The following is an 861,007-nucleotide window of genomic DNA, read 5'->3' on the forward strand; positions in this document are numbered from 1 at the left end:
TAAAAAAATCCTGGGTGTGTCAGGAAATCAATTTGATCTTACTTACAATTATAAGACTAAATTGTTAGACACTAAGTCTAAGCGCGTGCGCATTAGCTTGCGTCCTGCTGCACTTTGTATCATGTGCCGTGGACGTGGTGGTTGGGGTTGTCACCTATCTGTTTAAAGTGTAATGTAATAGTATATTTATTTCTTCTACTAAAATCTAAGTGAAGTTCGTCAGACGTTCCCCGTAACAATAGGAGAGCTAGAAGCTTCCAAACAACACACGATGATACTGTTGATTATGATTTGGATATAGTGCAATAACTGACGATGAATTTTATTCAATCTCCTGCTCCTCATCAAAGTAACGCTGATTAAATAGAGTTACCTGCAGTATCATATTTGAAAAAATTTTAAATTAAACATCAAGTAAATGAATTGGATACAAGTTTCGCGTGTGTAAGAAACATGACGTGAACTGTATGATGGTAACTGTGAGACAAGATTTGATGATAAATCTATTGACATTGGTTAATAAAAAAAAGGAACGTACTCCTTGGCTCTCAGAATTGCTTTTGATGGATATCGCTCTGATAAAAAGTATCACAACAGAAAGTGACCGAGAAAACTTATGGACAAATGTACAGCACTTACGCCTATCATCATAAACATTATCATCCCCGGAAGAAGTCTCACAGAAAATATATATTCAAAAAAGTATTTTTTCCAAACTATTATCAGTAAATATTTACCAAATTTGTGGTAAAGGTTTGCCGAACCATATATGATAATCATAATAGACCATCGGACTATGTTTGTTAAGATTGATTCTCAACGCACTTGTTGATCGATTACGTCTACTTGTTTCATTACGTGCTGTGGTAATTTTAGCCATTATCCAATTGAAATCATGTCAATTACGAGTGCAACTGCGTGAAGCTGTGAAATTATGTATTAATCAGGATGCTCAATATCCAATGCTCCATTGATCAATTCTCCCTTGAAAGATAGGATGAGTTGTAGGACATTTTTGGTACGTCCGTTGGGACAATGATTCACGAAAAAGTGCTGTCCGTGCGTCCACCTGGTATGGGGTTAAATTAACAATCGATGTTTTAAAAACAATATGATATCGAATTAATGAAAGACTGTGCAATCTTGCTGATCCCAGTATGATCCAAGTGATGATGTATCATTGAAATTGTCAAATCCAAGTATCAATAATCCGATGCTATCTTTGACAAAAGATTCAAAATCGCCCAAAGCAAAAATTGAAAATATCAGTGAGGCATATGGTTTAAGCCAGCTATCGGAATTATCACAAGTTAGCACAATTGAAATTCGAAGACTGAATTGCATAAAATATGAGGACTTGGCAAGCTGATCTTGTTTGATGTGGCTACTGCTAAATCCTACAATAAAAATATCAATATTTCTTAAACAGTTATTGATATTTTTATCCTAAATTTGCTCGCGCTTTTATACCAATTATTTGGGCGGAGAGGTTTCTTCCACAAACTTGTTTAGACCATAACGGCCAATTCTTTATGCCTGTTGATGCAAATGTTTGGGAAAATAATCTGCATCTACCTCAAAAATATAACCGATTGGTGAATCTTTGGGGGGACTATTTAAAATCAGATGATTGATATCGTTCCACATCAAAGTATTCAGTTTACCCCACGCAAACGAATCAGTGTGGTAAAATTCACTTTATTGCAGCACCATAAAGATTACGTAGAAATACATCAAGGTAAAAATTCATATTCGTTTGGATCCAATCATTCTTCCATAAATTGATTATTGGATTTGGCATACGATTGATCATTGCCAATACCCCTCCTCGGATTTTGTATATTTCAACATGGCACAAAAGCTAGGGCCAGAGGTGCAGTAGGTAACGTAAAGGATCTCAAATTGTCCGCATCTAAACTTATTTCTACGAAAACTTCTTGATCTAGTGCTTTTTATTAACGTTCCTTTTTGTAGTTTCTTCAAATAACAATATGCGCAAAAGGCTGGTTCACATTATTTATATGTAATAAACTACCCTCCTCGATGTCACCAAATTCCATCATTGTTTCGTTATGTAACGTTACTTTCTTCGAAACTATCTAATAGCTTTGCTGTGGTACCGGACAGAACATATATGAATAATTAAACTATCCTGCAGCACAAATCTAAATAATTGTTCCAACGTAACGTCCATTTGTAAGGAAACACATAGTATGAGTCGATAAAGATCGATAAAGGACACTTGGAACAATCAATAAGCTTTGGAAGTGTTATCGGATATATGATATATAAAAAACTACCCCTTCAACACCATTTAAGAACTTGTTCAAAGTGTCGTTCCTCAGTTATTCTTCAAAAAATTGTCAGTCGATAAAAAAAAATTGATACTGATTAAACAAAAAAAACCCCATTCTAAATAACGGAGTTTTGAATCATTTGCAAATTTAAAAGAAAAAATTGATTGCTCTGTGTTAAATATGTTATAGTAAAAGAGTGGGACTCTGAAAAAAAAAATAGGAAAATAAAATTCTAACATACGCTATGGAGGGATTTAATGGTCCCAAAAAAACAGTTCATGTGTAACGAGTTGGAATTACATAAATTTCATATCTGGAGAAGTGAACTAACATTCTATTAAAAATTGAAAAATTTTGAAGGATTATCAGACAAAACTGCCGAGTTTGTTGCATTACGTTCATGGAATGTTATTTCGTAATGAATTTAATGATAAAAAAATATCCCAAATCAATTCTTGATAAAATTTTATTGGAAAATCGCTGCGAAGCTGAGAGCAGAAATGATAATAGGATATAAAGGTTGGGTTTAGTTCGACAGTGGCAAAAAATGACAAAATTAAATATTAAATAATTACATCAACCTCGAATCAATGGGTGATGTCCGAGTTTGAAGTAATCAGAACATCACATGCATCAACAAGATCAGAAGGCTTATACACATGGTGCAAAAACTTCCCTATCTCTTGTGGAAGCCATCTGAAGGTTACGAAATCCTGTGATGAAAAACATTTTGCACCTTGTCCAAAAGAAGAAGTTCTTCTGTTTTAAAATTTTTGCACAAAAATAATGGTTCTAGTCTGCATACCCGATTTGGAAAAAGAAATTTTATTTATTAATGTTGATAATTTTCAACATTTAAAAAAAATTGATGTAAGTTGTATTGATACATTTGAACAAGTCGTAATTACTTTGTAACGTTCATTGAATTGAACTAATGAAAGAGCTTTCAAAATAGCCATATTATTTTTCCATTATTTAAATATGATTATTGATCCGATCCTTTTTCTTACAATAACTAACAACATAAGATTTATATTTTTAATCGTAATTCACCTATTTTCATTGTTCTCATTCATTCTAATGGAGAAGTTATTCTAAAGAGTATAATCGAATGTGTTAGCGGTAGTTTGCTGTTGAACCAATATCGAATTCGACAGATCTTGAGAAAATTACAACATAAATAAATGATTTTAAATATAAAAACACTTCGTTAATGCACAATCTTTCTCTTATTATGAAACAAAACATCTCAACAAAAATAAGGAAAGAAATGAGATACACGCTTTTAGTAATTAGATAAATTTTATATAAAGAAAAAAATGAATACAAATCTAGATCAGAATTCAACAGGTCTTGAAAAAATTACACAACAACACGGAATGTAATAATGCTATTAAAAAACTTTTCAATAAATGTTCATCATATTATATCTCACCACTCTAAATCTATTTGCATTCTTGATTTCACTTTTTCCAATTAAATGAACATCTTATTTATGTCTCATTCTAATTACATCGTTTTTACTAAAAGCAAATGAATTGAATGATGAAAATATCAATCCACATTTTTATTACACTTTGAACTCTATCATCATTTAATATATTGTAGAAGATAACCATATAAATTCCAGACTAAAAAATATCAGTGCTCTGCAGTGGTCTGGGTGCGACCCGAAAGGTCCACAACGACCAACTTCCCAGTTGGCAAAAAATGAAAAAACACACCTCGAATGAATGCCCTTTTCATTCTTTTATGACAAATGGAATTGTTATAACGCGAAAATAAGTCTGTTTTATTATTGATATCGGTAAGTTACTTTATTTCAGTAAAAAGAAAAATTGTGCTTAGAAGAATTCGAATATACCTCATAGATCCTTTTTTCATTATTTCAACAAAATTTTATTGTTATAAACGAAAAAACCAATTGTTTTCATCTATGTTATACGGTTTAGTAACATTTTTTTAGTTAGAAGAAAAAATTATGCGTTAAAAGGACTCATATCTAAGAAAGGGTCCCTATTTTATTTAATAACAATTTAAACTTATTATTTAAATCTTACTCTGAATCGATAATTCATGTTAGTAATACTGTTCAATGTTATAAAGACAATTCCATCTTATTGAACAATTATAGCGTCGTTACTGCTTGTTTTCTCTAATCCTGACAAAGTTTTAAATTCTTTCATTGCTGATTTTGTTTTTTAAAATTTTTTTCGATGATTTACCAATATGTCACCATATTTTCATACTAAGGATTCCAATCATTTAATATCATCTTTTTTAAAAATTTTCGAAAATTTTTGTTCTAAAAAAAATGGTATAATTTATAAATTGAGAACTTCATGTCCTTTTCCTCTTTTGCATATGTTTTTTGGTTCTGAAAAAGAATGGATGGACGATTGTTTCTGAAAAACCAAAACAAACACAAAAAACTTTTTCAGTTTTAAGTTCGTAATTACGCGTCGAATGCAATTGTCCTACATCGATATCATTTTTTGTTCTCGAGATAATCGCGGCGCAAAATAAATTCGACGCACATTACGCCACACACTCTACATACACACATCAGACGTTTCACTTGGAAACGTCGTATTTCGACTCTGGGGACCTTAAAACGTTGGATATATGTCAAAATTGGGATTCGCAAAATCGGACCCATTACTCTCACTTCCCACTGGGAAGTTCATAAATATTAAATTTCATGAGCCTAGTAGACTCTTTAGCCTTCAAACCCACGATTACTAGACGTAGTATCAACCATCATCATATCGTTTAATTAAAAAAAATAAAACCAATTATTTTAAAAGTCATCTCCGTACATCTTCTAAACATTATAGGCTAAAATTTATATATCATGTAATTTCCTATCTGACAATTTACATGTTTGTTTATTGAGATATAGTAAATGTTGTATTCCGACGCGGTCGTCATTGCCCATACATCTCAATGGAATGTAAAAGAAAATACATCTCAATGGCTGATTTTAAGAACAAAAAAAATTCCCATAGGTGTATGTAGTATTGAAAAAAACAAACAACAACAATATTCACAACTATTATTACATTCAAATATTTTCCATGTTACTAGAGTGTCATTAAATTGATTCATAAAATTAATTGCTGAGACCAGTTCACTAATGTATCCGTTTCCATTGACCATAATAATATTATTACTACACAGTACCCTCAGTGAAGCGGTTCCCCTTATTACGAAATATATTTCGTTTTAATCACATAAATATTGCACTTGACGTTGATGAACCACAAGAATATTGAAATTAATAGATTCCTCCACTTTATAAACTCTTTTCCACTTCACTTCACTCAATACCACAAATATATATTATTTGCTAAAATATTACGAGTATTTGTTGATTGTCGAGAACACTCTTTAACTTTGCTGAATTAACTTTGAGGGAAAAAAACTATGAAGCATATCAATTGACTGTCCCTGAACCGGGTTGTAGTGCAACTGATTGAGGATACCGAACTTTTTTTGCAGCCCTCAAAAAAAATTTCTAACGTATGCATGAGTACATTTTCATAGATTGATTCTACCCAATACTACATCTAAAAGAATTAAAAGATAGCATGAGTATCTGATTTAATTTCTACTCCTGTGCGACAATAACCTGTATTTTATCCTCAATATTATATTTCCTTGTCCGCAACAGAGCCAAAAGAGTTTCAAGAAATGCGCGGTATCTTGTTTTTGATTTGTTGGTTAAAGCATCACATCAACGCACGTGGTGACCGACGTTTCGTTGCAAGTTAATTAATCTAGGTTTACAAGTTTTGTCATTTTCAAAACATTGTTGCAATAAATTTCTAGGAACCACATGTCATGACCTTTATCTATCCCTTAGGCTAACAGCCCATTGATCGCTATTGTGGTTTATATGCGCACAATGTCGCGCACTAAAAATTAATTCAATTCTAAAGCTTGTTCAGTTATGAAAATAAAATTTTGTTCAATCTTAATGAAAATCTAATTTTTGCGACTCAACCTTCTCTTTTATAGGCAAGACTTATGAATTATTTAATTGTGCAAAATAAAGTATCAAGAATATATTAATATCTAGAATAAAAGTACCTTTAAGTTACGTTAAATCATACTACAATATTTAAATTAAACATTAGCACCCATAAACTTCTTAAAAATCCACATTTCGCCGTTATTACAAGCCACCGCACTCACCTGGTAGAGAAGATCGATAACACTGACCGATACTAGATGGTAACATTCCTGGACAAAATTTAGAGAATAAATTTTGTACCTGCCACACAGCAGCGCTATTAAAGAAAGACTGTAACAATCACCGCTCACGATCGATAAGATTATCGGCAAATAATTTTCAATAAAATTCAAATTTACTTGCCACAACAGCAGCGCTGCTAGATCGGTAATAATTACGACTGTCAGATCGATCGCGCCATCTAGCAAGAATCGGCAACCTATCCTACGGTCGGTAAGTTGTTGGCTCTGGTGGTAGTACCGATCGGTAAAACAGCATGTCTCGAAACCCCCCTTCATTCAACTACTTGCCATATTTATAGTTGCATTTGGGAAATGGAATACAGTAGCTGTAGGCCATCTATCACCAGAGACGTCTGAATTTAGTTAATAGGATTTTTTTTTACTTTTATTGTAAATCACCACCGATGACGTTCGATGACAAAGTTATTGAATTGTAAAGATAGATCTAATGTTTTCCTATTCAAATAGAAAAAGTAGATAACATATTTATAGTGAAAATGCAGCCAATCAGTAAGAGTACCAATTTTAAATCTTTTTCGTGCTATTTGACATGAGTAATGATGTTTATTGTTCGAAAAACATCGCTAAACTGAAGTGCGTCGTTTAATTGTTGCACAAATGTAAACAGTGCAAACGCAAGAAATTATTTTTTAAATACATCTTCAACAATTTTATTTTTTTTTCCATAGCCATAAATACATTTTTTTTTACCAAAAAATAATTATTGTATGCCATCGTGGGGCGTAAACGCTGTAAAGGTGTTATTAAAAAAAGTCCGCGAAGCAATTAACAATTATCTTAATTCTTAATTAGTTCGGATTCGCATAATTGCAGATATTTTTTAATGAATAATAAACATATCTGTTTTTTCACAAGACACAACAAAATTTTTAAATCCGAAATAATATTTTTTGCCGATCATATCAATGAGCACATTCTACTGCAAAAAAAGCAATCCTAAAGAAATCAAAATAATATTTACAATTATCTCTACTTGTTACTGTGGTCCGTACTCATTGCAAATTATCCTTAATATATTATCAAAATAATTTTATTAAACACTTCTTCATATAAGAAAAACTTTACAACTCTGAAAAAAAAAAAATCATAGCCATGGTTATATCGGTTTTGCCAAACGCTTTAACAAGAACGTTGGCCTGGACGGGACTAAGATCTGAATTATATTGTTTTAAATTCGTTGGTGAGCACTGCCAAGCTTTAAAGGACTTGGTGTATAAAGTTATACTTATTACGTTCAACTAAAATTCGTCTCGTTATTGTTCCAGTGGAACAACCACGTTCTTTATCCACGTGTCATTCTTTCTTGATAATACTATTCATTGGTTTCCCATTGGTTTAGTCGCCCGTCGAATCGGCAATCTATTGCTAGAACTCTTGTCAACAAGACCATACATTTCCATGAATCCAAAAAAATTTCTAACATCAGAAAAACTGCATTTTCATAAACTGCTTCATATCAATCCACATATTCTGCAAACGTTGCTTTTCAAGAAGTTTAAATGCTAATTGAAAAGCTATCTGATGCTTTTTTCTAGCGTCCTAACCAATCGCCAATCTATACTTCGTGAATCTTATCACAAGATTTTACATTTTCATGAATGGAAGAATTTCTTAACAGAAAATTAAGCATTTTTTCCACCTATTTCTAGAAATTTTGTCACAAGATAAAGCATTTTCATAAATGAAAAAGTTTCCAATAAATGGAAAATCAGATTCTCCAATATGCTTAAGGCAGGTTTAAAAAAATTATTACTACTTACTGTAGTCATAATTTTTGTTTACAATTACACCATATTGATGAATAAAAAGCGATTTACGCAAATAAAAAATATCAAATTCTTGCTTCGCATTCAGCTAATAAAGAAAGATTTTCTTCACGAATTTCGAAGGATCACATGATGACAGTCATACGCCGAAAGCATTGAAACTTTGGATAGTTATCTCGATAGTAAATGATCTAGATCATCTCAATCAGGTTTGATAAATGAGTGTATCTAGATCGTTAACACATGCAAAAATTCTAGATTACTTGATCTACAAGGAAACATTGCCTAGATAAACAAAATCTGCGATTAAAACTATAATTACGCGATGTGACGAGTATTGACTTTAGTACTAAATTATCAAATCGCCCTACAAAACAAACAAGCATTGGCCTTCACTCAAAAAGCGCCTACAACCATGCTTAAATGTCTAACATGAATTGTTTCTGGTAATAACTGTTGACATTATCAACACCGTGATCGCGGTCAGATCATCCAGCTGATTGCCTCACTCATCGATTCCTTAGCGTAGTTTTGCCATACTAGCACAGACACGATGGTGACAAGCGGAAATATCGCTTTGGCTTGTTCTCAGCTGCAAGAGACGCAATGTTTCTCTTCGTTTCGAGGGGCCTCGGAATCTTATGTCGAGTCGTCATAGCTGCGCTCGCCACACCTCGTGGAAGTGCTCATCTTCTGTTATTCACAATGTTTTACATACTACTCGCTTAAATAGAGAAAGTTAAAATAGTTACTGCGCAGTTAGTAACTATGCCCATAATGATCGTCAGTACAAAGTGCATTACTGGACTCTCGGTACAAAGATTTCATACATGGTGGTCGACTCTAGTAGCTACTTTGACTTGCGTTCAGTGAAACTATTCTTTCTCAATAGATATAATAAAAATGACAATTTCATTATACATTCTTATTTATTAAGCATAAAACAAAGGTATATAATAGTTACATACTTTAAAAGTAGTTTGATACTAGATGATAATAATACTGATGTATAGTCAAAATGTAATAATAGTAATAATAAGTAACGTGATTATAAATCTATTAATAAATGAGACTCACACTGTATGAACGCGTGAGTACCAATTTCCTCTCTCATCTGAATCGCTACATTTTTATCTTTCATTTCCATATTAAAATGTTTATATGCACTGAAGCTAACGATGCGTCGTGGTTCAACTGCATGTTATAAATGAGCATTCTATAAATTATCAAAATTTTCTATTTCTCAGGGTATTTTAACATTAATACCTAATATAATTATATAATAAATCGAAGGCCATTACAGCATCTGATCGATTTGGGCACACTTATGAACCAGCTGTCACTTTGCACAAATAATGCATTTTTGTTTGTTATTACCATTATTAAAAATGGTAAACCACTCTCTGTTGCAGCTTTCTGAATATTCATTCGAAATTTGGCAAGTTCGTACCATCCTGTAATCAAAAGGCATTTATATAGACTAGAAGATCTAATCAGTACTCATATAGTATATTTATTAATTAATAAAAATACTGACCGACCACCATTCGAACAATAATGGATTGGAAGTTTAATCTCATGTGACTCCAAATTTTTTGCTGCACATCAATGTGACTATAATGACAGTAAATAAAATATATAGTTTTTGTTACTGAATTGTTAATGATCATTATAACTGTATCTTATTTCGTTATTTGAGGATTTTACTTACGCGCTATATCCTTTCTTTTGCTTACTGTCGTCTTTGGTGTCTTTTTTGGTAGCATTTGATATTGGAAGTATCTTGAGCAGAAGCAGCAATGCTCGTAAATAGCATTTTATTTAATTATGTAGGTTTCTACGTGTAATGCTGAAATCTGAAAAAATACTTTTTATGGAATGTTTGTTCTTTATTTAATTATTTTACATTAATTTGATTTACAAGATGTCTCGATTATTTAATAATGATAGCTTTACAATAATGATAGAAGATTATTACTTTTATGGGATATGAATCTTTATGGCTTTTATAACTTTTAATAAAATACACGTCGACAACGACGATTGGCTTTTGATCATAATAATATGACCGACTACATTAGAAACGTTATTACTTTGTAGGCGATTCAAGCCTCGCGTGTGAATCTAATTCACAATTAATACAATGACACAGCCTGAGTTAATTTACAATTTTGTCAATAATAAGCAGCAATAGTCTAAATCATCAACCTCATTTACTAGCAACTGGCTGGACTTACATGACTGGCTTCGTGACTTATCTGGATGACTACTCGTTCCGGTACAACACTGCAAAACCTTCTGGACTCTGCGGAATCCTACCTCTTGGATTTGAACTGACTGGGATTTACTGCGAATCCTGCCCTCCGGAAGTCTGAATTGACCGATTAGGATACGAAAGTCTCCTGTCGTGGAAGACACAATTCTTCTTTGCCAAACACAGGTGCTGACATAGTCTTGTAATGTTGACTTAATCCGACTATGACAATCTGTCTGAGCCTGACTTATCTTGACTTAATTGACTTTTATTTATTCAAACCACTATGAGTACAACGTCTTTGGCAGAGCGACTAATTTAATTGCCTAGTTGTCTCTATGAAGCCTCTGGGCTGAGTGGCGGTCGTCGAGCTGGTCGGCGTGCTCGTAGCGTCGGTTATCCCCTCCTCTAGCACGTACGATTCTCCCGCTCTTCTTCGTTGTGCTTCGCCTGCGCGCTGAAAACTCCAATCAGGCATAAGTTTTCCATCGATACAAGCTTTGAGAAGCCCAAAGACATATCTTATGCTGGTAAATTGTCGTTGGTCGAGCCCAACACTCCACAAATGTTTCTAAGAAAAAGTTTTAATCATATACTTAATTAGATTTCTTTTGATTACTTCATATTTACATATCCTTCGATATTGCTTTAGCTAGAGCAACTTTCGCTTCCTCTGGTGAATACTAGAAAAATATTGTTTATTCATTCAAGATAAGGATAAAATGTACAATACAAAATGAATAACATATATAGAATTTAATATTTATTGAGACTCATGGACTTTTACAAGTCAGCCACTACTATTCGAATGAGAGCTCTTCTATCATCTTCTAAAAATGATGTTCTTGCAGCCTGTATAATTTTCATACCTTGTAGATGATTTTTCAAAGTCTTCTCAACTGTTCATATTTCTAAAATTTTTTTTATTATAACATAATCATAACACGTCAAAAATAAAACAATATGTAAAAAATTTACCGAAAAACGTGAAATGATTCAGATGAAGAATCAGATGTACTGGGTTCATTTGGGTTTTCAGTAGGTCTAACAGAGATTGTGTCTCCAAAATGAATTTTAGAACTTTTTTCTAATGTCTGTTTACTACAATGAGCGATAGGACCATCATCTACAATTTGTTGAACGTAATCATTTGATTCAAGTTGTTACGTCCGACTTTTATGAATGTTTAACTAAATAAAAAGGCGCGAAAATTAGGATTGAGATTTATCCTACTGCAGTATTTAAAATTTTATGAGATACGTTGGAAGCGCTCGGTATGAACTTGGCCCAGAGGCGCGGACGTAAGTTAATCTTAGATAGAGGACAGAATTCCTCTATCTTTTAAATTTTATTTTTAATTTAGGGATCGTTTAGAAGGACTCTATCCTTCTGACCCTTCTTGCTGAGTGACTTTTCCTCGAATAGCGGGAAAATTGTACACCTTACCTTTTTGTAATGCAATGAACTGTACCACGGGTTTTGTTTCTTTTTGAAATTTATTTAAGTTCGGATTACACCCAAATTATTTCACTTTAATGACAGTTGTTTTTCGTAATATATCTATATATTTCTAAGTATAGGCTTGCTAGGGTATGGCCTAGATTATTGATTTGTTAGCCACAAACTAATTTCCGATTTAAAATCAACTGCTCGTTCGACGTCGTTGAGCTAACTGACGTCATAAAATTCTCGCGACGCTAAGTACGCGGGCTTTCTTGACTAATCTCTGGTCAGTGACAAAAAGCCCCGATAAAAATTGTTTAGTCTACAGGTAGACTCGGTACTTGGTCTAAGTCGCCGGGGGTTTCCAAGAAGACCGGAAACGATAGAGCATCGTAAGCGCTCCGATTTCAGCGTTTATTTGAAAAGTACTTACAATGAAATTCCTTTATTTAAATATAGCCTCTATTTTGTAGGTAGCAAAAGAAGACCTGTTTCTCAGCTTAGTCAGCTTGAGAACCTAAATTTAAACAAAACGAATTTTTCCATTAAGCAAGGGCTTCGGGTTGTCTGCATGGGAAATGAATTCTCTCATGAGGAAGCGTGAAACTCAATTTCCGTCAAATACAAAAATTATTTGTCAGCGTATCGGTAAATTAAGTATGCGTTTATTTTTGGTTTACCAAAAATAAAGCCCAATATATATATATATGAGGGAGGGAAAAAAAAAGAAAAGAAAAATTGTAACCATAAAGTCGGACATAACAAAGTGAAGTTACTGAACCATCATTTGAACGCAATATTCTTCAATAATTTGTAATTTTTCTTTAGCAGTCTTGATCAATTTGGACAATAATTACGTGGCCCCATTTTTATTTCTAGACTTTTTAAATCATCTTCGTTCAGCTCAAGAAATGCATCACCATTGATGCATTGATCTATAATCATGATATTCAATTATTATGTTGATAGAATATCTACTACAAATAATAATAATAAACTTTGCAAATAAAATACATTACATACGAACAGAATTGTTTATCTAAATGAGCAAAATAGTCGAAATTATAACAAAATATGTCGAAAACTGATCTAGAGACTGCTGGAGTTTGGTCTAACAGCAATATGGTTGTGATGTGCGAGATCAGGAAGTTAAGTGAAAGCGTAAGAACTAATAGAATTACTTCATTCAATACAGTATGCATTAAAAGGAGCTGACAGGACGTTTTATCAAGTCTAAAAATACAAACAAAAAACAAGGTGATCTTTTATTCAAGACAGTGTTCATTATCAAATTTCTCAATATTCACCGGAACGGCGGGGAAATTCAATGTCATCCATGTTTCGCATAAAATTTTGCCTTTGGAATAAACGTCGAATTCGCCTCCTCCGTCGAGCGAGAATAATCGCCAATTCATTATTATCATCGCCGTCCAATAATAAATGTACTGACGAATTAATGAAATTATAATAGGATCCATGCGTTCCAACTATATGATGTGGAATTTACAAATATGCACATTATTTCAAATCAACTTAATACATAACGTTAATAATTTAAAATCAATTTCAAATTAATTAAAACAATTCTATGATACAGTTAATTCAGATTTAAAATTTATTAAAAATAAATTAAGTCACGTGTAGTATTTATCAAATCAGAATAATGTGTATATGAATTAAAAAATACTTAGAATGTACACTGTAGTTATTAATGCCGAAAAATAAAAATCATCGTAACTAAATACGAAAAAAGTTAACCTCAAATATGAAGACACATGTGATGGTGACAGGCATTTCGTAGTAGTCCTGTAGCACTCAATTTTTGCCATGTCTCTCTATGCATTAATCTTAGTATAAAGATAAAAATTTTTTGAAAAGAGATTTTTGTAGAGATTAACGAGGAGAACATTTATGCAAAATTTTAACTTTTCGAAATGGTTTTTACTACTTTTTAAACGAGGTAAAAATTAATACGCATTTTTCGACCTTTCACAACTTATGTAGCAACAACAGTGACAGAGATGGAAAAAAGGATGAATAACTTACTTAATCAAATACTCTAAAGAAAGTACACAAGAGTATCTGTATATCTCGTACAGGTAAAAAGTACAGTGTTCCGAGTGCAAACTTAAAAATCGCCCTTTTTGAGCATTCTGCAGAATGTACTTTAAGCACGTAATATTTAAATTAATAATGAACGATATCTTTATAAAGATTCCGGTTTACCAGGGAAAAAAAATTTTCAATGTTTTGTTTTTGCGTGGATCATCAGCTCTATAATTGTCACCCGAATTACTATCTATTTTGATTAACAATTAATTAATATCTACTAATAACTCACTATTTTCAGTTAATATTTTCATAAATAGTAGATTTTCTTCAATTTCTTATTTTCCTCTTCAATACTAAATTGACTTGAAAAATACATAACATTTTCTTAATAGTATTGCAATTTAAAACGGAAATTTATTTAAGAATAATTGATATTAATATTTCAACTATAATAACACATCAAAAACGATAATGAAGATATTGTTTATTATGATGAAGGCCTGATAATTTAATCTGATCTGGAGTGGATCTATCACGGATCATATGTATCATGACGATTATCATCATACCCAGATTAGAGAACCTGATTCATCTCCGATCAGTCTTCAGGCAATTCTGATCCAGATCGGATCTTATCTACTGACTAATTTCTAGTCAGGTCTCTATTATCATAATATGATTAATATATATTATTGTTTACATCTATTATCAGATAAATAGATGTTACTACAGAAATTATTATCTTCCTCGAATGCAATACGATTATCGCAATTTGGTCATTTCAATATTCATATTAAATTGAATAACGAGTTAATTTTGACTTATTGTTAGACGCTCGCAATGATATTTAATAAAGCGCGTTTTCGTTTTTGAAAAGATTAAACATAGGGTGATGTATTTCAACTAAGGAAACAAGCAATTGTTTCCTTTTTGAAAAATTTTCTAGACCATGATCCTATTCGTATAATATGCAGGTAAGCCTACGCATCTGGGCTTTTGTATGTATACGCTGTAATTACTGCTGTAATAATAGTAAATATAGGCTTTTGCATTGACAGTGTAAAATTGACACCCTCTTTAGTCTGCGTAGAGAGCAATGTCACAGGTTTATGACCGAGTGACCTTGAAAACAAGATGTGCCTTAAATATAAGTAGCGCGAGACAATACTGGTAGGATAGCCGAAGAAAACTATTGGCAAGCATGAATTCTTGCCATCACTTTATAAAGTTTAGCATAGCAATCATTTTTGATTTGAAATGAAAAATTTGTTTGTACGATGAAGAGATAGGAAATGGTTTGGAATATTTTAGAATAGCTATCAATGAGTGCAAACCCAAACCTCAAATGTTGTTAATTCTGATAGAAGCACCGTTGAATAGCGCACTTGCTGCGTCTACACAACTGAAAATGCATGACAATAGATTTCGTTTGTAGTTACAAATTTGTTTAGATCATGAAAAAACAATATATTGTTAATAATGTATTTAAAAATGATTCGCAATTACTAAAGATTGGAAATGAGGAAAGTGAAACTGTTGATTCCATTTCAAACGCCTTTAAATATCATGTTTGCAGTACATACTCATCGATATGAGCATGCTAAGAAATGGTCAGATCATGGGAATGTGACATTTTGTTCATAAGATATCTGAAAAAAGTTTGTGATTGGTAAGGACCTGGAACAAGCATTCAATAATTGACAATTTCATTGCAAACTCTTTTGGTAAGTATATGCACATTTATATGAATCGGTTGAAAAAAATGTTTTTCTATGGTTAAAAATTTTTTCATATCATGAAAGTGTTATATCTTGTTGAAAAACAATCGAACAATAGTTTGCAATTAGTACGAACCTGGAACAAGTATTAAATTATTGTCAATTACAGTGTAAACAACTTTGAACTCCGCAATTGCAGCATATATCGATTTATGTGAGCAGGTTGAAAATTGCTGTTTTTTATTCAAAAATCGCTATTTGCTGAAAATTTTTCCGGTTTATGAAAATGGTATATCTCGTCAATAAGATATCGAATACTAAACTGCAATTGGTATGGGCCTGAAACAAGCATTGAATAATTGTTGACTTGATTCTAAACTTCTTAAGAAAACGCGTTTCTCTTGTCTCTACATCGATGCGAACGTGAAAATGATTTTTTATGTAGCGTTTATCTCTTCAATTCTTGACAGAAGCAGATTATTGTGTATACTTTAACTTAAATTGCCTGTAGTGCGAGTCTTGAGCTTGAATTGAATAATCATTCATTTTACTTTTTGTTTTAATTGATCTTAGTATCACAATGATATTTTCTTTGCTGTTTCAAATTTCTCTTGTACTTTGAGAAAGGAGAAAGTTTTCTATTATATCTTCAATTTATTGCAACTACTGCGAACCCTAAACAAATGTTTGATTTTAATTCAAAAATATTTATAGTTTACGGAACAAAGAGACATATCTACAATTGAAGAGTGTAACTCTAGCAGCTATCTTTCCATACGCTGTTTTTTCATCTTTTAAAATTTATTACTATTTCTTTTGGAATGAGTAGTAATTCAGGATTAAAAAAAATTGTTTTTTTTTGTTAATTACAACATGTAAACTAGTATTTGTTATTGACAATCAATCCAAATTTTCTGTAGATTGAGAAAAAAATACATATATATTCACATACATTTTCAAGAAAGAAATACATGTAACTCTATACAGTGGTCAGCCAGCTTGTTCCAGAAAACAACCACGTACTTTATACGAGTGTAAATCTTCTTGCATAATAATATTTATTGGTTTCCCATTGGTTAGCGCGTGTAATGCTTCAACAATTTCTGCTGCAGTTAGCATGTCTATGATTTTTGGCGTCATTTTATCGATAATACAAATTGAATCGGAAAATACAACAAGTAAATAGAAGTGTTGACACTTTAAGATTTGTCAAAAGACTAAAGTATCGGTCACTGGTCATAATATTTATATCTAAATTCCCTCTAACGTTCGGGTTAGAAGCGTTTGCATACCGATATAACCGTGGCTATGATTTTTTTCTTCATAGTTGTAAATTTTTTCTTATATGAAGAAGTGATATATTATTCATAATATATTAAGGAGTAATTTGCAATGTGTACGGACCCGGAACAAGTATGAGATAATTGTAAATATTATTTTGATGTTCTTTAGATTGCTTTTTTACAGTAGATGCTCATTGTTAGTACGAGATAATACAAATTTTTCGACAAGATGAAATGAATCTACATCATATATAGGTATAATGATCATCCAGGGCTCTCTAGGAAATAGTTTTAAATTAACCAAGACTAATGATTATGATATTACTAGTGAAAAATTGTATGATATCGGTAACGGAATAGATTCAAGTGATGCTGTGTCTTTGAAAATTTTCAATAATACTTCTGATGAATCGAAAAACCAAATTGAATTTGCAAATGACAGAGTGAGAAGGCTTACTAGAAAAACAACTGGTATAACATTTAAGATAAAAAATGATGTTACAACATCAGTAATGAATACACTTGAAACTCATACATCTTATACAGACAATTCAATGAATACAATAAATTCGTGTGTTAGCTTTTGTGGTATTCACATCATTTCCTGAAAAATGAGCACTCATCGTCTTGGAGAACGTTAGGAATCTCCTTCTTGTCTAGTGAGGGGACCTTTGGGAAACGGTTTTCAATAAACTAGTGACGATCAGTTCGATATTGGGTGATAAACGTCCGTATAATATAGTTGATCCCATAGCTTTGAATGACGCAGCATTATTGAAAAGTGTCAATAATAATGTAAAATATTTATATATTTTGTCTAATGACTATTAGACTAACGACAGTTTATTAGTTAACGACGATTGCTTGACGATTAGATTGTTTATAGCAACGAGGGGAGAGTTTGTTTATCTCCAGTTTTTGACTGAGACTTAAGTTGACTGCACGGATTCTTTCGTATTAATTAATTGCTGTCAATCTTTAATAAACTTTTTCTTTATTAATTTATTTCCTGAAGTTGTTATTTGGCCTTATTTTACAATATTGAAAAAAAAAGAAATAAAAGGTAAAATAATGATAGTAAAGTATGTATATTTATCTATTTGTTTATCAATAATATTAAGTTACATTCAACATGTACATTAATTTGGATATAAATAAATTATATTTTTTATATTAATCCCACTGTTATGTTATCTATCAAATCACAACCATTCAACATAAGCTTTATTTTTCTGCTTTCTTAAAACATTTTCGAAAAGATATACATCAGGATACCTAACTTTGGACGATTTTTCGGTTTTTCTTGATAATCCATCAATTCATAAGTAACAGATCTTGTGTTTCTTATGTTTTTTATAGTGAAAATTTCTGTAGTCCAATTATATGTATATTCCCTTCAAAAGCATGTTTATATTTACTTATGCGAATTTTATCTCTAATTTCGAATTTCAATTCTGAATGTTCATTCACTACACATAAATGTGTCTCATCTATATCTCGAAGTAGCTGTTTTTCATTCTCAACCGTTACAACTTTTGATTTTATCATAATAGTACGATGTTTGATATTATTATACGATTTTCTTTAATCTAGTAAAATATTTATCTACTTATAATTACTACGTACAGTAAATTGTTTCCACATGTACGATTCAATCGTTCACATACAGAGGCTTGCAGATTTGAAAATGTTAAATACATTTCAATGCTATATTTTTTCATGAGTAATCAAAATTCTTTACAATAAAATTCTTTACCTCTACCTACATATAACAAGACCGATTCAACTAAATTATTAGAACTATTTTCTAAATTATGAATTTCTAAATTATTATTATCATTGTTATTATTATTAATAGTAGTAATTAAGTTTCTTATCTCTAATGCTAGAAATTCTTTATTGGTACCCTCTTCGATACAAACGGCTTGAGTTTGCCTACGACTTGGGCTCTTTGGCATGATTATTTTAAAATTCCTCCAAAAATACTCACTAACAAAAATATTCACGGCACGCGAAACGAACCACTTTCTGACACCAATCTAAAATAAGACCGATTTCGCAACTCATGGAGTAAAAATTAATTATAAAAATAAAGTAATGAAAGTAGATAATGTTAAATACCCATTTAAAAAAGCTAATAAAGTCGAGGATGGAGTGATGTATATTCCCCCTCGTAGTGAGTCAACCTTTTTTCGTAAAAGTTGAAAATAAAAATATTGTCGAAGGTTATGTCCCAAGATTAAAAGCGTGTAAAGGCGTATTTTTGGGAGACTGTTTAGTACGTGTTAATGATGGTCATGCTTATATGCAAGTTTTTAATACGACTGAAAATGAAGTGGGATTGAAAATTCCTACTTTATTTATACAGTCAGTAGAGAATTTACATGATCCTAAAATTGATCAAGAAGAATGTTTGAACAGAGATTGTGAAATTGAAACTCAATCAGATTTTAATTTTAAAGATTTTAATACGGGAAAAATTTTGTCAATTGTTGAAAATTTTGAAAATGATAAAAGATTTAAAAAAATTATCAAGTTATTAAGATTAAGCCATTCAGGCGAAGAAGAAAGAAAACATGTTGAAAAAATTTAAAAAAAAATATGCAGATCGGTTTCATATTCCATATGAACCACTAGGGTCAACAGATGTATATAATCATAAAATACCTACTACTTCAGATATTCCTATGACAGTGAAACAATATCGTACATCTCAGTTTTTGAAAACAGAAATTGAAAAACAAATTAAGGAGGAACTCGACACAGGCATTATTGGGCCTTCTGAGTCTCCTTATAATAGTCCAGTTTGGATCGTGCCTAAGATACCAGATTCGCAAGCTAATAAAAGATGGCGAGTCGTTATAGATTACAGAAAATTAAATGAAAGAACTATTACTGACGCTTATCCATTACCAAATATTACTGATATTCTTGATCAATTAGGAGGTTCAATGTATTTCTCTGTGTTTGATTTAGCTTCCGGATATCATCAGATTAAGATGGATCCAAAGGATAGCCATAAGACGGCATTTTTAACTCCACAAAGACATAGGGAGTTTAAACGTATGCCGTTCAGGTTAAAAAACGCACCAGCAACGTTCCAAAGGTTAATGGATACGGTTTTGACTGGGTTGCAGGGTATATCGATGTTTGTTTTTTTAAATGATATTGTAGTTTTCGCGAAAAATTTGGATGAGCATGGAAAAAGAATTGATGATTTAATGCAACGTTTACGTAAAGCTAATTTGCAATTGCAACCCGATAAATGTGAATTTTTACGCAGTGAAGTAAATTATCTGGGTCATATTATTAGTAATGAAGGGTTAAAACCTGATCTATCGAAATTAAATGCGGTTAAAAAATTTCCAGTACCGCAAACGCAAAAAAATATTAGAGCTTTTCTGGGTTTAACTGGATATTACAAAAGATTAATTAGGAATTTTCAAAAATTGCAAAACCATTAACGCGTTTATTAGAAAAGAATAGAGATTTTAAATGGTCTCGAGAAGCACAGAGTGCTTTCGAGATATTAAAGGAAGCTTTATGTAAAGCTCCAGTATTACAATATCCAGATTTTTCAAAACCATTTATAATTACAACAGATGCTTCAGACATTGCTGTTGGTGCAGTTTTATCTCAAGGGGAAATAGGTAAAGATAAACCTATTGCTTATTATTCAAAAGTGTTAAGAGGCGCTGAGTTGAAGTATGATACATATGAAAAAGAAGCTTTGGCTATTGTTCAGGCTGTTAAAAATTTTAGGCCTTACATCTATGGGCATAAATTTACGTTAGTTACTGATCATAAACCATTGATCTGGTTTCAAGCTGCAAAAGAAGCAAACGCAAGAGTTCTTAAATGGCGTTTAAAATTTGCAGAATATGATTATGATGTTGTATATAAACCGGGAAAAATTAATTTGAACGCGGATGCATTGTCGCAAAATCCGGTAGAAGTTGTAAATCTTACTACTCGTGCTCAAGCAAAAGTAGGAAATGAAAAGATAGATTGCTCCGATCTCGAATTGGGAATGAACAATAAAGTCAGTGATTTAAATGATTTATTAGAAAAATCGTCAAAGGAAAAAGAAAACGGCAATGTTACTCCCAAAAAGAAAAGGGGTAGGCCGTGAAAAGGAGTCGTAAACACGGATGGAGCTATGCTCAAGAAAAGAGGTAGACCACCGAAAAAGATGTTAGACTCTGAAGAACCTGATAATGTAAATACTCAAGGTATCTCTAGTGATGATGATACGAAATTTGCTGGTTCTGGAAATCCTCATGATTCTGACTCCGAGTCTGAAGTCGAGTCGGACAATGAATCGGATGATTCATTGGAGGATGTAGCTGTTGATGAACAAAAATTTAAGAAAATTAAGTCGAATATTATTTTATCGAAAGAATTATTTCAGTATAGGAAGGATAATTTAGTTTATTTTGTTGATGAGAGTGGACATCCTTGTGATGAGGGCTCTAAGAAATTAAAAGACCTTAATAAAATGTCTATAATTAGAGCTCCTAGAGTAGGGAGTATTTATTCGTTCAAGGTTAATCGAAAAGTTCATTTTACATGTATAATTCGTGAATCGAAAGGAGAATCTATAATTCGAGTAAAAAGTCATTTAGGACGATGTTTGGTCAATTTAAAAGTCATGTTAAAAGAAAAGAATATTGAAACAGTTTCAGTTGCTTATTCAAAGTATATAAAAAATATTCCTTGGGATGATGTTTTGTCAATGATTAAAGAAATTTTTGAGAATGAAAATATAAAGGTAATTATTTGTCTTGGAACTATTAGGCACGTTCCTCCAGATGAACGTGATAAAATTTTTGCTGAAGCACACTCTTCACCCATTGGTGGTCATAAAGGTGTGTCTAAAACATATAATAGGTTAAAGCATAATTATTATTGGTAAGATATAAAGGGCGACGTGCAACGTCGAATACAACAATGTTTAGATTGTCAATTAAAAAAATTAACTCGTGTTGAAAATAGGCAACCAATGATTATTACGGATACTCTAGGTACAGTGTTTGAAAAAATTGCAATGGACATAGTAGGTCTATTACCAGTTACATCACGAGGAAAAGAATATATCTTAACAATTCAGGATCAATTATCGAAGTATAGTGTCGCGATTCCACTTGAAAATATGACTGCGATTTCGGTTGCGGATGCATTTATTAAAAGATTTATTTGTGTATTTGGAGCACCGAAGATTTTATTGACTGATCAAGGTCGTAATTTTATTAGTGCTTTTATGCAAAGAATAATGAAAAGATTTAAAATAAAAAAGTTGCAGACAACCGCATTTAGGCCACAATCAAATGGTTCTCTAGAGAGATCCCACCATGTGTTGGGAGAATATTTAAAACAATTCGCACGTAAAGATGACGAATGGGACGAGTGGTTAGAATTAGCCATGTTCTCATATAATACGAGTGTTCATGAAGGTACGAAATTTACACCTTATGAACTTGTTTTTGGAAAAATAGCGCGCGTTCCGACGAATGAACCTCTGCATAACTTAGATCGTCTGCCAACATATGAAAATTATATAACAGATTTAGTGGAAAGATTAATGAACATACGTAAATTAGCTATGAATATCTAGTAGATTCGAAAGAAACGTCAAAGAAATACTATGACAGAAAAATGAAACCTATGGAGTTACATATAGGAGATAATGTTTTCTTAGAAAAAGGACCAAAGCCAAGTAAATTAGGTGATCATTATGATGGGCCATTTGAAATTGTAGATATATATTCAAATGGAAATGTCAAAATACTAATTAAGAATAAACCAAAAATAGTTCATTCTAATAAACTAAAAAAGTCGAAAATAACGATGTTTGAAGCTAAAGAACAATTGAAAAAGTCAAAAAAGCGAATAATCAAGGAGAAGGATCCAGATTATCGAAATTAATTTTTGTTGTTTTTTTTCTTTTTCAGTAACAATGCAGGGATTCCAAATTTTGTTATTGTTGATTGTAGTTGGAGCAGTTCAAGCCATTATTGGGTATGATTGCGGTTCTAAGTCGTTGAATATGACAACGATATCTCTATTAGACATTGAGGAATGCAATGTTGAAGATGAACATGTACAAATAGCAAATGTAAACCTTTTCTTACTGCAAATCAATGAATATGATCATGTTGAAATAAAACAATGTAAAGTTGAAATAAGTAGAACGGTGCATTATTGTGGAATGCATTCTCATGTTTCGTTTGTCGATAACGCGTACATGGATTATGTCCATTCCATGTCAAGGAAAGCATGCCAGATAGCGCACGATCATGGCATGATTCGAATCGCTAACGCAGTAATAGATGGTTTACTATTAAATACAACTACAATTAGAAGCATCACCTTAGCAGGCTCATCAACTCAGAATGGAGCTTGTTCAGGTGCACAGTACTTAGATTCATACGGTACATGGAATTCTGTAGTAGTAATGGGGACTGTTCGTATTAGTTTACGATCGACCATAGCCCGAGTAAAAACGGATTCCAATCAAATTTATTTGCCGTTCGGTTTTAAATGTAATTTAAATTCGGGAACATGTGTAGATCCCGAAGTAGGACATACCTTCTGGGATCAATTACCGCGTAGATATTGTTCTATGACAACATATTCAACGTTATACAGAGGATTAGCTCAAAGATTAGAAACTAAAAAGGAAACGATTTACACAGTTCAGTCAAAAGACACTACATTTTCATTATCTGTAATTGGAGCTGAAGACTCATATGGTCTCAAATTATTAAAGACTGAGCATCCAAAACTTTTCATAGTTATTGGAACTTCACTCGGTCAAGTAGAAGCAACTAAAGCAGTCAACATAACAACTGATAACATGGACATTTTTCTTTATATTAATACTAAATTTATTTATGTTGAAAGAAACATTAGACGTCAGCTCCAAACATTATATCATGATGTAATGATGCATAGGTGTAAGCTGGAGAAGGAGATTCTACAGAACAGCCTGGGTATTGCATCAACTCAGCCCGATGAATTCGCCTACAGATTCATGAAAGGACCTGGATTCATGGCAATTTTGGCTGGAGAAGTTATTCATATTGTACAATGTGTTCCAGTTGAAGTAAAGATTCAGCATACAGAAATTTGTTATAATAGAATACCAATATTAAGAAACAATCAAAGTTTTTTCTTATCACCAAAAACTCATATAATCACAAATCATGCAGCACAAATTCCCTGTAATTCGCCATTATTACAATTTTATAGAATTGGACAGACATGGTATAAGTTCATGCCAAAACCTGTCGAAACAGCACCGCCGATGAGTCTAAAACCAGACTCGAAAATTACTTGGGAATATAAAAACCCCGTTCATTTGGCGAGTAGCGGAATTCATACGTCCGAGGATTTGGAAACCATGAGGAATCGAATAATGTTCACCATGGAACAAGCAGCAGTATTAGAGACAGTTGCGGGAAAGGCAACCAGAGGATCTATATCAAATAAGCCATCAATTTATAATATGTTGGATGAAGAATCGTTGGAAAAATTAGCTAAGAATGCCTGGGAGAAGACCTGGGGAAGATTTGTCAGATTTGGGACTATCAGCGCAGGGTTCATTGGCGTGTTTATGGTTCTGAAAATATGTAAACTGATAATAGATACCATTGTACATGGTTACACACTTCATAGCGTGTACGGATGGTCATTGAAATTAATAGGAGCCCTCTGGGACTCAATAACATACTTATTGGTTCATTTAGCAAAAGATAATTCAGATAAATATTCTTCACCAAATGTAAGGATATCGGATATAAATGTTGAACGTGGAGAAAATGTTACAACAGCTGAAACTAGTTCTCCATTATATCCAGATATAGAAAATCAAAGAACAGAAATGACAACTCGAGTATTTGTCAAGTGAAATAACTTTCCGCAAAATTGGCCTACTCAACTTCAATTAATTTGCAAAAGGATGACAAAGGAGCCACCAGTGAGCTGCCAAAAGGTATTCGAAAGGGTTTTAAAACAGTTATAAAATAGTTTATCATTGTCAACCAACAGTTAGAAAGTAATTTCAAATAACTAACCATGTATGAATTGAGTGTTACTAATCTTACTGTAAAAGTTTAATTTTAAAAAGGACAAACGTTTGTCCTTTTTAAAATTAAATTTTGTCACTCGCACTTCCGTCTAACACGGGGGGTGTAATGTCTAAATGTATTTTAATTATTTCACATAATTATTTAAAATATATTTTAAGAAGAGCTAAAAATGAATAGCAATTAACTTAAGGATTGAGGTTAACGATTATTACTCAAGTTATTTTTTGAGTTTTCCTAAGATTTCGTAAAAATAGAAAGGATTTCGAAGAATAGTTGAGGAAGTCATTTTTTTAGATATTTTATTTCTTTTGGAAAACCCACGTGGCGAAAAGCAATAAAACTTTAAAAAAAAAGAGTACGTGACGTAAGAAGAGCGTTAGCTTTCCAAAAAAGCAAAGAACCATGCAAAGAGACTTGCGCGAAGAAATCATCTGTTGGTAACGTTTAAATTGTTGTTATAATTTTCCAATAATTTTCATTCAATGAAATTTTGTTATTGTTTTTATATAAATCACACATTTTTACTTTCTCTATCGAAGATCCCCTCATCCCTGTCTATTGGTCGAAAGGCTAGGACTAAAAAGAGGAACTTAAAGTCTCTAAGGTTAAGCATATGGTTTACATATTGACACCTTTAAAGAGCAAAATTACATAACAAAATAATCACTATCTCTATCTCTAATTTATTTATCCGGTGGTTTAACAGATGCGACAGCTTCAGAACAATGTTCAGTCCACGAATCAATTAAAGGTAAACATTTTTTTCCAACATTCGGGAAAAATACATCCTTTAATCAGATTTTGAAGTGTTCTAAAAAAATTAGTATATAAACATCCAGAATATATGATTAAATTTTCGATTTTCCATCGTTAACGAACACTTCTGATGTGGACCCATTACTATAACTTCCCCCCAGTGGGAAGTTATAGTGATAGGTCCGATTTTGCGAATCGCTAATTTTGACATATCTCCACGTTTTAAGGTCCCCAGAGTTGGATACGATAGTTTTTACGTGGACGTCTGTGTGTGTGTATGTACGTATGTGCGTATGTTCGTATGTTCGTACGTGCGTTCGGAATTATTTTTCGCCTCGATTATCTCGAGAACAAAAAATGATATCGGCGTGGGACCAACTGCATTCGACGTATAATTACGTAACTTAGAACTGATTAGATTTTCAGCAAAATCGGTCTAGCCATTTTTTATGCAGAATCAAAAAACTGAAAAAATAGTGCACTACCTAAATTCTGCAATTCATAAATTATACCATTTTTTAGACGGAATTTCGAGATCTTTTGAAAAATATGAATATCAAATGTTTAGAATAATTGTACAGAAATACAGGGTGTTAATAAAAGGGTAACCGCAGAGTACACCACCGTAATCTACGTAAAAAACTGAATAAAAAATTCCTGTGCGAAAATTGCGTGCGAAAATTATTTTTAGAGTTATACGCGTTTCAAAGTCGTAAAATTTGACCAATCAGAGAGCCGGTCACATAATGATAAGCGTCAATTACAGTACAACGGAAATAAAAATTTATTACATACATTGTTGATAAGTTCGCGAAACGAAATGACGATCATGAATATTTAACGGTTAGAAACTTCGGGTGAAACGTGAACATAGGAAGCCTTCTGTTAAAAAAAAGATGATTGTAGATGAATGCGTTAATTGATAAAAAAATTAAGACAGAGAATGAAAAATGGAGAATTTTTTGTTTTTTTTCGCAATTTTTTTCAAAAATTGATAATCAATTCTTTGAATTTACTTAACATATGCTCAGAGCTATCATTAAAATAAGATTCTGACCTACCCACTAACTCAGAATCTGATCAGTCTTCTCACACTTTTTACCATACATTGTGTAGATAAAAAACAGTACTCGAAGATCAATGACAGATGATGCTGGGACACAAGTTTAGAAACCAATATGACAATAAAAAAGAGCACCTGAAGATGAACATAATGATAACTTAGTCATTAGGATTAGTCCAGTAAATTAATCAATGCAGGATTAATCTTGAAAGAATTATCCAAGCTATATTCTGATGACATGTCTTACATGTGCTCTTAGCTATTGTCATACTAAGATTCTTATCTGCCTCCTGACTCAGAATATGATCAGTCTTCTTACACTCTTTACTATACATTGTGTACATAGAAAACAGAGTTCAGAGACGAAAGACATACATGGTTGGAGGACAGGTCAAAAACAAATGTGACAATAAAGAATCGCACATGATAATTAATGAAATAATAACCTAGTCATTAGTCTTTAGATTCAGCCATTAGATTAGTCTAGCAAATAAATTAATGCAGAATCAATTTCAAAAAAATCATTTAATCCACATTCTGATGACTTGTTTCACATGCTTTGTTTGCTATTGTCTAGTTGTTTAAAAATTGCATTTTATTCTGTATTTTTTGCGACAAATAAAGTCCATGACTTAATATAATAATTGTTCATAGAGTTATTATAATGAACTCATCCAAACTTAATCTCAATTTCTCTCTTAGAGTCATGTATCTATTGCATTCGTTCAATCACACTAGTATCTTTGTTTATAATCATGGCGTGATCTTATTGGTAAAACATTAACGGGTCTTATAGGCAATGAGGGACTCATGAGTCAGTCTTAAAAAATCATTGAGAGAGTAAGTGCATCTCACTCAGTGACGGTGTTTCTCCTGGGCAATTTTCGCCTTATTATTGAGTTCAATCTTGGATATCATACTTATTGAAAGGGATTTTGGATTTATTCAACAGTCGTGAGTTCATTTTGCTATTGATCAGAGTCAGTAAGTGGCTTGACTTCTTTTGGTGAATTCAGTTGCGTATAAGTCACAATATCTTAGAGGGAAACTCAAACGTTTCCATGGGATTGACCACAAGTCCTGCTGACTTATACCCTGAATTAGTATTGTCAAAGTGATGATCACTTTGCTACAGATCAAATACGTAAACGGTCATACTATCAAATCTTTGTGAAATTCAGTCACGAATTTCTACTGACTAAACGATTTGATCTGTTTCATTTTCAACTCAGATATATCAAGTTTGGAATCAAGTGCGTACACAGCTACAATTTTCAGTAGATTCATCACGAATCTCAACGAACATAGATTATCAGCTGGTTAAACCACTTGATTTACATACATTTTCAAGTTTTACTCAATTCTTCTAATGTATCATGGGTCTAAACACTGCATAATCTTTCAGTTAACGACCAAAATTCACATTTATTCATATTTCAGCGATATTCATCTTCGAGAAGCTGTGAAACTTCGTACGCTGCGGCCAGTCGTGTCGACGTGCTAAAAGCAAATTATTATTAGTTTTATTGTCATATTTTAAATAGATTCATTAGTTGTCTTACAAGATAAAATCTTATTAAATTATTAAAGATTATATTATTAATATTCGAATTGATTAATTATTTAAGTATTTTTAACACTAGTGGATTGGAGACTAAATAAATTAGTTTTTTTCTTTCATAATGGAATTAATTGAAGTACTTCATTATTAGCTTTGGCTATTAACGCTCAAAGCTTTAGTTTCATTCTATAAAAATAATTTCTGTTATCGGGAAGTAGCTCCTTTTACTTCAGAATTCATTAATATTTTGGTTAAAATATATTTATTGAGTTATTCTTGTATTAAACAAGAATACTTATATTTTATCTAGCGTTGAATGATCGCATGTATAGTTCGATTTCCTCCCAAAAATTGGCCTCATTTGTTATTGCAGTTCATCGTGAATGTCGTTAGGTGACAATTTGTTTACGGCGTTACTATAGCTTTTGTTGCTTAAATAAATATCTATACGCTTCCTAGTTGTACATTCATTATATCGTTAAGACTTTTATTGAATTTTGCAAAATGGCTATATACGAACAATATGAATACGTAGATATGATACGCGTGCTTCATGAGTGTCATGAAAACGTAGTAGACGCAGCAAGATTGTATGCCGAACGCTTCCCTGATCGTGATCGTCATCCATGCATTCAAGTCCTTAATCGCCTCCAAGATCGTATCCGCAATCATCGGCCCATCGTTCCAGTTCCTTCGAGAGATGTTGGTCATCCTCGAAATCACAGGCGAGATGCACAAATTCTCAATTACTTTGATCGTCATCCTGAATCAAGCACTAGAAGGGCTGCACGGCACCTCAACATCAATCACGTCACAATCCATAAAACTTTGAAACATGACGGTTTTTATCCCTATCATTATACTCCTGTACAATATCTAGAGGATGGTGATCTACCTGTTAGACTTCGGTTCTGTCGATGGTTCAGACGACAAGTGCGGGATGAAGACTTTCTAAAAAACATTCTTTGGACTGATGAGGCTATCTTCCGGCAAGATGGCCCATACAATTTACACAATGAGCACATATATGCCCATGAAAATCCGAGATGTGTCCGTGAAAAAATAACTCAGCGTCGGTTTCAAGTTCACGTCTGGTGCGGCTTGATTCATAATCAATTGGTAATTAACATCTTTTAAGTTTATTTTAACAGTATTTCCAAGCGAATTTCATTATCAGTATATTTTTAGAGCATTAACGTTAAAAAATAACAAGAAAATATAGTTTTTTTTTCATTCTTTGATTTTTTTAGTCTACTGTGGTTCTTTTTCTGACACGCAAAAATGTTGTAAATGATTCTAAGATACCAATCCTATATAACAGATCGGTCCAGTCATTCTACCGAATGCCGTCAATGGGGACGTTTACCTGGAGATTTTACGTGATCTCCCACAGCTGCTAGAAGACGTACCTCTGCAAAGAAGAGCAAACATTATCTGGCAGCAGGATGGTGCGACTGCTCATCGACGTAGGGATGTACTGAATTGCTTGGATAATCTATTTCCTGATGGATGGATAGGTTTGGAATCATGGTATCGAGAGTGGCCCCCCAGATCACCAGATATGACGCCGTTAGATTTCTTCTTGTGGGGATACCTCAAGGATAAAGTGTATGCTACTCCGGTACTAGATGAAGAAGATCTTCAAAATAGAATAATAGAAGAAGCCTTAGCCATTCCTCCAGAAATGATTAAACGAGCAACGAACAGAGTGTTAACCGTCGTCAATCAGTGTATTGAAGAAGATGGTGGTCACGCAGAGCAGCTACGATAGGCTGGAATGAAAAAGTTAGACGATTGGCGTGTCCCATATACGGGCACACACGAGCACATAAGTATGATAAACATTGTACCCTTGCACTCGTGTGTGCCCGTGTATGGAATACGCCAATCGTCCCCATGATGATAGAATAGTTGCCAGTTTGATTATCATTGGTCATTTAGTATCTTTTGTTGAATTTGAGTTTAGTTTCTTTTGTTGAATTTTGACAACTTTTTGGAAAACTTAATGTGACAATAGCTTTAAGATCATGTAAGATGAGTCATCAGAATGAAGCTTGATTGCTTTGTTGTAATTGATCCTTTATTTACTGATTCACTAGTCTAATTTGATTAACTAAGTCATCATTCGGTTCATCTTCATGTGCTATTCTCTATTGTCATATTAGTTTTCTTACCTGTTCTCCAACATCATAAGTTATTAGTCTTAAAACACTATTTTTTACCCACACAGTATACATAATAAAAGGTGTAAGAAGACAGATCAGATACCGGGTCGGAGGGCAAGGAAAAAACTCAATATAACAATAGCAAACAGTCTATGTAAGATAAGTTATTAAAATAAAGCTTAAATGATTTTTTATAAATAAATCGTTCATTCAATAATGCACTAGTTGATGACGATCGACTAAGTCATCATTATATGTATTTCTATGTGTTATTTCTATGATTATATGAGTTTCTTGACATGCCTTCTGGCCTCGTATGTTTTTGATCTTTGAAGTCTGTTTTCTATCCACACAATGTATGGTAAAAAGTGTAAGCAGAGAGATCAAAAGCTGGGTTAAAGGGCATGTAATGAATTTCATCAAAAAGTAGCATAAAGTACTTGTCAAATGTCATCAGAATATAGCTTAGTTAATTTGTCGAAATTAAACGTTCATTCACTCTTCCAACCTAATTAACTGAGTCATTATTTAGTTTATCTTCATGTGCTATTTTTCATTGTCACATTTGTTCCAAGACCTGTCTCTTAGCATCATCGGTCTTCGAGCACTGTTTTTTTCCACACACTGTATGGTAAAAAGTGTAAGAAGACTAATCAGATTCGGAGTCAGAAGACAGATAAGAATCTCAGTATGACAATGGCTAAGAGCACATGTAAGACAAGTCATCAGAATATAGCTTGGATGATTTTCCTTAGAATAAATCCTGCATTGATTAATTTGCTGGACTAATCCTAATAACTAAGTTATCATTATGTTAATCTTCATGTGCTCTTTTTTATTGTCATATTCATTGCTGACCTGCTATTCTATAACATATTATAGAACGTAATCCACTGAATTTTAGTGAATTTCCAATGTTTCTCATGCTCCTATGGTTCGGTTTATTAGTATAAATATGTCGAAACCTTCATCATTCTACAAGCTTACTCATATAAAAAGTTTGATAGGAAAATAAGTCACAAATATTGTGTAATTGTGATGTTTTTTACAGGATGTCAAAAAAATCTCGTATTTGGACAGTTTATCATTGTATTCTGCCGGTCAATCTTAACAAATATGTCTATGCGAAAACTACACTTGATGCATATTTGCGAAGAAGTAAAATTACTTGTTTACTAATCAGAGACGAGTTGCCGGCGACGAGTTGTACAGCCTCAAGCATAGTGCATAATTTTTTGTCATCAAATCTCTTCCTCTTCTCTTTCATTTATCTACTCACATTATCTATCTTTTCTTCCATCCATCTACTTATTAAATCTCAGTTTTTTTTTCATGTATTTACTCACTTGATTTCTCTATTCTTTCTCATTCATTCACTCACAGAAACTCTCTCCGTTCTTACATACATCCACTCACTCATACACTACCTTTTCTGTCATCCATCTACTCATTAGATTCTCTCATTCATTCACTCACTTGATTTCTCTATTCTTTCTCATTCATTCACTCACAGAAACTCTCTCTTTTTTCTCATCCATCTACTCACTCATACACTCTCTTCTTTTATCTATCTACTTACTCATACACTCCCTCTCCTCTCATCCATCTTCTCATTAAATTCTCTCATTCATTTACTCACTTGATTCCTCTTTTTTTTTCTCATTCATTCACTTACAGAAACTCTCTCCTTTTTCTCATTCATCCACTCACTCATACACTCTCTTTTCTCTTATCTATCTACTTACTCATACACTTCCTTTTCTCTCATTCATTTACTCATTAGATTCTTTCATTCATTTCCTCACTTGATTTATTCATTCTCTCTCCTTTATTCACTCACTTGATTTCTCTATTATTTCTCATCCATTGACTCCCACAACTCTCCTCTTTCTCATCCATCTACTTAGTAAATCTTTTTCTATCCTCTCATTTATCTACCTCCTTAATTTTTTTTCTATTTTTTATCTATTCATTCATCTAAGTCTCTCTCATGTATCTTCTAATTGTTTACTCTTCTTTCTTCTGTTCATCTTCTTATTTAATTTTCTGCCATTTTTTACATACGTAATTTGTTTTTTTTCAAAATTTTATTCACTCCCTCAATCTCTCTATTTTCTTTTATTCATTTACTTACTTAATCTCTTTTTTTTTAACTCTGTCTTTACTCTTATCTATTTACTCATAATACATTTCCTTTTTCCTAATCTACACACTCTTCTAATTCTCTAGCATCCATCTCTAATAGAGATTGAGTGAGTAAATTAATTTATTCTATGGTTATTAAAAATAACTATAAAATTATTTATAATTCTAAGTATTATTCTACATACGCGGTCTATTCGCGCTCAATAAACAATGATAACAGCTTGTACATGTGAAGTTGTCTCACTTCAATGTTTACTTATTTTTTGTCGTTTATATTATTTAATAACTCCTCTATTTTTGCGAATTTACAAAATTCGCAAAAGCCAATCTGTTCCAAATTCTCTCTAGTTTTTATGTGTTACCCTTGTGAAAATAATTTTATATCACCCTGTATAGCTTGGATAATTCTTTCAAGATTAATCCTGCATTAATTAATTTGCTGGACTAATCCTAATGACTAAGTTATCATTATGTTCATCTTCATGTCCTCTTTTTTATTGTCATATTGGTTTCTAAACTTGTGTCCCAGCATCATCTGTCATTGATCTTCGAGTACTATTTTTTATCTACACAATGTATGGTAAAAAGTGTGAGAAGACTGATCAGATTCTGAGTTAGTGGGTAGGTCAGAATCTTATTTTAATGATAGCTCTGAGCATATGTCAAGTAAATTCAAAGAATTGATTATCAATTTTTGAAAAAAATTGCGAAAAAAAACAAAAAATTCTCCATTTTTCATTCTCTGTCTTAATTTTTTTATCAATTAACGCATTCATCTACAATCATCTTTTTTTTAACAGAAGGCTTCCTATGTTCACGTTTCACCCGAAGTTTCTAACCGTTAAATATTCATGATCGTCATTTCGTTTCGCGAACTTATCAACAATGTATGTAATAAATTTTTATTTCCGTTGTACTGTAATTGACGCTTATCATTATGTGACCGGCTCTCTGATTGGTCAAATTTTACGACTTTGAAACGCGTATAACTCTAAAAATAATTTTCGCACGCAATTTTCGCACAGGAATTTTTTATTCAGTTTTTTACGTAGATTACGGTGGTGTACTCTGCGGTTACCCTTTCATTAACACCCTGTATGATGACAGTGTTTCATAGAAAAAAAATTTTTAAAAAACGAAATCAGCAATAAAGAAATTTTAAACTTGTGTTCGGATGGAGAAAATAGCGTTGAGGATAATAAAATAGTCAATGATTATTGTTAATAATAAGAAATTGTGTTCATAACGATTGAACATTGTCGATAACAAATGATTGTCGATCATAATAATATTTAAATAAAAAATTTTTTGATTGTTATAAACAATAAAAATAGAGATCTATGCAATATATTTGAATTCTTTTAACGCGTAATTTTTTTTTTTTGCTAAAAATAAGTTACCAACCGTACGACATGAATGAAAACTCATTTTTTTTGTTTATAACAATTAAATCTGTTATAAACAATAAAAATAGAGATCTATGCAATATATTTGGATTCTTACTACGCGTAATTTTTTCTTTTGCTAAAAAAAAGTTAATAATAAATGAATTCGAAAGCCTATTCTAGAATGAATCGACAGTTTTTACGTGGATGTCTGTGTGTGTGTATTTACGTATGTGCGTTTGTGCGTATGTGCGTATGTGCATATGTGCGTGCGTACGTTCGGAATTATTTCTCGCCTCGATTATCTCGAGAACAAAAAATGATATCGATGTGGGACCAATTGCATTCGACGCGTAATTACGTAACTTAGATCTGAAAAAGTTTTCATGAAAATTGGTAAAGCCATTTTTTTAGCAGAATCAAAAAACTGGAAAAAAAGGAAATTACTTGAATTTTGCAATTCATAAATTATACCATTTTTTAGACAAAATTTCAAGATCATTGCAGAAATATGAATATTAAATGATTGGAATACTTGTATGGATATATGATGACAATGTATCATCGAAAAAAAAAAAAATTTAAAAAACAATATCAGCAATGAAAGAATTTTAAACTCGTGTCAGGATTGAGAAAACAGCATTAAAGACGCTATAATAGTCAATAATAATTGTCAATAATATGGAATTGTGATCATAGCAATTGAACATTGTTACTAACAAGTGATTATTGATCATAGTAATATTTGAATAATAAGTTTTAAATTGTTATTAACAATAAAAATAGGGACCCTTTCTATATATATGAGTACTTTTAACGCATAATTTTTTCGTTTACTAAAAAAATGTTACCAACCGTATGCCATAAATTAAAACATACTTTTTTTGTGTATAACAATGAAATTCGTTGTAAATAATGAAAAAAAGGATCTATGAGGTACATTCGAATTCTTCTAACGCACAATTTTTTTTTTTTCTTCTAACGCACAATTTTTTTTTTTTTACTGAAATAAAGTAACTAGCCATATTAAACGAGTAAAAACAGACTCATTTCGTTTATAACAATTCCATTTGTTATAAAAAATGGAAACAAATTCTATTCAAATTGTTTTTTTATTTTTTCCACTGGGAAGTTGGTCATGTGGACCTTTCGGGTCGCACCTAGACCACTGCAGAGCACTGATATTTCTTTACATGTTCTACCTTGGTTCGATTGATGTGCCTAGCATTTTCATTGTCGAGTAGACTGTACTTTTCTAAATTTTTGCTTAACACTATCGATACTTAAATTCTTTTTCTTACCACTTCGCTAATACTCAACTGCTCGCAATTTATAATCATGACTTCAGCTCTATTCATCAGTAATACATGCTCCATTAAACACTTTTGGTTCATGGATTGCAGATGCATATTCTTCGTCTTTTATAATTTCTGGTTCCCAATCCTTATATGGTTCTTTAAAATGCAGTGAATTTTCCTCTATCATTTCGATATCAGTATACCCATTTATTGCATTCAATAATATTTATTCAAAGTGATTCTTCAATTGTATTTCAACATCATTTACGCGTGTCTCTATAATTTCTATTGTTTAAAACATTGTTAAAAGTAATCGAATAACATTGAGAGGGTTTATTTTCATTTTTAACTATTGAATGTTACACAATTTTTAGAATAAAAGATAATAATATTTCCATTCCGAGCACACGATTTTATACACATATGAAATAATGACTATTAACCAAAATTAAAATGAATACAAGATGCAAGATTATCCATTGACTACAGTATTAAAGATGAATGCGGGAAAATAATGCTAAAATATTTTAAGTGATCAAAATATGTCACATTCGTTAAAAATGCTAACATTAAATAATCCGTATATTACAATTACAAAAATAATTTTCCTCAAAAATAGTTTATCAGTGATTGTGATAAGAATTGTATCTATGTTTGCGCACGTGACGATGAAAAAAAATCATATTTTGACTAATCATAAACTACTCAGTCTCAAATTACGACGTATTTTATTCAGTGATTGTTGTGACGATAAATAATTAATCAATAACAATTGAAGATCTTTAAATTGCGATTTTGTTTACTATCGTTAATGTTATTTTGAAAATTGCAAAGACATGTACCTCGTGAATTTTCTATACTCTTTAGATTGAAATTAGTCTCATTAAAGAAGAAATAATAGTTTTGGAGTTATAGATTTTTTGTTATTTTTAATTAAAAAAAGAGTGTATATCTGGAAGTTTTATAAATATGTAAATAAAGGTATGTTTTATCATTTTTTACGTTGTTTTTAACGTATAAGGTCGTTTGGGAAAATTTCGATTGGAAATATGTGAAAATTAAAAATCACCCTTATAGGGTGTCAACTTTGGGGGTGATTTTCACCCCTTCAAAACGTTTTTCCACAGAACAAAAAATACGTGGTTCATCATTTTCGACGTAGGTTGTTATATAGAAGTCTCAGCTAAATCGACGATGACCACCTCACGAGGTTTTCTTGTAAGAATAGTAGATAATGTTAATGGATCAACGTTGAGATGTTTTATCATACAATCCAAAACAGAATCAGCTTTTATTGCTTTTTTAATTTTTTTGATTATTTTTAAAGCAGCATATGTAACAGCTTCATGAGTAGCTTGAACAAAATGAATTAAACTACTCATATTAGAGTCAGGTTCTGGAGAAAATTCACTTATTTCTCGCGCACGAAGAGTTATATTATTTTTATCTATAAAAAAGTCTGAACAACAGATATCTTTAGTCTTTTTCATACGAAAATCAAACATAAGTCTTTTTTTCTTTTAGCATAATGCACGTAATTTAGCTATGTAACATTCCTTCAAATTACATGCTTCACACCATTGAAACATCCACGGAGTCATTTTTCCGTTATCATAGCAAGAGTGTATACCTTCTTCCAAGATTATATTAGGATATTTATCAATGAATGATTGTAGTGTGCCAGAACCTCGTGAAAAACATTCTATTTCATGAGCAAGAAATACCTTATGTTGCTTGTCATCATGAAATTCATCATTCCACTTGATAAGTAATTTTCAGCGGCATAAGCCACAACAGCATGGATATCTTCTTCTCTGTTGAACTCACTTGTCCATTTGCTTATGCCTAATACAGCAAATTTGTCACAAGACCCATCTATGCTCATGTACACAATATACACATTTGCTGATTCTTTATAATACCATTCAATACACATATCTCTAATTTCTTTTCCATTTTATGTGATTAATTTTTCCAAATGAGTGTAGTAGCAATTTTCAGACCTGCAGACTGCACATGTATCTTCCATGAGACTCTTACAGTCCGCCAAAACCTATGAGAGTTCTATGGCAACCTTAATCAATGAATTATCCGCTGAACTCTCCAATTCTGTCTACTCGTAACGCAACATATCTTAAAGGATAGAAACATCTATGTAAACACGGGGGCCTCTACAATGGTGTCAACCACCATGTTTCCCTGTCCTGAGAAGGACATTTTGTTTGAGTACCTCGCCTTATAGGGCATAACTCTACTTTTAGTAACGGCGTTACTTGGGACGTGATATTCTTGCGCCTTTATAAAGGCACGAGGATACACGCATCTAGCCCAAGGCCTTACGACATACCACTACGAGTCCAACCTCAATTGACCGAAAACACCCGGCTCTCTGCATATCGTTTTTCGACTTTGCAGCTCCGGATGCGGGCTTAGATTTCAGTCTCCCGTAGTACCAGTTTTATCCGCTTTGGTCGGTGGCCTACAATGGTGTCAACTTTGGAAAATCTGAAATCATGTTGCTTTCATAACTATTAATTAAGTGTTGTCGCATTCTCGCAATGTCATATTGGACATTTTCTCGCCATTCATTACATGCTAATGAAGCAGCAAACGCAATAGCAAAGACAGCACAATCAGAACCATTTGTTTGTTTTTGAACACTCGGAAAAATAACATTCTTTCCAGGTTCAAAGGCAACAGAAGGATATAATTTTTTGATAAAGAGAATATGTTCATTTTTCAATTGTTTATTATTCGTTGAGTCAAAGATATATATCATATTTGTATCATAGTACAAACAAACCCAATGATCAGAAGCATGTTGGTTATGATCATAATACTCTCCGTCTCTACGATGCAAGATTTAAATATGTTTTTATTTTGAAATCTAAAGATGGAATATAGTCATAAATTAATGTTTTCCAACTTTCTATAAAATTATAACCAAAATGATAATGTAAAAGTTGTGCAAAATGATCTATCGTTTCATCACTCAAACGATCTCCGTTTAATATCTCATTTGAATTATATCTTCCTTTGATATTCATTATTGTTTTATCTTCAATGAAAAAAATGCAGAAGAAATACTAGTTTAATTGTAAAAAATATATATATATATATAATTTGAAATTGACTGCTCGGAAGCAGATTATTCCTATTTGAATAATTATGGATAAAAGTGTTGAGTAACAGATAACTCTTTATGAGCAACTTTAGCTAAAGTTCCTGAAACTCATAGATCTGTACTAGTTGATTAACCAACTCGAACTATACTCTTTGATGATTTAGGTGTTGAAACTTCCAGAATTGATTTATTTTTTCGTAATTCTTCAACATTATCTTCAGAATATTTATTTGTTTTTTTTTATATTTTTTTATTAATTTATTAAACAAAATTTATATATCAATTTATCTGTACCTCAAAATTATGAAAAATTCAAAAAAACATGAAAACATAATTTTAAATCTATGTAGTTTTTTTTTTCATATTTGTAATAATTCTTCGATCCCTTCTCTTTTCTTTTCCAACTTTTCTTCTTCTACTTTTTTCCTTTCAAATGTATAATATCTCCAACAAGACATTGAATTGTAAAATGACAATGTACATTCGGTTTTACTTTTGTTGACAATTAATTAATTCTCAGCTTGAATTTACCAGCTGACAGGAACTTCGGCGGCCATCGTGGGACTGGGGCGATAACCAATCGACCGAATAATCAATAATTCTCAATCTAGTCACTCATTTGAGAAGCGTGCTGAGCTCGTATGGGAGGTCAATAATACCGAACACACCAAGTTGAACATTGTGTTGGACATTCAATTCAAACATTTAGTAACCACAAGTGAAAAGCAATAAAACTTTAAAAAAAAAAGTACGTAATGTAAGAAGAGCGTTAGCTTTCCAAAAAAGCAAAGAACCATGCAAAGAGACTTGCGCGCGCCTGAAGCAAGGGACTCCTAATTATGTCACATTCGACTAAATAAATACGTAAAATTCGATGCATCAGTCAGTTGTCGAAAAAAAAATCAGATCGTCGTGGAACATATTTTGAAATCGTAAGTCTTGTTTTGTCTTGAACATTGTATTGATAATATTTCAAAGTTTGTAAACTTTTGTATGAAGTTTATCTGATAGTTAAATTATCTTTCAGTTGATATTTGAGTTGATTCGCGAGTAAAAGTGAATTTTGCGTTGACTGAAGCATCGATTAAGGACCAATCAATTGGAATTCATCTCGACCAGAGTAAAAGAAATCATTTGTTGGTAACGTTTGAATTGTTGTTATAATTTTTAATAAGTTTCATTCAATAGATTTTGTTATTGTTTTTCTATAAATCACACATTTTCATTTTCTCTAACGAAGATCCCCTCATCCCTGTCTATTGGTCGGAAGGCTAGGACTAAATAGAGAAACTTAAAGTCTTTAAGATTAAGCATGTGGTTTACATATTGACACCTTTGAATAGTAAAAATACATACCACAGTCATGTTTAATAAAGAACTGACTATCAATTCTGAGCGGAATAGAGACACTGTAGTACCTCCGTCACCACTATTCATACTTGGCAATCGAGACACTACCAAAATAAACGTGTCATCCGATAATACAATTATAATAATTGCATCGAAAATTAAAAGAAAAAAAAAAAATAATTTATACAATTCTACTTAACTTGTGCTCAAAATCACTTTATACTATCTGTGGTACACACTATTTACTGATGCTAGTTCTCATTTATTATTCTAGAAAATTATAACATAATAATAAGTCAGAGTTATCGAAATCTGTACAAGTGTACCACACTTCGCCGTCCCTCATACGGCACAAATGATCCATGATCCACTTCAATCTTCAACCGTTACCAGAAAGGTAAAAGATGGTTCCGCAACCGTTATCAAGTGCCCTTTGCTTGTTCGAGATTATGATCTAATCATGGGCAATGTTGATCATGCAGACCAAATAAAATCGGCATATGACAGAAATAGAAGATCAAAAAAATGGTGGCATCGACTTTCTTGGCACTTCGTGGATACAGCCATTGTAAATGCTTTTGTTTTAAAAACATTTTGATGGGCTTTAGTAGATGAATTCGTTGGAGACTCTATTGAATGTAAAAAAGGTAGACCACTTGCAACGCTACCGCGGTCAGGGCAGGTTGTCTCAATCCCTGACCGTGTAGGTGCCAATTTACCCAACAAAAATTTATCAATTATTAATCCTGGCTAGCTCTAATACACCTGAAAACTGCGAAAAAATGTCTCGCGCGAACACAAATAAACTCTCCACAAACATTTTATTTAATAATTAATCTTAATCACAAGCAGTTTGTTAAACAGAACAAAAACTTTATTTTTATCAAGTGTGAAGCCAGTGAGATTCTATTAATCAAGTAAAGAAACGCATTAATTCATAAAAACTCGAAAAAGAACGATTCAATTAACTCGAAAATACTTACTTAATAATAATAATCAACTGAATCAAGTGGGCCAGATTATTTACATTAATCGCAAAAGAAACTTTGATAATCGAAATAAATTTCAACGTCAACGATAATAATAATAATAATCACTCGGCAATTAATGATGATAAGACTATTATTCGCGAGAACGTTCTCGACGCCTTTGATTTTTCAAAACCAAGTGAATTCCTCCAAGAGGAAAAAGGATAGATGGTCCGCAACGCATGTACTGGTACCAGGCTAGACTCACTCTCTCTCTTGCACTCACACGCATTCGGGAATATAGCAAAAGGAAAGAGACAGAAGAAAGTACGAAGATATTCAGGCTTACTGAAGCTCCTCTTCTTCTAGATGACCCAGCCCCCTGGTCCACCGGGGCTTGTGCACTCGTTGAGAAATTAAAAAATGTTTTTCAACAATGCTATTTCAACAATGGCATTCTTCCGGAAATAATTCAGCCGCCTAGCCACGTGGTGATTATAGTGCCATCGAAAATGAACTATTTTGACCTATTTGGTAAATTAGGTCAATCGATAATCGACAGGTCGATAACATATCGACCTGCTGAAGAGCTGAGTGATACTCGATTCACTTATCTCGTTATAGACTAAAGACCAAAAGCTACAACAAATACAAACCGAAGGTATCAGTGCAAAAAAGTCGTTTAGAATCTCAATATATGCCACAGTACAACCCCAATCGGTGACGTCGTGATCATTTTAGCACTAAGAATAGACAACAAAGATCGAATTGGACATGTTCTGTATGTGAAGTGCTTGACTCATTCAGAAAACTGTTTCGCTGATTAGCATCAATGATTGCTTAGAAAAAATATAAAAAAAATAAAACGACCAAAAAAAAAAACAAAAAAAATATAAAAAAAAAAAACCAAAAAATACAAAAAAAAGCACAAATAGAAGGAACAAGAAATTCTCCACGTCCACGTCGTTAGTTCTGGGTAATGCCGAGTGAAAGTCCATTTTTTGCCATTTGCATTTTTTTAAATCTCACCTTAGATTCGTAATCTCGAAAACCTATATTGTATTTGTGTGAAATTTTACAAAGCTTATAGTAGTTTTGTAATCAACAGCACCAAAAAACCATCGAATACAAATATTTAGACAAAAATATGCAGTAGAATAAAGTTTAATTGGTTCGTTGGAATGATTAGTTCAATTTCACACATTTTTCTACCATCTTGGATCAGCCATTTTTAATTTTTCAAATATAACTTTGGTTCTGTGATTTACGAACATAAAAACTCTCGTGAACACATATTTAGACCAAAATATGCAGGGAAATAATGTTTGTGTGGTTGTCTAAAATATTAGTGCAGTTTCACATATTATGCCCACAATCTTGGATCCGCCATTATGAATTCCGTCAATGAAACCTCAGATTCATGTTTAGCGACCCTAAAAACTTTCAAGTAAAAAAATTCAGACCGAAATATGCAGTAAAACATTTTTGACAGCGGTTTAAATAGGTGGGGCTATGGCAGTACCACTGTAACACAAAGTGTTTGTTTTTTTGTCTTTTAACTTTTCGCGCACAATGGTGTTTCTGAGAGACGATGTTCTCTAAACGGCTGTCAAGGAACAACTATTCATTTGACAATGAATCGTGTGGTATATAGCCTGAACCTTGTATTAAGCTATTAATTTTTTTCTTTTACTTTTCGTTTCAAATTTCTTCTCGACTTACGTAAACGCGCGCGAGCTGATTCTTCGAATGATACTTCATTATCAAGGACATTGTGTACTATATTTATGCCTGATTTTGAGGCTTCTTTATTAATAATTGTTGCTCCATTTTTCAAAAAGGGAAAAACACTTCTGAATAAACCTCCCAAAAAACTACCAATATCATGATTTTTCTGATGGGGAGTTTCAATATAGATTTGACTGATTCCGCTGTAACTGCCTCACCTAAAGCCAACCTGGGGCATGTCATATTCAATTTCTTGAAACATGTTCATCTTAATCTCTTGAAATGTAACGTCACAGTCAAAGTAACATGTTCAAATAGTATAGGCTTACTAAACTCGTTTCTCATATCTATTTCGATTGTACGAATATTTGGTTTTAAAAGAGGTATGTAGCGTTTCGACAAAAATGATTTTATTTTTGTAGTCCCATATAAATAATTATGTATATCCAGTGGTACAATGCGTAATAGAGGCATCTGTACATCTCAAGTGGCATAATTTTCACAAATATCTGTGTAAACAAATATACTACATGGCAACGATGCAAATATATCAGCTAACCGCGTACTACATAGAACAGCCAGTAACTCTAGCTTATCTTTGACAGGAAATTCAAGAATCTGCTGAAAATGCTGCGATAGTTAAACTAGGTGAGCGCTATCACTTTTTCATCGTATACGAGGGTAGTTTCAACATAACCACTATGATTCACAGACCATTTTGTGTGGTTCCTCACGATATTTAAGGCGTCCAGTTCATCAAGTAAATACTGAAGCGTTTGATGCACGCCTGCAGGCACTGAGACGTCATAATTTTCAACATTTTCTAAATTTTGTAAAACAATATTTTCTCTGTCAAAATCTAGGATATCGGCGTCATGTATAACTAGAAACAAAACCCTGAGTATTTTTCAGATACATTAAAAAAATTCATAAGGATACTTATTTCTTTTTAAGTCACACCCCACTCACCAAGTCATCTAAAAGGTTGTGACAACTGTGTTGTCGTGTTGTCAGGAAAATGTAGCATACTACTATTACTAGGCGGTATTATATGTAACTCGTCTTTTTGTAAAGCCATTTCTATTTTCTTGGTGTTGATTTCCGACTAACTTTTGACAGCTCTTCTGCATAAAAACACTATCAATATTTTGATGATTGAGATCTTGAGGGATGTAAACAGGAGGCTGGCAAAATGTTGACATCCGAACGATTTATAAAATTTTTTCACTCCAGCTACCTGCATAACCTGTCGTGAATGCTGCCTTTGCCTTACTGATACGAACATGATCACCAATGTCACCTTTACATACTTTTGACAATTTTTATGCCATCTATCGTTTTCATAACGACTCTACATGTTCCGAAACGCTATTGTCTCATTTTTATCGTTAATTTCAGTGGGTTTCAATTTTGTAGCACTATGTTTTGTATTATTGTAAGCATATACAATTTTTTGTAAAACATCAACGCAACGTCTTATATGTGTATACGTGAAATAACGCCACATGCACTCTTTTAACGTGCGGATAATTCGTTCAACAACTGCAGCCTTAAAATCAGGGTTTCTCACAGTTCCAAAAAAAATTCCTTTTGTGTTTAGAGTTTTTTGAAATTCAGAACCTAGAAATTTTTCGCCCTGGTCTGGCTGCGATATACGTGGTAATCTGTTATTACTACGGTTAAAAATTCGTGTTACTGCACGGGCAACAGCGAAACTTGTTTTGTCCTTTATTGGCTTGACCAATGCAAATTCACTTATAACATCGATAATAACGAACATAATATAATATAATATTGTGCGTAGAAATATTACGAAAATCATAAATCAACTAAATCAGTCTACCATACATCGTCAGGATGTGAAACATTATAAGTACATCTTGAAGAATGCCGGCGTGTCATACGATGTAGCGTATAGGTGTCTTGATTTTTTAATCAGTTCTTTACATTGTCATGGGAGATGACGTACCTTCAGCTATCATGTCAGGTATTACGAGACGCCATGTTCGCCGTGCACCCGTTGGTGTAGATGTTTCTAGCGTTTCAGTGCCAAATAACGCTTTACTTCCTACGAACTCGTATGACACGTATCCCCTATGAATAAACTCGGGCAAACCGACCTCTACCTAATGCGTATTCATTTTTTCTAGACCTCATAATATCGTTTAAAAGATACATAATATTGGAACCTGGTAAAACACTGCCATCAATACTGACAACACCGGTGTTGTCCCAAGAGATAATATCAGGCATATTTTTCAAACGTTTTTAAAAAAAGTTTGCCTTCGTTTGGAATTTTTTTGGTACACTATCAATGACGGACTGATCAATATTATGGTTATTTAAAATAGATGAGCTGTTCATTGACACATCTATTTTATCATGTAGATCTTTTCATTTGTAGTGGATTGAGCTTCATTGTTGATAAGACGAAGATACCACTCTAACACGAGTTCGTAAGCGTGCCACTTCTCACGCTTATTTCGATAAGTCGTAGAGCATAGTATTTCATTTATCTCCTCATCAAGTCGAGCTAAGACTGTATCAAAACAATTTATTCTGTTCATTAGAAATTTCGTGTCAGAAGTTGTTTGAAAATTCTGTATGATTTCTTCGGGTATTGATATCATTTTTTTTGGCATGTTTTATTATTGCTAACCATTAATAAGTTTTGATACAAGACTGCCTATGATAGGTGTTAACAATACAGGTAAAAAGCCACTACCTTTTTGGAAAATGATTTTCTTTTTCCCCTAGGCACTACCACGTGAAGCTAAACGCTGTAGAATAAAAGCGCTCAGAATTGCTGTTTGTTTTTTCCGTGATGCGCTCACAGTCATCACTGATTGAGAACTGATAAATTATTCCTTATAAAACGTCTAATTATAGGTTTTCGTTGAATATAGACGTAATGTCTCAAATCATCAGAGAATATACACGTGCGAAATCGACAATCTTCAGGTGTTGACTGTTTCAAGTCTAACAACGAATAACCATGTGGTTGCGATGTTGCGTCATGATATATTTCTTGAAAAAAATGTGTATTTTCTGGACAAACCTGACGCACTAAATGTTGCGCCTGTGAGCGATCCCGCGGGTTTTTGAGTACTACAATGTTATTCCTGGATGGCTCGTTGAAGGGCGTACTGTGCTGATCCCCAAGAGTGGTGATCTGTCCAACCCCAAGAACTACAGGCCTATTGCATGTCTAAATACTCTCTACAAATTGTTTACGAAGATTTCGAACGAGAGGATTTTGACTGCAATAGAACCTGTATGGAGACGGATAAACGAACAACGTGGCAGCAAGCGTGGCTTGACAGGTTGCAAGGAGAACTTGCTAGTAGACCGATGCATCACAATGGACGCATACTACTACAAGCGCAACTTGTCAATGGCCTGGGTGGATTACAGAGAGGCATTCGATACAACATCGCACGAGCTTCTCCTCTACTTACTCGGATGCCTTTCAGTACCCCCACAAATGGTGAGATGCATCGAACATCTAATGCCGCTCTGAAGGACACGTTTCGCCGTAATATTTGGTAAAACGAGAGTGTCTACCAGAGCAGTGCCATTCAGGAGAGGCGTATACCAGGGAGATACCCTGAGTCCTCTTCTATTTTGCATCTCACTGCTGCCATTATCTGTCACTCTACGCCGAACGCCTGAGGTTGTTTCCAAGTATACCAGTGCAATCGGCATGGAGTTTGAGTTGGACAAGTGCGCAGTTGCCCACTTAGTAAAAGGAAGATCGCCGAACTGGAGTGATAATGTCGAGCTTACAGATGGGAGCATCATAAAACATCTGGATGCTGGAGAGTCATACCGATATCTTGGACAGGCACAATCTCCTTTACAGGACGTGTATGTTATTAAAGATACTCTCCGCAGTGAGTACAAGTGGCGACTTAAGAGAATATGGGGCTCTGAATTATCAAGCCCTAACAAAGTCAAAGCTACGAATATGCTCGCTGTCCCAGTCTTGGAGTCAGCGTTTGGAGCAGTGGTGCAATTTGTCACGTCCATGTTTTTTACGTTTATTCAGATGGATAATATTAACGTGTCATGTCGTTTATTAGGTCGTTTACATGCTCGCGAAATATTAACGGCTAATTTTAGTAAAATAAAAGATTATATTAGAAATATGGCAATATAAGATGAATCAGTATAATTGTGAAACGGGTATTCACGGTCTTTTCACTGACGATAGAAATACTTTTTCAAAAATTAAACAAAATACTAGTGGCTGGCTAAAACATTGCGAAAGTAATGACATTGAAAAAAAACGACGGGTTGCACTCCGGGAGTGCCGGCAGAAGTGAAAACTTAAGTATTAACGTTGTGCGTTTTGGATATTTTGGAATGGTTAGGGAATAAGTTTGCACGAATTGCTTTAATTATCAGAATAAAAGTACTATCTTTTATATGGTAGAATACAATATTTATTTATTGCGCTATCGTACACAAACATGACAATTTATATTACATTAAAAAGTTTATCTCTCAAAAAGATTAACTTTCATCCATAATTTCAACGACTTTTTCACTATCATTCTTATCAGAACCATCATCGCCAATCTCTAAAACTGATACGATCGGTTTATGATAGCTGAAGTAAGAAACGAACAGTTTCGATTCGAACCTATTCAAATGTCTAATAAAGACCGCATCAATAGCAGTTTTGTATTTCGTTGTGCTAAGATTAAATAATAATAATCAAATTGACGAATGTCAATTAATTTATTAAAAAATTAATTTAATTAATTTAATTATTAATTAATTAATTGACTTAATGTCGCCCTGCGCCGCCTAAACGAAACAGCCGGCGCAGGCATACATTCTCGCCGCGCCGTAGAAAGAGAGGGGGATACTCCCTCTCCTACGCCACGCCAGCTGTCTACTCTCCATCCGTCTTACGAATTTTCGATCAGGTCACGTGTCCTGACGCGAGTTTAACATTTTTTACCCATTACAAAAAAAGTCTACAACGCCGCTAAAGAAGTTTTCACTTCAAAAATTATACATAGAAAATTATGAGAAGGCTGAAAAAATTAAATCAGAGGCTGATAAAATAGCATATAACCCTGGATTACGATCTGTAGCGAAATTATTTTTAAACTCTTATGAGGCAAGTTTAGTCAGCGTAAAAATTTTACAAAAACTGAAATTGCTACTAAGTGTGTTAAACTTACGGAGTTACTTACAAATCCTGAAATTGATATTACAGGTTTACATTGTGTTAAGAATTCTGTTTTGTATGTAAAATATGTACAAAAAGAAGAAGCCCTCGAATCACATCCTACAACAAATGTTGTCATAGCTGCTTACACTACTGCCCAGGCTCGTTTAAATTATATTCTCATCTAGAAAAACTAGATAACAGAGCGCTGTATTGCAACACTAATTCTGTGATTTTTTTATCAAATGAAAACACATTTCATCTTGAAACTAGTAATTACCTTGGTGATTTAACGGATGAACTAGAAGATTATGGTACTGATACTTACATAAAATCTTTTATTTCGGGTAGCCGAAATTTTGATCTTATCTTATACAGAAACCTGACGGTTCAGTTGGTGGAGGTATGTAAAGTAAAAGGCGTTACGTTAAATTATACTAGTAGTAATTACATCAATTACAACAAAATATGTTCGTTGATTACCGATAAACGCCTTGACTCGATAGTTATTTCATTCGATGCTATCGGGCGTGCGCCATTCAACCAAGTCGTTACACGTCGTGAAACTAAAACAACGACAATACAAAATAAAAAACGACGCCTTGTCAATAATTTTTCAACTCTTCCTTTTGGCTATCGACCAAATAATTAATTGCGATTAAGATCACTATTGAACTGTATCTTATAATTTTTGTCGCTAAGCGCTATTTGATAATTTAATATTTTAAGAATATTTCTTGTAATAATTAAAAGAGTTCATCTCTTTCACTATAGCATCTAAACGGGTACCTGGTGATACACGAGTGCGCGTAGCATGCATAAATAGGCAAACGCGTTCGTGCGCAGCTCGGAAGTACCCGAGCAGCTATACATATCCGGATAAATGGACCATCAATTAACACCCCAAGCGTCAGTAGGCTTGTTTCGAGGCATCTGTGCGCAAAAAACTGCAGCCGCACAGCTCTGAGACCCGTCGGCCCCGCCACGTGGTGCCCCATGATTCGCTGTCGAGCATCATAGCATACGGACCTCATAGCTTACTCTCAACGAGATTCGTTATCAGGCGTAAAGCGCTTGCACGAAAATTAAATATAAGATATAAAAATTAATAATTAAAACCATAGTAATAATACAATCATAGTAGTTTTATGAACACGATTAAAATAATAATTAAAAAGCAATAAATAGACCCTCACCATGCAAATTTTATTTCCAAGCCGTGCTACAAGGTCACCCGCACCCCATATCGTGCGTAGGCTTTAGTGGACGCAAATTCATCTCCACTTTGTAGTGGGGATAGGAGTGGAGTCCGCCAAAATTGCTTCATTCTACTATCAGTGCAGTTTATTCAAAAATTCTTCATTATTTATAATTACTCAAGTACTTGATAAATTTAATTGGTGCTCTACATTTTGTTCGAAAGATATTACTTTTATCGAAAAGTTTTTGTTTAACAAGTAAATGATGAACTTCCATCTATTTCATATTGAATATGATTAAGTATTGTGTATTGTTCCTCATGTGACAAATAAGTTGTAATATTGTTAATTTTTATTACATGTTCATATCTTTCTATCTCTCTATCTAACTTTGTAAATCAATGACAAGGAGAAAAAGAAAGATAAATTTCTTTTTTTTTTTGGATCACTGACTCAAATAGAAGCCATTCTCAACTCAAAACCTTCAAAGCCAATTAGTGATGACCCAGAAGACATTCATGCAGATATTCAAGACATCTTGTTTCTACACTAACAATCTCAGAAACTGCACATTCAATCAATGGTGGATGATTTAACGACAATCACAGCAGTTCTGGTACAGCTTGTCACAATCTTATTTACGAAACTTTCTAAGTAGTTTTTCAGGAACAGGACAATTCAAGTTGGTGCATTAGCCTTGCTGACTGATGAAATATTTCTTACTACAAAGCGACCACTCGTAAGGATCGTACAATTGCCGCCCGGGCAAGATGGGCTTCCATGAGTCGCTACGGTTGAAACATCTATAACGACCCTGGTCAAACCCATCGTCAAACTAGCCATTCTTCCAATCGAACCAATTCCCAAAGCTCAGCAGCAGAATCAACCAGAATACCATCATCAACAAGTTGCTGATGACGGATGGTATGGTAAGAATTAATTAATCCTTGAGTTTGAATTGTTAGCTGACAGAAGCTTCGGTAGCTATCCTAATGTACGATTGATCACAAATCAGTACAGTAATCAATAATTCTCAATTTAGTCGGCACTGGAACTTGTGGGAATAAAAGCACAATAACACTGAAATCAAACCAATGAAAGCATATATTTATTTCTTCATTACATTGACATTTAATTACTTGTTCGATATTCAAAAGGAACGAGAAATTCACCGGCTTTGCATACGCAAGAGTAAAGTGAACATACATATTCGATTTTTTTTTTAGCACCATGAGCATCACGAAGTTTTCTGTACAAACGCTAAAGAATTCATGACGCGGTTAGAGAGGTGTATTTTGTAATAAGGGATGAGAATTAGTAGATATTTTCAAACTGTAATTATTTATTAAAAACTGTCGGAAGTTACATTCCTACTCCTCAATAAGAGTATACTCTATTCAACGTATTCTATTTGAAGTAGCTATTGTTCATTCTAAACTTTGATTAAATGTTTCGACGGTACAAAGTTGTTGATCTCACTTGGATAACACATTGTAAAGCTATGCCAATAACAACCATGACATCAAAATGCAATTTTTTTATAAGTTTCTAGATTATGATTATAACTGTCAACTGAAGTACTACAGGGTAACCAGGTCTCTTTACGTCGTGATGCATGATCTATAATGTGGCCACGCTCTTTTTTTTGGGATATGAACTCTGAAAGCACTATAGATAATTGATTAGATCAGTGTTTTTAGGTTTCTGTGACACAACGAAGAATAAACTGAGCATCAAAACGACGAGCATTATAGGCACTATATATTATTTTAGTAAGATATTTATAAAATTGGCACGCCAGATCTACACGATTACCGATCGGATTGTCATAAGATACATATTCACGTTTACCACGATAAGCACAGTTTTGTAATAAATTATTATTACCAGCATAAAACATGCACACTCTCTGAACAACACAAACATTAGGGCCATGTAATTTTCTCATGCCTTTTCTCGTACTCGCTCTGATTTGTTCTGTATAAGAGTAACAAAGAATGAATAAAAAAATTGATAAGAAAGAGTATGAAGGAAGGGTAGAGTTCAGTACTGGGGATACCTTTAAAAATAAATTCTTTGTGCTGGAATACACTTATATAGTGAATAAATCTATTTCAGCCGTACGAAAGACGGCGCAGATCAAGGGGGGAGCCACATATGACGAATACAGGCACAATTTAATGCAAATTATATTAACTGGCAAGATAGCTTAACTGGTAGAGCAGCCAGCACGTGACTGGAAGGTCCAGGTTCGAGTCCTGGTCTTGATAGAATATATTTTGTTCTGAAAATCGTCATGAGCTGGTCGTGGAGTAGTCCATATGTGTTTAATTGGCTGAAAGTGGAGGTGTTCCCGAAAATGAACACTGGATATTGAAAAAATCTTAGGTCTTATGGAAGATAAAAATGATATTTATAGAGATATTGACAGAATTCATCAGTTTAAATAAAGAAATGTTTACATTTAAAGTAAAGAATGGAAGAAACAAATATAAAGCCAAAAGTGTCAAAACTGCAACTATAAAATCCATAACATTCAATGATTATTAAGAATGTTTACTTAATGATGAAAAATTATGTCAAACCAAATATCATATAATTAGAAAAAAACATCCAGTACATACAATCAAAAGAATGAAATTACTATATAATTAGAAAGATAATAAAAGAGTTCTTTTAGCACATACAACTGACACACTTGCTTGGGGCTATAAATAATATTAACTAATATTAAATAATACAAATAAACTATGCTTAATATAAGGTTTATGTATGTAAGGTTATGTAATTAAAAAAGGAATTAGTCAAACAAAATTGTAAATTATTCAAATTAGTCTGTTTTTGAAGTTCATTTTTCAAAAATAATATGACGACATTGTCACTAATCTCAAAAGTCTTGTATTTTTAGTTTCGTTTAGTATTCGCTTATTAATTTTATCAAGACGTTTTATTATTTGTTTTGTTGATCAATTTGTTGTTGTTCTTTATGAGTTAACGGAGTCCATTTAATATTAGCAGCTTTATCTTTTATGTAACATCGTCATTTTCGAGCATTAGTATACATTTTGTCTGCTATTGTTTTTAGATCTTCAGCACGCGATATTTTGGCAGTTGTTTCTAACTGATCAGTTAGAGACATCATAAATCTTTCATGTTAACTTTACTGTTGTGTGTTTTACAAAATCCTAACCACTTAAAAATTTTGTTCCAATTGTTTGATAATTTTAGCTTGGTTCCGATTTGCTTTTTTCCTTAACGTATTTGAACAGACTCATGTAGTTAAATCATTTTATTTAATTCTTCTTTCAGACGTTTAAAATGTTTTTTTGATGATTCGATATGTTGCTCTATTTGAACATCAATGATTCTGATTCTTTCTCTATTATCTTCAACGATTTTGGTTAAACTTGACCGAGTTTTGCGTAAAAGACTTAATTCTAATTTAATAAATTTTTTCATAACTGTAATCTTCATTTCAATTACTCCTCATGATGTTATGTCATTTAAATCTACTGGTTTTACAAGCTTACCTAATCTCGTGTGATCCATATAAAACTATTAATTTCCAGTTATTTTGAATCCTCCACGAAGCACGAATGGCACTTCTCACGATATCTTTCACTAACTGTCGTCCGAAAACGTCTACACTCATTTTTGAACTTTTTACTTCAGGTGTTCTTCAATGAATGAGTAGTTTTGTAGTGCATCAGATTAGTAAATGTTTTTAGCTTCACGTAATTCCTCTATAATGGATACAGTTTCATTGGCGTGACTGAAATTCTTAAAATTTTGAGATGCATCGAGTGAACGGAGTCGATTTCCAAGTCAATTAAGATCATCCCAATAAATATAATCAATAGGATGATTTCGTTTATGTTCAATCATGTATCGTGGTAAACTTTACCCATTTTTTGATATGAATACACTCATTATATGAGTAAATTTTCTCAAATTCCTGTCTACTCTAGAACTATTATCAGGAAGATATTGTTTTCGATAGGCATCTGTCATGTTGATAATTTCACTGTACGTGTCCTTATCTCCTCTTGTTATTTTTGATCGATCCGGTGGATTCATAAATAATTTCAATAGACCCGAAGTAGTATTGTATTTTTCATTACCATAATGAATAAAATAATTGTCAAATCTGATTTTAGAATTACCAATCACCAGTCGATTACCTTTTAACTTTATTATGCTGTACTTTGTATCTAATTCTTTGGGCAAGAGCTTAGAAACATCTTTAAATATTTTACTGCAGGTATATCTTTCATCGGGGTACTTTGATAGGAAATTGTAACCGTTGTGAAAGATTCATGATCAGTTACTTCATAATCAGGTGTGAGACTTTCGTGCTTGTTTCTAACTTCGTCTTTAGGTTCTTCTGTAGGTTTTTTATCCTTCTTTTCATATCTTAAGGTTTTTTTTCAATAAGTGTTGTATGGCCCGCATTCTCAGTCGGTTCTTATGTCTAAGTTCGCCTTAAGGACATGCTTAAGGTGACGTTTCGATTCACAATCGTAACTTAAGTATTATCTTAAGTACAGCCTCAAGTATGAACTTAATCAAGCAAGGCTCATTCAAATAGTATTCATAATTAATTCTTAAGCAAATCTTTATCAGTTATGTATTCATAGTCGTATAAGACTTCCTTATTAATCCCAATAAGACCTTACTGGTGTCAAAGTGAGGTTATATTTTCAAGTCGTCTCTAAAGGTGACTTAAGAACTTTCAGGCATATTATTATAGTGAAGATTTTTTGAAATTGAAAAAAAGATGAATTTGTCTACTTCGGATTCTAGTGGTATTGAAAGTATTAGTGATGTTGATACTGATGAAGACCATAATGAGAGACATATTCGTAGGTCGTTGCGTGACCGACAAAATCCTTTTGATTTTTACGATGATTATGAATTTAAAAGACGATTTAGATTTAGCAAAGATTCTGTGCGTTATGGTATTTTACCAGAAATTCACGAGGGATTAACTCGAATAAATAATCGGGGTTTGCCTATTGCCCCAGAATTATGTACCTGAAGTTTCGAACGTTCAATGAACGAAAATTAAAAAAGCCTAAATAGGCCCAACAAAGTAGTCAATAGAAAAGATACATAACGTACAAAACAAAGAAACAAAAAAAAACAATCCCCACCCATCGGAAACAACCCCTTCCCTTTTTTCATCCGGGTTAAAGAGCCACAAACGTAATAATTATTCATTCGAACTTGAATCAATTTGTTTACTTACTTTGCCATAATAAAAATATTTTTTATAAATTTTGCTGACTTCTTTGGAGTCAGAACTAATATAAAAAACAATCCCCACCCATCGGAAACAACCCCTTTTTATTTTTTATCCGGGTTAAAGAGCCACAAACGTGATAATTATTCATTCGAACTTGAATCAATTTGTTTACTTACTTTGCCATAATAAAAATATTTTTTATAAATTTTGATAACTTCTTTGGAGTCAAAACTAATATAAAAAACAATCCTCACCCATCGGAAACAACCCCTTCCCTTTTTTTATCCGGGTTAAAGAGCCACAAACGTGATAATTATTCATTCGAACTTGAATCAATTTGTTTACTTACTTTGCCATAATAAAAATATTTTTTATAAATTTTGCTGACTTCTTCGGAGTCAAAACTAATATAAAAAACAATCCCCACCCATCGGAAACAACCCCTTCCCTTTTTTTATCCGGGTTAAAGAGCCACAAACGTAATGATTATTCATTCGAACTTGAATCAATTTGTTTACTTACTTTGCCATAATAAAGATATTTTTTATAAATTTTGATGACTTCTTTGGAGTCAAAACTAATATAAAGAACAATCCTCACCCATCGGAAACAACCCCTTCCCTTTTTTTATCCGGGTTAAAGAGCCACAAACGTGATAATTATTCTTTCGAACTTGAATCAATTTGTTTACTTACTTTGCCATAATAAAAATATTTTTTATAAATTTTGCTGACTTCTTTGGAGTCAAAACTAATATAAAAAACAATCCCCACCCATCGGAAACAACCCCTTCCCTTTTTTTATCCGGGTTAACGAGCCACAAACGTAATAATTATTCATTCGAACTTGAATCAATTTGTTCACTTACTTTGCCATAATAAAAATATTTTTTATAAATTTTGATGACTTCTTTGGAGTCAAAACTAATATAAAAAACAATCCCCACCCATCGGAAACAACCCCTTTTTATTTTTTATCCGGGTTAAAGAGCCACAAACGTGATAATTATTCATTCGAACTTGAATCAATTTGTTTACTTACTTTGCCATAATAAAAATATTTTTTATAAATTTTGCTGACTTCTTTGGAGTCAAAACTAATATAAAAAACAATCCCCACCCATCGGAAACAACCCCTTCCCTTTTTTTATCCGGGTTAAAGAGCCACAAACGTGATAATTATTCATTCGAACTTGAATCAATTTGTTTACTTACTTTGCCATAATAAAAATATTTTTTATAAATTTTGCTGACTTCTTTGGAGTCAAAACTAATATAAAAAACAATCCCCACCCATCGGAAACAACCGCTTTTTATTTTTTATCCGGGTTAAAGAGCCACAAACGTAATAATTATTCATTCGAACTTGAAACAAATTGTTTACTTACTTTGCCATAATAAAAATATTTTTTATAAATTTTGCTGACTTCTTTGGAGTCAAAACTAATATAAAAAACAATCCCCACCCATCGGAAACAACCCCTTCCCTTTTTTTATCCGGGTTAAAGAGCCACAAACGTGATAATTATTCATTCGAACTTGAATCAATTTGTTTACTTACTTTGCCATAATAAAAATATTTTTTATAAATTTTGCTGACTTCTTTGGAGTCAATACTAATATAAAAAACAATCCCCACCCATCGGAAACAACCCCTTCCCTTTTTTTATCCGGGTTAAAGAGCCACAAACGTGATAATTATTCATTCGAACTTGAATCAATTTGTTTACTTACTTTGCCATAATAAAAATATTTTTTATAAATTTTGCTGACTTCTTTGGAGTCAAAACTAATTTAAAAAACAATCCCCACCCATCGAAAACAACCCCTTCCCTTTTTTTATCCGGGTTAAAGAGCCACAAACGTGATAATTATTCATTCGAACTTGAATCAATTTGTTTACTTACTTTGCCATAATAAAAATATTTTTTATAAATTTTGCTGACTTCTTTGGAGTCAATACTAATATAAAAAACAATCCTCACCCATCGGAAACAACCCCTTTTTATTTTTCATCCGGGTTAAAGAGCCACAAACGTAATAATTATTCATTCGAACTTGAAACAAATTGTTTACTTACTTTGCCATAATAAAAATATTTTTTATAAATTTTGCTGACTTCTTCGGAGTCAAAACTAATATAAAAAACAATCCCCACCCATCGGAAACAACCCCTTCCCTTTTTTTATCCGGGTTAAAGAGCCACAAACGTGATAATTATTCATTCGAACTTGAATCAATTTGTTTACTTACTTTGCCATAATAAAAATATTTTTTATAAATTTTGCTGACTTCTTTGGAGTCAAAACTAATATAAAAAACAATCCTCACCCATCGGAAACAACCCCTTTTTGTTTTTTATCCGGGTTAAAGAGCCACAAACGTAATAATTATTCATTCGAACTTGAATCAATACGGCCACAATACGGCTATTTACTCGAATGAAAAATAAAAAAGGGTTGTTTCCGATGGGTGGGGATTGTTTTTTATATTAGTTTAGACTCCAAAGAAGTCAGCAAAATTTATAAAAAATATTTTTATTATGGCAAAGTAAGTAAACAAATTGATTCAAGTTCGAATGAATAATTATCACGTTTGTGGCTCTTTAACCCGGATAAAAAAAGGGAAGGGGTTGTTTCCGATGGGTGGGGATTGTTTTTTATATTAGTTCTGACTCCAAAGAAGTCAGCAAAATTTATAAAAAATATTTTTATTATGGCAAAGTAAGTAAACAAATTGATTCAAGTTCGAATGAATAATTATCACGTTTGTGGCTCTTTAACCCGGATAAAAAAAGGGAAGGGGTTGTTTCCGATGGGTGGGGATTGTTCTTTATATTAGTTCTGACTCCAAAGAAGTCATCAAAATTTATAAAAAATATTTTTATTATGGCAAAGTAAGTAAACAAATTGATTCAAGTTCGAATGAATAATTATTACGTTTGTGGCTCTTTAACCCGGATAAAAAACAAAAAGGGGTTGTTTCCGATGGGTGAGGATTGTTTTTTATATTAGTTTTGACTCCAAAGAAGTCAGCAAAATTTATAAAAAATATTTTTATTATGGCAAAGTAAGTAAACAAATTGATTCAAGTTCGAATGAATAATTATCACGTTTGTGGCTCTTTAACCCGGATAAAAAAAGGGAAGGGGTTGTTTCCGATGGGTGGGGATTGTTTTTTATATTAGTTCTGACTCCAAAGAAGTCAGCAAAATTTATAAAAAATATTTTTATTATGGCAAAGTAAGTAAACAAATTGATTCAAGTTCGAATGAATAATTATTACGTTTGTGGCTCTTTAACCCGGATAAAAAAAGGGAAGGGGTTGTTTCCGATGGGTGGGGATTGTTTTTTTTTGTTTCTTTGTTTTGTACGTTATGTATCTTTTCTATTGACTACTTTGTTGGGCCTATTTAGGCTTTTTTAATTTTCGTTCATTGAACGTTCGAAACTTCAGGTACATCCAGAATTACAACTGCTTGTGTGTTTGAGGTATTATGCAACAGCAAGTTTCCAGGTAATAAAAATTTCTATTACATTTTTATACTTCTGAAATTCAACATCTCTCATTACAGACATTGTATAAAATATATTTTTAGTTACCTATTGGCGATATAATGAAAATTTCTCAGCCAACTGTTTCAAGAATTGTTTTTCGCATTAGTTGCTTGCTTGCAAGTTTAATTAATGAGTATATAGAATTCCCGAGGGATCCTAATGCTCTAAATGAAAATCGACGGATGTTTAATGAGCTTGGAAGAGGAAATGGCGCAATAGGACTACCTGCAGTTGACGGAGCTCTCGATTGTACACATATCAGATTAGTATCTACTAGATTCCACAATCTCGATGAAATGTATAGAAATAGAAAAGGGTATTTTTCATTAAACGTTCAAGTAAGTTAGCAGCCATGATCTGCTTTGTATTTTCAACAGTATAACAAATTACGAACGTATCCAAATATAAATTATTAATACGTAACTACGTCTATTTATTTTTGACAGGCTGTTGTTGGTCCTAGAATGGAGTTTTTGGATATTGTCCCAGAATGGCCAGGTAGAGCACATGACAGTAGGATATTTCAAAATTCTGCAATATATATGCGCTACATGGAACGACAATTGGATGGTATCCTTGTTGGAGAAAGAGGATATCCTTGTTTGCCTTTCTTAATGACTCCTTTTCCTAATCCGGAAACGGATGATCAATTGGCGTGAGTATGTTCTTTATAATCTTTTATCAATAATTATTATTCCATTGATGTTCATAGATTGGACATTTATTTTATTGTAGATTTAACGCGATACAAATCAGAACAAGATTAATTGTTGAACGTACATTTGGAGTGTGGAAACGAAGATTTTCATGTTTGGCTAGAGGTATGACAACGAAACTGCTCTGTTGTACAACAACCGTTGTAGCATGTGCTGTGTTACACAACATGTCTCTAATATTTAATGATATTTTGGAAGAAAATGAGGATGATGATACTGATGATGATGATGATGATGATGATCTTAATCCTAATTTACCTAATGTTAACAACGCAGATGGACTTGCGGTACGCGAAGCACTGGTTGCTCGTATGTTTTTGTATAATCAATTTTATCTTATATCACAAATAATTTAAAATAAAAATTAATCAGCTGTAATAAATGGTTTTATTATTTATTAACAACCATGTGCTACACTGAACATGCCAAGTACTTTTTGTACTGTCTTTATAAAAAATGAACTTTAACTAAAAAACAAAATTAGCACATATCTATTTTTTTTACATATATATGTAATAAGTTTACTACACAAATGTAACAAAATACATTACATTCATTTAATTATGATTTACAATCTAATTGATAGGCAGTAATAGCACAAAACACATTTTAAATATATGTTTAGAATAATTTAAAACTAATTAGAAAAATTATACTTATGGTAAATTTTCGATTTAAATTGTTGCCATAGTACGAAATGTAGAGTAGAGACTATTTCGACCAATGGAAGATTGTTGTGTTATTGAGATCTGAAAAAGCATTTCCATGCCATGACGACAAACTAATGGATCTTTATCTGAACAAAATATTTTTTTACGTAAAAAATTTATTTTAAAAATTATTTTAACATTCTAACTTATAAAAAAAACTTTTGTTTGAAAGAAATATATTTATGTTTTTATTCAGTTTTTTCCCATTGATGGATAGTATCAGGTGTTCTGAAAAAAATGTACGTAACTTTTATAAAGAATAATGATAATGGATTACAGAGGAATGACATTCAATGATTACAACTTTTTAGCTTCATAGGAGTAATTAATTTTTAAGAAAACGGAATACTTTTTAAGTGAATAAATGACCAGAGAAAAATATTTAACAGTCCACTAATGTTATAGAAGTCACTTTAAATATTAGTTATGTGTGTATTATTTAAAACTGAATAAAATAATTCATAAACATAAAAAAAAACACACGTAAATATACTTGCAATTACACTCACGTCTATTAATCTAATATTGTAAAGTTCTAAAATTAACATCATCTTTAATAAAATGTAAAACTTATGTTCAATGATTTCATGCCATGAATTATTGGAATAAAATATATATTAAAGCAAAATAGAAATTTATTTTATATTTTTTCAAACATCAAATTCTTCCTCATTCAATAAAAAATAATTATTAAAAATATTTTAGCAAAATACACCGCACTCAATTTTTTCAAATTCTTATTTATTCTGTAATCATATACAAGATATGTTTCTCAGTCTTGAAACCTATTTACCTTATCTATAATACTATTATCTTTTGTCATAGTTTATACAGATAGAAAACTACTTTTTTTCTACAAAATAAAAAAAGAAAACATATAAAGAAACTTAAAGTATTCAATCACATGAAAAATGAACAAAAAAAGAAATAACAAATTAATGGATATTTTTATTAATATCATCCTCTGAGATTCCATATCCAGTAGCCGTTAAATTATTGTCTTTACTATGATTAAGTAAACTACGACTCTGACTTTCAGTATTTTTCAGAAGATAAACTTCTGATGATTTTTCCATTTTAACTGACTCAGAATGAGAATTTTTTTGTGCTCTACTTTGAGGATTATTTATTGGTACTGCATTTAACATACTTAAAGCATGAGAACGTTCAGCATCTTCAGTTCCAACTGCGGAGCTGCTTGAAGGACTCTCAAGAAAGTCACGAATAATCGATTGTAAATTTTCAAGAGGCTTATTATCTTTCTCTATATGGTCTAACTGTAGCTTTATTTTTTTCCTCGGTGTTCTAGTTGAGAATTGTTGTTAAAAGTATTACTGAAGGTTTCATTATCATTTTCATTTTTTTGCTCTAGATCAACACTGTTATGTGTTGTCGAAAACTCAAAGTTCGAATCTGTAATATTTTCTGGACACACTAAACTGTTATCGTTTTGAGATCTTTCTATGAACATGCTACACATACTTCTCATTTCCTCAGGATTTGGAGGTATTACAGTATCTCCAGTTCTTTCATGTTCATCATCTCTATTCCAGCTGTTTGAACTTTCGTACCCCTTCTACTTGTTCTTCTATAGTAATAGCTGAAAAATTAGTTACATCATGCACAAAAACTTCATCATCCAGATCCATTATTTCTATTTCCGAAGTACTATTGAAGTCATTATAATCAAAAGGATCGTCATCATAATCATACGATTATTAAACATCTCAATCAAGAATCATGATTCTTTGTAATCTTTAATGAGTATATGAAATAACATTATTGATGATAAATAATTAAAAATCACATAAATATCTAAATGGTATTTGTAGATGACTTCATATGTGGAGTGTAAACGATTTTTGATGAAATGAGAAGAATAACATAGAAATAATAGCAATGTTTTATTCATATCTATTACTTGCTTCTTGCAATAGTAATTCAGCATGAGCTGCCGATGCAGTTGCTGCCCGAATTTCCAAAGAATTTTTTTGATGAAGATGTTCAATTTCAATCTTTTGTTTTTGTAACTCATGTTGAAATTTTATATCAGCTAATTTTTCCTCATTTTTAATAATTCGACGAATTCTTTCTAATTTTAACTCCTTTTCTTCACTACTTTCTTGCTTATTGCCCTTTTTTACTTTTTTTCTTGGCACATCATCTGAGAATAAATTAATCATATGTTATATAATAATTCTCATTACAATTATTATAATACAGATAGATTACAAAAATACTATTTCGTATTTATGTTAAAAGAACTACTATTTTTACCAATATCAGTCACATCAACTTTTGCTACAGATCGAATTACTCTTGAATCTAATACTTCATTATTATTAGTTTCATCATCACTTTGTTCTATTAAAAATTCTTCAAGACATACATCATCTAAAACAGCATTTCGTCGCCCTACAAAAATACAATAAATTATGTTACATTATCTACAATATTGTAGATATATATTAATCTATAAACTTTAACAAACTTACTTTCAATTTCATCTCTTGGTATATTTGATGAAAATAATATTGGAGCACTTATCATTAGATTGGGCACAATATTTTCAATTTCCGGGTCAACATCAACCGTTGGAATTGGGGAACCACCACCTGTAGCCATACGAGCTTGTCTTTCCTTGGTCAAAGCATCTCTTTGATCTGACTTCAAATTGCTCCACCATTTTTTCAGTTGTTTGACAGTTCTCTAAAATGGTTAGATAGATAGAATGTTATTTTATTTGATAATTTAAATCACGAATAGTAATAGTAATTACGAATATTCATTATCAAATTCTCACCTGAGTTGAAATAACTGATGAAGAATTATATTCTTCATGAATTTCTCTCCAAGCTTCATCCTTATCTTTCAAAGTGGCACTGTCACTTTTTTTATTTTCAATGACATGTTTAAACTTTTTCAATATGTTTAAAAAAAGATGTTTTTCAACATCGGTATAATGTTTTTTTGCACTAGACATTATAATAAAAAATCTTCTTATGTATTTTTTTATTAGAAACTGATGAAACTTGACGATGTATTTTTTCTCCAACGGGTATTGACATGAACGTAAATTGTACCTTATTTTTAAAATCATTTCTGATTGGCTCATTGAACGTAAAAAATACGGAACTAACCGAAGATAATATAAGAAATGCTCAAGCATTTTCTTCATTAAGAAATTCGCGAGCACCAATTACTTAAAAAAGTCCATCTCAAGTCATAATTGTGAATAAATAGTATCTTAAGTAGAACTCATTCCAATAAGGCACACTTATTCAAGAAATTCTTAAGTCCATTCTCAAGCCACGACTAAGAATTCCGGCCTATAAGCTTTTTGTTTGAGAAGAGTCGCCATCGTTTTAAATATATCACTCATGGTTTGTTGAGTCATATCTCTACTAAATTTGATCAACATATGCTTTTGGCGTATTGCATCATTAATTTTTTCTACTTCATTCAAATTTCTTTTCCTCGTTGTAGCTTTATGTTGACACTTCGACGGTCACTCTAATAATGTACAGCTTAGTATATTCTTGTGAATTTATACTTATAAAACAATCAAATCCTCTTCTGTATCAGCCATCGTTGAGATTACTATCTTTATCAATCACCGAGAAGCCATATTGATCATTATTCCAGATCATTGAACGTACATCTCGAAAATGAAAATAAATCATGTTAATGTTTACATCGTGAATGTGTTTTAGATTCATGTCATCTTGCTAGAGAAATAAAAGAAATTTTATGTTATACCGTACCAAATGTTTAGGAATTCTTGCATAAGTTTGACGAAGATAGATAAAGTAAACATCTCGATACCACCCTATACAGAAATAGGCACGCAATTTTTCTTGCTTTTCACATGCTACATCATCAAAAATCATGATTAAATTTAATGTTGGTGTATTAGATCTTACTACTTTTTCATGCGTATTAAAAGTGTAGAATTCAATATTTTCAATTGGTTTAATTGTTTTAACACTTATTCAGATAAATGATAAATGCTGGAAAAGCATTCATCCTTCCACAATTTGATAGAACACAAATAACAGCACACACGCTATCAGGTAAAAGTTGTCGATGTGGTTTGGGAGTTGCTATTTGTGATTTGTCAAAGTTTATAACAAATAGCGTAATAATAGCTCTCAGCAGGTATACTGTAAGCTACGGCTATATTACCATGCTCGAGAGTAAAAGTGAAGGGGCTGGCGCGTGGTGGGACTGAGTCCGATACACGCTGGCTGAACGCTGCTTGCTCAGCCAGAGCTAGCGTGGCGCTTAAGCTGTAAATTGTGCAAGTGAGAGCACAACAACACAGCAAAACATGAAGGCATAAGAAAAAAATAGAGATATATTTGATGCTACGAGCCACGTGTATAACACAACAATGTTTGACGCCGTTGCATAGCAGCGGGGCGTGATGTCCGCCGCATATACACGTGCTCATAGCAAATAATTTTTACAAGCATCTTGGTTGTGTGCTCTGCACACTCGTTGCTATCACTTATGTGAACATTCTAAAATTACAATTCGAACAATTATCTATTCTTTCATATACCACGAAATATTCCTATAGTATCTATATAACAGCGTTTCAATATTGTTCTTTTTTTATCAAACGAATCAGCTTATAGAAAAAGATGACCAGTATGACATCTCCCATCTAACTCATCAACTTTAAGATATAAGCTTAGCAAACGTAATTAAATATTAGAAGGCATAGGATTTTTGTTACATTTCAATTTCATTTAATTTCATATTTCAAGAATTAACAACGAAAGTAGCTGATTAAGGTTCATTAAATTATCTCTATTATTAATATAGCATAAAATATATATCATATACATATAATAATTAAATATAAAAATATAAAAATATAATTCAAAGTGTAGGCAAACCACGGCGCTGCAGAGGCCCTCATTTCCGTTGGTCCTGAAAAATAATTTGGCTGTTGAAAATTGTTCAACAATTATTTAAACACTGAATGCTTACAATTAGTCGTCAGAGTCTATGAAGAGGGCATAACACCTGACCACAACATCTTTGGGGCTCCTATAGCCGTATATGTAGTAGTTAAAGAAGAACGTGTTGATTGCTTCTTTGTTTAACCTAATTTTTGAATGTTCTACCTGCAGCTCCTAGCTAGAAGCATTATTGAAAGCGTCGAGCTTCTTCACAGGATCCAAATGAGGACTCTGCATGACAGGCTCGCGACCATCTTGGTTGTAGTATACACGATTCCACATCAACGTCTGGTCACGCCTTACGAGGTCTAGTTTATTAAGCTCATGTTTTAGCAGTTATTAATCAGTGATGTCGTCAAATGCATCACGCAAAAAACAAGCAGCAATACTCAGTACTTTATTCTATCTAAGCGAAGAACAACGAGCTGCTATATAAAAGGAAGCTGATCCTCAGCTGGTGGGATACATATGCGAATGTGCTTTTAACATTTTACACGGCAACGTGTCAGTGACAGCGGATCAATAACGTAAATTAAAACGTTACTCTCTTACGGCTGTTAGCTTTGCGTGAAAGTGCTAAGGGGAAAAAGAAGATCATTTTACAAAAAGGGTATGGTTGTTTACCGATTCTTTTGGCACCTATTCTGGGCAGCTTAAAATCAAAGTTGATCATTAGCGGAAAATGGAACATGCTAAAAAAATGGTTTTAATACCTAAAGAGACTGTGAAAAATTGTCAATCGCCCGATACGAAATTATTAACGAGCAGGTTAGATAACAGTTACGATTCCGTATCAACGAGCCTTAATTAAGAAATAAACGAAATATTATGTTCTACAGTTTATCAAAATGAACCCGAGGAGTGAAATGCCTATTCATGGGTGCTGGAACGGTATTTGCAGTTGATCAACAATGTAAGCCGGCCTGCAGTAGGACAGCATTATAGAGCAATATTATCCCGTGAGATAACACAGGGCTTGTTAGTATTGAGGGGCGAGTTATATCGGGATCTAATACTGCCTTGCTTCCCTGAAATTTCCTTGAAACAGGTACAGGGATACACGTTACAAGCCCGAGACCTTACGACATACCACTACGAGTCCGACCTCAATTGACTAGTTGTACCTAGTCTTACATGTCATATTTTGACTTTGCAGCCCTCGACACAGGGCTTGGGATACGGGCTCCCGTAGCAACAACTTTATCGGATGTGTATCAAATACTCGATCATCTGATTGTTGAATTGAATAAGCTCATTGTTATCAGTGAACACATAAAATAGGAGATGAACCTTGGCGGCTATATAGAAGCTACAGTAGTTTGTGAAGACAGCTGTAACGGCGCTCAACTAGTTCAGTTATTACCATATCTCCAACAGACTCTTGGATTTTTAGCTGAAGATAAACCTGTGTTTACACAGATACTCGAGAGAATTATATAACAGGTGATGAACAGACGCCATTATTATGCATTGTGCCCCTTGACATGCATAATCATACACATGGTTCAATGGAAATAAAATCGTTTTCAACAATGCGCTACATCCCTCTTTTGAAAGCAGATATTCGTACAATAGAAATAGATATGAGGGATGAATTTGGCCAAGTTATACCATTTGAATACGACACGTTGACTGTAACATTACATTTCGAAAATTTAAGATAAACATGTATCCAGACGGGTTTGGGCGTGATGGATACAGTGGTATTAGTGAAATTTACATTAGTACCCCCAATCAGCGCAGTCATGACATTGGCAGTATTTTAGAAAGCTTATTTAGAACTGTACTGTCTTTTCTGAAAAGTGGTGCAAAAATTGTAGGCAAAGAAGCTTTGAAGTCAGGTTTGAATATTGCCAATGATGTCCTTAATAGCGGCCTATCATTCGAAGAATCTGCTAAAGCTCAAAAAATTGATAGCTTGATGAGTAGCTCGGACTATATACCACCTGGTTCATCGGTAAATCACCAGTTGTCCCTTGACAGCCGCTTAGAGAATATCAGTTCTCAAAAGAGGAGAAAACGATCTGTAAAAAAAGTTAAAAAAGCAAAAAAACAGGTCTGTAAAGAAAAAAAGAAAACGAGTAAAGTGTTCAAGGTTAAAAGAAATAAGACAAAAAAGACCACAAAACATTTGTGTAAGAAAACACGATCTATCGCAGATATATTTAAATAATCATAATGGCTTTTCTTCATGTTCATTCTTGTGAGTGTGCAAAAACAGAACTAGAAACATTTTCTGTTCCACAAACAATAATTGAGATTTCTTCATGGGTATTTTATAAACCGTTTCCATTATTAACAGATCATTTACCTATTGAATTTGTTAAGGCGATGAATATATTGATCTTGCACGTACTATGTTAAATTTTAAATTCAAAATTACATCTCGTACGGTCTCACAAGCTGATCCAAAAACGACGCCAGATATTAATGTTGGCAAAAAGCTAGTAAAATGGATAGTCTTACAGTTGAAAATGGAGACTTGAAAGAACGGTGTCAATATTAGCCATATAGGAAAAACCTTTGATTTACTTGGCCATCTACATTTTGATGTATTCAATCAAGGGCGTTTTTTCATAAGCGGTGTTAAAACACGGTTACGTTCAACGAAATCTAGAGATTCATTTTGTTTAATGAATGATTCAGCTGTTGAATGCAAAGTTGAAATAATTGAAGCCTCTTCGATAATAAGACGTGTGAAAATATCCCCAAGTACTTTGCTTTCATATGCTCGAGTTCTTACAAAAACTACTGCTGAATATACTTAGTTAAGGCTGTTTCTATACATGATGGTGTTCATGGTGAAACTATTGCCAATGTTATTCTGGGGCAATTACCACGACGAATGATCATAGGTTTCGTTAATAATGACGCTTTTAATGGCGATCCAAAATTGAATCCTTTTAATTTTCATCATTATAAAATAAATTATCTGATCTTATATGTCGACGGCCGACAAATTCCTTCAAAACCACTCCAACCAGATTTTACTAAGAATTCTCTGTATGTTGATTGTTATCACACGTTGTTCTCAGGAACAGGCACACATTTTCTTAATGAAGGAAACGACATTAATCGCACGGACTATTCAAATGGCTACTGCTTCTTTGCTTTTGATTTGACACCTGATCTTTCTGCAAATAGCAATTCACACTGTCATTCCATCAGACATGGCAGTGTACGTCTAGGAGTACGCTTCGATGACGCCTTAGCTTCTACTATAAATTGTATTATTTATGCTGAATATGAAAATATACTTAAAATTGATTCATCGCGGCAAATTATTGTGGATTTTGCTGGCTAAGTACATTTTCCATAAAGTAGAGACATATTTCTCAACAAAGAGCTCAGTATCGAGCTAACTGTCAGTCGTGTAATAAGTTTCAAGTATTAAGCATTATTTCCACTCAAGATGAAGTTCGTAATTGATATACAAGGCTCTTACAAAAATGTCGTTGATTTTCTACCAAAAGAAATTGCCCTAATTGCTTTAGAAGCTCATGTTATTGGCCATTGGATAATTGCTCCTGAATTTTCTTATTCATCATTATCAGAATCAAAACAACAAGCAAATATTTTATTGAAATCACAACATGGTATTCCATAGTACGAATGCTCTTTATCAATCAAAGCTGTACACAATAATTTACGGTCTATTACACAACATGCTGAGCAGATTTATACATGAGGCTTCATGGAAAATGCCTATTAGAAACGGTTGTGTGTAAAAAAATTACAAATATCTACGACATGTTGGATAAACCGTCATTAACTGTCCCGTCAACCGTAGAGATTGTCTGTTCATATCACTCTGCTCTGACGTACGTGTTACAGGCAACTGTTCAATGTCAGCTGTTTATTATTACCGTAGTTGGCTACAGAATAATTCATCAATGTGCCTTAAATCTTCAGCCACTCTGACAGTAAAGCAAAATCTAAATCGCGCTGATAATAACTGCAAAGCATGTAATAAATACGCAGCAAATTATAGAAGCTCTTCAGTACATCCCGGCTCATACAATAGGCGTATAGCCGGCAGACAAGATTCCGAGGGTATGGGCGAAACCGACAGCATTTGTAGTTAATACCAATGGCCACAAACAACCACGGCATCGTTGGGTTGCCATGAACGTCAATCGAGATGACATCGGCTGCTACTTCGACAGCTATGGACTGCCGCCAATTATTCCAGAACACCTCAGGAGACTTCAAAAGAAGTGTCGATCCTTCCGCCACTCCGTTAAACATCTGCAACAGGAAGATTCTCATGTGAGTGACAGCTATAGGTCCCCCGTGCGTAGGCCCCAGTGGGGCAAGACTGAACGCTCGAAACGGCGTTGAGCCGGCGTAAGTCTGCCTCGGTCCCACCACGCACCAGCCCCACTACTTCTACGCTTGACCGTGGTAACACCGCGTCTGCTTACCGTATACCAGCCGAGAACCATACCATCGCGGTTAATCGCTAGATGGCTCGTCAAGGTCCTTTAGCCAAAACCAAACCAAGCCCGACGCTATACGCATGCCCCAATAATAAATATGGAAAAGTTTTTGTAATTCGAGGAGAATTACATTGTACTCATCAGAACAAAATTAAATATCTAAGTAAACAACTTGTTGCTTTAGGAATAGACAAAGTCGAATCAAAACTTGGAATGGGCCTGATGAGAAAAAAACCGAGAAGTTGGATGTTTGCGAAAAGTTCTGAATTCAGCAAAGCTTATATTGAATTCTACTTCGAATCCTACAAAATCCGCGTTAATTGTTGCGAAAAAACAGTTTGTGATGCAAGTGGGAAGGAAAAAAAAGCAAAAGTTCTGCGGACTAAACCATTGCCACTGAAAGTAGGAGGTATTCTACCTTTTATACCTCTATATGCTGGTTTAAGTACATTTGATGCTGTAGCAGATGGCGCTGCTGGTATCTCTAAAGCAATTGATGATGCTAGAGCCGCTAAAATTCTATTAGACGGAGCAAAATGACATAACCGAAAAATGGAAGTGAGGGCTTTAGGTAGAGGTGTACGTTTGAAATCACACAAAATAGGATCAGAATTATACTTCAAACAACATATAGAAGGATTAGAACTGTATTTAAAACCACATAAAATAGAGTTAAGGTCGACGACTTAAATAAAAAACTATTCATAACTATACATAATCGAGCTTTGACTGATATAGAACTTTGGATATGCTGAAATTCTGAAAACAGCCTATTTTTGCAATGTTTATATGCCACATAATCTTTAAAAATCTCAACCATAGAAAAATGAATTAGCAACTATTAACTTTGGCGATTAAAATAGTCCTGCAACACATTGGGTGGGATATAAAAAACGTAACAATAAAGTATTATGGTATAAAAATTTCGATAATTCACAATCACCATTAAATCTGATAGAATATCGTTTTGTTAATGAAATATTATATAACCTTGACAAAGTATCAAGCCTATGGTACAGACAATTGTTAACACTTGTGTCCAAAATTTTCACATTTAATTACGTTAACATCAAAGCTAAAATATTGAAGGTACGGGAAGTTATTTAAAGAAAGCCGATGATCAATTATCAATAACATTAAAGCCGAATAACAATAAATTACGCTCTGAATTTTGCAGTAAAAATGGTACCGTAAATTTTGTACCAGATCATTTTATTTGTCAGGTTTTAGTCCACGATTTTTTTTTCCAAAGCCTGATAACGCGTCTGATTTATCGGTATCTTTATTAAAAGTCAATGTAGCGGGAATCAAATGTAATATCACGATTGAAGCATATGTAAATGATTAGTTGGTGCATACAATGAATGAATTTTTTCCATCAGTTCTACCGGGATATAAGATTATTAAAGTACCATTAAACGTTATTTATCGGCCAATTACCGTATAGACAATACATCATTCACGATTGCAAGTTGTTGATCAAGACGGTCGATTAGTTGATATATGTCGTAAAACAATAACAATACGTTTACATATAAAATCAGTATCATTATGGCAATCGTTTATGAACTAATAGTGGGAGGAAGTAATAAAGTACCATATCATGCTTCAATCCTATTAGTCAACGAAGGCAACTCAAACGATCAATTCAAGAAAATCATTTATTTCTGGAGAGCTTGAGTCTAAAACTACGAATAAATGTACCAAAATTGGAGTAAAAGTTTGCTGCATGTCTTTTACCATGGAAGAAGAAAAATTAGCGATAAACAAGGCAGTCATATTTGATTAAACAATTGCACACTATGAAGTGTTTCCTCATCAACCACATACATCTACAACATATTGTAAAATAAGACCCAATAACAACTTTGACAAATTAATAAATAAATAAAAATGTTTATTAAAGATTGACAGCAATTAATTAGAAAGAAAGTATCCGTACAGTCAACTCAAGTCTCAGTCAAAAACTGGAGATAAACAAACTCTCCCCTCGTTGCTATAAACAATCTAATCGTCAAGCAATCGTCGTTAACTAACAAACTGTCGTCAGTCTAATAGTCATTAGATAGCGACATACAAATATTTTACAATACAATAACGGTGATAAAATACATACCCGAGTTTAACATCAAAATTTGTGTTTGTTATCACGTAAAAGTTCCCCACATATTACTGGAAGACTTTCAAAATATGACGGTACTGCCGTTGCATCAACATAGATATTTGTCAATATAAGTGTATGTCATTTATGTAAAGTAATAGGATATGAATTGAGTGGTGTTAAGATTGACCGTAATAAAAATGTAGGTTTCACAAGTCCTTGAAAAAAATATTTATATCTTTATCCAAGTCAACAAAAAACCGTTTAAGAATAAGGATGATTGTTCCGAAGCAGAGCAATCGGAAGTCAGATGTTATAAAAAATATAATAATTCTTATTATTGTAACACTAACAATTTTAGTATACGCTGTACGAGATTTTTTCGCATTAATAGTTCATGAATGCTTCGATAATTGTAGAGCATGTTATGAATACGCTGTAGATTTTAGAGGCCCTACATCATATCACTGCCTATACTGTAGGTGTATATCCTGCCGACAAGATCCCGAAGGTGTGGACGAAACCGACGGCTTTTGTTGTTGATACAGTCGCGAATATTGAAGTTAATTGTTTCAACGTCATTGTTTGTATTTTCATTGGTTACTTAAATTGAGAAATAATTTTCGTTATTATCACCTTCATCATTATCCTCATTATTAATATCTCCACTCTTATCACTGATATTTTCACTCATATGGCATATATTCCTTTTCATCATCTCAATTATACCTTGGTCATTCACTCCTAGTGGACAAATCTCACTTGCTTCGTCAACTGTGTTCAAATCAGCAAAATCAGAACTGTTGTAATGCAGTGCAAAATTGATTGTATGTATTATGAGTTCTTTCTTGTGGAGCAGAAAAATTATTAAAACATTCAGTCCTCTGCTCCCACAGCTATACCTATTTGTTGTAAAAAAAACACTCTTAACTTAACAAATTTATCAATAAAATATAGTAAAAATATCTTACCGGTTTCCAAGATTTCTGGATAGTTACCATGGTGACTTAGTCCCATGAAGTAGCCTCCCATTTAATAGCGCCTTTGATTGTAATTTAGGAAGAAGTTCCTTTTTTGGTAAATTTCTTCTTTTAGTCAATCAAACACATATAGACTACTCCACGACTAGCTCAGGACGATTTCCAGAGAAAAATATAGGGTAGAGTTCCGTACTGGGGCACCTTAAAGAATAAATTTGAGCTGGGATACGCTTAAACAGTGAATCAATGTCTTCGGGCGTATAATGGACGGCGCAGATCGAGGAGGGAGACACATATGACGAATATACATATATCTTTCTCTGAAAATCGTTTCTGAGCTAGTCGTGGAGTAGTCCATTGCGTTTAATTAGCTCAAAGTGGAGGTGTCCTCGAAAAGGAATTTCTTCTAAAATATATTCTGTCAAGACCAGGACTCGAACCCGGACTTTCCAGTTACGTGCTGGCTGCTCTACCGATCAAGCTATTTTGCCAGTCAACATAATTCGCCTGAAATCGTGCCTGTGTTAGTAATATGTGGCTCCCTTCTTGATCTGCGTCGTCTATCATCCGGCCTAAATCCATTTTTTCACCATTTAAGTGTATTCTAGCATAGAGAATTCATTTTTTAAGGCATTTCCAGTTCAAAACTCTACCAGTTATTTCTTTCATAGCTTCAATCAGAGAGATCTTCTGATCAAGTAATTCAAGAATAATCATCAGATAGAGCATACGATAACTAAATAATCATAGAGCATACGATAACTGTATAACCTTTATTTGAACATTTCCAACCCATCACTAATACTTTAGATGTAGCAGTTAAGGTGGTTATGAAAAGTACCTTATAGTTGAGATAAGTATCATCAAAATTCAAAACGTAGTGAGTGGTCAAACCTTATGCTCTTATATGTTCTAGAAAAAAATGAAAACCGCCTAAGATTACTATAGAGGGTAACTAAATTAAGTACCCAGAGGTAGTGAGATACCTGGGGGTCTGGTTCGGCAGAGACCTTAACATTTCCACACATATTCATAAACGGCGGGCGCAAGCGGAAAAGCTATTCCATAAAATGAGACGCCTTTCGCGAATGCGCTGAGGACTTACTTATCACACCTGTCTAACCATATATGAGCGATTTATATAATGCTAAAGATGAGAGTCAGGCTGCCTGATGAGTTCACAATCTTCCCTATAGATGATTGACTGATGAGTTATTCCATTTCTGAGGAATACTGTGGAGAGTTCTCTAGGTTTTCACTAGAGAGTTCGACTGCGTGAGTTCTCCGCTAGTACACACGTACCGAGTTGACTGTTACAACGAGTTGTCTGTGGGTGGCAGCGTCCGATGACGCCTAAGAGTAGTCTGAGTACAAGCTACGTACAACTAGTGACAGTAACCCAAAAATACTAATGACAACCAAACTAAACAGAACTGTTTCACACGATAATCTGCATTCTAGAATTTTCTAGGCATTTAAGGAGGGATATCTACGCCTAGGAATTAATTGAAGTAGTCTAATTGGCGTAGATGAGTTGGCAAGAAAGACATTGAGTCCACTGATTATACGGTGGAGAGAAAAATGTCAGGACGTCGGCAGAACACCTTCAACCAAGTCAGAAAATAATAATGACTTTCAAACAATTCACACTTTTGTAAATTTTCAAAATTTTATAGATAATGATTAGTGTTTTCCTCCAATCAATTAATTAAAAAGGCACTCAACGGCACATTTCACCGAAACGCCCAAGTAGTCCAGTTAATTATACCTGAAATGGCAATTTTTCGATCTCGTTTTAAATTTACATAGACATGCCAAATTTTACTAAGAATAGTTTTAATGGAGTTGCAAACCCAGCGTCAGGGTGAAAAGGAGTAGGATTGCTCCAAAGTCGGTTTCCTAAATTTTTCGTGTAAATTATTCTAGATATCGAAAAATGTTTCGAACAAAAGTTGTAAAGAATGCTGAAATTTACAACTTTTGTATAAAACATTTTTTGCATCTATTGCAGTCTTCGCAAAAAATGCATTTAAAGTTTGGAACTTTTGAAAATCAAATTGTTTTTCGTGAAATTAATAAGTATGAAATTTAGAAACAAAAAGTCATTAAGGCTCCGCCACTGAGCACAAAAGAGCCAGCGCATCGGACGGACTATTGGTATTTATTGCGAGATTTTAAGCATCTTTTGTATGAAACAGTTTTTTATATTTCTAATAATTTACGCAAAAAATATGAAAAACCGGCTTTGGAGCAATCCTATTCTTTTTTCAAAAAAAGCATTCTCAATGACAAAACTTTCTCTTTTTTGATTGAATATTTTATTATTAGGTTGTTTATACATGAAAAATGTCTCATAGCTCATTTATTTCTTCCATTGAGTAGTTTTCTGTTATTAAGTGCTAGCTTTCTTCGACTCATTACTACAGCGCTCTGGTGGATGTTTATACTAAACTGCCATGGTTCTTGTATTTTTAATAATTTTTTTTCAGGGTATTATTTATTTAAATATTTTTACAAAAAAATTTAGCTTAATCCAATATTGCTTCAGTGGGTATAATGTTCTCTTCAATATATTACCTTGACCGGTTTATGGTAGCTTACCACATCTTTGCAGAGTATCGTTATCTCTGACGTAATAAAATAATTAATCCTTAGTGAAAAGTTCTTTAAATAATTAACTGAAATTTGCTGCTAAAAATTTACTGACTTCATTACCGCCTTAATTAGTATAATGACAAGCTCTTCTTTGTGAATTTGTAAAATAGTCATTTATTGTCAATGACATTAAATAAAAATGTACAAAATAAACCAGATTCCATTGATGTACAAGCAGTCGGCTTACAATTACATGTTATGAGTCTTATGAAATCTTTTGCAATAGGCGCATTTGTTGTTGTAAAAAGGATTAAAATGATGTCATTAATTATATTCCAACATATTCTGTAGGAGGTGACGAATGTCCCAACCAAGTTTGAATCTGCTATACACTCGATGTGAATGGTTTTGAGCAGCTGTTGAGGTTGGTGGCAACGTTGAAAAATCAAATCCTTTTTTTTTTCGTTGCGTCAAAGAATTAAGTTAAGTCCAACATCTTAGATCATTTAGGGATTTACCTAACCCTTTATACATTTTTATAATAATTTTCTCGCTACAAGATAAAAGTGCAGAGTGATCAATTTTTTTTTAAGTGGTATTAAGAACATTTGTAACAATGGCAATATTGTTTGCTTTTCTTATGCAAACCATTCCAAACATTTTTTTTGTAATTTTAAAAAAACTGGAAGTCGACGAACTACCTGTCATCGCGTGAATGACATGTAATACTGACGCTTATTCCTCAACTTAATGAGTAAAATCTAAGGAACATGATAACATTCGACCTGTAACGTTAAAATATATTTTTTCATGATCAGTATTTTCCGAGACCAATAAACATAATATATTGATATTATCACTCCATATAATTACATTACGATCTGTATCATATACTTGTTTTCCTTCATCAACTATACAATTTACATAATCTGTGTTCTTAGTCGTTACTCTAGTATTTATATTATTATTTTGTAAATATTAGGCTAATAAATTTATATTTTATATTTATATTTTATTCTTAATAAAATTGCAGTATTCGCCACCGATACGTACGTCTTCGTTTATGTCCATGCAATTGACAACAACAGCTTGTCACCATTAGCGACATAATAATCTTCGAGACCAGTTGATTTCTCACTATTTTCAAATGAATTGAATATATCGTCTTCATTGTGACGCTTCTTACATGCACTCGTGGATATTGAAATTGGAAATGGACATATTTCACATTTGTAGTATCGAGAAAACTGGTTTTTACCTGGTTGAGATAATTAAAATCTGTCGAAGAGGAGTTGTTTGTTTATTAGATATTTTATATTTTCCATTGTAATATGCCGATGTTTTGAGCTTCTTTTTTTGTAGAACCATTTTCAAGAATAGCATAAAGAACTTTCGATTAGATCTAAAACAGAATTTTCATTTTGTTCTTTAGGCTCCAGACATATTGATTCATTCATTTGCTCTTTTTCTGTATCACTGATATTGCATTTATTCAGTGCATGCATCAGTAATGCAATTTCTGATGAAAAATTCGCCCTTATACATCGAAAATAATTTTTTCTCGTCACCAGTGGACTTGTCAGCATAAATTTCGCACTACGTTTCCTTTAAACCACTGCCATCCATGATTTTTCTAATGCAACCCAAAAACGACATCAAAAAGTGGAATATAATAAAAAATTATTGATAGCTTTGAGATAAATAAATGGAAGATATTCAATTCTAGAAAAAGAGCTGTTGAGATGATGTGTATGGATTTTCATGAAGCCATTCAAACCAGGATGTTGAGAAAGTGACAGCCAACGTCCATACTAGGTAACAAAAAAACATCCGACGATTAAAGGAGGCGAATTTTTCGAATGTCTTCAATTTCTAGCAACGACAATCCTTTTGTACTTGATGAATCATACTCAAATATTGGTATCTGATATTTTGTTATAATGTTTGATGAAGGTATTATAAAATATATGTATGTCGCCATCTAATGAGTATTAGACTAACAACAGTTTGTTAGTTAACGACAATTGCTTGACAATTAGATTGATTATAGCAACGAGAGGAGAGTTTGTTCATCTCCAGTTTTTGTCTGAGACTTGAGTTGACCGCACGGATTCTTTCGTTTTATTCAATTGCTGTCAATCTTTAATAAACATTTTCTTTATTTATAAATTTTCCGAAGTCATTTGGTCTTATTTTACATTGGTGTAGAAAGTGGTTCGTTTCCCGTGCCGTAAATATTTTTGTTGGTGATTCTCGGAAGAATGTTTGAAAAAAACCTGTCAAAAAGTCTAAGTCGTAGGCAAACTCAAGCTGAAAGAAGAACTCAGTATGTTAAATTCATTTGGAAGAACGTTTCGAGGAAGGTCGAAGATAACCTCAAGATTTATTAGGAGAGATAAGAAATCTTACTACTAACAATAATAATAATATGTCTGGCCGAGGAGTGCTCCTCTCGCTACGGTAATGGAATAAGTCCGTACAGCCAGTTTTTCCTCCTCACAGGTGATGGCCTTCTGGGCGTGAGAAACGGAACTATCCATCTTGGTTTCGTTTAACATCACCACCTTTGCAGTGGGCTAACCACCCCTGTATAGGATGTTAACGGGTTCCCAACAATAGACCTCACAGCGCCTCAGGTAGACGGAGGAGTTAAGACGGGACTTGATGCTGGGTTATGAAAGATACGAGCCACAGACCTTCGGATATGCCAGGCACCTGCATACTCTGTAAGGTAAATTACACGCAGTTACAGCAGCTAACGCAGGCGGCGCTCGCATCGCAGATGTAGTATACTCAGTCTTGACAGCGGATAGAAGAGGAGTCAGACTCCGACTCTTCAACATCAGATACTTCAGAGACTGAGGACGAAAACTTACTGACACCCAAGAGAGCCGCACTAAGGTGGAGCATACTTCCGTTCCGCCCTTCTCTCACTGCAGAACTCCCATCTCCTTCCCTGAGGACGTCAATCAACAAGAGTTCACCCGCAAAGAGGGTAATTTTATCCGGAAAATTACGCTTCCTGCAGAACACCTAGCTAGCGCTAACCAAGATCTTGACCATCGGGTACCAGATAGTGTAGACCTTTTTGCACTCAATAATGCAGTCTATGATGTGGCTCAAGAGTTTACTCAGGGCAGACGAACACCTGTCAATCCTGAGTTAAGCCTGAAAAGACGCATTGAACAGGTTGCAAATAAGATCAAAAAGGCTTGACAGGGTGCATCCCGTATTCAAAGTGTGATAGATGACTTAAATACTTACAGACCTTATACGCCAAGAATTAGGCGTATCATGGCGAGTATAAGACGTGAACATCACACTTTGAATATGGCCGCGTTACTAATTTTAAAAAAGAGGTATACAGGCAAAATAGGATCGCTAATGGCCATTGAAAAATCATTATGTCACTTATGAGCCTCCAAGTGCAGAAAGAGTCGAAATCTACTGGACCGAAATATATTGTCACGCTAGTGTCCTAGATGCAGACACTCCAGCCCTTCAACTTTTCAGAGAATTCTGTGACGAACATCTATCACGAATTCCTAAAGAGTTCCAACGAGTCAGTATTAATGAGATCAGGAATACTCTAAGGGGCACAAAGAACTGGGCTGCCCCTGGGCCAGATGTAATCCTCACCTTCTGGTGAAAGAAATTTACATCATCTTACCAGCATCTGGCTCGTATCTTCTCAGAATATCCAGGAGGAAATACGCCCATTCTTGGATGGCTCGTTGAAGGGCGTACCGTGCTGATCCCCAAAAGCGGTGATCTGTGTAACCCCAAAAAATACAGGCCTATTGCACATCTGAATACTCTCTACAAATTGTTTACGAAGTTCTTGAACGAGAAGATTTTGACTGCAATAGAACCTGTATAGAGACAGATAAACGAACAGCGTGGCAGCAAACGTGGCTTGATAGGATGCAAAGAGAACTTGTAAGTAGACCGATACGTCACAATGGACGCATACTACTACAAGCGCAACTTGTCAATGGCCTGGGTGGATTACAGAGAGGCATTCGATACAACATCGCACGAGCTTCTCCTCTACTTGCTCGGATGCCTTTCAGTACCCCCACAAATGGTGAGATGCATCGAACATCTAATGCCGCTCTGAAGGACACGTTTCGCCGTAACATTTGGTGAAACGAGAGTGTCTACCAGAGCAGTGCCATTTAGGAGAGGCGTATACCAGGGAGATACCCTGAGTCCTCTTCTATTTTGCATCTCACTACTGCCATTATCTGTCACTCTACGCCGAACGCCTGGATATAAAGCCGGACGAGTCTCCAACCGCGTACACAAAGTCTCACATCTATTTTATATGGATGACTTGAAAGTGTACGCGGCAAGTCCTCAGAGACTCCGAACAGCCCTAGAGGTTGTTTCCGAGTATACCAGTGCAATCGGCATGGAGTTTGGGTTGGACAAGTGCGCAGTTGCCCACGTAGTAAAAGGAAGATCGCCGAACTGGAGTGATAACGTCGAACTTACAGACGGGAGCATCATAAAACATCTGGATGCTGGAGAGTCATACCGATATCTTGGACAGGCACAATCTCCTTTACAGAACGTGTCTGTCATCAAAGATACTCTCCGCAGTGAGTACAAGTGGCGACTTAAGAGAATATGGGGCTCTGAGTTATCAGGCCCTAACAAAGTCAAAGCTACGAACATGCTCGCTGTCCCAGTCTTGCTATACTCATTCGGAGTTCTCAAATGGCTCCGAAAAGAGCGTAATGAGCTGGACATAATTACGAGGAAATTGATGACATTTTATCAAAGTCATCACCCGCAATCTTCTGTCCAACGCCTATACTTTCTCCGTGATCTGAGAGGGTGTGGACTACTAAGTTTGGAGTGTCTACATGACAGGTTAGTGATATGTCTGGCTTATGACATCTATGAGAGCTCTAATTCTCTTCTCAAGTTCGTGAACAGCTTTGAACTATTGGGAAGAGATACGTTCCTATTTAGCAGCCCAGACGGTCTAAGTTGAAACTGCTCGACGAACATGTGGCAAAGTCCTTACATGGTGTGTTTTACCGTCATCTCGGAACACAGAACTTGTCACACCGGCTGACTTTCTAATACCTTAAGTCAGCTGGTTTGTTCTCTGAGCCCGAAGGATTCATTATGGCCTGCCAAGATGGTGTATTTTCCACCCTCGCCTATCGGCGGGATGTTATGCACGAGCAACGCGAGGACACAAGATGCCGAGTTTGCCACGGTGATGTAGATAAGACGCTATTTCATGTGTTATCAGCTTGTCTGATATTAGCGCGCTCAGCTTACATTCACCGGCATAACGCCGCTCTAAGAGTGCTGTATTACCACCTTCGGCACTGCTATGAAATAGACGAGACACCAGTGCTGTCCTATGTGCCTCGTGAAATTGAGTCAGTCGTTGAGAACGGGAGAGCGAAAAATCTTCGGAATTACCCGCCCTCTACGCCCCAACGTATTGAACACAATAAGCCGGATATTACTCCTTTCGACCATATCACCAAGCACGTATATTACATTAAATCCTTAGCCTCGTGAAATGTCTATTACGAATACACAGCGCACGTGATAGTCCTGATGATTGGCGCCCTCGGAGGGATGAGGGACCGTTTTCTGACAGAGTTTCGAACAATACCAGTCTGGCGTAGCCAGGCTAAGATTCTCGCAGCTCGTATGCAGAAAGTGGTCATCCTTGGTTTTCTCTGTATCCTGAGACGTTTGTAAAATTTTGACTGAACGTCTGCAGCTTCGGCTCACCGTCAAACCTGAGGGAGTCAGGTGTCTGCAGGAAAATTCCGTCTGATCAGGCCCCAGGTGGTTTTAAGCACTGGGATTCCTGGCCAGACCCCTTTGACGAATCGCAAGATAACAATAATTTGGTAATTCGTAATTTAGAAAATTATTCAAGCAATCATGGTATTCTGGACCTACTACTGATGAATCATTTACTGATTCAATCCTCGCTTTCATTGATAAAACAAAATCATCATCATCATTCTCCTTAGATGCTTTCAAAAATTTTCCTTTCCATCAAGACATTGGAGTTATAACGCTAATCGTACCTCGGTGTCTATGATTCGACGATATAATTACACACGTCACCACAAATAACACATAAACGAAGTCAAAAATTGAATCACTGTTAGAAGAAATCGAAGAGTTCGTAAGATTTCCGTCTGTACCCAAAAACTCCACTGAACTTTCAGAAGTAGTCGAAGGTATCTCTTGTTCATCATCGAAGGCTTCATTAAGCTTTTGCCTTGAAGCAGCAGCTATTTTGGGTTTTGAGACGAAATTAAAATAACATGCAAGATGGCATTTCATTTTCCCTTATCTAACCACTGTATCTATTTATTGTCCACGCGTTTTTTACTACATTTAATGCGATGTTTCATACCACGTTTCTACACGGTTCTTATTTCAGCGTTTACAATAATTTCTGAGCAAATGTCACATGAAGAAAAGTTTGCCATTTCCAAGGAAAAACGTGAATGTTACACGAAGAGAAAACTAGTTTTTATATAATATAAGATGTAGTGAAAATTCAATAGCACACGTAAAAAAACAACAATTTATAAAAAGACAGCCCTAACAACACGTCTTAATTGCACAAAAGTTAAGAAAGAACTCATTGAAATAGAAACATCATACCTCGCTCTAACTGTTAAATTAGAAACCTAGACAAGTAATTTTAGAAATAAGTAAAGAGATAAGTCGAACTGTCATATACTTCGTAAGGTGAATATGCACTAAAGCACTTAAACAGACTCATTAATCGTTACACAGAATTATGCACGCACGAATAACAGGAGGGAATCCCAAATGCTATATATCCTAAAATTTATCTGAGTGTAAAATTGAAAAAATACAGAATAAACTATTAATATAAGAAAGAGGTATAACGCCAAACCATACACTTGAGCATGTATATTCAATTAATCATTTTCAACATAATCACTGTACTAATTGAGGCTGTGATGAAGTCAGTAAAATTTGAGCTGCAAATTTTAGTTGAATATTCAAAGAACTTTTTACTAAGGATTAATAATTTTATTACGTCAGAGATAACGATACTCTGCAAAGATGTGGTAAGCTACAATAAACCGGTCAAGGTAATATATTGAAGAGAACATTATACCTACTGAAGCAATATTGGATTAAGCTAAATTTTTTCGTAAAAATATTTAAATAAATAATACTCCGGAAAAAAATTATTAAAAATACAAGAACCATGGCAGTATAGTATAAACATCCACCAGAGCACTATAGTAATGAGTCGAAGAAAGCTAGCACTTAATAACAAAAAACTACTCAATGGAAGAAATAAATGAGCTATGAGACATTTTTCATGTGTAAAATACCTAATAATAAAATATTCAATCAAAAAAGAGAAAGTTTTGTCATTGAAAATGTATTTTTTGCATTCTCATAGTTGTGTTCTTTTCTAGCGTCACTTTTGCTTACAGGCACATCTTTTCTACGCACTATGACAAACATTTTTCCGTCTTAAAATTCAAAATTGCCCTTATGACTTAAAATCGTTTGACAAAGGAAGTTAAATGACGCGCGTTGACTGAACTGAGTCGTAAACTGGTTTTAACCCCCCGTTAATCGTTTTTCCAAGCCTTTGTTATACCCGGTGAAACTATCTATTTTTTTAAATGTGTTTTGAGACTAGCCAACAGTACTTCGATGTGAATTTCTCGCATCACGCCTATCATTTATAAGTGTTTTAACATAATTCTGTAAGCATATAAATTATTAGGTGGTGATACACATTTGTGGTTACAATAAACGTTACCTTGGTTTAACGAAAAATGCATGAAATTATTTATAGGTATAACATCAATATCTGCAACATTTTGGGGGTCACTATTATCCGTAGATGTGTCACATAATGTAATTTTGACTTTTAAATTCAACTTTGTGAGCGCAAGGTCTATGTATTCATCGTCTTGAACAAACAAATCCAATTGGAGAATCAGCTGTTAATAACGATTTAGACTTATAGATGACCAGTTGAAGACATTCCATTGTTGTTTGTGTTGGTGGTACAAATAATAATTCGAGTTTTGCCTCTGCACACTGACAAGAATGAACGAAATCAATAGAAGAAGGTTATTATTGTTTGAATATATCTGCAACGTGTCGCACTGTTCTTGTTTTCTTTGTGTTTGTTTTTTTCTTAATTTTAAAACCGTTACGTATTTTCTTTCCGTTTGATGTTTGTTTATTTTGTTTGTCACAGACGAAGAACCGTATTAAAATGGTATAGACTTGTTAAACTTGTCTTTGATGTTCCTTTCGAGCATATGAATATCTGATCTTAAAAGAGGTAGGTTGCGTTTCAACAAAAATGATTTTATTTTTGTAATCTGTAACGATAGACAGAGAGCGGTTCTCAATTTGCGTCGACTGTTGTGCCACGAAACAGTGTGTATCGTTAATAAAAAATTAATATTCATTTAGATTGCTATATTTTATATCACGGTAACAAAACCGAATTAATGTTGAGAAAATTCAGAATAAATCCGGGCACCAAGTAGGAGGACAATCAGGTTCTACCTACCAAAATAATAAAGCTATAATTAAAAAAAATAACCTTAAACAATTTATTAAATACTTAACTGGCTAGCTTTTACAATCCAATGAAAAATAAAGCGTGAGACTTCGTGGGGTGTGTCATCGCTAGTGATCACTCAAACTCCGCTCAAATAATTAGTTTCATACTATCATAGCTTGACGGCTTAAGCAAATGAATCAATTCATAAAATAACATGTAAATTATCAATGTTACACAGCACTTAATTGGTTTCTCCGTGAATCACAATAACACTGCCAAAGTGGTTCCATTATATTACAACAATTCATCAAGTATCAACGAGATTCATAATAGTCTCTTGAATAAGATATATTAAAATATAAAAAAATAATGAGATCAATCGAACATCGATCAAGCGACTACTCATGAGTCTAGTGAGATAATAATTTCCATTCTCAAGAGAGATCGAGAGCAGAATAAAGATACAGTTCACGAGTGACGTCCCACGTTGCACCCAGGGTCAGCAAATGGCTCCCTTTGTAGCTGTCGTTGATCTGCTTCGCCACCAGCGGCTGGATATCCAGGTTTACTAAGTACTTTTCCCAACGATTTCTTTCTGGCCACCAAGGGCTTCTCCAACAGTGAGAATAAATCCGATGATACAATAGATCTTCTCTCAAACTTCACGTACGTTCGCTCTTACATAATTAATTGTAAGACTCACACGACTGTGATGTCTTTTCGGCACAACAAGAAATGCCAAGTGACGTCCTTTCAACTAGACAGGCAACCGCCAAGTAAAGCTCCTAGTAATCCATCGTTTATCCATTGCTTCTTAATTAGGAGTAGGGAAAAGTACTTAATTACGCCCTCATCTATAATTTTAAATTTTGGATCAACTATTGATCCTTTCATTGATTGAGAATGGGTCGATCGGTAATTATTGACCCGACCTCCCATGATAACCTTACGCTAGTGCTATGTGTCGTCTCTTAGCTGACTATTTCCTTAGTCGACTAATAGAATAGTGAGGGGACATGAGACGGATGATCCTCACAGAATACCTCATGTTACAAAGCCTATATAAGTGATTATGTATATCCAGTGGTACTAAGCGTAATAGAGGCGTCTGTACATTTCCAGTCGAGTAATTCTCACAAATATCAGAGTTTTATCATAAAGGAGACATGAGCTGCCATATTGATTCAACAGACGCTGTATAAGCTAAGATATTGGAGACCATTTGGACTTCCAGCAAGACGGACGGGGCTTATTGTGTTTCACGTAATAGTATATTTCACACCTAGGGAGGAAAAGTAGACTAGCTCAAACCACGTGTAAAATTACAACCCGAGCCGAAGGCGAGGGGGGTAAACACGTGGTTTAAGCTTGTCTAATTGTCCTCCTTAGGGCTGAATATAATTTTTCGTCATACCTGAGTGGAAAGTTCAACCCCTCTCCAATGGAAAAGTGAACTTTCCGCGCAGGCATGACGAAAAATTGTTCTTATAATCTGAAATTTAATTGAACATCGTGATGGAGATTTACACAACGACCAAGAAAACAGATGCCATAGCAAAAAACGATAAAACAATGTTAGTATTTTTACACCTGAGTATTCAACAATATTCAAGACATGATTATTCTTAATCGTTCTTAGTTTTTTTTGTGTTGCAGAGAATTAGTAGGTTACGGGGACCGAATCGATGGTATGGAACGAGTCTCTGCTGACAATAAAAATTTATCGAAAATATTAGTTAATAATAGAAACGGCTGTAGAATTTAGATCTTATTTTGGAAGAAAGTAGCCACAACGTGAGGGCCAAAAATAGCAGCTAAAAAAGTAAGTAATATATTTGTAATAAATAAAAAATTGGTGTTAAAATTAAAGCGTAACCTACCCATAAACATGTGTATTCACAGAGAAATAAAACACGTTCCACAGCGCATCTTTTCTCCTGCATAAATCTATATATTTAGGTTATGTTTTGATTGTAATCAACAATTATGAATTAAAATTTTTCTTCCATACGTGCAAATTATAAGCATGTGAAGAACGCACTCCTTTCGCATCAACTCAAACTATTAGCATCAATAAAACGACATAGCGCTAATCGAATTATTGATAAGGACATACATGAAGGACCTCACTGAGGCACATAGTAAACCAGGGATCGTCAAAAAGAATATTTTCAATTACACATTACTCAATTACTAGAAAATTGTTGATCAGAAAAAAGAAATTATCAATTACTCGATAATCATTAATATCGAAAATAAAATTATCAATTACAATATTAATTGATAATTTTATTTTTAAAATCATCAATTGATAATGTATTTTGTTATTTAATGGATCCAATTACAAATTGATAAAGTAATTTGTAATTTCTTAGATCAAATTACAAATTACTTTTGTAATTGATAATATTTTTGGTGAAATTACTAAATACAAAAGTAATTTGTAATTTAATAATTTGAATTTCTAAATAAATAATTAGTAATTTTACTAAGAATTAATTGAAATTTTTATTTATTTTGTGATGAAAGCATCACGTTCTCATAATAAGACAAAAAAAAATGTTTTAATATGTATATAAACGATTCAATTTATGGTTTAATAATAAATTATGTGTTTTATAGTTCACACATATATTTTGACCATAACACGTGTGTTTATAACAACTTATTTATGTTTTAATGTTCGTCAAGATGTTTTAACGTTGAATCATGCAATTGAATGTTCTAATTTATGTTTTAATGATGAAATATATGTTCTAACGAACTTATTTATGTTTGAATGGTCGAATATGTATTCTAATGTTCTGGTTTATGTTCTAATAATGGAGAATGCATTCTCAGAATTTTTTTAACTTCCCAGTGGGAGGTTATAGTAATGGGTCCGATTTTGCGAATCACTAACTTTGACATATATCCACGTTTTAAGGCCCCGCGAATCCGATACGACCGTTTTCCAGTGGACGTCTGTGTGTGTGTATGTACGTATGTGCATATGTGCGTACGTACGTTCGAAATCATTGTTCGCCTCGATTATCTCGAGAACAAAAAATGATATCGATGTAGGACCAATTGCATTCGACGCGTAATTACGTAACTTAAAACTGAAAAAGTTTTCAGAAAAATCGGTCCAGCCATTCTTTTTGCAGAACCAAAAAACTAGCAAAAATGGAAAATAACCTGAATTTCTCAATTTATAAATTGTAACATTTTTTAGACAAAATTATGAAATCATAAAAAAAATATGAATATCAAATAATTAGACTACTTATTGTATGGAAATATGGTGATAATATTTCATCAAAAAAAAAAATTTTAAAAAACAAAATCAGCAATGAAAGAATTTTAAACTCGTGTCAAGATTGAGAAAACAGCATTAAAGACGCTATAATAGTCAATAATGTGGAATTGTGTTTATAACAATTAAACATTATTACTAAGAAGTGATTATTGAAAATAGTAATATTTAAATAATCAGTTTTAAATTGTAATAAACAATGAAAATAGGAATCCATTCTATATATATGTGTGCTTTTAACGCATGATTTTTTCTTTTACTAAAATAAAGTAACTAACTGTGTCAAATGAATGAAAACAGGTTGTTCAACATTTTGTTATAAAAAATGGAAACAGGTTTTATTCGAATTGTTTTTTCATTTTTTCCACTAGGAAATTGGACCTTTCGGATCGCACCCAGACCACTGCAGAGCACTGATATTTTGATATTCTAATCGTCCAGTACTCGTTCAAATGTTCTAAATTATGTTCTAATGAACAAGAATATGTTTCAACGTTACATTATGTCTTCTCACGTTTCCACATATGTTCTGATGATGAAATATGTGTTCTGATGAACTTATTTATGTTCAAATGGACGAATATGGGTTCTTATATTCCAGATCATATTCCAATAAACTAGAATATATTCCAACGTTATATTATGTATTCTAACGTTTTCACTCATGTTCTTATGATGGAATATGTGTTCTAACGATCTTTTTCAAGTTCCAATGAACAAAAATATGTTCTAACGTTATATTATCTGTTCTAACGTTTCGACTTACGTTCTCATGATTAAATATGTGTTCTAACGAACAAATTATGCACGTTGGTGTTCAATATACATTGCTGAGATCTTACAATTAAAAAACACACATCCAGAACTATTTGAAGCCTTTTCACAAGGGCTTTTTACAATTAAGCGTCAAAACGCTCCAATTACTTAAATACCTGTAGATCAAGCATTAGAATGCTCCATTAATCGTTCAGGTAAAGACTCTGCTGATGTCATTGGATCTACTGCTAAAAAACAGTATGTTACGATGTGAAATCTTGTATACCATGAAGAGCTTAGCGTTAAAAATCTTTTCAGACAAATTACGTCTGTGGAGGAAGATAATTATGAATTAACGTTGCACCATGAATTAACTCGATCATATACGGAGCAATCTGACTCAATAGTATTAAAAATTTCAAACTTTATACAGAAGTATACTAATCCATTTTCTCCTGGTACTCAAATTTTAAGAAATATTGTTACAGAAGAAGTAGCTACGAGTTTTACTCAAGACAGTTTATTAAATATGTGGAAAACAGGTTGTGAAAATTTTAATACTTTTTTTTAATCTCGCATTTCGTTAAAATTAATACCTCTTCCGCAAACTATCACGAAAGTTTCATCACCGATAATGATGGTTAATAAAGGTATGAAAGAGAAACAATTACAAGCTAGCCTTGATGATAGCAAGGATGCTCATAAATTGTTTTCCATAAACCAGAACATTAGAATACATATTCGACTATTCAAACATAAATAAGTTCGTCAGAATATATATTTCATCATTAAGGTTGTTTAGAAGTAAATCACATTTAATGAGAAATCATTGAAATTAATACTATAGGTAGTCGACTATTTCAGTCATGTCTCAGTAAAATTTCAAGTCGATTGGGAGCTTAGTAACGGAGTAAAAAAATCGTAAAATTGCGTCGTTTTAACCGCTTAACTACAAAGTAAATGGAAAGATTTTGTCGACATCGCAATCAATTCGCGATAGCTCTTTTCGTAAAAATGAACTTTTCATAAAAAACTAGCCACGCATTCTTCGAAATATTCTGCGTCGATCAATACCAAAATCATCAGCATTCGGAGATTTTTAAGCAAAATATATTATAATAAAGTTTGAAAATCACGTCAAAATTTACTCCGAGTGGATAAACGTCTGACAGACACGGCAACGCCGGACTTCTAGCCTGTAGGGAATGGCGGGTAACATGGAGGGGAGCGCTACTCACGCATACCCGCTGCAAACTTAAATTAGAATTTCTAGTAAATACAAGTTTTTTTATCATACATTCGTTTAAATCAAATAATTTTATTTTAATAAAATAATATTATATAATAATATATGTAATAATAACATAATATTATCAAATGAAATCGCATAAATATTTAATTACATAAAACTATATGTATTATCAAATATCTATATTTTCTGTATTTTCTAGATTTATTACATTTACAATACTTGTCAAAAAATAAATTATGTTATTTATAGTTCTCGAATCTTTGGTCACATTAGGACTGCCATTGACCAATTTTGCCAAAAGCGTCGTAACACCTGGTTCGCCTTTATCAATGAATATTTCAATAATGCTATCATACGTGATAGAAGCCTCTATCAATTTATTACAAATCTTTTTTGAAATTACTTTGTGTAATGGACCTAGTGTTGTTGTCAGCATCGAATTACGTTCTTTTTTCTCTTGGTCGAGCAAAAATTCTTGAATGCTCTGTTTTTTCTCAATAAAAATATCATCACTTATCTTGAAATATTTGACTAACTTCTCCAATATTTGTACATTCTCAATAGCATTCTGTGCTTCATCTGTAGACACATCAGTCAGAAATTCTTTGGCTAATTCAACTTGACTTGTTTGGGTACGTCTGTTCAATAAACTGCGAAAAATTGGAAGCGTGTCGCTAAAACCAATTACAAATTTTTGAAAGGTAGGTACCATGCCTGTCTCAGCCATTGCTCTGATGAGACAAGGCTTATCAAAATTACAGTTATGTGCGACAAGTAGGCAAGGTTTACCGAAAGAACCAAGAAAATGATGAAATTCGGACATCACACAATTTAGTGGTAACGTTTCCAATCTTTTGCCATGATAAAATAATTCACCACAACTACCTGTAAAACCGTGAACCTCACTGGCTTTAGGATTGATATCAGTTGTAGGAGTCACATATTTATTGAAATATGAAGTATTGCAGCCTGCCGCGATTTGCAGAATTCCAGCCGTACTCCCGAACCCTGTTGTTTCTAGATAAAAAAAAATAATTTTTGGAGGTTCGTTAGTTATTGAAATTAGATTGTTGTTATCCTGGTGTTCTTGTAATGGCTTAATCGTATCGCTAGTAGCAGATTGATTCAATAGACCCATACCGGATTCATAAGTTGGACCTTCTACTCTTTCTTTCTTTTTCCTTAAAATCGTTCTATATTTTTTTTAAATATTTCGTCGAGCTTTGAAAGCAACTGTTGCTTTTTTTTGTTTACGATTTCGCGCGAGTGTTTCTCGTCCATTAATATATGCATTCATATGAAAACCAGGTGTCAAATTTAATTTTAGTAATATTTCATTTATGCATTGATTACCAACATTTTTATTAGCAATTGCAAGGGCAACACGATGATAAAGTGAATCTGTCAAACTATAAAATCGCGATTTGGGAGCTCTGCTCACAATCATGGCATTTAAGTTTTCGTTCGGCTGACTCGAGCTTGCAGTGACGAATTTTTCAACGTTTTCTGCTAATTTGTTGAAAAATTGAGACAAATCTTTACATAACGCCAAACTCTTCAGACCTCCAAGTATCGTCGAATGTTCATAATTTTCTTTATCTCTCTCAAAATTGCACCAGCTTCCGCAGTAGTCATGTTTGTTGAAAGAGTGATCAACTATTTGTTTTATTGTCTCCTTTATTGCATTTTTATTATTTTTATTTTGCGCAACGGCGTATGTAAAACATCTGTGCAGGTGAATGATGGCATTTTTCTTCAGTTCCGGATGATTTTTACTCATAGACCATAACACTTTTTTAATATTCTTGAAAGAGTGATTAGCATCAGAAAATTTAATAACTTGATGATGGGATTCCTGGCGTACTGCAGAGATGGTTGAGCTATCATCATCCCCAACGAGAATTCCGATTTCAATTTTGGCTTCCTTAAGAATGGCGCTATGAGCAACTAAGTCTGCTGCAAGAGCTGGCTCCATGCTCTTTGCACTTCCTGTACAGTTTTTTCTACATTTATGGTCGCTGCAGGGATGCCCCGCATCACATTTCTTGCACTTCCGATTTTTAGTGTCAAAATCGAGAATTTTGCCGCTTTGAACGCCAATGAGAGCTCCGTAGCCGCTGAGACTATCATAATCTGTTCCTGTTCCTCGAGTAGGCCACCCCATATCGTATGATGCCGAAACACGAACAGTCCAACTGCTAGGAATAGCGGTTAAATCACTAGACAATATTTTCTTTACTTGATCATCAGTTACATCAGGTATAACGAAATCTTCAGGAAAGTCATCGGTGCCAGACTCAATAGCAGACAATATTATCTTTACCTGATTCTCTGTCAAATTAGGCAACAGAAAACTATCCGGTGTTCCTTCTGGCCTGTTAATGAAAAATAATCAAATAATAATCATGAAAAAAAGAAACGGATGGAAATATTTTTGGAAATCAAGGATATGTTGGGTCATGAAATTCGGGGCTTTCAAATAATTCTCATTTCAATCAAATTTATTGCTGTTTATTTTATTATGTTATACATAGCCTCATATCGAGACAGTAATAAATAAAATTAAAATTATGTTAAATTAATTGTAAAATTTGTTTTTTTTTAATTTGTAAAAAAATTGCTTTATCGAATCAGACTTTTGTCGAAGTAATAAAACCATTTGTTAAATAATTTAAAAGAATTATGAACGAATTGTGAATGATTGGGTAGACAAACTTTTTCTTTATTTCATTTTGCATCGTAGCCAAGCTGAGAACTACTATTCAACTGAGCAATATACTTTATTAAATAAATAAAATGTTGAAATCGTATTTTCATATATGAATCAATGAAATTATGATTACTACAATAAAAAGCACTACAATAAAAAGCACTAAAATAAAAATCAAAAAGTCATAATTGATGATACGAAGCACCTATAAAGCAATAAAAAACGGAAAAAACCTACAAGGATTTTTTTATGGATAGGAAGTTTTCGAGGGTCAAACGTCTTTCTAAAGCGGCAGCTGCTTTACAACTTGTTTCCGCAACCTGGATCACAGCTTCTCCAACCAGCTCTTCATGCGTTTTAAGCAAGTGATTATTAAACGATGGCATATCCAAAACTCCTAATAATTTATTGAGATGTGTCCAACCCATACCAGCATCGATAAGTCCTAAAATAATATGAAACTTTTAGTTTTAAAAAATTTATTTTATTCATTTTAAAAAGACTTACCTAGTGTGATTCGTGCATTAATTTCATACATTGTTTTGCCATTTTGGGACGTAAATATTTTATCCGTGGTGATTGAATTTTCAAGCAAACATTCTTGACAGCGGATTATCATGAGTGAAGCTAGCCCATGCCGATTTTCCTCAATGATATTCGCTAAAGACAAGATCTGTCCACATCCTTTGCATCGGTCATTCTCAACCCATAAATCTAAATCAATTATTCTGCGTCCAAATATCATTTTCTGTTTTTTAGAAAGAACTTCAGATTTAGATTGAAAATGCTCGCTGGTTGATTTTTTTCGTTTCCGAACGTTTTGTTGTTTTAGTCGCAGATTGTACACAGCTTCTGTTACACATTTATTTTTCCACATAAAACGCTTTTTTTTTATATTATTTTTACCATTATTATCACTTTTTTCGCTTCCAATTTCGTTTTTTTACTATTTGTTTCTTCATTTCTATCAGGATTCATAGTTTATTATTTTTTAAAAATATAATACCCAACAAGATATTTGTTTACAAAATAACTGTGTGAGGTTATGTTATTTTTCTCACGAATGTCGAGTATACGCTACTGAACACGGGTACTTAGAGAGCCCAAACAAGCACGCAACGTTACCGCAAATTTTCTTTATTTTTATTTTTTTTATTATTCAAACTTTTAATCATTTAAAAATAATCGACAGTATGAAATGATTATAACATCGATAAAGACTCCGTCTTATATTATTTTCAATTATATTCATAGCGTGAAAAAAACTTTAATATGGTTTGACAGTTCACAGGGCGAAAAAAAAAAATATCTACAACGCCCAATGTATAAGCATAGGAAATCTCTCCCACTTTCGTCCATCCCCTCCTTACTTCTAAACAACCTTAAAACATAAGTTAGAACATTCAATTGCATGATTCAACGTTAAAACATCTTGACGAACATTAAAACATAAATAAGTTGTTATAAACACACGTGTTATGGTCAAAATATATGTGTGAACTTTAAAACACATAATTTATTATTAAACCATAAGTTGAATCGTTTATATACATATTAAAACATTTTTTTTGTCTTATTATGAGAACGTGATGCTTTCATCACAAAATAAATAAAAATTTCAATTAATTCTTAGTAAAATTACTAATTATTAATTTAGAAATTCAAATTATTAAATTACAAATTACTTTTGTATTTAGTAATTTCACCAAAAATATTATCAATTACAAAAGTAATTTGTAATTTGATCTATAAAATTACAAATTACTCCGTTAATTTGTAATTGGATCTAAGAAATTACAAATTACTTTATTAATTTGTAATTGGATCCATTAAATAACAAAATACATTATCAATTGATGATTTTAAAAATAAAATTATCAATTAATACTGTAATTGATAATTTTATTTTCAATATTAATGATTATTCAGTAATTGATATTTTTTTTTCTGAATTATCAATTACAGAAGTAATTGACAATTTTGCCCTATAATACTACAAAAAAAAATATTAATGCCGAACCCTGTAGTGAACGATGATGCTGCAGAGAATCTGATATAATACAAAGAGACTACCTTAAAAAATATTTACAGTAGCGAAAATGATTATGTCGGTGAGTAATAATTTATACGCATTTTATAGTATAAATAATAAATTCCCGATAATCGATTTTCGAATAAAAAAAATATAAAACATAACATAAATGAACTTTATAATGATGTAATACTAAATATAATAAACTATGACATAAGTATCCTAACTTTCAGCAATTACTGGATATATCAAATTGTGTTTTGCATTTATCAACACTAGACTTAGGACATTCGGCTCACGGTCATTTGTTGAAGATAATTTTAAATTACTAATTGAAATCTCGAATCATACAGATGATAAACGACTCCAAATAGAAACACCTGTATCCTGTATTGCATAATTTATACATAAAAACAATAGATTTTCTCCAGCTGGCTACGTCATCTTATGAGTGAAAACAACAGCTCATATTTACATAATCCACGACTCTGAATTAGATGCAGTGTCTTTAAGAAGAGGCATTAGAACTCGAAGACGTCGTTGACCAACTGGAGAAAATGGTGTAAACACAACTTTGATTTTTCATGTTTGTTTACTATCCAACTTTTTTTGTTTTTATGAGATAGCGTTCTTGATATTTTTTTCTTTTCAAAGTTAAACTAACTCTGATCGTTATGCACGTGAAGGGTGATTTCATTTTTTTTCTTTCAAAAGATTCTATTTTATTTATTCATTTCTACGAACTTATCGTATAAGACAGATAAAAATGATCAAAAGACTTATTACAGCTAAGTTCAAAAAAAATAAGTCATGAAGCGAAAGTATTATCATAAGACTAAACTAATATGGGAATTTTTTTATTGTGTCTTATAGTGCAACGTATAAAACATTCTTTTCTTTTCGTCTTAACATGAAGTGTGATTTGAATATTTTTTGTTTTAGGTTTGAGTCCTATTTATTGTGTTGCAAAGGAAAAATTAATTATTAATAAGATTGTTATGTCCGACATGTTTGTGTCTCAATCTATCGAATTATTTATCCCAACAATATTTAACTATTAGCAAATTATGAACCCTCCTGCGTTGAAATATCTGTTTTACATAAGAACAATTTCCTAACTCCATAGTTTCCTCATTTTCAATATCCTAAACTCTCGTTGCAACACAGATTGCAACTTGGTAGTTTCTAATTGTTATCCTCAATTCACCCCTTAAATCGTCAGGGCCAAAACTCAACGTTGAACAGCATAAAGGCTACCTCAAAACGTTACTCGGAGCTTAATCAACTTAAGCAAACGGTAAAACGAAAGTTGATAGCCTGTACAGGTTAACCCGACACTTTGTAAGAGATAATCGTCTAGCGTTTTTTTAGTTATTCTGAAGAAAAGGTCGTCAACTCAAACCTTTCGGGATCTTTTGAAATGTCTTCGAAATCAAATCGCGATAAAATTTGAGTGGAGACTCAGAGTGTATCAAAATTATATTTTATTTTTTTATTTATAATCAATTCGGACATGACGAGATAAAATGCAATTAGAACGAAATTGCGATAAAAGTGCATCTCAAGTTCAATAAAAGTAGTATGTGTATTATGAAAAATGTTCGTAATGTTTCAGAACACAAAATTTTACTGCAATCCTTAAGTCTCATTTATCGCAAGCCAACATTTTATTATGACACTTGAGTAGTCAAAACAACTTGATCCGCAACCTGTCAGCCGTTGACCGAAACCATTCAGACAGAGATCACGATTCGGAATGCATAGCAACGACATCTTTGTCGCTGAACGCGATCGAGAAAGTTCTGCAGTTGCTATGTCCGACTTATGATTAATTACTTTTTTTGTGTATCATTATCCATCCTCCACTTCAGTTTTTTGATTATTATTAATAAATAAGCTGATGATTTCTTTTTTGCGTCTAGCGCAAATCGTGGTTTCTCATGAAGAATTTTATTTCCCATGCTAAAACCCGAAACTCTCGCTGTATACAAAATCCGGAAAGACAAATATCTTCGGGTATCTGTAAAATTGGCGTTAAGCTTACATTCTAATGTAACGACTCTCGGAGACTTAATTAGATTTCGTCGAATAAAAAAAAATTACTAGAATTATCCACTTGCACCAAGCTTCTCTTTATTGTTATTGTGAAATTTATGAACTCTTTGTGGTATTATTAAATCATTTTTGAAGAATTTTGGAAATTTCTATATTTTTTTCATGTTGTCTACAAAAAAATGTTGATATTATTATTGACCATGTCAAGTAACATGAAATTATTGTTATTCTATAACTGCACATAAAATGCAACAAAGAGTTGTAAGATTTTTTTCATTCTCTGATTCGTCGATAACTAATAGTAATTTAATTGTTTGTTGAAAGTTATTTTTTGAAAATTGAAACTATTGACTCATTTTTGGATCAATTTTGCACAGCTTGGCCCAATTGTTCGCCGCATGGATAGAGGGAATTGATCATGGTTGCTTTTAAAATTTAGCTTAAAAATTGAGGATACAGTAAACTTGAACGTCTATTCAAACAATTTTGCGTTGTGAACAATATGTGTCGCAAAAAATCGAAGCTGCTTATGAAACATACGAGCATTTAATTATGATTAGCTAATGACAAGGTTGTCAAATTTTTAAGTACTATACAGAAAATGTATAAGTAGGAAAATGCAAAATAATCGAACAAAGACTTACAGGACACATTTTGCAATATTTGGAGCAATTTTTCTTTTAACAATTATTTGACAACCAACTATTCTTTTATTAAACTATTCGGAGGTTGTTTCTCCTTTCGATGCTGGAAAAAATCCACTAGAATCTATATGCAACACGTAGATTTTTTTTTATCTTTATAACAGTTTCAGTATGTTATAATTATTCAACAATCAATTATTCCCTAATTAAATAATTTTTTTATAAAAAATATAAGCTCGTATCATTCTACAAAAATAAAATAATCTCCCAGGAAAGAACAAAATAGATCTACACAGATCCACATTTTCGCCAATTTGTAGATCTACTCTGATTTACTCATATCTGAAAAACTTAAGAAATTTTGATCTAAATAAATCCATGTATATCTAGTGAGATCACTGTGTATCTACACAAATTACTGTATATCTATGGAGATCTCTATTGATCTCGATGATAAAGAAAGCTTAATATATCTACAGAGATCACAGTAGATCTAAAATGATAAAAACAGATGTACACAGATCAACGTAGATTTAATTGTGCCGAAAAATTGATCTACGTTGATCAATGTAGATTTATTTTATTTTTTCCCGGGTTATACGTTTTCCGAAATAGATGACCACTAAAAACGGTTAACTGATTTATATCCAAAATAGTTTTTTTCATCGACTATGAGTAATTAATCAATAACTGCTAAAACTCACCTGTTGGTTTCGTAACAGGTACCATAGCAAATTTCTTATTAAATAAGTGAAAAAAGTATGATACTTCAATAAGACATTATTTCAAACGAAATACATAATTCAGAAGGATTTAGCGTATTTTTATGATACATAGTTGTATTTTGTGCCATTTTATTAGTATACTAAGCCAGTTTTCGATCTGTCAGAGATAAAAAAAATTTTACCATAAAAATGTCTTATTACATTAGCTAATATCATTAACTTCCTACGAGGAAGTTATTAAAATAAGGCCGATTGGTAGAATTTGAATTTTCGTCATATTTTTACGTCCCATGATATTCGCAAGCATAATGACCAATTTTCAGAGTGATGTGTGTATGTACGTACGTATGTATGTATGTACGCACGTCAGCATTTTTTTCGTTTTCGATATCTCAAGAACGGATTAAGATATGGACTCTAACCAAAATTAATTTGAAAGATATAATTATTGAATTCAGTCAAGCCGTTTTTTTTTTTATAACAAAAGAACCAATAGAAAAGATGAACAGATTAGCTATTCAAAACACTTTTAAGTTGAACAATAACAGTTTCATTCGAAAATTGAATCAATATTGATTAGACATTATTTATCACACCAAATATGACTTTCTACAATCACACATTGTTTAAAACAATACGAATTTGTTATAAACAATTGGAAATTGTGTCGATCGATTGAGTAATGTGTATATTACATAGATTTGGAAGCCTCCAACATCTTAAATCTCGCTCAACATTGGTTCTTCAAACTGGATGTGGTCAGCAGTCGAGTGAAAAAGTGGTTAAAAAAGTCGTTTTCGTTGTTCGTCCGTTCTCGCGCTTGAAGTATAGCTCTCTCGCTTGCGCTCATTGACTCATCGAGCTCTCTCACTCGCACTTGTCATTAGTGTTCATAGATCGTTGTGTCTCTTAAAAGTGGCTAACTCTTCGACTTCGAATAACCACAGTGAACTTGTTTACATTTTTTGAGTGGATCTTTTGATGCTAGTGTATAAATAGTAAGTTTTTGTTCTGGTGCTCGAAGATTCCAAGCTCGTCATTCACAATGACAAATGTATCGATGCTCGAGGCTGATGCCGAGCTTTACTTCACAGCTCAACTAGCTCTTCAAATTGAAAGAAAGGAATTTCTTTTCAGAGCTCGTGATGTATGTCACCTACGTCCATAAAATGACGTTATTGAAAGGTGCAGTTCAGGGCGACGCAGCTCGGCTCCTCCAGAATTTAAGGACCACAAATGATGACTTCGCCATCGCGTGGAACTTGCTCACTCACCGTTATGAGAACAAACAGCTCCCGATTTTCTCACAACTCGACAAGCTCTTTGGTGACAGCTTAGTGGCAGAACCGACATTCAAGGGTCTTGACGACTTGCTCAATGGTGTTAGAGAAGCTCTGGATTCACTAGAAGTTCTTGATACCGAAGTCTATAAGTGGGATATGCCACTTGTCTGCCACTTAGTTCGTCGATTAGATTCTCCTATCAGGAGAGAATGCTCGGCTCTAACACCTCGTATTCATCATTCGTGGCTTAAGTGCAAAGCCAACAGCTCAGCGAAGCTTTGCCACCAAGATCAGACCCTAGATGGCGGGGTACAGAGGTCCAACCGATTCTGGTCAAGTTTGTGATTATTGTCGCAGCACAGATCGCTTCATCGCCAGCTGTCCAGATTATAAAAAGCTGTGCAGACATGATGTCAAGGCCTGCTTAAATAAGTTAGCTCGTCTACTCCATCTCCCAAAACAACAATCATCAATCCTGCTTACTAGTATTGGCAACGCTACTGCTGGTCGTACACAGGGTTTACGCATCATCACGCTCAATTGTCTCTACTCAGACGATCAAATTCAAGTTCCTGTTCACGTGCTCAGCAAGATAACAACAGTCTTGCCCGCCTACAATATCGACAGCTCATCGTGGTCTCATCTGAAAGGCCTACAGCTCTCAGATCCTCAGTATAGAAAGCCAGGCAACATTGATATTTCTCTGGGCACTATACCATTAACTCAAGACATTTGCTCAGAGCTAAGACGAGTTCAAGCCTCAGATCCTATATCTTTCAAGACTATTTTTGGTGGAGTCGTCTTCGGTGCAACTAAGTCAAGTTCATCATCTCTAACAAGTCCTTCGATTTTTGTAGAATTCTTAATAAGCGAGTCTTCACTGCCTTGACGGCTGCTTTCCACTTTCCACCAAAGTGAGGAGCGCTGGGAGGTAAATAAATCCACCTTGCTCCCACCTGAGCTAAAGAGCAGACGAGCTGAGTGTTTTCCTGTAAGCTTTGCTTGAAGAGAGCTTCAAAGAAGGAATCAGCTCCCTTGAAGTTTGTTTCACAGTTGCTATAGAGCACTGAGCTTGCCCCTCAACGATTGACAAAGCGTCGGTAGGCTTTAATGAATGCTTCTGTGAAGAAGTCTGACACGAATTCCAAGTAAACAGCTGAGGTCACGAAGCAGACAAAAACAGCTATCCAGCCTTTATAGGTTTTTGCGCCTCTTCCCTGAAACGTCTCCCGATACCACACGATCAGCTGGGAGCTGGACCATGAGCTGCTGAGCACGTCGAGCGCAATGATTTGAAGATGAATGAGCGAATGGGAGCTCTTTCTCCTAGGATCCAAAACTTTTCTCGTACATGGATGAGAGTACCTTAAGTTTCTTCATGGTGCGTTCATCGATGAGCTTGTTCAAAAACGAAATGTAAAAAGTAGAATTTTACTGCAAGTATTATCGGGTGAATTTCATCTACTTCGAGCTCAGAGTTCGTAAGGCGACTACCAACACGAAGTACACCTTCTTGATTAGCGAAAGCTGCAAGCTAGGAGACAAAGTGTGATGATGGTGATTGAAGACCATCTCGCAGAGCTTTTAATTCAAATGAGAAGTAAAATCTTTGTATGATCTTCACCGAAATAAGCTGAGCATCGAGGTGTTCTTGACGAGTTATGAAGTTGTGAGCTAACAAGCTGGTGGTTTTTTCTCTGAGTAAGGCTATGAAGCGTAGTAAAAAAACAGTGATGCGTGAGAGCTTGTAGACCGATGAATATCTTGATGGAATATCTCACAGTGGATAATCTTCTTCAGATGGAGCTTTAATGGCGTGTAATAATACGCCTGATCTTTTTTCTTTGTGAGCATAAGCTGAAGGTTTGAACTGTTGAGCTGGCCAAGAAGAAAATGAGCCTTCAAGCCACTCAGGTCCTTTTTACCAGAGTTTGAAATCAGTTAGTTGGGTTGGAGTAAGGCTACGAGAGGCACAATCTGCTGGATGTTGTTTACCAGGGACGTATAGCTATTTCGCGGTCGGATTGAGGTCTTAGATGGAAGAAACTCTGTTGTGCACAAATTCTTTTTACTTGGATGGATGACTAAGAATCCATGTTAGTGCTACAGATAAATCAGTCCATAGATAGATAGGAGCTTGAGCTAATTCGAGCACTTCTTAAGCATGCTTGACGAGCAGTTAGTTCGAGCCGAGGAATTGTAACTGGTTTTAATGGTGCTACTTTAGTCCGAGCGCACAAGAGCTTGATCTGAGCGGATTCATTTGAGTTTGAAACTTTGAAATAAATACATGCAGCCATGGCTAACTGCGATGCATCTGAAAAGCCATGTATTTCTATGTATGAGCTAGAGATCGTGGTGAGCCATCTGGGGATATGAACATGAGTGAGACATGGTGACTCGTCTCGTAGATACGTCCACCGTTGAGCAAAGTATATGAGCCACCACAAATGTCGTTGACATAACGACCTTTCGTCATAAGAGCTATTGCACGAGAATATTCCATGTTTTCATCTTGTATTAGTTGAGGTAGAACTCGTACTGCAAGAAATAAAGTTAGCCTGGTACCATAGGTAACCGTAGTGAGCTGATATGGGGCCGTATTATTGTTGCGTCCTGACGTACTTCACTTAAATTGTAGGTTAAAGAAAAATAAATATACCACGACATTTATAACTTCTAGCATACCATTTTACAATCACTATCGAGTCCAACGCACATGTACGTGCAGCAGGCGAAAGCCTTAGTATCTAGCAATTTATTCGTATAATTCTAAGTAATAACCAAATTGATTTCCTGGAAACCCAGGGATCTTTTTAATAAAACTTATTCATACCATTAAATCAAAATTTACTGTTTTTATGAAACTTTTACATAACTAGAAATTTTTCAATAAAATAGAATTAAGGATGCCAAGCGGCAAGGTTACTCATCACCGCTAGCGTGGCTATGAGTAATAATTATAACAAAATAATACTCTCATTATTGACTTTTTTATGTTAAACTTTTTTCTGTCTTAAAGAACTAAAAAACGGGTTCCGCAAAATAATGAAATAGCAAAAAAATATGTCTATAGCAGAGGAAATAGCCAAAATAGTTCTAGATTATGTTTTTAGCTTTAAATAATGTCTGATTGAAATATCATATTTTTCGCTATTTTTATAAGACATTTTTAAGTTGAACTTTTTTCTGTCTTGAAGGAATAAAAGAAGCCTTCGCAGACTAATAGAAAAGCAAAAAATACACCTATGTAGCATAGAAAATAGCTGAAATAGATATAAATTATGTTTTCAGCTCTAAATAATATCTGTTTTTACAAATAATGAAAAAAGAATTTTATGCGATATATTTATATTCTTCTAACGCGTAATTTTTTCTTTACTAAAAAAAAATGACTCACTGTATGAGATGGTGAGAATTCCACTCTTTTTGTTTGTAGCAATTTCATCCGTTATAAATATTAGTAAACGGATTGTATGCAAGGTATTGGAGTTTATTTTACAGGAATTCTCTAGTATTACTGAAGCGAAGGTACTAACTATGGATTATGAATAACGATTTTCTTTCTGTAACTAATGAATAAAAATTTAATCTCTTGAAAAATTGTAAATTTCCAGTAAGAAGTTGGTCATGTGGATCTTCCGGGTCGCACCCAGACCACTGCAGAGCACTGATATATGGCTCAGTTTTAAGGCATATTTATAGAATTCATGGAAGAATTTCGGGTGCCATATGTTCTTGTTAATTATATTCATAAGTGACAATATACTGATATTGCATGTATGCGTCTTTGACTGAGTCCAACGGTCGACAACTTTTGGCGCAGAAAGACAAGTTAGAAGTGCCAATTGAGAGTTAAATCACGACAAGAACAAAAACGCACGAAGAAATCTGCATATAGAAAGGACTAACTCTCTGGTGGCGTTGTCTACCTCTCAGAAGACATCATCAGTAAGCTCATGTTGGTCCGCATCAGCACCTCCTTACAAAAGGCGCGAATGATGTCGGTTTCAACGCCTCACGGCCTCATGGACAGACACAGAAACAAGATTCACACACGAACAACTCGCTTCGGTCCGTGTGGCTGACGCCAACATAATGAAACTCAGACTACTCAAGAAAATCAGACTACTCCTGGTGCAGAGACCAGTACAGGAAAACTTACAACTTTCCTGTGATCTTCTACTCATCAGTCACCTTATCAGTGAACTCTCTAAGTGAAATTTCAGTGAACTCGATATTGTACAGACAATTCAAAGACTTTCTTATCGTTATTTTTCTATTACTGTGATTTTAGTGTTTAATAAATCGTTAACTATTACTGTTAAAAAGTGTCAGCCAACTCATTTACACCGTTTAAAAGTCCTGACTGTTCTCGCATGCAAACATCCGAAAAAATACAGTCCATAAAGTCCCGACGTCTCACTCAGCCGACTCAAAGTCAGAACGCACGGGATAATTAGCAATTGACATTCCCTTCAGGAGCAAAGTTCGACTGCCATTTTTATAAGGAAGGGTCAAGTTGTAATCTGTCGTGTTACAATATCCCGGGTGACCTTTCTGAATGCAAATGGCATTGAGGTCAAACCAGGTCAGCAGTTGGTCGTACATCTTGTTGACAGGGTCGACAACCGTCTTCCTCCTGATGGGTGTACTCACAACCATTTTGACATAATTCAAATAATACAGATGTAATCTGATGTGATTCTATATAAACATAAGGTCAAAGGTCAAGGACCTCACTAGAGATTAATCTCTATTAAGTGATTATAAATTGATTCTCCTTGCTTGAGGCAATGCAATTAATGTACTCAAATGCTTTCAATCTTTTGATTAGGTTGTTTACCAATTTTGGTTATCGACAAGCGAGATTCGAATATTTGATCGTCTAAACGCTAACAGTGATCTAATTTTTGCATGTTTAAATGAATGCGTCAAGTTTTGTAAGTTCGTTCCATTGACCTTGGTCAATGTCCCTCTGTCGCATTTTATGAACAATGAATAAAATATGTATGAATTCGATAAATAAAAATGCTTTTAATTTGCAATGCAGTTGCAGCGTGACCCTTCTGGTTGACAGGTATGTCACTGCATAAAAAAAATGAAAATATGTTCTTTTTCAGAGCAATGTTCTTTACAAGGACATCGAAGGGGATTAAGAGAGCTTATCATAGGAATCGGGCATCAATACGACCAATTTCCAGGAGACAGAATTTAAGTTCATTGAGCGTGACTTTAGTAAATGCAAACACAGAGGTGGTATAGTGTCATATATAATACTGTATTCAATACACTCAGATTAATACATTCAAGTGCGATCAACGTGGTCACTCATGAATGAAAGGGATTACATCATCCTACTCACCAGTACAATGTTAACTCGTAAAAGGTATGATTGTATAATACGGACAAAGACCTGAGGAGTCAAAGTTCGCATTTTATATCATTCTTTGGAATAAAAAGATTATGAAAATATAGAATATTAAATACTAATTTTATGCTTAAGTATCAATTAGTTGAGTGTTATTTCAATAGAAAAATGTAATTAAATATGTTAATCAAGAGATGTGGCTCATACGCTATTGTCTTTCAAGCACATTAGTTACTTCTTAGCACGTCTAGCATGATTCACTAACGCGTCTCCAAGAGTCCTTAATCAGTTTAAGATGTAATTTAAGCTATATCACTCTCGTTAAAGTTCATAATAATGATTGTTTTCGAGTCAAATCCGGAGGGGTTTGCAGTCGAATTCAAGTCGTATCATCCCACGTTCGATCAAACGTATTGGCACCATTGATATCAGATTTTTAATTTTTAAACAGGGACACTAGTATGATGGCTAGGGTCCACCACAGATAATGAACGCTAAGATGACCTTTAAGAATGATGTGACCTGATTTCGCTAGAAATTCTCCACGACTTTTCGTACTTTCTCATTACGTCATTAGAGAGGGGTAACGTAATCATCATGGTGACATAGCTCATAGCACTCCTCATTGGTAATGTCGGGTTGACCACACCCATAGCATATGTCCAGTCATAATGGTTTGAGACATTCAGCAAAATTATGACGGTACCCCTGGCAATTTTCACCACAGTACGATGAATAATGAGGGAAACTCACATACTGTGTCTTAGTTCCTCGTGCAGCCTCCTCGATGATGTAACGAGGTATTCGTCGTTTATAATACCGTTGTACCACTGTTTGTATACGTGACACCATGGGAGCCACTTGTGCTATGGGCGGCTCATAACCCAGTATAAGTTGTAATGGGTTGATTAGACCATATGCTCTTAAAGCAATGATAACATCTCTAGTGAGTCGTCCTTGAGCATAAATACATTGCAAATAAAATGATGGGGTGTATGTGGGAATGTACTCCGGTGGCCGATGCTCTCTTGTACTCTCAAGGTAATTTCACCATTGGTAAGCGTAGGGTGGCACGAGTCAGTAAAGTTTAACAGGACCCAATATGATCTTTTTGTGAGATAATGTGTGAAGATCATCGCCTCATGGACTATGCCGTCAAATTTCGCTTTCAGGTCTTCACATATCTCGATAGATTTCGAGTTTATCATGTCTCTGAACGTTGATCGTCGACAGGATAAGAAGGCGCTAGCAGGTATCACAACAGTAGATAGTGACCCATGGGGTCGAGGCTATTGAAACTTCGTTAACGCTGCCTTCGGGTACATATTCCTTTTTTTCGCTTTCCAGTCTAGGCTTCTTTGCAACTATATGGAATTTATAAGCACGGTTAGATGGTCCTCTTCAATAATTCTTATAGCTGTAATGTTGTCTTTTATGGCCGTGATCTTTGGTACTGACTTTTTGGATTTCTGAGAAGGCCCAGATCGTTTACTAGTCTGACGCTTGTCTTTGGTCTTTTGGACATAGTTTACCCTCAGGATAACCAAGATATCAAGTTGATGGACTACCGACTGGTGGAGGTGATAGCAGTGTCATTGGTAACACACGAAATTCTCCTCCTGGATAGTTAGGATATATTTTATACGGGCTGTTTGCTTTTGGTGGCGAGGAGATGCATCTCATCGGGCTATTCTTCTCAGCCTCCCGCATTAGCTGGCGAGGTGGAGTATTTTTAGCATTTTCCAACTGTTTTTTTAATCGTGGCTCTTTCTTCAACATTACTTAGAGTCGTCATTTCGGTGTTGAAAGAAGAGACGCTGAATGTGACAAAGGTGAGCTCACTCTTCGAGGCATTGTAGCCGTGGTCGATGGAGTACTGTATTCTCGTATTGGAGTCAATAGACTGTTTGTTCCGACGCTTGAGGAACTAGCTCTTCTATTGAAAGTCGTATTTCACAGAAATCGGATCCAGGTGTCAAATTTTGAGCCTCCATTTCTTGGACAGTGTTCGAAATATCAATGGTTGGACCAGGGGGTGGTGGTCTTGTAGCTATTATCACCGTATTCATAGCCTGTTGAAGGGTCTACAATAATTGAGTAAATTAGTGATTTACGTCCATCTTGAGGTTCTAGAACAAGAACGACTAGTTCTTGATCCATTTAATTGATTAACTCTATGCTTAAGATAATCTCAATCTGTTAATTGTTCAGATTGATCTTTTATTTCTTCCTTGAGATTCCTAAGACATCGCCTATACATCAAGGAATATGGCATTACCTTTGTTACTAAGTGACAAGCCATGTTATAAGCATATCCCAATTCTCTAACGTTTTCATTCCAGTATTTCTGCTCGTTGTGCGCCACATATGACGAGATCATTGGTTTAACAGTTCGGTATACCCGTTCCACCGGGTTAGCTTGAGAATGAGCTACCGAAGTATGAGGTAATATGCTTTCACAAGCATATACGCATATGACTCCAAGTGGGGTTATGTATATTTCCTTTACTATAGCACCTGTCATAACATGTTACTATAGGACCTGTTGTAGTACCTGCTATAATCGAGCTACCGAAAGAGTAGTTACGTTTTTATGCTCGGATCTAACCTTATCGCACCACTTTTCCAGGGCTTTGACTATATCACACTTTTAATTATAGCGTAAATGTTATAGCAGAGGTATGATATACGAATATTATAAATATCTTCATACTTAATATTATAAATAAAAAAAAAACCCAATTTCAATTGTTTTGAAATGTATTCCTTTATACTTAAATACTTAAGAAGTTATCGTATTTCCGTTGTGTTTAACAGCGTCCCACTTTTTTGCCCACCTCCTTTTATACGTCGCCATTATATCCATTATAAACAAAAAAACTACTTTGCAGTTGTACATGTTTCATACACTTATCTTCTATCGATTAAAAAGTATTTTCAGAATGTGAAAAATATATACGTATCCCATAACAAATAATATTATAATGCTAAATTGTAATTTTTGAAAAAGGTACGATTTTGTATAATAAAAGAAGAACTGCATTATAGACATGAAACTTAAATATTTTTTTGAAAATCCATTATTACTCTCATATGATTTTAATTTCTTTTAATCAATTACGAATTCATCAATATATAATGTTTTTCGATCATAGACCAACTTCGTGTCCAAAATGCAATTTTATGACGAAATTTTTTTTTTTTTCAGTATGCACCCGGGGCGCGCAAGCTCCTAGTATCTTTTAATGTACTTATTCTGAGGGAAAATTCCTGTAACGTAACTTAGCTGTCCCATTATATAGTCGTTTATCAACTGTATCTATAACTATTCTACTGTATCACGTAACTTTTCGTTTAATTGTCTAAATAATAAATTCTACTATAGATATATTTATCTCTGTGAGAACGTTTGCACGCTTTTTCTTTTTACTCTATTTCTTTTGTGCTTCTTTTGCCATCGAGCTTGGGACCTGTCAATTTAGTCATCATTGAGATTATATAATGTCCCTTACATCTTTTTATATATCGCACTCATCTGTCACGCCGTCATCTGTAGTTGATACTTGCTGAAATTCTTACCTTTACGTCAGGCTCCGAAGACCAAGCCGTGCTCGGTTTTACCGTCAACCTTAACTGCACGGTAGATTACTCTCTCTTTGACTGTATCTTCACTTCATTCTTACTGCACCTTGACTTTGATTACGATTGAGGAATACAAAGTCCTAAACTCTGGTGCAACCAATGAATCTACTACTTCGACAATAATTGATGGTACTGTAGAAGTTAATAACTCAAATCCCCCTCGTCTGCAAGATCCGATAGTTCGATGAGATCAGCAAAGAGAATACGGAGCCAGGTAAGGTCTAATGAGTTATTTGTATCAGAGCTACCGCCTCCTAAAAGACCCACTAAACTTACTCTAGTGAACATCACGAAAGCAATAAACTGAGTGAACGCGTCCATCTCTAGATCGGGCGTAATGCAGGCCGAGCATGTTGCCAACACTAAATTGTATGGTTTTTGTAGATTTCATTGACCAATAACACTTAACTTAGACAATAGAAAACAATAATCACTAAGTTCATGTGAGTTGACTGTAATTTAATTGTTTATACACTTATGAATTGTTTGATGGTTGTTTTTTCACCAAAAAAGTCTCAAACAGTGAATAGCAACAGGCACACTATACACCTGAGTTTTTCGAATGTGTGATGTATGTGTGAATGTCCGTGAGGCACTATGGCGTCGACGCCAATTCAGCTTCGCGCCCAAAGACACTACAACTGACTTTACTGGACCACTGGCACTGATAGGAGTAATTTTGATGGTTCAATAATGTTCACGAGAGTTGTCTGAGTCTATTTGACCGTATTTTTTACTACAACGGGTGAACTGACTGCGAAAAATTGCGAATTGACTGCGTAAATTTATACAGAGATGACCGCGTGATTTGCCTGGAGCTAACTGACAGCACAAGTGCTCGACCGCGTGCTTGTTGGCGTCACTAGGGCCGTAGAGTCGCCTCCTGGGCCATGAGGGAAATACTTCCCGATGATTGGTCTAGTGAGTTGACTGACGCGCCGGTGGACAAGTACGGCATTAACAATTTTTGAATATTTCCCGACTAACTGACTTGGGCCCCTCCAAGTCAGAACACTCATTATTTAAATATTTCTTGTGATGAATTATTTTGTAATATTCTTTTACTCGAAAAAAAAAATTTCTTTTAACCTACTTATTATTTACTCAGCATTAAATTCGTTATATTATCAACAATTTATGATCATGTAAATTTTAATTTAATGCAGTATTCTATAAAAATTATGAGAAAAGCAATAAAACAATTAATTTTACTTTGAAAAGTTTTACCAGTAAGTAATAAATCATCTGTATCTTATATACATGCAATAGAACTTAAAATTTTGTAGCAATGAAAATAAATTGATAATCGATACCTATTGTAACACCTATTAAATTACTCGAAGGGAATTGTACCGTTTCAACAAATATTAGCAGAATGCTGCCACTTCGGCGGACTCCAATCCCATCCCCACCACAAAGTGAGGATGGTTTCGTGTCAGCCGGAGCAGTTTTACAGGGAGTGGAGGTAGCCGCGTAGCGCTGCGTGGGGGAGCAAGATGACGGGAATGGAATAACGAATTTAAAACAGGTGTTAATTGTAATTATTATTTAAATAAAAAATTTTAATTGTTATTTGACGATTGTAATGTATTTGATAATTAATTATAAGTATTCAATTCTCGATTAATGATTATAATGTAATTCTCCTCGAAGTACAAAAACTTTTCAATATTTATTATTGGGGCACGCGTATAACGGCGCACCCGGTGTAGTTCGTTGACCTTGACGAGCCATCTAGCGGTTAACCGCGGTGGTATAGTTCTCGGTGTTACCACGCGTGCCGTATTTATGGCTGGTACGTGCAGATATGTATGCTCCAACTTCCTTTTAGTTGCAGGATCCCAACGTTGCCCTGATTGTTTGTGGCCATCGGTATTAACTACAAATGCTGTCGATTTCGTCCACACCCTCGGAATCTTGTCTGCTGGATATACGCGTATTGTATGAGCTTTGATGTACTGAAGAGCTTCTATAATTTGCTGCGTATTCATGACATGCTTTGCAGTTATTATCGGCGCGATTTAAATTTTGCTTTACTGTTAGAGTGGCTGAAGATTGAGGGCACATTGATGAATTATTCTGTAGCTAACTACGGTAATAATAAACAGCTGACATTGAACAGTTGCCTGTAACACGTACGTCAGAGCAGAGTGATATGAACAGACAATCTCTACGGTTGACGGGACAGTTAATGACGGTTTATCCAACATGTCGTAGATATTTGTAATTTTTTTACACACAACCGTTTCTAATAGACATTTTCCATGAAGCCTCATGTATAAATCTGCTCAGCATTTTGTGTAATAGACCGTAAATTATTGTATGCAGCTTTGATTGATAAAGAGCCTTCGTACGATGTCAATAAAATATTTGCTCTTTGTTTTGATTCTGAAAATGATGAATAAGAAAATTCAGGAGCAATTATCCAATGGCCAATAACATTAGCTTCCAAAGCAATTAGGGCAATTTCTTTTGGTAGAAAATCAACGACATTTTTATAAGAGCCTTGTATATCAATTACGAACTTCATCTTGAGTGGAAATAATGCTTAATACTTGAAACGTATCACACGACAGACGGTTGGCTTGATACTGAGCTCTTTGTTGAAAAATATGTCTCTACTTTATGGAAAATGTACTTAGCCAGCAAAATCCACAATAATTTGCCGCGATGAATCAATTTTATGTATATTTCCATATTCAACATAAGTAATGTAATTTATAGTAGAAGCTAAGGCGTCATCGAAGTGTACTTCTAGACGTACACTGTCATGTCTGATCGAATTCCAGTGTGTATTGCTATTTGCAGAAAGATCAAGTGTCCCTAAATAGAACTCGTTTCCATTCTTTATAACAAATGGAATTGTTATAAACGAAATGAGTGTGTTTTTATCCATTTTATATGGTTAGTTACTTCATTTCAGTAAAAGAAAAAATTAAGCGTTAGAAGAATTCAAATATACTACATAGATTCTTTTTATCATTATTTACAACGAATTTCATTGTTATACACGAAAGAAGTATGTTTTCATTTATGTGATACGGTTGGTAATATTTTTTCAGTAAAAGAAAAAATTATGTGTTCAAAGTACTCATATATAGAGAATGGATCCCTATATTTATTGTTTATAACCATTTAAAACTTATTACTTAATTATTACCATAGTGAATTATCATTTGTTAGTAGTCGTAGTAGTAACAATGTTCAATTGTTATGGACACAGTTCCATATTATTAACAGTTATTATTGACTATTATAGCGCCTTTAATGCTGTTTATTCATTCCTGACACGAGTTTGGAATTCTTTTATTGCTGATTTTGATTTTTTAAATTTTTTTACCAAGACCTCAAAGCGTGGAGATATGTCAAAATTCGGGATTCGCAAAATCGTACCTATTACTATAACTTCTCACTGGGAAGTTGAGAAAACCAATCTCGAGATTTTGTTCAACGTAACCGTGTTTCAACACTGTTTATTAAAAAACGCTCTTGATTGAATACATCGCAATGTAGATGGCCAAGTAAATCGAAGGTTTTTCCATATCGTAAATATTGACACCGTTTTTTCAAGCCTTCATATTCACCTGTAAGACAATCCATTTTACCAGGTGTGTCTTGAGCCTAGGCAACAGTACTGAGATAAGAACTTTTTGCATCGCGACCATAATTTAAAAGTGTTTCGATGTATGCTCTATAAGCATATAAACTATTAGGCGGTGACACACATTTTTGATTGAAATAGACATCAACTTGATTGAAGATAGAATGCATAAAATTATTTATAAGGCCAAGATTAATATCAGGCGACGTTTTTAGACCAGCCTGTAAAGCCCTACGAGACGTAATTTTGACTTTTAAATGTGCAAGATCAATACATTCATCGCCTTGCCCTTGTACAATAAATTCAACAGGTGAATTATTTGTTAATGATAAAATTGGTTTATAAAATCATTTAAATATATCTGCTATAGATTGTGATTTCTCACACGAGTGTTTCGTGGTCTTTTATGTCTTATTTCTTCTAACCTTTAGGACTTTATTCTTTTTTTGTCCTTTACGGCCCTGTTTTTCCGCTTTTTTGACTTTTCTTACAGAGCGTTTTCTTCTCTTTTGAGAACTGATGTTCTCTAAGCGACTGTCGAAGGACAACTGTTGATTTGGCGATGAACCTAGTGGTTTATGTTCCGAGCCGCTCATCAAGCTATCAATTTTTTCAGAGGCTTTTCGTTTTAAATTTCGTCCAGACTCTCGTAAACGAGCTCGAATAGATTCGTTGAATGATACGCCATGATCAAGGACATCATCGGCGATATTTAAACCTGACTTCAAAGCTTCTTTATCTATAATTTTTGCACTACTTTTCAAAAAGGCAGTACAGATCTAAATAAGCCTCCTAAAAAACTGCCGATGCCATGACCGCGCTGATTGGGGGTTTCAATATAAATTTGACTAATTTCACTGTATCCACCACGCCCAAACCTGTCTTGTGGAATATTATAGTCAATTTCTTGATACATGTTTATCATAACTTTTTGGAATGTAACGTTACAGGTAAATTCAGAAAATTCATTGGAATACTTACCTCTTCTAGAGACACACCCTACTCGCCAGTTAATTTAAGAGGCTGGGATAACTGCGTAATAAAGTGCGTTGTGGTGTTATCAGGAAAATAAAGCATGCTCTTATTACTGGGTAATAGGATGTGGAACTCGTCTTTTTGTAGAGCCATTTTTATTTTTGCTGTTGCAATTGTTGACCAACTTTTGATAGTTCTTCTGCATAGAAAATACCATCGATATCTTGATAATTAAGATCTTGAAGTATGTAAACGGATGGTTTACGGAACGTTGATATGCGAATAATTTTGAATGTTTCTTCACTCCAACCAAAATGTAGATGAGCCGTTTTAATTTACGTTAACGTAATAACTTAATTAACGTAATATTTCGGGTCCTCTGGAAAAATGCACGTGGGGAATCGACAATTTCCAGGTAATGATTGTTTTAAGCCTAGCAATAAGTAACCATGGGGGATAAGCGGTTGCATCATAATATATTTCTTGGAAAAAGCGTACATTTTCTGGGAAGACTTGCCGGGCTAAATGCCGGATCTGTGACCGATAACGGGGGTTTTTGAAAATGACAATGTAGTTGGCATTCAAAGAAATGTCACGTTGTCCTTTTCCCTGATGAAATAAGTTTTGTGTTATAAATATAACACTTAAATTACGATGATGACTACTTTTTTTGAAAAGATCAATAATTGTACTGCTTGATGATTCGCGCATACGATCATCAGTAATAATTAATTTCGGTGTGCAATCAGCCATATAATCGTTGCTAGTTGATAATCATTCTTTCAATTCAAGAGGAAGAAACTTTGGATAATTATTATAATCTTTTTGCCATTCAGAATAATAAATATTATTTTTAAGAAACGTGTATCACGTATATGATGTAAAGTACGGAGGAATATTTTTACGAAAACAGTTTTACCACAACCTGTAGGACTAAAAATAATTGAAGTCCAAGGATGTTACCAGCGTGGATCCATAACTATAAATGTCCTCTAATAAAGAGTGACTACCATTTTTATGTCATACAAGTTTCAAGAGATATACAACAGTACATTGCCGTCAGTATCTTTTTGTTGACGATCATTATAGGCCTTATCACCATGGTTATTTGATCTCTTGGGACGGGTTCTAAACAGCCTGAATTTTTCTTGATGACAAATTAATATGAAGAAAAAGCATTAGTAAAGAATACGCTTTCAGAAAGTTCAAAGCAATAAAATCGCTATTTAAAAATGTTGCAATTTGTGATAAACAGCTTTTTCAAATTTATGAAGTACATCGTTCTGTGTATGTGGTTAATACTCGATATTTGCTGTGATGAACAAACTGTGCTAGAATATCAGCGAAAATTGATTCATTTCTTGGCTGATTTAACGATGAATAATTTACGGCTGTGTAAGGCGTTTATTTATCGGGACTTGGAGTGTGATAATTTCACGAGGAAAGGCCATTTTTGTGATTATCATGAGAGAATACGTCGATAAATACATGAGCACTGTCATTTCGTGCGGAACTTCCCGTTTTTTACCTAGGATATTCGGGGTGATGAAGACGTAGCCGATGTTAAAAGAGCTGCCATTGAGTGCGAGCTGGCCATGAGAACAGTGTATGAACAAAAATTTCGGTTCAAACAAGATTATGGCCATGAAAAGTAGAAGCTCATGTTAAAACATGAGCTCCATAAATAAGACCTCGTGAGGCGTGACAAGAAGTTGATATGGAATAGTGTATACTACGATCAAGATGGTCGTGAGTCTGTCATGCAGAGTCTTTATCCGGACCCTGTGAAGAAGCCCGACGCTTTCAATACTGCTTCCAGCTGGGACTACTATCTATACGGCTGAAGGAGCCCCAGAGATGTTGTGGTCAGGCGGTATGACTTTCCCATAGACCCTCACGACTAATTGTACGCATGTAGTGTTTGAAAAATTTTTAAACAATTTTTGAGAGCCAAATTATATTTCAGGACCAACGATAACGAGGACCTCTAAGGCGCCGTAGTTCGCTAACATTTTTAATCATATTTTTATATTAAATTATTTTATTATATGTTATTATATATTACTGGTCATCTTTTCCGATAAGTTGATTTGTTTGATAAAACAAGAACAATATTGAAACGTTGTAATATACGTGCTATAGGAATATTTTGTGGTAAATGAGAGAATAGATATGCTAAGTAACGGTGTCAAACATTGTTGTGTAATACACGTGGCTCGTAGCGTCAAATGTATGCCTATCTTTTTTCTACGTCTCCAAGTTTTGCTGTGCTATTGTGCTCTTACTTGCGCCACGCCTGCAACTCAAAGGTAACCCGTTCATGCGCATCTTCTTCAATCTCATTTTCCCACGCGGCAAGCGGCAGCAACAGGCCCCCCGTGCGTAGGCCCTGGCTGGGCAAGACTGAACGCTCAGAACGGCGTAAGTTGCCCTCAGTCCCACTACGCGCTGTCCCCTCTACTTTTACTCTCAAGCATGGTAATAAAGCGGCCCGTACCATCTCAGTTAATTGCTAGATGGCTCACCAAGGCCCTTTAGCCGAAGCATACCAAGTACGCCCCTGTACGCATGCTTTAATAAGTGACGCGCTCGAAAAAATTATTATTACACGGTTACTTCACGAAAATTAAAAAAAAGTGTTATCGAATTTATTTCATATAATATATCATAAAAAAGCAACCCGAAATTAATGCAGTAATTAAAATCTAAAAATTTGTGGATTAAATGAAAAGTATTCTTATCGACATTTAATTACTATAGTGATTTTACACATAAATGTTTACATAAAATTATTTGTACTAGTTTTACAACGTCTTAGAATAAAAATATTTTTAACAAATCTTGCTTCACGCACAACGTGTTTATTGGAAAGGTAGCACAATTCTCGAGCAATGATTTCGACGTCAATAACTGATACAACCAGGGATGTTTTGTAGACAGTGGCCAGTTGTTCAAGAATTTTTGTCATTATTTCCTTACGTTGACAATGAGTAGCTCCAAATGTATATATTAAGGTGACAGGCAATTGTGCAGTATTGATAGTATGTTGAATTTCCGGTATTACATTTTTTAGAGCGGTGACCATCGACCCCATGCATTCAGTGATTACAGGTGTGCCTACTTGGAGTTGTTCTAGACGTTTTTAAATCAAATTTTTTTTCATGTACTACTTATTCAAAAGCACTTCTTTGTATGAAGAATTGGCGAGACGCGTTCTGCGAGCAGCTGTTAGTAGTGTCTTGTATTTTCAGCATTCTGCCCCTGTATTTCGTTCCACCTAGCACTGAGAGAGATTCACCATGAACTCTTGCCAATTTTCAGCATCAAAAAGGGCTCCTGAACATTTAGCGTCGATGATTGAAACACACGCTTTAAAATTATTGCTGACGTGATTCAAACGCACACCTGTGATTATTAATTTTGATCGTAGGACGTTTAACCTGTGAAGTGTTGAAGACAGGAACTTAAAGATTTTTCCACGGGGTGTATGTTTTTGGGCTGCTGCCTTGGAAGTATCCATCCCACCCTGTTGATCGTTGGATGAAGAAGATTCAAATTGTTCTCTCGATGATGCCATGTAATAACAGTTAGTCGTTTCACTCAGAACGACACGAGACTAAATGAATTGCTTAAGAGCCTTCGTGATTTGAAACATTGGGCCCTCCATCAAAAGAAAGGCCACATGTGTTTTGCCTTTTCTCAGTTATTATGGTAAGATATTCTTAATTTATTATGTACTAGATAAATAATGTACATTTCTAGAAGGTTTTGTATTACAGAGCGGCGACACAAATATATCCTCTTAGCTCTTCATTCTGAAACTGAAGAAGAAGCAGCCCTGAAGCTGAAAAGATTAAAATTGCAGAAAACAAACATGTGGCTAAAGATGAAAATCTTCAGCCATCTACCTCTACTAACATCGTCAACATTAATCAGCCTCAACCATCAACTTCAACTGCTGCTGGTGTCTATTATGAAGAGGTGTTAGACAATTGGATTCAAGTACGTGGCTCACCACCTTCAGCCGTAAAACCTGAAGATATACCTTTGAATCTTAGAAAAGGGTGATAGTTTAACGTTGATCACGGCGATATAATCATTGCAGAGTTCCATGGTCCTTGGAACGTCAATGGTGACAGTACGCTCTTTACAGCATCCTGTTCACATTCACAGTGCAGCTGTGATATTAGTATTCCTTAAAGACCTGATACTAAGGCAGAAACCGATGGCGATATGCCTTCAGACGGCTTACACCTAACTCCCGAGTCATCATCATCGTCAAGCGTGTCATGAGTCAATGCTTTTGAGGAAAGCGATGATGAAGTACCGGTTTGATAAAGGGACACCAATTCAAATCACCCTCGTCAACCAAGGTCATCATAATCCCCAGAAAGTAAATGTTTTTGAACTCCTTTATGTTTAATTTACGACCATTACAATTATTAACTTTATCTAGGTTTTTAATATTACGATTGGGGCCCTCGTGAAGAATAATCCTGTTTACAACTTTTAAATTAATTGCAGATATTCAGCGAGGCGGTGCTGCAACCAGATCAATAGCGAAAAAAATTCTTAATTCCAACGCCAAGGTCAACGTTTCACCAAGAACTTCATCGGACACCTTTGCGGTTATCTATTTACCGGGCCATCGTTCTTAATTCGCAACAGCAATGTGTAATGAATGTAATAGATATTTCGTAAGTGATAGCTGCTATGACAAACATCTATTAAGAAGGGTCTGCAACACTTAATGGCAAAGATAAAGATTCAACTATTAGTATTCTAATACAAATTTGGAAAAAATGTTTTCATCTAAAAATATACAGTACATCTGGAACAAAAGAGCGTGTGTGTAACGAAGCTTTTTGCCGTATTTGTAATTGTAGCTGCCCAATGAATCATCGCTGTTACATGATTTCACTTGAATCAACGAGGCCGCGAAAAGTAGTATTTTCATTCTACGATTTCAAAACACAACAGCACAAGCATTTTAAAGGTGATGAAATGACAAACTCACATGTCCCTAATCTTTGTGTTGTTTAGAAAGTATGCGTGTATTGTGCTGGTAATAATAATTTATCACGAAACTGTGTTTTTTGTGATAAACGTGAATATGTATTTCATGACAATCCGATAGTAATCTTGTAGATCTTGCATTTCGAATACATAAATCTTTTTCTAAAATAATATGTATTGCTCATAATGCACATAGTTTTCATGTACAGTTTATTCTTCGTTATTTGATAGAAAACGAAAAAACACGTATTGCGAAGCTTATTTTTAATGGTAGTAAGATTATTGTCATGACAATGAATAATGTAACATTTTTAGATGGTTTGAATTATTTACAGAGATTTCAATGTAATATACGTGCTTGGTGGTATGGTCGAAAAGAGTAAAATCCGGCTTGTTGTGTTCGATGTGTTGAGGCGTAAAGGGTGGGTAATTCCGAAGGACCGCGTCATGCCGGTGAATGTAAGCTGAGCGCTCTAATATCGCACAAGCCGATAACACATGGAATAGCTTCTTATCTACTTCACCGTGGCGAACTCGGCATCTTGTGTATTCGAGTTGCTCGTGCATAACATTACGCTGATAGGCGAGGGTGGAAAATACACCATCTTGGCAGGCCATAATGAATCCTTGGGTGTCAGAGAACAAGCCAGCTGATTTAAAGTTTTAGAAAGTCAGCCGGTGTGACAAGTTCTGTGTTTCGAGATGACGGTAAAACACACCATGTAAGGACTTTGCCACATGTTCGTCGAGCAGTTTCAACTTAGACCGTCTGGGCTGCTCGGGCCAAAAACTGAGCCGAAGTTCTGCGCTGCCTGATATGCTGTTCTAAATAGGAACGCATCTCTTCCCAATAGTTCAAAGCTGTTCACGAACTTGAGAAGAGAATTAGAGCTCTCATAGATGTCATAAGCCAGACATATCACTAACCTGTCATGTAGACACTCCAAACTTAGTAGTCCATGCTTTCTCAGATCACGGGGAAAGTATAGGCGTTGGACAGAAGATCGCGGGTGATCACTTCGATGTAATGTCATCACTTTTCTCGTGATAATGTCCAGATCTTTAAGTTCTGTCGAAGCCATTGAAGAACTCCGAATGCGTATAGCAAGACTGGGACAGCGAGCATATTCGTGGCTGCGACTTTGTTAGGGCCTAATAATTCAGAGCCCAAAATTCTCTTATGTCGCTCAGAAGAGGACTCAGGGTATCTCCCTGGTATACGTCTTTTTTAAATGGCACTGCTCTGGTAGACACTCTTGTTTTACCAGATGTTACGGTGAAACGTGTCCTCCAGAGCGGCATTAGATGTTCAATGCATCTTACTATTTGTGGGGGTACTGAAAGGCATTCAAGCAAGTAGAGGAAAAGCTCGTGCGATGTTGTATCAAATGCCTTTCTGTAATCCTCCCAAGCCGCTGACAAGTTGCGCTTGTAGTCGTATGCGTCCATTGTGACGCATCGGTCTACTAACAAGTTCTCCTTGCATCCTGTCAAGCCACGTATGCTGCCATGTTGTTCGTTTATCTGTCTCTATACAGGTTCTATTGCAGGCAAAATCTTCTCGTTCAAGTACTTCGTAAACAATTTGTAGAGAGTATTCAGATATGCAACAGGCCTGTATTTTTTAGGGTTAGACGGATCACCACATTTGGGGATCAGCACAGTCCGCCCTTTAGCGAGCCATCTAGGAATGGGCGTATCTCCTCCTAAATATTCTGAGGAATGACGAGCCAGATGCTGGTGAGATGATGTCAGTTTCTTCCACCAGAAAGTGGGGATTGCATCTGGCTCAGGGGCAGCCTTGTTCTTTGTGCCCCTCAGAGCATACCTGATCTCATCAATGCTAACTCGTTGAAACTCTTCAGAAATTCGTCATAGATGTTCGTCACAAAATTCTCTGAAAAGTTGAAGGGCTGGAGTGTCTACATCTAGCACACTAGCGTGACTATGTATTTCGGTCCAGTAGATTTTGACTTTTTTTGCACTAAGAGGCTCATAAGTGACAGGGGCTTGTGGCTTAAGAAAGCACGAAGGGTTAGATTGAAACAATCTGTTGTCCCTTTGCCGCCTGTACCGCTTTGCTAATTACTTTTCAATAGCCATTAGCGATCTTATTTTGCCTGTATACCTCTTTTTTAAGATTAGTAACGCGGCCGTATTCAAAGTATTCAAGTGATCCATCACCCTTTGAATACAAGATATACCCTGTCGAGCCTTTTTGATCTTATTTGCAATCTGTTCGATGCGTCTTTTCAGGCTTAACTCAGGATTGACAGGTGTTTGTCTGCCCTGAGTAAACTCTCGAGCCACATCATAGACTGCATTATTCAGTGCAAAGAGGTTTACACTATCTGGTATCTGATGGTCGAGATCTTGGTTGGCGCTAGCTAGGTGTTCTGCAGAGAGCGTAATTTTCCGGAGAAAATTACCCTCTCTGCTGGTGAAGTCCTGTTGATTGACGTCTTCAGGGGGAGAAGATGGGAGTTCTGCAGTGAGAGAAGGGCGGAACGGAAGTATGCTCCACCTTAGTGCGGCTCTCTTGGGTGTCAGTGAGTCTTCGTCTTCAGTCTCTAAAGCGTCTGATATTGAAGAGTCAGAGTCTAATCCCTCTTCTATCCGCTGTCAAGACTGAGTGTACCGCACCTGTGATGCGAGCGCCGCATGCGTTGTAATTCTGGGTGCGTTTCACACCATAGAGTATGCAAGCGCCTGGCATAGTCGGAGGTTTGTGGCTCGCATCTGTTCTAACACTGCATCAAATTCCGCTTCATCTCCTCTGTCCACCTGAGATGCTGCAGAGGTGGTCCACGGTCGTGATTCATCCGAAGAGGGCCGGTTGTAGGGGGCCGTTGCAGGTACATTTTTGGGAACCTGTTAATGTCCTTTGCAGGGGTGGTTAGCCCAGATGATGTTTAACGAAACCGAGATGAATAGTTTTGTTCATCACGGCCAGAAGGCCATCACCTGTGAGGAGAAAAAACTGGCTGTGCGGGCTTTTTCCATTACCGTAGCGAGAGGAGCACCCTTCGGTCAGACATTACCATTCATATTATCATTATTAGAAGTATTAGCAGTATTTTTGATACTACTGACTGATTGATTTGAATTTTTATTGAGATTCGTACGTTTTGCCGATAGCGACGTGCGGCTTCAGAATTTTCTTCACGGCGTCCTCTTTCACGTTCAATTTCTTCTTCAGGATTAAGATCTATTTTTCTTCGGCCTATTGTGAGAAATAAAAGAGTTGATTAAAAGCAATGAACAATGTAAACGATTTTTCTTACTTTTAAAAGTATAAATACATGCAATATAAACTCAAATTTATATACTGTTTATTTGTAAATTAAATTTTATATTGTACAAAGAATTTTATCGAATAAATAATATTACTTATCTAATATTACACTTACCACATGTAATTTAATACTTCTGAAATAATTCAATAAATTCGTTCTGTAATTTCTATTTGTACTTTTGAATATTCTTCGTAGAATATCCGATTTTCTTAATTTTTTCTATTATATCAGATTAATTGTAGGATATTCGATTTTATCAGTTTTATATCATTCAAGTTCAAGCTATCAGTTTTTTGTTAAGTAATAGTAATATGTTCAAATATAGTTATGTATATGTAGAAGTCTCAATGAATGTTGAATCTGATTACATCATGAATTTGAGGATGTAAGCCAGCTGATACGTGTTCTTTACAATCACTTGATTTATTGAGTCTGCCAAATATTGTATATAAACACAATTTCGATAATACAGCTCGAAGTTTAACATTAAAGTTGAGTGAATAAAGAACTAAAAATGAAACATTGATTCATTATTTATAAATTCCTGTTTATTCATAAAAAACATTCAAATGCACAATCATACACGTCAAATTCTACGTACCTTAATCGTGTAATATTCAATAATATATGTCAATTTAGTTCATTATATAATTACAAAATGAAATATTTGAATGACTTCAAGATTTTATATTCGCGCTCTTTGAATAGACATCTATCAAAACGTTTATCATTCAGATTTATGCCAATCAAACGTACTATTCTTCATCGATTTATAATAATCTATTAGTTGTTGATCACTTCCAGTTCCGCAATAAGGAAAATGCCACGTTTAGTAAAATCAAATTCATCGTGTTAAATCTTAAAATAAATATGGCATCTAACGGATATTCGTTTACTTTCAATAGAAAAATATCAGAATGGGTTCAGAATGACATGTGAACGTAGGTATTTTTGAATTACTTTGTTATTAATTTATTAATTGAAAACTTATCAATAATCAAGACAAAAATTATTTTGTCTATCTATCCATTTAGTGATTTATTTAATGTTCTAATCCACACAATTTTTTAATTATATTTATCTTTTTTTTTATTGTGATCAATAAACCAAAATATGTATGTAATATAAAGTAAAAATTTCTTGTTAGATCGTTAAAAGGGTATGTCGATCTAATTGAAGGAACCAAGACGGTGTCTGATGGAAACAAAATATTGTTTGAAATCATCGTAAATAATTCCATGGGAAAACGGGTACGAGTACTTTTCTGGAATGAAAGAGCAACTGAATTCGTCGCTTTAATCCATGACCATTCGGTAAGATATATTATTTAATTTATTTCATTCTAATATAATCAAAATCATTTAAAATATTGATATATAACTGTTTCTATAAAAAATTAATAATTCATTTATTACAATTATAAATGTTTCCAATGTATTAATTACTTCAAATCGTTCGATATCTACAGATTATTGAAATAGAAAACGCTTACAGTGAACAAAGTCATCCTCATTTTACAAATAGTTACGAAACAGGTTTAGAAGATATAGAACTGTCTGTTGAAAAAATGGCATCGTTAAATTAGATGAAACTTGCAAATTTGATCACGTAACAAACGTCACTGCAAAAGTCGAGTTCCAAGATTCAAATCAATTATCTACAAATTTTTTTAGTTAGTATATTAAACTTTTAATGAGAACAAAAACTCTCGTAATGTTGAATGATAAACTAATAGTGTCTGCAAATATTCATTTTACTTAATAAAAATTTTTTGTAGGTAGTGAAGCTTATATTGAACGAATATTTCGCACTGTTAATTTTAATAGAGCCTCGTTCCGTTCAGGAATTTTAACTGACGGTCATTACAGAATACGTGTACGAGTTGCATCATTCGATAGAAGGAAAGCCGTCGAATGTAATGAAGGAGATCATGTTACGATCACTGGAGAAATAAGGGCTGATAAGGGTAAGGCAATAACTTACTCATATTTTTAATTAATTTTCCGGAATCCGGAAAATAAATAAAAAAGAAATGGAGAATAATTTTTTTTAATTATCCCATCAACAGAAGGAGTTCTGGTTATATATGTAACAAATATGGACAACATAAACTCACAAACGAACCTTCAATGCCTACTGATCGGTTAAAATTGGGGTTTCGTGTTCTAAAAAGAGTGATACCATTTGATGATCACCTCAACGAATCAATTCCCATGGAAAAAACAAAAATTAATTAATGTAATAGTCCAGTCATATTAAATTTTAAATCGGGAAATCTAGAAATGGATAAAATTTTAATAGAATATTTGTAGGGGATGTAGAATTAGTTTCCCCGAAAAAAAAGTGAGCTCCGACACCGGGCAAGGGTTGAAATCACCCTTTAAACGCTTTTTTTTGCATTTTTTCACGTTTGTTCTCATTTTTTTCGAGAACTATAATAAATATGGAAAAATGTTTTAAATAAATGTTGTAGCGGCTACGTTTTTACATGAAAAAGTCCGCATCTTCGCAACCTTACCTGTAACAAGTGAAAAGTTATCAACCTCTCAAGGTTGGTAAAATTAAAATCGGTGAAAATATTAAACACCCTTGGCGTACGATACTGCTGTGAGAGAGACAGAGCGATACGTTCGCGCTTGTCACTCTTATTGCATGTTTTCGGGCCTAAACGCACGCATGTTAAACTCCGCCCTTTGAGGAAACAAGAAGAGAAGATACATAGAGTCAATGAGTTAGAAAAAGAGAGCCTTATTGACTGATTTTGGGCTTCTCCGGAAATATCTGACGCACAAGGTCAGTGTTTTCCTTTTCAATACATTCTCAAGTTTTAAATGTATTGAGTTTTATTTCAATTGACTTGAAATTAAAATATTCCAAGCCAAATAATAAATAAATAAATAAATTAATTAATTAATTAATATAATAAAATTAATAGAATATTATATATTTATTGTTATTATAATTACAAACGGCTATTTGAATGGTGAATAAAAATACTATTTGAGAGTAGAATTCATTTAATTTAAAAATTAAGTATAAAATCATTTTTAACAATAAATTAAACTATATTTGAAATAAATTTTTTTTTTTTTTTCATCTTCTTACTTTACATTAATTTTTTTTTTTTTAAATTATTTATTTTATTTTTATTATAATTACGTAGTGCTATTTAAATGGTAAATAACACAAAAAAAAAAAAACAATATTAACATAGAAAATTCTGTTTCAATGAATAATTAAAAAATAAAATAATTTTTGATATCTAATTGAATTTTATTTTTAAAAAAAAATTTTTTTTACATTGTTTCAAATTAATGTAAAATATATATATATATATATATATATTTAATAAGTAATTTAATTTTAAATTGAATTAAATTCACATTAATTTAAAACAATGTAAAAAAAATTTTACTTCTTTTTTGATCTTTAAAGGTACGTAAACAATCGAAAGAATACATTGAAGAATTAACTAATGACTTATCATAAATGATTTAATTTAAACGAAAAGACTTGTTAGTATGTAATACAACTTATCAAACTTTTTTGTTAATAACGTCTAAGGAAAATCAGATTTCTTTTGTATTTAGATATAGAATATGGGATAAATCGTAAAGATAGCAAATAATGCCAATAGATAGAAAAAAAAATATTGAATAATGAGTAACTTAATTTGAGCCAAAAGACATAATTAATGTAATAAGTACATATGTAACACAATTTGTTAACATTTGTAATTAACAAAAGTGACCAATAAAAACTTGTTTTGTTGTATTTTAACAAAAAGTATAAAAAACAAAAAAAAAAGAAATAGTTTTCTTAGGTAAAGAAAGGTTACTTTGCAAGAAGCCAATAATGTAAAGATTAAAGACACATATGTTAGATAAAGAGTAACTTAATTTGGAAAAAAGAGAGTTCTATTGATAAAACACAATTCACTAAACTTAAATGATAAGAAAATCTTAATACATGTTTTTCTTGTATTCAAACAAAAGGTGACATCATGTCAGTACGGGGTGGATGATTTGAAGAGCTGGTGAAAGATAATATGAGCTTTTTTGCTAACATTGCATGATGTTAAGTGTCTAAAGTATAAAATATGGAATTAAGATACAATAATTTAGGTAGTAAGAAAAATAAATTGTAATATTGTGAAAAATAAGACATTGTTATAGAATCCATAATTTCATATTATTTATGATAAACATTATTTTGTATATTTGAATACATTCCAATACATGCTAAAATTCTAATTTCACGCTTCTTTGACAGACATTTGACTATAGTACAAATAATTAATTCTTAACTAAAAACTATATTATATATTGTTACGCCGTGACTACCTCACACCATACGTGTATTTAATTTTTGCTGATCGTAATATTATTACGCCTGTGTCTCGAGACTCATGGCAACTCTCTTACTTATTTTTCTCAAGCACAGTAGCACATTAGTAGCACTACTTTCGTATTTTGATATTTTTTCATTTTTGTTATTCAGACAGTCGACAGGAAACTATCATTGAAGTAGAAACAGAAATAAATCAAGTTTTCTCGATTCATGTGAAGAATTAGAATCAGAATATTGTCAATAAGTTTAGAATATTCAGTAATAAATAGAAGTGATTAATTAACTGTACTGTTGTTAACTATCATTTTAGTGCTGAACATTTAAGTGTAATTAATATTAAAAGTGACAATAAATTTGTGATCACTTAAAATTAATTTTTGTGTATTTAAATTGACTGAAATCCTGAAATTTATCCACGGCATAACAATATAATATTACTTTCGGATAGTTAACGGATAGAATCAGAAATTTTTGTAACCTCTAAAAATTATTTAGAACATCATTTGTGAAAAATGGCATTCCATGAATATTTGTTTACTCCTAATGAAGAAATAACTGAAAAGGATCCGAATGACATGTCAACGTGAGTATTTTTAACTTCCCAGTGGGAAGTTATAGTAATGGGTCCGATTTTGCGAATCGCTAATTTTGACATATCTCCACGTTTTAAGGTCCCCAGAGTTGAATACGATAGTTTTTACGTGGACGTCTGTGTGTGTGTATGTACGTATGTGCGTATGTTCGTACGTGCGTTCGGAATTATTTTTCGCCTCGATTATCTCGAGAACAAAAAATGATATCGACGTGGGACCAACTGCATTCGACGCGTAATTACGTAATTTAGATCTGATTAGATTTTCAGCAAAATCGGTCCAACCATTTTTATACAGAATCAAAAAACTGAAAAAATAGTGAACTACCTAAATTCTGCAATTTATAAATTATACCATTTTTTAGACGGAATTTCAAGATCTTTTGAAAAATATGAATATTAAATGTTTAGAATAATTGTATGGAAATATGATGACAGTATTTCATAGAAATAAAAATTTTTAAAAAACGAAATCAGCAATAAAAAAATTTTAAACTTGTGTTGAGATGGAGAAAATAGCATTAAAGACGCTATAATAGTCAATAATAATTGTCAATAAAATGGAATTGTGTTCATAACAATTGAACATTGTTACTAACAAGTGATTATTGATCATAGTAATATTTAAATAATAAGTTTTAAATTGTTATAAACAATAAAAATAGGAACCTTTTCTATATATATGAGTCCTTTTAACGCATAATTTTTTCTTTTACTAAAAAAATGTTACTACCTGTATGACATAAAAAAAAAAACATTTTTTTCGTGTATAACAATAGAATTTGTTGTAAATGATGAAAAAAAGGATCTATGAGGTATATTCGAATTCTTCTAACGCACATTTTTTTCTTTTACTGAAATAAAGTAACTGACCATATCGAATAAATAAAAACACACTCATTTTATTCATAACAATTTCATTTGTTATAAAGAATGGAAACGAATTCTATTCGAGGTGTTTTTTCATTTTTTCCACTGGGAAGTTGGTCGTGTGGACCTTTCGGGTCGCACCCAGACCACTGCAGAGCACTGATATTTGAATCATTTTTCTGTTAATTTAATAAACATTCATCAATATTTGAAATATAAATTATCTTGTGCTTTTATTAAGTTAGTGATTTATTACATTCAAATTATATTTCTCTTTTCTTTTTTCATGATCAATAAAACTATATACTTATATGATGAATGAAAAATTGTATTATAGAAATTTAAGAGGTTATGCCGATATTATTAAAAGAGTTGAAACTGTAGCCAATGGTAAAAAAATATTCAAAATTGTCGTCAACAATTCTATGGGGTAACGGGTCCAAGTAATTTCCTGGAATCATCAGGCTCTTCAATATTCACAACAGATTTATGACCGTACAGTAAGATATTGTGTCACTGTATGATTCATGATTGATGTTTTAAACAACACTGTTATGCAAAGAATATAATTCCTGAATAATTTGCAGATAATTGAAATTAATCATGGACAGACTGAACGAACTCGTCATCACGTTTTAAATGGCATTCAAGATTTAGAAGACATGGTATTAATAGTCAAACCTTATAGCACTATCAAGCTGAAGGAAGAAAAATTCAATAAAAATTAAGATAAATATAGTTAAAAATCATAAAATAAAACCTATTTTGTTGTATTCTATTCGTCTGTGAAGAAACGAAGTTTTGACTTTTATATATAATGTAATGTAATAAAAAATGTTTACTGATTAAAAAAACAAATACTTGAGTATTTCTTTTATTTATGCATTTCAAAAACCAAAACGAGTGAAATAGTAGACAATGTAAAAATCGGTTAAAGGAAGCCGTCCATTATGAAAAACAAACATTAGTAAAAAATTGAAAAAACGTATGCTTCATAAAACGTGACTTTATTATAACAAACAAACTTGAAATTTATATAGTAAGCACATATGTTACATAATTTATTGATATTTGCGAGTAACCGTAGAGTGTTAAACACAGTGGTGGAAAGTCGATTTTTATTGTTATAAAAAATTTTCATTTGTTCATAAAATTCTTTGATTATAAACGTGATTGTTTATTCTGAATTGGCAACGTTCGATTATCACAGAAAATGTGTAAACGTCAATCATGACATATACCGGGTAATAGACACAACGTTAGAAAAATCTTTCAAATAAGCATAAAAAACGGTAATATCATAAATTGAATAGGAAATTATGTAAGAATAATGAGTCATGTACTGCTACGGTAATTTCTACTTCAAGAACACGGTGGGTGGGCAAACTAGGCGTGCCCGAATATATTTTCTGCGAGACAAAAGTCTAGTGTTTTTCATCCATCTTTGCTGCTATTGTATATCATCCGCCTCATGCACTTTTCAACATACCTACTGACTTTGCTGTAGTGCTGTCTAATGCCATGCATGGCTACAGTCATAAAATTATCCTTAGTAATTTCAATGCTGACCAATTATCTAACTCTTTTGATGCTGAGTACATCAAGGACCTCATTGCTCTTCTATCACTTAAGCTAGTATAACATGGTGTAACGCATGTTACCACGACTTTTGGTATCCATGGCTGGATTTGTGTCTAATGGACTTTAATGACCCTATCTCTTCTTGGAGTAAATCTCTTTCACCTATGGTAGGTGGTCATCACCCTATCTCTGCTGTACTTGCAGTTAACTGTACTAAATCTACGCCTAAAATCGTTTTCTCTCGTCAATTAGTGCACCTCAGTGGCCTTGAATCACTTGCTGTGTTAACTACCACAGCTGGTCGACTGAGGAAGTCGAAGTCAGCAATGCAGTCAAGAGATACGGTAGTGTCTTCTGTACCAAGAATTAACCGCTATCATTTTGCTCTTACGTCATGATGAGATACTACTGTGTCTTCATATAAGTTATAAGATGATGAGGAGGTTATAATTTTTAAATTAACAATTTTTTGTTTATTATAACAGAATCATGAGCTGAAATTAAAAATTTGCACGGGAAGCAATTGTTGGCTTCGGATTAAGCATACTATGAAGTATCATCATAGCTTCATTCATAATATACCAAATTGAAAAAATGTCGTTGCGCAAGAATTGAGTAAAATGAGAGTATGTTCATGGAGCAATCATACGTTTTTTTTTTTTATTAAGTTGGCGATCAGAGTTTTTGATTGCTATGAAGTTCTCTCACTAACAGTTTATAAAGTTGGTAACAGGTTAACGTATCTATCTCTGTCATCATGCACTTGACGGCAGACATTTTTATACGCAGGTTTTTTTCCTTAAACTCGCCCGCAAGTCTATGTTTTTGAATTCTCTAATAATTATATAATCTATAGGTAAATTATGCATAAATTTGCCATAGAATTCGTATACAATCTTACATTTGCAGCATCATTAACGATTTTTTATCCGTCCACAAAGAAGATATTCAATTTCAAAAATTAATTCTGTAATTTCTTTCATGTGTTATGTCCGGCATATCATTATATTTTTCTCTAATTTTCTTGGACTTCAATAAATTAATTGCTTAATTTAATTTAATGAATAGTGACCTAATAATTTAATTTTTATAAATCATGAATGTTTTCCTGACGATCCAATGTCGAAACGGAGTATCAAGTTTCGCCTGAACGAGTCTTCTTGACGAAACGTTGATCCTCTTGCAAAACATCAAAGTTCTCCACTCTTGATTTTTGTTGCTCTCCCTCTAGTTTGTTGACCCAGCTGACAACGCTGCAGTTTTGATTCTTCGAGACCTAGATACCAGTCTCGAATCGTAAAATATTGACGAATATTTCACAATTCAACTTTTGCATCTCGAGGTGCAAACGATGCACCATCGTTCTGGTTTTCTAGGACACCCTGGCAACGTGGATGACGTTCGGGTCTTATTAAAAGAAGTAGGAGCTTCTATCGAGGCTTTTCGTCAATGACCGTAGACTTGTCAAGACGGCTCGCGTACCGAGCGTCGCGTAATAATTTTCTTGTTAATGGAGAATACTTCTGATTCTCTACGTTTCTCTGGAAGGCAAGATCAACTTCCACCGTACCGACAGTCGTAGCTCGGAGAGCAAGAAACGTAGAAAATCCTGGTGTCAAAATTAACTAATAACTAAATATAAATAATAAATTCCTTATCGAGTCCGAGTGCAAAGTATCACCGGGGGAACTCAAAATAATTAAACTAAGTGAAGTGATTTGCTTCAAAATTTCAGTTAAAAATTTAGAAATATGATGAATATTTCATCAGTTGAAATATTAAAGCGAATATAATCACACAATATCAATTTTTGGAGCTCGCTGGTGATCATGATAAATTAATCGATTTTTTAATTGATCAAAAAGTGCTAAGAGGTGAAATAATATGTACAGGGTGTGGTTCATTGCTTTCTATAAATAAAAGAAATTGAAGATATGAAAATTAAAGAATAAAAACATGAAAAACAAATTGAATCATTCATAATCTAATTTTTACGTACATAAAATTACTTCATACAGAATTATTTTACGATTTATATTTAAAATACTCGATACATGCATTTTTACTACAAATATTATTATGTATTGTGTCTGATTTTTTAATAAATGTATTTAATTGAATTAACTCTTTGTATTCTGACTTAAAGTCGGCTGAGTGAGAAGTTGGGACTTTGTGAACTGTATTTTTTCGGATGTTTGCATGCAAGAACAGTCGGGACTTTTAAACGGTGTAAATGAGTCGGCTGACACTTTTCAACAGTAATAGTTAACGATTTATTAAACACTAAAATCACAGTAATAGAAAAATAACGATAAGAAAGTTTTTGAATTGTCTGTACAATATCGAGTTCACTGAAATTTCACTTAGAGAGTTCACTGATAAGGTGACTGATGAGTAGAAGATCACAGGGAAGTTGTAAGTTTTCCTGTACTGGTCTCTGCACCAGGAGTAGTCTGATTTTCTTGAGTAGTCTGAGTTTCATTATGTTGGCGTCAGCCACACAGACCCAAGCGAGTTGTTCGTGTGTGTGTCTGTCCATGAGGCCGTGAGGCGTCTATGCCGCCATCGCTTGCGCCTTGTGTAAGAAGGTGCTGATGTGGACCAACGTGAGCTTACTGATGATGTCTTCTGAGAGGTAGACTGCCTGATGAGTTCATAATCGCTATAGATGATTAACTGGTGAGTTATTCCATTTCTGAGGAATATTCTGAGAAGTTGTCTGGGTTTTCACTGGAGAGTTCGACTGCTTGAACTCTCTGCTAGTACACACGTACCGAGTTGACTAATACAACGCATTGTATGTGGGTTGGCATCGTCCGATGATGCATACGAGTCGTCCGAGTACGAACTTCGTACGAATACTCGCAGTAACCGGCGAATACTGACTAATACAGGCCGTTTTTCCCGAAAACTTTGTGTTCTCGAAGCTTCTACGCCCTGAGAGAAGGGATGTATACGCCTAGGAATTAATAAGAGTTGTCTAATTGGCGAAAATGAGTTGGCAGGAGAGACCTTGAGTCATCTAATTATTCGATGGGGAAAAAAATATTAGGCCGTCGGTAGAGTACCTTAGACCAAGTCAGAACACTATGTATGCAATTTTTTCTGTGGTTTTCCAATAATTAACCAATAATATTTACATAGAAAACTTATCTTAGATTCAAATTTATTTCAAACTGCTAAAAAGCCTAGGCGAATTCAGAAAAATCATCTGGTGGGGGAAACATTTGCATGATTTTTGGTTAATACATCTGCCTTCGTGACTAAAAACGAAAATATTAATCTATTGATATACATAACTACCCTCTGGCCACTGAAGAACAGAAATATCGATCTATTGGTGTACATACCTGCCTTCTAGCGGCTTAAAACAAAAAATATCGATTTCCTATGGTAATCATCAGCATAGTCTAATGACCAAATTGTGATTGGCCAAAGTTAAAAACAGAGCACCTTGCAACAGGCACAGGGATACACGTAACAAGCCCGAGGCCTTACGACATACCACGACGAGTCCGACCTCAATTGACCAGTTGTACCTAGTTCTACATGTTATATTTTGACTTTGCAGCCCCAGGCACAGGGCTTGGAATTTGGGTTCCCGTAGCACCAACTTTATCCACTTCGGTCGGCGGTCGCTAACGCGTCTCGCGCTCGGCGTGTTCGGAGTGCCCATATTCAGACTACCATATAGGGCAGTACGAAATGGGGGACGACGAATTATAATCTGCCCCCGTGTTACGCAACATATCTTAAAGGACAGAAACATCTATGTAAATCCGGGGCTATATTTAGAGATTCAATTTTGGAACTTACTAAACCATCCATTATTGTTCATGTTAAAATTCTATAATATTGTAGGAACCACGATATAACGAAAGATACACCAGCTTGTAAAGTTCGCAGAACCATACAAAAAATGATTTTAAAATCGCAACCGGAAACAATGAACTTCCGTCCGAAAACCAACTCGCTAGTAAAATTAATGGAATCACTTACCTCAACCGAGAACCTTATTGCACTGAAATATGTTGAACGAATGCAATGCAATATACGATGCTTTTTGGAAAAAATACAAATGAAAAATGAATTAACAGAATCAAATTTATATCTGTACGATTAAGAATTCTTTGAAAATATTTGTTTACTACAAGAACAAAATCTTTCCATAGATGGCACTTTTCGGTGCATACCACAATTAAAAGACAAAATAGCACAACTGTTAACCATTATGGTAAAAAACGAAAATGAATCTATAAAAGTATGCAAGGTATGTTATGCAATTTTAATTCTGAAAAATTATTTAAATACATACAAGAACAATTTCCTACTTTCTCCCCCACTTGATACATAAGTGATTATAAAATAGCTATAAGGAATGCAATACAATCTATTTATCTTAATATAACAGCGACCCATTGTTACTTCCACTACTCACAGGTAGGTCATTGACTTTAAAAGCTTTCTTTTTCTTTTCAGTAATTCTCTCTTCATATTAAAAAAATATATATGTGCTTCTACATTCTATTTATCTGCAGATTATCATGTAAAAAGCTAGAAAATTCAAACTAATTTCATCCAATTACAACAAATCAACAGATCCAGATATCTTCATTGTTCTAAGATGAATAATTCCATTAGCATTATTAGAACCATTTCTACTTGAAATCACCTTTAACCAAATTAAAGAAAATTGTTTAAAAGATTTTGGAGATTTTTTTGATAAATTCTTCTCATATTTTGAAAAATTCTGGATAAAAAGAATTCCTCATTTAGGATTTTTAGTACATAATGTGAGTAATAGAACCCATAATGATATTAAGTTGTATCATAAACGATTAAATTCAGAATTACCTGAGAGTCCTCTTCCAGCTCAATTTATAAATAAGTAAATGACTTATTGTACAACATTATTATTATTATTACAATTGGTTACCGCATCTTCATTTAATTTTTCGTTTATTAACAACTCTAAAACAATTATTATTAACTGCGCGTATAAATGAAATTAGCGTTAAAACAGGTACTTATCAAAAAAGAGAGTGTAAAAAACATACGCATGATGGCAATAAGGACATAGATTATTTTCTTAAAGCTGTGAAAAATATTCATTCAGGAAATTCAGATGCAGGAAATATAAATCTATCACATATGGATAATTTAAGTTCCATAAAGAAATTGATGAAAGTAGGAAATAGAATTATTATTATATTATTATTTTATCAATTGGTCCCACATCGATATCATTTTTTGTTCTCGAGATAATCGAGGCGAAAAATAATTCCGAACGTACATACGCACACACACACACACACACACATAGACGTCCACTGGAAAACGGTCGTATTCGACTCTGGGGACCTTAAAACGTGGATATATGTCAAAATTCGGGATTCGCAAGATCGGACCCATTACTATAACTTCCCACCGGGAAGTTAAAAAAGTTCCTTGTTCCAAAGACGGATAATATTTAGTGTTGGTGTCGTTGATCACTGTTATTTTCCTTAACTTGAACATCAGGAGACTAATCTGGGTAACTCTAGAATGAGCATTACATCCTGGAGAATTATTCAAAATCGTCTAATCTTTTCTGCATTTCTTGAATATTTTCGTGTAGCTGTTTTTCACATTTAATGCTGCCTTTTCTTTTAGCTCCAAGTGCTTCAACTGCAATATTTTTCTCTTGTGTTAAATTGTGGATTATTTTCGATACATTAATAGATTTAGCTTTGATCAATTCTAATTTACTTTTAACTTCATCAAGCTTCTCAAGCTTTACTTCAACTGCTGCAAGTTCTTCTTCCAACTCTGTATCGCGTTATATCTAAGTCGCGTTTTTATTTTTCAAACTGTGTAATTAACAAATTTTTCAGGCTTTGTTTGTACTTGTCATGCTGTATCTAACTCTATGCGAAGACGTTCTTAAACAATATTTAATTAACGTTCGAGATGAGAAGATAATTTTCGAAATTCATTTTGTTCTTCTTGAAGACGATGACGACGCAGAGTGGCACATTCTCGAATTCAATTATTAAGTCCCATTTCAGCTCTTAGATGAATTTCTGCCTGAACTCATTCTAAACTTGCTATTATAGATTCTACATTAGCTTTAAACAAGCCATTAGTCTATCTTTCATGATGAAACATTTCTCGTTTTTTTAATAAACATGATTCAAAACTTCTGCTTGAAAAAGACAAGTTTAAGATGCTGAAGCTTCGACTTTTAACAATATGATACTTTGTTCATGTTTTCTTATGTTTTTCTAATGATTCAACTTGAAATTTATATGTCGCAATGTTAGAGTAAATTAATTTGTAACGATCCTAAGAAGAATCGAAATGTAACTGCAATTCATCAGATAATATCTAGCATTTGCTAGATAACTGGACTTAATTTCAAATCTGCCACTTGCTACTTGTTTGATAGCAGATAGCTTGTTAAACTCTGGATCTTAGTCAAGATATTAGTCAGCATTCTCTACGACCTCTCCAGTATTTAATTCACCTCCAATACGATGCATTGCGATTACTAGAGTCATGTAAACTTTAATCAAAATATCTTCAAAACTCATTGCACCAGTGAAAATGTTTGAAAATTTTCGAAACAGGTTTCACTTTTTCAATAGAAACCAACGGATCACCCATCGGTAAAAGTGAGGAGTGTAGGACCATCTCATGGTTCCATTGCACATGCAGCCCAGTAATAAAAGTTACGTTTTTTTCTGTCACAATTAGATTATTTTGTCACGCTTCAAGTACCGTTGTCATTACAACCTATAATAAAAAAATTTGATAAATAATTTACTTCATGACTTCTTTGTGTCAATCATTCAATAAAACATAATGAGTCAAATATAGCTTTTTATTTTTTTACTTTTCAAATGTTTCAAACTAAAAGAAACTTTTTTCAAATGAAATTTTCACAAAGGTATATTGTATTATTTATCCAATTATTCAGTTAAACTGAAACTAAGAACCACTCAAGTAATATGTCTGCTTATCGAATTCTAAAATTTGAAATTGAAGTTATACCTCAGGTAAAGTTTGTTGCCTAGCCATCACCAAAAACTCAAGTACACGGTCAGCAGCACCAGAAACTGACAGAAATTAACAACTGAATAAAGATCTTTCGGTTGATCTCCATAAACGTCACTTTTCATGACACCTTCTCGAACTATCATGAAGTTAACATTTCCTCGGAGAGTATTGAGTTCATATTTTCATAAACTTTTTAGTAAAGTAATGTTTAACCAAAATTATTACCTCAATTTATCAATATTAAACGGTGTTTCAAATTATCCATTGTACAAACAATTCTGTTACTATACTAAACGATATTGCACTTTATATTATTAATTATTTCTTAATTATTCTATTAAATCAAAGGTCAGCACAATTTTCTAATTAATTTATAATACAATCTTTACTCTAACCAATTGCTATCTCAAAACTAACAACAACACATGGTTATATCAATAACACTGACAATCACTACAAAATGATTTAGTAGAAAGGAACCGCTATTAAAAGATGAAAGAATACTATTGCACCATCGTTGTGAAATATTAAACTAAACCAAGTGTTCATATCCGGTATATTATCTTAGGACGAGATGTCTTTTCTCACAACATACAGTACATTCATAGCTTACAAAACATCATAGCCAACCTAAAAACCAAAAATAACTTTTCTAGTTCTTGCACAAGTTTACGGTCCCCTATTGTTGTGTATGAATTTTATACCCTAGGAAAAGGAAAACCGCCATTATTCGATGGGTGCCTTGTCGTTAGAGAAAATTATGATAATATTATAAAAACATTATTTATTTTACATTACCAACAAGCGCATCATTATGACCCAATATTGAATCTCAGTGCTGCTGTTGGTTCACGTTCTTTTGTTCGGCTCGTAATAAAAATTATTCTACGGTGTCGGCCCTGCACCGCTGTCTCTGTAATCCCCGATGTTGTAGTTTACCTGTCTGTGAGTCCGAGGCATCAAAAATGTGTAATAAGTGTAACAGATTTTTTTTAAGTGATAGCTGCTATGACAAAAATTTGATTAAAGGCTTGGCATCACTGTCTGGTGATGATGAAGATCTAGCTATTTCCGACCTGCTATGAAATATTATTCCCTTTATACAATGCATATTAAAGAACGACCTGAATTTATAACGTGGCACGAAGAAAAGAAACAAGCAAATTACATTTTCAATTTTTAGAGCGAGTTTGTCCATTACTGTCGAGCTGACGTTACAGTTTTGAGACGGGCCTGCATCACTTTTAGAGATGTGATAGCCGCGGCCAGTCGTAAAGAAGTCCGGTTACCCTGTGATACATTAGTAGACAGCTATTTCATAACCCAGAAACTCAAGAAAAAATCGTATTTTAATTCCATGGCTGTTATTGGCATGGTTGTCCGATATGTTTTCGTGTAAACAGGGATAAAAATCTGCGCTCTGGCGAAATTCTTGGTCAACGTTTAGAGCTAACACGTGCTACTTCGAATAGAATTCGTTCAATGGGTTATACGCTCATAAAAGAGTATGAATGTCATTATCGACAGTTTTTGAGAAATAACCCTAGTTTAGAATATCAATTAATAATTAATATTTATCTTAGACTAAAAAACCAGCCACTTAAACCGCGCGATGCTTTTTTTGTCACACAGAAAATTTTGTGTCATTACGTGATGTAGCGGGGTCAGAAAAAAAAAATATGTCGATGTGTGTTCACTCTATCCTCACGTGTGCAAAACAGAAAAATTTCGTGTAGGCCATCCAACGATTTATGCCGGTATTGAGTGTGATGAAATTCTTAGAAATGAAAATAATTTTGATAACATTTAAGGTCTCATGAAATGCTCCGTCTAGCCACGTCATAACCTTCTGTATCTTGCTTTACCATCGAGATTCCACGGTAAACTTATGTTTGTATTATGTAGAACGTGTGCTAAAACAATTGATCACGGTGATTGTTGTCATAACGATATAGCCGAACGTGTATTACACGGTACGTGGGTTGTTCATGAAGTGCCTAAAGCTATAGAGAAAGGGTATCGCGTTTCAAAAGGATTAGAAATATCGCAATATAAGATGATTCAACATAATCGTGCAACCAGTATTCGAGGTCTTTTCACTAACGATATCAATACTTTCCCGAAAATTAAACAGGAGACTATTGGATAGCCAAAACATTGCGAAAATAATGACATTGAACAAAAATTGTACATAGAAAATTATGAGAAGGCTGAAGAAATTAAATCAGAGGCTGATAAAATAGCATATAATCCTGGATAACGATCTGTAGCGAAATTATTTTTAAACTCTTATGAGGCAAGTTTAGTCAGCGTAAAAATTTTACAAAAACTGAAATTGTTACTAAGTGTGTTAAACTCATGGAGTTACTTACAAATCCTGAGATTAATATTACAGGTTCACATTATGTTAATAATTCTGTTTTGTATGTATCATATGTAAAAAAAGAAAAAGCCCTCAAATCACATTGTTCTGACTTGGTCAGGGGTATTCTGTGTGCAGCCTGATATTTTTCTCTCCACTGACTAAGTAGACAACTTAAGATCTCTCCTGCTAACTCATCTACGCCAATTAGACTACTCTAATTAATTCCTAGGCGTTGATATCCCTTCTCAAGGACCCAGAAGCTTCTAGAACGCAGACTTTTCAAGAAAAACGGTCTATATTAGTCAAAACTCGCCGGTTACTGTGAGTATTCGTACGGACTCCGTACCCGGATGACTCTTGAACATTATCGAATGATCCCAACCGACAGACAACTCGTTGTAACAGTCAACTCGGTATGTGTGTACACGCAGAGAACTTACGCAGTCAAACTCGCTAGTGAAAAACCAGAAAACTCTCCAGAATATTCCTCAGAAATGGAATAAATCACCAGTTAATCATCTATAGTAATGATTATGAACTCATCAGGCAGTCTTACTTTCAGCAGATTTATCCAGTAAGCTTAAGTCGATCCGAATGAGCATCTTCGTTGATTTATCAGAAAAACTCGCTTGTGTCTGTGTGACTGACGCCGACATATTGAAAATCAGACAACTCCTGGTGCAAAGACCAGTACAGGAAAACTGACAACTTTTCTGTGATCTTCGACTCATCAGTAAACTCTCTAAGTGAAATTTCAGGGAACTCAATATTGTACAAACAAATTCAAAGACTCTTTTGTCATTATTTTTCTGTTACTGTTACTTTAGTGTTCAATAAATCATTAACTGTTACTGTTAAATAATGTCAGCCAACTCATTTACACCGTTCAAGAGTCCCGACTGTTCTAGCATCCAAATATCCTAAAAGATACAGTCTACACATTCCCGACTTCTTAGTCAGCCGACTCAAAGTCAAAACATAAATCCTACAACAAATGTTGTCATAGCGGCTTACACTGCTGCCCAGGCTCGTTTAAAATTGTATTCTTATCTAGAAAAATTAGGTAGCAAAGCGCTGTATTGACACTAATCCTGTTATTTATTTATCGAATGAAAAAACCGTAGATCTTGAAACTAGTAATTACCTTAGTGATTTAGCCGATGAACTAGAAGACCATGGTACTAAAAATTAAATACAAAAGATAGAAATTCATAATTAACACAATAGTAATACAAGTATAGTAATTGTGTAAACACGATTAAAATAATAATTAAAAAGCAATAAATAAACCCCCACAATGCAATTTTTTTCCCAAGCTGTGCGACAAGGTTACCCCCACCCTCCTCGTGCGTAGGCTTCGGCGGCCGCTAATTTATCCTCACTTTGTGGTGGGGATAGGAGTGGGGTCCACCAAAGTTGCTCCATTCTACTGTAGTAATTAAGTCTCTTATCTCTGATGCTAGAAATCCTCCATCGGTACCCTCTACGATACAAACGCCAAATTTTGTCCTCCTTCCAGCTCGAGTTTGCCAACAACATGGGCTCTTTGGCATGATTATTTCAAAATTCTCCAAAATTCACCATCAAAAATATTCACGGCACGCAAAACAAACCACTTCTGACATCAATGTAAAATAAATCCTAAAAATAACTTCAGGAAATTAATCAAGGAAAGAAAATGTTTATTTAAGAATGACAGCTATTAATTAATTAAAGAGAAAACGTCTAATCAACTTAAATCTCAGTCAAAAACTAGAGATAAAGAATCTCTCCTTTTGTTGCTATAAACATTCTCATCGTCAAGCAACCTCAACAACTTACAAAACTGTCGGTAGTCTATTAGTCATTAGATGGCGACATACAAATATTTTAATATATTATATGAGATACGATAACTAAGAAGAGAGTGTAATGCCCATAGAAGGCAGGGAAGGGATAATACCCCGTGGATTAAGATGAGAGACAGAAAAAGAAAAAGAGTCTGACGGAAAAAGGCTCCTTACGTGGATTGAAAAGTACGTACGAGAAGGGAATGAACATGCGTGAGGAAGCGAATGACCTGCGTGAAGTGAACCTAAGTTGGGGGTTGTTAGAGAGAAGGTAAATTTATTGAGAGATGCCAAAAAAAGTGTGAGTTTATTGCGGACAGACAAGAGAAGGAAAAGGGAATGAAAGCAATATCTGCCGAGTGGGGCTGAACTAGCCAGGAGTAATAGCGGAAAAATGTTAATGTATAAGCGAAAAATCAGTATAACAGCGTATGCGAAAATTAAGCAAAAATGTTGATCTGATTTGAACACTAGATCCTTGTTAGTCGAAGCTTGCTCAGTCTTTGCACATCCTCTGCAATCAATGCCTCAACAATTGTATTCAAACTTTGTACCAATTTACTCTTCGCATCTGATTGATCAATGAACATCTGCTGTTGTGTCTGCATTCAAAAAAGAGCCAACGTGAGTAATTTATTTATTCACAACCTATCTATCTGTGCCTTTGACCTTGATATTGTCCGTTGTGTGAGTATGCAACTGCTGTAGTAGACAATTAATGTCCTGATGTAGGTCGTTTTTGTACCCTAACTAATCCATCTCGTAATCACCACCAAATATAAGCGAGGTCTCCGCTCTCAAGAAAGTTGGGAAAGGGCTCTCTCGCAACTTAAACTATGAAACAGCTATCCAGTTACGAAACGTAACATAAATTTTGGTGTCAGAAGTAAGATATTCTCATGATTCTGCTAGTAGATCTTCACATGTCACTCAAGTATGCCATGTAATCAATACCAATCTTTGATGGTCATAGTGTCCCCATAAGAGAATTTATTATTGGATGCAAAGCTGCGAAAAAAATGATTCTGCTAAATTCAGAAGAAGATTTTTTGCAGGTGGTATGATGGCAAGTACGAGGTAAAGCAAGACGAACGTTAAAAGGGTTAGACATTTAAACTATCGATTTATTATGTAGGTATCTTGGTGACATTTATATGCCTGCTCAAAATCTCTATATATTGCATAGAGAATTAGTAAGAATTCATCAGAAAGAGAATGAAGGCATAGTTTCGTACATAAATCGGGTGAAAGAATTAAGTGAAAGAATTCTTAAAGTAACAAATATTAGCCAAATGACAGCTGGAGCTCGCGTAATAACTATGAAATAAATAGAATTGCAAGCGGTGAAACGTTTAATCGATGGTTTGAGACCAGAATACGAGTTGAAGGAACCTAAAGGTGAAGATTTAGCGAGCACAATTCAAGATTTAATTTAGCTTGAAAATGAAATGAAATTGACCAAAGAGCAGTACAGTGAACTAGGCACTACGACAAAAGCAGGGTATAAAGGCGTAGTTCAGTGCAGATGGTGAAAACCGAGCCAGTGAAGTGTGAGTACTACGAGAAGATTGGTCCAAGCGGATAAGTGCTATAAAAAAATAAACCGAGAAAAGATGAGGTCAGTAAAGTGCTTTTATTGATGAAAATTTGGTCACATTGCACGAGATTGTTTTAAGGAAAAGAATGAGAAAGTTGAGAAAAGCCAGGGAAACGAGCAAGTCCTCTCGCAGACAGATGCGGAACAAAAGTGCCAGAGTTTATTGGCTCTGTAAATTTAATGATGGACACGGGATGTGAGTTAAACCTCATTCAAGTAGATAAAATTAAGGGTCAGACGCTGGTAAATCGTAAAGAGATCGTTAAATTGAAGGGGATAAGTTCATAATGTGTCACGACTTCAGGGAAAATGGAATCCATGTTTAGAGGATTCTCTATTGAATTTTATATTGTACCAGACGATTGTTCTATTGCTGAAGATAAAATTTCGGAAACTAATTTTCTTAAAGAAAATCGTGTTGGTGTTTCGTATTCAGCTGCGTGTCTCAGATGGGAAGGAGGTGGTATGTCATTTTTACAACCAGAAACTATACATGTGTCCGCAAGAACGCTGCAAGGATTTTATATTAGCGTAATTAATCCGGAAATAAAATACGGATTTGTACCACGAGTAGAGTTAAGCCCTGGGTTATTTTTAGGAGATGCTATGGTAGCCGTATGCATTAGCAAAGCATTTTCATACATATACAATGTCTTGGGGGTAGACAATGATGTGGTGGTTCCCATTGTGAAGGTTATAGGTAAAGTCTATGACGATTTAAAGGAAAAAAGCAGTGCACACGTCGCAGTAATAAAAATTAATGACTCGGAGAGAGCGGAAAAAATTTTAGAAGTTATGAAACTAGACAAATTGAATGCAGAATAATTAGAAAGCGTCAAGTGTCATGTAAACGAGAACGCGGATCGATATCATCTGCCGGAAGACAGGTTACATTAATGTCCTAGAGCATATAATACACACAACTAATGATGCACGTATAAATATAAAGCAATATAAATACCCACCAGACCTAAATGATGAAATCAATAGACAAGTTCAAGAATTGATATAATTTATTCTTTACATTCACCCTACAATACACCCTGATGGATAGTTCCAAAGAAACCAGATGCCAATGGAAATAAGCGTTGGCGTATGGTATTAGATTTTAGAGCTTTGAATGAAAAAACAATTGGTGATGCATTTACCACAGATAAGTGAAACTTTTGATTCGGTAGGACATGCACAATATTTTTCAACTTTTGACTTGGCTTTAGGATTTGACCAGATCAAATTATACGTAGAAGATAGACACGAAACCGCATTTTCAATAGCTTCATGTCATTATAAATTTCTAAGAATGCCGTTAGGCTTATGTACAGCAACGGCAACATTTCAACGATTAATGAATATAGTATTAACTGGGTTGCTTGGAAGGATAGCTATTGTATATGTAGATGACGTAATTGTTTTTGCTAAAGATTTACATGAGCATTAAGTTGAATTAAATAGAGTAATGGCAGAACTTAAAGAAGCAAATTTAAGATAACAGCCGGAAAAATGTGAATTATTAAAAAGAGAAGCATGTTATCTGGGACACATATCAAGAAAAGTTGGGGTGAGATCAAATCTACAGAAAATAGAGGCAGTACAATGTTTTTCTACTCCTATGGATTTGCAGGATATACGACATTTTCTTGGTTTAGCAGGATATTACAGAAGATTTGTATTCAGATTTTCACAAATATCAAAATTATTAAATAATTTCATGACAAATGGAGTTAAATTTGAGTGGAGTGACGAGCAGGAGATGGCTTTCACAGCTTTAAAGGAAGCATTGTGAACAGCACCAGTGTTCCAGTATCCTGACATGTCACAACCATTTATAGTTACTACAAACACTTCAGGTATAGCTATAACAGGAATATTGAATCAAGACACTCTAAGGAAAGATAGTCCAATAGCATACATTTCAAGAGTATTCGAAGATGCTGAGAAAAAATATAGTACCTATGAGAGAGAAGCATCAGCAATTCTGTAATCAGTACAGTAGTTTCGACCATATTTGTATGAAAAACGTTTTACTATTGTTGTAGATCACAAGCTTTTAGTCTAGTCTTTTTCAAAACGACCATTAAGTCAGGGAAAGAGTAAGAAAAGGGTGAGATTCTCAAAGGAAACTAAAATGGGGAACTCTCCATTGGAAGACTCGAATAGTTCGAGTAAAAATAGTAATTCTGATGATGAAAATGATAAAAATTTCCGCCCAAGAGAAAGGCGCAAAATGATTTTTTCCAAAAGAAAGGGAATTGTTGCTCAAGAGCAATGTAAATTTAGTGGAGATTCAAGTAAAAATGATTTTCCTAAAGAGGAAATGGTTGCTGAAGGGCAATTTGAACCAAGTGATAATTCTGATATTATTGAGGGTGTATCAAGAAGATATAGATGCTGACGAAGTTTTTAAAGATAAAAGAGATAGGGAAAAAGAGCTTGATTTCAAAACTGCACGCTCTGAAGGACGAGTGATGATTGAAACTCGAGAGTAAATTTATATGTGTGAAGCTAAGTATTTGTATTTTATGAATGAAGACGGTGAGCCATAGAATGATGGGTCCAAAAGGTTAAAAAAAATAACAATTTCTCCCAAATTATGGAAAATGTCAACTGGAAGAAATTTTAATCAAGAAAATAAGTAAGAGAGTCCATGTGGCGATAGTGCTAGCATGAAAAAGGCGCATGCTTCATTGATTGGAGGTCGCAAAAGGGTGACGAAAACTTACAAGCGCATTAGGCTGAGGTATTACTGGGAAAAAACAAAAGTTGATATACGAAATTTTATAAGTAATTGTTTGTCTTGTCAAATAAGCAAATTGAAGAAAAAAAAATGTAAACCACCTGTTCTGACTTCGAGTCAGCCGAGATGATAAAAATAACAAAACTAGTGTACTGTAATGCTAATTAATGAGGTTGGATGCTAGAAGGTTTAATTAATGAATTTTCAAACACTCAAAGTATGGTTTTTTTTGAATATTATTTAACAAAAATACTAAGCTTTAACAATAGAGAAAATCAACACTAATTATCTTTGTGTTTGCCGTAATCAACTACTATCATACATATATCAATTTTCTGCAAAATAATTTACATCAGGAATCTCACACAGCGTGTAGCAACAGGCACACAATACAGTGAAGTTGCTCGGGTGTGTTCTATACGTGTGGTCGTTCATGAGGCACGATGGCGTTGACGCCTGCTCAGCTTCGCGTCTAAAAACATACAACTAAATCTCCTGGACCACAGGCACTGTTGAGACTGGTTCTGATGGTTCACGTTTGTTCGTGAGATCTTTACTGAGACGACTGCACTTAGTCATAACAAAACTGTGAGATGACTGTAAAAATCGCGAATTGACTGCGAAAATATCTACAGAGGCGACCGCGTAATTTGCCTGGAGTTAACTGACGCCACAAGTGCTCGACAGCGTGCTCGTTGGCGTCATTAGGGCTGTAGAGTTGTCTGCTGAACTTCAAGAGAAACAATCAGCTGTGATTGGTCCAATGAGTGGACTGAAGCGCCGGCGGAAAAGTCCAACATTACACAAATTTTACATATTTTTAGACTCGCTGACTTGGGGCCCTCCAAGTCAAAACACAACCAACGAAAATTACAGATACACCACGAGCGGTATTTGACAAAGTCGCAATGGATATAGTTGGGCCACTGCCATGGTCAATCAAAGGGTCATACGCATATGCACTAACTGTGCATATTGACTGATCAAGGTACAAATTTAACAGGTCGAGTAATAAATTAAATGTTTGAAATTACCGGGTATAGAACGACAGCATTTCATCTACAATCAAACGGATCAATATAGAGGTCACATCCCTTGAAATCGTAATTTTTTTTTGTGGTGAACATTGTACTGATAATATTTCAAAGTTTGAAAATTTTTTGAATGAAGTTTATTTAATCGTCAAATTATATTTCAATTGATATTTAAATTAATTCGCGAGTAAAAGCGAATATTACACTGACTAGAGCATCAACTAAGGACCAATTAATTGTAATTCATCTCGACTGGAATAAGAGAAATCATCTGCTGGTAACGTTTAAATTGTTAGCACTAAAAAGAGGAACTTGAAGTCTCTAAGGTCAAGCATATGGTTTACATACTTACACCTTTAAAGAGCAAAAATACATACGACATTGAATAATTACAAGCAATGTTACTGACTCTGTGACACAAATGAACATGAACTTTTTTTTATCACAATTAAATCATTGTAAACGTGTAGAAATGAAAGCATACGATAGAATTGAGTTTTTTATCTGTTCACTAAAAAGTACTTATTAATTGATTACTTTTTTTGGAATTATATTGCGAAATATTTGTTTATCGCCATCTAATGACTAATAGAGTCACGACAGTTTTGTAAGTTGTTGACGTTGCTTGATGATTAGAATGTTTATAGCAACGAGAGGAGAGTTCGTTTACCTCTAGTTTTTGACTGAAACTTGAGTTGACCGGACGTCTTCTCTTTTTATTAATTTAGAGCTGTCAATTTTTAATAAACATTTAAATAACTTCATAAGTTCTTAAGATATTATCGAACCCTGAAACAAATTATCTGGTCCTTGCTCATTTTAAATGTTTTTTTTTCATAATGCAAACAACATTCAAGTTTGTGTGATCATGATATGCTTGATGTTTTATACTCAAATATTAAAATTTCAATAATTACTTGATTAGATAATAGAAATTTCAAGAGAAAATCTTTTTAAAAGCCATCACAAACATTAATATATGTTACATTACGCAAGACACTTAATATAACTTCACTATTTGATTATATGGACAAACTACAATGGATACGAAAAATATTTCTTATTAAGAATGTATATATTCTAAGATAGATTATTTAATGCATTAACAACTACAAAAACTACTGACAAAAATGTATGTTATAATTATGGAAAAGCTGGGCATGCAATAAACGATTGTCCTAATAAGAAACCAAAAAACGGGTGAACCTCACTGTTACGACGGTACAATCACAGTTAGACGGGAGAAGTACCAACAACGATAGTATACCGTAATCAAAGAACATGAATGATGAAATAAAAGATCTAACAAATAATAGCAATGATGTTTTATCAGAAGAAGAGTTCATTGATGATGATTTGTTGGCAGCAAATGATGCCAGACCTGATTTGAATTTGACATTCCAACATCCAAGTCAAAATATAAATTCATCAAATAAAAATAATTAATCAGTAGATAAGATAACTGAAAATATAGTAAAAGTAATTGATTAAGATAATATATTGAATCAAACGATCACCAACAAACCATCACTAACGAACCACAACCTACTACAACAGCCACGTGTCAAGTTGTAGATAGTCAATTAGCTTTTGACCTTGACTGGGCTGATGACAAAGAAGAAGAGCAACAGGTTAATACCCTTTCTGTCGTACTTCCACTTTCATTAAAATCAATAGGAGGTTGCGTGCGCGACTCTACTTCATCTAGAGCTCGACGACGCAGCACCATTAGGTCCAGTTTCGTTCCTTCACGTCGCAAATTAAGCGGGGGAGGGAAACGCCGTAACAATACGCGTTGGAAACAAGTATTGGATCAATGTCATTTTCATATTGGAATTAGACAAGCTAATTCTCATATGGATATATGCTGTCAAACACCTGAGTGATGACGTAGTGCAAGGTATGGATTTCTGTTGTGAAGCTAAGAAAGTTATGAATTTTTCTAACGACACATGGTCACCAGGGAATAATATGGTAGCTCCATTTGCTGAAAAACATTGTCATCTTAGTGAAATAATCCAAATATATTCATCTCATGATAAAGAAGCCATCTCCCAACTGCGAATTTTGTTAGTCGAGTGCAGTACTCCTTCTTCAGAACCTGTATCGTTAAACTACATTGCTAAAATTAAATCTGATAAAGTAAAAATTGTCAAACTTGATGTCAGTGGTAATAATAGAAGTCTTTCTAAACTTGATCCTCACCAAGTTGCATCTGAAATCTATAAACAAATTGGAGATACTAAGACTCGTGTAGTTAAAGGGTTATGTAAACTAGTTGAACATAAAATACATATAAAACCAGATGTCGAACCTTATCGCCAGAAACCTTTTAAGCGTAGTGAAGTCATGATCAAAGTTCGCTGTGATAGTACATGGAGCAGTGAACCACTGTTAGACAAAAAGAAAGATGGTAGTTGGAGATTATGTATAGATTATAGAGGGCTAAATGCTAGAACCTACAAGTCTGGTTATCCATTGCCAAATATGCTTCGCGTTCTTCAGAAGTTAGGCAGACCAGCTTAGATTTCTTCTTTAGCCATTAGTAGAGCGTTTCATCACATCGAAATCGAACAAGCTAGTCAAAACTACACAGCTTTCCATGTTGAAGGCCGTGGGCAATATAAGTGGATACGCATGCCTTTTGGGTTAACTGGAGCACCCTCCACATACTCCAGACTAGCAGATGTCACCCGAGAATTAGTCCAACAAAAACGAACAAAAATGAATATTGGCTTATCTGTCGAAGATCACATATTTGTGTATTTAGATGACTGGGTCGTAGTAAGTCAAACTTTAGAAAATCAAGCTATTTTACTTAAGACATTAATATCAGTTCTTAAAGAGTAAGGTTTTGAGTTAAATGTCGATAAATGTAAGTTATGTCAAAATCAAATAGAATATCTAGGATATAACACTGATAAAGATGGAGTGCATATTAACCGTAAAATGATCCAACCTATCCTCGATTATCCTGTTCCTACCAATAAGAAACAATTTCGTCGATGTCTTGGTATGGTCAACTGGTACCATAGATACCTAAAAATGGCCGCGGACATCTAAGGTCCTTTAAACAAATTATGTAGTCCGAAAATTTTGTGGATATGGTCAGCTGAGGCTCAAGAATCCTTTGAAAAATTGAAACAGGCATTAACAGATGCACCCACACTCTTTCCTGCAGATCCTAAGTTACTGTTTAGATTATACACAGATGCTAGTGATACTGGTATCGGAGCTGTTTTAGTTCACTATGATAAAGAAAAAGACATTGAGTATTTAATTACTTGTATCTTCAGACTTTTCCTACCAGCAGAAAGAAATTATCATACATCCGAAAAAGAGTGTTTAGCAGTCATTTGGTCGGTCAGTAAACTTGGACACTTCCTTGAAGGAGTTCCATTTTCTGTATTTACTGATCATTCCGCCTTAACATCGTTGATGACAGCTACTAGTCTTAAAGATAAATTAGCTAGATGGGCGTTATTAATGTCTATGTTTGATATTACCCTCGCTCATTATAGAGGCACAGTAAATGAAGCACCAGATGCTTTATTTAGAGCTCTTGAAGATCTCGATGAGTCAGCTAATCATAAAACACCTCCTCGTATAGCCTACCAGGATATTCCTGATTTCTTTTATGCATTATCTATGAAATCAGACGACAAAAAGTCAAATAGCGATAGTCAGAATGAGATTCAAGAAAAATCTAGGATCCCATATAATTTTTGGTACGAAAATCGATACAAACAAGTCAATAAATTTCCTAAGAAATACCCATCGGCGAAAATAGTCGATAAAGAATTGTTCTTTTACGTTAGTGATCTTATATCACCGATTGAGGAAAATTACTGGAAAAAAGTACCTCCAGATATGCCACAAAAACAGATATGCCATAGTCATCTTGGATATCTACACAAAGTTCATCCGTATAGGTGGAGTCAGAAATAATACTGCGAAAGAAGTTGATAAGTTTATTCGTTCTGTAATTTTTCAATTTAGTATTCCTGACCGAATAATTACTGACATTTCTAGAAGACTTAGATCATAGAGAATGGGATAAGAATCCATTAGAATTAGTATACGCATACAATACATCCGTACATTCAGAAACAGGATTTACACCATACTTCCTGATGTTTAGGAGAAGCCTTAAAAACCCCCTCGAGTCAGTAAAGGTAGATAATACACAAATTATTCCAAGTACAAGCTTAATTATTCGAAGAAACGAGAGACTAAACGAGTTATGTCAGTTGGTTGAGAGAAGTACAATTGAACCATATATTCAACCTGTACTTATGCGTAAATTATCGATAGGTGACGGAGTCTATTATCCTAACAAAAGACTAAGCAAAGCAGTCAAAAGTTATTCTGCGAAATTAGCTAAGAAATACGTAGAGCCGGCTAACATAAAATCTTTTCCTCGGCCACAATTAGCTCTTCTCCATAATGCAAAGGGGAAAAGAGTGGGTTTATATCACGTCAATTCCCTCAAGTATCGTACTTGATTGGACTAGGTTCATTTTTTATTTTTCAGGCCCGATATACCATCTACGTCGAGACAGAAAGGTAAGATTGCTCGTATGCTCCGAGAACTACAACGTCAACATGATTTTAAAACATTAAACACTACACCTCATGAGTCACAACAGTCAGACGGAGAAGAAGATCTAACACCATTAGCAATAAATTATCCAATATCTAGATCTAGAAAGTCCAGACGTATCCAACTGAAGGAGCTTTCTATATGTTTAGTCAGGTGCAATGAAAGGCGAACTACAACACGCTTGAGACTCCCAGCGTCTGAAACAGAGTCTCCAATGCCAACGTTACGGGCGGCACCATTACCTAGAATACCTAGAGTACCCGTACGGGTACCTACCCCGTCACCACCACCTGCATATCTATCCTGACAAATATCTGAAGGCGATTATTCTCTCAGTAGTCGACGAAACTCAGACGCAGACATAAGTCGCGAGTTTTACTCTATACCACTCGACGCACGTTTACGTCCTTACGTTGATTCTCAAGTTGCATTGTTACTTAAATTTATTAGAAAAAGACTTTAATGTTTATTATGGAAAAACACGGTTTGTTTTTTACACGTCCACAGGCACGAGGTACCGGGCAGCATTACCTATACCAGATATACCGTCTGAGTATAATCTCGTGTACTATAATGCTGCTGAGCACGATAAACATCCTATCCATTACCACGATATACCTCGACCGAATCAGTCACCATACTTCCAGGGTAAGTACGTCTGTGGCGAACTTACAGCAGCAGATGCAGCCGTTCTTGATCAACTCGGCTATATCAGCCTACCAAATACCACCGAGAACTGAAAAACTAGCCAGCAGACCCGGCACCAGGAGAGATTCGCGGAGTGGCAATATTACTTATTAGTAACGCAAATCGACGTTCGGAAGAATTTAGATAAAGTCAAATTTAAAGAAGCTATCAGGCCAACACTTATGACACTCCAAGGGTTAGACTCCCAGAGATACACAATTTGTGTTAATTATGATTCGTCTAATCACCCGTTACATCTGTGTCCCAAAGTCTTGAGGAGAGACATTTGTTGGGGTTGCGGTCAGATAGATATAGAGACTCAAGAGTGTTATAAGAAACATAGACATCCCCGTCCAGGTTGGCCAGACTACCAGAATAAGAATCATCTCGAACCGAGAAATAGACCTAAAGAAATTAATGTATATTCTAAGATAACTATCAAACAAGAACCATGACGTCCAACTGATGTACAATCGTTAATATTAGTCGTAAGGTGACAGACATTGTAAGTCAGAATGAATGGATGTTAACATATAAGTATGTGTGCTAATATTTTTATTGTAAGTGTTCTTGAATGCAGAATTTTTACTAAATGTCAACGATAGTAGATAGACTCTCTATACAAATTGTTCAAGCTGTAAGGCAGCATATAAGTTTATGTGTTCATTAAAAAGAAGCCACGAGGAGCACAGAAAGTCCCTGTTCGAGCGCTTTTGATATATGTGGGGAGAGGAAATCCTTATTATTAATGAGGGCGATCTCCCTCCCTACATATATCGAAGAAATTTTTCAATCAAAGTTACTACCATGAATATTATAGACTTAATATTGAACATGGGTTAATATTTGCATTACTTTGAAAAAAATGTGTCAAGCTTGAAACTTATTGACATTTAAAATTTTCGTATTGGAATTAATTATTTAACTATACTTCAAGTCTGCTAGTCAATGTCCATGGTGAGTTCCAAGACCCAAGAGGAATACCTCTAAATTTGAATATATCAAGTTCCATGAATAGGCGATCATAAACTTATTGAATTATGCTACACTTCTTTATTCTTTAATAGCAGCTCTTTACATATTATTTTATGATGAGTCAGTATCAATTGTTTGAAACTCGATATTTTGTGATTTTGAATAAAACTACTTCTGAAAACTTCAATATTATCACAATTTCTTCGAGCGGCAATTCATGGACTGCATGACCACCAATTTCCGTCAGTGCATCTCCTATTTGAAGTTTTCCAGATTCTATAGTCTCATTACTAGTCACCTAGAAAAAGAAAAAATTTTTTGCATTTAATCATACATATTTTTACGGTTGATGTAAAACTTGGAACAACTAATATAATCGGCTACATTTATTGAAGAATAAGATAATTTAGTTGTATGAGATAAGCTTTCTGTCGTACCAAATCCGATATAAATGCTCCTTTGTTATTAGAAAATTCTTTCAGAATTATGCCCAATGGCTTCATGTTTCGTCGAGGTATTTCAATATCTGTTGTCTCAACAACTGAAGAATCTCTCAGAATATTAATTTTGAGCTGAAATAAAGAAAAAAGGCAATTGAATGAATTTAATATCAATAATTAAGGCAAATAATGTTCATTTACGAATATAGAGTTACAGGTGTGATGATGGCAATTGCAATAGCAATTTTAATTACAAAAGCATTTTGATAATCTGATCATCTTATAATAAAATAAACTCATATTGGACAGTTGGTTCTAAAAGACAGTATCTCACATAGTCTACGAAGTCCTTCTGATTAACCATAATTGAATTTGATTCTATAGCCGTGCCAATATTTTTTTGTATACTTTTAACAAGAGAAGAAATTCTGAACAAGATTTGTGCAAACCAATGTTTATTGCAATTTTAATCAAGTATTCGATCTATAATTTTACACGCACACCTATTAGATTTTTTATTGAACTCTTTGTTCGGACTTGGAGGGCCCCAAGTCAGCAAGTCTTAGAATATTCGAAAATTTTTAATGCCGGACTTGTCCACCAGCGCGTCAGTCAACTCACTGGACCAATCATCGGGCAGTATTTCCCTCATGGCCCAGAAGGCAACTCTACGGCCCTAGTGACGCCAACAAGCACGCGGTCGAGCACTTGTAGCGTCAGTTAGCTCCAGGCAAATCGCGCGGTCATCTCTGTACAACTTTTCGCAGTCAAATCGCAGATTTTTTCAGTCAGCTCACCCGTTGTAGTTAAATTTACGGTCAAACAGACTCAGACAGACAACTCTAGTGAACATAATTGAAGCTTCATCATCAATCTCATCAGTGCCAGTGGTCCAGTACAGTCAGTTGTAGTGTCTTTGGGCGCGAAGCTGAATATGGCGTCGACGCCAGAGTGCCTCACGGACATTCACATATACATCGCACACCCGAACAACTCTGGTGTATACCGTGAACGTTGCTCTTCACTGTTTTGAGACGTTTTTTGGTGAAACATTGACCAGCAGACAATTCACAAGTGAAGAAATAGTTGAATTATGGACAACTCAATGAACCTTAGTGATTAGTGCTTTCCATTGTACTAGTAATTGTTAATTGTTAATAAAAGTGAAAAAACCATACAATTTTAGTGTTAATGAACTCTTTTTAAGAAACCTTCTAGCATCCAACCTTTTTCTTTATTCTGCTCTCATTCATTACAGTCCACTAGTTTTTAGTTTGCTCGTCCGGCCGACTCGAAGTCAGAATATTTGGTCCTTCGAACCGGATGAGAACGGCTTGGATGCACATTGAACAATTCTAGAAGGTTCTAGTGCTTAATAATGTTGTGAATATTCTTTGAAATGCTCTGTATGAAGTGCTTGGAATTCAGTTAGACTCAAGTAACTTTTAGTGTTAGTGGGTAAACAACCTTACAGACAAAACGTGTTTACGCATTCCAGTGCCCAGTGATACTCATCTTTATTGTTGTGACATAGTGGTGCTCAGTCTGGCCAACTTGGACTCCTCTTCAGACGCTTGGCGCGCATTGTGGTCAGAGTCAAGATAGCCTTGACGCAGTCAACTCACGTGTATATAAACATAGTTCGTTAATTAGTGTAGTGTCCTTAGTGTAAGTTTAGTCACCTAAAATTATTATTCAGAGCTCGTAGACTCAGTTAATTAATTTGTGTGATTCTTTTGGTGTTGAGACTGTATTGAAAGCGCACCATTAGTATCAAGGTGACAGTAGACAACTCTAGCAACAGTTTTGTGCAGCTTCTTAGTGATAAGTGTAGTTTTAGTGACATTAGACAACTCACTCAACTGAACTATGGCAGACAAACGTTTAATTTCTCCTGCAAAATCGGACTACGTAGATGTAGCCGAAGACAATGAGTCAGTTGAAGGGACTAGTGAGATGTTAGAGCAAGTGAGTGTAAGCCAAGCGCCATCACCAGTTCCAGTCGACTCTCAGGCAGAAGGTATCAGGGAAACAACACTCAAAGTGCCCGAAAAGGCCACCACATCGCGTGACAGGTCAAAGTCACCGACAGCAATCGCCAACACAACACAATTCAAGTTGACGTCTCGGATGGCAAGGTACCAACAGCTTCAGTTCATGTATCAGGATGTGCTTGAGCTAGTAAGACAGCCTGCGCTCATGACAATGAGAGTAATTGAAGGTAAGCTCGCACAACTCAATGAGCTGTGGACCTACTTTGTGGTAGAGCACGAGGCATTAGGTTTGGGTGCCGGCTAACACTCTTCAAGCACCCATACATGACTGATCGAGTCTATGAAAGTGCGTTGCGACTTCACTATCACACCGAGTCAACGCTTCACCGTGTCAAATCTGAATTGCACGAAAAGGACATTCAGAAGTCACTAGACGAGTACAGATGGTCAATTCAGCAGGCAACTCAAGTCATTTTGCAGCAGGCAACTCTCCCGGAAATAACCCTTCCGACGTTCTCAGGTGACTCCTCAGAATGGACCCAGTTTCGTGATATGTTCACGTCTCTGGTACATGATCGTCAAGATCTACGACCAGTTTCCAAGCTCCATTACCTGAAGGCCAACCTGTCAGGCCCACCATCGCAACTTATTAGGCATGCCATCATGAATGATGATGGTTATGAGCCAGCTTTGAAGCAACTGAAAGAAAGGTATGATAACCCTGAACTGCTCATATTCTCTCACATAAAACATCTGTTTAGCATTCCAACACCAGCATCTAAGTCAGCTGAACAGTTAGACAACTTAGTAGGCATTGTAAAGCAGAACTTGGATGCACTCAGGGCACTCAATGTTCCAGTCAACTCAGCCGACTACTTTTTGATCTATTTGGTGACTAGTAAACTCGAGCAACATCTCCGAGAGTCCTAGGAGTTAGAACGGAGCAGATCACGGTCTCCAACTACACTCAACAGTCTACTCAACTTCATCTAAACCAGGGCACGTGCGATGGAGTCACCTCAAGATGCAGCTCGTCAGGCAAAACGATGGCCTACTCCAGTGATTACGAAGAAGTCCAGATCACAACACCAGTCCAATCGCCAGCAGACAACTCAATCGCAGACGACTCGAGCCTCCAGGCATGGGGCTCAAAAAAGATAGGCTGATTACCCATGTGACCAGTGCAACAGTCGAGATCATTACCTAGTAGACTGCCAATCATTTGCAGCTCTCTCTCAACTGGAGCGATACAACCTGGTCCTCTCAGCACGGTTGTGCTTCAATTGTTTAGGCTACCACTCGATCCAGGTGTGCCAGTCTGACAAGCGGTGCAGTGTGTGCAATCAAAAGCACCACACAATGACTCACACTCCCCGAACAGCATCCTTACGGAAGAGAGGATATGGCCCAGGCCAAGAACCGCAGCCAACTCAACCAGTTCAAGAGCCATCAACCTCCCAGCAGTGAGGTGATGACGTGCCATTTCCACAGCCGACTCCAGATCACACTCATTTATCTACGCAGACTTCTCACCAGGTAACTCATCATCACAGTCAACTCTCTGCGAGAACTCATCACGCAGCAAAGGTCAGCTCATACCAGCAAGTATCCGATCTCTTGACAAAATTCTGGGTTCAAGAAGAAGTTCCAGATACTTCAGCCAGCCAGATCATCCCAGATAATCAATCTTGTGAAGATCATCATGTTACGACTCATTCAAGAGATCAAGATGGGAGATATATTGTAAGAATACTGCTAAAAGCATCACCATCTCTTCTAGGCAACTCATCAGCGAGAGCTCATCAGTGTTTACGACACATGATCAGACGACTCACAAAAAATGACTCATATGCACATCTCTATCACAACTTGATGCAAGAATATGAGTCACTGAACCACATGAAACGAGTCGAGACAAGTCCAGTCAACTCTCAAGTGTATTATTTGCCTCATCATGGTGTCTTAAGAGAAGACAGTGTTACTACAAAACTCCGTGTAGCATTTAATGGCTCTAGTCCATCTTCTAGTGGTCTATCAGTGAACGATATTCAACATACTGGTGCCAAAGTCCAGAAAGACATTGCAGACGTACTCATTTGGATCAGACAGCATAAATTTGTGTTTACATCAGACATCACAAAGATGTACGGGCAAATCAAAGTCCATCAAGATGATTGGGATTTCCAGAGAATCCTGTGGGTGGACGAGCACTCCAAGATAATCCCATATCAACTCACAACAGTCACATATGGTACCAGATCAGCTCCCTTTCTGGCTGTTCGCACAATGATCCAGCTAGTAAAGGATGAGGGTCAAAAATTCCCTCTAGCTGTTGATCCATTATTAAAAGGAAAATATGTGGACGATATTTTTGGAGGTGCTGACACAGTGAGTCAACTGATAGACATTTCAACTCAAGTCAGACAACTCTGCATCGCAGGTGGCTTCCCGTTGGCGAAATGGCACAGCAACTCAATCCAATTCCTTCAGTCAATCACAGACAACTCATCAGAAGAGCAGATCCACTCATTTGAGAGCTGTAAAACAAAATTACTTGGGCTCTCGTGGATTCCAGCGAACGACTCATTTAAGTTCAACTCAAAACCTCCCCGTGAGAAGTCCAAGCTCACGAAGAGAATAATTTTATCAGAAACAGCACAACTCTACGATCCACTTGGATTTCTAGCACCTTTCATTGTCAGAGCAAAGATGTTGCTACAAGAAATCTGGCTAGATAAACTGTCATGGGATGACCAAGCCCCAGATCACATTATCACCAAGTGGACCAGCTTCAGATCAGAACTCTCACACGTTTTAGACCTCTCAATTCCACGATGGTTAAAGATTACTCAGAAATCTACCGTGGAGCTTCATGGCTTTTCAGACGCCTCACAACTAGCTATGGCAGCAGTTGTTTATATACGGGTTACTCATCCAGATCATGGAACTTGTTCAACTATAGTCTGCTCAAAGTCTAAGGTTGCTTCATTGAAGAAGATGTCTATTCCTAGATAGTCCAGTCATATTAGATTTTAAATCGTGAAATCTTGAAATGGACAAAATTTTAATAGACTATTTGTAGGGGATGTAGAATTAGTTTCCCCTAAAAAAAAGTGAGCTCCGACACCGGGCAAGGGTTGAAATCACCCTTTAAACGCTTTTTCATGCATTTTTTCATGTTTGTTCTCATTTTTTTCGAGAACTATAACAGATATGAAAAAATATTTTAAACAAAAGTTGTAGCGGCTACAATTTTACATAAAAAAGTCCGCATCTTCGCAACCTTACCTGTAACAGGTAAAAAGTTATTGACCTCTAAAGGTTGGAAAAATTCAAAACAATGAAAATATTGAACACCCTTTGGGCACGATACTGCTGTGAGAGAAACAAAGCGATATGTCAGCGCTTGTCACACTCATTGCGAGTATTTTATCATAATAAACGTGCCTAAACGAAACACAACGTAAACAAAACCCATGGGATAGACAAGGAGGGTTATGTTTATGTATTCAAAATATAGGAAAGGATAGCTGACATCACAAGGTCAGCATTTATATGACTTTAAAGAAAACTAAGTGATTACCAGCATTGTATAGAGTAATCACCCCAAGTGACATAAAAAAAAAATCGCAAAATTAAATAGCATCAATCGATAAAGTTTTTAATGCTGAGTCGATGAATGATATTCATTTTTTTGATTTTTTTTTAACGATACATGGGGTAACTAGGGGTAGAAGAAAAAAAATAATAATAACAAACTATTTGCAAGTTAATTTTAATCGATTCTGTTTTTTAAGTAAAGTTAATTGAAATTAACTTGAGCTCACTTGCAAATAGTTTGTTATTATTATTTTTATTCTTCTACCCCCAGTTACCCCATGTATCGTTAAAAAAAAATCAAAAAAATGAATATCATTCATCGACTCAGCATTAAAAACTTTATCGATTGATGCTATTTAATTTTGCGATTTTTTTTTTATGTCACTTGGGGTGATTACTCTATACAATGCTGGTAATCACTTAGTTTTCTTTAAAGTCATACAAATGCTGACCTTGTGATGTCAGCTATCCTTTCCTATATTTTGAATACATAAACATAACCCTCCTTGTCTATCCCATGGGTTTTGTTTACGTTGTGTTTCGTTTAGGCACGTTTATTATGATAAAATACTCGCAATGAGTGTGACAAGCGCTGACATATCGCTTTGTTTCTCTCACAGCAGTATCGTGCCCAAAGGGTGTTCAATATTTTCATTGTTTTGAATTTTTCCAACCTTTAGAGGTCAATAACTTTTTACCTGTTACAGGTAAGGTTGCGAAGATGCGGACTTTTTTATGTAAAATTGTAGCCGCTACAACTTTTGTTTAAAATATTTTTTCATATCTGTTATAGTTCTCGAAAAAAATGAGAACAAACATGAAAAAATGCATGAAAAAGCGTTTAAAGGGTGATTTCAACCCTTGCCCGGTGTCGGAGCTCACTTTTTTTTAGGGGAAACTAATTCTACATCCCCTACAAATAGTCTATTAAAATTTTGTCCATTTCAAGATTTCACGATTTAAAATCTAATATGACTGGACTATAGACTAGAACTCACCGCAGCATTGCTGCTTGCCAGACTAATCACTTATGTAAGGAACAACTTAGACATTCAGCCAACTCAAATAGTATGTTGGACAGACTCCTCAGTCACCTTGACCTGGATTCAGTCTCACTCATCCCGTTGAAAGGAGTTTGTAAGAAACAGAGTGTCAGCAATTCGAGATTTCACTCTAATCAACGTTTGGAGGTTTGTACCTGGCAAACAAAATCCAGGTCCACAGTGGTTAACAGCAGACGAATCATCATGGCCAAGTCAATCATCAGTGTACGATTCAAAAGCTCAGCAAGAAGAGCGACTAGTGATCACGCTAAATACTCAGACAATTCACCATCATTATCATTGGGATATGATATACAGACATTCTCGTCTAATCAAATTGCTCAGAGCGACTGCAATTTGCTTCAGGTTCAGCCAACTCCTTAGACGAGTACCTCAGTCATCGACACAGTCAAAGACACACATCAATAGCAGATGTGTGTCTTTGGGCGCGAATCTGTGCTGGCGTCAGTAAGTAACGAGCGTAAGTATTCGACTAAAAGGTGATGAAACCGCTCTAAGTACTCATTTGATTGCAGATAACATGCGGATGTGAGAATCCTCTCAATCCTCAGAATCTTAGCTAACTTAGATAGGAGTTTGCTAATAAACGAGGTTCCTCGACCCTACAAGATCACCTTTGGACATTCGTACAAACAAATAAAGTGGGTCACAAGAGCCTCGGCGATAGTAGAGGTGCGAATGTCTGGTAACGGGACCGCTTAGCAGTATTTCGAGAAGTTATCTTGGATCGTCAGGATGTGCAGATTGTCATCTGGCGTCCAGGGGGCCGACAGTGTCGATGGAAATCTTCTCGAAAAGCTCGAGTGGCGTATCCGTGATCTCTGCACGTTTTTTTGTCTGGATGCGGTCAAGCTTTTCGGTCTGGCAGGTTTGACAGCTCTGGATATACTCGTAGATATACTGCTTCATTGCGAGCCAGTAGAAACGTTGTCGAATTCTCTGATAAGTTTTGATAACACTTTTATGGCCGCTCATTGGCGTGTCACGATTTTCCTGGATAATTTCCAGTTGCTTGTCTTCCAGGGGATTTTCTATCTTACCCCGGATTAGGGTCATCGCTATCGGGCACGTAGTAAACACGTGAGCCGGGTAAGAGCAGACGTTTCTATGAATTTTGTCACTGCTTTCGGCCAGTCAGAATGATTGTACGTCATAATATCCTTATGCAGGCCTGAGATTATTCAGCGTAAGGAAAATTTGTTGGTGCGTAGGTTCGTTCAAGTGATGTTTCTTGATAAACACCGTCAACTCTCTACATTTGCTAAGTGAGGTGGCGAAAACCTGACCCACCAGGGAATTTTATTAGGTTAGGACTTCTTGGTTAGGTCTGTAAGACGCTTGACTGACTCGGAATAATCAGGAATAAATCTTCGCAAGTAATTTGCCAAACCTAAAATTTCTCCGAACCTGGCCACGTACACGCGGTCGGTCCATCCCTACCGCGCGTCGCAATATAAGCTTGCCCAGTCCAAGGAATGTTTTGTGTTCCTAAATCGACTCAATGCTCAAGTAAACCTGATAGGCAAGGTACTTTCAATTCGTAAATGCTCAGTGAGCCTAACTTGAATAAAAATGCGCGGTCCACCGGTATTTATTGAATAAGTAATTGTATATAACATGTATTTGGATATTTTCAACAAACATTGATAATAACTATTAATTATTACAAGTATTTGTAGGATTATAATATTACAACTTTAAGTCTATAAGTATATACAGTATACTTATATATTATGTATATTAAGTATATATATATATTGTTATGTAACGTGGAAGTATTCCCTGGAGTGCTTGGATACAGGACTTCTAGAGCCTGGATATTCTAAGGTCCTCACGTTTCAGGGATGGGTGAAGCCCACTGCCTTCGGAAATACTAGTGGTTTAAGTGATAAATAAAATTAAAATAAAGTAAAAACTCAAAGTGTTGCGTAAGTTCTTGGTGGGGTCAGAAAACTCTCAACCCCTTAGACCTCATCCTGAAGGGCACTCATCTACTCGCCATCCAACCTCACCAATCACCGAGCCTGAGTCAGTCTTCTTTCTGATTTTCTGTTCGTTCGATAAGGAAAAGGTAAGTTTATTATGCTCAGTCAACTCTCTATTCCAAATTCATATACACATATATATTGTCACGCTGCAAGAGTAGAGAAGAGTTCGACTCCTTATGATAATTACTTCAAAGAAAAATGAGGAAAGAAAGAGAGAGAAGACGATGGAGTAGCGAATTCCATCTGTTTAGGTAAAACTGAAACTTAGTAAAGATTCACTAAGTCAACTTAGAAAAAGTTTGAGTAATTATGCAGTTTATAGACAAAGTTATGATATAACTTCATACCCTTTGGCCACTAATTCCTATGAACTCAATTGTTTTTTTCAAACTAAAATGACTGATGGAAATTTCATAAGCATATATTTTAAGGAAAATCCTTGGAATACAATAACATAAATTGCATTTTGAAAAGAAAATTTTAAGTTAATTATGTTTATTGGAGTGGTTTTCAATTCCGAAAATTTTTCTGATTACTCCAATAGAAAATTTTCGTGGAAGAAATAATAGATGAAAATAGCAATAGTCGATCGTCCTCATATCTATGAATGATTTAGAAGAAAATTATTTAGTAATCGGTAAAAAATATTTTATGAAAATAACGCCAAATAGTCTGTTTTTATTCTGAACACCTATCGCAGGCAATTTATTTCCAATTTTACGTTAACGAATTTTCATTATAAATCTTCAACAGAATCACGGAATGCTGGAACGTTTTACAGAGGAAAAATCCAAAGATGAGCAACATAGTAAATCAATGCAATTAATTTTTTTTATATAAATTTTTTAGGAGTATTAAAACGTCTATTTTTATGACGTTCAGTAAATTTATCAATGTTAGTTAATTTTTGGACAGATCTATTGAAACCGATCAGTTGCAATAAAAATATATAATTTAATTTGTTAACAAACAAATTTCTCATGCATGAATTCATCACTGTATACATAGTACTATCCTTGACATGCCCAAAAATGATGGTATTTTTGGAAAAATAATTCTCTTTTATGTGAGAATATCCTTTTTATTTACTTAAAAATTCGTTTCATACTCATTAATTGAACTCAGATTTTGTTAAGGAAGGTATTTGATTTTAATACTATATTATCACAGAGAAAATAATACAATGGAACTATTTAGTATAATACACTATCACCCGGGGTTCCACGATCTCTATAAACGAGTGAGTGAAACATATAGTCCAGTCATATTAAATTTTAAATCAGGAAATCTAGAAATGGATAAAATTTTAATAGAATATTTGTAGGGGATGTAGAATCAGTTTCACCTAAAAAAAAGTGAGCTCCGACACCGGGCAAGGGTTGAAATCACCCTTTAAACGCTTTTTTATGCATTTTTTCACGTTTGTTCTCATTTTTTTCGAGAACTATAATAAATATGAAAAAATATTTCAAACAAATGTTGTAGCGGCTACGTTTTTACAAAAAAAAGTCCGCATCTTCGCAACCTTACCTGTAACAGGTAAAAAGTTATCGACCTCTAAAGGTTGGAAAAATTCAAACCGGTGAAAATATTGAACACCCTTGGCGTACGATACTGCTGTGAGAGAGACAGAGCGATACGTTCGCGCTTGTCACTCTCATTGCATATTTTCGGGCCTAAACGCATGCATGTTAAACTCCGCCCTTTGAGGAAACAAAAAGAGAAAATACATGAAGTCAATGAGTTAGAAAAAGAGAGCCTTATTGACTGATTTTAGGCTTCTCCGGAAATATCTGACGCACAAGGTCAGTGTTTTCCTTTTCAATACATTCTCAAGTTTTAAATGTATTGACTTTTATTTCAATTAAGTTGGAATTAAAATATTCCAAGCCAAAAAATAATAAATAAATAAATTAATTAATTAATATTATAAAATTAATAGAATATGATATATTTATTGTGATTATAATTACAAACGGTTATTTCAATGGTTAATAAAAGAACTTAATTGAATAAGAAAAAAAAAGAATTCTCGATTTTTAGAAATTGTAGATGTTTCATTGATGACTCATTAATAACGATGTCACTTAGGAATGACAAATTATTTTTTCTTATTTATTAAAACAAAATGAATGTACTGATATAAATTTGTAGAGTATATTGAATAATATTTAAAAGTGATTCATATGTATATATATATATATATATATATATTTTTTACATTAATTCAAATCAATGTAAAAAAATTTTTTTTTAAAAAATAAAATTCAATTAAATATTATTTTATTTTTTAATTATTCAATAACACAAGAATTTTTATGTTAATATTGTTTTTTTTTATTTGTGTTATTTACCATTTAAATAGCACTACGTAATTATAATAAAAATAAAATAAATAATATAAAAAAAAAAAAAAATTAATGTAAAGTAAGAAGATGAAAGAAAAAAAATTTTTATTCCAAATAAAATTTCATTTATTATTAAAAAGGATTTTATACTTAATTTTTAAATTAAATAAATTTTACGCTCAAATAGTTCTTTTATTAACCATTGAAATAACCGTTTGTAATTATAATCACAATAAATATATCATATTCTATTAATTTTATAATATTAATTAATTAATTTATTTATTTATTATTTTTTAGCTTGGAATATTTTAATTCCAACTTAATTGAAATAAAAGTCAATACATTTAAAACTTGAGAATGTATTGAAAAGGAAAACACTGACCTTGTGCGTCAGATATTTCCGGAGAAGCCTAAAATCAGTCAATAAGGCTCTCTTTTTCTAACTCATTGACTTCATGTATTTTCTCTTTTTGTTTCCTCAAAGGGCGGAGTTTAACATGCATGCATTTAGGCCCGAAAATATGCAATGAGAGTGACAAGCGCGAACGTATCGCTCTGTCTCTCTCACAGCAGTATCGTACGCCAAGGGTGTTCAATATTTTCACCGGTTTGAATTTTTCCAACCTTTAGAGGTCGATAACTTTTTACCTGTTACAGGTAAGGTTGCGAAGATGCGGACTTTTTTATGTAAAATTGTAGCCGCTACAACTTTTGTTTGAAATATTTTTTCATATTTATTATAGTTCTCGAAAAAAATGAGAACAAACGTGAAAAAATGCATAAAAAAGCGTTTAAAGGGTGATTTCAACCCTTGCCCGGTGTCGGAGCTCACTTTTTTTTAGGTGAAACTGATTCTACATCCCCTACAAATATTCTATTAAAATTTTATCCATTTCTAGATTTCCTGATTTAAAATTTAATATGACTGGACTAATAGGTTGAGCACCTACCGGGCGCGTCTCCAGGTGGCGGATAGGAGCATTGTCCGGGTAGTACCGAGTGGAGGCCTCGGGGGCTGTGAGGCGTACCGAGTGCAAACACGAGGGAAGCCGCTGGCAAGTGCAGCTTGGGCGTGTACACACTTTAAGAGGCACCGTGGACCAACTCCCCAAGTCAAGGTGTAAGGCATCGTGCTGAAGACTGAATGGCACTAGGACACTGTGTCACAAACGATGCCCTTGGGGTACCAGGCGACCCCCCATTGTAGCTAGCCTTACCTGTGTGAGAGGCTCTGCACAGGTAGACCTTTATTTCCTCATCACTCGTGGGACTCGAATGGATGACTTAGACAATATTCGGAGTAGTGGGGGTCCTATCTCTTCTGACGAAGAAATAGGACGTGGAAAAGCCGAGGCCGGACGAACCAGCGAGGACGGCGAGGTGCAAACCGAGCTGCCTTGTAAGGAACGACCTGCTACCGGCAAGGAGGATCAGGGGAAGAAATTCAAGAAACCTGATCCACCGTCACGCCCCAATAAGGAAAAACTTTGCGGGGCAGCGAGGAAGAGGTTGAGAAAGGCTAAGCTGCTTGAACTGGGGAAATCCGGGGCTAGCACAGCCGGAGCGAAGGCTGAGCCAAGTCAGAGGAAACCGGGGGCCCCTGTGGTAACCGGCGGAATCTCTGGAAGCAAGGCAACTTCCTGTGGTACCAGGACTGACCTTAAGGTCGAGACCGGGGCCACTAGCTCCACCAAGTCGGGGTCTTCCACCGAAGCCGTGGGTAACACCAAAAGGCAGAGGTCGGAGGATTGCACGACGGAAAATGTCGAGCGAAGAAGGCTCGCGTAGCACCTGGGCCTGGCAGCTTTGCTGAAGCGGCTGCGGGAGGCAAGAGGGTGGCCATCGCGCCGGACCTCTATCCTTCTGCGACCCTCAGCAAGCAGCAAGGGGAACTAGTGCTGGCAGGACTTCTTCGGGCCCTAGACGATGCCATCAAAAGTGGCACTGTTCTGGGATTTGAGGGCCACAAACTCGACAAAGGGCTTCTGTGGATCAACTGTCCTGATGAACGGGCAGCCACATGGCTCAAGGAGACAGTCCCCTCCATAAAGGTCTTGGAAGGAGTAAACCTCGAGGTTCTCGAGAGGGAGAAAGTTCCAAGACTCTCCAGGGTCACCGCGACGTTTCCCGGGCCACCGGTAGATCCGGCGGTGATCTTGAAAAGACTCGAAGGCCAAAACGCCGGACTGCACACCAACCTCTGGCGGGTTTGGAGCACGAAGGCAACGCCAACACTGACTAGCTTAGTCATTGGTGTGGACGACGAGTCATTAAAGCTCTTGAAAGGGTTAGGAATGAGTCCTTACTGCGGCCTAGGCAAAGCTCGATTTTTCGAGGCGCCAAAGGCTGTGGAGGGGAGGCAGGCCGAACCCGGAAAGAGGAAATTACCGGTGGCAGGGACCTCCAAGGCGGTACCCCCTCCGAGAAGAAAGAGGAGGCGTGCGGAAACGCACGCAGCCTCTACCTCGAAGGAGAAGGGAGCACCAGGAGGGCCCACCAACCCCCCACCTCCGAGGGAGCCATCACAGGGGCTTGAGAAAGCGAAGTGTGAAGAAGGCAAACCTCGGACCAGTGAACGGGCTACGCCAACTCCTGGGGCACGGGGAAGACCCACGAAGAACCAGGAGTTGGCAAGGGTGGGGAGGGTCCTGTCTCAGATCAGGCTGACCGACATGGCAAAGCCTGGAGCAGAACCTACGGGTAACCCTCCTACGGGAGAGGGCGCAAGAAGGGACGGCGACATGGCTGACCCTTCTACGCAGGATTAATCTTCCCCCTACGCTCCCGCATCCCAATCCTATTCCCAACACGCGAAATCAAACGGCGCCGAAATCCCTGTGATATCGGGGCTGTTAAAGATTTCGCAGATTAACTTGCATCACTGCTACACGGCCGCGGCACTACATTGTCGAGACCTAGCGGTGAAGCACACCGATGTTCCCCTGATCCAAGAACCTTATTGTAGGGAGGGAGAGATCTTGAAGGGAGACGCCAAAGGCGGATCCTTTATAAGCGGTAAAGGTGATAGGGACCCTAGGGCATGCGTTTTCGTGAGACGAGAACTAAACCCTGTGGGGCTCAGCCAATACTGCACAAGGGATCTGGCGGCAGTACAGGTGAAAATAGAGCTGGGAGGGGAGCCGATCAAAGTCGTTATCGGCTCGGCATACCTTCCTTATGACTCTGATGAACCACCACCCACTGAGGAGGTCAAACGACTCGTGGAGTACTGCCGAAGGACGAACTGCGAGCTCATATTAGGATGTGATGCTAACGCTCATCACACCTTTTGGGGCAGCAGTGACACTAACGAGAGAGGGGCTAGCTTGCTGGAATACCTCACTCGGCACGGCCTAGAAGTCCTGAACAGAGGGCACAAACCTACGTTTGTTACCTCGGTCAGGCAGGAGGTCATCGACATAACTGTCGCCACGGCGAAAATCTATGATTTCATCAGGAAGTGGGAGGTGGACGAAGAGGAAACTCTGTCGGACCACCGGCGCATTAATCTCACTCTGACAGGGGAAGTGGGCAATGTGGAACCGCAACTCCGTAGGGACCCGAGAAGCGCTGACTGGGGCCTGTTCAAGCAGGAACTAGAAAGACTCATGGGGGAACCCGGAACGGAAGGGCGTATAGGGTCTCCGGCCGGCCTCGATGAGGCAGTGCTGGACCTACAAGACGCTATTGCAGGGGCCTATAGTTGCTCATGCCCAGCCAGGGTGATGCAGGAGTGCAGGAGAGTCTCATGGTGGAACAGGGAGCTTAAAAAGGCTCGCAGGGAAACCAGGAGACTCTTCAACAGGGCAAAAAAGCTCAAGACGGATCAGATGTGGACTGAATTTAAAACCTCACGGAGAAGATTCAGGTCTATGATCAAGTCAGTAAGGAGGCAAGCCTGGAGAAGCTTTTGCGAGAGACTGGAGGCCCTACCTGAGGTAGCCAGAATCCGCAAGCTGATCACCCCCGGCAGGAACGTGGCGCTCCGAGGCCTAGAATCTCCGGAGGGAGAGATGGTCGACGACCATCAAGGCATACTGGAGCTCCTCATTAAAACGCATTTTCCGGGATCGACCCCGGTGCAAGAAACCACAAGCGAGGCTGATAGACCAGGCGGGCTCGTACGGGCCGACTGGGAAACCGCCAGGCGGGTGGTGACCTACGATCGGGTAAAATGGGCAGTCGGTACCTTTGATCGCTACAAGAGTCCAGGCACGGACGGAGCCTATCCGGTTCTGCTGCAAATGGGCGGGGAGCGACTATGGCGCAGACTGGTACATATTTACCGATCTTGCCTTGCTATGGGTTACATACCTAAGGCTTGGCGGACGGTCAGGGTGGTATTCATACTAAAAATGGGGAAGGACCGCTATGACCAAGCAAAGGCCTACAGGCCCATAAGTCTAACCTCCTTCGTCCTAAAAACGCTGGAGCGACTTGTGGACTGTTACCTTAAAGAGAGCGCATTGTGCACCAGGCCCTTGTGCTCAGCACAACACGCCTACCAAAGTGGCAAGTCTGTAGAGACTGCCCTCCATGACCTCGTAGGAGGCCTGGAGAGAGCCCTGGAGACAGGCAGGTCGGCAATTGGGGTCTTTTTAGACATCGAAGGGGCGTTTGATAACACACCCTTCAAAACTATGGGTGAGGCAGTTCAGAACTTCGGAGCAGACGTCACGCTTGCACGTTGGATCATGAATTTGCTCGCCAGTAGAACGGCCAACGCCTATTTAGGAGGTACAGAGGTTCGAGCTGCACTGGCCAGGGGCTGCCCGCAGGGAGGTGTCCTATCTCCCCTGCTGTGGACCCTGGTGGTGGACGAACTTCTTACGAACCTGAAAAAGGCGGGCTTCAGCGTTCAAGGCTACGCTGACGACGTGGCCATCACGGTCACAGGCGACGATTTGGGAAGTCTGTCCCTCAGAATGCAGACAGCCCTCTACGTCGTTGAGAGATGGTGCCAGGTTCGGGGAGTCAGGGTTAACCCGAGCAAAACTGAACTGGTTCTGTTCACAAGAGGAAGGAGGACTGAGTTCAGGCCTCCCTCCATCTTTGGCAAACAGCTGAAATGTTCGGAAACAGTGTGCTACCTTGGAGTAACCTTAGATAGGAAGCTCTTCTGGAAGGCACTTGTGGACAAACAGGTCAAGAAGGCCACGGCTACCTTCTGGACCTGTAGAAGAATGTTCAGCGTCACATGGGGTCTGAAGCCGAAAACAATAAAATGGCTGTACACAGCTGTTGTCATTCCCCAACTAACCTACGCCTCCATAGTATGGTGGACCTCCGTCAGGAGGAACGCCTGCAGGAGGTAACTAAATAAAGTCTATAGAGCGGCACTGCTGGGTATAACGGGAGCCCTGAGGACGACCCCAACCCTAGCTATGGGCTGCCTACTGAGCATCCCTCCGCCGAAACTGATGGTGGAGGTGCTAGCGAAGAGGGCGGCCATCCGCTTGAGGAGCCATAGACAGTGGACGAGCTTTCGAGCAGGGCATGCGGCGATCCTGGGCCCGGAGGACCCTACGGAACTCAGTGGCAAGAAGGTCGATCGCTGCCGGATACCCGGATACGAAGTCATCTTCATGGACAGACTGACCTGGCTGGAGGAAGGCGAGGAATCGCTTACTCCCAAGGGGCCTGTCTGGTACATGGATGGGGCGAAGTTTAAGGGGGGAGAGGCCGGAGCCGGAATCTGGTGCAGGGGACCACGGGTGGAGGAATCCTACACCCTGAGCCAGGACGCTTCCGTGTTTCAGGCAGAGGTGTACGCAATCCTGTTATGCGCTATGCATATCACCAGAAGAGATTGCACTGAGCAGCATATCTATATCTGCAGTGACAGCTATGCTGCCTTAACGGTTCTTTCGCAAGTGGCTGTTCAAAACTCGTGGACCACTGCAGAAGGGTACTAAAACAAGCGGCATGCCGCAACAAACTGAAGCTGCTAAAGGTACCAAGTCACTGCGGTATACGCGGCAACACCGAAGCTGACAGGCTGGCCCGTATTAGCGCCAGCGGCGGAGGTGACAGGGGCCCAGTGGAGATAAACGCTCCCGGGGAACTTGTGAAGGCGCTGGGGGACAAGTGGCTGCACAAAAGATTCACCAGCTACTGGGCGGAGACCTCGGGGATGAGGCACACCAGAGCGTTCATCAGGAAACCCACAATTCAAGTGAGTAGGGACCTGATCGAACTGGATAAAAGAAGGCTAAGAGTGGCCGTGGGCACCGTCACAGGGCACTGCCTAACTCGACGCCATATGAAGATGCTGGGACGCGGAGAGGAATCCGCGTGCCGGTGGTGTGGTGAGGAAGAAGAGACGCCTCTCCACATGATAAGGGGATGCTCGGGGCTAAGGGAACCCAGGCAGCGCCTGTTAGGGAACCTTGGGACCGACGCACCCATTCTCGAGACGGTCGGGACGGACAGGCTTCTGCAGTTTTGCTACGAGGCCGGGCTGTACCAACCCACCTAAGACCGCCTTTACCATAAGTTTGGACCCAGTACAATGGCCCCGTGGCTAAGTGCAGGGGAGGCGGGGCAGACTAAAGGAGAAAAAAAAAAAAAATAATACACTATTATAAATACTAGTAATAATATATTGTCACGTCATGTGGCACTACGCGCCCATACGTTTTAAATTAAAAAATATCTATTCAAGAAATAGATTTAAAAGATATTATAAATAATTATTAAAAATTTAAAGAAATATTTCTTATTAATTTTAATTGCGTTTAACAATGCTTCAGATGTAATTTAGTATGCAAGAAATATAAATCGTTGTCAGAAGCATTGTTCGCAAAAATATTTAATTACAAACTAAAAGAAAATAAAAAGAAATTATTATTGATTCAATTGTAACTAATCAAAATTAATTATTCAATTGAAAGTGTAAAAGAAGGGATGTTGCTACCTGCTAGCAACAACCGAAAATGTCCTTTAAGTGACACTTTAGTTTCATCAATTAAAATATTAAGACGTGTTAATTGTTTATGATAAAAGTTATTTGAATAATTAATTGTGATCATTATTTAATTAAAAAAATACAAATTGGATTTAGAATTATAATTTGGATTTAAATAACAAAAGTAAGTCTTAATATTTATTTTCATTCAAAATTTAAAAGAAAGTGCAATCTCGTTTAAGAAATTATTATTTATATGAATTCAAAATTATAATTTGATTATTGATTTAATATATTATTTAATTGGCTTTTTAATTAATTTGTTACTTAAATAAATATCCCTATTAATTCTATCCCATTTATTTACTTATTAAAACTAAAAGAATATTTAATTATTATTATTAAATCCTAATGCAACAACCTCTTACTCTATCCCAGGTATTGCACTAGGTGTAGGCTAAAAAGGAGTGATCTTCAAGATGTCCTTTTAATAAATTACGACATCACAATATTTTAATTATACGTAGAAAAAAAAATGATCCATGAACTCGTGACTTAAACTTATTTTTCAAAATTAGAAATTTATACTAGAAGAACAGAATAAGTCGTCTCTGTTTTTTAAAAATTATGCAACTATGATGGATAAGGAAGAATTAAATCTTCTGTGCATTTGACAGTTATGCTATTACGGCCTGAACAGCATTCGTTAACATATTCGTTATCTGGAAGAACAATGTTTATCATCGGTAAAATTATTCAGGTTCAAGATTCAAACTTGATTCAAAGAGTTATTGTTGATAATTTTCCTTATTTCATTTTAAAATGTATCTTACAGATTCTCGGTGTACTTACAAGTTGTTCGTCCTCCAGTGCAATCGGTTTTGATACAAATGCATCCAGCATTTCAGGTGTTGAAATGTCTCTCAAAAGGCACATTGCCAGTTTTGGTACTAAAATAGATAAAGTTTTTGAACTTTCTTTATAGAGTTTTGACCTACTATTCACCTCCTGTGTCGTTAATTCATTGGAATTTTCCGAATCCACATTTATGACGTTGCCAAGTGTGGAAAGTTTCAATTAAATCGAATTCATGTAATTATTACAAAAGTTAATAAAAAAAAATTCAATGACTTACTTTGAATAATCTACTTATATTTGATGAGCTGGATCGGTTTGAGCCTCAAAATCATAATCTCTTGTTTCGTTTTGATGTGATGAAACAGGAGTTCTTTTATTATCCTTGAGAAAATCATAATTTCATTATAATACGAGTCTGTTATATTTACTTCATGCACATGTAATAAAGTCTATAGTAATCTTTACTTGATCTCAATGTACATGGTATTATGATTATTATGTTTAATGTACGAATTACTTACCTTATTATCATTATCTCTACACGGAGAGAAGAATCGTATAATTTTTGTAAAGAAAATTCGAGAAAAATTACCATGCTTTCTTATAATGCGTGCGCAATCAACGACCAAATGAAAAAGATTTTTACCATCATATAAATATCATTAAATTGAAACGTAAAAAGTATATTAGCTATGGCTTTAGAAAAATTATTGTGCTGGCATGGTAAAATTCAGTGTGCCGTATTAGAAAACTTCTTCATCGATTTAGTAAAATTTCTAAGTATTTTTAACAATATTTCCACAGCCATGTATAAATTTTTCTACAGCTTATTTTTATTCATTTTTAAATTAGAAAAAGGTTATGTTAGAAATTAATGTTGTTTTTTTGATTGAGGGAAATTAAGGAATCAGTTGGATTTTAATATGAATAAAACATTTTTATAAATTATTAAATACATATTTATTTAAATTAAAACTGATTTTTAAGGACAAATTTCGCACCATTAGATGCTTTTACAAGATTCGTAATCTTAAAGCTAAATAACTCATCCAAATTTAGTACATTCCATGTATACTGATCGTTGTACAATCGATAACATTCAGTTTTCTCGTAGAGGAATGTACTTATCAATTTTTTAACAATGAGATATATTTTAATTTTTCTACAAACAATAATATTATCTACTTGGTATAAAATAAAAGCATCTTCATGTGGCTCCAAAATAATGTTCCGAATTTCTGTAACATTACTATAAAAATTAACTTTTTTTATGCAATCAATATAAATTAAATTACTAACAAAGGCTGGCAAAATTTGTGCATACTCAGAATACCCGTTTAAATGTATTAATTTTATATTTAATATTGTTTTAGATTCATAAGATAGACCCTCCGGTATTTTATTTATCAACAACCAGCAATTTTTGCAAAGTTGATGTTTATGAAAATAGTTTTACAAACGTTAACACAACTTAGATATTATCAAAGGCAAATGCAATGAAAATGTCATCATTTCAACACACATCGTTCAAGAATGTCAGTTTCCTTTCTGTAAACTCTAGTAAATAATGTATCTCTAAAATATCTCCAATTACTGATAATAAACGAAAATACAATTTGGAAGATCGATAGTAATACCAATGTGTTCTAACAATTCCAATCCTTGTTTAACTTTAAAAAAGATCGTATCATTTTTTGTATATTTTTGATCCAATGTGTTAAATAATATAAATTGGAAAATATTTTCAAGTTTAAATTGAAATCTTGGTGGCAAGCACGGTATTGATACATAAACCGCACCACATTTTGATATTCCTCGATAATCGGCCAACGGATTATTATTTTCATAGTCGTCATAATATAAAAAAAGTGGAAAAAACAATTATATCACTATCATTGACAGTGAGTGTTCTCCACAATTCTCCTTGAAGAAGATACGATATAATAGCAGTATTGTGTTTTAGTAAATCAATATAATTTAACGGCTCATCAAAAATAGTTAGCAATACAACAAATTTTTTAAAAACTAATTGAAGTGGTACGAATCCTGCAGATAACGGGATCATCTTCAAAGTCGATCGTTTTATATCGTCGCCGAAAGTCTCAGTATTAATATGAGAATTTCAGTCTACAACGAATTGTAAAGTAGATAGTTCACTATTCAGTATTTGCGGATCAAACGATAAATTATTATTGTTAATTGTTTCCATTTTCGTCTAAATCTTAGTAAGACATCAATCACTTGTCATTTTTTTCAACGTCAATGAATCTTCTATCTGATCAAGATTTTTTAGGAAAATTTAATCAGTTTCTAAAATAATTACGATTAGATAATTAATTGCTTAATAATTGATCACATTGCATTCTCTCATTTTCCGGAAAAATACCAAAAATACAGATATAGTAGAATTTTATAAAATTATTGCAAGACCAAAAATAGGAGATACTGTTGTAATGTCTGGATGTATTTCAATTATTTCAAATAATTATTTAAAATATATTTTAAGAAAAGCTAAAAATGAATAGCAATAAACTTAAGGATTGAGGTTAACGATTATTACTCAAGTTATTTTTTGAGTTTTCCTAAGATTTCGTTAAAATAGAAAGGTTTTCGAAGAATAGTTGAGAAAGTCATTTTTTAGATATTTTATTGCTTTTGGAAAACCCACGTGGCGAAAAGCAATAAAACTTTAAAAAAAGAGTACGTGACGTAAGAAGAGCGTTAAGCTTTTCCAAAAAGGGAAAAGACTATGCGAAGGGACTTGTGCGCACCTGAAGCAAGGGACTTCTAATTATGTCACATTCGACTAAATAAATACGTAAGGTTTGATGCATCAGTCAGTTGTCGAAAAAGTAAGATCGAAATCAGATCGTCGTGGAACATCTCTTGAAATCGTAAGTCTTGAGTATTGTATTGATAATACTTCAAAGTTTGTAAATTTTTGTATGAAGTTTATTTGATCGTCAAATTATTTTTAAATTGATATTTAAATTAATTCGCGAGAAAAAGTGAATAATTGCGCTGACTGAAACATCGAATAAGGACCAATTAATTGTAATTCATCTCGACCAGAGTAATAGGAATCATCTGTTGGTAACGTATAAATTGTTGTTATAATTTTGCAATAATTTTCATTCAATAAAATTTTGTTATTGTTTTTATATAAATCACACATTTTTACTTTCTCTATCGAAGATCCCCTCATCCCTGTCTATTGGTCGAAAGGCTAGAACTAAAAAGAGGAACTTAAAGTCTCTAAGGTTAAGCATATGGTTTACATATTGACACCTTTAAAGAGCAAAATTACATAACAATTTTTGGGGGCTCGTCCAGGATTGCAATGATCTTCTATGGAGAAATAGTTTGAATGTCTGATAATTCTGGATCATCTAATAATAATAAAAAAGGTTAATCGTTGAGAAGTACCGGTGACCCACTATATCCTGAAGGTTTAGCTCCGCCTACCAGACCTAAAAGTTTCAAGTTTGTTGATTCGGGTATCGGTGATTTGACAAAAATATCAGAATCGAGTGAACTCGTTACATCTGACGAGAGTGATAGTAGTGACGAAACGATAAATCAAACTCAAGCTCACGTAGAGACGGAAAATTTAGATATAAATATGACGGAACAAAGGTAAATGTCTGATAATCAAAATATATCCCTCAAAGACGCGTTGATATGCATTCCGATATTTACGGGCAAACCAGAAGAATTAATTGATTTTTCAAATTGTTGTGACGAAGCAAAATGTATGTTACCACAGCAAGTAGAATCAAATCTCACTAAATTAATTGTTGGTAGTAAATTATCTCCTTCAGTTAAAGATGCATTAAATAAAATAACATATAGCATTGTAAATGAACTCTTAGGAGATCTTAAAAAAGTTTATGTTCTTTCTAAAACACTTTTTCAGTTGCAAGGTGAACTAGGAAGAATGTTTCAAAAAGATAATGAATTAGTAGTAGACTTTGTTAATAGATTACGGAAAAAAGCAAAAGGAATAGTAGAATGTTTTAAATCAAATTATCCGACTGCCACTCCGAATGAAATTCGAATCTATGAAGATAATACTGATAAAGCCGTAGCTCAATGTTTTGTTTAAAATTTAAGAAATGAAATAAATCAACGAATGTCTCGATGTGACAACGTCACTGAGGCCTTAGAGAAGGCAATAGAAATAGAAAGACGATGAATTGCGCGGAAAGAAATTCGTAAGGACCCAAATAGTATAAAAATTTAAGAAAATAAAAATGAAGATAAAAATAAACCCGTTAAATTTGTAACTAATAGACCGAATAACGATAAAGACAAAAGTTTAAATAATAATAGTCAAGAAAAACCAAAGATTATTTGTTATTCATGTGATAAACCTGGTCATGTAAAGAAAAATTGTCGAGAGAAAGATAATAATAATTTAAGAGGAAATTGTCAGCTTTGTAATAAAACTGGACATACTGCTAAAAATTGTTTTAGAAATCCCAATAGAATTTCATCAAATGAAAGTGTGAAATTTGTGAAAAAAATGGTAATATTGCTGAAACATGTCGATTAATTAATCATTCGAATGAAAGTAATCAAAGTAAATCTTGTAAATTTTGTAAAAAAATCTGGTCACGACATTTCCACGTGTTTCCGTCTTAAAGCTAAAAAATACGACGAACAGGAAAACTCGAATGTGTCTCGCCAGATGGGCGCGGGGTCAGAGGTACTTCAAAAGCGTCCAGTGACATTGACTTTCGAGGAGGAAACCGAAAACGAGTACTAATCATGAGCGTGAAATTAGAAAATTTAGACGATCTACCGTATATTATTGTAGGCAAAACAAATAAAAATAAAGATGTAATTATGATGATAGATTCAGGAGCTTCGCCGAATTTACTTAAATTTAGCTATGTAAATGATCCGACGACAATCGATAAAAGTAAAATTGTTGAATTGCACGGTATTGCAAATATACCAATGAAGACACTCGGAAGAGTAAAAGTTAAATTATTTAATAAAGAGACTGTATGTCATGTAATTCCTGATACGTTAGGTATTCCGCATGCAGGTCTCGTAGGATCTCGATTTCGCAACTCATGGGGTAAAAATTAATTATAAAAATAAAGTAATGAAAGTAGATAATGTTAAATACCCATTTAAAAAAGCTAATAAAGTCGAGGATGGAGTGATGTATATTCCCTCTCGTAGTGAGTCAACCTTTTTCGTAAAAGTTAAAAATAAAAATATTGTCAAAGGTTATGTCCCAAGATTAAAAGCGTGTAGAGGCGTATTTTTGGGAGACTGTTTAGTACGTGTTAATGATAGTCGTGCTTATATGCAAGTTTTTAATACGACTGAAAATGAAGTGGGATTGAAAATTCCTACTTTATTTATACAGTCAGTAGAGAATTTGCATGATCCTAAAATTGATCAAGAAGAATGTTTGAACAGAGATTGTGAAATTGAAACTCAATTAGATTTTAATTTTAAAGATTTTAATACGGAAAATATTTTGTCAATTGTTGAAAATTTTGAAAATGACAAAAGATTTAAAAAAATTATCAAGTTATTGAGATTAAGCCATTTAGGCGAAGAAGAAAGAAAACATGTTGAAAAAATTTAAAAAAAATATGCAGATCGATTTCATATTCCAGATGAACCACTAGGGTCAACAGATGTATATAATCATAAAATACCTACTACTTCAGATATTCCTATAACAGTGAAACAATATCGTACACCTCAGTTTTTGAAGACAGAAATTAAAAAAACAAATTAAGGAGGAACTCGACACAGGCATTATTGGGCCTTCTGAGTCTCCTTATAATAGTCCAGTTTGGATCGTGCCTAAGAAACCAGATTCGCAAGGTAGTAAAAGATGGCAAGTCGTTATAGATTACAGAAAATCAAATGAAAGAACTATTACTGACGCTTATCCATTACCAAATATTACTGATATTCTTGATCAATTAGGAGGTTCAATGTATTTCTCTGTGTTTGATTAAGTTTGATTAAATATCATCAGATTAAGATGGATCCAAAGGATAGCCATAAGACGGCATTTTTAACTCCACAAAGACATAGGGAGTTTAAACGTATGCCGTTCAGGTTAAAAAACGCACCAGCAACGTTCCAAAGGTTAATGGATACGATTGCGACTGGGTTGCAGGGTATATCGATGTTTGTTTTTTTAGATGATATTGTAGTTTTCGCGAAAAATTTGGATGAGCATGGAAAAAGAATTGATGATTTAATGCAACGTTTACGTAAAGCTAATTTGCAATTGCAACCCGATAAATGTAAATTTTTACGCAGTGAAGTAAATTATCTGGGTCATATTATTAGTAATAGAGGGTTAAAACCTGATCCATCGAAATTAGATGCGGTTAAAAAATTTCCAGTACCGCAAACGCAAAAAAATATTAGAGCTTTTCTGGGTTTAACTGGATATTACAGAAGATTAATTAATCCAGTATTACAATATCCAGATTTTTCAAAACCATTTATAATTACAACAGATGCTTCAGACATTGCTGTTGGTGCAGTTTTATCTCAAGGGGAAATAGGTAAAGATAAACCTATTGCTTATTATTCAAAAGTGTTAAGAGGCGCTGAGTTGAAGTATGATACATATGAAAAAGAAGCTTTGGCTATTGTTCAGGCTGTTAAAAATTTTAGGCCTTACATCTATGGGCATAAATTTACGTTAGTTACTGATCATAAACCATTGATCTGGTTTCAAGCTGCAAAAGAAGCAAACGCAAGAGTTCTTAAATGGCGTTTAAAATTTGCAGAATATGATTATGATGTTGTATATAAACCGGGAAAAATTAATTTGAACGCGGACGCATTGTCGCGAAATCCGGTAGAAGTTGTAAATGTTACTACTCGTGCTCAAGTAAAAGTAGGAAATGAAAAGAAAGATTGCTCCGATCTCGAATTGCAAATGAACAATAAAGTCAGTGATTTAAACGATTCATTAGAAAAATCGTCAAAGGAAAAAGAAAACGGCAATGTTATTCCCAAAAAGAAAAGGATGGAGCTATGCTCAAGAAAAGAGGTAGGCCACCGAAAAAGGTGTTAGACTCTAAAGAACCTGATAATGTAAATACTCAAGGTATCTCTAGTGATGATGATACGAGATTTGCTGGTTCTGGAAATCCTCATGATTCTGACTCCGAGTCTGAAGTCAAGTCGGACAATGAATCGGATGATTTATTGGAGGATGTAGCTATTGATGAACAAAAATTAAAGAAAATTAGGTCGAATATTATTTTATCGAAAGAATTATTTCAGTATAGAAAGGATAATTTAGTTTATTTTGTTGATGAGAGTGGACATCCTTGTGATGAGGGCTCTAAGAAATTAAAAGGCCTTAATAAAATGTCTATAATTAGAGCTCCTAGAGTAGGGAGTATTTATTCGTTCAAGGTTGATCTAAAAGTTCATTTTGCATGTATAATTCGTGAATCGAAAGGAGAATCTATAATTCGAGTAAAAAGTCATTTAGGACGATGTTTGGTCAATTTAAAAGTCATGTTAAAAGAAAAGAATATTGAAACAGTTTTAGTTGCTTATTCAAAGTATATAGAAAATATTCCTTGGGATGATGTTTTATCAATGATTAAAGAAATTTTTGAGAATGAAAATATAAAGGTAATTATTTGCCTAGGAACTATTAGGCACGTTCCTCCGGATGAACGTGATAAAATTGTTGCTGATGCACACTCTTTACCCATTGGTGGTCATAAAGGTGTGTCTGAAACATATAATAGATTAAAGCATGATTATTATTGGGAAGATTTAAAGGGCGACGTGCAACGTCGAATACAACAATGTTTAGATTGTCAATTAAAAAAATTGACTCGTGTCAAAAATAGGAAACCGATGATTATTACGGACACTCCAGGTACAGTGTTTGAGAAAATTGCAATGGACATAGTAGGTCTATTACCAGTTACATCACGAGGAAAAGAATATACTTTAACAATTCAGGATCAATTATCAAAGTATAGTGTCGCGATTCCACTTGAAAATATGACCGCGATTTCGGTTGCGGATGTATTTATTAAAAGATAAATAAGCACCGAAGGTTTTATTGACTGATCAAGGTCGTAATTTTATTAGTGCTTTTATGCAAAGAATAATGAAAAGATTTAAAATAAAAAAGTTGCAGACAATCGCGATTAGGCCACAATCAAATGGTTCTCTGGAGAGATCCCACCATGTGTTGGGAGAATATTTAAAACAATTCGCACGTAAAGATGACGAATTGGACGAGTGGTTAGAATTAGCCATATTCTTATATAATACGAGTGTCTATGAAGGTACGAAATTTACACCTTATGAACTTGTTTTTGAAAAAATAGCGCGCGTTCCGACGAATGAACCTTTGCATAACTTAGATCGTCTGCCAACGTATGAAAATTATATAACAGATTTAGTGGAAAGATTAATGAACATACGTAAATTAGCTTATGAAAATCTAGTAGATTCGAAAGAAACGGCAAAGAAATATTATGACAGAAAAATGAAACCTATGGAGTTACATATAGGGGATAATGTTATCTTAGAAAAAGGTCCAAAGCCAAATAAATTAGGTGATCATTATGATGGACCGTTTGAAGTTTTAGAGATATATGCAAATGGAAATGTCAAAATACTAATTAAGAATAAACCGAGAATAGTTCATTCTGATAGACTAAAAAAGTCGAAAATAAAGATGTTCGACGCTAAATAACAATTAAAGAAGTCAAAAAAGCGAAAAACCAAGGAGAAGGATCCAGATTATGGAATTAATTTTTGTTGTTTTTTTTTCAGTAACAATGCAGGGATTCCAAATTTTGTTATTGTCGATTGTAGTTGGAGCAGTTCAAGCCATTATTGGGTATGATTGTGGTTTTAAGTCGTTGAATATGACAACGATATCTCTATCAGACATTGAGGGATGCAATGTTGAAGACGAACGTGTACAAATAGCAAATATGAACCTTTTCTTACTGCAAATTAATGAATATGATCATGTTGGAATAAAACAATGTAAAGTTGAAATAAGTAGAACTGTGCATTATTGTGGAATGCATTCTTATGTTTCGGTTGTCGATAACGCGTACATGGATTATGTCCATTCCATGTCAAGGGAAGCATGCCAGATAGCGCACGATCATGGCACGCTTCGAATCGCTAACGCAGTAATAGATGGTTTACTATTAAATACAACTACAATTAGAAGCATCACCTTAGCAGGCTCATTAACTCAGAATGGAGCTTGTTCAGATGCACAGTACTCAGATCTATACGGTACATGGAATTCTGTAGTAGTAATGGGCACTGTTCGTATTAGTTTACGATCGACCATAGCCCGAGTAAAAACGGATTCTAATCAAATTTATTTGCCGTCCGGTTTTAAATGTAATTTAAATGCGGGAAAATGTGTAGATACCGAAGAAGGACATACCTTCTGGGATCAATTACCGCGTAGATATTGTTCTATGACAACATATTCAACATTATATACAGGATTAGCTCAAAAATTAGAAACTAAAAAAGAAACGATTTATACAGTTCAGTCAAAAGATACTACATTTTCATTACCTGTAATTGGAGCTAAAGACTCATGTGGTCTCAAATTATTAAAGACTGAGCATCCAAAACTTTTCATAGTTATTGGAACCTCACTCGGTCAAGTAGAAGCAACTCAAGCAGTCAACACAACAACTGATAACATAAACATTTTTCTTTATATTAATACTAAATTTTTTTATGTTGAAAGACACATTAGACGTCAGCTCCAAACATTATATTATGATGTAATGATGCATAGGTGTAAGCTGGAGAAGGAGATTCTACAGAACAGCCTGGCTATTGCATCAACTAAGCCCGATGAATTCGCCTACAGATTCATGAAAGGACCTGGATTCATGGTAATTTTGGCTGAAGAAGTTATTCATATTGTACAATGTGTTCCAGTTGAAGTAAAGATTCAGCATACAGAAATTTGTTATCACAGAATACCAATATTAAGAAACAATCAAAGTTTTTTCTTATCACTAAAAACTCATATAATCACAAATCATGCAGCACAAATTCCCTGTAATCCGCCATCATTACAATTTTACAGAATTGGACAGACATGGTATAAGTTCATGCCAAAACCTGTCGAAACAGCACCGCCGATGAGTCTAAAACCAGACTCGAAAATTACTTGGGAATACAAAAATCCCGTTCATTTGGCGAGTAGCGGAATTTATACGTCCGAGGATTTGGAAACCATGAGAAATCGAATAATGTTCACTATGAAACAAGCAGCAGTATTAGAGACAGTTGCAGGAAGGGCAACCAGAGGATCTACATCAAATAAGCCATCAATTTATAATATGTTGGATGAAGAATCGTTGGAAAAATTGGCTAAGAATGCCTGGGAGAAGACCTGGGGAAGATTTGTCAGATTTGGGACTATCAGCGCAGGGTTCATTGGCGTGTTTATGGTTCTGAAAATATGTGAACTAATAACTATAAGCTGCGATAAAGGCATCAGTTGAGTAGTCAATGACTTGCTCTGAGTGAATTGCTGATGTGGATAGGCAGATGAATAGTGACACCCATGCTTTGTAGGTTTTTGTAGATCGACCCTTCCAGGTCTTTATCATTAAGGGTCCTATATAATCTACTCCTGAGTGCAGGAAGACGCGTCCTGCTGTGACCCAAGTTGACGGAAGTTGTCCTATTCTCTGTGAAGATGCTTGGGCTCGGTAGCGAATACACCTAGGACATTTGTTTATGAATAATCTGTTCGGGTTTCTTCCTCCAATGATCCAGATATTTTGACGAATGAACGATAACGTGTCTTGAGTTGATCTGTGCATTGTTTTGTCATGTGCATCTCGGATAATGATTCTTGTTAGCTAAGATTCCTTAGGTAGAATATATAGATGATTAGCATTGTAAGATAGCATAGAATTCCTGAGTTTTTTACCAACTTGAAAAAGTCCCTGCTGATCTATGAATGGAAATCATTTGATGGAGAGATGAGACTTCCGCAATTCTTTAAAATGATGTCGTAGTAGCGATAATTCCGTCATGAACTTGTACTGCTAAGTTATTCTGATCTAGTGTCTCGTGGCTTTATCAAATTCTTCTGGAGTGCGTGGAGAGGATAGTGGAATAGTTAATTTTTTTCGAAGTCGATTAATCACTCTCTAACAAATGGCAGTGATTCGGATGAGTTTTTGATACGAAAAATATCAATATAGTAACTCTTACTGTTTCAGTGATGTTGAGAAATGAAGAACTTGTATTGTTGATGGATTCTTCATTTCTCATTTTTTCTGACCATGCTTAGTTGTTGGTGGTGTGACTGAGGCACAGTCTGCCGGATTTTGCTCTCCTGGAACGTGTCACCATTGAGCATGAGGAAGGGTCTCTTGAATAAGGCAAACTCTTTCATGGATAAACTCCTTTCATTTTGAAGGGTGATTTTTTATCCAGTTGAAGGTGATAGTAGAATCAGTCTTCATGTAGCAGGAGGCGTTTTAGAGCTGTAATGTGTCGATGCATTGTGGAATAAGCTTGGTAAGGGGCTGCTGCTGATAATTCAAGCCGAGGAATGGTGAGCTGTTTGAGTAGTGACACTTCCGTTTTTGAGCACAAGAGTGTAGTATAGACTTGGTTATTGTGTCTCGTTAACATGTAGACTACTGAGAGAAGCGTCGCTGACCCGTGTAATTCAATGGTTGATGTTGTGATCGTTTCGAGCCATCTCGTAATTGTTATCTCCTCTAAGCTGTTCAATGATTGTAGAATGTTACTCCACGTCCTATGTTGATTTGCAGGGAGTTCATCATCCGAATGTAATTTGATGGCTCATAATTCTTACATAAAATTTTTGCTGTTATGAATATTGGTGATAATACGCCGAGTAAGTCAAACAGTTGAGCAATTTTGAAGAGGACTGCTCGTTAACTTCGGCCGCTGTGTCGGCAATTTGAAGTGGTGGTAATCCTCTGATAGAATCCATAGTAGTCCAAGAGCATTGACTGATTGATTTTTGATGTATATCTCTTCTTTGAATGGATATTACTTATCCATTTTCGTAGCGGAAAGCCGCCCGCCATGCAGAGATTGTTAACTTGTTTCGCCTTTTGTTCTGCTTCTGTGATTAAGTCACCTCAATCAGTGGTGAGTTGAAATGTTATTACTTTGTTATCCTCTTTCCAAATGATCTGCTGCACTTTCTAGTCGTCTAGGTGGATCTGAATTTGTTTATACATCATCTTGATATCAGCTGAGAACATCTATCGGTGTTGCCGAATCTATATAAGAATGTTGATGAGATCAAGCCGAAGCTTAGATCTTAAATGCAACAGCTCGTTGATAGGTTGACTGTTTATTATTTTGAAGAGCCATTGAAGACAATCCCCAGTTTGGTGGTTGTACTTAACTCCTATGATGTAACAAGAAAAACGATGGCTGCTGAGATGGCGTGTTGCTGGAAAGTTTGATCATGTGCCCCAGTTGCTCGTATTCCTTAAGAAATGATGATGTTGACAAAATTTCAACTTTGAATTAACCTAACTGTTTAAGGATAGGGATAAGTGTGCCAGAACAAAGCTAATTAGGTAGTCAGATTTATAAAAAATATAATATTCCTTAGTTTAACACTAATAATGAACAATAGACTGTACAACTTGTTGCGTCACTAAAGAAATGGATGAATGTCTCTAAAATGCACTGAATGTCGAATGTACTTACTGAGTTTTTACTAGAATGTCTTAAAAATATTCAACTTGGTGTGTTCGGTATTATTGACCTTCCACACGAGCTCAGCACGCTTTTCAAGTTGAGAAATAATATGAGTGTGCACGTGGCATTAGCAACAATGCAATGCAAAATGATTTCTACTAAATTACCTGAATTTATTGTGAAGTGTCTAAAAATATGTAGTGATTTTACTGTAGACTGAATTGGTGAATGCTCCTGTTGAGTCAGAATTCCACTAACGCTTCTGATTGACTCAAAAAAGATAGATTTTTAAGGAAAAAAATAAGAATGGCGTGTACACGTAATTAGGAACAGAAAAATTATGGCGACAGGAACATTATTAGTCAAAAGGGACACTGATAATTAATCAAATGAGTGATTGGATTGGGAATTATTGATTATTATGTCGATTGGTTATCGACCTAGTCCCAAGATGGCCACCGAAGTTCCTGTCAGCTAGCAATTCCAACTTAATTTATTCTGAACAAATGAGTACAATTGAAGATATTCTGCTTCGAATCTCCAAGGAGACGAAGATCGGAATTGGAGGGAAACCTAACTATATATTGTCCCGTCTGAGGATTTCTCGAGTGAATCGATTTGAAAATTTCCTCACAGTCTTGAACATCAGGTCATAAGGTCATCTTTGATTCTCCAATTTTTTCTTGGTACCAGAATTTCTCTAACAGGTTATAAAGATCATTGTCCATTAAGCAATGATTAGAGATTGCGTTATGTTTGGTTGATGACTTGCAGGTTGGGCCAAAAATGATCCATCCTAGTTTTGTTGGGGTACAAGACAGACCATGAATTACATGTTCTTCCAACAATGTTCCATAAATATCAGCTTCAATGATCATCTTAATACTTTCTAGTTCTGTGAAGTCAGGATCAGCCAAGAGTAGTTTCTTGATGTGATATTATGAAGCTGGATGTGTTCTTTTAGCTGGAATCATTGATATTAATCGAGGAAGGATGTAAGCGTCAAAGGCGAGTTCAAAGGTTGATCTCAAATGAGGTTGGATTCTGATTAATGTGATTCCTCCGGTATTTCCTGATTGATAGGCACCGATACTAATTATTGGAAGTAAAGACTGTTTTCGTATTAGGCAAAGCTTTTGTGCAATCTTTTTTGAAATAAGAGAAATCTGTAGGCCTTGATCTAACAAAGCTCGGATATGCATGAATTCTCTAATAGAGTTATAAACTCTTATTATTGCAGTTGGCAAGATAATGGTAGCTGGAGCAGATCGCAAATGGTTGACTTGTTTAGGTAATGATGTTGAAGGCGTTGCATTATTCGTTAAAAATAATCGTTTTATACGTAGAGAGGTATGGTGTTTCCTGCCACAGACACCTAGTTGTTGAGTGGCATTTGAACATCTGATGTGATCCTGAACAGTTGAAGCACAGTTTCAGTCCTTCACGATTTGGTTTCGTTGCTGCACTGTTTATCTACGATATACTGGGTAGTGAGTGAGTTTGTGCTTCTCTGAACAGAGCTGAAATGACTATTTCTTCCATTTCTTTTTGTTGTGATGACTTGTAAACTGACTTTTGAGTGGTGGACGTACTGTCTTAGATATACTTTTTCCTTAAGAATTTTCTATAGATCGTAATGTTCTTGCTCTGGTGATGATGAAAGTTTAAAGTTTGTCCCACGTCGGAAGTACATCAAGTGGGCCGATGTGTTGTTCCTAAGATAAGACTAATATATTGTCCTAGTATTTAACTAGCCGTTTTAATGTCTTTAATATTCTGTAAACTTGAGTTATGGATGTGTATAATCTTTCTAATTCCGTTCCGCTTTCCTGTTGGACTTCTTTGATTGCAAAGAGTACATCTAACGTGAAATTGACAGCAATCCGCCGGCTATCGTAAAATGATTTAAAAGATTCCCAGGCTTGAAGGAAGTTCTTAGCTGAGATGGTCGTGGAATCGAGTAGCTGAGCTGCTAGACTTCGAAGACAGCTTTTCAAGTACTGAAGCTTTTATGTATCCAAGATGGAGTTGATCGATACAACAATCGATGAGAACGAGTCTTTGAATGACAGCCACTTTTGATGAGTTCCATCACAATGTGGATGATTCATTCATGGTAATCGAGGATCATGATGAGTTGCTGACGAAACCTGGTTGTTTATCATGCTCGTAGCTAGATCTGAGTTATTGCTAGTTAAATACCTGCTCTATTGCTAGTTGAATACAAGACTCGTATGCTGAGGCTATTGATTCAACTAGCCTCATCTGCTCCTCAATCCGGCCCTCTATGTGTTCAACCCTCATCGCATTAGATTCCGTTTGCGGTTTACAAGATTGTTTAAAAAAAATTGAAAAACCTACGATATCGCGAAATTGCCGTGGTAACTGAACGAAAGATCAATAGATAACAATAAATGTTTTTTTAAAATCCATTTTTTTTCGTCGGTTACTTTAGTTTAATTGAAGCTCGTTTTTATGGTAAAACAGCTTGAATTTTTCGTGATGATCTCGATTATTTATAACAAAGTCTATTCGTTTTCAACGTGGACGTTTGCTCAAATTTATTTATTATTTTTCGATCACATTTATTCAACATGAGTAATAACGTTTCATCACTTGAAAAAGAAAAAATCCAGTTGAAAAAATTCGAATTGATAGCATAGATTCTGTTCTTGATTATTTGTAACATAGTTAGTAACTTTTTTTTAGTAAAAGAAAAATAATCACGTTGACAGAATTCGAATTAATTGCATAGAATCCGTTTGATTATTTATTACATATTTAGTGGTTATAAACAAATAGAGTCAATTTCCATCAATGTAACATAGTTAATAACTTTTTTTAGTACAAAAAAAAATCACGTTGAAAGAATTCGGAATGTTTGCATCGATGCCGTTTTTAATCATTTATAACAATTTCAGTTGTCATATTCTTCATCTTTCTTAGTTGGATATAAATAAACATTACTATGCATATCCAAAAATTAAATAAACTTTTTTTCTACATCATTGATATTTTAAGATAATATACAAATAAGTAATATTATTTGTATTTTTTATTAATATTAACGTAAAAAATATAGAAACCATTCATTGGCTATATTCGTCAATTGGTAGTATACCTATATACATCGTAGAAAAATTGTGGCCACGAGAGAGAGGTCCGCGTTAGATGGTATTTAGGTAAGATTGACAAAGGAAAGGCTAGAAATCGAGTTGAAATGTGCGAAAAACGGAATGAGGGGCGTGGCTAAATCTGTATCTCGATAAATACGCAATTAATAACTCTCATTTTGGATTTAAATGAAAGAAAAAAGTTAATTTAACGATAGAAATAGTTAATATTCACTTTGTCATATGGACATAGTTATTTCTTTATTCTGAATATTCGTACTATGTATTATTAACAAGTATATGATTTTGACGTCGGGAAACTTCCCTACTGGGGAACATTCGGAGAACGTTTGGGGAATGAAATTTTTTTATACGGGAGGGATGTCAATTTTGATGATTCTATTACTGTGGTAAAGTATTTCGAATATACCTATGTTTTAAAAATTCATGATAGAATTCTTAATTCTAAAAAAAATTTCATCTCCGTCAGTAGCTACTTGTATGATATAGTTAATTGACCTGAAAGTACGAATAAATGATATTTCTATATTTTCACTCAAAGATGTACTTTGATTTTAATTTGATCATGTCTGGGACTGAGCTCTCTTGTCGAAAGTCTTTTCTGTTCTATATAGACCTTACTCTTACAGTAAGTTTTCGGAACATTTTCTAACAATATTGACCTTTGTTATTTGTTTTGTGATTTTATGTGTTCAGACACAGATAAAAATTTAGATATTACTCCCAATTCCTAGAACATATAATTTCCTAGTCACGGTATGATATAAAACTCAGAGCATACATATGTCTTCGCATAGCAGCTGTAAATACGGTAACGCATTGGTACGCAGCTTTCTGGAGGCTATCTGCTCTTCTTGGAGAGCTGAAGTGAAAGGCTACTTGTGCGTAAGACTCGGTTAGACAAGACTAAACGTTAGAAATCGCTTTCAGACAGCTTATATCAGACTTACAAGGAAACCTCGCGAGGAGGTCACCGCCCATTTAGCTGAGGCTTCTATATAATAATCTACGTCGAAAATGATGAATTATATATATATATCGAATCGAAATTTTCCAAAACGACCTTATACGTTGAAAACAACATAAAAAATGATGAAAAATACCTTTATTTACATATTTCTAAAACTTGCGGATATACTTTTTTTTTTTTATTAAAAATAACAAAAAATCTATAAATCAAAAACTAAAAATTATTTTTTGATAGGACCAATTTCGATTGAAAGCGTATAAAAATTCACAAGATACTGGTCTTTGCAATTCTCAAAATGACATCGAAATCGATGCCAAAAAAAAATACTCCCTTTTTTTCCAGATTTGTATCAAAATGAAGAAGATGAATTATGTATTCATTTATTTATTGATTACATGTATGATAATCATTGTAAAAATGATTTTTTACACCATGCACAACGGATAATTGCAATATTTTTACATCCTGGAATTTTACGATGAGGCTTACAGTTATCTCCAAATGCGAAATCGACTGGATTTTCGAATTCATCTGGTTTAATAAATGTGTTACTACTTTTAAACCATGAATAACGAGAAAGATTAATTTATCGCGGTGACAAGAGTTGATTATGAGTCAGTGATTGCGATTTAATAATATTATTTCTCAAGTGTAAATTTAAATCATCTCCTCGTAATAGAACACAGTCTAAGAAATGTCTTACAAAGTTTTTCGATATTCTAAACCCAAAAACTTCTAATAATTAACTTTTCGAGTAGCCCCTTTAGGAATAATCATTATCACAATTTCTCCACCCGGTGGTTTAGCAAACGGGACAGTTTCAGAACAATATTCAGTCCATGAATTAATCAATAGTAAACTTTTTTCCGAAATTTGAAAAAAATCCATCCTTGTTACAATACGAGAACGAAAAGCATGACCCTTCGAGACAAGTGGCGACATCCGTATCGTCAAGAGGAAACTCCAGAGTACTCATTACTCCATCTATGGGAGCGAACACTCCTAGCCTGTTTTAGGACAAGCAGAGGACCTGGAAATCGACCGTCGGTACAGAAGACTCCTGGATAACTATTCAAGGTCACGAGAAGAATATGACCATTAGCTGCAGTCAGGAAGGCGCTGCAAGAGCGAAGTAGAGGGGGAATTCCTACATGGAAGGGGGTCCCGCCAGGACGACGCCTCGAGCACACCGACCAGTCAATCAGTTGGTCAACGACAGTCAATCAGTTGATCTCAAATAGTCGTTAAGAGAGCATCACTCGCTCAAGAAGCTTCAGTCGTCGAGTACAGTCTAGTAGTGGGCTGCCGTCGTTGCCGTAAATGAATAAAAATGCTGCTCGTTAAGTAACATCTCGTCAAGTAAAGTCAGTCCGGGAGTCGGAAAACGGGGTCGATCTCGTGAACGTCCACGACGAATCGCTGTCCAGGAATCAAGGAAGCTGCTGAGGAGACTCTGGAACCTTCAGGGAGGCGCCGGGTAGCCAAGGAGTTGATCAGGACTTCCAACAGCGAGAGACACCAGACCTGCAGTCCCGACCAGGGTGAAGCAACAGCATCTCTGAGAGAAGAGGACACTCACTGGTGAGCTCACACTTAATACCTCCTCGTAATTCAAGGGCATTAGTGCGAGTCCGTGAGAAGACGCGGCAACAAAATTGTAACGCCTGTCCGATTCTTAACTAATGTAAATTGCTATTGTAAAAGTAATTACACCGGAGAAACAACAATTGTTAACTTCACCGTCCCGTACCCGGGTCATCAACTCGTTTTGTCTTAAACATTACTTACTTTAAACTAGCTTGTAAGGTACAATACAGCTCGCTTCAGGACGCGGGGGGGATAACCCTACGAATCATTGTTTGGAAACTATTCTTTTGTGATAAAAGTTATTCTAATTCAATATTCGCCTGGAGAAATAATCCCGGTCAATCCCTTGCGTACCCTTATTTGCATGCTTTACAGGAGTGGAGACATTCCAGGGGAGGTGATACTGTAACTACAAGGGCATCTGTCCCGAATAGTTAACTTGTATTTCGTCTCGTTGTCGTTCAGCACGTCGGTGCCCAAGAAGAACTCACCAAGGTCGTCGACTAAACTCCTTCGTATCCTTTACATTGTCGTAGCAGACCAGCGAAGATCTACATAGAAATAATTCCAGTAAGGTAAGTGAGAAATACGCAAACTCCTCTTGAAGCACCAACAGATAGTAAAACAACTCAAGGTCATACTAGAACGAGCCGGCTAGCATACTGTAGCAAGGAACTGGCAGTCTACACTTCCTTTATCAACTTCCTTTATTTCTGAGCTAAGTGCGTTGGACGCCCTCATTTTCCAAAAGTCTGAACCACTGAGCCTATTCGAAGCATTCCCATAGTCATTGAGTTTTCCCATAGATCCACGCGGAGAAGCATTCCCGCGCCTTTCCATAGCCCGAAACTCAAACATAACCTCACATACGCATCTTACAAAAAGTCCAACCCTCAATTGTGTCTCATCCTCCAACCAGATTTTCGAGTGTTCTTAAAGAAAATTAGTTTATAAAATTTCAGAATATATCATATAATATAATATTTGAATTGAATTTTTTACCTGAAGTAAGTTTTCCAGATTTCGATATTTCTACGTGTACATTATCTGGTCTAAAAAGTGACGTTCTACCCGTGGACCAAGTTTTCCAGTTGGTTCTTTTAACACAAGAAGAAGAGGAGTGAGAAGTTTTCCATCAGCTGATATCAATGGTTGTATAGTATAACTGTGAGTTGAAAAAACCGATTGAACTGTGCACTCTATTTTTTCTTCTCCTTCTAGAGCTAAAGTCCTTTTTGAATGAACATTCAATTGAAAATCACTTCAATCAGAGTTATGTATGTTGTCTAAACCATATGATTAAATTCTCAATTTTACATCGTTAGCGAACACTTCTGATGATTGTTCTAATATTTTACGGTCTTCGATCGTTTTTGATGATATGAATTTGTTAATTTTACAAAAAACAATACGATGAGCTCTTCTGAATGATAGTATCCACGTCAGAGATGCTTGAAAACAGAGCACATCAAATTGTAAATTTTTTTTTAGTTAATAATGCCCATTTTTTTGAATCTGAATTATGGACTATCATCTAGGCATCAATAGCAGTTTCGAAATTTTCCAACGTATATTTGCAAATTTAAGCTATTTTTTCTTTGTATGTTCCACCTTGGTTCAATTGATGTGCCCAGCGTTTTAGTTGTCGAGTAGACTTTACTTTTCTTAATTTTTGCTTAACATTATCGATACTTGAATTCTTTCTCTTACCACTTTGCCCAATACTCAATTGCTCGCAAGTTATAATCATAACTTGAGCTTTCTTTATCAGTAGTACTTGCTCTATCAGACACTTTTGGCTCATGGATGGCAGATGCATATTTTTCGTCTTCTATAATTTCTGGTTCCCAATTCTTATATGGTTCTTCAAAATGCAATGAATTCTTTGCGATCATTTCGATATCAGTATACCCATTCATTGCATTCAATAATATTTGTTCAAAGTGATTCTTCAATGGTATTATAGCATTATTTACAGGTGTCTCTATAATTTTAATAGTTTGAAATGTTGTTAAAAGTAACCAAAAAACATTAAGGGGGTTAATTTTTATTTTTAACTATTGAGTGTTACACAATCATAAGAATAAAAAATAATAATATTTCTATTTCAAGCACACGATTTCATACACATATAAAATGATGATAATGGCTATTAACCAAAATTAGAATGAATACAAGATGCAAAAATATTCATTTGCTACAGTATTAAAGATAAATGCGATGTGACGTCCGTCTGTTTTTATTTCTTTTGAAAAGTAATTAACAATTATTTCCTCACATTAAATTGTTTTTATAATCATTTCCTTATTAGTGAAATGTTCCTTGTGTTTAATTATTTGTAATATTTTTTAAATTGAAAAAATTTCCGTTAATATATACTAATTATTTTTTTAACGTTAAATTCGTAATATTATCAATAATTTATAATCATGATAATTGTTAATTAAAGAAATATTCTACAAAAATTACGAAATAAGCGATGAAACAATTAATGTTATCTTGAAAATTTTTACCAACAAGTAATAAATCATTTGTATCTAATATACGCAATAGAACTTAAAAATTTGTAGCAATGCAAATAAATTGATAATCAATGCCTTTAACACCTTTTCAAATCCCTCTAAGGAAACTGGACCGCTTCAACACATATTAGTAGAAACAATTAGGAAGGTAATTACGCTCGGTGACGAACGTGAATCATTGTGGTTCCTGTTTCAATTCAATTGACTATTGCGTTCCTTATCTCAAATTGTACATTCTGTGGATTACTTGCTGTTTATTCGAGGTATTATAATTTTATTAAAAAAAAATGTTATCTTGTTTCATTCAAATTTCTTTTTAATAGACGACTTTAAAAAAAAAGTCACTTTGAAATTAATTCAATAAATTAAATGTACGTCAAGACATAACAGTGAAAAAGTAATTTTACAATTTTTTGAATGATTAAAATATTTCTCATTCGTTAGAACTTCTAGTATTGAATAATCCGTAAATGACAATTACAGAAATAATTTTCCCCAAAAATAGTTTATCGGTGACTATGATAAAAATTATACCTATGTTTGCCCACATGACGGTAACAAAAAAAAACATTTTGACTAATCATAAAATACTCAGTCTCTAATTACGACGCATTTTATTCAGTAATCATTGTAACGATAAATAATTAACCAATAACAATCGAAAATTTTTAAATTGCGATTTTGTTTACTATCGTTCGTGTTATTTTAAAAATTGCAAAGACACGTATCTCGTAAATTTTTATACGCTTTCGATTGAAATTGGTCCTATCAAAAAATAATTTTTAGTTTTTGAGTTATAGATTTTTTGTTATTTTTAATAAAAAAAAAAAGTATATCCGCAAGTTTTAGAAATATGTAAATAAAGGTATTTTTCATCATTTTTTATGTTGTTTACAACGTATAAGGTCGTTTTGGAAAATTTCGATTAGAAATATGTGAAAATTTGAAATCACCTTTGTCGGGTGTCAGATTTGGGGGTGATTTTTACCTCTTCACACCGTTTTTCCACAGAAATAAAAAAAACGTGGTTCATCATTTTCGACGGAGATTATTATATAGAAGCCTCAGCTAAATCGGCGGTGATCTCCTCGCGAGGTTTCCTTGCTAGTTCCACTAAGTTTTAGACCTTTTACTTCCACTCATGAGTGTCGTAACAGTCGCCGGTTACAGTACATCCTCTGAGAGCCATACCACCTTTGTGCACTGGTAGATGGATCGTTGATGCTTTTCAGCTAAATTAAGGTTGGTGCGATGCTATATGAATGCGCCAATAAATGGTAAATATTTAATAATTTCTGTGACTTGAGGGGAATTATATCGTTACTATTATATAACAATGAAATGGTTATGTGAAAATCAGCGAATAATAGTTAAAACGTTACAGAAATCAAGACGTGTTTTATTAAATGCTGCACTTTGCAGCTATCCCCACACTCTGCAAAACTACTCCGGTGAATACGAATTCATTCCTACTGTACGGTAGGGAGGGTGTTCTGACTTCGAGTCGGGCCGGATGATAAAACTAAAAACTAGTGGACTGTAATAATAAGAAAAAAAGGTTGGATGCTAGAAGGTTTCGGAAAGTGATTCACAAACACCACATTGTATGGTTTTTTTTGATTTTATTAAACAATAACACTTAACTTAGAACAATCAAGAACAATCATCACTAATTGTTTGTGAGTTGACTGGAATTTTATGGTTTGTACAATTATGAATTGTCTGATATTTGATTGTCACCAAAAAGAAAACTCTCAATCCGTGAATAGCAACAGGCACACTATACACCTGAGTTGTTCGAGTGTGTGATGTATGTGTGGCTGTCCGTGAGACACTATGGCGTCGACGCCAGTTCAGCTTCGCACCCAAAGACACTACAACTGACTTTACTGGACCACTGGTACTGATGAGATTGATTCTGATGATTCACTTGTGTTCATGAGGGTTGTCTGAGTCTATTTGACCGTATTTGCAACTACAAAGGGTGAGCTAACTGCAAAAAACCGCGATTTGACTGCGACAAGTTATAAAGAGATGACCGCGTGATTTTCCTGGAGCTAACTGACGTCACAAGTGCTCGACCGAGTGCTTGTTGGCGTCAATAGGGCCGTAGAGTCGCCTTCTGGGCCATAAGGGATATACTTCCCGATGATTGGTCCAGTGAGTTGACTGACGCGCCGGTGGACAAGTCCGGCATTAAACAATTCTTAATATTTCCCGACTAACTGACTTGGGCCCCTCCAAGTCAGAACAGAGGGAAATTGGATCCGATAAAGAGGAAGCATTCTACCAAATTGAATTGACTTTCACCTTTAAAGAGAAAATTTTCAAATCAGTTAACCGGGACGTTTTCTAATACTCCCTTTCGATTTTACAAAAATCTGAAGATTTTTAGAAGGTGAGCTAGATATAGCGTTAAAATAAACTATAGAGTCAAAATTTTTTCGCTAATGTTTCCTGACTATTTGGTCGTAACAAATATGATAACACACTTCAGGTAATAAAATAATTCAACAATATAAAAATCGACACATGATACTTACACTCCCTGATGAGCTAAGGATTGATTGCGATACCTCCTCTGATTTTAACGTTTTGAAATTTTCTGATCCGTACTCTAAGATCTGATCTCCTGAAAACAAGGAGTTCGTTTGATCTGTTTTATCACTTAATATAACGTCGAGAATAAAAACTGCTCCCTAAAAAACAAGCAAACAAACAACATAAGATTAGACAAAAATTTTTTAGATCAGAAAGAGATTTCATATTCTTATATAACAAAGTTTATCGCTCCGCTTGTTGTCTGCACGAAGTTCTATTCCGTCTTGTTATCCCCATGAGTGGAAAGTTGTTGTACTTATAAGAATTACTTTTGTGTTTTTTTTTACATACATCTAGTAAAGAAATTTGTGTATGAACGGTGGCTCATACCTTCTAGTTGCTCCTAAACTCAACACACAAACGTCGCATATTTACTTTAATTAGATATTTATATTCTCTTCATATTTAAAATATACAACAAGTTAGATACGGTAATATAGTATGTATGACACTAACCACCGCATCAAACGACGCCGATAATGTGGCATACTATTTAAATACGATGGTTGAAAAGACTGGAAATAATTCGATTATTTATAAAATTAATGTAAACGGATTAGTCGCGCGGTGCTAACGACGAATTCATGTTTTTAAATGTAAAATTAAATAGAATCATACAAATTTTTCAGGCGTCTCCGTATCTTCTAAAAATTAACTTGTGGCAATTCCTGACAGTTAGTAAAAATATTAGAATAGGCAGATAGCCGAATTTGACAATCTTCGCATACTATTCAAACCAAAAAAGAATACCATTAACACTGCATTGAATACCCCAACGAATTTATATGTAACCATCAGTAAGGAAGAATAATAAGTACTTATCGCTTGAACCATGTATATCCTAGGCGAAAAAATACTTTTTTTTGAAAAAGAAAGAATAAAACATCGTCAATTTTATCTTCGATGATGTACGGACTTTTCCAGTTTGATTACAATTTAAAGACTTTACTGAAAGTTTTCGAAGCAATAAATTTACTAATTGATTTTTCGTCATAGCTATCATTTTAATTCTCTATAAACATTCTGACAATTTTCGGATTCCATACAAATAAAACTGTCCCGATTCCGAGCAAAAACTGATTGTTTAATTTCGAAAAGTGAAATCATATTATTACAATTATTGTAATAAATCGCTGTCATTATTGAAGGCATCTCCAAATTAACATACAAGTTGTAAAAAGTTCAGCCTAACTACGGCAGATTGTTATTTTTGTAGCTCTGTTAAAAATCGTCCCTTATTACTCCGAGGGTGCTAAGCACCCGGACCATCATATGCGCTCCATGCTTTTGGTAGCATGCATTGTCGTCTCTCAAACGTATATTCTTTTTAGTCAAGACTCATTATTGTAATTATTATCATTAATCGAAATTTCAACCTGTTGAGAAAATCTCAACTGTTGAATCAACCGTTCAAGGATAGGGATTATTGTGAAATATATATATATATATATAGGAAGATTGTCAATATTTTAGGAACATTCGAAAATATTATTCAAAATACCCAAAATGTCAGGTTTCTATAAAATTTTGATTCAGTTTATTGTAGTTTTTTAACATTGAAATCGTTTATTAATCAAATAGTACTAAACTTTTCTTCCGTTGTTTGGTAAAGTTTACATTATTCTTAAGTTGATTATCATGTTCTTTGGAATCTATCTGCTTGTTCTTCTTCGAAAATTGAATTTTTTCTTTAATTATTCGATCATCTATCATTTTTATTGAGTGTTGATCAATCTTTTTCTGGACTTCATTTGAAGTAGAAGAGCACGATATATTATCATTGCCGAAAATAGCTCAATTTCCTAAGATTTTTTGTTCCTCATCTTTTTTTCCTTTTCTTTGTATTTTCTCCCCGTTTTCATCAACTTTAATGTTTTCAAGACTCATTTTACCATCTATAATAAAATTTCTATATTAAAAGAGTTTACTGATATTAAAGAAAATTTTACGCAATAGTCGCAATTAATTTTTTTTTGGTTTTAATTGTTTTAGATTTGGAAAATTTACAAAATAAATGGATGTAATTGCTAAATATTCAAAATCTAAAATATATAAATTGTTAGAAAAATATAAACATAATGATAATGACAGTAGTGATGAAGACTCGTGCTCTGATATATATAATAGTAATGATCATAATAAAACTGATGGTGAATTTAATTTCAAAAGACGCAAAAGTAGTGTTTTTACTGTATCACACAATCAAGGTGAATCGAAAATTAGGAGATCTAAAAAGATATGTAGTTTGATAATATATTTATCCGTTGAATAATCACTTATCTTATTGAACTCTATTAAATATTTTTGTTTGATGAGAATTTGCAATTCAAAAATTAACGAATGATATAAATATAAACATCATCTTAATTATGATTCGAAGAAAAGTATATTTCGATCATTTGTCTTTGATAAGATGGTTATTATCAATTAAAAATAGAAAATATTTACTATAGATTATCTTATTCTATCCAATCTTAATAAGAATAAATATTTGATTAATTTTCACTAATAAAATGTTCTTGGCAGAATAATATTTAAACCAAAAATTTATTTTTCTAACACAGTTCCAGAGAAATTCCGCCGAAGTTCCTCTCAGTCTTGCCTCCGAAACATTGTGGAAATGGACTTTTGGTGGAGTTCCGGAACAACGAAATTTTTTTTACACGAGGTGTTATCAAGAATTACCGACAAAAAATCAATCAAGTAAGTCTTAATTTCACCGCAACGTGGAGCTAGAAATAAATTTCTCAGTCAACCAGTGTTTATTTTCATAACTAAAAATGTCGACAAAAACAGAAATATAAAAAAGAAATATATCAAAATCTCAGCTGACGAGGTTTAACAATAGCGTAACAGACAATATGACAGCATTAGTAACTCGTGTTATAAAATTACGATACTTGTAAAGTATTTGAGTAGAATTTAAATTACTCTACTCAAATGATCTCAGAGTATTTGTATTTGTATTTCAAGTACTTTATAAAATAAGAGTATTGGTATTTAAACACTTTTCAGAAGGTATTTTTTACGAGTCTGGAAATTAACGCTGCAGAAGGGAGCCAAGATCAGATGCGAGCAGAAAAAGAGATCGAAAATAAATCTAATGCAGAGATGAAAGCTCTCGAGAACTCTCATTATACAACTGCAGCAAAAATTCGAAAAATCATAGAAGTAGAATAAGAGCAAAAATCAGAAACCAGAGCACGAGCTGTACAAAATAATGGACAAGAGCATCGGAATGTACAAATATCAAATGTCAAGCTACCATTCGTTAAAGTTCCGGAATTTAAAAAAAAACACAATCAATGGCTGTTTTTTATGATTTCGTCAAGTCAATAATTCACAATCGTGCAGCTCAAGTAATTGCAGATATAGATACAACAGCAGAGAACTACGACGGTGCATAGGAGTTATTAACAAAAAATTATGATAACCCGAGACTTCTCATCAACACTCATATAAATCAGTTATTAGACTTGCCAGCAATAGAAAAAGACAAACTTCACACTATTAAAGAATTAATTATTCATTTTAGGTCACATTCAAAAGCTTTAAACACATTACTACAAGAAGAATATAAAGACGGAAGACCGGCGTCAGAAGAACTTTTTACATTTCTAAATGACAGGTGTTGTACTTTAAAAATAATAGATAAAAGGAAACTTGAAAAAATGACCATGAAGAATACATTGCAAAATTCATCTGACAATAAAGTTTTTCTAGTAGCATCATCGAAAGGTAATTGCATAATTTGTCAAGGAAATCATCCAATATTCAAATGATCAGAGCTCCTAAAGTTACCTGCGTCAGAGAAAATAAAAAAAAAATAAGTTGTGTTTGAATTGCTTGTCAAGTGGGCATCATGCAGCAGATTGTAAAGCATCATCGTGTAAGACTTTTCGAAAATAAACATAATACGATATTGCATTTTGATCGAAAAGAACAGTCGAAAAATCAGCAGACACCAGACCAGGGAGAATCATCTGAAACAGTCATGCACTACAGTCAAGAGTTAATATTGTTAAAAAACCGGCGAGTCAAATATTATTATCAACAGCACAGGTTTTAGTTAAAGACGTGAATGGCCAACAGTTCCAATCACATTGGGTTACAATAGCATTCGTAAAACACCTGCAGTTAAAGGAGAAAAAACAATATGAAACAATCATCGGAATAAATAATTCACAGGCAAACACTACTGAAGTCGTCAATCTCAAAATCAAATCGATTTATACGGATTTTGTTGAGGTTTAGACTTTATCGGTGACGACATCTTTGGGTGTCGTGAGGTGCATAAGGCTCACGACACTCGCTCTCCCTTCCGGTTTGTAGGATTGTTTCTTGAACGACATTACTCACTCTTTCGTAAAACTACTTGGTGTCACGACGCGTTCCTTTTGTATTCATAAAACATCCGTATTCTGGTTTACTTATATGAACATTATTTTAGTGATTATTAGAGTACTGTTTAGAGTGTTAAATAGATTTAGTTTTGGATAACCATTGTGTCTTCGATTGGCTCAATCAAGTCCTCCTCGACCTCCCATTCCAATAGATTTTCATGCTACAATTAAAAGATTAGTAATATCTACAATAACAGAAAGATTACCACAAATCAAGTTGGACATTAACTAGATGCAGCTGCAACCAGGCTTGAAATTAGCAGATCCTAAATTTTTCATTCCAGGGACCATTGATATTTTAATCAGTTCAGGGCTTATTTGGGCACTGATATTTCCAGAGTGTATTGGAAGGAAGTGTGTGTTAGAGGAGAGATAATTAATTCACATTCCACTTCGAACGTTTATGGAGTCGTTATTTATATTCAATTGCAGAATCAGGTTGAAAGATTTCGGAAGCAAGAAGAAATAGCTGAGAAAATGATTTTTATAAAAATAGAAATTGATTATGGGGATCAGTTCTTGAAATCGGTAAGCACAAATGAATCGGAAAAACACATTGTTGCATTACCTAAGAATCAGAGGTAGTGTTGGGTGAATCTGGTGAAACTAGTAAACAGGCCAGACAGTGCAACAACAAAATTACGTGTTGTCTTTGATACATCAGCCTTTGAAGACATTTAGAGGGTGTGAACACGTAATGACAGCAGATAGAGCAGCAATGTTTGGGCAATTCTTAGTATTACCGAAAGATCGAGATCGCCAAAAAATACTTTGGAGAGAAATAAAAGTTCACCTATGAAAACATTTTGTCTGAATTCGGTAACATACGGCACAGCACTAGCTCTTTATTTAGCGATCAAATGCTTAAGAAAGTTCGCAGCAGCAGAAGCTAAGTTAAACGATACAGCTTAGATATTGAAAAATGATTCTTATATGGATGAAGTTTGTAAAAAACTCTATAAAACTATTTGAATCCGCGCTGTCAACGGAGCGGGCAGCATCTCCCGGGCTGCCTACTACTCACCGCCACCTGAACTTCATGAAACCAAAACTCTGGCGTCATGACGCCATTCCCGACAATCAAGTAAACGCGAACGGCCGTTCCAATCATTCACTCTTAATTATACTTCAATTCGTTGTGTTCTAAATTAATTTAACCGTGTAACATAATCAATTTTATCATCAGTGAGGGTTCTAACATATGGCGGACTCGCTGAAGCACTCAACAGCAAGAAGATTCACACTCATCTCACACTCAACAACTGTTGCACAGTAAGCTCACGTGCAGCAGCTATAGAAATCAGTGTTGGTGGACATCGGTTGAGTAGGAAAAAACAACACTCGCTGCTCATCATCGACTTTTCTCAATAAAAACTGCATTGTGAGAGATTTAGAACCTCTCAACACATTACAAAGACGAAGTGTATACCAGAAAAGTGATTGTGATCTATCTGTTGTCGTGTAAAGTGTTTATCATAAATAAAGACTGAAATTTTGTTATTTACCAATTGCTATTAATTTATCGGCATCCTTTATCACCTCACTTCAATAAAAATAATCTCCTTTTAATTTTATCACTGGTCCTTCGCGCCGGATAAATAATAGCAAGTCAAAGTGTTTGTGATAAGCAGTAGTAACAAGGTCCAGTAACACTCATCGTTGTGTTGGTAGTGAAGTAACACTCAACTCGGACAAAACCTAAACAGTTTATGTAAGTTCACACGCGTGTTAGTAACACTCAGACAATAAAAATGTCAGATAAGTTAACCAAGTCTACAAAATCAGGCAAACAACGCCTTGACACCCAACAAGACCTGCTTGCGGCTCCGCTGACGACACTTTCCCTTCAGCCCGGTGACACAGCATCAGGAGGGCACCCCACCAACATTTCAAGTAGAGGAACTGACTCTCCAGGACACTTAACACATTCAACCAACCGAAATCGGACACTCAGGGCGTCAAGCGCGGTCCACCTCGACTACCACTCTATCAAGTAACTTAATGAACAAAGTCAACACGCAGATAGGCCGCTTGACACTCATAGACAATTTTTCGGATTTACTGAAGAGACTCGGAGCTGCCTCAACTTTAGAAGAGCTTCAGGAATTAGAGGAAAAAGTGAAAGTTACTCATAAAGAGTTCATAAAAGCTCGTGAATATCTCGAGGTTACATGGCCTACTGCCTTGAAAAACCGCTCATACTTCTCCAACTCAGTATACACTCAGCGGACAACAGGGGACGAAATTAAGTTGTGCAGGAAAAAAGAGCTTCGCTGAAACTGCTTCGGTCGCCACTACACTCACTCGTGTAAAAACATGTACTCGTTTAGGACTTGTGGTCAGCGACATCACTCGAGTCCTCATGACGAACTCATGAAGAAATCATTCAATCAACCATCATCATCTACAACCACTCAATAAGACTTTGGTACAGTTTTCAACAATCAACACAGTCCATCATTACTCAACGTCTCTTCAGACACATCTGCGAACACTCATTCGCCTGGAAAAAGACTTGCTAAAAACAGATTGACCAGTGAGATGACCTTAGTACATGGTGTTTCGGCACTAGGAAAGCTGAGGGTTCCATCTGGTCGTCCTGAAGTTCAAGTACGTCTACAAGTAATACAAAACTCAACGAAATGCATTGGAGTTCAAGCTCTACACTCATCAATGAATAGGCATCGACACATCCACTCCTCACTGTTAGCAACAGCACTCGTTCAGGTCATTACATTGACGGACACTCATCAGACCAGGATATTGATTGATCTTGCTTCTAAAATAACACTCATATCAGCCACTCTGGTTCACGAGCTGAAACTCAAACAACATCACTCCATGACATTGATAACAGGGATAGGGGCCAACGCTCAACAAAAATTAAAAGGCGTCGTCTACTGTACACTCAAATCCAACACTTCAGATGATGAAATTCACATACAGGTTCACATCTTTCCTACACTCACTCTCTCCCTGCCATCATGTCACACTCAACGCTTAGACTAGCCTCATGTCCAAGGGCTACAGCTTGCTGATCCTACATTTCTGACATCTCAGCCCGTTGACATCATTTTTGGAGTAGATTACTGTGGTCAGATAATCAAACCCAACATTATCAAACACTCTTCAGACTCTCTAATAGCTCAACTATCCATTTTCGGTTGGCTAATACTTGGCCAAATCCAGCATGAGTCAAACTAGATAGTCTCCAGCGATTATTAAGAAGGCTAGACAAAGATCAAGAACTCAAAACACTCTCCACTCAATTCATGCAAGAATATGAGCAACTAGGACTCATGGTGGAGGCTGCACAATATAATCAACATTAAATTTAATACTTTTCGCCTCATCATGGTGTCTTACGATCTACTAGCACCACTACCAAGATCAGAGTGGCATTTAATGATTCTAGCCCAACTACTACAGGAGTCTTACTCAATGACATCTTATTCACTGGAGAAAAAATACAGTGTAACATCACGGATGTGCTTTTCTGGATACGTCAACACAAATCTTTCCTAATTACTGACATTACAAAAATGTATCGTCAAATTATGGTACATTCAGACGACTGGCACCTCCAACAAATTCTCTGGGTCAATCACGAAGGAGAAATCACTTCATGTCAACTCACCACTGTCACCTACGGTACGAGATCTGCTCCATATCCTGCTGTACATGTACTGCCGAAACTAGTGAGCGACGAAGATCACCATTTTCCTCTAGCCTCTAAAGCAATAATAAAAGGCAGATACGTCGATGATATTTTTGGAGGAGCAGACACTCCTGAACAATTAATTCAAGTTGCTAACGAACTCATTGAATTATGCGAGACAGACGGTTTCCACTAAACTTCTCATTTCATCTGAAGTAGCTCATGTATTTGATCTACTGGGATTTGTTTTTTCCGCTACAGTACGTGCCAAGATGCTTCTGCTGGGACTTTGGCTGTTAAAGTTGAGCTGGGATGGACAAGTTCCTCAACCACTCGCTGCCAAATGTCAAAACATCAGAGATGACCTTACATCACTCAATCAAATCTCTCTTCCTAGATGGATAAATTCATACAGCCACATACAATGTGAACTCCATGGGTTCTCTGATGCTACTCAAGACGCAATGACTGCAGCCGTCTATTTAAAATCTCACTCGCCGTCTACAGGGCCCAAAATAATGCTTCTCTGTGTGAAGACAAAAATCGCACCACTCAAGAAACTCATGATCCCGAGGCTAGAAGTGACTGCTGCTCTCATGCTAGCTACACTCACTCACTACGTTCAAGCTACTTGACATGTGAACATACACTCGTCATATTTGTGGACGGACTCATCAACATGGATCAACACTCAGCCAGACAGATGGAAGGAATTTGTCCAGAATCGTGTATTACAAATTCATGATCTTGTGTATGATGCACAATGGCGCCATATTCCGGCAAGCACAATCCAGCTGACTGTGCCTCACGAGGCATCACTACCACCCAGTTACTCAACAACTTATGGTGGTCGGGACCCACCTGGCTAACAAAGTCTGAAGAAAACTGGCCAGAAAATCATCCACTCAACGAACAGGCCTTCTGCAGCTCCTCAGATGGGCGGCAAATGGGAATCGGTGGTTGAATCAATCAAATATCATCTCAATAGAGCAGTGAAAGACCACTTAATAACATTCGAAGAACTCACAACTCTACTCACTCAAATAGAAGCTCTACTCAACTCAAGACTACTCGAACCTCTAAAAAATGGTCCTGATGATCTTGAAGCTCTCACTCCTGGACACATATTAATTGGAGCTCCCTTGACCTCTTCACCAGAACCTACACTCACTGATATAAACTCTACAAGGTTGAATTGATGGCAGTTAATTCAACAAAGAACTCAACACTTCTGGGCAAGATGGTCAAGATCGTATCCTCAGAAACTCAAGACAATCACAGAATGGTTCAATGAACGGAATGACATTCAGGTGGGTACGCTGGTCCTTTTCTCTGATGAGCGGTTTCCACCATCGAAGTGGCTACTTGCTCGTGTAATCCAACTGCACCTTGGACCAGATGGACTAGCCAGAGCTGCAACCATCAAAACTGCAACAACCACACGTCCAACAGCAAAGCTAACACCCATACGCTATTCTCGACAATCAAGTAAACGCGAACGGCCGTTCCAATCATTCACTCTCAATTATACTTCAATTCGTTGTGTTCTAAATTAATTTAACCGTATAACATAATCGATTTTATCATCAGTGAGACTTCCAATAAAGTCGTAACGGGACATAAAACACTAGAAGTGCTATTCTATTACAAAAGAAATGATCTCAGTTCCTATAAAAAGATCAATTTCACTTAAGAAAGTGGCATGCTAATGATGTAAGAATTTTACAAAATCTACCAAGTAAAGGAGACGAAACAACCAGTTCCATAAAATTGAAAAAAGAAGGCGCTGCTAAAACCCTTGGCCTTCTCTGGGACAGCAAAGCAGATCGCTTGTATTTGAAAAATGCTTTCATAAGGATTTTTTAAATACAAATCACAGATAATTCTTAATAATTAAAAAAATGAAAGAATAAACAAAAAAAAACGAGAAATAATAGAGTATATCGCTTAAAAAAATAGAACATAGAAAAAATAATCAAATGAAATGGAATTCGGTGATTGTAATTGCGAAAAATTTGATACCCCAAAAACTTGGCATGGCTACTATGTTTTCTTCTACATTGGAGAGAATATTCTTGGTAAGGTAAAATTTAAGAGTAGAAAAAACTACTCATTAAATACCGAATAAATATTTATCAAAACCTCATTTTAGGCTGATAAATACATAGTATGTTTAAATCTATCGCTTTTAGAGTAAAAATCAAGGGTAAAAATTCAAAGTCTATGTTAACGTGAAGATGAAGGATGTCACATAACCTCACTTTCAATGGTTAATCTCACATTTATCATTCAAACTTTATTATTGTCGGGGTGAAATTGTACAATAATATTTCTAAGATTTCCTTTTTATTAACGGTATAAGTGACACAACGTAACCTCGTCTAAGACTGCGATGTTATTTTCATTTTTTTAAAATTCATTTAGATGATATTATTATTATTTTTTTTATAAACATTTTTGTTCTCTACATTTCCGGGGGCTTCGCTTCTCGAACCCCCAAGTAGGAACTCCGCCCCTGCACCCCCTGCACAGTTAAAACTATAAAAGTGATAATAGTAATTATACGATTTGTAAAATGGGAAAATTACCAATTTTTCTTCTTCTCAGTTTTTTCATTCAGCACAAAAAATGACCGACTTTTCTCAAAATCGAATCAGGTCTAAGTTACATAATTATAGTTTAGAAGCCGTAAATTTAAGCCCTATGCTATTGTACATTAATTATAAAATAAGAATGAAAATTTTTGGTTAAATATTCTTGCAGAGGATGATGAGGAGAGTATTTGTGCAAATTTTTATTGGTTTGAAACAATAATTACTATTGTTTATCGAGTGTCAAAGTTTAGCAAATTGCGTTTTTCCACCTTTCACCGCTTGCGTAGCGAGAACGGTAAGTGATATAAAACAAAAGTTAGCATCTTCTTTGTAGAAAATCGAACTACAGGAAAAACCATAAGAGCACTTGTCCATCGTGGACTGGTAAAAATGTACAGCGCTGCGAAAGCGCCCTGAAAATCGAGCTTCATTCTACACGTTTCAATGGTCAAGGGGTGGGGCCTTCTAGTGCGGAAGGTCATGTGAGTGATAACTGTTGTAACGTGTAAAATCAAGTAGATGAAAAACTGAAAAATACTTTAGATTGAGTGAAAATTGTTAAAAAAAGACGTACAATATTAAAGAATAACTTTGTTGCGAGAGGTAAACTATCTCAGGCAATTTATTTGCATTAAAAACAAACTTGTTAAAAATATATGAAGTAAAGAAAATTGTTAACAAAAGAATTGTTTGTAAAACCATTAAAAAACAAACTATAATTTTTCTGGATGCTTTATTTGAAAAAGCATCGTTCATTATTAAAAAATGAATTTTCTAATAGCCATAATTTTTATTGGAACCTTTTTTCTATAAACAATTAAGAATTAACATCCTACAAACGAATTTTTAATAAATCCAACATTCTGTTGATAATTGTTTATAAAAAACCTACAAATGGAAATAAAAAAAATTCCAAATAATTAAAAATTGTTATTACAATAATTCCCCACATCATAGTCTCAGATATCAAAAAAGTAAATCTATTGAATTACATTGCAAAAGATCCGGCAATAACACTAAGTTTTCGATCTTGGGAATTGTAGGTGTTCTGACTTGGTCGGGAGTATTTCATCCATATCCTGACATTTTTTTCCCCACCTTCTTATTAGACAACTCAAGGTCTCTCCTGAAAATTAGACTGCTCTAATTAATTCCTAGGCGTAGATATCCCTTCTCAAAGGATCTAGAAGCTTGGAGAACGCAGAGTTTTCGGGAATAATGGTCCGTTGTCTTCAGTATTCGTTGGTTACCGTGTAACCGTTTGTACGTAGCTCCTACTCGAATGACTCTTGCGCATCATCGGACGATGCCAACCCACAGACAACTCGTTGTAATCGTCAACTCGTGCCGAATATACCGTTTTTCTGTGATCATGAAATATCTTGAAGTATTATTATTATTGTTCTTGAAGTTATTAATTAATGAAGTCATTATTCTTCTTGAATTTTAATTCCCGCGTTTAAGTTCATAGCATGTTAATCACGAAAATTATTTTTTGTTTATTATAAATCACTGTGAATATCTCAAAACTGCATAATTATTATTACCGCTCTGCCATTATAGTAACTGTTACAAGAAAGTGCCCTGAAGTTTTATTACTTTTACTATATCTCTTACCGTTCGCGAGATATGAGCATTTGTGAATATAAAAATCTTTGATGATATATAAATAACCAAAGATTGATGTTATTTTTATGTATTTATCATGTTATTGAATAATTTATCATTAATTTCCATTTTACCATTATTTAGATCCTGATTATGATGTTCTCTTTATTTATTATTAATTCATCGATATTTATAAGGATATACTATTATTTGTCATTGTCAGTTGTTATGACTTGAAGGGGCCTAAGTCAGTTAGTCGAAAAAATATTCAAATTTGTCTCATGCCGGAATTGTCCATTGGCACTTCAGTCAACTCACTTGACTAATCGTCGTAAAGCATTTCCCTCATGGTCTAGCAGACAATTCTACGGTCCTAGTGACGCTAATAAGCATGCGGTCGAGCACTTATGGCGTCAGTTAGCTTTAGGCAAATCACGTGGTCGACTCTGTAAATTTCCTCGCAGGGAAATCGCATATTTGTGCAGAACACCCACATTTGTCAGTCGCAATTCAGTTCAGTTGTCTCAATAAAAGTCTCACGAGTAAACATGAACTATAATCAACAGTTTACACAGTGCCAGTGGTTCAGATCAATCAGTTTTAGAGTATTTTTCGGCGCGAAGCTGAGCTGGCGTCGACGCCATAGTGCCTTACGGACAGTCACACTTACATGCTGTGGTAGAACAGTTTGTTGTGATTCTATCATTTAGACAATTCCTTCAGTAGTTTTTATATACTGTTAATGGACACTCACATACATTTAGTGGTTAATTAGTGGTTACCTTCAAAAATTCATAGGCTACGTGATTTTTTGTTAATAAAAAACCGGAAAAACCAGATTTTTTCAGTGTTTGTGACGTCTGGAAATAATGAAATCAGTGGAATGGAATAATCTATGGATCATTGTACATGTTTATCAGATGATTAGTAAATGAAATCTATGGATGTGTTACTGTTCTGACTTCGAGTCTGGCCAGATGAGAAAACTTTTGAAAATAATGGACTGTAATAGTTTATGACACACAAACAGGAGGTTGGATGCTAGAAGGTTTCGGAAAGTGATTCACAAACACCAATTTGTCTAGGTTTTGATGTTTTATTCAACAATAACACTTAACATAACCAATAGAAATTAATAATCACTACATTTATGTGAGTTGACTGTACATTACTTGTTCATACCCGTATGAATTGTCTGATGGTTATTTTTTCACCCAAAAAAAGGTCTCACACAGTGAAGAGCAACAGGCACACTATACACCGGAGTTGTTCGAGTGTGTGATGTATGTGTAGCTGTCCGTGAGGCACTATGGCGTCGACGCCAGTTCAGCTTCGCGCCCAAAGACACTACAACTGACTGTACTGGACCACTGGCACTGAGGAGATTGATTATGATGATTCACTTATGTTGATGAGAGTTGTCTGAGTCTATTTGACCGTATTTTTGAACTGTAACAGGCGAGCTGACTGCAAAAACTGCGATTTAACTGCGACAAGTTATACAGAGATGACCGCGTGATTTGCCTGGAGCTAACTGACGCCACAAGTGCTCGACCGCGTGCTTGTTGGCGTCACTAGGGCCGTAGAGTTGCCTTCTGGGTCATGAGGGAAATACTTCCCGATTATTGGTCCAGTGAGTTGACTGACGCGCCGGTGGACAAGTCCGGCATTAACAATTTTTGAATATTTCCCGACTCACTGACTTGGGCCCCTCCAAGTCAGAACAGTTACTTTTTATAAGAAGCGTGACGTGCGTTGCAATTATGAGAGCGTCAACCGAGAACAAAAATCCCATTTCACATCATTTCATAAAAATTTAAAATTTATTACTCATTTATTGATAGGGATTATGGAATAAAAAATGGCAGAAGTATAGACAAATGCATCATTTTCGATTTAGAACCATAAAGAATATTAATTAAGCGTATCAAAATCAGTGGGCAATTATGAGAGCGTCAACCGCGAGCAGAAGGCTTCACTGACATCATTTTTTAAGTTGTAAAATTATAACTTCTTCATTCATGAAAATTAACAAATCAAAATTGGCAGAGTTGTATTTAAATACATAATCTTCTATTGGATACCATCAAAAATGTTTATGAACAGTAACACATTCAGTTTTAATATAAATTCTTATCCTCAGTCGTATCACTGTCTTCACTCTCACTGTCGGTGTCTGATTCACGGTTGATGATGAATTTGTCGATTGTTGCTGCCATCGCCGATTTACGCTCTCGGGCCTTATCTTCTTTTTTTTTCAGCGTGCTCAACACATTTTGGCCATAATGTTTCTGGCACATTCATCATGGCTTCCTCACAAAGTTTGTGCACGTCAGTGATTTTAAATGTTTTGTTTTTTTAGCCACGTAGTTTTTTACATATGCTCATACAAGTTCTATGGCATTGTATTCGCAATGTGCCACCGGTGACTACACAAATTCACTTCGCCGTTACAAAGTGATTGCGCAATTTGGTCCAACTTGTACATCCGTGGGAAAAATGTTGACGCGACAGTTCAAGCAGCTCATTTTTCGAGAGATCTCCAAAATTATCTGTCTCTTCGGGAGTGGCCACATTGCGTTTTTTGAGCCATTCTACGATGTCACCTTTTCGCCATGCTGTTGTTGGGTTACGATAATCCGGGTGAAGCATCGTGTGATAGGGGGCTTGATCGAGCACTATCACAGATTTTGGTGGAAGTTTTTCCAAAACTGATATGAACCACTCTCCGAAATGTTGTGCATTGATCTTATCGTGGTAGTCCGCTGATCCGGTTTTTCCAATGAAACATTTCTGGGCCCCAGGCACAAAACCGTCCACACTTCCAATATGAAGGATTATCACGCGTTTGCCGGATCCAGAGGGCATCACAAATCCTCCACGTTGGCCATCGATTTTTTGCACCCGCTCTCTTTAGATGTCAAAATTATTTTTTTAATATTGGACCCAAGGTTCTCAACCCATCCGTATTTCCGAGAATGATTGGCTCCACACCATGTTTCATCTGTGTAGAAAATTTTGTGATTATTTTCACGGAAAAATTTCATTTTCCGCAAAAATTTATCTCGCTGAGCTGAAATTCCCGAGCTTTCCATCCACATTGGTTTTTTTGACAGCTTTACGTAGCTGAAATTAAAATTTTTCATCCACTTTTTGAGCGTGGATAAAGTGAATTCCGGCAAATCTGGAACATCGTTTAAAAGAATTTCGTACCGTGCGGCTCCTTTTGGAAATTCTTTCCTTACGTAAAAATCGTGAATTTTATGACGCACTAATCCCTGCATAAATTCATTGAAAACAATTGGTGGTCTTCCAGTTTTCTTTTCAACGGTGACAGTACCGTTTCTTCGGAATTCACTACAAATTCGTGTGACACTGCGCTCAGAAATATTGAGACATTCTGCTGTTCGTTGAACAACCCTGGTGACATCAGATGGACCGTTCTCTTTTTCTCTGTCAAAATATAACCTCGCGTCTACAATGAACTGCTTTTCGCGAGTAGGAAAGTAGTGAACTTTCGGCTCTTTGCAGTGGATCTTATGATGTTTGATTACATCTTCATCGCTGTCTCGCACTGACTTGCTGCTTGATGATCGTTTCCGGTTTAAATCAATCTCACAGTTGTCATCACTACTGATCGACATAGCTGACATAAGTTCAACTGATTCATGATCACTTAAATTTTCACCAGTACATGCTTCACTACGAGATAAAACTTGGTCCAACACATCGCTATCATTCATTGGTCGCAGAATGTCAAAATGCCTGTCACGATGATTGTCACTGTGTTGGCCACTAAACAGCAAATAAAGGGTCATTTTTGCACCATCTATTTGGAATGGCACAAAGAAAAAAATTGTCTTCTGCCGTACGACGCACAATAATCACGTTAATTGCGAAAACGATTATAGCTGCACGACACCCAAGCATTGATGCAAAACACCCTTGAGATCCCATTTCACTTTTATAAGCACTCGCACTATTCATTGATGAGAAAAATGTAGCTTCTTCACAATATTGTTCCCGATTATCCGTGACATGAGAGACAATTTGCTGTCTTATTTTATAACAACTTCTCATTTCAAGAGAGACAGCAAGACATTTAAAAAAGCAGTCACCATTACCACTAGCATTAATAACATGAAAATCCACTCCGTTCCCATTCAATAAAGAAGCCATGTTTAACTATGAATCAAAATTCGATAAAAAAAAAAGGCAAAATGGACACTGACAGGTTGTTCAAACTAAAACAGCGACTGTAAGGAGTGACGGTAGGCTACAGACTGACAGAACAATAAGAAGTTGGCAAAAATTTAAGAAAAAAATCTAGGTAAAAAGTTACTATCCACAGCTCCAAATGTAAAAGACGACATTGGAAGTCAAGACCACCTCAAAGGGACAAACAATAGAAACATCCCAAAGGCCAATTGGAGTGGAGATAAGCTTGATGAAGAACAGACCGCTTCATACTAATGACAAGGAAAATTTTCCAAGGCTAAAGTTTTCACTATTGTGAATATAATATAATTATAATATAATTATTGTAATACGATTTCAAAAGTTCAAGAAATTATGTTATGTTTAAAAATGCTATTTTAAAAATAATTAAAAAAAAAACTCAGTCAATATTTATAATCTAAAGTCAATCTCAAAAACTTTTATTTTAAAAATTAATAAAAAAAAAGTTCACTTGTTTTTTATCATAAAATAAGTTTGTATTTGTAAACAATGTGGTTGTTAACAATACTAGAGATTTTCATTGGTATAAGTCTGCAAGTTTTTTTGCTATTAATTATTTTATTATTATGTATGACATCAGGAATGTCAGCTTCTTTTACTGCGGAAAAATATTTTGGTTATTCATTTCTTGCCCCTGAAATTTTTTTTTTAGTCCTACGCTTTTGAGCACATGTAAAAAAAATTGTGTGCTGCATGAGTAGCATTTGCTATGAAATTTAATCTGATCTTATGCACACACTTGAGAAGAAAAGGTTTATGACTGTCCGGTATTAATCCTAATCGACGTCATAAACACTTGCTATAAATTTTCAAATTGTTGTATTTTCGCAAATTCTCTTTTTTTAAACTTTGCATACATATCTTGTTATTCATTGTTTTATTATAAATAAAACAAATCTTGTGTCGTTTTTCTATCCTTATTTTTAGCTGAGATACGGCTAATCGCTTCTCTATTGATTATCTTAATTATTTATTATTATTTTTTTATTTTTTCTGGCTTATCTTTTCCCCATACGTCTAAAGTGTTTAGAAAAAAAATTGGCTCCTTCCTATCTTGACTCCTTCAATTGTTATTGACAATCAAAGTTGGATGTTTAAAAAACGTGCCCAAAAACCATCATTTTTTCTCTTTTAACTCTTATAACTTGTGGAATAAATTTTTTAGCGCTACGAAATTTGGACACGATGTGTAGAATTGTATTCCCCACAAGTCAAAATTTTTTTTTTTACACTATCTTTTTTTTTTGTCATACCTACGCCCTTTCATAGTTAGAGAACTATACTTTTGAACTCGATAGTAGTGCATTTATCGCAGTAGAATTGAAAAAGCGTATACATGTTTGTTTAAACATATTTAAAATATCAGTGCTCTGCAGTGGCCTGGGTGCGATCCGAAAGGTCCACACGACAAACTTGCCAGTGGAAAAAATGAAAAATCACCTCGAATAGAATTTGTTTCCATTCTTCATAACGAATAGAATTGTTAAAAACGAAATAAGTGTGTGTTTATCCATTCGATATGGTTAGTTACTTCATTTCAGTAAAAGAAAAAATTATGCGTTGGAAGAATTCAAATGTATCTCATAGATCCTTTTTTTCATCATTTACAACAAGTTTTATTGTTATAAACGAAATAAGTATGTCTTTATCTATGTCATACGGTTAGTAACTTTTCTAGTAAAAGAAAAAATTATGCGTTAAAAGTACTCATATATATATAGCATGGATCCCTATTTTTATTGTTTATAACAATTTAAAACTTTTCATTTCAATATTAGTATGATCAATAATCACCTGTTAGTAATAATGTTTAATTGTTATGGACACAATTCCATATTATTAACAATTATTATTGACTATTATAACGTCTGTTAACTAGACGTTAATACTTGCATGTTACAATCTAACTATTATAACATGCAAGTATTCAAATCATTTAATATTCATATTTTTGAAAGATTTTGAAATTTCGTCTAAAAATGGTATATTTTATAAATTGCAGAATTTAGCTAGTTCACTATTTTTTCAGTTTTTTGATTATGCATAAAAAATGGCTGGACCGATTTTGCTGAAAATCCAATCAATTCTAAGTTACATAATTACGCGTCGAATGCAATTGGTCCCATATCGATATCATTTTTCGTTCTCGAGATAATCGAGGTGAAAAATAATTCCGAACGTACATACGTACATACGTACACACAGTCGTCCACTGTAACACGGTCGCATTCGACTCTGGGGACCTTCAAACGTGGATATATGTCAAAATTCGGGATTCACAAAATCGGACCCATTACTATAACTTCTCAGTGGAAAGTAAATCATGTTAAAGCACCATATTACTTGGCATTGAGATGAATATATAATAAAGAATATTATTCAGACGAATAATTGACATCCTTCCAGATGTGTCCGGAACTATTTCAATCGGATCTACGTTATTACTGGGATTATTCATATGACTATCCATTGTAGTATATTAGGTTCATGTTTCAACTATTTGTAGAAAAATTATTTTTACAGTTATAAAAAAAAAGTTCATTTTGAACCATTTATCTACAAGAAATTAAGTTGTATTTTATGAGGAATTAATTTGTAGTGATCTACACTGCAATAAACTCACCCTATGATAATTTTCAATCGTTATAATTTACTTGTTGTATTTACGTTCAACACAAAAACAAAATCGACGATTTGAGAAACTTTAACGGTTTTGTTTCATAGAAATTTGGTGGCCACGATGTGACAAACAAAAGACTACAGCGTTACGCAGAACTGACCTTGTTTGTTTTTTATACCTACATCTCGGTCGTTCCCGAAAATGATGGCAGAACAACGTCTGTAATTTTGTAGACTAAAAGCGAAATTATTATAACATTAGTATTTGATATATATAATGGAAAATTTATTATATATATTTCATGATATTTAAAGAAAAATCCATCTGTTAAAAATTAATTGTCACTCATGTCAGCTAATTATAAAAAAATTTGCTTCTTTTTACGATACATAGTGCATTAAAGTTTTTATTTTTAACGGAAATTATTTCTACGTTCAAAATGATACTATTACTGCATAGACTTTGATTGAAAAATATAGTTTATATTATAAATAATATTAAAAATTGATACCTGTAATTGAGTTTTAAATGAAAACCTCTACTCAACTTTTTCTTAGGTATAATGATTACATTCAATCCTTTTTATAAATAATTACTCAGATGGCAAATGCTTTGTTCTAGAACCTTATGAAAATAAGATGTTCTTCCAACCACAGCTAAACAGTAGATGAAAATGTAGTAACTCATCACAGTTTCTCGGAATTTAAAGAATTACATACCGCTTATCCCGATAAAATTTTAACTGTATCAGTTTGGTATTACTCTAGCATTGGAAAGGAACAATTTCCGCCTGCATCATCTGAGTCTTGTGATTGTTCTGATTAAATACAATACTAAGATGTTCATCTTCCACACATTGTTACTTTTCTACTTTTCATGGAAAAATGCGAAAAAATTACTATGGTCACTAAACTGATTCGATTAGTTTTCCCGAATGATTGAAAGAAATGTATCATTAGTATTGAAAGAATGGTATTCAAGATTGTATCTTAGTTTATTCCTAAAAGTTGAACAGTCGACAACTATTGTAGTATTTAAAAAAAGACGTGGTATTGTTAGATTATACGACGACTGTGGGCACCAATATGCGATATGTAAGTTTTACATGTTGGGAAACATTTTATTTTACGAGACATATCAATCAGTTTCATGCTTCATTTAATGAAGACTTCCTATTAACTTCACAGCAGTGATACCGTGAAATTGCTGCTTACAAAGTTAAATACACTGATAAATCGACAGAAGTAACTAATATTACCGATTCTCTAGCCGCGATCCAAATCTCTTTCAATGTCGCGTGCGTTATAGGTAAACATAAAAAACCTTTTGATTTCAACCGCGGACGGTGCCAGTAACATGCCAGGCCGTTTCAAAGGGTTACACGGCCTCTTAAAACAGCATGATGAATTTACCCATATTAATTTCTTACATTGCATTATCCATCAACAGGCACTATGCATGAAAAGTCTATCGATTCCAGAGGTCGAATATGTTGTCGTTAAAATTGTAAATTCAATCAAAGCTCGCGCCACTCAACACTAACTATTCAAAACGTTCGCTGAAGAGATAAATCCAGAATTTCGCGATTTGAAGTTTTATATCGATGTATGCTGGCTAAGGAAAGAGAGTATGTTAGAAAGATTTTATGAAAATATTAGCATTATTCATGAATTTTGTTCAGAGAACGGCGAAATTCATAATCAATTACGCGATTTTGATTTCGTTGTTAAATTAGCTTTTTTAGTTGATTTAAAAAACATTATGAATATATGTAATCACGAATTGCAGGGGATCAATAGAAATTTTTGGGAATACATCAATACAATCAATAAATTAAAAAGCTTTTTAACTTCCGCGGCTTCCTTCTTTAAGCAAAATTTAATACACGCGAGATTTCTTCGCCTAACTACTCTATTCATGGAATGTAAAGGGGAGTCTTTTATTCGTTACTTTCCAATATTATTACAGTACATAAATCTATTAATAGTCTCATTTAACGATAGATTCAGAAATTTAACCCTAATGAAGATGTCATTGCTTTGATTGAAGCGATAAAAATTTTCGGAATTCATTGCCATCGTTATTTATCGAACGTTATAATTGATATAGATGATATTCGCGAAAATAAAAAATTAAAAGCAGTTCTTATAGCAGGGGACGATATTTGGGAAATAATAAAAAAGGAAGAGATTTATTCCGGTCTATCAACTTTATACAAGAAATTAGTGTCCTGTTTCGGTTCGACATATTTTTGTGAATCGACATTTTCTAGCATGAAGCTTATAAAATCCCTTAAACGAAAATCGCTGCTTGATTGCAATTTAGAAAATACTCTTCGCATCACTCTGTCATCATACACCCCCGACACAAAAAAATTAGCAGTTTCAATGTTCGAGCGTGATCAACGCAAATTTATTAAAAGATAAAAATAAGAGCATATACTATTCTTCGCTCTGTCCTATCTTTTTCCCTAACCCATCCTTTTCCTCATCCCTTCCCTGATGGAAGAGACCTACCGCCTCCTCGTGGCTTTCATCGGACAGTATATGATAACATATATCAACTAAGAGTAGGCAACCCTATACGAGTAGAAAATTGAGTGATATTACTTGTGCCAAATAAAAATGAACAATTGAAAAAAATTTTTAAAAGTGAAAAAAAAATAAACCTAGTACGATTCGAACCCAAAACCATAGGACCCGTAGGCTAGCGCGTTGCCCTTGAGCTATATCGTCATCATAAGGAAATTTTTATAAGTCCCATTTAAAGTGCAAGTAGGGCTTCGCTTGCCCACAAAAGGCAGGGGACTTCTGGGCGGAATGGTGGAGATCTTCGGTATGGAAGGGAGAAGAAAAGGAGAGAAACATGGGTCGTGTTTCTCACTCACTTGCAGCTATTAGTGGTTATAGTAACCCAAGGATTACCGCAGGTAGCGGCTCCCATGGAGCCAAACTTTGCCCGGCTCTGCCGTAGGGCAAACCTACCTCACTTGAGACTTCAAATATGATTTTATCTTCATTTGAAATAAATGAGTTGGTAACTTAGGGGTTAAATCTCTGTTTATATATCCTTTGGTGACTGGTTCGAATCTCAGCAGTAACTTTTTTTTTTTTTAATTTATTAATTAAATAATATTTATTTTATTATTTTGTTTTGTAACAATACTAGTGCCCTTACTCTTATCTGGATAATGAATAGAAATGCAAAATTTTTTATATTCTTTTCTAATTAATTTTAATAACAACAATGGACAACTCATCGATATATATCCGAATGACATGGTGAAATATCTATATAAGGCTTGTACTAAGAAATACCAGAATTTAAAAATACAGCATATATATTTATAAGTTGTTCATTGTTGTAATTAAAATTAAGTAAAAAATAATTTTCAAAATTTGGGATTTTTATCCGTTACCCGGAAAAGAAAAAGGGTACTGGTATTGCTACAAAGAATATGGAATAAATTTTATTTAATTAGTGAATAAAAAAAATAAAGCAACTGGCGAGGTTCGAACCAGTTACCAAAAGATTCGTAGATAGAGAATTTACCCCTGAGCTATCGTCCTATTCACTGGAATAGAAGATAAAGTTATATTTAAAGTCTTAAGTGAGGTGGGCTTGCCCTACGAAACACAGAGGAAAGACTATTTTTTGATTTGTCTCATTTCTCTCTACTCAGTAGATTCTACTAACTGTGATAGATAGGACTTCGAGAAGTCCCTATTAATTGTGGGATTGAGGCTGTTAGGACAAATGTTTCCCCCGTCCGAAGGACGGAAATTGATTACCTCGCCTTTTTGGGCATAACTCTGTGACAAAACCTTCAAATTTCATATAATGTAGTTCAGGTTTATAATGAATTATATATAAAGACATCATTTTAGGTAACATAATAATAATAATATTCAATTAGTACATATTAGTTGAAAGGTATTTAAACAAAAACACCGTTTGTTTTGGACAATGAGCTATTTTTACACATAAACTCATTGCACATAAATTCTGTGTTCACCATAAAGCTGTCCATATCGATGATATAAGGAATATTTCTATTTATTCTTTTTAATTATTAAATGATTACTGTTGTCCACAGAGTCACAATATAAAAATGAGATATTCTTGGAGTATTTTTATTATTATCCTCAAAATAATTTGACACCTTGTGACGTTATTTTTGGGATACTGTCCCATTGACGTCTTAAAGAACAATTTAATTAATATTGAAGGCTAATCATAAGCCCAGTTGCTCTAGCTATTTTTCACGTGTTTCTCTATATTTTTGGAGCTTCCAGGACCTATTTTAATGGTCATTACAGTCATTGTTCACGTGTACTCAAAAGATTATTTTACTTGATTATATACTTTTGTTAATAATTATTTATTTCGATTGTTAGTTTAAAATATCAGTATACACGATAATTAGCAAGGTTAGAAGATCATGTATGTAGCTCTAGTAGTAGGAAAGGACTCAATAGGATGAAGAGGAGTTGGTAGCGGAGAAGAAATAATCATTTGTGGAGTTGAGAACCATTAAGTGGAGAAGTAGACCGCTAACGTGGAGTAGAGGGCTAAACGAAACGTGCCACCCGTTAGATGATCCATGCTAGGAGACGTTCTAGCCCTACGAGCTATCATCATCTGATCAGGTCCAGCAACGTGGCACTCCAATAGAAGAGATGGAGGTGTGGAATGTGCATTTTTGAGATTTTGTGAAGAACTTAGATTTAAGTTGAAGAATTAGTTATAAGTTTGCAGGCCTTGTGGGGGAGAAGCCTGATCTACTTTGCTTCCAAAGAAGCACCTAGGTTAAGACGCCCTTCCACTAAGAAATCTAGGAGAGATCACGTGATGAGAACTACTAATGGGGACACAATTCTACAGATCACGAAGTACTTATATTATTGGAGGGTGAAAATGATAAGACATCAATCAATTGAAAGGAAAAAGAGAGTTAGGACTTGGCTGTTGAAGTAGTAAGAACTTGGCTTTTGGAGAAGTATGAATTTGGCTTCTGGAACAAGAAAGCTAGGAGTTAGCCATTGAAGAGTGAAGATGGAAGAAGCGAGTGGAGGTTGAAGAACTTGAGCAAGGTAAGGAGGAAGATAGCAGACAGTAGCGACATGGCGGACCGCAAGGAGATCCCTGATGCAGAGAGGAGGTTCCAATTCATCCAGGAACCAGTCGAGACGAGATTACGACATCTAAGTATCCTCTGCAGCTCCTGTAAGTCGTATTAAGTCTAAATCTTGGTGGGATTTTCAGTAGTTTGGTAGTTTTCAGCTAAGATAATGAAAGATAATGGATCTTTCACCCTTGGTTGGCTCTCGTGATTAAGCTTAGTTATAAAAATTTAGTTCAATTTCTTATATTACATTTACGAGAAATATTGATGATTTTGCTTCGGGTTTTAGAGAAAATTATAAGATAGAACTCGATTGTATTTAGCTTTGAGTCATTTATTAAGATTGGATAATGTATGAAGTTTTGTAAAAATATTTTGTTCTAACTTGGAGGGGCCCAAGTCAGTTAGTCGGGAAATATTCAAAAATTGTTAATGCCGGACTTGTCCACCGGCGCGTCAGTCAACTCACTGGACCAATCATCAGGAAGTATTTTCCTCATGGCTCAGAAGGCAACTCTACGGCCCTAGTGACGCCAACAAGCACGCGGTCGAGCACTTGTGGCGTCAGTTAGCTCCAGGCAAATCACGCGGTCATCTCTGTATTAATTTACGCAGTCAATTCGTAGTTTTTGCAGTCAGCTCATCTTTCGTAGAGAAAAAATACGATCAACCAGACTCAGACAACTCTCGTGAACATTATTGAACCATAATAATTAATCTCATCAGTGCCAGTGGTCCAGTACAGTCAGTTGTAGTGTCTTTGGGCTCAAAGCTGAACTGGCATCGACGCCATAGTGCCTCACGGACATTCACACATACATCACACACTCGAACAACTCAGGTGTATAGTGTGCATGTTGCTATTCACTGATTGAGAATTTTTTGGTGAAAATTCAACCATCAAACAATTCATAAGTGTACAAACAATTAAATTACGGTCAACTCACGTAAACTTAGTGATTATGGTTTTCTATTGTCTAAGTTAAGTGTTATTGGTTAATAAAATCTCTAAAAACCATACAACTTGGTGTTTGTGAACTATTTTTCAGAAACCTTCTAGCATCCAACCTTTTTACTGTGCTTTTCTCTTATCATTACAGTCCATTAGTTTTTAGTTTTCTCATCCGGTCGACTCGAATTCAGAGCATATTTAAATAATATAAGAAGATGTAGAACCTTCCAGGACTTAGGTCGAAGGCATTTGATTGTGAAATAGTTTTATTTGGTTAATGCAGCATGGCCATAGAAAGATTAATTTTGTTTAATAAAGTCATGGTTACTTGATTCTTGTTTTTTAATAGATTTATGTAACGACGAACCTTCAACTTCATCGTGTTCCTGATCATTCAGGAAAATTCTATGGAGTACAACCGTTAAATTTCCTTGCCGGCCCTGACACTCTCTCCACAACCCACATAACTGAGCTCCTGGAGATTCCTTGTCCTTTTACCAGCAGCACTTACTTAAGTTTAGTTTTAAGATTCTGTAACTAGTTTAAAGATTTTTGGAGATTTTGGGTTTAGATTTTTGATTACAAAGTAGTTGTAAGTTTTGGTCTAGGTTTAAGGTTTTTGGGATTTAGATGTAAGTTTTGCCAGTTTAGTTACTCTGGCGATTAAAAATAACTTGGCGCCCGTCGTTTATACTTTTTATCAGCGAACCAGGGATGTTACCTGGTAAAAGAGTATCCTGGAGGAAGGTGAATATTTAGTACATCTACCCCAGTGGAAAAATATCGTCACAACCTATACATAGTCTTTTGAATAGTATCAATATTTTCACGGGCTTTAAATTATTTCTAAGAAGTGACGTCATTTAAAATAACTACATACAAATGATTTTTCTCAGAGGTGACGTCATTTAAAAAAAAACAACTATAAAATTAGGTGGTGTTGAAGGGTGGTCTAATTATCATATATAAATGTGTGGTAGCATTTCCTCAGCATTCACGCTTCGAAAGTTGAAGAGTAAAAGCAAGTATAAACACTTGTTAAAACACTTTGTGAAAAATTTATTCATCAACAAAACTATGTGCGAGGAGGTGATCTTTAACGTGATGATCAACGGCCATCAATTGTTTGGAGAGATGAAGAAAGTATAGTTGAACTCCGTATTTATATTTCTTCAGGATCAATCACCAATTTAGAGCATTTAAATTTGAATGATTTTTCTAATGATGTGAAGTCAATTGTATGTGAGAAAATAAAAAATATTATCGATAATAATGGCAGTGTGAAAGAAAATTTCTCATTGGCTTGTAAATTCGAAAATGTAAAAAATGGTGAATATATTGGAAGAATAAAGTATTTTAGAACACCAAATGAACTTTTTATGCCATAAAGTAAAATAGAAAAAATTATAACAGAGAAAATTATTGATTTTCTGGCAGCAGGGGAATCAACTTAGATTCCCTTACCACAGTTCATTCAAAATAAAAAAACAGTGCTAAATGTCAAGAATGTTGATTTTTTGAGCAGTTACAGCAGCACTATTTCCAGCTGAAAATAGCGTTAACAGCACATTATCATATCAAGATTATCGTACTGTTCTCAATTATTAAGATATCAATCGTCCCACAACTTTGCATAATATTCCAACGTCTGAACTAGAAAATAATCTTTCAATTAATGTTTATAGATTGAATAATAAGGGTACAAGAGTTCCATTGTACTCAAGTAAATTTCCTTGCAAAAATCACATACATTTATTGATACTTGAAAGTAATGTTGTAGTTAATAATAATGATAAAATAAAACCTACCTATCATTTTTGTTTGATCAAAGATCTCTTTAGATTAGCTAGTTCTCAAATCTCTAAAAGTAAATCAAAGAAATTCTTATGTGATCGATGTTTGTGTAATTTTAAGATAGAAAAATTATTTATTAATCATTGTAATGACTGTATCAAAATGAATAAAACGGCTATAATTGTTCCGAGTCATAATGAAAAAATTGAATTTAAAAAAAATCAAAATAAGGAACAAGTTCCTTTTGTTGTATATGCTGTGTTATGTATTTTTGCTCTTTAAAAGTGTCAATATGTAAACCGTATCCTTAACCTTAGAGACTTTAAGTTCCTCTTTTCAGTCCTAGCCTTTCGACCAATAGACAGGGATGAGGGGATCGTCAATAGAGAAAATGAAAATGTTTGATTTATATAAAAACAATAACAAAATTCATTGAATGGAAATTACTGAAAAATTATAACAACAATTGAAATGTTACTAACAGATGATTTCTTTTACTCTGGCCGAGATGAATTACAATTAATTAGTCCTCAGTTGATGCTCCAATCATCGCAATATTCCATTTTACTCGTGAATCAATTAAAATATCAATCGAAAAATGATTTAACGATCGAATAAACTTTATACATAAATTTACAAACTTCGAAATATTATCAATACAATGTTCAAGACAAAACAAGACTTACGATTTCAAGAGATGTTTCACGACGATCTGATCTCGATCTTACTTTTTCGACAACTGATTGATGCATCAAACTTTACTTATTTATTCAGTTGAATGTCACATAATTAGAAGTCCCTTGCTTCAGGCGCGCCTAAGTACCTTCGCATGGTCTTTCCTTTTTTGGAAAGCTAACGCTCTCCTTACGTCACGTACTCTTTTTTTAAAATTTTATTGCTTTCCGCCACGTGAGTTTTCCAAAAACAATAAAATATCTGAAAGATGATTTCTTCAACTATTCTTTGAAATTCTTTCTATTTTAACGAAATCTTATGAAAACTCAAAGAAAAATAACTTAAGTAATAATCGTCAACCTCAATCCTTAAGTTTTATTGCTATTTATTTCTAGCTTCTTTTGGAATATATTTTGAATAATTATGTAAAATAATTGCAATACATTTAGACATTACAGCTGAATGTTCTTATTCTATTGAACTTTATTTTTTTTTTTAGTTATTTGAACATAACTCGGTCTTTTTTCCTGAAATTATTTCCTGTTTTACTTTATTAATTGAACCAAAATTACTTTATTTTCTATCTACTACTCGCTAAACGCTTTATTGACAGAAACAAAAAAGGGGAATCGTTTAATTCTTTTGTCCGATTGTTCGTCTAGTTATTAGAGTCGTAATTCTATTCAAAGCCTTCGTGGAAATCGATCAAAACGAACAAGCGCGTTGTTGTCACGTACTAGTTTGCCGCGCATTTTATGTCTAGTAACGTTCAGTAAATTAAAATCTGAATTTTAATTTTTACCTATTGATATTCATATAAAAAAAATACGAAGGGATTAGAGATAGAAAATTGAACATCTTTCGTAACAAACTCGTTTGATATCGTGCTGAATTTATTCTGTAAATTAATTCCGTATGAATTTTCATGCATTAGATTATCCAGAAGATAATGTGTATGCTATTCTTAGGAAATATAAAAAAGTAATAGGTTTGATGGAAGATGAAAATAATGGTGAAATTATGACTGAATTTATTGGACTTGGAGCGAGAATGTATAGTTCTAAGGTTCAAAATTAAAAAGATCAAACGAAAGCTAAAGGTGTAAAGAAGGCTAAAATTAAAACTATTACGTTTGATGATTATAAAAATTACTTGTCTCATCATACTATTTTAAACGAAATTGAATTTCACATTGTTAGTAAGGAACATGAAGTATGTACTGTTTCTACACGGAAAAAATTTTCTCGTACTTTTTAGTATAAAAACTTAGGTAAAAAGTACTATATCCTGTAGTACTCGGGGACCATGAGAGCGCTAAAGTAAAACTTACCATTAGATAGTGTAAAAAGTACTACATTCGATTTTAATTTTTAATTTACATTTTGTTAAATTTTTAATAGTGTAATAATAATTTTTATTCAAAAAAAATTTTACTAATAAAACAGAAAAAATGTAAATAACATAAAAATGAAATATTATCCAATACATTTAATTTATTTTTATTTTAATTGTATTAATTTATATTCATTAATCTATATTTTTATTTTATTATTATATGTTAAATATTATTCAATATATTATTGAAAGAAATTAGAATAAAGAATTGAGGATCAAACAACGTTATTTTCAAATATTTTATTTATTAAAGCCAGTTCCTAATTACATATTGTCTTTCACCATTTGTAACGACTTGATGCGTAACAATACAATTATGCAATAATTCTGCATTGATGACTGACCGTTGTTTTCATCATTCATAATTTTACAAGCATAAACCGTCATATCATAATAGATAAGATAAGATTTAAAATTGATTAAACAAGATTCGCGTGAACTATAATATTTAAGGTTAACCTTTCACCATTGTCACATTGATTCTATTTTGCACTGTAAAAAAAACCAGAGAACATTCCATTGTCGAATTGTCAATTTAATTAGAAGTTTAGATTTGAGAAAATAATAATATTAGCAACCAAAATCAGTGAATCAACTTAATTTGTTCGATGAATAACTATAATCTAAAAGCCAAACAAGGAAAAAGAAACTCATGCAAAGACTTGTTACCTTGTCAATAGTACCACTTAAATCACTGAATAGAATAAAATCAGTAATTGATGACCGTTATATGTCAATTGCTAACTGATGTTAATAAAATTTATAGTAAATTTAAAACTTACCGTCAAGATGACTGTGATAATTGGACTGCGTAGTATAACTGTATGTGAGAAACGAAGATCACGTAAAATGCCGGTACTCGACGGTACGCGTGATCTTCGGGAAATGATCTCTCCCACTCGTATCAGCGTTGTGCGCATGCTTCTACTAGACTCAGGCATGGGCATAAATTAAAATTCGAAATGGGGGGTGAATTTTACTATCACTTTTGGGTAAAAAATGCTATAACATTGATGTATTTTTTAAAATGAGAATTTGTAATATTTATAAAATAATAAAGTAATTTTTGATAAAATATTAATTTTTACTACCGCTTAGTGGTAAATATTACTATAACAAATAGAACTTTTTACAATATTTTTTCCGTGTAGATCAAAAAAAGCGTTGATTTGACACCACAATCAAAGACAGTTATCAAAGGGAACTACTAATACTTTACCATAGGGCTATAAAAAAACATATAATTCATAATTTTTTTATTTAAAATTCATAATTATTTATTTCATAGTTTTAAGTTACAATGTATTATTTATAATTTAAAAAGGAGAAAATAGATATATGTTATTTGCACGTATCCAACTATTGCGTTTATTATTAAATCCTAACCTCTTGACATATACTTGATTCCCACGCTTTCATAATATTCTTTTTAACCAGATGAACATCAGGATACTGGATTTTAGTTAATTTTTCCGCATAGAAACAACCTTCTGTTAGCTGATGTTTAATAATCTACTAATTTTATAAGTAACTGGTAAAGCATTTTTAAACTTTGCTGATAGTGAAAATTTCAGTTGTCCAGTTAGGAGTGTAGCCTTTTTCAAATATATGTTTATATTGGCTAATACGTACTTTATCGCTAATTTCAAACTTTTTTTTCTTTTTTATCTTGTCAACTTTGAGCTTTCTGTAAACAGCATTCAAAAATTGTTTTTCATTGACTGAAGTGACATCAATTATATAGTCATATTTATATTTAAAATATTTTTAGAGAATACGTTAACAATAATAAGATTTATACTTCAAAATCAATATAAAACGAACTAAAATCATAGCGAAGTTAGCTTTCTCAATTTTTTACTTATATCATAGATTAACATAAATAATTAAATGACTTGAGAAGCAAAGTCCATGGCGTGAGAATGCATGTTCATATCTAGAAAAATCTGGAATGTTGTTGAGTGATGAGCATTGAAAATCTTTCAAATTAATTACTGTTCACTGGTTTCTTACAAATTGATGCAACCATTATTTCTTTTCTACTTTTTATATAAATAAAATCAACTTTACTTATCACCTTAATGATAACACATGAAAATTCCATACTTTCATGGTTTTTTCATGAAAAATGATTTATCAAAATCAAAGCCTCGGAAAAATGAATCAGCTATAATTAATCTTAATGATAAAAAAGGACCTAGAACTCATTCGATAACATATTGAAAACGTGTTTTTGGTAATTTAAAACCACCACCTGAACTGAAAATATCTAAATTTTGGTAGCATACTATATAATTAGATAAAGCATCAAGATTATGAAATAATAAATTGTGATCATTGTGCTTGAAATTTCTTCAAGTCATCTTTTATATTCTACTTGATTTAATTGATGAAGCTCTGTTGAGAATTAATTAATTCTTGAGGCTGGGCTCAAGTCAGAAAATTTCCCGAGGTTGACTTTACACCCTCATGTTGTGCGGTAGAAGGCCAAAACTCGATATCAATTGAAATTGAGTAGGCAACAGGGAAATCGTTCGTAAAATGATAATTTTCAGGGATGCATTAAAAAAAGGAGCCTTAGGGCACCACAAAATTCACAAATTTTTGAATCATCTCTTCCGAGCAAGACAGAGTTCCCACCCTCTGTTAACAAGCCTAAAGCTTAAGAAACGTAAACAAAACAAATGAAAATATACTAGCTCCGTCGTCAGAGCGTTCGACAAAAATTTGAAGAGGGCCATTAACCTTTTTTTGTAAAGATATATTGAACATAGCCTGTGTTTAACAACTTATTAATATTGAAAAGTAGTTTGAACAATCCGTGGCGAGTTCCGGTACTTCGCCGGCAAGCTTTACCCCCACTTTCCGTGCCCAAGCCAGCAACTTATAGTTTACAAGCATCAAATACATTATTGTAACCACAATAGCTCAGTGGTGAGAGCATCGGTCTTTCATTTTGCTAGGCAGAATTCGATTTCAGTCATGCTAAAGTTTTTATTTTCTTTTTTATTTGTTAGATTTGCATGTAATTATAATATTAACATGCCAAAATAAATTCTTATTAACAGTTTGATTTTTTTTTTAAATTATTTATGTAATTTATCAACGCCGAGTCGGAAAACATATGGACAGGGTTATTAACACCTGTTTTAGTACATCTATATGAACGTAGCTTTTTCTAAGCAATTTAGAAATATTTAGAAGTAGTTGAAATAATCCGCGGGGAGTTCCGACACTTCATCGGCAAGCGTTCTCCTCACCCTTCGTACTCAAGACTGCATTATACAACTTATGAACATAAAATAATGTCACCGTGATGTGTTTGCTCTCGGGTTACAACACCAGGATTTCATTTTACCGATTTCGGTTCGATCCCAGTCATAGTCAATTTTATTTTTCCTCTTTTTTTCCATTAAAATTTTACAATAATCAAATAAAATATATAAATTGATATACAAACATGTAAAGTTACTTCAACGAAAAAAAAGAAAAAAAAAATTGGCCATGACTATTATCGAACCCTGCCCGGTAAAATAGAAGTCCAATACTCTGTCCACAGAGCTATCAGGATAACAAATGTTGATTTTATGCTCGTAAATCATGAGGTGTCGGCTTGGGCACAAAGAGTGGAGATAGAGCGTGCAGTGAAGAGCCGGAACTCTCCGCAAATTGTTTAAACTGCTGCTAAATATTTTAAGAAAAAAGCTACAATTGAATAACTGTACTCAGAAGGGGTTTATGTCCCTGCTCAAATATTTTCTCACTCAGCGTCTATTAATTAAAAGAATTTTTGAAAAAGAAACGTAGATTCTTATTAAGAATCAATTTTTATTTATTGAAATTATCATTACATTCAATTTTACTAAAAAAAAAAATTGGCCGAGTCCGGGATTGAACCCTGCTCAGCAAAATGAAAGTCTGGTGCTTAGACCATAAGGCCAGCACACTTTTAATCGAATGTTCATGTTTATTTATCTTAAACTACATGCTCCGATTGGGAGACTTGGAATTGAGCTCGCTTGTTGACATTTATACCTAATAAAAATGTCAATAATGGATGAATACATGTACTTTAAGTTATTTTCAGGTAATATATTAATTAATGTTAAATAAGTATCATCATTTTCATTTATTTAACTGCAATAGTCATCAAAGTGTAGGGCATTGTAAAATGACACACTCTATTCATATCACATACATGAATTACCCGTACTCACACAGACACAAATTACTCGCCAAAATGCAGAGCATCATCAGTTCTCGATACGGATTGAGCCTTTTTTTCAATATGGGTCAACTGTGAGCATGGTGCTGCTATGTGTTAGATTTCTTTAAATGAATGTCCAACGATAATCATTCCAAATCGTAGTTTTCTAATTTCTTCGTAATCATCCAATTTCATCACCTGAAATAATTTTTTTATGCTTAGAAATATTGTAAGAATTGCGCAAGACAACATTTAGGAGCTGAAGTTACATAAAAAAAAAATAATTCATGATTTCTTTTTACACCCTTGTAGCGGCCATCTTGAAATTGAAGCGCGGCAAATCAATCAAGAGTGATCTGCTCGTCACTCGTGCCAAGTCCACGTCTCACTTTCTGTTTCTCACTCTTTTTCACATTATCTCTCTCTCTCGCACTCCCTCATGACAGCGCGCAACAGCAGACACTCTATACAAAAAATTTTACCCTCCCCCTTTCCTCTCAATTCTATTTTTTCTATTAACTTTTAAAGTACAGCACAGACGCATAATTCATCAATAGATTTGCCATGAAAATCATTTATGAGCTGTTATTTGCAGCATTAATCATAATTTTTAATCTATTTATTAAAAAGATATTCATCCGTAAAGATTGAAAGTCTGAACTTTTCTGAAAAATATTCGACAAAAGTCAAGATTCTCAGATTTCTTGAGTTGGCAACTCTACATCAATAGACTACATATGAGAAAAATATTCTATCCGCCATATTGTATTTTGTCCACAGCAAGAAATTTACATTTTCAAATTTTTCAAGCTGGTAATCGTACATAGGTCTAGAGTAGCGGTAGATACTCGGCGCCAAGGGCACATTCACCTTCTTTCTCTCTCTCTCTGTTTCTCACTAGTGCGCTCGTTTTTCCATGAGCGCCGAAGGAACCGACTACTCTATACACGAAAAATTTTGTGTGACGTCATCAACGCATCGTTATATGCAAATATTTTTATAATTACTACATATAATGCTTTCACATTTAATAGATAGTTATCTTATATCATAAGCTTCCGATCAAACGTTAAACGAACATTTTACGTTAATTATTGACGGAGTTATAAATAAGCCACGCCCCTAACAGCGATATTTCTGTTATTCAAGATTTTTTCGCTAACTTCTTCACTCTACTTCATCGAGCGTTCTATCATGTGCTATCGCTTACTGAATTTGTCTTTTGTCACTCACTTCCACGTTGGAGTTCCTACAGTGCCTTCTTTTTTGCCTTATGTATTGTTATCACTCTCTTTTACCTTAACTCGTGATGTTTTCTTCTCTCTTGCCTAACAAAGAGACATCTATGTTCTGAAAAATGAAGAATGTTTCCCGCGTGTTGCATATCGATTTAAATAAATTTTTTTAGACATTATTGATGAGAAAATGTTTTCAACAATTGAATGAAGAAATCATTGTTTGTTGAATGATTATAACAAAATAATATTCGTATTATTGACTTTTATATGTTGAACTTTTTTCGGTCTCACAGAAATGAATTAAAGGCTCCGCAGAATAATAGGAAAACAAAAAATACACCTATGTAGCATAGGAAATAGCTGCAATAGTTATAAATTATGTTTTTATAAAAACATGTTTCTTGCAGAAAAATTCTGTGAATGCATATAAAATTCCAATTTATCCATAGAATAATTTGTACATTCCTATCTTCTATCAATGTCATCTTTCTTTTTCAGAAATGTATTCGTAGGATAACCACTGTTTCTTCGAATGATAGTCATTACAGTAACAGCATTCTAAGCTTGTAATAATTGTGTAACTTCTCCTATTAATGTGTCTAGATCAAAAATTTCAAATTTCAGAAATTTTAAATGAAAAAATATTTAAATAAAATTAAATTGTTATCGTCGTAGCAATCTCACAGTGAGTTTAAAGAAGAAATTCCAGGCAATCATAGGGACTGGTGAAAAAAATGTTCATTTGTAAAAAAATTGATGACTTGGTTCAATCTCCTAAAAATTCCGGGAATAAAATATGAAATATGATAACCGTATACTTTTTCACTGAAATATTTGTAAATTTTTTTAAATCATAAATGCTCATGAAGTATTTTAAACATAGAACAATATCAAAATTGGACCAAGTCATCAATTTTTTTACAAATCAATATTTTTTTCGGTTACTTTAAATCACTCAAAAAATCGCCGTTAATTTTTGAAATTTTATTCGAAGAATATTTTTGTAAATAAGATGAAAATAATTTTTGAAAAGTCCTAAGTTTTTCACTATCAATTGGGAGCAAAAGAGTCTATTCCATTTAGTAAATGACTTGGCATTCCATGTGATTTCAATTATTTTTGGTATACAAACATTCCAATAGTCTATTACAGATGAATGTTGTTATATCAGAGTCACTTAGGATGTGAACTTGGCGCAAATTTTACCGACATCTGGTGAAGTCGGTTTTGGTAGGTTCATAATTATTTAATTTTCTTTTTAAATTTTTTATTAAAAAAATCGATCTGATAATTGAAATTGGTATTTAGCGCACTGCATCATAAAACAAGCTTTAGTTGTGGACCAAAATTTTCCAGTAAAAATATAAATTGGCGAAGAAATTAAATAACTACGATCCTATGGATTTGGGTAGGGGAAATCAGTTGCCCCCGTGACTTCAGCCCAGCCTTAAGTTTGAATTGCCAGCTGACAAGAACTTTGGCGGCCATCTAGGGACTAGGTCGATAACCAATTGACCTAGTGATCAAGAATTCCCAATCTAGTCACTTATTTGACTAATTTTCAGTGTCCCTTTCGACTAATGAAGGTCCTGTCGCCAGTTTTTTTCTTTTCTCATTCACGTGTACACGCCATTCTAATCGTTTTTTTAGAATCTACCCTTTTTGAGTTAATCATTAGTGCTAGTGCCATTCTGAATCAACAAAAACATTTACATTTCCATGCTAACTCAAAATCAAACGATATTTTTAGACAAGTCTTATTTTATTTACGTAATAAAATAAAAATTTATTTGGCATTGCTCGATAGGCTAATACCACGTGCACAATCATCATTCTACTGAACTTGTGGAGTATGTTGAACTCGTGAACTAGGTCAATAATACCAAAAAGACCAAGTTTAGTTACCTTGAGACATTCAATCATCATTCTGGTATTATTCAGTTAATATTTGATCGACGTTCAGTGTATTCTGAAGACATTCATTCATTTATTCAGTGAAGTAAAGTCTTGTACAGTGTATAGAGTGGTTGTTAGTACTACTCAATAAAGAATTATATATTTTTATAATATCTGACTTCTCCATTAGCTCCGTTCCGGCACACTCATTCCTATTCTTAAACGGTTAGGTTATTCACAAGTTGACATTTGTCAACAATCTCTAAGAAGTCCAGATGCTTTAGTTACGTTTTTAATAACAGATAAAAAAACATAAAATTTAATTTCTCAAAATTAAATATTTTATGAACAATTTTTCTATGGCAATGAATTATACCTTCTTTTTTCTCCTTCCTCCTTCTCCTGGTCAACTTCTTCCTTTCGAGGTTTAAGTTTGCAGCTATTCCATTCACCACCAAAGAATATGAGTTCCAAGTTATCTTCTATAACGTAATAAAGTAATTTGTAGAATGCAACATTATCTTCCTTCAAAGGAAACAGTCGGAACTTTTGAACGGTGTAAATGAGTTGGCTGACACGAGTTAACAGTAACACATAACGAATCATTAAACATTGAAATAACAGTAACAGAAAAATACGAATAAGAGAGTCTTTGAATTGTCTGTACAGTATTGAAATTACTGAAATTTCACTTAGACAGTTCACCAATGAGGTGACTGATGAGTAGAGGATCACAGAAAAGTTGTAAGTTTTCCTGTACTGGTCTCTGCACCAAGATTAGTCTGAGTTTCATTGTGTCGGCGTCAGCCACACAGACAGAAGCGAGTCGTTCGTGTGTGAGTCTTGTGTGTGTGTTCGTCCATGAGGCCGTGAGTCGTCGAAGCCGACATCATTCGCACCCTTTGTAAGAAGGTGCTGATGCGGACCAACATGAGCTTACTGATGATGTCTTCTGAGAGTTAGAATGCCTGATGAGGTCATTATCATCACTATAGATGATTAAATTGTGAGTTATTCTATTTCTGAGGAATATTCTGAGGAGTTGTCTGGGTTTTCACTGGAGAGTTCGACTGCTTGAGCTCTCTGCTAGTACACACGCATCGAGCTGATTGCTACAACGAATTGTCTGCGGGTTGGCATCGTCCTAAAAATCTGCGTTTTCGAAGCTTCTAGGCCCTTTGAAAAGGGATATATATGCCTAGGAATTAATGAGAGTTGTCTAATTGGTGAAAATGAATTGGCAGGAGAGACCTTGATTCATCTAATTATTCGGTGGGGAGAAAAATGTTAAGTCGTCGGTAGAATACCTCCGACCAAGTCAGAACAGTGCATCACTATGTTTTGTATTAATTTTCTTCAGCCCAGTCACTCAGTATCTTTTTTCTACCTCTAAGTCAGCCATTTTTTCTTTAATGGTTTTTAGTTATATTTACAATGCTATCAATGCAATCGATTCATTGTTTTTTTTTACGGCACAATATTAAAATTGATGTGAATACTTTACTCATTATAGCTTGACTGATTCAACAATGTATCCTTACGCGCTTTCTATCAAAATTATTATGTTACAAATAAGTTCGTAAAAAATCCTACAAAAAGTCGAAAGAAATGTTATAATAAATAGGTGTGATAGAGTAACGTTAATAAATTATTTCTATTTAGAAACTAACAGCCGCGCAACTTGGTAGAGAAAATCGGTAACAATTACCGACAGTAGATTGATGATTAAAATTTTTTTTTAATTAAAATTTTTTTTTGCTCTAAAACAGCAGCATTATCCGGCAGATAAGATCGGTATTAATTACCGACTGCTAATCGAAAAAATGAATTTTTTTCAAATTTTTACCCGCTACAACAACAGCTTCTGAGGTTACATCTTTTCTAAGAAACCATCTATCTGTTAATATTTTATTAAACGAAAGAAAGAAACTTCTATGACGTCATTTGTTTTGTAAAAGTTAACAAAGAGATACAGTGATAGTGTTCTGACTTGGAGGGGCCCAAGTCAGTTAGTCAGGAATAATCAAAATTTCATAATGCCGGACTTGTCCACCGGCGCTTCAGTCAACTCACTGGACTAATCATCGGGAAGTATTTCCCTCATGGCCCAGAAGGCAACTCTACGGCCCTAGTGACGCCAACAAGCACGCGGTCGAGCACTTGTGGCGTCAGTTAGCTCCAGGCAAATCACGCGGTCATCTCTGTACAATAGTTCGCAGTCAAATCGCAGATTTTTGCAGTCAGCTCACTCTTTGTACAAAAAAGTACGGTCAAATAAACTCAGACAACTCTCACGAACATACGTGAATCATCAAATTACTCTCATCAGTGCCAGTGGTCCAGTATATTCAGTTGTAGTGTCTTTGGGCGCGAAGCTGAACTGGCGTCGACGCCATAGTGCCTCACGGACATTCACCTATACATCGCACCCCCGAATAACTCTGGTGTACACTGTGAATGTTGCTATTCACTGTTTTTTGAGACTATGTTATTTGGTGAAAAAATAACCATCAGACAATTCATACGTGTACAAACAATTACTGTACAGTCAACTCAATTATATGTAGTGATTATTAAGTGCTATTGATTATGTTAAGTGTTATTGTTGAATAAAATCTATAAAACCCAAGCAGTTCGGTGTTAATAAACTATTTTTTGGAACCTTCTAGCATCCAACCTTTGTTCTTATTCTGCTCGTAATTATTACAGTCCACTAGTTTTCAGTTTGCTCGTCCGACCGACTCGAAGTCAGAACAGATAGATAGAAATAAAATTGATGAATGATATTTTTTTGGGAATTAAAATATTACGTACTTTTCGAGGAACAAATCTTCCAAAAGTAACAGAAGAAATTGCGTTGTTAGAAAATGTTGTTTCAAAAATCGACCGCTAGAGTAAGGTTCATATAAACAGAACAGATTTCCAACAAGTTACTTTAGCTACAGAAATCATCAAACACAAATCTAAGTGTACACAACTGAATGAAATTGAAGAAGATTGATAAGTAAATTGTTGAGTGAAGTTAATACGCATACTATCGCCAGTACTACAAATAATACTCAAAAACCTATAAAGGAAATTACAGAATTGAACAAATCAAAAAAATACAAAGTGACAAAGTTGACGACGGTGAACTACTTTTATGGAATCATTCCAACTTTAGATGATGAATTCCATGTTTCTTTGCCACCACGGCCTTTTGAAGATGATATTGTATTCGGCTTTTTACTGGAGTATATTAAGAACGATGAATTGGCCCTGCAATACTTTGGTAAAGACTGCAATAATTTCAAATTCTTTTCCAAAAAACGTGAAGACAACATCTTAGAGGATGCCACAAAGCAAGTCAATAAATTCAACAAAATGACACTTAATTATATCAATGTAATACAATTACATCTTTGTCAATGATTATTAATAAATTTTTTCAAATTTAAATAATTTCTGACATTTACTTACTGGACTCTCTAACAGATGACAAAAGAAATTGCTAAATTTTTCTAAAGAATTTGAATTTTGCACTCGCCACAACAGCAACGTCACATAATGATGGATATTGGGAAAAATTTAACATGAAATTTAAAGACTTGTTTAAACCGCGGAAATAATGACGCTATTACGTAATCAACGTTGGTAACAGTTATCGCCTGGTGATTAACAACAGTTACCGACAAAAATTTTTTTAAATTTGAATTTAAATTCTCACCCGCTATAGCAGCGCCATCTAGGAGAAAAAATCGGTAATAATTGCCGACTGCAGATCGGTACAACACCATCTAGTGGAAAAATCGGTAACAACACCCACAGTCAGTAAGTTGCCAGAACATGTTATGTGCATGTTATATAACAGCAAGGCTCGGTGTTTACTGGGGGAAAATTAGTTTTATATGGAGTTTATTTACTGCATATAAAATTGACGCAATTTTTGGCTCACTGATGTTGTATCGTGACTGTACTTCTGTTGAAAAAAAATTTTTTTCAGTTTGGGTTATAAGTAAATTCGTTTTACGGGGTAAGTGACTCCTCCTTTGAGTGATCATTTTTTGCATGAGTGATTATTACCAGTAGTTTAATCTGATAATTCTTGTATCTTTCTACAGCTTCATTGCATTACTCTATTGATTCATTATGTTGGTTTAGTCGTTTTAGGAATCTGATTTGTGTGGTGCTGTTCAACCTGGCGATTTTTTTTTCTAAGTCAGGTACGCTTTTTATTATTTGCTCGGGGGTAATGCGGGTAGAGAGGTGTTGATGGCTTTGAAAATTATTCGGATTTTACTTATCCGGTTTTAAAAATTTCAGTGTTTCCTTGTTTTCCACATTTTGTTTTTTTCGTTGAATAGACACATAAATTTATTAACTTTCTATTAGAAAGTTATTGAAATTGGGTCGATTGGTAGAATTTCAATTTTTATCATATCTCCACGTTTCATGATATTTGCAAGCATCATTATCAATTTTTAGAATGATGTGGTGGTATGTATGTATGTATGTATGTATGCACGGACCTCGACAGATATTATTATGAAGAGAATTGAAAAGTAATTTAAACAAATTCGGTTGAGCCGTTTTTTTTTTTTCATAACCAGATAAATAATAAAACAATGAAAAGATTAGCTATTTAAAATACTTTTAAGTCAAACAATAATAATTTCATTTGAAAATTGAGTCGATATTGACTAGACATTATTGTTCACCACCAAATATGACTTTGACCAATTATGCATCGTTTCTAACAATGGGAATTTGTTATAAAAAATCAAAAATTGTATTTATTGATTAAGTATTGTTTACATCACATGGGTTTGGATGTTTCCAAAAAAATAATGTTATTTCTGATGAGATATGACTTTCAACAATTACACATTGTTTATAACAATATGAATTCGTTAACAACAAATCCAATTATTTTAAAAAAAGGAGTAGGTTTCTATTTGTATTACACATTGTGTAACTTTATTTCAGTAAAAGAGAAAATTACGCGTTGGAAGAACTTATATTTGTTGCATAGAACGTGTTATTAATTGTTTATAACACATTCAATTGTTATAAACAATTCACATAAACAAAAAATAGCCTATAACCTTTCTGACAGACACCGACGACTTATATCTATACTATTACATACATTTCTGGTATCTGTCCGCGCTAATCTCCAAAACGGCTCATCTGATTGCGACTGAATTTTTCATACATGTGAGAAGCGTTGTTAGGAACGTTCTATGCTACATATTGTAGAATAAGACCAAATAACAACTTCGGAACATAAATTAATAAAGGAAAAGTTTATTTAAGAATGACAGCAATTAATTAAAATGAAAGAATCCATGTGGTCAACTCAAGTCTCAGTCAAAAACTGGAGGTAAACAAACTCTCCTCTCGTTGCTATAAACAATCTAATCGTTGAGCAATCGTCGTAAACTAACAAACTGTCGTTAGTCTAATAATCATTAGATGGCGACATACAAATATTTTACAATATATAAGTTCTTCCAACGCGTAATTTTTCTATTACTAAAATAAAATTACAAAATGTGTAATACAAATAAAAACCTACTCCTTTTGTTTATAACAATTGAATTTGTTATAAACAACTGACAAATCAACGCGTAATTTTTTTTTGCTAAAAAAATGTTACCAACTGCGTTACATGAATTGAACGCATACTCCTTTTATTGATATCATTCAAATTTGTTATAAAAAATGCAAAAAGAGATCTATGCGATACATCAACACTCTATCAACGGGAAATTTTTTGCTAAAATTGAGTTGCATACCATGTAGATTGTAAAAAAACGTACTTTTTTTGTTTATAACTATTAACTTCGTTATTAACAATAGAAAAGATGACCTACTACATAAATTTAAGCTCTTCCAATGTTATTATATATTTTACCCGGACGAAATCGCGGGAAACTGCTAGTTTCAGCATAGATTATTAAAATATTTCTTGTGTTTAATTATTTTTTAATATTCTTTAAACTGAAGAAAGTTTTTTCAGCATGCTGATTTTTTTCTTGGTGTTAAATTCGTAATATTATGAATAATTCATGGTCACGTTAATTTTAATTTAAATAATTACTCTATAAGAATTATAAAAGCAGCAATAAAATAATTGATATTACTTTACAAATTTTTACTAATAAGCAATAAATCATTTGTATCTCCTATATGCAGTAAAACTTAATTTATTGTAGTAAAAAGGATAACTTGGTCATCAACACCGATTGTAACACCGGTTATTTTGTTTTTTAAAAATGCTTTTTATTATACGATTTTGAAGAATCACTTTTAAATTCAGCTAATTGTTTATTCAGTTTTTTAAATGAAAGATCCCTGCTTTCCTTACCTGTCTATCAGCTGCAAAGTGAAGGCTATAGAGTTATTATCAATTTTGGTAAACTCGTAACTTTTTTAAAAACTGTCTCAATCAATCTATTATGCATCGTAATTATGCACAAGTCGTGGAAATCAGCTGGTATACTACAAAGAAATATATTGAATTACTATTTAAGTTCCGATAGATGTTAAAACTAGATAAACAGCTGTTAACGAATATCAACGGTTGAATAGCCTAACCGGTAAGGATAGGAATGAATATGCTAGAATAAAGCAATTAGTTACACAATATGTAACAAAAGTATAGAATCTTTATTTGAGTACTAGTAACACTAATAGTATATACACCTTACAACTTTATTACACTGAATCTAGAATAAATTTTTACTGAATGTCACAAAAGCTATACGAAAGACTGTCCAAGAGGATTCAACATGGAATGTCTAGTATTATTGCAAAACAGACAAAATAATCGTGTAAATGTTAACAAGAACGGGAAAGGAATGACGACAGAAACTTCACTTGTCAAATTTGACACTAGACTTCAATCAATTGAGTGACTAGAATTTAGGAATTTATCGATTCTTTAATAGAATGGTTATCGATCTAGTGCCATGATGGGCACCGAAGTTCTCGTCAGCTGATTGATCGAATTGAGAATTAATTAATTTTTAACAATATCAATATGTTTAATTTACGAATTTGGTATTTTCGATACTGAAATTAAATAAAAATTCAAACAAACTGTTAGGATATTTTGTAATTTTAAGTTCCTATATTCAATGGTTATTTCTATTACTGCCTGAAATTTTTTCTTATTATCAGTAAATGTTTAGTTTCTTTTTAAAATCTTAGTAGTTTGAATATTATCAGTGTTAAGAAGACGTTTAGCGGAGTTAACTGCCAACAGCTGAGAAGAAAATTCTCTCTGCATCTAATAAGCAGCGTTTGACTCGTTACTAAGAAAATTTGAATCAAAAATTGCTCATCTGGACAATTTTAAAAAATCACATATGTTAAAGTATCACCTTCCATGTCTCCATCGAAGGTTATTCGGTCGAACTTATTTATATTCGACCATAACGAGAATCAACCTCATCCGGGCCTTATCTGATTTGCTACCTTGGTATATGTACATTGAACAATACAGCCCCAGAATCAAATAGAGTAGTAGTCAGATTATATTAAGTTTAATGAATCGTTGTATATATCACCAGTTATAGTCGATTCTTAATACCTTTCATCTCAGTTAACTCAACATGTAAGACAAAAAAATATCTAGCTCATAAAAACTTTGAAGAACTTCGATAAAAAAAATGAATAATGTGAAAGTCAGAAATAACACAGTTAATTTTTCAGATTTATTAGAGAATGTTTATTAATATTTGCTTAACCGATTTAGATACAACTCTTTTGTTGCTCATCAAAAATGTGAGGTTGATTCTTCTATTTTTTAGTCTTAAATCTACGTTTTATGAGTTGATTCAAAAGATTTTCAACATAATGTTTCGTTCATAGAAAAAAGTTCGGTCTAAAGTATAAAAAACGTTAACTTACGTGAGATGTATCTTTTCCTCCAACCCACAAGAATTCGACTGAACTGTTAGTTTGTTTTATTATATCTACTGTCATCTTCTTTGGACCTCCTTTCTGTTGGTGGTTCTCGATAACATTTTGAGATTGAATTATATTGGTTGAACAATCTGGAAGGCATTTAGTTAATAAATAATAATAATTTTTAAATTAAAATACAAAAATTAGTTATAAAGCACTAATTTTAGTAACTTGATTCGGAAACGTGTAGAAAAGAACTCCTTCTGAGGTACAAAAGATGGGAAATAATATTGGACGAATTGGATGAAAGTCAAGCACTTTACGAACGACCACAGTGTGATTTTATTCGTCTCATTTCAAATTAATTATATGATAACCAACAACTTAAATTTTAAATTTCAATTCACTATTTGAGTATTTAATCTCGTACATGTGTCACTTATTATCTGTCCGCGCAAGCACCTTAACTTCAATTTATTTTAAAATGACATTTAGTATTGTTATGTATTTTTGCTCTTTAAAAGTGTCAATATGTAAACCATATGTTTAACCTTAGATACTTAAAGTTCCTCTTTTCAGTCCTAGCCTTTCGACCAATAGACAGGGATGAGGGGATCGTCAATAGAGAAAGTGAAAATGTTTGATTTATATAAAAACAATAACAAAATTCATTGAATGAAAATTACTGAAAAATTATAACAACAATTGAAATGTTACTAACAGATGATTTCTTTTACTCTCGTCGAGATGAATTACAATTAATGGGCTCTGAGTTGATTCTCCAGTCAGCGTAATGTTCACTTTTACTCGTAAATTAATTTGAATATCAATTGAAAAATGATTTAACGATCAAATAAACTTCATACATAAATTTACAAACTTCGAAATATTATTAATACAATGTTCAAGACAAAACAAGACTTACGACTTCAAGAGATGTTTCACGACGATCTGATCTCGATCTTACTTTTTCGACAACTGACTAATGCATCGAACTTTACTTATTTATTTAGTTGAATGTCACATAGTTGGAAGTAACTTGCTTCTTACGTCACGTACTCTTTTTTAAAAATTTTATTTCTTTCCGCCACGTGGGTTTTTCAAAAGCAATAAAATATCCAAAAGATGATTTCCTCAACTATTCTTCGAAGCCCTTTCTATTTTAACAAAATCTTAGGAAACCTTAAAGAAAATAACTTGAGTAATAATCGTTAACTTCAATCCTTAAGTTTTATTGCTATTTATTTTTAGATTCTCTTAAAATATATTTTGAATAATTATGTAAAATAATCAAAATACATTCAGACATTACAGTATGGATTACTGTAAAACTACCAGACAAAAAGAAAGGTTTTTTTCTACGTTTTTCCGCTATATTTTTCAATCGTGAACAGCTCCCCAACTCAACATTTTTTTATTTCCAATGTCAAGAACAAGACGAGCTCTAATTGATTGAGCGTCGAAAGGAGGACTAAAATAGGGACATAGAAGTACATTCAGAGAAGACTTTAGCTCCAGAAAGACGAAAAAAAATTGAGTGCATAGTTCAATCAGTTTCGACAACTCACAGTTATACTATACAACAAACGATATCAGCTGATAGAAAACTTCTCACTCCTCTTTTTCTTATTTTAAAAGAACCAACTGGAAAACTTACTTTAGGTACAGAATTCAGTTTAAATATTATATCATATGATATCTTCCGAAAGTTTATATACCCATTTATTTTAGAACACTTCAAAATCTGTTTGAAGGATGTATTCTCTCTGAATGTTGGAAAAAGTCGTTTACTTTTGATTGATTCGTGGACCGGACATTGCTCTGAAGCTGTCACGTCTGCTAAACCACCGGATAAAGAAATTAAGGTAACTGTTGAGAATTAATTAATTCTCAGTTTGAATTTGCCAGCTGACAGGAACTTCGGCGGCCATCTTGGGACTGGTTCGATAACCAATCGACCGAACAATCAATAATGCTTAATTTAGTCAATCATTTGACTAATTTTCAGTGTCCCTTTTGACTAATGAAGTTCCTGTCGCCATTCTTTCTCTGTTCTCATTCACGTGTACACGCCATTCACATTCTTTTCAGACAATCTTGAAGTTTTGAGTCAATCATTAGTGCTAGTGCTATTCTGAACCACCAGAAATATTCAATTTTCATTCTACAATCAAAATCAACTAACATTTCAAGACGTTCCATAGTAAATTCACGAAGTTACATTAAATTCATTTTGCATTGCATTGATAGGCTAACGCCACGTGCACAATCACATTCTTGCTCAACTTCAGAAGCCTGCTGAGCTCGTGTGGGAGGTCAATAATACCGAACATACCAAGTTGAGTATTTTTTAGACATTCAATTGACATTCAGTAATTACAATTGACATTTAGTGATTTCTAAAGACATTCATTTCTTGTATTCAGTGAAAAACGGTCATTCAGTGTATATTGTGTACCTGTTAGTGCTCAAAATAAAGATTTTATATTTTTTATAAAACCTGACTTCCGTTTGCTCTGTTCCGGCACAATCATCCCTATCCTTAAACGGTTAGGTTAATTCAAAAGTTGAGATTTTCTCAACAGTAACAATTATTCCTAAAGGGGCTCTGGACAAATTCAACCATTAGATGTTTTTGGTTTAGAATATGGATAAACTTTGAAAGACATTTTTCAGACAGCGTCCTGTTACGAGGAGATGATTTAAATTTACACTTAAAAATAATATTATCGAATTACAATCACTGACTTGTAATCAATTCTCCTTACCACAATGCATTAATCTTTTTGGTTTTCCATGGTTTAAAAGTACTTATACATTTATTATACCAGCTGAATTTGAAGATCCAGTTGATTTTGCATTTGGAGATAACTGTTAGTCTCATTGTGAAATTCTGAGATGTAAAAATATTGCAATTATCCGTTGTGCATGGTGTAAAAGATCATTGTGTCTTGAACATTTTTACAATGATTATCATACATATAATACGTACAATCAATACATAATTCATCTTCTTCATTTCGATACAAATCTGGGAGAGAAGGGAATAGAATTTTTGGCATCGATCTCGATGTTATTTTAGAATTCGTAAAGACACTTATCTTGTAATTTTTTATGCTTTTTCGATTGAAATTAATCTTATTAAACAATAAATAAGAGTTTTTAAGTTATAGATTTTTTGATATATTTGATTCAAAAAAATGTATATCCGTAAGTTTTATAAATATGTAAATAATAGTATTTTTTACCTTTTTTCATAATATTGTTAATGTACAAGGTCGTTTCGAAAAATTCGTTTTAAAAAATATAGCGTATCAACTTTCAGGGTAATTTTTACCCCTTTGTTCTGACTTCGAGTCGGCCGGACGAGCAAACTGAAAACTAGTGGACTGTAAGATTTAAGAGCAGAATAAGAACAAAGGTTGGATGCTAGAAGGTTCCAAAAAATAGTTTATTAACACCGAACTGCTTGGGTTTTATAGATTTTATTCAACAATACCACTTAACATACTCAATAGAACTTAATAATCACTACATATAATTGAGTTGACTGTACAGTAATTGTTTGTACACGTATGAGTTGTCTGATGGTTATTTTTTCACCAAATAACATAGTCTCAAAAAACAGTGAATAGCAACATTCACAGTATACACCAGAGTTATTCGGGGGTGCGATGTATAGGTGAATGTCCGTGAGGCACTATGGCGTCGACGCCAGTTCAGCTTCGCGCCCAAAGACACTACAACTGAATATACTGGACCACTGGCACTGATGAGAGTAATTTGATGATTCACGTATGTTCGTGAGAGTTGTCTGAGTTTATTTGACCGTACTTTTTTGTACAAAGAGTGAGCTGACTGCAAAAATCTGCGATTTGACTGCGAACTATTGTACAGAGATGACTGCGTGATTTGCCTGGAGCTAACTGACGCCACAAGTGCTCGACCGCGTGCTTGTTGGCGTCACTAGGGCCGTAGAGTTGCCTTCTGGGCCATGAGGGAATTACTTCCCGATGATTGGTCCATTGAGTTGACTGACGCGCCGGTGGACAAGTCCGGCATTAACCATTTTCAAATATTCTGAGACTTGCTGACTTGGGGCCCTCCAAGTCAGAACACCCTTCAGAACGTTTTACCGCCAAAAAAAAACGTGGTTCATCATTTTCGACGTAGATGACCATATGGAAACTTCAGCTAAATCGACGGTGACCACCTTGCAAAGTTTTCTTGTGAGGAAAACTCAAAAAATGACTCAAGTATCAATCTTTATTATCATTTACATTAATATAGTTTACATTTATTAAGCTGCTTTTAGGCTTATACGAATTTAATTGTCACGTTTTATCGGATCAAACAAAACAAATATTTTTAGTTCTTTTTGAATAATTGAAAGGTATTAAAGAGGTGGATTTTTTTGTTTTGATTTTTCAATGATAAACGTAATTATAAATAGACTAGACTTGTACTACATACGTAAAATTAATGCAATATTGCACCTCTGATGTTTTGCTGAGAAAAAAAAAATACAAAAGAAAATACAGAAAAGTTTAAAAGGAGAATGAGTAAATGTTTGATACTGCCTGGCCTTGAGATTGTTGAAAGAAAAATTGTACTTTTGAAAAAATTCATTGAAATACAATTACGATTACAAGTTACGAAAAAGAGAAATAAATTTGAAATTAGTAATAAAGTTTGCATAAGTAAATATAAGTACATTTTTGAGAAAGGTTATACTTCCAACTAGACAACTAAAATCCTTACTGTAAGCAAAGTAGAGAATACTTACTCTGTGACATAAAAATTAACCGATTATCAAAATCCGCCAATAGAACGTGGATTTTGCGACGATGAATTAACTCGAGCCGAATATCCTAACATATATTTGGTGTAAAAAATATTTAAAAAACGCGGCAATCAGGTCTATGTAAAGTGATTAGAATTTGGCAAGAAACACGATTTGAGCAGTGCCATACGCCGCCTCGGATACCTTTCTCAATGTATAAGACCATTTTCAAGTCTATCAAAAGCTCAAGCTTAACATACGTAAGTCTTAACATTGCGTCAAATGCAAGCTTCCCGGGAGTGTAGCAATAAAGAGGATCTGAGTCTTATGTTTTTTGACAGCTATGTCGGAAATTTCAAAAAATATCGACAAGTAGAAGTACGTCTGTTTTTAGGTATAAATCAGTGTATTCATCGAGTGTTTCAATTGAACATTTATTCCAGACTTCCAGAGCATGTGAATAGTCCTTATTAGACACATTTTTACCATAAAGATTAGAATGAAATTGCTCTTTTGCTGGTAAAAAATCATCGTCTAATTTTTCCATTAAATCGATAAATTCATACGGACATACACCTATTCTCGTAACCAACTTAAATTGTTCGGGATCTGGATGATATGATTGTGTGATTTGCTTGTCATCATTGCTGAGAATGAAGCTAATTTTTCAATACTAGAGGCTGTAAATCTGAATGAATCAATAAATCTTAAGTCAACTTTTGTATTATAAACGGATTTTGTGGATGAAATGTACTGTTTTTTGTTGATAAATAATAGAGTTATTATTTCTTCGAATGATGGAGCTAGAGATTTGATAATAAAGTAGGAATCATAACCGGAAAAATTAATAAATCTTGAATTCTGAAATCATTCAAACATCGATTACATAGTAATGATTTATATTTAGCTTTATTTATTTACCATCCGGCCAGGCGCCAAAGATTTCTGCCCAAAGCAAAGTAAAATAAAATGGAAATTTTTATGATCCATTTGAATCTTAGCATCAATAACGAGAAGATGAATGGTTGGTATGTCTGATTCAAAATTTTTGCTCAAGTACAGAGGTATTATTACAGTTGTTTCGAAATATCCATCGATAACATTAGACTCAATACCGTACACGTTGATGGCCAAATTATTCATAGTTTCAAAACGTGGAATGTCTTTTAATACCATAGGAAATTGTATACCTCCATACTTTAATTCTTTGTTGATACACTTGTATAAAGTTGTTCTATGAGGATTAGCCACTTCATAAGGATGTAAAGTTGCAGTAATGCATCACAAAAAACAGTATTCATAGAAGTTTTTAATATTAAAAACTGCACGTTTAATTTGAATGTCTAGAGGTAATTTGACATATGTTGATGAATCTCCCTTCAGTGGTACATACCAAGAAATTGTGATCATTAGGTTTTTAATTTTATCCAAACTCCATCCATTATTTTTATGATTAAAGTTTTTGAGTTTTTTAAATAATGGTTCAATTACATTACCATCGAACCAGCCATCAATCTCTATACTCGGTAAAATTTTGATACGTTTCGTTCAGAAAGATTTTACTTCCACACTTGTCTTCTCTCTTTTCACACGTTCAAAATTGCACAACAAAGTTATTCTCACTTTCATGTTACCTTCTTGATGAAGTGTTTCTCTAATTTTGTCAATCACTGAAACTTTTGTATGACTCGAAAATATTCGGATGTCCGTGTGTCTTAGATTTAATACACAAGATGTTTTGATATGATGATTGAAGGTACTTCCTAAGTTCTGTCATCAGATTGAGTAATTTGCGCCCAAATTTCCTCCCGCTACTTGTCCACATCATTGACAGAATTTGTCATGCAATAAAATAACGTTGCGACTGTTTTTCATGAACACTTCTCTGAGGATTTAATAATACTGAATTTAAATACGTGATATTGCCTGTGCATATATTGCTCCATCGCTAAATCACATTATCATTTATAGCATCGAGTTTTAGAAGGTCTTCATACACTTTTTCAATAAAAGATTTTCTTCTATTACAACTTCTTCAACGTATTAGTTGTCAATACATTGCAGAAAAATTTTATTATCTGAAATGTTCAACTATTAACTGTAACACTTCAAACCATATTAATATATCTTTAACACCCAGTGTGTTTATGGGTTGTTCCATTTTATATGACGGTCTAAGGTGCTATTTACGTATGTATCAGTCATTTTTCTGAAACAGACAAATTTAGGATTCTTGTCGAGAACTTTAATATCAGAAATAAATAGTAATCTGATTTAGAGAAGAAACAGACGTACGTAAATCTGACGAAAATTCTTGCATTAGGACTGGCTACTAGGGTAATAGCTAATCATTATTACTTAGCTCAATACATCCGGTAATGTAAGATCCAGACACTTGGAATACTTTTGATTGATTTTGATGTGCATTTTATAGAAAAGAAATTCTATCCCACATGGGACTGATGCTCTTTGAACTTTGTAAAATATGATCGGTATCTGAGATTTAACCTAGTAAACACTGTTATATTGATATTATATTGCTGTTATATAATTTTGTGATATTTCTTATATTGTAGCGATATGACATAGCCCTAACATATATCTTCCTACTTCCCGTTCAAAAGTATAAAAATGTTATGTTGCTGTTATGTTACGATAATATAACTGTTATGTCATCATAATGTTACCGTTTGGTTATTAAAAACGAAAAATACTTGAAAAATTTTGTTTTTATGATTATTACATGAGAAATATTATTACGACAATCAACTACTTTTTGTTAACATGCAACTATCTTATTAGAGAACATCAGAAAAAATTGTTCAAAATTACCACTAAATAATACGCATTTCATAATTACTTCGTTTATCCATTTCAAAGATTAAAAATGAGAAACAATTATTAATATTGTAAAGTCATAAGTAATTTTTTTTTCTTCTAATAAATAATTCGTTATCTTGACAAAACAATGTATTACAATTTTTCATTTCGATGTTAACATTACTATAGAAGTAATGTTAACATCGAAGCACCATACGAAGGATCTTACCACTTGTAAGTGGTAGATTATATTGATATAATCGTGTATTATGATATCTACGTAACATAGTTGTAACAAATGGTATACCATGTCAATATAATTATATGTAATAAAACGTCCACATAACACAGACATAACAACTGTAACCTCATGCCAATGTAATTATAAAATGTGTTTCACAAAAATACCATCAATGGTCAACTCTGAAAATTTTTGAGATGTTATGGTACATTTGTGTAATAAATACATCATAAAAATTGTATAACACCCATATAACAATGCCGAATTTTTGTTACATTGCATAAAAGTAACTACTGTTATATTCCTTTGTTATGCTCACATTATATAACGGTTATACTACGTACACATAGCTAATATTAACATAACATGTTATGTGTATGTTATATAACAGCAAGGTTCGGTGTTCACTGGGAAGGAACAAATGTAAAACTTACCATATTATGACATGATTGTGACTTTGAGAAGTAGTAAACGCAAAAATATTTAACTAAGAATTAAATAATGCTTACGTATTTATAAACAGTTAAATCAACGAATACAAACCCATAGAAGCGTCAACTTTAGAAAAAAACATACTTGTAACATGATTTTAAGTGATTGATTAACATTCATTTTTGAAAATATCTGCAGCCTACTCATTTTGACTACTGCGACACCTGTGATCGCAGTTAGTACTGAGCATTCTACTGCGAAGAAAATCCTATTGCTCTGGGATTTTATAGGTCTGTTTTCTTCGCTTAAACAATGAAAATCTTTCGAAAATATATTATACTTGGACCTATGTCTTCATCCGCAAAGATTGTATTTTTTTAAGTTTAAGTACGTTACGTGGTTAGTAACTTTTTTTAGTGAGAAAAAAAAATTTTTTCGTTAGAAGTATCTGACTACATTACATAGATCTTGTTTTCAATTGTTTATAACGAATTTAATTGTTATAAACAAAAAAAGTGGGTTTTTATCCATGTTTTGTAGTTAGTAACTTTTCTTTAGTGAGGGAAAATATGTCAACTTTGCATAACCTAGCCCGCAAGGATAGAAATGATTGTGCTGAAATAGAGCCACTGATGAGTTAGGTGTACAAAAATATATTAACATTTATTTAATAGTACTGTAAATGAATACACTGTACAAGTCATAGTCACTATAACTGAATGAATGACACTTAAAAGTTTCGGAATAATAACAGAATATTAATTAAGAATCACTGAATGACAATTGGATGTCTAAAAATTGGCTTAACTTGGTGTGTTCAGTATTATTTACCTGCCACACGAGCTCAACACGCTTCTCAAATCAAGCAAGATTATGATTGTGCACGAAGCGTTAGCCTATCATGCAATGCAAAATGAATTTAGATTTGATTACTTCAATTTACTAAAAATTGTCTAGAAATATTACTTGATTTATTTTTAGGATGAATAGCTGAATGGTTTCTGTTATTTTGAATGTCACGAACTTCACAGATTGTTTCAAGAAAATTAGATTTAGATTGAATGATTGAGAATGTCTTATGAACGTGGACGAGAACGGAAAATGAAGGGCGACAGGAACTTCATTAGCCAAATAGGACAGTAATTTTTTGTCAATTAAGTGACTAGAATTAGAATTATAGATTTTTTGGTCGATTTATTATGGACTCAACGCCGAGATAGCCGACGAAGTTCCTGCCGGTTGATTATTCAAACTTGAGAATTGATTAATTTTCAACAGATAGCATATCCTATTTTTGATTGTTTATAACAAATTCAATTTTTACAAACAAAATGATTTTTTCCATATCCTTGGAATATGGTTTGCGAATTTTTTTTTAGTAAAAGAAGAAATATCTCGCGGGCGGGATTTAAAGATGTTGCATAGATTCTGTTTTTAATTGTTCGTAACAAATTCGATTGTTATAAATATTTTTTGGTTGTTAATAGTGATCAACAAAAACCATTTTTGATTATTAATAATTTGATTGTTTTCTTCAATTGAGTTCAAAAATATTCTATCAAATGTTTTTCAAATTATGTAAAGTCATCGATTAGTCAGTCAGCAAAGTAGTTCCAGACAACTTTGATTCTATCAGTGTAAAATAGAGTACAATGGATAGTTTTATCCGCTGTTCGTAGATATATTACTCTACCAAAACTGCCATCTTCGGACGTCAGTAAAATTTCGCGCTATGTACATGTCCCAAATGACTCTGCAAATGATAAAATTGTCATTTTTCATTCATTAATTAGAAGAACATTAAAACAGCAAAAAGATTTGAAATCAAATGGAATGCCATGTCATCCATAAAATAAAGTTATTTTTTTTAAATACCAATTAATAGTGTAAGAAAGTACTTTTTCGAATTTTCTTTATATAATTTAAAAAGTAATTTTGCAGTGTATAGATGTTTTGTCTCATTTTATCTTTTTAGTTATCTAGAATATATGATTGTTTTTATTAAATCACATAACCGTACCCTAGTAGAAAAATCAACATGAGACTGACGGCAGATTTACATATGACAGTGTAAGTTTGTCATTCACGTATATATCGGCCGTTTTTCAGAAATAAATAGCAATTTGGCTCAGAAAAAAAAACGGCATACTTAAGTCTGACGAAACTTCTGGAAATTCTATGATCTAGACACTGAGAATACTTTTGATTGAAGATGATTTTCAGTTAAAAAAAAAGAAATACTTTCTCACACAGTCCTGATGCTCTTTTAACTTGCACTGCTTAAAAATTCCTACTGAAAAAGACAAAATCCGATAGGCTTCTTAAGAATTTGGAAATAATTTCCGAGTCGCATTTACCTATTTAATTAGTTTATTCCTCATAGAAATTTGAAAAAAATTTGTTATATCGTTTCATATCATTCAATTATCTCCGTACCTATATAACAAAATAGAAATTAGTTCTATTTAAAAACATGGAATTCTATTAAGAAATATTAAAACAAAGAAACATTCTTTATGCCGTATTTTTCTTTTAAATCCATTGATTTTCCACAGAAATTGTTTCAATCGTTTCTATTTAAATAATAAATCAAAAATTAAATTCATTCAAGAAAGGTACACCATCTCACTTAACTCAGACATTGTTGTACGAGCCTTTACATACACATACTTCATTACAGCTAAACACCTTATATAATCGATACTTCTTAAACCTAGCATACTTACTAATTCCTGCCTACCAAGGAGCCACTACAATGTGACTCCGAGGTTGCGTCTACAGCTGACTTACTTTTTCCTACCACCTACCCGAAGTTTATCGCATTCGCATTGAACGATACAGGGAAACCTGTGCTAATACACCATGCTTCCCCCGTCCGAAGGACGGCAATTGAGTACCTCGCCTCTTCGGACATAACTCTGGAAAATTATAACTCTACTTTCTTCGCGATTGCATTTCCCGGGACGCGTATACCTGCACCTAGAACAGGCACAGGGATACACGAAACAAGCCCGAGGCCTTACAACATACCACTACGAGTCTGACCTCAATTGGCCAGTTGTACCTAGTCTTACATGTCATATTTTGACTTTGCAGCCCGAGGCACAGGGCTTGGAATTTGGCCTCCCGTAGTACCAACTTTATCCGCTTTAGTCGGCAGTCGCTAACGCGGCTCGCGCTCGGCGTGTTCGACGTACCCACATTCAGACTACCATATAGGGCAGTAAGAAAATGGGGCACGACGAACTGTGGTCAATCATCTGCCCTCGTTGTTACGCGACATTTCTTAAGGACAAAAACATCTATGCAACCCCGGGGGCCAACCTGTGCCAATACAGCCGGCCCTCCGAAGAGGCCTTCTGCTCCCGGTGGTCAGAGAACAAACCATATGGATGGTTTTGTCCCGGCCGGGAATCGAACCCGCTACCCATGGCGCGTCAGGCTGACGCCGCACCCACTGTACCGCCGTGTCGGTGTATTTAAATAATATAAATTTCTATCGTGGGATATTGAGATAACGATATGATTTCTAAGTTGCATTTTACCCGCTGTAATATTATAAAGGACAATTATGCTCTTTTTTCAATTATGGCGAAAGTCATATTTTTATGATCCAGAATAGCGCAATCGGCAACGCACTAGACTGTGGACCCGAGGATGCCAGGATCGAATCTCATCATCAGCAGGATTTTATCGGAAAAAGTTTCCAGTAAATTTCATTTCAGCTGTATATTCAAGCATTAAATTTGTATAAACAAAAAATCTCTAGAGCGACCTTCGCAACCTTCGCAGAACACCTGTAACCTGTGGATCAAACGGATAGGGAATTTATCCTCCATTCCACCTTACTCAACAATCTTCAGTAACAATAAGAACTTTAATATATTTCAGGAAACGCCTAACACAAAACATTTCATTCAGCTGTCGACAATATAATGGTGCTCTCTTCACACCATGAATAACTGGGGCCGCGACCAAAGCGGATAAATCTGGTACTACGAGAAACCGACATAAATTGCTCTATGCCGGGGACGCATAAGCAATCATCGGCAGGAAGCACTTCCTACATATAGTTAGACAAGTGTGGTAATTAAGTCCTCAATGCATTCGCGTTGTAAAATCTTGTACTCATCTTGTAAAATAGCTTTTCCGCTTGCGCCCGTCGATTATGAATATGTGTAGAAATGTTGAGACCTCTGCCGAACCAGACCCCCAGATACCTAATTACCTCTGGGTACTTTATTTTGTTACCCTCTATAGTGATCTTTGGCGGTTTACATTCGTGCCTGTCTTTCTTCCTTCTGAGGTGTGGTTTATATTCTCGGTAGTTAGGATTGCTTTTATCCCTGTAATTCTTCTTGCCTCTAAGTTTGATTTTTCTCTTCGCGAAGATTGCTTCCGTTTTGGTCTATGATCACTCGAGCTTGGCTTTCTTTCACTAAGTGAGTATTTTGTCAACGACTGCCTGTCCTTTGGCTTCAAGGGTTTCTTTAAAATTGCCATCTATAATGACAAATCAATCGTCAACGTACGCTGCATAGCAGTTCCCATGTTGAGATTGATCAAGTGTCTTAACAGATCATCGAACATAATGTTCCAGCACAGTGGGCCAAACACAGATCCCTGAGGGCATCTACGTGAGGCTACTTTTGTGACCGAGCCGGTTCCTCATGATAGACTAACTGTACTGTGAAGTAATTTTGCATTACTTTGTAGATATTTTTAGGGCAGTTTCGTGTCTTTAGTTTTTCGAGAACTAAAGGCCACCATTCATTATCAAACGCGCCTGAAATATCGAAAAGCAATGCAACCACGTTGCGTTTCATGAACTCTTGCACCGCCTTCGCCCTGTCAGTATCGCATCTACCGTTGATCGCCTTCCATAAATCCATATTGGTGATCTGAGATGTTTTCTTGTTCAAGGATGTTAGTTAAAGGACGAATTTTTATAAGTCTTTCGAAGATTTTGACTAGTACTGATAGAAGAAATATAGGTCGATATGATTTGGAGTCTGCTACATCTTTGTCGGAACTCTTCAGGAACATACGAATTGTTCCCTCCTTCCAAGCCCGAGGTAAGATGCCTTGGGACGAGCATATGTTGAAAAGTGTTAGAAATTTTTCTGGGAGGTACGTGATTTCACGTTTAACAACCTCCACTTCCAGCAAGTCTAGCCCTAGAGCTTTTCCGTTCTTAAGCGTTCGGACGACTTGCTTGAGTTCTTCTTTATTAAATGGTTCTGCATTATATGTGCTGGGTAGGTTGAGAGCGTTTATCTTTATCCTGCTCTGTTCGTATGTATCCATTTCTGGATGGTCGTCGACCACGTGTACTGCCAGCAATCGCTCGGCTGTTTCTTGAAAGTTCAGGGTTCCATTACCCTCTTCAGTGCGAAGTGCAATCATGACTTTTTCGGCTCACATTTTGTCGGCCGCAATTTTGTATAGGCAATAGCTCATTTATGGAGACGTCGAAGTCCCTTGAAGCAGTTGGCGTAGCATCAGGTGGTAGTTCGGCAAAACCGATCATAGTTGAGGACATTCGGCCAAGTTTGCGTTCGGAAGATACTGCTGATTGCACACAACGAGCATCAACATACTTCACAGCAATAGAACCAGTGGGTTTGGGCTTCAATTATTTTCTGATGGTCCCAGTGGCGGTACCGGTTTTGGAAGGCACTGCAGAAGAAGATGATGACAGAGATAGAGAAATATTTGAGTTTGAAGTTGCATCTTCAGGTGTAGACGCAGCAGATGATCTTCGCATGAACCTCAATTCCAATATTTTGCCTGAAGGAACAGTGAACTTAAGGGGTTCAAACACTGCCATGACCGAGGGTTGAGGGTTGGTGAGTGACTCACTTTCAGGAAAGCCTGACATTACTAGCTCGGTGTTGGCAGCCTGCTGTTCATAAGGTGCTAGAGACAGGTGGTATTTGCCTGAGTATCTGCAGCCAAATCTGAGGCAGAAGACGATACAGGAGTAAAGCTGGATGTAGCAGATGCTCTACCTTTTTTAGGCTTCTCTACACGTAGCATTAGTTGGTCTAGGGTGGATCTTAACTCAGTTTTTGAGTTCTCCACATTTTTACAGCTAACCTCCACTTTAGCCATGAATTCCAGCAGTTTACTGATAACTGCGCCATGCTCAGCCTGCGTTACTCTCAATTTAGAGAGGGATACATTAACTCCGCTTATCGCTTCCATAATGTTTACTAGTGTGAGTTCAGTAGGTCTTTTAGGAAGCAGTAGCTCTGATAAATATAGCTCGTCACAGCTTATCTGGCTCCCAGTTCTCTTTACTGAGCTCATCGAGCTATCGGATCTTGCAGGTGAGGGGGGATTGGAGCTATCAACTTCTGTGGTACCATCAACAGTTTTCAAAATGGTAGAATCCCTGGTTGCACCGGAGTTTAGGACTTTGTCTTCTATTATTTTATAGAGATGAAATGAAAATGAAAGTAAAGATACAGTCGCAAAAAGAGCGATCTACTGTGCAGTTGAAGTTATCGATGAAGGAGGCACTACTTCGTCTTCAGGGCCTGATGTGAAGGTAACAGTTTCGCTGAGTGTCCACTACAGATGACGACGCCACAGAGGAGTCAAGAAGGTAAAAAAATGTAAGAGACAGGAAATAATCTCGGCGATGACAAGGTTGACATGTCCCAGACAAACATCAGAAAAAAATGCAGTCACCAAGCAATCTCGTGCAGAAATTGTTAGGCAGTGTTGTAAACCGCAAAAAATAGCATGTTACAATAGACGAGCAGTTACTCTTGATACAAAATATAATATATTCCATATCGAATGTGAGATATTTTGTATTAAATCTACAATATATTTTTTGAAATACGATTCTAGCTGTGCCATTTTAAAAGATCATCTAATGCCCCATTTAAGTAGGCGTCATCTTGAAATTTTGGATGTCGATTATATTTATTAATTTTTATTTTCATCAAAATATGTTCTATTTTGTACTCAACTCATCAAAAAAGTCAATGCCCTACATTATACTAGTTTAAAATATGGGGAGTCAGTCTATTTTCCATGAAAATGGAAATTAATGAATATAATCGATATTCAAAATTTCAAGATGGCTGCCATAATCCTCAAGGTTTATCCAAGGAATACAGTCCCATGAAAGCCCAAGGCAAAAAGATTTTATGTTACAGTGGAACGCTCAGTTGCACGCTAGTTACTTACTAGTCAATAATGGGTCTGATTTTATAAATCCTAAATTTTGACATATCATTACACATGATTTCTATTATTATAACTTCCCACTAGCAATAATAATTTCCTAACACCAAAAAAATCTTTAATCTTAATCGCGCATGTGTAACAACCATTGCAACTTAATTTAAGACTCATAGTAGGGGTATGATTATATGAATCTGAGCCCCGAAAATTATTTTTATTAGTCGAAAATATTATTAATAAAGTTCACGTAAAATTATTATTCCAATTAAGAAGTAAAAAGCTTCAATCGCAAGTGAGTGCATTGTTCACGGTAAAAGAAGTTTTTATTAATATTTCTTAAACTTTTTAATGCCCATTTCAAATTTCAGATAGTTTAAGAACTAATTAATTGTCTTTTTTAAATTTATTATCATTTTTTTCCAAATCAGAATATCTAGTTTTATTAAAAAATTTATGGTTTTTTCATCTGCTCTATCTTCAACTTTAACTAATTCTTATTCAGGTTTTTTTTCTATTGATCCACGAACTACATTGTAGAGGAGGAAAGGTTTTGAAGGGAGACAACAAAGGCGGATCCTCTGTAAGCAGTAAAGGTGATAGGGACCCCAGGGCATGCGCTCAGAGCCGGTCAAAGTCGTCATCGGCTTGGTATACCTCTCTTATGACTCTGTTGAATCACCACCCACTGAGGAGGTCAAAGGACTCGTGGAATACTGCCGAATAACGAACTATGAGCTCGTACTGAGATGTAACACCAAAGCTCATCACACTCTTTGGAGCAACAGTGACATTTACGAGAGAGGGGCAAACCCACTGGAATACCTCACTGAGCACGGCCTGAAAGTTCTGAGCAGAGGACGCAAACCTACACTTGTCACCTCGATCAGACAAGAGGTCGTCGACATAACTGTCGTCACGGCGAAAATTTATGACTTGGTCAGCAGATGGGAAGTGGACAACAAGGAAACTCTATCGGACTACTGACGTATTAAATTGACTCTGTCAAGGGAAGTAAGTAACGTGGGACCGCAAGAGAGAAGCCGGGTCCCCACCAGGGAGCTTGACCAAGCTCGTAGGGAAACTATGAGATTCTTCAACAGGGCCAAGAGATTCAAGATAGATCAGGTATGGACTAAATATAAAGCCTTTTGGAGGAGATTCAGCTCTGTAATCAAGTCAGCAATGAAGCAAGCCTGGAGAAGTTTTTGCGAGAGACTGGAGGCACTACCCGAGGTAACCAGAATCCGCAAACTGCTTATCCCAAGCAGGAATGCGGCGCTTTGGGGCCTAGAGTCTCCTGAAGGGAAAATGGTCGACGATCATCAGAGCACACTGTAGTTTCTTATTGGAACGCACTTTCCGAGATCAACTCTAGTACAAGGTACCACGAGCGAGAATGACAGACCGGGTAGGCTTGTAAGGGCCAAATAGAAAACCGCGAGGCGAGTGGTGACCTATAATCCAAGATCAACTACATCTGCGAACAACTTCTGAAACAAGAACAAATGCAAAAAAAACATTTCATACTGATGAAGCAGTGAAGGGTGTCGAAGGTCCGACTACTCTATCCTAAATTTCTTATAATTTTATTGGAAATACATCTGCAAATATTTTGCATTGTGTTTATCTTGGAATTACAAGAAAATTATTGCATTTGTCGTTTAGTTGGGATTTAAAGAATAGTTTATTTTCGTTGTATCTAAGATAGTATTGATACCATACTTTTGAGAATTTAACCGCAAGATTTTGTCGTACGATTTCTAAAGTCTTTTAGAGACCGACAATATTGAAAAGCATCAGAAAAGAAAAATTGGTTATGATATCATTTATTGATTGTTTTAGATTCATTAGTGCTTTAAAATTATCTTTTGAGCATCATAAATTATTAGTTTCAGAAATAAAATTTTGAAATGGTGAAAGAATAACTCCGGATATAATTAGAGTAGCATCTACCTCATTGAATAAGTACGTTGGCCATATTCAATCGTTATACAGCATGAAACATATGACTTGTAATATGCATCAACTACTCCATGTACCTGAAGTTGAAACAAAATTTGGTTCACTTTAAATGACGTTATGTTTTCCATTAGAAAATTTGAATAGCATTTTAAGACGTCGTGTACATGGCACTAGATACGCACAACTACAACTCACCTAAATCAGTTCAATTTTTACGTATATGATTGAATTAAGAAATGGTGTTACGAATCCTGATTCTGATTTAAAGAAATATTGTGCTGCTTTGGGGAATGATTATGTCTGTGCTATAAATTACTTTATTTCTGTAAAACGTTTGTACAATTATGACCAAGAGCAGATAATTAAAAAAATTTTTTTGTTTTTGTCCTAATAATAATGTCACTGCACAAAGCCTTCAGAAAGGTAGCAGTTGGTGTCTCGTTTGATGACTTGATTCGAACAGTAACTTCAAACAACAAAAAATTTGAATTTAATCACTTTCTAACGTTTTATTTGTTCATCGATAAGGCAATTAACCCTGAAGGACATTTGTCTGAACAATAAAAGCCCTAATAAATCCGCCTAAACGCGGAGGCTAATCAGTTAGTCGTGTTCGGGGAAACTGCTGACACTCTTCACAATAAATTAATTTTAGAGATAAGCTTAAAATTTAATTACATTATACGTCTTGAATTGTTTGCAATATATATGAGTATCATACATAATTGTTTTCACTTTTCGTAGATCCAGTACATTAATTTAAATCCTGATTGTCTTCTTCCTACATTAAAATGATAAGAGCATCCAGGTTTCTCGAGACAGTGAGGAGTATCCTTTCCACGCTCCTCTGCCTGACAAGGGAAGCCACTACAGGTGTCAACTCAACTTCGATATCATTCCACTAACTTATCTTGATACTCAATTTCTAAATTGAAAATATGCCCATATGAACATATTTTTCGGCTACACGTATAAATATGACCGAAAATAAAAATGATTGTGTTAATTATAGTTCAGTTTAATTATTATGTGATAATTATTATGTATAATGACTTTTTTCCATGTTTGATTGAGATTCATTCATTTTTGAGATTACAGAACATTTTGTAAATGTCTTAGGTTGAACAAAACGATAAAAAAAATTTTATCCTCATAGTATTAAATATACATAGCTAACAATAAAGTGAACGTGGATAATATGTTGTCAATGTAAAAAATGTATGTAATACTGATATAGCAATGTTATCTAAAATTAATAAGAGCACATTGTAAAATATTCAAATCATAGTTACATAACAAATGTAATATAACATAGTGATTACGATGTTATATTATAGGGACAGAAAATAAAATAACAAAAAATATATACTACTAGAATAACAGTGTTATATAACACGGATACAACATATATGTAACGCACATTATATTGTCTTAGTATTAGTCTTAGGTATTAGATAACTACGTTATATGGCTATAACGTCACATGGGTGTGACATCTACAACATGAACTTGTTATTTTGACAATATATTACAATTACATAATGTACATGTAATTTTCCATTACATAACTTTTGACATATTGTACCTCTATGTTATATTGCTGTTATATTCATTTATTTTTTTGGGTATGTATTGGTATAAGATATATTTATGTATTACATATTTTCATATTTTTCAAATTTTTCAGAGCCAAGAAATAAGAACTATTCATTGGTATAAGAAAATCTAAGAAATTTATGTATTTTCTTAAGTTTTCCAGACTTTTATCTTTCACATCGATTACGATGGAATGTGTATGTGCGTATGTCTTTTCGACACTGTCGAGATTTTTTTTTCTTACCAAAATAAAGTTACTAACCATGTCAAAAGTATAAGAACCTACTCTTTTCATTTATAGTAATTAGATTCGTTGTTTAAGAACGGAAATTAAGCCTTACGATAGAATTTAAATTATTTTCTTTTATCATCAATACTTACGTGTATCATTTCTTTATTAATTTCATCACACAGCAATAGGTCTTTTGAATTAGGTTATTCGCGCCGAAGCCAGAGGAATCTGCTAGTTTATATTTATAAAAACTCAGTGAATCTTATCTAAGGTACGATCCTTCCATTAGTTCAATATGACTATGTACTAGAAATAGAGATGGAGACATACAGTCGACTCTCGATTGTAAGAAATTTTCTCGATCCCTTGAAAAATACTCGATAAATTGAATAAAATCAATGTTAATCGGTCCCTCCAATAATTCGAAGTTGAAGGAATAGTATCTTGCTTGCCAACATGCAATAATTTGAAGTTCATGCTTTCTTACTCTTTATAATTCGAAGCGTTTATATTTACAGACTAGTTAAACAGTTTGGTATTGTACTGTCGACATTTTCGATGATTTTGAAGAAGAAAGATTACATTACAAGAAGTATCCTAATTGTGAGTAGAAAAAGATTATAAAAAGGTGAATTTCCTCGTTTTAGAGAGTGCTGGGTGAAGTACAATTGTCAACGTAGAGGGCGAAACGTTCCCTTCGACGGTTTTATGTTGAAGGAAGAACCTAAGTCTTTTGCACAGACTTTTGAAATCGAAGGATTTGCAGCGAGTGAAGGTTGGCTCTTAAATTTCGAAAATTGACGTGGCATCACATTTTAGAAAGTCTGTAAAGAAAGCGTCAGTGTGAATATTTTCGTTTGTTCTTAACGGATTGACGAATTGATTCAGCTTTCGAATGAGTATGACTAAATTGACATATTAAATATAGACGAAACCGGGCTTTCTTATAAATATTTTTCTAATCACACTCTGACGTTTAAAGACAAAAAGTGTCATGGTGAGAAATTCAATGAGGACAGATTGACTGTCTTTTTACTTTGGAACTCGAACAGTTTGCAGAAATTAAAACAACTTGCAAAAATATGCAAAACCACGTTGTTTTTAAGAAATAAAATCGCTGCCCACAGCTTATAAATCGAATAAAAAAGCGTAGATGACAACAGAGTTATTGAATGAATGGTTCATTTCAGTGAACAGTAATGTGAAAGGGGTAATACGCGAAATTTACTGTTTTTGGACGATTGCACCGTGCATAATAACCCACTATAATTAGACTACGTAAAATTAATTTTCTTTCTGGCCAATACCACATCAAAATTGCAAACATCGGACCAAGGCATAATTCAAAATTGTAAAACTCTCTACCGTAGAGAAATCATTTCTCTTGTGTTGCATTGTATTGAAAAAGTTAAAAAGGCAAGCATGACAGTTTTGACCGCAATAATCATGATTAGTAAGATCTGGTAAAACGTCAATTCTACCACTATTTAAAAATGCTTAAAAAAATGTGTTATAATTTTCTAGAATAATAAATAAGAACTAGTAATAAACAGTCAATAGTGCATATTACGTAGTGTTCAGTAATTACGAGTAGAATTTGAGTAAAATTGTATAAATTATTATTTATTCATTTATTTTTTTTGTCATTTTCGTACGTTCGTACAGGAGTAATTTGGAATGTTTTTTTCAAATTACTAAATACAAAAATAATAGATGATTGAATTTTATGAATATATGAAAATTATTTACATTTCTACATTACTAATTAGTAATTTTACTAAGAATTAATGTGGATTTTTATTCTATTATGAATGCATCACGTCATAACAAAAAAAAAAAAAATAATGTTTCAATATGTATATCAACGATTTAACGTATAGTTCATCAATAAATTAAGTGTTTTGAAGTTTACACAACGTTACTTATGTTAACTTATGTTTTAATGATTAAATATATGTTTTAACAAACTTCTTCATGTTTGAATGGTCGAATATGTGTTCTAATGTTCTTAATTATATTTATAATAAGAATATGTTTCAATGTTATATTATCTGTTCTAACGCTTTAACATATGCTCTAATGATTATCAATGTTTCAATTAACATGTGTTTTCGTATTATAATGCTAGAACATTTTTTCCAATAAACAAATATGTGTTTCAAAGTTTTAATTTATGCTTTAATAATAAAAAATACGTTCTTACTCTTTGGTGTTCGTTCCGACAATCAGAGATATTCTCTTCGCTGTATAGCAGACTGAGCTTTGCTTGAACTCCTACGATCTTTAAATTTTATCAATGATTTTTTTATGCATGTATTCGTTTAAGTAAAATGCTGCCACATTGGTGGACCTCACATCCATCCCCACCACAAAGAGGGGATAAATTTGTGTCAGCCGAAGCGACTTCACAGGGAGTGGGGGCAGCCAGGTGGGGGCATGGGGCGGCGAGATCGCGGGTGGGGGATAAAGAATTTAAAACTGGTGTTAATTGTAATTATTATTTGAATTACAAGTTTAAATTGTTATTTAACGGTTATAATGTATTTGATGATTCAAATATAAGTATTTAATTTTTATTTAATGATTATAATGTAATTCTCCTCGAATTACAAAAACGTTTCCATATTTATTATTGGGGCATGCGTATAGCGTCGCCCCCACCGTAGTTCGGCTGAAAAGCTTTGATGAGCCATCCAGCGGTTAACCACGGTGGTATGGTTCTCGGCTGGTATGCGGTGAGCAGACGTGGCGTTACCATGCTCGAAAGTAAAAGTGGAAGGGCTGGCGCGTGGTTGGACTGAGTCCGATTCACGCTGGGTGAACGCCACTTCGAGCGTTCAGTTTTGCCCAGCCAGAGCCTACGCACGGGGGGCCTGTTAAAACTAGATTAAAGGAAGCTGCGCACGAATGCGTTGCGATATTTACGGCCGCTACGCGCAGATATGTATGTTCCAACTACCTTTTAGTTACAGACGTGGCGCTTGAGCTGTAAATTGTGCAAGTGACAGCACAACAACACAGCAAAACATGAAGGCATAAAAAAAAGATAGACATACATTTGATGCTACGAGCCACGTGTATGACACAACAATGTTTGACGCCGTTGTTCAGCAGCAGGGCATGATGGCGGCCGCATATACACGGGCTTACAACAAAGAATTTTTCCGATTGAACGTAAATGAACATTTTTAATTATTAATGTCATAAGGTATTTAAAGAATTGACAACGAAAATAGTTCAAAATAGGTTTATTAATTTATTATTTCTATTAAAATACAATATAATTCTTGCTCTAATATATTTGATTAAATTTAAGTCCTTCCCTTATAAATGTATTTTCATTGTATTTTAAGCGTTTCTTTTTTATAGAGGTCTTATAATATTCATCTACAATTTTATCATTTTCAGAATATCTTCTACTAAAGCAAGATAAAAAGTCATTAAGTGGATAATTATTAGACTTAGCATGCTAAAACATGATACAATATTAGCTGCACACTTGAGAATCATCCTGTTGTAGATGTTTGACGGGGTGGCGGAAGAATCGAGAATTCTGTCGAAGTCTCCCAAGGCGTTTTCGAATAATTGGTGGCAGTCCATAGCTGTCGAAGTAGTAGCTCGATTAACGTACATAGCAACCCAATGTTGCTCTGGTTGTTTGTGGCTATCAGTATCAACTACAAATGCTGTCGGTTTCATCCACACTTTCGGAATCTTGTCTGCTGGATATACGCATATTGTATGAGCCGGGATGTACTGAAGAGCTTCTATAATTTGCAGTGTATTCATTACATGCTTTGCAGTTATTATTGGCGCAATGTAAATATTGCTCGACTGTTAGAGTGGCTAAAGATTCGAGGCACATTGATGAATTATTTTGTAGCCAACTACGGTAATAATAAACAGCTGACATTGAACAGTGGCCTGTAAACACGTATGTCAGAGCAGAGTGATATGAACAAATAATCTCTACGGTTGACGGGACAGTTAATGACGGTTCATCAAACATGTCGTCGATATTTATACTTTTTTTACACATAACCGTTCTAATAGGCGTTTTTGCATGAAACCTTGTGTATAAATCTGCTCAGCATTTTGTATAATAGACCGTAAATTATTGTATACAGTTTTGATTGATAAAGAGCCTTCGTACAATGGAATCCCATGTTGTGATGTCAACAAGATATTTGCTTGTTGTTTCGATTCCGATGATAATGAGTGAGGAAATATAGGAGCAATTATCCAATGGCCAATAATATTAGCTTCTGAAGCAATCAGGCTAATTCCTTTTGGTAGAAAATCAGCGTCGTCATTGAAAAAGCCTTGTATATCAATTACAAACGTCACCTTGAGTAAACGTAATGCTTACTACTTGAAACGTGTTACACGACATACGGTTAGCTCGATATTGAGCTCTTTGTTCAGCAATACGTCTCTACTTAATGAAAAATATACTGAGCCAGCAAAATCCACAATAATTTTCCGCGATGAATCAATTTTAAGTATATTTTCATATTCAGCATGAATAATACAATTTAATACGAAGCGTACTTCTAGACGTACACTGCCATGTCTGAACGAATCCCAGTGTGTATTGCTATTTGCAGAAAGATCAGGTGTCAAATCGAAAGCAAATAAGCAGTAGCCATTTGGAAAGTCCGTGCGATTAATGTCGTTTCCTTCATTCAGAAAATGTATGCCTGGTCCTGAGGATAACGTGTGATAACAATTAACATACAGAGAATTCTTAGTAAAATCTGGTTGGAGCGGTTTTAAAGGAATTTGACGACCGTCGACATATAATGACTGATAATTAATTTTATAATGATGAAAATTAAAAGGATTCAATTTTAGATCGCTGTTAAAAGCTTTGTTATCAATAGAACCTATGATTATTTGGCGTGATAATTGCTCCAAAATAACATTGTCAACAGTTTCATTATGAACACCACCACGTACAGAAAGAGCCTTAACTTCCACGCGTATTAACGAATATTTAGCGGTAGTTTTTGTAAGAACTCAAGCATGTGAAGCAGGTACTCGGGGATATTTTCACACGTCTCATTATCGAAGAGGCTTCAATTATTTCAACTTTGCATTTAACAGCTGAGTCATTCATTGAACAAAATAAATTTCGAGATATTGTTCAACGTGACCTCGTTTCAACACTGTTTATTAAAAAACGCCCTTAATTGAATACATCGCCATGTAGATGGCCAAGTAAATCAAAGGTTTTTCCACGTGGTAAATATTGACACCGTTTTTTCAAGCATGTAAATTATTAGGCGGTGACACACATTTTTGATTGAAATAAACATCAACTTGATTGAACATAGAATGAACAAAATTATTTATAGGGCCAACATTAAGATCTGGCGTCGTTTTTGGATGAGCCTGTAAGGCCTTACGAGATGTAATTTTGACTTTTGAATTTAACATAGTATGTGCAAGATCAATATATTCATTGCCTTGCCCTTGTACCACAAATTCAATCCGTGGATTATCTGTTAATGATGAAAACAGTTTATAAAATACCTATTAAGAGCCTTCAATTGTTGTTTGTATAAGTGAGAATAATTCTAGTTCTGCTTTTGCACAGTCACAAGAATGAACATGAAGAAAAGCCATTATGATCATTCAAATATACCTGCTATAGATCGTGATTTCTAACACGAGTGTTTCGTGGTCTTTTTTGTCTTATTTCTTTTAACCTTGAGGACTTCACTCCTTTTCTTTTTTCCTTAACGGACCTGTTTTTTTGCTTTTTTGACTTTTCTTACAGAGCGTTTTTTTCTCTTTTGAGGACTGATGATCTCTAAGTGGCTGTCAAGGAACAATTGTTGATGTGGCAATGAACCTAGCGGTATATAGCCCGAGCCACTCATCAAGCTATCAATTTTTTCTGAGGCTTTTCGTTTCAAATTTTGTTCAGAATTTCATAAACGAGCTTGAGCAGATTCTTTAATGATACGCCATTATCAAAGACATCATCGGCAACATTCAAACCTGACTTCAAAGCTTCTTTACCTATAATTTTTGCACCACTTTTCAGAAATGGCAGTACAGATCTAAAATATCAGTGCTCTGCAGTGGACTGGGTGCGACCCGGAAGGTCCACACGACCAACTTTCCAGTGGAAAAAATGAAAAAACACCTCGAATAGGAACCGTAAAATAAAAAATTCTGCGTTAGAAGAATTCAAATCTATATCGTAGATCCCCGCTTTTATTATTTACAAGAAATTTCATTGTTATAAACGAAAAAAGTATGTTTTCATTTATGTCATACGGTTAGTAACATTTTTTTAGTAAAAGAAAAAATTATGCGTAAAAAGTACTTATATATATAGAATGGATCCCTATTTTTATTGCTTATAACAATTCAAAACTTATTATTTAAATATTACCATGATCAATAATCATTTGTTAGTAATAATGTTCAATTGTTATGGACACAATTCTATATTATTGACAATTATTATTGATTATTATAGCGTCTTTAATGCTGTTTTCTTAATCCTGACACGAGTTTAAAATTCTTTCATTGCTGATTTGGTTTTTTAAAATTTTTTTTTCGATGAAATATTGTCATCATATTTTCATACAAGTAATCTAATCATTTAATATTCATCTTTTTTAAAAGATTTTTAAATTTTGTCTAAAAAATGGTATAATTTATGAATTGCAAAATTCAGGTCGTTTTCTATTTTTGCTAGTTTCTTGGTTCTGCAAAAAAAAGGGCTGGACCGATTTTTTTGAAAACCTAATCCACTGGAAAACGATCGTATTTGACTCTGGGGACCTTGAAACGTGGAGGAATGTCAAAATTCGGGATCCGCACAATCGGACCCAATACTATAACTTTCCACTGGGAGGTTAATAAGCCTCCTAAAAAACTGCTAATGCCATGACCGCACTGATTGGGGGATCTAATGTGAATTCGACTAATACGACTGTATCCACCACGACCGAACCCGCCTTGTAGGATATTAAAGTCAATTTCTTGATACAAGATTATATTAATTTTTTGAAATGTAACGTTACAGTCAACATGCCGTGTTCAAATGGTATAGCTCGGCCAAATTCATCTCTTATATCTATTTCTATTGTACGAATATCTGCCTTCAAAAGAGAGATGAAGCGCATTGTTGAAAACGATTTTTTTTTGCATTGAACCATATGTATAATTATGCATGTTAAGGGGCACAATGCGTAGTTGTAATACATAATTCTCACAAATATCTGTGTAAACAAATAAGCTACACGGGATAGACGCATAAATGTGGTTTGTCTGGGTGCTTTTCAGAAGCGGCAATAACACAGGTTTATCTTCAGCTGAAAATCCAAGAATCTGTTGGAGATATAGCGATAGCTGAACTACGTGAGCGCCGTTACAGCTGTCCTCACAAACCATTGTAGTTTCTATATAGCCGCCAGGGTTCATCTCCCATTTTATATGCTCACTGATAATAATGAGTTTATTCAACTCAACGATCAGATGATCGAGGCTTTGATACACACCTGAGGGCAAGCGGGTCGAATGAATTCAGCATTTTCTAAATTATAAAGATCAGTAACGTTTACTTTGGACAAATCTAAAAGATCAACATTATGTATAAGTATGAATAAAACTGTAGCATCTCTTACAGGTAAATTCAGAACATTCATTGGAATACTCATTTCTTCTAGAGACACGATCCACTTGCCAGCTAATTTAAGAGGCTGGGATAACTGCGTAGTAAAGTGCGTTGTGGTATTATCAGGGAAATAAAGCATGCTACTATTACTGGGTAATATTATGTGGAACTCGTCTTTTTGTAAAGCCATTTTTATTTCTGCTGTTACAATTTTTGACCAAAATTTAATAGTTCTTCAGCATAGAAAATACCATCGATATCTTGATGATTGAGATCTTGAAGTATGTAAACAGGTGGTTGACGGAACGTTGATATGCGAATAATTTTGAAAATTTCTTCACTCCAACCGCTTGTATATCCTTTCATGGAAGCTGCTTTTGCTTTACTGACACTAACGAAATCACCAACACTATATTTAGACTTTTTGGATTCTTTACAGCACTTATTGTTCTCATATTCATGCTTTATGTTGGGAAGAGCTGTTAACTCATTGTTGAAATTAATTTCAACGGGCGTAAGTTTTATTACTTAAACGAAAATTTTAACCATTTATCTTTGCACTTTCACTTTGAAACTCCTGAACCTATTCGAGATTTACTGCTACGAGCACTAAAAAAATGAACAGCATCAGGCGCCTCTGACTCGCTTCATGATTTCATTGATGAAGATCCTTCAGCATTACATCCGTTATAATGAGCCGTCGTCTTTGTAATACACCTATCGGCGTGAACGTTTCTACTGTTTCAGGATCAAATAATCCTTGTTTTCTATGTAATCCCGTGGCACGTAACCGTTATGAATAACATGTACAAACTGATTTCTCCCTATAGCATATTCATTTTTTTTAGCTTTCGTAGCGTCATTCAGAAGATCTATAATATTAGATCCTGGTATAACTTGCCCCTCAATCCTAACAAGCTCTGTGTTATTCCACGAAATAATATTATCAGGCATGTTTTTCAAGCGTCCATAGAGAAGTTTTGCTTTTGGTCGGAATTTCTTCGGCATACTATCAATAACAGATTGATCGATAATATGATCAGGCGATTTATATATTGATTTTCCTGTTCTGTCACCATATGTCCTACTGCAGACCGGCTTACATTATTGATCAATCGCAAATACCGTTTCATCACTTGTAAAAAGGCATTCCACTTCTCACGTTCATTTTGATCAACTGTAGAACATAATATTTCATTCATTTCTTGAATAAAGCGAGTTGATAATTTCGTATCGGGCGATTAAAAATTCCTCACAGTCTCTTCAGGTATTGAAACCATGTTTTATTTTCAGCCATTGATCAACTTTTATATTAAGCTGCCTAGAATAGGTGCCAAAAGAATCGGTAAAAAACCACACCCTTCGCGTTAAATGATCTTCTTTTTCGCCTTAGTACTTTCACGTGAAGCTGAGAGCCGTAAGAGAGTAACGTGCCGTTTTAATTTACGTTGTTGATTCGCTGTTAATGACACGTTGCCGTGCAACAAAAAATGTTAAGAGCACATTTGCATATGTGTCGCACATATGATTTCGGTGTGCGATCAGCCGTATAATCGTTGCTAGTTGGTAATCCTTCTTTACATACGTACATATGCGTGTTCGAGAAGAAAATAACTACCACTCGGTTACTTTAAGAAAATTAAAAAGTTGAAATTTATTTTTATATAATATATTAAAAGAAAATCACCCCGAAATTAATGCAGAAATCAAAATCTAAAAATTTGTGGGTTAGGTGAAAAATATTTTTATTGACATTTAATTACTATAGTGGTTTTTCGCATAAATGTTTACATAAAATTATTTGTAATAGTTTTACACCATGTTATAATAAAAATATTTCTTAATAATTCTTAAAGCATTGCTTTACGCACAACGTGTTCATTGAAAAGGTTACACAATTCTTGAACGATGATTTCGACATCCATAACTGATACAATCGGGGATGTTTTGTAGACAGTGGCCAGTTGTTCAAGAATCTTTGTTATTATTTTCTCGTGTTGAAGATAAGTAACTCCAAATGTTTATTTTAAGGCGACAGACAATTGTATCGTATTGATAGTATTTATTGATCGTTGATGGAATGATGGATGAAGAAGATTCAAATTGTTGTCTTGATGATGCCATGTTATAAAATTTTTTCATTCTCAATGACACGAGACTAAATAAATTGCTTAAGAGCCTTTATGATTTGAAACATTGGGCCCCCCACCATGTCATAATTCAAGATTGCATTTTAGTGACTTTTAACTACGTAACGTGAACCTCTGAAAAACGCTGATTTCTACAACGCTAACAGCTTTGAAGACTTTGTATTTTATGAAAACGATCACGAGGAATAACCTTGAATGTGATCGTTGCAAACGTAAGAATTTTTAAAAATTATTTTCAATCTCGATTTTGTTAATATAAAAATATGTACTGAAGATTTATATAATTCAGCATTCGTAAGAATTTTTAGGAGAAAATATAATATTTCTTTTCTTAAGAGAAACAAATATGCACAATATGGAAACATCTACTGCTGAAGTACCGGTTTTAGAAAAAGACAACAATGCTGATCACCCTCGTCAACCAAGGTCGTCATCATCCTCAGAAAGTTAATATTTTTAAATTCCTTTATGTTAAATTTACAACCATTACAATTATTAAATTTATGTAGGTTAGACCAAGAAAGATGGAGAATAAACTAAAGTGATTTATTACCAAAAGATGAATAAACACATGATCTCTTCAATGGTAATGAAAATGGGAAGCAACCCGGCTAAAGACTAGGACTATTTCGTTTGTAGTCTATGATCACTTCGATAGATACGCAAGAATCAAAGTGGTGGCTTGCGATTTAGAAAAGTTTGTTATCACGACAAGAAAATTTGTCTGCAATATTAGAATAAAAGTAATTGTTGGCGGCTGTTAGCTCTCCTCAATCTCAACAATTGATTGAAGAGATTTCCAGCTGTACCTACGAGAAGGACGCCACTTCTACAGCCGAAAAAATGTTTACATAAATTATACATTGTTGCAAAACTAAAGAATCTTTCAATTACAGCAGAAAATGTTAACGAGAATTGAATTTAATAGGTAATTCCCGAATTTTTGAATATTTGTTCAACAATTACAAATTTGTCCTTCTTTGCGAACACATAATCCAACGTTAAAACATATTATTGTTTTTAAACATAATTAAGAACATTAAAACACATATTCGACTATTCAAACATAAAGAAGTTTGTTAAAACATATATTTAATCATTGAAACATAAGTTAGAACGTTTCATTGTGTGATTCAACTTTAAAATATCTTAACAATTATTAAAACATAAATATGTTCCTTAAACATTAGTGTTATGATCGAAATATATGTGTAAATGTTAAAACACTCAATTAATTATTGAACCATACGTTAAATCATTGATATACATATTGGAACATTTTTTTTTATTATGACGTAATGCATCCATAATAGAATAAAAATCCTAATTAATTCTTAGTAAAATTACTAATTAGTAATGTTGAAATTCGAATAATTTAATCATCTATTATTTCTGTATTTAGTAATTAAAAAAAAAATACCAAATTACTCCTGTAATTTGTAATTTCGCTATAAATATCATCAATTATAAAAGTAATTTGTAATCTAATCAATAAAATTACAAATTCCTTCGTTAATTTGTATTTAAATCCATTAAATTCTACATTACTTTATTAATTTGTAATTTTATTTTCACTATTAATGATTATTCAGTAATTTTTTTTTTTTCTTCAAGTTATCTATTACAGCAGTAATTGACAATTTTGCCCTATAATACTACAGAAAAAAAAAATTAATGTTGAACTCTGATATGTAGGAATGATTAAGAACACTATGATAAGTGATAATAAGAAATTATAGGTTAATAATATGTTCTTGTTCCTGAGTTAGTTTAATTAGAATATATTAGAAAACTCTTATAAGATGCAATAAGAATCTACTCGTAGAAGTAATGAGTTTTCCTTTCATCTAGTACTGTAAGATTTTAAAGAAACAAATACTATAAGACTTTATGAGAAGCAATATGCAAATAATATTTTTTAATTTCTGAATTTATTCATGAGAAATTATCAAATTTTTCCTCGTAAAATCTGAAAAGAATTTAAAAGTAAGTGATGCCGTTTGATTCGTTAACCGAAAAATAAATTGTTGAGTCGTATTTTTTGATTCATATCTATTTATCTCTCATGGATGTTGAAGGAGTCCAACTTATCAAATAATGCTAACTTTTTTTGGCGGCATTATAATCCTATTCAGTTGTATTTATAGGAAATTTCCGAATTCTGTAGGTTCGTAATCACCATTTCAATTTCGATTCAGATTTGTATATTCGCATAAGACGATTTTCGAGTACCAAAAATTTCTTAACTTTTCCTCTTCAAATTCTAAAGAAGCCTCTATGATTTAACATTCTCCGATAGAAATTTTTGTGCAAGGGAAGTAATTTTTAAGTAATATTTCCCTATCTGAGTCATTTCCAAGGATTGTTTTATGTCCAGGAAGACCGCAGTGCAAAATAATTCCTTTTCTAGTCACTTTGAGATTAGTTTGACAACTCTATAAACTTGTTCAATGGTTAAATGTCTTTTTCTAAAGCCAAACTGGTAACTGGGAATGATTCCTTTGTCATCTATCACTGGAGTTATTCTCTTTAATAGTGGATTCTCAAATAGCTTTGAGAGAATTGGTAGAAGACTAATAAGTCTATAGGAAGGGACTGATTCTAGTTGTTTTGCTGGTTTAGGTATTACTATTATTTTGAAGTATTTCCATTAGCTTGGGTAGTGAGAACTTTCAATGATTCCATTAAATAATGGAGTGATAAAGACAAGCGCTTTTTGAGTAGTTTCTTGAGCATTTTTGGTGTGATGTTGTCGTATCCCGGTGTTTTTTTTTTTTTTGATTTATTTCTAATCTTATTGTTTTAAGTATTTTAGTTGGTAAGCAGTGGATTACTGGTATGTCGACTGAAAGTAGGCTTTCAAGAAATTGGTGGATATCTTCTTTGAAATTATGTTTCTGCATGTTAGCTAGCTGAGGACAGAAGACTTTTCATAGGTGATTTACAAATGCTGTTACTTTATCTTCATCGTTTTTTCGATGGATAAGGCATTCTTCACAGTTTGCCGGGTGAAATCCCTGGCGTAGTGTATTGGTCGCTGGAGTGACTTTACTTTTTTGACACGAAGTGGTATTGTGTTCTTCTCCGCATTTAACACGTTTATGTTGTCTGTTGCAATATTTTCTGGTGGGCCTATACATCTGACATCTGGTACATGGGACAATTTCGTTCTTTTTTGGCGGTTCTACTTGTATTTTAGCGGATCGAATTTCTTTCAGATTGTATATATCCTTGTTATTGGGACTAAGCTCGAGGTCGACGAAAAATATTGGGGGTGGATCTCGCGTTCTCTTTCTGCATATGTTGGATATGTTTCTGACTTTGTGTCCTAATTCTTATAATGCTACCTTCATTTCACTTAGTGGCACTGATAGGTACGACGATCTTATAACTACTCTATAGGCTTGGTCTTGTTCAAGTTAGTATGTATGGTATATAGCTTTTTCCTTCTTCAATATTTTTATTATTTTTTTGTAGGCTTCAATCGATTCTGTCATAATTTTAACTTGACGCTCTTTATCCACTGCTTCGTATGAGTAACTATTGACCTTAGTAACCTCAGTTATTTTGTTTGCAAGAGTTGAGATCGTTTGCATGCCGAGTATGAATATCGGTGGGGGATTAGGTTGGCTCTTGTTTCGATTAGAAGGTTTTTGTGCGTTGGTAATTGTGGTGTCTTGTTGTGATGTTTGTGAGTCTTGTCCGAGGATTGTTTATGAATAATATCGATTGAGTTCAATTAGAGACGAATTCTAGCGCTACATTTTTTTCGTCTTTTGTTGTTAACGCTTACTCTACCAGCTATCTACTAGTTGTTCAAAAAATTGGCATTGTGATTCTTTTTAACAGTAATGTTAAGTGAGGTTGGTGGAAATGATATGTTTGCCTCTGGGTATTCAAGGTCCATATCTGGTTGATCATTTACTTATGCACTTTCCATTGTTGAGATGGCTGTGAAAGTGAAGCCGGTGCAGTAAACTGGAGTCTGGGCTTCTTTTTTTCCTTTTTGAGTGTAGTTGAGACATCGATTTAATAATTACTTTGATACACTTAATTTCACTGCTTTTGCAAACACATCTACTTTCGACGAGTGTCGACACAAGAATCGATTTGGATGAGTAAATAAGAAGATACATTTATGGATTCATCTATACACGAAAATTTTGTTTTGTTTAAAGTGTTTTTTTGCTGAAAGATAAATTCCGACAGAAAACTATACAAATAGTTTTTATAGATTCTTATAAACTTATAAGAATAATCCGGAAAATTGCATAAGAAATAACACTTGTTTTATGAGGATTTATAAGAATATGTCTTGTAGATACTGGTGAAAAGTGTACGATTTCTCATGCAATTTTTTAATTCATTCATATAAAGTTAGTAAGATGAAAATGAGAGTAATTATCGGGCACTATAGTCCATTAAAGATGCAATGTAATCAGCAAATTTCATCTCTTTTTTTGGACCAAGGTTTTTCCTTTAGTAAAATTACACGAGGATTCCGAAAAACCATTCGCAGCGCAAAAATTCTATCTACTCATTTTTTTTATTTTTAACCTAATTTTAGGGATATTAGATTTTAAAAAAATAAACAAGAGCATTCTAACTATTAAGCAGTTGCCATGCCAATTTATTGGTATAACAGAATCCTTTTTAATGGATTTTAAAACGATTTCTTAGCAATATATAAAAAATTTTAATCGTTGTTCTTTTTCTCTGATGTATTACCTAGTTTGGTGTCAGTTAAAGGCTTTTATTTATAATTATTTTTATAATTTTTTAATACTATACTAAAAAAAAATATTTACATGGTGTGTACATTAACTAATTGACTGAATTAAGAGAGTGTCTACTAGTTTTGTTTATCAATGCCTAGAAAATATTCCTCGAAGACATTAAATATGATTACGTTTTAATGCTAAAAAACTGAAAACAAACATATTTGAATAGAGTTTATAGAAAAATAAATGACAAGGTAGCTAAGAAATACATTTAATTATAGCATTAATGAATGCGTAAAAAAAATATTTACGATATTATTTCATTTACTTATTTACTTTTATTATTACTGTTGAAATCTTGTTTTTGCCTTTTTCGGTTTCTTTTTTTCGAAATAAATTTATTTTGATAGTCAGCGTTAAATTGATTTAAACTTCAAAAGTATAATAAAGAACTAAAACATAATCATCGCCAATAGCTTACAAGAAATTGGCCAATATTTAGTGAAGTATAAACCGGTCAGCGGTGCCTGATTTTTTCGGCATTCATGGAAGACCCTCGACCGAAAGAGACTGAAACGATATTATAAAAATATGCATTCAATCGTATAATAAGCCATTTATTTTAAGGAATAGAATATACTTCTTACTTAGAAATTTACGTTTACCAATTATGAAAGTTTGTTGAATAAGGATTCGTAGGATCCTTTCCTAACATTAATGTTACTTTACAATTATTCTCTTATTTATTTTACATTCTTCGAATATCCGAATGATCCATATGCAAATCAATACATGAACTGTCTGTAACTATAATTTAGTGTACTAAATTTAAGTTAGTAATAGTCATACTTTTATCGCCAGCAATTTTTTCTGGATCATTTCTTGTAGCTTGATGAGTTAGAGAGTCCTCTATCCCATGGCTTTCGTTCGAATTTTTCGTGCTGCAAACTGTGAGCGTAAGAACTCCTTCTGCTTGTTTCAAAATATTTGTTGCCTAAAACACATGAAAAGTTGAAAATTTCGATTACATGGCTTTTGTCATTAAAACTCAGGATTAAAAATTGTTAATTAAAATCAAAATTATTCTAAATTATTTGAAATTACTGCTTCTATACAATTCCATAGTTCAGTGAGTACACGATTAAATATACGTAAGTGATCTAGGAGTAATTTTTTGCAAGCGTAAACTTGTTCTTTTTTAATTGAATCTTCCTTTACTTAATTCTCGAAAACAAACATCTGTAATGATTGGAGTCAGTAAATGACAACTCGTAGTCTTTTATGGATAGTTTTTTATTACACTGAATTTTTCAAGAAAGCTTAAATTAGCTTCTTGTAAATCATATTGTTGTCTCAGCGTACAGCGGCGTTATGTCCGGCATTTTTCGCTCCTAAAATTATGTCTTAAAATATAACAAATATTTATTTTATTAAATGATAACGAAATCCTTCAAAATATCTGGGTCTTCACAAACAATGACAACATATTATACTGAGTCTGATGTTTGGAAATCCAGTACTTTTCCACAAATGTTCTCAACTTTCTCTTAGAAACCAACAGGACCAACGCCTAACGTCCACCTCCGCTCGCCTACGAAGAATCCATCAACCTGACGAAAAATTCATTAACTTGATCTCTCAAGGTCTGTAGAAACACCAACATAATATCTTTGGGCGTACTAAGACGCGTTAAAGAGACTCAGTTCATTCTGAGTTTTCACCCTTAAGAATTATTCGATTGAGTTGGGTGATAAAAATCAGTATTATATTCATCTCTTTATTATGTTCTTTTTCTGCTCTAATAAAAGTGTAGTACAACTAAAAGGAATCACGCGGATTGTTAACGAAGTGCATAACGAATCTTAGATTTATTTTTAACTTCAATATTCATAAATCTAAGTATTGAAGAAAACCCCCTGTTAGTCCAAGCTTCCATGAATATAAAATGCAACTATATATTTAGAAATAAGTTTCTGATTTTACAATGTAAACCATATGATTAACCTTAGAGATTTAACTCCTTCTTTTTAGTCCTAGCTTCTCTACCAATAGACAGGGATAAGGGGATCTTACATAAAAACAATAAAAAAATTTATTGAAAAATTATAATAACATTTGGAACAGATGATTTTTTTACTCTGGTCAAGATATATTCGAATTAATTGGTCCGTAATTGATGCTCCAGTCAGCGCCATATTCACGTTTCCACTCAGGAATCACTTTAAATATTTATTGAAAATAACTTGATGATCACCTTAACATCATACAAAAATTTACCAACGTCGAATTATTATCAATATAATATTCGAGACAAAGAAGACTTAAGTCTCAAGGAAAAGAACAAAAATCTAGATCCTTTTCCTTGGTTATTCGATTTTTTCAATCTATCAAAATGAACTATTTTCGGATAGTTTTTGATTGATATCAACATTTTCATTTGGATATATCTCTAAAACTTCGAATGGTCAAATATAATAATCTCCTAATTTTTTTTTGGCTTCATACTTTCTTCTAAGAAAACATTATCCCCTATATGAAACTCGATAGCTTTCGTTTTTTCATTATAATACTTCTTTGACATTTCTTTCGAGTCTAATAGATTTTCATTAACTAATTATTGTACATTCGTTAATCATTCCACTAAATCTGTTATATAATTTTCATACGTTGCCAGACGATTTAAGTTATGCAATAGTGAGTCAAAGTGATAGTTTAATTTTCTATAAAATTTATTAATTTAATTACCTTTAATAAGCTGAGAAATAGAGCTTGTAATTCTTGTGTCCATTACCGAACATATTAAGGGTACATTGCTTTGATCTTTGTAATAAATTCTGTCATCCAAATTGACCTTGCGAGGCTCTATGTAGTCTACCTAATTCTTTTTACAAGCATACAGATTATATTTACTTTATCAAAAAAAATTCAAGTTGTGTGCAGGAATCTTGAGTAAAATAAGCAACGGATCTATGATTTAGCGACTAGCGAAATATAAACAATCACGGTGACGGCCTTATTGGAGTCATACACAACATTAGAATACCTTATCATTGCCTACCCAACGTATGATTGCTCAGAGATTTGAGGAGGTTAAATAAGTACAATTAAACATCGTTCTGGCGTGCGAAATGTGAGTTAAGGACTTCTTTCAAGTCCTTGAACACGTTACGAGTTACAGTAAGACTAACCAATAGCTGTCTTGGAGTCTGAGGTAAACTGTGAAGAAAAAATATAATTAACGCGAAGTTTGAGCATTGTGACAAGTTGGAACACTGGTTTTATCTTGTGCACTCACCGAAGTATCATAACTTATCTTTTTCTTTGTTTGACTAAGGCAAAAGCCTACTTTATTAGATTCTATTTAATTCATTACTTTGGGATATATGATGAATATTTCTGTAATTATGACTTCTACTAGCTTCATCGTTTTCCTCAATTCAATAAGATCAAACTAGTTCTTGATATGGATTCTTAACTAATTCACCTACTCCTACTCTGATCCCTCTACTGCAAAGAGAGAAAAAATGTAAAAAGTACTTTCCGTCAAAATAACTCTTCTTTATTTACATATGCCATTTCACTATCACATGTCTGATCTCCGAGGGCAGCACTTAAACCACCCAGTACAGCTGCAAATCTAAGGGTCAATTCAGGTAAAAAGGCAAGTTCATTCGTTCTTTGTCAAGAAGGATTGTATGAGGGCAGGGAAGGCGTTAAGTGTTGGTATTGGTAGTTAATTCTGTGGTCCTAGGAAGTTGCATAGGGAATGGCCTGGTCAGCATGTTAATGGAAATTAAAAAAAGTGCTGAATTGATAACTGAGTTTGTAAAGTATGCATAAATATAAGTAAGTAAAATTCAGAAGTCAGGGTTCTTTTTATTATATACTGGCTTTTGTCTTTTAAAGCCTTATAAAGCCGAGTGTGAAGGCACAGGACAATAAGAATAGGAAGGGCTTACTCAAGACAACTATGATAGTTGGTCAGTGCAAATGGAAGCTGTGACAGTAAAAAATGGTACCTGGAAGCATGTGTGCGTCAGGATACCGCGGCCGAAACTGAAAGCAGGAGCGGAAAAAGAAGCGTCGAAGGTAGCGCAAGAAAAATGGGACGACGACGACGCCAAAGCAAGGGCAGATTTAATAATTGCAATTGACCCCAGTTTCTTGCGAGTAGTCAAAGGGTTGAAAACAGCAGCGCATGTATGGTACAGGTTACAAGGAGAGTTTGCCTCAACAGAGCTGGCCGAGAAGGCGAGTCTACTAAAACCTATTTCAACGTTTAAGATGTCCGAAGATGATGACTTGAGAACGCAGTTGATGGAGTTCTTTGACGTCACAGCGAAATTGCAATCGATGGATATTCCTATAAATCCAGAATTGCTGTCATACATGCTGTTCAATAGCTTAACATCAAACTTTAGAAGAATTTGACTCAAGGAAACAGCAGCAGAGCAACGAAGCCACGGAAGCAGAAAATTTTCGATTTAAGTGCTTCAAATGTCACGGTGTATGTCATTAGGCTGCCGAGTGTCCAGAAAAGAGTTCGCAAGAAAATTCAAAACGCGAATCGTCATCAAAAGTAATTGGAGCATTATCCCAAGGTATAGCGCTAGAAGAATTATTAGGTGCAAAAGACAATGCTTGAATAAGACGCTGTTGTTTGAATAGTGGCTGTACATTGCACACGTGTAACGATGTAAACATTCTTCGAGAAATTCAAAGTACGAGGAAAGAGAAGTTGTTGTTAGCTAGTGATATCCACTTTCCTATTCGAAAAAGATAGAGTGACAGTGCGCGAAAAAGACGGGAAAATAAAACTCGTTGCTAAGCACGAAGGAAATCTTCCTTATTTCTATGGAAAACAAGAGCAAGTGTATCTTGTAAATAATAGCGCTGTGAGTGAAGATGTGTGGCATCGAAGACTTGGCCATTTGAATGTACGGGATATTCTCAGATTATCAAAGAGAGGGCTAGCTACGGGAACAGACATTAAGAGTAAGAAACTATCACAGCCGTGTGACGTATGTATGCGCGGAAAATCGACAGCGTTGCCATTTCCGAAAAGATCCCAAAGAAGTTCAGATGTATTAAGTACAGTGCACTCTGATGTATGGGGACCTGCGAGGACGAAGTCATTCAACAGATCAAAATATTTTGTAACGTTCATTGATGACTACAGTCGATGGTGTAGAGTAATATTTCTCAGAAATAGAAGTGACATATTCCAAGCATTTAAAGAGTACAAAGCGCGAGTCGAAAATCAGACTGGTAAACGCATGAAGTGTCTGATGACAGACAATGGGCGAGAGTATTCGAGGTGTTTGACAGCGAGTTTGGGAGGTCATACTTCGTATGAGTATTGGTGTGAGTGTATACCAGACCTAAGCAATCTCAGAGCGTACGGAGCAAAAGCCTACGTGCTACAAAAGGAGCATGGTAGCGGTAAATTTGAACCCAAGGCGAAAGAAGGCGTCCTGGTGGGATACTCTGAAGAATCAAAGGGGTATCAAGTGTACGTTCCTGAGGACAGAAAAGTTGTGATAACCAGGGACGCAAGATTCGTCGAAGAGGGAGTGAAAGAAGAGTTGGTAGAGAGGAATGTCAACAAGTCAACTAAGAAGTTCGACGAAGACAAACGAAGCGGAGTTGAGATAGAAATAAAATCCAACTAAAATGGTGAAAAGAAATCTGCGAGAAGAGATAGTGCGTCGGTGCGGCAGATTACAGTAAATTTACCAGTGGGATCATCGGTGAGGTCAACTGCCATGCAAGGAGTGGGTAGACCGAAATTAATGCGCTCAGGTAGTAGAGGAAAACAGAGAACAGTATATCAAACGAGAAGAAAATGAAGATGAGTCCGAAGTCGAGAATGAAGTGTCCATTGATGCTGCAAATGATGATATTCAAGCGATAGAAATGACGAATTTAGTCGATCTGTCGGTGAAGATCGCGATAAATAGCTACAAATCTCAAGAGTGGTTGGAAGTAATTACTGATGAAATAGAAGCGTTAATAAAGCATGATACATGGACACTGGTTAAGCGGCCCAAGAACAGAAAGGTCATTACATGCAGGATTGTACTGCGAAATGAAATGAAACCAGATGGGAGCTTAGAGCGCCAAAAAACAAGAGTTGTACGCGGATTTACTCAGCATAAAGGAATCGACTTTGCTGAAACGTTCGCAGCTGTAGCTCGCTTAGATTCAGTAAGATTACTGATGACGTTGGCAGCAAGAAAGAATCTTAACGTTTTTCAATTGGATGACGAGAAGGTAAAAAAGTGTGTCGGTTGAACGAAGCGTTGTATGGCTTACGCCAAGCTGGAATAAGAAACTGGACAAAGTGCTTAAAAATGTAAATTTGAAATCAGCGGCAAGCGACACATGCCTGTATTATAACACGAATGAGAGAAAGCGAACATTTGTTGTTGTGTATGTTTACGATATCTTGTACGCGTCAAATAGCACAAAAAGGTTGCAAGAGATTCGAGCGGGACTGAGTAAAGCGATCGATATAAAGGATTTAGGCCTTGCAAGTTGTTGTCTCGGTGTAGAAATAAAACAAGAGGCCGGTAAAATCATATTAAGTCAAGAGGGGACGTGAGAGACTTGTTGAAAAAGTTTGGTATGGATGAGTCGAAACCCATAAATACATCGAGCGAGCCGCGATTAAATGCCGATTGAAGTGTCGCGTAAAAGTGAGAATCAAAAGGAAGTACCATATAGACAGCTAATAGGTTCGTTGATATATTTGGCTGTTGCTACCAGGTATTTCATTTGCTGTGAATAGATAAGCGCAATTCAATGTAAAATATGGTTGAGAACATTGGGCAGTAGCGAAGCGTGTGTTGCGGTATCTAAGAAGTACACAATATCAAGGACTTGTGTACAAGAAAAATGAACTTGGTATAGTTAGTTTCTCAGACGCGGATCATGCAGCGGATGAAAGAGACAGAATATCGTATACGGGATATTTGTTTGTGTTAAGCGGTGCGGCGATTATCTGGCGGTCGTGTAAACAAAAGACTGTTGCGATTTCGACAACCGAAGTCGAGTACGTAGCGCTATCAGCGGCAACTCAAGAGGCGATTTATTTACGAAATTTGATGTTTGACATGAAAATGCCGGAGTTGGCATGTGTAACGATTGAAAATGATAACCATGGAGCTAAAGCAATAGCTGAACATGCGGTGTATCATTCAAGGACGAAACACATCGCGATGCGATATCATTTCGTACGTCAAGCGCTGCGAAAAGAGAAAGTCAAATTAGTGCACACTCACACTGAGGAAACGCCTACTGATATGCTTACAAAGGCATTGCCAGGGCCAGCGCATTTTAAGCCTATGATGAGCGCAGGAATGAGTGTTTGTTGAGAGTATAAAAACGTCGAATTGGAAGAAGGCGTGTTAGATATAGTCATTTTTTTTCATTCTCAGTCGTATTAAAAATCTGCATATAAGCACGATTATCATTAATACGTACTAAACAGTCTCCCAAAAATACGCCCTTACACGCTTTCAATCTTGAGACAAAATCTTCGACAATTTTTTTATTTTTAACTTTTCCGAAAAAAGTCGATTCACTACGAGAGGGAACATACATCACTCCGTCCTCGATTCTATTAGCTTCTTTAAAGAGATATTAAACACTATCTATTTCCATTACTTTATTTTTATAATAAATTTTTACCCCGTAAGTTGTGAAAAACCGCAATTCACAATACCTGCATGCAGAATACCTGAAGTATCAGGGTTCACATGACGTTCAATCTATTCATTCAACAATTTAGCTTTCACACGTCCGAGTATCTTTATTGGTACATTTGCAATACCGTGCAATCCAACAATTTTATTTTTATCAATCTTCGTGGGATCATTTACATAATTAAATTTAAGTTAGCTCAGCAAAGCTCCCGAATCTATTATTACAATAATATCTTTATTTTCATTTGTCTTGCCTAAAATAATATACCATAGATTATCTATATTCTTCGATTTCACGCTCATGATTAATACTCGTTTTCGGTTTCTTCCTCGAAAGTCAATGTCACTGGACGCTTTTGAAGTGCCTCTGACCTCGCGCCCATCTGGCGAGACGCATTTGAGTTTTCCTGTTCGTCGTATTTTTTACCTTTAAGACGAAAACAACTAGAAATGTCATGACCAGATTTTTTACAAGATTTACTTGGATAACTTTCATTCGAATGATTAATTAATCGACGCGATGTAGCAATATAACAATTTTTCCCACAAATTTGACACTCTACGTTTGATAAAACCATACTTGAATTCTTAAAATAATGTTTACCAGTATGTCCCGTTTTACCACAAAGCTTACAATTTTCGTTTGAATGACTATCTTTTTCTTGACAATTTTTCTTCATATAACCAAGCTCATTCCTTGAATAACAAGTAATTTCGGAATTTTTTGCTATTTTTCTTTTTTTGTTTCATTCAATAGACATTATTCTTAGATAATTACCTATTGAATTTGTGATATTAACGTTTTTTATGCTTATTTGAAAAATTTTTCTAATGTTGTGTCCATTACCTGGTAAATGTCATTATTGACATTTACACGCTATTTGTGATAATTGAACGTTGCCAAGTCAGAATAAACAATCACGTTTATAGCTGAAGAATTTTATGAATAAATGGTAATTGTTTACAACAATAAAAATCGACTTTTCACCATTGTGTCGAACACTCTACGGTTATTCGCAAATATCGATAACTTGCGTAACATATGTGCTTACTATTGAAATTTAAAGTTTGTTCGTTCGAATTATGTTACTTATTACTAAGCATATGTGTTTTCAATTTTACAATAATGATTGGTTTTTATAATGGACGGCTTTCTTAAACCGATTTTTAGATTGTCTACTGTTTTACTCGTTTTGGTTTTTCAAATGCATAAAAAAAAGAAATACTCAAGTATTTGTTTTTTTAATCAGTCAATATTTATTATTACATTTCATTGAATGTGAGAGTTCACAATTTTATTGATCATGCTAAAAGAAAAGAAAAATATAATTTGAACGTTTAATAAATCACTAGATTAATAAATACACAAGATAATCTATATTTTAAATATTGATGAATGTTTATTAAATTAACCGAAAAATAATTCAAAAATACTCACGTTGACATGTCATTCAGAACCCATTCAGTTATTTCTTCATTAGGAGTAAACGAATATTCATGAAATGCCATTTTTCATGAATGATTTTATGAATAATTCTTAAAGGTTACAAAAAATTTTTGATTTTATCCGTTAACGATCCGGAAGTAATATTAAAACGAAAAGTGTTGCTAATGTTCTTAGTTAAGAATTGATTATTTGTATTATAGTCGAATGTCTGTCAAAGGAGCGCGAAATCAGAATTTCAGAATGTATTGGAATGTATTTATTCAAATATATAAAATTATGTTTATAAGAAATAATATGAAAATATGGATTCTATAACAATGTCTTATTTTTCACAATATTACAATTTACTATTTTGACTACCTAAATTATTGTATCTTAATTCCATATTTTATACTTTAGACACTTAACACCATGTAATGTTTGCAAAAAAGCTTTTATCATCTTTCACCAGCTCTTCAAATCATTCACCCCGTACTGACGTGAGTTCACCTTTTGTAGAATACAGAAAAAAAATATATTTAGATTTTTTTATTATTCAAGTTCCGTGAGTTGTGTTCTATCAATATAAATCTCTTTTTTCCAAATTAAGTTACTTTTCATCTAACATATGTGTCTTTAATCTGTAGACATTATTTGCTTCTTGCGAAAAAACATTCCTTGACCTAACAAAATGAGTTCTTTTTTTTTGGTTTTTTATACTTTTTGTAAAAGTACAACAAAAATATGTTCAATGGTAAATAATTTGATTTGAAAAATGAGACTTATAGTTCAATTACATTATTGATTGACATTTTAGTCTAACGAATTTCTATAACATTCCTGAGTGACTCATACAGTTCGTTATTGTCTTGGTGTTTATTTACTGCGCGTAAACGGTTCCTTTGCAATAGTCCGGGTCTTCGTTTCATTCTTTGTTTTGATTTGAGCGCGAGCGAGATCATTCGATCGAAGACGTTGGTGCTGCGTTAATAATTGCTTAGTGTTCATCCAAGTTTTTAACTCTATTTTCTTTAGTGTTTATCCAAGTTGGTGCTGCGTTTATCAGTGCTTATATTAGTGATCATTCAAGTTTTATAACTGTCCGTGTAGACTAAGACAACAATAAATAAAGAAACGATAATTTTACGCAATTATATTAAATTTAAGACACAACATGTTGTTGCTGATAGCGTATTGGTAGATAGTACTGAAAATGGTCCAAATTTTTTCGCAGTAAAATATATTTTAACAGGAGAAGTCAATCAAGTGTTGATTATTGCAGAGTCTATAAAATGAGAGGATGTAGTACATTGCTGTTCATACAGGAGTACATATAGGTACATCGTATATACGTTTTCAGTTAGGATAAATCAGTGCCAATTAGTCACTTCATGATAGTTTGCAGTGGTTTGCAATGATGTACTTTAACTAATCATCCACATACACCGTATATTGTTACGCCGTGACTACCTCACACCATACGTGTATTTAATTTTTGCTAACTGTAATATTATTACGCCTGTGTCTCGAGACTCATGGCAACTCTCCTACTTATTTTTCTCAAGCGCAGTAACATATTAGTAGCACTACTTTTGTATTTCGATATTTTTTCATTTTTGTTATTCAGTTAGTCGACAGGAAACTATCATTGAAGTAGAAACAGAAATAAATAAAGTTTTCTCGATTCATGTGAAGAATAAGAATCAGAATATTGTCAATAAGTTTAGAATATTCAGTAATAAATAGAAGTAATTAATTAACTGTACTGTTGTTAACTATAATTTTAGTGCTAAACATTTAAGTGTAATTAATATTGAAAGTGACAATAAATTTGTGATCACTTAAAATAAATTTTTGTGTATTTAAATTGACTGAAATCCTAGAATTTATCCACGGCATAACAAAATTGGTGGCAGCGGTAGTATCTCAAATCAGTTCGAAATTTGAATGCTTCGATTGATAAAGGATAAAATGATAATAACAACACTTCTGTAAGTACAATTACTTATATATGGAAACACATATGACGGACAACGCATTTTCGGAATACAGAGAAAATAATAATAACGATTATTTTAATACGGACGATTCTAACGAGTCTACGGAAGATTTAAACGAATATCGAAAAATTCAAGTAACAGAAAACAGGATGGAAGCTCGAATTACAGATCTCGTAAATTCAGTACAAGCATTACAGAATCAATTAACTACATTACATACAATAATAGAAAATATAAATGCACCGGCTAACAATCACACGTCAAATCACGATACAGTCGATCACACATCTACAACGCAAGACAGCGTCGCGACGGCAACTGATATAAAAAATCTTAAACAACAACTCGAATTAATTACGGAATTCGAAGGCAATAACATAGCAGTTGAAACATTTATTTTCGAAATAAAATCTATTATTGATGATTTGCCGGAGGAGCAAAGAAATACATTTGTTCGATTGATCATTTCAAAAAAGATTATTAAGGGCGCACGGAAAGCTATCGACGGGCACGATATTCGATCGTCAGATGATCTATATCAAGTTTTACGTAACAATTTTGGCGAGTGTAAATCTTACGATATCGCTATTCTTGAGAGAAGCCAATGTCAACAAGGATCAGAAAAAGTAACCCTTTACAATAAATGATTCACTGAATGTCATCTTAATATTAAAAGAGCAATAAATAATAATGTTGATTATGATAAAAGAGATCGCGCCGTTATATTAGCAAATGATGAAAAACAAGGACTGATACAGTACATTCGTGGTTTGAAGCCGAGTGTCAGATTATTTGTCAAAGCTGGAAAACCTACAACTATTCGAGAAGCTCAAAATTTAGCATTAGAAACAGAAAAAGAAGAAGAAATATCGCGCGTGGTTTATAAAAATTCGAATCACGAAAACAAAAAACCTATTAACAAAAATTTGAATAAAAACCCGAAAAGCATCGATAATGAAACGCAGAAAAATCTGGCGCAAACAAAAAAGCGATTTCCATGTCATGGATGTGGCAGTTTAGACCATTTTATTCGAGACTGCCCACAAAAACCTACTAATGCAAATTTTCCGTCGCGCCGACAACCAACCGTGCCCAATCCCATCAAATACACAGAATGTCAAGGAACTCAAGAAACCCAGGAGCAACCTTTATGCTCAGAATCAACAGCCAATTCGGACAGCGATACTATTCGCTCTTGGCAGACACAGGAGCAGCCGTCAACGTCATCAAATTAAAGTGGACTGTCGGACTACCAGTCAGGAAAACCTGGGCGCAGCTAACGGGTATTCACGCTACGCCTGTGAATTGTACTCAGGAATGTAAAATTGAAATAGATAACGTTGAACACATTTTTCTCGTAGTTCCTAACGAGTTCCCCCTGGAAGAAGACGGTATTGCTGGCCGTCCATTTCTTGAGAAAGAAGATGCTATAATATTAGCGAAACGAAGAACAATAATTTTTAATAGGAAAATACCAGAATTAAAAATGTTGAAAATTGAGAATAGAGAATCAAACAATTACACAATAGAGAGAAGTAAACTTTTAGAGAAAAATGCACGTCTAAATCATATTTTGGACGAGAAAGCTAAAGAAAATATATGGGAAATAATAGATTCATATCAAGATGTGTACTGTTTGCCAGCAGATCCGTTACCAGGCACAGATTTAGGAGATCATCCACTTGAAACAACAGACGAAATACCGGTTTTTGTTAAACAATATCGATATCCACCTGGACAACTTGAAGAAATTTTGAGACAAGTGAAAGAAATGAAAGAAAAAGGACTAATTACAGACTCGGACTCTCCATATAACTCACCTTTGTGGATTGTTCCCAAGAAAAGTGACGCTTCAGGGAAACAGAAATGGCGAGTTGTAGTAGACTATCGAAAATTGAACGAAAAAACTCGCGCAGATGCTTATCCTATATCAAACATAGAAGAAATTTTAGACCAGCTTGGTAACGCTCGCTATTTTTCAGCTTTTGATTTAGCAAGCGGGTTTCACCAAATCCCGATGAGAAAAGAACATCGACATAAAACGGCTTTTAGTACTCCTCAAGGCCACTACGAATTTGTCAGAATGCCATTCGGGTTGAAAAACAGTCCTTCAACCTTCCAAAGAATAATGGATAAAGCTTTAAGAGGGTTAATTGGAAAAGTATGCTTTGTTTACTTGGATGATGTCATCATATATGGATCAACCTTGGAAGAACACAATAATAAATTACGTATCTTCCTACAGAGAATGAGAGATGTTAACCTCAAACCGCAGCCTGACAAGTGTGAATATTTAAAACCTGAACTACAGTTTTTGGGTCACGTCATTACGAAGGATGGTGTAAAACCTAATCCTGAGAAGTGTAAAAGTGTTCGAGAATTTCCTCGTCCAAAAAACATAAAAAACATCAAACAATTTTTGGGACTTTCAGGCTACTATAGAAAATTTATCAAAGATTACAGCAAAAAGGCTAAACCATTGACACAATTGCTAAAGAAGAATGCACCTTGGGTATGGGAAGTAGAACAAGAAAAAGCATTTACAATTCTTAAAGAAGAATTATGTAATAGTCCAATCCTTGCATACCCAGATTTTTCAAAGGAATTCACCTTAGCTACTGACGCATCTGGCGTTGCAATAGGTGGAATATTATCGCAAGAAAAAAATGGAAAGGAACACCCAGTGTCTTATACAAGTCGGGTACTCAATGCAGCCGAACAACGCTATTCAACTATTGAAAAAGAATTATTAGCAGTGGTATGGTGTGTAAAACACTTTCGCCCATATTTGTATGGTCGCAAGTTCAAAATAATAACCGACCATAGGCCTTTGGTTTGGTTAATGAATCTAAAAGATCCTCATTCACGATTAGCCAGATGGCGAATCATGCTAGAAGATTATGATTATGAAATTGTCTATAAGAAGGGTGTTTTGAATAAAAATGCAGATGCATTATCAAGAAACCCGGTACTGGCGTACCGAAAGGAGAAGAATGTAAATTCAACTAGTAAAAAACGAAAAGAAATAGAACGAGAAGAATCAGAGCACCAAGTTAGGAAACGGAAGAAGTTGAGTGAAACTCAAAAAAAAAGAAAGAAGAAAATGAGGAATCAGTAACTCATGATAAGAAACGAAAAAGAATAGAAGTAAACATAGAACAAAATAAAGAAAGAAAAGTAGAGGAAGAAAAGGAAGATAATACAGAAGATTTAGAAAGACCAGAATTAGCCTCACGAGCGAAGCTAGGAAAACAAATAATATTGACGAATGATCCAATACCTGAGGGTAGTGTGGATGTATCGTTCATTGAAGGAGAAGAGTCACAACCCATAGAAGTCTACTCTGAAGAGGACAACCAAGAATATCACATTATTGTGAGAGTTAATTTAGAGGGAGAAATTGAAGAATTGAAGAAAAAATTCAAGAAATAAAACAAGTAGCAGTTAATGAGGAACTTGAAGAACTCCACGTTGATCACGATGGATGTATCCAGTTAAGTGGCTTTTCGAGTAAAGCTTTGGAAAAAATTTGGATAAAAGAATTTCGAAATAAGAAAATCACAATTTATCTTCATGATAAACGTAGAATGATTCCAACAGAAGAAGAGATACCGAAAATATTAAAAGAAAACCATGACAGCCTTACTGGAGGACATGGAGGAATTAAGAAAACCTACTACAGAATTGCAGAGAACTATTTTTGGGAATCGTTAAGGAAAGATGTTGATAATTATGTAAGAAATTGTATAACATGTCAACGAAATAAAATCAATCGACATCTAACAAAAATGCCAATGGTGATCACCGACACACCAACCAGATTTAATACGAAAATTGCCATGGATATTTGTGGACCTCTACCTTCGACAACAGGGGAAAATAGATATCTTTTGACCTTGCAAGATCAGCTCACAAAATATCTCGTTGCCGTACCCTTAAAAAATTTCACAGCCGCTACAGTTATTAATGAATTTTTGAAACATTGGGTCAGCTATTTTGGAGTACCACAAAACATTTTAACAGACAAAGGAACAAACTTTACAAGTGAATTAATGAAGAATTTCGAAAAATTGTTGGGAATAAAACAAATAACGACAACAAGTTTTCACCCTCAAAGCAACGGAAGCCTCGAACGAAGTCATCAGGTATTAAAAGACTTTCTGCGACACTTCTGTAATGGAAATGCTCAAAACTGGGACGAAGTAATCCATTTTGCAACACTATATTACAATACATCGAAACGTGAAGGAACTAAAGTTACACCCTGTGAACTAGTATTCGGTCAGAACGCAAGAGATGTATCATCAGTCAAGAAACGTCATAATATACCATATACTGAGTATCTCAATGAATTAAAACGCAAGTTATCAAAGAATCTAGATGAATGCAAGAAAATGATATCCGAGAGTAAACAACGATCCAAGGACAGATATGATAGAATGAGTAATCCTCAAGAATTCAAACCGGGCGATTTAATTTGGTTACGGAAAGAAAGTGTGGCTAACAATAAAACACATGCACTCAACCTACCATGGGAAGGGCCATATCAAATATCTGACAAGACGTCTGACGTCAATTATGAGATAATAAAGAATAATAAAAAAATTATCGTTCATGCAAATAGATTAAAATACGCTAATATAAATTTGTTTCAGAATTTCCCTGATTGAATTTTCTGATGGTAACAAAGAAATTTACAGAGAAACAGGTTTTCCTGTATTACCAAATATCTACATGGAGTATTTGGGGGACGTAAGATTCTTCCACGAGACCTACAACGTAGTATCATATATCAACTTGGATGAATTAACATTCCAGGAATCCGAAATCATGAAAGGACTCAACATGGTCAACACGTTTTGTAACGAAAATTGTACTGAAGCGAATCTGAGAAAGAAAATACGTAATCAATTTGAGACATTTAGACAAGATAAGTATAAACTGTTTTCTGCTATAGGAGTTCCAAATCTAGTTAGAGAAAAGAGAGGCCTATTCAATTTTGTCGGTCAACTTTCCAAAATTTTATTCGGAACTATGAGTTCAGATGACGCAACTTATTACAATAATGAAATTGATGCTATTCATAGGGATAATAAAAGAATAAGTGAATTATTTCGAAATCAAACATACATATTGCAATTAACTATTCATAAAACTGAAAGCCTCTTTAGAGAATATAGTGAAAAGTTTAATAAAATAAATTCTAATTTTCAAAGTATTGATAAAAACATTCAAAAAATCTTAGAGACTGAAAATATCATTCAAAAAGATACTGTAATCACAGATATTTGCTTAGAAATTGAGTTAGCCCTAATTGAGTTTAGTAGAAATGTGAATATGATAGTTCAATCTATTAGTTTTGCAAAAATTGGTCAAATAAATTACCAATTATTAACACCAGATTTACTTATGAGTTCAATAAAATTGATAAGAGACGAAAGAGAAGCAAACGAAATGCCAATTGCTCTTCATCAAGGCAACTATTTTGAATATTTAGAAATAAGTGACGTATCAATAAGTGTAATAGGCTATAGATTTATTTATGTAATCAAAATACCGATTTTAGAAATAGGAAATTATAAAGCATACAGAGCAATTCCTGCTCCTAAATTAATAAGAAGTAATCTATTGGCTTATATATCAAATCCAAACGATTATATAATTACTAATAATGAAAGACTATTATATACCCCTAGCGATAAATATTTTTTAGAAACTTGTAAAACCCACAAATCACTTTATTTCTGTAAAACGATATACCCAAAATACTTTATTCAAAAACAAGACACATGTATGAGCAAAATTGTAAACGAACCTGTAAATTGAAGCGAAAATGATTGTGGTATTAAACTGATTAGTGTAAAAACTTCTATTTGGATACAATTTGAAAGTAATGACAAATGGTTATATTCGGCCCCTAAACCTGAGACTATTAAAATTATTCGCAATAATAAGGTAACAGATAAAATTATAAACGGAACAAAAATATTGTGGATCGCACCTGGATGTAGTGTTGTCTCTAATAGTGTCATACTAAATTCTTACAAAAGTACAAATTACGACAATAATCAAACTTTTATACCATTGATTAATTATAACTTTAACCAAAATTTCCAAATGATCAATAATTCAATTATTAACCTCAGTTTATCCAAAATTTATTCAATAGAGACGCCTGATGTAAAAATTGAGGATTTAACTAAATACGGAACTAAACTAAATGAAATTAAAAGAGACGCAATTGCAATAGGTAACCATGAACGAACAAAAACCACTTATGAAAAAATAATGTTTCGGCTAACTTATGCTATGTATGCTTTAGGTGTGTTAGTTATACTATATTTAGCTTACAAATTAAGAATCTTTCAATTGATTAAATTCATAGTAAATAAGTTCTTTTCACTATACAATAAGTTAATCAACTATTGTGTTTCACCTCCTAAAACTCAACTCAATAACGACGAAAATTATTCCAACGAAATTCCAATGAGGACAATATGTTACGCAAATTCTATTTCTTCAGATTTAAATAGCATTTCAGAAAATAGTAAACAAAACCATCATTCAAATCAGAGAAGAAAACTAACTAAATCAAAATTACGCATATCAGAATTTGAAGACTCAACTTAACACTTTTTTGTTTTGAAAATCTTTTTCTTTTTGGAAGATTTTCCAATCTAAGGGTGGAGGTGTTACGCCGTGACTACCTCACACCATACGTGTATTTAATTTTTGCTGACTGTAATATTATTACGCCTGTGTCTCGAGACTCATGGCAACTCTCCTACTTATTTTTCTCAAGCGCAGTAACATATTAGTAGCACTACTTTTGTATTTCGATATTTTTTCATTTTCGTTATTCAGTTAGTCGACAGGAAACTATCATTGAAGTAGAAACAGAAATAAATAAAGTTTTCTCGATTCATGTGAAGAATAAGAATCAGAATATTGTCAATAAGTTTAGAATATTCAGTAATAAATAGAAGTGATTAATTAACTGTACTGTTGTTAACTATAATTTTAGTGCTAAACATTTAAGTGTAATAAATATTAAAAGTGACAATAAATTTGTGATCACTTAAAATAAATTTTTGTGTATTTAAATTGACTGAAATCCTGGAATTTATCCACGGCATAACAATATATATACCCGTGTCGTACACAGTACTACATTCTGTTATTATTATTATTATTGTTGATATTCAGTACATGTCTTTTCAATAATACTAAACATCTTTGAATCTTACTAATTCACCTAATGCCCACTACTACATTTATTATAACGAATTTTTCAAGGAATAATTATTTTTATATAGTTTTATATAGAATTTTCATGATTTTGTCAAAGGTTTCCTACCAGTTGCAAAGCAAATTATTAAGAATCCCATTATGAAATATAAAAATCGCTCACGCTTTGCTATGCCACACAATGTTATTATTAAAAAATTTTTTATATATTTTTACTGTTTTCTAATAAACTTCAAAGTACAATACTCAATAAATGAAGTTAACAGTAACCGATTTCTTTAAAGAATTATGATATTTATGAGTAGCTCCTACAATTTTGTAGTGCCAGGTACTAAGTTCTTTTTTTTTCAATACGAATTTTTGTTCATGTATAAAATACAAAAACTAAATTACTTTTGAATTTTGCTATCGGCATTTTAATAAGTAGAAATTATAATCATAAAATTTACGTTGAAGAAACATTACTATTTATCGACCTAAATTGTAAATTCTAAGAAAATGTCGGTCTGTGTTTAATTTAAAGTGCTAAATTATGAAAGTTTATTAAATTTTTGAATCATTTCTCTAGTCTATTTTTCTCCGTGTATAATCACGTATATTGTTCTCCATAAATATTAAAGTATTCATATCTCTATTAGTAATCAAATTGAAATAAATTTATCAATAATTTTAACGAATTAAAAATCGTAATAATAATCACAATTACTCAACAAGTCAATTAGTAAGATCAAGATCAACAGATAAAGAACAATAAGTGATAAATTGAATCATAGAATTTGTGATACATCAGTCCAATCAAAAACTCAATTGACATATATCATTGAATATTACACGATTAAGGTACGTAAAATTTAATGTGTATCATTGTGAATTAGATTGTTATTTATGAATAAAAAAGAAATATATGAATAATAAATTGATGTTTTGTTTTAAGTTCTTGATTCACTCAACTTTTATGTCAAATTTCGAGCTTTATTATCGGAATTGTCTTTATATACAATATTTGGCGGATTCAATAAATGAAGTGATTGTAAAGAATACGTATCAGCTAGCTTACATCCTCAAATTCATGATGTAATTAGATTTAACATTCATTGAGACTTCTACATATACATAACTATATTTAAACATATTACTATTACTTAACAAAAAACTGATAACCTCAACTTGAATGATTGAAATCCGATAAAATTGAATATCAAACAATTTATTGCATATGATAAAAAAACTAATAGAATTCGATATCCTACAAGTAATCAAATATAATAGAAAAAAATTAAAAAATCAGATATTCTACGAAGAATATTGAAAGTACAAATAAAAATTACAGAACGAATTTATTGAATTATTACCGAAGTATTAAATTGTATATGATAACTGTATATTAGACAAGTAATATTATTTATCTGATAAAATTGTTTGTACAATATAAAGTTTAATTTACAAATAAACAGTATATAAATTTGAGTTTAAATTGCATGTATTTATACTTTTAAAAGTAAGAAAAATCGTTCACATTGTTTATTGCTTTTAATCAACTCTTTCATTTTTAACAATGGGCCGTAAAAAAATAGATCTTAATCCTGAAAACGAGATTGAACGTAAAATAAGTCGCCATGAAAAAAATGCTGGAGCCGCAAGTCGTTATCGGGCAAAACGTACGAATCTCAAGCAAAATTCAAATCAATCGGTTAGTAATATCAATAATAATGCTAATTCTTTTAATAATGATGATATAAATAGTAGTAGTAACGGTCGTAGTAGTAGCGTTAATGTGCAGAATTTTACGTTTGAACGTTCTGATGTTGTTGAGAATACATCTATAAATGATTCACAAGTCACGGTAAGTAGTGTTATAGAAGATATTTCTTTAAATTTTAATGATACAATAAATATTTCTGAACATTATATTGGAAAAATGAACGTATACTGTTGTCATTGTAATGCGAAACATTTTGATGTTCAAAAAGTTGCCAATAAAGGAACATCATTTAATGATTGTTGCCATCATGGCGAAGTTAAACTGGATCCATTACCTGATTCCCCTGAATTTAAAAATCGTTAATAGAAAATGAACATCCTAAATCGAATAATTTTTTCCAATGCATTCGTCGATTTAATAATTCTTTTGCTTCATTTAATGCTAATCTTACAGATTTATCTTATCAATGTCGCGGTCCTTATTGTTTTACATTACAAGGACAAATATATTATCAGATTAATACGGTTTTATATCCATTACCAAATGAAAATCCATCTTTCGGACAGTTTTTTTTGATAGATGCTGAAGAAGCTTTTGAAATTCGTTCGAAAAATAATACAGAATGTGATAATGGAATTTTCAAAAAATTAGACACTTTGATGCGACAAAATAATATATTTGCAGATTCTCATTAAATGATTGCAAACGAACTCAATGAACAACATTCGAACAACAATAATCGTACTAATGAACCGGAATTGCTTTTAATTTTTTTATTAAAACAAGGTGTAGATAAAAGACGATTCAATTTTCAACGAAAGAACGAAGTTGCTGCTGTATTTTCTACAACTGCTGATAGTGAAATTCCAGAATCATATGTTTTAGTCATTAATTAAACTACAAAATCTTTACAATATGTGAGTACAATAGTTTCTAATGTCGATCCTTGTATCTATCTGTTATTTTACCCATTGGGTACATGTAGTTCTATATAATAGAATACTTTCGAAACGTTTTAATTTATATATCAATGTAGAAATCGTTTCATCGATAAGATTAGTAAAATGTTTATATAAATATGTTTATAAAGGGCATGATAAAGCATTGATATTAATAAATGGAAACATTTCGATGAATACTAATAGTAACGATGTTCAATATGATGAAATTAATAATCATGTTGAAACTCGTTATGTTGGACCAGAAAAGCTATATGAAGGATATTATCAGAACCATTACAAGAAAAAAGTCATAGTATTATTAGACTACCTATTCATTTACCAAATCAATAATGTTTATTGATCCATTATGACTGTGACGAAACAAAAATTAGGACTGTTATCGAAAAGCGAACTATGTTAATTGATTTTTTCGCATTGAATGTACGTGATCCAAGTGCTAGACATTGCATTTACATGGATATTCAGAATCATCACGTATTTAAAAAAAAAAACGGAACAAATTCTTTCCAATGGGCACGACGTCAAAAACAATTTGGAATAATAGGTCGAATGTATTTAGTGAATCCTTCAAAAGTTAAATTATTTCATTTAAGACTGTTAATAACAAAAGTTAAAGGCCCAAAAAGTTTTCAAGATATTAGGACAGTAAACGGTCACACATACGACACATATATTGATACTTGCCTTGCGTTGGGAGTAATCGAAGATGATGATGAATGGGAACGTGTACTTCGATGTTTTGGACCAACTCAAGGTCAAAGAAAAACATATTTTCATATAATTACTCTTGAGCAAATTGACGCACCTAGATGTTCTTAACTAGTTCTTAGACGAACAACCAGCTACCTATCACTCCATAGCGCTCACTAAAACGTGGCTCTCCAAAGGCGTTCCTAACACCATTCTGTACCTGCCTAACTACGTTTTGCTGATGAAAGACCGCAATATTCATGTTGGAGTTGCTTCTTTCTATGTTCATGAGTCATGTACTGCTACAGTAATTTCGACTTCAAAAATACGGTGGGGAGGGAGGCAAACCAGGTGTGCCTGGATATATTTTCTGCGAGATAAAAGTCCAGCGTTTCACATCCATCTTTGCTGCTATCTAATGCGATGGATAACTAAGAAATTATCCTTGGCGATTTCAATGCTGACTAACTGTCTAATTCTTCTGATGCTAAGTACATCAAGGGTCTCATTGCTGATCTATCACTCAAGCTTCTCTGAAGATGCTTTTTGCTGAATACGCTCATGCCTAGTGAACAGGCGCCAGGCTGTGAACGGCCCTGATGGCTCAATGACTTCTCTCTACCGACAACTGTGGGTGAATCGAAGAGGCTGTTATACGCTGGTGACCTATAGATCTATCGCAGTTGTGCTCCGTCTGAAATCTCGGATTGCATATACAGTTTGAATGTCCATATCACTGTTATATCTAATTAGGTTGTAGTTAATAAGCTCCAGCTGAACATTTCAAAAACTAAAGTGTTCTGATTCAATCGTAGGTATTCTACCGATGACTTGACACTTTTCTCCCCACCACATAATTAGATGCATAAATGTATCTCTTGCTAACTCATCTACGCCAATTAGACTACTCTACTTAATTCCTCGGCGTAGATATCCCTTCTCAAAGGACCTAGAAACTTTGAGAACGCAAAGTTTTCAGAAAAAACAGTCGGTAGTCGTCAGTGTCCGTCGGTTACTGCTATTATGCGTACGTGGGTAGTACTTGGTGTACGTTTGGACGACTCTTGGGCACCATCGAACGACGCCAACCGACAGACAACTCGTTGTTAACCGTCAACTCGGTCCGTGGATAATCACAGAAAACTCACGCATTCGAAATCACTAGTAAAAACTCAGGGAACTCTTCAGAATATTCTTCAGCAATGGAATAACTCATCAGTTTATAATCTATAGCAATGATCATGAACTCATTATCAGTCTAACTCTCATCAGATCTCGTCAGGAAGCTCAAATTGGTCTGACTCAACATCATCATTACAAAAGCTGCGAACGATGTCAGCTTCGATGTCTCACGGGCTCATGGACAGAGACACACACAGGATTCATACACGAACAACCTGCTTGTGACTTTGTGACTGACGCCAACACACCCAAACTCAGACTACTTCTGGTCCAGGGACCAGTCCTGGAAAACTTACAACTTTTCAGTGATCTTCTACTCATCAGTCAACTTGTTATGCGCAATATCAGTTAACTCATCAGTGAACAGAGAATTCAAAGACTTAGTTTTCAGTGAACTCATTTTATACAGTTATCAGACAGACTCTCTTATCATTATTTTACTTGTTACTGTTACTCAAGTGGTTAATAAATAGTTATTTGTTATTGTTAACTAGTGTCAGCCGATTCAGTTACACCCGTTTAACAGTCTTGACTGTTCTAGTATCCAAATATTCTACAAAATACAGTTCACATAATTGTGATTACCGCCCACCTGTAATATCTGTCTATCTTTTTTCACCAGCTCATCGAAGTCAGAACATGAAGGCAAATAATCTTTGGAACCTAAAAATATATCTGCACTTATATTTATACTTTTTCTAAGCATGTAGGTGGTAAAACTTATGCAGCATTCCATTGTCTCTTCGAAAATATACTGACCACGCGTGACGTATGATCCTAGTCAATACTCCAGTTTTACCTCACATCTATTACTACCTGGTAGTCCTGCAAGGTAGAGGCACGGTGGCTAATACTAAAGTCTAACGACTCATCGATAAAAGAGGACGATTCACTACTGGCCTTCCTCAAGATGCTCCTATCTCTCAGGCAAGACGTAAACTTGGCTTACTCAAGGTATCTGGGTATCGCAAACTCTTCTCCGCTGTATCACTTATCAAGGAATACCCACTGGTCTTCCTAGCTATCTGTCTGAACTGCTGTTGTCACATCACTATTAGACCTTCCAAAAAACGAGTCAATCAGCTGCATTAAGTTGTCCTTAACTATCGCACTGATGCTTTTGGAGCGGCTGTTGCAGTTGCTGGCCTGCAATTATAGGATGAGCTACCTGACATTGTCAAGAATACGCCTTCGCTATCGTCATTTAAATATACGCTGGGCCGCTGATTTTTCGAGCAGAACTCTGCCTCGTCTCACCATTGACGTAATATTTACATCATGGGTTGGTTAGAACACTTTGCACGCATGAGCAACACCTGCCTGCTCTTATCTTTTTGCCTTGTAGCCTTTATTATTGTAATATTATTTCAATTTCTGCTTATTTCAGCTTGTTAATTTTTTCCTTTTCTAATTATTATTTTATTTTTATCCTATTTATCTTGATATCTTATGTATTACTATGTACCATATATTTAATACTTCTATATTTCTAGTGGGGGTCTGGAAAAGGATGATGACCCAACGGTGCAGACATATACATCTGTCTTCATCATTAAGACATGGAGTGATATGCGCATGCTTGAGAACGGAGCATGCTCACAAGCGCAATTGTATGCAGCATCAGTTTATAAACCAACTGTCAGTTAATGTTTGTACGTCAAATTTTTAATTTCAATATTTTGATTACTTTATAAATTACAAATTGATATTAAGTATAATAATTATCGTCGTGTGTTGCTAACTGTATGTGTATGTACGTGAAGTGTGTTATGTAAAGAGGTTACTGAAACTAATTCGTTTATTGAAAATTTAATTTAAATATTTGTTTATATCTCAAATACCTCATCTATTATATGAAGAAAGAGTGTCCACGAGTGGAGTGTTGAGCATATCATACTCCAAAAATGGGCATCAAATGCTACTTATGCCGACGAAAAGTATCGAAGTGTGATTGAATTTCATTACACAAGTAAGGTTAATCACGTGTTTTTTCTGTCTATTATAATATATATGTATGTATATTGTGAAATAAGACCAAATAACAACTTCAGAAAATCAATTAATAAAGAAAAAGTTTATTAAAGATTGACAGCAATTAATTAAAACGAAAGAATGCGTGCAGTCAACTCAAGTCTCAGTCAAAAACTGGAGATAGACAATCTCTTCTCTCGTCGCTATACACAGTCGGAAGTTACATAAATCGCTTTTCTATATTGTTAATCATGTATAATTGACCATTTAGATTAGAGAGTAGCGAGTTGTAGCTCACACCAGACCTCCCCTTAGAGGAGTTGTAGCTTTTTATTAGCGAGTTGAAGCTTGCCAATTTACCAGTTAATGTTATAGTCTTCCTTTCAGTAGTTGTTAGTTCCCAGAAGTCCCCTAGATTGAGTTGGAGCTTAACTCCGTAGTTAATAGACGTTGAAATCACATATTTGGGCTGAGAATCATCGAATTATCCTCTCTTTTGTATATAAATCTATTTTGTATCGTCACCGTTGAGCCAAATCTTCAATTAAGGTTATAATTAGTTTAGGTTATAGTATATAATTAGATTGTAAAGCTAAAAATAGGGAAGACAATCAGACTAGCTTGAACCACGCGTAAAATTACAAACTGAGCCGAAAGCGAGATAGTCTACTTATCCTCCCGAGGTGTGTAATATACTATTCGTTTGATTATTTATATCTTGTTCAATTGTTATGGAATAAAATTAGTGGTTTGATGCACGATTGGTTCTTGTCTTTTTTACAATATTCATTACATTTGAAATTTATTTTCTTTTTCTCGTTAGTGAAAACTAATAAAATGTTAAAAAACATTCAATTGTTTATAACTACTTTAATTGTTATACAATATAATTTTTTTTTTAAGAACAGTTGATTGAAATTTAAATTTCATAAATTTGAAGGTCTTCAATTAGAAAACTACGTATTCCATCATACAAAATTTACATCAAAATTATATAAATTCTAAAATTCAGTAATTTTCATTCATATTGTTTTCAATCTTTTATGTTTAATTGATGTATTTTTGAAATTATCACAATAGTCATTATTTTTATTATTAAATAGCCAGTAAGTTTATCAATGAATTAGTGGAAAAAGTAGCTACCAATAAACTCTAATGCTATCTGTGTAGAGTAAAGTATAATGTTTGATCTCTAGGGATGTTTTTTAAAATATTCGAAAAGCGAGTAATATAATAATGACAAATTTATTTATAATTCAAAAATACGACGAACTTAACTAATCCAGAACAGTTCCACACTATTAATTTTTCAGTAAAAAAAATCATAAAATTTCATTAGTTTACCATTTCTTTCAGATTCTTGATTCTACGTAAGAAATGGCTAGATTGCTTTGACGGAAAATTTAATCTGATTTTGACATACTTTTTTCGTCTTCATATAATTGAGGCCAAAAACAATTCAAACGAACATACGTGCACACACATACGCAGACGTCCACTCAGAAACTATCGTATTTAACTCTCGAGACCCTAGAAGGCAAAGATTAGTCAAAGTTTGGGATTCGCAAAATGAGATCCACTACAATAATTTCACATTAGGTAGCTAATAATGAATAATTGGCCATGCTCCATCATCTTAGATTAAGAAAAATACAGATTCAGTATTCTTAAATATGCGGCTATTTTTATAAAATTGTTATGATTATGTAGTTGTTGTAGAACAGTAAAAAATTATAATGGGTGAATAAAATGTACAGATTATTAAGGCATCAGTTACAAAATAAATTCATTATCAAAATGTTATACTACTGATAATAATAAATAACAATATAATATTTTGATAAATGTTAAATGATTAATAACAAATACAAATAATAATATTATCAATAAAATAATATTTTGAAAATTAATGATAGATTATTCGATGATATGATAACTAAATAAGAAAAACATCAGTCCTTGGTGACTTATATATAATAAATGATTTTTCAGCATGACTTCGGTTTCTGTGGCGCCGCCATTTAAGGGCATTATAACATAAATGGACCAGAAATAAGTTGAAAATAAAAAATAAAATTTTGCAATATCTTGCTTCGTTTCCGAGATATCGAGGTTCAAAGTTTAAAATTTCAAAATACGTATATTATAGGAAACCTTAATAATTTTACGTCACCAATCACCACTTGCTGCTGATCACAATCTTATATTGGCATCGCATTGTGGCTTACAAACTTCGCCCTAAACTCATTACTACTCGATCGCTGAATAAACTGGTGAATGATTATAAGTCGCATGAGTTAGCAGAGTGTTGTCACTCATCACTTGCCACTAAGCACTTACGTTAATGGATATGCAGCCGACTTAATAGTCTGTCTGCTGCTGGTGTGTTGAAGGAGCTAAAAAAAAAGATAGATTGGCGTATGCTACTATCTACATGAGACACTCCTACATAAGTTTGTGCTAGTTGAAAGTTGGTTCTGCCTGACAGTATCAGTATTCAATCTAACTCAATGGACTCAAATACTCAACGTACCTTTATAACCCACGTTGTCGTGTACTCAACGTATTTATTGAACTCAGTGTATTTTCCTAGTGTTCATTAATGCTTATTCAACATAAATAAATTCAATCTACTCATAAAATGACTATACTCGAAGCCCTGTAAGCGCTCGCTCTTTAAATGCACACAAACTTGCTCTCTAAGTGCAAGTTTCCCAGCCCTCACTTCAAATCATCTGCGACCATAAGCGCGCTATATCCAAACTCTCCATTCCCATTATATTCAAAAAAAATCTTAAACACTAAGAGTTTGTTAGTCAAAATTTAAAACTTTAAAAATTCTTATTTCTTTCCTTCTTTTGCATAGAATAGAATCCGGGAAATAAAAAATGAAAATCTATAAGAGCTGGAAATGCTGAGAATCTGTGAAGCAAAAACAAGGGAGATCTAGACAGATTGTGAAAAATTACTGCAGCATCAGAGTTAATAATAAATTGTTAATATGAATTCAAACTCCTTTTTTTTATTTCATTGAATGGTCTCATTTCTTGGAGAACATTTCCCCGAATTAATAACTGACTACGCATCCTATTCATAAAATCAGACTTTTAAAATCACAAAAATAATAGTTACAAATTACTCACCTTCTAAGGAATCTCCAAAAACATAAGTTTAATAGTCTAATCAACTATTAGAACTTCATAGGATACCATGAACACTTAGTGCCTAACTTATCTTCATTTTGGCCATTTATGATGAAAAAGTTATCAACACAAACGCTCCAACCGTGTATATAGTAACTCCACGAGAATGCTTCAGTACGGACATTGGGAGTTTAAATCATAAATCAAATGATCAATAAAAGCCAACATTCGTAGATTGAAAGTTACATAAACCCTGAATTCAACAGAAATTATGGAGTCTATTCATATGAACCACTTTTGAGCGACCATTCGGAGTTTTCTGAATTCTAAGAAACAACATCATTTAGTTTGTTTTTCATAATATATGGACCTTTCCAATCTGATTGAAGTTTAGGGCATTTTCCTTTAGCTCTTTTAGGAAAATAAAACCGGACCTTTTGACTTACGTTAAAAGACGAAATATTAGATTTTTAATTATAATTAGAATTAAGCTCTCCTGATATAATTTCTTAATTACGTCGTACATAATCATGAGTGAGTTGTAATTTTTCACGGAGATCAAAAACATATGTATCTGTAAAATTGTCCTTAGAAGTATTTTTCGAAGGTAAAATTCCACGAAGAAAAACTAAAGGTAACCTTAGTTCACGACCTAAAATTAATAATGCTAGAGAAGATTCTGTAGAAGAACGATAAGCTAACAAAAATAGAGAAATCCAAAGGTCCCAATCTCTTCGATTTTTATTACTAAATTTTTATAAATATTGAAGAATAGTCCTATGGAACCTTTTAACTAAACTATGAGATTGAGGATAGAGAGGTGTAGTTCTAGTTTTTCTAATTCCAAAAAGATTTATCACCTCTTTGAAAATTTCCGATTCAAACTCTCAACCTTGATCGGAATAAATTTCTAAAGGGACACCATTCTAGAAAATATTTGAGAAGCTAAAGCTTTAGCAATAGTAGAAGCCTGATGATTCGGAGACGAATTGCTTCAGGCCATTTAGTAAAATAATCAGTAACAACTAGGAAGAATTTATTTCCAGACGAAGTTTTTGTAAGAGGACTGAGAATATAAATCGCAACTTTTTCGAAAGAAGAGCCAACATTACAAATTTGAAGAGAACCACTTGATCTATCATGACGACTCGTTTTAGCAAAACAAACTTTACACTCTTTACACGAAATATCAAAATTTCGTTTACGAGTAGACCAGAAAAATCTTTGACGAATTTCAGAAATAGTCTTATTTCTACCAAAATGACCACTAGAAGGAGAATCATAAGCCTTAGCAATTATTTCATTAACTTCGGCTCGAGGAACAACAACCTGAAAAATAATATAAGAAAGATTAAGAGCTTTCCACTGTTTAACTAAAACTCTATTTTTTAATTCTAAAGAATTCTAATATAGTAAATGAAGTTCAATAGTTGTATCTAAATGGGAAACATCACTATATTCAGGGATTTTTTTTTCTTTTTTGAATCAAATTCAAAATGCTATCATCATTCTGAAATTTAATCTAATCGGAATTATTGTTAATTTCACAGAGAATACGGAAAATATTTCTATTAAAAGAACATTTTTTATTAGCATCAATTTTCAAACATTTCTTACAATCACATGGACGCCAAGATAAAGCATCAGCATTACCATGACTTTGAACAAGTCGATGCTGAACTTCAGAATCATATTGAAACAAAATTTTAACCAACGAGCAACTTGATCTTTAGGATTTTTGAAAGAAAGTAACCAGCTAAGAGAAACATGACCAGTTCTAATTGTGAATCGTTTACTGAAAAGGAAATAAAGAAAATGTTCTAGCGAAATAACAACAGCTAACAATTCTTTTCTGGTAATACAATACTCTCGTTCACAACTATTTAAAGTTTTACTAAATACGCAATAACCTTTTCTTGATGAATAATTTCACCATTTTCCCTAATTGGGATTTTCTAAGATAGAACTGCTCCAATACTGACATTAGAAGCATCAGTGTCAAGAATGAATGGAAAATTAGAATCAAGATAACCTAAAATAGGTGTAGTAGTTTTAGTTTGTTTCTTTTTTTGAAAAGAAATAAATTTCCTATAATCCGCCAAAAACAGATATCATTCGACGTCACGGGTGTTTATCTAAGTGTAGGTATGCTGTGTCTCAGTATGTGGACAACGGAGAAATCTTACTAAATCAGCTTGATCCATTAAACGTGACAACTAAAGCTAATGTGATGCATTGACCTGCAGGTGCATTATCTTAAGTTGCTATAAAATCGAGAGAAATGCCCCGTAGGAAACATCGATTGAAAAAAAAAAAATTCTTGCCCTCAATTCAACATTAAGCAGGTTTCTTTGATAATTTATTAGAAAATAGATTTGAAAAAAGATTTTCAAATTATTTAAACCATGTGCCTCTTTAAATTATTCAAATCATGTGTCATTTACATTTTCGAGTGAGCGAGGAATAATGGGAAAGAAAGAGAAGAATCATTACATGAAAATTGTATAAAAACATGAGAACCACAGTCAAGAATCTATCCATCACGTTCCGATCGTGAGTGAAATACAATCATTGTAAACTAGTTGTTAGATTTATCTATCGTCATTTATCTAACATGGCTTCTTTACCGAAAAATAAGTGTCATATTTGTCGCAATTGGTATAAGTAAATCAACTAGTGAGTTTGATGTAGAAGAAAAAGTACATGAATCTCTGGCATATGCTTAAAAAAGAATGTAATACAATTGAACAATTTAAATATTTAAGAAAACTTCAAGAATTTAAGTCTTCAGGAAAATTTTAAGATACTTGAAGATCAAAAAATAGATTCTCTACTCAAAAAAGGCTACGGTGCGTCAAGAGCCTACATTGATACACATCCTGAAATGCTCCCTGATGAAGATATAACATCTCGATGCAATAAGGATGAAATAAAATCATGGAGTGTCGACTTGTGCTATAGATGTGAGTTAAAAGAATGCTTCATAACACAATTATGGGCATTATGTACCAAACATCGATATAGATACAATTTTACATGGGATTCAATAACAGCATCATCAGGCAAAGTGTGCATAATAACAATGGAAAATGAGTATATGGATTCCAATAATATGAAAATCGATATTGGAGCTCTAGGAATAAGTACGTACAGAAGAGATGATATACTCACAATTAAAAATTCGGAAGAATTTTCATATAGCGCTCATGAAGCTACAGCATACGCTGCAAAAAAAATAATTGCACAAATAATTGATCCAGTAGCAGCGAAAACTATGCCTAACATTGTTCAAGATGATGAAATCAAACGCATAAATCAAGATAATATGCTCAATAAGCACATCGATGAGCATCCTGAAGTTCTTCTATACTAATAATAAACTATATACTAATAAACTACAAGTCTCACAATTCGTGAGCTATTTAATTTATGTGTCTAAATAAATAAATTCCTTTGAAATTTTTCCACGTTTCCAAAAGTAAAAGGGAAGAGGGGGATCTATGACTATCTAACACTCGAATGTAATAATCCTTAATTTATCCTAATAATGATGTATCAGTATTTCTAAAACTCTCATCTGAGTAAGATCATTCTTTCATTTACAAACATGAATGCTGTTGTGGTAAACGTACAGGGTTATACCTTTATGGATAGTGAGTTTGTTGTTGAAGAATTTTCCAATATCTCTTTGAATAATTTTCAAGATAAATCGATAGAACGTACTGTGTTGTTCCAACCTCAAAAAAGTATTGCATCTTTAGAGTGTGATTATCGAAATCAAATTTCATGAGATACTTATGCTAATTACGAAATTGATTGAGGATGTGGATACTTGTATAAAATTATTTGATCCTGATTAATAAATTGAATCGTTGGAGGCGCCTTTCCCTGAGGTTAACTGCAGCAAATAATAAAAAAAAACATACGTCATTTAAAAATAAATTTTTTAATAGTAGATGAAATAAATTTTGAATACTTGTTTGTTTTTTCCTTCACTGACCCGCCTCCCCTGCACTTAGCCAAGGGGCCATTGTATTGGGTCCAAACGTATGGTAAAGACGGTCTTAAGTATTTATGGGTTGGTACAGCCCGGCCTCGTAACAAAACTGCAGAAGCCCGTCCATCCCAACCATCACAAGAAGGGGTGCGTCGGTTCCGAGGTTCCCTACCAGGCGCTGCCTGGGTTCCCTTAGCCCCGAACATTCCCTTATCATGTGAAGAAGCGTCTCCTCTTCCTCACCACACTACCGGCACGTGGTTTCCTCTCCGCGTCCCAGCATCCTCACATGACGTCGAGTTAGCCAGTGCCCTGTGACAGCGCCCACGGCCACTCTTAGCCTTCTTTTATCCAGTTCGATCAGATCCCTACCAAGTTGTGGGTTTTCTGACAAACGCCCTGGTGTAACTCATTTCCGAGGTCTCCGCCCAGTAGCTGGTGAATCCACTTGTCTACCAGCACCTTCACACGTTCCCCGGGAGCGTTAATATCCACTGGGCCCCTGTCACATCCACGGCTAGCGCATACCGCAGTGACTTGGTACCTTTAGCAGCTTTAGTTTGTTGAGAATTCTAGCTCCCTGGGGCAGCGGTCGACCTTTTGCCACTGATTCCCGTAGGGTTCTCGTGGGCCAAGATCGCCGCATGCCTTGCTCAAAAGCTCCTTCACTGTCTATGGCTCCTCAAGCGGATGGCTGCCTTTCTCGCTAACACCTCCACCATCAGTTCCGGCGGAGGGATGTTTAGAAGGCAGCCCATAGCTTGGGTTGGGGTCGTCCTCAGAGCTCCCGTTATACCCAGCAGTACCGCTCTATAGACTTTGTTTAGTCGCCTCCTGCAGACATCCCTCCTAACGCAGGTCCACCATACTATGAAGGCGTAGGTGAGTAGGGGAATGACAACAGCTGTGTATATCCATTTACCGTTTTCGGCTTCAGACCCCATGTGACCCTGAACATTCTTCTGCAGGTCCGGAAGGTAGCCGTGGCCTTCTTGACCTGTTTGTCCACATGTGCCCTCCAGTGGAGCTTCCTATCTAAGGTTACTCCAAGGTAGCACACTGTTTCCGAACATTTCAGCTGTTTGCCAAAGATGGAGGGAGGCCTGAACTTAGTCCTCCTTCCTCTTGTGAACAGAACCAGTTCAGTTTTGCTCGGGTTAACCCTGAGCCTTCGAACCTGGCACCATCTCTCAACGACGTTGAGGGCCGTCTGCATTCTGAGGGACAGACTACCCAAATCGTCGCCTGTGACCGTGATGGCCACGTCATCAGCGTCACCTTGAACGCTGAAGCCCACCTTTTTCAGGTTCATAAGAAGTTTGTTCGCCACCAGGGTCCACAGCAAGGAGGGATAGGACACCTCCCTACGGGCAGCTCCTGGCAACTGCAGCTCGAACTTCCATACCTCCTATATGGGCGATGGCCGTCCTATTGCCGAGTAGGTTCATGTTCCAACGTGAAGCGTAACGTCTGCTCCGAAGTTCCGATCTGCCTCGCCGATAGTTCTGAAGGGTGTGTTATCAAACACTTCTATACTCAAAAAGACCCCAATTACCGACCTGCCTGTCTCCAGGGCTCACTCCAGGCCTCCTACGAGGTCATGGAGGACATTTTCAACAGACTTGCAATTTTAAACACTTACAAATGATTATAAGACGGAACCATATTTATAAAAGAATTCAAATGAGTTACATCCAGTCCCATAATATTCCATGGATAAATGATTATCTGTGCATGCCTTTTGGAAATTGAGCAATTTTTTCTTATCGTCTGCCGCCGACACTTTGACAATTCTCTTTGGAAGGAAAACTTCAAACTCGTCGTCCAGAGTTACCACCGTACTTGGTTGCAATCAAATTTAATTCCGTCACTTTATATCTTTTGGACGATTCCAGATCCTTTATTTTTTTTGTTTCACAGATTTTTTTGGCTCAGTTGTTGAATTCTGATAGATCCATTGTTATTCACAATGAAAAAGATATTCTTCAACTTACAAAGATTATGAAATGTCAAACAACTTTTCGTTCGAGAGTGACTTTTAACCAGAAAGTCTCAGCATTTATAGCACTTTTCGCCCCAATTTTATCTCTACTATTTTCAAAATTTACCCCACGCATTAAGAGAGGCATTGACGCACTTTTAATGTTTTTCCATCTGAAGTTATCAACTGTTATCCCTACTACTATTAAAATTTAGAGCTCCTTCACCAACAGATTTTCATTTTCCCTCAACCCATGCATTTTGGAAGGAAGCGTTAATGCCCTATCCAATGCATCGGTTTTTCCTTTTTCTCCACGCTCGAGGGAGAAGGGAAGCGTTCACATCTTAGAGGTCATCAGCGTTCTGCTCTTATGGAAAATGTTTGTGGGATGCACCTTTCACATATTTTATATATTTTCCAATAAATATTTGATGTTTAATTTGTCGAATAAATTTTTTTATATCTCATCGGGTGGGTGAACAAAGATCAAAATACGTATGTAATCATCATGCTACACAATTTTTACTCAGTCGAAATGAGTGAGTATACGATTGACTTCAAGCGGATTAATAATTTTTACGATCGCTTACTCTTACAATTAGAGTCAGTTTGTCGTTATTTTGAGCAACAAGAGCAATGCAATGGAGATGAAGTTAGACTTTGGTTAGATTTAGCAATTAAATTTACAATAATGGTGGGGAATAACTTAAAATATCCATCATTACCATTATCTCAAGAGTTTGAACTTTCAAACATTATTGTGAGAGTTAAACTTGCATCTGAAGAACTTAGAGATTTAATACCAAAAATCCACGAAGATTATAATTTTTTTAAAAGTGTTTACGAGGAACTTAAAAAACTAGTGAGTGGTGGTGTGATAAATAATACATCATCTATAACAACGACAACATCAAGATCAACTCTATCTGCTACGACAACGACAATATCTTCAAGATCAACTCCATCTGCTGCGACAATCACAGCGTCCTCAAGAGCAACATCATCGACTTCAGCAGCATCATCATCGTCAGCAGCAGCAGTATCTACTAATCTCAAATGGATCGATCTGGATAGCGCTTTTAAAAATCGCTTAAGTGCTCAAGTAATAAGAAATCCTAAATTTAAATATTTATATTTAAGAAATTTTCTCGAAGAATGTGAAAAATTAATAACTGATATAATTGAATATTATCAATCATTAAAAACGAATTTGCTCGTAAATTTTGAATTAGCTTGCACATTTAAAAAAATCAAACAAGATTCGATAGTGCATGAAAAAAAGTATTTTCATACAAAAAACATACAGCTACTTATTTCAACGAAGTTTTCAGATCATTTTTTAAATCATACTATACCGCGTTTATTGAAAGATGCAGAAGAGTTTCAAGAACATGGCTCTGGGTGGTCAATGGTTAGAATCGATAGCTTACAGATAAATATTAATGGGTATACACTTTTGAAAGGATTGGGATATATGAAGAAAAGTAGAAAAAAAAAATAAGTACATATTGTGATCTTCCTAGTTTCATGAAAGAAAAAAAAAGCTGTTGTAAACATAAAAAATTAGAATGATGAATACTGTTTTCTCTGGTCAGTTCTCGCTTCGTTACATCTAGCATTAGATGCGCGAACAAATAATCGTATATCAAATTACAACGAACATTTTGATACTCATATTAAAATAACAGGAATCTCATATTCAACACTATCAAGTGATAATTGTAAATTCGAAAAATTAAATGATTTAATTAATAATGTTTACGGTTTAGATGATGGGAATGACCTTGCACCGGATTATTTAAGTAAATATTATGATATCGATGAAAATCGTATACATCCTTTGATTTCTGAGATAGAAGTGGATGAAAATAAAAAACCAGTCTACCATTACTTGCTTATTAAATCTCTTTCTCGTTTAGTATCAAGTCAACTATCTAATCACAATAGGAGTATAGATCTTTGTGACCGTTGTTTAAATCACTTTCAGACGAAAGAATCCTATGATAAACATATTCAAGATTGTATTAATTTCAATGATTGTAAAATTTCCTTCTCCGACGAAAAAAATTGAAAAATGGAATTTGAAAATTTCATATATAAAGAAAAAGTACCTTTTGTAATTTATGCTGATTTAGAGTACATCATTGAACCACCTATTGGAGAAAGATCTAAACATATACCATGTAGTAAGGCTTTCTATATATATTGCTCTTATGATGATTCACAATCGAGATTTACTCTCAAACGTGGGGAAGATTGTATAAAATGGTTTATGGCAGAGTTATATGAATTTTCTAAAAAATATAAAGAAACAATTGATAATCTCAAGTCAATGGATCCATTGAGTGATGAGCAGCAATCTTATTTTTATACAGAAAAAAATTGTCATATATGTGTAAAACGCATCGAACCCAATCAACGGAGAGTTCGCGATCATTGTCATCTAACAGGAAAATTTCGTGGTTCTGCTCATAATGAGTGTAATGTAAATTATCAAATAGAACCCATAATTCCAATTGTTTTCCATAATTTATCGGGATACGATTCACATTTTCTTATTGAATCATTATCATCAGATTTTCCTGGTACTATAACTATTACTCCTATTAATGAAGAAAAATATACATCATTTACCAAAGTAGTTGAAATCGATAAAAATAAAAATTCAAAAAGATCAAATGATGATAATGATGGAAAAAAGAAAAAAAATTCATACATACAGCTTCGCTTTATAAATTCATTCCGTTTCATGAGCTCTAGTATCGATAAATTATCTAAATTTTCATCTAATGATAATAAAATAATGACGCGTAAGAAGTTCGCCGATGAAGAATCATTTGAATTAGCAATATGCAAAGGTGTATTTCCATATGAATATTGTAATAATTGGGGAAAACTTTAAGAAAAGCAATGACCTGATAGACAACTGTTTTTTTCTCCACTAAATGACTCAAATGTAACCGATGAGGATCATGAGCATGCACTCAAAGTATGGTCTCACTTTAATACTAAAACATTAGGTAATTATTATGATTTATATTTGACTATAGATGTTTGTCTTATAACTGATATATTTGAAAATTTTAGAATAAATTGTATGAGAACTTATAATTTAGATCCTTTACATTACTACACAGCACCTGGATGAGCATTCGATGCTATGCTTAAATGCACAGGTATTGAATTACATATTTTACGTGATGCTGAAATGGTATTATTTACAGAAAAATTAATTAGAGGTGGAGTATCACAATGTTGTAATAGATATGCTGAAGCGAATAATGAGAGTATTGGGTGACGATTATCAGCCACATAAAGAAGTATCATATTTAATGTATTATGATGTAAAAAATTTGTATGGAGCAGCCATGAGCTCTTCTTTACCATATGGTTCTTTCGAATGGTCTACGACAGAAATCGATATTATGACAATATGCGATAATGAAAGATCAACCAGAGAGAACTGGCTATATACTCGAAGTTGATTTGGAATACCCTCAAAGTTTATTTGAAAGACATAAAGATCTGCCCCTTTGTATTTTAATACTGATTAATGTATATTGATACTGATAGATTAACCTATCATTTTAAAAATCCTGATATCTATAAATATATTAAAAAGGATATAGATAAATTTGATACTCCAGAGTATAAGAAAGATAATATATGGGGTATACTTTTAGCGAATAAAAAAGTTATTGGATTAATGAAAGATGACAATAATGGTAAAATTATGACACATTTTATTGGTTTAAGAGCTGAAATGTATGCATTAAAGGTAATGAATAGTAAAGGTGAAATAAAAGCTAAAAAGTTAGGAGTAGTGAGAGATAAAGTAAAAGCTAAAGAAGAAAATTTTTCTGTGATGAAAACGTTTACATTCGATCATTATAAAGAATGTTTATTCAATGATAAAAAAACAATTTGAATTGAACATCATATAGTTCGTGAAAAACATAAAGTGAGTACAATTTCTCAAATGAAAATAGCTTTAAGCGTTCTAATAGTTAAAATTTCAGTTGTCCAATTGGGTGCATATCCTTTTTCGAATACGTGTTTATATTTACTTATACGCACTTTATCTCCAATTTTAAGTTCCAATTTTAAACGTTTATTTACTGAATGTAAATGTTCTTTATGAATATTTTGAAGCAAATGTTTTTCATTATCAACTGTTACATTTTTCGGTTTCATCCTAGTAGTACTATGTATTGTATTATTATATGATTTCATTAGAGAAGGTAAAATATCAATCCATTTATTATTCCCACGTATAGTGAATTGTTTTTACATTTTATTTTTTAATGTACGATTTAATCGTTCACATATAGACGCCTTTAGATTTGTAAATGTTGAATACATTTCTATGTTGTATTGCTTCATGAGTGTTTGAAATTCTCCATTATAAAATTCTTTGCCTCTATCTACATGTCATTTTTGAGGTGCTCGTTTCTGTATTAACACTGATTTCATAGCATCGGTGACATCTCTTCCATTTTCCGTTCTCAGCGGTACAGCCCAGGCATATTTCGAGAATATATCGATAATTTTTAAAATGTATTCGCATCTATCGTTGGTGGATAAGTAAGCAGTTAAATCAACCAAGTCCGCTTGCCATGTTTCATCAAGACCTTGTATATGAACTTTTCGATGTTTGAAATTTCTTTTTGCAGGTCTATGCAGCTCATCGACAGTTACTTTTTTAATTTTTTCCATCTAATTTATTATTCCAGATTAGACTACTGAGCAAAATATTCAATGATTGTGATGATTTCATGAGTGCTTCTTGTCCCTTTGATTTTTCGAAAAAGTCTATTATAGCTTGTCGACATACATTGAATTGTGATTTCATTAAATCAGTGATGGCATCAAATTTCAAAAATTTAGAATCAGTATGATTTCTCTCTGCGATTAATTTTTGTTCAAAATTATTCAACTTCTTCTCTACAGTAGATATAGTTTCATTTAATGATGATAATGATATTTCACCAGATACTGAATCTTCTATGTCGTTTATCTGTTCTCTCAGAGTAGATATAGATTCTCTCAATAATGATGTTTCATCATGCGATAAATCTATTGCTTCATTCAAATCTGCCAACAGTATTTCATGTGAGTTTTTAAATTCTTGATGCACAATATTATTAACACTCTTCAATGATGCTGCGCCATTTAAATCTATAGGATCAGCTATATTGCACAATCGTCTTCCACTAATATCAAACTTATCGTCGCTAGTTAATTGGAAACCAATTTCAGAAGGTCCTCTCACTAGACCGGGAGTAGATTCCCAACGTTCTTCAAGATGATGCATGCTTATTTTTCAGAAAATGATGTAACCACCAGAATAGTTTACACAAAAATGATTCGTTTCTAACTATACTTCAGATTATATACCTTTTTGAAGTATCATCTCTAATTTATCCAACTTGGTTTGAAGTGCTGTTAACGTTGAATTTATTGTATTGATTGAATTAGCTCTAGAAGATGTATGAGTTTCCAGTGTATTTTTCACTGATGCTGCTACATCATTTTCAACTTTAAATGCTATATCCCTTGATTTTCTATTCAGTCTTTTCACTTTATTATCAAGTAATTGAATTTGCTTTTTCAATTTTTTAGAAGTATCATTTAAAATTTTCAATGACACAGCATTGCTTAAATCTTTAGCACCACCTATATTACACAATTTTTACTAAAAAATAATATTCAGTAAATTTTGTGAAAATTTCGGGTAAAATTTGTACTGTATAACATTTGCTTCCCTGAGCTCTTCAATGATTGGAATTATCTCATTTAAATGAGCAGTATTTTCTAGATTGTAGAAAGCTATAAGTAGCCGCAATCGATCAACGAGCTTATTAGGATTATCCCAGTAAGTAAGATTCGTTGATTGATTTTTCATTGAGATTTTATTTGAGGTAAAAATTTCCTCATTTTAGTTGATAATCCATGACCAATATACTTTGCAACATACATATTGTATTTTTTACTATGAGCAGTTCTTAGCTCTTGATTTGGATTATCATTTTTTCGAGCCAAGGTTGTATATTCAACAATGTCACCCTAAATTTTTTCATCTCTTTCATCAACAGCATGTTTATTAGGTAGTTTTTTGAATAATAATTCAAGTAGCCCAGGTGTGTTTCTATAAACTCGATCAGCAATGAGAATGTTATCACCCTGAAAAATAATTCCTGAATCTCCAGTATAAAGCACATTTCCTCGAAGTTTTTTTACGCCACACTTTATATCCATATTTTGATTATTATCTCTAAGAATTCTTATGTATTTATTTATTGTTTCGGTGATTTTGAGGGGGGTGCTTGATATCATACTCGCTGCAGGCTTTTGTTAGAATTTCCACTTTCTTGAGGTGGCATATTTGTCTTTCTTTTATTGATATATTTACATTATCATCGTTCAATAGTAGTATTTTAGGAGAGATGTTTTTTTATTTATAAGTTGATGTAATAATGTTAGTACGGGCTAAAAAAATTTATTCAATGAATATTCACTATCATTTTTCCCATTCATAATCATTTCATGTTTTCGAAGTATAACATCCCTGACTTTCGTCAATTTTTTCAAGACATTGACTGCCTTCTCTAGTTGTCCACTCAATTCACTCATATTGATGATTTTTCCTTGACAAACAATTATTTATCAATGTATATTTTCAGAATAAAGCATTCAATTTACACATATAAAACAATCAAACCCTCTTCCATATCGTCCATTATTGATTTTATTATCTGTCACGATGACGAGAAAACTATAATTTTTCTTATTCCAAGATGAAGTATACAACTTTTTGAATTGTTAAAATTTCATATCTGTATTAGCATGATCATTATATATATATGTCGTACATTTATCTCATCTTGTCGAAAGAAAATAAGAAAACTTACATTATCCCCTATTAAATGTTTCGGGATTCTCGTACAAGTTTGACAAAGATAGAAACTATCAACGTCTTTGTAACGACCCATACAAAAATATGCTCGAACATTATCTTCCTTCTCACCAGCTATATCATCAAATATCGTCATGGAATAAGGTTGAGCATCATCTGTCTTTACAACTTGTTCATTATCATTGAATGGAAAAAAACCAACGTCATCAATCGACTCGAGTAGTTTTTCCAAGTATTCATATTTAGGTTGATTTAATGATTTAGAATACTTTGAATAAGTGATGAGAGCCAACAATGGATTTGTTTTTCCACAATTAGACGGTCCACAAATAACTGAGCGTATAGTATTTAGTAATAATTCACCATGACGTTTAGTTTTTGTATTTTTTTCCATTGATATAATTTCAAATCATAATCAAAATTTTCTACAGATAATTTCAAATCTCGTGGTTTGAACTCCATCTTGATGATAACTAAGCGTAAAGATTTGAATATCGACACTTTTATGGTTTTTATTTGGTTAAATAATGACTGTTAAGAGAGAAACATCTCATAAAGGAGCGGGAATACTAAATAAAGTCATTAATAATTTACCTGTTAAACAACATATTTTAGGCTATCAATTTTGTGGACCGGGTACAAAATTACAACAACGATTGGCTCGAGGTGATCAAGGAATCAATCCATTAGATACTGCTTGTCGAGCACATGATAAAGCATATTCTCAGAATAGAGGAAATCTATCAGAGAGACATTTAGCAGATAAAATACTTTCTGAAAAAGCGTAGCAACGCGTACTAGCTAGAGACGCTGGCTTTAGTGAAAAAATAGCAGCGTGGGGTGTTGTGAATGCCATGAAACTCAAGACAAAATTTAGAATGGGATTAAAGAAAAAGAAAGTTAACTCACGAAAGAAGAGAGTGAAAGGAGGACAAATAAAGAAAAAGAAAACTCTACAACGTAAACGTCGTCTACCTTCAACGAAAAGATCTGGTGGCTTGTTACCACTGCTTCTATTGTTAGCAGGTTTAAGCGTCACAGGTGCCCTAGCAGGGGGTGCTGCTGGGATCGCTTAGGCTGTCAATAGCGCCAGATCAGTAAACAAACAGTTGAATGAACTTAAACGTCATAGCGAAAAAATGGAAGCTATAGCTATAGGTAAAGGCGCTTATTTGAATCGATATAAATCAGAAGAGGTATTAAAAAAAAAAAAAATTCGATAAAATTACCAAAGCGAGCACTAATTTTTATTTGTTAAAGTATACAGAAAAAATGAAAATATCATATTTTCAAAATGTTTTCATGAAAAATAATTTTCCATCATCAGGACCTTGGAAAAATGAATCAGCAATTATCAATTCAGATAATAAAGATTGATCTGGCACTCTTTAGGTGGCATAGAAAAAAAAAGTGAAAAAGTTGTATACTTTGATAGTTTTGGTGATTTGAAACTACCCATAGAACTTGTAAATCATTTTAATGTTAACCATATGTTATATAATTATAAAAAATATCAAGATTATAATACAACTAACTGTGAACATTTATGTTTGAAATTTTTAAATGATTAGCTATAAATATGATGTAGAAAAAATTGTATTTCATGTACATTTTAAGTATTATACAGTAACCATTATGGGCAATTCTTTGATATTAACACTTGCTGGACATTCATCATTATTGGAGGTTTAATATTTTCCTCCAATTGAATTATCACCTACAAAAAATTATGTTCTTGGACTTGTTAAATGTCTAACATTCAATTCAATTCCAAACATCTATGAAGGCAACAATAAATTTCAATATCAAATAAAAGACGAATGGCGTACAATTCCAATTCCAACTGGTACTTATGATCTTAAAGATATCTACATATTTATAATTGCGACAGATCCTCAATTAAATCTTTCATTAGAAGTTGAAAAAAGTACACTTGTCACCGAATTATATATTCTATCGGTAAATTTTTGGGTTTCGAACGAAAAATTTGTAAAGCAGGAGAAGTATATAAATCAGAAAAACCAACATCAATATTGAGTGTTAATGCAATATGTGTAGAGTGTAATATTACAAGTAATGCATACATGAATAATCAATTTGCTTTTACAATTCATGCATTTTTTCCATCAGTCCCACCAGGATATAAAATTATTGAATCACCTACAGTCATTTATCTTTCAGTTACAGTGAGGGATATACATAATTTACAGATACGAGTTGTGGTTAAAAACGGAAAATGAATTAATAATCGATCTGAATCAGTCACTGTAAGGTTACATTTAAAGAGTATATAACGGTAATAGTTTATCGTGATGATTTAAAAGAACAAAGTTATAATAACTATCAACCATGCGCAAATGTACACAGTTCAAAAAAGACAATCAAACGAGCAAGATCTCAACAGAAGAAGACGAAAAAGAAAAGGAGAACAGTGAAACAACTGACTCCTCAGAACACTCAGTTCCTAGAAAGTCTTGGTTTAGACTTAATTCAAAAATTGTTCAAGATGAATCTATATCTCATTATGAAATTCATGTTTATCAGCCATATGGTTCATCATTACATAAAAACAATGATGAGATACGTATAGCTGTACAACATCAAGATTTATGTATTTTACGATGTGAAAGTTCAATTCATGTCACTGGTAAATTTACAAAAGACAATGGGAGTGCTACATCAAACAGATCTTTACTTGCAACAATGTTTGTCTGTTTCTTATTTGAAGGAATGAGATGTGAATTAAATAGAGTTGAAATTAATAGTGGTAAAATGTGAGCAGTACAACACTCATGAAGGGATTTCCATCATTTACACCAGAGCAAAAATATTTTTTGAAAAACAGTGGAATGGTACTTGATAATAAAAAACTATGTGATTCGAATGGAAATTTTGATGTCGTCATACCATAAAATTATTCTTTGGATTTGCTGAGGATTTTAAATAAGTCATTGTTAACTGTAAATATGAGCTCGTACTCATAAGAGCCAACGCTGACTTGAATGCAATACATCAAACTGAAATAGCTAATGCGGCAGCAGAAAATGTAAAAATTAATTTTGATAAAATTGAATGGTTGGTGCCATATGTTACAATGTCTGATTCAAAGAAAGTTGATATGTTAAGTTACATCAGTAAAGATCCATCGATATCGGTACCCTTCAGATCATGGGAGCTAAATGAATATTCATCTTTACCTATAACAACGAAACACATCTCGTCTGTGAAGACAACAAATTAACTAGAGAAGCCAAGATATATTATATTTTTATTGCAAACTGAACGTAAAAATCAATTATCAAAACGCGCTGATATATTTGATCATTGTAAATTTAAAGATTTCGTTTATTTAAATTCACAGTGATATCCATATGCTAACATGAATATTGACATTTTAAATAGTAAATATGCACTTTTGTATGAAATGATTATAGGTTTATATTTAAGTTTTATTTCAAAAATTGTAATCATTTCTATATTTATAAACAAATAAAAAAATTTAAAAAAAAGAAAAGTTGTATTTATTTAAAAAATTTCATAAATATTTCAGGATTAGATGTCTTCTTATTAGGGAAATAATTCAAAAGCATACATATCATTAATCTTAGAGTTTATTTTAACAAGAAAAAAAATGATATACAATATTTGATACATTTTTCCAAAATTATAATTATTAAATATTTCCTAAAAGTAATTAATTACAAGAGTAAACCTTCTTCTTAGGACAATGAGCAATTCTAGGAGTTGATTCACTCCTACGAACTTTCAATTCATCATGCTGAAGACAATCTAATGTTTTCATTATTTTATTATTTAATTGTTTAATAAAAAAATTACATAAGTATGCATAAATAATTGTGGAACGAACGTTTGATCAAAATATCAGTGAACATTTGATAGCATAAATCTTATTCAGAATTTTCCTTCAAGTGTTTGAAGTATCCCACTATAACTGCCATCATTGGATGATAATGGAACTTTGCGCCATGTACACGTCTCAAATGACTCTTTAAGCAACCAAATTCTTATTTCTGAATAATTATTTAGAAAAATTTTGAAACACCAAAAAAGTTGGAAATCAAATGGAGAGCTATGTCATCTATAAAATTGAGTCTTTTTTTCTTCATATTCGATGAATTGTGTAGGAAAATACATTTTCGAATTATTTTAGAATAATTAAAAAAGTGATTTTGTAGACAAAAATTGACGATAAATTTTTTTTGCAATCAATTTTTACTTAATCTTATAGATTTTTCACACACTATGAAATGTGTCAAACAGTGTAAAAACAGTAATGAATTGAAAGAATTGATGGACGGAAATTAAAAACCATTCATTTTTTCAGCCAAATAATTGAATCTCGTATTCATTGTAAGTAATTGATGTGACATGATTGCGACGCATGAGAATTGATTGATTGAGTGCAGTTGATTAAATTGTTTAATATGTTTGAAATTTAATTAATCAAATAAAAAAAAAAAAAAAATAAGAGAAATTTTAATTAAAATCATTTAAAATTATTTATTATCAAATTTTGAATTAGGCGTTAATAACCGAAAATAAAATAGCTGATCTAAGATAAAGTAGAATATAGAGAGCTGGTTACACGTCGAAGTGATCGCAGACCAGTGTTGAACGATAATTAAGAGGTTGAAGCTGTTGAATCCTGAAAGAAAATATGAATTGGTATTTTCTCAGAGAGTGAAACGTATGCCTGTAATTAGACACAGCATTGAATCAACATTTTTAATCGAACTTTATTAGAATTGAATCAAGTGGTTCTGTCAGCAGAAGTGTAAAATAAACTTCGTGAAGATTCATGCTGAATCTTCCAATAGACATGTGATGAGAGACTCACTTACTTTGTGATAACATAGAAAAAAAAGTAATAAATTTGTGTGTATAAATAGAAGCAGTAAAAATTCGAATTTTAGTGTAAGATTTGGTAGATGCTCATTTAGAGTAATTACAATCGTAATTAATAACATGTCCGATTATATTTATTTAACATGAGTAATAACTTTTTATCAGTTAAAAAAAGAAAGAAATTCCCGATGAAAGGTTTTGAATTGCTTGTGTAGATTTCATTTTTAATTATTTATAACAAAGTCCGCCTGTTCGGACTTAGAGGGCCCCAAGTCAGCGAGTCTAACAATATTCAAAACTATGTAATGCCGGACTTGTCCACCGGCGCGTCTGTCAACTCACTGGACCAATCGCCGGGAAGTATTTTCTTCATGGCCCAGCAGACAACTCTACGGTCCTAGTGACGCCAACAAGCACGCGGTCGAGCACTTGTGGCGTCAGTTAGCTCCAGGCAAATCACGCGGTCAACTCTATGATCTGTCTCTTAGCGATTTCACAGATTGTGCAGTAAACTCACGGTTTTCAGACTAAATCAATATCAGTCGTCTCATTAAGTATCTTTTGGGCAAAAGTGAACAGAAATTATCAGTCTTTAACGTGCAAGTGGTCCAGGAACAGCAGTAGCATGTCTTTGGGCACGAAACTGTGCTGGCGTCGACGCTATAGTGCCTCACGGACAGTCACACGTGCAGCAGACCCCCGAACAATTCCGTTGTATTGTGTGCTTATCGCTACACGCGGTCTGAGATAGAAAACTCACAAACGTTTAGTGATTAACTATATAGATATTCATAGTTTAGGTGTTTTTGTTAATAAAGACTAAAAAACCGATACTATTTATGTGTCTAAATGTGCTTTTCTAAACCTTCTAGCATTCAACCTCTTGAATTAATCCTACAGTCCACTTAATCCGATTTTTTCTTATCACGGCCGACTCAAAGTCAGAACACAGTCATAAATAAATAAAGTCCATTTCCATCCATGTAACATAGTTAGTAACTTTTTTTAATAAAAGAAAACAGTCTCGTTTAAAGAATTCGCATTAATAGTATAGATCGCGCTTTTAATTTTCTATAATAAATTCAGTCGTTATAAACAAACAGAGTCAAGTACCATCCATGTAACATAGTGAGCGCCTTTTTTTTAGTAGAAGAGAAAAAAAACACGTTGAAAGGATTCGAATTCATAGCCTAGATTCCGTTTTTAATTATCTATAACAAATTTAATTGTCATATGCTTTATCTTTGTCAGTTAGTTATAAATAAATATAAGTATCTGTATCCAAAAATTAAACAAAATTTTGTTTTACATCATTTATATTTTAAGATAATCTATAAATAAATAATATTATTTGTATTTTTTATTCATATTAACGTAAGAAATACATGAACCATTCATTCGCTAAATTTATACATTGGGAGTATACCTATATATATCGTAGAAAAATTTCGGCCACGAGAGAGAGGTCCACGTAAGATGGCATTTAGGTAAGACTGACAAAGAAGAGGTTAGAAATCGAATTGAAAAGTGCGAAAAACGTAATTAGAGGTGTGGCCTAATCTGTATCTCGATAAATACTTTATAAATAAATCTCATTTCGGATTTAAATGAAAGTTTACAGTCAATATTAATTGTGTATTGAAAATTAAAAAGAAAAGAATTAACAACCGTAATATCAGCAGCAATATCAACTAATATATTACATTTTTTACTATTGATATTACCTTTAAGTAATAGTAAAGGTTTAAATAAAGAATCCAATTCTTGAAGAATCTTCGAAGAAGTAACTAAATTATGATTTAATTCTGACGAAACTTTTTTTGGAAGAATTTTCACTTGAAGAATTACCAATATTTTGAGAATTATTTTTCGAACTAGCTTTAAAAGCTTGAAGAACTTGACAATTATTTCTCAAATGACCTTTCTGTCCTCAAACCCAACATTGGAAACTTTGAGAAGAATTTCCATTATCGAATTTCCTGAAATTCTTTTTAAAGAAATTAGAATTATTACTATTTTTATTTCGGAAAATTTTAAAATTATCAGTTTATTGCAGAATTAAATAATCCAAAATCACAATACTCTTTACGGTCAACAAGATTAGAATTTCTGTAATCGACGACTCAACGTGCTGTTGAATTGGAGTCGATTGATAAATTATGTTCCGAAACAATGTATGTTAAAAATGATCATATTAATGAAAATAATGATCATAAAGATAGTAAAAATTTTAATAAATAATTTGACAACTTTCATTTTTATTTCGTTTCCTAGCTTGGGAACGACTGAAATAAGCTCTAGAAGATTGAGCTCCACCGAAACGATTTTCTAAAGATTTCGATAACTCACTAGAATTTCTTAATTCATCTATCCTTAAGTTTTCTAAAATTTCTTGAGCTTTGTCCTTCAAACAGGATAGTAAAATTGAAGCTTCAACTTCATTCGACCAATTATGCAATCGAGCGATGGTCTCAAACTGACGTAAGTAAGATTCCCACGTCTGAGAACCATCATATTTTGCCGGTTTCGCGGAAGATAACGAATTTCCGACGGAAGACGTTGAGACCGATTCAATCAAATTTGGATTTAAATTTAAAGAACTATTAGAATTAACAATTCCTGGAGAATTATTTGAAATTGTTTCAACATTTATCGAATTATTATTTCTACTGTTATTATTGAAATGTAAGTTATTATTATTAGTAGAATTAAAATTTTTATTAATAAATAAAGATCTTATCTCGCCCATGAAATTTTGAAATAAGCTGTTCATTTCCCATTTGTTTCACCATAATTGTTCCTCCAATCACATGTAGTCTTACTGTTATTGTCTTCTCTCGGGAATTGACTGAGTCTCCGTCTTGATCAACAATTCTCAATTGTATGTGATGTATTGCTTGCACGGCGATCAGCAGGTGAATGACGTTGACGAATCACACTTCAATGATTTTATATCCTGGAGGAATTGAAGGAAAAAACTCATTAATTTTTATGCACTAATCTATTATTTATGTAGGCTCATGTTGTCATGTTACATTCGATTCTCAGTGCATTTATTTTTAAGATGGAGATTGAAGGATTAGATGTTTCATTTGACTTTGGTGAAACAAATCGTGAGCTGAACCCCAACAAACGGCAAACTGAATCGTCTGGTTCAAAATTTATGAGTGCGTTTTCACTATAAATTTCACTGTGTAACTCATTGTTGTTTGGCTTAATAGTAATTGATAATTCAGGGTCAGCTTTCTTCAAATAATTTTCAATGTCTTCAATTTCATAGCTCCCCGTTAGTATTTCGATCATTTTCTCATTACTATTTGTAGTATTATAAAATTTATTGTTTTTCCGGCCAATATTTGGGATAGAATTCAATGTTAATAATTCAACAAGTTCCAATACATAATTTTTTGACTTTGTTAATTTAATCGGTAGGAAATAATAAGCCTACAATATGGAGGACTGTCTAAACTGTGTTATTGTGAACGAATCGTCCATAACTGAAATATTTTTATCATAGCATCATTCTGTTATACTTTTCCTCGGAGAAATTTTAAACATGAATATCCACAACTTGTGGTTGAATAATCTTGATGCTTTGTATAATTGTATAGTATGCTTAAACCTGTTAAAGAAATGGGTGATTTACTTTTCAATAAACACGAAAAAGTTGTGAAACCTGACGAAGCAAAACCCAATTCAATAATGATCTTTGATAATGTGGCATGCGACAAGCAAGATGATATGCGTGCATATTTTTGTATGAGACGACACAGAGACGTTGATAGTTTTTATCTCTGTCAAACTTATGCACGTATTCCGGAACATTCAGGACGATATAATATAAATTTTCTCGTTCTATTCCGTCAAGATGATATGAATTTCAAGCATATTTATGATGACCATGTAAACACAGACATGTCATTTACAGAATTCCGAGATCGTTGGTCGGAATGTTGGCACAATAAGTATGGATTTATAGTTATCGACAAAGATCGTGGAATAAATTGTGAACGTTATAGAAAGGGATTCGATTGCTTTATTAACATATAAAATAAATAAATCAACAAAAAGAAAACAAGAACATTTACGTTGAGATTATCAAAGTGGCAATATGAAGTCAGCAAAAGTGCAGAAAAAAGCCGATATTTTGCATCAAATTGCTAAAGCTAGTGATGCAATACGGTAAAAGCATGAAACGATCATTCATGGTCGAAAAAATACCGAACGGGCTATGGATGAAATGTTTAAACCCGTTGTGACTCCTCTTCAACAATTGGTTGCGAAAACATCAATTAAAAAAGAGGTCGATGCAAGTATTAAAACAGAAGAGCCAATGAAAGAAGAACTCATAAGTTTTCAAGCAGATGACAATGCTGTTAATTATAGCATGTATAGTGACTGTTGACATCTTATGACTGTTGATAAATCTTTTACATCTGCTCACAGTATGCCAATAAAAGAAATATCAGTCCATCAAAGTGCACTGATTAAAGAAATATCAGAAGTTTTATATCTTGAAAAATCCGATTTCAAACGTCAAGTCAAGGAATTGGATACAAAATTTGGAGTGAAATTATTTAATAAAAACTGATTAATGGTCGGGTAATTCTGAAGCGAAATTTGATAGTAAATTTATTTATATTGGTAATAACGAATATAAAAGTTCTCTGGGCTTTTGACATTATCATCTATAGGATCACTCCATCTAACAATCACAACAGAGAGTGATAAGAAAACCTATGGACAAATTTTGGAAGGCACTTAAGCATACTATAAATATTATCACCCCGATCGGAGTCTCAGAGAAGATAAATATACATAAAAGTATCGTGATATTATTAGCAAATATTCACCGAAACGTGGAGAAGGTTTGCCTCGATCCATGACAAATCACAATCGATCATTGGATTATGTTTATTTTGATGGTTCAAATGAACTTATTGATAAATTACGTCTACTTGTTTCATCGCGTGCATCTGGAAATTTTAGTCATAACAACGAAATAATATCTATGATCGAAGAATGACGTGAAGCTGGAATTATATATTAATCCAATACTGATCAGAGAAAAATCATTGATTAAATATCATTCGAGAAGAAAGGATAAGTGTTGATATTTTCAGACGTCAGTTGACCAAAGATGCACAAAAAAGTGATATCTAAGGTCCACCTGACATTAAGTTTGAATTAACAATTGACAATTAGTATGACACAAATAAAAGAAGATTGTGTGACCTTGCTGAGCCAGTAAATCTGAATAATGCTGTATCATTGGAAGTTGTAGGAAAAAAAATTGTACTTTTAAAACAATTCATCGAAATAGAATTACATCTTCTAAACGAATCAGTTTCAAATTTGAAGAAATCAATTGAAAGAAATACAAAGAAATTCAAGACTTTTAATGTTCGAGTTATACACCATATAGAATTATCCCAAGGGTATCGAAATATTTTGAGAGGAGAATTGAATAAAACAATTAAACTTCATGAGTCCAATCGATTGCGTGCATTGAAAAGAGCAAATCGCAAACAAGCTTTAGTTATGAAAACATTGAAAGAAAATGAATGAAAGTTCCTTGCTCAGCGATCAACAACAACATACATAAGGAAAGGAGAAAAATCGCAGAAGAACTTCATAGACCACTCAGAAGAAATTACAAACGACACCGTGTGGATATATGCGGTCTTAATGAAACATGGCAGACCGACCTTGTCAGCATACAGATCTTATGATAATCGATGCCAATATTTGTAGACGGTTATCGATACGTTTGCAAAGTATGTTTGAGCTGTATCAACTAAGTTGAAGAATGGTAAAGATATCACTGCCGCAATGATGAAAATTTTGATGGATAAAAGAGTACCTAAAAATCTGCACGTTGACCGGGAAAAGGAGTTCTATAATAAAGATTTTGAAGAACTCATAAAACAATATAATATTGAGATGTATTCAACATTTAGCAATCTAAAAACATCAAGTAGTGAACAATTTCATCGCACATTAAAAAATAAAATGTGAAAAGAATTCACTTTTCGTGGAAATTATAAATGGATTGAGGTTTTACGGAAATTACTGGCGTCCTATAATACTAAAAATCGCACGATACGAATGAAACCTGTCGATATGACTTTAGCTAATAAAAAAGATTACTCGAAACAGTGTACAAAAAGTTCAAAGTTACGAAAAAAATAAATTTAAAGTTAGTAATAAAGTTCGCATAAGTAAATGTAAGCACTTTTTTGAGAAAGGTTATATTCCCAACTGGACAACTTAAATCTTTACTGTCAGCAAAGTAGAGAATACTCGCTCTGTGACATATAAATTAGCTGATTATCATAATCAACCAATAGGAAGGGGATTTTACGAGAAAGAATTAACTCGAGCCCAATATCCTGACGTATATTGGGTGAAAAAAATATTTAAAAAACGCGACAATCAAGTCCATTTAAAGTGGTTAGGATTTGGCAAGAAACACAATAGTTAAATTAATAAATCTGATTTAGAATAGCTCAACGCAAAAGTTTGATGAAAAAAATGTCTGAGCAATTGAAATACGTAGAGGAGATGACAAATACGATGTATTTTAATGCTAAAAAATGCCATGCAATACGGATAATAAAGCTGCGCATGACAAATGAATACCATTATCTAACAAAAAACCGCAAAAAATTGATGAAGAAAAAAAATTAATTGAACGTCTTGATAAAATAAATAATAGAATGCTGAACATAACACGGAAGAAATGAAAAATTATAATATTTTCAATATCATCTTGAATTGGTATTGATGCAATTTCTTTTAGAACGAATTCACTGCTTGGGCCTCCAAAGCCCTGTACATCTATCCCACCTTTTATTTTTGAACTTTAAACTGTCACTGCTGAAGAGAAACTTAGGTCTATCACATACTTTCCGCAATTTATATAAATTTTCTCTCTTTTTACTTCATTGCATCATCTAGAAACTCTTTGAATAGGTCTGCTGCTACGTAATATTTCTTAATAGGTTCTGCGCAGTAACTTCTTCTCTATTCTCGTGAACTTAATTGATCCACACCGGAGTGTTGTCGGAGCACCTAGGGACAGGTTGCAGACCTGCAATCTCCGCAGAACACCTGTAACCTGTGGATCAAACGGATAAGGAATTTATTCTCTATTCTCTGTTTTTCTGCTTGTTTCGTTTTTCTTTTTACTTTTGTATCCATCTTTTTTTTTTTACTTTACTTCACTTTCAGGTACTCAACAATTTGTAATGCAAACTTTTACATATTTTAGAAAACGCCTAATACTAATCATTCATTCTTTCAGCTGATGACAATATAATGGTGCTCTCCTTACACCATAAACAACTAGGGCCGCCAACCAAAGCGGATAAAACTGGTACTACAGGTGACCGAATTCTAAGCCCGCACCTGGGGCTGTAAAGTTGAAAAACGACATTTAGAACCAGATGCTTTCGGTCAACTGAGGTTCGACTCGTCGTGGTATGTCGCAAGGTCTTGGGCTAGATGCGTGTATTCTCATGCCTTTCCAAAGGCGCGAGAATATCACGTCCCAAGTAACTTTGTCACTAGAAATAGAGCCATTCCTAGAGTTATGCCCTATAAGGCGAGGTACTCAAATGAAATGTCCTAAGTCTAAACTATTCACTTTAGACTCACCTCTTGTTAAGTAACAGCTTTTTCACAGGCTTATTAAACACAATTGAATTTTCAGGGCCGATAAAAATTATTTTAGGTCCCGACTCTTATGTCATGACCCCACTTTCAATTTAGAGCATGAGCGAACAAGTTAAAACATGCTGACAAAAGATGATGCAATAAAATCCGTTTGGGTCATTACTACGCATAGCCCAGTTAAGTTATACCTGATATGGAAAATTTTTAACCTCGGTCAAACTTGGCTGGAATATTCTTAGGCATAATAGTCAAGAGGGATAGATTTTAAGGGGTTGTGAACCCAGCGTCAGGGTGAAAAAGGGGTAAAATTCCTCCAAAGCCATTTTTTATTGTTTATAGAGAAAATTATAATAGATATTGAAAGATTTTTCAGACAAAAGTTGTAGATAATATGCAAATTTATAACTTTTGTATAAAACTTTTTTTTGCATCTATTGTAGTTTTTGTGGGAAACGGCTTCATATTTGCAAATTTTTTGAATTGAAAATTTTTTTTTACAGAATTTTTAATAATGAAATTTAAAAACGAACAAACCTCTACCATTTTTTGAAATTTCGTGAACTTCAAAAGTTGGGAAAAATTGAGGTATTAAGAGCCCGGCACTGAGCGCGAAAGAGACAGCGTATCGGACGCACTCTTCGCAGTTTTCGATTCAAAGTAGATTCAAAATAGTTCATTTTTGCATTTCTTTTAAAACTATATATTTATTTTTACCCACTCTAAAGAAATACTTTATGTCACTTTTAAAAAAAAGTTAAGCGCGTTAAGTGTGCTTAAAAACTCGCAATGTTCGATATGCTATCTCTCTCGCGCTCAGTGCCTCAATTTTCATTGTTCATAATTTTACAAAAAAAAATTTTCAATTTCAAAAATTTGCAACTTTGGGGCCATTTTTTTGGAAAACTGTAATAGATGCGATAAGACGTATCATACAAAAGTTGTAGATTTTTACATTATCTACAAATTTTGACTAAGACATTTTTCAACTACGTATTTTACGAATTGCGTAGTATGATTCTTCATTACTTTCAGAATCTTCAAATTAACTGCAGTTGAATTTGAGATTTTGTGCCAGAAAGATTCATGTGAAATTACTTTCAATACATACATTTAAATAGTGTTTTAAGTGATTGTTTATTATTCTATAGATTAAAATAACATGAATTAAATAAAAAGATATAAAAAAACTCAGAAAACGTGCGAAATAAATGGCTGATAAAATGTTTTCTGATGCTCAAAAATTGTCCTGTTATACGCAGCTGACACAAATGGATACCATTAACTGAAGATGAACAAAAAAAAAATTAATAAAGAAAAAAAATAAATTGAACATCTTAATATGATTAATAAACGAATATTAAAGGGAATAAGGAAATCAAATATTACTAAGTAATGAAATAACTAAATAAGTTCAATAACAACATTCTCCTGAGTTTTGCTATAATTGGCATTATTTATTAGTTTAAAAAGTTTTTCTCAACGTCATTTTTGGACTTTTTCTCATGTTTGTAATGTAGTTATCAGTTTTTCACATTTGCTATCTGGTGGTTGCCAATGTTCAGGGCATAATTGTAAATCTTTATGGTGTTTATGTAATGATTATGGATAATCCAAGTCCATTTCAAAAATATAACCGATCGGCGAATCTTTGGAAATATTCGAAATCAAATCATTGACATTATCTAAATTGAACTTTTCCTAGGTTAAGACGCCCTTCTATAAAGGAATCTAAGAGAGATGCAACTACTAATGGGGACACAATTCTACAAATCAAGAAATATTTATGCTATTGGAGGGGAAAAATGATGAGACATCGAATAGTTGAAGTGGAGCAAGGGATAAAATTTTGGAGACGGAAGAGTAGAGACTTAGAATTTGGCGATCGCAGAGTGAAGATAGAGACAACTAGTAGAGGTTGAAGACGTGAGCAGGTCAAGCCGGAGGATCGAATAAAGTAGTGATATGACGGACTGCAAGAAGTTCCCTGATACAGAGAGGAGGTTCCAGACTAACCAGGAACACGTCGGGGCGACATTACGACACCTAAGTATCCTTTGCAGCTTCTGTAAGTCGTATTAAGTCTAATTTTTGTGAAATTTCTAACACTTTGGTCAAATTTAGTTTAAATAATGCAAGATAAGTGATCTTCTGCCCTTGGTTAGCTCTTGGGATTTAGTTTAGAATACTATAGTTAAGTTGAAGATTATTGATGATTTTGCTTCGGGTTTTATAATTAATTGAAAAGTAAAGTTTGTTGTATTTGAGATTTGATTAGTTAAAGAAATTGTAAAACGTTCCAGAACTCAAACTAAAGTTATCTGACTGTAGAATATTTGATTTGGTTAAACCATTGGCTACAGAGAGATTGATTTTGTTAAAAAAAACTAATATTACATGAAGGATTATGATTTGGACACTTTGAGTAGATAATAATCTTTAAATCCATTTTTTCATTTGTAGTTTGGGTAATTTTCGTGGGGTGCAACCGATTAATCTCTTTGCCGGACCCGACCCTCTCTTCACAACCCACATAACTGAGCTTCAGGAGATACTTTGTCAGGACCTTTTCACCCGCAGCATCCTACTTAAGTTTAGTTTTAAGATTTTTGAGTATTTAGAGATTTGGTTTTGGATTTTTGATTTGAGATTAGTTGTAAGTTTGGATCTAGGTTTAAGATTTTTGAAATTTTAGATATAAGTTTGGCCAGTTTAGTTATTCTGGCGATTAAAAATAACTTGGCACCCGTCGTTTATAATCTTTATAAGCGAACCAGGGATGTTAGTTGGTAAAATAGTGTCCTGGAAGAAGGTGAATATTTAGTATACCTACCTCAGTGGAAAAATATCTTCACACAACATACTTATATCAGTGTTTTAATTCCATCCAAGATCTGTGGTTAAAAAAGAGAGAATCTTGTGCTTAGGGATAACCCATTCACTAATCATTCAATTGAGTTTTGAATCCGTTCTCTCAGGAGGCTTTAGGGGACGTTGCCCCAACATTTAATGAATTATTGACGTCGACTTCGCTGTCCTCATCCTGGAACGCCGACCAAGGCACACGCCTCTCTGCTTTACGAGAACTAAAACTTGTAACTCCAAAAAGTGACGCTGGAAAGTTTGTAGTTATTGAAATCATTTTCATTCCCACGGGACCACTTCCAAGACTCATCATGAATAATCAATTAAGCAAAAACAATAAGGAACGAGAAATGATAACTAAGCACAGTAGAAGGTTTATATGATCTTGATTAGACAGAAAAGTGAAGGCTCAGGTTCAGGTCATATCGAGCATCTATATTGATATTGATCTATCAATCTCACGATCAGAGCAATTAACTATTTAGAATTTTATTCATTTCACTTACGTTATCATTTTTTATTGTTGTTTTGAATCAAATTATGTCGTGTAGAGTTAAGGTGGCAATAATTGTGATATTCAGCAGGAGTTTTTATGTGACTTGAAATTTAATCAAGATTCAATTACTTTTGTGTTTTTTCATTAATGCTATTAAGAAAAAAAATTAATAAATCTTGCTAATTTCATAATAAAGTTCCTGTGATCTTATTTGCTGAATATTTGTCATACCACAATAATTATTAGTCAATGTACATTTATGATAAATGTTTTGTATTTTCTTGTAGCAATTGATTTAAAAAAAAATATGCAACATTTCATAGACATCTCGAGGATTCTAAATTAATCAATTGAATTTTCTCGGGTTTCGTAATTTTTTGAATTTCTTGAAAGAACTTAAAAAATTTCAGAGAATTTTCTAGAGAATTCGAGACGTTTTAAGATGCCCCCAGAAAATTTTTACAAATTTTTTTAAAGGAGGGAAGCATCTTTCTCAATATTGGAGACAACAGATATTAGCTATTTTAATGAAAAAATTTGATTGTCTATAGCAGGATTGTAATAAGTTAGCCAATTTTCTTCTTTTAGAGAAAATTATTAAAATAAATTTGAAGATTTACATTTGATGCACTTGCTAGATCATTACTCATAGTTTGGGGCTTTTATTTTAAGTATTCAGAATATTAATATGTTATGAAAGATTGTGAGTTAGTTAGTAAGTTGTGAGATATTGAGTTTAGATTTAAGTTGGTATTAGTTTTAAGTTATTCTCGTGAATAAAGATAACTTGGCGCCCTAGGTGAAGTAGTAGTAGTCTCCCTGAGATGTTTCTAATCAGGATTCACATCTGAAGGAAGGCGAATTATGGAGTACACCCTCTAGATAAAAACCGTTACAATGTATGTATGAATGAGATATGGTCATTCCCATCTAAATTAACAAAAAAAAAGATACATTTCAAGTGAAAATTGAGGTAGCATGCTAAAGAAAACTTATCGATATATCCATTGTACCTACTTATTAATATCGATTTCTTCTTATTATTGGAAAATTATAAACTGTACATACTTGGAAATATCAATAGACTACTTTACAAAATATGTAAATGAACTCAATAAATGTATAATAATTTAATTCATTATTCTATAATATCTAAATCCTTCGTCTATTTTTTAATAATAATATAAAAATTGATATCGTAGTTCAGTAAGATACTATCAATTAAAAATAAATAAAAAAATACTATCAGATTCCGGCAAATTCGTCCGCAAATACTCTGACTCCAGCAACATTGTTTATAACAATTGAATTCGTTATAAACAGTTTGCATAAACAAAAAATAGCCTATAACCTTCTCAACGTCACCCTTTACGTTTTTCCGAAATTTGATGGAAATCAGATTAGTCGTTCTGAAGATTACTTCGAACAGGCACGCAGATAGACAGACACTGAAGATTAATATCAAGAGTGACTGCTCGTCTCTCGCACCATGTCACTTTTATACACAGAAGTTATTTCTTTATCTCACTCTGCCATTCTATGTTTTATCCAGTAATTACATAATTTATGGGCAAATTATGCATAAATTTTCCATATTATTCATACATTAGCGTTAATTTTCAACATCAATGATAATTTTTTTCTATTTATTAAAAAAAATTTAATCCTCAAGACTGAAAGTTTTAACTTTTCTAAAAAAATAATCCATCATGGACGAAAGTTAAACATTTTTGGTTTTCTCAAGTTGGCAGTACCACAGTTGAATGAAATTTATTTGATTGACGATATGGCAAAAGAAAAAATAAGTATGTGTTCATAAATTATTCGTTTTTTTTTAATATATCTCGAACAGCTGAAAAAATTATACATGGTACTGTTTTTCACACTGATAATATCAAAGTAGTCCGGTAACAACTTCATCAACTATCCAATCCATAAACTTATCAGAAATTTTAGGGTGTATTCCTAAATTTGATCCAGTGCACTGGCCAGTGTAGTGTGACGTCATTAAGTGATGCCATATTGTACTGGTATTGTACTGATGCATTGCCGCCATTTTTAAATGGTTGTCGTTGATCGTTCGTATTTGTAATTGTCAATTTGCAATAAAAATGGCAACACACGAATTAATAGTAATCGATGATACTAATAATGTTCAATACGTTATAAATGTAACTAAAGAGCAGCATGATAAAGCAATGGAAGGTAAGTTAGTAAATGAATTTGTATGTATATGTATTGTAACCTAAAAACTTTTTACAGATGAAGAATATTCAGCAATATTACTTAGTGAATACTTTGCTTCAGGTAAGGAAATTATTTCTTTTTGTCTTTTTTTTTATCATGATATTTAGATTTCTTACTGAAGTAAAGTTTTTGAATAAATAGGTAACTTAATCGTCAAAGAAAACGTAGCAAGCAACTTTCTGAATCCTCTAGCTGATGAACCAGGTCCTTCTTCAAGTCAAAAAGATAATGAAAAAGAAAAAAACTGACACCTATAACTGGACTGAACCTGAAGCTCTTCTTCTTCTATCATGTTATGAGGAGGAAGGAGTTCATCTTTTAAAACATAAAAAAGAAATTGGGGAAGCTTTTAAAAGAGTCCATAAAAAAATGAGCCAAGTATTAGTAGATAATAAAAAAAAACCGATCCCAATAAAAAAATGTCAATCGAAAATGGATCAACTGAAAAGGCTCTATAAAGAAAAACTTCTGGCTAGAAAAACATCAGGCAATGCAACAGATAGTTGGATTTATTTTGACGTAAGTTCATCTCATACATTTATATACCTCCAACTTATTTTATTTTTTACAATTTTACATTTTGTTGATAACAGATAATGCATGAAATGTTCAGCCAAGAAGCTTGGGTAAGACCTCTTTCCACAGCTGGAAATAATGTCCCTAGAAATCTCGGTAAGATTAAAAATAGAAAATAATTTAATGAAAACTCCTACATTAATTTCTTTTTTTTATTTGTGTTAGTAAAAGTTTCTCCAGTACCGCAGGGAAAGAGGAAGAATCCCATCTCTTCTTTTTTAGAAGAAATCGCTGTAGAATGACGGCTTAAAAAAGAAGAGGATGCTGTCAAACACAAAGAAAAAATGGCCCGAATCGACCGTCTCAATGATTCAATAGCAGTTATAGCACAGAGCTGCCAAATACTGGCTGAAGCTAAACGGCAAAAAGTACAAGAAAAAAATTAAAATTGATCTTTGTTTCATTTTTTTGTATCAAAGTTTATTTTGTTTTCTACATATGTAACAAATAATTATGTTCTTAACATAAATTATTGTTTCTATAATGTAGGCAATAATATTTGATATAAAATAAATTATTCTAATTATTTCTAAATATACTTTTAAAGTAGTCTTTCCAACCTATAAAGTGGAACATTTCTTAATAAATTTAGTACGTCATAGAAAAAATTACATTTAGATTACATATGGAACACTTGCAGCCGAAGAATCAGGAAAAGAACTTTGCTTCGATTTTGCTCCCTGAAAACTTCAACACAATTTCCAACTTCTAAAAAAGGTTATTATTTCAATCACTTCTTTTTTTTTGTTTTTTTTTTGTAAACATCCATAAATTATATATAAATTTCTTAAAAAATCTTAATGTGAGCTAATTAATTAATAAATCAAAGGATATCTGAAGAAATGCCTTTAAAATTGCAGAAAAGATGATTACTTTGCTACTAGATAAGAAACTGGTTATATTGGATACATAAAAATTGATCGATTCGGAATTGGTGGTGTTATGTTCAGAGTTCAATCTTTCGTCCTTTCTTTTGAATAGCAGTGACATTCCAAGGCTCTGAAGGCACTCCTTCTCCTGTTTTTACAACCCAATACTTGACTGGTGGGAAATCTACTGATCGACCCTTTACTCTAACATAAACAGTTAAATTATAGCGTGTACAAGGTTCCAGATTATTAAATTGGAACACAGTGTCTTCATGTAGCACCAGGTTCAGCTTTTGAAATAGATGGTAAAAATTCAAATGTAATATTTGGAGGAATAGGCATCCACCAAAATAGGAAGAGACTTGTAGCATTTGTCGATCTTTCATCTACTTTCAGTACCATAACTTGATAAACTCTTGTATGATTCTTTGCACAGTTATTTTCGTCGAATTCATCAACAATCTTGTTTTCCATCGCAGTAATTTGATAATTCCATACATTTCTCATCACACGGGAAGTAACCAACAACGCAAGATGGATTAGCTGGATTTGGATGTTCACCTACATGGCATCCTGCTTCATCACTACGATCTGGACAATCTTCAACTCCATTACAGATATTTGATAAAGAAATACAATTACCATCTAAATGACCATCTTCAATTACCATCTTCATTTGATTTAAAGTCTGCTGTGCCATCACAAACCCAAGCATCATCAATACACGTTTTATCGTAACATTGGAATTAATAATCACGACAAACTCGTGGATGTTTAGTTGTATCAGTGATGTCAGGTGATTCTGGTAATATTTCTGGATTTCCACAGCCCAATTCATCAGAGCCATCGTCACAGTCATCAACGCTATCACATTTCCACCAATAAGGTACACATTTTATATTGTTACATCTGAACATCCAATCATTACATGAATTTGTAGGTAATACAGGTGATTGAGGAGGCTCATAAGTTGAATGAGTTGTACAATTCATTTCATCAGATCCATCACGACAGTCTCTATCGCCGTCACAAACCCAAGATTTATAAATATATTGATGTGGTTGGTTAGGAGACTGATAAGCAAAGTGCCAATCGAAGCATTTATTCTGAGAGCAATTCTTTTCATCTGAACCATCTTCACAATCATTTTCTCCATCATACTGCCACGTTCTTGGAACACAACTGTTATCGAGTTCACATGCAATTTCATCAGATTTACATGTGCTAATTTGAGTACTTTGAATTTTCAGATGATTGAATATTCCCAGGACATAAGCATTTAACTTCGTGCATAACCATACCGTCAGGACATAAACAAACAAAACCATTATTTGGTACTCCAAGACAAATATGCGTACAAATAGTATTATTTTCACATTTGTTTGTTTCTGTTTGTATGCTATGAGCAAAAATTTTAAAATCCATCAATCCACTCAGCATACCTTGTGTAGTAGTGATACCAGCCCTGTGATTTTTATCAGCTAAAAATATCATCGATTCTTTCCAATCATCCCAATGCATATTATCTTTAAAAATAGCTACAGCAAATGGATGTGATACTCGATTATCATCACTGATTATTTTTTTAAATCTCTTTCCATCATAATCTGATGATCCAATGTAATCTTCACGAGCATCTACCCAATAAATTCTCTCAGCAATATGATCAATAGTAATTCCATTTGGCCATTCTACTGTTCCTTTTGAAAAAAAATGTTTAAGCAGTTACTTCTTAGTTGAGTAACGAAATTACATAGCGTTTTTAATTTGTTCACGTTTGTTATAACCAATTCTTCGCATGTTCCTAGTTAGTAGTTGAGGTGGTGGTCCTTGAGGTGCAACATTGCCATTGATAATAATTGGAATATTTATCAAATCATTTTCTTGGATACAAATGTTATGTAAAACACAGCACGCGACGATGTGATGTGGAATTAAATCTGTTCGTCGAAACGGAAGTTTATCTGACAAACTGCGAAATCGTCCTTTTAGCATACCAATAGCTCGTTCCACCATCATACGTGACGATGAATGTTTCGTATTATAGCGAATCGTAGCAGCATTTAAAAAACCATTCTGTTTATAAGGAACCATTACATGCTGCTGTAAATTGTAGGCCTTATCACCTAATAAGTGAGTATTTTCAGGAAAAAAGGCAGCAGTACATAAATCTTGTAAACCTGAGAGTCCGAAAACCCGAGCATCATGAACGGATCCAACTTCCCCTGAGTAAACGTTAAAAATTCTCATTGTGTGATCACATACAATCTAGCAAGCATAAAACAAATTTAATTAAAAACGATGATAAACCTATTTAAAATAATAATTATACATTTTATTTGCATTACCAGTGTTTGAATGGAATGTACACCTTTACGATTTATGTAATTATGAGCATTTTGTTTAGGAGCGGGAATTTTCACGTGAGTACCATCAACGGCGCCTATAACTCCAGGAAATCCAAATCTGTTTTGGATGTAAGCTTCTGTCCTCTGTGCTTGAATAGGTGTAGGCCATGTAATGAATGTTGGCACATGTTTATATAATGCTACCACAAATTTCCATAACGTTCGCCAAGCCGTTCCATTTCCTACATCAAAACGATCACCTACAGACCTTTAAATAAATATAATTATTAAATTACCATAGGGGGATATAATGAATTCAAATAATAATATAATAATAAGGCAAATAAACGAACCGATATGAATCTGGCGTTGCCATTAGCCATAGACATAAGAGAACCTGATCTAGCACAAGAATTGGAGGTCGACCAACATTTCCATCATTACTCAAATCTGCACCAAGTAATAATATTAAATATTCAACTGTTGAACGTTTTACCCTGAAAGAATCAAATAGTTAAAAATAGCAATATTTTTAATGTGTAGATATAAATGATCAAAAACTTACCGAAAATGACTTTTAAAAGTCTTATCAGACATTCCAGCTACAGTCAATGAAATATATTGCTGTACTCGGCTAATACGCTCTTCTCTGGAATTTCTTAAACAACTTACTACCACTTCATCAGTATCAGAATCACTGTCAGATGAATCTAATACTTCAATAGCAACTTGACATGCTATAGTGACTGATAAGTACTCCATAACACGAAAAAATAATTCACAAATTACTCATAAACAATAAAAATAGTCTTTTGTAAGGTTATGACACTGGCCAGTACACTGGTTTCGTTTTGGAACAGTACAGCAGTGTGACGTCATGGATTTACGTCACACTATACTGGCCAGTGCACTGGATCGAATTTAGGAATACACCCTTATTATCAATGTAGCAGATATTACAAAAATTAAATAGTTACGAGTGCATTCTGCAATTTGCCACGAGTGCGTGTAGCAATCTGGTCATAAAGCTGAGCGTAGCCTTTGTAATTTTCAGATAGTTTTGAAAATCCTCTATAGATGACAGAATAGGTATGAATTCAAATAAAAATAGCGCTGAACACAAATGATTCTTTGGTAATATTAAATTCTGAGTATAAATGATAATTATTACAAGTTAATTAGTTCGAAACATGAAGAGGTTAATTAATATAACATGAAAGAAGGTTTCGACACGAGAATTTATATTTATTTTGCAATAAATTAAAAGAGATACGGTCATGAGCAGTCATTATTTTTCAGTAAGTTACTATATTCGATTAGAGTGAATTGATTGATTCTGTTAGTAGATTAATTAAAAAATAATTGAAATAAACCCAAAACGACATAGTTTTAACAAAAAATATACTTTTCAAAACGAACTTTATTATGTATAAGGTATTCATAATCGGGAATTCAACTACAATTACAAATAAATGTGATAAATTATCCCTAAATTTTCAAACCAGTCTTTTGTAGTTTATAATGAAGAATTGTATTGCCGACATATACATTATACAGGTAATGTCGAACTAACTGACGATATTAATAATCATGCAAAATACAAAAGTCTTATAGTTCCCTCTGAAATTTGACTCACAAGAAAAGATAATAATGTTATTATTTATAATACTAAAGAAAATATAGTCAGTGGTGTTGATTGCAGATGTAATACACAATAGAGTGTCCGTCCCCATATTAGCAAATGTGAGATAATGAAACAGCGTAGCTTAAGAATTAGTGAGGATTCAAAGTAATTCAAAGGTCCCAATAAGAATGTAAAACTATTTGAAATAAAAAAAAAAATTCAAATATTTAAAATAATCTTCAATGTGTATGTTAGATCATTTATTGGTTTACTTTACAAGGAAACGTCGTGATTCGGTCACCGTCGACTTAGCTGAGGTTTCTATATAAGAATCTACGTCAAAAATGATGAACTACGTATGATTTTTGGTGGAAAAACATTTTGGAGGGGTGAAAATCATGCCAAAGTTGACACCCTATAAAGGTGATTTTTAATTTTCACATGTTTCTAATCAAAATTTTTCGAAACGATTTTACGTTCAAAACATCATATGTGACGTAAAATTATTCTCTCATTATTGAAATATTTTTTGTGTTCAATTATTTTGTAATATTCTTCAAATTGAAAAAAATTTCTCTCAACCTACTAATTATTTACTCAGCGTTAAATTCGTAATATTATCAATAATTTTTGATCATGTTAATTTAAATTTAATGAAGTATTCTATAAAAATTATAAAAGAAGCAATAAAACAATTAATGTTACTTTGAAAAGTTTTACCAATAAGTAATAAATCATCTGTATCTTATATACATGCAATAGAACTTGAAATTTTGTAGCAATGAAAATAAAGTGATAATCAATGGCTATTGTAAAACCTTTAAAATTACTCTTAGCGGATTCGAATTTACCGTATATATCGTGTTCTTCAATATTTCCAACAAATTCAATTATTACAAACAAAAAAGAATATTGTAAATATTCTCCGATAAGCTAGCAGTAACTCAATAAAAAAAAAAATTACGCGTTAAAATAATTCAAATATATAGCATAGATTCGGTTTTTTACTGTTTATAACAAATTCAATCGTTATAAACAATTTACATAAAAAAACGTGGCCTTTAACCTTATTAACAACCGTTTCTACGTGCCTGCAATGTTCGATTGCAATCGGATTAGTTGTTTCGGCGATTAGTGTGAACGGAGATATAGACAGACACTAGAAATTTCTCTTTTATTCTTCAATAAACATCATCATTCATATTTCAAAAATTTAATTAAATCATGTTTCACACAATTTATATTTAAAAATAATCCATAAGTCAATTATATAACATCTATTTTTCATGGATAGAAATCGAATTAAAATGTGCAGAAAACAGAATTTGGGGCCTGGCCCATTCTGTATCTCGATAAGTACTCACTGAATGAAACTGATTTTGTATCTAAATGAAAGCTAACAGTTATTATTAATCGTGTATCAAAAATCAATAGTACATGCTCCATTGGACACTTTTGGTTCATGGTGAAATACTCCGGCAAGATAGCAGATGGGTGATCGTGCTAAAGTAAACAAAAGGAGATAGATAATAGGGGAAGGAAGGAAGCTGATAAAGATTGATATGCGTGAATATGGAATGAGTCGATGGTCTATGGATCTTCTTCTATTTCCTTTCCATTTCAGGCTAGGAGTTGAGTACACGATTCATGAATGAATTTTCTTATTGATCTTTCAATTGTCGTTTTCGACGGCGATTTTGAGGCTGGGCTGAAGTCAGAAAATTTCCCGAGGTTGACTTTACGCCCTCGCGTTGTGCAGTAGAAGGCCGAAGCTCGATATCAATTGAAATTGAGTAGGTAACAGGTAAATCGTTCAAAAAATGATAATTTACAGAGACGCATTAAAAAAAGGAAGTCTTAGAGCACCACAAAATTCACAAATTTTTGAATCATTTGTTCCAAGCAAGACAGAGAACAAAATATATTCATCCATCTCCGTCTTATTTTTCAAAGAAAAGTCTGCGAGTTCAGGCAGTTGACAAGCACGCTCAGCCCCCACCGACTGTTGCCAAGCCTAAAGCTTATAATATCTAAACGTAAACAAAACAAATGAAAATATGCTAGCTCTGCAGTCAGAGCGTTCGACATTTATTTTACCGAACGGTGTTCAATTTTTTGCCAAATTCCATAGTTTTTTGATTTTGAAAATAATTTTTTTTCTAATTCAAAATTAACTTAAATTTCATAAGTCAATAGTAGTTTGAAAATATTATGAAGAAAAGACGCGGCTAACATGGCGTTTTACTTGATTTCATAAATTTTTTTTATCGTACCTTCTTTTTATTTATACTAATTTTACTTGAATGTGGATTTGGCGCTAATTTTTACAGGCATTCGTAGATGCCTGTTTCGTTTGGATTTCACTTCTTTTTGAAGTGAAAACTTCTTTAGTCGCATTGGAGCAATTTCTAGTAGGAGACAAACTTGTAAGTTCACATCACCAAACCATCAGTGTTACCAATACGGTAACGTTAATAGCGTGTCTATAGCTATGATAGATATTAAAACTTGGACTAATACCAATAAGTTCAATTCACAAATTATAAATTTTCAATTCTTCATACTATAATTTATTCAAAAATTCAAACAAACTATTGTTATATGATGGTTTTAAGTTTCACTTCTATCACCAGTCCCTATGATTGTCTGAAATTTCTTCTCTGAACTCATTGTGAAATTGCTACGACGATAACAATTTAATTTTATTTAAATATTTTTTCATTTAAAATTTCTGAAAATCGAAATTTTTGACCTAGACTCAATAATAAAAGAAGTTACACAATCATTACAAGCTTAGAATGCTGAATAAATTGGAATTTTATATACATTTATAGAATTTTTCTGCAAGAAACATGTTTTTATAAAAACATAATTTATAACTATTTCAGCTATTTCCTATGCTACATAGGTGTATTTTTTGTTTTCCTATTATTCTGCGGAGCCTTTAATTCATTTCTGTGAGACCGAAAAAAGTTCAACATATAAAAGTCAATAATACGAATATTATTTTGTTATAATCATTCAACAAACAATGATTTCTTCATTCAATTGTTGAAAACATTTTCTCATCAATAATGTCTAAAAAAATTTATTTAAATCGATATGCAACACGCGGGAAACATTCTTCATTTTCCAGAACATAGATTTCTCTTTGTTAGGCAAGAGAGAAGAAAACATCACAAAGTTGAGGTAAAAGAGAGTGATAACAATACATAAGGCAAAAAAGAAGGCACTGTAGGAACTCCAACGTGAAAGTGAGTGACAAAAGACGCATTCAGTAAGAGATAACACATGATAGAAACCTCTTCGCATGAGGGCCATGGAACAGTTGGGAGGGGCCTTATGATACGTTCCAATAGGGAATTAGACCACGGACCACCCCTACAGCGTCTCAGGTGGACAGAGGAGCTGAGACGGGATTTGATGCAGTGTTGGAAAAGATGCGAGCCACAGACCTCAAGCTATGCCAGGCGCCTGCATACTCTGTGGTGCGAAATGCACCCAGAGTTACAACATCTAACGCAGGCGGCGCTCGCATCGCAGGTGCGGTATACTCAGTCTCGATGGCGGATAGAAGAGGAGTCATACTCTGACTCTTCAATATCAGACGCTTCAGAGACTGAGGACGAAGTCTCACTATCACTCGAGACAGCCGCACCGAGGTGGAGCATACTCCCGTTCCGCCCTTGTCTCACTGCAGAACCCCCATCTCCTCCCCCTGAGAGCGCCAACCAACAGGACTTCACCAGCAGAGAGGGTAATTTCTTCCGGAAAATTACGCTCTCTGCAGAACACCTAGCTAGCGCTAACCAAGATCTCGACCATCGGGTACCAGATAGTGTAGACCTTTTTGCACTTAACGATGCAGTCTATGATATGGCTCGAGGGTTTACTCAGGGCAGATAAACACCTGTCAATCCTGAGTTAAGCCTGAAAAGACGCATCGAACAGATTGCAATTAAGATCAAGAATGCTCGACAGGGTGCATCCCGTATTCAGAGTGTGATGGATCACTTAAATACTCGCAGGCCTTATGACGAGTCTCCAACCGCGTACACAAAGTCACACATTTATTTTATATGGATGACTTGAAAGTGTACGCGGCAAGTCCTGAGAGACTCCGAACAGCCCTTGAGGTTGTTTCCGAGTATACCAGTGCAATCGGCATGAAGTTTGGGTTGGACAAGTGCGCAGTTGCCCACTTAGTAAGAGGAAGATCGCTGAACTAGAGTGATAATGTCGAGCTTACAGACGGGAGCATCATAAAACATCTGGATGCTGGAGAGTCATACCGATATCTTGGACAGGCACAATCTCCTTTACAAGACGTGTCTGTCATCAAAGATACTCTCCGCATTGAGTACAAGTGGCGACTTAAGAGAATATGAGGCTCTGAATTATCAGGCCCTAACAAAGTCAAAGCCACGAATATGCTCGCTGTCCCAGGAAAGTGATGATGTTATATCGAAGTTATCACCTGCGATCTTCTGTCTAACGCCTATACTTTCCCCGTGATCTGGGAGGGCGTGGACTACTAAGTTTGGAGTGTCTACATGACAGGTTAGTGATAGGCCTAGCTTATGACATCTATGAGAGCTCTGATCCTCTTCTCAAGTTCGTGAACAGCTTTAAACTATTGGGTAGGGATGCGTTCCTATATAGAGCAGCATATCAGGCAGCGCAGAACCTCGGCTCAGTTTTCGATCCTAGCGGCCCAGAGGGTCTAAGGCTTTTGCAATTGACCAGAGAGCAGTGAAAGGTCGATATAAAAACAACCGAGCAGTTAAAACTGCTCGACGAACATGTGGCAAAGTCCTTACATGGTGTGTTTTACCGTCATCTCAAAACACAGGACTTGTCACACCAGCTGACTTTCCAATACCTTAAGTCAGCTGGCTTGTTCTCTGAGACCGAAGGATTTATTATGGCCCGTCAAGATGGTGTATTTTCCACCCTCGCCTATCGGCGTGATGTTATGCACGAGCAACTCGAGGACACAAGATGCCGAATTTGCTACGGTGATGTAGATGAGACGCTATTTCATGTACTATCGGCTTGTTCGATATTAGCGCGCTCAGCCTACATTCACGGGCATAACGCTACCCTACGAGTGCTGTATTACCACCTTCGGCACTCTTATGGAATAGACGAGACACCAGTGCTGCCCTATGTGCCTGGTGAAATTGAGTCAGTCGTTGAGAACGGGAGAGCAAAAATTCTTTGGAATTACCCGCTCTCTACGCCTCAACGCATTGAACACAATAAGCTGGATATTACTCTTTTCGACCATACCACCAAGCACGTATATTACATTGAGTTCTCAGCTCCAGCCGAGACAAATATACGTGCAAAAGAAGAGAGTAAACAGGAACGCTACAGAGAACTCATGGAGGTCATGAGAAATGTCTATTACGAATACACAGCGCATGTGATAGTCCTGGTGATTGGCGCCCTCGGAGGGATGAGGGACCGCGTTCTGACAGAGCTTCGAACAATACCAGTCTGCCGTAGTCAGGCTGAGATTCTCGCGGCTCGTATGCAGAAAGCGGTCATCCTTGGTTCTCTCCGAATCCTGAGACGACTGTAAATAATGACTGAACGGCTGCAGCCCCGGCTCACCCTCAAACCTGAGGGAGTCGGGTGCCTGCAGAATAATCCCGTCTGGTCAGGCCCCAGGTGGGTCGGAGCCCTGGGATCCCTGGCCAGACACCTCTGACGAATCGCAAGATGAAAATAATAATAATAATAATTTGGAAATTCATAATTTAGAAAATAATTCTAATAATTTGGTTGAATCGGTCTTAATTTCTTCAGTTAATAATAGTTCTTCAGCCTTTGCAAAACCAGGAAAATTTGATGGTTTTCAGACGTGGGAATCTTATTTCTGTCAATTTGAGACAATCGCTCGTCTGCATAAGTGGAAAAATGAAGTTAAAGTATCGATTTTAGTGTCCTGTTTGAAGGACAAAGCTCAAGTCATTTCAGAAAATTCAAGTTTAGAAGATTCAGGGAATTTTAAAAAATTCAAGAAAATTTTAGAAGATCGTTTTGGTGAAGCTCAATTTTCTCGAGCTTATTTTAGTCGTTCTCAGGCTAGAAAACAGTCTGAAAATGAGAATTTAACAGACTTTTCAAATAATTTGGATAGGCTTGTCAAATTTGCGTATATTTCGGTCTCTTTTGAAGAGAGATAAAAAGAGAGAGATTAAAAAAATTAAAGTTACAATTTGCTCTTCGTTCAGAGAGAATTGAGTCTCTTCAGTTAGCAACTCAGAGAGCTTTAGAGCTCGAGTCGATTGAAGATTTGACCTTCGGAGGTCAGAATAAAAACAATTTTAATAATAATTTCAAAAAAGATAAAATTTATAATGATAATAATAATTATTCTGATTCTGCTGATGGAAATTTAAATCTTTCAATAATCAAAATTCTTTTCATGGATTTAGATGTTGGATTTGTGGAATAAAAGGTCATTCTAAGAAGAATGGTAAGATTTTTCAGGCTTTTAAATCAAGTTCAACAGAAAATGATTAAATTTTGTTTGAAATTCTTTTAGATTACATTCAGAGATTTAATTCAATTCTTCTTAAACGTAAAGGAAATTTAGTTGAAGCTGAGTTCTTTTTGGAAGACCTTCATGCATCTCAAATCTACTTGAAGATGTGTTCCGAATTTCAGAAAATCTTGAATGGTCGTTTTTAAGTGATTGAATGATTAGACTCGCTCCGTATAATGATAATGAATCATTGTTGACTCTTTCTGGATTCCTAATTTCTGTTGAATTCAGGGTTTTTTCAACTTCCAGTCTAAGAATGTTGGCTCTCATTGATCATTTGATTGTTGATTTAAATTCACAATGTTTGTCCTGGAGCGTTCTCGTGGAGTTACTGTAGGATATACACGGTTGGAGTCATTGTACCGGAATCCTTTTCTCCATTTATCGGCCAAAGTGAAGCAAAGTGAGGTACTAGATGTCCATGGTATCCTATTATTTTTGTTCGGATAGTATGCCTAACTGTGAGCCCAATTTTTAATAATTTAGTTCGCACAGTAAGCAGAAGCTATTGGACTTATTTTTGAAAATTCCTTGCGCAAGGTGAAATTGACTTGATTGTTTTAATGATATTGAATTATTTATTCGAGAGTCGGATTTTTTTTTTATTTAAAAAGGATGCAAAGTTGGAATTTATTTGGAGAATTGACTCTATGAAGTGTGATGAGATTGATTACTACTGGATCTACGCTCAATACCAAGATCTAGCGTTAGAGAGTAGAGACTAGAGACTCGCACCTAATCTCTAGTACCTAACCTCTTAGTACCTAATCTAAAAGTAAATTTCTGAATTAATTATTGATTTTTTTTTTTCAACCAGACCATTCAACCTAATTATTAATTGAACATTGAATTTACAATTAAATAATGAAACTTTGATTCTGTAAAGAACTTTTATTTTGTTTAGTACCATGACCTTCCAGTTCTTGGCATTTCCTACTCTTCGGGTTCTTTTGGTACTCCCCAATGGTTCCTCCTGGGTATATTAGTATTTAGATAATAATAATATTGGTATTTAGACTGAATAATAACTTAATTCATCTTTATTTGATTTTCAGAGTTTCGAATTAAAAATGTAATTTTAGATTTTGCATCTTTATTTATTTCAGCCTAATCTAATATTTTTACCCAACTGATAGGAATTGCCAGGTGGCAATTTTTAGAAGATCAGGAGGAGTGTAAAATATTTGTATGTCACCATCTAAAAACTATGGGACTAACGACAGTTTGTTAGTTAACGAGGATTGCTTGACGATTAGATTGTTTATAGCAACGAGGGGAGAGTTTGTTTATCTCCAGTATTTGACTGAGACTTGAGTTGACTGCACGAATTTTTTCTTCTTATGAATTGCTGTCAATCTTTAATAAACTTTTTCCTTTTTTTATTAATTTTCCAAAGTTGTTATTTGTTCTTATTTTACAATAGATTAAAAATTATGATTAATGCTGCAAATAAAAGCTCATAGATGATTTGTATGGCAAATCTATTAATGAATTATGCGTATGTGCTGTACTTGAAAAGTTAATAGAAATAATAGAATTGAGAGGAAAGAGGAGGGTAAAATTTCTTGTATACCTTGTCTGCTGTTACGCTCTGTCATGAGGGAGTGCGAGAGAGAGAGATAATGTGAAAAAGAGTGAGAACAGAAAGTGGGACGTGGACTCGGCTCATTTCAAGTAAATACGTGAAATTGTCAATAACAGTGATAACGATATCAATTGAATTATTGTAAGTATTATTAATATATGTACAAATCAATTATTCAATCTTCCTTAATATCAATACTAATAAATTTAGAAATACTGTGAGATATAGATTTATTGAGAGAAAAAAAACGCTTTTTTGTCAATTTGAAACATTTAGTATTCATGACAACATAACCAATGCAATGAATATAATGTTAATATTTTTAGATACTTATCAATAAGAAGTTAATAGAAAACTAGTAACATGGATTTTGATGATGATGAAGTATTGATGGTTGTTGAGAAAATCTCAACTTGTGAATTTAACCTAACCGTTTAAGGATAGGGATAATTGTGTCGGAACAGAGCAAACGAAAGTCAGGTTTTGTAAAAAATAAAGTATCTTTATTTTAAGCACTAACAGGTACACTAAATGCACTGACAACTTTGTGTTATTACTAGGAAGACTGAATGTCGCTCAAAATCACTGAATGTCTATTTTAATTATACTGGATCTGAATTGAATGTTCAAAATATACTTAACTTGGTGTGTTCGGTATTATTGACCTTCAACACGAGCTCAGCACGCTTCTCAAGTTGAGCAAGAATGTGATTGTGCACGTGGCGGTAGCCTATCAATACAATGCAAAGTGAATCTTGATAAAATGTCGTGAATTACAACGAAATGTCTTGAAATATTACTTGGTTCTAGTTTAAGAATGAAGCTTGAATGGCTCTGATAATTTACAATAGCATTAGTACTGATGATTGACTCAAACTTGTAAGATTTGTTAAGAATGAATAAGAATGGCGTGTACACGTGGACGAGAACAGTGAAAGAATGGCAACAGGAACTTCATTGGTCAAAAGGGACACTGAAAATTAGTCAAATGATTGACTAAATTAAGAATTATTGATTATTTGATCGATTAGTTATCAACCCAGTCCCAAGATGGCCGCCGAAGTTCCTGTCAGCTGGCAAATTCAAACTGAGAATTAATTAATTCTTAACAATGGTGAATCTCATTGAGAGCTCAGACAATTCAGAAGGCAGTTCTGATGAAGATGAACTTGTCGCTTATATCATCGATATTGTCGATGTAAGACCAACCCTTTTCCGAAAAATAAGAGATTTTGTTGAAAGAGTTGTTCATTATTATTCAGAAAAACAAGTAAGTATCTGAGGAGTACTTGAAATTGTATTTTTTGTAGAATTACATTTTCTATTGTATACTCATAGTTCCAGGGAGCTTTTTGCATGTCGAGAACAACTGCATACTACTTAATAGATATGTATGAAGAAAGTGAATACTATAATCCGAATGGAGAAAATATGTGAATATCCGCTAAAATACACATATTATCATTTTTATAGGAAAAAGTGATTTTCTACTTTTCTCAAATACCACGTATATATTAATAGTATAATTATTTATTTATTTTTTTAAATTAGGTATGCAGGAAACAAGTCAACTTTTCGAAGTGTTGTTAAACGATTTGATATAGCAATCTCAAGTGCACATGCTGCCATGAATGAAGTGATTAATTTCTCATTATCAATTTCACCAAGTGTCATAAAGTGGCCTGAAACTCGTGCTGAAAAAAATGACATAGCCAACGAATTTCAACAGGTTTGCTATTCACATTTTTATTTAAGTTGTAACATTTATTGTCACTCAAATAATTTTTGACGCTTAGATTTCAGATATTCCTGGCATTATTGGCTGCATCGATGGATGCTTCATTGAAATTAGAACTTCTGCTCATAAACTTCAATCAACATATTTAAATCGACATGACTATCCTTCAATAACTCTTCAAGCAATATGTGATAGTCATTTTAGATTTATAGATTGTTACACTGGAGTACCGAGTAGAGTGTACGAATCAAGAATTTTCCAGATGTTATACATTTTTCCAATTGTTCATCAAATAAAAAGTATCTATCACTTGATTGGTAATTGTGCCTATGCTGTCTCTAAAAATATTTTTTCGCCATACAGGAATTATCGTAATTTAAATAATGCTCAACAAAATTTTAATGAAAAACCGTCTAAGGTTTGAGTTAAAATAGAAAATGCTTTCGAGCCTTTAAAATCAAGATTTCGACAATTAACACGCATTGACTTTCACACTGCAGGAAAAGATGCCAATATGTATTTTGCTGTTGCGTCATGCATAATTTATGTATTGAAAATGATGATTTTTTGGACAACAACGATAATCGTCCTGCTCAGATGTAGAATTTTATAATATGAAGTGTCGCGCATCACCGTTCTCTTTAGTGCGTAGAACTTAGCTTGAGCAGCGTAAAAGCCATCCTGCCTCTGCAACTTTTATCACAATTTCCTGATTGACTTTCTTAGTTCCTGAGCAGTTACTTTGGGCCGTCCAGTGACCTTGCCAGCTTCTATCTGCTATGCTGCAGTCTCCATGACCGTACGTTTAGATTCAGACTTTATCACAGGTACTTTTTGGCGGTAAAACTCGCTCAGAGATTTAGTGCTCCGTACGTACAGTTGCTCGAGGCTACGTCATAACAAGTGGTTGATAAGCTTCGCATAACAAGTGGTTGACGAGTAAGATAGCAGATGTATATTTTTCGTCTTTTATAATTTCTGGTTTCCAATCCTAATATGGTTCTTCAAAATGTAATGAATTCTCCTCCATCATTTTGATATCGGTATACCGATTCATTGCATTCAATTATATTTGTTCAAAGTAATTCTTCAATTATATTCCAGCATCATTTACAGGTGTTTCCATAATTTGCATAGTTGGAAATGTTGTTAAAAATAACCAAATAACATTAAAAAGGTTAACTTTTATTTTCAACTATTAAGTGTCACACAATTTTTAGAATACAAGAAAATAATATTTCCATGTCAAGCACACGATTCTATATACATATAAAATAATGACTATTAACTAAAATTGAAATGAATACAAGATGCAAAAATATCCATTCGCTACAGTATGAAAGATAAAAGCGAAAAAATAATGTTACAATTGTTATAATTATCAAAATATCACATTCGCTCAAAATGCTAACATTAAATAATCCATATTTATAAGTATAGAAATAATTTCCCTCAAAAATAGTTTATCAGTGACTGTGATAAGAATTACATCTATGTTTGCCCACATAATGATAACAAAAAATAATATTTTATGTAGCCATAAACTATTCATTCTCTAATAACGACGTATTTTATTCGGTGATTATTGCGACAGTAAATAATTTTTCACTGTCGTTATTGTTATTTCAAAAATTTTGAGACACGTATCTTGTAATTTTTTATACTCTTTCGATATTATATACTATTTCGATTTAAATCTTTCGATAAAAAAAGTAGCACAGGATCACAATTTCTGTACAACAATCTCCGCCGTCCCTTTTACGGCCGTTTCGATTGTAAAGGGGCAGGGCCTTCCAGTGCGGGAGGTTACGTGAGCGATGACTGTTGCAACGTGTAGAATGAAATATTTGAAAAACACAAAAATACTCTAGAATGAGTAAAAATTGATGAAAAAAACGAACAATGTACCAAATCGCACGAGAAAAGTGCGCAGAATTAATTTTTTTATGAATAAATATAAACTGTTATCTGCAGATTTTAAATAATAAAATAAATATAAAAAAATATTTTCTAATTACTGATAAGTAATTACAAAGAATTTTCAGGAAAAATAAATAAGTTTCAGCTAGTTATCAATAATCATGTCGCAACTGGAAAAAATATAAGAAATAAAAATAATTTTTAATAATAAAAAAAATTGTTTAAAAAACATTTATAAAAAAATATTATAATTTTTCTAGATGCCTCATAAGAAAGAGCATCGCTCATTATTAAAAAGTGAATTTTCCAATAACCATAATTGTTATTGGAACTATTTTTTTTATGAACAATTAAAAATTCATACGTTTACTATTCCAGTTTTTTATTTCACACATGAACTATAGGAACGGAATTTAGTGACATCGGTGTTACCGCCGGCCGAACATCGGGGTTGCGCGTAAACGCTTTAACGAACATTAGTTTACACCGATGATTGGTCTGCGCGTCAACATAGTATTCCTTTTCTTTTATAATTTTATTACTTTTTTATCGATGACGAAAGGGTAATGAAAAACTTAAATATTGCAAAGAAATTATTTTTTTTACCTAAGGCTGAGAGTACAGAAATTTGTGCCTAATAACTTGTGTGCCACTTTGTGTGATGAGATTGATTACTACCGGATGTACGCTCAATACCAAGATCTAGCGTTAGAGAGTAGAGACTAGAGACCCGCACCTAGTCTCTCTAGTACCTAACCTCTTAGTACCTAATCTAAAAGTGGGGGGGGGGACCCGTGGGGCTTAGCGGTACCTTAGAAGACAAAAATTAACGTTTTTTCGTACCACCATAAACTGGAAGTCAACAGGGACTGTTTCGGGGCTCAGAAGGGGACTGCGGCAATTCAGGAACCTAGGGAACCTGCAGGCCTAAGACACAAGACGACCGCCTTTACTGGGCAAACAGACCCTGTACAATGGCCTCGTGGCTCAGTGCAGGGAAAGACAGGACATTTCATGACGCCTTCTTCCATAAAAAAAAAATCGAAAAATATAATTTTTAATTGTATATAACAAATTTAAATTGTTATATGCAATGCGTAGTTGTTAAGAGTCATATCTTATCATGAATAATATTATTTTGACGAAACATTCAAATCAGTGTGATATATGCATTAGTTAATCGAAAAATACAATTTTCAATTGTCTATAACTAATTCTAATTGTCATAAACAATGCGTGTTCAGTAAAAATCATATTTAGTTGTGAACAATAATTTCTAGTCAATATTGACTTTATTTTCGGATATAATTGTTGTTCTTTCGCGCAAAAGTATTAAAAAAAAACCGCTCAAATCTTTTAGATTTTCTTTATGATAACATCTTTCGAATAAATTCTAGTTGAAGTTAATATCTCAATCCGTTTTTGAAATATCGAAAACGAAGAAAATGCTGACATACGCACATACGTACATATATACGTACGTACGTACGTATATACACACACATCATTCTTAAAAATTGGTCAGTATGTTTGCGAATACCATGAAACGTGGAGATATGATGAAAATTCAAATTTTACCAATCGACCCGATTTCAACAACTTCCTAATAGAAAGTTAAAGAGGAAAATTGAAACTGAGCAAATCAAAAAGAGGGGATTAAGCTTGCTCACAAGCTGCCAGAACTTGCTGCCGATTGCTGTATGCTCTCTCTCTTTCTACTAACATGAGGCTTTCTTACTTCCACTCATACTTTTTTATGTGTAACACATGCGCAGAAAAATGGAATCAGTAAGACTGCGACAAAAGATATAACGCTCTTTGTCACTTGTCTTAGGACCTTGAGTAATTCTGATACACACTGTCGTAAAAATCGATAACTATTCTATGGTTTTCAAAGACTATTGTTGCGGCACCTGTCGAGAATAAAAAAAATACGATGCTGCGAATGATCGCCAGAAATTTTGTCTCAAAACTGTGTTTTATTCATTCGTGGTTTTGTTATACAATATATTCTTTGAACATTTCAAACTATCGTGAGTAAATGCTCGTTGCTGCTCCTGTCCGAAGGACGGAAATTGAGTACCTCGCCTACTAGGGCATAACTCTGGGAAATAATATCTCTACTCTCTTCGCGATGGCATTTTCCGGGACGCGTATACCTGCACCTATTATCAGCGCGGAAAGTATTGGCCCCTCAGTTTAGAGAAGTATTAAAAAAAAAACTAATGCCCATAAAAAATTGAACCCAGATTAAAAATATAGGTTGAGCAATTCTACGTTACCTGCTGAAATTTGACTTTAAACAGTTAATAAGTTCACCCGCTACCTAATTTTGGAAGTCGAAAAAGGGCGTTTTTAATGGAGAAAATTTTTTAGGGCAAATATAAACGACCATAATGATGTCAAAATTTGTTCAATCGAGTTGAAAATTTTTTCTGTAGTTTCCGGGAACGTTTCTCTCATAGATCGCGGTGAGAAAAATTAATTATTTCAATTGACAAATTAATTATTCGAAGAAACATTCATGAACGCTATCTCGACCACGAAACAAGATCATAAAAGAATTCAAACGGGAAGATACAGAAAGAAAAATCACATTATGATCCGCAATTGAAAATATAAGGACAAAAAGAATTCGCGAAAATATAAGACTTTTCAAAAATGGTACAGGTGTTTATGACACCGATTACCGTTAAAGCTTAACGGTAGTAAACCCATTCTTCGTGTATATGTACACAGAGGAGGATTAAAAGATATAAAAAATTTTACGTGCGTGCAACCAGAAAACATGTGCAGATAGAAAAGCGTAAGACGTGAGAAACTTATCCGTTAAAAATTATATTTTAACTCGTAGGGTAATTCTTGAGTGCATCAACTTGCTCCTTGAGGGCTTAGGAAATGATTTTTGGGACTTTGAAAATTCATAACACCTTTATGCATTTCCGTTTCCATAACATATTGTGAGGTCATTTATTTAGCTAAGTTCGTTTTAATGCTGTGACACTTGGATACTCTCGTCATTTGTCGATTTTCCGTGTCATTGGCTCCAGGTGTACGCTCCCTTACTTGGGTTGATCTATACCATTATTTCTACTATCTATCGATGACTTTGGGAATACCTTTAGTCCATCTACAGAACATTGTTGTCAGGTATCTGTTAGCTATCGTCAGCTTCCTAATTTGCAGTAGCTATTATCTACCTTTCCTTGTTCTGTAATGGTTATTACTTTATTTGCACGTTTGTGGTGGATGGCTTTTTTTACTTATTCTATGGCCATGTCTTTTCTGCTCGATTTCTTCTCATACTTTTTTGTGTAGTTTGTTTTAATTTCTGGACTTTCCCTACATTAATATCTTTCTTGACAATTTTTGGCATACCTTTTCCTTGATATTTCTTGGTCAGTCTTGAAGTATCGTTTGTCTGGTATAGTACTACTTGTGTGCTTATCGTTCTGAATATTTTTCTCGACTTTCTTACGCTATATTCTTAGATTTATCTGTTTTTCATTTGTATTGTTGATTATTTTTTTAATCATAATGGACAGGTGTACATTGATAAACCATTCTTATTTCCGTATAATTGATGCACACAAGTAGTACTATACCAGACAAACGATACTTCAAGACTGACCAAGAAATATCAAGGAAAAGGTATGCCAAAAATTGTCAAGAAAGATATTAATGTAGGGAAAGTCCAGAAATTAAAACAAACTACACAAAAAAGTATGAGAAGAAATCGAGCAGAAAAGACATGGCCATAGAATAAGTAAAAAAAGCCATCCACCACAAACGTGCAAATAAAGTAATAACCATTACAGAACAAGGAAAGGTAGATAATAGCTACTGCAAATTAGGAAGCTGACGATAGCTAACAGATACCTGACAACAATGTTCTGTAGATGGACTAAAGGTATTCCCAAAGTCATCGATAGATAGTAGAAATAATGGTATAGATCAACCCAAGTAAGGGAGCGTACACCTGGAGCCAATGACACGGAAAATCGACAAATGACGAGAGTATCCAAGTGTCACAGCATTAAAACGAACTTAGCCAAATAAATGACCTCACAATATGTTATGGAAACGAAAATGCATAAAGGTGTTATGAATTTTCAAAGTTATAATAAAAAATATTTTACTATTGATTGATTCGTGGTCGATTCAAAGTCATAATGAAAAATAGTGTACTATTGATTGATTCGTGGACTGGACATTGTTCTGAAGCTGTCACGTCTGCCAAACCACCGGATAAAGAAATTAAGACAAAGATTATTCATTAAGGGCTTACTGGACAAAGTCAGCCATTACATGGTTTTGGGTTTAAAATATGAAAAAAATTTGTGAGACGTTTTTCCAACAGTGTCCTATTATGAGGAGATGATTTAGCTTACAATCACTGACTCATAATCAACTCTTGTCTCCGCGATACATAAATCTTTTTTGTTATTTATGGTCTAAAAATAGTAATACATATATTAAAACAAATGAATTCAAAAATCCAGTCGATTTTGCATTTGGAGATAACTGTAAGTCTCATTGTGGAATTCCAGGATGTAAAAATATCGTAATTATCCGTTGTGCATGGTGTAAAAGATCATTATGTATTAAAAATTTTTACAATGATCAATATATATGTAATACGTACAATGAATTAAAAAATTCATCTTTTTCATTTCGATACAAATCTGGGAAAAAGGGAATAGAATTTCCGGCATCGATTTCCATGTTATTTTGAAAATTTCAAAGACATATATCGCGTAATTTTTCATGCTCTTCCGATTGAAATTGGTCTTATTAAAAAATAAATAATATTATTTGAGTTATAGTTTTTTGTTATTTTTTATTTAAAAAAAATGTGTATCCGCAAGTGTTATAAATATGTAAATACAGGTATTTTTTATAATTTTTTATATTGTTTTTAACGTATAAAGCCGTTTTGGAAAATTTCGATTAGAAAAACATGGAAATTCAAAATCACCTTTGCACGGTGTTAACTTCGGCAGTGATTTTTACCCCTTCAAAACGTTTTCCGCCGGAAAAAAATTCATGGTTTATTTTTTTCGACGTAGGTTATTCCATAGAAACCTGAGCTAAATCGACGGTGACCATCTCGCAAGGTTTCCTTATAAGAATTTTTCGTTCCTTTTTTAATGTTACGAGACCATAATGCCTATTAGAATAAACTTAAATATACTATGAAATTACTCTTTGAAATATTTTCGATCAATCTATTGTTTTGCAACGTGATTATACGTAGACGGAGTCGCGGAAATTTTCTGGTAGTAGTAGTACATATATATATATAGATCGATATACATGTACATTTTATTTGGTATAGTAATTTATAACACTCACACGATTTCACTGTTATGTAATATTTCAGATTCGGTGCATCTATGTGAAATCTTTCTTTTTTTAAAGAATTCTTACTCTATTCCTTGAAATTCTTTCGATTCTGGCTTACGTTAAATTCCGTATAATATGCTCTCTCTTGCGTCCGCGTTTTGAAGTTCGTTATTAATTATTAATTAAAAATTATGAGAAATAATTCAATAACATAATAAATGGTGATGAATAATTGGATAACATAATAAATTAATGTAAATAAAATTAGTTTTGAGTTATTTATAAATAATTATATGACTTTTTTATAAACAAATGCTTATATCTCGAGAACGGTAAGAGATAGAGCAAAAATAATGAAATTTTGGGGGTGTATCTATAGGGGGGTCGTGCTTTTAACACTTAACCCCATAATACACTCATATTCAATAAATTATTATTAATAAACAATTAAATAAACAAATTAATGCTCTGAACGATTTATCGCAATTTAATTGTTTCTTTCATAATTTCCATTACATTTTTACCACAATCTATGATAAACAATAGAAAGGACATCGCTTTTGTCCGTTTTATTTATAAATATACGAATTCTTTATAAACAAATGCTTATAAAGAATTCTAAAAAAATTCAATTATTGGATCATTTATTTGGATTTTAAACTGTTTCAAATTTAAATCGTAACGGTTAATTCCTGGTGAAGCAGATGTCAAAAAATAAAATTAATAAGATTCTTAATTTAACAAATAATCGAAAAATTTCAATTATTAACAAGATAAGTTAAATTAGGTACTTATTATTTCACTCAATAATTTTTGATTAGCAAGCAAAAGATTTACAGATAAATTCACCCTCAATTGTTTGTTTTAAGGATTATTGCTTTAGTGAAAGTACATTCATGCAATTAAACTACTAGGGAAATGTAGAATAAAGTGGAACACCAAGAAAAAACGTAAATCAACAAATTATCCATTATATAAACAAATTTTAATAATTTTTAATGCATTAATAAATTAGAAAATTGATGAACAAAAAGTGCAATAGGCGTTTTTAAACTTATTTTAATAAATTAGCACATTTTTTTGAGCGTTTTACTTTACCCTCTCTTCCTCTAATTATCCCAGTAATTATTTACAGTCAGTAATATTAAATTCAAAATTAATTAACCAGGAATGTGTCCTAGTCGAAAATTGACAAAATTTGTATAAATTCAAAAGCAGATGTATGTACTTCTATTGTTTACTAGTGTTTTAATTTATCTTATTCACTAGTATCCTCTATAGACCGTAGGAACACACTTGTTCCAGAAAATTATATAAAACCTATGATAGTATTTTCTTTTTTGATTTTGAAATATGTTGTTTTATCACTCAATGAATTATTTTAAATGGATAAAATAATTACATGAACTCCCATAACCTCATGGTCCTGAAAATTACTGACCAGCGAGTACCTGAAGGGCCGTCACCATCTGGTATCGCCAGCTCGAATTAAACATTACAGTATGGGCTATGTCTATATATAATCGTAAGTACCGCTGCGCCGCTGAGAGCCTTAGTTTTACAGTGTGGTGACTACCACTTACAATAATTATAATGTGGGGTTGTCCTCATATAGTGATGGAAAATAAATATATATACAATATAAATATTATTGTATATATAAATATGAAAAATGTGCGCCGTGAATCAAAATTTAAAGACATTAATTTTTAAATTTCCCGCATAAATAAGATGAGCTTTGAATTCTTGCTATTCAGATATAGTTTGTGCTTAGTGGCTTCAAACCGGCATACCGGCTGATTTTAAACTTGTTTCTCAATTCATCACCAGCAGAAAATCAACGGATGTAAGTAAATTATTTTGAAGTTTATATCTAATCAAAAAATACTTTTATTTGCGAGTTAAGGTATTCTTTCAATGCATTTGTAAAGATAACCTTTTTTTCGAAAATTAGCTTTTTTACTTCAATTTTAACGTTGACCGTAAATTTTTCTTTTTATTTTGGCTTTCTATTGCTGTCAACTACTATATATTTTTAATCCAAGCTCCTATTTATTTTTTTCCAACAACAGAAGAACCTCTTGAAAGAAAGTTTTATGTTAACATCGTAGATACATTATAGCCTATTTGTTCTTTCTAACAGCAATGGATTTTGCGACTCTTCTACAAGAAGCTCTAGAAGATAGACGACGGTTGGAAGAAAGAATAAGATTGTTGCAACAACCACCGCCGCCACCATTGCCTCAACCAGCTCAACCTCAAGAAGTGATAGAGGACATTCCTCTACCTCCTGGACAAGATGGTAAATAATTAATTTTTTGACCCTTAACTAGGCGCGTGAGGTGTTTCATAACCCCAGTATAATTAATTCTATAATTTAAACAAAAATGGATAAAAAAATTATTAATAAATTAATAAGTGATAATTGCTGGTCAAAATTAGAAAATAGAGGCAGGGGCACTTATTTGAGACAGGGACAAGCTCCTACTCTCCCTGATCCAGTACCAGTAAACATTCCCCAAGAAAAAAGGGTAGAGAGAGGAGGAGTGCAAAGAGGAAGAGAAAAAGGCCAGAGAGGAAGAGCAGGAGGCCAAAAAGGCTTGGGAAATAAAGAGAGAAAAAATATTATAATCAATCATTATCATTAAATTACACAAAAATGATAATAGAATACAGAAATCTACTGAAGTCTTTTATATCTTCTTACTCTTTTAATTCCATTGATAAATATTAAATGTAAAATAATTTATAATAAAAAAAAATTATATCTTGTATATATTGATGCGTAGTTTTATTTTAAATGGATTCCGTAGATGATTAACACATAATGATATTAATTTTACAATTAGATTACTATACATAATTATATTCATTTTTATTTTCATTTAGCTAAATGTCTTAGCTATTTACGATAATATTAACTCGGATACTATGAATTTTAACATAAAAAATTTATTTATTTTTTTTTATGTATCATGAGTTACAAATGTTCAGTATTTTTATTTTTTGTATTTTTTACAATAAGCTTCCAGGTTCTTTTCAATTATAATATTATATAAATACAGAAAAAGAATGAGAAATTTGTAGGATACGTAGAATATTAAATAGCAGCTAAAAGAAAAAATGATTTGATGATATAGAAATTTTCTCTATGAAATATATTCTTTGTTTCTCTACATAAATTAAATGATTGCTAAGTAATATTTGTCATCAATTTGTAGTGATATAAAATTCATTTCTCTTACAGAGAGTTATTGTTTAATGCAGGAGTTGTTGATGATAAAATAACTCAATAAAAATTATAAATAAAAATAAATACACATTCATTATATTATTTGTAACATTTTTGAGAAATGGATTTGATGTTACACAAGTTCATATTTTCCTGAATGCTTATATGAAAATCATCCAATCACTAACATTAATTATTTAATGCATTCAATTCAAGATACATTATTCCAAATGGTTCATAAGCAGTACAAAGATACAGTAAGCTTTGAAGAGGATACATATTCTATACTTCTAAAAACTAGACAGCACTTGATCTGACTAGATTATATCTTCTAAATATTTTCATATTTTTTTAACCAGGGAAAATAACTTTCTTACAAAATATTATTGTACATAAGCATAATGGTCCAATCAATTAATCATGAAATTAAATAAATTGTTCTCAAACTAATTCTGTAAGAAGATTTTCATGATTAAAGTTGCTAAGTTCAAATTTAGAATATGTATTTGAATTCAACCGCCATTTATAGAATTCACCATAAATTTAGTTAAAAACGTAATCATCAGACAATTGTTAGACAAAATCATCAAAGTTTCTCATGGCTTCTAACGGTGTTAATAAAAATTAATGATTCTAATGACTTAAATATTAAAAATAATGACTTAGAAAACAAAGATTACGAAGAATATCGGTTGGAACTTGTTTAATATTTGGAACTCAGATGAGATTCACTTTAAACAATGATACTTTCCATTGTTAACGACAAAATCCGTATTTTAGAAAGGTGTAGTTAAAGAGCTGTTACGGTTCATCAAGGGATCAACAAACTCCAAAAAATTAGCATCGAAAGAAGTGAATATCTGGAATGCTCATAATTCGAGAAACTTTTTGAACAATTGTGGGTTCAAAGATCGTGAGGAAAGCGACTTAGGGTCAGTTTATGGTTTTCAATGGCGAAATTTTGTTGCTAAAAACGTTGATATGCACACTGATTACACTAATCGAGGTGTAGGCCAACTAAAGAATGTCATTGATCAAATTCGCAAGAATTCTAATGATCGACTCATGATTATGTATGCTTGGAATCCAATAAACATTCCTAAAATGGCTCTTCCACCATGTCATTGTTTAGTACAATTATAGGTAGAAAATGATGAATTGTCTTGTCATCTTTATCAAGCAGTGCTGACATGGGACTTGAAGTTTCTTTCAACATCGCTTCTTATTTATTTCTAACATACATGATTGCTCGCATTACTAATTTATAGCCCGGAGAATTTATTCATACAATGGATAAACTGTCATGTCTTCTTAAATCACATTGACGCCTTGAGTATCTAATGTAAACGCAAACCAAATATTTTTCTGACAATCAAAACCAAGCGTCAAAACAAAGAAATAATTTCGTATTCATTAAATATTAAGTTGGAAGTATTGAAAACAAAAAAGAAAAGTTAAAAATCAGATCAGTTTTTTTATAACTAGCTCTATTAATATCTGCAAATAGATTCATGCTAGATTATGTTTAATGACTTGCATATTCATTTATGCAGCTATATAAATTCTAGCCGTAAAATTGTTGTTTCTGTTCATAAATGATTGTCACTGAATTATATTCTAATCTTAATCCAATCTTTGTAGATAAAAAAAATTTTTCATTGAATTATTTGTTATTTAATACATATTTTTTAAATCGTGTTCTGACTTCGAGTCGGCCGAATGAGCAAACTGAAAACTAGTGGACTGTAATAATTAAGAGCAGAATAAGAACAAAGGTTGGATGCTAGAAGGTTCCAAAAAATAGTTTATTAACACTGAACTGCTTGGGTTTTATAGATTTTATTCAACAATAACACTTAATATACTCAATAGAATTTAATAATCACTACATATAGTTGAGTTGACTGTACCATAATTGTTTGTACACTTATGAGTTGTCTAATGGTTATTTTTTCACCAAATAACATAGTCTCAAAAAACAGTGAATAGCTACATTCACAGTATACACCAGAGTTGTTCGGGGGAGCGATGTATAGGTGAATGTCCGTGAGGCACTATGGCGTCGACGCCAGTTCAGCTTCGCGCCCAAAGACACTACAACTGAATATACTGGACCACTGGCACTGATGAGAGTAATTTGATGATTCACGTATCTTCGTGAGAGTTGTCTGAGTCTATTTGACCGTACTTGTAACTACAAAAGGTGAGCTGACTGAAAAATCTGCGATTCGACTGCGAAAAGTTATACAGAGATGACCGCGTGATTTGCCTGGAGCTAACTGACGCCACAAGTGCTCGACCGCGTGCTTGTTGGCGTCACTAGGGCCGTAGAGTTGCCTGCTGGGCCATGAGGGAAATACTTCCCGATGATTGGTCCAGTGAGTTGACTGACGCGCCGGTGGACAAGTCCGGCATTAACAATTTTTTAATATTTCTGACTAACTGACTTGGGCCCCTCCAAGTCAGAACAAATCGTTTATTCGATGTTCCAAGTATTTAATACAACAATCTATGATAATATATATTTAAGACTTCAAATTATTGCAATTTATTTAATTAATTAATTCTTTTTAATATCAGCGTAGGTGTATTTGCAATCACTTTTTTAGTATTCACTTTTGACATGGGTGTTGAATCATTTTAGAGGAGTGATGATTTAGACTCTGTTCTATTAATAGATGAGTTAATAATTTATAAGAATCAATTTCTATTCATATTCATAAAATATATCTAATATTCTTTTTCTTAAGTCACAACCATTTGCGATGGAACATCCATAATAAATATACAAATAATCTGAGTGTTTTTCATTTTGGTAATAACATCACTCATGATCTCTTGATAGGACTGAGAACATGCAACTTTTGCCATACTGATCTGCCTTGATTAACCATTGGAAAAAGTTGAAGATCAAATAAGTGCATCATTATATTCAAACAATGCATCTGATAATATAGAAAATATATTTACAGTTTTGGGTTGCTTTCACTTCATGTAAATCTCAGTACAAAGATTCACTTCAATTAACTGTTAGGTTACTGATTAACTGTTAGACTAACTGTTGTTAATCTTCATCCTTACAATGCTTCTAGTATGCTAGTATATGTTAATCAAATTTTATAAATAAATGCCATGATGACATTTATTTGTATATCTTTTGGTATTACATTCCACACGTCATTGATGTGATGTGAAAGTTAAGATTATTCAACCAATATGATTTAAGTGTTTGGAATGGATCCGCAGTACCATAAGGTGTCAAATAAATTTAATCAACACAATAAATTGCTTTACATTCTTCTCCATATTAATGTTTGATGTAATGATACCAATTAAAACTTGTCTCAGCAATTATTTTGTGATATGAATCAATTTAACGTCCAACATGTGTGGTAACAAATTTCTATTTGACTCATTGATCACTGCTTTCTGTAAATTCACTCTATTTCGTTTCAGCTTTTCGAACTTCAAGTTTATCTAAAGACTTAAATTACTTTGCAACTTCATTTTTTATTTCTGTTCACTCCAAAAATCAAGTATAATTTATAACGTATTTCTAACGATTTTCATTTTTAAACTCGTCATAGGATGATAAATGTATTAAATATCAACGATGACTGTTATAAACTGGATTCGTATTTTTTTTTTATAAAACTTTAACAAGAAAACGGTGGAAGCAAAGGAATAGAAGTATCAGGAATACAGAGAAGAAGAAAGGTAAGCAGGTAAGGAAAACCTACAAAAAATCAATAATAAAAAAATAGAAGCGCAAGGAAAAGGGTCTACGCAATGACAGCTCAGGTAAAAACCATGTGGGGGACATAGAGCTTCGAGGCGCATGCTAAGTAAGCACAGGTGAATCCTGCGTGGGGGAGCACTAGAGCCAAAAGATGCGCCGGACACTGACCAAAAGGAGAAGGGAAAAATTTGCGTAGATGATTGGAGGAAATTAGGGCTAGGCCTAAATAATTAAATTAATTAAAACTTTGGATTGGAGAACGCCAATCTAGAAGCTTCCAAAGGATGCGCGGAAAGCACCTTAAAAAGCGCGGACTTGGACGCAAGAGACACTCTCTTCCAAATTTTTATTGGGCACGGTGCAAACCCGAACTCAGCTTGATAAAATTTTTCAAACTCAGAATACTTTTAAATTAATTCTTGATTCAACTCTAAAATTCAAAGATAAATTTTTGGGCTTGAAATATACTCATCTGAGATTAAATAATCCTACTTGGATTTTCTCTCAAACAAATTTCATATTTAAATTCTTTTATTTTTAATCTTATTTATCTCCTAACAAAAATTATTAAAATAAAAATCGGGAGTGTAAGAAGAAGGAAGATCAGTCAACTAAAAGGCTTCAGCGAAGATTTCCAACGAGCCAACGACAACCTTTCACCGAGACGGCCATAAAACCATAAAATCATCTCAACTACGCCGAACGACGCCGCACCAACGCCGAGAGCCGAGAATAGAAGCGTCAACCAAACCAAGCAACTGCAGCCTTTCACGCGTATACAACCTTCTGCTACCTAGCTACCTGTTTAGCCAAGCTGTAAAACAATTTAGTGAGTAAAAAGATGACAGAAATTAAATAAAGAATTGACTATCATAAGAACAAATCTCTATCTTTCTTTGAGAAAACTAAATGCACCAGTGTGGTTTGTAAAGCACTAAGAACCTTTCCTATTTCTTTAATTCTCCATCTAAAGTATATTCTGCGTGGTCTCCGCACCCATGGTGAGTAGAGGACGATTGGGTCTTGACTCGAAAAAGAGACTATTCTGTTACTGAGACGTAACAATGACATAACAACAAATTGTTTAAATATTAATAAATACCAAACATTTCGTAGTTGTAAGATATTTGTTGTTAGTATTAAACACTGATTACCATTTGTTTACGTATTTCATTGTACTGTGGCTGAACTATACAAAATTCTACAGCTTACCACCAGAAGCACGACTGTGCCGGTAAGAATATTTTGAGACATCTATAATACGTTTTCAGAACTACAATTGGTAGAACTTGGCATTTATAGCAGGTTCGCCTTCGCATTATTTCTGGTATACATTAACAGCTGTCATATGACATATGTGCAATGTAAAGCGATAAACATATTCTGTGAGAACAAATATCTGCTTTTTAAATAATTGCTACATTAGTTTTTTAGTTGAATTCAATTTTTCGTATTCATTCAATATATTATATTATACTATTTAGTTTTTAGTAGTTATTGGAAGTAATATTATATCTATTATTGTGATAGTAGTTATGTTCGTTAAAGATTATATTTTTGACAGATCACATTCATTCCACTATTTATCAGTTATTATTTAGATATAATTATTACTACTGATTTCTTAATTAAGAAGTAAATTATCGATATCACAAGTTTCAGTTCTCTGTGCAATTGAAGTTGAGTAAATATCCTTTAGGAGTTCAGTCTGCTGTGCGACAGAATCATAATTAAAAAATAAGTAACAATTTTAGTGAGCTGTGCGACTGAAATTGAGTAAATATCTTTTAGGAGTTCAGTCTGCTGTGCGACAGAATCCTAATTGAAAAATAAGTAAAAATTTTTCTCAGCTGTGCGACTGAAATTAAGTAAATATCTTTTAAGAGTTCAGTCTGCTGTGCGACAGAATCCTAATTGAAAAATAAGTAACAATTTCAGTCAGCTGTGCGACTGAATTTTGAAACAATCAAATTACTGTAATCAGCATAATAGCATTAAATAAATTGTAAAATTGTAAATATCTGAATAATAAATACTTTTTTAAAAGGTTATATAAAATCTATCATTTATTCTTTTAACATATTTATATTTACTATTGCAATAAAGTACTATAAAAATGTTAGAAAAACGATTGCAGAATATAATTCTTTATTACAAATGGTAAGAAGATGATCATATCGATCATTTTGCTCGATTATTACAACACTAGTTTGGATATGAGTTCCGGGGATCGTGGGATTTGCAAATACCCGATAGAAACAATTCAATACCTCAAAATAAAAAACATATTCAATTGTTACATAAAATGGACCTTCCTTTGGGTCATAAATTAGGATATACTATGCTTGGAGGTCACTGGGTTTGCAGTTATTACGATACAAGATCAATTTATATTTTTGATTCTAATAATTCCAAAGTTGTTCACTTTCGATTATATTTAGAACGGTTATACCCTGATTTTTCATTTAAAGATAATCCAATAATTATTCCGGATGTTCAATAGCAAAAAAATTCATTTGATTGTGGTGTTTTTGCAATTGCATTTGCTACTAGTCTTGCTTATGAGAAATTATCACAAAATTTAAGATATGATCCAACATTAATACGGAAACATTTATTACAAATTTTAAATTCACAAATAATTACAGAGTTCCCAAGTCAAAACGTAAGAGAATATAATGTCAATATAAATAATAAGATAATTAATTCAAATTGTCTTTTCAATTTTGATCGAAAAAGTAGTTTTAACACTGCAGTAGCATCAGTTAATGCCGAAGAAGAAAAAATAGGTATGCAGAAACATAAGCGATTTTCTAGTAGATCATCAAAGAATTGTAGTTTCATAAGTTCAAATATCTCCCCGCTAGATCATGACTCTATAAGGATTATTAAAGAAGGTGAAAAATTGACAGATATAACTTCATATGAGCTATTTTAGCATGTTAATAAATACGTATACTACTTTTTCTCATCAAGACACGTTACTCGTTCAAAGACCTGAAAAAATTGTACCTATTGATTTATGGCAAAAACATATTCAAGTATTATATAGTAGTTCTAATGAGCATTGGATATGTACGTATTATGATGCAAAAAATATTTATATATATATATGATTCACTGAATAGTAAAACATTAAATTCGTACCAAAAGATTTATTTACAACATTTGTATCCCGATTATTCCAAAAATAAAAAGCCTATATACTTTTTAAAAGTACAGCAGCAGCCTAATTTCATTGATTGTGGAGTATTTGCAATCGCTTTTGCAACGTCACTGGTATTTAATCAGAAACCAGAAAATTTAACTTATGATCATTCATTAATGAGGAAACATTTATTAGAGATGTTTGAATCACTAGCGTTAGCCCATTTTCCAGTAGTTAGTAATGAGCATACAAAATTACAATTATCAACCTTAGATGAACTTAATAAAAAAGAAAAAGAAGCACTTAGAAAGCGATTGAGTAGATTGAAATTCAAAAATAATGATATTTTATCACAAATCGAATCCAAAAACATTGATAAAAATCTCGAAGGATTTGCAGAATTGGAAAAGATTACACTTATTAATAGTAAAATAGAAAAAATGAATAAAAAAAGAAAGTTTTCTGAAGTTGGTCATTCAGATAATAGTTCGAATAAAAATTTGTATGATAAGAAGAAACATTGCAATGATAATGATATTTATAATAACAAATTCTTCAGTGATCGAAAAACATAATGAATTATTATCATTAAAATCTAATAAGAACGATCAGAATGGAAATAACGAATTTCAATACCAGGTAAAAAGCTTGAAGCATGATGATAGCATTGATACACAATCAATCAATAATGATACTGTAAAAACATTAAATGTTAATCATACATTACCATCAGTAACTATTGATAAACTGGATCAAAATAAAAATAAGGAAATACAAAGACAGGTTAAATATTTTAAGTATGATGATGCCGTTAGTACACAATTGACAAAAAATAATAAATTAAAAAGCTTAGATGACAAGTTCTGTGCAATAACTTCTCAAAGATGTGATGTAAGTGAATTCCAACGAGTTGTTCAAACATCATCAGTTGTTGACAAGACTAATACAATTACTAGCACATTGATCAACAAAAATACAATTCAATCAAAAGCAATTAAAATGACACTTAATAAAGAAATCTATATCAGAAAATTACAAACAGTTTTGGATAATGATACTTCTTTGTTAGGTGATCCTATAGAACATCGACTATTATCTGAACGAATTATTAATTGGTGTTTTTCTCAACGAAACATTTATGTTAATCAGACGAAAAATTGTATTGATCAGCTTAGACAGAAGTCTAATTATTATTATACTATTTATCGTGTTTCTAAAGGAATCAACACACAATTGAAAAATTTATGTGGAAAATCCCTTCACACTCGTCCAACAGAACCTTACTTTCGTGATACTGCATACTTATTGGTGAATAACGAACCAATTATTGTTAATCATCAACGTCAGGCTTCTAATATTTTACAAATTGAAAAATGTAGTGATCACAAAATTCGATGGAAATGTGACCATAATTGTAAAATGTACTATATTACCAAAGATAATGAACAGTTTCAGAGTAGTACAACAAAAAACTACGACCAATTTATAAAAAACCGTGAACAATTCATTATTAATGTAGTAAAAATGTATGTTACTTTTCTTGAGAAAATAAAAACCCTTACTTTTAGTAATGTTCGCGAAATTCTTGATCAACTCTTTGTAAAACATTCTTTTGGTAAACTTGGACATTTAGAGAGCTGTTACACATTGAGCAAACCTTGTGATTGTTTATTTATTAGTGTTTGGATATTATCACCTCATTATCCAGCAGTAAGAGCTATAAAGTCATTGATTTATCGAATGAAACTGATAGTACAAAATTTAGTTGAACTAGATCAAGCTTTTGAAAATGCTGATTATGTGATTTTAAAAAATGTTTATGAAAATATGCTAACAACAGGGAATATTTATGTACAAAAGAAAGAAATTATTTGTTTAAATGAAACTCAGATAAGTGATAATTACAAAAAAGCTTTTACTGCTTTATGAGAAGATCAATGGATACACCTCGTATTGTATGCATGTGTTGTCAAAAATTATGTTATGAACGAGATACTCAGGATATTAATAAATTATATAAACCAATTTTTGATAATGTATTATATAAAGATCTTTTGAAATATTTAGGTGATACTAAATCAACAATAAACACTGATTTTATGTGTAAATATTGTCTCAACAAAATTCGTAATAATAAATGTCCACCTACTTGTATGATGAATCATTTGGAAGTAGGTAGTATTCCCAATGAAATGATTGATCTAAATGTCTACGAAAAACTTTTAATCCAACGAGCTAAAACATTCTAAGTAGTGCGAAGAATGGGAACAGTATCTAAGAAATCATTACCGAATCGAATAAAAATACAAAAATTCAAGTTCAACAACAGAACCAATCAATAAAAATCATGAATTATATATTTTAGTTAATGCACTTTTCTCTAATGATTAAAAGATAAGGCAAAGTTTAGTGAATATGAACAAAGTTTTTGAAGCTTTAAATTGGCTCAAAAATCACAATCCTCTATATTCAGAGATAAAACTACCAATGTATTCTGAACATTTACTTGATCATTTACCGTCTGTGGAATATCAGGTAGAAAAGTCAAATTCCCAAATCAATGCAGATAATGGAACACTGATATTACCATCTAGTCATTCAAAATCTTTGGAACATAATGATGTACAAGACGATGAAGAGATTGTAAAGTCACTATTTTTGACTCAAGTAACAGATCTCAAGGAAGTTCAAGAAGAGTATACAATCTATCCTATGTATAATAAAAGATTAAATCAAGATTCAACAACTTTATATCAGATGAAAAAAATTCGTGAAGATCCACTGGATAATCGACTTATAACATTAGATTTGTTATGTTTTCCCGATCTTCATCCTTTAGGAAAAAATGGAGAGCATGAAAACGATCGAGTCTTTCGTCTTACTGACACTGAATATGCGAAACTACGTTTAATGTCTGTTGATGCACGATTTCGTCTTAATGTACAATATATTTTTTATTTACTCAGTAAAACTTACATACGTCAGATCAATAGGAAAATTAACGACGATTTTTGAGCGTTTACGAAATACTCCACAATTCTGGAGTCGTCCAAGAAATGATTTACGATGTATGACATTCTATTATGGACCAGCAACTTGGTTTGTTACTTTATCGCCAGCAGAATATAATTGGGATGATCTTATTCAATATGTTCGTGATATTAATAGTCCGAATTTCGATAAATTATCAAAAAATGAAGTTCTAGCATTAGATCCTGTTTCTGTATCTCGATTCATTGAGAATAAATTCCAAGCAATGCTCCAATTTCTTTTATCACAAGATCACTCAATTGGTGAGATAGAACATTTTTTTTGGCGACGTGAATATCAAGGTAGAGGAATACAACATTTTCATTGCATATTTTGGGTGAAAGATGCTCCTATCTTGGGAAAAAATACAAATCAAGAAGTAATTAATTTTATATTGAAGTATTAACTTGTAGCATACCAGAAAAGAATATTTCACCTGAACTTTACAGAAAAGTGAATTCGTACCAAAAACATTATCATAACAGTTACTGTTTACGAAATAAAAAATGTGGTAATGTAAAATCAGTATGTAGGTTTGGATTTCCTCGACCTATGACTGAAAATTTTGTTTTGCGTGATACTGCTGAGTCTATTGCAGGTAGAAAAAATTTGAAATCAAAAAGTCGTCTCTATGATCTTATGCGTAAACCAAATGAAATATATATCAATGATTATAATCCTATCGTTTTGTGTGCATGGGAAGGAAACATGGATATACAATTTATTGGAGAATCTTCAACTATATTAATTCAATATTGTACTAAATACTCATGCAAATAAGAATCCGCCAATTCACTTGAAATATTAGATAATATTAATTCTACAAAAACTTTAAATCAAAAATTATGGAATATTGCTTTTCGTACTTTAAATCACTGGGAAATTGGTAGTCTTGAAGCTGCTGATACGCTTTTGGGCCTTCCTTTGTATGGTAATGATTCAAACACTACCATCAAATGGTTGAATGTATCAATAACAAGAAATAGAATTGTAAAAAAATATAATACTATTAAAGGATTAGATCCGGATTCAGAAGATATATTTTGTGCTTCTCTAATTGATGATTATTATCCGAATCGACCTAAAGAACTAGATGATTTATCATTATTCAATTTTGCTACTTGGTACGACGTCGTGAAAGTAAAACCTGTCAAAGAGAAAAATGTTGAAATTTACGAAATTGGCAATTCATTATTTTTAAAGAAACGATCAAGAGGCTATTTAATTAATCATTTTCAATTCAATGTGGAGACTGAACCTGAAAAATACTATTATGCATTACTTTTACTGTATAAACCATGGAGAGATATCGATGAATTAAAAGATAACTTTCATACTTATACTGAAGCATTCGCTGCAAATATTCATGAACTCGAAGACGCCGAAAAATATCATGAAAAATGTACTGAATTACGTAAAGGAATAGATACTATCAAAGAAACCATAGAAAAACATTTGCAAAGTGATGAGAAATCTATTCAGCAACCAAAAAAAAACATTATTCATAAAAATGATAAAATTACAAATCAGTTAGATTCAACAGATGAAATTTCGCTCAATTTAAAATATAATAAACAAAACGTAACAGACACTGATTTATTGAATATGACTTCAGCCTTAAATGAAGATCAATTACGAGTGTTTGAAAAAGTTAAACATTCTATTGAATCAAAAAATGAAATTCTACGTTTATATGTAAGTGGTGCTGGTGGTACAGGCAAAAGTTTTTTAATTGATGTAATAAAATGTTGGATAAAAAAAGAAATGAATGAAAATGTTGTTGTTACTGCTCCTACAGGGATTGCAGCATTTAATGTCGATGGTATTACAATATATAAAGCATTTCAATTACCAGTTGAACATGGCCATGCCTGCCAGTACTATCAGTTATCTGATAATGCATTGAAGGCATTACGCTCCGAGTTTAATGATGTTATTTTAATCATTATTGATGAAATATCGATGGTATCTAATATCGTTCTACTTTATATTCACTTGCGTTTGATGGAAATTTTTAATACTGTAGATCAAGTCGACGGTTGGTTTGGTAAAGTACACATTCTTGTGTTTGGAGATTTGTTCCAACTTCCGCCGGTTCGAGAAGATCCAGCTTTTGTAGATTTATCGCCTCAAAAAATAAAAAAATTTTTAGGTTCTCTAGGTAATTTTAATCTTTGGAAAAATTTATTTAGTTACGATGAATTAGTAATAAATATGAGACAAAGAACAGATCATGAGTACAGTGATTTGCTTACTCGACTTCGAACCGGTGCTACGACTTCTTATGATATTGAATTATTAGAGCAACGGAAAAAGGTTATTACCCATGTGAACTCGAATATTAATGATAGAATAAAAGAACTATCTGACTATATTACCAAATTACCTAAGAATACTGTCTGTTTGTTACCTACATGCCGTCAATGTGATATTCTTAATTCTACAATGCTAGAACAAATTTCAACTAAAGAAATTATGCTTGTAGCTTATGACATTATAGATAGTCCAAATCAATTGAAGAAAAAAGTAGAAAAAATGTTAAGAAAATTAGAAGACGATGATACAAGGACTGCTGGACTTGCTAAAATAATTAAAGTTAAGATAGGTGCAAAGATAATGATAAGACATAATATTGACGTTACTTTAGGGCTTGTAAATGGTGCTATTGGAGAAATTGAATCAATCTCAGAATCAACTCAAAATCGACAAATTAAATCTATTACTATCCAACTAGCCGACAATAAGGAATATACCATTGAACGAATGAGTGCTAAATTCCGAGTAATGAACAATGCTTATGTTATTCGAAAACAATTTCCAATATGTTTAAGTTATGGTATAACTATCCATAAAAATCAGGGATTAAGTTTAACAAATGCAGTTATAGATGTCGGTGATCATATATTTACGTCTGGGCAAACTTATGTAGCACTTTCACGATTAACTACATTAGAAGGCCTTCGTTTAATAAATTCGATCCTTCACAAATCAAAGCTAGCCCTTTAGCTATAGATGAATATAATCGTTTAAGAGCAAAATATAAATCTGAATTACTAGAAATTACATTAAACGAAAGACGTCGAATGAAAGTAATCGATTTACAATAGGCTGTAAATGAATCAGATATTTCTGATAATAATCATAATTTTTCAGAACGTAAATTTTACGATCGAGAAATTACGATAAATGGATTAGAAAACTATAACGGAAGAAGTAGTTTTGCTAATGCTACTATACAATCAGTTTTTAATTGTATTCTTACATCAAATTTTTTTAGCGATCTAACTAGCCACTCCAAGTGCCTTTTGAAACAATTATTATTTAAGTATACAAATAATCACAGCAATTTGAGCACTTCGACCCTGCTCGAAGATATTGGAAATGCTTTGAATACTGATGAAGAGAAGGATCCTCTATTACTGTTTGATTTGTTATGTGAGAAATATTATGAAATTAAACCACTATTCACTAATCATATGCAATATGTGGATCGGTGTAATAATTGTAGTTATATCAATACATACTCAGAGGAAACTATTCGATTATCGTTTCCTATTCCTTCAAGTACAATGAATATTAACAGCTTACTTAGAAACTCTTATTCCCATTGGCTAAAAGGAAAAGGTACTTGTCCGAAATGTAATCAAGAAACTGAATGTCAACGTAAAATTACTATATCTTTTACTGGACCATTCGTTGTTATTTCTTTAAACATATTTTCTGATGGTAAAAAAATCGATAAAAATTATACTAGAGGCATTCTTCAAGGTACGTCAATGGAAAAAATAAATATTGGTGATAAAATATACATGGTGAAAAGCGCTGTATTCTATTAAGGTAACTATATATCGCAAAGTCATTTCTACAGTATGATAAAAGAAAGTACATCTTCGAAGTGGGTTAAAGTTGATGATTTAAATTATGAGTATGAAAGATGGCCAGTCAATAGTAAACGGGCTTATGTTTTATTTTTATACAATAAAAATTCTAAAATTTCGAAAAAGGTATGAAGTGTCTCACAAAATAAAGAGTAAAATTAATTTGTAAATTAAAACAATTTCATTGATAGATATGTAAAATTACCCACAGAATTGAAGTTATATATTCGTTCTTCTTAAATATTTCAATGAAAGTTCACTGATTCATTGCCAATTGAAATTATGCAATAGAAAAATATATATATTCAAGTAATCTTATAATTTTGATGATTATTGAAACATAAGAAATAAATAGTCGGGTAAGGGATGGCTATACGGGGAGGAGGAGGCCATTGGAAAATAGTGTACTATTATGTACAAAATGTACTTTTCTTCGCAAAAAAAGTGTTTGATCGCTACCATCTGTAGCATTAACATGAGCTTCTTTTTCAAGCAAAGGTGTAACCATGCTTTGATTTATTACGTGATTTGATGGATTAAGTTTCATAGAATAATGTTGTTGCAACAATGTTCTAATGAATTCCACATCATATTACCTCAATTTCGCTTAACTCAACTCGAATCAACTTCCCTCGGTGGAAACATGGTCAAAGTAAAAGCTTATAGCTTGATATTTAAAAATTGTAAAGTTAATATTTACAACTCATATTGCGGTACTGCTTTTACACTTTGCAATTATCAAACTTGATGATTTAGAAACCATGACGATGCTATTCGATAAAAAAGTTAATACACCTTAGTAATAAACAGCATCATAATCCGGTCAGAATTGCAATCTTGAATCACAAAACAGAAGCATTAAATTTACTCATGGGAAGAGCAACTTTTATGAGGAAATTCAAATCCATGGTTACTCTTGACCATCGAACATAGAGAATCACTATCTTTCCACCGAAAGAAGTTGATTAGAATTAAGTTAAATAGAAAGTAGTGTTTTTACCGTAACAAAGCATTTGATTTTGAGCAAAGGTATAGGATGTAATATTGTATATATCCTAAAATCCATTAAGTACTATAGACTAAAAATAATACATCGACTTTGCTCAACGCAACTCAAACCAACTTCTTTCGGTTAGAACATAGACAAAATAAGAGTTCGTAACTTAATTACATTGATTACGCACATTTTGCAAGCGTTAAATTTAATGATTCAACGATTATGGAAATGCTATTGAATAGAGGGGCTAACATAGATCTCATAAATGATCAGCAGTTTATTGAAAAAATAATTGAAATCCGTTAAAAACAGACATCTGTGGATGTCTGTAAAAAATGGCGCCAAGTCCACATTCAAATGATCATCGAATGTTCAATTCAATATTTTTACATACAAAAAAAGATTTAAGATCATAAAATTTCGCCAAGTCCTGTTTCCATTTATGAGAAATATTTCGATATTTCCAATATCTGTAGTTAAGAAAAAAAAATATAACTTTTTTGCCTTAATCATTGTATACTTTTAAAACCGACATTTCACGATGTCGGCAAAACTTTGTGCTATGTACATACACATGTCAAATGGTGTTAGATATGAAATAATTTCCATGTGATTAATTATTTAATTCATTAATGTTTAGATGACAAAAACTTCTGAAATCACGTATAATGTCGAATCGCTTATAAAATTAACTACAACTTTTCTTTATTCTCAACTAATAATAAAGAATAAAAAATTCTTTAAGTAATCTCCAAATATCTACAAAAATATATCTCAAATAAGTAGATATAAATTAACGATGACTTTGAAACTGATTTATATTAATCTCAAAAAATATTTTTTGAAAAAAAATAATTGATACGACTTGGCACAATTTTAACGTTCCTTCTCGAAATATCAATCCACAAATATTTCCGTAAGAAAGATTTGCAAAAATTGTGCCTTAACTATAGATATTGGAAATATTGAAATATTTCACATAAATGGAAACAGGACTTGGCGAAATTTTATGATTTTAGATCTTTTTCTGTATGTAAAAATATTGAATTGAACATTCAATGATCATTTGAATGTGGACTTGGCGCTATTTTTTACAGATATCCACAGATGTCTGTTTTTTGCGGATTAGCAGTACAACGAAAAATTTATAAATATTCTGCAATTTAACTATAATATAGAATTATATTCTAGAATACTTTCTGAATGCTCAATAAAAATTTAGAATACTCATTCCAACAATGTTCTGATTCTGTACTGATTATATTGATGTCAGAATAATAATCAGTGAAATAAAAAATATTTCAGTAGGTTCAATGTCATATAAGAATAATTAAAAACGTTCAATAGAAATTCAGGAAACTCGTTTAAATAAGATGTTCTGATTTTATATTGATTATATTGATGTCAGAAAAATCAGTACAAAATCAGTGTAATAGAGAACGTATCAGTAGATTCAATAGAATGATAGAAAGATTTCCGAGCATTCTATGAAAATTTAGAATACTGATTTTTAAAATTTATTCGAATTTTATACTGAACATATTGATGGCAGAATGGACAGTACAAAATAATAATGATTTCAAGATGTTCAATATAGAATCAGCATAGAAATTAAAAAATTAATACATTCAACATAAAATCAGTATTGTTTTAGAGTACTCAATATGGATTCTATATGAATTCAGTATATTCAATATAAAGTTATTATAAAAATTTTGACTCGGATTTTTGTTTTTTAATGTAGGTAGGAAAAAAAAATATTTCATATATATATACGTACAGAGGAAAACATATATTGAAAGAAATTCGAAAATATATCGAAATTACTAAAACATACTAATAGTGAATGAACATAGAAATATTAAATAATTGAAGTTATCTCGGAAATATGTCAGTGATAGCTGTGAAATATTCTTTAACAATTAAAATTAATAGAAAAAAAAGGGGTTTTTTTTTTTTAAATATGAAAATATAGTTACCGTGACTATACTATACTGTTTACATTCAAAAAAGCTTATGGCATAGTGCATTAATATTCATTATACCGTTCACACGATATGCCATCGACGGTGTAGAAAAGGCTGTTGACATTAAAGGATTCAGGAAATTATCGAACTGTCTGAAAAATATACCGCATATAGTCTACCGCATACAGTATAAACTGCGTACAGAGTTGTGTTATACAGATACTTCCGCACTTTAATGTTAATTATATAGACAAATAGACTAGAACTATCATATCATTATCATGTGACTTGACGTCTGTTTTTTAGTATACTAAAAAAAAAGATCAATTACTGCAAAAAAAATTTCGTAACGATATTCGTTTTATCGTATGACTTAAACTAAAGTTTCGTTATCGTAAACAAATGTTTAGGTACCATAGAGAAAAAAAGTTTTCATGTAGAGAGCATACTAACAATGATGGTAGAGACAAAAAATGCCTTAACCTGATCAATACCACTTCAAAAATTTAATTAATTAATTTATTTGCAGCATTGTGAATTAAAAGGAATTTAATTTCATATTATGAAGAAGGCATGACTCTCGCAGATTTCTATTATCATAAGGATACTATTTAATAAGGATAATTTTGAACTTTATATTCTTAGATAAAAATACGTGTATGTAGTTCACACACATGCAGCTCGCACGTGTACTAACGTATGCAGTCGAATATCGAATTATAGCTTCTGCAGCATTACTTAAGTATCGTTCAACGCAGTTTAAGTCCCACAGCAAAACAAATTTGAGTCCCACGGCAAAACTATGGTTTTAGCTCTCTAAAAATACGTACTTTTCCGATAAAAATCCCTCTCTCCTACGAGAGGAATACCCGTCAGAATAAAACATTCTTTTTCTGCAGTTATTAAACTTTTTTTTCTGTGTACAGATTATATTATTTTGTAATTTAAGATTTAAAAAAAATCAATATACATACCTGTTCATACGTTGAATCTAACAATGTGTCCGAATTTACTGCCAAAATCATGTCACCAATTTGAATGCCAGCCTACAACAATTAAAAAATAACGCATTAAAATAATTAAATATATTATCAGATATTTGTGATGAATAATTCTTCTTAATTAAACTGTAATCACTGATTTTTAGATCGAAATTTTCAAGAAAATTGATTATTTTATTACAGTTTACTTTTTATTTTTTTTTGGTACGAACAACCAAGAGCAGATAATAGAAATTTTTTTCATTTTTTTGTCTGAATAATGATGTCATTGCACGGCGCCTTTAGTAAGACAGCAGTCGGTGTCTTGTTTGCTGATCTTTATCGAACAGTAGCTTCAACCTAACTCGTTTATCCAAACACAAACTTCCGTCATAAACCACCAAAAATGCGAAAGTTCATGGATTTTTGACGGTTTATTTGTTTATTAATAAGACGATTGACCTCGGAAAATTCACGCGTAGCCCTGAAAAACACTTGTAAAAGTGTCATACAAAATTTTACGAAGCGTGGGCTATTCAAAACGTCTCTCTTTTCACGATGAATTAATCTTAGACGTAAGCCAAAATTTAATTGATTATATTATGTTATGTCATTAATTGTTTGCAGTATATATGTGTATCCAAGTTTTTCGAGACCGTGAGAATTATCCTATTTGCGTTTCTCTACCTGACAAAGGAAGCCACTGTAGGTGTCATATCGTCTTTGATATCATTAATGTACGGCCCAGTATATTATTCATGCTGGATCGCTATAATCTATTCTGTTTTACTCTTCAATGGAGCGTACGGTCACGACGAAACTTACCTGGTTCGACCCTAAAATAGTTTAAATACTAAACGAGCAAGAATAAATTAACAAACGTTCGATCTATATAATAATAACAAAATTAATATAATTAAATAACAACTAGTATTGAACGTCACATCTCTTACGCATTTTAAGATTAACTAGAACTCAAAAACCCCTGTACCCTATAAATAATTAGTTAAATGCTGAGAGAAAATTTATTCTATGATTATGCTCCCAACTATAACAATATCTATTATTGTATCGTATTCTTCTTTTCTATTTAATAGGTTATGAGCTAGTAGATTCCTGCACCTTTGTTAGCATGATTTGTAGAATTATGTTTCATAATAAGACATTGCTCGAAGATGACTCAAATAGTAATTTCCTAAATTAAATGAAGAGATAAAGATCGCTATGTGATATGTAGGAAAAATTCCGTTTTTTTATTATTTATAAAAAATTTAATCGTTTTAAACAAAAGGAATAGGTTTCTATCCATTTCATGAGGCTTATAACTTTATTTCAGTAGAAGAAAAAATTACGTATTGTACGAACTGAGATATATAACATAGATCCTGTATTGTTTATGACAAATTTAATTGTTTTAAGCAATTTACATAAACAAAACGTAGCCTACAACCTTCTTAGTAACCTTCTCTACGTGCCTGCAATGTTTGGTTGCATTCTGATTAGTTGTTCAAGAGACGAGCGTGGACAGACATATAGACACCAGAAATTTACATTTTAGTTATAAATATACATCATTCTTCATATTTAAAAATTTTATCAACTTATGTTTCACATAATTTAGTTTTAAAAATCATCCATAAGTAAATAATATTATATATGTTTTCGCTGAATATTAACGAATAAACGATATAAATCATTAATTCGCTTAATCCACACTCGGCATCATTAATGCCTGGTCGATCAAAAATTTTGATACCATTCGAGCAATTATCGATGAAGGATTTTTTTTTTTCAAATAGAAATTCCACATTTAAATTACTTTAGAAAGTTTATGATTAAAAACCCTTTTAGATAGTCCCTATAACAATAGACTATCCGCACTAAAAAATTTTTGAACCTTAAGGCTGGGCTGAAGTCACGAAGGCGACTGATTCCCCCTATCTAAATACATTTAATCGTAGGTTTCTAACTTCTCCGCGAATTTATTATCCAATTAATTTTTTTAATAAAGAAATTAAAAAGAAAATTGAATAATTAGAAATTGATTTTCCGCGCTTCAATTTCAAGATGGCGGCTACAAGGTAATGAAGAGAAATCGCGAATTACTTATTTTCTATCTAATTCCAGCTCCTGAACGTTGTCTAGCACACTTCTTGCAACATTTTTGAGCATAAAAAAATTTCTTTCAGGTCATAAAATTGGATAATTACGAAGAAGTTTGGGATGATTATTATCGGAAACTAGTTCAAAGAAGTTGTTCTGACTTCGAGTCGGCCGGACGAGCAAACAAAAAACTAGTGGACTGTAATAATTAAGAGCAGAATAACGAAACAGGTTGGATACTAGAAGGTTGCTTAAAACAAAATAGTTTATTAACACCAAAACTGTATGGTTTTTTCACTTTTATTAACAATTAACAATTACTAGTACAAGAGAGAGAACTAATCGCTAAGGTTCATTGAGTTGTCCGTAATTCAACTATTTTTTCACTTGAAGATTGTTTGCTAGTTAATGTTTTACCAAAAAAAACCGTCTCAAAACAGTGAATAGCAACATTCACGGTATACACCAAAGTTGTTCGGGTGTGCGATGTATATGTGAATGTCCGTGAGGCTCTATGGCGTTGACGCCAGTTCAGCTTCGCGCCCAAAGACACTACAACTGACTATACTGGACCACTGGTACTGATGAGAGTAATTTTGATGGTTCAATAATGTTCACGAGAGTTGACTGTGTATGATTGAGATTCTTTGTTCTCAAAAAAAAGGTGAGCTGACTGCAAAACTGCGAATTGACTGAGTAATTTTCTACAAAGTTGACCGCGTAATTTGCTTGGAGCTAAGTGACGCCAACAAGCACGCGGTCGAATTACGGACAACTCAATGAACCTTAGCGATTAGTTCTCTCTCTTGTACTAGTAATTGTTAATTGTTAATAAAAGTGAAAAAACCATACAGTTTTGGTGTTAATAAACTATTTTGTTTTAAGCAACCTTCTAGCATCCAACCTGTCTAGAGTAGCGGTAGATACTCGGCGCCAAGTGCACTTTCACCTTTTCCCTCTCTCTCTCTTTCTCACTAGCGCGCTCTTTCCCCCATGAGCGCCGAGGCTACCGACTACTCTATACACGAAAAATTTTGTGTGACGTCATCAACGCATCTTTATATGCAAATATCTTTATAATTGCTACATATTATGATTTCATATTTAATAGGTAGTTATCTTATATCATGAGCTTCCAATTAAACGTTAAACGAGAATTTTTTATTAATTATTAACGGAGTTATAAATAAGCCACGCCCCTAACAGCGATATTTCTGCTATTCACGATTTTTTCGCTCGCTGTTTCACTCTATTTAATCGAGCGCTCTATCATGTGTTCTCTCTTACTGAATGTGTCTTTTGTCACTTTTTTTCACATTGGGCTCCCTACAGTGCCCTCTTTCTTGCGTTACGTATTGTTATCACTCTCTTTCACATTAACCTCGTAATATTTCCTTCTCTCTTGCCTAACCAAGAGACATCTATGTTCTGAATAATGAAAAATGTTTCCCGCGTGTTGTATATCGATTTAAATAAACTTTTTTAGGAATTATTGGTAAAGAAAAGTTTTAAATGATCAATGAAAAATAAGTGTTTGTCGAATAATAACAACAAAAGAATATGATTAAAAAAAGTAAAAAGTGTTTCCCGCGTGTTGCATATCGATTTTAATAGATTTCATTTGGAATCATGGATAGAATGATGTTCTAGATGATTAAAAGAAAAAACAATTATAAGAAATAGAAAAAAGTTCAACAAAATAATGTCTTATAGAAATAGTGAAAAATATGATATTTCAATAAGACATTATTTAAAGCCAACCACAAAATTTATAACAATTTTAGGTAGTTCCTATGCTACATAGGTGTATTTTCTGCTCTTTTATTACTTTGCCAAGCCAGTTTTCTATTTTTCTGAAATAGAAAAAAGTTCAACAAAATAATGTCTTATGAAAATAGTGAAAAATATGAAATTTCAATGAGACATTATTTTGTTGAACTTTTTTCTATTTCAGAAAAATAAAAAACTGGCTTGGCAAAGTAATGAAAGAGCAGAAAATACACCTATGTAGCATAGGAACTACCGAAAATTGTTATAAATTTTGTGGTTGGCTTCAAATAATGTCTTATTGCAATATCATATTTTTCACTATTTCTATAAGACATTATTTTGTTGAACTTTTTTCTATTTCAGAAAAATAAAAAACTGGCTTGGCAAAGTAATAAAAGAGCAGAAAATACACTTATGTAGCATAGGAACTACCTAAAATTGTTATAAATTTTGTGGTTGGCGTCAAATAATGTCTTATTGCAATATCATATTTTCCACTATTTTCATGAGACATTATTTTGTTGAACTTTTTTCTATTTCAGAAAAATAAAAAACTGGCTTGGCAAAGTAATAAAAGAGCAGAAAATACACCTATGTAGCATAGGAACTACCGAAAATTGTTATAAATTTTGTGGTTGGCTTCAAATAATGTCTTATTGCAATATCATATTTTTCACTATTTCTATAAGACATTATTTTGTTGAACTTTTTTCTATTTCAGAAAAATAAAAAACTGGCTTGGCAGTTAAAGACTTTGAAGTCTGCCTAATTCAGTTTCAAATGTTCTTATGTATGAACTATAATATATGGAACTGTTGAAAGAATTTAAAAAATTGGGCCAAGTTCCATAGTTTTCTGGTTTTGAAGATTTTTTTTTTTGTACTTCAAAATTAACTGAAATTTTATAAGTCAATAGTACATTGCTAGTTCGAAAAAATTATGAAAAAAGACGCAGCTAACTTGGCGTTTTACTTGATTTCACATGTTTTTTTGATCTTACCTTTTTTCCATTTATACTAATTTTACTTGAATGTGGACTTGGCGCCAGTTTTTACAGGCATTCCTAGATGCCTGTTTTGTGCGGATTTCGTTATTCTGCTCTTAATTATTACAGTCCACTAGTTTTTTGTTTGCTCGTCCGGCCGACTCGAAGTCAGAACATTTGGTCCTTCGAGCCGGATGAGAATGGCTTGGATGCATATTGAACAACTCTAGAAGGTTCTAGTGCTTAATAATTTTGTGAATATTTTGTGAAATGTTCTATATAAATTGCTTGGAATTTAGATAGACTCAAATAACTTTCAGTGTTAGTGTGTAAACAACCTTACAGACAAAAGGTGTTTACGCATTCCAGTGCCCAGTGACACTCATCCTTATTATTGATGTGCAGTGGTGCTCAGTCTGGCCAATTTGGACTTCTTTTCAGACGCTTGGCGCGCATTTTGGTCAGAGTCAAGATAGCCTTGACGCAGTCAACTCACGAGTAAATAAACATAGTATTTAGTTAGTGTAGGATCCTTAGTGTGAGTGTAGTCACCTCAAATTATTAAGAGCTCGTAGACTCAGTTAATTAATTTGTGTGATTCTTTTGGTGTTGAGACTTTATTGAAAGCCCACCATTAGTATCAAGGTGACAGCAGACAACTCTAGCATCAGTTTTTGTGCATTTTTTTTGTGATAAGAGCAATTATAGTGACATTAGACAACTCATTTAAGTAAATCATGGCAGATAAACGTGTAATTTCTTCTGCCAAGTCGGACTACGTAGATGTAGCTGACGACAACGACTCAATAGAGGGTATGGCCCAGGCCAAGAACCGCAGCCAACTCAACCAGGTTTACAGCCATCAACCTTCCAGCAGTGAGGTGATGACGTGCCATTTCCACAGCCAACTCCAGATCACACGTATTCATCTACGCAGACTTCTCATCAGGTAACTCATCATCACAGTCAACTTGCTGCAGTCAACTCTGATTATGCTTCAGTAAAGTCGTCAAGTGGTGGTGTGATCACGCAACATGCAGACAACTCAACAATCAATGGTGATGAATCATGTCAATCTACATGCGCTAACAGGAGTAAAGAATGCTTCTCTGATGACTCGACGGAAAGGATGACCTTAGCACATGAGGATTCGGCCTCAGGAGGGTTGAGGGTCCTGGAAGAAGAGTCAGAAGGTCTCGTTCGATCTCCTACAGCTGAAGAACAGAGTCAAACTCACACTAGTCAACTCTCAGACGACTCACATGATTCAACAATCACCAAGAACAATACAGACAACTCAGAGATTCATGGACGATTCTCTTCAGCACTTAGAGGAGCAGAAGAGACATGTATTAATGAGTCTTCAGATCACTCAGACAGCTCAGCAGTCTTACTCGCCACAGCCAATGCAGTATTACTCTCAGACTACTCTCAGCTTCCAGTAAGACTCCTGATAGACTCAGGGTCTGAGCTGACGTTCATCTCATCAAGTGTGGTAAAGACTTGTCATCTCCAACGTCGTCCATCAGTGATATCAGTGCTGGGAATTGGTAACGAACCAGCTGTACAAACGAGAGGAGTGACAACAGTGACACTTAGATCAACTCACACACAGGAGCAAGTTACAATTAATGCTCATATCCTCAAATGTGTCACTGGTACTTTACCAACCAGACAACTCAAGGAACTCAACTGGTCAGCTCTCAACTCTCTTCAACTTGCTGATCCAGACTACTCAACTCCAAGACCCATTGATATCTTAATACGAGCAGATTGTTATGGTCTGATTGTGGAGGCGGGCATCAAACAATTTCCTCAGTCATCTCTAATAGCCCAAGAGTCAATCTTTGGATGGATGCTCATTGGAATGCCACAACAGACAAGATGCTAAACTGCAAGAACTCATCACGCAGCCAAGGTCAGCTCATACCAGCAAGTATCTGATCCCTTGACAAAATTCTGGGTTCAAGAAGAAGTTCCAGATACTTCAGCCAGCCAACTCAGCCCAGATGATCAATCCTGTGAAGATCATTATGTTACGACTCATTCAAGAGATTAAGATGGGCGATATATTGTGAGAATACCGCTAAAAGCATCACCATCTCTTCTAGGCAACTCATCAGCGAGAGCTCATCAGTGTTTACGACACATGATCAGACGACTCACAAAAAATAACTCATATGCACAACTCTATCACAACTTTATGCAAGAATATGAGTCACTGAACCACATGAAACGAGCCAAGGCAAGTCCAGTCAACTCTCCAGTGTATTATTTGCCTCATCATGGTGTCTTAAGAGAAGACAGTCTTACTACAAAACTCCGTGTAGTATTTAATGGCTCTAGTCCATCTTCTAGTGGTCTATCAGTGAACGATATTCAACATACTGGTGCCAAAGTCCAGAAAGACATTGCAAACGTACTCATTTGGATCAGACAGCATAAATTTGTGTATACATCAGACATCACAAAGATGTACAGGCAAATCAAAGTCCATCAAGATGATTGGGATCTCCAGAGAATCCTGTGGGTGGACGAGCACTCAAAGATCATCCCATATCAACTCACAACAGTCACGTATGGTACCAGATCAGCTCCCTTTCTGGCTGTTCGCACAATGATCCAGCTAGTGAAGGATGAGGGTCAAAAATTCCCTCTAGCTGTTGATCCACTATTAAAAGGAAGATATGTGGACGATATTTTTGGAGGTGCTGACACAGTGAGTCAACTGATAGACATCTCAACTCAAGTCAGACAACTCTGCATGGCAGGTGGTTTCCCGTTGGTGAAATGGCACAACAACTCAATCCAATTCCTTCAGTCAATCACAGACAACTCATCAGAAGAGCAGATTCACTCATTTGAGAGCTGTAAAACAAAATTACTTGGCGGGCTCTCGTGGATCCCAGCGAACGACTCATTTAAGTTCAACTCAAAACCTCCACGTGAGAAGTCCAAGCTCACAAAGAGGATAATTTTATCAGAAACAGCACAACTCTACGATCCACTTGGATGTCTAGCACCTTTCATTGTCAGAGCAAAGATGTTGCTACAAGAAATCTGGCTAGATAAACTGTCATGAGATGACCAAGCCCCAGATCACATTATCACCAAGTGGACCAGCTTCAGATCAGAACTCTCACACGTTTTAGACCTCTCAATTCCACGATGGTTAAAGATTACTCAGAAATCTACCGTGGAGCTTCATGGCTTTTCAGACGCCTCACAACTAGCTATGGCAGCAGTTGTTTATATACGGGTTACTCATCCAGATCATGGAACTTGTTCAACTATAGTCTGCTCAAAGTCTAAGGTTGCTTCATTGAAGAAGATGTCTATTCCTAGACTAGAACTCACCGCAGCATTGCTGCTTGCCAGACTAATCACTTATGTAAGGAACAACTTAGACATTCAGCCAAGTCAAACGGTATGTTGGACAGACTCCTCAGTAACAGTGACCTGGATTCAGTCTCACTCATCCCGTTGGAAGGAGTTTGTAAGAAACAGAGTATCAGCAATTCAAGAGCTCACTCCAATCAGCGTTTGGAGGTTTGTACCTGGCAAACAAAATCCAGCGGATTGTGCTTCTCGAGGTATCAGCATATCCCAGCTTCGGAAGCACCCCCTGTGGTGGACAGGTCCACAGTGGTTAACAGCAGACGAATCATCATGGCCAACTCAATCATCAGTGTACGATTCAAAAGCTCAGCAAGAAGAGCGACCAGTGATTACGCTAAATACCCAGACAATTCACCACGATTATCATTGGGATATGATATACAGACATTCTCGTCTAATCAAATTGCTCAGAGTGACTGCAATTTGCTTCAGGTTCAGCCAACTCCTTAGACGAGTACCTCAGTCATCTCTTACCTTTCCTCTCACGCCACGAGATTTAGAGAGAGCAAGGATTTTTTGGATACAAGCAAATCAAGAATCGTACTTCTCACAGGAAATCAAGCAGATCAACTCAAATTCACTGCCCGTCTTACACCCCCTTGCACGATTGACAGCATTTATTGACACTCAAGGAGTCATACGTGTTGGAGGGAGGTTAGCAAATGCTAGCTTGGACCAAGAAGCAAAGCATCCTGCAATCCTACCACAGAAAACTCATCTTTCCAGACTAATCATTGCAGATGCTCATGAAAGAACATTGCACGGTGGGACGCAGGCAACTCTGAACCTCATACGATCATCATACTGGATCATCGGTGGACGACTCCCAGTACGATCCTATATTTATCATTGTATGAAATGTGCTCGTTTACGTGGCGAACGAGCGAAGCAGTTAATGGGTCAATTGCCGTTATCAAGAATCACTCCAGCCCGACCATTTGCCGTCTGCCGTGTGTGATTGTGGCACCACATTCCAAGGCGCAGACACGCTCATCAGACAACTCTTCAAGCAGGGGACTTAACAGGCCAGTCAACTCGCAGCTGTATTCGCAAGGGATGGAACTGAGTGGAGGTTTAATCCACCAGCTGCACCACATATAGGAGGACAATGGGAAGCTGCAGTCAAATCAGTAAAGTTTCATTTTAACAGAACTATAGGCGACTCACTCCTTACATATGAAGAGCTTTCCACACTGCTTGTACAGATAAAAGCAGTCCTCAATTCCAGACCATTTGAACCTCTCTCAGCCGACTCTACAGACATCTCAGCGTTGACTCCAGCACACTTCTTGATTGGTGAACCGCTCGTAACATTGCCAGAGCCGTCACTAGAAGATGTGCCAATGCCACGCTTGTCCAGGTGGCAATTTATTCAGCAGCGACTCCAAACGTTTTGGTCCACGTGGTCGAAACAATACCTTCAGCAGCAACTCGCCATTTCCAAGTGGAAACACCCCTTTCACAACATCACAGTCGGCTCACTTGTACTACTCACTGACGAGAGGTTCCCACCAACGAAGTGGCCTCTCGCCAGAGTGATTGAGGTGTTCCCAGGATCAGACGGACTCATCGGAACAGTCAAACTCAGGACAGCAACAGCAGAACTCGTCAGACCACTCACAAAGCTAATCATCTTACCATACACTCCACCAGCAGAAGATCAGCAACGGCGTTGCTGATGGTGGAACAATGTTCTGACTTGGAGGGCCCCAAGTCAGCAAGTCTCAGAATATTTGAAAATTGTTAATGCCGGACTTGTCCATCGGCGCGTCAGTCAACTCACTGGACCAATCATCGGGAAGTATTTCCCTCATGGCCCAGAAGGCAACCCTACGGCCCTAGTGACGCCAACAAGCACGCGGTCGAGCACTTGTAGCGTCAGTTAGCTCCAGGCAAATTACGCGGTCAACTTTGTAGAAAATTACTCAGTCAATTCGCAGTTTTGCAGTCAGCTCACTTTTTTTTGAGAACAAAGAATCTCAATCATACACAGTCAACTCTCGTGAACATTATTGAACCATCAAAATTACTCTCATCAGTACCAGTGGTCCAGTATAGTCAGTTGTAGTGTCTTTGGGCGCGAAGCTGAACTGGCGTCGACGCCATAGAGCCTCACGGACATTCACATATACATCGCACACCCGAACAACTTTGGTGTATACCGTGAATGTTGCTATTCACTGTTTTGAGACGGTTTTTTTTGGTAAAACATTAACTAGCAAACAATCTTCAAGTGAAAAAATAGTTGAATTACGGACAACTCAATGAACCTTAGCGATTAGTTCTCTCTCTTGTACTAGTAATTGTTAATTGTTAATAAAAGTGAAAAAACCATACAGTTTTGGTGTTCATAAACTATTTTGTTTTAAGCAACCTTCTAGCATCCAACCTGTTTCGTTATTCTGCTCTTAATTATTACAGTCCACTAGTTTGTTGTTTGCTCGTCCGGCCGACTCGAAGTCAGAACAGAAGTCCAACAGATAGAAGCACCATGATCACAGTTGACCCCAGTCATCCATATTGAAAAATGCTCAATCCGTATTCAGAACTGATGGTGCCCTGCATTTTGACGAGTAATTTGTGTATGAGTGTACGGGTAATACATGTACGTGATGTATACACATCGTGTCACTTTACAATGCCCTACACCTTGAAGACTATTGAATTAAATGAAAATAATGATACTCATTTAACATCTATTGATATAATACCAGAAAATAACTTAAAATACATATAATCATTCATTATTATCATTTTTATTAAGTATAAATGTTAATAAGAAATCTCAATTCCAAGTCGGTGTATCCAAGCATGTAATGTGAAAAAAAAATACACATAAACCCAATATCGAGATTATGCTGGCTATGTGGTTAGAGCGTCACAATTCTATTTTGCCGAGTGTACTCATTGGTATACCTATATATATATATATATGTATATATATATATGTATATATATATATGTATATATATATATATACCGTAGAAAAATCTTGGCCACAAAAGTGAGGTTTGCGTCAAATAGCATTTAGATAAGGCCGACAAAGAAAAGGCTAGAAATCGAATTGAAATGTGCGTTAAACGGAATTTGGGGCATGGTCTATTCTGTATCTTGATAAGTACTTACTGAATAAAACTGATTTTGGATATACATGAAAGCTAGCAGTGGTTATTAATTGTATATCAAAAATTATTTCGAAATTTTGGTTAATTATCGAAATATTTACAATTAAACATTGCGTCGTGACGTCACGAGCAAATTTCTTAGTATAGAGAAAACGTGTTACTCGACACTGTAAATGTAAGCCGCTAGAGCTCGTTAGTTTGCCGTGGGGCAATAGCTAGATGGGTAAAAAGTGCAGGTGGCGTGACGCCGAGTATCTACCGCTACTCTAGATTGACGTTTACTGTATTTTAATTCATTCATTTACTGTTCGTGAACGAAATTTGGTAAAGAGTATAGTGTAATTGTTAGTGCTACAAAATAAAGATTACTATATTTTTATGTAAAACCTGATTTCTCAACAGCTCTGTTCCGGCACGATCATTCCTATCCTTAATCGGTTAGGTTATTCAAAGTTGACATTTTTCAACAAATTGTTTATAACAAATGCAATCTTTATCAAGAGTAACTACTTGTTACTCTGTTACGTCTCAGTAACCAAATAGTCTTTTTTTCGAGTCCAGACCCAATCGTCCTCTACTCACCATCGGTGCGGAGACCACGCAGAATATACTTTAGATGAAGAATTAAAGAAATAGGAAAGGTTCTTAGTGCTTCACAAACCACACTGGTGCATTTATTTATTTTTCTCAAAGAAAGATAGAGATTTGTTCTTATGATAGTCAATTCTTTATTTAATCTCTGTCATCTTTTTGTTCACTAAATTATTTTACAGCTTGGCTAACAGGTAGCTAGGTAGCAGAAGGTTGTATACGCGTGGAAGGCTGCAGTTGTTTGGTTTGGTTGACGCTTCGATTCTCGGCTCTCGGCGTTGGTGCGGTGTCTTTCGGCGCTGTTGAGATGATTTTATGGTTTTATGGCTGTCTCGGTAAAAGGTTGTCGTTGCCTTGTTGGGAATCTTCGTTGAAGCCTTATAGTTGACCGATCTCCTTTCTTCTTACACTCACGATTTTTTTTTTAATAATATTCGTTAAGAGATAAAGAGAAATGAATTTAAATATGCAATTTATTTGAGAGAAAATTCATGTAGGATTATTTAATCTCAAAAGACTTTATTTCAAGCCCAAAAATTTATCTTTGAATTTTAAAGTTCAATCAAAAATTTATTAAAAAGTATTCTGAGTTCGGATTTGCACCGTGCCCAGTAAAAATTTGGAAGAGAGTGTCTCTTGTGTCCAAGTCCGCGCTTTTTAAGGTTCTTTTTACGCACCCTTTAGAAGCTTCTAGATTGGCGTTCTCCAATTCAAAGTTTTAATTAATTTAATTATTTAGGCCTAGCCCTAATTTCCTCCAATCATCTACGCAAATTTTTCCCTTCTCCTTTTGGTCAGTGTCCGGTGCATCTTTTGGCTCTAGTGCTCCCCCACGCAGGATTCACCTGTGCTTACTTAGCATGCGCCTCGAAGCTCTATGTCCCCCACATGGTTTTTACCTGAGCTGTCATTGCGTAGACCCTTTTCCTTGCGTCTCTATTTTTTTATTATTGATTTTTCTTGTAGGTTTTCTTTACCTGCTTATCTTCCTTCTTTTCTGTGTTTCTGATACTTCTATTCTTTTACTTCCACCGTTTTTTTGTTAAAGTTTTTATTGATATAAAAAAAAATACTTAGTTCCAGGTTATAACAACTCACGTCATGATTCTATGACTTTTGACACGTGGACACAATATCCCCGACAAAATATCCTGGGGCGAAATATACTTAAGACAGAATATCTCAATTGTAAAATATCCTTAAGCAAAACATGCTCAGAACAAAATATTTTCAATTGGAATATCGTCTTTCTTGAAAACGATAGTTTACAATAATTTAAGCTCATTCATATGCTTCTCTTTCTATGAACTAACAGTAGAAATTTTATTAAATAAAAAATTATAAAATAATCGAGTAAACAAAAAACCCAAGTAACGTAAGTATAATATAATAAATAAGTTTATTGAATTATTATGAATTTAAAAAAAAAAATATAATCAAAACAAATAACACAATAGATCATGAAAACAATTAGTATACACTTTACGATAAAAAGTCCGGTAACTGAGAGATAATCCCTCATCTATTTGGAACATTCAGATTTTCATGCGTTGTAAACATCAAAAATCGTCTTTTCGAACCATTATTATCATATAATAAAAATAGTTTTCCAGTGTGCATATATTCAAATTCTTCTGTTCTTACCAATTCACAACGTAATGATACAACCGGTAGTTGAGGGTTATCGTTAGCTCTAATACGATTTACTGTTTGATTCATAGATGAAAAAATGAGGCAACAAAGCTGAAACAGGTAATATCACGTAATGCTTGAGTAATAGTAGCTGGTTTCGAATCATTTGTTCGTGCTTTTTCAGCAATTTTAGCTGCTATCATCTTCATTTAAATTGCAGCAATATCACTTACATACTCATGCTTCGGTTTAACACGAGTAATGTTTTCTAAACAACAGTTAAATATGGATCACTAATATAAAAAATAATGACAAATCACCATATAATTTCCAGTTTTTAGTTCAGAATCTGTATGAATTGATATAATACAATTTAATTCTGAAGCACTACGCTATGATATGTTTGTATTGTTAACTGATTTTTTTGAGTGTAAAAAGCCATCGTGAATTAACAATTTCTTTTGTTTTTGTGATAATATAAATTTCAATAGCATCGTGTCAATAAATACATAAATTAATGGTCCAGATGGGAAATATAATACACAAATAAAACTAAAAAGATCAAACAACGAAGAATCGAACAAAAAGCGATGTAATTCAGCGTTTTATAGTAAGCAATATAATATACTGTACACAAGCTACTGCTTTAGTATAATCCACTAGCAGCATAAAAAAATCCAAATGATGGCGTAATTATCGGATCGGCTACATGTATATTAAAAAAAGTATCACAACACTGTAGTGATAAAAACATGTAGAGTATTATCTTACTTTATAGTGTAGACATTATATTATAAGTATATTTTGTTTGAAGATATTTCATCCAAGGAAAATTTTTCTTAAGAATTCTCTGTCTTAAAGATGTTTCAACCTACATTATTTATCAGAGATATTTTGTCGGGGATTTTTTGTCTCTATACCATGAAGCCGATGACCCGTACCACGTCACGCCCTACTTCTGCTTTATCTTTTTTTCTGTCACTTTCCCTATGTCTGTCATGTCACATGACGTGTTTTGGTAATTCTTTAAAAATTTTTTTAATTTAAGATCTCTCCTGATTTACAAAGTTTCAAATATGCTACTTTCCCCTCCTATATGATTTTATACAGGGACCTTTTCCCGTATATATAGCTCTTTTTTGATGATGATTCTTAAATTTTTTCTCATGTTTGTTTGCTACTGTAAAATTATTCATAGTCGTAGCAATTTTAACAGCATCTTTTGCTAGTGCACCTATAGCACCTAAACCAGCTAATAATGGAATTATATGTAATAAGCGACCAGATCTCTTAGCTAAAAGTACATGACATTTCCATTGTAGAGTTTTCTTTTTTTTTTATTTCATCACCAGCCTTTTTAATGTTTATCTTTATATTAATTTCTCAGTGGGGAATTATTGCAATGGTTTCGATTTTGTGAATCGCGAATTTTGACAAATCTTCACGTTTTAAGGTCCCCAGAGTCGAACACAATAGTTTGTAAGTGGAAGTCTGCGTGTGTGTATGCATGTACGTACGGTCGGAATTTTTTTTCGCTCCCATAGGTAATTATGCAACATAGAACTGATTAGATTTTCAGCAGAATCGGTCGAGCTATTTTTTATATAAAATCAAAAAACTGGAAAAATTAATAAACTAGCTGAATTTTATTATTCTTTCCACTGGGAAGTTAGTAGTGTGGACCTTTCAGATCGCACCTGAACTACTGGAAAGCATTCATATTTCTTTGAACTGATTCCAAATATTTTTGGATTTTATAGTATTTATAACACATAACTCTGCTATTTTTCTATCTGAGCTAGCGTCCGCAGCGAGTATATTTTGCTACGTTCTATCGAGAAATGTTTTATCTGCTAAATATCTTTATGACAGATTATCACTATTATGAAAATATGCTATATTATGTGCTCGACAAGTAGTATCTCATGTATTGATTCCTTGATCACCTTAAGCCAATCTTTGTTTGCAATTTCCTACCAGATTCATAACATTGATATCTAGGGATATGTAATTCCATCAGTTAAGTGTTAGTAGTTTTATCAGAAGTGGGGGGTTCTGTTTCAATCTGCAATACCGACCGGGTAGATTTGTACCATGTTATCGGCAACTTACCGACTGTATTACTGACTGCTGGTATTGCTTTTTTACCGACTGTGGTGTGTTGATAACTTACCGGCCGTTGGTCTTATTGTGGCTGTCAGGTAGCGCTGTACCTACCTGCAGTCGGTAATTGTATCGATCGTATATATTTTCTTATTAGATGGCTCTGTGCCTACCTACAGTCAGTAATTTTTTTGCAAAGTCATGCTGTATTTCTCTACAGCCTGTAATTTTACTGATTGTACCTGCTAGTTGAATCTATACCGATCTGCAGCCGAAATCATTAATATCATAACTAATGTTTTATTTTAATAACTAATTTAATTCAAAGTAATATCAATCTAAATAATTATTAAATTCAATTGTTTATTTCTTCCGAAGCTACTAAGGATATTGAAGTTATATACGATAAACTACATGATGAATAGCGATCCGATAAAGACTTCAAAATGTATCGACGATGTCACGAGCATTTACCACAAAAAGAAGATCAAAATGATGGTCCTGTTTCATTTATTAAAGATTGCAACATGTGTAATGACAAATGAATAAAAACATTCTTTTTTATATGATGTTAATATTATATATTTGATCTATAATCTAAATCTTTCTTAATCTCGAGCTGCTTTTTCCAACATTCTTGACTGGCTGTTCTGTGAGGGTGAATTTATGTATACACTATGTGCATTATCGGTTAAAGATTTCTTTTATTAACAGTAATTGGCCACTCAGAAGTTTATATTCAACAATTCGATTGTGAATAATAAAACAGTATGCTGATGTATTTGCTGGATTCGGTTTCGTTGATTCGAATTCGATTCGTACATCCGCAGGTCCAGATTTTAATGATTCATTTTATTTTGAACAATCAATGACAATCAAAGGTGCTTTACTGTTAAATTGTTCTTCTGTAAAAAGAGTTTTCGAATCTTTGCTAGCATATGATTTTTGAAAATTTTTATACATATCATGTAGTAATGCATATTGATTATAATCTATATCAAGATTCAAATTGCCATATGGATAACATTGTGAATGCAAAAATAGTTTTACATTTCTCAATTTACAATGATGGAATTGACTTAGATCTTTTGTTGTATCATTTTTGCGTCCAATTTGAAATGCCAATATAACATATCTCGGTTTCTTTAATTGTGTTGATGTCTTCACCATCCAAACGTTTTTTGTTGTTCTAGGTGATGATGGATATTCGTAAAGTTCCCATAATCGGGAACTTACGGTTATTGGCGTATCCTTCGCAATATAATTTAAAAATTGTATTTTTCGTGTATCTGACACAGTAATGCAAGGAATTATCCATTCAATTTTCATTAATGTAATTTTTTCATCTGCATCAGCTGTAGCTTGTACTATTGCATTTAGATGAGTGTTTGAACGTGTTAAAACAAGTTTATGCTTAGCATTCACAATAATGGGATGATAATCTTCAACAAATCCCAATAACATATTAAGTGGTAATAAAATGTCAACGTATCCTTTTTCATTGATCAGCTTTTCATTGCCAGCTATCCAGCCTGTATTATCTAGATAATTTAATTGACTGGAATTAAGTGATAAATATCTTCTGATGACACTTGTACGACCGACATTTTTATTACGATCAATCTCAATGCTATTTAATTCATATCATATTTCTTCGAATAAGTAACACAATGACATGTTTACGAATTTCGTTGTCGCTGCTACAGCAGTGTTATTAGATTCAATAAATTTTCTAGTAATGTGAAGAGAACTCTTGCAATTCGAATTTCATCATTGTTGTTGAATAAAGATGATGCATAAGGTTGATGAGTATGTACTTCATAATGTGATATAGACTCATTAAAAACAACTCCATTATTGATAGCTAATGTCGTGGCTGTAGGCCTCAACTTTTTAAAAATAAAACATTCCGATAACTTAGTCGTTGGAGGTTTCATCGTCGACAATATTTTGGCATGGTAACTCGGTTTTACAACGCCTTCCAATAATCGATTTATAAAGAATTCCCATTACTTTACAGATTTCACATGTAAATGGAACGTTATTATTTCTCCTCGAAGATTGACCAATTACCCATCTTGATCAACAATTTTTAATTGTAGATGATGTATTGCTTGCACAGCAATTGGCAAATAAATGACGTTAGATGGCACTTCAATAATTTTATATCCTGGTGGAATCGATGGAAAAAATTCATGAATTGTATGCACTAATTTACTATTTATATATGCTCCGGTAGTTATATTACACTCAATTCTGAATGCATTCATTTTTAAGATAGAGACTGGTGAGTCAGACGTCGGTGTAGATTTTGGGAAAATAAGTCTTGGACCAAAACCTAACAAACAACAGAATTTTGTCTACCTTGTATTACCACTAAATCAATTGGTCCGTTGTATGATATCGCACCCCAGACCATTACTGAGTCTGCATCATTTCGCCGACGCGATAAAATTATTTCATTTTTTCGTAAATCATGAAAATAGTAAGAATATCCGTCGGGGCCGTCTAAGTTAAAGTTTTTCTCATCACTGAATATAACTTTATGCTACTCTTTGGTCCAATGCATTTTGTTTCGAGCAAACCGAAGACGCTCCGTGAAATGATGCTCTTTTAAACATGGTTTTCTCTTCAATTTCAAACGTTTTCAATGTGAACAATTACGTATAATCCTTTAAACAGTCCTCACAGATGCTTCAGTTCCAACATTGTGAGCTATTTGTTCGGCTGTTAGCATAGAATTCGACGCTTTGCGTAATATTGCTCGGCGCTCTCTTTCAGATGTAGCGAATTTGGTACGGCCTTTGAATTTTTTACCATAATTTTCAGGATCATCGAAAAAATTACTTATGACCTGGTGTGGACGTCCTAATTTTTCTGCGATTTTTCTTAAAGAATAGCCCTCTTCACAAAGAATTTTTATTTTTCCTATTTCCTCTAGATTCAAACACTTTTTTCGACCCATAATAAATAAAAAATATATGATATCATCAGACACTGTGCTGTTCAAATAATAATAGAGGGTCTGTTTCTCCATCAGTATTAAAATGATTTTCAATATCTTCTAGCAGGATGGAAGTACTCAGGTCACTGTAATTATTTATATACATAATCAATAATTGTTTTAAAGGAGACTTAGAGGTATTAGTCAAATTTTCATAAAGATTTGATGTTAAAGTACAATTAATAATTGATTGCATAGTAGCATTTGCAAAATTACTTCTTCCATTATTGTTTTCTAATCCATTGATTGTAATTTCTCGATTATAGAATTTATGATCTGCAAAATTATGACTCCTATCAGAAATATCTTATTTATTCACAGCCCACTGAAAAGTACCGCAAGTACTCTCACTAGTAGTCTTTCGTTAAGTACCATTTCTCAGAGATTTTTTTTTATAACAACATAATTTATAGTTATTTTAGCTATTTTCCATGCTGCATAGGTGTATTTTTTGCTTTTCTATTACTCTGCGGAGCCCGTTTTCTATTTCTTTGAGACAGAAAAAAGTTCAACCTAAAAATATCTTATAAAAATAGCAAAAAATATGATATTTTCATAAGACATTATTTAAAGCTAAAAACATGATTTATGTTACAATTATGAATTTAAATGAGGTGCCCTCAAACAATTATAGGGGGCTTCCTAAGTGTACCCCAGGGATCATCTCCCTTCCACACTCACTCTAGTTATGATTGAGAACGAGACCGGAGTTCAGTTGCTTTTGCTATATAATAAATCAATAGTTGAATATAATCATTTGTTGTTTTTTTTGTCCAACCCAATCCAGAACATTCCAACAGGTTATGGGCACTGTCACGCTATAACTGCGCGTTTTTTTTGTGAAAAACTGAAAAGTAAAATTGAGAGTTTTAATAGGAAAAAAAAAAGAAGAGAGAAAAGGTTATACGCGGGAAGACGTGCTTAAGAAAAGAAAAAGTAAGGATGACGACGAAAAAGGAAAAATCAAACACAGGAGATTCTGGACGTAAGTATATTGAAGTGCGGAGACAAACAGTACGAATATAACAATAAAATAAATGAACGAAAAAAAGAGTTCGATTGGGCTGGCCAGGGCTGTGATAAAAAAAATGGTTTTGGCGGGTTGGATCGAACATCAGTAGATAGAGAGAAGAGTTCTTATGGTTTGTCTCAAAAGTTGATATTAATTGATAAATAATAAAATTCATTGCTTACTAAATATGAAAACTTTGATGACGCAATGAACGATGGAGGACAAAAAAAGAAAGTAAGGTGCTGGGGAGGGAGCTGTCTTGCATTATAAAAACTAAGGAACAAAAGAAAGACAGAAAAATTCTAAGAACGAAGCGATAAAATACGTATAATTTAAGATGGTAAAATAAAAACAAATGAGAATCGAGTTTTGCTGCAATCTAAACGGCCTCCTCTACGGTAAAAAAAAAATCTGGAAAAGTATATGTACATTGAAATTTTATTTTGGTGTTAATAAAACGTAGAAAGCTGATTAGTTCACGACGAGAGAACATTTGTGTGCCCACTAATTAATTTTTTTATTTGAATGTAGCGCTACAAGACGATGCGATAGATGAGATGCTTCAAAATGTATTGTTCGAGAACTTAATGAGTAAGTATGAGGGAATTTTGATGTTGAACAAAAATCACCCAAAGGAGGAGATACAGGTTGAGATTGAAGATGACTTATTGTCATTTGAGACACAATCAGGTGTTCCATACAAAGCAGGTGTGTTGAATACAAGATACTTCCTCAAATACTAGTTAAAAATGAAATTGAAAATTTTATTTGTTTTCTTTAAAAGTTTTGCTGGGTCGCTCGGGTGATGGTCGGCGCTGTGCGCTCGATCGTTGCCCGAGAGACTAGAGCTGGTGCGTGTGCGACCTTATTGTTCGGGCACATACGTGTCAGCTCGTCTCAGTCTGGCGATACTTGTTGTTCGGTAAACCAGACTAGAGGCACAATACGAAATCTTAGGGGATATATAAATTCAATTCTTTATCAATATATTTCAGAGAAAGTAACGATGTCAGTCGAAGAGTGGGAGATAGTGGAAAGTTAGGTTGACGATTGTCATGAAAAACTAGCCAGACATCGAAGAGCATATGGATGAGGACGAGCTGTTGAGAGAATACGATGAAGAAAGTGCGGTCGAAGGAAGCGTTCAAACGACAGGTGAAAAATTAGACGAGGAGACATCCGGCCAGGCGAACGATAAGGTAAACGATGAAGATGAGATATAACAAGATGCTACGACTCAGACAGCGTCTGCAAGCTCAGAGTTGCCAAAACGACAGACTGACGATTGTGAGAAAAGAGGGAACGAGATGTTAGATACGATGAGGCAATATTTTTCTAAAACTCACACTATGATTGAACAACATAGTGAAGGGGTAATACACCAGAGCGACTTGGTTAAGTTGCATAGTGAAATAGTGTCAATAGCGTTGCTGTCAATCCGTAAAATTGAGAATCGCCAAAAAGAATTTGAGGCGAAAGTAGATAAAAAATTAAACTATTTGGCGATGTGTGTTGAAAATGCAACGACACCTGAGGATGAGAATAAAGAAAACGATGGGCTTCAGAAAAATGACGTAAGTTATCCTGAATTCCTTAATGAAGTTAAAAATGATGTTAAAGATGAGTTTAGAAGTCTAGTGCGTCAGGAACGGAAAGGTCTCGGGTTAGTCAAACAGACACGGCAGAGTGAGAATAGTAGCTCTTTGTTAAACGAAGTGAAAGAAACAATAAAGTTTCAAATCGTTAACAAACACTCAAGTACACGACGTGACTACAAATTACTTCCAGAAACCAAATATAAATATTTCTATGATCATCTATCTTCTGAATTACGATCAAGTGATTTGTTACACATTATAGACTCGAAAGTAAAACCAAATCGAGAATAAAGAAACCAAAGACAAGCATAAATATAAAGTTAGAGATATTCTTCTTCATAGATGAGATCAAAAGTATCACCAATGGTGGTTCAGTTGAGGGATCCGGTTGAAGTTTTGGAAAAGATGAAAGAAATAAAACGATGTCAGACTAATGTAACGATGACAATGGTAAGACAAAAGTTGCAAACGTTAAAATTTTATCCAAAAAAGAAGAGCGCGGCTGAGTTCAGTGAAAAATTTGAAACATTAATAAAAGACTCTGAAAATATAAGTGTTAAGCCTCTCTCTGAAGAAGAGATTAGAGATGCGTTCTTTACTGCAATAATGACTACAGTTCCTGAGGTGCAAGCAGTTAAATTTTTATCGAAAAATTCATCAGGTGAAGGGATGTCTTATGAAAAACTTCATTATTTATAATACTGAACGAACCGAATAAGATGCAAGTCAAAGGTGAAGAGCAGAGAGCTGCTTTGTTGACAAAGAAGAGTAACGATAGGTGCTTTAATTGCGACGACATAGGGCATCATGGTAAAATGTGTCCACGTAAAAACTCTGAGCTGAAAAAGTGTTACGAGTGCAATGAGTTTACAACTCACAAGGCCTTTGAATGCCCACTGAGAGTTGAAAGGATGAGGCAACAAGGTCAGGGACGAGGCAGAGGTGTCTTTCGGAGAAATAGGTATAGTTATACAAATTTTTCTCGTAGTAATAAGATTAACTATGGTCAACGGCTGTCTCAAAAACGTAAAAACGATGAGATGATGAAAGGTGGAGTTGCTAAGAAACAAAATATTGAATACAAGAAAGGTCAAGGTGGTTTCAGACTTGTCAGTAAACATCCCAACAAATACAAAGTCGATAATACTGGAAAATCGATGTCTTCTGAGACAAAGAGAGAGAAAGGTAAGTCATTTTTATCATATGCTAATTCTGACTGCCACATTTTTAATTTCACTGACAATAATATTCGCAATGATGAACGAGGTGATAAAAATAAATATAAAGGGGAACAAAGTAGACTAGTTGCCAAATTTTCAGCGGATTCAGGTGCTACAAAACATATGACGAACTCCAAACTAATTTTTAAATCTATTAATGAAAAGGATTACGGTACAATGAAATGTGCAAATACAGACTCCTCAGCAGACTTGAGATCGGAGGATGTAGGACAGGTAGAAATAATTGTCGACAACAATCAGATTGTAAAGATAGATAAAGTTATTTACGCTAATGCTCTCTCAGATAACTTACTTTCTTCGAGGAAGTTTGCTGAGATGGGCCTAAGCATTTATTTAGACAAAGACAAAACAAGTATTTTTGATCCTATTTCCAACGAAATATTTTTTTCGGGTGTTTATAGTAAGCCTTATTGGATCATTAAACTAGAAATTAATAAAAATAATTTAAACGAAAAGAACGACAGATGTGATATAATAAGAAAATATATTGTAGCTAATTTATCTCACAACGTGGAAGCTAGTATTGAAGAGGCGAGATATATGCTTCAGAACATAACAGCTCTCGACAAAATAATAGCTAACGATAATTTTATATCAAATTTTAGCGTAGACAAGGACAGTTTAGATAAAAACAATTGTGGGAAAATTGAAAATAGACTGGAAAATAATACAACTGAACAAATTGAAGTTGGAAAAACAGACGACGGGACGACAAAAGAGACAGAAATTAAAGTATCTGAACCAGACGAAGATGGGAAAAACCAAGGAGATAGTACAGACGTGACACATATTTCTGATAAAGAATGGAAACTGACCTATGAACATTCCAATATTTACACTACTATTTGGGATAGAAAGTTTCACGACGTAGGCGAGTTACATAGTACAATAGATTTTATAAAAATAATAAAGCCATGATCTGGCACGTTAGACTAGGGCACGTGTCGTTGAGCTATCTTAAAGCTATTCAAAGTAAATTTTCAGGAAATGAAGAGTTACAAAAGGCAAAATTTGATGAATCGAGCTTAGATTGTGAGGTATGTCAAATTTCTAAAATAAATAAACTACCATTAAGGACAACACGTAGAAGAGATACTGAACAGCGAAACGGGATACTGTATTGAGGCGTTTGTACGTAGTGCAAAAAATCTTCTAGGCAGAGACGCAAAAGTGTGTTATTTACGATCCGATCAGGGAATAGAGTTCACAGGAGGATATACTACTGAAGTGTTAATGAAACTAGAAGCAGAGCTACAGGTATCAAGTCCTGATACACCTGAGCATAATGAAGCCTCAGAGAAATTTAAACCATACGAAAGAAGGTTCGAGCATACATGTACGACGCGAAACTGCCAGAGAACGTGTAGGACTTAGCACTAGGGGTCGCAGTATATGCATACAACAGAACACCTCACAAATCTAACGATATGATAACTCCATTAAGTAAGTTTGCACCTCATCACCACTTTGATATTGCTCAATTGAAACGATTTGGATGTTCTGCTTATATCAAAGTACAATGAAAGACAGGGCCTAAATTTCGATTTGAAGAACGAAGAGTTATTCTAGTAGGATACACTCCTACTGGCTATCAGTTATTAAAACCAGAAGAAGGAAAATTTTACGAAAGTAGAGATGTGAGATTTAATGAAAAGATAGTGTATGGAGATAAATATGAGCCCAAAGATGTGGAAGATTGGCCAACTGAAGAGAATAAAGTTGATAAGAATACGTAGTTTGTTGAATTTCCAAATGATGAGAATAATAGATTAAAGTCATCTAAAACGGAGGGAGAAAATCAAATTAAAAGGAAAAGAGGGAGACCTCGTAAACATAAACTGACTGATGACACTGACAAATTAAATGAGAGCATAAAACGAAGCAAAATTACAATAAATGACGTACAGTCAAATAAAAATAATGACAGAGATATTGGAAGAAAAGTTTTGTTTGCAGCCAGGCTAAACGATGAGTTTAACGTAAAGGTAAATAATGTTGAAGACGGGATTAACTATGCATTACAGGCAAAAATAAATCAAGACCCGGTATCATATGAACAAGCTATGAAATCGAATGAGTCGTTGTTTTGAAAAGAGGCAGTGGACAATGAGCTGAATTCCATAATGGAGAACGATGTGTGGGAAATAGTAGATAGACCAAAGAAGGTAGGTAAAACAATAAAAATGCCAACATAATTAATTCACGATGGATATTTGAAAAAAAAATTGAAGCCGATGGAAATATTCTTATATAATTCAAATTTTGGGATATTATGAAAAGTTGTTGGATAATTGATACCTTGACACTGGAGAACAGTTCGATAATCTAGGCATGATACAGTTCGTTGAGGATTAATCTTGGCTGGATACGAAGCTGCTGTAACTGCCCAAAGAAAGCAGCATTGGTCATCGTTCTTGATGTTTAGCACCGCACTTTTATCTTTTACTAGAAACAAAGATAGCGCGCTCTCCGAGCGCGCTGTCCATAAATGTAAAAATCACTATCATTTTAAGATATTGTCCAATTGGTCTCAAAGTTATTTAGGTTGAAATTTGATAATTTCCAGTAATTTCAAGCGATTTTTACCAATAAGATGAGAGTTGGGATAATTTCAATAAATTTTCATTAATCGTAAGATCAGTTATTAAAATGCATTAATGTATTATATACTAAAATTCAAAAATAAAACTTTTCCTAATAATTTATACACATCTAAATAATTAAAAAAAATATAAATATATATATATATTTATATTCAAGTTCATTAAGCTGACATACATTTCTGAATGGAATTGATATCTATAACTAACAAACTACGTGACTGTAGTTGCCTTCAAAATTATAATTTGAATTCATATTCTTCGTTGAACTACCATTCGATACATCTCATATTTGGTGCGCTTGATTTTCGGTGGGATTATTATTTGATTTGCCCAATAAACACGTTAGAAACTTTCTACTTGATAGTTAATTTGAAAGATTGGAACATTAAGTCACAGATTGATTTGTAAATTTTGATATGGTTATTCGTTCGTAAATATATTGTATATTGTATTAAAATGTATTATAATGAAATTCATTTTCTATTTGAGCAGTTTGATTAGCTTATTATTTGGTATTTTTATAATTTAATTTATTTATTATACACGGTTGATACAATCAAAAATTTATAATGTGAAAAATTTAATAACAGTTTAGCATTGAAGAATATTTTTTTTCAAGTTAACATAATTAAAACATTCATAATATTATTGGATTCAATATTGTGAATAGTATAAATTATAAATATAATTCTTTGTAAACATAATTTTTTACAGTTCTGTCTGTTTTTTCATCATTTATGTATACATGTAAAGTTTCCCAAGATCGAACTCTTGAAAATGCTACGTACAATTGTCCATGATTAAAAATATCTTTAGTTAAATCTATTCCAATCATATCAAATGTCTGACCTTGTGCTTTATTTATAGTTATTGCAAATGCTAATACAATTGGAAATTGTCTTCTTTTGAATGTAAAAGGATAAATATCTTCACAATATAATGTAATGCGGCTGATGAATGCTATTTCACCTGATTTATCTCCATTCAATATTTTACATTTTAAAATATTATTTCCAAGTTCAAGAATCATTAATCTTGTACCATTACATAATCCTTCACTAATATTGAGATTTCTAAGTAACATAACAATACAAAATTTTCGTAATATGAGTTCATGAAATGGAAAATTTGGTGGATTTAAAGTATTTAAATATTCTGGTAATATAACATCATCAATATCACCATTATCACAATTTTCCGTACTGTCAATACTTGTAAAAACTTTTTCAGTATCATAATCTAATAATTGGACAGTTTCATTATTTATTCTGTTAACATCTACATTTCTTGCTGAAAGTATTGCACATTGTAAATTGATGAAAATATTGCCAAAGATAACTATATTTGATAGATAAACTTACTAATTCTGTTCTAGTTGAATTTTTTTTTACAGGCAGTAACTGCCGAAAATCACCTCCTAAAATCATTACTTTTCCACCGAATGGTACCTCACTATTCATCATATCGCGTAAAGTTCGGTCTATTACTTCTAAAGCATATTTTGGTGCCATTGGTGCTTCATCCCATATAAAAACATCAATGTTTTTCAAATATTCGCCTTGTTTTGAATTGTATTTGATGTTTGATGATGAATCAGAAAAAAGAGGTACAGGCAGATTAAAAGTTTTATGAAGAGTTTTCTCATTTGGGAGTAACGTAGCAGCAATTCCTGTGTAAGCCATAGTACAAATATTTCGGTTTTTAGACTTTAATAAATACCACAACGTTGTATAAATAAATGTTTTTCCAGACCCACCAGGTCCATCTATGTAAATACAATTTGGTATATTGCTATTATTAATATTACTTAAATTTAATATATGGTCTACAATTTCTTTTTGTTGCTCATTTAATGTTTGATATTGCTGAGCTCCACGATGGTTATTTTCCTATATTGTTCCGTTATCATCTACATATTCCCAATCTGTCATTTGTGGCATATTTGGAAAATTTGATATATGTGATCCTTCATCACAGAGTATAGAATTTATATGAAAGTATGCTTTTTTCTCACCTAGAATTGATCCCAAATTTATTGTATAATCTTCTGACATTGACTTCTTAAATTTTTCCCAAAGTTTATCAGGATACATCGGATAACAGTGCAGTAATATACGAACAAAAAGATATCTTAATTGATATGGCATCATCCAACTCTCTGCTTCGCCTAATGCACGTTCCCATTCATTATCATCTTCAATCAATCCTAATGCCAAGCAAGTATTCATATAAGTATCATATGTATGACCATTTACTGTTCTGATATCTTCGTAACTTTTTGGTCCTTTTACTTTTGTTAATAATAACCTTAAATGAAATAATTCGACTTGTGAAGGACTTACTGAATACATTCGACTTATAACTTTAAACTGTTTTTGACGCTGTACCCAATGAAAAGTATTTGATCTATTTTCTTTTTTAAATACATAATGATAAGGAATATCTGTATAAATATACTTTCTAGCATTCTGATCACGTGCATTCAATGCAAAAAAATCAATTAACATAGTTTGCTTTTCTAAAACATTTCTAATTTCTGCTTCATCACAGTCATTATTGATTAATAAATTTTGTTGATTTGGTAAGTGAATTGGTAATCTTATAATACTATGACTTTTTTCCTGTAATGGTTTAGACAATATTCTCCACACAGCTTCTGCTGGTCCTACATAGCGAGTTTCAATATGATTATAAATTTCATCATACTGAATAGTAGCATTATTATCACTATTTGAAACATTTCCATTTATCGTTATGAGCGCTTTATCATGTCCTTTATAAACATATTTATATAAATACTCTACTGATTTTATGGATGAAATAATTTCTACATTTATGTGTGAATTGAATCGTTTCGAAAGTATTCTATTATATGGAACTACATGTTCATTTGTAAAGTGAGATCCTTGAGATCGAGTAAAAATAATTCCTAAATCTCTACGACGATAATAAGGATAACAGTTTTCAGCCATAGTTGTTTCTTGTTGAAATTTTTTTGGTAATGTTTCGAACATTTTCTATTTACTATACACCAATTTCCGCATGGTCCATGAAGCATATTTTTAGTAATTATATCATATAATATAGGATCATCGGATTCATTTGGGATTTCAGCACAAATATATTTATCGACCATTTGTGGAGTTGTTATTTTATACTTCTCTAATAACTAACGTTATTAACATATGCATATGAGGTAATCCACGTTTTTGAAATTCAATTACGTATACATAAGCTAAAACTTCTCCGAAATGACGTTCTTTAACAATCATATCAATTAAAGCATTTTTTTTTATATTAAATACACGTGTTACTATATCTGGCCTATCTGCAGCAGTTTGTTTTGAAAATAAACTTTCTTTAATTTCAAGCCAATTAGGATTACATGTCATCGTCACAAATATGTCTGGTTTACCGAATTTTCGAACAATTGCCATTGAATCTTGATAATGTTGTAACATGTTACGAGGAGATCCAGAAAATGATGAAGGAAGAATTATCATTTTTCCAATATTAGTAGTGTTATCATTGTTTTCACTGTTGCGACATTTATTTAAATGATCTATTAGACCTTGGTATGATTCCGCACGTAGTTGTTTTTGATTATTCCTTAAATAATTCAATCTATCTTTTTCAGTTTTTACATAACTGTCAACGACCCATTGTTGAAATAACCGGCGTCCCATTAAGAAAACATTGAATTCATTTCTAATTGCTATTCTGTATTTATGATAATCATTCCGCGTAACTTTTTTGTTTTGTTTATGAACGTAAGATATATTCTTATGCCATCCTCTAGTACCAAATGGGTAAAATAACGGATAAATCCAAGGTTCAACATTTGGATCCATTGTACTAACGTACTGTAAAGATTTAGTATTTTTATTGATCACTGAAACATATGATTCCGGAATTTCACCATCAGCAGTTGTTGAGAAGATAACAGCAACTTCGTTTTCTCGTTGAAAATTGAACCGTCTTTTATCTACACCTGGTTTCAATGTAAACATTAAATGCAATTCTGGGTCATCATTACTATTATTACTATTGGAACATTGTTTATTAAGTTCTTTCGCCATCATTTGATAAGAATCTGCAAATACATTATTCTGTCGCATGAAAGTGTCAAGTTCCTTCAAGATTTCACTATCACACTCTATATTATTTTTCAAACGAATTTCTAAAGCTTCTTGAGCATCTATAAAGAATAATTGTCCAAAATTTGGACTTTCATTTGGTAAAGAATAAAGTGCAGTAATGATTTGGTAATATATTTGTCCTTGTATTTTAAAACAATATGGACCCCGACGTTGAGAAGATAAATCGGTTAAATTAGCATTGAACGAAGCAAAAGCAAAAGAGTTGTTAAATCGACGAATACATTGGAAAAAATTATTCGATTTAGGATGAGTATTTTCAAATAACGATTTTAAAAATTCAGGGAAATCCGGTAACGGATCAAGTTTAACCTCACCATGATGGCAACAGTCATTGAAAGACATTCCTTTATTTGCAACTTTTTCAGCATTAAAGTGTTTCGCGTTACAATGACAATAGTATACGTCCATTTTTTCAATATAATGTTCGGAAATACTTCTTGTGTTAGTGAAACTTGAAGAAATGTTTTCTGTAACAGTATTTATGACGATTGGTAGATTTACATTAAAGATGCCATTAGACGTATTTGGGCTTTGTAATGTAGAATTACCTAAAAGAACATTGCTACTGCTACCATTATTATTATCATTATTGTAAGTATTCGTATTTTTATTCATATTATTAATTGACTGAGATGTATTCCCATTGGAATTCATATCATGGAGAAGATTTGTATCAGTTGTAAGGGCTTTCTGATTTTTACGTTTTGCCCTATAACGACGGGCAGCTTCAGCATTATTTTCGCGACGTCTTCTTTTATGTTCAATTTCTTCTTCAGGCGTAAGATTCATTTTCCTTCGACCCATAATTGTAAACAACACTGAATTGAGTAATAAATTTTTTTCAAATGTTATAAAAGAAATTATAGATATAGTTTTTACTAATGTTTATTGAGAGTCACAGATTCAAAAAATATGTAAATTAATCTTAGATTAATTAAATGTTTGATTTAAGATTTTAAGATATGTATAAAAGTATATTCGTTGATATATACAGCAAACATGAAATAAAAGATATTAATGAACTATAAAAATCAATTGTAATTTCTTAAATTTTTATTTATAATTATCAAGTTATTCGTTTTCACTGAATAATGTACTAATAAATTTTTTGTATGACAATTTGTAATTTATTTACAATTAGCTAAAAGAATGATTTTGGTTAATTCTTATTATTAGTAACAAAATTAAGTAATTATCAGATAAATATAAAATTACGGTTATTTAATTCATAGCAAAAATTAACGATACAGGAAAGAAGAGTAAAGATTTTAATAACTTCTTAAAATTGATTTTCAATCTATCGTGATGTATTGTTTCTTATTTCTTATTATTTAGTCTTTTTTTGATATTATAGTAAAAGTACGTTTTTTATCTAGTAAGCAATAGTTGGTATATAGAGTATTCAATAGTTTGTTTTTGTTAAAAAAAATTAGTTTGGTATTTAATGAAAGTATTAGTTAAGTTAAGATTTGGTAATTTCTGCAAACCTGAAAAAAAACATTCAGTTAATAAACATATTTTTTTTATTATTAAGTACTTAATAAGAAATTGAATATCATATCATATTTTTTTATTGAAAAATTTATATTTTACACAGTTAAAAAAAATATTAAAAACATAAAAAATTAAATATGTTTTAACTTATAATGTAAAATCATCACTGATATATATATACATACATACATAAAGTACAATTTTTTATCACTGTAAAATATATTAGTCAGTAATCAGTAATTTTCTGATCTTTCTTAGTTGACAAATTTATTTAAGTTACGTTATTAAATGTTTAAAATATAAATTTTGATCTATTTGCATGTTAGATATATTCAATTAATAATATTATTTTCTTACTTGAAAAGCGATGACAGATTTGATTTTAATATGTGACTCATCCGAAAAAATCAATTAATTATATCCAATCCTGAATTGATTATAATTTTGATAGTGAATAAAATATATCCAACAATAACCAATGTAACTTAATTTTAACTGTGAAAAAGATAATCATAATTACAATGAATACTTGTATAAAAATATGATTCGAATTTCAATCTGAAAATGTATATCATTTTTTAATTTTTTATTGATTTACATCAATTAAACATTATGAAATTTACCTTAGAATATGAATTATTACTTTACATCATATGTCAAATGTCAAATGATACACTTCAATTTTATAGTTTTCTATTGAAAATATTTTCAGATCAATACATAACTGAATGATCGAAAACTCTTAATTGTAAAAATCGATTAATAATCATATATAAGTAGAAGATTTTTTTTTTATTCACATAAATTGCAAAATTGGAAATTTCAATGTTTTTCACAAATAACTGATAACAGTGATAAATAATTATATTGAGGTGAGTGAAGTTGCCGTTTTCTTTTTGGTCTCTGGTGGTAACAATTAAAAGTAATTATTGAGGATCATGTATACTCGGTTCAATGAATTGATTAAAATTTATCGACCGGTGATTATCAATACATCATTAATCATATTTATATTCATAGTCAATCCATTTCCGGTTTTATCACAAATAGAATAAGTCACGTTTCGTTGTTATTAAAACTTTTCTGTTAAATCTCTTATTAAAAATGACATCAAATATTTATAAATTTACATCTAATGGTGAAATTGATGAATACACTGCAAAGGATACCGAACTGTAAATATTTTTTTTTATTCATTTATATTCAATAAAGTAATTTTGAGTTTTTAATTTTAAGGTTCTAATTAATATTATTTTCTATTAAGAAATTTCTAAAACTGATTTTAGTTACAAAATACAGGGATATTTTATATTTTTTTATTTTGTTTATCATAAACACAGAAATTATTAACACAATTGATATTAATATCGTAATCGTAGGAAATTGAAAGGTTATGTAGAATGCATTGAAGGTTTCAAAAGTGTTTCCAAAGACACGAAGAACGTCTTTAAAGTAATTGTTAATAACACAATGGGGAGGAAAGTACGGCTTCTTTTTTGGAATGATAGAGCTCAAGAATTTGTCAATAAGGTATCCCTTGGTACAGTAAGTAATATTAAATCTTCTTTCTCTATACACTTTATCTCATTTATCTCTGAAATATTACTGATTGCAATATTCTTGTAAATTTTTTTCTAAATTTATAGATTATTAATATTCGTGGAGCATATGGACATAAAGTTTATCCAACATATGCTGATAGTCCTTGTGGAATAGTAGCAGACATAGAATTATCTGTCAATAAAAATACTAAAGTAGAACTATTAGGAACTTACAATATCAATAAAAAAACTAACGAAATTATCAGCGTCGAATTCCAAGATTTAAATAAAATTCAAACAAACTTAATCAGTAAGTTGCTTATTTTCTTGAATTCTGTATTAATCCTAACTTAATTAATATATTACATTCTATGTACTTTATTCATATCAATTGCTTTGTTGTCATGAAAAATGAAAAAACTAAATATTACCATTATATATGAATTGCTGTTCTTAGGTACAAATGCTTATATTAAGCAAAGTATTGTTACTAATGAATTCAATGGAGCTACGTACGGTTCCGGAGTATTAACTGATGGGATTTATCGTGTCAGGATTCAGGTATCAAACTTTGACCCTACCAAAGCAGAAAATTACCAAGAAGGTTGTCATGTTAATATTATCGGTGAAGTCAGACCCGATAAAGGTTAGAAGTAATTTATAATTTCATTTTTTTGTCATCATTTAAGTAAATAATATTTATCAAATATAATTCAAATAAAAAATTTAAATAATAAACATGACTAATAATAGTAACTATAATAACAATTACTATCATCTTATTTTCATAGGGGGAGTAATAATCATTTACATAGCGAATATGGATAAAATAACCAAAACTAAAGAGAAGCCACTTACACAGGAAGAGTTAGAGAATGGCTACCGACCATTAAAACGAAAAACCCCGTTTGGCGATGATGTATTATGTTCAAGTGAGGCTAAAATTCTAAAACTTGATTAATTATAAAGATGATCAGTTAAATTTTTTTATTTGTTTTCTATTATATCAAAAATTGATACAAACGTAAAAACATAAAAGGAATATTTTTAGTTATCTGTACGGAAATTTAAAAAAGTTCGTTGTTATTTAAAACCAATTTTCTTTAAGAGAGAAACGAAATTTTTTTTTTTCAATTTTTGAGAAATATTTAAAAATTGTTACATGTACCTTATATTCGAATAGTTGAAGTAGGAAAAAAGATGTATTTTGATTTGTACTTTAAAGAAATAACTTTTTTTGATGAGAAAGAATGACCAGTCATTCACAGTGAGCTATTGACTGATTAAGTTTTAGTTTTTGTCATTATCAAATATTGATTTTTTCTGTTTTCTTTTTCAAATATTGAAAAGAACACATTTAGACATAAGGAAAAAGTTCACTGATTGAGTAAAAACATAAGTTTATCTATGTAAGGAAGTATGACTACATAAAGTATGTACTGAACAGTATTTTTGTAATATCAAAATTGCAATAAATAAAAAACATTTTTTTTTGTATTCAATAATACCTAATTGTTTATTCAATTCTAATAACATTCTGGAGAAAAAAAAATTTAAGTTGTTTTTCACAATAAAAAATTATTAAAGTGATTATTTTATTATTAATCACGATATTTAACTTGTTCGAAAATAACTCGATTCTGTAAATCCAAGTTTATTTGTTATAAACAATTTTTGTTTGTTTATAACAATAAAAAAATTATTAGAGATTATTTTATTATTAATCACGATATTTAACTTGTTCGAAAATAACTCGATTCTGTAAATCCAAGTTTTTTTGTTATAAACAATTTTTATTTGTTTATAACAATAAAAAAATTATTAGAAATTATTTTATTATTATTCGCAATATTTAACTTTCTCGAAAATAACTCGTTCTGTAAATCCAAGTTTTTTTGTTATAAACAATTTTTATTTGTTTATAACAATAAAAAAATTATTAAAGAGATTATTTTATTATTAATCGCAATATTCAACTTTCTCGAAAATAACTCGATTCTGTAAATCCAAGTTTATTTGTTATAAACAATTTTCGTTTGTTTATAACAATAAAAAAATTATTAGAGATTATTTTATTATTAATCGCAATATACAACTTCCTCGAAAATAACTCGATTCTGTAAATCTAAGTTTTTTTGTTATAAACAATTTTTATTTGTTTATAAAAATGTCTATGAATAAATTTATGGGATTCTTTTATTGTTAATAAATATATTTTATTGTCAATAGACGCTGATCAATTGATATTTATTCGGTTATCTTTTTGTGTTCAACTTTTAATAATAAATATCATAATTTTTTTTTCTATATTCTCTCTCTCTCTTTTATTCAAACTCATGACATTTCCCGGGAATCCAATATGAAATCTGAAAATGCTCCCAAAAGAGCATAAAAAACTATGGAATTACTAATTTGATTTATAATTAAGAGAATGAATGTCTAGTAAATAGATTAAATCCCATCATTTTTCTAAGAAAAAAACCATTTTCAAAAACCAAGTTTTAAATCGACCAATCAGAGAACGAATAAAATGATGACGCTGTTGTGATTGGTTGATTTGAAAATCTAATTTTCAAAGTTATTTTATTTATAGAAAAAGTCAATTTTTTACCATTTTTTTTTTTGTTCTATCCAGTAGACATAATTCTTACATAATTTCCTATTTAATTTATGACATTGCCGTTTTTTATGCTTATTTGAAAGATTTTTCTAATGTCGTGTCCATTACCCGGTAAATGTCATGAGTTTTAAGATATAGGAGATAAACTTTGGTAGAGGAATCCAAGTTGATCTCTGTCCTGCTGATAATAGGTCATAACGATTGTTGTTCACTTGAAGATGAAGATTTTCCACCATGGACTACCCTGAATCACGTTCCTCAAAGTCTTTAATTTTTGTTATCAAGTTATCAATAATTTTCTCTTGTAGAATTTAATCAATTTCACTAGATGGCATAAATAGTAAATTTGGTGTAGTGAAATATTTTCTTTCTTCAACTGATTTACCATTGTTGACATTATAAAATTGGCATGCTAAAGAAAAGTTGACTTTTAGGCTGCCATTATTGTTAAATTTTTGACAAAGAATAACTTCTGCATCATTGAAGAAATCAATTAAATAAACATGTTTTAAATTTATAATTAATCCAGTACGAATGCGTAGTTCGAAGACATTTTCTTGATTTCTCCAAACCAATGATCGACTTGATCTTTCATTATCGCGTTGAAGATTACCTCCTTGCACATGGTTCTGTTGAAAAATAGATTTTTTATACAATGACTTTAATAGTAAAATAGTTGATTATATTTTAATTTTTTCACCAGCTGAAATCTTGTCTCGTAATTGTCTTTTTAATGTTGCAATATTTTTTTCACCGATCTTCAACCATTTGTTCAAAGTTAGAAAGATTATTCTTGAATGAGAAATTATTTTATAGCCTAATGAAAAGATCGATAATATTGAAATAGTATAGATGGTGAAATTTTTCAATGTCAATAAAAACCAATGCGAATTCAAACGAAAGCTTATTCTATCATTTGAACTCAGTGTAGAACGTTGCATGTTGAAGAAAAAATGGATAACAGTATTCTCTATATAATTGATATGGAAGGGTTTATAGCGAATGGTAAATTTGTGTGCATCGAATTAGGTTACATACATGTTCCTTCTGGTGACGTAAAGTCTAATTTTCACAAAATTGGAAATATTAAAGGGTTGTCACTTCAAGATAAGAAAACTGCAGCTTACTGTTTACATCATGTACATGGATTGCTTTTTCGTGATAAGAAAGATAATGAAGATCAATTAAATCTTAATAAATTTTTATTAAAAATTGCCTCTAAAGCTAAAGAGAGAGAAATGGTGATTGCATACAAAGGTGGAAACATTGAAGAATCTAAATTTAAGAAATTACACATCATAAATTATGTTAATCTGGAATTTGTGGGATGTCCAAAGTTTGAAATAATCAAATAATTTATACAACAAGGAGATGAAGTAATTTATCAAAGCATGGAGGCTTTATCATGTGGACGGCATTTTAAGCTCAACGATTCAAAAAGAATTGCTCATTGTCCAAGAAAAGAAGTTTTTTGTTGTAAATATTATGTAGATAAGATGTATTAAGTAAAAATATTACAAATTTATTCCCGTAACAAAGTATTTTATAAATAAAGGAGAATACAGATTACTTTAAGTTTATTCAATTTTTTTAACAAAAACAAAATTTTCAATAATAAAAAATTCTCGAAAGAAAGATGACATATTAAGCATTTAAATTAGTTTTTATTTTAAAAACTTATTATATATAGATTATAAACAAAACATGTACTTAAAATTTGATACAAACTTAAAATAAAACATATTTAACTTGAGTTTATGAAAAAATTGTGAAAAAAATTTATTAACTTCCCCGTGGGAAATAATAGTAATCGGTCCGATTTTGCGAATCCTGAATTTTGACATATATCCACGTTTTGAGGTCCCCAGAGTCGAATAGGACTGTTTTCCAGTGGACGTCTGAATGTGTGTATGTACGTATATGCGTTCAAAATTCTTTTTCGCCTCGATTATCTCGAGAACAAAAAATGATATCGACGTGGAACCAATTGCATGCGACACGTCATAGCGCAACTTAAAACTGATTAGGTTTTCAACAGAATCGGTCGAGTAGTTTCTTATGCTGAATCAAAAAACTGACAAAACTGGAAAACTACCTGAATTTTGCAATTTATAAATTATACCATTTTTTAGAGAAAATTTCGAAATTTTTTAAAAATATGAATATTAAATGATCAAAATACTTGTAAGGAAATATGATGACAATATTTCATCGAAAAAAAAAATTTTAAGAAACAAAATCAGCGATGAAAGAATTTTAAACTCGTGTCAAGATTAAGAAAACAGCATTAAAGACGCTATAATAGTCAATAATAATTGTCAATCACATGGAATTGTGTCCATAACAATTGAACATTCTTACTAACAAATGATTATGTAAAAAACATACTTTTTTTGTTTATAACAATAAAATTTGTTATGAATAATGAAAAAAAGGATCTATGAGGTATATTTCAATTCTTCCAACGCATAACTTTTTCTTTTACTGAAATGGAGTAACTAACCATATCAAATGAATAAAAACACACTCATTTCGTTTATAAAAATTCCATTTTGTTATAAAGAATGAATACGAATTCTATTCGAGGTGTTTTTTCATTTTTTCCACTGGGAAGTTGGTTGTGTGGACCTTTCGGTTCGCACCCAGACCACTGCAGAGCACTGATATTTATGTAATTAAAATAATGAAAAGGAGGTGGATTTATCTCTCTATGGAGTTATCGCTTCCCACTCCACTATCTTCTTCTTCATCCTCCTCATTAACATATAAAATTATGTCATTATCACGTAATTTATGGAGATTCATAGGGACGAATAAATAAGTTAACTCGATATCGTCGTAAATCAATCGTGCGATTGTACTATTCAAGGATAGGAATTTGGTATTGTCTCGAATGTCGTTCCCATGAGTTTCAGATACAAAATCAATTCTTTCCTCCACTCGATAGACATGATGCCATTGAATAGGTAGCAGGACTATATAAAAAAAACTTCAGGGTTAGATGTAGTTACTGAAACAAAGACAAATGAATTGTTTCAATATCATTAAATAAATTGCAACCTTTATTAATAAGTATTTATTAGTTTTTCAATATTATATTAAACTCAATCTTTACTTTTCTAATCGTTTTCTCCAAAATCATTGTTCGAAATTTTCAAAGGATCTATTGCCTCTGAGTGGAGAATCCCATAGTTAATTTCAACGACTTCGGCGAAGACCCTTTCTCATTGAGATAGATCATTAGCGTTGTCAGATTGTTTCCATAGGAGAACAGAAAATTCTCCAAACTCCTTGTCAAATCATTTCACAGACTTTATTCGATTTCTCAGGTGGTTATCTTCTGTAAAGTTCGGCCACTCTTTGGAAACTCAGTTTTATGAGAAAATTTATTTTAAACTTATCAATTTCATTCGTAGTTAGTAGATAGACTATGAGAGTTCGACCACACTTTTTTTCTTTTTTCGAGTGCTGTAGTAGAACTCTCATAGCTGTGGACGCGAGAAGTGGGGGGCGAAGGTCTCTCTAAGGTTTTTTGTGGTAGAACTCTCATAACTATAGACGTGAAAAGTCGGGGAGTTCTTAGGTTTTATTGAGACAGGGGGTCGAGGGAGGATTCAGATAGGGGGTTGATGGAGGATTCCTGAGGTAAGGTGTCGAACATAGATGTGTGATGAGATTGATTACTACCGGATCTACGCTCAATACCAAGATCTAGCGATAGATAGTAGAGACTAGAGACCCGCACCTAATCTCTAGTACCTAACCTCTTAGTACCTAATCTAAAAGTGGATTTCTGAATTAATTATTGATGATTCCTCACATGTTACTGAATAATGAATGGGGTGTCTATGTAAGTGTAGGTATGCTGGTGGACAACAGGAAAAAGTGGACAACGGGAAAAATAATTAATGGGGTGTTTATCTAAGTGTAGGTATGCTGTGTCTCGGTATGTGGACAACGGGAAAATCTTACTAAATCAGCTTGATTCATTAAAGCTGAAAACTAAAGCTAATGTGATGCATTGACCCGCAGGTGCATTATCTTAAGTTTCTATGAAATCGAGAAAAATGCCCTGCGGGAAACATCGATTGAATTCTCACTAGGCAATTAACAAAAATTGAAAAGATAAACATCATCTTGATTCTTTAAGCTTGAGAAATGAAGCTAATACGGTGCATTGACATGTAGCTGCATAATCTTAAGTTGCTACGAAATCTAGAAAAATGTCCTGTGGGGGGAAAACACGAGTAGGGAGGAAAAAAGTGAGGAGTAAGGCCTACCCTCTATTTATTAGGAGATTTGTTTTCGAAAATCATCAGTCTTGCTTTAGACATAAGTCTTGTAAAATTGTATTATAAATATGAAAAGGTTGTTGACTACTACAAAATCAATCGATACATTTACAATTGTAACACTCATCATATCCCTGATATAAATGCATTAATGCATGTGTTCAACTATCAAAGAACACCTTTACAAGTTATTAATATACAAAGTACAAAAGAAACATTTGATACGTTATTTAAGAATGATCAAATTTTGATCGAGCCATATTTTAAATTGATTGATCTGATGTTCGATGCTACTATATGTAAAAAAGTAATATTACCATTTAGTGGATATTTTTTTGATATAAATAAAAGCAAGAATTGGAATTATCAAACTAAAAAACGTCAAGAAAAGTATTCTCAACGTATTGTAAACTATGGAACACCTGAATCACTGGTCGCCATGTGTTGCAGAATATCAAACAATATAAATTGAAGGAGCAATTGGTCATCATTACCATCATTATAATATTAAAAAAAAAATTTAATTAAAGTTTCATTTTTTGAATGTAATCAAAGCTGAAATTTTCAATAATGGAAAATTATCAGAAAATAACACACGTCATTGATATGGATGGCTCCAGAATAAATAAAAAATTCTACTGCAAAAAAATTGCATGTATTCGAGGTGAGAGCTGTAAAATATATTCAATCCATTATAATATTGGAGAACATAGACTGCCACGAGAAGATTATATATCAGCACGCTTCAATACCATGTTTGTCCATAGATTAAAAATGGATAATAACCGCAATCATCAGAATCAAGGAGCAATTGATGATTTCTTGTGTGGCATCGATGAAGAAGCAAGTTCTTTGGGAGGAATCATAGGGTACAAAGGTGGATCAGTTGAACGAGACAAACTCACATTCTTGGGAATTCAGAGTTATAATATTAAGAAGCTCCGATGTCCAAAATTTGAAATATTATTTAATCAATTGCGGTACGACGTCCGGACTTATTCGAAATAATGGAAACATTAGATTGTCTTCAGCATGATGAATTGAAAGTTCGAAGGAGTGAATCAACTCCTAGAATTGCTCATTGTCCTAAGAAGGAGGTTTACTCTTTTAATCAATTTCTTTTAGGAAATATTTCATAATTATAATTTTGAAAAAATGTATCAAATATTGTATATCATTTTTTTTCTTATTCAAATAAACTCTAAGATTAATGATATGTATGCTGTTATATTATTTCTATAATAAGAAAACATCTAATCCTCAAATATTTATAAGATTTTTTTAAATAAATACAACTTTTCTTTTTTTTTTAATTTTTATTTATATATAAATGTATGAATGATCACAATTTTTGAAATAAATTTTGAATATACACATATAATCATATATTTCCTAAATCAGTTTATGAAGTCATTCATTCAATGGTTTATATTCAACTATTCTATCATGTAAAATTGAACAGTATGCAGTTGTACCTAGGGGAAACAGTTCAGTAGGTTCGAATTCAAAACGAACATCGACTGGTCCTGCTTTAATACATTTATTTTGTTTTGAACAATCTATTACAATGAATAGTCCTCTTTCCATGAAATTTCCTCTATTTAAGTATGGTCTTTCAATGTTTTTGCTATGATAGGATAAATAAAGATTCGTATAAATTACAATGATCAAATATATCAGCCCGTTTCGATAATTGATTTTTACGTTCAGTTTGCAATGAAAATATAATATATCTTGGCTCCTCTAATTGATTTGTTGTCTTCACAGACCAGACGTGTTTCGTTGTTATAGGTAAAGATAAATATTCATTTAGCTCCCATGATCTGAAGGGTATCGATATCGATGGATCTTTACTGATGTAAATTAACATATCAACTTTCTTTGAATCAGACATTGTAACATATGGCACCAACCATTCAATTTCATCAAGATTAATTTTTACATTTTCTGCTGCTGTTGTTGCCGCATTATCTATTTCAGTTTGTTGTATTGCATTTAAATCAGTATTAACTCTTATGAGTAATATCTTGTGTTTACAGTTGTTAATGACTTGTTTATAATCCTCAGCAAATCCAAAAAATAATTTTAATGGTATGATGACGTCAAAATTTCTATTGGAATCACGTAGTTTTTTATTATCAAGTACCATTCCATTGTTTTCCGAAGAATATTCTTGCTCTGGTGTAAATGATGGAAATCCCGTTATGAGTGTTGCGATACCCACATTTTTACTACGATCAATTTCAACTTCAACCCTTAAAGGCGCGACTTTTTTATTTTACTTTACCCGAACTTTTTCAACTTGACAGCTAAAAGTCTTCGAGTTTTTTAAATTGGCGCGAAATAAGTTTTGACACTTTTTTTTTCAAATTATCATAAACTAAAGAATACGTAACGATGCGTTCGGAAATCAAAAACATTTTTTTCTACTTTCGTTTTGCCTTGTAAACAGGACGTAGACAATTGTCTACAAGGCTTCTTTAAGGATTAATTTATATCTCATTTCTTCAAATAAGAAACAAGCAAACATTGCTGCAAGTAAAGATCTGTTTGATGTAGCACTCCCATTGTCTTTTGTAAATTTACCAGTGATATGAATTGAACTTTCACATGGTAAAAAACATAAATCTTGATGTTGTACAGCTATAGGTATCCCATCATTGTTTGTATATAATGATGAGCCATATGGCTGATGGGCGTGAATCTCAGAATAAAATATAGATTCATTTTGAACAGTTTTTTTTATCAATTTTTAACGCCGTCGCCTCCATGGTATTAAGCACGACAAACTGAATGTGAATTTAACAATTTTTGAATTAAGTCTAAACCAAGACTTTCTAGGAACTAAATGTTCTGAGGAGTCAGTTGTTTTTCTGTTCTCCTCTTTTTTTTCATCTTCTTCTGTTCAGATGTTGCTCGTTTGATTGTCTTTTTTAAACTGCGTACATTTGCGCATAATTGATGGTTATTATAACTTTGTTCTTTCAAATGACCACCATAAACTATTACCATTACATACTCTTTAAATGTAACCTTACAGTGACTGATTCAGATTGATTATTAGTTAATTTTCCGTCTTGATCTACAACTCGTATCTGTAAATTATGTATTCCCTTCACCGAGACTGGAAGGTAAATGACTATTTTTGGTGAATTGATAATTTCATATCCTGATGAAACTGGTGGAAAAAATGCATAAATTGTATGAGCAAATTGATTATTTATGTATGCACCATTTGTAATATCACACTCTACACATATTGCATTGACAATCAATATTGACGTTGGTTTTTCTGATTCATATACTTCTCCTGCTTCATAAATTTTTCGTTCGAAACCTTAAAATTCATCGATAGAATCTTCAGATGTGAAGTCAATAGCTGAGTTTTTATTATATAATTCGGTGACAAGTGTACTTTTTTCAACTCCTAATGGAAGATTTAATTGAGGATCTGTCGCAATTAGAAATATGTAAATATCTTTAAGATCATAAGTACCAGTTGGAATTGTAATTGTACGCCATTCCTCTTTTATTTGATATCGAAATTTATTATTGCCTTCATATATTTTTGGAATTGAATTAAATGTAAGAAAATCAACAAGTCCAAGAACATAATTTTTCGTATGTGATAATTCAATTGGAGGAAAATATAAAACCTCCAATAATGATAAATGTCCAGTAAGTGTTAAGATCAAAGAATCACCCATAATATTTAATGTATAATACTTAAAATGTAAGTAAAAAATAATTTTTTCCACATCATATTTATAGCTGATCATTTAAAAATTTTAAATGTAAATGTCCACAGTTGTATTATAATCTTGATATTTTTTATAATTATGTAATGTATGGTTAACATAAAAATAATTTACAAGTTCTCTAGGTAGTTTCAAATCATCAAAACTACCAAAGTTTACAATTTTTTCGTCTCTTTTTTTATATGCTAACCAATGGGTCTCAGATCTATCTTTATTATCTAAATTGACACTTACGGATTCATTTTTCCAAGATCCTGATGATGGAAATTATTTTTCATGAAAATATTTCGAAAATATGATATTTTCAATTTTTCTGTATACTTGAACGAATAAAAATTAGTGCTCGCTTTGGTAATTTTATCGAATTTCTTTTTTTTTTTAATCCCTCTTCTAATTTATATCGATTCAGATGTGCTCCTTTTCCAGTTTTATATCGATTCAAATAAGCGCCTTTACCCATAGCTATAGCTTCAATTTTTTCACTATGACGTTTAAGTTCATTCAACTGTTTGTTTACTGATCTGGCGCCATTGACAGCCTTAGCGATCCCAGCAGCACCCCCTGCTAGGGCACCCGTGACGCCTAAACCTGCTAACAATGGAAGCAGTGGTAACGAGCCACCAGATCTTTTCGTTGAAGGTAGACGACGTTTACGTTGTGGAGTTTTCTTTTTCTTTATTTGTCCTCCTTTCACTCTTTTCTGATCTGGCGCCATTGACAGCCTTAGCGATCCCAGCAGCACCCCCTGCTAGGGCACCCGTGACGCCTAAACCTGCTAACAATGGAAGCAGTGGTAACGAGCCACCAGATCTTTTCGTTGAAGGTAGACGACGTTTACGTTGTGGAGTTTTCTTTTTCTTTATTTGTCCTCCTTTCACTCTTTTCTTTCGTAAGTTAACTTTCTTTTTCTTTAATCCCATTCTAAATTTTGTCTTGAGTTTCATAGCATTCATAGCATCCACGCTTTTTCAGAAAGTATTTTATCTGCTAAATGTCTCTCTGATAGATTTTCTCTATTCTGAGAATATGTTATATCATGTGCTCGACAAGCAGTATCTAATAGATTGATTCCTCGATCACCTCGTGCCAATCGTTGTTGTGATTTTGTACCCGGTCCACAAAATTGATAGCCTGGGATATGTAATTCAACAGGTAAATTATTAATGACTTTATTCAGTATTCCCGCTCCTTTTTGAGATGTTTTTCTCTTAACAGTCATTATTTAACTAAATAAAAACTATAAAAGTGTCGATATTTAAATCTTTACGTTCAGTTATTATCGAGATGGAGTTTAAACCACAAGATTTGAAATTATCTGTAGAAAATTTTGATAAAATTATACCAATGAAAAAAATACAAAGACTTAACATCATGGTGAATTATTACTAAATACTATACGCTCAATTATTTGTGGACCGTCTAATTGTGGAAAAACAAATGCATTGTTGGCTCTAGTAACTCATCCAAATGGATTAAGATTTGAAAATATTTATTTGTATTCTAAATCATTAAGTCAACCTAAATATAAATACTTGGAAAAACTACTCGAGCCGATTGATGACGTTGGTTTTTTTCCATTCAATGATAATGAATAAGTTGTAAAGACAGATGATGCTCAACCTTATTCCATTATGATATTTGATGATATAGCTGGTGAGAATCCCAAAACATCTAATACGGGATAATGTAAATTTTTTATTCTGAAAATATACATTTATAAATGATCGTTTGTTAAGTAACCATCATCAATATGAGTGAATTGAGTGGACAACTAGAGGAGGCAGTCAATGTCTTAGAAAAATTGATGAAAGTCAGTGATGTTATACGTTGGAAACATGAAACGATTAAGCATGGGAAAAACGATAGTGAATATTCATTAAATGAATTTTTTAAGCCTGTAGTAACACCATTACATCAACTTATAAATAAAGAAAACATCTCTTCTAAAATACCATTATTGAACGATAATGATGTAAATATATCAATGAGTGAAAGATAATATACCACCTCGAGAAAGAGAAAATTTAATCGTCAGAAGCTGGATATTCTCTCTATTCATAACGATAATATGAAAAAACAGAAACGTGAAGAAATCAATCAAAGCAAAGAAGTTGCAGCAGCCTTAAAAGCTATGAAAAGACCGACCCCTACAAATAATTTGGAACGTGGAATGAGGAAAAATACAAAAGTACTAGATAAAGAAAAAGAAAGAGCAGCAGAAGGAAACGACAGAGAAGCTATAGGCAAGGAAGAAGGAGCGGCGAGGGGGAGAAAAGGAGGAATCAGGAAAAAGAATGGAAGTTGTAGAAGAAGAAGAAGAAAATCAACGACAAAAGCCTACAGCGAGTATGATATCAAGCACCCCCCTCAAAATCACCGAAACAATAAATAAATACATAAGAATTCTTAGAGATAATAATCAAAATATGGATATAAAGTGTGGCGTAAAAAAACTTCGAGAAAATGTGCTTTATACTGGAGATTCAGAAATTGTTTTTCAGGGTGATAAAATTCTCATTGCTGATCAAGTTTATAGAAGCACACCTGGGCTACTTGAATTATTATTTAAAAAATTACCCAATAAACTTGCTGTTGATGAAAGAGATAAAAGAATTTATGGTGAAATTGTTAAGTATACAAACTTGGCTCGGAAGAATTATAATCCAAATCAAGAGCCGAGAACTGATTTTAGTAAAAAATACAATATGTATGTTGCAAAGTATATTGGTCGTGGATTATCAACTAAAATGAGGAAATTTTTACCTCAATATAAAATCTCAAAGAAAAATCAATCAACAAATTTCACCTACTAGGATGATCCTAATGATCTCGTTGACCGATTGTGGCTACTTATAGCTTTCTACAATGTAGGAAATGATGCTCATTCAAACGAGATAATTTCAATCATTGTAGAGCTCAGGGAAGCAAATGTTATAAAGTGAAAATTTTACCCAAAATTTATTGAAAATTTTTTTTTTGGTAAAAATTTTACTCAAAATTTCTATGATATATAAGTCAAAAATTGAGTATCTTTCATTTGTGTAGTGGCTACCACACATTTTATACACTACAATAAAATAATGAGTATCAATCGTCATGGTCAATATTGAACTTCTAGTTACAATCAACTTCTGGGCCCTCCGGGTAATGGTTTCAAATTAACTAAGGATAATAATTATGACATTAATAGTAAAAAATTGTGTAATATAGGTGGTGCTAAAGATTTAAGCAATACTGTGTCATTGAAAATTTTTAGTGATACTTCTAAAGAATTGAAAAAGCAAATTCAATTACTTGGTAATAAAGTGAAAGGACTTAATAGAACATCAACGGATATAGCATTTAAAGTTAGAAATGATGTAACAGCATCAGTGTAAAAAACACTGGAAACTCATACATCTTCTAGAGCCAATTCAATCAATACAAAAAATTCAAAGTTAACAGCACTTCAAACCAAGTTGGATAAATTAGAGATGATACTTCAAAAGGTATATAATCTGAAGTATAGTCAGAAACTAATCATTTTTGTATTAACTTTTGTGGTGTCCACATTATTTTCTGAAAAAATGAGCATGCATCGTCTTGGAGAGCGTTGGGAATCTACTCTCGGTCTAGTGAGAGGACCTCCTGAAATTGGTTTCCAATTAACTAGCAACAATAAGTTTGATATTGATGGAAAACGATTGTGCAATATAGCTGATCCCATGGACGCAGCATCATTGAGGAGTGTTAATGATATTGTCCATCAAGAATTGAAAAACTTACATGAAATACTATTGGCAGATTTGAACGAAGCAATAGATTTATCGCATGATGAAACATCATTATTGAGAGAATCTATACCTACTTTAAGAGAACAGATAAACGACATAGAAGATTCAGTATCTGGTGAAATATCATTATCATCATTAAATGAAACTATATCCACTGTAGAGAAGAAGTTGAATAATTTTGAACAAAAATTAATCGCAGAGAGAAATCATACTGATTCTAAATTTATGAAATCACAATTCAATGTATGTCGACAAGCTATAATGGACTTTTTCGAAAAATCAAGGGGACAAGAAGCACTCTTGAAATCATCACAATCATTGAATATTTTGCTCAGTAGTCTAATCTGGAATAATAAATTAGATGGAAAAAATTAAAAAAGTAATTGTCGATGAGCTGCATAGACCTGCAAAAAGAAATTTCAAACATCGAAAAGTTCATGTACAAGGTCTTGATGAAACATGGCAAGCGGACTTGGTTGATTTAACTGCTTACTTATCCACCAACGATAGATGCGAATACATTTTAAAAATTATCGATATATTCTCGAAATATGCCTGGGCTGTACCGCTGAGAACGGAAAATGAAAGAGATGTCACCGATGCTATGAAATCAGTGTTAATACAGAAACGAGCACCTCAAAAATGACATGTAGATAGAGGCAAAGAATTTTATAATGGAGAATTTCAAACACTCATGAAGCAATACAACATAGAAATGTATTCAACATTTACAAATCTAAAGGCGTCTATATGTGAACGATTAAATCGTACATTAAAAAATAAAATGTGAAAACAATTCACTATACGTGGGAATAATAAATGGATTGATATTTTACCTTCTCTAATGAAATCATATAATAATACAATACATAGTACTACTAGGATGAAACCGAAAAATGTAACAGTTGATAATGAAAAACATTTGCTTGAAAATATTCATAAAGAACATTTACATTCAGTAAATAAACGTTAAAAATTGAAACTTAAAATTGGAGATAAAGTGCGTATAAGTAAATATAAACACGTATTCGAAAAAGGATATGCACCCAATTGGACAACTGAAATTTTAACTATTAGAACGCTTAAAGCTATTTTCATTTGAGAAATTGTACTCACTTTATGTTTTTCACGAACTATATGATGTTCGATTCAAATTGTTTTTTTATCATTGAATAAACATTCTTTATAATAATCGAATGTAATCGTTTTCATCACAGAAAAATTTTCTTCTTTAGCTTTTACTTTATCTCTCACTACTCCTAACTTTTTAGCTTTTATTTTACCTTTACTATTCATTACCTCCAATGCATACATTTTAGCTCTTAAACCAATAAAATGTGTCATAATTTCACCATTATTGTCATCTTTTATTAATACAGTAACTTTTTTATATGCTAAAGGTATACCCCATATATTATCTTTCTTATACTCTGAAGTATTAAATTTATCTATATCCTCGTTGAAATGTTTATAGATATCAGGATTTTCCAAATGATAGATTAAACTATCAGTATCAGTATACATTAATTTAGCTTGTTCAAGAGGATATTTTTGAAGTATATAATTATAATGAAAATCATAAATATAAATTTTTGTAATATCGAGAATATAGAATCTAATGTATATTGGCTTATTAAAAATTACTTTCATTTTCTTAAGTTCTATCGCAACCAAATTTTCATTGAAAATTACACTAGAATGATAATTAGGTTTAGATATGTAATAATTCGCTCCGTAACGTTTTTCCCATTCTGTAACAAGTTTGACATCTCTATGTTTTCTAACATTTTCCATAGTTTCACCGAAAACAGCATTATTCATTAACTTGAAAAAATTTTTTTCAAAATCATTTCTCGCCAATTTTTTTTTCATCTGTATTTAAATCTGCATATGGCTTCAGCCATCGAGATTGATTAAATTTCAAAACTCTATGTATATTTGTTACTCTTAATCCTAATTCGATACATTGTTTTAAATTTCTATAGTGAATAATATAATTTTTTTTTTATCATATAAAGTTGTCATTAATTTGGAATGCTTTGAATTGGGTGCTCGGGAATGCTCAGGGCAAAGGGGCAGATCTTTATGTCTTTCAAATAAACTTTGAGGGTATTCCAAATCAACTTCAAGTATATAACCAGTTCTTACTGGTTGATCTTTCATCATCGCTTATTGTCATAATATCGATTTCTGTCGTAGACCATCTGAAAGAACCATATGCTAAGAAAGAGCACATGGTTGCTCCATACAAATTATTTACATCATAATACATTAAATATGATACTTCTTTATGTGGCTGATAATCGTTACCCATACATCCATTATTAGCTTCAGCATATCTATTACAACGTTGTGATACTCCACCTCTAATTAATTTTTCTATAAATAATACCATTTCAGCATCACATAAAATATGTAATTCAATACCTATGCATTTAAGCAGAGCATCGAATGCTAATCCAGGTGCTGTGTCGTAATGTAAAGAATCTAAATTATAAGTTCTCATACAATTTATTCTAAAATTTTCAAATATATTAGTTAGAAGACAAACATCTATAGTCAAATATAAATCATAATAATTACCCAATGTTTTAGTATTAAAGTGAGACCATACTTTGAGTGCATGCTCATAATCCTCATCGGTTACATTTGAGTCATTTAGTGGAGAAAAAAACAATTGTCTATCAGGTCATTGCTTTTCTTAATGTTTTCCCCAATTATTACAATATTCATATGGAAATACACCTTTGCATATTGCTAATTCAAATGATTCTTCATCGGCGAACTTCTTACGCGTCATTACTTTATCATCATTAGATGAAAATTTAGATAATTTATCGATACTAGAGCTCATGAAACGGAATGAATCTATCAAGCGAAGCTGTATGTTTGAATTTTTTTTCTTTTTTTCATCATTATCATCATTTGACCTTTTTGAATTTTTATTTTTATCGATTTCAACTACTTTGGTAAATGATATATATTTTTCTTCATTAATAGGAGTAATAGTTATAGTACCAGGAAAATCTGATGATGATAATGATTCAATAAGAAAATGTGAATCGTATCCCGATAAATTATGGAAAACAATTGGAATTATGGGTTCTATTTGATAATTTACATTACACTCATTATGAGCAGAACCACGAAATTTTCCTGTTGGATGACGATGATCGCGAACTCTCCGTTGATTGGGTTCGATGCGTTGTACACATATATGACAATTTTTTTCTGTATAAAAATAAGACTGCTGCTCATCACTCAATGGATCCATTGACTTGGGATTTTCAATTATTTCTTTATATTTTTTAGAAAATTCATATAACTCTGCCATAAACCATTTTATACAATCTTCTCCACGTTTAAGGGCAAATCTCGATTGCGAATCATCATAAGAGCAATGTATATAAAAAGCTATACTACATGGTATATGTTTAGATCTTTCTTCAATAGGAGGTTCAATAATGCACTCTAAATCAGCACAAATTACAAAAGATACTTTTTCTTTGTATATAAAATTTTCAAATTCCATTTTTCAATTTTTTTTGTCGGGGAATGAAATTTTACGATCATTGAAATTAATACAATCTTGAATATGTTTATCATAGGATTCTTTCGTCTGAAAGTGATTTAAACAACGGTCACAAAGATCTATACTCCCATTGTGATTAGATAGTTGACTTGATACTAAACGAGAAAGAGATTTAATGAGCGAGTAATGGTAAACTGGTTTTTTATTCTCATCTACTTCTATCTCAGAAATCAAAAGATGAATACGATTTTCATTGATATCATAATATTTACTTAAATAAACCGATGCAATGTCAGTATCATCATCTAAACCGTATACATTAATAATTAAACCATTTCATTTTTCGAATTTACAACTATCACTTAATGGTGTTGGAAATGAGATTCATGTTATTTTTGAAGTATCAAAATGTTCGTTATAATTTGATATACGATTACTTGTTCGCGCATCTAATGCTAGATGTAACGAAGCAAGAACTGACCAGAGAAAACAGGATTCATCATTCTCATTTTTTATGTTTACAACAGCTTTTTTTTTCTTTCATGAAACTAGGAAGATCACAATATGTACTTATTTTTTTTTCTACTTTTCTCCATATATCCCAATCCTTTCAAAAGTGTATACCCATTAATATTTATCTGTAAGCTATCGATCCTAATCATTGACCACCCAGAGTCACGTTCTTGAAACGCTTCTGTATCTTTCAATAAACGCGGTATAGTATAATTTAAAAAATGATCTGAAAACTCCGTTGAAATAAGTACTTGTATGTTTTTTGTATGTGTTCTGACTTCGAGTCCACCGGACGAGAAAACTAACCCTAGTGGACTGTAATGATACGAGCAAAACGAAGAAAAAGGTTGGATGCTAGAAGGTTCCTTAAAAATAGTTCATTAACACCAAATTGTATGGGTTTTATAGATTTTATTAACCAATAAAAATTAACTTAGACTGTAGAAACTAATAATCACTAAGTTTATGTGAGTTGACTGTGAATTAATTGTTCATACACTCATGAATTGTCTGATGGTTAGTTTTTCACCAGAAAAAAATCTCAAAACAGTGAATAGCAACAGGCACACTATACACCTGAGTTGTTCGAGTGTGTGATGTATGCGTGACTATCCGTGAGGCACTATGGCGTCGACGCCAGTTTAGCTTCGCGCCCAAAGACACTACAACTGACTCTACTGGACTACTGGCACTGATGAGAGTAATTTTGATGGTTCACTAACGTTCACTAGAGTTGTCTGAGTCTATTTGACCGTATTTTTTACTACAACGGGTGAGCTGACTGCAAAAAGTTGCGAATTGACTGCGTAATTTTATACAGAGATGACCGCGTGATTTGCCTGGAGCTAACTGACGCCACAAGTGCTCGACCGCGTGCTTGTTGGCGTCACTAGGGCCGTAGAGTCGCCTTCTGGACCATGAGGGAAATATTTCCTGATGATTGGTCCAGTGAGTTGACTGACGCGCCGGTGGACAAGTCCGGCATTAACAATTTTTAAATATTCTGAGACTTGCTGACTTGGGGCCCTCCAAGTCAGAACAGTATGAGAATTCTTTTTTTCATACACTATCAAATCTTGTTTTATATTTTCAAATGTGCAAGCTAATTTAAAATTTAAAAGCAAAATGGTTTTTGATGATTGATAATATTCAATTTTATCAGTTATTAATTTTTTACATTCTTCGAGAAAATTTCTTGAATTTAAATATTTCAATTCAGGATTTCTCATTACATGAGTACTCAGGCGATTTTCGAAAGCGCTATCCAGATCAATCTATTTGAGATCGGTAGATACTGCTGCTGCTGGAGTCGATGATGTTGCTCTTGACGACGCTGTCGTTGTCGCAGCAAATGGCGTTAATCTTGAAGATGTTGTCGTTATTGTAGCAGATATATTATTTATTACACCACCACTCACTAGTTTTTGGAGCTCCTCGTAAACGCTTCTAACAGAATTATAATCTTCATGGATTTTCGGTATTGAATCTCCAAGTTCATCAGATGCGAGTTTAACTCTCACGATAATGTTTGAAAGTTTAAACTTTTGAGATAATGGTAATGATGGATATTTTGAATTATTCCCTACCAATATTGTAATTTTAGTTGCTAAATCTAGCCAAAGTCTACCTTTATCTCTATCGCACTGCTCTTGTTGCTCAAAATAACGACAAACTGACTCTAATTGTGAGAGTAAGCGATCGTAAAAATTATTAATCCGCTTGAAGTCAATCGTATACTCACTTATTTCGACTTAGTGAAAATTGTGTAGCATGATGGTTACATACGTATTTTCACCTTTGTTCACCCACCCGTTTAGATATAAGAAAATTTTTTCGACAAATTAAACATTAAATATTTATTGGAAAATATATAAAATGTTTAAAAGGTGCATCCAACAAACATTCCCCATAAGAGCAGAACGCCAATGATCTCTAAGATGTAAACGCCCCCCTTCTTCCTCGAGCGTGGAGGAAAAGGGAAAAGTCGATGCATTGGATAGAGCATCATTGGAAAGTGCATCAACGCTTCCTCTTAAAATGCATGGGGTGAGGGAAAATGGAAATCTGTTGGTGAAGGAGCTGTAAATTTTAAAAGTAGTAGGGATAACAGTCGATAACATCAGATGGAAAAACATTAAAAGTGCGTCAACGCCTCTCTAAATGCGTGGGGGGGGGGAGGAAAAGTTAAAAACTTTAGTTAGCAAAGAGAGAGTAAATTTTGAAAAGAGTAGGGATAAAATTAGGGACGGAAAGTGCTATAAATACTGAGACTTTTTGGTTAGAAAATCACTCTCAAACAAAAAATTGTTTGATATTTCATAATCGTTGTAAGTTGAAGAATATCTTTTTTTTTTTGTGAATAGCGATAGATCTATCAGAATTCAACAACTCAGCTAAAAAAATTTTCGAAACAAAGAAAATGAAGGATCAGGAATTATCCAAATGATATAAAGTGACGAAATTAAATTTGATTGCAACCAAGTACGGTGATGCTGCTGTGGCAACTCTGGACCGCGAGTTTAGAGTTTTCCTTCCAAAGAGAATTGTAAAAGTATAGGCGGCAGACGATAAAAAAAAAAATTGCTCGATTTTTAAAAGGCATGCACGGATAATCATTTACCCATGGAATATTATGGAACTGGATGTAACTCATTTGAATTCTTTTATGAGTATGTTTTTATCTTATACTCATTTGTAAGTATTCAAAATTTATTTTATCTGCTATTAAAAAATTTATTTTTGAATGACTTATGTTTTTTTTTTTTAATTTATTTTTGTTGCAATTAACCTCAAAGAAAGACGCCTTCAACTATTCAATTTATTAATCAATATCAAATAATTTTTTACAAGTATAATTTCATATGAGTAATAAGTATTGTATATTTTATAATTCATTTTAACATTTGTAAAAAATAAAATAAAGAAGTCTATGTAACCATATTTATGTTTTATTATTTTTATAAAAAAAGAACCTTATTCATTTTCTTCTATATATCTATGTATAATAAGAATTAAGAGATGAAAAGAATAAGATAATTTTCATTTTTATATAATATGCATTCAATTGTTTTTCCTTATACAAATTGATTTTTAGCATTATTACATATAACACAATCTTATTTAAATTTAAAAACTTCTGTTGAATCTTTATGGAAATGTTCAAAGCATCGCTTGTATCCGATTATTAGCGGAAGGTGTTTCCGTGCAAACGGTAGCTTTTCCCAAACATAATCGATTTCATTGTAGGCATTGGTCACCACTGTTTGCAAGCCAAGTTCGAAAATGTCCTCGGTTTCCATCTGAGCTGTACTTCCTACGTTTAAATACAGTAGAGATAGAAAATTTTGTCTTGATGTTAAGTTTATGAATTTATCTATATAGAACGATTGCATCAGTAAGGCGAGTCTGACATAATCATCTGGAAACGTGTATTCTTCAAAGTGTAGATGTTTTTGACTGTATGTATAGTTGACTTGGAACAAAGGATACATATTTTGTTCATTGCAGATATTTTCTTCATGTTTTGCATCGTATGTACAACATTCAAGTTTGTGCGCTGACGTTATATTCGATGTTCCATATCCAAAAATTAAAATATCAATTATTACTTGATTTGATGTTGAAAATTTTAGGAAAAAATCTTCTTGTGAACCATCAGCAACATTAAGATATGTAGCATTTTGCAATACGTTCGTTATGACTTTTTTCAGATGATTATATAGAACTTTCCTGCATTCCCAATCAATTCCATAAATAGCATAAGTATCCCATAAAATTTGATTTTGATAATCGCACTCTAAAGATACAAAACTTTTTGGTGGTTGAAACAACACAGTGCGTCCTAATGATATATCTTGGAAATTATTTAAAGAGATAATGGAAAATTCTTTAACAACAAACTCACTATCCATAAAGGTATAACCTTGTACGTTTACCACAACAGCATTCATTTTTGTATATTGAAGAACGGTCTTACTCGAATGAGAGTTTCAGAAATACTGATGCATCATTATTAGGATAAATTAAGGATTATTACATTCGAGTGTTGTTAGATAGTCATAGATCCCCCTCTCCCCTTTTACTTTTGGAAACGATGAAAAATTTCAAAGGAATTTATTTATTCAGACACATAAATTAAATAGCTCACGAATTGTGAGACTTGTAGTTTATTAGAGAAAACACTGAACATATATAAATTTATTAGTGATTACATTTTTTTAATCTTAAACTTACATTATTGCAGCAAACCAATGAGGTTTTACACCGATAGTTTCGTAAACGCGTCTTATATCCTCATTTAGAAGAACTTCAGAATGCTCACCGATGTGCTTATTGAGCATATTATCTTGATTTAAGCGTTTGATTTCATCATCTTGAACAATGTTAAGCATAGTTTTAGCTGCTTCTGGATCAATTATTTGTGCAATTATTTTTTTTGCAGCGTATGATATAGCTTCATGAGCACTATATGAAAATTCCTCCGAATTTTCAATTGTGAGTATATCATCTCTCCTGTACATACTTTTTCTAGAGCTCCAATATCGATTTTCATATTATTGGAATCCATATACTCATTTTCCATTGTTATTATGCACACTTTGCCTGATGATGCTGTTATTGAATCCCATGTAAAATTGTATCTATATCGATGTTTGGTACATAATGCCCATAATTGTGTTATGAAGCATTCTTTTAACTCACATCCATAGCACAAGTCGACAATCCATGATTTTATTTAATCCTTATTGCATCGAGATGTTATATTTTCATCAGGGAGCATTTCAGGATGTGTATCAATGTAGATTCTCAACGCACTGTAGCCTTCTTTGAGTAGAGAATCTATTTTTTGATCTTCAAGTATCTTAAAATTTTCTTGAAGACTTAAATTCTTAAAGTTTTCTTCAATATTTAAATTGTTCAATTATATTACATTTTTTTTAAGCATATGCCAGAGATTCATGTACTTTTTCTTCTACATCAAACTCACTAGTTGATTTACTTATACCCATTGCAGTATGGTTTCCACAGTTGGACCGAATAAGCCTAACATACAATCCTTCTTCTTTAAGGAATTTCCACGGATATCCAGATGGTCTCAAGTCCACATTATGTTCAAACGCTAACTTTTTCGCTATATATACATAGCAATCCGCTGATCGACAAATATGACACTTACTTTTCGATAAAGAAGCCATGTTAGATAAATAACGACAGATAAATTTAATAGCTAGTTTACAATGATTGTATTTCACTCACGATCGAAACGTGACTGATAGATCCTTGACTTTAGTTTTCATGTTTTTATACAATTTCTATATAATGGTTTTTCTTTTCCTTTCTTATCATTCCTCGCTTACTCGGAAACATAAATGACACATGATTTGAATAATTTAAAGAGGCACATGGTTTAAATAATTTAGAAATATTTTCCCAAATCTATTTTCTAATGAATTATCAAAGAAACCTGCATAATGTTGAATTGAAGGCATGTAGCTGTATGCCTTTCTCTAATAAATTATCAAAGAAACCTGCTTAATGATGAATTGAGGACATGTAGCTGTATGTCCATGCACCGCTAAGGTAAAGCTTATCTTTCCAATTTTTGTTAATTCCCTCGTAAGAATTTGTTTTTTTTAACGATTCTTTCCACGGGCAAGATATTTTTTTTTAATCGACGTTTCCCACGGGGCATTTCTCTCGATTTCATAGCAACTGAAGATAATGCACCTGCAGGTCAATGCATCACATTAGCTTTAATTGTCAAGTTTAATAGATCACGCTGATTTAGTAAGATTTTCCCGTTGTCCACATACTGAGACACAGCATACCTACACTTAGATAAACACCCCATTAATTCTTTTTCCCGTTGTCCACCAGGATACTTACACTTACATAGACACCCCGTTAATTATTCAGTAAGATTTCCCCATCTATGTTCAACACCTTACCTCAGGAATCCTCCTTCAACCCCCCATCTGAATCCTCCCTCGACCCCTCATCTCAATAAAACCTAAAAACTCCCCCACTTTTTATGTCTACAGCTATAAGAGTTCTACCACAGCACTCTAAAAAAAAAAAAAGTATGGTAGAACCCTCATAGTCTATCTACTGTAGTTACTTGTTGCAAAGATTTTTCTTTAATCATTTTGCGTCTGTATGATATACATTTAGTGCAATCAACTTTGTCGGGGTTGAACGGATATATACCTTAACTTTCGGAAGATTTCTTAACTACTTCTGAATCGCTAGCTTCAACAAAATCAGAATTGAAGATTGGTGCGAAATTTGCTTTTGTTATAGACTCATTTGAAGTTTGTGAGTGTTCTGCAACTTTAATTTGCCACTTTTTTTTAAGTGGCCCAAATATTCCTTTGTCACAAGGCTGTATTAGATGTGTAGCATTTGGATAAAAAAATACCATGAGTTTTACAAAAATCATGTATTTCTAAACTCAAATGAGATAGGTGACCATCAAGCAATAGTAATATGGGAAATTTACTCCATCCTTATATGATATGATCTTTCTTCTTCTTGACCTGGTGATATGTATCAGTGATTTTTTTCTTTTGTCTCACCTAATAATTTTCCAGTTTTAGGACAGAGTTGTACTGCGGTTTCATCCATATTGCAAATTCTTACGAGATCATCTGAAATATCAACCGCATTATTTTCATCTAAATAAGATTTCAAACCAGCAAACCATTGCCTGAGATGATCTTCAGTAACTGAAGCCCTAGATTTAGACAGAATTTCAGTGTTCTTCATCGATATTTCAGGATGTCCTCTAAGAAATAACTTAAACCACTCATCACTAGGTTCAGTATTTTTAAAACAATTAGAGCAAGGAGCTAAATCTAACACATTTTTCTAGATTTCTTTACAACTTTAGGATGCATAAGATGTCCTATACGAGCTTTCCAATCATCCACTTTTTTTATTCATTCTTCTTCTTCAAAAGTCAAAACTGTTGGTGGGCCCATTTTTTTAATTGTTGGTGAATTTTCATATAACTTCTTTATTAGAGTACCCTTTGGTATATTATTTGACTGCAAAGCTCTTAACAGCCACTTTTAAACTTTTTCCTGTGTATTGAAACATTTGATATATTATTTTCCGTTTTGTAGCATTTTTTTGATTTTTTTTTCTATTACTTATATCACTTTTAATTGTTTTTTTTCGACTTCGGTTGATTGGAAAATTTGTTTTTGCCATTATTTTGAAAAATACGTTTTAATTTCAATACAAATTTAATATATATAAATGTGGTCATTCACTAGGTGTTTGAAAATTGCCAACCAAATATAAGAAAAAAATCAGTTATTTTTTGGATATATAGATAATTACGATTGATTTCAATAAATAATTATCGTTTAAGTTCGTCATAAGTCCATTTTAATACCAAAAAGGTTAATATTATTAATAAAATCTATAGTTTCTGAAAAAGTTTTTTTTTTCGGTGTACAAGTTAAAATCGAGCCAAAGCAGAAAAGAAAGTAAAGTCTCAATCGAATTTGATTAATTTTAAATTGAAATATCATTAATTACCATTTAGTATTGCTCAAAACTATAGAAGAAAGTATCTACTCTGCAACTATACAATATTTATAGACATAAGATAGGTTAGTAATAAAAAATTAATAACATTTCGTGTTTCGGTCATTTACTGGATATTGGTCATTTATTGAACTGTATACCCTACCGGCGAAAATTTTTTTAAAATTTGAATTTTTTTCATTTATTAAGGAAAGAGGCGGGCTCAGCTAACTACTATGCTGCCCTCGGTTGGTACAAGATAGCATACGAGTACAAAAACATGCGCGACAAAGACCGCGGAATTGAAATTGGCTTGCAATACTAACAATGAACATTTGGTTTAACACAAAGATTTTGTTGAATATAACAATTTCGATTAATATAAAAATTTGTTTGGCTAATATAAATATAATTATAAATGTCTTATTGACTAAATATAAACATGAGTAGTTAATATATAAGCGTTTATTAAATAAACATAACTATAACAATGAAATCTGAACATCTATACTACTACATAAAGTTCTGATGTCTGTTTATCTGTCTGTCTATCCATGTCAATCTCCAAAACGGCTTATCCGATTGCAACCAAATTCTGCACACATGTAGAGAGCGTTGTCAGAAAGGTTATTGGTGACTTTTTGTTCGTGCAAATTGTTTATAACAAATGAATGTGTTATAGACAATTGAAAACGGGTTCTATTTAACATATTTTAGTTCTTCCATAGTGTACATTTTTCTTCCAATAAAACAGAGTTACAACCTGTGTGATATGAATAAAAATCTACGTTTTTTGCTTATAAGAATTGAACTTGTTATAATCAATGGAGAATGCGATTTATGCAACATATTTGAGTTCTTCTTACGCGTAATTTTTTTGTTTTCCTAAAGAAATGTTTCTGACTGTGTTACATGAATTCAACACACACTTATTCTGTTTATGAAAAACGGAATTTGTTATAAAGAATGGAAAACAAGATCTTTGCGATAAATTCCAGTAGCATACCATGTCAGTTGTATAAAAAAGTACTTCTTTTTGTTTATAGCTATTAAATTTGTTATAAACAATAGAAAGGGGATCTTTTTAATCAATTTGAGTACTAACGTGATTATACACATTACGTGGACGAAGTAGAGGGAATCTGCTAGCTTGAGTATGATGATTGTTGTGAACTAAATTAATATTCTATATGTACTTGTGGAGTTAATAATCGTTAATAACCATTAAACATGACTATTTTCAATACAAGAATAAATTCTTCGATTCTTTGTTTGGATTAATTCTGGTGTAATCTGTATAAATAAAATTAGAGTGTCTGTCTGTGATTCTAAAAAAATTGTCTCAGACTAAGCTCAGAGAGTTATTCGCATGCTGTTAAAACGTAAATAACTATTGTTAGAATTTTTGCCTGTCTGTCTGTTCGGGGTAATCTCAAAAACGGCTGAACCGATTCCAATAAAACTTTGCAGACATACAAAAGGGGTGGTTAGGAGTAACATAGGTTTCTTTTTGTTTTTGTGAATTGTTTATAACAATTGCGTTTGTTATGCCAATGAGAAATTTTTTTGTTTACTGAATAAGAGTTACTAACCATGTAACATTAATATAAGATAACTGTCTTCGATACTTACATCGGTAAAATACTAGAACAATTCAGAAAATTCTAAAAAACATTGAAATTTTTTAGATATTCTAATCAGATTTTTCGGAATCTCAGAACATTGTCATAATTTTCAGAAATTTAATTAATTTATCAAACCTGATGAATGATGTATTCATTATTCATTTCAAAGGAATCAGAGTGAGGCTTCTTTAATAAATAATTATCATTCTTATCAGAAACGAAAAATTGATGGACACAAATGAGTACAAATATCTAACTCTTTTTTCAAACGATTAACACTTAGCTTGACAGACGTCTGTAGTATTCATTATCTGAGTTTCGAGACACAATATACCTATATCAGGCTGAAATACATTTTCTTATTTTAGTTGGGCTGATGTACACAGGAAAAAAACCAAATTATTGTTTAAAGCTTTACTTAAACTATCGATTTTTATGTAACGCAATCATGCTACAACAAATAAGAGATTTTTCTAATCAGCTAGAAATATACCATGGTTTAAATTTTTGTGTATTAATTTCTTCTGTTTATTACTGCTTTAAGCAGTCAAATAGCATTAACGCAGACGAAGACGCAAGAATAAGCTGGTAATTCAAGCAATCTAGATATTCTATTGATAAATCTTCCTAACTCTATGATGAAATTATGATTGCAGTCAAAAATATAAGTCTTATATATGATATTGTAGAATAAGACAAAATAACAACTTCGGAAAGTTAATAAATAAAGAGAAATGTTTACTAAAGATTGACAGCAATTAATTAAAATCAAAGAATCCGTGCGGTCAACTCAAATCTCAGTCAACAATTGGAGATAAACAAACTCTCCCCTCGTTGCTATAAACAATCTTATCGTCAAGCAATCGTCGTTAACTAACAAACTGTCGTTAGTCTAATAGTCATTAGATGGCGATATACAAATATTTTACACTCCTCCCGATCTTCTGAAAATTGCCACCTGGCAATTCCTATTAGTTGGGTAAAAATATTAGATTAGGCTGAAATAAATAAGATGAAAAATCTAAAATTTAATTTCTAATTCGAAATTGTAAAATTCAAATTAATAATTATTCAACCTAGCTTCCAACACTGCCGCTTCTCAACTCTATCTGCTTTGAAATAAATAAAACAAATAATTAGGGGGGAAAAATCCTGCGGCGGGTAAAAACCTCCGAACAGATCAAAATGATCTAAATTAAACTAAAAACGTGATTCTATACAATAAAAGATTTCTTAAAAGCTGATCGTCCGTTAGTCAAATTAAAAATTAAAAATTAAAATTTCCATCTTCAATTTCCTTTCCATCCTTCTTTCTCATCAGGAGGAACCACTGGGAAGAACCATAAGAACCCAAAGAGTAGGAAGTGCCAAGAACTGAAAGGTCATGGAACTAAACAAAATAAGAGTTTCTCACAGAATCAAAGTTCTTTGAAAATTTTATCTTTAATCATAAATTCAATGTTCATTTAATAATAAGGGTGAATGGTCACATTTCACGGAGTCAATTCTCCAAATAAATTCCGATTTCACATCCTTTTATCAAATAAAAAAAAATCCGACTCTTAAATAAATGATTCAATATCATTACAACAATCAATTCAATTCCACCTTGCGCAAAGAATTTTCAAAAATAAGTTCAATAGCTTCTGCTCACTGTGCAAACTAAATTATTAAAAATTGGGCTCACAGTTACGCATACTATCCGAACAAAAATAATAGGAGACCATGGACATCTAGTACCTCACTTTGCTTCACTTTGGCCAATAAATGGAGAAAAGGATTCCGGTACAATAACTCCAACCGTGTATATCCTACAGTAACTCCACGAGAACGCTCCAGGACAGACATTGTGAATTTAAATCATCAATCAAATGATCAATAAAAGCCAACATTCTCAGATTGGAAGTTACAAAAACCCTGAATTCAACAGAAATTAGGAATCCAGGAAGAGTCGAAATAACTAATCATCTTCATAAGGAGCGAGTCTATTCACATGAACAACTTTCAAACGACCATTCGGAATTTCATGAATTCGAAATACAACATCATTAAGTTTGTTTTTGATAATATAAGGACCTTCCCACTCACATTGAAGTTTTGGACACTTTCTTTTTACTCTTTTAGGGAAAAATAACCAAACCTTTTGACCGACATCAAAAGAAAGAATATTAGATTTCAAATCATACATATACTTAAGTTTTTCAGATTTAATTTGCAACTTATCCCGTACATTATCATGAACAATCTTCAATTGTTCACGAAGATTAGAAACAAAATCAGTTATAGAATTATCCTCAAAAGAATTATCTGAAGGATTAATTCCTCTAAGGAGATCAATAGGCAACCTTAATTCACGACCTAACATCAACAAAGCTGGAGAATACTCAGTAGTTTTGATGAAATAAAAGAATATTTTTTATGCTACATGATGAAATAAAAGAATATTTAGATTCAAACTATAGAAATTAATATATTTAGACTGAGTTTTAATTAACACAACGCACTATAAAATTTTACAATCGTAGAAGAGAGATAGTTTTTTTTATTGACGTGTGAGGTCGCCAGCAGCTCACAAGTCTGCGTTTCGTTTCTCAACATTCTCTCCTGAACGCAGACCCATTGCTCTGCTGAAAGCTTCATGTTTTGGTCTATGCAATCCTTTGGTCAAGATGTCCGCAGTCATGTCTTGACTTCTTTGGTATTTTACCAGGATTTGTTTGGCTGCAATCCTTTCTCTGATGAAGTGGTAGCGAACATCAATATGTTTGCTGCGCTGATGAAAACTTTCATTTCCTGAAATGCGAATGGCACTTTGATTATCACAATGTACAATAACAGGGAGATCTGATGATTCAGGCCAAAACTCTTCATCTAGTTGTTTTAGCCAGATCGCTTCTTGCACAGCAGTGGCCAGAGACATGTACTCGGCCTCCGTACTTGACAGGGCTATAGTTAATTGTTTTTTCGAGCACCAGCTTATTGCAGCACCCTGAAAAACAAAAATATACCCAGTACAGGATCTACGGTCTTCAGAATGACTGACCCAATCTGCATCACAATAGCCTGTAATGTTGCCTTCAGAGTTTCCATCATATGTCAACTTATAATCAATAGTGGCTTTTAGATATCTCAAGACTCTCTTGAGTGTAGTCCAATGCTCTGTAGTGGGTTGACCATTGTACCGACTTAATGCATTTACAATATATGTTATATCAGGTCTTGTCCCTTGTGACAAGTATAATAAGCAACCAATAGCTTCTTGATAAGGGCTTCAACAGAATGTTTGGATCACATGGAGTCCAGACTGGCTTGCAATTGGCCATGCCAAAACGAGTGAGTATCTTTTTAATATAAATTGATTGATCTAGTGATATTTTATTTTCATCTTCATGTGTTATTCTAAAGCCAATACACTGTTTTGCATGTCCCATTTCTTTCATATTAAAGTTATCTTTAAGCTTTTTCTTTGTTTCTTCGCCAGTTTCAGAATTATTGTAAAATAACAGCAAATCGTCAACATAAACTGAAATAAACAATATATCATTCTTGCTCAATATACGAAAATAAATGCAAGGATCAAGTTTTGATCGTTTCATGCCAATTTCTAATAAAACAGAGTTTAGCTTTTTATTCCATTGTCTACTGGCTTGCTTGAGACCGTAAATGGCTTTATTTAAATGGCATACTTTCTCTCCTCGATCAAAACTGGGTGGTTGAGACATATAAATATCTTCATTAACATCTCCTTGTAAAAATGCAGTAATTGCATCCATTTGATGTATTTCCAGATTATATTTTGCAGCTATACCTATGAGATAACTTACCGACGTGTATCGTACAACAGGTGCGTATATCTCATTGTAATCTGTTCCTTTTTTCTGCTTGTAATCCTTAATTACGAGTCTAGCCTTGTAACGAGTGATTTCTCCAGTATGATCAAATTTTCTTTTAAAAATCCATTTGCATGGAATAGCCTTCTTCTCTTCAGGTAAGTCTACTAAAGACCAAGTATTATTGTGAATGAGGGACTCATACTCTTCTTTCATTGTTTGTTTCCATTCTTCAGATTCTTCACTTTGAAGAGCTTCTTCAAAGCTCTGGGGATCATTGTTAAGAAGGCTTGATGTAGACTCACCATTCATGCAAATGTACAAAGTTGAATCATCATTACTTACTTGCAACTTTCTTTGTCTACGGGTTTTAACACCTGTTTCTTTTACAGGTGAGATGTCAACACTCTGACTTGGTAAGTATGTATCATCTAGTGGGTCTTCATAATCTGTAGTTGAAGTATCTGTGATGCTATTATTATCTAAGGAAAGCTGCTCTTCTTCATTTGAATTTTCATCATCTTGTGTAATTAATTCAGATTTTTGGTCATTTAATGGTAAGTATACTTTTGTTAATTTTTGTTCTTTATTATTATTCTTCTCATTATTCATTTTATTATTTAATACATGTACTTCTTGATTAATATTATTTATTTTTGTTTCAGGTGCTGAAAAAGAAGATTCTACAACTCTACTTGGAATGTTTTCTTCCAGAAAATGGAAATCCCGACTGATAACTGCTTTATTATTTTTCGGGTCTATAAGACGGAAGCCTTTACTGCACTCACTATACCCAACAAAGATTAGCTGACGAGATTTCACGTCTAATTTTTGACGCTTTTCTTTGGGTATGTGCACCATAGCAGGACAACCAAATATTCTGATATTTTTCAGGTCTGGCTTTTGTCCAGTCCACATTTCTTGAGGTGTTATATCTGACAAAGCATGTGTGGGTGAGCGGTTAACTATATATGCAGAAGTTGTTACAGCTTCTGCCCAATAATTCTTTGGTAAGTTAGCATTAAATAACATGCATTTAGCTCGTTCTACTAGTGTCCTGTTCATTCTTTCACTCAGACCATTTTGTTGTGGCGTGTATGGATTGGAAGTCTGACGTAATATCCCATTTTCTTTTAAATATTTATCAAATTTATTATTAACATATTCCAATCCATTATCGCTGCATAGAATTTTAATCTTCTTGTTTAACTCATTTTCTACTCTGTTCTTGAATTCAATAAACTTTTCGAACACTTCTGTTTTGCTTTTAATTATGTAAACAAATACCTTTCTTGAAAAATCATCAATAAAAGTTGTAAAATACCTGGCACCGCCAATCGAAGCAACTTGCATCGGGCCACATACATCTGTGTGGACTAGCTCTAGCAACTCTTTTGCCCTGGAGCCGTTGCTTGGAAATGATTGCCTTGTCTGCTTACCCTCTAGGCAGCTTATACATACATACTTTTCTTTCTGTGATGATAGTTGTACACCAGTCGTGCAGTTAGGTAACTTGTGAACATCATTATAATTTAGATGGCCTAAACGTTGATGCCATAAATGTGTAAGTGACTCTGCTTTTGCTGACATGGCAAATATTTTACTGTAATTTATGTTCAGTCTATAGGTATCATTGATTAGATTTGCTGTGGCTACTTTTTCATTATTTGAATTATATATTGAGCAGCCAGTTTTATCAAACTCCACTTTACAACCAGACTTTATTATTTTACTAACTGATAATAAATTTGTAGACAACTTTGGCACATATAAAACATTTTTAACTAATATTTCACTGCTGCTGCCATCCTTATTAGGTGTGTGCAATATCACATTACCACAGCTTTCAACATGTAAAGTTTTATTATCTGCAATTTTGATTGTGGATATCGGTGGTATTGTTTCATTTTCTAATAAATGTTTATGCATTGTCATGTGCATAGAAGCACCTGAGTCTACATACCAGTTTATACAATCACTCACTTGCATAGCTGAGAAAGCTGCCACAAATCCTTTGTTATTTTCTTTAGTCTGTGATTTATTTTTCAGAAACCAACAATTTTTTCCAAGGTGTCCATATTTATTACAGTTAAAACATCTTGGACCTTTTGACTTTGACTGGTGCTGTGTGTTTTTGAATTTAGCTTGAGTATTTTTATTATTTATGTACAGAGCTGAATTACTTGGTGTATTCTTAATTTCTTGTAAAAGTTTCGTTTTAATTAGATCTGCACTTATTTTTACTCCTGAGCTTTCAATACCCATAATCATGGGTTTGTATTCATCGGGGAGACCTGCCAGCATCAAGGTCCCGAGCCATTCATCGTCAACACTGAATCCAATATTTCTGAGCTTGTGAGCTGAGCTCATAATTTTGTTGACGTAATCTTCTACACTGGTGCTTGTTTCTAAATTAGTGTTAATTAAGTCTCGCAATGAACCAACTTTTCTCAGTAGACCAGAATCTTGAAAAGCTCTTGACAAATTTTCCCATATTTGTTTTGAAGTCGTCGCATCCTGTATATGTATGAAATTTATCGGATCGACTAATAATATTAGTTTTGATTTTGCCTTTTTTTCTTTCTTTGGATCAGTATCTGTTCCTTGGACACATTCCCACAAATCATCGAGTTCCAGATATGCTTGCACTGCGAAACTCCAACTTGTCCAATTATCTCGGCCAGTAAGTTTTTCAATTTGTATCAAAGATCCGTTTGATGACATTTTAACAATATACTATTGCTGAAATAGCTGAAATGTAAAAAACTTCGGCGACCGCGTGCACAACTTTTAGGTTATAAGTTTTTCTGATTAAAATCAACTAATTTACTCAAAATTTTCACTGAACTACATTAAACAGGCAGGGAGAGGCCCATAACCTGATGAAATAAAAGAATATTTTTTATGCTACATGATGAAATAAAAGAATATTTAGATTCAAACTATAGAAATTAATATATTTAGACTGAGTTTTAATTAACACAACGCACTATAAAATTTTACAATCGTAGAAGAGAGATAGTTTTTTTTATTGACGTGTGAGGTCGCCAGCAGCTCACAAGTCTGCGTTTCGTTTCTCAACAAGTTTCATGTCTTGAAGAACGATAAGCCAATAAGAATAAAGAAATCCACTTATCCCAATCTTTTTGATTCTTACTCATAAATTTGGACAAATATTGAAGAATAGTCCTATGCAACCTTTCCACTGAACCATTTGATTGAGGATGAAGAGGTGTGGTTTTTGTCTTCTTAATACCAAAAAGAGTCATAACCTCTTTGAAGATTTCAGATTCAAATTCCCGACCCTGATCAGAATGAATTTCAATAGGAAGACCATACCTACAAAATATTTGAGTTACTAAAGCCTCAGCAATAGTAGAAGCCTGATGATTAGGCAGAGGAATCGCCTCAGGCCATCTAGTAAAATAATCTGTAACAACAAGTAAAAATTTATTTCCAGAGGAGGTTTTAGTAAGGGGACCAAGAATATCAATGGCAACCCTTTCAAAAGGCGAACCAACATTAAAAATTTGAAGTTGACCACAAGACATTTTATGGGGATTCTTTTTAGCGAAATAAACTTTGCATTTTTTACACCGAATCTCAACATCTTGTTTAAGCGTTGCCCAGAAAAATCGTTGACGAATTTTCAAAATCGTTTTATTAATACCAAAATGACCACAGGAAGGAGAATTATAAGCCTCATGAATTATTTCATTCACTTTGGCTCGGGAAATGACAACCTGAAAAATAATATGAGAAAGATTTGGAGCTTCTCAACGTTTAACTAAAACACCATTTTTATTAGCAAATTTTGAATTAGGTGTTAATAACTGGAATTAAAATAGCTGATCTAAAATAACGTAGAATGTAGAGAGCTGGTTACACGTCGAGGTGATCGCAGACCAGTGTTGAACGATAATTAAGAGGTTGAAGCTGTTGAATCCTGAAAGAAAATATGAATTGGTATTTTCTCAGAGAGTGAAACGTATGCCCGTAATTAGACACAACATTGAATCAACATTTTCAATCAAACTTTCTTAGAATTGAATCAAGTGGTTCTGTCAGCAGATGTGTAAAATAAACTTCGTGAAGATTCATGCTGAATCTTCCAATAGACATGTGATCAGAGACTCACTTGATTGCTAATTGAAATTCAATAACAAAAATTGATCTTCTAGAATGTCTCATATCAACCAGTTTAGCCAGCAGATGTTCCTCTCTGGAAATCGTTGAGATTTGAGAAAATCTCAGCACTTGAGAATGTGGCTGTTTACGTAGTTGATATGTCTTATTTTTAATCAATTGTAGATATAGATCAAGGTATAAGTCAGCAGAAATCGTGTATAATTTCGTGGAAGACCATCTTAACTTCCTCAAGGATGTGACTTATACGCAATTGATCTAGTAACATAAGAAGAATCAAGGCTGGGCTTGATCCAAACAATAATGAACTTGACTCACAACTTAGTTGAAGATTGAATCCAGCAATATGACTTATTGTAATTGACCAAACAACAATGAAAGAGAAAATCAGAGGCTTAATTCCAATTTGGATTGACCACACCAGAGATGTATTTAATTACAACGGAACGACACAGTGCACTCGTTGGAACTCTTTGAAAGACTGACTCATTTTTCTTTAAGATATCTTTGATTGAAAACCAAACATCTCTTTCTTTGTCCTGATTATGCGTCAATCATAGACTCATGTGCTGGTACAATCATCATGAAAGTAATAAAAGTATCAACAGATGAATGTAAACCAATACTTAAGTAAACATGAGAGTACTTGAAACAGACTCTTAACGAAAACCTTATACTAAATATATTAGTTAAAAATTTTAGTCTTAGCTTCATCATTTTATTAAAAATAAAAGAATGGTGTTAATGTAACAATGTAACATCATGATGTTAAACAATTTTCAATTCTAAAAAATTCCAATAAAGTAAATAAATTTTAAAAGTAGAATCCAAATGTGAAACATCATTAAACTCGGGAACTTTATTTTCCTTTTTGAATTTCATAATTGAACTCAAAATGTCATCATCATTTTGAAATTTGATCCAATCAGAATCATTATTAATTCCACAAATGACATGGAAAATATGTCTACTAACACATTTTTCATCAAAATCTATTTTAAGACATTTTTTACAATCACATGGACGCCGCAATAAACTATCAGCATTGTCATGTTGATGACCAGGTCCATGTTGAACTTCGAAATCATATTGGAATAAGATTTTAAACCAACGAGCTACTTGATCTTGAGGATTTTTGAAAAAAAGTAACCAAGTGAGAGAGGCATGATCAGTTCTAATGGTGAACCTCTTGCCAAGAAGAAAATGACGAAAATGTTCAACAGAAATAACAACAGCTAATAATTCTTTCCTTGTAACACAATAGTTTCGTTTACGATTATTTAAAGTCTTACTAAAATAAGCAATAATTTTTTCTTCATAAATAGTCTCACCATTTCTATTAACTGGAATCTTCTGAGATAACACAGCACCAATGCCAACATTCGAAGCACATCAGTATCAAGAATGAAAGGATAATTTGGATCAGGATAACCCAAAATTGGAGTAGAAGTCAAAATTTGTTTTAGTTTCTGAAACGTTTAAAAAGCTAAATCATCCCAAGTAAAATCTTTCTTTTCCTGACTGATAAGATATAAAGGTTTTGCAATAGTTGCAAAATCTTTGACGAATTTCCTGTAATTAGAACAAAGACCTAGAAAACTTCTAAGGTCGGATTTATTTTTAGGAACAGGCCAATTAATAATTCCAAATACATTCCAAATACAAAAAGCAGTTTTAGATCTATCCTCCGGAGCAACGTTAACTTGCCAATATCCACTTTTTAAATCAACGGTAGAAAACCATTGAGCACTGAGAACCATATTCAATATGTCTTCTTGATGAGGAATTGGTGTTGAATCCTTAACTGTGACATCGTTTAATTAACGATAGTCAACACAAAATCTAATTTCATCACCTTTTTTTGGAACAAAAATAACAGGAGAAGCCCAAGGACCATTACAAGGTTCTATTGCATTCTGTTGTTTCATTTCCTCCATAAATGAATCGACTTCATCCCTAAAATGTAAAGGAATACGACGAGGAGCCTGTTTAATAGGAAGTGCATTTCCAACATTACTTTTATGTTGTAAAATTTTGCACTTTCCTAAATCAAAAGAATTTTTCGCACAAATATCAATATTCTTCCATAAAAGTTCTTCAAAAAAAAATTTATCATTGACATCCAAAAATTTTGAAGATCTTTCGAACAAATCTAAAACGAAATCTGGAAGTTTCTTCAAAAAAGAACTAATTTTATTAATTAAAACAACTTTATTACTTTCTGAGAATTTTTTATCGAGAAGATCTTTGAAATCAGTAAATAAACCAGACTTGATTAAGAAATCTAATCCTAGAATACATTCTTCTTCAATTTCAGCAAAAACAACCTCTAAATTAACCTTAATATTAAAAATCTTTATTTCTACAGTCTCGATAAAATAAAAATCAAATTTATCACTTGAAACTGTAAAAATAGAATAAGAAATAGAAGAATTATTCAAAACAGTTACCATCCCTTTAAACAAAGAAGAATTAACAACCGTAATATCAGCAGCAGTATCAACTGTCATAATACATTTTTTGCCATAAACTTCCCCTCTGAGTAAAAGTTTCGGTTTAGAACCAGATGAATAAGAAAAATCAATTGAATTAATTTTTAGTTTTGACGAAATTTTTTTTTGGATGAACCTTCACCAGTAGACTCATTAGAATTATGAATATTTGATGAACTAGTTTGAACAGCTTGAAGGACTTGACAATTCTTCTTAGAATGTCGATTTTCACCACAAATCCAACATCGGAAAATTTGCGAAGAATTTTGATTTTGAGAATTTGACCTAAAATTTCCTTTAAACGAATTAATCTTATCATATTTTTTGAAATTATTTCCAAAATTATCTTTTTTATTGTAATTATTATTATTTTTACTAAAATTATTATTATTCTTATTAATAAATTTATTTTTATTCTGACCTCCAAAGGTCAAATCTTCAATCGACTCAAGCTCTAAAGCTCTCTAAGTTGCTAATTAAAGAGACTCAATTCTCTGTGAACGAAGAGTAAATTGTAACTTTAATTTTTTCAATCCAGAAATAAATTGCAAACCAGCAATTCTATCTCTCTCTTCACAAGGGACGGAAGGATACGCAAATTCGACAAGCCTATCCAAATCATTTGAAAAGTCTGTTAAATTTTCATTTTCAGACCGTTTTCTAGCCTGAAAACGACGAAAATAAGCTCGAGAAAATTGAGACCGATTCAACCGAATTATTAGAATTATTTTCTAAATTATGAATTTCCAAATTTTTATTATTATTATTTTCATCTTGCGATTCGTTAAATGTATCTGACCAGGGATCCCAGGGCTCCGACCCACCTGGGGCCTGACCAGACGGGATTATCCTGCAGGCACCTGACTCCCTCAGGTCTGAGGGTGAGCTGGGGCTGCAGCCGTTCAGTCATTATTTACAGTCGACTCAGGATTCGGAAAGAACCAAGGATGACCGCTTTCTGCATACGAGCCGCGAGAATCTCAGCCTGACTACGGCAGACTGGTATTGTTCGAAGCTCTGTCAGAAAGCGTTCCCTTATCCCTCCAAGGGCGCCAATCACCGGGACTATCACGTGCGCTGTGTATTCGTGATAGACATTTCTCATGACCTCCATGAGCTCTCTGTAGCGTTCCTGTTTACTCTCTTCTTTCGCACGTATATTTGTCTCGGCCGGGGCTGAGAACTCAATGTAATATACGTGCTTGGTGGTATGGTCGGAAAGAGTAATATCCGGCTTATTGTGTTCAATACGTTGGGCGTAGAGAGCGGGTAATTACAAGAATTTTTTCTCTCCCGTTCTCAACGACTGACTCAATTTCACCGGGCACATAGGTCAGCACTGGTGTCTCGTCTATTCCGTAAGAGTGCCGAAGGTGGTAATACAGCACTCTTAGGGCGGCGTTACGCTGGTGAATGTAGGCTGAGCCCGCTAATATCGAACAAGCCGATAATACATGAAATAACGTCTCATCTACATCACCGTGGCAAACTCGGCATCTTGTGTCCTCGAGTTGCTCGTGCATAACATCACGCAGATAGGCGAGGGTGGAAAATACACCATCTTGGCAGGCCATAATGAATGTATGGCAGGCCTGTGTTCCGAGATGACGGTAAAACACACCATGTAAGGACTTTGCCACATGTTCGTCGAGCAGTTTTAACTGCTCGGTTGTTTTTATATCGACCTTTCGCTGCCCTCTGGTCAATTGCAAAAGCCTTAGACCGTTTGGGCTGCTAGGGTTGAAAACTGAGCCGAGGTTCTGCGCTGCCTGATATGCTGCTCTATATAGGAACGCATCCCTTCCCAATGGTTCAAAGCTGTTCACGAACTTGAGAAGAGGATCAGAGCTCTCATAGATGTCATAAGCCAGGCCTATCACTAACCTGTCATGTAGACACTCCAAACTTAGTAGTCCACGCTCTCCCAGATCACGGGGAAAGTATAGGCGTTGGACAGAAGATCGCGGACGATGACTTCGATATAATGTCATCACTTTCCTCGTAATAATGTCCAGATCTTTGAGCTCTTTTCGGAGCCATTTGAGAACTCTGAATGAGTATAGCAAGACTGGGACAGCGAGCACATTCGTGGCTTTGATTTTGTTAGGGCCTGATGATTCAGAGCCCCATATTCTCTTAAGTCGCCACTTGTACTCACTGCGGAGAGTATCTTTGATGACATACACATCCTGTAAAGGAGATTGTGCCTGTCCAAGAGATGACTCTCCAGCATCCAGATGTTTTATGATGCTCCCGTCTGTAAGCTCGACATTATCACTCCAGTTCGGCGATCTCCCTTTTACTAAGTGTGCACTTGTCCAACCCAAACTCCATACCGATTGCATTGGTATACTCGGAAACAACCTCTAGGGCTATTCGGAGTCTCTTAGGACTTGCCGCGTACACTTTCAAGTCATCCATATAAAATAGATGTGTGACTTTGTGTACGCGGTTGGAGACTCGTCCGGCTTTATATCCAGGCGTTCGGCGTAGAGTGACAGATAATGGCAGCAGTGAGATGCAAAATAGAAGAGGACTTAGGGTATCTCCCTGGTATACGCCTCTCCTAAATGGCACTGCTCTGGTAGACACTCTTGTTTCACCAGACGTTACGGTGAAACGTGTCCTCCAGAGCGGCATCAGATGTTCGATGCATCTCACTATTTGTGGGGGTACTGAAAGGCATTCGAGCACGTATCGGAGAAGCTCCTGCGATGTTGTATCAAATGCCTTTCTGTAATCCACCCAGGCCATTGACAAGTTGCGCTTGTAGTAGTATGCGTCCATTGTGACGCTTCGGTCTACTAGCAAGTTCTCCTTGCAACCCGTGAAGCCACGCTTGCTGCTACGTTGTTCGTTTATCTGTCTCCATACAGGTTCTATTGCAGTCAAAATCCTCTCGTTCAAAATCTTCGTAAACAATTTGTAGAGAGTATTTAGACATGCAATAGGCCTGTAGTTTTTGGGGTTGGACAGATCACCACTTTTGGGGATCAGCACAGTACGCCCTTCAACGAGCCATCCAGGAATGGGTGTATCTCCTCCTAGATATTCTGAGAAGATACGAGCCAGATGCTGGTGGGATGACGTCAATTTCTTCCACCAGGAGGTGGGGATTCGTGATAGATGTTCGTCACAGAATTCTCTGAAAAGTTGAAGCGCTGGAGTGTCTACATCTAGCGCACTAGTGCGACCATATACTTCGGTCCAGTAGGTTTCGACTCTTTCTGCACTCGGGGGCTCATAAGTGACAGGGGCTTGCGGCTTAAGAAAGGGCGCGAAGGGTCAGATTGAAATAATCTGTTGTCTCTTCGTCGCTTGTACCGCTTTGCTAATGACTTTTTAACGGCCATTAGCGATCTTATTTTGCCTGTGTACCTGTCCTTTAGGATCAGTAACACGGCCGTATTCAAAGTGTGATGTTCACGTCTAATACTCGCCACGATACGCCGAATTCTTTGCGTATAAGGCCTGTGAGTATTCAAGTGATCCATCACACGCTGAATACGCGATGCACCCTGTCGAGCCTTCTTGATCTTAATTGCAATCTGTTCGATGCGTCTTTTCAGGCTTAACTCAGGATTGACAGGTGTTCGTCTGCCCTGAGTAAACCCTCGAGCCACATCATAGATTGCATTGTTGAGTGCAAAAAGGTCTACACTATCTGGTACCCAGTGGTCGAGATCTTGGTTAGCGCTAGCTAGGTGTTCTGCAGAGAGCGTAATTTTCCGGAGAAAATTTCCCTCTCTGCTGGTGAAGTCCTGTTGATTGGTGCCCTCAGGGGGAGGAGATGGGGGTTCTGCAGTGAGAGAAGGGTGGAACGGGAGTATGCTCCACCTTGGTGCGGCTTTCTCGGGTGTCAGTGAGACTTCGTCCTCAGTCTCTGAAGCGTTTGATATTGAAGAGTCAGAGTCTGACTCCTCTTCTATCCGCCGTCGAGACTGAGTATACCGCACCTGCGATGCGAGCGCCGCCTGCGTTAGATGTTGTAACTCCGGGTGCATTTCGTACCACAGAGTATGCAGGCGCCTGGCATAGCCTGAGGTCTGTGGCTCGCATCTCTCCTAACATTGTAGGGGTGGTCCGTGGTCTACATCCATATTGGAACGTGTCATAAGGCCCCTCCCAACTGTTCCATTGCCCGCATCCGAAGAGGGCCGGTTGTGGGGGGCCGGTGCAGGTCTATCGTTAGTAACCTGTTGAGATCCTTTGCAGGGGTGGTTAGCCCACTGCAAAGGTGGTGATGTTTAACGAAACTGAGATCGATAGTTTCGTTCCTCACGCCCAGAAGGCTATCACCAGTGAGGAGGAAAAACTGGCTGTACGGACTTATTCCATTACCGTAGCGAGAGGAGCACCCCTCGACCAGACAAAACCTTATTATGATTATTATCTTAGCCAATGAAAATTGACTGAGTGACCGATCAAATTTTGAGAATGATAGTCCAACCTTTCTCTTTGGACTTTCACCAGTTGCTTCTTATATCTCGAAAAGCGAGTATGCTTTATTTTTCTGAGATTTTGTACTTGAGAGTCTAGTCATATTAGATTTGAAATCGGGAAATTTTGGAATAGATCAAATTTCAATAGAATATTTATAGGGGATGTAGAATTAGTTTTGCCTGAAAAAAAGTGAGCTCCGACACCGTGCAAGGGTTGAAATCACCCTTTAAATGCTTTTTTATGCATTCTATCATGTTTGTTCTCGTTTTTTTCGAGAACTATGACAGATATGAAAAAATGTTTTGAACAAAAGTTGTAGCAGTTACGATTTTACATTAAAAAGTCTGCATCTCTGCAACCTTACCTGTAGCAGGTAAAAAGTTATTGACCTTTGAAGGAGGTCAGAGTGAGCTCAAGTTTACTCCAATCAATTTTACTAAAAAAACAGAATCGATTAAACCAATTTGCAAATAGTTTTTCATTATTATTTCTCTCCTACCCCCAATTACCCTATGTGTCAATAAAAAAAATCAAATATCAGTGCTCTGCAGTGGTCTGGGTGCGACCCGAATTCGAATAGAACCCGTTTCCATTCTTTATAACAAATGGAATTGTTATAAACGAAATGAGTCTGTTTATATTCATTTGATATGGTTAGTTACTCCATTTCAGTAAGAGAAAAAATTGTGCGTTAGAAGAATTCGAATATACCTCATAGATCCTTTTATTCATTATTTACAACAAATCTCATTGTTATACACGAAAAAAGTATGTTTTCATTTATTGCATACGGTTGGTAACATTTTTTTAGTAAACGAAAAAATTATGCGTTAAAAGTACTCATATATATAGAAAGGGTCCCTATTTTTATTGTTTATAACAATTTAAAACTTATTATTTAAATATTACTATGATCAATAATCACTTGTTAGTAACAATGTTCAATTGTTATGAACACAATTCCATATTATTGACAATTGTTATCGACTATAATAATGTCGTTAATGTTGTTTTCTCAATCCTGACACGAGTTTAAAATTCTTTCATTGCTGATTTTGTTTTTCAAAATTTTTTTTTTCGATGAAATATTGTCATCATATATCCATACAAGTATTCCAATCATTTAATATTCATATTTCTGCAATGATCTTGAAATTTCGTCTAAAAAATGGTATAATTTATAAATTGCAAAATTCAAGTAATTTCCTTTTTTTCCAGTTTTTTGATTCTGCCAAAGAAGTGGCTTTACCGATTTTCCTGAAAACTTTTTCAGTACTAAGTTACGTAATTACGCGTCGAATGCTATTGGTCCCACATCGATATCATTTCTTCTTCTCGAGATAATCGAGGCGAAAAATAATTCCGAACGTACGTACGCACATACGCACATACGCACACACAGACGTCCACGTAAAAACTGGCGATTCATTCTAGAATAGGCTTTTGAATTTATTTATTATTAACTTTTTTTTAGCAAAAGAAAAAATTACGCGTTAGAAGAATTCAAATATATTGCATAGATCTCTATTTTCATTGTTTGTAACAGATTCAATTGTTATAATCAAAAAGAATGAGTTTCCATTCATGTCGTACGGTTGGTAACTTTTTTTTAGCAAAAGAAAAAATTATGCGTTAAAAGCATTCAAATATATTGCATAGATCTCTATTTTCATTGTTTATAACAGATTTAATTGTTATAAACAAAAAGAATAAGTTTCCATTCATGTCGTACGGTTGGTAACTTTTTTTTAACGAAAGAAAAAATTACGCGTTAAAAGAATTCAAATATATTACATAGATCTCTATTTTTATTGTTTATAACAATTAAAAAATTTTTTATTCAAATATTATTATGATCGATAATCATTTGTTATTAACAATGTTCAATCGTTATGAACACAATTTCTTATTAATAACAATAATCATTGACTATTTTATTATCCTCAACGCTATTTTCTCCATCCCAACACAAGTTTTAAATTTTTTTATTGCTGATTTCGTTTTTTAAAAATTTTTTTTTCTATGAAATACTGTCATCACATTTCTGCACAATTATTCAAAACATTTGATATCCATATTTTTCAAAAGATCTCAAAATTCCGTCTAAGAAATGGTATAATTTATAAATTGCAGAATTTAGGTAGTTCACTATTTTTTCAGTTTTTTGATTCTACATAAAAAATGGCTGGACCGATTTTGCTGAAAATCTAATCAGTTCTAAGTTACGTAATTACGCGTCGAATGCAGTACGTCCCACGTCGACATCATTTTTTGTTCTCGAGATAATCGAGGCGAAAAATAATTCCGAACGCACGTACGAACATACACGCACACAGACGTCCACGTAAAAACTATCGTATTCAACTCGGGGGACCTTAAAACGTGGAGATATGTCAAAATTAGCGATTCGCGAAATCGGACCCATTACTATAACTTCCCACTGGGAAGTTCAAAAAACGAATATCATCAATCAACTCAGCATTAAAAACTTAATCGATTGATGCTATTTAATATTGTGGTTTTTTTTCATGTCAATTGGGGTGATTACTCTATACAATGCTGGTGATCACTTAGTTTTCTTTAAAGTCTTACAAATGCTGACCTTGCCACGTCAGCTATCCCTTCTTATATTTTGGATACATGAACATAACCCTCCTTGTCCATCCTATGGGTTTTGTTTACGTTGTGTTTCGTTTAGGCACGTTTTTTATGATAAAATACAATGAGTGTGACAAGCGCTGACATATCGCTTTGTTTCTCTCCCAGCAGTATCGTACTCAAAAGGTGTTCAATATCTTCATTGTTTTGAATTTTTCCAACCTTTAGAGGTCAATAACTTTTTACCTGCTACAGGTAAGGTTGCAGAGATGCAGACTTTCTAATGTAAAATCGTAGCCGCTACAACTTTTACTCAAAACATTTTTTCAGATCTATTATAGTTCTTGAAAAAAAAAAAGAACAAATATGAAAAAATGCATAAAAAAGCGTTAAAAGGGTGATTTTAACCCTTGCACGGTGTCGGAGCTCACTTTTTTCAGGGGAAACTCATTCTACATCCCCTACAAATATTCTATTAAAATTTCGTCCATTTTAAGATTTCCCGATTTAAAATCTAATATGACTGAACTATGAGGAAAACCGGAGTTTACGAGCATTAAATAGTTTCGAGTGAGTTCAATAATGTTCAGAGATTTATGAAGGGTTTACTTGAACAATCTGTTCCACACAAAAGTGCAATATATTCGTGTTAAGAGTGATTCTGCAAAGTGACGCCAAAACGCACGTGATTGAGAATCGGAGATCTTGAGAGTGAATTATCTAGCACAAAGCAAGTGTGATATTTGAACTGGAATACTGAGTACTATAGTGCCAAATAAATTAAATGATATATTTTAAATTTAGAGAGTTTATATTCTCTCTGAGTTTGATAATTCCTCATTCCTCCTTACATTCCGGCGCTCGAGTTTAATCTCCTTTCTTTTTAGTGAGAAACATTTTCTGGGCTTCACGGCACAAACTTAATAGCACAGATTTCAAGCATCTTATTACAACAATAAAGGCTATCTATTACCTGGTATTTAAAGTTTTTCCGAACTAGAATAGCAACACTGGTCCTCCTCTAATCCTCCCTATCACGTTTGACAATGTCAAAAACAGTGACACAGTGGCTATCTAGAGGTTTGAGCTACGTTTCTGATAAAGTTATAATGTTATACTTCACAGCTCTGTATGCGAGTTCGCTTACTTTCATTTTTATACTTTGACAGTTCTATTGTTTAATATTAATTCCGCGACCCATGGTTAATTGGTGAGTGTTGGGTCTTTCCAAGTGCAGCTACAGTTGGGTTCAAAATCAGATTTGAGTCTTCACCGGTAGAAGAAGTTGAGCTTAAAGAAATTGATGGTAAATCAAGTGTTGATTTAATGGTAATATGAGTGCTTGTGGCTTTCATGATACTTAAAATATATGGGTCTACATCCGAGTCTTCACAAATAACCTTAAAATTTTTATTGGGCTTCTTCAGTCAATCGTTGTCTAGTTCCTTATTATTTTCAACAATTTTGATACTGCTTTCTGATAGAGCTCTACTTCGATGTTACTGGTTCCCGACATGTTCGTATTAACGTTAACTGTACCGACAGCCTCCGAATAACTGTTAGACAAGACTGAAGATGGTAGATTTGAGAAGTTGTCAGAATCTCTGATAAATAGCAATGCATCAACCCATGGTTGCATAATCATAATTTATTAAGAAATCAATTTATAAAATGAACAGTATAAGTAGTACCTAAGGGATGCCTCCATCAGCGGATACATTATCTTAAGTTTTCAGAACATAGAAAAGGAACAAAGGAAGACCTGGCAACTCAGATATATTCATAAACCAGATTTTAATCAAAGAAATGCCATGTGAGAAACTGATGGGCATGGAAAATCGTACCAGACAATAGATAGAATGAAAAAGATGTATATTACCTTGGTCATGCATCAATATGCAGTTGCATGATTATAAGTTGCTATGAAATCGGTTTAAATCAGAAAAATGCTATGTGGAAAACTGATAGGTTGGAGAATTTTACTGAATGATTAATAAAATCGAAAAAAAATAGAGTATCATCTTGATGATGCATAGATATTGTGTTTTATTGATGTTTCGAACATCAATAAAACACAAATTTACATAGAATTCAAAAACATCACTATCGACGAATGGGTGCATAGTAGAATTTGAAGATGATCATATAAGTTTCAATAATAAGAAAGACAATTTTGGAGCTCTGGGGATAAGTAAATGTAGGATGGATGATATGTTCACGATAGAAAATTGAGAGGAATTCTCACATAGTTTTTACACGGTCACATTATACGCTGCAAAAAACAAATTGCACAAATAATTGATCCTGAAGCAGCTAAAACTATGCCTAACATTCTTCAAGATGACGAAATCAAACATCTGAATTGAGAGAATATACTCAATAAGTACATCAATTAGCATCCTGACGTGCTTCTAGATGAGGATATGAGAAGTCTCTATTAAACTAACGGCGTAACACCTCATAGGTTTGCTGGAATAATGTAAATTTAAAATTAAACAATATGTAATTCATAACAAATTTATCTGTGTCAAATGTTCTCTTTAATAAACTCACAATTTGTAAGCTATGTAATTTTTTTTTTGTGTATGAATAATTATTTAAAAATGAGAAATGATTCAAAAAGCAGAAGGAGAAATCGATAAGTATATAATACAAATTAAATGTCTCTAGTAATAATTTCTCATTTATCCTAAATATGATGCATCAGTATTTCTGAAATTCTCATTCGAGTAAGACCGTTCTTCAATATACAAAAATGAATGCTGTTGTGGTAAACGTACAAGGTTATACCTTTATGGATAGTGAGTTTGTTGTTAAAGAATTTTCCATCATCTCTTTAAATAATTTCCACGATATATCATTAGGACGCACTGTGTTGTTTCAACCACCAAAAAGTTTTGTATCTTTAGAGTGCGATTATGAAAATCAAATTTCATGGGATACTTATGCTATTTATGGAATTGTCCAGGAATGCAGGAAAGTTCTATATAATCATCTGAAAAAAAGTTATAACGAACGTATTACAAAATGCTACATATCTTAATGTTGCTGATGGTTCACAAGAAGATTTTTTTCTGAAATTTTCAACATCAAATCAAGTAATAATTGATATTTTAATTTTTGGATATGGAACATCGAGTATAACATCAGCACACAAACTTGAATGCTATACATATGACAAAAAGCATCAAGACGATATCTCTAATCCGGATATAATAGATATCTTAGGATATCTTAAAAAATCGGCGCTAAGCTTACACTTTAATGACTTTTAGAGACTTGAGTTCGATTTCGTCGAAAAAAAAAAAAAAATGGCTAAAATCATCTACTTGCACCAAGCTTCTATTTATTGCTATTGTGAAATTCATGAACTCCTTGTGGTATTTTTTTTTTTTTTAAATGATTCACCAATACCACTAAAAGTTTATAAATTTCACAATAAAGTAAATAGAAGCTTGGTGCACGTAGATGATTTTAGCGATTCTGTTTTCGACGTGTAATGTCTGAATGTATTTCAATTATTTCACACAATTATTTAAAATATATTTTAAGAGAAGCTAAAAATGGATAGCAATAAAACTTAAGGATTGAGGTTAACGATTATTACTTAAGTCATTTTAATTTGAGTTTTCCTACGATTTCGTTAAAATAGAAAGGGTTTCGATGAATAGTTGAGAAAATCATCTTTTAGATATTTTATTGCTTTTGGAAAACCCACGTAGCGAAAAGCAATAAAATTTTAAAAAAAGAGTACGTGACGTAGAAAGAGCGTTAGCTTTCCAAAAAAGGAAAGACCATGCGAAGGTACTTATGCACGCCTGAAGCAAGGGACTTCTAATTATGTGACATTCAACTAAATAAATGAGTAAAGTTTGATGCATCAATCAGTTGTCGAAAAAGTAAGATCGAGATCAGATCGTCGTGGAACATCTTTTGAAATCGTAAGTCTTGTTTTGTCTTGAACAGTGTATTGATAATATTTCAAAGTTTGTAAATTTTTGTATGAAGTTTATTTGATAGTCAAATTATTTTTCAATTGATATTTAAATTGATTCGCGAGTAAAAGTGAATAATTGCGCTGACTGGAGCATCGACTAAGGACCAATTAATTGTAATTCATCTTGACCAGAGTACAAAAAATCATCTGTTGTCAAAATTTAAATTGTTGTTATGATTTTTCAGTCATTTTTATTCAATAAATTTTGTCATTGTTTTTATATAAATCACACATTTTTACTTTCTCTATCGAAGATCCCCTCATCCCTATCTATTGGTCAATATGCTAGGACTCAAAAGAGTAACTTAAAGTCTCTAAGGTTTAAGCATATGGTTTCCATATTGACACTTTTAATGAGCAAAATACATAACATTACTGCAATGTTGGTTTCTTTTTTGGGATCGAGGTGCAAAGCCCCTAGTATAGATGCTATTTATGGATTTATTATGTGTTCATTATTTTTGGAAAATTAAAGTTATTGAATGTGACGATAGCTGTCTTACGATTATAAATTTTTCGAGAATTGTAGTTCTTTCATGTGACGACAAGTGGCGAATCGTTGTACTTTTTCCATGTGTGTTTCCGATTAAGAAATCTATGTGAGTGTTATAGCTTAATTGATTTATTATCTAGTGATACATTGTATCTCTCTTCATCTTTGCTGAAATTCCCTGATTATTTTTCGTTTTATTAGAAAATATCTTTCGATATGTATTATTTTGTTTTTGCTCTTTTTCATTTATTTCGAGGTAATGGACCAATTTTATGATTTATTTAAAATTGCTACCATGACGAGTAATCAGGCTTTTACTTTGCAGTGTTTAAGAGATCTAGGGATGATTCCATCATCTTGGCGTTGTTTAAAACACACAAAAAGACGTATCGTGATGATACTCATTTTGGCTGAGGCAGATTTGTTTGTCGCATTAAAAAAAAACCTAGTCATAGTGTAGCGGTAGCTTATACTACATGGTTTGATAATTGTCACATTTCTCCACAATGTTGTATGCTGGCAACATATTGCTTTGCAATCAATCTGTCATATGATCAGACAGTTAGAGTGTTCTGTTGTTGATAATAAAGTAATATCTCGTGAAAGCATCTCCGACAGATTTTTCGTCTGTCGTGAAGTTTGCACACCTGCACTTAATGAAAATTTTAAAGAAAAAGGTTTTTTAGGCAGTGTTGGTGTAATTATAGAGATCGATAAGTGCTAAATTGGACGAAGGAGATACCAGTGAGGTCGGATAGTTGAAGGATCGTGGATTTTAGGTATTATCGAACGCAGTAGTGCGCATTAGTATCGTTTGGAAAATTGTCTAGCGAACAAGCAAGATAGAAAGACTTTTATTAAATTGGTTCGGAAGCATGTGCTACCAGGAATAGAGATTCACTCTGATTGTTGGCGAGGTTATCCCGATCTCACAGCATATGGTTATCGTCATTTGACGGTAAATTATTCTATTAAATTTGTAAATAATGAAACAGGGGCTCATACTCAAAATATTGAGTCATCGTAGAGATAGATGCGTAAGGAATTGTCCAAAGGCGAAGTCCGGAAGGATTCCTCGGTAAATCATATGTGTGAACTTATGTGGCGACGACGTTGTAGGGAAATAAGGCTCGATCCTTTCTAAGAGTTAATAAAGAGTATTAAAACATGTTATCCAGGATATTTGGATGATGATGAACAAAACGATGCCAAATAAATTTATGACATGGAAACTGGTCTAGCTCGAAAATTTTGTTACTTTAAGTTCATTTATCATTAAAACGGCCTTGAAATGGCTGAAATGTACAAATCTTCGTTGAAAGAATAGAATTTAATAGTTATAATAATACGTATTTGTAATTGGCTTGTTTAAACTACGAAAATACCATAAAATACTTGTTTTGATCAATTTATTACTATGTAATGTTTTTATGAATATTGCGCGGATATAGTCGCTGGAAGCAGTTCGTCGTGTATCAAAAATCTTTTGATAGTTTACGGCATTTAACATTGAAGAAGCTGAGCATGTTAAAAGTATCTACACGAATAGTGCACTTGGATTTACGGTACATAAACAGTACTTAATCATGAAAATAGATGTTGCTTGATACAAAATCATAACATACCGTTGAGTTGATTAAAAATGTTTACAGGTTCTTTTTAATCAAATCTTAACTCCTTATAACACAATGTTTGCTTAGTTAACGATTTTTAAAAAACAAATTAAGCAATAAAAGAATTTTAAATTCGTATCAGGATTGAGAAAATAGCATTAAAGACGCTACGATAGGTAATAATATGAAACTGTATCCATAAAAATTAAACATTGTTACTAACAAATAATTATTGATTATTGGAATAATCGAAAAAAATTTTTTTAATTATTATAAACAATAAGAATTGGGATCAATGCTATGTATTTGAACTCTCCCAACGCATAATTTTTTTTATTACTCAAAAAAGATACTAACCGTATGACATGAATAAAAACATACTTTTTTTGTTTCTCACAATGAAATTTGTTATAAACAATTGGAAACGGGTTTCATGCAAGGTATGGGAGTTAATTTTACACAAATTTTCTGTTATTACTAAAGCAAATGTACTAACTATGGATCATGATCAACAACGATTTGTTTTCTATAACAATTGAATTGTTGTAAAGGAACAGAAATATTATCTCATGATAAATTCTAAATTTCCACTGAGGAGTTTGTCGTGTGGACCTTTCGGGACGCACCCAAACTACTGCAGAGCAGTGATATTTTATAATTGTTTTTAAGTAGTGCCTTTTAGAAGTATCTTTTGGTTTATCTTGTTCATTTTTTATTTACAAGTTTTTCAAATCACATGCTCACTTTCTGACTTGACAATGTACAAATGGTACCACCAGTTATTTGTTCATATGAAATAAAATAACAATTGTTAAATTTGAATGATTGCTTAAAAATTGATGGTTGAGAGGAGTGGAAGTAGCTGGAAGGGAGGGGGTGGGGGTTGTTAAAACTTTAGACCTACTTTTTACATTATCCTATTCTGTTCCTCTTCTATGCCTTTCAACGTTCAATTTAAATAATACAATCACTAAAGAATTACAATTATTTGATTCTTCAAACGCAAAAAAGTACCTTAAGGAATGGTTTCCGCGTCCTGTATATTTATATATATACATATATATATATATATATATATATATATATATATATATATATAATCTATGTGCATATAATTTAAAAAATACTCAAGCCTACCAAACATCTTCTGAAGCTGCTTTATCTTGTTCGTACGTAAACAAGCAGAAAACCAACTACTTTTGCCGATTATTCTAATATATTCATCGAAAGCACACCAAGTCAAGAGATCATTTAAAAACGTATGGTAGATTCTTTTAAAAACTCATCATTAAGTACACCACAGTTACGTTAGTTCCATTTGTAGAATTGAATTGAGAGAAGAAGTTACTTTTTCGAAGCGTGTTTATCAGGCCGAGAAATTAATTTATATGTTTATCTTTTCAAAATTTTACCTTAACGAAGAATTGCTCCTAGAGCACATTTTTTCATTTGAAAAATTGATTCAATATCGATCAAATCAATGTAACATTTGTACAATTTACTTCCATGACTGATTACATGGGATTACAAAGTCATAGCTTATTTCTCTTCCTCGATAACATTCAGATAGAAACAATCAAAACTCGCAATGTCAATCTTTCTGCAATGCGAGAAATTAATCGCAAGTCAGACTGTCAATACTTAAAATTTTTAATCTTTATAGAACAATTAAGAATTCGTCTAGAAGAAATTTCGAGATGAGCGGATTGAAGATTTAAAAGAGACTATAATTAGGAGAAAAAGCGCACCTGTAAGATCCTAAATTGTAAACAATTTGACGTTATTACGTGCGAAGGAGTATAAGGAAAAAAAATGTATTCAAATAAAAAATATTGCTCCCGTTTAAAAGTATCGTAGTTGTAAGGGAAAAAATTACTAACACAATTTTAATGGAAAAAAATAGTTTTTTTTTTTGCTTAGGACCAAAAGTACATTTTTTCTGGTACTTTTTCATACTATTCATCTACTAAGATCATCGGTAAATAACAATAGGCATTCAGCATTTAAAAATTAAAGCAACGATAGTTTTTCAAATCAACTCGATGATCAATCATTTCTTGCGATAAATGATATGATTGGTCATGCCTCACTTGCGATAATGCAGTAAATAGATTTTAAATATAAGATTATGTGATGCATGTCGGAAAATTCAACGATAATAAACTTACTATATTTTCATCTTTTGAGTATTGTTTATAGCGTGTTTTTATGTCTTGAATATTGTCTATTGTCGTAATAAAAATTATCTAATTTAACAATATAGTAATAGTCATTACTATTTTCAATCTGTAACAATATGACTTTTGTTTATATTAAACATTTCTACTCATAACTACTTTCTGACCTACTTTATTCGTAAAACAAACTTATACGATATTAATTTAGAAACATGAATGCTCTCCAGTGGACCGTGTGCACTGAAAAACTTAATCGAAAATTCAACAATTTTAACTTACAACTGTACATAAAATTTCCTAAATACCGTCAACGACATTTTATTTTATAAACAACTATAGGATGATTCTATGTCCAGTCAGGTATTCAAGCATGTAGAGTAAAAAATTTCATATTTTGGTCGAATTTTAATGAATTTCATTGACGTTTACTCACAAAATTTAATATTTATCCATACTGACTGAAAATAATAACACAGACGTTAAGTATTTTTTAAAAACATGCAAATTTGATAGAGTTTGCCATGATGTATATCTCTTTTTTCCTTGAAAAGTAATGACAATTAATCAATGCCAAGTTCGTTTACATATTTGGCATGAATGTGGCTGCCAATTAAAGAAGAAACTTCAAAAAATTCATTTGTTGATGAGCTTCAATAAATTGTTCTGAATATAGTATTACTTTTGACATAAACAATGAAATATCTCGAGAACCATAAATTGTAGAGGGTTGAGATTCGTCTCATTGTGTTTCTCGTGAAAATCTCAAAAAATTATGCTTATCATGTTTCGATATCTGATAGAGTTTTTTCGCGATATTCAATACAACAAAAGCTATTTTTTTTATAAACAAAGAAGCACATTTTGTCATGTAGTCACAAAATCATATTGATGTCTGCCATCACTAAAAACGACGTAACGAACGAACTCAGTAAATGTTCAACGTAATTTTAAATTAGACTGTTTTTTTTAAGCACATTGACTAGATACTCTAGAAGTACTATACTCACAGAATCATCCACTGGAAAACAATCGTTTCCGACTCAACATTCGGGACTCACAAAACCGAACCAACTACGATGACTTTCCACTAGGAAGTTAGACAAACATTGAAATTGTATTTCTCATTACTTTTGAAGTTTTTGAAAAAGTTGTCTCCTTGTTTTTGAGGCTATAAAACCTGCTCCATTACTAAATATACTTTCGTATCTGGATGTATCCTTGTTTCCCTGTCCTGAGAAGGACATTTTTTTTTAATTCCTCGCCTTATAGGGCATAACTCTAGAAAATTATAACTCTACTCTTTTCGCGATGGTGTTTCCCGGGACGCGTATACCTGCATCTTAGAACAGGCACAGGGATACACGTAGCAAGCCCGAGACCTTACAACATACTACTGCGAGTCCGACCTCAATTGGCCAGTTGTACCTAGGCCTACATGTCATATTTTGACTTTGCAGCCCCAGGAACAGGGCTTGGAATTTGGCCTCCCGTAGTACCAACTTTATCCGCTTTGGTTGGTGGTCGCTAACGCGTCTCGCGCTCGGCCTGTTTGACGTGCCCACATTCAGACTACCATATAGGGCAGTAAGAAAATGGGGCACAACGAACTATGGTCAATAATATGCCCCCGTTGTTACGCGACATATCTTAAGGACAGAAACATCTATGTAACCCCGGGGGCCAACGCATAGCGTTGATAGTGTAAAAACCAAGTGCTCCACATGGCATTATGGTCGACATCCACGGCAGTCCAACATCGTATAGAAATTTCGACGAACGACAGCCAGTGGCCTGATATGGATATTGCTGGAACGCAACCTCAAAAACCTACGACCTGTGGGTATATCTTTAAATTTCTTTTTTCACCATCTTATGGTTTGAACGCTTCACGCTAAAAATTAATCACCATTGTTATTCGTTTGAACCACATCAGTAATACATTTGAAGTAGGTGTTTCAATCATCGACGCCAAGTCTTCAGGCGTGATTTTTAATGTTAAAAACTGGAACGAGTTTGCGGAGAATATACCACAGCTAATTAAATAAATGCTTTGACAATTCTGACGCCAACTATCGCAAATTAGTCAACATAGAAAACAGTTGTGCTGGATATTCATGAAATAATAACATCTATGTGCTAAAGCGCGTAAGCGCTGATGTTCACTACAGGAACGACTTGTCTTAGTCAAATTACCACTTTTTATGTCCCTATAAACAAAGGTCTCACAAGCCTGAATGCTTCTTGATGATTTTGATAAATGATAAAAATAGTTATTTAAAATTTTATTAGCACTTCTTTGCAAACGTAACACAAATTGTTTACCACCAAATCTATAAATCACTTGTAGCACTATAAATAAAACTCCAACACGAATAATGATGGTCATGATGAGGTATGACATGTATTTCAAAGTTTGATTTATTTTGATTGTACTTTAATGATCGTCTATACTTCAACAAACGTATATACCTTTGAGACAATCTTTTCCGACTGATAGCTTCATTAAGTTCAGTACTCTTTACTTTACTTACTAAGAAAACGACGCTTCAAATGACTGCTGTCAGCAAAAAGTAACTAGCCTCTGGACGATCCTGTCATGAAATTTTCAGAATATAATTGCTTTCCGATTATAATAAATATCATTATACATGATGGATCCACGTTGGAAACATCCATGGACTTTTATTCTTTGTGGACTTACAGGCTGTGGCAAAACTGTTTTTGTAAAAAAATTGATTCATGTAATATGTCATATGAGTGATACACGTTTTTCTAAGATCATTTTTCACCATGCTGAGTGGCAAGATAGTTATAACAATTACCCCTGGAATTTAGAGAAGGATTACCAGCTAATGATGATTATGCGGCCGATCAGCGGCTAAAATTAATTATTATAGATGATCTTATGCGCAAATCATCGAGTAGCACAATTATAGATCTTTTTACGAAGGGTAGTCATCATCGTAACTTAAGCGTTACATTTATAACGCAAAATTTATTCCATCAGGGAAAAGGAAACGGGATATTTCACTCAATGCTAATTACATTGTTATTTGTCAAAACCCACGTAACCGTTTACAGGCGTTTGAAAAATGTTCCTGATAATATTATCACATGGGATAATACAGGGATTGTCAGTATTAAAGGTAGTCCTATCCCAGGTTCAAAGACCTGTTGAATGATGTTATGAGGTCTAGAAAGAATGAATACGCTTCAGGCGTATAATACGTTATCAACGAGCATATAATATGGATGTTGGATCCTGGTGGTTAATTATAGTGGGGTACACCTGGTCCAACTAATACTTCATCACCAGTAGATTGTTGGGTTCCCAGCAAAGAATATACCTGAATTATTAGCTCATCTTCAAAGCACACGGCTTGCAGGCATTTTTGCATCTCTACAATGGAGCTTATTTGTTCATACAGATATTTGTAAAAATTATGTAACAGGTGATGTACAGATACCATTATTACGAATTGTGCCTCTTGATATGCATAATTATGCTTATGGATTAACGAAAATGAAGTCATTTTCAACTATGTACCACATACCACTATTGAAAACGGATATTCGTACAATTGGAATAGATATAAGAGATGAGTTTAGTAAACCTATACTATTCGAACATGGTACGCTGACAGTAACGCTACACTTCAAAAGGCAAAGATAGATATGCATCAAGAAATTGACTACGATACTCCACAATGTGGCTTTGGGCGCAGTAGTGACAGTGGCATCAGTCAAATTTACATTGGAACACCTCATTAGAGAGGTCATGGTATTGGTAGTTTTTTGGGTGGCTTATTTAGGAGTGTTCTGCTCTTTTTAAAAAGTAGCCGAAAAGTAATTGGTAAAGAAGCTCTCAAATCAGGCCTAAACATTGCCCACGATGTACTTGACAACGGTTTGTCATTCGGGGAATCAGCCCGCACGTGTTTACGAGAGTTAGGGCAAAATTTAAAACATTAACCAGTGTTTTACAAGCGAATTTCATCGTTAACGGATAAGCCACCGTTCAAGGCCAAGGAGATGGATACATGGATTTTGCGCATGCTACGTTAAATTTAAAAGTCAAAATTACAGCTCGCCATACGCCAATGGCTGAAAGTGATCCTAAAGCCGGCCCTCAACCTATTGCTGTCGTGCCTATAACTAATTTTATGCATTTCATGTTTAATCAAGTTATGCTTACGCTTGACAAAATCTCGAGATTCATTTTGTTTAATGGACGCGTCTAACGCTGAATGTAAAGTTAACATGATTGAGGCCTTTTTAATAATGAGACGTGTGAAAATATCGCCGGGTACTTTGCTATCACATGCTCGTACTCTAACAAAAACGACAACAAAATACCCATAATCACGTTTAGAAGTTAAAGCTGTTTCCGTACATGGAGGTATTCTAGCGAAACGATTGACAATGTGATTCTTGGTCAATTACCGCGTCGAATAATCATTAGCTTTGTTCATAATTAAGCTTTCAACAGCAATCGGAAATAAAATTCGTTCAATTTTCATCATTATAAATTTAATTATTCATACTTGTATGTCAACGAACGACAAATCCGTAAAAGCCTCTACAGCCTGGCCCCCGGGTTTACATAGATGTTTCTGTCCTTAAGATATGTCGCGTAACAACGGGGGCATATTATTGACCATAGTTCGTTGTGCCCCATTTTCTTACTGCCCTATATGGTAGTCTGAATGTGGGCACGTCAAACACGCCGGGCGTTAGACGCATTAGCGACCGCCGACCAAAGCGGATAAAGTTGGTACTACGGAAGGCCAAATTTCAAGCCCTGTGCCTGGGGCTGCAAAGTCAAAATATGACGTATACGTGTCTCGGGAAATGCCATCGCGAAGAGAGTAGAGTTATAATTTCCCAGAGTTATGCCCAAAGAGGCGAGGTACTCAATTTCCGTCCTTTGGACGTGGGAAGCATGGCAAGCCTCTACAGCCAGATTTCACTAAAAATTCCCTGTATGTTGACTGCTATCAAACATTATTCTTAGGAGCAGGTGTGAATTTTCTTAATGAAGGAAACGGAATTGGCCGCACCGATTATCCAAACGGCTATTGTTTATTTGCTTTTGACTCGATACACAAATAGTAATACACACTGGAATTTGATCCATCATGGCAGCGTGCGTCTTGAAGTACGCTTTGATGATACCCTAGCTTTAACTATAAACTGTATTATATATGCTGAATATGAAAATATACTTGAAATTTATTCATCTCGCCAGATTAATTCAATAAAGTGCTCAGTATTGAGCTAGTTGCTCACGTTGTAACACGTTTCAAATATCAAGAATTATTTGTATCTAAAATAAAGTTTATGATTGATATTCAAGAATTCTTTAATAACGACATTGATTTTTTTCCCAAAGAAATTGCGCTAATTACTGTTAGTCAGAACGCCCCCTTCACGAAAGCGCGCTTCCCATCGCTCTAAATTTTGGCTTTTAATATAATTATTAATTCAAATTGTTAAATTAAATGAACGTGGATATAACAGTAATATAGATATAGGGCTCCAGGCGAAAATTGCTTTGAAAAATATCAGTGCTCTGCAGCGGTCTGAGTGCAACTCGAAAGGTCCACACGACCAACTTCCCAGTGGAAATTTAGAATTTATCATAAGATTAAATTTCTGTTAATTTACAACAATTTAATTGTTATAGAAAAAAATCGATGTTAATGATGATACATAGTTAGTACCTTCGCTTTAGTAATGAAAGAAAATTGCTGTAAGATAAACTCCAATGCCTTACATACAACCCGTTTCATAATATTTATAACAAATTCAATGGTTATAAACGAAAAAGCATGTTGTCATTTATGTCATACGATTGGTAACATTTAAGTAGGAGAAAAAATTACACGTTGGAAAAATTGAAATAAATCGCATTTCTCTTTCAATTGTTTATAACAATTTGAAGTTTTTTATTTAATTATTACCATGATCAATATTCATTCGTTAGTCACAATGTTCAATTATTATGGACACAAGTCCATATTATTAACACTCATTATTGACTATCATAGCATCTTTAATGCTATTTTCTCAATCCTGACACGAGTTTATAATTCTTTCATTGCTGATTTTGTTTTTTAAAAATTTCTTCGCAATGAAATATTTTCATACAAGTATTCTAATCATTGAATATTCATATTTTTTAAAAGATCTTGGACTTTGTCTAAAAAATGGTATAATTTATAAATTGCAAAATTCAGATTTCTTTCCATCTTTGCTAGTTTTTCGGTTCTCACCGAAAAAAATAGCTGGACCGATTTTGCTGAAAATCTAATGAGTTTTAAGTTACGCAATTACACGTTGAATGCAACTGGTCCTACGACGATATCATTCTTTGTTCTCGAGATTATCGATCAGGAGAATTCGAAACGAACGTACGCACATGCTCACATACGTACACACACATAGACGTCTACTGGAAAACGATCGTATTCGACTCTAGAGACCTTAAAACTATAACATTACTATAACTGCTAACTGGGAAGTTAATATGCATTTAGGGTTATTTCTGAAGGTTGCAATGTTATTTTTTTTTTTTTTTTATATTCAATTATAACACACGATTAGTGCAGAACTATAAAAGTTAGAACAAAAGTCGATAACGGAACTTAGAGCATGAATTATTCGATTTTGATCACTCAAGAAATATAAATCACGTACATAAGCATAAAAGAAAATCAGATAAATGTTAAACGCAAACGATTTAGATCCAATTCTATTAACAAAATGATAATGATTTAGTAATAGACCCTTTATGGCCTGACCACGCTGACGCAAAAGGTCACGATTTTACTTAAGGTTATAATGTTTAATACTCTTCATACCCCAGTCGGGAAAATACTTCTCCATGTGATTCAGGAACCTCCCAAGAATCGGTGAAGTCCTGATCTGGATGGCTGGTTGGTACTCGGTCCCCAAACAACACCCAAGATCAAAGCCAAAAGAGATGAAGTTCCAGAAATTCTCCAAAGAAAAAGGTGTGAAGAAGTACCGTCTGGTAACCGTGTTGCTAGGCCGGCGTCCGGAAGCCAAGAGAGGGTTTTCAAATTTTGCAGATGGATGTGGTGTCATGAGGATGACCCCACTTCTAATTAGAATACTTTGGATGACCTCTGGCGAGCGCGGGCTAATTAACATCATATAAATAGGGCACTGGTCGCTAGTGCACTACAAGGTACAGATAGTAGATGTAAGGCGGGCGAAACATATTTTTTCCATTACATAGTACAAATTACATAGGATACATCAATGGATTTCTCTAAAATTGCTAATTGTACATTTCAAAACGTAGCAAAAAGAGGCTTGAGATTCCTCTGAAATGGAAGCAATGGTTTTTATTGTTTACATTCATCCGACGATTACTGAAAATTGTATTTCTTTCATGTTATGATGCTGTAATTTGTGCTTCTAGAAATTCATATTATCTTTCTTTTGTTCTTATTCATAGGTGAATTTAGGGTAATATCGCTTTTGTTTATTCTTAGTAGTAGAATAATCGCTCGCATTCATACAATGTGTTAACATGTTTTTATTTTATCAGTATTGAGAGTAATAAAAGTTCAAGGTACTTGCGATTTACATCATCAATATTAATAACAAGTTCGATTGAAATCATGACGTGTGAAGGATGTGCTATGTCGATTCAGTGTGCGTCAATTATTTTGACTCACTCTCAAGACCATGGAATAATAGCGGAAAGCGTTTTGTGTTCTACATACAGTAATCCTGCATCTTCTCCTTTTCTACAATGTTTATGGTGATGTCAGCAACGCCATAGAACACAAATACATAAAGTCGTCGATAAAAAGTACAATTTTTAAAGATTAGTGTGATTCGACTCTTGGATCGAAAGTACAAACTTAACACCTGAAAAAATACGTGCCTTTATAGCCATGTATTTTCTACTGAATGCACTACATTAACAAATTTTAGTTGATGAATTGGAATCATCGTAGACTACTGTGTGACTAGAGTTATTTTATTCGTAAAGTGCTAGAAAAATGGTGCCGTATTTAAAAATTTTTGGTATTTTTCATAAAAATTAACGAGAAGAGCATTTTCGCCAGATTTCATTGTTTGGAAATAATTTTCACTATCGTTTATCAACAATTAAAATTTGGCAAAGCACACTTTCTGATCTTTTACAACAGTTTCAAAAAACGAAAAAATAATTTTGTCTTAAATTCCAACGGAAAGATGTTTAGACAACGATTGTAATTATTCCATATTTTTTTTGAATTTTTAAAATGATAATAAATATTTTTTTCTAATTAATTAGTTAAAGAGGGCCTAAACTCTACATTTCGGTGGAACGCTCAAAATGGTCAGTTTTGGTGCCCACGTTCAGAGCACTGCACTTTTTTTTACCTATAACGGGTAAATATATACTTTCGCGAACTTTTGTACCGAGAATACGATTCTCTAATGATATTAATCTAAGTAGGTGACGTAACAAACAGTCAAAAACGAATAATTTTTTTTCTATTCTATCAACCTGATTCTTTTTAACTTTTATCATGAAACGCTGATTAAATGGATTCAACAATAATTGGTCTCAAACGCAATCGAGGATATCATGATAAAAGTTCCAACAGGAAATACGGCTTCTATTTAAAAACAAATATTACATCACTTTACGTGCAATTTCAAAATCTATTATTTACATCTAAAACCTTGACCAATTACGCACCTAGGGAACAATATTGCAACATCAACCTTATTTGAAAAATGGTAAAAAACTCTAAATTTTTGGATAAGAGTCAGTCATAAATAAATCAACTGTGACAACTCGGATCATTGCTGCTTTGCTGATGTGTAGATCACACCGGACATAGAACCATACTTGCGTCATTTTCGGTATATTCTATTAGTTGGACGAATTAAAGTAATATTGAATTCAATCTATGGTCGAGTAGTATCAAAAAGTAAAATATAAAAGGAATCAGTGAATTAAAATATCCATTTGAGACATCTCCCCTTCAAATTAAAGTAAAGTGGTAAAAAAACCTTTCAATAATTGATATTGTATATTATAAAAATATTTTATTTCCAGTATACATGTTTGTTAATCGTAACTCGAATAACAATTTTTTTGATCCTTTTTTATATTTCTCTTCATTCAAAAGGAATCAACAGTTAACACGAAAATAAGACCATGAGAGCAATCTCTATCCCCGTTTTTTTAACTGACAGGAAAAGTATATATGTAGGTATATCTATTCATACCTAGACAAATCATCTGTATAGCGTTTCGAAGTTGTCTATCTAGGCTCTACCTTGACAGATTCAGTGTACCGCTGTTGGTCGTTATTTAACTAAGTCACCTACCTTCAAGATTACGTATAGCATTCATACTAGAATTCTCTTATTCTCTCCTGTTCGTAAAGATACAATTTAAATTTAATGAATCGGTAGAACATTCAATAAAAACATAACGAAACCTTAATTTAATATAAACAAATTTCAAAGGCGTTCGATCTAGTTCATATAAATATTCTTCACCTCAATTCTATCGAGCGTCATAGAAATTATCCCACTAAATCTACGTAGAAAAAAAGTGTCATCGAAAATTTTTTAGTAGCATTATTTTCAGAGAAATAACGACTATTTTATGAAAAAGTGTTCTATTTAATTTGCATTTTGAACAATTAATTTTTGAATTCAAAATACGAGTGGAAGTAATGATAATAATTTTTTTTTTGTTTAGGAGAAAAATGAAATTTCTTCAACAAATACCATAACTGTTTTTAAAGAAAGTCGATTTTTATCTGATCTCAAATTAGCAAGCGCAAAATTTGCCATTGTGTACATAAGACATAAGGGCGCAAACTTGACAAAAAAAAGAAGAAAAAAAGTCATTTCGACTATCTTAATAAATTGAAAACGTAGTATTTTTTCAAAAAATTTATTGATAAATGATCAGAAAGCAATACTTAACAAGCATTGATTTTTCTAATTAGTTTCATTGACGATTAATCTTTTTTTCTTCGTTGTTTATTGAGAAGGCGATTAACGGTACATCTTGCCGGAGCGTCTGGAATAATCAATTGTCAAGCGTGCATTCGGATCACTTTTCCTTTTTACTTGTTTCAAATAAACACATGCTATCACCGACTTTTTTTTTTCTTCTATCTATCACCGTTCTTGCTACGTAAGCGGTAAAAGGGGAAGAAACGCATGTTTAACACTGTTAAATAATTCACACAAATGCTCTTCCCGATAACTTTTACTAATAAGATAATTATTTTTGGTGATATACTGCTTAAAATTACGGCTACTAGACTATATGTATGAGTGCCGAACTATTACTTTCGATATCCACGTGCAAAAATTATGAAATAATAAACGTTTTTTATTATTTCATCTTTTACCAGACTAGAAGTAAAACTTGCTTATTGATTTTTTTGAACTTAACGTATTTATAAATTTTCAGTGTAGTTATTATATACTTTTGGTGCAATCGTAGAATAAGCTTCATGTCGAAAAACCTCATTACAACGGTTGGATAAAGTATTTCAATTGTTACTACGATAGCCTAGACAAACAAACCTGTTCAGCAGCGCTATCTTCCTGGACATCAGACACAAATATTCCTTGACCAACTTTCGTATGCTTTCCTTGTATTATCATAATGCCTAGTCCATAATGTCCCTGTAATAATACATAATACTTTTTATTCTTCCTGAATAGAATAGTGTTGGATCATAGATGTCGTTTACCTATAACTTTATAAAGGGCATAGTATTTACTTCATAATCTTTTAGACTGTCAAATTTAAATAATTATAAAACTATTTAAGTACCTTAGGAATTAATTATAATTGTGTTTCTGTCTGTAATAGCATTCTGTTTTATTATGAAATCATGAGAAAATTAATTTTCTTATTTAGTACTGACAGAAAAGCAATTGAATATTAATTCTTTGAATTCTAAGGTGCCCAACAGAACGACAATAGCATATCGGACCGTACTGACATATAAAGTATTGTGATCAAGTAAGATTAAATTAATGATTGTAAAAGTACTGCAACTTTGAATGATAAAGCTAGTTTAAACAGTAGAAGCACAAAGAAAAATCAATAACAAAATCAAGATATACGGTAGTATCTCGTGCGCCAAGCATAAAATACCGCTATATGACTTTTACGTTACGACGAGGCTCGGCCTTGTCTCTATTCAAGTTATAAAATGATTTTTTCAGGTAATAAATCGAAAATTGGAATATGTATCTTTTCTCTCACATAAAGAGTGGCTGGAATCAAGAACTAGCACGGAAAGCAATTGTTAGCTTTTGATTGAGCATACCATCAAGTGTCATTACCGCTGCATTTATGATGCACAAAATTGGCATGAGTAATTATGCCTCTGGATTATCCAAAATTTTCAAAAACCGTACAAATGCATTCTAGGGCTTTGCCCGTATTGTACAAAAACTAACAAATGAGCCAAAATTTGATTTTTATCGGCAGTGTCTTCAAAATGGAATTCTACCCATAAAATAACTCTGAATTTAAATAATCTTCCAGTCCTCATTTTAGATTTGTTTTAAAGATCTTTGAAATTAATAGATGAAAAAAAATTTTACGTTTCAAAAACCTGTTATTGAAAAATGTCAATATTTGTATAAGTTTAACGTTTAAAATGCTCTTCTTATTAAACGAGTTTCTTATCGTATTCCATTAGATTATATGGTAAAAATTTATTGTGTTATAGAACAAATGAAGCAATAAAATAGAACTGAGTTTGAATAAGTTCCATAAACTTCTCTTCTTGGTCCCGTTTTAATAATAATAATGATATGGGATATTGTGTTTCATTTCTAGAGCAAAATGAATTGCTGCCTAACTTGATATTTTTAAATATAATTTTCTTAAGTCGTTGAGACCATTGGATGTGGGTTTTAACACCGAGCTGTCGCCAAAGAGCTCGTAGAGTTGCGTTGAAATCAACAGCCTTTTATTCTTATAACGTGACGTGAGCAAGTTCTACGCAATGCCGTAGTTATCGTTAGTGGTCTTTAAGTTCTGAAAGAGCTGAGCTGCATCGTCCTGATTTGCACCTATTGATAATATCATTTTGTGGACGTCTGTGAGCTTAGAATTGCTACCTACCACAGCCTGGAAGGGATCTTTGAACTCATGTCAGTCTTGATATTTCCCACTGAAGGGTTTGATCTTGATGGTTGAGCTGGGCGAAAAGATTTGATGAGATTGGTTAAATTGCTCGAAGCGGCACATGTTTATATAGTACTTTTTTATTATTATTTAGCAACAGAACCGTTCCTCGTATATTACATTGTTGAAGAACAACAGGAATAGATGATTGTAGATAGATGTGATAATATGAAAATATTATTGTTTAACCTCCAATCGAAAATCAAAATTACCCATAAGTATATATTATGTAAGAATTTTGTCTCATTTGGTTGACATCATCATTCAATTTATTATCAAAATTTGATAATTGTAAATGGGTATTGACTCTTCAGCAAAATAGTGTGCAAAAAAAATGTATAAAAATGGAAGACTGAAGTTAAGACAAAGAGATAATCGAAGTAATGATAAAAAATTCTGGCTGTTTGTCATCCTCACAATGCATTGATGATATTCTTAATGATGATAAGAAGGGCTGCTTTTTAGGCAATAATCAGTCGAATTTCTGGCGTTGACTTGTACTCTAATGGTTAGTCTTCTCAGAAAATTCAGATTCACAGGTATCTTATCCTCCTTTATATTCTTCAACTCTCCACTGGAGCTGTTTAACTCTGCTTCGAAGTAAGGTTGAAAATACTACCTTGAAGAGTCCAAGGCTACGGATTCTATTACGACCATTGATTCAAAGCTGTGTCGCTACTTTTTATTGCTGTAGGTGTCACCCCGTTATCAACGGTTAACCGTTATGATAAGACTGAGAAAAAAAACCAATTCACAATATAAAAATACTTTCACTTGTTAGAACAAATTTATGGAAGGCGTTGATGTCCATGATCAACACTGTAATAGGCTTTTTCCAATACTGAGATCAAAAAAATGGACATAGGTGATTTTTATGCGTTTGATACAGTCATCTTATACTAATGCCACGATTTTGAATAATCCATGTAACAGTGGTGATCAAAAAGTTGGTTTGAAAGAATTTGCTCTGGATATCTGTCAAAATTATCTAGCGAAATCGCAGGCGAAAAAAAAAGAAAATCGTTCTCTCAAAATTTACACATCATGAAGAAAATGATAATAGAGAGAAATGTACAATCAGAAGCAATAAATTCTGTGAGGATTGCAATTTGTATTTCTGCCTTCGATGTTTAAAAAAAACTCATACATAAATAATTTAAAATACTACTAAACATGTAATGAAAATACATGTGTATACATGGCTAAAAAAAAATAGCAAAACGAAAAAAAAATAGAATTTATAAAATATTCTTAAAAAATCGAAAATTACATCCAATCCTATTCTAAAATTTAGGCAAGTTTTGAAACTAATTCTAAGAAATTATTGTTCTCAGAAAATTTTTGTACAAGTTGATAGTTTTCAAGAAAAAAATTTTTTAAATTAAAAAAAAGTTTTTCACTCTAGCTGTAGTTATGTTTTACTAAAACTTTTTTACATGATAGCAACCATATAGATTTTTACTCTAAACATCGAGGCCGCGATTTTTACTGGTTTTTAGTACAAAAAAAATTCAGACAAGGAGCGAAAAATCAATTTTAACAATAAAAGGAAAAAGCACCGCCGAAAACATGAGGAATAGTTCTTAAAAATTTTTTTACGTCCAACGAATCGCATGGCGACAATTCGAACTCACACGGAAACCTTGCCAGGTGGTCACCGTCGATTTAGCTGAAGTTTCTATATAATAATCTACGTCGAAAATGATGATCCACGTATTTTTGTTCCGGCGGGAAAACGTTTCGAAGGGGTGAAAATCGCCCTTAAAATGGCCATCCTATAAATATGATCATTAATTTTCACATATTTCTAAGTGTTCTGACTTCGAATAATTAGATGAATCAAGGTCTCTTCTGCCAACTCATTTTCGCTAATTAGACAACTCTAATTAATTCCTAGAAGTATATATCCCTTCTTAAAGGGCCTAGAAGCTCCAAGAACGTAGAGTTTTTGGAAAAAACGGACCATACTCTTCAGTACTCGTTGGTTACTGCTAGTATTCGTACGTAGTTTATACTCGGACGACTCTTGGGCATCATGAGACGATGCCAATCGACAGACAACTCGTTGTAACAGTCAACATGGTACGTGTGTACAATCAGATAACTCTCGCACTCAAACTCGCTAGTGAAAATCCAGCCAACTCCTCAGAATACTCCTCAGACATGGAATAATTTACCAGTTAATCATCTACAGTGATGATTATGAACTCATCAGGCAGTCTAACTCTCAGCAGATTTATCCAGTAAGCTCAAGTTGGTCCAATGAGCATCTTCGTTGCAAAAGGCGCGAACGATGGCCGAATGAACAGTCATACACACAAGATTCATCAGAACAACTCGCTTGTGTCTGTCTGACTGACGCCAACACATTGAAAATCAGACGACTCCTGGTGCAGAAACCAGAACAGGAAAATTTACAACTTTTCTGTGATCTTCTACTCATCAGTGAACTCTATGTGAAATTTCAGTAAACTCAATACTGTACAGACAATTCAAAGACTTTGTTGTTCAGTAAACTCATCTCATATAATTATTAGACAGACTCTATTCTCGTTATTTTTCTGTTACTGTTACTTTTGTAGTTAATAAATCGTTAGGTGTTACGATTGAATAGTGTGAGCCGATTCATTTACACCGTTCAAAGTTCCGACTCTTCTAACATCCAAATATCCTCAAAAATACAGTCCACAAATTCCCGACTACTCAGTCAGCCGACGCAAAGTCAGAACATTCCCCCTCGAACACTGATCGAAATTTTTCAAAACGGCCTTATACGTTAAAAACAACATAAAAAATGATGAAAAATACTACTACTTACATATTCATAAAACTTACGAATATACATTTTTTTTTATTAAATATAACAAAAAATCTATAACTCAGAAACTATCACATATTTCTTAATGAGACTAATTTCAATCAAATGAGCATACAAAAATTACAAGATACATGTCTTGGAATTTTTTAAAATAACAACGAAATCGATGCCAAAAGAACAATTCCTTTTTGCCGGAAAAATCAAAAAAAAAAAAAGTTATAACTCAAAAACTAGAAATTATTTTTTGATGGAACCGATTTTTATCAAACGAGCATAAAAAATTACGAGATATGTGTCTTTACGATTTTTGAAATAATATTAACGACAGTAAAAAAAATCACAATTTGAAAATTTTCAATTGTTATTGATTAATTATTTATAGTCACAATAATCACCGAAAAAAATGCATCGTAATCAGAGACTGACTAGTTTATGATTAGTCAAAATCTTTTGTTTGTTATCGTCATGTGAGCAAACATAGATATGATTCTTATCACAGTCACTGATATAGTATTTTTGAAGAAAATCATTTCTGTAATTGTACTAAACGGATTATCCAATGCTAACATTTTAAACGAATGTGACATATTTTGATCATTTAAAAATTGTAACATTATTTTTTAGCATTCATATTTGTTGAGAATTTATCAATTCTCAGTTTGAATTGCCAGCTGACAGGAACTTCGGCGGCCATCTTGGCACTGCGTCGATAACCAATCGACCAAATAATCAATATTCCTTAAGGCTGGGCTGAAGTCAGAAAGGCGACTGATTCCCCCTATCCAAATACATGGGATCGGGAAATTTCTAATTTCTTCGCCAATTTACAATTATTTCTATAAAATTAGGTACCAAATTACAGAGGAATTGATGCCGGACTGACGTAAACAACAATTTTTTGTATATAGTGAATATTTTTATTAAAAAAATTAGAAAGAATAATGAAAAAATTATGAATTGACCTGCCGCGCTTAAATTTCAAGATGGCGGCCACATCATTCAGATGAAAAATCACTAATTATTTCATTTTTATACGTTTTTCGCCCAAAATTCGTGTTTGCGTCAGTCCTTGCCACCTGTCTGAATGTCAAAAAAATCAATTCATAGTATAAAATTGAATAATTTAGAAATAATTAGAAATCTTGTATTCCAGATGATATTCTCCGGAAAATTAGTTTGAAAAAATTCTGATAGGTGACAGCATTATGCTCGCAGATGACCTCAGTCATCCATATTGAAAAAATGCTCAATCCGTATCCAGAACTGATGGTGCCCTGCATTTTGGCGAGTAAATTCTGTATGTGTGTGTACGGGTAATATATGTATGTGATGTAAACATAGTGTATCACTTTACAATGCCCTACACTTTGATGACTATTGCAGTTAGGGTAAATAAAAATGATGATACTCATTTAACATTAATTAATATAATACCTGCAAATAACTTCAAATACATATATTCATCCATTATTATCATTTTTATTAGGTATAAATGTTAATAAGGAAGCTCAATTCCAAGTCGGCGTATCCAAGCATGTAGTATAAAAACAAATATACATTGACTCAATATCGAGATTATGCTGGCCATGTGGTTAGGGCGTCAGAGTTCTATTTTGCCGGGCAGGGTTCGATCCCAGTCATAACCAATTTTTTTTTTCTACTTTATTCGTTAGATTAGCATGTAATTATAATATTGACATGCTATAATTAATCTTTTATAACAATTTGATTTTTTTTTCTCTTTATTCATTGAATTTATTGACGCTAAGTCGAAAAATATTTGAACAGAGCCATAAACTTTCTTTTTGTATAAATACATTGATAATAGCCTGTGTTTAACAACTTATACATCTTTACATGTATTAACAATGTTATGTTATTAACAAGTTAATCATATTATTATCAACATTGAAAAGTAGTTTAAACAATCCGTGGCGAGTTCCGGCACTTCGCTGGCAAGCTCTACCCCCACTCTCTATGCCCAAGCCTGCAGCTTATAATTTTTGAGCATATATAAATGTTTTGTAATCATAATAGCTCGGTGGTTAACGCATCGGTCATTTATTTTGATGGGCAGGGTTCGATTCCAGTCATGGTAAAGTTTTTTTTTTCTTTTTCATTTGTTAGATTTGCATGTAATTATAATATTAACATGCTAAAATGAATTCTTACCAACGATTTGATTTTTTTTTCTCAATTATTTATGTAATTTATCAACGTCGAGTCGGAAAACATATGAACAGGGTTATAAACACTTTTTTTACTATAGCTATATGAACGTAGCTTTTTTTTAAGCAATTTAGAAATATTTAGAAGTAGTTGAAATAATCCACGGGGATTTCCGGCACTTCGCCGGCAAACTTTATCCCTACCCTTCGTACTCAAGCCTGCATTATACAATTTATAAACATAAACATGATGTCAGAGATAATATGTTAGCTCTGTAGGTAGAACACCAAGCTTTCATTTTACCGATTAGGGTTCGATCCCAGTTATAGCCAATTTTTTTTTTCATTAAAATTTTATATAAATACAATAATTGGTTGTTTGTATAAGTTCAAAATCAATTCATAGTGTCTTTTAAAGACAACATTTTCTAAAAAAGAGAATTCATAGTAACTCGTTCCTCACCCTCAGCTAATTTTCAGAAAAACAAGTTTTTTTTCGTAATTAATTGGAAGAATAATGTAATAAAATATATGAATTGATTTATAAGTATATAAAGTCACTTGAACAAGAAACAGAAAAAAAAATTGCCTATGACTGGGATCGAACCCTGCCCAGCAAAATAAAAGGTCGGGGCTCTAACCACTGAGCTATTATAGTTCCAATTATATATACGATGCTTGAAAATTATAAGCTACAGGCTTGGGCACAGAAAGTGGGGGTCGAGCTTGCCGGCGAAGTATCGGAACTCGCCGCGGATTGTTTAAACAATTTTTTATTATTAATAAGTTGTTAAAAAAGGCTATTATCAATGTATTTGTACAAAAAAAGGTTAATGGCCCTGTTAAAATATTTTCTCATTTGTCATTGATTAATTGAAAAAAAAATTTTACATAAAAATTGAAATTTAAAACTCATTTTTGGCATGATAAAATTGCAATTACATGCAATTTAAATAAAAAAAAAATTTTGCCGCAATTGGAATCGAACACCGTTCGGTAAAATAACTGGCGAACCTTCTGACTATAGAGCTAGCATATTTTCATTTGCTTTGTTTACGTTTAGATATCGTAAGCTTCAGGCTTAGTAACAGAGGGTGGGGAATGTGCTTGCTCGTCAACTGTTCGAACTCGCAGTCTTCTCTGAAAAATAAGACGGAGATAGATAGATATATTTTGTGCTCTGTCTTGCTCGGAACAGATTATTCTGAAATTTGTAAATTTCTTGGTACCCTAAGGCTCCCTTTTTGTAGTGCATCCCTGAAAATTATCATTTTTCGAACGATTTCTCTGTTACCTACTCAATTTCAATTGATATCGAGCTTCGGCTTTTCGCCGCACAACGTGAGGGCGTAAAGTCAACTCCGGGAAACTTTCTGACTTCAGCCCAGCCTTAATCGAATTACTCATTTGACTAATTTTCAGTGTCCTTCTTGATTAATGAAGTTCCTGTCGCCATTCTTTTTCTGTTCTCATTCATGTGTACACGCCATTCTAATTCTTTGAGGACAAATCTTGATTTTGTGAGTCAATCATTAGTGCTAGTGCTATTCTGAATCACCAGAAATATTCAAGCTTCATTCTACAACTTGAGAAGAGTGCTAAGCTCGTGTGGGAGGTCAATAATGCCGAACACGCCTAGTTGAGTATTTTTTAGACATTCAATTAAGATTCAGTAATTACAACTGACATTCAGTGATTTTTAACGACATTCAGTCTTCTTATTCAGTAACAGAAGGTCATTCAGTGTATCTTGTGTATTGTTGGTGCTAAAAATAAAGATATTATATTTTTTATAAAACCTGCCTTCCGTTTACTCTGTTTCGATACAATTATCCCTATCCTCAAACGGTTAGGTTAATTTAAAAGTTGAGATTTTCTCAACAATGTTTAATATTGTATTTAATGGATACTTTTGCCGCTTGTATTTATTTTAATTTTGATTGATAGTTATTCTTTCATATGTGTATAAAATCGTGTGCTCGAAATAGAAATATTATCTTTTATTCTGAAAATTGTGTAACACTCAATTGTTGAAAATAAATGTTGACCCCCTTGATGGTATTCGGGTACTTTTAACAATATTGCAAACTATAAAAATTATGGAGACACCTGTAAATGATGCTGAAATATAATTGAAGAATTACTTTGAACAAATATCATTAAATGCAATGAATCGGTATACTGATATCGAAATGATGGAGGAGAATTCGTTACATTTTGAAGAACCATATAAGGGCTGGGAACCAGAAATCATAGAAGACGAAGAATATGCATCTGCAATCCATAAATCATAAGTGTCTGATGGAGCATGTACTACTGATGAAGAGAGCTTAAGTCATGATTATAAATTGCAAGGAGATGAGTATCGGCGAAGTGGTAAGAAAAAGGATTCAAGTATCGATAGTGTTAAGCAAAAATTTAGAAAAAGACAGCCTACTCGACAATTAAAACGCTGGGTACATCAATTGAACCAAGGTGGAACATATAAAGAACAAATCGCTCAAATTTGCAAATATACGTTGGAAAATTTTAAAACTGCTGTGGATGCTGAGATAATAGTCCGTGATTCCGATTTAGAAAAACAAGCATTATTAGCTAAAAAAATTCACAATTTGATGATCTCTGTTTTCAAGTATCTTCAACGTGGATACTATCACTGAAAAGATCTCATCGTATTTTTTTTTGTAAAATTAGCAAATTTATATCATTAATTACGATTGAAGATCGTAAATATTACAACAAACATCAAAAGTGTTCGTTAACGATGTAAAGTCGAAAATTCAATCATATGGTTCAGGCAACATATATAATTCTGATCAGAGTAGCTTTCAATTGGAAGTACATTCAGAGAGGACTTTAGCTCCAGAAGGAGAAAAAAAATAGAGAGCACAGTTCAATCGGTTTCTTCAACAACTCACAGTTATACTACACAACCAACGATATCAGCTAATGGACAACTCCTCACGCCTCTTTTTCTTGTGGTAAAAGAACCAACTAGAAAACTTTGTCCACGGGTAGAAGCATCACTTTTTAGACCAGATAATGTACACATAGAAATATCGAAATCTGGAAAACTTACTTCAGGTAAAAAATTCAATTCAAATATTATATTATATAATATATTCTGGACGTTTATATACTGATTTTTTTGGAACACTTCGAAATCTGGTTGGAGAATCTATTTTTTCCGAATATTAGAAAGAAAGTTTACTTTTGATTCATTTGTGGACTGGACATTTTTCTGAAGCTGTCACGTCTACTAAACCGTCGGATAAACATACTGAGATAATGATTATTCCTAAAGGGGTTACTAGAAAAAACCATTAGATGTTTTTAGATTTAGAATATGGAAAAACTTTGTAAGACATTTTTCAGACAGTGTCCTAGTACGAGGAGATGATTCAAATTTACACTTGAGAATCATATCATTAAATTACAATCACTGACTCATAATCAACTCTCGTCTCGGCGATTTATAAATCTTCTTCGTTATTCATGGTTTAAAAATAGTTATACATTCGGAGATAACTGTAAGACGCATTGTGAAATTCCGGGATGTGAAAATATTGCAATTATCCGTCGTGCATGGTATAAGAAATCATTGTGTCTCGAACATTTTTACAATGATTATCATATATGTAATACTTATAATGAATAAATAATTTATCTTGTGCATTTTGATACGAATCTAGCAAAAACGGGAATATTTTTTTTGGCATTGATTTCCTTGTTATTTTAAAAAATTCCAAGACATTTTAACATTTACGGTCGATTTGGAAAATTTCGATTAGAAATATGTGAAAATTAAAAATCACCTTTATAGGATGTCAATTTTAGGGGTGATTATTATCCCTTCAAAACGTTTTTCCGCTGTAAATAAAATACATAGTTCATAGTTTTCGGCGTAGATTATCATATAGAAACCCTTGCTGAATCGACGATGACTACCTCGCGAGGTTCCCTTGTCAGATGTCAAAAACATGTCCCGTGAGCGTTTATGGGCAAATTCATGGAGTTATTTACAAATCCTGAGACTGATATTACTGGTTTACATTGTATTAATAATTCTGTTCTGTACGTATCATATCAGCGAAAGAAAGTATGATTACACCATACTCCCGGTGTAAATCATCCGAAGGCATATCATCGTCGGATTCCTCTTTAGTATCAAATCTACAAGGAATACTGGTATTACAGTTACACTGTAAGCGTGTTCAAGAAACTGTTGAATTACTATCACAAGCAGACTGCCAAGGGCCGTGATACTCTGTAATCACCTTATTACCATAATCGACGTTGAACCAGCGACCTTTTTCGAGATTCAAAATTATATCTTCTGGTTTAAAAAGAGATGGTGATAATCTACGCATTTCGAGCCGGTTAAACGTAACATTTTTATTAGTGATACTAGTTGTCGGTTGTTGGTCGTTGTCACTATCAATGACAACCACTGATGTCGATAGTTGTGGTTCAAGTTAATGTTATTCGTCTGAATAAACGTAATAAACACGGTTGTGACAAATTGCACCACCGCTCCAAACGTGTGTCGGGGTAAAAACAGGCCATTGCTGGCGAGCGATCACGTAAATATCGTACAAGTTTCCAAGAAAGCAGATTTGCTTGGCGATCGAATGTTAGTAGGTTAACGATTTCCTTATAATTTATTTCTGATTAGAGACAGCCCCAGTGTCTTAATACTTTTCAACTGCTGACTATTCAGAAATACAGTTGATGATTAAAGCACCTTTATACTTGTGACACGAGTGAACAATATCGTTGTTACAAATCCTTAGGTCTGCTGAAACAATATTTTGTTCGGATACATCTCTAAAAAAGATCAGTGTTTGTGAAACACTTTGTCAAATACGTCTTCAAGCTTTTGAGGACTCCCTATCGGTCTTCTTTGGTCATAGACATTCTTTCGCCGGCATCATCGTTGTCACTGGTAACTACGGTGTTTAGACGAAGAGTCGGCATGATCGGTTCACGACCTTTGTAGTAGACGGTCTCCCACAGAATATCTCTCGGATCATTATTTTTTATTTTTGCTAAAGATTTTAACCTATTAAGAGTGCATTCTAAAATCCACTTTCACTGTTTATGCCGATTATCACGGGTGAGTTAAAACTTGCATTCGCACTCTGTTCGCATTACTGACTCGTACTCAATAGCGGAAATTTTAAGTTCTCTTAATCTTTTACCATAAAAAAACAGCAGGGACAGAAATTCCGAAATTTTTCACAAAATGATAACGTTTCCAGCTAAGTCTTTATATTCTTTCATGTTCAACACAAAACTGGCCTATGTCAATGAAATTTGGGCATGAGTAACCTGGATATATAATTATAGCACACTCACGCGAACCACGAATTGTTACTTCATCTAATATCTCGCTGAAATTTCATTGATGTCGTAACATCTATTGTACACCACAGGTCATTTTTAAAAATCATCAAATAATAATGCGTAAAATTATTTTAAACATTTCTATTGATATGGCTGCAACAGGTCTAAGGGTTAATTGCAACATTTTCACTGTTTCCTCTTCGCTTTGAACTCTATGAAGACTGTTAAACCTATGTTCGTTTTGAGCAGTTTCTAGTTGCTTATCTTTTGGAAATTCAATATGGCTGCCTATCGTTAATTGCAGTTATGATAAGTTAAAACGCTGACCATCAGCAAAAATACAGGCATAGCTTGATAATGATATCGTTTTTATACGAGTCAATTTAAAAAAAAATTAAATCGTCCAGAGACTTCTAACGATTGTGGTCCAACTGGTTGTAGTAAATCCGTTTTTGTACAAAAGTTCATCTGTAGCATAAGCCATATAAGCAATGCACGATTCTTGAGAAGGGTTACCACAAAGTGATGATTATTCGACCGATCAAATGCCAAAATAAATTATTATTGATGATCTTATTCGTAAATTATCAAGTAGCTTAATTATTGATTTTTTAGAAAAAGGTGTCATCATCGTAATTTAAGTGTTATACTTATTGCACAAAATTTATTTTATTAAGGGAAAGGTCAGAGAGACATTTCTTTGAACGCTAACTACATTACAGTTTTAAAAAATCCGTGCGATCGCTCACACATGTACGAAAAGGAGAGTTTCATATAATACTGCCTAGTAATAGCAGTATGCTTTATTTTGCGAATAATAGCACAACACATTGTATCACACAATTGTCACCACCTCTCAGATTACCTAGTAAGTGGGGCGTGACTTCAGAAGAAATAAGTATCCTTATGAATTTTTTAAATGTACCTGTAAAATACATAGGTTCTTCGTTTACACTTATACATAACGCCGATATTCTAGATTTTGACGAAAAAAATATTGTTTCACGAACTTTTAAAAACATCAAAAATTATGACGCATCAGTGCCTAAAGGCGTGTATCAAACACTTCAGCATCTATTTGATGAATTAAATGTCTTGAAAATCGTAAAGAACCACATATAATGGTCTCTAAATCATGGTGGTTATGTTGACACCACACTGATTTGCGATGAGAAATGTAGCGGCGCCCACCTAGTTCAGAAATCGCAGAATCTTCACCAGATTCTTGGATTTCCAGTCAAAGATAAGCTTGAGTTATTAGCTTTTATACATAGTACGCAGCCAGCTAATATATTCGCATTGTCACCATATAGTTTATTTGTTTACACTAATATTTGAAAGAATTATATAACCAGAGATGTAAAAACGTGTCTATTACGCATTTAACCGTTCTGTGACGTTACATTTCAAGAGATTGAAATAAATGTGTATCAAGAAATTGTATATGACATGCCCAAGGTTGGCTTCGGGCAAAGTGGTTACAGCGGAATCAGTCAAATTTACATTGGAACACCTCACCGGAGTGGTCATGGTATTGGGAATTTTTTGAGAGGCATCTTTAGAAGTGTTCTTCTCTTTTCAGAAAACAGAGCAAAAGTTATTGGTAAAGAAGTCTTAAAATCAGGCGTCAATATAGGACACGATGTCCTTAATAATGGCGTGGCGATTGCAAAATTGAGTGAAAAACGAAGACAAAGTAAGCAAGAGAAGCACGACACGTTGCAGATATATTTAAATCATAATAATGGATTTCCTTTATGATGATTCTTGTGCGTATGCAAAGGCAGAACGAGAATTATTTCCTATATTGCCTATACAAACGACAACTGAAGATTCTCAACTGGTCTTTTACAAGCCTATTTTGTCGTTGACAGATAATTTTCCGATTAAATTTGTTGTTTGAGGTCAAGGTGTATATAAATACGTAGATCTTGTGCATACGATGTTAAATTTAATGATCGAAATTACATTACGCAATGCATCTGTAGATAAAAGTGATCCCAAAAATGTTGCAGATATTGATGTTGGGCCTATAAATAATTTCATGCACTCTATGTTTAACCAAGCTCACGTTCATTTCAACCACAAATGTGTATCGCCACCTAATAATTTATATGCTTATAAAGCTTATAGTGACACACTTATAAGTTATAGTCGTGAAACAAAAAATTCACATCTAATTACTGTTGGGCGGTCTCAAGACACACCTAAAAAAATAGCTAGTTTTACAGGCGATATTAAAGGCTTGGAAAAACGATAACAATATTCATCACATGGTAAACTTTTTGATTTTCTTGGAAATTTACAATGCGATGTATTCCATCAAGGAATGTTTTTTAAAAAACGGTGTTATAACCCGTTTACGACTAACAAAATCTTGTGATTCCTTTCGTTTGATGAATGCCTCGGACATTAAGTGCAAAGTTGACATAACTAATGAATCGTTGATAATGCACTGTGTAAAAATATAGCGTAGCACTTTGCTGTCTCATGCCCGGGTTTCACTGATGCCGCCTTCAACGTGTTGCAGCCATTAACGCTGACGCGACGCTGAAGTACACGTGCTCTGTTACTGCTCCTTCTGTTTTCTCATTAAATAATTATTCTAAGCTCTATCCAAGTTCATAAACGCTTTGTTAAGCTTTACTAGTGTTAATAATTCATTGTTAACGTGATAAATGGTTTATTTATTTATAAAAAATTCATTAGAATAGAGTTCATTTTTTATTAAAATTATAATTAAGCTCGATAAAAGTGTCTTTCGTGTTAGTTCTCCCCCCCTGAGCACATTCTACGGCGTGACTCAGCTGCTATCATTACTTGGCTTTAATTAGACATTCTGGACTACTCGCAATTTACTTACAATAAAAACACCTCTACAACCAGATTTTACTAAAAACTCTCTCAGGAGTTATTCTCAGGAACAGGAATACATTTTCTAAACGAAGGAAACGGTATTAGTCGTACTGATTACCGAAGTGATTATTGTTTTTTCGCGTCTGATTTGACACCTGATCTTTCTGCAAATAGCAATTCACACTGGAATTTGATTACATACAATAGTGTGCGTCTAGAGGTACGTTTTGATTACGCGTTGGCTTTAACTATAAACTGTGTCATATATGCAGAGTTTTAAAATATACTTGAAATTAATTTATCGCGCTAAATTATTATGGAGTTTTTTTGATAAGTATATTATGTAGCTCAGTATCGAGCTAAGTGTTGTTTTTGTGACACTTGTCAGACGTCATAAACAGTTCTTGATTAAAACGAAGTTTGTGGCTGATATTGGAGGATTCTTCAATAATGACGCTGATTTTTTACCAAAAGAAATTGCTTCAATTGCTTCAGAGGCAAACGGTATTGGTCACTGGATAATTTCTCCAGAATTTTCATATTTATTAGTATCCAGTTAAAAAACCATTTATCAACATCACCTGTTTTGGAAAATAATTCGTCAACTAGTGATTAACCGTCTGACAGCAAGACCCTGAAATGCTTTAACAATTGCAGAGCATGTTATGAATGCACTGCAGATTTTAGAAGTCTTACAGCATATACCGGATCATACTATAGGTGTATATCCAGCCGACAAAATTCCAAAGGTGTGAACGAAACCGACGGCTTTTGTTGTTAATACAGATAGACACAAGTAACCAGGGTGACACTAGGTTGCCCTGTAGGTTAATAGAGATGGAGTCAGCTGCTACTTCGACAGCTATGGATTGTCACTAATTATTCCATAACACCTTAGACGATTGAGAGATATTGCAAATACTTTCGGAACACCGTCAAGCGTTTACAACAAGAAGATTTTCAAGTTTACGGCCAATATTGTATCATGTTTTCACATGCTATGTCTGTTAATTATCCACTTAGTGAATTTTTATCTGGCTTCAGTAGACAATATTCCGAAAACGATATGTTATGTAATTTCGACAGATGGACAGGGATGAGCGGATCTTCGATAGAGAATGTAAAAATGTGTGATTTATATAAAGATAATAACAAAATTTTATTGAAAGAAAATTATTGAAAAATTATAACAACAATTTAAACGTTACCAACAGATGATTTCTTTCACTCCGGTCGAGATGAATTACAATTAATTGGTCCTTAGTCGATGCTCCAGTCAGCGTAATTATTCACTTTTACTTGCGAATGAATTTAAATATCAATTTAAAAATAATTTGACGATCAAATAAACTTCATACAAAAATTTACAAATTTTGAAATATTATCAATACAATACTCAAAACAAAACAAGACTTATGATTTCAAAAGATGTTCCACGACGATCTGATCTCGATCTTACTTTTTCGACAATTGACTGATGCATCAAACCTTACGTATTTATTTAGTCGAATGTGACATAAGTAGAAGTTCCTTGCTTCATGCGCACACAAGTCCCTTTGAATGGTCTTTCCTTTTTTGGAAAGCCAATGCTCTTGTTACGTCACGTACTCTTTTTTTAAAATTTTATTGCTTTTCGCCACGTGGGTTTTCCAAAAGCAATAAAATATCTAAAAGATGATTTTCTCAACTATTCATCGAAACCCTTTCTATTTTAACGAAATCGTAAGAAAACTCAAAAAATAACTTAAGTGATAATCGTTGACCTCACTCCTTAAGGTTTATTGCTATCCATTTTCAGCTTCTCTTAAAATATATTTTAAATAATTATGTGAAATAATTTAGATACATTCAGACATCACAGATATAATTGTAAGTGAATATTATGAAACCTTAAAAAAAAAAAATTTTTTTATGTAAAGAAAATGTTTTCATAGGTAAAGGACTCAAATTTCATCAAACGTGTCTATAGAGAAATTGTCACATGTTTTGATAAACATTACATATAAACAAAAATAATATACATTTCTCATTATGAGTTTCTATATATTACATTTACGATAATTATTGGCACGTATTTTTAGTTATCTGACCACTGGTCTCTCTTCTCTGTCAGCGTTATATTTTTTCTTCCTGCTACACAATTTCGTTGCGGTGTCCATGACGTGGTTAATCGTCTACTTATTGTTTTTTTTCACCAGGTATGCGTTGAACTCTCGATCGCAATATTCTTTTCAAGTGAGTGATTGCAGTGCCTCCATTTTTCTTCCAGTATAATTTTCTGTAGCAGACTCGAACTCTTTGCATGCTCTTAATACTTCAGATTCATGTTTGAGTATAAATATATCAAATTACTTTCTCTCACCCAGTGTCCAGTCTTCCTGCATCTGTATTACACCGGCTTTTACTCCGGCTTACACTCTTCCATGATGTTCACGTGCACTATCTCTAACTTCGGTAGCTCATTGTGCGTCTTTAGTAGACACCTGACCTTAAAAACCAATGCCAGAACTTAGTGCATGTACAATATATTCCATTACAACTAGATAACCTCATCCAAAGTATGAGTTCGAGAGCTTTCGTTAAGAATATTATTGAATACTAGATGGTAAGTAAAAATATTATTGAATTAAGTTAATTAAGTTAAAAATATTATTGAATGCTAGATGGGAACTAAAAATAATAGAAAAACCAAATAAAGTATTTATTGATAGATTTTTTATAATAAGTTTTTTTTTTCATGATGTTCTACCTACTGACGCCTTAATAAATATCCTGATTTATTTGGAATCAAAAAACAACTACCTATGAATTAATATACTCTGACATGACTATTTTCAATTTGTTATGACTGTTAAATAAAAAAAAAGCTGATCACAACGGAGCACTGTTATATTTTCAGATGATATCTATTATATAAATTTAGTAGCTCGGATAACACGTGGATTGTAATGTAGTTTTAATATACGTTTTAACCGAAATAAAAATTTTCTCATATCATACGGTGTAACTCCAATCTGTCTGCAAAAAATCTTTTTTTATAGCATCTAGATAACTAAATATTTTACAATATTGGAACTATGCCATAGTTTCGCACGTCTCTCATCACATAATGTAAACTAGATATCTGAATACTGAAGGATAAACCGTCAACGTGAATCCTGGATCTCAAAACAATTACGCAAACGATTTGTGAATACTTGAGAAGAAAAGTAAGTCACCAATTACAATATAAATTCAACTATGAAATCGATCATCCATACAAAAAAAAAAAATAATTGAATATATGTGTTCGAACATATGCATATATACATCAAAATAGTTACAAAGGACCTATCCATATTTGGATGTTTGTTCGTACACCTAAACATATTTTTCTCCTAGAAAAAAACAACTATTATTGTACACTTTGGAACTACTAAAAAAATTGGACCTTGAAAAGATGGGCGTTGACAGTTACAAAAATTATGAATTTGGCTAACTGTGTGTCGGACTCAAGATAGGATTCATAAAAGAAATACGTCACTCATAACAAATAATATACAAATAATGTAAATATTGATATTACTAATATTTGACGTTAATTATTGAGACATACCTTGTTTATATTTACTGTACGGACACCTTCAAATTGATTATACTGCTCCTAAAATTAAAAATTTGAAAAAATTTAGTACCAGGAAAATTTTCATAAGTCAAAAATTTGTTATCAAGGTAACCTAAAAAGAAGGTCGATTCAAGGAGAAAGTAAAATTTTACATCGAATCAATTTTCATGTTGGATATTAATGTCAGGAAATATAAATAAGACGTTATACTCGAGTAGAGCTTGGCTTGTAGTCCACTAACCCAAACTGATATTTAAGGGCTGATTATGCCATGATGCTAAAAAATTTTTGACGATGGATTTCCTGGAAGTAGTAATGCATCGTATGTACGACTCTCCACGATTAAAAAAGTCTGTATTGTCCCTTTGTCGGAAGTTTCAACAGGTAAGACTGTGACTTTCAGAAAATTCAAAACACCATATTTCGATGTATAGTAGGTTTTAAAAAACTAATATAAGTAAATCGCACGAAAAATGTACATCAAATTCGATTTTCAAAATCGAGGAAATATCGGTTTATGAGATCTACTTTACAAACTGTACATAAATAAAAAAATGGTTTAATGGCAACTGTTGCGAAGAAAAGTTTTTTTGGTAATTTGACCGATAACCGTTACTACTAAACTAGGTTTCTATTCTAACAAAAAAAAATGTTTAGATGATGAGGAAAACGAGCCCTTACGAATTAAAAAGTAATACTATCAGACAAGGCATAAAAAACTAGAGATAAGTAAGACTCCAAACGTTCATTAATTCGAAAAAAATCTTCCCGCTACAAACGATCGAACAAGTTATTAAAATCTGCCAAAAACAGATGTCGTTTGATATCGGTGAAAAACGGCGCCACGTCACTGTTGTTTGAAAATCCGATATTAAATAAAACAACATAAAATTGTTTTTATCAATTGTTTAATAAAAAAATTACGTAAGTGTACGTAAGAAATTGTAGATCGAATGTTTGATCAAAATATTAAAAAACATTTTGTAGCATCAATCTTATTCAGAATTTTTCTTCAAGTATTTAACGTATCCTACTAAAACTGCCATCATTGGATGGAAGTAAAACTTTCCGCCATGTACACTGATATGAACAGTAATGAATTGAAAGAATTGATGGACGGAAATTGGAAACCATTCATTTTTCAGACAATTAATAGAATCTCCTATTCATTATAAATAATCGATGTGGCATGATTGCGAAAGAAAAAGTAATAAATTTATGTGTATAAATGGAAACAGTGAAAATTTGAATTTTAATGTGAGATTTGATATATACTCATTTAGAGCGATTACTATCGTAATTAATGACATGTTTGATTACATTTATTCACATGAGTAATATTTTTTATCAGTTAAACAAAGAAAAAAATCCCGTTAAAAGAATTCAAATTAATTGCATAGATTCCGTTTTTGATCATTTATAATAAATTCAGTTGTCATTTTCTTTATCTTTTTCAGTCAGTTATAAATAAACATTACTATCCATATCCAGAAATTAAATAATTTTTCGTTTTACATCATTTATATTTTAAGATAATCCTTAAATAGATAATAATATTTGTATTTTTTATCAATATCAACGTAAGAAATACATAAACCATTCATTCGCTATATTTATACATTGGGAGTATACCTATATATATCGTGGAAAAATTCTGGCCACGAGAGAGAGGTCCGCGTTAGATGGCATTTAGGTAAGGATGACAAAGAAGAGGCTAGAAATCGAGTTGAAATGTGCGAAAAACGGAATTAGGGGCGTGGCCTAATCTGTATTTTGATAAATACTCAATGAATAAATCTCATTTTAGATTTAAATGAAAGCTTACAGTCATTATTAATTGTATATTGAAAATTATTCCGTAATGTTAATTAGTTATCGAGATATTTGCAATGAAACATTGCGTCGTGACGTCACGCGCGAACTTTTCAAGTAACGTGTTACTCGGCACAGTAAATATGAGCCGCGAGAGCGCGCTAATTTGACGAGGGGCAATAGATGGATAATGAGCAGAATGTGCAGGTAATGTGGCGCCGAGTATCTACCGCTACTCTAGATAAAACAGAGAACCATACATTTTTAAATGAAATTTTCTTCATTATATATAAGATTATTTAAACAAACAAAAAATACTTTCAATCTTGTCTTCGTTACGATTGTTTATCAAACATTTTCAATAACAATTGCCTGGAAATGAAAGAAAAAAATAGTTCAATACTTTTCGAGAAAAAATATGAAAATTCACCAGGTACTCTGATTAGAAGTTGGTAACGTTATTCTGACAGCAAGGGCATAAGTATTGAAAATAAAGTTCATAAGTTTTTTTTTATCTGAAAGACGAAATTGTCCAACACAATAAAATATCCACTCTTTTAAGAAAAAAAAAATCTTAGTTGCTTTAATGATATCAAGCATATCATGTTGAGTTAATTTTAGACATTCAAGTAAAAAAATTCAACGATTTCAATTGACGTTCATTCAGCTGAAGTGACATTCATACATTTTTTAGTGACTACAATTTGTGCAATGTATATATTGTTGAAAGATAGTGCTGAAAAATGAAGATTATTATATTTTTTATAATCCTAACTCTCTCATTGCTCTGTTCTGGCACACTCATTTCTATCCTGACCAGCTACGCATATCCAAGGTCGAAATTTTGTCAACAATGTCAATTAGGTGACAATTATGGTCTGGTAAATTGTCTAGTAGGTCCTGTTTTTTATTCTCATATTTGATTCGTTTGTACTGTTTTGTATGCTAACGATAGCTATTCATTCACCTATATATACATGTAAGTGATTTACCACTTACTCACTCTCTGAGTATAAGATCTTGAAGACTATCCTTCCAATTGACTTGATATCTAACGTAGTTATACGTTACCCGACATAATAACCCACGAGGAAAAAATTCCAACTACATCCTATCCAAAATATTTTTTTTACCAATCATCAATAATTTATCAGTGATTACAGATACCAACCCTAAGTTAATAGTAGCTATAGTAACAATTGCCGCGGTATCTGCGTCTATGGTAACCACGTCTGTGGGAACCATTACCACACTAACTTTCGATCTGTAACAAAATTGAAGCAGCAAAAAATTTAACATTTTCTCGAAAAATTTCCAAATTTGTTGGTATTAAAAACAAATAAAATTTTAATCATACATGTGCTTATGAATAACTCAAGAAAATATATCATAGTACATGTAACAGTCAAACCGAAACGGTATTCTTTAGAATTAAAATGTGTTCTTTACTTCTTTTTATAGAAATTCTTCAACACAACATACGTAATGCTTATAAATTTAAACTATTCACTATTCTACATTATTTTTTTTACACAATTCTATCAGTCCACTTGATCATTTTCTATATTTTTTTCAGATAAGAATAAATTTAATCAAAAAATTTCTCATAAAATAAGAGTAAAATTATTATTTTTATGCAATTTTTTTGACAAAGTACATACTTTATGACCCAACTTTCTTTTAAATTCACGGAATAAAAAAAATACAAAACTTACATAATTGCGCAAATCATCTTATCTACATATGAAAAAGCGATCAGACATCAGTTACATCACATACAACAATCACTAATTTATAATTTTAATTTTTCATTACCAGCTAAACCTGACGTAGATTGAGTTTAAATACATTGTATGTTAAATGGTATAAAAAATACACAAAAATTCACTTTTTAACATAAATATTGTATATTTCTATCTTAGGCATTGAATAATTATTCGGCTATCAAACATACGGTGTGTAGAGCATGTATCTAATAGGGTAAACAAATTAATAAATTTAGATTATTCCAGAAAACATTGAAATTTTTGAGATTAATTATAACAGTTTTACTGGTTTTTATTTTGGTATTTCCTAGATCTTTTCCGAAATTTTCTTAAAATAAAATTCGTTTCTATCCATGTTACATAGTCAGTATCTTTGCTTCGTTGAAACAAACATCCTGTTGGATTCTCTGAACAAAAATGAATCTCAATTCATTCTTTATTTATTTAACAACTTAGTTTTAAGTTTAGGAAATATAAACACGTGTATTTTTAATACACATCTGTAAGGACTCCAAACTATTCCTCTTCATTTTATTACTCTTTTTATTATATAATCTTAAGTACTTGGGTCAGTCAAAGGACCCTTTGATTTTATTTAATATTATGCTACATACTGCAGACATCTGTAAATATGAACGAAGAAGAGAGGATTGGTTGTTTTTACTGTAGAGTAATGTTTAAGAACATTTTTAGTTAGTCTTAGAAAAGTATCTGAAGAATACAGATGAACTTCTCAGCACAATCCGCTATCGTTTAATAAAGAATCCATAAGTATTTTAAACTACAAAATAAATTCAGTCTATATTGAATTAATATTCCCTGATCATAATCCTGAATTTCCAACACATCCCGTCCGTAAAACATTTAATCATAACGTAGCTCTGCTTCTTGAGTGTACATTGAACCAATTTAATTCTTATTAACGTAGAAAAGAGTGGAGGAATTACGGACGAGGGGTAATAGCGAATGCGTTGGTTTGGCTATGTTAGAAAGGATAGAAGATATTCCCAGTGATGCAATTGTGATTCGATTCCGAACGGAGTGCGGAACAACGAGTAGTGAAGCAACAACGCACTCAATGTTAGCTCTCCGTTTTTTTTCGTGATGCTAACTTAAAAAAAAAGTATGGTTCCGGGTTACTGTGTCTGTTTGGTTATGACGGAAGATTCAAGTTGAGTAATCCCGATTGATCGTAATTACCCCTGAAAAATCGAATAATTGTCTTTTCTTTTATGATGTTTGTCCAGCAGTTGAATGCGATACGCTGAAAATAACGATAAATTAAGATAAAACTCATTTGTGAAAGTTTCTTTGTATGTTTCTCTGCCATCGGACCGGTACCTTTACAAACGTATTTATACTAGCTCAAATATGTTCCAGATGCCACGAAATTACCAAAAAAAAGCCGGATACCAAATAAAAATTAAAAGACTCAGAAAAAGCTATTTGAGTTGTCAAGAACAAAAAACTATTATTCGGAAAGTCAGCTGCTACTTATTCTGTTCAAAAAAGTACTATTACGATCATCATAAGGAAAAAGTTATAAGAGAACCAAAAAATGGAAAAAATGCTCTATTTTTTGAAAAACATAAAAAGGAGTTAGAAAAACATGTCATAAGATGCGATCTACGGATTTAAGAAGAGACATTCTAGTATGTATATTGCGGACAGGTGAAAATATACAGTGCTGCGGAGGCGTACTAAAGATCGAAAGTTTTGGTCGCTCTGATAGAATATGCCATTAACCGCCTTTTTAATTAACATTGAAAGAAACGTTCTTCTAATACTATAAAAAATCTAAGAAAATCCTGAACATTTCAGAATTATTTTCTGAACATTTGACAACCGAAATTGTAGGAAAATATCAATTTTTTAAATTATCTAAATTTTCTCAAAATTCATTACGTGAATTTCGTACCCTTACATCTTTGTAGTTTAATTGCATATTTAATAGCCAATTCAAAGGCAGGCAGGATTTTTTCTGCTGAACTTAACATATCTTTTTGACTTTCTATATTAGATACAAATTCATTAAGGCAGTATCTTTATTTTTAACAATAACCAAATCTTTAAATCGAGTCAACTGGACTAAATAATAATCTTTTCAACTCAATCCACAATTAACCTCGAATTGACAAGTACGAGAACGAACCAACCCTTACGGATTTTCTTCAATATCACAAAATATTTTTAACTTACTACAAATTTATCTTTTAACCCATTTCCTTCTTATCTCAATAACTTCCAAGTTCCGCCGGGAGCTTTCGATGTTTAGGTTTTATCAGATCTAGTCCAAGCTGTTCTGGACTCCCTTCTCTATGAACTGGAGATCTGATTTGCATCCTTCTTAGTGGCATCTTCTTAGCTCTTCACTCTCACCAAGATGGTAACACTCGGCTGTCCATGAGCTCAGCTCACAATTGGCTCTTTTTAAATCTGTTCTTCTAAAATTCTCTCTTCAATCTCTTCCTTCTTTTGATATTTTTCTTCCTCCAATGAAGGATGTCTTTGATTTGTCAAATCATATTTCTTATTGGTGGCTATCTTTACGTGCCTTCTCCAAGATTTTCATATGGAGGGGTCACTTAAAGCTAATGTGCTCCAAAACCTAATGTCTAAACTCAAAACATAATCCTTCGACTTCTTCTACACTTTCATCTCCTTCTTGGATTCGCATTTTACTGACAACGGCCTCGTGACTACAGCCTTTAGGGCTAGAACATCTTCCAGCAGGGGAAAGCTGCAGGGTGACTCGTGGCTTTTGGTCCTCTACTCTACTATAGTCTCTTAACTCTGGTCTCAATAATCCATATGGTTGATAAATTTACTTGCTGATCTAAACTCTGCTTTTTCTTGTGTTATTGAGACTTCTATCACTAATTTTAATAACTAACTGGATTCCTTAGTCTTGGTTTGCATTAATAAATTGACAATTAACTCAACGAACTCATAACTAACTATCATACGCCACAAGTACGAATAAAAATATTATAATTCGGAATGAAATATACAAAAATAACTCAAGGTAACTATTATAAAATACTTTCAAATATACATAATAAAACAATAAAAAGATTCCTGGGCGTGCGAAAAATAATTGTAGTTAAAGATATGTATATTCGACTCGAAAAAATGAATATAATTGCTTCAGTGAGCTTTAAATAACTACATTTTTTTATAGTTTCTTGTTGGGACCAATCACCAATTTTTTTTTGAGAAACCGTCTATGTACCTCTGATATTTACTTCTTTATTGGTTTCTCAACATATAAAATTATTTTAGGGAAACCATTTAGAACTTTATGGATTTTTTTTACAATAATTCTGATTGCAGATTCATTATTAAATTACTCATTTTTTGATTACTGTTCTGACTTGGAGGGGCCCAAGTCAGTTAGTCAGGAATAATCAAAATTTCTTAATGCCGGACTTGTCCACCGGCGCTTCAGTCAACTCACTGGACCAATCATCGGGAAGTATTTCCCTCATGGCCCAGAAGGCGACTCTACGGCCCTAGTGACGCCAACAAGCACGCGGTCGAGCACTTGTGGCGTCAGTTAGCTCCAGGCAAATCACGCGGTCATCTCTGTACAACCTTTCGCAGTCGAATCGCAGATTTTTGCAGTCAGCTCACCCTTTGTAGAAAAAAGTACGGTCAAACAGACTCAGACAACTCTCACGAACATAAGTGAATCATCAAAATTACTCTCATCAGTGCCAGTGGTCCAGTATATTCAGTTGTAGTGTCTTTGGGCGCGAAGCTGAACTGGCGTCGACGCCATAGTGCCTCACGGACATTCACATATACATCGCACCCCCGAACAACTCTGGTGTATACTGTGAATGTTGCTATTCACTGTTTTTGAGACTATTTTTTTTGGTGAAAAAATAACCATCAGACAATTCATACGTGTACAAACAATTAATGTACAGTCAACTCAAAGATATGTAGTGATTATTAAGTTCTATTGATTATGTTAAGTGTTATTGTTGAATAAAAAACATCCAAACCTAGACAAATTGGTGTTTGTGAATCATTTTAAGGAACCTTCTAGCATCCAACCTCTATTCTTATTCTGCTCTTAATTCTTACAGTCCACTAGTTTTTTAGTTTGCTCGTCCGGCCGACTCGAAGTCAGAACAATTACTATTTTGCTCGTCTTGTCAGGATAATATTACCAACATGTGGAAGCTTGTCTTGCTCTGGGTGAATTTAATAATTCTTACGAGTGGCCATTTTGTTGGGGGGGAATCATTCGTCTGTCAGCAAGGCATCAACTCAAATTTTTGATTGTGATTGAATCATCCGCCATGGATTTTGTGTTAAATGATGAAGTTATGAGATTGACGGTTCAATAAAAGTATTGATTGATGACCAAATGAGAAAATGACCAGGAGTGAGAGCTTGAGTGTTTTTAGGATCATCGCTGATTGGCTTTAGAGATCTTGAGTTGAGAATCGCTTGGATTTGAGTTAGTTGTGTGATGATCTCTTCGAATGTGAAAAAAGATTTTTTTACTGTTTTCCTTAACTAAAATTTCAGTAATTTGACTACAGACTCCCACTAGCTACCCATGTGTGGTGCTACAGGTGGATTAAATGACCAGTGAATGCCATTGGTCATAATGAACTTGGAGATGACCTCATGCTTTCTAATGTATTGTGAGAATAGTCTCTGGAGTTTTATATCAGCTACTATGAAATATCTGCTACATCTAGAAAAGAATGTTTGGCATCATTCTCGTCGAAAGGTAAATGTCCTGTTGTAATCAAATAGCCGTAATTTTAAGCCGTATTTTGTCAGAGAGCAATCATTCAATAAAGAAAAAAATTTTTTGACAACGGCTTGTTGGAAAGTCACTGACTTTTGCATTTGTGCAAAATGTTTTCACTCGGGATAAATTATTACTATTATTTGAACAATATTGGACTTTTGCAACATGCGTTTTTTTCCGTTTCACCGCTCACGTAGTGAGAACGGTGATAGATAGGAGGAAAAATAAACATACTATTTTTGTATAAAACAATCACTCAAAATTTCTTCAATTTTTTTATAGGCAATACATTTGTTATAAATAACTAAAAATTCACATGATATAAAGAGAGTAATTGTAAATTTTTAACCGGCATTAGTTCTTGGAGTACAATGAGTATTCACGGATATAATCAATACAATCGGATTTTCTACAAAAATGGTATCTCTATTTTCCCTTCTATCACCGTTATAAACAAAAACAATTTATCTCTACTAAGAAATTATTCCTAATGTATTTTTCTAGGCTACTGGATTATCGGTGGCAATTAATGCTGCTGATGAATAGTCACTAACTGTTTCGACATAAACTGCATAAGCTGACATGCAGACAAATATACAGACCCAAGCTTTTCTTGTCTTGGCTCCTCTGCCTGATGATGTTTTGATTGAAAATGGTTCACAACTCAACTGAGCATGTTGAAGTCGTCTTTCTACTCGTAGAACTCCTTCGGAGTCAACGTATGCTGTGAACCTGTTGAATGACTTGGTGGAAGATTTTGATTGTTAGATAAAGTCCCGATTTCATTATGAAAATGTGATGGTGGTGATTCTACTGGCCAGTTTTCTTGATTTTTAGCTAACCAGGTGGGTCTCTTTTATCACAGCACATAATATTTAAATTGATTGGCTGTGATGCCTCTTGGAGCGCAGGATGCTAGATTCGAGTTGCTAAAAATGTGGTGTCAGTGCACGTCCATAACTAGTTCCAGTATTTGCACAACTCTGTTTCTGATAAAGTCCTTCCAGCGTACCGCATACTTCGTGAGTTTAGCTAAAATTAACACAGCTGTTAACTTTACCCTGGGGATTGTGATTTGTTTGATTGGTATTACTTCAGATTTCGCACAAAAGCGTGTGATTTTAACCCGTGTGGATGATAAATTGAATTTTAAACGGATTGCTGCAGCCATCGCAAGCTGTGAAGTATCAGAGAATCTATGAATTTCTACTGTTAAATGTTTCGTTGTATGAATCCATCATGGAATTGAAATCTTATGTAGTTGAGTGAACTCTTCTCTGATTATTAGCTAGCGATTGATGATTGATTGTAGGACTGATTTGTCCCAGCTGAGGTTATGTAGCCAGGGCTCTCGAAAAAGCATCTTAACTCAGATTGTAGTAGGTGCTACAAACCCCAAAGAATTACAAATTTAAGCTTCTTTTGAAACAACGAGGTGTTCTGAGCATGTTGACTTATGGAAGACTTAATTCAACAAAACTGTAAATGTGTCTGAACTCGGATTTCATTGAAGTCCTAGTATTTTTTTGGTGCATTTTTCAGAGGTGATTTGTTCTTGATTGACTGATGATTGTGACGTTTTTTGAAGAAGTGATTGACTATTTGACCATATCTAAAGAACAGAAACATCTATGCAACCCCGAGGGCCCGTTGCGTAAGTTGCTTTCGGATATTGATGGTCTTCATATTCAACTGATTGCAGTAACACACGAACAGCTAGATAAGGAGCCGATTTAGTGCCGTACGTTGCTGTTGTCAACTTATATGGAATAATTTTACCAGGATGAACCACTATCTGACGAAACGTTTTTCTTAGGTCAGTTGTGAATTTGTATTAATGTTGATGAATCCAAAGAAGTACATCAAAAATGCCTAAATAAATTTTTGCTCTAGTATGAGTATTGTCATTCATTAAAACTCTTGTTGAGCTCGGGCTGGATCCATTCAAGACGACTCTAAGCTTGGTAGTAGTGCTGCTTGGTCCTAAAACCCCATGATAAAGAAGAAAATATGGATGAATGTCTTAAAAGTCTTGATTGAGTGTTGGAACAAGTCTTATGTGACCGAGTTCTTCGTATTCCATCATGAATTACCCGTCGAGATTACTGAATTCAGTCGCGTTGGTTAATCTTTTCGACATTCACTTTGAACATTGACACGCGTTCGTATAGAAGTTTCCAAGAGCTGCAGGTAAAGGAATGAATAAACAGAGTGTCCTTCTCGAAGTATGATGCTCACCTAACTTCGACAGCAGATTCACAGTAATAATTGCAGACTACTCCAATGAGATACTCAGTCAACTCGCGTGCGATTTAACACCTCATCAGAAGAGCAACCAATGGGACTTTATAGAACATAACAGACAGCTCAGTCTTAGAATCATTGGGAGATGATCTATCTGTCTTTTTCCGTAAGTATTTCCTCATTTTATCTGATCCAGAATGAATGAGCACTCAGGCTAAGCACCTGAAGGTGAATTTGCTCTGACTTTTGCTATTGCTAAAAGCGCTGAAAGATTATCTTGTAGATAACTTGAAATAGTTTGACTTAAGCAGATTGCTCTAATCGATGATTGTCTGTTGAATCAAATTGATTGAACGTCACTTGATTGTTGATTTTGTGTGCCATTAGCACTACTAGTTAAATGTTGATCGATTGTCTCTTGGTCTTTTGATCTTCTGATTATTCTAGATGGCGATACTGCTTTTGAAATTGTCTTTTGGACTATTTCAACTGAATCCTCAACTCTTCTGAGGCTAAAACCTCATGCACTGGAGATCATCCTGTCAATTTGACGTTCTAGAGCAAGCTCACCAGCAAGCTTGAATGTATGTATTGATAGACCTGGAGATGGTGACGCATTATCCGGAATAATGCTTTCTGCAGTAGATCTTCTATCTAGCTGTGCTAAGGGCTCATCAATTTGCTAAATTAGACTATTGATCTCGTCCTGTTTATCATCAGGAGTAACTCTGACGTTGAGTTGATTTTTTGAAGTCTTTGATTTTTTGCCATTCCTCTCGTGTTAACAATGTGCAATTTTTCGATACTACTGACCACTTACACACTTGATTATCTGAATCAACTAAGGATTAGTTGATGAATGCCTTGTATACTTCGAAGAAAAATCGATTTTTTCGCTCACTAAACATTGATAGCACTGAACAAAACCTCTTTACAACCTAAAGATCTGATCTGGCTCGAAAGACTAATAAAATGTTGACAAAATGTCAACCTTGATTAAGCCTCGTCGGTTAGAATAAGAATATGTGTGTCGAAACAGAGCAATGAGAAAGTTAGAATTGTAAAAAATATAATAATCTTCTTTTTTCAGCCCTATCTATTAACAATATATACACTGTATAAGTTGAAGTCCCTAAAAAATGAATCAAATTCTACGCCGTCTTCACGTATACTTTACTTCTTTCGAACCTATACTTGACTAAAATGCATTGTTTAAAATTTTTTAAATGCTTTAGTTCTACTCCTTTACCTTTTATCATGCGCGCAACGCTTGACGACAGGAAGGTTTACTATGATTTCGAATTGACTTTATTATAGTTTAATTATGGTAGTAGAAATAAAGGGATTTTATTATGCTACGGATTGTATTTATTTATCACACTTACTTGATCATCTAAGATTAAAGGCAGAAATATAGCTTTTGGAACAGCTATGTTATTTGGTCCATCAGCGCGTCTGCAACAAGAAGGTACGATTGAGTCATTCATCTTTACATCAGGATTTAAGAACTGACACAATTAGAACATATAATGCAGATTCATCGATGAAAAAGTGATGACATACAGATAAACCTTCTATGATAATTAAAACGCAGTAACGGCAAACGTAAATATGTTTCATCTCTCGCCATAAACTAACTTTTAACGCGCCAATAGATGGAATTAGTCATAGTTGCTTCAAAAACTTAACCTAAAAAATGGCCCAAGCTGTGGAGAATTTATCAAAAAATGAGTTAATAATTTCAATTTTTAAATAAAAATAACGTACAACAAAAAATTAAATTTCTAACAATTACTGACGAATTAGAGAATGAGAAAAATCTTTCGATTTTTTCTTGCATTATTGGTGGAGTTACAGAATCACAGTAATTTCATTTTACTTTACGTAACAAATAATAATATTAGCACTTTCCCTGTTGACAACCTGAATAACAGATTAAAGTTCTCAAAATTGGCAATAGCAATGTTATTGTATCATACTTGTTTAAACATCAATTTTTTTTTCATTTTATCGTTTATAACATTTTTCTACTAATAATGCGTAAAAAAATCTATTCAAATCGATATGCAACGTGCGGAAAACACTTATTACTATTTATAGCAACCTTGTTGGAATTCTTTAAGAATCATCCGTTCATTTATTTGATCAGTAAGATGTTACAACTAAATTCTCATCTGAGGTTACAAATCATTAATGATTAATCGTTTCTATACATACATGCAAAATTTCGAGAGCAACAGAAAAAGCTACGTTTGACGCCTAATGCAGAAGAGAGTGATGAAAGTACGTAACGCAAGAGAGAGAACACTTCGAGGAGCGTATCATGAAGGAACATAATGCACGACATATTCAGTAAGAAAGAACACATGATGGAGCGCTCGACTGAAAAGAGTGGAATAGCGAGGCGAGAAATCCTGAATAGCAAAATTATTGCCGTTAGGAGAGTGGCTTATCCGTAACTTTGTTAATGACTAAGAGAAAATTTTTGTGCTGCACTTAATCAAAAGCTTATAGTCTTGAGTCACTACTTTTTAAATATTGAAGCATAATGTGCAGTAATTACAGAAATATATGCATGTAAATGTTCGTTGATGACGACACACAATATTGTTCGTGTATAAAGTAGTCAGTAGACTCGGCGCACATGGGAGAAAAAGCGCGCCAGTATAAACACGAAAGACAGTTAATAGGTTTCTCACAACCATGGAAATTATACTATCTACGCTTCTCTACTTGACAAGGAAAGCCGCTGCAGGTGTCAAATCACAATCAATATCATTTATCGGAGCACATTGCGCCTTGTACAAATCTAAATAGTTTCATATAAAATAATATTTTAATTCTAACAATAACAATCATGACTCTCGGATATTACTCTTTTCGACCATACCACCAAGCACGTATATTACATTGAGTTCTCAGCCCCGGCTTCAACTTTTCAGAGAATTCTGTGACGAACATCTATCAGGAATTCCTGAAAAGTTTTAACGAGTCAGCATTGATGAGATCAGGAATGCTCTAAGGGGCACAAAGAACTGGGCTGCCCCTGAGACAGATGCAATCCCCACCTTCCGGTGGAAAAAATTGACATCATCCCACCAGCATCTGGCTCGTATCTTCTCAGAATATCTAGGAGGAGATACACCCATTCCTGGATAGCTCGTTGAAGGGCGTACTGTGCTGATCTCCAAAAGTGGTGATCTGTCTAACCCAAAAAACTACAGGCCTATTGCATGTCTAAATACTCTCTACAAATTGTTTACGAAGATTTTGAACGGGAGAATTTTGATTGCAATAGAACCTGTGTGGAGACAGATGAACGAACAACGTAGCAGCAAGCGTGGCTTCACGGGTTGCAAGGAGAACTTGCTAGTAGTATGCGTCACAATGGACGCATACTACTACAAGCGCAACCTGTCAATGGCCTGGGTGGATTACAGAAATGCATTTGATACAACATCACACGAGCTTCTCCTCTACTTGCTCGAATGCCTTTCAGTACCCCCACAAATAGTGAGATGTATCGAACATCTAATGCTGCTCTGGAAGACACGTTTCACCGTAACATCTGGTGAAACAAAAGTGTCTACCAGAGCAGTATTTGTTGAACACTTTTGTTTCACCAGATGTTACGGTGAAACGTGTCTTCCAGAGCAGTGCCATTGAGGAGAGGCGTATACCAGGGAGATACCCTGAGTCCTCTTCTATCTTGCATCTCACTGCTGCCATTATCTGTCACTCTACGCCAAACGCCTGGATATAAAGCCGGACGAGTCTCTAACCGCGTACAATAAATCACACATCTATTCTATATAGTGTACGCGGCAAGTCCTGAGAGACTCCGAGCAGCCCTAGAGGTTGTGTCCGAGTATACCAATGCAATCGGCATGGAGTTTGGGTTGGACAAGTGCGCAGTTGCCCACTTTGTAAAAGGAAGATCGCCGAACTGGAGTGATAATGTCGACCTTACAGACGAGAGCATTATAAAACATCAGGATGCTGGAGAGACACACTGATATCTTGGACGGGCACAATCTCCATTACAGGACGTGTCTGTCATCAAAGATTCTCTCCGCAGTGAGTACAAGTGGCGACATAGGAGAATATGGCACTCTGAATTATCAGACCCTAACAAAGTCAAAGCCACGAATATGTATGTATGTATGTATGTATGTATATTGTTTTATATTACTAAGAAATAATTTAATAATCTTCATTAAACTATTAATTCTTGAAATACCTCGTATCACTCATAAATAAAATATCTTTAGACAATAAAATTGAATGAAATTGAAATGCAATAAAATTCATATGCCTTATAATATTTATTTACGTTTGCTAATATTATATCTCAAAATTGACGAGTTCGATGATAGATAATTAAAATATCTGTAGGCAATAAAAGTGAATAGATGGAGGGGGAGGGGGGATCACTCGACTATTACCGAGAATGTCGGTAGTTTACCACCGGAGCCGGCAACTTGCTGATCGTGGATGTAGTTGCCGATTTTCCGCTAGATAGCGCTGTACTGTCTGCTGTTGGTTATTTTTACAGATCTAGGCAAGGCTGCTGTTGTGGCGGGTAAAAATTTGAATTTTAAAAAGTTTCCTTGCCGGTAATTATTGATCTTATGCGGTTACTATTACTGATCTTTCGCACTAGATGGCGCTGATTTAGCGGGAAAGAAAATTGAAATTTATAAAAACTTTTGTCGCTCACAATTATTGATCACCGAGCAATTGCTTTTGTCATTTGTTAGTGAGTGCTATAAGTGAATATCAGAAAATATGAAAATTAAAAAAATTTATTCATTTTATAATCATTAACATAGATGTAATTGTATTACTCCGATGAAATTAAGTGTAATTTTGTTGAATTAATTGATTTGGTTTGTCGAATCCTCTGAAATGTTGTCTTCACGTTTTCTAATAACGATGAATTCGAAATCATTGCAGTATCGACCAAAGTATTGCAGTGCTATTTTATCTTTCTTTATAAACTCCAGTATAATCTCAAGTAAAATATCATCTTCAAAATGCCCTGGTGGCAAAGAAACATTGAATTTATCATCCAAAGTTAGAGTGATTTCATACCAGTAGTTCACTGTCTTCAACTTTCTCACTTTGTACTTTTTTGATGTGTTTAATTCTGTTATTTTTTTTATGGGTTTTCAAGTATTATTTTCAGTACTAGCAATATTACTCATATTCACTTTACTTAACAATTTTTCTACTCAATGTTCTTCAGTTCCACTTAATCGTGTACACTTTGTTGGAATTTATTCTGTTTTTATATAGCCCTTACTCTAGCGGTCAATAATTGAATTACATTTTCTAACAACGCACTTCCCTTTGCTCTCCTTTATTTGACCTGCCTTCCCTGCACTGAGCCATGGGGCCATTTTACTGGCCATTGTATTAGGGATCAGGGCCCTACTACCTTGAGTTGTGGGTTTCCTAACGGACGCTCTGGTGTGCCTCATTCCTGGGGTCCCTCCTCAGTAGCTGGTGAATCTTTTGTGGATCCACTTGTTTCCCAGCGCCTTTACAAGTTCCCCGGAAGCGTTAATCTCCACTGGGCTCTTGTCACCTCCATCGCTAGCATCTTTACAGGTCAGCCTGTCCGCTTCGGTGTTGCCGCGTATATCGCAGTGACTCGGTACCTTTAGCAGCTTTAGTTCGTTGGGCATGCCGCTTGCTTTAGAACCCTTCTGCTATGGTCCACGAATTTTGAACAGGTATCCACTTGCGAAAAATTTATTAAAGCAGCATAGCTGTCACTGCAAATATACATATGATGCCCAGTGCATTTCTTTCTGATAGTATCCATAGCGCATATCAGGATTGCGTATACTTCTGCCTGGAAAACAAAAGCGTCCTGACCCAGGGTGTAGAATTCCTCTACCCGTGGTCCTCCGCACCAGATTCCAGCTCCAGCCTCTCCCCCCTTGATCTTCGCCCCATCCACGTACTAAACAGGCCCCTTAGGAGTAAGCGATTCCTTGTCTTCCTCCATCCAGATCCGTCTGTCCATGAAAATGCCTTCGTATCCGGGTGAGAACTCTAGCTACCTGGACCTTTTTGCCATTGATTCCCGTGGGGTCCTCTGGGGCCAAGATCGCCGCATGCTCTGTTCGAAAACTCCTCCACTATCTAGGATTTCTTAAGCGGATGGCCGCTCTCTTCGCTAACACCTCTACCATCAATTTTGGCGGAGGGATGCGAGGTAAGCAGCTCATAGCTGGGGTTGACGTTGTCTTTAGAGCTCCTGTTATACCCAGCAGTGACGCTCTGTAGACCTTGTTTAATTACTTTCTACAAACGTCCCTCCTGATGGAGGTCTACCATACTATGAAGGCGTAGGTTAGTTGGGAAATGACAACAGCTGTGTACAGCCATTATATTGTAAAATATTTGTATGTCGCCGTCTAATGACTATTAGACTAACGACAGTTTGTTAGTTAACAACGATTGCTTGACGATTAGATTGTTTATAGCAACGAGGGGAGAGTTTATTTATCTCCAGTTTTTGTCTGAGACTTGAGTTGACCGCACGGATTCTTTCTTTTTATTAATTGCTGTTAATCATTAATAAACATTTTAATTAATTTACTAATTTTCCGAAGTTGTTATTGAGTCTTATTTTACAATATTATTATAAACAAGACCAGTTCAGTTTTGCTCAGACTGACCCTGAGCCCCCGAGCCTGGCACCATCTCTCAACGACGTTGCGGGCCGTCTGCATCCTGAGGAGACCTCCCAAATCGTCGCCTGTGACCGTGATGGCCACGTCATCAGCGTAAGCTTGAACGCTAAAGCCCGCCTGTTTCAGGTTTGTAAAAAGTTTATCTACCACTAGGGTCCACAGCAGGGGGGATAGGACACCTTCCTCCGAGCAACCCCTGGCAACTGCAGCTCGAAGTTCCGTTCCTCTTAAATAGGCGATGGCCGTTCTTTGGGCAAGTAGGTTTATGATCCAACGTGCAAGCGTAGCGTCTGCTCCGAAGTTCTGAGCTGCCTCGCCTATAGTTTCGAAGAGTATGTTGTCAAACGCCTCTTCTATGTCCAGGAAGACTCCAATTGCCGACCTGCCTCTCTCCAGGCCTCCTACGTAAGCAGTGACAACAGACTTGTCACTTTGGTAGGCGTGCTGCCCTGAGCACAAGGGCCTGGTCTTCTCTTGCGCCCTCTTCTGTTATCCATTGGCTCTGCTTCAGGCCTCACCATGTCGGTCAGCCTGATCTCAGACAGGACCCTCCCCGCCTTGGCCAGCTCCTTGTTCTTCGTGGGTCTCCCTCGTGCCCCAGGTTCGCCTTCTCTGAAGTGCGCCTTGTCAAGCCCCTGCGATGGCTCCCTCAGAGGAGGGCGGGGGGGGGGCTTCCAGCGTTCCCTTCTCCGGCATGACTACGGTTTTTGTAGCGCGGCCATTTGAGGGTGTCTTTAGATGGACTGACCAAAAATAAGTTGAAAATGGAGAATAAATTTTTTGATGTCTTGCTTCGTTTTGGAGACATCAAGGTTCAAGGTTTCAAATTTCGAAAGACATAATTTATACGATGTCTTAATAATTTTACATAATTAACTATTTGTAGTAATGAAAACGAAAAATTTTTTTTGTTTTCTTCAATAAATATAAATAAATAAGTGTAAAAAACCATTTTTTTTTAATTTTTTAAATATTTTCATATTGTACAACAGATGATATAATTATTGATCGGAATAAGATTCTTACGCCATCTAACAGAAAAAATTGATACTTCGGAAGACGTCACAAAATTTTTTGGTGAAAAAAATAATTAAAGTAGATCTACTAAAAATCTCTAACGGCAAAATAATTGATCAATTATTTATTTGTATTAGTTTTAATCATTCTTTGGTATCGTTCGTTTTGTCGATTTTCTTTCTGCTGTTTTTCTCTTCTACAAGTGTCCGAAATGTCAGGTATGCATCCAGAATTACATGGTGAATTAAAAAATTTTTCATTCTTTTATTTTTCTTGAGAACTTGTTACAACAAATAAATTATCTATTTTTTTTCCCAAAGAAATTGGTTTAATTCTGTCGCATCAATCGACACCACCGACATGTTGTAATCTCCCAATGCTCGTCGAGGATTTTAGAGACAAAAAACTCAAATGAATATGGAGGCGTTCTTGAAAAGGATCAAAGAAGAGAAGAGATAAATCGTGCCGAAAAATTAATAACCCAGCGTCTGGTACGTTTTTTGAAGGAAATACGTGTCGCATTGGAGTGCGCGATGTACTTGCAATCGTCATTTCTTTTGCAATTCAGATGCAAGTCACTGATGTGTACAATCATCTCAAAACTTGGCGTAATCATCGAGATTGCCCCGAGCTTAGTTGAAATACTGTAATTGATGACTTTAGCTATTGCCAAGAAATAGCTGAAGTAATCGCCTCACACAGTGATTTGGTACTTGGTGGCGAAGGTAAGACGGTCCAAATCGATGAAACGTTTTTGACTAAAAGAAAATACAATCGGAGCCGTGTTACCGAGTAAATGACAACAACCGTTCTTGGTTTATATTGCAAGGAAGACAAAGTTAGGTTATTTTTTGAAGTAAATGGAAAAAGCGAGAAAGAATTGTGGCCGTACATACAAAAGTATGTAGATTCATCAACATCCCGAATGTGTACATACAGCTCAAAACGGTATGAAGGAGTTGAACGAATGTTTGCCCATAGTACCGTTATTTGCGAACAAATCATAGTATCAGTAAATATGTTGATAAATCAAATCCGGCAAATACCATCAATGATTTAGAGAACCAAAATAGATTGATAAAAAAAACTATTGAATGTCGTAGAACCCCTAAACTTTTACGCCAATATATGGCTCTCTATTTTTACAGAAAGACATAATTTGATAAGTATAAGAAAGACCTAGGTTCCCAAATCATGCAATTCCTTCCTGATATTAAAAAAACACATCCGGGAGTAGTACAAGGAAACTTGGAGAAAGGCAAAACAATTGAAGAAATTGATCTACCATGTTTTACATCATCTCAAGAAGAGAAATTTTTACCACCGGCAAAAAGAATAAGATTAGTAGATGGTTCAGATGATGAACAGGACGATATCGAGAGAGCGGTAGAAAGGGAATCGGATTCAGAATACGATGATAACGATGTCTTCTGAGACTAATTAGTGTCAACACAACGGGAGAGGTTTGGAGTCGTAAAATACTTCGGAAGTGACGAGCCAAGGGGTCCCCGTCTGTTGTGTATGAAGTGCGATTAGAAAATACCTTCCCGTGGTGCACTTCGAGTGTAGAAAGCCTAAAAAATTTAGCTTTTTATAGCCAAAATTGTCTAGAAACATGCATGGAAATGTGTGAATGTTTATATTTTGTAATTTTATCAGTTAGTTCTGTCTACTAATTCTACATAATTTTGTGCTAGTTGATAGTTGGTTCTGCCTGAAAGCCACAAGTGGAGTATGCTTCATGATTCAATGAATATTAAGTGTTCCTCCTGATGTTTTTTACGGTTGATCTCTGATTCATACTCATAATTCTATCGATGAGTATACAATGTCAATTTTAGATATTATTATTAGTAATAATTAGTGCTATTACTTTGCCATGTATTACACAAAGTTAACTCTTTTATCGACTGTTTTTCTAGCGCAGTCTTCTTTTTCGCTTATCCGTACATAAAAACTTTGAACTTCGATATCTCGAAGACGAATCGAAAAATTTTATTCTTCATTTTTGATTAAGCTAGTCAGTGTTGGCATCGCCTTCGTGTTTCATACCCACCAGAGGTTGGTATGCAGTACGGCGTTTTGTCCTTCAAGCCTTTTTAAGATCACTGCCGGATCCACCGGTGGCCCGGAAAACGTCGCGGTGACCCTTGAGAGACTTGGAATTTTCTCCCTCTCAAGAACGTGGATGGACATCAGGAATTAATTGTGCTTAAAAAATTAAATTAAATACATTTGTAAATTTTTATTAATGAGTTTGGAACCCTTGAACCGACAACATCAAATCTACATAATAGATATCTTTGTTAATATTGAAGGATTTAAGGCTCCTCCGAATCAATTTGTTGTGAAAGAATTTGCAGTGATTTTTATTAAAGAAAACGTACAACATCACATGTGTTCGTTTCTTAAGCCACCGTTTAATTGGAAATTATTACCGCAAAAATTTCAGTTAATTAATCAGTGGTATACTTGCAATCATCATGGACTTATATGAAATTCAGATGTTATGATGCATGAAGAAATGCCTAGTGTTATCATTAAAGTAATGGAAAAAGCTGATTTTATGTAAAAGGAGAAGAAAATAAGAAATGCCTACATCAATTAATCCATAATCGACAAACAGTAATTAATCTGGAAGATTTGCAATGTCAATCACTAGCCTTCATTCAAGATATTCCAAGTTCGGTACATGCTGTTTTACGTCATGGACTAAGTCGTACTACGAATCGTAAATCTATATGTTGCCTGAGGAATTTCTCCTACTTTTCGAAAAAGAAATTGAAGATAAGGAGATCAAGCATAAGAATATAAAAATGAATTGAATAGCCTTCAATCCAATTCTTAAAGTTACTTCACGAATGAATGTATTATTCAAAAGTTCGTCAATAAATGTATTTGTTCTGACTTGGAGGGGCCCAAGTCAGTGAGTCGGGAAATATTCAAAAATTGTTAATGCCGGACTTGTCCACCGGTGCGTCAGTCAACTCTCTGGCCCTAGTGACGCCAACAAGCACGCGGTCGAGCACTTGTGGCGTCAGTTAGCTCCAGGCAAATCACGCGGTCAACTCTGTAGAAAATTACTCAGTCAATTCGCAGTTTTGCAGTCAGCTCACCTTTTTTTGAGAACAAAGAATCTCAATCATACCCAGTCAACTCTCGTGAACATTATTGAACCATCAAAATTACACTCATCAGTGCCAGTGGTCCAGTATAGTCAGTTGTAGTGTCTTTGGGCGCGAAGCTGAACTGGCGTCGACGCCATAGAGCCTCACGGACATTCACATATACATCGCACACCAGAACAACTCTGGTGTATACCGTGAATGTTGCTATTCACCGTTTTGAGACGGTTATTTTTTGGTGAAACATTAACTAGCAACCAATCTTCAAGTGAAAAAATAGTTGAATTACGGACAACTCAATGAACCTTAGTGATTAGTTCTCTCTCTTGTACCAGTAATTGTTAATTGTTAATAAAAGTGAAAAAACCATACAGTTTTGGTGTTAATAAACTATTTTGTTTTAAGCAACCTTCTAGCATCCAACCTGTTTCGTTATTCTGCTCTTAATTATTACAGTCCACTAGTTTTTAGTTTGCTCGTCCGGCCGACTCGAAGTCAGAACAGTATTAAATTTAATGATGATTCCATGTGTGTTCATTTTTCTTGAGTCATTTATTCATAAGTTCAATACTATTTAATTAAAACTCATTTTTTAATAAAATTTTTTTTTTCTAACCGCCGAAAAATTTCTATGCTGAGACGCTATTATCAGCCAATGTGTCCAATCGAACACCACTATCAGCCAGTTCGCTTAGTCCAGCTAGATTGTTTGTATTCAGTTTATATATGACTAATCACATTTTCGAACTTCTTGGCGCTAGATTTTACTCCAAGGGACTTCAATTTAAATTTTTACTTGAAGCCCTCCAGTGGCAACTATTTGTACCATCTTTCATCAATATTTTTGACCTTTAGTAGTTAGAAAACAAAATATCGATATATCTGCCCTCTAGTAACTAGAGTCCAAAATATCGATCTATTTTCAAATGTTACTTTTAAAATCAGTCTTTTATCCTTTTTATGAAAGTATTATGTAAATTATTAAATAATTGTTTTGACTTTGAGTCGGCTAGGAGAGGAGTCGGGACTTTGTGGACTGTATTTTTTAAGATGTTTAGATGCTAGAACAGTCGGGACTTTTGAACGGTGTGAATGAGTTGGCTGACACTATTCAACAGAAACAGTTAACGATTTATTAAACATTAAAATCACAGTAACAGAAAAATAACAATAGAAGAGTCTTTGAATTGTCTGTACAGCCTTGAGTTCACGGAAATTTCACACAGAGTTCACTGATGAGTAGAGGATCACAGGAAAGTTGTAAGTTTTCCTGTACTGGTCTCTGCACCAGGAGTAGCCTGATTTTTTTGAGTAGTCTGAGTTTCATTGTGTTGGCGTCAGCCACACAGACACAAGCGTGTTGTTCGTGTATGGATCTTGTGTGTGTGTCTGTCCATGAGGCCGTGAGGCGTCGAAGCCGACATTGTTTGCGCCTTTTGTACGAAGGTGCTGATGCGGACCCACATGAGCTTACTGATGATGCCTTCTGAGAGTTAGACTGCCTGATGAGTTCATCATCATCACTACAGATGATTAACTGGTAAGTTATTCCATTTCTGAGGAATATTCTGAGGAGTTGTCTGGGTTTTTACTACAGAGTTCGACTGCGTGAGCTCTCTGCTAGTACACACGTACTAATTTGACTGCTACAACGAGTTGTCTGTGGGTTGGCATCGTCCGATGATGCCTAAGAGTCCGAGTACGAACTACGGACGAATACTATCAGTAACCGACGAAATACTGAAGACAACAGACCGTTGTCCAAAAAACTTTGCGTTCTCGAAGCTTCTAGGCCCTTTGAGAAGGGATATATACGCTTAGGAATTAAGTAGAGTTGTCTAATTGGCGAAAATGAGTTGGCAGGAGAGACCTTGATTTATCTAATTATTCGGTGGGGAGAAAAATGTTAGTCCGCCGGTAGAATACCTCCGACCAAGTCAGAACAATAATAATTCAATTGCTAAGTAATATTATTAACCAAAACCTGATTAAATAAGACGTTAAATTAAGTAATAATTATCTTAAAAATAATTCTCATTGTAAAAGAAATAAAAAAATTAGAAATAATATAAAATTTATTATTTACTGTGTCTGTTTTGAACGAAATAGTAATTAAAGTTCAGAATTATGTTAGTTGTGAAGAAATTCAGACTAATAATTTTAGTTATTTAATATCGATTGAATAACTATTTACTTTTAAATGTTCAATTTAAGTATCTATAATACGTATAAATAAATATTCATATATAAGCAGATTTTTTAATCATCCATGAAAAACGCGCAGCTCAACGATGTGCGTTTGTTGTGTGTTTATACTTCAACCAGCACAACTGAAAACAAAGATGGCATATAATATAGTCCATAGTAGTAAAATAAAGATGCGATACCAGCGCTGTGTTACGCCAATTCACGTGCGCTTTGTTTTGATGCTTGTGCCCTAACAGGCCGAAACACGAATCAAGATGGAACGTAATATAGTGTGCCTTGGTTCGACGAAGACAAAACACAAATTTTTATATAACGTCTTTTTGTTTTACATAGTGCATATGTGTCAGTAATTTCTAATTTTTTAAAACTGCTTGAAAGTTGATTTATAACTTTTTAATAGTTGAGTAAAGATAAAAACAATTGTATTTTATACATAAAAATAATTTACAGGTGAACAGTGTTCAAAATAATTATTTCAACGTTCAAATAATTTGCTTATTATTTCAATGTACGTAGAGCATCTTCAAATTTTTTCATACTTTATTATTTTATAATGAAAATGAAAAATTTATTAATTAATGGGAACTATTAAATTATTTCAGATGTATTTATTTGTGATTATAAAGATGAAAGTGATTATTCCCAAGGAGTGGCAGGAGCTAACAGATGACAATCATTTCGTAAATCAATTGCTCTCGGCTATGAAGTTTCCGTGTCAACTAACAGGAAGTTTGAAGAAATTTCTTTTCACATGTCAAAGTATCTTGGTCACCCTGATTATTTACCCTAATAATAATATTTGGACATTTGTTAGAATAACAAACATTCACTATGGCGATATATTTACAGAAATGGTTGATTCTTGCAAAATTACCAACAATAAAATTACAGTTGATAGCCTTGAAAAGTATAGTTAAAATTGGATATTAGTTTAGGTTAATAATAAAATGAAAAATAATATTCTTATATATAAATAATCCCTTAACATAAAAAATAATATTATCGAAAGTATTTCATTTCTGTTTTAGCTCGTATATCCAGCCATGGAGTTTTATTTATATTGTAGATATACCAAATCAATAGCAAAATCTCTACGAAATCAAAAATAGAATTCAATATGCCATAAAGATCTATGGATCTCAATTAAAAAACTTTTTTAAATTTTTCAAATAATGTAACCGATACTACAGTTTCCTCAATGTTTTTCTATTTTTGCTATGAAGTTTTAATTTTTCTATAATCAATATTATATGTAAGTTTAATTCATCCTATAGAAGTAGATTATATGCTTTGTCTTTATTCTATACCAACAAATACTTAAAATTTTACCTCATGTAACTGTTGCTGAAGTTTCAGTAACATTTTTTCTAAAAATTATAATTTCCTGAAAACCTATTTAAATAAAACTTAATTATGTTATCTTTGAAACTGTTGTAATATTTTTTTGAGAAAAACATAAGTTTGAACAATTTTCTTATTTTAAAGTTTTAGTTTATATTATTATTAGAATATATGTTGTTCATATTTTAATTTTGATATGTTTTACATTCAACTTTTATGTTTTTTAAGAAGGTTGAAGAAGAAACAATATTTGCAACTAATTTTCATTCATTTATTATTATTTGGAAGAATACAGAAATAAAATCTTGTAATAAAATTAATTCTGTTTCAACATGTGTTTTTTGGTCTAAGTTAACCATACTATTTAAGATTCATAAGAAGAGTTGACTAATAGCACAACAACAAATGATCTCATTATTATGATTATTAATTCAATCATTGTTATAGAATAATAAAGTTATACTTTTCGAGTTACAGTTTTTTGTTAAATTAAAATTTGTTATCGTTATTATCTCGTTATAGTTGTCAGAGCCTTCCATAATATATAAACATATTTTTGAGAATTTACAAAATACATTTGTAAAATTTGATAGTGTTATGTAAGTGGACACCTATTTAAAGGTGTCAATATGTAAAGCATATGCTTGACCTTAGAGACTTTAAGTTCCTCTTTTGAGTGCTAGCCTTTCTACCGATAGACAGGGATGAGGGAATCTTCGATAAAGAAAGTAAAAATGTGTGATTTATATAAAAACAATAACAAAATTTATTAAATAAAAGTGACTGAAAAATCATAACAACAATTTAAACGTTACCAACAGATGATTTCTTTTATTCTGATCGAGATGAATAACAATTAATTGTTCCTTAGTCGATGCTCCAGTCAGCGCAATTATTCACTTTTACTCGCGAACTTGAGTCTTCCAAAAGCAGTAAAATATCTAAAAAATGATTTCCTCAACTATTCTTCGAAATCCTTTCTATTTTAACGAAATCTTAGGGAAACTCAAAAAATAACTTAAGTAATAATCGTTAACCTCGATTCTTAAGTTTTATTGCTATTCATTTTTAGCTTGTCTTAAAATATATTTTAAATAATTATGTGAAATAATCAAAATACATTCAGACATTACAATAAATTTTATGTCATTTTTTTTTTTATTGTGTTTGTTGAGAATTAATCAATTCTTAGTTTGAATTGCCAGCTGACAGGAACTTCGACGATCATCTTGGGACTTGGTCGATAACCAATCGACCAAATAATCAATATTTCCTAATCTAGTCACTTATGTGACTAATTTTTAGTGCTTCTTTTGACTAATGAAGCTCCTGTTGCCATTCTTTTCCTGTTCTTATTTACGTGTACACGGATTCTAATTGTTTTCTCATAATTCTTTTTTTTCTGAGTCAATCATTAGTACTGGTGCAACTCGAATTCAACAGAAACATTCACATTGTCATACTACAGCATAATCAAATTATATTTTTGGACAAGCCGTATTAAACTCACGTAATAAAATTAAAATTTATTTTTGCATTGCATTGATAGGCTAACGCCACGTGCACAATCACACCTTCTTGACTTGTGAAGCGTGTTGAGCTCGTGTGGGAGGTCAATAACACCAAACACACCAACTCAAACACTTCTCAGACATTCAATTAAAATTTAGTGAATCAAAAATTAACATTCAGTGATTTTTAACGACATTTATTTTCCTTATTCAGTGACAAAAAATCTTACAGTGTATTTTGTGTATTGTTGGGGCTAAAAATAAAGATATTATATTTTTCATAAAACCCGACGTCCGTTTGCTCTGTTCCAGCACAATCTTTCCTATCCTTAAACGGTTAGGCTAATTCTAAAGTTGAGATTTTCTCAACAGTATTTTTATTTGAGGATGAAAATTAACAGAATTTATTAATTATTACAATGGTATTACTTAATACATTTTACCTAAAAAATATTTAAAACAAAAAAATTCTTCTGCGGGACAATGTGCAACTTTTCCTGGTGTCTGAAGCTCACGATGACGTTTGCATGACAGGATGTTCACATGATCATTAGTTGCTTCATCTTCTTGACTTATAATATTTCTTATAATTTCAAATTCAGGGCATCCCAATAATTCTAAGTTGATGTAATTATTGATGTTAAACTTTTTAAATCTGGATACTTAGAAATTCCCATCCTCGTACGCAATCTTCATTTCATTCTTCTCAGCTTCTCTAGCAATTTCTAGTAGAAATAAATCAAGATTAGATTATTTTTCATCACAGAATAACAATCCATGAACATACTTTAAGCAAACTGCTGCAGTTTTTTTATCATCTCTTGACAGATATTTAAAATTTCCAACTTTATAAAATCGTGATTTCACTTCACCACTAAGAACATTTATGTAACAGTAGATGTGTAAGGCCAGTTCTGGATCACTCTGCAATAGCGGCCGAGTTAAAAAGTGGGTTCTGATCCGCACTAATTACTGACTGCTATAACTTTGACGATAAGTTACCAATTTCCAACCGTGATAAGATATCGACACTGATAAATTATCGGCAGCGATTTTTACCGATCCTGATTGGTAATAAATTATCTTCAGTGATAATTATAATCAGTGATATTATAATTATCAGCAAAAAAAAATTACCGTAAAAAAAAAATGGCGATGATGTGTCTCAAGGATGTTACATGATGGGAAAAGGTTTTAAAGTGAAAACAATTTCTCTTTCAAGTTATCAAAAAAAAATTATAATATATTTTTTTTTTTTGTAAAAAAAATAATGATCCCTTGAATGATGGTTCCCAAGTAGCATTAATCTACCTGTGAGAATCAAAATTATTTTCTTTAATAACTTTTTTCATGTGAGTAAAACTAGAAAAACTAATCATAAAACAAGACTTACAGTATTATAACCATTATCATAGTCAGTGGAATCATCATCATAATTATCGTCGTCATCAATTGTTGGAGGTGAAGGAGGTAGAAATCCTACCTAACTATCCTCCGATGACACAGTCGCTGGAGAAGGAGGTAGAACTTCTACCTTCCTATCACTGTCCTCGACAGTGATGATTTCCTGGCTTGGAGGTGGTGGCACGACGGAGATGTCTCCTTCTATTTGGAACTATATGACGTTACTGGAGAATGTTAGGCAGGTAGCTGTCACGCTACAAACTGTGAAGGTAGCGCCTTCTATCCCTCCCGTCTCTTCCCAATGATCTTCTAGTACCATCAGAATTATAATTTCTAGGAGGGTGATCGGTGGGTCGAACCAGGCCTCCGAGAAAATAAAAGTGCGCATCTTTTTCTAAAAAGTAATAACGATTATGATAATATGTATAATTCCCCTACTTGATAAATTATCATTTAACAATTTATGAAATTCACAATTCCACTCAATGAATATTCATACCAATGCATAAAAATTAAAAAAAAAAACACACTTTTTATACTTGAATGAAGAAAAAATCACTACTCACTTGGTATGGTTTGATCAGTTTGACTGTCGAAAATCAATTAAATATTTTGTCCTATGCATCATTCACCATGGCTGAATGTTTATATTTTTCAAATAGGCCAATGGTAAAAAAATTATTGAACGATATTGATTTAAATCTATATAGAGAGGCCTTGATCACATCACTCAGCGTCAAATTACAGATAGAGAAAAGAATTTGACAACAAGAAAAAATTCTCACTAAAACAAAAAATTTAGAACTGACATTTTCTTCTTTTTTAATTATTAAAATAGTTTGTAAACGATCTCCACTATGGATGAATAATTTTAGACATATATTTTTTCGATTGGATTTTTAATTAAACGTGTTTTTTTCCTCGCTCTGCCACCGCTTCCTCACTTCGTCTATACTTTCATTCTCCGCTAAGAAGCTGTGATTCATGCAAGAGTTAAGAGGGCCATGTGTCGAAAAATAATCAACTTATTTTATTTCATTTAGAAACGTTAACGTTTGACTCAGTCGGTCGACTGCATCATATTTTCCTCACCCTTATCTCATTTTCACTTTGTTTATGCTCTCATTCTCTGTTACTTATTGAAGTAAGACATAATATATACTATGAATATTCAATTGTAATATTTCATTTACTGTATGAGTAATCATCACTGAACGTATTTTAAATGTAAAAAAATTATTGAAACGAAAAATTATTATCTTTTTTCATTTTATATTTTCTGAACTATGATTTATAATTATTCACGTTAAATGACTTCTTTAACAATAATAATGAGATTTTTATCTTGAAAAAGAATTTTCATTCAGGAAATAAAAATTATACATTTTTATTTTATGTATTCGAATGAATGAATTTTTCTTTTTCACAATCAATACAATTAGTTCTCAATGTTCTTGTATGATCTAATGACATGTAATGTTTGTAACATTTACGATGCGATAAGATATCTCTATCGAGTTGTAAATGTTCCAGTAATTTATTCCAAATATCGTCGATGTGTTCTGGAACAATGTTCAAGAAAATTCCTTTGAAAGACAAGCAATATCTTCACTTGACATTTCTGTTATATTTTCTAATAAACAATACAATTTGAATGACTCTTCAAATAGGGTTTTTTCATGGAAATATACCATTCTTTTAGAATTTTTACATTCTTTTCTACACATTGTTTATTTTCTTAATTATGCACCCCACAATCTTTTAGATGATTCATATTCAAAGCATGAAGCGCAGGATATTCAAGCTTATCCGAATTGATTACAACTTTTGAGCTGTCAATTAAACTTTCTAACCAATTTTTCTTTTCACCTCCTTTCACGTAAATACGGTTTCAATCTTTGACAATTACACGGAGAATATATAGAAGATCCTCATATGGTATTGTTCCAGATTTCCATGGAATGCCATGATAATTACGTATGAGCCACGAATTTATGCGTCCATATTTTTCCGGTAAATATTCCTACTGATATGGCGTTCTGAAAATTAATCCTGAAATGTCTTCCTCACTACCACTATTACTCTGGATTGTAATAGTCGCCAATTCTTTCACTAAAAACCGATTATTTGGCTGCTAGAAACTTTGAACATCCAATATCATTTCCATGATGCACGTAGAATTTGGACACATGCCGAAAATGTAAAACCCAACTGAATAGTTCTACGGTAAATCATTTATTTACATGTTCAGCCCCACTTATTAAAATTATAGCATCTAATTTTATTGTTTGGTCACTACAACGATTAGCTATAAAATTGTATTTTGTAGGATTTTTTTTTACATTACATGTAATTTTTGTTAGTCTGGAATGTTCAGCAAAAGCTTCAAGATATTTCTTGGAAAATCGGGCAAGAATTTACATGATCTCAGGGCTGATTCACAGCCTTGACATGTTCTGGAAGTTTCCAGCCGGGGATGATGGAACATCATATAAACGAAATCTTTGTTTGGAGGGGATGAATTGTATTTATACCCATGCAACTCATGTTTGAAATCACTGATCAATTGAAACAGTGAGAAATACATTGTTATACGTAATTCAAACGGGTAAAAATGGATCTATCAAGAGTAAGTAAAATTGCCAAGTGTGAGACATACTTACCAACCAAGAAGATAGATACATCAAAACCGTCTAAAACGTATAAAATTACTCGTTTAAAAGAACTTGAAACTGTGCATGGAACAAAAGTTATGGCAACGGTTAAAAATAGCTACATGATATTTTTACCTCTAAGAACGGTGAGAATTTTGGAAAATCATAGAGAATTTGAAAAATTGGTTGAGTTGGCCGCTGACAACAGATTATCATTGTTGTACCATGGTGGAGCTAACAATTCTTTTGTAAAAATTTTCATGTTACAAAAATAATGAATACAATAAATAAAAAAAAAAAAAATTTGAAATTATTGTTCTTTTGATTTAAATATTTCCCCTCTCTACATTTTAAGAAAATCGTTCTCTAATAAAAGTTAAATTTGGTAATTGATAGTCTCGAACTTTCAAGAAATTTTTTTGGATTATAGCACTCATTACAAGGCCATCCAAAATCCTATATAAATCGTTTGAAACACGCTTTTTCATCATGGTAATTCTGAAGTTTGTCTAGTATAGTCGAAAAAAATGAGTGCAATAAACTATTATTCTGATTTAATTGAAATGATGAAGGAGGCTTATGCTCTTCTACCATCTTTGAATCATGAATCTAGTGAAATCTTTGATAAGTGGGTGCGAATTAGCAGTGACAATATTACTCCATTAAACAGACATTTGCGATCGAGTGGTTTATCGGTTGGTGAAAAACAACTTATTCAATCGATAATTGCAGCACTCGCAACATTACATGAAAAATTCGTAAATCATTTAGTCGTTGGAGGAAGCCTTTAATCAACAGAACAATTGATTCAGTGGAAAGATTTAGAAAATGTTTTCAGGAATCGAATTCGCACTAGTGTTGTCATTAACTTGCAACACTTAAATTTACGAGACTTCGTATTGGACGCTGAAAAGCCGATTACCGAAAAGTTGACAAATATAGTGACAAGTGAGGGAAATTTAAAAGTGAACTTCGTCCTTGCTTGTAAATTTAGTAATCAAACAAATGATGGATTAGTTGTAGAAATTAAGTACTTTAATGTAGAAAATGAAGCAATTTTGCCATCAGCAGACATAAAAAAAACATTTTCTGGAAAATACCTTGACTCAAATTTATACATCAAAAGAAAGCAGTACTAAATATTAAAAACAACAATCAATGTTTTTTCTTTTGGGCGTTTTCTGCAGCTCGTTATCCTGTTTTTGTAAATTCAACAAGAACAAGTTCATATCTTGATTACAAAAGTGTGTTAAAATGTGAAGGTATCAACTGTCCCACAACCTTACATAAGGTTCCAAAATTCGAAAAACACAACGATTTAGGAATAAATGTGTATGGTTTAGATGACTGTACGTATAGTTCAGATAATAATTATTCCGTTATATTTACGTAAATATTATACAGTAGATGAGCCATGTATTTACCTGTTAATGGTACAAAGTAGAGTAGAAGTAGGTGATGAAAATAATATTAATCCAGTTTTTCATTTTTGTCTGATAAAGAATCTTTCAAGATTAGTTAAAAATCTAATTTCTCAACATGCACACAAACTATTCTTATGTGATAAATGTTTAAATCACTTTAAGATGGAAAATTTATATAAAAATCATTAAAAAGATTGTATCAATATGAACGATACGCGAATTTTACTTCCGGAAAAAGGTGTTAAAATAAAATTTTCATTTTAAAGGCCCTGTGCCATTTGCTACCTATGCCGATCTTGAGAGTATTTTTGAACCTGATAATGAAGGTAATCAAAAGCATATTCCATGTAGTGTAGCCTATTATATTCACTGTACATATGACAATTCAAGATGTCGATTTAATCTTAAACGTAACGTTAATTGTATAAACTGGTTCATGACTGAATTGAAAAAAATAGATGAAACTGTCAAAACTTACCTAGAAAACGTAGTACCAATGAAACCATTAACATCCCAACAGTTAAACGATTTCCGTAATGCAAAAATCTGTCACATTTGTAATAAAGCATTTTTATATGATGAAACGAAAGTACATGATCACTGTCACTTTACAGGCAATTATCGAGGCGCTGCTCATGTTAATTGTAATTTAAATTATCAAAATTCATGCATAATTCCAGTCATTTTTCATAACCTCTCATTAGCTACATCATTTAAAGGTTATGTGGAATTATTACCTGTCAATAAAGAAAAATACATAGCATTTACAAAAACAGTTGATCAGAGAATTTCCTTGGAAAAAAGAAAGAAAGAAATAGTTGTTAAATTACGATTTATTGAACCTTTCCGATTCATGAGCAATAGTATTGAGAAACTTGCATCGTTTTTGGATGTTAACGCAAAATGAATTACCAAAAGTTTCTATCCCGAGCCAGATAAATTTCAGTTAGTAACTCGTAAAGGTGTTTTCCCATATGAATGTATTGACAGTTGGGAAAAACTTGACGAACGACAACTACCTGACAAAACAAAATTCTATTCGAAACTCAACGATTCGGCCATTTCCGATGAAGATTACCAACATGCACGCCACGTTTGGGATCAATTTCAACTAAACACCCTCGGTGAATATTCAGATTTATATTTAAAAACAGACGTTCTTCTGTTAGCAGACATTTTTCAAAATTTTAGAGAAAGTTGTATCTCGACTTATGAGCTTGATCCGTTGCATTACTACACTGCACCTGGATTAGCTTTCGATGCTATGTTTAAATATACAGAAATTGAACTCGAACTCTTGGACAATGTGGAAATGCTTAATTTCATAGAAAAAGGTATTAGAGGAGGAGTGGCACAGTGTTCAAATAGATATGCAAAAGCAAATAACCCGTATATGTGTAATGATTATAACCCCAATGAAAATATATCATATCTCATGTATTTTGATGTAAATAATTTGTATGGAGCAGCAATGAGTGAGTACCTACCTACTGGATCATTTGAATGGGTGAAAGATGACATCAATATTTCTAATATCTGTGAAATAATTAAAAATATCTCCAATGATTCTCCATTTGGTTACATTTTCGAGGTTTATTTAGAGTATCCAAAAATCTTACACGAGCATCATAAAGATTTGCCATTGTGCCCTGAACATCGTAAACCTCCGAACAGCAATAGCAGCAAACTTATGACGACATTATTACCTAAACTTGAATATGTGATTCACTACAGAAATTTAAAACAATCTCTCGATTTAGAAATGATTGTAACCAAAATCCATAGGATCCTTAAATTTAATCAATCACCATGGATGAAGAAGTATGTAGATCTAAATACAGATTTACGAAAAAAATCTAAGAATGATTTTGAAAAGAATCTCTATAATTTAATGAATAATACAGTTTACGGAAAAACAATGGAAAACGTTTGGAAGTATACAGATGTAAAGTTGTTTACACAGTGGGAAGGTCGGTATGGTGCAAAAAATCTCATTGCCTCTCCAAAATTCCACAATAGTATAATTTTTGACAATGACATAGTAATAATAGAAATGGAGCGAAAAAATATGTGTTTCTATAAGCCAATATACGTAGGATTTGTAGTTTTAGATCTTTCAAAAATGTTTATTTATGATTTCCATCACAATTTAATTAAAAGACAATTCACAGACAATCTGGTAAAATTATTATACACAGATACAGATAGTTTAATTTATCGATTTCTCAATGCTGATATACACGATTGCATCAAAGATGATATATATATAAATTTGACACCTCAGACTATCCACCAAATAGCCGTTTTAATATTCCACTAGTTTATAAAAAAATTGTAGGTCTTATGAAAGATAAAAATTAAGGTGTAATAATAACGGAATTTATTGGTCTAAAAGCAAAAATGTACACATTTAAAGTTCAAAATAAAAAAGACAAATATAGTGAAGCAATGGGTGTTAAAACTGCAACAATAAAATCTATCACATTTGATGATGACAAAAAATGCTTACTTAATCATCAAAAATCATGTAAAACGGAATATGATATAGTTAGCAAGAAACATGAAGTCCATACAATTAGTAGACAAAAATTAGCATCAAGTTGGGAAGACAATAAAAGAGTTCTTTTAGCACGAACAACTGATACACTTCCTTGGGGTTATAATTTATATGGAATAGTGTAAATGAATTATTGTAAATATGAGGTTTATGAAAAAAAAATAATTTGTAAGAAAAAAAAAAATATTATAAATTATTTACATTAGTTTGTATTGGATTCATCTTCTACAAATAATATGACAAAATCATTGTCATTCTTAATGGACATATTTTTTTTTTTTAATTCTTTCAACATTCGTTTATTAATTTTATCAGGACGTTCAATTTTTTTTTTTTCTCTTTTAATTTGTTGTTGTTCTTTATGAGTTAAAGGTTTCTGTTCTGACTTCGAGTCGGCCGGATGAGGAAACTAAAAAACTTATGGACCGTAATGATAAGAGAAAACCAACGAAAAAGGTTGAATGCTAGAAGGTTCCTGAAAAATAGTTCACAACCACCAAATTGTATGGTGTTTATAGATTGCATTAACAAATAACACTTAACTTAGACAATAGAAAATAATAATCACTAAGTTTATGTGAGTTGACTGTAATTTAATTGTTCATACACTTATGAATTGTCTAATGGTTGTTTTTTCACCAAAAAAGTCTCAAACAGTGAATAGCAACAGGCACACTATACACCTGAGTTGTTCGAGTGTGTGATGTATGTGTGAATGTCCGTGAGGCACGATGGCGTCGAGGCCAGTTCAGCTTCGCGCCCAAAGACACTACAACTGACTCTACTGGACTACTGGCACTGATGAGAGTAATTTTGATGGTTCACTAATGTTCACTAGAGTTGTCTGAGTCTATTTGACCGTATTTTTTACTACAACGGGTGAGCTGACTGCAAAAAGTTGCGAATTGACTGCGTAATTTTATACAGAGATGACCGCGTGATTTGCCTGGAGCTAACTGACGCCACAAGTGCTCGACCGCGTGCTTGTTGGCGTCACTAGGGCCGTAGAGTTGCCTTCTGGGCCATGAGGGAAATACTTCCCGATGATTGGTCCAGTGAGTTGACTGACGCGCCGGTGGACAAGTCCGGCATTACGAAATTTTGAATATTTCTGACTAACTGACTTGGGCCCCTCCAAGTCAGAACAGTATCCATTCAATATTAGCAGCTTCATCTTTTGTATAACATGATAATTTTTGAGCATCACTATACATATTGTCAGCCATTGTTTCTAGCTCTTCTGCTAAAGACATTTTTGCAGTCATTGTTTCTAACTCATCAGTTAGAGACATTATAAATCTTTGATGTTAATCCAGCTATTGTGTGTTTTATCAAATCCTAACCACTTAACAAAAGCTTGATTACCACGTTTTTTCAGAATTTTTTCTACCAAATAAATATCAGGATATTGAACCTTAGTCAATTCGTCTTGATAAAAACCTCCTTCAATCGGTTGATCTTGATAGTCGACAAGCTTGTAGGTTACTAGATCAGTGTTCGATACTTGACTCACATTAAAGATTTGAGTTGTCCAATTACAGGTGTATCCCTTCTCAAAGACATGCTTATATTTATCTATGCATACTTAGTCCCCAACCTTAAATTTGGTCTTTTTCATTTTTCGTTGAACTTTAAGTTTATGATTATTGTAGATAGTATGACGTAATTGTTTCTCATTGGCCGAAGTAACATCAATCGGTTTCATTTTAATGGTTCTATGTTTGCTATTGTTATATGATGTCATCAATTTTGGTAAGATGTCTATCCATTTGTAATTACCTCGCAACGTAAAATGTTTTCACATTTGACTTTTAAACGTGCGATTAAATCGTTCACATATAGATGCCCGAAGATTACTAAATGTGGAATACATTTTGATATTATATTGTTTCATAAGTGCTTCAATTTCTTTATCGTAAAATTCTTTTTCTCTATCAGCATGCAAAAATTTTGGCACTCTTTATTGTGATAGAATTGATTTCATTGCATGGGCTACATCTTTACCATTTTTAGATTTTGTGGGCACAGCCCAAGCGTATTTTGAAAAAATATCAATAACAGTCAATAAATACTGATGACCTTATTATAAGATTTATATGCTGTCATGTCAACTAGATCGGCTTGCCAAGTTTCATCAAGCCCATGTATATCATAATTTCGTCGTTGATAATTTCTTCTAACCGGTCTATGCAGTTCTTTAGTTATTATTTTTTCTCCTTGTTCATGATGCTACTGATCAAGATATTTCCGAATATTTTCTTCCAATTGTTTGATACTTTCAGCTAATTCTTGTGATGATTTAATATGTTGCTCTACTTGAACATTAATGATTCTGATTCTTTCTATATTTTCTTCAACAATTCTTCCCAAATTTGCTACAGTTTCGCTTAACAGACGTAATTCTATTTTAATAAATTTTTTTAAAATTGTTATTTTTTTTTTTAAATACTCCTAATGATGTTGCATCATTCAAATCTACTGGTTCAGTGAGATTACACAATCTCTTATTATCCATGTTAAACTGTTGATCCACAGTTAATTTGAATCCTTTACCAGGAGGCTGACGAACGGCACTTTTCACTAATTGTCGTCCAAAAACGTCAACACTCATTTTTAAGTCTCTCACTTCAAAAGTCCTTCAAAGAATGAGTAGCTGTGTAGAATACATCAGATTAATAAATGATTTCAGCTCCACGCAATTCCTCTAAAATTGATAAAATTTCGTTAGTATATATTGTGGTGAACTTTCCCCACTTTTTGTTATATATTTACTGATTATGTCGGTGAATTTTTTTATATTCTTATCTACTCTGATACTTCTGTCAGGAAGATAATGCTTTCGATAGGCGTTTGTTATACTGATAATTCTGCCATAAGTGTTTTCATCCTCTTTTGTTACTTTTGATTGATCAGGTGAATTCATAAATAATAATTCCAATAGACCAGAAGTAGTATTGTATTTTTTATCACCAATATAAATAAAATTATTGTCGAACCTGACTTCAGAATCACCCATCATCAGTCGATTACCTTTTAACTTTCGTATGCCATACTTTGTATCTAATTCTTTGGACAAGAGCTTAGAATCGAACATTTCAAATACCTTACTACAGGTATGTCTTTAATAGGAGTACTTTGATGGGTAATTGTTGCTGTTGTATAAGATTTATCATAAAGTGACGTCACATTAAAAACATTGAATCAGATGACGTTAAGGGGTTGTTTTTTTATCAAGTGTGGTGACGTTTGAAGCTAAAAAATAGTTTCTCACAAGTGACGTCACCTGAAAAATAACTGTAAGAATAAGGTGGCGTCTGCGGATACTTTGTTTTATATAAATAAATAACTGGTGGCACTGTTCGTGCATTTTTATTTGGAAAGTCTCAATGTAAAGATGTAAATTTCAATATACTAGTGAATAAAAAAATCAACAAGATAAAGAAAAATATTTCTAGAATGTGACTTTATTCACAACTCACTACAAAAATCAAGTAGTGTTTAAGAGTAGTTTTTTATTTTTACAATCAATAACTGGAGGTACTGTTGTGGTATTTTCTTGAAAGTGAACAAGTAAAAGTGTACATATGAATTTTAAGAAACCGATGAATAATATCAATTGAAACTTAACAAGTGAAAATGGGGGATTATGACAAGGATTTGATAAAAATGATGGGAGAAGCTTTATGTGCTTCTTTCGTCATTGAGTAGACCAAGTAAAGATGAAGCTGTAAACAAATGGTTGGAGATAAGAGAAAGGAACATTGCATCATTAAATCGACTATTGCGAGGTAGCTTATCAGTTGGTGAGAAGATAAAAATTCAATGAACAATTTTCATCCTTAGAACACTTTGTAAAAAATTTATCTACGAGCAAAGTTATGTGCAAGGGGGTGACCTTCGAAGTGATGATCAACAGCCATCAGTAGTTTGGAGAGAGGAAAAAAATGTATTTAAACTTCGAATTTCTACTGGATCAATTGTTAATTCGAAACATATAAATTTAAGTAATATTCTTAATGATGCAAAAATAATTTTTGTGAAAAATTAAAACAAATAATTAACAATAATAGCTGCATAATAGTGAACTTTTCTTTGGCTGCAAATTATCTATCTATGCTATCGAGTGACATAGAAGGAATTATGAAAGAAAAATGCATTGATGTTTTATTAACTAAAGTTGAAGACTTTGAAGAAAAAGATTCAGGATGGTCTATGGTGGAAATTGTTCATCTCCAAGTAAATATCAATGGGTATGATCCATTGCTTACAGGAACATCAACTTCTATTCCTCTACCAAAGTTCATTCATAATGAAACAGCAGTGCTAAACATCAAGAATAATGACCAATGCTGCTTCCTTTGGACAGTTACTGCAGCTTTGCATCCAGCTGAAATGAATTCTACAAGAACTTCATCATATCCACATTATTCAACAGTTCTCCAGTATAAAGGTATCAATGTTCCAACAATTTTGCATGATATTTAAATATTTGAAGGAATAAATAAAAAAAATCAGTGCTCTGCAGTGGTCTGGGTGCGACCCGAAAGGTCCACACGACCAACTTCCCGGTGGAAAAAAAAAACAATTCGAATAGAACCCGTTTCCATTTTTTATAACAAATGAAATTGTTATAAACGAAATGAGTCTGTTTTTATTTATTTGACATGGTTACTTACTTTATTTCAGTAAAAGAAAAAATTGTGCGTTAGAAGAATTCGAATGTAGTAATTTCTTTTTTTTCCAGTCTTTTGATTTTACATAAAAAATGGCTAGACCGATTTTGCTGAAAATCTAATCAGTTCTAAGTTACGTAATTACGCGTCGAATGCAGTTGGTCCCACGTCGATATCATTTTTTGTTCTCGAGATAATCGAGGCGGAAAAATAATTCCGAACGCACGTACGAACATACGAACATACGCACATACGCACATACGTACATACACACACGCAGACGTCCACGTAAAAACTATCGTATTCAACTCTGGGGACCTTAAACCGTGGAGATATGTCAAAATTAGCGATTTGCAAAATCGGACCCATTACTATAACTTCCCACTGGGAAGTTAATAAAAAATTTTCTGTTAATGTTTATAAACTAAATAATAATGATAAAATAGCTTTATTATACTGGAGTAAATTCCGTCACGAGAAATGTATACATTTATTAATGGTAGCAAGTGATATTAAGGTTGGTAATAATAATAATATAAAAACTATTTATCATTATTGTATAATTAATGATCTCTCTAGATTAGTAGGATCTCAAATTTCTTATGGTAAAACAAAAAAAATATTTACGCGATCATCGTTTATGACATTGTAAATTAAAAAACTCTCACAATAATCATCGCGAAGATTGTGAATAATACTGCGATCACTTTCCCACTAAAAGATAAAAAAATTAAATTTAATAATTATAAAAATAAGGAACAAGTTCCATATGTTGTGTATGCTAATCTGGAATGTATACTTGAGCCAGATGACAATAAACAGAAACATATTCCATGCTGTTCTGACTTGGAGGGGCCCAAGTCAGTTAGTCAGAAATATTCAAAATTTCGTAATGCCGGACTTGTCCACCGGCGCGTCAGTCAACTCACTGGACCAATCATCGGGAAGTATTTCCCTCATGGCCCAGAAGGCAACTCTACGGCCCTAGTGACGCCAACAAGCACGCGGTCGAGCACTTGTGGCGTCAGTTAGCTCCAGGCAAATCACGCGGTCATCTCTGTATAATTTTTCGCAGTCAAATCGCAGTTTTTTGCGGTCAGCTTACTCGTTGTACAATACAGTACGGTCAAAGAGACTCAGACACCTCTCACTAAGATACGTGAATCATCAAATCACTCTCATCAGTGCAAGTGGTCCAGTATATTCAGTTTGTAGTGTCTTTGGGCGCGAAGCTGAACTGGCGTCGACGCCATAGTGCCTCACGGACATTCACCTATACATCGCTCCCCCGAATAACTCTGGTGTATACTGTAAATGTTGCTATTCACTGGTTTTTGAGACTATGTTATTTGGTGAAAAAATAACCATTGGACAACTCATAAGTGTACAAACAATTATGGTACAGTCAACTCAACTAGATGTAGTGATTATTAAATTCTATTGAGTATGTTAAGTGTTATTGTTGAATAAAAACTATAAAACTCAAGCAGTTCTGTGTTAATAAACTATATTTTAGAACCTTCTAGCATCCAACCTTTTGTTCTTATTCTGCTCTTAATTATTACAGTCCACTAGTTTTCAGTTTGCTCATTCGGCCGACTCGAAGTCAGAACACATGCAGTGTAGCATTTTATGTACATTTCTCATTTAATAATTCTAAATCTAAGTCTACGACGAGGTGATGATTTTTTTAATTGGTTTATCTTAGAATTAAAGAAATTATCTGAACAGTTAAAAGAATTAATTAAATATGTTGAAATAATTAGCCTCCAGGTTGTGGGAGATACTTTTGGGAAACACTGAGGGAAAAGGGAATTATGTGTTATAGGTTATGTAAACTATTATAATTTTTATACGCAACTGGACTTTTTGAGAGAACGGGAAGAGTTGATAGGCCTTTCTTTCGATTATGTGACTAGTATAAGACGTTTTCCTGCTTTACCAGGGATTGAGCTGGATTTTATTCTAGCTGAGTAGTATAGGTGATTGTAGAGAATGTGTTATTAGAGCTGCAAACGTATAATATGATTCCTTACCTACCTTTTGGTGGTCCTCACGTAGCAATTCCGATGGACCAAGAGCAAGGCGGAATGAGAAACATCGAATTATATAAACAAGTAATTTTAGTCGAGAGGATGAGGTCGGCGACCCTCGAGAGTACGTGAATCTCGAGTATGAGGACTAAACTCCTCTCCTTCGATTGTAGAGCCGTGTCTTTGGGGAATTCCTTGGATCCCTGGAAAATTGCATGCAAATCGCGAGAGGGGGGGTACCTAGAGGAATTCCGTCCTCAATGTATAGTAATGCATACTACTTGCTGCTTAATTCCAGAGATAAAGGATTTAATTACAATAATCAATTGACTTGTAAATAAAACGGCACGGCTCGGGTACGGGACGGAGATTACAAATTTATATATAACAATGCCCTTGGAGCAATGAGAATCTGAGCTTACCGGTGTAGTCTCTGGATGATGGCACCTGGAACATCCTTGGCTGAATCTCTTTCCTGTTCAGCGTGGGATTTATGCACGTCGAAGACCAGTTGAGCTCTCGGGAGAATGGACCCGGTTTCTTGTTCTGAATGTCTGTTGACTTCCTGATGGCCGTCCGAGTGTCCGGGACGTCTATTTTCTCTTGACCCCCGGTCTACTTCCGGTGAAATGTTACTTGAAATTTCGCACGTTGAAAAGACGCCTCACTCGTGCTCAGCGACGGTTTGTACCTTTTAGAGACGAGCTATTTACTGCTAATTGTAGTCTGAACTGTCGGCTAAACTGCGGCGTCTTTTAGGCGTCTTCGCGGGACCCTCCTCCACAGAGTTGGCTCCTCCCATTCGGCCGTCGCAGCGCCTCTTTCGATGAACTTTTAGGTGGGCTGACCTTGTGCCCTCGGTCGATGAAGTAGACCTCGACATATTCGGTGGTAGTGTTTGGAAGAAGTTATGGTACCTATAACAGATCTCAGGGATTTCTCCCTCAGGTGGACTCGATAAGTAGTAGTGTCGGTGGATGAAGAAGATGTCGCCACTTGCCACGGAGGGCCAGAATCTTTGCTCGTCTTGTTACAATATCCCGGGGTGGCAATTCGTGCAAGTGTAGTGCTAGCTTATGCCTCTAGAAAGTGGACTAACCCACGGCAATACTTTCAAGTCGGAGCTCATTCACCTTCATTAGTAATAGAGCATAGGGTAGCCTTACAAACAGTATTACAATTTATGTCTCAGACTTACGTCTGGGTGACTCTGTATAAACCAAAGTATTTGACCTTGAGGAGGTCATGGATTATTCCGTGAGAGTTACTTTACGTTTTAGCTTCAGCAGCTGTACCCGGTCTTGCGCAGAAGGGACCTCTAAATCTGATGGTAATATTCAGTCAAATGACCTTGAGTTCTATGCTTCCAGGAGGAAGGCACCGATGAACTCATACAGACGAGTACTGGTCGTTTGTTGTTGTTACACTACAGTGCTGATTTCAGATGTTACAATATTTGAACTTTAATACTGTACTGGTTGGGGAGCAATACCCTTTGACCTTGGGCGAGACCTTTATCATCTTTATGTTTATGTAGGAAATTATGTTTTATTTTTATTTATTATCTTAACTGGACAATCCGGAAGGGACGTCCCGAGAGTCAATGTTATTTAAAATTTTATTTAAAAAGAGGCAAGAAGCAATAATACAATTTTCCAGGAACGAAGGAATGCAAAGAATAGACTATTTATGTCCTTGAAACAAGTGCAATTATTAAACACCTGATTGGACGATCCAGAAGGGATGTCCCAAAAGCAGAAAAGTGTATTGATATAGAATTTTGCTTTCAAGGACTGGAAGGCTTAAAGGAGAGTAGTAATTTCTTTTTCAGTACTGATACATTGATTAGAAATATTTGACATATATTAATTGAACGTATACATCAGACGGATCTTAGATCTAGTCAATTATTTGGAAAATAAACATCTTGTATAGACTTATAAAAATACAAAAGTACAAAAATACAAAAAGTAATATTTTCTTAGACTATCACAATACTGGTTTTCAGTCACATTTTTACGTTCGACAAGGTTACAGACTATGCTTAAACTAGACTTTGAGTAGTCTTCGGGAACTTTCTTATTTTACAGTTAACATAAACAATCCATATTTACTACTATAAATTATTGAGAACATAACTAGAGTCTTTTTGGTCTTTCTCAATTTTCCCTTAATGATAGTCTTCATACGGAAGAGCTACGACCTTGAAATCACCCGTGAAAGCAAAATGCAGACAAAGAAACGCGATCATTAGAATGAATATCACTAGTGCTCCAATCTATAATCTAGTAGAGCCTGATGACGGTGTGAACTAGAAGTCATCAGGCGAAACCATCAGCTCTGGTGTTCGTCGTCGCAGCGCTTCGGCGCATGTGCCATGTGGTGTTGAAGCGTAATAGTCTATTGTTGTTATTCCAGGCTGTCCACAGCCTAAGCATAAATCGGGCCGAAGGGGTGGGTGACATTGTGAGTAGTTATAGTTGAGGTTTAAGCAGCTCATGCACTTTTCTCCTGCATAATGTATCTGGAAGGTAAACTACTCTTCAGAGCTTCTTGCAGCCTTCTCCAAAAATGACCTTCGGATCAGTTTTTCGTGGAATGTGTCCAAAGCCTATTTCTGTCTGGTGATTATAGGGGCTATATATACCAATGGTTGACTCGGTGATTTTGATAATATAAGAGGATCGACCCCATACACTGACAGTGCTATGACGTCATCTCTCGTCAAACCTCTTCTGGCATATAATCTCTGAAGCTGTGGTGAAGGACGAAAGTCTGGTACTATGTCTTGGGGTATATCCTCGTTTACCTCTGGATGGTAGTTTGTCCATGTGTAGGCGAATCGATAGTATAGATCCAGGAGGCTTAATTATACCCAATATCCGATGCGGGCTAGTAGATATTCCACTTTTCTAGAAGCTATATTCGAGCCGCCGAAGAATTCTATCAGACAGTCTTGCGTCCTGGGCACCTCTGGTGGTAGGAGGTCTTCAAACATTGGCTGTTGGCAGGAAATGAGGGTTCCTGCAGGTATTATGGGGACACCCTTTGGTCGTTTTACTGCGTGCTTGATTTTTTTATATTTTCGTGCCAATTTAGATAAAAAGTGCTCTGACGCTTTGCTCAATTTTTTATTTGGATGATATACATGTGCTCCCACCTGTAGATCTCCTTGTACGATGATCGTATATATACAAGTAGATGAAGTCATTGGCTTGAAAGTGCGATGAACGCCCTCCACCGGATTAGCCTGAGGATGAGCAACTGGCGTGAAGGTCAGCTAAATATGATATTCTTCAGCGTGTTGTTTTATCACTCTATTAGTGTACTCGGTTCTATTATCAAGCATAGGTTGAAAGAATACCGTAACTGATGATAGTGTCACGCAGAAAAAGATCAATCATATCATCTTGTCGGAAGAGCACGAGAAAATTTGTATCATCTCGCACTAGATGTTTGGGAATACGTGCATAAGTTTGACAGAAATAAAAGCTATCAACATCTTTGTGTCGTCTCATACAAAAATAAGCACACATATTATCTTGTTTCTCACAAGCTACGTCATCAAATATCATTATTGAATTCGGTTTTGCTTGCTCTGGTTTTACAACTGCTTCATGTTTATTGAAAGGAAAATAATCCATACCATCTACAGGTTCAAGTAATTTTCCTAAAAATTTATATTTTGGCTGATGTATGGATTTGAAATATAAATATATATTTCTAAATCGTAATCCATTCAGGTGTATAATAAGTGCTAAGAGAGAATTTTTTATACCACAATTTGAGGGGCCACATATAACGTTGCGAACGCTACTTAGTAGTAAATTACCATGGCGTTAAATTTCTACAGTTTGTGGCACGACGTTGTCGAAATTCAACACCGGTAATTGAGTTATTTGTTTCTTGAACTTCATCTCGATGTCAACTAAAGAGCTAAAGTATGAATGCATTACTTTTATAGAAATCATTTCAGTATGGCTCGGGTTATGAGACAGTATAGACGTGGCACCGGCTTAGTTAATACAATCATAAATAAATTGCCATTTGAGTTACACATTCCTGATATCAGTATTATGGAGCCGGCACAAAATTACAAAAACGATTAGGACGTGGTGGTCCTGCTGTAAATCCATTGGATGCAGCGTGTGAAGGGTACGATATTGCGTATTCAAAAAATTAAGATAATGTAAAATCGGAAAACGCAGCTGATAGAGTGCTTGCTGAAAAAGCTTGGCAAAGAATTTTTGCTGAAGAAGCGTAAGCATGATAGTTTCTTTTTTTTGTCCCCTTTTCATAGTAAGTATAAATTTTTTGTATTGAAGTCAGATCTTTATTATTTCTCTTTTTTTTCTTCCTTCCATACTCAACTCCTCGCACGATAAACTACGTAAAACCGCCACACCCGGTTAAGATCACAACGAATCCCTAAATCAAAATTAACTAAAGGGAACGACTTTTCGTACCCTGAAATCTATTGTTAGTCCGAGCGCCTCCTTCATGGAAGCGCGCTACCCTTTACCCTAAATTTTGGCTTTTTTAGTAGTTATTAATTTAAATTATTGAATTGAAGAAACTCGGACATAACACTCTAAAATCGACTGTTTCAGGCGCTCCGGCAGAGGGTGCCATTGAGCACCTTTTCAGTAAGAAATAAAGAAAGAAATATTCATTATGCATAGAAGAAATGAGAAAAATTAAGCGATGTCCAGAACTGCTTGTTGAACATTTTTTTTTTTTTATTTTTTAAAAATACTTTTTTCCAATCTATTGAGTCATGACTTTTTTTACCTTTCTCTTTGTTAACTTTATATCTTTATATCTTTTGTATATAAGGGTACATTTTAATGCTAATTTGACAGCAAATGCGAATCATACTTCTCTCAAGAATAACTATCTCAATTTCAAAATAAATTGTATCCTTCTCGAAAAGAAATAAAAAAAAAACAAAAATCATTGTTCATAAAAAAAAAAAAACTCTAATTTATATAGTAGAAGAACTTTTAAGTAATCATTGTTAATTTATTTTCTCTGCTTTGTCTGAGAGGGCTTTTCTTGAAATTCTCACACTTTATTTTTTTCCTTTCTCAGCAATTTGTTTGTTTATAATCTTTAGATCAGTTTACAGACGAACGCATAACATCGCAGAGAAATTCTCGATTGCGTGACTTTGAAAAAGTTTTGAAGACAATAAAAAATAATTATTAAGTGCGACTTTTGGTTTCCCTTTGTCAATAAGACAGCACAGACTTATCAAAAATTATAAACGGAAATACTTTAATAATTACAAAAGGTGCAAAACTCGACCCCAAGTGTAACGCTGTCAGTTCAAATTTCAAAACACTAAAAATCAAAATTTCAACGAGAATTCAACATTTGTTCGTAGATGACTCCAAGACATACTCATTGAAAATTTTCTATTATGAACATTTATAGCGTTATTCCATGAATACTCTTACCACTCAGCACAAAAATTTTACCCTCTGTTTGAAATCATTACCAATGATCTTTTTTACGTCTCCGAAATTTTTAGAAGATCGGAAGAAATGTAAAATATTTGTATGTCATCATTTAATGACTATTAGATTAACGACAGTTTGTTAGTTAACGATGATTGCTTGACGATTAGATTGTTTATAGCAACGAGGGGAGAGTTTGTTTATCTACAGTGTTTGACCGAGACTTGAGTTGACCGGACGTATTCTTTTCATTTTATTAATTGCTCTCAATCTTTAATAAACTTTTTTTTTATACATTAATTTTCTGAAGTTGTTATTTAGTCTTACTTTACAATATTATCAAATACATTTGTCATTGCACCTGAATGAACTTTACGACTTACATGTATCTCAGCTTATATACATTTAACCATATTTTGATTCATATTGCTGAAAAGTATTCAAAAAGGTCTTAAATTAGGTATCAATAGATATTATTTATTATATATATATAAATGATGTTGTGCTGGCAACAAGCGAGTTGGCGGGATAGCCACGACGTTCAACTGCATGAAGAAAAATATTATACAGTGTGAATTAATGTTATTGATTGGGTAAGTAGAGTTGAGTTAATGTACTAGGTGGTCAACGGCGTATTCTCTAAGCGCATAGATGATTTTATTTATATAAAATTAAATTAAAGTGACTAGAAAGAATACATAGAATTTTCCAGTGATGTTAAATTTTTCATTGGATAAAATGTATTCATTTTATGTTTATTAACTGATGGTTTTGCAAAAATAGATTAGTTCATAATCATTTAGAATCTGTTAAGCAATTAAATGAGTTGAACATCTATAAATCACTGATAAACCGAGCTATTAGTCTACAGGGATGAGATTGAAACACCTTTATTATTTTAAGAATTATCCATATCTAACAATAAAATCATGTGTAGTATCTAATGAATAATTTGATGCCGAGAAACAAGTCTAGTAACTAGTATTTTGCTCGAAAAAACAATGTGTAAATTCTACTTATTAAATAATTCATGATTCAATGCTTGAGTTTTCCTATGTAAAGCAGAAAGTACTTACCGGTGTACACTTAATTAAACTTGCAAAGTATTAATGTTGAAGTTACATACCTTATAATCATTTTAATGACCATTTGTGGTAGTTTTTTTATCACAACAGATGCATTCAGATGACATCGACCTGAGATAACATGACCATTGACCTAAAATTTGAAAGATTCATAAGTGAGGAAAATTCACATTTCTATAGATTAAAATATAGAATAACAGCTTATGTCCGTAAAAGAATCAGCAGTGACGAGTATTTGAATAGAAGTGATTCTTGATGATTTTACTTTGCTAACCGCGTACATTCGTTCTAACCTGAGGTAAGTTTCTGACCGTCGGTGTAATTACCGGTTTCTACGCTAGATAGTACAATGCCAATCTGCAGTCAGCCGCAGACAAATATTGAAAATACTTCACAACAGTGAATTGAATACTTATATCATACAGCTTATTGTTAATTTCAGAGGAAATCGAAATGAACTCAAAAATTATGTTTGATAGATTATGTACAATTTGCCTTAACAGACGATAAAGTTTACTTTAAGAAACAGTAAAATTTTATATTTTTTACTTATCTTTCTCTCGATTTTTTTATAGGTTGTATGCAACCATGAACGAAGTTTATCCATGTTTACTCGGGTAAAGTTAGATCTGCCCATAATGCTAGAGTGTTTAGAGTATCAGGTTTACAAAATTTCTGTACCCCGAAAAATAAGGGAATTTAAAGTTCATAATTATGCCTATTAAATAGTATGATAATGTAAATCTGCGAGAATTATGCCTCCTTTAATAATGAGAAAACCAACATCATGACCTAAGTGGCAGCGTGCCAGCCTGGCGCACTGTAGGTAGCGAATTTGATTCCCAGCCGAGACAAGATCTATCTACATTTATATCACACTCATCAGGCATTTCTACCATCTTAGCGTCAAGACTGCCATTATTCTCAAGCTTGCCGAAACTTCCAATGGCTAAGTTTGCAGAAACCTTTTCCACCTGGGTGCCATTCAACGGAGCCTTCGTGTCACGAGTGAGAAACAACACTCAATTAGATGGTGTGCATAAATTTGCATACCTCCTGCACTACACTGAGGGGAAAGCTCACGATTTAATTGTCTCCTTACCGCACTCTGAAGAAAGCTTCGAGGCAACATGGGAGGAGCTTACTCGGAGCTTCGAAAACAAGCGTCGGCTTGTTTTTGCACAACTGGACCTCATCTCCGGTGAACACTTGGACGTCAAGCGTGCTTCCATCAAAGCAGCCACACTCTCAACACTCCTGACAACGGTCGGAAATGTCCATTGGGGACTCTGCAGAGATCCCGTCTTTCCAGCAACTCATTGACTTCATCACTGCTCGCATAAGGACACTTGAAAATCTCAAATATCTCCCCAAGCACTCTTCATCAGCCACTCAAAACTCCACACACTCCAGAGTTGAAGAGGAGATTCCAACAACTCAACTTACTCCAAGAAATTCAGGTGACCAATATTGTGAAAATCATTTCACCAACTCCTACTAACGTTACTCTTCGGGCAAATACATTGTCAGACTACCTCTAAAGGCACCAGAGAACACTTTTGGGGACTTCTATCACACCGCTTACCACTGTTTCCAACAATTACTAAGAAGGCTAGACAAGAATCAAGAACTTAAAACACTCTACACTCAATTCATGTAAGAATATGAACAACTGGGACACATGGTAGATGCTACAAACGCCAAAGAACATCAAATTCAATATTTTTCGCCTCATCATGGTGTTTTACGATCCACTAGCACAACTACCAAGCTCAGAGTGGTATTTAATGGCTCTAGCTCAACTACTACACGAGTCTCACTCAATGACATCTCATTCACTGGAGAGAAAATACAATGTGACATCACGGATGTACTGCTCTGGATACGCCAACACAAATATCTGTTGGCTACTGACATTACAAAAATGTATCGTCAAATTATGGTACATTCAGATGACTGGCATCTCCAACAGATTCTCTGGGTCAATCACAAGGGAGAAATCACTCCCTATCAACTCACCGCTGTCACCTACGAAACAAGATCTGCTCCATATCTCGGTGTACGTATTTTGCTAAAACTAGTGGAGGACGAAGGTCATCAGTTTTCTCTAGCCTCTAAGGCAATAATAAAAGACAGATACGTCGACGACATTTTTGGAGGAGCGGACACTCCTGAACAATTAATTCAAGTTGCTAACGAACTCATTGAGTTGTGCAAGGCGGGCGGTTTCCTACTGGCAAAATGGCACTCTAATAACTCGTCAGTATTTAGACACATCTGTCAATCAGAAGGTCACTCCACCCCAATTTCATTTAAAGACTGTAATACGAAAATACTCGGACTCAACTGGAATCCACTCAACGATGCATTTAATTTGTCATCAAAAACTCAAAACTCAGGATCTAAAATCACTAAACGCCTTATTTTATCTGAAGTAGTTCAGATATTTGATCCATTGAGATTTGCTTCTCTCACTACAGTACGTGCCAAGATGCTTCTGCAGGAGCCTTGATTATTGAAGTTGAGCTGAGATGAACAAGTTCCTCAACTACTCGCTGCTAAGTGGCAAAGCATCAGAGATGATCTCACATCACTTAATAAAATTTCTCTTTCTAGATGGATAAACTCATAAAGCCACTCACAATGAGAACTCTATGGGTTTTTTGATTCTTCTCAAGATGCAATGGCTGTAGCCGTTTATTAAATATCTTACTCGCCATCCACAGGGCCCAAAATAATGGTACTTTGTGCAAAGACAAAAGTCGCACCACTGAAGAAACTAGCGATCCCGAGGCTAGAATTAACCGCTGCCTCAATGCTAGCCAAACTCATTCACTACGTTCAAGCTACTCTACATGTGAACATACACTCGAAATATTTGTGGACGTACTCATCAGTAACACTTACATGCATCAACACTCAGCCAGACAGATGGAAGGAATTTGTTCAGAATCGTGTACAGCAAATTTATGATCTTGTGCCTAATGCACACTGGAGCCATATTCTGGGCAAGCACAATACAGCTGACTGTGCCTCACGAGGCATCACTACCACCCAGTTACTCAACAACAACTTATGGTGGTCAGGACCTACCTGGCTGACAAAGTCTGAAGAAAACTGGCCAGAAAATCATCCACTCAACGAACAGGCCTTCAACATTAGAGCAAAACCTGGTCTTTCTTCTGTTGCAACGACACTCGAGACTCCAACTCAATGGGAGTTACTCGACAGGTATTCAACACTCACCAAACTCATCAGAATAACTGCTACAATCATGAAAGCCGCGTCAATTCTTCGAAGAATACCTAAAACTTCAAAAAATATTACTCCTTTAGACTCAACAGCAGCAAGAAATTATTGGATAAAGTCAACGCAGGCAGCTTATTTTACCTATGAACTCATGACACTAGCCGACAATAGAAAACTCCCACTAAACAACATTGTCACTCGTTTGACTGCTCAAATATTTGATAATGGAATTCTGAGAATACGGGGCAGACTCCCACAATCACAACTCGATCCTGAAGAAAAGCACCCTGCAATTCTACCAAAAAACTCACCATTTACTACTCTAATCATTGCTGATGCACATCATAAGATACTACATGGTGGTGTACAATCCACACTCACAAAACTCAGACAAAAATATTGGATAATAGGTGGAAGATATCCAATAAAGGCATTCATTCATTACTGTCTTCAATGTGCTCGACAACGTAGAGTGCATTTGGAACTAGTTGGCGATAACACTACTGGAATCGTTCACGCGTTCTACTCCGACTGTGGCGAGAACTTCATTGGTGCAAATGCTGAGATGAAACGACTATTTACTCAGTACACTCAAGAGCATAAGATCATCACAATATTTATAACTAATAATGGCACTCGATGGTCATTTAATCCACCTGCAGGTATGAGGACACGATTTATATCCAATATTTGTTGCTAGAATAGAATGTCCCCAAACTACACAATATGTAGGAAGTCATGTCCTCAAACTATTCAATATAAAACGATAAAATCACAGGAGTTGTTTGCTTCTTTTCTATGAGAAATTTGATACCGCAATGACATGTCGTAAAATCATTCCTTTATTTATCATTAATCGTATAAATACTATAAATCAATATTTTACTCAAGTAAAAGTACGGTAAGTACAGAACTGAAAGTATTGATATCGAATCAGTTCTGATTCGATGCTGAGTATTGTGAGCGTTCATGTATCGCACAACGTATACTTGGATGCACTGTTGCTGTCGCTTCGTGCTCCAACTTAACTTTTTCTTCTCCTAGTTTCTCTTTTCCTAGTGAAATAATTAATATTTCCAAAAAGGTCATGTTTGATTGAAATAATTCTGACGAGGAAATTAGTTTGTTCAAGTCATCCAGAGATCAAAGTAGTGTGGATTATAGTTCTAATCTGCATGTCGAAAAAATAATACACAGTAGCAATGATACAAATGATCTCAGTTATGATCCTAGTGATAGTTCACAAAAAAATACACAAAAATCCCTGGAGAAATCGTCAGCATCAGAAAAATCTACTTTTGACAGCACTCTTTCGATTGACGTTCAAAAACTGCTTGTTCCTCCCACGACCGCTAAGTCTAAAGATCCTACTGTAAAAAAAAAAAAACAAAAAGCCATATTTGTCCGTTTTGCAGAAAACTACAAACCAAATTTTCAAGACATTTGATTTTAAAAGATGCTGATGAAGATGATGTCAAGAAGTTTTCATATTTGTCGAACAAAAGTAAAGAACAAAAGAAAAATATCAGTGCTCTGCAGTGGTCTGGGTGCGACCCGAAAGGTCTACACGACCAAATTCCCAGTGGAAAAAATAAAAAAACAATTTGAATAGAACCCGTTTCCATTTTTTATAACAAATGGAATTGTTATAAACGAAATGAGTCTGTTTTTATTTATTTGATATGGTTACTTACTTTATTTCAGTAAAAGAAAAAATTGTGCGTTAGAAGAATTCGAATGTACCTCATAGATCCTTTTTTTCATTATTTACAACAATTTCATTGTTATACACGAAAAAAGTATGTTTTCATTTATGGCATACGGTTGGTAACATTTTTTAGTAAACGAAAAAATTATGCGTTAAAAGTACTCATATATATAGAAAGGGTCCCTATTTTTATTGTTTATAACAATTTAAAACCTATTATTCAAATATTACTATGATCAATAATCACTTGTTAGTAACAATGTTCAATTGTTATGAACACAATTCCATATTATTAACAATAATCATTGACTATTTTATTATCCTCAACGCTATTTTCTCCATCCCAACACAAGTTTAAAATTTTTTTATTGCTGATTTCGTTTTTAAAAAATTTTTTTTTCTATGAAATACTGTCATCATATTTCTGTACAATTATTCTGAACATTTGATATTCATATTTTCAAAAGATCTCGAAATTCCGTCTAAAAAATGGTATAATTTATAAATTGCAGAATTTAGGTAGTTCACTATTTTTTTCAGTTTTTTGATTCTGCATAAAAAATAGCTAGACCGATTTTGCTGAAAATCTAATCAGTTCTAAGTTACGTAATTACGCGTCGAATGCAGTTGGTCCCACGTCGATATCATTTTTTGTTCTCGAGATAATCGAGGCGAAAAATAATTCCGAACGCACGTACGAACATACGCACACACAGACGTCCACGTAAAAACTATCGTATTCAACTCTGGGGGCCTTAAAACATGGAGATATGTCAAAATTAGCGATTCGCATGATCAGACCCATTACTATAACTTCCCACCGGGAAGTTAATTATAGCTTCAATTCGTAGGAAAGGTGATACTTTTCATAAAAATTTACCAGAATTTAATACGGGGATATTGATCGTACCTAGACAATCCAAATCTGGATCATTGAATGCTACTGAAGAATGTATTCCATGTGAAAATTACAAATTATTCTTATCAAAAACTTCAATTAGATTTCATATTCCATTCTGCAATATTTCTCATCAGAAAGGTTCTCGAACTGTACTTTGAGATAGAAGAAGAGTAGCTGGTTTTATTCATCCTTGTGCATCAGAAACATTACGGAGGATAATATTCCCTGTTTTTAAAGATGATGTGGTTGAGAGATGCATCAAGTATGATGAAATTATTATTAAGTTTGGCAATAAACTATGTGAAAAATATACACTAACTCATCATTATGATCATATAAGGGCACAACTTCCATTACTTGGTCAGCTAAAAATAGAAATGATGATTTTAGATAAAACTATCGACGAATTAATAAGTATATTTGATCCAGAACAATTTGACAATGTAATAAAAAGTATTAAAATAGTAGCTTCTTGGAACGAATAAATTATGTGGTATGATCATCCTAGCGTAGCCCAGAATCTTACTACTCTCATGAAAAAATGTGCAAAGAAACTTAGAGTCGATTGTATAACATCAGAAGATAATGACAGATAATCATTAGTGGAAAATTTTCTCTTGTTATGGAAAGAGGAAGTGCCTACTACAATCAACAAAAAAGCCTTAGAAGATCAAATTGCTCAAAAACGACAGAAAAAAGTGATTTTACCATCAAAAAGTGACATTAAATCATTATATAATTATCTTCAGGAACAGTGTTTCATTTATTTAGAAAATTTAACTGATGAATTTCAAACTAACGTATAGGTTCTTTTGATACAAAGTACATTGATTTTGGTCCAAACTTCCAAAAAATACTAGAGAATATGGAGCATAATATAAAGGATTTACTATGAGAGGTAAACGAGAAAGAATTGTTCCAGTTTTCATTAGCCCAATTGTTGTAAACTGCATCGATTTAATACTTAAATATCGTAAAGAAGCTAAGATTCCTTCTAGCAATAAGTATATTTTTAGTAAACCATGTGGAAGTAAATTATCAAAAACATACTTTAGAGCATGCCCTCTGATGAGAAGATTCGCAAACGATTGTGGTGCACTGATACCGAGCTTTTTGAGAGGAACTACACTAAGAAAACATATAGCTACCTATGCAGCAATGTTAAACATAGATGAATCCCAAGTTGATCGGCTAGCTAACTTTATGGTGCATAATAAAGATATTCATGAAAATCTATATAGAATGCCTGTTCCAGTTGCAGAAATAACGGATGTATGACGATTGTTAATGTCCGCAATTGTCAATGATGACGAAGAAGGTAATGAAGCAAGTGATGAAGAAAAAATGATTCTAATTACGATGATGTGAATAGTAATCCAGAACTAGATACCCACGAACAAGAGAAAAGCATCTCACGCTTTAACTTCAGAAAATGATAAAACCTTTAAACGAAAAAAGATAGAAGTTGCTGGTAAGTAATTATAAAATTGCTCTATATAAAAATTACTCATCTTACATAATTGTATTTGTATTGATACATACGTATATTTAGGTAGGAATTATCAGCGAATACATTATTTTATACTATGACTATTATTTTATTTACACAATGGAAAAACAAGACAAAAAAAGTCCGATAGGGAAAAAGAAGCAGTGGCTAAATATTTTAGAGATATTCTGGTGTTGTCAAAGTTACCTAGCCTACAAGGATGTCAAACCTGTATAAGTATGGATCGTAAAATACTACATCATAGATTTGCAGAATATCTCAAGACATAGATCGATAACCAAAGACGAGCGAAAGATAGGAAAAAGCGTACGCTAACAATAAAAAGCTAAACAACAGTAAAAGAAAGTTTTTATCATTTTATTTCGTTAAATATTATACCTACATTTTTTTTACTCCGATTAACATGTAATTCTAATCATAATTTTTCATTAAGTAGAAAAAATTCGGATTGAAGTCTTTATAAAAAAAGAAGAGTGAGATGTCTCAATATTGATAAAGATATGATTCTTAAAAATGGTTAATTTTACTTTTTTTTTGCATTTTTGAAGAAATATTGAAACATTTTGATCTTAGTCGAAATTTGATGACAATTACGTTTTTTCTGTTATCTATATTTTATGAAAATAATCAAACATACTTTATAATGTTGCGTTACTGAATATAATAAGACATCTTAGTAAAGACAGAAATTTGGTTTTTTATTTATCTTTAATTCTTCTCATACGTTCTAAAAAAATACACAAATTTTTTTTTTTATTTTATGTTTTTTGTATATTATGTTATTTTCTATTAATTTATGTTGTTAAGCGGAATAATATGTTGATATATACTACAAATGAATTTTCAAGAAATCCAACATTCTGTTGATAATTGTTTATAAAAAACCTACAAATTGGATATTAAAAAATTTCAAATAATTAAAAATTACGCATTCGTTTATAAAATTGATCTATAACAAATGCTGAAAAAAATTTCCAAAAAATTGTTTTATACACTTCACATAAGGATATGAAACTTTGTTGTACATAATTTTCATATTATAAAATAACTTCAGTCCCAAAATAAGGGTAAAAGAATCCAAAAACAACATTTCGATTTTTTACGGTATTATAAAAAGATATTATAAAAAATCGAAAAACTCATTTTTTTTTAAATTCTAATCGAAAAATGTTCTGAAATCGATTCTGAACATTCTAGAATCTTCCCAGATTTTTTCATATATTAGAAATATTTTTTTTCTAAATGATTATTAAAAAGGCGTTCAACGGCATATTCTTCCGGAGCGCCCAAAATGCTCGATTTTTAGGGCGCTGTACATTTTTACCTGTCCACAATAAACAGGTGCTTCCACGGACTTTTTTTGTAGAGAATTCGATTCTCTACAAAAACAATGTTGACTTTTTTTTCATATCTCTTACCGTTCTCGCTATGTAAGCGGTGAAAGGTGGAAAACGCAATTTGCCAGACTGTGACACTCAATAAACAATAATAATTATTGTTTCCGAGTAATAAAAATTTGCACAAATATTTTCCTCATTACCCTTTACAAGAATATCTAACCAAAAACTTTTTATCATCATTCTATAATTAATGCACGATAACATGAGGCCTAAATTTACGGCTACTAGACTATTTCGAAAACATTTTGGAGATAAATAAAATGTTCATTTACACTTTTACTGATGATATTAATGTCATCCAGATAAATTAAACAAATTTTGCTAAGGAGACCTTCTAATACGATGTTTGTAAGTTTGACGAAAGTGGCAGGAGCATTACAGAAGCCAAAGGAAAGAATCTTAAATTACCAAACCTTATTCTTGATACAAAAAGCTGTTTCAGATCTATCTTCTGTAGCAATTTCAACTTGCCAATATACAGTTTTTAGATCAACGGCAAAAAACTATTGAGCACCATGAACCATATCCAATATGTCTTCTTGATGAAAAATTAGCGTTGAATCCTTTATTGTGACATCGTTTAATTTACGATAGTCAACACAAAATCTAATTTCATCACCTTTTTTTGGGACAAGAATAAAAGGAGAAGCCCAAGAACTATCACAAGATTTTATTGCATCCTGTTGTTTCATTTCCCTCATAACTGTATCTACTTTAACCCTATAATGAACGAGAATATGACGAGAAGCTTGTTTAGCTTGTTTGATAAGAAGTTCATTACCAACGTCCGTTTAATGCTGTTACACTTTTCTACATCAAAAGAATTATTTTGCGCAGATATTTATATTCTTTAATAAAAATTCTTCGAAACAAAGTTTATCATTTACATAAAAAAAATTTGAAGATCTTTTAAGAAAATCTAGAATAAATTATGAAAATTTATGTAAAGAAGAATTAATTTTATCAATCAAAACAACATTAATCTCTTCTGAGAATTTTTTTTTAAAAAGGTCTTTGAATCCATTAAATAAACCATGCTTGATTGAGAAATCTAATCCGAAAATATATTCTTCTTTAATTTCAACCAAAACAATCTCTAAATTGACCGTCATATTTAAAATATTGATTTCTACAATATCAAAAAATATTCAAATCTAACAATCACCAATATGTAAAATAAGTTGATTTCTTAAGTTTTGTTGCAAAGAAAAAATTCAGTACGTTTCATGAGATATTCAACATAAAAACTCATAACTAACTAACTTGGCGTGACTGTTAGTTATTAATTGGCTTTAATGTTCGTAACACTATCGAAATTTTATGCTTCCATAAGAACTTGACAGTATTATGCTTTTTACTTGGTTCACATTTTCGTACAGCCCAGAAAGGGGGCTATTGTTGATAAGATTAATGATTAAAAACCTAATCCATGCAGTACATTCTTGAAAAATCTATTTTTTTATTCCACCAAAAAACGGTCACTCGTCACGTAATCTTGTTGAAAACTGAATTTCTTCGCATACTACAATTGCATTCGTTATGGATAATCAAGAGCAGAAGATATGCAACAAATCAGAGTTCTTCCAACAAAGAATTTTTTGTATTAAAGCAACGTTACTTATGTAATAGTGCGTAATCCGATACGTAATAAAAACAGGATCAATTAATTTATAACCATGAAATCGTTGTCAAGGAGTAAAAATTAAATCTTATAAAAGAAATCGGACTATTTCCGGATATTTTGAATATCCATAAAATTATCCCATTACTTGAAATACACTTATAGAGCAATACGTTTCTGAAAGTGGTCCTTTCAACCTACAATATTACTATTTAAATATTTTTTAATCAACCTATTTTTATATGACGTAATTATGCACAATATTTAAATAAAGTCACGGGCTGTGGCTAATATGATAGTCCAGAAACGGTACAAATACAATCAGGGTTAATAGAAAATCAAACCTTTCATCTTAAGCCAAGTTTTTTTTCACGTAAAATTGAACGAGGATTTCGAAAAAATCATTCGCAGGCGTAGAAGTGTACGCGTCATTTTGTTTTTCTGTAACAAACAATTCTTGCCCGCTCGAGCCCGCACATCATAATCAATAACTTTTTGAATATTCAAGAATCGCTAATGTTTTATAAGAAATTCTTTATTTTTTACAGTGCATGAAGATTTCTGCCATGTCATTTTTTTTATTTCCGACCTATTCTTCGAGATATTTGATCGCAAAAAATGAAAAAGATGTTGATTATTGTTTTATAGTTACCATGCCAATTTGTTGGTATTACAGAATTTTTTCTAATCACATTTGTTCTAATTTATTCAGAATTATTAAGGAAATTACATTACATTACAATCAGCATGCTTGCTTGCCCGTGCCGGCTCTAATGCAGTTGAAAGCAGTAGGTGGTCAATACTTGTTATATATCAAGTTAACGTTTATGTTAAGTGTATACACATCTTTTGAACTATCAAAAATATTTTAGTTGTAATCATGTGATGATTTTTTCCATGATAATATTTATCGCTTTTACATTACCTCTAAAATTTCATCGCCAATCCTAAGCTGATCAGTTGCTACGTTGCATTGTTTTTTATCAAACCCAGCCACAAAACTGCCCATCATTGTCCTATCTTTATGACCAGCAAGAAATAGACCAACATGTCGCCCATTCCGTTGCAGAGTAACTAGCATCACTTCATTACTAATGCTTGAATATTTTTTCTTTATTTTACCTAAACAGAAAGACATAAACGGTTATTGTTAGAACATGAAGTTCACAATACATGTTTACACGACAATAAAAGACTTAACTTAATTCTGTTGAACTTCATCAATCGAACATTTTGTTAAGATATTCGAAAAAATAAATCATTGTTTTTGGAGTCAAAAATTAAATTCATTGTCTATGTCAATGCTTAAGTACGTTTAACTAATTGTAAGCTGAATGCCGGGAAAATGTAGCATAGGCAAGCAATGAATAGAAAAGTGAACACTTGTTGAGTATGACTGCGTTTTATTTTAGAAAAGAAAACAATTCATTTCTAACAGCAAACCCTACTCATCGGAACTTGTTTTTTAATATTAGAGATTTGGTTGAGCTTTTATAAAACTTATGGAACTTAAATCAGTTGAAAATGAAAAGACAACGTGTTTGCAAGCGTTGAAAGCTCGTTAACAACTGCAACAAGTTGCAATTGGTGTCCGTAGACCAATTACACTGGTACGAAATCTACGATCGGCGAGGTTAGAGAAGATGGTTTGAGTTAGTTATTACGTTCTGGAAATACTGAGTTTCAATTGAAGTAGTATTAGTCTTAAGTTATACTAGTTTAGTTATTCTGGTGAATAAAAATAACTTGGCACCCTAGGTAAAATAGAAGTAGTCTCCCAGGGATGGTTCTAATCAGGATTCCTACCTGAAGGAAGATGCGTTATGGAGTACACTCTTTAAGAGGCAGAAAAATAACGTTACAATTATATACATATTCCAACGAAAAGTTTCTGAGCAAGGTAAAAATTATTGGAGAAATTATTAAAAGTAAACTTGGTTAAGGCAGGAGGGCTGTACGTAGTGGAGATCTGGGGATGGAAAAGGAGAACAAAAATAAGGACCTCATTTGGACAATGCTGCAAGATCGCAATAGGTGTGAGCATCAACACACCCGAATATATTTGAAGAACGGAAGCTGGAGTGGAGAGCTCATACGTCAGGTCAGTTAGGACAGCGCGTAGGTTTATATGTGATATACTCAATATAGAAGCCGACAAATGGCCTAAAGAGTGTCTGAGAGAAGAAATCAGACAGACACTTAACGGTGCACCGTTGAAATGGAGTATCGAGATAATGGACACATTTAAGAAAATGAAGTGTGAAAGAATCTTGGAGATGATTTGGAATGGAATTCAAACATCGGAAATAAAAGAACTTTTCAGAGCGGAAATTGAATGGTTAAGAGCATGTGAATTGAAAAAAGACAAAGACGAGATTGTCGACTCGAGGTTTAGCAGGATCTACAAATTGGTTGTAAATGCTCATTCACCTGGAGAATACTGGATGGACAAAGATATGAGCTCATGGGTTAAGGAGACATGGTCACGACTTCGGTGCAATTGTTGCAGTATTTACGAAAAGAGTGGGTATAAATCTTGGCTATGTAGACTGCGCGGAAATAACTATAAAAAAATCGAGCATATTCTTATATGTAGGAAGGCAAGGAAGTAATCAACAAAAAGTGTGATAGTGACATCGACAAGTGACTAGATGGAGCTAATGAACCAGAGGTGTACTGGCTATTAGCTCAGGCATTCAGAGGTTCACTAATTAAAGCCATTTGTGTACTGTACAAAAGTTTTGAAAAAGCAGTTAGAGAAAAGAGTGGTGGACATTGGAATTAACAGTTCGCAATATGTTAAAAACCTTGTTAGATTATTTCATTTTTATAGGATAGTACAAGCTTATATTTTTTATAAAAAAATTTTTTTCAATGAGGGAATAGTTGATTGTTGAATAATTATAACAAACTAAAATTATTATAAATATGAAAAAAAAATTTATCTACTTGTTGCATATCGATTCTCATTGATTTTCTCCAGCATCAAAAGTAAAAAAAACTTCTGAATAGAGTAACAAAAGAATAGTTGATTGTCAAATAATTGTTAAAAAGAAATTTGTTCCAAATATTGCAAATCGTGTCCTGTGAGTCGCTCTTCGATTTTTTCTTATTGTTTTTACTTACATATTTTCTGTGTAGTAGTTAATAATTTAACAACTTTGACATTAGCTAATCATAATTGAATGCTCGTATGTTTCATAAGCGGTTATGATTTTCTGCGACACATACCGTTCACAACGCAAAATTCGTTGCATAGACATTTAAGTTTACTGTATCGTAACATCTTAACTATTTCTGCAGATCTTGGGTAATATCGAAAAAAAAAATGAAATCCGTACAAAACAGGTATATTCTGTTTTTTTAATTTGTAAGCAAAATTTGTAATGTAACCATGATCAATTCTCTTTATCTATGCGTCGAACAACTGGGCAAAGCTGTGAAGAATTCATCTAAAAATAAGTCAATAGTTTCAATTATCAAAAAATAACTTACAACGAACAATTAAATTACTGCCAATTAGAGAATGACAAAAATCTTACGATTTTTTCTTGCATTTTATGTGCAATTAAAAAATAACAATAATTTCATTTTACTTTTCACGATAAATACTAACATTAAGATTTTTTTTGTAGACAACATGAGTAAAATATAGGAATTCCTAAAATTCTTCAGAAATGAATCAACAATACCACGAAGAGTTCATAAATTTCACAATAACAATAAAGAGAAGCTTGGTGCAAGTAGATGATTTTAGTAATTTTTTTTTGACGAAATAGAATTCAAGTCTCCGAGAGTCGTTATATTAGAATGTGAGCTTGGCGTCAATTTTCACAGATGTCCGAAGATATCTGTTTTGTCCGGATCATATTTTATATAATTATAAAAAATATCTAGGTTATAATATAACTGACTGTGGACATTTATGCTTAAAATTTTTAAATGACCAACTATTAATATGATGTAGGAAAAAAATATGTTCCATTTTCAATTTAAGTGTTATACAGTAAACATCATGAGTGATTCTTTGATATTAACACTTACTGGAAATTCATCATTATTGGAGGTTTCATATTTTCCTCCAATTGAATTATCATCAACAAAATACTATGTTCTAAGATTTGTTGATTTTCTCACATTCAATTGAATTCCAAACATATATAAAGGTAACAATAAATTTTGATATCAAATAAAAGATAAATGGCGTACAATTACAATTCCAACTGGTATTTCACCTTAAACATATTCATACATTTCTAACTGTGACAGATCCTACATTAAATCTTTCATTAGGAGTTGAAAAAAGTACACTTGTCACAAAACTACATAGTGAGAAATCAGCTATTGATTTTACATCTGAAGATTCTATCGGTGAATTGATAGGTTCTGAACGAAAAATTTTTAAGGCAGGAGAAATATATACGTCAGAAAAACCAACATCAATATTAACTATTAATGCAATATGTGTAGAGTGTAATATCATAAGTGGACAATAGAAAAATAATCAATTTGCTCATACAATTCATGCATTTTTTCCATCAGTCCCACGAGGATATAAGATTATTGAATCACCAACAATAGTCTTTTATCTTCCAATCACGGTACGGGAAATACATAATTTACCACTACGAGTTGTAGATCAAGACGGAAAATTAATTAAACATCGATTTGAAGTAACTACTATAAGGTTACATTTAAAAAGAATATAATGGTTATTGTATATGATAAAGACTTTGAAGCAAAAAGCTATAATATTCTACAACCATGTGCAAATCTACACAGTTTGAAGAAAACAGTCAAACAAGCAACCTCTTAGAAGAGGAGAGCAGTGGAACAACTAACTCATCAAAACGCTCAGTTTCTAGAAAGTCTTGGTTTTGAGCTAAATGAAGAATTGAGAAATTTAAATTCAGTTTTGCGTGTATGATATCATGGGGGAGTCGACGCTACAAATCAACAGGAAAATTATTTAAGATGAATTCATTTCTCACAATGAGATTCATGCATATCAACCATACGGTTCATCATTATAGAAAAATAATGGTGAGATACGTATTGCTGTATACCATAAAGATTTATATGTTTTACCGAGTAAATGTTCAATACATTTGAACTCATCATATTTGAAAATATAAGATATGAATTAAATAGTGTCGTAATCTATCCTAATAAAAATGTTGGCATTACAACACTTATAAAAGGATTTCCATTATTTACTTTGGAGCAAGAATATTCTTAAAAAAACAGTAGAATGATGCTTGACAACAGAAAATTATGTGACGCAAATGGAGATTTCGATGTAATCATTCCATTGAAATTATTATTTGGATTCGCTGAAGATTATAAAACAAGTTATTGTTAATTGTAAACATAAATTAATACTTGTAAGAGCTAGTACTGATTTGAATGCTACGTATCAAATTGGAGCAACAACAATTGAGGAAAAAATCAAAATTACTCTTAATAAAATTGAATGGTTAGTTCCATATGTTCCAATGTCTGATACAGAGAAAGTTGATATGTTAGGTTACATTAGCGAAGATCCATCAATCTCAGTAGCTTTCAGATCATGGAAATTATATAAATATCCATCTCTTCCCATCACAACAAAACATATAAGGTCAGTTAAGACAACAAATTAATTGGAGAAACCAAGATGTATCATATTTGCGTTACAAACTGGACGCAAAAATGAAATAACGAAGCGAACAGATGAATTTGATTCTAGTAAAATTAAAGACTTTCCTGTTCCAATGATTCCGGTGTTCCATAATTTATAATACGTTGAGAGTATTTTTCTTGTCGTTCTTCAGTTTTGAAATGATAATCTTTGCTTTGATTTATATTAAAATAATACCCACTAAATGGTAATATTCCTTTTTTACATGTTGTATTATCAAAACTCAAATCGGTAAATTTTAAATATGGTTTTGATTATTTCTGAACAACTTATTAAATGTTTATTTCGGAACTTCTACGTAGATAACTTACAAAGGTATTTTTTTATGATCATACACATGCATATATGTTCTGGTATTAGGAATGCTATTAATGTCACAATTTTAAATGTATTGATAAATTTTATTGTAATCATTATAATTCATAAAACATTCATGATGAACTATCCAATAATCAATATCTGTATATTTATTAGTATACCCCAATAAATATGATGCAAATTTACCAGCAATGATTCCTGGTTTTATTGTTTTCAATTTTGTATATATCTGTGGTGCAGATTGTTTATTTTTTCCAGTAAAGTTTGATTTAATGTCAGTCTGTTTTCAATGTATAACTTATAATACTTCTTAATATATAACTCATAACACTTCTTAACAACTTTTTAATATTTATAAAAGACATTTTAGATTTAAGAATAGTATTCAACTGATGAATTGTTGAATTCAATTTCTACATGTTTGAAACTATACTGATACTTTTTGGGAATAAATTTCACAATAAGTATACTAAGACGAAGGTACTCTTTTCTTTTTTTCTTTTTATTTTCCTTTCTTTTTCCTCTTCTACTTTTCCAAATGTCATATATCATAAATTGAAAATACATTCTGGTTGGATCGCTCTCAACTTCGTCAGTTAAAAATTGGTCGTTAGCTTTCGCGAAACCGAGTGAATTTGATGGTTCTCAGACGTAGGAATCTCAGTCCCGTCAATTTACGACTATTTAAGGAAGTAAAGTTTTGACGGATTTTTCGAATGATTGAGATAGGCTTGTCAAATTCGCGTATCTTTCGGTCTCTTCCGAAGGGAGAGATAGAATTGCAGGCTTACAATTTATTTTAGGGTTAAAAATTAAAGTTGCAATTTTTTCTTCGTTCAGCGAGAATTGAGTCTCTTCAATAAGTACCTTAGAGAGCTTTAGACTTTAAGTCTATTGAAGAATTTGGAGGTCAGAATATAAATAATTTTAACAATAATAAGAATAATTACGATTATTTTGGTAGAAGCAATTATAATATTCATAAAAAAAATAATGTTGGATATAATTTCAAAAAAGACAATAAAAATAAGTCTGATTCTTTTGAAGGAAATTTTAGATCTAATTATCAAAATCAAAGTTTTTAACAAACTTTTCAATGACGGATTTGTGGTAAAAAAAGACATTCTAGAAAGAACTATCAGGTTCTTCAAACTTCTCAAGCTAGTTTATCGAATATTCATAACTTTGATGACTCTACTGGTAAGGGTTCATCGAAAAAAAAAAAAATTCGTCAAAAATGAAAATTAGTTCAACAGATTTTTTTTATTTTTCAAATTCTTCTAAACTAAACCTTCACTTGAAAGTAAAATAAATGGTAAAAATGTATTGAGATCGTTGATACTGCTGCTGATATTACAGTTGTTAATTATTCTTCATTCAAGGAAAAAATAATTGATTCGAATAATTCTACTGTTTCTCACTCTATTTTCACAGTTTCAGATGATGAATTCGATTTTAATTTTATCGAGACTGTACAAATCAATATTTTAAATATGACGGTCAATTTAGAGATTGTTTTGGTTGAAATTAAAGAAGAATATATTTTCGGATTAGATTTCTCAATCAAGCATGGTTTATTTAATGGATTCAAAGACCTTTTTAAAAAAAAATTCTCAGAAGAGATTAATGTTGTTTTGATTGATAAAATTAATTCTTCTTTACATAAATTTCCATAATTTATTCTAGATTTTCTTAAAAGATCTTCAAATTTTTTTTATGTAAATGATAAACTTTGTTTCGAAGAATTTTTATTAAAGAATATAAATATCTGCGTAAAATAATTCTTTTGATGTAGAAAAGTGTAACAGCATTAAACGGACGTTGGTAATGAACTTCTTATCAAACAAGCTAAACAAGCTTCTCGTCATATTGGATGCTAGCAAGTCAAAATTTCTTCAGAAGATAGACCTAAACCTACAGAAATAAACTGCTTAATGTATTAGAAATGAGGTTTGGCAATTCAATATTCTTCTCTTTGGCTTGTATAATGTTCCTGCCACCTTCCTTAAACTTATGATCATAGTTTTAGGGAGTCTCCGCGACAAAATTTGTTTGGCTTATCTGGATGGCATTATTATCTTCAGTAAAAAGAAAAATAAACATTTTATTTATCCTGAAAATGTTTTTTAAAGACTTTTACAAGCTTCTCTTCAGATAAATTCTACAGAATGCATATTTTTCTAAACTGAAGTTACTTTCCTTAGTCATGTAGTTTCTCGTGACGGATAAAAAAGTTCTCTAGATAAAATTTCTGCCATTATCGTCCAGTCAAGTGAGACCTGAAATGGCCATTTTTAAACCTCGGTCAAACTTGGCTGGAATATTCCTAGGCATGCTAGATTTGAGTAAAGATAGTTTTTAGGGGGTTGCGAATCCAGCGTCAGGGTAAAAAGGGGGTAAAATTGCTCTGAGAGCCGTTTTTTAACGTTTGTAGCAAAAACATTGATAGATATTGAAAAATAATTCGTACAAAAGTTGTAGATAATATAAAAATCTACAACTTTTGTCGAAAACATTTTTTCGCATCTACTATAGTGTTCGCGAAATATGGCTTCAAAGTTGCAAATTTTTAAAAATGAAAATTCTTTTCATAAATTTATTGATGAGAACTTGTGCAAACGAAAAGTCCTTTACCATTTCTTGAAATTTTGTAAACTCTGAAAGTTCGGAAAAATTGGGGTGCTGAGGACCCGACACTAAGCGCGAGAGAGACGGCGTATCCAACGCACTCTTCGCACTTATTGCAGGTTTTTAAGCGCAATAAACGTGCTTACAGACATTAGAATATAAACAAACCCATAGAAAAGAAATACCGGGTTTTGTTTATATATGAGAAATGGAAGAAAGAGAAGCTGACGTCACAAGGTCAGCATTCTCTACGTCAAAATTGAGTTATTATTCGGACCAGTAGTTTGAAAGGAACACCGAAAAAATACCCGATATTACTTTTTAAAATAATGCAAAAATAATTTATTTTTGCTTTTGTTTAATAACAGTATTTTTATTTTAACCCCCTCTAGAAAAATACCCTATGAGACTTTTTAAGTGTGTAATGTCCGAATGTTATTTAATTATTTCACATGATTATTTAAGATATATTTTGAGAGGAGCTTAAAATAAATAGCAATAAAACTTAAGGATTATTTATTATTCATTAAGTTATTTTCCTTTAAGTTTTTCAAAAATTTCGTTAAAATAGAAAGGATTTTTAACAATAGTTGAAGAAATCATCTTTCAGATATTTCATTGCTTTTGGAAAACCCACGTGGCAGAAAGCAATTTAATTTTAAAAGAAGAGTACGTGACGTAAGAAGAGCGTTAGCTTTCGAAAGGCACGAGAATATGACATACCACTACGAGTCCAACCTCAATTGACCCGAAGCACCTGGTTAAACATGTCGTTTTTCGACTTTGCAGGTGCGACCTTGGATTTTGGTCACCCGTAGTACCAGTTTTTACCGCTTTGGTCGGTAAGGCTAGGACTAAAAAGAGAAACTTGAAGTCTCTAAGGTTAAGCATATGGTTTACATATTGACACCCATGAAGAGCAAAAATACATAACAATTTTTGGGGGCCCGTTCGGGATTGCAACGATCTTCTATGGAAAAATAGTTTAAATATCTGATAATTCTGAATTTTCTGATAATAATAAAAAGGTTATTTGTTAAGAAGTGCCGGTGACCCACTATATTCTGAAGGTTTAGCGGTTTAGCTCCGTAAAAGTTGTAGAAGCAAAATGTATGTTGCCAGATTAAGTAGAATTAAATCCACTTAAATTAATTTCTGGTAGTATATTATCTCCTCCAGTTGAAGATACATCAAATAAAATAACACCGTAAATGAACTTATAAGAGATCTTAAAAGAGTTTATGTTTCTTCTAAAACACTCTTTAAGTTATAAGGTGAACTAGGAAAAATGTTTCAGGGAGATAAAGTAGTAGTACACATTGTTAATAGATTACGGAAAAAGGCAAAAACAATAGAAGAATGTTGAAAATCAAAGAATCCGACTGCTTCTGCAAATGAAATTTAAATCTATACAGATAATACAGATGAAGCTGTAGCTCAATGTTTTATAAAAAACTTAAGAAATGGAATAGATCAAAAAATGTCTCGATGTGACGTCACTGATACCTTAGAAGAAGCAATAGAGATAAAACGATGATTAATTGCGCAAAAAGAAATTCGTAAAGACCCATATAGTACAGAAATTAAAGAAAATAAAAATGAAGAAAAAAATAAACACGTTACATTAATAACTAATAAACTAAACAACGATAAAGATAAAAATTTTATTAATAATAATCAAGATAACCAAAGGTAATTTGTCATTCATGTAATAAACGTGGTCATATAAAGAAAAATAACTGAGAAAAAGATTGCTGGAAATACTGCTGAAAATTGTTTTAAAAATCCATGTAGAGTTTTACCAAACGTACAATGTCAAATTTGTGGGAAAAATGGTCATATTGCTAAAACGTGTCGATTAATTTATGATTCAAATGAAAGTATTTAAAATGAATCTTGCAAATTCCGTAAAAAATCTGGTCATGACATTTCGATTTGTTTCCGTCTTAATGTTAAAAAATACGACGAACAAGAAAACTTGAATCTGTCTCGCCAGACGCGCGCGAGGTCAAAGGCACTTCAAAAGCGTCCAATGACATTGACTTTCGAGAAGGAAACCGAAAGCGAGTACTAATCATGAGCGTGGAATTAGATAATTTAGACGATCTACCGTATATTATTGTAGGCAAAACAAATAAAAATAAAGATGTAATTATGATGATAGATTCGGCAACTTCGCCAAACTTACTTAAATTCAGCTATGTAAATTATTCCACGACAATTGATAAAAGTAAAATTGTTAAATTTCACGGTATTGCAAATGTACCAGTAAAGATACTCGGAAGTGTAAAAGTTTAATTATTTAATAAGGAAACTGTATGTCATGTGATTCCTGATACTATAGGTATTGCACATGCAGGTCTTGTAGGATCTTGATTTTTCGCAACTCATGAGGTGAGAATTAATTCTAAAAATGAAGTAATGAAAATATATAATGTTAAATGCCCATTTAAAGAAGCTAATAGAGTCGAGGATAGAGTGATGTATATTGCCCCTCGTAGTGAATCAACCTTTTTCGTGAAAGTTAAAAATAAAAATATTGTCGAAGGTTATGTCCCGAGATTAAAAGCGTGTAAAGGCGTATTTCTGGGAGACTGTTTAGTACGAGTTAATGATGGTCGTGCTTATATGTAGGTTTTAAATACGATGAATGAGAATGAAGTGGGATTGAAAATTCCTACTTTATTTATACAGTCAGTAAAGTGCACACATGATCCATAAATTGATCAAGAAGAATGTTTGATTAGAAATTGTGAAATTGGAACTCGATCAGATTTTAATAAACTGAATTTTAAAGATTCTACTATGAACGGAATTTTGTCAATCGTTGGAAATTTTAAATATGATAAAAGATTTGAGAAAATTATAAAGTTATTGAAATTAAGCTACTTAGGCGAAGAAGAAAGAAAACATGTCAAAAAATATTTATAAAATATTCAGATCGGTTTCATATTCCAGGTGAACCACTAGGGTCAACAGATGTATACAATCATGAAATACCTACTACTTCAGATATTCCTATAACAGTAAAATAATATCTTACACCTTAATTTTTAAAAACAGAAATTGAAAAGTAGATTAAAGAGGAATTCGACGCAGGCATCATTGGGCCTTCTGAGTCTCCTTATGATATTCCAGTTTAAATCATGCCTTAGAAACCAGATTCGCAAGGTAATGGAAGATGGCGTGTCGTTATAGATAACAGAAAATTAAATGAAAGAACTAATACTGACACTTATCCATTACCAAATATTACTGACATTCATGATCAATTGGGAGGTTCACTGTATTTCTTTGTGTTTGATTTGGCTTCCGGATATCATCAGATTGAGATGGATCCAAGGAATAGCCATAAGACGGCGTTTTTAACTCTAGGGCATTAGAAGTTTGAACATATGCCGTTCCGGTTAAAAAATGGACCAGCAACGTTTCAAAGGTTAATGGATACCAACCAAATAAATGTGAATGTCTACGCAGTGAAGTAAATTATCTGGGTCATATTATTAGTAATAAAAGTTTGAAACCTGATCCATCGGAATAAGATATTATAGACGATTAATTGAGAATTTTTCAAAAATTGCAGAACCATTAACGCGTTCATTGGAAAAGTTAAGAGATTCCTTACATTGATGGGCATAAATTCACGTTAGATACTGATCATAAACCATTGATCTAATTACAATCTGCAAAAAAAGCCAACGCAAGCGTTCTTAAATAGCGTTTAAAATTAGCAGAATATGATTATGATGTATATAAACCGGGAAAAATTAATTTGAACGCGGATGCATTCTCGCGAAATCCGGTAGAAATTGTAAATGTTACTACTCGTGCTGAAACGAAAGTAGAAAATGAAAAAAAAGATTGCTCTGATCTCGAATTGCGAATGAACAATGAAGTCATTGATCATTTATTGTAAACGATCATAATTGAATTTTATTTATCGAGACATTATTGTAAAAAGTCATATTAATGTAAAACGATTGTCATTTGAGAATCAATCGGGTATAAATTTGAGAGTCTTAATTATAATAAATTAGATTATTGTTAATAAGAACAAATGTTCAATTATTTACAGGAAACCTTATTGTAAAATTCTTAGTCCCTTAAAAGTCATATATTGCCAGTGCAAATGCCTTGATTCACTCAAGTAATCGTAGTCTTTTTATCAAGTCTTATTTGCTCTCATTCTTGGAATTTATCTAAAAGTCGTTAGAATCGTGGATGACCTGTAGAGTCATACGTCCAACATAGGTGAGCAAGATCGCCCTCGTTGGAAAAATAAGAATCTCCTCCTCACCTTATATCAATGGCGCTCGAACAAAATTTATTAAAGTGAAGAAAATTCAAAGTAACAATTGACTCAATAATTAGCCAAGAATAATTATTTACTAATTTTAAAATATAATTTTTACTAATTGATAATAATCGACGCTTTAGCTTTCGGCGAAATAAAACATTAATTTATTTGTGTTAGTCGAAATACGTTACAAAACGGTTTATGTTATTTATTTTATTTTTTCAAAGCAAAAAGAACAAAGGAAAAAATTGTTTACGCAGAATATTCTGGAAAATAAAATCATTCAATTTACGAAATTCGTTACAAACTCTATAGATTCAATTAAAATTGAAATTCAAAAATAAAAATAGATATTGATCTAGAAAGTTCTATAAAATTTTATTCCACAGACAAATATTCACAAGTCTCACTAAACTGTAACCGTAAAGTTGTTAACATGACGCGCTAGCGTCCTAAATTTTTCCCTTTTTTTTTTCTTCTCTCCCGAGAAACTAAAATCGTTTCAAAGAAATAATAATAAAAGTTTTCAAACAGTTTTAATTATCTTAACGGAAAATATTTATTTTATCTTTATTTTATTTTGTTCAACTATAAAATTTTATCATCTCATAAAAGGATTAAATAAATAATAAAATTTCGAATCTATGCAAAATAAGTCGTAAACAAACAAGTATAGAAAATTTATCGAGTGAATGGTGTGTAAATGGAATATTTATCTTCCACTTTATTTGCTCTATTGTCTATTGAATATTCATATCTTGTTTATACATAAAATAACATGTATCTTCCTAGAATAAGTAAATAAAAAATCTTTTACGTTGTATTTATATTGTAAAATTTTCAAGTCGATAATATAGTCTGAAATATCAGACTGATGAAAAAGTCCAAAAGAAAACTAGAATTATCGACACCATTTGGTAAAATTAAACGTATAGATACTCGATCTTCAGCGGCCAAAAAACATCGTGAAAAAGTTGTTGCAGAGAAAAGAGGTTTGACATTAAGCGAAATGGACATCAGCGACACTAATACAGAAAACCTGACAATATCCAATACTCTTACACAAGCTAGTTTAGAGAACTTGAGAGCGGAGGCGGGGATTTAACTGTCTATTTCCCAAGCGACTCACACAACCATGAGCACACAGATACCCAATCAACAGTTTCATAGCCAAATTCCTAACCTACCTCAACCACAAAATAGACAGACTTCTACAGATATAGCTGATAATCCAAGTCAACCTCTCCAATTAACTGAAAACGAGAGAAAACGTGTCGAATCAATGATACATTTTGTGTCACATATGAGACCATCAGATGTAGACCTAGTAACAGATCTTTGCTCGGGGTTTAGCACCGCCAACATACTTCAAATCGTCGTGGAAGCAAACGAACGACGTGCACGATGATCAGCCTTTCTTGATCGCATGAGTACCCCTGTTCAGAGCTTAGATTCACTTAATAGAGATAGCGATAATAAAATGAAATGGCACAAATATATTCAAACGTGGAATTTAACATATGACGGTACGGAAGACAGTAAAGTAGATCCTATAATATTACTCAAAGAACTTAAAAGTCAATTAGAGTCAAATAATTGCATCGAAAAATACAATGAAATAGTCAGATTAGTCCTGAAAGGCGTAGCTAAGTCATGGGACGTGTCTAAAGCCGATACAATTAAATCTTGGACGGAATTTAAACATGCATCTGTGAAATATTTTCCTACACGAGCCGGTGAAAATATGAGACCCGGAGAAACTCATGTAGCATATGTAGATAGAAAATATTGGTATGAGAAACTGCAAGGTATTAATGAATGGAAAGATATCTACAGCAAAATAACAGCTGGAATCTTACCATCAAGTAAATATAGATGGATAAATGCATGTAGAAATTACCAAGAAGCGTGCGAGTTAGCTAGTGAATTTGACAGGCAACACATAATGTACTCTAATGTTGAAAATGTAATTGACAAACCTAAAACTAGAAATATGCAAGAAGCAACTTCCACAAGTAACCATAAGTCAACAAATAATAATAGTAATACTGATAAAAATAAAACACATAATTATAATACAAGATCAACAAATAGTCAAAGTCATCTACGAGCAGTTGCTCTTAAAGACAATGAAGTTGTTATTGAAAATGAAATCATAATAGAATCTGAAGACGAACAACAAGATAGTATTAATTCTATTCCAATACCTAGCAAGTCTAATAATTATACTAATAATAATAATAACAATAGTCAAAACAGAAATTTAATGAGAAGCATAGGACTATTACTTAAAAAATATATTAAAATAAATAATTTTAAGCAGGATAGATTATTTAATGCTTTTCTTGCTACAAAAGCTTCTGATAAAAACTTGTGTTACAACTGTGGAAAATCTGGACACAATAGTAATGACTGCCCCAGTAAGAGACCAAAAAACGGGTAAACCCTACTGTGACTTTGGTACAATTACAGTCGGGTGGGGGAAGTACCGACAATAATATTTCAGAACCTAAAAAAATTAATGATGAGATGACGCGAAGACATCACGTCAGACGGAGAATTCATTGATGATGATTTGTTGGCGGGAAATGATTTAAAACCAGATTTAAATTTGACATTACGACAACCAAGTCAAAAAGTAGATTCATCAAATAAAAGTATTGAATCAGTAAATAAAATAACTAAAAATATTGCAAAAATAATAGATCAAAAGAAAACTGATGATAGTAACGTCCAACAAACCATCACCAACGAATCGCGATCTACTACAGCAGCCACGTGTCAAGTCGTAGATAGTCAATTTGCGTTTGACCTTGACTGGGTTGATGATGAAGAAGAAGAGCAACAGGTTACCAATACCTCAATTGCACTTTCACTCTCGGTTAAATCGATAGGATGTTGCGCGCGTGACTCTGCTCCTTTTAGAGCTCGACGAAGCAGCAGCATTAGGTCCAGTTTAGTCTCTTCATGTCGCGCTTTAAGTGGGGGAGGGAAACGCCGTAAAAATACGCGTTTAAAACAAGTATTGGATCAATGTACTGGAATAATAAAACAAAGTAAAAAACCAATTAAAGATAATATATCAGTAATAATAAATAAAACCCCAGAAACTACTCCACAAGAAACTCGTTTATTCAAAGCTGAGTGTTCAATTAACATAGGTAAGAGAAAAACACCAGCTTCATTAGATACTGGTGCACAGAGAAGTTTTATGAGGTTAGAATTGTTTAAATGAGTCGCTCAATATTCCAAGCTTTGAGCGGAAATGAATGGTAGTATAGTGACAGCAAGTAGTGAGTCTGTTCCATTCCAGTTTGGTGCAATCTTCGAATTGAAAATTGGTGACAAGTTAGTTCCAATATGGATATACGCTATCAAACATCTAAGCGATGACGTTGTTCTTGGAATGGATTTCTGTCGTAAACCTGAGATGGTAATGAATTTTACTAACGACACTTGGTCATTAGGTAACAATATGGTAGCTTCATTTGTTGAGAAATATTGTCCTCCTAGTGAAATAATTCAAACATATTCACCTCGTGATAAAGAAGCTATATCTCAATTAAGAATTTTGTTAGTTCAATGTAATAATCCTTCTTCTGAACCAATATCTCTAAATTACATTGCGAAAATTCAATCTGATAAAGTAAAGATTGTTTAACTTGAAGTCAGTGGTAATAATACGAGTTTTGCTAAACTTGATCCTCACCAAGTAACAACTGAAATCTATAAACAAATTGAAGACACTAAAACTGGTATAGTCAAGGGTAATGTAAATTAGTCAAACACAAAATACATATTAAACCTGATGTAGAACCTTATCGTCAAAAACCATTCAAACGGAGTGAAGTCATGGTCAAAGTCTTACAAGATCTAGTCGATGATTTAGTCAAAAAAGATTACATTGTTCGATGTGATAGTACATGGAGCAGTGAACCACTGTTAGTCAAAAAGAAAGATGGTAGTTGGAGATTATGTGTAGATTATAGAGGTCTTAATGCTAGAACCTATAAGTCTGGTTATCCATAGCCATACATGCTTCGAGTTTTTCAGAAGTTAGGCAGACCAGCTTAGGTTTCTTCTCTAGACATTAATAGATGCTCCTACACTTTTTCCAGCAGATCCCAAGTTATCATTTAGGTGGTATACAGATGCTAGTGATACTGGGATTGGTGCTGTATTGGTTCAGTATGATAAAGAAAAAGATACTGAGTATTTGATTACTTGTATTTCTAGACCTTTCCTACCAGCTGAAAGGAATTATCATACATCAGAAAAGGAGTGTTTAGTCAGTCAGCAAACTTAGACATTTTCTAGAAGGAGTTCCATTCTCCGTATTTACTGATCATTTAACTCTAACATCGTTGATGACAGCTACTAGCTTATAAGGTAAATTGGCTAGATGGGCATTATTATTGTCTATGTTCGATATAACAATTGTTCATTATCAGGGAACTGCAAACGAAGCACCTGATGCCTTGTGTCGAGCTTTTAAGGATATTGACGAGTCAGCAAGTCATAAGACACATTCTCGAATAGCATATCAAGACATTCCTGATTTCTCATATGCATTATCAATGAAATCAGTTGATGAAAAGTCGAATGTTAATATTCAGGATAAAGTTCAAGAAAAATCTCGTATTCCTTACAATCTTTGGTATGAAAATCGTTGTGATCAAGTTGATAAATTCCATAAGAAGTATCCATCGTAGAAAATAGTTAATGAAGAATTGTTTTTCAATGTTAGCGATCTGACATCTCCAATTGAGGAAAATTATTAGAAGAAAGTACCTCCAGATGAGCCTACAATTCAGAAAATATTATTTGCATTTTATAATGACAAGCTCGCAGGTCATATGGGCATCACCAAGACCGAAGCTAGAGTCAGGGAACACTTTTTCTTTCCTGGACTTACAGAAATTGTTAGAGAGTATGTTTCAGACTGTTCAGTATGTTTTCGATCTAAGTATAGTCAAATGAAAGTTGTCAACTATGTGGGAAAAAGACCAAGAACAAATTCATGGTCTACATTATCAATTAACACCAGAGGATCATTTCCTCGGTACAAACATCAAAACAGATATGCCATAGTCATCTTGGATATCTACATGAAGTTTATTCGTATTGGTAGAGTCAGAAATAACACCGCTAAAGAAGTTGATAAATTTATTCGCTCTGTAATATTTCAATTTGGTATCCCAGATCAAATAACTACAGATGATGGTACTAAATATGTTAATGAGCAGATTAAACGATTAAGCCAAGAGTATGACATAGAATTGACCAATACTTCTCTTGGGTGGCCACAAGCGAATCCTGTAGAAAAGGTTAATCGAACTATATAACCTATGATCATTTCATTTCTTGAGGATTTAGATCATAGGGAATGGGATGAGAATCTTCTTGAGTTGGAATATGCCTATAATACCTCAGTGCATACAGAAACAGGATTCACTCCTTGCTTTTTGATGTTTGAGAGAAGTTCAAAGAACCCCCTAGAGTCCACTCAAGTCGATAATACTCAGCCCAGATAAAATAAGATATAATAAATATTTTCCGTTAAAATAATTAAAACTGTTTGAAAACTTTTATTATTATTTCTTTGAAACGATTTTAGTTTCTCGGGAGAGAAGAAAAAAAAAAGGGAAAAATTTAGGACGCTAGCGCGTCATGTTAACAACTTTACGGTTACAGTTTAGTGAGACTTGTGAATATTTGTCTGTGGAATAAAATTTTATAGAACTTTCTAGATCAATATCTATTTTTATTTTTGAATTTCAATTTTAATTGAATCTATAGAGTTTGTAACGAATTTCGTAAATTGAATGATTTTATTTTCCAGAATATTCTGCGTAAACAATTTTTTCCTTTGTTCTTTTTGCTTTGAAAAAATAAAATAAATAACATAAACCGTTTTGTAACGTATTTCGACTAACACAAATAAATTAATGTTTTATTTCGCCGAAAGCTAAAGCGTCGATTATTATCAATTAGTAAAAATTATATTTTAAAATTAGTAAATAATTATTCTTGGCTAATTATTGAGACAATTGTTACTCTGAATTTTCTTCAATTTAATAAATTTTGTTCGAGCGCCATTGATATAAGGTGAGGAGGAGATTCTTATTTTTCCAACGAGGGCGATCTTGCTCACCTATGTTGGACGTATGACTCTACAGGTCATCCACGATTCTAACGACTTCCTGCTTTTGAACCCGACTCACCTATCCTAACCCTAAGGGCAGCGGCGTTACCGAGGATACCTCGAGTACCTGTCAGAACCCCGACTTCTTCACCACCACCAGCCTATTCTACACTTCACATTTCTGAAGGCGAATATTCTAGAAGTAGTCGACAAGGTTCAGACGTAGACATAAGTCGCGAATTTTACTCCATACCACCTGACGCACGCCTTCGTACTTATCTTAATGTTCGAGTCTATGGACTAATTCATTGTTTCATTATTACTTAAATACACTAGAAAAAGATCTAGATATATATTATGGCAAACCACGCTTTATACTTCACTCGTCCACAGGAACGGGGTATCGAGCAGCATTACCCATATCGGATATACCGTCTCAATATAGTATCATTTATTTCAATGCTGTTGAGCGTGATAATTAGCCTTATCATTATGACGACATTCCTCGCGCAAATTACTCGCCATATTTCCAGCGTAAATTCATCTCTGGAGAGCTTACAACAGCAGATGCAGCCGTGCTTGCACAACTCGGCTACATTAGTCTGTCAGACACCTCCGAAAGCTGGAAAAGGAGCACACAGGCTTGCCACCAAGAACGATTTGCGGCGTGGCAATACTACCTATTAACGACTCAAACCAACGTACGAAAGACATTAGATAGACTACAATTTAGAGACACCATCAGACCTACTCTCTTAAAACTCTAAGGGTTAGATTCACAAGGGACATCCTCGTCCCGGTTGGCCGGACTATCAAAATAAAAATCATCTTGAACCGTGTAGTCGATCTAGGGAATCAAATACCTATCAAGGAGAATCAAATACTTATCTAAGAGATAACATTAAATAAGAACCATTATATAAATTAATGTAACCAATTGTACAAATAGACATAAGACGACAGACAATGTAAGTCAAAATGTATGTACGGATATTAAATGTTTTATGTGTGTGTTTATATTATAATCATAACTTACTGTTTTGCTCAAATTTTTAATGAGTTCAATAAGAAAGGTCTATGTATTAAAATGAAACTTTGAGTCCTATCAAATCATTTGTACTATAAGTCATACTCTAGTAGTCAGAAAGAACCATTGCCTCCAACAAGAAAAACAAAAGAAAGTCAATTAAAGGCGAAAGTCACGGAAACAGTAATGTTCTCCTCAAGTCATTTGAATACTAGCATGATTCTTACTCCAGACTACATCTTAAATTTCTTCTTGATTGATGCTTAAAATACTTATATTCTAATCTATGTATATTTCTATCTTCATGTTTCAACTCTGTACTCTATCTGAAAAAAGAAGACAGGACACATCTGACAAGCCACAAGTAAAAAGTCAATCACCAGTTACCTGGCTGGCATTGCTTTCAACTTGGATCACATCTCCAAAAAGGAACCCTTATGGTCTCGCTAAGTGGGGAAGACTGTGAAGTGTTCTACTCGACCAACGGCAATTTACCAGTATCAGATATGTCTTGGGCTTCCAAAAGTATTTACCGATGGAAACTTATGCCCTTGATTGGAGTTTCAGCCCTCCAACACCAGGCGAAGCACCAACGAAGAAAGAGCGGGAGAAGTGCACGTGCTAGAAGAGGGGATAACCGACGCTTCGAGAGGGTCGACCAGCTCAAACGACGCCACTCAGCCCAGAGATTTCCCGGAGACAACTAGGCATCTAAATTAGTCGCTCTGCCAGTGACGTTGTTCTCTAAATTATTTTATAAAAGTCAATTAAGTCATAATAAGCGCACTCAAACAGATTGTCATAGTCGGATCAAGTCAACCTTGCAAGACTATTGTCGGCACTGTATCTGGCATAGAAGATTTGTTTACTCAACGACAGGAGACGTTCCCGTATCCTGATGGTCAATCCAGACTTCCAGAGGCCAGGAATCCAGTAGATCCAGTCCGGTGGAGACAGAGAGGTGAGATTCCGCAGAATCCAGTACGTTTGCAGTATTGTACCGGATCAGAGTCGTTCTCCAAATAAATCACCGAGACCGGTCATGTAAGTCCAGCCAGTTGCTTAGTACGATTGAGGGTGATTGACTTAGACTATCGTGGTGGCTTTTTATTGACGCAATTGTACATTAACTCGGGTTGTAGTCATTTGCTTTTAGGCTGTGCCGTACCTTAAATGGTCTCTTTATTGAATTCTTCTTTATTGAATTATTTCGAATAATTTTACACAAGGCTAGTATTGCCTATAAAATTGCTAATATTTAAATTATATTAAGTCAAATTATTATTATAAAGTCATCGTCGTAGTCGATGCACATTTAATAAAAAAGTTATAAAAGTTTACAAGAATTATTTCCTACAAAAGTAAAGTCTTTGATCACTTTTTGTAAACGATCATAATTGAATTTTATTTATCGAGACATTATTGTAAAAAGTCATATTAATGTAAAACGATTGTCATTTGAGAATCAATCGGGTATAAATTTGAGAGTCTTAATTATAATAAATTAGATTATTGTTAATAAGAACAAATGTTCAATTATTTACAGGAAACCTTATTGTAAAATTCTTAGTCCCTTAAAAGTCATATATTGCCAGTGCAAATGCGATTAGTGATATTAAGAAGAATACTGATTCCATTTTATTGTACACCTGCAAATTAAATAGTAAAGACGGGAGTAAACATCGCAAAATGATGAAGAAACCGAAAAATAAACTTTTAGAAGACGCTTTATATTGTTGCATCTGATATCTGGTCCTTTGCTCTGTGAAAAAGCATTACAGTTAAATAAAAAATTGGGTGGTGATGAATCGTTTGTGGCAAGTAATAGATGGCTGTACAGATTTAAATCTCGTCATAGGATTCGTAAATTGGAAATACAAGGTGAAAAAATGTCAGCTAATGTCGATGCCGCAAGCTCTTTTAATGATGATTTTAAAAAGAATTTAGATAAAAATAAAGTAAATAAGCAGGGCCGGTTCTGGATTACTCTGCAATACCGGCCAAGTCAAAAAAGTGGGTTTTGATCCGCACTAATTACCGACCGCGATAACTTCGACGATAAGTTACCGACCGTAATAAGTTATCAACACTGATAAATTATCGGCAGCGATTTTTTTTTACCGATCCTGATTGGTGATAAATTATTTTCAACGATAATATTATAATTATCAGAAAAAAAAATAACCGTACAAAGAAAAAATGGCGGTGATGTGTCTTAAGGATGTAAGATGATTGGGAAAACGTTTTAGAGTAAAAACAATTTCTCTTCCAAGTTAATTTTTTTTATTAAAAAAAATTATAATGTACTTTTTCTTTTAAAATAATGATCCCTTGAATGATGTTTCCCAAGTAGCATTAATCTACCTGTCGTAATCAAAATTATTTCCTTCAATAACTTTTTTCATATAAGTAAAACTGGAAAAACTAATCATAAAACAAGACTTACAGTATTATAACCATTATCATAGTCAGTGGAATCATCATCATAATTATCGTCGTCATCAATTGTTGGAGGTGAAGGAGGTAGAAATTCTACCTCACTATCCTCCGGAGACACAGGCGCTGGAGAAGGAGGTAGAACTTTTACCTCACTATCACTGTCTTCGACAGTGATGATTTCCTGGCTTAGAGGTGGTGGCACGACGGAGATGTCTCCTTCTATCCGGAACCATACGACGTTACCAGGGAACGTTAGGCAGGTAGCCGTTACGCCACAAATTGTAAGGGTAGCGCCTTCTATCCCTCCCGTCTCTTTCCAATAATCTTCTAGTACCATCGAAATTATAATTTCTAGGAGGGTGATCGGTAGGTCGAACCAGGCCTTCGGGAAAATAAAAGTGCACATCTTTTTCTAAAAAGTAATAACGATTATGATAGATTGTTTTCAAACTTAAAAAAAGAAAAATTCTTCCACTCGATAAATTATCATTTAACAATTTATAAAATTCACAATTACACTCAATAAATAATTATATTAATGCATAAAAATTACACTTTTTATACTTGAATGAAGCAAAAGTCACTACTTACTTGGTATGGTTTGATCAGTTTGATTGTCGAAAATGAACTAAATATTTTGTCCTATGCATCATAAACCATGGCTAAATGTTTATATTTTTCAAAGAGGCCAATGGTGAAAAATCATTGAACGATATTGATTTAAATCTATATAGAGAGGCCTTGATCACATCACTAAGCATCAAATTACAGATAAAGAAAAGAATTTGACAACAAGAAAAAATTCTCACTAAAAAAAATTTATGAATGACATTTTCTTCTTTTTTAATTATTAAAATAGTTTGTAAACGATCTCCACTATGGATGAATAATTTTAGACATTTTTTAGAAAAAAAATTTTTATTCCAAATAAAATTTCATTTATTATTAAAAATGATTTTATACTTAATTTTTAAATTAAATAAATTTTACGCTCAAATAGTTCTTTTATTAACCATTGAAATAACCGTTTGTAATTATAATCACAATAAATATATCATATTCTATTAATTTTATAATATTAATTAATTAATTTACTTATTTATTATTATTTGGCTTGGAATATTTTAATTCCAACTTAATTGAAATAAAAGTCAATACATTTAAAACTTAAGAATGTATTGAAAAGAAAAACACTGACCTTGTGCGTCAGATATTTCCGGAGAAGCCTAAAATCAGTCAATAAGGCTCTCTTTTTCTAACTCATTGACTTCATGTATTTTCTCTTTTTGTTTCCTCAAAGGGCGGAGTTTAACATGCATGCGTTTAGGCCCGAAAATATGCAATGAAAGTGACAAGCGCGAACGTATCGCTCTGTCTCTCTCACAGCAGTATCGTACGCCAAGGGTGTTCAATATTTTCACCGGTTTGAATTTTTCCAACCTTTAGAGGTCGATAACTTTTTACCTGTTACAGGTAAGGTTGCGAAGATGCGGACTTTTTTTTGTAAAAACGTAGCCGCTACAACATTTGTTTGAAACATTTTTTCATATTTATTATAGTTCTCGAAAAAAATGAGAACAAACGTGAAAAAATGCATAAAAAAGCGTTTAAAGGGTGATTTCAACCCTTGCCCGGTGTCGGAGCTCACTTTTTTTTAGGGGAAACTGATTCTACATCCCCTACAAATATTCTATTAAAATTTTATCCATTTCTAGATTTCCTGATTTAAAATTTAATATGATTGGACTACCTTATCTCTTTTTCACTTTGTTTATGCTCTCATTCTCTGTTACTTATTGAAGTAAGCCATAATTTGTATTTATTATAATTATTCACGTTAAATGACTTTTTTAACAATAATAATGAGATTTTTATCTTGAAAAAGAATTTTTATTCAGGAAATAAAAATTATACATTTTTATTTTATGTATTCGAATGGATGAATTTTTCTTTTTCACAATTAATACAATTAGTTCTCAATGTTCTTATATGATCTAATGACATGTAATGTTTGTAACATTTACGATGCAATAAAATATCTCTATCGAGTTGTAAATGTTCCGGTAATTTATCCCAAATATCGTCGATGTATTCTGGAACAATTTTCAAGGAAAAATACTTTGAAAGACAAGCAATATTTTTACTTGACATTTTTGTTATATTCTTCAATAAACAATACAATTTGAATGACTTCTCAAATGGCGTTTTTTCATGAAAATTCACCATATACCATGCTTTTAGAATTTTTACATTCTTTTCTGCACATTTTTCATTTTCTCCATTATGCTCCCCACAATCTCTTAGATGATTCATATCCAGAACATGTAGCGAAAGACATCCAAATTAATTACAACTTTTGAGTTGTCAATTAAACTTTCTAACCATTTTTTTTTTTCATCTCCTTTCCCGTAAATACGGTCTCGATCTTTAACAAGTACACGAAGAATGTATGGAAGTTCATCATATGGTATTGTTCCAGATTTCCATGGAATGTCATGATAATTACGTGTCAACCACGAATTTATGCATTCATATTCTTCAGGTAAATATTCCCACTGATATGGCGGTTTAAAAATTATCACTGAAATGTCTTCCATACCATCACTATTATCTTGGATTGTAGTAGTTGCCGATTCTTTCCCTAAAAACTGATTATTTTGCTGCTTGAAACCTTGAACATCCAATATCATTTTCATGATGCGCTCAAAAATTTGTACACATGCCAAAATGTGAAACCCAACTAATAAGTTTTTTGGTAAATCATCTATTTACATGTTTATCCCTGCTTTAAAATTATAACATCTAATTGAATTGTTTGATCACTACAACGATTGTCTATAAAATTGTATTTTTTTTCATTACATGTAATTTTCGATAGTCTGAAACGTTCAACGAAAATGATGATGAAACATCATGCATTAGATTTTTCTTGGAAAATCAAGCAAAAAATTCACATGATCTCAGGGATGATTCACAGCCTTTACATGTTTTGGAAGTTTTCAGCGGGGGATGATGATGAAAAATTATGCAAACGTTTTTTTTTATGCATGTTTTAATTTATGATTGCATCAAAAATTAAAACATTCTGGAATCTTTGTTTGGAGGGGATGAATTGTATTTATACCCATGCAACTCATGTTTAAAATCACTGATCAATTGAAACTGTGAGAAATACATTTTTATACATAATTCAAACGGTAAAAATAGATCTATCAAGAGTAAATAAAATTGCCAAGTGTGAGACATACTTACCAACCAAGAAGATGGATACATTAAAACCGTCTAAAACGTATAAAATTACTGGTTTAAAAGAACTTGAAACTGTGTATGGAACAAAAGTTGTGGCAACAGTTAAAAATAGCTACATGATATTTTTACCTCCAAGAACGGTGAAAATTTTGGAAAATCATAAAGAATTTGAAAAATTGGTTGAGTTGGCCGCTGACAACAGATTATCATTGTTGTACCATGGTGGAGCTAACAATTCTTGTGAATTCATAGTTGATAATGAAATGTAATCTAAAATTTTACATGTCAAACAAAAAAAATATAATGAATACAATTGATGAAATGTAAATCTTACGATAATCAATGTAATCTAAAAAAAAATTTTCATGTTACAAAAATAATGAATACAATAAATAAAAAATAAAAAAAATTTGAAATTATTGTTCTTTTAATTTAAATATTTCCCCTCTCTACATTTTAAAAAAATCGTTATTTAATAAAAGTTAAATTTGGTAATTGATAGTCTCGAACTTTCAAGAAATTTTTTTGGATTATAGCACTCATTACAAGGTCATCCAAAATTCTATATAAACCTTTTTGAACACGCTTTTTCATTATTGTAATTCTGAAGTTTGTCTAGTATAGTCGAAAAAAATGAGTGCAATAAACTATTTTTCTGATTTAATTGAAATGATAGAGAAGGCTTATGCTCTTCTACCATCTTTGAATCATGAATCTAGTGAAATCTTTGATAAGTGGGTGCGAATTAGCAGTGACAATATTACTCCATTAAACAGACATTTGCAATCGAGTGGTTTATCGGTTGGTGAAAAACAACGGATTCAATCGATAATTGCAGCACTCGCAACATTACATGAAAAATTCGTAAATCATTTAGTCGTTGGAGGAAACCTTTAATCAACAGAACAATTGATTCAGTGGAAAGATTTAGAAAATGTTTTCAGGAATCGAATTCGCACTAGTGTTGTCATTAACTTGCAACACTTAAATTTACGAGACTTCGTATTGGACGCTGAAAAGCCGATTACCGAAAAGTTGACAAATATAGTGACAAGTGAGGGAAATTTAAAAGTGAACTTCGTCCTTGCTTGTAAATTTAGTAATCAAACAAATGATGGATTAGTTGTAGAAATTAAGTACTTTAATGTAGAAAATGAAGCAATTTTGCCGTCAGCAGACATAAAAAAAACATTTTCTGGAAAATGTTGTTGACAAACTTCTAACAAAAGTCGAGGATTTTCAAGAACGAGATTCTGGTAGGTCACTTGTAGGAATTGAATATCTGCAAGTCAATATTAATCGTTATCTACCTCTATTAGCTGGAGAATCTACATTTATACCTCTACTAGAATTTATACACCAAAAAAAAGCAGTACTAAATATTAAAAACAACAATCAATGTTTTTTCTTTTGGGCGTTTTCTGCAGCTCGTTATCCTGTTTTTGTAAATTCAACAAGAACAAGTTCATATCCTGATTACAAAAGTGTGTTAAAATGTGAAGGTATCAACTGTCCCACAACCTTACATGAGGTTCCAAAATTCGAAAAACACAACGATTTAGGAATAAATGTGTATGGTTTAGATGACTGTACGTATAGTTCAGATAATAATTATTCCGTTATATTTACGTAAATATTATACAGTAGATGAGCCATGTATTTACCTGTTAATGGTACAAAGTAGAGTAGAAGTAGGTGATGAAAATAATATTAATCCAGTTTTTCATTTTTGTCTGATAAAGAATCTTTCAAGATTAGTTGTAAATCAAATTTCTCAACATGCACACAAACTATTCTTATGTGATGGATGTTTGAATCACTTTAAGATGGAAAATTTATATAAAAATCATTAAAAAGATTGTATCAATATGAACCATACGCGAATTTTACTTCCGGAAAAAGGTGTTAAAATAAAATTTTCATTTTAAAGGCCCTGTGCCATTTGCTATCTATGCCGATCTTGAGAGTATTTTTGAACCTGATAATAAAGGTAATCAAAAGCATATTCCATGTAGTGTAGCCTATTATATTCACTGTACATATGACAATTCAAAATGTCGATTTAATCTTAAACGTAACGTTAATTGTATGAACTGGTTCATGACTGAGTTGAAAAAAATAGCTGAAACTGTCAAAACTTACCTAGAAAACGTAGTACCAATGAAACCATTAACATCCCAACAGTTAAACGATTTCCGTAATGCAAAAATCTGTCACATTTGTAATAAATCATTTTTACATGATGAAACGAAAGTACATGATCACTGTCACTTTACAGGCAATTATCGAGGTGCTGTTCATGTTAATTGTAATTTAAATGATCAAAATTCATGCATAATTCCAGTCATTTTTCATAACCTCTCCGGATATAACTCAAATTTTTTTATTAAATCATTAGCTGCATCATTTAAAGATTATATGGAATTATTACCTGTCAATAAAGAAAAATACATAGCATTTACAAAAACAGTTGATCAGAAAAATTCCCACGAAAATTTGTTGTATTATGGTTTATTGATTCTTTCCGATTCGTGAGCAGTAGTATTGAGAAACTTGCATCATTTTTGGATAATAACGCAAAATCAATTACCAAAAGTTTCTATCCCGAGCCAGATAAATTTCAGTTAGTAACTCGAAAAGGTGTTTTCCCATATGAATGTATTGACAGTTGAGAAAAACTTGACGAACGACAACTACCTGACAAAACAAAATTCTATTCGAAACTCAACGATTCGGCAATTTCCGATGACGATTACCAACATGCATGCCACGTTTGGGATCAATTTCAACTAAACACCCTCGGTGAATATTCAGATTTATATTTAAAAACAGACGTTCTTCTGTTAGCAGACATTTTTCAAAATTTTAGAGAAAGTTGTATCTCGACTTATGAGCTTGATCCGTTGCATTACTACACTGCACCTGGATTAGCTTTCGATGCTATGTTTAAATATACAGAAATTGAACTCGAACTCTTGGACAATGTGGAAATGCTTAATTTCATAGAAAAAGGTATTAGAGGAGGAGTGGCACAGTGTTCAAATAGATATGCAAAAGCAAATAACCCGTATATGTGTAATAATTATAACCCCAATGAAAATGTATCATATCTCATGTATTTTGATGTAAATAATTTGTATGGAGCAGCAATGAGTGAGTACCTACCTACTGGATCATTTGAATGGGTGAAAGATGACATTAATATTTCTAATATCTATGAAATAATAAAAAATATCTCCAATGATTCTCCAGTTGGTTACATTTTCGAGGTTGATTTAGAGTATCCAAAAATCTTACACGAGCATCATAAAGATTTGCCATTGTGCCCTGAACATCGTAAACCTCCAAACAGCAATAGCAGCAAACTTATGACGACATTATTACCTCAACTTGAATATGTGATTCACTACAGAAATTTAAAACAATGTCTCGATTTAGGAATGATTGTAACCAAAATCCATAGGATCCTTAAATTTAATCAATCACCATGGATAAAGAAGTATGTCGATCTGAATACAGATTTACGAAAAAAATCTAAAAATGATTTTGAAAAGAATTTCTATAAAGGAATGAATAATGCAGTTTACGGAAAAACAATGGAAAACGTTCGGAAGTATAAAGATGTAAAGTTAGTTACACAGTGGGAAGGTCGGTATGGTGCAAAAAATCTCATTGCCTCTCCAAAATTCCACAATAGTATAATTTTTGACAATGACATGGTAATAATAGAAATGGAGCGAAAAAATATATATTTCAATAAGCCGATATACGTGGGATTTGTAGTTTTAGATCTTTCAAAAATATTTATTTATGACTTCCATTACAATTTAATCAAAAGACAATTTACAGACGGAATTCATTGGTCTAACAGCAAAAATGTACACATTTAAAGTTCAAAATAAAAAAGGCAAACATAGTAAAGCGAAGGGTGTCAAAACTGCAGCAATAAAATCTATAACATTTGATGATGACAAAAAATGCTTACTTAATCATAAAAAATTATGTAAAACGGAATATGATATAGTTAGCAAGAATGAGCATTAAGTTGGGAAGACAATAAAAGAGTTCTTTTTACACAAACAACTGATACACTTCCTTGGGGTTATAATGTACATTGAATTGTGTAAATAAAGTATTTTAAATATGAGGTTTATGTTAAAACAAAATAATTTGTAAGAAAAAAAATTGATTCAATAAAAAAAAAAATATTATAAATTATTTACATTAGTTTGTATTGAACTCATCTTCTACAAATAATATGACAAAATCATTTTTATTCTTATTGGTCTTATTTCTTTAATTACATTAAAGATTTCAGTTGTCCAATTAGGGGTGTATCCCTTCTCAATGACATGCTTATATTAACTTATGCTTACTTTGTCCCTAACCTTAAATTTAGTCTTTTTTTTTTTGTTGAACTTCAAGTTTATTATTGTGAATAGTATGACATAATTGTTTCTCATTGGCTGAAGTAACATCAATCGGTTTCATTTTGATGGTTCTATGTTCGCTAATGTTACATGATGTCATCAATTTTGGTAAGATGTCTATCCACTGGTAATTACCATGCAACGTAAATTGTTTCCACATTTGACTTTTTAACGTGCGATTAAATCGTTCACATGTAGATGCCTTAAGATTACTAAATGTGGAATACATTTTGATATTATATTGTTTCATAAGTGCTTCAAATTCTCTATTGTAAAATTCTTTTCCTCTATCAACATGCAAAAATTTCGGCACTCTTTTTTGTGATAGAATCGATTTTATTGCATGGGCTACATCTTTATCATTTTTAGATTTTGTGGGCACAGCCCAAGCGTATTTTGAAAAAATATCAATAACAGTCAATAAATACTGATGACCTTATTATAAGATTTATATGCTGTCATGTCAACTAGATCAGCTTTCCAAGTTTCATCAAGCCCACGTATATCAACATGTCGTCGTTGATAATTTCTTCTAACTGGTCTATGCAGCTCTTCAGTTATTACTTTTTTTCTCCTTGTTCATGATGCTGCTGATCAAGATATTTCCGAATATTTTCTTCCAATTGTTTAATACATTCAGCTTGTTTACGATTTGCTTTTTTCAGTAAACGTAATCGATCTGACTCATGCAGTTCAATTGTTTCATTCAATTCTTCTTTCAGACGTTTACGATGTTCTTGTGATGATTCAATATGTTGCTCTACTTGAACATTAATGATTTTGATTCTTTCTCTATTTTCTTCAACAATTCTTCTTAAATTTGCTACAGTTTCGCGTAACAGACGTAATTCTATTTCAATAAATTTTTTTAAAATTGTAATCTTTTTTTCAATTACTCCTAATGATGTTGGATCATTCAAATCTACTGGTTCAGCGAGATTACACAATCTCTTATTATCCATGTCAAACTGTTGATCCACAGTTAATTTGAATTCTTCACCAGGAGGCCCACGAACAGCACTTTCCACAATATCTTTCGCTAATTGTCGTCCAAAAACGTCAACACTCATTTTTTAAACCTCCCACCTTAAAAGTTCTTCAAAGAATGAGTAGCTGTGTAGAATACATCAGATTAATAAATGATTTTAGCTTCACGCAATTCCTCTAAAATTGATAAAATTTTGTTAGTATGACTGAAATTTTCAGCAGTTTGAGATGCAATAAGTAAACGAAGTCGATCTACAAGTTCATTGGAATCATCCCAATAAATATAATCGGTAGGATGATTTTGTTGATGTTTAATCATATATTATGGTAAACTTTCTCCTCTTTTTGGTATATATTTACTGATTATGTCGGTGAATTTTTTCAAATTCTTATCTACTCTGATACTTCTGTCAGGAAGATAATGCTTTCGATAGGCGTTTGTCATACTGATAATTCTGTCATAAGTGTTTTCATCTTCTTTTGTTATTTTTGATTGATCAGGTGAATTCATAAATAATGATTCCAATAGACCAGAAGTAGTATAATATTTTTTATCACCAATATAAATAAAATTATTGTCGGACCTGACTTCAGAATCACCCATCATCAGTCGATTACCTTTTAACTTTCGTATGCCATACTTTGTATCGAATTCTTTGAACAAGAGCTTAGAATCGATTATCTTGAAATACCTTACTACAGGTATGTCTTTAATAGAAGTACTTTGATGGGTAATTGTTGCTGTTATATAAGAATCATCATCAGTTATTTCATAATCAGGTGTAAGGCTTTCTTGTTTGCTTTCAACTTCTTCTTTAGGCTCATCTTTAGGATCTTCTTTTTTTATTTTTATTTTTTGAGGTTCCTCTTCAATAAGTGTTTTATCAGCTAATTGTTTTAGAGGAGTAACCATAGGTTTAAATATTTCACTCATGGTTTGTTGAGTCATATCTCTTCCAAGTTTAATTAACTTATGATTTTGGCATATTGCATCACTAGCGTTCGCTATTTGATGCAATATTTTTTTTTCCTGTTGCAGCTTCGTAGTTTCTATGTTGACACTTTGACAATCACATACATAATGTACAATTTAATGTATTCACGGTAAATTTATACTTATGAAGCAATCAAATCCTCTTCTATTTCGCCCATTATTAAGACCACTGTCTTTATCAATTACCAAGAAGCCATATTTATCATTATTCCAGCACATTGAACATATATCTCGAAAATGAGAATAAGTCATGTCAGTATTTACATGATCATCGTGAATGTGTTTTAGATTCATGTCATCTTGCCTGAAAAGTACAAGAAAGTTTGTATTGTCACGCACCAAATGTTTAGGAATTCGTGCATAAGTTTGACAAAGATAGAAGCAGTCAATATCTCTATGTCGTCCCATACGAAAATAGGTTCGCATCTTATCTTGTTTTTCGCATGCTACGTCATTGAAAATCATAATTGAGTTGGGTTTTGCTTCATCCGGTTTTACCACTTCCTCATGCTCATTAAAAGCATAAAATTGAATACTTTCAATTGGTTCAATTATTTTTTTTAAAAACTGATATTTAGGTTGGTTGAATGATTTTAAATACAAATAAATATTTTCAAATCGTAGGCCATTTGGATGTCCAATAAGTGCTAAAAGAGTATTTGTCTTTCCACAATTCGATGGACCAAAAATAACACCACGGACATTATTTGGTAAAAGTTGTCCGTGACGTTTGATATTTGTGTCTCGTGATAGGTCAAAGTTAATTACAGGCAACTTAATATCTTGTTGATTGAACTTTATTTTGATGTAGAATGACATTCTAGCTATAAATTTACATCTATTATAGGTGTCGAGTTAGTCGTTCTTGAACCATGATAGTGCAAAGACGTATCAAAAAACGAGGTGCTGGTATTGTTAACACACTTATAAACAAATTGCCATTTGAACTTCATATACCAGGATATCATTATTGTGGTCCGGGAACTGAATTGAAAGAGAGATTAGCACGTGGAGATCCAGAAATCAATCCATTGGACGCTGCTTGTAAAGAACACGATATTGCATATTCGCAAAATCGAGATAACATTGAAGCTAGAAACGCAGCTGATAGAATACTTGCTGAAAAATCTATGAAACGTGTTTTCGCAAGAGACGCAGATATTGCTGAACGAATTGCTGCTTTAGGAATTTCCAACGTCATGAAAGTTACATCAAAATTGGAAATGGGTTTGAAAGAGAAAAACAAGAAGGACAAAGGAGTTAAACATTTGCAAAAAGTTGTTAATTCAGCAAAGCTTATGTCAAATTCCAGTTCAGATCCTATTAAATCTGCATTAGCTGCTGCACGAAAGACTGTTCGCGATGCTGGTGGAAAGAAAAAAAACAAAGTTTCACGTATTATACCAATGCCGCAAAAAGTGAGAGGTATTTTACCCCTTATACCTCTATTTGCAGGTTTAAGTGCAGTTGGTGCTGTAGTAGGTGGCGCTGCTGGCATTGCAAAAGCAATTAATGATGCTAGAGACGCCAAATGTCAATTAGAAGAAGCTAAACGACATAACGAGAAAATGGAAGCAATAGCTTTGGGTAAAGGTCTACGTCTAAAAATATTTGAATCCGGTAAAAAAAAAACTTTTAAATTTACCCCATCGTGCACTGACTGATATTGAACTTCAAAAATATGCAAAAATCATCAAAATACCCTCTTTTCGTGGTGTTTTTATGCGAAATAATCTTCCAAAATCTTCACCGTGGAAAAATGAATCAGCAATTATTAATCTCGATGATAAAACTGGACCTGGAACTCATTAGGTGGCATATAAAAAAGGTGGTCATAAAGTTATATATTACGACAGTTTTGGCAATTTGCAGCCACCACATGAGCTTATGAAATATCTTAATGTTGATGAAATACTGTAAAATCATGAAAAGCATCAAGATCACAGTACAGATGATTGCGGACACTTGTGTTTAAAATTTTTACGTAGAAAAGTATAAAAGTAATATGCACTTTCCAATAAGTATCAGTCATGGATGATTCACTCACGTTAACATTGTCTGGACAAACGTCCATTCTAGAAGCGTTCTATTTTCCGCGAATTGAATTATCATCATCTAAAAAATATACCCTAGGACTTGTGGAATTGTTAACCTCCAATTCCATTCCAAATATTGATAACGGCAATAATAAATTTTATTATACACTCAATGGTGAAGATAAAAGTATTAAAATACCCACAGGAAGCTATAAAATTAAAGACATTGGAAATTATTTAAAGAAAGCTGATACTCAATTATCAATTTCTATTAAGCCCAATAATAATGAACTACGCAGTGAAGTTTACAGTGAAAATGCAACAATAAATTTCAAACCGCATGATTCTATTGGTAGTTTGTTGGGCTTTAGTCCACGAGTTATTTTTCCAAAATTGACTCACACATCAGATTTACCAGTATTTATCTTAAAAATTAATGCATTAAGGATTAAATTTAATATCATTACAGTTGGTACATACGATTCACGAATTTTTCCCATCAGTTCCACCAGGATATAAGATCATTGAAGTTCCATCAAACGTCATTTATCTTCCAATTACCGTACAGACAATACATAATTTACAACTGCGCATTGTTGATCAAGACGGTCAATTGGTTAATTTACGTGGTGAAACTGTAACAATACGTTTACATTTGGAATCAGTCACGTGATGGGGATTGTTTATAAACTAATAGTAGGGGGAAGCTATAAAACTAACATATCATGCCTGAATTCCATCAGTCATCGAAGAAAACTCAAACGATTAACTTATCAAAATCGATTATTCCTACAAAGTCTGGGACTAAAAATACGCAAAAGTACAACAAAATTGAAGTGAAAGTGTGTTGTCTTGCATGTCTTTTACCATGGAAGAAGAAAAATTAGCAATAAGCGAAGGTGTCATATTTGATGAGTCTATTGCACACATTGAGGTGCATGCTCATCAACCATATGCATCTACAACATATAATAATAATGATGAGATACATATCTCAGTTCAACATCAAGATTTATGTCTGTTGCCAAGCAAAAGTTCCCTTCATATTATGGGGAAATTTACAAAATCTAACGGAAATGCAGTAGCAGCAACATCAAGATTCGTTAATATGGCGGTATGCTATTTATTTGAAGAAATACGATATGAATTGAATGGTGTTGAGATTGATCGAAATAAATATGTTGGTCTTACAAGTCTCATGAAGGGATATCTATCTCTTCATCCAGGTCAAAAAAATTATTTAGATAATGCAGATTGGGTAACTGATAATGAAAGATTATTTATTGATAATATGCTATTGGGATTTGCTGAAGATTATCATCGCATAATTGTCAATGCCAAACATGAATTGATACTTACTCGTCCAAATACCGATCTTAATGCAATTGTATAAGCTACAGCGGAACCTGAAGAGACGATCACGCTTATAGAAATTGAATTGATCATCCCTTATGTCACTGTTGCAGACATAAAAAAAGTAGAATTGTTAAGTTACATTGCAAAAGACCCACCGATTCCAGTGAGTTTCAAATCATGGGAATTATATGAATATCCAATGCTGCCGAACACAACCAAACACGTATGGGTCGTAAAAACATCAACTCAATTGGAAAAGCCCCGCTATGTTATATTAGGATTTCAAACTGCACGCAAAAATGATGCTACAAAAGACGCAAGTCATTTCGATCATTGTGATTTAAGGGATGTAAAACTTTTCCTCAATTCACAATGCTATCCATATGGCAACATGAATCTTGACATAAGTCACAATCAATTTGCCTTATTATATGATATGTATAGAGATTTCCAAACAAAATATTATAATAAAGCAGCAGAACCTCTACTTACGAAAAAAAAATTTATAGATATAGCACCACTCGTTGTAATTGATTGTTCTAAACAAAATGAATCCTTAAAATCAGGACCATTTGATGTTCGACTGGAATTTGAATCGTCAAAAGCTTTTCCTGCTAACAGATCAGCCTATTGTTTGATCTTACATGATCGAATAATAGAGTATAAACCTTTAAGTGCGCAAATGAGAAAACTAACATAAAATATTGTAAAAAATACACATATTATATGATTATGATTATATTATTCATGTATTAATCAAATTTTTTTTGCTATAAATAAATTGTGTATACGAAAAAGATTACTGTTTTCATTCATTTATTTTCAGAAAAACCCGATAGTCGGTAGCGCAAATTTGAGAGAATATTAATACATTGACAAAACTTTTAAAATCAGTTATTTTTGCTGATAGTGAAATTTTAATCGCGGTTGGTAAAAAATCGGTATTATCATTGAAGATAATTTATCGAGGTCGGTAAAAAAAAATCACAATCAACCGCTGCCGATAATTTATCAGTGTCAATAACTTATCGCGGTCGATAACTTATCGTCAAAGTTATCGCGATTGGTAATTAGTGCAGGTCAGAGCCCACTTTTTTTGACTTGGCTGGTATTGCAGAGTGATCCAGAACCGGCCCTGCTTATCTACTAAATAACTATGACTTAGATTTTGTTTATAATGCTGATGAAACCGGATTAAACTGGAGGTCATTACCTTCAAAATCTTTAGCATCTAGGCAAGAGAATTCAGCTTCAGGATATGAAACTAGCAAAGAGCGAGTATCAGTATTAGTTCGCGTTAACGCTACCGGGACCTATAAAATACCTTCGCTTTTTATCGGAAAATCAAAAAACCCCAGATGTTTTAGAATATCATTGTGCCGTTCATTTATAAAAATCAAAGGGGTGCATGGATGAACTCTGAAATAATCATTGACTGGTATGACAACACTTTTATCCTTGAAGTAAAAAAAAAAGACAAAACGAAATTGGTAAAGAAGAAAATGTACTACTTTTACTGGATAATTCGCCTACTCATCTTTCGGCTGAACTGTAAGAGAGAGAAAATGAAAAGTTTGAAATAAAATTTTTGCCTCCTAATGTGACATTCTTACTACAAACAATGGATCAAAGTGTTATTGAAACGACTATATAGAACACAACTTTTAGGTAGATTGTTATCTGTTGATGGAGATAATGTAGAAGTCGTTTGATTATTTTTGAAGGGAATAAATTGGAAGGAGTGTTGTTACATGGTTGTAGATGCGTGGGATTTGATTGAAAGAAAGACTTCGAACAAAGCTTGGAACAGAGTACTTAATCGTGAGAATGAAAATTCAATAACCAATTCGGATGATTTCATTTTGGAGGAGATTAATGACTCAATGTCAAAGATACAAATATGCAAGGATTGTGACGATGGTGATATAAAAGAGTGGGTCACTTGTGACAGTAATGATCAAGGTTTTCAAACTATGTCGGATGACGGAATCGTAGAAATCATATTGCAGAGCAATGAACAGCAGGAAATGCAAGGACATGATCCAGAAGAAAATCTAGATGTGGAAAATGATGCTGGACCATCTCATGATAAAGCATTTCATGCCCTGAAAACAGTTCTAAAGTAGTTTAAAAAACAAACTGAGAGTGATACTGTAAGTTTACTACAGCTGAAACGAATTCGTGATATAGCAGCAATAAAGAGAAAAATTGGCTCACGTCAAATGACAATTACAAAATATTTTAAATCCTATTAACCTTATTATTTTATTTCATTATTACCAAATGCAAATTACCAAATATGTACACAATGTAAGCAAATAAATAGATAACATCATACGTACAACATATGTATGCACAAAACCCGCTTTTCTTGGTACATTCGATTATCCGGATTTTCGATTATCCAAATGCCTAACGACAATAATTAGTCCAGTTATTCGAGTTTTCACTGCACTTGTTTCGAGTAACCTATGTCTATGAGTCTGTCAATGAGTATACTAGTATGAACATTATCAAAAGCACCCTGAAAGTCTAGGAAAGCAGCTAAGGTATCTATTTTATTTAGAAGACCGTCTTCTACCAAGAGAGAAAAATTAATAAGGTTTTCTATGCAGGATTGTCCCTGTCGAAACCCTGTTTGACTCTGGGGAATTAATTGGAGGTGCTCAATCCACCACTGAAATCTAGTTTTAATTAATGTCTTAAAGAATATACAAAATCATGATGATAGTGAAGTAGATCTGACACTTGTTTTGTCCGTTTTATCTCTAAAGTGAGTATATACTTTTTTCCAATTAGACGGATATCGTTTACTTTTATATGCTTCATTATAAATATCTGGGCCTTTCTCTACTAACAGGAAAATCATGGTCCAAGCATTTTTTTTAACTTTGGCTGTATTAATGCATAGTTTTATTTATTAAAACACATGATATAAAACATGTTATTTATGGAGTCTAGCTTATTCCGGATCGAGTATGATTTGGTTCGGTTTTTCTAAGTTTTATTTAAAAATGTAAATCTTATTACACTATAGAAACATAAAGAATAATAAATACATGTGAACAAAAAACAATTATAATTTTAAATAATTTTGTAGTACTAAAAACTAGTGTTAATATTAAACACTGTTGTGGTTCCATTTCCCTTGAAACCGAACGTTAACAGTGCGAAGTTTGCTCAGTTGCCATGCTAAACAAGTCGCCGCCATTTTGCGTAGTGGCAACTCCGTGTCTGCGTGGAAGCCACGTCTCTGTAGTGTTGAGTGAACATTTCTCTGGTAAGTCTATTTAACGGTGTTTTATGCATTATAATTATATTTATTTAACAAAAAAATTGCTCAGTGTGATAATTTGTAGCTGTTCCAATGTTATGAAGTAATATTTGAACTGATACGTGGTATGACATTTTTTATGTAAAAATAACAGTCCTCTGTGCGACAGTCCTCTGAAAATTTATGACACAGAGGAATGTTCAATGTGACAGACGACTGTTTTATTTGACTTCCGTGTATTTTATTAATATTCCTTATAGTCAGCACTAACCTGCTGCTTGTCGATAGCCTCTTTCTCACTTACATAGGCCTGCCACGCTAATTCAGGTCTTTTGTTTTCTGTTATTACGGATTTTAGAATATAAAATAATACGTACCTGTTTTTAAACCCTACCGTTTTGACTGAAATATTAAAAGTATGTTTTATTGTTTTAGTATTGCCGCAATGCCACCAAAGAAAAAAACTAAAACCAAAAAAGAAATATAAAAGCAGAAAAGAATTGCTGAAAGATTAAGATATCAACAGCTAAAAAACGACCCTGTAAAAAGAGGGCAATTGAAGGGAAAGAACGACGAAACTACTAAAGGAAGAAGGAAAAAAGTAAAAGACAGCTAGTTGAAGAAATGAGTCGACGTGAACACAAAGCTGTGACTGGAGAGTGGAGAAAGCACTGTGCTACTTACCAAATATTTGTTTTTCTTGGCAGGTTTTTAAATAAGCGTAGTTTTCTTTCATCTGTGCATTCAACACTTCACCAAATAGCGCCTTTTTGACTACTTCTCTGCGAGTTACTGGCGAATCACACATTTTGATAAGTTTAGTGTCAGCTGTGTCTACATTTTCCTTTGTCTTAGCTTTTTCTTAACGTTCTAATCTCTTCCTATACTTCGCGGATTTTTTTTTGTAATACTCGATTTTTTTGGCTTTATCCTTTATAATTTTGTTACGTTTCTTTCTAGCATGACGCTTTCTCGCATTACTTGCATCACTTCGTGGAGTGGCGCAGAAAACGAGAATGCTTGACCAGAAAAGGGGTTAAAAAACAAAAAAGATATCTATCGGATAGCATCGCAAATTTATACAAGAAGTTTCAAGCTGAAAATTTTAAAATAAACTACACAACGTTTTGTCGTCTACGTCCCCTCTGGGTCAGAATACCTAATGTAAACGAACGTGACACGTGCCTCTGCATAAAGCACGCGAACATCGATCTGAAACTGTCAGCACTGCACAGGCGAAGAATTTTGACTTGCAATAGTCACACTGCACTGCTTGAAAAGACATGTTGTAATCGCTATGACGAGCTATGTTTGTCACGAACCTGCCAACGCTGTATTGACAAGAATCCTAACTACAGGGAGTTTGATGACAGCAGGCCTATTGAATTTAAAAAATGGATTTCCAAAGAACAAACTTACAAAGACCCCAAGACTAAGAACGCTTGATCAGTTACCAAATGCCTAAAGAAAATGTTCACGGTCTGTCCTCGAGAACTAGTAGAAAAACTGCACGAAGATTTGGAAGCCTATTATTAACCTGAGAGAAATATTACCCATCAATACAATGCTATCAAGAAATACGAACAAAACCTTACAGACGAAAACGCTATCATACATATGGACTTTTCAAAAAATTATTGTTCCTAACACGGTCAAGGAATACAAGCATTTCATTTTGGAGAGTCGAGATTTCAGCTTAGTCTTCATACTGTAGTAGTGTATACCAAAAACTCTATCAAGTCTTATTGTACCGTTTCCAAAAATCTCACACATTCACCAGCTGCTATATGGACACATTTGCCACCAATCTTCAAAATTCTTCCACCTAACATAAAGAGCATCCACTTCGTCAGCAATAGGCCCGTAACTCAATACAGAAACAAAACTATGTTTTACATCCTGGCATCAAGACTTCAACAAAAGGTTTTGAATGTGAAGAAGTTTACGTGGAACTATCCAGACAGTGGCCATGGCAAAGAGGCCCCTGATGGCATCGAAGCGACCTGCAAAAGAACCGCTGATGCCGTCTCTGCTACAGGAGTTGATATTGATAGCTTGGAATCATTTGTAGAGGCCATTCAACAAAGATGTTCCGCAATAACCTTACTCACAATTGACGATAAAGCCATCTAAAAAGTGACAGATGACCTTTAAAAGGAAATAATGATACTCTAAAAATACATCAAATAAAGGCTGAAATATTAAGAAGTCCTCTGGAATCAGCTCCAAGTGGTGCTAAACTCATAATCAAAAGTTTAAGTTGCACATGTGAAGACGAGTGCCAGCATTTCAATTGAGGATTGTTAGAGTACAAAAATAAGATAAAACTTAACGTAGATGATATTTACACAGACTCTGAAAATGAAAACATGGACAACTTACAGGATCTCACAATGGAGACCAACGACGACGCTGCACTGGCTGGACCTAGTTCAATCAACCAACAGAATTACACCATCGGCGATTACATTTTGGTTAAATTTCTAGTAAGAAACACTGAATATTTTTATGCTGCAGTAATCAATAAGATAGACATGGAAGAAGGCGAACTTACAGTAACCTTCTTCAAAATTTGTAATGACAAAGGACACACATTCAGAATCGATAAAAATGATGTTTCTGATGTGTCCTTTGACCAAGTATTAAAGTAGTATTCCATCTAGTTCACGAGAAGAGTTGGAGTTGCGCGAGTTTAAAGCCGTGTTAAATTCCCTAAAATCAAATATAGCATCACAGAATTCGCAGTTTGGAGTTGGTGGAAATTAATCAGGATCTGTAGGGAACCATGGAGGACATAATTTATTAAAAGCTGTATTAATTTTTTTTTTTATTTTTGAGGTTCTCTGTTGTGTTGGTTAGGTAGCTTTTAACCTATTTATTTTTCAGAGTTTTTGCTGTATTCCAGATGTGCTTGATGTCGTTTCTGGAGTTTATGTTGTCTGCGAATTCTTTGAAGCATTCTTTCTTTTTTTCTTAAAGAGTTTTTTAGCCTGAGCTGATTTTTTTTCATAATTGATTAGATCTTTCATTTCTTTTGTTGCTTCCCATTTTTTATTTCTAGTTGACAATTGCCTTAGTGACTATGCTAGAAAAGGTATCATATTTTTCTCCAACGCTAGCTCTTTCAAACTGATCTAATAAAAAAATTTAATATTATTTTTCTAAGTATTTGTTTACCTCGTGCCAGTCGGTGCGGACTGAGCTTATTTGAAACGATTTTTTTCAATAATAATTTATCTCTGTTTGTATGTTCATTTCTATGGAAAAATGATAGCTCTTTGTTCTCGACTGCTTGGAGGAACCTTTCATCGTTGCTATCAGACTCCTCGCAGTTCCAAGAGCAGTGATGAGCGTTAAAGTCACCAGCAAACAGAACCCTATCATTACTATTAATTTTTCCAAATATTATGTCCCACTGCTGCTGGTCAAGAATGAATAAGGAAGTTCTGTAGTTTTGACATTGGTAATTTCATGTCCACAGAGTTCGACCGACTCATTAGGTGTCTTAAGTTTAGTTAATTCTCTAAATGCTAATTTTTTTTCTTATCAGTATTCTGGAAAGAAAGGACCTGGATTTATGACAATTTTGGCCGAAAAAGTTATTCATATTATACAATGTGATCCAGTTGAAGTGAAAATTCAGCATACAGAAACTTGTTATAATAGAATACTAATATTAAGAAACAATCAAAGTTTATTCTTATCGCCAAAAACTCATATAATCACAAATCATGCAGCACAAATTCCTTGTAATTTCCCACTGTTACAATTTTACAGAATTGTTTATGGATTTTAGTGGAGTATCGTCAATGCCCTCATCAGGGGGACATCCCCTGATTTGTTACGAGTGAAAAACGGAAAGGAAAATGGAAAAGAGTACCGTTTGTTTAGGTGTACTTATTGTGAGATACAATTCTTAAAAAGCATCAGTCTAGTTTCAGACATAAGTCTCGTAGTATTATCTTATAAGTTCTGTACTATCCTTCGAAATGAATTCAGCTCTTATTTGGGGTGAACCAACAAAAGATACATGTGCAGTTTGCAGGTCTGAAGGTTGCTACTACTCACATTTGGGACAATTAATCACATAAAATAGAAATGATATTAGAGATATGTCTATTGAATGGTATTATGAAGAATCAGCAAATATGTAAATTGTATATATGAGCATAGATAAGTCTTGTGATAAATGCTTTAAATTGAACATGAGCAAATGTACAAGTGAGTTTAACAGAGAAGAGGATATCCATACTTCTGTGGCTTATGCTGCTAAAAAATTACTCATAAAGTGGAATGTTGAATGTAATGATGACAAGTAACATAAGGTATCTCTTGCTCATGAAATAAAATGTATTCTACGAGGTACTGTCACACTACAATTATTCATTGATAAATATCCCAATATACTTTTAGAAGAAGATCTCTCGCTATGATGAAGGAAAAATAACTCCGTGGATCTTTAAATGGTGTGAAGCATGTAATTTGAAGGAATGTTACATTACTAAATTACGTGCATTATGCTACAAGAAGAAGAGACTTACTTTTTACTATGTAAAAAAGACTCAAGATAATTGTTGTTCCGTCTTTTTTATAAATAAAATTAATATAACTCTTCGTGCGCGAGGAATAAGTGAATTTTCTTCAGAACCTGACTCTGATGTGAGAAGTTTAAATTATTTTGTTCAAGCTGCTCATGAAGCTGTAGTATATGCTGCTTTCAAAATAATTAAGCAAATACTAAAAAAAAATAAAAGCTGACTCTGTTTTAAATTATATGATAAAACATCTCAACGTCGATCTATTAACATTATCTCATATTTTTCCTGATAAAGAGATAGAAAATCATGAAAGTGAAGACACAGGTCGTGTTTACTTCAGGGAACATCCCAAATCGCTTTTAGATGGAAGAATGCGATGTATCTATGAGACTAAAATAAAATGTCATGAACTGTGTATAATGATTTGATTTTTGTTTCTTTAAATAAACTTTAAATCTTACAATATGTAAGTCATGAAATTCGTGTTCATCATTCATTCAAAATAAATAAAAACCTTACCTCACTAATAATTTAATCTATGACTAATCAATATTGAATTAATAAAAAAATTATGGAAAAATTGATTGAATTATTCTGTTCAAACAATACTTTCAAAATTTTAATAAGTAGAGTAAGAAAAAACGTTAGTTTGAAATGGTATATAATGTTGAATTTAATTCCAATAATGTATCAGTTGAAAATTAATTTTGAATCTAGTATCATTCATTCAACTATTCTCATAGTGGAAAACAAAAAAATTACACATATTTTCGATATGGATTTATAATGAATAAAGTTTTTTATTGTAAAGAAATGGCATGTATTGATGTGAAGAATGGTTAATTAAATTCAAGTCATTATGATATTGGATATCATATTTTATCACCAGACGATAAGAGGACATCAAGATTTGCTACCATTTTTGTTCATGGATTGAAAATGGAAGATGAGTATGATAATTCTCATTATAAAGAAATCGATGATTTCCTATTAAATATTGATGGAGAGTCAAAATCATAAGGAGGAATAATTGGTTACAAAGGTGGATGTTTCGAACGAAATGAATTAACATCACTGGGGATTCCTAGTTTTAATATAGAACTACTAGAATGTCCACAGTTTGATGTTTCATATCAACCTGATTTATTTGATATAATTGAAACATTAGATTGTCGTCGACATCATGATTCAAAACATCGTCAAGAAGAATCAAAAACTAGAGTTGCCCATTGCCCAAGAAAAGAAGTTTATGCATTCTATCAGTCTCTTTTGGGAAATATTTTAACATTTATCTTTAATTAATAAAACGTACAGAAAATAATAAATTGAAAAGTATAGAGAATTTAAGCTGATGAAATTACTTTCCTCATTTAATAAAGACCTATAGCCTAAATTCTTATTCATATAATATTTAAACAATGTAATAAATCTTGTTGAAGGTTAAATTTTCATTAAACTTTCTGAAAGTAAACTAATTTTCACAATCAAATTTGAAACTCATTACAAACCATATGAAAAATTGATCAGTCTACTCTGAACACTGTTTCATGTAAGTTCGTTCGATCAACAAGAAAAAAAAATGAATTCAGTTGTTGTAAATGTACGAGGTTTTACTTTTTTTTAAAAGTGAGTGTGTTATTGAAGAATTTTTGGTTATTGCCTTAAGAAATTTGCAAAAAAATATCATATGAACGTACTGTATTGTTTCAACCACCAAAAAGTTTTTTATTCTCAACAATCGATCTCAAAAATCGAGTTAAATGGGATACTCAAGTTATCAATGGAATTACTTGGGATTGTGGAGGAGTTTTATATGATCAAATAGAAAAAGTTATATCAAACGCTATACAAAATGTAAAATATGTTTATGTGGGAGTTGGTATACAAAAATATTATTTCTCCAAATTTCTATCACCTAATCAAATAATTATTGACATTTCAGTTTTCGGATATGGAGCTTCAGGAATAACGTCCGCTCACAAACTTGAATACTTTCCATATCATAAAGAGCATGGTTCCAAGTCAACTATAAATACTGTGGAAAACATCTATCCTTTGAAAGATATAAGTTTTTATATGATTGTGGGAGACTTGCTGTACAACTCTGATGGTTCTATATAGATAAATTCATTTATTTACCATTAAAACAGATATATATATATATATATATATATATATAAACGCGGTTAGTACAGCCTAAATGGAAACTGAAGGCATTTTCGAGCTAGGTTTTCAAGCAGTATTGAAGAATGAAAACAACGGAATTGATTGTGTCTGGGATAAGCTACTATTCTCTTGGGAACATCATCTATCAATGATTGGATTTAAACGATGTTTTGAACAATGAAGGATTAATCAAATATGTTTTAAATGGTAATTTCATAATATAAATTCCTTAAAAAAAAACATAAGTCATTTTGAACATAGGTTTTAAGATGAATATAAAATAAAAATACTCAATAAACATTTGTATAAAAAGAACATACTGATGAAAAAATACAAGAAATTACATTCATCTCCATAATACTCCATAAAAAAATGTTCTCCTTCACAAGTCTTTTGTAGATCGTGTGAATGTTTTTTGTCCTTTGCTATTCATATATCAAAAGTTATTTTGGAAAACAAAACTTTCAATTTATGATTTAAAGTTGCAACTGCAGCGTTTCCGAACTTACAAGGAAACTTTGCGAGGTGGTCACGGTCGATTTGGCTGAGATTTCTACGTAATAATTCACGGCGAAAATGATGAACCACGTATTTAAGCATTTCCAACGTGAACACTATCATTCAAAAGAGCTTATCGTATTGTTTCTCGTAAAATTATCAAATTCATATCATCAAAAACGATTAAAATTCGTAAAATGTTAAAACAAACATCAGAAGTGTTCGTTAACGATGTAAAATCGAAAATTCAATCATATGGTTTAGACAACATATATAATTCTGATCAAAGTAGCTTTCAATTAGAAGTACATTCAGAGAGGACTTTAGCTCCAAAAAGAGAAAAATGAATAGAGTGCACAGTTCAATCAGTTTTTCTGACTACTCACAGTTATACTATACAACCAACGGTATCAGCTGATGGAAAAATTCTTACTCCCCGTTTTCTTGCATTAAAAGAAACAACTGGAAAACTTGGTCCACGAGTAGAAGCATCGCTTTATAGACCAGATAATGTACACGTAGAAATATCGAAATCTGGAGAACTTACTTAAGGTAAAAAATTCAATTCAAATGTTATATTATATGATATATTCTGAAATCTTGTACATTTTTAGAACAATTTTTTTAGAACACTTCAAAATCGGGTTGAAGGATGTATTTTTTCCGAATGTTGGAAAAAGAAGTTTACTTTTAATTGATTCGTGGACTGGACATTGTTCTAAAGCTGTCACGTCTGCCAAACCACCGGATAAAGAAATTGAGATAATGATTATTTCTAAAGGGGCTACTGGACAAATTCAACCATTAGATGTTTTTGGGTTTAGAATATGGAAAAACTTTGTAAGACTTTTTTTGAGAAATAATATTATTAAATTACAATTATTGGCTCATCATCAAATCTCGTCTCGGCGATACATAAATCTTTTTCGTTACTCATGGATTAAAAGTAGGTATACATTTATTAAACCAGATGAGTTTGAAAATCCAGTTGATTTTGCATTTGGAGATAACTGTAAGTTTATTGTGAAATTCCAGGATATAAAAATATTGCAATCATCCGTTGTGCATGGTGTAAAAAATCATTGTGTCTTGAACATTTTTACAATGATTATCATATATGTAATACGTACAATAAATGAATAATTAATCATCTTTATTTTGATACAAATCTAGGAAAAAAGGGAATATTTTTTTTGGCATTGATTATGATGTTATTTTGAAAATTGCAAAGATACGGATCTCGTAATTTTTTATGCTCTTTCGATTGAAATTGGTCTCATTAAAAAATAATTAATAGTTTTTGAGTTAGAGACTTTTTGTTATTTTTAATAAAAAAAATATGTGTATCCGCAAGTTTTATAAATATGTGAATAAAGGTATTTTTCATCATTTTTTATGTTGTTTTTAACGTATAAGGTCGTTTTGGAAAATTTCGATTAGAAATATGTGAAAATTAAAAATCACCATTGTAGGGTGTTACGTCCTGACTAATTATCCTGAAATTAAATGACATTTCCAAGTTTAGGGAGCTTTTACAAACGATAGGTAAACAGGGAGTCAGTTTATCAAATTAATTCCCATGTAAACACGCTTAACGGTTGTGAAGCTGCCGATAATACAGCGCTCTCACCTTAACGCGTTGAGAACCGCGAAAATTTAAATAGGGGAAACCGAAAAATTTACCCGAGTGGGGAATATTAGATGAATAGATAAACGAAAGGAAAATATAATAAAAAGGAAGGAAAAAAAAAAAAAACGAAAAGAAAAGGGAAAGAAATTAAATACTCACCGTTGGGGCTGCTGGATTACTCATGGTTGAGAAAATGATGCACACACAAACAACACAAAAAAAACTCCAAAAGGAAAAGGTCAACGAAATTAGTCGGTCCACCCCGCAAAAATGTCACTGGGGATAAATGGCTGGGTAGTTATTGGAAGTTTTTAGGGATCACCAGAATCACTTTAAAATCCAGCAACACCTCGTCACTCAGGATGGTGATTCCTCTGCCGGTGGGTAAAGTGGGCTTTGGTGTCTCCTCCTGGAAAATCGAGGATAGATGGGTGCGTCCCCTGTGGTGGTCCTTAATGATCCTCCTCATCTGCACCCTCCAGCCCGCTCTGATGCCTCGCCTTCTGGATTTACCCATGAGGGCATGCACACATGGTTCTCACAGTTTACTTTAACTTAAAATTTCACAACAGTAATCCAAAAATATCCAACCTGAGGGTTCACTTGACTACAAATAGTGTTCGCTCGAACTATTCTAGAGGATCCAATTCAAACAAAACGTCGAAAGGTAAAAATTCGCGCACTTGTGAAATAAATAAATTCAAACAAATCGAGTCTAGGGAAATGGGGGAAAAAAGGAACGTCTCCGCTCTGGAATGTTGTTTGCACGCGTTATACAAACTGCGCCTCAGAACAACAAACTCAGAAACGTAGCGTGTAGAAATGTAGGCATGACTGCACGCGTTATACAAACTGCGCCTCAATCATGTGGGTGTAGAGGAGGTAGAGTATAGGGAGTAGTAAAGAAAAAGACTGACAGATAGTTTTGAGGGTTTTATTATAATGAATTTATATACCTCACAAGGAGTGACAAGTTCACTCTTTGAGATTTGCAGATCAACTGAGGAGAAAGATCACGTCAGCGACGACGGCGGCTCGGGAGCTCCGTGCTCGACGTTGCTGTATCCATGGTGATACAGGTGCAACGTCAGGACTTTTCGGGCAGATTTGACAACGTCGAGCCTTCTGGGCCTTATCGCTGACGTCGGCTTTCTTCTCGCACATTTGATATTTTTCTCGAAGATCAAATTGTTTTCTTTATGATACATTATTTTCAGGTTTTCATGAATTTTCAGGAGCTGTGGTGCAGATACAGGTGTGCTGCCGCGGCTACCTGACTTATTTTATGAGGTTTCTTAACTATTAGCATTTTTAACGCCGAAAATAACGCGGTTCTTCGCGTTTTTAATTGTTTGTAACAAAATATTAGTTTGTTACATTAATACTGCTTATCACTAATTACTTAGAATATAGTCTTGGGAACGTCCGGTTAACAAATCCACATCTCACTTTGTTTAAACTTTTGCCTGACGCTGCGTGGGAACGCCCATCGGTTGGTGGACGTGTGTGTGTGTTGACATACACACACTTTATTTACGTATTCCTATGTGAAAATAAAAAAAATGTAAAAATTAGGGGATTTTTGGGGTCCTATGTGATACGGACGCTTATGAGGAACATACCTGCCAAAAATCGGCAGGTAAATATTTAATATTTATGGATTTGTTTAATAATTAAAGTCGCTCTCCTCTTCATGAGGTATTAGGAGAGCATAAACGCGAGAAGGTATTGTTAGCCGTGCGCCCCACTCTGCCGGCCTCAAGGCCCCCGTCCATCCCGCCGCGCTAGCGGTGACGGGTGACCTTGCCGCTTGGCAACCTTAATCCTATTTTATTTGAAAACTACAAATTGCGTAAAAATTTTATAAAAACAATAAATTCTACCTTAATGGCATGATTAATTTTTATTAAAAAGATCCCTGGGTTGTCAGGGAATCAATTTGATTATACTTAAAATTATAAGATTAAATCGCTAGACACTAAGTCCAAGCGCGTGCGCATTAGCTTTCGCCTGCTGCACATACATGTGCGTTGGACTTGGTGGTGGTTGTAACCTATCTGTTTAAAGTTGTAGATGTAATAGTATTTTTATTTTCTTTACTTAAAATCTAAGTGAAGTTCGTCAGGACGTAACATAGGGTGTCAACTTTGGAGTTGATTTCAACCTCTTCAAACCGTTTTTATAAAAATACGTGGTTCATCATTTTCGCTGTAGATTATTATATAGGAGTCTCAGCTAAATCGACGGTGACCACCTCGCGAGGTCTCCTTGCTAGTTGAAATTATATTTAAAGCAGACACTTTATACCTTTTTGATCAATCAAGTTCTTTAAATTTTTTTGTTACTATATTATGTTTGGCCAGGTTGTTAAATGCAGATGGGTCCATTGTTGAATATAATATTTTTTTTCGTTTATGTTGAATATAAATTATCAAACAACTGTTCGTTTGTGAGTGATTTTTCTTTTAAAAAGTACAACCTTTTATAGTGCTTTTTACATCATAATTGCCCTCTTACTTGAAAATTTTTATTCGTATCTCATATTGATTTTGAAAAATTGTTGTTTTCATTTCGTACTCCCACGTTATTTTAGAACATCAATATTTTTTTTTAACCTGTCAATTCCATAAATAATTATGTTCTTCATTGGTTCATTCATAAAAGAGGGAACTGAAGAGGAAATATATGAATACAATGATAAAAATTATTTTTTTAGTTGAACAGTAAATTGTATACAGTAAATTTCAAAGGTATTAATTAACTATACAATCTTTTACTCGGTCAATTAAAATCAGTTTGTGATTGTTCAAAAATCAAAATTAACATGATTATGAGGAAATAGAACGATGTAAAAATAAAGCAGTACAGTTTTTTAACATGCTTTATGTTAAATTACAAAATAAAACATTACTATTAGCTCCGAAACTTTACACTTCCAAGCATATACAAAAGGGAAATGCATTATTAAGTCTTCTGTTAATGATAGATCAGAACATATACCATGTGGTATAGCTTTTTATATACACTGTTCGTATGATGATTCTCAATCGAAATTTGCTTTATATTGTGGTGAAGATTGTAAAAAATGGTTTATGCAGAAATGATTTGAATTTTCGAAGGAATTCAAAAAAATAATTGACAATCCCATACCAATGGAGTCCTTATACAATCAACAAATCTCTCATTTTCATAATACAGAAAAATTTCATATATATGAAGTATCTTTCAAAGATAGTAAGAATCGAGTTCGTGATCATTGTCATTTTTCAGGAAAATTTCGTGGTCCAGCTCATTATGCATGTAATTTAAATTATTAAACACAACCGATAATTTTGAAAATAGAATTTGGAATTATAATGGCGTTTGTTTCTTGTAATTTAACAATGCTTCCCGTTAAGTTTTTAGCATCAGATGAATCATTTTTTATGACCGTTTCTTAAGTAGTATAATTATATTTGTTGATAATAGGTAAATTGCGATTCGATGTGTTAGAGTTAGACGAGTGAGATGATTGTCGATTGTAATTACGATTTTGTTGATAAGAATTATTTCTTGACTTAGAAATTTGGTTTTGATCTTTTGTATTATTATTATTATATCCGCGTCTACGCCATTCTTTGATTATATGACCTTCACGTTTACAATAATGACGAAATTTATGTTATTGAGTTGAATGATTCATTGAAAAAGAGTTGTTATCATTATTATTATGATGATTAAATTGCTTCGTATTGTCCTGACACTCATATGTTGAATGATTTGATCGGCCGCAGATTTTACATCTTTTATCTTGATAATTAAATTCTAATCTCAGTGCTTTATCTTTACATACACCGGCCGTAAAAGCTTCGTTGATTGCTTTAAATTCACAAGAATACAATATTTGAAAAATTCTTGGATGGCAATGATAAATACATTGAATAAGTGTCATATTTTCAATAATAGATACAAAGTGTGCTAATAAGCTTTTAATTTCAATCCTATCAGAAGCACAAATAGAAGCGAGAATACGCCAACATAAATTATTTATGCGTTGGAAAAATTGTAGTTAATTTTCTTTTTTCTGCTGTCGACAATTATTTGATTCTTCTAATAATTAATCTAATGATTCCTTTTTTTGGTTTAGATTTAAAAGTAATTCAGAAATTTCTTTCTATGTAGTTAGGTCATAACAGATAGCGATTATCTTCCTGTTATACAACTTTTGACAAACAATGATAATATGAGTTTTTGAGATTTGTGAGCTACATCGAATATCGCGTCAACTTGTTCAATAAGCTTCCTAGTTTTAAACGATCGCCATCAAAAGTGTCCGGGATTGATTTTGTCCGAAATTCAGGGGATGGTCAATTGTTAGAAAGAACAGTTGTATTTATAATAACTTGAGCATTTGGCATGTTTGCAAATGTAGATAATAAAACAATCGATCGAAACAACAGAGCAGGATAAACATAATCACTCTGAATTTACTCAACACAGAGTATCTTTCAGAAAAATTCTTAGCATTCTTCAATAAATGCTTATCCCAAGGCGTCTTTTCTCGGGCTTGAAAGAAAGAAATAATTCGTACGCTCCTAAAGAGTCTCGACAAAGATTTAGCAGATTCTAAATCATACTAACCAATATGTCTCCTATCAGTACTAGGTAAAATCTCCGAAAAATTTATAAAAATTCGTCTTTCAACTAGCATCCTCAAACAACGAAATACTTCAGACCACCAATATGGATTTACGGTAGGTCGATTAACAGTAGATGCTCTAGAAAAGCAGTGCAAGAATCCACAGAACGTAACGTGGTTGCATTGCTTTTATAAACTTCAGACGCATTTGATAACATGTAGTGACGTTCAGTTCTTAAGGGATTAAAGTCACGAAACTGCCCTGAAAATATTTACAAAGTAATGAAAGATTATTTGACGAATCAAACAGTTAGCCTATTTTGGGGAACTGATTCGGTCACGAAAATGGACACGCGTGAATGCACTCAAGGATCTGTGCTTGGCCCACTTTGCTGAAACATACAAATTTCCTTCCAAGTATAAAGGAAAGACTCGATGATCTTTGGATTCACCTGATGACTCCGGTATTCACAGGACATAATATATTCCATCCACACCGCGCACAATTTGCCCTGCTTGTAACAGAGAAGATGTCACAGAGGAACATTCTTAATTGCATTGTTCCGTATTTAGAGACATAGGCGAAAATCTAATAGTGGTCATACGTTCCGAAATAAACGTTGACCTCGGCCAAACATGGCCCAAAATAGCTCCGAAATTTGTCCAAAACAGAAAAAAAACATTTAGAGCACTCAAACAATTTGTCAAAATGTGCGCGAGGGAAAAATTCTTAAAGAAATTTGGTAAATACATGGTGGATTTAAAAGACAGTGAAGAGAAGCAAGAGCGACAAACACAGAAACAAATAGACTTCTCCACCCCGTAAAAGTAATAGATTAACACAATCAGTATTAAAAGAACCATAACTCGTGAATTTCACTAATCCACACCTAGGTGAGGTTGGAGCGCCTAGGCTGCACGACTGCAATCTGCGCAGAACATCTGTAGTCTGTGGATCAAATGGATAGGATCATAACTATACCTTTGTTACATGACGGATCAGATATTTGTACCTCTATCAACAAGAATCTAAAATGAATTTCATTTTTCATGTTCTGGCATCATAGCCTTACCGTTTTTTTATCAGAACGTTTTACCTTATTTTAACTTTAACTTAACTTAGCTTGATTTAAACTTTTATATCTTTCAGGAAACTCATAAATACGAACTATAGATTTTTATACGCATATAGGCATACGCGTCCCGAGAAACGCGATTGTAAGAAGTAGGAATTACTTCTAGAGTTATGCCCCATGAGGCGACGTGTTTGAACCAAATGTTCTTTTCAGGATAGGAAAACATGGCCTGCCTTTATGAATATTTATTTCTGAGAGTTCTTAAAATATATTTTTTTTTTCAGCATATAAGGGTGAATGACAAATATAAACTGCAAATAATTAGTGGTCACACATGAGCGTGACTCTCTTGTGTGCAGAGTAAGTGTTCGGAGGACGAATAATCCGTGTACTTATGTCTATCATGTTGACAGGATTTTTTTGATCCGTGAAGAATATTCAATAAATTCAGCACATTGAGGAAACATTTTCTGATATTATTATTTTTTACTTCCCACTGGTAAGGTATGATATTGGATTCGATATTACAAATTCTTAATTCCGATATATCTCGACGTTTAAAGGCCCCTAGAGTTGAATTCGACAGTTTTCTAGTAGACGTCTGCGCGTGTGTATGTATGTATGTGCGCATGTTCACACGTTCGTACGTGTGTTCGGAATTATTTTTTGCCTCGATTTTCTCAAAGAATGATAGTAATGTGGAACAAATTGCATTTAGCGCACAATGATCCAACTAAAAACTGGTTAGGTTACTCGTGAAATCGATTTAGCCATTTTCTTTGCTAAATAAAAAAAAAAAGAATAGATTTTGGAAATCTGAAGAAGAGAATGAATTTCGACTCTGTTCTTTTTATTTATGTATTCTTTTTTATTTGAACATTGTTAAAGGTGGCATTTCAGCAGCTGTGATCGCATCTCCTATCGTCTTTCTCGCAGAATGAACTGAATAGAAATGGATTTTCTCATGAATTTCCAAGATTTTCTGTAGACATAGTAGAATGACAAAGTAGGATTTATAACCTTCATTAAGATAAGAATGACGAAATAGAGTATATTCAAGATGTTGGCATGGAAAACTAAAGACTTCTCTTTCGTTAATGACGTTTGTATGGAAACTTATCACTTCACTAATGAAAAATAGTACGAATGCTAAATTAATGATTTCATTTAGATGATTGAATAATTCCATTTATTTATAATAGCATTTCTTCTTCAATTTCTATTAATCTAAATCTTTTGATCACCGATAAACATTATTATCATAGACATCATGCATACACAGTGAACAGTTTTTTTTTTATCTCATCCATAAATCAAACAGTGCAGATTTACGAACATTCGATAGTTGATGCCAATGTTTATTCATAGTATATAAGTACAATGAATGACACAAAACATATTATCAAAATTGATGTTTTGCGGCACATGCACTTACGTTCTGTATATCCAAATTCATCTTCGGTTTCCGGATCAGCGTTTACCTCTGTTTGTGACCTCTTAACATTTCCAGCACTCTTACGCGAAATCTGAAAATCACACAATTTATAATCATATGCTACAGAGAGGTCAAAATTGTTTTAATACACATAAATAAAGAAATCTACGATTTTTATATAATAAGATAGCATTCACAAAAGTAAAAAAACACAAACTGATAAATAAGTCGATTTGAAATTTCGTATCTCGAAGGATCAGCTTATTTAAAGAGTTTATTTGAAAGTCCAGTCAATAAACCACAATGTAAAAATTATAATTGTACACTGTAAAGTTATTATGATGATTTTATATTTAACAATGTTAGACCACGTTTCTCGAACAATTTTTTGTCAATTTGACGCAACAACACAATATTTACAAGAGAATTTTTCACAACATTCACGGATCTTTTTCTAACTAAATTTAATTAATTGCGCGAAAAGTTTAAAGAATTAATATTGACATATTTCCTTCTCAATTTTCAAATGACTGAATTTCGCCAGCCTCATAAACTCCTCATAGCGATATTTAATTTTCGTTGATGATTACTATTATAGTTTTGATGAAGTTTTATATATTAATTTATAATCTAAAATGCTCATGATATTTTTAAGCTGTTATATTATGTTTGATATTTAACTTTGTTTCGTTATGAAGAATTTCATTTTTCTACCTGATTGAAGTGATGTACATTTACCTCCAAGATAAAAATCCATTTTTTTGTCATATTGTCATAAAAGAATGGATTTCATTCCTAGTTTAATGGTTTATTCTACCAAAACTGCTATCATTGGATGTCAGTAAAACGTCGAACCATGTACACGTCCCAAACGACTCTGTAAATAACAGAATTCTCACTTTTGAATAATTATTTGAAATAATCGTAAAACAGCGAAAAAGTTTGAAATCAAATGGAAGGCCATGTCGTCTACGAAATTAAGTCATTATTCTCATGAATTTTGATGTTATGTCCGAGTTTATTTAATGTAATAATTTAAATTGATAATTATTTTAAAAGCCGAATTGAGGGATGAAGGATAGCACGCTTTCGTAAAGGGGGCGCTCTGACTAACAGTAGGTTTCAGGGTACGAAAAGTCTTTCTCTTTATTTAATTTTGATTTAGGGATTCGTTATGATACGGGATTCGTTGTTTAACCGGGAGTAGCGAAATAATTAAGATCTGACTTCAATACATAAACTTTATACTTAAAGGGGACAAAAAAAAAGAAACTATCATGCTTACGCTTCTTCCTGGGTGGTTGTCAATAAGGGCTAGAAAGGTCAGGAATATTGTAGACAAATATCAAGAGACACTGATGGTTAGGTTTGAATACACTTATTTATTTTTATGTAAGATATTCTTTTACTTGATTCATAAATTGTAATTTATAACTAGAGTTCGAGGTTTCATTATTATAAAGTAATGACAACTTTTAATTTAACTGTTCGTAAGAACCTGGATAAACAATTCACTTTACTTAGTTTGATTATATTGAGTTCACAATGTGATACTTTGCACTCGGACTCGATAATGAATCTATTTCTTATATTTGATTATTGTTTAACTTCGACAGCGCGATATTCCACGTTTCCTGCTCTTTGAGCTACGACTTTCGGTACGCTGGAGGTTCACCTTACCTTCCAGAGAAACTTAGAAAATCAGAAGTATTCTCCATCAACAAGTAAATTATTACGCGACGCTCGGTACGCGAGCCGTCTTAACGAGTCTACCGTCATTGACAATAAGCCTCGATAGAAGCTCCTACTTCTTTAAATAAGGTCCGAACGTGATTCACGTCGCCACGGTGCCCTAGAAAACCAGAACGATGGTGCATCGTTTGCACCTCGAGTTGCAAAAGTCAATTTGTGAAATATTTGTTAATATTTCACGACTTGAGACTGGTATCTAGGTCTCGAAGAATCAAAACTGCAGCGTTGTCAGCTGGGTCAATAAACTAGAGGGAGAGCAACAAAAATCAAGAGTGAAAAACTTGGATGTCTTGCAAGAGGGTCAATGTTTCGTCAAGAAGACTCGCTCAGGCAAAACTTGATACTCCGTTTCAACATTGAATCGTCGGCAAAACATTCATGATTTATAAAAATTAATTTATTAGGTCACTATTCATTGAATTGGGTTAAGCAATTAATTTATCAAAGTCGAAGAGAATTAGAGAAAAATATGATGATGAATAATGATATGCCGGACATAACGAACAAATAGTGTAAAAAAATACTTGTTTGAATTTTCTATGAATAATTTACAAGAACATCACAAAAATTGGATCAAGTCTTATGCAATTCGAAAAAGTATTCTTTTACACTATTTGTCGAAATTTATGATAATAATGACTTAATTTTGTAGACTACATGGCATTCCATTTGATTTCAAACTTTTTCGCTGTTTTACGATTATTTCAAATAATTATTCAAAAGTAAGAATTCTGTTATTTACAGAGTCGTTTGGGACGTGTACATTTCGACGTTTTACTGACATCCAATGATAGCAGTTTTGGTAGAGTTTTAATAATTCTTGTAATTTTATCTATTTCTACCTTTCATTTATAATTTCGTCTACATTAATGTTTAGTACCGGACATATATCATTAACTTATGTGTTCATGAACACTTACACAATTTAACGTATTTTAGAAATCTACTAGCGTATTTCCGTGTCATCGGCTAACAATAGTTTTTTTTAAGTTTAAGTCGAACTGTTTACAACATATTTTTATCTAACTGAACGATACGTGACAAATAAAAACAAGATTTCATCATAATAATCTATTTTTCGTTATTTATAACAAAGTAGCGTATAATGGGTTCATGTCAACTGTTAAATTAGAGTTGCTAGAATAACTTCAAATCGACTGTTAGAATGTGCAATTGATTGACTATGAGTCAACCATTTATAAACGGTTGCTCGAGAGTTGATTATTGGTCATTTGAACATAATATCAACTTATAATAAACGCAATAGGTTACGAGTTGTTCTTCTTTGCAACTGTTGGTTTATATTTTTAAGAAAAAGGAAGGTTGCATTGGAGTTCACAGTTCATTAAACGTTGCATATTAGTTGGACAACCGTTTTTTATCCCACATTATAACTGTCGTTTCGAAGTTAACAATTAGTTGCTTCCAATCCATCGGGGACTTGTTATAAACAGGGTTAGTACATTTCCATTTATGTAACAGAATTGGTAACTTTTTTTCTGTGAAAGAGACAATTTCTTGTTAGAAACACTCAATTTCATTGCATCGATCCCTCTTCCAAATGTTAATAATTAAATCAATTGTTATAACTAGAAAAATAAGTTTCCATTTATGTGACATTGCTTTAATACAAAAAAAATCCTTCGTCAATTCATTGCATGCATTCTGCTTTCAATCATTTATAATGAATGCAATGGTTGTAATTGGAAAGAGTCAGTTTCCATTTATGTAACATGGTGAGTAACATTTTTTCAGTAAAAAGAAGAAAGGAAGAAAGTTACCTTTTGGAGAACTCAAACATATTACATATATTATATATTATAGGGTTAGTAACCCACTTCTAGTAAGAGAAAGAGTTGGTCGTGTGGACCTTTCGGGTTGCACCCAGACCACTGATATTTTTTTTATTCATTAATTAAATAAAATTTATTACATTTTTTTTTGTAGCGATACTAGTCCCCTTTTTCTTTTCTGGGTAATGGATGGAAATCCCCAATTTTTAAAATTATTTTTTACTTAACATTAATAACAACAATGAACAACTTTTAAATATATATATACTATATTTTCAAATTCTTGTATTACTTATTACAAGCCTTATGTAGATATTTCACCATGTTCTTCGGTCATATATTTATGAGTTATCCATTGTTGTTATTAAAATTAATTAGAAAATGATAAAAAAAATTTTGCATTTCTATCCATTACCCAGATAAAAAAAGGGTACTAGTATTGTTAGAAAACGAAATAATAAAATAAATATTATTTAATTAATGAATAAAAAAAAAAAAATTTACTGCTGAGATTCGAACCAGTCATTAAAGGATATACGAACAGAGATTGAACCCCTAAGCTACCGACCCATTTATTTCAAACGAAGATAAAATCATATTTAAAGTCTTAAGTAGGGTAGGCTTGCCCCACGGAACTCAGAGGAAAGATTTTCTTGTTATCTGTCTCATTGAGCGTCCCCTATGAAACATCTAATAACAATAGGGTTTTTTTTTGGCATTAGAGATTATTCCATTTTCAGCTGATATTTTTTTAACGTCATCAACAAAAGGGCGAATAAAACTATTAGCATTAGAAGGTTTATGTGAGCCTTGAGAATACTTATAATTTCAGGTTCACTATTCTTAATATTAGAAATCCTGATCTGAATTGGCCACATTTAAATTTTGCCTGTTCCATCTAAAGTTTCTCCATCAGTATTAAAGTCGATTTTAATATTATTTGGAATTCAATGATTTGGAGTGTTATGGAGAATATATGACATAGCTGATTCCAAGTCTAAATGTAAATGTAATTCATGATCGTTTTCGAGAACTTGAATATTTCGTGGTGATCGTGGAGTATTAAATATTTTTTTACTGTCTTTTGGCAATGACGAACATGAGTCATGTCAATGTTCACGAAGCTTTGAGCAAACATAGATTTAAATTTATCACAACTATCTATTTCCAATGACTCAGAATCGCTGCTATACTCTAAGCTATCGGAACCGTTATCACTAAGACTATTATCTACATTAGAACTAATCATATCATGGTCAAAATCAAATTCCTGTGTAATCGAATTTTCGACTGCAATCAAAGTTTCTGCTATTTCTCGGTGTTCATTTTCATTGTAAGATTCCGATAGCACATTTGACATTTCAGTAATGGAGCTTACAGATTCTTGAACTCTACGCGCTCTTAAACGTGAATCCAGCCTTCTTCTATAATCATATGCACTGTTGTGGATCAATTTTCGACTCCGTTTGTACTTCATTTATTCTTAAAGATTCATGCAATAAATATTATAAAATAAAATGTTTAAATACACAACTACATCACCAAGTTATTGTGCATGTTTACTAAATTTTTTTTATAATATCATTTTTTTGGATTATCAATTCCTATTTCCTATGCTCTTTTTTAACTCAAAAGTTAAAATCTGTTCTAGCCTCGTCGAAGTTACATCATTTTTTAATAATTAAAAATTGGAAAATAATGAAATACTCGTCGTGTACTATCATTATTTACATTTTTAAAGGATTTTGTTTTTAGTGTTGAATGACATGTCAGCGATAAGACAAACATTGCAATATTGTAAAACTACCATGGCTCTGCGCTGAAGAAAAGTAAAAAATAAAACCAGAGCTTCATAATAACTTCGCGGAATATTTTAAACCGGTTATCAATAAACATAGATAAAAGTTTTCGTATTTTATGTGTTTCGAAATAAATTTTTGTTGTAAATAGTAACTTACTTTTTAATGAACGGCTGATAACAGCAAAAGTACGCAGAAGTTTTCCCAATCTTCCAATTAGTGACGAACTAATTAATACCGACGTACTCCGAACAATATCACAGAAATACTGCACGCATTCAGTACACCGCCTGCATACACTGTGGTGCGAAATGCACCTAGAGTTACAACATCTAACGCAGGCGGCGTTCGCATCACAGGTGCGGTATACTCAGTCTCGACAGCGGATAGAAGAAGGGTCAGACTCTGACTCTTCAATATCAGACGCTTCAGAGACTGAGGGCGAAGTCTCACTGACACTCGAGACAGCCGCACCAAGGTGGAGCATACTCCCGTTCCACCCTTCTCTCACTGCAGAACCCCCATCTCCTCCCCCTGAGGGCACAAATCAACGGGACTTCACCAGAAAATTACGCTCTCTGCAGAACACCTAGCTAGCGCTAACCAAGATCTCGACCATCGGGTACCAGATAGTGTAGACCTTTTTGCACTCAACAATGCAGTCTATGATGTGGCTCGAGGGTTTACTCAGGGCAGACGAACACCTCTCAATCCTAAGTTAAGCCTGAAAAGACGCATCGAACAGATTGCAAGTAAGATCAAGAAGGCTCGACAGGGTGCATCTCGAATTCAGAGTGTGATGGATCACTTAAATACTCACAGGCCTTATACGTCAAGTATTCGGCATATCGTGGCCAGTATCAGACGTGAACATCACACTATGAATACGGCCGTGTTACTGATCCTAAAGGAGAGGTACACAGGCAAAATAAGATCGCTAATGGCCGTTAAAAAGTCATTAGCAAAGCGGTACGAGCAACGAAGAGACAACAGATTGTTCCAATCTGACCCTTCGCGCTTTCTTAAGCCGCAAGCCCCTGTCACTTATAAGCCCCCGAGTGCAGAAAGAGTCGAAACCCATTGGACCGAAATATATGGTCGCGCTAGTGCGCTAGATGTAGACACTCCAGCCCTTCAACTTTTGAGAGAATTCTGTGACGAACATCTATCACGAATTCCTGAAGAGTTCCAACGAGTCAGCATTGATGAGATCAGGAATGCTCTAAGGGGCACAAAGAACTGGGCTGCCCCTGGGCCAGATGCAATCCCCACCTTCTGGTGGAAGAAACTGACGTCATCCCACCAGCATGGATATGGATATCTTTGTTGATATTCAAGGATTTAACGCTGCTCAAAATCGACTTATTGTGAAAGAATTTGCAGTAATTTTTATTAAAGGTGAATTACAACGTCATATGTGTTTGTTTTTCAAACCACCATTTGATTGGCAATTATTAGCACAAAAATTTTAATTAATCAATCAATGGTACAATCGTAATTACCGTGAACTACAATGGGATCCTACTGATATGATGTATAAAGATATGCCTAGTGTATTTATGGAAATGATAAGAAAAGCTAATTTTATTTATGTGAAAGGTGAAGAAAAGAAAAAGTGGATACATCAATTTGTTAATATCCGACAAAATGTTATCAATCTACACAATTTGCAATATCCAAATATTATTCCAGATTTTCCGAGATAGGAATATGCTTCTTCACGTCATAGACCAAGTTTAACTTCACCTTGTGCATTAAAAAATGTACAGAAGATAAAGATGTGGTTCAAATTTAACTCAATTGACAAATTACAACCCGTGCTAAAAAGCTCTATACAAACATGAATTTTAATTGCTTATCGTTAAACGAAATTCATATGTTACCTGAGAAGTTTCTCATACGTTTTGAAAAAGAAATTAAAAATGAGAAAATAAGTAATAAAGATGTGAAAACAAATTAATTAGAGAATCCCGAACCCCTTAGACCTTCTCCTGAAGGGCACTTTTATACTCGTCGTCGAATTGCATCATTCAACAAGCCTGAACCAGTATCATAATCGATTTTCTTTTTATCAATAAGGAAAAAGGCAAGTTCATTATATTCGATCACCCTTCTACTCTGAACTGGGAATCGTCACTTGCAAGGGGAGAGAAGAGCGCAGGCCCTGCTAACGTCCCCTTATAAATAAATTTACATTTAAAAAGGGAGAGAAGTCTTTTCTCTCGCTCTTAGAAAAACTACCTGTTCCTGTCCGACACCTCCAATCCTTCATGCGCTACCCGTTCCCCTTTACACTGCTATAGAACCAATTGTACGTAGACTACGTAATAATTCTTCAGTCTCAATCAGTCTTAAAATTTATCTGATAAACAACACATAAATGTATACATATATGTTTGTAGAAAATAATTCAAACTTAGCCTAAGACGCAGTCCCATCATAAACAAGAACACATGCACATCATCCAGCCTCAAATTGTAAATAAGTAATTTGATCTTTTAGTGAATAGAATCATGAATGAATTTCGTTCATACTTTTAGACGCACACTACAAAGATGTGCATGTATATCATGTCTGTGCAACCACGTGCTTGTTGTGCTCCAACCGCCGTAAACATGAAGAAGACGGAATGTAGAAAACATTGTGTTAGCCAGACAGAGAGACGATACAAACGGCACTAGCCACATGTTTTTCGTTTCGAAGTTTGTACCCAAACCAGACTACGTCATGACTTGATGGGGATGATCTTATTTGTCCATTCTTAAAAAATCATTTGAGCGAGTCAGTGCTTCAAAGTTACCAGTAAAATCAATAATCAATTATACTTTCAAAATAAGAGAAATTGTTGATTAGGGAAAAAATCACAGTTTTGTGAGAAATCAAAGTGATAATACATCAAATAAAAATAGAAAAAGCATTCAAAGTGAGTCAATTTTCAATAATAATCTTTGTAACAAATATTTTTTCGATAATAATCTTTAAACTAATTTTGTTTTTATTACTTTCCTTGATTTACCATAATTTTTATTGACCTGTTAGTTACTTTCTGTTTAGCCTATTTTACTTGAATAAAATAACATAAAAGAAAATTAACGATAAATCCTCATCAATTATTATTTATTCAAGATGGCTTAAGGAGGCATTTTTGAAATTGAGATGAAAATTACAGTTCCCAAAGAGTGGCATAACTTTACAGAAGATAGCTACCTGACAAATCAAATAAAATCTGCGATAAAGCTGTGGAATAATTTGACAGGGAGTTTAGAAAATTTTCTGTTCTCCTATGGAAACACTCTGACAACGCTAATGATCTATCCCAATGAGAGAGTATGGGTCTTTGCCAAAGTCGTTGAAATCAACTATGGGATTCTTTATTCAGAGGCGATAGATCCTTTGATGATTTCAAACAATGATTTTGGAGAAAACGATTGAGAAAGGTAAATATTGAGTTTAATATACTATTGAAAAACTAATAAATACTTTTTAATAAAGGTTGCAATTTATTTAATGATATCAAAACAATTCATTTGTCTTTGTTCCAGTAGCTACATCCAACCCTAGAGTTTTTTTTATATAGTCCTGCTACCTATCCAATGGCATCATGTCCATGAAGTGGAGGAAAAAATTAATTTTGTATTTGAAACTCATGGAAAAGACATTCGAAACAATACCAAGTTCCTTTCCTTGAATTGTACAATCGCACGATTGATTTACGACGATATCGAGTCAACTTATTTATTCGTCCCTATGTATCTTCATAAATTACGTGATAATGACACAATTTTATATGTTAATGAGGAGGATGAAATAGAAGATAGTGGAGTGGGAAGCGATAACTCCATAGAGGAATCAATCCACTTTCTTTTCATTATTTTAATTACAGAATACATGTATTTTCGCAATTTTTTTATAAACTTGAGTTAAATATGTTTTATTTTAAGTTTGAATCAAATTTTAAGTACATGTTTTTTATTTTATAAATTATATATCATAAGTTTTTAAAATAAATATTAATTTAAATGCTAAATATGTCATCTTTCTTTCGAGAATTTTTTATTATTGAAAATTTTGGTTTTGATAAAAAAATTGAATAAACTTGAAGAAATCTTTATTATTCTTTATTTATAAAATACTTCGATATTAAAAAAATTTGTAATATTTCCATTTCAATTGAGTAATAAATTAACGGACATTAACAAGTGCGTTTAGAAAATGAGTGATTGCTATAATAAGTTAATTAACATGATGGAAGAAGCTCATTAAGTGGATCAAGTAAAAATGAAATTTTGAACAAATGGTTAGGGATCGGCGAAAAAAATATTGCAACATTAAAAAGATAATTACAAGACAAGATTTCAGCTGGTGAAGAAATGAAAATACAATCAACTATTTTAATATTAAAGTCATTGTACGAAAAACTTTTTTTTAACAAAACCATGTGCAAGGAGGTAATCTTCAACGCGACGATGAAAGATCAAATTTATCAGTGGTTTGGAGAGATGAAGAAAATGTATTTGAACTTCCCATTTGTACTGAATCAATTATAAATTTAGAACATATTAATTTAATTGATTTTTCCAATGATGCAAAAGTTATTCTCTGTCAAAAATTGAAAAATATCATTAACAATAATGACAGCATAAAAGTTAACTTTTCTTTAGCATACAAATTTCATAATGTCAACGATGGTAAATCAGTTGAAGAAATAAAATATTCCACTACACCAAATCAGCTATTTATGCCATCCAGTAAAATTGATGAAATTCTACAAGAGAAAATTATTGATAACTTGTTAACAAAAGTTAAAGACTTTGAGGAACGTGATTTAGGGCGGTTCATAGTGGAAATTCTTCATCTCCAAGATTTCTCTACCAAAGTTTATAAAAGATAAACGTGCGGTGCTACACATCAAGAACGACGACCAATGTTGCTTTCTTTGCACAGTTACAGCAGCTTTGTATCCAGCCAAGATTATTTCTCAGCGAACTGCATCATGTCCAGATTATCGAATTGTTTTCTAGTGTCAAGGTATCAATTGTCCAATAACTCTTCATGATATTCCAAAATTTGAATTATATAATAATATTTCAATAAATGTTTATGGATTAAATAATAATGATAAAATAGCTCCATTATATTTAAGTGAATGTCATCATAAAGAATATATACATTTGTTGATGATAGAGAGCAATGTTCAAATCGATAATGACAATAATTTAACACCTACTTATCATTTTTGTTTGGACAACGACCTTTCTAAATTAGTTAGTTTCCAAATTTCTCATAGTAAAACAAAAGAATATTTATGTAATCGATATTTGTGTATTTAAAATTTGAATAATAATTCAATCATCATCGTAATGATTGTATTGAAATGAATAAAACAGCAATTACTTTTCCTCCAAGTGATGAAAAAAATTAAATCATCAGAAACATTCATGTTGTAGTCTACAACAGAAATCAATCGATAGTTCAAGACAATTCAACGTGAATTCGAGTATTTCAATTCAATTCATTTTTCGCATTGCATTGATAGGCTAACACCACGTGTACAATCACATCTTCTTGACTTGTGAAGCGTGTTGAGCTCGTGTGGGAGGTCAATAATACCAAACACACCAAGTCAAGCATTTATTAGAGATTCAATGAAAATTCAGTAAATCAAAAATTGACATTCAGTGATTTTGATCGACATTCAGACTTCATATTCAGTAACAAAAAGTTTGTCAGTGTATTTAGTGTACCTGTCAGTACTGAAAATAAAGATACTTTATTTTTTATGAAATCTGACTTCCGTTTGCTCTGTTCCGGCACAATCATCCCTATCCTTAAACGGTTAGGTTAATTCACAAGTTGAGATTTTCTCAACAAAATGAATCAACTTGAAATATTGTTTAATAACCTAATTTATGTTTGATTTGCGATCCTTGATTTGTCAAAAATATTTATTTATGATTTTCATTATAATTATATAATAAAAACTTTTGAAAATAATGTTAAATTATTATGTACAAATACAGATAGCTTAATCTATCATTTTACTAATGTAAATATATATGATTATATTGAACGCGACTTTTAGAAGTATGACACTTCTAATTATCCTGCAAATAATTTTTATGGAATTCCGTTGGTTAATAAAGAAAAGTCCTAGGTATAATGAAGGATGAAAATAATGGAGAAATTATGACTAAATTTATTGGGCTTAAAGCAAAAATGTATAGTTTTAAGGTTCAAAATGAAAGAAATCAAAAGAAAGACAAAGGTGTGGAAAAAAAAGCCAAAGGCGTGAAAAGGCGACGGTGAACACTATTACGTTTGATCATTATAAACAATGTTTCCTTAATCATAAAATTTTTGAAAAAAATGAATTTTATGTAGTTAGTAAGAAACATGTAGTTTACACTTTCTCAGGAACAAGAAAAGCATTGAGTTGGCAAGACAACATAAGACAGTTATCAGAAGAAACAACGGATACTTTGCCGTGGGGCTGTATTAAAATATAACACAAATTTATATTTAATGTTTTTATTATTGTCTTAATGATGAGTTAAGTGAGTAATACATAATTAATAACTACATTATGTTCATTACTAAATCCTAGCCACTTAACATATACTTGGTTCCTACGTTTTTTTAGTACTTTTTCAACTAAATATACATCAGGATATAAGACTCGAGTTAATTCTTCATCATAAACACCTTCTTTTATCGATTGATTTTGATAATCTGTTAATAAGTTATAAGTTACTGGGTGTGTATTTTGTACTTCACTGACAGTAAAGATTTCAGTGGCCCAGTTGGGAGTGTACCCCTTTTCAATTACATGTTTATATTTGCTAATGCGAACTTTATCACCAACTTTGGACTTATTTTCCTTCTTCATATAAGATGACTTTTAACTTTTTATGAATATTATCGAACAATTGTTTTTCATTAGTTGAAGAAACATCGACAGGATTCATTTTAATGGTACAATGTTTACTACTATTATTATTGTTATATGATGTTAATAATGCAGGTAAAAGATTAATCCATTTATAATTTCCATGTAAAGTAAATTTCTTTCACATTCTTTCTTTCAGAGTTCGATTAAATTTTTCACAAATTGATGCTTTAAGATTATTAAATGTTGAGTACATTTTGATGTTATGTTGTTTCATAAGTCCTTTACAATCCTAAAGATTTTGTATCTCTTGTGTTAAAGATGCCATCGTATTACTGATACTAGATTTAACAACTTTCAATGATACATCTTTATTTAGATCTACTGGATCAGCAAGGTTGCCCAATCTTTTATTATCCATATCAAATTGTTTATCAATTTTTATTTGAATCCATTACCAGGTGGAACACGGAAAGCACTTTTCTGCGAATCTTTGTCGAACTGACGTCCGAAAATATCTGCCTTCATCCCCTCTTTCTAAGAGTCAATAGAAAATAAGTAATTATATTGAACATCTAATGAATATATGATTTCAGCTTCACGTAGTTCTTCAATAATTGACATTATTTCATTGTTATGACTGAAATTACGAGCAGCACGTGATGGAACGAGTAAACGTAATCGATCAACGAGCTGATTGGGATCATCCCTATAAACGTAGTCCAATGGTCGATTATGATCCATCATATATTGCGGCAAAGCTTTACCACTTTTCGGTAAATATTTACATATAGTATTATGATACTTTTTTGAATGCTTATTCTCTCTAAGACTTCTGTCAGGGTGATAATGCTTATGATATGCATAAGTGCTTTTTGAAATGTGTCCATACGTTTTTTCATCACACTCTGTTGTTATCAGGTGATTCCATAAATAGCAATTTTAAAAGACCGGGGGTACTCTCATATTTTTTTTTACCAATGTAAACAAATTTATTATCGAATCTTGCTTCGGAATCACCAACCATTAATCGATTATTTTTTAATTTTCTTACACCGAAATTTGTTTCCAATTTCTTCGCTTGATGTTTAGAATCGAATTTTTTTAAATGTGATACTGCAGGTAACTCTTTTATCAGTGTACTTTGATGAGGAGCAGTTGTAAAAGATTCATCATCAGTCATTGCATCATCATCCACACCATAATCAACAATATTATTATCATCATATGCTGTTTGAAAACTTGTAGTTCCTTCTATAGGATCTTATTTGATTAGCTCTTCTTTTTTTACATTAAATGTGTTCTGTCTTGATTGGTGTCTCATCCACTAATTGTTGTAAAGGAGGGACTACTGGTTCAAACATTTCGCTTATAGCTCGTTGAGTTGTTTCACGTCCATGTTTAATTATTCCATGTTTACGTCGTATTGCATCACTGGCTTTTGCAATCTGATGCAGAATATCGGTTTTTTCTGTACTTTTGATGACTTCATACTGTCACTTTGATGGCTGCTATACAAATGTTCTTTCTCCCTCATCGTTGTTTAATTTATACATTAATAAAACGATCCTTTTCTATAACGTCCACAATTTATTTCACTGTCTTTATTGATAACTACGAAGCCGTATTTATCATTCCAACATTTGGAACAAAGTTCTTGAAAATCAGGAAATGACATATCTATGTTTACATGATCATCATAAATATACTTTAAATTCATATCATCTTGTCGGAAGAGCACGAGAAAATTTGTATCATCTCGTACTAAATGTTCCGGAATACATGCATAAGTTTGACAGAGATAAAAACTATCTGCATATCTGTGTCGTCCCATACAAAAATATGCACGCATATTATCTTGCTTCTCACAAACTACATCATCAAGTATTATGATTGAATTAGGTTCATTGAAAGGAAAATAACCTATACCTTTTACGGGTTCCAGTAATTTTTCGAAGTATTTATATTTTGGCTGATGTATGGATTTGAAATATAAATATACATTTTCAAATCGCAATCCATTTGGGTGTATAATAAGTGCTGAAAGAGCGTTTGTTTTACCGCAATTTGATGGACCACATATCGCGTTACGAACGCTACTAGGTAATAAATTATCATGACGAAGGATTTTCACAGTTTGTGGTACGAAATGTGGTAGCGTGTGAAGGATTGGAGGCGTCGGACATGGACAGGTAATTTTTCTAAGGGGAAAAAAAAACTTCTTTCCCCTCTTCTTTTTTTTTTCCTTGTAAAGGAATTTTTTAAGGGAACGTTAGAAGAGCCTGCACTCTTCTCCCCTCTTGCTAATGATAAGTCCCAGTTCAGAATAGGAGGTTGATAGGGTAAGATGAACTTACCTTAGTCCGTACTGCTTGCCAGGAGGACAATTACGAACTAGGTACAGGAACGTTGAGTAGTGAGTTTCCATGAAAGATGTTTTACTCCAAGGGAGTAGGGATTCTCCTGGATCGCAAATAACTCACACAACACCTCTTAGTTTACAAATATATTCCTTTATTGTTCTGTTTTTGTCTTTTTTCACTTACAACACTAATAATAAGATTTTTTTTTCTTTCCGTTTTTACAAGTAAATTTATAACGGCCGTAGACGGGAACTCATTATAGAATATGATTAGCAATAATAACTATGGAAGAGGCTATACGCATTACTGCGTCTCGGGAGAGATTATTGTAACGACTGAAGATAGAATAAATTTTATTTAGTTCAACGCGATGCTAGATACACGGGCCGTCTTGACGGGTCTATGGTCTTCGACGGAAAGCCTCGATAAGAGCTGTTTGGTCTACGAAGTGGCCGAGTGTAAACAGAGTCGCCGGAAGTAACCCTGCACCGGTTTGAATGTCAGTAGCCGACATAAGCAACGACCCAACAAAGTATTGCTTTGTAAGGATTGAGTCGTCATTTTATGTATGCGTGATTTCTGGTGAACTGGAAAGTTCCTCAAGCTGATTAAGCTGGGAAACTCTCAGTCCACAGAACAAAACGGGAAAAATGCGCACCGTCTGCAGTTTGGGGCCCCGGGCCCCACCACAAGTCAAAAGGCTTGAGAAAGAGCTGACCATCGTCGACGGAAAAGAAAAATGTTGGTCAGCAGTCTAGATCCTATGCTAAAAGTAGAAGGAAAGAGGGAAGGGGGAAACAGAAAAAAAAATAAGGGATACGTGGTGAACGAATATTTAGTCGGACATAACACTCTCCATCATCATTAATTATTTTATTTTTCTTCTCTCGACTTTTGAATTCATTGTGATTTATTGCCACAATATCAGTCCAGGCACAAAGTTTGATGTATTTAATTGTTGCTGTAAAAAAAATATTTTATAATAATATACATTGAATGAAATTAAAATGAGTTATTTAAATGCAAATTAATTATAGAAAATTAACGTATGTTATCAATATGTAACTTCACGCATAATATATAATGATAATGATACATTTATTAATAGTAGTGTTTGTTTCAGTAATAATACCATAGCTGAACAAATACCATACTCTTTAGTACGACGAAGTATACAAAGGAACATGCATTCTCAACAACACCATAAAGTAAAGTTACAAAAAATAGACAATATAAATATCGAGGGTTATTTTAAAAAGCATCCATTTACCAGTGAATAATGATCGATTACATTAGGGCGATCGAAATCAATATAAACTTAAATAAAATTTACATAATTATCAGCATTCACTAATTTCCATGTCGTAAAATTCAATTTTTTGTATTTTTTTTTTGAATTTTGTATACTTTAATACAACAGCTTATTTAATACAACAATTAATTAATAAATGATCTAATAAACACTCTTACTATTGAAATTCATTTGAATTCAAAGATTTTGCTCAAATTGAGCACTCATACGCCATCCCTAAGAGTTATGAAGTTTTATTTATTTTATGAACTTATCATCGGTTAATTCGATATCGACCATAGGGTACTTCCGGTTTATTCATATAGTAAGAGTTACCGACGGAAGCCCTTAGAGCTCGGCTCCGTTTTTTGGAAGGCGACGCCACACAGTGACTTCCTCCAACAAAAAGTATAGAAAATAAAGAAACTTGCTCCTTGTCGAACAACGAGTGATATGTGTAACCTCAAATTCTCCGCTAAAAGTAAGAAAAGTGAAATCTTCTCCACGAAGTTCGAGATTCAAATAACATGGTAAAAGCGGAATTCTTTATCGCATGCCCAGCCAAAGAATGATATTCCGCCATAACAGTTAGAAAGTAGGAAAATCAGTTTTGTTATGATTGTCATTATGTTATTACTTTCACGATGAATACCCAATAAATCTGTAATGTAACTGATTAAATTGTTTAATATGTTTGAAATTTAATTAATCAAATAAAAAAAAAAAAAAATAAGAGAAATTTTAATTAAAATCATTTAAAATTCTTTATTATCAAATTTTGAATTAGGCGTTAATAACCGAAAATAAAATAGCTGATCTAAAATAACGTAGAATGTAGAGAGCTGGTTACACGTCGAGGTGATCGCAGACCAGTGCTAAACGATAATTAAGAGGTTGAAGCTGTTGAATCCTGAAAGAAAATATGAATTGGTATTTTCTCAGAGAGTGAAACGTATGCCCGTAATTAGACACAGCATTGAATCAACATTTTTAATCGAACTTTATTAGAATTGAATCAAGTGGTTCTGTCAGCAGAAGTGTAAAATAAACTCCGTGAAGATTCATGCTGAATCTTCCAATAAACATGTAATCAGAGACTCACTTGATTGCCAATTGAAAATCAACGACAAAAATTGATCTTCGAGAATGTTTCATATCAACCAGTTTAGCCAGCAGATGTTTCTAGCTGGAAATCATTGAGATTTGAGAAAATCTCATCACTTGAGAACGTGGCCGTTTACGTGGTTGATATGTCGCATCTTTTAATCAATTGAGGACATAGATCAAGGTATAAATCAGCAGAAATTGTGTATAATTTCGTGGAAGACCATCTTAACTTCCTCAAGAATGTGACTTATACGCACTTGATCTAGTAACATAAGAAGAATCAAGGCTGGGCTTGATTCAAACAATAAAGAAAGTAACTTACAACTTAGTTAAAGATTGAATCCAGCAATATGATTCATTGTGATTGACCATATAACAATGCCAAAGAAAATCAACGGCTTAATTCCAATCTGGATTGACCACACCACAAATTTATTTAATTACAACGAAACGACACAGTGCACTCGTTGGAACTTTTCGAAAGACTGACTCATTTTTTTCTTTAAGATATCTTCAATGGAAAACCAAACGTCTCTTTCTTTGTCCTGATTATGCGTCGATCATAGACTCATGTGCTGGCACAATCATCATGAAAGTAATAAAAGTATCAACAGATAAATATAAACTAATACTTAAGTATACATGAGAGTATTTGAAACAGACTCTCATCGGAAACCTTATACTAAATATATATTAGTTAAAAATTTTAGGCTTAGCTTTATCATTTTATTAACAATAAAAGAATGGTTTTAATGTAGCAATATAACATCATTATTGTAAACAGTAACTAATTTTCCCGCTCCCAACCAACGGCCGATAAGTAATCAGCATTCCACAGCCGGTAAAAAAGCAATACTAGCGGTTGGTAATACAGTCGGTAAGTTACCGATAACGTGGAAAAAATCTGCCTGGTCGGTATTGCAGATTGAAATAGACCCCCCTCCCCTGTTATAACTACTAATATAAAATTTCGCACATTAACACTGGACGATGTATTATAATGCCAACAAAACAAAGAGATGTAAACATAACTCACAATGTATCACACAAATACTGTACAACTGCATCAAAAGAAAGATCGTTGAATGAATGTCGAAAGCTGCAACAAAAAAACGTATTTTTTATTGTATTCTTATTAGTCCCGACATTTTGGATGCTCCTACCACTTTAATTACCAGCATAAAAATTTGCAGATCTGTTGAAATCCTCCCCTTAAATACAAGGTCAAATAACCTTCTCTTAAGTGTCAGCTTCATTTAAAATCACCTTTAATTGACAATAGACCCATCGATAAGAAAAGGCAAAATTTGTTTTTTGCTGCCTTCGTACTTAATTATGACTCCAGATGAGGAATAAACCCGCATAGAAGTTTGCGATCGTCGCCGAAAAGCATATCACCTACCTTAAGTGAATACGAACTGTAAATTGCATTGAAGAGGACTTTTAAATAAAATTTAAAGTTCGAAGTAATTTATAAACCTAAGTAATTTGCCTTGTAACATGTTTACAGTAAGATGTGACGTTCAAAAATTCTTCATTACGCATTGAAGCAGGCGTCATGTATAGTTGAAATGCGACTCACTCATGGAAAATATGAGAAATCATTAATAAATAAATAATTAATCATAATGATATTTATGAACAATAACAATAATCTTATAACTGCAATCACATGTTTTTTCCACGTGGTGGAGAAATGGTGGAATTTTGGTGGCTCGGTATGATTTTTCACCTGATTCCACCGAGTGGATCCGGAGGGGAATTGAAAATTCTTCACACAGTAATTCCAGTATGTATAATGTCTAAATGTATTTCACTTATTTTACATAATCATTTCAAATATATTTTAAGAGAAGCTAGAAATGAATAGCAAGAAAACTTAAGGATTGAGGTTAACGATTAGTACTCAAATCATTTCTCTTCGAGTTTTCCTAAAATTTCGTTAAAATATAAAGGGTTTCGAAGAAGAGTTGAGGAAATCATCTTTTAGATATTCGACTGCTTTTGGAAAACCCACCTGGTGAAAAGCAATGACATTTTTAAAAAAGACTACGTGACGTAGGAAGACCGTTAGCTTTCCAAAAAAGGGAAAGACCAAGTGAAGGGACTTGTGCGCGCCTGAATCAAAGGTCTTCTAAATATGTCCCATTCGACTAAATAAATACCTAAAGTTTAATGCATCAGTTAGTTGTTGAAAAAGTCAGATCGAGATCAGATCGTTGTGGAACATCTCTTGAAATTGTAAGTCTTGTTTTGTCTTGAACATTGTATTGATAATATTTCAAATTTTTGTATGCAGTTTATTTGATTGTCAAATTATTTCTTAATCGATATTCTAATTAATTCGCGAGTAAAAGTGAATATTGCACTGACTGAAGCGTCAACTAAAGACCAATTAATTGTAATTTATCTTGACCAGAAAAAAGAAATCATCTGTTGGTAACGTTTAAATTGCTCTTATAATTTTTCAATAATTTTCATTCAATCAATTTTGACTTGAGTCAAAATTGACTTTTGATTTTGAAAAAGAGAAACATAAAGTCTCTTAGGTTAGGCATATAGTTCACATATTGACATCTTTAACGAGGAAAAATATATAACATATGAAGTCGATGGATTAAAAAATTTTTTTTTTACATCGATTCGTCAGACGGTGTAGAATATAAATATGTATTATTAAAAAAAGTCATAGACACACTGGAGTAATATTGCAAGAAATACTGACAAGAATTGTTAAAAGTTAACGTTTTCTATGAATGCTTGAATCTCTGTGACACAAATCAATAAAAATGTTTTTTTAACGGCATGTGAAAGAGAAATTGAAGTAGTTTCTAGTATTTTTTTTGAGGTTTAGCTGTGTTGAATGGAACATTCTTATTGAGAGAACAGAAATTGGATACTCGTCAAATAAAAAAAAGTGTAGAACATGAAAAATGAAATATCTTTAGAAAAGAACGATTCATTACAAAGTTTGAAAATACACTGAAAAATACGTATATACATGTGGAAAAAGAATAATTATACAAAATTTAAATTAGATAATAGAAGAGCGCATTCCATGCGAATTTTAACCACATGATTCTTATACATTAGATTGCCACACGTTAAACATTTGTAACATGGTCACCGATCTAAATTGGATTGACAATGGCCACAACGCTTATATTTTAACATTTTATTCTCAGCCATTAAATCGAGAGTGTTCTAACCCTCGGGGAAATCTTTTCCACTTAAAAAACATATATAATTCTCGACTGTAATCTCTATGACGCATCGTACAATTTGTATTCATTGAATTATAAATAATGAATGAATTTACGTTTGCCTGATCTAATATACCATAAAAATAGCGCATTGGCCGTCTACGTGTTCTTCGAGTAGTTGAAAAATGGTGATATGTTTAATCAAAACTGTCCATACCTCCTTTGATATTATTGTAAAAATCTACAATTTCGTGTTTTCCAGTTTCCGAATCTATTTTTGCAGTATTATGGTATAAAGATAGTAATAGAACGATCTCTTTACCCCAAGAATCAGATGAAACAAGAATTTCATCATTATTATACGCAAAACGAACCTTCTCCTTGTTAGATAGAACTTTGAAAGCTGATAGAATTTCCGGTTTATTTCTGTGTAATTTTTCTGTTATTGTTAAATTGTAATCTCGTAACGGTTTATCACATGAAAGCATGAAAGTGAACCACCCATCACAAGTAATATTCCATTATTATTAAGTATTGCACCTCAATATGGTATCTCATGGCCTCTTAAAATCCAAATTTTTTCGTAGGATTATCTAATCCTTCTTGACTGAACCATTTTATTGCATTCAGTTGAGGTTAATCTGATACTGAAATATTTCCTCACAAAGAAAGTAAGGCTTAATAAATTTGAAACTAGAAATTCCTCACAAAAATCTATCGTGCATTAGTGCCGAAATTTTATCAAAAAGTCATGTCACTAATTGAAATTAATACGTAAAAAAAATTCAGTCCGAATCAGAGGATTTACACTTATCAGAAGAGTACTTCCGTCATCTACATATTAATTGATTTATTGTTAATAATTTCAAAAAAGTAGAATAGGACTATTGTTTTTGAATGACGTCGCTGTAATCAACAAATTTCATAACTTGGAAATACTGGATATCGGATTCAGATCTATAGCATAGTTAATTGATAATTACCTCCATTCCTGCCTTTGTATATACATTTCCTTCCAAATAGCGTTCATCCTCACTTTCTGAACTTTCTTCTGACTTTGGTGCTCTAGTCACATGTATATTCTTCGGTTCGGTATTATTTGACAAATTTGAATGAAGCTGCACTGGATTAGCCTGATAATTTGTACCATTGATGTAGGTTGCTGAACTGAAAAAAAATTCAGTGTCAATTATACTTCTATATTTAATTTGATAGAAAATTCCAGAAGTTATTGTGTAAAAATTCAAAATGTGTATATATCTGGTCTGGGTGCAACCCGAGACGTTGTTATGTCTAAATCCTTAGTACAGAGTTACAAAAATATGAAAATCGTTCAATTAGAAAAAAATTCTATTTATTGTAAAAGTCGGCTAATTAGCTGCTTTTAGTGGATCGTTTTTGAGAGTGTACTGACCAACTACCGTAGGAATTTGTATTCACTGATTATCTGCAGCATTTCGCATTTCAAGATGATTGTCAAATCGAGTTGTCTGTTCTTGAGCACTGTTTAATAATGCCTGGGAGTCGTTCTGACAAATACTATTTTCAATAATTGATAGTTACAAAACTAATACAAGGTCGCTAAAAAGTTGGGGAAAAAACATAAAAAAAAAAGATTTTCTTTTTTTATGTACTGAAACAGAAGTAGCCCGATATATCGAGCTTAAGAAGTCAGAATATGATTAAAATTATTTGGACGTAAATTTTGTGACATGACCAGAACAGTCTGCGAATTCGTGGCACAATTTTGAACGTCAACGAGCTTCCCGCAAGGGCCACCAGAGATTTCTGAGCACTCCACTGATGCCACCTATACAATTTACAGAGTGCGCATATAATATACTGCGAACATCAGTACAAGAGAAGGGAAAAGTGCAGCCGCAAAAAGTGACTAGATAGTAAAATTTTAGTACGCTGAAGGAAATAGAGTCTTAACATCTGGGCTATTATCGTCTACATTGAACCAGAACAAAGAAACATTTTAGAGTGTTCTGATTCCGATCAGCTGGTGAAAAAAGATGGGAAAAAGGTTACAGGTGGACGGTAATCAGGAATTAAGTTGACTATATCTTGTAGGATGGTTGGATGCTAGAACAGTCGGCACTGTTGAACGGATGTAAGTGAATCGACTGAGAGTACTTGTTAAGTTTGTTGTTATAGTTAATAACAACAAACGATTTCTTAATCACTAAATTCACAGTAACGAGTAAGATAACAAAGAGAGTCGTCCTAATAATAGTCTAGTATGAGTTTACTGAAAAACTGAATCTTTGAATTGTCGGTGAACAGTCTTAAGTTCACTGAGTATGTGTTCCAAAACATAACCCAGTATACTGGCCAGTGCTCATGACGTCATGAATCGACGCCATACTGTTGATTCGTTCCGAAATATACTGGCCAGTGCATTGACGTTATAAATTGACGCCATATTGATAATAGTATTTGTGCTCATTTACAACAATTTTGCTCCAAAAGTGATTGAAGTTTCTATATCATAAAATTCCGACTATCATCTATTTCCTAAGGATGGAGATGTCAGCAGTTGTGACAATATGTCGTGTTGTTGTTGAAACGCAATTTGACTCATCTGATAGTGATTCTGATGATGATGAGATGCTGCTATTTACGCACAAATTCTTATGGGTCTTTGGATGATGGCCACACCAGATTCTTTCTTATAGGTAAACAAAAAAACTTAATTTATGTGTATGAAATATATTATTACACAACAATATTGATTGTTCGTACTTACAGATCTGTTTGCGAGCGTTTTAATATTGGTAAAGCAACTAGTTGGAGAACCGTTTGGAGATTTGTAGGAGCTTTATATAAGTATTTGCCAACTTTCATTAAGTGGCCTAGTAATTAAGAAGCTCTGGTAACTTCAACCTATGTTCAAAGAAGATTCGGATTGCCAGGAGTAATAGGGGCAGTTGATGGAACCCATGTAGCTATTGCGGCACCACATATAAATGCACACAATTGTATTAATAGGAAAGGAAGGCATTCTATACAGACTCAAGTAATTATCAATGAATTTTTTTATCAGTTTGCATGTGGGTACACATAAGTAATAATTTGTCATATAAAAATATAAAAATTACGTTTGATTAGGTTGTTTGCGACCACACCTTGAAATTTATCCACGTTTATGCCGGCGAAGTAAGATCTGTTCACGATTCAAGAGTTTTTAGACGTTCGGGATTACAGGATTTGTGTACTCCTGCTAATTTTCCACAAGACAGTCATTTGCTAGGTGATCAAGCGTATATATTGCAACCGTGTGTAATGGTGCCTTACAAAAATAATCGTCACTTGGATAATGCTGAACTCCATTATAATAGAGTTCATTCATCGGCACGCATGATGGTTGAGCGATCAATTGGATTATTGGAAGGACGATTTCGAAGTCTGTTGGATTAACTGCCTTTCAGACGAACCGATTTAATACCATACTACATTGTTGCATGCTGCATTTTGCATAATATTTGCATTTTGCAGAATGATTTGATTGACATTCCAATAATCGTTAACAACAACTTTGGAAATCCACGCCATGTACCTCAAGTAATAAACAATGCCTTGCGGATAAGAGGTGTCGACAAGAGAAATCGAATAAAAGATGACATTGATGTATAATAAAGTTTCTAATTTAGCAATTAATACTTGAGAAAATTCCTTATTGATGATACATCAGCATCAACTTATATCAACCATCGTCTACTGGGTCACGGAGTTAACAATAAAAATTGGTTTTCGTGCCAAAAAGATTGTAATTGTAAAAAAAAAAAATAACAAATGTAAAAAATTTTTACTTTTCGCTAAGACAAGAAATGTCCAAAAATATTCAAACAAATATGATAAAGGTACATAAATATCAATATGCATTTAATATTATTATTACAAACTGTACTTGCAGAATTATTGTACATGTTTAATTGCACTTATTATTTGTAAATATTTATGTCATAAACCATAAGTTAAATAAATATTGCACTACCTTAGAAATTTTCTATTTTTAAATTTTGTATAAAGTAACAATATTTATCATCAAAATTTCCAGAATTTTGGTATCATCATACTGACAACCTCGATGACCTTAAATTAAGTCCAAGTAATTGATGCACCACCGGATTTATTTAGTGAGTTTATGATTGTTCATTTGAGTGGACATGATTATTTCTTTACTTATTCAATACTTAATATTTATATTATGTTTGATTGATAACAATTATTTACATAAAAATCGTGGCTTGGAGCTTGATTGTTATAAACTAATAAAAGTTAAAGAAAAAAATAACTGTTTAAAATATTTAAATGAAATAAAAATGACATATATTTATAGAAAATCGAACTTTATTAAAGTAAAAATTTCAACTTGATCAGATTGATAAAGTTGAAATTTGGAATACTGATAACAATTACCTAGTATTGAACAGTTTTTCATATCAATAACATAACTTATTTCTACCTAAAAAAAAACTAGATCTTATTAAAACTTAGCTTTATCCAAATATAAGTAGATCTGATTTGGGTAATCTACGCAGATCTGATCATACTCCACAATCAAATCAAACCAGATTTGTGCAAATCTAATTAAATCTGTGCAGATTAGCCAGATCACGTATAATTAGATCAGAATAAGGCTAAGATCTTATAAGATCTGATTAAATCTGCTTTTTTCCAGGTATTCATTTAACTTTGGTGATTAAAAACCTTCAAAGAATAAGAGGAGTGATTTCTTTCATTATAAAGCCTAACAAGTATCACGCTCTAGTTTGGCCTTCTTCGCAGCTGCAATTATATAGAAGCTTTGTGCCACTGACTCCATACAGTCATTGAAACGATCCAACCTGTTCATCTTCTCCTTATGTTTTAGAATATCAGACTGTTGTTTGACATGTCTGTCCACTTTCATTTCTTCGAACAATGTTTGTAAAGGTTTTGCTTTCTTGGGTCGTGGTTCAACAACTGGGACGTCTACTTCAATGAAAAAAAAAACTTAATTTGATTACCAATTTGAAATGTACACTATGAACTACCTAGGTTCGCTGGGACACTACTTCCGGCAACAGATAGCGGCTTCACCCAGTTTTCTATGTGAAATAACTCATGCAAAGCCTGTCGACGAACAATGTAAGATTAAATCAAATTTATGCAATAAGGCAAAAGACAGTGTGTCAATCATTTACCTCAAAATAAGTCCAAGTAATTGATGCACCACCGGATTTATTTTTTAAATCTAGCTTTTCACGATAAATTCTTTTTAAACTGTCGATTTTCGAAGAACATTTCGAGAAAGGCACAGTTTTACCTTTTTTCTCTAATAAAATAGAAAGTGGAGACACATCGTTGTGAAGCAGCTGAAACATCTGGTTTTCGCACCAGTAAATGAATGCCTCCTTTTCGGTAGCAGTCAATCAAGAGAAAGGTTTCATCCTCTTTCCAATTATATGCGGTAGCTAAAATTAGTACAATTCAGTTATAAAATCGCTACAGAAATCAGATAATTACATTTAAAACTATGATTTAATGATGATTGAACTACGAACATTAGTCTTTAACTTAAAAACAATAATAGTTTACTCACACTCTTGATCATTTTGGTGGTTGTCTAGTTTGTTTTTGTGGCATGATATATCAAGAGGCTCGTCTTCAATTGCTGAATTATCAATTCTGTAAGGTTGATCACCTTGATGGTTGATTGGTACATTTTCATCATTACATAATTCACCGACACAATTATCTTCAACTTGGATATCTTCCATTCCAACAGCACGACCTGTTTATAATAATAATAAGAAGTTGATAAATTTATTTTGTAATCAATGTAAATATCTTGTAAATAGTTAGTTAGTCAGTTACATATTGTGTACAGTAATTAATATAAATATTATGTAAATTGTAAATATTTTATGTATATTGTAAATTGTAATATTTTGTAAATATTATGTAAATTGTGAATAATAATTGTAACATATATGTATTTTGTAAAAATTTACCTGCTTCTAAGTGTTCTACAAGTAAAATTCCACCGTGATCCGGGTCTGTAAAATATTGGAATTAAAACCATTACATTTTAGGTTAGTCAATAAAGTACAATCAAAAACATACCTGTGCTTGCTTTTTCATATTCTTCTAGAGATACAGTTAATGTGTAAGATTTTTTATTTGCTTCATCCACCAAAAATAATTGATGACATCGTTGGGATGTCATTATTGCAAATATTATAAATAATAAAAAAAGAATTTCTCAAAGTCTGATGCACACACGCCCGTTTAATATACTACTAATACGTCACACTTGTCTCACCAGTACAATATGGTGGCAAACCAGTACAATATGGCGTCGGATTCATGACGTCATATGCACTGGCCAGCATACTGGGTTATGTTTCGAAACACATACTGAGATTTCTGATAAAGAGTACACTGATATGTCACGTATAGAGTTTACTGATGAGTTGACTGATAATTAGAAGATCACTGTAAAGTTGTAAGGTTCCCAGGACTGGTCCTCAGACCAGGAGTAGTCTGAATTTCTGCGAAAAGTTATCCGATAATGCCCAGACGTCATCCCGAAGTACATCGAGTACGAACTATAGAATACTGGCAGTAACGGAGGATCACTAACGACTGCTGAACTGAACAGAACCATTTCATCGGAAAAATCTATATCCTAGTAGCTTCTAGGTCCTTAAAAAGGGATATCTTTATCTAGGAATTAATTAGACTAGTTCAATTGGCGTAGATGAGTTAGCTGAAAAGACATTTAGTGCTCTAATTAATCGATGGGAAGAAAAATGTCAGGCCTTCGGCAGAACACTGCCGACCAAGTCAGAACGTACAGATATATTTGATTGTTATTACGGTTGCTGTAACAGAGTAAAGAAAGCGGAAAACATCCAATCTATATAGTACAGAGAATAGAGAATAATTATGTGTTATAAAAAAAGCTAATTTGCATCATTGTAAATTGATCGTAAGTTATAAAACTTTTTTACTTAAAGAAACTCCTGTTAAATTGATGTTACAAGAGAATTCAGTCCAGTTATTTGTAAGAAATAGTTTAGACAAGGTTTTGAGCATTTTCAACAATTGATTCAAATGAACCCTGAGCACAACATTCTTTCCGTTGAGCTAGAGCAAGAACAGTTGCATAATTTACGAGATACAGGTTCACAAAACAGCAAGGTTCGGATGTTGTGACGTAGAAGACTACCTGGCGATCGAGCGAGTATTCTTGAGATACTTCGAGGATAAATGGCGTCACAGATTTGGACTTTAAGTCAGTTGAAGAGAATTATTTTCAGATCATACAGTAGCTTGAAATATAGCTAGTTTCCTTGATCTTAAATCTACAGTCAGAGCAGCTGAGTTTCCAGGGTTCAAGTCATCAAGAAAGCGGCCAATATATAGTAAGCCCAATACATAGTAAGCTTAGGATTTTCGAGCTCTGGGAGTCTCTATAATTTTCCAATAATTTTCATTCAATCAATTTTTTTATAATTTTTTTACATAAATCACACATTTTTATTTTATCTATCGAAGATCCTTTCATCTCTGACTATTGGTCGAAAGGCTAAGACTAAAAAGAGAAACTTAAAGTCTCTTAGGTTAGGCATATAGTTTCCATATTGACACCTTTAAAGAGCAAAAATATATTACACTCTCATCATCGTACAATTATTGTCCATCATGTAGCCAGCCGGCCTCATACGAATTGTTCTCTTCTAATGAGACCCTTAAGGGCGACATTTTCGTTGCGATCAATTTCAACGCTATTGAGTTCATGTCGAATTTCTTCAAATAAATAGCATACAGCTATATTTCCGAATTTTGATGTATCTGCAATGGCCTGATCATTGAGCTTGGCATATTTTTTAGTTATATGAAGAGAACTTTTACTTGGAAGCAAACATAAATCTTGATATTGGACTGAGATGCGTATTTCGTCGTTGTTGTTGAATGTGGCAGAAGCGTATAGCTAATAAGCATGTATTTCATGATATGAAATAGACTTATCAAATATTACACCTCTATTGATAGCTAAGACTCCTTCTTCTGCAGCCATAGCAGTAGATATGCAAAACAGCACACTTTCACTTGATTTGTTTGCGTAGTTTCAGGCCTAAGCTTTTCAGGAATGAATAGTTCTGATGACTTAATTGTCTGGGTGTTTGTCGTTGGCTGACGATATTTTGTCTCGAAAACCCAGTTTTATAGCTCCGTCCAACGATTAGCTTATAGATAATTTCCATTATCTTATAGATTTTACATGTAATCGTATTGTTATTGTTTCTCCTCGGAAATCGACTGATTCTCCGTCTTGATTCAATTGCATGTGGTGATTGGCAGATAAATGACATATATATTTATTTTTCAAATCTATACATCAACTAAAGTATAAATTTTTAGAAAAATTTTTTGAACCTATTGAAGAAATGGGATATTTTTCTTTGAATGAACATAACGAAGTTGTAAAACCTTATCAAGCAAAACTTAATTCAATAATGATCTTTGATGATGTGTAATATTTACTGAAAAGTGGAGAAGGTTTGCCTCGATATATGACTTAGCTCTTTATGTATTTTTCAAACATTTCGAAGGTCATTGAACGAATGTGACTGATTAGTGGGGATGTTCTAGCAGTTTAGGGTGTTTGAAACTACATAGAACTACGTCAGTCCGTTAGGAATATTTTTAGAGAGCAGTTGAGTTTTCATGTGTTTTTTAATTCCTCTAATGCATTACACATTCTTCGATTATTTGTCACAAATTACATCTTTTTTTCGTTTTTAACGGAGTGTTAATCTACATATTTGGAAATAAATAGTTTGCGAGTAAAGAAAAAAATACTCTCTTCCGTGTTTACTCTCCAGTTGTAGTGTATAAAAATTGGAAACAGTAAACTACTATCATAGTTTCGTTTTTTAATTTAAACTACAGTCAAAGCCCGATGAAGTCAACCCCGTTGTAAGCAACATTTCATTCTAGTCAACTAAATGCTTTCATTACAGTCAACTTCCCCATCTCCTGCCAAAAACATTTTTAACCAATGAGAATCCGTAAATACGGGGCTGAATTTAAATTTCTTTTCCTTCTGTATGTGGGAGGTCATACATTACCAGAGATGAGAGACGTAAATAGAAGTTTATTTCTTATGGGACAATGTGGCCGGAAATTTTGATACGTGTTGTTGCTGTCAGATGGCAGAATGGTCGAGATTCAGAGACGTTTCTGAGCGTAGGGTGGAGCTCAGGTTCTGTCATGTAGTGGTGGGAGACGAACGGTTTCCTAGCATCGTTCTCTGAGAAAATTTCTCTTTCATGTTAACAGGAGAGAGAAAAATAAAAAAACGAAGAAGTTGATAAATTTGTTTCAAATTTTTTTTAAATGAAACGAAAAATTAAGACGAAGACAATGATGAGGTTGCGGAGTTTCAATTATCGAAAAGTAATCGAGCACGCGCCAAACGTTGACCACTTAACCCGTGGGTTTTTCGACGTAAATAACGCTATTGTAAAAAGGTAGACCCGCATCAGTCATAAAATCGGATTACCGACATAAAAAAGTACCACTTGTTCGTCTTCAGATATAAAAATGTTAAAACTAGACTCGTAGTCCAGTCAAATGAAGGAAATGGGATAATTTAGGTTTGCTGCGGCCAAAGTGATGATTTATAGATGACTAGATCGAAAATTTTGCAAGGAACACGATGGTGTCGGTCAAAAATGTTTGGCACGCATAGGGGGAGGGGGAGTAAATCGTGAAAAACCGCCCCCCATCACAAATTTCTCGATTTCTATCATAGATATGAAAAAATGTTGAAAATAAAAGTTATTAAGAATTTAATTTTAATAAAATAAGTACTGAACACTTTTTTTCATATCTATAATAGATAAAAAGTTATTCGCAACTGAAGCTTCACTATTGACGAAAGCTCCAGTCGCGTCTAAGAAAATTAATAAAAAATACTTAACGCTACAAATATCACTTTGTGGCGATTTATTTCAAAAAATGAGATATTAAAGTACATTTTCAGAAAAATTTTTTTTTTAAATTAAGTTTTTCATTATTTTTATTAACAATGAATTATTTAAATCGTTCTCATATTGGTTAAAATGCACCGATCAGCCCGATTTTGGGCTCAAAATGTGCAGAATTAAAAATTAAACAATTCATCTATGCAAAATTTTGCTCTTTTTTTTACCTGTTAAAAGTTATACAGGTTTTAATATTTGGGCCCCCAAGCGCGTTTTTCCTCTTCTGGCGCCGTCGGGTGCGACAGAGAGCAATACATATCTCTCTGCTTCACTTGCACTCACACAAAACTTCTGCGCACGCGCCGAGTAAGTGCGAGTGAAATGATCACTCGAACCGTAAGTGTGACAAAGACACTATACGGTGAGGGAACAGGGGATGTTTTGGGCTCATGCTGGTTGCTTCAAAAGTCTTTCCGAGCTCGAAATTTATCAGCGCGGGAATTTTTCTAAGTTCTACGCGCTTTAAATGTTGAAGAAAATTTGTCAATTTTAGATCCAATAATCATAAATATATAGATCGATAAAGAATTGAATTTCCTGTCGATCTAGCTATACTTTTTTCCGATTTTTAAACCCAAAAAAATAATTATGTGGGAGAGAAAAAATGTATATCTCTTACACAATTCTATCAATCAATCCTTAAATGTGCATACATGTTCTTGAAATATCTGAGAACATGCATGCCAATTTTCGCACGTTCGTGATGACCGGAACATGTTTGTACTTTTTAGATTGATTGATAAAATTGTGTAAGAGATATTAATTTTTTCTTTCTCAGAAAATTCATTTTTTGCCCTTTATTTCTCTTTAAAAAATTTTCTCAGATGCGGGTCTACCTTTTTCAAGTTGGCTCTTTCTGCCGCGAAGCATTTTTTTTATGCATGCGCATCTTTGAAGGGGAGTAGGCGTGACTGTGCCAAGAACACTATCGCCACCTGGTTTTAGGGTACAGAAGCTTACATATACAGTATCGCCGTCTGGCGGATGGGCCGATAACTTTGCGGTTTGAGGTGATCTGGGGTGATCTCCAAATGCAACACGGCATTGTGATTCTATTTACGTCTCTCTTCTCTGACATTACACATACTATCTATCTATATTTAACTCTTTGCGCATGTTAATGCGCAGAGAAGAGCATCTAATAGACAGAGATAGATGTATTTGTAATGAGAGTGGGGTTAAAAAGCATTGGAGAAGAATGGTGACTACATTGAAAATGACAAGATTTCTTGGGTTGACTACATCGAGCTTTGACTGTATTCTTAAGTGTAATCAAAATAATTCGTGCAACCTGTGAAGAGAATACTCATTAAATATCCACTTTGATAAACAACAAAAATTAGGCAGGTGTAAATTAATGTTAACTGCCCGTAAAAAACTTATTATGAAGTTTTATGATGTCGTTTTACCACAACAACACTGATAGTGACATTGGTCATCATAGAAAATGCTATCAGAATTTTACTGCTGTTAGACGTAAGTATTTAACTAAAGAAAATCCTGTCACAGCGACTTCAACGGATTGCCCTTCGTCACCGGAGCCATCAACTCCTAATACATTTCAAGAAAGAACACGATGGAATGGATCAAGGAGAGAAGAGCATTCAAGAAAATGAACTTCTCGAGATCGATAATAAAGAGCAATCGAATGCAGAATGTTTCTTCTGTGGAAAAAAATTAAAACAGCATTGTCGTAAGGAACAAAAAATTTATAAAACACGAAGAAAAACTTCGGATACCCGTATCAGGATATACAGCAACCTTGATGATACAGAACAAATGTGGCAACGTCTTGAAAATTTAGATTCAGGTCATAACAGCTGTAAAATGACAATCGTCAATAAATGTATGGCACTGGAAGAAAAGACTCCAGTAACTGATTAGAACAAATATCGTCGCTATCATGAATTAGTGTTTAATAAATTAATTGATTGAATTGAAGAAAACATAATAAATTCAAAAAAGAGTTACTTTTCATCCTACCTTCACTCCCCTTAAATGACATCGGTAAAAACAATAGTTGCAGGAGACTCAATGAATATGAAGGTAAATATACGCCTCATCAATTACAGAAAAAAGTATCCAAAAAATTTAAAAATAATCAACGTCCCTAATAGAATTGTTATAATGCCAATAGACACTAAAATTTCTCATTTGTTATTCTATGAACTACTGCAAAAAGCAGCATTACTTTTAAGAAAAACTGTTCTGAAAATAAATAAAAAAAAGCTTTTCAATTGAAGCTTTTCGATTTTTGCTCTACCTAATTCGGTGGTACAAATCGTAGACGACACAACAGTACCACTTGTCAGCGAATCGTTAAATCTATCGTGAAGACATCATTTGTAATGTGTTCAATGGTACAATTAAAACATTGAAACATTATACATTGAGCTTATCATTGAAAATTTTAACGAGCAACAGGAAAATAATCGATATAATAAATCGTTATGGACATTGCTGTAGCTATCACACTACCAAAGAATGAGAAACAGAGGCTACTTTTTCTTCATCAAATGTATTCACTTTATGTCCATCAGCTATGACATCAAAACTGTTAATGGGAAAAATATCCTCCACGATACTGTAGGTGCAATTTATGAAAATGTATGTACAAATTCCAATGATGAAGAGGAATCTGAAGAAGTACATAAGGAAGAGCCTAAGGAAGAATCTCAGAAAGGCCAAGGAGTTTCTTCTCATTCAGAACATACAATTAATCGACATTTTGGCATCGAGCCTCATTTCAAAAAACTACAAATGATTGATTTATTGTTACTAAGTAATGATATTCACCGTTTATCAGCGACTGAACTTGTCACAAAAAATATTCGTAATGGTGATTTAATTTAGATGCTATGCCATGCATTTAAGGCGTCGAACCAATTGGTCACTTACGGATGAACCTGTCGTTTTTGAATCATTGAAGCGAGCCATTTTAGCCATTGCTAAAATAGCTATGCACAGAAAAAGTGAAGAATGACCCCGATTTGATCATATTTTTATCCATCTAGATGGGTTTCATGTAATAATGGCATATTTAGAAATGATTGGTAAATTTATTACCGATTGTGGCTTAATAACGATCATGAAAGAAAGTGAGATGTTGGCAAGTGGATAAATCTCAGGATTTACTGAAGGCAAACACTTCAATCGATGTATACGTCTTCATCTAATAATGGCTTTAGGACTGAAGTTTTTACATTTTAGATCTTTTTTTAGACAATACAGAAATAGAAATTAATCAAATTAATCTATCATTATTTGTATTTGAGTAGAAGTATTCGTGTAGGAGATTTTCAATTACATAAATGAGTATTACCAAACATAACTAACCTTTTCTTTATTTGTGATCAACAAAATTACGCTAAATGGTTAGTAAAATATTATGAAAATCTCTTAAGAGTTAAGAAAGACTACGCTGAATCGTTTAAAAATGAATTTATCGGATTCAAACAGACAACTAAGCCTCTTTCTACAAAACCAATCGATTTGACGTTAGAACAAACTGTCAATGCGAATGTCACTAAACGATTAACAGGAATTTTACATTTCACCAACTTAATATCAACTCGACAGAGATGGGCAAAGAGTCATGATATTAGAACTAGGATCATCAGCCACACTTATAATTCAAAACAGCTTCAAAAATTCATATATTCTTTCTTAAAGTATATAAATCCGTTTAGTTCAGACTTATCAAAAGATTTTCTTTTCAATATCTGAAAAAGGTATCGATTACGATGCGTCAAGGTCTGTAAATGTAGTGCGTATTGATGGATTCTTTTAATTGCGCACAATGAAGGATCACATCAAATGCAACACATGGCAACACCATTTGAAGGTGCAAGAATTGATATAATTTTTGATAAATACTTCGAACCGTCAATAAAAAATTATGGAAGACAATTAAGAGGAAATGATGTCCGAAATTATACAATAGTAGGACTCGATCAAGAAAGACCCGTTGATGTTGCGAATAAATTGGAGAACAGTAAATTTGAAGAAGCAATAGTGAATTCTTTCTTCAAACACTGGGTAACAAGTGAAATAGCTTTATTTATAAATAATTAAATTATTCATCTGAATTATCATGAATGTCATCTTTCTGAAAATATTAGTGATAAATTATGCTAACTATACATCCTGAATTATGCTGCAGAAATCATGGAGAAGCCAACAACAAAATTATTTACCATGTCTGTCAAATAGAAGATGAAGCAAATATTCTCATTCGATGTTCTGATACAGATATTTTAGTAATCATGCTTGGCAGGATGCATCATTTGCGGGATCGACATCAAAAGATTTGGATAAACATCAGTACAAGAAACAATCAACGCTATGTCAATGTTTCAAAAATTTATAATAGAATTAGTCCACATATTTCTAAGAGTCTACCAGCGTATCACGCTTTTACAGGATGTGGTTACAATCTTATATTTTATAGGAAAGGTAAAGTTCATCCACTAAAACTGTTAATGAAATCTAAAATTTATCAAGAAGCATTCACTATCTTGGATAATATAGATCATAATTTCATGAATAACGATATTTTTTCAACATTGGAAAAGTTTGTTTGCCAAATGTATAAAATAAAACATTGCGATGATACGAACAATGAAAGATTTAAATTATTTATGAAAAATTTCACAGCTGAAGATATTAATGATCCATTCGAAAACAAAATCGTACAATTTGATGGGAATCATTGACCACCCCGAAAGGCTGAACTTAACTAGCATGTATTGAGAACGGAACACATTGCCAGCATATGGAACAGTGCACATCTTTAAACACCTACTGTACTTTGACCAGATAGGTGGTCATTAAATAATGATCAATATAAGTTTGAATGGTTTGAGCGAGATAAACTACCACCACCAGTATCTGATGCCATTACAAACGATAACATTGTAATTGAAGCAAATGATGTTGATATTGATGGTCATTATTTTAACTAACACATTTTTTCCTATTTGTAATGAAATACTAATAATTTTTATATATATTTACAGATAAAAACATATGAGAGTCTCATATCGATTCAAACGAGGATTCGTTTGTTTATTGAAAATATCAACAATGATGATGATGAAGAGGAATACAGTGACGAAGATAGATAAAAAGTGATAATTATTCATATTGTACATAAATAAACAATCAATGGAAGATGGATTTTATGAGGAAGAATTAACTCGAGCTCAATATCCTGACGTATATTCAATGGAAAAAAAATATTACAAAAACGTGGCAATCGAGTCTACCTAAAGCCTGAAAAACATAATCGAAGCGACAATTTTTACAGGTTAGTATGCAAGCGAAAATGTATTCATCTCAAGAATACCTTTGATTCCGTCAGACTATCAGTTTGAATTTAAAAGTTTGCAGTTTCTGGTCAGAGTTTATTTTGCTGTGACTATCAATAAATCTCAAGGACAAAGTTTAAAAGTAGATGTAGTGTATTTAGAAAGTGACTGTTTTTTTTATTGTCAATTTTACGTGGCATGATCTAGAGTAAGTTCACCTGAAAATTCAATTTTTTTTCAACCAGAAAAAAGAACCAAGAATGTTGCATATAAAGAAGTTTTAAATATGTGAGAAAATTACTGTATAAATTTCTATAAATCCAATTATAAATATTGTTCGTCATACATAAATCAAATATTATCGGATCACATGTAAAAATTATGAATAATAAATTATTATGTGAATAAAAAAAAAATGATTTATTTATATAAATTGCCATACACAAAAAATGCAGGAAATGAAGATATATCGAAATTGATTTGGATAGAAAACAAACGATTTTGATAAGAATGAAATGTTTGTGATGTATTTATAGAAAAATGCATTAATCATGTGATAATGGCAATTTCTTCATGGTTTGGGCCTACTGTCCATGTAAAAGAATTCATTCCAGAGGAATTCCGGAAAAGTTACAAATTTTGTTCCACCGGTAAGACTGAGCAGAATTGATTCAGAAACTTTTAGAGAAGATTTTTTTTTCTATCAATATTTAAGTTTTTCGAATTGGACAATTCCAAGTTGCATACATCGAAAAGGTGGTTGATACTCCTACTGCTTTTTGCTTTTGCATTTAAAAAGTGCAACTTGCAATTTGTAGAGCTTGCTTTCCTTAAAGGTGTCAATTTTTCAGCCATCACAAAAACTATTTCTGAATGTTTGATGACAAACTAAAATTATGTTTTATTTAATACAACACTTTTATTGATATTGCTAATTTATTTACGTTCAAAATATATAGCATAATCCAGATAAAAGAAAAACACTTAGAGAATGTGAAACATTTCAAAAAATTCATTTCCTTGTCAAAATATCAATGAAAATGATAACCAGATAGAAAAACAAATAAAAAAAAACATTGTTCACAAAAAGAAAACAGCAGCAAAAAAAAATGACTTCATTGATAGTCATCGTTTGCAAAAAAAAAATAATAATTTGAAATTTCAATGTCCTTCAAATCACTAATTATAGAATAGTTTGCATTACTATGCTTTTACTTCTGAATTTTTCTGTTAAATATTGAAAATAACAAAGATCTACGCTGCTAACTTGAGAAGAACAATATAATTTTATTAGTTAACCATTTTTTTCAGTTTCTTGATTCTGCATAAAAAATAGCTAGACCGATTTTGCTGATAACCCAATTAGTTTTGAGTTGCCTAATTATGTGATATGACAGCCATCTATGGCTCCAACAATTCCCGGAAATCGATTTTGAGATCGTTCTAAAAACGCCTGAAAATGTAAATGAATGAAATTTTCGCATTATTTATTAGTATAATAGTGCATTAGTAGATTTTTTATTATAAACATATCTAAAAAAATTCAATAATAATATCAACTTGTTCAATTTCTCGTAGTGCACCTTCATTTGGCCATGTTACAAAATCTGATAGTAAATCTGAAACAAAATTGAAACAATCTCTTCAAAACAAGTGTGAGCTTTGCTTTTTCCTAGTCCAAACCTATCGGCAATGGATCGATAACTGTCTGGTGTAGCTAAAACCCAAATAGTTAACAATACTTTTTTCCGCAGTGGAATACCTGAGTTATTTTCTGAGTCGTTATCAGAGTTATTCTCTGGATTGTTCTGTGGGTTATTGTCAGGGTTTGCATTGAGGACGGCAATACGAGCTTCAACTATATTGACTAACTCCTAATAATAGAAAAATTAAAATACTTGGTATTTTACATGAGTTACACTGAGCTTGAATATTACGTGATACGTAAAATAAATTTATTACCTCAAATACGTTTCGATGCATCCGAAAATGCCGATAAAATTGTTGATCAGTGTATGCTGGAATAACTTTTTCATAAAAATTTTGGATACAAGCATTTGGATCACCTCTGGGTTGAATGTAAACATCGTGATTTCGATCTTCTTCCATGATGACCGCATCATTTATGTTATTAAAAATATTATTATCTAAAAAAAGATTATTTAAATAAATTAACTGAGAATTTGTTGAAATTTTCATAAACTACATGTGAAATAATAAAAATAGCAAATACCTGCATTTATCGAAGTATTAATAATGGGAGCAGCGATATCATCACAAAAAATATCTTCTACCTCTTCTTCATAATTCACTACATTATTTAATATATTATTCATAATTGGTATAATTTTTTATTATAAGCACTTTACACACATATATTTAAGTTAGTTTAAGTTTCCCGGTTGAAGCTAACTTAGCGTCCTAGAAGAAAATAGCTATTTTAGCAGTTGACAGCGCTTACCACTTAGCGATCGCCATTTTGCTTACGAGCACTTCCTAGCGCTTTTTTCTGCCAAACAAACCCTTTCATTCTCTGCTAAGAAGCTGTGATTCATGCAAGAGTTGAAAGGGCCATGTGTCGAAAAATTATTGACTTATTTTATTTTATTTAGAAACGTTAACGTTTGACTCAGTCGGTCGACTGCATCATATTTTCCTTACCTTTATCTTCTTTTCACTTTGGTTATGCTCTCATTCTCTGTTACTTATTGAAGTACGACGAAATATATATCATAAATAATCAATTGAAATATTTCATTTACTGTGTAAGTAAATAAAGGTTATACATTTTATTTCATGTATTTGAATGAGTGTTTTTTTTTATTTTTCCAAATAAATACAATTAATTCTCAACGTTCTCGTATGATCTAATAGGATATAATGTTTGTAACATTTACGATGCAATAAAATATCTCTATCGAGTTGTAAATGTTCCGGTAATTTATCCTAAATATCGTTGATGTATTCTGGAACAATCTTTAGAAAAAATATTTTGGAAGACAAGCAAATATCTTCACTTGACTTTTTTGTTATAGTTTTCAATAAACAATACAATTTAAATGACTTTTTATATGGGTTTTTTTTCATAAAAATTCACCATGTACTATTCTTTTATAATTTTTACATTCTTTTCTGCACATTAATTATTTTCTCCATTATACACAATCTTTTAGATGATTCATATTCAGAGCATGAAACGAAGGACATTCAAACTCATCCAAATTGATTACAACTTCTGAGCTGTCAATTAAACTTTCTAATCATTTCTTCCTTTTATCTCCTTTCACGAAAATACAGTTTCGATCTTTTACAAGTACACAAAAATATATATTGTAAAATATTTCTATGTCACCATCTAATGACTATTGGACTAACGACAGTTTGTTAGTTAACGACGATTGCTTGACGATTAGAATGTTCATAGCAACGAGGGGAGAGTTCCTTTATCTCCGGTTTTTGACTGAGACTTGAGTCAATCGTACGTCTTCTCTTTAATTTACTAATAGCTGTCAATCTTTAATAAACTTTTTCATTACTTATTAATTTCTGTAGTTATTATTTACATGAATTTTACATTGGTGTCAGAAGTAGTTCGTTTCGCGTGCCGTGAATATTCTTCTTAGGTGAATTTTGAAATAATCATGCCAAAGAGCCCAAGTCGTAGGCAAACTCGAGCCGGAAGAAGTACTCAGTTTGCCGTTTGTATTGAAGAGAGTATCAATAGAGGATTTCTAGGATCAGAGATAAGGAACTTAATTACTACTATTAATAATAATAATGATAATGATAATAATGATAATTTAGGAATTCATAATTTAGAAAATAGTTCTAATAATTTGGTTGAATCGGTCTCAACATCGTCAGTTGATAATAGTTCGTTAGCTTTCGTGATTATTTTAGATTAAATCTATAGATTTGATTCAATTTTTCTTTAAAGCGAAGGAAATGGCCTGAAGTTTTAGTTATTTTTAAGGTCTTTTTGCATCTGAAATGTATTAAAAGATGTTGTGTTCCGAATACAGAAAAAGTGTGAATGGTCGTTTTTGAGTGATGGAATGATTATACTCGCTTCGTATGATGATAATGTATCATTGTTGACTCTTTCTGGATTCCTAATTTCTGCTGAATTCAGGATTTTTGTAACTTCCAGTCTGAGAACGTTGACTCTCATTGATCATTTAATTGTTGATTTAAATCCACAATGTCTGTCCTGGAGCGTTTTCATGTAGTTACTTCGGGATATACACGGTTGGAGTTATTGTACCGGAATCCTTTTCTTCATTTATCGGCCAAAGTGAAGCAAAGTGAGGTATTAGATGTCCATGGTATCCTATTATTTTTGTTCGGATAGTATGCGTAATTGTGAGCCCGATTTTTGATAATTTAGTTTGTACAGTGAGCAAAAGCTATTGAACTTACTTTTGGAAATTTCTTGCGCAAGGTGTAATTGGATTTGTTGTTTTAATAGTATTGAATCATTTCTTCGAAAGTCGGATTTTATTTTAAAAAAGGATGCGAAGTCAGAATTTATTTTGAGAATTGACTTCATGAAGTGAGACCATTCAACCTAATTATCAATTGAACATCGAATTTACGATAAAATAATGAAATTTTAAAATAACTTTGATTCTGTAAGGAACTTTTATTTTGTTTAGTTCCATGACCTTTAGTTCTCGGCATTTTCTACTCTTTGGATTCTTATAGCTTTTTTCAGTAGTTCCTCCTGATAAAAGAAGAGAGGAAAGGAAATTGAAGATGAATTTAAAGTTTCAATTTCTAATTTGACTGACGGACGATTAGTTTTTAAAGAATCTTTTATCGTATAAAATCACGTTATAAGTTTAATTTGAGATTTTTAGTTTGAGATTTTATGTCGAACTTTATTCAATTTCAGCCCAATCCAATATTTCATTCAACTAATAGGAATTGCCGAATTGTCAAATAATCTCTAGCAAACTTTTCTAACTCCATCTGGAGAAAGTGGCAACCATCCAGCAACCCCAAACAAAGAAATTGATAACGTGGAAAAATCCATAATCGAAATTTTCGGTGAAGATGAGGTTCTAGAATTGACCCGAACCGAACGTAAAATAGTGGCAGACTAGAGTCCAATGAATCATAAAGAATGGACTCTGTTCTACACTATGTATAGAAAAAACCTCGCAGTGGAAAAATATAAAAACGATTTACTGAAAATCGCTGGTTTCGAAGAGTTCTCGGCAAATGTCCAAAAAGTCTTCCACAACAGAGAAGCGATACTCAATGACACTGTTTGGAAGATGGCAATGGGCGAATTTTTTAAAAGATACAAGAAAAAAATAAGACAAAAAAAAATGTAGCTCAAATTTTTTGTATCATATGATGAGAAAAAATTGTAAATAATTAAATGAGGATTTCCCTGTAAAAAAAAAAACAGGATCTACGCGCAATAACGAGCGTAGAGAGTAGAGACTAGAGACCCGAACTTAGTTTCTAGTACTTATGTAAATATGTAAATAAAGGTATTTTTCATCATTTTTTATGTCGTTTATAATGTGTAAAGTCGTGTTGGAAAATTTCGATTAGAAATATGTAAAAATGAAAAATCACATTTATAGGATGTCAACTTTGAGGGTGATTTCTATCTGTTCAAAATGATGATCCGCAGAAAAAAACATTGTTTGTATTTTTTGACAAATATTATCTGTTATAAACGACTAAGAGAAGATAATTGAAATTTTTCATTTTGTTTTTTGTTCAAATCATGATGTCACCGCACGAAGCCTTCAGCAAGACAGCAGTCGGTGACTTTTTCGATGACTTAAATCAAACAGGGGCATTAAAACAACTCGTAACTTTAAGCAGTTTGTTCGTCTCATTTGTCCATTAATAACAATATTTTGATGTATTATCGGGTATCGGTTTTGTAGACTCAAATTCGATTCACACATCTACAGGTCCAGATTTTAATGACTGATTTTAGTTTGAACAATCGATGACAATTAAAGGTGCTTTGCCGATAAATTGTTCTTCTGTAAGAAAAGGTTCTGAATCTTTGCTATAATGATTCTTGGAAATTTTTGTTCATATCAAACAATAATGCGTATGATTATGATCTATATCAAGATTCAAGTTATTATATCGATAACATTGTGAATTGAAAAAAAGTTTCACGTCCCTCAAGTTACAATGATCGAATAGACTTGAATCTTTTGTTGCATCATTTTTTCATGCTGTTTGGAATGCCAGTATAACATATCTCGGTTTCTGCAATTGTGTTGATGTTTTCACCATCCAGAAGTCTTTCGTTGTTAAGCTTGGTAAATTTCCCAGTAATATGGAGAGAACTCTCGCACGGTAATGAGCACAAATCTTGATGTTGAACAGCAATCTGGATTTCATCGTTGTTGTTGAGTAAAGCTAATGCATAAGGTTGATGGACATGTGATTCATAATGTAATATAGACTCATTAAAAACAACTTCTCTATTAAAAGAAAATGTTTCCTCTTCCACAGCCATGGTAGTACACATGCAAAAAAGCATACTTTTACGTTAACGTTTTTTGTATGCGTGGCTTCAGGCCTAAGCTCTTCAAAAACAAAATACTCTGACGACTTAGTCGTTTGAGATTTCGTCGTTGACTGACAATATTTTCGCATAGTCAGTCAGTTTTATTGTCTTCTTCCGACAATCGTTTTATAATCAGTACCCATTATTTAACAGATTCCACATGCAAACAAATTATTACTATTTCTCCACGAAAATTAACCAATTCCCCGTCTTGATCGACAATTTTTTATTGCATATAATGTATTGCTTGCACGACGATCGGCAGAAAAATATTTATGTATGCTCCTGTTGTAATATTGCACTCGATTCTCAATGCATTTATTTTCAAGATGGAAACTGGTGAGTCCGACGTCTGTGTTGATTTTGGCGAGATAAATCTTGCAGACGACCTATAGAATCATCTGGATTGAAATTTATTGTGGCGTTATCACTGTGAATTTCATCGCTGTATGAATGCGTGTTTCGTACAACGCACTCCAGGTAATGCGTATTCACGGTATGTTTATAGAATACGATATCAACCTTTTTAGGACCCCATGTCAAGTCTTCTTCGGCTATAGTTATCGCTAGTAACTACAAGGTCCACGTGAAGACTTTGTATGATTGGCTTACGACCTGTATAATAAATGGTCTGCCAAACAATATCTCTTGGATCGTCATTGTTTATCTCTGTTGAAGATTGTAATCTATTAAGGGCGGCTCTCAAAACCACTTCCGCTGCTCATGCCCATAATCAGAGGTACGTTAAAATTTTCGATCAAAACTTATGAATGGTTAGCAATAATGGAGCATGTTAAAAAAATGGTATAAATCCACGAAGAAATCATACAGAGTTTTCAAACAACTTCTGACATGAAACTTCTAATGAACAAAATAGATAAGAGTTTTGATATAGTCTTAGCACGACTTGATCAAGAGATGAATGAAATACTATGCTCGACGACGTATCAAAACGAGCGTGAGAAGTAGTACGCTTACGCCCGTATGTTAAAGCGGTAACTTGTCTTATCAACAATGAAGCTCAACCCACTACGATTCATAATTTAATTCGAACCGATTATGAAAAAGTTCTCCATGGTAGAATAGACGTATGAATAAACAGCTCATCTATTTTAAATAACCATAATAATGATCAGTCTGTCATTAATAGTGTACTAAAAAAATTCTAAACAAAGATAAAACTTCTTATAAACGTTTGAAAGATATGCCTATCGATGTTATCACTCGGGATAACACCGGTGTTGTCAGTATTGATGGCTGTAATATACCAGGCTCAGATATTATAGATCTTTCAAACGATGCTATGAGGCCTAAAAAAAAATGAATACGCAATGGGTAGAACTTAGTTTGCCCGAGTTATTCAGAGAGAATACATGCCACGCGAGTACGTAGAAAATAAAGCGTTATTTGGTACTGGAACGCTAGAAACATCTCCGCCAACGGGTTCACGACGGACACAGCGTCTTATAATACCTGATGTGATAGCTAAAGGCACGTCATCGATGTGATCACGGAGTGATTCTAAAGTAAATAAGGCCTGTTTTTCAAGTGCTGCCAGTGGTACATCACGAAAAGTTACTGGACTCTTGAAAAAGAGGTGTAAAAGAAACCGCTGGGTGAAATTCTCATTCAAATAATGGCGTCACTGAAGAAAATATATTACAACCCCGAACATTCTGTAGGCTTTGCGGGTGCTACACATCTATTAAATTATACAAAAAACATCTTCAGTGACGATGTAAAAAACTGGTTAAAAAATAAAGACACCTATACGCTACATTGTTTGACACGCCGGCATTTCTTAAGACGTACATTAGTAGTATAGAGCAACTTTGACGGACCCTACTCCTATCCCTACCATAAAGTAGGAATGAATTTACGTCAAGCGAAGCTATGCCACGGGTAGTGGGGATAGCCACGTAGCGCAGAGTGGGATTTATATTTACATAAGTAAAAATAATTATATTAATAATTATCCTTTATAACTAGAATATTTATTGTAATTAGCCTTGTTCTTAATCATAGGAAGTACTATAAGTAGTTAAATTACATGCAGTTATTTTAATAATTTTTATATTCATGTATTATTGACGCATGCGTATAACAGGGGCCTCATATTGCAATGGGAAGTCTGAAATGCATTGAAGAGCATCGAAGTCCCATTTAACGGTCAAAAATATAACGCACAACTCAACGGGTACGCTAGCAGTATGCAGGCTGTTGCACGGGCGCAAGTGGTGGGACTGATGCCATTGCTGCAAGCTGTCTGTGTGCAGTCTCTAGCGTTCCGAGCCGCCTGGCCAGGGCTGATGTACGGGTTGAGTGTTATTGCCACTCCGACTGAGAGGTTGCCACGTTCAGATGAATGCTTTTTATTAGCTAATGAGCGGCGTCTGTACGAACTGCGCACAAACGTTTTTGCACATTTATAACAGTTGTGCGCAGACTATTGTCGTATAATTTTCTCTCATAAAAGACTTATAATATTCGTTTGCAATTTTATCGTTTACAGAATATTTTCGACTGGAGCAAGAGAAAAAGTCGCTAAGTGGATAATTAATAGACATAGCATGCAAAAACATGATACAATATTGGCCGCAAAGTTGAGAATCTTCTTTTTATAAACGCTTGACAGTGTGCTGGAGGTATTTGTAATTATCTCGTAGTCGTCTAAGGTGTTCTGGAATGATTGGTGGTAATCCATATCTGTCAAAGTAGCAGCCGACTCTATCTCGATTGACGTACATGGCAACCCAGTGTTGCCCCGGTTGCTTGTGGCCATCAGTATTAACGACAAGTGCTGTCAGTTTCGTCCACACCTTCGGGATCTTGTCGGCTGGATATACACCTATAGTATGCTTCAGAATATACCGTAGGGCTTCTATAATTTGTAGCGTATTCATTACATGCTTCGCAGTCAGTGGCGCATCAATTTAAATTTTTGTTATTTGGTAGTTGTGCTGTAGATTTTGCCGCTATTGACAAATAATTTTTCAGTTAATTTATATAATACAATGCGGTAATCATTAAACAGTACTCTGTAAAATTGTGTTCTAGAGCAGCGTGGAATGAACTAATGATCACCTCGGTTGACAGATCATTTAATGATTGTTTACTAGGAATGTCATCGATATTTATAATTTTTTGGTATACGACTGTCTCTAATAAACGTTTTTGCATGAAACCTCGAGTGTGAATTCGATTAGCAGCCTGTAATAGCCCGTACATTATTGTATACGGCCTCGATTGATGATGACCTCTCGTACCAAAGAATACCATGCTGCGCTGTCATCAAAATATTTGTGTGCTCTTTTACTTCTAATTATAGTGGATATGGAAATTTTGGAGAATGACCAATGATGTTTGCTTCTAGAGCAAGTGGCGCAATTTCTTTTGGCAAAAAATCAGCGACGTTATTAAAGAATCCTTAAATATCAATCATAAACATTATTTTAGATACAAATAATTCTTTATACTTAAAATCTGTTACAATGTGAGCAACTAGCTCAATACTGAGCACTTTATTGAATTATATAATTGTATTCCATCAATCATGTGCTCAACCAGCGAAATCCACAATAATTTGGTGGGATAAATCAATTTTAAGTATATTTTCGTATTCAGCATAAATAATACAGTTTATAGTTGAAGCTAGGGTATCATCAAAGCGTACCTTAAGACACACGCTGCTATCAAATTCCAGTGTGTATTACTATTTGCTGAAAGATCAGGTGTCAAGTCAAAAGCAAATTAACAATAGCCGTTTGGATAATCGGTGCGGCTAATTCCGTTTTCTTCATTAAGATAATGTATTCCTGTTCCTGAGAATAATGTATGATAGCAGTCAAGATACAGGGAATTTTTAGTGAAATCTGGTTGTAGAGGCTTAAATCCATGCTTCTCCCGTCCGACGAACGGAAATTGAGTACCTCCCTTACTGGGGCATAACTCTACTCTCTTCGTGATGGCGTTACCACTACGAGTCCGACTTCAATTGGCCAGTTGCACTTAGTCCTACATGTCATATTTTGATTTTGCAGCCCCAGGCACAGGGCTTGGAATTTGGCCTTCCGTAGCACCAACTCTATCCGCTTTGGTCGCTAACGCGTCTCGCGCTCGGCGTGTTCAGACTGCCCATATTCAGACTCCCATATAGGGCAGTACAAAATGGGGCATGACGAACTATAATCTGCCCCCGTGTTACGCGACATATCTTGATGGACAGAAACATCTATGTAAACCCGGGGGCCAGGCTGTCGAGGGTTTGAGGGAATTTTTCGTCCGTCGACATACAAGGATAAATAATTGATTTCATAACGATGGGAATTGAACGGATTTAATTTTCGATCGTCGTTAAAAGCTTTATTATCAACAAAACCAATGATTAATCAACGTGGTAATTAACCAAGAATCACATTGTCAATGGTTCTACCATAAACATCTCCATGCATGGACACAGCTTTAACTTCCATACGTGTGAACGGGTATTTCGCTGTCGTTTTTGTTAGAGCACAAGCATGTGATAGCAAATTACCTGGTGATATTTTCACACGTCTTATTATTAAAGAGACCTCAATTATGTCAACTTTACATTCAGCGTGGGACGCGTCCATTAAACAAAATGAATCTCGAGATTTTGTCAAGCATAAGCGTTTTTCCACGCCATCTTATTGAACACGTCACAATGTAAATGACCAAGAAAATCAAATGTTTTTCTATATAATAAATATTAACGACGTTTTTTCAGCCCTTTATTCTCATCAGTGAAACTGCTCATTTTATCAGGTGTATCTTAAGCCTAGCTAACGGTACTTAGATGTGAATTTTTCGCGTCTCTTCCATAATTCAACAGTGGTTCACCGTAGGCGTATAAATTATTAGGAGGTGATTCATATTTTTGGTTAAAAAGAACATCAACGTGATAAAACATAAAATGCATAAAATTATTTATAGGCACGACAGAAATAGGTTGAAGGCCGGCTTTAGGATCACTTTCAAATTTTGGCGTATGGCGGGCTGTAATTTTGACTTTTAAATTCAACACAGTATGCACAAGGTCTATGTATTCATTTCTTTGGCCTTGAACGACAAATTCAATAGGTAAATTATTCGTTAACAATGGAATTGGCTTGTAGAACACAAGTTGAGAGCCTTCAATTGTTGTTTGTGTAGGTGAAACAGAGAATAATTCCAACTCTGTTCTCGCACATTCACATGAATGTACATGAAGAAAAGCCATAGTTATTTTTTTCATGTATCTGCCACGCACCGCGATTTCTTACTTGCCTTTTTTGACTTCTTCATTTTTCTCGTGTTTCTTTTAATTTTACGGTCTTTACTCTTCTTCTTTCGTCTACGTGTCTGCCTTTTTGACTTTTTAACTTTTTTTGTACCGCGTTTTTTTTTCTTTTGGAAAAATGTTCTCTAAACGGCTGTTCAGAAGCAACTGTTTATTTGATGTTGAGCCTAGAGGTGTATAGCCTGAACCTCTTATTAAACTATCAATTTTTTCTTCTGCTTTACGTTTTAAATTTCGCCCTGACTCTCGTAAACGCGTGCGGGCTGCTTCTTTAAATGACAAACCGTTGTCAAGTACATCGTGGGCAATATTAAGGCCTGATTCGAGAGCTTTTTTACCAATAACTTTTGCGCCACTTTTAAAGGAGGGCAGAACACTCCTAAATAAGTCACCTAAAAAACTACCGATACCATGACCTCTCTGATGAGGTGTTCCAATGTAAACTTGACTGATGCCACTGTAACCACTGCGCCCAAAGCCACGCTGTGGAATATCGTAGTCAATTTCTTGATACATATCTATCTTAGCCTTTTGGAGTGTAGCGTTACTGTCAGCGTACAGCGTTTAAATGGTATAGCTTTACAAAACTCATCTCTTATATCTATTCCAATTATACTGATATCCAGTTTCAATAGTCGTATTCTTGTTTATTCTCACAAGGGAATTCGAAGTATTTTCTGCGATTCACGACATCAAAACACGAATTATTATCACTCATTGAATGTGATTGATTTAATTTTTTATAAAATCAACGATAAGAAAAATTACTTAATAATTTTCGAACAAATTTAAAATGATTAAAATCCAAATAATGTTCAAACCACTTGGAGAAAAATTTAAGTTTAAAAAATTGTCCGTTATCTGAATGCCTTTTTCAAATCATCATCATGTATTAACCTGAAACGCTTTATAATAAGCAGAAATAAAAGATTTCCCAGTAGATAAGCAGGGCCGGTTCTGGATCACTCTGCAATACCGGCCACGTCAAAAAAGTGGGTTCTGATTCGCACTAATTACCGACCGCAATAACTTTGACGATAAGTTACCGACCGCGATAAGTTATCGACACTGATAAATTATCGGCAGCGATTTTTTTTTACCGATCCTGATTGGTGATAAATTATCTTCAGCGATAATATTATAATTATCAGCAAAATAACCGTAGAAAAAAAATGGCGGTAATGTGTCTCAAGGATGTAAGATGATTGGGAACAGGTTTTAGAGTAAAAACAGTTTCTCTTTCAAGTCAATTTTTTTTTATTAAAAAAAAATTATAATATATTTTTTCTTTATTATAAAAAAATAATGATCCCTTGAATGATGTTTCCCAAGTAGCATTAATCTACCTGTCGTAATCAAAATTATTTCCTTCAATAACTTTTTTCATATAAGTAAAACTGGAAAAACTAATCATAAAACAAGACTTACAGTATTATAACCATTATCATAGTCAGTGGAATCATCATCATAATTATCGTCGTCATCAATTGTTGGAGGTGAAGGAGGTAGAAATTCTACCTCACTATCCTCCGGAGACACAGGCGCTGGAGAAGGAGGTAGAACTTTTACCTCACTATCACTGTCTTCGACAGTGATGATTTCCTGGCTTAGAGGTGGTGGCACGACGGAGATGTCTCCTTCTATCCGGAACCATACGACGTTACCGGGGAACGTTAGGCAGGTAGCCGTTACGCCACAAATTGTAAGGGTAGCGCCTTCTATCCCTCCCGTCTCTTTCCAATAATCTTCTAGTACCATCGAAATTATAATTTCTAGGAGGGTGATCGGTAGGTCGAACCAGGCCTTCGGGAAAATAAAAGTGCACATCTTTTTCTAAAAAGTAATAACGATTATGATAGATTGTTTTCAAACTTAAAAAAAGAAAAATTCTTCCACTCGATAAATTATCATTTAACAATTTATAAAATTCACAATTACACTCAATAAATAATTATATTAATGCATAAAAATTACACTTTTTATACTTGAATGAAGCAAAAGTCACTACTTACTTGGTATGGTTTGATCAGTTTGATTGTCGAAAATGAACTAAATATTTTGTCCTATGCATCATGAACCATGGCTAAATGTTTATATTTTTCAAAGAGGCCAATGGTGAAAAATCATTGAACGATATTGATTTAAATCTATATAGAGAGGCCTTGATCACATCACTCAGCATCAAATTACAGATAAAGAAAAGAATTTGACAACAAGAAAAAATTCTCACTAAAAAAAATTTATAAATGACATTTTCTTCTTTTTTAATTATTAAAATAGTTTGTAAACGATCTCCACTATGGATGAATAATTTTAGACATATATTTTTTCGATTGGATTTTTAACTAAACGTGTTTTCTTTGTCGCTCATGCCTCTGCTATCTTATTTTTTCCTCGCTCGGCCACCGCTTCCTCACTTTGTCTATACTTTCATTCTCCGCTGAGAAGCTGTGATTCATGCAAGAGTTAAAAGGGCTATGTGTCGAAAAATAATCAACTTATTTTATTTTATTTAAAAACGTTAACGTTTGACTCAGTCGGTCGACTGCATCATATTTTCCTCACCCTTATCTCTTTTTCACTTTGTTTATGCTCTCATTCTCTGTTACTTATTGAAGTAAGACATAATTTGTATTTATTATAATTATTCACGTTAAATGACTTTTTTAACAATAATAATGAGATTTTTATCTGGAAAAAGAATTTTTATTCAGGAAATAAAAATTATACATTTTTATTTTATGTATTCGAATGGATGAATTTTTCTTTTTCACAATTAATACAATTAGTTCTCAATGTTCTTGTATGATCTAATGACATGTAATGTTTGTAACATTTACGATGCAATAAGATATCTCTATCGAGTTGTAAATGTTCCGTCATTTATCCCAAATATCGTCGATGTATTCTGGAACAATTTTCAAGAAAAAATACTTTGAATGACAAGCAATATCTTCACTTGACATTTTTGTTATATTTTTTAATAAACAATACAGTTTGAATGACTTCTCAAATGGGGTTTTTTCATGAAAATTCACCATATACCATGCTTTTAGAATTTTTACATTCTTTTCTGCACATTTTTTATTTTCTCCATTATGCACCCCACAATCTCTTAGATGATTCATATCCAGAACATGTAGCGAAGGACATCCAAGCTTATCCAAATTAATTACAACTTTTAAGTTGTCAATTAAACTTTCTAACCATTTTTTCTTTTCATCTCCTTTCACGTAAATACGGTCTCGATCTTTAACAAGTACACGAAGAATGTATGGAAGTTTATCGAATGGTATTGTTCCAGATTTCCATGGAATGCCATGATTATTACGTATCAACCACAAATTTATGCATTCATGTTTTTCAGGTAAATATTCCCACTGATATGGCGGCTTAAAAATTATCACTGAAATGTCTTCCATACTATCACTATTATCTTAGATCGTAATAGTCGCCAATTCTTTCACTAAAAACTGATTATTTGGCTGCTTGAAACCTTGAACATCCAATATCATTTCCATGATGCGCTCAAAAATTTGTATACATGCCAAAATGTAAAACCCAACTGAAAAGTTTTTTGGTAAATCATCTATTCATATGTTTATCCCCACTTTGAAATTATAACATCTAATTTTATTGTTTGATCACTACAACGATTGTCTATAAAAATATATTTTTTTTCATTACATGTAATTTTCGATAGTCTGAAATTTTCAGCAAGAACGATGATGAAACATCATGCCAACCCCTTAAGATTTTTTCTTGAAAAATGAAGCAAAAATTTAAATGATCTCAGGGATGATTCACAGCCTTGACATATTCTAGAAATTTTCAGCGAGAATGATGATGCAACATTATGCATTCGATTTTTTCTTGAAAAATCAAGCAAGAATTTGAATGATCTCAGGGCTGATTCACAGCCTTGACATGTTCTGGAAGTTTTCAGCGGGGGATGATGATGAAACATTATGCAAACGTTTTTTTTTTATGCATGTTTTAATTTATGATTGCATCAAAAATTGAAACATTCTGGAATCTTTGTTTTGGAGGGGATGAATTGTATTTATACCCATGCAACTCATGTTTAAAATCACTGATCAATTGAAACTGTGAGAAATACATTGTTATACATAATTCAAAACAGTAAAAATGGATCTATCAAGAGTAAATAAAATTGCCAAGTGTGAGACATACTTACCAACCAAGAAGATGAATACATTAAAACCGTCTAAAACGTATAAAATTACTGGTTTAAAAGAACTTGAAACTGTGTATGGAACAAAAGTTGTGGCAACAGTTAAAAATAGCTACATAAAATTTTTACCTCAAAGAACGATGAAAATTTTGGAAAATCATAAAGAATTTGGAAAATTGGTTGAGTTGGCCGTTGACAACAGATTATCATTGTTGTACCATGGTGGAGCTAACAATTCTTTCGAATTCATAGTGGATGATGAAATTTAATCTAAAATTTTACATGTCAAACAAAAAAAATATAATGGATACAATTGATAAAATGTAAATCTTACGATAATCAATGTAATCTAAAAAAAAATTTCCATGTTACAAAAATAATGAATACAATAAATAGAAAGAAAAAAAAAAATTTTTAATTATTGTTCTTTTGATTTAAATATTTCCCCTCTCTACATTTTAAGAAAATCGTTATTTAATGGTGGTTAAATTGGGTAATTGATATTCTTGAACTTTCAAGAAATTTTTTCGGATTATGGCACCACATTACAAGGTCATCCAAAATCCTATATAAATCTTTTCAAACACGCTTTTTCATCATTGTAATTCTGAAGTTTGTCTAGTATAGTCAAAAGAAATGAGTGCATTAAACTATTATTCTGATTTAATTAAAATGATGAAGGAGGCTTACACTCTTCTACCATCTTTGAATCATGAATCTAGTAAAATCATTGATAAGTGGGTGCGAATTAGTAGTGACAATATTACTACATTAAAGAGACATTTGCAATCGAGTGGTTTATCGGTTGGTGAAAAACAACGGATTCAATCGATAATTGCAGCACTCGCAACATTACATGAAAAGTTTATAAATCATTCAATCGTTGGAGGAAGCCTTCAATCAACAGAACAATTGATTCAGTGGAAGGTTTAGAAAATATTTTCCAAAATCGAATTCGCACTGGTGTTGTCATTAACTTGCAACATTTAAATTTACGAGACTTCTTATTGGACGCTGAAAAGCTGATTATTGAAAAGTTGACGAGTATAGTGACAAGTGAGGGAAATTTAAAAGTGAACTTTGTCCTTGCTTGTAAATTCAGTAATCAAACAAATGATGGAACAGTTGTAGAAATTAAGTACTTTAATGTTAAAAATGAAGCAATTTTGCCGTCAACAGACATAAAAAAACATCTTCTGGAAAATGTTGTTGACAAACTACTAGCAAAAGTCGAGGATTTTCAAGAACGAGATTCTGGTTGGTCACTTGTAGAAATTGAATATCTGCAAGTCAATATTAATCGTTATCAACCTCTATTAGCTGGACAATCTACATTTATACCTCTACCAAAATTTATACAACAAAAAAAAGCAGTACTAAATATTAAAAACAACGATCAATGTTGTTTCTTTTGGGCTGTTACTGCAGCTCTTTATCCTGTTTTTGTAAATTCAACAAGAACAAGTTCATATCCTGATTACGAAAGTGTGTTTAAATGTGAGGGTATCAACTGTCCCACAACCTTACATGATGTTCCAAAATTTGAAAAACTCAACGATTTAGCAATAAATGTGTATGGTTTAGATGACTGTACGTATGGTTTAGATAATAATTGTGAAATTATTCCGTTATATTTAAGTAAATATTATAAAGTAGATGAGCCATGTATTCACCTGTTAATGGTACAAAGTAGAGTAGAAGTAGGTGATGAAAATAATAATATTAATCCAGTTTTTTATTTTTGTCTGATAAAGGATCTTTCAAGATTAGTTGGAAATCAAATTTCTAAAAATGCACACAAACTATTCTTATGTGATAGATGTTTAAATCACTCTAAGATAGAAAAATCATATAAAAATCATCAAAAAGATTGTATCAATATGAACGATACGCGAATTTCACTTCCGGAAAAAGGTGTTAAAATAAAATTCAAAAATTTTCATTTTAAAGAGCCTGTGCCATTTGCTATCTATGCCGATCTTGAGAGTATTCTTGAACCTGATAATGACGGTAATCAAAAGAATATTCCATGTAGTGTAGCCTATTATATGCACTGTACATATGACAATTCAAAATGTCGATTTAATCTTAAACGTGACGTTAATTGTATAAACTGGTTCATGACTGAGTCCAAAAAAATAGCTGAAACTGTCAAAACTTACCTAGAAAACGTAGTACCAATTAAACCATTAACATCCCAACAGTTAAACGATTTTCATAATGCAAAAATCTGTCACATTTGTAATAAATCATTTTTACATGATGAAACGAAAGTACATGATCACTGTCACTTTACAGGCAATTATCGAGGCGCTGCTCATGTTAATTGTAATTTTAATGATCAAAATTCATGCATAATTCCAGTCATTTTTCATAATCTCTCAGGATATGACTCAAATTTTTTTATTAAATCATTAGCTGCATCATTTAAAGATTATATGGAATTATTACCTGTCAATAAAAAAAAATACATAGCATTTACAAAAACAGTTGATCAGAAAAATTCCCACGAAGAAATATTTGTTAAATTATGGTTTATTGATTCTTTCCGATTCATGAGCAATAGTATTGAGAAACTTGCATCATTTTTGGATAATAACGCAAAATCAATTACCAAAAGTTTCTATCCCGAGCCAGATAAATTTCAGTTAGTAACTCGTAAAGGTGTTTTCCCATATGAATGTATTGACAGTTGGGAAAAACTTGACGAACGACAACTACCTGACAAAACAAAATTCTATTCGAAACTCAACGATTCGGCCATTTCCGATGAAGATTACCAACATGCACGCCACGTTTGGGATCAATTTCAACTAAACACCCTCGGCGAATATTCAGATTTATATTTAAAAACAGACGTTCTTCTGTTAGCAGACATTTTTCAAAATTTTAGAGAAAGTTGTATCTCGACTTATGAGCTTGATCCGTTGCATTACTACACTGCACCTGGATTAGCTTTCGATGCTATGTTTAAATATACAGAAATTGAACTCGAACTCTTGGACAATGTGGAAATGCTTAATTTCATAGAAAAATGTATTAGAGGAGGAGTGGCACAGTGTTCAAATAGATATGCAAAAGCAAATAACCCGTATATGTGTAATGATTATAACCCCAATGAAAATATATCATATCTCATGTATTTTGATGTAAATAATTTCTATGGAGCAGCAATGAGTGAGTACCTACCAACTGGATCATTTGAATGGGTGAAAGATGACATCAATATTTCTAATATCTGTGAAATAATTAAAAATATCTCCAATGATTCTCCAGTTGGTTACATTTTCGAGGTTGATTTAGAGTATTCAAAAATCTTACACGAGCATCATAAAGATTTGCCATTGTGTCCTAAACACCGTAAACCTCCAAACAGCAATAGCAGCAAACTTATGACGACATTATTACCTAAACTTGAATATGTGATTCACTACAGAAATTTTAAACAATCTCTCGATTTAGGAATGATTGTAACCAAAATCCATAGGATCCTTAAATTTAATTAATCACCTTGGATGAAGAAGTATGTAGATCTGAATACAGATTTACGAAAAAAATCTAAAAATGATTTTGAAAAAAATTTCTATAAATGAATGAATAATGCAGTTTACGGAAAAACAATGGAAAACGTTCGGAAGTATAAAGATGTAAAGTTAGTTACACAGTGGGAAGGTCGGTATGGTACAAAAAATCTCATTGCCTCTCCAAAATTCCACAATAGTATAATTTTTGACAATGACATGGTAATAATAGAAATGGAGCGAAAAAATATGTGTTTCTATAAGCCAATATACGTAGGATTTGTAGTTTTAGATCTTTCAAAAATGTTTATTTATGACTTCCATTACAATTTAATTAAAAGACAATTCATAGACAATCAGGTAAAATTATTATACACAGATACAGATAGTTTAATTTATCAATTTCTCAATGCTGATATTTATGATTGCATCAAAGATAATATACATAAATTTGACACCTCAGACTATCCAACAAATAACCGTTTTAATATTCCATTAGTTAATAAAAAAATTGTAGGCCTTATGAAAGATGAAAATAAAGGTGAAATCATGACGGAATTCATTGGTCTGAAAGCAAAAATGTACACATTTAAAGTTCAGAATAAAAAAGACAAATATAGTAAAGCAAAGGGTGTCAAAACTGCAACAGTAAAATCTATAACATTTGATGATTACAAAAAATGCTCACTCAATCATGAAAAATTATGTAAAACGGAATATCATATAGTCAGCAAGAAACATGAAGTACATACAATTAGTAGACAAAAATTAGCATTAAGTTGAGAAGACAATAAAAGAGTTCTTCTAGCACAAACAACTGATGCACTTCCTTGGGGTTATAATTTATATTAAATAGTGTAAATAAATTATTGTAAATATGAGGTTTATGTTTAAAAAAAAAAATAATTTGTAAGAAAAAAAAAATATTATAAATTATTTACATTAGTTTGTATTGAACTCATCTTCTATAAATAATATGAAAAAATCATCTTCATTCTTATTGGTCTTATTTTTTTAAATTTCTTTTAACATTCGTTTATTAATTTTATCAAGACGTTTAATTATTTTTTTTTCTCTTTTAATTTGTTGTTGTTCTTTATGAGTTAAAGATATCCATTTAATATTAGCAGCTTTATCTTTAGTATAACGTGGTTATTTTTGAGCATCACTATACATTTTGTCAGCCATTGTTTCTAGCTCATCAGTTAGAGACATTATAAATCTTTTATGTTAATCCAGCTATTGTGTGTTTTATCGAATCCTAACCACTTGATAAAAGCTTGATTACCACGTTTTTTAAGAACTTTTTCTACCAAATAAATATCAAGGTATTGAACCTTAGTCAATTCTTCTTGATAAAAACCTCCTTCAATCGGTTGATCTTGATAGTCGACAAGCTTGTAGGTTACTAGATCAGTATTCAATACTTGACTTACATTAAAGATTTCAGTTGTCCAATTAGGGGTGTATCCCTTCTCAAAGACATGCTTATATTTACTTATGCGTACTTTGTCCCCAACCTTAAATTTAGTCTTTTTTATTTTTTGTTGAACTTCAAGTTTATTATTGTAGATAGCATGACGTAATTGTTTCTCATTGGCTGAAGTAACATCAATCGGTTTTATTTTGATGATTCTATGTTTGCTGTTGTTATATGATGTCATCGATTTTGGTAAGATGTCTATCTACTGGTAATTACCTCGCAACGTAAATTGTTTCCACATTTGACTTTTTAACGTGCGATTAAATCGTTCACATATAGATGCCTTAAGATTACTAAATGTGGAATACATTTTGATAATATATTGTTTCATAAGTGCTTTAAATTCTTTATTGTAAAATTCTTTTCCTCTATCAACATGCAAAAATTTTGGCACTCTTTTTTGTGATAGAATCGATTTCATTGCATGGGCTACATCTGTACCATTTTTAGATTTTGTGGGCACAGCCCAAGCGTGTTTTGAAAAAATATTAATAATAGTCAATAAATACTGATGACCTTTATTATAAGATTTATATGCTGTCATGTCAACTAGATCAGCTTGCCATGTTTCATCAAGCCCACGTATATCAACATGTCGTCGTCGATAATTTCTTCTGACCGGTCTATGCAGCTCTTCAGTTATTATTTTTTTCTCCTTGTTCATGATGCTGCTGATCAAGATATTTCCGAATATTTTCTTCCAATTGTTTAATACTTTCAGCTTGTTTACGATTTGCTTTTTTCAGTAAACGTAATCGATCTGACTTATGCAGTTCAATTGTTTCATTCAATTCTTCTTTCAGACGTTTACGATGTTCTTGTGATGATTCAATATGTTGCTCTACTTGAACATTAATGATTTTGATTCTTTCTCTATTTTCTTCAACAATTCTTCTTAAATTTGCTACAGTTTCGCGTAGCAGACGTAATTCTATTTCAATAAATTTTTTTAAAATTGTAATCTTTTTTTCAATTACTCCTAATGATGTTGCATCATTCAAATCTACTGGTTCAGCCAGATTACACAATCTCTTATTATCCATGTCAAACTGTTGATCCACAGTTAATTTGAATCCTTCACCAGGAGGCCCACGAACAGCACTTTTCACAATATCTTTCGCTAATTGTCGTCCAAAAACGTCAACACTCATTTTTAAACCTCTCACTTCAAAAGTACTTCAAAGAATGAGTAGCTGTGTAGAATACATCAGATTAATAAATGATTTCAGCTTCACGCAATTCCTCTAAAATTGATAAAATTTCGTTAGTATGACTGAAATTTCCAGCAGTTTGAGATGCAATAAGTAAACGAAGTCGATCTACAAGTTCATTGAGATCATCCCAATAAATATAATCGGTAGGATGATTTTGTTTATGTTTAATCATATATTGTGGTAAACTTCCTCCACTTTTTGGTATATATTTACTGATTATGTCGGTGAATTTTTTTAAATTCTTATCTACTCTGATACTTCTGTTAGGAAGATAATGCTTTCGATAGGCGTTTGTCATACTGATAATTCTGCCATAAGTGTTTTCATCTTCTTTTGTCATTTCTGATTGATCAGGTGAATTTTTAAATAATAATTCTAAAAACCAGCAGTAGTATTGTATTTTTTATCACCAATATAAATAAAATTATTGTCGAACCCGACTTCAGAATCACCCATCATCAGTTGATTACCTTTCGACTGCCTTAAGCCATACTTTGTATCTAAGTCTTTGGACAAGAGCCTAGAATCGAACATCTTTGAATACCTTACTACAGGTATGTCTTTAATAGGAGTACTTTGATGGGTAATTGTTGCTGTTGTATAAGTTATATAATCATCATCAGTTATTTCATAATCAGGTGTGAGGCTTTCTTGTTTGCTTTCAACTTCTTCTTTAGGCTCTTCTTGAGGTTCCTCTTTAATAAGTGTTTTATCAGCTAATTGTTTAAGAGGAGTCACCATAGGTTTAAATATTTCACTCATGGTTTGTTGAGTCATATCTCTTCCAAGTTTAATCAACTTATGCTTTTGGCGTATTGCATCACTAACTTTCGCTATTTGATGCAATATTTTTTTTTCTTGTTGCAGCTTCGTAGTTTTCATGTTGACACTTTGACAATCACATACATAATGTACAATTTAATGTATTCACAGTGAATTTATACTTATGAAGCAATCAAATCCTCTTCTATATCGCCCATTATTAAGATCACTGTCTTTATCAATTACCAAGAAGCCATATTTATCATTATTCCAGCACATTGAACATATATCTCGAAAATGAGAATAAGTAATGTCAGTATTTACATGATCATCGTAAATGTGTTTTAGATTCATGTCATCTTGCCTGAAAAGTACAAGAAAGTTTGTATTGTCACGCACCAAATGTTTAGGAATTCGTGCATAAGTTTGACAAAGATAGAAGCAGTCAATATCTCTATGTCGTCCCATACAAAAATAGGTTCGCATATTATCTTGTTTTTCGCATCCTACGTCATCGAAAATCATAATTGAGTTGGGTTTTGCTTCATCCGGTTTTACCACTTCCTCATGCTCATTAAAAGCATAAAATTTAATACTTTCAATTGGTTCAATTATTTTTTTTAAAAACTGATATTTAGGTTGGTTAAATGATTTTGAATACAAATAAATATTTTCAAATCGTAGGCCATTTGGATGTCCAATAAGTGCTAAAAGAGTATTTGTCTTTCCACAATTCGATGGACCAAAAATAACACCACGGACATTATTTGGTAAAAGTTGTCCGTGACGTTTGATATTTGTGTCTCGTGATAGGTCAAAGTTAATTACAGGCAACTTAATGTCTTGTTGATTGAACTTCATCTTGATGTAGAATGACATTCTAGCTATAAATTTACATCTTTTATAGGTGTCGAGTTAGTCGTTCTTGAACAATGATAGTGCAAAGACGTATCAAAAAACGAGGTGCTGGTATTGTTAACACACTTATAAACAAATTGCCATTTGAACTTCATATACCAGGATATCATTATTGTGGTCCAGGAACTAAATTGAAGGAGAGATTAGCACGTGGAGATCCAGGAATCAATCCATTGGACGCTGCTTGTAAAGAACACGACATTGCATATTCGCAAAATCGAGATAACATTGAAGCTAGAAATGCAGCTGATAGAATACTTGCTGAAAAATCTATGAAACGTGTTTTTGCGAGAGACGCAGATATTGCTGAACGAATTGCTGCTCTAGGAATTTCCAACGTCATGAAAGTTACATCAAATTTGGGAATGGGTTTGAAAGAGAAAAACAAAAAGGACAAGAGAGTTAAACATTTGCGAAAAGTTGTTAATTCAGCAAAGCTTATGTCAAATTCCAGTTCAGATCCTATTAAATCTGCATTAGCTGCTGCACGAAAGACTGTTCGCGATGCTGGTGGAAAGAAAAAAATCAAAGTTCCACGTATTATACCAATGCCGCCAAAAGTGGGAGGTATTTTACCTCTTATACCTCTATTTGCAGGTTTAAGTGCAGTTGGTGCTGTAGCAGGTGGCGCTGCTGGCATTGCAAAAGCAATTTATGATGCTAGAGACGCCAAACGTCAATGAGAAGAAGCTAAACGACATAACGAGAAAATGGAAGCAATAGCTTTGGGTAAAGGTCTACGTCTAAAACCGCACGAGAGAGGATTAGGATTGTATTTGAAACCGGTAAAAAAAAAAATTTTTCAATTTACCCATCGTGCACTGACTGATATTGAACTTAAAAAATATGCAAAAATCATGAAAATACCCTTTTTTCGTGGTGTTTTTATGCGAAATGATCTTCCAAAATCTTCACCGTGAAAAAATGAATCAGCCATTATTAATCTAGATGATAAAACTGGACCTGGAACTCATTGGGTGGCATGTAAAAAACGTGGTAATAAAGTTATATATTATGACAGTTTTGGCAATTAGCAGCCACCACATGAGCTTATGAAATATCTTAATGTAAAATACTGTACAATCATGAAAAACATCAAGATTACAGTACAGATAATTGCGGACACTTGTGTTTAAAATTTTTACGTAAAAAAGTATAAAAGTAATATGCACTTTCCAATAAGCATCAGTCATGGATGATTCACTCACGTTAACATTGTCTGGACAAACGTCCATTCTAGAAGCGTTCTATTTTCCGCCAATTGAATTATCATCATCTAAAAAATATACCTTAGGACTTGTGGAATTGTTAACCTTCAATTCCATTCCAAATATTGATAACGGCAATAATAAATTTTATTATACACTCAATGGTGAAGATAAAAGTATTAAAATACCCACAGGAAGCTATAAAATTAAAGACATTGAAAATTATTTGAAGAAAGCTGATACTCAATTATCAATTTCTATTAAGCCCAATAATAATGAACTACACAGTGAAGTTTACAGTGAAAATGCAACAATAAGTTTCAAACCGCATGATTCTATTGGTAGTTTGTTGGGCTTTAGTCCACGAGTTATTTTTCCAAAATTGACTTCCACATCAGATTTACCAGTATTTATCTTGAAAATTAATGCATTAAGGATTGAATGTAATATTACTACAGGAGCATACATGAATAATCAGTTGGTACATACGATTCACGAATTTTTCCCATCAGTTCCACCAGGATATAAAATCATTGAAGTTCCATCAAACGTCATTTATCTTCCAATCACCGTACAGACAATACATAATTTACAACTGCGCATTGTTGATCAAGACGGTCAATTGGTTAATTTACGTGGTGAAACTGTAACAATACGTTTACATTTGAAATCAGTCACGTAATGGGGATTGTTTATAATCCAATAGTAGGGGGAAGCTATAAAACTAACATATCATTCCTGAATCCCATCAGTCATCGTAGAAAATTCAAACGATAAACTTATCAAAATCGATTATTCCTACAAAGTCTGGGACTAAAAATACGCAAAAGTGCAACAAAATTAAAGTGAAAGTGTGTCGTCTTGCATGTCTTTTACCATGGAAGAAGAAAAATTAGCAATAAGCAAAGGTGTCATATTTGATGAGTCTATTGCACACATTGAGGTGCATGCTCATCAACCATATGCATCTACAACATATAATAATAATGATGAGATACATATCTCAGTTCAACATCAAGATTTATGTCTGTTGCCAAGCAAAAGTTCCCTTCATATTATGGGGAAATTTACAAAATCTAACGGAAATGCAGTAGCAGCAACATCAAGATTCGTTAATATGGCCGTATGCTATTTATTTGAAGAAATACGATATGAATTGAATGGTGTTGAGATTGATCGAAATAAAAATGTTGGTCTTACAAGTCTCATGAAGGGATATTTATCTCTTCATCTAGGTCAAAAAAATTATTTAGATAATGCAGGTTGGGTAACTGATAATGAAAGATTATTTGACGATAATGGATACTTTGATGTTTCGATACCGTTACATATGCTATTGGGATTTGCTGAAGATTATCATGGCATAATTGTCAATGCCAAACATGAATTAATACTTACTCGTTCAAATACCGATCTTAATGCAATTGTATAAGCTACAGCGGAACCTGAAGAAACGATCACGCTTATAAAAATTGAATGGATCATTCCCTATGTCACTGTTGCAGACATAAAAAAAGTAGAATTGTTAAGTTACATTGCAAAAGACCCACCGATTCCAGTGAGTTTCAGATCATGGGAATTATATGAATATCCAATGCTGCCAAACACAGCCAAACACGTATGGGTCGTAAAAACATCAACTCAATTGGAAAAGCCCCACTATGTTATATTAGGATTTCAAACTGCACGCAAAAATGATGCTACAAAAGATGCAAGTCATTTCGATCATTGTGATTTAAGGGATGTAAAACTTTTCCTCAATTCACAATGCTATCCATATAGTAACATGAATCTTGACATAAGTCACAATCAATTTACCTTATTATATCATATGTATAGAGATCTCCAAACATCATATTATGATAAAGAAGCAGAACCTCTACTCACGAAATGAAAATTTATTGATATACTACCACTTGTAGTAATCGATTGTTCTAAACAAAATGAATCCTTAAAATCAGGACCATTTGATGTTCGACTGGAATTTGAATCATCGAAAGCTTTTCCTGCTAACACATCAGCCTATTGTTTGATCTTACATGATCGAATAATAGAGTATAAACCTTTAAGTGCGCAAATGAGAAAACTAACATAAAATATTGTAAAAAATACACATATTATATGATTATGATTATATTATTCATGTATTAATCAAATTTTTTTTGCTATAAATAAATTGTGTATACGAAAAAGATTACTGTTTTCATTCATTTATTTCCAGAGAAACCCGATAGTCGGTAGCGCAAATTTGAGAGAATATTAATACATTGACAAAACTTTTAAAATCAGTTATTTTTGCTGATAGTGAAATTTTTATCGCGGTTGGTAAAAAAATCGGTATTATCATTGAAGATAATTCATCGAGGTCGGTAAAAAAAATCGCTGCCGATAATTTATCAGTGTCGATAACTTATCGCGGTCGGTAACTTATCGTCAAAGTTATCGCAGTCGGTAATAAGTGCGGATCAGAACCCACTTTTTTGACTTGGCCGGTATTGCAGAGTGATTCAGAACCGGCCCTGCTTATCTACTTTTTCCGAATTGTTTTATTCATTATAAATCCCATTCCTGCTTCAAAAATATCCAATATTATAATTATTGATATATATATATATAATTATAATAATTATATTTATAATAATATGAATAATTTCGTTATTATAACTGACCAGTTACTATAAATCAAGTGTCCTAGTACCTTAATCTTACTAGTATTTTTAGAGTATAATCTCATTTAGAAAATTTAAAAACTCAAAACAAGTAGGAACAAGGTGAAAAATTTTTATTAACATCTTATACCACCATCATAATACAGATTGACACATCAATGGTTATATAAATATATAATTTTGGTTAAAGTAATTTTGAAAAAAAAAGGCCAAAAAATTCAAAGCATCACTTCACTCACAATATGTTCATCAAAAGCTGACACAATTCTTGAGCGATGATTTTGATATCCATGGCTGATACTGCTGCTGATGACATGTATTCGGGTTTTAGTTTCTCGAGAATCGTTGTTATTACCTATTCACGTTGAAGATAATTAGTGCCAAAGGTATAAATCAAATTCACAGTCGTATGGTGTTAATAGTATGTTGAATAGCTGGTATTTCATTTCTCAGCGTATCGACCATTAACTCCTTGCAGTTAGTGATTACAGCGATAAAGTTTTTCAGTTGTTGCAGGCGTTTTTGAAGCAAATTTTTCATACGTATGACGTATTCAAGAGTATTGCATTGTATAAATAATTGTCATGCAGCACGATATGTGGAGACGTTGCTGATGTCTTGTATTTTCAGCATACTATTACCGTATTTTGCACCGTCCAGCATCATGAAAGCATATGGATATCCAGGACAACTGTTTTCTTTGTTGACTAATTTACAATAATTAGCTGTGGTAGATTCTCAGTAAGTGATCCGAAGGGTTGAGTATGATCTTTGCAATCGTAAGATCATTCAAAGATTTGTTTATTATAGCTCTATTTTATTTTGAGAGAAGTACTTGTACAGGATGTATAAGATTTCAGTAGGTCTAAGAATTTTTAAAGACAATATAATATTTTCATTCTTAAGAGAAGCGTTCATAAATGCAACGTAAACAACCGCTGCATTTTCATGCGTAATGTTTGAACAGTCAGTAACTGAAAAGTATCAATGTGAGAGTGTTCTCGGTCTTGTGATAATTTGACAAAAAACCTCGTATCGATTGTAATGGCTGCAAAAGCGGCGCCTTTTTAGTAGCATTATTGAAGCTTGTTCGATATCTACGAGATCGATCACCATCGATGTCTCGTTTTTATCCAGAATCGCGACTTGAGAGGTAGAATAATTTATCCCGACTATGTTCATTACGTTCATTAAGACGTATTATATTACTTGTGTCATTCCGTTTATTAGCTCGAGCGCACGAACCGTGGCACATGCTTTAACTAGCAGCGATAAAGGAAATGTGACCTGTGTTTTACCGTTTCTCAACTACTATGGTATGTTACTTATAATTCTTTTAAATGCCATTGCAAACAAATTATATGACCAAAGGTCCTCTTAAAACCATTCAAGCTCATAGCGCGCCCCTACTGGTTATTAGACCAGAGGATGTGCCTTTGAATCTCAGAGAAGGTCGGTAGTTTAATGTCGATTATGGTGATCAAATTATTACTGAGCATCATGGACCTTGGTGTACTGATGGTGACAGTACTTCTACAGTCTCCTGTTCTTATTCACAATGTAGTTGTGACATCAGCATCCCTTACAGACTTGATACTAAAGAAGAAACAGATGTTGACATGTGTAGGGCCCAGTGTTATTTCTTTCGAGGCTATTATAAGAACGCCGTTCAATCAAGTCATTACACGCCGTAAAACTAAAACAACTCAAATACAAAATAAAAAGCGCCGTACAAGAGACAACTTTTTAACACTTCCTTTTGGCTATCAAATGAATAATTAGATGTGACATGTGGAATATCTTAGCTCTAGAGCATCATAATTGTCAATTTTTAATATGTATTTTTACGTCGTAATATGTTAAGAAATAATGTAAAAATATATAGAACAATAAAATAAATAATTAAATAAACATCTCCGTTCATAATAGAAATAAAATCACCTCTCAAGACGCGTGTTTATACGTGTCACAGACAATAGTCTGCGCGCAATCATTATAAATGTGCAAAAACGTTCGTGCGCAGCTCGTACAGACGCCGCTTAATGAACTTCTCGGTCAGAGCGGCAATAACACGCCACTCGTACATAAGCCCTGGCCGGGCGGCTCTAAACGCAAAAAACTGCGTTCAGAGAGCTTGCAGCAATGGCATCAGTCCCACCACCTGTCGTCCCCAGCGCTTGCACCCGTGCAACAACCTGCACACTGCTAGCGTACCCGTTGAGTTGTGCGTTATATTTTTGACCGTTAGATGGGACTTCGATGCTCTTCAATGCATTTCAGACTTCCCATTGCAATATGAGGCCCCTGTTATACGCATGCGTCAATAATACATGAATATAAAAATTATTAAAATAACTGCATGTAATTTAACTACTTATAGTACTTCCTATGATTAAGAACAAGGCTAATTACAATAAATATTCTAGTTATAAAGGATAATTATCAATATAATTATTTTTACTTATGTAAATATAAATCCCACTCTGCGCTACGTGGCTATCCCCACTACCCGTGGCATAGCTTCGCTTGACGCAAATTCATTCCTACTTTATGGTAGGGATAGGAGTAGGGTCCGGCAAAGTTGCTTCATACTTTTCACATATAATGTTTCACATGCTGACAATGTATAAGAGGCTGATTTAATTGATTTACGTAATATTTAGTAATGGTAGTATGCTTTATTTTCCTGACAACACATTTTATTACACAGTTATCACAACCCTTCAGATTACTTGGTGAGTGGGGTGTGACTTTTGAAGAAATAAGTATCCCTATGAATTCCTTAAATATACCTGTATAATACATAGGTGTTTCGTTTACACTTATATATGACGTCGATATTTTGGATTGTTTTACAAAATTTCAAAAACGTTGAAAATTATGACGTCTTAGTGCCTGCAGGCATGTATCAAACGCTTCAGCATTTACGTGATGAATTGAAGACCTTAAATATCGTGAAGAACTACATAAAATGGTCTGTGAATCATGGTGGTTATATTGAAACTACCCTATTTTGCGATGGAAAATGTAATGGCGCTCATTTAGTTCAACTATCGCCGCATCTTTAGCATATTCTTGGATTTCCAGTCAAACATAAGCTTGAGTTATTGGCTCTTCTACGTAGTACGCGGCCAGCTTTCATATACGCATCGTTGACGTGTAGTTTATTTGTTTACACAGATATTTGAGAGAATTATGTAACTGGAGATGTACAGACGCCTCTATTACGCACTGTACTGCTGGATATACATAATTATTCATATGGGACTTCCAAAATAAGATGATTTTCGTCGAAACGCTACATACCTCTTTTGAAACCAGATATTCGTACAATCGAAATAAATATAAGAGACGAGTTTGGTAAGCTTATACCATTCGAACACGGTACTTCAACTGTGACGTTATATTTCAAGAGATTAAAATAAACATGTTTCAAGAAATTGAATATTACATGTCCCAGATTGGCTTCGGACGAGGTGGTTACAGCAGAATCATTCAAATCTATATTGGAACTTCTCACCAGAGAGGTCATGGTTTTGGTTGTTTTTGGGAGGTTTATTCAGAAGTGTTCTTTCCTTTTTAAAAGGCGGAGCAAAAGTTTCTGGTAAAGAAGCCTCAAAATCAGGCGCAAATATAGTACACAATGTCCTTGATAATAGAGTATCATTCAAAGAATCAGCTTGAGAGTGTTAACGTAAGTTGCGAATAAATTTAAAACGAAACGCAAAAGAAAAAATTGATCGTTTAATGCAAGGTTCATGCTATATACCACACCATTCATTGCCAAATAGACAATTGTTCCTTGACAGCCGTTTAGAGAAAATCGTCTCTCGAGAACATCGTTGTACACAAAAAGTTGAAAAAGCATAAAAGCAAACATTTAAAGAGAAGAAGAAACAAGAGAAGACAAAGAAAACAAGAAAAGCACGACATGTTGCGAATATATCTAAATAACAATGGCTCTTCTCCATGTTCATTCTTGTGAGTGTGCAAAAACAGAGCTGGAATTATTTTTTGTATCACCTATACAGACAACAATTGAAGGGTCTCAACTGGTCTTTTACAAGCCTATTTTGCCATTAACAGATAATTCTTCGATTGAATTCGTAGTTCAAGGGCAAGGCAACGATACATAGACCTTGCGCATACAATGTTAAGTTTAAAAGTCAAAATTACAGCACGTGACACATCTGTAGATGAAAGTAACCTGAAAAATGTCGAAGATATTAATGTTGGGCCTTTAAATAATTTCATGCATTCTATATTTAACCAAGTTAACATTTATTCCAACTAAAAATGTGTATCACCACCTAATAATTTGTATGCTTATAGAGCTTATATTGAAACACTTCTAAATTATGGCCGTGATGTAAAAATTTTTCATCTAAGTATGGTCAGCTGGTTTCAAGACACTCCTGGAAAAATGGATAGTTTTACGGACAATAATGAAGGCTTAAAAAAAAGGCCGCAATATTTATAATACGGTAAAACTTTTGATTTTATTGGGCATTTACATTGTGATGTATTCAATCTAGAACGCTTCTTAATAAACGGTGTTGAAACACGCTTACGTCGAACAAAATCTCGTGATTTTTCTTGTTCAATGAACGCCTCGGACGTTGAGTGCAAAGTTGACATCATTTAAGCCTCGTTGATGATGCGACGTGTAAAAATATCGTCCAGCACTTTGCTGTCTCATGCCTGAGTTTTGGAAAAAACCACAGCTAAATATCCGTTAACACGCGTAGAGGTTAAAGGTGTTTCTATACATGGTGGTGTTCATGGTAAAATCATTGATAACGTTATTCTCGGACAATTGCCACGTCGTATAATAATTAGTTGTGTTGATAATAAAGTTTTCAATGGTAACGAAAAATTGAAGCTATTTAATTTTCATTATTACAAAATTAATTATTTATCGTTCTATGTTAATAGCCGTCATATTTCATCAAAACCTCTACGACCAGATTTTACTAAAAACTCTTTGTATGTCGACTGCTATCACGCGTTATTCTCAGTAACGGGAATACATTTTCTAAATGAAGGGAATGGTATTAGTCATACTGACTATCTAGATGGTTATTGTTTATTTCCTTTCGATTCGACACCCTATCTTTCTGCAAATAGCAATACACACTAGAATTTGATTAGACATTAATTAGGTATTATTGCACTTGGTTGAAAAACCATTTACCAACAGCACCTGCTTCGGAAAATAATTCGTCAGCTAGTGATCAACCGTCTGACAATAAGCCCCTGAAATGCTTTAATAATTGTCGAGAATGTTGTAAATACACATACTATAAGTATACCCAGACATCAAGATCCCGAAAGTGTGGACGAAACCGACGGCTTTTGCTGTTAATACAGATGACCACAAACATCCAGGGCAGCACTAGGTTGCATTGCATGCTATGTCTGTTAATTATCTACTTAGTGAGTTTTTGTCTGGCTTTAGCACAAAATATTCCGAAAACGATATAATCGTAAGTTAATTTTACGAAGCCTTGGTGGACAAAAAAAATTATTAATGTAAAGAAAATGTTTTCGTAGGTAAAGAATTAAAATTCCAACAAACATGTATATGTAAAAATGAGCACATGTTTTAATAAATATTACATGTATACAAAAATAGTATGCATTTCTCATTATCAGTTTCTACATATGATATTCACGGTCATTATCGTACAAATAATAAGTTGTAATTTTTATTCGTGAAAATAATATGAAATATAAGGGGCTGCATTTAATAAAAAAAAACGTGATAAAAAATACTAATGTTATTTTTATTATTCGACAGGAGCACGTGTATATGTCTGTCTCACTCATATGGTTCATCTCTTTCACTATAGCATCTAAACGGGTACCTGGTGATACACGAGTGCGTGTAGCATGCATGAATAGGCAAGCGCGTTCGTGCGCAGTTCGGAAGTACCCGAGCAGCTATACATATCCGGATTATTGGACCATCAATTAACACCCCACCCATCAGTGGGGCCTGTCTCAAGACATCTGAGCGCAAGAAACTGCAGCCGCACAGCTCTGAGACCCGTCGGTCTCACCACACGGCGCCCCACCATTCGCTCTCAAGCGTCATGGCACACGGACCTCGCAGCTTACTCTCAGCAAAACTTGTTATCTTCGAAAACGCTAGATGTCCCGTCGATGTCTTTTTGGCGTAGCCTCAGGTTTTTCAAGCCTGCCCATAGCAGGCGTGAAGTGCATGCGTGGAAATGAAATATAAAAATTCATAATTAAAACAATAGCAATAATAATACAATTGTAGTAGTTGTATAAACACGATTAAAATAATAATTAAAAAGCAATAAATAAACCCCCACCATGCAATTTTCATTCTTAAGTTGTGCTACAAGGTCACCCCGACGAGCCTCGTGCGTAGGCTCCGGCGGACGCAAATTTATCCCCACTTTGTGGTAGGGATAGGAGTGGGGTCAATCGAAGTTGCTTTATCCTACTATCAATATTTAAGATAGAGTTAAATATTAATAATTCAACAGGACCCAGTACATAATTTTTTGTCTTCATCAATTCGATAGGTGAAAATAATATGCCTCTCATATGGAGGACTGTTCAGACAGTGTTATCGTGAACGAATGATCCATGACCGAAGTACTATTACTCATCTTCACTTCTTATATAGCTATTGAGATTAAATACCATACCAAGTCACCACATGTCTTCAACTTTTTCTCTGAGAAACTTTAAACATAAATGTCCACATTGTGTTGTTCAATAATCTTGATGCTTTGTATGATTATATAGTATGCTACCAACATCGAGATATTTTTGAAGTTCAGGTAAAGGTTTCAAATTACCGAAACTATCAAAAAGTATATTGCTTTTGTTATGTCTTGACGTACAATTAATTTATTGAATTAATTGCAATAAAAGACACAAACATAGAATTCTCCAGTTTTGCCCTAGCTTTGCAGCCAATAAACAGGGGAGGAGTACAGGGATCTTTGATTATAAAAATTGATTAAACCAATGATTTAGTTTTGGAGTGATTTTTTAAAGTCGTATGTTAAAAAGCAGTTCCAATCAAACAAAATAAACATTCATGAATAACATTATAATACTCTGAATTAACAGCAAGTAAATCCAAAGAATGTACAATTTGAGATGAGGAATCCAACAGTCAATTGATTTAATACAGGAACCACAATTTAAACACTGATTCACGTTCGTTTCATTCGAACACGACTTCGCAACTAACTATTGAGTTTTTACAATGGTAAAAATACTATTTAAAGAAAGTGGTGACTTTTCCGAAAGTAGGAAAAGTCAAAACCAATTAGCTTTGTGATTTTTAACTCATTAATTCTTATTGGTGAGAACTAATACTTCAGGGAGCACACTATCCCTTCCATATTAGTGACACCTTAGCCTGAAGGTATCTTACTCGCTACGCACCGACGTCACCAGGCGTAGTTACCTTCCTAATTGTTTCTACTAATATGTGTTGAAACGGTACGATTTTCTCAGAGTAATTTAAAAGGTGTTACAATAGGCATTGATTATCACTTTCTTTTTATTGCTACAAAATTTTAAGTTCTATTGCATGTATATAAGATACAGATGATTCATTACTTACTGTTAAACTTTTCAAAGTAACATTAATTGTTTTATTGCTTCTTTCATAATTTTCATAGAATACTTCATTAAATTAAAATTAACATGCTCATAAACTATTGATAATATTACGAATTTAACGCTAAGTAAATAATTAGTAGATTGAGAGAAATTTTTTTATGTAAAGAATATTACAAAACAATCAAACACAAGACATATTTCAATAATAAGAGAATTATTACTAGATCAATTTGATGTGAAGAAATAATTGTTAATTACTTCTCAAAATTAATAAAAACAGACGATTCCGCGCGTTATTATCTCCGGACAAAATATCCTCGACAATATATCCCCGACAAAATATCACCCGACAAAATGTCCCCAAGACAAAATATCCCCAATACAAAATATACTCGAAACAAAATATTACTGGATAAGTAAAAAAGCATGCATGTAAAAATTCGCAACAATTTTTTAACACTCCCCCCCCCCGGTCCCTCCTGCTCCCATCTTTCCATTATACACCCACTAATCATGAAAATTTTTTTTAAAATTGATCATAAACTAACACAAACTTCAATAATACAAATGAGATTTCAATTTTATTAATATTACAAAGTTCAAACATACAAGTGAGATCATTATTTTTCAGTCAAACTATAAAATCACTGTCAATTAATCACATATTTATTTTAGTATTTTTTTAATCTTATAAATTATGCTATATGCGTATGCGTATTGCACACATTGCGATATGCAGTATTAAATCATTGGTCATATATTATACTTATAAAGATCCTATCCATATTCAACAAAAATTAAAGTTTAGTAATTAACAAAAATAAATTTGTATCTTTCACGTTCTCCATAAACAAAAAATAAACACTTACAACATAACGACTAGTTGTTAATGCACAATAATTTCGCAATACTTCGTAGATACTCAAACTTATGGTTAGGATCATAATTGAGAACAATATTTTTCAAACGACTCTGATAATTACGATACGCTTTACACTTCTTACTTTCAAAATTGAACCCTGTATCAATTTGAGCCATTAGCATTTCAGTTTTAGTCTGCTCATCTTTTATTGCATCTAAAAATTTATTCACTGTAGCATGGGAAACAGATACTCGTTGGTTAAAACTATTATGCCAGCCTTCCATTAGATTGTTAGATGTAATTCTATCATCAACTACGGCACGATAATAATTCCACAATTCAGGCTCAAATAATGGTTTATCACGTTTAATCTTATTATGGCGTGGTTTACCAATCCATGTCATAGTAAAATAGTTTAATAAATCATCCAACATTTCATGATGAATATCATAAAAATCACTAGAAACTATTACTTCATAGGCACTTATAACATCATTAACTGGAACATACGCTAATGCCATTAATAACTTAAGATTTAGAGCAAACGTTACATCTTTATTGTATCGTGCTTGAAGGCCACATAGTTGAATATGACGCCACACGCATTGTGTGAAATGAAAATGACACCCAGAAATTTTAATTCCTGGATATGTTTCTTTGATAGCATCCATAAAAGGCCTTTCAAAGTCGACCATAATGCGTGATGGTGAATATTTAGGTAGACTCCGACGTAAAACTTTTAAGAAATTTATATACATATTCTTAGACTTGTTAGGTGCTAATAAATACACCAAAGGCACAGATTTACCACTCATATATCCATGTATAGTATATAATTGAGAAAAGATGTTAGGTACTGACTTAAACGTACCGTCACTAAGCCACTGTTCGCATTTTGTTAAAAAATTTAAATTTTTTACTGTTGTAAATACTAAAAATCTATTTCGGTCTCCACCGCTGTCATGAAGTAAAAATAATTCGTTATTGTAAGTTTTTTTATATTCATCAGGGAGCTGTAGTTCACCTCGAGAAGTTGGATTATTGAATTGTGGGTTATGTTGAGTCCGGGTACGCTGAATCAATCGACTAATCGACGTTGTCATTGGCATCAACGCTGCTACTGGAGACGCGACACCACGTAATGCTCCAGAAAGAATTTTAGCTGGTTTGTAGTCGGTTGTTTCAGCTTTACGTTTTATTTTAGCTTTTATAATCTTCATTTGCACCACAGCCGCATTTACAGCATGTTCATGAACCGGTACAGTGCCAACAATGTTACCTGAATGATTATGGAGAATTAGAAAAACATTTATAACTACAGAAATTATAGTCACTCTTATTAATAATAACAAATTTATAGATTAAAAAATTAATATACCTGTTTCATCTTCACAATCGGTATGAATTATCTTTGAACAATATTTATTAGTGGCACAACGCCATGAAATATTATTTTTATTCACTTTTTTACGTGAGTAAATAATGCCCTCATGTACCAGTAAATTTGTACTCTTCTGCGATTTTATAAATTGCAGTGGCATTATGCATACCATATATACTTGAGATTACTTAAATATAATAATACTATTTTTGAGCATATATACTTGAGATTACTTAAATATAATAATACTACTTTTGAGCAACAATTTTAAACATTATATGAACTAATAGAGCACACAACAAAACTATAACCTCGTACATCATCATAAATTATACAATACTAGATGGCATACAGAGTATTAATATAATCACATTAATAATTGCCACTAGGTAGCGCGGCGAAACGTAGTAACTTTTCAGCGCCAATATTTAAATTTGTAACTCCATTTCAATAACACAACATTTACATATCGTTATAATGTATAGATATTTGATAAAAAATATATTTTGTCTTGAGGATATTTTGTCTTGGGGATATTTTGTCCGAAGATATTTTATCGGGAATATTTTATCGGGGATATTTTGTCCAGGGATATTTAAGCGCGATACCAAACAGACGGACGTCACACTTTATTTCCTCGTTTTTTATATGCCACCCAGTGAGCTCCAGGTCAATTTTTATCATCAAGGTTAATTATTTGCTGACTCATTCTTCCATAGTTTAGATTTCGGTAAATCATTGCTTATGAAAATTCCACAAAAATATGGAATTTTGATAATTTTTGCATACTTAAATATCGATGTTTGTTAATGCTCAATGTGGTAGCACTATACGTTTCTACGCGCCGGTTTCAAATATGTTTAATAATGTTAAGTTGGTACTAAATTTGTATCGCGCGACACCTATGTAAGAGGATGAGATAGTGGAGTGAAGCAGTTGGAGCATAGCTGTTGCCGAGTAGATATGTAAAATCATTTTATGTTTAATAAAGTTTACGTTTTGTATTATTTAAAAAACAGTAATTATTTTTTAATGAGAAATCATAAGTAAATTAACAAATAAACTTCTACCCAAGGCTATGGCTCCCATTTTCTGATTGTGACGTTTTGCTTTATCCAATTGATGATGAGCAGCTTCGGCATCATTAACTGCCTTTGCATTACATAAAGCTCAACCAGCTAATGCTCCAATTGCACTTAGACTGGCAAATATCGGTATAAATGATGAAACACCCCCAACTTTAGTAAGTACAGGTAATACACGAGGAACTCGAACATTTTTCTTTCCACCAACCTTTTTACTGCTTTTCGTGGAACTATCAATGCAAATTTTATGGGAACTCGCACTGGAATTCATCATTAATTTTACAGACATTACAATCTGTCTCAGGGGTTTCTCCTTTAAACTCTCTTCCAATCTTTTTTTTAAACTCATTCCAAGTTTTGATTCAACATTCATGATCGTAACTCCCAATGCAGCATCTCTTTCACTTAAATTTGTGTCTTAAGCAAAAACTCTCTGCCAAGCTTTGTCAGTAAGCACTCTATCCGCAGCGTTTCTCGCTTTTACGTTTTCTCAATTTTTCGAATATGCAATATCGTGCTCTTTACAAACCGCGTCTAATGGTTTTATACCAGGATTACCACGTTCTAATCGTTTTTGTAATTTTGTTCCGGGTCCACAATACCGATAGCCAAGAATATGTAAGTCAAACGGCAATTCATTTATGATAGTGTTAACTAAGCCGGTGCCACGTCTGTACTTTGTTATAACCCGAGCCATACTGAAATTACTTCAATAAAAGACATGGATTTATACTCTAGCTCTTCAGTTGGCATCAAGATGAAGTTCCAGCAAAGAAGAATTCAATTACCGGTGTCAAATTTCGACAATGTTGTGCCACAAACTGTAAAACTTCAACATCATGATAATTTATTACCGAGTAGCGTTCGCGGCGTGATATGTGGCCTCTCAAACTATGGTAAAACAAATGCTTTTTAGCTCTTATTGTACACCCGAATGGATTACGATTTGAAAATATATATTTATATTCCAAATCTATACATCAGCCAAAATATGAATTTTTAGAAAAATTACTTAAACTTGTAGAACGTATGGGTTGTTTTCTTCTCAATGAACATGAAGAAAGTGTAGAATCAGAGCAAGCAATACCTAATTCAATAATGATATTTGATGATGTTGCATGCGAGAAACAAGATAATATGCGTGCTTATTTTTGTGTGCGACGACACAGAGGTGTTGATAGCTTTTATCTCTGTAAAACGTATGTACGTATTCCCAAACATCTCGTGCAAGATAATACAGATTTTCTCGTGCTTTTCCGACAAGATGATATGAATTTGAAGCATGTTTATAATGATCATGTTAACACTGATATGTAATTTTCTAATTTTCAAGAACTTTGTTCCAAATGTTGGAATGACAAGTGTGGTTTCGTAGTTATCGGCAAAGATAGAGAAATCGATTGTGGACTTTATAGAAAAGGATTTGATTGCTTCATTAATATATAAATAAGACAATAATAGGAGAAAAAGAAACTTTGTGTCACAATCGTCAAAGTGTTAGTATGAAGTTGAAAAAAATACAGATACAAGTTGATATTTTGTATCAAATGGCAGAAACGAGTGATGCAATGATGAAAATATTGAAAAATACCTATGAATTTACATGTGGACAGAGAAAAAGAGTTTTGTAATGAAGATTTTGGAGGACTTATGAAGAAAAATAAAATCAACATGTATTTGACATTTAGCAATCTAAAAACATCAATTTGTGAGCGATTTAACCGAACGTTTAACAATAAAATGTCGAAAAATTTTACTTCACATTAAAATTACGAGTAGATAGAAGTAGATAGACTATGAGAGTTCTGCCGCAACTTTTTTTTTTTCTTGGGATGCTGCGGTAGAACTCTCATAGCTGTGCACGCTAAAGTGGGGATAAATATTGCGGTAGAACTCTCATAGCTGTGCACGCTAAAGTGGGGGGTGAAGGTGTCTCTAAGGTTTTCATGGTAGAAAGCTGTAAACGTGAAAAGTGGGAGGTAGGAGGTGTCTCTAAGGTTTTTGCGGTAGAACTCTCATAGCTGTGCACGCTAAAGTGGGGGGGTGAAGGTGTCTCTAAGATTTTTTGTGGTAGAAAGCTGTAAACGTGGGGGAGTTCTTGGGTTGGGGGGGGGATTCAGGGCGTGGGGGAAAAGCTGACTATTTCAAAAAAAATTAGTTTTTTCTATTCTCGATTCGATCAACTCGCCGCGACCATTATTTTAAATTTATCTTTCTTTTGTCTCGCTTAACACCACGGGGATTCAGGTATGAGGTTGAGGGAGGATTCTTAGCCTTAGATTTTCCCACATGCAGCTGCATATCCTTAATTTGATATTAGGCGGCTTTCTTTGATAACCTATTAGAGAATAAATTTGAAAAGAAAATTAATAATCTTAAGTTGCTATGAAATCTAGAAAAATGTCCTGTGGGGGAAAACATGAGTAGAGAGGAAAAAACCTACCCTCTATTTATTGGGAGATTTGTTTTCAAAAATCATCAGTCTTGCTTCAGACATAAGTCTCATAAAATTGTATAATAAATATGAGAAAGTGGTTGATAAGTGATCAGTTTTACAAGTTATACATTCAAAATAGACTTGCGTTAAATCAAACTTTATGTGCAAAAATTGAACAAACTGCACCAGAAGTGTATTTAGAATTGAAAAAACTAAAACCAGGAATCATTGCTGGTGGATTCGCTTCATATTTATTGGGGTATACTAACACATATACAGATATCGATTATTGGATTATTCATCATGAATGTTCTATAAATAAAGATGATATAGAGAAACAAAATGACTACTACAAAATCAATCGATACATTCATAATTGTGGCACTCATGATATTCCTGATATAAATGCATTAATGCATGTGTTTAATCATCAAAGAACACCTTTACAAGTTATTCATATACAAGTCACAAAAGAAACATTTGATGTGTTATTTAAGAATGATCAAATGTTTATCGAGCCATATTTTAAATTTATTGATTTGATGTTTGATAATACTATATGTAAAAAAGGAATATTACCATTTAGTGGATATTATTTTGATATAAATAAAAGCACAAATTATAATTATCAAACTAAAAAACGTCAAGAAAAGTACTCTCAACGTATTGTAAATTATGGAGCACCTGAATCACTTGTCGCCATGTGTTGTAGAATATTAAGCAATATAAATTAAAGAAGCAATTGGTCATCATTACCATCATCATCATAATATTAAATAAAAAAATTTAATTAAAGTTTCATTTTTTTGAATGTAATTAAAGCTGAAATTTCTAACAATGGAAAATTATCCAAAAATAACGCACATCATTGATATGGATGGCTTTAGAATAAATAAAAAATTCTACTGTAAAGAAATGGCGTGTATTCGAGTTGAGAGCGGTGAGATATATTCAAGTCATTATAATATTGGGGAACATAGACTGTCACGAGAAGATTCTACATCAGCATGCTTCAATACAATGTTTATCCATGGATTAAAAATGGATAATAACCACAATCATCAGAATCAAGGAGCAATTGATGATTTCTTGTATGGCATCGATGAAGAAGCAAGTTCTTTAGGAGGAATCATAGGATACAAAGGTGGATCAGTTGAACGAGACAAACTCACATTCTTGGGAATTCAAAGTTATAATATTGAGAAGCTTGGATGTCCAAAATTCGAAATATTATATAATCAATTGCGAGAACAATGTCCGGACTTATTTGAAATAATGGAAACATTGGATTGTCTTCAGCATGATGAATTGAAAGTTCGTAAGGGTGAATCAACTCCTAGAATTGCTCATTGTCCTAAGAAGGAGGTTTACGCTTTCAATCAATTTCTTTTAGGAAATATTTAATAATTATGTTTTTAAAAAAATGTATATGTTAATGTTTTTTATAAATATGTATATTGAAAAAATGTATCAAATATTGTATATAATTTTTTCTTTTGAATAAACTGTAAGATTAATGATATGTATGCTTTTGAATTATTTTAAAAAAAGAAAAAATAACCTCTAATCCTAAAATATTTATAAGATTTTAAAGAAATTCAACTCTTTTAATTTTTATTTGTATATAAATATATAAATGATTACAATTTTTAAAAGAAAACTTAAATATAAACATATAATTATTTTTTAAATCAATTTTCGAATTTGTCCACTTAATGGTTTATATTCGACTATTCTATCATGTAAAATTAAACAGTATGCAGTTGTACCCAGAGGAAACACTTCAGTAGCTTCAAATTCAAGACGAACATCGACTGGTCCTGCTTTAATAGATTCATTTTGCCTTGAACAATCTATTACAATGAATGGTCCTCTTTCCATAAAATTTTCTTTATTTAAATAGGGTCTTTTAATGTTTTTACTATAATAAGATGAATAAAAATTCGTATACATTTCATACAAAAGTGCATATTTACTATTTAAAATATCAATATTCATGTTAGCATATGGATATCGCTGTGAATTTAAATAAACAGCAAAATCTTTAATTTTACAATGATCAAATATATCAGCACGTTTTGATAATTTATTTTTACGTTCAGTTTGTAATGAAAATATAATATATCTTGGTTTCTCTAGTTGATTTGTTGTCTTCACAGACCAGATGTGTTTCGTTGTTATAGGTAAAGATGGATATTCATATAGCTCCCATGATCTGAAGGGTATCGATATCGATGGATCTTTACTGATGTAACTTAACATATCAAGTTTCTTTGAATCAGACATTGTAACATATGGCACTAACCATTCAATTTTATCAAGAGTAATTTTTACATTTTCAGCCGCTGTATTAGCTATTTCAGTTTGATGTATTGCATTCAAGTCAGTGTTGGCTCTTATGAGTATTAGCTCATGTTTACAGTTAACAATGACTTGTTTATAATCCTCAGCAAATCCAAATAATAATTTTAATGGTATGATGACGTCAAAATTTCCATTGGAATCACATAGTTTTTTATTATCAAGTACCATTCCACTGTTTTCCAAAGAATATTCTTGCTCTGGTGTAAATGATGGAAATCCCTTCATGAGTGTTGTAATGCCCACATTTTTACTACGATCAATTTCAACTCCATTTAATTCATATCTCATTTCTTCAAATAAGAAACAAGCAAACATTGTTGCAAGTAAAGATTTGTTTGATGTAGCACTCCCATTGTCTTTTGTAAATTTACCAGTGATATGAATTGAACTTTCACATGGTAAAATACATAAATCTTGATGTTGTACAGCTATACGTATCTCATCATTGTTTTTATATAATGATGAACCATATGGTTGATGAGCATGAATCTCATAATGAGATATAGATTCATCTTGAACAATTTTTTTATTAATTTTTAATGCCGTCGCCTCCATGGTATCAAGCACGACAAGCTGAATTTAAATTTAACAATTTTTAAATTAAGTCTAAACCAAGACTTTCTAGGAATTGAGTGTTCTGAGGAGTCAGTTGTTTCACTGTTCTCCTCTTCTTTTTCGTCTTCTTCTGTTGAGATGTTGCTCGTTTGATTGTCTTTTTTAAACTGTGTACATTTGCGCATGGCTGATGGTTATTATAACTTTGTTCTTCTAAATGATCACCATAAACTATTACCATTATATACTCTTTAAATGTAACCTTACAGTGACTGATTCAGATCGATTATTAATTAATTTTCCGTCTTGATCTACAACTCGTATCTGTAAATTATGTATTTCCCTCACTGTGACGGGGAGATAAATGACTTTTGTAGGTGATTCAATAATTTTATATCCTGGTGGGACTGATGGAAAAAATGCATGAATTGTATGAGCAAATTGATTATTTATGTATGCACCACTTGTAATATTACACTCTACACATATTGCATTAACACTCAATATTGATGTTGGTTTTTCCGATTTATATACTTCTCCTGCTTTATAAATTTTTCGTTCGAATCCTAAAAATTCACCGATAGAATCTTCAGATGTGAAGTCAATAGCTGATTTTTCACTATATAATTCGGTGACAAGTGTACTTTTTTCAACTCCTAATGAAAGATTTAATTGAGGATCCGTCGCAATTAGAAATATGTAAATATCTTTAAGATCATAAGTACCAGTTGGAATTGTAATTGTACGCCATTCGTCTTTTATTTGATATCGAAACTTATTGTTGCCTTCATATATGTTTGGAATTGAATTAAATGTAAGAAAATCAACAAGTCCAAGAACATAATTTTTTGTAGGTGATAATTCAATTGGAGGAAAATATGAAACCTCCAATAATGATGAATGTCCAGTAAGTGTTAATATCAAAGAATCACCCATAATGTTTACTGTATAATACTTAAAATGTAAATGGAATATAATTTTTTCCACATCATATTTATAGCTGATCATTTAAAAATTTTAAACATAAATGCCCACAGTTAGTTGTATTATAATCTTGATATTTTTTATAATTATATAATATATGGTTAACATTAAAATAATTTACAAGTTCTCTGGGTGGTTTTAAATCACCAAAACTATCAAAGTATACAACTTTTCCACCTCTTTTTTTATACGCCACCCAATGAGTTCCAGATCCATCTTTATTATCCAAATTAATAATTGCTGATTCATTTTTCCAAGGTCCTGATGATGGTAAATCATTTCTCATGAAAACATTTCGAAAATATGGTATTTTCAATTTTTCTGTATACTTTAACAAATCAAAATTAGTTAGTGCTCGCTTTGGTAATTTTATCGAATAATCCCTCTCCTGATTTATATCGATTCAGATATGCTCCTTTTCCAGTTTTATATCGATTCAAATAAGCACCTTTACCCATAGCTATAGCTTCCATTTTTTCGTTATGACGTTTAAGTTCATTCAACTTTTGTTTGCTACTCTAGCGCTATTGACAGCCTTAGCGATCCCAGCAGCACCCCCTGCTAGGGCACCCGTGGCGCTTAAACCTGCTAACAATGGAAGCAGTGGTAACAAGCCACCAGATCTTTTCGTTAAAGGTAGACGACGTTTACGCTGTGGAGTTTTCTTTTTCTTTATCTGTCCTCCTTTCACTCTCTTCTTTCGTGAGTTAACTTTCTTTTTCTTCAATCCCATACCAAATTTTGTCTTGAGTTTCATAGCATTCACAACACCCCACGCTGCTATTTTTTCACCTAAGCCAGCGTCTCTAGCTAGCACACGTTGCCACGCTTTTTCAGCAAGTATTTTATCTGCTAAATGTCTCTCTGATAGATTTTCTCTATTCTGAGAATATGCTATATCATGTGCTCGACAAGCAGTATCTAATGGATTGATTCCTTGATCACCTCGAGCCAATCGTTGTTGTAATTTTGTACCAGGTCCACAAAATTGATAGCCTGGGATATGTAATTCAATAGGTAAATTATTAATGACTTTATTCAGTATTCCCGCTCCTTTTTTAGATGTTTTTCTCTTAACAGTCATTATTCAACTAAATAAAAACTATAAAAGTATCGATATTTAAATCTTTACGCTTAGTTATTATCGAGATGGAGTTTAAACCACAAGATTTGAAATTATCTGTAGAAAATTTTGATAAAATTATACCAATGGAAAAAAATACAAAGACTAAACGTCATGGTGAATTATTACCAAATACTATACGCTCAGTTATTTGTGGGCCGTCTAATTGTGGAAAAACAAATGCATTGTTGGCTCTCATCACTCATCCAAATGGATTAAGATTTGAAAATATTTATCTGTATTCTAAATCATTAAATCAACCTAAATATAAATACTTGGAGAAACTACTCGAGCCGATTGATGACGTTGGTTTTTTTCCATTCAATGATAATGAACAAGTTGTAAAGACAGATGATGCTCAACCTAATTCCATTATGATATTTGATGATATAGCTTGTGAGAAGCAAGATAATGTTCGAGCATATTTTTGTATGGGTCGTCACAAAGATGTTGATAGTTTTTATCTTTGTCAAACTTATGCGAGAATCCCAAAACATCTAATACGGGATAATGTAAATTTTCTCATTCTCTTTCGTCAAGATGAAATGAATTTACGGCATATATACAATGATCATGTTAATACAGATATGAAATTTCAACAATTTAAAGATTTGTGTACTTCATGTTGGAATAAAAATAATTATAGTTTTCTTGTCATCGATAAAGATAGTGAAATCAATAATGGACGATATAGAAGAGGTTTTGATTGTTTCATATGTATAAATTGAATGCTTTATTCTGAAAATATACATTTATAAATAATTGTTTGTTAAGTAAACATCATCAATATGAGTGAATTGAGTGGGCAACTGGAGGAGGCAGTCAATGTCTTGGAAAAATTGACGAAAGTCAGTGATGTTATACGTCGAAAACATGAAATGATTAAGCATGGGAAAAATGATAGTGAATATTCATTAAACGAATTTTTTAAGCCCTGTAGTAACACCATTGCATCAACTTATAAATGAAAAAAACATTTCTCCTAAAATACCATTATTAAACGATGATAATGTAAATATTTCAATGAATGAAAGACAATATGCCACATCGAGAAAGAGAAAATTCAATCGTCAGAAGCTGGATATTTTCTCTATTTATAACGATAACATGAAAAAGAAGAGACGTGAAGAAATCAATCAAAGCAAAGAAGTTGCAGCAGTATTAAAAGCTATGAAAAGACCGATCCCTATATATAATTTAGAACATGAAATGATGGAAAATACAAAAGTACGAGATAAAGAAGAAGAAAAAGCAGCAGAAGGAAAAGACAGAGAAGCTATAGGCGAGGAAGAAGGAGCGGTGGGGGGAGAAAAGGAGGGATCTGTAGAAAGAATGGAAGTTGTAGAAGAAGAAGAAGATCAACGACAAAAGCCTACAGCGAGTATGATGTCAAGCACCCCCCTCAAAATCACCGAAACAATAAATAAATACATAAAAATGCTCAGAGATAATAATCAAAATATGGATACAAAGTGTGGTGTAAGAAAACTTCGAGGAAATATGCTTTATATTGGAGATTCAGAAATTGTTTTTCAAGGTGATAAAATTCTCATTGCTGATCGAGTTTATAGAAGCACACCAGGGCTACTTGAATTATTATTTAAAAAACTACCTAATAAACTTGCTGTTGATGAAAGAGATGAGAGAATTTATGGTGAAATTGTTAAATATACAAACTTGGCTCGAAAGAATTATAATCCAAATCAAGAGCTGAGAACTGATCATAGTAAAAAATACAATATGTATGTTGCAAAGTATATTGGTCGTGGATTATCAACCAAAATGAGGAAATTTTTACCTCAATATAAAATCTCAAAGAAAAATCAATCAACAAATTTCACCTACTGGGATGATCCTAATGAGCTTGTTGATCGATTGCGGCTACTTATAGCCTCCTACAATGCAGGAAATAATGCTCATTCAAATGAGATAATTTCAATCATTGAAGAGCTTAGAGAAGCAAATGTTATAAAGTAAAAATTTTACCCAAAATTTACTCAAAATTTACTGAAAATTTTTTTTTTTAGTAAAAATTTTACTCAAAATTTACCCAAAATTTACTCAAAATTTCTATGATATATAAGTCAAAAATTGAGTATCTCTCATTTGTGTAGTGGCTACCGCACAGTTTATACGCTACAATAAAAAATGAGTATTAATCGTCATGGTCAATATTGGTCTCCTAGTTACAATCAACTTCAGGGCCCTCCGGGGAATGGTTTCAAATTAACTAAGGATAATAACTATGATATTGATGGTAAAAAATTGTGTAATGTAGGTGATGCTATAGATTTAAGCGATGCTGTGTCATTGAAAATTTTAAATGATACTTCTGAAGAATTGAAAAAGCAAATTCAATTACTTGATAATAGAGTGAAAGGACTTAATAGAAAAACAACGGATATAGCATTTAAAGTTAAAAATGATGTGGCAGCATCAGTAAAAAATACACTGGAAACTCATACATCTTCTACAACCAATTCAATCAATTCAATAAATTCAAAGTTAACAGCACTTCAAACCAAGTTGGATGAATTAGAGATCATACTTAAAAAAGGTATATAATCTGAAGTATAGTCAGAAACTAATCATTCTTGTGTTAGCTTTCGTGGTATTCACATCATTTTCTGAAAAATGAGCATGCATCGTCTTGGAGAGCGTTGGGAATCTACTCCCGGTCTAGTGAGAGGACCTCCTGGAATTGGTTTCCAATTAACTAGTGACGATCAGTTTGATATTGATGGAAAACGATTGTGCAATATAGCTGATCCCATTGATTTGAATGACGCAGCATCATTGAAGAGTGTTAATAATATTGTGCATCAAGAATTTAAAAACTTACATGAAATACTGTTGGCAGATTTGCATGAAGCAATAGATTTATCACATGATGAAACATCATTATTGAGAGAATCTATATCTACTTTGAGAGAACAGATAAACGACATAGAAGATTCAGTATCTGGTGAAATATCATTATCATCATTAAATGGAACTATATCTACTTTAGAGAAGAAGTTGGATAATTTTGAACAAAAATTGATCGCAGAGAGAATTTATACTGATTCTAAATTTTTAAAATTTGATGCCATCACTGATTTAATGAAATCACAATTTAATGTATGCCGTCAAGCTATAATAGACCTTTTCGAAAAATCAAGGGGACAAGAAGCACTATTGAAATCATCACAATCATTGAATTTCTTACTTAGTGGGCTAACCTGGAATAATGAATCAGATGGAAAAAATTAAAAAAGTAATTGCTGATGAGCTGCATAGACCTGCAAGAAAAAATTTCAAACATCGAAAAGTTTATATACAAGGTCTTGATGAAACATGGCAGGCGGACTTGGTTGATTTAACTGCTTACTCATCCACCAACAATAGATACAAATATATTTTAACAATTATCGATATTTTCTCGAAATATGCCTGGGCTGTACCGGTGAAAACAAAAAATGGAAAAGATGTCACCGATGCTATGAAATCAGTGTTAATACAGAAACGAGTACCTCGAAAATTACATGTGGATAGAGGCAAAGAATTTTATAATAAAGAATTTCAAACACTTATGAAGCAATACAATATAGAAATGTATTCAACGTTTACAAATCTAAAGGCGTCTATATGTGAACGATTCAATCGTACATTAAAAAATAAAATGTGGAAACAATTTACTATACATGGAAATTATAAATGGATTGATATTTTACCGTCTCTAATGAAATCATATAATAATACAATACATAGCACTATTAAGATGAAACCGAAAGATGTAACAGTTGATAATGAAAAACAATTGCTTCAAGATATTTATAAAAAACATTTACATTCAGTAAATAAACGATTAAAATTGAAATTTAAAATTGGAGATAAAGTGCGTATAAGTAAATATAAACATGCATTTGAAAAAGGATATACACCCAATTGGACAACTGAAATTTTTACTATTAAATCCATCAAAAATACAAGACCTGTGACATACGAATTGATTGATTATCAAGATCAGCCGATTGAAGGACGATTCTACACCGAGGAATTAACCAAAGTCCAGTATCCAGATGTCTACCTTGTTGAAAAAGTGTTGAAAAAGCAGAAAAATAAAGTCTATGTTAAATGGTTAGGGTTTGATAAATCACATAACAGTTGGATAGATATAAAAGATTTATAATTTTATTAATTTGAATAAAAATATACAATTTGTATCAATGAATGATCCTAATAAATAAAAACATATTTCTTATTTACTATTTTTTTCTTTTTTGCCCTTTTTCCCATGTTTTCAATGTGATTGCTATATTATCATTCTGATACCCCCATGGAAATGTATCAGTTTTTCCTTCTTGCACCATTCGCTTATCATCGTCAGCACTTAAAGCTATTTTTATTCGAGAAATTGTACTCACTTTATGTTTTTCGCTAACTATATGATGCTCAATTCGAGATATTTTTTTATCATTAAATAAACATTCTTTATAATGATCAAATGTAATCGTTTTCATCACAGATAACTTTACTCCTTTAGCTTTTACTTTATCTCCCACTACTTCTATTTTTTTAGCTTTTATTTCATCTTTATCATTCATTACCTTAAATGCATACATTTTAGCCCTTAAACCAATGAAATGTGTCATAATTTTACCATTATTTTCATCTTTCATTAATCCAATAACTTTTTTATTTGCTAAAGGTATACCCCATATATTATCTTTCTTATACTCTGAAGTATCAAATTTATCTATATCCTCTTTAATATGTTTATAAATATCGGGATTTTTAAAATGATAGATTAAACTATCAGTATCGGTATACATTAATTTAGCTTGTTCAAGAGGATATTTTTTAAGTATATAATTATAATGAAAATCATAAATATAAATTTTTGAAATATCAAGAATACAGAATCCAATGTATATTGGCTTATTAAAAATTACTTTCATTTTCTTAAGTTCTATTGCAACTAAATTTTCATTAAAAATTACTCTAGAATGATAATTAGGTTTAGATATGTAATAATTCGCCCCGTAACGTTTTTCCCATTCTGTAACAAGTTTGACATCTCTATGTTTTCTAACATTTTCCATAGTTTTACCGAAAACAGCATTATTCATTAACTTGAAAAAATTTTTTCAAAATCATTTTTCGCCTCTTTTCTTTTATCTGTATTTAAATCTATATATGGCTTTAGCCATCGAGATTGTTTAAATTTCAAAACTCTATGTATATTTGTTACTTTTAATCCTAATTCGATACATTGTTTTAAATTTCTATAGTGAATAATATAATTTTTTTTATCATATAAAGTTGTCATTAATTTGGAATGCTTTGAATTAGGTGCTCGAGAATGCTCGGGGCAAAGGGGCAGATCTTTATGTCTTTCAAATAAACTTTGAGGGTATTCCAAATCAACTTCAAGTATATAACCAGTAAGATCATCATCGCTTATTGTCATAATATCGATTTCTGTCGTAGACCATTCGAAAGAACCATATGGTAAAGAAGAGCTCATGGCTGCTCCATACAAATTATTTACATCATAATACATTAAATATGATACTTCTTTATCGGGCTGATAATCGTCACCCATACATTCATTATTCGCCTCGGCATACCTATTACAACATTGTGATACTCCACCTCTAATTCCTTTTTCTATAAATAATACCATTTCAGCATCACATAAAATATCTAATTCAATATCTGTGTATTTAAGCATAGCATCAAATGCTAATCCAGGTGCTGTGTAGTAATGTAAAGGATCTAAATTATAAGTTTTCATACAATTTATTCTAAAATTTTCAAATATATCAGTTAGAAGACAAACATCTATAGTCAAATATAAATCATAATAATCACCTAATGTTTTAGTATTAAAGTGAGACCATACTTTGAGCGCATGCTCATAATCCTCATCGGTTACATTTGAATCATTTAGTGAAGAAAAAAAAAATTTTCTATCGGGTAATTGGTTTTCTTCAAGTTTTTTCCCAATTATTACAATATTCATATGGAAATATACCTTTGCGTATTGCTAATTTAAATGATTCTTCATCGGGGAACTTTTTACGTGTCATTATTTTATCATCATTAGATAAAAATTTAGATAATTTATCGATACTAGAGCTCATGAAACGGAATGAATCTATAAAACGAAGCTGTATGTTTGAATTTTTTTTCTTTTTTTCATCATTATCATCATTTGATCTTTTTGAATTTCTATTTTTATCGATTTCAACTACTTTGGAGAATGATATATATTTTTCTTTATTAATAGGAATAATATTTATAGTACCGGGAACATCTGATGATGATAATGATTCAATAAGAAAATGTGAATCGTATCCTGATAAATTATGGAAAACAATTGGAATTATAGGTTCTATTTGATAATTTAAATTACACTCATTATGAGCTGGACCACGAAATTTTCCTGTTAAATGACAATGATCGCGAACTCTCTGTTGATTGGGTTCAATGCGTTTCTCGCATATATGACAATTTTTTTCTGTATAAAAATAAGACTGCTGCTCATCACTCAATGGATCCATTGACTTGGGATTATCAATTATTTCTTTATATTTTTTAGAAAATTCATATAACTCTGCCATAAACCATTTTATACAATCTTCTCCACGTTTAAGGGCAAATCTCGATTGCGAATCATCATAAGAGCAATGTATATAAAAAGCTATACTACATGGTATATGTTTAGATCTTTCTTCAATAGGAGGTTCAATAATGCACTCTAAATCGGCATAAATTACAAAAGGCACTTTTTCTTTATACATAAAATTTTTAAATTTCATTTTTAAATTTTCTTCTTCTGGGAATGAAATTTTACGATCATTGAAATTAATACAATCTTGAATATGTTTATCATAGGATTCTTTTGTGTGAAAGTGATTTAAACAACGGTCACAAAGATCTATACTCCCATTATGATTCGATAGTTGACTTGATACTAAACGAGAAAGAGATTTGATAAGCGAGTAATGGTAAACTGGTTTTTTATTTTTATCTACTCCTATCTCAGAAATCAAAAGATGAATACGATTTTTATTGATATCATAATATTTGCTTAAATAAACCGGTGCAATGTCATTATCATCATCTAAACCGTAAACATTAATAATTAAACCATTTAATTTCTCGAATTTACAAATATCACTTAATGGTGTTGGAAATGAGATTCCTGTTATTTTTAAAGTATCAAAATGTTCGTTATAATTTGATATACGATTATTTATTCGCGTATTTGATACTGGATGTAACGAAGCGAGAACTGACCAGAGAAAACAGTATTCATCAGTCTCATTTTTTATGTTTAAAACAGCTTTTTTTTTCTTTCATGAAACTAGGAAGATCACAATATGTACTTATTTTCTTTTTTTTACTTTTCTTTATATATCCTGATCCTTTCAAAGGTGTATACCTATTAATATTTATCTGTAAGCTATCGATTCTAACCATTGACCACCCCGAATCACGTTCTTGAAACTCTTCTGTATCTTTCAATAAACGCGGTATAGTATAATTTAAAAAATGATCTGAAAACTCTGTTGAAATAAGTACTTGCATGTTTTTTGTCTTGAAATGCTTTTTTTCATACACTATCGATTCTTGTTTTATATTTTCAAATGTGCAAGCTAATTCAAAATTTACGAGCATATTGATTTTTAATGATTGATAATATTCAATTTTATCAGTTATTAATTTTTCACATTCTTCAAGAAAACTTCTTAAATCTAAATATTTAAATTTAGGATTTCTAATTACATGAGTACTTAGACGATTTTTGAAAGCGCTATCCAGATCAATCCATTTGAGATCGGTAGATACTGTTGTTGATGATGATGATGCTGCTGAAGTTGATGATGTTGCCTCTGATGATGATGATGATGATGCTGCTGATGTTGCTGCTGAAGTTGATGATGTTGCCGCTGATGATGATGATGATGATGATGATGCTGCTGCTGATGATAATGATGTTGATGGTACTGCCGTCGATAATGAAGGTGACGATAATGATGATGATGATGCTGCTCTTGAGGACGCTGTCGTTGTCGCAGCAGATGAAGTTGATCTTGAAGATGTTGTTGTAGCAGATGGAGTTGATCTTGAGGATGTTGTCGTTGTTGCAGATAATGTATTATTTATCACACCGCCACCACTCACTAGTTTTTCAAGTTCCTCGTAAACACTTTTAAAAGAATTATAATCTTCATGGATTTTCGGTATTAAATCTCCAAGTTCTTCAGATGCGAGTTTAACTCTCACAATAATGTTTGAAAGTTTAAACTTTTGAGATAATGGTAATGATGGATATTTCAAATTATTCCTCACTAATATTAAAAATTTAGTTGCTAAATCTAGCCAACGTCTAACTTCATCTCCATCGCACTGCTCTTGTTGTCCAAAATAACGACAAACTGACTCTAATTGTAAAAGTAAGCGATCATAGAGATTATTAATCCGCTTGAAGTTCATCGTATACTCACTCATTTTGACTGAGTGAAAATTGTGTAGCATGATGGTTATATACGTATTTTGATCTTTGTTCACCCACCCGTTTAGATATAAAAAAAATCAAATATTTATTGGAAAATATATAAAATGTTTAAAAGGTGCATCCTACAAACATTTCCCATAAGAGCAGAACGCCAATGATCTCTAAGAACACATCCCCTCCATCTTCGAGCGTGCAGGAAAAGGGAAAAGCCGATGCATTGGATGGGGAGGGAGCATCATTGGAAAGTGCATCAACGCTTCCTCCAAAAATGCGTGGGGGGAGGAAAAGTCGAAAACTTGAGTTAGTAAAGAGAGGGTAAATTTTGAAAATAGTAGGGATAAAATCGGGGCGAAAAGTGCTATAAATGCCTAGACTTTTTGGTTAGAAAATCACTCTCAAACGAAAAGTTGTTTGATATTTTATAATCTTTGTGAGCTGAAAAATATCTTTTTTCTTTATAAACAAAAATGGATCTATCAGAATTTAACAACTCAGCCAAACAAATTTTCGAAACAAAGAAAATGAAGGATCTGGAATTATCGAAAAGATATAAAGTGACGGATTTGAATTTGATCGCGACCAAGTACGGTGATGCTGCGGTGGCAACTCTGGATGATGAGTTTAAAGTTTTCCTGCCAAAGAGAATTGTCAAAGTGTTGGTGGCAGATGATAAAAAAAAATTACTCGATTTTCAAAAGGCGTGCGTGGATAATCATTTATCTATGGAATATTATGGGACTGGATTCAACTCATTTGAATTCTTTTATGAATATGTTCCTGTCTTATAATCAATTGTAAGTATTTAAAATTTATTTTATCTGCTATTAAAAAATTTATTTTTAAATAACTTATGTTTTCATTTTTGTTGCAGTTAACCTCAGAGAAAGACACATCCAACTATTCAATTTATTAACCAGCATCAAATAATTTTATACAAGTATAATTTCATATGAGTAAAAAGTATTGTATATTTTATAATTCATTTTAACATTTGTGTAAGATTAAATAAAAAGTCTATGTAACCATATTTATGTTTTATCATTTTTATAAAAAGAACCTTATTTATTTCCTTTTATATATCTATGTATAATAAGTATTAGGAGATTAGACGAAAAAGAAGATAATTTTTATTTTTATATAATATTTATTCAATTGTTTTTTATACAAATCGATTTTTAGCATTAGTACATATCAAACAATCTTTTTTAAATTTAAAAACTTCTGTTGAATCTTTATGAAAATGTTCAAAGCATCGCTTGTATCCAATTATCAGCGGATGGTGTTTCCATGCAAACGGTAGCTTTTCCCAAACATAATCGATTTCATTGTAGGCATTGGTCACCACTGTTTGCAAGCCAAGTTCGAAAATATCCTCGGTTTCCATCTGAGCTATACTCCCCAAGTTTAAATACAGTAGAGATAGAAAATTTTGTCTTGATGTTAAGTTTATGAATTTATCTATATAGAACCATTGCATCTGTACAGCGAGTCTAGCACAATCATATGGAAACGCGTATTCTTCAAAGTGTAGATGTTTTTGACTATATTTATAGTTGACTTGGAACAAACGATACATATTTTGTTCATTGGAGATATTTTCCCGATGTTTTGTATCATATGTACAACATTCAAGTTTGTGCGCTGATGTTATACCCGATGTTCCATATCCAAAAATTGAAATATCAATTATTACTTGATTTGATGTTGAAAATTTCAGGAAAAAATCTTTTTGTAAACCATCAGCAACGTAAATATATGTTGCATTTTGTAATGCATTCGTTATGACTTTTTTTAGATGATCATATGGAACTTCACCACATCCCCAATCAATTCCATGAATAGCATAAGTATCCCATGAAATTTGATTTTGATAATCGCTCTCTAAAGATGCAAAACTTTGTGGAGGTTGAAACAACACAGTACGTTCTAATGATTTATCTTGGAAATTACTCAAAGAGATGATGGAAAATTCTTTAACAACAAACTCACTATCCATAAAGGTATAACCTTGTACGTTTACCACAACAGCATTCATTTTTTGAATGAAAGAATGATCTTACTCGACTGAGAGTTTTAGAAATACTGATACATCATTCTTAAAATAAATTGAGGATTATTACGATGGACATTCGATTGTTGCTGGATAGTTATAGATCCCCCTCTCCCCTTCTACTTTCAAAAACGATGAAAAATTTCAAAGGAATTTATTTATTTACATAAATTAAATAGCTCTCGAATTGTGAGACTTGTAGTTTATTAGAGAAAACATTAAACATATATAAATTTACATTATTGCAGCGAACCAATGAGGTTTTACACCATTAGTTTCATAGACATGTCTCATATCCTCATCTAGAAGAACTTCAGGATGCTCATCGATGTGCTTATTGAGCATATTTTCTTGATTCAAGCGTTTGATTTCATCATCTTGAAGAATGTTAGACGTAGTTTTAGCTGCTTCAGGATCAATTATTTGTGCAATTATTTTTTTTGCAGCGTATGCTGTAGCTTCATGAGCGCTATATGAAAATTCCTCTGAATTTTCAATTGTGAGCATATCATCTCTCCTGTATATACTTATTCCTAGAGCTCCAATATCGATTTTCATATCATTGGAATCTATATATTCATTTTCCATTTTTATTATGCACACTTTGCCTGATGATTCTGTTATTGAATTCCATGAAAAATTGTATTTGTAGCGATGTTTGGTACATAATGCCCATAATTGCGTTATGAAGCATTCTTTCAGCTCGCACCCATAGCAAAAGTCAACAATCCATGATTTTATTTCCATCCTTATTGAATCGAGATGTTATATCTTCATCAGGGAGCATTTCAGGATGTGTATCAATGTAGGCTCTCAACGCGCCGTAGCCTTCTTTAAGTAGAGAATCTATTTTTTGATCATCAAGTATCTTAAAATTTTCCTGAAGACTTAAATTCTTAAAGTTTTCTTCAATATTTAAATTGTTCAATTGTATTACAATTTTTTTTGAAGCATATGCCAGAGATTCATGTACTTTTTCTTCTACATCAAACTCACTAGTTGATTTACTTATACCAATTGCAGTATGGTTTCCACAGTTGGATCGAATAAACCCAATATACAATCCTTCTTCTTTAAGGAATTTCCATGAATATCCAGATGGTCTCAAGTCCACATCATGTTCAAACGCCAACTTTTCCGCTATATATACATAGCAATCTGCCGATCGACATATATGACACTTATTTTTTGGTAAAGAAGCCATGTCAGATAAATGATGATGGATAAATTTAACGATTAGTTTACAATGATTGTATTTCACTCACGATCGAAACGTAACTGATAGATTCTCGACTTTGAATTGAGGAAAGAGCATTAAGCTGCGTGCCTTTTTTTAATAAATTATCAAAGAAACCTACTTAATGTTGAATTGAGGATATGTAGCTACATGTCTATGCATGTCTATGCAGGTCTATGCACGTCTAAGGCTATGCTTAGATTTTCCCATAGATAAAATTTTCTTTTCAAATCCATTCTCTTATCGGTTATCAAAGGAAGCTGCTTAATATCAAATTGAGGACATGCAGCTGCATGTCTATGCATGTCTATACGTGTCTATGCATGTCTATACACGTCTAAGGCTATGCTTAGATTTCCCCATATATATTTTTTATATGATCAAATTTTTTTTCAAATCCATTCTCTTATAGGTTATCAAAGAAAGCCGCCTAATATCAAATTGATGTGGGAAAATCTAAGCATAGCCTTAGATTTCCCCAACATGCAGCTGCATATCTATGCACGTCTAAGGCTATGCTTAGATTTCTCCATATATATTTTTTATATGATAAAATTTTTTTTTTCAAATCCATTCTCTTATAGGTTATCAAAGAAAGCCGCCTAATATCAAGTTGATGTGGGAAAGCATAGCCTTAGATTTTCCCACATGCAGCTGCATATCTATGCACGTCTAAGGCTATGCTTAGATTTCTCCATATATATTTTTTATATGATAAAATTTTTTTTTTCAAATCCATTCTCTTATAGGTTATCAAAGAAAGCCGCCTAATATCAAGTTGATGTGGGAAAGCATAGCCTTAGATTTTCCCACATGCAGCTGCATATCTATGCACGTCTAAGGCTATGCTTAGATTTCTCCATATATATTTTTTATATGATAAAATTTTTTTTTTCAAATCCATTCTCTTATAGGTTATCAAAGAAAGCCGCCTAATATCAAATTAAGGATATGCAGCTGCATGTGGGAAAATCTAAGCATAGCCTTAGATTTTCCCACATGCAGCTGCATATCTATGCACATATGCTTAGAAGAATCCTCCCTCAACCTCATACCTGAATCCCCGTGGTGTTAAGCGAGACAAAAGAAAGATAAATTTAAAATAATGGTCGCGGCGAGTTGATCGAATCGAGAATAGAAAAAACTAATTTTTTTTGAAATAGTCAGCTTTTCCCCCACGCCCTGAATCCCCAAACCTAAGAACTCCCCCACGTTTACAGCTTTCTACCACAAAAAATCTTAGAGACACCTTCACCCCCCCACTTTAGCGTGCACAGCTATGAGAGTTCTACCGCAAAAACCTTAGAGACACCTCCTACCTCCCACTTTTCACGTTTACAGCTTTCTAGCACAAAAACCTTAGAGACGGCTTCGCCCCCCACTTTAGCGTGCACAGCTATGAGAGTTCTACCGCAAAAACCTTAGAGACACTCCCTACCCCCCCACTTTTCACGTTTACAGCTTTCTACCATGAAAACCTTAGAGACACCTTCACCCCCCACTTTAGCGTGCACAGCTATGAGAGTTCTACCGCAATATTTATCCCCACTTTAGCATGCACAGCTATGAGAGTTCTACCGCAGCATCCCAAGAAAAAAAAAAGTTGCGGCAGAACTCTCATAGTCTATCTACTGATAGACATTTTCCCAAGATTATTATCATCTTACAATAATATTAAACATCATACAATCAAGATGAAACCTGAGGATGTAACTCCAGCCAATGAGAAGCAATTATTCGATATTGTTCTTACAAAGCTGAAGAATGTAAAAATTAAGGAGAAAAATAAGTTTAAAGTTAGAATAAGTAAATAGAAACATGTAATTGAGAAGGGATACAATCCTAATTCGACCACTGAAATTTTCACTGCCAGTAAAGTCAAAAATACTCATCCAGTCACTGATACATTATTACACAATACATTGAATGATTATCAGAATCAACCAATAGAGGGCAGTTTTTATGGAAAAGAATTAACTGAAATCCAATATCCTGATGTTTATCTGGTTGAAGAAGTTTTAAAAAAACGTCGAAATCAAGCATATGTAAAGTGGTAAGGATTTAGTAATAAACACAATAGTTGGATTAATATAAATGATATGTAGTTTATTTGAAGAAGAGTGTTTATGACTAAAACTTATTGCTATGATAATCTAGAGTATATGGTAGATACTTGGCGCCAAGTCCACATTCACTTTTTCTCTCTTTTTCTCCTTCACTAGCGCGCTCTCACTCGCATGGTCGCCGAGCTCTACCACTACTCTATAGAGGAAAAATGTTGTGTGACGTCACCAACAAATCTTTAAATGTAAATATCTTGATAATTACGCCATATTATAAGTTTATATTTTACAGTTAATTAACATTAATAATAAGCTTTCGATTGAGTCCAAAAAAAGAATTTTTCACTAAGAAACAAAAAAGTTATAGTTAGGCCACGCCCTTAGCAGCGATATTTCTGCTATTCGAAAATGTGAGAAATGCATCTCACTCTTTTCGCTGGGATTTCTCTATACTGCGTTCTCTCTCGCGTCCGGATTTTGATACTTGTTATCTCATTCTGGCTTACGTTAAATTCCGTATAGTATGCTTGCTCTTGCGTCCGCGTTTCGAAGTTTGTTATTAATTATTAATTAAAAATTATGAGAAATAATTCAATAACATAATAAATGGTGATGAATAATTGGATAACATAATAAATTAATGTAAATAAAATTAGTTTTGAGTTATTTATAAATAATTATATGACTTTTTTATAAACCAATGCTTATATCTCGAGAACGGTAAGAGATAGAGCAAAAATAATGAAATTTTGGGGGTGTATCTATAGGGGGGTCGTACTTTGAACTCTTAACCCCATAATACACTCATATTCAATAAATTATCATTAATAAACAATTAAATAAACAAATTAATGCTTTGAACGATTTATCGCAATTTAATTGTTTCTTTCATAATTTCCATTACATTTTTACCTCAATCTATGATAAACAATAGGAAGGACATCGCTTTTGTCCGTTTTATTTATAAATATACGAATTCTTTATAAACAAATGCTTATATCTCGAGAACGGTGAGCAAAAATAATTAAATTCGGGAGGTAGTATCTGTAGAGGGGTAGTACTTCTTGTCTCTTATACACTACGTGCCATAAGATTTTTTTTTATCTTGTATACGAGGGTATAGGGAATCGCATGTATAACCTCATAGCGTATTTGGTTTCTGCTCGAAGGCGCTCAGAGCAGAACCGAATACGCTATCAAAGAATTCTAAAAAAATTCAATTATTGGATCATTTATTTGGATTTTAAACTGTTTCAAATTTAAGTCGTAACGGTTAATTCCTGGTAAAGCAGATGTCAAAAAATAAAATTAATAAGATTCTTAATTTAACAAATAATCAAAAAATTTCAATTATTGACAAGATAAGTTAAATTAGGTACTTATTATTTCACTCAATAATTTTTGATTAGCAAGCAAAAGATTTACAGATAAATTCACCCTCAATTGTTTGTTTTAAGGATTATTGCTTTAGTGAAAGTACATTCATGCAATTAAACTACTAGGGAAATGTGGAATAAAGTGGAACACCAAGAAAAAACGTAAATCAACAAATTATCCATTATATTAACAAATTTTGATAATTTTTAATGCATTAATTAATTAAAAAATTGATGAACAAAAAGTGCAATAGGCGTTTTTAAACTTATCTTAATAAATTAGCACATATTTTTGAGCGTTCTATTTCACCCTCTCTTCCTCTAATTATCCCAGTAATTATTTACAGTCAGTAATATTGAATTTAAAATTGATTAACCAGGAATGTGTCCTAGTCGAAAATTGACAAAATTTGTATAAATTCAAAAGCAGATGTATGTACTTGTATTGTTTACTAGTTTTTTGATTTATCTTATTCACTAGTATCCTCTATAGACCGTAGGAACACACTTGTTCCAGAAAATTACATAAAACCTATGATAGTATTTTCTTTTTTGATTTTGAAATATGTTGTTTTATCACTTAATGAATTATTTTTAATGGATAAAATAATTACATGAACGTCCATAACCTCATGGTCCTGAAAAGGGCTAAAGTCATTACTGACCAGCGAGTACCTGAAGGGCCGTCACCATCTGGTATCGCCAACTCAAATTAAATATTACAGTACGGGCTATGTCTATATTTAATCGTAAGTACCGCTGCGCCGCTGAGATCCTTAGTTTTACAGTGTGGTGACTACCACTTACAATAATTATAATGTGGGGTTGTCCTCATATAGTGATGGAAAATGAATATATATACAATATAAATATTATTGTATATAAATATGAAAAATGTGCGCCGTGAATCAAAATTTAAAGACATTAATTTTTAAATTTCCTGCATAAATAAGATGAGCTTTGGATTCTTGCTACTCAGATATAGTTTGTGCTTAGTGGCTTCAAACCGGCATACCGGCCGATTTTGAACTTGTTTCTCAATTCATCACCAGCAGAAAATCAACGGATGTAAGTAAATTATTTTGAAGTTTATATCTAATCAAGAAATACTTTTATTTGCGAGTTAAGTTATTCTTTCAATACATTTGTAAAGATAACCTCTTTTTCGAAAATTAGCTTTTTTACTTCAATTTTAACGTTGACCGTAAATTTTTCTTTTTGTTTTGGCTTTCTATTGCTGTCAACTACTATACATTTTTAATCCAAGCTCCTATCTATTTTTTTTCAACAACAGAAGAACCTCTTGAAAGAAAGTTTTATGTTAACATCGTAGATACATTATAGCCTATTTGTTCTTTATAACAGCAATGGATTTTGCGACTCTTCTACAAGAAGCTCTAGAAGATAGACGACGGTTGGAAGAAAGAATAAGATTGTTGCAACAACCACCGCCGCCACCATTGCCTCAACCAGCTCAACCACCTCAACCTCAAGAAGTGATAGAGGACATTCCTCTACCTCCTGGACAAGATGGTAAATAATTAATTTTTTGACCCTTAACTAGGCGCGTGAGGTGTTTCATAACCCCAGTATAATTAATTCTATAATTTAAACAAAGATGGCTAAAAAAATTATTAATAAATTAATAAGTGATAATTGCTGGTTAAAATTAGAAAATTTGTTTTTTTTTAACTTCTCAGTGGGAAGTTATTTTAATTGTATTAAGTATTATGATATAACAATTTCAACTCTAATATTGAGAAAAAAAACATTTAGACAATTGGATAAAATTCAAAACGTCATTAACAGATGATTCTTTTTAATAAATAATGAAAATCATTGTGAATAAAGCCCTGTGTGTTCTTCGAACTATAATCAATATATTGATTAGTGTTCATTTACTACAGTTCATGACCACTAATCCTTATTTTTTTTTCACTATTCTTGATTTATTATATTTCATGAATATGAAAAATTAAATTATAATATTAGAAAAACATTGAATTAAATAAATTATTGTCATTTAATATTTCTTGTCCACCCAAGAAGTTTATAACGTAAATAGACCTTAACTTATTAATTTGTTTTTGCTTATTAACCACTCTATTTCAGTGTATCCGTCTCGTTGGCAAAACGGTGGACGGAGGAGAGGCAGGGGCACTTATTTGAGACAGGGACAAGCTCCTACTCTCCCTGATCCAGTACCAGTAAACATTCCCCAAGAGAAAAGGGTAGAGAGAGGAGGAGTGCGAAGAGGAAGAGAAAAATGCCAGAGAGGAAGAGCAGGAGGGCAGAGAGGAAGAGGAGGAGGCCAAAAAGGCTTGGGAAATAAAGAGAGAAAAAATATTATAATCAATCATTATCATTAAATTACACAAAGATGATAATAGAATACAGAAATCTACTGAAGTCTTTTATATCTTCTTACTCTTTTAATTCCATTGATAAATATTAAATGTAAAATAATTTATAATAAAAAAAAATTATATCTTGTATATATTGAGGCGTAGTCTTATTTTAAATGGATTCCGTAGATGATTAATACATAATGATATTAATTTTACAATTAGATTACTATACATAATTATATTCATTTTTATTTTTATTCAGCTAAATGTCTTAGCTATTTACGATAATATTAACTCGGTTACTATGAATTTTAACATAAAAAATTTATTATTTTTTTTTTTATGTATCACGAGTTCCAAATGTTCAGTATTTTTATTTTAATAAAAATTATAAATAAAAATAAATACACATTCATTATATTATTTGTAACATTTTTGAGAAATGGATTTGATGTTACACAAGTTCATATTTTCCTGAATGCTTATATGAAAATCATCCATTAAATGATCATCCAATCACTAACATTAATTATTTAATGCATTCAATTCAAGATACATTATTCCAAATGGTTCATAAGCAGTACAAAGATACAGTAAGCTTTGAAAAGGATACATATTCTATACTTTTAAAAACTAGACAGCACTTGATCTGACTAGATTATATCTTCTAAATATTTTCATATTTTTTTAACCAGAGAAAATAACTTTTCTTACAAAATATTATTGTACATAAGCATAATGGTCCAATCAATTAATCATGAAATTAAATAAATTGTTCTCAAACTAATTCTGTAAGAAGATTTTCATGATTAAAGTTGCTAAGTTCAAATTTAGAATATGTATTTGAATTCAACCGCCATTTATAGAATTCACCATAAATTTAGTTAAAAACGTAATCATCAGACAATTGTTAGACAAAATCATCAAAGTTTCTCATGGCTTCTAACGGTGTTAATAAAAATTAATGATTCTAATGACTTAAATATTAAAAATAATGACTTAGAAAACAAAGATTACGAAGAATATCGGTTGGAACTTGTTCAATATTTAGAACTCAAATGAGATTCACTTTAAACAATGATACTTTCCATTGTTAACGACAAAATCCGTATTTTAGAAAGGTGTAGTTAAAGAGCTGTTACGGTTCATCAAGGGATCAACAAACTCCAAAAAATTAGCATCGAAAGAAGTGAATATCTGGAATGCTCATAATTCGAGAAACTTTTTGAACAATTGTGGGTTCAAAAATCGTAAGGAAAGCGACTTAGGGTCAGTTTATGGTTTTCAATGGCGAAATTTTGTTGCTAAAAACGTTGATATGCATACTGATTACACTAATCGAGGTGTAGGCCAACTAAAGAATGTCATTGATCAAATTCGCAAGAATTCTAATGATCGACTCATGATTATGTATGCTTGGAATCCAATAAACATTCCTAAAATGGCTCTTCCACCATGTCATTGTTTAGTACAATTATAGGTAGAAAATGATGAATTGTCTTGTCATCTTTATCAATCAGTGCTGACATGGGACTTGAAGTTTCTTTCAACATCGCTTCTTATTTATTTCTAACATACATGATTGCTCGCATTACTAATTTAAAGCCCGGAGAGTTTATTCATACAATGGATGAACTGTCTTGAGTATCTAATATAAACGCAAACCAAATATTTCTCTGACAATCAAAACCAAGCGTCAAAACAAAGAAATAATTTGGTATTCATTAAATATTAAGTTGGAAGTATTGAAAACAAAAAAGAAAAGTTAAAAATCAGATCAGTTTTTTTTATAACTAGCTCTATTGATATCTGCAAATAGATTCATGCTAGATTATGTTTAATGACTTGCATATTCATTTATGCAGCTATATAAATTCTAGCCGTAAAATTGTTGTTTCTGTTCATAAATGATTGTCACTGAATTATATTCTAATCTTAATCCAATCTTTGTAGATAAAAAAAATTTTTCATTGAATTATTTGTTATTCAATACATATTTTTTAAATCGTTTATTCGATGTTCCAAGTATTTAATACAACAATCTATGATAATATATATTTAAGACTTCAAATTATTGCAATTTATTTAATTAATTAATTCTTTTTAATATCAGCGTAGGTGTATTTGCAATCACTTTTTTAGTATTCACTTTTGACATGGGTGTTGAATCATTTTAGAGGAGTGATGATTTAGACTCTGTTCTATTAATAGATGAGTAAATAATTTATAAGAATCAATTTCTATTCATATTCATAAAATATATCTAATATTCTTTTTCTTAAGTCACAACCATTTGCGATGGAACATCCATAATAAATATACAAATAATCTGAGTGTTTTTCATTTTGGTAATAACATCACTCATGATCTCTTGATAGGACTGAGAACATGCAACTTTTGTCATACTGATCTGCTTTGATTAACCATTGGAAAAAGTTGAAGATCAAATAAGTGCATCATTATATTCAAACAATGCATCTGATAATATAGAAAATATATTTACAGTTTTGGGTTGCTTTCACTTCATGTAAATCTCAGTACAAAGATTCATTTCAATTAACTGTTAGGTTACTGATTAACTGTTAGACTAACTGTTGTTAATCTTCATCTTTACAATGCTTCTAGTATGCTAGTGTATGTTAATCAAATTTTATAAATAAATGCCATGATGACATTTATTTGTATATCTTTTGATATTACATTCCACACGTCATTGATGTGATGTGAAAGTTAAGATTATTCAACCAATATGATTTAAGTGTTTGGAATGGATCTGCAGTACCATAAGGTGTCACATAAATTTAATCAACACAATAAATTGCTTTACATTCTTCTCCATATTAATGTCTGATGTAATGATACCAATTAAAACTTATCTCAGCAATTATTTTGTGATATGAATCAATTTAACGTCCAACATGTGTGGTAACAAATTTCTATTTGACTCATCGATCACTGCTTTCTGTAAATTCACTCTATTTCGTTTCAGCTTTTCGAACTTCAGGTTTATCTAAAGACTTAAATTACTTTGCAACTTCATTTTTTATTTCTGTTCACTCCAAAAGTCAAGTATAATTTATAACGCATTTCTAACGATTTTCATTTTTAAACTCGTCATAGGATGATAAATGTATTAAATATCAACGATGACATAACAACAAATTGTTTAAATATTAATAAATACCAAACATTTCGTAGTTGTAAGATATTTGTTGTTAGTATTAAACACTGATCACCATTTGTTTACATGTTTTATTGTACTGTGGCTGAACTGTACAAAATTCTACAGCTTACCACCAGAGGCACGACGGTGCCGGTAAGAATATTTTGAGACATCTATAATACGTTTTCAGAACTACAATTGGTAGAACTTGGCATTTATAGCAGGTTCGCCTTCGCATTATTTCTGGTATACATTAACAGCTGTCATATGACATGTGCAATGTAAAGCGATAAAGATATTCTGTGAGAACAAATATCTGCTTTTTAAATAATTGCTACATTAGTTTTTTAGTTGAATTCAATTTTTCGTATTCATTCAATATATTATATTATACTATTCAGTTTTTAGTAGTTATTGGAAGTAATATTATATCTATTATTGTGATAGTGGTTATGTTCGTTAAAGATTATATTTTTGACAGATCACATCCATTCCACTATTTATCAGTTATCATTTAGATATAATTATTACTACTGATTTCTTAATTAAGAAGTAAATTATCGATATCACAAGTTTCAGTTCTCCGTGCAATTGAAGTTGAGTAAATATCCTTTAGAAGTTCAGTCTGCTGTGCGACAGAATCCTAATTGAAAAATAAGTAACAATTTTAGTCAGCTGTGCGACTGAATTTTGAAACAATCAAATTACTGTCATCAGCATAATAGCATTAAATAAATTGTAAAATTGGAATTATCTGAATAATAAATACTTTTTTAAAAGGTTATATAAAATCTATCATTTATTCTTTTAACATATTCATATTTACTATCGCAATAAAGTACTATAAAAATGTTAGAAAAACGATTGCAGAATATAATTCTTTATGACAAATGGTTAGAAGATGATCATATCGATCATTTTGCTCGAATATTACAACACCAGTTTGGATATGAGTTCCGGGGATCGTGGGATTTGCAAATACCCGATAGAAACAATTCAATACTTAAAAATAAAAAACATATTCAATTGTTAGATAAAATGGACCTTCCTTTGGGTCATAAATTAGGACATACTATGCTTGGAGGTCACTGGGTTTGCAGTTATTACGATACAAGATCAATTTATATTTTTGATTCTAATAATTCCAAAGTTGTTCACTTTCGATTATATTTAGAACGGTTATACCCTGATTTTTCATTTAAAGATAATCCAATAATTATTCCGGATGTTCAGTAGCAAAAAAACTCATTTGATTGTGGTGTTTTTGCAATTGCATTTGCTACTAGTCTTGCTTATGAGAAATTATCACAAAATTTAAGATATGATCCAACATTAATACGGAAACATTTATTACAAATTTTAAATTCACAAATAATTACAGAGTTCCCAAGTCAAAACGTAAGAGAATATAATGTCAATATAAATAATAAGATAATTAATTCAAATTGTCTTTTCAATTTTGATCGAAAAAGTAGTTTTAACACTGCAGTAGCATCAGTTAATGCCGAAGAAGAAAAAATAGGTATGCAGAAACATAAGCGATTTTCTAGTAGATCATCAAAGAATTGTAGTTTCATAAGTTCAAATATCTCCCCGCTAGATCATGACTCTATAAGGATTATTAAAGAAGGTGAAAAATTGACAGATATAACTTCATATGAGCTATTTTAGCATGTTAATAAATACGTATACTACTTTTTCTCATCAAGACACGTTACTCGTTCAAAGACCTGAAAAAATTGTACCTATTGATTTATGGCAAAAACATATTCAAGTATTATATAGTAGTTCTAATGAGCATTGGATATGTACGTATTATGATGCAAAAAATATTTATATATATATATGATTCACTGAATAGTAAAACATTAAATTCGTACCAAAAGATTTATTTACAACATTTGTATCCCGATTATTCCAAAAATAAAAAGCCTATATACTTTTTAAAAGTACAGCAGCAGCCTAATTTCATTGATTGTGGAGTATTTGCAATCGCTTTTGCAACGTCACTGGTATTTAATCAAAAACCAGAAAATTTAACTTATGATCATTCATTAATGAGGAAACATTTATTAGAGATGTTTGAATCACTAGCGTTAGCCCATTTTCCAGTAGTTAGTAATGAGCATACAAAATTACAATTATCAACCTTAGATGAACTTAATAAAAAAGAAAAAAAAGCACTTAGAAAGCGATTGAGTAGATTGAAATTCAAAAATAATGATATTTTATCACAAATCGAATCCAAAAACATTGATAAAAATCTCGAAGGATTTGCAGAATTGGAAAAGATTACACTTATTAATAGTAAAATAGAAAAAATGAATAAAAAAAGAAAGTTTTCTGAAGTTGGTCATTCAGATAATAGTTCGAATAAAAATTTGTATAATAAGAAAAAACCTTGCAATGATAATGATATTTATAATAACAAATTCTTCAGTGATCGAAAAACATAATGAATTATTATCATTAAAATCTAATAAGAACGATCAGAATGGAAATAACGAATTTCAATACCAGGTAAAAAGCTTGAAGCATGATGATAGCATTGATACACAATCAATCAATAATGATACTGTAAAAACATTAAATATTAATCATACATTACCATCAGTAACTATTGATAAACTGGATCAAAATAAAAATAAGGAAATACAAAGACAGGTTAAACACAATTGACAAAAAATAATAAATTAAAAAGCTTAGATGACAAGTTCTGTGCAATAACTTCTCAAAGATGTGATGTAAGTGAATTCCAACGAGTTGTTCAAACATCATCAGTTGTTGACAAGACTAATACAATTACTAGCACATTGATCAACAAAAATACAATTCAATCAAAAGCAATTAAAATGACACTTAATAAAGAAATCTATATCAGAAAATTACAAACAGTTTTGGATAATGATACTTCTTTGTTAGGTGATCCTATAGAACATCGACTATTATCTGAACGAATTATTAATTGGTGTTTTTCTCAACGAAACATTTATGTTAATCAGACGAAAAATTGTATTGATCAGCTTAGACAGAAGTCTAATTATTATTATACTATTTATCGTGTTTCTAAAGGAATCAACACACAATTGAAAAATTTATGTGGAAAATCCCTTCACACTCGTCCAACAGAACCTTACTTTCGTGATACTGCATACTTATTGGTGAATAACGAACCAATTATTGTTAATCATCAACGTCAGGCTTCTAATATTTTACAAATTGAAAAATGTAGTGATCACAAAATTCGATGGAAATGTGACCATAATTGTAAAATGTACTATATTACCAAAGATAATGAACAGTTTCAGAGTAGTACAACAAAAAACTACGACCAATTTATAAAAAACCGTGAACAATTCATTATTAATGTAGTAAAAATGTATGTTACTTTTCTTGAGAAAATAAAAACCCTTACTTTTAGTAATGTTCGCGAAATTCTTGATCAACTCTTTGTAAAACATTCTTTTGGTAAACTTGGACATTTAGAGAGTTGTTACACATTGAGCAAACCTTGTGATTGTTTATTTATTAGTGTTTGGATATTATCACCTCATTATCCAGCAGTAAGAGCTATAAAGTCATTGATTTATCGAATGAAACTGATAGTACAAAATTTAGTTGAACTAGATCAAGCTTTTGAAAATGCTGATTATGTGATTTTAAAAAATGTTTATGAAAATATGCTAACAAAAGGGAATATTTATGTACAAGAGAAAGAAATTATTTGTTTAAATGAAACTCAGATAAGTGATAATTACAAAAAAGCTTTTACTGCTTTTATGAGAAGATCAATGAATACACCTCGTATTGTTTGCATGTGTTGTCAAAAATTATGTTATGAACGAGATACTCAGGATATTAATAAATTATATAAACCAATTTTTGATAATGTATTATATAAAGATCTTTTGAAATATTTAGGTGATACTAAATCAACAATAAACACTGATTTTATGTGTAAATATTGTCTCAACAAAATTCGTAATAATAAATGTCCACCTACTTGTATGATGAATCATTTGGAAGTAGGTAGTATTCCCAATGAAATGATTGATCTAAATGTCTACGAAAAACTTTTTATCGAACGAGCTAAAGCATTCCAAGTAGTGCAAAGAATGGAAACAGTATCTAAGAAATCATTACCGAATCGAATGAAAATACAAAAATTAAAAGGTACAACATTACATCTACTTTTACCATTAGAAGAGACCTTAGATAAAATTTGTTCAACAACAGCACCAATCAATAAAAATCATGAATTATATATTTTAGTTAATGGACTTTCCTCTAATGATAAAAAGATATGGCAAAGTTTAGTGAATATGAACAAAGTTTTTGAAGCTTTGAATTGGCTCAAAAATCATAATCCTCTATATTCAGAGATAAAACTACCAATGTATTCTGAACATTTACTTGATCATTTACCTTCTGTGGAATATCAGGTAGAAAAGTCACATTCCCAAATAAATGCAGATAATGGAACACTGATATTACCATCTAGTCATTCAAAATCTTTGGAACATAATGATGTACAAGACGATGAAGAGATTGTAAAGTCACCATTTTTGACTCAAGTAACAGATCTCAAGGAAGTTCAAGAAGAGTATACAATCTATCCTATGTATAATAAAAGATTAAATCAAGATTCAACAACTTTATATCAGATGAAAAAAATTCGTGAAGATCCACTGGATAATCGACTTATAACATTAGATTTGTTATGTTTTCCCGATCTTCATCCTTTAGGAAAAAATGGAGAGCATGAAAACGATCGAGTCTTTCGTCTTACTGACACTGAATATGCGAAACTACGTTTAATGTCTGTCGATGCACGATTTCGTCTTAATGTACAATATATTTTTTATTTACTCAGTAAAACTTACATACGTCCGATCAATAGTGGTTTATATCATTTACTTCATATAGTAAATCCAAAGAAACGTTACACTGTCAACGAATATTTGCAAAATTTAGAGAACGGTCATTTAGAAGGAAAATTAACGACGATTTTTGAGCATTTACGAAATACTCCACAATTCTGGAGTCGTCCAAGAAATGATTTACGATGTATGCCATTCTATTATGGACCAGCAACTTGGTTTGTTACTTTATCGCCAGCAGAATATAATTGGGATGATCTTATTCAATATGTTCGTGATATTAATAGTCCGAATTTCGATAAATTATTAAAAAATGAAGTTATAGCATCAGATCCTGTTTCTGTATCTCGATTCATTGAGAATAAATTCCAAGCAATGCTTCAATTTCTTTTATCACAAGATCACCCAATTGGTGAGATAGAACATTTTTTTTGGCGACGTGAATATCAAGGTAGAGGAATACAACATTTTCATTGCATATTTTGGATGAAAGATGCTCCTATCTTGGGAAAAAATACAAATCAAGAAGTAATTAATTTTATATTGAAGTATATAACTTGTAGCATACCAGAAAAAAATATTTCACCTGAACTTTATAGAAAAGTGAATTCGTACCAAAAACATTATCATAACAGTTACTGTTTACGAAATAAAAAAAAAAAATATGGTAATGTAAAATCAGTATGTAGGTTTGGATTTCCTCGACCTATGACTGAAAATTTTGTTTTGCGTGATACTGCTGAGTCTATTGCAGGTAGAAAAAATTTGAAATCAAAAAGTCGTCTCTATGATCTTATGCGTAAACCAAATGAAATATATATCAATGATTATAATCCTATCGTTTTGTGTGCATGGGAAGGAAACATGGATATACAATTCATTGGAGAATCTTCAACCAATATTAACTCAATATTGTACTAAATACTCATGCAAATCAGAATCCGCCAATTCACTTGAAATATTAGATGATATTAATTCTACAAAAACTTTAAATCAAAAATTATGGAATATTGCTTTTCGTATTTTAAATCACCGGGAAATTGGTAGTCTTGAAGCTGCTGGTACGCTTTTGGGCCTTCCTTTGTATGGTAATGATTCAAACACTACCATCAAATGGTTGAATGTATCAATAATAAGAAATAGAATTGTAAAACAATATAATACTATTAAAGAATTAGATTCGGATTCAGAAGATATATTTTGTGCTTCTCTAATTGATGATTATTATCCGAATTGACCTAAAGAACTAGATGATTTATCATTATTCAATTTTGCTACTTGGTACGATGTCGTGAAAGTAAAACCTGTCAAAGAGAAAAATGTTGAAATTTACGAAATTGGCAATTCATTATTTTTAAAGAAACGATCAAGAGGCTATTCAATTAATCATTTTCAATTCAATGTGGAGACTGAACCTGAAAAATACTATTATGCATTACTTTTACTGTATAAATCATGGAGAGATATTGATGAATTAAAAGATAACTTTCATACTTATACTGAAGCATTCGCTGCAAATATTCATGAACTCGAAGACGTCGAAAAATATCATGAAAAATGTACTGAATTACGTAAAGGAATAGATACTATCAAAGAAACCATAGAAAAACATTTGCAAAGTGATGAGAAATCTATTCAGCAACCAAATAAAAACATTATTCATAAAAACGATAAAATTACAAATCAGTTAGATTCAACAGATGAAATTTCACTCAATTCAAAATATAATAAACAAAACGTAACAGACACTGATTTATTGAATATGATTTCAGCCTTAAATGAAGATCAATTACGAGTGTTTGAAAAAGTTAAACATTCTATTGAATCAAAAAATGAAATTCTACGTTTATATGTAAGTGGTGCTGGTGGTACAGGCAAAAGTTTTTTAATTAATGTAATAAAATGTTAGATAAAAAAAGAAATGAATAAAAATGTTGTTGTTACTGCTCCTACAGGGATTGCAGCATTTAATGTCGATGGTATTACAATATATAAAGCATTTCGTTACCAGTTGAATATGGCCATGCCTGCCAGTACTATCAGTTATCTGATAATGCATTGAAGGCATTACGCTCCGAGTTTAATGATGTTATTTTAATCATTATTGATGAAATATCGATGGTATCTAATATCGTTCTACTTTATATTCACTTGCGTTTGATGGAAATTTTTAATGCTGTAGATCAAGTCGACGGTTGGTTTGGTAAAGTACACATACTTGTGTTGGGAGATTTATTCCAACTTCCGCCGGTTCGAGAAGATTCAGCTTTTGTAGATTTATCGCCTCAAAAAATAAAAAAACTTTTAGGTTCTCTAGGTAATTTCAATCTTTGGAAAAATTTATTTAGTTACGATGAATTAGTAATAAATATGAGACAAAGAACAGATCATGAGTACAGTGATTTGCTTACTCGACTTCGAACCGGTGCTACGACTTCTTATGATATTGAATTATTAGAGCAACGTAAAAAGGTTATTACCCATGTGAACTCGAATATTAATGATAGAATAAAAGAACTATCCGACTATATTAACAAATTACCTAAGAATACTGTCTGTTTGTTACCTACATGCCGTCAATGTGATATTCTTAATTCTACGATGCTAGAACAAATTTCAACTAAAGAAATTATGCTTGTAGCTTATGGCATCATAGATAGTCCAAATCAATTGAAGAAAAAAGTAGAAAAAATGTTAACAAAATTAGAAGACGATGATACAAGGACTGCTGGACTTGCTAAAATAATTAAAGTGAAGATAGGTACAAAGATAATAATAAGACGTAATATTGACGTTACTTTAGGGCTTGTAAATGGTGCTATTGGAGAAATTAAATCAATCTCAGAATCAACTCAAAATGAACAAATTGAATCTATTACTATCCAACTAGCTGACAGTAAGGAATATACCATTGAACGAATGAGTGCTAAATTCCAAGTAATGAACAATGCTTATGTTATTCGAAAACAATTTCCAATATGTTTAAGTTATGGTATAACTATCCATAAAAGTCAGGGATTAAGTTTAACAAATGCAGTTATAGATGTCAGTAATCATGTATTTACGTCTGGGCAAACTTATGTAGCACTTTTACGATTAACTACATTAGAAGGTCTTCATTTAATAAATTTCGATCCTTCACAAATCAAAGCCAGCCCTTTAGCTATAGATGAATATAATCGTTTAAGAGCAAAATATAAATCTGAATTACTAGAAATTACATTAAACGAAAGACGTCGAATGAAAGTAATCGATTTACAATAGGCTGTAAATGAATCAGATATTTCTGATAATAATCATAATTTTTCAGAACGTAAATCTTACAATCGAGAAATTACGATAAATGGATTAGAAAACTATAACGGAAGAAGTAGTTTTGCTAATGCTACTATACAATCAGTTTTTAATTGTATTCTTACATCAAATTTTTTTAGCGATCTAACTAGCCACTCCAAGTGCCTTTTGAAACAATTATTATTTAAGTATACAAATAATCACAGCAATTTGAGCACTTCGACCCTGCTCGAAGATATTGGAAATGCTTTGAATACTGATGAAGAGAAGGATCCTCTATTACTGTTTGATTTGTTATGTGAGAAATATTATGAAATTAAACCACTATTCACTAATCATATGCAATATGTGGATCGATGTAATAATTGTAGTTATATCAATACATACTCAGAGGAAACTATTCGATTATCGTTTCCTATTCCTTCAAGTACAATGAATATTAACAGCTTACTTAGAAACTCTTATTCCCATTGGCTAAAAGGAAAAGGTACTTGTCCGAAATGTAATCAAGAAACTGAATGTCAACGTAAAATTACTATATCTTTTACTGGACCATTCGTTGTTATTTCTTTAAACATATTTTCTGATGGTAAAAAAATCGATAAAAATTATACTAGAGGCATTCTTCAAGGTACGTCAATGGAAAAAATAAATATTGGTGATAAAATATACATGGTGAAAAGCGCTGTATTCTATTAAGGTAACTATATATCGCAAAGTCATTTCTACAGTATGATAAAAGAAAGTACATCTTCGAAGTGGGTTAAAGTTGATGATTTAAATCATGAGTATGAAAGATGGCCAGTCAATAGTAAACGGGCTTATGTTTTATTTTTATACAATAAAAATTCTAAAATTTCGAAAAAGGTATGAAGTATCTCACAAAATAAAGAGTAAAATTAATTTGTAAATTAAAACAATTTCATTGATAGATATGTAAAATTACCCACAGAATTGAAGTTACATATTCGTTCTACTTAAGTATTTCAATGAAAGTTCACTGATTCATTGCCAATTGAAATTATGCAATAGAAAATTATATATATTCAGGTAATCTTATAATTTTGATGATTATTGAAACATAAGAAATAAATAGTCGGGTAAGGGATGGCTATACGGGGAGGAGGAGGCCATTGGAAAATAGTGTACTATTATGTAAAAAATGTACTTTTCTTTGCAAAAAAGTGTTTGATCGCTACCATCTGTAGCATTAACATGAGCTTCTTTTTCAAGCAAAGGTGTAACCATGCTTTAATTTATTACGTAATTTGATGGATTAAGTTTCATAGAATAATGTTGTTGCAACGATGTTCTAATGAATTCCACATCATATTACCTCAATTTCGCTTAACTCATCTCGAATCAACTTCCCTCGGTGGAAACATGGTCAAAGTAAAAGCTTATAGCTTGATATTTAAAAATTGTAAAGTTAATATTTACAACTCATATTGCGGTACTGCTTTTACACTTTGCAATTATTAAACTTGATGATTTAGAAACCATGACGATGCTATTCGATAAAAAAGTTAATACATCTTAGTAATAAACAGCATCATAATCCGGTCAGAATTGCAATCTTAAATCACAAAAGAGAAGCATCAAATTTACTCATGGGAAGAGCAACTTTTATGAGGAAATTCAAATCCATGGTTACTCTTGACCATCGAACATAGAGAATCACTATCTTTCCACCGAAAGAAGTTGATTAGAATTAAGTTAAATAGAAAGTAGTGTTTTTACCGTATCAAAGCAGTTGATTTTGAGCAAAGGTATAGGATGTGGTATTGTATATATCCTAAAATCCATTAAGTACTATAGACTAAAAATAATACATCGACTTCGCTCAACTCAACATAAACCAACATCTTTCGGTTAGAACATAGACAAAATAAGAGTTCGAAACTTGATTACATTGATTACGCACATTTTGCAAGCGTTAAATTTAATGATTCAACGATTATCGAAATGCTATTGAATAGAGGGGCTAACATAGATCTCATAAATGATCAGCAGTTTATTGAAAAAATACTTAAAATCCGCAAAAAACAGACATCTGTGAATGTCTGTAAAAAATGGCGCCAAGTCCACATTCAAATGATCGTTGAATGTTCAATTCAATATTTTTACATACAAAAAAAGATTTAAAATCATAAAATTTCTCCAAGTCCTGTTTCCATTTATGAGAAATATTTCGATATTTCCAATATCTGTAGTTAAGGAAAAAAAATATAACTTTTTTGCCTTAATCATTATATACTTTTAAAACCGACATTTCACGATGTCGGCAAAACTTTGTGCTATGTACATACACATGTCAAATGGTGTTAGATATGTAATAATTTCTATGTGATTAATTATTTAATTCATTAATGTTTAGATGACAAAAACTTCTGAAATCACAAATAATGTCGAATCACTTATAAAATTAACGACAACTTTTTTTTATTCTCGACTAATAATAAAGAAAAAAAAATTCTTTAAATAATCTCCAAATATCTACAAAAATATATCTCAAATAAGTAGTTATAAATTAACGATGACTTTGAAACTGATTTATATTAATCTCAAAAAATATTTTTTGAAAAAAAATAATTGACACGACTTGGCACAATTTTTGCAAATCTTTCTTACGGGAATATTTGTGGATTGATATTTCGAGAAGGAACGTTAAAATTGTGCCAAGTCGTGTCAATTATTTTTTTGATTAAGTCACTTGTTAGAAACTATTTAATAGCTTCGATAGTGTTACCGGAAATATGATCAATAATAGCTACCCTTCTATATCATCTGAATAACCATTTCAAGTGACGTTCCTCAGTCATTCCTCAGAAATATTGTCAGCTTGATTAAAAATATCGATGCTCATGAAAAAATCGCATATAAATGATGAGGATGTGTATGTAGAAATCATACGACATCGATACTGTGCTCATATAAACACAATATCGATCAACTGCTGTTAGTCTAGGAGCTATAATTTCAAACTCTATTCCAGTGTGTAGTAATTCGAGAAAAGGGATAAAAAAATTCTTGGATTACAGATTCTTGTAGCGTTTGTTCATTTGAATTTGTAATTTGGTAAAAAATGCCTTCATCTACCTCTTACCCGTTACGTCATAAAAACATGCTGAATTATTATATATTTTATGGCTACTAGAGTAATGATAGTTGGTCAAGATCATTTTCATACAAGTACAATATCGGTCTCGTACAGATATTTGAGATACATAAAAAAGCGCTTAGGCTTCAGTGTTTTATCGTATTATGTGAAGAACTAGAACCTATTCTAATGTACTATACTTTACAAAATATGAAAGTAAAATTGTATATTTGGGTTGATAAGTTCAATAAACTCGTTGTTTTTTTTTAATACATAGCGTCATTAGGAGCAGATATTTCTTAGATTTATAATGAAAACTAACATAAAAAATAAACGTACAAGACATTACACGATGATGTAAATCAATTTGCAGAATATGAGAAAATCGGAACTTACCTGCCCAGACTGTACAATAAATTTATATCGATCAAATGTGAACTGCAAATGATTAATGATATTATTAACATTATATAATATTAAATTAAGTATTGAGTCTTATTAAAATTAAGTAATTAGGTAGGATTATTTTCAATTTTAATTGTTCTTTTTTTAGGAATTATTCGTTATTTAGAAATGTTTTTCTGTACACTTTCTTCATGTTCATTTCTTACATGCCTATTGTAACTAAATGAGCAAGTCAAATGTTTTTGACAAATGACGCAAAATAATTTGTTATTCATTTTTCATTTATTTCAATGAGCCTCCAAAAACGGTATTGTTTTGAATCTACGTTTACAATTGAAGCATGCTCTTGATTGTAAACATGCAGCATCTTCTTTTCATGATGATGGTGGTAGATGATCATCAGCTGCTGATATGCAGGAAACTGTCGTGCTTCGATTGTTGGCCCACATTTTCATCATGTGGACCAATAATCTGAGATTGTTTATAATACTTTCATATTCCTTTATCGGCTAACAAAGCTTAACTGATAAGGGCAGTGTCATCTAGCGGGAAAATCGGCATTTAAACATACGATTGACTCGGGTGGTAAGTTACTGGTCGGTAAAACAAAGCTGTCCTCAGGTTGTCATTTAGCATAGACTTAAACCAAAGTAGCACAGACATGAACCTCGATCTGTTTTATCGGGCGGGTCAACTCTACTTACTTATTTCAGAGAAGAGAGACGTAAATAGAAGTTTATTTCTTATGGGATAATGTGGCCGGAAATTTTGATACGTGTTGTTGCTGTCAGATGGCAGAATGGTCGAGATTCAGAGACGTTTCTGAGCGTAGAGCGGAGCTCAAGTTCTGTCATGTAGTGGTAGGAGACGAACAGTTTCCTAACATCGTTCTCTAAGAAAATTTCTCTTTCATGTTAACAGGAGAGAAAAAAATAAAAAAACGAAGGAGTTGATAGATTTGTTTCGAATTTTTTTTTTAATAAAACGAAAAATTAAGACGAAGACAATGATGAGGGTGCGGAGTTTCAATTATCAAAAAGTAATTGAGCACGCGCCAAACATTGACCACTTAACCCGTGGGTTTTTCGACGTAAATAACGCTATTGTAAAAAGGTAGACCCGCATCAGTCATAAAATCGGATTACCCACATAAAAAAGTACCACTTGTTCGTCTTCAGATGTAAAAATGTTAAAACTAGACTCGTAGTCCAGTCAAATGAGGGAAATGGGATAATTTTAGTTTGCTGCGGCCAAAGTGATGATTTATAGATAACTAGATCGAAAATTTTGCGAGGAACACGATGGTGTAGGTCAAGAATGTTTAAAAACCTTCTAAAACCTTTTAAAACCTTTAACCAAAATGAGAACGATTTAAATAATTTATTGTCCATAAAAATAATAAAAAAATTGATAAAAAAAAATTTTTTTTTTCTGAAAATGTACTTTAATATTCCATTTTTCGAAATAAATTGCCACAAAATAATATTTGTAGCGTTAAGTATTTTTTATTAATTTTCTTAGACGTGACTGGAGCTTTCGTCATTAGTGAAGCTTCAGTCGCGAATAACTGTTTATCTATCATAAATATGAAAAAAGTGTTCAGTACTTTTTTCATTAAAATTAAATTCTGAACAACTTTTATTTAAAACATTTTTCTATATCTATGATAGAAATCGAGAAATTCGCGATGGGGGGCGGCTTTTCGCGATTTACTCCCCTCCCTATGCGTGCCAAACATTCTTGACCTACACCGTCGTGTTCCTCGCAAAATTTTCGATCTAGTTATCTATAAATCATCACTTTGGCCGCAGCAAACCAAAATTATCCCATTTCCCTCATTTGACTGGACTACATATTTTGGCAATAATAATTGTATTGATACTTTTTTACTTCCCTTATTACTATATATATTTACATTTGAATATCAATTAGTGTTAAAAAAGGTAATTGCAATCGAATTAATAATCCTTAATTCAACAATAGGTATTTATTGTACTATAAATTACTGTAATTATGTATGTCATAATTATTCATTAGGCGATCTGCTTTACATTTTAATATTATTAACTTTATACCTTTCTTGATTTTTAATTATGCAATGGTTCAATTATTCATTTTAATAACATCGATATTTTATATTTTCATTAAAATTAAATGAAAAACTATAATTAACTGAACAATTTAAATGATTCATAAAAATGTATTCGAACTCATTTTGTAGGTATATTGTTACACATAAACATAATGGTTGGTACAAATACTGATCTAAAGCAGCTTAAAAGATTGGAGACTAGGGAAAACCATGGAATGAACAAAAAAGTTTAAATGAAAAAAACAGCTTAGCCCATGTCTCATAGAAACGTTACAATTATTTTAAAAATCATTATAGACAAAAAGAGGGTTGATAATATCATTAATTAAAGTTGATTGATTATAAAATCTCTCTATATTACTACTTTCACTTTTATCAAAGTAACTCGATTCAAAAAACTTAGAAAATCGTGATATAATAACACTCAAATGCTACAATGAATTATTCGTAAAAAATAAATATTAACTAAAAAGTTGATCGACTTATATCTAACTAACCAACTACCCTTTTAATTGAAAAAAAAAAAAAAATTTTCAAAAATATTCTTTTCTTCAGCATATATAAAGTCGTTGGAGATACGCAAAGAAGTATTTATATATAGAAACAAATATTTTTTAATATCAATTGATTAATATATCAATGAACTAAGACGGAAGCTGTCAATAATGAAAAGTGATTCAAAAACTTACCTTTCGTTTTTAGAAAAGCGATGAAACGAGAGATGCGGCATCCTCGATGACACATTTTCGCATTTGAAAAATGTACATACATTTGTAGCTGGCATTTTTGCATACACAATGCACAATCACTTATACACTGTATGCACTCTCGAAAAAAATCAAACAAATTTATATACTGATATATAAATTAAAGCAATGAATTCAATCGATAATTTTGAGTTGTAACTTTCCAAGAATTTCGGAAAATCTGAGAATTCAAGTTGGCTCTTTCTGCCGCGAAGCATTTTTTCTATGCGTGCGCCTCTTTGGAGGGGAGTAGGCGTGACTGTGCCAAGAACACTGTCGCCACCTGGTTTTAGGGTACAGAAGCTTACATGTACAGTATCGCCGTCTGGCGGTTGGGGTGATAACTTTGTGGTTTGGGGTGATCTGGGGTGATCCCCAAATGGAACACGGCATTGTGATTCTATTCACGTCTCTCTTCTCTGCTTATTCACTGATGTTATAAGAAAAAAAAGACGATTTTATTTCACTTACTGAAACTTAAATAAATCAAAGTGACAGAATAAAACGCAATTGCCAATCTCACGCATCATCGAAATATTACGGAGGCTATTCTTACCAGTGTTAGTGGAATAATGGCTCTCTAGCAGGCTATGTTGTACATCCTGCCATACAACGGTACTAATATTTCATTAAAAACATTAATTCAAGATGGAAAAAACAGTTGCGCCTTAATCCCAGAAGGTTTAAGGGAGGCGTATTTTAACACGGTTTGTTCAAAACTAAAAGCACGGCTTGTGACACGGTTGCTGGTTGAAAAATAGATTCAATCGAAACATTAGAGGGAGCGTTAAAAGAATATTTTGCTCTACAAGAATAATATTCTTATTATTGTGCTGATATTCAAACAGTTAGATTATGTCAAGACAAATTAGTTCTTAGCTATTATGATAGAATTAAACGAGTTCGTAATAAAGCAGTATCTTTACTAAAGGAAACTTTTGCAGAAGCAGAAATGAATACTATTGGAAAATTATTAGACAGTTTAGCGTTAGATTTATTCAAACGGAATTTACCGGACAATTTAGTTTATGAAGTGAACATACAAAATTTCGGAAAAATAGAAAACGCATATAAAATCGCATGTAGAATCGAACGTCTTCGTGGTAGACGATCTACGTGGATCTTCGGAAAAACTTAAATTATTTATGATATGATACGCTAATCGACGTGACACAAATGACAAATCAACAGAACATGCTACAAGAGTGGTGCATTTTCAAGATGATAAGCGATGAGGTAGAATGCCCTTCAGAGCTAGTTCCTCTTAAAATTTTAAAATCCTACAAGGTAATCGCTTTAACTCTCCTTAGAGGCGAAAACATAATAATGGATATATAGGATCCAAGTCACCAATAAGATATAATACACAGATACCTTATTCATTTCCTTCAATGCTATACCCTTTTTCATACCCACCTTGTATGTACATGCCACAAATGTACCCACCTCCCATGGCACCATATCAACTAACCTTAAAGAAACGAATACCTTCTCAACAACGATATACCTAACAACAGAACTACCAGAATAATCAATAAAAAATCAATAATCAGAATGAGCATTTAAACTCTCAAAAGACTCGTCATACGGACGCACTGGCAGGTCAGAGAATTACAGAGCAAATGCGTCCACCCAGTGTCAAATTTTTAAGTCCTAAAATGTCATCAATTGGACTCACATCCAGGGAAACTCTCCTATAACTGAGATAAAATCACCTGATTCAAGAAATTGAAAAACTAATTTTCTAATCGATTCGGAAGTGGCAAGTAGGAAAATTACTTCACGACGGTGTGATAAAATCATCATTATCACCTGATAATTCACCTCTATGGATAGTTCCTATAAAAGCAGATTCTAAGGGAAATAAACGCTGGAGAATGGTAATCGATTTTTAACAGTTAAATGAGAAAACAACGAGCCGTTACTCTTGATCTTTTAAGTAATTTTATCACATTGCGATAGATTTCTGGAATTGGGTTGTTCGCGGACGATGTCGCGATAATCTGCTTGTACACTATATGTATTCTTCTGATATATTATTCATAGTGTAACAAAAATATTACACAATGAGAATATGACAGATTTTAACCCTTATAAATATCTATATCCAAATTGTTCTTTTTCACTTGATTCTTGATGTTGGCCTTCTTTATGTTAGTTGATATTTCTCTCTTTCCAGCAGATGTTAGTTCAATGCTGACGTATACCTAAAGCACATTACTCGTTGTTTTTCCAAGCAAATTTCTGTATGATAACCCGGCTGTAAGAAATACATGTTTTAATCATTTCAATATACATTGATTTTTCAGTCAAATCCAACTTTTGTGTTATACAGTCTACTTTTTTTCACTGTATTATTTAGTTGTTACACCATCCTTCTCGATGCCAGTCCATGTTAGATCGTTTGCCAGGTCTGAATGGATGGCTTCAGAAAGCATTAGATTGATGCTTTCATTTGAAGATTGTCCTTCTAGGCTGATAAAGTGATTTATCAACATGGCCAGCTGCTTACATTTCATGCTGAAAAGATAATACATGGTGAAATAAAAAAATCTAACTCAATTTTATTCTTGACATAAATTATTTTCATTGTATGTTCTTGCGTACTTTACACCTTTTATCAATTTTGCTAAGTCTGGATCCATTTTGTAAGACTAAGTTATTGGTAGTGTTTTTTCAGTCTTAATTAACTCATCTACATAACTTGTTTGAAGTTGTCGTGATTTCACAGTAGTTTTTGCCTCTTCACTTTGTTATAATAATTTTATTCCTGAGATTGTGTCTTTCAATAATGATACATTAATATTTGTTACATCTGGTAGCATTTTTTATGTTGAACACAATATTGTAGAGTTTGTATCCGTTCCCAATATTACATGATTTCACTTTACTTACATCATCATTTGTTTGTTCAGTTGAAAAATCAGAAACATAGTCTTTGATATATTTCTCTTTTTTTTTTTTACCACTCTGCGGAATTCTGCGGAATTACTCTCATAAAGTGTTCCATAAAATCTGCAATTCGCTTGCATTGCTATAGACTTCATAGACAATAAATAAACCTATAAAGTATAATGAACAGTCTTGATGTCAAATTTCCACCAAATTCATAAATGATGTTTTTAAAAAGCTTAAAATAGAGGCAGGCTGAGACATAAGACAACCACCTTTAATGTGCAAACAAACACCTTTTTCTATTAAAAAAAAGAAAAAATTCCTTTTCGCAACCTTGTATTTTTTACGTTTTGGCCTAGCTTTACAGCCAATAGACAGGGAAGGAGTACAGATATGTTTAACTGCAAAAATTGATTAAACGACCGATTTAAATTTAACGTGTGTTATAACTTTGATGAGCTAGTGTAAGAGGATGGAAACTAGATTACGGGTGGACGGCAATTAGAAATTGAGTGGACGGTATATTTTGGGATTTTTGGATACTAGGACAGTTAGGACTGTTGAACAGGTGTAAATAAATCGGCTGACACGAGTCAACAGTAACACTTAACGATTTATTAATCACTAAAATAACAATAACAAGTGAAAACAATGATACGAAAGTCTGTCTGATAACTGTATAAAATGACTTCACTGAAACTGAGTCTTTGAATGATCTGTGTACAGTCTTGAGTTCTCTGAGATTTGTGATATAGCATTCACTGATATTTGACACAAAACGTTTACTGATACGTCTAATAATGAGTTCACTGATAATGTCTGATGAGAGTTAGGCTGATTGGCGAGTTTACAATCATTACTGTAGATGATTAACTGCTGTGTCACTCTACGTTAAAGGAGACCTTAAATTGTCTAATTAGTCAGTGGAGAGAAAAATATCAGGCTATAGACAGAATACTCCTGACCAAGTAACAAAATATTATCAAGATAAATTACTGAAGTAAACCCTTGATTCCCCAAGAGGGTAACTACTGGACGCATTATCTTTGTAAATACATAAAGAGCTGTATTTAACCCAAAAGGCAAACACTCAATTTCATAAATATAAACATTAAATCTAGTGATTTCATAAAACAATTGGGCGTCCAAAGATCCCGAGCTGTCCGAATATTCTTAAGCTTAAAACGTTCTGTACGAATAAATTTATTTAATTGTTTTAAATTAAGTATTAGTCTACTTAAACCGTCCGGTTTTAGAATCAAAAAAATGCTGGAGAGAAATTCATTTCAAATTCTGTGAGTTTTCCAATAGTTCCTTTATTCATTAAATTACTAATATGTTCTAATAATTGCTTTCTTTTGTCTATTTACTAAGGTCCTTCTGCCAGTTCTACATCTTGAACTGACTCTTGGGTAAATGGAATAACATAACCTTCAAGCCATTTTAAGACTACTGTCAGAGAAAAATTCTTTTCAAGCTAGGACAAACATCTTTAGTCTGCCTGCTGACGTACTCACCGATAGTAACGCAAGTTTCTCTCGTAAGTCAAACCCGTCGATTTTCTCGAATACTTCCGGTAAGCGGATAGCCTTTGCTGCTAAATGCTGTGTCGATACTGCCCCCTTCTTCTCGACCCTATCTGATGAGTTGTCATATGACGAGGAGGCGGTCTCAAGTTTTTAAAGGATACCGTGTTTCAGTCACTTGAGGGCTTTCTTGATTCTCTTTAATCTGCTTCAATTCCTTTACAGATTTTTCTGATAAACTTTGAGCTATTGTTTGACGAGCTAATCGAATCCGTCTTAACAATTGGATATATATTTTATCCAATGGTTTAAGTGTGGATGTAATAAAATTGGTCGAAAGTTGGAAGCCAGATTATTGATATTTCTGCAAGTTGAATAGATGAATAAAAGAAGTCGTTGTCCCTGACTCATATTACAAACAGAATATTCTCTCCTTTATTTATTGTTTGCTTATGTTCCCCAGTCAAAATATAGGTCCTTGTTGAAGCCCTTTTAGATTATTCTTTTCATTTTCAGTGTTATGTATTTTTGCTCTTCAAAGGTGTCGCAGATACATCAAAATTCGGAAATAGAGCTGTATGCTATTTATTTTAAGAAATTCAACATAAACTCAATGGAGTAGAAATTGATCGCAACAAAAATTTCGCTCTTACAAGTCTTATGAAAAGAAAACAATTTGCATAATGCCGGCTGGCTAAACGATAGACAATAATTATACGATGATAAGAGTGTTCTATAATTTTGCTCTTTAAAGGTGTCAATATGTAAATCATATGCTTAACCTTAGAGACTTTAAGTTCCTCTTTTCAGTCCTAGCCTTTCGACCAATAGACAGGGTTGAGGGGATATGATAGAGAAAGTAAAAATATGTAATTTATATAAAAACAATAACAAAATGGATTGAATAAATAATTATTGAAAAATTATAATAACAATTTAAACGTTACCAACAGATGAAATATATTTTAGATAATCATGCGAAATAATTGAAATACATTCAGACATTACACACTATTAAATTTTGACATAAGCCCAGTAAAGTGAGCGGGTAATAGCTAGTTAATGATAATTTTCTTTGTTATATTCATCCATCACTTAATTTTGTCTTATTCAATCATCTAAAACATCATTTCATTCTTAATTTATAACAAAATCCATTAAAATTGATATGTAACTCGCGGAAAATACTTCTTATTATTTATAACAGTATTTTTTTGGTACAATTATTTTACAAATAATTTTTTCCTCATTTTACTACCAATAATTTCTAAAAAAAATTTATTTAACTCGATATACAACACGCGAGAACCATCCTTTATTATTCAGAACATCGATGTCTCTTGGTTAGGTAAGGGAGAAGAAAATATTACAAGGTTAGCGTAAAAGAGAGTGATAACAATACGTAAGGCAAAGAAGAGGGCACTGTAAGGACCCCAACGTGAAAGTAAGTGATAAAAGACACATTCAGTAAGAGAGAACACATGATAGAGTGCTCGATAAAGTAGAGTGAAACATTAAGCGAAAAAATCTTGAATAGTAGAAATATCACTGTTAGGGGTGTGGCTTATTCATAATTCCGTCAACATTTAAAGAAAAATTCTTGTTTGACGTTTAATCGGAAGCTTATGATATTAGATAACTACTCATTAAATATAGAAGCATAATATGTAGCAATTATAAAGATGCGTTGATGATGTCGCACCAAATTTTTCGTGTATAGAGTAGTAGGTAGCTTTAACGCTCATGGAAGAAATAGCACGCTAGTGAGAAAAAAAGAGAGTGAGAGAAGGTGAATGTGCACTTGGTGCCGAGCATCTACCGCTACTTTAGATGAGGTAAGGTACTTTGATTTGCGGTTCGAGTATTGTCAAGTACAATAATATATAATTCCTTATTCGTACTTTCACAGTTTTTCGTACGTTCTTATTTTTACTATAAAGCCCTAATATTTTTGTAAGTACTTATGTTACGGATGACCAAGAACAGATAATTACAATTTTTTCGTTTCTTTGGTCACAGAATGTTATCATAGCACGAGGCTTAGAGCTGTGTAATAGTTATTGTCACATTTGATAACTCTAATCAAACAGTAGCCTCGAAAACAACTCATAGCGTTAAATCGTTTGATTGAATTATGATCACTATAATAAAACTGCTAAAAAAAAAAGTTCACTTGATTTTTTATGTCTTATTTGCTCATCAGTAGGGCGATTAACTACGACAAAGCCATGCGTAGCTATGATAAATATTTCTTTAAATACTAAACAAGCAAATACGATCACACACGTTTGATGTACCTACTAAAATTACGATTCAATGGAAATCTAAATTAAATTCATTGGAAATTAAATTTTTCTCATTATTATCGGATTCATTTTATTATTGTGAGATATTTTGATATTCTCTATACATACTCCGACAGCTGAGCGTCCGATGAGAGAAGATTATTCAAAACGTCATGATTGTTGAAATGAGTCGAATCTTCTTTTTTCTCATTATATTCATTTCCCTGAAAAAGAAATATCGATAGTTATGAGTCAATACAGTTATTTTTTACAAGAAAATTGGAAATATCATAAGAATTTCTGACCAAAAAACTTCGCGAGATGGTCACCGTCAATTTAGCTGAGGCTTAAATGTAATAATCTAAGTCGAAAATGGTAAACTACGTATTTCTCCTTTCTGCCCTCTGTTGTAATTGATGCTGATAAAACTATTCCTTTTTTTCGAAAAGATCTATCATAAAGAATTTATAACTCAAAAACTAAACATTATCATTTGATGGAACCAACTCCAATCAAAAGAAAATAAAAATTCACGAGATACGCGTCTTTGCAATTCTTAAAACAACATTAACGATGGTAAACAAAATCGCAATTCAAAAATTTTTAATTATTATTGATTGATTGTTTATACTCACAATAATCACCGAACATAATATGTCGTAATAAGAGACTGAATAGTTTATGATTAGTCAGAATATTATTTTTTGTTATCTTTATATGAACAAACATGGATATAATTTTCATCATAGTCACTGATAAACTATTTTTGAGAAAAATCATTTTTGTAATTACAATATACCGATTATTCAATGCTAGCATTTTTAACGAATGTGGCACATTTGAATCATTCACAAAATTGTAACAATATTTTTTTTCATCCATCTTTAATACTGTAGTTAATGGATATTCTTGCATCTTGTATTCATTTGAATTTTGGTTAATAGTCATTATTTTATATGTGTACAAAATCGTGTGCTTGAAATAGAAATATTGTTTTCTTTTATTCTAAAAATTATATAATTCTTACTTGTTGAAAATGAAAGTTAACCCCCTAAATGTTATTCGATTACTTTTCACAACATTTCAAACTATGAAAATTATGGAGACACCTGTAAATGATGCTGAAATACAACTGAAGAATCACTTTAAAAAATATTATTGAATGCAATAAATAGGTATACTGATATTGAAATAAAGAAGGAGAATTCATTAAATTTTAAAGGACCATATGAGGGTTGGGAACGAGAAGTTATGGAAGACGAAGAATATGCATCTGCAATCCATGAACCAAAAGTGTCTGATGGAGCATGTACTACTGATAAAGAGAGCTAAGTCATAATTATAAACTACGAGTAGTTGAGTACTGGCGAAGTGGTAAGAAAAAAAATTTAAATACCGATAGTGTTAAGCAAAAATTTAGAGAAGTACAGTCTACTCGATAATTAAAACGCTGGGCACATCAATTCAACCAAGGAGAAATATACAAAGAATAAATAGGTAAAATTTTCAAACATACGTTAGAAAATTTTAAAACTGCTATCAATTCTGGAATGATAGTCCATGATTCCGATATTAACAAATGGGCATGATTAGATAAAAATAATTTACAATTTAATGATATCCGTTTTAAAGCATCTCTAACGTAAATACTACTATTTAAAAGAGCTCATCGTATTGTTTTTCGTGAAATTAAAAAATTCATATTATCTAAAATGATAAGAGTGTTATATAATTTTGCTCTTTAAAGGTGTCAATATGTAAATCATATGCTTAACCTTAGAGACTTTAAGTTCCTCTTTTCAGTCCTAGCCTTTCGACCAATAGACAGGGTTGAGGGGATATGATAGAGAAAGTAAAAATATGTAATTTATATAAAAACAATAACAAAATGGATTGAATAAATAACTATTGAAAAATTATAACAACAATTTAAACGTTACCAACAGATGATTCCTTTTACTCTGGTCAAGATGAATTACAATTAATTGATCCTCAGTCGATATTTCAGTTAGCGCAATATTCACTTTTACTCGTGAATCAATTAAAATATCAATTGAAAAATAATTTAACGATCAAATAAACTTCATACAAAAATTTACAAACTTCGAAATATTATCAATACAATGTTCAAGACAAAACAAGACTTACGATTTCAAAAGATGTTCCACGACGATCGGATCTCGATCTTCCTTTTTCGACAACTGACTGATGCATCAAACCTTACGTATTTATTTAGTCGAATGTGACATAATTAGAACTCCTTTGCTTCAGGCGCGCACAAGTCCCTTCGCATAGTCTTTCCTTTTTTGGAAAGCTAACGCTCTTTCTACGTCACGCACTCTTTTTTTGAAATATTATTGCTTTTCGCCACGTGGGTTTTCCGAAAGCAATAAAACATCTAAAAGATAATTTCCTTAACTATTCTACGGAACCCTTTCTATTTTAACGGAATCTTAGGAAAACTCAAAGAAAAATAACTTAAGTAATGAGCGTTAACTTCAATCCTTAAGTTTTATTGCTATTCATTTCTAGCTTCTCTTGAAATATATTTTAGATAATCATGTGAAATAATTGAAATACATTCAGACATTACACACTATTAAATTTTGACATAAGCCCAGTAAAGTGAGCGGGTAATAGCTAGTTAATGATAATTTTCTTTGTTATATTCATCCATCAATTAATTTTGTCTTATTCAATTATCTAAAACATAATTTCAATCGAATTCTCTACAAAAAGTATTTACATTTATTTCGAAAAAACTAACAGTTTTCGCTGAGTAAGCAGTACGTAAAAAATGCACTTCGCGAAATTTTAATAATTAATAAACAATAATAAAAGTCATTTTCAAACAATGAAATTTGGTATAAATGCTCTTTTCCTCAGTCTCTACGAAAAACTGTCTTCAAAAAATATTTCCAACTCTTTTGAATTTCATGCATAGGAAATTCATACTGCTCTTGGACTATGTGTAATACGTACAATAAATTAATAATTTGACTTTTTCATTTTGATACAAATCTGGGAAGAAAGGGAAAATTTTTTTTGACATCGATTTCGATGTTATTTTAAGAATTGCAAAGACACGTATCTTGTTATCTTCTTGACTCTTCCGACTGGAATTGGTCCCATTACGAATAATTAATAGTTTTTGAGTTATAGATTTCTTGTTATTTTTACTAAAAGAATTGTATATCCTTAAGTTTTTTAACGATATAATTGAAGGTATTTTCCATTATTTTTTATGTTTGTTTTAACGTAAAAGGTCGTTTTGGAAAATTTCGATTAGAGATATGTAAAAATTAAAAGTCACTTTCATAGGGTGTCAACTTTAGAGGCGACTTTTACCCTTTTAAAAAGATTTTCCGCTGGAAAAAAATACCTGGTTCGTCATTTTGGACGTAGATTCTTATGAAGAAGCCTCAGCTAAACCAACAGTGACTACCTCGCGAGGTTTTCTTGAGAGAAATTGCGAAAAAAAGTTTAGAAAAAAATTTGGCTCTGAATTATGATAAGTATTTCCATGGTGCCATCGATTTATTACCCAGTGGATGAAAGTAGATAAGCAGGGCCGGTTCTGAATCACTCTGCAATACCGGCCAAGTCAAAAAAGTTGGTTCTGATCCGCACTAATTACCGACCGCGATAACTTTGACGATAAGTTACCGACCGCGATAAGTTATCGACACTGATAAATTATCGGCAGCGATTTTTTTACCGACCTAAATGAATTATCTTCAATGATAATACCGATTTTTTTACCAACCGCGATAAAAATTTCACTATCAGCAAAAATAACTGATTTTAAAAGTTTTGTCAATGTATTAATATTCTCTCAAATTTGCGCTACCGACTATCGGGTTTCTCTGGAAATAAATGAATGAAAACAGTAATCTTTTTCGTATACACAATTTATTTATAGCAAAAAAAATTTGATTAATACATGAATAATATAATCATAATCATATAATATGTGTATTTTTTACAATATTTTATGTTAGTTTTCTCATTTGCGCACTTAAAGGTTTATACTCTATTATTCGATCATGTAAGATCAAACAATAGGCTGATGTGTTAGCAGGAAAAGCTTTCGATGATTCAAATTCCAGTCGAACATCAAATGGTCCTGATTTTAAGGATTCATTTTGTTTAGAACAATCGATTACTACAAGTGGTAGTATATCAATAAATTTTCATTTCGTGAGTAGAGGTTCTGCTTCTTTATCATAATATGATGTTTGGAGATCTCTATACATATGATATAATAAGGTAAATTGATTGTGACTTATGTCAAGATTCATGTTACTATATGGATAGCATTGTGAATTGAGGAAAAGTTTTACATCCCTTAAATCACAATGATCGAAATGACTTGCATCTTTTGTAGCATCATTTTTGCGTGCAGTTTGAAATCCTAATATAACATAGTGGGGCTTTTCCAATTGAGTTGATGTTTTTACGACCCATACGTGTTTGGCTGTGTTTGGCAGCATTGGATATTCATATAATTCCCATGATCTGAAACTCACTGGAATCGGTGGGTCTTTTGCAATGTAACTTAACAATTCTACTTCTTTTATGTCTGCAACAGTGACATAGGGAATGATCCATTCAATTTTTATAAGCGTGATCGTTTCTTCAGGTTCCGCTGTAGCTTATACAATTGCATTAAGATCGGTATTTGAACGAGTAAGTATTAATTCATGTTTGGCATTGACAATTATGCCATGATAATCTTCAGCAAATCCCAATAGCATATGTAACGGTATCGAAACATCAAAGTATCCATTATCGTCAAATAATCTTTCATTATCAGTTACCCAACCTGCATTATCTAAATAATTTTTTTGACCTAGATGAAGAGATAAATATCCCTTCATGAGACTTGTAAGACCAACATTTTTATTTCGATCAATCTCAACACCATTCAATTCATATCGTATTTCTTCAAATAAATAGCATACGGCCATATTAACGAATCTTGATGTTGCTGCTACTGCATTTCCGTTAGATTTTGTAAATTTCCCCATAATATGAAGGGAACTTTTGCTTGGCAACAGACATAAATCTTGATGTTGAACTGAGATATGTATCTCATCATTATTATTATATGTTGTAGATGCATATGGTTGATGAGCATGCACCTCAATGTGTGCAATAGACTCATCAAATATGACACCTTTGCTTATTGCTAATTTTTCTTCTTCCATGGTAAAAGACATGCAAGACGACACACTTTCACTTTAATTTTGTTGCACTTTTGCGTATTTTTAGTCCCAGACTTTGTAGGAATAATCGATTTTGATAAGTTTATCGTTTGAATTTTCTACGATGACTGATGGGATTCAGGAATGATATGTTAGTTTTATAGCTTCCCCCTACTATTGGATTATAAACAATCCCCATTACGTGACTGATTTCAAATGTAAACGTATTGTTACAGTTTCACCACGTAAATTAACCAATTGACCGTCTTGATCAACAATGCGCAGTTGTAAATTATGTATTGTCTGTACGGTGATTGGAAGATAAATGACGTTTGATGGAACTTCAATGATTTTATATCCTGGTGGAACTGATGGGAAAAATTCGTGAATCGTATGTACCAACTGATTATTCATGTATGCTCCTGTAGTAATATTACATTCAATCCTTAATGCATTAATTTTCAAGATAAATACTGGTAAATCTGATGTGGAAGTCAATTTTGGAAAAATAACTCGTGGACTAAAGCCCAACAAACTACCAATAGAATCATGCGGTTTGAAACTTATTGTTGCATTTTCACTGTAAACTTCACTGTGTAGTTCATTATTATTGGGCTTAATAGAAATTGATAATTGAGTATCAGCTTTCTTCAAATAATTTTCAATGTCTTCAATTTCATAGCTTCCTGTGGGTATTTTAATACTTTTATCTTCACCATTGAGTGTATAATAAAATTTATTATTGCCGTTATCAATATTTGGAATGGAATTGAAGGTTAACAATTCCACAAGTCCTAAGGTATATTTTTTAGATGATGATAATTCAATTGGCGGAAAATAGAACGCTTCTAGAATGGACGTTTGTCCAGACAATGTTAACGTGAGTGAATCATCCATGACTGATGCTTATTGGAAAGTGCATATTACTTTTATACTTTTTTACGTAAAAATTTTAAACACAAGTGTCCGCAATTATCTGTACTGTAATCTTGATGTTTTTCATGATTGTACAGTATTTTACATTAAGATATTTCATAAGCTCATGTGGTGGCTGCTAATTGCCAAAACTGTCATAATATATAACTTTATTACCACGTTTTTTACATGCCACCCAATGAGTTCCAGGTCCAGTTTTATCATCTAGATTAATAATGGCTGATTCATTTTTTCACGGTGAAGATTTTGGAAGATCATTTCGCATAAAAACACCACGAAAAAAGGGTATTTTCATGATTTTTGCATATTTTTTAAGTTCAATATCAGTCAGTGCACGATGGGTAAATTGAAAAATTTTTTTTTTTACCGGTTTCAAATACAATCCTAATCCTCTCTCGTGCGGTTTTAGACGTAGACCTTTACCCAAAGCTATTGCTTCCATTTTCTCGTTATGTCGTTTAGCTTCTTCTCATTGACGTTTGGCGTCTCTAGCATCATAAATTGCTTTTGCAATGCCAGCAGCGCCACCTGCTACAGCACCAACTGCACTTAAACCTGCAAATAGAGGTATAAGAGGTAAAATACCTCCCACTTTTGGCGGCATTGGTATAATACGTGGAACTTTGATTTTTTTCTTTCCACCAGCATCGCGAACAGTCTTTCGTGCAGCAGCTAATGCAGATTTAATAGGATCTGAACTGGAATTTGACATAAGCTTTGCTGAATTAACAACTTTTCGCAAATGTTTAACTCTCTTGTCCTTTTTGTTTTTCTCTTTCAAACCCATTCCCAAATTTGATGTAACTTTCATGACGTTGGAAATTCCTAAAGCAGCAATTCGTTCAGCAATATCTGCGTCTCTCGCAAAAACACGTTTCATAGATTTTTCAGCAAGTATTCTATCAGCTGCATTTCTAGCTTCAATGTTATCTCGATTTTGCGAATATGCAATGTCGTGTTCTTTACAAGCAGCGTCCAATGGATTGATTCCTGGATCTCCACGTGCTAATCTCTCCTTCAATTTAGTTCCTGGACCACAATAATGATATCCTGGTATATGAAGTTCAAATGGCAATTTGTTTATAAGTGTGTTAACAATACCAGCACCTCGTTTTTTGATACGTCTTTGCACTATCATTGTTCAAGAACGACTAACTCGACACCTATAAAAGATGTAAATTTATAGCTAGAATGTCATTCTACATCAAGATGAAGTTCAATCAACAAGACATTAAGTTGCCTGTAATTAACTTTGACCTATCACGAGACACAAATATCAAACGTCACGGACAACTTTTACCAAATAATGTCCGTGGTGTTATTTTTGGTCCATCGAATTGTGGAAAGACAAATACTCTTTTAGCACTTATTGTACATCCAAATGGCCTACGATTTGAAAATATTTATTTGTATTCAAAATCATTTAACCAACCTAAATATCAGTTTTTAAAAAAAATAATTGAACCAATTGAAAGTATTAAATTTTATGCTTTTAATGAGCATGAGGAAGTGGTAAAACCGGATGAAGCAAAACCCAACTCAATTATGATTTTCGATGACGTAGGATGCGAAAAACAAGATAATATGCGAACCTATTTTTGTATGGGACGACATAGAGATATTGACTGCTTCTATCTTTGTCAAACTTATGCACGAATTCCTAAACATTTGGTGCGTGACAATACAAACTTTCTTGTACTTTTCAGGCAAGATGACATGAATCTAAAACACATTTACGATGATCATGTAAATACTGACATTACTTATTCTCATTTTCGAGATATATGTTCAATGTGCTGGAATAATGATAAATATGGCTTCTTGGTAATTGATAAAGACAGTGATCTTAATAATGGGCGATATAGAAGAGGATTTGATTGCTTCATAAGTATAAATTCACTGTGAATACATTAAATTGTACATTATGTATGTGATTGTCAAAGTGTCAACATGAAAACTACGAAGCTGCAACAAGAAAAAAAAATATTGCATCAAATAGCGAAAGTTAGTGATGCAATACGCCAAAAGCATAAGTTGATTAAACTTGGAAGAGATATGACTCAACAAACCATGAGTGAAATATTTAAACCTATGGTGACTCCTCTTAAACAATTAGCTGATAAAACACTTATTAAAGAGGAACCTCAAGAAGAGCCTAAAGAAGAAGTTGAAAGCAAACAAGAAAGCCTCACACCTGATTATGAAATAACTGATGATGATTATATAACTTATACAACAGCAACAATTACCCATCAAAGTACTCCTATTAAAGACATACCTGTAGTAAGGTATTCAAAGATGTTCGATTCTAGGCTCTTGTCCAAAGACTTAGATACAAAGTATGGCTTAAGGCAGTCGAAAGGTAATCAACTGATGATGGGTGATTCTGAAGTCGGGTTCGACAATAATTTTATTTATATTGGTGATAAAAAATACAATACTACTGCTGGTTTTTAGAATTATTATTTAAAAATTCACCTGATCAATCAGAAATGACAAAAGAAGATGAAAACACTTATGGCAGAATTATCAGTATGACAAACGCCTATCGAAAGCATTATCTTCCTAACAGAAGTATCAGAGTAGATAAGAATTTAAAAAAATTCACCGACATAATCAGTAAATATATACCAAAAAGTGGAGGAAGTTTACCACAATATATGATTAAACATAAACAAAATCATCCTACCGATTATATTTATTGGGATGATCTCAATGAACTTGTAGATCGACTTCGTTTACTTATTGCATCTCAAACTGCTGGAAATTTCAGTCATACTAACGAAATTTTATCAATTTTAGAGGAATTGCGTGAAGCTGAAATCATTTATTAATCTGATGTATTCTACACAGCTACTCATTCTTTGAAGTACTTTTGAAGTGAGAGGTTTAAAAATGAGTGTTGACGTTTTTGGACGACAATTAGCGAAAGATATTGTGAAAAGTGCTGTTCGTGGGCCTCCTGGTGAAGGATTCAAATTAACTGTGGATCAACAGTTTGACATGGATAATAAGAGATTGTGTAATCTGGCTGAACCAGTAGATTTGAATGATGCAACATCATTAGGAGTAATTGAAAAAAAGATTACAATTTTAAAAAAATTTATTGAAATAGAATTACGTCTGCTACGCGAAACTGTAGCAAATTTAAGAAGAATTGTTGAAGAAAATAGAGAAAGAATCAAAATCATTAATGTTCAAGTAGAGCAACATATTGAATCATCACAAGAACATCGTAAACGTCTGAAAGAAGAATTGAATGAAACAATTGAACTGCATAAGTCAGATCGATTACGTTTACTGAAAAAAGCAAATCGTAAACAAGCTGAAAGTATTAAACAATTGGAAGAAAATATTCGGAAATATCTTGATCAGCAGCATCATGAACAAGGAGAAAAAAATAATAACTGAAGAGCTGCATAGACCGGTCAGAAGAAATTATCGACGACGACATGTTGATATACGTGGGCTTGATGAAACATGGCAAGCTGATCTAGTTGACATGACAGCATATAAATCTTATAATAAAGGTCATCAGTATTTATTGACTATTATTAATATTTTTTCAAAACACGCTTGGGCTGTGCCCACAAAATCTAAAAATGGTACAGATGTAGCCCATGCAATGAAATCGATTCTATCACAAAAAAGAGTGCCAAAATTTTTGCATGTTGATAGAGGAAAAGAATTTTACAATAAAGAATTTAAAGCACTTATGAAACAATATATTATCAAAATGTATTCCACATTTAGTAATCTTAAGGCATCTATATGTGAACGATTTAATCGCACGTTAAAAAGTCAAATGTGGAAACAATTTACGTTGCGAGGTAATTACCAGTAGATAGACATCTTACCAAAATCGATGACATCATATAACAACAGCAAACATAGAATCATCAAAATAAAACCGATTGATGTTACTTCAGCCAATGAGAAACAATTACGTCATGCTATCTACAATAATAAACTTGAAGTTCAACAAAAAATAAAAAAGACTAAATTTAAGGTTGGGGACAAAGTACGCATAAGTAAATATAAGCATGTCTTTGAGAAGGGATACACCCCTAATTGGACAACTGAAATCTTTAATGTAAGTCAAGTATTGAATACTGATCTAGTAACCTACAAGCTTGTCGACTATCAAGATCAACCGATTGAAGGAGGTTTTTATCAAGAAGAATTGACTAAGGTTCAATACCTTGATATTTATTTGGTAGAAAAAGTTCTTAAAAAACGTGGTAATCAAGCTTTTATCAAGTGGTTAGGATTCGATAAAACACACAATAGCTGGATTAACATAAAAGATTTATAATGTCTCTAACTGATGAGCTAGAAACAATGGCTGACAAAATGTATAGTGATGCTCAAAAATAACCACGTTATACTAAAGATAAAGCTGCTAATATTAAATGGATATCTTTAACTCATAAAGAACAACAACAAATTAAAAGAGAAAAAAAAATAATTAAACGTCTTGATAAAATTAATAAACGAATGTTAAAAGAAATTTAAAAAAATAAGACCAATAAGAATGAAGATGATTTTTTCATATTATTTATAGAAGATGAGTTCAATACAAACTAATGTAAATAATTTATAATATTTTTTTTTTCTTACAAATTATTTTTTTTTTTAAACATAAACCTCATATTTACAATAATTTATTTACACTATTTAATATAAATTATAACCCCAAGGAAGTGCATCAGTTGTTTGTGCTAGAAGAACTCTTTTATTGTCTTCTCAACTTAATGCTAATTTTTGTCTACTAATTGTATGTACTTCATGTTTCTTGCTGACTATATGATATTCCGTTTTACATAATTTTTCATGATTAAGTGAGCATTTTTTGTAATCATCAAATGTTATAGATTTTACTGTTGCAGTTTTGACACCCTTTGCTTTACTATATTTGTCTTTTTTATTCTGAACTTTAAATGTGTACATTTTTGCTTTCAGACCAATGAATTCCGTCATGATTTCACCTTTATTTTCATCTTTCATAAGGCCTACAATTTTTTTATTAACTAATGGAATATTAAAACGGTTATTTGTTGGATAGTCTGAGGTGTCAAATTTATGTATATTATCTTTGATGCAATCATAAATATCAGCATTGAGAAATTGATAAATTAAACTATCTGTATCTGTGTATAATAATTTTACCTGATTGTCTATGAATTGTCTTTTAATTAAATTGTAATGGAAGTCATAAATAAACATTTTTGAAAGATCTAAAACTACAAATCCTACGTATATTGGCTTATAGAAACACATATTTTTTCGCTCCATTTCTATTATTACCATGTCATTGTCAAAAATTATACTATTGTGGAATTTTGGAGAGGCAATGAGATTTTTTGTACCATACCGACCTTCCCACTGTGTAACTAACTTTACATCTTTATACTTCCGAACGTTTTCCATTGTTTTTCCGTAAACTGCATTATTCATTCATTTATAGAAATTTTTTTCAAAATCATTTTTAGATTTTTTTCGTAAATCTGTATTCAGATCTACATACTTCTTCATCCAAGGTGATTAATTAAATTTAAGGATCCTATGGATTTTGGTTACAATCATTCCTAAATCGAGAGATTGTTTAAAATTTCTGTAGTGAATCACATATTCAAGTTTAGGTAATAATGTCGTCATAAGTTTGCTGCTATTGCTGTTTGGAGGTTTACGGTGTTTAGGACACAATGGCAAATCTTTATGATGCTCGTGTAAGATTTTTGAATACTCTAAATCAACCTCGAAAATGTAACCAACTGGAGAATCATTGGAGATATTTTTAATTATTTCACAGATATTAGAAATATTGATGTCATCTTTCACCCATTCAAATGATCCAGTTGGTAGGTACTCACTCATTGCTGCTCCATAGAAATTATTTACATCAAAATACATGAGATATGATATATTTTCATTGGGGTTGTAATCATTACACATATACGGGTTATTTGCTTTTGCATATCTATTTGAACACTGTGCCACTCCTCCTCTAATACATTTTTCTATGAAATTAAGCATTTCCACATTGTCCAAGAGTTCGAGTTCAATTTCTGTATATTTAAACATAGCATCGAAAGCTAATCCAGGTGCAGTGTAGTAATGCAACGGATCAAGCTCATAAGTCGAGATACAACTTTCTCTAAAATTTAGAAAAATGTCTGCTAACAGAAGAACGTCTGTTTTTAAATATAAATCTGAATATTCGCCGAGGGTGTTTAGTTGAAATTGATCCCAAACGTGGCGTGCATGTTGGTAATCTTCATCGGAAATGGCCGAATCGTTGAGTTTCGAATAGAATTTTGTTTTGTCAGGTAGTTGTCGTTCGTCAAGTTTTTCCCAACTGTCAATACATTCATATGGGAAAACACCTTTACGAGTTACTAACTGAAATTTATCTGGCTCGGGATAGAAACTTTTGGTAATTGATTTTGCGTTATTATCCAAAAATGATGCAAGTTTCTCAATACTATTGCTCATGAATCGGAAAGAATCAATAAACCATAATTTAACAAATATTTCTCGTGGGAATTTTTCTGATCAACTGTTTTTGTAAATGCTATGTATTTTTTTTTATTGACAGGTAATAATTCCATATAATCTTTAAATGATGCAGCTAATGATTTAATAAAAAAATTTGAGTCATATCCTGAGAGGTTATGAAAAATGACTGGAATTATGCATGAATTTTGATCATTTAAATTACAATTAACATGAGCAGCGCCTCGATAATTGCCTGTAAAGTGACAGTGATCATGTACTTTCATTCATCATGTAAAAATGATTTATTACAAATGTGACAGATTTTTGCATTACGGAAATCGTTTAACTGTTGGGATGTTAATGGTTTAATTGGTACTACGTTTTCTAGGTAAGTTTTGACAGTTTCAGCTATTTTTTTGGACTCAGTCATGAACCAGTTTATACAATTAACGTCACGTTTAAGATTAATCCGACATTTTGAATTGTCATATGTACAGTGCATATAATAGGCTACACTACATGGAATATGCTTTTGATTACCGTCATTATCAGGTTCAAGAATACTCTCAAGATCGGCATAGATAGCAAATGGCACAGGCTCTTTAAAATGAAAATTTTTGAATTTTATTTTAACACCTTTTTCCGGAAGTGAAATTCGCGTATCGTTCATATTGATACAATCTTTTTGATGATTTTTATATGATTTTTCTATCTTAGAGTGATTTAAACATCTATCACATAAGAATAGTTTGTGTGCATTTTTAGAAATTTGATTTCCAACTAATCTTGAAAGATCCTTCATCAGACAAAAATAAAAAACTGGATTAATATTATTATTTTCATCACCTACTTCTACTCTACTTTGTACCATTAACAGGTGAATACATGGCTCATCTACTTTATAATATTTACTTAAATATAACGGAATAATTTCACAATTATTATCTAAACCATACGTACAGTCATCTAAACCATACACATTTATTGCTAAATCGTTGAGTTTTTCAAATTTTGGAACATCATGTAAGGTTGTGGGACAGTTGATACCCTCACATTTAAACACACTTTTGTAATCAGGATATGAACTTGTTCTTGTTGAATTTACAAAAACAGGATAAAGAGCTGCAGTAACAGCCCAAAAGAAACAACATTGATCGTTGTTTTTAATATTTAGTACTGCTTTTTTTTGTTGTATAAATTTTGGTAGAGGTATAAATGTAGATTGTCCAGCTAATAGAGGTTGATAACGATTAATATTGACTTGCAGATATTCAATTTCTACAAGTGACCAACCAGAATCTCGTTCTTGAAAATCCTCGACTTTTGCTAGTAGTTTGTCAACAACATTTTCCAGAAGATGTTTTTTTATGTCTGTTGACGGCAAAATTGCTTCATTTTTAACATTAAAGTACTTAATTTCTACAACTGTTCCATCATTTGTTTGATTACTGAATTTACAAGCAAGGACGAAGTTCACTTTTAAATTTCCCTCACTTGTTACTATATCTGTTAACTTTTCGATAATCAGCTTTTCAGCGTCCAATAAGAAGTCTCGTAAATTTAAATGTTGCAAGTTAATGACAACACCAGTGCGAATTCGATTTTGGAAAATATTTTCTAAACCTTCCACTGAATCAATTGTTCTGTTGATTGAAGGCTTCCTCCAACGATTGAATGATTTATAAACTTTTCATGTAATGTTGCGAGTGCTGCAATTATCGATTGAATCCGTTGTTTTTCACCAACCGATAAACCACTCGATTGCAAATGTCTCTTTAATGTAGTAATATTGTCACTACTAATTCGCACCCACTTATCAATGATTTTACTAGATTCATGATTCAAAGATGGTAGAAGAGTGTAAGCCTCCTTCATCATTTTAATTAAATCAGAATAATAGTTTAATGCACTCATTTCTTTTGACTATACTAGACAAACTTCAGAATTACAATGATGAAAAAGCGTGTTTGAAAAGATTTATATAGGATTTTGGATGACCTTGTAATGTGGTGCCATAATCCGAAAAAATTTCTTGAAAGTTCAAGAATATCAATTACCCAATTTAACCACCATTAAATAACGATTTTCTTAAAATGTAGAGAGGGGAAATATTTAAATCAAAAGAACAATAATTAAAAATTTTTTTTTTTTTCTTTCTATTTATTGTATTCATTATTTTTGTAACATGGAAATTTTTTTTTTAGATTACATTGATTATCGTAAGATTTACATTTTATCAATTGTATCCATTATATTTTTTTTGTTTGACATGTAAAATTTTAGATTAAATTTCATCATCCACTATGAATTCGAAAGAATTGTTAGCTCCACCATGGTACAACAATGATAATCTGTTGTCAACGGCCAACTCAACCAATTTTCCAAATTCTTTATGATTTTCCAAAATTTTCACCGTTCTTGGAGGTAAAAATTTTATGTAGCTATTTTTAACTGTTGCCACAACTTTTGTTCCATACACAGTTTCAAGTTCTTTTAAACCAGTAATTTTATACGTTTTAGACGGTTTTAATGTATCCATCTTCTTGGTTGGTAAGTATGTCTCACACTTGGCAATTTTATTTACTCTTGATAGATCCATTTTTACTGTTTTGAATTATGTATAACAATGTATTTCTCACAGTTTCAATTGATCAGTGATTTTAAACATGAGTTGCATGGGTATAAATACAATTCATCCCCTCCAAAACAAAGATTCCAGAATGTTTCAATTTTTGATGCAATCATAAATTAAAACATGCATGAAAAAAAACGTTTGCATAATGTTTCATCATCATCCCCCGCTGAAAACTTCCAGAACATGTCAAGGCTGTGAATCAGCCCTGAGATCATTCAAATTCTTGCTTGATTTTTCAAGAAAAAATCGAATGCATAATGTTGCATCATCATTCTCGCTGAAAATTTCTAGAATATGTCAAGGCTGTGAATCATCCCTGAGATCATTTAAATTTTTGCTTCATTTTTCAAGAAAAAATCTTAAGGGGTTGGCATGATGTTTCATCATCGTTCTTGCTGAAAATTTCAGACTATCGAAAATTACATGTAATGAAAAAAAATATATTTTTATAGACAATCGTTGTAGTGATCAAACAATAAAATTAGATGTTATAATTTCAAAGTGGGGATAAACATATGAATAGATGATTTACCAAAAAACTTTTCAGTTGGGTTTTACATTTTGGCATGTATACAAATTTTTGAGCGCATCATGGAAATGATATTGGATGTTCAAGGTTTCAAGCAGCCAAATAATCAGTTTTTAGTGAAAGAATTGGCGACTATTACGATCTAAGATAATAGTGATAGTATGGAAGACATTTCAGTGATAATTTTTAAGCCGCCATATCAGTGGGAATATTTACCTGAAAAACATGAATGCATAAATTTGTGGTTGATACGTAATAAACATGGCATTCCATGGAAATCTGGAACAATACCATTCGATAAACTTCCATACATTCTTCGTGTACTTGTTAAAGATCGAGACCGTATTTACGTGAAAGGAGATGAAAAGAAAAAATGGTTAGAAAGTTTAATTGACAACTTAAAAGTTGTAATTAATTTGGATAAGCTTGGATGTCCTTCGCTACATGTTCTGGATATGAATCATCTAAGAGATTGTGGGGTGCATAATGGAGAAAATAAAAAATGTGCAGAAAAGAATGTAAAAATTCTAAAAGCATGGTATATGGTGAATTTTCATGGAAAAACCCCATTTGAGAAGTCATTTAAATTGTATTGTTTATTAAAAAATGTAACAAAAATGTCAAGTGAAGATATTGCTTGTCTTTCAAAGTATTTTTTCTTGAAGATTGTTCCAGAATACATCGACGATATTCAGGATAAATTACCGGAACATTTACAACTCGATAGAGATATCTTATTGCATCGTAAATGTTACAAACATTACATGTCATTAGATCATACAAGAACATTGAGAATTAATTGTATTGATTGTAAAAAAGAAGAATTCATTCATTCAAATACATAAAATGAAAATGTATAATTTTTATTTCTTAAATAAAAATTCTTTCTCAAGATAAAAATCTTATTATTATTGTTAAAGAAGTCATTTAACGTAAATAATTATAAATCATAGTTCAGAAAATATAAAATGAAAAAAGATAATAATTTTTCGTTTCAATAATTTTTTTACATTTAAAATACGTTTAGTTATGATTACTCATACAGTAAATAAAATATTTCAATTGATTATTCATAATATGTATTCTGTCTTACTTCAATAAGTAACAGAGAATGAGAGCATAAACAAAGTGAAAAAGCGATAAGGGTGAGGAAAATATGATGCAGTCGACCGACTGAGTCAAACGTTAACGTGTCTAAATGAAATAAAATAAGTCGATTATTTTTCGACACATGGCCCTTTCAACTCTTGCATGAATCACAGCTTCTTAGCGGAGAATAAAAGTATAGACAAAGTGAGGAAGCGGTGGCGGAGCGAGGAAAAGAAGATAGCAGAGGCATGAGCGACAAAGAAAACCCGTTTAACTAAAAATCCAATTGAAAAAATATGTGTCTAAAATTATTTATCCATAGTAGAGATCGTTTACAAACTATTTTAATAATTGAAAAGAAAAAAAATGTCATTCATAAATTTTTTTTAGTGAGAATTTTTTCTTGTTGTCAAATTCTTTTCTTTATCTGTAATTTGATGCTGAGTGATGTGATCAAGGCCTCTCTATATAGATTCAGATAAATATCGTTCAATGGTTTTTTCACTATTGGCCTCTTTGAAAAATATAAACATTTAGCCATGGTGTATGATGCATAGGACAAAATATTTAGTTCATTTTCGACAGTCAAACTGATCAAACCATACGAAGTAAGTAGTGACTTTTGCTTCATTCAAGTATAAAAAGTGTTTTTTTTTTTTTAATTTTTATGCATTAATATAATTATTTATTGAGTGTAATTGTGAATTTTATGAATTGTTAAATAATAATTTATCAAGTGGGAGAATTTTTCTTTTTTTAAGTTTGAAAACAATCCATTATAATCGTTATTACTTTTTAGAAAAAGATGTGCACTTTTATTTTTCCGGAGGCCTGGTTCGATCTACCGATCACTCTCCTAGAAATTATTATTCTAATGACACTTGAAGATCATTGGGAAGAGACGGGAGGGATAGGAGGCGCTACCCTTACACTTTGTGGCGTAACGGCTACCTGCCTAACGTTCCCCGGTAACGTCATATGGTTCCGGATAGAAGGAGACATCTCCGTCGTGCCACCACCTCTAAGCCAAGAAATCATCACTGTCGAAGACAGTGATAGTGAGGTAGAAGTTCTACCTCCTTCTCCAGTGACTGTGTCATCGGAGGATAGTGAGGTAGAATTTCTACCTCCTTCACCTCCAACAATTGATGACGATGATAATTATGATGATGATTCCACTGACTATGATGATGGTTATGATACTGTAAGTCTTGTTTTATGATTAGTTTTCTAGTTTCAATTATATGAAAAAAGTTATTAAAGCAAATAATTTTGATTCTTACAGGTAGATTAATGCTACTTGGGAACCATCATTCAAGGGATCATTATTTTTTTATAAAAAAGAAAAAATATATTATAATTTTTTCTTAATAAAAAAAAATTGACTTGAAAGAGAAATTGTTTTCACTCTAAAACCTTTTCCCAATCATCTAACATCCTTGAGACACATCACCGCCATTTTTTTTCTACGGTTATTTTTTTTTGCTGATAATTATAATATCATCGCTGAAGATAATTTATCACCAATCAGGATCGGTAAAAAAAAATCGCTGCCGATAATTTATCAGTGTCGATAACTTATCGCGGTCGGTAACTTATCGTCAAAGTGATCGCGGTCGGTAATTAGTGCGGATCAGAACCCACTTTTTTGACTTGGCCGGTATTGCAGAGTGATCCAGAACCGGCCTTGCTTATCTACTGATGAAAAACGACCAGTGCTGCTAATAAAATTGATATTTCGTTGATATGAAGAGGGTTCCGCAAATTAGTTAAGGGAATCACCTTTGAGATATTATTTGCTTTCGGAAAACCTATGGCACGAGAGAACGATAGAAATTAAAAGCCAGTATGCGTGCTGTAAGCAGAACATTAGATCCTTTAAAAACAGAAGGATTATGCGTAGGGACTTGTGCTCGCCCGGAGCAAAATACTTCTGATTACGTTACATTCGAGTAAATAAATACGTAAGATTTGATTCATCAGTTAGTTGTCGAGAAAGTAAGATCGAGATGGGATTATCGTGGTACATTTTCTTACATTGTAAGTCTTATTTATCTTGAATATTGATTTGATAACATTTTAAAGTTTATAAATTTATTGTAAGGAGTTTATTTGATCATCGAATTATTCTTAATTAATATCTAAGTTCATGATGGTTTAATCACCTCCTGTCATTTGACTAATACCGAAATACCTCAAGGCTCAATTTTTGGCTCACTACCCTATTTCATCTTCATCAATGACAAAGAGACCTGTATCAAGAAGGCCTCGCACTTGTTGTATGTAGACGACCCTTAAATCTATTTCAACTATCACCCTTCAGATCTTGGTCACTACTTCAACCGCTTGAACTCTTACATTCTTCGTATCCATGATTGGGCTGATCATAATCGTCTCAATCTCAACTTGAGAAAAACTGGGGCCATTGTCTTCGGAGTAAGCCACTTTATCAATAAGATATTGTTGTAATAATAAAATCCATCCCTTCTTTATCGATTGATACATCACTGATGTTAAGTCACACCACTAATATAGAATAGCAAGTCTATGGTTTCTCTCACTTTGTAAAAACTCTCTCAATAAATTACGTTGTTCACATTTTACTTTTATTCAAATATTACATCAGGTTATGGGCCCAGGCCACAGTTCTTCCAAAATAAACAATTTAAAGTAGAAACCAGTTTAAGTAAAGTTGAAAAGACATTTAGTTAAAAATAGTGCGGTATTATAACCTAAAAGTGACAACGTGACCGTTGAACATTGAAAGCGTCTTCATCAGTAAAAAATGTCTTCGAACAGTGCAATGACTTCAATAGAAAAGCTAACAGGAAAAGATAATTATCCTACGTGGAAGTTCACAGTCAAAACTTACCTTGAACACGAGGAGTTGTGGGATTGCGTGAGCTCAAAGCAAAGTGAAGAAGTTGATACGAAAAAGGATATCAAGGCGAAATCAAAAATAATCTTGCTAGTAGATCCTATCAACTACATTCATATTCAAGAGGCTAAAACGGCAAAAGAAGTATGGGATAATTTAGCGAAAGCTTTCGATGACAGCGGATTGACCCGCAGAGTGGGGTTATTGAGAGATCTGATTACCACCACGTTAGATGGATGCCAACGTGTTGAGGACTACGTAAATAGAATCATGACAACTGCTCACAAACTGAGAAACATTGGTTTTATTGTCAATGATGAATGGTTAGGAACCTTACTTCTAGCCGGTTTACCAGAAGTATATCAACCTATGATAATGGCATTGGAAAGTTCGGGTTTGGCAATATCAGCTGATTTAGTGAAAACGAAACTTCTTCAAGATGTGAGAAAATCAGGAACTTCTGCGCTGTATGTTAATAATAAAATTAACTCGCAGAATGCCAAACAAACTTCAAACAATACTAACAAACAAAAGAAAGGCCCAAGATGTTATATATGTAATAAATATGGGCATATAAGTAAAAATTGTAGAAACAAGAAGAAGGAACATAAGTCAGATGAGAACTCTGGGTATGTGGCTGTATTATCTGCTTCTACGAGTAATGACAATGGCTGGTATGTGGACTCAGGGGCATCTATGCATCTATCAATGCACCGAGACTGGCTCTATGATGAAATACCACCTCCGGTTAGTACCATTAAAGTGGCTGATAACAAGAAACTTACTGTGAAAGCCTGTGGTAAAGTGAACTTAAATGTTATGAATAAAAATGGTAAGTCTGAACAGATTGTAGTACAAAATGTTCTCTATGTTCCTGAATTGGCCACTAATCTTTTTTCTGTGAGTCAAATAATAAGAAATGGCTGTCAAGTGCAGTTTGATACTGAAGGCTGTAAGATATTTAACACAATGAATGAACAAGTGGCGGAAGCAAAAGTGAAAAATAATATGTACAGGCTGATTACACACAGTGTTCCAGCATACACAGCTACAATTAACACAAATGATAGTTACCTATGGCATCAGAGAATGGCACATTTGAATTTTGAAGATCTAAACAAACTGTCAGAATGCACAGGGGTAAAAATTGAAACCAAAGACAAAGTTGTATGTATTTCATGTTTGGAAGGAAAACAGTCAAGAATTCCATTTCCTTCTGAAGGTTCCAGAGCAAAAGGTTTGCTAGAACTCATACACTCAGATGTCTGCGGCCCAATGGAAGTCCAATCACTGGGAGGTGCACGCTATTTTGTCACTTCCATCGATGACTTCTCCAGGAAAGTATTTGTTTATATAATAAAGAATAAGTCAGATGTTTTTCATAAATTTCAAGAATTTAGAGTATTAGTTGAAAAACAACTTAATTTATCAATTAAGACTCTTCGTACAGACAATGGAAAAGAATATCTAAGTAATGAGTTTAAATCTTACCTCACAAAATGTGGAATTATTCATCAAACATCCACACCTTACACACCCCAACAAAATGGATTAGCGGAAAGAATGAATCGCACTTTACTAGAACGAGCTCGTTGTATGCTATTAAATTCTAAATTGCAGAAGCAGTATTGGTCTGAAGCAGTTGTGACAGCAGCCTATATCACAAACCGCTGTCCAACTAGAGCACTGGCATTTCTAACACCTGAAGAAATCTGGACCGGTGAAAAGCCCAATATTAGCCATTTGAAGATTTTTGGATGTGAAGCAATGGTTCTCAACCCTAAAGAAAAGCTCAAGAAATGGGACCCAAAAGCAACTAAAATGGTATTCATAGGTTACAGTGAACAATCAAAAGGTTATAGACTTCTTGATCCAAAAACAAAGAAGGCAATTATTAGCAGAGATGTGATATTCTTGGAAAGCTCAGTTATGAAAAATTACGCAAGATTACCATTGTCAGAATACACCTCAGAAGTTGATTTGCACAAAATTAAGTCAGTTGACAGTGAAACACTTTTAGAATCATCAGAACAAAATGTAACGAGTGATGAGTCATTTCACTCTGATGAAGCATCCTTATATAAGCCTGAGGAAACAATCAACTTAAAGGAAATTGATTCAAATGTAACGACAAGATCGAAGAGTAGAATGAATAGAATAAATAGAGAAGATAATACTTACATATGCACAGATGACAGTTCAGATCAACAGGATACCCCTCAAACATACAGTGAAGCAATATCTACAAATAATGTGAATGCAGTAGAGTGGAAACAGTCAATCAAAGATGAGCTGTCAGCACATAGAGAAAATAAGACTTGGCAATTAGTAAAAAAACCTCCAGGAGTGCGGATAATTGGCTGTAAATGGGTTTTCAAAATAAAAGACCTGCCATCTGGCACGCTATATAAGTTGAGGTTATGTGCCAAAGGTTGTGCGCAGATACAAGGAATAAACTACTCAGAAACAGTTTCACCGACTGTGAGGTATGATTCCATTCGAGTTTTGCTTTCAGAAGCTGCTGAACATGATCTAGAGATGGTTCAATTTGATGTCAAAACTGCTTCCTTATATGGTGACATTAATGAGGATATATATATGTCACCACCAGAAGGATTGGAAGTATCATCAAATCTGGTATGTAAACTTAACCGTTCACTTTATGGCCTAAAGCAAGCACCAAGGTGCTGGAATCAAAAATTTGATAATTTACTAAAGAAGTTTGGCTTCAAAAACAGTCATGCAGATAAATGTGTATATATAGGCAATGTTAACAATAATATAGTATATTTATTGTTGTATGTCGATGATGGGCTCTTGTTATCAAGTTCAAAATAATCTTTAGATACTGTCATATGTGAATTAAGAAAGAATTTTGATATAAAAATGTGTGAACCCAAGAATTTTGTGGGCCTACAGATTGAGAAGTTCAAAGGAGGAATTTTTATCCATCAAGCAAACTGTATTGAGAAATTATTGTGTAAATTTAATATGCAAAATGCTAATCGTAATGTGATTCCAGTAGACCCATATACCACATAAGAAAAGAGCTCAGTTCCACCTGACACAAATATACCATTCAGAGAGGCTGTTGGTTCGCTGATGCACCTAGCTGTGGTAAGCAGGCCTGATATCATGTATGGAGTCAGTCTGGTGAGTAGATATCTCAATAGTTATGATCACACCCATTAGAATGTTGTTAAAGAAATTATGAAATATCTGAAAGAAACACAGCACCATGGCCTGTGTTACTCATCATCGCATAGTAGTAAACTTCAAGCATATAGTGATGCAGATTACGCTAAAGATGCGTCCACACGACGATCCTTAACTAGATACGTTTTTATGAAAAATGGTGCTGCTGTAACGTGGGCAACTCAACGTCAACAGAGTGTTGCATTGTCCACTACAGAGGCCGAGTTCATGGCAGCTTGTGCAGCTACCAAAGAAACAATGTGGTTAAAGAGACTATTAATTGACATTACTGCGTTTCATCAAGATACTGTGATTTTACATATAGATAATCAAAGTGCAATCTGTTTAATTAAAAATGTGGATTATCATAAGAGATGTAAACACATAGATGTTAAATATAACTTTATTAAAGAAGAATTTGTAGATAAACATATTGATCTAAAGTATGTGTGTACTAAAGAACAATATGCAGATTTATTAACCTAAATACTGCCGCCTCTTAGCTATGACGGTTCGTTTATCCATTCCTTGTGACAGCAGTGCTGAAAATCTTAGGGTTATCATGGACTCAAACCGGGCTTTTGCCGTTCATGTTCAGCATGTAATAAACAAGGTTAACTCCACCTTAGTAAGTAAGATTAACTTTGGGATGCACACATTTTTACTTTTAATCATCGAATCGTGTACTCCCCATTGTTTTTACTTCCGAGCAGTGAAAAAATTCTCTCCGTGTAGGACACATGTTAATTTACACATACTGCTCCACATCTATTACCGTCTTCTTGTCCTTTAGGGGGCCGGAACTGTCTAAGGCTTAAAACTTCAACGTTTCATAAATAAAGGAGTTCATTACGTCTTTGGCTTGCAGCATGATCTTTCAGTCTCACAGGCTCACCGTAGCTATTATTGGTTTACTGAGGATAAATACAGGCATTCATTCCTTCGATTGATTGTCTATCGAGCTCTTCACGCAGGCCAGCCTGACTACCTTGCTGAGCTCTTAATTTCACACTTCTCTGTTCGGCTACGTCAATTTCAGTCAAATTTCGGTGCATCTGGTCGTATCCAAATATTGTACTGATCCGTTCATTGCTTCTTTTGCTCTTGCTGCAGCAAAACTATGGAACTTGCTACTTGATCCTGTTAGACTTGCTGAATCACCAATAGTTTGTAAAAAGCTGTTACGGGTCTGAATTGCTGCCCAGGCGAACCCAAGTTTCAGCGCACGATTTTTACTTAATTGCATTCATAGAAATTTGTCTCATTCGCATATTTACTATTGTAGATTATTTTTATGTGATGCGTTATTTATTTCACTGTTACTTGTAACATTTTATGTTTCACCTCCTAAACAATAAACTAATCATCTCATCTTATCTGTCTTTTACGTAGCGTGATGAACAGAAACTCTAATACACAAAATTCAAATTTTCTTCTCTTCGTGATTAACTCGAAAATGGTGTAATTGTAAGTAAATTATGCTCACATTTACTTCATAAATCATCTATGAGCTTTAATTTGCTGCAACGATAATGATTTGTCATGAGGTTATTGAAAAGATCCGCTAAAATTGAAAATTTTGTAATAAACAGTCAGGTATTTTTTTTTCGTGGGTAAAAGATATACATTTCGTATTTTCTTGAAATAGCGCTTACTGACTGCAATCTGTAATACATGTTTATTCATTATCAAGCCTCAACTATTCATAAAACTGTTGAAATTTACTACATTACTCATAATTAAGGATGCTAAATCGATTAACGTGAACAAATAATTTTTTTATATCTTTAAAGTATGCATGTCATGAAGCTGCCCAACATATTTTTATGTGGGACAGATAGTAGGACAATAACTATAGTTTATTCATTATGTGAAGTAAGGATATGAATTTGTCGACATTGAAGATACCGTGAAATGGCACACTTGTCCACATTTATGCTTTTAGGACGGTATTAATAGATAAGTAAAAGATTCGTAAGTATTGATCCTACTAAAACTATCTTTAAATGTCAGTTAAACTTCACGGCATTTAAACATCTCAAATGACTCTGCAAATAACAGAATTTTCATTTTTTAATCATTAATTAACAGAATTTCAAAACGACAAGAAAGTTAGGAATCAACTGAAATTTCATCTAGAATATTAAGTAATTCTTTTCTTTAATTCTGACAAATAGTTAGAACAAATTATCATTCAAGTGTAATTTTTAATGAAAATTTGATTACAGTATAATTCAAAAACATTTGCTTCGGAACAGGTGAAACTCATGTATACGGATACTAATAGTTTAATTTATCATTTTAAAGTTTCCGACCTATATAAATATATAAAAAAAGACGTTAATAGATTTGATACTTCAAAATATTGAAAAGATAATGAATACAGTATCCCTTTAATAAACAAAAAGGGAATTGATTTAATAAAAGATAAAAACAATGGTGAAATAATGACACATTTTATAGGTTTAAGAGCAAAAATGTATGCATATAAAGTACCAAATGAAGAAGAAGATGAAGAAAAAAGAAAATAAAATAAAAGCTATAGGAGTTAAATAACCTGCTATGCCATTGTTAACAATTACATTTAATGATCCTAAAGAATGTTTAATATCATATAGGTAGTGAGAAACATAGAGTAAATATAATTTCTCGTGTAAAAGTTAAATTTTTTTTTTAAGATCTTACTTAATAAGTATTAGTATTATTTGATCTTTTATCAATAATAATTAGGTAATTTCAAATACTTCAAAATCAAGACTGAAGTATTAAAAAATACAAAAATCTTTTACCGTCTTTTTTATCACTTTTCGATTAATTCTGTAAAACACTAAAAACATAAAGTTAACATCAATTCACGAACAATCAGAAAAAGTTGTTAGTTAATCGAGATCGATAGTATCAAACGAGCGAGAAATACGAAAGACATTTACCTAGTTGTCCCGTGAGTAGTTTAAAACTTCTAGAGTCGTTCGCGGTTGAGACCGAGGGTGGCTTTGAGGTAGAGTATTGTCTGACCCTTCGCGCTTTCTGAAACCGTAAGCCCCTGTCACTTATGAGCCTCCAAGTGCAGAAAAAGTCGAAACCTACTGAGTTCCTAGCTTCGAACAATACTAGTCTGCCGTAGTCAGGCTGAGATTCTCGCGGCTCGTATACAGAAAGCGGTCATCCTTGGTTTTCTCCGAATCCTGAGAAGTTTAGAAATTCATAATTTAAAAAATAGTTCTAATAATTGGGTTGAATCAGTCTCAACTTCATCGGTTAATAATAGTTCGTTAGCTTCTGCAAAACCGGGTAAATTTGATGGTTCTTAAGCGTGGGAATCTTATTCCCGTATATTTGAGACTATCGCTCGTCTGCATAATTGGACAAATAAAGTTAATGCATCGATTTTAGTGTCCTGTTTGAAAGACAAAGCTCAAGTTATTTTAAAAAATTTGAGTTTAGAAGATTTAGGGGATTTTGAAAAATTGAAAAAAATTTTGAAAGATCGTTTTGGTGAAGCTCAATTTTCGCGAGCTTATTTTAGTCGTTTTCAGGCTAGAAAACAGTCTGAGAATAAAAATTTCACAGACTCTTCAAATGATTTGGATAGGCTTGTCAAATTTGCGTATCCTTTGATCTCTTTTGAAGAGAGAGATGGAATTGCTGGTTTACAAGTTTTTTCTGGATTGAAGTTGCAATTTTCTCTCTGTTCGGAGAGGATTGAGTCTCTTCAATTAGCAACTCAGAGAGCTTTAGAGCTTGAGTCGATTGGAGATTTGACCTTTAGAGGTCAGAATAAAAATAATTTTTATAATAATATTGACAAATAAGATCAAATTTATAATGATGATAATAATTATTCTGATTCCGTTGAAGGAAATTTAAAGTCTTTTAATAATCAAAATTCTTTTCATGGATCTAGATGTTGGGTTTGTGAAATAGAATATCATTCTAAAAAGAATTGTAAGATTCTTCGGGCTGTTGAATCAAGTTGGACAGAAAATAGTTGGATTTGGTTCAAAATTCTTTTAAATTTAATCTATAGATTTAATTTAATTTTTCTGTAAAGTAAAGGATATTGCCTCAAGTTTTAGTTTTTTTTGGAAGGTCTTTATGTATCTGAAATGGACTTAAAGATGTATTTCGAATTGATGAAATTCTGAATGGTCGTTTGAGAGTTGTTGATGTGAATAGATTTGCTCCTTATGAAGATGATTAGTTATTGCGACTATATTTAGAATATACACGGTTGGAGTCATTATACCGGAATCCTTTTCTTCATTTATTGGCCAAAGTGAAGCAAAGTGAGGTACTAGATGTCCATGGTATCCTGTTATTTTTGTTCGGAGAGTATGCGTAACTGTGAGCCCATTTCTTAATAATTTAGTTTGCACAGTGAGCAGAAGCTACTGAACTGGAAATTCCTTGCGCAAGGTGTAATTGGATTTGTTGTTTTAATAGTATTGAATCATTTATTTGAGAGTCGGATTTTATTTTAAAAAAGGATGCGAAGTCAGAATTTATTTTGAGAATTGACTTCATGAAGTGAGAACATTCAACCTAATTATCAATTGAACATCGAATTTACGATAAAATAATAAAATTTTTAAATAACATTGATTCTGTAAGGAACTTTTATTTTGTTAAGTTCCATGACCTTTAGTTCTCGGCATTTCTTACTCTTTGGGTTCTTATTGTTCTTTCCAGTAGTTCCTTCCGATGAAAAAAAAGGAAGGAAAGGGAATCGAAGATTAAAATTTAGATTCTTAATTTTTAATTTGACTGACAGACAATTAGTTTTCGAAGAATGTTTATTGTATAGAATCATGTTATTAATTTAATTTAGATCACTTTAGTCTGTTCGGAGGTTTTTTACCCGCTGCAGGATTTTTTCCGCCTAATTATTTATTTTAAAGCAGACAGAGTTGAGAAGAAGAAGATTTGAGTTATTTGGAAACTTATATTGAATTAAAAATTTAATTTATTTAGTTTGAGATTTTATTTCATTTTAGTCTAATCCAATATTTCACTCGACTGTTAGGAATTGCCGGGTGGCAATTTTTAGAAGATCGGGAGAAGTATCAAATATTCGTGTATCATTATCTAATGACTAATAGACTAATGACAGTTTTATAAGTTGTTGACGTTGCTCGACGATTAAAATGTTTATAGCAACGGGGAGATGGTTTGTTTATTTCTAGTTTTCGACTGAGACTTGAGTTGACCAGACGTCTATTCTTTTATTAATTTATAGCTGTCATTCTTAAATGAACTTTTCGATTAATTATTAATTTTCTGAAGTTATTTTTTGGATTTTTTTTACAATATATATACATGTAGAATGTATAGTCACAATGTATATAAATGTAACATTATTACTTGAAGTACCGATAGATATTAAAATAAGGACTAATACCAATAAGTTCAATTTACAAATTATAATTATTCAATTTTTCATGGTACAATTAATTGAGAAATTGAAGCAAACTGTTGTTGTAAAATATTCTCAGGTTTCACTTCTATCACCGGTCCCTATGACTGCCTGAAATTTTTTCTCTAAACTCACTGCGATAACTATAATCTGTGAAGAGTTGCAAGATTGCTACGACGTTAACAATTTGATTTTATTTGAATATTTTTGTATTTAAAATTCCTGGAAAACTGAATTTTTGGGCGCGATACACTAATAAAAGAAGTTGAACAATCATAACTAGCTTTAGAATGCTATTACTGAAATAGCTATCATTCGAAAAAACAGTATTCATTCGACGAATGCATTTCTTAAAAAGACTAGTAACATTGATAGAAGATCGAATGTATGAATTATTGTATTGATAATCTAGAATTTCATATGCATTCGTAAAATGTTTCAGCAAGAAACATTACATCTCGGACATAATATTACTTTCTTTTGTCAGATGACCTCCTCCTCCCATATAGCCACCCCTTACCCAACTGTAAGTCTTGTCTTCCAGGTATAATGAGAATTATACTGATTATCGAATTAGGTTTACTATTTATTACACAATTTTGATTATCAAACAATCTATGACAGCATGATTTTGCATCATCTGCCGTAATTCAAAGTTTCAGTCTTTACAGAAAGCACTTTTTTGTTACATGGGTACTTTTACATTTTTTTCGAAGGTCTGAAGTGTTTATTGTTTAAAAACAGAATGTAAGCGTGTTTACTGTTCGTTGGCTATCTTCCATACTTCTGATTTGAATCATTAATATTAACCCACTTTGAAGATGTAGTCTCTTCTATCATACAGTAGAAATGACCTTGCGATATGGACTTGCCTTCATAGAATGTAGCGCTCTTTCTGCATAAATGTTGTAAGAGATATTTACTTTTTCTGAAGAAATAGCTTTAAGAAAGTCTTTAGTATATCTTCCATTGACTTTTTTATCATGAGTAGATATATATTATAAAACAATAACAAACGGCCCAGTAGAAGACATTGTAATTTCACGTTAACATTCAGTTTCCTGACAGTATTTTGGACAAGTACTTTTTTCTTTTCGCCAATGGGAATAGGCGTTTTTTTAGTAAACTGTTGATATTAGTTATACCTGAAGGCATCGGAAAAGATGATCGGATAGTTTCTTCTGCGTATGAGTTGACATAACTGCAAGTATTGTATTGATCCACATATTCAAAATAATTAGTAAATAGTTGTTTAATTTCATGATATTTTTTACATAACAAACCAAATAATAACAGGGGGTCTGTTTCTCCATTAGTATTAAAATGATTTCTAATACCTTTTACAATAATTAATTGATTACATAGCAGCATTTGCGAAACTACTTCTTTCATTATCGTTTTCTATGCCATTGATTGTAATTCCTCGATTATTGAATTTATGCTGCAGAATATTCTGCAAGATTATGATTACTATCAGAAATATGTGATTCATTCACAGCCCATTATAAATCAAGCTTTTTCATCAGGCATCTTTTATCAAGTGCAATTTCTGGTAATTCAGGTTTATATTTGTCTCGTAAACGATTATATTCACTTATAGCTAGAGAACTAGCTTTAACTTGGAATGGATCCAAATTCATTAAATGAATTAAAATGATGTCATTGATAAGAATACAGCTGAAAAAATGTGGAATTTGAATACGTGAATCCCTATACATAAAAGTTAATGGTTCTAGTCCATTTACAGGATTAATTACAGCGAAGTTTTTTTCCGTAAAATTCACATTTAGGTGTTTTACAATTGTACTGTGTTATCGAAAGTACGAAATTTTACCAAAGTAAGTATTCCCGGATAGAAAAAATTTTATCAATAATAAAGCAGTTTTCAATTTTCCTTCATAGAGTGTTGAGACATACAGTAAGTCATCTTTCAACAATCTAAAATAAATCCGTGCTGATATTTGGCCACTAATAGTATTGCATACAGCATTCTTGACTTTTGTAGATTTTCCTAGATCGAATATTCTATATAATCCGATGGAATGACGATGCTCAAAAGATACACAAAATTGTACTTGACATTTCCGTTTTAAATAGAAATTACGAATTGAACCTTCAGGTAATGATGCCGAATCTGTCACAAATTTTAAGAACTGCTAGTGTTTTTGAATAATCTGTAATTCAACATCAGTTTTTCTAATAATTATTGCTATGAGCTCTTCGTTAAGATTTTCGAATGAAAAACAAGAGTTAACGAATAAAGGTCTAAATTTGACATCATCTAACGCGATATGCAAAAATAAGTGTATATTAATGCTGCAATGTTTATCACCATATAATATTCCAAAGGTTTTTACGAATCCATCCAAGTAATCTGCTGCTGAATGAATTTCCCTAATTAAAATATACTCCTGATTCAAGAAAGATATTGCAGTTACCAATAATAAGTCGTGATGATAATAGATCCTTTTTTGTAACGGTGACAGTAGTATTGGTGAATAATAGAAGAACCAAGATTTTAGTCCAGAAGCCTTCCACTTTTTGTAACTTGAAAATTGTCTTGTCGAACGACGAAAAAACTTAGGATGCTCTATATTCAACAATTTTTTATCTATAGGATCGAGAACGTCTCGCAATAGAAATAGTTTATTGCTTAATTTTGAGTCTACCCATAAAAATACTAATTGTTTTTACCTCTTCTTCATAAATAGCATGTGTTGAGTCTATTCCTGTACCTAAGACATAATTTGGAATTTATTGAGATGAAGTACTATGGCCTTTAACGCCTTCTACAGATTTTAGATGTTGGGGTATCTTTGGATTTTTTTTATTTTCAAGTGTCTGATTAGCATAAATCAGAGTACGTTCCAAAGTTCGCGGTACTATATTTTCACTATATTTGTAAATACGCTTAGATTTATTTGTTGCCAAGGTTAATTTACTTGTTTCGATTTCGCATATTGTACATCTATATTCTCCATTGTGCTGTTGAAAGTTAAAAAATGCACTATTATCGGCGTAAAAAGTATAGGCCCCTCACTTTCAAAAGCGATATAAAAAAAAATAATAATGTCATTAAGTTGCGTGAGGAATCAATGGAAAGAGAAACCGATTCTACAACTTCTCTGAAAATTTCAATGCAATGAATTAAAAACTTCGCGAGTTACAGAATTTTTTAGAGTAAAAAACCATGTTTTTAGCGGTCAATTTTTCATGAGGGAAGTTTACACGATCGTAGCAATGCGAAAAATATAGGGATCGGATTGAAAATTTTATCGTAGTTAGGGAAGACGTTTAAAAATAAAATTAAGTTGGAAAAAAAATTTTTTTTTAATAAACAAAAAAGTTACAACAAATAATATCAGAGGACAATATCTCGGCACCAAATGATGATAGAAAAATGAGACAACATCGACATGAAAGAAAAAAAATTATAGAGAATGTATCGCGAATAATAGATAGCGAAAAAAAAAAACCGCGAAAATACATAACATTAAAAAAATCATGCAGGTGTTTATGACAATCATTAACGGCAAGGATAATCCATCGTAAACCTTTTCTTCTCATATAGAAGCTTAAACATATAAAAGTAAGAAAAAAACTATATTTTTCAACAAACATCATAAAAGAATGACACACAGAAGGGCGTAAAATAGGTAAAATATTTGAGGGGCAAAAGAAGATAGACACAACTTGCACGGAAGCATCCAGTACAGAAAATAAAGAAAAGAAAACATAATTTTCTCACCTTTAAAAATCTGTAACTCTTTCCGATATTAATATTAAGGAATAAAAATTGGCAGACTAATAGAGAATAGTCTGATCTATAATTCCATCTACTGAAAATAATTAAAAACCGCGAATTAGCTCGCGGGCAATTATGAGAGCATCAATTTAAGAGCAGAAGGTACAGAAAACATGATTTTCTCACCTTCAAAAATCTGTAACTCTTTTAAATATTAATATTAAGGAATAAAAATTGGCAGACTAATAGAGAATAGCCTGATCTATAATTCCATCTACTGAAAATAATTAAAAACCGCGAATTAGCTCGCGGGCAATTATGAGAGCATCAATTTAAGAGCAGAAGGTACAGAAAACATGATTTTCTCACCTTCGAAAATCTGTAACTCTTTTAAATATTAATATTAAGGAAAAAAAATTGGCAGACTAATAGAAAATAGTCTGATCTTTAATTCCATCTACTGAAAATAATTAAAAACCGCGAATTAGCTCGCGGGCAATTATGAGAGCATTAATTTAAGAGCAGGAGGTACAGAAAACATGATTTTCTCACCTTCAAAAATCTGTAACTCTTTCCAGTATTAATATTAAGGAATAAAAATTGGCAGACTAATAGAGAATAGCCTGATCTATAATTCCATCTACTGAAAATAATTAAAAACCGCGAATTAGCTCGCGGGCAATTATGAGAGCATCAATTTCAGAGCAGAAAGTACAGAAAACATGATTTTCTCACCTTCAAAAAATTGTTTTCTGTACCTCCTGCTCTTAAATTAATGCTCTCATAATTGCCCGCGAGCTAATTCGCGGTTTTTAATTATTTTCAGTAGATGGAATTATAGATCAGACTATTCTCTATTAGTCTGCCAATTTTTATTCCTTAATATTAATATCGGAAAGAGTTACAGATTTTTAAAGGTGAGAAAATTATGTTTTCTTTTCTTTATTTTCTGTACTGGATGCTTCCGTGCAAGTTGTGTCTATCTTCTTTTGCCCCTCAAATATTTTACCTATTTTACGCCCTTCTGTGTGTCATTCTTTTATGATGTTTGTTGAAAAATATAGTTTTTTTCTTACTTTTATATGTTTAAGCTTCTATATGAGAAGAAAAGGTTTACGATGGATTATCCTTGCCGTTAATGATTGTCATAAACACCTGCATGATTTTTTTAATGTTATGTATTTTCGCGGTTTTTTTTTTTCGCTATCTATTATTCGCGATACATTCTCTATAATTTTTTTTCTTTCATGTCGATGTTGTCTCATTTTTCTATCATCATTTGGTGCCGAGATATTGTCCTCTGATATTATTTGTTGTAACTTTTTTGTTTATTAAAAAAAAATTTTTTTTCCAACTTAATTTTATTTTTAAACGTCTTCCCTAACTACGATAAAATTTTCAATCCGATCCCTATATTTTTCGCATTGCTACGATCGTGTAAACTTCCCTCATGAAAAATTGACCGCTAAAAACATGGTTTTTTACTCTAAAAAATTCTGTAACTCGCGAAGTTTTTAATTCATTGCATTGAAATTTTCAGAGAAGTTGTAGAATCGGTTTCTCTTTCCATTGATTCCTCACGCAACTTAATGACATTATTATTTTTTTTTATATCGCTTTTGAAAGTGAGGGGCCTATACTTTTTACGCCGATAATAGTTGCCGGTAAATCACATGCTTCTGATAGTAAAAATCCTCTTACGAAAATTTTTTCATTCCGTGTTATCTTTATTGGGCGAGTTCTACCATCTAGCGTCATGCTGGATAGTACCAACTGTTATGCTGGATGGTGCCAACTGTTTTTAGTTTTTTACGTCTATCGCCATCTAGCAGGCCATGAAAGAATAACTTTATATCACAACAATAACACGTTGCTGTTATATTGGGACAGTTATTAGACTAGAAACGTCAAAAAAGTGCAAAATTATCTCGGATATTATTAGATTAATAATGGATGACATTGATTTGTTGTTGGTGTTTGTAGATGATGAAAGTGATAGTGATAATGACTTTAATCAACCCGTAATTGGTAGAAGACCACGTACTACATTCCCACGCATTGATTGGTTTCAATTGTGGGATGAAACAGCTTTTCAAAAAAGATTTCGTCTGAGTAAATCAATGTTTGAAGACGTCCTAAATTTAATTGAACCCTAAATTACTTCGAATACACCCTTGTGAGTATACTTTTTACAATTCATAATTATATTTCGTTACAGAGCTTACTTACAATTGTTTATTTACATTTGTTTTAGAAATAATGCAATTCCAGCGACAATTCAGTTGCAATGAGCATTCTGATTTATGGCTACTGGTTCGTTCCTGATAACGATGAGAGATTTTACTGAAGTTAGTAAAACTAGTTCGTGGCAGATTGTAATAAAAGTAGCCGACTCAATTGCTTCATTGAGAAATATATTTATAAAAATGCCCATTCCACAAGAAATTCGAACGGTTCGATGCCGCATTTTCAATCAAGCTAGGTTTATCAGAGCAATTGGTGCAGTGGATTGTGTTCATATAAGAATACGTTCATACGGTTAGTTGAAATGTTTAATTGTAAATTTTCCGATGACTCAAATGATTTATTGACTTATTTCTAATTTTTATTCACAATATTTTATGTTGTTATCTGGTTCTGCTATATACAATTTTCCGCTTACTTTTACAATAAAACATAAATTAATAATAGAATTAACGCTAATTAGGGTTTTAGACGGATGCAAACTTACAGGGTTCCATACATATGGGATATCGACATAGGTTATGTTATCAGAATAATTATCTTCTACAGTTTCTATCACATTTAATGCAGAAAAGGACTCAAAGGATTTTCGACCAATTATTTCTTGAAACACTGCATAAAATTTTGAATTTATATAATTCAATTTGCAGTTCATTGTGATACAATTACATACTTTTATAAAAAAATCTACGTATCCAATTTTCGGCCCTTGCTCTGACATTACTTTAACACAGTATGAATCGGATGCGGTTTTCCTTCTGTAGCATTAAGAGTAAATTGTCTGATTTTTAATTTTTAATCGTAAAAATTTGGATACTTTAATATTGCTGCGATTTGAAAATTCAGGAACATTTTGCAGTGCTAACTGTAGGTTTTGTGGAATATTATTTAAGAATACCATTTTTCCAAGTGCATCAGTCGAGGGTGCTATTCGGCGAAGAGAATTGACTCTTTTTCCGATTGTCTTCAATTTATTACAATATTTAAAAACATCAGAGTTAGAATCTATAACTCTCAGTTTATTTGCGGCTATTGAATGATGAGATATTTTAGAATATATTTGTAAACCTATGTAACGTGTACCATGAACATGAGTCTTTATTTTACCGAGAATATCTTCGAACGGAAAGCACGAAGTAACCCACAGTGGTCCAAGATCTTGAACAGCTTCTGGTAAATGTAATAAGCAGTGACTGTTAAAAGATAGAAATTGTGGATTGTATAACGTTTGAAATTTTGCAACGAATGCAGTCAAAAGTTTTTTACTTAAATCAAGATCTTCTTGTTTGATTGATTTTTGATTTAACAAGTATATGTCTAAAACTAACTCTGAATAATGTCAAAAATATTTTTCATCCATCAGATCTTCAAATATGGGTAGTGAATAAAATAAAAGGAAGTATTTCCATTCACTAGCTTTCCAGTAATTGGAATGTTTTGTAAGAGTTCTAGGCATTCTTTTTATAAAACTAGGTGGGTTGATTTTCTTTAATTTTTCATCTACAATATGCCCATAATTATACATTGACCACGGCTTATATCGGTAAGCACCATCAAACAACAGTTTTATGAGATATTTTGTCACTCCAAGATAAACATTGTGCATCACATCAATTGCAGTTCCACGTATTATATCTGGCATTAATTTACTAAGAATTGTTGGACCTTTTATTCCATAAAATGTTCTTTGCGTGGCAATAGCTGTTTCAGTTAAATTATTATACGTTCGAACATTACGATACATCAAATCTCCTTCGAATGGATAAATGTGCGTATTCCCATGGACACCTTCTTCCCTTATTGTGTAACCTTTGGAGTAACATCTCGGACAGCCATAGTCTCCATTGAACTGAATATGATTTAGAAATTTAGCTCTGGCCACAGCGTCGCAGGTTCCACAAAGAATAGATGCCTTCACTATTTGGGAATTAGTTGACGTTAGCATATTTAAATTTACGCCCTCATTGAAAGCTGCCATTTGAGAATAAATTGGTCGTAGAAATGAATTTATCTCAGGATCTGAAGAACCAAACCATAATCCGACTAGAATCATGTTTTCCTTCATAATTCTCTTCTCATATCGAAGCTCGTTGATAATTAAATAAAATGGCCATGCGCTCGATTTAGCTGATTTAAATATAGGCACACCATCAGTATACCACATGAATGTGAGATGATAATTATCGGAATTAGGATTTCTGGCTCTCATATATTCCGTATATAACGTACCGTCATATATATCTTCGATATTATCATCACTTTCCTTTATACGGTTGTTTTTATATGATAAATCACCAACAAAACCAGGTTGCATCAAAAGTTGTTGTAATTGGTCAACTATTGGAATTTCTATAAAATACGCATTTTCAGGTTGATTGCGAGTATCATTTGAGCAATCACATACGCTATTTTTAGAAGCAAGATCGCTTGTACACTCAGAACAATAGAAGTGTTTTTTCAAAGGTACTTCACTGCCATTGAAATGTTTTTCAAATTTGTAAACGGTTTTTTTGTGAGGAGAATTGTTCGGTAAATGTAAAGATATCAACATCAAAAGATCTGCAAAAGCTGTTCCAGTCAAATTGTACTTTATATCATACATGAATATTGCCAACATACTTTCGGATAATTTTAAAGAAGCATTCTCATAGATAAAAGGATCATCATCACCTACACTATTATCATCTTCATTGTCAGCATTATCATCATTATCATTTTCATAATCATCATCCTCATCACTATTATTATCATTTCTGCTTTGATTTATTTCTTCATCATTAGAAGAGTTATCTCCATCGTCGCTTTCTTCTATTCCTGAGTGTTCACTCCCTTCTGCTTCTACATGAACTTCATGACCATTATTTTCATTGACATTTCTTGGATAAATTATTTCTTCATCAGTAGAAGAATCATACTCCTCATTTCTCTCTTCTATTTCTAAGTGTTCAGCTTCTGCCTGTCCATTCATACGTATTCTATCTTCTGTATGTGATGTTTGATTACTTGAAAAGTTATCAGCATTTATTACCGATCGACTGTTCATTACATTTATCTCATCCCCACTAATACAGCTCTGCCTGAAAATATAAATTATAATACATTTTTGATAATTAACTATGCGTAAACATATATTTAAGTAAATCAAGGTAATAAGTAGTATTTTTTATCGAAACACTGAAGAGTAAACGTATAGGTAATACTATTGAAGCAGAAATGCTTGCCTATTATAACCTCCAACTTCTACACTACGCGACATAAATGCTGTCTGAATTTGGTATAAGAGAGTATAGGAAAACGTATGTATAACCTTCAAAAAATTGGACAGTATTTATGTCGCATAGTATATTTTCTTTCAGTGTTTCAATTATGATATGCCTTGCCCTGTAAATATAGCAATATAGATATATGTTTTAGGTATCAATACTTACTGGTTACGAAGTAATTGTGTACTTTCCATTCTTTTCAATAACTCCCATCTTCTCGATCTACTATAATCGGATAAATTCATAGATTTATTTATTCTCGGCATTATGGTTGACAATTATCCGAAAAACGATGTAACAAATCACTAAGCACTGTAATAAATCACTTTTCTGGCTAGTAGATCAGTCAGAATATATTTAATATATCTTTAGCGTTGATTATTATTGAATGTTGCTGGAAGAAATCGATATTTTGACAATCGATATTTTGAGAATCGATATTTCGACAATTGATAATAACAATTACTTCTGCAGTTCAAATTGTTCCTGTGACAAAGTTTGAGGTACTCGCATTTTCTCAAAAGCGTTAAGTGTAATTTTATACTATCGTGTACTTTTTAAGGTGAACAAGTGTATTTTATATTTTGTGATTGCTATTATTATTATTATATTATATTATATTATTATTATTATATTTTGTGATTGCTATTATTATTATATGACGCATATAGGAAGAATATGGTGAAAAAAATGAAAAGCCGGTGGACATTAATTTTTTGGACAGAAAGTATGGAGGTGACTGTTGTGAGTTTTAATGATATCTTGCAAGTGTTGAAGTTAAAATTGATAAAAGTTGGTTGGAGAGGTGATCTGCCGTGGATAGATGAACATGGCATAACTACCATATATGAGGCCAAAATATTAAAAATATCTAGTAAGTAAATTTTGATTCTATTTTTTCGTTATGCATTTTGATATTTTATATCATAAGATGTTTTATTTAACCGACGAAAGGAACAACACCAGCCTCGGAAACTTTCTGGGATTTTGCAATACTTTATTGTTTTATGACCATCCCCTCTTATTTTGGCTGGTTTTGGGCCTTTAAGGTTCATTTTTTCTCATTCCAATGGTAAACAGTGCTAAGTGAACTTCAGTTTCAATTCGTTTATGTAAACTTTTAAATTTTTTGTAGCGGTTGTAGTGAATGAAAAATTTGTTATTTATACCAAAAAATTGTGATTTGATAGTGCAAATTAATTCTCCACTAGGAAAGGTATACATACAAGTAATATTTTATGTTAAATTACAACGAATAATATAAACGATAGTGTTTTTAGTAGTCTTTGTAATATTTAAATATTTTTGATTTTTTATAAGATTTTTTTTTTCATAGATAACAGAGATTATTTGGAAAGTTTGAATATTGATGTACATGGTCGTATTTTGAAAAAAAAAACTTCCATTACACATCATGGCTCTAACCCAAGAGCTGAAAAACAAGCAAAAGCAAAATAAAAAAGTGAAAGAACAGATAAGTAAGAAGAAACAAGCGGAAACATTGAGTTTATCAAATCTAAACAATTTGACCGTCGAAAAATCAAATGAAGATGAAATGCTGACCAGACCGAGCGCAAAAAAAGTCCTGCTGCAATGTGAAAACCGCCAGAAATGTGTATGCCAAGGCTGGACATCACGCAGTGCGTATTTTTTAGCTACATTCATTTATTATAACTCTTTCACGATAATCATTTTATTGTTGTTCTAATAGATTGCAGTCACTCCAGAGTATGGTGAAATCTTTGGACTTCATTACGAAGCATTGAAAAAGCATGTCACAAAACTATACCCATCTGCAGATCTAGCCAAAAGCGAGGTAAGACAATTTTTCATAATATATACATCAATACACATTTATAATTATTTTTATGATTGTTATTAGAATACAGATGTTTCTATTTATGTTATAGGTTGAGTTGTATCCAAATACTAATATATATATGCGACAAGATGACATTGATTTCATGATTGCCAAGTTCAACAAAAAACGTGCTTTTGTTAGGAATATGGTTATCCATATAGTAGGAGGAGAAGAAAATTTATCGAACAGCGGGACAGCAGAAACATTACACAGTCAAAATAAAAACATTTGGACTGCCGTAATAGGTAATTGTTTAAATATAGATTTATATATTATTGATTTGCAGAGATGAAAATTTTTCTTACAATCTATCGATAAATGTTTTACAGGTTACATGAAAAAAAACTTTCAAATGATTGTGACGGTCAAAGAATATAACAGTATTATCAACCACAAAATTCAACTTCTCAGAAAAAATAAAGAAATGACAGATGAACAGAAGGATATAGAAAAAAAAGCAAGTATTGAACGAGCAAAGAGAAGTCGACAAAATAAAGCCAATAATTCCAGAAAAAGAAAAAGTGAGTATAGAAAAAATTAAATAATTGATTATCACACCAAGATTTAGAATATATGCAAATGTTATTTCTGTTTGTAATAGTTTCAATTTCATCCGATGATGAACCAGATCAATCATTACCATCATCATCACCATCGACATCATCTGGAAAACCATCATCAGCACCACTCCAGGTATCTTCATCATCAAAAACTGTGGAATCATTACCATCACTGTCTAAATCATTATTGATAAAAACTAATCAAAAAATGGTTAATGGAACAAATGAAAAACTTGAAAGAATTAAAAAAAAGTGTGGAAATAATGTCAAGAAGGCGAAGACAACGAAAAGTAAGCATTCAAAATATTACACAATTCACTGTTCAAACTGTCTGAAGTTTTACAATGATATGCATTAATAAAACTTATTTTTAATAGTTTCAACTGTACCTAATGACGATCATGATTCACCAGCTTCGGTACCATCATCACCTTTATTAACTTCTGAGACATCACCGCCATTGCTCCAACTATCATCAGCATCGTCAGAAGTCGTAGAACCATTAGCAATACCACCTCAAACATCATCAACAGAATCTGCAGGACCATCACTACCATCTCTCCATTTATTATCATCATCAGAAGTCGCAGGACCATCAGCAATACCACACCAACAATCATCATCAACAGAATCTGCAGGACCATCACTACCACCTCCTCAAACATTGTTTTCATCAACGGCAACGGGAGGACTGCCACCACATCCACCTTCTCAATCATCATCATCATTTCCATCCATTCCAAATAATTATTCGTATCCTCCAAACCAGCCACCTTTTGCTAATCATCCTTTAAATCATTTTGATCATCACTATTATAATCAATATCCCTATCATAATTATAATTATCATAATTTTAACTATCTTAATTCTCATTACCCCAACTATAATCAATACAACTACGGACCAAACATTAGTGTAGAAAATACATCTTCTGAATTAACACCTTTATAGAGTATTTTTTAAATTATGTCACCTAGTTTATTGATAATTAAAAGTTAAATAATATTTATTAAGTACTGTTCATATAGATGTTTATGCAGCAGAGTTAAATATTAAGCGTTAAAAATATTTTATATTGAAGATATTTTATAAAAGAAATTAATATTGATATCATTGTTTAATAAATTATAAGACTTTTAAATATAAATAATTGTATTTTTTTATATAAATATGCATACGTATATTTATAGGTACTTTATGTGTATGAGTGCCTACACATGCGCGTGTCCGCAGGTGGGGAGAATGAAATTCTGGGCCTGTTGCAGGCGTATTTTGACAGAATTCGGGTCCGTTGCGGGCGTAGTCCCGCACTTTTCATACAAATTTACGCTTGGTGCGGTCATATTTTAGGGTGATTTGGGCCTGCTGCGGGCATAATATAGGCGCGGTGCAGGCGTGATTGTTCGACAACCGTGCCTGTTGCGGGCTTGAAAACTCAACAATATCCGGGCGTACATCGGGCGTTGTATGGGCTTGTAAAAAAAATTCAACTATTTTTACTCGGGATACCACAAACTTTTGATGTTATCAACGTGAATGATGAACGTCAGCACATTATCGATAGTTATTTCCATAAGTATGTACCAATAATTATTGTTACAAATGATCGAAAATATTTTATTGTTTTTAAAAACATTTTTACGAATTCCAGTTTATTGTAAATTGTCAAGAAAACGTCGGATTTTTTTAAATAATTCCATGGAGTTATTGTATTTTGGCAAGAAGAAGGCAAAAAATGTTTGAGACAAGTATTCCTCTTCGAAGATTTAATTCTCTTCAGTAAAGCTAGAAGATCTCCTGACAGAAAGGTAACTTTTGTTCTAATAATATACACATTAATAAATATTAAATTTATTAAACGAAAAATTATCGATATGACATGTCTATCATTTATAGTCGAAAAACTTTACTTGATTTATTACATGAAATTACATTATAACAATTTTTCCTTTTCTAACTACTTCAATTTTAATATTTAATCCACTAAATATAATTGTTCTTTTATATCCATAAAAAGTATGGACTATTAGGTAGCCATACTATATCTGGACTATAAAAAATGTTGATGTAATTGATTGATATCATGAGTTATAATTATTTTACTTTTTAGAACCTTGATATTTATATCTATAAGCACAGCATATATCGGTTTAATAGCAGTGATTGCAGACTCTCCAACAAAATTTAAGATCTGGTTTAGAAAAAAGAAACCTGGAGATACGTATACATTGCAATGTGCTTGTCAGGAAATAAAAAAAGCGTGGACAAAAGAATTGAGCAATATTCTTTAGGAGCAGGCGTCACGTAACGGAGGTAATCAATTTATTACTTGTTACTTATCTTTTTAAAGAAGTATTTAAAAGAAGAAAAAAATTAATTTCTATTGAAATTACTTTTTTTCAAGTGTGGGAGCCACAAGGCTAAGTGCGTTGTTAAAGTATGGAAATAGAAAATCAATCTTGACTAGACATTAGACTTAGTGCTGATCAAAGAAACGACAGATCAATCAGCATCGCTTAACTTTTAAAATGTAAGTAAAAAGCTTTATTATTTTTACTTTGATCACTCATGTTCAACTGAACAATTATAGTCTTAAGTTTGACATAGATTGTTCAAAAGATTAATTTGATAGATTCTTTGTAATTGATCGAATTTCTAATGCATATCAATTTTATTTCATAAAAGCTCTAAGATTCAGAAATTCAATTGCAGTATCAATATCACATGTCTCCAACCGCTGTAATCGTAGACCTCATATCTGTGAGCTCATCATCAAGTAGTGGAGGAAGCAGTGGAGTCCTACAAACCGCTTGGCATCTGGGTAGTACTACACTGAATAGCCAATTTAGTGTTAGTAAGTAGATTCAGTTGTCATTTATGGTTAGATTATTAGTTAAGAAATTCATTACAATTACATACATTCATTGCATTCAATTATTTCCACAGAAAGTGGTGTAATTGCTGACATGACAATTGTCTCTGATGATGGAGATAGAAGCCGTTGGAAACAAACTCTAGAAAACCCTACATCATCACTCGCCAAATACATCAACACCTCTCCAATCTACCATAAATTCTCATGCAGCACCAGTGCTCACTTCAAATTCTTCCACAGAAGACATTTTAGTAACTTCAGTTCATCGTTGTTGCTATTATTGTTGTTGAGCAACGACTACTTCATTAGCATCAGCCTTGCAATCCCTTAAAATAGCTTTGACTTTAGTATTCTAGTCATCGAATCCAAATTGAAGAACTAATACCATGCTGAACATTAATAGTATTTGTTTGTTGCTCATAACAGATGTCATTGGCATTTGATTGTTATAAATGAATAAATTTTGTGATGCAATTAAAAATCCATTCTTGGAATTCAGTAGTAAAAGGCTTGTGGCAATATTTTCTTGATTATCTTGTTTATTGCAACTCACAGTAAAGCTAGCACATCATAGTCTGCTGGAGATCCTAGCGAGTGGTTTCTGAGATGACTTCTACCGCAAGATTAACATGTAAAGTCGATCCAACACTTACTACCAATCTTAGAATTTAAAAATCTAAAATTAATGAAGATGAACACTTCACCTACAATTAAGTGACCTCAATAATTAAATAATAAAGTGTTGCAAGTCATACATTTGATAATAATCTAATGTTGTGGTATTTTGAATAAAAAAACAATCAAATGAATCTAATTCATTATATTTTAATGATGTTTTAAATTATAAAATCAATAAAGGGTAACTTACACTTCTTAAATAGTTCTTAAGTAGTTTCAAAGAAATGTTGTGAATATTGCCAGATAGTTGAACAAAAGTGAACTTCAATTTATTACTGCTTAATAAATTTTAATTTCTACCAATATTTAGACGTTATAAATCATTTTTGAAAAATATTTATTAAATGTATCTACTATTTTCTTATATATAATGAAATGTAAAAATATAACTAACTATTTATATTTTTACATTCAATTATTTTTAGGATCACTTGTAGAATATAATATAATTAACGATTTTTCTTAAAATATAAAAAATAATATTAGATTTCGTAAAAGTTACACACAATAATATTTGAACTAAAAATAATGCATAAAGAACGTTTAAGAATGAAAATAAGAACGATACGATACTTTTTTTAACTCACCTCATTATCAACTTTTAACATACATTTTCATGTATTTTTAAGATCAAAGTTACATAAAATAAGATTTAAACAATTAATAACACAATCAAATTATTCTAATTTAAAATATCATAAGTATCTTAAACAATCTTTAATTTTATGACATAAGTTAAGCGCATAATGAACGTATCAGAACGAAAATAAGAACGATATAATATTTTTTTACTTATCTCATTATAAACTTTTAAAATAAATATTCATATATTTTTTTAAACAACAATAAACTTAAAAGTTGGTCTTTGATTTATTAAATACTGTTAATATTTCAAGATATCGAACCTTGAAGCTTTCGTTTGAAAAGCTTAAATTGTGAATCCCTGCGTTTGATTTGTTTTTCTAATAATTTTTTTTCTAAACTGTTTTTATCCATTAAAGCGTCTCTTACGAAAATAAACACTTCAGCCTTAGTAGATTTTAAGCTATCTTCCGATGGTTTCTTTATATTATTATCCATTTTTGGTTTTTAGGAGTAAATCCGAGGTGGCCATGCGATGGGCCTGGTTCTCGGTTGTGTATTTTAGAGATGCCTATGATAACTTGTGTAAGCGGAGGGTTTAATGCAGTTTTTAGATTTGTTGGTGCACATCTTGCCCATGAATTAATTTCTTTACTTTTTATAAGAAACTAAGATTAGAAAATTAATACAAATATAATAAAGTTCATCGTAAAAAAAAATAAAATTAATAGGTTACCTCAAATATCGGCTTGTTTGGACTTTCATTTTCCATAGCATCAGAATCGTAAATATTGTCTATTCCTTCAATTTATGCCGATTTAATCATATCATTCGTTTTCAAATACAACAATCCTAACGAAGCTTCATTTACACCTCCTCTTGCAATAGATAGAATTTGAAATCACAGTAATTTTTAAAATGGGTGAAAAATAATAATGTAATATTGAATATTCAGTGTTTACCTATACGGTAGGTCTCTTGTTTTAATTTAGCGAAATTCTTCCGTGTTTTACACTTTTGATGTGCTCAGAAATTTTTGATAGAATTTAAAAACCTTTGTCGTTCACGACAAGAGTTATATTTATCAAAAACTGTAGTCCATGCTTCCTCTTTTCCTTTCTGATTTTTTGAATTTGTCTCAGTGCACTCAATTACATTGTTATGTTACCTAACCAGATCAACCAGGGCAAGTTTTTCTTCCTCCGTCTACTTTAATTTTTGTGACATTTTAATACTACCTAAAACATTTAAAAAAAAATATATATAAGTGATATACATACATATAAACTATAATTGAAGCTTACTTCCTCCAGGAATAAATAATTATTCACAATAGAAATAATATAACAATTCCTTTACCTGTTCTTCCGACTTCCTTTGTCTGATTATCATCAAAAAATGCCGGCCACGTGTTGTTGTGATATAAAGCTATTTTTTCATAGCCTGCTAGGTGAAGCTTAAAGTAAAAAACTAAAAACAGTTGGCACTATCTAGCATAATGCTAGATGAAAGAACTCGCCCATTGAAATTCCTTCATACGATTTTCTTACTTTTTTTTTGAATGACTTTAAAAATAAATTAGGGAATGGTTTATGTGAACCATACCACAAACCTCCCAAAATTGTATTTTCACGTTAAATTCTTCTCTCAAATGGTGAATTGTTGATGCGTAGATAAAAAGACCAAGCAGAAGAAAGTGAGTTATTATATGTTGCAACACTATCAGAATTCCACATTAATATGTTATGTCAGACATTTTCGCGTCTCAATTTATTGAATTATTTATTTAAACCTAATTTAAATATCAGCGAAATATGAACTCTCCCCAGTTTAACGCTCTGTTCTACATTAGAACAATTTCCCAACTCCATAGTTTCCTCATTTTCAATGTTCTAAAATCTTGTTGCGACATTGATGTGGAAACTGGGTACTTTTCCATTCTTGTCCTCAATTCACCCCTGAAATCGCCAGGACCATCGCCTAACGTTGAACAGTATAAAAGCCGCTTTGAAATGTTATTCGAAGTTTAATCAACTCAAACAAACGGTAAAACGTAGGTTGATGGCCCACGCAGGTTAACCCGATGCGTTATAAATGATAATTTTCGAGCGTTTCTTCAGTTATCCTGAATAATAGTTTATTACTTAAGCCTTTTTTTCATTATTTACAACAAATTTCATTGTTATACACGAAAAAAGTATGTTTTTATTTATGTCATACGGTTGGTAATATTTTTTTAGTAAAAGAAAAAACTATGCGTTAAAAGTACTCATTTATATAAAATGGATCCCTATTTCCATTGTTTATAATAATTTAAAACTTATTATTTAAATATTACCATGATCAATAATCATTTGTCAGTAACAATGTTCAATTGTTATGGACACAATTTCATATTATTAACAATTATTATTGATTATTATAGCGTCTTTAATGCTGCTTTCTCAATCCTGACACGAGTTTAAAATTCTTCCATTGCTGATTTTGTTTTTTAAAATTTGTTTTGATGAAATATTGTCATCATATTTTCATACCAGTATTCTAATCATTTAATATTCATATTTTTTAAAAGATTTTGAAATTTCGTCTAAAAAATGGTATAATTTATAAATTGCAAAATTCAGGTCGTTTTCCATTCTTATTGTATTTGTAACTATTTTATTTTTATCAATAATTTTCATGTTGAATAATTGGCTAGAGTCTTTATTATTTAACAAATGTTTATGGATAGATTCTTTGATAGTATCTAATCCTTAACGTAATCCAGTGCATTTCGGATGATATTTAGCAGTTTTCTCGAATTGATCTGAATTTTCAATGAATGTTTTAGCATAAGTATTAAAATTATCTTTCAATTTATCAATATCTCTCCATGGTTTAGAAAGTAAAAGTAATGCATAAAAATCTTTCTTAGGTTCAGTTTCCACATTGAATTAAAAATGATTAATTAGACAACCCCTCGATCTATTCTTTACAAATAAAGAATCACTAATTTTAGAAATTTTGATATTCTTATATTTAATAGTCCAAAAGCAGTGTAAATTTCCTATGCATTAATTTTAAAAAAGTTAAAAAAATTTTTTTAAAACGGTTTCTTGTAGAGATTGACGAAAAGAGCACTTGTGCTACATGTCATTGTTTGGAAATGAATTCAATACTATTGTTTATTAACAATTGAAATTTGGCAAAGTGCATTTTTTAACCTTTCACTGCTTATGCAGCGAGAACCGTTCTTATTTTCGAAAAAAATTAAGACACCTTTTTTGTAGAAAATCGAACTCTCTAGAAAAAAGTCCGCGAGAGCATGTACTTACCTGTTACAGGTAAAAAGTCGCAGCTCTCTGAACGTCGTAAAAATATTAATAATTATTTTTAAAATTTAAAAAAATTATAGAATTTTCAGGATCGTTTTCTAATCATTTCCCCATTGGAATTTTTTTACGAAAAATTAATTTTTTCGATTTTTTACTGTGTTATGAGCGTCTTTTTTTTCATTTTTTCGGTCAACTTTGCGAATCTGTATTTTTGAACAATCTCTGAACATTTTATTGCCAATTTAGGAGTAGATAGGATTTTTCCCGCTCTACAAAATGGTTTTCTCATTTTTGCCAAAAAATTTTATCGACGTGAAACCAACTGCATTTGACACGTAATTTAATTTATAAATTATACCATTTTTTAGACGAAATTTCAAAATCTTTTAAAAAATATGAATATTAAATGATTAGAATACTGGTATGAAAATATGATGACAATATTTCATCAAAACAAATTTTAAAAAACAAAATCAGCAATGGAAGAATTTTAAACTCGTGTCAGGATTGAGAAAGCAGCATTAAAGACGCTATAATAATCAATAATAATTGTTAATAATATGAAATTGTGTCCATAACAATTGAACATTGTTACTGACAAATGATTATTGATCATGGTAATATTTAAATAATAAGTTTTAAATTATTATAAACAATGGAAATAGGGATCCATTTTATATAAATGAGTACTTTTAACGCATAGTTTTTTCTTTTACTAAAAAAATATTACCAACCGTATGACATAAATAAAAACATACTTTTTTCGTGTATAACAATGAAATTTGTTGTAAATAATGAAAAAAAGGATCCGCACAAAACAGGCATCTAGGAATGCCTGTAAAAACTGGCGCCAAGTCCACATTCAAGTAAAATTAGTATAAATGGAAAAAAGGTAAGATCAAAAAAACATGTGAAATCAAGTAAAACGCCAAGTTAGCTGCGTCTTTTTTCATAATTTTTTCGAACTAGCAATGTACTATTGACTTATAAAATTTCAGTTAATTTTGAAGTACAAAAAAAAAAATCTTCAAAACCAAAAAACTATGGAACTTGGCCCAATTTTTTGAATTCTTTCAACAGTTCCATATATTATGGTTCGTACATAAGAACATTTGAAACTGAATTGGGCAGACTTTAATGACGAAATTGGGCCAAGTTCCATAGTTTTTTGGATTTGAAGATTTTTTTTTTTGTACTTCAAAATTAACTGAAATTTTATAAGTCAATAGTACATTGCTAGTTCGAAAAAATTATGAAAAAAGACGCAGCTAACTTGGCGTTTTACTTGATTTCACATGTTTTTTTGATCTTACCTTTTTTCCATTTATACTAATTTTACTTGAATGTGGACTTGGCGCCAGTTTTTACAGGCATTCCTAGATGCCTGTTTTGTGCGGATTTCACTTCTTTTTGAAGTGAAAACTTCTTTAGGCGCGTTGGAGCAATTTTTAGTAGGGGACAAACTTGTAAGTTCACATCACCAAATCATCCGTGTTACTGACATAGTAACGTTGATATAATATCTATAGCTATGGAGTTGAAGCGTTCCTCTTGAATAACAGTAGAAGTATATATATACATATATATATATATATATATATATATATATATATATATATGCAAGCGGACGTTTGGTAACATTTTGTGCGACCAAAGTGGAAGTTTGGTGACGAATTGGAATTTTGGTGACTGTCACCAAACTTCCCTACAACGATTATGGAAGTTTGGTGACAGTCATCAAACTTCCAAAATAATTTTGAAATCTATAAAAAAAAGAAAAGTAACAGAAAAATACGATAAATCTCGGATATACGGTTAAAACCATATAATATAATGAGTTCTGTTCTTCAAGAATCTAAAAGGAGCAGAATAACTGAGGAAATATCAAAATTTGTTACAAAAAATAGATTTATGACAATTAGTTTTTTAATTTTTTACCTAATAACGGATATTGAAGATTAAAACGTGAACGTTATATATAATAACATCCATGTATACATTTACCATAGTACACTTGTAACAAAGTTATGTACCATTAATGTTCCATTTATGTAGCATAAGTTATGTATTACAAATAAGCATATACATAAACATATAAGCAACATCACTAAGTTATGTAACAAAATATTATATCCAATGCAAAATAATTCATGTATCGCAGTGTCTATATAACATATGTAACGTAAGTTACATTACACTGATGTTATTTCATTTTATTGATGCTATGTTACACTGAGAAAACGGCTGCGACATAACATAAACATAACATAAGAGTCACTGTTGTGACGTTTTTTTCAAAGTAACATTGTTTGGTCACGAGGACATAATATAGCCGTCACAATTGTGACGTTATACTACAATCACAATGCCATGTAACTGATGCGTAACATAGAAGTAACAATTAGGTACATATCATAAAACTCAAATTTGATATAATTGTTATGTCACCTATAAGTCAAAAAAGTTACGTAACTTGTTACTTCCTTGTTATATCACATTTACATTCTGTGTTCACTGGGTAACTCCTCCAGTTACAGGAGCACTCTTACTGATGATGAAAGGAAATGATCGTAAAACTCAATTTCTGTTCTTTTACAACAAATGGTATGTTACGAACAAAAGAAGTATGTTTATATCCATTTTACACAGTGGATAACATTGTTTCAGTAAAAGAAAAAATTTCCCGTTGAAAGATCTCAAATATATTGAATAAATCCTGTTTTCAATTGTTTATAACAAATTTAATTGTTATAAACAATTCACATTAACAAAAAGTAGCATATAACTTTCCGAACAACCCCCTCTACATATCTGTTAAATTTGGTCGCAATCGAATTAACCGTTTTGGAGATTACCCCGAACAGACAGATAGACACCAGAAATTCATATAGTAGTATATATACGTGCAAGTGGAAGTTTGGTAACATTTCGTGCGATCAAAGTGGAATTTTGGAGACAGTCACCAAACTTCCAAAAAAATTTTCTTCTTCAAAATAAATTTTTTTTTTCAATAAGGTTACTAGAAACAACGCGCGCTCTCTGAGCGCGCTGTCTCAAGACAACATCGTTAAAAATTATTTAATTTTTATTTTTATTTATTTCGAAAATTTAAAAATTTATAACAATTTTAGGTAGTTCCTATGCTACATAGGTGTATTTTCTGCTCTTTTATTACTCTGCCAAGCCAGTTTTTTATTTTTCTGAAGTAGAAAAAAGTTCAACAAAATAATGTCTCATAAAAATAGTGAAAAATATGATATTTCAATAAGACATTATTTAAAGCCAACCACAAAATTTATAACAATTTTGGATATTTATTATAATTGTTTTTTCTTTCAATCATCTAGAACATCATTTTATCCATGATTCCAAATGAAATCTATTAAAATCGATATGCAACACGCGGGAAACACTTTTTACTTTTTTTAATCATATTCTTTTGTTGTTATTATTCGACAAACACTTATTTTTCATTGATCATTTAAAACTTTTCTTTACCAATAATTCCTAAAAAAGTTTATTTAAATCGATATACAACACGCGGGAAACATTTTTCATTATTCAGAACATAGATGTCTCTTGGTTAGGCAAGAGAGAAGGAAATATCACGAGGTTAACGTGAAAGAGAGTGATTACAATACGTAACGCAAGAAAGAGGGCACTGTAGGGAGCCCAATGTGAAAGAAAGTGACAAAAGACACATTCAGTAAGAGAGAACACATAATAGAGCGCTCGATTAAGTACAGTGAAACAGCGAGCGAAAAAATCTTGAATAGCAGAAATATCGCTGTTAGGGGCGTGGCTTATTTATAACTCCGTTAATGATTAATAAAAAATTCTCGTTTAACGTTTAATTGGAAGCTCATGATATAAGATAACTACCTATTAAATATGAAATCATAATATGTAGCAATTATGAAGATATTTGCATATAAAGATGCGTTGATGACGTCACACAAAATTTTTCGTGTATAGAGTAGTCGGTAGCCTCGGCGCTCATGGGGGAAAGAGCGCGCTAGTGAGAAAGAGAGAGAGAGGGAAAAGGTGAATGTGCACTTGGCGCCGAGTATCTACCGCTACTCTAGATCTATGAGGTATATTTGAATTTTTCTAACGCATAATTTTTTCTTTTACTAAAATGAAGTAACTAACTATATCAAGTGAATAAACACACACTTATTTCGTTTATAACATTTCTATTTGTTTTAAAAAATGGAAGCGGGTTCTATTTGAGGGGTTTTTTTTATTTTTTCCACTGGGAAGTTAGTCGTGTGGACCTTTCAGGTCGCACCCAGACCACTGCAGAACACTGATATTTTGTATATTTATTACATACACCAAATATATTAGAGATATATTCTAAATACATGCGGAATATATATTGAATATATATATAAGTATAATTTATTCACATTAATTACATACAATTTATTTATAAGAAAATTTGTCAATAACTAAAGCGATTTATTAAACAGATAATCAATTTAATAAAAGTCAAATTTTCTTGGCAAAAAAGGATCTAAATCAAGAATCCATACATGCATCAATTGTTGATAAATCCAAACAACAATTCTAATAATTTTGTTACTAACCATCGTTACTATTCAGATTGTCTTTGTGTTGATTCCTCAATTTATTCAATTTATTGTTGATTGCAATATTCATTTTGACGTCACTATAATCTTCATATCTATTCTTCAACACATCTAGAATAATTATATTTATTACTACTTTATCAGATACTTTTTACTCGTTATTACTATTTATTTCCCATTACTTTACTTTTTCTGTTCAGAACCAGAATTACGCTATATTAAAAAAATAACTAAAATTATGTACATTTAATTGCTGAAAGTTTTTTTGGGTCTAATGCTTCATGTTTTATAGTCCTTCCAGCAATTTTACATTTTCCGCCTTTACAGTTACTTTTTAATAAAACATCTAGATCAAATGTAGCCATCATCGATGATATTTCCATAGCTGTAAATGTTCTTTTATCTTCAGCACAATCTCCATAGAAATTACAGCTTTATTACCAGGTCTCCTATTTCAATTTAATTATAAACTATACATTAGTATACAATAATTAATTTGTTAAATTTACAACAAACAATCTCTTTTTTAAATAAAATTACTTCGTGGATAGATATTGGTCTAGCATAATTTTCTTCTGATGCAAATTTCATTGATAAGGAAGAGTTAACTTGATTTAAATTTTGATTTTTACATTCGATCTTTTCAATTTGTTTATGTAATATAGTAATTTTCTCATCTTGTTTTTTTATAGCTAAAAAATAGTAAAATCGTTGAGATACAGTATCTTTTAATTATGTACTTTATACACTACATAAGTCCACAATTAATTTTATTAATTAATGTAGTCATTACTCAATTTTATACAATAAAAAAATATTTACTATTATTTAACGATATTTTTGTCAAAATGATAATAGAAGAAGTGAAGACTTACAAGTAATTTTTTCAAATCTGCTCCAAAATATTTGTAGTAAATTTAAAGCTGAGTATCACTTGTGAGTAATCATTGAATAATAATTTTTTGTGAAAGCAATTAATCAACTTCTAGGTATTCCAGTTAATAAAGATATTACTTCCCTGTTAAGAAGATAAAATTAGAAGGGTCCCTTTAAAAATAGTGGTTTATGAGGAATTTAACATTCATTTTTGTAGGAAAAATATCGAGATTTTATAAAATATAAGTTAAGAATGATTTTTAGTTAATAATTACTTGAGATATCAACTACGAGTCCGTTAAAACATTCCCAACCACTTCGAGGTTTATATTTTTTATCATGCTTTTCAGTGACGTACGATTCATCAACATCATTGAGGTTCACTTTTTCAGGATTAAATTCTTAAACATTAAATCCTAAAATCCACTCAACTGGAACATTATAAGAGTATGAATTATCTACATCGTTGTCAATCCATTTAATAAGAGCTTAAATTTGTCGTGGCATAATCGTAATATTATTAATACAACTTATTGTACACAAGATTATCAGGCTATTTCTTGAAACTAACCGTTTATAATACAGAATAAAAAAAGACAATTGAAGATACTATGAAAGATTAAAGAATATTATAACTAAACATTTAACCAATTTCTAAGATGGAATAAATAAGTTTAGTAATAAATCATTGATATTACTACAATTAAATCATATGGATGTACAATCTATCGTTAAATATAAAACTTATAATTTATATGGTCATCATGATGCTATTCCTAGACCAACAAAACGTCGTTGGAGAAAAAAGTAAGAAGTAAAATAAAATATCAATGTAAAAAAAATTATTTATTTAGTTATATATTTTATTTATAAGTTAATATCACTAAATTCATAATGTAAACATTGAAATTGTGCGTGATATAAGAATTTTTTTTTGAGATACTTTTTTTCCTTTACAAGTATAGATATTTAATCATATAATTCGTTTAAATTAATTTTGTCTTTTATTTAGATCATGTTTTTTACAAAGAGAATTAAATAACTCCAATAACCAGGATAGTGAACTACTTGTGAGTAGTTCTTGAATAATTATTATCATTGATGATTATGGTATCTTTGTAATTTAAAAATAATTTAATTAATCATTTTCAGGAAAATGTAAATACAATTCATGATGAAAATATCAATTTAATAGATAAAACAAATAATGTAATAGATATTATTTATAATCAAAGTATAAGTGGAGAAAAAAATTCAAATCATTTAACTTATACAGAAAATCATAATTATTGTGATCATAAGGATTTAACATTTATTAAAGAGGCGGACAAACTAGAAAAAACAGCAAATAAGAATACAACTGATATATTTACTATTGATAAATTAAGTGAATATTTATTAATAATGGCAACGAAATTGCAAAGGAAAATGAGTCATACAGATATTAAAATAGTATCCAAATTGTTTAATACCCTTAAAGATGGTTCATTCCCAATTGTTTTTAATAAATATTATAAACCTTTGTAATGAAGGTTTACGTAATCATAATGATACTTTGTTACACGTCACAAATGAGGAAAATGGAATGAAAGAAAAATCAGTTTTATGTATCATACCAGAATTTGACATAATTAACAATCTTAACATTGATTGGAGGCACTGTGTTGCTTTAGGAGTGTGTCGTCAATTTTGTAATTTATGGTTTGACCATGCAAGTAAAAAAAAAAATTTATTTCGGTAAACTAATTCTCAAAGTGGACAATATCCCATCATTCTATAAATCGTCTCTAGAAGTGTCCAGAACTCCTAGAAAAATATCTGACAGAGTGCATTGGAAAGCATATGAATGGGTGATTTGGCTACTTTTTTATAGTATGCCAACATTAAAGCCATTATTTCTACGATATATTCTTGAACACTAGAATTTGTTAGTAGAAGCTGTCTCAACGTTGTTAAAAGAATCACTAACAAAATCAGAAGTCTATGAATCAGAAAAATTATTATTGTCTTTCATTAAGAGAACACAATCCAAAAGAGATTGCACTGGGCAGCATATCTATATCTGCAGTGACAGCTATGCTGCCTTAACGGCTCTTTCGCAAGTGGCTACCTGTTCAAAACTCGTGGACCACTGCAGAAGGGTACTAAAACAAGCGGCATGCCGCAACAAACTGAAGCTGCTAAAGGTACCAAGTCACTGCGGTATACGCGGCAACACCGAAGCTGACAGGCTGGCCCGTATTGGCGCCAGCGGCGGAGGTGACAGGGGCCCAGTGGAGATAAACGCTCCCGGGGAACTTGTAAAGGCGCTGGGGGACAAGTGGCTGCACAAAAGATTCACCAGCTACTGGGCGGAGACCTCGGGGATGAGGCACACCAGAGCGTTCATCAGGAAACCCACAACTCAAGTGAGTAGGGACCTGATCGAACTGGATAAAAGAAGGCTAAGAGTGGCCGTGGGCACCGTCACAGGGCACTGGCTAACTCGACGCCATATGAAGATGCTGGGACGCGGAGAAGAATCCGCGTGCCGGTGGTGTGGTGAGGAGGAAGAGACGCCTCTCCACATGATAAGGGAATGCTCGGGGCTAAGGGAACCCAGGCAGCGCCTGTTAGGGAACCTTGAGACCGACGCACCCATCCTTGAGACGGTCGGGACGGACAGGCTTCTGCAATTTTGCTACGAGGCCGGGCTGTACCAACCCACCTAAGACCGCCTTTACCACAAGCTTGGACCCAGTACAATGGCCCCGTGGCTAAGTGCAGGGGAGGCGGGGCAGATTAATGGGGAAAAGAGAACACAATCTATTTATGGTATAGAAAATATGTCATATAATGTACATATATTGTCGCACGTAGCTCAAGGTGTGCTTAAATAGGGACCTTTGTGGACTTATAGTGCTTTTATTTATGAAGATTACTATCAACAGTTAAAAAGTTCCGTCAATAGCTCAAATGGTATTGCGGACCAAATTTATGATAACATTAGATTAAGAATTGCTGTAGAAAATCTTAAAGTTATCTGTGCTAAAAGTCTCTCTCGACGACAACGAACATACTTAGACAAATTATTTAATAGAAATAACAATATGAAAGAATTCATTTTTAATGATAATCAGCTAATGCTTGGAAGTTCAGTCAAAATTAAAAGCAATAAAAAAGAAATTGTGGCATTAATACATTCGAAAGAAAATTACAAAATAAAATATAACAAGCGTGTGAAGATTAATAAAGACATAATACATTCTATGAAATACTCTGAAAAATAGAAAAAAAAAGAAATAGCTTCACTGTAATTTTACGCAACAGAAAGATTTTTGAAATAAAAACATTTGCTGTACTAGTAGATCGTCAAAATAACTCAGGAGAAATTGCAATTAGAAATTATTTAACTCGTTCTAATCGTGTTTTAATTGAGGGTAGAAATTTAGAGCATTTAACATTATTAGAAAAAAAAGATTCGAATTTGGAAGCGATTGATATCGATTAAATTCAAGAAAAAGTAACTTTATCTATAATAAGATAATAAGATAATAAGATTTACTGTATCGTAATTCTGTTAGTAATGAATATTGTTTTATTATTCAGAAAAATAAATTCTCGTTTTCTACAAAAATTTTTAATCATCTGACGGTGATTATTAACAAAATTATTAGAATTGTTGTTTGGATTTATCAACAATTGATGCATGTATGGATTCTTGATTTATGTTGTTAAATAAATCCTTTTTTGCCAAGAAAATTTGACTTTTATTAAATTGATTATCTGTTTAATAAATCGCTTTAGTTATTGACAAATTTTCTAATAAATAAATTGTATGTAATTAATGTGAATAAATTATACTTATATACATATTCAATATATATTCTGCATGTATTTAGAATATATCTCTGTTGAGAATTAATTAATTCTCAGTTTAAATTTGCCAGCTGACAGGAACTTCGGCGGCCATCTTGGGACTGGGTCGATAACCAATCGACCAAATAATCAATATTTCTTAATCTAGTCACTCATTTGACTAATCGTCAGTGTCCCTTTTGACTAATGAAGTTCCTGTCGCAATTCTTTCACTGTTCTCGTTCACGTGTACACACCATTCACATTCTTTCCTAACAAATCTTAACGTTTTGAGTCAATCATCAGTACTAGTGCAATTCGAAGTCAACAGAAACATTCGCCAGTTCATTCTGGAGTCAACCCGAGAAATATTTCAAGACAATTCAACGTAAATTCGAGTATTTCAATTCAATTCACTTTTTGCATTGCATTGATAGGCTAACGCCACGTGCACAATCACATCTTCTTGACTTGTGAAGCGTGTTGAGATCGTGTGGGAGGTCAATAATACTAAACACACCAAGTTGAGTATTTTTGAGACATTCAATTCAAATTCAGTAATTACAATTGACATTCAGTGACTTCTAAAGACATTCATTTCTTGTATTCAGTGACAAAAGGTCATTCAGTGTATATTGTGTACCTGTTAGTGCTTGAAATAAAGATTATATATTTTTTACAAAACCTGCCTTCCGTTTTCTCTGTTCCGGCACAATCATCCCTATCCTTAAACGGTTAGGTTAATTCACAAGTTGAGATTTTCTCAACAATCTCTAATATATTTGGTGTATATAATAAATATACAAAAAAGTGGCCGAAAGTTTTATAATTAAAATATATATTTTCTATACCTGAGTAGATTTTTTATATATTTTTATTATGTAAAAAGATATATTTTCAATATAAATTATTTCCACAGGAAAACTCAATACGAAAGATCGATAGATAACGATAAATGTTTTTTAAAAATATATTTTCTTTCATCGGTAACTTTAGTTTAATTAAAGCTCGTATTGACGGTAAAACAACTCAAATTTTTCGTGAACATCTTGAGTTTGATTACTTATTACCAATTGCTTTGACGGGTATGAACAGTAATGATTTGAAAGAATTGATGGACGGAAATTAAAAACCATTTATTTTCTGCCAATTAATCGAATCTCTTATTCATTGTAAAAAATCTTCTTTGTTAGTCTTATCTAAATGTCATCTAACGCGGACCTTTTCAACAATAAACACTAGCACCAAAGACTCACCCAAAAAATGTAAATAAATTAACTGTGTCTATTTGCAGTTAATGAGCGCGAGAACGCAAAAACAAAGAAAATGTGTTTTTCAGTTCACTGCTGACCACATCCAGCTCGAAGGACCAAAATTGTTTTACGAGAACCGAAAATTGTTGCTTAAGTTAATTTATTTTAATTATTTAGAGCCAAAAGCTGGATAACTGATGAGCTACGCCGTAGAATATTGTCAAGAGAGGTGCACATACACAAAAGACACTTTTCTTGAGCTTGATGATTGTTTTATTATAAAAAATAAATGATTTATCACGTTAACAATAGCTTATGAACAATGTTAGAGCTTAACTAAACTTTATTGAGCCTGAATAGAATCTATTAAGAGCTTGAAACAATGAGTTTATGCGAAACTAGAAAGAGCGGTAATCGAACACGTGTACTTGAGCGTCGCGTGAGCGTTAATGACTGCAAACACGTTGTAGCCGGCGTCGGTAGACCTAGCACGATAATAGGACACCTATTATTGGCTAGGTTGAAGAAGACGAGCTGTAATTTGTTGAGCGCTAAGAGAAGAGCTAGGATAGGGCGAGCGGATAGGGTGAGCTCGACTGAGCACGAGCTGGGACGAGAGCGAGTCCAGCAGACAGGTTGCGATTAACCTCTCGCAACAATCATGGTAATAATTGAATAAAGATTTTTAATTTTTATAAACTATAAAAAATGGGACCCATGCTATTTATTTGAGTATTTCCAATGCATAATTTTTTCTTTTACTGAAAAAATGTTACCAACCGTATGACATGAAAGAAAACATACTTTTTTCGTTTATAACAATGAAATTTGTTATAAATAATGGACAAAAGGATCTATGAGGTATATTTGAATTCTTCTAACGCACAATTTTTTCTTTTACTGAAATGGAGTAACTAACCATATCAAATGAATAAAAACATACTCGTTTCGTTTATAACAATTTCATTTATATAAAGAAAAGAAAACAAGATCTATGCAACATATTTGTGTTTTATTAACGTGTAATTTTTCATTTTACTGAAAAAAAGTTACCAACTGTACGACATAAATGAAAAAATGCTTCTCTGTTCATAACAATTAAATTTGTTATAAATAATAAAAAAAGAGATCCATGCGATATATTTGAATTCTTCCGACGCATAATTTTTTCTTTTACTAAAAAAAAGCTACCAACCGTATAATATAAATAGGAACATCCTTTTTCGTTTATAACAATGAAATTTGTTATCTTCCATATAAATAAAATCAGAGTGTCTGTCTGTAAATCTGAGAAAAACTGCCTCAAAATTAGCTTAGCGGGTTATTCGCGTGCGTGTTGAAACGTAAATGACCATTTTTATAATTTTTGTCTGTCTGTCTGTCTGTCCGGGGTAATTTCAGAAACGGCTAAACCGATTTCAATGAAACTTTGCAGACATAAAAAAAGGACGTCAAGAGTAACATATGCTACTTGTTGTTTCTATAAATCGTTTACAACAATTGAATTTGTTATAAACAATTAAAAATTGGTTTTATGCAACATACTTGAGTGCTTCCAACGCGCAATTTTTACTTTCACTAAAATAAAGTTACAAATTGTGCAAAATGTCTAGTAACATACTTTTTTTGTTTATAACAATCAAATTTGATGTGAACAATAAAAACCGGGTTTTACGCAACATATTTGAGTTCCTCCAGAAGAAAATTTTCTTCTTACTAAGATTAAGTTCTAAACATACTACTGTTTATAACAATTGAATTTGTTATAAACAATCGGAAAAAGAATTGTCATGTCTGAATGTATATAAATTATTTCACATAATTATTTAAAATATATTTTAAGAAAAGCTAAAAATGACTAGCAATAAACTTAAGGATTGAGGTTAACGATTATTACTCAAGTGATTTTTTGAGTTTTCCTAAGATTTCGTTAAAATAGAAAGGATTTCGAAGAATAGTTGAGGAAATCATTTTTTAGATATTTCATTGCTTTTGGAAAACCCACGTGGCGAAAAGCAATAATATTTTAAAAAAAGAGTGCGTGACGTAAAAAGAGCGTTAGCTTTCCAAAAAAAGGAAAGACCATGCGAAGCGACTTGAGCGCGCCTGAAGCAAGGGACTTCTAATTATGTCACATTCGACTAAATAAATACGTAAGGTTTGATGCATCAGTCAGATGTCGAAAAAGTAAGATCGAGATCAGATCGTCGTGGAACATCTCTTGAAATAGTAAGTCTCGTTTTGTCTTGAGTATTGTATTGATAATATTTCAAAGTTTGTAAATTTTTGTATGAAGTTTATTTGATCGTCAAATTATTTTTAAATTGATATTTAAATTAATTCGCGCGTGAAAGTGAATAATTGCGCTGACTGGAACATCGACTAAGGACCAATTAATTGTAATTCATCTCGACCAGAGTAATAGGAATCATCTGTTGGTAACGTTTAAATTGTTGTTATAATTTTTCAATAATTTTCATTCAATAAAATTTTGTTATTGTTTTTCTATAAATCACACATTTTTACTTTCTATATCGAAGATTCCCTCATCCCTGTCTATTGGTCGGAAGGCTAGGACTAAAAAGAGGAACTTACAGTCTCTAAGGTCAAGCATATGGTATTCATATTGACACCTTTAAAGAGCAAAATTACATAACAGAATCTAGGATATATATTTGAAATCTTCTAACGCTCAATTTTTTCTTTTATTAAAAAAAAGTTATTGAATATGTGATATAAAAAAAAGAATTTTTTTTCATGACCATTGCATTTTTTATAAACCATTGAGAATAAGGTCATTTATATATTGTAAAATATTTGTATGTCGCTATCTGATGACTATTAGACTAACGACAGTTTGTTGAGTTAACGACGATTGCTTGACGATTAGATTGTTTATAGCAACAAGGGTAGAGTTTGTTTATCTCCAGTTTTTGACTGAGACTTGAGTTAACCGCATGGATTCTTTCTTTCTAATTAATTCCTGTCATTCTTTAATAGACTTTTTCATTATTATTTAATTTTCTGAAGTTGTTATTTGGTCTTATTTTACGTTTGTGTCAGAAAGTGATTCGTTTCGCGTGCCGTGAATGTTTTTTTTTGTGAATTCTGAAGAATATTTAAAAAAATCATGCCAAAGAGCTCAAGTTGTAGGCAAACTCGAGCCAGAAGAAGGACTTAATTTGCCGTTTGTATCGAAGAGGGTACCGATAAAAAATTTCTAGCATTAGAGATAAGAAACTTAATTACTACTATTAATAATAATAATAATGATAATAATAATTTAGAAATTCATAATTTAGAAAATAGTTCTAATAATTTGATTGAATCGGTCTCAACTTCGTCGGTTAATAATGGTTCTTTAGCGTTTGAAACCAGAAAAATTTGATGGTTCTCAGACGTGGGAATCTTATTTCCGTAAATGACTGAATTTCAAGTTCAATGTATTTTTATGTTTGGATTCTAAAGTTGATCATTTGTATCAAGAATTAACCGATTAACTATTTTGAGTTTAAAATCAAGCTGAGTTCGGATTTGCACCGTGCCCAGTAAAATTTAAAAGAGAGAGTCTCTTGTGTCCAAGTCTACGCTTTTGATGGTGCTTTTCGCACATCCTTTAGAAGCATCTAGATTGGCGTTCTCCAATCCACAGTTTTTATTAAACTTCTAATTAAATTTCAAGTATGAGAAAATAGAAACCGTTTGCACTACACGATTAAAGATCTTTTACAAATATCTGAAAAAAAATCCAATACACATGAATACTTATCTTAAGGATAGTAGTAGGATCTTCAAGATCGCAAGCAGCGCTAGTAACAGTTCGTGAAAACATTTGAAATTTTACTTTGAGAAAATTGATAAACAATAATAGAACAAACTTAACGTTGGTACTGTAGGATTGCTTATTAATAATTGTATCATTTTTTTTTCTGTTTTGTATAAACCTTACTCTAGCGGCCAATATTTACAACATATTTCTTAACAACGCATTTTTGGAAATTCTAGCTTCGAATGTACGCTCTCCTATGACCTTGACCTTAGCATATGTTGTCAAACTCAGCGCAGTGACCAAAAATATGTGCATATGGAGGTGAGTTTTCGACATAAAAGTATAAAAAACTTTTACTTGTTGTTACAGATTATTTTACTAGATGGCCTGAGGCGATTCCTCTGCCTAATCATCAGGCTTCTACTATTGCTGAGGCTTTAGTAACTCAAATATTTTGTAGATATGGTGTTCCTATTGAAAATCATTCTGATCAGGGTCGAGAATTCGGATCTGAAATCTTCAAGGAGGTCATGAGTCTTTTTGGTATGGAGAAGACAAGAACCACACCTCTTCATCCTCAATCAAATGGTTTAGTTGAAAGGTTGCATAGGACTATTCATCAGTATTTGTCCACATATATTAGTAAGCATCAAAAAGATAAGTATAAGTGGATTTCTTTATTTTTATTGGCCTATCGTTCTTCAAGTTTTGTTTTGTCTAGTTCCATAACCTTGAAATTGAAGATGAAAATTAAGATTTTTAATTTGACTAACGGACGATTAGTTTTTAAGAAATCTTTTATTGTATAGAATCACGTTTTTAGTTCAATTTAGATCATTTTGGTCTGTTTGGAGGTTTTTACCCGCCACAGGATTTTTCCCTCCTAATTTTTTTGTTTTATTTATTTTAAAGCAGACAGAGTTGGGAAGCGGCAATATTGGAATCTAGGCTGAATGATTATTAATTTGATTTTCATAATTTCGAATTAGAAATGTAATTTTAGATTTTTCATGTTATTTATTTCAGCCTAATACAATATTTTTACCCAACTAATAGGAATTGCCAGGTGGCAATTTTTTTAGAAGATCGGGAGAAATGTAAAATATTTGTATGTCGCTATCTAATGACTATTAGACTAACGACAGTTTCTTAGTTAACGACGATTAGATTGTTTATAGCAACGAGGGAAGAGTTTGTTTATCTCCGGTTTTTGACTGTGACTTGAGTTGACCGCACGGATTCTTCCTTTTAATTAATTGCTGTCAATCCTTAATAAACATTTTTATTCATTTATTAATCTGCCGAAGTTGTTATTGAGTCTTATTTTACAATATTGTAAAATGTGAGATTGAAAGAACAAATATGAAGAAAGGAAAGTTTATTAAATTGACAGATTCAAATACAGAATCTTAATTATGTCGTCTAATGTCGGAAAGTCTCAGTCACAAACATAAATAAACGAACAAACAGTCACGCGTTGTTATCAACGACTTCTGCCGTTTGTCAATCAATCAATAGATAGCCACACATATATTTTGCACTTCTCCGATCTTCTTAGAATTCGCCTCCTAGAAATTCCTAATAGCTGGATAAAAATATTGGATTAAGCTGCAATAAATTAACATACAAAATCTGAAATTTAACTTCTTATTCAAAATTATTAAAATGAATCAAGTAATCAAAAATTCAAGGAATCAAGCAGTCAAAATTCAAATTTTCAAAAATTATTCTTCCCTTCCTCATTTTCCTTTGACAAGAATCCAGAAGGTAAGAAATAAGAATCTGTAAGAGCTAGAAATGCCAAGAATCTAGGAGGCCAAAGCGAGGAAGATTTAGACAGATTTTAAAAATTACTGCAGCATCAAAGATAATGATAAATTTTCAATTTAAATTCAAATTCCTTTTCTTATTTAATTAAATTGTCTCACTTATTGGAGTACATTTCTCCAAATTTATAACTAACTACGCATTCTATTCATAAAATCAGACTCTTACAACCACTTAAATAATAAATACAAATTATCCACCTTGCAAGAAATTTCCAAAAACATGAGTTCAATAGTCTAATTAACTATTAGAACTTCATACGATGCTATGTAATGCAATGAGATACCACGAGGACTTTGTTTAATAGAAAGAGCATTACCAACATTAATTGTATGTTGGAAAATTTTACACTCCTCAATATCAAAATAATTTTTTGAACAAATGTTTATGTTTTTCAATAATCAAGTTTCGAAACGTATATTATACAGAATTTCCTCAAATTTGTTAAACAAACCTGATTTCACAAAAACATCCAAATCCATGTGATATACACATTACTTAATCAGTAAATACAATTTTTAATTGATTATAACAAATTCATATGTAATTGTTGAAAGTCATATTTGGTTGTGAACAATAATGTCTAGTCAACATTGACTCAATTTTCAGATGAAATCGTTATTGTTTGACTTAAACTTACTTTAGAAGATGTTTATCAAACATTGGATAAGCCGTAATTGTTAACTATAATCTTCTGTTACAATTTAAAAGCAAATATGTCACCTACATTTTTGTATCAAATTTTCAATGTAGCTCATAGAAAGTGCACACAGTAAAAATAAAAATTTTACATAGATATTGTCAATTATTTACATTTCAGTTTACTTTTAATACGTTCTTTACTAGATGGTGTTATTTTCATGGCTAATTAATATACATCGACAAAGTATGTATTTTTCCAACAGCTATCGGTGCCTTGGGTAGTTTTCTATAAAATTTTCATGTTGCTATTGCTGTACTATTACCTGCGACCTAGTTTTGTAAATTGTTATTCTTCTTCAGTCCTAAAATAATGAATTTTAACTTTTTCTACAGACAACGTTGTTTGCAGCATTGGAATGTGATCGCTCTGTGTCATATTGGTTTTTTTTTCTTGCATTTTGGTTTAAGTCTTTCAACTACATTATTTGAAATTAGTACAAAATCTGCACTTGTTTAACATCAATCTTCTTACTTTAGTTTTTCGGCAATCAGATAACAATAATATAATTCTGGATCCAAATAGTTCTTCCGAAGACTTTTGTAACCTCAACAATCACAATACTTTACATAATTTTGACACTTCAGAAAATTATTAAATATTTAAAGTTGTTGACACTGTCACAAATCCTAACTCTACTTTAATATTTTTCAACACTCCGAAAGATCTGAACATTTCTGAAAACAATTGTTATATAACAGACAACTTAGAGAATTTTGAAACTTTCAAAGCTCTTGACATCGTTACAAATTCTCATTCTACTTTAGTACATTCGAACACTGTAAAAGATTTAAATATTTCTGAGAAACATTGTCATTCAACAAGTATTTCAGAAAAATTGGAAACTCTTACAAGTCTGGACACTGCCATAAGTTCTGATAGTACTTCAGTAGATTCTCACACTCCAAAAATCTGAATATTTTTGAAAAAAAATATAATTCGACGAATACAGAGGCTGTATCTGTATCAATAGATACTGGATGACAGACGAAAAGCAGTGGAAGATCGTAAAATAGTCAGGCATGTAAAGTTATGTTTTGCACTATTTTCTGTTGATTTCTTACCGTTTAATTATTAGTGACGTGTGGCATTGTAGGCGATTGAAGTGTCATGGAGAAACACATTAGAAAAGTCGCAACTTAAAGCACAGCTTGTCGTAAATATGATACAGGTCATCCGAAACTGGATCATGATTGTCGGAAAAACTACGATCGTAGTTCAAAGTCCATGGAACCTGATATAGCTGTTCAGCTATTAGTTAACAATAAAGTGTCTTGAAAGGAGAGTGCGAAGATTCAAGTGTTAATTTGAGATGATGATTTATCAACCATAGCTGTGTTATGATTTTTGATCTTTAAAGGTGTTGATGTCAAAAGATGATTTCCTCAACTATTCTTCAAAACCATTTCTTTTTTAACGATATCTTAGGAAAACTCAAAGGAAAATAACTTGAGTAATAACCGTTAACCTCAGTCCTTAAGTTTTAATGCTATTTATTTTTAGCTTTTCTTGAAATATTTTTTCAAATAATCATGAGAAATAATTGAAATACATTCAGACATTACAGCTGCAGTCATGGAAAATGTGGTAATTCGTGTCAGTATCGAGACTTGGAATGCGATTATGAACATTAAAAACTTCCTACAAACAAACTACAAAGGCAATAAATCTTTGTCTGATTTGAAATTGCGATCGGTGTTGACTGAGCTTCTATTGAAATTTGCAAATAATGCTAACGAATTAGCTCTGTGCGAAAGTTCTCGAAGCAACGAGTCTTTTAACAATATTATTGCGTCAAAACATCCAAAATCACGTCATTATGGCTCTTCATAAATCCACATATTTATAAAACTTACAGATATACATTTTTTCTTATTAAATATAACAAAAAATCTATAACTCAAAAACTATTTTTTATTTTTTAATGAGGCCCATTTTTAATCGAAAGAGTATAAAAAATTACGAGATACGTGTCTTTACGATTTTCAAAATAACGATAACGACAGTAAACAAAATCGCAATTTCAAAACTTACAATCGTTATTGAATAATTATTAATAGTCACAATAATTACCGAATCAAATACGTCGTAATTAGAGACTGAATAGTTTATGATTAATTAAAATATTTTTTTTTGTTATTATCATGTGAACAAACATGAATAATTCTTATCACAGTCATTGATAAACTACTTTTGAGGAAAATTATTTCTGTAATTGTAATGTACGGATTATTTAATGCTAGCACTTCGAATGAATGTGACTGATTCTGATTATTTGAAAAATTGTAACATTATTTTTTCGCATTCATCGTTAATACTGTAGTGAATAGATATTTTCGCATCTTGTATTCATTAGAATTCTGATGGATAGTCATTATTTTATATGTGTATAAAATTATGTGCTTGAAATAGAAATATTATTATCTTTTATTTTTAAAATTGCGTAACACTCAATAGCTGAAAATAAATGTTGACTCCCTTAATGTTATTCGGATACTTTTAACAATATTTCAAATTATGAAAATTATGGTGACACCTGTAAATGATGCTAAAGAATCACTTTTAACGAATATTATTAAATGCAATGAATGGGTATACTGATGTAATGTCTGAATGTATTTTAATTATTTCACATAATTATTTAAAATATATTTTAAGAAAAGCTAAAAATGACTAGCAATAAACTTAAGGATTAAGGTTAACGATTATTACTCAAGTTATTTTTTGAGTTTTCCTAAGATTTCGTTAAAATAGAAAGGATTTCGAAGAATAGTTGAGGAAATCATTTTTTAGATATTTCTTTGCTTTTGGAAAACCCACGTGGCGAAAAGCAATAATATTTTAAAAAAAGAGTGCGTGACGTAAAAAGAGCGTTAGCTTTCCAAAAAAAAGAAAGACCATGCGAAGCGACTTGAGCGCGCCTGAAGCAAGGGACTTCTAATTATGTCACATTCGACTAAATAAATACGTAAGGTTTGATGCATCAGTCAGATGTCGAAAAAGTAAGATCGAGATCAGATCGTCGTGGAGCATCTCTTGAAATCGTAAGTCTCGTTTTGTCTTGAGTATTGTATTGATAATATTTCAAAGTTTGTAAATTTTTGTATGAAGTTTATTTGATCGTCAAATTATTTTTAAATTGATATTTAAATTAATTCGCGCGTGAAAGTGAATAATTGCGCTGACTGGAGCATCGACTAAGGACCAATTAATTGTAATGGATCTTGACCAGAGTAAAAGGAATCATCTGGTGGTAACGTTCAAATTGTTGTTATAATTTTTCAATAATTTTCATTCAATAAAATTTTGTTATTGTTTTTATATAAATCACACATTTTTACTTTCTCTACCGAAGATCCTCTCAACCCTGTCTATTGGTCAAAAGGCTAGGACTAGAAAGAGGAATTTAAAGTCTTTAAGGTTAAGCATATGGTTTACATATTAACACCTTTAAAGAGCAAAATTACATAACACTGATATCGAAATGATGGAGGAAAATTCATTACATTTTGAAGAACCGTATAAGGAATCCATGAACCAAAAGTGCCCGATGGACCATGTACTACTGATAAAGAGATCTTAAATCATGATTATAAATTGCGAGCTGTTGAGTATTGGCAAAGTGGTAAGGCAAAGAATTTAAATATCGATAGTGTTAAGCAAACATTGCTAGGATGATCATCCATGATTCTGATTTGAAAAAATGGGCATTATTAGCTAAAAAAAATTTACAATTGGATGATCTCCGTTTTCAAGCATCTTCAACGTAGATGCTACCATTCAAAAGAGCTCATCGTATTGTTTCTCGTATAACTAACAAATTCATATTATCAAAAATGATTGAAGATCGTAAAATATGGAAACAATTATCAGAAGTGTTCATTAACGACGTAAAATCAAAAATTCAACCATATTTAACATATATAATTCTGATTAAAGTTATTTTCAATTAGAAGTACATTCAGAGAGGACTAAACCACCGGATAAAGAAATTGAGATAAAGATCATTTTTTAAGGGGCTACTGGACAAATTCAACCATCAGACGTTTTTACGTTTAGAATATGGAAAAATTTTGTGAGACATTTTTCAGACAGTGTCCTATTACGAGGAGATGATTTAAATTTACACTTGAGAGATAATATTATCAAAGTACAATCACTGACTCATAAGCAACCCTCATCTCCGCGATACATTCATCTTTTCCGTTATTCATGGTTTAAAAGTAGTTATACATTTATTAAACCAGATGAATTTGAAAATCCAGTCGATTTCGCATTTGGAGATAACTGTAAATCTCATTGTGAAATTCCAGGATGTTAAAATATTGTAATTATCTGTTGTGCATGGTGTAAAAAGTCATTGCGTCTTGAACATTTCCACAATGATTATGATGTAATCGAACATGAAATTGGTCTCATTAATAAATGAATAATAGTTTTTGAGTTATAGATTTTTTATTATATTTAATAGAAAAAAATGTATATCTGCAAGTTTTATGAATATGTAAATTAAGGTATTTTCATCATTTTTTATGTTGTTTTTAGTGTATAAGGTCGTTTTGGAAAATTTCGATGAGAAATATGTGAAAATTAAAAATTACCTGTATAGGGTGTCAACTGTGGGGATGATTTTTACCCTTTCGAAATGTTTTTCCGCTGAAAGAAAAAATACGTGATTCATCACTTTCGACGTAGATTATTATATAGAAACCTCAGCTAAATCGACGGTGACCACCTTGCCAGGTTTTCTTGTCAGTTATTTGATTATCGTGTAGCCTCGGTTCTAAGTCAGAAGAATATTGGAACATTATATGTCATTAGAATTTATGAAAATTTATCAATTTCTTCTGGTAAATAAACAATGAAATTCAGAGACAATGTTCTGACTTGGAGGGGCCCAAGTCATTTAGTCGGGAAATAATCAAAATTGTTTAATGCCGGACTTGTCCACCGGTGCGTCAGTCAAGTCACTGGACCAATCATCGGGAAGTGTTTCCCTCATGGCGTCGACGCCATAGTGCCTCACGGACAGCCACACATACATCACACACTCGAACAACTCAGGTGTATAGTGTGCCTGTTGCTATTCACTGATTGAGAATTTTTGGTGACAAATCAACTATCAGACAATTCATACAGTGTACAAAACAGTGAATTACAGTCAACTCACATAAAATTAGTAATTATTGTTCTCTATTGTTCTATTGTTCTAAGTTAAGTGTTATTGTTTAATAAAATCTATAAAAACCATACAATTTGGTGTTTGTGAACTATTTTCAGGAACCTTCTAGCATCCAACCTTTTTTCTTATTATTACAGTCCATTATTTTTTAGTTTTTCTCATCCGGCCCGACTCGAAGTCAGAACAGACAAAAAAGATAAAGCTCCGAAAAGAAGTAGCTAAAATACTTGAATTCAGAAAAAAAGGAATCATTTTAGAAAAAAATCATTGACTTTGGCAGCTCAAGAAAGGAAGGAAGGAATATCATATGAAAGTTCGTGTAGATTGAATGATGTTCCTGAAATTATATGGGATTCCCTAATCATCATTAAGCTTAATTACTATTTGGTACATAATTGACAGATAAATTTACACCCTTTTATGTGTATCTTGGAAATGCAGGATTTGGAAACAGATGGTTTTGGAAGATCAGTAGAAATTTATCAGATTAGCATTAGTTGAAATATGAATCTTTTCTAAGATAATTAAAGCCATCAATACATTCGTCGTTCTGTTTCTTAAGATTGCAGCTTCTTATAAAAATAAAAATTTCAATACTTATATGATACCATCTCAAGGAATAATGCTTAAAGCGAGTGATATTACTGGTTTAAGAACAAATGACTGATAATTGTTCTTAAAAGATCAAAAACTTTAAATTGAACCTACAAAAAAAGGTTTTCAGGGCTTTAATTTATAATTACTAAATATAGGAAATAAAATAATATTAGTCGCACACAATGCATTTTTAAATAGTTCATATTATCTTCAAATAAAAGTAAACTAATTCACGTTTATGAAACTAATTTTTATTATAGCTTTGATGCCCCAATAATCCTACAACAAATGTCGAAATTTGGTTTGCTAGAAGAATTAATGATGGTTACACAAGGAATTGCTGATACATTAACTATTTTTAAAAATAAACTAGAAGCTTATAGGAAAGAAAAGAAACAAAAATTTACTCTAGATGCTGTCAGTAAAGATTACTTGAATCCTCCACGTATTAAAGGAGCTCATAATGCTATCTATGATATATTTATGCTAAAAGAGCTTATAAATACTTTGGAGATTTTCAATTTGACAATAGAAAGCTGTGTGAAAGCTGGTTCTAAAATTTGAAATAATTTTCTAGTTAAACCAGTCATAAACTGTAAAAAGAAACAGATATAATTTAGGAAATTCATCAAATAAAATTCCGAAAACAATGAAAGGTGAATTAGCATCAGCAGCTATTTCAATGAGCGTTCTACAAAAAGTTCATCAATCTGGAGAAGATGCAATAAAACAGAAGATGCTACTGGGTGATGAAAATGGTTGTAAACGGATAATCAAAAATAAAAGGATTCTTTTTAATATTTCAGGAGCATTAAAAAATAATAAAGATGCATCAATTTTCTGATCAAATTAAAAATAATTCATCGATCAAACTTGCTCTAACTGAATAATATCAACTGACAAAATATTTTTCAAATAAATGCATGGAAAGATTACACTTTTTTTTTCAAATTCCATATTTTATATAAAAAAATTTTTACGAATTGTTAATCTTTCATAATAAAAGTATAATAAAGTTTCGTAATGATTTGAAATATGTTTAATTAATATATTTATTTCTGTGCGATTTAATTTTATTTCAATCTAGCGTATGAACCTCTTAGCGTATATATACCTATATATATATATATATATATACCTATATATATATATATATAGTAAAATAAGACCAAATAACAACTTCAGAAAATTAAATAATAATGAAAAAGTCTATTAAAGAATGACAGGAATTAATTAGAAAGAAAGAATCCATGCGGTTAACTCAAGTCTCAGTCAAAAACTGGAGATAAACAAACTCTACCCTTGTTGCTATAAACAATCTAATCGTCGTTAACTAAGAAACTGTCGTTAGTCTAATAGTCATTAGATGGCGACATACAAATATTTTACACTTCTCCCGATCTTCTAAAAAAATTGCCACCTGGCAATTCCTATTAGTTGGGTAAAAATATTGGATAAAGCTGAAATAAATAAACATGCAAAATCTAAACTCACATTTCTAATTCGAAATTCTAAAAACCAAGTTAATAATCATTCAAAATTATAAAGATGAATCAAGTTATTATTCAGCCTAAATACCAATATTGCCGCTTCCCAACTCTGTCTGCTTTAAAATAAATAAAACAAATAATTAGGAGGGAAAAATCCTGTGGCGGGTAAAAACCTCCAAACAGACCAAAATGATCTAAATTAAACTAAAAACGTGATTCTATACAATAAAAGATTTCTTAAAAACTAATCGTCCGTTAGTCAAATTAAAAATCTTAATTTTCATCTTCAATTTCCTTTCCTTCCTTCATTCTCATTAGGAGGAACCACTGGGAAGAACCATTAGAATCCGAAGAGTAGAAAATGCCAAGAACACAAGTTTATATTCTTTACCGAGAAGACCTTTTAAAACTATGTTCATAAGTTTAACGAAGGTGGCCGGAGCATTACAGAAACCAGAAGGAAGAACCCTAAATTGCCAAACCTCATTCCAAATACAAAAAGCAGTTTTAGATCTATCCTCCGGAGCAACTTCAACTTGCCAATATCTACTTTTTATATCAACGGTAGAAAACCATTAAGCACCAAGTACCATATTCAATATGTCTTCTTGATGAGGAATTGGTGTTAAATGCTTAACTGTGACATCGTTTAATTTACGATAGTCAACATGAAATCTAATTTCATCACCTTTTTTTTGGAACAAGAACAACACGGAAAGCCCAAGGCCCATTACAAGGTTCTATTGTATTCTGTTGTTTCATTTCTTCCATAACAGTATTAACTTTTTTCCTGTAACGCAATAAGATACAACGAGGAATTTGTTTAATAGGAAGAGCATTTCCAACATTAATTTTATGTTGTAAAATTTTGCACTTTCCCAAATCAAAAGAATTTTTCGCACAAATATCTATATTCTTCAATAAAAGTTCTTCAAAGCGAAATTTGTCATTGACATCCAAAAATTTGGAAGATCTTTCAAACGAATCTAAAACAAATTCTGAAAGTTTATTCACAGAAAAACTAATTTTATTAATTGAAGCAACTTCATTACTTTCTGAGAATTTTTTATCAAGAAGATCTTTGAAATCAGTAAATAAACTAGACTTGATTAAGAAATCTAATCCTAGAATATATTCTTCTTCAATTTGAGCAAAAACAACCTCTAACTTAACCTTAATATTGGAAATCTTTATTTCTACAGTCCTAATAAAATCAAAATCAAATTTATCACCTGAAACTGCAAAAATAGAATAAGAAATAGAAGAATTATTCGAAACAATTACCATCCCTTTAAACAAAGAAGAATTAACAACCGTAATATCAGCAGCAGTATCAATTGTCATAATACATTTTTTGCCATCAACTTCTCCTCTGAGTAAAAGTTTCGGTTTAGAATCAGAAGAATAAGAAAAATCAATTGAATTAATTTTTAGTTCTGACCAAATTTTTTTTGGATGAACCTTCACCGGTAGACTCATTAGAATTATGAATATTTGATAAACTAGTTTAAACAGCTTGAAGAACTTGACGATTCTTCTTAGAATGTCCTTTTTCAATGGAATTTTGATTTTGAGAATTCGACCTAAAATTTCCTTTAAACAAATTATTTTTATAACCTTTTTATATTAATAAAAATTTTAATAAGAAAACAGTAGAAGCAAAGGACGTAGAAGTATCAGAAACACAGAGAAGAAGGAAGGTAAGGAGGTGAGCTTTAAGGCGCATGCTAAGTAAGCACAGGTGAATCCTACGTGGGAGACTTCTAGAGCTAAAAAGATTCGCCGGACACTAAACAAAAGGAGAAGGGAAAAATTGCATAGATGATTGTAGGAAATTAGGGCTAGGCCTAAATAATTAAATTAATCACTTTCAACTACCTGATTTCTTACACTCCCACTTACACTATTACTTTCCACACATATCATAAAATATATCTACTATCGCGTACTTTTTTTACACTTTTATGTCGAAAACTCACCTCCATATGCACATATTTTTGGTCACTGCGCTGAGTTTGACAACATATGCTAAGGTCAAGGTCATAGGAGAGCGTACATTCGAAGCTAGAATTTCCAAAAATGCGTTGTTAAGAAATATGTTGTAAATATTGGCCGCTAGAGTAAGGTTTATACAAAACAGAAAAAAAAATGATACAATTATTAATAAGCAATCCTACAGTACCAACGTTAAGTTTGTTCTATTATTGTTTATCAATTTTTTTTTTCACTTTTTCTCAAAGTAAAATTTCAAATGTTTTCACGAACTGTTACTAGCGCTGCTTGCGATCTTGAAGATCCTACTACTATCCTTAAGATAAGTATTCATGTGTATTGGATTTTTTTTCAGATATTTGTAAAAGATCTTTAATCGTGTAGAGCAAACGGTTTCTATTTTCTCATACTTGAAATTTAATTAGAAGTTTTTACCGTTCTTTCTAAATGGAGACTCTTTAAGATAATCTGTCAAAAAGTAACAATCAGGCATGATAATACACGTTGTTTCCAATGGATGGGTATTTAACTTTAATGTTCGATATTATGTTCCACTTTCTTTAATATAAACAGTCAGGTAAAATTAATCATGTTCCGTTTTGGTGAACATATTGTACGAAATCAATTCATTTTAAAATGCATAGATACACATCTATTCTATGTTTGATGTTTAAAATCGAAATACTTACTGATATTATAAAAGATTGTACAACCATTTTAATGGCATTCTCAGTCTTTTTTATTACTTCAATAGCATTTTCGTAAGTACAGTCTCTCAAATTACAGTCATTTACTTGCAGAATGCGATCACCTACCTGGAAATACAAGAAAAAATTTTCAAGATTACTCTATCTCTATTCATTTATAAGAAAATTCTCATGTCATCATTCAAAAAAACTTAAAATCGAACGAAAATTGGCATTGTGTGCTCAATAGAATTGGTTTGATTGTTATTGGTGGTCGTACTTGGAACAACCACCAATAATGATCTAAAAAATTAAATCTCTTTTTGCATGTGTATTTTCTTCCCGACTACTAGTTAAATTAATTAATTCGTTTATTTAATTTCTAGCCTCAGCTTTCTCAGTCTCATCTAATTACCATCTAATGCATACCTCTCTCTCTCTCTCTCTCTCTCTCTCTCTCTCTCTCTCTCTCTCTCTCTCGTAGCTAAGATTTTTCTACAGTATATATAGGTATACAACAAATGTATGAATTGAAAGACTTGATGGTTTAATATTTTTTACACGCTAATATTCATACAAAATATAAATTATATATTTATCACTTATTTTTATTGTATGCCTTAAATGGCACTTTTTATAACACTTCTATTCAAGATTCTCTTTTCATTTCCTACATTACCATTCTTCTTTTCCTTGCACTGCCTTATCCCGCATCACTTCCATATCAATTTCACTCGCACTGCTGGACACACTATTTTACATGCATAGTATGCCGGGTTGCGTCTGCAACCGACTTATGCCCTAACTGTTGTATCACATTTACACAAGGACACAGAGAAATTGCAGAAAACCTGTGTTGATACAACCAGCTATTCGAGAAGATTTTCTCACTCACAGTGGTCCGAAAAAAATCATATAAATAATTTTTGTCTCAACCGGGCCTCGAATCCGCGACCCATGGATAATAATCGAATGAACTTGTTTTCAACCTCTAATTAATTATTTCTGAGATATAATTTACATTATACATAAATCATCAAACAATCATTCATTTATTGATTATTCTAGTATCTGTAAAGTAATAAATCCGTAGTGGACTGATACAGTGATTGATCGTTTTTTCAGAATTTTAATCAAATTTAGGAGCGAACATACGTTCATAGAGAGATATAAGTTATAGGAATCTATTCGGAAGGAAGATATTTGAGATCTTCCATCAATACATTTTCGCTTATACTGAAATCATGTTACTTACCGTGTAAAATAAATAGAAACACACTCTTTATATTGATCACAATTAAATTTGTTTTTAACAATAAAAAACGGAATTTATGCAATTCGAGTTCTGCCAACGCCCAATTTTTTCGTTTACTAAAAAAGAGTAACTAATCATCAAGAGATACGATAGTATCTCGTACACCAAGCATGAAACGCCGCCGTCTTGCTTTTACGTCACGACGAAGCGCTAGTGTGTGTATACAAATTATAAGATCATTTTTGCAGGGTATAATTTTTAAAAATAAAATATTTTTTATATTCTAACATAAAAATACGCTGAAATTGATAATATGCAAAGAAAGTAAATATTGGCTTTAGATTAAACATATGATTAAGTATCATCATTGCTTCATTCATAATATACGACATTGAAAAAGTTTCGTTGCGCAAAAATTGAGTTAAATGAGAGTTTATTCATGAAGCAATGATACGTTTTATTTATCAACTTGATAAATCTTGGTGATCAGAGTTCTCGATTGCTATGAAGTTCTCTCACTTAAAAATTACAGAGTTAGTAACAAGTTATTCTTGCTACCGCGCGAGTATACAAATAATTCAAGTATTTTCTGAATAAGTTTCGACTTTTTTCAATATTCATTTTCAGTTGATGTATACAAAAAATCATGAAATCTCATCGAAAACAACAACCTCTGCCTTCAGGGCTGCACAAAAATGTGCGCCACGTATTAATGATGACAATGATATTAACTAATAACTTGGTGTGACTTTTATTATAAATGGGTTTCAATATTTTGAGCATAATTGCAATTTCATGCTTTTAGAAAATCTTAACAGTTACCCTAAGTTATTAGTTGTTATGTCGATTGTGTTATAAAATGTACTGAATTTTTTTCAAAAAAACAATTCATCTCAAATATTGTTGATTCTTAGATATAAATAATTCGCGTGTTATTATTTTATGTCATTCTGTAATTATATCAATGTCATTGTTAATATTTGGCGCGCATTTATGGGTAGCCCTAAAGGAGAGGGCTGTTCTTGATGATATAGCGTCTGTTCCTAAACTTCGCCAGTATTACTGGCCAGTATGATTTGACGTCATCAGTCGCCACCATACTGCTGTCGCGTTCCAAAACGTACTGACCAGTGTAATCATTTCACGCCATATTGAAAACTTGTGTTTTGTAACTCCAAAAAGCAATTAACTTTTTTAACTCTAAAAAGCAGTGTTAACTCTTATTAATCGTTATGGAGTATTTAGGAGTGACTATGGTTTGTCGTGTGGCAGTAGAAGTTATGTGTGAACCTTCTGATAGTGATTCTAATGATGATGATGTTCTTGTGAGCTGTTTTGGTGGTAATCAACAGGGAGAATGAATCCTCAGAGTATTAGGTTATATTGAAAACATTGTACCTCTTATGTCTGATGATACATTCAAGAGTCACTTTCGGTAAATTTTTAGCAAATATGTAAGATTTTCCTATATCACATCTTATTATTAATTCCAGAGTGAAACGTAGCACTGTCAATTACCTGATAAATCTACTTGGGCCAGATTTGAGGAATGACAATATGGGTAGAGATTCAATTCCTGTTTACAAGCAGGTTTTACTAGTTCTTTGAACAATGGCAACTCCTGATTCATATCGGTATGATGTCTCTTCAAGTTTATAAATTTTAATTGATTCATTAATGAATTACTTGCATAAATGTTAATATTAGTTTTATTTCTTTTTTATTGAAAAACTCCATTTTTTAGATCAGTATGCGACCGTTTCGACGTTGGTAAAGGGACAGCTTGGCGAACTGTTTGGAAATTTGTAAGCGCCTTATACAAATACCTACCGACATTTATCACGTGGCCTACTCAGGCTGAAGCAGCAAGAACAGCAGCCTATATTGAAAATAGATACAGATTTCCTGGAGTGATAGGAGCAGTCGATGGCATGCATGTCAAAATTTGTAAACCACAAATCAATGCGTGTAATTACATAAATCGTAAAGGGCAATATTCGATACAGACGCAGGTGGGCGAAGAAACAATGACATTTCTAACCAATTGTGTGTATATGTCACTATTTTTTCTACATGGGAAAAAGTAAACAGAACTTAATATTGTGCTTCAAAATAATCTCTTAATTTAATAACGATTTTTACAAGAATGGACTGGTTACTGAGTCTAATTTTTGGAGTTGTTGTTATGGATAGTTATCAGTACTGGGCTCACAAGAATCATTTACATATGTTTGAATTAATTTTTATGGAAATAATTTTTTCATTGACAGATTATTATTTAGCCCATGAGTCGTGTTTTCTTCATGTCATGTATTTTAATTTATAGGTTACATGTGATCACACTTTGAAGTTTACTCATGTGTACTCTGGTGAAGTTGGCTCTGTTCACGATTTCCGATTTTTTGGACTATCGGGTTTACAGAGTTTATGTACTCCTGCCAATTTCCCTGGAAATACCCACTTATTAGCTGACAAAGCTTATAATTTGCAGCCGTGTGTCATGGTTCCATATAAGAATAATCATCATTTGGGTGCTGCTGAAATTAATTATAATAGAAGTCACTCGTCGTCAAGAATGATGGTTGAACGAGCTATTGGAATGTTGAAAGGACGATTCCGTAGCTTATTAGACAAACTTCCTATTAAACGAACTGATTTAATCCCTTATTATATTGTATCATGCTGTATTTTACACAATATTTGTATTTAACAGAATGATCTAATTATTATTACAATTATTATTAACGGAAATGTCGGGGCCCAACAAAATGTTGGACAACCAGTAGTAGTAACAAATAGAATGCGAATTGAGGGGCACCTTAAACGATTACGAATAAAAAATGCATTGTAATTGTAAAACATTTTCATAAAAATCGTATCAAGTTAAATAATCAAATATCATTGCTAATAATGTGTATTTTAGTAAGTTTGTATACAATCAATGCATGTCAAGAATAAGTCATATGGATTATTTTTATTTTCTACAAATAGAATGTAATCAATGTGTAGATATGTATGTATTAATCATGAATATAAAATATATATTTTTTCATCTAACAAATAAAAAAAAAATAGAGAGTGACTCACTGGAGAAGCTTGCATTTCAAACTATGTTTAAGTCCTTGATAGAAAAATTAAACAAATTATAATTATTTATTATTGGACATAAATAGATTTTATTTATCTTATGGATGAAAAAAACAATATAACAGATTTTTTAGAACTTAAATTACTTATAAGTTTACATGAATATATTTGAGTTGACGATTCAATAATAAGTGCTAAGATATGTACTAAAATATCACATATTCTTTCATATAACACATTTAAAGAAAACAACACAGGAACTGACTCGATGGAGAAGCCTCCATTTAAAGTTATGTTTATGTCCTTAATTATGAAACGTAAAGAAAATTACATGAAACATTTAAAATAAATTAATTGACACGAAACTTTTAGATTACTTAGAATACTAAAATGACTGATCCGTGCTTGAATCGTCTTTATTCTCCATCTTCGTTACTTTTGCAGCAACCAAAATATTAAAATTTTCTGCCATCGATGCTACTGAATCATGGAGGCGATCTATTCGAGCCATTTTTTCTTGATGTCTTGAAGCGTCGGTTTCTTTTTTTAATTTATGCGCGGTAACCCACTTATGAAAGAATTCTGCTATCATATTCAGCCGTTTTAAGCTGGCTGATAAAGTCGAAACTTCTATTAAAATAAAAATATATATATATATATATATATATATATATATATATATATATATATATATATATATATATATATATATATATATATATATATATATATATATATACATTGGAGTTCTTAAATTCTAAATATTTTATTTATTACCTAGATTTCCTTGAACATTATTGCCTGCTCTGGACAGTGGCTTCGCTCAAGCTTTTCTGTTAAATATTTTATTCATCCCCTGTAACAATACTACATACTCTAAGAATTGATCACCTCAATCAAACTCTAATATAAAAAATGTTTAATGTGGTACGCACATCAAAATAGGACCATTTAACAGCAGCATTTCCGGATTGTTTCGCTTGATCTAAATTCTCCTTGTATGTTCGCTTAAGCTTATTCATTTTCGACACGAATTTTTATAGGCTATATGTCTTCTTTTATGTTTAGCCAAGATGTTATTAATTTCCATATAAACTCGTTGCAATGCTGCGGTTATGTCGTTTTTGTGGACAAGTAAATTAACCCGTTCTTTCTGATAACACTCTATCAATAGATATGTTTCTTCCTCTGTCCAGGTATGAATTGAACCTGAAAATATATATAAAATTGAAGAAAGTCTTTTTACTTCAATATTGCATGGAAAAGTTATCATACAACAGAAAAACTTACTGTCATCCACATTTGAAATATTTTCTTTATCAGATGACTGAAACAAACTATTAGTTGTTTCTGAGAACAAGTACCACTAGTCAATGGATCAGGATCATCATTTCCATGATCTGGATGTGCAGCAAGGTCTTTTTCATTTGGTGCTTCTTTTACATTACTTGTTGTACTGGTAATGTAGAAATTTTTGCCTGTAAATATTTATAATAAATAAGTAATCGTTAGAAGAAGCAGATAATGAAGAAAAATAGGAAAAATTTATGTTACCTGTCTTAATAGTTTCTACTAACACATCAGCTGCATACTTTACATCTGAAATGTATTGAGGAAGGTCAATTTTTAGTTTAATAGCATGATAATTTGTTAACTTACCTGTTGTAGCCTTCTCATAAACCTCAGGCGTAACAAAAAGATTGTAACACAAATTTTCATTATCGTCTATTAACTGTAACACTTTTAGTTCAGACATCTTTTTAAATAATCTAAACTGGTTACCGGAATAACCACGAGTAACAATAAACAGCATTGACAAATTGCGGTAATTTCATGCGATGGCATGCCAGTATAATATAGCGTTCAGAAATGACGTCACTCCCTACTGGCTAGTATACTGTTTTAGTTTAGGAACAGACGCATACTATAGATATCAAAGAACTCTTTTTGATAATAGCAATTCAACTATTGATAAACAATCAAAAACTGAACTCATGCAAGGTTTTTGAGTTTATGTAACGAGAATGTTTTTTCGATCGGACCAATGATATGTAATTATACACATTATGCAGACAAAGTTGCGGAAATCAGCTCGAATATATTTAAATGAAACCAATAGGATACTTTTCCGTTCACTGAAACAATGATACTTACTATTTTATATGAATAGGTACGGTCTCTACTTGTTACTAAATTTGTTGTAAACATGGAAAAAACCGATCTATGAACAGAAAACTCCTTTTTTAGCTGATAAAAATTTTATAGACCAATAGTAGATATACAAGAGGGATTCTTGACCAATCTACAATATCGACCGAGTGAAATTTTAGATTTTGATCCTCGCTAAACTTTACCGACTGCAAAAATTAAATTACCAATAGCGATGATGGTTCTGTTTTACCGACCGCGGTATATTTAATCAACATCTGTCGATAATTATTAATTATAGAGTTTCATTATCAGTCAGTCCTATTTGTTTACAAAAACATTAGCAAATGTATAAAAAAAATGCGAAATTGAATGTCATATACTTTAACATAAACATAGGATGAACAAAATATAATTTTTGCTTAATAATTCTTAAGTTAACATTGGATTGTTAAATGAATAATTTATTTAACAATTTCTGAGTTTTTGATGTATCATATTCTGTGGGTGAGGTATAAACCTCTACAGAAGAACCCCCCTCCAAATTCCATTATTTTCGCTCTATCTCTAAACGTTCTCGAGATATGGCCATTTGTTTATAAAAACATTATAGTCTAGTTGCCGTAAATTTAAGCATTATGCTAACGTGCAATAATTATAGAATAACAATAAAAAATTTTTGGTAACGTATTCTTGTAGAGGATGATGGGGAGAATATTTGTGCAAATTTTTATTACTCGGAAACAAAAATTACTATTGTTTATCGAGTGTCAAAGTTTGGCTAATTGCGATTTTCCACCTTTCACCACTTCCGTAGCGAGAACGGTAAGGAATATAAAAAAAAAGTTTACATCTTTTTCGTAGAGAATCGAATTCTCTACAAAAAAGTCGCCAACAGCACCCATCTATCGTTAACAGGTGAAAATGTACAGCGCTGCGAAGGCGCGCGGGAAATCGAGAATTTTGGGCGCTCCGGCAGAAAATGAAACTCAAATTTGAGATTGGTGATAAAGTGTGCATACGTTTATATATGCATGTCTTTGGGAAGGGTTACATCCCCAATTGGACAACTAAAATCTTTAATGTAAGTCAAGTATTGAAAATTAATCTGGTAACCTATAAGTTTGTCAACTGCCAAGATCAACCGATTGAAGAAGGTTTCTATCAAGAAGAATTAACTAAAGTACAATACACTGAAATTTATTAGGTGAAAAAAGTTCTGAAAAAATGCGGTAATCAAGCTTTTGTCACCAAGTCAGAATTTGATAAATCACGCAACAGTTGAACTTACAGAAAGGATTTATAATGCCTTCAACTGATGAGTTAGAAACAATGACAGCCAAATTATCTCTAGCTAGGGATCTAGAAGTAATGACAGACGAATGTATAGTAGAAGTCCACGAGCAGGATGGAAAGCCACTATGCTAGTATGCATTAATTTTAGAAGAGATAAAAGAATTTTTATTAAGACAGTTTATCGTAGGGATTAACGAGAAGAGCATTTGTGCTGAATGTTATCGTTTGAAAATGATTTTCACTATTGTTTATTAACAGTTGAAATTCGGCAAAGTGCTTTTTTTACCTTTCACTGTCGTAAAGGATAGGTAGTTCCGCACAAAATGATAGTGATCATGTATTAATCGTCGTATTTTTTCATGAGAATCACAAAAACGGCCCTTTTTTGTTAAATTATCACGCTCCAAATCTCGGTAAATAAACGCCTCACACTGCCGTAAATTTTTTACACTTAAGTCAGTCAAGAAATGATTAAATTCTTGCTGATATTTCAGTACAGTTTGTTCATCACAGAAAATATTGAGCGTTAGCCATATACACTGCACGATGTACTTTATAAATTTAAGAAAACTGTTAATCACAAATTGAAACATGTTTAAATAGCAGTTTTATTCCTTTGACCTCAATGGAAGCGTATTCTCTACTAATGCTCTGCTTTATATTAATTTATCATCAAGAAAAAATTCATGCTGTTCAGAGCTCTTCCTAAGAGATCATATGACGATGATGATAAGGCCTATGTTGACCGTCAACAAAAAGATGCTGAAGGCCATGCAATGTTGTACATCTCTTAAAACTTTTATAACCTGAAAATAGTAGTCATTTATTAAGGCCAATTATAATTATGGATACACGCTGGAAACATCCTTGGACTTCAATTATTTTGGTTCTACAGGTTGTACAAATTGTTTTCGTAAAAAGATTCATTCGTACTATACATCACATGAGTAATACACGTTTCTCAAAAATAATATTTTATTATGCTGAATGACGAAAAGGTTATAATAATTATCCAAATTTTTCTTTTCTCGAATCTAAAGAAGGATTACCGGCTAGCAACGATTATACGGCTGATCACACACCGAAATTAATTATTATTGACGACCTTATGCGCGAATCATCAAGCAGTACAATTATTGATAGTCATTATCGTAATTTAAGTGTTATATTTATAACGCAAAACTTATTTCATCAAGAACGAAGACAACATGAAATTTGTTTGAATGCTAACTACATTGTAATTTTTAAAAATCCCCGTGATCGATTACAGATCCAGCATTTAGATCGACAAGTGTGCCCAGAAAATACCAGCCTTTTTCAAGAAATATATTATGATGCAACAGCTCAACCACATGTTTACCTATTGCTAGGTTTGAAACAGTCAACGCCTGACAATTGTCAATTCCGCACGTGTATTTTTCCAGAGAACCCGAAGCACTACGTTTATGTACAGTGCAAACCTATGAATAAGAACACACATAATAACAATTTACTAGTTTTCAAGCAGTGATGGCGGTAAACGCATCACGCAAGAAACAAGCAACAATACTTAGTGCTTCATTTTATCTAAGCAAAGAACAATGAGCGGCTATATTATGGAAAGCTGATCCTCAGTCATTGACAGCGCCTCAAAATCGTAAATTGAAACGACACGCGTCTCTCTTACGACAATTAGCTTTGCGTGAAAGTACTAAGGGGAAAAAACAGATCATTTTACAAACAGAGGCTGGTTTTTTTACCGGTTCTTTTAGCTCCTATTCTAGGCAGCTTAATATCAAAGTTGATTAACGGCTAAGAACAGAATATGGTGAAAAAATGATTCCATATTAACACATCTCGGTCAAGAAATAAATGAAATATTATACTTTATAACTTATCAAAATGAACGTGAAAAGTTAAATGTTTATTCACAAGTGCTGAAAAGGTATTTGCTTCTGATCGAAAATGAAAGTCATCCTGCGGTAAGTCAGCATTTGACCCAAAACGCCAATGCAGAATCGGAGTCATATGGTAACGTAACAGTGGAATCAATATGCATATCACCTAATCATAATATTGATCAATCTGTTATTGATAGTGTGCCAAAGAAATTCCAGTCAAAAGCAAAACTTCTCTGTAGACGCTTAAAAAACATGCCTGATTATATTATCTCATGGGATAACTCAGGTCTTGTTAGTATTGAGGGGCCAGTTATACCAGGATCTAATATTATAGATCTACTGAATAATGCCATGAGAGCTAGAAAAAATGAATATGCTATAGGAAGAGACCAGTTTGTACATGTTATTCATAACGGCTACGTGTCACAGGAGTACATAGGAAATAGAGAGTTATTTGATCCTGAAAAAGTAGAAACGTCCACGCCGACAGGTGTATCCCGAAGATAACGGCTCATTATACCGGATAAAATAGCTGAAAGCTCTTCATCAATGAAATCACAAAGCGAGTCAGAGCCCCCTGATGCTGTTGACTTTTTGAGTACTCGTAGCAGTAAATCTCGAATAGGTTCAGGAGTTTCAAAGTGAAGGTATAAAAATAAATGGTTAAAATTTTCGTTTAAGTAATAGCCTCTCTCAAAAAGATATATTATAGTCCTGAACATCGAGCAGGTTTTGCTGGTGCAAATTAATTGCTAAATTATACACAAAACATACACAGGGATAATGTGAAAAACGACTAGAAAATCGAGATGCTTACACGTTACACCGTCCAACGAGGCGGCGTTTTTCAACGCGCACATATAATGTTTCGCATGTTGACGATGTTTGGAAAGCAGATTCACTTGATCTACGTAATATTGCTACTTATAATTATAACATTGAATATTTATTAATTGTTATTGATGTTTTGAATAAATTTGTACAGGTTAAACCATTACTTCACAGAACAAGTTTTACTGTTGCTCAAACAATGGGGCGTATTTTTAGTCGTAGTAATAAAGGATTACCGCACATATTACAGACAAATCGTGTTAGAGAATTTTTGGGCTCTGAATTTTCAAAATTTTGAATGAAAAAATTTTAGAATTGTAAGAAATCCGCATGTTAAAGTAGCTATTGTCGAACGATTTAATCGTACTTTCAATGAGCAAATAGAGCGTTATTTTCATATACACATACAAAACGATACAAAAAACTGTCACTGCTTACAATAATACGAAACATAGTGCTACAAAACTTCCGCCTGTTGAAATCAATTTCGGCAATGAGTTTACAGCTTTTCTGAACATGAAACATAAATATGAGAACTATAAACGCTGTAAAAATCACCCAAAGAGCTTAAATAAATTGTTGGGATCTCGTTCTTGTCAGTAAAGCAAAAGCAGCTTTCACGAAAGGATATACAAGCGGTTGGAGTGAAGAAATTTTCAAAATTATTCGCATATCAACGTTCCGTCAACCATCCGTATACATACCTCAAGATGTTAATCATCAAGATATCGATGGTTTTTTCTATGCTGAAAAACTATTAAAAGTTGGTCGAAAATTGCAACAGCAAGAATAAAAATGGCTTTATAAAAAAACGAGTTTCACATAATATTACCTAGTAACAGTAGTATGCTTTATTTTCCCGATAATACAACAACGCACTTCATCACTCAGTTATCTTATCCTCTCACGTTAACTGGCGAGTGGGGCGTGTTTATTTACACTCATGCATAACGCTGATCTTTTAGATTTTTTTACAGCAAACGTACCTGATATTTATAATTTTGAGTATGCTGAAGATCATGCTTCCCGCTTGCCCCCGGGTGTGTATCAAAGATCCGATCATCTGATCACTGAATCGAATAAGCTCGTTATTATCAGCGAGCATATTAAATGGGTTGTAAATCCAGGCGGCTTCATAGAAGCTACAATGGTTTGCAAGAACAGCTGTGATGGTGCTCACCTAGTTCAATTATCGCCATATCTGTAACAGATCCTTAGATTTCCAGCTAAAGATAAACCTATATGATAACAGCTTCTCAAAAGTACTCCGCCAGCAAATATATATGCGTCTATACCGTGTAGCTTATTTGTTCACACAGATATTTGTGAAAATTATATAGCAGGCGATGTATAGACACCATTACTACGCATTGGGCCCTCTACATGCATAATTACACATATGGGGCAATGCGAATGAAATCGTATTCAACACTGCGCTATATCCCTCTTTTAAAGTCAGATATTCGTACAATATAAATAGATATAAGGGATAAATTTGGTCAAGCTATACCATTTGAACATGGCACGTTGACCGTAACGTTACATTTCAAAAAATTAAGAGGAGCAATTAAGAAATTGCCTGTAATATTCCACAAGACGTGTTAGGTCGTGGTGGATACAGTGGTATTAGTCAAATTTACATTGGAACACTTGATCAGCGTGGTCATGGCATCGGCAGTTTTTTAGGGGGCTTATTTAAATCTATGTTGCCTTTTCCAAAAAGTGGTGTAAAAATTATAGGTAAAGAAGCTTTGAAATCAGATTTGATATTGCCGACGATGTCCTTGATAACGGCGTATCATTCAAACAATCTGCTCGAGTTTGTTTACGAGAGTCTGGACGAAATTTAAAACGAAAAGCATCTGAAAAAATTGATGGCTTGATGAGCGGCTCGGGCTATATACTACTAGGTTCATCGCCAAATCAACAGTTGTCCCTTGACAGCCGCTTAGAGAAAATCAGTTCTCAGAAGGAAAGAAATCGCTGTCTAAGAAAAGTCAAAAAAGCGAAAAAACAGGTCCGTAAAAGAAGAGAAAAAAAGAGTAAAGTTCTTGCGGCAGATTATTGTAGTTTTGCTGGCTAAGTATATTTTTAATGAAGTAGAGCCATGTTGTTCAACAAAGAGCTCAGTATCAAGCTAATCGTTTGACGTGTAACACGTTTCAAGTATTAAGCATTATTTTGACTCTATCATCAATCTGTCAATCTATCATAGATGTGACAGATTTTTTCATTACCGAAATTGTTTTATTGTTGGGATTACATAGGGTATGCTTCAAAATAAATAGCACAGGCTCTTCGAAATAAAAATTTTTAAATTTCATTTCAACACCTTTTTCAGAAACTGAAATTCGCGTATCGCTCATACTGTTGCAATGTCTTTGATGCCTTTTGAATAAAGTTTCAACTTAAAAGTGAGTAAGACATCGATCACATAAAATTATTCGACGCTTATGCTTAGAAAATTGACTTCTCACTAATCTTGAAAAATCCTTCATAAGGCAGAAGTAAAAAACTGGATTAATATTATTTCCATCATCTATTTTAACTCGGCTCTGCACCACTAACAAATAAATATATGGTTCATCTACTTCGTGATATTTACTTAAATACAATGGAACGATTTTACAGTCATTTTCTGAACCATACGTACAGTCTTACGAACCATACACATTTATTGCTAGATTACTAAGATGTTCGAATTTGGTAATATCATGTGGAGTGATGGAACAGTTGATTGATTGTCAATTATCAAATTGTTCAGCTGATAAAGGTTGATAACGATTGATGTTGACTTGCAGATATTCAATTTCTACAAGTGACCGACCAGAATCTCGTTTTTAAAAATCCTCGACTTTTGTTAGTAGTTTGTCAACATTTTTCAAGAAGAGTTTTGTTATTCTTGTTGATGGCAGAATTGGTTTATTTTTAACATTAAAGTACTTGATTCCTACAACTGTCTCATCATTCGTTTGACTACTGAATTTACAAGCAAGAACAAAGTTTACTTTCAATTTTCCCTAACTTGTCACTATATTTGTTAACTTTTCAGTAATCAACTCTCAATCAACGATTGAATGATTTACGAACTTTTAATGTAATGTTGCAAGTGCTGCAATTATAGATTGAATTCGTAATTTTTCCTCAACCGATAAACCACTCGATTGCAAATGTCTGTTTGAAGTAGTAACATTTTTGGTACTAATTCGTATCCATTCGTCAATAATTTCACTAGATTCACTATTCAAATATGGTAATAAAGCATAAGCCTCCTCCATCATTTGAATTAAATCGAAATAATATTGTAAAATATTTGTATGTCGCCATCTAATGACGATTAGACTAACGACAGTTTGTTAGTTAACGACGATTGCTTGACGATTAGATTGTTTGTAGGAACGAGGGTAGAGTTTGTTTATCTCCAGTTTTTGACTGAGACTTGAGTTGACCGCACGTATTCTTTCGTTTTAATTACTTGCTGTCAATCTCTAATGAACTTTTTCTTTATTCATTATTTTTCTGAAGTTGTTATTTGGACTTATTTTACAATATTTTAATGCTGTCATTTTTTCACGTTTACTAAGTAAACTTCGAAATTACAATGATCAAAAGCGAACGTCATAAGGCTTATATACCCATTAATGATTGAAATTCTTTAGATATTATATAACAGCTTCTGAGGATTTAAGAAAATCAAAAATAATTTATAAAAGTGCATCATTTGAAAGCTCTTCATACATTGACAAAATTTTGAGACCGTTCCAATGCTATATTCTGATATTCAACAATTCCAATGTTACATGGAATTATTGGAAACGTTTTTGCATAGTATTCAAAAAAAAAGTATCTGTTCTGACTTCGATGAGCTAATGAAGAAAAATAGATGAATTACAGGTAAACGGTTATCAGAAATAAATGTAGACTATATTTCCGTAGAAGAATTGGGTGCTAGAACAGTCGGAATTGTTGAACTGGTGTAAATGAATTAGCTGACACTATTTAACAGCAGCAACTAACGATTTAGTAAAAACAAAATAAACAGTAATAAGTAGAATAATAACAAGAGAGTATGTCTGATAAAATGAAGTCTTTGAGTTGTTTGTACGAAGAGTTTACTGATGAGTTAACTGATGACTGAAAGATCACGGGAAAGATGTAAGTTTTCCCAGACTGGTCCCTGGACCAGAAGTAGTCTCGGTTTTGTAAACAGTTTGAGTTTTTCTGTGTTGGTGTCAGTCACAGATACACAGGCGAATTGAGGTGGCCTTCAGTTCTTAAAAGATTAAAGTCACAAAATTGTCCCAAAAATATTTACAAAGTAATGAAGGTTTACTTTATAAACCGAAAAGTTAGCCTATCCTGAGGAACTGATTCGGTCACAAAGGCGGCTACGCTAAGGGATGTCGGATATTTTAAAAAGTATCGATATTAATGACACTTTCATTATAAAAATGATATTAATATAAAAATAATATTAATAATAAGATCGAAGTCAACTCTGTCTAGGCTTCGATAAATTTTTAATAATAACTAATATAAAATTAGTCACTTCTTCATTTTTATCTAAAAAAAAAAAACAACAGTTAATGATTTATGAATTAATCTCCATTCTCAACTTACGTTTGATATCTATATATGTGTAGAAGTCCAAATTCTCAATAGATAAGTTAGTTGTTGATCAATTTGAAAATACATATAATATGTTCATTCACTTGAGTGATCTAGAACATTAAAATGATATATGAAGAAACAATATTTTTTCTTCTGAATAACATTACTTTCAACTTACCGCTAAACTTAGATATATTCAATTGCGGCATTGAATTTCCAGAAACATTCATCTTGCTTTTCAGATTCAAAAGCTTTACGTCTGGTCAGATGTATATTAATAAATTTATGCTGATTAGAGAGTTTTATTTATTGCAATTATGTTTACTGTATAACGTTATTATTAATATTTTTTACGAAACAATATTTTTATTTAATTTTAAATGTTTGTGCCTCTCAAGTCGATTTCGTTTTAAAAGTACTGATTTTAGCTATCAGCTTAATGTATAAAATCGATACAAAATATCGATACATTATGAAAAATAAAACGATTTTTCGAGAGATCGATCTTGTATCAGACATCCCTAGCTACGCACAGATGCCCCCTAGGATCTGTGCTTGGCCTACACTACTGGAACATTATGTTCAATGACCTATTAAAAACGCTTGACCAATCCGACTATAAGAAGCGATACACAGTTACAGACACTCAAGATATGGCAGGCAGACTAGGATTCGTCCGAAACGGATCGCAAAACACACAATTTCTTTCCAAGTATATCGAAGAAACTTTATAACCTCTGCACACCGTGAACAATATACTACCGAGACTGACCCAACTTGCCCTAATCGTAACAGGAAAGAAGATGAAACAGTGGAACACTTCTTGTTGCACTGTCCCGCATATAGAGACAAACGTATAGATCTCATTTCGGTCATACGTTTCAAAGCAAACGTTGATCTCAGCCAAAAAAAGACAAAAAAATATGAAGAGCCCTCGAATAATTTTTCAGAACGTGCGCGGAAAAGAAATCGTTTGAGGGCGTTAGGCAAATCCGCGAAGAAATTAGAAAACAGCGAAGGGAAACCAAAGCGACGAACACAAAAGCAAACAGATATACTTTCCCACTTCGTAGCAGTTATAGATTATACAATCAGCATCACAAAGCCATAGTTCATGAACTCCATTAATGCACACGTAAGTGATGTCGTAGCGCCTAGGCGTTGGCCACAGGCCTGCAATCTTCGCAGAACACCTGTAGTCTGTGGATCAAACGGATAGAATCATCACTTTGCCTTATTGTTTCTATTCCATTTTATTTTATTTCTATTTTTATCTTATTTTAACTTAAACTTAACTTTAAGTTAAACTTTTACATTTTTCAAGAAACTCACAAATATTACTAACTATACATTCTTTCAGCTGATGATAATGTAACGGTGCTTTCACGCTTGTGACTGCAAGGTCGAAAAACGACATGTAGAACCGGATGCTTTCGGTCAATTGAGGTTGGATCTGTATTGGTATGTTGTAAGGCCTCGGGCTAGTTACGTGTATCTCTGTGCCTTTTTCAAAGCGTAGGTATACGTGTCCTTCATGAATATCATTGACCATAAAATGTAAGCTGAACCACTCTTCTGACACCTCTTATAAAGCTTTGGCTGTTTTGTGCATAATTGCAAAATTCGACGCTAACAAGCCACGTAAATGTGCACGAACTAATAAACAACACAATACGGGTAATAGAATATGTCGTAATACTCTTAATTAACATATACGTAATAAATTATTCCAACATTCAAGTCAAGGCTCATATACTTTTACGCTTGATTAGCCGTTGAAAAATGCACTCACTTTGAAGCTCTTCAGCGATTGAGGATTAAAGAATTATGTTTGGAAATGCAGCAAGGAATATTTTATATTGTGCACATTTGTTGCTATCAATAAAAGAAATGTTATGTTTTCTCCTAAACATTCTTACGAATGCTAAATTATAAAAATCTTCAGTACATATTTTTATACAAACAAAATAAAGAGTAACAAATAATTTTAAAAATTTTGACATTTGCAAATATCATATTCATGGTTTGTTCTGCAAAAGCATTGTGTAATCATGCTCGAAAATTAAAACACACATTATCTATTAAAGACGATTATTATTGTAAAAACTCGACTACTAAGCCATTTTACCGTACTACTAGGTATTCTAAGTCTTCGTTCTTATTATAGGAAATTTGTTAAAAATTTGGCTACTATTGCAAAACCTTTATATCTCATTAGTCAAGAAAAGAAAGATTTTATTTGGGATGTTTTGGTTTTTCAAACGTTTCAAAAATTGAAACAAATTTTGATTTCTATTCCAATTTTGTGTTATCCTGATCCAAATTATACTTTCATTCTTGATACTGATGCTTAAAATGTTGGCATTGGTGCTGTGTTATCTCGAAAGATTCCAGTTAATATAAATGGTGAGAATGTTTGTGAAAAAAAAGTTTTTGCTTACTTTAGCAAAACTTTAAATAATCGTGAGCGTAACTTTTGTGTTACTAGAAAAAATTATTAGCTGTTGTTATTTCTGTTGAACATTTTCGTCATTTTCTTCTTGGTGAGAGGTTCACTATTAGAACTGATCATGCCTCTCTCACTTGGTTACTTTCTTTTAAAAATCCTCAAGATCGAATAGCTCGTTGGTTTGAAATCTTATTTCAATATGATTTCGAGGTTTAACATAGACCTGGTCATAAACATGGCAATGCAAGAATCTGATAGTAGGCATATTTTCTGTGTCATTAGTGAAATTAATAATGATTCTGATTGGATCAAATCTCAAAATGATGATAACATTTTGAGTTTAATTATTAAATTCAAAAAGGAAAATAAAGTTACCGAGTTTAATGATGTTTTACATTTGAATTCTACTTTTAAAATTTATCTACTTTATTGGAATGCTTTAAAATTGAAAAATGGTGTTTTAGTTGAACGTTGGGAGGCTCCACATCTTTCTCATATTATTTTTCAGGTTGTCATTCCTCGAGCTAAAGTGAATGAAATAATTCATGAGGCTCATAATTCTCCTTCTGGTGGTCATTTTAGTATGAATAAAAAAATTTCAAAAATTTGTCAACGATTTTTCTAGGCAACTCTTAAACGAGATGTTGAGATTTGGTGTAAAAAATGCAAAGTTTGTTCCGCTAAAAAAGGTCCCCATAAAAAATCTTGTGGTCAACTTCAAATTTATAATGTTGGTTCTCTTTTTGAAAGGGTTGCCATTGATATTCTTGGTCCTCTCACTAAAACCTCCTCTGGAAATAAATTTTTACTTGTTGTTACAGATTATTTTACTAGATGGCCTGAGGCGATTCCTCTGCCTAATCATCAGGCTTCTACTATTGCTGAGGCTTTAGTAACTCAAATATTTTGTAGATATGGTGTTCCTATTGAAAATCATTCTGATCAGGGTCGAGAATTCGGATCTGAAATCTTCAAGGAGGTCATGAGTCTTTTTGGTATGGAGAAGACAAGAACCACACCTCTTCATCCTCAATCAAATGGTTTAGTTGAAAGGTTGCAAAGGACTATTCATCAGTATTTGTCCACATATATTAGTAAGCATCAAAAAGATAAGTATAAGTGGATTTCTTTATTTTTATTGGCCTATCGTTCTTCAAGTTTTGTTTTGTCTAGTTCCATGACCTTCCAGTTCTTGTCATTTTCTACTCTTCGGATTCTAATGGTTCTTCCCAGTGGTTCCTCCTAATGAGAATGAAGGAAGGAAAGGAAATTGAAGATGAAAATTAAGATTTTTAATTTGACTAACGGACGATTAGTTTTTAAGAAATCTTTTATTGTATAGAATCACGTTTTTAGTTTAATTTAGATCATTTTGGTCTGTTTGAAGGTTTTTACCCGCCGCAGGATTTTTCCCTCCTAATTTTTTTGTTTTATTTATTTTAAAGCAGACAGAGTTGGGAAGCGGCAATATTGGAATCTAGGCTGAATGATTATTAATTTGATTTTCATAATTTCGAATTAGAAATGTAATTTTAGATTTTTCATGTTATTTATTTCAGCCTAATACAATATTTTTACCCAACTAATAGGAATTGCCAGGTGGCAATTTTTTTAGAAGATCGGGAGAAGTGTAAAATATTTGTATGTCGCCATCTAATGACTATTAGACTAACGACAGTTTGTTAGTTAACGACGATTGCTTGACGATTAGATTGTTTATAGCAACGAGGGGAGAGTTTCTTTATCTCCGGTTTTTGACTGTGACTTGAGTTGACCGCACGTATTCTTTCGTTTTAATTAATTGCTGTCAATCTCTAATGAACATTTTCTTTATTAATTAATTTTCTGAAGTTGTTATTCGGTCTTATTTTACAATATATAAAATTACGTAAAACCAAATGACTCAATTGAACTTAAAAGAAATTTCAGAACTTCGAAATAAACTTTAAAATCAGTTATCAATTTTTCAAGGAATATTTGTGGCAGCGATCACATTTAAAGCTACCTCCTCCATGAAAGGTACATTGTTCATGCTACTAATCGATGCATTTAATCCATTGAATCCATTCTTTAGTAGGCGGTTCTGTGAATTGCTCCCTACAAAGTGGTGAAAAATATTTTCTTGAGTTAGAGTTGGGAGCCTTCAACGACGTCTTTTTTCTTTCATCTTTAGAAATGGTAAAATTTTCGAGATTGAGACATGGTGATTTTAATTACCTTTGTTTGAGCTTGTGTTCGTCGACTTTTTAGCTGCCGATGATGATGGAGCTCTATACTATACAAATGCTTTGAAAAAGAGCATCATTCAATAAATCATCACGAGTTCTTTTTCGAGGGAAAATGAATGCAGGGGAAACGTAATAACTATTAGCACTTATGCAGTAGATAGCTGATACAGTAATGCCGCGTTCTGCAGACACAGCTCTACTCACCACTTTTTTTCTCTTGTGGATACAACTTTAGGTGTTTTTTTTTTGGAACAGTGCTCATTTTCGTTTCATCAACACTGTAGATACGGTTAGGCTTTAACCTATGTCTCTTATATATAAAAGTTGGCTTTCATCTACCCAGTGATAGAGCAGTTGTATGTCGTTGGACTTTCTTTCGGAGACAAGACTTACTGATCCCGATCGCATTTTCAGCAGTTCTTGTACTTTTGCCCTTAGCTAAGAGTTCTTTTACTTGAAAAATTTGTGCTCCAGTAACCAGAGTCCGTTTAGGTTGTTTTTGGCGATAATTGTGTGGAATTATAATAAATAACTAAAATAAAAAAAAACATCATTAATGAACTTTTTGAGCAACAACCTAATTGCTTTTACACATAAAACAATGAGGTTAAGTGTGCAAACGCTCACACAAGAATATTTTTTTCTTCGAGAACTGAAAATAATTTTTTTATTCAAGAAAAAAATATTTTTCATCATTGAAAAAAAAATTGTGAATAAAAAAAATAAATAAAAAATAAAGAAAAATAAAAAAATTGAAAATAAAAGTTAAATATGAGATATTGATGTAAGGTGTTATGTCCGACATTTTTGCGTCTCAATTCATAGAATTATTTATTTTAACATTATTTACATGTCACCGGAATATGAACTATCCTCAGTTCAACGATCTGTTCCACATAAGAACAATTTCTCAACTCCATAGTTTCCTCATTTCCAATGTCCTAAAATCTTGTTGCGACATTGATGTGGAAACGAGGCTCAATTAACTCAAGCAAACGGTAAAACGTAGGTTGATGGCCTGTGCACGTCAACCTGTCTCGTTATCAGTGATAATTCTTGTGCATTCATTCAGTTAACCTAAAGAAGGGTTTATTACTTATGCCACTCAGGATCTGTTAGAATGTCCTCGGAATCAAATCGCGATTGATTTCGCGTAAAGGCTCAGTGTGTGTCGGCTTGAAACCGATAATAGTTATAGTTATTATCTTATCACTTACTTTCTGGCGTTTTCACTCTTAACAAATAATACAAATCTTATTTTACAAATTTGATTGAGTTCGGTAAATTATAATCACAAAATTGTGTCACAAAACAGTGTTTTACATTTGAATAAAAGTGGAATTAAAGTTATTAAATAGTTCTCTTCAATTCGACATCTATCCTTCTCTTTCATTTACCATTCCGAGCCTCTAAATTGATGTCTCTCTCTATCTTGTTTAGCATCGAAATTCATATTACAATTAGCTGTCAGCAGTAAGTATAACTTGCATATTTAACACATGTTATTTCTCTTTCTTTAACTCAGGAGAATTTTTCATTTCCAAACATAAATGCCTCCCAGGATGTGTTATTTCGAAAGATTACCACATGCGCCAATATAAAGCAAAATTATCAAACACTTGTCACAACTGTCAAAATGGACGATTTCTCGTCCCTTTAAAAGAAAGAAATCTATTTTACCAACAGTGACAGTAAAAGTTAACTATAAGACCGTACAGAGCCCTAATTGTTATTCATGAAACAATAGATAAGGGACGAGATTTCATCATGTTAGCTTATCTACGATCTTACGAAATAATAGATGTGGAAATTTATTGACGTCAAAAACGCCACGATTAAAGTTCCACGTCTACGTACTAATACAATCAAGACTCATAAACATATATCTCATAATATCATGTGTAAGTGGGCCTCAATTGATATGAAAAGGGCTGCTTTTTAGGGAGTAATCAGTATAATCTCTGGCGTTGACTCTGACTTGTATTCTGATTGTCAGTCTTCGTTCGGAGGCTCAGATTCACTATTAACCTATTTTCTAACTTCCTTTATATTTCTCAACATTCCACTGGAGCTGTATAACTCTGCTCCGTAGAACTTACCTTGGGAGCTATATAACTCTGCTTCAAAGTAAGGTTGAAAATATAATCCGTCCTCTTCCTCTATATTTCTCAACATTCCCTAAATAAAATAAGTGAATCCTGAGTAGGCTCAACCTAATTACTAGGACCATACTTCGGTCTTGGGCTGGTAGTTGGGATATAAAGTCTGAGTCAATCATACCTAGAGTCTTGATTGTTTTAACTGAATTAACCAAAGTGACACTCTCCCCATAAGGAATTTACTGGTAACTAAAACTTTTATTATTATTGTTTTATTAATATAATATATCATATCCTTGTTGTTGGAACCTTATAAAATAAAACTCATTAAAATGAATCCTCATTTTATTTAAAGAAAACCTTGAAAGAATATCTCTAAGTTTCTCGAGACTATAAGTGTATCCGAATCCGTGTTCATTACCTGACTTAGAACACAAATAAATGAACAGAAATTATCTAGGGTACCTGGTACGTTGTACGTTAGTACTAAACCTCGATTACCAGTGTTGAGGAAAGATTCAGTAGCAGATTAGTATCTGACTGTCAATACTTCTTTAGCCACTCATAATTTTGAATAAATAAGGGACGTTCATCCGAACGTCACAGAAATTTTGGTGTCAGAAGTGGGATACACTTCAGATATTCTCTTCCAATCTGTAGTTTTCTACAATACAATTATAATTGTATACTATATATACAATTATAAAATAAAAAAATATGTATACATATCATATATTTATTTTCCTCATTAATTAAATATTTTCAAATTGAATAATTATTTCTTAAAATGTCGGAAGAAGTAATTAATAATCTAACTCGCCATCAGCGAATCACTGATGCAATGCTCACTAACATGAGTGAAACTATGGCACTTCAACAAGCTCTGCTTCAAGTACCAACTTTCTAATGGCACAGATATGCCTCTAAAATCTTTCCTTTAAGATGTAGAACATGGATTTATTTTTGTACCAGAAAATCTTAAAGATGCTTTCCTTAAAGGAGTTTGCTCAAAATTAAAAGATATCGCACGCGACGCAGTCACTGATAAAGAAATGAACTCAATTGAATCTTTAAAAGATGCACTCAAAGAATATTCTGCTCCAAAAAAATCTTACCCACATTATTGTGCTGATATTCAAGCAGTTCGGTTAAAACAAAGCGAGTCGGTTTTAAGTTATTATAACAGAATTAAACAAATTCGTTCTAAAGCCTTATCTTCTCTCAAAGAAAAATTTTCACCAGCTGAAATACAAACGATGGAAAAAATGTTAGATGGACTTTGTTTAGAATCATTTAAACGAGGGTTATCTGATGATCTTATCTATGGGGTTAGCATTCAAAATCCTCAAACATTAGAAGAAGCATATAAGATTGCTTACAGAATTGAAGAAGACCTACGTGGACCATCTAAGAATAAAAATTTTGTTCGAGTCGCTTACAAAATAGAAAATAATTCCGAAAATAATAATGAAAAATTATCAGAACGTCCACCTCATGTTGTTAGTTTTGAAGATGAAGAGCGGAGAGGTACAAATCAGGCGCAGCGTCCAAGTTCCGAGCCAATAAATGTAAAGTATTTAACTGTCAAAGAAATATCAGATGGACCAATAGTGAAGGTAAAGCCCTAAAAGTTACTTTGCATTCTCCAGACCTCAGAAATAAATAAGCTACGTTTGTAATAGACTCAGGCGCAGATATTATTATTATGAAAATTGGAGCTTTAAAACCGTGTAAAGTTGCAGCCGTTCATGATGCAGTACAAATAACCGGTATTACCAATAATAATCTCGAATCAATCGGATCTACAGAAATTACTTCTTTTGAAAAAATCGGAACCTTTCCAAGTTTTTTCTAATGATATACCAATATCAACTGACGGTATACTAGGCTCAGTTTTTCTTCAAAATGAAAAAGCAGAATTATCATTCCATAGGAACACTTTGGTTACAGATTCTCGACCAATTACGCCCATTCATTTCCATAAAAAACCTTCTCAGGAAAAAGGTCTTTTTCCAAAATCTCTATTAAGAGTCTATTTTCTTAAAGCTTGAACAAGGACAATGATTCCTGTTCCATTACAAAAAACAATATTAGAGTCAGGATATTTGCCTCGAATTTCTACTCATGCTTATGTCTTTATTGGTAATTCTGTAGTTAAAAATAAAAACGGCACTGCAAATGTCCATGCTATAAATGCTTATCAAGATGATTTGAAAATAGAAATTCCACCACAAGAAATAATACCATATGAAAGCTGTGAGTCCGAAGATTTCTTTAATCAAGATACTGATAGTGACATTAATGAAAATTCAGAAAGTAGATTAGCAAGGTTATAGAGAATTTACATCCGGAGCATTTAAACCTTGAAAAACGAAAGCATGTTATAAATATCATAAAAGATTTCACCCATTTATTTCATTTATCTGGAGATCCTTTATGCGCCACCCCTGTGTTAAAACATTCAATAATTACTACCGATGATGCACCTGTAATGGTCAAACAATATCATTATCCACCAGTACATAAAGACGAAATAAATAGGCAAGTAAAGAAATCATTAGATACTAATATAATTAAAGAGTCCATGTCCTCTTATAATTCACCTTTATGGATTGTCCCAAAGAAGCCAGATTCGAAAGAAAATAAAAGATGGCGTATGGTGATAGATTTCAGGAATTTAAATGAAAAAACAATCGGAGATGCGTACCCTTTACCAAATATCACTGAAATATTAGATAAATTGGGTGGAGCTAAATATTTTTCTTTTTTCGACTTAGCTAGCGGATTTCACCAAATAGAAATGGAACCTAAAGATAGTCCAAAAACAGCTTTTAGCACACCTAATGGCCACTATGAATATGTAGGAATGTCGTTTGGACTTAAAAATGCACCAGCAACCTTTCAACGTTTGATGGATCGCGTATTATTAGGGTTACAAGATATTGAATTATTTGTTTATATAGATGATGTTGTAGTTTTCGCCTCTTTATTACAAGAACATGAGACCCGAGTTCGAAGACTGTTCCAACGTTCAACTTCTGCCAATTTAATGTTACAACCAGATAAATGTGAATTTTTAAACAAACAGATTGCTTATCTTGGACATGTAATTAGTGATGGAGGTGTCAAACCTGATCCTAAGGGAAAAAAGAACAACAGAATAGCTTTGATAATTTAAAACAAGCCTTGTGTACTTCACCAGTTTTACAGTATTCTGATTTCAATGAACCCTTTATTGTAACCACTGATGCATCGGACATTGCGGTTGGAGCAATTTTAAGTCAAGGGAAAATTGGTGAAGAAATACCTATAGCTTTTATGTCTAGACTATTAAAACCAGCGGAGAAAAACTATACCACCACAGAAAAAGAATGTCTAGCAATAATTGCTGGTATTCTACACTGTCGTCCTTATCTATATGGACGAAAATTTACACTCATCAGTGATCATGAACCTCTCAAATGTATAGACCCAGTAAAACCACCGGTATCAAGATTACTAAGATGGAGAACTTGATTTAGGGAATATGATTACAATTTTTATTATCAACTAGGTCCTTGTAATGTGAACGCTGATGCTTTGTCTCGAAATCCACCCGAATTATCAGTCTTTTCTATTTTTTCTGCAACAAAGAAAAACGGTGATAAAGATAAGGCCACTAAAAATAATACAACTACAACATATGAAATCTCTATAAATACTATCGGAGAGAGAGTTAGGAATCGTCATCATCGAACTAATACACAACCAGAGAAACCTTCTTCATCAACGGTAACACGGGGTAGAGGAAGACTAAGGTAAAATCCACAAGAACCACCAGTATTACCTCCAAAACAAACAAGAAGAGAGATAAGTCAAATCAACCCACCACCTGTGGCAAGAGGCAGAAATAGTGCTTTTCCAAGCCTAGCAGCTAAACAACTGGCTACCCGTTCACAACCAAAACCACAACCCCTTTCACCTAAAAATCGAACAAATGCTTTAAAATTTGCTTTTGATATTAGCTTTGGAAGTTCTGATATGGAAAATAATCCTGAACCTACAATCAGAAATATCATTGAATTATCAAATATTCCATCAAATGAAGATGAAAGATATTGGTGGGATGGAGATCGTACAAGTGATCAAATAACTTCGGAAGATGATGCAAATGATGAACAATTAACTATTCCACAACTACCTCATAAAAAACCACGACTTAAACTATCACAAAATCTTAATAGTATACCTAAAATAAATGAAGATAACGTAGAGAATGAAGAGTCTGTTTTGAACCAGAAATACAGGCTAAAGTAAACACACCTTCCTCAACATTACCTTTAGAGTTATATTACCCTGGTATGAAAAATACAAATTTAAAGGTGCAAATTAGATATACAAATGAAAATCTTACTTATTACCGTGATAATTGGCTCTATTTTATATCAGAAGACTGTAAATTTACGACAACAATAACCCGATTGCTAATTGATATCGAAGCAATTGACCCTGCAGATATTAAATGCCAAAAACCTAAATTTTCACAAGTTTTAATTACTCCGAGAGGGAAATATAAGATTTCAAGCGCAGTTTTAACCTCTAGATATTTTTAAACATTTTTTATACAAGATTTAAAAACCGTTTTTCAAACAATTAAAGAAATTGTAGATCAACATGAATTAAGAACATTACGACTCTCTAAGGTGGGAGGGATGCTTGAAAAAATAAATAGGCCAATTGTTTCTCAAATTATTCAAGAAGTCTTTTTCAATACTGATGTAATAATTACAATTTGCCAAGGGTATGTGATCACCCCGGATGAAGATATTAGACAGGATATAATAGCTGAATATCATGAAAGCTTAGTAGGAGGTCATAAAGGTATTACAAAAACTTATCGACAAGTTAGAGAAAGATTCTACTGGATGAATATGAGAGAAGAAATAATAGAATTTAATAAATCCTGCCCTAGTTGTCAAGAATTAAAATTGGTGAGGAATAAAACTAAAGAACCTATGATTATAACGGATACACTGTCAGAATCTTTTGATTAAATATCAGTAGATACGGTTGGACCACTACCTGTTACGCCAGCAGGAAATAAACATATTTTAATTGTTCAAGATAACTTGACAAAGTATTGTATAGCAATACCTATCCTAAATATTAAAGCAGAAACTATAGCTGATGCATAAGCTAGGAATGTAATAATTCAATTTGGCATACATGTTCTTAGAGATGTCAAGAACATGTATGCCATCTTTTCCACGTTCGTAATGTCAAGAACATGTATTGCTAGATCGACAGGAAATTTAATTCTCTATCGATCTATATACATGATTATCGGACCTAAAATTGACAAATTTTCTCTAGAATTTAATGGGCATAGAACTTAAAAATTCTCGCGCTGATAAATTTCGAGCTCGGAAAGACTTTTAAAGTAACCAGCATGAGCCTAAAACATCCCCTTTTCACTCACCGTATAATGTCTTTGTCACACTTACGGTTGAAATGAGCATTTCACTCGCACTTATGGTTTACAATACTCGGCACGTGCGCAAAAGTTTTGCGTGAGTGCGAGTGAAGCAGAGAGATATGTATTGCTCTCTGTCGCACCCAACGGTGCCAGAAGTGGAAAAGCGCGCTCGGGGCCTAAATATTCAAACCTGTATAACTTTTAACATGTGAAAAATAGAGCAGAATTTTGCATAGATGAATTGTTTAATTTTTGATTATGCACATTTTGAGCCCAAAATCGGGCTGATCTGAGCATTTTAACCAAAATAAGACCGATTTAAATAATTCATTATTAATAAAAATAATGAAAAAATTAATTTAAAAAAAAAAATTCCTCTCAAAATGTAGTTTAATATCTCATTTTTCGAAATAAATTGCCACAAAGTGATATTTGTAGCATTAAGGATTTTTTATTAATTTTCTTAGACGCGACTGAAGCTTTCGTCAATAGTGAAGCTTCAGTCGCGAATAACTTTTTATCTATCATAGATATGAAAAAAAGTGTTCAGTACTTATTTTATTAAAATTAAATTCTTTATAACTTTTATTTAAAACATTTTTTCATATCTACAATAGAAATCGAGGAATTCGCGATGGGGGGTGGTTTTTCGCGATTTACTCCCCCCTCTCCCTCCTTATGCGTTCTAAACATTTTTGACCTATACTATCGTGTTCCTCGCAAAATTTCCGATCTAGCTATCTATAAATCATCACTTTGGCCGCAGCAAACCAAAATTATTCCATTTCCCTCATTTGACTGGACTAAAGCAGCCGCGTGTTGAGTTAAGACATTCCATTCATTAGTTTTTTTCTTATTCAAGTGATTATTTAGTGCTCAAGATGATCACTGCAGTGCAACAATCAATTCAGGCAACTTCAGAGTTGAATTTACGACCCACTTCTCATCGACAAAGTGTCGAATTCAACGCATTGCACTTAGGTTAATCACCACCTGCACATTCATCATTTAAAGAGTGTACATATATCTTTCAGACATTCAAATTAATTCCAGACATTTATTCAGACTATTTTGAGAATATCAAAACTTTAATTCAGTGAAATTATTGTGATCATTGTTACTTGTGATTGTGATATTAGAACGAAACTAAAAAAGATAAATTCCTATCTAATTTTTAATCACCTGAAAGCGTTCACTTTTCACGTTTAAACTGGACATTACTTGCGTAGGTATTCGAATGTTAACGGGGTTCGATTCCCTTTAAATAATCATCGTCTTTGGTCGAATTGTTGACATACACGTAAGGATAGAGTAAACACACACTGACATATTTCATTTTTTCTGACCCCGCTCTATCGCGTAATGACACACAATTTTCTGCACGTCTGCCAAAAAAAGCGTCACGTAAATTAAGTGACTTGTTTTTTAGTAAAGGACAAATATTACTTGATATTTTTAAACTAGAGTTATTTGTAAAAAACCGTTTTCAACGACATGCCCATTTTGCTATGAGCGTATAACCCATTGAATGTATTCTATTCGGAGTATCAAGTGTTAGCTCTAAAAACTGATCGAGAGTTTCGCTAAAGCGAATTTTTCGATCTGTTCACACAAAAACATCGAACAACTATGCCAATGACACTCATGACATTAAAATACGATTTTTTGCATATGCGAGTATCATATCTCTAAAAGTGATGCCAGCTCGTCTCAAAACTGTAACGTCAGCTGGACAGTAATGGACAAACTCGTTTTGAAAATTGAAAATATAATTTGCTTGTTTGTTTCCCTCATACCTCACTAGAAACCGATAGATTCAGACCGTTCTTTAATATTCATTGTATCAGGAAAAAAATATTTCATGTCCGGAAATGAGCCCTCATGGCCGGTGTTTTCGGGAATGTTGAATGAATGTGGAAAAAAAACTTTAGTAACCCCATTGTCAAAACCAAATGCTTTAGGTGAAGTCCTTGAAGGCATTTGTAAATATTTCAAATTATCTAAAAAGTTATGTCATCTATTGTCATTACAATTGCTTTACTACAATTTAGAATAAGATTCGGAATAGGTGTTTGTATATTTCCCATTGGATCATTAGAAATGAATTGCACGTCGAAGCTGCGAGCGTTATGAGCAATGCTTATTGATTTTTTAAAATATTTCTAAGACTCGAAGGCTGCATCTATAAGGTTACCTATAGGTTCTGCGTGGATTACATATTTACGATTACTATAAAAAGTACAATGCTCCGATAATGTATCATTCTTTGCTCAATAAACACAGACCTTTCGAACAATACGAAGAATGACATGTAATTTTATTGTCTTATTACCTTTAACATGTTGATGTTGCTGTGTTTCGAAATCATAGAATAAAAATATAGCCTTGAGTGTGCTGCTGTCTCGAGAACACTTATATAGCATTGATCGTTAAAAGGCCGGCTAAGATTACAAATACGACAAAATTTTTTATTACAAACATGTTATTTCCTTTTTCCAGTGCCATGTATTTTCAGATGAAAACTTTTTTTACAAATTTGTATCTGGTCACAAACAGTTAGATATTCATTAGTACCAGACAGTGATGTCCTAGCCTTTAATCAAATGTATGCCATAGTGACTACTACTTAAAAGATATCTGTTACACTTACTACACATTTTTGATTCCTCAGACTCACAAACACGTAAACTACAACGTCGGGGGCATTTAAAGAGACAGCGGTGCAGTGCCGATACCGTATAATATTTTTTAGCACAGGCTGAACAAAAAAAACGCGAACCAACACCAGCACTGTAATTTAATACTGAGTCATCATTGTGTGCTTGTTAGTAAAATAAAATAAATAACATTCTTATAATATTACCATAACTTTCTTCAACAACACGGTGCCCATCGAATAACCGTGGTTTTCTTTTTCGTGGTATACCCTTACGGATGAAATATCGTTAAAAAGCATTTATTCTATCAAGTCCACAACCACCACGAGGTATTTTAACCCCGGCTCTTCTTACTAGCTCTAAAGCGATACTGAGTTGTAAACTACAACATCGATCACACATCGTCTTTCAGCGTTATTTTAATGTACCCGTACGGATTTCGCTCCGTTCAGCATGTACATCAGCAACAACAGGTGAACGAGGTAAACATAAATTATCGTTCTTAGTAATGCGTACAATTGATCGTTTGAAAATAGCCTTGTAAGTGAGTTTCTTATTACCACGACCCTCTACACTACGTACAGTTAAATCCTTTAACACGATATTATCGTCGCTATTTAAACCACCAGGACGATTTGCAACGAAAAATGTGATGACGCTCACCTAGTTTATCTATCGCCGCATCTTCAGTCGATTCTTGGACTTTCAGCCAAATGTAAGCTCGAGTTATTGTCTCTAATACGTAGTACGTGACCAGCTTATATATTTGCATCGTTGTCATATGGTTTCTTTGTTTACACAGATATTTGTGAGAATTATGTAACCGGAAATATACAGACGCCTTTATTACGCACTCTACCGCTGGATATACTATTTATACGGGACGACAAAAATAAAATCATTTTCGTCGAAACGCAACATATCTCTTTTAAAACCAGATGTTCGTACAATTGAAACAAATATAGGAGACGAGTTTGGTGAGCCTACACCATTTAAACACGGTACTTCGATTATCACGTTACATTTCATGAGGTTAAGATAAACATGCATCAAGAAATTGAATATAACATGCCCGAGTTTGGCTTCAAGTGAGGTGGTTACAGCGAAATCAGTCAAATCTATAAAGCGAAATGAAAAGCAAAAGAAACAAATGATAGCTTAATACAGGGTTAAGGCTATACATTACACGACTCATTCACAAAAAAACAGTTGTTTCTTGACATCCATTTAGAGAACATCGTCTCTCAAAAATGCTGTTGTACGTAAAAAGTTAAAAAAGCAAAAAAAAGAGCACTTGAAGGAGAGAAGACACGTAACCACTAAAAACTAGAATTATTTTCTGTACCACCTACACAAACAATACTTGGAGGTTCTGAACTGGTCTTCTACAAGCCTATTTCTTCATAAATAGATAATCTGCCGATTTCATTTGTTGTTCAAGTTCAAGGCAATAAATATTAATCAGTTAATAGCTGTCAATCTTTTAATAATCTTTTTCATCACTTTATTAATTTCTGTAGTTATTATTCGAATTTATGTTACAATATATAGTCCTTGCGCATACAATATTAAATTTGAAAGTCAAAATTACATTATACAATGCATCTATAGATAAATTTTCATCTCAGTACTTTTGGCTGGTCTTAAAACACATCTAGAAAAATGGATAGTTTTACGGATGATAATAGAGGCCTAAAAAAACACGTTGTCAATATTTATCATATGGTAAAACTTTCCATTTTCTTGGGCATTTACATTGCGATGTAATCTATCAAGGACGTTTTCAATAAACAGTGTGAAAACCCGTTTACGACTAACAAAATCTTGTAATTCTTTTTGTTTAGTGGATGCCTCGGGCATTAAGTGCAAAGCTGACATAACTGAAGCACCGTCGATAATGAGATGTGTAAAAATATCACGTAGCATTTTGCTGTCTCATGCTCTAGTTTTGAAAAAACCACAGCTTAATCCGTTGACACATGTAAATGTTAAAGCTGTTTCTTTCCATGGCGGTGTTCATAGTGAAACTATTAACAACGTCATTCTTGGACAATTGCCATATCGTATAATGATTGATTTTGTACGTAATAAAGTCTTTAACGATAAAAAAAATTGAACTTTTTCAATTTTTGTCATTACAAAATTAATTATTTATCATTGTATGTTGATAGTTGTTAAATTCAATCAAACCCTCTAAAATCAGATTTTATTAAAATCTCTCTATATGTCGACTGCTATCATACATTATTCTCAGGAACGGTGTTCTGACTTTGAGTTGGCCGTGATAAGAAAAATCAAACTTAGTGGACTGTAGGATTAATTCAAAAGGTTGGATGCTAGAAGGCTCATGAAAGCACTTTAAGACACACCAAGAATCTCTGTTTTTTAATATTTATTAATAAAAAACTACTTAAACTATGAGTATATATGAACTTAATCACTAAATACGTAATAAATGTCTATCTCTGACCGCGTGTAGTAACAGGCACACAATACACCGGAGTTGTTCGGGTGCGTGATGTATGCGTGACTGTCCGTGAGGCACTATGGCGTCGACGCCAGCACAGATTCGCGCCCAAAGACACACAACTGCTATTGCTGGACCACCAGCGCGTTTGAGATTGATGATTGTTGGTCACTTTCGTCCGAGGGACAATTGTTAAGCTGACTGATATGGATTTGTCTGAACACCGTGAGGTTTTCTGCACAATTTGGTGCTTGTTGGCGTCACTAGGGCCGTAGAGTCGCCTTCTGGGCCATGAGGGAAACACTTCCCGGCAAATGGTCCAGTGAGTTGACTGACGCGCCGGTGGACAAGTCCGGCACTACAAAATTTTTAATATTCTTAGACTTGCGGACTTGGGCCCTCCAAGTCAGAACAAACAGGAATACATTTTCTAAACGAAGAAAACCGTATTAGTTGTACTGACTTTCGAAATGGTTATTGTTTATTAGCTTTTGATTTTACACCTGATCTTTCTGCAACTAACAATACACACTGGAATTTGATTAGGCACGATAGTGTGCGTCTAGAGAAACATTTTGATGACGCCCTGGCTTTAACTATAAACTGTACCATTTTTGCCGAGTACGAAAATAGACTCGAAATTAATTTATCACGCCAAATTATTATGAAGTTTTTTGGCTAAGTACATTATGCAGTTTAGTAAGGAACTCAGTATCAAGCTAAAAGTTATTGCTGAAACACGTGTCAAACATCGTAAACAGTTTTTGATAGTTTTCATCTTCAGACCCCATGTAGAGCTGAACATTCTTCTTAATGAGACACTCCAGCATGTCTTGATGATCGTCGACCATCCCTTCTTCAGGAGACTCTAGGCCTCGGAGCATCACATTCTTGCCTGGGGTATGTAGTTTGCAGATCCTGGCTACTTCGCGTTATGCCTCTAGTCTCTCGCAAAAGCTTCTCCAGGTTTGCCTTTTCGGTGACTCAATCATAGACCTGAATTTCATCCAAGAGCCGTTATATTTAGTCTATACTACTGCGACATGTAGGTCCAGCATCGCTTTATTGAAGTTGGCTAGAGTCTCTTACACGGCCCTCCGGCTTCTTCATGAGCCATTCCAATTTCTGTCTAAACAGGCCCCAGTCGGTACCTTTTGGAGGTCCCTCCGAACTTGCGGTTTCACGTTACTCACTTCCCTTGCCAGAGTGAGGTTAATACGCCGATGGTCCGATAAAGTTTCTTCTTCGTCCATCTCCTATTTGCTGACGAAGTCATAAAGTTTCGCCGTGACGACAGTTATGTCGATGATCTCCTGCCTGATTGAGGTGACAAGTGTAACTTCGCGCCTTCTGGTCAGGACTTCCAGGCCGAGCTGAATAAAGTATTTAAGAAGACTAGCCCCTCTCTCGTTAATTTTACTGCTGTCCTAGAGAGTGTAATGAGCATTGGCGTCACATCCCAGCATAAGCTCACAGTTCGTCCTCGGGCAGTACTTCACGAATCATCTGACCTCCTCAGGGGGTGGTGATTCAGAAGAGTCATAACGAAGGTATGCGGAGCCGATGATGACTTTGACCGGCTCCCTCCTCAACTCAATTCTCACCTATACTGCCGCCAGTTCCCTTGTGCAATATTTGCTAAGCCCCACAGAGGATAGTTTTTATCTCACGAAAACGCATGCCCTGGGGTCCCTATCACTTTGACAGCTTATAAAGGATCCGTCTTTAGTGCCTCCCTTCGGAATCGCTCCCTTCCTACAATAAGGTTCTTGGATCAGGGAAATACCCGTGTGCTGCACCACCCGATCACGACAATGTAGTGCCGCGGCCGTGTAGAAGTGATGCAAGGTGATCTGTGAAATCTTTAACTGTCCCGATGTCACAGGAATTTCAGCGCCGTTTGATTTTGCGTGCTGAGGACGGGATGGGGATGCGGAAGCGTAAATAAAGGTCTTATCCCTGCCAAGATGAGCCAGCTAAGTCGTCGTTAACTCTTACAGCCTCTCCCGTGGAAGGGTTGCCCACTGGCTCTGCTTCAGGCCCCACCGTGTCGGTCAACCTGATCTGAGGCAGGATCCTCCCCACCCTGTCCAGCTCCTGGTTCTTTGTGGGTCACCCCCTAGGCCCATGGAGTTGGCGTAACCCACACACTACTTTGAGGTTTGCCCTCACCACAGTGCGCTTTTGCAGGCTCCTGTAGTAGCTCCCTTAAAGGTAGGGGGTTTGTGGGCTTTTTGAGCATTCCCTTCTCCTTCAAGGAAGAGGCTGCATGCGTTTCCGCACGCCTCCCCTTTTCTCTTGGAGAAGGAAACAGCTTTGGATATCCCTGACACCGATAACTGTCTCTTTTTAGGTGTTATCTGCCTCCTCTTCGCATCCTTCGGTGCTTCGTAAAAACGAACTCAGCCTAGGCCACAGTAAGGACTCATTCCTTACCCTTTTCAGAGCTCTAGCGACTCGTCATTCACACCGATGACTAAACTAGTCAGCATTGGTGTCGCCTTCGTGTTTTATACCCGCTAATAGTTGATATATAGTCCAAGGTTTTTGATCTTCGAGCTTTTTTAAAATCACCGCCAGATCCACCAGTGGCCCAAGAGACGTCCCGGTGACTCTAGAGAGTATTGGAACTTTTTCTCCCTCGAGAACCTCACGGTATACTTTTTCCAAGACCTTTATGGAGGGAACTGTCTTCTTGAGCCGAATAGCTGCCTGTTCCTCAGGACAGTCAATTCACAAGAGCACTCTGTCAAGATTATGGCCCTCAAATCCTAAAACAGTACCACTTTGAATAGCACCGTTCAGGGCCCAAAGGAGGTCTGCTAGCACTACTTTCCCTTGCTGCTTACTGAAGGTCACAGAAGGTTGAAGGTCCGACACGATGGCCACTCTCTTGCCTCTTGCAGCCGCTCCAGTGATGCTGCTGGACCCAAGCGCTGTACAAGCCTTCTCCGTTCAACATTACACGTAGGAAAGGGGGGGGGGCTGCAATCCTCCGACCTTTGCCGTTTGAGGTTACTCGCGACTCCGGTAGAGGAACTCGACTTGTTGGAGCTAGTAGCTCCGATATCATCCTTAAGATCGATCCCGGTTTCAGTGGAAGTTGCCTTGCCTCCGGAGGTTTCGCTAGTTACCACAGAGGTCCCCGTTTTCTCTGCGTTAGCTCAGCCACCGCTCCGGCTGTGCTAGCACAACTGGATTTTTCCAGTTCCAGCAGCTTTGACTTCCTACTCCTTTTTTTCTCTGTCTCACAAAGTTTCTTTTTATTGGGGCGTAAAGGTGAATCAGATTTATCGAATTTCTTCCCCTGATTCTCCTCGCTAATAACAGGTCGTTCCTGACAAGGCAGCTCAGCTTGCACTTCACTGCCTTTGCCAGTCTATCCTTCCTCGGCTTCATTACGTCCTGTCCCTGTGTTAGAAGAAACGAGACCCCTACTACTTCGATTGTCAACTAAATCATCAATTCGAGTCACACGAGTACGAAGAGTAAGAAAATGTTTAGTGTTAGGTGTTTCCTGGAATATGTAAAAGTTTCTATTATTGGAGATTGTTAAGTAAAGTGAAATGACGGATAAAATCCCTATCCGTTTGATCCACAGGTTACGGGCGTTCTGCGAAGGTTGCAGGCCACGAGTTCACGAGCTATGTTTTGCGGCGCTGGTAATGACTTACTACTTCTAAGGGGCGGGGGATTCTATGTTAGGCATTGCTGTTACCGTTCGTGCTACCCTCCTCTCTTCTCTTACCCTCTCGCGGATTCTTCTAATTTCCCCGAAAAATGTCTCTTCCGCGCACGCCTTGACAAATTGTTGAGGGCCTTGCATGTGTCCTTTGTTTGGACGAATTTTAGCGCTATTTCAGGCCATATTAGGCTGAGGTCAACGTTCTTTTCCGAACGTATGACCGATATGAGATTGACAGTACACCATCTACAACCTCCTGTTTATATTTACAGTATAGCTGTAATACCAGTACTCCTTACAAACTTGATATTGAAGAATAAACTAATGACGATATCACTTCAGACTGCTATCACCTAACGCACGAGTCATCATCGTCAAACGTGTTATGAGTCAATACTTTTGAGGAAAGCGATAATGAAGTACCGAATTTAGCGATTTGTAGAAGCTACTTTGCAAAATTGCCCGAAGTACAGAATGTTTAAATAGTAACAATTATATTGTTTTGACGGTTTCAATTGTTCGAGGAGTAGAAGGACGTGATCGTAAAAAGCTGACTTTCGGATATATTTTCAAGCGTTCTATGTTAAGTATCACGAATAATGTTCATTTATGCTTTCCACGCTCACTCGTTGTCGCTAATCTTGATGCTAAACGTGGTGAAATTCGTACAAGTTATCGACGAAAACGTTGGAAGGTAATGTGTGACCGTCGGTGTAATTCGCAACGAGAAGCAGCCTTAGAACCAGTAGGCAGATCTGGCGTTAAAATACCCCGTCAAGGCTGTGGCCTTGATCAAATCAATGCGTTCCAACGATATTTTGTCCGCAAGGATATGGCTATTTTTGTGTTCGAATTTCAGTGCACCTGTTTATGAAACTGTAAAACAGAAAATGTATTGTTATGTAATTTTGCTCTTTAAAGGTGTCAATATGAATACCATATGCTTGACCTTAGAGACTGTAAGTTCCTCTTTTTAGTCCTAGCCTTCCGACCAATAGACAGGGATGAGGGAATCTTCGATATAGAAAGTAAAAATGTGTGATTTATAGAAAAACAATAACAAAATTTTATTGAATGAAAATTATTGAAAAATTATAACAACAATTTAAACGTTACCAACAGATGATTCCTATTACTCTGGTCGAGATGAATTACAATTAATTGGTCCTTAGTCGATGTTCCAGTCAGCGCAATTATTCACTTTCACGCGCGAATTAATTTAAATATCAATTTAAAAATAATTTGACGATCAAATAAACTTCATACAAAAATTTACAAACTTTGAAATATTATCAATACAATACTCAAGACAAAACGAGACTTACTATTTCAAGAGATGTTCCATGACGATCTGATCTCGATCTTACTTTTTCGACATCTGACTGATGCATCAAACCTTACGTATTTATTTAGTCGAATGTGACATAATTAGAAGTCCCTTGCTTCAGGCGCGCTCAAGTCGCTTTGCATGGTCTTTCCTTTTTTTGGAAAGCTAACGCTCTTTTTACGTCACGCACTCTTTTTTTAAAATATTATTGCTTTTCGCCACGTGGGTTTTCCAAAAGCAATGAAATATCTAAAAAATGATTTCCTCAACTATTCTTCGAAATCCTTTCTATTTTAACGAAATCTTAGGAAAACTCAAAAAATCACTTGAGTAATAATCGTTAACCTCAATCCTTAAGTTTATTGCTAGTCATTTTTAGCTTTTCTTAAAATATATTTTAAATAATTATGTGAAATAATTTAAATACATTCAGACATTACAGTTTAATGAATGTAACAGATATTTTGTAAGTGATAGTTGCTATGATAAACACCTATTAAAACGGTCTGCTTTACTTAATGGCTGAAATAAAAATTTGATTATTTGTAATCTAATACAAATTTGTAAAAAATGTTATCATCGAAAAATATACAGTACATGTCAAACAAAACAGTATGTGTGCAACAAATCTTTTTGTTGTATATGTAATTGTAGCTGTCCAATAAATCATCGCTGTTATATGCATCGCTGCCTCAAAAAGTAGTATTTTCATTGTATTATTTCGAAGAGCAACAGCACGTGCATGTCAAAGGTGATAAAATAACAAAATTACATGTCCCTAATCTTTGTATTGTTCAGAAAGTATGCATGTTTTGTGCTTGAAATAACAATTTATTACAAAACTGTGCTTTTTGTGGTAAATGCGAAAATGTATTTAATGAGAATCTGATCTGTAATTTTGTTGATCTAGCATTTCAAACATATAGATATTCCACTAAAATGATATGTATTGCTCATAATACCTGTAGTTTTAATGCTTAGTTTGTAGTGCACTAGCGACCAGTGCCCTATTTATATTAGGTTAATTAGCCCGTGCTCACCAGAGGTCATTCGAGGTAGTCTCATTAGAAGTGGGGTCATCCTCATGACACCACATTCATCTGCAAAAATTGAATAAACTCTCTCTTCGCTTCCGGACGCCGGCCTGTCGACACGGCTACCAGACGGTACCTCTTCGCACCTATTTAGTTGGAAAATTCTGGAACCTAATCTCCTTGGCCGTGATCTTGGATGTTGTTTGGGGACTGAGTACCAACCAGACATCCAGATCAGGACTTCACCGATTCTTGGGAGGCTACTGGATCACGTGGAGAAGTATTTTCCCGACTACGGTATGAAGAGTGTTGAATATTTTAATCTTAAGTAAAATCGTGACCTGGTGGGTCAGCGTGGTCAGGCTAGAAAGGCTATACGACTAAATCATTATAATTTTGTTAATAGAATTGGTTCTAAATTGTTTGCGTTTAACATTTATATGATTTTCTTTTATGCTCATGTACGTGATTTATATTTCTTGAGTGATCAAAATCGAATAATACATGCTCTAAGTTTCGTTATTTCAATTTTGTTTTTGACTTTTATATTTCTGTATTAATGGTGTGTTATCAATAAAAATAATAACATTACAAGTTTGTTCTTATTTTTTGATAGAATATAGGAAAACATGTATTCAAAATAATACTTTTAATAATAGAATGATTATTGTCATAAGAATAGATAATGTACTATTTTTTAATCGTTTAAATTATTTACAATTGCCATTATTTTTAATTGCCTTGTTCATAATAGTTATTTTCCCTATGCCAAAATATTGAATCATTTCATTATTTCATCATTTTTATTTTTAATAGTCATGTAAATCTAATTTTGTTTTATTTTATGCAAAATTATGACCTTTATATGCATTTGGTGGCATAGGATAGGTAGTTATGAATTGTAGTTAATTAGTATTGTTAATTTGTAAAGTAATGCAAACCCGGGCAGATAAATTGTTAAATATGAAAAGTAATGGTGAGACCTAATAGCCTGTTCAGAGCCAGAGTTGGGGGAAAGAATCCAGTTGTCGGATAATATGAACTGTTGAGAGGAGAGTAGGAAAGCTGTAGTGGAGCAAAGGACCAAAAGAAATGTGTCAGCCTGCAGTGTTCCCATGCAGGGAGATGTCCTATCCCTAAGGGTTGTCGTCACGAGGCTGTTGCCAATAAAATGGGACTCTGGGAAAAGCCACGTGAAGATAACCACTAATAAGGAATGTTGTACGACAAGTTGAATGAATTTTGCAAATTATTTCAGAAAAAAAGGAATCGATTTTTGACATCTATTTCTATGGTTTTTCAAAAACTGCAAAGATACGTATCTCGTATTTTTTGTGCTCTTACGATTGAAATTGGTTTCATTAAATAATAAATAATAGTTTTTAAGTTATAGATTTTTTGTTTTTTTTTTAAATCTTAGTTAAGTTAAAAAAAAGTTTGAATTTCAGTTTTCAGTATTCTGTGAATGTTGAGTTAGTTAGTAAGTTTTGAGATATTAAGTTTAGATTTGAGTCGGTATTTAATTAAGTTATACTAGTTAAGAGACGGTTCTAATCAGAATGCCCACCTAAAGAAAGGTAACGTAAAGGAGTATACCCATTAGGAGCAGAATAATAACGTTACAATATTTTTCTTATCAAGAGTGACTGCTCGTCACTCGCGCCACGTCACGTCTCCCGCTTCTGCTCTCACTCTTTCTGTCATTCTCTATACTCTGTCTTACCAGCGCGCGACGGCAGACACTCTTATACACAAAATTTCTTCTTTTTCCTCACCCCGCTATCGTATTTGTTCTAATTACTCCGAAAATATTCCATGCACAGGCGAATGATTCTTACATTTGCCATATAAATCTTGTATAAGCTTTCATCTGACTTCTGAATTATAATTTTTCATTCCCTTATCAAAAAAATATTCGTCTGTAAAGATTTACAGTCGGAACTTTTCTTAAAAATATTCGATCCGTAAAAGAAAGTGTGACATTTTCAGATTTTGCAAGTTGGTAACACTGAATAGACTACAGTTAAGCTTGAAACCATCTGAAAAATGAAATTATTAATTATATTTTAATGATTGTATTTTTTTTTATAGAATTTTTTTTTTTATAATATAGAAAGCGGCCAGAGCCGTAACAAATAATCATATTTAGCGAAATTTTTACAGAACGTGTATAACTGTGATTCTTTTCTCTTGATGGCCATAAAGGGAACAATTCATAAAGATATTGAGGATACTATTTTTCAAACACAGCGGCAAATGCTATTGATTGAACATTTATAAATATGTATGTAATTTAAATTGCTATAATTCATACAAAAACTAATTAAATATTATGAATGCATTTATCAATAATTACTTGAATGATAGGGTTTAACCTATCTTGTCTATTTTTAAATAATTAAACAAAACGTAAGGATTTGAAAGATGTTGCAAATATTGTATCTTTATTTTATTTTTTTTTTATTCAATTTTCTTACATTAACGTTCTTCGGTAAAAATTTGTAAATACTTGCTGCATAAGCAAGCAGATAAATATATTTTCACTCATATTTAAGAATTAATTTTACACTTGATTAAAAAAAATACGTCAACATGTAACCCCATAAATTGAGTATTTCGAAAAAATTTTATTGGAAGATATATAAAATATAAATAGGGTTTACATAGAGAAGAAATATCTGCAGGATTTGAAGTATTCCTTGATAACATTGATGCTAAAGTCAAACATACAACAGACTTTTCATGGTTTCTTTTGAAACCATTGTTATCAAAGTAACCTCATAAAAATTCTGTTGAACATATGTAGTAATTTGGGGTGATAATATTTTCTTTATGAAACCACATCGTGGTTCTTGTGCAAGAATCTGTAGTAAGACTTGAATATATGTAATTATATTGATCATGACAAACTATTTTCTTACTTTCTTGAATGATTGTTTCCCAGTTTTCAGTATTCTATAAGAATCGCGCGATAGCAGTTTTTAGAACACGTGAAAAGACTTCAATGTTCCGTGTTACTGATGGAATAGATATTATTTCTCCTTTAAAACTAACATCAGAGATTAATTTTATGATGAAATTCAATATTAGATAATCAAGATACTCTTCAGTGAGTCTATACAATAATGATCACCATATAGAAGAATGTTGTAGCATTTCTGTTAACCAATCTGGAGTTTCTCTTTCTTCAGTAAAAATTTTATCAGCCAAGTAAAAATTTCTGACTTTATAATACAATTTGGTGCTTTAAATCTGTTTAAAATCATTGTTGAACTAATCTAATCTAACCCTTTAGATTAATACCATTGATCCATCATCCTTGCTTTTTTATAACTTGAATTGATCTAAAAATTTTTAATTAGAATTGAAAATTCATTGATAAACTTAAAAAAATTTTAAATTACCTTTGACTTGGTTATTCTCGGATGTAATCTTCTTTTTTACTTATATAACTTCACTTTTAATCCAAAAGTTATTTATAGATGAGTATTGACCATAGATAGTCATTGAAATACATTTTATAATAACATTGTTCAGATAATTACAAAAAGTAGTCATTTCGACCAATCTAATAAACATAAATATAAAAATAGTTTAATTTTCTGATGAAAATAAACAAAAAAAAATTTTGTAAACACAAAATACTTACGTATAATCGAGAAGACTAAATCAAATAAACACAATGCAAAAAATTTGAATGAACGATAAATTGCATTATTAAACAGTTAAAAATTGATTGAATTTTGTATGTTTTAATTGAAAAAATAATTATTGCTACTTATATAATTTCATTTATTCTTTTTGAAGCACTGAATACTGCTGCTAGCATATATCTACTGGACATGAGATTCTTTCAATTTATCAATTTAAAAAATCAATCAATAAAAATATTGTTAATTAACATCTATTTCAAATTAATTTACACTTTAACTTCTATGATTCTTTTTTATAAAAAAGAATTGTTTATGTTAATCATGAATTTATTTTTTGTCATATTTAATAAAATATCCAAAAGAGAACGCCACTATCTATTTCTTGTTTGCTACACTTTAAAGTTTAAAGTTGGCATCTCTACTCAGTAGCTAAGTTAGTTAGGAGAGAAGTGACCTTCTGAATTCGCAAATACGTTTCGATAAAAGTAGAGTAGTTCTGTATATATGAAGAAGATGGCGCTGGTGTTGCGCAAACAATTCACACATCGTTCAAAAATATTAAAATTGCTACACTTAATTCGATAAGATGAAAACAATGGGGCGTAGGGGGTTACAAAATAACAAGTTAATAATTTGATCTGAATGAATCAACAGTAACCACTAAAATATCGCAACAGAAAGGTAAGATATTTTTTTTAATAAAATAAGTTGTTGAAAACTTTGGAATCATATGGAAAATTTCCTGGATTTCTTATGTATATTAATTTTTGTCTTTTTCATAAGCGTGAAATTAAGTTAAAATAAATTGATCAATTTATTGGTTAGTTGGGTTAGAATTAATAGGTTATTCGTTCCACACGTTTCATTGTTGTGAACAATCATAACAATTAATATATAAATCAGATTGTTCAATGTCATTGAAAATTGTGATTTAAGATGATAAGATATCAATTTGAATAACACAACTTTATGACATTGTATCATCTATTTTGATATCAATAGTGAAAATAAATGACAACAATGAAACATGTGAAAAGGACAACGGATTTATTTTAACTCCACGTTACATGTTTATTTTAGAAAATCATTACTATATGTAATGAATGTTTAATGATTTTTATAGGATCAAAAATTATTATATATTTATATTTAATAAATTTCAATCCAGATGAAATTATTTTACAATAATTATATATATATTGATTATTTTCTAAAATAAGCATGTGACAATAGAGCAGAATGTTTTTTGCTCTACTCTCTATATATTTTTTTTTTAGAACACGATTATAAAGCTGAAAATATGTATTTGAGAGAACAGCTTTCTCGTCAAGCAGCTAGCAATGCTGAGTTACGAAAAATGGTGGCTGATTTAACAAGTTATCTGAAAGCTGCACCACCTCCACCACCACCACCATCATCAAATGAGCCTGCAGCAGTACCACCAGCAGGACTATCAACAGCTCAACTAGCATCGATACCACTACCTGGGCAAACTCAGGTACCATTACGTCAGTTACCACCACAACCATCAAATGAGCCTGCAGCAGTTTCATCAGTGCCTCAACGAGTACAAGGACGAAAGCCTCGACCAACATCAAGACCATTATCTAGGCAAAGCCAGGCACCATTCCGTCGACCACCAGTGTCTCAACAAGTACAGGCACCAGGAGTTGAAAACAATAGTAAGTTTAATTAACTAAAGAGAACTTTTGAACGAGAATTTCTTAAATATTTGAATTTATATTCAAAGAATCAGAATAAAATAATACTCGTCTTCAAATATAAATACAAATGTCTAAGAAATTTTAGTAAAATAGTTCTCTTTAATAATTATAGATTATTTTATAGATTTTAAAGGCCGTCGTCGCCGCAATGGCGGTAGCAATAGACAAAACTGGTGGCTCAATCATCAACAAGCATACGATCATAGAAATGGGCGTAGTTTGAAGAATCCAGCCCAAGATAGTTGTCAACAGTCAGATAATGCTATCCATTACCATGTTCATTTTACCCATTAAAATAGTTAGTACGACTACTATAAAAAAATTAGATTTATAATAGATTTAAAAAATAAAATTTATTCTTCTTTGAATCTATAGTAATTTTCATTTATCAAACATTTTAATCTTACGTAGTTTTTTTAATTTTTTGTTCATAGTCTATTTCGTGTTGTAGACGATTCATAGCAGAATCTTTTGTATCTAAAATGTAATATTTACTGAATGATTCATTATCGTTAGCAACATAGTTTTTAGAATGATAAAATAAATTTTAATTTTGTTTATCGAATTTCAGCACAATGATTTTCAATTTAATTATGGGGATTTTTGGGATTCTTTCTATTTTCACATGTAGGTACATGTATAGAAGTACCCTTTCTTTGAAAAGAAGTATTTTTTGCTTGTCCACAAAATTAAAATTAATTTGTGTATGGACATAAAATTTGATTAATTAGTTAATATATTTTTCAAAAACATGATCATTGACTTTCGCAATTTGTTCATCTATTGAACACTGATTTTATATTTTAATAGTATTTTCACAACTTTTAAATTATAGTATTCTAAAGCAATATGAAGAGAATTTAGATTCTTTGAATCAATATGATTGAAATTAATATTATTCTCAAAAAGATAAAAATAAGTAACAACATAATCAAATTTTCAAGGATTTAAAGATCTCCAAGATAAGCTCCTTTTCTTCAGAATAATCATGCTTCTAGCGTATACGTATACCATATATCGTTTTTCTAACTTGCAACATTAAGTAGCTTATAATTATTCAATTAAGTTGCTCTATAGTTATATCTAATGTTTTTATATAAATTAAAAACGTAATGTTATAAGTTATTATTTTATGCACAGAGATAAAGATTGTTAAGCAATACAAGTCTTTGGTATTATCACTTTGATATTTTGAAAAGGTAAATTGGAAGAACGTTTATGCATTTCTACGTAAGATTTTTTCTCTAAACTCCATTCTACTGCCAGTTGATCTGACAATAAATCGAGCTATTTATTTTCTTGGTCTTGGCAACATCTGATAACTCACTGATGACTGTAAGGAGTGATTCTAACTAACAGACAAAATAGATTTTTTGCAGTGATGTTTGTAACATTGGTGATAAGTTTCACACTTTTAATTTCTCCTTTTGAAATTTTTTCGAATGTTCATAAATTTTACCACCTCTTGCTATTATTTAAGATGTTAATCGTTCTCGAATAAAAGGCTTTTTAGTCCACTCCACCTCATAGAATGTTTCAAGTTCTGAATTAGAGTCTGGTTGAATTTCTGACTGATTGTTGATGTACCAGCTCGAGCTTTAGCCTTTGATGATTTAGGTGTTGAAACTACCGGAGTTGATTTAGTTTTTTGTAATTCTTCAACATTATCAAGTGACATTTTCTCGATATGTGGAGGAGGTGGATCTTCAGAATTTTCATTGATTATTTTTTAAAAATTTGTGCTTGATCAGCCGTCAAAAAGATATCTTTTATTTGAACCTTTAATTTTTCTTCTTTATCAGTTTCTACAGCATAACAAGGATCATTATCGTCATCAGATTTATGTTCAATGTCTGTAATTATTCCACATGATCCATTGTCATCATTCTTTGTTATGGCATAAACGAATAGATTAATAGGCAACGTTGAAAGAGTTGGAATAATAAAATTTTCAATGAGAAGTTTATTTTTTCCATCGAGAAAATTGACTTTAAACTTGCATTTAGATTTACTTACTACAATTCTTGGATAATAATTGTTATCAGACCATTTAGCAAAACATTCTTTATCGATTAAAGCATCACTTGGATCATAAACAGGTGTATAACTTTTTAAAATACCAAGAGATTGTCCACTGGGTCTGCTTGGTATTGATGGAGATGCTGAAACTTTGCTTTCCTCGTTTTTTTTCTTTGACACTTCCCTCAATATTTGATATTACAAAATTAATAAAACTAATAACAGTTGATGAAATTAAATTGATATTTTTCATTCTTTTTTTAACTTCTCTGTAAGTTCGTCAGAAAACATGATCATGTAGCTTTTTTGCATGCTTGGAAACACCTTTTAGTAAAGAAAATGGATTATCTTTAGCAGATTTGGAAGATCCACTAGAAGAAGCACTTGATGAGCTTGCATAAGACATTATAGAAAGTCTAGATGAGAGAGGAAATGGATGAGAATTACTGGCTACTGGAACCAAGAGATGCTGGATCTTTATTATCAGATATGTCTGCGATATTAGAAGTATTGCTGTTTCTTCTTCTTGACGAAGAATGAAAGTCATTTATATTTTCACAATAAACTGCTAAAACCTCTTTACCAGCTAATTCTTTTGTAGTCTCATCGATGTGAAGTAGGCATGTGACTTTTAACAAAACATTTATTTCTTTTTCAACTGGAAGAGTTTGGATTTATCTTTAGATATGAACGATTCTCTTTTACTATCGCTAATTAAACTTAATACTTCAGGAATTTTTTCCTTAGAAATGATTCCTGTAATAGTTGATTCTCTTAAATCTGATGATACACTTGTTGTACGATCACTGTCATTACTTTTGTTTGAATCATTACCTCTATTTGTCATTTTACTTTCAGGTGTTTCGATGGTTTTGGAGCTACTTTTAAATGTATTATTGTCTGTACTTTCTACGAAAGCACTTGGATCTGCGTCTTCCTGCGAAGAATCCAATACAATTTTTTCAACATCTTCATTAAGTTCAACAAATTCTTTTGGTTTTAAAGGTGCTAGAGACTCATCATGAACTACTTTTATACTTTCAACTATCGACATTTATATTTTCTTCTATTTCAGTTTTTTCTGTACCTTCTTGACTTAGTGTTTCCGGAATAATTTGACTTGATACTTTGTAGGGTTTAGTTGTTGATTCATTATCTGAATCAGTATCAGTTTTCTTGTCACTCAGTATGCTCCTTTTCTCTTCTACTATTGTTTTCGGAATTCCATTTACTTTTTCTTCTTTACTTTATTCTGTCTCAGATATAGTTTCACTTGAGATTTTGATAAGTTTTGAAGTTGGTTCATCGTCTGAGTCTGCTACATCACTCTTTTTATTACCAATCAGATCAAATGTTTTTTTTAGTGAGAAACTGTTGATGAAAAGAATGTGTAAATTTTTAGAATTTTCTTCACTAAATTTTTTTTATAGAAATTACCTTTATCATTACGAGTTTCATTTAAATGAGTTACATCAAAATCATCGAGTTGAAGACTCTGGCTTTTTTCTCCTTTAATTTTATTTTCAGATAAAGTGAATTATGTCAATTTAAAGAATAAAGTTAATTCGGAAAATATTTAAAAAAAAATTAATTTTAATCATTGAAAATAGTTAAACAAAATAAGTTTCTCGATTGTTGAACAGAATAAGTTCATTAACTGGACTAGTAAATTTATTTATTATTCAAAAATTGCACTTTATATCTAATAAATATACTAGAGGATCATTTCTTTTACAATAAACGGTTAAAACTATTCCTACGTTACCAACATTATAAATTTAATGCTGGCACACTTCGAAAGGGGCACAAATATTATATGACATATAATACAGTCTTCAAATAACGGCATACAGACAACGACAACTGTCTAATGAAAAATCTCTTTGGATGTCTATTGGATGAATTATATAGTTGCAACTAATATCATCGCCGTTAACTTTGGACGCACACAGATGGCGGGATGTACTAATTTCCATTTATCGATGATTTTAACGTTTTCCGATAATCTATAGTTTTATTTCTATGCTTGATAATTTCTTTAGTGTAGTTTAGTGTACGATCGTATGGACAAAGTTTAGTGTATTTTCATATTAATTTCGATTAATCTAATACATTATTCCTTTTTCTATGCTATAAACTATTCTATTTATTTATTATTTCTTTCAAATACCTGATAGTAAATAGATTATCTTGAATTAATAGATTAATAGATTATCTTTAACTTTGTGTTGTTGTTATTGACAGCAGCACACTTTAATTCGGAACGTATAGACTAAGTTAAGTGTAGTTTTACATAAATTCCGATTTATTAACTACATTTACCTTTTTCTATATAAAAAATTGTTATATTTATTAATAATATCATTTGAAAACATTGTAAATAAAGTATATTGAATTTAAATACTGTCTTCTCAGACAAACTGTGTTATTGTAATTCACAATTACACATTTTTGACAGTAATTTTTATTATTATATTTTGCATTTTAAGTCTGCCTCTTGCGACTTTCTAGTCTGCCTCTTGCGACTTTCTAGTCTGCCTCTTGCGACTTTCTAGTCTGCTTCTTGCGACTTTCTAGTCTGCTTCTTGCGACTTTCTAGTCTGCCTATCGCGACTATTATTATCATTAGAATTATATTAGCCAAAATTATTATTTTAATCACTATTGATTGGAATTGGAATCAATATCATGTCAATGTTAAATAAAAGACTGTTAGATATTATTATTCATAATTGCTGGTTAGAAGATGAGCATATCGATAGAATCGCTTATCTAATTCATGTTCAATTCCATTATGAATATCGAGAGAGTTGGAAATTACAGATGCCTGAAATGATTCAACCGATTCCTGAAAATAAACGACATATCCAAATACTTGCTCGAATTGATAAAGAATTCAGTGATCCCGATGCATATTTCATGGAGGGAGGTCATTGGGTGTGCAGTTATTATGATACTTATAATATTTATATTTTGACTCATTGAATAATAAAATTGTTGATGATAAATATCTAAATTTTTTGAAATGTCTTTATCCTTTCTATTCTTTTGAAGAAAATCCTATTATTTTCCAACTGTTCAACAACAGAACAATAGTTACGATTGTGGTGTTTTTGCTGTAGCGTTTGCGGTATCATTAGCTCTAGGAGAATGGCCAGAAATGTGCAATATAATGCTGATAGAATGCGCAATCATTTGATACAAATTTTAACTCGCAAACTATTGCTCTGTTTCCAAAAATTAATGGTCACTCCGTACTTACTGTAGACAAAAAGAAAATGAAAGTGATGAACACTCAGAAAAATAAACAGCAAGCGAGTCACGGAAGTTGTGAAGCAACTTCAGCAAAGAAACGAAAGAGATCGTTCGATATTTCTCCTTTAACTAGTATTCAAAAAGAAATACTCGAAAATAATGAAAGCTCAATGATTTACATATATATCATTTTGGAATGCTCCTGAAAAAATATACTGATTTCATTCACAGAGATACACTATATATCCAAAGACCTGAAAAAATTGAACCTATTCACCCTTGGGAGAAGCATATACAGATTTTACATAGTAATTCTGCTGATCATTGGATGTGTACTTATTATAATGCGAAAGAAATATACGTGTATGATTCTCTCAATCGAGGACAACTGAATGAAGAGTTCAGAATTTATTTAGAATATTTGTATCCATTTTACTTTAAAAGTGGTAAAACAGTGTACTTTTTGAAAGTACAAGAGCAACAAAATGATGTTGATTGTGGATTGTTTGCAATTGCATTTGCAACTTCACTTCTTTTTAATCAAAAACCTGAAAATTTAATTTATAATTATTCACAAATGCGAATGCATTTAATAAAAATGTTTGAGCTGGAGAATATAATTCATTTTCCAGCCTCGATGAGAAATAATGACAGTTTAAACATCCTACCACTTGAACATATTAGAAAGTCAGAATGTTTAGCTATGCGTCAACGTAGGGCGCGTTATAAGAAGGTTCATGATGCAGCGATAGTTAAAAACCAGTCATCAATAAGTTTAACACACTCTGCAATTGAATCTCAAAGACTGAATTCCAATTCTAGTGAAAAAAGTAAACATGAAAAAGTCAATTCATTTCAAAATGTGAGTAACAAGTCTAAGAACATTATAAAAAACACTTCGATACCTATTTCACCATGTAAACTGAAAAATATGTTTACTCAACATAATGATTTTGTTAGAAATAATGAGAAAGTTGGACGTAATCATATATCAAGTGATAATTCAGATATTAAACACAATATCTGTGTTCAAACTGATGTAAAAGTAAATTATAACATCAAAAATTCTAGTTATGCTAATGTAAATGATAACTCCATAGCTTTAACCCGTGATGTAGATATAGATAATTCTCAAAATGAATCTCCCCATACAAGTGAAGTATTCTCAATCGATTCTAGAGGCATCAATAGTCAAAATTTATTAAGTAATAAGAGTAAACTTCAAATTGGTGAGGAAAACATCTGACAAAACTAATATGACTGAAAAAAAATAAATGATCATAAAAATAACATTGCTATTAACGATGAAACTGATAAACTAAATAACATAGTTGATTTTGATGATATAGATAAAAAAAAAAATTAAAACAAAGTTATCATATGAAATTTACATCGAAAAATTACAAAATGCTATCGAATCTGAAACTGACATCAAAAATTGTACGCAAAGTCGATTATTATCAGAAAAAATAATAAAATGGTGCATGGTACAAAGAGATATCTACATCTCACAGCTTTCATCAACTATAAAACGAATAAAAGCTAAAGCAGACTACTTCCTTCTGAGATCTAAAAATTCTCCAGATCTCGGTAAAAAATTATATAATCTTTGCGGTAAATCCCTTCATACGAAATCATCAGAATCTTATTTCAGCGAATCAACATATCTATTTGGAGACCCAAAAAACGTATCACGTATCAATGATTTTCCTATAAAAATGAATCTCAAAGGTCAGGCAGTAATATCTTACCACTACAAAAATACCCTAAATCTAAATTCAATGGAAATGTGATAAGAACTGCGGTATATTTTGTACGAATGATATTCAATCTAATATATGTCACAAAAAATTCCTTAACGAAGTCTTATTAAAATATTATTCATTTCTTGAATGTTTAAAATCATTGACATTTAAGAATCTTTCTGACTTTGTAGAGAATCATTTTAATAAACATGATACTCCCAGAAACCTTACTTGGAGCAAACGTAAAGATAATAAAATGGGACATCCTCTACGTTGCTATCAATTAGATCAACCATGTGATTCATTATTCATTAGCGTTGGAATACTATCACCACATTTTCCTGCAGTTCGGCATATTAAAGCTATAGTATATAAAATAAAATTATTATACAGTAAAATTTGCAAATTAGATTTTGGATTAGAAAACGGTCATTACAAAGATCTTTACGCCATTCATGAAATATGATTGAGCACGGTAGAATTTATGATTATAATGAGAATTCGATATGTTTAGATGAAGAAAGAATTCGTGAAGTTTACAAAACAGCATTCATTGCTCTAACAAAGCGAGCCACAGATACTCCGCGTAATGTTTGCATCGTTTGCCAAAAACTTTGTCCTGCACGAGATGGAAAAATAATTGAAAAACTAAGAAACCAATTGATAAATGTGTATTATTCAAAGATCTCAAAAATTTCATTGCGAAAAATACAAATTTGAGCAGCAATTTTATTTGTACATATTGTCTAACAAAGATTCGTAATATTCTTGTCCTCCTACTAGTATTATGAATAATTTCTTGCTGGAGATATTCCTGAAGCAATTTCATCTCTAACTGACTGTGAAAAATTGCTTATACAGAGAGCCAAAGCATTTCAAGTCGTTAAAAGAATGGATACAGTTTCTAAGAAAAAATTACCAAACTGTATGAAAGTGCAAAAGTTGAAAGGAACTACATTCCATTTACCATTACCACTAGAAGAAACGTTAGACAAAATTTGTTTAACTACAGAACCATTAAATAGAAATCATGAACTATATATCTTAGTTAATAGTATTCCATCAGAGAGCAAGAAAGTATGGCAAAATCTAGTCAACATAAACAAAGTATTCAATGCTTTACAATGGCTAAAAATTCATAATCCGTTGTATTCAGAAATAATTTTGCCTTCAACTGCTGAAAATCTTCTCGATATCTTAGATTCGGAGATAGAATATAAAGTGGAATCATACTCCGCAGCCAACGATAAATCTGAATTAAACGAAAGCAATAAAATCGTAAATGATAATGGACCACCACTCATTAAAGATGGAGAAGACGTTCAAGATGAAAATATAATTTCTGATAATAATTGTCCCAGACACAAAAAACATTCATTACTCAGACGTCTGAACAAAATTCTTGTCGATCTGCTGTTTTTAACACTTATTCCTGATCGTAAAGAGTATGAAGAGCAGTATACTATATCCTCTGTACAACCAAAGAATTAATAAAGATTCGACTACTTTATATCAAATGAAAAAAGTTCGAGAAAATCCATTAGATAATCGTTACAAAGATCTAGATTTACTCTGTTTTCCCGATTTGTATCCTTACGGAATTAATGGCCAGTATGAAGAACGATCGTTCGTACTCAATGAAAGTCAGTATGTTAAATTACGGTTAATGTCTGCTGATGCACGTTTCGTTTGAATATTCCATACATATTTTATTTAATTAGTCAAACTCATATGCGACAAGTAAACAGTGGCATATATCATGTATTGCATATGACTGATCCGAAAAAACGTTACACGGTGAAAGAATATCTCAATCATGTGGAAAACGGTCACCTAGAAAGAGACTTACAAACTATTTTTGAGCGGCTTCGGAATTCTCCCCAATATTGGAGTAAACCAAAAAATAACCTAAAATGTATGATATTTTATTATGGATCTGCAACTTGGTTTCTACATTATCTCCTGCTGAATATAACTGGGATGATCTTCTAAAATATGTCCGCGAAATTAACACTCCACGTTTTGATAAATTATCTGCGAGTGAAGTAATTGCGTCCGATCCAGTATCCGTTTCCAGATTTATTGAAAATAAATTTCAAGCAATGCTTCAATTTATCTTATCATCAGATAACCTAATTGGTGAAGTAGAACACTTTTTTTGGCGTCGTGAGTACCAAGGTCGAGGGATTCAGCATTTCCATTGTATTTTCTGGATAAAAAATGCTCCTGTTATAGGGAACAATAGCAATGAAGAAGTCAAAAACTTCATATTGAAATATGTGACCTGTAAATTACCCAATAAAAATCTTTCACCAAATTTATTTAGAAAAATTAACACGTATCAGAAACCATAATCATAATAATTATTGTATGAGGACTAAGAAACAAAAATTCAATTCAACGACGAAAAAAATTTGTAGATTTGGATTTCCCAGACCAACGACGGAATGTTTTATTTTACGTAATACAGCAACATCTATTGCTGGGCGAAGAAATTTGAAAACAAAAAGTCGTCTTTACGATCTTCCTCGTACTAAAGAAGAAGGTCATATCAATGACTATAATCCTGTAGTTCTAAGTGCTTGGGAAGGAAATATGGATATCCAATTTATGGAGAATCTTCTACATTATTAACGCGTTATTGTACAAAGTATTCTGTTAAAGCTGAATCTGCCAATCCGATTGAAATGTTAGAGGATATTAATTCGACAAACTCGTTATATCAAAGATTATGGCATGTAGCTTTCCGTTCATTAAATCATCGCGAAGTTGGCGCTCTTGAGGCTGCCGATACATTATTTGGTATTCCATTATACGATACAGATACACACACCACGTTTCGATGGTTGAACGTATCAATGGTAAGAAGTAGAATAGTAAAAAATATTCAGAAATTGAAAAATTGGATCCTGGCTCAACCGATATATTTTGTGCGTCTATTATTGATACTTATTATCCAAATCGTCCTATTGAATTAGAAGATTTGTCTTTATTTAATTTTGCCTCTTGGTATGACGTCAGTAAAGTCAAACCAAAAAAAGATGGCCGTGAAGTGTATGAAATAAGCCGGTCATTATTTTAATTAAACGACGAATTCCACATTTAATTAACCATTATAAATTTAATATGCATATTGAACCTGAAAAATATTATTATGCGTTGTTATTACTATACCAACCAGGGAGAAATATGGAAGATCTTAAAAATAATTGCGGTACGTATGCTGAATCATTCAAAAAAAATTCCCAATACCTCACAGAAGCTGTAAAATACCATGAAAAACATTCGGAACTCACAAAAAGCTTTAGATTTAATACAACAGAAAATCGATGAAAAGTTAGATGAAAATTTAGGCACGCAATCAACAACGAATGACAATTTGCAATCACAAAACGATAAAGAACTTAGAACCGATAACCAAGTAAATTCTACATCAGTAATGATGTGCTCGTTCAAGATCAGGTGGCTAATGAGGATAATGCATCAAATAACCTTGAAGAGATGATTAAACAGTTGAATAGGGATCAATTACGTATATTCAATAAAGTAAAAGAAGCTCTTGAGTTAAAAGATGAAGTTTTGCGACTGTATGGAAGTGGTGAAGGTGGTACAGGTAAAAGTTTTTTAATACATACGATAAAATGTTTTGTACAAAGCGAACTGAAGAAAAAAGTCATTTTATCTGCACCTACAGGAATCGCAGCTTTTAATATTATGGCGTTACTGTTTATAAAGCGTTTCAGTTGCCAGTTGAACATGGTTATGCCTGCCAGTACAGCCAATTATCAGATAATGCCTTACAAGCGTTAAGAAGTGAGTTTTGAAAATGTAATTTTAATTATCATTGATGAAATATCAATGATTTCTAATCTCGTTTTGCTGTATATACATCTACGCCTAGTAGAAATTTTTAATGCTGTAGATAAGAAGGACAGTTGGGTTTGGCGGCATACATATTCTTGTATTTGGAGATTTACTCCAACTTCACCTGTAAGAGAAAGTCCTATATTTGTTCAACTATCATTAGAAAAGATAACAAAATTCATTGGCTCATTAGAATTATTTGTGGAGTAATTTATTTCATTACGATGAATTAACATTAATATGCGGCAAAAAAATGACCTTGAATATAGCGAGTTACTTTCTCGATTACGTGTAGGTGCATCAACTGGTAATGACGTTTAAATTGTTAGACAGCGAAGGTAGTAATTAAATCCGAATCCAAGTACGATGATCGATTAAACGACATATGTACATATATAAACAAATTACCTGATCACAGTGTATGTTTATTACCAACATGTAATCAATGTGATATTTTGAATTCTATGATGTTGGGAAAAATTTCATCACCAGAAATTTCTCTTGTTGCGAATGATACAATAGATTGTTCAAAAAATTTTTGAAAAAATCATCTTCAATATTAAAAAAATTAGATAATAATGAAACACGTACTGCGGGATTAGCGAAAGTTATTGTGGTCAAAATGGAGCAAGATCATGAGAAGACGGAATATTGATGTATCGTTAGGACTTGTTAACGGAGCCATAGGTACTATTGTATCAATATCAAAGTCTAGTGACGCTTGTGAAGATGTTAATTCAATAACTATCAAATTCAATAATAAAAAAGAGTACATGATACAAAAGTTAGTGCTAAATTCCAAATCATGATGATGCATATGTAATTCGAAAGCAATTTCCTATATGTTTTAAGTTATGGTATAACAGTTCATAAAAGTCAAGGATTAAGTTGAAAAATGCCATTATTGATGTGGGTAACAGAGTTTTTTGTACCGGGCAAACTTATGTCGCATTATCTCGTGTTACATCATTAGAAGGCGTTTCATTTGATAAACTTTGACCCTTCTCAAATCAAAGCCAGTACATTCGCATTGAAGAATATAATCGTTTGAGAAAAATGTATCGATCTGACTTACAACAAATTGAAATAAATGAAAAACGGTCGAATGAAAGTGATAGATCTCCATTGGGCTTTGGATGAATTTGATTTAGATAATAATGAATGTGAGTATCATACAGAATATCAACTGTAATGTTACCCTCAATTTGTGGTCTGGAAAACTATGAAGGTATTCACAGTTTCGCGAATTCCACGATACAATGTGTATTTAATTGTATTTTTCTGAAAAATTTTTTTCAGCAAATTCAAAAAGCACCCATATACACCATTGCAGGCTTTACTACAATTATACAAAAATAATCAGAGTGGTTTAAATACATCAATGCTTCTACAATTCGTCGGTTATGAATTTGGTAATAATACAGAAGAATTAGATCCTTTATTATTTTTCCACGCATTATGTCAAAAGTATGATTATATTAAACAACTATTTACGATCCAGCTATCATATTCAGAACGATGTTCAAAGTGTAATTATGTTATTAATCGTACATCTGCGGCTGTCTCATTATCGTTACCAATATCGTCAAAAGTTATTACCGTTAATGATTCACTAAAAACTTTTATCGCAAAATATACTGTAGAAAAATGTGCAGCACATGTACTGAAGAAACCGATTCATCCAAAAAATGAGTATAACATCAGTTAGTTCATTCGTAGTTTCTCACATTTGATTTGTTTTCAAATGGTAGCAAAACTGGAATAACGATAGAAAAAGATTTTTAAAAGCCGTTCCGTCAACGAAAATATCTGTTTGTAATAATATTTTATGTCAACAAGTGCCAGATTTCACAAAGGTAAGCACATTATCAATGGTCATGGTTATAGTATGGTGAAAGATAATAAGTCATCATGGACAATGATTAATGATGTAACAATCACAAAACATAGATGGCCAGTTAATGCTAAAAATTGCTATATATTAATTCTAAGTAGTACAAAAACTTAAATTAGATATCGAGAATTATTAACTACCTGATGCTACTAGAAACATGTCATTATTAAAAAGCAGCCAAAAGTAGATTAAGAGTTTGGATTGCAGTAACGTTTCTGTAGTAAAAATATTTTATGATTTCTTTTTTCTTTTAATGATAACATTCATTGATACGTCGATTCATCATCAAATAATAACACATTAAAAGCATAATCTCATAACAACGAATGTAATTATTGTGCTACCTGAAATACTGGTACCTAGGCTTACGAAGAAAAATCTAGTTTTAAAAAAAAGAAATTGATGAGTACGTAAAATGTATCAGATAACAGTTATATTTGAAAACTACAAAATGACATCAAACTAGCAGTTGCTTGTGAGGACAGGGTTTGGCTAAAAGGGTGGAGGAGGCCACATTAAAATGATAGTACTGAATATAAAACATGCAAAGCGATTTGTAAGATAAAATACTGTGTTTATTTCATCGGATAAGTTTGTATCATATTTTATCAAGAAAGACAGTTTCGTGTAGGTAGTCTAGTTCGAATAGAGATTTTCTTTTGTCGTAAAGTATATCTCCTTATATACATAACATACAGATCATTAAATAGAAGATAACGTATATTTAACAATAAAATACAAAAAAAATTAAATCCTACCTACAAAACTGCCATCTTGGATGTCAGCAAAACTTCGCAATTTTGTGATGTTTCTCTATTGATAGAAAATTTCTTGACATGATTCTTATAAATTGGGCCAAGTCTTATGAAATGTTTTTTTAACTCGCTATTATTTCAATTAAGTAAAATTAATTGCAAAAAAATTGATCGTAAATTTTCATCTACAAAATTACTTTTTAAATTATTTAAAGAAAATTCGAAAAAGTATTTTTTTACACTATTCATAGAAATTAAAGAAAAAAATGTCTTAATTTTATAGATGACATGGCACTCCATTTGATTTCAAACATTTTTGTTGTTTTAAAATTCTTTTAATTAATCATTTCGAAATGAGAATTTTATTATTTACAGAGTCATTTGAAATGTGTACATGGTGTAAATTTTCACTGACATCCGAAGATGGCAGTTTTGGTATCATCATATATTTTTTTATCTGAAAATTTTTTGGATAGATTGACGCAGAATAAAGGATTCGAAAAAAATTTATTTTTACTATTGACCGAAAATGCCAAGAATTTGATAAATTATATAAATGGCTTGGCATTGCATGTGATATCAAAATTTTTGTTCTTCGAGATTGAGTAATCAAATTGTTATTGATGATATATATAATATTTTAAGAGTCAGAGTACTGAGACGTGGACTTGGCGCGAAGTTTTGCTGACATCCAAAGATGGCAGTTTTGGTAGGATTAAGAATAACAAAAAATCTGTAACTATATGTATGACTCAATAACTATTATTTATTATTTAATTGAACCAATTTCAATCGTAAGAGCACAAAAGATAAGAGATATGTACATACATATGTATGTATGTATGTATGCCAATATGTATGTATGTATGTATGTAATGTATGTATGTATGTATGTATGTATGTATGTAGATGAGATGTATGTATGTATGTAGGTATGTATGTATGTATGTATGGTATGTTGTATGTAGTATGTATGTATGGTATGTATGATGTATGTATGTATGTATGTGTATGTATGTATGTAATGTATGTATGTATGTATGTATGTATGTATGTATGTAGATGTATGTATGTATGTAGTGTATGTATGTATGTATGTATGTATGTATGTATGTATGTATGTATGTATGTATGTATGTATGTATGTATGTATGTATGTATGTATGTATGTATGTATGTATGGATGTATGTATTATGATGTATGTATGTATGTATGTATGTATGTGAGGTATGTATTGTATGTATTATGTATGTAGTGTATGTATGTATGTATGTATGTAGGTATGTATGTGATGTAGGTATGTATGTATGTATGTATGTATGTATGTATGTATGTAATGTATGTATGTATCAGTATGTATGTATGTATGTATGGAGTATGTATGTATGTATGTAAGGTAGGTATGTATGTAATGTATGTATGTATGTTAGGTATTATGGTATGTATTAGATGTCATGTATGTATGTATGTCATGTATGTACATGTATGTATCGTACGATGTATGTACTGTACTGTATGATGTATGTCTGTAGTATGTAGGTATGTATGTATGTATGTCATGTATGTCTGTATGTATGTCTGTAGGTCTGTCCATGGTCTGTATGTCCGTGTACTGTCTGTCTGTCTGGCAGTCTGTCATGTCTGTCTTAGGTCTGTATGTCTGTCTGTCTGTACTGTATGTCTGGCTGTACATGTCTGTCTGTACGGTCTGGTCTGTCTGCATGTCTGTCTGTCTGATCCTAGGTCATGTCCTGTCTGTTGTCATGTCATGTCTGAATCTGACCTGTGCTAGTCCGTGTCATGTCGTCTGTCTGTATGTCTGTCTGTCTGTCACTTCTGTTGTCCTGTCGTCTGTCTAGTCTGTCTGGTCTGTCTGTCTGTCTGTCTGTCTGTAGTCCTGTCTGTCTGTCCTGTCTGTCTGTCTGTCTGTCTGTCTGTTCTGTCTGTCTGTCTGTTCTGTCTGTCCTGTCTGTCTGTCTGTCTGTCTGTATGTCTGTCCTGTCTCGTACCTGTCTGTAGTCTGTCTGTCTGTCTGTCTGTCCTAGTCGTGTCTGTCTGTGTCTGTCTGTCGTCGGTCTGTCTGTCTGTCATGTCTGTCTGTCTCGTTTCTGTCTGTCCGCGGTCTGTCTGTTCTGTCTGTCTGTCCTTCTGTCTGTCTCTGTCGGTCTGTCTGTCTGTCTGTCTGTCGGTCTGTCGTTGTCTGTCTGTATGTCTGTCTGTCTGTCTGATCTGTCTGTCTGTCTGTCGTCTGTCTGTCTGTCTGTCTGTCTGTCCTGTCTGTCGTGTACTGTCGGTCGGTCTGTCGGTCTGTCTGTCTGTCTGTCTGTCTGTCGCTGTACCGGTCTGTCGTCTGTCTGTCTGGTCTGTTCGTCTGTCTGTCTGCTGTCTGTCTGTCTGTCTGTCTGTCTGTCTGTCAGTCTGTCTGGCTGTCTAGTCTGTCTGTCGTCGGTCGGTCTGTCTGTCTGTCTGTCTGTCTGTCGGTCTGTCTGTCTGTCTGTCTGTCTGTCTGTCTGTCTGTCTGTCACTGTCTGTCTGTCTGTCCTGTCTGTCTGTCTGTCTGCTGTCTGTCTGTCTGTCTGTCTTCTGTCCTGTATGGTCTGTCTGTCTGTCTGTCTGTCCTGATCTGTCTGTCTGATCGTCTTCCTGTCTGTCTGCTGTCTTCTGATCCTGTCTGTACTGTCTGTCTGTCGTCTGTCTGTCTGTCTGTACTGTCTGTCTGTCTGTATGTCTGATCTGTCTGTCTGTCTGTCGTTGTCTGTCTGTCTGTCGATCTGTCTGTCCTGTCTGTCGTCTGTCTGGTCTGTCTGTCTGTCTGTGTCTGTCTGAGTCTGCCTTCTGTCTGTCTGTCTGTCTGCTCTGTCGTCGGTCCTGTCTGTCGGTCTGTCTGTCATGTCTGTCTGTCCTGTCGTCTGGCTGTCTGTCTGAGTCGTCTGGTCTCGTCTGTCGTCTGTCTGTCTGTCTGCCTGTCTGTCTGTTGTCTGTCTGTCGTGTCTGTCTGTCTAGCTCTGTCTGGCTACTTCGGTCTGTGTCTGTCTGTCTGTCTGTTCTGTCTGTCTGTCGCTGTCTGTCTGTCAGGTCCTGTTCTGTCTGTCTGTCGATCTAGTCGGGTCATGTCTGTCCTGGTCGTCATGGCTGGAGTCTGTCTAGTCTGTCGGTCTTCTGTCTGTCTGTCTGCTTCTGTCCTGTCTGTCTGGTCTGTCTGTCTGTACTGTCTGTCTGATCTGTCATGGCTGTCTGGCATGTCTGTCTTTCTGTCTTCTGTCTGGCTGTACTGTCTAGTCTGTCTGTCGGGCTCGATCGGTCGCGTGTCTGTCTCGTAACTGAATCTGGCTGCTCTGGCATTCTGTCTGTCTGTCTGTCTGGGTCTGTCATGTCGGTCTGTCTGTCTGTCATGGCTGTCTGGTCTGCGCTGAATCGTCTGTCTGTCTGGCTGTCTGTACTGTCTGTCTGTACTGTCTGTGTCGAGATCGGTCTGTCTGTCATGTCGGTCTGGCATGTCGGTCTGTCGGTGCTAGTCTATTCTGTCTGTCTGTCCCTGTCGTGATCGTCTGTCTGTCGGCCTGTCGATCTGTCTGTCCTGTCTGTACTTTTCATAGGTCTGTGTTCTGTCCTGTCTGTCTGTCTGGCTCTGTCTAGTCGCTGCTGTCTGTCATGTCGGAGTCTGTTGGGCTGTGGGTCTGTCTGTCTGGACTGGTCTGTCGTGTCCTCGTCTGTCCGTCATGTCTGTACTGTCTGTCCTGTTGTCTGTCTAGTTCCGGTCTGTTGTCGTACACGTCCGCAAACCACACTGTCAAAGAACACGACATCTAAAAGCACCAACATCGCAGCTACAAAAAACTCGTACTGTCTGTCTGTCTGTACTGTCTGTCTAGTCTGATCTGTCTGGCGGTCCATGTCTGTCGTCTGTCTGGTCTGTCCTGTCTGTCTGTCTGATCGTGTGTACGGTCTGTCTGTCCTGTCTGGTCGGTCTGTCTGGCTGTCTGTCTGCTCTGATCGTGCTGCTGTCTGTACATGAGTCTGTCTGTCTGTCTGTCTACGTCTGTCTGTCTCTCGATGTCGGTCCTGTCTGTCGGTCTTCGCTCTAGTCTGTACTGTCTGTCTGTACGTCCTGCTGCTGTACTGGCTGCTCTGTCTGTCTGATCATGTTCCGTCAGGGTCTGTCTGATCTGTGCTGCTCTGTCTGTCTGTCTGTACTGTCTAGTCTGTCTGTACTGTCGGGTCTGTCTGTCTGTCTGTCTGTCTGTCTGATCGTAGTCTAGAGTCTGTTCACACCCCCCCGATCTGCTCTGTCTGTCTGTCTTTCGGGTCTGTTAGTACCTGTTCTGTCGTACTGGCTAAGTCTTGTACTGTATTAATGTCCTTCTGTCCCCTGTCTGTCTGTCTTCTGTCTGTCTGTCCTTACTGTCTGTCCTGATCTGTCTG

General features: G+C 33.1%; 3 protein-coding genes and 1 pseudogene across 3 annotated transcripts; 3 read left to right on the forward strand and 1 right to left on the reverse strand.

Moving 5' to 3' along the window:
* Positions 1-29,065: 29,065 nt before the first annotated feature.
* LOC118071098 (histone-lysine N-methyltransferase SETMAR-like) lies at positions 29,066-30,332 on the forward strand. Its single transcript, XM_035090056.1, has 2 exons — positions 29,066-29,680; positions 29,883-30,332. Exons 1-2 carry the CDS (start codon positions 29,066-29,068, stop codon positions 30,330-30,332), a joined length of 1,065 nt encoding a protein of 354 aa, XP_034945947.1.
* A 23,550-nt stretch (positions 30,333-53,882) lies between these two features.
* LOC118071099 (putative nuclease HARBI1) lies at positions 53,883-59,252 on the forward strand (annotated as a pseudogene).
* Positions 59,253-149,955: 90,703 nt separating this feature from the next.
* On the reverse strand, positions 149,956-799,294 carry inaD (inactivation no afterpotential D). The gene is made up of 15 exons (XM_035090055.1): positions 799,170-799,294; positions 724,989-725,083; positions 622,295-622,478; positions 601,118-601,208; positions 547,222-547,418; positions 535,949-536,040; positions 500,095-500,164; positions 488,105-488,152; positions 469,698-469,799; positions 373,309-373,380; positions 271,559-271,703; positions 236,940-237,085; positions 192,582-192,737; positions 150,335-150,469; positions 149,956-150,195 (listed from the first exon to the last, which is right to left on the reverse strand). Exons 1-15 carry the CDS (start codon positions 799,194-799,196, stop codon positions 150,025-150,027), a joined length of 1,731 nt encoding a protein of 576 aa, XP_034945946.1. The 5' UTR covers positions 799,197-799,294; the 3' UTR covers positions 149,956-150,024.
* A 2,738-nt stretch (positions 799,295-802,032) lies between these two features.
* LOC118071101 (protein ANTAGONIST OF LIKE HETEROCHROMATIN PROTEIN 1-like) lies at positions 802,033-803,131 on the forward strand. Its single transcript, XM_035090057.1, has 3 exons — positions 802,033-802,055; positions 802,166-802,433; positions 802,748-803,131. The coding sequence occupies exons 1-3, from the start codon at positions 802,033-802,035 to the stop codon at positions 803,129-803,131; spliced, it is 675 nt and encodes a 224-aa protein (XP_034945948.1).
* The last annotated feature ends 57,876 nt before the right edge of the window (positions 803,132-861,007 follow it).

This window comes from Chelonus insularis, unplaced genomic scaffold, assembly GCF_013357705.1.
Source record: "Chelonus insularis isolate UGA/USDA-ARS -01 unplaced genomic scaffold, ASM1335770v1 contig_72_pilon, whole genome shotgun sequence".
In the NCBI taxonomy this organism is placed as follows: Eukaryota; Metazoa; Arthropoda; class Insecta; order Hymenoptera; family Braconidae; genus Chelonus; species Chelonus insularis.

What these genes read in the sequence shown, in the direction of transcription:
- LOC118071098 (XM_035090056.1), top strand. Translation starts at nt 29,066, where the DNA reads ATGGCTATATACGAACAATATGAATACGTAGATATGATACGCGTGCTT. An exon ending in GCTTGATTCATAATCAATTG is followed by an intron (nt 29,681 to 29,882) that starts GTAATTAACATC and finishes CCTATATAACAG; the next exon opens with ATCGGTCCAGTCATTCTACC.
- inaD (XM_035090055.1), bottom strand. Translation starts at nt 799,196, where the DNA reads ATGGTTGTACAATCTTTTATAATATCA. An exon ending in GTCATTAAAATGATTATAAG is followed by an intron (nt 500,165 to 535,948) that starts GTATGTAACTTC and finishes TTCTTGTTGCAG; the next exon opens with ACGCGCTGATGGACCAAATA. An exon ending in AAGATAGCGCTGCTGAACAG is followed by an intron (nt 373,381 to 469,697) that starts GTTTGTTTGTCT and finishes TAATTGTTGTAG; the next exon opens with GCTGGCATTCAAATTGGTGA.
- LOC118071101 (XM_035090057.1), top strand. Translation starts at nt 802,033, where the DNA reads ATGGCAACTCCTGATTCATATCG. An exon ending in GCAACTCCTGATTCATATCG is followed by an intron (nt 802,056 to 802,165) that starts GTATGATGTCTC and finishes TCCATTTTTTAG; the next exon opens with ATCAGTATGCGACCGTTTCG. An exon ending in AATATTCGATACAGACGCAG is followed by an intron (nt 802,434 to 802,747) that starts GTGGGCGAAGAA and finishes TTTAATTTATAG; the next exon opens with GTTACATGTGATCACACTTT.